The 1,153,433-nt window shown below is 38.4% G+C and overlaps 2 protein-coding genes across 9 annotated transcripts; one reads left to right on the top strand and one right to left on the bottom strand.

Moving 5' to 3' along the window:
- Positions 1-303,314: 303,314 nt before the first annotated feature.
- Positions 303,315-1,071,177, bottom strand: Nav3 (neuron navigator 3). Of its 8 annotated transcripts, XM_028873083.2 has the most exons (40): positions 1,070,967-1,071,176; positions 829,466-829,869; positions 542,683-542,800; positions 541,881-541,933; positions 523,457-523,529; positions 520,518-520,701; positions 505,403-505,471; positions 502,415-502,554; positions 487,022-488,024; positions 468,791-468,906; positions 452,919-453,027; positions 451,893-452,276; positions 445,171-445,290; positions 396,867-396,999; positions 395,816-396,089; positions 394,107-394,818; positions 391,728-392,216; positions 387,970-388,011; positions 386,237-386,397; positions 380,296-380,484; positions 376,824-376,876; positions 370,861-370,884; positions 367,340-367,417; positions 362,171-362,254; positions 353,686-353,797; positions 345,187-345,308; positions 344,373-344,393; positions 343,522-343,694; positions 341,842-341,995; positions 334,548-334,722; positions 330,176-330,273; positions 327,624-327,719; positions 326,868-327,036; positions 325,476-325,711; positions 317,099-317,253; positions 315,510-315,581; positions 314,699-314,895; positions 313,689-313,807; positions 309,644-309,847; positions 303,315-305,996 (listed from the first exon to the last, which is right to left on the bottom strand). In XM_028873083.2, the coding sequence occupies exons 2-40, from the start codon at positions 829,535-829,537 to the stop codon at positions 305,877-305,879; spliced, it is 6,903 nt and encodes a 2,300-aa protein (XP_028728916.1). In that variant the 5' UTR covers positions 829,538-829,869; positions 1,070,967-1,071,176; the 3' UTR covers positions 303,315-305,876. The 8 variants fall into 8 exon arrangements, with proteins under 8 accessions (XP_028728916.1, XP_028728918.1, XP_028728917.1 ...); XM_028873085.2 differs by lacking the exon at positions 387,970-388,011 and having other exon boundaries at positions 1,070,967-1,071,177; XM_028873084.2 differs by lacking the exon at positions 344,373-344,393.
- Positions 908,781-909,527, top strand: LOC114695657 (NHP2-like protein 1). The gene has a single exon (XM_037211903.1). The coding sequence runs from the start codon at positions 909,099-909,101 to the stop codon at positions 909,483-909,485; it is 387 nt and encodes a 128-aa protein (XP_037067798.1). The 5' UTR covers positions 908,781-909,098; the 3' UTR covers positions 909,486-909,527.
- Positions 1,071,178-1,153,433: the final 82,256 nt, after the last annotated feature.

Genomic DNA, 1,153,433 nt, shown 5'->3' with positions numbered 1-1,153,433 from the left:
GGATTCTGATATACACATTACACAGACGTTGTACTAGTGATTAAACTGAGGGGTGTTTTATTAAAACAAAACAAAACAAAAAATATTGTGCTTGATGAACAGACCACACCCCAAAATAGGGCATATATGATTATATTTATGTGAAATTCTACAAAGGAAAATTAAGTTTGTAGTGAGATAATATCCATAGTGGCCCATAGTTTAAAAACAAACACACAAACAAAAAACCAAAAAAACCAACCAACCAACAAACAAAAAACCCACTAAATGTGAGCATGTCTGTATGTGGTGGACTGGCCTATATTTAACTTAGACTCAGCATAGTCATATTTAATTAACCCATTAATGTCTTTATTTTATGATACATTTAGTAATATGCCATATTTAAGAAAGAATTCTTTACTGAGAGTCCCCTTTACTCTCCAAAGTATTTTCCCATAGGGGTCTTGCTATTCACATTTAAGGCTTTACTGGTGGACTGTTGACCTCCACATGGTAGCTTTGCAGGTGGTTGCTACTGTTTCCTAAGAACAGAAGCATTTTCTTTTCCTTCTTTCTTTTCTTTTCTTTCTTTTTTTTTTCCAAGACAGAGTTTCTCTGTGTCGTTTTGGTGCCCGTCCTTGATCTCGCTCTGTAGACCAGGCTGGCCTCGAACTCACAGAGAGATCCCCCTGCCTCTGCCTCCAGAGTACTGGAATTAAAGGAGTGCACCACTACCGCCCAGCAAGCATTTTATTTTTAATAACATGTGATCTCATTTCCTTCTCTCCTTTTCTCACTGCATTTTACAGAACGTTCAGAAAACTGACTGATGTTAGGGAGAGCAAACATCTTTTTAAGTTACTGAATCTACTGAAAAATTTTTGGCCCAGCAGCGGTGGTACACGCCTTTAATCCCCACACTCGGGAGGCCAAACCAGGTGGATCTCTGTGAGTTCGAGGCCAGCCTGGTCTACAGTGTGAGAGCCTGGACGGGCACCAAAACTACACAGAGAAACCCTGTCTCGAAAATTTTAAAAAAAAAGAAAGAAAGAAAGAAAAGAAAAGAAAAAATATTTGACTGAATAGGATGTATTTGTTATTTATGCCTTGATACACATGCAGCAATAGCAAAAAAAAAGAGGCCATGACTTTGAAAGTGAGTAAGGGGGAAAATGTGAGCGGTTCGGTGGAAGAAAGGAAAGGAGATGCTTTCATTACACTGTAATTTAAAGAAAATGTAAATGTTCAAAAATTTGAACACTGGAAGTATTAACATATTTAATAATCTTTATGTTTCTTGGTTGAGAACATATAAAGATCAGTACTGATTCCTTTTAAGTATAATTCTTGAGCCTAATGATACATTGTTATGAAAAAATGAATTCTGTTAATTAAGGGCAACTTGTTTATATTAGTGTTGGTTACAGTGAGGAGTAATCAATATTCTGTATTGTATTCTTTATCAATATTCTGTATCCCTACTTTCTGGTCCCACTGAGGTACAACATCTATCTTATGGTCAGTATTATTATACATCAATAGTTCTTATTGTCCATGGCTTCCATGTGGTCTCTGCTCAGAATGCCTTCCTGGTTCTTGATTCTTTTCATCTATGTTTAAAGATTTCTATCCATTATGGAATTAGCACCATGACTCTCCTCCTTTATTCCGGGAACAACTTTTCCTCAGACTCCAAGTTGTAACTCACATTGCTCTGCACTGTTTGTTGTCATGTGAGTCACTCTGGGAACCAAGCATATTCTGTTCTCATCTTTCATCTCCTTTAACTTCCCTAGTATTTCTGTCACTCTGGTTTGAAGTCCAGTTGCATCGGCTCTAAGTTTCCTGCCTTGATAATTGAACCAACTCAGCTTTTCATTGTTCCTCTTTCTCTCACATTCTCCCTTCCTTCCCCTTCTCCCCAGAGAGTGGAGGGCAACACAAAATAAATACTAGGAAGGGAAACTGCTTCCCAATTTTCTTCTGATTGCAAAACAGTTGGTTCACTAACATTTCTTTTTCTCTACCTTAAGGATATATGACTTTTTAACATGTTATATGCATCCTGAGCTTTGTTGTATCTGACATGAATATGATTTGTGGATGAACTAATAAATGAACATTTTTGAAAACGGATCCTTTATTTTTGCCCTCTTTCTTCCATGTTTTACTTGCAATTGTTACTTGCGTCATCTATAAAATACAAATAATGATCCAGAACATCTAATTTCTCATACTAGGTAATATTAGAAATGAGAAGCTTCTTGTTAAGCACAAAGCTACACAAATGTTAGTTTGTATCAGTTTTATCCCATGCTTACTATATCCCAGCAGAACTGTGTATTACAGGAGTTTGCTTAATAACGCAAAGACTTCAGTCACTTAAAATAGATTCCAGAAGGGGTGTATGAAGTCAAAGGCCCTTTTCTGGTTGTCCCTGAAGCTTTTATTATAGATCATCTTCTCTGTGGTGGCCTAGACCACAGTTCAGCATCAAACAGCAGGTGGTATGAGACAAAAGGGACAAAAAACAACTCAAAGGAGCCGAGAGCAGGAACAGACAACAGTGCAGCCAGGATACAGGTCACATCCTTCCGCCGATTCTCTGACTCAGTATTCCTTCTACTTCACTTTGTGCCAACCATGTGTTAGCACAATTTCTTCCTCCCCTTGTTACTTCCAGATCCTATTTGATATGGGTCTCATAGTTCTGGAGAGAGTATCTTTCATGTTCAGGTTAAGCCATTTCATCCGTGGTGTTTTCTACAGAGTTCTCCTGGAATCCTCCTATTCTTTCAACACCCTAGTAATGTATAAAAAAAAAAATAAATTAAGTCTTACCCAAGAGGCTGTAAAATCTCATTATATTATAGAGTTATAATATCTTCCTTGTTTATCTGACTCTATATTTTCCATTATTTTAAACATGTTATCTTTTATGTTATGGATAGGATGCTAAAGTAGTACTTATAATATCTTGATGATGAGGCTGAACATTGCTTGATAAAATAAAAGCTAAGGAAGGAGTTTGAAAACAAGTATTTTAAATGGAGGGGATAATAGTTCTTTAAGAACACAAGTTACATGAAAATCTCATTGTTGTGCCTGAGACACCTCCCTACAAGGTATTAACCAGGAAGTATTAAGAGACCCCCAAAACAACCCAAGCTATTGCTATTGTGCTAGGTTCCCCATCAGAACAAAATAGCAAGACCTTGCTGCTGAAGACACCTCATTTGGGTTACAGACAAGAGAAATAGGGTCATAAATGACCTGAAAACTTGCTCCCTGCTGGGTAAATTTAATAAGGCCAGGAAGTGCCATGCAGGCCTCTGGAGCAGAAAAGCCACTGATGATAGTATCCAGTGGTAAAGCCTGTATGCTAAAATACCTTCCCTCCATACAAGATGTACCCACTATTTGAATATTGTCATGAAGGTTCTATGGTAACCAAATACTTTTGGACTAATTGAGGTCAATAGGCCCTGGAAGAGAACCTATCATTATTTTGTCAGAAGGACACATTATTAAATTTTCTTCTAAATACTTATCCTTATACACATAAGTTAGTGTTACCTTCAAACTTGGCCAGAGAAGTTTCTCTGTGTAGCAGTTAGCAATTAATTCAGAAATTCAAAAGTAGTCAGTGTGCTGAAAATAATGGCCTGGGTGGTCAATCCTAAATGGAAGGTCTTTATCAAACCTCACAACCAAGCCCCTCCAAGACTCAGAGAAATCTAGGGAGAAGAAGTGGAAAGAATAGGAGAACTGGATGACAATAAAAATGCTGTGAATTGCTTTCTTCTTGACATTACAAGGTCATTCCACTCATGGACTCCCTGCAGCTATGGTTACCTGCACCAAACTTGCTCAAGATTGAATCAACAAGATCAGTCAACATTCCAACAGATATCGCTGATTGAACTCAGTGGGTTACTTCCATCCATATTAAAAAAAAAACTAGGAAAGTGATATAAAGGAAATAGGGATGTAGTCAAGGTTCCTGTGGGGAGCAAGAGGGAGGAGGAGGGGGAGAATGTGATCAAGATCCCTTGTTTATGTGTTTGAAATTGTCATAGAAAATAAAAGATACTCCTTTAAAAAATAAGGTGTAGCACCATTAATAAAGATATTCAACCTTGACCTCTGGTCTCCACATGCACTCACACACATACATGCCCCCCCCCCCCCGAGACACACACACACACAGAGACAGACAGACAGACAGACAGAAGGGGGTGTGTGCAGGGTCATAATCTGTTTTTAATAACAGTGGAAAGTGCAGCTCAGAACATGAACTCCGTGTTGGTAATAAACTTAGAGGCTGAATATGTGCACTCTGTACTCTCCGCAATGCATTACCGCTTTAGTGCCCATGAGCTACTCTGTAGCGGGGATGCTGAGAGAGCTAACCTCACAGGGTTGTGTGGCCTTCAGATTTCACTACTCTCTGCTTTGAGCGGGGCTCCTAAATAGGGAAAGCTGAACAATACTAGCTGATATCACCGCTATAACAAAAGCAATGAAAGTGATTTTTTTTTTTTTAAAATGAATGAATCAAGAATGAAAACGGGGTCGTACAACAAGAATAACCCGTGAAAAGCTTAACTATGCGTCCTAATAAAGCATGCAGCTAGGAGTAGCTGATTCATAGGCAGTGTGAAGTAACAGAGGGAAAATGAAATGGGCTCTGGATTGTGAGATGGGAATGTGATTTAACATAATGTGATTATGTTTCCTGCTATCCTGATAACAGAACCATTAAGAACGTAGACAGCTGAGATGCAGAGAAAAGAGGACCTGTTTAATTTTAACCCATCAAAACCACTGTTCTTCTTTAATTTTATTTTTTAAACGTTCTATAGAAATTGTTCTTACAGGGTGTTGGACCCCAAAGTTTAGGGTCTCAAGTGGGCGCCCCAATAACCCAGACTCCAGTCCAGTTGATGCAAAAGCACGAGGATTTATTGAAGCTTCTGTTCAGAGGGGCAAACTCTTGTCCTGAGAGCAAGAGCCGCATCTTACTGCAGCCCCATAAGGGCTTATGAAGGAAAACCCCACAAAACCCACAAGATTACAATTCCCATACAATTTCGTTTCACAAGATCATGGTCTGGTTACAGAGTGATCACAGAGCGGGTACAGTTTACGTCAACAGGTACATTCTTCCTGAAACCTCAAGGGAGGATATCAGGGCGGGAGTGGAGTTTACACAAAGGTCATAGTGGTCCTTCCTGGAACACCTGCAACTATCCCAGTCACAGTTGAGCACATCTCTTAACATAAATCTTTTTACATTGTTATATGGTTGCAGGAGAGATTGAACAATGGCTAAGTCAGGTTGCCCTTGGAATTAGATTTTTAGTTTCTCATTTCCTGGTGCTTGAAGTTTCTCTTTTCCTGAGGCTTAGGGGTGTAAGCCTGAAGGGCTAGGGTCTTTCACAGGGTACCTACTATGGTATATTTTAATACCTGTACACCATGCATACTGTTGAAATTAGGATAAGCCTAACTTCTTTTCAAACATTTGTTCTTTCCTCAGAGTGAAAATATTTTAAATTTTTTCTTCTAGCTTTTCAGAAATGCACAGTACACTATCATCATGTCTAATCATCTCTCTATTTCATAACACAACCAAACTTCTAATTCCTCTCTGGCTGAGACTCAATATCCATAGATCAGTATTTCGCTATACTTTGAATGCTTACTCTCCCCACCTTCTGGGTACCCATCATACTACTGCCATCTTTGATGGCATGAGTCTTCCTAGTTCACATGAGTGAGATCACGCAGCTTGTCTTTCTGTGGCTAACTTTACTTTACATAATGATCTAGTGTTCCATCCATGTTGATACAGGTGACAACAGTTCCTTCACTGGCTATTGTACTGTGTGGATATCAATTGCATCCTCTCCATCTAGTCGTCTGCATTTAAGACTTGATCAAATGCAGTGTCTGTTCTTAGCACCCTCTAGGTCTTACTATCTGGAAACACAAAGTTCATTTAAATCCACTTATATACAACTCCAGAGGGTAATCATGAAATTCATGATGCCTGATATATCTTAAGGCTTCTTAAGAACTGATAAAGACCATAAAAGGCTATTTTCCTTATTAAATAATTGACAAGTGATTGCTTCATAATCCATAACAAAAGGACAAAATAAAACAACAACAATAACAAAACCCCCATGTTTTTCATTGAATTATATCAAAGGTGTTGTTATGGATAAAGTGAATGCAAACTAGGTTTGCTAAGCCACTGGACCTGTGGTGGCAATATTTTATGTGAGTTGAGAGAGGGGTTGAAGAGGTTTCTGTGGGTAGGAGCATATACATCTCTTTCAGAGGACCTGTTTGGTTCCCAGGCAGATCACAACCACCTATAACTATGATTTCAGGTGAATCCAACCAGTTTTAAGTCTGATTCCAGGGGGATTCAAGGTCTCTGGTCTCTCAAACATCTGCTCTCACCTGGGCATACTCACACGCAGACATACACAGAGGCATGTATCTATAATTGAACATTTTAATAAGTCTTTTAAAAAATAGTTAAAGAAAAATAAAAAAGGAATTTTGAACTATTCAAATCCAGGCTCTGACATTTGCCTATGTTGTGCTCTTGGAAAAACTGATTCACTACCTAGTTTTTTAATAGCTCATTTGTAAAATGGGGGCATTCCTTCCTTCCTATGGTTAGTTTACTTTACCGTCTTCTAGTAATTTTTATTTTATTGTTCAAAATATTCTCAGATGTTAAGAATTGTGCTAAAACGCACAACATCATAGGAAAAATGAAATGGTATGAGTGCAAATGATTCATTTCCTTACATTCAGTCAAGTTTAACTGAACATTTTATGTTTGTCTATACATTTTGTGAGTACAGAAAGAAACAATCACAGACATAAAGAAAGAAAAACAGGGAGAAGAAAAGGGAGGAGGAGAAAGGAAAAGTGTCAAAAATTATTTCCATGTGTTAAGTGACCAGAAAGAGAGAAACTCAAAGTAGCTTTCAAGTCCAATGGTAACTAAATATGGCCATTCATCATTAATGAAAATTAAATAAGAATATAAAGTCATTATACACATCTTATGTTGGACTCAGTGACTTAGAACAGCAGGAAAAAAGTACATAACCTGAGTAATTCACGCTTTCTCAGCTATCTGGTTTCTCAAGCCTTAAGTGATCCTCATCTTACCTGACTGCAAATTTGGCATGCCTTGCTAGCCCATAATATGTAATTTTGTGTGAATGATTGCCCTCCTCTCATAGTCCTACCAATATGCCAGTTTTCTTGGGTTTTGTTTTCTGAAACATTTAATTCCCTTAATCTGAAATGTATTCTAATCCCTCAACTGATAACCAAAAACCTAATATTTAAAAGAAAACAGACTTACTATGTCCATAAACTCATATTGAAATACTTTCAACATCAGTTTATTAAGTTTTAATACATATTAAACTTTTGCTAACATAAGAAAATGAAAATAAAATCTTTTATAATCATCTATGAATATAAAAGACTGAATAAGGAGTGTTCCAATTTTCATCAGTGTGTTACATTTGAGTTTCCATGTAACTTTATAGATTAAGTTCTAGGGGAGATATCTAATTTCAAATACCTATTTGTTGTCCCTATAAACCATTAAAATAGCCTGCAAATTCCATCACCACATTATGAAAACTACCTCTCCCAGATGGCTTCTCATACTCAATAATGGAACAAAACAAATTGTTGGAAGATGAGTCTTGATTTTGGTTTTGTAACATATGGTCTTACATTTATATCACACAATAAAGCACTTAAAAATAGATGGAACTTGTGAAATTTGCATAAGCTCTCTTGCCTGTGTGCCAATATATTTGGGCTCTTTTGTCTTACCACCCGTGCCAATTGAAAGTACATTGTTCAGGACTCATACCTAGCATTTATCTGCTTTGGACAAGTCCTTAGTATTTGCTTAATGATATTTGGTCTTTTACCTGAGTGGAGATAAAAAACAGAATGAGATTTTCATGAAAGAAAAGCTTTATTAAAATGTGGCAATATATTGTGTACCCCAACAAAGCTTGCATGGAGATCAGAGGACAAAGCCAGCCACTATATTAAACATAGAGGTCAGGCAGTGATGGCACACATGCCTTTAATCCTAGCATTTGGTAGTCAGAGATCCATCCAGATCTCTGTGAGTTTAAGGCCACACTGGGAATAGAGCCAGGCATGGTGACACATGTCTTGAATCCCAGCACTAAGAAGGAAGTAACATGGCAGGGCACAGAAAGGTATATAAGGCGTGAGAAAACAGGAAGTCTCATTCTTGAGGCTAAGTATTTAGTAGAGGTAAGCTAGTAGCTGGCTTGTTCTACTTCTCTGATCTTTCAGCTTTCAGGCCAATATCTGGCTTTAGGTTTTTTCCTTATTATAAGACCTTTTAAAATTCATATTACAATAAAGTCATGCTTTGTTTAGTATACACTTAATAATCTAAACCATCATGAAATACCAATAAAAAGATGAATCTTGCATTCCCAATATAAATATTTGTTACAGCTTTATGCATTCTTATCATTTTATATATATGATGGCATCATATAGGGGCCATTTGGGACCTCCAAGCATCATACCAAAATTAAAAATGTGCAGACTTGTACCAAAAAAAAAAAAAAAAAAAGTTCTTGCTTAGATAGTTGCACTAGTGATACATTTCTCTCTCATTTCAAACACAGTGAAACTATGACCTAGAAAACTTCTCTAGAGGTGAAACAACAAGACCTCTGTTTATGAAGAAAACGACGAATTGTGTAATCCTCTTGCCTTGCCCTGGGCCAAACATGCTTATGTGTTGAAAGGGATGAGTTTTTTTGTTATAGCTTTGTGCATGTGCCCTTTTGAATATTCCCTTGGGTTAGAGCTGTCTTCAGCAGCTCATTTTGATGGTTTTCACTTTGTTTCCCATTATTTATATTTCAAAAAGCCAAAATATTTGGTGCATAATGTTAAAGTCAATATGCAGCACCCATTTCTTATGTAACACCATAGATTGTCTGCCAATTTCTGCTATATTAATATACTTCTTCCAAAAAATAATCCTCCAAATTTGAAGAGACTGTTGACTTCATGTAAAAACCAAACAGCATTGGTTTGAACTAAGAGTTGAATCTCAAAGTTAAGATTCTGAAAGGGGAAATACTTTAAGATTAAACTAGTAATTTGTCTAACAAGGATGATTCTAATGGCTTTTCTTTTTTTAAGTCCTGCAGGAGTGCTTGCCATTTATTTATATTAGGAGAAGGATTGCTTGGTTGCAGGGAAGCTGAAATCATGTTTATTAAGTTCATGTTTCAAGTAAATATTAAAATGTATATTGTTTCCTTGTGGGGTTTAATAAGAGCTCTTTGACTAATACACATATAGAAGTTAAGTTGTAAACACCATTAGTCAATTAAATTGAACTAACTTATATAAAATTTTGGTGACCTCTTTTATTCTTGTTGAGAAAAAGAGGAGAGAATCTTGTGGAAACAATACTGAGAACCAAGTATCCCGTGACCTGTCTGGAGAGCAATGAACATTTCCAATACAGCAGATCCCAGTGAAGTTCATACTTCACATACCTGCAGGTTAATCTTAGCATAAAGAGTATATAGGTCCATGGCTTAAATTTTACCCTAACCTTACCTAATTGATTAAAACAAAATGAAAACTCAATAATTTAGCAAATTAGAAAGAAAACCTCTTCTACTGAATTTTTAAGAAGTCGGGAGGGTTTGAATTATCTCCAAATCTAAAGCAGGCAACCTCTGAGGTAAAATTATTGCCTCTCCTGAAGACCAATGAATGGTAAAGAAAGGGAAGAGAATATTTGCCATGATCTCACCCAGAGTAACAGGAAGAGAAGACACTTCAGGAAACCTAAGAAGCCACATTATTTGAAAGGCTTCAAAATAAAGGGACAATATGATATACAACTCCAATGTCAAAGTCAAATCTAAGCATTGTGGGAAGTGGTTCATAAAGCAAGAGTGTAGCTTCGAGTCTCCAGACTTTATAGTGAATTCAAAGCCATCCAAAGCTATAGATCTGTTCATGAGGAAAAAAAAAATCAAGACAATGAATATTTATCAAAATATGTGTGATATTACATGATATCACATGCATGCCCTATGTAAATATATATGCATCACTCCCTCCAAGGCTTAGGTAACAACATGGAAGAGGAGACAAAATGAATGTAACACCTCAATGATGAGGACAAGGGACCAGGAAACATGAGTATATTGCCTGGCCATGGCACACATGAACTCACTGCAGGTATGGTTGCCTTGAACGGGGCAGGTAGGATACTGAGCCCAGGACCATTCAGCTAGAGGTGGTTGGGGCTTGTGGGATTCATCCCTGCCTCTCCAGTAGAGCTATGTGCAGTTGAAAGGCTTCTGTGGAAGACCAAGTAACTGTCTTCAGTGATATAGCCATTGATGAGTCGCTCATGACTTGCAGATAGCTTGACAATCATACCTGGGCCAGTAACAGCAGTGGTTAAATCCAGTGAGTCACAAAGAAAAAGAATTAAAAGAACCAAAAAGACATAAATGTAGAATAGGGACCTGGTACAAGGATGAGAAGGGGGGGGAGTAAGTGTGGAAAAGGAATGGGGGATGTGAGTATAGCAGAAATATAAGACTGAGTATGTGGATATAGGTATGTATGTATGTATGCATGTGTATATGTATAAAACTGTCAAAGGATAAATTAATTTAATAAGAAAAGAAAATTGAAGTGCATAAGCTTCCTCTGTATTTGCACCTTTGTTCTCGCTCAATCTTGGAAAGGTGAGGACGCATAACTTTTTCTCACCAAGGAGATAATAATTAGAGCAATGTTCAAGGAGAAAACAAGAGACAAAAATGAATACAAAGAGGGGGCTTTACAATATGCCTACCCTTTTCTTCTCGCCATAAGAGTTTTAGGATTTGGACAAAATATCAATCTACATTCAATATCAATCAACGTTACTAAGCATACAGCCATATTCACCCCCAGGATAGCAAATTGACAATCTTATTCTTAGGTTTGTAAATAAAATAGTCCTGTTTTGAATTGGGATGCTGATAATTATAATAAGAGAGACACATTGGTCATATATATATGTATATATATATAATGTATATATTATTGGTCATAATATATATAATGTATCCTGGTTAATTGTGACTCCAAAATTATGAAACATTGCCAAATAGCAGATTTGTGTCACTGAATTCATTTAAATCTTTTAATGTGACAACCCTGGTCACTAAAGTTTATGAACTCGTGGTTCATCAGCAATTTAGAGTTTCAGGACTCCAACCGAACTCTAGTTAGGAAAGCAACTATTCAGAATATTAATGAAATCACAATGGGCTTGTCTATACTTGCCTCTCACTTAGCGGCTCTGCAGCAGTGAAGGGTTTTCCACCATGGCCTCTGCACAGTCTTCTCTGAGGCTCCCTGGGTTGATACTTCCCCTTGTTCTCCCTCCCCCTCCTTGGACTCTCCTGTGAAGGTTTGCTCTCTTTTATCTCGCCTTTCAGCATTGAGGTTCCTAGGGTCTGCATGAAGCCTCTTTCTTATTTCTGTCTGCCATTTACAGCTACCATAAAACCCATTGCATTTTAAGAAAGGGAACCAATTAGTGCATCATTAAGTCACAACCTCTACCTGGAATGCAAAGACTTGTATCAGGAAGAAGAACAAAATGTTTATAAATATTCAGCAAGGGAGTCACCTAACATTCTGCTAAATTTCATGGTAGTCAGTAAAAACAGTTTTTTTTTTCAAGAGAAATAGACTGTTCTTACATTTTAATAGCTATTCATTTAAAATTTATCAGGAGGGTGGTAGGGACAGGAGCTAAGGTCAGATTCCAAAGGAATGGAGAGAACACATGCAGGTTCAAGGGCATATGAGGGACTAACTGAAAACATTTTAATCCTCTTTCAATTTAATTAGCATAATCCTGCTAAGTACCAATATTTATTACTTCCATTATCTTTGTTTTCAGCTACTTGTGTTTATAATTGCTTATTAAATTAGCAGAATATTACAATTTAGGAAGAAATTCTAACTTATTGGACTTTGCTATGCAAAATATTATCACTGAGTGCACAAAATATCAAAACTACATATTTAAAAAAAACAATATGGGTAACATTAGTATGCACTTTGCACATGTCCTGAACACTGGACAGTTATAACAGTAGGTGTGGTAAGGTTAATCTTCATTATCAACTTGACTAACTTGAGAATCAGCTAGGAGAGGTTTGTCTGTGGAGGTGAGAAGATGCACCCTAAATGGAGGCTCAGAGCCCCACCTGAATTAAAGTGGGAGAAAGCACAAGACAGCCTGAGGATCACCAGTATCCATCTCTTCGGGCTTCCGGACTGCAGATGCGGTACGACCAACTGCCTCACATTCCTGCCGCATGCCTTTTTACCCTCACAGGCAACCCCAAGTATGTCCCTCCTCAAATGCTTTTTTGACAAGCATTTCGTCACAGCATGGAGAAAGGTGACTCACAGAGTACACATATTTTGAAATATTCAGCCAACTAAAAGAAATTAAAAGTCATGTGTATAGGAATCAAAATGTAAAGACTGTTTTAAAACAGGAGTGAGGAGGCGAGGAGAGCAAATATAGATATTAGTGTAAAGAAACCTGATGGGGAAAGAAGGAAAAAATATGGAGCCAAACCTAAGGAAACAAACAGGAATGTATTATAGAGGAGTGTGTGCTTTTATCAGGCAAAAGAGAAAAAGCCTGAAGAATGAACTATTGGATGGAGAGATGTCTCAGAATGGAGCAATTGATGGCAATGGGAATGTAGACTGAACACCTTACTGTTGATGTCAGGTGAGACTTATCTGCGCATGCACAACTACATAAAATTATTTACTTAAAGTGAGAGGTGGGAGAAGGGAATACAGTTCAGGAAATTGAGTAGAATGGAGATTAGCAACATATGGCCCTACGAAGCCCCTCGGGAGTCTGACTGGCTGGAGCTGCAGGCTGGCTGCCAGCCTCTATTAAACGCGGACTTGATTAGAGGAGACAACGGGAGCTTTTGCATGATTTAGGAAAATGGATTTCCAAACAAATTAATGGCACTTTAAGCATGAGATCCTCAAACTTGTAAATCTATTCTCAGGCAGACAATGCAACAAACAATGGCGATGCCCTGTTAGTTGTTTCTGTTGTCATTGTTGCTGCTTTGTGTTTTGTTTTGTTTTGTTGTTCATTTGTTCATTTTGTTTTTTGTTTATTAGAGGTTCAAAACCTGTGCTAGATCTTGAAGATCTCAGGTTCTACTATTCTGCATTTCTGTAAGTCATAAGTACGTTTGAAAGGAAACTTCTTGAATGTTTAAACTCTCCCATAAGCTACTATGGCCTATGACTTACCTACTAAACTCATCTTAAATTTCTTTCAGTGAGCTTAAAAGTTGCCACCTGGTACGTTATACATTACCAGTATGTCTGTATATCAATTCACCATAATAAACTGAGCAAAACTCTTAACAGTTAACCCAGAGACAGTACTCCTATAGATGCATCAGTTTTTTTTTTTTAATTGTTTTCCTTTCATACAACACAGCCTCCCCTCCCTACACTTCTCCCTGTTCTATCCCCCACATCCCCTCTCCACTAGATCCACTGCCCCTGGGTCGTTAGATAGTTTCCAGCATCAGTGACTTGATGGCCAGTGAGGTCCTATCAACTCCCAGACATCGCAGACTACTGTCCTTGCTGTAGGCTACCCTCTAGAACTTGGTGGTAAGACTCTACTATCTTAGTTTCTTACCATGTATTTCCCCTGTTCATCTTGCCGAATCTGGTTTTTCATCCTTGTAATCAGAGCCTTGACGAATGGAGAGAGAAGTAAAGATTTAGAATAGAACACTTTATCCAAGTAAAAATATGCTTTTCAGATAGATAGCTCCCTATACAAAGGCAATCAAAGAAAGGAAAGTTCTGGGTTGCTTTGATATGGTGCACACAGATAAAATGCAGCATGTTGTTCCCAAAGCTATACTGGATATACAATCCTAGCAAATATACCATTGGCCATTCTGTGAGGAAATAAACTCGGCAATGCTGAGTTATTCAAAATTGGAGTTCTGAACATACATGCACTTGTGTAGGAACACAAACATACAAACATATACACGTGCATAAATAAATAAATACATTTAGCTATTCTGAATAAATCCTTTCACCAGTAGATGTGTAAAGAATAGGCCACTGGGATGTTTTAGGAGTGGATCCAATTCCTTGACAATATGATCATCATTCATTGCTTCTACCAAATGTCAAATTGTAGAGACACAGCCTGAGCAGGATTAAACACCAAAATAGGTTTCAAATGAATTTTTGACATTTCTCTCCTTGGATGCCGTTGAGGGAACTGACAAGTACTTACTTTCCAAAGAACTCTCAACTCTTATGAATAATCAGGGAATTGGATGAGCCAGGCTTCAGCTCATATAAATGTACTTTGAAATATTTCTACTATTCCTTAAAAGTTGTGCATGGTAACTTTTTTCTATATGACGTCTAATCATTCTAATCTACCACCACCAACTGGACAATATGAAATCAGAATTTACTATTTCTAGCAGGACAATTGTTTGGTCATGTTTTAAATAAAGGGTAAAGGAATAAGAATTTAGTAAGAATTTGTTGTACTCAGGCCAGAGAATTTTCCAACTTTTGTCATTTTCTTTAATATTGATAATTTATTTGATTTTTACTCTTTCAAAACAAATGAATAGACATATGAAATGTAACACCCAGATTCAATGAGTGAGCCTGAGTTGGGATTTACAGAAACTGAGTTCTGACTGCTAAGCCTACACTCTCAACTACTCCATCATGTTACAATAATTCAGCTCATATCTTAAAAATTAGAATATATATATATATATATATATATATATATATATATATATATATATATATATATATATATATTACAATTAGATGAAGTATAACAAACCAGTTTATGCATGTTCTGCTGTATGTGGAAATTTTGGCTTTTGGGATCTTAGGTTTGGTTGTTCTCTGTTACTGGGATCAAAAAAACTTCTCCTCTTCAGATACTTTGCAACAATTATGAAATCAATCTTCCTGGGGCCATGCTATAAAGAGAAAATTGGAAGATAAAATACAGAAAAAAATGTATTTAAGGCATATGACATTTTCTAACCCTTCTTCTTTTCCTTCAAAGTTAGTATCCAGCATAGAACTTCCATTTGGAAACAAAATCCATTCTGATGTCGAAAATTCAGAGGGAAATATTCTAAAATATATAGTTCCCTTTCATAAAATATGACTTAGAAATGCCGGCCCATAGTTCTCACATAGCATTAACTGTTATAAAACTCAGAGAGAAATTAGTAGTCATCATATTAACAGCTCAGCACATGCATCCTCTTTCTGTGCTGGTTCTTGATATAGGAACCAGAATGTTTTCCTTGTTTCCTCTCTGCTATTTGTTTTGCTGTGTCTAAGAGCATGACTCTTTTCTTTCTTGGACAGAGAGACAAAATCTGGGTGTTGTTGGCAGTGACTGCATTGACCAGGACTATTCAGCCAGGAACTTTGTGGGACTCATGGGAATGCACCCTCAACTTTAGGTAGGGGGTTCATATTTTATTTCTCCAGTAACATCTTTGCATTGGAGAGTAATAAGCCTGCTTGCACACTGATGCCAGGTCTGTCAGGTGCTTCAGTCCAAGAGGTAAGTACTCCTGCTGGCCCAGAACACCAGCATCAACTCCTTGCCTCTGGTTTTTAATTTTTTTCAGCTTTGAGTTCATCAACAGTTTATACAATATCCTTAGGTGACAGATCATCATAGTAGTTGTCATTTATTTGGATCATTGGTGCATTTACACAAGCTGTTAATCATTGCTTTGCAAATGCGGCACGGAATTTCAAGCCTGCGAGTAAAAGATAATTAAAAAAAAAAAGTTTTGAGATGCCTTTCTAACTCTCAGAGCATGTCTTTCAAAATGTTTAAATATATACAGATATCACTACTTCTCTCTGCTTTTTTTTTAAAGTAAAATTGCTCTTTATTATGTGACAGCTTCAATAAAATAAAAATACAAGCTACATTTGGGAGAATGTTTATCTACTACATATATTTTCAAGAAATTATTTATATCTATTATTTACATGAAATTATCTACATGGAAATTTAAAAGAAAAAATAAATTATGTGAATGAGAAAGGTGTTTGATTTACTCAAAGCATGAATAAATGAGATTACTAAACGATTGAAGGAAGAGTAAGTCCTGAATGACCAATAACTATTTTGTAGATTTTTCCCCCCTCTGGAGTTTGAAGTAAAGGAAAAATAAGTTAAAACATGATATGCCATCCCAAAGTCTCCACCATGCTAAACTTTAATAGTTTGGGAGCTGGTAAGGCGGTAGAGCAACTAATGCCCTGCTGTAGAAAATCAAGTTTGCACAACCATTTCAAATCTAACCGTTAGCATGTCGATGCATTCCTACAACAACTGGCTAACTTGGCATTCATGGCGACTCTTTTTAAGCTCCCATTAGGCCCCCTTCCTCTCTCTCTCTCTCTCTCTCTCTCTCTCTCTCTCTCTCTCTCTCTCTCTCAAAAGGTCATTCCTGGAAAGTTGTCACTGAATGTAATCTTTGTTGCTTTTATATGAAAACTCACTGACCATTTGTGTCTTTTCTTTACTCAAGACAGGCTGGAGCTAATGGAAACCACTTTCCCAAAGGGTGTGAACCAAAAATAATTAGAAGGAAAAATATTCCAGCAATACAGTTATCTGGGAGGTAGATTAGCTTTGGAGCATACAGTTATCTGGGAGGTAGATTAGCTTTGGAGCACACAACAGTTCCAAAGGAAACCTGAGAAATAAGAAGACTGGAGAGGAATTGTAAAGAACTTGGCTATCACTAGAGTTCTAGGCACCCACACATGATGTGCATGACTCTTTATGATTGGCTGTGATTAGCATTATGCTCAGACATCCTAAGGGATTCTGAATCCCAAAATTCCCAATGACCTTAAACCTCTACTCAAGGGGGAAATAATGCTAAACCAGTTTTAAACTATATACAAAGCCCATCAGCAAAGACTGAGAAAATTGTTGGCTACAGCAATTTATGAACAAAATAAGCTGATTGATGTCAGTGGTACTTCCTGGGCAAAAGCACAAGCTTTGAAGAATTTATCATGGTGGTCTCAGAGATGACAATCAGTAATAATAATCAGTCTTTATGACCAGCACCCTCAGTCCCATTCTGCTCTCCTCTCCTCTTATTTCCCCCAATATTGAAGTTCTATGGATTAAATCTAGAGTCTTGTATGCGCTGCTTAAGTGCTCTACTATTGAGCAGCATCCTCAGATCTGTCCACTTAATTTGTTCACATAGTTTATATGAAGTGTCTACATTTGCTTACATACATTGACTTTAGACCTTAATTCTACTTCTCTTTCTTAATGTCCATGACACAACTCTCAGAATAAGACCTTCTCAGAGGTTTTTGTTGTTGTTGTTTTTTGTTTGTTTGTTTTTCAATATCAGTTCCTGAAACTGTGTGTTAGAGAAGTTTTTCACTCAGAGGATGGTCTTGTTTATTTAATTACTGAAGAAAAGTTGGGGCTGAAAATGCTTATATGACAATAACACAGCAAATACCATGGAAAACAAAACAGAAAATTTGGTCACAGCAATTTGCTAACTTCTTCCATACTTGTCTCCGGAGAAAGACACCTGGCAATTAGTAACAAAGCATCGGAGGTAGAAAACAGGAAGGACGTGGTTATTTAGCACTGACAGGTGCATCTGGCATTTCGACGCTGTGACACGACATTGTCATCCACAAAGTTCACACTCATGAGCTGCACAATTGAGATTAAAAAATTGCATTGCAAAATCCCCATAATGCTTTTTGTTTGGAACTATTTTGTTTCAGGCTGTGTTCCTTGTTCTCCTGGAGTGTGTGCACTAGCCCATGGCTTCTGAGCAGGAAACCCCTGGAACTTTAAGCAAAGGTTGAGGCTAAAAGTAAGCAATGCAAAGATGCTATAAATGGTGTTCTGTCCATCCAGAAGCACAAATTTGCTGTAATTTTGTCCTAGTTGAAAGACCCTAACCCTTCAGGCTTACACCCCCCAAGCCCCAGGAGAATAAGGAACTAAAAAAGAAAACTACTTCCAAGGGCAACCTGACTCAATCATTATTCAACCACCCCTGCCACAATGTAACAATGTAAAGAGATCTCTGTTAAGAGATGCGCTCAACTGTGACTGGGATAGTTGCAAGTGTTCCAGGAAGGACCACTGTGACCTTTGTGTAAACTCCACTCTCGCTCTGATACCCCCCTTGAGGTTTCGGGAAGAATGTGCATGCGGACATGACTGTACCCCCTCTGTGATCACCCTATGATCAGGCCATGAAACTGTATGGGAATTGTAATCTTATGGCTTTTGTGGGTTTTTCCTTTAAAAGTACCCATGTGATTGCAATAGGCACGACTCTTGCTCTCTGGAGCTGAGTTAGCCCGACTGTACAGTCACAGTAAACCTCTTGCTGTTGCATCAACTGGACCGGAGGCTAGGTTCTTGGGGTGCCCACTTGAAACCCTAGATTTTGGGGTCTATCATAGTGAGAAGAAAAAAGACATGTAAGGGAAAGAAGCTGGTCACAGTGATTGTGATGAACAACCAAACTGGAAATAGTTTACTTTTGTCACATGCATTGAATTGGAGTAAGAACTCAAGACTGTGCAGCCACTCTACAGGTAAAATGCTCCGAATAATATTCCTTGTCATTCTCTCCACAGCCTTTTCTATAGTTAAAGCTCAAAGTATTCTAAAAACAGAATCAAACTTGTTACTCATGGGTCATTGTTCATAACTACTTGCCAAACAGAAGATATTTTTACTCAAAATATTTGTCTATCAGTTTTATAGTTTACGGATTGAAAAAACTAAACAATGAGAAAAAATGAAAGCACAGGGAAGAGAAGCATGGAAAAGCCTGTTGTACACATAAAAGCACTGCTGAATTCATTTGAGACATCTGTGACCTCTAGATCTCCTTCTTCAGCTTCCCTGCATGGCTACCCCCATATCCCTCTCTCTCTCTCTCTGTCCCCCCCCCCCCCCCGCGCTCTCTCTTGTTACTCTAAGACTTCATAAGCTTCTATGAAAAGCCAGCATGACTGAACACTTAAGACCTTATGTTAAATCAATTCAAACCAACTATTTAAAACTCATTATAGGGGTCAAGGGGTCTATGTCAAAAGCAAAGTTCTGAGGAAATACCTGCAATCACAGTTAAATGTTTTCATTATCAAAAGAGCAATTCAAGGTCTTTATTGATTAATGCTATAGTCTTTTTATTGACTGTCATAAAAGAATACCCAGTAGCATTTTCATGCTGAAAAACCTTCATTTCATCCATGCAGGATGTACTAGCTTATCCAAAACAGTTAAAATTCTCATCTGGTTGGCCAAAAAGAAGAGATTCACTGGAGGAACGGTCATAAAACAGCAAAATAAATATGTTCCTATTTTAATTGAATTAGATGGGAAAGACACATTCATGAGGTGATGGGAATACACTAGACTACCTCAACCTGGATTTTAGCTATGTAGTAACCTTACAGCCAAGCCAAACCTTACAGCCAAGCCAATTATGACTTTCCTAACAATTTAGTTCAAAAAAGTCCTAATGTCTGGAAAACACAGGCAATGTGTCTGAAAGCCATACTAAATAGGACACATTTGGGAGGATTCTGGATTAAGGCTGTCTTCATTTGCAATTTACAGGTTTTCTTACTACTTAAATGTGTACCAAAAATCAATAATCCTAGCTTCATAAAGGACTGTGTGTGACTTTGTTAAAGGATAACACTTTTCAATTAACACTTCCATTAAAAATTCATTTTAAAATCATTTAAATGGATGGAATTGCAACTATCAGTGTAAATGAACTCAGGTGTGAGATCCATTTCCATTAAAAACATTTGTTTCTCCCTTCATGAGTTTGTTTAACATGCTCTTAGATTCAGATTTCGGATTTTACTAAGTCATTTTACATACATTTTACCACCTTTTGTTTCTAACAATACAACTTAACGGCCTTGAAATCAAGCTATTCATTCCTTCAAACTCTTACTGAAGGGAAACTTTTATGGCTTTGGAGAGAATATTCTTTTCCTTTCCTTATACCATGAATATCATTTTCATATTTCTCTCAAGTATAGGGTACCCGAAATATGATAGCATACATTTGCCTATGTCAAAATTTCTGAGCTATGTTCAGGCAATTTCAGAAGCATTTTTGAAGGTGAACAGATAAATATGAATAAAAATTAAAGGGAAAACACTCATTTCAAAGAAGAGTTAGCCGGGCGTTGGTGGTGCACGCCTTTAATCCCAGCACTCGGGAGGCAGAGCCAGGCGGATCTCTGTGAGTTCAAGGCCAGCCTGGGCTACCAAGTGAGCTCCAGGAAAGGCGCAAAGCTACACAGAGAAACCCTGTCTCGAAAAACCAAAACAAAAAAACAAAACAAAATCAAAGAAGAGTTAATGCCAATACTCCTCAAATTATTCCACAAAATAGAAATAGGGAAATTGCCCTATTCATTTTAAGGACCCAGCAAAGAAAGAGAATTATAGAGCAACTTCTCTTATGAACATAGATGCAAAAACATTCAATAGAATATTTTCAAACCAAATCTAAGATCACATCAAAAAGATCATCCACCATGATCAAGTATGCTTCATCTCAGAGATGCAGGGATGGTTCAACATATGTAAATCGATAAATGTAATCCACTATTGTAGCAGGAATCTTAAAAGTTCTTATTAATAAAATCAAACCCGAGGCCAGTTATTGGGGTTAATGCTGGTAGATCAGAGAGACAGAACAAGCCACAGCTATCTCACCTTGCCAATTCCTCAGATGGTCTTGTCTCCTCAGACTGGAGGCCTCTGAGTCCTCATCCGGAATGGATCTCAGCTGAATTACTGCTCAGAAGCCTGAATGCTTAACCAGCCAAAATCTTCTAGTTTCTGGTCCTCACACCTTATATATCTTTCTGTTTTCTACCACCACTCCCTGGGATTAAAGGCTGGCTTTCTGGGATTAAAGGCGTGTGTCACCATGCTTGGCTATTTCCAATGTGGCCTTGAACTCACAGAGATCCAGAGGATTAAAGGTGTGAGTGCCACCATTTTCTAGCCTTTGTATCTAGTGGCTGTCTGTTCTCTGACCCCAGATAAATTTATTAGAGTACACAATATTTTGGTGAACACAATACCACCACACACTATATAAACAAACTGAAAGGCAACAATCACTTGATCATTCCATTAGATGCAGAAAAAGCCTTTGGCAAAATCCAACACTCTTTCATGGCAAAAGTTATGAAGAAATTCCTAAACAAAATAAAGGCTGTTTACAGCAAGCACATAGCCAACATCAACTTAAATGGAGAAACACTCAAAGCAATTACAACAAAATCAGGAACAAGATAATGCTGTCTGCTCTCTCCATATCTATTCAATATAGTACTTGAAGTATTAGCTAGAGCAATAAGACAACTGAAGGAGATCAAGGAGATACAGGTTGGAAAAGAAGGAGTTTAAGATTCTTCATTTGTAAATATGATACTATACATGAGTGATAAAAAAAATTCTACTTGGAAACTCCTACAGCCGATAAACACTTTCAAGAAAGTAGCTGAACACAAAATTCACACACACACAATTAGTAGCCCTCCTATATATAAATGACAAATAGACTAAGAAAGAAATCAAGAAAACAATATCTTTCACAATAGTCTCAAATAATATAAAATATCTTGAGGTAACTCTAACCTAACAAATAAAAGACTTACATGAATAAAAAGTGAAATTCTATGAAGAAGATACCAGAAGATGGAAAGATCTCCTATGCTCATGGATTGGTAGGATTAATATTGTAAAAATGGCCATACTACTAAAAAAATCTACATATTCTATGCAATCCCCATCAAAATCCCACAACTCTTCACAGATCTTGAAAGGACAATTCTCAGCCTCACCTGAAAACACACACACACATACACAAAGCCATAAAAACAACAACAAAACAGGATTGCTAAAACAACCCTGAATAATAAAAAGAACTGCTGGCAGTACAGAATTCCTAATTTCAAGTTGTACTATAGAGCTACAGTAATAAAAATAGCAGAGTATTGACAAGAAAACAAACCAAAACAACAAGAAACAAAACAGACAGACATGTTGATAAATGAAACCAAACTAAAGACCCAAAGATACATCCACACACCTTTGAAGAGCTGATTTTTTATATAGAAGCCAGAAATACACAGTGAGGGAAAAAAGAGAGCATCTTCAACAAATGTTGTTGGTCAAACCAAATGACTGCATGCTGAAAAATACAAATAGTTCCATATTTATGACCCTGCACAAGCCTCAAGTCCAGTGGATCAAAATCCTCAACACAAAACCAGATACACTGAACCTGACAGAAGAGAAAATGATGAATAGGTTTAAACTGATCAGCACAGGAAAAGACTTTCTGAACAAAACACCATTAGTGCAGGAACTCAGATCAACAATTAATAAATGGGACCTCATGAAACTGAGAAGTTTCTGCACAGCAAAGGACACCTTTGGACAAAGCAGCAAACTACATAATGATGAAAGATTTTTACCAACTACACATCCAGTAGATGGTACCCTCCAAAATACATAAAGAACTCAAGAAACTGGATAGCAAGAAAACAAGCAATTTAAAAACAAAAACAAAAACAAAAACAAAAACGTGGTATAGATCTAAAAAGACTTCTCAAAAGAGGAAACTTAAATGGCTGAGAAACACCTAAACAAATGTTGAACACCTTAGCCATCAGGGAAATACAAATCAAAACTACTTTGAAATTCGATCTTACACCTGTCTGAATGGCTAAGATCAACCGAATAAGTGACAGTGAGGATGTGGAGTATCAGAGGAACATTCACATATTGCTGGTGGGAGTGCAAACTCATAGAGCCACTACCTCAAGATCTAGCTATATGATTCTTGAGCATATACCCAAAGGATACTTCATTCTCTTACAAGGACACTTGTTCAATCATGTTCATTGCTGATCTATTTATAATAATGAGAAATAATTGGAAACAACTTAGATATCCCCCAACAGAAGAATGGATAAAGAAAATATGATATGTTGCTGTGAGATAAAGCTCTTGTACATTGGTTTAATGAAATGCTGATTGGCCAGTAGCCAGGCAGGAAATATAGGTGGGGCAAACAGATGAGGAGAATTCTGGGAAGAGGAAGGGCTGAGTCAGGAGTCACCAGCCAGACACAGAGGAAGCAAGATGACAAGGCAGAACTGAGAAAAGGTACCAAACCACGTGGCTAAACATAGATAAGAATTATGGGTTAATTTAAGTGTAAGAGCTAGTCAGTAATAAGCCTGAGCTAGTGACAAAGCAGTTATAAATAATAGTAAGCCTTTGTGTGATTATTTTATAAAAGGCTGCAGGACTGTGAGTGAGAGATTTGTCGAGCAAATCTTCCAACTACATTTGGCATACCAATGTAGGGCTCTCAAATTTTCATTAGACCTAAGAAAGTTTAAAAAGGGGCTTCTAAGCACACAAAAACAGCCAAAACAACTTCCTAGTTGTGTCTCAGGCAAGCCCTGAGCTACAGTATAGTGCATTCATGGCATATGGGCTTGAGTGAAGCATGGCAGATTCCTGCCACTATACACAGTTGAAAGCCATGCAGCATGGTGCATAGTGGATATAGCTTCTGATAATACAGACCCAAAAAATGTTTCTGGGCTACATGCTGCTGGATGGAGGATTGGACCCACTGCCTCCCTGAGTCAGCAGAGAGCATGGCTCCCAGAGCTGGTGGAGAATTACCACTGTCATGTTGGAAATCTGAGGTGGGAGGAGTCAGCAGCCAAGGCTACCACTTTCATACTAGCCTCTGCTGTTTAAAGCAATAGATTCACAATAAGACAGATTTAGATAAAATAAGACTTTAAATGGTTTACAATGTGTGTAAAAATGTAAATAGGCTTAGAAGAGAAAAAATAAATAAATATTGACAGTTATATAAAGAAATGGTATTAAAAAATAAAGTCTTTAAAGACACAAAAATATTATAAAAAATTAAGCCACATAAAGATGGATATTACACAGAGAATCTGGATTGTGTTGTCTTTGGGATTTTTAATTGCAGAAAGACATTTGATTGTAAAGGTTGCTGAGTTAAACCAACATGTATTTTTAAAGGTATCTTGACTTTAAAAGTTGTGTCTAAACATATGCTGCTTTGGAAAAGAAGTTCTGTTTTTGTTTCCACAGAAGATGAGGATCTGTGTATTACTTCCAGGCTCATAAGGTTTGATCAGCCAAGACCCCCTAAAAGATTGCCAATGACAGACACCATGGCCCAGGTCATCCAAAATCCAAAATCACCTTCAAAGCAATTGGATGAGACAACCATCCTCACAGATGCTATAGCTAAGATTTAACTATAATTCTTAATTTTCTCAGACTCCCCATTAGATTGCCAGTACCCTCATCCAGCAGGAAGTAGTATGAGAAACTACACCCAACTTCCCCAAATATTGTTTATAAATGTTTATTTTTATTTAAAGGATGTTGATATAAATGCAATCTCTTTCTAAAGAAGAAAAGGGGATAGTATGGATATGATCAGATGAAAGGGTAGATTATTGAATCTATATTTAAAAAGCAACATCTTGTTTAAAAATGTTTTACATTGCTATAGATTTTAGTTTATGGATACAAATTTAAAGATAATTGTGTTATTCTGTATGTATATTTCTATTCTTATTTAAAGTATCCTTTTTTGTACAACTCATTTGAAATTGTAGTGTATAGTTGAGAAATACAGATTAATAGTCATCTATAATAAACTTATAATCATGTGAGTTAGGTTTTCTAGATATGTATAGATATGTTTCAATTAGGTAGGTAATCTTCAAACACTTCAAAGACCTACAGAATATGGCATTTAAAATGCTTTTTTAAAATGTAGACTTTCTGGACAGTGAGACACGTCTGCTGTTGGCAGCACCGATTACATCAAGAGAAACATGGGCATTGAAGACACTCTATCAGGAGTTTATCTTCTTCTTGGCAGAACAGCCATTTGGGCAAGAAACTGTTCTTGCCTGGGCTGATTGACAAATTGTTTTATTGACTGGACATGCAGGACCCATGGGAAAATGACCACTAAATTTGCCAAAACAAGGCAAGATGGTCCTTCAGATCCTGCTTTGCAGAGGAGACTGCAACATATTCTATAGGACACAAGGAGAAGTGATTAAAAAACTGTACATCTATTGGCTGAAGATGGATGCCCCAACATTACAGAGGAACTTTGGATGACTATCTAGGCAGCTAGCTGTCTCTGTCATTCTAGATTTTGGAAGTTTCTTACAATGTAGTTCCTGTTTACTTAGGTAGTGTTATATTCTTCTGGAGTCTTTGATGTAGTTGAAGAATAGATAGTTATAATTTTCCTTGGTTATAATAAAAGATAAATTAGATATGAAAATTTAGACTCATAATTATAGTACAGATAGAATATTTTCTTTAATTTTGCCAAATATTAATAGACTAGATATTGTGACTGTAATTCTTGCTTGACAACTGTTCTATTATATGTGATTTTACTATGTTAAAGTTAAAACCTTCTTTTTTGATTAGACAGAAAAGGGGAAATGCTATGAGATAAAGCACTGTTTTACAATGTACATTGGTTTAATAAAACACTCAATGGCCAGTAGCCAGGCAGGAAATATAGGCGGGACAAGCAGATGAGGAGAATTCTAGAAGAGATAGACTGAGTAATGAGTCACCAGCCAGAAACAGAGAAAGCAAGATGACAAGGCAGAACTAAGAAAAGGTACCAAGCTACGTGGCTAAACATAGATACGAATTATGGGTTAATTTAAGTGTAAGAACTAGTCAGTAATAAGCCTGAGCTAATGGCCAAGCAGTTATAATTAATATAAGCTTCTGAGTGATTATTTTATAAGTGGGCCATGGGACAGCAAGGGTTGCCAGGACCCAGAGAAAACTTCCAACTACAGTACATTTACACCATGAAGTGTTAACTCATCTGTTTAAAAATATGACATCAAGAAATTTGAAGGCAAATGGATAGCACTAGGAAAAAATATGAGTGAAGTACCCCAGACTCAGAAAGACAAATATGGTATGTATTGGATTATATGTGGATATTAGTTGGGAGTCAATGATAACTAGGCTACAATCCATAGAACCACAGAGGGTAGGTATAAAGTAAGAACTCAAGGGAACAGATAGGTTTCATTAGGAAAGGGGCATAGAGTAGATAGTTATGGATGGATGGATGGGAATCATGGAATGGGAAAATTAAGTTGGGAGGGGTGAATGGGTTGTGGGAAGGAATACAGGGAAAGACAGAAAAATTAAGAGGCATTTGAGGGGTAGTATGGAGATGTAATACAGTAGAAACTACCTAAAATATAAACATAAATGAAATGGCTGAATATTGGGGGAGACAGCGTCCCAATTGGCCATCTCTTACCACAAAACAAAGCTTCTAGCACCAGGATTGGGGTTACAGAGCATTAAGCGGTTGATCAAGGGGGCCATACAGAAATTCTCCTACAACCCAGGCTATCACCAAGACTATAGGTTGCTTTCCACAATCTGACAGCAAGACCCCATTGTTGAAGACAACACCTACACAATTCATTGAAAATGGTGCCTACATAGAGATTTATCTCATCCCTACATTCAAGAACCTTGGCATGGGCAAGTATTCTGCAAACTCTCAAAAGAGAAATGGAAACACCAAGCCAGCCACAAACCCTTTATCTGCAGTGGCATACTGCCTGCAAGATACACTAGGGAAATGGGAATGGTGGCATAAAGCTTGTGGGAATAACCAACCAAAATCTGATCTGACTTAAGCCTCACTCCATGAGATGAAACCCATACCCAGTTCTGCTTGGGTTACCAAGAACCTGAGACTAGATAGCTCAGAGACCTGGGGTGAAATCAAATATTATTTGTCTAAAAAAAAAAAGAAAAGAAAAAATATGTAGTGATAAACTGACTCTTAATTATATTCTGCTATACTCATAGGTCATTGCTTTATTCAGTTATCATCAGAGAAGCTTCCTCCTGCAGCAGATGGGAATGGATACAGAGACCCACACATGATTTTATGCAGAGTAAGAGACCTTGGAACACTGAGCCCTAAATGTGATGTCTATAGTTTTCATTTTAGTACTTTTAAGGGACTCCTGAATGTGTAAACTAGTGGGTCTCCAATTCCTGTGACTTATCTTGGGGCTATTTTATTTTTCTGTTGTCCTGTCTTGTCCAATTTTGATAGGATGCTCTTGGTTTTATCTTATTATATTTTATTTTGGTATGTTTTGTTGTTATCTCCTAGAAGTCTATTCTGTTCTTGCTGTGGGATGGTCTGTATGTTAAATTACTCTGATTGGTCAATAAATAAAACACTGATTGGCCAGTGGCTAGGCAGGAAGTATAGGCAGGACCAACAGAGAAGGGAAAGGGAGTCACTGCCAGCCGCTACCATGACAAGCAGCATGTGAAGACGCTGGTAAGCCATGAGCCACGTGGCAAGGTATAGATTTATAGAAATGGATTAATTTAAGCTATAAAAACAGTTAGCAAGAAGCCTGCCACGACCATACAGTTTGTAAGCAATGTAAGTCTCTGTGTTTACTTGGTTGGGTCTGAGCGGCTGTGGAACTGGCGGGTCACAGAGATTTGTCCTGACTGTGGGAAAGGCAGGAAAACTCTAGCTACATGTTTTAATGAGAGAGACAGAAAGGGAGTGAATCCAGATAGGAGAGGAGGTGGGAAGGAATTGGGAAGAGTAAAGTTGGGGACTGTATTTAGACTATATTGTGTAAAAAAAGAATCTATGTTTAATAAAAAGGAGACAAGAACATAATAAAATAGAATATAATAAGATAAAAAAACTATCATGTTGAAGCTGAATGAGACAAACCAACAGAAGGAAAAGAGCCCAAGAAAAGGCACAAGATTCAGAGATGCATTTGCTTGCACACTCAGGAATTCCATCAAAAACACTAAACTGGAAGCCATAATAAAAGCGTATAGAAATAATAAAGGCAAATCTATGCAGGTTCTATGCATGCTGTGAGTTCCTATGACCTTTGCTCAATTGATTTAGAGGGACATCTCCTGATGTCCTTCATCTCCTCTGTCTCCCCAACTCCTTCTGCCTTCTCTTCCTCAAAGGTTCCTAAGCTCTGAGGGGAGAGATTTGATAAAGACATCACATTTAGAGCTCTGTGACCCAAGGTCTCTTTCTCTGTGTAATGTCTGGCTGTGGTTCTGTTATTGTTCCCAACTGCTTCATGAAGAAGCTTCTCTGACGATGGCTGAATAAGGCACTGATTTTAGAGTATAGCAGAATATCACTAGGAGTCTTTTGATGGTTAGATTTTGTTTGTTTCAGACCAGTAGTATTTGTTTTTACCCTAGATCACTGGGCTATCTAATCTCTGGTTCTTGGTTACCCACGCAGTCTCAGAATGAGTTCCATCTCATAATCTAAAAATATAATTAATAAATGAATGAATAAATGAAACCTAGCCACTAGGACAAAGGATAACAGCTGAACTGTCATTTATACTTGCTTGGAGAGGGAAAACCAATTTTGTCCAATAGAACGACACTGGTTATATTAACCACTCTAGGACAGGACTCATGTTCAGGAGTCATTGGCCAATGTGTAATGGACTCCAGGGTTTTGTTGTATGTGCTTTTATTTGGCTATAGTTTGGTGTTTTGTCTTTTCCTGGGTGGAGTATTTTGTTTTCTTGGTTTTAGGTTTTTTGTTGTTGTATTAGTTTTGGTTTTTTTTTTTAGAAAGAACTTAAAGTTGGGTGGGAAGGGATGGGGAGAGGATCATGAGACTTGGGGAGTGGAAGTATATTTACATTAAAATTTGTTTGAAATAAAAAATGTAATTAAAAGAGAAGAAAAAGAAGATGCTTTATGTGGTGCTTAATCAGGCCATCTGAAGCCTTCTGGGTCTATTTTTAGCAGCTGGACATTAGCCACTTGCAGAGCTAATGAGCTTAAAAGTTAATCATCCGATTCTTTAAAATGTTAGCATGCTTATCCTAATTTATAAAATGTTCTGGAGTCTGAGGTTATCAACAGATTATCAGAGCCAGTGGCTACTTTTTACTATGTTGATCACATCCTGTAAGCACCAATGTTTTCTATAACATGCAAGTTCCAGTTTATAATAAGCTCACAGCAACCTCAAGGATCCTGTCTACTGATTAGTAAAGACTATTGTAGTTGAAAATATATAGATAACACAGGTAGACACATGAAATTATTTATATTATTTTCTCTAAGCTAAATCATAAAAACATTGTTTTATCATTTAGAAATTATTAGGAAAGATTATCATTTAGAAGGACAAAAATCAATGTCAGCATGGAAACTGAAAAGGCAAAATCTGTCACCACTACCCTCTCACCCTTGACCTCTTGCTCTTCATTTTCCTCCAAGTGTCAGGTGCTGATTTCCATCACTCAGTCCAACGGAAAAATGAAGACCTACCTTAGAATTTCACAACATTCTCAACCAACTCTGTCTTTTAAAATCGCTAATATAAACTACAAATTTCTCTCTGCCATATGCTGCTATTCCCCTAACACAGCTGATAATGAGAATTATTCAGATAAGACTTTAAACACCCCTGTCAGGACCCCACCTCAGATATCCTGCATCCAAGTGACTTAGCGGAAGGCCCACTGTACTGGCTGGTTTTGTGTGTCAACTTGACACAAGAGTCACCAGAGAAGAAGGAGCCTCAGCTGAGAAAACGCCTCCATGAGATCCAGCTGTAAGGCATTGTCTCGATTAGTGATCAATGGAGGAGGCCCCAGACTATGGTAGGTGGTGCCATCCCTGGGCTAATAGTCCTGAGTTCTATAAGAAAGCAGGCTGGGCAAACCAGGGGAAGCAAGCCAGCAAGCCACACTCGTCCATGGCCTCTGCATCATCTCCTACCTCCAGGTTCAGGTTCCTGTCCTGTTTGAGTTCCATCAGAGATGAACAGCAATGTAGAAGTATAAACCAAATAAACCCTTTCCTCTCCAACTTTCTTTTTACTCATGGTATTTTGTCACAGCAATAGAAACCCTAACTAAGACACCCACAGATCTCTATGGCCATTAACTTCCTTGATGCTCCTGATAATCAAGTTTGGGAGACACCTGTACTGTAGTCTTCCAACAAGAAGAGCTAGTGATTATTAAAAGTTCAACGTTTTGTTAATTGTCACATTTCCATTCTTTGGAATCTTGTTGTTGCCAAAGATATAATAGTAATTGGCATACTTTTGGACATGAATATATTCATTCTTCAAACACCTATTAAATATTTGTTTTCCAAGTTCATGCAGAAGAGAGATGGCAATGAACAAAATGTTACACTTGCAATGATAAAGCAAGCTAAGGGTAATAACAAAATGAAAAAAAGATGAATTTTAAGCACAATGTGATCTCATGACATCATAAATATATTTTTAGGCTTCAGCTTCAGCTTCTGACCAGAACTCCTAAAAGTGTAGTAACATCCTATAGTAGTATCTTTAAGCACAATTTTTAGTTTTTATTGAAAGAGTAAAGTGAAGAAAGATTTTTTTCATATTCCTTATGAGAACATGTAAATCAATTTGAATTCATGTTGAATTGGCCTTTGGAAATCACCTGAGAAGGAAAGATTGGGTCCCAGAAAAAGCAAATCATGTGATTAGGAAAAGTTAGAACTGTCAATCTTTAGGGAGGAGAGAGAAACTAGAAATATAATTACTAGGGGCCAATGATTTGATCAGTCCTACTTGTATATTAAAAACTCCATCAGACTCTAAACAATCCGGTCCATAGAGTTTCTACAATGGTAAGCCCCGTAGTGCCAGGAGAGCAGAGAGCCCAGACTGGGCATGAAAACTGAATGTGACCTTGATACCATAGTCTCCTATATGTCTCCCTTTAGGATAAACTGAGGATGTCCCTGCATTCCAGCAAGCTATCAAACCCAAGAAATAAACCCTGATTACTTGTCTACCACAAGTATGAAAGGGCCCAATCTTCCTCTAAAGACACAAGCAGGGTGTAATCTTTTGGGACCAAGCCCCAATGTGGATTCTGTGGAAATTTCAGACAGTTAGTGTCATAACTGAAGTAAATTACAGGACACAATTTGTTAAGAAAAAAAAATTAGAGAACTGCTTAATGTAGAGCCCCCACCTACCCTCCTTCTACATGCCATATTTGGAATCAGAAGTATTAGGAGGGTGACTGCAGAGCAGGCTGCTTTTTCTTTATTTACACAATAATGTGAGTATGCACAAAAGCATTCAGGAGTTGAAAGTAGAGAGGGTGTGATCCCTGTTGGTAGATAAAGAGACACAGCAAGCTGGATAGTGTAGGGCTATCAATCTCATGTGGCTTTGTAACAGAGACGGGATTAGAAAGAGAATGACTAAAAACTCCATTGTTTAAATTAATGTTTTTTATTAATTCTTTGACATTTTCATATTTTCCCCTCCCCCAACTCTTCACATATGCAACATCCAACCTGCCAATTCCAATCCACCCAAATTTGAGATTTCTTCCCTCCCACCCCCATTGAGTCTAGTTTCTTACCCTACTACTCTTGGGAATGGAGCCTACACTGGTGAGTGGTTGACTTATACATCATTAAAGAAAACTGACTCCCCTTCTATCAATGATTATCTAAATGCTAATGGCTCTTTAGATACTGGTTGGATTTTATGCCTACCTTCCCCGTCCATACTGGTATTTTGTCTGACTTGAGTTTTCTCAGGTCTTGGGCATACTGTTGCAATGGCTGTAAGTTCATATGTTTGATTGCCCTGCTGTATCTGGAAAACATATTTTTTTTAATTATCTACCACCTTTAGTCTTTAAAATCTTTCTATATTCACTTCTCTAAGATCCCTAAGTTTGGGGTGAGGTGTGTGATATATATGTTCCCTTTAAAGCTGAGAACTCCAAATTCTCTTATTTACTATCCATTGATCAGTGTGCTAAGTGCCACCTACATCAAGGAAAAGCTTCTTTGATAAGAGTTAAAAGATGTCTTGAGCAATAAATAAGTCATCGGGAGTCATTTTAATACTATGTTCATTTAAGAGAATATTAAATTTTTTATTTATTGAGTTTTCCCCTAGGACCCAATAAGCTACAGGTTCTTGACCTCATTATTAGACCTTAGAGACAATCATAAAGTGGTTGGTTACTCCCATATTATTCATGCCGGTATTGCACCAATGGGAATAATATTGTTGGGCAAGACAGTGTAGTTGCTTGCAGGGTTCAAAAGTGAGAAGTGACTTATTTTCTCCTCTTGTAGCATGCAAAGTACCTCCCAGTACCATGAAAGCCATCCAATATGAATTGAACATCCAGGTAAGTAGTTGTTATATAAAACTGGATTTGAATTGTATCTTCAAACTCTTTCTGTCCGACTTCTCTGCTTTTTTGCATGATGGAATATTTCAGATTACACCTGGAGCCAAAAGAGATACCAGGTAGCACAGACTAGAGCCCTTTTAGAGGTTCTGACTCAGTGGAAAATAATCAATTTCCACAGTTTTTTAAAGTAGTCAAACAGCTACCAGGTACTCCCGTGTGGGAGCCCACAAAGATTCCAAATTGTGATTTGACTCAAGGTCAGAGAGTCAGAGTTTATGTTGCTCTCCAAGGCTGCATAATAGGGTGCAAAGGCCTGCTTACCAGGTGTCTTATACCTCAAGGCCTAATCACAAGATATTTTGCTGTGAGGCATGGTTACCAGGTATTTTGAAGGATCTACACTTGGTTGTATGTTGTGCTTTGATCTTGAAAAGTGGAGGTCTTTTGCCTCTCCCTGTGCTAATGTATAAAAAGCCCATTAGAAATAAACTCGAGGCTGCTAGGTATTGACTCAGGCCCCTCTCGAAGCTATCCTGTGTCTCTTTTTCTTCATCTATATTTCTATCTAGCATTTCCAAATTTTTAACTCCCCCACTGCAAGGGACCCTTAAATAGGTCAGAGCTGAACCCCTGGATCTGGTCCCCGGACACTCCAGGGCCACATTCTCCTAAGGACTCTACTCTATGTAGGATGAATGATTTTTCTCTCCATATATACTACATCCTCCAAGCTTAATATTATTATACGTACTTCAGTGACAGTTCTGTCTGAGGGATAGGGGAGGAGGATACTATTGGTTGAGTATGGGATACAGAAACCTGAATCACAAGGACATTGGTGGACAAGAGTTGGTGACAGTTACTGTAGTAGAAGGAATTTGTTTGCAAAAATATTGGATAATTAAATGATGAGTGTCAGAAATTAAGGAAATAAATTTGCGCTCGAAAATTTAATTCTAGTAGCAGAGTGAAGAAGAGGGATTAGGAAACACATAGATATAAATTCAAAACACAAAGTAGGTTAGTTTAAACAGATCCAGTTCAAGAGGAGCCACAAAACTAGGAACCACTTACTTAGTAGAATCTTTTGCGCCTCCTCTGAATGACTGGGGTGTGAGAATGGGGGAGATGGGTTAGTGCTAACTATACACTCAACTGGCACTGAGGTGGGAGATAGTTTCAGGATATAACACAGCCTCCTCCAGGTAGTGTCTATGCTCAAAAGCAAGTCTCTGAAATCTTAAAACCATTCTTAAACCTGTACTCATACACATTCACACTGATACATGGGGAAACATTTCCTTGGGTTCTAGTCTACGACCTGCTGAATAAAATGGAGAATGTGCGATACTGCTGTTGCAACTACAGCTGACTTTTCCATTGAAAGTTTTTTATAAAGGTGATCTTTGCAAAGGAAAACAGTTCCCTAAATGTAAAATGTTTCTGTTACTTAATTCTTAGTTGTTAAAACATGTCGTTGATTGAAGTTTAAAGTTCCAATAAACCAAATAATCCAGGCTGGGTCTTTTGGAATCAAAATAATTTAAACACTCTCTACTTACATAAATTTATGAATATTTAATTAAAAATATAAACTGTATGTAAAACTGATCAAAGTATTCACAGGGGAATGGAATTATTTTGGTCTTGCATACTTCCTTAGCCTTTCAATGTGTTATGTATTTTTAAGGACAATAGAATGTTCTATAACAATATGAAAGCAATTTAGATGACCTAAATGCATCCCTTTAAGTAGCTATCATCACCATCTTTGAAAACTGCTTGTCAGAGCAATCCCTGATTTTATTTATCTGTACTTATCAATATTTGACTGGTTGACCACTTCACGGTTATCTCACACTTAAGACTTGCTACTTCTAGAGTTCATTCCAAGAGCATATACAACAAGTTAGGTGTGTGACTATTCATAATAGAAAATACTCTTTTCAAGAGAGAGCTCTCTATCTAAAACGTGTTTTGCATGTCTCTGAGAGTAAATTAAGGAAGGAGAATAAGGTACAGGAAAAGATATAGTTTTTTAGTTTTTGTTTTGAATTTATTTGGAGTTAGCTAGCAGAAGCATGTTCCTAGTTAATTTTCTTTAATACTGCTTTTAGTTTTTTGAAAATTATAATAGCATCATTTTCCTCTTCCCTTTTTTCCCCTCTAAACCTTCCTATACACTCTCTCTTGTGTCCTTCAAATTCTTGGCCTCTTTTTTCACTAATTGTTGTTACATGCATGTGCACGCGCGCGCGCGTGTGTGTGCGTGCACACATGCATGCATATAGGTGCATATACATACACATATATATTCCTAAATACATAAACACTGTCTGCTCAGTCTGTATAATGCTACTAGTATGTTGGCTTTCAGAGCTGATTATTTCATGTTGGATAACCAACTGGTGTGCTCCTCCCTGGGGAAATCTATTTTTCTCACTCTCAGCTTTCCTTAGCTGCTTTTAGCTTTTTATATCGGGTGGAGGCCTCTTGGACTTTCCCCCATCCACTTTGCCATTCTCAAAACACTAAAAATAAGTCTATTATAGAATCCACCTATGCTACCATTTGGTGTATGCTCAAAGGAATTGACATCCTACTCCACAGATACTTGTTCAGCCATGTTCATTGTTCCTCTATTTGCAATAGCTAAATATATATGGAAACAACCTAAATGTCCTACAACCAGTAAATGGAAAATGAAAATGTAGTAAATATACATAATGGAATACTATTCGCCTGTAAAGGAAAGAAAGAATGTAGATTTTCATCAAATTCTTTAGAATCAGGGACTTATTTTAGAATTAGAGACTGGACCAACTGTATCAACAAGGGCTCAACATTTTCATCTTGTTCTTTTTGTTGATTGCTCTTTCTCAGTGAACATTTCCAGAAAGACCTACCATTGTATGAAGGCCTAAAACATGTCTGACAAACTCTGAGCACTATAGAAAAAAAATAATTTGTTGGCTGATAGCAACTAGAGTACTTCAAACATCTGCCATTACTTTTACTTCTCTATGGATACCCTTTGAAGATTACTGTGATGATCAGGTAATCCTAACCTTCCTTCAGCCAAATGTCTCAGAGTTCTTCATGCGCTATACAATCTTTCCTGTCCTCCACAAATTATGCATATTTACCAACATCTAGGGAAGGTCTCTGCTAAGCATTGGTTATTTAATTGTGACCAAGACAACTGCCCCTACAAGAATATGCCATAAACTCCTTACCTTTCAATATAAGCAGATAATTTTCCTAACTCAGTAAATAGTTCAAATTAGTTGTCAACAACAATTTCATCTGATACAAATTTTGTTATTTTGTCTCCCCCTCCCCCAGAGCTGAGGACTGAACCCTGGGTTTTACACTTGCTAAGCAAGTGTTCTACTAATGAGCTAAGTCCCCAATCCCATCTTCTGATTTCTGTCTAGTAGTTAGCTTCAAATTAGTTCCATCAACCCTTAACTTGATTTTCCAAAACAGAATATTCTTTAAGCCACACTTAAGTCCATCTTACTTTAATACAGAAAAGGTTGTTTTCATCTCTATACCCCATTTAGTGCTTTCTTGTATAATTTCTTGCAATAGTCAAGTAGTGTGCTTTATATTTGGAGGCTAAAAAGAAAAGGCACATTTCCCTGTTTGATGGGAAATTTTTCCCTTCTTGCTTTTCTCAGAGTCCCAAAACATTATTTTTCTGGCCCTCTGTGATCTCCAGGGCACCTTTAATGATCACCTGGTATTGATTCTTCCTTGAGATCTGTGCTACAGCAATTGTGACCTCTGACTTCACATTTTTCCCATTGCAATGTGTGTTTCGCTCCTGCTAAGAAGCAGCCCACATGCTTTGTCTTTTGAAGCTGAAGTCTCAGCCTAAAATTTCATTTGCTATTACACTTTCTATTCTTTCAGCAAAAGGAAAGGTTCAGCGAGTGAACCCCGTTCTTTTGGCGGCGTTATATTCTATTGGAGACTGCACAACATCTGAAATTGCAGATTCAAACAGTGGGTCAAACACATAGTAGCAAGTGCTGGGCTTTGAAAGCCTTTTTTTTTCCATTTTGTTCAAAAAATTCTATGAGCTCCACACTGTTCTAGCACAGTGAGACTTTCCTGAATAACTTATATTCAAACTTTTGCTTTGTCGTATCCTTAGAATTTCACTTATGAAATAAGGTTCACAGGGGTCAAAGAAATACAGAAGTATCCAAATGCTAAGACTGTTATTATAAAGCCAAGAACAGTATAAATGCTGGGATTTGCCTCAGGAGAACAGCTGTGTTTTTAAAACCTATTTTCATCCCACAGCTTTTGTGTGTTTCAGAACTTTAAATCAATACATAATCCTATCAGAATGTTTTGTTCATTTAATAAATATTTACAAAGAATATCCTGTGGGGCTGTGAACCAAGCCTTTTCTTATGTAAAGGGGAATTGACATGAGGAAGTCGGACTCATGGTGCTAATTAGACATTTATTTGAAGAACGCAAAGGAGAATATCCACAATTCTCAAAGTAGATTTTCTCTCTGTTTTCTTCTAGTCATTTAGCTGCATATGACAGAGGACTATGGGAAAGGAAATATATTGTGGATTCCTTAAATAAGGAAGAATGGGGCCAAAGAAAGGCAGTGCTATACTGTCTTAGGGATTTTGCCATAGTCTTTTGTCCACTCACTAAATCATGTGGTGAGTATCACCTACATTCCAAAAATACATCCGACACCATCATGCATGCTGGAATTATCAAATCTCAAAGAACCTCAGTTCTTGAGGAAGAGGAAAAATATCAAGAAATATCACAAATATCCAATTATAAAGCCAGAAGAGTTCTCTGAAGAGACCGTGATTCTAATGGTAAACAACAAAAGCCATTCAAGATTGCCCTACTCTTACAATACAAATCAAAGCTGAAAGGAAGTTGTGTAGTTTTACAGAGAATAAAAATCCTTGGGTGAGACATCTTTGTTACCATGCATAGACTGATACTCTGAATATGTTCCCATGAAAATAGAAGAAATCCCCTAAAACCTATAAACTTACGTGTTGTGGTCTTCACTTTATTCCCAGGTGATAAAGCATGACTACTTCCTTATTTCTTTGTTGAAAGCCTAATTCTGTCTTATAACCGAGGCATAACTTATGGAGTAACAGATCTCCCACTAGAGAGTCCTTAATCTAGACCTACATCAGATTTTTTCCATCTATGACATGGGATACTACTGTCCCCTGTGGAAATATCATGACAAATGAATTATAAAATTTAATTATTGAATCTACTCTTGTAACTAATAGATTCAAAACACATTATCTTTCTGGTGTTCTCTCTCTTTCTGTGTGTGTGTGTGTGTGTGTGTGTGTGTGTGTGTGTGTGTGTGTTTGTGTGTGTGTGATGTTTTCTCATGAATACCCCTAATTTGACTTGTTTTCTTGATGGCTTAATCTCCAAAAGAAATCATAGACAGCTTCACAGATGACTTCTCGGCCATGTCATCTAACAAGCACTTCAAATCTGAACATTTCAAAACCCAAGCCATCATCCTCTGCTTTGTCATATTGCCACTGTATTTCTCAGGGCAGCAACAGAATTCTCAGTCCTGTCCAAGCTTTGAGGCCATACTTGTCGGTTCTTTATCCATGAAACTTCATATTTAGCAATCTAAGAAACAGTGAGTTGACTTTCAAATCCTACTGTGAGCCATATTATCTCTCTGCTCCTTGAGTCTATATGACAAGCAGAGTGGCTCTTCTTCAAAAGATAAGAGGTGTCATTCACCCACTCAAAAGTGTGACTTTGATGACTTCATATTACACTTGTAATGAAAGCCAAATTGTCCCCCAGAACGTATGTGCCCCTGCGTGATTCACTTTGTGCACTATATCCATGATGATGATATGCTATAATCTCACTTTATTCATCACATTTAAGCCACTTACTCTTACTATGCTTACTATTCCCTCTGCTCGAAATATTCTTCCCTAAATGTCCCCTGGGGTCACTCACTCAACTCTAAAACTACACCCCCTAATTCTGTTCACTTATTAACCTAAGATGCTCTTCTTCATTCGAAACTGTCTGTGGACTCCTCTAACATCAGAATACAGGTCATCATTCTAGCCCGCCGTATGACAGGTTCTACATTCTTTCGGAGGGGGGGGGGGTAACAAGGGGCTTACTGTCCATCCTGCTATTTCACTCCAACTTCCTTCTGCATTAAGTTTGCTCCTGAAGACAGGGAAATACTCTTTGGTGTTGTGAGAATAGTGCCTGGATTCAAAGCAACTCCCTCTTCAGTTCTAACTCTTTTTACCCACAGTTGTATCCTTTGGAGAGAAAAAAAAAAGAACAGAAACAAAAAAGGGAAATAAATATAAGAAACTTGCCCTCTTTTTGACTATGTGCTGTGTCTGATTTTCCCTGTACAGTGCTGTGCTTCACAACATATTTTACAACGATCGTCTGGCATCTGAAGTTAAGCTTCAGGCTTCCCTACGGCCATTCGAAAATGAAAACCATTTTCCTCCTCATGCATTTAACTTCATAGGTGTCTAGCTGTCATCAGCGCTTTGCCCATCTCCAGCCAAGTGGAGATGAAGAACAGTGGGGCTGACCATTGCCACCAGACAATGGCATCCGGTAATCGGCCATTGCTCTTCCATCTGCTGACTCCCAGCTCATCTAGAAGCCTAAGGGGAGTCTCTGGCAGAGAGCTACAAAGTGTAGATGAATGGCAGCTGATAAAAATCGTCATGGCTAAATACATTACTCCCCTTCAGATTTGTTCTTTCACCCATAGCCCTAATGATTAGGTTTTACCTTGATGTGTTTATGTTCCCGTTTATTTCATCCATTTTGCTTCCAGCCTGAAAATACTTATTTATCACCTCTTTCTAGTCATACAATTATTATAATGGGGATAAAAGTGTAAATAAAGAACACTGGCTGGCATATCACAGGCACTCATTTGTACCTTTAAGTGATAAATTGATGGCCTGGAAACATAGTACCTATCCTAGACAATATTAGGACATTATACATAACACAAATTGGGCTATAAAATAAAACTATGTAATTGATTGGCTCCCACTTGAATTAAATGGTTGTAGAAGAGTATAACTGGTAATTAATAATCACAATGTCAATCTCTGCACTAATTTTTATGACTTTATAGAAAATCAAGCACATTTTTAAGAATAAATATAGAAGGAATAAAAGAGATTTAATCTGACGTAGAGCTAAAGTTTGATTAACTGTTCTCTGAGGGGGGCTCAAGGAGTATAGGCTTGCTGGCTACATACAGTACAATGTGTGCCAGACAGCTCCAGATACTTAATTCAGAGGAACAAGAATAAAATGAAAACACAAGATTGGGCCTGGTACCTAAGAAGTATGTGGAAAGTCCTAGTAAATGAAAATATAAGGCTTTTTCCTTTATTTCCCAGTCTTTCCCTTTTGACATTGGGCTTGTTATTTACCAATTAATAATGTTCTTTAAATTTTTTTTTAAATTTAAGATATGAGGATTAATTGTACCATTCACATTTACTTAGCATTATCTATTTTAGGTTGCAGATACAATAATATTTAAGACAAGCGAAATGAAAGTAAAGGAATTACACAACTTTAATTTCATGGAACAATTTTTATGTTTTGTATATTTTAGTCTTGCCAGAGCACTAGACATGCTACAAACAATACACAGGAGAATTGTGTGCTTCAATACCTTAAAGATCTATTATAGAGGTTCCCAAATTATTCATAATTTTATTTTTGAACAAGTTTAAAAGGACAATGGAACATGGTGCAGCAAAGATGTGTACAATATATATGTCCAACTTTCCTCAAGCAACTTGCTTGCCTGCATCATTCAACTACATCGGCAGAAAGTGGAGAACTACAAGAATAGGACACACATGGTAACCTCACCGTTCCTTTTTCATTCAGTCTCTTGTGGATCTTCAATAAGCCAAGATGGGCAGCCATCTTAAATATGTATCATGGAGTGAAATAAAAAACAGTTTTCATGTTCTTAAAATGAATCCTGACTCTAAAACACAGAACAAGAGCCAGAGATGTGTCTAGGGAATTCACATGAAAGAATTCACACAGCCCCAAAAATGGTGCAAAGTGTGCTGAAGTATGATCGATAGGTAGACAAGGACAGGTTTCCTTCTGTCCTCATAACCCAAAGGACAGCAAACATTTACATTTGGAACTGGAAAACAGGTAGGGGACCTAACAGTATAAACTATTTGGCAATAAGACTGGAGATGAACAACTTCTGCATCTCTTTGCTAGAGAATTCATATCTTTTCATCAGCTTGGTTTCCTCATCTACATAAAAAAAGCTGAACAAGGAGATTAGATTCAGAGTTTTTGTTTAAAAAAATCAAAGGAAAAAGAAAATATAGATATGAGATAGATCATTGAGTCTATTCTGAAAAAAAAGATAAAAAATAATAGGATAAATGGGTAGATCACTGAATCTACATTAAAGAGAAAAAGGGGAAGATATAAAAATGACAAAATGTAGATTATTGAATCTATTATGAAAAGAAAAATACTTTTAAAAAGGAACTACTTGTTTTAAATAAGACAAATAATGAAATTTTTTTGTCTGAGTTTATCAATGTTACTGGACTGGACATTGTTAATATATATAATGGAGTTTTGTCTGAATCTGTCAAATGTTAATGGACTAGACATTGTTAATGTAATCTTGACTGTATATTGTATATACTTATTGGATATAGTTTTTCTTGTATTAGTTATAAGATTTTTTTAATTTTAGACAAAAAGAGAGGAAATGTGGTGGTATTGTGTTCCCCAAAATATTGTGTACCCTAATAAACTTATCTGGGGTCAGAGAACAGAAAAGCCACTAGATACTTAGGATAGGCAGTGGTAGCACATGCCTTTAATCCTAGCATTCCAGAGGCAGAAATCCATGTGTTCAAGGATACAGCCAAGCATGGTGACTCACGCCTTTAATCCTAGAAAGCAAGCCTTTAATCCCAGGGAGTGATGGTAGAAAGCAGAAAGGTATATACAGCTTTAGGACCAGAAACTAGCAGCATTTGGCTGGTTAAGCTTTTATCTGGTTAAGCTTTTATCTGGTTAAGCTTCAGGCTTTCAAGCAGCAGCTGAGAGCCATTGGGAATAGGACACAGAAGCTTCCAGTCTGAGGAACAAGACCAGCTGAGAAGTTGGCCAGGTGAGGTTAGCTGTGGCCTGTTCTGTCTCTCTGATATATCAGTGTTCACCCCAATACCTGGCTCAGGTTTGATTTTATTAATAAGAACTTTTAAGATTCCCGCTACATGTAAATTTAGAGTAATTCTTCTACTGGGTTATTGAACTCTTCACAAGCACACGCTACATGCCAATCATGATGACACAGCCTTTGAACTCTCTAGTATTAACTAAGCACACATTATGAATCACGCACTTAGTAAGAAGCAGCTACAAGGTGAGGACTTAGTAGAAAACTGAACTGTAGCCAAGAGAGACTATTGACCTAAAGCAGAAAGCGCAGTCCTACAGGAATGTGTAGAAGTTAACTTCTGCCATGACAACACAGGCCATTGGAAATGAACCATGTCTTACAGCTGTCTAGCTTAAGAACTCCTTCATCAACAAAGGAAGCTGGATGTTCTGAACTCATATATATTCAAGTAAGAATAGACAGATGGAGCAAGTTGTGTTTATATATTTAGGTGTGTGTATATACACATATATGGATATATAAAGAGGCCATGATTTTGAGAATGTGCGTACATAGATGGGGTTGGAGGGAGGAAAGGGAAGAGGAAAATGATATATTTTAACTTATAAAGAAAGATTCAGAAAAGAAGTTGGATATGGGCCAGTTTAGTTGTCAAAAGCAGAACTTTCAGATGTGTTACAGAAAGACCATGAAAATGTAATTCTTTTTGATGGGCTCCCTATGACATAGAATATACAGTGATTATACAACATACAATTTCATATTCCTCCTTGCCATGTAACAAAGTTATTTGTCCAGGTTTGGAGGGATGACTCAGTTAAGATTATTTTCTGTTCTTCAAGAACACCTGAGTTTGATGCCCAACACCCATACCATGCCCCTCACAACTGTATGTACCTCCAGGTCCAGGAGGGTGTGATACCTCTGGCCTCTATAGGCACCTGCATTCCTGTTCATATGCCTACACACTGGTGCATGCACGCGTGCGCACACACACACACACACACACACACACACACACACACACACTATACGTAATTAAAAATAAAAATAAAATAGATCTTTTTTAAATATACTTACAACAAATATTTTAAAATCAGATATACTAGGAGTTTAAATAGAGATTTCAATAACCAATTCCATGAGGTTTCAGTTATGGATAGATGTAGGCCCATGTATTCATAAATGTTAATAGCCCATATATGCAAATTGGCTCATTTGTTAATAGGAATATTATTTGTATGCTTGAAAGTTCACCCCATCAGAGAAGTTCATGAAAACATTTAGGATGACTTTTAAGAAGAAAAAAAATTGAAATATTACTATTCTAATTCAGACAATTGGTTTGGCGTGTGCCCACTCACAACAGGAATCAATACTCACCTGCAATAGACTTCTATTTGTACTCAGCCTCATTTCCTTTTTGCATTCAGCATCAGAATTTCCAAGTTATAAATCAGATATCACTGTACTGTGTGAAACCCTTCAACAGCATCCCAATGCAATTAGAACAAAATCAGAACCACTCAAGATAATGCTAGACATTGATATTATATTCCACCCTGGTTTTGAAATAGTTCAGAAAATAAATTCCATGAAGCACACCTTCTTCTTTTTTTTTCTGGAAGACACTACAGAGGTATTCAGGTGCCAGACTTGCCCAGGGTTTACTTAGTCTTCTTTTAAAGATGTTATTATTTTTTTAATCTTTAATTATATGTAAATGTGTATCTGTGTGTGGGTATATGCACATAAGTACAGGTGCCTGCAGAGGCCAGAAGAGGGCATCAAATGTCCTGAAGTTGGAGTTACAGGTGGATGTGAGCTGCTTGATGTAGATACTGGGAACTAAACTCTGGTCCTCAGAAAGAACAGTACATGATTTTAATAACTGAGTCATCTCTCCAGCCCAACTTCTTTTAGGATTACTTTATCTATCTATCTACCTATCTATCTACCTACCTACCTATCTATCATCTATCTATCTATCTATCTATCTATCTATCTATCTATCTATCTACCTATCTATCTATTTTAGTGTGGTGGGTATATGGGTGTGTGTTCTTGTGTGCCACGATGTGGATGTGAAAGTCAGCAGACAACTCACAAGAGTCAGTTCTCTCCCATGACTATATAGTTTTCAGGGATCAAATTTAGGGCATCTGGACTGACAGAAAGCACTTTACTTTACCCGCTGAGCCATTTTGCCAGTCCCATAGTTAACTTACATTTTTTTAAGTTGTAGGTAAAAAGTATTTTCTCAGGACAAGACCTCCTTCTTATTTGGTTTGTGTTATTGTTGCTATTGCTTTAATTTAGAGACTAGCTTATATGCTTTGTGTTCATATATTAGGTTTGTGTGTTTTCTTGGATTTTATCTTAGAATGTAACCAGAAAAAAAATCTAGTCATCACTATGTCTTCATCATCCAAAGCCAAGTAAGTATTTGACTAACTAGGTAACTGGTTGAGGGAAGAAATTACCTTTGAAGTTTCATTTTTGGATGTCTTCATTTTTTTCCATTATATAGTTCAAGGTGTTTTTCAGAATATAAGCAATTACTCACCTGATCTCTAACTGATTAATGTCAGAGTGAGTTAATATTTGATTTGGAAAACTTTCCGTGATTTGTCTTTTTCAAGCTGAAAAAAAAAGTCCAACTTTTTCTTTTCTAAATTGCACACCAAGAATAAGAATCCACTTATTGTAGATGAATTAAAAGGCATATTATAGCCAAAAATGCTGCCTTAAGAGAATGTTAGGAACAATAACTATAAACAAATCAATCTAGAGTGCAGGAATCATTCATTCATATAACCATTCTGTTCAATCTCATCAACTCTATGAACCATCCCGACAACCTTCATTCTTCTCAGTTACAATTAATCACTCGTGAATCCAAACATCTACTTTTATTTGCTGCTAGCATGTAAAATCTATTTAACTCTTTTGATATCTGGATCTTCTATAAGACTGAATCATCCTTTTAAAGTCAAATCATGGTGATTTATAAATCTTGTCCTCATACCTATTGTACAATAGTAATCAAGTATTGTAATGAATTTTGTGCTTTCAAATTAAACATAAAACATCCTCATCAGATTCAGTTTAAATATATATGGGCACCCATAACTAGTCTTGGCACCTGTCAATCATAGACTTAAAATAATAATTAGCATATTATGGTCTATCATCTTAGTCCTATGTTCACAAACTAAGAATGATTTGTACATTGATGAATGATTATTTTTGTGATTATAATTTGATTATAGTATTTCTCCTTTTCCTTTCCTCCCTTCAAACTCTCCTCCATACTTCCATACAAAAATAATATTTTATGATACACAAGGGAAAACGTTCGACATACATAACAAAGTTCTCCTGAAACTTACAAGGTTTAAGACACACTACTCCAAAAAGGGGCACGTAGGCACCCGGGAAAGCAAACCAGGAAGGGTAGGCTCATCGACAGCTTCTTTTCTATCCTAAAGTCGATAAAATAAAAGCTAGGAAAAGTTTCCTGATCACCTCTTTCAATGGTTACTAAGAGCATCTTAAGAGCATCATTCTCTACCTGGAGGAAAGAGGGTGTAACTAAAGACGTAAACCACAGAAATCGAATCTGAAAAAAAACTCCTTCTGAAGATGTCCTCCTCATCTTTTGGTCAGACACTTTGTTCAAGCCCATTATTCTCTAGCATCCTATTGCTTCATCAAACCTGCTAAAGGGTTTCATTAAGCTTAACTGTTCCTTTGGTTCACAATTTCCTAATGAAGGCTCCTTGGTCAAGCAGAATTTCTACTAAATACATCCCTATGTTTTATTTTGTGAATCTGCCTCTTGTTATAAGAGCTGGAACCAATTACCTATGATATAAAAGATTTTTTTCTTCAAAAAACCCATTCACATAGCATAGTTGTGATAGAGTTGAACAATGATGTTTTAGCCTGTATAACCTACTGAACTTTTAATTTTTCCTACCTGCTTCTACAGAAAGCAATCAAGGAAAGGGTGCTATATTAGACAAGGTATTCTCACTGAGGAAAAAAAAAAGCATCTATTTCCATGACTTTTAGAAAAAAAATAGCTTCCCTTCAAAACTTCTCCATATGTCCCATCTCCTACTATGCAGTGTTCACAGACACTTGTGGGAAAGTGCACTTGGTATGCGACTCTACTAGTGTTGGTATGCGACTCTACTAGCAATGTCGTGGTTTTAGGGGCAAACCCAACAACGTTTCTAATGTATTGACACTCGCAAAAATACTTCATGTAACTACAAATTGGCCTAAAACCTGAGGTCATTCTTCTCAGGCAGGCCTTTTTACTAATTTAACTGACTCCTCATGAAAATGGGTTAGGCAGTGAAATGGATTGAAGAGCACTAATATTTTTTCTCAAGTAGTCTACTGTTCCTCCACTTGATGATCCATCTCGAAACAAAGTCAATATTCTTTTTAGCTTCCAGGACAAAAACAAAGAAAAGGAAGGAGGAAGGGAGGGAGAATGAGGAGGAGTAGGTTTGTTCCTAGACTTCATAAACTACTAGAATGAATAAGTTGACATTTTATTTATTTGATGATCAATTACAGGGGTAATTAAAATGAAATGCTGAGAGAAAATTAGCATGTCTTTTTTTTTTTAACCAAATAGTCTTCCTTGGATATATCTGTGCTTTGTGTGTTCTTTTTATTTATTGACTTCCTCACCTCCATTTACAACATCCAACATAAGACTAGAAGAATGTAAGTGCTTGTCCACAAAGGCACCTTCCTATTTCTCATTTTCCAAGTAATCAACAAGTTTGAACAGCTGACAGAGTCTGTGAATTGCTACTCAGCACTACTGCCCTCAATTAACATCTCCTCTGGGCAAATCCACACCGAATGAAGTCCCTTTTGTCTCTACACAACATCTTAAGGAAACAAGATATGAATTGATGAAAGAGGGAAAGAGATCTTTTAGATTGAGTCTGTTAGGACCACATTTAAGCAGCCATCTTTTTTTGGTCTTTTCAATGCTTACAAAAACAAATGAACAAACAGAAAAACAGCCAAGAGACCTTAAAATATTTGCCAAAGTAATCCCTTTCCAGGATAATTGGAAACAATGTTGAGTAATGGGCAGTAAGCCTTAAATGTTATAACCTGCATCTGAAATGAAAGACCACTCCTCTGAACAGTTTGCATCTGCTCAGGATAAAGAGTCAAATAACTCTTTCCCGGGCCCCAAATCTAACTGAAAATTTCATATATGCACATATACAATCCAAAATGCATTATTACATGTCTAATGCTGATTATTTGAAAATTAGTCCCATAGATTCGTTTCTACTTAGCGGTAAAATTAAAAACACTGCAAGTGTTATTTCTAACCTGTTCACTTCCCTTTGAAAGAAATAGCATTTAGATACTCTTTGCCTTGGCCAGGTAGCCAGAGAAAAGGATTTTATAATTTCAAAGCTGAAGAGAAGAGCTACAGCATAGAGATATAACAGCTGATAAAAGTAATGCTGACCAGGAAGCTTTTAAATTCCTTTCAAAATCTTTTATCAAGCTATATTCTATTACAGAATATGGTAGGTTTTTAAATTGGATTTTCCTCTAGCTGTAAAAGCAACTTTGTTGCCTATTCCCTTTGTGGAAGCCGCAGGGCTATTAAACCACTACCTTAGCAAAGACAGAAAATGGCCCAAAGCATAAAGGAAGAGCTTGAATCTATGAGTGTTTAGAGAAAAGAGGAGAGTGTGTCTGTTAATTCAATTGATATTTATTAGGTACTAACGTGTAATAACAAAATTAATGAAAATTCCTGCCATTTTAAAGTGCTCACTATCTAGTTGAGAGAGACAAATAACACATAATAAACACATCACATAAGTGAGTGACTTATTAATCATATAGTCAAGATTATTGCTGTGGAAAAACAAAGCAAGGGAAAGAGAACTGAAGATGGCAAGCATTTTACATTTTTTATTAATTGTCAGACCCTATAAAATTCATGAAGAAATGATATTGAGGCCTCTGAAGAGTGAATATTCAGGAAAAAGAGACAAGCAAATGAAGTAACCAGTATAAAAATAGTCTTGAGTTGGACAATGCCCTGCATGTTTGACAAAACACAAACACTTGAGTAGCAAGATCATGAATGAGTTAAGGGTGAAGAGGTGGATCATTAATAGGACTAGAGTCATAATTTGAAACACGCCAGCAGATTTGTGGAACAGCATAAAGATATTGTTATGCTCAAACTGTATGATATGTACTTGGAGATAGCGTGAGCATTTTAGAAAATAAAATGTATTTTCTTTCTTTCTTTCTTTCTCTTTCTCTCTCTCTCTCTCTCTCTCTCTCTCTCTCTCTCTCTCTCTCTCTCCCTCCCTCTCTCCCTTCCTTCCTTCCTTCCTTCCTTCCTTCCTTCCTTCCTTCCTTCCTTCCTTCCTTTCTTTCTTTCTTTTTTTGGTTTTTCAAGACAGGGTTTCTATGTATAGTTTTGATGCCTGTCCTGAACCTTGCTCTGTAGACCATGCTGGCCTCAAACTCACAAAGATCCGCCTGGCTCTGCCTCCCAAGTGCTGGGATTAAAGGTGTGCACCACCACCACCTGGCCTTTTATGAAACATTCCTTGCCTCATACTAAATGAGGTAGTATTCTGTGCCTCTAAGAGGCCATGATCAAGAGTGTTACTTTCCAGGCATTATTCTTATGATGGACCGAGAATTGGGAAGATAATGGAGGAAAGACTGAAGTTTTGGATCAGTGTGGCTTGTCTCACAGCTGAAGTGTTGATGGGGATCTTCAAACATTCTAGTTGTCACAGTGACTCTACCTCTTTCTCTCCGAACTAGAGTGTCTCTGCTGAAGCTGCAAAGTCAGACTGCAGAAGGCTGTTCTAACCGCAAGAATGATAGGGTAGAAGTATATATAAAATTTGCACAGTTATACGTAAAGGAGGTGCTGACAAGAGGCCCCTGTGATGGATGTCAGATAAATGTAACTGATGAGAGCTCAGGAACATTGTACAAAATGTAGGAGAGGCTCAGTCTCGAGTCACACATGCCACCAATGTTAAGTGACAATGCCAGCCGCTATAAACGTTTGGTAAGAGGATAAGATGTGTCATAAGAATGCTTGGATACCAGAACATATTCCCACACTCCAACATTACTCCCATTTCATAGCACAGCAGGGTAAATGTACGTAACAAGGATGACTTGTAGAACTTACAGTGGCTAGAAAACAGGGTTTTGAATGGTGGTAGTTTGAAGGTAATTGCCCCCCCCCAGGCTCATGGGGAGTGGCACTACTAGGAGGTGTGACTTTGAGGGAGTAGGTGTGATCTTGGAGGAAGTGTGTCACTGTGGAAGTGGGCTTTGAGTTCTCATCTATGCTCAAGCTGCACCCCAGTATCTCAGATCACTTCCTGTCACCTGCAGATCAAGATGTTGTTTCTCTACTCTCAGTGTGTTCTCCAGCACCATGTCTGCCTGCACATCACCATGTCCCATCATGATGATAATGGACTAATTTCTCTGAAACTGTAAGCACTCAATTAAGTGCTTTCCTTCTTAAGAGTTGCTGTGGTCATGGTGTCTCTTCACAGCAGGAGAAACCCTAACTAAGACATGGATATATTCACTATAAAGAACTGATTTTGAGATCATCAATATGCTAATTATCATGATTTCATCACCACTCAATACACAAATGAATCAAAACGCCACATTGTACTTCATAAGCACATACCAAAAAAAAAAAAAAATCTAGTATGCATCTGTCACTGCAAAGGCAAGAAAACAGGTTCTCATTAGCTGAAAGCTTAATAGAATCATGTTTGTTAAATGTCAAAATGTGAGAGTAGAATGTTTTCTAAGATTATAACTATATAGCAAAATAACAATATATAATAAACAAAAATGGTACTATAATGTAAATCTACAATCAATTCATGTGTGAGAGGAAAATCAGACCTTATCCAAATGCAAATGCAAATCATGACTATTGCATTCCCATGAATGTCAACAATTAAAGACAAATTTAAACCATTAGGTCAGTGTCTCTATGAAGTGTAGGGTTAAAAAAGTAAACAAAATGAATTAGTCAGAAGCTGCAGCATTTCGGCCTCTAGACTAGAATGAAAGGAATAGAGATAGCAAATACTTTTTAATAAAGGAGGTCTAATAGGATAGGAATATAAAACAGAAAGACTTGCTAAAAGAAACAACACCCATTGGCCTCCTGTAATTTATGAAAACAATCTGTAATAAAATCTTGAAAATTCTTATTATCTTAAAAAGGAAACAAGAAATCCAGTGAGGAGATTCCTTAAAAAATGACACAATGTGCCGGGCGTGGTGGCGCACGCCATTAATCCCAGCACTTGGGAGGCAGAGGCAGGCGGATCTCTGTGAGTTCGAGGCCAGCCTGGGCTACCAAGTGAGCTCCAGGAAAGGCGCAAAGCTACACAGAGAAACCCTGTCTCGAAAAAAACAAACAAAAAAAAAGACACAATGCAAAAGGATGCCTCCTGCTTTTGCTGTTTTACTGATCAACATATACTGTGTAAAAACTATTATGTGTCTGTGTTTACAGGTGGTTTTTTTTTTAAAAAAAAAAAAAAAAAAAAAAACTTGGAAGGATCTCCCAAAGCTTTTGATCTCCATTTTAGCATCTATCATATCTGACAGCCCCAAAATTTAGTCTGAAATTCATGCATTCAATCAAAATAATATCCTTTGTCGTCAAAATATCTAAATATACAAAAGAATGAAAAATTCTTTAACTAGCTTATGGCCATCTTATTGCCATTTTTGGTGAATCACTTCTGATGGATTTTACCATAAAAGTGAAACTGCCTTTGTAAGAGAATCTCCGATTCTTAGTGGACAAACAAAATCACCAAGTATTCTTATCAAGTGCTCTAAAAATACAAGTGTGATAAAGAAAGTTTATCGTTTTTAATTGCCTTCTGTCATCTTACCAACAATAAACTCTTATTAGCACTTTCAGAACTAAGGAAACTACTGGGATGGTGTCATGAAGGCAATATTCCAAGAAAGTTCATAAGACATCATGAGATTAAAGTGGTATATACTCTGGTAGTCAAGATGGGATACAAAATTTCAAGTTAGCTATCTCAACAATTCTAAAGGAAAATGTTACACACACACACACACACACACACTTGTACAGAAACATAGCGACTCATTTTAAGTTAGGCACTGGACTCAGTTATAGAATCAAGGCTTCCCATTCTAGGATCAGTGCTTTACATGATCAGAACTCACAAATCCAAAAGTCAATAGAGTTGAGGCAGTTTGGGGAATTGCCATCAGTCATTCAGTTCATTCTTACAACTTCCTATTATCATTAAAAGAGACTCTTGATTCACTCTAACAAAATGGTTCAAAAAGTGTCAAGGCCTTTTTTTATTTATTTTGTTATTTTTACACTTCACTTTTAATGTAGATGGAACAGGGGACATGATTTGTGACTGTATTATATATTCCACGCAGGCAGGATCATGCATTTGCCAGGGAAAGGCATTTCCATTAACTTCCATCACCTGGTTTTTCTCTTTTGTCTGAATGAATTGCTTCCTTACCTCCTGGACAAAGTGGATGCTGTACTTACCATGTGAGATTCTGAAAAGAATGAAAGCTAACAGGTTTTTGACACCTTGTAAGAGCATGTGAGATGTCATTGACAGGATCAGATTTGATTCTTTTCTGTTTTTGGAAATCCTACCTTTTCCATTAAAATTAAATTAGTGGCTTTGGCACCTTACCTTTATGTAGGACACTTTAATGGTCAAAGACCATGTATACTCTATTTTAAGAAATATATCCTCTGTCTCTTTGGAAATAGTGCCTCCCCATTTGGGCCTATCTGTAAAATCACCTGGATCTGAATTGTTCAATTTGGATTTGAACACTCCGGATGATACAACGAATCTATCTTAACCTGTATCTCTGCATTCAATAGCCTGGCTGTGTAAGAAAACCTAGTACCTATTAAGTCCTGATCAAGAAACATTCAACAATAAAGTCAGTTCACCTGAGTTGATTTCCAAAGGTAGCTGCATACATCATTACATTCTGGGCCCTTCTGTACTGCATGCTTACTGACTAATATGTAAACGAGGCTAGGTAAATCCCACCAGTTCCTTAACATGCAGCTCAAGTTTTATTCTTTATTAGAGAATAAAAATCCCTCCAGGAAAGGAATTTTTTAAAAAAAATCACTCAATGTCAAGCAAGTCAGAAAGTATTAGTTCATAATGCACCTTTCTAAATGCTTAAACATTAAAGATGGTGGGATACAAAGGAAAACAGAAAACTCTGCACAGAGAATAAGGTGATACCTTAAGAGGATACAAGGGAAAGTAGCATCAGCACAGAGTTTCCTCTATCAATCTGCCTGCCTATCATCTATCTATCTATCTATCTATCTATCTATCTATCTATCTATCTGTCTATCTATCTTCTATCACTTATCATCTATCTACACATCTATCTTCCTTCCTCTCTCCCTTCTCCTTCCTTCTCTTACCTAATTATTCCTTTATTTTTGTCTTGACTTCCATTTCCCCATTTACTCCCTCCTTATTCTTCCTTCTTCCTTTCTTTTTCCATTTAAATTTTTACTCATAGTAATAGAAAAAGTCATAATTTACTTTAGATATCTGACGGTAGCTATGAGACACAGAAATAAACTTGTGTGATTCAGAGTCGGTGGACGGCTCTTCACAGCTATAGAAGCATGATGGTACTAGTAGGAGACACTCTTCATTCTTTTATGAGCTCATCCAGCAATTTTCTAGAATTGCTGTGCACAAAACAGCATCTCAGACAATAGGGATACAGGTTATATGAGGACTCAGACAATAAAGAAAAAAAAACAAACAAATCTCCAAAATATCAGGTCAAGTTATGATTAGAGAGGCCACAAAAAAAACTGTCTTGTGGAGAATAACAACCTTAAATAGGATGACCTAATTTGAAATTGCACTAGAACACAGTAAAATTCAATTTTATACTGCCTGTAGACTGCCTGGGATAGTCAAATATATTAGTTGATAACACAGTTCTTTAACTCTCAGCCAATATCACAACTACTTGTTAAAAGAAATATAAAACAATATTCTAATAAATATTACTATCACTTGTATGAATGATATTACTTATTCACTATAGAGGACACAGTGCTGAATAGACCTAGATGTGGACTTTTGCCAGTTTCTAATAGGATACTTATATACAAGCAACTACATTGCAAAAATTAGACTATGATAAAAAACATGAATACTTTTTAAAAGTCTACAAATTATCACAGGAATTTCTCTTTTATAACATAAAATGAATTATGGTGCACCTCAGCTTCAATCTCCTAATGACTTCCTGCCTCACTCAATATAAATGTAAAAGGCCTAGCAATGACCTTCAAGGCCCTACATGATTTGGCTGCTATTACATTTTTGACCTTCTTTCTCACTCCTTGTCTCTATAGTTCACTGTGTTCTGTCATCCTCAATTGCTTGCTGTTTTCTAAAGTGCAAAATACTATCCAAGATGAAGGCTTTAGAACTGGCTCTCTTTAAATATCCACACGGCTAACCACTCCTTTCAAGACTTTGCTCAAATGTTACCTTCTCAATTGTGGGGTGTGTGTGTTAATACGACCTCTTTACCCTCCTGTATGGCTTCCTTATTCCACTGTACTTTTTCTTTATCATGTGGAGAAAGTCATTTGGGTGCTATATATGTTATCATTAATTTCTGCTAATTAAAACACAAACCACACACATATCTAGGAGGTTTCATATCTTAATCCTATATGTATTCTAAGACTCATAATAATTTCTGAAACACAATAGGTTTCTGTATTAATCAGGGTTCTCTAGAGGAACAAAACTAGAATGGATACACACATACACACACACACACACACACACACACACACACACACACACACACACGACTTATTAGAGTGGCTTACAGGTTTACAGGCTGTGGTCCAGCTAGTCTAACAATAGCTATTGATCAGTGAAAGGCCCAAAAACCTAGGAGTTGTTCAGTCCGTAAGCCTTGATGTCTCAGCTGTTCTTCAAAATCTCAACACACAGACTTCAATACTGGCAAAGGAATGGCCTTGCTATTAAGGGCAAGAGCAAGCAGGCAAACAGTGAGTGAGTAAGATTCCTTCTTCCATGTCCTTTAGATAGGCTGTCAGTAGAAGGAGTGGTCCTGATTAAAAGTGGATCTTCTAATCTCAAAAGATCTGGATTAAAGGTGAATCTTCCCACCTTAAACGTTTGTAAGTGGGTCTTCCAACTTCAAATGATTTAACTAAGAAAAAAAAATCTCTGAGAGATGAGCCCAGGCACTTGAGTTTTAATTAATTCCAGATGTAGGCAAGCTGCTAATCAAGAATGGCTAAAAAAAAAAATGCCATGTAAGTTTCTATGAAAAATGAATGAGTGATCATCTTTGACAGGAGGGTAAGCCTAGCAAAAGAATCAGAAATGGCTTAGTGCGTGAGTGAAGATATGGACAGGCAAGGTGCTCCTGTTTCATCTGCCTCACCTCATATTATTACTCTTTCAGAATGTTTAAGATATTTTTCAAACAGAACTAAGTTCATGAATTTTCTTACGTAACTTTTTATTGAGTAAGTATGAGTCATGGGATGTGATGGCAGAGCACACTTATTTTAGTGTCCCTTTGTCCCTTACAAGTATGTACTTGCTTCCTTTCTACTGGAAGAAATCTCAGCGAGTATCATGGCTTTTTTGATCATTCTTGGAAATTGTTCTGTTTGACTCAAAGTTACAATCTCAGCTTTTCAAGTGGAGTTTCGAGTCCAGTTTTGTTGAACACCAGAACTTAGTCACTTCCTTCTATCTATCAGATGCAAGGAAAAGTGGGGTGAGGATGAGGGAAGAGGAGCTAACAGTAAAGGAAGACGGGCAACTGAACTTCTCTTTCTCTTCTGAGCACTTTAATCACAGACCCTTCCAGAGCCGCTTCCAGGAAGGACAAGAGAGAATGGAGAAAAGAACAGACTTTAACCAAGAGTGTCTCGAGTTGATGCTTATTGGTTCTGACAGCTTTTAGCGGCAGAGCCCTTCTCTTACTGGTGTTTCCATGGTTTCTCAGTGTCCTCAGATCTCTTGTCTACTGTCCTTAAGCACCTATAGAATCACTATGATAAGAGGTCAGTTGTTCCTCTTCAGCTTACAAAATCCAGATTCAAGAAAGGGATCTACAGGCAGCCTCTGAGACCCAAGATGGAGAAAACTGCGAGTTTCTCTAGTCCCTCACTCTTACTGGCCCATGGAAAACACTTAAACATTCACTCAACAACAACAACAACAAACAGTTTCTCTTTGTTATAGCTCTTATCTTAAGTAGACAGCCATTTTTCCTTTTTGAAAATGTTCAAAGCATGTGTTGTCTGCCCAGCCTATCTGCCCACTTCCACTTTTAAAGTATCTATTATATTATAGAACACTCTTAAAACAAACAAACAAATTTCCTTTTAAATTCTAATGAAGGAAAAACACATACCCATTTTTTCTCCACCAGGATTAGGGCTGACATTCATACAACAGTCTGCTTCAACCTTGGCTCATCTACACTCAGGAAATTGTGTATTCTCAGAGTAATATTGGATGAATTTAAGAGCTATGTCAGCAAGTATTGTTAATTTGAAAGAAAGAAAGAAAGGAAGGAAGGAAGGAAGGAAGAAAGAAAGAAAGAAAGAAAGAAAGAGAAAGAAAGAAAGAAAGAAAGAAAGAAAGAAAGAAAGAAAGAAAGAAAGAAAGAAAGAAAGAAAGAAAACAGTCTATTTCACCACCGACTTTCTACTTGGGATGATGTCCATTTACTTAGAATTTGGGTCCTAACTTTTATTTTGACATCTAATTCCATTTACAAACTTTTTCTCTGCCTCTCATTTGCCCATGAGACCAATTCTAAATTCCTAAGGCTTGGCTTCCAAAACAGTAATATGGTCTCTTTCTAGCCTTTCCACCTTTTCTATTGTGCACATGTAGTATTTCCAAGTATCTCATTCATTCTTCTGTGAAACCCCTGTTGTCCAAGAGCTTTCTTCCAGTCCATGCACTACGCCTTGGTATGAATACATCTAGGATGAACATGACGGAGGCTTTCCTTTTCATTCAAACATACTATTAATTGTTAGTTTTTTCCTTATTATCCATGTTTTAGAATAATATTTTATTCTTCTCTGGACAAGAAACTAAAACTTATGTCTTACTCATATCATGTCCTAAAATCCCCTTCTCTATAGAACCTCCCCTGAATCCCATGGGCAGAATTCATTTTTTTATTCTATGTTGGCGTCACACTGCATTGGTTTCAGCCAACACACTAATACATTGTAGTGAGAGCTGTACACATCAGAGCTGTCTATTCAACATAGAGATGTATTACGTTCACATTTAATTTATAATAGTCATTTTGTCTTAGTAGAAAATGGAATTTTTATCAATATTTATACATAGATATTTGTATTATTAGAAATAAGTGTAAAGAGGGTTTCTCATAGAGGGATATAAGTAGGTAGCCAAATGCTTGCAGACTAGTAGGTCCTTTCTAGATGCTAATAATATGTATTGAGGAATGGAAGACTTTAAAAGCAGGTGGGGGGCAGGGTTGAGAGACAGGTCAGTCAGTGCTTGCTGCTCAAACATTAGTGTAACCAGTCTGGCAGAAATGAAGATAGTCTAAAGAGACGTGTGTCTTTCAACCCCAGGATCAGACTATGGGAACAATGGACCCCCAAAAAATGGGAATTTCCCATTCTCATGCAGGGAGAAGGGCTCCAGTCAGAAGGGGAATTGGTCTCTCTGAAAGAGATTTCACATGGTTCTAGAGGATGAGTCTGAAACCCAGATAATGACTGGCCAATGGTGAGTGGAAGCACACCTTGGCCAGGACTACTTAGATGTAAAAATCTGTGGTTATATTTTATTTGTGCTTTAATAAAGATTGCCTAGAGATCAAGGGGAAAGGCCAGCCATTTTAAGTAAACAAAGTCAGGCAGCACACACCCTTAATCCAATCACTTAGTAGGCAGGGTCTCTGTGAGTTCAAGGACACACTAGGGAACAGAGCCAAGCTTGGTGACATACACCTTTAATCCCAGTACCAACCATAGAGAACTGGAGGTCTGTACAGACAGACAATAACAAGGAAGAGAGGTAGCTGGGTAGCTGGGCTAAGATAGCCAATGAGAGGGCAGAATAGCAACACAATAAAGGTGCGGGAAGACAAGAAGTAGCTGGCATTTGGAAGCTGAAGAGTTGGTAAGGTAAGGTTGGCTGGTGGCTTTCCCTATTTCCCTGATCTCTCTAAGGCTTTCACCCCTATATTTGGCTCCATACTTTTTATTTAATAAGGCCATTTAGAAATTTGTCTACAAAAATCCTTGGCCTTCTATTTAAACTTGGATCTCACTTCAGGACCCCTACAACAGACTTGAGGGGTTTACTGGATCTATTGATTCTTCTTTTCAATGTGGCCACATTAAATAAATCTCCTTTTTCTGTTTTCAGTCTTTAATTTGGCTCTTTTATTGAGGACAGGTGGCCAGACCTGACTTGGGCACAAGTTGTGACTCTGAAGTTGGATAACATAAGGACTTGAGTTCTGATTCCTCACACCCACATGTGCTGGGGCCTGAGGATGAAGACAGGCAGATCTCTAGAGCTCAGAAGCCAGCCATTTTAGTGATATCCTTGTTTAAAATGATCTTGTTCAAAAACCAAGGTAGAAAGTACTATGGAAGACACCTATCAACCTCTTTCTGTACACACATGCACATACACATGAACACACATACACACACACACACACACACACACACACACACACACACGCAAACACAGACAGTTTCCATATTCAGTGAAAATGAGATAGTATAAAAGACATAGAGATGTGTGTGTACCTAATTGAATAAGCAAAAGAAATTTAACCATAATTCTAAAGAAATACATTAGCAGGGTAGAGCTTTAAGAGAAATAGTCTGACAGTATTGTACAACATGCTTTGAAACAAAACAATTCCCCGAGAATTGTCACTGGAGCAGTAAATGCGCAGCAAGAGAAGGAACTACACCATGTCACATGAGTCACTCTGGAGTTGAGAACTCCTTCATTAAAGGGTCACAAAGAGGAGAAGCCAAAGATGCTTTGAGTGATGGGAGATGATTGGCAGAATGATAATACAATTGCTGTGGGAGTTCAGAAGGGGTTGAAGCTGGTTCTTATTCTAGTTTGGACATGGTAATTTTATGGGCAAGTGAGAACCTTTATTAAGATTTACAGGAGACAGACTGAAACACGGGCAAGTCGATAGGGTCCACTAGGAAGGATGTGAGTCAAGAATTGCAATAGTTTGTAAACAAAGTTCAGATCCATTTATGATAATAGGACTCTGTAAGGTGTATGCTGAGTTTTTTTTAAAGGGTTACTAACTCAAAGAGTGACAAGAAGCATAATAGCATTGTATTTATTCCCAGATCAGAAAAGAAAACCTGTATGCAATTCTCTTTAAGAAGCAAAAGGGAAAAAAAATCAAAAGGACACTGCCCCTATGAACTAAAAACTGAAAACAAAGAGAAGAAAAACTTTTGATCAGCAGCGGTTACTGAATTTCAAAACAAATACTTTAGTCTGCATCGACAATTAGCAGACTTGACATTGCAGAAAATTTAATTAGCTAATTTAGTGGACAAATCAGAGAAGACACCAAAAACTCCACATGGAAAGGTCAAACAGTCCCTGACAGTGAAAACAAGTAAAATGGCAAAGCTAAGATCCAGTTCCTGTGAGAGAGACTCCACCAGAGAAAGCGGGGAGAAAGGAAATTAAGTCAGAACCACATGAAAAATTCTAGAGAATTACCAGGTTTTTTAAAAAATTGATATTTTTAAATTGAGAGAACAATTATTTTCCAGACAAATGAACCAAAGACATACCCCAGTATACTACTTGCTGATAATGCTGAGTTTTAAGCAAGACAAATGTGTCAAACAGAAACATAAAAATGCAAGAGGGCTTGACACTCCTTTCAAACATCAAATGCCAGAACACAGGGAATCACATCCCCGGAGCGAGAAAAGAAGGATCACAACTAATTCCCACATTCAGCCAAGTTGCTGGTCCAATGAGAAGGAATACCCGGGCAAGGTCTCAAAAAAAGAGTCCACTTTCCTGAGGATGCTCTTCAAAAATGAGTCCGGGGTGACAGGTGGACAAAGCAAGATGAGGGATAATAAATCAGGAAGGGTAGGACTGTAAAGGAGCAGTAGGACTTCAAAAGGAAAAAAAAAAAGTGAGTGAGAATATTTAAAATGTGGTGTCTTAGTAGGCTTACCTTTACTGTGATGAAACACTACAACTAAGACAACTTGGTGAGGAAAGGGTTTATTTCAGCTTATACTTTCAGGTAACAGTCCATCACCAACAGAAGTCAGGACAGGAACTCAAACAGGGTGGAATCCTAGAGGCAGAGGCTGATGCAGAGTCCATGGAGGGGTGCTGCATACTGGCTTGCTCAGCCTGTTGTCTTATAGAACCCAGGACCACCAGCCAGTGATGGCACCACCCACTCTGGGCTGGACTCCTCCCCCATCAACCACTCATTAAGAAAATGCCTTACAGCTGGATCCTATAGAGGCATTTTCCTAGTGGAGGTTCATTCCCTCCTTTCAGATAACTCTAGTTGGTGTCAAACTGACATAAGACTAGTCAGCACATGTGGCAAATCCATATGGAAAAATTGCATAATGTTTGTTTAAAGCGGCTGTCTTTAACATTTTTAAATGTACCCCATGAAGCCAGGTACAGCTGATGCAGAACAGTATAGACCCTGTGAATTTTTTTGAGGTTTATTATGTATACAGTGTTCTGCCTACATGTATGCCTGCACACCAGAAGAGGGTACCAGATCTCCTTATAAATGAATTTGAGCCACCACGTTGGAATTGAACTCAAGATCTCTGGAAAAACAGCCAGTGCTCTCACCTTCTGAACCATCTGTGTAGCCCTAGACGCTGAGAATTCTAGGTATTCTAATTCACTGCCATCTTAATTCATTCAACATGGAAAACGAGATAAGGTAGACAGGTAGACAGATTGCTTTACAGAACCAGGGTTATATTTTTATTTAAATTAGATATGATACAAATTTTGAATATTTGAATTATAAAAAAACTAAATAGCTACCATAAAATAAGTAAATGTATAAGGGAAATGAAATAAGTAAACTAGAAATATAAAATATGTAAAAAATAAAAACATTTATGACATTATTATTTATCGAATTTATTTCAATATATTATTTATTGAAAATCAATTTTTTCATACCATATATTCTAGTTACAGCTTTTCCCCCCAGAGAAATTGTAATTTAAAAAATCCTCACAGAAGTGTAGGCTGCCTAAGTGAGATGAAGTTTATAGATACTATAAGATGGTAAATAGGCATTTGTGGTAGTTTGGACAAGGTGGCTTTCCATACATTCCAGATATCTCTGGCCAAGTTGGCTTGGTTGCTTAGTGCTTGAGCGCCTAGCTATCTACCTCCCCCAGTCAGTATATTATTTTCACTCATCCTTATTTTTAAGATGAATGTTATTTGAAATTTAAAACTAAATGAAATATGGCTAAAAGAGAAAACAAAATAAAGGAATAATATGGATTTTCTTGTTTGTTTTTATATTTCATCTTAGTCAAAATGCTGGGAGACAATGTGTGTTTAAACTTTACATTCTCCCTCACTTTCTGGGCAATCTCTTATCTATGAGAATGTCCACCTATCCCATCATCTCCATTGCTGCCTAGGCTTTGAGGATCACTGTCTTAATCCTTTGAACATTGGTATGTAGATATAACCATCTTCTTAAATAAAAAACACAGAGCCAATGCAGAGATGAAAGCCTAAGAGGTCAGAGCTAAGAGCTAGAAACCTTAACCTTCACTGCTGCTGCTGTCCTCTTCAGCCAAGAGACCTACATCCTGTGTATCTGTCTTTATATAGACTTTCTGTTCTGCCTTCTCATTGGTTGTACACCCAACCACATGACCTCCTCATCACTGCCCATCTATACAGACATCCAGGTCTTCTATGGTTGGTATTGAGATTAAAGGCATGTGTCTCCATGCGGGCTGTATCCTTGAACACACAGAGATCTGTCTAGCTCTGCCTCCTAAGTGCTGGGATTAAAGGCATGCACCACCACCACCCAGCTTCTGCTATGGCTTGCTATTAGCCCCGACCCCCAGGCAACTTTATTTATTAACATACAAATAAAATCTCATTTCAGTACAAATAAAATATCACCATACTGGTACTTCCTGGAATTATTTCCAAAGACCCACACTCTGCCCATTCTCCTTGAGTGAGTGTATACACCCATCCCCAAGGCCCAGTTACCATTTATTACATAGGCATATGACTGTCAGCTTCAATCTCTAGCCAGACTCCTTCCTGAGTTCCAGACTCCTATTTTTCCTTCCTGAGTTCCAGACTCCTATTTTTCCTTCCTGAGTTCCAGACTCCTATTTTTTCCCTCCTGAGTTCCAGACTCCTATTTTTACTACTGTCAGAGTCTCCATTTGGATGGAATTCTTCCTCCTGGCTCACGCCCAAAGCTTCAGTTCTCTTCACTCCCACTGACAGCACTGAGCTGGTTACCCAAGCAGCCTTCGTTAGGTTTTTTTTTTTTTTTTTTTTTTTTTTTCCTACCTCCTGTCTTGTATCTCATCTAAGTGTCCCTATTAGGATCAGAATATTTTTTCTAGAATGATATGTTCATATCTCTAATTATTTTGTTAATAACTTAATGCCTTTTTTTCCTAAGCCTGGGAAGAAGCCTATCTTGCTTAACACCATTAAAAGCATGGTAAGAAATGTCTGGTGTTCACGGCTCTCTTCACTGTCTGCTGCAATGAGTTCTTGCCAGGGTCCCTATTCCCCAAGTATTTCCCCACTTGAAATTGTAGTTCAGACATGCATGGCTAGCTTTCACAGCACACAGCATCTCCCATTGCTTTATTTACAAGTGTGATTTATCCATCTGTATTAATCAGGGTTCTCTAGAGTCATAGAACTTATGGAATGAATACATATGTATGTGTGTGTGTATGTGTGTGTGTGTGTATGTGTGTGTGTTTGTGTGTGTGTGTGCATGTATGTGTGTGCGATTATAGGCTGTAGTTCAACTAATCCAACAATGGATAGCTGTGAATGGAAAGTCCAAGAATCTAGTAGTTGCTCAGCTGAGCTGGTCTTCTGTATGAGCTGGAACCCCAAAGAAGTAGACTCCAATGCCAGTGAAGGAATGGATGTGCTGACAAGGTGACGATAAGCAAGCAAAGAAGGAAACCTTCCTTCTTCCATTGTACTTATAAAGTTCCCAGCAGAAGGTGTGGCCCAGATTAAAGGTGCATCTTTCTGCCTCAAGATTTAGATCAAAATCTCTCAGCTTCAAGGGCCAGATCATGGGTGAACCCTCCATTTCTGGAATGTAGTTCATTCCAGATATAGTCAAGTTGATGACCAAGAATGGTAATCATACCATCTTTCTTCTGTTGTTTTATCTTACGCACTAGACCACAAGTTCTGTGTAGGTATATACTGGGCCTTGATTACCATTCTACTCTTAGTTCAAGACACAAGACCAAGTATTGTTTCAGGATGTGGATAAAGAAGCAAATGAAAGAATATAATTTTAAAATTAACAAAAGCTACAATAAAAATATGACAAACATCTACAAGCAAATATGATTTTAAAACATCAAGAAAAGCAGCAATAATAACAATTTGTAATTTAACATAAGACCCATCAAATGTTCAAATCGATAATGGAAGAAAAGCATAATAATTATAAAGTATCAAAAAGATTATTATACTACATAATTATAAAATCCGAATGGATAATACAATATTGGTAGCAATATAAGTATAGTTGATGACAATATAATGGCATTGGTAAACTGAATTTAATATTCATTATTACCTATTTTTAAGTAAAATTATTCATTGATTTACTGCATACTTTCTAAAATAATATATATTTTTAATTTAAAATGATAATCATAACTGGGCAGTGGTGGCACACACCTTTAATCCCAGCACTTGGGAGGCAGAGGCAGATGATCTCATTGAGTTTGAGGCCAGCCTGGTCTACAGAGCAAGTTCCAGGATAGCCAGGACTGTTACAGAGAAATCCTGTCTCGAAAAACCAGAAAAAAATGACAATCATTATAAAAATAAATCTTTTTTAAAAAGATTATATGAGTACAGAAAGGGAAATAAATTACAACAGTCTCATCTAGATTATCTGTTAATGTTTTGTTTCATACAAACATACATACATGCACATATATTTCAGTACATTTTGAAATTTTATCAGCAATACATATCACTTTTATCAAAAGAAATTATAACTAAATTTTGAAAATCACACCAAAAAATCCTCACAGAAGAACACTATGGAATGGCTAAGTCAGATGAAGGTTACAGAAATAAAACAGTCACATAGAGACCATAATATTTGATGAACAGGCCACTGTGGTGGTTTGGATAGGGTGACCCCATGGGCTCATCTGTTTTAATACATGTTTCCCAGCTGGTAGACTATTTAGGAAAGATTAGCAGGGGTGCCTTGTCAGAAGAGGCATATCACTGAAGGTGGACTTTAAGGTTTCAAAAGCCTATGCCTGACTCAGTCTCACTCTTTTTCTGCCCTTTGCTTGTGGTGATATTGTGTTCCCCAAAATATAGTGCACCCTAATAAATTTGTCTGGGGGTCAGAGAACAGAACAGCCACAATATTAAACATAGAGGTTAGGCAATGGTGGCACACACGCCTTTAATCCTATCACTTGGGAGGTAGAGATCCACCTGGATCTCTGTGCGTTCAAAAGTCACACTGGAAACAGCCAGGTATGGTGACTCATGCCTTTAATCCCAGCAAGTGAGCCTTTAGTTCCAGGAAGTGAGGACAGAAAGCAGAAAGGTATATAAGGCATGAGGACCAGGAACTAGAGTCAAGCTTTTAGGCTTTAGAGCAGCAGTTCAGCTGAGATCCATTCGGAGATGAGGACTTCCAGTCTGAGGAAACAAGATCAACTGAGGAACTGGTGAGGTGAGGAAGCTGTGACTGGTTCTGCTTCTCTGATCTTCTGGCATTCACCTCAATACCTGGCTCCGGGTTTGATTTTATTAATAAGACCTTTTAAGATGCCTGCTACATTTGCTTGTGGACAAGGTCTAAGTTCTCAGCGACTGCCCCAGCACCATAACTAAGGACCTGCTGCCATGCTTCCACCAAGATGATCGTGGGCCATCTGAAACTGTAAGCAAGCCCCTCCAGTAAATGCTTTTCTTCTCTCTGTTTTAACAAGCTGCCTTGGTGATGGAGTCTCTTCACAGAAATAGAACAGTCACTAAGATACCACTTGTGATTTTTGGAGAGAATGTTCAGAAAGGTGGCCCATCATGTGGCTTTATTTAAGAGTGAGAACCTACTACTGTCCCCTTTACCAAGCCAATATAATCCTTAACTGTACTCTAAATCCTTATCCCCACAAGTTAGTGTAGTTCTCGACATTCATCAAAGAAGCTTCTCTTTGCAGTAGACAGAGACCATTACAGAAAGCTCTAATTAGTCTAAATGCAGAAAAAGATACTCAACATGGGGGTGCCCAGCCCCAGCTGATACATCTACAACACAACCTCCTACACCTAAGGCTCAGAGAAGAACACAGGAAAGGGTCAACAAGCAACTGTAGGAGTCAGGAGACCATAAAGTCTGCTGCGAGACTGTATCTTCTAGCTATGTCCAAGAAACTGTCCATAAGAAATGTCAACAACATGGCTACCTAAACAAGACCTGGAAAATTCCATTATCAGTTGACATGGCAAGATAGATGGGGGAAATCTCATAGGGTCCCATGTCTAGATGAAGAGATACAGGAATGTAATAACTACTGAGAGGGTGTTACAGGGTGATGAGAGAATTACTCTTCCCCAGGGATGAGCCCCCCCTTCTAATATCAACTGGTCTGCCCCCATATCGGTTTCTAGTACCAACTGGTCCGTCCTTAAAACATGCACACTAAATAAACTCAGTAGGCTGTTCTTATGTACTGGTGTGTGTGTGTGTGTGTGTGTGTGTGTGAGAGAGAGAGAGAGAGAGAGAGAGAGAGAGAGAGAGAGAGAGAGAGAGAGAGAGAGAGAGAGAGAGAGAGAGAGAGAGAGAGAGAGAGAGAGAGAAACAATAACAAATTAAAGAAAAAGAGACCATGAATTTGAAAGAGTACTCTAGGGACATGTGTACAGTTGCGGGTGTGTGTGTGTGTGAAATTATATTGAACTAAAAATAGAATTTTAAAAATCAAAATTGGGGGCTAGGACTATTGTTCTATGGTATGGTGTTTGCCTACCTGGGTCCAGTACCTTGGGGTCATGCTCATATGAAAAAAGTAGGCAAACAAGAAAATTAGTAAATCAACAAACCATTTTTTCCCTTAGAAAGAGTGAGCAGGAAAGCAACAGCAAATGGAGGCTCTGATGAAAAGTTCACTCATGAAAAGGAGGTGGCCACAGAGAGTGTGAGAAAGCAGTCACGGGAGAAGCAAGAATAGCATTGAGTACAAGAAGACATGCATTTATTATTGTTGACAAGTTGCCTCCAGATGAGAGAGGGGAAACTGCTCAAGGGTGTGGACCAGGACAAACTTTGGTGGCAGATGTGGATGGCAGGTACTGAAATTGGAGATGTCTCTTTAATGGGGAGGAAATGAAGAACATACTCAGATTTTAAAAAGTACAGGCGAAGAAGAGACAATAGAAAAAGGCCAATCTGATTATTCGCTTTTTCATTTTTTACAGGGTGGCAACAAACAAGGTCATAGGTAGGAAATCAAAGCTGTAGAAAGACCCAGGAAATAGGAATGCAGTTACAGAGTTATAATGAGGAGAGCTGGACAGAAGGCTCAGCAGGTAAAAGAGCTTGCTACACAAGCATAAGGCATGTTTTAACACACACCCCCGGAGCCCATGTAAGGGCTGGATGTGTAAAATGAACATCTATAATCAAAGCTCCACACAGGGTGATGGGAGGCACTGGTACAGGGTGATGGGAGACAATGGCACAGGGTGATGGGAGGCACTGGTATTGGGTGATGGGAGGCACTGGTACAGGGTGATGGGAGACAATGGCACAGGGTGAGGGGAGGCAGTGGCACAGGGTGATGGGAGGCAGTGGCACAGGGTGATGGGAAACAATGGCACAGGGTGATGGGAGGCACTGGTACAGGGTGATGGGAGGCACTGGTACTGGGTGAGGGGAGACAATGGTACAGGGTGATGGGAGGCACTGGTACAGGGTGATGGGAGGCACTGGTACTGGGTGATGGGAGACAGTGGTACAGGGTGATGGGAGGCAGTGAGTGGCACAGGGTGATGGGAGACAATGGTACAGGGTGATGGGAGGCAGTGACAGTAGAATATTGGGAACCTGGTCTAGGAAGCAGAAACAACAGTGATCCTGTCTCAAACAGGATAGAAGATAAGAGAGACAACACCAGAGGTTATTCTCCGATCTGCATATACTTGCCATAACACACACACCCTCACTCACACATGTGAATATATGCCTTCATGTACACATGCATCATACATATGTGTGGAAATAATAAACAAAGAAATAAATAAGATATTCTGAAGAAGCCAAAGAGATCAAAGGGAATTATTCTATAACTGAACTATAGCACAGAACAGGTAGAACTTGTTTCTCTTTTCTTTCCCTATGTTCAGTCCTCTAGAATTAATGTCACATTTATTCCATTTATTTTTTTAAAGCAGTTCAGGTATTTACTATATTTACCACAACACTGAGATTTTTTTTCTCATCTGCCATCTTCCTCTGAGAGGTTCATTTCATCTCATTTGACTTTTCCTTGCAATGTGGTATTGGTGAGTGCTTCTTGGAAGAAGGTAATTTGGAGAAGCGACTCAGTCTATAAGTATAGTTCTTAGAAGAGAGTTGGATATGTACAATGGTTTGTAGGCAGAGATCATAAGTAGAGAGGAGATTTCAGTGTGTGATTTCTTGGAGTACAGGGATCACAAAAATATATAGGTTAGAGAAACAAAAGAATAGAATGAGAAAAGGGGAGAAGAGAGGAGAACATAAGGGAAGGGAAAGATAATATGGGAGTGCAGGAATGTGTGCTCAGAGGTTTAAAAAGTGTTAACTAGGTTGCCAAATCTGCATTTGCAAGTACAGGCATTCAAACAGACACAACACTCCCTAATCTTACTGCCCATAGATGGGCAGATAATGGTAGCACCTGTGTTCCATAAAGTAACCCAGAACCCAGTCTTTTCCTTTTCTGAACTCTGTCACTCCCTGACATTCTTCCATCATGCAAATAATCCAAACTCCCTTTCCATTAGCTCATTCATGGACTAGTCAACAAGAAAAGGGAATCTTAAGGCTAGCCACCAAGTGTAGACTAATGTTTCTTGGGTCTTGCCTGGCCCCCATGGACCCACAGCCACTTAAATAATCACTCAGAGCCTTAATATTATTTATAACTGCTTTGGCCATTAGCTCAGGCTCTTCATGACTAGCTCTTATACTTAAATTAACCCATAATTCTTATCTATGTTTAGCCACGTGGCTTGGTACCTTTTCTCAGTTCTCTCTTGTCATCTTGCTTCCTGTGTGTCTGGCTGCTGACTCCTGACTCAGCCTTCCTCTTCCCAGAATTTTCCTTATCTGCTTATCCCACCTATACTTCCTGCCTGGCTACTGGGCAATCAGCACTTTATTTGTCAACCAATCAGAGCAACACACATTCACAGCATACAGAAAGATATTTCACAGCAACCAAGAGAGACATGGAACAGGCTGGAACTTAGTCACATGACATGTGTGAGGTAAATAAAAGAAAACCATAGTTGCAAGGACAGTGGAAATACATATTTTCTGGCTTGTGGTCTTGTTCTCCTAAAGAAGACTACAAACAGTGATGTGAATGATTGGATGGTAGATAGCCTCAGACACAAAGCCAGACTATGGGTTATAGCAAGAGAGAGAAGAGAAACGGGTGAAAAATAGTGTGAAAAGAAAAAAAAAATGAAACATTTCTTGACACATAGGTAAGGAACTTCAAAATGGGTTTTAAAGCAGTGGTTCTCAACCTTCCTAATGCTGCAACCTTTTAATATGGTTCCTCATGTTGTAGTGACCTTCAATCATAAAGCTATTTTCATTGCTATTTCATAACTGTAATTTTGCTACTTTTATGAAGTGTAATATACATATCTGCTTTGTGATGGTCATAGGCAAACCCTCTGAAAGGATTCTTAGAGCTCCCAAAGGATTTACAACCCAGAGGCTGAAAACTGCTGTTTTAGACAAATACAGAATCACTAAATATCACTATCAGTGGTATAACTTTTACATCTTTTTTTTTCTGAACTGCTTAGAAGAGTAACAACATTGCCTACCATTATTCAACAATGTGAAAAACTGGGGTAGCCCCAATGAGCTCACTGGGTTGTATCTGTTGGTCTCATTTCTGTTGGAAAATCTTCAGTATTATGCTTTTAGAAATGCAGTGCCCTGGTATGTCCCATCAAATTTTGCATTAGAACCCTTGAAAAGTCTTATACCTCCTATCCAGTGACCTCTTGGCTATTCACTAATAGATTTCCAATCCACTGAGAGGCAAACCTTCGCAGACACTTTTCAAACTTCCAAAGCTATGATTAAATGTGCCTTTACATCAAAAATCAATCTTTTCTAAGGCATTCGAGGGATTTGCTCCGTGGACCAGAGACTAACACGCCAGACAGGCTTTCCTAGACTTTAAAAATATCTTTCATTTCCCCTTGCAGGAAGTCATTATTCCAGGGGCTGTTTACACAGGGAGGTTTTCAATAGTCCCCAAATCACATTTAAGACCATACTGGCTTAAGTGCATGCTCCCATTCATTGCTCAATATTCTTAAAGGATACAAAAATTCCTTGTTATTAATGTAATTGTCATTAATTGGTAGCTGGGCATTTTTTGATATTTGACTGGTTAGCCAAACAGCAAACCATCTTCACATTTAGGAAACATCAAGGGATATTTTTACATGTTGGCTATTATCCATTATGAACAATTTGTAGCATTACTATGAAGAAAACAATCTTTGCTTTCTAGAATTGTCATATTGAAGCCAAATAGCACAGGCACACCAAACTAGCATTGATGGAGTTCCTAGGTACAAGATAACTGTTGTTCACATAGACAATGGCTCTTATTTAGCCTCTGTACCTTTAATGGTTTCTTGTACAGGTGATTATTGCTTTCCCTAATAGATATGTCCACTGTGAAGACAGAAACCCCAACTTGGTTTTGCTTAATTTTGTCATCATGCTTAGCACAGTACTAGACATCCTCAATAAGTACTAATGAAAAAACCTTCAACAATAGAGAAACCCAATTACAGTTCTAAAGCTTTTGTGTGGAAACAATAGCTACCACTCAGTTCAGAGCCTGAACAGCAGATTGAGATCAGAAGGTCCTATCTCCACTGATCCAATGTCACGATTCTTTCTCACCTCTCTGTTGTGGGAAAGCTGTAATATTGAAGCAGTCAATGAAACCTTTGTGCCAATTGTCCTAAATGTCACATTGACTTCTCATGGGCTACTTGGTGTCATTCTTTATTACATTAACTTTTCTGCCATTTCCTCATACTTTCACTCATACTGCTACTCCATAAAATATCACCTCCGCATATTTTCCCGGTCTTTGAGGCTTTCATATTTATCCTGTTCATTTTCTAGCAAATCCTTTAAGTGGACTTAAATTAATGGAGGAGGTCTATGTATGACCACAGATTGCTTGGCAGAGGCTGGGATAACAGAAGCCAACAGAAGGCTGAGATCATTTATCAGCTTCAAGAAGTAGGTCCTGAAAACCAGTGGCAGATGTCCGACAGGAACACAGGAGGAAATAACAGTGCCTTGCCATTCTGACTGAACGATGCAATCATTAAAACTGAACCCACACCCGAGACAACCAACTCAGTCTCGAATGCATGGTACTCCTCAGATTACTGCACACTGTTACTAGGAATCTTGTTGTTCCAGACTGCAGAAGTCTTTTTTCTTATATTCCATAGTTAATGATATTATTATTATTATTGTATTTCAAATTTGCCTCACTCTTCCTTCTCCAAGAGCCAACATTATATATAGCTTCTGTTATCCCTCACCTAGCAAACTAAATAGTCTCTCCACTCATTTCCTGGACCACAGGGTTGCTACATAATTCTATTCACCATGTTGCCTACTCATTTACTTCCCAAGCTCACGATTGTTCCTCTTCAGCTAAATATCCTTCCAAGATATTTGTTTCATTCAAAATCATAAAGATAACAATCCAAATTCTCTACTAGTACACTTATACTCCTTTATGACTCAATTATTGGACAGCTCCAATCTCATCTCCCTTCATTGCTTTACTGACCTGCTCTGTCCCAGTAATCTTCCACTTTGAGCGCCTTGTGTGCTGGTCCTTCAGCTGTGTCTGGTCCTCACACCCTCTCCGTTTTTTATGGAGAACTTCAAACTACAAAACACCCACAGCATTTTCACTTCACTTACTTCAGATTTCTATACTCATTTTATTTTTTTTTAAATTCTATTCTCTTTGTCATTCAAGTGTCTATTGCTGTGGATATCACTCTATATAAATAAAACACTGATGGCCAACGACCAGGCAGGAAGTATAGGCGCGAGAGGAGAATTGGGGAAACAGGAAGAAGTGGGGAGACACTGCAGCCACTGCCAGGATAAGCCGCATGTAAAGACGCCGGTAAGCCACCAGCCATGTGGCTAGGTATAGATTTATAGAAATGAGTTAATTTAAGATATAAGAACAGTTAGCAAGAAGCCTGCCACGGCCATACAGTTTATAAATAATATAAATGTCTGAGTGATTATTTTATATGTAGATTGTGGGACTGCGGGGCTTAATGGAACCTGGAGAGAAGCTCTCCAACAACAGTCTATACTTTATTGAAGACAAAAGAAAGCAGAAGGCATGACTCCAGGGCATTCTGGGGAATCAATTGAACCACTAAACTTTAGAAACCTAAATGACATACATATGTAATAAAAGAAATATAGATTACAATATATAGTAATAGATAATATAATATATAATGTAATAATATATAATATGTAAATAAACATATATAATAATAAGCAGTGAAATGAAACAAAATTTGCTGCTGAGATGTACAAAAGGCAAGGCGTATGGAGGACTGTCCTAGCAGGTGCCAATAATGTAATATCCTTCTCAGATGAGCAGAATAATCATCACATGGGAAAGAGTGAAACAAGAGAATAGAAATTAAAAGAGGTGTTCTGTTTTCTATTGCTGCTGTAACAAATGACTACAGATTTAATGTTGAAGGCAATGCAAATTCATTAGCTTATAGCTCGGGAGGTCAAAAGTCCAAAGTATAGTGTCTCCTCTGGCTTTAGCCTAATACATCAGCACAGCTGCCTTCCATTCTGAGATTCCATTTTCTACCTCTTCCAGGCAATTTTAAATTCCCCGACCAGTGCTCACTTTCTAGTAACGGCCAGTAAAGTCACTCTCACATAGCGTTGCTCTATCCTTGACTCTTTTCTCTCCCTCTTTTAGAGTAATAATAGTTAATTAGCAAGTTTAATTCAACCCATTTTCTTATTCGACCTTCTCCCTGTAATCCACTGTATTCACAAACTCCTCTTAGTCCAGGAAGACGAGGGAGCTATGAATAATAAAGAAAAACCTGTGTGAGCATCCCCCAGACTACAGCAGGAGGCGGGTATTGTGGTTGGCTCATTTTGTGGGGTTGGAGAAGACCACAGAAATGGAGAAGGCACAGAGACCACTAGAAAAAGCGGAACAGAATACTTTCAATCAATGGATCATTAACCTTCCAGCACAAAGGCAGTTAAGAAGCTTTGTCCTTTTGTTGGCACTGTGCTAAAAACATCTCTTCCACTGAAATTAAATCCTAAAAGATTTTAACCCTGAATATTTAAAAATGCTCTGGTTTTAGTAGACGGTACATCACATAGGTAGTCTTGCTCTAGTGGAATCATGGGGGATGATGAAAGGAGTGATACAGAGCACAGCGGCCTGGGCAGCTGCATGGTAAGCCATCAGGCAGCACACAGATGCAGGACCATATGGGAAGTGAGTCAGCAGAGGATGAGAAAAGGTCTCCAAATAGCCTACAGGAAGAAGAACTTAAGTTTTATGGAGGAGGGTGAAGGTCAGAGGAACTGTGGATTCCTGACCTCCTAAAAATGATCGTACAGCAATTACAGCTATCCAGATAGTTGATTGTGCCATGTGTTGGTGACAGCTGTTATTATTATCACTTGAGAGATGATCTATATCACCAGAGCACGAAGAGATCCTTCGGAGGCAAAACTACATGATGGGGAGTGAGACCTGGCAGTGGTCACCTCTGCCCAGAAACTACACATTGAAGAGTTAGTCATGCAAATATCTGTTTTCCCAAGAGCTAAGGTAGCCAACTGAAAGATCCTAACACCTGTTTTTACTAGCATAATAATAAAAGATACTTAGAGGAAGGCAGGGGGAAGAATGTGGGTGCATCTCCTTCCCCAAGTTCAAGCAAGGCTCTGTAGAAAGATGACTTTTTGGAGAATGAAGAAAAAGTTGAAGCCACATAATTATAATCTATTACCAGTAGAACCCATACCGGGAAATGCCCCACAGCCCCTACTACCTGGCCCATGCCAACACACAGAAATTCTGGACCTTGACCTGAAAACCAAGGAACTGCCTTCTATCTCTATCACCACACTGAGTACATGGCACTGAAAACTTACCTATATCCTGAGACATTCAGTTGCCTCAGCATTTCTGATCAGTCATCTTCCTTCCAAAGGGCAACACAACATAGAGAGTATCATTGTTTGCCAAGGGGAGAAGAATTCAAAATAATACCTGGAGGATAAAGCCAGTCCTTCCATGTGGAGGCCCAACCTTTGACTGGATTCTACTGTTTGCCCACTGGCCAGTGACCCTGGACTGGACATCTGAAGCTTCTCTTCCTCCAGGTAGAGGAGGCTTGTGGGGATGGACTGCCTTTGTCAGAGTGTCCGTCTCCTAGTACATTCAAACAAAGTGCCAACTACATATTTGTAAGAAACTTTAACCTAGGGCACCCTCAAGCGACTAAAAGATGACAAAACACCAATAAAGACTTGAGGCAATGCTGAACTTCATGGTCCCTCTGGTGGTAAGATAGCAAAAGTTACCACCAGCATAGGGAATATAAGTAGTAGGTCTTGAATGCCTAGAAAGAAAAGCAAAGCCAAAACAGATTAGAGAGGAGGTAGCAAATGCCTAACTCCTCATTTGCATATGGCAGACATAAAAATACTCCCCAACAGACAAGAGAAAGTGGCAGAAACTGATTACAAAAAAAAATTGGCAAGTGTGAAATTATAGACAAAGGATTGAAAGTGGATATTTTAAGGTAATAACACTGAACTTCAAGAAAAAGTAATACCAAACAAAATGCTCTGAAGATTATCATGGGAATGTAGAGATACTGATGTAATTAAAATATATTAAACAGAAATCTTGGTCCTTCATATATTCAGCAAGTCTAATTTCTCTTCAGATTTTATAAATCTTTTGTCCTTAAAACATATTAAGTGACATTAGAAGCACAATAGAAAACAAATGCAAAGCAGACTAGACGAAAGAATCAGCAAGCTTGAAGGTGAGAGCCTGAACATACACTGTCAGGAGAGGAGAAATGACAGTCCAGAAGGGCCCAGAGGTGATACCTTTAATTCCACACTTAAGGGTGGGATTAAGGGTGGTAGCACATACCATTAATCCCAGCACTTAGGAGGCAGGGGTAGGGGAGATCTCCCAGTTCCAGAACAGCCAGGGAAACCCTGTCTCAAAAACCCAACATAAATACATACATACATACATACATACATACATACATACATACTACATACATCTATCTTTAGCTGGGCAGTGGTGGTGCATGCCTTTAATACTAGAACTCAGGATGCAGAAGCTGGCAGATCTCTGTGAGTGTGAGGCCAGCCTGGTCTACAAATCAAGTTTCAGGACTACATAGAGAAACCCTGTCTCAAAAAACAGAAGAAGAAGGAGGAGGAGGAGAAGGAGGAGGAGGAGGAGGAGGAAGGGGCTAGAAGATGACTTGGTTAACAGCACACACTGCTTTTGTAGGGGGCCACAGTTAAGGTCCAAGCCCCAACATGGTGGCCCACAAACTGCCTGTAGTCTTAATTCCAGGGCATTTTCCATAGTTTTCTGGCCTCTGTAGGCACCAGCATTCTCATCCTGCACATATACTCAGGCAGGCTCACGTGCATGTGCATAGATTTAAAAAATAATATTTTTAAGAGTAGTAAAAACTGTATGATATTTTAAGGACAATATCAGAAGAACAAATGTTTGGGTTATTGGTGTAAAAGTGCCTGAGAAAGCCGAAGGGCTAAAGCCATAATACAAGTGATAATAGCAGAAAATTTCACTTGCCCTTGAGAAGTACCCTGCTTCAGGAATGCTATCTATCAGATCCAATTCAATCAAGTCAGTCTCAGACATCTTATAAGGAGGCTCTTAAAGAACATACAGAGAAAAAAAAGAACACAGAGAGAAAAGATACAAATTATTCCCAGGGGTGTGCCATTGTGCTTAAGAGCATACTGCTCACAGAATGAGGTTTTCACAACACTGAAGAAAACACAACAAAGAATTCTGAAACCAGCAATGCCATTGTTCAGAAATGAAAGATGAAGCCATTCTAAAACCCCAAAACAGAGATCCACCCTCAAAAAAATACTAAAGAAAGCTCTTAAACAACTACAGCAACAAAACCCAATGTGTTAACGAGTGAGGTAAAAGCATGGGAAGATAGAAAACTGACGGGAAAGAATGAGCATGCAGACGATTTCAAAATACCTGACATTCTCGCCATGATATAGCAATCATTTTACCTATTGAACGTGAGAGCTAAAGGATAAGACAATAACCATGTTATTGCGTCAGGAGAGAGAGAAGACAAAGAGACATAAAATGGAGCATCAAGATCCAAACACAAGGAAAGAAGAGAAGGCAACCTTAGGTTTTTTTTTGTTTTTTTATTGTGGTTTCCATCATTATTTTTGGTTCTTGTTTTAGTAGTAGTAGTCATCCTCATTTTTTTTCAGTTTCTGCTTTGTTATCTTTACAGTCAGAGTTAAATCGCTGCTGTTTCAAATAATTTTATAATCAAAGCATTTTTTTTCAGTCTCATGGTCGCCACAAGGCAAACAAATAAAATAAAATAAAATGTAATATCCATATCAAAAATAATAAACAAGAAACCAGGGAAAGCTATGAGAGAAAGGAGACTACAAATACCTTTGGGGGCAGGGAGATGAGTAACAGAACAGTCGTAATAAGACATTGACTGCCAGTAATCACCACAAATGTAAATAGAGTAAATTCTCCAATTAAAAGAACAAATGATTCAGTAGATTTAAAAAAATTAAGACATTCCAAGGTGCTCACAATAAGCCCATTTTGCCAATAACATGTGTGGACTAAAGGTAAAAGAGTAGAAAAACATATTTGTTACAAAAAAAAAAATAAAAAGGAAAGCAGGAGTCATCATACACACACACACACACACACACACACACACACACACACACACCAGGTAAAACCAACTAAGTCAAAAATCATTAAAAGGAGATCAGCTTGTAAAATGGTAAATGTGTCAATTCAGTGAGAGGAAGCAACACTTATAAATAGGTGTGCATCCACTATGGAAATTAACAAATACATTCAAGAATTATTAGTATATTTGAGGAGAGGGATAGCCTGCAATCCAGTAATAGTAGGGGATCTTAGCACCCACTTTCAGTAATAGGCAAATTATTCAGGCATGAAAGTCAAAGACAACAGAAGGCAAAGCCATGCCTTGCAGCACAAGCCCATAATCCAGGCTACTTGGGTAGAGGACAGGAGAAAGCCTACCTGGTCTATGGAGCAAGTTCAAGGCCAAACCGGTAAACTTAGTAAGACCTTACTTCAAAAATGTGTAAGACAGTTGATTAGCTTGAACTGTTTGGGAGGCCCCCAGGCAGTGGGACCAGGACCTGTCCTTAGTGCATGAGCTGGCTGTTTGGAGCCTGAGGCCTATGCTGGGACACTTTGCTCAGCCTGGGTGAAGGGAGGAGGGGACTGGACCTGCCTGGACTGAATCTACCAGGCTGAGCTGAATCCCCAGGGGAGTCCTTGCCCTGGAGGAGATGGGAATGGAGGGCGAGGGAGGGAGGAGGGAAGACAGGGGAATCTGTGGCTGATATGTAATTTAAATTAAATTATAAAATTAAAAAAATAAAAATAAAAAAGTAAAAGAATAAACAATAACAAACAAACAAAATACCTGAGGACCTCAGGGGCAGAACATGTGAAAGCCTAGGTTCAGTCCTCTGTAGGTGCCACCTCCCACCACAGACAAAGTTAAACTGGATCCTAGATCAAGCAGATACCCAGAGAATCCTCCCAGAGAATCCTCCACTCGACAGCTGCAAAACAATAGTCTAATCAGCACATAGAACATTGCCAGCAAAACATAATGTAGGCTACCAAAGAAATCCTGACTAATATTAAAGGGAAAAAGGGGGAGCAGGAAGTAGTAAGGAAAGGAAATCGGTAAGTGCTGGCTTTAACACAACAAAGACTAAAAACCGGAACACATGGACTCTGTCCACAGGTGTCATGCAAATTTGTAACCCCCTCCATGGTATGCTTTGATAGAAGAAATGAACTCTGACATTCTGCAGCCCAGCAAGATGAATGGAATTAACAGCCGTATATTATGTCTCAGTATATTAAAAGAGACACCATAAGGAAGAATGGTTAACAAATATATAAGAAAAGTAAAAATACTTGAGCTTTATTTTTTAACAAGTGAATATTTACCTTAAAGGATGTAAAAATGAGTGAATTATGCAAATATCCATATATATCCAAAATTTGTTTCTAATGATTAATGGTACTTTGAATACACTCTCAGTTGGTCACCCAGGACTTGAACAGATTAACCAACAGAAAAATGATATGTGAAATGCTTTTTCTAATTCTAGAGCATTTCTAACATTTTCACAGCAATTGAGAAGTATTCTGAAAAGATAATTTTTAATATAAATAAGCTGCTGTTAGAAAAAAAGTCTTCAAAGTACAGTATTTTTCCAAATAATTATGTCATGTTTTAGGCTATTACATGAACTTCTTTATGTAACTAATTTATAGCCATAGCTATATAACCAGTTCTTTACAGAACTGAAAGACTTAGTGTATAGTCCAAAAATAGATGATGTAATCATGATACAGTACCTTCCATTCTTCTTGAATACATCTTATTTCCTGTGGTACAGATGTTCCAATAACCTTTAGTTCTAAGATCTATTACAGACATAGAATTTAGCTTATAATCCTTTAAATCATATTGTACAACTGCCAAGTATCTAAATAGGAGTAAACACATTCACAATTAAATAAAACTTAAGTATTTCAAAGCCCAGTTAAGTGTCAATTCAACAAAGCACCTCTGAAAGCAATGTGTACAAACACATATGGGAGAATTCTAAGAGCCCCACTCATCACTGTCTTGGAATATTCAAGCGCCTGTGCAATCCCTTTCCAAGTTTGAAAGGATGTGATTTACTGCTAATTACTAGAATCCAGCAATGGGGATGGTTGGTCACCTCCAGAATTATACTTGAAAAGATTATGACATATGTCTAGCAGGAAAACCCCTTGAGCATGCTGGTGTTAGTTAAGCAAGTGATCATGTTGGGAAAGCCCATGCAGAAAGGTCCTGGGGCTGACAGAAAGAAATTGAAGAGCTGAGTATCAGACCATAACAAGCTCATGTTGATGTGACTGCACGCATCTGCAAACAGATTTTTGTCAAGAAAAAATCCAGGCCTGCTTCCCACCAGCTTTGAGACAGGGTCTTGCTATATAGCTCAGGCTGGCATCAACTTTTTGAGTGCTGGGATGAATACATGTCATACCACCACTGGTCCCTGGCTGACAATTTGATGGCAGCTTCTTACAAGATCTACCTAAGCTGTGGCTGAGTTTCCAATCCATGAAAAAGAAACAAAACTGTGAGAAGAAAAATATAGGCCATCGACAAATCAAGATAGACCCGAGCTGGAAACTGCCCTCCTTCTAGTTAGTACTTATAGTTCAGAGAGGTGCTATACAGGCTGCTGGGGGAAAAAACTCATCAATGGTCTCAACCAGCTATAGACTATGTATCTACAAAGCCAACCTACCAAGCAAGATACGCCTACTAGTGTGATAATGGCACAGTTATTTTGGAGTTAACCATGCACATGGTGACTGTATTTGTGGCATGCAAATGGGAGTGAATAGACTTGATACTACAAACATGCACAAAAGCCCATGGCTACAAAGACCATGGACACAAGGTGTAGAACATACTGCTGTTGTAAATATGTTGCCTTCCAAATATTTATATTCAAGGTCATAGACTTCTAGTCGCCAACACTTACAGCCCAGGGCAATAAAGCTCCATTGTGCAGAGGTGCCAGATAATGCATAGATTTTATATCTGGTCAAATTAATGTGACTATGTAGCAGGAAATCTCACCCAGCTATGTCATAGATGTTGCAACCATGGATGTCCAGCAGAGGTAGATGCCTACATCGCATTGAGCCTTCCAACTTTCTACCATGAATAGAGGAGGGACCCATGAGGTGCCATCCTTTCCTAAGGCACTAGTAGCTACTAAAGGTTGCTTAGAGGTCTAATTATGCAGCCACCGGGATATGAGGTGGGAAGAAGAAAGGGTTTTGATGAAAAAGTATAGGGCATCAGAAGATAACAGGGGTACATACTGTTATAATACATTGTATATAATAAACTGTCAAAAATAAAAACAATTACAATGAGCATTAGATGAGACCCCAAACCCATAAAACAATGCATTCTAAATTTGATTTGTTTGTGTGCATGCCTACATGCATGCCTCCCTACTTGCCTGCCTGTGTGATTTATGTAAGTATTTGTGTGGGTGTGTATACAAGTGCACGTGGCTGCTTATGTTTATATGATCCTGTAGAGGCCACAAGTCTTCACTGAGTATCTTCCTACTTGCTATCCAACCTGGTTTTGTTGTTGTTGTTGTTGTTTGAGACAATTTCTATCAGTGGACCTGGAATTGACTGAGTGGCTAGACCGAGCAATGAATTCTAGAGATCCACTTGTTTCCATCCCCTGCCCGCCCCCCCCCCCAGCACTGGGGATACAGCCATTCATGACAAAGCCTTGCTTATTACATGGATGATAGGGAGCTTCATAATTCTCTGGCAGGAATTTTACCTACTAAGCTATCTCCCTAGTCCTTAGTTAACATTTTAATTTCAAAATGACTGTTGGTTCCCATGTAGGAGCCAGTTACAGCAGATATTATCTCACATTCCTTCCAGTTCTCACAACTGGAAACATTTTGCCAAGAATGTAATATTTCAAAACAAAGAAATCACCATCACCCTAGGTACCCGCATATTCTCTCCTCACAGCTTCCCTACTTACCCCCTCTGTTGCATTCTCCACTTTACCCCTGATAACTATTGATATCCTAACAATTTCTGTCACTTCATCATTTCAACAATGCTGTAAAAGTAAAACCATGTATAATGTAACTTTTTATAATGGATTGTTCCAACCATCATGATTTTTCTCTGTAGTCACACATATGTTTTTTATTGTTGTTGTCTTCTCATAACATAATTTATTTCATGGTATTATTTTATGGAACCGTGGAGAGTTTACTTAGATCTAAAGTATATATATCTGAGTGGTTTCCATTTTAGAGATATTGCATGGAAGGAGACCATAAATATGTAGAATATATTCCAGTAACTGGCTACTTTTAGTTCTTTAGGATACATATCTGCAATGTAATCATTAGGTGAGTGTTAGTTGTCTATCTAGTTTTAAAAATAAACTGTCAAAATATTTCCCATTCTCAGAGTGGATAAACCATGTAAAATTCTCAACAATTGGTAGGGAAGTGATTCAGCTTCTCTGCATCCCCTCCAAAAACTTGTATCCGCCCTCTCTCCTTCCCTCCCTCCCTCCCTCCCTTCTCCCTCCTTCCCTTCATCTATCCCCTCACTCTCTCTCTCTCACACACACACATACATACACATAATTTTGATACACACAGAGTGATCATATTGTGGCCTTATTTCTCTAGTGCTATCAAATGTGCTGTCATGAGCTTACTCTATATATTACATCATTGAAATGTCTCTCTATTGTCACATTGTCTATTATTAATCTTCTATTCCTTACTAATCTACTTGATTTTAATTTTGATGTTGATAATTCTTTATATATTATATATGCTATTCCTTTTTTTAGATAAGTCGTGTGCCTATCTTTTCTTCCAGACCATAGCTTGTATTTCAGTTATTTTATCAAGCTCTTCTCCAGAGTGAGCATTTTTAATTTTGATATAAACTAAATTACAATTTCTGAATGTTATAGAATGAACTCTCTTGTTATCCAGCCTAAGAATGATGTGTCCAACCCTAAAGATTTTCTTAGAGTTTCATGTTTTACAATTAGATCCATGATTCATTTCTCATTAAAATACCTGCTTTTACAACTATTAAAATTGTCTACTGATCATTATTTCTGAATTCTTATAGCACATTAGAACCACTCAAAAAGACTTTAGAAAATTAAAAGTCCCCGGGATTTAGTCCAGATTAATTATATAAAAATAGGTAGTCATGAATCCCTTAAGTTTGTAATTTTTAAAACATGTTCTTTGGGTGATCAGTGAGCCTTGGAATCTACTGTTCTAACCCTTTTTGAAATTATTATATTAGTTGTAAAAGATGACCAATAATAAAATGGCATCTCTACCACAAGTTACTATAAGACATAGTGGTATGCAAATCATGTTCTGCACAAAGTACCTCAATATTAGAACACAGTGTATGTTTAAGCTTGTGTTCATGGTCCAGCTGCACCACTGCTTAGGCCTGTCACTGACAACACAGGATTTGACAATCTTTTATTAGCTAGAAAAAAAAGTTCTTAACTCATAGAGGTAGTGAAGGTAGAAACTGGAAAATGTACTTTAAAGAGGCACCTGCTACAGGAACATTTGATCTCATTCTTTCTTCATAAGTTGTCTCTGTAAAACGTATGTTTAATCACCCTTGCTATGGAGGAGTTTCATGTGGAGTTTTAACATTGAGAAGGAAGAAAAACATCTTTAATTGACTCAGAAACTAGATGGTATTGATACAATCTTTGTTTTGTTTGTTTCTTTTAGTTTTGTTGGTTTTTTTTAATCTTGTTGGGGTTTTTTGCCATTGATACACTGTGCTTGCCAGCAAGAGTTTTATATATATTTCCTCATTCAGAAGTAAGTTGGCCTGTCTTTCAGTCATTCATAATTGGACTTTGCTGATTCCTAATTCTATATAAATTTTTCAGTCTCTCCCAAAGATACTCTTGTGTTCCATAAGTTTCTGAGTTTCCAGAACCAAAATATCACCCCCCAAGGTATGTCTCTTGATATTCTAGAAGGGATTCTAGCATATATATGTATCTGGAATGCCTTTGCCAGATTATCAACCTTGTAAATTCCTGGAGTATGGAATTAACTAGTTTTGAGATGTATATCTACATTGTCTACCCTGTCTTACCCTGATGACATTTGTTTAGCATCCTCCCAGGTGAGTTATAGAATGTGTGTTGAATGCAAATTCCAAAATTTTATCATTCCAACAAAACATATCTACCCACCCAAGCCCAGTAAGTCCCTTATAGGCATACACATAGAGAAATATGTGAAGACACACATACATGTGCATGCACCCATCATGCACACACTATCTCAGAACATTTTTATTCAGAAAACATAATGGTATTACCCATACTTGTGCTTATTTGAATCAATGAAAAATTAAGGTTCCTTAACACTCACCTAATGGTTATATTGGAGACATGTACCCTAAAGAAATAAAACCATCTAGTCACTAGAATGTATCTTACATATTCATAATCTCTTTTTGTGCAATAACCCCAAACTGCACATGACCCAGATGTCCTTTGGCTCTGAATAAACTGCCCATAATTTGTTCATAATTACAAAATTATTCTGTTCTTGGTGTAGCTAATAAACCATTAAATTAATACTGGGTCTATTATCTAATTTTCAGACCTATTTTATGTTTAGTGGGTATGGTATTGACATCTAGAGTCTTGCACATGGAATTATATTGTTACATTAGAATAGAAGTTAAGGGACTAGAGAGAAGGCTCTGGAAGGAAGAGCACTTCCTGTTCCCACAAAGGACCTACATCCAGATCCCAGGATCCTAGTTGGGGGTTTTACAACCACCTGTAATTCCAAATCTAGAGTAGCCAACAACTTCTGGCCTCGCTGGGCATCTGTACACACATGGCAGACACACACACACAAATACATAAAAGTGACAAATCTTTTTTAAAAAATCAAAATTTGAAATAATCCATTGTAGAAACCCTACTAGCAAAATCCTTCCATCTCCAACAAAGACAATATAAGAAGGGAAAAAAAAAACACATAGTGGCAAGAGAAAGCTATTACACTTCCTATTCACTAGTTATGAAATTATAACCAAAAAAAATTGGCTTGTTTTAAGGATATTTCACCAAGGTATTTCAGGAAAAAATATCATCTACAACAGAACTGAGTCATGTTTAGAAAGAGATTATATTTTCTAAACACAATCTTCTGATGTGAGCCTGGGTTTAATTTTGGGGCAGTTTTTCAAAGCCTCTTCCAAAAGGGTTATTTTTAACTCCGTCATGATATTCTTTTCCTTCTCAGAAACAGTTTTGTGGAATCAGAATCAGGGATGAGGAGGCTGAAAATAGACAGATCTGAGAGCGACTGTTAATAGCATGTAGCAGTAGGGTGAAGATGGGGACTGTTCAGAGCAGTGATTTGGGGGTCCTGGGCTTCTGTTCTCCCCCCCTTTTTTAATTTGAAAAGTTTAAGCCTTTTCATTTTCTTGAGTCTAAAGAGGAGCAAAGCAGCTCTCAACTATTTCAATCTACACCAAGCTCCTATTTTCCTAGTGGAAAATACTATTATCTTCCCTTGGAAAACGATGGTTTATATAAGAGCCAAATAAATAAGACTCCATTTAGGCACCCTTGAGAGTGTGTACAATGAGCCCAGAAATCAATGGCAACCCCTTTGACAGCTGAAATTAGATGGCTTCTAATGTTTTGCCAGCTTCATAGGGCATTGTTCGTTTTCAAGATGCCCTCTTTTTCTTGTGAGGTCTTATCTCACTTTGCCTTTCTTGTTAAGAGTACAATTCTGCCCTTTTGCTAACATTTCATGGGTTTAGAGACGTACTTATAAGACCTGGCCACAAAGCCTGGAATTGGTGGCACAGACACCAATTCAACAGCAAATTAACCTGGAAAAAAAAAAATATGAGCCTTGGGCTATTCGATAACACATTACCATTGATAATTCCTATTTACGGGTTTGAGCCGTCCCTTCCTTTCATGGTCTATGACACCTAGACAAAAACAAACAAAGGCTCTGAGAGTCGCCATGAACAAAATGAGCGCCTGTGACTGCATATCAGTGACAGTCTTTTGTCTGGAGACGCAGAAATGAAACGCAAGGTACACGTTTCAAATTAGGAGAAAGAGATGGGAAACTGAATAGCCAGCTAGCTCCAAATTGTTTACTTGGGGACAGGAAAAACCATCCATTAAAAAAGACTGACAAAGCCATGTTGTCAACTAAACACTGTATACATTTTCATAAACTCTTTAGACCTGATCTTCAACAATGATTTTATTTTTATGAAAGAAGATAAGAAAGTGATTCATTCTGGATAGCATTTCTTTTATTAAAAAAAAAAATCACAGTCCAAACCAGTTTTGTGGCCTGCCTGATCTTTTGTTTAAAATTCCCTATCTCACTCTCAGTACAGCTTCCCCACCTTAAATTCTTTTGCCTCTTCTTACTTGCATATGCTAAAAGAACTGTGAAATCTAATATCTGTGTATTTGTTGTTTACCATTTTACCAAATCTTAAGGTCCTATTCATCGAAATATCCCAAGAATGTAGATTAATGCCTGGCACAACCCATTTGATGAATGCTATGGGATGAATGCAGTTTGACTCTAAAATTTAGGCAATAGTTTAATCCCCCAAGTGATAGTACAGGATCTGAGAAAGTAGGAACTTGTAGATGTAACCAACCATCTTATTAAATAAGAAACACAGAACCAATGCAAAGAAGAAAGCCAAGAGATCAGAACTAAGAGCCTTACCGCCTGCTGCAGCTAGCTTCTTAAGCCAAGAGACCTCTCTGAAAAGGACCTACTTCCTGTGTGTTTGTCTTTATATAGTCTTTCTGTTCTGCCTTCTCATTGGTTGTAAACCCAAACACATGACTACCTCATCACTGCCTGTTTGTATAGCCCTCCAGGTCTTCTATGGTATTGAGATTAAAGGCATGTGACTCCAATGCTGGCTGTATCCTTGACCATACAGAGATCTACCTAGCTCTTCTACCAAGTGCTGGGATTAAAGGCATGCGTCACGAACGCCCAGCTCTGCTGTGGCTTGCTATTAGCTCTGACCCCCAAGCAACTTTATTTATTAACATACAAATAAAATCACATTTCAGTACACCATAAAAACTGAAAAGTTAGACAGTTGTGGTGTTTAGAATTTGGTTCCAAAGACAGAATCCTGGCAGCTTTATGAGTAGAGGAAGATGTAACCAGAGCCTCTATTTCACCCTCCCTGCTTTCCTACTTGTACTCAGTCTCACCTCCCAATAACCCATTCAGCCACACATTCATTAACGGTCTAACCCATTGATTAAGTCAGCATTCCCATCACCCACCCAATCACCTCCCAATAGTACCATCACATGATCATGGAATCTTTGGCACATGAATCTTTGTAGATTTCATATCCAAACCATGACAACCATGTTGAAATCTACTTTTCAGCATTTATCTAAAGCAGAATACATACATTCACACCATACACACACACACACCACTATGTCTCCACAATTCTATTCCTGGGTAGGTCTTCCTGTCAGAAATTATTTCATTTTTTCCCTCAAAAGATGTGAAGTAGAAAGATAATATCAAATAATTCATAATAACCACAAACTGAAGATAGCCCCAACATCTTTCTATAGTGGAGTGAATAAAGGAACTGTGATCTAGTCATCTAGTTGAGTATATATAACAATATAAATGAGCAAACTAAAGCTATATTCAATAGCATGGATGCCACAAATGTAACGCTAAATGATGTAATGTAGCCATTCATGCTTTGTAGTTACATTTAAACCAAGTGCAACAGTCAGTAAGATTAATGTAAATGGTTGGAAGCCAGGAGGGTGATAATCCAGGAGAGTGGAGATCAGTGCCTGCAAGGGAGAATGAAAGGGTTTCTGGAGGCCTGTTGCATCATTTGTTCTGAGAATTCACTAAACTGCTTTGCTTGTTCAGGGCTTGTGCTCTTTACAGCTGTTTATTATTTTCAATAAATTTTTTTAAAAACTGTATTAAGTAGAGGGAGAAAGACATGCAGAACCTAACCTATATACGATCCCCCTCTTGCTATATGATGCTTTATGCTATGCTGAAACTGCTGAGAAAAAGACCATCAAGAGATCTGACATCTACAGTGCTGGCCTGCAAGCCTAAATAGACCCTTTTTCTTGATAAAGTATGCTACCTCAGCTATCTTTTGTTGTAAGGAGAAATGGGCTAATAGGGTAAACAAACGAATGAATGGATGAATGAATGCACATATTCATCAAGATATTTTTGGATACATTACAGAGTAAACCCAATGGAGACTGACTTAGATTTGGTTTTAAGATTTAATATATGTATTAGCCATTTTCCATAATGTACTTTTTTGAAGACTGATTTTACTTACATGAATGTGTGTGTGTCTATATCTGGGTCTATGTCAGGGTGTATTTGTGCCTTATCCATGTGGGTCCTCATGGAGGCTGGAACAGATGTCACATCCTCTGGAGCCAAGGATATTGGCAATTATGAACCATCCAACAGGGGTGATGTCAACCAAACTCAGGTCATCTGGAAGAATAAAAAACACTTCTGAGCTATCTCTTCAGGCCTCATCCCTTATTCTTAGTAAGAAGAACAAAAGATAAAAACTGGTTTGTTGGTGTCAGGGACACAGAGCCCCAAAGTGAACAGTTCTGATTCTTTTTTTTTTTTTTTTTTTTTTTTTTTTTTTTTTTTTTTTTTTTTGGTTTTTCGAGACAGGGTTTCTCTGTGTAGCTTTGCGCCTTTCCTGGAACTCACTTGGTAGCCCAGGCTGGCCTTGAACTCACAGAGATCCGCCTGGCTCTGCCTCCCGAGTACTGGGATTAAAGGCGTGCGCCACCACAGCCCGGCGTGTTCTGATTCTTGTCATTGGCCAAAAGCCAGAAATGCTTTTGGTTCTGTCCTAGCAAGTCTGGAAGACAGGGATTCCAGAAGGGACTCTGATTTCTTGTTATCTCTCTCTCCTAAATGAGCACCTATGCATGAGAGGATAACCAAATCCAGTATGAATGTCCCTTCTGCGGACAGCTTTGGGATTCAATGCCCAGAGTTTATATCTGTGGCAGTTTGAATGAGAATGGTCCTCCATAGGCTCATATATTTGGTTGCTTGTTTCCCACTGGTAGAATCGTTTGGGATGAATTAAGAGGTGAAGCCTTCTTGGAAGAGGTGTGTTACTGGGGGGGGGGGCAGGCCTGAGGTTTCATAAGCCTATGCTTTTCCCAGTTAGCTCTCTCTGCCTCCCTGATTGTGGATCAGATGTAAGCTGTCAGCCATTGCTCCAAGTCCATGCCATCCTACCTGCAGCCTTACTCCCTGTCATGATGATCACCGACTCATCCTCTAACACTGTAAGCACCAATAAAGTCTTATTTACAACTGTAAGTTGAATTGGTCATGGTCTCTCTTCAGAGCAATTGAGAAGTCACTAAGACAAAAATTCATTCCCCAGTTTTCGCCTATCTCATAAATTATTTTAGGCTCTAAACCCTTAAGATTAGAACATTAGTCGGACATAGAGGATGAACTCTCTTTCTTGGTCATCTCCAGACCCCATCCCACATTTCCTGGTAATACTAGAAAGGAAAACAACATAGCTGCCCCTCCCTAGTCTTCTTGGTCAGAAGAATGAATTACCTTTGACCCTGGGTAGAGACACGACATTCTGTTTAGCTCCAAAGATTAGAAAATTACACACTATTATCTCTCTTCCCTTAAGAGTTAATCCTGCTGGACCTGTCAATCACCAGGCCAGGAGTCCAAATTCCAGGAGTGATGATTCACCTGAAGACATGCTAAGGGGATGGGAGTGATAATTATTCCCTTAATGTGATGATGCACTTATGCTTCATAACAGTCCCCTAAGCCTCTTACAGAACCTCCACTATGCAGATCTTTACTGCTAAGCCTGCCAAACTTGAAAAGCATATCTTTTCTTCCTTCCTCTTTCTTTTTTATGTCTTTTCTCCAAAGCATAAGAATTCTTTCCCTGTCTAAGAATGTGTTTCCCTATCTGTGCATGCTCTTCTGGACATCTCAAATTTCTTGTCCTCTGAAGCCACAACCCCCTGCATGCAACTGTCTTCTGACTTCCCTTGCTACACTCGCCACTTTTCTTGTACCTTAATGCAAAAGGCACACCTCTCTTTCTCCTTCTCCTTCTCCTCTTCCTCTTCCTTCTCCTCCTCCTCCTCCTCTTCTTCCTCTTCCTAAGAAATTCTTCCAGTTTTTATAGCCTATAATCCTCCATGGTTTAAAATAAACAAAACCGAAAACAAGTTTTATCATTAGTTATTGATGTACTGGTTTCACAAAAGCTATGTTACTGTGTTTAAAAAAAAAATCACATTTAAATAAGATGAACCACATAGCTCTGAAAGAGCTTGCGTGCCTCACTGTCAAGTTTTGAAGTTCAGGAAGTTCAGAAACGATGGCCGGTTTCTGTTTGGAAAGCGATTCTGACATTTCCATGAGTTGTCAAATCTATAAGCTTTCTTTTTCAAGCTGATGCAGCAATAGAGCTGTCTGTGCTGGGATTCTACCCCTGCGAAGGGGTAAGACAGGGCAAGCATCCTACAAGTAGTACGAGGCTCACCCCCATGTGCAATGGTAGGAAGGAGAGATGCTGTTACTGATACACAGCAGCCCCCGCAGGCCCAGCCTGGCAGCCATTGTCTGCTGATTTGTTTGCTCTTTAAATGGATGTCCTTCTCTTAGCTTACTGAAAGCATAAACAGTTTCTAGCTCTTATCCAAGACCATTTGCTGATCACTCGATGACACTGCCACAGGAACTGCCACAGGCTTTATTATGTCCCTACCACCTTGTCCCTCAAATTCTTACGTTGAAGAACCAATTCCCAACAGAGTATCACTCTGTGTGGAGATAGTATCTTCAAAGACATGATTAAAATACTGCTTAAAGATTTATATTTACAACCGTATGTGTACAGGTCTCTGTGAAGACCAAAAAAGGGTAATGGATTCCCTGGATTCTCAGTGACATTTGACCTTCTAGCCATCTCTCCAGTCTTGGCAATGAAAGCGAGGTCATTGTGGCCTCTAAGAACCAGTGTTCTTACAAGAATAAATTTAAACTCAGAGAGAGACAGAGCTCAAATGATGGCACATGAAGACAGAGAGAGGGCCATCACTTACCAGCCTACTAGAAGGAAACCTGAAACACACAGTCATCACAGAGCCTTGAGAAGGAAACAGCCTTATTCACATATCACCTCAATGTCTTGCCTCCAAAATGTTTCATGTGTAAGCTCCATTTTGTACTGAATTCTTAGATTAGTCAGAGAAAACTAATGCAATACATGTAGATCTACAACTTGTCTCTCCTAGCATCAATGGGCCTAACCATACAACTGATGGAGAACATATTTATAAAAAAGACTATTGTCAAAGAGCATCACCATACCATAAGGGAACTGTCAAGATCACTCAGTGAATGAAGTATTGCTGCTCCGGGATGAGAATCTGAGTTCAGATCCCCAGAACCCACATAAAAGTTAGGCTTGGAGGAGTCTGTAGCCAAGCTCTGGGATGGGGAGACAGAGCTATATCTGCAGTTAATTGATAAGCAATATAGCTCGATCAGGGAGCTTATGTTGAATGAGAAACCATGCCTCATAAAATGAGGTACAGAGCAGATTGAAGAAGACATTCTAACTTGAATCTGTTTTCCACACATACAATACACTCAATCATACACACACACACACACACACACACACACACACACACACACACACACAATCACAGCAATAAATTAAAATGAATCTCAAATGATGAATGTTTACAATGTACTTTTTGTTTATTTTGTTTTGATAGAGTCTTACTATGCAACCTGCATATTCCTGGCTGGTCTTGAGTTTGTAGCAATTCTACCTCCTAAATATTGGAGCTTCTGGCTGGAGCTGACATTTTTATTTCATGCTAACAACCCTGGAAAGCAAGTTTGCAGCTTTCAATCTTTCAAGTTTGGCTTGTCTCATTCCACAGCTGTGATTTGAACCCAGGTACTCTAACTTCAAATTGTTCTACGATAGTGTCACCTGTGTCCTGATTTCATTTGGTTTTCATTTCTTTCATGTTAATTTGCCTTGGAAAAGAGGATATTCTTTTCTTTAAAGCTTAGGTTAAGGTAGTAATGTTACTTGTAGAAATTTTAATGGTATAGCATTATTTAAAAAAATAGATTCCCATTTTCCTGAGAAACCACCATATTGATTTCCAAAGTGGCTGTACAAGTTTTCACTCCCACCAGCAGTGGAGGAGGAGTGTTCCCCTTATGCCACATCCTCTCCAACATAAGCTGTCATTAGTGTTTCTGATCTTAGCTATTTTGACAGGTGTAAGGTGGTATCTCAGAGCCATTTTGATTTGCATTTCCCTGATGATTAAGGATGTTGAAAAAAATTTTAAGTGTATTTTAGTCATTTGAGATTCTTCTGTTGATAATTCTGTTTAGATCTGTACCCCCATTTTTTTTAAATTGTATTATTTGGTATTTTGATGTCTAGTTTTTTAAATTCTTTATATATTTTTGAAATCAGCCCTCTGTCAGATGTGGGGTTGGTGAAGATCTTTTCCCATTCTGTAGGCTGCCATTTTGTCCTGTTTACTGTGTCCTTTTCCTTACAGAAGCTTTTCATTTTCAGGAGGTCCCGTTTATTAACTGTTTCTCTCAGTGTCTGTGCTACCAGTGTTATATTCAGGAAGCAGTCTCCTTTGCCGATGCATTCAAGGCTATTTCCCACTTTCTCTTCTATCAAGTTCAGTGTAATTGGATTTATGTTGAAGTCTTTGATCCACTTGGACTTGAGTTTTGTACAGGGCAATAGATATGGATCTATTTGCATTCTTCTACCTCCCGGTCTCCAGTTATGCCAGCACAATATTTTGAAGGATAAATCTACTTCAAGACCCAGATATACCAATCTTGTACATAAACCCAAAGGATGCTCAATCATACCACAAGGACTCTTGCTCAACTATGTTAGTAGCAGCATTATTTATAATAGCCAGAACCTGGAAACAACCTAGATGCCCCTTAACTGAAGACTGGATAAGGAAAATGTGGTACATTTATACAATTGAGTATTACTCAGCTGTTTAAAAAAAAAAGAAGAAGAACTCATGAAATTTGCAGGCAAATGGATGGAACCAGAAAAAAATCACTCTGAGTGAGGCAACCCAGACCTAGAAAGACAAACATGGTCTGTACTCACTCATAAGTGGATATTAGGAGTAAACTACAGGATATTCAACCCACAATCCACAGCCCTAGAGAGGCTAGATAACAAAGAGGGACCAAAGAGGGATGTATGGATTTCCCTGGGAAGGGGAAATAGAAGAGATCTCCTGGGTATACTAGGGGACAAAGTGTGGGGAGGGGATGGGGGGATGGGAACTTGAGGGAGAAGGTTGGGCAGGCTGGGTATAGAAGGAAGTTTGGGGGCCAGAGGGCTAGGAAGAAACCTGGTACCAGGGAAACTCCCAGGAATCCACAAGGATGATCCCAGCTAAGAACCCTAGCAATAGTGGAGAGGGTGCCTGAATTAGGCATCTACTGTAATCAGATTGATGACTACCCTAATTGTCATCAGGGAGCCTTTATGCAGCAACTGATGGAAGCAGAGGCAAAAATCCACAGTCAAGCACTTGGCCAACCTCTGGGATTTCTCATGAAGAAAGGGAGGCAGGATTGTTTGAGTCAGGGGAGGTCAAGGTCATGATTGAGGAACCCACAGAGACAGCTGAACTGAGCTCCTGGGAGCACATGGACTCTGGACCAACAGTTAGGGAGTCTGCATGGGACCAACCTAGGCCCTCTGCATGTGTGTGACAGTTGTGTAGCTTGGTCTGTTTGTAAGACTCCAAACAGTGAGATCAGGATCTGTCCCTGGTGCTTAGCTGGTTTTGGGAAACTTGTTTCCCATGCTGGATTACCTTGCCTGGCCTTTATACAGGAGCTCAGTCCTACTTCAATTTGATGTGCCAGGCTTTATTCAAGCCTATGGGAGGCCTGCTCCTCTCTGAATGGAGACATAGGAGGAATGGGTGGATGGGGAGGGGGATAGATAAGAGTCAGGGGGAGGGAATGGGAAGAGAGGAGGGAGGGGAAACTGTGGCCAGTATGTAAAATAAAGGAAAAATGTTAATAAAAAAAAGAAAAAAATAAGCTGAAGTTGCTAATAACTCTCATGATGAGATTTCAGCTCAATACTTAAAATTATTTAGCTGTGTAGGTTTGTTACCTGCTGAAAAGTGTTATTTGCTATTTTAGCATGCCCATGACTACAATACAGAAATACCTCAATAATTTAAGCAGAATCTATTTATCATAGCATTACTATTGAGTATTTACTGTCATTAGGTCAGAACTGATTAATTTCAATTTGTATGTTTTTATTTACTGTTGTGCAATTAGTCTTTAGAATGAGCAAATACTATGTTTCTTAATGTTATCTAGCCAATTATATAAAGTACACTTTACAAACATGTCAAGAGAATAGAGATACGAATTTTCATTAAATTTGAGGCCCACAACCATGGGATTGCATAGTATTTTGCGTTGACACACTGCATTTATTACTTTCCACTTTCACTAGAGCTTTGTATGTAAAGTAGCCTTCCCCTTATCTGAAAGTTTACTTTCTATAATTTTGGCAGCCCTTGGTTGATTAGTGTCTCATGACATTAAAGGAAAATTCCAGAAATAAATACATTCATTAAATTCTTCATTGTTGTCTTTTTGAGCAATGTGGTAAAATCCCATGTTATCCTGTTCCATCTCACCTGCCATGAGAATCACTGCTTTGTTGGGAACATTCACCCTCTACATACTATGCTCCCTGATTGGTCACTGACTAGCCATCACATCAACTGTGGCAGCATAGCAAATATTGTGCTCAGATAATCCTCTCGTTGCTTGGTAATGGCGACAGAGCACAAGAGCAGGGATGTAAAAGCAGTTCCATGACACAAAACATAGAAAAACCTGTTAAATCTGGCACTACGTAAGAACCCCGCCAGGTATCTATGGACAACACATAAATGTTTCAGAACTACTTACAGTTCCAGATATATTTCCTCGGAGCATTAGAACCCACCCACCCCCATGGATGGGGAAGAAATGTGCATCTTTTATCTCCTGTTAATTCTGTACAAACAAGTTTTTGTCTCATTCATGTTTGAAACCCCAACCCTTATCATATTTATAATAGATGCTCAACAAATATTGAATTCATGAATGAATGAGTTAATAATAAATATAGTTTCTATTCATTTATCATACTTATTAAAAATAGGAACCAAATGAGAATAACTCAGTAAATTAATATTTCATATCAAAGAAATCTTGTATACCAAAATAAGGGTATTTATGCTTTAGTCAGATTTTTAAACAAATGAAGCACTAAAAGCAGATGGCAGCTCTTTCATCTGTGATAAATAAATGTTGTATTAATTTATGAATGGTATTTATCAAATTCTTGTGGCAGACAAGCATTATCTTCCTCGAATTTTCTGTCTTTGGTTTCTTATTTAAGGAACTTTCATTATTTTGTTTATTTGTGGCATCATCTTAGGACTTTGGACTCCTTGGAACTGTGCCTTCTTGCTGTTTCAATTAACACTCTAGAACACTCATTATCCTCCATAGAAACTCTCTTTGAAGCCTTAGTACCCTTCATCTGGAAATAAGTTTGTTTGTTTGCTTTTTGCTGTTTTTACCTGGAAGGCATTGGGTTTTTATTAAAGGATTCACTGGGTGGAAAAATTACAAGTGGAGACCCAGTTTAGACAAGACACTCCGAAAAAGTGATCACCAGGTCCCTCCCATGGATCAGCAAACTAGCCAAGCCCTCCTATCAGGGCACAGCTGAGGTTAAAATGCAAGAAACCTATGTGACCAGATCTCCAAAGCAAAGGATCTCCCGTTGGAACTACGTGCAACAGCAGGGTGGCAAGGCCTGCCTGCTTTCTCTGATGCCCTAGAGTATACACAGCTCATAATTCTTCCCAATCTGATTGTGTGGCTCCTGCCTTTAGTCAATAAGCTTTATTGAACCCCTTTCCTATGTAAATCTTCAACTAAACTACATACCAACACAGAAAACAGGCCAAAGTAACTCCTGCCTCCCAAGATCCCTATATAGGAGAAACTCAAGGAAGATGCTAATTCTTTCTTTGGACTGCACAGAAAGGGATACAGATCAATACAGACGAGTGCGGCCAGAATCGTTTCTTCTACCTAACTATACTGTAATGAGCAAGACATGCAGGATAAAATAAGGATCCTGAGCGCACACAAATTGTCTTTATTTTTAGGCAAGTACCCCACATGAATTTGAAAACACATGCCATTTACTGAGAGGTGACCTTATTAGGAAAATTAGCACCTACATGCTGCAAAGGCATGAAATGTATGAGAAAATGTTTCTAAAAATACCTAGGTGCAGCCTCGCATTTCCAGGCAGGAGGCTTGATTAAACGCTGGTGAAGTCATGGTTTATCAGGAGTGCAGCCTATTTCCAAAAACCATTGTTTTACCATAAACAGTTGTAGGAAGTCCCACAAAGCATTTTTATTTCCATAAAGGGGTGCTGTTGTGTTTTGTTGTATTTTATGTCTTTTTCTTGCTGTTTCCCACAATCTCATTCCATTGTTGGAAATACAGCTTTCTGAGAAGACAGGGAAAGACAACCCAACAAAACATGGAGCAAGTCACTGGGACAACAATGGCATCAATTTCTAGGAGCATGTGTGACAGCAATTAATCTCTCCTAATAGTGTTTCCCTTGCAATGTGCTTTATGATCAATCAATACACTTTCTCGGTGTTCCTGGAATTGACTGGTTTCATTGAAGGCAAGGAATGTATTCAGCTCTAGTTCATTGTGTGCTATCACCAATACACTGGTGCTCCCTGCTCCCTCCATTTATATTTTAGAATAAAAGGCAATCAAAATTATAAAAATGGTGACTAGTGACTAGAGAGACAGTTGAGTTGGGAAAGTGCTTTCCTTACAAGAACAAGGACTCATTTTGACTCATTTTTTTAATCATATGGCTAGGTTTATACTATAAGGCAGACATTTCTCCCTATCAAGTGTGCACAAAGTCCAATCAGACAGGTGTTGGTTACCCCCAAGACAAAAGTGCCATTATTACATCACTGGGGAGATCTTGTTAGGAGGATGTTATTGTGATTCTCGGGCTTTACAGCTAGGTAGGACTATTGATTGTTTTTCTCATTTGGCTGCTAGCAAAGCACTTTCTCATACTATGAATGGTAGTCCTTAGGGAGGAGGCCTTCCAGGTGGGTTCCAGCTTGATTCCTCCAAGTCCTTTGTCTAAAGTGTGTGGTGTCTTCTGCAATAGAATCTGTCTTCAAGCTCTGGGAGGCAGCCAAATACAATTGCAGCAGCTTACATCATTTCGGGAGTCTCTTGGACACCCCCAAATCACATCTTTAAGGGAGGTTTGCCATATCTGGTCCAGGATTTTTTTTTCAGTCTATGGCCCTTGTGAGGAACATTTTCACTCCATGTGGCATAATTCCACTTAAACTATCATGTGTAATATGTTTTTAAAATAACCTTAATATGCTTCTTTATGGCTTATTCAAGCAGCCTTGTGTTATTTATCTCTTCTTCCCCTATTTCCCTCTGGGTTACTGCCTCACCCAGTTAGAACATATACCCCTACACCACCACCCCACACACAAACTGCACCTGCATCCTATTATCACCTCTCTACAGCTCCTTCTTTCCCCTCCCTTCATGGCCCCTTTATGCTTTCCTTTCTTCTGTGGTTACTCCAGCTTATACACTGAAATCTAAAGGTTGGGAGCCTGGATCCACGAATAAGAGGGAATATGTGGCATTTGCCATTCTGGACCTGGGTTACTACACTACGTGTAATATTTTCTAGTTCCAGGCATTTACCTGCAACTATCGCCATTTCATTTTCTTTCCAGCTGAATAGAATTCTACTGTATATGTGTTCCACATTTTCATCATCCATTTATCACTTGAGTATGTCTAGGTTGTTTTCATTCCCTATCTATTGTGAATAGAGTGCTCATCAACATGACTGAGTACATACCTCCTTAGTAGGATATCCAGTCCTTTGGGGTATGTGCCAAGGACTAGTATAACTAAGTCATACGGTAGATCCAGGTTTAGCATGCTGGGCATTCCCCACAATGATTTCCAGAGTGGTTGCACCAGCCTGCAATCCCATGAGTGGTGAATGTGAGTAATCCTGTCCTTGCAGCCTTGCCGGCATTTGTTGGGAGATACTTTCTGGATTTTAGCCATTCTGACTGTAGTAAAAGGAAACCACAAAGTAGTTTTAATTTTTATTTCCCCAATTGAAAAAAAAATGTTGAACATTTTAAAAGAATTTCTTGACCATTTTTAATTTCTATTTTTGATCCACAGCCCCTTTTAAAATTTGGGTCATTTGTTTTCTGTATTGTTTGCTTATTTCTTTGCCTATTCTGGGTATTATTCTTCTATCAGATGCACTGGAAAGGTTGTAGAAGAAAATCTTCCACTGCCATTTTCCTAAACCAATTTAATTTCTTCATGATTCTAAATACTTATCCTTATACCTACAGATAAGAATAGCTCTCAACCCTAGTCAAAGAAGTCTCTTTGTGCAGCCATTAAGGGCTACTACAGAGGTCTATAACTGATCAGTGTGCAGAGAATAAGTGATCATGGGGTGCCCAGCTCCACATAGTACATCTAGAGTGCAACCCCTAAACCTAAGGCTCAGAGCACATCACAAAAGAGGGGTGGAAATGTTGTAAGAGTTAGAGGACCAGGGTGCCTGCTGCTAGACAGTCTCTTCTGTCTAGACATGTCATGCTAGACATGACAGGGGTGCTGCAAGCCTGGAGTCTCAAAAGTATTGTTATCTAAACAAGACCCACACAATAACACCACCAGTTGGCATGACAACAAAGATAGAGGACCCTTCACAAGTCCCCTCCCCTTAGATGAAGAGGTGTATGCAATCCATGACTGCTGAGAGGGTGAGAATCAGTCCTTTCCAAGGTTGAGCCCCTAAAATATTATCCCATCCCAAGTAGCCAGCCCTAAAGATGTGTGCATAAGACTAACAGCCAATGAGCTCAGGAGGATGCACATGCATACATTTAAATTTAAAAATGTCAGATACAGTGACATCCCAGGAGGCAGAGACAGGTAGATCCCTGGGACTTGCTGGTTTGACAGCCAAACATTCTCAGTGAGATCCAGGCTAGTGAGAGATCCTGCCTCAAAAAGAAATAGAGGACAATTGAAGAATGACACCTGAGGTTGTTTTTTGAACTACACACACACACACACACACACACACACACACACACACACACACACACACCTACACATACATAAGAACACGCTTGTACATATATACATGAGTGCACACACACACACACACACACCTACACATACACAAGAACACACTTGTACATATATACATGAGTGCACACACACACACACCTACACATACACAAGAACACGCTTGTACATATATACATGAGTGCACACACACACACACACACACACACACACACACACAGAGAGAGAGAGAGAGAGAGAGAGAGAGAGAGAGAGAGAGAGAGAGAGAGAGAGAGAGAGATTATGTTTAAAAATGTTAGTGAATAGTTCTTAGCTAAACAAACTCTGGAAAAAAATTGTAGTTAAAGTTGTGTTTCTGGCCACAGAAGATCTAAGACCTTTTATGTGAATGAAAGGACACATAAATTGTGGAAACTCAAAAACATCAAATAATCAGTGTGATGTGTTAAAAGCAATGATTAACTGGTTATGTTTGGGCAGACATTTACTGCCATGAAAGAAAAATTTCAAAATTTTGTGCCTTCTGAAAACATGGCATTTTCAGAGGTTAGACTAGCAAAGACATCCCACTGACAAGATGTTTCTTCTTAATATTCTATAACAGAACATTTCCTGGGAAGTTTTCTCTTGATCTGTTAAGCTGCTGCAAAGCTTAGCAGTTGAGTAGAGCAGGGAAACTGGCGTTTTCCAGGAAGGGAGTGGGTGGGAGTTTCATTAGGAAGTCATGGTAGCCTTCTCTAAGAAAAAAGTTAGTTCAAAGAAAAGAAGCATTTTAATGAACCAAAGGTAAATTAATGAAAACAATTCCAGGTTTTATAGTGAATGCCAATTGGAATCTTATTACTTTGAAGGTAAGGTAAACTAAACTTTACAAGACACACTGTGATGTCTTCTTTTTTTTTTATTATTTGAATCATTTAAGACATTTTAGAATTTTACACTGACTTCCACATTTTGTGGGTACCACTGTATATATTTCTGAAAGAAAGGGAACTATAATATTGTTTAAGTTTTAATTTCATTAGGTTTCATGCTTGAAAGCTATTGTAAATCTGAAGAACAAAAGGATACATATACATGTGTTTGTTTAGAGTGTTAGCTAGTTATTTTTGCTCTGAAGGTAAGGCATTGATGAAAACCAAATTATTCTGGCTTTTTATAGGTTTATGAAAGTACACAGTTGAGGGAAATACGTCTTTTGATCCACAGAGTTTATAACTAGAGGGAAATTATAGGATTCATGCATATCCTTATTGTTAAATAAAATATATTGAAGATTACATTACAAAGTTTTATGAATTTGAGAAGAGTAAAGGCATAAGAATTCTGCATGAAAAGCTATGAAAGTTTTCATTAAAATAGGAGCTCATGACTTGGGCCTCATGAGCAAGAATTTAAAAATATAAAGGCACTAAATCAAGAGGAAAAATATTAACAGGAGTCTAGAAGGATTTGAGCATGGCCACAGTCTTTGACAATGAATCATTCTATCAACCTGAACAGTGGAGTGTGAATAGAAGATAGGAAAGGAAGCCTCAAAAGAACCTCCCATAATCTTGAGTGACAAGCTATAAAAATGGGACAAAATCCTCAGACAATGAAGAAGAAAAATGACTACACTTTGCATATCTTTTATATATCATTGAATTTCCACAAAAGCCTCATAAAGAAAACAATTTGCATTCAGGAGTTCATAAATGTGACTCCTTTACATGATCTTTTTGTAGTCATGACTAACTTGAAAAGCTATGAGATTACCTCACCCCTCAACTGTTTATGGACACAGATACACAAAATACTTCCTACACCCCCATTAAAAGCTCTTTCTCCACTCAAATATTTCCCAAAGTGTACAAATAGCTTTTTTCCAGTTCCATAAATCAGTACCATTTCAAACTGGAAATTAAAAAAAAATTAAAAAATGTTAAAAGTTAATTATTTAGTATAATCATAATTCTTCATATTCTATCAATAAGAAAAATGTATATAACATAATTAACTAAACCAATATAATTAGTTCACCCCAAATTTGAGAATGTTCCTGCTTTACAGAAAATCAACAACAAAAATCAGATGGCTTCAACTCTGAGCCACCTCAAAAATGAATTCCACCCCTCCAGTGCTCAAGGGCTCCATTGCTCTCTTTTTTTAAATTGACTAAAGAGCAAATCATTTCTTATTGAAATGAATGAAGATATCACATTCAGGTTATTCATATCTTCTGATTCAAATATGAACATTTCTCTCAATTAAAAATTACTAGATTTCAGTGACTTAAGCGAGATAGTCTAATGCAATGATTCTCAATCTGTCATGACCCCTTTGCCAAGCCTCTATCTCTAAAAAATTTATATTATGGTTCATAACAGTAGCAACATTAGAATTATGAAGTAGCAATGAAAATAATTTTATCATTGGGGATCACCACCACATGAGGAACTGTATTAAAGGGTCACAGCATTAGGAAGGTTGAGATTCCTTGGTCTGATGAAGAAAAAAAAATGGCTAAATCTGAATTCTGCAATTGTTCTTATGGGCTTCCCCTTGTCATGCTGTATTTAAGACCAAAAAAGTCTCTGTCATACTCTTCTTCAATAAAATAGTAGAACAATTACATCTCCACTTAAAGTCCTGTTCCATGTAGAAGGTGGACAATTATCAGAAGTACTTCAATCCATCATGTTATTCTACATGCTAACCATTCTTAAACATCTAGTTGCCATAATGGTATTAGGTTTGGGAACTAGATAATTCCAGAAAGCGATGAAAGAAATAATAAGTTTACAGAATAGTAAAGGAGACACATAAGTAAAAGGCAGTTAGGTGGGGTAATAAAGTTACATACGATGCAAGAAGAACACAGATGAAGAATTATAGAATGATTCCTGGAGGGGTGCAGTGAAGAAGGAACCACCAAGTGGAACCCGCCAGAAGGGGATTTCTAGGTTGACTTAGCTTATTAAAGAAGTGAACTTCGTGTAAACAACAGCTTTTCCTTCTTATATATCAACCATGCAAGAGTGCTTATGCTTCAGAATATAATATTTCATAAGAATGGATTTTCATGGTGTAGTAATGCTGCATTCTGGTACTTATTAAACATTTGCATGACGGTAAACATATTGTGTCTTTTCAGTTGTATAGAGAAATTTATTTCATCTTTTTACAATTTGAATATCACAAGTAAACCACATCATGTAAACAATATTTCTAAAACACTGCAAGTTTATAAATTTAATTTTCAGGGAGATTTTGATTTACCATTACTTATAATTGAAAAGACTAGTCATTGAGTCTTGACAATTCATTTATTCATATTAATTAAATTCTTTCTCTTGTTTAAAATCAATTTTATAGATTTTTTTCTTTTTTATTATTAAAAAATTTTCTATTCATTTTATATACCAACCACAGAACCCCCTCTCCTCCCTCTTCCTGCTCCCAGCCTTCCCCCAACAACCTACCCCCTATTCTTACCTCCTCCAAGGCAAGGCCTCCCATGGGGAGTCAGCAGAACCTGGTACATTCAGTCGAGGCAGGTCCAAGCCCCTTCCCTACACCAAGTCTGCACAAAGTGTCCCACCATAGACACTGGGCTCCAAAAAGCCCGCTCATGCACCAGGGATGCATCCTGATCCCACTGCCAGGGGTCCCCTAAACAGTTCAAGTTAAACAACTGTCTCGCCTATGCAGAGGGCCTAGTCCAGTCCCATAAGGGCTCCACAGTTATTGGTCCACAGTTCATGAGTTTCAACTGGTTTGGCTGGCTGTCTCTGTACATTTCTCCATTAGGATCTTGATATTCCTTGCTCATAGAATCCATCCTCTCTCTCATCGACTGGACCCCTGTAGCTTGGCCCGGCACCCAGCCTTGGAACTGCATCTGCTTTCATCAGTTATTGGATGAAGGCTCTATGACAACAGGGTCTTCACCAATCTGATTACCAGAGTAGGTCAGTTCAGGTACCCTCTCCACTATTGCTAGTAGTCTAAAGTTGGGTTATCCTTGGAGGTACCTGGGAACTTCCCTAGAATCCTGTTTCCCCCTATTCCCATGATGTCTGCATCTATCATGGTATCTCTTTCCCTGTTCTCCCACTCTGTCCCTGTTCCAGTTTGAATATCCTGTTCCCTTATGTTCTCATCCCCCATCCCCTCCATTGCGCCCTCCCCCCAGGTTGCTCATGGAGATCTCATCTATTTCTCCTTCACAGGGTGATCCATGTGTCCCTCTTAGGGTCCTCCTTGTTAGCTAGCTTCTCTGGAGCTTTGGGCTATAGTCTGTTTATCCTTTGTTTTACATCTAGTATTCACTTATGAGTGAGTATATACCATTAATTGTCCTTCTGAGTCTGGGTTACCTCACCCAGGATCATATTTTCTAGTTCCATCCATTTGTCTACAAATTTTATTATGTTTTTTTCTGCTGAGAAGTACTCCATTGTGTATATTGCCACATTTTCTTTATCCATTCTTCGATTGAGGGGCATCTAGGTTGTTTCTTAATTCTGGCTATTATGAATAATGCTTCTAGGAACATAGTTGAGTATATACGTCCTTGAGCAGCCCAAGAGTGGTATAGCTGGGTCTTGAGGTAGATTGAGTCCTAATTTTCTGAGAAACTGCCATATTGATTTCCAAAGTGGCTGTACAAATTTGCAGTCCCACTGACAATGGAAGAGTGTTCCCCTTGCTCCACATTCTCTCCAACACAAGCTGTCATCAGTGTTTTTCTTATCATAGCCATTCTGAGAGGTTAAGGATGGTATCTCAGAGTCATTTTGATTTGCATTCCCCTGCAACTAAGGATGTTGAGCAATTCCTTAAATGTCTTTCAGCCATTTGAGGTTCTTCTGTTGAGAATTCTCTATTTAGCTCTATAGCCCATTTTTTAATTGGATTGTTTGGTATTTTGATGCCTGATTTCTTGAATTATTTATATATTTTGGAGATCAGCCCTTGGTCAGATGTATGGTAAGTGAAGATCTTTTCCCATTCTGTAGGCTGTTTTGTCTTATTGACCATGTCCTTTGCCCTACAAAAGCTTCTCAGTTTCAGGAGGTCCCATTTATTAATTGTTGCTCTCAGTGTCTGTGATACTTGTGTTAGATTTAGGAAGTGATCTCCTGTGCCAATATGTTCAAGACTACTTCCTACTTTCTCTTCTCTCATGTTCAGTATAAGTGGATTTACGTTGAGGTCTTTGATCCACTTGGACTTGAGTTTTGTTATCAATGGGAAAACAAATTTTTTCATGTGCCTTGGAGTGAATCTGGGGGAGAGAGGTGGTTGGGAAGGAGCTAGGAGTAGTAGAGGTAGGAAAAGTGTGTTTGGGTGAATTGTATGAAAGAAGAATCTATTTTCAATTTTAAAGAAGGAAGGTAGAAAGAGAGAGGGGTGAAGGAAGTAAGGAAGGAAAGAAGAAATAAAGGAAGGAAGGAAGGGAGGGAGGGAGGGAAGGAGGAAGGAAGGGAGGAAGGAAGGAAGGGAGGAAGGAAGGGAAAGAGAAAGAAAGAAAGAAACAACAAAAGAAAAATAGGTCTCAACGGCCAGATAGGCTGCCAGGGACCTTCTCTATTTTGTCTGTTCTCCCAGACCCAATACACAAAATTTTCACCAGCGCTACAGCACAACGCCAGCTTCAGCCTCCTCTCACTCCTGTCCAAGCCTCCTATGTATCCCATAGTCCATCTCTACGTGTCCCCACCTACAGCCTCCCTTTCCCCCTAATCGCTGTGTATATCACCCCCAACTCAGGCAGACATCCCTTTCTCAACTTCAGTTCATGTCTGCCAGAAGATCAGGCAGGCTGCCTGTGGACCTTCTCCACACTCTCTGTTAAGCAAATGGTTCCTTCAAACAACTCCAGATGAGAGGATTGGTATGCAGAAATTGACTTGCTAAGAGGTATAAATTGTATAACAATAAAAAGGCTTTTTGCAAAGCCATGGACACTCAGTTCACCAGAAGCTGATTCCCCTGCTGTTTTGGCTAAATCTAAATCATCCCAGAATGACCCTCATTTTTCCAAGGAACTATGCAAAACAGAACACCAATATTTACAAGTCCAGGCCTACAGAAGGTGCTAAAAAGGAAAACTCCCACCCAAAGGGGTTAACTACAATCCTAAAGACAGAGAATAAATACTTTCAGACTAGCAAAATCAAAAGAAAGGAAACACCCACCACCACCACCACCACCACCACCACCACCACCACCACCACTACTACCACCACCACTACCATCACCACCACCACCACCACCTGTATGCCTGCAAGATATGGTGGGGATATAGTGGCATATAACTTGTGATAGTGGCCAGCCAATGTCTGGTTTAAGTTGAGGCCCACACCATGAGAGGCCCTACTTGCCTAGATGGCCAGGAAATGGAGACTGGATAACCTAGAGACCTAGGACAGAATCAAACATGACTAGCCAAAATAGATAGATAGATAGATAGATAGATAGATAGATAGATAGATAGATAGATAATCAATGAAATGATACTTAATGATATTCTGCCATACTCAGAGATTAGTGTCTTCATTAGAGAGGCTTCCTCTGGCAGCAGATGGAAGTGATGCAGAGATCCACACCATACATTGTTTGGAAAGAAAGTCCCCATTGGGTCCCTCCCTTCAGACCTCAGGGAACCCCCTCAGAAGAAGGAGAGGAAAGGTTTTAAGAGTTGGGGCGTGGTGATGGTCACCAAGAGACTATGGCACATTGATTCAACCAAGCAGGGCTCACATGGCCTCACAGACACTGAAGAAGCCAGCATGGAGCCTGCATGGGTCTGCAAATTGTTCCTCTGAGTATGTTGTGGGTGTTGACTTGATTTTTTTTTTTTGTGGAACTCCTAATAGAGGGACTTGGCATGTCTCCAACTCTTCTGCCTGCTCTTGAGTGTCTTTTCCTCCTTTTAGGTTGCCTTGTACAGCCTGGTTATGAATGCTTGTCTTAGTCTTGTCTTATTGGATCCTGTTTTCTCGTGTTTGGTTGTTTTTTCTTGGAGGCCTGTTCTTTTCTGAAGGAAAATGGAAGGGGAGTGGATCTGGGGAGAGAGGTAAGGTTGGGGGAAACTGGGAAGTGTGGAGGGAGGGAAAATTGTGGTTGAGATCCATTATATGAGAGAAGAAAAGAAATTGGTCACATTGTAAAAAATTGTATTTATGAAAGGAATTTCTATGCTTTCAAATTGAAATATAAAATGTAATACATACACTTTCATGACTGGATATCTCCATAGTATGGAAAGCATTTGAGCCCGCAGAAACTAATATCTTGCCAGTAATATATTCCTAAATTAATCAAAAATTACTGTGAGTTTCCACAGATAAGGGTAGGATTAATCAACACATTAACTCCTCTGATATATACTGTCACAGATGGGGTCATCATTGATCAGCACCCAGGCTGAGAATTACCAAATTCAGAAGGGTACCATTTGCTGGGACAAAAGCCTGATTTTCTTAGCTTCTGTGAAGGTAGCTGATGTGCAAATAGCTGTTCAACAATTACTAGGAGATATTTATTCAGATGCCATCTGATCCGTGATATAAGAGGTGGGTGTTATTATTCCACTTTAGCAAATACAAAAACTAAACACAGAAATGTGAAAGAGTTTCTCCAAGGTCATACAACTAGGATATGGCTCCTTACTATGTTCTTATACTCTTCATGCCCAAGGTTCTCAGGTGCTGGAGAAATCTGAACCTCAAAACTAGGTAAGCTTTCATACTTCATTATTCCTTGTGTATTTATCCAATGAGACTTATTTTAATTTCCCAAAGTTGTAATTAAGTGTTTTCCTTCAAATATATAGGTAAACTAGGAACATCTGTAACACAAAAATTACCAAAGCTCATCTATAGCCCATGCCCTAAGGCTAAGAATGCCTTGAAAGAGGGAATAGAAAGAATATAAGAGCTGGAGGATGGGGAGGAATGGTATGAAACTGACTTCTGGGCATATATGGCTATTGCTATCCTGAACTCAGTAGCTATGGTTACCATCACAAGATCTACGCATGATTGCCTTATTAACATTTCATCATGGATTAGAGATGCCCATGAAGCCCCATCCCTAACTGAGGAGCTATTATCTCTTAATGGCTGTTGTGGGGAGTGATAGTAATTTTTCCCCAGTGGGGTAGACACTAGTAAACCACCTATGATCTAGTAAACGACCCCCACCCATATCCAAGCAACCCCAGCTCAACTCACTGTGTCCCTAAAAATGGGAAGAGTTGAAAGTAGGATGGGGGGGCTTATTGAGAAGAAGAAGAAGAAGAAGAAGAAGAAGAAGAAGAAGAAGAAGAAGAAGAAGAAGAAGAAGAAGAAGAAGAAGAAGAAGAAGAAGAAGGGGTTCACAGAGAGTAGAAGAGGAAAGGAGAGGACAATAGGGATGAATATAATCAAAATGTATTATTACAAAAGTGTGAACTTATGAAAAACTAAATAAGACAGAATCTTTAAAATTCCAATCTTTTTTATATGAAGATTTATTCCAGTATTAAAGAAATGTATTAGACTCTATAATCTAAAATGGTCACTCTCACCTGTGAAGTTTGCTTTGAATGGCAAACTTAAACCATAACTGCAGTGTTATGTGACTTGATCCCATTTATAAATAAGGCAGTAAGGCACATCTCACACTAAGATTTCTAAGGCAGTAGAACATTCATCAATTATGTTAAAGACAACTGGACTTAAATGGATGATCTGTGTGTGTGTGTGTTGTGGTTGCAAGGTTATGCATCAGAGTTGCATTCCATTTATAGTAGGATAAGCAATTTCTAAGCCTAAAGGTGAGGCTAAGAGGACAAAGAAGACATTTCCCCAAAATGTCCAAGGCTATCTGTCACTGCCACAACTCTGTACCAAAAGGAAGCCAGAATGAAAGTCTGTATCTGCATGAGGTGATTTAGTAGAAACTTGAAATTTTTAAGTGAATGAAAATGAGCACCCTCTTCCACTGTACTGCATGTACGCGGGTCTCTCGCTGTTTCCTCTTGTATTGTGAGCTCTGGAGGGTAGTGATTTGTGTTGCTTATATGTTGTTATACATCCCCAGGAACACAGGCAATGTTCTATAAATGTATAAGATGATGAACAGGAATACAAAGCTCAGATCCAGAGAATTAAGCCCATGGTGATCAACCTCACAATTGGTGTGGGGGCCTTTCAATTCTCCTGTCTCTGATGTTCTCAGCACCACACTGCTCCCTGATTAGAAGCTCTTTCCATATGCCTGAGGAAGGACTGAACTTGACCTTCAAAGTTGGAGCTCATAAATGGTGGCCAGTTCTTACCAGTCAAACATGTCACTTCATGTTTGATTGGTAAGACAAGAGAATTTATGAAGTTCAACAAAGACCCTTACACATAAGTTAGTTTAACAATGGCCCTGATTCTATCCAATGAGGGAATAGATGAAGAATTAGGAGTCCATCATAGGAGATGAAGATTCCCAGTTGACTATCATATGGATTGGTTGGGAATAGGATATTAGGGACTAAGTACATACAGTAACTTCCATCCAAAGAAAGAATTACCCAAATGTGTCCTTTCAAAACATCCCAGGATGAGGTATAACTGCGTAAGAAAATATTGCAGAAAGGGAAGTGGTAAAGAATGACTTTGAAAAACTATAAAGGCTTCAGCCATATAAAGATATCAGTCTTTTCATTATCTCTCCTTCTGAGGAAGATATATAATTTCTGAGGGAGAGGCCTCTGTGTACACACATGTGGTATCTTGCCTTCAAAGGACCTTCTAGAGGGAAGATAACCACATCTTGTTCAATAAATCTGGCCATATGACTCCCTTGCGTTAAGGAAGGATGAACAGGATAGTGTGTATAATTTCTGAGCCTATGAGTCCATGGTTTCCCTGGTCTTGGTGACCTCACCAGCTCATCTGACTGCTCAGAGTATGGCTACTGAGTTACAGTTATGTTTGGGATAGAACATCTTCCACAGTTTCCTATGTTGGAGGCTTGGTCCTCAGCTAGTAGGTGCTGTTTTGAGAGGTGATGCAAAGTAAGAGACAGCAGCTAGATGAACGAAGCAGTTTCCTGAGGGCAGTGCCTCAGAAAGACACATTTTATGCCCAGCTCCTACCTGACTTTTCCTTTCTCTATATGTGTTTGTTTCCTAGCTGCCATGAGGTGGGTAGCTTTTCTCTTCTATTCCCTTCCACCTTGATTCTCAGCCCCACCATGGCCCAGACGCAACAGAGCAGCCAGCCATAGACTATGAAACCCATGATCCAAAGCAACATTTTCCCAATTAAGTTGTTTCTCTTGGGAATTTGTCATAGTAATAATAATAAAAGTGATGAACACTTTCATGAACCCCAGAACAAAGAGAATGTGGAGTAAAGCAACAGATACCACACAATGGACATATAGCCTAAAACAAAGAAAGAAAAAGAAAAAAGAAATCTGTTCTCTGCTTGTTTTTCTGTGCCTTTTGATAAGCCACTAAGATCTTGTGACTATTACCACAGAATTTCATAGCCCATACCATCTGCTGAACCCTCTTCAATACACTGAAATTAGTCAAGGCTTTATTTAGAGCAGGTAAACTGGGCATTGTTTAAAAATGTAAGACTCTAAGAATTATTTCTACAGGACGGCTTATGGTAGATCATTAACTGTAAGCAACTCAAGAAACCACTCTAACTATACTCACATAACAGAACATAGAGATGCAAACAAATTCTTTCTTAATCTAATTTTATCCAAATCTTTTAAATAAAAAAATCACTCAAATTTAATTCAAAATTAAGTCTTGGTTTTGCAATAATGTGAGATTTTGCTGTTTAGAATTTTTAAATATTTTGGACCAAGAGTGATGGATATCTCTGGTGAGACCATATTTAATTATTCCCCTTTCTGTTAAAAAAATATGCACTGTTCAATGAATAGTATAAAATATAAAGAAAATGTGGTTGGGTTAAAAGCCCAAATTTTCCCACATCACCTCTCATTTTGTTTAAGTGCTAATATTATGTAGTGGTTTTACAGTGTAAATATCTCTGTATTCCTATACATTTCCAGTAGTTTTTAATGGCTTTGTGTTGTAGTTTATGAAAATTTTCTCACTTACATGATTAGCAGATCGTGTTTGAGTTGAAGGGAAAAGAAAATGATTGGGTTTCCTTTGTAACATCAATAGCCTTAAATTCTTAACCTAACCCATTCATTTGCATATACATGCATAGTCACTGAGAAATGGCATGCCTATGTGTGTGTGTGTATATATATATACACACACACTAGAGAGAGAGAGAGAGAGAGAGAGAGAGAGAGAGAGAGAGAGAGAGAGAGATTATAGTCATAGAAACATGCAGCCCAGCAAACTCAGAAAGGAATTGATGTGCTTTAATTTACCACTTTTCCTGTAAAGAACATCATAGAAAAAAAAATCTTCCAGAATACCCATTCTGGGGATGCTGCACAATCAGAGTAGTCTTCTACTGTATCAGATAGGATTCCCAGCTTCATAGATTTTATAACATATCAAGCAATCATCAGATAATTAGATCAGATTGATAAGAATTAAAAAACAAAAACTTCGAGATATTTTGCCCAGTTGATTGTCTGTGTGACCTTAATTGTAAATCATGTTTGCAAACAAAGTGTGATCCACCAACATGATTCATAATTTTACCTTTAGGTGGCTAATAGCCTCTAAGAACACTGGGAGATGTCGTGAGACCCTACATATCTGGATTCTGACCTAGGACATGGTATATTTCTGTATCTGGAACCATACAATTCCCTAACCATCTAGGCCTGTCCTTTGACTTCCCCATGAGAAATGAGTTCCAGTCTTTGTTCATCTTCCTTAGACACATCAGAAACAGCAACAAATGGAAGGGAATAGATGCCCGGAATATACAAACATCCTATTCTAGAAAAAGACATTTTTAATGAGTATCATTCTAAGAAAAAGGGAGAATAGTTCCTCGAATTGAGTATTTTCAGGAAAAATAAAATACACATGAGTGAAATATCCCAAAGCAGCCAGGTATATCAGTGCAGTTTTACTGTCGAGTGGTGAGCATTTAGAAGTTCTTTGAATGCAAGTAGAGGGAAGGAAAATTTCTTGTTCCTCAAGAGAATTAGCTGGAATTACAATGATAAGAATGGAGAAACATATGCAGGAAAGATGGGGTGAGACACAAAACACAGCATTTGACTGTCTAATGAGATACCATTTGGGAGCTGTCAGGGAAACTCAACAGACCCAGTTTTTTTTAGGATGCAGGACAGTAGAGAAAACCAAGGTATTCATCTCATTCTCAAAAACAGAGCATCCTGTTTTGAAATTAGTTCCCAATTTGGATGATGAATTATAAGTTTTCATAAAGATAAGTTTCAAGGCAAAGTAATAGCTAGGCAAAGATGTGTTTTAATTAATTTTATTATTGTATTTACTTTATTTGCACTATTATTTACAATTGTATAGAGATGAAGAATCATAATGACTATTTGATAAACATACCTCATCACAGCAGTCATCAGGGTCAATCAAGGCTATTCAGGAAATATAAAGGCCTAATAAATCATGTTTCTGTGTGTATCTTTTGTGTTATCTTTACAGCATGCTTTTTCTCAGCCCCCAACCATGAACGTGGCATCTGGCAAGGCTGCCCGATGAAACTTTGAACCCACATTTTCACCTCTGGGATGGGCTTGATTGCCCTGGCCTTTAAATGTCAGGAGCTGTGAGAGAAAGGTCAAGACACTGCTCTTGGAGAGCTAGCAGTACCAAGATCCTCCCTTCCAATGGAGACAAGACAAATATTTCATTTCTTTCAAAATCTAGAGAGTTTACCTACCTCAAATTAAACACCCTGGGCAAACACTTCTCTCTTTTGTCCTTTAACTAACAGAGAACGATTAGACCTAGCAACTTTCTTAAAGGCAGCCTTTAATCTCCAGAATAGGTGTCTGAAGAATATTCTGAAAGGAAAGGGTGAAATGGAGAAGACAAAGCCCTCTCTGGAGGTACAGAGTAGAAACTGATGAAAAGGTGCTTGGGTTTCCTAACAAATTAGATAATTAGCCTTTATTCATTCAGGGGTAGTTCCTCTTGTGACTACAGCTTTAAAGCTTATAGAAGGAAAAGAAGAATTATAGAAGGGATGGCAGAGAGTAACTCATGTTTCTATTGAACTTTTACAGCCATTTTTATAAACATCCAAACACATAGATGGATAATAAATGGAAATTATTCCTTTGAACTATCCCAGCTCAAAAAATAGATCATGAAAGATATATGGTCAATTTAAATCTTTCTAAAAGTTGTGATGCATACAAGTAAAAGGAAACCAGATAATTTGATGATTTAATTCCAAAATAATCAAATCAAACTGAAGATATACTGCCTTGGTTTGTAACTTGACTTTGAAGGAATTAAAATCAAAGTATTTGTCCCTTGCTGGAAATAGCTGCATTTCAAGAATCTGGAAATCACATATGCCTGGTGTTCCCAAGCCAGATGGTGAAGCTCTGGAACTATCTTAGAAGAATTGAGGAAAAGGAGTCTCAGATGGAGAAAGGAACCTCGGGCTACTCAATCTAGAAAAGAAGGTATCTTAGCTACTGTTTTATTGCTGTAAAGAGACACTATGACCAAGGCAACTCTTAGAAAAGGAAGCATTTGATTGAGAGTTTGCTTACTGTTTCAGAGGTTTAGGTCATTTTCATCATGGTGGTAGGCAGGAAGGCAAGGTGGTAGAGAAGTAGCTGAGAGTTTTACAACCTGATCCACAGGCAGTGAGGGAGAGTAGGAGATGGAGAGAGAGAGATTGGGCCTGGCATGGGCTTTCAAAATCTCAAAGCTCACCCCAGTGACACACCTCCTCCAACAAGACACAACTCTTGTTTTAGGATTTCTATTGCTGTGAGGAGACACCATGACCATGGCAACTCTTCTAAAGGAAAACATTTCATGGAAGTGGCAGCTTACAGTTTCAGAGGTTTAGTCCACTATCATCATGGCGGGGAGCATGGTGGTTTGCCGGCAGACATGGTGCTGGAGAAGGAGCTGCTACATGTTGATATGCAGGCAAAAAGAAGTAGACTGTCTCAGCGGGCATGGCTTGAGCATGTTTGAGACCTCAAAGCCCCCCCTCCCCCCCCCACACAGTGACACACGTCCTCCAACAAGATCATGCCTCCTAATAGTACCACTTCCTTTGGAGGCCATTTTCCTTCAAACCACTCCCACTCCTAATCCTTCCAAACAGTTCATTAACTGTGGACCAAGCACGCAAAAAATACGAGCTTATGGGGGCCATTCTCATTTAAACCACCACAGACGGCCATCTCAACATTCCCCCACTAAGTTTATAATATTTCTAAGTAAAACTTGTTTGCCTTAAACGTTGAAAGTTTAAATTTTATTTTCCAAATGGAGCCCATTGAAGGCTTTCCCTAGCTCACATTAATAATGCAGATCTCTGAAGATGAATTTATTGATTATAGTTTAGCACTCAGGGATTTCCAAGTGGGATTCTCCCTGGCACACGCACTACTTTTACAACCTGAATGTGAGAAGCAGGCTCTCTAATGGACTACATGTCTCTTATATTTTATTATGTATCCTTTTATTTTAGGATCAGTTTAACATCTAAGTGGATGCAGGTTTCCTGTCCCCCATTTTAGCCTTCATCCTTTTCGCTGGCCACTGGGATAGCCATTTTATTGAATGCTCTAGAAATACAGTGCACGTCGAGCCATATCTAGATTCTTTTTTAACATTTCCTTCCAGAAAACTGGCCACAGGGCTGAGTCACTTCAGTTATCTCAACTCTAACAGATGATAGATCTCCTTTACTGCGGGATTGCTCATCCATCAGAGAGCACACTGTGCCCTCTGTACAAATAATACATCATTACAGGGCTCAGAGGCATAAGACAGAAGAATCATCAAGAAAACTATACAAAGTTTTCTGTTCAGATGAGATAGGACTATGTCAAGCTAGTGAACAGAAACTTAAAACTTTCTTCAAGTGTGAGTGTGAGTACATTTTCCCTGTGAAAGCCTGTTTTGAGGCACACTTCTGTCTGCTGTGGACAGATATCCTTTGTTGTTGCACAAAATGGAAAATCATCATTGGCTTTCAGACCTTCTATCTCCATCATTGAATTAGTCCCTAATGTCCTGGACTGAACTGGGAACTGTCCCAGCACCTTGTCAACTCCTTTTATTTTTGTTATGAAGCAGGTTTTACCTGAAGGAGCTGTCCATTTTTTTTGCCAAAGTTAATTAGGGATAGTTGGATCCTTTAGGACAAGGACGGGAGTTTCCAATAGCCAAGAACATTCTCTGTGTTTTCCTGAGCTACTAAAACAACATGTTGTTCTTTCCATCTAAATAAACAGATAAAAGAGAATGTTCTCAACTGATCCTTACATGGTGCCCATTATTTGATAGTTATCATCCCCATTTAACAGGTGGAGAGATTGAGACAGTGAGAGATAATTGGAGTTACCTAGGGCTACAAAATAGAATGCAGGGCTAGAAGTCATTATCTCTGTCTGCTTTCCCAGCACAGCTGAGGCCCTGTGGTTTTGAAAAAGAACAGATGGTGAGTGAGGGCAAGGACTAAAGATGGAGGCCTTCCTTCAGTAACTTGGAAAGCTTCATAGTGCTATTCTGCATGCTAAATAGGATAGAGATTCCAGGCACTGAAAGCGAGTCACACTGCTTTACATGAAGTTATAAAAGGTAATTCTTTTTGGAAAGAGCTTTTTAAAATTAAAATATCCCTCACTGTTCTATTTTTAGGGAGTCAAACTCTAACGGGCTTTTTAAAAAATTGCAGGTGGTCTCAGCAGTGATCTACTTTAAATGGGTTACCCTACATAATATGCTACAGTGGCACTTTTAGATGAAATTTCACTGGATTTTTTTTCCTTCAGTTGTAGAACAAGTTCACAGATAATTTAATCTACAAACAAAGTCTATCCCTTTCCCCAATAAATATGTCCTAAACTATTAAGGTTTTGCTTTTCTCCCTGAAATCTGAATCATGATTTCTTTTTCTGTAATACAAAAATGGCTTGAAGTCTAGATAATTAGCTTTTATGATATTATTTGCCACGTGCTAAGGCTATTTTGTCTCCTTGGTATACCAAAAATGGAACAAATATTTCTTGTGAAGGCTGGAGAGTTAATAGTATATGAATTCTTTCTGACATATTCTTATCTGTCACTGATATTGTTAATTTTAATATTAAATGCCTTTTTATAACATAACTATAGTTAAGTTAAATTGTTCATTTTATGTATACATGTTAAAGTTTCACAATTTTGCTTGGTTATCTTATAAAGCATGACTAATATGAACTGAATTATGCTAACATATAAAATGTATACTGAACACTGGTTTAGTATAAACACCAATGTAAAGTATATCAATAATTTTTAATGTTGAATACATATTTAAATAATAATCAGAATACATTGGGTTTGACAAAATATACTCTTAACATTAACCTTTCCTGTTTTGTTTAATTTTATTTACTTAATATGGTTATCAGAAAATTTAAGTTTATATTTGTGAATCATTATAGTTCTATGGGACATTCCCATAGAGGATCAGTGGTAAAATGTTCCTTGTGAAGACCCAGAGATTATTATTTTAAGATTTCTACCCATCTGGTCTTCAATTCAATTACTCATTCTGCTATTATAGCATGGAAGTGTGCAGAGCCAATAGATTCATAAATGAATTAACATTTTTATGCCAATAAAACTATTTATGGCTGAGAAATTTGAATTTCATGTAATTTTTACATACTATGAAATGTTCTGATTTTCAATAATTAAAAAAAAACTATGTGTTAATATAATTCTTATTGTGAGGTATTGATATGGAGCCTGTAAGGTCATGAAAATCTGCCTTTATGAGCCAGTTAATCCATTTACAGGTTGTAGATCAATGGGGGAATAATTTTCTCTCCAGTGACATAATGCTTTCCTACCATGAGGGGGTCAGCAGGAAGATAACGCTCTACAGATATCAATCAGATATTTTCAGATTTCCAGACCCAGAGCTGAATGAAGATTTTGAACATTACCCAGTCTGTGGTATTTAGTTACAACAATAGAAAAGGTACCAAGATAACATGTTAAATAAAAGGGGGAGGTGATGGTTAGTAAGATTTGGCTCAGGAGATATACTTGCCAACTCCTATTATACAAAGGGAATTACAAAAATTATTTTAATAAAAGAGGTATCTAACTACTCAGTGCTAGTGAAATGATATTTATTGGAGAAGAATCTAAAATCACTAATTTATTAAATCAGCTTAATCCCTAAAAACAATATGTAAACACTTGTCCTCATATCCACAGATAAGTGTAGTCTTTACCCTCATCAAGGAAACTTGTCTTTGCAACAGACAGAAACCACAGCCATTTAAAATGCCAAGTTGTAGAGCCCAGTCCAGGTGGATACATCCACAAAACACTCGTCTTCTGACTCTTTTCAACCCCACTTGCCAATTTACCTACTGCACAAGAAAAGGAAAACTGAAACACAAATAAAAAAATTAAATCTGTAGATCTTCCACCTTATGCTTTGGCTTTATCATCTCTTTCATTAAAAAACAAAACAAAACAAAAAACTTACATTGAGGGGTTGGGGATTTAGCTCAGTGGTAGAGCGCTTGCCTAGCAAGCGCAAGGCCCTGGGTTTGGTCCTCAGCTCTGGGAAAAAAACCAAAAAACAAAAAACAAAAAACTTACATTGAAAATTACCAGCTTAAGAATAATTTGAAACAACCAATAGCATTAATTCTTGCATCAAAATACCAAACAAAACAAAAACAGGTCTGGGATGCTACCCTACACTCACTTTCTATTCCCCTCCAGCTTCCAAGTGATATTCTGGGACCAAATCAGTGAAACTCAGAGCTCATGGTGGCAGATTTTTGTGTCTGTGGTTCACTGATATTTCAAATACTTAGAATAATACTCATAGAAATTCGGTGAACATAACTTGAATGAATTACTAATTAATTCACTCTAAACAAGAATGGGTCCTCAACTAAACCTCTAAGGCAGAAGAGTATTGATACTAATCAAGTATGCTATCTCTTTGGTGGCATTTGTATTTCTAGTATTGATGCCTCCACAAAGAACTTTTGAAAAGAAATGGCTTTCTTGGTAGTTGAGTCTAAGGAGTTAAGTTTTGCGGTGACAACCAAATAGACACAAATTTGGTGTTTGTGTCCTTGAAGACACACCAAAGAATGAAACATCATATTACTAGTCTGTGCATAAAATTAACGATATAGTCATTAATGATATTCTATTAATTGAGGCTGGCATTTATGATGAACACTATTTCCCTGGACAATAGAATTAGTGAAACTGTGGACTCTTGGAGCTGCAAAGGATATATAGTTTGTAGAGATCAACTACATTTTTAAGAGGGAATTTTTTTCATTCTATATCTTAACTTTAAATGGTTATACAATTTGAACTTCCCCCACAAAACAACCCAATGCATGGTGGGCACCCAGGAAATGAGCATAAATTATTTCTTTAATGATTTCTCTCTTCCTCAAATGTTTCATTTGCTGGTTCTGCACTTGATCTACTCAACAAATATCTTAGTGCTAACTATATGCTGGGGTTTCATAGTGAGTCTGCCTGTATCATCCTGTCACTGGGACCCATCAGAAGTCTGATTCATCTTCCCTATGACACTGCTCCGGTTTTAGAAGACAGTTATCCTTAAAGATGTGAGAAATGGTTCATTTATCTTTCTGAGGGGTTATTTCCTTTGGTCACTCTGTCATAACTGTCATGTGACAGTTGCTAACCCAAGCACTACAGATATTTCTTTGCACAAGACAGATATGGTTTCTTTGCTCAAGCATTTTTATTTTACTAAGTTCATGCATCGAAGAAGTTGGTATGACATCATGTATTATGCTAAGGAGACAAACCACACTAGGAAATCTAGACAGCTAGAGGGTGAAGTTCTGAACACATTAGTCTTTAAATGAATAGAAAAGTCTGTGGTGGGAAAAAGAATATATAGATCAGGGAATTACAGGGACAGAGACTACATCAAATAAATACAATGTTACTTGTGGAACGAAAACAGCGTTGAGAAAGGAACATGTTTGGAGGGGAAATTTTTTATGAGCTGAACTGGAAGGGTCATCAGGATCCATGTTTCTGAAGTCCTCTAACTTGATTTGATGCTGTTTTACCTTCTGGAGCCAAAAGCCAAGGATACATGGTTGTTAAGTTTTAAGCATCACTGTGACATGATCAGTTTTGACTTGTGTAATGATCACTTTGCTGCAGTGTTCCAAGGTAAGTAGAAGTGAGTAACACTAGAGGGAAGGAGCTATGTCAGTGCTGTTTAGGAAGTAATACACTGACAGAGCATCTTCAGGTCTTTTCAAGATGCAAATGAGCATATTGGGGAGCGTATGAGATTCCATGTCAAGTTTTCTGGCAAGCTCTCAAGCAATGTCAGTATAGATCAACGGAGATTCTTGAATGCAATCAGGGAGTCTGCGAGGGTGAGAGAAGGAAGGAAGGAAAGGTGTGGGGGAAGTTGGAGCAGTGCAAATGAAGAGAAGGGTGACGTTTCTATTGTTTAGAAAGTAGACTCAGCATGTCTTCATAAATGATTGGCTGGGGGAGGTGAGCACAGGATGCTCCCCCCCACCACTATGTGACACACAAAAGAATTAGAGGTCATGATGTCTTTAAACATATGATGTGACCAACCAAAGCAAAGCTAAAATCGAAATGATTCTCAGCTTCTCATAAATAAGAACAATTTATTCTATAGTCAGTTGTCTCTGGTCCATGAAATCCCATGTATTTATTCTAGGATGTGTTAAGTGGCTTAGAAAATGTATGAGCTCAGACATATTGCCTTGATAGGGTGTTTGGATTCTTCAATAACAAACAACCCAGGGATTAGTTTTCTGTATACATAGCAGCATGCACATCCAGCATCTGCAACTCTGCAGGCATGCAGATCTGTACTTCCAGGGCACACTGAAGACTTCTTCACTGGCTTGCATACCAATGGGCTTCTTTCAGCATCAATAGCAGGCATGGGTAACTGGAGATGAAAAGGCTCATTTCCTAAATTTTTACTACTGGTGCAGTAGTAATAGTGGCAATCACATTTCCGTGATGAGCTGACATGCTTTTGAACAGCAAGGATTCTTTCTCCACACCCACAGCACATTCCCTGGAACATTTCTGTTAAACAGAAGATGTAATTTAAAGGTTTGAGGTTTACTATTATAGATTTTTGAAAGTTTGGCCCACAGAGCAATTACAGCCAGCCTTGCCAGAACATTTGAGAAGAGAGAAAAAGGAAAAAAAAAAAAAAAAAAAAAAAACATAATGTGTTGAAACAATGAGTCCTCATGTTGAGAGACAGCTCTGTTCTCCCGTCTGAAACATCATTAACCATTCCTGTTTCACGAACAAAGTGTTTATTTGCACAGCTATTCAGGCAGAGGAATAACGAACTGGTCATAGCTTGTTTGCCGACTTGGAGAGCTGAAATGTTCCTGGTTGCTAGGCGTTTAAATGTTGGTTGTTTATGCTATATATTCTATAGTTCTCCATCTGCCTAAATTGAGGCTGACAGAAATTCAAAGTCCATGTCTACTTTATAAAGTGACACTCTGTGATGGAATTGTGGAATGAAAAATCTTGGCTGAAACAGGGTTTTCTCATGAAGAGATAGCATTCAAAAGATGTACAGATTTCTAGTAAACAATCTGAGGAGCTAGGTGAGTAACAGTGAAAAGAACTCATTGTTTGTAGATCCCTTGAATGCTGTCAGAAAATAATATCATTTAGATGAAACAAGCAATTCAAACTAAGCTTCTATAAGGAACAATAAAAGGCAGGCATTGCTGAATCCCAGGAGTGTACAAGGTGAGCTTGTGTCCTCTATGAGACATCATTATGGTATCTGCCAAGCATGAAACACTGTAACCACATCCCTGCTGACTGACCAAAATAGGGTCCTATGACAAAGATCACTCCATTTATCTTCCTCTTGGGTTTCTGAATAGAAAAAATTTCCCAGCCTTCCTTATAGTTAGATAAGCCCTGTCAAATAGCGAGTAATGGAATGTACATAGAAGGGCTGAATGCCACTTCCAAGCCCAGCCCTGTAGACCCTTCTGAGGACTTCTCTGCCTTGTCTTCTCTCTCGACTCAATGACCACTGAGGAAGATCCATTCAAAAATTCTGACACCATAAAATAAGCCAAAACCCCAAAGTCATATTAAAAAAAAAGTATTATACCTAGGTACCCTATGATCAATACAGTCCCTAGAACCATATCCAGCTATGTGATGGTAGAGTCCAAGTTAATTATATGAAGTGAATTATTCACTTTTTCTGGGCCATGTGCTAATGACCTGAATAAAAGCACCCATTGCCCCTGACCTCTGCAACTGTGGATGCCAGTTTATGTGTTTGGAGCAAATTTCATTATATGTAAGCAGAAGGAGATAAAGTGCCGCAAGAGAAACCAACACCCAGTCAGTGTTCCCAGAAAGAAATCACAAAAACATAGATTTAGAAAAATGCCTTCAAACAGCCTAGTTTCTTTTAAGTTTTCTATTTTGTTTTGCTCAATTTTGTTTGTTTTAGATTTTTAACCTCCCCTTCCTTCTGCCTTTTTTTCCGCTCTCCCTTTCCATTTTCTTTTTTTTTTTCCCCCAGCAGGTTCACTGAATTCTATGGGTTACCCAGAACAACACGTATAGGCAATTGTGAGTACTCAGTCATATATGTGACATCTATATCAAATTGCCCCATTCGCTCAGCCTTGGGGAATATCATAGAAAAATATAAGGTCCCAAGGATGGAGAGTACCATTGTGAAATGCTGTCTCCTGGACATTACAAGGTTATTAAACACATGATCCATAGCATCTGTGGTTACCTACACAAGGCCCACCCATGCAAGATTTAAGCCCTTTAAAATCTCCAGCATGGATCAGGAGAAACCACCAGGCTCTACTCCCAGCTTAGGAGCTGTTAGTAGTTGATGGCTCAGGAAAAGAGTCATTTTTCTTTGTAGGCATAGCTCCTGATAAGTTATCATCCATCTGTCAGATGATGACCCCCACACCCACGTGGATACAAGCAGTACTGGTTGAACTCATTCTACTGAAAAGTAAGGAAAAACAAAAATAAATTGAAACAGGACATGAAGATGGAACGATGTATTGGAGGGGAGTTCATGTGAGGAATTAGGAGAGTTGTAGAGTTGGATATGACCAAGATATATTTTATTCATGTGTGAAAGCTTCAAGCAATAAAACTTATTTTTTAAAAAAGAAATATATCATTTGACTAATGCTTCTAGGATTTAGGAAAGTTCTGAGAATGGATCTTTAACCAAGGTCATTTATTGTTTTGTTTTGTTTTTTTTTTTTTTTTTCATTGACTTACAATTAAGCTTATTCTAACTTAGCTTGATGAGGTCCAATCTCATTGTGTATGTTCAGGAACTAAAGGAGTTTGTGCCTGAGGTATTCAGGGAAATGGGGAGGGAATGTGTGGATTAATGTTGCTAATTTTGTGCAGAAGCTTTAAACTGTCTGAAATTATATGTATGGATGGAGATGGAGTGGAAATCTGTATGCACACAGGAAAAGTAAGTAAAAATGTGTAAGCTTCTGAAAAGCCTTTTACGTATATAATACATTTTATAAATGGGTTGGCAAGCCAACTGATCATTTTTGAGCAATGATCAATTACCCCCATTGTTCTGGATTGTGTTTTCCATCTCATCTTTAATCTCCCTGTCTGTGTTCCTCATACACTCGATTCTTCTTTCACAGAAATACCAGAATAATATGTTTACAACATAAATCTAACTGTCTATCCTGTGAGTAAAACATATTCAGTGACTTTCCATATTTTTCTATTAAGAAATACCTCCTTATCAGTCCAGTGGAAACTCCATGTACATAGGTATTTGGACCTACACTTTTTATTTTGTTTGCAACCACAGTGAGATCCTGCCTCCTTCCTTAAAATTTGATGTGTTGCTTTGAGTCCAAAGTGCCCTTTCTATCTACCTTCCTTTATAAATCATTGATAATCTTTAAAAGGGATCTTTAAAGGCTATCTCCAGTGTTTCTTCTTTTATTGGACTTTCCATTCCTGAACCCTGGTACTTGCACTTTTTGCTTAGTTATGTGTTAATGAATTTGCAATATGCCAAGTACTTTACTCAATTAGCTGATTCTGTTTTTTAAAAAGTAAAGCAAAAACAAACAAAACAACCAAACCTCTATGAGGTAAATAAATGCTACCATATGTTTTTACAAAGAAACTCAAATGTGATCTACCACAGAAATATTAGGAACTATTGCCATGACTTCCATCATGTCCCCTAGACTTCAAAGCCTACTGCCCTTCTCATAAAGCCTTTACTAACTTCTGTTGTCCATGGTCAATTGAATTGATTTTTGTCTAATGTAGTATATCCTCACTGAAAGCAAATACGTCTTAGTTGTCTCTGTCTCCCAAGCAGTGGTTATGGATCACAGTGCATACATGCATTTTAACTGCATTGGTCAAAGAATGGTATCACAGCTGCCAACCAGTAACTCCAGAAGGATGCAGATTTTATGCTGCAATGGAGTACTCAACTGGTTACCTCCAGTATGGGTGGCCATCCATTTGTAAACATCAGATCCAATAAAATCATCCAACTCCTTCATTTTGAATTTGAAAAGCTTCTTTTACTAATATTTCTATGAAATGAATCATTTTTCTCTCTTGATGTGAAATTGTGGGGAGGCAAGGTGGTGGAAGAAAATATTTCATTAGATCTGAATACAAAGGATTCTTCAGAGCATAAAATGGCCTACATTCTACAGCCTGTCCATATGAAATGCTTTCAATGTGTTTTTTTCATAGCCTTTAAAATTTTTGTTTTCCTATTTTCACTTCTACTGGCTTCATTAAAAATAATTACCATCTCAGTGTGATAAATATACATTTGTCCTTTAGTATATTAAATGTATCCTTGTGTAGCATATGGTGGAAAATTAAAGTTTCCCTCGAATATCTTTGACCATCATCCAGCCAAATAGATATTGTTTTAGTCTAGGTGATTCCACTGGGTTTGTATCATAGACAGTGATGTGATCTCATCTCTGGTTTCTCTCCATGCTCACAGTAGGAGATTATGTTGTTTGTTCATTTTTACCTATCTCATAAGCAAGCCTTAGCACTGCCATTGGTATCAGTAGCCTGCAGTCCTTTAAATGAGGTTTACGGTGGATGCTACCCATTTCATTTATATTGTAAAAAGATAATTTGTCATTGGTTACTTAATTGTCTCCCACATACTAAATATGTTCAAAGAAGTCCAAAAAAGTCACATATAAAATAAGAATTAAGAGCAGAGGTGATGTCTTGCCCTGTTCTTTTAAAAGAACTCTTAAAAATTGTGTTAGCTCACTTCCAATGGCTGTATTAATTGCTATTAATTAGCTGCCTTGCTGCACGAGCAAGCAGCAGTGGACTGCTGTTGTGTTCACTTTAGCATGGACTATTTGTCACTGATTACACAAGTCTTGTTACATTAGAATGGAGCATATCTCCTCCAAAAGAAAGAAGCATGGCACTCAAATGTGCCAGAGACAAGCCTACATCGCCTTTCTCAAGAACACTAGACCGGAACATTCTAAACTTGGAATGCTGCACTGCCATCTGGGGGATGAAATTTTAACAATGCATTTGCTGTCTGCTGAAATGGAGGGCAGGATTCCAGGAGAGAGCAGAAACCAGAAGCAACAAGACTATTCATAAGACACAGTATGAAGTCCTGTAACTAGACCTTGGGTCATTTCGACAAGCCAACACACACACACACACACACACACACACACACACACACACACACACACACATACACACATTTCTTTCCAAATGGGATTGTGCTGTGATAACAGATCACTTTCTTTTATTGTTGGTTGTTTATTTCTTTTACGTTATGATCTGAGCCTGACAAAATTTCAGAGCTCATTTACCATCGGGCCTCATTGTGAAAAGGCAAAATGGATGACCAGATATTTCTACAATCTTCACTATCAAAAAAGCTGTTCACAGTTCAGCAAGAGTCACAAGTCTCTTCTTTTGAATAGCATATATTCTCCTGCAAAATCCAGTTCCCATCAATATAACAACAAAAGTGCATCCCAACCTTATAACAACAATTCACCCAGTTGGGCTAGAGAAAAACAAGCATACAAGTGAGTCAACAATTTTCAGATCCTATTACACACGTTCCTTTGGTGGAAGGCAAATAAATAAGATATTAAGGTGGAAAAGTAAGTGGAACCAATTGATTTTTGTTCTTACTTTAGAGTTCAGTGCATTCTTTTAGTCTTTTAATATTTCTCTCACAGAGTCCAGAAAGAAGTCAGAAAAAATGTCAATAAATAAATATCACTGTATGACATGAAATCTAATTCACATTAATTTGACCTTATATTAATTTAACTAATCACTGTGTTATTTGGGAAATAGAAATAAGTCAGAATTTACCAAGACAAGCACTGTAATGTAGACAAGCATTTTTAGGGTTGCTTTTCTATTTCAATTTATTTGCTGTATGCAAACAATAGTATCACATTTTTGTCTGGTGCTGGGAATTAAACCCAGAGATTTGTATTTGTCTGTTCTCTACCACTGAGCCACATTCCCAGTCCTTGATTGTTGAGAATAGATAGGGTCTTATGTAGGGTAAGCTGGCCTTGAACTTGCTATGTAGTAGATGCTACTCTTGAACTCATGATTACCATGAATCTCTCAACTCCATTTTCTAAAGCAATGCTACCATACCCAGCATCATTTGTTTATGAGCGTATGTATTACTGTTATAAAATTTCTATTCTAAAAGGATTAGACAATTTACTGATATGAACTAGAATGAAATCATCATTACCTGCACTAAAATTTATAAGTCCTAAATACCTTCTAATTAGTGAAACCCTGAAGTGTCTTATCCTCATGTATAGGAAATAGTTAAAGCTTCTGGTATTTATTTAATCATTTGGGTCCATGATACTTTATTCACTAACTACAACTTTGGGAATGTGCAAGACAGAAGGTCTGAAGTAATTCAATTCAGACTAACTAGCTAAGGAGAACATTTCCAATGAAACATAAATGACAGAACAATTATTATAGAGAGACATTGAGTTCCTGACCTTTGCACCCACCTGAGCATCATTAAAACTAATCATGGCACCATGACAAATAAAGTGCTTTAGAGAAATAGTACATATTTGATTTAAATCAAATTACTAGAATTAGTGTAAGTGTAGTAGAATAGTCTATTTAAAATTTTAAGAATTGCATCTCACAGTAAAAAGTCAATTTGCATATATATATATATATATATATATATATATATATATATATATATGAACAACTCAGGCTATCTGTTTTACAGTGAGACATCAAGTAATGATAATTTTCAAAGAAGTTCATGTCTCTCTTCATAGGTTCACAGTGAAAGGCCTGGAATACTGAATGGATTCCTTCTATTCTGATTATCTTGATTGTCTCTTCAAGCCACTTTTTTTGTGCAAGATGGTTATACAACCTTTCGAAATTTCACCTACACTTAATGAATGGAAGAAAATGAAGAGAAATGTAATCTTCTCTTGAAATACAGTCAACAGAAATTATTGTATACATCATTTCAGCTCAAATCCATTAGCACGACCTAACATGGAGTCACATTCAGATGCAACAGACACTGGAAAGTGTAGCTGAATAGCCATGTGATGAACTAATATCCTACTCTAAATAAAATTCTATGACACCAAGAGTAACAACAGCTCTAATTGTTTTAGAAAGGTCTGCTAAATATGAAATAAGTAAATATAATAAAAGGTTATATCTGGGAATGTTGGTATTCACTCAGATACATGAATGGATATTGGCTTTTCTATCTTCACTACATACAGCCCATTATTAATGGAGGGACAGAGACCATCCTCTCTTCAAATGACATGAAATGAGGAAAAGAGATTGAGAAGGTATCTGTGTTTCTTAAAACATTGATTAAAGATTGACAAGTTTCCTGTGTCAGTCTCATGCTCATCAGTTGAAAGGAGTTATTCTTCTGTGGCCATGGAGATAATGTTCATCTGAAAACATTCCTGAAGGCTAAGGCAGACATCCACAAGGAAAGGAATGGAAACCATAATCCCTGTAGTAGCATCCACTCTTCAGGGCCACTCTGTGCTGTAAAGGCTTTGATACATTGTGTGGAAAGTTAATATTATGCACAACTGAGAATTAGAATAGACGTGAAAGTCTTCTTCAGTCTTTGGCAACATTGTCCATTTAAGTCACATTTTTCTTCTCATTCATAGTCAAGACATGAACCTGCTCACCTTCACTCCAAGACAGGCAGTTTCAAATTTGATTCAGGTACTTCCTCCTGTTCTAAGTCTCTCATCTGTCTATGCTATAAATTTTGGTCAATAAAAAAATGGATCAGCTGGGATGAGACATTTATAAACCAAAGTCAAGTTTTTGTCTCTTACTTCCCAACCTAATGTAGAGTGTGAAGAGGAACAGGATAGAAACCATAGACAATACAATTATGTAAAAAGAGTAGACAAACAGTAGCAACCGAAGTCACTGTCACTGCCCAAGAGTAAGTCATATGTCAAGCGACATGGAGGCTCTTAGGTATATCATATGGGGTATACATCTTTGGTAACGCCTTGTGGATGTCTGCCTTAGCCTTCAGGAATGTTTTCAGATGAACATTATCTCCATGGCCACAGAAGAAATAGACTTTGTAGAACATTACTGAATTGGAAGCTTCAGAATTTTGGCAGGCTGCTTCCTGGTGTCTGGTTCTAGTTCACAAAGAGTCAACTATGGCTGACTGTCAGAAGCCTGGCCCACAGCTATGTTTAGCAACACTGTGCCATGACAAACATTTTAATAGGCCCATGGGCTCTAGTTGCATCAGTTCTAGATGAAAACAAATAAAAGCAAAGTTCTTAACTCTATGTCCCCTTTTAGCCTGAAAACTCTGATCTTTTGTTTACTTTCTTCTGTGCTCTTTCAATCACACTCTTGCTCAATTTAATAGTAACTCCCTTAAGGAGAAACAAAACAATTGCCTTCAGTAGGAAGGCAACATCCTTAATCTAATGTCTCCCAGTTGGCTGGCTCCCCTTGTCTGGTAGTCTTAATGGCTTTGCCCAGTCTTATCTCCTCCTAAGACTGTTAGACTGTTTCTTGATGTAGAGTCTCATTTTATCATTGCCTTGGTTGGGGCACGAAGTCTTTGGTTTCTGTCAAGACTGATTTACTGTGGCCTTGAATTATAAGACTCTCAGTCAATTTGGCTCAGAAGCAAAAGCAACAGAAAGCCTGCCTTGCCAGAACCACATTCTCTTCCTATTCTGCTGTCTGAAAGCTGGTTCTGACTTGACTGCATTTCTTTGGTAAGACTATGTATATTTCTCCTGGTAAATAAATAAATAAATAATAATTAATCAGCCAATATGCATGGGTTTATGCATATTCTCTTCATGACAATTTATGCCAGTATTACACCACAATATACTTAAGGTTGAGAGCTTTCTCGTACCAACAAGCTGTCTTCATCCCCTGCCACCTCATAACTAAGGCAACAGACTATAGGTGGGTAACGCTCCTATCACCCTACTCCATCCAACCATCATCACAGAGAATCCAAAATAACATATTTTAACCACGAGAACTGTTTATCGATTAATTGGAAGTCAGCTGGGTTCACTCAATTACCTTGTCTTGCTATTTTCAAAATGTAGTATCCGCACAGTGGTACAAATGGCTTCCACAGCTTCGTACAGTATGTCTGAATTTCAGCTAGAGTAGCAGTTAGGAGAGTGGGGAAGACAAATTTCATGTAACCCCAATGTAGCATACCTCCCTCTGTCCACATCCCTCTCCAGGTTGAAGTCACATGGCCACAAAGGTAGGGAATGGCTAGCACATGTAATAATAATGCATTGCTTGACTTTTTAAAAGAGAGGAGATTGTGGGGGGACCTCCAGCATATTTTTAATTTATTTTAGGGGGACTTGAAGAAAAATAAAAGAATGTGAAACATATTCTATGTATGTGACTTTCAGACATTTTCTATTCAAGTCTAGGCTAATAAAGATGATGAACAAAGTCACACAAATAATGGCTTCCCTCGTGAATACACCAACACCATGGGATTAAAATTCTACATGGGTCTAGAACTTGTGACCAGAGGAGGAGGAAGTCAGGTCTGAGCAGCATAGCCTTCAGTTTAGCTCTGTCTTCATAATTATTAAAGAAGTGTTAGGTGTAGACTCGGGCATGGGATGATTTTAGGGGTGAAAAGCACACCTACTATGAGACATAAGGCAAAACCACAACAAAAAGAGAAGGAAGGAAAAAAATAAACCTCTCCTATAAGTCATTTACTGAAGAAATCCTTGATAACTAGAGATAAAAGGCTTAAAGGTGCAAGTGCTAGAGGTGGTCTATGTGACTGTTAGTGAGTTTTAGGAGCTGTCACCCTTTACAGTTTACCAAAGTACAGTTATTCAAAATAAATAACATACCTCTATTCCTAGACTCCTTATCTGTGTATCCCCCTGCGCTCACAGACACAGTCTTTCTGACCTGCATTTATGCCCAGCATGTGACTAGGATCTGGAAATTGGTGTCTTGACTTAGCAAAGGTCTGAGGGTATGCTGCACATGCTTTCAGAAAAGGAAAGAGGGAGAGAATGGGGTGACAGACAGACACAGAGGGGGAGAGAGAACGAGGTGGAAATTGTGAGAAACACACAGAGAGCACAATATCAGTGACGATTTCAAAGAACAAATCATTTCCCTTTCTTATTTGCTTGGCTTTTATTTTTCTTCTTCAAAATTTCAGTATTGGAATTACTCGGAACCTGAAGAAAAATAACCTGAGATTCTCAGTGGATAAAAATTTCAACAGGCAATAAGGTTTTATAAGTGTTCACTCAAAAACAAGACTCAGAGGTTTATTTTTGAAGAGTGGTTTGAAGCAATGTGTTAAATCTTTGGAGGAGGTGTTGGGGCTAACTTTTGATGCCTTACAAATATATATGTACATACATGCACACACACACACACACACACACACACACACACACACACACACACACATCCTATAAAATAGCTTCTGCCCTAAGCTATTTTTATTGTAGAAATAGCTGAACATCTCATAGGCGTCTCCATAGTAGATGCAAAGTAGCAAATTGACTCCAGAGTAATACACTAGTATTTTGCTTATTGTGACAAGTTAACAAAGAAGCTCCATCCATCTCCAGCAACCTCTTCTGTACCACCAACTTCACCTAACACAGCTGTCAGTTTTCATCCCACTTCAGCTCCGCCATGCCATAACTGATGATCGCCTAGTCCAATATCTCCAGCATTTTCACACATGAGTTTGTAATATCCAGAAACAAATTTTCCACTGATCTTTAGAAGATTGTTTTTGTTTTGTTTTGTTTAGTTTGTTTTGTTTTTTACATAAAATACAGGTTTTCCTACTAAAAGACAAAAGGGAGTTGCAAACAGACGGCATTCAGGTGATCATGTTTCAGAGTTACTTTTCCCTTTAAGATCCCTCCTCTTTACTCTACCCAGGTGTCCCTTCAGCCACTACTGAGAGGAGTCAAGCTGACCCAGCGGTGGTGGTGTTTGGTTCACACAATCTGTGGAGTGACCCAGATTAGTCCCACCGATACATGGGGCTGTTCATTGCAAATCCCATCCCTCTTTATCTTGAGCTAGTAACCCTGAGCAATGCTCAGTCAACCTAAATATTATGTGGCTCCAATTCAAGCTTTTGTTCACAGCAGCTGCTTTATCTGGAATTAGTCTCCTTGTATTAGTAACACAGTGCCATATCCCTTCTTTATGTACCCTTAAAATCTCCTGCTCACACTTAACCCATGTACTATTATTACTTGTTTGTCTATGTGCTCTATCCTTTAGACCATGCATCTCAAGAACATGCCCTGCTCATCTTGTTTACACCAGCATCTAGAACAATACCATCCAAAATAACTCCTTAATGAAGTCTTCTTAGATGAATAAATAAAGATATACAGAGGAACGTTCTTAGGACAGCCTGAATGCAGAGCTAGGGAGTGAGATCAGAGGGAATAGAGAGAGTTCGGTGGCTATAAATGGGAAGATACTTAACCAACTGTGCCTCAGGACAGCCCCCATTAAACATTCACAACTTGTAATTCTGACTCATGGATGTTTTCCAAACTTTAAGTTGATTTGGATGCAATTGCAACCATATTTATAAGATATAGAAGAAATGATCTGGGTAAACATTTTCATTCTCTCAATTAACAGTCTGTGATCCTGCCTGAGCCAAGTAACAGAATCTCTAGCATCAGATTCTTATCCTAAACTAAGTTATATAATCTTACTTCTGAGGTCTAGATATTGGAACATCTGTGATAGTTGACCCTAAAGGTTCATATGACTGATTGTCTGCCTTCCAAACCATTAAAAAAAAAAAAAAAAAAAAAAAAAAACCCTTCCAGGACACACTAAAATCTATCCTCCAAAAGTGGTTATAAAGAAATCATTAGAACAGTCCTTCCTGTTCTGACAAAAATATAACAACACAGGGCTGGGGAGATGGCTCGGCATGTAAGAATTCATATCATGTAAGAATGAGGACCTGAGTTCAAATCTTCAGTGCCCACAAAGCTGGATATGGCCATGTGCCTATGACCTTAGCAACATGAAAGACAAATATAGGAGGATTTCTGCGGCTTGCTAGCAGACAGCCTAGCTTCAGGTTTAGTTAAAGCCGTTGTCTCAAGAGAATGAGACACAATATGGAAACCTACTAAGGAGAATCTTATTAAAATATATGCATATATGAAAGAAGTCGAAGTGGAATCATCGAATAACAATGGAGACAGAGCACCAATTCCATCTCTCCTGCCACCAAGTGGAATCTCCAGTGCCAAAAAATGGGTTACATTTAATTGATTTGTTGGCCAAAGAACCCAGTGGAAACCCCCAAACAACTCAGGCTATTGTCAAGTCTATTAGTTGCTCTCCACACACTCATGATAAGGCACTGTTGATGAAAAGAACATCTACATATATCACTGAACAAGGAGACATTCAGCTGATATCTAACTAGAGCCTTCATCCCTGCTGACTAGTGTTCATGGTACTGGAAGATATTTTTCAAGCTACCAGAAGAGAAAGCAAAACATGAACCCAGCTACAAACCCTTTGATCAACAATCACAACCTGTCTGCATGATGCAATGGTGCAGTTCTGGCACAAATGTTGTGGGAGTAACCGACACATATCTGATTGTATTTATGATCTACTCCCTGAGATGAAACCCATGCAGGACACTGCTCGGGTGTCCAACAACCTGAAACTAGATAGGCCCGGGACCAAATACTATTGTTCTGCCACAAGGACATATATTGGTGAAATTATTAAGGCCACTCCACATAGTTAAAAGGGAGGTTTATTTTGTGGAGTAACTTACAAATGAAGGGTCTGGGAAAGGTGTGGCACAGTCCGGTGGTTTTCTCTGGAGAACTCTGCTCTATCTACCTCCAGCGTCCAGGGTCTCAGGTCTTCAGGGTCCTCTCTTGGCCCTGCTTTGTAGGCATGACAGTTACCAAAGACTCAATAGGGGTTGGAACTTCCAGATCAAAGCTGGAATGGCTGCCCACTACATCTCTCCCTTTTGTCTAAATAAGAAAGTTCTAACCTAATACAAGACTATATACAAAGGAATGGTTATCAAATATTGTCAGGGAGTAATGAGGGATAAGATAAGACCTAGATAAGATGGAACTACAACCAATGCGAACAATATCAAGCAAGAAACACATACTAAAATCCAGAGAAGTCTAGAGCGTAGGTAAATGGAGTGTTACAAAGATCATTCCAAAAGGTGTCCTTTCCTAAAGAACCTGAATCTAATACTTAATATGTTCTATCTAAGATATTATATATATATACTAAGTTGTAACTCTAACTGCTAGTCTTCAATCCCATCAAAGACCTGAGAAGGAATATAATAGTACCTGAGAAATGGAAGATGGATGTAAGCAACTTTAGGGAATCTTGCAAGAGTAGACAGAGACAGCTGGCAGCCTGGACAGTCACCTAATGTTTCTCAGCATTGTTGGTGCATTCAAATTGGCTACAGGCCTAGAGTATCTGACAGACCATTTTCGGAAGCAGGAATTCTGAAAGACCGTCTTACCCCGTCTTGGCAGAGTTCAGAAGTCACTTCCACTACAGACATAGCCATAAAATGAGTACTATTGACATTCTGCTATGCCCATAGATCAACGCCTGACTCAGCCGTCACAGGAGAAGCTTCCTCTTGCAGCAGATTGGAACTAACACAGAAACCCACAACTGGACAATGTGCAGCTAATGAGAGGTTCTGCAATGTGCAGTCCTAATGAGGATGTCTTCACCAAACCCCTCTGCTAAGGGCTCAGGGAACTAGTGAGGGAAAGGAAGCATACAGACTGTAAGAGCCAGTGGGGATGGAAGGCACAAAGGAAGCATGGGCTTCTAGATTCAGCAGGACTGACATGCATATGAACTCCCAGAAAATGTGTCAGCATGGACAGGGCCAGCACAGGTATGAGCCAGATGGAGCCCCAGAACTGAAAGGGGATGTGGGTATGAACTCCCATCCCTAACCCAGAAGCTATTTCCAATCGACAACTACTTGGAAAGGAAATTTTAGTTTTCTCCAGTGGATTCTCACTGGGTATACAAACCACAGTTCAGGGAAGCCCCATGCTCAGCAACAGATGGCCAACATAAAAGGAACTCAGTGGTATTGTGGATTTTTTCTCTTTAACGCTGTTTGGGCTCTTTTTCTTTTTTTGAAATCTAATTAGTATCCTCCTTATCTCTCACAGTTTTCCGATTTTGTGTTTCTATGAGTCTTTCTTGTGTGTGCCTGTCTCTCTCTGTGTGTATGTCTCTCATGCATTTCTTTTTTTTTTCATTTTGAATTTTTTTTCTTTATTAAGAAATTTTCTACTCACTCCACATACCACCCACAGATCACCTCTCCTCCCTCCCCCACTCCCCCAGCCCTCTTTCCCCAGGCACCCCACATCCCCAATCCCCCAAATCGAGGTCTCCCATGGGGAGTCAGCAGAGCCCAGCACACTGAACCTAGGCAGGTCCAAACTCCTTACCACTGCACAAAGGCTGTGCAAGGCGTCACACCACAGGCACCAGATTCCCAGAAGCCTGCCCCTAGACCAGGGAGAGATCCTGATCCCCCTGCCTGGGTGTCCCCCAAACAGTTTGAGCCAAATAACCATCTCCCCTATTCAGAGGGCCTAGTCCAGTACCATGGGGGCTCCACAGCCACCAGTCCACAGTTCATGGGTTTCTTTTCATCTTGTTGTCTATTTGCTTTGTTTGTTTGTTAGTTGGTCTTTAAGAAGGCATGGAGTTGGATAGCAAGGAAGTGGGGGAGGATCTGGGAGGAGGCTAGGGAAGGAAAAGCATGATCAGAATATAATACACAAAAGGGCGGTGGTGGCACACGCCTTTAATCCCAGGACTCGGGAGACAGCCAGGCGAATCTCTGTGAGTTTGAGGCCAGCCTGAACTACCAAGTGAGTTCCAGGAAAAGGCACAAAGCTACACAGAGAAACCCTGTCTCGAAAAACCAAAAAAAAAAAAAGTAAAAAAAGAATATAATATACAAAATATTATTTTAATTAAAAAATAGCCTTGTTAGTCTTTTTGCCTTGGTGTCAAATGAGTCTCAAATTATTAAAAAATAATCTGTAAATATCCTATTAACATGTGTTTATTTAATAAATAAATATCCCAACCATTTTGGAAATATAAATAAGCAAATAATATGATAAACAAATAAATAATAAAATAATAAATAAACAGAGAAATAGAACAAGATACCCAGTGTTCTACTCTGGTCTCCCTCCATGTGCTTGTACACTGGTATAAACACCCACAGGCACAGATAAGCAAACACATCACACATGTACATACACACACATATATACACACACACAAATAAAGAAACACATAAATAATTTAGTTGGATATTGAATTTATTGAGATATGTGACATGTAATGGGGAAGTAACAGATGAATTAACTGTTACTTTAAACTTTTGTGAAGTTTCATTTTATTGAAAATTTCCAAAGGGTATTGTGGTGGTTTGAATAAGGATGACTCAAATGGGCTCAGTATTTGAATGCTTAGTCACTAGGGAGTTCCACTACTGAAGGATTAGGAGGTGTGACCCTGATGGAGAAAGTGGGGGTTTTAAAATCCTAAGCCGGCCCAGCGGCTCTCTTTTTCAGATGCCTGCAGATCCAGATATAGAACTCTCAGTTACTTCTTTAGCACCATGTCTGACTGCATGCCACCATGCTCCCCACTATAATAAAATGGACTAAACCTCTGAAACTGCAAGCCAACCCAGATTAAACACTTTCTTTTATAAGAGTTGCCATGGTCATGGTATCTCTCCACAGCAATAGAACAGCTGACCAAGAAAGATATCACTTATATTTGGTTTTCTTGTAGAAAAACTTTAATTCACAAGAAAGGCATTTGCACCAAAATTGCATGGGCCACAAGGGGAAAAAAAATCAAGCAGTTATACATTATTTATCCTACAAATTAAGTAGGATATACAATGTAAAAGGTACATTTTGGTTTCTTTATCTTTGGAAAAAGGGTGAATTCAAGAAAACATATTTCCTTCTTGGGTAGCTTTGCCTGGGACATTCTGTGAGCCAGGCTGTTAAGGGATGTTGCTGTACTCCTGTGAGCATTCTATTAGGTTAAAACCATTTGTAGTTGTTGTTATTTTGCTTTTCTTTTTTAGTATCAAAGAGGGATAATTTAGAAAAACAAAGACAAAAACAATCACACAACAAAGAAAACATGCCTTAAAATAATTCCTCAAGGGAGTTTGTAGAGACTGGCTTCATTACAAAGCCATTCCCAATTCTTTATGGTAGAAGTCCTAAGGAATTCAACTGTACTTGGAATGAGTTTGTCTTAAACCTTGCATTATCCTACACTATCCTATAAGAAAGAATTTAACAGACAGTGATAATCTCCTGTAGGACAGATCAGACAACAAGATAGAATTTGGCCTCTTGCTTGTTTAAAACTAGTTACTGAGAGCTTATGTGTAGCTCTCAATGAATACTAGCCTTAAAGGCTACAATACCAACCGGTGCTTTGTAGTCCAGCAGGGGGAGACAAACATAATAAGGGATGAATAATGGATTGTTCTAGAAGTGCTCAGAGGAAGGACAGTGCCACATTGTACAATGAAGGGCACAGAGAAGTTCACCAGCTTGACAGAGAGTCTTCATAGAACAAGGCATCCAGAGAAATGCAGCTATCCTATGAAAAGGAAGAGAGGGGGTCACAGAGTAGAAAAGGACGTGTGTACGATAAGGTAAGAAAAATGGCAAGTAATATCACAGATGCCTTTGCTCACCACATTAGACATTTGCATCTCATTTTGATAACAGTGAAGAACATGGAAATGGCTTCCAGTAGACTAGGGAAGAAGACTGGCCAAAGAACTTCTGCAGTAGCAATGGTTCAGAATAAACAGGCTGGCTGAGTCCTTAATGGCAAGAATGGATAGAAATGGGTAAAACCAGGAGATACTACTGAATACACACACACACACACACACACACACACACACACACGCACACACACGCACACACACACACACACACACACACACACACACACGTGAGCACACACACACATGAGCACACACACACATGAGCACACACACACACACACACACACACACACACACACACACACGTGAGCAGACATACATATCTTCATATATTAATGAGCTCAGGAAAAGCCCCTGCACTTAGAAAGAACAGATGAGAATCTTTCTGCTTCTAGAAAATCATCAACAGCAATAATGGAACCTGATTAGCATGAGAGGCCCAGGCCCAATCCTGTATTTTGGAGATCTCAAAGTGTTCCCCTCCAGGCCCACTCATCTTTGTAGGGGAATGAGTATGACTCCATGAAGGGCTATGAATTGGAGTCTCGATCTCTTTTTTAGCATGTTCCTGGTACACATGAGCCCCCATCCCCTGCACATACAACCTTGGCCCATTTCAAGGCTTGCTTGTGGCTGCCTTCAGTTGGTTGTCTGAAGGGAGTCTGAGACTAGGGACATCATTTTATAGGCAAAGATGGCACTCAGATGAATGGAGGTGATACCCACATACAAGTGAAAGAATCCTTTATATTATGGGATGGAAATATGGTGAGTAGGAAAAATTAGCCAAAATGGGACCCTGGGGCCAGCCGGTGAGGGGCTATCTCTTTGTTTCCCATTATTCAAGCATGCATATATGAAAAGTCCAAGATTTTTGAATTTGAACTTGGCTTTACATATCATTATGAAAGTCTAAGTGGAAGATAGATATATCTCTCAATTCACAATGTATGCATAGTATATACAGACCTTTATGTGCACACAGTTTGAAGCCTGGAAATGACCAGAGAATAGAGCTTCAGGGAAAAATATTATTTTTATAGGAAGAGTAACAAATACAATTGAAAAATCAAGTAAGGTTCAACATATACTTTAAAGATTCAGAGCAGAGTTAACAAGAAGATGGGGATTATTTTTGGTCAGAAAAAAAGAAATACAAAATAGATGGAATGCATAAAGAAGATAAAAAGATACAAGGGATGCAATTAGAAATTTCTTTCAATTAAGAGGAGAATAAGAAAAGATGCAGAATCAAACTGTTTTGAAGGAAAGTGCCTGAAATTTACAGAACTTAGAAGTGATTAGAGATGATTTTTCAATTTCAGGTTCCTCCGCAAACCCAAAGCTAAGCAAAGCAAACACAATTCACAGCCCAACTCCTGAGCAGAGTTCAGAAATGAGATGTTCATATAAAGACGGATAGTTTGTCAAGACTAGAGCTTCCACAAAATAACTTATTCTGAAAAGTCAAGAAAGAAAAAAATCGAGAAAGAAAAAAAAATCAGTCTCGCTGGGTACCAGTGGCACACACCTTTAATCCCAGCACTCAGGAGGCAGAGCCAGGCAGATCTCTGTGAGTTCAAGGCCAGCCTGGTCTACAGAGCGAGATCCAGGACAGGCACCCAAACTGCACAGAGAAACCCTGTCTTGAAAAACCAAAAACAAACAAACAAGCAAACAAAAAAAAAATCAGTTCCAAATGCCCCAGGCTAGTCTTGAACTCACTGTGTAGTTAAAGGTGGCCTTGAACTTGTGATTCTTTTGTCACCATCTCCCTCTGCTAGGATTATAGGCTTCTGCTATCATGTCTGACTCATGCAGTGCTAGAGACCAGTCACAGGACTTCCAGAACACCAGGAAATTGCTCGACCAACAGGGCTACATCTCCGACAGATAGAAATATTTTAGACTAAGATTTCCTTTCTTTAACAAAAAATGGTTAACGTGAGTAAATTAATCAACTGCTGACAACAGAAAGCGATATTTGTCAAAATAATATTTAATTGGCAGAGTGATAAGGGCTGAAATAGAGCCCTCCAGCATCCTAGCCCTTACCCCTTGTGCTTCATTTGGAGAAAGGGTTTTTACAGAATTAATCAAGATAAAAGTCAGCACACTGGAGTATGACTTCATCCTAAATGACTCGGTCCTTGTAAGAAGTGGAAATGGCCCAGGAGTAACAGAGCTTCTGGGAAAGGTTTAGGAGGTCTCAAAGACTGGGGATGTGTTTATCTCAACAAAACAGGTAACTTTCCAAGACTGAAAATGAGGATATGCCATCATAATGAGGCCTTTAATGGTCATCTCAGTCAGCCATGTTGGTTCCAGCCAGTTGGTGCCATATACTTTTTTGTTTAAACCACTAGCTAAGTAAGTCACATGACACGCTGTTTTTATCCAGCACTACAGTTGCCTGTGCCCTGTTCCCTGTCCCTGTGCTTCACTTTATCACTATGCATTGCTTTCTAAATGAGCCAAGTACAGCAGCTGAAAAGATATGAAGGATTACAAATTCTAGCAGGCGTTCACAAAAGACAAATGTAAAATATCTTGGGTTTTAAGTAAGTTTACTCTTCTAAATTAAAATACCAAGGGCCCATAAAATAAAATCTAAAGACATATAGTTTCTGAAAAGTAGATTTTTTCTATCTTGTGTATGAATGAATATATCACAGCAATCATAATAGGAAATCCTTTTCCATGGGCCTTATCTGATATATGAAATCATTCCTATACTCTTGTCTAGGCATGGGGAATGTTATATAACTTCAGTGAGGAACATGTAATATATACATTTTTCATATTTTGGGGGAAAATGTGTTATAGCCCAGCTGAAAACTAGTACAGTAATTGCTGGTAATGTTGATGGATAGAAAAACGATTATTTAACTTACATTACTAACAAAAAAAATAGTGACCACAAATGAGTGAAGAAATGTAATTGTAATACCAGAAAAATAACAGTTTTAGATTGCTAGAGAAGCATTCACTATTGCTTAATCTCTTTAGCAATATACTGCACCTATTTCCCAAAATTTAATCCAAAATGTTTATTTTCTATATTTTCATATGTAAAGTAGGTCATCTAAATAATAGATTAAGAAGTGCCATAGCGCATGCAGAATTCTATGTTCTTACTGCTTCACATTAGATTTATTGCAGGCTAACAGGAAAACCAGAGACAAGCAAGAACTCTCTCAGAACACAGCCAACATGCACATTAGTTTTTGTATGGTTAAGTTGAAATTTCTCTACTTTGGCATTACAGAGGTACATTTGTGTGTGTGTGTGTGTGTCTGTGTGTGTGTGTGTGTGTGTGTGTGTGTGTCTGTCTGTCTGTCTGTTTGTCTGTTTGTCTGTCTATGTGTAGGTGAATGCATGCCATGACACACGTGAGGAGGTCAGAGGGTCACCTCATTTGTTAGTCTTTACCTACCATCCTGTTTAAGGTAGGATCTCTTGCAGTTCACTACAATGTCTACCAGCCTAGATGGTCCATGAGCTTTCAGGGCCTCTCCTTTCTCTGTCTCCCATCTTGCCACATGAGTGCTGGGATTGCATGCTACCATTTCTGGTATTGGGGTGTGAAGGAGACACCCCCATAAGTCTTGGTCCCTTGAATACTTGGCTGCCAGTTGATGGCTGTTTGATGAGGATTAGGAAGTATGTTCTTGCTGGGGGAAGTATGGGGGTTGGCTCTGTGACATTTTGTGTTAGGCCTCTCTGCTTCCTGTTTGTGGTTTGAGATGTGTGCTCTCAGCTGCTGCTCCAGATGCCTAGATGCCTGCCACCTACTAATTCTGCTCTACTGTCATGTGCTCTAATCCCCTGGACCTGTATGAGAAAAAGTAAACTCTTCAATAAGTTGCTTTGGTTGTGGTGTTTTATCCTAGTGGTGGAAAAGTAACGAAGACATCTGGCTTTTCATGGATTCTGGGAATGTAAAACTGTATCTTCATACTTGTGCAATAAGTACCTTACCCACTGAGCCACCTCCTAGCCCAGCCTCATGGCTATACTAAAACAGAATTCTTGGCAAAGAAGTAGGGTAAGAAGTTGGCTTGTGTATTTTAAGATGGTAGCAGACAGCTATGGACCAACATTTCCATACTACTCTAACTCTACCAAAATATCTATAGACACTGCCAGGATATATGGGGGAACAATTACCACCGGTGAAGAATCATTGACTTAAATTCAAAATAAATTGGGTCAAATCACTGATATAAATTAAAAATGTCTTACCCTTCTCTTCCTTCCATGAAGTTCTTTAGCTGTTTCACACTAACATAATTTTATTTTAGACTATGAATAGGACCTACATGTAGTCCTAAAATTTAGTCTGAGACAATGATTGACACTTGAATGGTAGCCATGATATCTATAAAAAGCATACTTCTTGCAGGATATTTATAAAGTAGATTTAGACACTTTTAGTTCTCTAACGTACATACTGGGAAAGCTCATTAACATGCTCTTGGCTGCCTCTTTGTATTAGAGATCTTGGTTGCAAATAGAATCTCAGTACAAATTTAATTTACAGGAAGAGGAGTTTGAGGCTATCTTGTGGAACCCAAGAGAAAGATATCACTGGACTATAAATACCCTGGGGTACTGGGAGGTTCAGAATGTTCTCAATCATCTTATTTCTGTTTCAATGTCCATCTTAGTCTCTGATTTAAAATTTTTATTGCAAAAATTCAATCATGTACAAAATTAGAAGGAATAATATAATTAACACCAATTTACCTATAACTTAGCTTCATTAACAGTAATATTCTGTCATTTCTGCTTCACTTATTTTTTTTCTGAGACAGGATTTCTCTGCATAGCTCTGGCTGTCCTGCATCTTGCTCTGTAGACCAGACTGGCCTAGAACTCACAGAGATCTGCCTGCCTCTGCCTCTCAAGTGCTGGGATTAAAGGCATCTGCTTCACATTTTATTCTTCCATATTTTACTTGGCTTCAAATAACTGGGAATTATGGAAGCAAATCATATATGTGTGTGTGTGTGTATGTGTGTGTACATAAATATATATACCATTCACTAGTAAACATTTCTACATATACTTCTAAAGTATACAAAGAGAATTCTGAAATGCAGCCATAAAATCACTGTCACATTCACACTCAAGAGAAAAATAATTGATTAAAAGTATTGACTATCACAGTGTTCAACTGTGTGATAGTTTTCATAAATGTCCTTCAATAACCGGTTTTTAAGTTAGAATTCAGACAAGTTGGACATTTTTTTTGATGAGCCACTTAAATTTGTTACAATCTATAAAAGCTCCCCCAGCCCACATACACTCTTTCTTGTAACATCTTAGCTGTGTGAAATAAATAGGTTACTTGTTGTGTACAATTTTCTAAACATTTTATTTGAGTGGCTACATACATCATCATGGGATACCCCTCTATCCTCTGAACAGGCTTTGAGATTTAAACTTTGATGCTGATCAATCTCAGGTTCAAACTTTCTCATAGGTCATACTATATGAATCTTATATCACACAAGGAACGATAAAACTTTTAAAAGTCAGCCCATCTTTTTGTGAAGTTGTATATTTCTACCTAACTCCTTATTCAATGTCTATTTGTCTAAATATATATTTGGCATTACATAGCTTTAATGTACGCAAGTATGCCACTTCGTTTCTTTAAAAAAAAAAGGGGGGGGGGCAATCTTACCAAAAACCATCTACAGATTCAATGCAATCGCCATCAAAATACCAACACAATTCTTCACAGACCTGGAAAGAACAATACTCAACACCATATTGAAAAACAAAAAAACCCAGGATAGCCAAAAGAATCCTGTACAATAAAACAACCTCTGGAGGCATCACGATCCCTGACTTCAAACTCTACTGTAGAGCTACAGTAATAAAAACAGCTTGGTATTGGCATAAAAACCAACATGTGGACCAATGGAATCAAATTGAAGACCCTGACATTAACCCGCACACCTATGAACATATAATTTTTGACAAAGAAGCCAAAAGTGTACAATGGAAAAAAGAAAGCATCTTCAACAAATGGTGCTGGCATAACTGGATATCAACATGTAGAAGGCTGCAAATAGATCCATATCTGTCACCGTACACAAAACTTAAGTCCAAGTGGATCAAGGACCTCAACATAAATCCAGCTACTCTGAACCTGCTAGAAGAGAAAGTAGGAAGTAGTCTTGAACACGTTGGCATAGGAGATCACTTCCTAAATATAACACCAGTAGCATAGACACTGAGAGAAACAATCAATCAATGGACCTCTTGAAACTGAGAAGCTTTGGTAGAGCAAAGGATACGGTCAACAAGGCAAAGCAACAGCTTACAGAATGGGAAAAGATCTTCACCAACCCCACATCTGACATTCTGATATCCAGAATATATAAGGAACTCAAGAAATTAAACATCAAAATGACCAATAATCCAATTAAGAAATGGGCTATAGAACTAAACAGAGAATTCTCAACAAAGAAACTCAAATGGCTGAAAGACATTTAAGGAATTGCTCAACATCCCTAATCATCAGGGAAATGCAAATCAAAACAACTCTGAGATACCACCTTACGCCTGTCAGAATGGCTAAGATCAAAAACACTGAAGACACTTTATGCTGGAAAGGATGTGGAACTAGGGGAACTCTCCTCCACTGCTGGTGGGAATGCAAGCTTGTACAACCACTTTGGAAATCAATATGGTGCTTTCTTAGAAAATTGGGAATCAATCTCCCCCAAGATACAGCTATACCACTCTTGGGCATATACCCAAGAAATGCTCAATCATACCACAAGAGCACTTGCTCAGCTATGTTCATATCAACATTGTTTATAATAGCCAAAACCTGGAAACAACCTAGATGCCCTTCAACTGAAGAATGAATAAATAAATTATGGCACATATACACAATGGAATACTACTCAGCAGTGAAAAATAATGACATCATGAGGTTTGGAGGCAAATGGATGGATCTAGAAAAAATCATACTGAGTGAGGTAACCCAGACTCAGAAAGACAAATATGGTATGTACTCACTCATAGGAGGATATTAGAGGTGGAACAAGGATGACTGGACTGCTACTCACATCACCAGGGAGGCTACCTGGAAAACAGGACCCCAAGAAAGACACGAGGATCGCCCAATGACAGAGAAATGCCTGAGATCTACATGAACAACCTGGACATGAGTGGGAGTAATGAAGGGCGAGAGTCGAGGGAAAGAGAGTCTGTGGGAGTGGGAGATCCCAGCTGGATCAAGAACAGAGAGGGAGAACAAGGAATAGGAGACCATGGTAAATGAAAACCACATGAGAAAAGGAAGAAACAAAGTGCTAGAGAGGTCCACAGAAATCCACAAAGATACCCCCACAAAAGATTGCTGGCAATGGTCGAGAGACAGCCGGGACTTACCTACTCTGGTGATGAGATGGCCAAACACCCTAATAGTCATGCCAGAAACCCCATCCAAGGACTGAGGAATCTGGATGCAGAGATCCATGGCTAGGCCCCGGGTGGAGCGCTGGGAGTCTAATTAGCGAGAAAGAGAAGGGTTTATATGAGCGAGTATTGTTGAGACCAAGGTTGGGTAAAGCACAGGGACAAATAGCCAAACGAATGGAAACACATGAACTATAAACCAAAGGCTAAAGGGCCCCCAACTGGATCAGGCCTTCTGAATAGATCTCTGAAGTATTCAAAGGCCACCTGGCCAAACATCCTAATTGTTATGCTAGAAACCCCATTCAATGACTGAGGGAACCCGATGCAGAGATCCATGGTCAGGCCCCAGGTGGAACTCCAGGAGTCCAACTGGTGAGAAAGAGGAGGGTTTGTATGAGCGGGAATTGTTGAGGCCAAGGTTGGAAAAAACACAGGGACAAATATACAAATGAAAGGAAACACATGAACTATGAACCAATAGCTGAGGAGCCCCCAACTGGATCAGGCCCTCCGGATAAATAAGACAGTTGATTAGCTTGATCTGCTTGGGAGGCATCAAGACAGTGGGACCAGGTCCTGTCCTCAGTGCATGAACTGGCAGTTTGGAACCTGGGGCTTATACAGGGACACTTGGCTCAGCCTGGGAGGAGGGGACTGGACATGCCTGGACTGAATCTACCAGGTTGAACTCAATCCTCAGGGGAGTCTTTGCCCTGGACGAGATGGGAATAGGGGGTGGGCTGGGGGGAAGGCGGAGTGGGGGGTGGGGGTGGAAGTGGGGTGGTGGGGTGGTGGGAGGGAGGAGAACAAGGGAATCCGTGGCTGATGTGTAAAATTAAATTTAATAAATAAATTTTAAAAATGAAAAAAAAATCAGCATGTTTTAGGGAATTGTTAATGAGGCTTGATTTTTTGAAAGGTCTCCAATTCATGTTTAAGCAACAGTAGCATTGCTTAAAAAGTGGATGACTTCTTACACATTATTTGAACAGGCAAAAGTTCATGTAGACATTTAATTGTTAGCGCATTTGTTTAAAACAAAGGCATCATGGTCATGTAATGTCACAATGAGCTGGTGACAAGAGTGGTAACAACGACCCTCTGAATGTAAGTAGTATCTGAGACTTTATGCAGCCATTTACCATCCACAGTTTTTCTTGGTCCTCAAGACCGATGACAGGTCATGCTAGAAAGTCAGATGGTGCAACCAGCATGGATACAGAACCATGCTCCTACCTGGGAGGCCATCTGTTGTCTTCCAGCTGAAGGGGGTTGGCAGTATTCTAGAATCTAACTGTTTCCATAAACAATGCAGTATTTCTACCAGAGGCTGCTATTCAATTTTAACAATACAATGAGTTTTATTCAGTCATAACTAAGAATAGAATTTTATTCTTTGCAGGAAAATGTGTCTGACTGGAGCTCATCATCTTAAGTGAAATAAGTCAAACCTAGACAAACTTCATGTTTTCTCTCATTTGTGGCTCCCCATTACAAAGGTATTAATATCTGTGAATTAAAATTTAATGTGACTTAATAGCACATTGAGCTGAGGTATTCAAAATTCAAAACTAGATCTCTGGGAGAAAATGTTAAGAGCACGTTTGTCAATGGATACCTGCACTGATTCCAGTCAGGCTGTTCCAAAGACAGGAATAAGAAATATATAAATAAATAAATGAAACATACAGATGCCACAAACAGAGGAAACATTAATTAACTTTGCTATCTCAAATACAACTGTATCAATCCTGCTTTGATACATATTTGAGTTTTGTACAGTTCAAACTCATGCTACAGAAGGCATAACTACAGATTAGAAGTAGCCTTTCATGAAGTAAGTTGATTATTGAGAAATAATAAGTAACAGCTAAAAAGCTGAAGGCCCAGAGGACTGAGGCAGCTTCTGGGTTCTAGTGAACAAACCCAAGTTGGTAGTAAGGACAAAACAGGTTTAATTAGTCAGAAACTACTAGCTAGTTTATAACCAGGGACTTTCCTCTGGGTTGGTTGAAATAAGACTACTGCTGCATTTTAACCAATGGAAGATTTCTTTCACTTTGTTTCGGTAAAGACAAAGTGCCCCACCCACCTCTCCTATTTGGAGATCCAAATGGTCTGTGATTTGGGGTTGCCTGGTACAAGAATCAATGCCTGCGTAAATCAGCTTATGAAATATTAATGTGACTTAGTTTTTCTTTTGACACAACTGAATAAACAATCGAAACAAACATATTGTAGGTGCCGTTAGAATGTAATAGATTAAAAACATCATGGAAAATTAATTCCAAAAGGCAGGTTAGAAAGACTTCATAAAGCAGGTAGCAACTTAAAAAAGGAAAGTGAAACAGGCTTTATTCTTTCCAAGCATAAAAAACTACCAAAAACAAAACAGAAGCCTACTGCTAAAGAAATAGGGGACATCACTGAGGCCCCCCATAGACAGCTGCAGGAAACAGAATCTCAAAGAGCATCCATCATGGAAAACTGAAAACAAACTAAAAAATGAAAGCCAAAGAGAGTTGAAAGAATGGGAAAGTTAAAAGTGGAAGACAAATCCATTCTAATAGATGAGCAAAACATAAGAAACAAAAGAAGACAACTACTGACCATGACCAATCCTTAACTTCCAACTCTCCTATAACAGGAGCCAAAATGATGGAGATGGTTGAAATGCATGAGAGAAAATCTGTAGTCCTACTTTTTAAAAGGATTAATGATTATAGAGAAAATTCAACCAAGTGCATGAACTAATAAAATTGATATAAGATTTTATCAAGACAGCCTCTAAAGTGGAAGAAAACAGTAAAATGCAGGCAAAAACCTACAATGTGGAGGGAAATTCAGTAAGGAAATTGAAAGATAGTAAAAGAATCAAACAGAAATACTAAAAATAAAATAAATGGTCAGGCAAATGCAGACCCACCAGGAAGTGCAATAATGGATGAGCATGCAGTAGGATGCATTATTGTGGGGATGGAGGACAAAGTTGAGACAATAACACACACACACACACACACACACACACACCATATATACACACATATGTTTATACATACCTTTGGAAAACAAGTTAGCAAACATGACCATTGTACCAGGAAGCCTTGGGTACATTCAAGAAGCCAAATTTGAGAATCAATGGGATAGAAAAAAGTATAGAGAAAACAGCAAAAAGAAGAAAGCCTATTTAGTGAAATTAGAGCTTAAAGTTTCTCAAACACAGAGAACAAGGTAGACATCCAAATAGACATGATAAGAGAAGAACCTCTCAAAAACTCATCACAGTCAGTATGCCCAAAATATGAAGTAATTAAACAATATTGAAAGCAGAATGAGAAAGAAAGCTAACTCATAAAGCCAGGAATGTTAGAAAGACCTTAGGCCTTTGAGTAGCAACTCCCCAAACTAGAGAACCATAGAGTGATATATTTAAAGTCTGAAAGTAAATAACTATGAATCAATAAAGCTATGTCCAGTAAAGTTATTTTTCAAAGTTGATGGATAAATAAAGATGTTTAGGATAAATAAAGATGTTTAAGACAAACAAAAGACAAGGCAAATTTACAACAATTTTGATATCACTTCAAAAAATTCTTAAAGCAATGAAATATGGTGCAGGAGAAGAAAGACATGAAATTATATACTTCGTAGAAGAAACACATCAACAAAGAATCAACCGGGAAAGAATCAACCATGTCTGGTACAGCAAACAAAGAAACCCTTAACACTAATAGGAGGAAAAGGGAACAAGTGCCAATATCAAGCAAACCTGAACACCACATAAAAAATTCTTAGAAAATAAAAAACCCCTTTCAATAATCACCTTCAACACAAATGGCTTCAACTCTCCAGTTTAAAAAAAAAAAAAAAACAGACAAACTGACTGGATTAATGCCCCCAAACCAACTCTATGTTATCTCTCAGAAACACACCTACCTAGCAACGATAATTAAAAAACTGAATATTAATGGGTACAAATCTAGCACCGAGCAAACTGAGGCTATAAACAAGCAGGCATAGCTGGTGTTTTATCTGATAAAAGAGACTTCAAAACAAACAAGTAAGAAGAATAAAGAAGATTATCACATATAAATGAGTAGAATAAGACAGCAAGAAGATGTAACAGGCATAAATATTTATGCACTAGTTACTGGAGACCCCAATTTTATAAAATAAACACTAAAAGTCATAAAAGCACACAGGGGATGGTATAATAATAGTGGGGAAACTTTCATATTCCCTCCTATATTTACATAGTCCACCAAAACAAAAAATAAGCAAAAGAAAAAAATCAGAACTGAAATATATCATGGATCAACTGCACTTAACAGATATATGTAGAATATTCTACCCTACAGAGAGGGAATACACATTTTTCTCAGTAGCACATGGAATCCTCTCCAATACTGATCTTATAAGCCACAAAGAAATCTTAACATACCTAAATATAAAAAGAAAAAAGAAATGAGATGATTACTCATATCTTGCCTGGTCACAGTGGAATAAAAACTAGAAATCAACAACAATAAAATCTACAAAACCTACAAAATACTTAGATGTAGGAAGATCCCAAGAGATGAGCCAACCTGGAGTCTGCCTGAGGGTCTACCAATAGGTGCTGTCAGCAGTCCTGATCTTGCCTAGCTAATGAGGGGGATCACGCAATGTCACCAGATTAGGACACAGTTTGAGTGTTGAGAGGAGAGTATATAAGACTCTCTCCACTGCTGAATAATCGAGTCTGCTGACTCCTGGTTTCTGTACCATTAATGCTGCTCCTTCTCACCTCCTCCCCCAAAGGAGCTGGTAGGACCCACCAACACTTAGAGGCTGAACAAATACACTTTGGAAAGAATAATGAGTCACTGAAGAAATCAAACAAGAAATTAAAAAAAAATCCCAGAGTCATATGAAAATGACAACACAACCTACTAGAACCAATGGACCACAGCCAAATCAATCTGGAGAGGTTTGTATCTCTAAGAAGTTTGTATCTCTAAACATGCACATGAAAGTTAGAGGCATCAAATAAGCAACCTATTGATGTTCCTTGAGGGCCTAGTAAAATAACAGGAAGCTAATCCCAAAACCAGTAGATTCCAAGGAAATAATATGGATTAGGTAAGAAATTAGTGAAATAGAGTAAGAGAACAACACACATAATTAATCAAATGAAGAGTGGGTTCTTTGAAAAGTTAATAAGTTTGGCATATCCTTAGCTAAATTGGCAAAATGAGAAAGAAGACTCAACTGAACAAAATTAGAGATAAATAAACTATTGTTACAACAGATTTCAATGGGAATTTAGAATGTCATTTGAGACTACTTCAAAAAACTTTCACTCTAAAATATGGAAATCCTAGAAGAAATGAATTAGTTTCTAAATGCATAAGATCTATGAAAATTAAAGGCAGAATACATAATATTTAAATTGGTCCATAATAAGCAAACAGAACAAATCCTGGTCCTACCTCAATTGAATATACTAGGCTTTGCTGACTCCCCATGGGAGCCTTACCCTTTTGGAGGAGGAAATAGCGGTGGGGAAAGGAGGCTGGTAGGGGCCGAGAGGAGGGATGAGAGGGGATCTGTGGTTGGTAGGTAAAATGAATAAAAATTTTAAATAAAAAATAGTCTATACATAATATAAAGCCCAGTACTAGATGAATTCACAGATAATTTTTAACGTATATTTTTAAAGATTAATTTTATTTTTAATTATGTGATTGTGCCCATGGGTATGGGTTGCCTAGGAGGCTAAAAGAGGGCATAGGACCCATTAAATCTAGATTTAGAGACAATTGTGAGCCATCCAATGTGGGTGCTAGGAACAGAAATCTGGGTCTTTTCCAAAAACACTAATTGCTCTTAACTACTGAATCATCTCTCTAGACATCTTTATTACAATTTCAAGGAATATATAATCCTAACATTTATCAAATTGTTCCATAAAACAAAAAGGGAAAGAATACTACCAAATTCATTATTTGAAGCTAGTATCACTCTAATATCAAACACTTGGGAGGGACACAACAAAAGGGGAGGTCGAATTTCACTGATGAATATTGAAGCAAAAATTCTCCATAAAATATTAGCAAACTGAATTCAGGAACACATCAAGAAGATCATCTATCATGACTAAGTGGGCTTCATCCAAGAAGAGCAACATATGTAAATCAATAAATATCATACATATATAAACAGATTTATATACAGAAATACAGAAACCACATAATCATCTCAATGATGCTGAAAATGATTTGAAAAAGTACAATATGTCTTCATGATAAAAGTCCTTAAGACATTAAAAATAATGAACATACCTCAAAATGATAAAGCATATATTCAACAAAGATACACCCAATACCATACTAAAGAGAGAAAATGAGAACATTCCTTCTAAAGAATGAGATAGGAATGCTTATTTTCACATCTCATTCAATATAGTTCTTGGGGCAATAAGATAAGAGAAAGACATAAAGGGGATAAGAGAAATCATACTATCCATATTTAGAGAGAACATGGTTCCTTACTAAAAGACCTTACAAAATCTACCAGAACAAGAACTTAATAGAAACTTATAATAAAATTGCAGGCTATAAAAATAGACATACAAAAATCGTTACCCTTCATGTCTATGAACAGTTAACTTGGCAGAGAAAGAAACTGGGAAACTATCTCATAGATAGTACCTCCAAAATATGTAGAGTATCCAGAAATACACCTAACCAAGAAAGTGAAAGATCTTTACAATGGAACTTAAAAACATTGAAAAGGGAAATCAAAGAAGATATTAGTCAATAGGAAGAAATTACATGCTCCTGCATTGGCAGAATTAATATTATAAAGATGAATATTTTCTCAGAAGCAATATGAAGGTTCAGAGCAACCCCCATCCAAATTATATAAATCTTTACAGTTCTAGAGAAAGCAAATAAAGGATTCGTTCAGAAACACAAAGACTACACAAACAGCCAAAGCAATTGCAAGGAGAGAGAGCAGAACTGCGAATATAGTAACAGCTGGCCTCAGATTATACTGCAGAGCTACAGGGACAAGGACAGCCTTGCATTGGCATAAGACCTAGAAGGTAGACAAGTGAGACACCAAGGAGAGCTCAAGGAGAAATGACTAAACTACGGCCACCTAGTTTTTGACAAGATTTTAAAAACATGCGGTAGAAAAGAGGCAGCCTGCTTAACAAAGGAGTCTGATGAAACTGGATATACACCCACAGAAAAATGAAATTAGATTCACATCTTTCACAAAAATCAGTCCAAGGAGGATCAAAACCCAGATGATGAAACTGCTAGAGAAAATCAAGGAATGAGCTTTAAGGTATAAGTGAATGGAGGCAAAAGTGTGGCAAAATAATCAAGTGTGTGTGTGTGTGTGTGTGTGTGTGTGTGTGTGTGTGTGTGTGTGTGAATATGTATGAGGTGTGTGTATATGCACGTGTCTGTATGTGTGTGTGAATATGCATGAGGTGTATGTGTGTGTATGTGTAGTCTGTCTTCTCCTTCCACCATGTAGGCCATGGACACTGAACTCAGGTCATTTGTCTTAGCAGTAAGCAACTTATCCTGCTGGACCATCTCACTAGCCCTAACCACAACTTTCTGAAGAGAATATTGATAGCACAAGAAATATCCCAAAGACTGAACAAGGAAAATGATAGGAAATTAAGAAGTTGCCACACCGTGGAAGAAACTATAAGCAGAGCAAACAGAGATCTCACAGCATGGCATAAAATCTTTACCACCTATTCTTCAGACAGGAGGTCAATACCCAGAACATACAAAGAACTGTAATGATTAAACGCCAAAACTAAACTGCTTGTTAACAAAGGGGTTAAGAAAATAAACAGACAGTTCTCAAAAGAAGAAACACATATGGACAGTATTTTTAAAAGAGATCGACATGCCTATTCATGAGGGAAATGAAAATGAAAATTACTTAGAGATGTAGCTTCCTCAAGTCAGAATAGTTATCATCAATAAGTCTAACAGTAAATACTGGCAAAGATGTGGGTAAAAAGGAATCCTTTCCCACTGCTGGTAGGAGTGAAAACTTGAACAGCTATTATGGAAATCAGCATGGAGGTTTCTCAAATATTAAAAATAGAACTACCATATGATCCAGCTACATCATTCCTGGGCATATACTCAAAGGATTTTATATCTTACCACAGAGACACTTGCACATCCATGTTTATTACTACATTAATCACAATATTAAAAAATAGAACCAGACTAGATGTCCTTCAGCAGACGAATGTATAATGGTAATGTGGTAGATGATATACACTATGGGGTTTTATTTATCTGTATGGAAAAATTAAGTTTACAAGAGAATGGATGTGAAGGTACAATGTTCAGAGAGGTGATACAAACAGTAAAAAAGGAAAAGGTGCATGTTCTATCTTATAGATGGATCCTAGTTTATAGTGTAATGGATACCATGGAAAATGTATACATGGGTGCAAATTTGTGTAAAGCCTAAAATACTACAAAGGATACCAAGAGATGTAAAAATTAGGTGCTGAGGAAGGTTGGTAGATGGGCACAGGGACACATGTGACGTACAGAAAGAGAGGAGACTGTGGGAGAAAGTTACAAGAGTGGATCAGAACAAACAGACTAAGATGAAGAAGATGAGGGACAAGGAGAATCTACTAAAATACACTTTTTTCAATGGCACCATAGTGAGATCTGATATCTTACAAGCTAACAAAAAAACAAACACAAACAAAGCAGAGGCCTAGAAAGAGGTTAGCTGGTTGTGTTGGGGCCTGCCTCTAATCTCAGAACTCAGGAGAGTGAAGCAGAAAGATTCTGAGTTCAAATACAGTCATGGCTACATATTGAGATACAGCCTAGTCTGATCTACATTATGAAGCCATGTCTCTAAATAAATCAAACTTAAGATCATCTAGAAAGAACATTGTCTTTATAATTTGAACATAGAATACAACGGGGGAAGAAACTATAAACATCTCAAACAGATCTCATAGCATGGTAAAATCTTTACCACCTATACTTCAGACAGGAGGTCAGCACCCAGAAAATGTTGCTCTTATTGGTTAATAAAAAAGCTGTTTTGTCCTATAGCAAGAAAGCTTACAGCCAGGTGGGAAATCCAAGAGAGAGAGGAGAAAGGCAGGGCTGGGGAGATGGTGCGAGCCATCACCAGGAGAAGCCAGGTGTGAGAGAACAGGTAACGACATGAAGCCACGTGGCAAAAACATAGATTAATAGAAATTGGTCGGATTAAGTTATAAGAGCTAGTTAATAACAAGCCTGGGTCATAGGCCATACAGTTTGTAATTAATATAAGCCTCTGTGTTTACTTGGGACCGTGCAGCTGTGAGACTGGGCAGGACACAGGAAAACTTCCAGCTACACTGAACGATTTCCCTCTTGGAACTTGCACTATAGTTGTTTCTACAAAAACAAATGGTGGGGATGAACATGCAATTTCGAAGAATACACGACATTCTGGATTTAATCAATTCCTGATACCACACAAACTGGGCATAGTGCTACATACCTGTGCCCCTAACATTCAGAGGGTATAGAAAGTAGGAGGAGAGAGATCAAAAGGTCAAGGTCATCCTTAGGTACATAATGAAGTGGAGTCAACCTGGACCACATGATCCTGGCTTAAAAAAAAAAAAAGAAGAAAGGGAAAAAGAAAAAAAGGAAATACTGTTTTCTAATTTAAGGATAATCTAAGGAATGAAGAGTGAGGATAACAGAGAACATTTATGAAGATTGAGGGAACATGATGGAAGGCAAGTTCTATTAAAGTATACTAGGTGAAGAGCTTGTCTACAGATAAGATGGCTTTTGAGCAAGTCTGCAAAGAGGAAGGACTGATCCTGGCACCTAACTATGACAAGAGTGTTCCAGACATAGAAAATGGAAAGACAGAAACCTTGATCAAAGAGCATATGTGTTCAGAACACATGAGATTCCTGACTGAGGCTGGAGGGGAGTGGATGAAGGGACCAGTGTGAGTTGTACTGTTATCTTCATCCACAATGACACAAATTGAGAACACAGAGAGCAATTCTCCTGAAAGAGTGTATAGTTTCCTACTGCCAAGGGAAGGGAGGATGCTTTATCACACAGAGCCATACATGCAAGCTTGACACTTCCTCAGGTGGTAGAGGATGGAGCAGCAGAAGGCAGTGGTCACTGTCTTGTCAAAGTTCTCATACTTAAGGCAAGGCAGATCATGTGAGAAAGTGGGTACAGCCAAGTGTGTAGAGTTCTATAGGACTTCAGGGCATATGGTTTTCCATAGTTGCCTTGGGTGATATAGGGCAATGGAAGCATGGGTGTGGTGAAGGAGAGCTTGATAAGGAGGTGGTAGGGTTATGGAATCAGAATTCACCAGAATTTTAACATGATTCTATTTGCTTGGAAAATTAGCTCATGAGAGAGAGAGACAAATATCTTCTCTCCTTCATTTCTTCTTGTCATTAATGGACAGCAAATTGACAAAGACAAAATCTATGAGAAGAGTAAAATACACAGAGTAAGACATGAAACTTAGAAAAGATGGGGGTGGGGCAAATGATTGATATGTGCATCAGCAGGCCATTGTATTTTGAATTTTACTCTTGGTGACAAGATGACTGACTCACTAGAGAGAACTGAAGAGAAAATAGCGTGGATTTGAGAAAGAATATAATCAACCTTTTCAAAATGTTTTCTTGTACAGGTGGGTGGAGAACTGGGAACGTCTTGAAATAAATTATTGACAGAAAGTGTTTTTAACATCGATGTAACAGTAAGGTTTTATGTACAATTGTACCAGCAAAGTGGAAAACAATAAGTATACTGGACAGACAGGGTTAATTAATGGAACAATGTTTTTCAAGTAAGAATGGATAAGCTCAAGGGACCAGGATGAAGGGCCAGTATTAGGGAAGAATGGGAGAATTTAATCTTGGAACAGCAAAGTATAGGGTACAGGTGCAGAAACACAATCATCCTTAGCTACATAGTGGATAATTAAAGATGGGTATGGTTAAAGTCATTTCCAGATTGCTTTCATCTTTCCTTTAAAGTTTTATTTATTTTTCATTATGTATATATGCATCTGTCTCTGTGTGTGTTTATACACACAAATGCAGTATCTGTGGAGACCAGAGGAGGGTGTGAGAGCCTTTGGAGCTGGAGTTACAAGGGATTGTGAGCTGCCCTTTGTAGGTCCTGGGAACTCAGTTGGGAATCAAGCTGGATCTTCTGTAAAAACAACACTCTTAACCACTGAACCATCCCTCCTGCCCTTGAGATAGGAAGATGGGACTGGAGAAAGAGGAAGAGTTACTATGTGCTCTCCACTTCACACATGAATCAGTTATTAGTCTTTCATGGGAAGATAATTCCTATCCCTACCATAGTGTCTGCATGCATTAGGATGTGTCTTTGGAGTGTGGTACCAATGGCAGTTTCTCTCTACTTTATTCAGATCACTCAGATGTTCCTCAACATGAATGAGGTGAGATATGCCTCCAACAGGAATCCTCCATTTCGAATTTATTTGTTCACCAAAGATACTCTCTCCTACTTGGAACCATTTTTGGGGGCTTGCCCTCTTTCTTTGTTAGACATGTCTAGGTTTTATGGGTTTTAGGAAGCAATACAGCTCTGTCTCTGACTGCTGCAGACATTAAGCTACAATTCTAGTAAACAGAGTGAAAGAAAGACAAAATTTGAGCAGACATCCAAAGGAGATTTGAGACAGGCTAATACAAAACAATGCATGATAATGCATAAATAAATGAAGGGGCTTTCACTAAGACCTTGAAGTTGGTGGTTGAGAAAATAACAAGCAGCCAGTGAATATAGAAAATGAAGAAAACAAAAGGAAAGGGTCTGGAGGCCAGCTTGCAGAGAGAGATCAGAGTTAAGGGACCAAACACCCTCTAGGACTTGTTCTGACGTTTCATCTTTACCTAACACCAATGAAAAACCTTGATATCTTTTAAGGGAACATGTGATCTGATAATATTTATAATGCAAAAGGACCTCCAAATTAAGACAACTAATGGCTCTCATCTGGAAGCCCACACTATGAAGAAGACTGATCTGTATGCAGTAGACTTCATAAAAGAGCCAGTTAGTCCCAAAGTGTATCATGATAGTGCTATGGACATTTAAAAGCCAAACATAAACAGCTGGAAAGATGGGAAATAGACTCAGTGGATCAACTAATTTTTCCTCATTGTGGTTCTACACACACGGGCTACATGTCTTGACGTCACTGCAACAGCGTATTCTGTCCTTAAATGTCCCTTCCTAAATCCACTGTTGTTTTCTTCTACCTTCTGCCTACTCTTAACTCTTATTATTTCTTCAGTGTTCTGAATGTTTCACATGCTCAAAGTTCAACACCCCTCACTCATCCTGATGTTTAACATCCCACATCTTACCCATTTCATTTGAACTCTGGACTAAAACTTGAATGAACTAGTTTCTCTTGGTTTAGTGAATGGGGCCTGACAAGTCAACTCAGGTGCTGTATCACTACAATTCACTCAGACTTTCATTTCCGAAGGTGAAATAAGAAATGACATCTCAAGCAGAATAATATTTTGGGATGTCTAAACAACAAGACCCAATGCCTTCTTCCTTCTGATGAACTCTGTAGAGGTTGTTGCCAAAACTTTGAAGTTAGCCATGATAAAAAAAAAAAAGTTACATTAAAATGTAACTTTAAAGTCTCATAACTTGAATGTGAATTCTGAAGATGAAGACTATTATTATCTACAAAATTCTAGATTTGGAGCTTGATTCCATAAATAGTTTTTTTGTTATTGTTGTTTTGGAACAAATAGGTCATATTAGGGGAGAAGGAATAATATTTACTCGACTATTTGAGTGTCTTATGGAGGAGACAGACATTTTAGTCTCCCCAGCTCCCCCCTTTTCATGTTTATATAGTAACAGGATTTTATTTTGTTTCTTAGAAAAAGGATGGTTTAAGTCTTCCCATTTCCTAACTTCTCTTGAGAACAGCTACAGCACTGTTCTGGCCGATTGGAAATGGTTGGATCTACCATGTCTGGTTTCTAATTCATGGCCTTAAAAGACAGAAATGTACCTTTTGTTTTCTATTTCTACCCTTGTTTGATTTGACTGCCCAAGCCACCTTACACCACCAGGCAGAGCTGGAAGCTTTGAATATTAAAAGGAACAATATAGAAATACCTTATATATTCCATCATTATGGAATCATCACACTAGTTTCGACCAATCCATAGGCTTTCATGTGTAAGAGAACAGTGTTAGATTGTTTGAGCCACTGGTATCTTTGCTATCTACTAGAGGGCTCAGAAATACACAAACTAATATTAACTCAATTCCATAATGATTTAGTAATTACCTCCTTCCCTTGGGATACTGGGTCATGTAAATGCCGTTTCCATTTTAGTTTTGTTTTGATACAAAGTCTTGTTATATAACCCTGGCTGGCCTTGAACTCACAAAGATTGCTTGCATCTGCCTCCCAAACACTGGAATATTTGTATGTGCCACCATACCTTAATGTGTTCAAATGAACATGACATGACATTATTTTGCAAACATGTCATGAAAAGTGGATATAGGCAGAACATAGCATTCCAATGTGATTACCTCGGTAAAGGAGCAAAATATAACTTCGATGGACATGTGAGTTTAAAATATTATTTAACAAATTGCTGTTCTTGATTGTCAAAAACCTACAGATTTTCCTCACCTGTTATTTTAAGAAAATGTTAGCATTTGCCTAAAGTTCTTAATATAACTTTTTTTTTTAACACTATAAGCTTTCCCAAAATAACCGAGCAGTTTTAAATTCGTTCTTAGAAAATCATGTCTGGTGGAAGACAATCAGCACAAAATCTCCAGCCTTTAAAAACATTTAAGGGGAGATGCTTTGCCACAGTGCACCAGACTGTGCTCTTATGCACCCCTTCACAACCTGTGGGAGAAGAGCAGGGGATGGTCGTTTTATTTTTTGTCATTTCATGGTTCTTCTGAGAATTGGGGGCTAGGAGTGTTTTTTTCTCTATCATTAGTTTTGAGGGATTTTACAAATGTGTATGACCATCACATTACAATTGAAAAAAAAAAAAAAAGACAATTGCAAGGCAATAAGAATGAGAAACATGAAATCACCGAGGATGAGAAAAGACAATAGATTTGGAATGAAGATAATGAAATTAGGCCACTATTGAGGAAGAGATGCGACAGAGGCACACAGAAATATTTCATTATTTTTTTAAGATGCCTGTTTGTTTTCTAATGAAAGAGAGAAAGAGAGGGTGCAGATTTTTGTGGGAGAGGATGTGTGGGAGATCTGGGAGGAGCTGGGGGAGGGCAAACAATAATCTATTACATGAAAAAATCTATTTTCAATTTTAAAAAAATAGGGAAAAAAGAAAAAGAAAAAGAAATAGCAATAGGGAGTACCAGCCTAAAGAGTAAACTAAGTGACATGTGAAAAGCGCTTTATGTCTACATGGTATCAGACAAGCAGAGATGAAGGAAACCTCAGTTTGGGAAATCAGAGATATGGATTTGTATGGCCAGATTAATTATGTCCCAGTTTCTTTGGATGGTGCAACCACTAGGAAAACACTTAAAATTTGGCACCTACATTCTCCATAAACTGATGGCAAAATTCCATTGCTAAGGACAATGCCTACACAACTCATTCAATATGGAATAGAGCTGGTACCTCTGTAGAGCCTTCACCCTATATTTTAATATCTTTAGTACAGGAAGGTACTCTGCATACTATCAAAACAAAAACATAAACACCAACCCAGCCATAAACCCTTGGATGGACAAAGATACCCTGCATGCAAGATAAATTAGTGTAGTAGTAGCACAAAGCTTAAAGGAGTAACCAACCAATATCTGGTTTGACTCACTCTATGAGATGGAAATCATACCTGACACTGCTTGGGTGGCCAAGATCCTGAGGCTAGATAGCGTAATGTAGGGAGAAATCAAATAATACTATACTACAACAAAACAAACAAAAAAGTCACAATAAAATGAGTCCTAATAACATCCCGTTATACTCATTGCTCAGTCATCACTAGTGGAGTTTCCTTCTGAAGCAGATAACAATGCAGCCAGACATTATATAAAGAATGAGAGAATGTGGAAGACTCAGCCCTAAATGGAGTGCCCCATCAAATCCCTCCCTTCAGGACTCAGGGAACTACACAGAAGAGGCAGCAGAGTATAAGATCCAAAGAGGACAGAGGCTATCAAGAAAATAAGGTTCTCTAAATCAGCATAATAAAAGCACATATGAACTTCAGAGACTGAAGCAGCATGCACAGGACCTGCAGGGTCTGTACCAGAAGGTGGTATATTAGCTGTCAGTATGGGAGGAAGGACTTTATAGTCCTACCCAGCTGTGATGCCTGTGAACCACAACAATGACCAGCATGACAAGATATCCTTAAAGATGCAATAATGACATTCACATACTCAGTAGTAACCACAGCTGTTTGAACATAAGGCATGCTTAACAGGAGGGAAATAATCCCCAGTATTGTAAATTTAGCCAATTACCTGGGGCTACTAAGGTCATAGGTCTTAGACGAGAACTTACTTTCACCACTTTATTAGACTATCATAATTGCTAAATGTATTCTAAATATTTATCCTTAAACTCAGTGATAAGTATAGATCTCAGCCCTCATCAAAGAACCTTCTCTTAGCAGAAGATGTAGACCATAGCTATCCATCTAAACTACAATACAGATCCTGCACATGAGGCTTAGGAAACATTGAAGAAGATGAGGAGGAACGATGAATTGAGAAATATAAGATTGTGTCTCCTAGAAATCACAGGTAAGACATACCCACAATACCACAACTTTATGGCTACCTCAACAGACTCCAACAATGGCAAAACTAATAGACATGCAAATGTGGAAGGGAAAATTTTAAGGGGCCCCAAGCCTAGACAAAGACCTACAAGCTGCCAAGATAAGGACAATTACTTTTCCCTATCGATGAGTGAACTGATCTGCCCGAAAATCATGTACATACAAGCAACACTAAGTGGAATCAGAAGGTTGTATTTATATGTTTATGCATTGTGTGTGTGTGTGTGTGTGTGTGTGTGTGTGTGTGTATACATGTGTTACAATAATAGCTAAAGAAGTGAATTAGTAGGAGGAATTGTAGAGGGAAGACACAGGAGGGGTAGAGGGTAGAAAGGGAAAGGAGAAAATGATGTAATTATATTTTAACTGAAACTAAAGAAAGTTAGCAACTGAATCATTCAAACTGTAAACTCAATTGTAAAGCTATTTCAAGCTTCAGAGGTATTTTAGTTACTTTTTCCATTGCTATGAGAGGCTCCCTGAAAGAAATTTAATAGAGGGTTTATTTTAATGGGCTTTAAGGGGTTCAGTTCACTAGGAAAGGCATGGCAGTGGGATGGGAACTCACAGCTAGAATGGTTCCATCCTATCAGCACCAAGGAAGTATCAGGCTCGATCTGTCAATACCCACACCCACAGAGACTCACCTCTGTCAGCTAGGCTCACCCTCTGAAAGGATGGATAATCACCACCATCTGGGGACCAGGTATTAAAATACATGAGCCTGTGGGGCCTTTTCATATTCAAACCAAGACAGTGAGCCAGAGTAGAATACTCCTCAAGAAAAGGCATGGGTCCTAGGATCCTGTAAGACAATACTAGTCAAGAGGACTTCCAGTGATGGTGGAGAAGTCCCCTAGCTGTTGTCCAATAGCACAACCTCTCTCCCTGGGTAACTCTGGTCAACTTGATGTACAGCAAGTGCAGTGGAGCAAGTTTTTTTTTCCAGTAAGAGTCTTTAATATATGATGTTAGTTTAAATTACTATGGTAATGATTTTCAATTAATTTGTGTTTATTTACATTTTAAAAGCCATAAATGCTAATCTTCTTAGATAATGCATTTGCAAATTAATGCCAGAAAAGAAGTTAGACAATTACCTGATCCAGAGATTTTCAGAATTGAACAAGGGAATGGCGTATTTCAGACATTCATGCCAGCTACAGTATAATACATTCAAGACTGAAAGTATACGGCTTCTTAAATGTAGCAAAAATACATAGACACATATTCTTGGTGTTTATAGAAAGAACTAAATCATAAACTTAAATCGTAACTTGTAGATCTGGAAACTATGCAAAGTTTATCAACAGGCTTTTAAAACAAAAATAAATATGAGTTTACATGTCTTAGGTGATATTTGTTAAACCATCCCTAATATATCTACACATAAAAATACGTTGGTAAGTTTCATGTCTAATTCATGTGGAAACACACATGTAGAAGTACATGGTGAAAACTGATATCAGATTTCCCACCTTTATACTACCACCTAGTGCCAATGCTTTCCATGGGCTATACATTTTACTAATGGCTTTATGCACACTTTCTTATTTATCCTCATAATTATCTTTCGGGGTCCATACTGACATCTGCAGTTGGCACATATTAGGCAACTGAAGCCATGATAACTCCTTTCTTCTATTTTACCCAATGTATAAATTTTAAAGGTGAATGTTGCATTCTGTCGTCACTAACAGTAACACCTGACTGTCGCACTGTCTTTATATTGAAATATTTAGAATGCAATGTTATTGATATATTCAGTATTTTAACACTCCCATTCAATTCTGGGCTCAATCAAGAATAAAATACCTGTACAAAGTGGTAGTTAAAAATGTATTTTCACTCTATCACTTATGCTCTAAAGCTCTCTCTGCAACAGCAACTTGAACAAAGCCAAATTCTGGAAGCTACACTAAAATACATTACTATTCATAGACAGGAACAATTGATTGGTTTCTCTCATGCCCTGCAGTTTTACAAAGGTAGTAATAACGGAAGCTGGATAATGATATCACCCGCAGCATTTGATTTTTCTAACTAGTCGTGAAGTCAGGATAATTCAACCAAAACACACTGCCAAAGGAACGTGATGACGTGTATGGTTTTCCCGAATGCATTCACAGAGTGACAATGGCCTTGAATGCTGAAATTGACTGTGAAGAGATATCAGAGCACTTGGAAACAGCAAAGCCTTTCCAAGTTGATGAAGTACAAGAATGAAAAACCGAAACAGTGAGAATGGAGGACAATGTCCACAGCTGAGGTACCATGTACTGAACGTCAATCTCAACTTCTCTCCAGAAAAATATCATATACTTTGAAGTGTACAATGCAGCCAGATTAGGTCCTTTCTAGAAATGTGTGAGTTGAGTTTTCCATATTTTACTTTATATTATACTTCACACTCATCAACCAATGAATTTCAAAAGGCTAATTTCCAAATATTTTGAAAATGACTATCCCCTACTAGATGTAAAGCAAAGGATAACCAGACTACCACCTACAGCTCCAGAGAAGCAAGCTAACAAGGAGGACCCTAAGAGGAACACATGGATCATGCTGGGAAGAGGAAATAAATGAGATCTCCATGAGTAATCTGGGGGTGTTGGGGGGCAATTGAGGGTAAAGGGAATGGGGGAAGAGAATATAAGGGAACGAAATGTTTGAGCTGGAACAGTGATGGAGTGGGAGAGCAATGGAAGAGATACCATGATAGAGGGAGACATCATGGGGATAGGAAGAAACCAGGTGCTAGGGAAGTTCTCAGTCCACAAGGATAACCCCAGCTTAGACTGCCAACAATAGCAGAGAGGGTGTTTGAATGGCTTATCCCAGTAATTAGGTTGGTAAACACCCTAACTGTCATTATAGAGCCTTCATCCAGTAACTGATGGAAGCAGATGCAGAGATCCACAGCCAGGCACCAGGCTGAGCTCCAGGAGTCCAGTCGAACAGAGAGAAGAGGAATTCTATGAGCAAGGGGCATCAAGATCATGATGGGGAAACATACAGAGACAACCAAACCAAGCTAGTGGGAACTCATGAACTTTAGACCAACAGCTATGGAGCATCCATGGTATTGGACTAGACCCTCTGCATACAGGAGACAGTTGTGTAGCTTATTCTGCTTAAGGACCCCCCCTGGCAGTAGAATCAAGATCCACCCCTGGTGTATGAGCTGGCTTTCTGGAGCCCACTACCTATGGTGAGACACCTTGCACAGCCTTGATTCAGGGGAGGGGCTTAGACCTGCCGCAACTAAATGTACCAGGCTCTGCTGACTCCTCATGGGAGGCCTTACCTTGTTGGAGAAGGGAATGGGGGGTGGTTTGGGGGAAATTTGGAGAGGGTAGGAGGAGAGAAGAGAGTGGGATCTGTGGTTGGAATGTAAAATTAATAAAAAAAATTTTCTTAATAAAAAAATTACAAAAAAAGAAAGTGAGCATCCCCAAAGCCTCATTTCCTTGATCAAAGTTTTTTTTTCTGTCAGTTAAATGAGACCATACATTAGAAGATTCATATTATCCAGTCTGCATTCTATCTTCATATTTTATAATATGAGTGTCTATATTCTTATATGTTTCAATCCTTTCAAATGTAAGAAATAACATAAATATTGGTCTCTGTGTGCCAGCTCCAGCACAATAAATGGATCCTGCCTGCTCCTGAGTTCTTAGGCTGCTTGTGTTTTTAGAATCCCAGCTACAATTGGATCAGGGAACCCTCTGGAAGAGGAGGTAAAAAGATTGTACGAACCTATGCAATGGAAGACACCAAGGAAGCAAGGCCTTCTAGACACAACGGAACTGATGCAGATATGAGCTCATAAAGACTGTGGCAGCATGCACAGGCCTGTATAGGTCTAAACCAGATGAGCTCCCAGTGCTGAGAGGGCAAGTGGACACAACCCTATATCCCTAACCCAGAAGCTATCTGTAATTGATAACCTCTGCCAAAGGAAAAACTGTATTTCTCCAATGGAATCTCATTTGATACTTAAAACACCCTCAGATGTGTTGGCTCAGATGGCCAACACAAAATGAACTCGATGGCATTTTTGGAAGCTTTTGTGATGTGCAATGATTTGCTGGGTACTTTTTTTTACCCTATGGACATTTTGATTATTATGGTTTCTGATTTTATTTTTGAAGAGTTTTCTATGTATGTGAATGTATGTGCCTCAGCATCTGAATTAGTTTCTTGTAATTCTTCTGTTTTTTTTTTATTTCTCCTCCTCCTCCCCATCACTTTAGATGCTTGCTTTTATTCTAATGAAAGAATGAAAGAATGGGTATGGATTTGGGTGGGTGTGTAAATGGGGAGGATCTGGGAGGTGTTGGTAGAGAGGATACTGTAATAGAAATATATTGTATAAAAATATTTTTTCAATGAAAATGATTTTTTCTATCACTAAAAAAAGAAATCACATAAATAAAATCAAACTTCAATAACTAACATAAGTGATCTATTGAATTCAATGATATGATGGTCACTGTGATTTAAACTTTCCCTCAGTTAGCAATCCCTACTGTAAAGGAGAGATCATTTTCATAATTTACCATGAAGAAACAGAGGCCGAGAGGTAAATACTCCTCCCAACATAATTCAGGAAGTGGGAAGGGGTGTCTTGTGGGAACGTCCTAACCCAACCATTCTGAGTGTGGGGAGAAGCATATGCCTAGACACAGCCAAAAACATTCTATCCCTTCTCATCGGAAAACAGACTTCTGTAACTTTCATAGGAAATGACTATCCTGAAGATATCAGAGGAAGAGGCTACCAGTGACTAAAATATCCCGGATGTCATCTAAATTATCCAGAAATTATTTTCTAGAAAAAAATTGACACCATTTATAACACGATGGAGCTGTCTTTTCCCACTGTTATTAATTTAAAATCATGGGGCTGAAATGGTTCAGCTGATAAAGTACAAGCAAGAGGATTTGAGTTTGAGTCGCCAGCACCCAGGCAAATACCAAGCAGGATGGTAAGGGCCTGTGACTCTGGCATAAGCAAATGAAGGGAGGGGGACCCTTGGAACTTGCTGGTCAGGCAGTCGAGTCAGTCAGTGAGCTCCAAATTCAGTTTTACTGAATAGAGGACACCTGACAGGGGTTCTGACCTCAATAAACACATTGTGTGTATGTACACACACACACACACACACATACACACACACACACACACACACACACACACACATACACACACAACATTTAAAAGGCTTTTAAATCATGAAATTCCCAATTCAAATGCATCCTTTTATTTGACAGTATGAATGAACACTTACTGAGATAAGACACTGGGGAGAAAGGGAATTATCACATCACTGCAGAACAATCGAGTGGATACTAACCCTAGTTTAGAATATACAAGCCCATTCTAGTGGTAGATGACATGAGTGTGCATGTTTACAGTCTTAGAGTAGGAAGGCCTTCCAACCTGTGACTTAAAGCCACTTAATAACTTGCAATTCATTAAAAATTTTGTAAGTGCAAATTCTCGTATAAATATAAGTAAAGATACGTGGATTTATAAAACCTTTAGTATGTTTAATGTTGAGCAAAAGCAAATTTAAAATTACATTCAAGTGTATATGTTATGGAAAGCATACATAAAAAGTTCCTAGGAATGAAAACTGAAAATTCAATGCCCACACTAAGGCCAGGGAAGCAGGTAGGCTAACTGCAGATCTTCACCACTCCCCTCTCTTCTCCAAATCCAGTGCTCCAGACGACCTGCTGCACCTTCCCCTCTCTCTGTGCTGTGCCCCCATCTCCAGTGGATCACACAGATCTTAGCTGTTAACCAACCTTCCATTCCCCCAATTCATCGCTTTAATGCCAGCCCCCAACTTCAGCAGGCATTCCCTGGGAACCCACCAGCCAAGCTTCCCAGCAAAGCAGGTAGGCAGCTTCAGATTTCCACTCTCCCTCCTCTCCTGCAAATTCAGTCCCTCTAGTCTACTTCGCAACTCTGTAGCAGACTACCTGTGTGGCCTGTCCTCACTCTCTGCACCCATTCCCAGGATACTAAGCAGATCCTGTTGGATCACCTAGCTATCCTGTGGATCCTCTTATCCATTCCCAGCCTATCCCCATTCCTCAGTGTCAGGACTCAAAACCTAGAAACATATTTCACACCTGGAACCCCCAGTGGCCACACCTGGCAGGATCACAGAAGAGTTCGTATCAGGCAATATACAACCACAACAAGAAGCATACAGAATCCTAAATAGATTAGACAAGAAAAGAAATTAAGGAATTACCCTTGGCATATAATAATTAAAACACTATACATACAGAACAAAGAACATTAAAAGCTGTAAGGGAAGACTCTAAAACTCAGACTGGCCTGGACAGACTTCAACGCAAAACAAATCAGAAGAGAATGGAAGGACATTACATACTCATCAAGGATAAAAATCCACCAAGAGTCATTACAATTCTTAAATCTAAGCACCAAACACAAGGGTACCAATGCTCATTAAAAAAAAAAAAAATGCTACAGCTTAAACCACATATTGGCCCTCACACACTGATAGTGGGAGTCTTCAATATGACACTATCTCCAATATGACACCGTCTCCAACAGATAAGTCATCCAGACAAAAACTAAACATAAATGCTGGAGCTAAATGACATCATAAACCAAATGGACCTAATAGATATTTACAGAAGATTTCACCCAAACACAAAAGAATATACCTTCTTATAAAAACTTCATGGAACTTTCTCCAAAATTGACCACATACTCAGACAAAAAGCAAGCCACAAAAGACACAAGAAATTGAAATAACAACATGTATCCTATCAGACTGCTATGGATTAAAGCTGGATATCAACAATAATAGATGCAACAGAAAGCTTACAAATTAATGGAAACTGAACAACTCACTACTGAATGAAAAATGGGTCAAGACAATTAAAGACTTTCTATAATTGAGTGGAAATAAATATAAAACACTCCCAAACTTCTGGGACACAGTGAAGGCAGTTCTAAGTGGCAAGTTCATAGCATTGAGTACCTCCATAAAAAAAATTGGAGACATTGCATACAAGTGATTTAACAGCAAACCTGAAAGCCCTAGCAAAAAAAAAAACAAAACAAAACCAAAGGAGTAGACGGCAAGAAATAATCAAACTCAGGACTGAAATCAATAAAATAAAAACAAACAAAAACAGTAAGAAACAGTAAGAAGAATCAATGAAACAAAGATTTGTTTTTTTTGAAGACTTGATAAGATGGACAAATCGTTATTCAAATTAAAGGGTGAGGACAGACTATCCAAATAAGCAAAATTAGAGACTAAAAGGGAAAAATAACAGACACTGAGGAAATCCAGAGACTCATAAGGATATACTTTAAAAACCTGCATGCCTGCACCAAATTAGAAAATAAAATAAATGAACACTTTTTTTGGTATGTACCACTTACCAAAGTTTACTCAAGATTAGATAAGCGATTTACACAGATTTATAAGCCCTAGTGAAATAGAAGCAGTAATTAAGTCTCCCAAACAAACAAATAAAAAAAGTGCAGGACCAGATGGTTTTGCACAGAATTCTGTCAGACTTTCAAAGAAGAGATAATGCTCCTATTCCTCCAATTATTCCACAAAACTGAAACAGAAGGAACATTGCCCAATTCATTTTATTAGGATACAATTACCCTGATAACCAAACCATATAAAAACCTAGCAAAGAAAGAGAATTACAGACAAATTTCCCTTAAGGACATAGATGGAAAAATTCTCAATAAAATACTTTCAAATCAAATCCAAGAACACATCAAAAAGATCATCCACCATGATCAAATTTGCTTCATCCCAGAGATGCAGGCATAGTTCAACATATGTAAGTCAATAAATGTGATCCACCATATAAACAAACTGAAAGAAAAAAAACATGTGATCATTTTATTAGATATAGAAAAGGCCTTTGACAAATCCAATTCACCTTCATGATAAAAGGTCTGGAAAGAGTAAGGATACAAGGAATATACCTAAACATAACAAATCCAATTTACAATAAGGCTATAGCCAACATCAACTTTAATGGAGAAACACTCAAAGCATTTCCAATAAAATCAGAAACAAGACAAGATTTTCCAACAAAAATCTATTTTCACTAAAAGAAAAAAAAGTAATGATCTGTATTGAAAAAAAAAAAGAAAAGAAAACTCAGCATCTATCTTTTGCAGACCAAAGAATACTATGGTTTGTAGATTAAAAGGGAAAAAATCTCTTAAATGTATGATGAAAACAAATAAAAGGATATTATGTTAAGTATTAATCGCTGCTCTGTGACATGAATACTTAACCTCTTATACATAAGCTATACATATGTTAAAGATCTAAAATATACAACAAAATTTTATTCACATATTTGTAGGAAATCATTTTTATATATGTTGCTAATAGGTGGGAAACATAAAATTCTGCAGAGGTAACCTAACAATTGCCCTTAAAGTGAAAATTCATTGATTCTCCATAAGACTAGTCCCTATTTATTTAGTATGAAAATATGCAAACATGTAGAGAACATATTTAGAAAACTATTCACCACCACATTTTATTATAATACCAAAAGACTGGAAAATGTACGCACCAAAATAACTCCATATTTATCAATAGAGACATATTTCAAATTTGAGTTAATTACTTCTTTGTGAATGAATATCTTTCATATTTTAACTCTGTTCTCATATTTATACTTCTTAGCTTTCTTATAAAAGGGACGTGATAGCTGGCCTGTTACCATTGGAGATTTGAGAGTGAGACCCAAAAGACACAAAAGGTCATCAAAGACTTTCAGAAGAGAACTGACTTGACCTCCATGCTCTGAAAAGAATCCAGCACAGCAAAAGCATCAAGTCAGAGGTAGGGAAGGAACCTTGACTCAGATCCCAAGCAATAATTAGTGTTCAAGGGGATAGAACTAGAAGGAAAAGGATTGAGGTCACGGATTAGGAGAAGAAACAGATGGAAGAATCAGTTGACTCATATCCAGGTCTTCCAGAAATAGTGAGAGAGAAGAAACAGAGACAATTGCTTCACAGAGTTCTGCTGTGAAATTTGCTGCAAATTTGGGGAGCAATGTCAGAAATATGAGGAGGTAAGAAACAGTTTTTGGCAGAAGCTGATGAGAAAGCAGGAAAGCCAGTATGTCCTCCATAAGTGCTTAACCTTCACAAGGTACATTTAATATGAGGAGAGCATGTAGACCTGACAAGCTTTAGGTTTTGCTTCTAGGCACCTGCCATATGTCCATATAGGAGCTGTACAGGAAAGTGTCAGAACTTGGTTCTTAGTTGGTATGCAGATTAAATGAAGAGGCAAAACTCCCAGTGGCTAGCAGTTCATTATAGACCCAGGCTGACCATTGCATCAAGTGAGAAAGAATGAAATATGCCGTAAATGAAAAATTCCATAAGACAAAATAATTGTTGTCTTCCACTTATTGATTCTAAGACTGAATTCCCATGACATGGATTTCTCAGAGAAAAAAGAAGGGGAGGATGTCAAAGGAAAGGATGTCTCACATTGCATGCAGCCTGCAAAGTGTCAGCTCATTACTGACATTTTCCCTAACTGGTCTCATGAACATTACAAGTTACACATTATTTTCTTCCATCGTGAAGTTGAGAAAATGAGCTCAGAGCACTTTCAGCAATTACCTAGCTAGAATCACAGAGAGGCGGAGATCAAGTTTGATCAAGTGATCTGACTCTAAAATTTCTATTTCTTCATGATACACATGCCCACAGACCTTTTTTGCAGAATCCAGCTATGTCTGCTGATATTTCATAGATAGTGACAGACCTATGTGCCATTCAAAGAGCAGGATGTTGCTCAAGAAATCACAATATTCATAGAACTAGCATTGTTGCTTATATTCAAATTACACATGCAACAGTGAAGAGGATTTCTGTATGGACATTGGGCTGCAATATGAGACAGGAGCCCTGATATTAGGAGTCCATACCTCCTAACTGGCAGTAATCATGTAACCCTTTTGACTTGAAAAGACACATTAGATTATACTGTATTCAGAGTCTCTATGTCTCAAAACCATTTGCTAGAAAATATTCTTGAAAAGATTTCTCTAGATTAAAAGCCATCAGACCTTTGCTTATTAAGGATGTATACAGAAGAAAGAAGTTTAAAGAAAAATACTCATCAAAGCAAACCAGTAATAACAGTATTGCTAAAAATTCACATCAATGTTTTGATGTGAATTCAAGTAGTACCTTTATGTATTTTCCCAGTAAATTCCCATGGACCTGAGTATGATCATTTTTATAATATTTTTAATTTACTAGGCACAGAAATAGTCTAAAAATTGGCCTAATAGAAATTTATTTAATTTCCAGAAAGTAATCAAATCCACACAATTATTTTTATATTTGTATTTTTAAAATTATTAATGTGTTAATGTGTAAGGATCCAAACATATGTCTTGTAGCCTTCTATAAGCATATACTATAGATATACTGCTTGTATGCCGTATATGTGCTTTTTTATTCTATGCATTATTTTCATTTAATTGCACTTCATTAAATGAATACAGCAAAATCATGAAGTATAGAATATATAAGCAACACTTTCAAGATTTTTTTTCTAGTAGAAACCTAAGAAAGTTGCCTCACAAACTTGAGCGACACGAAATTCAAATTTCATCGTATGGTTCCTAAAATTTATCATTTTATTACGTTGTTTCTATGCAATATAGTTAAGTTATTGAACTTAGAATTGAATATAGAGTGACAATAAACAGGGATGACAAAGCATCTTAGTAAGGGGTGTACACCCAGGACTATAATAGCTGAATCATAGTCCACCAAGATACACATCACCTAATGAATGGGTAATGAAAATGTGATACATATACACAAGGGAAATTTTTTCAGGAAAAAAAATTATAAAATTTTTAGGTAAATGGATGAAATTGATGGAAATTATTTTGATGAAGTGACGCAGGTATAGGAAAACAAACATCATCTGTTCTCTCTCTTATGTGGCTCCCTAGTTTTGAATATCTAAGTTTTGAATAGTCAACTTAGAGTTCCTGTAGAGGCCACAAATCTAGAAAGAGATCATTAGGAGGCTGCCTTAAGGGAAGGGTACAGTGTAATGCAGGTAATGTCAAAGCAGGAGGAGAATAGTGGAGGTGGAAGGCTTTCACAATGGAGGTGGTAGGCAAGGGATAAGAGAATGTGAAGAAGTTATCTAAAAAAGGAGGGAGTATTCAAAACCCCATGTGGAAACCTACTATCTTGTAACCAAAATAAAAGACACATGCACATGTACACGCACATGCATACACCCATACAAAATATCTATTCTCTCCAGAGCTTAGGGAACATTGAATAAGGGGAAGAAAGAGTGAGAACAAGCAGATAGGGAGAAGAGCTGAAAAAAAAAATTGACATCTTGTAAGCAATGCATAGCCATTGCTATCATGAACTTCTCATAACCGGGGATGACAATACTGAGTCTATATGAGTCAATAAACATCTGTACATTGAGTGGAGGACGTTCTAGGGGCTCTACACAACACTGGTAAACTATGTCCTTCTGATGGTTTCAGGAAAAGAGGTATCACTCTCTTCAGTGGTATACCCATTGGTGGTCCCATCAGGCTCCAATATATAGTCCCAATTCAGTGGTCACACTTAAAATAATCTCCACCCCACCAAACATTTTGTTTTTCAAGGTATTTCTGTGTGTAGTATCTGAGTTAATATCCCAAAAATTCCTGTAAAATATACAGGAAAGATGTTAGAGAATTAGAAAAGACATCATACATTACTATGCTTAATTGTCTTTTTAGTTGATAAATGCCTGAACTACTACATTTGACTAATGATGGTCAAGCTTGTCCTTGAAAGATCAGGGATTATTTTTTTAGTGGCTCATATTATATTAAGACAGAAAAGTTAGGCCACAAAATTCTCGATTAAATTAAGGCCAATCTATCTTGCTTTAGTTTCCTGTTTATGCTTTTGGAGCTATGGAAAGTAGGCTTAGTCTAATTCCTCCAAGAAAGGAGGAAATAATGTTTCTTGCCTTTCTGCCAAATTCTTAGTTTTGAACACAAACATGTCCAGTGCTTGAGTTATTATATACTTAATCACATGAAAATCAAATATCCAGGCATAAATGGACCAATGGAAGCAGAAAATGACTCTGTCCAGCCTAGACTGACATACTGTACTTTCATTAATTTGGAAAACTTCCATTTACATTTCAGGGATTTTTGTCTGTTTTATGACAACTACTAGTTCTGAACATTATCTCAATATCTCTTTATTGTTTTTATGGGATGGAAGAAGAGTGATACTGGAAGAAAAGATGTAAGTCTTGGACTTGAGTTAATGGATTCAGCCCCATATCTTCTAATCCATTTTGACATCTTACTATTAAAATACATTAGCTTTCTAAATTGACATTTTATATCACCTTGAATTTTGTGGATATTCTTATATAAGATTCTTATATAAGATATGTGGATATCATAATTAGATATGATAATGCTTTCTAAGCACAAGAATAGACACTTTCTTTTCTAATAAATGATGGTTGTAATTAATTTTTAATCATGTTAGCTCTTACTTGGGCTGATGCTGAGCTGAACATCAAGTCTTATGATAAACAGCTCCCTAGATGGCCTACTCTAGTTGAGATGTGGTAGCTGCTCCAAACTTAACGTTAGCATGTGAGAAGGGCACTAAAGCAGCCGTTTATAAAGTTAACAGTGAAAACTAGCACTGAAATGCTGACTGACTCTTACTTCAGTCTAAGCAATTATGAGATCAAAACAATGAGGGAAAATTGAGCTGCAATCAGATAGTCTGGATATTGTAATGACAGATCTGAGGCAGTTTAGAAACTTGTTATAGATGCATTAAAAAATAACTAAACAGATTGGTCAAGAATCACTTCAATTATGCATCAAAATACAGGTTGGGTTTTTCTATAGGCACAGTTTCAGCTACTTCAGGAATATTACATTTTCTTCTCTATGATTATGTCAAACATAAAAATCTTGCAAGTGCTACGTCTATAATTAATGAGCATATAAAATTGAAGGAGGCCATAGGCATAGAAATCTGATTGACTAAATTATCTTGTACTATGTAATTTGAGACTCAAAACAGTGAAGACTATGTAAATTATGACTTCTTAGAATGAGTGGACCTAGGACATCAGGAAACGCAGGCCTAATTACATATGTGGTCGATATGAGCACCTTGGCTTAAAGGAATAGTCAGCAAGTTAATCAGTACAAAACTCAGCCCAAGTGATTTTATTTGAACATACTGGAAGTTTGCATTTTAAAAACAAATACTGCTTGGCTCCATTAATTGATCATTTCATGCAAAGGAGATTATTATGTGATTTTAATTACTTTCTAAATCTCCATATCTTTAAGATGGACAAAATTAGATTTACTAATTAAATCTAAATGATCTAGTATTATTTATTTATTTAATGTAACAATGAGTATTTGTGGTATTTTTCAAAGAATTCCTATCTCAAGTTACTACTATGTGAAGGAGTTACTTGAAGGACACATATATCAACTAGCAAAAAAATTAAGCCTCTCAGAATGATACAGCATGTGATTTGTTCTGTTTGAAATTATATTTACTCATGAATAAATTACAAACAATTTCATTAGAAGGGCTTTTGAGAGTCTGGTTTTTAGATTGATTATTTTAATAGTCTTGTCATGTATTATAAAGTTGTTTGTTACAATGCTTATGGAATTTGAACTGTAAGATTGAACTAAATTCATTCTGAGCCTGACAACATTATTTAATTAGATGAGACCTTGCCAATGGATTACTTATGATGTCAGAATCAGATAGAATGCTGCAGGAAATACTCATTTAAACTAAATATAAAAACTGTCCATGAAGAATATCCATTGTAGAGAAATTTCAACTGAATTCAATAAACTTCTTTGCTGAAGTTTCATTCAATGTCATAACAACATAGTTTTCAGTTGCTTTGCTTGTGAGAAGATTAACAGAATCTCACGACGGAGCCTTCTGTGGTAGAGGGAAACTGTTTTCCTAGGGTGAGAAGCCTTGGTGTAAAGAGCTGAAGAAGACATAGAACCAAGATCAATTTCACTCTTAAATTTCCCTATAGAACTTAAGACCTTCTGGGAACTTTCTGCCTTTCTGGAGATAGAAATACTCAGAAGTCAAAATGATGCTAAGAAAAGCCCAACATGCTGAACCACAGTGGAGGCAAAGCCCTTGCTCCAACAGTGTTGTCCGTTGCTCTGCGGATAATTATTTAAGATTGGAAATGCTGACATGCCAATATCCATGCTAATGCAGTCCACTGAGATGAGAAGCTTCTAGTCTCATCCTAACATCTTTTCTTTCATAAAATGATTAGAACTGAGAATCATCCTGCCCAGATACAGGGAATATTTTTCAAGCCTTCCCCAAACCAAGCTACGGTTACATGGTTGAACTCACAACATCTCTGCCTAATGACAGCTTCCTCCTCTATGTAAAATGAAACTGACTTTTCAAGCGGTGTGTATCCTTGCCAGTTTCCCTGGGTGAGAGGTGACTCCAATTTAATCACAATAGCCAGCACACTATACTTGAAGGCAGAAGAATCTAATGGAAGGAAGTCCCTAATATTGCTGAGACGAGAGCTACCTCATCAGCTGTGACGGGCTTGATTATTGAGTGAAATTTAAATAAAAATCAATTCTACTACATTTGTATAACAATAAAGCAGCTAATATAGCTTATATTTAACACTAAACCATCTAACCATCTTTATCCCATGCCAAGTCTAAAATTCTCAGACAAATGGTAATTAGTCTACTCTAGGACATGACTCTAAATAGTGCTAACAGGTAAATCTATATTGTGTAGATGACTGATAGATTTTTTCTTTTTTGCTGCAAAAACTTGTCAGGTTTTTTTTTTTTTTTTCAGTCTTTCATAGTCTCGCACCATCAAAAAAAGCTTCATATATTTGAGGAAAACAGTTGCATTGCTCAGACAGAAGCTAAATGCCAATTCTTTTAACCTTTCCTAGGCAGACAGACTTTTCTGGCCTTTAATCATTATGTCTCTGTCACTCTTGCCTGGATGCTGTGCAGTTTCTCAGCGTTTCTTTAGACGATAATGATCACATATGAACATTCACTGCACAGATAGCGTTCAATCTCTAAACAAGGCGCACAAGCATCTTTAATCTAAAAGCTTGGTGAAGTTGGCTAGTTGGAGCCCTCAGAGTCACCATAACATTCCCTTCATAGTCTACAAAAACACTTTACTCTTTGTCTAATTATTTTGGGCTACTATAAACAACCAACTTTACTATTAGTATGTTGCTTACTGACATTTCCATTAATTTTGAATTTTATTATGTTCATGAGACTATATTATTTTTATAACTATATATATACATATATATATATATATATGATATTGAGATCTTAATTCATTGTATTAAAGACCCTCTTAGCAATAAAATTTCTAAGTGAATAGGAAAACAAGCATCTGACATGCTGTCCAGGTTGATTCAGAGCCCTAACTATTAAGGTCTGATCTTGAGTATCTACACTTGAGAGTTGCCTTCAAGTCCACGCAATAAAATGTGACTCTCATCCAATGAGTTCTGTTTTCCCCTCCTGATAATAAGGTTTTGTCTTTGTTTAGCTTCTCTGGGCTAATTTCTTTGGCTCATGGACTACTTGAGACTGGAAGGTCTGTAAACAAAGACGTCTATGTTCAACTCAAATGTTTTGGAGGCAGAGTTGAAGAGTGGAAAGGCGCATCTGACAAGGGTCTCCTGCTGAGTCCTAAAGTGACAGATGCCTTCACGTGACAGGAATATCTGAGTGCAATGATCAGATGCCTGCAGAAGAGATAAAACATGAGGAATCAATTGCCTAATTATAGCAGTGACGAATTCATTCCTCCAAGATCAAGTGCTCACTTACTTCCTATATGATAGAACATCAATCTTTTCATGGAGGGTTAGCCTCTATGTCCCACAGACATCTGTCTAGGCCAACACTCCTATTGATGAATTGGAAACCCAAGTCTCAATATAATAAGTTCCAGTTTGGACACATCATAGAATCTTTTTTTTTTTTCTCTAATGGATTTATTTTTAACTTTATAGAAAATTTTAATAGAAATTCTTTATATAGTAATTTCCCCTATAAAATAATGTAAATTATTAACTAATAACTTTTGGAAACACATCTGTTTCACAAAGCACTGTAAAATTTTTTCCTTTTGTTATTAATTAATTTTTTTAACTTTACATCCCAGCAGCAGCTTCCCCTCCCTCCTATCTTCCTGTTCCCTCCCCCTCCCCTCCCCTCCCTAGCCCCACCCCTCATCCACTCCCCTGTTTCTGTTCAGAAAGGGGCGGGCCTCCCATGGATGTCAACAAACCAGGGCATGTCAAATTGAGGTAGGACTAAACTCCCTCCCTTGTATTAAGGTTGGGCAAGGCAACCCAGTAGGGGGGAATAGGTTCCCCAAAGCCAGCTCAAGCATTAAGGAAAGACCCTGATACCACTGTTAGGAATCCCATAAAGAGAGGAAGCTACACAACTATCACACACATGAAGAGGGCCAAGGTCAGTCTCATGCAGGCTCCCTAGCTATCAGGCCAGAGTCTGTGAGCTCCTATGAACCCAGGTTAGTTGTTTCTGTGGGTTCCCTTGTGATGACCTTGACACCCTCCCCACCCCACTCCCCACCCCATTTCCCACCCCAACTTATACAATCCTTCCTCCCTCTCTTCAAAAGGATTTCCAGAGCTCAACCCAGTGCTTGGCTATGGATCTCTGCATCTGCTTCCATCAGTTATTGGACAAAGATTCTATGATGACAATTAGGGTAGTCACCAATCTGATTACAGGAGATGGCCAGTTCAGGCACCCTCTCCACTATTGCTAAGTGTCTTAGCTGGGGTTATCCTGTAGATTGCTGGGAGTTTCCCTAGCACTAGGTTTCTCTCTAACCTGAAATGTCCCTCCCCCCATCAAGCATCTCTTTCATTATTCTCCCCCTCCATCCCTCCTATAACCTGCCCAACCTGATTCCTTATGTTCCCACACCCTTCCTCATCCCCAGACTTGAAAATTGAATAGAAGCAATAAAGAAAACACAAACTGAGGGAATTTTGGAAAAGGAGAATCTGGGTGAACAAACAGGAACTACAGATGTACAGAGGTAAGTAAGCATCACCAACAGAATACAAGAGATGGAAGAGAGCATCTCAGGCATTTAAGATACAAAAGTCAAAATAGATTCATCGGTCAAAGAAAATGTTAAATCAAAAAAAAAAAAATTCTAACACAAAATGTGCAGGAAATCTGGGTCACCATGAAAAGATCAAACCTAAGAATAATAGGAATAGAAGAAGGAGAAGAATCCAGCTCAAAGGCGCAGAAAAATATATTCAATAAAATCATAGAAGAAAACTGTCCCAACCTAAAGAAGGACATACCTATAAAGGTTCAAGAAGCTTACAGAACACCAAATAAACTGGACCAAAAAAAAAAAGTCCCCTCATCACATAATAATCAAAACATTAAACATACAGAATAAGAAAGAATATTAAGAGCTGCAAAGGAAAAAGGCCAAGTAACATATAAAGGCAGACCTATCAGAATTATACCCAACTTCTCAATGGAGATTTTAACAGCCAGAAGGTCCTGCACCTTCTGTGGTTTGCAGACACTAAGAGACCATGGATGCCAGCCCAAACTACTATACCCAGCAAAACTTTCAACCATAGACTCTTAGAGAAATTAAGGTACAAATCAAGGTTGGCAGAGTCACAGCACAATGCCAGATTGCTTATTTCCTCATCCCCAGTGTGTGTTATCATCCTAATGGTCGCCAGGAGCTGTCATGTCCTAGAAAACGGTAAATGGTACATAGCAGTTTCATCCTTGTCATCAGGAAATCAATGTGATTTCTCATAAACCTGAACTAAGAAGCATTTCCGTTTACTTTGATAGCCAAAAATACATCAAATGGCTTCACACGCTATAAAGGAAGACCCAGAGGCTGTGGAGATGGACCAGTGATTAAGAGGGCAAACTGCTCTTGAAGAGTCAAAATTATAGTCCTACTATTCTCATAAGAGGATAGATATAGATTCATAAGTCTCCAGTTAAATGTGTCAAGCTTCCATTTTGGTCTTAGTACACTTTCAGTATGCCAGGCAAATGTCTGGATGTTGTTTTTTCCTGGGTGGTTTACAATGTTCACATTTCCACCACTCATGAAAGCATATTATGCTTTCCTTGTTTCCTTTTGTGTTTCTGTTTAATTCCAACATCTAGCAGATTAAGAAGCAAGTTTATTACTTGCTGTGTTATGTTTTACTCAGGAGTTCTCTGATGACTTAATTATACCCAGTAGACATACAAACGTCCTGGGTATGCCACGGTGCTTATGTGGTTGTATCATTGCTACTTTGGTTATAAATACGATACTAGATTTTGGTTCTTGTGATTATAATCTACATGGGAAAATTGGACAGGTCATAGAGTAAACTACTCTTGCTTTAGGATAAGACAGAGGTAACTAGGATTGTGGTCTTTATTTCTTATTGTTGGATATTATCAAGGCCAGTTACATTCTGATTCCCTTTCTTATCTGAAAGTTGGATTTAGGATATCTCCTTGCAAGACAAGGTTCACAATAAAATCTATCACCCTGATATCTCCAACCCCGCACTTCTTGCTAGAATTGTTTACCAGAACTAGGAATTCATAGGAATAATTTCCAACTTTTGTAAAACTTTACTGCAGGGAGCTTAAGGAATGACATCTTTAGCATGCATCACACCTCTGAGAGTTGACAAGCATTAGAAAAAGAACACAAAAGCTGTTATTTTGCATCCTGCTAGTCTCTAGAATTATAGATCTGTAGTCAAACTGTGGCTTCTGTAGACTGTTTTATGAAAATTTGCCGTGTGTGTTTTCCTCAAAATAATGCATTAAATGATGAAACACTGACAGCTACAAAGATCAAGGCTTGGTACCCACTCATCATAATTCAGCTCTAATCTCTGCTGTAACTGTGAGTTTCTGTCTCTTGCTAAGCTCCTTTACTTAACATGTCCTTATCACCTCCATTTTCATTATATAACCCTGGGCATTGTGGATGATGATAAAGGATTTTGAGAGAACTTGCTTTAAAATGCTCTAAAATTTCTATTAGAAGGAAAGACATCCTTCATTCACACTCTCTGATGACTTTTTTGGGAAGTTTCAAATTCATTATCACTTGACATAAACATTTTGGTGCTGTCATTAAAACTAAAATTGAAAGACTATCTCAGTGTGTGGAGGTTGTATACAATTTATCCAGGTTATGCATTAAATATACTTGAACAAAAATATACTCTAAGATGTATATTATGTATAATAAAACATATTTTAAATAATTAGCAATCTTTGTAATGGTGTCTTTTTAAGTCACATGAAACAACATAGCCTTAAAGAGGAAAATGTGTGATCTTTCTGGTGTAAAACACAAGACTATTTCAATTCTGTCTGCAGGCTAAAGGATGATTCTGCATCCTGAATATCTCCAGATATTGGCGGATATAAAGCACCTCGCAGTATCTTTGGAAATAGTGTTACATGCCCCTGATAAACTCTAGGGTGGGTGTTTATCATTTTCTCTGGCTACCATCACAGACCACTACAGAAGATACTCAACCAAGGCCTTTATGTTTTTCACAGTCCTGGGGATAGTTCAGGGTCCAAGTATTAGCAGGCTTAATGTCTCTAAAGACTACTTTCCTTGATTCACACATGTCTTTCATCTGAGGCTATCCTCCCATGGCACTCTGGCACTCTGGGTACCCACATTCCACATGAGATGGTGTCTCATCTTTATCTACTAAGAGAACTAATCATTTTGGATCAGGACCTAATCCTCAGAACCTCAAGGGTCATTCGCTCTTTCTAGGTCATAGTTACAAAAAGTTAAATTGGTGTCTACTCTTTGAACACATACCTTTGCTCTGGGGGTGGGGTAAATGGTTGTCATGACATCTGTAACAAAACCTATGCTTGCAATTCTCCAGTATCATCTGCTTTGTAGTTCACAACCCCAATATCTCAACATAACTTTACTGGTAAAGGAGAAAGAAATTTTTATGTATGAGGTAACTATTGATGTCTGTTCTGTGGGGAGTACAGTGGTGGTTTAAATGGTCCCAGTATACATTGCAGGAGAGAAGCCCTCTTTTCAACTGGACATTTAGCAGATATTCTTATTCTAGAAAATTATAAATGTCTTCTTTATTAGACATAGACTACCTATAGCATGCACAAATATAACTTAATGACATTCAGTATCTACATTGAAGTGACCTAACGCACTAACAGATCTTAAATAATTTTGCTATTATGGGGAAAAGTGAGAAGATAACACTTTCTTTGCTTTTTGCTTTTTTGAGTGTAAAATGAAAAGCTAAAGGTGAAAGAGGAAATGGGAAGTGATGACGAACATATACACAGCTTCTTTTGGGTGATGAACGTTTTGAGATTAGATAGTCATGATGGTAATACTTTTTCCAAACATTTTCCTCTGAAAAATATACTGAATTGTATACTTGCAAAGGGTGAATTTTCTGGTATCTCAATAAAGCTGTTAATGAATAAGAGTTGGTGGGGGCAGGGATTTCCTATATGGATGTGGGCCTTCTTTTTATAGAGCGGATGCTTCAATTTCCCAGCCGTACTCTAGGAATTTTCTGATTTATCTGTATGATCACACTGTTAAATGATGAAGTTTATGAAAATAGTTTTAAAATAGTGAGAGCGTACTTGGTGGTTTGTTTTGTTTGTTTGTTTGTTTGTTTGTTTGTTAAGGAGGGAATGATAAGAAAAAAAATTTATTTTGAGTGATTACAGTGACCCAGGAGCACATCATCTGTTTTCCTTCAATTCTATGTTCCAATGTGGAAGCAGTTTCATGAGCTTTATAGTTTTACAAAACAAAAGAAAGTCATAAATCAACGAAATTCTAAAATGCATCAGAGGGGCAGGCACAGAGAGAGTCTTATAGCTCTTAGGAAGCAATAATGTGCAGTGTTTAGGAAACTGAAATTTATGGAGAAAAATACTGTATGTTCAATTTCTGCCTGTGCCATTTGCTAGTCGTATAATGTAGGGCAAATCACTTTCCTTTACATAAGCACACTTACATGTACATATAAATATATACAAAATTTATGCTAAGTATGCTTATTTGAATCTCACTGATAAAGATGAGACCTGAACAATAGCATATATATAGCAAGTGCCTGATATGTTGACAGTGAGAAAGAAAAGTATAGTGAGTGAGAACTGTATAATATGAAATACTTTGACTCCAAATCCTAAAATCTGTGCACTACTAATTACTATGGCTTCTGACAAGTTACTAAGTTTCTTTTCTCTTCATCTTTTTCATCAATAAAATGATGCTCTGGTTATCTGTGGCTAAATGACAAATGATTCCAAAGCTTGAGGTGGCTAAAATGAGTAAGTATACATTTCCTGCTCCATAGGCTGCTTGATCATAGCTGCTCACTTCTCATGTGACTTCAAGCAGATACCCACTGGCGTGGCATCTACAGTCTTTACGGGTTAGACATGATGATGGCACCCATGTTGACAGTGTTTTCTGGGTACATAAAGTCAGAAATAAAGATTTATACTCCCATTGAGGCTGTATGACCATGTTTCACTTATTGGATTTCTTCATGGGTACATTTTCTCATCTGGAGAGTGGGGGGCTCGGGTTAGACCTCCAGCCCCTGGGCTAATTCTACTCAACCCTATTTCACTACTTCTTCTGTGACAGTGTGCATCCACTCACCAGCACTGTATTATTCCTCTCAGGTGCGACAATGAGTCAGCATTGATTTCACAGAGCCCCTCTCCCTGATGGGAGCTGAATGATCAAAATAAGAATGCTTCAAACAACATTTTCTCAGAGCAATGGAAAATGAGGCTCAGGTGCATATCCACACAAGGCGAACTGACAGAGAAATAGCTGAGGACAATCATGGCCAAACAATATTGACATCAATCAGCAGATACCATCTGAACTCACGTCAGGACCGGAGGGCCAGGTCCAGGTATATCACATGTCAGTCTCAGGGACTTTGAGGTTGAGATCCAGAATGAGCATCAAGATCTGAAGTTCCCAGGATTTGTTACTGATTGCATTATAATGAAAATATAGGCACTACTTTTCATTTCCATCCTTATATGAGTATATTTCATCTGAGTTTCTCTGCAATGAGTTTGAGGAGACAATGTCTGCCTGTGGAGCTCTAACTTGGTTTCTAAGACACCTTCTAAATGCTTCTTTAAAAGTGATATCCTTCTGGTTTGTCTTCACTACTTACATGGGAAAGTTAACTCCTGCACTAAGCTGTCCAAGTGTCTCCCTTATCATTTCCCTTATTTTACCTACTTTTTGGAGTATAATTCTTCCAAACTCAAGGCCTCTGTTCATTCTATGCTCTTTCATACCATTGTTGACTCGAACATGTCTTTTATTATTACAGTTTCACTCCATGAAAACGTTTTTTCCTTTTGTGTCCTGAATGTGTGACTTGTCAAAATTATCACAATCTTAGTGAGGCAGGCAGCATTATGCTTAACTCATACCAAGCTACATGTTCTAATTCATCCTCTTGGAGTTTATTCTGAAATGTATAACTGAGAATATCTAGAGTCAAATAGTAATAATGCGTATTTATTGAGGAATTACTGACAGTCATGGTTCTGTCTGTTATACATTGCTCCCTTAAATTATTCATAATTGTTTGAGGTGGGCAATATTATCATACCAATAATAATAAAGAAAATGAGTCACATATATGTCATATATAGATACACAAAAACATATGCTTACATATATGAGTCTAATCCTGTTTATTTGATCTCAAGGATCATGAACACAATTACTATGCAGATTCATTTTTAAACTTAGGCTGTGTTTGAACTGCTAACACAAATTCCAGTGACTACATATGAGAGCAATTTTAGGAGACCAGTGTCAGTGCTAAGTGACATTTGTGTCTGGTGTTACCAAAGAAGCCATGGTAATGAAATATTTTCATTATTACCTGGTATTTAACCATTTTTATTTTCTCAACTTTTTTTTCCCATCCCCGTGAAAAAGTTCCATGTTCTATATGCACAATAAAAGAACATGAAGTCAGCTGGTCCCTACTAAGGAATAATCTCTGTCGCTGTAATTTTCAGTATCATATCTTAGCAAAGCTAAGAAGCTGTGTTTGTTTGTTTACAGCTCTGCCTCACCTTTCAACACTGTGATGACAGTACTGTCTCTGCCTCTGTGCTTGCCTAGAAACAAACACAAGTAAGGAACTCATTTATTCTAAGTCAATTATCTCATATGATGCTTTGTTAATTATGTTTGTTGGTATTAAGACAAGCCACAAGCTTCTACTTTCCATGATGAGAATCTCTCTGAACAAACTTTGACTTTTTTTTTTTTAAATAAACAAATCCTTTTGTTACCCTTCAGTCAAGCTGCCATGATGTTTTGGAGGATAGAAATTCTAGTCATAAGAGTATCAGCAATTATTTTGGGATATGCAGATCACTAGAAATATAAACAATAAAAGAGAGCATGTTAAATAGCTAGCCCTTAAACTAAAAGTACTATTTGACTGGGATTCCTCTTTGATTTGTTTCTTATAAAACCCAGAATTTGAAAAGAAGCCAGGTATTATAAAATATTGAACTTAAAAAAAAAAAGGTTCCAGAGGTATTACAATATACAAACAATACTTCATGGGAAATAAAGTAAATTTTATCCTTATAAAAATAGAGGATTAGCCGGGCGGTGGTGGCACATGCCTTTAATCCTAGCACTCAGGAGGCAGAGGCCGGCGGATCTCTGTGAGTTTGAGGCCAGCCTGGACTACAGAGTAAGTTCAGGAAAGGCGCAAAGCTACACAGAGAAACCCTGTCTCAAAAAAACAATAAATAAATAAATAAATAAATAAATAAATAAATAAATAAATAAATAAATAAATAAAAATAGAGGATTAATTATGAGATCAAAGTTGGGGTGACAGGGATATAGGATATAGAAAAAATTCTGGCCAGCCTGGGTGAAGACCCAGAGTTTGATCCCAAGCACTGCAGAAACAAATAAACTATGTGAATGAACATGGGAAGACATGAATGAGAAGCAGGAGTCACAGATGCTGTAGCTTGAGGATGATGGATAAAATCCAAGGAAGATGATCCAAACAGAAAGCAAAGTGATGTAAAGGCACCACGATGACTTCTTAAATGCCCAACTATTTCTTATCTCCTGTGACTCTGGATAGGCTGTGATGAAGAAGAACCACAGATATTCCATGTGGGTCTGATTCCGCTCTCTTGTGTATTAGTTCCCTGTGGCTGCTGTAACAAATTTCTGCCAATAGGGGAAATTTATCATCTGCCAGTGATGAAGGTCACCCATCTGAAATTAAGAGGATAGGCAGGGTGTGTTGCCACCATAGACTCTAGGAAACACTATCTTCATTGTTTCTTCCAACTTCTGTTAGCAGCTCTCACTTCTGCTTTACTTTGTTTGTCTCAGGTTGCCTTCTGTTTCTCATAGGCAGTTATTAGATTTTGAATTCACCTGGACAACTCTGGCTGATGCCATCTTTGGATCCTTCACTCAATAACATTTGCAAAGACTTCCTTTACTTTAACCAAATATGGTAATATTAACAGGTTCCAGAGATCTTACTGGTAGTTCATATCTGCGACAGATGTTTCCAGTTTTTGGTTATTTCACTGAAGAACAATATAAGTGAACATGGAGATTGCAAATTGTGATGGTATTTTATCTGTGTCCCCCAATAAAGCTTATCTGAAGATCAGAGGAAAAAGCCAGCCACTATAGTAAACATAGAGGTCAGGCAGTGGTAGCACAAGCCTTTAATCCTATCACTCAGGAGGCACAGATCCATCTGTATCTCTGTGAGTCCAAGGCCACACTGGGAACAGAGCCAGGCATGGTGGCACACGCCTTAAATCCCAGCACTAACTACAAAGGTCTGGAGGTCTATACAAGACAGACAGAAAGTGACAGAGCTGGGCAGGAAGAGAAAGCAGTGTAGCTGGGCAAAGAGGAAATGGGATGGCAGAACAGTAAGGCAGATAGGCGTGGGTATACCAGAAGTAGGTCTTTTTGGAAACTGCTGAGTTGGTGAAGTGAGGTTAGCTGTGGTTTTTCTTATTCCTCTGATCTCTTAGGTTTTAACCCCAATATCTGACTCCAGGTTTTGTATTAATAAGACCGTTTAATACTTTGTTCCACAGCAAATCAGCAAACTTCAAAATTCAAAAGCAAAGCAACGGTACATTTCTGAAAAACGGTGTCACTCTTGAGAGCTGGCCATGTGGGTCAGAGCATACTCCAGGGCCCCAGTTATCATTTGGGGCATTCTTTTATGAGATTCAAGAGAAAAAGGAGTTCAGATGTTAAGAGGTGTAATGGGGGTGGTTCCTGACTTTGACAGGCATGAATTATTTAAGCCTTTGCTCACTGTGTACATCTCTTCTCATAATGAGTATGATTTTGGTTGTATGAATGCCCAGCTATGCACTGGCATAAGACGGTGACAAGAGGTGGTTCTTCTTTATTTTCCTCCTAAAACCTGACCCAGAAGTCTCAGTTCGACCTGCTGCATAGGTTTTGGGTAAAACTGCTTCAGTCCAGATCAGGCCACCTTCCTTAGTTTCAGAGTTTTCTCTGGGAATTATTTAATTAAAATGTCCTATCATTAAAAGGATGGTAAGCAGAATCATTGATTTGCCTTTAGATTCACAAGCAGCCTAATGATGCAAGTGTGGGGGGATCAGTGGTATCCTAGGTCACCAATAGGTTGGTTGCTAGGTGTATTATTATGAGAAGTGTATGTATATAGTCCAAAACAAGTAGAGTCCCAGATTGGCAAACTGCTTTTTATGCTTGCCTACAGTAGATAAATGGACATACCTTTTGAGGGTCTGCAATTCTGAGTCACAACTTGTTTCTCACAAGACTCTTTGATTCAGTGAAACAATCCCATTTTAGGTGGTGATCTTCCCTCCTTCAAATGAGTTTGAGCTGGTCTTATGGCAGATTAAACGGGGGAGGGGGGTTAGGAGGAAAGGTGAGAGAAGAGCTCAGTTGTACTCTACCAAGACGTCATCTTTTCTCCATTGTGACAGGGCAAGACAGCACAGAGGTTCATCCATCTTGTTTTCTTCCTGAGGCCATTTCAGGTTTTAACTTGAATTTGATCTCTTTGCTGGAGAATCTCATCAGAACTTCCCTAACTGTACTCCAGGAACCCAAGGTCAAGATGGCCCAGCTTACTTAGCTTCCGTTAAATTGCCTGCTTGTGTAGAACCTCTCCCCTCCAGTTAACTGCTTACCTTAGCTTCTGTTAAACTGCTTGCTTGTGCAAACCTTCCTCTGTAGCTGCTGAGTGAGAAAACAAGATGGTTTTTTGTTGTGTGTGTGTGCCTTTAAAGGCCATTTGGTCTAAATACCCTGGATTACACTTGTGTCCCCAAATACCTTAGTCCCACCTGACTGGAATAAAGACTTACAATTGGCGATAAACTGTTGCTAAGTGGTCATCTCTAGGGAGTTCTCCATAACACCTGCTCATTCTCAATATAATCCTGGCTCACTGAATGAGATTATAATATACAGTCTCAGTAGCATGATATTTAATATCAACAAAAATATGTACATAAAGTTTCTATTCCCATGAAAGATTTTTCTAAAGATAAATTGGTTGTTCAGAGAAAATATCCACTCTCACAGACCACTGGTGATATAGTGAGTGATTCTAATGCTCACAAACGCTTCCATGCTTGAACACATGGAAAGAAAATATGTTTAGTCTGCTCCCAGAACCTGAGCAAATTGTTTGCTGGAACATCTGACTTGAAGTGACACTCAAATACCTTTGTCTACCTTTGTGCAGTAGGCACCGTCAAGTCCAAAAGGTAGCACATTTTCTTCCAAAAGGACAGACCCACTGACGTTGGTCCTAAATGACACTCTTGGCTCAGCCTATGCCGGACTGTAGGATTGCTGGCAAACACATTCAGTATTCCCCAGGAACCTGTGATAGGGGTTTCTGCCTGCTAGGAAGAGGCACTACCCTATCTCCTTTTACCTCTGCCTGAGGCAGCTAGCTCCCTTTGTGCCTACCAAAGCCAATGCTAGCATCCAGATTCCTCCTCTGGTCCGTAGTCACATGTACTTGTCATACAGCTCAGAGCTCACAAAGCTAGCATCCCGCCCCTTCCACATCCTCCTCTACCCTAAACTCCCTGTCTGCCCCAGTTCAGGGGCTCCCCTCTTCTCAGCTCCTCATCCTGCATATTATCCTCATAGTTTTTCTATGTCACGCTTCCCTAGCACTGGCCATGTCCAGCCGGCTTCTTTTTCTCTCTGCCCTAGACTCTTCCATATCTGCCTCTGGATCTTCTCTCCTTTTAGCTGCAGGTAAAAAAACCTTTCAACTAATCAGGGAGAGACCATTTAGAAGATTTCTTTACTGTACTCTAACTTCCAGGCACACTGTATCATCCCTAAAGAATAAATGGCTTGCTTCATTTCCCTTTCATGGGCAAAAAGAACGAATTTTTGCCGACCCAACACATAGTTGCATTTCTATTGTTCTCTTAACAGAACAATTCATGGACTTTCTTAAGTGTATTCAGCTAAGAACTTCAGAAGCAGTTTCAAAAGCTAATTCTAGTTAGAACCGCAAAGCTGAGTTTTCCAAAATCAAATTAGAAATAATGAGGCCAACTATGAAAACCAATGCTTCTGAGAAAGCTAAAAACAGATAATTGAGCAAGCAAACTTCAAGATTAACTCCCATAATCTGTATCATACTCTATGTAGGCACACAAACAAACAAACAAACAAACAAAAATGCATCTCTTATCACAAAGGGTGGAAGAAATCCTTTATTCTGGGGCCATGTTGTGGGATCATGACCTGGGAACACAGATTTAGCTTACCCTCAATTCCATGTTCCACTGTGGGAACAGTTTCGTGGAGTTTAATAATCACACAGAAAAGAAAAAAAGCCACAAATCAAGGCAAGTTTAAAATATACTGCTAGGTACATCAGATAGGCAAGGCTTATAGCAAGATGGAGGAAAGCTTTTCTGTAGGCCTAATATACTATCTGATGGCATCTTTAGCTTTGGGGTTAGTAGAAGCTGTTGGTCTACTAAGCTCATAGATCCCAAAAGGTTTTTTTTTTATCTATTAGTCACAGGATGTTAGTTCTGGCACAGGAGCAGGCAAGGGATGGCTGTTTCCAGGGCTAAAGCTAGCCCATGATGAGGTAATTAGCCTCTGGACCTGCAACCTTCCAATCTCTCCACAGTAGGCTGCTCTAATCAGCCTTCAGTCCCTGCAGACACAGCTTCCCTCCAGGAGCTCTCTTCACACCCCAGAGAAGCAGAAAAACAGAAGCAAACGGCACAAACGGTCAGACAACGAAGACTCGGAAACAGCTCCAAGGTCTAGCAAATGGTCTTAGCCCTCCTCATTGTTTTTAATCGCCCACGCCTGTTTACAGGGAGACCAATAACTGGCCAGTGTGCGTAGTAGAACTGCGTTCTGCCTTAGCTACTTCATTGTCCTTTAAATTTCCAGGGGTTCTCCTGAATTCGGGGCTAGCACCATCAAAATGCCTTCTCTGTTTCATAATCCCTCCGCAACCTTCATCTATTGGTCTCTTCAAAGACATAGCTTAACTAATACAAATGTTTTGTTCCACTGGGTGGATGAAGACGGTTCACGTTAATGTGGGGAATTTCTGTCCATCTTTAATATTAAGGGGTCAAACAATGCAAAGTCAACAACAAATGGCTTTGTTTCCACGTCTCCTTCTCCCTCTCCATCCTCCCTCCTTATTCCCCTCTCTCCTCACTCGCTGGTTCCAATTCCCCTGGCTCGCTCTCTCCTCTGCCTCCAAATGAGAACCCAGCTGTCAGCCCTGCGCAGCAACGAGAGGTGTCAAGGACGTTCTACCAGGCAATGAACAAAGACCATTGATCGTTGCTTTTCCACACTGTTTAGAGAGAAATTCTAGGCAAAAGGAAGTGTCTTTGTCATGCGGAAAGAACTGAAAGTGCCGGAAGGTTTTTGCCTTTGCAGAACAACATATTAGGTTTATTAAGTTCTGAGTCTTTAGCCTGCTAAAATGACTCGGTGTATTTCATTCTTACTGCCTCGGAGAAAGAATGTATATATTTATATCCCCAAACATAAATCCACAGTTTCCATACAGTGAATATGGGGAAAGCAATTTTTACCTCTGCAATTCTATACTGAAGCCAAACAAGTGACAAACAAAACACTCAGGCACAACAATTTTAGTCTTCTAACTGCTCACTTTGTACACAAAAAAGAACAAAAGCAAAGAACACTCAAATTACCATTTGCAAAATAGCTAGGAATTTTAGCAGACAGCCTGCGCGCCTCACAAACAACACAGAGTTGTTCTTTAAAAGCACTGGATAAGCTTTTAAAGTTATGGATCTGCAACACAAACAAATTTAAACCGAAGAAGCCATCCTGTTGCCATGACAATATGATCCACCAGTTCTCTGTCAGGATGAATCATGGGCTTCGGGGATAGGATCACACCATTGTGTATCAGGTTCTGTGATAACAGCAGGCTGCTTTTAAATCCTATTACTTAGGCATTTTATTTTAGTCTTTAATTTAGATAAGTCTTAGGCAAACAATGCAATAAAGTTTTAAATGCATGTCTCTGAAAATAGGTTTTTAGAAAATGTTGACAGTAACAATGAACTCAACAACAAAATCTTTAAGGTAGAGAGATGAGAGTCCTATTGTTTAAAAATAAGAATTGCCACTTGTCAGACCACTAGGTTTTAATAATTCCACACAAAAGGAAACAATTTACTAATCTGAAATTTTCACCAGGATATACTTTTTATTCATCACACTGCAAGGACCACAAATATGTTCTAAAAATAAATTTAAAAAGAAAAAGGAAAAAAAAGTAGAGGACAGGCCTTGACTTGTCACAGATCACAGGGGTCAAAAGGAAGCTCTTTGAAGCACAAACCAAAAGGGGAAGAGGTTTCTGTCAGGGCAGGAAGGTGGCAGTTTATTATCAGTAGTCTGAGCTTTTTTCCCATTTGCAGAGAGTCCCTGCCCATTCCTCCTCTTATAAGATCTGGATAAGAAGGGAACGCTACCTGGGGTGACCATTAATTCATTCTCTCAGTAATACTACACAATATCTGTTTAGAAGGAAATATAAATATAAGAAATATAAATAGAAATATAAGCTCATCTAGTACCAAAGGCAAAGACGAGAAAGGTTAGCACCATAGGACCTTAAAGTCTGCATTCCTAGAATGTAAAGGATTCTTTATATCACAGGCCAGTGTGGGTCTCAGACAGGCACAGTACAACTCCAGGGAAGAAGTCACAGTTATTGAGAGCATTTTCTAGGTAATGGCGGTGATAGCGTGAAGGTGGGGGACAGGGGCAAATACATCAAGGAAAGGATGTGTACAAAGGCACAGAGTTTTGGATTTCGGGTTCTATTTTGGGAAATCCCACCAAGCCTGTGTATGAGGTACATCTGGGAAAGCAGCAGGAAAACAGTTTGCTATAATGTGGAGCTTGTACTTTGTTCTGTAAAAGTACAGGAAGCTGTCAAAAACTCCCAGCCATCGGCCAACAGAGTCAGAAAAGTGGTGTTTCAGAAGGATTAGTTTAACAGTAAACACGAAGGGTGAACTGGGTGGAACAGAGAGTTAAGGAGTTACAAAGCTAATAAAATAGTGCAAATAAAGAGAAATAATGTGTAACTGTCAGCAGGGAGACAGGAAATGGGGGAGGGGATCTCACAAATCTTGTGCAAGTTGGGTGTACAAACTAAACTAATAATGCTTTGATATAACTGAAAGCTATTGAATTTTCCACAATTAGGAAATTCATGAGACAGACATGGGGAGGTGATTAATTAGTATGTTTTCTTGGAAAGCATCAACCCTAAGCTTACAAGACCAGGAAGAGAAAAATAAAAGACCAAAGGATGTTGACAGATGCATTGAAAAGGCATTCAGAGGAGAAATAGAAGAAATTCTTTGGACTGAAGCATTTCAAAAACAGTAAAGTATACCATATTGAAATGTATTCAAACGATGGTTCTAATTTGATAAATGTCCACATTACTGTGGAGAATTTACATATAATACTGAACAGCTTATGGTTTTCCCTGACACAATGATTAAGCATCATTTTCTTCTTGCTACACATGCCTGTAGTATATGAGATACTCCTTTCACTCTTATGGAAAAGAGCACAAAGGATCAGAGTCAAATCCCTGGGCTTATCAGATGGAAACCCCACCCAACTTTTTCTTCAGATTTTGAACCATATAATCAAGTTATGCCTGAACCACAGTTTTAGATTTATTAAGACATAGAAAACTATTTCAGTAATTAAGACTATTCTACCTTGTCTTGGGTTTAAATATCTAAGTAAGTCACACACAGATGCGTCTGAGAAATGACTGTAAGATCCTTTTTATCATGAATTTGTAGAACAAAAATATGATAGGTATAAAGGAAAAAAAAGAGCAAAATCTCATCATGACTTCATGTAGACAATCTTCTAACTCATATCAGAAAGCCAATGTAATTTTGTTTTACTTGATAACTATTAGCTTCAGTATAATAATTATTATCCATTGTTTGTTGCAAATATACAAGTAGGGCACTCAATTTTAAGCTTACTAAATAATGTTATATAATCTTTTAGTGCAACCAAATAAAACAATCAATACCAAAGGCAAAACAATTCTAAAGATTTCTTTTAAAATATTAAGATAAAACACATAAATCTTTGCGTAGATGGATAAGGGTGTTGGTAGAATGCTTATGAAATCTGTGTGAACTTGAAAAGCTAGTGTTAAAAAGATCCTGAAAAATATCAGATTAGGGGGTTGAAGCTGGGGAAGATGCAAAGGAATGTTTCTCCATTTGAATAGGGCACCAATGGAGTAGCGAAGTGCAGTTCCACCAACATCCTTCTATTAACAAAAAATATTGCAATTTATGTTCTTCGTGATTCTTAATGTTTTATTTTATCCTTTATGTTGGATATGTAGCTATGAAATAACAGTTTAGAAAGATTAATATTCACCTACTTTTTGCAGGAAAAGGCAGAAAACCAGAGGTGAATTTACGTGCTCTATCTCTAAATTCTGTTTATGAGCTCACATACCATTTTGATGCTTCATTCCATAAGCTTTTACATTAACACTCTCAAGATGAAGTTCTATGAAATATCCTTTGGTTAGAGAGAGGAAATCAAAACAGCCCAGTGCAGTGGCATGTTGTATGATATTTTGCTTATGTTCTGACAAATAAAGGCCTGCCTGGAGTTCAGATGGTAGAGCCATCACAGAGGCCAGGCAGTGGTGGCACACACATTTAACCTCAGCACTTGGGAGGAGAAAGCAGGAAGGTCAGGAGTTCAAGGCCACCCTGGGCTACATGAGATTGAACCAGTCTAAAAGAGAAACCCAGACAGTTGGTGGTGGCTCACACCTTTGATCCCAGCACTAGGTACTTGGAGACTGAAATGAAAGGCAGGTGGAGACAGGGCCCATTCAATGTGAGGTTTCCTAGAGACAGGCTGCCCCCATTAGGTCTGAGATTTCATTCTTAGAGGCAAGAATTCTCTAGTGACTGCTCTGCTTCACCAATCTTTCAGCTTTCACCCTCAATATCTGACACCAGGTTTTTATTGTTAAGACTAAATAGATTCATGCTTCAGTGGCACAATTTAGTAATCTCAACACCTGAGAGGCAAAAAGATCATGAGCTCAAACCCAGCCTGGACTATATATCAAGATACTGTTTTATATTTAATAGTTATATATATATACAATATGCATATACATATACATACATCACACATACAAACACATACACACACACAATGAGATATCCATTGTCTTACCACAATTACATGTTGAAATTTTTTATATGTAAGATAGTCAATTTCCTTCTTACTTCTCTGAACATGGACATGTTCACAAATAAACAAGGTGTGTTTTAGATTGTTTTAGCTCAATGTGTTACTATGGGGCTCAGAGACTTTGAATTTTAATTATATGCAGTGATTTCATAACTCAGTCTCATGGCAAATCATTTTAATAAACACTTCAAAAAAAGTCTCATTTCTCTATGCATAATACAAGTATCAAACACAATGACCTTTCCCATATTCACACATTATTTATTTTAGTAAGGATAATGAATTCCTTTGCTTCTCAGTTTATTCTTTGTTTTGTGAAATATTAATCATCTAGTATTCAGAGTCCTTCTTTAGAAGTCAAATTTTAAGGTCTTTTTGCTATCACCAAAAATATAAACAGAATTCTCAGATAATAATTATGGATGCCTTAATCTTCTTAGCAGTTTTTCAAGTCGGCCAGCTAAAGCATGCCTACATACAAGCAAACAAAAGAAAGAAAGAAAGAAATCACAAAGGCTTTCTCCCTAGGATCTTCTTAAGGACTGATATGATTCTCTGGCTGTAGCTGGATCTTCTGGAGTCTGTAGATATGTGTATGGCAACATTAATACGAGGAGCCCAGAAAAGGTATTTAACATGTTGGTAATTAGGTTCCATGGGCTTTTGTAGGGTGAGAAGAGTCTTCTTTAGCCTGAAACTTTGATCAAATATTCTAACTGAAACTTAAGGGATGAAAGGCTCATTCTGGCTAGTGATTCATGGGTACAGTCCATCACAACAGGAAATCTGAGGTCATAGAGGCCAACACAGGTGATTGTATCCCATCTTTAATCAGGAAGCAAAAAGAAATGAATGCATACACACTGTTTGGCTCCCTTTCTTCATATCATTCTGTTGCTAGAGGGCTTCTCTCCTTGTTCCCCAAGTTCCGCAGTCCCACAATCCACTTATAAAATAATCACTCAGACGCTTATATCACTTATAAACTGTATGGCCGTGGCAGGCTTCTTGCTAACTGTTCTTTTATCTTAAATTAACCCATTTTTATAAATCTATACCTTGCCCCGTGGCTGGTGGCTTACCAGAGTCTTCACATGTTGCTTGTCCTGGCAGTGGCTGCAGTGTCTCCCCCCTCAGCCTTCTGCTTCCCAGCATTCTGCTCTCTCGTTGTCCCACCTACTTCCTGCCTGGCAACCTACTTCCTGCCTGGTCACTGGCCATCAGTGTTTTATTTATATAGAGCAATATCCACAGCATCATTCATTCCTATTCGCCTTTCTTCTGACCTTTAACCATCTTGATAATACTGTCAATGTCCAAAAGTTAGCTATGGTTTGCTGAGTACATCTGGATAACTTATTTTGTTCTTACATTGTAATTTCCTACCTCCAATGAGCATATAACAAACTGGAGTATACCATAATATCACTGTGAAAGTTTAATAACACATGAGTGTGGCTCACTATTAGAATGCTTACCTTGCACATGTGAGCGCTGAGTAGATGCCCAGCACTATAAAAAGTTTCTTAAAAAAAAGTTCTCATTAAAATAATCTTATTTATAGATGGAATAAAATAAATATTCAATGAATAAATTAAAAGAATATTTACCATCACCATCCATTTTACATGGCTGACTGGGTATTAATATTGAGCATTAAGATTGAAAGAGTTTCCCAATGATCTGGAAAATATTTTAGAATGTACCAGGATCAATATTGGCTTAAGCAGCTTTTTATATATGAGGATGGATTTCTTAAAAGCCACTTTAGAAGCATTTATAACATTTCTCCTGTACAAAATGAACTGTGTTTAAGGTAATTAGACAAACAGACATAATGCTGCAAATATTTGACGTTACTATGTATGCCTAAGGGCCTCTCCACATTGTTGCATATGCTATTCATGGCCATTCATTCCAAAGAAAGTACTAAACAAAGAAGGAGTACTGCTTCTGCTGTAATATACATAGCACAGCTTATGGGGATATAACATATGTATAATATTTTATATTTCTATTATTTATTTTATATTATTTTTATATCTTTATCTATCATACCATATATAATATTTTATGTTACATATGTTAGGTATAAGTATATGTCAAGTAATCATCATATACATATAGGGACAAAATATGCTGTGGAAATAATGAATAATGTTCCCTTCTTAAATTTCCTCTTAGCTGCCTGCCCAGCTCTGTTCTTCCCTCACACACCACCTCCTGTGCATGCTATACAGTGGGAAGTGAGGCACATAGAGGTCAGTCACCTTGAATTTACAAAACCCATTAGCCATCCTTGAAAAAGAAAAAAAAAGCAGACAAGTTTAAGGATACACAAAATGGATGAGAAAGATAGGTTCAACAGAGTAAGTATGCCCCAGAATTATGAATAACAAACAAAAACTCACAAAGCTGCCTGGTAGACAAAAAAAAAAAAAAAAAAAAAAAAAAAAGGAAATCTGCTTTTTGGCTAGGGCCCTGTGTTGACCAGACAAGATGACAGTCACTTAGCAAAGGCCTGTGCACCTAAGGCAGCACATGAGCCATCTGCACTCCCTCCACAGGGATGGGTGAGCTGCCAGAATATAGCCACAACATGAATAAAAGGGGATGGAGTCCAAATTATTAGCTCATTTTGTGTTATGTGGCTATAATGAAAGCGCAGGTTGAAAATCACATTGTTATATGAAACAAAATTGTATTTTCCATACCAATTAGCAACCTAGGTTTGAAGCTACACATCCAAGCTCCGTCTCCATGACTGCCTAACATGTGTGTCACATATAGAAATGACATCTGTTTGGCCATTAAATTATGCATTTAATTTGCAGTAAACTGTGTGTGGATACTGCATATTTCTTCCTTTAGGAAACTACAAATGGGTCAAGACCTGTTTTATTTTATTTTTATATCAGCAGCAGAAAATGAATTTCTAAAAGTTAGTGAATATTTATGTTTCAAAACACTTTGTAGTTGACAGAGATGGTTCCGTGGATGAGAGAAAGCATGAAGACCTGCATTCAGGTCCTCAGAACCCTTGTAAAATCTCAAGCATGGCTGGGCACACTCATAGAGGGCATGGAGATAGTAAGATCACTGGGGATTATTGACTGCGAGGCTAGCAGGAAAACAGTATGCTTCGTGTTCAGTGAATGACCCTGAATCTGGTGAATAAAGCAGAGTAATGATAAAGGACTCCTAACATCTTCCTTTAGTCTCTACAGATATCACCAATAATGGGCATACCTACATGCACACACACACACACACACACACACACACACACACACACACACACACTGAAGTTGATTCATGTTACATGAATAAGAAGGTTACATGATCAGCAAGTACGTTCTGAAGGACCTTGCTTTTAGAACTCCATGTAAGACATCTTGGGTAGCACAGCCAGAAAGCCATTAAAACACCCAAACAAGGGAAAAGAGTACCACTCTAAACTAGCTTAGTGGCCCTGGGAACAAAGAGGATGAGATCACCAAGTTCAAATGGGAACAACTGGGCAGCTTTCCTATTTTGGAAGCAGAGGTCTTATGGACTTGAGCCTGCAATATCGTTCTATTCCTAGCCAAGTGCTTAGGGATATGAAGTAAAGATTAACTGTCAGCGATAATAAGGAACTAGTTTAAACAGCTTCCCTGGAAGCAGAGTATCCAAGTAGCTCATCCTTTTAAATCCACCACACTTAAATATTCTGTCTAGTCAAAGCACAAAACACATCTGGTAAGACTTTTCAAATACTCTTTTTATGTTCTAAACCACATTACTAGTACTGCTGTAAGTACCCATTTTAAAATTATAGTACTGATCTATTACAATGAATGTCATCTAAACAAATGCATGTGCTACAGTCAGTCCTTTAAAAATGATCTTATGTACAAGTGAAATTACACACACATACAGAGAAAGAGAGAGAGAGAGAGAGAGAGAGAGAGAGAGAGAGAGAGAGAGAGAAAGAGAGAGAGATATTTAAAATGTTGCCCTTTCCACACTTACAGAAATAGTTAAGTTCTGAAATGTCTGGGGTCCTTAGTATTTTTGAGCTTTACTGAAACAAGAGTCTTACTTAGAGGAAAAATAAAGAGATTTATGTTCCCATAAACAGATTGTGATGAAAAGTAAAAAAAATCATCATTTAATGACATAAAAAATTTTACACTGTATCTTGTCAATAAAAATGTATACAAATATATTCTTGGCATTAGAACTGTAGCAATCAAAATCAACAATCAGGGTTGCAGAAAAAGCTCAGTGGTAAAGAGCACATACTGTTCGTAAAGAGGGCCTGAGTTAGGTTGCCAGCAACCATGTTAAACAGCGCAGAATCCGCTATAACCCAAGTGGCAGGAGATCTGATGCCCCTTTTTGACTCCACAGGAAACTACCCTTAAGTCACATACCAACACACACACATACACATACACATACACACACACACATACACACACACACACACACACACACACACACACACACACACACACACAGTATTTTTTTAGAACATCTACTACCCTTCTCAAATCTTGAAAAAAAAAATTTACAGAATTTTAAAACCATCCCATTGTCATGGCCTTTGATGCTTCGTTTTTCAGAGTATATGCCAGAACCAGTGAAGAATTATAAAGTCTGTCTATTCTTTTATGAGCTCCTTTCAAATTTAAGATTTTATTCTTATGTTCCTTACTATAAAGTATAAAGGAAACCAGGCTGTAACTGAGGGAACGTCTTTAGAAAATGAATCTGTATAAGTGAGTTTAACATAACCTCAATGTCTATAACTATGCAGTGGAGTGGAAATCATTTTTGTTATTCCTGTATTTTTAATTAAAACACCAAGAAACCCAATAGCGCAAACCAAATAGCACTAGTCACACATTTAGCCAGAAGCCATGAAACTTGTACAGAGAGAAGGCCATGAAAGAAGAAGTTGCCATTACAAAAATGGTGGTATAATAATTACCAAACTTAAATGATAAAAATAAAGTGGAATACTACTTCTAGAATGCTGAAAACATTGTTCAAGACCTAGGACAGGAGTTCAAGGAAATGAGTAATGAATCACAATGATAAACAAGAATAGAGATGCAAAAACAAATAAACAAACAAAAAAAGAAATAATTGAGAAGTAGAGACAAGTTCTGTTGAGGAAAAGGGAAAAAAATCACCCTGGGTTTCTTCCTGGCTACATGTGTTATCAGACTGTCAGCCCTCCGGTCCATTTGCTACCACCATTTTCCAAAGACATAGGGCCACCCGGCTTCCTTGTATATTGTCACAAAACCCACTTAAAGATTGTGATATTTACTACATGCATTTCGTTATTGCATTACTGAATTGGTACTACTTTATAAAGGGATGATTCAGGATAGGACAACAATAAATAGCCCAAATTTCTGCCACAATACAATCAATTTAGATGAAAATGACTAGTCCAATGACGCATTCTGCTGAGGACAGTAGCCTAGGCAAATGGTATCTAAGAGCTCAGACTTTGATATCTTCCCTTCCTTGCCTGGGGGAAAGACATATTGATATATGACTATACCTAAAAGGTATATATATATATTACTATACCCAAAAGACTCCTTCCATTTCTCATCCACAACTCTCTCTAAGCATTTCTTGTGTGGACTGAAATCCACCTGAAATCCCACTGCATCGGTATTTTGAGTAACTAGCCTTCACTGTTCCATTTCCCAGAGTGGCAGGCTGTGTCCACTGATGTGGCTACATCAGAGGCTGGTGACTGTGTACTGTGGCCCCACAGATGTAAGAGTTAATCACCATTTAACAGAGTCAGGCAGACCATTTCTGGTAATAGTGATTTAAAAACGACAAGAAGAAGAAAGCAGAAGCTAAGAGAATCATCGCAAGTTAGTTCTGAGTAGTAAACAAGAATTTGCTGTTTGTGAGAGCTAGCGAGAGTGAGAAAGGTCCCCCAAAGTATAGAACATTAGAGCTCAAGTCCCAGATCCTGAGTCAGCAGTGAATATCCAAGAGCAACACTCCACCTTCCAGGTGGTGCTCCAGTGTGCCGAAGGCCTGGCTGGAAGGCATTTCCTGGTTTTTCCTTCTCCAGCTGACCTTTACTCCTGTCTATCATAATAATAAGCTTCCCTTATGTACGTATTGTTTTTCCTTGCAACCTAAAGGAATAAAACACAAAAGGGCCACCTAGGTCTCTAAGTGAGTGAGAGAGAGCAGATTCCACCACTTATGAAAACGTTGGACATCTTATCTCTTTGTCTGCCCTGCTTCCCTCCATGCCAAGATCTACTTACTGCACCACCGCTGGGCTAGGTCACTGACTGAGCACCCCGCTGTCCTGGTGGCTGGCTGCCCACACTTCCAAGGGTTTGTTGTCCTTGCGCATGCAGAATGAGCTCTGGGTCAGTGCTGCTTCTTTAAGGATCAGCTCGCTTTTACCATCACAGTGGTGAAGACGTGCTGCCATTTAGAGGGACAAGGTTCTGCCCAAGGTGGTAATAAAGGGAGAAGCTAGAAATTGTTTGAGAGACCTTCTCTGCTCTGACCCTTAAGATGTCACCAATTATAAGTAGGGGGCTGAGAATCAAACTTGAAATGTGTTTAGCTGCCTTGTTTTAGTACCAGTACCTCACTACCCAGCAATGCCAACCATAAGACCATCACATGAGTGGGTTTAAGTGGGCAGGGTTGCTACTTCAAAGTCACTGATTATTATCCTTTCTGGGCCATGAGGAGATTTCTGTGACTCTTCACTTAAGAGCTTCGGTGGGATGGCTCCCCAGTTAAGAGCATTGGCAGCTCTTCCAGAGGTCCTGAGTTCTATTCCCAGCACCCACATGGTGGCTTACAACCATCTATAATGGGATCTGATGCCTTCTCCTGGCATATAGGTGTATATGCAGATAGAGTACCATGTATATAAAATAAATAAATCTTAAAAAAAATATCGTAGGTGGTGTCTGAGTTACTTTTCTATTGCTGTGCTACTACACGATGACTAAGACAACTGTAGATGAGTTTATTGGCTTACCGTTCAATAGGGTGAGTCCATGAGCATCATGATGGGAAGCATGGTAGTAGGAAGGCGGGCATATCACTAGAACAGTAGCTGAAACATTACCCGTGATCCACAGACAGAGGGGAAGAACTAGCATGGAAATGCACAGGCATTCATACCCTCGAAGCGCACCCCCAGCGACCCAGCTCCTCCAACAAGGCCACACCTCCTAAGTCTTCCCAAACAACTATGGACCAAGTGTTTAAACAGTTCAGCCTGTAAGGTCCATTCCCATTCCAATCACCCCTGGTAGGTTTTCTCGGCTTTGGGGATTTAGTAAAGGAGAGTAGAACGTATACTGGGTAGACTTCACTATTTAGGTGGGCATCCTGGGGCATCGTTTAAATGTGTGTCTTCTTATTCTGCTCTGCTCCTTACTTGACAAAGTTCTCATTACTGCTTTCCTCCTGTGTATATGTAGGCCATTCCTTAAGACAAAAAGGTCAGTCCCAATGATCATTGCCTTAAATTATTTCAATTTTAAATATTTGGCTAATATTGCCACTAATTTCTCCCTGTCCAAAAGCTGAAAGTAACTGTTTTCTTTCCAGTCTTTCCCTAACCTGTAAGTAAAGGAAATGTATTCCTCTCTGGATTGCAAGGTGATAGAGGACTTTAAGAGTTGGCTCTGACTGGTATTCGAAGTCAGAGGTTCTCAATCTTCCTAATGCTGTGACCCTTTAATACAGTTCTTCATGTGTGGCAACCTCAACCATAAAATTATTTTCATTGCTACTTCATAACTGTAGTTTTGCTACTGTTATGAATCATAATGTACCTATCTGATACTTCCAATGGTCTCAGGTAGCCCCGGGGAAAGGGTCACTCAAACCCCAGGGGGTCACCACCCACAATCTGAGAACCACTGTTCTAAGGAGTCATAAATAGCACATAGCTTACCACCTGAGAATTAATTTGTAGTGAAGAACCCTCTTAAATACTGTTGGCAAAAAGGCTCTTCCTATTACTAACACTTCAAATAAGTTTCTATATTTGATCAGTTTCAAATCACAGAACATTTTCAGAGAGCGCAAGCCCTCCCCCCCAAAAAATGCTATTTCCCTTTTGATACCTTTCATTAATGTGATACACTTTTATAATTCGTGAACCAATAGTGGTATATTTATTATCATCTAAAGCCTGTAGTTGACTCGTGTTTCTTTAGTTTTCCCTGAAGGATCATTTTCTGCACCAGGATCATGCAGCATATATTCCATGTAACTGCCAGGTCTCTTCAAGCCCTTTTTTTGCTCTGACAGCTTTTCATACTTAGTCTTCAGTGATCTTGGTGATTTTGAAGAGTTCTGAGAATTTTTTTTCTTCTGTCAGTGTGGCTGGTCCGATGTCTGTTACACAGAACAGGTAAGGCTGAGTCCTTGGTTTCTTAAAGATCCTTGCTATCCTCTTATCTCCAAACTATGGATCCTCAGCTGAGCTTCATCTGGCTCAGATGTCATTTGTCCTGACTATAAAATCACTCTTTTCTCTCCCTTTCTCTGGTTCACTTTGGAAGGAATTCGTGATTGACACTCAGAGGCCTGACATGCTTGTTTCACATCTTGGAGGGCACAGCATCCACATAAATTATTTAAGATTTTTCTACATGAAGAAATTGTCTACTCCATTTCATTTACTCACCTATTTATCCATTTCTATCAACATAGTTTTACAGATATAAATTTTATATTCTGTGAAGAAAGAAACCTCATCGTACTTGATCAAATGGGTCCATCAACAGCACTTGGGAGCTCTTCCAGCTGGTACATGTGTTACTCTGGCATGCCTCTAATACATTGTCTGTGTATCTGTCATGCTGTACTTTCTGAAATTACAACGTACTTCAGGCTTATTCTCAAAAATTTCTGACCCAGTTCTAGAACTTTTCATTGATTCAAAGAGCTCTAATGACCAAGGTCTTCATACTATTTGTGTTCTTTGCTGTTAACGTGGTACTATCAATATAACTTTGATCAAAGATGAGAAGGATTTATAAATGTGGTCTTTGATAAAAAAAAAAATAAAATAAAAAACATCTGCTTCCCTTACTATGCTGGTATTTCCTACTGACGATGAAATCAGATGTGTAGCCAAGTACTTGTCTCAGAGCCAAAGGTTGCAAATCGCCTTAGAGCTATCATCTAAGGAAAGACATGGAACATCCCGTTTTACCAGCCAAGAAACAAAATCACAGCGAAATGTAACACTGTGTTTGGGCCACACTGAGAGAAAGACCCAGGGTTGGGTCTTAGCCTTTTATTAACACACAGCCTGTTCCTTTGCCCCGAGAATAAAATGTTCCTCTACAGCTTATCTATTAAAGTTTTATCTTACAAAGCAGCAGAGGAAACCTGGTATGTTTCCCTTTCCTGAAGGTAAGTTAACAGTGTCTATAGGAAGGGCAAGAATGGTTGTCTTGACACCGCGGTGGCACACATGGCAGATGTCACTGATGGGGTTCAGGATTTTGCTAATGAGTCTCCATGGCCCTGAAAAGCTTCCTTATCATGGCTCCAGCAGTTACTGTCAACAAGCCAATGTCACCATCTCTTTGTAGAAATATTTGGCCATGTCACTGCAAGCCAAATGAACATATGTGTGCGTCAGATTAAACAGTCCTGATAAGGGCAGGGGATGGCTGCCAAATCCATTGAAAGCATATGTAATGAGTGGAGGAGTCAGTCTCCAAACAGAGATCTTCCAGGGCCAGGCATGTAGCTCTTGGAGTACTTGCCAACATGTCTGAAGCCCTTGGTTCAGTCCCTAGAGCTCTACAATCGGGGCATGATGGTATACGCCTGCAAATCCCCTGGGGAGGTAGAGGCAGGAGGATTAAGAATTTTTTAAGGTCATCTTGAGTTAATTCATGAGTTAGAGGCCTGACTGGGCTATATGAGAACTATCTTTAAAAAAAAAAAAAACAACAAAACACCAATCAATCAATCAAACACACAATCGAACAAACAAATCACACAGAAATACTTCAGACTAAGTCAACATGCCATGAACATGACCCCCTGATTCAGACATTTATTTTCCCATCACCAATATCATGCTTCTCTTTCACTCCAGAGTTCTGAGAATGGAAGGTCAAATTTATGATTTTCCTCAATTTTATTTATGTCCCCCATTTCCAGCCCTTGGTCCTGATATAACAGACAGACTTTGGTGATATATTTATACCAGGTCAGTGAAAGGTATTTTCTTACTTACAATGGGAATGGTATAGCCTTCACTTTTGACAAGTGAATGATCACACATGAGAATTTGCTGATGTTTCCATGGAACAGAATTTCGTGTTTCTTTCCTGGACTAGATTCTCATGAAGAGAAAGGAATTTTCTGGCAATAAGAAGGATGTGAACCAAGGTATTATATAAACAAATCGTCTTCTCTCTTACTTTTGCCTTGGACAGGCAAAACCTACAATTTGTTTTTGTTGTCTAAGTTAAGATAGGGCCTAAGAAGTTAGAAAAAACTGCACCTTACTGAAATTAAGTGTCTGCCAAAAGATTTGAGCTGCCAAGAAATATAAACTACCTTAAATTCAGACTCAGAAAACTTCACAGAAGCCTTAGTGTGGATCTATGGTGGGAGAGGGTGAAGTTGCTTCTTTGTTCATTTTATAAAATCCCATTTATTATAAAATAAATAAAATAAAAGATAGGTTCTTTGCCTGGGAAGATGGCCTAGCAGTTATAAGCATTTATTGTGAAAGCAAAATGAGCTGGGTTCAAATCCTAAGTATACTCCTAAAGCCAGGCATGACTTACGTGCCTATAATCCCATTACTGGGGGCTAGACACAAGAGGAATACAGAAGTTCACTGGCCAGTCAGCTTAGCCAAAGGAAGGCATTCAGGTTCAGTGAGAAACCTTGTCTCAAAACATATGGTAGAAATGACAAAGGAAGACTCCAGATGCCTTCCTCTGCCCTCTCCCTGCATGCACATAGGCACACACACCTCATCCACATGTGTACACACACCACACACAGAGACACACTAAATTAAAGAATAACAAAAGATAAGAACTGAAGAAATGTCTCAGTCACCCCCTCCAAAAAAAAGCATGTGGATCTGAGGTGGGATCCTCATTATTCACATAAAAATCAATCCCCCCTAATTTCAATGCTGTGGAGGCAGGGACAGGAGGATGTTTGAAGTTCTATCCGATCAAAACTCCAGATTTAGGGAGACCAAGTCTCAAAAAGCAAGGATGCTGTGGGATGTTCTGTATGTCCTGTGGGAGCCCTTCTTGGGTTCTTTGTGGCGTTACCCAGCAGGTCCACATAGAGGATGATTAGGACCATGGGCCTGAGTGCAGGTGTCTGAGATGGTCTGCACTTGGCTGTGCTGGGGGATGGTCTGTATGTCAAGTTGTTCTGATTGGTCAATAAATAAAACCTGATCGGCTGTGGCTAGGCAGGAAGGATAGGCGGGACTAACAGAGAGGAGAAAGAAAAGGACAGGAAGGCAGAAGGACTGACTGCCAGATGCCACCAGCATAAGAAGCATGTGAAGATGCTGGTAAGCCACGAGCCACGTGGCAAGGTATAGATTTCTAGAAATGGGTTACTTTAAGATATAAGAACAGTTAGCAAGAAGCCTGCCACGGCCATACAGTTTGTATGCAATATAAGTCTCTGTGTTTACTTGGTTGGGTCTGAGCGGCTGTGGGACTGGCGGGTGACAAAGATTTGTCCTGACTGTGGGCAAGGCCGGAAAACTCTAGCTACACAAGGAGGAGAGCCGCTGAAGAAGACACCCAAACTTGACCTCTGGCCTTCAGCTTGCATACTTGCCTGCATACCCACAAGAAGATGATCAGATACATGCAGGCACATACAAAATGGAGAAATTCTCTAATTTTCAAAAGAAAAAAAATACAGGTGTCTTTACATATCCATTAGTAACATTAAACGTATTTATAGGAGTTTAAAATTATTTTATACAATATATACAACAGACTTAATTTGATACTAATGAACTTATGATATTTTCTATTTTTGTTGCTATAAAATTTTCAAAGCATTCAGTGTATACCCTTTTGTGTATGGTTGATGCCTTTTCTAATAAACTGTTAAGGTAGAATTGCTGTATCAAATTTGTATATTTTAACAATAAACATGCAATGCCAATTCACCGAATTGGAAGCATGGCTAGTAACATGCTAGCTCAATCTTTTAGGTTGCAAATTTCTCAAACTCAGAGACTGCTGCTGTCTTCAGTTGTTCCATATTCCCAAAGGCACAGCCATATCTGCCATGCAGTCATCACACAATAAATATTAGGTGAAGAAATCAATACTGATTGCAAAGAATTTAAAGGACTTAATTTGCATGGCAGGAATTGCATATTTAAATCAACTTTGGGGCTGGAGAGGTAGCACAGCATTTAAGAGCATGTACTGCTGTTGGAGGAGCAAAAGTTAGAATCTCACCACGTATGACAGGAGGTTCACAATCACTTGTAACTCCAACTTCATGGACCATTGCTCTGTTTGACCTGGGGCTCATTGATGAATATCTTGTTTTTTGTTTTTTCCAGACAAGGTTTCCTCGTGTAGTTTTGGTGCCTGTCCTGGATCTCATTCTGTAGATCAGGCTGGCCACAAACCCACAGAGATCCACCTAGGTCTGCCTCCTGAGTTCTGGGATTAAAGGCGTGCACCACAGCTGCTCGGCGATTAATATTTTTGAGTCTTCAATTTTTTTTTGTTATCTGTAGGACAAGTATTTAAAATCTGCTTTGTTTGCCTGTCAGGATTGTTAAGAGATTTAAATAATATAATAGGAGGCAAAAGCTCTTTGTACACAATAAAATGGTCTACAAATAAAAGAGATTAACAATTAAGACAGATTTAATGTTCTAAAATACATTATATTCAACTCGCATTAACCTGAAAGGATTTCTGCAAACAGCTCCAAGCTCTAGGCTTAGAAGCTAGATGTCTTGTGTCCACCTACAGATGATACATCAGAATGACGATTTTTATAAGATGGGAAAATAGCATGTGTTTTCACTTTTATCTGTCATACTTAGCTAAACAATACTTCCTATTGATTTGTGGCATCAAAGTCAGTTCATTTTTTTCAAGTATGATATATGCTATTATCTTTTTGAAAGCTCAGAAATCTAAAAGCAACACCACAAAAAAAAATCAAAACCTCAGTAGTTTAAGTATTGATTAAAAACAAAGTTGGTTCATTAAAAACACTGCTGGGATTTGAAGCACTTAGAAGCAATCTTTTCTTTTCTTCAGCATTTAAAAACTAGAGTGATTTATAGATCTTCTCAGCACTAAGAAGGAGTTCCTGGTTCTTTAAATGTGCTTTGCACTAAAAATATCAAAGGATTATAAATAATTATTCCCCCTTACTCTACTTGATGCTTACATAGAGATAGTATGTTTTTCTTAAAATGTTGATACCTATTTATGTCATGTGTAATTGCATAACACCTTTCCTATTATAAATATCTTCAGCTAACGTGCCCTATACTTCTGTATCATTTTGAAATTTGTTAGTCCTTTTCACAAAAGGGACAAGGTCACAGAACTGCTGGAGGAGATCCTGAGCATGCAGAAGTGGCTGTCTTTAGATATCCCAGAGAGGAAAAAACCCATGCTGCTGTCAGAAGGAAATATATGTCTACATCTCTAACTACTTCATCGTGTTCCCCTTCTTGCCAGGTGTCTTGGTGGCTAGAGGGGGAAGAATGGTGAGTCATAGGATGACCCAGACCTTGTGCTCTCCTAGAAGGGCATTCTGCTCAGCTAACAGCTTCCTGTAAACATGGTAGAGTCCAAGACACTGTGTATTGAAAAAGTTTCTTAAATGTACTTAAATCTTTGCCCAATTCTGAAGGGGATTTATGTACTTAGCTTTCCACATTTTTAAAAACTAATTATTTGCTAAATCAGTGGTGCTACTCTTCAGCATTAGCATATATCTCTCATAGATTTTTTTCTATGTCTATGTATCAATTATAGTATCATTTTCTTTGTTCCTTTTTTAAATACTTTTTTAAAAACTTATTATATAGGCTCAAAGAATGTGACAGCAAGGGGGATGGAGAGATGGCTCGGTGGTTAAGAGCACTGGCTGCTCTTCCATAGGACCTGGGTTCAATTCCCAGTGCCCACATGGCAGTTCACAACTGTTTATAACTCCAGTTCTAAGGGATCTGACACCCTCACACAGACAAATATGCACATAATATAAAAATAAAGTATACATTTAAAAAAGAATAGGATAGTAAGTTCTCAGCCCTAAACCAGACATAGTATACACCCCACTAAGGCTGAGAGACAGTCACAGAAGGGGGAACAGAAAGAATGTAAGAACCTGAAGAGGAGGGAGGATTGCAAACTTCTACCTTCTGGGTATGGCACAGCCATTGCAATCAAGATCTCACAGCAGCTACAGTAACCTACCCTGAGCAGCACAAAACTGAGTCTGAACCACATGTGAAACATGGACAAGGGAGGGACTTGTGGGGTACTACTACTCCATGCTAAACTTCTAGGTACTGGTGCGTTCTATTGTGAAGGTTTGTTCATCATTTATTTACATACCCACTGGTGAGCCTGCCAGGCTGCAATGGATAGTTCTCAAGCCATGGTCAAACAGATGGTCCTGCTAAACTCAGTGAGTCATGGAACAAAAACAAAAAGACATGCTTGTAGGAAAAGGGAGGAATTAAAGGAGGCTAGGTATGACAATCATCAGAATCCATTATATACATGTACGGAATTGTCAAAGAACGAGATTAATAAAATAAAATTTGGAGTGGTTTTGTTTTTCTGTTTGTTTTGCTTTTTGTTTTTTTGTTTTGTTTTGGTTTTTATTTCTCAAGACAGGGTTTCTCTGTGTAGCCCTGGCTGTCCTGGGCTATGCAGACCAGGCTGTCCACAAACTCAGAGATTTGCCTTCCTTTAACCCTGAGTGCTGAGATTAAAAGGCATGTGCCACCACCACCCAGCTATAATTGATCACACTGTATAAGTTTAAACCAATTAAAATGTAATACAATCAAAACAGCAGCAAAATTTGGTTATCATTGGCTGCCACCAAGCTATTTTATTTGTTTGTTTTAAATGGGGTGATGGAAAGTGTTAAAGAAATCAAGACTATAACCATATAATATGCTTGCCTTCGGTTGCTCAGAAGCCTGGGAAAGAACTGAAAAGAAAGTTCTATTCTCAGTCATTGATTTGTGATAGTGTAGTGTGCATGTACCACCTGAAAGACCTTGCTCTTGCTGAAAGACTCAGTGACACTTATTAGGAAACACAGCTGTATTGCACCCCCATGGTGTCTTGTGTCAGCTGATCAGCATCCAGTTTTCATGCATCTATTTGGAAGGATAATGCATAATAAGTATTCTGCCATGAAGACAAAATACAAAGTGGATTGTCTCAATTTCATCTGGATTAACTAATACTATATATGTAAGGTCTCTGCCGCCTGTGACTGAAACACTACCCCAAAGATCAGAGGACAGAAACTATTCTGTCTGACTTTTAATCCAGAATGAGTCTCCCCCAAAACTCTGGATGTATCAGCAATGTGCAGGAATGCTTATACTTACTTGTACCTATACATCACCAGAAGATGTTAAAATTTGGGTCTGGATGGATGGATCCTGAAATTTCCTGTGCTTCTAGATGATGTTGATACCTCTGTTTAGTGGCTTCTCCTTGAGTAGTAAGAACTCCCTCAATGCCTAGGCACCCAATCCGGCCTCTTGCTTTACCTACTTATTCCCATCTGCCTCATTCCCTGATTATGTGAATGTGAACAAATTATCCGAGCTCTCAACTCCTATTTCCTCATCTGTTAAGCAGCATTAGAAGGAGGGAAATGCTTTACTTACATTGTTATACAGAACACAAGAGTTAGCAAATACACATAAAACATATTGGAAACCACCAGCATCTTGATGAAGCTGAAGATGATTGGAAAATTATGAGCAAAGTTATGTTTGTGTTGGTAAAATTTCTGCTGCTAGATAAGCTAAATTTCATCATCAATGGGTATTTACCTCCAAGAAAGAAGAACCAATATACCTTTAACATAATACTTTTCTTATCTTGTTTTTTTCACCATACCCTTTATATTTACTTTCCAATAGCACGTTTGCTCTTGTGGTCTCTTCATTAGCATGTGGAATCACCCAAAAAGCATGACTTATAACTTTATATATCGTCAGTGCTTAGTAGTATAACGTGATCTCTAATTAGAGTGTTCACCATGCTGATGGGCATGGTGGTGCTAAATTTTTGTTAGATTAATGAAACTTGAAAATTTGTGCCCTCTCCTAATTCACATAAGTTTCCTCTTGTCATAAAAATGTTTAACTAGTCAGCATTCGGTATACTTTGAAGGACTTATGTAACATGCCAGATTTACCCATTACTCAAAATTATTCCTAAACATGTTACAAATGAACTTTTGGTGTGTCTTGCTACTTGTGTGCTTAGCTACACAAGATGTATGTCTGAATATGCCTCAAAATACAAAGATTTCACATTGCCATAACATTTTATGAGCTGGTATGTTTCAGTATGTCTAATAGCTCCATAAATACGATGAAATTAAGAAATACACATTTATCAGATGATTATGATACACAAATGTTCTCTGTCCTTCCTCGCATTTGATGTTACAGGACTTTTCCTGGGAATACATAAAGAAATGTCCAAATAAAGAATTCTGTCCAAGTTCAGTTGGTAAAGACATAGATTTATTGGGGGTTAGTTGCAAGAGCACTGTCAATTCTCAGGTTATCACCACACTGGGGAGTTCTCTGGTAACTCTCAGGCAGCCACACCATGAAAAGGCCTATCCCCTATGTACCACCAAAAGCCCTTATTCCAAACGAACATTCATGTATTTTGAAGTGGCAACTGGATATTCACAGAGGGAAAGGTTTCATGAGACGCTCCTGAAAGCCTCATGGCATCTTCAAAACCTTCTTCTTCACTCCACAGAGGACTGTCAGTGACCCATATCTCCAGAGGGTCTCATATGGGTGATCACAACTGTTTTGCTTCAAAAGAGCAATAGCTATGTCCATTCCAGAGCAAGTGTATACAAAGATTTGAGATGTCCCATTTAATTTAAAAAAATATGGAATTATAATGTACATAGTTTCATATTTCACATATGTTTATATTATTAAATATTGTCATTTTGTGTGTATTCTGTTAAGGGCCTTGCTCATGCTAAACAAAAACTCTAACAGTGACCTATACTCCAACTCATAATTATTGTCATTTTAAAAAAAATAAGACTTTACTTGAAATTATAACTGATAGCATTTTATTTTGAATTATATAACATTATATGTCTTAAAATCAATATCACCTTTGACATGATTTTCAGTATACTGAGAAAGCAGGAGCTTTGTACCATTGGATGGTAACAGAGGAGAGATGCCCAGAATTCTGTCAGAAAACTTGATGGAAAACATATAAACAGATTAAGAGATTTTGATCTTTTCTCAAGAAATGAAACTGCCAAGAATGTCTAAGATCTATTGGTTACTCATGTTGACTGTCTTATATAAATACTCCTTTGAAAGATTTTACAAGCAAAGAGATAAGAGTTACTTCTAATTCTGGCTATAACGAGCTAGCTTTTGTGAATTTCAAATTTTTCATCAAATAACAACTTTAAAAGATAGTATATTACACACACACACACACACACACACACACACACACACACACACACACATTCAGTTTGTGGACAGGCAAACTCATAGCCAAGATTTCATCTTTTTGTCCTTGCAGTATTTGCCAGCTCATTAGTGATATATAAACCACTGAATAGGCTTCAGCAGTTTCAAGGAACAACAGAGAAAGAAAAATATTACCACAGCGTAGGCAAGAGGAGGCAAGATCTCCAAATTTTCAACAGAGATGCTTGAGAGGCTACACCAGAAAATTCATAGGGAACTAGAAATACCAGAAGCAGGTCAGGTCAGAACAAAACCAAATTTGACTGGGGAGAAAAAAAAAGATTTCTAATGATATTCTACTATACTCACAAATCTTGGTGCCTAGGCCGATTGTCATCAGGCAGGTGTCATGCAGCAACCAATGAGAACAGATGCAGACAACCACAGCCAAACATAAGGCAAAGCCCTGAGAACCCCATAGAAGAGGGTAAGTAAGGACTGTCGGAGCCAGGGGAATTGAGGACACCATGAGAACACAGCCCACAGAATCAACTAACGAGGGCTCATAGGGCCTCACAGAAACTGAAGCAACAAACATAGACCCTATATGGGTCTGAGTTAAGTCCTCTGTATATAACTTACGGTTGTATAGTTTGCTGTCCTTGTGGAACTCTCATCAGTCAGAGTTGTGGGGATGTTTTGACTCTTTTACCTGAAGTTGGGACCCTTTTCCTCCTACTGGTTTCCCATCCAACCCTGACATGAGGGTTTGTGCCCAGTCCTATTGTATCTTATTACTCCGTGTTCCTCAGATAACCCTGGGAGGCTTGCTTTTTATTTATTTATTTTTTTAAGGGAAACAGAGGAAGAGTTGATCTGGGAGAGGGGAGGTAGGGGAGGAACTGGAAGGAGTGGAGAGAGGGGAAACTGCTGTCAGGATATAATACATGAAAGAAGAATAAAAGTTTAAAAGAGAAAGAAAGAAAGAAAGAAAGAAAGAAAGAAAGAAAGAAAGAAAGAAAGAAAGAAAGAAAGAAAGAAAGAAAGAAAGAAAGAAAGAAAGAAAGAAAAGAAATAGTCTTCATTGTGACAGGGACCTAACCTCAAAAAGTCAACCTTTGAGGACTGGAGAGATGACTCAGCTGTCAAGAGTACTAGCTACTCTGGTCTTCTAGCGGTCCTGAGTTCAATTCCCAGCACATGGTGGGTTACAACCATCAATAATGGGATTTGATACGCTCTTCTGATGTGCAGGCCTACATTCAGACAAAGCACTCATACACAAAATACATAAACAAAAAAAGTCAACCTATTTTATGTAAAATTATTGGTTCTAACTCTTCCAAGAGGCAAGTTAACAACCCCCAAAAATGAGGGCATCTTTGACTCAAATTGTGTATCTGATATCTTATTTACAGTATTTAGCATATAATCAAAAATTACTTGACATTTTGGTAGAAAAGATTGAGCTAGAAAGATTAAATTGTTAGGAGAATAGGAGATCGGAAAAGTGGGAATATGATGTAGGCTAACATGAAAGACTTCTTGAAAGCCATATGGAAACCTACTACTAAGGTACTTTCTAAAATATATACATATATAAAAAGAGTTAAAACTGAGTTACCCTATAATGGGGTGACAATATACCAACTAGCAACCACATAATAGCAAATAAAAAACTCAGTAACAGAACTTTAGTTGTTGGCCAGTGTTATTCCATAGACCCCAAATGTGACAGGCTATTGTCAATAATCTTGGTTATCCTCCAGAACTCATGAGTAAATCCTCATTACTGAAGACACTATCCATAAACTTGTGTTATAGAACATGGTAAAAACAAGCTGGTACTTATCTGGGAGCTTCATACCTACTGTCCAGGTTTCATAATGCTAGAAGGTACTATACACGCTACCAGAGGAGAAAAGTAATCATCAATCTCATCTAAATGTGAACTCTGAAATAGAGAGCAATGATGAACCTAACAAGATATGCCACTTTTGCAATAAGGGCACAAATGTTATTGGAGTAATCAATCATTCTCTGATTGGATCTAAGGCCTGAGATGGAGCCTATACTTGGCACTGTTAAAATGCCATTAGCCCTGGCTACATAGGTCATAGACCCTAGGTAAGAACTTAATATTATTTTGTTCAATGGACATAGTAACTTTTAATGAGTTACGTTATACACATAGGTTAAGGCGTTTTTCAACTCTTATGAGGAATCCAAAAGAGTGGAAGAGAATTATTGATAGTTATGTATCTGGTGGTAGAGGATTAGTATCCAGACTCAAAACATAAAAACAAAAAAAATCAAACAAACAAAAAAACAATTTTGAAAATGGGCTATGGATCTTAACAGACTGTTCTCAGAAGGAATAAAAATGACGAAGGAATATCTCAGAGGGTGTTCAACACTCTCAGCAATTAGGAAAATGTAAATTAAGAAAGCTTTGAGATTCCAGCCAATCCCAACCCAAAATGGCTAAGGTCAAGAAAACAACTGACAACCATGTGAGTTAAGATGATGCAGGGAAAGGGGAGGTCTCATTCACTGTGGATGGGATTGCAAACTGGTGAAGCCACTCTGGAGATCAGTGTGAGAAATTACCAAAAAGTTAAAAATAATTCTATCGTATGACCCAGTTATATCATAGCTGAGCACATATCCAATGGACTTGTTCGACATCTTCTCCACAGACACTTGCTCAACATGTTCATTGCTGTCCTATTCACAATAGCTAGGAAATGGAAACAACCTAAATGTCATTCAAGTGATGAATGGATAATGGAAATATGGTGCATACACACAGTGCAATTCTACTCAGCTGTAAAGGAAAACGAAATCATGAAAATTGCAGGTAAATGGAGAGAACAAGAACACACTATACACTGAGTGTGGTAACATAGACCCAGAAAGACAAACATTACATGCTCTCCCTTTAGTGGTTCTTAGCCCTGATTCTATAGACATGAGCATATATTATAGAGTAACCACGGAAACCAGGAAAATACAAAAGGATGGAGTGAAAGAGGAGCTCTAGAGTAGGGAATGGCTGCCATATGGGTGCTGGGAATCAAGCCTGGATCCCCAAGATGATGTTAGTGCTCCTAATTGCTGAGCCATCTCTATTTCCCCCCAAAAATCCATTTACAGAACACTTGGTTTTGATTTATTTGATTGTTTTGTTTGAGATAGAATCTCTCTACATAGCCTTGGTTGGCTTGGAACTTGGCCATGTAGACCAGAATGGCCTCCTGTTTGTAGAGATTCACCTGCTCCTGCCTCTAGAGTATTGGAATTAAAGGCCTGAGGCACCAAACCCTGGGGAAGTCCTTGGTTTGATCTCCAACACTGTATAAACCAGGCATGATAGGCTCCGTCTATAATGCCAACAGGAAAACCAGGAGTTCAATGTCTTCTCTAGCTATATAGAGAATTATGATCCAACCTGGGCTAGAGATTGACTCAAAAAAGAATCAGGAAAAAAAAATCCCTCAAAACATCAAAGTGAACCATTCTTCTTTGTAAGTTGATTATCTTAAATAATTTGCTATAGTAGTACAAAATTGACTAGCATATTCACCCAGGAAGGTAGTCCTAAAAATCGTTCTTATGTAGAGGCTTCTGAACTCACTAAAATGTATTTGGTTTGTCATTTAGATGAGTTAAATACGTAGAGAAGGAACTTGACTTCAGTTTAATATACTTTAAAGGCATTAATTTATCAATTCTGTAACAGCGATCAAATGCTAAGCAAAATTTGCATCCAAATGAAGGCTTTCCTTTAATATACAATCAGATAATATTTATAGGCTGAGTTTAAAATATCAAGAATCCAACTAATATTTTAAGTCAACTACAAGTTTTATAAATGAAACTGACCTTGCCAACTTTTTTACTCGGCTGATTGAAGTTAAATGCTCTTGTGCTCCTGCAAAGGCCATTTTGGAGGCCAAGGAAAACTCAAACAACACAAAATTTAGGAGCTGGTGAGTTTTTATCATAATTAATAATTCACAATACAGAGCGATAACTTGCAACAAAAGTAATTAATTATGATAAGGCTCTTATTGTTTCCTCTCTTGAGAAATAAGTTTTCATGTACAATTGATCACCAGCTAATCTTCAGTAGATATGGCACAACCTATTAAACTGCCACAGCGGCAATGATAAAAGAACACACTCAACAAGAGAAATTTACTCATTTTCCTGATGGATGCAGACTAGATATTTTCAATGGTATCTTTGTTACTATATTTAAATTTCAAACTTTGCCTAACACATAGTTTTTCTTTATCTCTTCACTGAGACTTAGATGTGAGCCAAGCGTGTAAGAATCAAGTGCCTGAGACCTGCTTGAGCCTAGGGAAGGCCTTTCATAAGGTGCAGTTTGAACAAACTGTAGCCCAGAAAATGGGCTGATGGCAGGTACCACAGCTTTTTGGAGAGCTCATACACACTTTAGAGAACAAAGTTATTGCATTAACCATCTCTTTGTTCCTGTCTTTTGTGTGAGGTGTTAATTCATTCACCTAGCACATTTTAACTTACAAGTACAATATTTTATTTTTCATCTCTCAAGAGCATGTGGCTGCAATATCCTTTTTCACAGAAAAGTGAATTTAGGATTATCTAATATAGCTTGTTAATATTGTGGTAGGAATTACAGACATAGAGGTGATGTACATTACCCCCACGTCTTTCACCTCATGTGCAGTCAGCCAAATTATGTATTTATTAATTTTGTTAAGCTGGCCTCATGAGTCAATAGATTGAATAGAGTCTCTGTTAATTAAGTTTGCTGATGAAATGACTGGAAGCTTGGAGAATAGCTTTGGAATTAAAAATGAGTTTAACCAGCTGGAGGGGATTTATGCATGGGGTAAGTATTAGAGCAGATGACCTCTGTGGTCTTTTTGAACTCTGAAATCGTATGAAACACTGAGAAGTCAATACGACAAGAACTGATATTAAATGAATTTAATTCAGCAAAAAGTTAGGTGGAAGACACTTATTAAAATATTCATATATAATCAAAGTTAAAAAGGAACGTTATAGCTGTAGATTCCACTAGGGGCAGGGTCTGAGGACGTGTTAGCATGGCAGATGGATTTTGTTAGGACATGGAGATGATTTGTATTCTAAAACCCTTTTCTAAAGGGGAATTTTATGGTATGACTAGGTATTAAGCCAGCCTTCTCTTCCCTACTTCCTCATTAATAAGCAACAGGGCATTTTCCAATAGCTAACGATACTCCTATAGCTAATTAACTTGTAACCAGTAGACCATGGCTAGGAGTCATATATATCAATTTCAGACCTTGCCTGTGAGTCTGTCCTCAAAGAAGTCTCCATTTAATCTCTTTACCTAGGGAAGGGTATATAGGGAAGTGACCTCAAGCTGTCCCCAAGGCTTCCTGTCAACGATGGACTCATCTGAAATATTACACATCTGAAATATTATAAAAATGATCATTTTTGATTTTTTAATGGCCATTTTTAAATAACCAAGGTCAGAATAAGCATTTTAGAAAAAAAAAAGTTGTCAAAGTATCCAATAAGTACATTGAAAGGGCATTCCACTTCATTAGTCATCAAGAAAATGCAGTTAAGACTTTAATAAGAGTCCATTCCATGCCTTTTAGAATGATTACAGCTTTGAAATCACACTGTACTGCTGAGTACTGTGAGACTGTGAATCAACAGAAATTCTTCCACTCTGACTCTGACAGGTAGGATTTGAGAGAACTGATAAGGGCATTGATTCTCTAGAGCGAACTGTGTCCATTATCTATGCTCTCACAACTACACTGGAGATATTTCTCCAAACAAGAACAATCTTCATATTTCTAAGTGCTGGGCTGGTATGCTCAAAACAACACTATTGTTAATAGACAAAATGGAAAAGAGTTTCTATGTAGTCAAATGAGTAAATTTTATCCAAAAATCCAAAATAGAATCGCAATAAACAGTGAACTGGAAAAGCTCCCTTATTCTAGGTCAAATTATGTAATATTGAACAAAGAACCTCACTAAAAGGCCATCAAATGATTTCATTAATATATTTCTCAAACTAGAGAAAGCAAACAGGTGTAGAAACAAAGAACAATAGTCTATCTTCAATGTGTGCCATGGGAGAGGAGGATCATTACTTCCAGAGAACAGAGGGAAGGTACTGGAATGCTGGGGTGATACTATTTGCATTCAAGTTATAATTACAATACAAGGATTTCTTTATGTTTACAAAGGGCACTCTAGTTCAGTGAGCATTTATTTATCTTTAGGTTAAACATCCAAGTATGTGTCTGAGGGCTAGGAATGTAGTTCAGTTGATTAATTGTTGTCTAGCATACACTTAAGCTGTAGGCTCAGTCCCTAGCACAGTATAAAGCTGGGCATGGTGGTACATGCTGGGTATAATGGCATTCTGACGGAAGAGGTCATCCTCAACTATGTGGTTAGTTCAAGAAAAAGGAAAGTCTGGGCAATAGAGATCCTGTTTCCCAAAACTACAATACACATACATACATACACACACACACACACACACACACACACACACACACACACACACACACACAAATAATACAGTAGAAATGCTGGAAATGCTGTACAATTCCTTTTCTCAGATAGTGGTTTAAAGCAATCTTGTCCAGAGACAGGCTGGGAGATTAAATGACCTTTCTGGATCACTTTCTGCCCTGTGATCCTATATTATTTCCTATAGAGTGCTGTTGTTGTTGTTTGGTAAAACCCCCTTTAGCCTTCTTCCTCCTTTGCTACTGAGTTGTGCAAGACTGGATGTAATACTCCAGAGGTCTTTTCACAAGGGCAATGTAAGTAGAAAGTCTGCCACCTCCCTAATAGGTAATGTGATAGAGTTGTATCCAGTGGGAAATCTTGGTGGCCTTTTATGCAGTGCAGCTGCAGTTGGATGGATAATGCAAGGTTACATACAATTCCCTCTGTGCTCTCACCTCCAGATATTTTAACATCGTTTCTTCACACGTTTCCCTTCATCTTGCATGCTTTGCACTGGATTTATTTTTTTCCCCAGTAGGTACTAAATTGACTTCCCTTTCGTCAACCATAGAACGATTTTTTTTATACACTCTCAGTCTAAACACATGGGATGCAGAGTACAGGTGATTTTAAGAACTTTTCTTTTGTAAAAAATATCAATGGGATTACTACTAAATTAACAAGGGGGTTAGCTGACCACATGAATTTTTTTTCACATGTGTATAATTATCAAATGAATGTAGAGAATGCAGTAAAAGAGACGTGAGAATTATTTAAATGGTTGGAGATGTGAAATTTTTTATTCTGAATTTTCATTCAGGGAAATTATAAAGATCCCTTGTTGACTGAGCTTCAGATATTATAAAATAAACTATTTCTTATTAAAGAACACTGTAAAGTGAGCCAAATTACTACTGTTGATATAATTTAATGAATAAACTTGATACTAATATCTTTTACTTTGTGAAATAAGATATATGTGTTTTGATCCAATGTTGTTGAGTCTCCCAGAAAGCACAACACTGACTTGCTTATTCTCAGCACAGACAGCTGCACAGGGACATTTTATGTGGAGAGTTCACTGGCTCTGAGAAGCCCATTATTTCTCGAAGTTCCCCGAGCAAAACATTTACTCTGGAGAAATAAGCTCATAGATTTGAAAACACCACCATTAACTGACACTGTAACATTTCTTCCCAGATTTTTAAGGCTCTCCAAAGGCTGTGGTTTTAGGCCACCCATTCAAAGTTCATGTCACCGAATGGTTTGGAGCAACTAGAGATAACAGCATTTCACAGGGTCTGTGCATCTGTGTATACAACAAGCTCCAAACGCAGCTAATGGAATCTCAGTGTGAAGTCAGAAAAGATTTTTTTTCTCTCACAAACTCATTATAGTCATAGGTTACTCTAGTTTCAAAATTGATTTTGTACTAGCAAGGAAAAAAATCTTACTTCACAATGTCATCAATCATTTGAAAAAAATATAACTGTTTCTATGCATTGAGGCCTGGATATATATATATATATATATATATATATATATATATATATATATATATCTTATCCATTTACAATTCATAGAAAATTTCCATGTCATTCAAATGCTACCAGAATGTCACTATAAACCTGAAAACAATTTATTGGAATACAAATAGAAAATTACTGAGGGCAAAATATTTTTACAATACAGAGGTAATCAATCATAAGACAGCCAAGTCAATGGAATATCTAGTACAGAGTGTAATATCACGTATTAACCAGGATTGGTTTTCTTTCAAAGACTATCCTCCCTCAGTTATCTAAGGCCAAAGATAAAATTTCTAAGGAATATACACCTACCCATCTAAAATGTAAATAAGCAAGATTTCATTCATTATTTCAATGATTAAACATTTTAATTCAATTATCTGAAAGCCTACCAATGATGAAGTATCATTCATCATGAGATTTTTCTGTTTTTTAGTATCACATGACCCAATTTCGTCATTGCAGTAGAACGTCTATCCTCATGTTTCTCAAAGCTAGAAACTCCAACAGTATTTAATATCACAGGATTTTTTTTTAACCTTATATTGAAAGCATTGATCTAAGCACTTTAAGATAATCACATCCTTTTAAAGACACTTCGTAAATACAAGCACAAATCCAGGCTATGGGCTTTCTACCATGTATCCATCACAGAGTACTTACATAAGTCAGAGAAGACTCTTGCCCATTTCACATCTTCACAGTACTAACGTCTTTGACATCCTCCTCTTTAAAGTTATTTCTAACCTGTGGGAGACAGCCTGCAAGATAGCTGCCAACTTCCTGCTTCCTGGTACACACAATCTTCTGTTCCTTTCCTCAAGTGTGGGAAAGGCTTAGGCAATCACTTCTAACAAGTAGAACACAGGGAAACAGAGAGAGAATGCTCCTGATATCCAGCTCTGGGGAAGCCTTCCATCTCTGCTGTGGAATCCCATTCTTTCTCTTTCTCTCATTTGTACAGAGGGAAGCCATGGCTACATCCTCAAATTCCCTATGGAAAGAACCATGCAAGAAAATAGGGAAGCTTTCTGGCCAACAAAGAGCAGAGAACCACATCTTGCTACTTGAAATGAGGTTATCTACAAAGTTGCCATAAAAAAAAAAAAAAAAAAAAAACTGAAGCCTGTGAAGAAGACCGTGGAGTTTCTTCCAAGTGTCATTCATAAAATTTCAATGTGATGACTGATGGTTCTAAAGCAGTATCTGTGATTTCTCAATTATTTTAGGATAACGTTATAGGTGTGTTATAGGTTCCCATGAGCAAATGCCTTTACAGTGATGATCTGATTTCTGCAGGTAGAGAAAAATGATTTTTATTTTTCATCAATGTTTCATGTGATCCCTCTATTGGTAGGGGAAGATATGGTGGTATTTTTGTGTTTCAATTCTCCCTTCTTTGCACACACCCTTGAGTGTCAAGGACACAGACTATCCTCTTATTCCTTGTTCTTGGGAAACTCTCCATCTGTACTTCTATTTTACATGTGATTTAATTGTTTTTTTTCTTTCTGTATAGTTATAATTGTTTAGAATGAAAGATATGTACCTATTTACCTTCAAAGCAGGGGTTGGATTTTTTTTTCCTGTTATCACTCTAGATCCTAAAACCTAATAGCTATCCAATGTAATCATTCTAAGTCAAATCTGGCTGAATGATATGAGTCTTAACCTAGAGCAGTGTTTCTCAAACTGTGGGTTACGACCCCCTTTGAGATAGCATGTCAGAAATCCTGCACATCAGATATTCACATTACGACTCATAACAGTAGCAAAATTACAGTTATGAAGTAATAACACAATAATTTTATTTATTTAGTTAGTTTATTTATTAATTATTTTATTTTATAGTTGGGGAGTCACCACAATATGAGGAACTGTATTAAACAGTTGCAGAAATAGGAAGATTGAGAACGTCTGACTCAGAGCCTTGTGTTCAATGTTATAAAGTTACATGTAAAGATAGTAGATTTTTGAGGTTTTAAAAACTCTCAATCCATTTCCTAAAGAGAATTTACAACTTGAATTTGACACAATAAAAAAAAGAATTCATTACACATAAACTTATTAGACAAGACATTTTAATGCCAAAATGGTCAATGAAAGGGAACTGGGACACAGTTGTCTTAAGCAACAGACAAGGAAAGAATGCTGATCCCCAGAAATGAAGACTGTAATGTTAAATAAACTATCAAGTATCCCAGAAGTGACCATTAGTTTTTAACCATCACCTTGATAAAATCTATCATCATTTGTGAGTCTTAATAAAGGAATCATCTGCACTGGGTTGATCTGTAAACTTGTCTAGGGGAGATTTTGGTTGGTTGGTTGGTTGGTTAGTTAATTGATGTGGAAAGACCATGCCCACCATGGGTGGCACCATTTCCTAGGCAAGGGGTCCGAGTTTTACAAGAGGAAGCAAGCAGGCCTGCATCCATTTATCTCTCGCTGAACTTACTTGTGGTATAATGGAACTAGCTGCTTTAAGCTGCTGCCACTGTGGCTTTGCCACTAGGATGGAACAGCCTGCCTGCCCTCTGTGGCTCTTTACCCAGGTATTTTATCACCTCCATCTGAAATGAAAGTAGAATATCAGCTAAAACCAAGGTCTGCATCAGTGTTGCTGCCAGGGAAGGAAATGAAAACCTAAGAGTCATTGCAGAGAGGAAATTATTATTGTAGAAAAAGGATGGCCTTTATCAAATAATACAGAGTCCCTACCCTTCATTCACCTTTTGTACTTCAGAAATCATTCCTTGTCAACTGATTGAAAATGAAATTCTACTTTAGCAAAGGAGATTTTTTAAAAAAGGAGAAAAGATGGTAGTGAATTACAAGTTTTTTTTTTTTTGTAGAATTATCAGTGACTATTCACACAGTATTTTTTTTCCTTTGGTGTATGTTTATTGGGCATCTTCTTTGTGGCTTGCACCATTTATATACAAAGAATAAAACAAAGTAGAGATACAGCAGAATTTGTCCCTTGAGAGAAATTGAGTTAGAAACAAAATACTAACAACTGGTGCAGTTTGTCTATGAGAACCCAGAGGAATACCTCATCTGGATATGAGGTAGAGAGGGAGTCTCCAAGAGGAGTGAGCTCTAAGCTTAAAGCTGGGAGGTGAGTGAGATTTAGACAGAACAACACTATAAGAGAAAGAAAAGCATGGGCATTTCATTGTCTTATCTAAAAGTCAGCCATTCTGCACCATTTAGGTGGGGAAAATTGAGAATTCCTGCAGACATTAATTTTACATTTTCACAATGTCTTTTATGAAAAGTATCAAGATGTACCCTCTCCAAATCCTGAAGCTAGGCTCTTACAAGGAGTGAAAATTCCATCAGGCAGGCTTAGCAATACCATATTTTCCTTTTGTTTTGCTTATTTTCCTAGTGTGGACTGTATATGCTCTCCCAGCAAATTATAATTCTGCTTAAGTCAGGCAGAGTAGGTTTCTCTTATTTACAACGAAATCTCCTGATAACTCAGCCTTTAAATATTTTAGCAGAAAAGATCTACTAGATAGAAATGTACATTTTAAAACAACTGATGTAGCTATAGATGTTATAATGAATGGGAGAATCAGGGACTGATGTCTGTGGGATAACGAACACACTGACTGGAGAATAGAATAATAGCCTCACTGTTTCTAATGTTAGTACCTGGCCAGCCTGTGGCTTTAAGAGAGGCTGAAGCAGAATTTATAGATACCACATCTGTCCCAAGGTTTAGGGAGGTAGAAAATGGGGATTGTTTTGTTCATCCCCACGGAAATGCTTTACTGACCAGCTCTGGCTGTACATTGGTTGCGTAAACAGCCATGTGTAAACTTTACCAGAGAAAGCAAAGGAAGAAGTAAAGAATACATATAAAAGACATGGAGGAAAGGAGCTAATGAAAAATATAACAAACAGGAATTAAATAGAGGAAAAACGTGTTACAGAATGTTTCAAAACAGGAACTTTTCGGTCCATCCCTCTAAAAGTTGAGTGGTAGATTTGAATTAATTTCAGTTTAGATTTAATTCAATTCCACTGAAGTTGAATTTTTTCTCTTTGGGAGTGTTTTTTCTCACTACGAGGATGTGAATAAAGTATTTGGGGATGATGAATCTGGACTCAAAAATGATGAGAGGAAAGAGATCATCTCTTTTTGTGTCTCTTAATGGGAATTAAGAGACTTAATTCCAGAGTCTTCTGGGAACCTCTACCCTTTTACCCACTATTGTGCACTGTGTTATGTCTCCATTCTGGAAATAATGTGACTGGAAGAATTACATGTGTGACAACTCAGTCCCTGATTCCTCCAAATTAAAAAAAAAAAAAAAAACTGATAAAGAAAAGTTTTGTACACAATACCAATAAAAAATAGAATGGTACTAACGATTTCAAAATATTTTAAGGACTATAAAATTATCTAAAACCACCATCTTTACCCTAACTATTTAATCTGATGTTAGGCTTTATGAATTTAACATACCACATATGAGAAATTAGATAATATTCATATGAAGTTAAATTATTTTGAACTCTGACCTTTAAAAAAGATGAAAAACAAAAAATCAAAACATGAAGAATATTCAAGGAAATGTATTTTAGTAAACTCAAAAATTCAAAAAATAAGATGAAATAACATATTCTGAGTTAGCTACTCAATATAAAACATCTATTAAGCAAATAGATTATATGACAAAAATACACTACAAAACCTACTGGGAATTCCTACTTATAAAACTAGTCCATAGAAATAAAATATATTACCCTAATTTAATGCTGTCAACATTATAGGCAAATATTTCTAATAGTAAAACATATGACCATTCTCTGTAATATAAAAAATGAAGCAAGGGGGCTGGAGAGATGGCTCAGATGTTAAGAGCACTGGTTGTTCTTCCAGAGATCTGGAGTTCAATTCCCAGCAACCACATGGTGGCTCACAACCATCTAGAATGAGATCTGGTGCCCTCTTCTGGCCTGCAGGCCTACATACAGGCAGAAAATTGTATACATAATAAAGAAATAAATCTTTTAAAAAGGAAGCAAGTATTTACATATCATTATCATTAAAATATTGAAAGTTTCAATAAATGCAATATTCTGTAGGATTTTCAAAATTTATCAGATGTTACTAGAATACACACAGGTTAAAAAAGGATAAGAAAAAAGGATAAGTTATACCAGAATCATGTTTCTTTAGCATATTGATATTGGACAATTTGATACAGTGAGTATACCAATATTTGTTAAATTATTTACTACCTCATACTGTATTTTTTTAACTTTTTAAAAACAAAGACAAATAAATCAATAAAAAATACGTTTCTGCAGAAAGAAACATGTTTGGCTCTGTGAATCAATGAAAGTTTCTCACAAACCTCTCACTTCTTCAGCAGAAGTTTTTCACAGAGGTAGCATGTCAACTTAAAAGTATTTTCAGCTTGAGACCAGAAAAATACTAAAATATATTTCAAAGTACAGAAGGAGACCTTCCTAAGGATAAAATCTGTACTGCACAGGATATACAAAATAATAATAATAATAATAATTTTGTCTCCCTTTCTCTGACATGGTTACATGAATTTATCTATATCAAAATCCTTGTGATAAAATTGTGATCAGTAACTTCCTCTACTTATTAACAATGTAGCTGGGAGCCAACATGACTCAACAGAGTGTGAAGCATGAAGGGCTGAGTTCAGGGGCAATTATTTTTATGATTGTTTAACATACCCACTTAGCCATTTCTATTCTGTCCTTGCATGCCATTTACTCTTTGCTATGGCAACATATCATATATATTTTATATCTTGAGATATTATTGATACCCCTTAGATTATCTGAAAAGTTGGAATACTTTTTCCAAAATTACTAAAGGGTTTCTTTCTCATCCAAATATTGTTAGATATTTGAGGGTTTTGGATGACTTGGATAATTTTGGTTAGACTAGGCATAGTTTTAATGGCTTCCTCAAATCAAGAGGAGAGAAAATTACATATTAATTTTTTTGTTTTGCCAAGTCTATGCCAAACAAACATGAGAACAATAATGACTTTGTTTTAACCAAATGATGAGTCTTTGGGGTGCTAATATCAATCAGCAAGAGGAACTTGAATTTGGTGGCTCTCCTCATCAAGTAGGAAGCTTGGGAAAGGATTGCTAGCTAAACCTAAAATCCACACACAGCATGACAATGAACTATGAATCCTAAATATGTTCTTGCTTAAATATTTATCACCGTTCATTCAGTCATGATTAAAGTCCAATTTGAGTTTCATTGTCTCTAAATTGCCTTCTCAATTGATTGAAATGGCATATAGTTTCTGCCTGTAAGCTGATTTAAGGTGTTGTATGAACCATGTTTAGAACTGTACTGTGAGAGCTTTAGAGATGAACCTTCACATCATCTGGGTTAAGCTTTTTTTCCAGTGAGGAAACAATTGCCTAAGATAACAAATACTGGAGGGTAGTTAGGCCAGCTATTCCTTAACCCCTGCTAACTGCCTACAAACCTTGCCAGAGAATCCATGTAGCCTCTTCAATATCCAGTATCAAGTATTCCCAATCTCCTCACTCTTCCACAACTGAGACCCTGGAATCTAATAAAAACAAACCTGAACATATATAAGGGACCTTTATCGAATCCTCTGGAAACCCAAATGGGTACTCATAAAATAAGTGCCGTTAATCGCTGAGATGTTTCTCCAGCCCTAATAGTCAGGCGTTCTCTTATAGATGCTTTCTCAACTTGTTGGAAAAACGTGTTTGGTAAGTTAATCCAAATATTTGGCACAAATCAATATTAATCTTTTTTTCTGTCTTGTTATATAGCTGAAGAAGACCTTGCACTTCTAGTTTCTGCTTCCTAGGGGCTGGGATTAGAAGGCATGTACCATAATGCCATGTTTTATGACTGCAGAGTATCCAATGAGAGCCTCTTGCTAGACAAGCATTCTACCAATTGGGTTTCATGCCTAGCTCTAATATGCAACTTTTAAATAACTGTGAAATCTCACTTGTACCGTTCTTTGTGTGAGTGTGATGGGGAGCAGAGGTCTCTCTGTGTGTGTATGATATGAAAATATGTGTGTGGGGGAGGTGGTGGGTACGTGTGCATATGAGTATGCAAGTGGGGCCCATAAATGAACAGCAAGCATCCTTCTCAATTCTTGCTGACTTATTAAGACAGAGTGTCTCACTGAACCTGTAGCTCACTGATTTAGCTAGACTGCCTGGTCAGAGAGATCAAGGCATCTGTCTATCTATCACCCCACCCACACACCCCTAGCTCCAGGATTACATGTGAGCTTTGCTGTGCTTTGGTTTTTAACATGGGCACTAGGGCTGGAATTCATGACGTCCTGCTTGTATGGCAAGCACTTTACCAATGGAGTCGTCATCCCCCCAGCCCAGTACTTGGCTAAAGAATTCTTTTTTATCTCATACTTGCTCATCTTTGGTTGTTTGTATTTTCATTGGTTTGTTTTTAACGGCATGCAAAAGTGAACGGCTGTTAAATATTTTCATCTTTTGGATTCCTAGCTATCTCCTTTTACGTTCAATAGCATTTGCCTTCTAGTTACTGTGATTATTGGCCTTTATGTCTAACTCTAAAGAAACAAACCAAGTTATTGTATATAGCGATAATATTTAATTGTGACATACTACACAGATATTAACTATTTTGGTGTGTTTCTTTTGGTGCAATTGCCATTGCTTTTTACTTTGTAGAATGCTCATTCTGAAGGACTTCCTTAGAATTTCTCACCCGGAAAGATAATAAACATTGAAAGGACTTGGATAGCTCTCATTCAATTTTAACAGCATTTCCAAACATTACCACTGTGCTAATAACTACATGACAAGAATTAATTAAAATTAAATAGGGATATTTTTCTGAAAGTCTTTTGTAAGTTAATTGAATTATTTCAATTGCATCGGAGAAGTAAAATATTTAAAGAAAGCCATGGTGAAGCCTTTTACAAGTACAGTGAGTCTTCCTTTATTCACCAATAATTTATCTGCTGGGTTTTTTGTTGCTCTAGGCAGAATCTGTAAGATACTCGCACTCTCACTCATGAGTTATATAAGTTTCACCCAGGATTTCAGCTAACAATTTGAATAGTTGTCATGGAAACTGGAAAAGAGACAAAGGGTGCCTCTGGAAAAAAAAAAATAGCCAAAATTCTTGCAGTCAAGTATTATAGTAAAAGAGATTTTTATCTGGAAGCAATTTGCTGGTACAGCCCAGCTTTACTTTTGGTGATTCCAAGGTGACCTGGGGATTAAGTGATGCTTCCCACCATGAAACCCACCCACGCCTCTTCTGCTTGGTTAACATTCTCACTGTACCTGGGAAGTTTGGGGTTTTGAAATCAGTGGTTCTCTCCTGTCATCCCCTTCCTCCTTCCTTGTGAAATCACACCTGAGCATAGCTTCGGAAATTGCAAGATCTGATTTCTGGAACTGAACTACCTAGCCTCAACTTCCTGGAGCTGCAGAGTATTACCTAGTGTGATAGATAGATAGATAGATAGATAGATAGATAGATAGATAGATAGATAGATAGATAGATAGATAGATAGATGGATAGATGGAGATATAACATATTACATAACGAGAGTGTAAGAGCAAAGAGCAGAAAATATATTCATCACTGCCACAGAGAGAGAGAAGTTCCCATAAGGGAAATCAAGAGAAACCTACACTGACAGCTTTTGTTTGGGGTTTTCATCTGAACCTCTTTGTCCTGACAAAACTTCAAAACAAGTATGAAATATGGTTCTAAATGCACTTCCTGTTAAAATATTCAATGATGAAAATTAATCTAAAGAAAAAACACATTAATTTTTAGCATATATCAAAACACTACCTTTCAAACATACTGAAGGACAAAAAAGCTTAAATTTCTCTATTATAGGCAGTGAGAAGTACTTATAAGAACCAAGAAAGGTCTTATAATTAGGAAGTTAATTATTCAGAAGTAAATGGATGCTTCCAAATTTTATGAGTGAATCTGAAAATATCTTTTATTACATTTAATTCTTTTAGACTATTTTATGGCAATGCATGTTACATAATTCATTTTGTGTGGCACAGTAGCTAATCATAGCATTTATAAGGAAGTATCATAGCAGGCACTGTAAAAAATTCTAAATCAAGGAATATGCAAATATGTCTAGTCCTACGTTCTCTATATGTTCTTCTAATTTGACATAAGGACAACAGAAACAATTGGAAGGATGAGGCTTGGATTTAATCAGTGGGTACCCTGAGTGCGATACGAGCATGGCATACACAGTGACATTCCTAGGAAATGAAACTCCTATGATCCCAGGATTGGGGAAATGGAGGTAGGAGAACCAGAAGTTAAGGTCATCTTTGGATACACAGTGAATACAGGGGACACTTAAGACCCCCCTTTCAAAAGAACAAAATAACAAGAGAGAGATCTGGTAAGAAATGTAGAAAAGAAACTATCAGCCAAGCCTTCAGACAAAATCGTCAAATATCAGAAAATATGTGTTATTATGTGAAAGGCATTCAATTCTAGACAATTTCCTGGTATTTATAAATAATTTCCATCTGAAAGAAAACATGTGTTTCTTATAAGACTTTTACAAAGAGAACAGATTTTTTAAATTGTTTTTTTAAAGCAATTCTCAACTATTATATGGATCACATTACCATGCAATTCTGTTCTCTGTTTTCAGTCAGGATTGGTAACAGTAAGCAGTCTGCAAACCAAGTCATATTCTGTTCTGGCAGATTGAGTTCATCGAGAAGTAATAGAGAGGGGAGGAAGTGGAGGGCAACTTTAAAAGCTGCAAGGGTCACACAGTAATTGTGAGTGCACACTTAATGTTGAGTAAGTAATAATTATTCTGCCACATTCCCCATGTTCTTGCAGTGTTGACTGATAATTAAAAAGAGAACATTAACTATACATTTTGAATCAATCATACTCTCCTCAAACTTGCTTTTCTTTTATAACTTGGAAAGCTCCAGAAAAATAGATGCTCTGCATTGCATTCTGTCAGAAAATTTGAAGGTTTCAGAATTGATTCCCTTAAAAGCAGAGTGTGTGTCAAGCTAACCTGGTTATGGTGACAAATGGTATAGGTCCCTGAGCCTGGGCTCACCACCTTCATCTGAACTCTGCCACACCATCATTATTACGGGTTGTCTACTGACTGGTTGATGCCAGCTGTCCTCTGCTATTTTATAGCCCTTTAACACTCAATGATAAATGAACTGTAAAAGGACACCAAACTTAGGGCAAGTTAGATCACTGCCCTACTAAACTGAATGAATACTGACGTAAGTTGTCAAAATTTTGTGGGCAACATTTTCCATTTTTCCCTTTACCATTTCCAGCTCTGTTTTTTTTTTATCCATGAATAAAATCCACTAGTAAAGTTGATAATCAAAAATCTGTTCCTTTTTCTATAGTATCATTAAGTTCTGAGATAGTTTTCATCAGGTTCTTTCAGATGACTGCAAGTATTGTGGTTCGCGACAAGCTCAATCAGATCTTGCATGTTAGAGCTGTACCTTAGCCCCCAGCACCGCGTGGAATAGAAACAATTCCATGACTATGTACAATTCAAGAACTGAGAATAGGCTGACATCCTAAAGCCTGTGTAAGTGATCCAGGAATGCCCGATATGCAAAGAGATGCATTACCTGATAACACGATCGCTCATCTTATGCATACACAGAAGCTGATGCTAAATGGATTTAGAAATTACGGAGTCCAGGAGAGTGGAAAATCTAGGAGAGAGAACAGACTCAGCTTAATGCTAGCACATTAATTTCTAGACTTTTCATCACAATTACATTTCCAGCAAGCCCTCATTACTTAGAAATTTACAATTCCAATTGATTCTAGAGATTATCATGGATATCAAGTATGAACAATTGAAAGCAGACCTTCATTTTCAGGAAGTTGAGTCTGAGCAACACTTTGTAACTTAGCTCTTCTGTGAGTGAAATCAGTTCCTTTCCTTTTGAACATATGTTTTCTCCATTCTTCCTTTTAATCTAGAAAACTACTAAATAATGAGATTACACTTACTGTCCAATTATACATTCTTATGCTTCTATAAGTACATCATGATGCCATGCAATCCAGCAGCATATTTTACATCTTTTCTTGTATTGCCTCTGAGGACTTTTGAAACACTTCATGTCTTATTCTAATTTACTTATATCTCAAGAACAAATATTTTTATGTTCAAAATTTGATTTATATCCTAACGTCAGAATGTTTTATGTTCTTCTAATCTATCTTCTCCCTATTCACCCATCACAGACATATGATTATGTTTTCTGGGACATACAGATTTATATCATGGAACATCAGAACAGTTCACCACTTGGTAGACTTTGAGAATTTGATATAAACATTAACTGTTCAAAGATCTTCTGTCAAAAGTCTTAAAAGTAATGTTTATTCCCAGACTTCTGGGAAAAAAAGTTCTATATCCTACAAAGGACAGGAAATATTGTTTTTTTTGTTTTGTTTTGTTTGGTTTTTTTTTTTTTTTTTTTTTTGGTTTTTTGAGACAGGGTTTCTCTGTGTAGCTTTGCGCCTTTCCTGGAACTCGCTTTGGAGACCAGGCTGGCCTCGAACTCACAGAGATCCGCCTGCCTCTGCCTCCCGAGTGCTGGGATTAAAGGCGTGCGCCACCACCGCCCGGCAGGAAATATTGTTTTAAAGTTATTATTACACATATTTCCTAAAAGCAGGATTTATTAATTTAAGAGTCTTGCATATTTGTACTGGGACTGTGAATAAATATTTCCAGATAACATTTGAGTCTTTTTCCTACAGTTGCAGCCCCATCATTATTGACTTCCATTTCTCGTTTCTGTGTTAGCAGCCCTCACGAAACTGACAGTGACTGTGCTTGACCCACTTAGAGACAGTCTGAGTATTGGGGCTTTTGAAAATAAATGCCTGTTGTACAATTCAGATAGGCTGAAAATACCAGGTGAGTCAGTTCTTTTAAATTTGTGTGTTCTTCTCGTGGTCATGGCATTAACACCATGAAAGTAGAGGGCTTTAAGGCACCTAACAGGAGCTTAAACGCATCACAAAGGTATTATATTATTCCTGCAGTTATTTTGAGAAATGGGATACTAGGATCAAGTTTTTGAAAGCGCAAGGCTTTGGGGTTTTTTGTTTGTTTCTGTAGCATTGTTCTTTTCCTGTATTTTTACCCATGTTTTCACTACTGTCTTGACAGAGAAGAAAGTCTGCTCTGAAAATACAGAGGGTACAATTCTGTGATCAAAAAAAGGGAATGAGCCAGGAGGCCAAAAGGGAAATATATATATATTAAATGAATATACAAATGGACAGAATGGTAACTGAAACAAATGTCTGCTTATGATGTGTTTATGCATAGGCATCCTTTTGTATGCTAAAAATGAAGCAGTAAACATACAACTGTGATGCCTAATGCCAAAGAGAACCCATCTAGAGGAAGAAACAAAACACCCACTCTGGACAAAGAGAACAATTTCACTTTTCTAATGGGGTAGAGGGGAGAGAAGACATAGTATTACATAGATAGGAAAGAAGAGAAATTATTTTATATTATGTAAAAGAGATCTTGGAGGTGTTATTTGATTCACGTGACACAAAGAGTAGGTAACAACTTTGGGGGCAAATGTTAAGATCAGAGAGCATGATTCAGTGGGCTCGGGCGATGGAAACAGAATTGAAATATTTAAGACACCAAAGGAAATTAATACAGTATCATTTCTCCTCTCTCCTTCATTTTCATCAACCACAACTTAAAATTTTGTAAAGCGTTTGTTTGATTTTCACGGAGCTTTGAAGATCCTAATATTCTAACTTTCCTATTTAAGAACAGTTGATTTTTTATTATTGTTTTGTTCACTTTGGCTTTGTTGTTGTTGTTTATTAGAGACAGTTTCTTTCTGTGTGGCTCACAGTGGCCTGGAACTTAGTATATAGCTAGACTGACCTTGACCCTTGGCCTTCTTTCTTTATCCTCAAAGTGCTAGGATTAGTTATTTAACACCATCTCTAACAACTTACATTTTAATATTTTAAAACTAATTCATACAAGTTTTTTGAGAATTTTTACTTCCATATCAACTGTTGTTTTGAAGTGAATCTTACATTTATTTCATCCTTTGTTAAGTGGCCTGAACTCGTGCTCACAAAGTGGGCACACTCAGCATGTGTCCTAAGTAGTTCTGCATGGATAAGTATGTATGGAACTTCAAAAATAAATCTGTAAGATTAAGGCTACTCTAAAATTTGTCCTAAAATGTTAGAAGGAATTATTAAGTATTTTAATACAGGCTTCTTTGTAAAACTATTTTTTTTAATTTTTCTCCATTTTTGTTGTATAACACAACTCATCCATTTTTTTCCTAAATTCTCTAATCCATCTTTTTTTCCTTTAATCCAACTACCATTACTTTCTGATTTTTCCCATTGCTCATTTTCTTTCCTGTGCTTAATGCTTTCCCATATGTCTCCTTAATGAAATCCTATTTAGCTTTAAAAACTCAACTTATGCTGATTCTCTCCTATAATCCTTGGTTATGTATCATCAGTTATGTACCAAAGGAATGACATATTCCCTCTCTGCTGGCACTTAGCACTGTATCAAGTCCATTCTACTTAGCATTGCTTTCAGGCCAGAGCTTTCCAGAGCAGGGCAGAGTTTTCTACCTGTACATATCTCATAGAACAGAGGAAAAGAATAGGAGAAAGGGGAAGAGGCTCTTTGTGCTATACTTTTGTGCTATACTGAGGAAAGGGAATGTAGTTCCTAAGAAGAAAGCATGGGAGAGCATGAAGACCACTCTCTGCTTTCCCAGGAGACAGTAGTTGTATGATAATGGTAAGGGGAAGTGAGGTTAGCCTGAAAATGCCAGCCTGTATTTCTTTCAAACCACTATGATGTCTCAAGATACATACAGCCTCTGACTATAAAAGTAGGTTCTGTGTGTGTTCCCACTGCAATGATAAGAACTCTGGTTCTGAAAACAGGCTTTTGCAGGATGTGGCATCACAAGTCTGTGATCCAAGCATTTGGAGACCCAGATAGAATGATCATGAGTTTGAAGCCAACTTATATATACATATATATATACATACATATACATATATATATATATATGTATGTATATATATACATATATATACATACATATATATAACACTTAAGGACAGCCCTGGGCTCTAAGCAAGATCGTATCTCAGATAGATAGATAGATAGATAGATAGATAGATAGATAGATAGACAGACAGATAGATACTTATATTTGGTAAAGGGAAATGTGTACATTTGTATGTGAATTTTATTCTAAAAGAAATATTGGGAAACTTGACTATAACTACATGTCTAAACTATATTTCTAAGTTAGTTTATTAACAGCAAAGTCATTGTACTATGGCCTTTAACTTTGTAACTCTTTATAGCTTTAAAAATTCATAATAACCAGCCTGGCAAGATACGACTATAGGTGCAAAAGAGACATACTGTTATGGGAGTAAGCAACTACTTTCTGATTGGACTTATGGCCCATTCCACAAGAATGAATTCAGGTTGCAATGAATTACAGTCTGGACTGTAAACCCCACCATCATCATGTGGCCCTAAGGGATAATCTACTGTGATTATTATGCTAAATACAGTCTCAATGTATTTATATAATGAATTAGTGCGTTTTTCAGTCCTTTCAGAGAAGTAACTTTGTGCACTGGGTGCTAGATGCTAGATGGAAATTCAAAACTGGTCAAACACAGAGAATGAGTGTCTGTGGAGTGCTCAATTCTAAATAATCCTATTTCCCAAGAGTAAGGGACCATAATGAAGAGGGCTGGAAAGACTCTAAGAGCCACATATTGTAGAAGATGGCTTCAAAAAGTGTCTTATGGTTATGACAGGGCTATGGTTTCCTATGGTGGTATTGTGTTCCCCAAAATATTGTGTACCTTAATAAACTTATCTGGGGTCAGAGAACAGAAAAGCCACTAGTTAGGCAGTAATAGCACACGCCTTTAATCCTAGCATTCCAGAGACAGAAATCCCTCTGGATCTCTGTGAGTTCAAGGCCACATTGGAAACAGCCAGGAATGGTGACTCACGCCTTTAATCCCAGGAAGCCAGCCTTTAATCCCAGAGAGTGGTGGTAGAAAGCAGAAAGATATATAAGGCTTGAGGACCAGAAACTAGAAGCATTTGGCTGGTTAAGCATTTGGCTAGTTAAGCTTTCAGGCTTTGGAGCAACACAGTTCAGCTGAGATTCATTCTGGATGAGGACTCAGAGGCTTCCAGTCTGAGGAAACAGGACCAGCTGAGGAACTGGCAAGGTGAGATAGCTGTGGCTTGTTCTGTCTCTCTGATCTACCAGCATTGACCCCAATAACTGGCCTCGGGTTTGATTTTATTAATAAGAACTTTTAAGATTCATGCTACAGTTTCCAATGTAAGACTTGCATAAGATCAAGCCAATCAACATGCTACCATGGATGGGGGAGGGCTCACAAGGTCCCAAGGAGGAGCTATTGATAGCTGATGGCTGCCAGGGGAGGAAGAGTCAGTTTCCCATCAGAAGTGTGACCCCAGGTAGGTTGTTCATGCCCCAGTGAATAGTCCTATATCCATGCTCTTTGAACAACATTAAATGGACTCTGTGGGCCATTTGGAAAAAAAAGGAATGGACTTGGGAAGACATGTAGAAGAATTCATGGAAGAATCTGTGGGGAGAACATCAGGGTAGATATAACTAAAATACATTTCAAAGAATAAAACTATCATATTAATTTTAAAAATGTGAAAAAGAAAAATAATTAAAATTCATCATTAAATATTTGATGGGTGAATGAACACCAATGAAGGGCTTATAATTCACTTGACTATTTCAGGCTTCTATTTTAGGCATTCGGAGTCTTCTAGCCTTAGAAAATTAAATGAGTTCAAATAAAACAAGAATGGAAAGTTATCAGTATTCTTTCATTCTATTGCCTCACCTGGCAATTGAAAAACCACATAAATGTGGCAAATTTCCATTTCAGTGTTTCTAAAACAAAAACTCTCTCAGGCTTTCAAAACTGAAGTCTGAGTGCTAAACATCTTCACCTTTTATCATTGCAACACAGTCATCTACAGAGCTCAAACTCAAGAACTTTGCCATTAAGTTACAAAAAAAATGCAAAGCCCTCATAATGTTTTATAATTTTGTGTTGGGCTTCATGCATAGCTATCCTCAGCTACAAGCAGCCCTGGGCCTTGGACTGCACACACCTGTAAGTCTAGACACATTGAAGATGCAGGTTCTCTGCAGACATAATCATTCTCAGTTTCAAGGTAACTATTGGGAAGAGCTAGCTCAGAAAAAAATTCTTTGCATTCTATCTGTCTAAAAAGAACATGTTTGAAAATAAAGACCATGAGTCATACCAAAGAACTAGAAGCCTGAATTCATCAGCAAAACAAAATGCAAGTGAGAATCATATTGTCTTTTATAAAATGACTTTTAATCCTTTCCCGCTGGTTCTTTTAAAAGTTTAAATGCATTCTAGGGGTTTTTCCTCTGTAATAAATACCAGACAATTTCTGGGAAGCAGATTATACCTACATTATTCTGCTGGAATGTAGCAATTACTTACAGTTTAATCATTACCAAGAAAAATTTTCTCTACATGCAACTCTTATTTCTGCAGAATTTTAATTTAGATTTTAATTCATGTATGTGACAACTTAGAACATTTCCATTTTTCCTTCCCATGAATTTGACATTTATATTTGTGTTCACTGGAGGGAAACTAAAACCTAAGCTGTCAGGGTCAGTGTGATACCAGCAGACAGGCTCACTTCTTAATGACACACAACATTGTCTGAAAGAGAAACTCCACATCATGGGTTGTACCGTTAATGCCGAATCTCCTTCAGCTGGGATCTCACCATCTCCACATTTTTCACAAGTTATAAAAAGGACAGAGCCTGTTACATGAAAGAAGCACTAAGATTTTCAGAGTCTAAAAATGTCAAGGAGACGAGGCAATCTAGTTGCTGGCCATGTATGACTGCGTGAACACCAGATTGTACTGAAATATTACCTCTGCTGGTGTGCAAATTGTTTCCCATTACCACTCAGAGAGTCCTGGCCTTTGAGGAAAGGATAGCTCTGCACTTTCTGAGAAAAGGCTGACTTACAATATGATCTCTTATGTAAATTAACTTTCCCAAGAGGGAATTTGAGGACTGAGTCCATGTCTTCAATGCATCCATATATTCTATATTCAGTGTGATCTTGGTTTGGATTTATGCACCAGTTCCTTCATACATGAGTTTAGCAGAATCTAACACTATTACCTTCTTCAGCACTGAGGCATATCAGTCCCAAATGTGATGTGTTTGGGTTCCATTTTTTCCATTGTCTCTAAAATTAGCTTTCTCCTGTCTGTGTGGCAAAAGTACTTCCTTTCTGCCAGCCACTTCGGTCTATCATCTGTATCATCCTCTCCATTTTTGTCTTTTACAGAAATAATCTGTTTGGCTTCTCTCTACCTACAGGGAATTATGCGTATCTGAAATTTGGAAAAAAAAAATTGCTCAAATTTTTTTGTTGAACTTTTACCTTCAGACTATCTTTGGAAAAGGGACATCAGTATGACAATGGTATGACACCGTCTCTCAATTGTCCATTTCTAAATACATGATAGACTGAACTTTTTTTCATGTATGACTAAAGCCAACTAAATAAAGGTAATTTATTCATGAGAAGGTAAGGGACGTTTCTTTCAAATGGTAGAGACTCCAGCGTGGCAATAACCAAGCCTATGAACATTTTACTTCTCCTAATTGGCAGGTAATGGCTCCAACTGGAAAGTCTGGTCACATGCTTTCTGTTGCTTTGGGATTGAGTACTTGCGATAAAGATGCACTTCTAGGGCTTGGAATAATGGCCCGATCTGTTTCAGTAGGTAAAGAATCTATGAGACAAGCATGAGGTCTAGACTTAATACCCCCCAAACCCATGTAAACAGAAGGAAGATTGACATATCTATAATATCAATACTGGGGAGGCAGATGCGGGGGTCTCAGGAGCTTAATGTCCAGGAAGGCTAGACAATCCATGTACTCCACATTCAGTCTAGGGCCCTGTCTCGAAACATAATGTGGAAAACAATTTATGAAGACATTAGAAGTCAACCTATGGTTTCTACATGCACACATATGCACATACACACGTACACACACACATGCGCACGCATGCATACACTTATGCAGGAACAAAAACATACAGTAAACCCACATAATTGATTGATTGATTATTAAAAAGATGTTATATTCAGCTTTGTTCACATGTGTTCTGACTGTAAACATGAAGGCCAAGCTCAAGGCTAGGGTGTACATGGCTGAGTCCATTGGATTCTCTGGTCTGCTGCTAAACACACCATCTTTCCATCGACATAAGCTACCATCTATAGCAGCACCATGACTAATAAAGATTGTCTTCTCCACTTCAGTCTATTACACTTTTGACTTTTGTTTCAGTTGTTCAGAACTCAAGGCATCTGATCTTTATATATTGTATTCTCTAAATCCAAACATGTCTGAATAAATCATATTTAATTTAATTCGACTATTTAAAAAGAGGGATAACCCAGCTGGGCGGTGGTGGCGCGTGCCTTTAATCCCAGCATTCAGGAGGCAGAGCCAGGTGGATCTCTCTGAGTTTGAGGCCAGACTGGTCTACAGAGTGAAATCCAGGACAGGCACCAAAATTACAGAGAAACCCTGTCTCAAAAAACAAAGGGGGGGGGTGGGTGTTGGATAATCCAGAGACCGATACTACATGTTTAAAACAATCAGGAGATATAGAAAATGCTTATTTTTTCTATGTGGGTAGTCTATTATGTTCGTGTTTCAGTATAACAAGTCATTGATATTTGCAAAAATTATCCTTTATCTCAGAACACTAAGTTAACTCAAGGTCATACTAGCTCACACACTAGTCAGTGTCTAGTTAATAGTTATTGAGCACTACATGCCTTTAGAGTATGCTTAAATAATGAACAGCACCTCAGTTCTCCATGAGATGAACTTTAACAGTCTCTCTGGCCCTTAAAATCTGGAGAATTACCATGCTACATCTCCTGATTTAGCTGATTCTTTTATTGAATACAGTGGGCAGCAGAGGAATGCAATAATACCATATCGACTTTTCTGCCTTTTCTCTTCCTAGTCTGCTACTGGCTGCTCTCTATCTTCTCCAAGACTTCTGCTTTCTCTATTCATTTCATGGTTTTGTTATAGATAAGCCTGACTTACAATAGCATTAGCTTTCTAAACCTAACCAGGCTCATAGTGTCCTGTTTCTGTGATATGGATCTCATCCGGTTCCAATGTGCTATTCTAACCAGTTCACTTCCTGAAGCTATGGGGCTTTTTCTTTGCTCATTCGGGAACTTCTACCTTAACACATCGACGTGTGTGTGTGTGTGTGTGTGTGTGTGTGTGTGTGTGTGTGTGTGATGATCATGATGATATCTTTGTATGGTTTAGAGGCACAGATGTGCAAGATGCAGTTGGTATCCACCCACTCATTTAACATGTTTGCTTTTTGGTTTTTGGTTTTTCGAGACGAGGTTTCTGTGTTGTTTTGGTGCCTGTTTTGGATCTTGCTCTGTAGACCAGGTTGGCCTCAAAATCACAGAGATCCACGTGGCTCTGCATCCCTAGTGCTGGGATTAAAGGCACTCACTACTGCCGCCCAGCTGACAAGTTTTATTTCATTGTCATCCTATATGTTTTTATTTTGCTTTTAATTATTACTAATGATATGGCCTGCTGATTGGTATAGCAGCTATTGGTGTTGACATATAATATGGCTACTGTTATGCCCAGATTGGGGACCCCCCAAAAGACCACCCCGGAGACCAAAATCTAGCATGTAAAAACAAAGAGCCTTTATTTCAAGCTCCAGAGCTTGGTCCCTCTGTCTCTCTGACACAGTGGTGAGAGCAGAGAGCTGTGAGCTCAGGTGGGGTGGGGTTTTTATCATAGCAGAAGTTGGGGAGAGGGTATTTCCAGGGTCCAGGATCCTGATTGGCTAACAATTGTCTAGGTGGTATTTGTAAAACAAAAATAGGTGTGTGCTAAACTCCAGGGCATCTGTTTACCTTATCTAATGGTTGGAATGTTTGGGATGTCAGGTACTTCCTCATCCCTGGGTGGATCCCTGGGTGGTGTTAGCTTAAAGCTTTCCTAGATCTGGGTGTTGCCTGTCAGTAAGCCTGTCACAGAAGCTGTGTCTAGGCCCCTTAGTCTGTCATGGCTGCTGTGTGGTCAAGGTGTTTTGGGGCCCTTCACAGCTACCTAGTTGTAAATATATAAGAGTTTTTATTGAATTTTAATTCATTCATTAATTTTGGGAGGGTGTGTGACAAACCATATATATAGAGGTCAGAAGAATATTATCAGAACTCTCTCTCTCTCTCTCTCTCTCTCTCTCACACACACACACACACACACACACACACACACACGTACATAAATCAAAACAAAAGTAATTTTTTTTTAGCTGGGAAGTATAAGTTGAGCGATCTCTGAACTGTGGTTACTTTCCTCTGTATTGAGACTATCTCCCTTTCTTTCCCCTTACTTTTAATCATGTGCCAACCTCCCCCACTCACAGAGATCTTCAACTGTCCTGTCTCTTTCCCATGGCCACAGGGAATGATTCAGAGATATATTTGTGACCCAAACCAGACCAATCAGAGCTCTTCCCCAGATTCTGCTTAACTGGGGTCTCTCCATGCTTCTTCAGAAAAGTCTCAAGTGGTGTGAACTCCAGAGCACTCAGAAATCACCATTTTTAGCCTGAGGATAAAGTCTGTCTACCAAACAAGGAAAGAGAAGTGATCAGAGATGGGTGAGAGGGAGGTAGAGAGACGAGAGAAAGTTCTGGTTTCAACCAAACTACAGTTGTTTTTCCTTAAGAGCCAGGAATTAAAGTCTGAGCTATACCAGGATTATTAAAATAAAAATTAAGAAAAAAGACAAAAACCTCCTTTATTGTTTAAACTACTTCACATTAGGCTTCTGTCACTTGTTAACTAAATAGTAACAACAGGACATCCTTCAGTCTGTGACATAGTGGGTTCCCTGGTTCCAGATAACTTGATCCTAATGAGTCGTCTCAACTGAATTGTCAGGCCAAGTTATCAGCAGAGCACCTTCACTTTACCCCAGGTAACACAGACCCACCCTTTATCCTCCACTGACTTTCCCACTGTGTGTGTGTGTGTGTGTGTGTGTGATAGGTACCATTGCCTCAGAGCTAAAAGGTAATGATCTTATCATAGCAGTGCCTTTTTATCCCTTTTCCTTATCATCCCTTAAAATGACCTATAAATTCAGTTCAGAATTTTTATTACAAAATAGTGCTATCAATATTCTATATGATATTTCTCTACCCTGAAATTCGATAACAAACATTCATTTACATCACTTAATAGCCTCCATCCCAAAATAACAAATATACACACGTATTCCATATACGCCCACATCACTCTACCCCACGTCTCTCATTAGGGAATAATACCAGTGGAACTGGGTTGTCATCATTCTCCAAACTGCCCTACCCCCTGTCTACGTGGCTTGAAAGCATACTTTTAGTGTCTCCGCGTCTGAGAGATGTTTGTTTTGTTTGTATTAGATGTTGGTTCTATTGGTTCTCTGGAGACGACCCCACGTAGCAGCAATTACCCATTATGGTTGAATTAGATTCAACCATCCGAATGCAACAGGTATCTGTTCAGAGATCTCCCCTCTCTGATCTCACCCACCATGATCAGTGCCTTGCTGCTATCAATATTCATTCCTGAAGGAGAGACTCACATCACCCATTTCTCCATCGCACTCTCTTTGTTAGCCACATACTCTCTTAAGAGCTCTCTTTTAGCACTTCTCCAGTGTTGGAACAAATACATTTTTACTTCATTTTAAGTTAAGCATTCCTAAAGTGTCTAGATTGGTTTCAATTTAAGACTAGTCCAGTTCACAATCCCATGTCTCCTTAGCCAGCTGTGTTTGCTTATTCATAGATCAAAAATATTCAAAGATCGAGATATCCCAGGGTTCCTCCACCCGGTGCTGCCTTTTGTTTGATGGATTCCACCCGATGAGGAGAGGCAGCCAGCCATATGGTGGCGCCCAACATGCCATGCCGATTGGCTCCTCCAAGCGAAAGCGCACAAAGCAGCCAAGTGTGATGATAAGAACTGGTAGATACAAAGGAGACCCAAGGAGGACCGACCTTGGAACACTCCAAGACCCTAATGGGATGTTCTCCACCAAGTCCCTCCCCTTGTTGTGCCCAGATCTCGTTGAACCGGCCCCAACCGACGAAGACCACCAAGACGAGCATGCCGGAATGCAAAAGCCAAGGTTTTAATTCTGGGGATATCCAAAGGTTGCAGCCCTCCAGCAAGAATCCTCACAACCAAAGTCCTATAATTGTGGGCAGGGATTTCGTCATGAATTCCGTCCGGGAGGTAATACATCCAACGCTAAGTGGAGGCTGGAGGTAAGCGCCCACCTCTGCCTGTTAATGCCGCCCTGCAGCTCCTTTTTAAAAGGTAAGAAAGCTAGTCGACCAGGGTTACAAATTCGATTTACGCGGCCGTAAGCTAGGTGTCCATGCAAGGGACTCAAGTTACGACCCCCTCCTGATGTTGGCGCTCGCAGTTTCTCAAGGAGAACTGTCTAGAAAAGAAGAGAGTTTAGCGTGTCATCGAACATCGCGTCCGCGACCAAGAGGAAAGCCAGAGTAGTGGTGGCTTGACCGCCAACGCACATCGTGCTACACCATGTCTGGCCTACATGATGCACACATCAGTGTGGGGAGTGCCATATATCGTAAGTCCTGGATCTCTCAAGCTTCCCCCCTACACAGCGCAAACCATTGGAAAACTACAAATAGGAAAATCAACACAATAAGTAATACAAGGGCGAGTACACCCGAATCTTTCCACTGAGTGATTTTCCCCCTTGCCGTGTACATGGGCTTTTGTGCTCTCTTATTTATACTCCTTACTCTTGTATGCCTATTTTCCTTTAAAGACTCCTTTCGTTTTTTGTAACTACATTCGTGTTTTGTCTATACATCTTTTACCACATTCCTGCTCTGTGTCTTTCTCTGTGAAGCGCTAATCTGTAACACGTGATATGTAAACACTCACCTAAGTCTGTGTGTTTTCAGAAGGTATATATATATATTGTTGATCTTAGAGATGCTTTCCATCTGGACAACTACTCTCGTCCAATATTATGTTGCCTGTCTTATAGGTGTTTTTTGTTGAACCTCTGGCGGTATATATGGGCTAAATCCTGTTTATAAACTGACCTTGGTTTCCTAACCCTACCAACCTTGGATCCCTGAGTAGTAGGTAAGCACTCATATTTGGGCCCTGGCCTCTTGATCCCTCCTCGCAAAACTGTGATCTCGAGATGCTTAAGCCTCCATTGAAAAAGATGCTTCATGGTGCCTAAGAGCTCCGATGTTAGACGCATTTTTGTGATAACAGGTTATTTCTAAGTCAGACCTCTCGGACTGCGAGAATCTTTTGCGGTCTTCACCCACACCCCCCTCTAGAGTGCGTCAGCGTAATGGCACAAGTGACGTATAGCCCATGTCTCTAAGGCAGAAGCAGAAAGTGGAATAATATAGATTAGACCTCATTAGTTTTTTGTTCGACTTAAAGTGCCAGTGATAATGCAGGGGAGATTGCCAGTCAAGGGCTTCACTGGGTCTTACTGCACACAGAAAACTCTTTGTTTTATTTATCTTCAATTCCTCCTTTTTCTCGGTGCGTGAAATAGTTTTGCCAGACAGGAGAGGTTAGTGACCTCCTGTGTAGCTTTGCGCCTATTGTCCTCAGATTACAATACAGTCTAACACTTTCAGAGACAGTAGGCCCAGGCTGCCGGCGCTCGAACTCACAGAGATGGCGTGGCCTGGCTCTTGAACTCCCCAGACCTGGCGAGTGCTGGGAAACAATTAAAGGCGTGCCGCCCCACCACCGCTCCGGCGAAAGCCGTCTTCTAAAAAGGAGTTCGCAAACTTTTCTTCAAAACCCCCCTATGGTTCTTCCCAGGCCACCGCTTTTTGGAAATTCCCAGTGATGTTGGCTGAGAATAGAATTGGACACCAAAACCCCCTATCCCTAAACCCAGAAGCTACTCTCAATTGTATAACTAGCAAATTTTAAAAAAAGTTTCTTTCATATAGACCAGGATGGTGCAGTAATTGTGTTTGCTTTTACTTGTTGGCCTTGGTAATAAGAAACCTACTTGCTTAAAGGGATAGGGCCTTGTTGGCACCAGCCAAACGCAAATGAGCTTCCAGATTAAATGTTGCCAAACCACAACAGACGAGGAAACTTAATTCTTAATTACTTCAATGTTTGACCCTAGCTTGGTTTGGTTTCTGCCAGCTTTCCTTAACTTTAATTTTCCCATCTACCTTATATCTCCTGGGCTTTTTCCAAGTTCTTCTTACTCTGTAAATCTTACCCTTACTCCATTGGCTTGCCCTGTTCTTGAGTCGCGTGGGGCTGCCCTGATATTCTCCTCCTGGCCCTAGCTATCTTCTTCTTTCTTCTTCTGTATACTCTCTCTGCTCTGCCAAGGCCCCAACCATCCTTCCTTCCTGCCTTGACCCATTGGTGTTGTCAGTTCTTATTAGATCATCACGGGTGGTTATAGCAACTATTGTAGCCCGAGGCCTCACCTTAGTTAAATACACTCACCAATTGTCACCATGAGAGATTTTTAATAACCAAAATTCTGCAACAATACTAGACGCGCCTCCGAAAATTTTGTTATAGCCCCTTGATATTACTAATCCTCCTCCATTCAATTGCCCAAAGTTTTATTCCAGCCTACCCATAGTGGAGAGCGCTTCTATGTTGTCATTGTGTGCCTTTGTATGTCCATATTATGTGCGCTTCCTTCCAGTTTTGCTTTATTTTATGTTTTTTGTTGTTTGTTTCTTCGAGATATGGGAGCGGTTGATCCTAGCCTAGGGTTCCTTCCCCGAAGTGAGTTCCTTTCTGTGGTTTTAATGGACTAATTTTGCCGTAGAGATAATATCGTTAAGTCTACATGTGCTGAGGACAAGCGCTGGGCCTCCACCTACTCATTTGATAACCAGTTCACCATACCATCTCGCACTGCCCACTCATACTTACCAAAGATACCATCTAGGGGAGTCGGTGACTAATATTAAACCGATGGACCAGTTGACTTTGTAAGAAATTAAATAGGCGAGAGATCAGTTGCCACCCACTGGCACCTGTGCTTGCAGGAGGACCCTCATGTCTACGCATGTTCTTCTCGACCACTGTAATTTAATTAGACCCAGCCACAATATACACAGCGCGAATAGGGCCTTCCCTATAATGCATGTGAAACTTAGTTCATTGCCCCTGTATGTATAAACCCTTTCCACGCCCGTCTGTACATGCTGTCAATCAGCCTCCAAATTCGCCCGCTTCTTAAACATTTTTTCTCTAGAAGGCTTCAGTCATTCATCTTTGTGCCGTCGCATTCGTCCTCACATGGTACACTAAGTTTGGGATAGAGCCCAGAACACTTCTAACATATAACCATCATTCATTTTCCCTACCTAAACAAATTTATCTATATCTAGACCTCCAGAAAAAATCACTACTCGATCATCACCAACCCAATAACCATAGTTATATTATTAGACATAACGTATCATAAGTGTATTATCTAATTTTTTAGGACCTAGTCCCCCTAACCAAATATAATACATGACCCAATTTGTCTTATAATATTGGCTCCCATGTAAACCAATTTCTCTCAATCGCTATGCGTTATTTGTTTCCTTCTCTGCGAGCTTTCATTTTTGTATACTCCAATGCCGGCCACTTTTCGCCCGCCCTAGATAAGTTATATATACACTTTCGTAACCCTTTTCTTCATTATGTGTGTTTTTGCTAATGTAAGACGTCTTTGTTTGCAGAAACCTTCAGAAATGCGTTGTGTTTGATGTTTGTAGTTACTATTTTTTTTCCCCTTTGGAGGCATTTGCACCTGAGAGGCTAGCTAAACTCATGTGCTGGCAAGAGGAATTTGCTCACACGGCTAAATGTGAAAGAGCGGCCAAGGGGAAAAGCATTGTCTCGTGTGTGCACCCGATTAAATATGTAAATCAATTTACTATGGAAAACAGAGATGCCGAGATCCGTGGGTTAGGTACTGAGCGTGAGAGTGAAGTTGATAATAGACACCTCATGCAAACACAGCTCAAGACTAACCATTCCACTCTGCTCATTCTGCTGAACTCTTGTGCTCAAATCGCTTGGTTGGTTCTGGCCTCTTTCATACGCAGTTGCTTCTACTGTCTGTCACCTTGGGTGTTTGCACCAGTGAGTGCTCATATAGAAAAATAGGACCGACTGTTATTTGGTCGGCTTTAGAGATCTGAACTGATCCCGCACCAATGGTCTTTCCTCTGCAACATAAGAAACCGGGGTGTGTCATTTGTGCAGATCTTTTGTTGGAGGATCACACCAAGGAAAGGAGGTCCTTCCCCACTTGTGGAAGTGTTGCCAAGAGATAACATGATGGCCACAAGTCGCTCAGAAATTTGGTAAGGGACAACCAATTAATCAAATGGCGGTCACAGGTGTGTGTTCTACACTGGACTTCTCTCAGCGTGCAAGTGCCTCACTTTTCTCTCGTTAAAAACATGGTGACCTCTCACGCTAGCATTTGGAGGGTCGCGCCAATCTGAGATCAACAGTGCGTGAGCTTGGCAGAGAGAAAGAGAACGTACCCTCTGTTATACCCTAAGTCACCAGTGACCTGGGACCGCGGTATGGCAACTTGTAGGACCCAGACCCTCCTCAATGTTGTATAACTACAATCAAAAAACAAAGATTCCAAAGTTTGGTGATTAGATGGTAGGTCCTTGAATTCTCCCTGCAAGCCCCACCGGCACGTACGGAATAGAAGCTAGAGCGAAAATCACTCTCCAGGACATACCTCAACATTACAATAAAGCAAAATAGCTACTCCTCACCATAGGTAATGTCGACCACATATGGCTGAATTCCCATTTTGCATTAATATTTGATTGCCCACTGTGGGTGATATAATGGAGCCAATTTGAAACTAAGCGTGTTTACTCCTTTTATGACTCACCTGTGCTCAACTCTGTGTTTATATAGTGAGGCAGCAGTGCGAATGTCGATCTTTGTTCCCAGTTACAATGGAACTCGCGCACGAAGATGTGCCTGTAAGTGATATGTGTAACACGATCCCCTCGGCAATGCCACTCTACAGGCTGCATACACAACAGCGAGTATCCCGCATGTCTTCGTCAGCCCGGCATCGTTCGCTCGTCCGCCATCCTGGACTGGCACCAAGCTCGCGTCAGCTTAACTGTACGCTGCTCCATCAAAATGAAAGGGCTGTTTTGTAGCTCGTAGATTGTTTCTCTTCTCGTCACGTTAGGCCGCCGCCCTTGCATGTAAATATCTCTACCGACCACCTACTCGAGTCCCTCGTGCTTCTCACTTGCTATTGAGCCTTGTCTACTCGTTCTATGTTCGGTCCCTGTGCATGGCTGTATCTGCGACGCCCTATATTGTCCTGTGATGATGAAGAGCACTCAGGACGCCCAGATCAGCTGTTTATCCTATGGTTTGTTAGTATCAAACTAAGAGGGACTATGATAAGGTTTTAGCTGTGAGTAACGCTCAGCCTTTCTCAGGGTGCCACCTAGATCCAGGCACCACGCCGCAGCTCCCGAGCGCCCCCACACCGTCTGCAGCTGCAGCCGACTTGGCGTCTCTGAAGAATAACTTCCCATAGTTCACTCAGTTCAATATTATGATAAAATCAAGCTTATAGAGACGGTTCTGCGATCTCTGCAACATATATATGGCGCGATCCTCATGAGCCACAGCTAGCTCTTGCCTTAGGCTCAAACCTGCTTCTTCTCACTCGCCTGTGACATGTGCTTGGGCCCCAAGCCTCGGGCGTTAAGTGAGTGTTCATTCTGTAGCAACCGTGTAAGAGAGTAGTGAACTAGAGATCTAATCAAGCCAGTCGAATCATGGCACGTGACACGAGCAATGTATATGTTTGTGACTGTTGGCCAGTCGTGTTATACCAATTCTGTCCTCTTTTTTATAGTATTTTCAGTCCTCCGACCTCTATACTCCTCATGACCTCTGGGAGTGATTGCTTCTATCCCCTGGCCGTATGAGTCCCTCTCCACTCTCTCTCTATAAATGTGCTGTGATGGTGCTTACGTGCGACAGTGTCAACCTTGGGCTGAGAGGAAGTTCCCTTGTCATGGCTCTGAGGTGATTTCCTTTGGCGCCGGACATCTATACCGACTCTTATTACTTCCACTTTAGAGTTGTAGGTGAAGCGTCAGTTGTGGTCTGACCCATAACAATATAGTCTATGTTACACAACATGTTCACTATATGTCCCAGTGAGCTAATCAACCTCTCTGTACATTGTATCTCCTAATTGTCCTGCTTATAATGAGACGTATCGTGCTGCACTGTGTCGTGATCATCCCATCAAGACTTCTGTAGTGAAAGTAGCTGATATTCCTGTAAAATCTCTCACGACCAAGGATTTAATCACTACACTACCTCTTCAGACAATATGGCTGTCCTTTGCTTTTTACACCCAAAAATACTATTTCTCTATATTTATACCAACAAACCTGAAGAATGTGTTAGAGGTGGGAGGGGCAGGAGGAGTGAGCAGTGATGTGATTGATTAGGAGGAAGATAGTATTTTGTGGCCCCCCTGCTTCCCTCCAATGACTTCAAAGGGCGCCAGCGCTGCTTCAGGCCTCAGTGCTTTGCCTCGTGGCGTTTCCCACTATTAATTAAGCTTCTTTCATCTCTCTGCAGTCTTCTTTGTGAACATGTCCGGCTTTCTTCTGGTCATTGAGCTTCCTATTCTACATGTTCGATAGCGCGCTACATTCTCATTTGAACTGCTACAGAGCTGGAGCTTTATACTACCCACAGCTCCATTCTCTTGCTTGCCTCTCTTGGCTTTATGGATGATGCAGAACAACAGTTAGCGTTTAAACACACGAAGTCTCAGGTAAGTCACATAAGTCTTGATCAGAGTTTTGATACTCAGACCTTAGGAGGAGCCCTAACACTCCAGAGCTTTTATAACCAGAGACAAAGCAGCCACCCGCTAGCCACTGAAAGAGCCGGGGGGGAGGGCACACAGTGTGGCATATCACGTTAACTATGCTATGTTGACTTGATGATACTCCGGGGAATGGCGCTCAAGTATAGACGAGAAGCTTTATCACTGAGGCGGTCTGAGTATATTTAGACTACTCGAAACAACCAAGTGTGACCCTGGTGATGTGCTTAAGCCTTTTAGGCTGAGGGCAGCTAGGGGACGACCCCTTCTGTCCAGTTATCTCGGGTTTCTATTCTGCCTGTCTGCGCCAGACGGTGCTCCTAGGAGAGTCATATGCCATTGCTTGCTCTTTTCATCCCCGCCCTAACCGCCTTCTCCTACACGCTATGTATAGCCAAGTACAAGTCGTGCATTGAAGGTATGGCCTACTCCTAGAATCCCATACGATGGACATATCATATTCGCAGTGAATGTTGCTCTTTAATATAACGAGTACCTCCTTCTCGCACCCGCCCACCCTTTGCCGGAAGTGATACCAAAATATACCTGAAATGGGCTGTGAAGAATGCCACTTACGCGGGTGAGGTGTGAAACGTATATTCACAATACCCCTGTGTTGTTGATGGTGTCATGAGTCCATCCTGGCTCATATAGGGCTATAAGAGGTCATCATATATTGGGCTGAACCGACTTAAGCAGTACCACTCAATTAAGCCAAAAGCCCATCTTTCCTCCAGAGAACCAGCACCTCTCAACCTCCCAATTTTTCCAGCGTCAGAATCTCTCGTTTCACAGTCCGATTTTTCCAGGACTCCAATGCGCCCAATCAGGCTCTTAATCCATGCTCATGGGGATGAGACTTCAGTGCGACCCTCTTCTTCCTGCACACACGATATTGTCCTATGTTTGAGTCAGGCCACACTCACGTCACCCATGCCATTCCTAGAGAGAATTCTCCTCAGCTTTGCGCATGCCCTTTCGTCCACCCCCACGATCCAGCCCTTCCCCAAGAGTATACTCTCTATTGCCCACCCTCTCCTCTCGATAGCAAAAAAGCCCTTCGTGGTGGGCCAGGCTCACCTGTGACTGTCGAGGCTTCCTTGCGTCCTACCACATACGGCGCCTTGCCTCTTTATGAGAGTCTCTAGGTAGTAGGGAAAGCAAACAAGGCCACCTTCGCTCCCTATTGCGACTCAAAGGTTTCGTTCCTCCACGAGGCTGAGGGTCCCGATATTATAGGTCATATCCAAATCCTGTGTCCCCATTTATCGATAAGAAAACAGACAATTCTAGTCCTATATATATCAGTGTGAATCGCACAAACCCAGATGTGGCGGCCCCGCCTCGGTGAAACCCAATAAAGCCCTCGCGCATTTTACTGCTATAGTCTCAGAAGCAGGATTCCCCTCACCATAGAGCGGACAACTCCTCCACCTAAGCGGCGACCCCCAATAAGTCTCATACTTAACGTTTTACATATATTAATTTCCATACCCACCTACCAATATATTCGTATATTATCGTGTTCGCAGGTAGATGGCCAGCCGGCAATCAGAACACACAGTACATACAGGATATCAACACCGTATCCAACTCTCTCACCACCACCTGACACAGGAAAGAACCAATATATGTTTGTCGATTCTGAACTGGAGTTTGACAACAGGCTTCTTAACAGTATGCAATTCACATTAGTTTCTCATTCTCTCCATTACGATAAAAACTTCGAGGACATCTGGGGGCACCACTCCAAGGGTCACCACCGTTACACAAGCGAGCTGAGCGCGAAGGTATATATGTGTGTCCCTCAACTAAGCCACCAGAGTGACCTGAGCACATAAAGACATATACAGCCTTCTCAGTGTAGTAACAGGCCCGGCCTTAGTTAGCAGCACTTTGTCAGTGTGCTTATCATGTATGGTGTTTTCCGCTATAGGCACAGCTTACTCGTTTCTCTCCCTTAAGAGACACAGTCACGCATTCAACGCGTGTAGGAGTCAGTCATCCAAGTTGAGCAGTGTGGCATACGGACGCCCGATGAAACACAAGGCTACAACTGATCTCATCCTTCACCCACTTCACACACCACACACAATGAAATAATGAGCCGTTTTTAACCAGGACACTTGGACTCCACCAGCCATAAGGGTTTCAGCTGGGAGTACTGCTTAGGCCCATCAGGGTGCTCCAGGTGTTATAGTTCCTCCTCTCATTGTGCACTCGAATGCAGCTAAGGACACCCACGCCTCTAGGTTTATCCTGAAGAATAGTATATTAGCATAGGTGGAGGCTTACCCAAAAGGATAGCCTTACATAAAAGGGACCATTAAGTGAAATTGTGCTGAATAAATTGATGAGCAATAACAACTCCTAATCAATCCGTCAGGTGAAATTCTATATATTTTATGACAAATAACACAAGACTACCAAGATAATGTGTGGATCCGGTGAGCGATATATAGATACTAACAGAGCTATTCATGACGGCCCTCAAACTCAGTTCTGAAAGACATATCTATTGGTTGAAAGTAGGAATACACTGGAAATTCATATGTTATCTCTATATAATTTAATATTAGAACTATATACCTATTGGAACCCCTCTCCTATGCTTCGCGCTCGAAAACTGGAAGAGCGTCTCCACCAAATCATTACTCTCTGGACAATCTGTCCTCTTGCCAGCCTCTTGACTCACCCTCGCCAGAGGATGCACCACGGGCTCTGAAGCGATAAACACACACGATCAGTCAAGCCATCGGAACGCACAACATAGCCGAGCATTCTACTGAACCCCCAGACTACAAGTCAGCATTTGAAACCCAGGCTTCAGTCGACCTGGTGACCTGGAACACTCAGATGATAGCTCCAAGGGCAAGCAGAACGACACACTTGACCATAAAAGGAACTTCAACACTATAGTTTAAGAGAGAGATAGAACTAACTGAGTGCGACTTAAACAGAGCAGTGCTATCTGACATAATTATGGTTGAGGTCTCATTCATTAACCGAGTGGATTAAACAACTAAACAATTTATAATTAACTCGCAAGCGTAGCAAGAAGCAAACTCTCGCAGAAAACGAGTCCTTTCCAGCGAATTGCCAGGGAAGCCACCTTTCTGGAATGATAAACCTGTGAGTTTTCTCCAAATCCTGTGGTCCCTGTCTATGAGCTCACCGTGTCTCAGAGCTGATGGAGAAACAACAGAGTGAGTGGCTCTACCTGAAAGGAGAAGCGTTGTGTGAGAGAAGAGAAACTAGTGGATTGTGCACTAGGGTCAGGGACTAAGGTCACTAAACAACGGGCCGCAAAAGCTATAGTTCCATAGGACCACCAGTTCACCTAGTGTGACTGGATTGATAGGGAGGGAGCCCCACATAAATTTAAGGGTAGCGTGTGTTCCTACATGCCACTCACACCCCTATCACCACTGTCCATTGCGCCTTATAGTCCCACAGTGTACTTGGCCCTCATGCCTCCCTCTGGAGGAATAGAACTAGGTATCTATATGAGTAAGCTGACCAATCCGGGTCTCCTGGAGTACATGAATAGATTACGTGAGAGAGGGGCAAGGGGTTTGAAATGCTCGAAAGACTGTAAGAGGATATAAGAGCAAACGTAGCCTTCCTCGCCACATATCTAACAGCAACACTCCTATCACTGGCATCAACCTAGTGGAATCGTTAGAATAGCTGTACTCAGTGTATATATAGGTAAGTTACAGTTTACCATCACTCGCAATCAACACATCCACGTATAATTATTGTCATATATAACGGTGATGTGTGGAAGCGCATGTTCCTGTGGGTGGTTCATGACGCTACTCCTCTTGTCCACTTGCCTTCCGGACACATCTGCTCCTGCAGCTTTCCAGAAATTTTTTTTTCCTGGTTCCTCTAATACCATAGGAAGTAGATTTCAGAATCGTCATACGAACCTCACCACTCTACTTATAGCACAAGAGAAGAGCCCATTGCAGACTCGAGACCTCAATGGAACAAAATCTGTCTACGTGAGGACCTCTCTTCCCACATATTAGTTCTGGCGCGTGTGATGGGGTCCTTGAGTGATATGGGGAACTCTAAAAGACATGGTTTGGACCACGAGAGAAACCAGCGTCCTGAGCCACGTGGTGATGTGTTAGTGGAGAGTACACATACGAAGTGCCAAACATATACTAGAGAATCTGTCACGACGATGAAGAAAACCCTTAAGTGAAGCCAACCGTTTGGGCCCACTGTGGGGTGCCTTGCGGACAGCCAGAGCAAGTGCAACACCTGCGACTTGTCTTCTCACTTTTGTTCTCTACTGGCCACCAGGGGACTTGATATAGCATTCTCCACCCAAAAGGCATCCTCGCCAAAGAGAAACCTTTTGATCATTAATAAACTGAGTACCACCCTCATTTTTACCTCGTTCTTAGACCGTGAAAGGCAGGCTGACATGGACAGGAATCCCGGTGAACTCCGATGGGAGCTCAGAAAATGAGATCTGTTTCTCATTGACATTTCTCCCATTCACCCATCGATATAATCACACTTTATAGTAATATATGCGATTTATAGGTAACAAGGAAAATATTACATACGCTTCAAAGAAATCCTAAAATGATTTTGGACACAGCCTTATGAAAGTTTACTCAACTCGAATTAAATCCTAGTGCACCAATCGTTAGGAGAGTGATAGTAACGCCCAGGTAGTTGCTCTCTCAACCTTCCGAACCTCAATACTACATATCTTGGCAGCAGGCAGGTCCCTGGTGACCATAATTCCGCTTAGACACCAAAACCCAAGAAAATCAATGATATCTCAAGCCACAATATGGTGGAGTAGGAGATATAAGAGAATTGGGTTATCCATCAGGAGATGATCGCGATACAAAATCGTGAAAGGAGACCAGGAAAAGGTGTGGAGGGGCGCATATGGGAACATGACCAAGCAAAAAAGCATAAAAAGCCAAACAAAAAAATACGCTTGAATCATAACGTCCAAAGATCCTCGACCCCACCTACTCAAAAATACAACAATCTCATGTTCTACTCTGGACACAACTAACCCCCTCACAGCCTTTTCGACACTCCCCATCTCCAGTGATACCATCCTCCTGCTCACAACAATGTCATCAAGATTGGTCTCACTCTCGTTACTCCAATGTCTACTCTCACAGAGCATGCCAAATATCATCATAAACGATGTGACACAATAGTTGCATTGGGCCTCCTGGGATAAGAGCCCAGCTCCTCACCTAGTTACGCCACCACACTCTACATCTTAGTGAGAGCTAGGGCGTCTAAGCAGCCCCAGCCCTGGTCCAGCAGATTGAAAATCATATATACATGACTAAATGGTCAAGGTTTGGGAACCACACCTAACCGCGATGGCGCATCTCCATATATTCCACTGTGTCTGTCAATTGATCCGCTTCTAATATGCCAAGTCAACCATTTCAACCTTTATTTCCTGAAATGATCTCAAAAAAAAAAGATGGAATCAGACATTAGATAATCATCGAGGGTGGGCTCTAGACGGTGGGTAGAAACATGACCGACACTAGTTGCTTATGTGCTTACGTGACTAAAGCCTTATCTAAGACTCGTCATAGAAGTGGCAATCATCGAACACCCCAGTAAACTGTCCTGGGCTATGTCAACTCTGCCTTTTACTGTGAATATTGCCAGGGATGAGAAATAAGAGAGCAATGGTGCATGAAATATCCCGGCTCCAATTGAGATTCATACTCTTAATGCCTGAAGGCTCTGAACAAGCCTATGGTGGCTAGGAGACCTCATACAAGAACCTTTATGTATAGGTCATGGCTGTGCAATAACTATATAGGGTCTCAAAGCGTGCACTAGCCTGGTACAGGACAGTATGCTCATCAGAGGGGAAAAAAATGCCAGCGAAGTGCGTTATTGTAATTCTAAACATCTATGAGCAACGTCATGCACAATGCACTTCAATTTATTAAAAAGAAACATTACTACAACTTAAAGCACATAATGCACCCTCATATTAGTGAGATAGTGGATATGACGTTTAATACCCCACTCTTTGCCAATAGACAGCTCAACCAGCTAAAAAATAAACAGAGAAAATCTGAAGGTCTAAATTATGGGCATAAACCAAATGGATCTGGCAAAAATATTACAGATTCATTTTCATCTGCAATGTATACCAACAGCCAGAGAGGCGAGTACTCGAGTGCTCGACCCTGCGTCAGGCGCGGCTTCTCAGTGAACTTCATGGAGTATAGACTTGTGTGTGCAGATTGCGCAGAATAGCTTCAGGGCTCTACGCCACTACAGCGCGCTTTTGTATAGCGAGCAAAGCAGTAAGGTGTGCTCAAGGGAAAAAAAAAGATACCCGAGAGGAAAAACTCTAGTGAACCCAGCATATCACTTTCTCTCACACACATGATATCTCTACTAAGCTCCCACGCACACCTGGTCATGTAGCCCTGTCCTGCGGGAGTGATGGGATACCACTTTCTCAACCTCGTCGTAATGGCTTGGGAGTAATGCCGTCTCCCCTACCTCTCGTAACCACACTCGGGATCCCTAGGCATACCATACGTGAAAGGCCTTAGCCCAAAAGTTTCTTAGTATCGGACTAGATATCTGATTCCTGCCTGGTAATCGGTGCAGTAACATATCCGCCCTTAGCAGTACAAAGATTGAACTTTAAAACTCCGTGGAAGGTTACGAACTATATGGTACAGCAAGACATTAAGGTGAAGAGCAGAGTAATATGGTGTGAGAAGGAAGTGGGATAACCTCTTCGTAGAATTCAATGAAAATGCATACATAACAGATACACAAAACATGAAGCAGTTCAAGAAATCTCATACTAGTAACTTAGCAGAGCTCCTGGAAGGATCTAAAGACAAAAAGACAGGAATAAGACCCAAAAGGATGGGAAAGCGGAATGGGTGTCCAGTAACAGAGGTAGGTCCCGACCTAAAGACACTCGTGTGCAACTATTTCGCATTCCCATAGACCGGCTGGTCTCTGAAAGTGTCCCAAACTCAAAAGGCAACTACATAGTGTACAACTGCGGCCTACCACAACATAAGACAAAGAGAACTCCGACCAAATCCGACCTTCCCTCATGAAATATCATTACAAATAGAATATCCTCCATCAGATCCCTACAACAAACCGTGTGTTGTCTGCTATTAGTTCAGAACAAACAGGGCTATAAATTGGCAGATATCTGAGTGTTATGCTGTGAACCGACAGCTCTATCCAGAGAGGTGAGGCGGAAGAAAGTATTGTCGTCCTCGATATGATGAGTGAATCGCATAGAGAATCAATGATGATCTTGATATTAGAGCAAAACAACGACTCGATCATGTAGACTTTAACTATCTCTTGAGTCTGATTCGAGAGAGCGGGCAAAGGGGGACTTAACAAGAGGCACCAAGGAAATTCAGAGAATCCTAAGGTCATCCTTTAAAAACCAGTACTCAACCAAATAGGAAAGTCTAAAAGAAATGGATAATTTTCTCAAAACATACCAATTACCAAAGTTAACTCAAGATCAGATAAGCAACTTAAACTGACCTATAACCCCTAGTGGAATAGAAGCAATAATTAAGTCTCCCAAACAAAAAAGCCCATGGCCAGATTGTTTGTGTATGTGTGTAGAATTCTAAAAGACTTTCACAGAAGAGTTAATGCCAATTTTCCTCATATTATTCCAACAAATAAGAAGCATAGCCCAATTCTTTTTACAAGGCCACAGTTACTTTGATAGCTAACCCACACAAAGACTTAAAAAACAAAGAATCACAGACTAATTTCACTTAAGAACATAGATGCAAAAATACTCAAAATACTTGAAACCTAAATCGAAGAATGTATCAAAGGATCATCCACCATAATCAGGTAGGCTTCATCCAAGCTATGCAGGCATGGTTCAACATAGGACCATTGGTAAATGTAATCCCCCATATAAATGGTCTGAAAAACAAAATCCACATGATCATCTCATTAGATGCAGAAAAGGCTTTTGACAAAATCCAGCACTCCTTCATGATAAAAGTTATGGAGAGACTAAAGAATGCAAGGAACACAACTCAAAATAATAGAGATGATTTACATCTAGCTCATAGCCAACATCAACTTAAACAGAAAAAAACTCAAAGCAATTTTTCTAAAATCAGGAACAAGACAAGGTTGTCCACTCCTGTTCAGTATAGTACTTAAGTCTTAGCTAGAACAGTAAGACAATTGGAGGAGATCCAAGAGAAGAAGTCAAAGAAGAATTCAAAGTATCAATCAAACTAGATTGTCTAAATTAGGGTTACTATTGCTACCATGAAATACCATGCTCAATCAAGGCTCCCTCCTCTCAAATAACTATGGCTGTGTCAAGTTAACATAAAACTATCCAGCACAAAGATGGTGATTATATATGTAACTGATTCTAAAAAGGCTACCAGGAAACTCCTACAGCTGATAAACACATTCAGCAAAATAGAAGGTTACAATACAGAAAACATTAGTAGCCTTCATACTGAAGTGAAAAATTGAAGAAGATATCAGAAGATGGAAAGATCTCCAATGCTCATGGACCAGTAGAAGTAATCTAGTCCACAAACCTATGTCACTTTGTTTTTAATAAAGAAGCCAAAAATACACACAGGAAAAAAAGACGGTTTCTTCAACAAACTGGTTGTGCTGGTCAAACAGGAATGCTGCATGTAAAAGAATCCAAATAGATCCATACTTACCACTTTGTATAAAACTACAAACGATTCAAAGACAGAAGCCAAGGCCAGATACACTGAACCTGAAACAAGATGAAGTGGGGAATAGCCTTGAGCTCATTGGTACAGGAAAGGACTTTGTGACAGAACACCATGAGCACAGGCAATAAAAACAACAATTAATAAGCAGGACCTTATGAAACTGAAAAGCTTCTGCACAGCAAAGGACAAAGCCACAGCCTACAGAATGGGAAAAATTCTCACCCCTGTATATTTGATAGATCTATTATCAAAAATTCATAAAGAACTCAAAAAACTAGATATCACAAAAACAAATTATCCAATTTTAAAATGAGATATAAATCTAAACAGAATTATTGAAAGAAAAACTCAAATGGCTGACATTTTACAAAAATATTGAATATCCTTAACCATTAGGGAAATGCAAATCAAAACTACTTTGAGAAATCATTTTATACCCATCAGAATGGCTAAGACCGATTAACAAATGACAGATCATGCTAGCAAGGATGTGGAGTAAGGGAAATACTCATCAATCACTGGTTGGGTACAAACTTGGAGAGATACTATGGAATTCAGCGTGGCAGGTCCTCAGGAATATGGGAAATAAGGAATCTACCCCATGATCCAGCTATACCATTCTTGAACATAAACTGAAAGGATGCTTCATCCTACTGCAGAGACACTTGCTCAACCATGTTCATTGCTGGTCTTTTCATAATAGCCAGAAATTGGAAACAACCTAGATGTCCCCCAATAGACGAACAAATAAAATGTGATGCATTTACACAATGGATTATTACTCAGCCATTTTAAAAAATTAAATAATGTAAGTCCCAAGTAAATGGGTGGAGCAGGAAAAAAAAATCATCCTGAGTGAGGTAACCCAGGCCCAGGAAGGCAAATGTGGTATATATTCAGTTATGTATGTGTGCTAGCTGTTAAGTCTTTGACAAGCATGCTACAGTGGTATAAGACACAAGGTCAGTGTCTCAGAAAAGCTGGATTTTTGCTGCACATACTGAAAATGTAGAGAGCCACGATGAACTGAAGGGTATAAGTGTTGATTCTCTTGTCATTCAGCACATCCAGGTGAACAGAATCCCTAAGGTCCTAAGGTACGCCGTGAAATTTACAGAGCTCATGGTCGGATTAACCCGTGCATGAACTCCCCTGCAGCAATGAGATGATCCTTATTGAGAAGGGACACATCTTTCATAAGCCAACAGAGCAGGTTTCCCAGAAGAAAAGATACCTCAGAAGAAACTGAAAAAAAAAAAAAAAAAAAAAAAAAAAAAAAACCTATGAGGAGAAGCAGGAGAACAAATTCAACATAAATAAATGTAAACAAATTTTTGAAAAGTAAACAAATCAATATTTATATCTAACATTCTGCTTAATGGTAGACATTTTTTTTTAATCTAAGGACACTAAAATGCCAGAATAGCTAATTGCTACTGATCACTGTACTAAAAGTCCTAGGCAATCTGGTGAACCAGGAAAAAATATACATTGGAAATTTTTTAAAGTAAAAATTTTTTAAATTTAAAATGTCTTCCTGGGGTTTTTGTTGTTGTTGTTTTTTTATTTTCTTTGGGTTTTTTTGTTTTGTTTTTGTAAAATCTGAAGTAACCTACAGAAAAATATAGACTTGCGCAAATAAATGAGGTAAAAAAAGGTAGAAGGACCTCATTTGTAAATGAGGGGAGAACTAGAAAATAAAAATGATGTTACATTTATACAGTGTTTCAAATATTATGTACTTGGAAAAAACTTATAAAATATGTTAGATACACTAATATATATCATGATTACTAAAGTAATTTAAGAAAACCTATATGTATGGTATTCTCTACCATGCTTGTGGATCAGAAAAGATGATATTTATAAGATATTAATTTGCTCCACATTGATCCTAAATTGGAAATATACCTGATTAGATTTCTGTAAGTACTTTTGAAAGAAATAACAAGATTTTCTAAAATTTATATGAAATATCAAGTATACAGGTCAGCAAAAACCATAATTAAAGAACAATCTTGAAGAAGTCATACTTCTAGATTCTAGAATTCCCTGTGTGCTAAGATATTTAAGACTAGGCAGCATTCCTGTAAGAGTTAATATGTACAAGATCAGAACACAAATGCAGAAAGTGAGAAACATCTGTAGTCAGCTGAAGGTATAAATATTAAATGGGGAAAAGATACTTTGCAATAAATTAGTACATTGTACTAGAAGTACTATATGCTCATGAGGGAAACAAAAGATGAACACTAGTCTACACATATCATGTCAAATACAAAACTCAAAGTGGATTATAGATCTAAAAGACTATGACTGGTTTTATTAGAACACACAGAAGAAAATCTCTGCAATGTAGACAGTAAGCAGGCATTTGTAATATTTCTGAGAACAGAAAGAACACTTTGAATAAAGGAAAGAGATATGATAATCAGGTACAAAACGTGTGTTCAAACATACAAAGGATCTTAGAGCAGTAATTGTGACATTAACTTGTTTTTTCTCACATTCCTCTTTTGACCTTGTTTTCAAATTCCTATGAATTTTAAGAAATGCTGGTACAAAGCAATTCTTGGTTAGAACATTACTCACACTTCAAAGAACTCCCTGGCATCTCTTATCTCTCCCTCTAGACTCAGGGAACATCAGAGAAGAGGTGGCTGACAGAGTTTAAGAACCAGATGACAGGGAGGAAGGCTGTGAAATGCTATCTTCTGGACATTCCAACCAGGGACTCACAGCAGCAATGGGTGGCTACATGGACCTGCACAACACTGGACCTGTCAACAGTCAGTCATGGATAGGGAAAGCTCAAAATGCCTTTCCTAGGGAGGTAGTGGCTATATTGATGGATACTAGAGTAAGGGATGCATTGTCTTCTATTGTGTAGCTATTTGTGAGTCTACCATGCTCCAGTGGCTAGTTCCACATGCATGATATACAGACAGTCCTTATTAAACTCAGTGGGACACAAAATAAAGAATATGAATGTGGGACCGGGACTTATAGGGAAGAGGAACAGGTTGATGGAGTTGGGAAGGCAATGTGAGGAAGGTGGGGTGAGAGAAATCAGAATGAATGTCTACATATGAATGAATTTTTCAAAGACAAAATTTTATTTGAAAAGGTCTTTCCTCTGATTTCTGTATGTTTTCCTAATGCTTTGGGTTGACTTGAAATAACCTACAAATACTCATGGTCATGGAAATATTGCTAGATATTTTCATAGGATCTTTGTATACTAGAGAATCACATACATTCGTACTTATGTACAAAATACAACTGTCAACATTTCATGTGTACTACTTCATTTAAATAATAAAGTCGGGCTGGAGAGATGGCTCAGAGGTTAAGAGCATTGACTGCTCTTCCAGAGGTCCTGAGTTCAATTCCCAGCAACCACATGATGGCTTACAACCATCTATAATGAGATCTGATGCCCTTTTCTGGTGTAACATGCAGACAGAACACTGTATACATAATAAATGAATAAATAAAATAAATCTTTAAAAAAAATGATGAAGTCTACCAATGCTCTTGGAAAACTTCAGGCTCAGGGGTAACTTACCCAAAGACTCACTGCTGACTAAGTCTCCCAAGCACATTTGACTCCACGGTCTACAGTCTTAACCATTTACTATAGACAGTTGCTTCTTTTGCAAAGATCAGCCCTTTGCAAACTTCAGCCAACATAAGATTCACCTGGAAGTTGTATGCAACCAGCGTCCCAGCTCAGGGTCAGAGAATCTGGTTCTAAAGAACTCTCAGGTGAAGCCCATTAAGCTGGTCCCCAAATTATACATTGCTAAAGACTGTTTGGGAGAGGGAGAGGACAGTTTGAAAACAAATTTTCTGCTAACTATCTTTAAAACAAGACAGATTTGATCAGGCCCATGAAGTAATAATATTGCACTTCAGAACAGCAGAATGGAACCCACCCTTCAAATCCGCTGACTCCCTGAAACCCTTTTCTAAATCAATGTGATTTAGTACCCAGAGACATGATTTATAGAATGCTCAAAGTGTTCTTTACCTGTCAAAAAGGCAGAGGAAAGGAGTGCATTCTGTGAAAGCTTTTTCTTGGAAGCATTCTACAGTGAAAAAGGGGGGTGGGATAATAACACTGTGCACTCAGCAATCTGCTGGGTTCAAGGGCTGAACTCTGTCTACCATTAGCTTGTAGGTTAAGAAGCAAGAGTGAGAATTTAAGCCAGGACCTCCTTCAGCTCTGTAAACAAGATGGCATTCTACATGAAGAGTTTTTCACACAGTGTTGTTTGAAAGAGGAGGTTAATTGAAGGAAACATACCACTCCTACCCCTAGAGAGAGGGTAGCAGGGAGCTGCTTCCAAGGAATCCTGAGTGCAACATTAAGCAGGTTCTCTGGAGCCCAGCCTAGCTGCAGAAAGACAGCTGCTTAAATAAAAGCTCCAATTAAATATTTTGCTGCCTTTAGACACTTTTTTTGTACAAGAACCTTCTGGCTGTGTACTTAGAAAGTTAGTCAACTGCATATTCAGCTTACCATGAAAAAATGCAGAGTCATGTATCATAGAAGCCAAATGTTGGAGAAAGCTAACTGTCAAGTGAATTGTCAGCATAGGATGGACTGGAAACCTCGTTAACCATTGTCAGCTGCCTGTGCCCCTAAATGGCTAACTCATCACCTTCCAGGAGAGCATGAGAATGCAAAGGTCCACATATTAAAGATGCTTTTCTGGCGTGCATCATCTTTTTTATATAGCGATGTCTTAGCACATACAATTGCCCTGGAGTTAAATGTTTCTTCATATTTCTGCTGTGTTTGTATTGGAAAAAAAAAAAAAAAAAAAAAAACAGTACTGGACCGAGTAAGATGGCTTAACAGTTAAAAATGCTTGTTCTGCCTGCTCGATGACCCAGGTTGGATTTCTGGACCTCCAATGTTTTAGTTACGATTATTATCGCTGTGACAAAACACCATGGGCGAAAGAAAGTTACAGAGGAAAGAGCTTTTTCGCTTACATTTCCACGTCAGTGTTCTTCACTTAAGGAAGTCAGGGAATCAGGAGGCAAGAGCCACTGGTGAAGCTGTGAGAGATATTGCTAACTGGCTTGCTCAGTCTGCTTTCTTATAGAACCTAGGACCACCAAGCCCAGGGGTGGCACCGCCCACAATCAGTTGGCCCCTCCCATCAATCATTAATTAAGAAAATACTCCACAGGCTTGCCCAAAACCTGATCTTACAGATGCATTTTCTCAATTTAGATTCCCTTCTCCCTCCTCTACCTTGTGTCAAGTCTACATAAAATTAGCCAGCTCACCCTGTAAAGGGTATAGGAGAGAACAAACTCTGCCAAGTGGTCCTCTGACCTCTCAAGGGCACCATGGCACATAAGCCACAATATAATAATTAATAATGAAGATGATAATAATAATAAAGGAAATAATTCTTTTAAAATCTGCATTGGAAAAAGTCAGTGAAGATACATTGGAAAATGTAGCATTTCTCAGTGTCTCTGATAGTCAACTACAAACCAAAAATGAGAGGGTTATAAGCACATCAGTCTGTGTCATTTGGCATAACAATTCTAGTATTGTCATTGGTTTTTTTTTTTTTTTCTTGGTTTTTCAAGACAGGGTTTCTCTGTGTAGCTTTGCACCTTTCCTGGGACTCACTTGGTAGTCCAGGCTGGCCTCGAACTCACAGAGATCTGCCTGGCTCTGCCTCCAGAGTGTTGGGATTAAAGGCGTGTGCCACCACCGCCCGGCTATTGTCATTGTTTTAAGAAGTATTTTAAACTTCTAGACCCTGGAACTATCAGAGAATAAATTTCTAGTGTCTTTCCTGTTTAAAAAAAAAAATAAGTTGGTGGCTGGAGAGATGGTTCAGTGGCTAAGAGCATCAGCTGTTCTTCCAGATGACCTGGGTTCAATTCCCAGCACCAATATGGCTGCTCAAAACTGTATGTAACTCCAGTTACAGAGGATACAAAGCCCTCTTCGGGCACCAGGAACACACATGGTGTACAGACAAACATGTAGACAAAATGTTCATACACATAGACAGATAGATGGATTAATAAATGATAGATATTTTAAATTTTGCTTTAGCTAACTGTTCATCTTTAGGAAAGATCTATCGTTTGGGTGTCAAAATGCAGACACAGCATAAACTGCTGTATTCAGCGAACTTTGATCAATGTTACAATAGCCCTTACAAGAATCATATATTAAAAAAAAAAGCTTCATGCTAATGATAAAGGAGTTTAATATAGCTGGGTACCTAAAAACTCTCAGACGAGGCTACTTTCTGCTTGATTCCTTGTACAGTTCAAAATGTTCCCAAGAGGTTGCTTTCACAATCCAGTGGCAAGCCCAGGAAATGCAGGATTCTACTAAGCTAAATCTGTTTTAATTTGTCCCCTGTTACTAAGCAGAAAAGCACAATCGGAAGAGGAGAAGATGCCTAGTTACACGTTATTTGTGCTTACTACTATGTCTTAATTGTTACCAGAATGCTCTTTTAGAAAATTTACTTCACAATAAATACAATGGTCTAGCTTTATGGCTGTGATTCCACTGAATATCTATCTGGCTTGAAGAGCCCTCCAATATCAGTTCAACCTCTATAGGGATTTTAAGAAGGTCTTTATTCATAAAGTGTGAAAGGTTTCAAGGTAGACTGTGAGATGCCCCTTGCCTCTAAAGAAACCATTTAATTCATGGTAAGAAGAAAAAAAAGAGATACAGTTATAAATCCAGTAAATTTCAAAAGTCAATGCATGTGTTTGTTTTATTTGCCTGAGGAATGAATTGGAAGAAGCCCACGGTGTAATGGAATGAAGGTATTTGACCTCCTGGAAAGAAAGTACTGTCTGAGAACCTGACTTTTCATAGGATGCTAAGTCAATCTGGACCCGCTAATGGATGGGACATGTGGGAAAGGAAGAGAAGACTGAAGCACAACCACAGCTAGCCATGCCCGTGAACTTGAAAACCCTACAGAGAGACACAAGAGAACCAGCTGAGTCCCAGTGAGAACAGTGAAAAAAGCAAGGATGACGCAAAGACAGCCTGCAGCTGGAATGCTGGTCATGCAGAGCTTTGCAAGCCAACCTAAGGATTTCTTAAGAGCACTCTAACAGTGACTGGGGCTTTGAAACATTGATATCATTGAGGATTTGCCTTTAAAAAATCCACTTTGGTGCTTTGCAGGGACATCATCGAAGGACAGGACTGGAAACCGACTACCAGGAGTCATTCTTTGCTCTTTTCCAAGTAGAAGAGTATCTCTGGATACCAAAGCACCTGAGATGGAGATGAGTAGATATGTTAATTGGTAGAGGAAAAAAAATAAATAAAATTGCATGATACGGGATAAGGAGCTATCAAGGAGGATTGACAGATTTTTGGGTGCTTCAATCTTGCCAGCTTCTTAATGTGAGGAAGAAATAACTTCTGTGACTAAGCCACTGAAATTTGGAAGAGGGCAACATGGGTGAAGTTGATGGGCATAAAAACCCAGCATATTTTTGGTCACATGTAAATATATGAGAATTTCAGTTTAAATTCCACCTTTAAGACCTTATCCCAAATATTGTACAATTTCTGCTTCCCATCTGAACAAGATGTAGGGTCAACTTTTACAACTAAGGCCGTTCTTAGGATCCCTGCTACTAGGGAAGACTGTATAACTTTGCTAGGAGACCCAGCATTTTTTACAGGTTTACCAATATGAGCTAAACATTTGCTTGGCCTTCTCTGTCTGTATGCAGATCCTGTTCATGCACTAGGTCTTTTTTCCCCTAAAATTTAAATATTTATCTCCTCCCACACACAGGACAAAATGCCAAGTGCTATTCTCTGATCAGCTATTGATTTTCTGCCATCTGTCACCGGTGAAGCCTGATCTCAATGATGTGGCAATCTCTTAGCTTAAATTTTCCTAGGCAACCACGGCTTCCAAAGTGCTAGACAGAAACTTGTTTATTCCCTGTCTGTCACTGTGAGTTGTTTATGATTTTTATTGTTTGTAATTTACATCTAAATGAATTCACCAAGTATAGTGGAGATTTGCATTTGAGCTGATGGGTTGAACAGAGGATTTTAAACCATTATTTTCCTCAATCAGGAGGTACTAATGGGCATGCCAGTCATTGAAATGGACTTTTCAGTATGACATAAGTTCCTAAAGGCTTTCTTTACCTACTTCTCACAAAGTCAGCCCTTCAATTTCTTGTTTTGGGGAAAAAGAGATAACAATGTAAAAAAAAAAAAAAAAAAATCTGTCACTCTTTGGCTTGACCTTCCCTATTTATTAAAAAGTAGATTGTGTCCATGGATATTCTTATAATACATCCTGGGCAAATATAAGTTTGCTTCAGTGTTATCATAAGAATCACAATTATATTTAGTTTTAAGAAGATGTAGCAATGAATGAATTGAACATCTATTATTATTTCACAAAATGCAATTTCCCCTTTCCTAAGCCTTTGACCTTTCTTTTCTCTGCTTACCCAACCCACCCAATTCATGCATATTCTAATTACATTCCCTTTGTTTCCAATGACCTGAAATACATTCAGCCAAACTAAAAGTGAAAAGGTGAGGTTATCATTATAATAATAACCGTTCTAATTTATTAGGTACTTAAAATGGAGAAATATATCATTGCATCTAACTGTGGCTATGACAGGAAGTTGCCTCGAGGGCTAAGACAACTGGGTCTTTTTGTCAGGTTATAGAATCTACTTACTAGGCATTTGTATTAGACAACGTGGTTATGAAAGGCACTGCCTGAACAGCAAAAAGAGAAATAGGCTCCTGCTTGTGTGCTTTCATATAAAATTTCACTCAACCAGTAGGTATCAACAGATTTTGAAAGAAAATAGTAGATGTTCCTCAAAAGTTATTCTGAACTTGAAGCACTAAACAGAAGGTAACCATACAATGTTACTATAAATGTGCAATGAATACAAGTGCATGCTGTCTAAATCCTTTTCATTTGTTCTGCCCACTTCAAACTTTGCCCTAAAAACCAAAATATGTATATTTCAAATCTGAAGACTGAATCCCTGTTGCATGACTATACTGTGGTCTCAGCTGTTAAAGGCAGACATTGATTGACTTTGCCTGACTGTGGAAGATTTGGTTTCCCTTAGCTGGTACCATTGGTCCACTCAGCTTGAAGAGGAGGGAAATTCTGAAACTGGTTGTGATCAGCAAACAGAGCAAAAAGGGAAAGTGGGTTGCAGCATGTGAACTAACTGGCACATCTAAGATACAGGTGCCTTTGTACACACATAGCACATCACAGACATCCTTCTCTCGTGTTTCTCATTGGTGGCAATGGTGTTTGTCCACATAAGCAAGCTGCCCATGTGGTTAACAACCAGCCCATGGCTGAACTAAGGAATGACCGGCAGTATCAAGAGAGTACAGCTATAGAGTAAATATGACTCCCTTGGAAAATCCATTCAAACCTTGGCTTAATTAGTTCCTTCTCTAACATCTATGAATTGTACAGTTTACTATGGTAGCTTTGAAGATGGTCTGACTGAATTTCATGATTAGTATATTCATACTAAATCACCCTACCAGTGTTAATTTCATAGTATATTGTTAGGTTCTAGAGTCAAAAGAATACAAACACCCATGCTAACCAACTACAATATGCTATATAACATATTTAAGCTTTAATTTTCTTTATAAAGTTTGATGGTATTCAAGGTCATGATTTGTATAGTCATAGTAAAACCATTCTCATGGTCGAAACTTAGTAGTATACTACCAGGTTGCAACATCCCAGAATTCCCAGCTTGAACATAAACACTAAGTTTCAAGTGTAATAAAAACCTCTCATGGTTAAGCTGCAAGAGTCTCATCTATATAATTGAGCTTCTAACAACCACCATGCCCAGTTGAGAATTCAGTGGACAAGGATATAATAAGGCAATCAAATACCAATCATTTAACAAGTGTAGTTCAAAGCTTGGGGGATGACCTCAGGAAGTCACCAAGGACCCAGTGACTTCCTGAGGTCACCCCACAAGGACCCAGTTTACTTCGGTGTTTCTCTTTCACTTTGTTCAACATTGCCTTCTCTCCTTGAGCAACCAGTGTCCCAATGGTCACAGAATCATCAGGCTTTTTTTTTTTTTTTTTTAAACTCTTAACTTGCCCTTAGCTTGGCTTATTTCTAGTCAGCTTGTCTTAAATTACCCTGTCTACCTTTTGCCTCTGGGCTTTTTACCTTTCTTTAGGGCATATACCATTCTTTCCTTCTTTTACTCCATGGCTGGTTGTGTGACTGGGTGGCAGGCCCCTGGCATCTTCCTCTCCTTCACATTTTTTCTCACTCCTAGCTCTCTTGTTCTCTCCAGCCTAGATTTCTCTTTCTATTTATCCTCTCCGCCTGCCCTCCCAGCCTATCCTTTTTCCTACCTAGCTATTGGCCATTCAGTTCTTTATTAGACCAATCAGGTATTTTAGACAGGCACAGTAACACAGCTTTACAGAGCTAAACATATGCAACATAAAAGAATACAACACATCTTTGCATCACTAAACAAATGTCCCACAGTACAAACAAATGTAACACATCTTAAACTAATATTCCACAACAGCTTTTTTATATGCATTCTAGACAAGAAAAAGGATGAGTTTGACAGTGAATCTTCAGTGACTAGATTTGGAATCATTAAGGAGACAAATCTCTAGACACATCTGTAAGGTGTTTCTGGAGAGATTTTATTAGGAAGACACACCCTGAAGGTGGGCTATACCATCCTATGGACTGGGCTTCCAAACTGACAGGGGAAAAAAAACATAGATGACACTTGTCTGAACATCAGTATTCATCTCTCTCACTGCTTCTTTCTGTCTCCATGCCTTCCTTGTCTTAATGGCCTATACACTTTAAATTACAAACTAAAGTAATCCCTCTCTACATGGATTTTGTAATGTATTTTGGCATAGACACCAGAAAAGTCATACAGACAGAGGTGCTAAGAGAGATAGATATAAGTATGCTAAAAGGAAAAATCTTCCAACATCCTAACATAATTTCCCATTTCCAGGCACGTGTCCCATGACACTGGAAGGCAGGTTTGCACATGTGCTCTTGAGCTGGTATTTGGTTGTATTGGACAAGTAGCCATCTTGTCACAATATTTCTCACAGAATTATTGGGAAGATTAAATGAACTACTATATCCTAAAATTCTTAGCACAGTGACTCATGTACCATTAGCACTCAGAGACTACCATAACTACTAATACTAAAATGCTTTGCATTAAAAAAAAATTGAGGTTGTTCATATTAACTATAAAAAAAACAAGATTAGCCCAATGTGGTAATAAACACTTTAAATCCCAGCACTTGGAAGGTAGAGGCAGGTGGTTCTCTATGACTCCAAGGCCAGCCTAGTCTATATCGCAACCACCAGGCCAGATAGTTCTGCCTAGTAAAACTTTGTCTTAAAAGGGGAAAGAAAACATGATCACATTTTGGAGGGAATTATTCTGAGCTATGTAAATCCTTTTTTATTTGATTCTGATAATTTATATTTTATTTTGGTTTTGAGACAGAAGTCTCATATAGCTTAGGATGTCCACAAACTCTGGGTAGCTTGGGATGACCTTGAACTCCTGATTCTCCTGTCTCCTCCTGGAAAGTGTTTAATTATAGATGTGCACAATCACAGCCAGTTTTGAATACACTTTAAAGATAATCAATCGGAAACCAGATGGATAAAATACATAAAATACAAAACTCAAGACTGTAGTTCCAAATTGTATTTGGGCAAATTTATAAATAAATGAAGATTTAATTTGTAGGAAATGAAAATCCACAGGCAAGAAACTGCAGACAGGATGCCGAAAGAAAATGATTTTCTTGAATTCTGGAACGATTCTGAAAAAAACAGCTCAGAAGGGATGGTTAGAAACTGTGGGCACTGTCTCAACACTTCACAGCTCTTCACATCGTACTGTACCAGTGTGTACGTAGGTGGAGGGCCATGGAGGGAAGGCTGACTGTTCTGTGGAGCGTTTAGTCTGTTCTCTGACTTGCTTCTTTTCATTTTTCCCAGTCTTTCCCTTCATCCTTTTTTGTTTAGTCTCTACCTCTCAATTTCCTGTGTCTTTTCCTCTTAGTGTGATGTGATCAGCCGCTTTGTAGATTGCCGAGCTCTGATGCAATCACAATGATATTTTTAAGTATTTTTTTTTGAAGCATACACTCTCTTAGTTAGGGTTTTTATTTTTAATGATGAAACAAAATGCCATAACCAAAAAGCAAGTTGGGGAGGAAAGGGTTTAGTTGGCTTACCCTTCCACATTGCTGTTTATCACTGAAGGATGTCAGGACTGGAACTCAAAGAGGGCAGGAACCTGGAGGCAGGAGCTGATGCTGAGGCCATGGAGGGGAGCTGCTTACTGGCTTGCTTCCTGCTCCACTTGCTTGCTTATAGAATCCAGAACCACCAGCCCAGGGATGCCACCACCCACCATGGGCTGGGCCCTCCCCATTGATCACTAATTGAGAAAATACCTTACAGCTGGACCTCATGGAGGCATTTGCTCAAGTGAGGCTCCTTCCTCTCTGATGACTCTACCTTGTGTCATGTTGACACACAAAACCAGCCAGTACAGACACCATCTGAAACCACTGCTTTCAGACAAGCCACAGTATAGGGGATTCTCTTTCTCTTAGTGCTCCTTCACAACTGAAATGGAAATTCACTCCTAGAAACATGCTAGAATGAGGTTCACCAGCACACAAAGCTAAGTGTGTGCCACATTAGGCAATAGGTGTGTAAAATAATTCCCTGCAGATTCAATATCCCTTTCCCTAACACTGGCATCCAAGTGGTACATATTATGAATGGGGCTTCTGTAGTGGGTAGCCATTCCAGCTTGAATCTGGAAGTTCCAACCCCCATTGAGACTCTGGCAACTGTCACGCCTACAATGCGGGGCCAGGGGAGGCACCTGGAGACCCGAGATCTGGATGGGCGAGCACACTCACTCTGTTCCAGGACCCTAGACAGTAGAAGTGGACCAAACAGAGCTCCAGAGAACACTGCTGGACTGCGATACACCTTCCCCAGACCCTGCGACCTTACCTTTCCCTTTTTGTAAGTTACCCACTAAATAAATCTTCCTTTTAACTAAGTGGAGTGGCCTTAATAATTTCACCAGTAGGCTTCACTAGGGTGGAAGGGGAACTTTGACTGGTCTGTAAAATGATTGGAAAAAAAAATTCTTAATTAAAAAAAAAAAGAATTAAATCTGTTAATGTATTGCCAATGCATATAAACTTGAATTGTGATGTACGTAAACTTCACAACCCAGCGGGGGAACATGGAGCTCATAAATATTAGCTCTGATAGCCACCATGGCGATGATGGACCAGATACAAAAATTTCACAATCAAGCTTCTGCTACCTACAGAATATTGTTAAGTAAACAATACTGTTTTCTGTTAAATACCAAGTTTTTCACCACAACACAGACCAGTTGAGAATTTCCCACTTGGGAGAAAGTAAACAAAAGGCTACAAAACAAACATGGTATGCTTGGTTCTTCTTTTGTGGAAATTCTCTTTCCTGGTAGTAAAAGTGTCTGGAAACTGTCCTGTGGCCCTTCTTCAAAAGTTTCAAAAGTTGACATTGTCATATGTTTTGTGTGATGAACTGTGATGTTTCCCTTCAGCCCTCCATCATTTGTTCTGAGAACAGATATATCATCATCTCTCTAGGTGCTTTTTGCTTGTTGGTTTTTGTTGTTGTTTGGGTTTTTTGTTTGTTTTTTGTTTGTTTGCTTTTTGTAGCTTGATGTTATTTCTCTATTTTCTATTATTTTCCAGGTAGAATAATCCAGACCATATCAGGTAATCTGTGCAATGTCATTTAGCGTATGTACCTTCAGTCTAACTAGCGAGGCTATGTTTACTACAAGCCTGGCTACCTGAAATGAATGTTCCCCATAGTGGGTAGCTGTTCCAGCTTTGACCTTGAAGCTCTGCCCCAGTGAGGCAGCTGGTAACTGCCACACCTACCTATGACCTGTCCCTGGGACATGGCCAAGATAGGAGCCCTTAAGACCCAAGATCCCTATGTGCCAGCCCTCTTGGCTCCTCATGATCCTGGATGCTGGATGGCAGACCAAGTCAGAGTTCTCCAGAGAACCACGCTGGACTGTACCTCACCTCTCCCAAATCCTGTAACCAAACCCTTTACTGGCTGTAAAGTTACCCCCAAATAAACCTCCTTTTAACTACCAGATAAACTATAAGGAGTTGTCTTGTTAAGTCTCCGCATTAGTTCTCCCTCATTTGGGGGCCCCCAAATGCACATATGGAGTTTTTATGTCTCATACTACTTTTCCCAAGGCACTGACATATCTTGACAGATGTTTCATACCTCTCTAAAAAAGAAAAAGTGTGTCTTATATGATTGTATACTGATTGATATTATGAGACTCTGATGCAAAAGAACTAATCTTGGGGAAAATGTACACATATGCATTTATTCCATTTTTTACACATGTTCAATAGATCACAGACATGACACCCATCAGTTACTTTCTGAAAGTACATTGAGAAACTTTAAGATCTGTATTAATTGTATTAATAGTCTGTATTAACTAATGTACACCATCAAAAAGTGAATTTAGTCATGTGTACAATTATATGAAAATATGAACAAAATTTAGCTTGTTTTAAAATTTACAACCAAAGCAGGCAGTGGGTTCAATCAGTGTGTGTGTGTGTGTGTGTGTGTGTGTGTGTGTGTGTGTGTGTGTGTATTCTCTTCACTTCTTGTATCATCAGTTGAGGTGTCATCCTTTATTTTGGGAGACCATTTACACCCCTTAGTTCCCCAGTCCTGCAAATCATTTACAAATAAATTCAGTGATGATTTTTATCCTGTGAAACTAAAATGGAGAGAGAAAACAAATCCCCTTTTAAGATTCATGAGCTCAATAAGCCATCTTTTTCCCAACACCAAGACAGCCAAATCTGTAACAATTTCTACCGAAGAAAAACTTCCTCTTTCTCTTGTAGAAACATAAAAGGATTAGCAAAACATAGAGGTTCCTGACAGAATTCCTGAGCAATACGGGTATAAACAGCTATGGTTCCCACAGGTGGGACTTAGTATGTGCCAGTCGGTGTGTCCCAGACAGCGTTCTTTCCACTTTAGAGATACTGATATTTAAGAGATTCAAGAGTTCTACTGATCTTAAGTGATGGGAAACCTGAGACTACACTCTATAACTATAAAAAAAAGTCAAAACTCTGGGGTCTTTCAACTGTGCGTTTCTATGAGTGAACAGATACTTGTTCATCCATCCATCTTTTATATGTTTTTTCTTTAAACCTTGGCTGAACACTCATTTCAACAGAAATGTTATGATCTTGCCTGATTATAATGTATGTATGTTAAATGTTTGGAAGTATGTGTGTGTGTGTGTGTGTGTTGCTGAGAAATAAACCCAGGGCCTTGTACATGCTAGTTAAGTGCTATAAAAAGAGATATATTCCCAGCTCCTGCAGATTTTTAGATATTCCCTCAGAGGCAAAGAAGAAAGAATGGTTTGAATATTTCAAGGGTTCCCACTCATCATTCCTTTCAGTAACTGGATGTAACCAGGATATGAGACAAGAGCTATGGCTACAGAACTCTCAGTAGCTCTCACTTTCCATGTAGATCTCATAGCAAGAACAGCAAAGTATGAGCCAGGAACTAAATATGATATATACATTTTATTTCATATGTTTGTTCCTTACAGAATTAATTTATGTAAAACAACTTATGGGCCCATTTATAAATTCAGGAGGATATATTGATTATATGTAATAATTTTAAGTTCTTTCTGGCTTTAAAAATCTAACTTCATGCTAAATATTTAATATTATTATAATTTTAATTATTGAGTTTTCAAGACAAGGTATCTCTGTAGCACTGACTGTACTGGAATTCACTCTGTAGACTAGACTGGCCTGGAACTCAGAGATCCACCTGCCTCTGCCTCCCAAGTGCAGGAATTAAAGGCATGCTCCACCACTGCCCAGCTTGTTTTTTTTTTTTTTGATTATATGTCTATTTGGGTAGGTGCATGTGAGTATACTCATTGACAAATGAATGTAATTTCTCATATTGTATTCTTCGGAAAGATAGAACAGTCTTTCTTTCTTATGAAATTCTTCCTTCTAATGGGAAACAGGTCTGAATGGCTTCCTCAAAATCCAAGTGGTCAACTGTTGAGAATCATTGAAATATGTCAGAGAAAAAAACCACACCTTCATGAGACCAAGCACCTAGCTCACCTTAGCAGTTTTAGAGATGGTTTATATACTTACACCACAGTATAGCATCCTATATCATTGAAGTTAGCCAAGCAAATATTACTCTTACTCTGTTTTCATCACGCCTACATACAGCATTTACTTTTTATCATTCATATTACATTTATGTATTTATAGTGTGTGTGTGTGTGCACATACGCACTTGACATTCTCTTTATCTACTTGTTAGTGCTGATTACAAAACCTCACTATTAATGTCATGACCAATATATGATTTAAATGATATGTTGATTCTTTAGGGTCTATAGCCAGGTGTGATAATAGTTGGATAACATGGTACTTCTATTTTTGATTTTGAAAAATACAATGGAGGTTACATCAATATTGTAAGCCTAATGCTGTGAAGAACAAACATTATTACCTTTGTAGAACAGTGGCACTGAGCAACAGAAGGAGGGAAAAGTAGCTGCGTTTTTATTTGTTTGTTTGTTTGTTTGTTTTGCCTTGAGCCACTGCATATCACTATGAGAACACATTCTGAGATAAAGAAAATAGTGTGTACTGATTAAGGGAGATGGGAATGTATGTAGTGAAGAGTCAATAAATACAAGTTCAGAAATACAAGTATAATAGAGGTAGTAAATATTCAAGAGAGCTTCTTGTTTACTGGGAAATTAGGTATAGAACACATAAAATATTGGATTAAAGATAGAAATCTGGGAACCAACAGCAAATATCTGAGAGAATAAATGGTTTGTACGTAAAATTTTTCCTAGAAAAATGTACACTAGAACCAATCAGATGAAACACTGCTTGCGGAGACAGCTCCATTGGTGGTACATACACAAGTGGAGAAGCCCGTGAAGCGGCAGAGAAACCAGCAAGGTGGGGAAGAGCTAGGAGAAGCTCATCTTGTGAGTAAAATTAGCGATTTCATTCTTTGATTTTCTTATTCTATTTATTTTGGAGCTAGGGTATTTTTACATGTCCCAGCGTAGAGTTAAACTCATGGCCATCCTGCCTCACAATCCTGAATGCTGGAATTACAGATTTACACCATCACACACAGCTTAAAGTATTTTTTTTTTAATGGAACTATTGATCAATTTCGTAACTACTTAACATAACACAGTGGGAGAAATGAAGGGAGATGGCATGGACATCTTGCTTCCAAGACTCAAATACCTATTAAGCGTGTTCTCATTTGGATGCCTTTGGTGATGTTTCCAAAGGCCCTCCTATAGGGTAGGCAAGAGTGACCAATACATTGCAGGGGCTTGAAGAATAAGGGGTAATGATTTGAAAACAAGATCAGTCCTCTTATTTATAGTGTCATCTGTCACAGCTCCTCAAGAACAATGACAGAAAATGAGGCAGTTATAAAAACAATATTGACTATAATAGTCATACAACGTTAATTAATTGAACTAATTAATTTGTTAATTCATTTGAATCTGCATGTAGACATATGTTTTTGCCCCTGCTCTAATGAAGGTCCCTTTATATGTGGATATGTACCTAGATCATATTGGTAGCATGCACCTACCAGGAACTTGTTGGACAAATCAACGAACCAGTTGAACACTCAAAGAACTAAGATCGCCCATTCCACACTCCAGGGGTAATGCACTAACGCTTGTGAAACAATTCTTTTAAAAAAAAAAATCTTCAATTTGAAACAAAGAAGAGATGCTGAGCCTTAGCTTGTCTTACGGTCTCTGAGTGACAGTCTCTGGCAGCCCCAGGAGAGGAGCCACTGGGATGCACAGGAGACATTGGCCAACAGCAGAGGCAGGGAAATGGCCACTCCAACAAGCACTTTTCCAAGACAGGCTCTCAAACCTAATGTGTTTTTCCATTTATCTGTCATCTCAAAAGAAAAGAAACCTTTCTTTTGTTCCCCTGTGTAACCACCCACAGGCACTTATTTAATTTCATTACTGCTCTCTGCACTGCTCCTGGGCAAATCTCCTTGGAGCCGCCTCTGATTAACAACATGGTCTGCACTCAGCTCCCAAGCCCACCTCCGATCGAGGCTGCAGTGTGGACCTGCAGAGCTTCTTCCCCGCCTGGGCTCTGATTTGAAAGGACGTTGATGACTGACATGAGGTGTCAAGGAGCACACCAGCGGCGGGAAGAGAAAAATAACCGAGTGTACAGCTGCAGAAAGGAAGGGAAAAGGAAATACTCCGGAGCGAAGTGCCAGAACTGAGTCGTTAAGTGAACAGATCCAAAGGACAAATGTGGACCAGAGTAGTCAACGAAAGATTTCATGAGCATTTTATCACCCTGCTCAGGCCTTCCTAGATAGGCTTTTTTTTTTTTTTAAAGGCTAAAAAATATGATAGGAATGTTTCTAGTTAAGCTTGTAATCCAAACATCTGCTTCTTTGACATTCCCAGTCTCTCCAGCTGGCCATGGCGGTTACACCCACAGTACTTGCATGGACTTGGCTTGAATTTGTTAACTATTGTGTGGCTATTTGAGATGCGGCAGGCACATGTACACTTCTTTAACTTCTTCACCCCATGCTATGTCCCACTCTGGAGTTCCTCTGCACCCCAAGTTTTCCCCAAGACTCAGGGGTCTTAAGTCTCTGTAATTCCTCCATCCCAAAGCTATACATATTTTAGGTTTTCATCATTTGAGGCCAGAGGTGAACAGGTATGTTTACCACAGCTGGAAAAAAAAAACTTACATTGTCACCTAGGTATCCTTGATTTTAAAACTTCTCTAGGTTTTTTCTTTAAATCTAGTGGAATTCTAGCTTTGTGGCATGTTGTTCCCTGCCTTTCTCAATAGACTGAGCTTGTATGCTGGTAGCTCCCACCCAAGGTTTTAGATCATTTCTGCTGCACAGTGTTAGCTAGTCCTTTGTTTGATCATAAACCATCTGTTCATGCCCAAAGGGCCTCATTCTCATATTTATGACCAAACATGACTCTTCTCTCCCTAGGAGGAATTCTGTGCCAGCTCTTAAAGTAATATATTTTTTCCTCCTTCTGCTACTTCACAATAAAGCTTGTATGCTTGGCCCTCCATGCGGGAAATTATGTGTTTATGTTGTTACATTCTCATGGAAAGAAAACAGTCAAGACATCAAGATTTGGTTTTTTTTTTTCTTTTTTCTTCCTTCAGGGCTTTGGGCCCCAAAGGATCCATCCTAATCTCCCCTGTCCTTGAACACTATTCCTTCCAGGAGTCTCCAGCAAAATAGATTTAAGGGGGCAGCAGGAAATTTCCGTTCAGAGCTGTTGGCTTCTACCCGCCGCCCACCACAACTCACCACACCATGTAGGTTTGTTTCTTCCTCTTCCAGGCACACCCATCCATTCACTGATGTTCAAAACTCCTATCCTCTTGAATTCTTATCAGAAACACTTCTTTTTTTCCCCCGCATTTCCCATGTTAAGGTATCCACTGTTTCCTTTTGCCCCTGGACTATATGCTCTACAATTCACAAAGGACACAGACATAGCTTCACTCAATAAACTCTGTTGTGCTGAGACAAAATGAGTAAAAGTCTGCACTTAATGTGACTGAAGAATGGCTAAGAAGAAAGTTAGAGGCCGGGCGGTGGTGGCGCACGCCTTTAATCCCAGCACTCGGGAGGCAGAGCCAGGAGGATCTCTGTGAGTTCGAGGCCAGCCTGGGCTACCAAGTGAGCTCCAGGAAAGGCGCAAAACTACGCAGAGAAACCCTGTCTCGAAAAACCAAAAAAAAAAAAAAAAAAAAAAAAAAAAAAAAAAAAAAAAAAAAAGAAAGAAAGTTAGAAACAGGGAAGTAGGAAAGAGAGGGGAGAGAGCTGTGATTTCACACACGGTGGGGAGAGAGGAGATCACCAAGTCAACCTGTAAGCAAATATTGCTGTGTTTGTTTCCTGTGTCTGCCTTAACAAATGGTCAGAAGTTTGTTGGCTTCCAACAACCAATGTTTACTCCCTTAGAGCCAGCCCAGTGTCCCAGACGTCTGGAGAGTTTCACTGGGAGTCTGTGCAGATGGAGGTTGAGCTGTCCTTGCTCAGGAGAATTTAGGGAGATTGATGTTCTCATGGGAACTACCTCCTTGGCTCCTTCTTCCATTTTCGAAGACAGCAGCATAGTGTGTGCCTCTTCGGTCACATTCCTTCCTTCTGCATCAACTCTTCCTGTCTTCCAATTAATGGGACACAAATGGCTATACTTGGGGCCACCTGGAAAATCTGTGAAATTTCCTTGTCTGAGGATCTTGAACTTAGTCACATCTTACAAATGTTTGTTTTTTTCTAGAACCTGGATGTGTTTGAAGGCTGCTGTTGAACCTAAACCCTGTAGCTATGCAGATGTGTGTGTGTGTGTATGTGCGCGCGCCAAATCATTTTCCTTATTCATGACATGGCAGCTTCAGAAGTCCTGTAACAAGTGATAGATTCTGAGAAAGTCAGCATGGCTGGAATGAAGAAAGAGAGCGTAGAGGAGCATATGAGATCAGATATATAAAGATGAAGACCCACCAGAAGAGAAGTTTAGCCACACTCTTTATAGCTCCAAAGACCAGCATCAAGATCGTAGCTTCTAGTCTGAGTTGAGGGACTGCTAATGTATAGAATTCATTCAAGGAAACACACTAGAGACGATGACCACTCCTCTTCGATCCATTGGCAGAGCATTAGGACAATTGATACACTTTTGTACACCTTCTTTCTATCATACATATGTACTCAAAAATGTCACTGTTCATTGTTTGCAAGACCCTTTCACCCCAAAGCATCAAAAGTCCCTCCAATATAAAAGCTGGGGGGGGGGGTTGTCACTATTTAGTATCCCCTAAGCAATGTCCTGTGGAGCAGCACTTTGTGTGGTAGCTCTGAAGTTCATTGTCAAGATTTTGATTTCTATTCTGAGCAACAGTGAATGTGAATAGCCACTCGGGTGAATGTATTAAAAATGATGAGGCAGGGGGATGTGACTGAGTTGGTAATGTGCCCACCATGAACATTTAGTGATCTGAGCTCTAATCTATGACACTCATGCAAAAGCCAGGTTGGTTGTTATGCATCTGTATCCCTCACACTGGGGAGACCGGCAGATCCCTGAAGCTCATTGTCTAGCCAGCCTAACCAACAGTGAGTCCCAGGTTCGGTGAGAGACCCAGTCTTAACAATGATAAATCAATGATAATAATGATAATGATGATGATAATAATACTAATAATGAGGTAGAGAGTGATTAAATAAGACCTGATTTTGGTCTCAGACTTCTACACACTTGTGCATATACGTACACATGCAACACATGTACTTACACACATGTACATACTCTGGTAGGAACATATGTATATACTACAAACACACACACACACACACACACACACACCCATACACACTCAAAAATCACACACACACAACAAATTAAGAATAATATAATGCTGGGTTCCTTTAAATCTCTTTGTAAGATTAACTCTTGCAATTTCCTTGCACTCTGCTTTCTGAGTCTTTTCCTTTAAAGATTGAAGGTGATTGAAAGTGGGAATGTGAGAGGAGGGGAGAAAAGCAGGGAGAGGGGTTCCCTAGAAGGACAATTAACTAGGTGTCAGCATGGACTCCAAGCACAGGTGGGTCTTACCTGGGCAAGTTCAGGCAAGTTTTAGTAGGGAAATTACCCGGCGTTAACAAGAGCTGCTAATGAGGCTCCCTAGCCTGAGAAACACAATGAGCTTGCTCAAATGGCATGGATGGTCTGCAGGCTTGGCTTGGCTCCCATGCTTTTCCCTGGCACAGGGTCTGACAACATTCAACAGTCTCCTGGCACTGGCCATTGTTTCTGCTGCAGGCTTGCAGAGCCAATTTGGAAGGCAAAAAATGAACCTTGTCTCTTTCCCTTTGCATTTCTGCCACAACAGTCTAATTCTCCAGGTAATGTGCATCCTCTGACTCTCGGGGGGGGGGGGGGGGAAGCACAGGGAAGGGAGTTTGGGTTCAATATTTCAATGTATTATCTCGGTGCACAGAGCAGCTACATATCCAGAAACATATTATTTCTCAGGAAGCAGTGGATAAAGTAAGCAAGCAATTTGGAAGGAGAAAATGTAAGGCTGGAAAATGGCTATACTTTTATAGAAACAAAGTAGAACATCGTTAGAATTTAAAGTCCTCCATGATTTGGTTATTTCTTCCCTTTTCTCCTGAGATACTTCTTCTGCCTTCCCTCAGGTATAGATAAATCTATAGGAAATCCCACCCTGTAGTCATTAGCATCTGACCAGATTTTAGTCTGTGTCTACCAGATAGTCAACACAATCCAGGTGGGTTAGACACAAGTCACTTATGTGCTTAGTAATCTTGGTCCTTACCTTAGACTTGACCTATAGAGCTTTGCTTGCTGTTTGCAAGGGGTAGATTTGTCTTTGGGGACAAAGCATTGAGCAGAAATAAGTAAGAGGAATGGGCAGAGTGGAAAATGCTGGAAGTTCTTGCTGTGGCTGCAGTCCTCAGGCACCTCAGTATCAACTGGGCTGGCATCTCCCTCTGTTCATTAGTCTCCTGAAGGTAAGATGTTTTTTTCAGTTGCAGCGTGTGCAAGAGCCGTTTATTACCAAATCGATGCTATTTTTCTGCACATACTACAATGCTCACTTCGGCTGGGTTGACTGCTACATTCTAGTGCTTCTGTACCCACAGGCACTGGTTGTACTATTGCTTGTCTCTTCACACCAACAGGAAGGATGGCGGGTTGGTATGTAGTTTTCCCTTTCCCAAGACTGAGGAATCTTACATTCTACCTTTCAAATTTGTTTTAAGAAAGCCTCCTCGATAACTGGATTCTAAGTGTCTGCTTATGTAAAATGCAGTTATGTTAATAGCCATGTTTCTGTGCAGAGGAACTGTGACAGGGTTGACTGCAGAAACATGTCCAAGAAGGGGAAAAAGTCAAATGAAAGGATCCTAAGAGTTCCTCGGGAAAGGCAGAAGAATGGCTAACAGGAAGGAAGTGACATAAAGAAAGACATAAAGCAACCCCGCCCCCACCAAAAAAAAAAAATTAGCATGGACACAGGTAGCCTCCGAAGTTCACTGTTGTAGCTACAGCAGCCACACTGATGTGCCACAGATTATGAATTAACAGTCTGTAGGCTAGAAACATGAGATCAAGGCATCAGAGGTCTTTTGTGTTTCCTGAGGCTTCTCGAGGCTCCTACATGTACTTTTCCTCTCTGTAGTCACACTGGCTTTCTTTTATGAGCACTTATACACACACATGCACGTGCACGAATGCACACACACATGCACACACACATACACACATACACACATGCACACACACACACACACACCATACCCCTGTGGCTCACTGTGTGTCCAGATTTCCCCTTCTAAGAACACCAGGCCGATTGGGTGAAGCCCTGCACTATTGGCCTTCTGCTCACTTAACAACCTGCAAAGCGGACTTTTCTCTAGATATCTTCACAGTCTAAGAACTACCTAGGGGAGACTGTAGGGAATGGTGGGGATTGTAGAGGTAGAGTTTTAACACACTTATTTGAGAAAATGTCATACAGCCATAGCATTCATCTATTACATAAATACTATTTTAATTTAGTTTACAAAACAATTCCCAGCTCTATTGATAACACATTTCTTTAAAAGATACAGAAAAAGTTATCTTTAAACTTCCATGTTTGAGGCAGGCTCTTGCTGTGTAGCTATAGCTGATCTGAAACTTGTAATTCTGCTGCCTCAGCCTTCTGAATACTAGGATACAAGAATGCCCAGTCAATCCCAATTTTTTTAAAAAAAATTATTTATTTTTTTTAATAGTGCCAAGGGCTGGGCATGGTGGAGCATGCCCTCAATCCCAGCACTCAGTAGCAAGAGGCAGGTGATTTCTATGAGTTCAAATCCAGTCTGTTCCACATAATGAGTTTCAGGCCAGCTGGGACTTACTACCTAGTAAGACTTGGTCTAAAACATTAGAAAGACAAAGGGTAAGAGATGTAAGTGTCTTCATGACAAAATTCCACTAACTGTCAAAGACTTTATAATCCAAGTGATATATAAAATATTCCAGAGTATTGGAAATAAAAATAAAATTCCTAATTAAAATTTGCAGCAAGAATTATCATTTAAGATGGAGAATATAAAGATAACAAATCAAAACCTGAAAGGTTTCCATTTTGAGATTCAAGGGAGACACTGAGAATAATTTTCATTTTTAGGAAATAGATTTACTAGTTATTAACTTTGTAGGCAGGTAGGTAGACAGCAGCATGCTATGGGCTCTGATGAGAGTTCCATCTCATAACACAAAGTGACACTTTCAGAAGAAGGGGGAGGTCTAATCTTTATTAATGAGAAGTCCACAGACCTGGATAGCAGCCAGGATGTCCCTCCTTATTCCTAGGCGGCAAGGGGAGAGGGTCCTGATCCTAAAACAGGAACATGAGACTCTAAGACATGGAGGAAGTGAGAAAAGTGTATCACATCCAACTGAAGCAGACCTTTTTGTAGCAGGCTTTTTTATTGGACCACCAGCCAACTCCCAAATCATAACACCAAAACTTAATATTTATTAATTATAAATGTTCTGCCTTAACTTAGGCTTGTCCCACTAGCTCTTGTAACTTAAACTATCCTGTTTCTCTTCATCCTTATTTTCCCACAGGGCTTTTTATGTTTCTTTTATTCTAGATGTCCTACTCCATGACAGTCTGGCTGGAGACTGCCTGCCTGGCTGGCCCCAGGCATCTCTTCTTTCTCTTTCTCCCTTGTTCTCTTCTCCTGAGCCTAGATTCCTCCTCCTACTTATTCTCTTTTCCTGACAGCCCTGCCTATCCCTCTACTGCCTCTATTGGCTATTCAGCTTTTTATTAAACCAATCAGATGCCTTAGGCAGGCAAGGCTAAACAAATGTAACACATCTTTACATAGTTAAAGTAATATCCCACAACACCTTTTCTACTCAAATCTTTCTGGCATCTTAAGTCTGGTGACCTGAGCCTACAAAGACCCTTGGGAAGTGTGAGGAGTCAGGCCTCTCTGGAGTGGGTTAGGTGGTTAGAGATTTAGACAGGCTCTTAGAAGAGGATTTGCTGTTTCCTTTTCCATGACTATAAGGAAGATGCTGCTCCAGGTGGGCGTGGCCTAACTGACCTGTACTCTGAACCTAACGAGGTCAATATACTCATAAAAGCGGGATCAATGCAATGACATCCCAGTAGCATTGAGCACAAAACAGCAGCCAGATATTGGATTTTAAACACTATGCTCCAATAAAGAGGAGGAAGGGTCCTTGGAGAAAGAATTGATTTCAAGACTGGAGCAGGGAACATGCTATCTAAACCTGACCACTATATGTTATCAGGCACAATGCAATAAAACAGAAGAGGCTTTGTCAAAAATCACAGGCACTAACATAGAGGACTTCCTAATGACAAGAGCTAGAATTCTTTGAGAGGAAGGACATAGTATTGGGTTGTAATCTGTGAATAATAAATAACCATGGACTCATGCTTTCATGTCTAAGCAATTGGAAAAGTGAATAAGGGAGAAGAAACAGCTCTGCTGTACAAGATTCTGATTAATAAGGGAGAGGAAAACAGCAAATCACCATTAGCCTACTGCACAGAAAAACGTGTCTCCGATAATATCAACAGGGAGATGCTGAAGTCAGTAGATGAAAGCTTCCAGAGAGAGTGGATTGACACAATCTCACAAATCGCCCCTAACATTATGTATTAATTACAAAGGGACTGGAGTCAAATTAACAGTAGGGAAGCTAGCATAAACTACTTAAAGCAATTGATCCAGCCCAACCTCATTGGCAACAAAGCATGTGAGCATCATAGGTCCTTAATGGGACACATTAAAGAGAGCTCACGATGGGATGGATACACAGCATCGTTTCTGCGAACTTCTTAATCAGAAAGTCACGATATAACTCAGTCCTAAGTAAACCCCAGCTGACCACAAGCTAAAGAACACTACACAAAACAACTGACTGATGACATTAAAAAGTATCAAAATCCTATGTTATGGAAATAATACCATGAGACACACACTAAGACAGAGGATGTATCACATACTGACAGACACTGAGGATAATTAAATGGCAATGAAATTGAAAGTGAAACACCAGGTGAGATTTTGGAACAAAATATATTACTGGAAAAATCTGAACCAGGACCAAAGTGGAAATAATTTGTGAGAATTATTGGGTTCTAGCACATACTTTGCACAGCCATATCCAAGGGAAATATACTGGTATTTTCATTTCTAGGTGTTGGTAATTACAATAGGTCTATAGGCTATAAATAAAAGATACAAATAAATTCTCCATGGTAGCTATGAAAATGTTCTGGACATTTACAAGTACTTCAGATATCAGAAAAGAAAAAAAATGATTGAGTCTTCATCCATAAAGGCAGCAATGTCCTGCATAATCAAACCATTTCTTCTTGGAACTTTCCGCCCATCTATCCGGTAAGAACTCTCCTTGTTCAGATTTTCCTTCATGTGCCTTCATCTCCTCCATACTGCTATCCAATAACTATTTTTGTTGTTCAAAGGGCCAACATTAAAGACTGTGCAAGCAATCAAAGGAACATGGTTGCTATTGGCTAGCTCACAAGTTAAGAGTTCTCACCTGTGTTCAATGTTTTGCGTTTCCTGAGGCTGGAAAAGTTACTGGAAGAAAATAGCACAAAGTGGGTTTCATATAATCTGTGTTCTTTTTTTTTTTCCTTTTTAGAGCTTTATTGGGAGAGGAGAGGAGAGGAGAGGAGAGGAGGGGGAGGGAGAGAGGGAAGAAGGAGAGAGGGAGAGAGGGAGAGAGGGAGAGAGGGAGAGAGGGAGAGAGGGAGAGAGGGAGAGAGGGAGAGAGAGAGAGAGAGAGGACAGATGGAAGGAAAGCAGAAAGAGAAGGGGGCTAATCTGTGTTCTTTTAAAGTTGAAAATAAAAGTGAACCAGTAAATTCTTAATGACAAATACAAGGATATACACAGAATAAATGGTCATAGTTAAAAGACAGTTAACCTGTGATAAGTTTTTCTGCTTTCAGTTTTAATATGCTACAAACCAACTTCCTGTGTGTGCTATGCTATCTAAACCTGAGTGACTTCATATAGAGTAGGTGTATACTCACTAGCTAATACCTAGTTTCTCACAGTGAATCTCCAACTTGAGCTTGCTAATTTATTTCTCTTTTTTCTGTAATTTTTTTTAGTAATCTAATATAGTCCTGTAAATCTCTCTATATGCACAGAGATTCAGGAGCACTAACTTAAAAATTGAAATTAATACACCTTGTTTTTTGGGTAATTTCTAATTAACATTCCCTGATTCTAGTGTAGCTTCATGTGACAGTGTGAATCTATTTGGTGGGTTTTTAGGGTAGTTTAAGAATGGGGCAAAATTATTAAGGTATGTAATTTGTCGAAACTTCTTACTATCTGCTGTAAAACTCACTTCAATCACTCATTTATTCTTTCAATCTCAACATTTTTTCCCAAGATTAATCATATGGTTGGAGAAATATGAATATAACCATTAGGAGTCCATAACTTTAGGAGGACAAAAACACAAACTCATGGGAAATATCATATAAGGACAATAACAGCCAATGAAGTTTTGCTTTTGAGACAAAGTCTCACACTGACATTCACACTGGCCTGAAACTCACTATAGAGCTGTTGTATGAACTTTTCCTGGGGAGATTTGAGCAAACATCTGTTCAGATAGCACACCAATGACAGAACTAAAAAAAAAAAAAAAAACCAATTCAACCAATGTTCCCTGTGGCAGACCAATGACCTTATTGTTCTTACCTACAGAGCCCAGGCAAGGAGTTGCGTACAGGAGTGTGGACACTCAATGCAGCTAAATTACTAGGAAGTCTTGCCCCAGCATGGTGGAAGGCTTCCCCATAGCTGCATAGATGGAGAATCTCCTGCACCCCTTCTCTCCCTATCTCCTTCCCACCCCTCCCACCTCCATATATATATCCTCTTGAGACCACGTGCACCTTGGGGGAAATTACATACAGCTGGGGGTGAGGGAATGCTTGGCTGAGATCTTAGATGAGGGTCTAATGATTGATCCTGAGGGTCTCTTGTGAGCAGTCACAGCTTCTCTGACCAAAATGGTAATAGTTGTTTGGCTTGGAGGGCAACATTCTTCAACAGCTGCCCAGGCTGGCTAAGAATCTGCAGCGTTCTTGTTGGCATTACAGGCATGAGCTACAGGCCTGATGGCATGAGCCGCCTTTGATCCATGCAAGCAATAGCCAAAAGAAGAATCTTCCATTGAAAACAAACAAACAAAGACAAATCAGCAACAGCAACTAACTGAAGGAAGACAGACTCAGCCACGCCTAATTCGAAGTCTGTAAGAGCTCACTTTACAATTAATTCATCTTCTTACAGCCTCGTGTATATTTGTAACCTTTCTTGTGATAATTATTACAGTTTACTTTGTCTAAAAAGTTCTCTTCATGCACATGGCCTTTACTGAATTTGGTATCTTCAGTATGTGTCTGCAACCTCACTTAGAATTTTGATTACCAAACAAATAATAAACAACAGAATTCTTACTTGGAAAAAATTACTTTGGTTGGGTTTGGGGGAATTAAGTTAAACCAAACTATGGGGGTGCTATTTAAATTTCCTGTTTCCCAAGATGACACATTATTTTGTAGTAAAGGACCAAGGAACCAGGATTCATTTTTTTCTCATTTATAAAAGAAAGTTATGAAATGAGGCTGGAGGCAGAGGTATAAAGAGAGCAAAATGGTGGATCTTTTTATGAATTGGCATTATCTTCCTTTTGAGAGGTCACTTTATGGATCCCCTTGACTAGAGAGGGCCTGATTTCATGATGTCCAGACGAGACCATTCCCTAGTACTGGCATGTTACTTATGCCATCTGTCTGCTTGAATATTTCAAACTCAACATAGCAAACCTGACCTCCAGACTGAACCTACTCTCTGACTTCTGTTATTTTTGGCATTGTAATCTACTTCGAAGTCAACATTTCCTTCTTTTTTTCCAGAAACTTTCATCCTTATTCTTCAGAGCTAATGACTACATGAAAAGCACTCATATAATATGAAAGGTAATATTTATGTGGTTGTAAATGTTGATATTGTCTTAAACACACACACATACATTTACAACATTCAGGATAGTATTTGATCAAATAATTAATCATCACAGTTTGGCAAGTTAATATAAAATTAACAATTACAAGAGTCCGGCATATAGTAGGTATTCAACAATACTAGTTTAATGGTGGAAGCTACATCCAGATATTCACTATAATTGAAATTGTGTGACTTGGGCTATAACGGTTATAAGTACATTAATTATTATCCAAAGTAGAAGGAACAACAGTTGTGTAAACATTAAACTTAGATAAAACATTAAGAGCACAGTGGCCATTTAGTGTGACTGAAATGCTAAGTTCAAGGTGAGAGTTTGTTATAAATGCCTTGTATAAACTTTATAGTGTATAATGGTGATGTTGTGCCCAGATTGTGACCCCCAGAGAGAACACCAAAGACAAGCATGCTGGAATGCAAAAGCAAGGTTTAATTTCGGGATATCCAAAGGCAATACAAGCCTAGGCAGGGACTTAATCCAACAGATCCAATGCAGTGGAGGCTGGAGGAAGTGCCCACCTATCTGTAAGCTCAGTTTTTAAAGGGAAAAATCACAAGGTTACATTATTTAAGGGTGCTAGTACGGGTACAATTCTGATTGGCTTGTGTCTAGGAATTCCAGAAATCACAATTCAATTTTCCTTCTAAGGAGGTAGTTGCCCATCACCATTTCTCATTGGCTGCCCCCAGATGGGGCCATCTGGTGATTACACAGTCACTATGGAAACTAGGGTTGGGACATTCTATGGTTAAGCGGTTGCCTAGGGGGCCAGGGAGAGGAAATTCTGTAGTCCAGCAGTCATTACCTCCTGACTACCTTGTGACTCTGTACTTTTACATTTCCTGGTTTCTGGAATCTGAACTGACTGGTTTCAGTAACTTCTGGCCTGTTCCAGTAACTTATGGCCTGTAGCTAAAAGGAGCAGTCCTAGGCCTTAGTTTGGGGGTGAAAGCATTTTGGTCTTATTTTGGTTCCACAGTGAGATATTAAAAGATTGTCAAAGAGAGAGTGATGAGATCAAGGACTCTAACATAGATAATGTATTAGGGACAGACCAGCAGGAAGAGTGACTGCCATAACACCTTCTCACAGTAACAGGGTCCCGTGTCTTTGGGAGAGAGAGGAAAGTGGTAAGTAGCATTATTAAAGATGGGAATCTATCCCTGACATTCAATGCAAACAAAAATTATTAGAAAAGAAGTGTTTGTGCTCAACCGAAATAAGTTATTTTGAAGTAATAAACAAATGCAATTATAACAATGGTTTGGGTTCACACAGGGAGAGAGGAGGAACTAATTATTTTCACCCTCTAAGGTACCTCCTGCTGTTCTTCAGGTTTGCAAGATAAATGCTTTAACTCATTACATTTACATAAATCCCCTTGCAGCCCCTTTGTCTTTTATCAGGACACAAACAAAATTAATTGATTTTCTAAAGTACTTCTAACTTTTTTTTACATTTATTCTTTTTATTAAATTCAGTTTTGCAACATGTAAAATATCTTATCAACTTATCGCCATAAGTACAGATTTGAGAATGAATTAAAGTTTGGAAATTTAATTTCCTCCTTCATGAATATAATCTACCTCTTCTCACCTTCTGCATGATATCTACTGCTTTTATTAAAGCAAACAATCCTGTGCCTTGAGGTTGAGGTGCTGAGCCTTAGAATGGCCTGAAAAATAAAACAGAAAGTTTATACAGAGGATTGTAAACTCCTTTTTAAAAATAAAATGCCCGACATGCATTTCCTTTAATGTGAATTGTTCATCCTCTGTCAGGATGTATGGTTTGCAAGTTGACATGTAATATTACATTGCAGTAAAGAGCAATCTCCACCCTTTACTATACTCATTAAATAAATCAGAATAACAAATATCTATGCACATGTCTGTGCTTACTGTGTTGAGTGTGCCCTAAAAAAAAAGATGGGATGTTTTGTTCTTCCTCTTTTCCATTGTCTGAAAGGTGAGAGCCTAACTGTAGGACACATTATCAAATGCAAATGGCTTTGACCCCAACCCCAGCCTTTGTCCTTCAGTATCTTTTCACTTGCTCACTAGAGTGTCTTTAAAAGTGGTCCTGCTGTTAGACAATCCATTTAGGGAGCTCTTCCCTATTTCTCTTGCTCTCAGTATTTCTTAGTTGCCTATAGTTCTTGGTCTAGGGTTGAGGAGGCCCCATGAGATTATTTCCATGTTAACATGTCTATTGATATCATTCAGAAAAGTGAGCAGATTTACAAGCTACATGATTGTGGCCTGGTAAACTACTCCTCCAGTGACAAGACCTCTCAGAAAAAAAAAAAAAGTACAGTATCTCACTAAAGGACTAATTATTCCACCTCTCTTTCTAGCACAGCTTAAATTGAGTCAGGTTTCCTAGGGATGGTCCCTTGGCCAAGTGAATAACCAGGTCCACCAGGAATGTTAGGTTTCCACCCAGGCCAGAGATGTTCTTCCTCCGCCTTCTCCTCTTCTTCTTTTCTTCCCTCTTTTATTGAAAATAGATATTTTTCTTCACATAATATATCCTGATTACATTTTCCCCTCCCTCTACTCCTCCTAGTTTCTCTTTACGTCATCTTCTGACCAGTTCCACTTCCTTTCTGTCTCTCATTAAAAAACAGTCAAGCGTCTAAGGGATTAAAAAAAGAAAATATATGACAAGATAAAATAGAAACTAACATATTGGAGTTGGATAAGACAAACAAACAGAAGGAAAAGAGCCCAAGAGACATACTCATTTGCACACACAGAAATTGTTATGAATTATGCCCCCCAGCTGGCCAGGCCAGGGTATCCCATTCATGCAGGGAACCATGCTGGCATGCTGCACAGATGCAGCAATGTGCAACCCACTCCATGCCAGCATGGCAGTGGGGTGGTGGGTGGATGTTCACAACCCAGACACTGCATCTGCATGGAAATGATTTATTATAATAGAGAGATGAAGAGAAGATAGGAAAGAAAAGAGAAAGAGAGAGGGGGGGACAAGGGGTGCACACCTTGTGGGAGTGGGAGGGGAGAGAGAGAGAGAGAGAGAGAGAGAGAGAGAGAGAGAGAGAGAGAGAGAGAAGGGTGTAGCTGAAAGTTTTCCCGTGTTCCGCCTGGGCCTTAGTCAGGACAAACCTTTCTCACCTACCAGTCCCACAGCTGCTCAGAACCAAGTAAACACACAGAGGCTTATATTATCTTTAAATTATGGCCATGGCAGGCTTCTTGCTAGCTAGCTCTTACATACTAAATTAACCCATTTCTATAAATCTATACTTTGCCATGTGGCTCGTGGCTTACCACTACCTTTATATCTTCCTTCTCTTGGTGGTGGCTGGCACTGTCTCCTCTGCTCTGTCTTCCCTCTTCCCCCTCTCTAGTTAGAATGTCTTGCCTAACCCTATTCTGCTTCACCATTGGCCAAACAGTTTTATTTATCAACAAATCAGAGCAACATATATTCACAGCATACAGAATGACATCAGCCATCATTTCCCCTTTTCTTTCTATTCAAAAGGAAAGTTTTAACTTTAACATAATAAAATTACATATAATAAAATAGTTATCAGGCAAGAATTGTAGTTATAATAGCTACTCTTTTTGTATTTGGCAAGATTAAAGAACATATCATATCTATCCTGTATTTGTGAGTCTAAGATTTCATGTCTACCTTATCTCTTGTCATAACCAAGGAAAATCATAATTGTAACTATTTAGTCTTCAATTATATCAAAGACCTCAGAAAGATACAATATTACCTAAGTAAACAGGAAGTGCATTGTAAGCAACTTCCAAAAATCTAGAATGACAGAGACAGCTGGATGCCTGGACAGTCATCCAAAGTTCCTCTGTGATGTTGGAGCATCATATTCAACCCATATGCCTAGAGTCTCTCAGTCACTTTTTTTCTGTGTCCTGTAGAATGTCTGGCCATTTCTTCTGTGGAACAGGAACCTAAAGGACCACCGTGCCTTGCAAAGTTCAGTGGTCAAGCCCATACTCTTTTAACCTGCCATACTCTAGCTAAAGTCCACACACCACTGCATCTCTGTATCATAGCTTTCTTGAGAGACACAACTAGGAAGCTGTTCTTGGCTCCATTTTAGAATCCCTTTTTAAAAACTTTCTCAAGTTTTGGGTGGAAATTCTTGTCCCATGTCTGGGCACCATTTGTAGCTAAAAGTTTTCCTGTGTTCCGCCTGGCCCACAGCTGCTCAGATTCACACAGAGGCTCATATTATTTTTAAATTATGGCCATGGCAGGCTTCACTAGCTAGCTCTTACATCTTAAATTGACCCATTTCTTTAAACCTATGCTTTGTCATATTGTGGGAGCCCATTCTCAGGTTCCTCGTGGCTTTTCCCAGCAGGTCCACATAGAGGATGATTAGGACCATGGGCCTGAGTGCAGGTGTCTGAGATGGTCTGCACTTGGCTGTGCTGGGGGAGGAGGTCTTTTGCTCCACCCCTTGGCATCTCTATAAAAAACCTGGGGCAGAGACAGTCGGGGGCCGTTGAAATAGGTTCCAGGCCCTCTCGAGACTATCCTTTATTTTCTGTTTATCTCTGCAAGATTCTGTGCAATAAATCCTTCTATCTAATATTTCCTGCTGCTCACACTCAAGAAAACTCTGGGGAACTGTGGGGGTGGTGGGTAAACGCCCCACATCACATGACTCGTGGTTTACCAGGTACCTTTACATCTTGTTTCTCCTGGTGGCAGCTGGAAGTGTCTCCTCTACTCTTTCTCCTTCCTCTCTCTCTAGTTAGAATGTCCCCTCAACCCTATTCTGCCTCACCATTGGCCAAACAGCTTTATTTATCAACCTATCAGAGCAACACACATTCACAGCATATAGAATGATATCACCCATCAAAGGGGTAGAGTTTTTCCTTTAGAGGAGGCTTCTACATCAGGGCAGCCCCAAAGGGTGGTTCAGAATATTAACAGGAATCCCTTAAAAAACACTAAGCTGAAAGCCATAATACCTATGCAGAGGACCTGTTGTAGATCCATGCAGTCCTGTGCATGCTGCCTCAGTCTCTGTGAGTTCATATGAGCTTAGATCATGATGATTTAGGGGGCCTTGTTTTCTTGGTGTCTTTTATTCCCTCTGGCTCTTACATGCTTTCTGACTCTTCTATAGAGTTCCCTGAGCCCCAAAGGGAGGGATTGAGGGAGACATCCCATTTAGGGCTGAGTGTTCCAAGGTCTCCCACTCCCTACTTAATGTCTGACTATAGGCCTGTTTTTGTTCTCATCTGCTGCGGCAGGAAGTTCAATGATTCTAGTTTTCTTGACCATGAGTTTTTTCTATTGTAACACCAACCCAAACTTTACTTTTAACTGAGGTTTTCTCAGATAACATATGTAACTTCAGGTAGTCTTTCATGACCCAAAGATTCAATACTCTACAGAGGTATAATTTCATTTATTAGTGTTTTTAGGGACAGGAAAGAGTCGTACGAAGCCAAGCCTGATACAACCGTGCCCATTCAGACCACTGACACTTAATGCTACTATTTTAATAACAGATTTTTATGAAAGTAGAAGCAATGTGTCACTTGCCTTAATCTAATCCATTGCATTGCTGCTGACATCATAAATGTTGTATTAAAAAACATTTCCTTTAACAACTGAAATAAGGCAGTCTGTATAAAATATGAGAAGGCCTCATTTCTCTTTTGTGTCCCCTCAGTGTCTAACTCTGGCAAGGATGAGCATCTGAGAGAGTGCCAGTGATGCAAATGTGTTTTATACAGAACTAAATGTCCATGATTTGATAAGTTACTTCCTTGTCATAATATAGTTTCTGTGGCAAATATATCATGCTTCAAAGCGATCTCATTTATTCTGTAGAGCTTCAGAAAATAGCAGCGTGAAGACAGTCACTTTCTCAACACCCATATGGGAAGGCGGAACCTGTTTTGTTTTTGAACAAATATGTCTCAAAGATAGCAACCAAGTTGCAACATATTCAAGAAAAAACCTGGAGAGACTTCTCAAAAGGCGAAGGACAGAACCGTTATAGCTAAGTGTAATTAAAGAAAGACAAACCAAGCAAGGTAAGGAAGGAACGGGTATGGGCGAGTTACAAGAGAGCAGGGAAAGAAGACAGATGTTTGTAAATGGGACGCAGCAAAGTCCCGGGTAAGAGCGTTTGTGCTCATGTTGACTAAGAGCATTTTCTGTTTTTTTTTTTGTTCTTATCAAACAAGGAGTGACACTTTTAAGGACACTGTGAGACACAGGAAAAAGAGGACACTGAAGTACTTTGCAGGTCTCAAGGCTGAGCTGTTTTATTGAGAGAGCGTTGATCCAGCTCTGAGAGCTGTTGGCAAGAATGACATGCACATCGATGAGGGAGACATTCAGACCTTTTAAGTTTCCACCCAATTCAAACAACAACCAGGACACAACCAACATAACAAAAGATGTGCGGGTTACCTAATAGAATATTCTACTGCATTCGTCAGAAGCCTTTCTCTCTTTAGAAGCCAGTCCTCCACAAGCAGTTAGAAGTCTCCTAGAGCTAATGAAATGTGGGGCGTTTACCCACCAACCCCACAGTTCCCCAGAGTTTTCTTAAGTGTGAGCAGCAGGAAATATTAGATAGAAGGATTTATTGTAGAGAATTTTGTGGAGATAAACAGAAAATAAAGGATAGTCTCGAGAGGGCCTGGAACCTATTCCAACAGGCTCCAACTGTCTCTGCCCCAGGGGTCTCTATAAAACGTATGTGAGCATCTTTGTTGCTATCCAGAACACAGCTATCTAGGTCAGGAGCTGTTTGTTGTCTGATGGTCAGCCACCTACAGGCTGAACAAGAATCCCAAAACCGGCCAAACAGAAAAGCAATCCAGACTGGTAGATCTCCACTTTACGGGTAAACCCATACTTACTGTTTCAGGACCTTAACAGGGAGAATTCAAGAAACTGTGACCAGAGCTGTCGAGCTGTAAGCAAGGCATGATGCCATGGACAGACATGACCACCAAGGCAAAGAGAAGGAGAGAGATGTGATGGCAAGAGCTGTGATATAAAGCAGTATTTCTCAATCTATGGGTCACAGCCCCCTTGGGGTGTCTAATGACCCTTTCTCAGGGGTCACCCAAAACCATTGGAGAACACAGATATTGACATTATGATTCAGTACAGTAGCAAACTTACAGTTATGAAGTAGCAATGAAAATAATATTATGGTTTGGGGATCACCACAACTTGAGGAACTGTACTAAGGTGTTGTGCCCAGATCGTAACCCCCAGAGAGACCACCAAGGACGAGCATACCAGAATGCAAAAGCAAGGTTTATCTGTTACAAGTCATGACAGGGAACTGAACTCAAGCCATCTCAAGTGAGGCAGAGAAGAGTTACTCTTTCTTGGGGAAGTTAGTTTTTATAGGCAAAACTCATAAAATTTCTTAGAGGGGAGGGGGTTAGTACGGGTCCATCCTTGATTGGTCCAGTTTTTCCCGGGCCTGGACTTTATCTTATTCTAGCTTATCTGTTTGCCCTGTCAGGAGTTTTACAACTCCTCTCCCGTCTGGTCATGTTATCTCCGGAGAGGGGCATCTTGTGGTTAATTGGTTACCATCAGACATCCTGACTCTGTTCTTTTGTTCCTGGGGTTGGCACCATCATTTCTGGGGACTTGAAACTGGCCTGGGTCTATCTATATTGAGATATCTTTGTCTAAGGCCTCCTTTTTGAGACAATAGAGTGAGGGTCTTGTTGTGCCTAGATCACGTCCCCAAAGCCGCCATTGGAGACTTTAGGTACAGAATGCAAAAGTAAGGTGTTTTCTAAGTCTACAAGCCTCCAGGGAGGCTCTTCCAAATCTCTCACTCAGGGCAGGGAGGTTGGAAGGAGCGCTCCCCTTTCTTTGTGAGACTAGTTCTTAAAGACACAGATCATATAATTTATTTTAACCCGCCTCCCTTTTTAGTCTTTTGGTCGAATATCCTGACTGTGTTTTCCAAAGTCCCTGTAGCAGATACAGTCACCTGGGGAAAAGAGGTCTAAGTTTTTATCTACACTTACGAATCCTGGTTTAAGCTTCTCTTTGTCTGTAGAGGATAGAGTGTGGGGGGGTGTTACTGAGGTATCACAAAGGGGCAGCAGCATTAGGAAGACAGAGAACCACTGATGTAAATTCTGAGTAACTGAGACAGAGGAATTGTGCTTTTTCCTTAGAAAAGTAGATGACTCTAACATACTTGTTTAAAGAAATAAAAATGATTTTTATTATCTATCAGCACTTTTATTTTGGTTGTATTTTTCACCTTTTAGAAACCTCAATGTCAGCTCTAGCCTGGATTGTTGCAGTAAGTGGCTAATATTTATTGCTCAGGTCCATGAGGCAATATTCTAATTGAATATGAACATATTAACCCATCCCTATCATTATTAGTATTTTATATGATGGTAAGAAAATAGGGTTTAGAAATAGCTTGCCTAAAGTCATATATAGTGGCAACACAAAGAGGGGGTATTTTAGGACCTTTCTGACACTCTAACAAAGTACCAGCAACTGGGAGTTTATAAACAATTGAGACATACATTTTTGTTGGGAGTCATACCAACTGAAGCCTTTCTCAGAGGCCCCCATGAAAGGCTAAAGGGAATGTGAGTTATGTGTTTTGCAGGAGCAGACTTGGCAAGGTTTAGGCTGGGGCTGGGGCTGGAGCCTGGGCTGGTTAAACTTTTGGTTCCTGGAATCATGGCTTTCTCCCCTGGAGGGCTATGGTTATCAGTCTTAAGGCATCTGTGTCTGAAGTACCCCATGTTTTCTTTGCCAACATTGTCTAATTTAGCTCTCTGCTGACCTTGACCCTGCCTCCCCCTACAATATATATATACATACATACATACATACATACATACATACACACACACACACACACACACACACACACACACACACATATATATATATATATATATGATGAAGTACTTAATAACCTTGCTTGACATAATTCATTAGCTTGTCCATGACTCCCCGGTCTCAGCCATGTGTCTTCTTGATTTCTCATCCCTGGACCTCTCCTCTACACCTCACCATTCAGGATCCATATTCCTGTGGGTATAGGTCACATTTCACAGTTCTGGAGGGAAAGAAGTCCACGATTGTGTTGCCAGCATTGCTCTTTGCTTCCAGGATGACACCTGTTGCTGCCACTCCCACAGGGGATATCAGAATCTATGTCCTCCCATCCCCAAATGGGATGGACAGGGGACAGAAGGACAGGGGTGCCTTTACTAACCATTATATAGATTTGCTAAAGTCATTCAAGAAGACTTATGACTTATCATTCCTAATCACTGTATTACTTTATAATATTGATTGGGGATTAAGCTATAATGCAAATTTTGATGGTTATGTCAATATCAAAATTATAATTGGTAGTATTTGAACCCATATAGACTGGTTCTAAAGGTAATGCTCTTCATATTAGTCCTCTGCTATCCTAAGCTAAACCATTTCCTGTTTACTATAGGAAAGTTCTCTAGTATCTTATCCTGACATGAAAGTGTCCAATCAGCTAACTCATAATAGCTTGTATGGATTCCATGACTTTGATCATTTATAACCCTAGTCTCTACCACATACCTTCTCTGTAGGACAAGGCCTGTCCTCTCCTACACAGACCCCTCCCTCTCTGTGGCTGATGCTCTCCTCTCCATCTCTTCCTCTTTCTCATTTCCAGCTCTATCTGTATATCATTTCTTTTTCTGTCTCTTACCTTTCTCCATCCTGAAATTGGAACTACTTACTGGAAGAGTTGAGGGCTCTCACATCAAACTGTATACAAAGAGCCTCCCAACTGCGCTGGTCTCATACATCTGAATTCCCTGCAGAATCCAGGGTGGATGAACAATGTGATTCCTCCAGCCTGTATTCTAAGTGCTTATTTAGTCTTCCAGCTGAAGAACAAGGCAAAAGAAATTTAGTTCCGAGCTCAGTGAGCATGGTTTGACTCTCAGATAATTTATTTTTTTTTTTATGACAGATTCCATTTTCTGCTGCTGGCATGATTACACGGGAACACATTTGTTCACTGAGAGTACATTTGTGTCATTTGCATGGGCTAACTCAGTGGTAGCATTTAATTTTTGCAATATCATTCACTTATCAGACCAAAACCAGTACATGTTCAGAATGACTAAGTGTACTGAAATGTTATTATAAGATTCAGCCTTGAGAGGCAGAAGGAGTGCCAATCCTTAGCTCGAGATTGCCTCATTATCGTTGAAGCATGGCTCTCGCTGAGACGATTCATTTTCTGGGGGAAATTTGGGTTTGGAGAGGTGAGAATATGTGCTCTACCAGAAACGATGTATTTCAGCATTGGTTACTGCTATGGTAGAAAACTGAAATTCTTGCATAAGAAAGCTGGCTAGGAATATGCTGAGTGAGTAGGGAGTTGGATTAGGAAATCTCCTCGGGGGGGGGGGGGGCTGTCACCTTGGAGGCATAATTAGTTGCTGGAACAGTACAATCTAGGCTGAGGTCAGAGTCTTCCTGGATATGTATATGACTAGGTTAAAGTAAAGGTAAGACATATTCAAAATACTTATCAATACTGTTCCCCCTTATTTGTAAACAAAATTTGCGAGATGATTTCTATCAATTTGGGGGATAAATTTCTTCTCAACCCGGCCCTAAAAATAGCAAACTTTGGCTAATGTAATTTTAAAAATTAAAGATGATCAATCAGTCACCACCAATTCCAGAAGCCCTCACCAGTCTCTTTTTATGATAGCATCATTAATTGAACATCTAGTATGTCTAAGTCACTATCTTATAAATAGAATGCTAAGAACAAAAATTGACCAAAAAAGACAAAATACCTAGTTTTCTCCAATGTTCTTACTATCCCCGTTTTCTAATCATCTTGTTAGGGTGAAGAGGCAAACATGCTTAGGTTCTTTTTGAAAATGCCCACTAAGATTCCCTAACCACACTCCACCATCATGCTATACACAGACACAGCACAAATGATGTTTGGACTTGCTTATAGGGGGAGAAGCAGAGGCTGCCTGGCTTTCTATCTGCTTCTGATGATTGCAAAGGCTACCCAGAGCTCCTGGACTGGATCTGAACATACACACATTGAGGGGACGACTTCTGACCCTTGTGACATGCAACATGCCATGTCCTTCACACAAGGTATTCCAAAGGTGTGCTTTCTTAAAGAACATGCATGCCAGCTCATTGCTTCAGAGTTTTACAGCATGTGCTGGCTTCAAGGGTGGGCCTGCTGACTGCACAATAACATGGTAGGTAGCTTCGCATGGAGACCAGGAAAGACATGGCAGAGAGAACCCTTTTTATTGTATTTTAGATAACAATGCCATCCCCAATAACCCACAAGTCCATTAATCTAAGAATAGATGAAGCCATTGGTTAGGGCAAAGCCATGTTGAAGCTAAGATCTCTAAAGAGTCTGACTTCCAAATACTATCAGCAAGTGAATTTGGGGATTAAACTCCAAAGACATGGACATTTGGAAACATGCCAAACCCTAGAACTCGGTAACAGTCTTTCTGAGAGGACTTTAAGAGATGCAAAATGTTTGGGCTATGAGGTCCTCTGCTTTTACCACTCATCTTCAGGTTGCCTAGCACATTGTCCATTATTTTGGAGGCCAGGCTAGACTGAAAGTTCTTCATTGGTATTTTCTGTGATGAAATATCTTTTCCTTGCAGCCCCAAAGAGTTTACCCTTTGTTAGCAACAATTAGTCTTTAAACTGTGTATTAACTTGATATAAGTATAAAATACATATCAACAAACCAAACAAACATCTCATTTTGAGAGTCACAGATAATTACTAAAATCTCTTTTGAAATGCTGTTACTTTCAGATGTTACTTTCAAATGCTGTTACTTAAATGCAATGCTGTTACTTTCAGATTTTCCCAATTTGTGTTTTATACAGATTAAATGAGGCATACATTTAACTAACCACTTATCCTTTGCACAGCAATATTTGTTTTGGGATTCTATCAACTTTTCCGTAGGTTTAGATACCATATTCTAAATGAATTATTTCATAGAAAAATGTCTAAAAATTTCTTCCAATACTTACTTCATATTACTAAAGCATCATAACACACTTCAAGTTATAAGCAATATTTTTCCTATGATCTATGGTTTTCCCCCTAAATTAATACTGGTGGTATAGAACTGCTTTCAGTCTTTATTTTCAAGTTCCCCTTTTTAGCTGTGCCTTACAGATGTTGAGATCTGCAACTTGACCTTTCTTTGAAATTAATGGTCACATAGTGACTGTAGGTCTGATTCTAGCCATATCAATATTTGCTTGGCTGGAGAAATGTTTTCATCTGTTTGCACACGATCTATTTTCTAGTTCTCTGGAGGTCTTACATATCCTTTGCAATTCATTCTATGAGAAGGAAATTTCCAGAGCAGACTGCAAATCCACAGTGTCCTCTAGGAGTGAGGCGGGAGGCCACTGTCACAGTGAGGACACCAGCTGGCCACACAGAACTTTCTGCCATTATTTTCCATGCTAATGACACATAGACTGAGTCTTTCCAAGTTGACAATTAAAATAAAATTAATGCTCATTCCAATTTTGACGGTAAAATTAACTCATTTTACTTAAGTCTTAAGGCTGTTATATACTGGTGGTATTAATAATTTCATATTTCTGAGCAAATTACTCAGCATGAAAGACATCTTTTACTCAAGCTAGTTAATAAAATTCTCAGTTGATGCCAAGGAAAACAAATAGCTTGAGGGCACATCCGAATAAAGGGCTAATTGCTGTGTTGCATTCAAAGAGGAGCTACATAAAGAGTGTTCTCCATAGTCGGTCCTGTAGCTTCTACAGATAAACTACATTTCTAGTTTCAGATGTTAAAAAATAGAGATAAGGCATGGAAACGTCATAACAAAACTTGGAAGTCTAATCATATTTATAGAACTAATTTATACTAGTAAGAAAGCATACCTAGCTGGATGTTTGTTTGATACTGAAATCAACCACTGAACATCAATGAATGTATAAAGGCAAAAATGTTCATATACAGGGGAGATTCATTTCATTTTAGATGTATCTCTATGATTCTCACTAGGAGGGAGTAGGGTTCTCAGGTACAAGGTTGACTGAGAAATAATGAACATTGGCACAAAAGGTAAATAAGTCAGAGGGAAACTTCATACCAGGTAGGGAAAGTATTGCCTTAGTCTGTTTCTTCCACCATATTTTGTCGACAAGCATAGTTTAAGTGTGTTTGTAGATTTTTCTTGCAAAGTCTGATATCCACAATCTCTCAAAACCTTCCTCATTTGTATTTGTAAATGCTAAGGTGATGTTTATCTGCAGTGAAATTCTGATCTTGCTTTGGGAGCCATCCATGTCCGTATAATATCTTTGGGGATCTGTGCTGTTCATTGTTCTTAAAAAAATCTGACCCAAATAGAGTAAAATAATAATAATAATAATAATAATAATAATAATAATAATAATAGTACTGTTACTACACAAATATAGGAGTAAAGTCATATGGACTGCCTTTTGTGTCTCCATAAATACATGAGCTGATCCTAGGCTCTCACTTTGAACAAGTCAGGAGGGGAGATTTTAGTAGGTGATCACTCATGAGTGTAAAGTCATCCTCAACACTGTTAGTGTCTTTATAAAAGAGAAACTAGATAAATCCTTCACCTCCTAGTCATGTAAGGATGAAGAGAGAAGGTGTTGTCTCTGAGGGAGAAGGAACCCACCAGACACAGAAGCTGCCAGCTCATGAATCTTGGACTAGCCACCATCAAGAAGCATGAGAAATGCATTGTTGTTATATACAGAACACATAGTTCATGGTAATTTTTTTATCGTTGCCCCAAATGAAGTTAGAGAGCAAGAAATCATTGTTCTGTGACTGTTATAAAAAACAATTTACAACAGATAGAGATGGCAAAATAGAGATGATAGATGATAGATAAACAAACAATAGGTTAGATATGTGATAGATGAGATAAATAGGTTGATACACAATTTTAAGCTATTCAAAGAAAGTATAGTCACATTTATTAACTTCATGTTTAAAGTCATGGCTTTATATTACATGGTGGAAAAATATTAGAAAAGACAGATTTGGATGGTTGTTACCTAATTTTCAACTTAACAGATCTAGAATCACCTAGGAAATGGGTCTCTGGGAGTGCCTATGGAGGATTATCTTGATCCTGTTAATTGATGTGGGAAGACCTGGCCATTTTGGGTGCTATCATCCCCTGGCTGGTATCCTGAACTGTAAAAATGAGAAAGGGAACTGAGTGGCAGCATGAATTCTTGCCTCTTTATTCCTGACCAGCTGCTTCAAATTCTTACCACATTGACTTCATCATCATGATGCACTCTTCCCTTGAGATGGGAGCCATTTCTTCCTTATGTGCTCTGGTAACCCAGCAATAGGAAACAGAAGAAGGCAAGACATTATCCACATTTGTGGACAGAAAAGTGTTGCTTCTGCATAGTAGCCAAACTGTAGAGTGAAAATATAAGTATCACAGGTCTCATTGGTTCTTCAGATAGAGACAATACCCTATGAGGAGGACCCTGGGCTATGCAGTAAAGCTCTCTGAATTAAACACATTGGATACATTTCAGATGAAAGCCCCTAGTGTCTGAACTTGTGATCAGGAGTGGCTAGCACTCTGTTGTACTGTTCAGTACCCACCACCAAGCACAAAAAACTTCTTAGTGCTTGAGAGCAATACAATTCAGGAATTCAGCATTTAGTTTTCTTTTTTTTTTGTGGTAAATATTAAAGTTTAAATTCAAAACAGATAATGACTTTCAGTATGTTTGAACAATTTATTTCAATCTTTTTTTCTTGGTTTTTTTTTTTGATATCTAAATACAGGCAAAATGATTCTGATGGAAGTTTGACATCTAAATTGTAAGCATATAGTACACGAATTTTGAGGATTTTTTAAAAATTACACAAATAATAAAAGATAAAAACAGGTCAAAGATGTTATTTAAACTATTTAGTTTTATTATTCTTTGAAATACTATTTTTTGATATATTAGTATTTACTTCTATTAATGTGGTCATGAGAAATATCAAAATCGCCTACACAGCTCTTGCATTTCTCCTGAGAGTAGTGTTCTAGTCTGCGTTACATGAAGCCTCACAGGTGAACAGAGCAGATGAATTTCCTTTTGCTGTGAACCCACTGATACTCGATTTTCCTCTGACTTCTACACAGCAGTCAAACTAGAAAGTGTCGTTATAATGGCAGGAAGCTGACTGGTTCTGCATAGTTCTTGTTTTAAGCCTCCTAAGTGCAATCATAGCCAGGTTTCTGTCTAGCAATGCTCCATCACTAAGTCTCTAATCCCATCAGGAAGAGGCTAAAGAGACTACCCAGTCCGAGGACCTACAGGAAATAAATCTTTATAAATAATGTGTGACTATCCAATATCCCCCAATGGACAGTAGGATGTCTACAGATCTACTCATTTCCTATCCAATATCACCTGTGTGTGCTTATTAGCAAATGTAGTGGCTTTGTTACAAAGTGCAAAACACTTACCAGCGAGTCCACTTGTCTGGAAACTGGATAGCACACCTTAAAAGCGTTGTAAATTCTTAGTAAATGACCATTTCACTACACTCTCTAAATAGAGTTTGGTCGGGCTGTACACCTCGCTTTATGCCACATGTCCTTATGATTAACATAGGTTGAATAACAAAGCCACTACATTTTCTAATAAGCACACACAGGTGATATTGGATAGGAAATGAGTAGATCTGTAGACAGCCTACTGTCCATTGGGGGATATTGGATAGACACACATTATTAAAAAGAATGACCCCATAACATTGGCTGCAGTTTATTATCTATTACCACTTCAGGGTAAGAAATCTCATCCTGAGAACCATCACACAGAATGGCTAGAACAGAGATATTCTGGTTCATTTCATTTCAATAATTCCTCAGTTACATACTCCTTGACAAATGTTCCATTAAATGAATGCAAATATATTAGCAAAATTGAAAAAGTAGGGAGAAAACCGCAAAGGCACCATAAAGATCAGTGCTGCCCTCTCTCAGTTCTATTCCTGTCTTCTCTACTTAGTCAAGATTTTTCTTGTGGGAAGTCATCCCAAAGAGCAATTCAGTCTTCACTCCTCTTCTCTTCCCTGAGGATTTTCATTTTGGTATTTCCAGTTGCCATCTCCTTCCTTCTAGATTCTAACATTTCATTTCCAACGGCTTGCTGTATCTTCTTTGTTTAAAAAAAAAAAAAAGACCTCATATAGTTAAATTACCCTATACGTGAATAAGGCAACCAAAGAGTTAAAAAGCAGAACAAACAGAAAACTTAAAAAAGGAGGAATCCAGATCATTCCATCTAAATGGGGAAAGCATCCTGAATATAAGGCAGTAGACTGTCTTCACTAGGGAGCAAGCCCTTAGGTTATCTGCTTCTTCTAGTCACCAGTCAGCATTCTAATTAATTAGCAGTCCTTCTAATTAGCAGTCTGGCTTCTGAGGAAGCATCCCTCTCAAAGGTGGGCACTCTTCTATTTAACGCAATTGTTTAGAGGGTGGCAAGTTCAACTGATGTCTCCATACCCCAAAAATACTTTTATTCAGTGCATAATTATTAGAATGAAATACATTCTAGTCCCTGCGAGTGCAGTATCCTAAGTGGGTCTCTCTTTCTCTTACTCCACCCCACACATTCACACACCAGTTCTAGAAAAGTAGGTGATTCAGATCTTTGACCTAGTCTGAAAGACGAGGAAGGTTCATCTAAAACATTTCAAGTTTGACATGGCATTTAAGAATGTATAAAGAGTAAAAGAAAAAATATTTCCTGGAAAAAAAAGTGTTCTAACCTGGACATGATGGCACACCTCTATAATCCCAGAGACTTGGTTGAGGCAGGAGGATAGACCATGTGAATATCATTCCAATTGACACAGACAAAATGTCAAGCATGGTATGATTTGTGATTTCCTTTTTGAATAAATTAGAATACATTAAGGGATTTTCATTAATGACTTAATGAGGTTTAAGATTAATATTTATTCTACAGAATCAGTCACTCATTCTTCTACTTGACTGCCAGTGGTCCAAAAATCTTTAATTATAATCTTTTTGGTTTTGGTTTACCTACATTTTCTAAAAGTATGTACTAGGAAAGAATCTTTCAGGGTCTTCTAAAATTTTCAGCATTTCTTCTAAAAATTTCTGATTATGGTAGAACACTGGCACACGCTCACACAGCTATACTGTCTAGAAAGTTATTGTCCTTGGTTCAATAATTGTGTTTAGATTCTATGTTGGACTACTGCTATTTGGAACAGAGCCAAAATAGTGAGCATGATGAAGAAGGAAGTTGAGGGATGGGCAATGTCAAAAAAAAAAAAAAAAAGTGAGGAACAGTAGCTATTTTGGTTAATACAAGAGATGAGGGAGAAGGTCCCATTTTGTAAATGTCTTCAGACTTCTACAGTAGTGCTCTCATACAGAAGTATACCTGTCAAGTAAGCTACACACGGGCATGATACTTTGTTTTCAATACACCAGCAGCCGAATTAAAAGATACAGGTGAATTCTAGCACTATAGTTAATATACTGACAAGAATACCATTTCTAGCATGCAGTCATCACTAAAATTACCCAGAAAATGGATACTTCATGTGCAAGGAAGATCTTAAGGATGATTTATCCACATAACTTTTGCTGGGGGCAGAGGGATTGGGATGCATCACATTGCATCTGATTCCAGAAGAAGCCTGACATATGGTAGGCATATAATAAGTGTTCATCGAATAATAATAATAGCTAACACTTGGGTAGAATTTGAGATGAGCCAGCTACTTTTCTCAGAGTTATCTGCATTTAAAAATACCTGGTTTTCAAAAGAGTCTGATGAGTAAATATGTAATAATATAATTTTATAGATGAGCAATTGAACAAGATCATTTTTTTTTAAAAATATTTATTTAGTGTTTATGTGTATGTGCCTGTGTGAGATGTGTAGTGGGTGTGAGCACCTACATAGGCTATAGATCATCAGATCCCTAAGAGCTAGAATTATGGGTAGTTGTGAGCCTACTGTTCTGGGTGCTGGGAACAACTGTGATCCATACTAAGTAATCACTGAGCCCTGTCTTCAGACCCCAACAAGATAGACTGTTAGCAGCAGTCTTTATATTGCACTGAGTATACTTACAGATTGAAGCCCAAGAATATTTTTATTATTGATGTTTTTAACTTATGATAATGCTAATACAGCAATAAATAACTATTGAATGGAAAGTACTGTTTAGAGCACTTTAAGGCCTATTCCTCAGTACTCCTAACAAGTTTTATGAATGAAAACTATCACTAACTTCATTTTATACATGGTAAAACTAAGTTTAAGATATATTCTTAAAAATGTATTGGAATGGGGGTGTAGTTCATTAGTATATCCTGTGCTCACAGTACACAATTTCCTGTGTTCTGTTTCTAGCACCCCAAACCGAGAAACTATTCTAAAAATAACTTTTACACATATTGCTTTTAGGAATATTGAAAATAGGGCAATGACTATTTCACATTGCTTTTGGGGTCAATAGGAGGGCTAGACACTGCTGTAGTGGGTAGCCATTCCAGCTTTGATCTGGAAGTTCCAACCCCCATTGATGCCAAGAGAGGACCCTGAAGACCCGAGATCCGGATGCGCCAGCTCTTTTGGTTCCTGAACCCAGGACGCTGGAGGCAGATCGAGCAGAGTTCTCTAGAGAATACTGCCTGACTGCGCTATACTTTTCCCAGACCCTGTTACCTATCCCTTCACTTGTAAGTTACCCCACAAAATAAACCTCCCTTTTAACAACGTGGAGTGGCCTTAATAATTTCACCAATACACAGTTTCACATACTAAATAACCCTTGATTTTCACAGTGACCTCTGAGAGGTGGGTACTTTTCTCATCATTTTATAGTGAGAAAGTACAGAAAGCAGAGGCTTGCAGAATTTCGGGAGACACACCAGAAGGGTGATGTTGGGGTTCCGACTTGTGTAGTCTGATGTTTCATTTGAAGGTCATACTCAGGTTTTGTTGTCTTCCTCTCAGGAAACAACAACATTAAATCCAGTGCCTCCCACTTGTTAGGTAAGTGCTCTACTACTGAGATATGCTGCCACCCCTAGGCACTGAATTAATTCATAAATAATCCGAATAAGAAGAACTATAGACGTTTCCTGTAGCTCCCAACTGACTCTAGAAATAAAGACACCAATTATAATTCAATATGGATAAGTAATGTAAATACTTTATCCGTTAGAATTAAAAACCAGAACACCAAATATACATCCTGATACTAGGATTCAAGAAATGTCCAAACTATTTTGAAATAAATTACAATTTTAAAGGAAGTTTGTATTTTATGAACTCCTTCTGCCACTCAGTCTTTGTCTCTTCCTCCCTCCCACTCTTTTTACACACACACACACACACACACACACACTCAGAGAGAGAGAGAGAGAGAGAGAGAGAGAGAGCGCACACACGTACAATTACTTTTGCTTTAAAATCATCATTAGGACTAAAAGCTCAAAAGAGAATTTGATGGAATAAAAACAATGAAACACATAATGAGTTGATTTAACTCAGTGAATATTGACATTTTATTTTTTATATTGATTTGTATTTGTCATCCAGGCATGTTTGAATACCACTCAGAATTTTCAAAAATATTCACTGAATAAATAACTTTCATTTTAGGAGCTACATATATACTGCATGTGGTTCATTTATTTACTTCGATGCTTCAGAGCCCTTTCTATGGTGCTTATAAAATATAAATTCGCACAGATCCCTAATGATGACATATTAATAGTGAAGCAGCATTTTAAAGCTTGTCATGTCCCTACACGTAATAATTCAAGATTTCCCCATACATAGACACCACACCTTGTTGTCAATAAATAATTCCACTTTAATGGCAAAGTAATAATTTAGACAGATACAGGGTGCACATTTGCAAAAAAATATATGCAAGCTGGTTTACAAGCTAAAGGGACAATAAACCAATAGAAAATACATCATCCAGTTAGGTCCATTGACACCAAGTACTTATTGTAGGGGCTTTACAAAGACTACAAAATTTCTCAGGTGATTTTTTTTCACTGCTTCTGCCTATTTACATGATATGTTACATCCAAAAATGTACAAAATATAAAATGTATACAGACAAATGTTTCACAAGCTAGTTTACGTTGTAAACTAGGCGTACCTACTGGGATGTATTGCAGGAAGTTCTGTTGATGCTCATGTGTGTGGACTGTGTTTCTCGAAATGGCAGGGGAAGATTAGCAATTTTCCTTAGATGACTTATCATACAAGGGCAACTAGTCACTCATCCAGCTACATGTATCAATGTTGCACAACAGATTTGATCCACGGTTGAGGCTCCAAAGTCAGGGTGACAATTCTGTGTGCATAAACTCAGTCTGATTTCCCTCAGGGCAATAGCACCGAATAAGGACCTATATATATACTTAGTGACACTCTGAAATCTGCACAGATATCTTGGTGTTGTTAATTTTGTTCTAGAGAAACCAACCCATAGATGGTCACAGAGGGTAGCACCAATAACATGTCCCAAAAGGCGTACAGAGCTACATCTACACCATGGCATAGACCTTAGGTTTCATCAACTTTGAATCTGTCCTCTGTGGGTAATATAACTCTGCCAGTGACTGATGAGCATTCACGCACTGTCTTTATAGCCTGCCACAAGAGATGTATTTTCAGACAGTTACTCATCCAAAAATGTACTGGCCTTGTGTACAGTTCGGAAGCATGCTCACTCTACCACAGATAGCTCCTGCATTGTCACAACGACTTGTAAGTACAGGACAAACACACCAGATAATAACAGCTTCGAGGGGTTGCATTCTGTATTTGTTTGCAACATACAGGAAATCTCAGCAAGTGGAACACACCTCTTAACACCAACAGGATAAAATACAGTTTTGTTTGTGTCCGTTTTGATTTTGTGCAAGTTTGAAAAAAAAAATCATTATTTACAATACCTACCCAGTAGACTGTGCAAATCTAACCTTCTTGTACAGTACACGTACTTCCTCTTCCACAGTGACTGACTGCATCAGTATTCTTTAATGCTGAATGTCTCATGTTCAATAATAGCAATCAAAAACAACATGCGTCCAAACTAACATTTTTTTTTTCTTTGAAAGATAAAGACGAGGGAAGGAAAGCCAAATAGTTGTGCTCATGCTGAATCCAGGGCTTGTAGTTCACCTGGACCCGAATTAGAAATCTCCTACCTTCTGAAATGCTTCCAGTTAGAACTGGGTGGAATGAAGCCACATGTCTCTGCTTTTAAGTGATGGTCACAGAGGGGTTCTATGGTTCTCAGATTATTTGCAGGATAGGCAAAGAAATCTCTTTATTCATAAGATAAAAATACTGTTCTTTCCCCTATCCATTTCTTCAATAAAGCGAAAATAAAAAAAAATGATATGTAGAAATGAGGCTGCTGTGTTAACTGGTGTGTTGCTTGGTTGTAAATGAAGAGACAGTGGAAATAACCAATGGTTTAGGATTGAAACCAACTGTTAAACTGTTGGAGAAATCTGTTTTAAGGCAGTGAGACAGCACCATAGAAAAATGTTCCTTCTTTCACTGAAAAGGCGCAAACAAATAAAGCCCTAAAAAAGCCTTTTGTCAGTGTTGACTAATAATTAGTATAAAACTCTGGTTCAGGGAGTGGGCAGGTGGTTTGAAAAGACCACTGTGGGTAAAAACAACCTTATAAAACCCATGACTCATACACTAAGAGGAGAGCAGCTCGCTTGGGAAGAGCGCAGCGGTTAGAAGGAAGCTGGCCCTTCCCATTCGCCGCCGCCACCACAGTAGTGTTTTTTTCTGGTGGTTGCACAATCCCCTTTGTGCTTCTGGAGAGGACTGGCCTCTTCCATTCATTCTGCCATGGAGTGAACACACACCACAAACACTACCGGAGCCCTGTCACCAGCACCATGCGGCACAAAGGCAGTGGCGTGGATCAGAAGAATGGACCCTGCCTGAGGAGGGCAGCCCCTCAGAGGAAACAAAAGAAAGGCACAAAAAAAGAAAGGAAAAGGAAAAAAAAGTAAGTCCTGCATTGTAAACTTTGAAAGAGGAAGAAACTAAAGTCCAGCCTGCTATCCCGTGTGCAATCAATCTACTCAGATGCCCTGTCCTTAGGGTCCTTTCCAGTTGTGCTATGGAGCCCTTGCTCACTTCATGGTTATAAAAATGCCTAGGAATAGAATAAACTAAGTTCCCATTTCAATTTAGCATCCTGGCCATTGCAACTTAATTCTGCTGCCTCCTTGGAGGCCACACGACTCTAGACTCTGGGTCAGGGCCCTGACAGGGGACTTTTCATACTGGCAGTGGTTTAGTGGCAATACCTGTCTTTTAAAACACCTTTTAAAAGCATCGTCCTTCGCCTAACTCTTTCCACCCTTCAGAGGGTGGATTCAAGAGATGAATCCAAAATGTCTTCATGGTGGTGGATGCTATCGCTGTCACAGCTTTGTGTGCCCGAGTAGTTGGCTGCTTCCTGGAGTTTCATTAGCATATTCATCTGAAGAAAGAGAAAGAGACATCCTTGTGAGCAACTATGCACTGAGTCAGCCAGCCCCAGAATGAGCAGGGCCCTGAGCCATCTCAGAGAACTGACTTTTCTCATCTCATCCAAATGAAATGCAGACAACAGTTATGGGTTTTTGCTCACCGACCGACCTGGCTCCTGAATTGTTTCTCTCAAATATGACTACAGCTCTAAACCAGAAGAACAAAAAAAAAAAAAAAAAAAAAAAAAAAAAAAAAAAAAAAAAAAGAAAAAAGAAAAAAAATAGGGCCGCAAGATGACTCTTTTATTTAGGGATGTGAATGAATACTGTTTCAGCAGGGAAACTGAACAGGAAGCTATCACAGCTGGACATCTGGGTTGGTTGCAGGAGAGCAAGCCAAGCTTCCCAGCTTTTTGGCTGGGAGAAGCAGAGAGCATTGAATGGCAAGTGAAAGTCATGAATGCTCACACACACACACACACACACACACACGCACACGCACACGCACACGCACACACGCATGCACACAGACACACACGCACACACACATGCATGCACACAGACACACACGCACACACACATGCATGCACACAGACACACACGCACACACACATGCATGCACACAGACACACACGCACACACAGGCTTGCAAGCACTATCCCTTGAGAGAGAAGCAGGGGACAGAGTGGAATGAAGCCAGCTGCTGCGCACAGCACACCATCTGTTGATCAGGAGCTGACCTCGAGAGGGGGTAACTGGAGGAAGCGGACCATGAGCATTTGAAGAAGGAGAAGGAAAGAATCACTGTCAAGTGTTTGCTGTCACTGAGGCGCTGCCTGAAATATGATTGATATGTCACTGGGAACAAAAGCCACCTTCTGGAACAATAGCAGCCCTCTCAAGCTTCTCAACTTCATAGGAGAATGGTAGTGTTTGTTCCAGTAGAGAAAGGACTTGTGCATGAGAGGACCTGGGGAGAAAGACAGCTTGCCAATGTATTATGAAATAAAAGGCTTGGATTTCAATAGATCTGCAGTTCCACTATTAGAGATGGGAGCTAGGAAAAAAAAAAGAATGTTTAAAAGCAGACTGGGAAAATCGATGGCTCAACAATTTCCAAAGGCACAGGGTAATTGGCGCCTGTCTTCGTGAGGGTCAGGGACTTGTTTTCTTATTGAGGGTTTCTTACAGTACAATCAACTTTATATTGCGTAGTGCCAAATACTAACTACAGTACTTTCTGCAACAATCAAAGTTGTCCTTTATCTTTCAACTCAGAGAAATAGAGCAGGGATATCTAAAACAAGATTTCTTGGTCTCCAGTCAGGCTATGAATATTTGTATGCCAATATGGCTGTGGTTATAGAGTACTTTGAAATCTTGTTGATAATTTCCAGGGTGTTTTTCAATAGCATTTCAGCCTTAACTACCATAATGTACATAAGAAAATGAGATCAAAGTAGTTCCTGATAATGCCTGAAACCTAAGCATTTGACCGAATCTGGTTTATAAAAGAGAATTGTTCCTGAGCACCCTCCTGACTTAAAAGGAGAAAATGCAATATCCTTTGACCCCAGTGGGCACAAGGCACACATGTGCTACACACACACACACATACACACACACATACACACACACAGGCAAAATACTCATATACATAAAATAAAATACATAAAAGGAAATGATGCTATATAGTAGGTTCAGTTAGCATCAGCTCCCAATCTCAGATCTGTAATAAACACATACAGTGGGATTCACTCTGCTTATGGCAGTGTTTTTATACATTACTATCAAAGGACATTATATATTATAAAAAGAAAATAAGTTTACATATGACTCAGTTACCGTTGTGATCAAGCCAGATTCTCTGCACATCGTTTTCTCCTAGTCTCCCCTGCATCCTTCCTATACTCCAAGATAATGCCTATTATTTGAACATGTTCTTCCATTTATCTCACTCAGGAGCTGAAGCTCTGCCATTCACCCCAGCTCCATGCTCTGTCCTCCACTCTGTTACTAGAATGATCTTCAGCAACTACAAATCTAAACCGATAAACACTAGTGAAAAAATACCCACTGACGCTCCACCGTCCATGTGATAAAGTTTTAACTACCCATAAAAATAAAATGGCTCAATGAAATCTAACAGCTGGAAAAGTCTATAGTTTTAACTCTTCTGACCAACTGGTATTTGGCCTCTAACTCTTAATTTTCACTGTGCTGTTTGGCAGTGTTTTGTGTGATACTTCCTTGATTTGAGAGGCTCTGCATTCAACCACATGAAAAACTCCAATGCTTGTATCAACTCTCAGCTCAACCATCCCATCTGTGAAGTCCCTTAACAGACTGATAATTTTGCCCTCCAACTCTCCTGCATCTTATGTCATTTATGCACACATCTTGCATCACTCCTGGACTATGTCCTTTTAAGACCATAAATGATGATACCTACCATGATCACCAGATCTTCACATTCAGCACACATGTGCCAACATTAAACATATTGGTGATGCATGTTTCTTTCATTTTTAAAATAATGTGCAGTGTACCAGAACATTCATTTATCCTTGTTCAGATTCAGAACCAGGCTCCTGACAATAATAATTTCCCTACTAGGATTTCTAATTTAGGTTAGATTGCAATACATTTTTGCTTTCCATTGGTGATTATACAAATATACAGAAACAAATATACAGAAACAGCCTATCCATGTTATATGGATATATACAGAATATATCTGACCCAAGGTTTAGTTTTAGATGGTACATTCTGTCACCGAGCATGCAATTCCTTCTTGAGGTTCTCACTAGTAGAATACTGTAAGCGCACAAAGTAGATACACTAAAAAGTGGTCTTTATTCCCAGTCACAATATGTACTTAATACTCTCATAATAGTCACACATTGGAGTTCTATACACTTACTTAATCTACTGTAGTGCTTCTAAAACTAAAATTATATGCACTAGCACACCGAGGAAAGTAGAAAGACTACCTCCTTTTTCATTGCCACAGAGATGGCTCAGCGGTTTAGGGCACTGATGACTCTTCCAGAGGACCCGGGTTCAGTTCCCAGCATCCACATGTCAGCTATTGAACTATCTGTAACTTTAGTTCCAGGAGATCTGGAACCCTCTCACAGACATAAAAATATCAGTGTACACACAAATAAATAAATCTTATAAACAAAAGAGTGTATCCTTCCCCACTGAAAGCAACAGAAGACTAACTGTGCGTTTAATATGGTTAGTTGATACACAGTAAATAGGTTTTGTTCTGTGTACATTTAATTATATTTTATGGGTAAACTTCAGTTTTCTCTTAAATATCCAGGGGATTGTCATGACAACTAAAATATTGATTATTTAAATATCAACACAATTTAATGTATAATCAGAAAAAATTATAGTTATACAGTTTGAACCAGTTTCAGGGATATATATGTATATTTGACAAATAAGTTGGGTTTTGTTTTTGTTTATTTGTTCATTTGTTTTTTTAGAATTTCAACCAGGGACATTGTGCTGAAGGTAACATTTTGAATGATGCCCCCTATCAGGCTGATTTCATCGATAACCCACAGTCTTGGATACTGACAGCTAAATGCTAATGACCACACCCTGACATCAAGGTAACACAAGCATAATCGGATGCGCTCACCAAGGGGTCCCCTTCTGTGTCCGTCTGGGGAACGCGCTTTGACGCTGTGGCTTCCTTCGCAGACGTACAGCCCTCGTACCCAACATCTTCCGGCCGCACCTGGAGCAGGGCCGGACCCTCCTGAGGCAGGGATACAGGATTCCACGGGTACGTCTCAAGGACCCACTTGGACGGATCTGCCCACGGTGCCCGTTTCCCGTACATCTGAAAGTTTACCACATACAAATGTCATCGCTATTAGGTGGGGGGGCAAAAAGCGTGACTGCTAATCAGGTGGTTATTTTCACATTCAGTTCCTGTGGGTCTTTCCAGGCGGATTTGCCAGATTTTAAACACATTTGCATCTACACAGCTCACTTAAAACCTCAAAATTCTACAACCTAGAAGGGAGCGACTAAGGTGGGAGAAAGCATGGAGGAGGTTTATTATAAGGAAAGAGAGACATTCTTGTACACGTTTGCTTTGACTAGTAACTTGACAAACCCAGGGCAAAGAAACAAACAAGAAGTCCTCGAGGCTGATTAAAAAAAAAAAAAAAAAAATCTGCTTTTACAATAATGGGAGTTCTCTAACAAAACGTACTTTGGAAAGAAAAGAATGAGAGCAGTTTTTTGTCCATTCGCCATACTCCCGATAACCATTTCCCTCCAGCAGTCTCACCCCCTCAAAACTTCATCGCTTCCCTTTGGAAGACTTCTGATACATTTATAAATAAGAATACCAAGAAGGGGCTGGAGGCATGGCTCAGCAGTTAAGAGCACAGGCTTTTCCAGAGGTCCTGAGTTCAATCTCCAGCAACCACATGGTGGCTCACAACCATCTATAATGAGATCTGGCGCCCTCTTCTGACTTGCAGGCACACGTGTATACATAACAAATAAGTAATTTTTTTTTTTTATAAAAAGGAAAAAAATGGAAACACACTATGAAATCTGTCAGAATCTATGGGAAAACTTTGAGCACAATAAGAAAGAGACACAGGAGACGGGGAGAAAGTCATGTTAGTCGAATACAGGGTAGAAAATAATCTAGGAGTTTCTATGTCAGAAGCAAAGGCTGAAGAAAGATGGCGTGGGGAGGAAACAGAGACTGGTGAAATTTTGTAAACAAGGGGTAAGGCTGAGAGAACATGGACAAAAATTCACACTTAGGAGGAGGCAAGAGTGTGCTTTCTTGTCCCTTGTGACCTGTGCCACCAAGGACTGTTCTGGTCACCAGGGGCTCCAGTGACATGACCTCAGAAGACAGCCTGTGGTTTGTCCAGTAATGACGGGTGCTTTTAGTGGTTCAGGGAGACAAAAGAAAAATACAGGTATTGTGAGTACAAGTCCACGGGATACTTTTAGGTTTCTCCAGAAATGATACTAAAATTTGAATCCGTGATAATATAAAAATTACCTAGGTCCCAATATTCCTTTTGGAGGCAGGGACAGAGGCAGAAATCTGAAGATTACTTGTTTTGCATTGTGATTAAAAAAAGAAAAAAGTAGCTCTCTTGTCAGGTGGTGGTGGCAAATGTCTTTAGTCCCAACACTGAGGAGGCAGAGGAGGCAGATCTCTGTGAGTCAAGGCCAGCCTGGTCTATAGAGTGAGATCCAGGACAGGCACCAAAACTACACAGAGAAACCCTGTCTCAAAACAAACAAACAAACAAACAAAAAAACAAAAACAAAACAAAAAAAACCAAAAAAAACCATCTGATTGTTTTGTCGCAGCTAAAATCTACTTAATATATGGTAAAAAAAAAAATTACACATATGGGTACAACTAATTAAAAGGAAAATGTACAATTCTTTTTTGGGGAGGGGTTCAAGACAGGATTTCTCTGTGTGGCCCTGGCTGTCCTCAAATTCACTCTGTAGCCCAGACTGGCCTAGAACTCAGAGATCCATCAGCCTCTGCTTCCCAAGTACTGGGATTAAAGTCATGTGCCACTAATGCCTGGCAATGTACAATCTTAAAAAGTTTGTGCTTAGGGGTTTGAAGAATGGTTCAGTGGTTAAGAGCACTGGTTACTTTTCCAGAGGAACCATGTTTGATTCCTAGCAATGACATGACAACTTAGAATATTCCTTTACTCTAGGTCTAGGGTAACTGATACCTTCTTCCGGCCTCCAAAGGCACAAGTCATGTATGTGGTGCACATACTTACATCCAGGCAAAATATTCATCACATAAAATAAAAATGAGTAAATCTAAAAGAAGAAAAAAATTGCAAGTATAGAATTGACCTAAAAAGACTTGAGTGTATATAAAGAACAGATGACGGCCATTTTAAAGAACCAGCTAGGACAGCAAGAGTATGGAAAACCAACAAAAAAAATGTGAATATTGTAAGAGGAGAAATTTAAACACACAGAAAGAGCTGATTTGGTCGCTGACATTTCAAGAACGGTAGAATCACCAGCAGAAAAACTCAGATTGCGTGTGTCAGCAGCACCCTTTCCAATCAGAACATGTGTCCCTGAGCATCCTCCAGATGGTCCTCAGAAAAGTACCAGCCTTCATCCAAAAATGACTTTACTTTTCCGTTCCTCCAAACTGAGAGACCCAGAATTATTTCTTCACTTCTTCTGAGATCAGGTCCCTTGACATGATTAGATCCAGTGATATGACTTATGACCTTTTCTGCCCTACAGGTCACAGATGGGGTCCTCCAAGACTCCCATTATCTAAATTCTTTCGGATAGTAAAGGTTTCAACTTCAACAAGAACTTTCCATCTATTAAAAGTGTACTCTTTTCACCTATTTCATGTGCTGGCTCCCAGCTTGATCCACTATACCTATAAGGTAACTTAATGCTTTTCACACTAACCTAGTACAAATTCTCAGGAGCCACAGCAAGAAACTTGAGGTATATAACTTTTGTTTGAGAGATTATGATTACTTCAACGATTATGACTCTCACCCAAATGGAAGCTTTACACAATTATAATGGTCAAGGAAGAGTTTAACAAATATTATTTACTATAATAAAAAACCCCCATGTATCTCCAAAAATAGACTTCTAGGAAGTTAAGCAGTTTATATATCACCACTTTGGGGCTCATAAGGCTTCTGTTACTTTTTATTTGTTAGCAAGCACATATGAAATATCAGTCTACATATAAGGATTAGGATAATAGTTTATTAATATGGAAACTGTATCTGGAGGAAAAATAAATTCACCTAAATGTTAATTTTAAAACAAAACTTCTCTAATATAAATGAGTTTTCATAAATGAAAATATGATTTTTTTTGAATAAATGAAATTTGAGAGACCAGCTTACATTGTAGGCAGCATCATGGTTTTTGAAAATTCATGAAATGCAAAATGTCTGAACTAAAGCTGCTGTGGGGTAATCCTTTTCTACACTATGAATATGTATTACTCTCATTTGCTAATAAACAGCTGATTGGTCGATAGCTGAGCAGGAAGAGATTGAGCTGGAGAGCCAGACTAGGAGAATTCTGGGAAGAGGAAGGGCAGAGTCAGAGAGTCACCTACAAGTGCAGAGAAGCAAGACGAGAATGCCGTATTGAGAAAAGGTACCAAGCTAAACATAGATATGAATTATGGGTTAATTTAAGTATAAGGGCTAGTTAGTAATAAGCCAGAGCTATTGGCTGAGCATTTATAATTAATATAAGCCTTTGTGTGGTAATTTGGGAAGCGGCTGCCAGGTATATGGAAACATGTGGTCGGGACAGGAAACATCTGATTACATAAAGCTATGTCTTTTTCTTTGGATCCACTTACTAGTCTGTGTCTTAAGATGTGTAACTGTGTAATTAAATATCTGTTTAGTAAGAACACTTTCAATACCCATTACAACAATCTTAGTCTTCAGTGAATAGTGTTGGGTGAGCTCTTTTGGTGAAGACGTACACAACAGCCTTGTGATAACAGACATACTACTGAACATTTGTTACTCTTTACTTACTTTAGTTTTCTGCATAAATAGCCAAATAAATGAATGCTTTTGTTTTTTATAAGAATGAAGGTCTGGCTTCCTTTTGGCTTCATTTTTTTTCTAAACAGTAATACAAGTCAAATACTCTACCTGAAGGCCTTCCCTCACTGCCTCCAGAACATAAGGTACCAAGGAATAATTCCAGAGGTCCATGAACCACACCCTAGAACCTTCTACATCCATGGGGCAAGGAAGGAAAAGCCGTGGACCTGAGAAGATACAAGTAATAAAATGTTTCAGAAACATCATATTTACCAATCCAAACGCATGTTTAGAGATGTTTTGAAGAAATATAACACACATTCCTAGAAAATTCTAATGTTGGTTGGCCCAATAATTATGAAAACATGTTCATGAAAGGTTGAGTCTCCAGGCCTCGTTTTTCCTAAGAATGAAACATTAATAGAAGGCAAAACACAGAGTGAAGAGAAATAGTGAAGTTTATGATCCAGTCCTGTTTTACAAACAATGTAAAGTTCAGTTCCGAGGAGATGAATTGTCAATTACAAAATGCTATCATTTGCAGAATTTGGAATCAGTCTAGACACTCTGAGCTGAAGACAGAAATAATGCCTGCAGCTGAGGATTTCTGATGATTGACAGCAGTGGGAAATGTACTTCTGCCCATGAAACTTAAGAAGGAATGGAAAAACAAATACCATTGTGCCCTCGAAAGAGGGTAATTCGGTTTTATCTTTTGAAAAAAATGTGAAACACAAAACTTATTTATAAGAAGTCCATTATTTTTAAATAAAGTCTTCTCTCACAGCCACATCTGCATGAGCTAATAGATAAAATATGCGAGTTATTCTTACTAGCATAAAAAATTACTCTGAGTACTTTTTCTTGGGACTGGTATTCTGATTTTTGGATACTTTCCTATTTCAAACTTAATTTTACTCTCCATAATTGTCAGATACAATGAAGTAATTGTAGACATAACACTCAGAGAAAGACAGCTTTAGAAAGGAAAAGAATCCCTTAATCTTTGGGAGCTTTGAAAAGCCTAGCTTTCCTTGTTATTTAACCATCCAATCTGGTCACCTTTACACAGTGCTTTTAGCACCTGGAAAATGGAATATTTTAACTTTGGAACTCACCGATAGTGACATCAGAAGAGCTATGTGTTTCCAAAAAACTGTTGAGATGATGCCATGTCTTTGGAATCCAATCTATGATTTTCACTAGGTCGTTATTGCGTATGTTCCTTTCAATTTCCATCTCTATCAGTTTCCTTCGAAGATACCTCCCTAAGAAGCCTTTCACTGGTTCTGTGTGGTTTGAACACAATACCCATCTACAAAAAATAAAAGAAAAAAAATCAGATGCCCTTTTGTAAAACTTAAAATTTATTTCCATAGTAATTTTCATTGCAATATAAAGCACTAATGTTCTCATATTAATTAATGGCCTCAGTTAGATGCCATAAGTGTTTAGAAAATCTATTATCATTAGTTATAATATGGTGAATTTTATTTCCTAGCTTCCACAAAGCTTATGTTCTGAGAGTGAGTGGGTGCCTACATGCTGAGAGGGCTTCTGTGGGAGAATTGTAGATCCTGAAATAGGAGCTCTCTTCTCAGTCTTCCCTCAGAAGCAGGGTGTTCTCTCTTAGCCAGGGAAGTAGTGAGCAGGGAAGTAAACACGTTCCCATTACAGATTAAAGATCACAGGATGTCTGCTTGAAAAAGAGTGTCAGGAGAAGTGAGAATTATCTCCAAGACACAGGTTACTGCGGGCAGGATTGTCAACAACCAAATGGAAAAACAGCCATCCTTCTGATTAGAAAGACACAATAACATGTACACACAGAGCACAGCTAGGCAGGCAGGGGTGCATGCATGTACACACACACACACACACACACACACACACACACACACACACACACAGAGTCCTTCAAGTCCTTACCTGAAATTGTGATGTAGCTCTAAATTTGGTGATGAAGAGACTCCCTGATTCATTGTGCCAATAATATAAGGACTGATAGGAAAAAATAAGAGAATGAGGTCTGTGCTAGAGAGAAAGCAATTAAAAGAAAAACAATTAAGAAAACCAAACACTATTCTATTTTAACGGTAGGCTTTTAGAGGGAAATTTCATAATGTTTAATTGGAAAGTGACAAAAGTAATAGGAATGTAATTTCTATTGGGGACTCTAACTTGAGCTCTGGCACTCTGGGTAACACTTCTTCCTCTCCAATCTGAACCTTAGTTTATAACAAAAGGAAACCTACCGAACATCTACCTACCTTCCTTCCTTCCTTCCTTCCTTCCTTCCTTCCTTCCTTCCTTCCTTCCTTCCTTCCTTCCTTCCTTTCTTTCTTTTTTGAATGTTTCACTATGTATCCCTGGCTGGCCTTGAACTCATAGCTATGCCTACCTCTGCCTCTCAAACACTGGAATTAAAGGCACATGTCACCATGTCCAGGTTAGGCTAATATCTTAGAGCTCTTATGCTTACACCAAAACCTTGTCAGTTTTCAGTTATTTAAAGATTCTTTTTAAGTTAGATCTATTTTATGTGTATGAGTGTTTTTCTCTCATGTAGTGTGTCTGATGCCCACGGAGGTCAGAAGAGGGTGCCAAGTCTGGAGTGATGGACCACTGTGAGCCTTTTTGTGGGTGTTGGCATCTTCCAGGTCTTCTGTAAGAACAAGTGTTCCTAGCCATCTCTTCAGCCTCCTTAAAGCTTTTTAGTCACACAGTAAGATTTGATCCCTTTGTGTTATGCTGATCAATTTGTAGGATTTTATCACTAGCAAAGATTGATTTTTTTTTAGAATACCAATGCTACTAAGGTTAATGCCATTTATATTGTTGTGTTCTCTATGTCTTTCTCTAGAGACAATGCCCCAATGAACATGCAGGTTTTCATATTATTAATATTATTATTGATGCCTTGATTTACTCTGTCCCTTCACTTTAACAAAGTATTGCATTATTGGAGGAAACCTGTATCTGAGTGAATTAACTTCATCTCTCAAGAAGAGTTGAAGTGATAGTAGGGATTAAATAGAGAGCTCAAAAATATCCTTCTGGTTATCACAGTCCCTATTCAAAGAATCTGACCATCCTACCATCCACACCAGCATCCTAGACTTCCGACACGTCTATGCAAACTAACATTATCAAAGAAGACATAATGCTTCCATCAAAGTTCCCAAAGATCAGGTGCAGTGGTGTGGGGAGACAGAGGCAGGGGGATTACTGGGAAGCTGAGGCAAACTTGGTTAACATAAGGAGACCCTGCCTCAAAACAAAAACAAGCAACAAAACAAAACAAAACAAAACAGCAAAAAAAAACCTTCCCGGGACATAGCTGTGGATAAATAGGTATTCTAAAGCACACATACAGATTCTACGGAAATTTAGGATACTATTAAAAGTTCTTGCTCTAATAGTATCCACTACAAGTCTTAAAACATGAAAAGGTACAAAGAAGCAAATGGCATCCCCATTTCTAAACGTGATTGTTCCAATTATTTTGAAGAGCTTACCATTTGTTATATTTACAATTGAGGAAACCATTGAAAATATCACTCAGAGAGCCCACATGGTGAAGATTATCCAGAATTATGACCACAGGGAGCTCTACACCATTATTGTCAGCACTGCACTGCTCAGCCAGGTTGGCAAGATACTGCTGCAATTCCTTAAAGAGACAGAACAAATACATCAGAGATGAGTCTCTACCACATGCAAGAATGCACATTTTTTAGGAATAGCATACTGTGTCCTTCATTCGGGTTCTTTTCATTATTGTCATGCACAAAGCCCATTTAAAATGGAGAGGCTCCTATTTTTAAAGGAAGGGGGGAGAGGGGAGGAGAGCAGGAAGAGTATCTCCATAGGCTATCAAGAACTGGAAGCATGGCTATATTTCAGGGCTTACTCCTCAGAAGGAAAGCCAGACGAGTTCTAGACAGGAACTCTCATGGGTAAACTATACATATCAGGTGTCTTTTTGTTTTTAATATTCCAACAAAGTAGATTTTTGCCAAAGTTACTTCAGTTATAGACTAAAGCCAAAAATGGCACCTTTTAGGTTCTGTAGTGGAACATTATTTTAAGGTGTGTTACTTTTGTTTATGTTACATTTGCTTAACTCTGTGACACTGTATGATTGTCCTTGTCTAAAACGCCTGATCGTTGCTGGAAGATTTCCTTTGTCCCACCGGGTCTGCAGCCTCAGAACCAAGTAAACACACAGAGGCTTATATTAATTAAAACTTCTTGGCCATTAGCTCAGGCTTCCTACTGACTAGCTCTTACCCTTAAACTCAGCCCATTTCTGTTAATCTATATGTTGCTACGTTTTCCATGGATTTACCTGTGTGCCATTACATGCTGCTCCCTGGACAGTGGACTGGCATCTTCTCACTCAGCCTCCCTCTCCCCAGAATTCTCCTTGTCTGCTTATCCCACCTATACTTCCTGACTGGCTACTGGCCAATCAGTGTTTTATTAAACCAGTGTACAAAAGCATTATTCCACAGTACCTGATGGTCTAATAAAGAACTGAATGGCCAATAGCAAGGCAAGAGAAAGGATAGGTGGGGCTGGAAGACAGAAAGAAAATAGAGGAGGAGAAATTTGGGAGAAGGGAAGAGATCAAGGAGCCAGAGGAAGAGGAGGAGGAGGACTCCAGGGGCCAGCCATCCAGCAACACAGCAAGCCATGTTGTAAGAGTAAGATTTACAGAAGTAAGAGAACAGGAAACGCCCAAAGACAAAAGATAGATGGGATGACTTAAAGTTAATTAAAGCTGGAAAGAAACAATCCAAGAATAAGTCACCATGTATGATTTATTTGGGAGCTGGCTGGCAGGCCCCCCAAAAGAGCAAAACCAAACAACGACAAAGTTCCTTACACTTTCAAGATTTTGACTCGAACTATTTAGATGAGTTGCATGTAAAAGCATATCCCTAGTCCTCAAACAAATAAACAAAAAAGTAGATAATTATTTATTTATCATCTGCAGGTGACTGGTGCAATTTTAAACAGAGAAAGCATGTCTTATATTTCATGGGATCATTTAACACCAGCACTTGGCATTTCTTGAGCTTCCTAGTTATTTTCCATGCATTATTCTTGTCTAATAACTTTGAACCTAAATAGGATAACCAGTTCTCTGATTGACAGTTCTCACAGATGGGTAGGTCAGGAGCAAAATTAGGTTCCTTAGAATTATCCTAATCAGTAAGAACATTTCCATAATATTTGCATATTCATAATGCCATTTTCAATTTGTAAATCTTTCTCAGGGTTAAAACAATTCCATGATCCCAATTTCTGGCAGTCAGGTAAATACATGCCCCCCACACACGAGATGCTTCCTCACTCTATCTATGAAGTTAACTTCGAGAACTGAGAGCAGAGTGGATATGCTGGGCACAGCAGCGGCGGCACTGAGTAATATTTGTTCAAGTTTTCTGATGGGCTCATAGGGAGGTGGTCTTTGAGATGACTCTTGGATAATAAGTAAAATTCCAGTTGGTAAGTTTGAAGTTATCCATTGCTTCAACACACTTTTTATCAAGAATTTATTATGTGCCAGGTACACTGGTACTGAGAACTCAAGCAACCAGTTTAACATGAATCTTAAAAGGTTTTATTAATAAAAAAACAAACCCAGAGCCAGATATTGCAGTGAATGCTGAAAGATCAGAGAAGCAGAGCAAGCCAAAGCTTCCTTACCTCGCCAACTCCTCTCAGCTGATCCTGTTTCCATAAATTCTCAGACTGAAAGCCTCTAAATCCTTACCCCTGTAGTGTCTCAGCTGAACTGTTGCTAAAAGCTTAAAAGCCTCTAGTTCCTGGTCCTCACATCTTATATGCCTTTCTGCTTCCTGCCATTACTTCCTGGGATTAAAGGCATGCATCTTTCTCAAGCAAAAACATGAGATCTCAAGTGCTGGGATTAAAGGTGTGTGCCACCATGCCTGGCTGTTTCCAGTGTGCCTTGAACTCACAGAGATCCAGACAGATCTCTGACTCCCAAATGCTAGGATTGAAGGCATGTGCTATCACTGCCTAACCTCTATGTTTAATAGAGTGGCTGTTCCATTCTAGGACACCAGATAAGTTTTATTGGGGTACACAATATATCGGGGAGACACAATATATCACCACAACCAAGTTTCTTTGCTCTAAGAACATCCAGCAGATGAGCAGACAACCTGAGCAATAAGAACATCACAACACCATACGAAAAGTGACACGCATAAAACACCACACTGAGAATTAAAAGAAGCCTCTCCTAGGTTTAAACAACAGAATAAAATGAAAAAAAAATGTTTAAAATATTAAGAACAAAAACCTCACAAAATTCAGAAAGTACAACTGTAAGATATATTTCAGAAAATAATAAGGATGCTGCTGTTGCAGTGGGACACAGTGCAAAGTGAAAGGAATGGAAAGAAAAAAAAAGAGACTGGATTCATGAATAGGGAATTGAATGTATCACATAGAAAATGTGGACCTATGGACCACTGATACCTTTGTTTGCCTGTCAGTAGGAGGGAATAATTTATTCATCAAAAGAAATACACAATGACTAATAAAAATAAAAGCATTCCAGAAGCTTATTATGTGCAAAGAAGTTAGGCAATACATATAACTATAATTAAGATAAAATTGCAGTATTTTCATCTATTTTGTTTTACAACATATAAAGATTACTCACAGCCTCTGGAAAAGACTCACAAGTAGCAGAAGTACTTCCCACTATTTTTTTTTTCTTATGGTTAGGGAATATTTTGATGTTTAAAAAAAGAGTGAAGAGCCTCCCATGTAAAAAGACAGGAATAGGCAAAGTCAGAAATATGAAAACATAATGCCCAAAAGACAGGTGGAAAGAAGGAGCTCTGTGAAAGAACAATGCGTGCAAATCGGTAAAAAGGAAGTTTACAATCTGAAATGGTAGGGGAAGATCATGAAACACTCCCTGGTGACCACACAGACATATGTAAAATTCATGGGATGAGAGTAAGTTAGAATTAGGATTTTGCAGTGCAGAAAGTACATTGCATAAGGAGAAAAGGGATGAGCCAAGAGAACACGGAGACTGTTGAAGCCAAAGGACACTGTCATTCTGAACAGGAAAAGTGTGACATTCTGGATTGAGTACAGAAAGCAACAGAAAACACTGGAGGGTTTTAATTGAGCTGGATTTTAATTATGAAGAGAGATCCTATTTTCCATGATGTGAATGGATAGAGCTGACAAGAGTGAAGAGGAATTCTAGGGGGAAAATTGTAGGAGTCTGAGGAAGCAGGAGGGCGGTTGGGGTAGAGGTGAATGGAAGAGGATGGGCCTCTGATACAGGGCCACCTTCGCCATTTCTAAATTGAATTCAATCAGATGGACTAGAACACAGCTGTAAGTTAAAAGAAAACTATGAAATTGGGGAGGATGGGAGTAGCTAATGATGTTCAATTCATGCCTACTGTACAGGTCAGCACACATGGAAGCCACTAGAATCACTCAATGGGAAGCAGGAGAGAGAAGGAGGATAGAACATTCGGAACATTTTTGTTTGTGAGGGTAGAAACAAGCAGTGAAAAGACCAAGAAAGAGCTTACCTGGGAAGTAGGAAGGAAAGGAGAAATTAAAAGCAAGAATTTTTAGAAAAGAAATTCTTTGAAGGTCAACATATTCTACACAAGGATTCAAGAGACTTCAGACCAGCAGAACAATTAATGGGTATGTAGTAGGTTCTTGAGAATATGATAAAAGCCATGGGCCACTGAAAAGCACTTTGGGATCCTCAGGCTAGCTTATGAGGCAAAAAATTTAGGTTGAGAGGGCAATACACTTGCATTAAGCATTCACTATCCTTAGCAAGTTAGGTAAGAGAGACTAGTGCCAGATGCCAGATGGGCATAGTCATGAGATGAATTCACATCTAGACTTTGAGACCATGGAAAACAGCACTGTTATAGGAAGATCACAGCCTTGCTTTCTTGGATTTTGACTTGAAACACATTACAGATGAATCTGCCCAGGCCAGTTTTCTGATCTTTTCCTACCTACCATTCCAAGTGGCTTCAGCTGGCCACATACTCTTTTCTAAATCCATTTCCACCCTTCTGGGTCTGTTCTATCAAATGTCACAAAGTGTAATTGTTTGTGTGCTCTGCTCTCAATCACAATATTCCAGCTGGCAGCTTGAGAGAGGGCTTAAAGTGTGGGAAGAAGAGGAACAGAATGTAAAATGAAGAGGTACCAAAACCACGAGGAGACACTTTTCTTTTTCTCTTTGATGGCTTATTGTTTGATTTTTTTTTTTTTTTTTGAGTAAGTGCTTTCTGGTCATGTCTTTTCAGTGCTTTCTAATGATATAGCATAAAACAAAGCAGCAATTACATGGCTCTATTTTTTTTTTTTTTGCAGCAAAAGATGTATTATTTCATGCCTCATTAGCATTTTGTTTTAGAAAAATCTATATTTCTCATTGCTACCCCTACACAAACTTAACTTGTCATTCCCTCTTCATTTATATCATCCTCCCACTCATACCCTCTCTCCCCTCCAAAATCCAAAAATCTGTGGATTCTCTGTCAACTTGAAAATAATAAGCCATATTCTCTGGCACTAATTCTGCATCCAGCCTGACTGACAGCTCATTCATACAGAACAAGCTAACGGAGAAAAATCAACATCTTTCATTTGTCTTTTGTGTTTTCTTGATTCATACTGTATTATTTGTCCAAGAGTTTCTTCCTATCACCATGTTTTATTTAAATACCCCTGAGAATCTCACCCCTGACTACCTAGCAGCAGCAAAAATCTGAATTGATCTAATAGCAATGTCTTTGCTCATCAGAAAAGCAAAGCAAAAAAAGAAAAAAACTATTAAAATATGTAATTAGAGCTGGGCAGTGGTGGCACACAACTTTAATCCCAGCACTCAGGAGGCAGAGCCAGGTGGATCTTTGTGAGTTCAAGGCCAGCCTGGTCTACAGAGCAAGACCCAGGACAGGCACTAAAACTACACAGAGAAACACTGTCTCAAAAAACATTAAATTTAATGACCATTATTTAGAATTTCTCCTAGTTCTAAAATTTAAAAAAATAAATGAAACCACAAAAGAACATGTATAAATAAATGGATTTTCCAAAGAAAATATTTTGTTAGAGGAATTCATCCACTATGCTTGACATTGTCAGACTGCACCCTGTTGAATTTTAGAGTTGATACACTTAATTCCAGCCATCTACAAAATGATCCTCCACTTTATCAAAATGCTTCTGTCTCCTCTTCCAAATCCATTTTACTTATTTTCTAACCACTTTTTTTTTTGTTTTATTTTTTTTTAAAACAAAGAACTTGTGTAGAGTTCTGGCATGTCAACACTGAGGAAAAGCCAAAGAGAACATAGGGGATACCCAAGAGACCTCAGCGTTCTTTTATCTTTTGGCTGGAAAGAAAAGTACCGTGTGTTAAGAGGCTTTCATGTGGAGATACAGAGAAACGGGGACACAGGAGACATTAAATATGCAGGTGGGAACAAATGAACAACTGTCTCCCTCTAACGCAGCTTAAAGAGGAGTCAAGTTTTCCACCTTGGGCTTTCTGCCTTTCTTCAGTCCCAGTGACAATGAATGGCACAACCACAAATTTGAAAAGTGCTCTACTCCAAAGAAATACTCAGAATTTACAGACCACATGTATTTAGGCTTAAGACACCCCATTGTGCTTTATGTCTATTACTGTTGGAAAAGAATTTTGAACCAAGGTATATGTGTATTGGGGGGGGGGTGGTAAGTGTGTACTTGTGCAAGAAATTCTCCATTGTGGTGCTTGCAATTTTCGATAGTTTATCTCTATATCTTTCTATACAGCCATCAACTGCAAACACAAAACAAAACAAACCTATACACATTTCCTTTGAGTTCTTCTCACAACCTTTCATTTTCCCTCATTCTACAGTTGAGAAAAAAAAAAAAAGGTGCCAAGGAATTCAGTAACAGTCTCCAATTCTCCTGCTACTTAATGAACCATCCCTTTAAGATGGATCTGTTCATCTGGTTACACATTGGGCTTATATGAAGAATCCAATAGGTTTGGGGGTAACCACCTTTTATCTTGGGGGTAACAGTACTTTTTATTTTGGGGGTAATATTACCTTTTATTTTGGGGTAACATTACCTTTTATTTGGGGAGTAACATTACCTTTTATTTGGGGGATAACATTACCTTTTATCTTGAAATCTCAGATTTGATGGATTTTCTATATCTCAAGGCTTGGGTATTAAGTAGTTACTTGCTAGTTGGCGGGCTTTGAGGAACTGACTGAATCAAGGGGCTACATTAATCAATTAACACCAATTGACTAACATGCTGATGAGTTGATACTGAATGGGCTATTCAAAGGGAAAGTCTGGTAAAAGGCTGTAGTTCCCCACAGCCATGTCTTTAAAAGGTATACAGTCTCCTCCCTTCCTTTCTAATTTGTGGCTGCCATGAGATGATCCTCTCCATCTCACCAAGTTCTCTTGCATCCACGATTTTCTGCATTGCCAGGTTAAACAATAGGGCCAGCTGACCATGAACTGAACTCTCAGAAACTGTGGGCCAGAATGAATCCCCGCCCACCTCAGTTTATCTCAGGCATTTTATCATAGTGACAAGAAACCAACCAACACACTGAAAGGCTTGCTGTGTTTACACCATTCAACTAGGCCATTTTGAAAACTGTGGCATGATTCTCTCTCATTGGGACTCCATCATGGTATTCCTGATTGTTGCACTTCCCCAAGAGCACCTCAGATAGCAGCCACTGAGATTTTAACAGTGTGGGAGCCCACAGAGGTTTCCTAGTGAGGTCTGGGCTTGCTATACCCAGCAGGGCTGCATAAGGGGATGGACTGACTAGTGCGTGGTTACCAGCTGTTTGGAAGAGTCTGCTCTTGGCTGTGCTAGGGGGAGGTCTTTTGCTCCACCCTTGGCATTCTTCCAAAAAGCCTTTTAGAAGAGACAGAAGGGGCCAGTGGATAAGGATCCAGGCCCTCCCAAGGCTATCCTGTGTTTCTATCTGTCTCTGTCTCCCCTCTATACTTTTATCTAAATATTTCTCACTTCTCACTCCTCAAGAGTACCCTGGGGAAAAAGTGGGAGCGGGTTTTACACAAAACAGAACTGGTAAAACTAGTGTAGTGTTATGAACATGGTAACCATCATCTACTTCCTATTTTAGCACTCTTTATTTTACTAAGTAGAGAAGTGCCAGTGAGGTGTTACAGCCTCACGTGCCAACGTAATAACAGACAGGTCGGGTTATGGTGGCCCCATTAGAATGGTGAACCAGTGAAACATCCCTCACTTTCCCAAACTTCTCATTTGGAATTTTTCAAGAGACATGATGCAAGCAAACTGCTGCTTTCCCAGGATTTCTGCGATTATTACTGTTATCTCTAAATCAGTCCCTATTCCTGCAACCTACCAGTTAATTTCTGTTCATTTCTGATGCTTCAGCCAAAGATTGTCTTTGTATACAGCCTGGCTCAGCCTGTGGAGTCATTTAACCCTCTTGTTCCCATAGCATCATAAATCATTGCCTTTCTTGCCTAGCACTTTGTCAATGCATATCTTAAGGGACAGCAGCAACAAAGGCTCTACCATTTTATTCCATATGATCCCAGTGACTTCCCACAAATGTGGTAAGTGAAAACAGTAGTTTTGTGAGCATTAATTAAAGCAAAGTTTGTTCATCCACCAGATTATAATATTAGTGAATGACATAGTAGGGATTTTTTTTTTTTTTTTTTTTTTTTGATGTGTGACATGTGAGCTGCCTGCAATTTTAAACCTTGATTGCTGAAGACACTTCTGGAAAATAATAGCTGCTTTCTTAGTATTCTGTGACTTACCTTACTTGACTTGTGGTCCACATTAAAAGTAGCAATTGCATCCTCTGTTTTTTTCCTCCCAGATTTGGCTATTACATATTCAGCAAGTTTGTTTGCTAAATAGGTCTTTCCAGTACCACTCGGTCCTGAGAGTATAATTCTGTGGTGCTCCATTAGCAAGTTAAAGTACCTTTGGGTAATTGGTTTAGGGATCAGTGTATCAAAAACGAAACTGTCCAGACTATTTTCTTCTACCCCTGAAGGAAGAAAACAAAGGGAATAATAAGCATTATTGTTTTTTCTTTGTAGAATTAGAAATATATTAATAAGCCAAAATAAAGCCTTGTTATTCATAAGAATGTAGTTCTTGCAAAATAATTTTCTAACTACTTCTAACTTGCAGGCATTGGTTGTCATTCCAACACTGATAAGAAGGTACAACAATCATCTCAGCTGCTTAGGCTCCTTCCACTGCCATCTGCAGGTTTTCCATTATTTCTTAAAGAAAGATACATATAAATTTAAATTTACTAAAATAAACAAATGTGCTAATTTCTCTTAGAGATGTATTATGGTGTTAGAGAAGAAAGGGAGATGTGTAAGATTTATAGAAGCAAGATGGGGAAATGGCCAGGCATAGTAAAAGACAATATACGTTCAAGGCCAGCCAAGACTGCAGAGTGAGACCCTGTCTCAAAAAGTCAAAACTGAAAGGACAATACTTAGTCTTTTTCTCCACCCCATCTTTATTACCTTCTGTCACTCATAAAGCACCACAGCTGTACAGCCATGTAAGCTTTTGAAAAAATACAAATTACAGTGTTTGGTAAAGGATTAAGAAGAGAGCAACATTATTTCCTTTTACTAACCCAATTACTTTAATCATAAAACCAAATATTGACGAATCCTGCTATTAACCCACAGTTTATGTAGATACCTCCTCATTCTCAAACACACTCAAACAAAGAACTAGGGAGGTAAGTCTGTGTTAGATGTTCCACCAGCTATAACCAGTCATGACAGCTGAAGACCAGGAAGCGGCATGCCTCATTCCTGGCTCTTGACTTTCATTCTCTACCCAGTGTGGATGTTTATTGAACACACATACTCTAGCTCCAAAATATGGTGATGAATATATTAGTCCAGGAAACACACTAACTTCCATTGAAAGCTCTTCTCATAAAGATGAGATAGAAAAATATCTAGAAGCTGACATCCTTCTTGTTACTCTTCTTCTACAAGTCTTGGTGACTCTTCAGAATTCTATTTATAGACAAACCAATGTTCATTTCATACTAAAATTATACCAGAGGTTAATACAATTTATAATTGTTTGCAAACTTTAACAAACGGCAAGTACAAAAGAAAAAAAACAAGGAGGGGCCTGGGTAAAAGTTGGGCTTTTCTTTTTACCTTTCAGGTTCACAGTGATAATATTATTATCTCCAACCAGGTATCCACAAGGTAGCAGTTCAGGCACTTCTAGGTTATGGGATCTAATTAAATCTCCTATACAGTAGCTAGCAATACAGTCAGAGCTCAGACCAAGACTAGAGGATGTATCAATCCGGAACACATATTCCTAAAGTGGTCCACACACAAAAAAATATATATAAGTTAAAACAGACCTTCAACTCATCTGTAACAAATACAAACTCATGCTAATATAAAGCTGCTTATCAAGAATTTTGATTCATAATTTTGTCTATGGATAGACCACCTTGAGTGTACCAAAGTTCCACTGATCTCAGAAGCTAATCAGGGTTGGGCACGATGAGTACTTAGTACCACGGGGATACCCAGTGCTGTAGGCTTTTTGAGTGAAGAGATGGCTCAGTGGTTAAGAACAGTTGCTGCACCCAGATGGCAGCTCAGAACCATCTGTATCTCCAGGCCCAAAGGATCTGATGTCATTTTTTGGCCACAGACATCAGGCATGCATACAGTGCACAAACTTACATGCAGAACACTTAGACATATAAAACAAATACATTTAAAAAAAAATTAAAAGAAAATTTGGACTGACTATATAAGAACTGTTAAACAGTACAAGGAGAGAAAATCTTTCCCCACTGAGATGGGGAGGGGATCAGATGCATCTAAGCTATGAAAGTTAAGTAAAACATCAAAAATATGAAAATTGATGTCAAGCTACCTTCAAAAGCTTACCTTAAAGAGACGCCTAATGACACCATCTAAGACATCCCATTTAGTTTTTCCACTAACACCAATGGATCCTATCAAATATGCCTGAGACTTCTGGTCCTTAATGAGAACGAAAAAAAGAGAAGGCCAAATAGATTTTTTTTTGAAATTTATCACTATACTTCTAATTAAAATATATTAATGTGGTTGCTGCTTAAGACTGCATGTGGTAGGCTATATAAAATAAAACATACCCCAGTGAATTAGTCAACAAGCAAATTAAGTAATAGCTAGTACAACAATATTAAAAAGGAGCCTGAATGGCACAGTAGACAAAGGGAAACTGGTGCCTAAGCTGTTCAGAAGGAAGGCAGGGTGAAGGTTATCACAGAGAACTGCTTTCCATACTGACGCACGTGCCACATCGCTCCTTTTAGAGGTTGTGGGGAGGGAAGACATAGAAGACAGAATAGATCTTGTCACACATATAGAACTTCATTTTACTAATTTATGATTTTTATCTTTGATAAAACACAGCTGTTAAAATTTAAATGTAATACCTAATGCCTCCTTAACAACAAAATTATCCACACTACTATGATATTTACGTATTTGAAAACAGGTGTGATTTTGAAGTTACCAGAAAATTTCTAAGAACCCACAAGAGAAACCCACAGAACTTTGGAGAATACTTTAATAGTAGAAATGGTAGTCTCACATCTATATTATTTATAGGGTGGATTATTGATTTTTTTCTAGGAATATGAGAAATACAAAGATTCTGTCAGTTGTAGTTAAGTTGTAATATTTTGGGGGGTTAGGTGAAAATAATTATATGAAATAATAATTGTGATGCCAGTAAGTAGAATTAGTTAATAATTACAAACCTGATTTCCATAGTCTAATGACCATTAAAGTATAGTAAAATAACCATTGAGCCAAGCCTTTAGAATGCATGGATTCTATAACACATAGTAGCTACCTATTAAGAATGCATCTACCTTTTCAGAAAGCATCTATCAAGAAATGTGATCAGAGGTCAACCACTCTGCTGACTCTGATCCTTGGTTTCTTTATCTGTAATATTTAACACTGCCAGCCGGGCGATGGTGGCGCACGCCTTTAATCCCAGCACTTGGGAGGCAGAGCCAGGTGGATCTCTGTGAGTTCGAGGCCAGCCTGGACTACCAAGTGAGTCCCAGGAAAGGCGCAAAGCTACACAGAGAAACCCTGTCTCGAAAAACAAAAACAAAAACAAAAACAAAAAAATATTTAACACTGTCAGTGTAAATAATCTTCACCATTTTTACTGAGATATAATCTAAATGGGAAGTCAAATCTTTCCTTTTTTAGAAAAAGTTCACAAATGCTTAGCTAAGTGGTTTTGATACTTCCTTTAGTACTGTTGTGGATGAAATATTTATATGCCCCAAATTCATTTGTTGAACACCTGATCTCCAGGGTAATAATGACTGAGCAATGAGGCCTCTGGGAGGTATTTAGGGTCAGTGCAGACCATGACTGTGAGGACAGCAGGGTAAGAGTAATGTCTTTGTACAGTCTCTTTCTTCCTTTCAGAGATGCCAGGGAAAGGCACTATGAGAACCAGTCAAGAACTTGACTATCTATAAACCAGAGTGCCCACACCATCATACAACCTGGCTAGAAGCTCCATCTTGGACTCGTCTGCCTCTGGAACTAGTAGGAAATAGTTTTTTTTTTTTTTTTTTTTAAAGCAATCTCTACCATGTCACTTTATTGCGGTGGTCCTTACATACCTTGACAACTCTCATGGACTCTACTGGAAAAAGATGTTGAACACTTTGTTATTTAGAGTTATTATTCTGGGTGGGAAAACTGTTTTTCTAGTATGTTTATAGTACAGAAAATACAGTGCTTACACAATGCTTCAGAACAGCTCATTTTAGATTAGATGTAGCTTAGGTTTCCCTCAGACCACGAGATGTAAATGGCCACTTGGGAAAAGGAAGCATAGGTCTGCAGTCCAGGCAGAAAGATTCCGATGTTGGAATACTCCCACCATTTTCATAAACAGCATTTCACTTTTAAAACTCAGGGACCCTAATTGTTTTTCAACTTGGAAATACTTTATTATTTTTGATTAAAAAAATACAATATGCATTCTGGGCTACTAAGTAACGACTCAATTAAAAAAATCCCTTTGAGTTTTAAGACACAGAGTCAAGTAGCATTGTTTTGAAGATGGTATTTGAATACAGAAGTTACACAGTTGCCTGATCAAGTAGGGCTAGGCTTAAAATGGACATGGAAAGGTAGCGTTAATGGAACATGAGACTGTCTCTCTGATGTCTACAGTATTCATTATGTTACAGTCTCCTGTTTGGACATGGATCACATCAACAGCTTTAGTGACCTGTGCATGGTGATGGCCTTTCTTTACTGTCTCCATCCTTTCATCTTATGTAACATTTTCAGCTGGCACCAATGCAGAGAAGCAGGATAACTACAAGAACAAACCCTCGGACATACAACACATCTAAATTTAGAAGTGTTCTATTTCTTGACTTACAAAGAACATAAGATTAGGGAAGTACCTTTGCTCGACCATAGCCCTTGCTTATGGAGACTATAATCTTCACACTGCGGCCATCCTTATGTCCAGTTGCATCACCAGTGTCATCTAGCAAAATATCTACGGAGTCCAAAAGAAACATAGTCACTCCAGAGCACCATTAACTCAGGGATGCTTCCTGTGACCTTCTCTCAGTCCTGTATTGTAAATACTGTTCAATGAAAGCTATTTGCCATGTTAGCCTAAGTGGTTAGAAAATCCTCAGCTCTCAAGAGGATGAATTTCATGGTGGGACTAAGATTTCAATTTAAGGATTTATTTCTGCTTGCAAAGATTTTTTTCCTTAAGTGTTGGGCCACTACCTTTGAATGAGGAGATACGTTGTATTCTATCACTGATAGGTCTAGACAATACTTAAGTAATATCCAGGTACCATTTTAACTGTAACAAGCTGAGAAGCAACCCAGTTTTTTATTTTATGAATGCAAAGATGTCGAGAGGCCAGTGACTGTCAAGTAAAACATTTCCCAAGCATTTGGTACATGATACAGTTGCAGTAGCATTTTCTTTATATCTATCACTATTAGGTATTGTTATTAAGAAGCATTTTCTTAAGCATGACATTGTACATATCTATAGAAGCATGTTACTCATTGTTCTTCTGGACCCTTTACATTAACAGCTTCAAAACTAAAAGTCTGTTTTTTAGAAATATTCTAATAGTTGCTAAAGCATGGTAAATCTTACTAGCATTTATAATATCAGTTTTAAAATGAGATTAAATATTGAAATTTAAAATATAGCAGATACATGTCCAATCTGAAGAACTGGTATGAAAAATACCCCCCTTGTTTTCCTTCAGCAATGATGCTATTATTGAGTCATGCCTAATATGAAGACTATTCTGTGGATAAAGATAATTTAGTTACATGGAAAAGAATGCACGTGTTTGACCCAGCTGCACTGATAATTTCATACAGACAAACACTGTGATTATTAGCATCATCAAAACAATTTATTAAGATAACTCCTGAAAATGGAAACTTTCTATTTTTTTTTTTTGAGATGGGGGTCTTACTCTCTGACAGGTTAGCCTGGAACTCATGGCAATCCTTATCTCCTGAGTGCTGGGATTACAATGTGAGCTACCATACATTCTCGGAATGGCTTCTATTACATCAATAATAATTAAATGCCTAATTTTGCAAAGGAAAAGGCAAAAATTACTTAAATATCATATAATTAATAAAGAACTATTATTATAATAACTATTAATATTATTGCAAGTAGGTTGAAAGCAGGGCTTTGTGAATTATTTTATTTATTTATTTATTTATTTATTTATTTATTTATTTATTTATTTATTTATTTTGTGTTTTTGAGACAGAGATTCTCTTTGTAGCCCTGGCTGTTCTGGAACTTGCTCTGTAGACCAGACTGGCCTTGAACTCAAAGAGATCCATCTACCTCTGCTTCTGGAGTACTGGGATTAAAGGCTTGCACCACCACTACCACCTAGAAGCTTTGTATAGTCTTAGCAAGTGCTCCCCCACAGCGCTCAATCCCAACGCTCTCCTTCACTATAAAGTTTTAAGTTATCAAAGATGATCCTTACTATAATTTACCTATTTTCCTAGAAGATATTATCATAGTCTTTTTCCTTTTTAACTATTGTCTTCAAAAATAAAAGTTTATAGAATTATTTCTAGCCATTCTTTAGCATGAAAGGATAACTAAAAGTTCAAACAATCTATGGTATATTTCAGAATGACTAGAATAGAATGAAATTTTCAAAGGTTAGAAGTGATTGACATCTGAAGAGATGGAAACGCTTATCAGCCTGAGTTGGTGATTACAGAATGTATATATGTTGAATTATAAAACATCCTATGGAGATAATAAATATTAGCCTAATAAAATTATTTCTTAAAGATTATTTCAATTATTTTGGTCTGAATTTTGGAACTTTAGAGCAGCATGCCATTGGCTGTTTGTTATTTGAACTTCTTATAATTCATGGCCAAACTTCCTCCTCAGTTACTCATAAATATTCAAAATGCTTAGTTACTCATAAAATATTCATAAGCATCCAGTAAATACTTAGTAAGCATTAAAAAAATAAAGTAATCTGGATATTGAGATGCACATCAAAGAAGAAAAAAATAAACTTCTTGCTTCTCTGGATGCATGTTCTCAACAAAGTGATTTCAGAATATGCTGACAATAAACAGGGCAGTGAAACAGACAGGAACTGACAGGAGAGAAAGTCCTAGATAGATAGGCATTTCCACAGGAGTTGGAGTTTGGGAGAAGACCAGAAGGCTGAGATGTCCTAGGCAAGCAAAATGCCAGGAAAATGGTTCAGTCAAAAAAAATGTGAAAAAACCCTATTTTTAAGAGCTGACCATGAGCCTGGGTCATAGTGGTCCATGTAATCCTAGCAAATTGTGAGGAAAAGGCAGGGACATTGGGAGAGCAAGGCCAACCTTAACTACATAATGAGTTCAGGTTATTTGCTCAGGCCACTGGGATACCTACAGAAAAGCCTAAGCCTAAAATCACACTCATTAAAAGCACAAAATCTGGGAGTTCTAGGAACATGGTCATGACAGAGAGAAGATGGAGAATAAGTGGAGGGCATGGAGTCCTTTGCAATAATGTTGAGTAGGTAGCTGTCCTTCAAATGGAATATACCTTGCTTGACAACCTGGCATGTCTGTCATTCACTTCATGTTATATTCATTCTTAAAACTAAGGTTAAAATATGAAAATCTCCTGACAACTTGGAGTAAACACATACCTTTAAACAAATGAGTGATGTCCTTAGCCTTTACATAGATAGATAATTAAGGGAAAAAATTAAGTGAAAACTCTAGACTTTGATTCATCCTGAACAGGGTTTAAACATTACTTATTCTATTTGCTGGGTATATGGTCTTGACAAATATGATCACAGTCATTGTCCTAAGCCTTGGTTCACTCCCATGTAAAATGGGCTGGGGACTACCTACTTTGAGGGACCATTGAGAAGCTGAAAGATAATATTTTAAAAATGACCCATTTTAAATGGCTCCTAAGGTTTGTTGACTACAGCATTACTTACTTCTTTCTCTGTGTGCTCAATATTCAAATTCTCCTCTTCGCAGTAGGATGACTATGGCATGTCTCACTTTGGTGAGATTCCCAGATCACCTGAGTTAACAACCCCCAGGAGAATACAAGCTCTAGTCATGAATTCTCTGCAACTGTTTAGTAGGACATTAAGCTACAGTCCTAAACAGCTATGAACACTGTTTGTCTGAATTATTCGAAGTGTTTGTTGTTTTTCTGTCTATATAAAGAAGGAAAGTATTTTTATAGCATTTCTCTGTATATTAGGAAAGGCCATCAAAATGGAATTTAAAAAATTCTCACTTTTATTTTGAAGATGTTATTTAATAAAAATGTATTCAATTTCACCACTTAATATCATTTCTTTATCTTCCTCCATCTCATCTTCTGATCCTTTTGCATCTAGGTACCTTTGGTTCAGCATCCTGATTCTATAGTGCTGTCTAGTTAGCCAGGAAAATGTGTATCATTAGTTTTCAGTGTCATCTGGTGGTTGTGCCATGCAATTACCACAGATGCCCCACGTAAACAATTCCTAAAAGAAATTCTATGTCCGTGATTGAATGTCACAGGAAGAGTTATACCTTATAATTGAATTATACATCAGATATGAAGATGAAATTATGTCATATGACTCTATTTGAAATCGAATCAGAACTGTACCCTTGTTCTATCATTAGTATGCTGAATACAATAAGAGAATCCAGCATGTTCTTTTCCTTTGTTGAAAATTTAATAGAGCTACAGAATGGGTGATAGAGGAGCATTATGCTCTCTAGCCAACATCATGAAGGATAGTGCAGTCATTTAGAAGTTGGCTCTGTACACTGAAAACTCTATTAATGGGCATGGAGTTATTATTGTTATATTCATGAGGGCCAATCACCATGGAGAATATTTATCCCTATTCATCTTATTCATAATCATAGAAGTGCTTCACTGTGAATTTTTTTTGAAATACAGAAAACTGTATCTCTAAGATTCTGTATTAGGGAATGTTCTTCTAAAATTTCAAATAAAGTCCCAGGATTTGAGAGGGAGAGGCAGCTAGGGCTCTGTATGTTCTAGGCCAGATGATCTATATAGCTAGTTCTAGGCCAGACTCAGTCATCCCAGAACTAACTAAATAAACAAACAAAATAAACAAGTATATAAGATAAATTTTAGCGATTTCTGAGGATTTTGAAGACAGGGAAGATCTTCCTGACCTCAGGCTGTCCCTAAGCCCCAAGGAGAGTAGAATAATCTTACTGGGATCTGAGCACATACACACACTGACTTACCTGAGGTAACAGACTCTGTGATGTTCAGGTTGTTGAGCGAAAGCCCTAAGGACTGGCGAGAAGAAGAAGATGATGCAGTGCTTGAGGATTCAGAGGGAGGCCGAGCAGGTTTAGCAGTGTTACCAGTCTCCGCTTTCAACCGGTCATTTTCAGCTTTCAGTATTTCAATTTCATTCTGTTATGAAGACATAAAAGGTAAAAAAAAAAAAAAAAAAAAAGAGTTTGAGAAAATGAGACATTTTTGTATCAGACTTCATCTGTATGCTTGTTCAATACTATGGTCAAATGTCAAACAAACATACATTATGAAAACAGGATTTTATTTCAAAGAAGTAAAGAGAAACCTTCCTCCATCTCCCATGCATGAGTTGCTACATCCTCCAACACAGACACAATTACTAATGCCATTATTTGTGGTACTGTGTAGTAAACCACACACACTAGGCAAATGTTGCATACTAAGCTATATGCCCCATTCTGTTGCTAAAATATAATTTTAATAAATTTAAAAGTTAAGCATATAGCCCAATATTTGAGTGATTGCCTTGCATTTGCAAGGTCCTAAATTTGGTTCTTGGTACTGCCAAAAAAAAAAAAAAAAAAAAAAAAGAAAGAAAAAGAAAAAGAAAAAGAAAAAAAAATGGGCTGAAGAGATGGCTCAGCAAAAAAAAAAGTAGTTTAGATTCCAGCACAGATGTAACAAACTGAGTACCCTGTATATATATACATGTAACTCTAGTTCTTGGTGGGGCAAACTAGAGATAGAGGCAGGGGGATCACTGGGACTTGCTGGCTTCTATGCTAGCCATAAGTCCAGGAAGAGATCCTGCTTCAGTGGAATATGCAGAATGATAGAGGACAGGAATAGAGGACACTTGACCTTCTAGCCTAGCTGTATGCACATAAATGCACACACTTGTACATATACATTCACAAAGACAAACACATTCACAAAGATAAACCAAATCTTAAAAGAATATAACTGCTGTGGATATCACTCTATGTAAATAAAACACTGATGGCCAGTGACCAGGCAGGAAGTATAGGCGGGACAAAGAGAGAGGAGAATTGGGGAAACAGGAAGAAGGAAGAGAGACACTGCAGTCACCGCCAGGACAAGCAGCATATAAAGACTCTGGTAAGCCACCAGCCACGTGGCAAGGTATAGATTTATAAAAATGGGTTAATTTAAGATAAAAGAACAGTTAGCAAGAAGCCTGCCACGGCCATACAATTTATAAGTGATATAAGCGTCTGAGTGATTATTTTATAAGAGGATTGTGGGACTGCGGGGCTTGGGGAACCTGGAGAGAAGCCCTCCAGCAACAAATGGCGCCCAACGGCTCGAGTTTCCACCTTAAACCTGAGAATATTTAATAACCAATTCTAAACAGAGCCAAAACCAGGTTCCTGCTTCTTGTTTCATACAGGCAGCTAGACGCCGCAAAACGCAGGTTTGAACACTGGCGGGTTCCTGGCGTGTGCATTTGAACGGCAGTATGGCGGGAATGAGGCGTCTGCCAGTGGCACATTAAGCTGTGTGGTAGATTTAGTCTTTACTAGTATTTAAAAAAAAAAAAAAGGTTTCTGGGCTACATGCTGCTTTGATAAAAAGCTTAGACCCACTATTTCTGAGACTTGATGACTCCCAGAGCTGCCAGAAAATGTACCACTGCCATGTTGGGAAGCTGAAGTGGGCGGAGCCAGCAGCCACAGCACCTTTTCAGTCTTAGAATGGTGCAGTTTAAAGCAATAGGCTCAAGGTAATATAAAAAATAAGCCACGTAAAGATGGCTACCACACAGAGAATCTGGATTATGTTCTCTTTGATATTCGTAACTAAAGAAAAACATTTGATTACAAAAGCTGTTGAGTTATGCCAAAATGTATATTTTAAAGGTACCTTGACTTCAAAATTTGGATTTAAGGATATGTTGCTTTGGAAAAGAGGTTCTGCTTTTGTTTCCACAGAAAGCCAGAGGCTGTGGATTTGTTCCAGATTAAGATACATCAGGTTTCACCAGCCAAGACCCCCTGAAAGGTCTCCGATGACACCATGGCCCAGATGATCCAACATCCAGAGCGGTTTCAAGGCAACTGGTTCACACAATACATCCTCACGAACTACCCCATAGGCCTAAAATTTTCTTTGCATCCCCATAAGATACAGCGCCCCCCTCCAGCAGGAAGTAGTAAGAGATGCTACGCCCAAATTCCCAAATATACCAAGCTGGCTTTAGAGGTGGAATTGGCTCACTCCCCCTCTAAACCCAGACATATTGCTTTAAAAAAAAATGGTTAAGAGATTCTTGTGTCCCAAATCAGAAGAGCCCTCTGGTGTGGGACAGAGAAAAACCAATATTTTTATTTAAAACAGGTTGATTATAAATGTGATCTCTTTCTAAAAAAGAAAAGGGGATATGATATAGATATATAGGAGGATATGGAGATGATAAGATAAAAGGGTAGATTAATGAACCTACTTTTAAAGAACAACTTGTTTAAAATGTTTTACATTGGTATACATTTTAGTTTATTGATACAAACTTGAAGTTAATTTTGTTATACTGTATATATATATATATTTCTATTCTTGTTTGAGGTATTATATTTAATTCATTTAAAATTGTAATGATAATTAAAAATAGATTAATAATTAGTCATCTATGATAATCATATTTGTAGCCATGTTAGTTAAGTCTTCTAGATATATACATAGATATATTTCAGATAGATAGGTAATCTTCAAACACTTCATAGACCTAGAGAATATGGCATTTAAATAACTTAGAATTCTGTTGACGTGAGACACAATTGCTCCTGGCTGCACCAATTGATCCCGAGAGAATGTTGGGCTTCTAAGACATTTCCATTTGGAAGTTTGTCTTCTTGGCACAAAATGGCCTACTGGGCAAAGAACTGCCCTTGCCTTGATGGCTGAGAGTACAAATGCAATGCTGTCCTTTCTGGACAACGGGACACAAGGAAAGCGACCACTGTACTCTGCCAAGACAGGGTAAAATGGTCTTTCAGAATTCCTGCTTCTGAAAATGGTCTGTCAGATACTCTAGGCCTGTAGCCAATTTGAATGCACCAACAATGCTGAAAAACATTAGGTGACTGTCCAGGCTGCCAGCTGTCTTGGTCTACTCTTGCAAGATTCCCGAAAGTTGCTTGCATCCATCTACCATTTCTCAGGTACCATTATGTTCCTTTTCAGGTCTTTGATGTGGTTGAAAACTAGATAGTTGTAATTTCCTCAGTTATGATAAAAGATAAGTTAGCTCACAAATATAAGATAGATAGGACATCTTCTTTAATATTGTAACTATAATTCTTGCTCGGTAATTGTTTTGTTATATGTAATTTTACCATGTTAAAGTTAAAACCTTCCTTTTTAAAAAAAGAAGAAAGGGGAAGTGCTGTGGATATCACTCTATGTAAATAAAACACTGATGGCCAGTGACCAGGCAGGAAGTATAGGCGGGACAAAGAGAGAGGAGAATTGGGGAAACAGGAAGAAGGAAGAGAGACACTGCAGTCACCGCCAGGACAAGCAGCACATAAAGACTCTGGTAAGCCACCAGCCACGTGGCAAGGTATAGATTTATAAAAATGGGTTAATTTAAGATAAAAGAACAGTTAGCAAGAAGCCTGCCACGGCCATACAATTTATAAGTGATATAAGCGTCTGAGTGATTATTTTATAAGAGGATTGTGGGACTGCGGGGCTTGGGGAACCTGGAGAGAAGCCCTCCAGCAACAAATGGCGCCCAACGGCTCGAGTTTCCACCTTAAACCTGAGAATATTTAATAACCAATTCTAAACAGAGCCAAAACCAGGTTCCTGCTTCTTGTTTCATACAGGCAGCTAGACGCCGCAAAACGCAGGTTTGAACACTGGCGGGTTCCTGGCGTGTGCATTTGAACGGCAGTATGGCGGGAATGAGGCGTCTGCCAGTGGCACATTAAGCTGTGTGGTAGATTTAGTCTTTACTAGTATTTAAAAAAAAAAAAAAGGTTTCTGGGCTACATGCTGCTTTGATAAAAAGCTTAGACCCACTATTTCTGAGACTTGATGACTCCCAGAGCTGCCAGAAAATGTACCACTGCCATGTTGGGAAGCTGAAGTGGGCGGAGCCAGCAGCCACAGCACCTTTTCAGTCTTAGAATGGTGCAGTTTAAAGCAATAGGCTCAAGGTAATATAAAAAATAAGCCACGTAAAGATGGCTACCACACAGAGAATCTGGATTATGTTCTCTTTGATATTCGTAACTAAAGAAAAACATTTGATTACAAAAGCTGTTGAGTTATGCCAAAATGTATATTTTAAAGGTACCTTGACTTCAAAATTTGGATTTAAGGATATGTTGCTTTGGAAAAGAGGTTCTGCTTTTGTTTCCACAGAAAGCCAGAGGCTGTGGATTTGTTCCAGATTAAGATACATCAGGTTTCACCAGCCAAGACCCCTGAAAGGTCTCCGATGACACCATGGCCCAGATGATCCAACATCCAGAGCGGTTTCAAGGCAACTGGTTCACACAATACATCCTCACGAACTACCCCATAGGCCTAAAATTTTCTTTGCATCCCCATAAGATACAGCGCCCCCTCCAGCAGGAAGTAGTAAGAGATGCTACGCCCAAATTCCCAAATATACCAAGCTGGCTTTAGAGGTGGAATTGGCTCACTCCCCCTCTAAACCCAGACATATTGCTTTAAAAAAAAATGGTTAAGAGATTCTTGTGTCCCAAATCAGAAGAGCCCTCTGGTGTGGGACAGAGAAAAACCAATATTTTTATTTAAAACAGGTTGATTATAAATGTGATCTCTTTCTAAAAAAGAAAAGGGGATATGATATAGATATATAGGAGGATATGGAGATGATAAGATAAAAGGGTAGATTAATGAACCTACTTTTAAAGAACAACTTGTTTAAAATGTTTTACATTGGTATACATTTTAGTTTATTGATACAAACTTGAAGTTAATTTTGTTATACTGTATATATATATATATTTCTATTCTTGTTTGAGGTATTATATTTAATTCATTTAAAATTGTAATGATAATTAAAAATAGATTAATAATTAGTCATCTATGATAATCATATTTGTAGCCATGTTAGTTAAGTCTTCTAGATATATACATAGATATATTTCAGATAGATAGGTAATCTTCAAACACTTCATAGACCTAGAGAATATGGCATTTAAATAACTTAGAATTCTGTTGACGTGAGACACAATTGCTCCTGGCTGCACCAATTGATCCCGAGAGAATGTTGGGCTTCTAAGACATTTCCATTTGGAAGTTTGTCTTCTTGGCACAAAATGGCCTACTGGGCAAAGAACTGCCCTTGCCTTGATGGCTGAGAGTACAAATGCAATGCTGTCCTTTCTGGACAACGGGACACAAGGAAAGCGACCACTGTACTCTGCCAAGACAGGGTAAAATGGTCTTTCAGAATTCCTGCTTCTGAAAATGGTCTGTCAGATACTCTAGGCCTGTAGCCAATTTGAATGCACCAACAATGCTGAAAAACATTAGGTGACTGTCCAGGCTGCCAGCTGTCTTGGTCTACTCTTGCAAGATTCCCGAAAGTTGCTTGCATCCATCTACCATTTCTCAGGTACCATTATGTTCCTTTTCAGGTCTTTGATGTGGTTGAAAACTAGATAGTTGTAATTTCCTCAGTTATGATAAAAGATAAGTTAGCTCACAAATATAAGATAGATAGGACATCTTCTTTAATATTGTAACTATAATTCTTGCTCGGTAATTGTTTTGTTATATGTAATTTTACCATGTTAAAGTTAAAACCTTCCTTTTAAAAAAAGAAGAAAGGGGAAGTGCTGTGGATATCACTCTATGTAAATAAAACACTGATGGCCAGTGACCAGGCAGGAAGTATAGGCGGGACAAAGAGAGAGGAGAATTGGGGAAACAGGAAGAAGGAAGAGAGACACTGCAGTCACCGCCAGGACAAGCAGCACATAAAGACTCTGGTAAGCCACCAGCCACGTGGCAAGGTATAGATTTATAAAAATGGGTTAATTTAAGATAAAAGAACAGTTAGCAAGAAGCCTGCCACGGCCATACAATTTATAAGTGATATAAGCGTCTGAGTGATTATTTTATAAGAGGATTGTGGGACTGCGGGGCTTGGGGAACCTGGAGAGAAGCCCTCCAGCAACATATAACTGGATGTTTCCTAATATTTTTAAATGTAACTGGATGTTTCCTAATTTTTAAAAACAATTCAATTATGTAAATAGGTGTTTGTATGAGTGTGGATTTGTGTTTGTGAATGTATTGCTTCCAGAATCCAAAAGGGCGTGTCAGACTCTCTGGAAGTGGAATTTCAGGAGTCTGTGAGCCACAACACTTGGGTGCTGGTTGCCGAACTCAGATCCTCTGGAAGAACAGAAAGTAATCTTAAGGCTGAGCCTTCTTACCAGCCCCAATGTTACTCCTGTTAAAAATCATATTAGACTTTCACAGGACAATGATGCCAGTTGCACTTCTGTGAATTCATGCCAACTGGACAAAGCAAAAAATAATTATAAGGTGATTTAAGTTCTTTCAGTACCTTAGCTAACAAGTGGGAAAGGTTTTATTTTGCAGAACAGGGCACCACACTCATAACAACCACAGAAACCTTTTTGTTCATCTCGACAGCAGCAGATAAACTACTTAGCATTTGCTTTTCTTATTTCCAGAGTCCGGGGAACCAAGTCATCATTGCTTCACAATGATAAAAAGGAAGGAGTCAGAGCACAGACCCTTTCTGAACTCTGACAGCAGATGCTTCCAAAAGTGCAGAAGCATTTCTGCCAAGACAGCATTCAAAATCACTTCTAGTCCCATATCCTAAAGCTTGTGATGAATGTCTTTAGTTTTCCTCATTATTTTCGTCTTTCAATAGAAAATGGGTAGAAGCGAGATTTCAAAAGAACATCTTTAAAGAGCCAACACAAAGGTAACTCATGGGAAAGTAAAGAAGCAAATTTCATAGTAGTTTCTTAAAACTCAACTGCCTGCCTGAATCCATTCACTTGTATGTGTCTCTTGAATTGCCCTGTAGGCCGGTTTGCCCTCCCATTGCCAACCTGGATTTGAGCAAATCCCCCATTTGGTATTAACAACGGAGTTGCAAAGACTGAATAAAAAAATAGAAATAGTGCATGGTGGTTTTCAAAGTAGAATTTGTTATCTCATGCCTATGAGAAGAGAAAAGGCTGGCTTTTTATCCTTCTATTTTGTTCCTTGAAGAAGGACGGATGCACAGACCTGCATCCGGTTCATGGCTTCCCGGATCTGATCAAGATGATGAGCTGAGCTGAGGGCCTCCAGCCTTATATCCGTTAATTTTAACTCCTTTTCTCTGAGCTCGCTCTTCAACTGCAGAATGATCTCTGCCTCAGCCTCGGTGCACTCACAGATCCTAAAGGAAAACCAAACACAAAATAGGTTGTCAGGAGAAGCCCGAGGATTAGGGAAAGGAATGATTCTTTTAAAGGCTGAACTTCAGAATATCCACCAGGTACAGAAGAAATTCCTTGCTGCTGGAAAAACCTACAGCAAAGGAGAGTTTTACCAGCACTCATTCATAGGTTCAAAACTGAAAACAGCTACTTCTCATTTCATCTTTTTGTCCTGTTTTCTGAAGTTTAAAAACAGTCTGGTATTATGGAATAAAAAGTGATCCTCAGAACTCCCTGGTGGCTGATACGGATAAAAGAAGCCATTGTGACATTCCATTGTGTATTTGTCAAGGGGCTTAACCCTCCATTTGTAACATGAAATTCTCCGTTTTTAAAGGCCAAATCATTATATTCTCAAAATGCTGATTTCTCCTTTTATAAAACCGTGCAAACAATAACCTTATTTGCCTCCATGCTGTCATTCAGCTTCCATGAAAATCCAATATAAATATTGTAGAAAATAAATTACAGAGATTAGTTTGGGACATTTAAATAGTGGATGAGTGTTACATAAACTTCCTGTTGGACGTTGAAGACTTAGGAGATCACAGCTAATGAAGCTAAGCCACCAATTTCAACCCACGCCAGGAAGCTAGCTGGAAACTATCTGAAGGTCACATCCACTATATCCTTATTTCTTTGTTTGGGTTTTATGGATAGCTTTGTTACGGACAATCTGCCAAAAGATTTCTTTATACTAGCTAATAACTTCCCCATTTAAAATCTGAAGGCTTGGGTAATTGATCACAAAATTTTTCCTTATATAAATAATGAAATTATGTAGTCAAAGCATAGTGGTACTGTTTTCTTTGCAGTTCTATGAAAGTCATTGTCATTGAGCATACAAGAAAATTTGCATTAAAGACTTTATAAAAACATATGGAATTATCTCACCAATTACATTTTACATGCTGTGTTTTTTTTTCTTAGACTCAAAATTTGGCTGCTGTAGAAATGTCATGTTATCTAATGCAAACAAAGACAAATGAATTTGGGGGAACTAATGTTTAGTTGAAAAACAAGGGACTATGTGAGGCTATAACACATGCAAAGGATTTTAGAAAAGGACAATAAAATCCATGGCTGGGTTAGAACCTGTGTCTTTACAGTTTCATGCAACACACTCTTTTACCGGGATCTATGCCTGTAGATCACAGGGCCATTTTTTCGTTTCTTGGGTGGCCAGACAAGGGGTGACCTGCATGTATGCACAGTTAGACAGACACATGGATAAACGCAAGTAGGAAAAAAAAAAAAGAATGATTTAGAAAGGTGTAGAATGCGATTGAGAAACACCAGAAACTAATAGAAAAAATATGAGAGAAACAAATCTCATCCACCATTCTAGCAAGAGTTGAAATGATTGGGAGAAACAGATGCTGTGTTTTGTGAAAGTGAGCCTGACTGCATTTAGGACATAGCCAAAGGCCTGGGCTGAAGTCAGTTTTGAAAAGTAGGTCAAAGTGCCACAAAGGGAGGAACTTACGCTGAGGCTGACTGGGAGGGCTTCATGGATGTAGAGCCACAGTCACCGGCATTGTGGGGTAGCTTGGGGGATGCTGGCAGGGAGGAGTCTGTCAGCTCTTCGATGTCTGAATGTGAGGATGGTGGCTTGGTGGACTTTTTCTTCCCAAACGCTTGTTTGAAAGAGCTTCTCAGCTGCAAGAAGGACAGAAGTCAGACGTTTGTCCATCTGAACTTGGAGGGATTGGCTTTGGGGCGTTAGTTTGCAAGGTGCCGTCCTAGCCACTGCCTGGGGTCAGTATATGTAAGCAGAGTATTAACAATGGCAGCACAGCATCCCTAAAACATTAATACTGTGCTCTCTTTCCCTTTTGTTCTTGTATTAATCCAGCGCAGCGCAAACATGGAGGGCTTTTAAAAAGTGCGAGGTCAAGGGCATGGCTGTCGGCACTCATTTAAAACTAAGCACCTTGAAGGGATCTCTGTTCCCAAGGCTTCTCTCTTCAAGGCAATTTGTTTTAAATGGCCACTTTAGCGCTACAATCAAGTCATATCCTGCTGACAGTACAAACTTAAAAAGCAAAATGAAATCAAATTCACCTAACACTTCATTAATTGTGATTTTTTTTCTATTCAAATTTCCAATTCCAAGACTATTCAAAACCAGAATTGGTGTCCCCTACAGCTCTATTCAGAAAGTGGTTTTTACTTCTCTTTAAAATTTGAGATTAAAATGAAAAGGCACAAAGAAAAGACATTCAAGGTAATCTGCTTTTAAAAGGTATAAAAGCCTGCTGCCAAAATGAATAGCATTCATGCCAAGGTAGGGTGTTTTGTATAGACGCATGCCAAATGTCCACGGTTTACATTCACCTCACTTCCTCTCGAGTTCACCTTGCAGAAACATGAAAGAGTGTGGAATTACAAATCAAGGGAATGAAGGCTGATCAGTATTTTAAAATATTACCTGCATAAACATTGTGTTGAAACAAAAAGATATTTGTTTTCATTATTTACAGAAAAGCACCAAAGTCCCAACTCGTTTTGAGTTTCCTCAAAAAGTTATATTTATGTGAAGGTTGACTTCTGTCTCAAGGTATTGACAAAAATTCTGTCCTTTACTGTCCCCCACTTTTTTTAGTGGCTGATTAATGTTGTCACAAATTATGAAAAATATATCTAGTGAATTTATGCATAGTTCTTTTAAAGTTCATTTCTATATTCCTACTATGGTCCATTCAGTATTCCGACCATGCTCTGTTGGATATATACATACATGCCAATAGAAGCTAATGTAGTTGATTTCTTATGGGCTGGTGCTCTATTCACTATACATTCTGTAGAATCTAGGGCTTGGGAAGGACTTAGGTTTCAAGGTTTCTCCTTCCCCCTCCCATCACTATTTCCACCATCCTCATCCTAATTGCAATCTTCTTCTTTGTCTCCATCATGATCATAAAGCTGGCTCTTGCTCTCCACCTTAGCTCCACCCAGCATGTGTGCCCTTCAGCACCCTGTCTGCCTATCCTTAGGAGAGGTAAAGAACTTGAGAAGTGGATCCCAGAGTGGAGCTCTGTCAACTGCTGGAGATCTCTAAAGCCACGCCCACCCCACCCCGCCCCACAAGTAAAAGCTAAGTCCCCCGAGTTATCACAGGATCTGAATTTGACTAGAGGGGATGTCTTACCCAGTTTTTCTTTTTCTTTTTCTTGGAGTCGGCATCGTTACCACTGCCAATGCTGGAGTGGCTTGTAGCGCTGTTGATACTAGAAACACTTTCAGAGGAATGCTGTCTTCTGATGCGGAGATCTAGCAACAGACAGGGGGCGTCAAGTTCATTCACCTTCTCAGTCTGAAGACACGGGGTGTGTGGCTTTAAAGCTAATCAAGGCTCTACAGCTCACTCTACTGAAGTTCTGGTCTGATGCATTGAATAAAGTATAACCATATTTGTTTTAATTAACTGAGCTGCATTCATGAAGAGTCAATGGGACTCTCAAATGGGCCCATGGCACCAAGCCGTTTGAAGAGTTTTGAGTTTAGTACAACCCCCGAATGGCTCAGCTCTGTGATTTTCACCAATATCTAAATTAGACAGCACTTCCAAACTGATTTGTTTCTAATGATTAGTTCCATGGAACCAATGAAAATTCACAAGATGTTAACAATGAATTCTGTCTTTTTATTATTTGTGCTATGCATGAAGTTACCAAGGCCAAATTCATTAACTTCCCATTTCATGGAATCGGAGCAGACTAGTTCTGAAACAATCCTTGCAAGTCATGCAAGCAAGCACTTCATTTCATAGGTGACGGTCATGAACTGCAAAGAACTTCCATAACTTGACCATGGTAAAAGAAGGGGCAAGGAAAGACCTCCAAGTGACTTCTGATCAAATAAAACTACCTTTCCCCTCCTGTGTGTGTGTGCGTGTGTGTGTGTGTGTGTGTGTGTGTGTGTGTGTGTGTGTACATGCCATCAATTTCTATGCAAGAGCTGAAGTAGGCTATTTTGTAAATTAAACAGATAATAACTTTAATATAGTACAATTTTTACAAACACATCCCTGGTCCCTGACCCAACATAGAACAGTAAACAGTAATATCAAAAGCAATAGCAATGCTTAACATGTCCTGATGTGCTTAATATGTTTAACTACTAAATATAATCATGCACACTGTTGCATATCTGAAAAATGGTGGTGTGACCATTGGTGCTACATTAATTCTAATATCTGTTGCATGGTTGTGGTATAGTTTTAAAGATATGTATTTCAACTTAGAGAAGATATTTGAAAGAGAATGGCATTTGGTATTCAATATTTTACAAACACATCTATCAATTCCAAATAATTAGCTTATAGTAATTAGAGCTATTAGAATTAAAAGTTAAATTAAAATTTTATCTTATTTGCAGCAACCTGATATTGTTAGTGGAACACCAAGAACATATATAAAGTAAAATTTGCTTTTAAGATATACTTGTAGTATATTTAATTTGCATCAATGTAGATCAGCCCAACAAATAAACATTTCAAAGGAACTTGTAAGATGTCAATAATTACTATATGACATTTAAAAAGTTTTATGGGAAGCCTATTTTTTTCTGATGGGAGACAGAAGAGGAGTGGACCTGGGGAGGGGGGTGACTGGGAGGAAGAGCGGCGGGGGGGAAACCGCAGTAGGGATGTATTATAAATGAAGACAAAAGCAAAAAAGGAAAATAAATTAAAATAAAACGAGTTTTGCCAATGAAAACATTTCCATAGAAATAATAGTATGGAATAAAGTTTGATCCATTTATCAATTTAATAAGGAGTCAGAATAGCAAATGGCAGGGGACTACAAGTTATTATTTTGAAAGAATAATGGAAGCAAGTGATTGCTTAAAGAGGATACAGATGAAACTAAATATATCTTCATAATTTTCATAGTTATATGCATACAACCAATATGTTAGGATTTATAGCAAGGCAATCATATTGACCAATCTTATAGAAGGATAGAGTAGTACTATTTCTTCAGAATCCTTGGAGTTTGGTCTCTTACAATGATTTTTAACAGTAATGATAAAAAAATATTTATTGTTTCTAAATGTCTATAATATTACCAACCTAAAACCTAGATCAATGAATTCATGTGTGCTGTTTTCATTTCACATAAAGGATGCTGGTATCCTTTGATCTACTAATACAGAAGTCATGCAGGGTAGCAGGATAATCTTCATATTTCAATTTCCTCTGCAGTTGACCATGAGCTTACGTAAACAAGGTCTAGATTTTGCTACCTTTTTCCTAATAACTCTCACAAATAGAGCAAGTCATTGTAAAAAGGGTTATAGAGTCTAAGTTATATTAAGAATTAATAAACTGTGTTCCAATAATTTTATACAGACCAAATTCATAAAGGCATGTCCTTCCCCCTCATTCATTTCCCATATCTCATCATCTGCACCACCACTGCCCAGCTGAAGAGACCAATTGTGGAATATTAGTTGAAGATATGTTACATCTGTTTATGCTGTGGAACATTTGTTTAATGATGCAAAGATGCGTTGCATTCTTTTATGTAGCCTTTGTTTGACTCTGTGAAGTTGTGTTACTTTGCCTGTCTAAAACATCTGGTTAGTCTAATAAAGAGCTGAATGGCCAATAGCTAGGCAGGCGAAAGGATAGGCAGGGCTGCCAGGCAGAGAGAATAAATAGAAAAAGAAAAAGAGAAGATTGAGGAGCAAAGGAGAGGAAGAGAGGAAGACTCCAGGGGCCAGCTACACAGCAAGCCACAGAGAAAGATATACAGAAATAAAGAGAAAATTCCAGAGGGAAAAGATAGATGGGACAATTTAAGTTAAGAAAAGCTGGCAAGAAACAAGGCAAGCTATGACCAGGCATTCATAAGAGAGAATAAGCCTCTTATTGGGGAGCTGGGTGGTAGGCCCCCAAAGAGCTAAGAGTAAAAAGAGTAAAAGAACCAACTACAACCAATACCACTTACTAACTGTACCACAAGAACATCTATCAAGTTACTTTCTAACCATTCTATAAACAGGAGTCAGAAAACTGTTTTTAGAAGAAAAATTTCAACATTGTTCCTATACTTCAAAGCTTTTAATGGATTCTAATTTTCATGAGGACAGAACATAGTTTGGCTCCTCAATAATACTCACTATCCATGTCCCTTAGGAATCTGGTCAGTATTTAGGCCGTCATAAAGGATCTATACATTTCATCTAGTCTTCTTACTGTTCTTGCATGAGATTCATAAAGACACCTATCTCTTTGTTTGTGGCCCAAGGTCCTCTGGGAATATTCTTCCCTACATGATTTCAGATTTACTCTTTGTATTTTCTCTTAAATGCCACTACAATGAAAAGTTCTTTCCTGACTATGCAGGAACTATAGCTATTTTTTTTATTATTCTCTATATCCAGTGCCTTGTACACAACACAGTATATAGGAGATAATTAATATATGGGGGAATTCTAATTGTTCATTCAATATAACCATGTACATTTACCACTATTCTAAAGAGTATTTACAGTTATCCATGATTTCACACACACACACACACACACACACACACACACACGATAATATATAAAACTGATCTATAGCTGATAGTTAAAGAAAATCTCCTATGGACTGATATTATATTTGGGTAAAGAAAAGAACAATTTCCATACTTTTAATTTTCAGTCTTTTGACATTTTTGCTATATTTTTCAAATATAATCATATACATGAGTATGTATATATTTGTATTCCTTTAAATATATTGTAATCTAGTGGGTGCGTTACTCATTTTTATTTCTATATTTAAGACACAGTAGAATACCAAATACAAGAATTTAAAGAGATTTATAAAGGAATACATACTTTTTGTGGTAGGCTTACTTAACAGACTGGTAATAAATACAGCATAAAAATGTAGAGAAGAACAGTGGGTTAGCAGGTGGGATTTTGCCAGTTTGGCCTGTATGGAAAAGTGTCACATCACTGCATATATTTATCGTAGGGCTAGATGTCAAGAATGTAGAGAAAGTTACAGTTTCAAAGTTTCAAAGACAGCATTTCAACCTCATCAGCTGAGTAACCAGTGAAAGCTACATGGTTTATACTGCCAACTATTTTCACCATGCACCATCGGCTGTTAATGAAATACAAACAATGTGTTTGTAGTCAAAGAATTGAATGTTGTTTCAATATTTTAGAAATATAAATCATTCTATAATGCTAAGGTTCCGTTTTTGATCATTCTAAAGGTGCAACATTTAAATAGTTGTAATGCTTCTAGACGATTTTAGACATAGCTTATTATCCATCCTATACTTCCAAGCAAAGAAATCCCTGCATTTGAATTCCAGCAGATACATTGAGCTACCTGTTGCCTGAGATAAAAGGAATCCTTCCAGAAAGTTTCACTTCAGTGACTTGTGTTGTATTAAGGATTAAGCCTTCTTAAAGCCCTTCTGGACCTATTTACGACATGAAGATTTAGAACATAAGCTGCTTTATTATAGCTCTGAGATAAGCCTTAAATATGCAGTAATTTTCCATGCAGCATATAAATCAACTTCCCACATGGAAAGTTGCTGAATTCTTAACAGAAGTAGCTCAAGAAAATGAGTCTGTCTTTCATAGTAAGTATACCCCTTTATGTATTTTTTTTTGTAAATTTTAAATTCAACTATATAATTTTTGATTTTTTATTCCTTCCTGTAATCTTTGGCTAAGCCTCTTTGTGGTGGTTTGAATAGACTCATGTGTTTGAATGCTTGGTCCATACAAAGTGGTACTATTAGGAAATGTAGCCTTGATGGAGTAGGTGTGACCTTGACAGAGGAAGTGTGTTACTTTGGGGCAGGCTTTAAGGTCTCATAAGCTCAAGCCAGGCCTAGAGGCTCAAGTCTCTTTCTGCTGCCTTTGGATACAGATGTAGAAACCTTAGTTCCTTTTCCAGCACCATGTCTGCCTGCCTGCTGCCATGCTTTCCATAATGATGACAATGAACTAAAATTCTGAACTGTAAGTCAGCCCCAATTAAATATTTTCCTTTATAAGAGTTGCCATAGTCATAGTGTCTCTTCACAGCAATGAAAACCCTAAGACACTCCCATACATATATGGCATTACCACAGTCAAAATACAAATTAAAAGACTTTCCAGCATTATTTAAAAAAAGATACATTTAATAGGTTTAGGGGAGGAATGTAAATATGAATACTATTTCCAGAAATAGATCACAGGGGACTTTATCTAGTTTAGGGGGCTAGGAGGCCTGCTTTGTCTAAATCCTGCAGTTTTCCAAAATGTTTTAATTTTTAACAAATAGTGGAGAATATTAGACGTAAGTAGGTTGTAACAAGACATTCAGGATAGAGAACAATTTCAATATGGAATGCACAAAATGCCACAAACGCAAGAGGTAAAGCCAAGAACAGAGTCTGGAACATAATTACTAATCACTGAATATTTGTTGAGTGAGTTAAGCTGGTAAAAAGAGATAGTGTCACATTTAACAGTTTGTATTTCTCACTGCAGACAATGGGACTCTGGTTAATACATGTTTTTATACAACTTCTCTGGCTTTGATGTGAGGGATGGTGTAGTCCAGGGGTTCTCAACCTATGGGTCATGACCCCCAAAATTATTGTAAAATACAGGTATTTACATTACCAATTATAACAGGAGCAAATTTACAATTATGAAGTAGCAACAAAGATAATTTTATGGTTGTGGGGGTCACTACAACATGAGGAACTGTATTAAAGGGTCGCAGGTAGATTATAGAAGGTTTTTCATGTGTGTGGTATTGGGAATTAGAATTAGGGCCCTGTATGATAAACAGTCACTCTATGACTGAGTTATCTCCTCCGCCCAAATATAGGAAGAAATTAAGAAATGTAGAGCCTATGGAGGAGTTCATAGTCAGAGTTCAGGGGAGAGATGATGGATGGTGATGGGATCAGAGAAAAGTAAACTTTCAAGAGCTATTGAAGGCATGGAGTCAATAAAAACCAAAGATATATTGAGTCAGGAGAATAGTGCTAATGGTTGACATGTATCATTTCTGGCTGTTAAAACAAGACGGGTAATACTATTTTAGAGACAACGGATGCTGAAATAGAGGAAACCTGAGTGGAAAGAAGACAAGTTGAAAATGTTGATCTTCAGATGCCAAAGATAAACCCAAAGACATCCTGGTGAGTTTCTCCTTTGGCATCAATAGATGAGCTTGTTTTCAAGGCAGATTAGGCAGTTCTTAGTAAAAGCAATAATTGTAGCTAGAGTAGTAAATGAATTCATAGAATTTTAGATAGGATATATAAAACCATAAGGTTCAGAATCATAACGGAGGAGAATCTAGGATACCAATAATGAGAAATGGATACAGAAGGGTGAATGAATATTTAACAAAGAAAACTTTAATAGGAATCTAGAAAGAGAAGAAACATCAAAACTGCTCAGGAAATAATCCTAGCAATTGGTACATGGAACTGCATGTCACTGAAAAGTTTCTGTAAAACAAAGGAAACCATTAGGCAAAATAAAGAGACAGCCCACAGAATGGCATTCCAACTCTACATCTAACAAGAAACTAACATGTAGAATCTACACAGAACATGAAAATTTAAATATCAGGATTGAGAGATGGCTGAAATGTTAAGACCATCGATTGCTCTTTCAGAGGACCCAGGTTTGATTCCCAGCACCCACATGGAAGCTCACAACCATTTGTAATTCCAGTCCCATAGGATCCAATGCCCTCTTCTGGTTTCTGTGGACTTAAAGCAACATGCATTGCCCAGACATACATTGAGGCAAAACACTCATAAATAATGAATATTATGAAAATTTAAAATCTTAAATACCAAAATAGAAGTTACCCAATCGATAACTGGGCTAATGAATTGGATAGACAGTTCTCAAAGGAAAAAGTAAAAATAGCCAATAAATATATGATAAAGTGTTCAACATCATTAGGCATCAGGGAATATAAATTAAAATGCTTTGAGATTCCTCCCAACTCTAGTTAGAATAACTGTCTTCAAGGCCATCAAGAATGCTAGCAAGGGGGGGTGGAGGATGGAATTAGTCCATAGTAACTAGTCTATAGTAACTGGTCCACAATAACAGGTCCATAGCAACCACTTCAGCTCCTATGGAAAGGAGCATGGAAGTTTCTCACCGAAACTAGTAGTAGAGCTATCATATGACTCAGCTCCACCACCGAAGGTATATACCTGAAAGATTCTAAGTCATCATACCATAGAGACACTTGCACAGCCATGTTTATGTGGCACTATCCTGATAACCAAGACAAGGATCTAGCCTAGATGTTCACCAAAAGGTAATAGGTAAAGACATTCTGATACATTTAGATAATGGAATTTTATCTAGCTGTCAAGAAAAACCAAAATCATTACATTTGTAGGAAAATGGATGGAACTGGAGATCACTGTGCTAAGAGAGATAAGCCAAGCTCAAAAGAGAAATCCACATATTTTTTTTTTCTCATGCAAAGTGTGGACTTAAATTTATATGTGTATGTAGAACATTAAAGAAGAAAGTGATTGTGAGAGGGGGTAAAAGGGCCAACAGGAGGGTGTGATTGAACAAGAAAGATGAATGGAATATATGGACCATGAGAGCAGAAAATGGAACCATTTTCAGGAAGGTAGGAGATCAGAAAGAGGGGAAGAAAGGTGAGAGAAGAAAATAGCATGTGAGGGGAGTTAGAACAAAATACTATGACATATATGTATGAAATGTCATGATGATTAAAAATATGCTCCATAAAGAACAAGGTATGACAGCATGAATATTAGCAAACAATAAACATTTCAAGTGTAAGGGTTTGGGCATCAGTAGTAGAATCTATTTTCCTGCCCAATACAAGAAATTTAAATACTTAATGAATTAAGCATTATATACATTATTATTGGCCCTGGACAAAATAGTTTTGGTCGAAGGGTGGGAATAGGGGATGTCATCCAGTGGGTTGAAAAGTCATTAGTAATTGAAGATGCTGAAAGAATACAAAATTATTTTCCAGAACTTTTCTGGAAATGAGAAAAGAGGGGATAAGACATCTATTCAGGATTTATGATAGGATTTGAAATTGAAGGAAGAATGAATGTGCTTGAACCTGCTGATAAAATCAGGACATAAATAAATAGAACATACGTAAAGAAATTAGGACTTAAAAAAAATGAGCATTTCTTTCGCAGCATTCCAAGGCATGGGGATGGGGGCAAAGAATCACACAGGTATGGTAATGGTACATTTTTATCTGGCTCCTGGTTACTTTAAAACTGGCTACAGGAAATGTACCTTCTCACTGACTCTACCCATAAGACCTTGCTCCCAGTGTCCAATGGATCTTGATTAGCATATCCATTGCTAGGCTTCATTTGCTTGAACTCGGATATATTAAGCAACTCTCAACCTATTAACTTCAATGCACTAGTTCAAGTAGAGAAGAATGTATGTACGACTGGATATAAGTTTATAATTTAAAAATCACCTGCTAATGAAAGCTAATGCTCACAGAGGTTGGAATTCTGAAGAAATTGACTCTACTTACTAGACAAGGTGGCACCATTGAGTAAGTGAAACTTTACTGTGACTAATGCATACAACCAATGCTCACTGTATGGGATGACACAGGACACCATTTTAAGGATACCTTTGGGAGGGTGGTCTGGGCCATTCAGCGCACCCTGAATGGCTGCCTGGGCAGCAGAGTTCTGGGCTTTCAGCATTTCAATGGTTTCCCGTAGTTCTATAAGTTCAGACTCCTGTGGAATGATCAGAATTTGCAAGTTTAATGTCTAGAAAAAATTAAAATGTCATTGTTCATACTTCACTGTCAAATGGGTTTGATATTATGTAGCCCTACACTCCTGAAGGAGTTGGATGCTTGGTTGATCTTGTCGAATTGTATCTAAATTTTTGTTAGCTTAAAGAAAGAATTTGAAGAATCCTGTCCTATAAAAGTAGTCTCAAGAGTCCATAACCCTTTCAAAGGGGAGTTCATAGCTGATCCCTTCAAAGCAATGCAAGATAAACTATCACTCATTTTAGCATTACCTATGGGAACATTAGATGTTAGATCTCAATATTTCCACATTACACTGTGTTGCCTTTGCTGTCTTTAGATTTTGTCTGAAATGCTTTGTACCTCAGGAACTGATTCTCTGTCTTCAAGTGTAAATCTAGGCACTCATTCCGAACTCAGTTCTTTGAGTTGTCACCTTACTATGTTCAGATGGCACATCGAAGTCACCTTAGAGTTCTGATATTTTTTCAATGCATCAGTGAATAGAAACAAACATGAAACACAAAGTCCTTATATATTAAATTATAAATAATGGCAGTGTTCTTTCTCAGTCTCTCCTAGAACAAAAAGGGAAAGCTAGGCAATTTCACTTCAGAAAATTGCCTCATATGCTGGAATGTCCAGTAACGCTTCTAAGCTTAGGTAGACACTGCAATGGTTGGAAATAACACGGGAAATTAGAATAGATACATGCTAAGTGCCTCATGTTTGTTTCCCCCTCTCTTTCCCTCTTTTTTTTTTTTTTCTGAGAAAAGCTTTCACTCTGTTGATCAGGCAACAATACAATGCCTCAGCCTCCCAAGTTCTGCAGTTACAGGCTTGAACATCATGCCATATTTTATGCATGTATATGCCTAAGTATCTCACTTATTCATGATAGACACTAGTTAGAGTTAAAAATAAACTCTTATGGACTTAACAGTTTATAAATAAAAACTAATCATGACAATTAGAAGGAAATTACTAAATTTATACATGGATTTTCAAATAATTCACTGTAATCATTCATTTCTCATAGAGGAAACATATCGTACTGTAGACAATTTGCAACCCAGTTCATCGAAACGACACAGTCTACCCAACTCCTATATTATGTCCCTCATCCAATTACTACAAGCAATTTTACTAAAACTTAATGTTTCCACTTGAAACCCCCGAGAGATAAAGTATTTACTGGAAATGGATTCACATAATTTAAAAATTAATTTTATAACCAGTGCTTAGGTGAGTGTTAAATTTTAATTAAAGTCAGACTTTTATCCTTGGATTTGGAATCAATGATGCCTATGCTGCAGACTTAAAAATCTTCTAAAATATTTGACTCTGGCTTTACAGGAAGAAATGGAAATAAGATCTTATGCAAATGTCTAATAATTGAGTTTAATTTTGAGCAAGCTGAGTTATTTAAGTGTCAAAGTTTTAATCTCTTCCAGAGAAGTCTCTTCTATAAACTTTTTTTGTGTGTGTGTTACAGGATTTCTCTATGTAATCCTGACTGTCCTGGAACTAGCTATATAGATCAGGCAGGCCTTGAACTCACAGAGATCCACACCCCCCGCCTCTGACTACAGAGTGTTTAGATTAAAGATGTGCACCACTGCACTGATCTTTTTTAAATAAGATTTTAAAAGTTATTAAAAGTGGAATACACACAGAATGTTGTCTTTTTATAACATTGTGATTAATATACCACAGAATGATCACTTTGTAAAATTAAGGGGCACTTTGAAAATGGCAGATATCTTTAGATTAGCTGCTATTTGTGGTGGTTTAGTAAAGCTAAGTGAAGTATAACTAGGTAAGTAATATATCTACTACATGATTTTTGAAAAATTCTGTTTTTAAAAAAAACTAGCTGGTCTGAATTCATCTTGGTATTTCTTCAGGGAGCTTTCTAAGCATAAATAGTTGCCCATAAGAATTCTGTAAGACTTTAATTAAACTGATAGCTAAATTCCATATGGATTGACATGATCTGTTCAAATCTATACTCCTTATTCCCTATATCTGCAGAAACTTCCATTTATGAAATCTACTATCATGTTGTCATTCAATCTATAACCATGACCTTTCTGAGAATTTCATATGATTTTTACCTTTTGCCAAATATTCTTTCCCTTACAGGCTAAAATGAAATACCTCTATGTTTGTGAACTCTTTTCCTGCCAGAAAAATGAAATAAAAGAGGTCCCTTTTATACCATTTAATATATCTTATTTCGTTGCTGAGAGATCATTCTTTTCAACTGATTCATGATTCAGTAAATGCTGGAGTGATTTTATAAAGAGTTCAATAGATATATTTCTTCTCTGAAGAATAAAACTTCAACTTCACTACTCACAACTTTAGTTTGTATAATAGGATGTATTTTCAACTAGGGAGTAAAGGTGCTATATAAAAACACCAAAAACCTTCACAGCCTATTATAAATAGGAAGTCTCAGCATGGCAGTAAGGAAGTTACAGTTTCCTTTCTTTCTACCTTGGTAGCAGATTAGAAATGAACATAAAGCATTTCACATATTTGACTAGGATATAGAAAATTTCCAATATTATTCTAGTCTTCATTGTTTTATATCATTAGAGTTGGCTCTTTGTACTGATTTTCATGCTATATTTTTCCTAAGATTGAAATTACAATTTTGCCTTAAGCACATACATATATTCCCCCATCCATTTTTTTTTTTTTTTTTGCTTGCCTCTTGGTGAAAAGTTTGGATAAGGACTATGATTAGCAATGAATTCCAGAGATAAATGACTACAAAATCATAAGCTAATCTGAAATGTCTTCAGATGGTCTCTAGTTTGCTGTAGACAACAGAAAATACTTAAGTCTAGAGAGTCACTGTTAAGCCTTTATGGAAATACTCTGAGAAATATTTATGTCATACAGATAACTGTTTAGTCTGCTGTGAGATATAGTCATTCAAACTTCCTCTCTGGAACACAAGAGAAAACAGGTCTAACTAATTTCACAAGGATTCTTGAGAATTAATACGTCGGATCTGATTTTGTTGTCTCTCTCCAATTCCTGCAATAAATTCAAGACAACAATGCCCCGACTCCTATAGACCATGCGAAAATATACTTTTATGTGTTTTGTAATTTCATTGTATAAAACCATTTTGATGAAATACATATCTCTTTGGATAGTTGCCTTGTATCATTTAGGCTAAACCAATTATGAAGATCACACTTAAAATGCTTCAGAAACAAAATAGCCAAGTATTTCCTTGATGATAGCCTTTGATGTTCTTTCCAACCTAATTCCCTAGTTGTCCTTGATCTCTTTCAAAACTTCTCATTAATAAAGTTCCACTAAAAAAAAACTATAAACTTGACAACAAATCTTGTGAAACAACTGACCCTGCTAGGCAAAACTGTTCACTAAATCCACTTTTTACACTAAATCCATCTTCACTTCCTAACAATGTCACTCATTTAATCTCACAGTTTAGCTGTGATTTTCTTGAAAAACAACAACAACAACAACAACAATAGCTTTCTATGCATTTGCCTTGAAATCTTGCTCTTTTTTTTTTTCTTACAGAAAGACCCATCAATGTTTACTGTATCTAAACTGAGGTGAAAGGTCTTCACCAAGTCTTAATATTTTTAAAATTAAAGATTCATATTCATCTTATGCTGTAAAACATTCATAGATGATATTGTCTGATTCTAGAGATACAGTTTTATAAACATTTCTAGATGGAAAATGTCTGAACATAAAATATGTAAAGACAAAGCAGATGATATTTTTAGTTTTCTATGTTACATTCCAACACTTGGCATTGAATGTCCTCAATTTCAAGTCTGTGTTCATCTATGCCCTTCACAGAGGAAAGAATGGCCCTGCAGTCAACATAAGGGTCAATGAATAAAATCCACCATTCATTTTCAGAATAGTTCTCTATCCTCGGTGATCTCCTAATAAGACTAACCTCGCACATTTTAGCACTCACGTTCCAATTGCCTGACTTTAGTTATCTATAAGCAACTAGTTTGGGCATCTCCTGAATTTTAAAGTCTTAAATATTAGAGTGTGTTACATTAGCAAACTGAAACAAGATCTCACAGTTCTATTAAAATTTCACATGTCCAATTCTGTATTTGCAGAATTTTTGCCATCTTAATGATTTGTATCACAGCCTTTCTCAGTTGATATTTTGTGAGAAAATGGAGCCTCATACAATGCCTTGGGTGACACCGCCCATCATTTTTTTGGCTCCTTAAGTGTAGACTGTTTTGTCTTCATGAAATATCACCTAGTATTCCCCCTGAATTAATCTTCTTCATCTACCCCAATCTGAGGAGCTAAGATGGCCTAGTTACCTTTGAAAATGCTCATGGCTTTTCAGGGCTCTATCTCTAATGGAATCGTAGTTATCTGCCTCCTGAGACATTCATACATATCTTTTCTGCTTTCTGGGCTCTAAGTATACAAAAATAGTATTCTGCCATAAACACTTGACAAAAGAATCAGTTACTTGGCATCTGGAATCAAGAAAAATTATTAGGATACTATTCAAGGAAGTTATTTTGGTGAATAAATTGAAGTAATATTTCCATGTATTTTCAATGACATATGATGTTTAAAAGCATTCTGTGAAGCTAGTTTGTTCAGAGAACTTTAATACTATGTGGACTCTGATGTTTTGTTTTTTCCAGACAAGGTTTCTCTGTGTAGCTTTGCTTCTTTCCTGGAACTCACTCTGTAGACCAGACTGGCCTCAAACTCAAAGAGTTCTGCCTGCCTCTGCCTCCCTAGTGCTGGGATTAAAGGCATGTGCTACCACCGCTGGCCCAGCTTACATATATTTTTTTCATCATCTGTTACATATTAGAATATAAATTCCAGGTAGGATATATGCATTTGTAAGAACACACATATATGATGACTATTAAAATCATTTTAAATCATATAGCTACATGACCATTTTTTATGTATGAGTATTTTATATATAAAGAACAAAAACTTTAGAAAAATACTATCTATCACCTAATTTATTCTAATTTGTAAAAAAAATATATATATCCTTGCTGGAGTTTTTAATTCCAGCATGTACCCATATCTATAGATGCAGATAGTAATTGACAAATAATACATCTACTTTTTTTAAGTCCATATTATTTTCTTCTTGCCCTATAGAAGTTAAATATAAATTTGGTGAAGGACTAAGTGGGCAAATGAGCCTTGGAACTCTAGACACTGAGATTAAAAACACAACTCTATATTCGTGATGCTTTTTCTTGAGATTGTTGAATCACCAGAGAGCAATATACCCTTTTTATCTTAGTTCCCTGAAGGAATGCCTTTCCTGAAATATGATTAAATGTTATGCCCTCAGCTTTTAGAAAGATGTCTAAGTGAACAATGTTTTTTGTCTTCTGTTATTCCATGACCCCAATTTAAGAAACCTTGAGATACATTTATCCTTAAATCTGGGGCCAAGATGTTAGTCTGCTCAATCTAAATTACATTCTTCTGGTCAGACAATGAGAACAAAACCCACCAAGAAATCTTCCTTTGTTTCTCAGCTTCCTTGAAAGCTGGTTCAGTTTAGGGCTTTGTGGCTGGGCCATGTGGTTTAGATACCTTGTCTTAGGCATTCATCTGCTGGTTTGAATCAGTTTCTGCTACTGAATTGTGCTATAGTGCAAACCATTTTATAGATTTCTTCAAAGGAAAATGTGAATTCACAAATTTGAGGTGCATAAAGAGTTTTCAAGATTCATATCTCTATAGTTCTGAACTGAAGATGAATGTTTATTTAAAAGTAGTAAAGGCAATTTCACACATGATATTTCTGGACAATTTCAATAATTTTGGTGATGTTATTCTAAGTATACTTTGTATATAATGACAAAAGTTCGTATATTAAAGAGTTATATTTCAAAATTTATAGATTATCCCCAGATATTATAAGGTAACATACCTGCATATGTTCTAACATAATTCTATTAGAAAATTTCTTGCACACATATAAAAGAGTTGAAGGAAATATGAAGGGATCATCAATAGTCACTATTCAATTTGCTTTCTTCAAGATATCACAATGACTGCTAACCATCATTCCCAGAAATATAACTAACATAAGTCAGGTATGAATTAGTTTACATTCTTTCTTTTTGTAGTTTTGCACATGTATTTGTGCATGGTGTACATGTCTGTGCATGTATGTGTATGTATGCATGTGTACATGCATGGCTGGAGTTCAAAGTTCACATTGTTTATCTTCCTAGATTGTTCTTTACCTTATGAATTGCAGGTCCCTTAATGAACCTAGATCTAGTCTGTCAAGCCAGCTAGTTATTGGAATTGCCTGTTTCTGCCCAACCTACCTACCACCCACAGTATGATTGCAAGTAGATCCCCATACCCATTTGGCTTTCACACTGAGTTCTGGGGCATCCTTACTATCGATCTCATACTTTCCTGGCAAAAGATTTACCCAATAATCTCCCCAGTCTCTTTAGGGTTTTTATAAGGAAAAAAAAAGAGAAATGTGCAGGAAGTTAATATTTCTGGATGGCCCCAATGCATGTGATACAATCATAACATTGTGCTTATTTTTCATGTTGATCTTAGAAGGTGCTTATTTGTTATTATTGTGACCTTCAGAGGTGTCAGTGGTTAAAAGGAACATTCCAACTGTTAAATCAGTGGATTTGAGGTTAAGCTCTCTCAAGATTAGATAATTCTTTCTTGTTATGTTTTTAAAGACAGGGTTTCGCTGTGTAACAGCTCTGGCTGTCTGACACTTGCTCTGTAGACCAGGCTGGCCTCAAACTCACAGAGATCCACCTGCATCTGCTTCCTGAGTACTGAGATGAAAGGTGTGTAGCACCACCTTCTTGCAAAGATTAGATAATTCTTAAAGAGACACAGCCAGAATTTGTGGTCAAGGTTTCCAGTTTCCATGTCATTAGCTATTCTGTTCTGCTTGGCTAGTTAAAGGGCCTTATAATCCTGTTTGCTGGGTTCTTATGCTACATAGTGAAGGAGAAATCCATATCAAAGAAGGAAAAGATGAAGGAGGGAAGGCAGGAAAGGGGTGAATGAGAGGAGAGAAAGAGATGAGGTAGGGAAGGAAAGGTGTGGAAAGGGAGAGAAGAAATAAGTTTAAGAACTCAGAGGGGTCTGTTAGAAACCTTCTAGAATGTTTTGATGAAAGTGAACAAAATGGACAAAATGTTGTCACAGGCAGAAATCTAGGATCTAGAATAAACTAAAGAATTGCTTCCTGTACTTATACAAGGTAATTATACAAGGATATAAGATTATCTCCCTTTTAGTTTGACTGTTGCACTTTCTAAAACAAGTTTTATACACTTACAAATCTTGGTTATACAATACCTTACAAAGCTAACCACAAAACTGCAGCTATCCCTAGAGGTAAATATAGGTATAGGCTGCAAATATCCAGAATTTCTTAGAATGTAGATCTGTACAGAGAATCAGATGAATACAGGGACGTCTGTCCATGCTTTGTACATATGTAGCCTTTCTAAGACATTGCCATGAACTTCAGGGACTACACCAGTTTCTGCCAGCAATACAAGAAGGTCAAGGACATGAACTAACAGCAGGGAAGAAAGTTGGTCTTCACAGGAGAGTGACCAACCTCTTTCTTGATAGATTAGAATATTTAAATATATTTGTCCCCGAGAACTCAATTCTGTTCCCTCCTTTCTACTATTCTTTATTCCAAACTATAAAATCCTTTGCATGTATTTTAAGTTTTTGATGTAACTGAAGTAATGTTTCTTCAAATAAACATAGCATCTCAGATGCCAACTAGCTTTTTGATGCAAAAAAAAAAAAAAATGCAGAGAATTGTCCCTCTCATAACTGGTACATTCTGGTGTCTCTTACTTTGGAATCCTAATGTCATTTCTAGGCAAGCTTCTTGATGTGTCAGCTTATATCCATGGTCTACTAAGAGGCTTAGGAACCATGCATTTGTGAAAATTCTCATTTGTGTACATTTCTTGTTAACTCTGTAACAATTTGAGACTATTTGAATTCTCCTATATAAAGTTTCCTCTCAACATTTGGTAGTCATGTATAGTTGCAGTTGGAAGTAAAGAGACAGAAGTGTCTGACAGAGCTGTGGGTGCCTTTGTGTCTCTGTGTTCCAATATGGGCAATCTGATTGTGTCTTTACATTAGAACTGGCACAGAAATGGTACCATCAACTCATTGTTTCAGTTTAGCACAGAATGGATGCTCCACAGTACTGCTTTTAAGGCACTAAAAACCTGCCGGGTATTTAGCATTCTGTGAAGTGCACTATCTCCTTTCAAGCCTCAGTGGCAATTACTGGCCATACCTTTTGTTCCGCTGTCATGGTCAGACTCTGCAATCGGCCAGTCATATTCCCTAAACTCTTTTCAAAAGCTGCTACGAGGTGAGCCTACAAAGAAAAGAGAAGAAAGATAGTTAAAATGTCAGAGTCTCCCTTGGATAAGATAAAGCCCTTCATTTTACAGAATACTTAATTCCAGCTGTTTCAACGTTTTAAGTGCTGTGGCTCTCACGGTTAGTTCTCAATGGTGATGCTCCTTTAACACATATCTTCATTTTTCCATTTCTATACTTTGGCTTCCTAAAATCAGTGTTTCAGTCTTTTGACATTTAATGTGAGCTCGGCTTCCAAAAGGGGGTGGTATTTTTGCAAATAACAACACCTTCTGACTTGCACATCATGCAGTGATCTGACACCCAAAATGCCGAACAAATTTCCCAGCTGCCAAGTTTGTAGAAAGAAAGCCCAAAAGGAGGTCACTGAAATAGTCAATGGACAAATGTTCCCCATTTCTCGACTTCCGTGATGACCTTTGAAGATATTGTTAGCACTTCTATTGTGAGGACATTCTCCTTCAAGTGTCAGACATCTGCTGACAGCTAGAACACTATCTTTTCTCTTTTGCTACTTACAAAGAACTGAGTGGGAAAGACTTGTCTTCACTTTCAAATCTTTGCAATAAAAGGGCTTCTCTCCTTACTTTTGATTCACTTCAGGTACAGAAGTAGAAACAGGCCAGGCAGAAGTAATCACATGGCCAAACTTAACAATAAGCATTGGTGGACGGGGGGTTTTATTTTAAATTTTAGAGAGTTATACATATTATATAACTGTCACACTTATGATTAGGAATGCTTGTTGGTACAGCTGTCAACTAGGGCATTTCCTACTGATTCAATAGCATGAGGAGCATATACGCAGCCCAATGGGGTGATCAGTCAGTTCTGTGACTTCAGAAACATCTGCAGACATACTCTCTCAAACTGATATAATTTATTGTGCTCCTAAAAGGATCTAAAGTTGGAGTATTTTCTAATCTCAATCTATGACTAACTAGATCTGGGTAAAATCTAGTCAATTTTGGCAAAAACTTGATTTTTTTTTTTTTCTGAAGGAAGGCTGTGATGGGACCCTAATACATCTTTTTTGTTGCTAGAGAATTGCTGAAAGAATGAGGAACTTTCTATCAAATGGCTAGCAAAAATCCCCATAAGAGTCAGGGCTCTGATGGTTTATTCCATAATTAGGGTCATTGCTTTTGTTCTCAGGGCTCATCACAGGCTGCTCTTCACTGATTCTACAATAGGGGGAAAAACAATTTGTAAAGAATACTGCCAAGTTTCAACCCTCTGTGGACACTCTTTATTCTCTTATTCAGTTACTGGGGCCTTTCCCTTCCTGTGATAACCATTAGGTCACATCGATGTTGGCCGCTTTCTTGATACTTTTTATATATAAATTTACATTCTCAAGCACTTCTTTTTAATACTGCTTTTGAAATAAACCACTCTTATATCTGAATTTATAATATATTTGCCATGATGGCTTTCTGTATTGATTACAATTTTTTCATTTCACAATAATCTCACTATGCCCATAAAACAAGGCGCTAAATCCTAAAAATAAGGTTGCCACATCCCACCCTCATGAGGAATATGCTGGAGAAAAAAAAAATTCTTATTATCTAAAGGAAATAATCCTGAACATTGTGATATTTTACTTCTCAAAAAGTCAAGAAAACAAATGTTTAATTATTGGGCTGTGGGTCTTTAATGTGTACATTTGAAGAAAATTACTTTGTAATTTGTGTATATTTAGGCAATTTAATAGGAATTTAAAGTATGGAAATATTAGGATTATAAATAATAAGTTGTATACATAAATTATATTGATTATATCTTGTAGCTCCAAGTAATGAAAAAATACTTTTTCTTTTTTTATTAAGAAAATTTTTTCATTCATTTTATACACCAAAGATCCCCCTCTTCCTTCCTCCTGCCCGCCAAGCCTTCCCCTCCCAACCCTCCCTCCCAACTTCCCCACACAAGAAGGCAAGGCCTCCCATGGGGAGGCACTTCTAGTAGAGATTATGTAGCTTGAATTGTTTGGGGGGCCCCTGGGGGTAGAATCAGAATCCATCCCTGGTACATGAGGGGGCTTTTTGGAGCCCACAACCTATGAACGACACCTCATGTGGCCAATATAAAATATTTAACATTAAAATATTAAGCTGTCTAGTCTTATGTCAGTTTGACACTTACTAGAGTCATCTGAAAGGAGGGACCTTCAACTGAGAAAATGTCTCCATAAGATCCAGCGGTAAGACATTTTCTTAATTAGTGATAGATGGGGTGGTGCCATCCCTGCATTGGTGGCCCTAAATTCTATAAGAAAGCAGGCTAAGCAAGCCATGGGAAGCAAGCCAGTAAGCAGCATCCCTCCATGGCCTCAGCATCAGCTCCTGCCTCCACGTTCCTGCCCTGTTTGTGTTCCTGTCCTGACTTCCTTCAATGATGAACAGTGATATGAAGGTATAAGTCAAATAAATCCTTTCCTCCCCAACTTACTTTATGGTCATGGTATTTCATTGTAGCAATAGAAACCCTAACTAGGACAAATGTAAATTTCTAATCTTGGTAAACTTTCTTTTTACTAATTTTTCACAAAAGCCTTAATTGGTAAATATCATTTGGGTCAAGTTATTTTTGATAGAAAGTATGTTTTAGAAAATGGTCATTTTATAGTTATATCTTTCTGGCTTGACTTACCAGATGAATTTTGTTAATTCTGAAGAAACGAATATTAAGTTTCTCACTAAATACAAAAACCAACAGAAAAATAATGGAGTAAATGACGGACAATTTTTTTTTTGCATCACTATTTTTATTACCTTGTTTGGGAAACTTTGTGAATTCTAAAAGAAAATATGATTTTCAGAGTGGTTGCAGAGTTTACTAGACTGTTATTGTTTTTAGTAGTTTTTTTCCAAAATATTTTTCAAAATAGAGTAGAATGTATTAATATGAGATAAAACAGAGGTGTCTAACTGCTAGTTAAGAATAGCTATTTCTCATAATGGTCATGAAATTGCACTATATAATGTGATACACACAAAGAAAATTACTATGATTTTTTAACAGCAAGATGAAATGTTATTATATATAATACCTACATTTGCATATATTGACACAGAATGAAGTGACAGTTTGTTACACTAGCAGAACGAGCCTTCTATACAGTCTCTTGGGACAATACAGCTGTTTTCAGAGCACCTATGTAAAGAAGGAAGGACTACTGTGTGCTGCACTGATCGGGACTTTATTCTGCCAATCAGATGGGAAGACTGCCCACTCAATACTTTGCTGCTTTATCACTCTGCTCTACCGAACAGTGATAGAACAAGTTTAAACAGATAGACCAAGTTTAAACAGATGTATTAAAGTTGAGTCCCAGCATGGAACACACAAATCACAAAAATGAACCTAGTCAAGTGAACTCACTGGGATCCAATACAGTTGTTCATAGATTAAGAGGAAGTGAATGTTCCTTAAACAATCATTAAATTGAAAAATACTCATCAAAATCTGTCTTTGTGAAGTATACCTCCTACACTTTCATATACCAATCCTCCCTGTGGAGATCACACATTTAACTAAATACCATGTTTACTTAACAGTCTGAATAAGTTAATAGGCAAAAACTAATGCAGCCAGTTCAGCTAATAAACTATATGTCTTTTAATATAAAGACCTGCCTTTACCTACAAACAGAAATTGCAAATAAAAAAAACTGCAGGTCTGGATAGCTCAGGTGATAAAATGCCTGCCTGGCATATATGAGTACATGAGTCCAAACCCAAGGACCACAAAAGCAGACCAACATGCAACAAAAATTGTGATCATCATAAATGAACTGGTCACTGAGGCTTCTTCACTGTAGATAAATGCAATCCAACACATTTGTGGCTTTTCTACTGATCCTTGTCTTCTGGATACAAGTTCAGAAACTCAGCAGTTTAACAATACTATATATATAGCATAAAATTTACAATGGTCTCAAAACTATCTCTTGAGAGATCAATAGTGAATAAAGAATGTTATTTTCTAGCAATGTTTAAAGGGAAAAAAAATCTGCTTTTGTTGTTAGGCATTTCCTGACACCATTTATGAGCAATAATAGTCTATCTCAAGTGACTATTATTCCCCTGGAGTTAAAACATAATGTCAACTCAGACGCAGGGCGAAAATTAATTCACTGTGAGTGAAATGACTTATTTCCTGTGGATTCACATTACGGTGTCATATATTACGGTCCTGCACCTGTTCATTTTTGATATGCCATGCTTTGTGGAGGAGAAAGAATACCTCTCCATGGAGGATGAAAGAGGCAACAGTGATGTAAGAGGGAGAAACTCAAAGCCACCCAGCAGAAAGGACAGAGCTAAGACCACAAAGGGCATATGGTAGCATGGCAGAGGCTTCCGTACCCCCTGCTGCTGCTTCTCACACTATTGTTCCCTAACACTGGGCACAATGCCACATGCCCTCCTGTGTTATAGTTTGTTGACTCTGAGTCCTCTAGGAGTGTGGAAAGATATTTGATAGAAAAGGTTAATGTGCTGACGGTCTTCAGTGTTGCCATTTTCATGGATGCACGTTGCTGCAGTGCCAGCCAATGTATTCTTCTAAACTGCTCAAAGGAGGCCATGGTATTTTTGAGAGAGATGTTATCTCATTGACAATGGAGTTCAGCTTCATATTTATATTCAAGTGAATTTATTTTAAACTTTATTGTATGCTTCATTAATTGTGGAAAGGGACAGGACCCATGAATATTTTGCCTCCCCAGTCAAATACTAACAGCCCTTACTATGTTATGGCTTGAGAAAAATTCCTACATGCAATGGAACAAAGGTAAGAAACAAGAAAAGAGGCAACACTTATCTTTATGTTATCATTTTCTAAGGTACAAACTTTTTTCGTTGTTTTGTTTTGTCTTACCATGTTGCCACTCATCAGTTTAGATTTATATTTTATTTAGTCGGTGGGCAGAAAACTTCAATTTCATGTGGGTTCTACCTTCCAGTGACTTACACTGTGTAACTGTGGACACTTTAACTTTGTTAATCATGCTATTCCCTCTCATTAGATAAAAATCTGTTCTGATGTCTCCAAACAACAAAAGGCAACTTACGTTTGCTGACAGCTGAGATGTGAGGGTAGCAACTTTCTCCTGGGATGCCACGAGTTCTCTCCGTAGCTTATGGATTTGCTGTGCAATTAAAAAATCCAATAAACTAAATGATCCATTCAAATGAAGACTTCAGTACAAGAAAGCAAGTATAGTAACCACAGGTGAATCAGTAACAACTCCTTTCAGAGAGGTGAACGCTAGCTATATTGCAGCCCCCAAATGCTACTTAGGAAAAGAGGAATAATTTCTAATTTTAACATTGGGACCCAGATCTGCTCATCCAACAATACTACTGGTTCTATTTGTAAATCCTGCAGGACTGATGAAATAGTTCACTGTTTCTATGGAGTCTCTTCCTTCTAAAACATTATTGTGATTAAAAACTCAGGCATAAAATAATCTTTAAAAATTCATATAGACTATCTACATATTTTCTTGATTTTTCTATGTAAATGATTCACCACATAATTTCTTTGAAAATCTCTCAGATGTTTTCAACATACATTTTAGTTTTCTATATTTTATAAGATTTTCAAAAAGCATAGACTATCTTATAATGCACAAAACCTGGATTGAAATGCATCATGAGTCTATATTTGGAAAGAAATATTTCTTTCTTTTTGAGACAGGATATTGCCAAGTAGCCCAGGCTGTCCTCAAACTTGTAATTCTCCTGCCTCAGGTTCTGGAGTAGTGCAAGTATGAGCATATATCACTATGCACAACACAAAGTAATTTTATGAGATGGAGCTTTCATGGTGCATTGATAATTTCAAGCTAATGCATCTTCGAATGCCTTGATTCAGTGACCTACTATTAGCTCTGAGCAAAATGTTTTGTAGTTATCTAAGGTATAAATTAATGGGGGAAATTATGAACATAGTGTAATTCACTAAGGAAACAACAAAATAAATATTCTTAAATGGTTTTGTTTTTACTGATTTTCACTTTATTAACACAGGCACATCAATATCCTATCATATTTTTCACTTCAATCAATCACATCTCATATTGCCAGGAAATGTAAACAGTGATTAAAATGGTAAAGTATTTGCAAGCATATGAAAATTGCTTCTGCAAGTGTATTTCTGGTCTCAAGAGGATCCAGTCCTTTAGATGCAAATATTCTACATAGATACTTCTTCTTTTTTTTTTTTTAAGTCTTTTATTCTTGGAGCTGGATAATCTAAATGTTTTCTAAGTGTGAAAGAACATTTTGAACATAGGCCATTAAGTGTCTTTTCCCCTTCTACACAATATATTTTTTATTTTGGAAAATAAATAGTAATCAATATTGAGAGGAGCAAGAAAAGGGGGTGTTGTTTATCTCAATACAGAAATAGAAAATAATTATATAATTTCTCTTCATACTTCCAACAGAGAAAGGTAATCATCAATGTTATCCAGCTACAAAACTTGTGACCTATAATAGTGATGTGCCTGAAATATATACTGATACAATAGTGGTACAAATGTTTGGTAGTAACCAATCACTTTTTTTAGGCCCATTCCATGAGATGAAAGCCATATCTGACACTGCTAAAATGGCCAAGAACCTGCAACTAACTAGACCAGGGGCCTAGGGTAAAGCCTAGTACCATTGTTCTGCAAAAGGATCATGACATTAAAATGTCCCTAATGACACATTGCTAAACTCATACATCAGTTCTTCATGCAACCCTCATAAGAGAAGCTTCTCGCAGCAGATGGGAATTAACATAGAGCCCCACCACTGACCAATGTGCAGAGAGTGAAAGACTTTCAAGCACTCAGTCCTAAATAGTTGTCTTCATCACACCCCCCTCTTAAGGGTCAGGGACTTAAGTAGAAGAGGCGGCAGAAAGACTGTAAGAGCCAGAGGTGGATGGATAACTCCAGGAAAACAGTGTCTTCCAGACTAATACCAGTCAATAAGGACTGACACACTTATGAACTCATGGAGACTATGGTAGCATACACAGGGCCTGCACAGGTCCAAAGCAGACAGGGTCCCAGCACTAAGAAAGTAGGTTGACCTATCGTATGGGGTCCTACCCTTATACAGTTTCACTAAGAATGATTTCACTATAATTTCTAATCTAAAATGGAAATCTACCTCAGTTCCAATGAACGTTGGTGCTACTTTTCATATAAGGATACATTTAATCCCAGAAAGCAAATCCTCTTTCATCTTCCAGACAAATACAAACTGAAAGAGGTTTTCTCAACCTACATGGTAATTATATAATTCTAGTTCTTGTAGCATATAACCCAGAAAACTATAAAGCAAGTTATGGTACCTTTTTCAAAGCTCATGATCACCTACGAGCATAAATGACAAAAGGAGAATTGGATAGTTACTAGCAGACATTGCTGTTTTCCAAACCTCAGTAGCTGTTTCATGACCAACACCACAAGTCTTGCCATGTCTATGTGATACAAAAATTGATAGTTTGGTTAAAAAATTGTGTGTGTGTGTGTGTGTGTGTGTGTGTGTGTGTGTGTGTGTGTACAGAGAGAGAGAGAGAGAGAGAGAGAGAGAGAGAGAGAGAGAGAGAGAGAGAAACACTTCTCTCAGGAGTTTTGAACATATTTGGCACAATTTTTTTAAAAAAAAACCTTTATAAAATAAGTTCAGTGAGAATGACTTCCTCTGCAAGACCACTTTCAAAGCATTTATTTTATATCCATCTGTATAAACCTATAAAAGAGTTGTTACTACAGTCTGAATAAAGTTTCAGATTTACTATTAACTTATGTGTTTGTGTGTGCACCCATGCATGTGCATGTGAATGTGAGCTCAGGCTCTTTCAGAAGTCAGAAGAAGGAGTTGCACCCCTGAGAGCTGGAGATCCAGATGTTGGTAAATCATTAGACATGGGTGCTTAGGTCTCTCTGCAAGTGCAGTACACACTCTAAAGTGGAAGTCACCTCATCAGGCTCCATGAGTAAAGTCTTAATTTAACTCTCCCGGCTCTCATAGGCTAGAAGCTTTTCTTTACAAAGGTAAAGAAGAATTTCCTCTCCACGCAGAAAGTTGATTTGGTACATGACTGTAAGCAAATGTGTATTTGTGAAATGTATCTCCTGTACAGAAAAGAATAACTCATAGAGGCGGTATATTCATGCCACAAATAGATAGGCAGGGTTGTGGTACCTGTGTGGAAAAGGCCCTGTGCCTCAGACTCTATAGTTTCATTGATCCTAAACAGAGTGTCTCAGGCCATGAGAAAAGGACATTGAAATGGATGTGTGGCTCTCCTACTTAAGAGCTCAGTTCACTAATGAATGAATGAATGAATGAATGAATAACTGCTACTATAGATAATGTACTAGGTGTTAAGGTTCAGGCAGAATGAGAGGAAAGCTTGCTGCTAGAACTTCCTTTCATTTTCCCTAAGAGACAACATCGAAGGCCACAGATCAACTTCTAGAAGTCCTATGGTGATGTTAGTGTATCAAGCACCCTCTAGTGGCAATAAAACTGATTTCATCCTCAAATAAGGCTGGTTTTCAAATATTAAAATGGTACAGAATTTTACCTCTGAGTGAGCCTTTTCTTCAGCCTGTAAAAAATAAACAGAGGTTTTAATTATAAAAATAAAGTCAACTTATTCTATATGCAAAAATGAGTAAAGTATTTTAAACATATATGTGCAACTTCTATGACCTAACATAAGAATAAAATACAAGTCTATATAACTAATATAATAAAACAATGTACTATAGGAATGAAATGGATAGTTACATATGACACAAAGTATTTAAAACTACAGGTAATAGATATATAAGACGCCTCAAGACAATGAAACAGTTTATGATATACAGGGACCATAAAAAGTCATTATAGCCTTATACTCTAAATACATGGATACAGGGGATGTTTGTTTGTGTGTGTGTGTGTGTGTGTGTGTGTGTGTGTGTGTGTGTGTGTGTGTATCAGATTCCTTGAAATTATATAAACTTTAGCTAAGGATTAGTTAGAAGAATTTTATCTTCTGATTTATACATTATAAAAAATGACAAATGGAGTTGAAGGTGAAATGCTGGCCACTATTGTTAACAATAGAAAGTAGAGGTTACTAATTCCTATTTGCTTTTATTTTCCTTAATGTTTATTAAGTTTTTTGGTAGGCACATCAGCTCAACAACAAAATTTGTTTTAAAGTGGTAATAAAAGAGACAGCCAAATAACTTTGGCTGTGCAGCTTATGGAAATGAAAACGACTGTACAAAATGGCAGGGTGTTTTATACTTCTGTACAGAAAACTCCTAGGTCTTTTTTCCCATCTTCATGCTGGGCTATGAAGTGCCAGCAAATGAGTTATGTGCACCATTACATTTGGGAACCTGCTGCAATCTGGAAAGAACTGGAGGATGTGTAATGTTGCTGAACAAAATACCTCTGCCTGTTGCCACTCGCTGAAAAAGGCTGCAAAACAGTCTTGTCACCTGTGGTTGCTTTGGGGACATTTTGTGATTAATTGACACAAAAATGCCTGAATTGGTTTTGATCTATTTTCTTGAAGAAAGGAAACACACACACACACACACACACACACACACACACACACACATACATACTCACACACACACCCGCCTGTATGTGTGCATGTACTCACAGACATGCACATATACTTGGACACACACACACACAAACATATATATGAAATGCAAATAACTTCCTAGGGATATTTTATTCACAAGCATTTCTTTTAACCTGAATTTCATTAATTTTTTTCTGTGTTTGAAAAATGTCAGGATGGATGTCAAGATACCTGCAGGGTGCTAACTATGAAGACTTTAATTGTCTTCATGAGAAAACTTTGTATGTAAAAGCAATGATAACATTTGCCTTGGTCATTTTAAAACTCATTTTTAGCATACAAGGTTTTTATTTTTTAAATTCTAGTAATTTGAAGTCATTATATGATGTTTGGTGTTCAGTACAAGAAAAGAATATTAAGTCAGTAACTTGATTAAGCCTTATGCATGATTTTCTTTGTTCGACTACATAATACTTTATACATATTATCAATTTATTCTGGTCATATGCTGCCTTTAGGCTTATTCAGATTACATTACAATTATAAAGACTCAATAAATAATTGATGCATTTTTAAAAAGAGATCTACTTTATTTAGATGAAACAAAATACGATCATCACATCATCACATTTTCATTAAAATAACCTCAAGTTACAGATGTTAGTTACATATTAATGGCATGAATTTTCTCATAGCTGAGTTTCCAAGACTCTTGTTTTCTTTAATCCTTGCCTTCTTTCATATTCCATGATTATTTTTTTACCAGTGATACCTACTACCATAAAAATGGAGCAATGAGGCAAATACAATATTCTATTTCCCCCAGTGGCTTAGATCTGGGATTAAGGATGTTATAGTGGAGTTTGATTACATGATATTTTGAGTGAGTTTGTTGAAGCAAGACTAACATACTGAAGGATAGCAAACAATATAAAAAAAATCCTGTCTAAAAATATCAATTGATTACTGTATTTCTCAAACTAGCCAAGTTTATTATTAATAATCACCTTGTATTACTGTCTTTGTTTTAAGCAATTTGTGAAGGACATGTATCAGGATGAAGCATGGGCCTTCTTCCCATGAAATCAGTAGAAAGTAGAATATAAACACGGAGTAGGATCAATAAAAATTTCATATTTCACCAATGTAAAAGCTTAACAGTATCATACATACAAAAATTAAAAGGTTCTAAGTATTAAAAATGGATAATCACACAGTCCTCTAGGCTATGCTTTGTTTTGTAATGTTAGCATATTGACATATTAAGAAATACAAGAATGACAAGCAGCAGTCTGGACAACTTCAATGTAAGGGAGGAAAGAGGAGGTGGCAGGGGCTGTGGCTTGTTTGAAAGCCTATGTCCTTATTTAAAAAGGACAGGAAATGAGGAGAGATTCTTCTTAGTGTAGCTGGGTATTTCCACTATTATCATTATCATTGAGACAGGGTCTCTCTATGCAGCCCTAGCTGTCCTGGAAGTTGCTACACAAACCAGGCTGGCCTTAAAGTCTGCGAGATCTGTTTGCCTCTGCCTCTTGAGAGCTAAAACTAAAGGCGTGTACGACCTCTTCTGGCCTTAAAAAATCAAAACAAAAACAGAACAGATTACAGAAATTTAAATTGTTAGACAAAAGCCCCAGATTGTAAAGGGTGGATGTGGGTCTTAAAACAAGCACACAGGTTCCAAGCTTCTAGAGGTGAATCCTTGGCTGATAACAACAAGCCTGTGATTTCCGGCTTGCAAAGACCCTATGGGTATGGAAGTCTGACCTTAGAGGAACAGTCCATGAACATGGGGCAACTTGCCTGACATATCTGGTCATGGCTAACTGAAACAGGGAAGAATGCACATCTATCTATCTATCCAGTTTTCCCCTAGCATCCCTGGGAAGGAAGAAATGTTAATTTGAAATTGCTGCTTCAGTTTACAGCATGAAAAGTATTTCTGCTGTAGATGATTGTTTGATAAACAAAACACTGATTGGTCAGTAGCCAGGCAGGAAGTATAGGAGAGACTAACAGAGAGGAGAACAGAAAGAACAGGAAGGCAGGGGGAGGAGACACCAGCTGCCATCCAGGGAGTATCATGTAGAGGCAACAGATAAAGCCACGGAAAACGTGGCAAATATAGATTAACAAAAATGGGCTTAGGAATAACAGTTGTGTGCCAAATCATCCAACTGAAATTTTATTATTTATTTGCTTATGACTGTTTATATGTATGTTCTCATTTATGTGTGGATTAGGTGTGTATGTGTGTTGTGGTTTGGGTATAATAGTTAGAGAAAAATTTTGGTGTTGGTCTTTTCTCTTCAGCATGTTTAAGACAGGGGTTCTACTTTACTTTCACATGTAAATAAACTTTCAAGATTTAAAAAAAATGGGCTTAGTATAAGAGTAAGAGCTAGACAATGGTAGGCCTGAGCTAATGGCCGAGCAGTTTAAATAATATAAGAGTTGATGTGTTTATTTTATAAGTGGGCTCTGGGACTGGCGGGGATTGGCGGAAGCTGGAGAGAAAGTCTCCAGCTACATATGTCCACAAGTGGATTCTACTATGGAGGTAGAAAAGGGTGTCAGATCCCCTGGAAATGGAATTGCAGATGGTTTCCAACCACCATGTGGGTACTGGGAATTTGACCCAGGTCTTCTGCAAGAGCACCAAGTGTTCTGAAACACCATGTCACCTCTCCAGGCCCCCATATAATACTAATTCTTTGAACATATTAATTCTCATGTATGCCTGCTTACTGTCATAGTTTACCTTCCCACTCCTACTATCCTATAATTTAAAACCCTTTACTTCTGAACTTTTAGCTACTGGTAGATTCTGGAGGAAAATTCTCTTTAGTGGGCACACCCTGCTAAGCCCACTAGGCTTCAACCGATAACTCCACACCCATGGCCATATAGATTGCCATGGTTAAACTCTGTGGATCACAAAACAAAATGAATAGACACAAATGTGAAAGAAAGATTGGTGAGGAAGAGGGCTTATGGGCAGGAGGGTGGGAGATATATATATAGAAGAAAATATATATGTGAATAAATTTGATAAGGCAAATAATAGCTTATAAAAAATCTGTCCACTTGGTTTTATTTTAATTAGCATGTCTCAACTGTACACACTTTGGAGGTTCAGGATTATACAGTGTATGCTGAAACAGTACAACCTGCCTTTTTGTGCTAATTCATAGCTTTAAGCATAAAACTTGTCCTCTCTAATTTGAGCACCTACTAAGCATACTTGGTTATTCAAATGGAGATGGAGATGTGACAATCAGTCTCTAGATGTACTGCAAATAATCAATAGTAATTGACACCCCACAGTTAAGGTATTAAATAGTGTAGATAGAGAAGATGATTATTATTATAGGGAGGTCTGTCAGACCCTACAGTAGACCAATTAATTATCTGTTTTTTTTTCCCTGAAACCCATGATCTGTTTGCTCTTAAATCATAATGGAAGTTTTGTTCAAATATTATTATTGCAATTATTTAAAATGTGATTATCACAACTAATGCCTATTAAAAAGCAAAACAATGATTATAAAGATGCTCCAAGTTTTCTTCCTCTATAAAAATCTGAAGTTCAATAGTATATATAAAACATAATCTCAAGGAGCAACAATCTTGGCACAGTAGGAGGAACACCAAATCTTAACATATCTCTATTACATGTTCTTTCAAGTTATTTTTTACCTTCCCTACTTTTTTACCAATTAGCCTAAAACAGTACATTTACCTAAACACTAACACTGATACTTTCATCAGAGAATGTACTGGCAATTTTTACCATTAAATGTGAAGCAAAAAAAATAGCCATGTCTCTAATGACAGTCTGATTTTGTATGTCGTATATAAAGCAGGAAATAAGAAAGGTTAACTTATAAGCAAAGGCTGTATTATTTCAACCTATATATTTATATGCATGTAAACATGCAACAATAATAACTAATGAAAACAATCAAGATAATACATAAAAGTAGAAGGAGGGCTTGGAGGCAGAAAAAGGAGCACATTGGGAATGGAGTGCAGGGTATGGAAAGGGGGGATTTCGGATGATCGGAGCATATTATATGTAAGTATAAAATCTCATAATGAAACCCATTATTTGTACAATTAATACATGCAAAGAAAAAGGGGAAGAAAGGTGAAAACCATCAGTCTTGTCCTTAAAGCATAATTGCTGAGTGCAAGCTAAAGACTATGACCTTCTCATGCCTTTTCAATACAAAAATAAAGATTACTCACAAAACTTAAAGCTGGACAAGACTCATTACCTGCTTTTCACATCTCACTGAAGGAAGCTTACCTAGCATGTAATTTCCTGATGGGTATTTTAAACAGAAGGAATTACCTTCAAGGACAAACATATTCTCATTCTCTCTCTCTCTCTCTCTCTCTCTCTCTCTCTCTCTCTCTCTCTCTCTCTCTCTCTCTCTCTCTCTCTCTCTCAAAAAAAAAAAATTAAATCATAGTATCTATCACTGGGAGAAGCTGAAACACTGGCATTCATCTTCTGAGGAAAAAAAATTTAAAAGTGAAGTCTTTCAGAAGATGTTTGTTTGTTTTTCTAGAGAAAAAAAATCCCCAAACAAAAGCCACATATCTAGTTCTTCAAGTTTCTCCTGGTATAATCTTCTTCAAAAATAAAGTTAAAAATAATAACTGGAGAAAATGCTATTAAATGCTGTTAGCCATGGATGAGAGAGGAAGTGAAGAAGCAGCCTGGACAGAGGGTAAGGCATACGCATGGTGTAAGGACTCTTGTCACACTCCAGCATGTTTTATAGTATATACCCTTACTCACTGCTCATAATGAATGCACTAAAGTTGAGTGAATGCCATGTAAGCAGGCCACAGGAGGGCCCGATTTTACTGGATAACTGCTATATTAATACCAGTTTATTTGGTCATCTGTGCACGGCAGAGGCAGAAAAAGAGACCATACTTACCGTAGAGTACAGAGAAGATGTGCTAGAGACCAGTGACAGCGAAGAACCATGAACTGGAGAAAACACCAAGCACATGGTTAGAATAATGAAGTCAACTTGTAAGTTCACTTTTACTTAAAACATAAAGAACAGGCAGCTAGCACATGGTTATAATAATGAAGTCAACTTGTAAGTTCACTTTTATTGAAAACATAAAGAACAGGCGGCTAGAGATATAAAATAACCACAGAAAAGGACCCGGTTATGAAAACAGTTGACTGGAAAAACTCTTAGAGATCCAGTTGTTTAATGGGTTAAGGCCTAATTTACATGCTAGCTGTGGTCACTCGCCAAGTTACAGAGAGAAGTAGCCGGCATGTGGCCCACCACTTGGACAAATGGGAAGCTGCAGGAAATTCCCATATATAATGAACAGAAACTTAAAAATTTCTAAATGGCTTTCATATCTCGCTCACCGAATTTCATTCTCCTAACATCAAGATCTACCTTTGGGATTTTTCTCTATATATTTCCAAGGAAGTAGTACTTGATTCAATTTGGTATTTCATTATTGTGATGAATTGATTGTGCCATTTGAAATGGGGGATCAATTCTTTTTAAATTTTAGCAATATAAAAACATTTCTACCTCAAGATCAAGTTTGGGATGAAAATTTCATTCTAACTCATTGATACACATTGAATACAATGTCATCACAATTGAAGATGTGACGTTACTTCTGTACTTAGAATGTATTAAACCAAAAAGGTGGGTAAACTAATGCTTAGTTATATTTGTAGACAAGTTCTTCCCTTCTCCATATGGAATCATGCTGTTCTTGCTTTTAATTCACTAGCTGAACACATACAACATCTAACACTATCGCAAAATCCTGGGCTCATACATAAATGAGATACAACCCTGCGTACTCAAAAAGAAGTCAAAAGCCACAATGAAAATGAAAACTAAAACAGAGTAACCCAGAGTCTATTGAGATCCATTGGGTAGTTCAAGGGCAGAGGGCAATGCCTCTAACTTGGTCTATAGAGAGCTGTGAAAGCTGCCCGGGATAGTGCCAACCCAGATGGCAACCAGGGGATGAAGTTTGAGAGAGTGCAAGAAGAATCTTTTTATTACTACTTTTGATGTGGTGTGTGTTGTGGTGGGGGTGTTGCCTGGTCTGTATGTATAATATCAGTGCTTGCTTAAGGATGTATGCTAGTAACCAGCACAGGTTGTCACGTGGCTTCCTCTGACACTCTCCTCATGTCACTAGAAGGGTCGCCTGCTGGAATGAAGTTTCCTTTTTGACTAGGCAGCTTGCCCAGGGAGCTCAGGGAATCTTCCTGTCTCTGTCTCCAAGTGCTAAGTTTACATGTGTCCACAACAACGGTTGGCTTTGTATACAGGTATTGGGCCATCATCCTTGTAAAGCAAGCATTCTTATCCACTGGTCCAACTCCTTGGCTGCAGAAGTGTTTATTAGTATATAGATGTGTGTGAAAAGGGGAATGAAAAATAAATACTAGGGCTTGGGACAATACTAGTACTTCATCAAGCGCACAAAGCATTACTCATTCATCTTCTGAAAAGACCTTTTCTTTCAATGTCTACATTGCTCTTTAGTGACGCTGAAAGAAATGACAAGAGTTAGCCTAGAGTACCAGAAGGAAGATGGACAATGCCCCAGAAAGGCCCATTCTCACACTCTTCTTGGCACGTGCTTTTTTATAGACCTATTACTTTATAGCTTGTGGCTTAGTCTTCTCATCTGTCAGTATGAGCACTGAGCAAGAATTCAATCCAGTTCGAGACTGCCTTCATTCTAGACCACAATTTAAGCAAGCCCTAATGGTTTAGCATGCAATGCAAAGGGAAGAGAGAGTTCATTTCACCCACCCAGCTTTCAACAATTGTTAGCTTTCAACAATTCATATTATTTAAATTTCATACACTGGCTGCCAATTTTCCCAGCAATGAACATCATTCTGCTTGTAAATGGGGCACTCTAGAAAGCCATCCATATGTTTAGCAGAGTATAAAAAGTGTAAGAGGCTCCTATGCGAGAACATGACACAATCACTTCATAAAGACAAGGGCCTAACATTTCAGATTATTTTTTATTTCATTTCAGTTATACTTTTTGAACTATGCTGCACCATCAGCTGGCCACCATCTATCACAGGGAACTCAATGGTTTGCTTATTTTCCCAAAAGGCAGTGGCAAAGGGGGCACCTGAGTTTGTGCTAGCACATTAAATTTGCAGTAGTGACCTGAAGTTGTAAGATAGATTACAAAAGGAGATTCAATGGAGAAAAAAGGAGGAAGAGCTACATTTTATGTCCATCTCATCCACATGAGAAATCTACATAGTGAATGGAACAGAAACTGGAGCTCACAATACTAGGTAACTTCCCCAAGTTGAGCCTATAAATAACTCAAGACTAAAGGCTTACCTTCTGGTGTGTTTCAAGTTCAGGGGTTTTGTGTTATGCACAGTTATTAAAGGTGGATTTTATGTTTGATTTTACTCTAATTACATTGGATTTCTATGTTTAGTTTTATTTTCCTCTTAACTGACATGCTTTATGATGTGCATGCCATATGCTTTCTTCATGGGTAATTAAAAATGTTTCATTAAATTAAAGAAAAATTCCTTAAATTAGAATTGAGTTTTATAGAATATGTACACTTGAGAAAATATGTACACTTGAGCATGTATTTAGCTTCCTGGAACATTTGCATGGATTTGTTTAGAGCATTCACGTGCAATTGTACAACAAAAAGACATTTACTAGGCCAGGTATGAATTTCATTACCATTGGATAAAACTATGACCTGTATTAGAAAATGTATGTAGAATATAAATTTTAAAATGTTACTATAGCTAATAGCACACAGAGCTGAGAATAAAAGTTATCAACATAAGAGCTTCATAAGATAATCCTTTTATGGCTTATATATCTTTATAGCTCTTTAATACGGCGTCAACTAAAACATTTGTTCTAATACATGACACATATGTCAAGATTCTCTAAAGCCCTATTTCTTTTTTTTTTTTTTCTTTTTTTTGGTTTTTCGAGACAGGGTTTCTCTGTGTAGCTTTGCGCCTTTTCCTGGAACTCGCTTTGGAGACCAGGCTGGCCTCGAACTCACAGAGATCCGCCTGGCTCTGCCTCCCGAGTGCTGGGATTAAAGGCGTGCGCCACCACCGCCCAGCCCTAAAGCCCTATTTCTATCTGTAGGGAAGCATTGGATTTATCCAAAGTGTTCTATAATCAAGCACCAATTCTAAAAGAAACTGACACACTTCATAATGTGTAAAGAAACAATAAAGTATCTTCAAGCTTTAGTAAACCCAAAATAAGAATTACACCTGCAGATTCACTTCCACCTCAAAGATCTTTATGCTGTGAATAATGAAATTAATTTCCTTTCAGACTTCCATGAAATAACATCAGTTTCATCTTCTCCCATTTCCAACCTTATTACCTTCTTCCATGCTGTCTCTGAATGAGCCTGAATGGCTGATTGCACGTGGTCTTTCCTCCAGAGAAGTGGCACTACCACAAAGCTGGGCATCATCATAAAGGTCGAAGGAGGAGTCTTGGGCAGGAATGCTATTGGAGCGCATCATACTGGGCCCAGGAAGGTTAAATTGAGACAGGTTGGTGGGACTCACTGGAAAGCAAAGCAGAGGCTCAGGGACTTGGACAGGGAAGATAACTGACTAAAACAAAGTTAAAGACAATCCCAATTCTTGTAAAAGCATGTATGTTAGGAACCCTCACTTGTAGGGCGGTGGGGAGTCCACCTGAGAAACATCAGTGACAGAAGGCATGAGTTCCTTCCCCTGAACACTCTCATGGCAATAATCTTGCCAGTTTCTAAAGCAACAGAAATCACCACCAACAATTCTCCTCAGCTGTTTGTGTTAGAGATATAATGGATGATATTTTCTAGTAAATGATAAAGAAAACACTGTCTCTCTCAGGGCAACAGACTTCTTTTCTAGGGCATAATCACCACTTTAATAGAAAAAGCATAATGGAAAAGAAAGTAAATTATGAAAAAGAAAAATCCAATCTCCACAGGAAGAGCTTTGTAGTTATTTTCAGGTGAAGAATTTAAGTCATTTTGAGCTATATTGATGTGAGTTTATTAGGGCAAGGTCACCAAGAAAAATAAAAAGCATTTTCTTTAAAGAAAGTACATATGGTATCTAGTCTTTTAGAAAGAGTATCATAAAAAAGCCATTTTCTGCTGAGTCTAAGATGAAAATACCAGAATGAGGTTGTTAAGACAAACAGTTCAAAGTAGTATCTTGAATGCACAATTTCAAATAAGAGTCTGTCAGTTGTCTATTGCCTTATAGCTCTTAAAGTATCTTGTGATTTAGACCAAGTGATGATCATCAATATAAAAAAAAAAGATATGGCTGACTAAGTAAACAATGGCATCAGAAGAACACCACATTTTCAAAGTTTTTATAGGATTGAGGCAGAAAAATCGAGAAAGAGCCATCATGAATTTGTCGTAATGAAATTCCTCATATTTAAGAAAAGTGAATTTGTTATTGCTATATAGGGAACAAGCCAGAGCCTATAAAAGAAACTGCTATTAGCTATAAAGGAAACTGCTGAGCACTGTTAGGACACTGGAGAACCACGTCAGCAATGCTGAATTGAATTGGTTTGAGTTTTTAAAACTTGCTCTATTTTTTGACACATGACACATCTTAATATAATGACTTGTCCTCGTGATAAAGTTAAATTGGAAGCTAGACCCTGAAATAACCAAAAGTGTGTATGTACTGTTTATAAGAAACTATGTTCAATATTTCACAATGTTAACTGAACTATTAGACAGAACAACCTTCTGATAGTTACGCACTGGAGTTAAATGAAATGGAGACAAGGAATCAAATGTAGAACTATAATGAAAAAGGAATAAACTATAAATTTGTAAATTATATAACTAACTGGAAGAAAGGAGAAAATATAAAGAATGAAGTAAATTATAAAAGAAAAGAACCAGAGACAGAGACAGACAGAGAGACAGAGGAAGGAGAGATCAAGAAACTGAAAGGGACAGTGAGATGGAGGGAGGAGGAGAGTGAAATTTTTTTTTCAGGTGTATGCCTCCAGCCCATAGCAGTGGCCATTAGTTCTAGATCATCATGGTTGCTGATAAGAGCCATTAAGTTTTCAATAGGATATTCAGAACTTGAATGCTTATGTTCAAGGTACTGAGATGGGGCACATTAACCTGTTCACTTTCTACATCACAAATTGACTCTAGTAAAATGATTTTCAACATATTTACATATGCATCACTTTAATATCCATACCAGCATTTAAAGGGACATTTGTTAACAGTTTGGTTACCAAAATGAACACAGACATATCCATGCAAATCCTCTTTGTATACTTTCAAGTATAACATTTTACCAACTCATGGTAGAATAATGAAATGTTGTAGAATATTTGTTTGAATTTTGTGAAGATGTGTCACTGTGATTGGCTTAATAAAGAGCTGAACATCCAATAGCTAGGCAGGAAAGAATAGGTGGGAATTCCTGGGAGAGAGAGAACTCTGGGAAGGAGAGAGGTGGGAAGATGGCAGTGAGACGCAAAACCAGTTGGACCTACAGGACAGAGGAGAGGTAACTGAGCCACATGGCAGAACACACATTAATAAAAACAGGGTAATAAGAGCTAGTTGGGAAAAAGCCTATGCTAAGGCCAAGATCTCAATTAATAATCAGTCTCTATGTCATTATTTGTGGGCTGGCAGTGCAAGATAGTCCGACCAGAAAGCTTACTATAATGAAAATTATAAAACTTTACAGGAAATAGTTGAATTTACAGGAAATATTGATTATATTCCATTGGAAATATACAAACGGTACTTAAGAACATTCAATTATAGCATTAGTAAAAGGTTTGCTGCTTTTATAGTTAAACTAGAAGAGAAACATAACATAGTATCTGATTTCAAGGCTGTCCACCAGGAGAAAGAACTGAAGTGATGAAAAGCAACACAGATAGAAGGTTTTTGTGGGGTTTTTTGTGTGTGTTGTTTTGTAATAGAATACAAATAAGATAGTAAAGTGGTTATACTCATGCTTAAAAAAGTCTAGCTCAGTAATCTAACTTGGTAAAATATCCAAATATTATGTTTAGAGTCTGATGGAAATAATGAGAGAATACATGATCTTTACGGTCCACATAAAAGCAGGAGGAGTCATAGAGCAGTCTCTGAATAGAAGAGAAATATATGGGGCAATCTCTTAATAAAAGGCGGCGGCTAACCTTGCCCCGAGTGTAACACACAGAGTAAAAACTGTTGATTTTATTAAGATTATATGCTTGACAACTTGGAGAACAGGAACCAATGGAAAACTGACTGGACTTGATTTATTTATTTAATTTATATTAATGTGCATACTACTGACGGAGCTATCTCACCAGCTCCTGAGCCAGGCTTTTAAATAACTTTAAGATATTCCACACCCTTGCTTCTATAGCAAGTTATTAACCGATGGCTTTATGAAATTGTTGTAAATAAGAAAATCATACGTAACCTAAATTTAAGGTGGTGTATGGAATCTGGACATGTAACTAAGATACATGGCTCAAAATTCAGAAATTAAAAAGAAAAAAAAGAAAGAAGGAAACTGAAGGACAAACTTCTAAAATGTGTGTCCAGATTTAGATAGCTTGAAATAGTTTCTGTCATGTTGAGTTTACAATGTCATGAAGCTTTATTTAATAAATGAATGGCCGAATCATACATGTTTTTTTGCCATGGGAGTTTCTTCTTCAGTACATATGGCATGGTTCACTCTAAACATGCTGAAGTGTGTGGTGGGTGTGGTGCGGGAAATAGTATTCTATTGGAAGGATGATTGAGAGAGAGAGAAAAAAAGAAATTTTTCTTCTAGGAAAGTGCTTAGTAATCACTCCTTAGCAAAGTATACTACTGAGAAGTCACAGGTTGGTGTCAATGATTCTACATGGTAATATCGGATGTAAGGTGAACATGAACCTAAGCTCACTCATTCTCACATTGACCCTCATTCCTCCTGACAGCCTCCTGAGTATTGAGCGTCCCAAACATACAAAACTTCCACATTATTTTTAACTGCCTTTTCTTTTCTTCTTTAAAAAATGTGTAAATATATAAAACGTTTAGAAATATTATAACAAATATTAAAATTTAAGATTCCCTAAATTATATTTCATTTTCAGTGTACTGCTATAATCCCTGCTAAAGTATGGTTTGTATGTAGTTCCATGCAAGGTAACTGTAATAGAAACAATAGCCCCTAAAGTTCTACAGAAATGGTCTGTTATCAGTCAAAGCATAATTCTTCCCATGTTGTGTTTCACCTCTTCAAAAACTATGTAATGAAATATAATCTCAAATCATCAATTTTTAAACATCTGTAACCATGGACATATTGGCTTCAGCTAACATATTAATTTCAATTTTGCACACTTCTAAATATATCTCTATACACATGTTTAACATTCTTGGTAAAGAAGGCCTTTTTTCAAATGTCATAGTTGTATTCTATATTTATATGATGACATTTTGATTCACATCCATATTAAATATTATAGTCACTAGTCTGGAATTATATTGAATTAAATGCAGGCAAAACTAACTGCTGTTCTTTCACAGTGTGAGGTATGCTTCCTAACAAAAATGTTTCATTTCAGAGTCTTAAGTCTTCAAGTGTTACATGGTCTTCCCATTTATTACATCAATCATCCCTTGTAGTGTGACCTAGTTATTATATATCTGTTTAGTTAAGTTTTAATGGATTCCCCAAGGCTAGAAAACAAAAATTAGGAAGTTGCTATGTTTCATCCAAGAATAATAGACTAGAAAGATTTATTCAGAATATCAAGTGTAGGAAAATTGGCATAAATGTACAGCTAAATAATATCAATTAACAAAAACTTGATAGGACACAGGAGGTACTTAGGAAATATCTACAATATTTTGGGTGATTTGGGTTTCTCTTCAGACATTCCATTATGTGTGATTAGGCTTTACAGTATTAAGACTCTACAAAAATTTTTCAATTTTTAAAAAAGTTTCAGTGTTAGACTTTTTGCTGTTTTATAATTATGCACCAAGTTAAAAAGAGGATATACATCTTTTGCAATTATGGGGCAAAGAAGTATCCATATGTGCAGCTACAGCAACAAAGCCTTGATGTCCATAACTATTTAGTAGCTCATATGGAACTGTGGTTGAGATAATTGTCTATGACTTAAAATGCCCTAGTAGTTATAGTGGGAAGAACTGAAATAGGAAATATTTAGCCTTGAGCCCTTTGGGGTTAAAAGTTGAAAAGTTCGAATTGTTCGATTGTGAATGATCTGTGGTGACATTATTGGAATCACTTTTTTTCTCAGTTGACAGAAGATAAAATAAGGAGACGACTTCATATACTTGATAGAAGATGAATCAATTTTAAAATACTTAATAATAATAATAGTATGCACATGTGTGTGTCTATATGTGTTGTGTGTACTGGGGGCACAGATGCCAGAGGAGGCTGAAGACACTGCATCCCGCTGGAGCTAGAGTTATATGAGGTTGTAATCTGCCCTATGTGGGGCTGGGAACCAAGTTTGGATCCTTCAGAAAAACAGTACAAGCTCTTAACTGTCGAGCCTCCTTTCTAGTAAAAAAGATAACATTTTTTTTTTTACACCATCACTTGGTCTTTTAAATGATAACTGACATGTTTAGACATGTTTCATTGTTTTCTCAATCTTCTCTGTTTCTATGATATTTACATAAATGACTATACTTCCCACAAATAATGCTAATGGGTGAGACAGTCATTTATTTTTCAATATAGTCCTCTAAAAGCATTCATAGAATGTTGGCTTCAGTGACATACTATGCATGTTAAGGAGCGTTTTGATTTCAATAATGTTTCAAGAAATTATCTTGCAGTCATCTAATTGCATATTCTTCTCAGCCTAATTATTTCTATATTCTATTTGTCTCCATTTAGACCATTAATTTTGTTCAGCAACAACATAAACTAAGATGCTTCACTGAATATAAATAAGGACTTTGAGATGGAATAGAAAGGGTCGTGTGCTCGAGGTCAGGTGTTTCGCAATTTGTCCCTGCTTCTGATACTTACAGTGGTCTCTTTTGTACAGTTCAGCTTCAGATCACAAAACAATAATAATTCTAGCTATGATAGTTATGAAAATTAAGCATCCGTCATGAAAATAAGTGATATAATATCTGGAAGTGATTCTGTGTACAGTAAGCACCATACTGAGGCTCTTCTCTTCTTTTCCTTTTTTTATGGAAACACACCAATATTCCCACAAGGGTGTTTGAAAGGGTGAGAAAGGAAGGGGAACAGAATTGATGATTTAGAATATTTTACCCAAGTTGGAGAAGTGGTATTTTCCTGTGGCTGAAGATGACATGGCAGACGGAGAGACCAGGGGAGACTGGTTGCCAGTATCCTGCAGCCCGCCGGTAGAATGGGAACGCAGCCACTCCTTGCCTTCTTCTTGGTTGGCCTGCCGAGATGATGGGGTGTATCTGCAAAACAGCACAGCTGAGACACTTGAGCACATCGACAAGGACAAGGCAACACCAGGACAAGAAGACAATCGAGGGGAGCTGACTATTCAGACTGAACAGCAATCGCCAACAGATTGGATCTAATTACAACTGCTCAGTTCCTCCAGATGATTTGGCACCATCTGGCTGATCCCACAGGGAAAGTAAATAGAGGCATGTGAGAAGAAAAGGATGCTTCTGCGAGCTACGGACTTGAAAAGTCAGAAGCAATGAGCAGACAGCCAAGTTAACTGAGAAGGACCCCAAAGCACTGTGTCGGGGAGGTCATGGGAAGGGGAGAACATCGATTCAACATAGTGGACTGTGATAGGCCAGAAGCTAAGGGAAGCACAGTGACAGTCACAGAACAGCACAGGAAATGGGACACAAACTGAGAACTAGAGTTTCCTTTTCAGTTCTTTGGTTAAAATGCCACTTGCAGTCAGTTTATCACACCCATACTGCTGTCCCTGTTAGCTGTTTTCTCTGTATCTTTTCCTCATTAAAAAAAAAATAGTGTGTAAGGTAGGTTCATGGTCATGAATTTAATTTTAATTTTATTTTTATTCTAGATTGAATGACTATTTAGAAATTGCTAAGTGACATTAGATTAACTCAGATTTAAATCAATCTGGTGAATAATAAAAGCAGGCATGGCAAGCAGAAATTGGGACTAAGTTTTTATGAAACAAACTATAAAATAATAATGAATTGCCATACCTGCTGTGTGATGATAATTTTTTTTTACTCCATTTATAGCATATTTCAACCTTTCATTCTCACTTGTCGCAGGTGTGGGCTATGAAGGTTTGGGGGATTATTTTTTTATTTTTAAAAAAATGTAAATTTTTGTGTGCATCTGTCCATGTATGAATGTCTACAGTATATGTGTGTGCATTGTGTGCACACACACGCACGTGGAGGTCAGAGGAAGAAATCAGGCACCATGCTCTACTGCCTTCCCCCTCACTTCTTTGAAATAGAATCACTATACTCTCACCAAATCTGAGCTAAGCTGCGAACCAGCGATTCTCCTGTCTCCAATGTCTGCCAATGCTGAGTGACAGTTCATGGTGCTATGCTCAGCTCTTTATGTGGGTGCTGGGAATTTGAACTCAAGTCCTCCTGCTTGCTTACCAAGCATTTTTACCAATGCCGTCACCTCCCCGGTTTCAGTTTTGAGGTTTTGCCAACGTATCCTTCCGAGGAGGATAACAGGGAGAGGTAATTTCATCTTACTAAGAGAGAAATGACTTCTGCAGCCCTACCACTAGCTGCTCCCATCATGAGCAAAGCCTCGGAGAAGCTCCTTTTATTTCATCATCGTGATATCCCTACTGGGATTCACTTGGGTCCCCACCTCCATCCTCAATGGCATCGCTTCCTAAGGAGCATCACCTACTCTTGAAGCCAGAGAAAGCATCAAGATTAACAGAGACCTCATCTTCCATGTCAGAGGCTACACGGCAAACAGATGGGGAGAAGACACAGCACAGATAAGTTTACAAAACAACAGAAAAAGGCACCAGTTGTGCTGAGAGAAATATATACCTTAGTCCCTTTTTGGGTAGAGTATTTCTGTCAAGCTGCATGCTGTTAAAACAAAGAAAACCCCTAAGGACATAATGCAAACAAAAAAATTTCCAAATCATATACTCAACAAAATTCATTCTCTAAACTACACAAAACAACACTCTGCAAATACATACATGAATACTGAACTGACTGGGAAAGCCAACCAAGTGACAGGACCTCTGTCGCTCCAATAAATGTGGAATTTCTTTCTATCCTAGTGACGTTCAAAATGATTAGAATGGGCATTGCATTAGCATAACTTCCCTGTGGATGCTGTGGTACCCTCCCTTTCCTGTGCAGTGGACTAGGCTTTTGCTGTGGCTTCATATGCAGGAGAATCATAGGGATGTCAATGATACCAGCTGTTGAGGTGACAAGTCCCAGTAACAGAATAGGATGAAAAAGTCACATGATAGCTTTAACTTGTCTAGTTATTTCTAATAAAAAAAAAAGGGTAGATTTGTTTCCCACTTACATACAAGAGAATTTAAAATATATCATGTATTCTCGTTAAACAATGTTTCTAGTGTAATTTATTTAAATATGTTAATGAAGAAAAGCCATTTCATCTTTGAGAAATCACCGACTGGGTATTTAAAGGGTTGTCTATTGTATCAGCTTTATTTTAACTAATTCTCAGTTCATCAGACACTGGGCTAGAACGGTGTGCCTAGAGAAGCGGAAAATGACTCATGGGAAATGGAGAAGAGTGGGACAGAGCTAGAGGCTCCCTTCCAATCTCCAGCATGCAGACTGCCAAGTTGGAAGACGAGCATGTTTTATAGAACTACTGCTTTCTTTGTCTAGAACATCAAGTGATCAAAATTAAACACAGAGCGTGTGCACAATGGGGATGATATAAACACAAATGCAAAACAGACTGACTTAAAATTGAATCACTCAACATCAAAGCTAAAATGTTTTCTTCTCCAGGTACTCCATCTGTTATCTTATGCCAACGAGTAATTTGTTCTTGTTGTATATTATGATTATAAAATTTCCTAACTGGTATGAATAACCAAACCAAAGGAATCATACTAAACAAATAAGAAATCTCTAAATATGAACTATATTGGGCTATGTATTTATGTGATCATATGCCATTATTTCTTTAAAATATTGCAGAAAATGAGAAAATTCTTATAATTTTGCCAATGTTATCAGGTTATATAAAAATTACATGTTTGTATGTTACAGTGAAATAACTCAGAAAACACACTTAAATTGAATAACATAGAACATTTCCTACACTCTAGAGTAGTGGTTCTCAACCTGTGGGTTAAGACACCTTTGGCAAACCTCGTTCTCCAAAAATATTTACATTATGATTCATAACAGTAGAAAAATCACAGTTACGAAGTAGCAACAAAATTAATTTTACGGTTTGGGTCACCACAACACGAGGAACTGTGTCAAAGGGTCACAGCATTAGGAAAGTGGAGAACCACTGCTCAAGACATTCATGATAGTATTATGTTGGCTTTCTGCAGAGTTTTAAGGAGTAACCTTAAATGTCAGCACTCCAATGTCAGCAATGGCTAGGGAGGTAGAGGCAGTAAGTGAAGTAGAGATTTCACTTACTTATTGCACTGTTTGTCCAAGGCCAACAATTGTAACATGCAACATGGTTGTCAAATTTCACATTTAATGACAAGCTAGCAATTTACAAGGTTGTCTATGACTTTAAATTACTTTAAAAATATGCTTTGGTCACAGTAAAATAGAATGAAACAAAACAAATGTGGGTTAGATATAGTCACAGAACCACCAATGACTAGATCTGAGGTGTAGGGCAATATGGAAAAATTATTTCATTTGTATTCATTCATTTCCTTACATTTAAATTTTAGTGAAGAATAATTTATGTAAAAATTGAAATTAGTATGAAAACTACTGATTTATTAGTCCTAAGATGTGAAGATCAAAGTGTAATAAGAGAAGTCAAGAACTTACATATACCTTAACATCTATCAAACACATCTCAAATTAATTTTAAAAAATCACACTTTGATACACCTTTATACTTTCAATTTAGTTATTAACTGACCAGTTTTATCAGGCCATACACATGAGATTTTCTTAAACAGACCACACACTTCCTCATATATACTCTTAAGGGTTAAAATGCAGTTAGACTTTGCATTTTCCTTCTAAAGAAAAAGAGTATATACAGTGTTTTAAACAAAAAAAAAATTCAATCTAGCTAGTTGCTAGAAGGAACTGATTACTATCAGTCTTATATGTCATTCTTAATAAGATAGTCATATTGACTTTCCATGGCTGAATAGTCACTAATACATTTAAAGCATATTTTGGAAAGTCTTTGAATATTTTAATATTGGGTCAAATTAGCCTATTTCCAATACTGCAAAGCTACTAAAATTATTTACTTTAAAACAGTAAATAACTGTATATTTATTGTTGTATTTTTTAGTAGACTTTTTTTAGAGTAGTGCTAAAACATAGAATAAAATAATTAAACTGGATTCCACTATAGCCATAAGATTGGTTGATTTTAACATGCAGTTTTGGTTTGGTTTCTTGGTTATGATGATGTAATTGACCACATTCTTAGCATTTAATGTTTGAAGGCTAACCAAATAGGATGAAATCTATATGATCAACTTTATGTTTTCATCTTTATAATTTAAAGATTATGTGTATTTTGGAGGATGATTGTGACTAGTAAATTATAACCTGCTTGTTTGATTTAGATATCAACTCTTTTTTTAATTCTTCACATATGTCCTTATAAATTTAGAATATATTATTTAAATAAGACAATACATTTTAAATATAATTCTATTTACTTGGCATAAGTTTTATACATGACATGTGATCATGCCCATTTACTTTATAACTACTGGAACTAGAATCTGAGATATGATTGAAAGTCTAATTTTTGATGGATTATTCAGTACCAGTTCTTTTTATGTTGCATGTACTAAGAAAAAAAATTAAAGGGCAGTAGATATATTTTGGTTTGAATAACCCAGTTGTCAGGGCTCTGGCTTTTTGTGAATGGGAAAACATACATTTTGTAATTACCAGCCCATCACAATAAGCACTGAGTACCAATCATTCATTTAGGTCTCAAGGGCTTTAATGTAGTGGACGTGCCAATTACATGGCTGCCGGTGTGCAGTGAGGTGGTGGAACACCAAGAGGCAGTATTTCATTCCTGATTTTGTATTTCACACAGGCAAGAGAATCCAGAAGAGCTGGAAATAATAGATTAATGGACAATTTGAGCATTGTAGAATATGTCTTAAAAAGGGATTAAGCTTATATTTTAAAATTCCATATATTTCTCAGAGCACAATTGTAGAACCCATTTGAATTTGGTCATTTACAGAGTTTTAATCATCCTAAGGACTGTGTGTTGTCTTGAATCTCAAGCCGATAATTAGAAACGTCTTGAGAAGATATCACTCGCTGTATGAACGCCTATTTTATACACTATTGAAAGTGCCCACTGACTGGTAGGCATTCATATTAAGAAAATGATTCCATCACCCTATCATTAATGACTTCATTACTTGTCAAATTTGGTAACAAGAGTGAAGAATAAGACTGGTCTTATCAACATTAACTCTAAATTTAACTTCCTTTTTATGTCACTGCATAGTTGTATCCACAACAGAATCATGGAATTTTATTTAACAGGGTGGGGTAGTGGGCACAGGGCAGGAAGAAGGGGTTAAGGACTCATCGATGCCTCCAGGAACGCTCACCTTTCTGAGAGAGTAGATCTCACACTACCCGTTCTCATGAGCAGGCTCTGCACCTCGTGAGTGCCTGTGGTCAGTCCAGACAGGGAGCCATGATGGCTGAGGGGCAGGTCAATTGACTCAGAGCTCGTATGGAGACTAGTCATGGACTGGTAACTCGGAGTGTCCTTGCTGCCGGCAGAGGAACTGCTCAGATTGGCAGCCCACACAAGACCACCCGATGTGAAAGAGTGAACCGATGCTGGGCTGGAAGCCAAGGAGTGACTTAAGCTTATAACATCTGTAGTTAAGTCTGAGGGCTTATTGAAGAGAGGGCTGCTGCTGCCGCTTAGCCCGCCAGCACTGCCCATGCTGCCCGTACCAGACGACGGTGACTCCAGACTGCCTTGTCGCGCTAAGGAGGTACTAGGGCTGGGCAGTACTGAGGAGGATTTCACACCCTCAGTATTAGGTGCGGAGGCAGATTTGCCACCTGCCTTGGCACCAAACAACCTAAAAGAAAAACAAATAACAACTTCAGTTGTTCCAAGAGACTCATATCTACATTCCATAGGGTTTCAGTCCACAGAGCCAAGTGTGCGTTGGAGCAGCGGGCTACCAAGCACGTCCAGCCTCTATGTTCCTGAAGGTGATATGCTTGGTCTTGGTATTAATCAACTACTAAAAATCTCCTTAAATATCTTAAGGGGAAATCAGCACTGGACTACAACCAAGTTGGGCAGAAGTGGGCAAAAGTCAAACATGATCATGCTTGACTTTTACACTTCTAGCGATCAAAGGACTCTAAAATATTTTGGCCATTCCGGCATTGCCTATCTACAGAACCATTATAATGAAACAACTTCCACGCATTCGGTATATGGCACTTCAATGGATTTTCCTCTTTTTAAAATTAGGTTACTCAAAAATCTAAAGGGGACACTTAAGGACAGTAATGTCTGGAGGCCTGAATGACTCAGCTGGAAATATTGGATATTGTTGGCAACTTATGGATTTGCTGAAATCTTCCCATGGAAAAACCACAGGGATTTCTGTCAACTGCCAGAGCTACTCAGACATATATTTATACCAGTGATTTGAAATATCATTGGTGCTAAGTTAGATATTGGAGTTTAGATCAGAAAACATTTTAGTTTTGTAAGTGAAAGAGATGATATAATCAAATTTATGCAAATATGGAAATAAAATGATATGAAGTAATGGCAGAATGGTTACTAATTCAGCTGCAATGAAATCCATATTTCCTGCAGTGGAAGACTTTTATGACGAATATGAGAAATTGTTTCATAGGTAATGGGCCACAGGAGGGCACTATTGGCTTTCACATAAGTAGTGAGATTATTTACTCTTGCTAAAGCTATAATTTATTCTTTCCAAGAAGAATTGACACTTCAAAACATTCTTCACAATTAGTACTTCTAATGAGAAATTTGCTACTTTTCAAACAGTTATGCTTTGAAGGTTACTTAAATGTGAGAGTAAATTTTTCAAGACTCTTCCTAATTCTAGGTTAAACCAGCAGAATAAAAACAAACCTTAAATATTTAACAAGTTATAGATGATAAATGATTATTAATTTAAAGATAAGAAACAGAGGCAGGTATATTTAACAGTTTGTCCTAAGTCACACACTAGCTTTCCCCATGCTACTTGGGGTATCTAAAACCAGGGCTATTCCTAAGCAGAACTTCACATACTTAATACAAAGATAATCATGGTATCTACATCATGCTGCTGGGCCCTGTCAAAAAACACTGACAAAGAGTTATAAACGTCATCTCACTCGTGAGTTCTTGTCCTGTGTCAGACATCTGAATGTTTTAAAATCCTGACCATGATGTGATACTTTGACTTTTTGTTTTGTTTTGTTTTGTTTTTTGCTATGTTAAGATTCAGCCCTGTATAAACTGATCCAATGTAAACTGTTACAAAGAATATATCATCTATATTCATCACCATCCACTCATTAAGAGTCAGTAAGATGATGCACACTAGAGGTAAATGCTGTGTTTATCAATATCTATGCAGTTTGATTTTTTTTTAATGATGGAAAGGAGATGTGAAAACTGCTGAATTATTTTACAAGCTATCACTTTATATGTTATCACTACTTCTATGAATAGTCATTTGATTTTAAGCCTGTTGAACATGTTCCTTTTTTTCCCATCACACTGACAGTATAGCTGAACAGCTAACCACACTTCTCTAAAGAGCATCACTTTTTACACTAGCAGTTCATACAGTCAGCTCTGTAGAACTCACTATGTTTTAAACAAGTCTAGAATACAGAATCTTCGAATATTTAGAATAAATTAAAACATCTTTATGTAGAATAAGTACATGTTATATACCACCTTTTACGTTCTCCCAGCATCCCCTTACCTTCGAAATGTAGGTGAGGCAATATCTGGATATTTGGACCCTGGTTGTCTGAGCCCTTGTGTACCACAGGCACTGGCAGAGGTGGGGCTGGATTTGGGGGACCCTGACAAAGAAACACTCTCTGAATCTGAGACTGCTACTTTCTCCTTCTCTTTGTCTGTTTGGTTGACAGTGACTGGACTCGAGCGCCCTGAGCCGATCTTAGTGGGTTCTCTCAGTTTGGAGGTGGTGGCTCCAGCTGACTTGCTGCTGACGTTGGAATCGATGCTGCTGGTACTGGATCGGTGGCCACCTCGCCCGGGGATACCGCTGGTGCTGGATTTGGAAGGGCGGGGCAGGCTGCGGTACTGGAGGGTGGTCTTGGAGCTCACGTGCAGGACAACATCATCTTGATTCTGGGACCCATCTAAGCTGGTTTTCCTGCCTGCATTTGACTTCCCACCAATGGCGGCCGATTTGGGGATTTTTCCCAGCGTAGCTGAGCCGCTGGTTATGGTGGCACCACTGCTGGTAATCATGGTAGAGGACGACCCTACACCACTTGTCTTCTTATATCCAAAAGAATTGCTGGCTGACGATCTTCCGATGCCCGAGGGTGGCTTTTTCCCTTCATCTCCGCTGCTTTTCCCTGCATCTGAAGGAGACCTTTGCAAGGATGATCCCTTCAGCGGGGTTTTCCCTTTCTCTGAAGCCTTGGCATCGTCTGTCTTCCCTAATTAAAGAGAAACACACAGATGGGTTCATTTGAATGTTTTGACAACATAACCCTTCCAAAACCAAATGTAAAATGTGAGTGTCCTTTAGCTCTTTGTATCACGTCAGTTCTGAACTATTCCTTGTTTCAGATCTAAATAGGCATACTCTAATATCTCTAATATAATGAAATAATTGAGTGCCTAGCTAGAAAAAAACACCACATGTCTGTTGGGGGAAATGTAATGAGCTTGAGGAGGAAAAGTGAAAACTGGTTATTTTCTTATTTGTTGTTTTGTATCTTCAGAAGGGTGTCACTTATTCCTCAGTGTCTCTCAATCTTCCTAATACTGCAATCCTTTAATACAGTCCCTAGTGCTGTGGTGACACCCCCAACCATAAAATGATTTCCATTGCTACTTCATAACTGTAATTTTGCTACTGTTATGAATCGTGATGTAAATACCCGATATGCAGGATATGTGATAAGTGACCCTCAAAGTGGTCTCAACCCACAGGTTGAGAACCAATGTACTAGAAAAAAAAAAGTGGATGTCAATACCTTTACTTGGCTTATATCTGAAGTACTCTATGACATCCACATTTCAGGTGACACTATTTCTAAAATAAGGGGAGAGTCTTTCAGCTCTCAGATTTGTATTAAAAGGTAGTGACATTTGTAAAGTCAATACTGAAAATATTCATTAAAAAGTCATGAAGAGTGAGCGAGTTATCATTTATCCAGAACCAATACTTTGCCTGTATCCAAAGTGACTAGATTGTAATACAGTACATAACAACCCTATGTGACAAGTGTGATCCTCACAGGATTCTCAGACTGTCATACTCATGGGGGCTGATTATGACAAAGTATGTGGATTATAGAATAAAATTATTTGACTGTGTGCAGAAGAATCTGAATATTAAAAGGAGGAGCTAATACATGTGAAGGCATGCAAATGGGAGACCACAGGTTAAAATTCTTCTGTAGCGCTGATCCCAAGCGAAGAACCTACCAGGGGTCTTGAGTGCACTCGTGCTGGTTTTCTGCCTAGCTGGTGTCCCTCCCTGGGCAGACATGCCCCGCCTCCAGGAGCCAGTCTGAGACACAGACAGGCCCGCTTTCTGCCCTGTCTTCTCGGAGTCTTCCGCAAGTCCAGAGGTAGCGGCGCCCTTCCATTTGGTGCCTCCATCACCGTGGCTGTCAAAATCTTCTTCCGCCTTTTTCAGCTCCTCTGGACTATCCCAGGTCTCATCGGCTGTTGAACGTTTCTCTGCATCTGTTTTCAGCTATGAAGAAAAATGTCCCATTTAAAAAAAAAAAAAAGAAAGAAAAAGAAAAACCTATGAGCTGTGAATGGGGAACTGGACTGCGCTTTCAGATAAGAGGAGAAAAAATAATGAAGCACTGATTTATACTTCCGAAGCATGCCAGGAACGATCCTATTTATAACTACGATTTCACATACGTTTCATCAATTTGAGCCATAGAATTTCCCTTTGCAGATATTAGGGAATGTCAGGATAAATAATGCTCAGAGAAGCCTAATTAAACTCCACAAAGGAAGGGATTATTCTGTGACAAACGTGACAAGGAAAAAAAACCAAGACAAGACAGGATGTATTCAACGTTCTTTCTTGATGCACTATTCCCAAATGAGCCTAGTAATTTGTTTTTGACATCATTAAAAAAATTAATCAAGAATGATCCTATGTTAAACTGTTTTTAAACTTACTTTTTAAAGTAAATCAGTATTTGATGGGGGAAAATGTTAAGGTGGGTCTTTCTGGGTTACAGATCAGCAAATAGGTCTAAGCTGTTTATGATCTTCAAATAAGGCGAGGGGTAGGCATGGCTATAGTTCTGAGTGGTGTAACTCTAGGAGGCTTAAAATAAAAACACTTCAGATCCCAGAGCTGGTGAGTCTTTAGTATCTCTGACTATTCAGCTCATGCAAATGCTTTGGATTAAAGAATAAAACCACAGTTTAATAAAGTGCATTTTATTTTGGAGGAAGAAATTGATAGCATCACCGGGAAGAGAGAGGATGGCTCAATGGCTCTCACCTGAGTGTTCTTCCTGGAGGGGACAGTGATGTTGGAGTAAGAGCTGATGGAGGATGTGGTGTTCAGGTCATCTGTGCTGATGTTATCAAGGGTATCACTGAGACCACTGCTCACTGAACTGCTGTCGTCCCAGCTAACGGTAAGACATAAAGCAGCAATGAGCCGGGCACAGGACAAACAATGTGAACCACCCACATTTCCACACAATGTTTCCATCCATCATAAAGGCATTTAAAAACACTTATGAGAATCTGTTTGATTAGAATGTTATGGAAACATCATATTTATAAGAACTGAACATCTACTAAACAATAGTTTATCTGGTAGTTAGGAAGGACCAGAAGATGTGGGTTCCAGAACATTTGAAGCATATTGAAAACACTGAGAGAAGAGTAACATACCACAGCTGGGTCCCTCACCTCGCACCTATAAAAGCAACCTGGAATCATAAGGTACCTAAGAATTAGTTTCTGTTCAAAAGATGTTTGCTTTAGTCGGGCATCTGAAAATCACTCCTCATTTTCCTATCTTCAAACTACAACCATTCAACCATGCTTAAATATTGACATTCCCCCAGCAATCTCACCCATCACAATTCCAAACAACATAAGACAGTCTCCCATCTGATGTTCCTGCTTTTTCCTATTGCCACACAACTTCAGCCGCAGCATCTGAATGAGTGACCCCAAAGTCATGTTTGGAGCCTAGAGAGGTAGCTCAGCTGCTAAGGGCACTTGCTGCTTTTGCAAAGGCCCCAGGCTTGGTTCTCAGTACTCCCAAGACAGCTTATAGTTATCTTGCAACTCCAGTTCCTGGGGATCTGACACCCTCTTCTGGCAACTGTGGGTACCAGGTACACACCTTGAACACACACATTCATGAACATAAAGAATAAATACATCTTTCAAAAAAATTCACATCTGGCCATGGCACTACCCTGCTACAATCTCCAAAAAGCTTCTCCTTTCATACAGTCTAGGTTCCAAAACAAAAGGGGTCTCAAGAGATGCATAAAGAAATCCATTAGAAGGATAAGATGAATATCTGAATTTTTTTTTAAAGATTTATTTCTTTATTTTGTATACAGCATGTATGACCAGAAGAGGGCACCAGATCTCATTACAGATGGTTGTGAGCCACCATGTGGTTGCTGGGAATTGAACTCAGGATCTCTGGAAGAGCAGTCAGTGCTCTTAACCTCTAAGCCATCTCTCCAGCCCGAATATCTGAAATTTTTAACATACATTTTATATAAACAACAATAAAAAAGGCTATATTAATAACCACGTGCAGGCTAACTTGGGCCCCATTATTTAGTCAATGTGCTTAATGTGATGACATGTAAATACTTCAGGATATATGGTTATCTTAAAGGAGAATGGGAACTCCACTCTGCAACAGAGAGACCACTATCATCTCATTTGCTGACTGAATTTCAGTCTATTGATACATTACTACTCACATGTGCTTTGATATATGAATTAATGCACATACTATATAAGGACGAAAACTAAGTCTCATGAGATGAAGATTTGTCTTTAAACACCCTCCACAAATGAGCCAAGCATTGAAGATACCACTCAAATATTCATCATGAAAGCACAAAGAAAACATAAAGGAGACAAAATAAATATACTAAAAGAGCCCCATCTTAAGTTCCAAATAATAACGATGTACTTAGACAAATGTGAGACAAAAGTAATCATCAAGAAGAAAACTGAACTTACTGAGAGCAGATTATTATCAATAACAATGACATCTTAATGTGGGAAAAAATGTATTTTAGACCACTAGAGAAATATGTCTTATGTGAGTGCCCAAATCTGGTGAATACCTTCACTGTATCCAACTTTCCATATTATTAGCCACAACATCAGGAAGCACCTACCATATCTAAGCTCCCTTACACACACATCTGTCATGCAGTATAGGTTCCATCTACTGTCAAAGGGAGTAAAATCATCTGTAGCAAGGAAGTCAGAAGAATTGAGTCTTCTCTCAGGTAGCAGACTAACTCAGTTTTCCTCTAAGCTTTGGTGTTTTTTTTAAAGTCCCAACTACCTGAGTTTCCTACTAGAGATAGCATAATTTGGATGCATGGTTGTCTAAGAGTCAGTAAAGGACCTATATTTGCCACCATCTCCTAATTCAAAGAGCCTTCCAACATACTTTAGTTTCATAAACTGGCAAAAGTAGATTATGTACTTTGCAACTGAGACCTTAAGCAATACAATAATCATTTCTACAACATAGTTTATTCCTTACTTATTACTTCTTTTAATATTTCTACTTTACATGTTGAATATGTGAATATAAATTATGAAAAAAATCATGAATAGGTACATTGAACACCACTGATATAATGGAACTAAAATGAATATAGGAGTCCTGTTTGGATTTGACCACTCTGGTGATATTTTATTTATGCTGAAATATGGTGATATTTTATTTGTGCTTTAATAAATACAGCTTGCCTGTAGATCTAAGGAAAAAGCCAGCTGTTATAAGTAAACAAAGAAATCAGGCAAAGGAAGCACATCCTATCCCTTGGCAGGCAGGGATATATCTGTCTGGATCTCTGTGAGTTCAAGGCCACACTGGAAACACCCATGTGTGGTGACACAAGCCTTAAATTCCAACACTAGTTAACCATGGAGGTCTGGAGGTCTGTACAGACAGACAGGAAGTGACAGAGCTGGGCAGGAAGAGGAAGTGATGTAGCTGGACAGAGAGAGCAAATCAGATGGCAGAACAGCAAGACATATAGGTGTGGGTAGACAGGAAGTATCTTGCATTTGGAAGCTGAAGTTTTGGAAAGGTGAGGTTAGCTTGTGGCTGTTCCTAGTCCTCTAATCTCTCTCAGGCTTTAACCCCTATATCTGGCTCCATGGGTTTTTATTTAATAAGACCATTTAGAAATTCATCTACAGACCACTCTCATAGGTAGTACATAGTAGGTTATTGAATGGACTGTTCTGGTTTAATTAGCATCATACTGCCCTTGTTTCTGTCACCTCTCCCCTCCTTTCCTAAAATGTGTTCATGACAAGCATTACATTCTCTGACATCTTGACTGGACTCTTCTGCTGAGCCATATAGTATTTCTCTATTCCTGAGAACTTCTTTGAATTGCTCTGTATCTTGCCCTCCATTATATTAACTTTAGAATATCTTCCTTGACAATGGTCAGCCTTTCTACAACTATGAAATCAAGGTTATGATTTCAAAACCTCGGTCACTCTTTCCTGACTACAAGATCTGTGTTTTTGGCCTTATTTGGATTTTTCCCCGAAAGGGAGTCCTGTCAAAGTCCCAAATTAACTCTATATAGTTCACATTATTCTTTCTCTAAAAATTCTCCCCTATATTCATTGGCATTTGTTTGTCAATCCTTGATCTAATATATTACTGTTACTTCCTTTTTCTTTTTTAATGAAGCCACATTCTTATTAAGTTGTCTTTAATCATTTAAAACCAAAACTTTTAGCAGGCACCATGGCACATTTTTACTTTTTTAATACTCAATATTCATTTCAAAAAATATTGGTAAGTATGTATTCTCACTCCTTGTGAGAAATAAACTGCAATTCTTTGAACAACTCATTGTTTACTGAGAACATCAACTGTAATAAAAAACATCCAATAGAAACTAGGAAGTGTCATAGAGGTTAGTAGTATACTTAGATGATGGGACAGAATCAGGATTGCTTCTTTGAAGAGCTGGTATCTTCAAAATGTGATTATGACAATAGTGAGCAGATAAGATTCCATGCTAATCAGTCTATTGCTGTGTTTTCGCCCATAATAACCAGTCGTGTGTGTGTGTGTGTGTGTGTGTGTGTGTGTGTGTGTGTATGTGTGTGTGTGTTTTCTCTCCTCTTTGTCCTTCTCTTAATAATGAACTCTACTTTATTCTTATAACTCTAACAGATAATGTGGTATCTATTGTTGACTATGCCAATAAATCATATTGCTCAATGAAGTTTTGCTTTTGAAAATGCTGCCTATATTCAGTAATTTTAAACTTGGTTAAGTCTAATAATAAACAAAAGATTTTTTAAAGATTTATTTTTATTTTATGTGTATAAATGTTTTTACCTATATGCATGTGTGTGCACCACATGTGTGTGTGGTGCCTCAAATGTCAGAAGATGGTATCAGATCTTCTAGGTCTGCTGTTATAGATGCCTGTGAGCTACTATGTGGGTGCTGGGAACTGAACCTGGGTTCTCTGTAAGAACATCAAGTGCCCGTAACCTCTGAGCCACTACTTCAGCTCCATTAAATGATAGTTTTAAGCAAAAATTTGTTCAACATAGTTCTTTATTAAGCAAACTTAAAGTAATACTTTCTGACAGATAATGGAGTTATTTTTCTAATTTCAAACTTCTATGACATTTGACTTTCTTCTTTGATTTTGTAGATAACAGAATTCTCCATAGCAATGATGCAATTAATTCTGTTGATTGTCACACATTTAATTAAGTTGAAAAAAACTTAATAGAAAATAGTTTTTAATGAAAGAATTATTAGCATAATTAGCTCTGAGTAATAGGTCTCAAATCTCATCAAATATTTTTTCCATCCTTTCATTTTTAATTGCATTAAAATCTAAGAGTTTTTAACTATATTCTGCATAAAGGGCACCTCTTTATTTCTGCCAAATTACACATCTATAATTCTGCTGAAATTTTCCCTCATAATCTAGGACAAATTCATAAATTATGGGACTTATTACTCATGTTTTTATTTACATATGGTGTAGTTTCTGTCTTGAAACACTATAAATAAAATCATTGAAACATTCACATACAAATCTTTGCATGGACATGATCCTTCATTCACTGGGTAGGAGAGTAGTCAGAGAGTCATACTATGTGAGGATGGAAGACAGATACAAACTCTTTTCTAATGAGTGTACAGAATTACACATTCTCTCTCTGTCTGTCTCTGTCTCTGTCTCTGTCTCTGTCTCTCTCTCTCTCTCTCTGTGTGTGTGTGTGTGTGTGTGTGTGTGTGTGTGTGTGTATGTGTACTGATGTGGGGGATGCACTCACCTTTGCGGATGCATAGAGAGGCCAAAACTTAAAATTAGGATACCTTATTTACTGTTTCTACATATATTTTTTTAAATTTTATTTCCTTTTGAGACAGTATCTTATTAAGTAGCATGGCTAGACTGGTCATTACCACATAGACCAGACTGATCTAGAACTCACAGAGATCTCCTTGATGGAATTAGAGGCATGCACTACCATGCCCACTCATCATATTGTAGATAGGATTTCTTCCTGAACCTGGGGTTCACATTACATTAGCCTGGCTGGCCTGCAAGCCTTAGAGAACTATTTTCTCCCTCCAGTGCTGGGCTTATAGAAACTCATCACCAAACTCAACTATCATGTGAGTGTTGGAGATCTGAGCTTTCACTGCAAGCCCTCGGAAAACTGAGCCAACTCCCAGGCCACAATTTTGCATTCTTAGCTTAAGAAATGACTATTTCAATCATTCCATAGCCTTGCTGTCATAAGACCGAGGCTTGTAATTAATTGTAAATAGTTCATAATGTTCTTACTATTAAAAAAAAAAGTCTTGCTCCAGACTGCAGGTTTCTTCCATCTTTTTTAAAAAGAACTTTATTAGGCAGAATGGCAAATTCTTAACTGTATACACCATGAAGTATAGATCAAATTATTTTAATATATAGGCTTATGATCTTTCAGTCTTTCATGAATTTAGCTTCCTTGTCAAGTTTGTAATAACATAGAATTGACTATATAACTATATGTATATTGATTTATTTCAAGGTTTCCTATTGCTTCAATATCTTTGGGCATTTTAGTGACTATTACCACCATGCTGTAGCTTTACAGTAACCCTTAAAAACAGATCATGCAAGTCCACCAGATTCATGATTCTTTTATAAAAATACTGTGGCTATTTTTGTTCTTAGCATTTGCATGTGATTTCAGAAACAGCTTCTAAATGGCTATTGAAAGGTTGCCAGTGACTTGATCTACATTTTATTAAATCTAAAGACCCTTTGGGAAGTACTTATATCCTCTCAAGCCTCTCAGGCCACAAGCAAGAAATATTTTTCAATATATTTTTTGCCTCCTTTAAATTCTTTATGCAATAATGGGTACTTCTTGGAATCACAGAGCTTTAAAAAACAAATTGGGTTGTATCATGGAAGCTATCACAAAGTATATGTTTAAATGTTCATGTTTTATTTTTTTTCTTGTCATTATTTCCTGTAAACCAAATACAATCAAATTTTAAACCTGGGCTTTGTATGACATAATTTTATCAAGTTTGTTGATTGTTTTGTGGTGCTGCAGGATGAAGTCTTGTTTTTAAAGTGAATTCCCTTGCTACTTCTTCATGTATGTTCAGTCATGTCAACTCAGAACACAGGAAGTTTAGCATTTCCTTTCCATATGCCTACTCCAATATAACATGCCATGTGCAACCAAGATGACAGCTTTTCACATAATAATGACAACACAAACATACAACCACAATACTACTACCCTAATACTTAAGTCCAGGAAAAAGGCTAAAGAATGAGCATACACTAAATCATAATGGAAATGGAAGAATAAATAATTAAAAGGCCCATTAATTTTTCAGCAAGTGTCAAGATAATCTGTGGAATAAAAAATATGAAATTGGGATTTTATAGGACTGTACTGAGAATATAAAGTTCCTTTCTTTAGAAGAGAAACTTTTAAACCACAAACCAATGAGGAGCTTGATAAAGAAAACAACTACACTTTATAAACATCTTTCTTACACATTGAAAGTGTGACCTGAATGTAAATGGTAAAATGCACATTATTTTTTGAATAGAATGTAATATAAAACACTTGCAATTGTTACTACATAAAGGGCAAGTAAATAATAATAATAACAATAATAATAATAATAATTAATAATAAATGGTCACAGAAATGCAGACAAAGAATCTTAATAAATAATGTACAAAGAAAATTTCAAATATCCCAAAAGCATCGAAAGAATTTTAACTTTATAAATATGTAAAGGTTCTAGCTAACAATCAATCACTGTGTATAAGGTCCTCACTGGTGACTAGATAATCTTTCTTCTGTGCACTCTTCAGTAACTCATGTCTCACAGAAACCCAGCAGTAATAATTACATGAGCATCCTTGCATATATAGACAAGGAGATTAAGGTACATTCAAGGACTCACTCAATTTCTCACATACTAAACAGTGAGTTGTGATCCAGATCTGTCCAGACACAGATGCCAGGTAGTTAACCCAACCAAAAAAAAATGCTAAGAGTGAAATTCAATTAATAGTTTGAGATGATTTTAAATGTTGTCATCAAATGTCTTGAAGCTACTTGATCATTTAGGTTAATAATATTGTTTATAGCAATCCATCATAAATAAAGAATAGGACTTGTGAACAAAGATTTTCTTAGGAAGACACTCACCTCAGCATCCTCTTTCTTAACAGTTTAAAGGGATGGACCATTGATACATATACAGTGACATAGATGAAAGCCTATTGTGTGTGTGAAGGCAGATTTAAAAGGCTATATACACTGAGTGATCCTGTTTCTTTGATAGTTTAGTGATGCCAGCAGCTAACACTAAAGGGAATTCTTTGGTAGTGGGCATATAGAGATGTCAAAACTCAGAAATGTGTAATAGTAATACAAAAATTATACAACCTAGAAAATAAAAAAATAACTATTTAATATTCAGGCATATTAGTCCTTGACTACCTATTAGAATACCAAATGAATGAGAAAGTGAATGTTTGGGGATACTTTATACTTTTTAGCTTGTTAATGCTTAATAACAAGGCAAAGCTAATTGGTGTGTACAATCACCCCTGGGCACACATTGGAAGGCAAATCTGCTTTAAAATAAATTTATTTTTGTTCACAATTTCAGTGTTTATGGGGACTTCTAAAATATTTACTGAATAATTGTTAAACATCATTTTGAAGATTTGAAACATTTTCCACAAGGAAAAGTTAGCCCAGTGACCCCTGCTATTGGTTGGTGGGTCACTGTTCAATATGTTCCTGTATTGGGCATAGCAGCATTTGGGCAGCTAGTATTAAGTCAGCTTTGAGACTGTTCATATGATGTGCCAACTGCTCAATCTATGCATGTACAGTAAAGAGATACTGTCTTAATCAAGAATGGATCTTTTTAACCTCAGGCACTAAAAGGTAACCTTAATTTGAAAATTTCACCTTATTTAATTCCCATTAATGAATTAAAGGAACATGTCAATTACTTATTTCTCTGGATACACTCCCCTTTTTACCCCAATTTGGTTATAATCAAAATACTGGCTACTGAGGTTATTATTTTAAAATTATACCAAAATGTTCACTGAGTACTGACTTTTAATATTTTTGTTCATAGGTTGATTTTATTAAAAGACAAAGTAAAAATACATTTGTAAAATATTTTGGTACCCACTTGAATGGCTTAACTATATACTGTATAATTATTTACAAAACATTGCCATGGATGTTATAGTATTTCTCAGTATTGGAGTGTTCTTGGGCAATGGTACTGGAAAACATTTGAAATGAGTAATGAGGTTCATTGATAATATTATGCTCTTAATCTGGGTGCCTGCAGATGCATATATTTCTTCTGCATTATTCATGATCTTTGCTGGAATGTAGCCTTCTGAATGATGTCTGACTTAGCCTGTTTAAAAATTAGCACACTCTTCTCCATATACGTCTTATTATATTCTTGCCTTTGCCTCTCACTTTTGCAACTACCGTCAATCAATAAACTACTAATTCAATTAATTCATCATTTTTTTAAAAAAATGTAAAACATTATAATAATCTGTGAAACCTAGAGAATTTTGTTTGTTTCACCCATGGTTGTTTTTCATTGTATCAAAGGAAAATATCTTGACTGTAAGAGACACTCAATCAAAGCAGGCTTCTAGAAATCAATCATTAATGCTCACCTGCCCACTTAGTTCTTATCACTGATAGCAATCACCTAATTGCACTCTAAATCACTAATTATAAGTAAAATACCATGTGCTGCATTTGATTTCTAAATACCACACCTACTTGTGCCTTAGTCTTTAAAGGTACAAGTGCTGTGGGATGGTCTGTATGCCAAATGCTCTGATTGGTCAATAAATAAAACACTGATTGGCCAGTGGCCAGGCAGGAAGTATAGGCGGGACTAACAGAGAGGAGAAAAGAAAGAACAGGAAGTTGGGAGGAGACACTTCCAGCTGTGCCATGACAAGCAGCATGTGAAGATGATGGTAAGCTACGAGCCTCGTGGCAAGGTATAGATTTATGGAAATGGATTAATTTAAGCTATAAGAACAGTTAGCAAGAAGCCTGCCACGGCCATACAGTTTATAAGCAATATAAGTCTCTGTGTTTACTTGGTTGGGTCTGAGCCTCTGTGGGACTGGCAGGTGACAGAGATTTTTCCTGACTGTGGGCCAGGCAGGAAAACTCTACCTACACACAAGTTTGGTTTTCTACACAGGTCATGAACCATGCCCAGATTATATTGCCATTCTGAATTAAAACTCAGACATAGTTGGCTACATTTTTAAGCAATCCAGAAATTTATAAAATTTCTTAATACCATTGATGATTATATGTGAACTAAACACAAATTCTGCAATGAATTCATCATTAGTAAGCAAGTGAGACCTGCACTTGAAATAGTCATGCAATTTCTTGAGATCTGTGAACCATCACCAAATCTATAGGGCAGGATACTAGATGTGCTTAGAAAGAGCCCGACACTTAGACAAGAATAGAAAGGTGCATTTGCTTCACAAGTGGTGGCCTAGTTACATGTCTGTTGCTGTGATAAAATACCCTGAGAAAATGCAAAAATTGTCAGAGAAAGAGTTCATTTCTGCTCACAATTTCAAGTTATTCTGCATCACAGCTGAGAATTTAAGAGGAAAAAAGCTAAGAACATTTAGTCATATCACATCTACAGTAAAAAGCAGAGAGAGGAATGAATGCCTGTATAATTAGTACTTGGCTGACATTCTCCATGAATACAGTCTAAGACCTTAACCTAAGGAATTCTGCTACCCACAGTGGGCTGGTCTTCTCACCTTAATCAACATAATTAAGAGAAGCACCCACCCACCCACACACACACAGGTCAACTTAATGTAGACTACCCTTCATTGAGATTTTCTTTTTAGGTGATTCCAGATTATGTCAAGGTAACAACTAAAATTAAACACCACAAGTAATTTTTTTTTTACATTATTGGAGTTATTCAAGTATAAGTGAAATACTAGCTGACATAGGAAGAAAATTAAAAGTACAAGAAGATGCAGGTTTATCAAGTTTTATTGAAGTGTCAGAAATCCAGTGTCAGGATTCTCATGAGATAGTAAATCAAGAAAAAATATTTTCTCTCCAATCTAAAAGTTGGCAGATGGCATAGAATATAATGTAGTAAATATTTTGAAGATTTTACTAAATATTTCTTAAATATGAAAATAACTGCATACTAAAAAATAAAACAGAGTAACCATAATCACCATGAGATTATTTTGCAAAAGTTTCTGGATTTTTTATCCTAAATTAAAGAGAAAACTGGATGATATTCACACAGCATAATGGGGTCACTAAAAATCCTATCATATTTTAGGATATATTTTTCCCATATGGTTACTAAAATAATGAGATGCATGTTGCTTTTATAGTATTTTCTAGACACAATGACCTTTGCAATAATAAAATGTTGAGAACTGTGTAAACTGTGAGTTTTGAGAATGAAACTATTAAGTCCATGACTTTGATCCTCACAATTATGTGAAGATGCAACTATGTATTCCTATAATGTGCAGTTTTACCAGAAAACACAATACACTCCATACCAGCTTTGGACACCACAGCCACTGAAGTGTAAATTCATTACTACTTCAGACTCATTGATAGAAAACAGTGTAGAGTTATTTCAAGATGGAGTTATTGAGCATTTCCCCTTGAAAATGTTTTATTACTATAAAGAAAAGAACAAGCCATCAGAGAAGATTTCAGACTGGGGAAAAACACAAATTAATATATCAATGTCTAAAAATGATGCTAGATCAAATAGATACTCTCTCAATTAATTTTTATATGACTATATTAAAATTTAAATAAAGTTCCTTACACCTACCAATGTCTCATTCTGCCACTACATATTATTTATACAATTTGGTTTTGAACACAGTTAAAAAATCATTTCCTTATGAATCCTTCCAGACCTTCCCCAAATGTGTTAATTCTTCCACATTTGTATTTGCTTCTTTGGCCTCTAATCTCCTTTGACATTCTGCAAAAAGCTGGTCCAGTCTCAACATTATAGCCAAGAGCAAAAGCAAAGCCTTCCCATCAGCCTCAGAGCCCAACACAACTTTGGCCCAGTTTAGTTCCTTAATGTTGATAGACTAAGTCAGAAAATGCTCCAGCCTCATGACGTCACAAGTCACAGCCACAGCGTGTGATTCACAGGCTCTGATCCTCAAGTGTGAACGTAGTTATGAATTATCACAAAAAGAAAGCAGTGGAGTAAGGACAGAATCAAGTGAGGTGGGGGACGAGTAAGTTTGGGTGAATAAAAACTTGTTTTCTTAAGGGAATCACATTAAAGAACAGCAGCTAGACAGCTGAGAAGCAAAGCCTTCTGTGAGCAAAGAGTGAGAAAGGAAGATAAGCATGCAAGAACAAAATCCCAGAAATACCCAAACTCAAGAGACATACAGGACTAGGTTGGCAGGTGTAGGAGAGGTACAATTATTTAGTGAGACAGAGAACGACCCAAGTTGGCTACTGGAAGATTGTGTTCACAGTGAAAGACATTAGAGCTTGCAGCCAGGACAACAGAATTCAAAGGACTTTAAGCAATGAAATGAAGTGTGTGTGTGTGTGTGTGTGTGTGTGTGTGTGTTATAATGTGTTTATGTGTAGGTGTGCATGCATACATATGTGTATACATGTGAGTGGCAGAAGTCAACATTAGGTGTTTTTCTCATTCTCTCTTCATTTTATCTTTTGAGACAGCGCCTCTCACTGAACATGGAGCTTGCTGATTCAGTGAGACCAGTCAAAAACCCCCAAGAATTTTCCTGTCTCTACCTCCTTCCCCAGTACTGGAATTACAGGTATATGCCCCTCCATCTGACCTTCTCAGGGTATGGGGGATCAAACTCACTCACACTTGTGAGGCAAGCACTTTAATAACCGCCATACCTGCTTGAACAGTCACAATGTAAAAATATTTGAATGCGATGAATGCATTTGAAACAAAGCAAATAGAAACGAGGCGCTTAAGGTAGCAGTTGAGGTGACGTTCCTCAGCTTATAAAACAACAGATATATGCAAATTAAAGGAAAGAAGTTGCAAAAAAACATTTTGAAGAAAGCATGAGGGTTTGCTGTTACATGGAATGTGGGCAAGAGAAAAAGATTAACTTTCCTATGTCCTTTCTACCAGCAAGAGAGGAAGACTTCTGGACTAGTAAGAAAAGAATTTATCAAGAGGACTCAAAACATAATCCTGAAGTATATTGTATTTGAACTTGCATCATTTTATCCCATGTCAAAAGAAGATGGTCTGTTTGTTATTTAATAGCTAAGACTATAATCCTTAATAAACTGACAATTCATATGAAAAGGTTAAAAATCTTCATTTTTATAATTTTAGGGTGTATATAAAATTGAGTTTAATCTATGAAATATTGAAAGACTAGTATTAATATGATTTGGAACCAGAAAGCAATCTATAAGCTATGCACTGGACTTTTCATTTCCTTTTCTTTTCTCTGGAAAACAAATAATGAAGATTTACAGTTGTTCTCTTGAAGCATCAGATAAGGATAGATAAACAACAAAATGAAAAGCTCTCGTTCTTTATCAAAGAAAGCCCCAGGTAGTCTCTGTCAAATTTAATAAATAATGTTAGTTTAAAATGAATTTATGCAGTCAGGCAGATTTTTATATTTTCATGATATTTGAGGCAGAGAAGAAAAATACCCAATTTTTATTATGTGAGCTGAAATCACAAGAGCAATAAAATAATGTTATTAAAAACTCATTCAAACACATTACTAGGATAATGCCCATAATAGTTTTGAGAATTTATTTCATTGCTCATTTTTACAATACTGCTATATGGATGAAAAAAAAATCTTATGTTTCTGAGAAGTGGAGAAATTATGGCAAATATATATACACTAAAATTATAAAAATGAAGATTTTTAACCTGCTTATATGAATTCAAGAATTCAAAAAGGTGAGTAGTATATATTTTATATCATATACAGATTTTAAAGCCAATAAATACCTGTAATGGCTAATTTATAGCGCCTACTTCATTGGCTCTAGAATCACTCAGAGCTACATTTACAGTTACAGTTCACAGTGTAACTGTGAGGGAGTTTCCAGGGAGGGTAACCTGAAAAGGGAAGACTCATTTATTCTATTCATTGAAAGGGAAAAGGATGGTGGGCTTAGCACTACATTCATCCCTGCTTCCTGACAGTCACAGCAATGCAGCCAGCCATCTTCCGCTCCCGCCTCCATGTCCTTCTCCACCATAATGAATGGATGAAATAACGACTTCTTCCTCAAACTTATTCTGTTAAGTATTTTGTCAAAACAAAATAGAGAAAAGTAACTAATACAATAATTACCCTTGGGAACTGGGCCAGCCAGAAATGCACAACCGTGACAGAGTTAAACATCTGTAATCTACCTAGAAGTAGCCATCCTTAATATTAGAACAATTTCTGAATCTTCCTGGATGTGTTACACATATAAGTAGAAATTTTCCTTTTTCTAATCTTGCTTATTATACTATCTGTATATGTAGTATGTATTTGCTTTATGAAATATTATCAAGATTTTAATTTTTAAGACTGCCTAAATCATCACATATATTTACAATGACTACATAATCACCTTATATGATGTTTTATATACTTAGTAATCTGTATAAAAAGGGTTATCATTATCATATTCTATCAACCATAAATAAAACCCCAAGGAATATTATAGCCTTAGGTAGTATTAATCTTAATCCTGTATATAGTAGGTAGAAGGATGTCCTTAAATGTCTCAAAACACTTCAGATCGAAGAGCTGAAAATTAGAATTAGTTACATTCATCAAAACTTTAAGTTAAGCTGAATTTTCATTAATTTTATCAGCTATCTTCCTTCAACTTTCTTGCAAAAAAAGATTAGCTAATCCATTTATATTATATCATTGTAACCTTTTTTATTCTTGAGGATTTTATAGATGGGTGAATATGATCGTATTCTCCATTTTCTTCCTGTAACTTCTCCCATTTTTCCTTTAACATGTTCCCCTCCCGACTTTATTTCTTCTTTTTTGATAACCCACTAAGTCTAATTGATTGTAGTGAAGTTTGACATATTGAAATATTTAAAATATTTTCCCAACATACTACTTTTATTAATGTCATTTTAGTCAATTTTATAAGATGTTGATATTTTTGTCTTATAATATTTTCTCAAGGGAAATTCTGCACAAATATTTTGACTTCTCTGACTCTTCTTGAATTTCCTCTTTTTAAAAGAGACTTTTTTATTTTATATGTATGAGTATTTTGCCTGCATGCATAAATGTACAGCATGTGCATGCACTACCTGTGAACCCAGAGAGGGCATTGAATCCCTTGAAACTGCAGTTAGAGACTGTGGACATGCTTTGTGTATATGGTGGGGACCCAATATCTGTAGGAGTTGCAAGCGTTCTTGACCATGAAACCATTTATCAAGGCACCGATTTCCCCTTTTAACATTTAGAAGAGACCATTTTTCCTGTTTATTATTATGTTGTACTTACACAGTTTTAGCATGTGATATATGGACATTTTACTGATTATCACATGTATTCCTATCTTTTTTTTAGTTTTATTGTAGTAATATGCTATTATAAATATGACATAAATGGGGACACCTATAAAATGCAGATTACAACTTTAAAATGAATACATGTTTAAATAAGTATGTGTTAGAAGATCCAGGATTTTAAATTTTCTATTATTTTAAACAATGATTAACATATTTATTCAGTAGACCATCAAACATTTATCAAATGGCATCATATGACATGCACAGAAAATATAGAAATAAGATGTTATACAGACCTAACATTGACCTTAACTTTGATAACATATAATTCTCACTTTTGGGAATTCACAGACTGTTTTTTGGACAGCTGAACACTTCGTTACTGGCACTCTATTTAATCACAATCATAGCTATTAGGCCTTAGCTAAATTATCTCCCTTCTCAAAATTCCCCTTTCTCATTTGAAATATTCTTGGCATTAGCTATCTGTTTCAGAATAATAGAAGTGCCCAAATGACTATAATTTCAAGGCTGAGTGAAAAAAGGAAACACTATATAGAAAAGAGGAGCTTAGGCAATGCTCAGTGAGTTGGGTACAAAGCTGTGAGCAGGATTTGAAATGCAACTCCATTTATTTCTTCCTTGCTTAAAAGAGTATGCATTCAGGCAATAGCATAAGAATATATGTTTATTGTATAAAGACAAATATTATTAACAATGAAGAATTGTTTTGCTTCAATATAAAAATGTGCTATAATAAAAACCAGGTTTTTTTTCCTTTTTAAAAATTCAGAATATTGCTGCAGTAAAGAATATTCTTTTGAAAAGGTGGAATGAAGGAAAGAAGGAAGGGAGGGAGGGAGGGGAGGAGAGAGGGAGGGAGGAGGAAGGGAGGGAGGAGAAAAGGGCACTTGAGTGAATGTCTTCTTGTCTTCAGAGGTGAAAGACAGTTCAGCATTAAGGAGCTATTTGCCAAAGAAAACTTACAGCAGATTCTGCCTGGCACACTTTCAAAACATCCATTTATATTTTTTAGCACAAATAACTAACTGCCCTCTCCTTATATTGTGCAAGGATTTTAGGATACAGGGGGGAAAAACATGAGAAGACCCTTAAAATATCTTAACAGATCAAAAGGATTAAACTGCAAAACTGGGTTGTGGTGGTGACATGACCCAGGCTGAGCTGGTCTCAGCTTTCTGACATTTTACAGGTAGGGTCTTCATTGTTGAGACTTCAGTAAACTACAGTAAGGTCTCATACATAGCCAGCCACCTGCTCCAGCCACTGCCTGTCTTTCAGCACCATGGTCATTATTTCTGGGCTCTATATAGTAACCTTCAGTTTATTTGTGCTTTCTTTTCCAAGATAACTTCTGTGTGAGGACTGTCCTCATTCACCTGAGCCATCTTGTCCTTTCGTCAGGTACATCAGACTCAGAGCACCCACAGAGAGGTGGGGCTCAAGACTCAACAGAAGCAAGCAAGCGAGGGGTCACGGAGTCCTCACACTGCCAGTGGCTGTGGGATTTAAGGAGCTGCCAATCCTCAGAACACGAACAACGTATGAAATGAGATACTAGGTGATGACAAAAGCCTTTGACAAATGTAGCAGCTCTTCTCAAACACAGGGATTCAGGGCACGAGAGAAGAAAGCTTCACAGGATTTCACAATAGAAAACAGAAAGATCTACTGGAGGGGAAAAGTAGTAAAAGGGATGAAAAAATATGTTTTCACTTATAAGCCTACAGGAACTAGTGTCATTGGTGAAGGTGCATGTAGTGAGGCAACTCTGGATTAATCTAAGGAGTGAGCCCCTTCTTTATGAGTTTGTACCACCATGTTTATTTCAGCCATATGAGACAATAAAGACTCAACTCAGGTGGGTAAAAGTGAAAACAACTGAATCCTGAAATTAATTTTATCAATAAGTGTTATCCCAACACCTATGCCATCTCTTCTATATTTACTTACTTACATGGACAGTATGAACTAATAAGGCAAATGCTTTGGTATATAGTTAGCCTTCCAAGTCAGGGATTTCCGCATATGTGCAAGCAATTAATCACAGACTGAAAATACCTTGGGAAATTGCAACTATAGCAAGCATGCCCAGAATTTTTCTTTGCCATTATTACCTAAACCACAGAACATAGCCATTATTCACACAGCATTCACACGATTTTTATTGCTATAATATAAATACGACTTAGAGTCTATGAAAAGATGCACAGAGGATATGTGAAAATACAACCTAATCAATGGGCAATGGAACAAACCCTTGCAGATAAAGAATAATGATTACAGCAGTGTCATTCAGATTTCAGCTCCCAGGCCACTCAGTAGTGCACACATGGCTGGTGTGTAAACCTGCACAACCAGTGTATCCTGAGTACTGCTGTGAATCCACTTCCCTAATACAAAAACTCATCTTTCTTCAACAAACATAATCTCAGCCTTTATCCAGCTGGCACCAAGTGTAACTGATCTGTGTTCTTTCCAACTGTATTCCCAGTAATATTGACATTTCTCAGTAAACTATAGCTGCAGTATTCTAATTAGTCCCTGAGCCTCTGACCTGGGTTTCTAATGCATCTTTCAAAGAGTCAGAATGAATTCTGAAAATCATAGCATGGTACAAAGACTTCAAAGTCTTCTCTTTGGGTGATGCAACCTACTTTTCTACAATTCCCTACACAGAGTCACACTGGACTAATTTGAATTTTTCAGTTGTCCTTTTAATTTTATGAATCGATATTTTCCTGACTATTTCTGCACATACCCATCTCCTGACTCTTACAGGTCCTCAGCTAAATAACTTTTCTCTAAAATCCTTCAAGCACATTTTCACTCCTGACGAGGGGGTAAATGGTGTCTAGGTTCAACGGTGGACCAACGGCAGGCAGTGCAGCTGAGCCCTCACCTTCCCTTGACGAAGAGGAACGGTGACGTGAGCTGATTCATGGATCTCTCTCCACTCTTTGGGGACGCCCAAGATTGTAGTCTGATCCGGGTTTGTTATTTTAATTTTTTATTTTTCTCTCAGCTACAGCCATGAGACAATACATTCACCATCTACATTGGTGGATAGGGGCAGGCACAGCGTAAACCTGGCTGCATAACAGTGTCATGGGAACTTCTGCCAGCGAACGGGCAAATAAGCTTTCTGCTAAAGTTCTAAACCCTTCTCCCTCCCCACTTCTGCGTCTGCCACGTGCAACCTTTTCTGTCTGACTTCTGCCAGCAGTGGGCGGGCTCAAATGAGCAGGCTTAGGCTGTTTCTACGACTTGCCCTAACTCACCTTAACTCCACCCACTCATCCTCAAACTGCCTTGAGAAGCACAGACAGGTCTGGAAGCAGCTAAGATCCATACAAATAAGTTTACAGTAGTCAGGATGATTCTTAAGCCCAAAAATCAGCTTATAGCCTCAGACAAGTCTTCCAAAAAGATCTGTTTATAGTCTGCCTACTGGCAGATCTTCCAAAAGCTGTCCTTACGCCACCAATCATCAGGAAAAAAAAATTCAGGACATAGAATAAGATCCATTTCTTGTTCCCCAGACCTCCCTGACTAAAACTTAAGCATCTGGAGAGCAAAGCTCCTGACCCCACAGGCAAAAGAGTCATCTGTGGCATTTAAGGTGTGCCAGGGAAGAGATAAAAGCCCAAAAACAAAATTGCCAAGTGCTGGCACTGGCTGACTCCCAAAAGCTGTTGGGTCCCTGTTTTAAGTGAGGAAAAGGCCACGGGTTAGCAAATACCCTGCCAGGCCATCAACAGCCTTGTTAAAGGTGCCACCTAGAAAGACAAAGAGTCAGCTGACTGCCCCCAGGCACCAAGATGCATGGGTACATCAAGCTAAGACCTCTAGCAGACCTAGGCTTGGTTACAGGCATGGCAAGGAATCCAGAATGCAGCAGGGAAGCGATCCATTTCTTTCCTTCTGGACACCAGAGCCACTGACTCAGTCCTGGGAGTTTTGCGATGCCACCTTCTCCTTTATTGTCAGGTACAGAGGACAGCCTTACCACCTCACCAGATTTAATTGCACTTCCAGAGTTACTTAATGAAAAAAGATTTCCACCTAATATAAGAGCTCATTGTTTCACTCCAGATCCACTGCCTGTATTTCTCACATGCATACAGACAGGGCCCTGATCTTTACCTTGTCCCTAATTCCAAAAAATAAATTCTCATGCACCACAAGCTTTTCTCTTCCGAGTTCCCTGTTCTAACTCACTGTTCAGTTAATGGTACAGGACCACCATAGAACCAGAGTCCAGAGATCATCAAATAAGAAACCGTAACAGCTAAAAGGTATTTACACCCCCAGACGCAAAAGCATCTGGGCGCTACAAAAAGACTTTAATGTAAACATCTATTACTATGAGATGCTTTTAACAATTGATCACCTGTCTCCTAGATGCTGCTGAACTAGTAAAGGAAACAGGTGCTTTAATAAAAATAATCTGTCTCTGATAAAGCTTAACGTGTTTCAAAATCCATAGGGACAGGCTGGATCTACCTTAGATAAATGTCAACATAAAATAATAATGATTCTTTTATCTCTCTAAGTTTTTTTCTGTGTCACCAGCATCTTGTCAAACAAAGTTTCCAGCCACAGCCAAGAGGGATACATGTCTCCAGAGCAAACAGATGACAGACAGCATCCCACAATGCCTATCTACCTCAGAAGACTGCCCCAAGAGCCAACCGATGTCCAATTGTCAGCTGGAAGCAGTTTTTGAGAGGAACGATGCCCCTATTTCCATTTACCTGTTTTTTTTTTGTTTGTTTGTTTTGTTTTTGTATAATAAGCGAAAGACTAGGATGTAAGGATTTGGTCCTTAATTGCATTATCAGCCTGCGACGACACCCCAGCCTAAAAAGTGGGTAGGCCCTCTATGCACCCCTCTCTTTCCTTTCTGCTCCTTCCTTCCATCTGTTATCTCTCTCTCTCTCTCTCTCTCTCTCTCTCTCTCTCTCTCTCTCTCTCTCTCTCTCTCTCCCCACCCTCCCAATAAAGCTCTAAAAAGGTAACCATGGCTATGATTCTTCCGATCAGCTCTCTCCTCCGCTGGCAGGGCCGCCGTGGGCAGAAGCCAGCCATGAGGAGCAGCGCCACAGCGTAAGCAAAAACATATATTTAAAATAGTATAATTATGACATCAAAAGTTAAAACAATCCAAAATGTTCATAATCATATAACTGCTAATATTATTGTTATTCACAATGTATAATTTTTGGTTTGGGGAATTATTTTAATCTCATTAACACATTACGCCATTATATCCAGTAGATCATTTCAATTATCAATCAACAGCCCATTTTTTATAACCTGGATATAAAGGTATACCTCAGGTATTTGAAATACATATTTCCTAGATTGCTTTTGGTGTAAAGAACATACAGATTTCATAGCTATAAACTGACAGCAGAGTCCCCACTGCCAAGGACAACATTCACACAGCTCATTGAATGTAGAGAGGTTGGCCTGTTGCTTGCAAGGAGCCTTCACCCTAGTTTCTATTCTCTTTGGTGTGAGAGAGTACTCTTCAGGCTACTGAAAGAAACCTGGACACCAACTCAGCTACAAAACCTTCAACCTACCATCTGTGATACATGCATGATATGCTAGGGCAATGGTGGTAGGGAATTTGTGGGACAGGCCAACCAATGTCTGGTTTAACTTGAGGTCTACACCACAAAGGGAACCCATGCCCTACACTGCCTGGGTAACCAAGATCTGGAGACTTGATAGCCCAGAGACAAAACATGACTGGCGCAAAAAAAAAAAAAAATCTATGAAATGATACTAATGATATTCCACTATACTCATAGATTTGTGCCTTGTCCAATCTTTATCAGAGAGGCTTCCACTGGTAGCAGATGGGAGTGAATGTAGAGTCCCACAGATAGATATTATGCAGAGAGTTTAAATTGGAAGTATCCATTGGGTCCGTCCCCTCAGAGATTGGGGAGCCTGGTAGAATAGGAGGAGAACAGAATGTAGGAGTCAGAGGAGATGGAGGACACCAGGAGAACATGGCCCATTGAATCACCTAGGCAGGGTTCATATGGGCTCACAGAGATTGATGCAGCAAGGACAGGGCCTGCATGGGTCTTCACCAGGTCCTCTGTGTATATGTTATGGCTATTTGCTTGGTGTTTATGTGGAACTCCTAACAGTGGAAGTGGGTCTGTCTCTGACTATTCTGCCTGCTCTTGGGACTCTTTCCCTCCTATTGGGTTGCCTATCTTGTCCAGCTTCAATATGAGGGCTTTTGCCTTGTCTTATTTTATCTCGTTTTGCTGTGTTTGATTGTTGTCTCTTGGTCTCTTCGTCTGAAGGGAGACGAAGGGGGAGTGGATCTATGTGGGTTTTCTCCCTCTCATAGTCGGCTCCGTGGGGGAGGGGGAGAGAGACAGGAGTCATGATGAGTTTCCCAGACTCTGGAGACCAGCATCCAGGTGCAGATCTGGTTTAATGTATATGTTCACTGGCATACATGCATACATTACCCAATCAGCTAAGGTCATATTAAGTTACTGTCCAGTGAGTCCAAATGACATACAATCCACATTATGTGAGAGTGTGTGTGTGGAGGGGGGTAGGGGAATGCAATATGTCCAGGCAGTGTGTATGCAGACAAAGGGCAGGAAGCAGGCAATGCCCCAGGCCTTGGCGCCAAATTCGAGGGTCTCCAGTTAGCTGGGACTCCATTATCAGTTATCTAGTATTTCAGAGACTCAAGTCTGCTCAAAGAGCTGCAGGAGGTGTTGGGACTTCATACGTTCTGCATCTTTTAGTGACATCATATGGACAGAGACTGATCCCTCAGATCTGAAGAAAGGGGAGGTGGGGTGGATGGAGGAGAAACTGTGGTCAGGATGTATTGTATGGGAGAAGAATCTATTTTTAATTAAAAAAAAAAGACTCTTCAAATTATTTTGTCATCAGTGATCCTATATAATGTCCTAAATGAAGATACAGCACTGGAGTCTAATCCTCAATTATATTCCAAAATGACACTTTAGAAATTATCCTTTAAAAGAAAGCAAGGGTAAAAAAAAAAATCAGTATTTTGACTTGTCTCTGTAAACAACAGTTCTCTTAGATCAAAATATCTCTTGCATGTAAGAATAGAAGGCTTAGCATTAAGAAGAGGCTGGCAGCCATCAGCTACTCTTGGTTCCAGCGGATCTGATGCCTTTTTCTGTACTCAGTGGGTACCAAGCACGCACATGATGCAGATACATACATGCAGCCAAAGTACAGAAACAGAACAATAAAATAACTGTTAAAAGACTTCTACTGGGTTGAGAATATATCTCAGTGGTAGAACCATTGACTATTATGTATGAGGCTCTCAATACAATTTTCTTATTTCATTTATTCATTTAGACTCCAGGGATTTTTCTAGGTCTACAATGGGCATACAAAGATTAACTGAAGGAAAAAAAAAATTGTCCGTGTCTTTATTTACAGTTTTTATTGCTATGAAGAGAGACCATGACCATGGCAATTCTTATAAAGTAAAACATTTAATTGGAGTGTCTTACAGTTTCAGAGGGTTAGTCCATTATCACCATGGTAAGGAGATGGTAGCGTGCAGGCAGACTTGGTGCTAGAGAAATAGCTAAGAGCCCTACATCTTGCAGGTAACAGGAAGTCGACTGACAGTCACAAGGAGAGAGGCTTAAGCAAAAGATACCTCCAAGCCTGCCCTCACAGTGACACACTTCCTCCAATAATGTTACACCTCCTGATAGTGCCACTCCCATTGGGGGCCATTTTCTTTCAAACCACCACATTCTACTCGCTGGTACCCAAAGGCTTGCAGCCATATCATAATGCAAAAAGATGCATTCAGTCCAACTTCAGAAGTTCCAATAGTCAATAACAGTCTCAAACTTGTTTCAAAGTCCAAAGTCTCTTCTGAGACTGCTGTAATCTCTTAATTGCAATCCCATGTAAAATCAAAATTAAAAAAAAATAGATCACATACTTCAACATATAATGGTACAGGATATACATTACCATTCTAAAATGCAGAGAAAGGAGCATAATGAGGAAATATTGGACCAAAGAAAGACCGGAAACCAGCTAGGCACACTCTAAACTCTGCATCTCCATGTCTGATGTCAAAATGCTCTCCACATCTCTAATTTCTCTCCACATCTCCAATTCCATCCAGCTTATTGACTGCTACACACTAGTTTCTCTTGGGCCAGTTTCACTCCCTGTTAACATCTTTCCTCAGTAGGTATCCCATGATTCTGGCATCTCTAACATCTTGGGTTCTGCAAGGCATTCCAGGCTTCAGTTTCACAGCTTCATGCAATTGTCTCTCTACTAGGCCCCCATTCAGGACACCCCTGACATGTGCAAAGCTTCAGAGGCCTTATTCCATAACTTCTTTCTTCTATCCTTAACTCTAAACCTAGAACCATGTGTCTGAAGCTACCAAGTTCTGCTGCTTGACCAACTTTCTGTTTTTCTTCACTGCCTAAGCTTGGCTGTCCTTGAACTTGCTTTGTAGACCAGGCTGGCCTCAAAATCAGAGGTCTGCCAGCCTCTGCATTCTCAGTGATGGGATTAAAGGTATGCCCCACCACACCAAGCTGTAAACTTTCCTTTAGTTCCTTTTTACAAGTTGGAAACTTAGTGGGGGTGAGATCTTGCCCTGAGGTCACAACTCCCTTTATCTGTTTATCTCCTTGAATACAGGATTTAGCTCCATACCACTTCCTGGAGCTCTTTTTCTCCTCAAAATTTACTTTTTGTAATTTACCCTGCTCAGCTTGCTCCATTTCATTCTAAGTCTTTCTTAGAGTTACCACTAATATCCACATGACAGAGTCTATGCTAGGCTGTTTTGAGTTTTCTTCTGCTAATGGAATTAATCCAAAATTCTTTACTTTAGCCTCAGGCAGTCTCTTTGGATAAGGTCAAAAGGCAGCTACTTTCTTTACCAAAATATCACAAGAACAATTTCTAGGTAACATACTAAAATTTTTCTCCCCTGAAACCTCTTGAATGAACCCTCCATAGTTCAAATACCTCTTAGCACCACTGTCGTCCATGCTCCTACAAGTATGGCCCATCAACAGTGCTTACAGCATAGCATTGCTTTCCCATCCAAAGTACCAAAGGTCAAATTCCTTCAAACACACACATACTCAGGCCTATCACAAGAATCTTCCAGTCCCTAGTACCAACTTCTGTTGTAGTTAGGGTTTTCATTGCTGTGAAGAGACACTATGACCACAGCAACTCTTATAAAGTAAAACATTTAATTGGGACAGTTCCCTTACAATTTTAGAGGGTCAGTCCTCTATCATCACAGCAAGGAACATGGTGGTGTGCATGGAGACATGGCACTGGAGCAGAGAGCGCTGCATCTTGCAGGTACTAGGGAGTCAACTGAATGTCACACTGAGGGAAGCTTGAGCAAAAGAGACCTCAAAGCCCGCCCTCACAGAGACATACTTCCTCCAACAAGGTCACCACCAGAGTCCTCATCCAGGATCTGACTAATGAAAATTGTCACAGAAAGTAGATATGGTTTGACAAGTTTCCCCAGAGAATATAACTAACCAACTAGCTAATAAATCATGAGCCAATAATATACTTTATTATGAGCTTTGTAATGTAAATGCGTGGGCACACACACACTCACAAACACACAGGAGAGAGGGTTGTCAACAGAACATATGAAGTCATATTTTTGCTTTACAATAGAATGAATTTATCAGTGAAATCAAACTTTGAACTATTTAAAATATTAAACTGTCAACACACATCATGACTGTGTATTTCAGCATGGCAGGAGCCAATAATACCTCTTCAAGGAATCTATTATGATTTTACTATGAAGCTAAACTCAAGAACACAGAAGCAAACTTCTGTTATTGTTAAATTTAACTGAGTTTTTACCTTTATAAGCAAAGTCAAGGGATAACACATTTATGATTTTCAATACCTCAACCACATATGTTAAGTAGACTCTAGATGTTGGTTGCATAAACAGTGGTATCTCACACAGGAGACTTTAAAATATAAACTACACATACTGCCAGGAAATTATTTTCTAATATATTTGTTGAGTAAAACCCTAACATTTGTATCAGTTTGGACATATTCACACATGGTATAAAAATAGATCTGACACTCCAAAAAAATACCACATGTCTTTTCTCTATTTCTCGAGTTTGGAAGTGAAAGGATTGATCCCATGAAAAGTCTGCTAGGGGATGTTCACAGCATTCTGACTTTTATCTCAGTTGTCTGTGAATTTTAGAAATCTGAAAGCAACTATTATAGCAGACTTTAAAATTACTTTAAAAAGAGGTCATAAGGACAGTTGTATGATGTTTCAGCACAGTCGTTTTTATAGTAATAGAATTTTGGAAATATGTGTGCTGGCAATTTTTAAGCATAACCTATAAAAATGCCCAGAAGTTATTCTGTTAGAGTTAAGAATATGTTAACAAAGTTTCACTTTATTTTTATATTACACATTTGCATCAAAGAAGAAATACGTGACATAAATAATTTGAGAAAGGATTTAGCTTGGCTCATGGCCTCAAAAGTAATCTGTCCACCACCAATGGCATGGGAGACACGGCAGAGAATATTCATGCACAATATGGTGACCAGCTAAGAGAAGAGGGGGGTTTTAGGAAGGAACATGAGAAGACAAAGCCCCCAGTGAGTAATCTACTTCCCCCATGAGGATTCATCTTTCATACTTTCTTTCATTTCATGTGTCACATCAGGAATCCATCAGGAGGTTAATGCATTGGTTGGGTCAGATTCACACAGACCCAATAGGCTTCCTCCAAACATACCAGTCAACAATCACACTTCTAAAACGTTTCATACTCAAACCAGAACAGGTACCATGAACATGGGAAAATATTCCCCAAAACTCATCAGGATCTATGTTAATATGACAATTTGGCAAGGTTTATAGTAAAAGGTCTATTGCAAACTCTAAGAAGCATCTTCAAGTAATGTGGTCAATAACAGTAGCACAGGCTTACCTCAGATAAACCAGGATACAGTACACATTTCTTATGACTTCTGAATTCTACATTGCCTATACTACTGTAGCTTATAGGTTAATTTGCAGGACTAGCATCAAAGAATTACCTTTTAAAGAATATTTTCAATTTGAATTTAATCACACATACAGTGCATAAACTACAGGATGACGAGCCTTACGTTTCTCCCTTCTAACAAGGATACAGTTCCCTGTGGGCTTGAACGATTGAATGATTACACTTCAGCAAAGGCTCACACACCAAAGGATGAAAGTCATAGGCAATATGTAAAAGTAACGTGATTGCTGAACTTTTCCCTTTGGTCTCTACAGCGGAAATGAATATGACACTCTGTGTCATATTCTCTAATAACAGTGTTTCTTTCCTTTGTAGAAAAACATTTGGAAAGGAGAGACAAGGATGGAATAAACCTTATTCTTTAATCTTTTTGCATTTTATATGCCATTATGAACTATTTTACACATTATTTCAGAATCAACTCATGATGTATAATTTATACCAACGTAAATTATATAGCTAAAACAATAAGATTAATACTTACTGAAATCTCTAAAATTCCCTCATGTGTAGTGATAAGAAGTGAAGAAAAGGTAATGAATTTATGTGGTATCATAGTGGTAAAACCAACAAGTATGGTAAAAGATTAGCAAAGAGAAGAAAAGTGTTGCATCACTTTTTTTGGAATCATATAAGGACTCTTTTATTTAGCAAAAGCCTTTTGCAATGTTTTATTGCTTTGACAATAAAAATAATAGTTTTTATTAATTTGGTTGATGTATAAATTAATATGTTGTTCTGATTTTATCATTAAAGAAAACAAATTAATAGAGCCTTAATTAAATAAAAATATTCACAAAGCAATAAAAATAATTAACTAACAGTGTTTACTTTAATTTTTGCTTCAGATGCACACACACACACACACACACACATGCACATACATTCATACACACATTTTCTGTATGTATGTGTGTGGATGCATGTATCTGTATACAGGTACATGTGAGTGCTTGTACTTGTGCATGTGGAGGCTTGAGGTGAACATTATGTCTTCTTCAATTGCTCTCCATATTTTTAGAGACAGGGGCTTTTCCTTGAACTTTGAACTCAATAACCTGGCTAGCTGGCTAGCGAGCAAGCCCTGGGATTGACTTCTATGCACTTCCCCCATGGTGAGATTGTAGGTCTGTCCAGTCTCACCAGACTTTTACTTGGGTGCCAGGGATCTGAACCCAAGTTCTCATGCTTGTATGACCAACAACTTACCAAGTACCATCTCACTTGTCCAGGGTGCATTCATTCAAACACCCATTATATATATATATATATATACATACATATGAAAAATTTCAAAACTTGACAATAATTTTATAAATTTTCTATATTATCCTTTGGTGGAAAAGAGAAAGGTGAGCCCTAATGCTTTATAGTAAGATATTACTTTGTACTATAAAACTGACTCTACTACCACAAAATATTTAAAAGTAAAATGTTTTATAAAAGAGAATGCTTCATCTCACTCAGTAAACCACCACACCCGAACAGCCATTTTTCTTTCACATTATCGTCTCCAGGAAGCACCCTTCTGTCACACAGACTCTTTGAGGTTTGCCACACAACCTCGTCTGTCTGTACAGCACCCAGCAGAAGACACATATGGACACCAAAATCATCTTTAATGCTCCCTGAGGCTGTCAGTTTTCAGCAAGAACTCTGATTTCTAGAATTAGCTCATACATGTCAAAGTCTGTTACAAAATCAGCTCTCCTAGAAAATTTATGTATCTTGGCAGCTTAACAAAGAAATCCTCGATTTCAGTGAGATCAACAGACCCATTTTTAGAAAATCACTGCCAGACCTGAAGCTAATTTCCTCCTAATTCTACAACATCTGTAAGCCTCCTATAGAAATCTGGGTTTGAATAAGCCCCGAGGCCTAACAAATGGACGGTGATGCTAAAGAAAAATAAACACAAACACCATTTGAAAGGAAAACCACAAGATAGCATGAAAGAGAATATGGGCTCCAGGCTTTAGAATACTTGGCAGTTTTTTTTTTTTTTTTTTTTTAAACTTCATAGGCAAAAAAAAAAAAAACAAACAAAAAAAAAAAAACAAAAAAAAAAACAACCAAAGTAGTGGCACCAAATACAGGAAATCTTTACAAAATTGTTTTAGTATTGTGAATGATGGTCAGTGATACTCTTGGGGCTCCGATGCACAAATGACGACACACCCAATGTCATCAAAGGGAAACAAAGCAAAGGACAAAATGCAAACTGTAACGAGACCACAAGTCAGCTGGAAAGGCTGCTGGAGAGGTGGAGAGGTGACTTTTTCCAAGATTTTAAATTACAGCCGACTTCCAGTTTGCTCTCATTGATGACTTCAGACAAAGTGGATGATCCTCAGCAGTAATCTTTTAAAGCCAGTCTGTTCCTTAACCTTTAACACCTCATTGGATACAAAACAGAAAAGGGTGACGGGAAGGGAAGCAGCATCCACATGCTCCTAACAGCCTTTCCGAATGTTACTGTGATAAGACAGTCACTGATAAGAAGGCTGTGTGCTGCCTGCAAGATTCTTGCAATGATCCAGAACTGAGCACTTGGAAGAATATGTTGCCACTCCAAGCGTTGCACATATCTGATAATTTAATTAAATTTTATTTTCATTTGCACGATATTGGTTAATGATAATAATCCCAGACTTTCTTACACTGTCAATAGAATATCTAAGACTAGTAAATTAAGAACACATGGTTTATTAAAGTCCATGGTTAATGCAAAGGTAAATGGAGCTACAGTGAATGTTTGCTTTCAGGTAGTTCTGTTAGCAAACTCTTTTACAAGTTGTATTGAAAGTGAGCCAAGGACTATTTGAATATTTTCCAGGCCTCATCTCCTGTAATCCTTCATCAGTTCTGCCAAGGGCAAATGCTATTACACTACTTTTCAAAGAAAGAAAAAGGGCTAGAGCCAAAAGTGAAGTAACCTGCCCGATCTTGCCAAAAACTTACAAAGTGAGTGAGCGGGAAGATAGAATCAATTACCAGATTTTCAGATTTAGGGTTTTGTTGTTATTGTCATTTTAAGAGCTAAAATACGTGTAGACGTGGTCTTCCTGCACTTATGTGTGCGCATCACTTGCATGCCTTGTGATCATGGATGCTAAAAGACGGTGATACTGAAGTCCCAGATGGCTGCGGCCTGTCATGTTGAAGCTAGGAATCTTATCTGGATCCTCTGATTGCCAGATCTCCTGTACCCTTTCCCTAAGCTTATGTTAATAATTTCCATGCTGTCTGAACTATAGAATGAATTCACAAGATGTGGAACCCATTGTTGAATGACTGAAATATTTAAAAGCAGATCAGCAGTCTACATGTCTATTGGGTTGTATTTTACCCAATCTCTTATCTTAACTGGCTACTCTATTTTCTGTACTTGCATAGCTTTATCGTCTTTCACTGATATGTACGCAATTCTAAATAATTGGTTCTTGGATCTCTTCAAATGCTTCAGCCCTGACCTTTTCCCCAAGTGCCAATTTCTGTTTCAAACTGCCTGCCTGTCATTTCTGCCTGGATGTTCAGCCCACACACAATATGCCTTTTACTGACTTCATTTCTCTTCACAACCCATCCTTTCGACTAGATGTTCTGTTTCTGTCCATCATCTTTCACTGTTCTTTCAGCAATGCAGACCCAGTAAAAATCATTAAAGTGAACTGCATCATTATTCACATAGTACTCATCTTCCTTTTTTATTGACTGTACCTGTCTATCCCTTTGACTGTGTAACCCTGTCCCTGAATGTCTGCTCAATGCAATAGGTGCAGAAATGCCACTTGCTACATTTTTTTTTAAATCAGTGCAAGCTCCTGTACAATATTTTATTCATCCTCTGTCTCAAGAAGAGATAGCCCAAGAGCTCCATCTCTCTGGGTCTTAAAATAACAGGACAAGTAAAGTCAGACTGTAGGAGCTCACTCACAGATGGGCTATGTATCACAAACCCAGCACAGATGCTTGGTAGTGGAAGGCATTGGCACTTGGAGAGAACTAGTTGTCATGTTGAAAGTGTATTTTTTATGCTCACCTTAATATAAAATCTGTTATAGTGACCTCTATACTTGAATCCTCTGGACCATTATTATTCTTAGAGTATATCTTTATGATTTTGGTTGTTACACAAATATTTCTTTACACACAATATTGGGGTTCAAATCTAGGGCCATGTAAATGACAGGCAAGTATTCCACCACTGAACTATATCCCTATTCCTCTTTTTACTTTTTATTTTGAGACATAGTCTCATAATGTTCTTATAAAGTGACTTAAATTTTCCTTGTAGCCTGGGCAGGCCCAGAACTTGCCATTCTCTTTTGTCAGACTCCAAAGTAGTTTATAATAGATTATGGGCTCTTACCACCAAGCCAAGCCAAACACATTTATAATGCATTTCTTTTCTCTAGTTTCTTGCTGATCAAGGTGATTCTTTCTGAAGACACATTGGGTTATTTTCTCCTATTCAGACAACATATATGATTTCTCAAGTGATCAAATAATGGAATAAAAACTATTAAATTTCTAAAATGCTTTCAGAAAAATAAATTGTCATCAGCTGGAGTCGCCCACTTCTGAGCTGAGTCCTTCTGCATCAATTAACACAATTGAGACAATCTCCAACAGGCACAAACACAGGCAAACTTAATCTAGACAATCCCTCATTAAGACCCCTCCCAGGTGACTGCAGACGATGCCAAGTTGACAGTCAAAAGTAGCTGTCACATCAGACTACCACTGTATGACTGTGCTATAGCCACACCCCTTCCATTTGAATGATTTTTTAAAAATGTTTCTCTAGTCACTTTCAAGCATGAAGAAGCAGAGTTAATGAAACATTAAATTTACTTGGAGTATCAGTTTTGCTAGACAAACAAATAAAAAGATAAGTTTGGTTGAAAAGGACTACCCAAAAAGGAGTTAAAATGATTTCTTTTGATGAATTATGGACTCTAACCTTCACAAAGAAGAAAATGGACAAACAGCAAGGGTGTCAATTTGTGGCAAGTTAATCACGAATGGTTTGTACCTATTGTTTTAAAATGCTATAATTTTAGGATGATACAGACATTAACTTGGAAAAGGAGTAATAGTTATTAGAGAGTGTGGAAGTCAAACGCTTTTAAATAAAGAGAGTCAAGTTAGTATTAATGACAAATTATAGGGTGTGACTACGAGGATAAGATGTCATGATCCTCTGCAACTAGGCTTGCTGTGTGAATACCAACATCTAACAAATTATGACTAAGTAGACCTAGAAGTTGAGCAATGATTAGGAGTTCAAAGTTTGGAAAATACAGGAAGTAGGACTTAAGGTTCTTGGAATGACCACATTAAGTGTAAGGAACTGTGGGTATTGAAATCTAGGATGCATAAAAGAAGGGTGTTTGGTAATAGGAAGATATGGAAAATAGAGTTTATTTTATGTGTTGCACACACACACACACATCAATGGCAGTACACATGGGGGTGAGTGTATGTGCACCTGTGTGCCCATGAATGTGGAGAGAAGGGTTGACCCCAGTTATCTTCTTCCATCACTCTGTCTATATAGACACAGGTTCTCTCACTAGAGATCTCTGATTCAAATGATAGTCTAGCTAGCCAGCTTGCTCAGGGGATCACCTGTCTCCATGTCCAGAGTTCTGGGATGACAATAGGTGCACCACACTCACTGGCATTTATGTAAGTTCTTGGTATCTAAAGTCTCCTGTTTATCATTGCATGGTAACTGCTTTGCCCAATGAGCCATATTTTCAGCCCCAAAATTAAATTTAAAAGGAGGAATTTATATAACTATAAACATATAGAATATATATATATATATATATATATATTTGAAAATATCCTTCAATAAAACTTTAGTGTAGAAATATATCACATACTTCTTTTGTTCCACAAAAGAATATATAACAGAAATATATACATAGGTAATATATCATGTTACAGAAATCACAAATGTGTCTAGTATAGAATCAGAACATCCAAAGATCAAGTCACTACCCTAAAGTTAGAATTTACCAGAAAAAGTGTAAAGGGCAAGTTCCTTTGAAAAGATGTGTATAGGTATTTGTATTAGAGGTCATAATTACACTAAGTAATTGACATGGGACAATTGATGGAAGATTATCTTTGTGATGTGGGTAGAGGTAGAAGTATATGTGTTGATTACAAAAAAAAAAGCAAGGTGATGGTGGAAGACTCAGAATGGAGGCCTTCTGATGTCATGGAGGATCATTAGGGGCACTAGGTCCCTCTCTCAGAGGAGGAGAAACACGATTTCATTGGCACACAGGAGCAATAACATAAAAAGCACTTTCCACAAGTATTTCTCCTATTTCTAATCTATGTGTCCACTGAGGTTAGCAGTGAGGTAAACAGGCTTACTTTGAGATTTCAAAAGAGAAGGATGCAAGACACAAAGGCAAATAATGATGCCGTTCAAGAGAATAACAAGATGGACAGCTGACTTGGCTGAGAGGAGCATCAATAGCATGTCTCTGCCTCCCACCCACATTCACAGTGAGGCAGTCACCACCTTGGCATTCTCAAGCTATGCTGAGCACAGAGATCTGCACCTGCACTAGGTAGGCCGTGAGTCCTGAGATACTGAACTGCCATGCTCACTACCTGTACCTGTGCAAGAATTAAAAAAAAAAAAAAAAAGCTTGAGGTTCTTCTCCTTAGTAAAGAATATTTCATGAGTCTGAAAAAAAAAATCAATGTTGCTTTTTCCTATTATAATGGTGCAATAGTTCTTGAAATCTCAGAGACATTACTGCAAGGTAATTAAATATTTCACATAAAACAGGAAAGACTCATATAGTCTAATATGTTTATCTCTTAAAACATAGAATCCCAACTCTCTACTTATTGTCTTAGCATTGCTTCTCATATCTGTTAGCTTGCCACGTGAATACAATCTCTAAAAGCCACTACACTACAGTTTGTGATTCCTACAGCCTATTGATGGAATTTTGAATTAGTCTATCTGATCTTATCATGCCCATATGCCAAACTAAATAAAGACATAAAACAAACAAGTGTGAGATATGTAGATGAGGCTGACAATACCTGGAGTAAATACCTTCCTGATTAATCCCACTCAGTAAGCTGCACTCATCCCTAGGTTCTATGAAACATAGCATCATAGTGGAAGAGGAGTCCAGGGTCCCCTATGACCAGTAGAATATCTGAACATTACTATCTCACCATGAATAATTGGTCTGATATCTTGGCAAAACTCCAAAGCAGCAACCAATCAAGAATTATGATCTATTTTAGAAAGAAACTAAACTATCAAGAGAAAGAGTAAGATGTGAACATCATAATCAATACTGACACCCACTGAGTTAATGAGGTGCTGTCATTACAATAACAATGAAAGAAAAATGTGGAGAAAAGAAACTCTTCAGACTGTGGTGATTAAGCTTTTAATCTTGAGAACATTTATGCAGGTGAAATTTATTTTTAAAAGCATGCCTCAAAATAGAAAACACTGAAAAGTTAATTTAAGATTCACTCTCCGTATCACACAGACAACTTAATCTTACAAAAGGGTTCTATTGATCCTCAGAAACCAAAGATGCCTGCTGCTCCTGCAGCTTCTAAGGAGACATTACACTCTAGTTTTCTAGTTTCTACTGGCTGGCCTGTGTACGCCTTTATATTTTATAGCTCAGCTCACATTATGCAAATACCTATGAGAAAAGGTATTTGTCCCTGTGGATATGATATGTGATTCTATTGCTATAAGAATGGGTGGGAAACGGGGCAGGCTCATGAGGCACTAAAGTATTATGATAAATGATTTTGCCCTCTGTGTTTTAGTTGCCTCATTGAAAACTGCAGAATAAAGTACCTTGTATTATGATTTTTTTTTTTAAAAAAAGCACTTGGCACAGTATTTGTCATACAGTTAAACAAAAGTCAACATCCGTTTCCTTTGCTGTATTATGTAGAGAAGAGAGTAGCCATCCCATAGGCATGGGGCTGATGGACCCTCCATTTGGCACCCAGGGTGACCTGTTCTCTCCTCTAGTGATCTTACTGTGGCTCATTCTCTTCCACATGCTAGGATCAGCACTCTTGGGATTCCCACTCATTCCCCAAGTAAAGGAACCTCAAGTTCTTATTTTCATTCTTATTCATAAGGAGTTTTAAATATATTAAATTCTGGATAATATTTTCTTCTAGGCAGAAAGGCAGACCTATGCCTTTTTGTAATACACATTTAGTGTACTATCTTGTATATTTGTGCTTATTTTTTAATGCATGGGTGATTGATCCCAGGCTCCTGAGCATGCTAAGCAAAAGATCTATTGCTGATTTACTTTCCCAGCTCCAAAAATAAATATTCATTGTAAACTCCTATGAAAGTAGATTTGAGATCATTCATGAAGACACCATCAATATCAAATAAAAATGTACTGCCTGGTTTTTCTGATGAAACATTTTCAGCTACAACAGACAGATCAATGGTAGCCTAATAAAAGTTCAGAGACTGCCTTGCATCAACAAGACCTCAACAACGACAACATCGATAGACATGCTACTGAGGAGGGAGGGGATCTCACAGCTCCCATCCCTAGACAAAGGACTACAAGCAACTAATGTCTGCAAAGAGACAGAGAATTATTCTCTTCCTGGGATGGGCACCCTAATTGGGTAGCCAATACAAAGTGGTTAGCCCTAACATCATATTCATATAGGCAACACTAAATGGACCCAGAATTATAAACACACACACACACACACACACACACACACACACACACACACACACCATCAGTTTTAGAGAGAGTTGGGTATGGGAGAGGTTGGAGGAAGGAAAGAGAAGGGGAGAGTGATGTAATTATAATTTAATTAATTTTAAAAAATAAGAAAAAACCCTATAGAGAATAGCTATATCAGGCTTTGTTTTAAAACACATTGATATGGTCATTGAGAACAGTGGGCTAATTCTACAAAGGCAGTTCTAAGCAACTAAAGTATAACTCAAAGTCCTTGCATCTGAGAATGTGACACTGCATTTTAATTTAAAAAATAGACATGTGGGGATCTTGTGCTAGCCCACCCTTGTGTTGAATGTAAGACTGGATGATTGAATCAACCTTGCATGCTGAGACAGAACTAGGTGCAGAAGGACACTTCCAAGAGCAAATCATATTCACAGCTGGGGATGGTGAGAGACAGTTTCATTCTACAGTAATTCCTGAATGCTGCATGAACACAGGAGTATGTTATTGTTGGAACGGTATTTTCTTGATCTATTTACAGAACCAGCATTATGGTGGATAAAGGCTGGCAAAAAAAATACTTGTTAGGCATAGGATCAAAAATGTTTAAATTTAATTTAACCTTTATAAATACTACTTCTCTGCTGCTAGAATAGCTGAGCAGTCATAAGACAGCCACTAGTATAGATATTTTCTGGGTTATTGGAAATCTGTGAGCAGTGGGTTTGGTGTAGCTCTGTTTATCTGTTCTTATGTGTGAGACAAGATCTGGCTTTGCAATAGATGAAAGGAAAGAATAAGATATAACTCTCACACTTTTAACTTGATCTTCTAACAAAAATCAAGCCTGATACAGGGCTCTATGAGCGAGAATGCCATAGCACATTATCAGCACCTAGAACACATATACTGAAGTCCTTACAACTAGTCCCTCAGAATGTGACCTCTTTATAGACATACTCAAACTAAAGAGAGCACTTGGCTTAATCCAATAGGATAGGTGTCTATATAAGACTTGGATATGGATATACAGAGGAAGACAATCTGAAGAGGTAGCTAAAAGTCTGGAACAGAAAGATCCTTCCTCTCTAGGGAAAAGGAATATTGCTCATACCTGGTTTACTACTCTTGTAGCTCAAGCCTATTATCTCCATACTTGGGAGGCTCAGACAAGAACATGATGAGTTTGAAGCCAGCCTGGGATAAACACCTTCCTTCCTTCCTTCCTTCCTTCCTTCCTTCTTCTTCTTTCCTTCTTCCTTCTTCTTCCTTTCTTTCTTTCTTTCTTTCTTTCTTTCTTTCTTTCTTTCTTTCTTTCTTTCCTCTCTTTCTTCCTTCAATTATCTCTTATTGGAGGCTAACAATCCATCAGAAACCTTGTGGTTTGGACTAAGAATCTAAAGTCACAGAATATGGAATACTTTCAGTATAAGGTAGATGTGGTAGTATTGTGTTCCCCAAAATATTGTGTACTCTAATAAATTTATCTGGGTCAGAGAACAGACAGCCACTAAATACAAGGCTAGAAAATGGTGGCACTCACACTTTAATCTAGCATTCAGAGATAGAAATCCTCTGGATCTCTGTGAGTTCAAGGCACATTGGAAATAGCCAAGCATGGTGACACACGCTTTAATCCAGAAAGCAGCTTTAATCCAGGAGTGATGTAGAAAGCAGAAAGATATATAAGGCGTGAGGACCAGAAACTAGAAGATTGGGCTGGTTAAGCATTTGGCCTGGTTAAGCTTCAGGCTTTTGAGCAGTAATTCAGCTGAGACCCGTTCGGATGAGGACTCAGAGGCCTCCAGTCTGAGGAGACAAGACCAGCTGAGGATCCGGCGAGGTGAGATAGCTGTGGCTTGTTCTGTCTCTCTGATTACAGCATGACCAATAACTCGCCTCGGTTTGATTTTATTAATAAGAACTTTTAAGATTCCTGCTACAGGTAGAATATTAGGTACTATAAGTATTAGTTACTATGAAGGCTGCTCACAGTTGAACAGGATTACAGAAAAAGAAATGCACACTTTGTGACAGGAACTGTATCTAATTTGGAGGGGGTCAAAGAAGAACTAGAGATAGTTCTTATTCTCGGGAAGTCACAGAGTTCTGGAAGAGACAGTTGTATACAGATCCTCGAAAAGATAGAAAATCATGTAACTGATACAGCACAGAAAAGAGACACTGCCAGTTCACAGAAGAGACAACATCCATGGTGTGTCTTTGAAGAGGAATAAATTGTGAAAGATGACATCCAAGGTTGACTATGAGATTCCAGACATAAGCAAAGATGCGGACTAGCAAGGAATGTGTTCTGATGTGGCCAGGGACTACAACATATATCTGGTATTTGAAAAGAGTAAACTGAGGCCAGACAAGACAAGAGATAAGGAAAATCCATGGACTGAAAGCCAGATTGGGGGAAGGGGATGGTGAGTGGAGAAGTGTTGGTAATTCTGCAGTCTAAGCATGTTAACATGTAAAGAAGGACTCACAGTTAAGATGCTCATTTGGAGTTGGTGATGGGCACAGGATATGCAGTAGGTCTGGCCTTCTCAATCCAGGTTTCCATTAAGGACCTTGAAGAAGTGTGCTCCCAACTCAATGGATTTAAGCCTTGAATCATGGAGGACTAGGAGTATATTGTGGTAATTAAGGAATATTAAGCCTACTCTCTGTACATACTACAGCCAAGCTAAGAAGGACAGAGAGGCAGGGTGCTGATAAGTGCACTACACCTAAATTCAAAGTTAATTATGGGCTTGCCAGTTTGCAAATCATTCATGTGATTTTGTCTTAAGAAAAATATGATTTTAGGTCTCTATCTGAAGAAGCCTGTAACTATTTCTAGTCAATAATAGTTCATTCACTTGGCCATAAATATCAGGCTAAAAGAGGTAAATAACTTATAAACAGCAAGTATCCTAGATATAACAAGAATCTAGGCATCTCTACTATAAACCCCCTTTAATAAATTAATCTATGACAAATCCTACCTCCAAAAGCTGTACGTTCCTTAAATATGTACCAATGATAGACATTTAAGAGCTTGAAGCTAGGCTTGGAGGCACAGTCTGTAATACTAGGACTCAGGAAACTAGGGCAGGAAGGTGGCTATATATGTTTAAAGCTAGCCAGGGTATACTTGAGTGTATATCAAGACCCTCTTTCCAAAATCAAAACAAAACAAGAACTAAACATAAATTAAAATGTCCTTATGCTTAACCATGTATTTGAGGGTATATATAGGGTAAATGAAGCCTTGACTATAGACACACACACACACACACACACACACACACACACACACACACACACAACCTGTTGCTTGAATTATAGGTTCCAAATAGCAGAGATTCTTACTGCTTATGTAAACTTGAAGTATACTGTGGTCAACTCTCAACCATGCTGCCCATGAGAGACATTAAAGGTATTTTTGTGTTTCTCTTGGTAGGATTCTCAGAGGTTGTTATAAAAGTCCCCCACAGAGCCTAACCAGGATCTCTGGATCCTTGGTGAAGGTGTAAGGTGCCAGTAAGAAAATGTCTCCACTTCTACCAATTGTCTAATGTGCCACAGTCAAGGCCATGCTCAGAACTGAAACATCATGGAAACATGAGGACCTAGAGCCGCCAAAACTGTGAGGTAATTTAATTTCCTTATTCTTGAAAAAATAAGCTACATAGGCATTTCATTACTATAAAAAAGGACAATCAACCCATATATTGTCTGTCTGTCTGTCTGTCTGTACATCTGAACTATGTAACTAGGGACAGTGGACAGGCCCAAGAGATGTATGTTAAGGTAACAACCTTGGTTGTCCTTAGGATGGGGAAGAATATGGGTTATTTTTATAATTCCTTTTGAACTTTTATAAATGCTAATTTTCTTCCATACTCACATGGAAATTTTATAAGAACAAACCCACCAACTTCCCTCAGAAAAATAAGCCCTCATCTTTAATGAAAACGCTTTCATTTACAATTTATCTGGAAAGCCATATGGGAGTTCTGTGAATGCTGACAATAAAAACAGCAGCTTACTGCAAATAACTTCAACCGTTTCAAACACAAATTAAGTCAAGCAATGATACAAATGGAGGACATAAGACACCAATAAATAAATCGTGGCCACCCGCTCTGTGCAGCGACAGTGAAGACACCACAGGCTTTATCAGGTACTAGCCAGAAGCCCTCAGTTAAATGACCCCAGGTTGGTGTCTCACCCCATTAGCTAGCCCATTAAAAAAGGGAATTCACCCCCTCCTCAGTTCTTAAAAGAAAAAAGTTTCATGTATTCATGGAACTTATTAAATAAAATTATACAATTAAATTACCCAACACAATCTCTCTGGTTTTATTGCTTTTCATTTAAAAAATTCCTGTGGTATTAAAGGTCCAAGTTGATTTCCAATCTTATAAGCTCTCTGTAACTAGTTTTCTTTATATGCAAGGAGCACACTTGCCCTCCTCACTTTTATGCTTCTTCTTTGAACCCTTTAGAGATATTTCCACAAGTACTCAATGTCAAGGTCATAACAGTTCTAAATGCATAGGCACAGCAGCATAAACCTGCAATCCCAGCGCTATGTCATCAAAATGAGGATGACTGGAAGTTTGAGGCTAGCTCAAGCTATCTAGGCAAAACTTGTCTCAAAACAAATCACCAATATTATGACAAAGAACAAAAACCTGTAACTTGTTTTACTGGCATCAATAGGGTAGCTATCTGTTAGACCAATGGCTCTTAACCTTCCTAGTCCTGTGACCCTTTAATAATTATAGTTCCTCATGTTGTGGTGACCCTCAACTATAAAATTATTTTCATTGCTACTTCATAACTGTAATTTTCTACTGTTTCTACTGTTATGAATCATAATATAAATATTTGAGTTTTCTGATGATCTCAGGTGACCCCTGTGAAAGGGCCATTCAATCTCAAAGGGCTCATGAATGCTTTGCATCAATAGTATTTAAGATTTTCAGAATCCTCATTCCAGTGCTCCTTCTAAAGTCAAGACTTTCAAGCACAGTCTCTCAGTCCATGCGTGGTATGATGTAACTCTACACAGAGTTATTATATTTATTCACCATGGGACCAGCTAGCTTTGATAATTAGGTGAGGGGAAGTTCAGCATCAGCACATAAACCTGAGATGTGGGCAGAGTACCAAAGGGTGGATAAAATGATATCAAAGGTAGTTTTTATATGTCCTTAGTATTTTTCATTTAACTCTCTTTATTTAGAGCTAAGATCTATGAGCAAAAAGACAGGCCATTAGATTATAAAATGAAGTAATGACATTTACTTTATTTTCACCTCAGCCTATTACTTTTTTTATTTGCTTTTAATGACTATTGAAAGCTAACAAGCTATTGAAGGAAATACTTAAGGTATAGGACTATCTATACTGATTCTGTGATTAAGCTAGAGCAAACCAACATGGAATAGAATGAGTCATTATAGTGTACACAGACTGAAGGCAAACATAATCAATCTGACCCATAAAATATTTGTTTGCCATCTTAGGAGAAATGTGTGACTTTTTTTCCTGTACAGAGTAGATATGGGAAAAGCCAAGGCTTCCCACTTTCATGCATGTTTTCTCACACAATTCATTACAATGTTCTCAGCTTCTCTTTGTAATGGCAGTGCTGTGCACATTACTATCAATGGTAGATTTAGACACTCAGTGTGACTAGACACTTCTTTCTTCAATGTATGAAGAGCAACTATCTCATTTCCATCCTTTAGACATGCCCATGGACTTCTAAACTCCTACTGTATTTTAGAATCATTTGTCTCATGGTTTATCAGCATTTTGTACTTGACCTCAATCTCAATTCAGCTTATACCTGATCTTCATCACTTAACACATTTTATATATATATATATATATATATATATATATATATATATATATATATATATATATCGTAAGTGGTGGCATATGACTGTAATCTCAATAACTCAGATTGGCTGAGAAAGGCTAAGGGAGTCCAAAGTTAGACTATATTCCAAGACCCTATCTCAAAAGACAACCAACCAACTACACAAACAAAGCAAGAGCATATCTTTTTAGATTCAATCAGCAAGTTGTCAGTTCTGGGAAAATGTACTTTTCCTACTCTTCTACACAAGCCACTGAGTCAGGCATCAGAATGCATGTCCACTCTTGAATTTACTATAAACTAATTGTTTCATGTGTTTACTGCCTAGCCGCGTTAAGTTATGTAAAGAATCCTTAGTACACAAAAGAACAAAGTGCAAACATCCAGATTTAAGATTTTGTGCTTTATATCTTTAAAGCAAGGTATAGAAAAGTTATTAACTCATATTGTAGCCCTTGTAAAGGAATTGCATATAAAATGTACATTAAAAAGTTTTAAAATTCACTAAGTAGAGGATATCTCAAGTCTAATGTCCAAAAGATTGAAATAAACATTTCAACAAAGAAGCCATGTATCTGTTAAAAATACTTGTAAGAGAAACATGGAATTATCAAACATTGCTGACAGGAATGGCACTATGTGGCTATTTGGAAGACAGGAAATTGTTTAGAAAGTTAAGCAAATTTATCATGAGACCTAGACACTAAATATCTAGGTATCGTTCAGGGAGAAATAAAACACATACCCCAACCCAGATTTACCCATGAATGTTATTCTAAATGGTTGGAGTATGGGAATAATTAAATTGTCTACCAACTGGTGAATGAATAACACACTACACCATCAATATTCATTTTATAATATATCACTCAGCAATAAAGAATAAACTAGTGAGATCTACTACATGCCTGAGCCTCATACTAAGTAGCATACTTAGTGAAAGAAACAACAGACCGAAGATTATGGCCTGTAGGAATCCATTCATGTAAAGTGTACAGGAAAGGCAATTCTGTAGATGAAGGTGCAAGTGTAATTGACTATAATTGAGTATCTGAGTAGACATTGGCAATGGTCATTAGGGACCTTTCTGAGGCAAGGGAATGTTCTATAATAGGCTATGGGCAGTGTTTGTGTGTGTGTATTTACTAGAAGTTGCTAAAGTGTACATTGAAATTGGGTAATTTTTGTTACATAACTTTGATCTCAATGAAGTTGATATCACTTTAACTGAGCTTTCAATATCTCTCTAGTAAGGTTTTTATCTTTCATATTTTCATTAGCATTCAGCCATAATTATAAATTCCAACTGATTGCTCAGTACTCTAGCCTCAAGTTCAGTAGCAGTTGGGTATCTACAGAGGGACAGAATTCAAACTTCCAGGTATTTCCCTAACCTTCTATAGTGATGTTAACAGCACCTTTTGGATTTCAGAGGGAGTTAGTTCTTTTTAAAAGACAGGCTTGGGGCTGGAGAGATGGCTCAGAGGTTAAGAGCACCAATTACTCTTCCAGAGGTCCTGAGTTCAATTCCCAGCACCCACATGTTGGCTCACAACCATCTGTAATCAGATCTGGCGCCCTCTCCTGTATACATAATTAATAAATAAATAAATCTTAAAAAAAAATAATGACAGGCTAAGGGATTCCAACGGTTAACCTGGGTTACAGACAGCTATGTCCTGATTGTCTGTAGAGACTTCTACAACAAAATACCATAGACTTAGTGGCTTAGAAACAGCATCACTTTGTTTCTCAATTGGAGAACCTGGGAAACCAGAACTCTTTGAGCCAGCAGATATGGTGTCTGGTGAGGTCCTGCTTCTTGTCACAGACAGAGATTTATTTATTTATTTGTTTGGTTCATTAGTTACTTAGAACTTCACATTGAAAGGGATGGTTAGCTCTCTGGATATCTAGTTCAGTGGATCTCTGCCTTCTAATGCTATGACCCTTTAATACAGAGTTCCTCATGGTGTAGTGATCCATAGCCATAAAATTATTATGTTGCTACTTCATAACTGTAATTTTGCTACTGTTATGAATCATAATGTATTTACATTATAATTTACATTGTAATCATAATTTACATTACAGCTGATATGCAGGATACCAAAGGGGCCGAAACCCATAGGTTGTGAACTGCTGCCCTAGTGTGTCCAGGAATTCATTATGCAAGCTCAGGTTCTTGCATATCTATCTATGATGGTTAATTATTACTGTCAATCTGACTGGATTAAGGAGCAAGGCATTATGAAGCACACTTCTGGATATGCCTCTGGGGGCTTTTCCTCAGGAACTTAGATCCTCAGAGGTCTGACCTTATGCATGAATTAATTCTTTTGTGGATTTAGAGGATGCCATTACTAGGCACTTGTGAAAAGGAGACGATGGGGATTCTTAAAGAATACAGCTAGGGGATGGGAGGCATGTCTTTCACATGCCTGGTCCTCTCCTCTGTTGCTGCTGTTTTCTTTCTGCTATGCCTTTCCTGCCAAGACAGAAGGGACACTCTGAACCCATAAACCAAAATAAATCTTTTCTCTATTAAGGTGTTTTCCCATGAGGAACTCGACCATCACCTGCACTTTGACCTGGCCTTTGTCCTTGCCCTCACTCCATGTGCATGCGCTTCAACCTTCCCGTCACTGTTTCTACCTTCTTAGCCTCCCACTGTAGTCTCCTGTTCCCATAACCTAGCATTTCTCCTTATCGCTTCATGGAAAGGATGTTAGAGAAGGTTACTGGTAAGAAACAAGCGCTCGAGTCATTTCTCCATAGTATCTGGTGCCATTGTCCGTTCACTCTTATCTCTGTTTCCAGTGTTTCAGCAACTCTGGGTGTTCCTCACTCTTTTTATCAGAGCTGAATTAATGTCCTCATTGGTTTTATCTTCTTTATTTATTCTCTAGATGTCATGGATGCATGTTAAGGGGCTTGGTTTCTCATTCTACACAGAAATTCAAAGGCGATTTTAGTGTGTGGAGTGATGATGCACATAGTAATTTAACACATTTTAATTACTACCAAAATCAGCCTTAGGCATGCTGAACGCCAGCTCTTCTGAGATGTGCTCAGGTTGGGACACTGGCCTTAGTTAGATGTGTGCTGCTTGCGTTAATATTTACTCAGAGACTGAGATAAGAGCTTTCCACAGTTCTACCCAGTGAGTAGCTTCTCCCAACTGATGACATCACATTCTGCACAGTGACATCGTCCCCAGATGTATCTCTTACATTGGGTCAAGAGAATTCATTTTAAAATACAATGATAGTGTGTGCTTTTGTCTTGACATTTAAAAATGAATCAAAATGAGAAAAAAAATATCATATTATCATTTACTACCCAAATGACCAGGCCTGACACTCTACCTCCTTTATTTTTTGTCATTCCTACCTAACTATAATTTTGCTACTGCTATAAATCATAATGTAAATATCTGTGTTTTCTGGCGCTCTTATGTGGCCCCTGTGAAAGGGTCATGCAACCTCCCAAAGTGGTGTTGACCCCACAGGCTGAGAATCTCTTTTGGAATATATACACAGAAGACCTGGTGAAGACCCCTGCAAGCCCCATGCATGCTGTTTCAGTCTCTGACTGCTTCAGTGAGCTGACAGGGGCCTTGCTCAGTTGATTGTTTACCTGGTGTCCTCCATCCCCATTTACCAAACTCTTCTAAGTGTCTTTGTTCTCCTTCTCACAATTCCTTCTGACCTCTCCCTAGGCTGCCAGAACATCTCAGGCTTTTTTAAAGAACCTGTTGAAGTTACACTGTTTTTGCAAGTCTTTCTTTATGCATTAGCTGTCCAATATATTAGCAGAGTTCTTAGATGTTTCCAACTTGCCTCAGTGATTACTCATACTCTCTAATTTCAGATGACAAAGAGTTAGGGTGGGTTCATACACAAAGTAAAGGAACTGTCATAGCTTGAAGCAATATTATACTTTAAACACATCATAGCTAGCTGCTGAAAGCCCATGGGCATTCATTTTCAATTTAGTAGCAAGAAGTTTAGCTATTCTTTACTACCTACCTGTATTTTTAACCATAAGTTATTAAGAAACAAATCTACAGGATTAATCATGAATAATTTGGGAGCTGGAGAGATGACTCAGTGGTTAAGAGCACCGGTTTTTCTTCCAGAGGACATAAGTTCAAGTCCCCACATGGTGCTCACAATCATCTGCAATTCCTGTTTCAGGGCATCTATTCCAGCCAGATAGATCTGCTGTTATATCAGTGTATTTTACTTATACAGAGCTTTTTTTATGAAACAGAAGAAATATAAAAAGTACTACTGAGTTGGAAAAAAACAGTATAACTTAAACAGAAGGATGTTTAGTGCTTTTTTTTTAACATTTCTATAGTATCCCAATACTCTTTAAACAGTATCACAATTTTTGCAGCATTTAATTGTTTCTTTTTAAACCACATCTCTTTTTTTTAAAGCCACATTTCTGTATCTTAGGAGCTCATCTGGTCATTTGTGCAATTCACCTGAGAAGTACTTATTGAATTCCTTTAGTGTGGCAGGCATTGGGGGGATACAAAAACAGAGGTCTACACTCAGGAATCTCACATTTTCTGAGCAAAAGAAACACGTAAAAGCCTAACTGCGGATATGACTGACTGCCAACAGAAAGATGAGCAGCATGTCAGAGGGAGATACGCTATAAAAGTGAGCAGAAGAGGGGGGTGCTAAGCTGGGATCACGGGCTTCATAAATGCTATACGATCTGGTGTGTGTGTGTAGGTGTGTAGGTTTGTGTGTGGTGTGTGTGTGTGTGTGTGTGTGTGTGTGTGTGTGTGTGTGTGTGTGTGTGTACTAAATTCTCCCCACTGTTGTCCGCCTGTTTCTTGCTATGTAAGATTTAAGGTGCTGGGATGAAAAAGTTAAGGCAACTCAAAGAGAATGAGTTTTTATGTGAGCTCAATCATAGTAATTTCTTCTTGGTTGATTATAAGTGAAAAAAAAATGTATCTTCTCTCTGTACTTGCTTATTGTAGTGGGTAGCCATTCCAGCTTGGATCTGGAAGTTCCAACCCCCATTGAGACTCTGGCAACTGTCACGCCTACGAGGCGGGGCCAGGGGAGGCACGTGGAGACCTGAAAGAGCACTGTGCTCTCTTGGTGCCCAGAGAGCCTGGATGCTGAACAGTGGAGGCGGACCAAGCAGAGCTCCAGAGAACACCGCTGGACTGTGATACACCTTCCCCAGACCCTGCGACCTACCTATCCCTTCATTTGTGAGTTATGCTATTAAATAAATATCTTTTTAACTACGTGGAGTGGCCATAATAATTTCACCAATAGCTTATCATACTTTTAACAGGCATTACAACTGAGAAAACTGTCAAAAACAACAGGAAGTTTGACAGAACGCTCTACATAACTACACTATTTTAGAACATTCATTTTTAAATGATACACACCTTGATTCATATTCTTGATATGACCTTGATTCATATTGTTGACACAGAGTTTTAAAACAGCTTTAGAATTAGAACCCCTATCACTTCCAGAAAACATTAACCCTATAATATTATTTCTATGTAATTTAAACAAGTGAATAATGTATCATTTGGACTTCTTAAACAACAGAGTTGAATTTTTTTCATAGAATTACCAAAAGTTGAGTTTCATAAATAATTCCTTTTGAGTATGACAATTCATGATTTATTCTAACTTAAAGATATTGACATTGGTTATACTAATATTTGATGATGTCTCTGCCTTGGAACCCATTTTGTATTTTAAATGCTGATATTTTGATAGGTAATTTCATATACTAGCTCTTAGTGTCCCGTACGTTAGAGTATCCAGAGAGTTAATTGAACCTCAGATTGCTGGGCCCAGCTCCAGAGTCTCTAGCTCTCTAAGTCTTGGGTGGGGTCTAGAAATTTGTATTCTAACCTGTTCTCAAGTGCTACTATGGTCTCTACAACATAAGGTGGGAGTCAATGTTTGTGTAAGCTCAAATTTATTAGATACCTGATTAGATCTATCTGTTGGTCTGAAATTCATCAGTTGGAATCCACTGTCAGCCTTAAAAGTTAAGAAAAGTGGTTTTTTTTCTATTATGTCATTATCTTTAATATTTTCCACTGCCAAGTAGCAATACATAGGCAATTAGGTCTAACATATAGCCCATACATTGAATGTCTTTTCCCCTAATCTCTGTCTCTTCCCCATATTCCATTCCCTCTTCACAATATCCTTAAGGTACCTGGGCTTTTGCCTCATTTTATTTGCTTACCTTCCAAAGAGGTCCCTTCTGCTAGCCTATATATATACTAAATGAATAGATCACCTATGTATATTCACTAAAACAGCTTTTGTTAAGCCTCAGAGTATGATGATTATGACTTCATTTGCACTGATGGCTACCTATAGTAAGAGAGATAGAGAGTGTTTAGGAAAAAGCATACTCTCCAAGAATGTGACCTTGAGCTGAGACTGCAGGCAAAAGGCAATCAGTTTAGTAAAGAGCACATCAGGCACAAAAACAGCACATCATAGCTCTGAGTTAGAAATTAGTTTAGGTTGTTCAAAGCATGGAAAAAAGTCCAGGGGTTAGGGATGAAGTTAGTATAATATTCACTGACCAGATATATCTGAAAATGAGTTCAGAGGGAGAGGGGAGAAATGTTTTCACATATAGATACATACTTCACATGCACACACAAAGATGTGTGCACACACATACATACACAGAGACGATACAGACTGGGATAATGGATAGAGAAAGGTAAGAGCTGAGATGGCTCCTTCTGTTTAACATGACTTAAAGTGCTGATGGAGAATGAGTCAGAAGGAACTAAAAACTAATATCAGAACTCACTACTTCCCTTTTGTTTATAGCTGTAAAAAATACACTAAATTGTACATACTCTTATTTCAGAACGTGGCTATCTTAAGTTTTAAGATGATTTTTATCATAAATGATCAACTAAAGAACTCTTCTATGTACTGATATTGCTTATAGAAATGTGCAATGCCTTCTTGCGCAATAAAAATTTTGGAGTGAAATGCTAAATAAATCAAGATCAGAAATATATTTTACATTAGTTGACAAAAACACTGATCTGAAATAATGATGATTCTGATAAAAGTCAACAGAACAGTTCCAGTAAAAAAAAAAAATGACTATGTCTGAAATACACACACACACACACACACACACACACACACACACACACACACACACACATCCTCCTTAAGGAACTGGAGATAGTGGAGAAAAAGATGTTACCCTAAAGCAAAAGCTGCATGTCTTCAAAGTACTCTCAAGAGAAGCATCAAGCTTATTGTACTTATTTTAACTGATGGTTTGAAATGCATTTTTATACTTGTGAGATTAGCCTCCAGGTAAATCTAAGTGCATCTCAATTGATGGAAAAGCATTAACAATGTTTGTTCTTTTTTCAAATTAGGAAAATAAGTATATGCTTTTAAGTTTTCTCTTATAGCAACTGAAATTTTAAGTGTTTTCTATCAACAATATATTTTTTCAATATTACCAAGCTACTATATTCTAGCAAATAAAACTGTCTTGGTTTTTAAAATATTACAAAGTAGAAGTTAGTTTTATGCAGCAAATCTCTTGTGATCTTATTTATGAAATGACTTTATGCACATCAGCATCTTACATGCTGATACAGTTACCTGTCTGCATCCACTGTCACATCATGAACTCCTCTCTGTATGACATCCCTGGAAGTTGCTGTGTCTGGTACTCGGTTCAGACTTCTGGTATATAGGTTGAGCCCACCATCTGTCATGTACCTGAAAAGAATTGCCAACATGACATTATTAACATAAAATTAAATGACCTTATCTACATGATGTAATAAACCTACCATATTGGGAATTTTCAATAACTGCTCAAAACAAACTCTATTAAACCCTTTTATATATAAATACTCTCATAAAAAAGAAGTGAGACTTACTTTAAAAAAACAATATTCTTTACTATAACAAGTCATTAGACTTTTATAAAGGCTATTATTTCTTTTCTTATCCATATTTTTAACAAGTTTGGTAATCATATATCTTGTACCAAATAAGAAGAAGACAATTTCAATGGTTAGGTGATATTTTTACTACTTGAAGATTATAGAAATAATGAAACTTTACTAAAATTAAAATTGGTTTGTTGGATAAGTAAGAATTACATCATAATTAGTCACTACCACAAAATTGTAACCAAAATGTATTAAATGTCCCATATCTCATCTGTAGACCAGGCTGGCCTCAAACTCAGAGATCCACCTGCCTCTGCCTCCTGAGTGCTAGGATTAATGCTATGCGCCACCACTGGTGTGCCCAGCCCTAGAACATATTTTGTCATTTATGTGCATCAACAAAGCTATCACTATTCTAGATGAAGAACAAAGATGTTGCAACATTAAATAGTCCCTCTCTCTGCAGGTACCCTTTTCCATGTGTTCCTTTTTCTAGTTTCCTGGACCCTGCAGGTACCCCAAGTTAAATATACAATCTAAAGATTTGAAGCTGGTATATACATATGAGCCATGTTACCTCAGTGTGTGTGTGTGTGTGTGTGTGTGTGTGTGTGTGTGTGTGTGTGTGTGTGTTTCCAATTCCATCTATTTACCTACAAATTTCATAATGCTTTATTAGCTAAGTATCCTATCATATATACATAACACATTTTATTGCCCACTTGTTAGTTTATCAATGGTTATAGCTAGTTACTTTATAGATTGCATTTCCTAGCTGTCACAAATAAAGAAACATTGAACATGAAAAAAAAATGGTCTTGGAAGATTTCCCCAAAAAATGAACAAAAAGTTGGATGAGGAGTATAGGAGAAAAATTAGGCAGAGTCGGGGAAGGAGGGTGAATATGATCAAAGCATGCTGCGTGAAATTCTCAAGCAGCTAATAAAAATACAGAGTAATTAAAAATTTGGAGAGCTACTGGAAGAAGAATGGAATCACATTTGTATTCTCATCCTGCAAAATAATCAACTCAAAGTGGATCAAAGACCTTAAAGCATAAACATGGTCCTGAAAGAAGGCTCACCTGGGAAAGGTGCTTGCTGCTAAGCCTGAAACCCTGGCATCCAACATGGCAGGAGAGAAAGCTGTCTGTCCTCTGAGCTTCACACTACTACATATACCAGGGTAGTAGACATGAACCCACAGGCAGGCACACACACACACACACACACACACACACACACACACACACGGACAGACACACAGACAGACAGACACACAGACACCGACACACAGACAGATACACACACTCAAACATGCAAACCACACACACGCACACCCACACACATGCATACACACACACACCACACAAACACAGACACACAGACAGATACACACACTCAAACACGCAAATCACACACATGCACACCCACACACATGCATACACACACACATACCACATAAACACAGACACACAGAGAGGCAGACACACCCCACAAACATCCACAGACAAAAACAGACACACACCACACAAACAGCCACACGTGCACACCCAGACACACATACCACACAAACACACAGACACACACACAATCACACAAACACACAGACATACTCATGCATACACAGATACACACCACACAAACACATATACACAGACACACACACACCCCACACAAACACATAGACACATAGACACACATATGCACACACAGAGACACACATACCGCACAAACACATATACACAGACATATATACACACACACCACACAAACACACATGCACACACAGATACACAACACAAACACACACATACAAACATGCACACACAAAGACACACACACACACACACACTCCCCCAAACACACATTTAAGTAAATAAATATTAAACTTCAAATGTTGAAACTGCTAAGTGAAAACTAGAGAAAGTCTTCAATTACAGAAATGGGTAAGAATATTCTTAAGAGGACTCCAGTAGCACAGAAAGTAACCAGGAAAGTGACAATAAAAAAAAAAAAAACAGTGGTGTGGGGAGAATAATAAAATACACGAGACACAAAAATAGAACAAAATGACTTCAATGGAACTGTACAAGACAGTGGGGTAGGCAGGGAGGTGGAGACACGGTGCAGGGAGAGTGGACAGGAATCAACCCAAACCAAGTGTATACAAAAATGTCGTAAGAAAACTAGTTACTTTGCCCACTAATTAAAGTAATAGATTTTCAAAAAGAAACTGCTTGTGGCACTATTGTGCAGGTTAAATATGTGGAGCTCATTTGTTTGTTTGTAATTTTAGACATGGTCTCATTCTGCATCCCCACCTGACCTAGAACTCTGTGATTCAGAGTAACTTCTATCTCATGGCAATCCTTCTGCCTCAGCTACCTGAGTGCTAGAATTACAGGCATGACCTCCTACCCTTAGCCTTTAGTTGCTTTTAACAACTCAGGGCTGGCTTGAAACATTTTCACCTTTATTGGCACACTGTTGAACTTGGTTCTCTATCTATAGTGCTGCAAGGTACTAGCTGGGTGGGCTCTGAAAGCATTCACTTATCTATGACAACTGCTTCAATGGCAAAATGGAAAGGATAGCAACAATAAGCTTACTTCTGGTGACACTGAGATCACGATGATAAAAATAACATGGGATATACTCATGTGTATATGGATATGCACATGTGTATATATATATGTATGAATATATGTATGCTATATATGTGTATGTATATGTGTATGTGTGTTAACATATATACATTTTTGTGTGTGTGTGTGTGTGTGTGTGTGTGTGTGTGTGTGTGTGTGTGTGGTGTAGGTGGTGAGGAGCATTGCCTATCATGGAATAGCACTGTGTGAATAGTGACTAGTTGGCAGCTGTTCATTCTCTGAAAGTTTCCATGTTAACATGACAAGGCTAGTAACTTGAATGTGAGATTAGAGAAAGAGTCAATGTTGAGAACTTGTGGGTTCACATGAAAGACACACTCAGATTCTAGGGCCTTTCAGTTGCTGTGTGCATGTCAATCACCCCAAGTTGTTAGGAGAACTGAGGGAGAAGCATAGCAGGACTAAAGCATATTTCACTCCAGAGTTTCAATTTCGCCTCTCAGAATTCTTCATTTTTTTTGTGATTGGGTCAAATGACTTACATGGATTTTTTTTTTTTTTTTTTTTTTTTTTTTTTTTTTTTTTTTTTTTTGAGACAGGGTTTCTCTTCTCTGTGTAGCTTTGCGCCTTTCCTGGATCTCGCTTTGGAGACCAGGCTGGCCTCGAACTCACAGAGATCCGCCTGGCTCTGCCTCTCGAGTGCTGGGATTAAAGGCGTGCACCACCACTCCCGGCCGACTTACATGGAATTTTAACATTCAGTCACCTGCATAACTATTGATCACTGTGATATCTAAAGATAATTTCAATTTCCATTCAATTAAACTATGTAACTTTTCTCTCAATTTTTCTTTTGCTGCTCCATAAATATACCTTTCCACCTCATTAAAAGGAAGAGTTCTTCCTCTGGATTCCTCCCCAAATTCCTGACAGCTTCACATTCCCAAGTGTGTGAGATAATTTCCAAAGGAGAAGTCTGAGATAAGTAAGCTTCGGCATGCTTGAAGAGATTTGAAATTCTGAGAACACCAACTAGGTGATTTTATCATTCCTATCCAGAGTACATGAAAAACGCAGCTTCATTCTCTTTTGCAGTGACCTCATGACATTCCTAGTGGGGTCACAAAAGAGCCAAATTGAACATTTCTTCAAACATTTAAACAATAGTTGCCAATTAAGCCTTTTGTTCCTTCAATCAGCAAAACACACTTGAAAATTTGTGAAGAGCAAGCAAGTTTGTGATTGTGAAATGAGGCGTAGCAATAATTTTCACCCGACTTAAAGGAAGTATTATCAAATTAGAACTTTCCTGGGCTATCTCTGATCTCATAGCCCCACATGTCAATTCTACATTGAGATAGCAACAGTGGCTTATGGCATACTCTGGAAAGCGGTATGTTCACCTAGAGAACAGAATCATGCCCTGCTTTAAAAGCCAGTCTCAGTCTCTACCTCACAAAAGGAAAGAGGTCTCCAACTCAAACTCCTCTAACACAGGCAGGGGCAAAAATGCTGACTATCTCCCAGTGAACTTTGGATACAACTTTCATTCATAAAGCGTGTAGATCACTGAGGCACATATAATCGACTTCCTCAGAAAGACTGGAAGAGAAGAAATGAAAGAGACCAGAAGTCTGAATTAAGCCCTAAGTGAAAATGGAAACAAGTCAAGTAGGAAAGACAATCTAAAAACATGGTTTCTCCCTCAGTAGGCAACTCGGTAGGGGTGACAGCCAGCTGTCATCAGAGCTCTTTCCTTTTTCTCCAAGGCACACCCCTGAGCCTTGTTTTCTTGCCTCCTGTGGGTAGCTATGGCCCTAAAGGTACTGTGGACATGAGTGTAAGCAGATGTGAAGTGCAACACTTTCAGGCCTAAAACAAAATATTCTCCTACTGCATTTTCTTCATCTCCTTTGTTATTTGTTAGCTTAACGGTAATGATCAGGGGGATACTGGAAACCTGATTAGATAAGAACAGAATTATTTGAATTCTTATTCTCTAAATGACTGCAGTTTGTGTTCCTTGTGTGAAGATCAAAAACATGAGGGCAGAGACAGCACTATGAGTCAGTGACAGCATCTGTTGTTGAAGCCTGACAACCTGACTGGGATTACCAGTACTCACTTTGGTGGTAGGAACGAACCTGATTCCCATAAGTCTTCCTCTGACCTCTACGTGTGCGCCATGGCATGTGTTTACCAACAGACACGCACACATGCACACACACAAGATAAATTAGTAAAATGTAATGAAAGAACAAGCCAGGGCTGGTTTACACAAGTAATGAGCTTCATTGTGATGCTACTAAGATTGTGAGACTTGTCTAAATACGAATACATGTTGACTAACATAATTAGAAGCCTGGAAAATATAGGATGTTCCTGTGGGTTGGAGTGCTTATAATATCTATCATATGCAGAAATCATGGTTGTATGTACATATATGTACATATACAAATTTGTGTAAAAATATATGTATATTATTAACTCACTGAAAAAAATGAGTGCTCAAAATTGTAATTGCAATGACGAGTAGTGTTTCTTTTATTATATTTATTAATTCTAACTGCCTCTGTGTGTACGTGTGTGTGCACATTTCATAGCATATGTGTGGAGATCAGAGGATGACTTACAGGAGTCAATTCTTTCTTCCACCAAAACACCGGGCACTGAATTTCACCACAGCTTGGTGGAAAGTGTTTTTACCTGCAGAGCCAACTCAGTAGCCCAGGGTTAGTTTAAATGAGTCCCATTGCTTCCAAACCTCATCCTCTGACTAAACCAAGTTTTCCAACTTGCTAAAACACCTTAAGAACTTTAGAATCACAAATGATTAGTTTTGGAAAATAACAGGAAAAAAGACCACAAAATTTTAATTCTGAAAATATCAGAATAAGCCAATCAGTCTAAACTTTCAAATCTGGGGCTGTAGAGAGCTGAAAGATCAAGGCATCTACTGCCAACCTGATGGTCTCAGTTACATCCCTGGCACTTACATGATGGAAAGAGACAACCGACCACTGCAAGTTGTCCTCTGAACACCACATGTTCACCATTGTATACAGAAGCCCACACACATACACACAAAACAGAAATAAACAAAATGCAAATGAAAAGGAAAACTTTAAAAAACCCTTCCGCTCTGAAATGATTCTCCCTGCAATTAAATTGGATGCTCTTGATTGAACAATGCCACAAAATATTTATTCCTCTAGGCAGTTAAGAGGTGGCCAGGCCAAAATCAGAATCTCAAGCAGTTCATAAAAACTCCTGTCTCCTTCCCACACCCTAAATAACTATAAAATCTGTTACTTAGGAACATGTAAGACTACTATGAAAAATAGTGGCCACATGTATTTCTCTAGACCAGTGGTTCTCAACCTTCCTAATGCTATGACCCATTAATACAGTTTCTCATGCTGTGGTGACCTCCAATCATAAAATTATTTTTGCTGCTACTTCATAACTGTAACTTTTTACTGTTACGAATTTTAATGTATATATGTTTTCCAATGATCTCAGGCAAACCCCGTGAAAGAGCTGATTGATCCCCAAAGGGGTCTTGACTCACAGGTTGAGAACCACTGCTCTAGACGAACAGCAGAGAAACTTAATGGCTTATCAAAAGAATCTTTAGAAACCTCTAGTATTTTACTCTCTTTGAAGGAGCAGAAGAGGGTCCTACATGTCGCAAATCATGTCAGAGTACCAATGTTTTCTAATGATGTAGGTGGCATCTCTGTCTTCTTCATAGCTAACACATCCTCCCACAGCCCCCCTGGACCAATGATGCTGCCTTGCTCAGGGCCACTTACCCACTGTTGATGTCATCAGTTCTCAGACTCTTCCCAAGGATATCACCATCACTCATGTATCCACCAACATCCACGTCAGAAGACACATCCAGGTCGCTGCTGGCTTTCTCACTCATATCTATTTGTGACATGTTTCCCAGACGAGAGACAGCGGCTCTGCGGAGAGGCGTTGTGTACATGAACCTGGAGGGGTCTGTGTGGATGAATCGGCTGGTACCGCTTCGAGGGTATCCAGCGCCCATGGAGGGGGCATCTCCGGCCTGAAGACGAGGACATGCCTGCCCCAGTCTCCAGGTCATGGGAGTGGGTCGGCTTGTGAGGTTGGGGATGGTCCTTCCATTCACTTCAGTTGTCACAGTAGTATCAAATGTTGTCTCCAGGGTGCTATCAAACAAAATGGAGAGATAACTAGACTCTGGTTCACTAAGGCCAGAGACCAAGATTTAAGATGACAGGAAAGGCTAGAGCTGAGTGTCTCTGGCTAGCAGCTCATCACTTTTATGAATGTGAATAGTGCACAGATTCATTTCATAATTCCAATCATCTCTGGAGATGTCAAAATATCAGAAGTCACATTTATTTGAAGCGATTGCTTTCAAAAGAAAGGCCATCGGTACATTTTAGACTAACCAAGTATTGTTTTACTCTTGAAAAGTGAAAAGCAATATTTCATCCATCTTAAGATTCTCAGACAAATGTAAGAAGTTAGCTGTGGGCATGCTTGCATGAATCCCTGCTAGCCTTCTTCCAATGGTTTGGAAGTGTTGAAAAACATCTCACCAAAAATAGCTGTGGTTGACCAGCTAGCTCAGTCTAACAAGGAAGTTCTATAGAAGACAAAGTGGAGAGAAGAATAAAGGACCTGATAGCTCTCAGCTTAAGGGTATTGATTACTGATCGCCATGTACAAATTGAGGAAGAAAATAGTAAACAATACCAAATTTCTTCTCTATCATCGCAGGAGGAGTTAAATATTGCATTCTAGTTTTTGTTTATCCCTCCAAAGATAGGTTGAACTTGGAGCACCTGTGGCTTATCTGGGTCCCACGAAGACTGGACATTGTCTCTTCCAAGTTCTGCCTCAGATCTGCTATGTTCTTGACTGTGCGCATTCTTCTGGCTTCAGGGTCTTCACCTGGAAATGAACATAAGGAATTCATTGGTCATGGCATGGTCTGCTCAACGACAATGGTTTACACAGATGAGCAATATAAACCCCTCTGCTTCAAAACAAAAAGATATGTAGGAAATTCCAGATAATTCCTATCATCTGGACATTGTAATTCATTTTTACAATAGCAACACATTTAATATCACAAATAAACATTCTGAAGTTTTGCAACTACAATAGTACTCACAAGTCTATGATCATAGTCACAACAACATTAAAGACAATTAGAAATGCAGTGTACAGTCCTTCCAGCCACTGGTGTGAAGTTTAAAATCTTAAATATAAAATTTTATAAAATTTAAAATTATTTAGATTTTCTGACTTCAACAATTACCCATTTTCAAGCACATCCAGAGTAGCTGAGATGCACTTCCTTACCTATACATGAGACAGTGGAGAATGCTAAGATGCCTTTTCTCACAGAAACTTTTCTGATTGTCCTCTTAGACTCATGGACCCAAGATTCACAACACTGGATAGCTTTATTTTCAATTACTTCTATATTTTGCACAGGAAACTAAAACATCCACATGGTACCATCACAGTTCAAGCACAGAGGGAGGTATCTTAAACCTAAACACATCTTTCTAATAGGCATGAAACAAGACAGTCTGACAGTGTTGTAACCACAGGCATTCCACATGAACACCCATCTTTTGGGAGCAGAAGTGTCCTTATTTATGGTTGCATAACAATATTTATGGTTAGGTCGTATTTTCCAATCAAGTCCATTTGAAGATGGTGAGCCTTGACAAAGGAATCACATAGAATCAGTGGGGGAAGCACAGCAGGAGCACCACAGTGGCAGGACAAGTTTGCACTCCCACCAGCAATGGGTGAGTGCTCCCCTTCCCTCACATCCTCACCAACACAAGCTGTCATTTGTTCTATTGACCTTAGCCATTGTGACTGGTATAAGGATGAAATCTTACAAGCAAGTTTTGATTCACATTTCCATGATGACTAAGGAGTGGAGTTGGATGAGTGGGGAGGTCTGGGAGGAGATCGGAGCAGGAAAACAGTGATCAGAATATCTTATATGAGTTTTCAAGAGAGAGAGAGAGAGAGAGAGAGAGAGAGAGAGAGAGAGAGAGAGAGAGAGAGAGAGAGAGAGAAGGAAAGGAGAGAGAAAAGAAGGAAAGAACTAGAGTGAATGGAGTAGGAGAAAAAGTGAAGGAGAGAACTGGGAGGAAGCAAAGAATGGGATTGTGTAGAAAGAAAATCAAAAGAAAGCGGAAAGAGAAGAGAAGCAGGGAAATACATTAAATTACATTATGAGAAATCATCATGAAGAGAAGTCAAAATCTCTCTCTCTCTCTCTCTCTCTCTCTCTCTCTCTCTCTTTCTCTTCTCTCTCTCTCTGTTTTAACATTCTAAGTACCAATTCATTTTACTACTATACTTCCTTAGCATTCAGACCAAAATTCAAAAATAAAGCACACCTATCAATTCTGTCTCTGTAATAAACAGTCGTAGAGTTGGTGGTGGGGGTCTCAGGAACCCTTCTGTGGAACTGATCTGTGACTCAATGGGGCGTGTCCACCTACTTCACCTGCATCTTCAGCACTGGAAAGTCTCTACCCCTCTCCTCCCAACATTAGGCAGGCGTAATGATGAAAAATTTTTGAGGAGTGAACCACCACAACTATTTCTCGAAAGTTCCACCCAGTGGATCCAGTGGCTCTGAACAAAGCAACTGAACAAACGTATACTATTCAGAGGCACCACTCAAACAGCAGCAGGGTACTTACTGCTGCTTCCTTTACTGTCTGTCTTAAGCAAACATTACAGCTTTGTTTGCTACCCTCAGACTGGACGTCAGCCCACACAGCCACTATTCTGCTGCCACCGGTCAGCAAATGTATTCCCACTCATTTATAAATGATTTGTACAGTTTAAATTACACTTAATAACATCATCATTACTACAAACTGAGGCTATATTAGACTGCTTCATTAAAAGAAACATTTTTAAGAACTAGAAAAATATAAGATTTACTTAAACACAAAAATGCAGGACTCGGATACGTGGCATGAATGTTCCCATATGACTTGGATCTATGCAATCTCTAATCCCATAAATTAACATTCTCAGAAACTAGGACTGTGTATAAGCCCCAAGATGGAGCCATATCCTCTCTAGAAATTGCATGCATGATTCTCATCAATATGATACAGTGTGGTTGAGAAATGGCTACTGAGATGTTCTTTTTCCACTTCTAAGTCATGTGATACAACTTTGGGGAATAAAAAAGAAAACGGCTTGCAGAAAAAAAATTTTTTAAAGGGTGGTGAAAGAATATAATTATAGCCAAAGGAAAGGCAGAAGTAGCAGAGTGGGGCTAACATGGTGAGGAAATTTAAAGGTGAGGATACACTAGAGAGGAGGAAAGTGTGGCGACCACTAGGGGAGAGCAGTTGCAAAGCACTGACCTGAAACAGGTTCATGGGCTGCATCACTACAGGCTGCCTGTCCCCGACCCACCAGCAGGCAGGCAGCATCTTTACCATTTATCAAGTAGCAGCAAATTAGAATTGATACATGAATTATTTCCCATATCTTTTTAATAATCATTTTAAAAAGCAGTACCCGTAAGCATTTTGTTTCACTGAATATTTTTCCTCTCTCTTTCCTTTGGCTAGTCCAATAGGGGTGTTTGATCCATGGATCCTTCTAGTTGAATTTTGGGCTTGTGTATGTAGTTTCTCTCAAATGTCAAAACTGGAGTATCCCCCTCTCTCCCTCCTTTGATTTTATCCTAACGAGACTGATAGGTAACACTATGCCACTCATGGCAATCAGACAGACGGATGTCTGCCCTCCAACATGTACAGACCCACCCATCTTTGCTGCCTCATTCATTCTGTGAAGGATATTAACCCATGCAAAATGTATTGCAGTAAATAAGTTCAGTGACCCATGAAGGCAATATGAAAACTAAGTGTGCTTATAATTCCCTAAGGAATGATTACACTGTCTGGAATGTCCTTCAAAGTGGTACACAAATGATGTACCAAGGCTTTGTAGGGGCGTGGAAAGGCCAAATAAAAGGATGCATACATCTAACTGTTTAGCAAGTAAAGAAAAGTTCTAACAACAATACAGATGCAGAATTTACTTAAACACAAAAGTGTTTCACTTCTTCCCATTTACATAATCTCAAACCCAACTATTATTCCCAAGGGAGTCTTCTCATCTTTGCTGATCACAGTTGTAGGGACTTCCACACATTTTAAAAAAAAAATGGTGTATTCTCTAATAGACTTGAATGCTCAGCATTGGTACAAAATGCTTTCCAACAGCTTCCAGGATAGCAGGCTCAGTGTAGTACTTCTACTTCATTACTAGTGCAAAATAGAGCATTTAATTTGGGTGGTCTGCCCTTACTGCGCATGCTTTAATTATGCATACTATAATTAACATTGTCACACTACCATATTTTAATGGAAATCAAATTATATATGTGTGAAACCTGATTTATATAACTAGATCCTTTATAGAATTGACTCTGCTGCACACAATGTTACTGAAAGGCTATCTAGTTTTGAAATGTAACCCTAGTTTTGTGAATAACCCCATTTGTGACTTTTAGATAAAATTTTCAAACTTGTCTTTATAATGTTGACATTTAGTAGGTTAAAAAAATATGGTCAGTGGTCATATAGTGGCATTTAAAATATTGTCCTATACATTTAAAGCACAGAGCCAAGTCAATTCTAATTAATTAGGATACTCAAAAGTGAAAAGTTGAACTCATGAAACCTTGGCCAAAGCTAACTTATAAGAGGCCATTTTGAATCATAGGCAGAACCTAGTCAAGAACACAGAAGAAATTTTACAAATATAAAGCATCACAATCTAGGAAATTTCCTCAAAGTGCTTGATAAGGAAATATGATTATTTATATCAAACTTTTTGAATGTGTTCCTCCCCTTCTTACTTGCATTTCCGTATGCTGGCACTGGTGGGTGGGAGGGGAAACCCTTATGGAGAATAAGTACGTGAATATGATTAGCAAGATCTCAGTTCAAATGCCTGGCTTAGACACTTCTATCAGGAGGCTGTCCTGTGACAGCAATGATCCAGGTTATTTATGCACAATAAGCAAGGTTTCATATTTATATCCAACCACATCTTGCAATAATTTAACACAGCAACCTCCAAATACTGCCTGGGGATTACACTCTGCTCACATCATTGAAAATACTAACATGAAAGGTACTTAGAGCAAGATGAATGCTACAATATTATAAGCCAAAGATGAATATTGTTTGATTCTACAGTTCCAGAGGATCAAAAAGAGATAGGAAAAGGGAGCAAAAGACATATGGATTGAGACTTCCTCTCGTCTTTGTCCTATGCAGAGCTTTCTTTATGAGAAACAGCTCATCATCCAAACCATACCATGCTATAGAAATACAACTCTGGCATATGAGTACCTGGTGGATTTAGATTCAGAAAGCACTATTCTCAAAACGGTGGACTCATTACTCTTTCCAAGCCAAACTGACATGAAAAATTGAGCCATATTTGCCTCAGCCATCTCTCTAAACTTTCTCATTCTAAAGCTGTTCCCTAAAACATCGCAGACAACCCCATAAAACACCTTGTCACAGGACATTCACATAGAGAATAAAAACGAATCTGTACTTAGCACCATCTGTGTGTGGGGGAAACAAAGAGATCACTGGGCAGGGGTACTTTTTTTCAACTTACAGAACACCATATGAAGTCCTTTCTGAAAACCCCCACTGACATAAAATACGATGTGCTCTCTGGTTTAATGCTTAGAGATTTTTGAGGAGACAATGTGATATAAATATATGTCAGTGGGAAACTGAATGTAGAAATATTAAATGTGGACATTTCCTTAGGTATGCATGTAAGATAAGTGGCAAGGTTGGCATTTAAAATTTCACCACAAAAACCTTCACAGCTAGTTAAAAGTGATGGCACTGAATGTTGAGCCATTACAGGGGCCTGGCTTGTAAAGTCTGAAACAGTTAACAGCCATTCCCACAGTTTAGTTGTAACATCCATATACAGGAGCAGCTGTTCCCAGATAGAAGAGAGGGAGAGAGGGAGAGAGGAGAGAGGGAGAGAGGAGAGAGAGAGAGAGAGAGAGAGAGAGAGAGAGAGAGAGAGAGAGAGAGAGAGAGAGAGAGAGAGAAAGAAAGAAAGGCAGGCAGGAAAGCAAGGCAAGGCTAGAAAGCAAAGGCCTGTGCTTGCAGAGTGCTTGAAACATCAAAGGGGGACCTCCATCTATTTAGGTAATTCCAAAGCAGCAAATGAAAGCATACAGAAAATTTCCCCAGGAGACCCTTCCATCTTCATTACACATGTAAGATAAGGTCACCTTGAAAGAAGTTCAACAAGACTCCATGAAAGACTCAGTGGATCACATGCTGACCTTTAGGATATCCCAGACTCCCAGTCAGTAATACCCACAACTGAGGCTATTTACTTTTCCCAGTTAAATTTCAAAACTGGTACTCAACAGTTCAGTTTTACAAGGAAAATCATTTCGAGAAAGAAGAAATTAAAATTCTAAGCAAATACATTTTAAAAAGGAATTAGCCTAGAAAAATGGAAGAGCACCACACATCCCTCATCAGCAACCAGGACTCACCTAGTAAGTCAGTGTAAAGTGCCTGTTCCAGATCACCTAGCATGGTGAGGATCACATCCTCATCCAGGTGAGCGGTCCCTTCCCGCAGGCAGCTTTCTCCCTCCTCAGCGGCCCAACTTCGGCTTATGCTGCTTGGCTTGGAGGACCCGGTTTCATCTTCAGACCTGCTGTCTTCGTCACTCTCACCTTCCAGCCCTCTTCGTGCAGACCAGTCCTCTAAGTCATCAGCACAGGACTGGCTGCCTCCTGCAGGCAAGAGGCTCCAGGCTCCTGAGCCACTGCTGCCCTGGTACAGTGACTGCACCGATCTAGAGAGAAACCTGGAGAGCGAGCCTCTCTCTGCATAGTTGGATTCTCTCTGGCTGGCCTTTGCAGCATTTCCAAACCAGTTGGAGATGCGCACAGTGGGTCTCCTCTCCCCCTCACTGGTGAGGGAAAGGTTGGTCAAAGACTTCTGTTTCTGAAGGCAAGCTCCCTTTTTCTTTACTTCTTTACCCCGGAACACAGAGAGCTCAGCTGCCTGCTGCATGATTCTCCTGCCTTCCTCCTTTCAATCGGACCTCATATTGTCTTTTGCCACTACAATTGTAACTGTCTCCCCCCTTTTTTTGGTTTTAATTAGCACGTGCACTTTAACAAAAGCTCAGGCTCAGACATTCGCAGGAGATTGTCGAGCCGGGGTAGACAATCATTTCCCCACAGCTGAGCTTGCCACATCACTTCACCGATCGGCAGTACTTACAAACATTTTTTTTTGCGTAAACATGTCTTAAGCAGAAAAAGAGTTCACCGAAAGACTCTGCTCCAGCTGAAAAGTAGCGCAGGAAGCCAACTACGTTTTCCTGTCTTCATCCAATCGTATGTCTCAGCAGGATGGTGCGTCCACATTTCCCTCTTAATGCTTCTGTGTTCCGAAATGCAAGGTGGTGGTGGTGAAGCAACGCAGGATGTCTCTCGTTCCCCGCCCCACACCCGTGCTTCTCACCAGCCCTTCCCTGATTCAGATCTGCAACCCTTTACTCTAATGAGCTGACACAGTGCAGTAAGTAAGGCTTGGCTTCCGCAGAAGAGCCCAGGGACAGCAGAAAAGAAGCACAGCCCGGCTTGAGCCTCTCGTATTTTAGTATTCCACCTGCATCCTCAGATCTATGGTTCTCCCTTGCTGCTGCAGTGGATGCTGCTGGCTGCCATGGCAGCAAACATCCTGCTAAATTAAAACAGAGGCATGGCAGCAGCTGGCCAAACGAGAATGCCACAGGTTTCAGAGCCAAAGCCTGAATGAGCTGCTATATGAGGAGGATCCTCTGCCCATCTAAACGACTCTCAGCCACCCAGCCTCCCACTCGGGAACACACATGCTCTCACACACACTCTTAACACAGCACAGCCCTTGCTGATACCGAGAATGACAGACTAATTCTCTATAGCTGCAGGCAGCTGAAGCAGGCAGATCTGCCTTCTGAACGTTGGGATCCGTGCCGTAAAAGCACAAATCAAATTCAAGAGTGCAAAGGACCTAAAAACGGGAGCCGGAATCCCTCTGGCAGGTAATGTTTTAAAGGGAAAGATCTCATCCTACCTCTTAAAGGACAAGTTGAAATTCTTAAAATATTGAATAAAATCCTAACATGATAATGAAAACCAAGATTTCTTCCTTATTTCCCTCAAAAACACAGCAGAAACAACAAAAAAAAACCTTAGCCAAAGTATTGTTACTCAAAGCACACACCAAAAAGTTTACAGTCCAGTGCAGACATAAAATGGTGTTTAAGTAAAACACACAATATACATTATTTTTGTATACTAAGCAGTTTCTTAGGTCAATCCATAAGCCTATCACAGTAAATTAATTTTTAATATTACATATATTGATAAAAAACTTAAAAGATAAGTATCTTATTTTTATCCGATATTGTGTGTGTATACCATACTATTTAAGATGAAATCCCAAGATTTAGGAAAATTCATTTTCACAAAGCAAATATGTGGTATATTAGAAATCATGTATAACATGGACGATTAAGAAGGATATTAAAGACCAAAACTTCTGAAGATTTTCTGCTCCCAAATATCACATACTAAAATGGGAGCATGGGAAAACAATCCATCAAGATAGTAAACTGTGTCAGTCAAATCACATGTAAGTCATCATTGCCTTCAGAGATGACAAAACTAACTGAGTTTCTTCTTTTACTTATAAATCTCAATGGGGAGAAATGTCTTATTTCCTAGCTATATAAAATAGCACAATAATATGCAATGCCTATTCTGTTCCACATAATGACAACATTCTCTGAAGGTAATGCCTTTTCATGGCCCCACTCACTGCAGCTCATACTTAGATCCAAGTTACTAATGTGCAAGATTATATATAAAGAACACCTGTTATCAAAATGATGTCATCAAACAGCAGTCGATTGTGAATGCTGATTCTCAATTTTCACACTTTAAACATTGTGTTTTTATAATACACATTTAAATAAAATTAATGCACATAAATAATTACTGAAGTGGATGATTATGCTTCAAAAACTATTTCTTTTTTTTTAAGTTGTTTCTTCTTTTCAAGTTATTGTAACCAAGTGTGTTTCCAGACTATGAGAACACAATGTAATTCCTAAGATGGAAACATTCTATTTCTATGACCCATGTTACACACACACAGTGTTTGACATATGGTAATGTATCCTGAGGCCTCACTGATACACAAGAAAGGGAACCCTAACGCTTTATAGGTCAAAAAACTGAACTTTTGCATGTATACATGAAAGCAGTAATTAGACCCTTCCCTTTCAAAAGGGTGTTTATATGCCAATCACCTTAAACAGTGGTTTTCCAGTTTCTGCTAAGAACCATTAGAAGGACTTATTAAAGCACCATTTTCAAGGCACCAGCCCCACAACTGTGCATTTAGTAGGTCTGAGAAGGTCATGACATTGCTTTTCTAATATTTTCCCAAGTACTTCTGGCTCTGGGAGCCCACTTCTGTGAGCTACGAGGCTGAGATTAGGGGCTTCTAATTGAGGATGACTTTTGTTCCCTAAGAGACGTGTGGTTCCAATGGGAGAGGGTAGTATCTACGGGCCAAGGATGCTGTTAAACATCTTCCAATGACAGGTCCAAAGCTCACGAAAAGGAATTATGCACTCTCTAATGTCAGTAGTGTCAAGGTTAGGAAGCATGGTTCAGAGTGCCTTTCAAAGTAAAAATGCACTTTCCTGTCATTAACGTCCACCCCGCATTGGTTAACTAACAGCTCTTGCTTGGATATATTTTAGTCTCAGACCCACGGCCAGACCACAGCCTGGCATATTCTGATTGTAGGACAGAGAACAGAGATGAACAATCTAAACAATGGATCCCAACACTTCTGTTCAAGAACTGCCCGTGTCATTTTTCTACTTCAATTTAATTTTCAAATAAAATTGCTTGTTCCATCCTAATTTCCCTGGGCCAGAAATACAGCAGCACTCCTCTCACAGGGTGAAGACAGTACAAGTGGATTAAATTTAATGAAACCAAGGAAGGAAGAAACTGTAGACAAATACCAAAAATATTTCTGAAAGATACCCCAACAAAGGAAACACCGAGAAGGGGTTTGTCAATTTTTTTTTTTTTTTGTATCCATTTAAAGATTTTTATAACAAGCTTATAATTTCAGTAGCTTTGCCCCTGGAACTACTAGATGTAAATTTACCCTGACAGCTGTAAGGAGCCCACTTACATCACTACAGGCATCCATCCCTGCTTTGTTGAGTGTGCATAACACAAGGCTATTTTTATTTATCTGGAATCACACAGAGAAATGCGTGTTATACAAGGTGGAGGAAAAGCTCCCAGGCAAAGAGAAGGAAAACAATCCCCTGCAGAAATGCGACTCATTCTAATTTTGTCGATATGTAAAATAAAACACATCCACTGTAAGCTCCTGGGGGGTTGGGAATGCTCTTAGGTCTTTAGTTAGCATTCCTTCCCTATTTGGTTATTTGACTAGAAGACGTAAGCTGATGTGAATCACCTGAGCTTGATATTGTTAGACTCTACAAACATTCAAGAAATAGCAAGTTCTGGTGACCATTTGCAAAGACCTTACATGCCAGATATTCACTATTCTCTAATATAAAGTGGACGTAACCATTATCTTACACTTTGGTTAAAACTATATGCTAGGTTCTAAAATAATTCCCTAAAATCATCAACTTATTTCAATATTACTTCTTAGAAAGCAGGATAGCATTTTATCTTTTTAACAATCAAATATTTATTCCAGTTAAAGGTTAAAAACTGCATTGAACAAATGTACACAGAGTAGATACATGTGGGAGCAGAGAGTCTTATGCATAAAGGGGAAAAAAGGCAAATGTGATCTTAAGTAGAAAGCACAATCTAAAACCATCCTACAATGGGATGAACATTTAATCTCAATTATATTTGATCTCTTGGCACTTAAAAGAAATGGCCTCAGAGAATAAATTCTCCCTGTCAAAGAAGGCAAAAATACAAACAAAGCAAAAGCCGTGAATGTACAAGATAAATTCACCCAGAAATGTAATACCAAGAGCATGCCATGAATCTTAGAGGAAGTGTTTTGAACAATAAGCTGATTTATTCATTGCTGTGGACTGTACAGTGTATAATAATAATTTTTAGAACCACCATTATCAGATCAGGTAAAGGCCATGAAGCTTTCTCCAAAAGAATATGATAAAGAAAAGGAAATTTCAGTGCTATTCTTACAACTTTGGAGAATATTAAAGTTACAGAGATTCTTCAATGACAAAGTGAGGCCTCTCATTTCTAATTCTTATCTTCACACCTAAATTTAACTACATTTATTTATTTTTCTTTTACAACTTTTCTTGGAGGGTTGGGGATTTAGCTCAGTGGTAGAGCGCTTGCCTAGCAAGCACAAGGCCCTACCTGGGTTCAGTCCTCAGCTAAAAAAAAAAAAAAAAAAAAAAAAAAAAAACTTTTTAGTCACTACTAGTAAGCTATTACATCAGGCAAAATTTAAACAGCTAAGCCTCCTTCTTTGCAAATTCCTCTGACCAATTTACATTGCAGTATGAACTAAGTGTGTTCCTTAGACGTCTTATAAGTCTCACAGACCATACTTCATGTGGTTAATGGAACAAAGATGGATTTGACAATGTTTTAATCAATAGAAAAGGGATTCCTCTCCCCTGGGGAACATATCAACTTTTACAGAGGAAGGGAGAGGTAGTCTTATATCTCATATTAAAAAAAAAATAAGTGATAATAGAATCAAAACTATTTTCTTTTTCCATCCAAGTCTATACCAGTTACAATCCTCATTGCTGAGACAAAATATGAAACGAGAAAACAACTTAAGGATGGAAAAGTGCAGTTTGGTTCTCCGTTTGAGGAAGGCATTCCTTCAGGAGCAATTGAAATGGCAAGAGCTGGAGGAAACTAGTCATACAGACTTCCATAGTCAAGCACAGAGAACAGGAAGTAGACTTGACTATGAAACTGAAAGGCCTGCCCCTAGTGACCCACATCCTCTGTCAAGGCTCTACCTCCTCAAGGTCATACAACCTCCCTGAGTAGCACTACCAGCAGGGAACATGTATTCAAACATCTGAGCCTCACGGGGAAGTCTCAACTTGCAAACCACAAAACAGTCAATGCTTTCATTAAGTGCTAACCGCTCTACATCTCCATGAGCTCTATCGACTAGAATGTCTTCCGAAGTCCATAGTATCTCTCCTCTTTCCTGCATGCTGTATACACCTAAATATTGTTAGGGCTCTGTGGTGGTGTGAAAGAAAATGGCCCCCAAAGAGAGTGGCACTATTAGGTGGTGTGGCCATGTTGGAGTAGGTGTGGTCTTGCTAAAGGAAGTGTGTCACCGTGGGGGCGGGCTTTGAGGTCTCTTTCTCAAGTTTCACTCAGTGTGACAGTCAGTCCTCTTCCTGTAACCTTCTGATCAAGTGTAGCCAGCACCAGGTCTGTCTGCACACTGCCATGCTCCCTGCTATGATGACAATGGACTGAACCTCTGGACTGTAAGCTGCCACCTCAATTAAATGTTTTCTTTGTAGGAACTGCCATGGTCGTGGTGTCTCTTCACAGCAATAGAAACCCTAAGACGGGCTCTTCCTCATCAAGGGTCCCATTTACATACTATGTGCATTTTATTTATTTCACAGACAGTAAATGGGTGGGAATTATGAACCAACTACTGGGATACAGCAGTTAAGACAAAAAATAGACATGAAAAGAAGGGGCTCTAATCAAGATTTTTCTTGAAAAAAATAATTATTTTACTCTTTTTAAACTACTTCCCACATTAAATTTTTGTTTTGCTCGTAGTGTTAGAAATTCAATTTATGGATTATCGCTTGATAGGCTAGTATTCTCTCACTGAGTTATATTAGCAGAAACAACACTTTAGTTCTATGGAATGGGGTATACAATGTCATCAGTATTATTGAGCTTCTGAATTTCTGAGATGAGACAAAAACAGGAAAACAACAAATACTGAGAAATATATCAAAAGCTTATTCCTTCTTTCCTGAGTTCAGAGAGCAAGCAATTCACATAGGGTTTGTCACATAGTAGAACAGACTAGACCTCAGGTGTAGAGGATATACGGAGTCACAAAGGATTCTAAGTCTCAGGCCCGAGCAACTAGAGGCATGCACTACCATTAACCAAAATGGAGAAGATCCAAACAAAGGGAGTTGGAAGGCAGCTTTAGGGTTTGTTTCAAAGATAGCAAACTGGAAGTATGTTTAAGTCTGAGATGTTTAAGTGGAGATATGTAAGGAACTGGACACTTGAGTCAGGTTGCAAGGGAGAAGACGAGAAAGAAACGTTTGTGAGCAATCACTATATGGATCGTGTTTAAAACCACGAGTTACTGTCACTCATCAAGGGAGAATGTATAAACAAGTCTTGGGAAGAAAGATGAATTGTTTCAATGATGAGAAACTAGGGTGAAAAGACATAACTAGAAAAGATTACCAGGAAAGAACGAACAGTGAGATTTGGGGGAAAAAAAATAATCAATGGAATTTTGAGATCAAGCCTGAAACTTTCTTTCCTAAGGGGATTCTTTTCTAAGAGGGCAGATTCCTGGTCAGAGGTGAATAAGATGAGCCCGAAGGCTTAATCCTTGGATTTTGCCAGGTCTCCAATTACATCAACTTCAATTAAGAGCAATTTCAGTGCAGACATGAAGTGAAAAAAGCTGGTTAGTGTAACCTCGGGCAACAATGAGGAAGGATTAGTGGCCGGTTTGAAGGCTACTCAGAGAAGGACAAAAGAACTACATTATGGCTGTGTTGGAACACAAAGGGGAAGCTGTTTGTATTACATTGAAGTTATCACTTCATGGTCTAAAGAGATGGTTTGGTAGAGAGGGGATATATTAGAAGGTGAAATAGACAGCAGTCCAAGAAAAGCAAAGGAAATAGGTACTAAGTAAATGCTCTGAGGGGGGTAGATATGGAAGCAGAGTTCACAGACTTCCTTTCTCTGCATCCCATTCAGTAAAGTTACATCAAGTTTAACAGTTAAAAAGACTAGGACAGGCAGTGTTGGAGTTTTGAGAGGAAAGGAGCAATATTTTCATTTGAGAGACTGAGCAGAATTAGGAAACCACAATGTTTACTGGGGCTGTTAGAAACTCATGAGGCTGAACTGATTACCAAAGAGTGAGTCACCCCAACCAGCATGTAGATTTCATCTTCTTCATTCATTATTGATATATAATAGGTGAAGAATAGAATAAAACTATACTTGTTGTTCTGGTGAAGTGGGAAACGACAAAGGAATTAGGGATGTGTGGGGGATGGGAAGAACAATTCTTCAGTTACCACAATTACCAAACTGATAAAAAAAAAAAAAAAGAAGGTAGTTGAATAAAGGGCAATAAGAAAGCATGAGGTTCATAAAATGGAAATCCCAGCAGAATCATCATGGAATCAGGAAACAGTGGGAAGAGTACTGTAAACACAGGGAACTTCAAGCAGTAAGAATAGGATTTATGGGGCTGAGGAGATGGTTCAGTTGTTAAGAGCACTGGCTGCTCCTCTAGACGACCAGGGTTCAAGTATGGTGTCCGATGGTGGCTCACAACAAGACGTTACATCAGTTCTAGGAGCTCTGTCATCGATTTCTGGCCCCTGTGGGCACCAGGGACACATATCATATACAAGCATACATAATGAACAAAACGACCATTCATATAAAGTAATTTTTAAAAAGAGAATAGGATTCATGGCAAAGATGCTGTTGAGAAGTTATATTTCCTGATGATGCCCAGGCCTAGGCACTGACTATGAGGAGGGATTGTGAGGAAAGGACCCCAGAAGAGGCTAAGTTCTTGGGAGAACCATTTATTCAAATACTTCAAATACCATAAATGAAGTCAGGGATTGCCTTGTAGGGAGGGAGAATGATCCAGAATGTAAAGCTGATTTCAAACAGATAATGGTAAAAAATGACATCACAGCACAGGACTCATTTCAGCATCTATTTTCTGTTTCCTCTCCTTCCTCAAATCTGTGACCCATATTTCTACAAAAAAACTTGCCCTTCTATTAAATATCTGGTTTATATTACATTTTCAAAGATTCTATTAAAACACCAGAACATTAAATAGAACTACTAATTTCAAATATATAAAAAGATTAAATGTAGACAGAATAAGAAGTTGTAAAATTAACTATGGATTATTTATTCCATCAGAGCTACTCATGGATATATTAACTTCAGAAAACAGTGTTTCTTGGTGAAACAATGATTACAATTCAAATTCGACTCAAATTCACTGCCAACTATAGACTGGAGCACTGTACTGCATAGTCATAATGCAGATGTTCATGCACATTCGATATGGTAATTGAATCTTCTTCACACCATCGTTTATAAAATGTCTTGTCACAACACAGGGACAGAGCATCATCTTGACACTTCTCTTGAATGTCTAAGGTCTATAAATACATCACCAGAGCCATATCTTCACATCATAATTCATCCTCCTTCCCTACACTGGCCCTGTGTTGACTTTGCCATCTGAAGTCACAGATGCCCAACAGTCTCAACCATTTTCATTCCCACAGTGACACCTGGAGTGTTGCTCTGTCATTTCTGTCACGACTCAGTGACAGGTATCTCAGGAAGGGCTCGTGCTTGCTGAATTGAATTTCATGGCCATAAAAGTGTTGGCATTTCTTAACCTCTCCAGTTGTGATTTTGTTCCTTTCCTTGAGCTTCAAAATGGGATTTAGAAGTCTTGAAGTGATACAGAAACGTTTAAAACTCAAATTGGTCCCTAGTTTTTGCCTTTGGACTTGGCAGTGAACATATGAAGGATAACCCAAAGATTTGTTGAAAAAACAGACACTGTGCCTCTAATCACAACCCTATCAAAATTTCTTAAATTCTCTCTCCAACTAATGACAATATAGTTTTCTAAGAAGTTACTTGGGTCTCATAAATGATCAAAAATGACTATATTATACATAATACATAACACAAAATTATGTGAAAGGCTTTCCATATAACCCTAGGCTTGTCTGAATCAATGAAAACATACTCGACACAAGTGGAAAATCCAATTTCATACAGTTAAAAATCTGATAATTGTACCCGGCAGATTTGAAACTTTTCTTCTATCACCTACATCTGTACAAGAAAACATCTTCCTAACCAGATTTTCCCTGAGATGTGCACTATAGAAATATTATAAACATCACAGAATTAAACATAGGACAGGATTGAATGAGTTCTAAACTTCACAGTTAGACTTGATCTTTAGTAGATCTCTAATCTCCATACATATCCAAGGACTACTCTACTAACCACAGAAGTTCCCTAGAGGCAAATGACTTAAAGCAAATTCCACTTCCAGGTTCTGAAAGAACCACCACTCTTCTCACCCTTTCAGAGCAACATATGATCACCCTCACCAGAACAGGCAAATATGTAAAATATGAGGCATGAAATATATGGAGTCCAGTTTTGAAAAAAATCACAGAGCAAACGTAACCTGATAAAATAGACTGTCAAGGAGATTACAAAAAAAACTTCAGGTTTGACTTTTGCATTAATCAGCTGCACACTTACCAGATATCTCCTCTAGGCACTGCTTAGCCGTCTTATTATATGAAGAGTCTATCTTTGTGGGGCTGGTACAGGAGTCAGCAGATGGTAAAGAGGTGCCTTCATTTTCTGAATGTGCTCTGAAGTTAATCAAGAAGACAAAGACAACAACTGTGATCATCAATGACTCATCAAAGTAGTTCTTTAGCACATGGAGGAATCAGTTCATTTTAAGTTTTCCATCAAGGTTGATAACTCTTTCCTATGACTTAGATGCTCCACAGATATCCCTCTGTATGAGAATTTTAGAACTTATTTTATATATGTCACCCAAGTATGAGTAAGGTATTGTCTCAAATCCGGATTTTTCTGCATTTGAAAACCTGCATCTACTGATAGTTGATTGCACTGGGTGAAACAAGAAACAAGAGTGTGTCCATTTTATATAATATCTGGCCATATAATGCTTTTGTAAGCATAGTAAATCAATGAAACCACACATGAAACTTTTTAATGCCTAATGCCCACCTTATAAAATGTATCCTAAAATATAATGCATAAGAATAAGTAACAAATAGGCAGTAAACTATAACTGTAACCAAAATGATTTAATTACAAAGGACTCTGGAAGATTAAAGACAACCAGAAACAAATCCTTTCGCTGATATTTCATATGTTTGTATTTGTGTGCATGTAAATAGTGTATAGCATGTATGAGGTTAAAAAGTAAAGGTCTGTTTAATAAAATGGAAAGCATTCAACAAAGGAATCATATACATTAGATATTCCAGTCTTTCTTTATGCAGTTTCTTTCTTCTAGACACAGGTGAACATTTTAGGAATCTCTTGATATAGATACAAAATGTACACATATTTGATTCAAAAGCTCATGTTTGAGAAAGTCACAGTATGAACCACTGAGACACAGGAGTCAAGTTGGCACAACACTGGATGCCGCTGGACGATGTTGTTGGTAAGGGATCGCAGTTCCTTACTTAAAATTCCATTTACAGTACTGAGTCTGAAGCATGGCCCGTCATCCATAATTATGTCATACTTTAAGAACATCTATAGAAATATTCATCTGTGAAACAAATTTCAGTATACGTTTGAGTCAGTTTTGACTGATCTATGATTTTTTTTTTCCTAAATCTTGGCTTTGAGAAAAAGAAAATGTAAGCATTGATATCAGAACTAGTTGACATTTGCCCATCATCTTGGGGCACGGAAGCAATCTCTGTACTTCAGAGGGAGAGACAAGAGGATCAAGAGTCTAAAGCTAGCTTGGGATCTATGGTGGCACTGAGTTTGGGTGGGCTTAGTAGGAGCTGGGAGAGGAGAGGGTGGGAGAGGAAAGAGGGGTTGGGGAGATGGCAAGATGGCTCAGTCTGTCAAGTGCTTGCCACACAAGTATGACTTGTGTTTGGATCCCCAACACACACATCAATATCTAGATGCAGTGATATGTCTAAAATCGCAGAGCATGGAAGGGAGAGGTAGGCAGATCACCGGGGCTCACTGGCCAGCCAATACACCTGAATTGGTGACCTCCAAGTTCGGTTGGGAACCCTGTCTCTAAATATAAAGGGGGCAGCAGTCAAGTACCTGACCTTAACCTCTGACTTCCATATAGGGGCATCCATATTCACTCATGCACATAATGAACAAACAAACATGTATTTATGCTTCATATATATTCATATATATATATTATTCATATATATATATATATATATATATATATATCACCACATGTATGTACACACACACACAAGATATGATTGTTATTGAATTGGCTGATATAAAAATTTAAAAACTCATTATTTTTAAAGAAATCCTTTAAAGCTATGCTTCATCCTTGGATGGATGTGTTATAAACACACAAAGTGAGACTCAAAAAAAAAAACGAAGAAATAATTTATATGACAAGCCATGCTGACCTCCATTAATTTCTGGCAGAGGGGCCCTACTCTATTTTACCTTAAACAGTATAGCAAATTTAAGAGAAAAGTGTCGGCATTCAAATAACAGATGTTGACTCAACTGTCATCTTTCTCCTTTACTTTGTTTGATATATCGGGGACATTTTGAACATCAGACCTTTCATTTCTTCCAGAAACTCTGGCCTTCATTTCTACAACCCAAACTGCATTTTGCTTCCTAGTATCTTTGGATTCTAAAACTTCCATCTTTGCATTATTACCTTTGAGAAAAGGCAAATCACTAAATGTTGCAGCTGTAGTTAGTGGGAGAATCAGAAAGCAAAACTTGAGAAGGGTCATCAAAGGCACACCCTAAGATTCTTTTGTTTTTCATCTAATAGTCTTCTTAGATGGTCTCAGTCATATTCATTGAATTAAGTATTATATGTCCACATGTGATAGCCATTCTTGGTTGTGAACTTGACTTATCTTGGAGGAGGGAACCTCAACTGAAGAAATGCCTACATCAGACTAGCCTAGCTTATGAGGCATCTTTTTGATTATTAATTGATATAGGAGAGCCAAGTTCACTGTGCACAGTACCATCCCTAGGCAGGTGAACCCGGGCTGCTTTAGAAAGGTAGGTGAATATGAGCCTATATCAAACCAATATGCAACCTTCCTCTAAGACAGTAGTTCTCAACCTTCCTAATGCTGTAACCCTTTAATATATTTACTCATATTATGGTAACCATTAACCATAAAATTATTTTTACTGTTACTTCATAAATATAATGTTGCTACTGTTATGAATTATATTGTAAATATCTGTGTTTTCCAATGGTCTTACGGGACCCTGTGAAAGGGTAAATGGGTCACGATCCATAGGTTGAGAATCAGTGCTCTAAGGTCCCATATGCAGTAAATGATTGAGATCCTGTTCTGAGTTTCCTCAACAATGGATTATGACCAGAAAGGATAAACCAAATAAATCCTTTGTTTTCCATATTGTTTTAAACCATGGTGTTTTATCAATGAAGCAGAAATAAAAGTTGGATGCCTCATAGAGCTTCAAAAACTCCAACACACTACCTTCTTTTAAAATCTGATTATTACTTTGTATTTCCTTTTGGCTGTCACACACACACATTTCAAATTCATCATGTGTAGAATTGAACTCACAATCTAGTCCTTGTCCCAAAAGCCCTTGATGGCACTCTTCATTGAGTCTACTGAGCCTGGTAAGCAATGGATGGCTTAATTCCTACCTGCTTGCTGGCATCCTCTGGAATAAAGACCTGTTAATAACTTTTCCATGTCCACAAGGGTCTTCAGCCCACTTTGCATAGCTCCCTGTCTCAATATGATCTCTGCATGTGTTTTCTTCCCTTCTTCATCTAGTTCAATCTTTCTCTTAGATTATCAGCTCAAGTTTAGCATCAAATTCTTTAAAAATTCTCGCCGGGCAGTGGTGGCACATGCCTTTAATCCCAGCACTCGGGAGGCAGAGTCAGGCGGATCTCTGTGAGTTCGAGGCCAGCCTGGGCTACCAAGTGAGTCCCAGGAAAGGCACAAAGCTACACAGAGAAACCCTGTCTCGAAAAAACCAAAAAAAAAAAAAAAAAAAAAAAAAACAAAAAAAAAATTCTCTCTAATTTCACCAGGTAAAATCCTCCCAATGTAAGCACTTCATGTCGCCTGGTTCTTTCTTCTTAGCTTCTCGTATTTTTGTAATATAAATACAGTAGAATTATTTTACTAAGGTTTCTCTCCAAAAGTAGAGTCTGTTCTCCATGCGTCACCTCTCCATTATAACCTAATGTCTAGCCTTACGTTCAGCACATTGGTTTCCCCCAAATATTTGATAAGTTACATGAGTAATTCATATCGGCAGGGATAGTAAGGCAGTGTTACTGGTGGATAAAGCAAGGAAGATTGAAACAATGTCACATGTATTGGATTAGGCTATAATTTGGGGCTTATCATTAGTTCAAGTCATATTATCAAGTAATGTAGCATCCTCAAACTTCAACTCATTCATGTGTACAAAGCAATGCAAAATGTGAGCCTTGCATAAGAATTGTGCACTCAATTGCTACTATGAGCAAAGGCCTGGAAAGACAATCTCCTGAGGCATATGAATTCCGGTCAACATTTTAAAAAGGAATACCTATGTCTTTTATGACATATTTTGATTCATCTTTGCCTCCTGGGTTCCTCTATATACCCTGTATATTGGTTGTCCCACTGTACTATCTCTGGAGTCCACCATGGCCTAGTCAAGCCCCATTCCTTATGAAACATTGTATCTTCCTGACTTCTCAGCCTATTTTGTCTGAATATGAAGGCAAACATCCTCTCATTATTATATGTTGAGAGAGGTTAAAAATGGAGTATGGATGTATGCTGGAGTCCCTGCAGAAAGGACCCGACTCTTGTCCAAGCAGTGTCAAAAAGGCACCCCACCCTGGCAAGCTGGCTTTCAGCCAAGATTGGTTGAAAATCCTGCAGGTTTAGTATTCAGCCATCCTTCCTGATACACACAAAGAGCATGATGATGGCACACATTACATGCACCTACCAGAAACTATGACGTGTATCTTGGCAAATAGTGCTTAGTTCATGTGGACCTCTAGTTCTCCAGATCTACACAATGTTACTAAAGGTTGTAGAACTAATTAAATCGAAAATCTCAACAATGATTAGCACAAAAATGAACCTCTACTTTATGTACTCTCTTTGTCACAAATATTGGTCTAATGTAATTAATACCTCTGCAACAACACTGAAATTCACTCCAATTCTGCAAGGTAGGTGCTGCAGGAATTACAGTCTCTAGCTGCCTGACCATTGGCCCAGGTAGATGCTTAACTAATCCTTGAATTGGGCTGCCTGCAAATGGTGGAACTATCAATTACTACTTTGGCAATTTTTGCTGCAATTAAATGCTTCTGGACTCTCAGTATTGTATTTCAAGTTCCCTTCACTAATAGACAGTTCAGTCTGTAAGAGACAATATTGAGTGTGACAACATCAACTGATCTATTCTACATGTTACACTTTACTGGCCATTTAAGAATTCTGATAACACATATTAGGCCCTATCTCAAAATTGAAATTTTATAAAGTGAGTACTTTTATGTTGATCTAAATTGCACAGTGCATAGTTTGTGATGTAAATGTGTATGTATATTCTTACCCAGGTAACTTAGTTTTGACCACTTAGAAAAGCTAGAAGCAAAAACATGGTTTAAAATATAATTCTTCATGACAAGAGATTGGGGCTCATTAAGGAACAGATGAAGTCAATTTAGGGAAAGTACAAGGTGAGTCAAAAACACATTAAGCCACAAAGAAAGGGAGTCTCAGAGAGTGGTAAGGCTTGTTAAAAGGGCATACAAAGTAGTTTGAAGGCTCTCTCAGTGACATAGTTGGGGAAACTTTAAACATGAAAATGAATTATGGTGGCAATGAATTACAACCCATGAAATGAAACTGGATTCTACTCATCGTTACCATTTGGATGAATAGATAACAGAGAGAATCAGCTTTCTCAAAGTACAGTGGCATGAAGTAAACACAGAAGAAAAAATGGAATTATGAAATAACCATCATTAGGATATAATTTTAATTCAGGCATGAAACCTCAATGGATGTTAAAAGCTATGAGTGAATGTAGATAAAAAATAAAAATTTTTAATCTTTAATAAGATGTTTCAAAACATCTTCCTCTACAAATGTTTATTAGACATAGAATTAATTTTAAAATAAAAAAAACTATGGGAAATATTATCTTGAATAAGCAGACTAATCTTATGCCACAATAATAGAAAACATAAATAGTTGTATAATGCAATACCTTTCACATAAGCAATGGGGTGAAAAAAAGCATTATTTATGTGACACTGTAGGAAAATAAGGACATTTGTCTAATGATGGGTAAATATCAGACAAACCCAGATAAAAGGAAATTATTGAAAACTGGCCTTCAAAATATGGATGTTAAAAAAGTCAAGGAAAGAGCAAAGAGACTGAAGACTATTAGGAAGGCATGACTACTACTCACAAATTAATTAATTTTTTTTTCTTTTGGTTTTTTGAGACAGGGTTTCTCTGTGTAGCTTTGCGCCTTTCCTGGAACTCGCTTTGGAGACCAGGCTGGCCTCGAACTCACAGAGATCCGCCTGCCTCTGCCTCCCGAGTGCTGGGATTAAAGGCGTGCACCATCACCGCCTGGCTTACAAAATTAATTTTAAATTACTGATCCCAGCTAAGACTCCTAGCAATAGTGGGGAGGGTGACTGAACTGGCCTTCTCTTATAATCAGATTGGTGACTACCCTAATTGTCATCATAGAACCTACATCCAGTGACTAACAGAAGCAGATGCAGAGACCCACAGCCAAGCACTGGACTGAGCTCCTGGAGTTCAGTTGCCGAGAGGGAGAGGGATTATAGGAGCAAAGGGGGTCAAGGTTATGATGGAGAAACCCAGAGAGATAACTTACCTGAGTTTGTGGGCGCTCACAGACTCTAGACTGACAGCTGTGGAAGCTGCACTGGATCGACCTAGACACTCTGCATGTGGGTGACAGTTGTGTAGCTTGGTCTCTTTGTGTGTCTCTTAGCAGTGGGGCCAGGACCTGACCCTGGCACATGAACTGCCCTTTTTGGAACCTATTCCTACGGTGGGATGCCTCACTCAGCCTTGGTGCAGAGGGAAGTGTAGTGGGTCGCTCTTCCAGCTTTGACCTGGAAGTACTACCCGCTTTGAGGCTTCTGGTAACTCTTATACCTACTAGGCAGGGCCAAGGACAGGAGCCCTTAAGATCGAGATCCGGATGTGCAGGGTCTTTTAGTTCCTGGATCCTGGATGCTAGAGGTAGACCAAAGAGAGTTCTCCAGAGAACACCATTGGACTGCACTTCATCTCTTCTGGACCCTGGACCCTATCCTTTTACTTGTAAGTTATCCCACAAAATAAACCTCCCCTTTAACTACGTGGAGTTGCCTTAATACCTCCCAATAGGGGAGGAGCTTCTTGGTCCTACCTCAACTTCATATGTCATATATTGTTGATGCCCATGGGAGGCCTTACCCTTTCTGAGGAGTCAATGGGACGTAGGAAAGAGGTGGGAGAAGAGGATGGGAGGACAGGAGGGAGGGGAAACTGTGGTTAGTATGTAAAATAAATTTTAAAAAAATTAATAAAACTATATTAAATGACTAAAGGTGGTATTTGGGGAACAATTAATAAAATTAAATCTTTTAAGGTATCATAAATACAGTATATATACACAATGTATCAGCAATACTGGTTTACATTTTCTACAAATTTAATCTCTTTCTAGAATACCAGAAAGTAAAATTCAAAAGCCAAATACAGGGGAGGTTGCTCATAGCCCTTATGCTTAGAGAATGCCAGCTTACAGCAGGATTCAATGCAATAGTCCATCTTCCAGGAGTATCTCTGTATTTCCTCTTTAAAACACTGCATTGTGAAGGCATTTAAACTACTCCCCCAATGCACATAAATATATCAAGCCTAGCAAAAGACAGGCTTGCAAGGCAAGAATTCAATAATCTTTAGTGTGTGCTGATGACCAATTATGCCCAGTTCCCATAAATCTACAACTGCAGTATAATCCGCAGAGGTTGCTTGAGGGTGTACAATGCTTTATTTGAAAGATGGTTATGTGCTCCATATTTCAATCCTTGTAAACTCACAGCTCTTCCTACTCTATTTATTGTTCAACAAATAATCTAAGTTTCAAACCTTCTGAGTGAGCACTTTAGAAACTAGTGTTCTGCATTCTTTGCCTTTTAGAATACAGAATATACAAATGACAATTTTCCATGTCACTTCCTAGGCAAATCCAGACTGTACAAAAATGTATGACCCAAATCTCTGATAGAAGTCTATGATGATGTTTCAGAAGTGATATATTCTTACACCAAAATCATATTTCATTGACCTAATTTTACAGATATAGAGAGTTACAGAGGCATGAAATTTATATTTAATTTATAAGTGCAACACTCAGTGATTTACTTTTCTTCATTAGTCATTTTTGCTGGCTAGGGATAATTTTGTCTTCTGAGAATTGCCCAGGCAGACCCTGCCTCAACTCCCTTGCTTGTAGGGTGTTGCACTATATTCAACACATCATTTTATTGGCATTTACTATAATGGAACGTAAAAAAAAAAAGAATGTAGACTTCAAAACAGCAGGTTATGAAAAAGGCTAACAATTGTTTTAAATATGTCTTGTGACTGTTGATATATGCAAGTGTCATTTTCCCCTGAATTAACCAATAGTTTTACTCCTTTTTTACATAATGTTGTAAATACTGGAAATATAAATGTAAAATAATATATTCAAAATGAATGGACAAGGAATGACAGATGGGAATGACTCTGACAGTCACCAAGTTGCTCCTTCATAAACACTTAACCTAGTTTATCCTCCAACAAAGAAGTCTCATTTATATCTTAAAGCATGTGGTAGTTCATCGGAGACTATTCCTATAGGCTCATAAATTTGGATGCTTAGTGCCTCGTTGATGAACTGTTAGGGAAGGACTGGAAGGTGTGTCCTTGTTGGAGGTACATTACTGGGCATGGGATGTAAGGTTGCAAAAGACCATGCCATGCCTGGTCTTTCATTCTCCACCTGCTACCTGAGAATCAGGATATAAATTTCTCAGCTACTGATCTGGCACCATGGCTGTGTGCTCTTTACCATGATCATGGACCAACCATCTACAACTGTAAGCAAGCCTCAAAATTAAGTGCTTTTGTTTTGTTTTGCTTTATGTTGCCTAGGCCATGGTGTCTCCTCACAGCATCAGCATAGTAACAAACATAAGGAAGAGAGACAATAATTTCCCCAGAACACAGAAAGAAACATAGGAAGTGGAGATCCAATTCCCGAGGGTTTGGAGCTGTGACTCTCCTGCATATCAGATATTTACATTGTGTTTTATAACACAAAATTACAGTTGTGAAGAAGCAACAAAATAATTTTTGTGGTTGGAGGTCACCACATGAGGAACTATATAAAAGGGTCGCAGCATTGGGAAGGTTGAGAACCACTGTTTTAGAAGCAAAGAAGGACTCTATCAGCAACTAGGTTAGAGGCCATTCTTAACATATTTTGGACAAAACCCTAGCTAATTTTGCCCATGACGTGAAAACTTAAGTGAAATTGAGTTTAAAGCAATGTACTAAAGATTCTGGCATGGGTAATTTAAAGACAAAAGAATATTCAGCTGGTGCTGATCAAGGAGCTGTAACTCTATAGAGATAAGCACCAGGGAAGAGAATCACCTAGGCTGCAATGGAACAACAGGAAAGGTTCCTGAAGGCAAAACCATACCCAGCTTCAGAAGAAGCAAAAGTCTTTGAAGGGAAAAAATAAAAACTAAACTGAAGAAGTTCCTTGATTCTCAAAACCAACTCCCTAGAGAAAACTTCCTTCCCCAGTGTTAGCACAGAGGATTTTAAACCTGTGGTCCGTAAAGTCCAGGGTACATCACTGGCTGGAAGAATAACTTAACAACATGATCCACAAGGTATTAGCTTTGCAGGCATGGGGGATATTAAGAATGATGCTCTCCACAGCCACTAGTCTACAGTTCATGGGCTTCCACTAGTGTGGCTGGCCATCTCTGCACATCTTCCCATCATAATCTTGATGTCCCCCACCTGCAGAATCCCTCCTCTCTCTCATTGACTGGATTCCTGGAGTACAGCCTGGCACTTGGCCATGGATCTCTACATCTGCCTCCATCAGTCACTGGACAAAGGCTCTATGATGATGGTTAGGGTGCCTAGGCTCAGTGTACAGGGCTCTGCTGACTCCCCACGGAAGACCTTAATTTGGGGGATGTGGAGATGTGGGGTGGCTTGGGAGGGAGAGCTTGGGGGGGGGTGGAAGAAGGGAGGAGGTGGGATCTGTGAGTGGTATGTAGAGTAGAAATTTTCTTAATAAAGAAAAATGAAAAAAAAAAATAAAAAAGAATGATGGTCTCACGGAGTCCTGCTTCACAGTTTCCAAGAGCAGCTGAGGATAGGCAATGTGTGGTTGGATGGGAATCCCGACAAAGAGTCCCTGAAAGGCCACTGTGTAAAGTTGTGAAGGTAAAGCCTAAGTTGCAATGGAACACACAATGTTGTAGATGTCGTCATATCGTATCTGCCAATGAAAGCTGCAGACATGAAGTGGAGATGTATGTATTGCAACTGGTGGCGTTGTAAGTATGGGACTACTTTTAACCTTTAGAAAATTTCATCACAGCCTTAGATGCCAGACCTGGAACTAAAAGATGGATGTTTTCCCTGCTAGCTTTGGTTTTGGTTGGGACTTGTCATTCCTTGGTATGAACCAATTCTTCTGTTTTTAGAATAGCAATGTTTATTCTGCATCTTTATATGCTGGCAGTATATGACTTATTTTTTTTTATCTTACAGGAATTCGCAGTGGATATATTGACTTGAGTCCCAGATGAGATGTCGACTTTGGACTTTCAAATTACTGAAGTTTGTAAAGCCTGTAGGGTCTGTTGATTCACTGGATAATATTGTGCAATATGAGATGAACATGAGACTATGGAGACAAGGAGTGGAATGTTATTATTTGAGGTGATATACTTGGGTATCAAGTTGACTAAGCATGGGCTTTTGATGTTAATATCAATTGCCAACCTAATGAGATCAAGAATCACCTTGAAGATAGGATTCCGGGCATGCTTATGAAGGGTTCTTTTGATTAGGATAATTAAGGAGGAAATACCCACCCGCCCTGTGTAGTTCCATTACTTGGGCTGCACGTTGGACTCTATAAAAGAGGAACTAAGCTGAGCTACTCCTTGACTGGGGATGCATAGTGAGTAGCTGCTTTACGCTTCTCTCATTTTTACTTCCCCAACAAGATAGACTGTAGCCTTGAACTATGAGCCAGAATAAACTCTTTCTCCTCTGAGTTTCCTTTGTAAGTCTATTTTTACCACAGCAAGATGAAGGGAAACTGAGGCAATGGTGACATTCTACATGCCTTTCTGATTCTAGATTATTGTGGTACTTCTCTGATTCTGAGAGCTAAAAGTACATTTCCACTTTCCATGAGGTTTTAAGGCTGAGTCCTAGGGATATTTTTACTTTTTACATTTCTTGCTGAATCATATAGTGCACTTTGTCTCTTGTCCACTATATCTGGGACAATGAAAGGTAACTGAAATACTAGACATGCAATGTTTCTCCTATCCTACATGCTTCATATATGTACTAAAATTCTATTTATTTTTATTCTTTGACAATTATGTTTACACACACACACACATATATACATGCATACACATTCACACACACACACACACACACACACACACACACACACACACACACACACACACTTTTGGTAATTCTCACCCCCATTTCCCTGCCCTATCTCACTCAATAATAGAAGTTTTTTTCTGTCAGCTTTTTATGTGATAGATTAATTTCTAGATTATCCAAAGAAATAAAAAAAAAAAACATAGACTATGAAGAAACAAATAGTCCACGAAAATTAAAAAAAGGTGGAGGCAGGCTATGGAACTGAAAAGATATTTCTCAAATGAGTAAAACAGATAGCTGAGAAATCACTTTTAAATGTCCAACATATTTAACCATCATGGAAATGCAAATTATACATTGTTTGAGATTCCATCTTACCCTAGTCAGAATAGCTGTTGTCAAGAAAATAAACATTAAATGCTGATGTGATTGTAGGAGAAGAATAGATGTGGTAGGGTTGTAAACTATATGGCCACTGTGGAAATCAGTGTGGCGATGTCTCCAAAATTGTCATATGACCCATGTGTACCACCCCTTGGCATATACCTAAAAGTCTCTGTATCTTACCACAGAGACACTTGTTAACTCATATTCACTCATTCTATATTCATGACAGGAAATGGAACCAGGTAGCTGTCCATGAGCTGATGAACATATAATAACATTATGATATGTCTATACAATAGATTTTTATTCAAATATAAAGAAAATCAAAATTGTGAGTTTTAAAAGACAAAAGTTTGCTTGCTATGAACTTATAATACATGTGCAGGCAACTAAAGTCATATAATTTAATGGCCTAAATGAGGAAACAGCAAATAACAACAAAAGGCTAAGGGGAGTATGAGATACAAATACTGGCTGGGGCACAGTGGATGTTCTCACCAGTAGATGGCCAAATTAGTTTCTGCAAAGAAATCACCTATAGGTGGAGATGCGTTACAGCTTACATGGATCTGGAAAACAGTCTCCAGAGGCAGAGAGAATGTTTGTGAAGGCTCCCGAGCAGGATTAATTAGTTTGTATTACAGAGTGACTGCTGAATTACAATGTGCTAGGAGGAAAGGGAGATGACTATGCCTTGAGTGACAGCTAGAAGGAAAGCTTTTATGGTACTTTATAGGGCAGAGTAAAGCTTTGAATTTTATTTGGGAAGATTAAGAGAAACCTAAAAGAGGGTTACTTGTGACGGAATGGGATACGTATTCTCCTCAACTTACAAAGCTCATTGTCGCCTGAAAAACTGTGAGGTCAAAAACACATCAAAGACAGCTGCCTTACTGGGCATCCCTATCGCACCCGTGGGCACACTGTACACTGTGGCCTGTTTGCAAAGGAGATCTCATAGCTAACTGGGAGATGCGGCTTCTGGCTAATGCCTAGCAGCACCAAAAGCATCCTTCTGCATATCCCCAGTCCTGGAAAGGATCAGAATCTGAACAGCCAACGACAGTTTCTGCTCGGTAGCTTATCACTTTTACATCGATATCATGTCAAAAAAAATGAGGTAAACTATTGTAAATCAAGGATCTCTATATGTAAGTGACATTTCCAAAAGTGTTGGCAGAAGGAAGGGTGTGACTGCAAAGGGCCCTGATGTAAGAGTGGAGACACTCACTGGAAATTTGGTGAGAAGTAGGTAAATAGAAGTAGGAAGAAGCGGCTGACTTGGGTTGTGTTTTGAAAGACTTGATAGGATTAGCTAAAAGTTGGATGCTTTCTGGGAGAGTGATTAAAATATGGATTTTTTCTGTCCCATTTGTTTCCTTCAGTCCTTCAACCACATGATCATGAATCCTTGAGGCGTGCCTCAGTGGCTATTTTCATTTCTAGACTGTACACGGCACTGTACAGTTTATTCCTTTGCTGCTTTTAACCTGGATTGTAAAACTGCCAAATATCAGATTAGCTGGGGGGGGGTGGCACACACCTATAATCCTAGCACTCAAGAGGCAGAGGCAAGTGGATCTCTATAAGTTCAAGGCCAGCCTGGGATACAGAGTGAGAGTGAATCGCAGGACAGGCTCCAAAGCTACACAGAGAAACTCTTGTCTCGAAAAAAAAAAAAAAAAAAAAGCAAAATACTAGATTTAGACACCTGACAAAATCCAACCTTTGCTATAAATCTCACTGCTTACTTTGACCTCTCTATTAGACACTAATTGACTATACTCACTTTTAAAAATTTAAAAAGAAATGTCTTCAATATAAATTCTAATACAATGTACTTTTATATCAGCAATGTTTCATGTATTTCATTATATTCTTTTTTTTTCTTTTTTTTGGTTTTTCGAGACAGGGTTTCTCTGTGTAGCTTTGCGCCTTTCCTGAAACTCACTTGGTAGCCCAGGCTGGCCTTGAACTCACAGAGATCCACCTGGCTCTGCCTCCCGAGTGCTAGGATTAAAGGTGTGCGCCACCACCACCCAGCATTTCATTATATTCTTATCACATCCCCTACCTTTGTAACACCACTGCAAGTCACCTGAAGCGTGAAGGATGGGTATATGAAAAGTATAGTATGTGGTGATTCCCTTTTCTCTAACGCCTATCAAATGATTGTGTTACTACTTCATAGATGTTTCTGTGGACATATTCACACTTATAAAAGGCAGGCTATTCCAATTTCAAATTGTTGTGACTGTTAAGATCTTCTTCAATTCTCTATCATTTAATGTCAGTTATTTCTGCTCATTAAGTGAGTAAAGGTCATAATAAATTTACAATACTCATTTCTTTGTGGGGATCATTGAGTTACAAAAGTGATGTAAAATATGTTATGTTGTATGTGAAGTTAGACTGCATGAAAACCTTTAACTATCATAACTTACCATCATATGTATGGAATTCTGGATATACAGTTGGTAAGAAAGAATATTATGAAGCATATATAAGTGTTCCAGTAGGGATGGTAATTAAGCAAGTGTCCTGGTGAGATTTTTGTAAACTTGACACAAGCCATAGTCATTTGGGAAGAAGGAACCTCAGTGAGAAAATTCACCTTCCAAACTGGACTATGGATAAGGCTGTGAGAATTTTCCTTGATTAATGAATATTTTGAGAGTACACATGGAAGTACCACCACTTATTGGTAGGTGATCCTGAGTTGTGTAAGAAATCAGGTTAAGCAAGACATGAGGAGCTGGGCAGTTAGTGTTCCTCCACGGTTTATGCTTCAGTTCTTGCCTTCAGGTTCCTACCCCGCTTCTTGATTTCCTATTCTGAGTTTCTTAGTGACAGACTATTACCTGGAAGTGAAAAATGAAATGAACCCTTTCCTCCCCAAGTTGTATTTGGTTATGGTGTTTTTTCACAGCAATATTAGCCTAACTGTGATCCTAAGAAAGACTTATAAAACACTTAAAAAATTACCCTGAGCCCAATAATCTTCCAATTCTGTGTAGGTTATTTAAGTATATTTAAATATGATATATGCATATATTTATATGCAAAATATGTATTATGTTAATTTTTACCAGTTAATAACAATTCACAGTTTCTTATTATAATTTTTTTAGGTGTACTCTTTCTTCTAGCAGAGACTGGCCACACCTAAGTTGTGGGATTCACAGGTTTACACCACCACACCCCATCTAAAAGTGAGTTCTGACTGAGAAGTTTGCAAATGTATTATTGACATTTTCCTAGTCTGAATTTCCTGGTAATAATGCTCATTCTTTCCACATTGCAGAAAGGACTGACAGAGGAGAGCATGTCCTCACATTCAGGCTCACTGAAGAGAAAATGTGTGCAGTCAGTCAGAATTTGTTTCACAGTTAAATTCTTGCAGACTCTGTAATTTTCTGACATCATTACTATTCTGGATCTAAATCGCTGCTTCTCCAATTCTGATAAATAAGAATAGTATCACATCCTCGTGGATTGTGGTGAAGTTTAAGTCAGGAAATGAATATCAATCTTGCAGCATGGAGGATTTCAGTAGGTAACCTCTAACAGATGATATTTTAAAAGATGATACTGCCATTATAAAGTCATAAGTCATGACTATTATTATCTCAAATAATTAATAACACCCATAAAACATGTCAGGTGGCTTTCAGGAAGGGCTCTTACATGAGCAGGGATAGTTAGGATGAGGAAAGACATGTGGTGTCACACTCAAAATGCCATGAATCAAAAATGTAAACCTCTCTCACTCATGGTGGGAAAACATGAGAATGGAAAAACTCTGCCTTTAGAGGACATAATTTTATCATTTATAAAATTCTGTGATAATATTTCATAATTGTGTCATATAGAGTACTATATTATGTGTTTTTGTTAGTTTTATTTATGTTATGACAATAGCCTAAGTATTATTATTGCCATTAATGATGACTGTTTTACATGGAATTGGGTCCTTAAATCTTTTAAGGCAACTACTCTTCATCAATCACTCTTTGAACAATTTGGAGAAGGCTGTGTAGGACATGATAGATGCAGCTAACATAGTGAAAACACCAGCCCAATCTTGGAAAGAGTCATGTGAGGCAGGTTTGATTATTTCATCTCCATTTTATAGTCTGGAAAATTGAAGTTCAAAATCCTTAAGTAGGTTATTGGAAGTCACATGTCCAGTCACTGGTGGCAAGCAATGATTGTGGCTCTGAGAGCCATGGTCTCAAAAACTCGAGACCTGGTACATTCAGTTGAGGCAGGTCCAAGCCCCTCCTCCCTGCACCAAGGCTGCGCAAGCATCTCACCATAGGCACTGGGCTCCAAAAAAGCCAGCTCGTGCTTCCTGTGAAGCTGTTAGCAGGTACATTGCAACTGGAAAATGCTTTGCTTTTAATGTTGCACACAAATGGGACAGGATATTATTCAAGCATAAAGAAGGAGGAAGCCTGTCATTTGAGGCAAAAGGATGTCCCTGGGGGACAAGAAGGTAGGTAAAATAAGCCAGGCATAGAAAAAGAACATTGTCTTTCCTTCATTTTACACACACACACACACACACACACACACACACACACACACACAATGATCTCATAGAACTAGAGAAAAGTCATACACACAAACTGATCTCATAGAACTAGAAAAGAGTCATATATTAGTGGCGATGATGAAAGTGGGTGTTCCTAGTTTTGGGAATTATTGCTCAGAGACACAAAATTTCTTTTTGAGAGGAGAAATACGTTTAGGAGACCTAAGGTTTAGTATAAGATGGTGGTTACATGTGATAATAATAGATGGCATGCAAAATACTGTTGAGGGAGTATGAAGTATGCTCACGACACAAATGGTTAACTATGTGTGAAAAAGCATATGTTAATTAGCTATGCTTAAGTCACCCCATATGCAAAATGATCATACACATGGAAATGCATGTAATTTTAAAAATTAAGGAATTATGACCAAAGAGTTCTGTGTGTTATATAGGTAAATTCAATATCAATATAGAGATATCTGGAATGTTAAAGAAGATTAGGAGTGCTGAATCAAAAACATTATATTTTCTAATGGAATCCACTAAATTTTCATTTGCTGAATGTTTCAACACAAATAAGCAACATAAGTTGACTGTGACTTGCAGTAATAGGCTGGATGAATACCTAAGTATAGATATTCATTTTCATTGGCATTCATATTTGATTTAAAAATGATTGATGTCTTTGCAAAATATATTTGAAATGCACAGATGTGCTGAGTGTGATATATTTAAAGCTCCATGTTTTTCTTATATTGTTGAAATGTGGATTTGGATTTGGGGCATCTTATTTTTGAATAGCTAGTTGGGGACTTTGGAGCCAGGAACAACAGATCTCTGACCAGGTACAGGCTATGCACTGTCAGTCCCAGGGATACTGACCAGAGATGTTGCAAGTCCCTTAAATAAAATCTAATAATTAGAATTTTGCTTTAGTCAGTATATGAAACCTCAAAGAAAAGTATTTATGTTCTTTTAAAGGAAAAAAAAATTAGCAATTGCAATTCTTGTCTTTATTTTTAGAAAGCCATAATTCAATACATTAATAAAATATTTCACTGAAGTCTTGACTCCATGATAATTATAGCAAGTCTTGCTTCCTATTCTTAAAATGTCTTACTTGCTTTAAATCTGACAACCTGCCAAAAGGATGGGACTAGCAGACATTATTCTTCCCTTGGTCAGGTCTTTACTAAGCAGACAGAGAATTAAATTAGACTCATCCTAGTGACTGACAGAGCTCTAATTGATGAGGCAAGTCCCCTCACAGGAAAAATGGGCTACTTTGGTAACTGTATAGTATAGTCGGCATATTTATAGGTAAAATATATAATTATGTGTTTAATGTATACAGTGTAGAATGAATGCACAAAATACAAAGCAACAAATATTAATATACTAATTATATAAATAGCTATTTTTATCTACAAACTTATAGGAATTTAATATAACATTTACTTCGTGAATGGTATACCTATAAAAACCCTTCCTGGTTTGCACTGCACTAGACTATAGACTAAATAAATTACTTTTGTTAATATTTTAATCTCTACTAACAGTTGAAGGCAACAAGACTAGGACATTTTGAACAACTTGTCTAAAGTCATGAAGCTGGTAAATGGTTCAGCTGGGAATTCGGCACACATGCGGAGGCTCTCGAGGCCAGCCTCTTGATATACTTTAGTCCAAATATGACAACAAAAAATTGACTGTCAGCACCTTGAGTCCAACAGTTATTTTAAGGGACATCTTGTGCTAATGACAGTAGCTGAGTACCAGAGCTAACAGGGCAGTAGGATGAAAGAACCAGACATGAGAAAGTCGCGGCACCTCAATGCCATCTTGCCCTCGACAAGACATAAGTTAATTTTTGAAGGCCTCGGTTTCTGATCGAATAGGACCCAATGCACGAGGAGAAGGTTCCCACGCCCGCCCCCCAGACTATGCTTTTGTACAGAATTCTTGTCCTGTAAAACTTCCACGAGAAACATTCTCAAATGGGCATTTAACTTCATGTGACCCACCTAACTGTGAAGAGGTGCCAACACAGGGCGACTGAGGCCACCTCACCTGTAAATGAAGGGAGCCACCGTGGCAGTGTTGGGATGACTGTGCTGCTGCTGCTGGGGGAGCTGGACGGCTCCGTTGCCAGTGCTCTGTCCACAGGAACTAGAAGGTGACACATGGCCAGCTTCCCTCCCCTCCTGAGGAGCGGAGAGGCCATGGGTGCTGGCTTTCTCCGCGGTGATGGGCTTGGGGAAGGCCTGGGAAGGGCTCCCCTTGGTAGTCCTGAATTTTTCAGACTCTTTGCTTGCTGCACTGCCCGGTGAAATAGTTTGCTTTGCCGTGGGTACCTTTGAGCCTGGCTTTGGAATCCCACTGGATGATGGAATCAAGCTCTCTTTCTTGGCGGCGGCGGTCTTGCTGCCCTTTGGGATCAAGCTTGCGATTTTAGAGGTCTTTTTCGGAGCCGTCTCCGTCACCTGGTCCTTCTCTTCCTTTCCCGTCTTTTCAGTGCAGGCTTTATTTTTGTCCCTGTTTTTTTCCTCCTTTTCTTTTGGCTGCAGCAAAGACTTTTTATTGCTGAGATTTTTGCTTCCTGCTTTTGGAGGGGCTAATTTAGGTGACACTTTGGGACTGCTGTTGGTTGAACCACCGCTGTTCAGACCACTGTTAAACCCTTCCATGTCTCCAGATTCAGAAAAGGCATCATCATCCTTCCCACCATCACTAGGTCCTGAACTGGTAGACTGAGGGGGGCGCAACGCAGTCCGGGCATTGACCAGCTTGAACTTTTCAAGCATCGATTTCTGTCCCGAGGGAGCGCTTTTGACCCCTTCTGTGACAGGAGGCTTCAGTCGGTCTGAAGATGGAGTGGGGGATGTGGCTGGGCTCGACTGCTTCACCGTCAGCATGGTGGAGGTGGCACTGTGCTTGACATTCATGGACTTGCTGCGCCAGGGCTTGCTGGCACTTGGGGAAGGGATGGCAGAGGCTGGGGGTTGCCCAGCAGTGCTGGGAGGCTGTGTGTTTCCATTTATACCTGAAGATGGTTGAGGTCCTTTGGAGGAATCTGTACATAATTAAAAAAAAATGGGAAAGATTGATTTGTCTTGGTCACTTATTAAACATCACTACACATTTATGGTTTTTTATTCCCCTTCCTGTAAAAATGTAGTTATTTGTGTGTTTGTGTGTGGGCATGTGCAAGTGCATGTGAATGCAGGTGTTGGCAGCGGCCAGAAGAGGGAGTCAGAGTCCCTGGATCTAGAGTTGCAGGTGGTTGTGAACCAGCCAAGGTCCTAGGAGTCAGACTTAACATCTTCTCAAGAGTGTTATGTACGCTTGGCCAGTGAGTCATCTCTCCAGCCCCATTTATTTCTTAAATATAGGTACATATTTATTCTGAACTGAAAAGCAACATATTATGCAGCGTTAATTACTTCTGTGATGTGACTTTCTTTGTATTTTGTATACTCTTTGGAAAGTATCAATTTCAGGAACAAAATTAAACACATACTCAAGTTACTCTTACCAAATGAATATATCAGTCCTCAGTATTTATATATTTGAAGATAAATAAAACAATATCCCTCCCTTAAGAAACTCTTTGTTATTCAGTCACCACCACAGTTCATTCTAATAAATGAATATTCTTCATTGCTTATGAAATAGAGAATTTTTAAAGTTATAAGGATATTAGCTACTTCTTATATGGCTAAATATAAATAATGATGTAGCCTTTTAATTTATCTGTATTTGTAAACAAAACTAATCACTAAAGTTATATTTTGTGGTGTGTGTGTGTGTGTGTCTGTGTGTGTGTGCGTGTGTGTGTGTGTGTGTGTGTGTGTGTGTCTGTCTGTCTGTCTGTCTGTCTGTCTGTGGTACTAAGACTGAACACAGGATCATGTGTATTTGAAATCTATATTGATCAGGGCAAACAATTTAAGGATACAACTCTATTATTTTAATATTTGTGTGCATGTGTGCATGTACACAGGTATCTTCTGGAGTTGCTCTCTCAACTTTTAATTTGTTCTGAGATAGGATCTTTCTTAGTGTTTCTGCTTTTCCATGGTGTGCTCTAGGCTAGCCAGGTTGTGAGCTTTCACGGGATTTTCCTATCTCTGTCCCACTTCCTCCTTTCTTGTAACTGTAGAAATGGTAGAGTTACAGGTATGTGCTATTGCATTTAGCTTTCTACGTGGATTCAAAAATCTAAACTCAGGTCTTCGGAATTGCACTGTGAGTCCTTTTAGGTACTGAGATATATCCCCATCTTCAAACTCTATTTCTACTTTTATTTATTATCATCATCCTGAGATGTGGTTATCTATTATCATCCTCACTTTACAGATTCCCCGGGGACCCTCTAGTGTCTGGATGTTCAGCATAAATTTACATGTTTACTGATTTTAAGAAATTACTGTCATGCTATTCTGCTTTTTCTTGAAATATTAATCAATTTGATTTAATTCCCATATCTACAGAACTAGTCTAATCATATCATCTGTTACTATTTACTGAGTAGCTTCTGGATTCAAGGCACTCCTACACAGTATAATCCTGTTAGAACAAAGAAAAGAGATATAAGAGGAATGTCACTGTATGGTGACTCATGTTAAACATCAGATGAACAGGGTGTGTGGAAGAAATGGTAGAGATTATGAGAATTGCCTGAGATCACACAGGGCTGCCCAATAAAATCAGGACAGATGATTTAAGTGTGTGTGGGGGGGCGGTTATAGATGCTCCAGGTAAAAGAAGTATTCATGAAATTTCATTAAGGAAGTATACATTTTTCCATTTATAAAGATTTATATACATATGTTAGGACACAAATTTGGAAAAAAATGCAGTCACACAAAATTCAAGTCTGTTTTGCTGGGAATACAGTTCACGGGGCCAGGACGGAATCATCTTGACTTCACCAAACTCTCTCATGTTGGCATCAAAATCTATTAGTATCATTGCCCATTCTACAAGGAAAATAATGTTAATATTGCTAACATAACCATTCTATATATAGGCCTACTGAAGATTCCTTAACTTTGTTATTTCACAAAAACCCTATGAGGTGGGAAGGGCTTATGTTTCTAGTTCAGTAAACTCAGTGAGTCTAAGTAACTCGTTCAATGGTTTGCAACTAACGAGGGCTCCTGCACTGTATGACTCTATAATTGTCTTTCTTTGAGTACCTGGTATTTGTAGCATGGTAGACCTTATAGTTTAATGTGATCATGTGCTCTCTGGGGAATCTTACTGCCTGTGAGCTATGATTCAACAGTCCTTCCAATTCTTCCAATTCTAATAGTCTGCACATCTAACAAGCTTCCAGACACTGTAATTGCTACAGGTCACAGACCATGTTTGGAGTAGACAGGGTTGAATTCCTATACTTGTTGTTTTTTATGATACCATCAATGTTGCTAAGTTAATTAATGTTTCATAATTATGCAGTATTCATATTTTTGGTTCTTTGAAGTTTGAGAACCTTGTTCAGGTCTAAGCTCATCTGGGTATTGAGCAGTTTGTGGCAATGAGTCGCCAAGAACAAATCAAGCACATTAAGATTTCTAAAATCCCTTTTCATTTTAGGCAAGAAATTAGTCTGCTTCTACTCTATATTTGCAACTTTGTTACAAGTCAAAAATGTCCTGGCTGTGAAGACCAGAGCATTGTGGTGAGGATGAGAATTGGCGGAAAAGAGTCAGAATGCTTTTGAAATGACTGGTAGACAAGAAAAGTAATGATGCTCCTTTCTTAGAAAACAGAAAGCAAGCTGAGGACCTTAACTAAATAGATCATAGAAGTTCAAGTACAGAAGAAGAATTTCAACACAGCTACACCCAGAATGAGACACGGGGGACTCTATGTTATAGAATTCACACACAACACAGTAACTCTCATAGCAACAGCTGTAAAATTGGCTTCAGTTGAGTACACACATCTAAGACACATTCCCATGCCCACCTCTAAATCCGTCCCCAGTCTGTCTTTTTATAGTAGCAATAAGGAGCCTCAGGTTTCTTTAAAAAGGACAAACCAGAGATCACTCAGTGTCAGAAAGACGTCCAGATGAAAAAATCTCCCCGGACACTTCATGATAGACTGCACATCAAAAGCAGCTGAAATGGCAGCATCTGTACCTTCGACAGAGTAAGTGAAGTGGGAACCTGAGGCTCTGCCAATCACATCTTCAATACTAAGAATCCTGTACCCAGTAATATGCCTCTGAAGGCTGATTAAGTCAGCTTCTCATTTTAGATAAGTCTTTTTATAGAAAAAAAGAACAGATACCTCATATGCAAATTTAAAGGCATTCAAACAGTGCAATTGTGCCTTGCATTTTTGTGGCCTTTCTTTGTTTGCTCTGATAACCTGTTATCTCTGGTCTCCAAATGACAGTCTTCTCTTAATCTTCCTCTTCTTCCATCTAGATACTAAGCATCACCAATTCTACCATAACCACTAAATAGGTCAATGAATTATTCTAAGAATGTTGTGAGATTTTGAAACATGGTATCATAATAACACCCATAATAACCATTCATACACATCAGTGTTTCTTTGCCAGAAATAAGAAAACGAATGCTTCATAAGAGAAAGCAACTTGTTCCTAATAACATGCATAGCAAAACTCAGAAAAGCCCAAAACACTGAACCAGATTTATTTGACTCCAATACTTGGAGGATTTAAATTCTGATGGTATTTCTCACCACGGAGAAGCTAAATGGGTTATCTGTTTGAATTATGTTTGTCTTTTTCCTCACTGAGCAGAATTTAATCAGGAATAACGTAAGAGACTCTACCCAGTACACTACTCTATTATCTCTGACAGCCTGCTTACACACATTCCTTATACTTACTATGAAAATATACCCTAATTCAGGTTTACAAGACATATAAGCTTACACAGTCAATGTTTGGCTTCCTCACCTTGCAGTTAACAGTGTAAACAATTCAGGAGAAATTCCATTCTACTCCTAAACTTATTATGTTGGAGGTAAATATGGCGGCCACAAAAGACATGGGAAAATTAGGAATAGGGCCACTGTTGAACTTCGATGCTTCAGCGCTTACATGCAATAGCTGATGGTGCTACCAGCTTCAGATGCAACACAGAAAACATCCTGAATGTGTCCATCTATGTTTCAATGCTGTATCTTAGCTAGAAGAAAATTAACTTTTGTGTATGAAGTTTCTTCATTTACTTTACATTCAAACCACAGTTTCCCCTCCCTCCTCTCCTTCTATTCCCCTACCCCCACTTATCCCCCACTCCTTTAATCCATTCCTCCTTCATTTCTGTTCAGAAAGGGGCAGGCCTCTCATGGGTGTCAACAAAGCATGTCATATCAAGTAAAGATAAGGCTAAGCTCTTTTCCTTGTATTAAGGCTGGGCAAGGCAACCCAGTATGAGGAATAGGTTTCTAAAAGCCAGCCGAAGTGTTAGGGACAGGCACTGCTTGTATTGCTAGGAGTCCCATAAGTAGCCCAAACTACATAACTGTCACACAGATGTAGAGGGCCTAGGTTGGTCCCATGCAGCCTCCCTAGCTGTTAGTCTGGACTCTGTGTACTCCTATGAGCCTATGTTTGTTGTTTCTATAGGTTCCCTTGTGATGACCTTGACCCCCCACACACACCTCCCTCCTCTCATACAATCCTTTCCCCTGCACTTAAACAGGATTCCATAAGCTTGGTGGATCAGTGGAACCAAGCTGGAAACCCTGACATAAATCCACATACCTATGAACACCTGATTTTGGACAAAAAAAAAAAAAAAAAAAAAAAGGCCAAAATTATATAATGGAAAAAAGAAAGCATCTTCAACAAGTGGTGCTGGTATAACTGGATGTTGACATGTAGAAGAATGCAAATAGAACCTTATTTCTCACCCTGCACAAAACTCAAGTTCAAGTGGATCAAAGACCTCAACATAAATCCAGTAACACTGAATCTGATAGAAAAGAAAGTGGGAAATATTGCCTTGAACAAATTGGCACAGGAGACAACTTTCTGAATAGATCACCAGTAGCACAGAAACTGAGATCAACAATTAATAAATGAGACCTCCTGAAACTGAAAAGCACAAAACAGCAGTGTATGGAATGGGAAAAGATCTTCACCAACCCCACCTTTGACAGAGGGTTGATCTCCAAATTACAGAAATAACTCAAGAAACTAGAAATCAAAAACAAAAAATAAAAACAAACCAAATTATCCAATTAAAAATGGGGTACAGATCTAAACAGAATTCTCAACAGAAGAATCTCAAATGTCTGAGATACACTTGAAGAGATGTTCAGTATCTTTAGCCATCAGGGAAATGAAAATCAAAACTATGAGATTCCATCTTAAACCTGTCAGAATGGCTAAGATCAATAACACAAGTGACAGCTCATGTTAGAGAGGATGTGGAGCAAGGGGAACACTCCTCCATTGGTGGTAGGAAATCAATATGGCAGTTTCTCAGAAAATTGGGAATCAATCTACCTTAAGACCCAGCTACTCTTGGGCATATATCCAAAGGAAGCTCAATCATACCACAAGGACACTTGCTCAACTATGTTCAGAGCAGCATTATTTGTAATAGCCAGAACCTGGAAACAACCTAGATAGCCCACAACCAAAGAACGGATTAAGAAAATGTGGTGCATTTACACAGTGGAGTATTATTCAACTGTTAAAAAGAATGACATCAGGAAATTTGCAGGCAAATGAGTAGAACTAGAAAAAAAAATCATCCTGAGTAAGGTAACCTAGACCAAGAAAGACCAACATGGCATGTCCTCACTCATAAGTGGATATTAACTGTAAAGTAAAGGATAACCAAGTTATAAGCCACAGCCCTGGGGAAGCTATGTAACAAGGAGGTCCCCAAGACAGATTTCCCAAGCAAGGGGAAATAGAAGAGATTTCCTGGGTAGACTGGGGGCAGGTGGGGATGGGAACATGAGGGATCAGGTTGGAGGGTGGATAGAGGGGAGTATTGAAGGTGATGTCTTCATACAGGGGGCATTTGGGGGTCAGACAGAAACCTGGTGCAAGAAAAACTCCCACAAATCTACAAGGGTGACTCCAGCTAAGACCCTAGCAATAGTGGATATGGTAGCCTCAGCTGGCCGTCTCCTGTGATCAGACTGGCTGCTCCAGTTGTCATCAGAGAGCCTTTTGAACAGCAACTGATGGAAACAGATGCAGAAACACACGGAAAACAAACTTTTAACTAAGAAATATATAAGGCGATAATGACGATGACAATATCAGCATTCTTTGAAAAGTGTTCCCTGCAGATCAGGCAAAGTGTTGGATAACACTGATAGCCTCGGATACCCTAAGCACAATAATTCATGTGAAAGGGAAGAAACGATGGAGTTATGGGTTGTAATAAGATTGGTCATAATCGATATATGAAATACCAATTTGTTTCACAGTAACATTTGTTTCAAAGCTCCTTTGAAAAATGTGAAAAGTCAAAAAGGACAACCCAGATGGAAATGTAGTCTGTTGCCTCCCTTGTGTCACAGCATGCCACCTTGCAAAGGCAATTGCTTGTGAAATGTTCCAGTCATCAATTTTATAATGACTCAACAGAAACCTAGGATGCTATTACAGAGTAACTGTCCTCTCCGCACATGCTCTCCTGTACCCTTTGCAAAATCAGAGAGTTGCTTTGTGGAGGGGTGACATTTGGAGATGTTTCTATTCACCAACCAGTTTTTACTATCTTCAGTAATAAATGAAACCCCTCAGTATACACACACAAACATATTTAGTGACATATTTCACTAATATTGCTTAGTGATATTACCTCATACGTACTCAGAGTTGGGCTAAGAGTTGAAAACTCCTCAGATTTCAGAAATCATGGTATTGATATCATATTTTAGATAAACAAGAGTCATGGTAAACACAATGAAATTATCACTAATTAGATAATAATTAAATAATATGCATTGAAATAAAAATTAAACATATGCATTGAGGCTGGCCTTGTAGAGGACCCAGGTTAGGTTCGCTGAACCCACATGGCTACTCAAAGCTATCTGTAATTCCAGTTCCAGGATTTCCAATGCCCTCTGGCTTCCACAGGAACTAGGCATGCATGTGATGTGTGTATATACACGTAGACAAATACACACATACACACAAACACACACACACATATATAATAAAAAATAAATCTTAAAACATACACATTATCTACAAGAGAAAAGAAAAGCAATTTAGTTCCTTATAGAAATTTAACAAGAATTAGGAAACAAAAGAGCCAGAAAAAAAATGTGTTGAAGAGTGAATATCATATGCTTTCTGCTAGTAAGCATATGAAATTCAATAGCTAATACACAACTCACATTAACTGTAATAGCTTACGACATTGAGTCAAAATGATGCTAGATCTTTAGCATCAATCCTGCTAATCCCAAGTTGGGCATAAATAAAAGTAAAAAGGCTCCATATTAGAAGATGCTTGATGCTGTCCTCTTCAGTAAAGGTACATGTTCAGTATAAGAACCATTTGAGAGAGGTAATGAGAGTGTAATAACATTCCCCTGGGTACTGAGGTATATTCCTTAGCAACATGGAAAAACAGCTCTCTAAGGAACTGTGTTAGGCACACCAGGTTGAGTAGTTCAGTACTCTGAAATTTAGCTCACAACTGGGTCACAAATGAAACAAGGGAAATTACATTTCCAGTAACTGAAATAGTTAGTATTCTCTTTTAAATGCATTCCACAGATTTTATAAAACAAAACTGATTTATTAATGGTTCTCAAAACACATAAAATGTATGCTCAAATGAGACACAGCATGGTTTTCACAGGATCCAGTTCCTAGTCATTAGGTGTGTGGTTTTCTTCAGAGGATGCATCTATCTAAAGGACTTTTTCAGAGTGCATGGGCTCTCATAAATCCTGATATCACCCTGCAATCCTCATTGTCAGCTTTTGAATGGCAGGTGATCAGGAAGAGAAAGTGAAGGTGATTATGAGAAGCTTAACAAAAGACACTTTCTTCATTTCACCATTTGTTCTGAGAGATTTTCTCCTACATTCTACTTCAATTGAACAGTGAGATGGCATTGCGTTCTACTCTAACATTTCTATCACAGCCGTCTCTGCAAGTGATAATTTATGACAATGTGCACTTATATTTTAATTCATCTGCTAAAATGAGCACACATGTCTTGGGAAATGCTTTAGCATTAAAATGGTATTAGGTAGTGAAATGAGAGAGTTACGTTTCTTTACTAATTCCATTCGATGTCACATCATTTGGAATTCACTGTGTATCCTTCTACCCTCAATCAGACCAACTAACACTACTATGCTTTGAATAGTTTGTTTTTCTTCAATATGGAAGTAAAATTGTTCTCATCAATAAATCTTTATTACAATTTACAAATTCTAGAGATTTCTGAATTTTTAATTTGTCTAATTCTCTAAACAAAACATCTCTCTTTTTAATTTTGAGGTATTATAATTTTGAAGAATTGGGAGGCAACCACAGGTTCCAGCCATGCCAGCTCTATTCCTGAACTCTTTGCTCTCAAAATTTATCTTCTTAAACATTCATAGAATAGTATAATGAAATCAACCCCTCAAGCTACCTCTGAGCAATAATTCTCAACATTTTGCTCATCCTGTTTAATAATTCCTTTAAACTAGTAAACTCAATTTGAGTACTAAATGAAACATTTTAAAATATTCAAATTAAATGTTCTAATTTCTAATAACTAAGAATAACCATCATATTTATAACTATAATAATCAAATAATATACCCAGAATTCTCTCATTAGAAAATTATAACCTTTGAAAAATCTTTTATAATTGTCATCTTTCTTGGTCATACCTAAGATCAGAAACTATTTTATGACAAAGACCAATTTATTAGCTGATGAAATATTCTTTTTAAATTTAATTTTTTTAATGTCCTGTTTGGCTGTTGTCTCTTGAAGGCCTGCTCTTCTCTGAAGAAGAAATGGAGGATGTGGTAATTTGAATGTAATTGATCCCCATAAGTTCATAGGGAGTGGCACTATTGGGAAGTGTGGCCTTGTTGGGATAGGTATAGCCTAGTGGAGGAAGTGTGTCACCGTGGAGGCAGACTTTGAGATCTCATATGTGTTCAAGCCATGCCCAGTGACTCAGACTGCTTCCTTTTGCCTGCTCAAGATGTAGAACTCTCAGCTTCCTTTTCAGCACCAAGTCTGCCTGTGTTCTACCATGTCTCACCACGATGATAATGGACTGAACCTCTGAACTGAAAGCCACCCAATTCAATGTTTTCCTTTATAAGAGTTACTGTGGTCATAGTGTCTCTTCACAGCAATAGAAACCCTAATTAAGACAGAAGTTGGTACCAGGGACTGGAATATTGCTGTGATAGGCTGGACTATGTTTTTGTTTGGAATGATATGGACTTTGGGAGTTTGGGTTAGGAAAGCTTTAACTGCTGATTAATGGGCTAATTGGAGCATGGAAGACAGAGTTCTAAGAGTTATTTGAACTGTGGAGACCTGGCTGGAGAGGCTTCAGAGAAGAGTTTTAGTATGTTGCCTAGAGATCTTTCTTGTGATATTTTGGTGAAGAATGTGGCTGCCTGAGGCTTAAGTGAATAGTTTTGGATTAATTCCATTGGCAGAGGAAACCTCAAAACAGCCTGGTATATACTGTCGTGTGGTTATTAGTGGTAACTCTAAAGAAGATTTATAATGAAAAAGAGCAAGCTGACCAAGTTAAAATACAAAATGTAAAATTTGAGGAGGAAAAGGAGCAACAGGAAGTAGAATGGAGCTAAACTCTGTATTCAAGGAGATAAACAGAATAAGAAATTGAATAAAGGAGGTGGTGATCTCAGGGTAACCCACTTGTGAAAAAGAATGAAAAAAAAAGCTCAGAGCTGGGTGTGATGGTACATGCCTTTAACCTCAGCACTCCAGAGGCAGAGGCTGGTGGATCTTTGAGTTTGAGGCCAGCATGGTCTACAGAGCAAGTTTCAGAATGGTCAAGCTTAGGCACTGAGGATAACAATCAAACACAGAAAGCTGGTAAGACATAATTGAAAGATCTCTGTGCAAGGCCAGTCTGGTCTACAGATCCAGTTTCAGGACAGCCAGCATAGGCAGTGAAGAAAACCATTGAAAAAAGAAAGCTGGTGAAGATGTAATTGAATAGCAGGCCCATGTTCCAGCCCCAACAAGCAGCCGAACTTGCCGGCTTCAGCAACATGGTTCAGGTTTTTAAGATAGAAGAAAGAGACTGTGGAATATTCCTCCATGATTATGGAAAGCCGCGGAGGGCAGATATGTGTCACGGGTGTCCCTATGGATGTCAGGAGAGGTTATTATGTGAAGGAGTGAAAGAGAAGCCTGGACTGCCTTGGAGGCCCCAAGATGTTACAGATGCCAGAGTTGTGGGATACCTGTAGGGGAGAGCTACTAACTGGCAGTGGAATCAGCTCAAAAGAAAATAGTGTAGTAGAGTAATATTTTAAGGTGTATTATTTTTATTTATGTTGCATTTGTTTAACTCTGTGAAGCTGTGTTACTGTGCCTGTCTAAAATACCTGATGGTCTAATAAAGAGCTGAACGGCCAATAGTAAGGCAGGAGAGAGAAATAGGTGGGACTGGCAGGCAGAACAGATAAATAGAAGGAGAAATCTGGGAAGGAAAAATCAGATTGAGGAGCCAGACAAGGAGGTGGACTCCAGGGGCTAGCCACCCAGTTACACAGCAAGCCATGGAGTAAGAATAAGATTTACAGAAGTAAGAGAAAAGGAAAAGCCCAGAGGCAAAAGACAGGATAATTTAAAGTTAGGAAAAGCTGGTAAGAAACTAAGCCAAGCTAAGGCTGGGCATTCATAAGTAATAATAAGCCTCTGTGTATGAATTTATTTGGGAGCTGGGTGGTGGTCCCCCAAAAGAGTAAAATACCAACAACAACAAAACAGTGTGTTACAGTCAACAAAGATGAAAGGATTTGGAGAACTGAAGAGAGTTTTTACATCAGATATAGATACAGAGTTTGGAGTTTACCTGGCTGGTTTTTGATCTTGCTTGGTCCAGTATTTCCTCACTATGTTTCCTTCCCTATATTTTGGAATGGTAATGTATATCCTGTGGCATTATATGTTGGAAGTATGTGATCTGTTTTTTGATTTTGATTTTATAGGGGATTACAGTTAAGAGATTATATGAATCTCAGTAGAGACTTTGAACTTGGTACTTTAAAACACTGTTGAGACTGTGATAAACTATGGGGAATTTGAAGTTGGACTAAATGCATTTTGCATTATAATGTGGTTACAAGCTGGTGGGGTACAGGGAGTGGAATGTGGTCATTTGAATATAATTGGCCATCATAAACTCATAGGGAGTAGCACTATTAAGAGATGTGGCACAAATAACTCTAATAGCAAGTGTGTTGTACATGTAAAATAGGCACCAGATGACTGTGTTATATCATGTGAGTCTATCTAAACTTATGGGCAATTCATTGACACTTAATGGCCACTTTGTATGTGTAACAAATGTCTACAAACCTATCAAATGATCTGCAAAGTATAGCTTCCATATTTTCTCATGATTTGGGTTATGAATTACACATTCCTCCCCTATAACTTCCTAAACCAAATGGGATAAGCGACATATGCTTCAAAAATGTTTTGAAAATTCCCATTAGCTTTATTTAAAACTAAGTCATTTTACTACATTCTTATACCTTTTGCTTTCTCTATTAAGTGACAAGGCCACATACTGCATGTGTCTGTCTCCATCTTGTGGTGATTAGAAACATTGCTATGTACTTATGTATTATGGCTAGACATTATGCTAGAGAAGTTGAGAGCATCCTTGAAAAAACACAAGTGCTTGTCCACCTTTGGGGTTTTACTTTGAGATACTGGAAATAAAGACTTTGAAATGAAAAGGTAACAAATACAGACACTTCATGACATCACTTTATCAAAAATTTTAGATCACTTCTAAATCTCTTTTCTAGTATCAGTTATGTATGTATGTATAGATACTAATATACTATGGTATCATGTATATGGATATACACATATATACGCACACATATTCATATATGGCAGCATTAGTATTTTAAATAAATAGTGGTAGTCCATTCAATACAACCCTGTTTGCAAGCTTGTTGGCCGCCTCTAGAAATTTTATAGCATATAATTATAGAATTAGCTTCAACCTATTATACATTTTCTAAGGTCACAAAAGGAGGGAAATGCTTATTTTCAACTAGAAATGTCCATTTCCCATTTCCTTTCTTACCAAAAAATAAATAAATAAATAAATAAATAAAGGCTTTAAGGATATACTTTAATTTAAGTGAAAGAAAACCAAAGAATGTTCAAAATTATGGAGCCTGTAAAAGAAGAGTAATTAAACTTGGGTTTAGAAAGTAGGTGTAGCCGGGCGGTGGTGGCGCACACCTTTAATCCCAGCACTCGGGAGGCAGAGCCAGGTGGATCTCTGTGAGTTCGAGGCCAGCCTGGTCTACAGAGCGAGTTCCAGGACAGGCTCCAAAACTACACAAAGAAACCCTGTCTTGAAAACAAAAAAAAAAAAAAAAAAAAAAAAAGGAGGTGTATGAGTAGTATTAGACATTGTAATAAATAATTTAATCTCCTTTGGATTGATTACTGAAGAGAATGTTTTTTCCTTGTTTTAAAATGTTCTTTGGAATCATATATCGATTAAGATAGCAAATCAGGAAAGGAAAGAACAAGCAGATTTCAGAATATTATGAAAGTCAATAGAGCTCCTAATTACACCAGCAATAACTTTTTTATTAAAGTTTTGAACTTGCCTGGTCATTATGAATCATTAAATACTCAATCACTTGTCTACAAAAGACTTTTTAAAGCTTCAGACTTCAAAATCTGTATTTCCTCTCCCCTTCCCACCACTGGACTCAAAAGTGGGGAATATTTCAGGCATTAAGACACATTGCTTTGCTATCCAGGGGTTATAATCTTCCAAAATTTGCCTTAGTCAAAGGGAAAGATTCTCACAAAACAGTGTCTGGTTCAAGACCGTACCTGTCAATTTATGTCTGAGTAAGAGAATGCTGCCTAATTCCCTATTGACACAAGTGGTAATCATCTAACCTGTACAAAATAGTTCATGCTTGGTTTAACCATTCAAATGAAGCTTTCTAATAGTTCTCCTGACTAGGCATATGAATCATTTCTTAATTTCATATACTGTCCTACATTGGGCAGGGTACTAACAAGAGAAATAGGACATTTTACTGATTTGGAAAGACTGCTTCAACAGTCACAATATTTAGAAAGCACAGCTTTTTGATTTCCCTAGGATTTGGGCATAAGATGTAAATTCATTCTATTGAGCCCTGACCCAAATGGAACAAGTTCCAAGCGAGCACCATTAAAAATGTACACTTCACATATCATAGAGAACTGTGTGGCTTGTAGATAATTTATAATCTATCATTCACACACATATTTGTATAACTTTTACCCATTCATTTTGTGATTTTATGTTTCTAGTAAGAAATAGTTTAAAATAATATAGATATAGATAATTTGATACTTAAGGAAAGCTGAGGTCATAGCATTTCCAACTACTGCTGCTTTTAAAAATAGACACTAGGGCCTGGGTAGATGGTCCAGTGGTTAAGAGCACTGGCTGCTCTTCTGGAGGACCTAGATTCAATTCCCAGCACCCACATGACAATTCTCAACTGTCTGTAACTCTAGTTGCAGAGGATTTGAAACCCTTGCACAGATATACATGCAAGCATAATACCAATGCATATAAAATAAGAGTAAATGAATAATCCAAAGACAAACATCTATCACAAACATATATCCACTGTTTGTTGTTCTTACTGTTCTGAAATACACCCACAGGCAGTCATCTTGCCTATTTGGGGACTTACTATGTATCCCAAATAGGCCTCAAACTTGCAGCAAGCCTCCTTCCTTAACCTCTTGAGTACAGGAATTATAGGTATACACTATCCCAGCCTGCTCACTGCATCTCAACTTCTGTTGGATCCACCTTAAATGCTCCCCACATTTTTTGTCAGTTATGTTAACTGACATAAGGATCCAAATCAATTTAACACAGCTTTTTTATTTCAGGAGACAGTTTCATAAAACATGAGAGACATAAGAAAACACTATTTATATACATCTGGGGTAACTCATGTTCTGAAACAGATTTTATGCTTGGCTCTATAAAGTAACAATCTGCTTTAAAATACATGAACTCATTTCCTTGAAATGTTCTGCAGAAAAGAAAGGTCCAGGAGGAAGCTGCAATTCATGATGAGGTGGGGGTTAGGGAACTCCTCTGATATTCCCATCCCCAAGCTGCTCCACTGTTCAACTATCAGCACTGGCGTGTCCATTCTCAAGGCATACATTAGACTCGGGGCAGAAGGATGGGACAGATGCACACTTACCTTTTTCGTTTCCATTTGTGTAATTGGGAGGCTTGTTTTTGTCAATGCTGTTAAAGCTCTGACTTCTCCTATTCAGATTGGAGGCTCCTTGAGCCTTGTTGCTGCTGCTGGCAGCTGGCACCCTAGAGGGCCCTGGAAGCCTGAAATAGCATGAGAAAAATTACATCATTATTGTACACTTCGAAAACGAAGGAGAAGGGAAGTGTGAGCAAGGAAGAGTTGGTGGGAAACCCACAATACAGGATCGCCTACCACCTACTTAGCAGAAAATGATGGGTTTTTTTTTAAGGGACAAACAGCTGGACACAAAGTAAGCGACTGGGAGAAAAAGCTGGTTTTACTTCTCAATAAGCATGCTCCAAAGATAGGAAAACTAAAACAGAGTGGCCTATAAAAATATCCATATTCAGATGAATCAAAATTTATATTAAAAATATACATAAAATTATTTGACAAGAGCAACAATGACATTTAACCTTATAGAGTTCCTAGCATATTATTTAGGTATTTATAGTTGGTAAAATTTTTCCTTTCAAGTGCATGGAACATATGTTTAGTTAAGGTAGCTTTGCCTAAGATTTAAAAATTAATGGAAAGGATAAATTATTGAACAAGAGGCAAACAGCAACAATACTTTGACTAGCTAAACTTAAGCTTATAAGTTACATTAAAACATGTTGCTATGACCAAGGTCATGATTATATTATACATAGCTGGGCTGTCTTACAAAAAATTTTCATTCTCTTGTAAATAAAGGGAATGAGATATATGTTGGTGATTTTTTTCACAGGTGCCCACCTCATCACATAGGACAAAACAGGATGCTAACCTCAGAGGAAAAAAATCCACTATGTGTAGAATGACAGTTGAAATATACATAGAGTGAAAGAAGTTTCAGTGCTTTTTGTGTATGAAGAACAAGTCGTGTGGATATTCATGCCATCTCTCTCATCATCAGAGCACCTTGATAGATGCTTGCAGCCTGACACTACTTCATTAAAACGATCATTAAATTTCAGTTTAGATCAGTTTATATTTTACTATTTTTTTCTTTAAAATGCCACTTGTTAATTATTTCATGAGCTGTACCTAATTTTTAGTTTACATTACTATTGCATTTTACACATGTATCCTAAGCTCAACCCACGTGAAATAAAACCTAGAATGTAAGGGCAAGCATGGACACTACTGAGATGTGACATGAATACTGCCAACATTGTGGGCGTGTGCTGCCACCGTGTGAATGAGACTGTGTACTGCTCTGAAAATTCCTGTTTGAAAAGAAAGATGGATCGATCCAAAACGTTAAGAAATACAGTGCTGATCTTGGTTTTTTTTAATGAAAAGTTTAAAATAATTTTTGTAACTGTTACATGTCCAAATTGCCAATCCATGTAGCACAGCAGATTTCAACACATCTCCACTGTACTACCTGATTTGAGAAAGCACCCCCACCCCCTAATATAAATCTTTTATGACAGAAGAACTGCAAAATGCAATGGGCATCAGGAAAATCTAAATACTAGAGCTGCATTGATGTTAGAGATGATTAAGAGGTTCAAATTTTTTGACTGTACATTGGAATTTAAACACATGTGCCTAATGGTCTCTCCAGTTATTCTATTAGCTTGGTGTTGTGCCGTGCATGAGATTAGAATCTTTTCAAAATAAGTCCAGCTTTTAAGTTCTTCTCAAATAGCTATACAAGGGGTTGTAACTACAACATCATAACCACAGACACTAGGAATTTACAGTACCACTAACTATTTTCCACAGAGAAAAGTCAAATAATTAACTGAGCCAAATGTCCCAATCCCAATAAATATGAGAGCAATTTCTGTAGACATAACCATAGACTTTGAAATTCATTCCAAACTCATGTATAAACAGTTTGTCCTCAAACTTGCCCTGTTTGCAATGAAACTTGACCCACTTCTAGGAAGCAATTAAGATGCATTTTAATCTTTACTGTGACCCATGAAGTTAAGTGATCTTCAGTCCCCAGAAGAACAAATTAAAACAAATTAAAAGATACATTTGCTCTTCTCATTACCCTAATTTGACAGGCAGCCAGAGCTTCCAGACCATTCATCAAAGCAGTAAGAAGGGAAATGAGATGGAGGAAAAAAGAGAGAGAGAGTGTGTGTGACACAGAAAAGTTCCACTAGAACAAAGGACTTAGCAGATGTCGTACATGCCCACATCTTCACAGGAGTCATGAAGGTGCTCACTGTTCATGGCATGTCACTGTCCTCATTATATAGTAATTTAGGTCTATTGTTGTCACTTTAATTAAGTAATTTTAAAGATATTTCTCTACATAATAAGTTTTTACTACTGTGGAATTTCATGTAAAAAAAAGAAAGAAACCAAGGCAAGGGAAATGCACTAATGTCAATGAGCTACCTTTATTCTTTTATCAATAATGTGAGCAACAATAAAGCTCTTCCAATACTTTATATATATCATTATTTTATAAAAAGCACAAATATATATTTATCTTTAAATGTTTTCATATGTTTTCAATGCAGAAATTTAACTTATTATATATAGAATATCATCCTAGGTTAATTTCCCCATATAAATCATCCAACCCAATTCTTCTTTAAAGTGTGCAATAAGTAACATGCCTATTTCAAAATAGTTAAAAATCTTGTCATAACTTTCAGATTCTGTGACCTCAAAAGGTCAAAGGGCTTTAAAGTCATTTTTTCCTCACTTACTTTAAGTCTAGGACTCAGCTTTTACCCAGTATGTCACTGTGCATCACTAAATCTCAATCAAAGTCAGACCTCTAAACCCATTGAATCAGCTAATTTACTTGTCCCAAAGTCTCCATATGGAAATCTACTTCGGAGAACTCAGTGCTTGAAACTTAGTACTCTTAGAAGTGTGCCATGTTTTGGAAATGTAAAGTGATTGGACAGAATATCACTGGCATTTACTTGCATATCACTAACAAACAATAGATTAGAGACGTGAACTGACCTAGTAGGCTTTTTCTGACTGGTTGCAATTCCACTCTGATTACACTGAGATGCATATCTGGCTGTCAGACTGTATGAGGAGAAACAGAGAAAGTGAATTAAAGGGATTCTTTGAACATGGAAAGAAAGTGCAAACTTACAAGAAAGTTATGAGTTAATGAAATGCAATTGAAACACACATAAACAAATATAAATAACAAACTAATCAGAAAATTATGGTAATGCAACACATATACTGTGAATTTTGATTATGAATGGCCTATGAAATAATCCAGCACAACTCTTATAGCAAAAATGTCTCATTGCTGACTTTAATGTTATGTTAGATGTTATATATTATAAATATTTAACAATATTTATCTTATACAACCTTAAGTTTCAACTGACTGTGAAAATATTAAATAAACTAAAGTTTAATTTATAAGATTCCTTTATCCAGAACAGTAAAAGGATGAGTAGGAGCTGGGAGTTTGATCAACTCTAATTTGTTCTCTTAAAGCAAATATTTTGAAGAGCAATTTATTAAAAACTGAGTGTATGACTCATACATTATTGTTGATACCTAATACTGCACAATTTAAAAGAGAAGTTTACAATAAAGTATTTTTGTGTAAAGAAAGATGTGTACCAGAGTTGAAAATTACATAGAGTTAAGTTCTAGGAAAAAAACCAAAAATCTTTAAAAATATCTTATCATTCCCAAACATTCTTAAATTTTACTTAATTTATTTTAGTGTGTGTAGTGGGGTGTGTGTGTGTGTGTGTGTGTGTGTGTGTGTGTGTGTGTGCAGAATGATTCATGTCATAGCATATGTATGATATCAGAAGATAATTCTGGGATTGGTTCTCTCTTGCCATCTTGTAGTATAAAGAAGTTGAACTTAGATCTTCTAACATATAAACTAGTGCCTTTTTTTTACTGATCCATTCCACTAGCCCCACACTATTTTTTAATCTAATACTTTGCTCAAAAAAAATAACAAGCCATTACTCAACCCCAAGCTCTGAAGAGTAACACTTTATCCACAAAAATACAAATTTGTAGCTTAAATTGATGTCTGTACTGTTAAAAGTTGAAGAGACAGCATTTAGAAAAAAAATTAGACTCAATAGATCAAAGAGTCTATTGGCACACCCATATAGGCACTGATAGAAGCTTTCACTTCCCAGAGGAGTTGTACCTCTTCACAATCACACATGGAGTGCATGAACAGTCATTAGCAGTTGCAAGGACCTTAGAATAGCACCGAGGAGCTAGGATCAGCATGAAGGGTCACTGGAACCTTATTGCTATTGATCAATTTGCTCTATTGCTGAGCAGAGAGGATTTAGGCAAGAGAAACATTTCTTCTGGTCATGTTTTGTTCTCTAGATCATTTCTCAATTTTCTGAACCACCCTGTGGTGGGAACGTGCAAGCCTTGCTGTAGCCTACTGTAAAGGGAACTCATTATCATATGGAAGGCATTTTTGTGTTGATAGAGCACATGTTTTTCACATTCATCATTTTATACATTGGTCTTTGTATAGAAAATAATCTGTATTTTAACTATACCATGAACTGAGACAAGTGGCCAAGTTACTTTGCTGTCAACAATATCATAAAATAGATGAAAAAGAATAAGCTGTTTCAATGCAATCAGATAGAAATTAAATAAATACAAATAAATTTTAAAATGCAAACAAGGTGAGCAAATCTCTTGGGATTTTCAGAGTTAACTTATAACTCCTCCAATCAAATGACTACCTATAATTTAGTGACTCTTTATTCTACTTCTCATGCTGAACATTGACAGGATCAATGAAGACGATAACAAAACAAAGGGTTTTCTGGTAACTAAAACTAGCTCATCATTTCTACATACAATTATTAAAGAAAAATATAGGTCTGGCTATTCAATTAGGAATAGGCAATAGTGCTATTAAATGATTCAGCTACAGCCAGTTTGGCTTTTTGGATACGTTTCTGATTTGCTGGGAAAGAATACGTTACATGCTGACTATTTTTGTACCAACATCTCTTACTTCATTCAATTCCTTGATATTTATTATCGTACATTTATTGCTTGTCTTTGTGAAGAGATTACGCTTTTCTTTTCTGCTTGGCTTACTGAGGCACAATCACACTAGCCTGAAACATGCTATGTAGCTCAGGCTGGACTCTAAACCATCATCCTCTATGATCAGTGTCCTAAAGGCTGAGATTAAAATTAAAGCCTACTACAAAGATGTGTAAGGTCATTATCTTGAACAACACTGGGATTTTCACTGCTTTATTATGTCTTTGTATCAACCGTGTTCTCTGCTCTTTACATCTTCTGTCACAGCTACGCAACCTGTGCACTGCCACTCTGGTCTATTGTTCTTAGTTTCATTACATCTTTTCCCCTCAATTCTTAAAGGCACGATTTTCTCTGCACAGAATGTGTCCCTTTTCCTCCAAAAATGTTATATCTTTACTACTAAGATTCCAACTAAATTTCTAGAACTAACTTCTTCATACTTCAACATTCATATTACGTATTTAAAAGACTTGCCCAATTACATGATGTCTACGCTCACCCACCAGGATAAACTCATTGTTTGTCTTCATTCATCTCCAAAGTTCCAATATGTTCCTTCTATTTATTTATTCTTCCCCATAAGATGATGATTTACTCATATGTGCTCAGGATGGATTTTCCCTTTCCCTCTCAACTACTGTAGATGTCAGTATCTATTCCTGTCATCTACCAACCACCCGCTTCTAAGTACCCTCCAATCCTCATGTGTATTACACTGACTCATTCTCTCAGTGATTTTATAAAACACAGGTGACCAATCACCCTCGCATCACTTGGGACTTGTAAGAAATATACAGTCTCAACTCCCACTCCATACAGCTTGAATTAGAACTTACATTTTCATAAGGTTCTCATTTTCTCTGTATAATAAATCTTACTTCCACAGTACAACATAAGCTCACTTTTTATCACTCTTATAAAGTACATAGATGCTTTGAGACCAATTTACTTTGAAGTAGTGAATAAATAAAGTAGAAGCTTTTCATTCATACATTTTTAAAGTAAAGAACACTCATAGCTGTTGGAATATGTGATTTAGTGCTATGGTCCTCTCAACATAATAAGATTATTTGTGTTCATGAAATAGAGCAAGAAATGAATCATGAAAAAGGTGCTTAGTAACCACTAGCCATGTACTGACATAACACTCAAAAGATTTAATTTATTAAAATTAGAGTTATATGGCAATAAGTGATGTTTTGTTTACAGAAATATAGCCTCTAAAACCATATATATATATATATATATATATTATTATATATATATATATATATATATATGGATTCTCCTCACAAGTATAGTTGGCTATATAATGGAAACTACATTTATTTCAAGCTTAGATATGGAAACATAGAAATTCCAGCCAAGTGGGCAAAGAGTGAAGTGTGAAATATTTACTGTGAAAGAATAAAAGTCTGGGAGTAAAGAGTTACTACACTGTTCATAGCACAGACTCTGGAGGTAGAGCATTATGGCTGGTTCATCACCACTGTGGCAGTTTGAAGGTAACTTGCCCATGGCCACATCTCATGGGGAGTGGCACTATTAGGACATGTGGCTCTGTTGGAGTGGGTGTGGCCTTGTTGGAGGAAGTGTGTCATTGTAGGGGTGGGCTTTGAGGCTTCCTATGCTTAGGTTACCTCCCTATGTGTCAGTTGACTTCCTGTTGCCTACAAGATACAGATCTCTCAGCTACTTGTTCCAGTATCATGTCTGCCTTCATGCTGCCATGCTCCTTGCCATGATGATAATGGACTGAACCTCTGAAATTCTAAACAAGCCAACCCAATTAAATGTTTTCTTTATAAGAGTTGCCATGGCCATGGTGCCTTTTCACAGTAATAGAAACCCTAACTAAGACAACTACCTACTCTCTCTGCCTGTTTCGTCATCTGTTAAATGAGGATGATAACTTTATGTACACCAATTTTTTTGAGAATTTAATTATACATGACTAAGAACAAGTATCTGGGACAAACAGATCTTATAAAAACTGAAACTAACATGTAATGGAATTCAGATTCACGATGAAGATTTCCTAAAGAGTCTAAAATTGTCGTGAATCCTGTAAAACATGACATTCTTTATTTCTCAAAATTGACCTTGCCTCTCTGTGCTTCATTATCTTTCCCAAACCACTTCCTTTGTTGTGAGCAAGTCACTTTTGATGCAATAGCATTTGTACTCCAGAGTTCACAAGTATGGTTTGTTTAGTTCAATGTCTGAGACTTCATCTATAGTTCTTTGTGTCTAAAGCAATCCCGCCTTTCAATATTATAGGATATTATTTACTCTTCTTAAATCCTGAAGTTGGCAATGTGAATCGCTAAAGGACCTTGTCCTACAGTAAATCAGCAGGTACTGCTTCAAGAGGTACCTAAGAACCACCATTCCCAAAGTAACACTTAAATCTATACCTAATCCAAGGGTGGCATAACTGCAGACATTGTGTTCTGTTTTATGGTATAGAAATTAAATTAAAGCATTTTGATAAGTCATAAAATAAAGCATATTTAAAATATTATACTTCAACAAGTTTTATATGTTTATGAGTTCATGTTTGAAAATTCACAAACAGTTTAAAGGGCTAGGATAAAATACCTTCGAAGATGAGGCATTCCTTGATGAAGCAATTGACTTTTCACAAGTAAACAAAACAAAAGAAAACAAAAACTGTTCTAGTGCAGAATGAATAAAAAGAATATTCTTTCTGTTAGATTTCCTTATTCATTAATGTTTGTGACCTCCAGAATTCTGTGCTGAGTTCTCTGTTGTTCTCTTTGTTTTTTTTCTCTTTCCTTAAGTAAACTCCTTCTCTTCTATTGCTTCATTTAATAAAACATTGTTAAGTTAATGTTTTCTGGTCTACTTATTAGCCTTGGAACCACTCTAGTTCCAGAGTAACATTGTAGACACCAACACCTAGAAAACTCTCAAGCCTCCAAAGACTACGGGTACATTCTTTTCTTTCTACATCTTTCTGCTTTCTCTTTCTGTTTACTTGATTCCATTATTATGTTATCTTTTTTTCTTATTAAAATGTATCATCAACCAAGTACTCAACAGAAATAGAAATGTAGTCTAGCCCTGAAACCAAGGCTGTCTTTCTATGTTATAAACAGCCTTATTTTTCCACTTCTAAAGAAAAATCCCAGAGCAATCTTCTTCAATGTTCAGGAAATAAGCCTTAGCTTACCAGATGTAGAATTCCCAACAACCATAAAATCATATCTCCCCTACTTTTTCAGTCTTAACTGCCATCATACCCTGGACCAAATTCCAAGTAGAACAATTCCTTGATACTCCTTCCATTGAGAAAAGCCCTATCCATAGCTGAAAAAGCTATTGGCCACTGAGGGTGCTAGTTCTTTTCAGGGATGTGGCTCCTGAAAGGCCATGTTTCAGCAGATAGTCTTACAACCATGCATCACTAAGTAGAACCAGTGAGTTTTATAAAACAAAATAGAACTTGCAAGTTGGAGGGATAAGTGACCAAAGGAGCTATAGAAGGATTTGAAGAGAGTAGAGAGTGGATTTGCTCAAACATGTCATATGCATGTAAGAAAGTCTCAATATAATTGAACCATACACTCAGAATCAAGATTTAAAGATCATTTTTAAATGAAGATTCTTTTGTACTATACAAGACCCCTCCTACACAAGACTTTTGGAAACTCCTAGAGAATGATAACTGACAAACTAACAGCTGGTAGAAAGAAGAAACACCTTCAACAATCACATCTTTTGTATTGTCAAGCAAGCTAGTCTCCTTCAAAACTCACAAAAGACCTTTTGCTAATATTTACACTTCAGAATATGGGCCAACATACCTTGGACACATGCTTAAATTTTGCTAAGAATTCACAAAACCATGAATGAATTAGAAGCTTAGCTTCCCCACCACATGCTTCTTTTTAGTAGCTGGGTGGCTGAAATGACATCCTCATGGCATCTGAGATAGCTTACACCATCAGCAGACTATGACATGAACATGCATTATAACTTTAGGCTCATCTGAAATTTCTGCAGTTAAGGAGGCCACCTGCACAGTCTGCTTTTGTGAGCTCTCAAGACAGTAACTAAAGAGAAAGATCACTGGGTCAGATATTGCAGCATCAAGTCTCTTGCTATTTTGGAGCATCCAACTTCAAGGTACAGGAAGCTCAGGAAACTAGGCTCTTATTTCTCTCACTGTGTCATCGTAAATCATATTTCCACAATGTTTTCCCTCATACTCAGCTTTTAGAATACCCTCTGTTGTTCTGTAGCTCTTTTTTAATCTACAATCTTCAGTGTACAGTAAAACTACATCTCAATACACTGAGAGCTAATTACAAAAGTTTTCGAAAATGCAAACACCTTAAAATAAAATACACTCTAGAAATGGACTAAGTTATTTTTCTAATTCAAGAAATTAACTTGGACAAAGAGCACTAAAGTTAGTGGAAGAAAAAAAAAGAATAATATTTCCAGACTTAAAATGTACAGTAGTCAGTACAGAGTATGTTTACAAACTATTTATTAATCTATTTGTTCACGAAAATGACCCCTTGTTATCAAGTTTATAAAAATAATAATTTAAACCCATTTCTCTAAAACATATGGAACAGTTTCATAAAATAATTTTTGGGTTTTTAATCCTTGTGTTATTTCCAATTTATTGTGAAGTTATATATGACGATAAGCACTTGTGCGTTCATCATGTATAATTACATGATGGCTGGGCTTCAGGACATTTTTCATGGTATATCTCTCAGTCTTAGGGGGAAAAAAGGCTTGTGTAAATATGACGTATACTATGAAGAGCTTAATCCTAAACAAACAATGAGCAAGATAAGAAGTGAAAATGTGGAGAGGAAAAAAATAAAGAGAAAATTCTGAAATAAGGCTTTGTAAAAGAGATAGACGATTAAATCCTCTTGGGGGAAACTGCTTTGGTTGCTAAAGGTTTGTCCCTTAGACTGGATTCCACATTCACCCCCAGGCCTCTGAGTATAGCTTGTTTTTCCATATCGAGCTAATGATAGGATCAAAGTGCAAAAGTCACACAGGTAGGGTTATTGTATTTTAATAGACAGTTGTAGTCTCCATTTTAAGCCAGTAAGCTAAAATTTGGAGGAATATTGTTTATTAGAAAACTGATTAATATACAATAAATTTAAAAAATATAGCACTGTAAGTAAAAGGATCAAGTCTGTATGTTTATGTTCTATTTGAGAACTAAAAATAAAGTATAACTGAAACCAAGTTTCTAATATATGGAGAAAAGTTTTTTAAAATATGTAAACAGGATGTTAAAACTTCCTATGGTAAACTTTTAAAAACAGGGAATCAACTGGGCAGTGGTGGTGTACGCCTTTAATCCCAGGACTCAGGAGGCAGAGCAGCTGGCATATAGCAGTACTGTCTAAAAAATAATAAAAATGCCAGCAGCAGTGGTGCATGCCTTTGATCCCAGCACTCAGGTGGCAGAGCCAGGGAGAACTCTGTGAGTTTGAGGCCAGCCTGGTCTACAGAGCGTGATCCAGGACAGCATCAAAGCTTCACAGAGAAACCCTGTCTCTAAAAAAACAAAATAAAACAAAAAAGCCAGGGAATCACACATACATTTCCTGAGTTCTGCATGAGATCAAGGCTGTCTAGATTATATGAGACCATGATCCAAATACACACACACACACACACACACACACACACACACACACACACACAAATTGACAGTTATTTTGAAAGGCCCGTGTATAGAGGAAAATTATACTTTTCAGTGCCCAGGAAATATAGTTAAATAATTGTGATTTTGTGAAACAAATATCTTAGGACCTAGAACAATCATCCCCATACCTGCTGTAATTCAGATATTTGTTATTCTTTGTTTCTCTAATATGAGGCCATTTGATAAAGAAATAATAAAGAGTTAAGTTCATAACTTCAAAGAAAATAGATAAAAGTCATGAGCCACCAATGAGCAAGATTTTGAAATAGATTTTGGAGAACCAAAGTGAGTAGAGGGATGTTGATGAAAAATGCTGGCATGAAGGAAGCCTTTATGGGTTTGAATTGGTCCAACCAAAGGATTTTAAAATGAGCTCTGGTTAATATTCAATTTGTCTGCTATGCTCGAATTTAAACCAACAGCCACATTCTATAGAGACTTTAAAAAACAGCCTGACAAAGAAAGAGCCACATTCTTAATATATTTTTGTGATATGTACATTGCACAAGCAGATATTACATTGGTTTCAATTTTCAAATCATTCTATAGTAGGGACATGTGAGAATAATTCACAGAACAGATATTAATCTTGTGGACACAAAACAAAAACAAACTATAAAAGGAAACATTGTTTGTGGGCGGGATGAGGGAAAACTGAACAGAAGTATTCTATCATGTTTCATGTGATGGGAAGACAAAGGATACTTAGAATATTCTGAAAAAAAAGATAACGATGCTGCTTCATTACATAAGTTTGAAGGGATAACCAATGGGAGAGCTAGAGGAATAAAATACAATGGTGTTACTGCCATTCCTCCCCTATCGTTTAATTTAAAATAAAACTGTATTTTCTCCTCTCTGTCATCTTAACTCCTACTGAGTGGTTGTCAACGGAGCTATCACAGCATGAACTTGACTGATCATCGTCTGTTGTCTTGGGTCATTCTGCCCTTCTTGTCCTATTGGCCTGCCAGGTTCCCAGCAGTAGATTTCCTGCTGACATACTTAGGAAATGAAGCTCCAGGTCGCATTTCTTGGATTCGATTTATAAGATTAGTCTCTGTGCAATGTTGCAAGGTTAAACTGATCTATCTGTTTCCAGTTTCCTTAACTGGAATGTAAGATTAATGCCTGTGTCATATGGTTGCTGTGAGGACTTAGGGATAGAACATAGGACTATAAGGAAGGTTACTGAGTCATGGGTGGAAGGGGCCTCTAGGATATCCATCATTATTTCCAGTCTTAGAACACTTTCTTCACTTTTTCTCTAGGATACCAACTTCTCCTGTTTTGGGTCCTATTTTGTGATCTGACTCTATGTTTCCTCTTTGTGGTCCTACTATATGTCTGATCTCTATAAACATTGGTGAGCTCCTGACCTTAATTTCATCATCCCTACATAGCTTTTGGTGATTGACAGCATCTAGTCTCATAGAGTTTTATAGCTATCTACTATGTTTCCATAATGTGTATCTATAGACTAAATCTGCCTAATATAAGTGTCTGTGTATTTAGGGTCTAAGTGGCAGTGAGATCAGGTGGGACTGGAGATAACTCCAGCTACATCCCAATCCCAATATCTTTCTTTTTTTTTTCTTTTTTCTTTTCTTTCTTTTTTTTTTTTCAAAAAAGGGTTTCTCTCTGTGGTGTTTTGATGCCTGTCCTGGATCTCACTCTGTAGAGCAGGTTGGCCACAAACTCAGAGAGATCCGCCTGGCTCTGCCTCCCAGGGTGCTGGGATTACAGACATGCACTACCACTGCCCAGCCCCAATGTCCTTCTTATAGACATTTCAAAAACTGATCTTCTTGGTTTCCTAATGCCATAAAAGAAAAATTTCCCTTCATTTATCTGTGCCTAGGGATGAAAAGATCATGGTTTTGTTTTCTTAAGATTCATAAATTTTCCTACTTGTTTTCATTTTCTTAAAACTCTGAGTCCTTGACTTAAGAAAGAACACATGATAGACCACAACATAGAACTGAGTAAAGAAACTAATTGAAGCCAGAATCCCAGGGGCTTAAATTACCAAAGCATCTCTGTCATCCTATATTAAAGCTTCTTAGACACATTTCATGATTTATAACCCCAGGACAAAAAGCTGAAAAGCATCCCAGATTTGGAGCATATCTCCCTGAAGGAAATGATGATTCCTGGAAGAGAAGTCCTGAGAGGCAAATATCCTCAATGGAAGAGGTCACTCAGAACACTGTGTGCGGCAAGGGTCACACAGTCTGAGGAGTCTCCCAGGGAACTCAGAGCACATACCCAGGGGTTCTGTCAATCAACCTGTGAGTTCTGGAAGACCAACTTCATCCACAGGCAAAGTAAATGTCTTTGTTATTTACTCTCCAAAAATAAAAAGGAGAATGGCAATTGACCACCTGGGGATGGATAGTCCCCATGTTCTCAAAACAGTTGTTTTTATACTCAAAAAGACTTAGGATGATAACCACACCTTTAACATTTGCATCATCCAATTATGTATTTTCATAACTCCACTTCTATGGTGTTTTTTATAGTTCAGTTCTATACAGCATTATTCATTTCTTCATGTGATTTAATGTGTGAGGTGGTGAAAGTCAACAATTATCTGACAGTAGGTTTGTAAGGCATTTGATCATTTCTAATAGAAATTTTAAGGAAGAAATTTTCCTTTCTCTTATTCTTTTGTTTACCTTTTGGTAAACAACAGATCATCTTTCCCATGTACTATCTATCAACTTAACCACTCATCTGAACTAGGCTAGTATATTTTATTATTTCTTGATTACTATATCTTAACAGATATTCCCCAGAAAACTCACCCATTCATTAACTTGGTATTACTGGGTGGATTCATGTGCTGAGAAACGAATGGAGGTCCTCTGGAAGAGCAGACAGTGTTTGTAACTGCAGAGCCATCTCTCTAGCCCCAAGCTTGGTATTTTTGTTAGATTAGTCATACTATCAGCATCTTTATTAGTCTCTAATTAAAGCTGAATAAATTGACTGTACTATTAATTGTAAATTAGCTGTGTCCTTTCTGGATGCTAGATCTGTTATCTTGTTTGGCTCTCCTAAGCAAAACATAACACAGAAGAAAGGAGTGATAATCATGAATGGCTCTCAGCTGTCAGCGACATCACCAAGCAAAAGAACTTCATTCATGCAGCCTATTTATTTTTTTTACAATTTCCAGATGGTAACAATCTTGGAAATCTGTATATAATATTCTGAATGCAGAAGTCACATCCAGAGTCAGAGAAGGAACTATGGACACAGGCAGCAATATGAATAGTGATTATGATAACAACACCAAAAGGAAGGTAAACCTAGAATCCAGACACAGACTAGATAAAGAAGGTATGATACAAGACCTAGTACAGTAGAAGCACAGCTTTCTACGCATCTGGATAATCTCTGATTATTCTAACTGCCATATTGAGACTAACTATAGATGAATGTTAAGAGTAACTCAAAATGTATTTTAATTATCATATCATACTAAATTTATAAAATTATAAACATTTAATTTTAAAGGTTTCAAACTGTAACTATAAATATTTTTCAATGCTTCCCCTTTCGGTTTGCATTTGAAATTGACATACAGTAATAGTACATTTGTGGGGTACACTGTGAAGTTTCTGTACTTGCATACATTTCAAGATGATTAGATTAGGGTGAATGGCATGTTTACCATATTAGACATAAATCATTGTTTGAACATGTAAAATCCTCTCTATTATCTATTTTTAATTATTCAACCAGTTGCCAATCAGTTACCTTGTGAGCTATGAAATATTAGAAATTATCATCTGCATCATTAACCACTCACTCCCCACTTCCCTCTGAATTTCCAATGTGATCAACAGCTACTCTTTTCTCAACTTCTTTGAAATCAACTGTCAAAGCCTCAAATATTATCAAGAACACATGATAATTATCCTTCTGTGCTTTTATATGTGTAAATATGACATTTTCCTACCTAAATTGGAAAGAGAAATAATACAGATTTGTTGTTTTGTTTCATTAAAAATTTATTATGAAGAATCTACTGAGTATAATGTTCTCTGATAATGCTTGCATTCTAGCAGTGGCAAAAATAGGGAAAATTGTTGTTACATTTACTTTCTGAATGTTGGCTTTAGAAATAATGAATGATGAATGTAGACAAATAAATTTTAAGTTAGACAGTCATTAGAATTTGGACAAAAGAAAAGTAATGTGAAGATCAATGTTGGGCAAGGATGGGAAGACTGTTTTAAAGGATGATCAAAGAATCATCAAGAGTTTTAGCAAAGCCACATTACAGAGAAACATTAGTCTGAGCAAGAGCAGCTTCTAATGTAGACTAAGCTTCCAATACTGAGGACCATTTGCAAGATTCAGACCAAGGAAGGAGCATACACCAGGCAGGTTCAGTGTTTATATATACACACACACACACACACACACACACACACACACACACAGGACTTCCTACACAATCTTTTGACATCACATTTTACTTTCTTTAGCAAGTAAGGAGACCGAAGCATGAGGAGGTTATGGAGGGTTGCTGAGTGCTACCTGTCAAAAGCAACTGGAGTCACAGTGGTGACAAATCTCCAAGTACATCTCTGAAGGATTAGTTAGTGCATGTCTGTAAGGGATCATCTCATTTGGGTTAATTTATGGAAGAAGACCCACCTTAACCATGGATGGGACAAATGCCTGGGCAGGGATGCTGGACTATGACAAATGGAGATAATGCACTGGGCACTGGCAGACATCACTCACCCATTCTTGATCATGGATACTATGTGAGCAGTTGCCTCAAACTGCTTGACTTCCCTGCGATGATGGAATTGAACTCAAATCAGGATCCAAAATAAGCCCTTCCCTCTTTAAGTGGTCTCTGTCGAGGTTTGTTATTATAACAAGAGAAAAATAACTAATAGAGAAGCTACTTAGATTTGAAAGGAGTGGACTTGAGATCCAATCCCATCCCTAATTCTGGAGATGAATTTCTGAATGATTAAATCTTGAGGTGCCTGCTTAAGTAAGAGCTGTTTAAATTATGGAAACACCTTGAATTTTATTGTGAAAATGGCAAAGGAAACAAAATTCATAATGTATATTGTGGGGATATTTACACTTATGATGGTTTTAAATGAAGACTGGAAGAGCAGAACCACTCTCTCATTGAAGTGTATGAATGTGGCCTATGAACAATAAAAATTAAAAGTTTATCCAGTCTTAAATGAAAAGTACAGAAAGAATACTTCTTATTAAACCCCTACAACAAAATATAATTTACCTCTCCCCCAAATGGTATGAGTAAAGCCAATTTATATTTAAAATTAACATTAATTGCAAAGCACCCATGTGTATACACAAAAAGCAAATGAAAAGAGGCATTTATCCCCCAAAAGAAATAATATCAAGGAATTCTGGGTAAGAAATTCCGCATTGCAGACATCAGAACAGAGTGAGGGGAAACCTGAGAAATGACACTTTGTCACTTCCAGAGTCAGTCTGCTTCGTTCAAAATCACTTTATTTAGATTACTCCTCCACTACTATTCTTGCCTCTTGTCCACTCAAATTGCTTAAGTCAGTTTCTAGGAAGTATCACTGTTGCCGGTAGTAAGACCCGAGGTCTCCTTGACAACCGTGTAACAACAAACTAGTAACAAACAAGTGAGATTTCCTCTCCCCTCTTCCTTATTCTGAAGAAAATCCAGGAACTTACATTACCGGGTTTCATTTGATTTTGTTTTGTCTTCCCCTTCATTCTAGTGAAATTTAACAATTTCACTAGACATCACAGAAACCCAGGTTATGCTTAATAAACAGAAAGATTATCCATATGACAGAATTCAGAAGGATGGCAACTATCCTCATCATTCTACAAATGAGGAAATACATGGCATCTTGGTAAAATTATGCTTTTCATCATTTACAAATCAACTGCTACTCAAAGCAGTTACAAAGAGATGAGAATTTGCATACAAAAGACAGTGGGTCCATAGCAAAGCTGGATGAAAATTTTAAATTATTTTTCTGTCAAGCACTAAGCAGTGAACAGAAAATAGAGGAAAATTTAAGTTGAATACTTTAGATTTCAAAAATAGAAACCAAAGAAATATTTATATGTGTTTCATATATTTATGTATTTTAACAAAGATAAATGTATTTTTATATTTTCTCTCTTCAACAAAATATTATTCCTATTTATGCACCAGAACAAATTAACCCACACATCTTATCTTTCTTTGGGAACAAAGCTAGTGGTTGACACAAAATTTGTTAGCTGAAACTTTATTTGTTGGCCATTTTCTGATGTTTCAAACAAGGTGACCTACAGTTCTTGTGAGCATGAAACACTGACCTACATGATGAATACATATTATTTGAGGATTCGATTCAAGTCCATGATTAATTAACTTTAAGTGAAGAATATACCCTAGATTATCTTTTTTCCCCACCAAATTTTAAGCTTTATTTATTTTATGTGTATGTGTGTGCCCATGTGATTTTATGTGCACCACATGCATTCAGGGCCTGCAGAGGCCAAAAGCCATTAGATGCCTGGAAATGGAGTTACAGGTATTATACCTGTAACCTGATGTGGATGCTGGGAACTGAGCCTGGTCCGGTTACATATAAGCTCCTAACCACTTAACTCTCTCTCTCTCCAGCATTATCCTAGATAATCTTGATGTAAATTCAGCCAATTGAACAGTTCTACAACTTCAGCTGAGGCTTTCTAGACAAGAAGCTGTTTCCTCTCCCTCCCACACGGCTGCTTTTCAGATTACAGTTGCCTAGTCAGTGCCCCTAATCGCATGGACTGTATCTGCAAGAGCCAAAACTTAAACTACACAAATACATACACATTCGCACATACAGATGTACACACAGTACATTATCTTAAAACCAGTGTGTTCTCAGATGCTCCAAAGTGCTTTGAATAATAATCCTTGACTTTTGAAAGATTTAGTCAACATAAACTATCAATAAAAGGTAACTATACCTCAGGATACCAGGATTCAAATGATACATGGGAAGTATTAAAGTAATTGACCAGAGGAAGAACCCACAACACTTTGCTTTCATATATATATATATATATATATATATATATATATGTCACCATTAAAAGACAGACAAAAGTGTGCATCCTAAGAATATGACAGGCTTTTCCTGTCCGATCCAAAGAGAAGGGGTTTGAGCCTTTTCACCACCAGCTACATATCTGGGGCACACGAAAAACAAAAGCACATAAAGATAATTTTAAACTCATCATAATTTAAAAAGTCAAACTGCATCTAAACAAACTCATTTTAAATGCAGCCCCTGCACCCCCCTTCCTTACCTAGACTGCATATCTTGCTGGGTTTTGACCTGACTGGATTCCGACTGTGGAGCAGTATGAGTCACTCGCTGTTGAAGTTCCACCAGGGACTGATAATACTGCTGTTGATGGTGCTGCTGCTGCTTGTAGCGAGACAAACTGAAAAACAGCCCTAGGATGGCTTTTAAGTTTCCATTTCTTATTTCTGTATCAAATGGGGGGAAAAATGTAAGACATGGTCAAATACATTGAGTCGATTTTCCCGTATGAATAAAAGTCTAGATGTAACCTCTTCAGCCAGATCGATGAGGATAAAAGAAACAAGTTGCTCCCCTTACTCACAGTTTCAGTTGATGACGAGCTTCTCAACGCTGCCAACATTACAAAGTGGCTTGAGATATCACAGAGAGAAGCAGGGCAGAAGGAACACATCCAACAAAACAAGTATGCTCTATGGGTTGTGGTTTTCCTGAGTCTTGGAAGAGGATGTGTTCACTGCCTTGGGGCAACGATTTTATTTTGCACCCTGCTTCCCTCCCAAATGCACACAGCTGTTGCCCACATAGACTTGGCTATGGAGAAATGAAACTACTTAAACTACTTAAGTCGCCTTGCACTTATAAATACTGGTTATGTGTATATCTCATACGATCAACTGGGTTTAGAGCAATCAGCATTCTTTCCAAATCATCACGAGCCAGCCTAGACACATATTTGGATGTGCACGTATGACTTCAAGAGAATATTTCATAGCAATTTTTAGTTGAAATGCTATTTTCTTTCATTTTAGTGTTCTGTTTATTTCATGCTATATGCTACTGAATAACAATGATTAACTTGCAGAACTCTAAGGGATTTATTTAACAGACATCAATTCAAACATATAGGGTTCCTCTATGAGATTTTCCAATGCTGCATAATAAAATTAAGTACTCATATTCAGCTACAACACGAAGTTACTTTTTACAACAAGTATCTGTATAAACTTGAAAATTTCATACCAGTACAAAAAGCATTTTTAGCATAATATACTCACTCGCCCCTTCCAGCTGTTCTCACACAACACCCCACCATGTCCCTATGTCCCATTCCCATTCTTTTCTGAAGTTATAACCTCGTAACCAGGAAAAGTGATGTGAGTAAAGTCTGATAATATTCGATGCATGGGCATGTTTTAAATAAAGCTTCCTGTTGGTCACTAAATATTCTCCCCTGAGGTGTCAGGTCCCCTTCTGGAGTTAGGTAGACTAACAAAGCTCTCAGGGATTTCCTCATTGATGACTAACCCTGACTGTGTAGTATTGTTGAATCCCACGAGGTACACCTGGGATTGATACTTTTTCTTCCTCAGACATTCCTTTTAATTTCCCTGATCTAGGAGAGTTGTTTTGATCAATGAGGCTACAGTAAGAAAATAATGATTTTTCTTCCTGTAAACTTAAGTGATCTTGTTCACAAGGTTCTTCCATTAGGCTTTTTATATGTATGCCTAATTTTGAATGTATTTTTAAACAAAGCATGTATTTTTTAAATGAACCAAAATCAGTAATTTTACATTAATAAAGTTACTATGAGATACAAAATGAGCAATGGAAACATTTCTTTCTTGCTTTTGGTCATTCACATAGCAGAACCTAGTTAGGGTGGAATTTTATTCAAATACTAAGTAATAGAACCACTAGTTAGATTTTAATCTTAACCTGTTAACCACTAAATATGTAATCGAATTATATATCATATTATGTCTCATGTAAACATAAAATCTTCATGGAAAATTAAAATATGAAGAAATTGAGAATGTAAAGTAAATCTATTAATATATTTTATATTGCAGATATATTTTTTATTCTAGTGACAAGATTTAAAAACTTAAAACTTCAATATTTGCAATTTTAGTGGCAGAAAATAATTCCAAAGAAAATTAGTTGCAGGAAAAGGTAGAATCTTAAGGTATTTTCTACTGTCCATCAGAAGATTAAATATATTATTTGCTTCCAAATTATTTTCACAAGTGTAGATCCAAAAGGACTTAGGATTTCAGGTTCTTATAGTTGATTTTTATTAACTGTTTTGGAAGTTTTATAAATGTTTCCTAATAATACATTAAAATCACTCTTGAGCTGTTTCAGTTATAATCCAGTGAGACAAAAACCTTTCTTTTCACATGTTAAAACATATGATACATAAGATTAAAAGTGAACAGATGGAGGGAAAGAAAGAAATACATAGCAACAATGGATGATGGGGGAAGGGCACAGGAATAGAAACATCATTTCATTTTAATTATGGAAAAGATTAAGCTAGATAGAGTTTTGAAAATATCACCTTTATGTGTGGAAGAGAAAAAGGCTCTGAGCCCAGAAGTAAAACAAGACCAGTTCAATCTTTTTTCTTGTTGACATACTACAATTTAATATAATTTAATTTTGACTAAAATTAAATGTCAGTCTGGCCTATAATGATCTGAAAATATATTTACAAATAGGACTTATTAATATTGGCAGTCCAAGCATTTAAGAATTCATTGTCATTTACATAAACTTACACATATTTGACTATCATTATTACCTTGGTCATATCATGGAAGTGTTATTGGCAAAATATTTGTACATGAATTATACTATTTACTTGCATTTATATCCATATATTACTAAGACTAACATAATCATTTATCCATCTGTTTACGAAGTTAAAAATCTCTGTGTTAGTAATAATATGTAAGTGCTATGTTGATTCATCTCCATCCCATATATTGACAGAAAGAGCAATACTAGAAAATGCAAAACTATTTTCATAATTAAAGCACACAGGAACACTACCAGCCATCATGATTGTTTTATGCATCTATGAATTTCCTTCCTTAACTAAAAAGATCTGCACAGCAGTGCTACATCTCTAACACAATGAAAAACTCTCTCAGAACCACTGACGCCATTTGTGGAAATGGTACAGTTTCTTACCTTCAGCCGATAGGCCTTGGACATTTACTCCTCGGGCTGCTAGAAAACTAAGGCAGACTTCAACATTTTCAATCTGCAACATGAAAAGCAATGAAAAGGCCACTTAGAGGATTACCCTTCAGTAAGCACATGAGCGAGAATGAAACAAGGAAGAAAAAAAAAGAATTAATACTTTACATTCATTTCATTCTAGAGAGAGTTACCAGAGTTTTACTAGAATTATCTTGGCCAAATAGAGAGTGACCATAAAGCTGCCATTGTCTACTTGGGTACTTGCAAACAATTAATAAAGGCACAACCAAGAATGGCATTCTTGATTCATAGCAACCCACCTACGTATCACAAGACTAGATCTGTATTTTACAAATAAGTCTCAATGAAAACATCCATATGAGATGAGATTACAGTATTGCAATTACTAGAATATTAGGATGTGGGATATTGAATTCAGTCAGTAGTATTCCTTAAGTTTGCAGAAGCTGTATAAAAGAGAGAGCTATTATATGAAATAAACGAGAGTTATTTTTAACTGTAAGCCATAGAAAAACTTTATTTTAAAAGTTGTATTTGCATTTTGACAGTTGAGGAAGCCCATGGTTAAACGCAAATATGATCTCTCCTATTTTAAAGGGGCAATGTGCATGGCTTTTAAGTAGTTATTTAGTATGACATTCAGCTTGTAACCATTTAAAATGGGGGTGGGTACTGAATCTACCAGGCAAGAGATTGTTCTCAATGTTGGTCAGGGAATTAATTGTACAAGTAAGTCACCTTGATGACTGTTCCTAGAGGGTTCCAGGTGATTGTGATTTTAAAAATATTCTATGTATGGTGCATAATAAATTAAAGAAAATATTTAAAGTTAACAACTAGGCAAGGTATTAATTTCAGTCTTATTTCATTCTTATCAAAAGCCACACAGAAGGACCCACAAAGTTGTCAGCTCACCATCACAGGAAGGTTGATATGCCTCAGAAAAACAACAATATATTCAACAATCCATCTATCCAAATGGGCAGGTTATATTACTAATTAAATATAATCTTGTGAAAAATGAAATCTAAGTCATAGCATCCAATGAGCTAATTTTTTTTTTTTTTGGCTCACAAATAAAGTCAAGGCATACACATTTGCTTTGAGAAAAAAAATCATACTGATAAGAAAGTATTATTGAAAGTACTTTGTTGTTCAAATAATAGAGCTGAAAAATTGACCCAAGTGCAACCAGTGTATTTCAAGTCTTCAGTGAGGTTCTAATCACTAAGCCATCTCCACCCCCTAGCATAGCATTTGAATGCAATGGGTACTCAATACATGCTTGAAAAATACAGGAGAAAATAAGGCAATATACCAAACTGATCTTTGTATTTACAAATGAAATAGATAAAAAAAAAATAACAACAGCGAGCCAGTTGTCTTTTAATCCAAAGTCTACATGATATAAAAATCACACTTCTTCCCTATACCAGGCTCCAGGAAAAAAATGAATCATGAAGTTAGTGGGTTGGGGCTATCTATCAGTAGGTATTTAGATTGTAACTCTTAGTTATTAATCTAAATCTAACCTATTTTTACATATAAAGCAGCAGACATCCAGAGGTATCATAGAAATAAGCAAATGAAACAAAAAAGCAATAACACATTATGTGATGCTCAAAAGGTGTGAATTAAAGACAAGCAAAGAAAGACAGTAGAAGCAGAAACTACAATGGTGGCGAACATTAGACTGAGATAGCCCAAAGATACTGGGATGCTGGAAGTGTATTCTTTTGACATAAATAATTAACAGATGCATACACACCCATTGGATCAATTGGCTATGTATCCAATGCTACAGTATTTTATGTATCATTGAAGCATGTTTAATCTATACGTCTCTTAGAGTACTTTAAATATTTTTCTACGGTGTTTTATCTCAATTCAAAAACAAGGATAAGTTATTGGTCTCTTGTAGTAGGAGGATTACAAATGAATTCATTCTGAGTTCCATGACTGATATATTCCTCATCTGATGCAATTAGCAATCCCGATTTCAACTGATGGATAATTACTCCAAAGACTTTTACTTGCCTATTACTGTTGTAGCAGTTTTAAGTCCTTTCTTCTTTAAGCTACTTAACTTTTACTAATAAAGAATGCCACATTTCCATCTTTCATGCCTTAAATTTCACCATTGCTAAGCAACTAGTAAAATACTGACAGCATAAGGAAAATAAAACACAGAGTTCCTACATTCTGTATTCAACAAATGTATTCAGAAGTATCAAAACATACAGGTAAACTGAGCATTAAAGCTTTTGGTTTCTCTCCGAACATTTAATGGCATTACAAACACCTAAACTAAAACCTTGCAGTAGGAAGTAATTAAACTATATATTCTAATTTGTGTGTGTGTGTGTGTGTGTGTGTGTGTGTGTGTGTGTGTGCATGTATGTTTACAGGTACAGATATCTGCAGAGGCCAGAAGAGGGCATCAATCCTCTGAAACTGTATTTACAGGTGGTTGTAAGGCAACTAACATGGGTGCTAGAAATTGAACTCAGATCCTGCATAAGAACAGCAAGCTCATGGCTGGAGAGACAGCTCAGCAGTTAAGAGCACTGGCTGCTCTTCCAGAGGATGTAGGTTCAATTCCCAGCAATCACGTGGTGGCTCACAACCATTTATGGTGGGATCTGATGTCCTCTTTGGGTATAAAGTCAGTAGAGCACTCATATACATAAAATAAATAAAAAATTCTTTAAAAGAAACAAAAAACACAGCAAACTCTATTAACCACTCTATCCATTTCTCTAGCTTGAAGGTTCTCATTGCAAAATGTATATAGTTTCTACCTGTATAATTTTACATCATATTGGAGCACTGCCATTTAGGTTCATATTATACAAAACTGGGTTATTTATTCATTCACTCATGAAGTACTTATTACCCTACTTAAGAAAGAGATACTACTCTAAAATATTTTAAAGAGCACAGGCTAATTTTCAATCATTTCACATATTCCCATAAGAAATAGAGACCCAGTTGACAAAACATGAATAACCAATTGGCTCATGGTTATACATGTATGTTGATCCTTAAGAACTTGTTAAATATGGACATGTACAGCTGCTGAGTTACAAATTGGGTTTCAAATGAGGAAAGGGAGGGATCAAACCATCTCTTTTTCACTTATAGGACACTCAAAACAGTCAGAAATATATGTATAGCTTTGATTATTTTAATTCAGGGTTAACGTATTCTAGATATAAACACAACTTTTATACTACCAAGAGTTGCATTTATTGATTTCAGTGTTGTATAATCGACTCCAAACAAAAATATCTTTAAATTGAACACACACACATGATTATTGACCTTCTGCTTTACAGCAGAACTGGTCTAACCTGTTCTAAGAAATGTACCTGGAGGAATCTCTCACAACATCATTAACAGTTAGACCTTGTGGTGTCCTCACAGGTTTCTTTGATACTTACTTAAGAGTATTTAATGAAATCTACCTTTGGACTTTCAGTGACTGAAAATGATTAATATTAGCCTTAGAATCCATGTTTAAATCTTAGCCATGGTACAGGAATTAGCACCATGTGATTAATTCACCCAGCAACTATTGGCTGTTTATTATGAGCAAAGGGCTCTGTGGGAGAGTGAAGGGATATAAAAATGAATTACAAGGTCTTTGGTTTTGTGAGCTTGTAAAATAGCTGTCGAGACAGTAAAGATTCATACATCACTATAATACAAGACACTGTATGATAAATTCCAAAAAGATATATAAACAACATTGGATGCTGCTGGAAAGAATGGAGTCATCAATTTCCACGACGGATCTGCAGACGCCTCCACAGAGTATCATTTAGAGTTGAGAGATAATTTGGATTTGGATAAAGCTAGACAAGCTGCAGAGGACAGGACAGGGCCCATCAAACAGAGCTACCACATGGACAACTGTTCATGGGTTGTTCAAGAGAGCGCGGCAACCCCTCACTCTACGCAGTGACGTGCACAGAGGTGATCTTCACCTGGCACGGAAAGGGTCCTCTCTGCCCTTCGACTCAAATACCACTGCAACAGGAAGAGGCAATGGATCACAGCCCAAGGTGCAGGGATGAAATAGCTGACATCATTTATCCACAAGATGCATATCCCAGTTAGTACACATGTGAAAAGCAGATGCCTACTATTGTGAAGAACTCAAGCCAGTCTGACTTGTCCCTTCTATGGAGAGGCAGACTTTTGTGATATGCTAGGATTTATTATTATCATTATTATAGTTGTTATTATTATTATTATTAATTTTACTTTGAGATAAGATCACACTATGTACCCCAGACTGACCTTGAACTCTTGATCCTCCTGCCTCAGCTTACCAAGGGCTGGGATTATAGACATGTGCTGCTATGCCTGGCATCTGTTACGCTTCTGTTTCCCATAATGAACTCATAACCATACAAATTAGTTAAATAACTAAGTAAATTAACTAAATAATAAATATCATTGCTACCGAGATCAAAATGAGATGGCTCACTGCCATCAAAATTGTATTCTAATATATTTAAATTATTAGATTGCAGCCAAAAGATTTAACTGAATAAAAACTTGTATAGAGAAAAAAAAGTAAAATATAGCAATTGTTTTGCTTTAGTTAAAAGTTATATGGTGGCTATGTTCATTTATTACTTTAATAACTGTCTAATTTTTTTTTTGAAGCTCAAAGAGATCTTATTGGAGTTTAAAAGAAAAACTATCCTGGAGCAGGCAAACGGTAAATGTTAGAAGATGCCTAGGGGAGGTGAATGGAAGAAAGGAGAAAGAAATGCCCTTTGAGATTGTACATGGCAGAGAAGCAGCCACATGTGGGTCAAACAAGCAGCCACATGTTGGGAGAGGTCTTTAGAGAAAGAATAAGGAAGCCCCAAATGGTAGGAAAACGTTTTTATGACAGACATAGAAGTAATAAAATAAAAACTGAGGCTTTTCTGTATATTCCAGAGAAGCCAGCCAACTTTGAAGCCTCCTGGCTGTGTCCTCATACACCACTATGCATATAGGCAGGAATCGTGGGAGGAAAGTGTGGAGGCCCAAATTACTCAGGGTCAGAGAATCTGAGCTTGCTTTACCAGCAGGGCTACATAAGAGGTTCATTGGTCCATGGGCTTGGGCACCAGGTATTTGGAAGGGTCTACACTTGGCTGTATCTAGCAAGGGGGAGATCTTTTGCCTCGCCCTGTGGTATTGTCATAAAAAAAAGCCCTTTTGAATAAAGTTCTGGGCCACTGGGTATTGACCCAGGTCTCCTGAAGTTATCTTATATTTCTGTCTTTCTTATCGTTGGATAGGTCTATCATTCTATCTACAAGTTTTTCATCCCTCTCCCCTCAAGAGTACCCTGGGAATGGTGGGGGTAGGGTCCCCCATGGAAAAGTATACTACTTCATTGAAGAATTGATTATTCTACCTACCTCTTTAACTTAACTTACCATAAACTCCAATCAGGTCAGAGAATCTATTCTCTGGACCAGAACTTTACCTTAGTGTGCCTCTATTACTACTGTCACAGCTTCTCAAAGAGGTAACCCTGATATCATTTAGAAGCCAGATCATGGATCAGAACTTGTAAACACAAGTGCTATTCCTAAAGACAATTTCAAGTCCTGAAAAAAACATTTTTAAGCTTTTATTGTTGGTTGTTTGACAATTTTGTATACACATAAAGTGCATTCTGGTTATTATCACCCCATCTCCCACCCACCTCTACTGTGTCCTCTCCTCCCTTCAAACCCTTCTTGATTCAGGACTTGAAAAAAAACATATAAATGAGAAATAGTTCCAATATAAAATGATGACTGTTATGCTATGAGAGACATGGACTCTTAAAATGGAAGTCAAAAATCAATTTTCAGTCAGATCCCCAAAGGACCAAGAAAAAATAAAGTCTGAAACCTGTCTAAAACAGTTATAAAGGGATCCTCTTCTAAAGGAGCCATTTTTATAGCACATTATAATGAAAAAGGTACTGAACCAAGAACTGAACTGACATATTTATAGAAACAGCCTACAGTTTTCACATCCACATTTTTCTGCTTAAAAAGAAGCCTGCTTGGTCTCCAAGCAGGCCAAGGAGGACTAGTTAATTGAGGGGCCTAAGGTATGAGGTGACCCCATGAACAAATCTAAGTGTCAGCGGGTCACAGTTAGGAAATATCTGAGGCTGTGGGACTCAAGTTGAGAACAGCCAGGGATACAGGATCCTGAGCCTCACCAATGTCTTTCTCCACAGCTCTTAAGTATTCACCAGTATGAAAATCCTAAGAAGGTTAATAGACTTTGAATCTATTTGAAGAATCCACTGAGGAGGAGAGGCTGGGAAAAAAAAATCCAGGTGTCAGAAATCATGAAGTCCAGAGCAATTTGGAGGCAGGAGAACAGGATAAGAAAATAAATATGGCTTAAAGAAGAATACACTCCAAGCTCTGATGAGGGTCACGGCTGAACTTAAAGCTTGATCACATGGTATGTTTTTAGTTAAAGGAGTAAAGTGTCCAATTTATGCAGTTTTACTAATAAATGCTCAATCTTCACAAATCAATTTTACCCATGACTGATTCTTTAAACAATGATTTTAATGTGTTTCATTTTTACAGCATAGCCATAATTCTCTTGGTTCACGACATGTTGCATGAAAATTAAGACAGTCTACACATCCTATATTCCATGCTAAGTATGGAAGCAAGAGGAATCGGTTGGATACTACTTCCCAATTTTCTCCACTGCAGACTTGTCAGAGCTAGCATAGGGAGCAAGCGGAAAAGCGATTTTAAGCACCTAGCTATTTACCCTAAATAGAAACCCGTTTCTTTTTATCTTCCCCATAAAGTTTGATAAGAATAACTTTGTTGTTCCCATCTACAAACAGCTTAGTGAAACTGACTTGCATTTTGTGTAGGAACGAGTAATAAATGGTACAGCCAGAATTCAAACACAAACCCTGTAGCCTGCAGTGAAGATGATTTTTCTCTCACACTGTTCTGACAAATGTAATGTAGACAGTGTAGCTGAGCTATTTCTTCCCCTGGCTAAAAGTGTCTACACCATCGGCACATGGCTAAGACACAGTGTTAAGCACAGAAGAGTTGTCCAAGAGATGTTTGGTGAATGTAGTAGGTCAAGATAGAATAGAATGCAAAATTCACTTGCCCCACATAATATGTATGTTTACAAGGTTTAAATACCCCCAAATTGTTTCTTAAGTATCTAATGCTTTTGTGTATGTTGTACACAAAAACACCAAAACATGTGATCGGTAAGGTGACCACAATCAGTGGAATTCCAGCAGGCACCAAAAGCCAGCAATGACAGGAGGGAATTCTGCTCTGGCCTTTTAAAAAGAAACACAGATCAAATGACATCTTGATTCTGACCCACTGATAACTACTTCCGTTATGGTCTCAAGGTCTGTGATGAAATTTCAATACTTTTAATTCATTGAATTGGTGATGGTTTAGTACAATTCCAGGAGGCAATTCAGTTATCTGCAGAGGAAATCAATAGACATTGTATCTTCTGCAAACAAGGGTGATCTGGGCCCATGTGAACAGCTCCTTTTCAAGTCTCACCGTCTGAAGTTGTAATTTTTAAAAAAAAACAATTCTTCAGAGAGAGAATAAAAAGCTTGATTAGGTGCCAATGCCACCAAGATACAAGGATCTCATGTTTCCTGCTCCCAAATTTGCAGGGCAAGAGAGGGAAGATTTCAAGGTAATTCCATTTGTCTATTTTCTGTATTTCTTTCCTTCTTTTTTTCTTCAGCTTTTAGTTTTTAACCATTCCATGGTTAGATACAAGAAATGGTTTACAGCCCGGCGGTGGTGGCGCACGCCTTTAATCCCAGCACTCAGGAGGCAGAGGCAGGCGGATCTCTGTGAGTTCGAGGCCAGCCTGGTCTACAGAGCGAGTTCCAGGAAAGGCGCAAAGCTACACAGAGAAACTCTGTCTCGAAAAACAAAAAACAAACAAACAAACAAAAGAAATGGTTTACTTAATAAGCACCATGGTGAAGTGTATAAATGCTTTACAGTCAAGTAAATCTAGTTTTCATTTGAGCATTGCTGTGTACAAGCTATTAGAAACCAGGATATGTTTACTATCAAACTCTCAGACTCCTGAAGAATGTAATTGGAATGAAGACATTTTGAGTTCCTTACTCAAAGTATTATCTGAGGATTAAAAATTAAGAGTTTAGCTGTATGGTAGGAACTAGGCATGTGTATATCTATGTATCTATTTATAAAAATATAAACATATACCCGTACTAGAAAGAGAGAGGAATTCATTTCTGTTTATATATGTGGGGTGTGTGTGTGTGTGTGTGTGTGTGTGTGTGTATTGTTCATGTGTGAAAATAAGCTTCTCCTAAATACATATTTGCTATAATACAAGTGTGTACATTTCTATGTGTATATGTCTATATGTTGATAAATATAGACCTAGATATTTCAAGTTCAGAAAGATTTTATCAGAAAAGTTTCTTTTTGCTCAAAATCACTTTAACATTACTTTAACTAACATGGTAGAGAATAATAATTACCAAATGTTAACATTTGTTTTCAGATATAAGTGGCATTGAATCATCATCATGAACTATAATGGGCAGAATGAAGTATCACAGCATTCTGACAAACTGCATCAGTACCCACTGACCTGAAGATTTCAGTATTTTAAATTAGTTCCTCCTTTTCCATTTGTCCCAAGGACAAAACAACTAAAAAGGAACTTGGTGTTTTATCACGAAGTCACAAAACCAATGTGTAATTTAACCATAAAAATCTATAAATATTATTTCTGTCTTATGACCACACCCTTCCTCAACTGCATGGGCTTTTATATTCCTGCCACAAGTGGAAGAAACACATGTGATTCTAGAAAAGGATGCTTCTTTGTGTCACAAGTTTGGAGTAGGAAAAGTGAAAAGTGTGGCATTAAAATGCTAGAGAGGAAGGGACAGGCAGAGAGGGGGGAGGGAGGGAGGGAGGAAGGGAGAAAGCAATTTCAACCAAACCCCAAATTTTGTAAACAATGAAGAAATGATTGCAATGTATGGATAAGTAAAAGACTAAGAGTAGCTGATAGAACACCACCAAATGGAAAGAACAAAACTAGGTACCAGTAGTACCTAATTTAAATGCTTACTACATAACTACCGTATCAAAACAGTGTGACAATAGAAAAAGAATAAAGAGATCACAGTGGACAGAATGGAGAGCCTATAAAAAAAGGCACAAAAGTGGAAATAATTAAAATTGTCCAAGAAGCGAAGGCAGCACAATGAAGAACAGACCGAATTGTCAAAAAGGAGATGCTGAAATAACTGGATACCACATATAAAACATCAGACCTAGATGCAGACTTCGCATTCTTTCCAGAAAATTAATGTAAAATAAATAATACATTTAAAGATAAACCGCCGAAAGTAAAATTGTGAGAGCACAGGAAAAAAATCTAGACCATCTTGGATATGGATATGACTTTTCTGATGCAACTTGAAATGTAGGGTCTGGGGAAAAAAAAATGAAAGCTAGACTTCAACCTTCTTGTCTGAAAAGATACAATGGTAAAATTATAAAAGAACAATAAGTGGGTGGAAATATTTCCAAAAATGCCTCTTATCCGAAATATACATGATACACATACATTTTAACAAGATGCATGCACTGGATATATACATTATTTATATACCTCTCAGATATACATTATATATAAAATAGACATGAGTTATGAGAGCGGACATACAGCTAATTGTTCTCCTAGTTCTAATTCTGTCATGAATTTGTTATTGTTTTATTTTGATAGTGGGTAAGTATGTAAAATATATTCAATGCTAAAAGTAAAAAATTTAATGTGAAGCTTCCAGCTTTCACATCAAATGCCAATTCTTACTGTAATGAAGTCCATTAAGTGGTGTAGAATTTGGGTCTATGTAATTTTTGTGTGTGAAGTTTTTAATTTATTTGTAAAGTTTTTAATAATAAAGTTTATTAAAAAATAAAATACACAAAGATCCCTTAAACCTCAAAAATAAGAAAAGCCAATCTGATAAAAAAAAAAAGATGGAGCCATAGTTCTGAGAATAATGCAGCACCAGGAAAAACACTCGGACAGTAAATGGCTTATGAAAAAATGGTCAGTACTCTATGTCACCATAGAGTGTCATATTAAAACTCAGTGTATTAACACTACACACCTACCCAGAATAGCCAAAATATGGAACAATTCAAGCACTAACTGCTCATGAGATGTGTAGAACTGAAACTTTTTTCATTCTAAATAGGAATACAAACACCCCCCTTGTAGGTAGTGTCACTGTCCTACAGAATTATACAAACTTACTTAAATTATACAGTCTGGCAACTGTGATTGCCGCATTAAGGAAGCAATTTGTATAGGGACGTATGTCCATATAAAAATCTGCACAGAGACATTGGTAGCGGCTTCATGCAAACTTCCCAAGACTTGGAAGCAATAGGATGGCCTTCAGTGAGTTAATGGATGAATACTTCATAGTACAAACACACACATGGTTGGATAATATTCAGCACTGGCATGGAATGAGTGATCAGTGAAGAGACAGTCAATTCATACTGCTAAGCGAAAGAAGCCAATCAGAAAGGCTACCATCTATGGGGAATAGTAAATGAACATAGTTTTCAGGATTAGGAATATGTGAAGATTATCATAAAGGGTTTTTAGAGGGTTGTAACTATTTTAATAGAGAATACAAGTCAATATACATTTTCCCCAAACCATCACTAATGCAAGTTATGTACTGTGAATAGTAAGGATATACCAAAGTAATCAAACCATTGCAATGGACATACCACGCTGGGGGATGTTGATAATTGGGGGAGCATATGAATATGTGAACAGAAAGTCTAGGGAAAACATTGGTAACTCTGAAGTTTGCTGCATGCCTAAAACTTCTATTAAAACTTATGCATTTAAAATGAAAGGAGAGGGAAGAGAAACAGCTGAAGATCCAGTGGTCTAAATTCCAGACTACATCCTGTCAAATTTATTTATAAACAAGTCTAAAAGTTATCAGGCTTGGACTGAGGCATGAGTCCAAACCACAGTCCTTACACTTACTCAATAAGGACCATATGCATTCTCAATGAGATCTAGTTCTTACACAGTGTTGTTCTGATGATAAAATAATTAGAGCAAGTCAAACATCTAGTTCCAGGTGTGTGTGTGTGTCTGTGTGTGTGTGTGTGTGTGTGTGTGTGTGTGTGTGTATTCAAAATCCAATCAATAATTCAAATTCTAAGAACCCCCTCTAAAGTTTGGATTCCATGCAATTATTTTCTAATGTTTCTCTGATACATGAAATGCAATTAACAAAAAATAAGTTGGACAATATGATGTTTTCAAAATGTAACAAGTTAAGAGTTTTTTTGTTCATGACTATCCTCATGATTAAGTGAATTCAGGCTAGAATAATTTAATTATTTGAGGCAAATATCTTGGACTTATCTACTAAGTTTCAGAAATATATCTGCTCAGAGGTCAAATTTTAAATGGCTATACTGTGGCCAGGTAGAGAAGACTTCTGTTTCATTATTGTTTCTTCTTCCCATATCTAATGCAATTTAGAAAACATCTTTCTCACTTCACAATAAAAGTAAATTAAAACACCTATAAAGATAGAAAACGAAATACATTCTAAGATAAAATGTTGGCCAGAAAAAATTCATCTTTTTTCTGATTAAAAAAATATAAATCCTACCAAACTAGGATTTTAATGGACTGTACTATTGGCTGTACACTTTCCACATTTCTGGATAGAGCCAAGCTCCAATTCCCTTTTTAGGAGCACAGCCAAAGGAGAATTAATTTGACCATTTTCATCCATATAATACATCTTGACAGTTCACTAATAAGCTAAGCAATTCTATGGAGACTTTTATCTCTGAAAACCATCACGATGAAAATTTCAAAACTTAAACATAAATTCTCTAAAAGAGCAGTTTATATTCCTTCCAAATTTAGAGATACAGAAACAATGAAATCAGGAAGAGAACTATAAAGTGTAATTTTCTTTGAGTGTTTCTGAATATACCAGATAAATATTTGTATTAAAGCATTTGTTTTCAGTAATCTCTTTATCTTACCATCCCTAAATCATCAACTCTCAAAATGGCAGGGGACCTTGTGGATGGGCTTAAGTTAGGAATATGGCTTTCCTTTAAGTTGTAGAGCTAAAATCCCATAGTATGCCTAATATAAAATTTTACTAACATTTAAGAACATTCTAGTATTTTATGTCTTCCCTATTTTGTTACAAACATCACTCCTTGTCTTATGTAAGGTGCCCTCTAGAGAACAGCAGTCTCAAGCCATGTCTTTGAAGGGTACTAAACTAGGGAAAATACAGGACACTTTTACTATAATGAGTGGGTCACTTCCCAACAAAATTAACTATAGAAATGGGTAAAAAGGTCTGCATAATTCAGAAAGAATTTCTTTTAAAAGCCAGTATCTTGTGGGTCATGAATGATATAAGAGTAGATACTAAGTCCTACTTTTCCATCTTCTAGGAATAATATTAAAAGAAATTAAGAGGGACACACATTCCAAAACATCCTTCATCAGAAAAATTGTACACAGTCACAAACAGAATATGATAAAAATTGCAGCTACAAGTTGTGGTTAAACAACAGTTGAGCTAGCAGTAGTCACATAGAGAACTGTGGTGTAAAGAATACGGCAAGCTTTGAGCCACACAAATCTAATCCTCAGCTTTGCCAGATAAACTAATTCTTGCCTGGCAAGGATTTCAAACCATCAAATTCCTGAATCATCTGGGCATTTCTGAGGATCCTGAAATATAACAGTCTATCTTAAGATGAAGGAAAACTTGTTTTCAAAACAATTTTCTGACATGTCTAACATTCTTGTTTGAGAATCTCACACTTGTGCCTCTGCCTTTCAAATAAATGTTGGGCATTTTTTCTTTTGCTATTTTTAATCTATTAAGCATTCAGGACATTCCTGGTATTTATAGTTTACTAATTTATTTCCTCATGTGAGCTCAGCAAACTTATGTCATGCAGCATGTATTTTAGATCTTGATTAATACCTACCTAGAAATTACTCAACAGGTGTCATCCATATTAGTAACTACATCTTCAAATGATGTTAAATATAGTGTTTGTTCAGATCCCACAAATTATTTCAATGTTTCAAGATGATTATAATCTGAAATTCACTGACAAAACATAGCTATTTCTTTGAAACCCTGAGTGGTATAGCTAAATATTTCAAAGGGGAAAAGTTCGTATTTTCCTTAAATATATGCCCTCTGAACCATGCTATCTAAAATAATATTGTTATTTTTTGTTTTGTTTTGTTTTTTGAAGAAAAATATTTTAAAACAGTAAAACAATATTAGAGAAAAAAATCAATAAATACAAAACCAGGTTATCTAAACATACCAATAAAGATTAAAATATCTAGTTATTCTAACCTAGAAAAAAAGGAGAGAAGGTAAAAAATTACCAATGTCGGATATGGAAGGACTATCAATATTGATCCAATGATTATTAAGAGGATAATAAATAACATGAGCAGCACTGTGCCATTGTTGTTATATTCTTCCATATACATAAATTTGCTTCCATTTTACAAGGTACTTTATAGTTCATAACCTTTAATATACAACATCTATGTTGACTTTTTCTGCATTATAAGAAAAGCAATAGAGAATAACAAAAAAGTGTACTAGCATTATCTAAAATTCTGGTCATTACTAAAATGATTTGAATTTCTTAAATTTTAGTTTAATTTACTTCATATCCACATTTCATACATTTACATCCTCTATGACTTATGTAACATAACACAGAGGAAAATAGTTTGGTTTGGTTTTTTAATATTTTCCCCTAACCCCCAGTCTTCCACAAGGACTTTAAAATTTCTTCCTATATCACTCCCCTCTCCCCCCCCCCGCCCTTTTTTCTTTTTCTTTTCTTTTCTTTTTTTTTCTTCTTTTTTTTTTTTTTTTTTTTTTTTTTTTTTTTTTTTGAAGACAGGGTTTCTCTGTGTAGCTTTGCGCCTTTCCTGGATCTCGCTCTGTAGCCCAGGCTGGCCTCGAACTCACAGAGATACACCTGGCTCTGCCTCCCGAGTGCTGGGATTAAAGGCGTGCACCACCACTGCCCAGCCCTGTATCACTTCTTTTAGGAATTACACCATCACTTAGGTCCTTGTTGCCATGGATCCTCTTCTTTCTCTACTGCTACATTTTCTTTTCTAAAAAGATGTATTTCTTTTTATTTCATGTGCATGAGTGTTTTGCTTGCATCTATGTCCATGCCCCCTGTGTACCTGAAACCCATGGAGGCCAGAAGAGGATGTCAAATCCCAAGGAACCAGAGTTACAGACAGTTGCAAGCTACCACTGGGGTCTTGGGTATGGAACCTGAATCCTGTACAAGAATAGCAAGTGCTCATAACCTGAGCCATCTCTCCGGTCCCTACTGCTACCTTCTCTTCTTTTTTCGTCATTGAAAAAAACTACCCTCAGCCCAGCTGTTCCCCGAGCATCTTTTCTTTCTTTCTCTTCAATAGGATACCCTAAAAATGATGAGTGGCTCAATGGGTACCATGCTGGCCATTACTTCTTAATAGACTATCTCTCTATAGAAGGATCCTCTTGTATTGGTTACGAAGCCCATCTGATTACCAAAGCTGACTTCTTTATTCCAGTCTATGAGCCACACTGGGTAGCATGTGACAGCATTTGCTACATTCTATTCAACTCATTTTATTCAGTATTATTTACAGTAAACACCATAGCTTAAACGACAACATCGATCCTGAGTAGTAACAAGATACACCTGTGGTCCACTATCTCAGTGAGCACTCTCTCTCATCGTTCATTCTTCCTTTCCTGATTCCTGCCTCATACATACTAATGTTCTCCATCACAAACCTTTTCCCTGTTGAATTTACACGGGTCTCCTGCAAGATTTCCTCCTTGCTATCCATCACCTGTGGATGAGGCCTCGTCTAACCACTGGCTTCCTTGAATAGAAGCTCAAGGTAACAATCTAGTTACTCCCTGCTTTATGTTCCAACAGGCATCACACTCTACATGTCAAAATATCAATACATCATTTTTCCTTCCACCTGCTAGCCTAGTTTCTTTCTTGGAAGTCCTCACCTTGCATATTTGACCAAAAAACAAAACCTAACTGAAGAGTTTGAAAAAAAAAAATTTCCTTCTTTGCCATCTTCAACATCCAGCTGTACATCTAATATACATTGTATTATCTTCACATTACACTTGCAAGCAACTTTAAATGTTTGTATCAGATATTGACATATCCAAGCATTAAAAATCATCCAGTTTATCCTCCACTGGTTCGAAACACCAACGTAAACTCTTTACATGGCCCATATGTGGCTAGGTTCTGCCTTCCCCTGCAGACGTCTCTAGTTATGCTTGAACCACAGAGTTCTTTCTGGAACACATCAAGACCCTTACCTCCTTTTATTCTTCCCATGCAATTCTGTTGCTGTTATGTACTAATATTGCAACTCTGACCTTCATATGGACCTCAATCAAATGCTCCTCTACCTGCTACTTTAAGGCTCCTGGCAATCAGTGGCTAAACATGAATTACCTGGCTGTTAGAAAAATGGATCAATACACTGCAGTTTCACATCTCCAGAAAGTCTAGTAATAAGTGCTTAAAATGAGTCTATAATGGCCACAGAGCCTGAAATGTAAATCCAGACAATCTAGTACTAGAGGGTTTTGTCCTAACTCTTCGTTGTTGTTGTTACTACTAAACACAAACTTCAGCCAAGGTCACAAAAGAAGGGATCTGTAAGATGTTGTGGCAGCCCTCCTGTGAGCAAGGATGGTACGCTATAACTGAGGTGGAGCCTTGGGTTGCGCAATCACAGTCAGCAGCATCCAGATTGGAGCAGATGCCTGATCCATAAGCCTAGTCATGCTGCCATAACCGTCTCTCTTCCTTTCTGGTCTCGGCTCTAGTCTGGGTTGTGTACTCATTAATTACACAGTGACAATAAAAACTCTAAAGAACAGTGACAAAAATAGTCCAGCCATAAATTACATTTGTTTCACAGCTTTTCTTCTGAATGAATATTGGGACTCATGCCAAAGTCAGATTTGAAGTGCAACCCATCAGAAAGAAATGATCCAAGCTATTCTCATTCGAAACCAACTATGACTCCAACTAACACTTTCTAGAGGGAGGAAGCCACAGTTTTCAGGACGTCATTACTTGGCAGTCTTTGGGTTTCTTTTTATCATCAGAGGCAGGGAAACTGAGATGGCATGCATACCAGCAGGTGCGTGGCAGGACTAATGAGAACAACCAGGAAGCCGTAAAAAAAAGTAACAGAGTCCTCTTGCAGATTTGTAAAAATGCTAGGTGCAGATACTTCAGATAAACAGCAGAGAATTGCCTCTCTAATCTTGAGCTTTGGAGATCACCCCCCCCACACACCTCCACACCCGGTAATTAGGAATGAGCTTATCTGGATATCAGATCCTCAAAAAGCAGCATAGAATCAAGATAGCAGAGTAGATGGAAAGCTCTAGACCAGTGGGTCTCATATGATGGGTCATGACCCTTGGGGGTCAAATGACCTCTTCACAGGGGTCACCTATGGCCATTGGAAAACAAGGGTATTTACATTATAATTCATAACAGTAGCAAAATTGTAGTTATGAAGTAACATCAAAAAGAATTTTATGGTTGGGAGGTCAGTACAACATGAGGAGCTGTATGAAAGGGTCACAGCATTGGGAAGGCTGAGAACCACTGCTCTAAACTTAAAATCCTTTATAGTGCCTACCACTTGGTTAAAATAATGAAAGCAGAATAAAGTTTTTGGATTAAAAAGACACATACATGCATCTCAGGGACTAATAAATTTGTCAAGTGAAAGCCCTCACAATATTTCAGCAGGTGTTAATCCATTCATATGCTACTTATAATATATACAATAAGATCACTGTGTATTTGCATATTATGCTAATTAGTGTATATATAGGCACTAATTTTAATATAATATATATAAATAGGAAACATTCAATTAAGGTTTATTTTGCAACTGATTAATCCCAGACAACTTACATGTTTTTCCAACATCCCCCAACTACTAGCACAGCAGGGTCTGTATTTACTCCATTTTAGCCTGCCAGCAGTAAAATTTTACAAAGCAAATGTAATTAATTTCCACAGAGGAACATGTATGTTGTGAGTAATTCGATCAGGAAATACCCACAAAGCTTAAGTCTTTTATGGAGACCTTAGCTTTTATGGTAATCTTTTTTAATAACAACAGCTGTAGATCATGACATTTTAATCTATTTTTGTTGTTGTTATTTTGTTTTGGTTTTTTGAGGAGGGTTTTCATGTTTTAAGCAGCCTAATTAGTTAATCTTGAAAACTAAAATTTTTATAACACTGGATTTCAGTCTTTTGACATAAATGAAGCAGGTCAGCAGGTTTAAGAATTCCTTGAGTTTTTCAAATTCGACCAAATCTATGACAGGGATTCATTAAGATATTCAAGATGCCTAACATAAAATTTTGTGCTAACATACAATTCTTTGACACAGTCTTACTTGGAGACTTGGGCTGTTATCCAGGTTCATAACTCTCTGGTATGTCTTCACTAGAGGAATTCTGTGTTAAGTTCATCCCAGAACAGTAGGCTGTGGCCTTGTGATTAGGGTTTGTTTGTTTGTTTTTTAACTAGGCAGCCTATCAATCTATGGTCTTATTTATAAATGTGAAACTTTGCTAGTTAGGAAAGGGGAGACATGTCTGGAGCGAGGGCTTTCTGGAAGCTAGTGAGAATCTCATCTCAGAATCACACACTGCTCTGAATACATGCTACAGCAAGCCTTCAGAGCTGTTTCCAAGGGTGGCAAGCATCCATGTGCTCACACTGAACTTTGTGATGAACAAATACGATACTTACATTTTAAAAAATGCACATGGCTAGTTCTATTCTTCAAAACAGTTGCTCAATAATACTCTATGACTTGAAACTGGAAATAAAGTTTAATGACAGAAAGCCAGTATAAAGAATTATGAACTATAAAAGATCAGAACAAACAAAAGGAAAAAAGTAAAAAAACCAAAACAAACAAAAGTCAAGGGTCAAAATAAACTCCTAGGCACATGTTATACAGTAGTACAAATTCCTCCCTGCATGATGCTGCCGCACTGACCCTGAACACACAGAGGGTAGAATGGGCTCTGATGGGTTCTTACACAAGCAGGAAGGCATGCAGACAAACTTCTAAGCAAATGTGCAAACGCAGTTCATTTCTAAAGCAGGGCTAAGGGCTGAGATTGAGAATGAATCTGATTCTTACCATCTGAGAATGACTTCTAGGACATCCATTGATATCTTCAACTTTCTCATTTGCTAAAAGCGAGAAATAAAATAAAAGAGGGGGAAAAAAGAACAACAGGCTTAAGCAGTGAAGTGAAACACACACACACACACACACACACACACACATACACACACACAACACACAAAACAAAAAAAACAAAAAAAAAAAAAAAAAAAAAAAAAAAAAAAAAAAAAAAAAAACAACACAACACAACACAAAACCTTTAAAATAAAATTCAAAAATTAAAAACACCAAGCAGAAACGCCACTTCTTGTCCTATTCAGTGCCCCAAGCCATGGACAGGGGAGCACACCTGTTATCAGCTAACAGTTCTATGGGCACAAACCACGCAAAGGAGGGAGGAAAAAGGGGAAAAAAAAATGAGTGAGGAGGAAGTTGCTGCCGGTTTTCCAGCATGTGCCAAATGACTGCTGACATGAAACCTTACACAATTGTCCCGGCTGGATCAGGATCCAGTTTCAAGGAGTCTCTGTGTATGAGTTCCTCCGGTTAACGAAATGCACACATGGGAGGCATATGCTTCAACGCGGCTTTCGTTTCTGACAGTGCTCTATATGTAGAGACACAGTCTGAGCTCTTTCAAAGTATGGCCAGAATGCCTTTTTCAATCTCACATACATACATTTAATTAAATCGGAGCTAGGAACACTCATCTCCTGGACACACGGCACGATTCTGGAGGCATTAAACCTCTAGCACAATATGGTAAAAGAGCTGTGAGCAGAGCCTCTCTGAGTTGTCAGGGGGCAGGTCTCACCAATGATCTGGATGATCTCTGCCAGAAGGACCCCGTCCGCAATGTCCTGCTGCAAATCCTTAATCAGCCGCTTGTGTCCAGATTTAGCCAGGTAGTGGTTGGCCCAGTCAGTGTAAATCTGTTGAAGGCAGAGAGGGAAGAAAGTCAGATGGGGTGTCGGAGAAGAGAGACAAGAAAACTGCTCGAGGCAAATGCGAGACTCAAAGGGAAACTGTTCGGGATCACATTCCAGCTAAAGAAGTCACAGCTCCAGAGGAAACAGTTGTAAAGTCATTTTTAACCGGCTCTTTCCCCCACTTATCTCTTGTTTCAAAGGAGGATGAATCACTCCTTTCAAAATCATGAACTAGTCACTTGTGACCAGGCAAAACTCCCTTCCCAGACAACTCCGGAGGAGATCGCTACTAGCAAACCCGTTTGGGTTCTCTCTTTCCTCTTCCCCTCCTGCCTTTATTTTGAAAATAATCCTGTCTGTGTAAAGGGAAGCCACCTGGACTGATTTACAGAGGAACTTTATAAAAATGTGTTTCTCCGAAGAGACATTATTGAATTTGCCATCTCAGATACTATATGTGACAATATTTTGGCATCCTTTTATGAAATAATTGCAAATGCCTTCCTGTCGAAGATATTTTGTTTGGGCTGTCATCTCTCATTTAAGCCTCTTGAAATGTGTTTGTATTAGAATACGGAGGCAGCAAATGGAGTTATAATGCAGAAATTGCAAAACCAAAGGGAGAAGTGTATTGCAAGCTACAGGGTTGGCAATTTGGCTGACAAAGAAGGTGACTCCAGCAAGTGGTCATGATGTAAAGAAAAGATGAAATTTCAAGAATGCCGCACACACATAAAGTTACTTTTTTTTTTAAAAAAAAATCTATTAGTCTATTAGGCTTGAAGATGTTTCAATTGCATGGGTGGTTCATTAGTAACTTTGTTACAAGGTAGATTAAGATAGGACATAATGTTAAAAAAAAATTGAAATGAGACTAGAGAAGGGGAAACAAATAAGAAACAGACTAAGGTGGCTGGAATCATGGCTCAGAGGTTAAGAGCATGTGCTGTTCTAGCAAAGTACCCACTTAGGGCAGCTCACTATTACCTATCATGTCATCTAAGATCCAGGGGCTCTTATGCCCTCTTCTGGACTCTGAAAGAACTACACACAAATGCATATTCCCATATATAGACACACATAGGTATGCACGATTCAAAGAGAAATCTTTCCTAAAAAGCATACAAAGTGTTCTAAGAAACACTAGGATCAGAGCTGAAATGATGAAACCTGGATATGAGAAATCTATGAAAGGACCTTCCCCACAGAGGGTATGACCCAGGCAATGAAGAAGCTTAAGAAATGCTGAGTCTAATGAGAAACTGTGGGTGATATAGGATGCCTAAAATTAGTACAACTAATTTTAAAAAGTTTTTTTTTAATTTAAAGAAAGAGTGAGTTCTATCTCAGAGTCATGAGTACTAACTGTCAACAAAGTACAAAACTATTATTTAAAAATGTAAGTGCTAGAGAGATTCCCTTGGAGTTAAAAGCACTTACTTACTGCTCTTGCAGAGGACCTAGCTAGGTTCTCAGCACCCACATGACAGCTCACAACTGTCTGGAACTCCAGTGCTGAGGGATCTGATGCTCTCTTCTGTCCTATTCAGGAACCAGGTGTGTGTGTGTGTGTGTGTGTGTGTGTGTGTGTGTGTGTGTGTATGGTAAATAAAATTTTAAATAAAAAAGATTATTTTCTTATAATAATAAGGTTTATACCTGGTTTCATAGTCAAACACTTTACCACTATGCTATTCCTTTAACCCTCTTTTCTAATTAGAGGTAAGATCTCCCTAACTTGACTGGGTTGGCTTGAATTTGCCCTGTAGCTTATGCAGGCATTGGCATTGTGAATCCTCCTGCTTCAACCTACAAAGTAGCTCGGGTTACAGAGTTAGAAAACAAGACCTAGCTATTTCCAAGAAAACAAATACTGTAGCTAGAGTTTTCTGGCTCTGCCTGGCCCATGGTCAGGACAAATCTCTCTCATCTGTCAGTCCCACAGCCACTTAGACCCAACCGAGTAAACACACAGAGACTTATATTACTTATAAACTGTATGGCTGTGGCAGGCTTCTTGCTATCTAGTTCTTATATCTTAAATTAAACCATATCTATTAGTCTATAAGTTGCTATGTGGCTCATGGCTTACCAGTACCTTACATCTCCCTTTTCATGTCAGTGGCTGGCCATGTCTCTCTGCCTCAGCCTTCCACTTCCCAGAATTCTCTTCTCTGCTTATCCCACCTATACTTTCTGTCTGGCTACTGGCCAATCAGCATTTTATTTATACAGAGTGATATCCACAGCAAAATACAAATGTTGCAATTAGCAGATCAGAAGTATATGAGAGAAAAAACTGGGAAGGTTTCTCAGGAGATACAACCCTTCCTACTTTTGATTAACTTGCTACAAAATGTTCTATAATGAGTATGTCTAAACCACAATTTACCATATTATAGCACATTTTTATACACACACACACAACACACACACACATACACACACAAAGAGACAGAAAGAGAGAGACAGACACACAGACACAGGAACATACAGAGAGAGACACACACAAAGATGTATTCATACATAGACACAGACACACACATATAGACATACAAATAGATATATAGACACATAAACACATACTGCATTAGGTTCAAACTTAAAATTTCATTCTATAATTTTTGCTTTTTATATAATAATTTAACAGAAATTCTAAAAGACATTTCATGTATAGTTATGTCAATATTCTTGAAATACATTGTACAAAAGCTTAGTACCTCTGTTACAGGATAATTAACATTTTGATTATGATTTTACTGTATTTAAAATTGAATATTCATACACACACACACATAAAACACATGGATATTGCTGAATACAAATACAAATACACTGGTATTTCCATATGGTCAAACATATAAATGGGACTGCTAAATTTTTCAGAGTTTAATAAGTAGAAACATTCCAAAAGCATTAAAACATAGAAGGTATATTTTTAGAAAATATCAAGAGGCACCTAAGGTATATATAGTTCGTGATACTTATTTACCCTCATGATGTGAATAATTGAAGCTGTATAGATACATAAGAAAGATGATGTTAGTGAAGTGCCACTTAATTTTTCATCTCTATGATCTGTATTTTCTGTAATGTGACTCAGCTCTGACTCTCTTGCCTGCTCCTGGGACCCTTTTCTTCCCACTGAGTTGCCTCATCCAGCCTTCATATGAGGGTCTGTGTTTAGTCTTAGTGCATCTTGTCACACTATGTTCCACTGATATCTCTGGAAGGCCTACACTTTTCTGAAGAGAAATGAAGGAGCAGTGGATCTGGGGGAAATGGGAATAGGTGAGGCTGCAATTGGGATGTATAGTATAAGAGAAAGAAAATAAAGAAAAAGAAAAAAAAAGACTCACGGCTCCCTCTAAATCACACGTGAAGAATTTCTAAATGCTCTTACTTGGTGACCCTTTAGTATTTACTTATTTGGTGAAATTTAAGGTTTTATTATGTTTGCATGACTGAAAAAATTCTTTTGCTGTTTGTACAGAGTTACAAATTTAAAGCATTAACTAGTCTCCTTTTATATGCACTTCATTAAAGTAATAGAGTTCTAAGTTCACGGTTCTAGATGAAAGAACGGTTTGAGTGAAACTCGAAGTACAGCAGCCTCTCCATAGGCAGGGGGTCACTGAGCCCTCAGTTGACTTTAAAGGACCCACAAAGAGGAGACTGGGGTCACTGAGCCATCACCTGACTTTGAAGGACCCACAAAGAGGAGACTGGGGGTCACCTAGCCATCAGCTGACTTTGAAGGACCCACAAAGAGGAGACTGCAGGTCACCGAGCCATCAGTCGACTTTGAAGGACCCACAAAGAGGAGACTGGGGGGTCACTGAGCCATCACCTGACTTTGAAGGACCCACAAAGAGGAGACTTGGGGTCACTGAGCCCTCAGTTTACTTTAAAGGAACCACAAAGAGGAGACTGGGGTCACCCAGCCATCAGCTGACTTTGAAGGACCCACAAAGAGGAGAATGGGGGTCTGGCATCAGACAAATCTGAGATGAGGCCCTGGAGAATTTACCACCACTGTGAACTTAGAAAAGTCACCTACCCTCTCTAACCTATAAAGCTGGGTAAATGATGAACCTCGTGGCACAAAAGTGTGCCCAGATTAATAGACTAGCCCCTCTATAAGGCACGTGACACACAGAGTTACTCCCAAAGACTTCCCTGACATCACAGCCAGCATTGTGACATCTAGCTGTACTTTGCTAGGCTAACTTAACAGTAAATGCCTGTCCGGATTATTGCTTCACAGGGATGGAGCAACGGGAAAAACTGGGGCAAAGGCTGAAGATATTGCAGTGTTCACTTCTGGCTCTCTACTTCTGTCAGATACTTATCTGCTAATTAACTGGGGCTTCTGGTTCCTCTGCCTCCTGAACCATGAGACTCTATTGGAGTACAAAGTTCAGGTTCTCCTTAGGGCCTCTACTAAAGGCCACCTGTATCCTGTGTACTACACTTCCATGCTGTGTGGATTTTATTTTAGGAGGACACTAGTTAACATGAAAAAAGAATGCTCATATTAAATAAAAAACTGAATGAAGTATATAAATAACAAAACAACACTTTTACTCCCCAAGTGCATGCTGAAAGAGCCTTAGCATGGATGCAAATCTTTCATTTAAGCAAACAGATGGAAGCCTGCAGACCTTGTTTGCTTGCTCCAGGATTTTCTCCAGGGGATTGAAAAGCTGTGGTCTTTGCCTAAAATCTTGCTTAGACCACACCCCTGACTTACGCTGTAGACAGCAAAATCAGTAACTAAAAACAAAATGAACTGGAAGATCATTTCTGCTTAAAAAAATCACAGACACACAAACTTTTAGTAAATCATTCTTTTTCATGAACATATATATTTTCTGTAAGTAAAAGAAAAGATAGCCTACAAGGAAATCACAAGACATGGGGGAAAATTGTACATTTCACAGGAATGCTATAATATAACTGGTAAAACATAAAACAATTACAACACAAAAAGTAATTATATATTATAAATGAAAAAAACCTATTTCACTAGATTATTTACTTACTCACTCATTTATTTATATAAGACCTTGCCCCAGACAGCTTTGAAACTGCAGCAATCCTCCTGCCTCGGTTCTCAAGCTCTAGGGTTACAGGCAGGCACCACCACTGCCCGACTGTTCCTTAAAATTCTTAAATTGAAACTGTATGAGTTGAAGAAAACAGTGGAAAGGGTGAGGTGTGTCTTCAGTGAGGCAGTGGACCCGAATAAAAGACATGGTAAGAAATCAAAAAGCTCCCCAGTAAACTCTCTGTTATGCTCTGGTGAGAGAGAATGCAAACAACCTTGTCAACTGTCATTAAGTTCGGTTATTCGACCTGATGCTGAGGGATGATGAGTTATGTTCTGATACTGGGCTTGGACAGCACTGTTCCCTTTGCTTCATTAACACACAACACAGTCACTGTACGGACCTTCTCAGCTCCAGCTGACTGAGTTACAAAGCGCATTATATTTCCCAGGATTATCCTATGCATGAACTGCAGGTCTTGAGTGAAGAAATGGGTATAATTGGGAGGAATACAAAACGAATAAAAATCCAATAGTTGGCAACTTCTGTACGAACTCATCGAGTATTTCGATCGTCAAGCTTCAGGCTAAAGCTTCAAAACCTTCAAATATAGCTAACTCCTAACTTCCAAAGCCAATTTTCTTCAAATATTTTGACTAACAAATGTTATATACATCTCTATGAATTATACTTTGGAAAATTAATAAGATTAAGTTGACCAAAAACTGATCAGAAATTATATTACAAATATATATATATATATATATATATATTTGTGTGTTTATTTATGCATATAGATGTATTTACAGTAATTAGAATAAGTTAAAGGTATCATGCATCAATATGAATTTTTGGCCTATTATATAATATATATTATTAGTCTGACATTCTACAGCATTAAGTTCTGCCACTTCCCATCCATGTAAGGTCCACTGACTGTTTACTTACTCAGTACCAGCAATTCCTCATTCTTAAAGAAGGCAATATTACTGTTATCTCTGAACAAAATTACTCTGAAGAGTGAATGAACTCAGACATAGCCTTTTACTTAATACATTTATTAAATATAAAATATATTGTAAGTAGTTTGCTGTTTTAATATATTAATACATTTACTAATTATATTGAGAATTTTAATAATTTTAAGTAACCATTATTACTCTCAACTCCTTAAAACTAAGCTATCTATCTAATTACAATAAAATGAAATAATTAAGGAAATAAGTTGCAAGCTGTAATGACCTCTTAACTTAGGAATATGCCCTTATAATAGTTATTATTCATTTTATTTCATTTTTATTGAAAAGAGATGTTTTTTATGGAGTACATCTTGAGTTTAGTTGGCCCTCCTCAACTTGTCCCAGATCTCCCCACCTCCCCACCCACCTGAATCCACATTCTTTTTTTCCCTCTCTTTCATTAGAAAACAAACAGGCATCTAAAATAATAGTAATAATAAAATAAGATAAAAATAAAAAAACAAATAAACCAGAATATGACAAAACAAATAAACAGAAGAAAAGGGGCCAAAGAAAAGGCACAAGAAACACATACAGATGCAGAGACACACATTCCCACTCACAGAAAACATTAAAAACAAAAATGGAAGCCATAAAATATAAGAAAAAGACTATAAGCTTCAAAAGAAAAAAATAGCCCAGACAATGTATTATGAAACAAAAAAAACGCCGGGCGGTGGTGGCACATGCCTTTAATCCCAGCACTCGGGAGGCAGAGCCAGGCGGACCACTGTGAGTTCGAGGCCAGCCTGGGCTACCAAGTGAGCTCCAGGAAAGGCGCAAAACTACGCAGAGAAACCCTGTCTCGAAAAACCAAAAAAAAAAAAAAAAAAAAGAAAAAGAAAAAGAAAAAAAAAGAAACAAAAAAAAACCTCCAAAAATACCATTGAGTTCATTTTATGTTGGCCATCTACTGCTGGCCATGGAAACTTGCCCTTAAGTGTCGTCTGTATACTCAGTGAGACTGTTGGAAAAAACAAACTTTTCCTTTGTGAGTGGTTATCAACTGGAGATAGCTTCTGGGTTACAGATGGGGCTTGTGTCCACTTCTCTCAACACTGGGACCCCATCTGGCTTAGACCTGTGCAGGCCCTGTGCCTGATGCCATAGTCTCTGTGAGTTCATGTGTGTGTCATACAATACTTACATGAAAATACCTGTTTTTTTTGTTATAAAACTGAAAGATGACATGAAGCCAACATAAAGATAGTACATATTTCTCTTGTTCATGAACCCATCACAGAAGAAGGAAGATATACTTTGATGCCCCACACAATCCTGAACTTGATTTGTGTTATTGACAATACTATACACTGCCATTTATTATTTTCTTTTTTAATTACTTTTTTCATTTATTTTACATACCAATCACACTTTCCCCTTCCTCCTCTCCTCCTGTTACCTCCCCCTATATCCCTTCTACCCCCATCCACTTCTCAGAAAGGGTAAAATTAGAATCTTCTTATTTAGACAAAAAGGGAAAATGTAGTGGTATTTACTCCACCCATGACCTTGAGCTATATGCCTCCTGCTGTTGTTGTACATGACTTTTTTTTAAGAAGTTGAAGAAGGGTCACATGACCCTCATCCCTGCTCTGGCCTATGAGGCGGATTCGCTCCAGGTCAGATCAGAGGATGACTTCTGCTGTCTATTGCGTTCTGTAATCATGAGTGCATTTCCTCAGTTTATTTCTTAATAAATTCTGTTTCCCATTTAATAGAACCATATGGATTGATCATAATATATATGTTTTGATCAAATCTACCTACTCTTCCCTTCCCTCCAATTCTTCCCTTATCCTCTAACACTTTTCTTTACCAACTCCACGTGCTCTTTTAACACAAGTCCACACAGTGCTGTAACGGAATGTCTAGAAGACCATCTATTGGAGCATGGGTAGCTACTTGGTGTCAGCATCCCTGAATAAAACTGGCTACTCCCTACTTCAGCATCCACTTACTGTCATGATCCCCTCCCTTCTCCCTGCTAGTATTTTGGCTGGCTTGATCTCGTGTACTTCTTGTGAATAAAGTCACAGCTGCACAGAGTGTATAACGGGCCCTGCCATGTCTGGCAAACACATTTTGCATTAGATATCAACTACCCCTGTCTCTCATCATCTTTGCAGTCCTTTTCCATGACGATCCAACTACACATTCTATTTATGTTTTTGCTACTTTGTAGACTTTCATTTTATGAGAAAGAAATCAAGAATGGTCAGACCTGATAGACCAAGTCGAAAAATCACTTTGGTTTTAAGATACAGCACATAGTCTGATGACTTCCTTTCAAATGTTTTCTGTGTTAATTGAATCCAGTCTTAAAGCCAGTCTTAAGAAGTCTGTTTGCTTCCGACCTATTGACCCATGTTCTCAGGGCTTTAATGGCCCCGCTGCAATTTCTCAGCCCCTCTCAGCCCAGCTCCCCTGATATCACAGAAAGTAATCTCTGAATTCAGGTGTGACAAGCATTAGAGTATCTCTTGTATGATTATAGCCAATTGCAACTTCAAAATAAAAATAAGACTCAATTATCTTCCTACTAAAAATCACATAACAGACCTCAATTAACTTAAACATGTTTCTCTGTGAGACAAGTTTCTTACATTTTTAAGAATGAATTATTTTAAAGGAATAAAAGCTCACAGTGACAGCAAAAATACATGAATGAAGCTTACAGAGAAATGACGGAGAAGTGAGGCAGGCCGCACCAAGGGAGAAGGGGAAGAGGAGACTCTTCCATGGGATACAAGGATAACTAAAATCTACAAAGGAGCAGAGAAATGGGACGATGCATTGAATTCAGAGAATCGCAAAGTTTTTATTTGACTAGATCATAGGGAGGGGGCACATGCAAAAGTCAGAAGTAAGAGGTTAGAAATCAAGAAAGCACTGAAGCCGGGCGGTGGTGGCACATGCCTTTAATCCCAGCACTCGGGAGGCAGTCAGGTGGATCTCTTTGAATTCGAGGCCACCCTGGGCTACAGTGTGAGTTCAAGGAAAGGTGCAAAGCTACACAGAGAAACCCTGTCTCGAAAAAAAAAATAATAATAAAATAAAAGAAAAAAAGCACTGGGGAAAGAGGAAAGGCACATCAAATCAGGTGGCTGCATGCAAATTCATCTTATCATTTTATTTTATTGTTATTCCTTAGATGCCTGTTTGTCTTCTAATGAGAGACAGAAAGGATGTGGATCTGGATGGGAGGGGAGGAGGGGAGTTTCTGAGAGGAGTAGGGGAAAGGGAAACTGTAATCAAAATATATTGTATGAAATAAATCTATTTTCAATCAAAGACAAAAAAGAATAGGTATCTTCCAAAAAATTTAGGGCAACCAAACATTGGATGAGATTATTTAAATAAAGTATTATTAATATACACAGATAAAACAATTTCAAGTAATACAGCTGAAATGAAGAGCAGAAGAAAAGTCAAGGAAATTATAATTAATACCCTATTTTGTACTAGGAAGGAGACAGTATATCCATCAGAAGAAAGAAACCTACATGTATATACATACATAAACACATATTTGAAGAAACATGGGATAAGGTATTTTGAAGTTAAAACTGCTAGAGATAGTTGGGTTAAAAGACCAGAAGATTAAATTGAAAAATACAGAGGAAAATAGATTAAAATGCAAAAATTGAGCAATATGAAATATCATGTAGCATCATATCAGAGAATAGAGGCATTAGATTAAATGTCAGTGAAATGTGTATCTCCAATAGAAGAGATTGTAGAAGAAAATTATCAAAGTGTTCAGTATAGCTAAAAAGTTAAAAAAGTGATACCAATAACCATGGGTAACAAAAATATCCCAATAGCTAAAGAGCCACAAAGAAAGGGGGAAAAACCACAGGTTACTGTCAAAAGAAGGCAATGAAATGACATCACCAGTCTCAACAGCCCTCCTAAGATTAGCAGTTTCAGAGAAGTTCCTATAACATTCTGGAAGAAGGTGGTTTCCAATCTCAAATACTATGCAAGCTATCACATAAAAAGAATAGAAAAATATGGGCATCTCATACAAAGTGCTATGAAAAAAATACTTCTCATGCACACCTTTTTAGGAATCTGTGGATAAAAATAAGAAAGTTCAATAAGCAGGTGACCAAATACAGGAGAGATGCAAAAGGCATTTTCAGGTGAATGACAAGGCAGCCTCTCATCTGTCTGTGAGACAGAACTTAGAGAGTTATCATTTAGATGGAACACAGAGAGAGCCTAGTTTACAATAGACGACAGCAGGGGCATCCTACCAGTAATATAAATTCTGACAGTTTAGATAAAGAACATTTTTACTGAGATGCACTTTACAGAGCTGTTGGAAACCGTAGAAAACTTGGACATGGGATTCTAAAAATCTAAATTAAAAAGTCTGCAATGATTATTAGTTGCAGGCTAAAAAAGACAACAAACCGAGAAACTTCTGTAAGAAACTGAGAAGCTTCTGTAAGGCAGAGGACATGGTCAATAAGATACAAAGGCAGCCTACAGAATGGGAAAGGATCTTTACCAACCCCACATCTGGCAGAGGGGCTGATCTCCAAAATACATAAAGAACTCAAGAAACTAGGCATCAAAATACCAAACAATCCAATTTAAAAATGGGCTACAGATTTAAACAGAGAATTCTCAACAGAAGAATCTCAAATGGCTGAAAGACATTGAAGGAATTGCTCAATGTCTTTAGTCATCAAGGAAATGCAAATCAAAATGACTCTGAGATACCATCTAATACCTGTCAGAATGGCTAAGATCATAAACACTGCCGACAGCTTATGTTGAAGAGGATGTGGAGCAAGGGTAACACTCCTCCACTGTTGGTGGGACTGCAAATTTATACAGCCACTTTGCAAATCAGAATGGTGACTTCTCAGAAAATTGGGATCAATCTACTTCAAGACTCAATGATACCACTCTTGGGCATATACCCAAGGGATGCTCAATCATACCACAATGACACTTGCTCAACTATGTTCATAGCAGCATTAGTTGTAATAGCCAGAACCTGGAAGCAAACTAGATGCCCCTCAACTGAAGAATGGATGAAGAAAATGTGATACATATACACAATGGAGTATTACTCAGCTGTAAAAACAAACAAACAAAAAACCCAAAAACAAAACAAAAAAAAAAACCAACCAAACAACAACAACAAAAAAACCCCCAATGAGATCATGAAATTTGTAGGCAAATGGATGGAACTAGCAAATATCATCCTGAGTGAGGTAACCCAGACTCAGAAAGACAAATATGGTATGTACTTTCTTAAGTGGATACTACATATAAAGCAAAAGATATTCAGACTACAACCCACAGCTCCAGAGAAGCTAGGAAAACAAGGAAGACCCTAAGAGGGATGCATGGATTGCCTTGGGATGAATAAAGGGATGAGATCTCCATGAGGAAACTGGGGGTGAGGCAAGGGGGCAGGAACAATAGATGGGAGGGGATGAGGAATGAGAACATGAGGGAATAGGATGGTTGAGCTGGGGGAGGGATGAGAGGGAGAGCAATGAAAGAGATATCTTGATAGAGGGAGCCATTTCGGGATAAGGGAGAAACCTGGTGCTAGGGAAATCCCAGGAATCCACAAGGATACCCCAGATTAGACTACTAGCAGTAGTGGAGAGGTGTCTGAGCTGATCTATCCCAGTAATCAGATCGGTGAAAACTCTGTCATTATAGAGCCTTCACCAGTAACTGATGGAAGCAGATACAGAGATCCATAACCAAGCACCAGGCTGAACTCTGGGAGTCCAGTCTAAGAGAGAGAATAGGGAAGAGGGATCAAGATCATGATGGGGAAATCTACAGAGACGACTGAACCAAGCTCATAGGAACTCACGAACTTTAGACTGACAGCTGTGGAACCTGCATGGGACCTGACTAGGTACTCTGCATTTGGGAGACAGTTGTGTAGCTGGGTCTGTTTGAGTGGCCCCTGACAGTGGGATCAGCATCTATGCCTGCTGGCTTTCTGGAGCCCATTACCTATGGGGGAGACACCTTGCTCAGCCTTCACAGCAGGGAGGGGCTTGGTCCTTCCTGAAATGAATGTACCAGGCTTTGCTGACTCCCCATGGGAGGCCTTACCCTTATGGAGGAGGGAATGGTGAGTGGAGGGGGAAGGCTGAGGGAGAGCAGGAGGATGGATGAGAAGGGGATCTGTGGTTGGTATGTAAAATGAATAAAAAAATTCAAATAAAAAGAAATCTAAATTAAAAAGTGTGCAATGATTATTAGTTGCAGGCTAAAAAAGGACAACAAAGCTTGCTTTTAAGAAGGATTGTAATCATGGTATATTGTATGTGGTTTGGCAGTAAAGAATATTTACATGGAAATAATTTAAATATATGGATTTAGATGAAAATTATAATGTAAGTATATTGGGGTAGAACAAATGGGATGGAAGGAAGGGACTAAATCTCATGTTTTCGGAAAATCAACAGACTATCTCTATAACCCATATATTAATTTTATAGTATATCACTTGGAGATGTTAAAATAAATGCCTTAGAAAACTGTTAAGTAGTGCAAAATTGGTTTCCTCTGATGTGGAAAGGAAGGGGTGGGAACCAGAAGATGGCTGATACTTTATCCAGCTATAAGACATTTTCTTTGAGATTTTATTAGTTTTATTTTCTTAAGTGGGTGCTCTGTCTCCAGGTTGTCACCATGTGCAGGAAATGCCTGTACAGGCCAGAAAAGGACATCAGATGTCTTGGGACTGGCATTAGGATGCTTGCTAGACACCGTGTGGGTGCTGGACACGGAGCCCAGGTCCTCTGGAAGATCAGCCACGGCTCTTAACCGCTCAGTCATTTCTCTAGCCCCAACTATATGACGCTCGAAGCTATTTCACATTCATTATCTGAAAATGATTTTAATTACTCTTTTGGAAATAAAGATATTGAAAGAGCCAGACTAAGAGAGATTGTGGCCATAAACCAAAGGTTTGGAGACATAGAAAGGACATGTCCAATGAACAGTCAGCGGGGCATGGAGGTTGGACAGAGTTAGTCCTTGGAGAAGTCCAAATTTGTAATTTAGGCTAGCTGGGTATGTTGTTAATCACTTAGTAGACAGCGAAAAGAGACTGGTTTAAAGCTAATGGAGTCACCAACAGGGAGTCCACAGATATTCTCCTAGAATGGCTCATAACAAGCTAATACAAATCAACTCAAAAGTGCCCCTACTCTTAGAACTAGGATATATCTCAACAGAATGTTTCCCAGAGAACCTAGAGGGCCAGGAATTCAGAGCCAGCCCTCAGCTATATAGAGAGTTCAAGGCCAGCCTGAATCACAAGCGATAAAAACAAAGAACCCAAAATATACACTGACTTATTTTTTAATGTTTTAAAATACATTATTTGATTGCCTATCAGTATAATTCTCGCATATGCCGTGAGTGCTGTTAGTTTCTTTACATGTGTGATTGCCAACTTTAAAGAAAACCAATAATGACATTCACATTTATAAATACCACCTTCCTTTACTGCCATCCTGATCTAAAGAATTTTTGAGAGTGACTTCCTCCCCCAAAAGTTACACCTTGGAAGCCTACGGTGTTGACTTGGACCATAAAGCTAGATTAAATGAGTCATATTATCAGCAAATTAGACTCTCCTTCCCAGACCTTCCTTGGTGGATGGACATCATACCCACATTCAGCTCAAGTCTTAGATGTCATGGAATAGAAATTAGCTGGATATTTTTTTACTATAACTGCATTTATCATTTTAAATTTACACCATGATTTGTCACTTTGGAATCTCCTGATGTTGCTCTGTTTCCATATCCAACATTGGAAATTTTTAGATGAACAGAAATAGACATATATGTAAACTGATATGAAAGGAAGGGGGGTTTACCTACTATCTATAGTACTGTCTGAATTTTTCTTGTATGTAGTTTCCTTATAGAGAAAATAACAGACCAGACATAAATGATCCCATCCACAACCAGATGAAGTCAGCTAGCATTTATAGGGAAGTGCTGTGTTTGCCATTGTGGCCACAGCATAAATGCTAATGTCCATAGTTTGTCCTTGAGCAGGGCCAGAGAGAAGAAAATAGTGAGTGAGAAGATTTTGCAAACCTTGTAGATGTCTCTGAAGCAGTGACTGCCTAGACTCCTTCCAACTTCTGCTTGCCCACAGGACCTCAGCACTGCCCTCTATCCAGTTCACCTCTCCCATATTTTCATTAGGTTTTCTCACACTCATCTGAAGCCATGTTTTCCCCTCTCTAGCCTTTCTTACCATTTTAAATGTGCTGAACTGTTGGGCAACTCAGTCAGCATTTTCTCCCCTAACCTAAGTGTCACAATCCTCCTGGGCAATTTCATGGTCAGTGTGGACAATCAATCAAACCAGCTTGACAGAAAGCAAATACATAATGAAGATCCGTCTACACTGCCTCTGACTCATGGGCTCTGATAGATGATCTTTCTTCCTACAAAGAGCATATTTTTTTAATTATTTTTAGAAAAGGAGTTGAATGTTATAATCATACAGCACAGTCATTTACTTCATTCCCATTGCATTTCCATTGCTACCAGTAACCTGACTTCATGGCACTGTGTTGTGAATGAGGTACGTCACTCAGTATTTCACAGTTTAACTCATTCAATCCTAGGAGGAAGTTCCCTGAGAATGTTACAATTGTCTTATAAAGAAAAGGATCCTAATCCAGGGTAAGACATTTTCCCAAGCTGATGGTGGCTAAACCCTGTACAGAAAAAAAAAAAAAGGCTTCTGGCTCATGATTTGTGCTCTTGGTGCATACAAAAGGAGTATGTCACTCATGACATGTCCTGAACTCTAACTGTCTCCAGCTATTCCCACTATATGAGACATCCATCTCAAAATATGGGGAAAAGGCTCCTTGGCTGTTACCATATCTGGTACTTAAAGAGAACACCGAGAAGAAACCACATTAATGGTTTGCAAATGTTTAGCAAGGCAAGGGCAATCTACATGTACTGAACAAAAGAATATTTTTTAAATAACAGTACAGAAACTTTTAGGTTCCATTTTGTTTTTAGGACAATAAAATGAAAAAAAAAAAACTTGAGTTTTTAAAATCCTATTTTTTTGATTCCTGATGATAATCTGCTATACTTATAGATTGGTGTCTATCCCAACTGTCATCAGAGCAACTGATGAGAGCAGATGCAGAGACCCACAACTAAACACTAGGAAGAGCCAGGGGAACCCTGTAGAAGAGGAGGAGGAAGGATTGTAGGAGCCAGAGGGTGTGAGGACACCAAGAGGTCACGGCCTACAGAATCAGCTAATCAGGGCTCACAAGGGCTCACAGAGACTGAGGTGGTAAATGTGGACCCTGTGTGGGTCTGAGCCAGGTCCTTGTCTATGTGTTATGATTGTGTAGCTTGGTGTTCTTGTGAGACCCTTAACAGTGTGAGGGGTGGGGTGGGGGGTGTCTCTGACTCTTTTGTTTGCACTTTGGACCATTTTCTTCCTACTAGGTTGCCTAATCCAGCCTCAATGTGAGGGCTTGTGTCTCTTTCCTTTCTTCTTAAAGTCTTTATTATTAATCGGCATGTGGGAAAATCATACTTGACATCTGCTTAGTCTTAAAATCACTGAAGTTAGAAATTGAGAGATAACATTCACAGAAAAAGTAACAGAACTCAAAACTCCACAGCCTGGGTATACTCCTGTCCATCTTACGTTCATAGGAAATTTTCAGGGCAAAATAGACTTTAAAAACACAGAATTTCTAGTCATTTTTATTTATTTCTTGCTCTGTGAGTTGTAAATAAGCAAACAAGCAAACAAACAAACAAAAAACAAGCCAAAAACTATTTGGAAGGTTTTACATATATATAAATATATGTATGTATATATGTATATGTGTGAGTATGCATACATACACATATTCATTACACATACATATACTCAAGTATTTTTATATATAAATATATACACACATTTTATATATATACATATACACACATTTATATATACACATATGTATATGTATATATAAACAGTACATAATGTGACTTCTGGCCTCTGTTTCTTTGTTAAGGTCACCTTAACAAATACAAATTTTCTTCAAGTCATACACAATGAATCTGCTTCCCTTTTCTCTTCTACAACATGCTATAGCTATATAGAGCCACTGGGTGGCGCTAGATGCACACGCCTGTAAGACAAGCAGCCAACAGATGGCTCTGAGGGCTTTGTCACACTGCAAAGCCAAACAGCTCGCATCATGAGAGAACCACAGGACCACAACAGAGCACCAGGACTTCAAATGTCATCACATTAACAGCCACCTTAAAAGCCTCCAAATTTCAGCTTAGAATCCTTTCATTTTAAAGGGACCGCAGTTGCTAGATGGCTAAGGATATCGCACGAACCCCTAACAAATTATCGGACTTCATGAAGTAAAGTGGAAAATAAAAATGACAGTGAAAAAAAAAGATACAAAATGGACAGGCTTGTTACCATATGTCATACTGCGTCTACACACACAGGTTCAAGTCTCCAAACTATTTTAAAAGGTATCTTTCTTTATAAACTTTTTCCCGTGATTGAAGCAGTTTCTTGAGAAAGACGTGCAATATAGGCTAAAACAGTTTTAGGATACACAGAAAATACAAGCAGTAAATATTCTTCCAAGACAGGGAAGCTGGCCTAAACTGATGTGTAATTTCCCCAATCTGTTAACCTCTTCTCCTCAGCCTACCGCCTCTCTTCCCTTCCCCCCAATAAAGTTAAATTACTGAAGGGTTTAGAAGTAGAAAGTTTGGAGCCTGGAGTCAGAAGCGCTGGGCAGCTCTCCCAGTCCCACCACTTACTACTGGGGCTGGATTTTCCTTCTCGAAAATGCCGGGATCAGATTCTTATCTGCCCTGCCTATCTCACAGAGAGGATTAACTGTAATGGGAAACATCTGCAAAAGCAAAGTTCATCACGCAATATGAAGCATCACTATTATAATTAATGAAATGTGGTATCTATGATTTACATTTTAAGATCTATTCTACAGCCATAGAATGCTTTCAAATTGTTTTTTCAAAGCATTCCAAAATTATTTTAAGCCATTGTACATGTCAGTACTAAAACTCCTTGCTTTATTTTACCTATATTCTTAACATACTACCTTCATTCTGATGTTATTCCCTAACCATACTTGATATATCCCAAGGAAAAACATATTCAGATACAAATTCAGAGATATCCCTGTTCATATTTCTTTATAACTGAGTGTGTTGGAGCAGGAGAGATAGCTCAGTGTACAGGATGCTTGCACAGTCAGCCTAAGGACCTAAATTTGCACTGCCAGCACACATGTAAAAGCCAGGCATGACAGTGCATGTCTGCAACTCCAGCACAGGATGATCAGAGACAAAAGGACTCTGGGGGCTCACGGGTCAGCCATTGTCGCCATCCCAAAGAGTTCCAGGTTTAGCCAAAGATCCTTTTACAAAACTAGAAGAGCCAGAAGATGACTCTCAACATCAACCTGTGGCCTCTATCTGCACACATACATGTGCACACAAACTCGAACATATACATACACATGTCATCACACACACACACCTAAGTGTAGTGTATTTCTTATGCACTCCAAACTGACTTCCAGACATTGCCTCTCTGACATGAAAGAAATTTAGTAAAACAAAATAAGCAAATAAAAAACAGTTAAGCTATTGTTTGAATTCCTAGAAGAAGCACAGTATGATTGTGCAATTGAAGCATAAACATCAGACTCCTCATTAGTATTCCCACACAGAGAAGCATGGGTACCAAGAGTTTTGGATTGAGGGCACTGGCCAAGATATTTAGAATGAGGGGCACAGACCTGGCACATTGCTCAAAAATAATGGCACTTCCGCTGCAGGGGTAGCAAGATCCTCCATAGGAGAGTAGGAAAGCCTGGATACACCAGAACTGCAAAAGTCAGAGAAAATAACCAGCCATGATGTAGAATATTCCCCCAAGTAGAGGAGCTGGTCTCAGGGATTAATTAATGGATCAAAAGAATCAGGATGCTGTTGGGTGCCCTGGTGACATCAACCAAAGTGATCCAAAGAACTGGCTTCAGAAAGGGCGGAGCTTTTGAACTATCTATTCTTCATTCACAGACTGAAAACTACAGAATCGCAAACTTATCCAAAGACAGATGGGCTGGCATCTTCTGGAAAAGCAGGTAATTAGAACTCCAGGCTGAACTAAGAAATACTTTCAAGTTCCAATAACCAGAGACTTTCACTTCAAGTTCAATGGCAATGAGACTCAGAGAGAGCTTTGATCCAACTGCTGCAGCTCCCCTTAAGTCATAAGGACATGCCTCCGAAGGCGAGCTTTTATTCCTCGTGTGTCAGTCCCTCTGTAGACCCTGCTCCACATCTTCCTCCTCTGAGCCTACTTTTCATGGAATCAAAGAGGACTGCATCAGTTTGGGGACCTGTCAGGTTAGTCAGCTGCAAGCTAGCTCTGAATCCTGCCACTTCTCTGACACCTATACATTTTCACTGGCACTATACCGTCCTCATTTGCGTGGACATTTAAAGACCAGTGTTAATTTTTCAAGCTATATGGCCTTGTGTTTCTTTGTATGCAAAATAGTGTTCTCAACAATGGATTTTAACCCCATCATTTCCAAAGATCTCATCCCCGATTATAAATAGATGCTCCATGTTAACTCCAAGGTAATGGACTTGAGCTATACCATGTAAAACATTTTTTCCTAAGTCGATTCTAAATTGCATTTCCTAATGAGAACATAATTTTCAGAGTCTGATGTACTTTTATTAATAACAGTTACAATTTGTTGATTATTCCAGGCTCGTAGTGTTTATTGATAAGCATGGGGGTCTTGCAACTGTCAATATACGTCTCCTCTGGCTGATGAAGTTTATGTGGATAATCTTCATGATTGGAAGGAGATGACTATCATCAGGCTTTATAGATGACTATGGAGGGCTACTGTCAAGCCCTGACTTATCAAGGGACCAGAAGAGGTAGAAAAAGCCTATAGCTCTGAACACATTAAGTGCATTTGACAAATATTACTCAAAAGGGTGGCAAGCTTACAACCCACGACAACAATACTTCTAACATTTTCAAAACAAAGTGATCACTTAGTTCTCTTAGAAATCATGTGCTGTTCGCCTCAAATTCCAAACCCAATTGGCCCACAGTGAGAAAAGACCATCAGATAATCATAGATTAGTTTTTCAGTGATGGTCAATAAGCAGTGGATTTTTGAGTGCTGGCATCCTAATGATGAGATCCAGCAGAAAGCACACACAGAGTGTCTGCCTCTGAGCACAGTGCACAGCAGATTCCCTCCATGAGAACATGCTCATTCTCAGAAGGAAGCAGATGTGTGCTAAGTTAATGTGATTTATTTTGCCTTTTCTGAAAAATAAAAAAAAATGTCTTTCAGTAGTTGCTAGGAAACATATTAGAGTTTAAGAAATAAGCTAAATTACAGATCTTGGAACACTTGCCTAACATATATTGTGATGAACAGGAGACATAAGAGTAGATAAATACACAAGACAGTTGTTTCGTTTGAATGACATTTTTCTTACTAGGCTTGTTTCGAAGGATGCTAAATTGCAACAGCATCTCCTGTGTCCTTCCCAAGAGTGAAGCAGGATAGCTCCCTTGGATCCTCCAGTGGCTGACGTCTGATATGTATGGGCCTTCTGGGATATTCTAAATACAATAATTATCATCTGCTTACTTCATGGGGTAAAACCAGTGTTTCAAGTCATGTCAGCTCCCCATCAAGAGCTGAAAGAGCAAGCCCTGACCACAGCCTGACCTTAATCTTAGACCAATCTCTGATTAGAAATTGGTTCTCCATTCATTCATTTCTCTGTTGACAGATACCAAGTGTCTGTTTTGTTTGTCCTTTTTTTTTTCTGTGATATTCGTGCTTGTTTTGAAACCGAGGCAAAGTTTACAATTCTTCCATTATTGTCTGTAAAATTTTCTTCCTATATGTCTCCCTCAAAACAGTTCTTCAGTTTATTGTTTGCCCTTGTTTAAATGAAATACCAGTCCAGTTGTTTATCTTCTATGTGGTGGATTGTAATGATTCACAATGTAAATATTCACAATGTCAACACTATGGACATTGTTTCTCCAATACTGAATCAGAGGTGGACAATTGACTGGTTTTGTCCAGTGTGACCTTCACACACATAATGGAATGGGTGATTTTTGCTCACAACTCACGGAACACTTAGCTGCCGTGTAAACAACTGGGGTATTTGAAAGGTTAGTGAACATTATATGGACCTGATCAAGCCCTCATGATCTAAGTTGCTAAGAGCCATATGATTCCCCAAAATAGTCACTTCCATATCTACATGAAATAGAGTGGATATGAGCTTGATTGATAGGAGTTTAAATCAGGTGACCAATCAACAAATTGCTAACTAAATAAATGTTTGCTATCTTAGGATATGGAGTATTGCTTTATTTTGTTATTATTGGTTTTTATTTCTTTTATTTGTTTAAAGAAAACTCTACTTAATAATTTTTTCTGATAACTATAATGGCTGTAAATATATGTTATATGAGCGGCATAAAGGTCCCAATAATATTAACAGTCATGACATCATCAAACAGTTTTACTTTATGAATTACTGGTGAATTCAATGCAGTAACATTGTGCAACATACAAATTGATGTTTTTTCTATTTCTAAAACAAATAGCCTTGACTATGGAGTCCTGACTGCAGTAAAGGTCATAAAGTGATATTACATGTATTTCACTTAGGGAAAGATCTAATAAGCTAAAATACAGTCAGTCAATGAAACCCTGGGATTCACATGAAAGGGAATAATGTTATATACATTTTTACATGGAAGGCAGATAACAGCTACAAGCTCAAAGTATACTTCTCAAATATGATTAATTCAATCTGGATTGCACACAGTTGGCCCACACTCCTACCAGAAAACAATGCTCCTGGCTAGATGCAGGCGAATCAGTTTTTCTAAGTTCCATTCCATTTTTCTAGTCCAAGAACAGAAATAACCAACTCTGTGGATCCATTGAGTCACAGATGTTATATGCAAAAATGTGACTCTATCACTCCAGGATCTAATCAAGGAATAAAAATCTTTCTAGTTACTTTAAATAAAGGAAATTTGCTTTGGGGCTTCAATGAAAATTATGAAGAAACCACGAAGATAAGCAGAGAATGTTTACGTAATACAGAACAGGAAGCTACTATCACATTTACCACAGGGAAAGAGAGAGATGGTTATTACAAAATCTCAAAGGGCCAAAGAGATGGGAGAATGTAAGACCAGACAGGAAGAGGAACTCTGTACAAAGGGCTTGCCTACTCACCTCCGAGAGTAGGTGACAATATCAAAAACGTATCCTGCCCTTCCTATGCTTCCTGCCCTTCAGGGTTACTTGGAACTTTCTACAGCTGCAGACTTTGCAAATAAGTTAAAGTAGTTTCATGAGAAGCTCAGGACGACAGACAACTCTCAGGCACCTCAGTGAAGACAACAGAAGAATACAGCTTTTGAACATGCAAAGCACTGGCTACGTGAAATCCTATCAGCTCCAGAAGACAACCTCAGTAACATATTTAAGCAAATGACCAAGAATGATGCCACAAGACAGGTCTCTTTCTTGTTCATTCAGGTTCTTTTTAAATAGCCCAGTAACTTAAAAACATTATCAGTAACCAAAAGTTAACATCCAAAATAATGGGGTTCATGAGCTATGGAGACAGCTTACCCTGGGCTGCAATCCCCATTAGTGTAATGAATAACTTTACTGTTGTGAGGAGATTAGTTAAGTCACAGTACTCTTGTGTAGAGAAATGGGCAATAATACCATATATGCCATTGAGTTCTATCCAAGGTTAAGGTGCTCAAGCAGGCTAGTCACTTTACAAAGCATATGACACAGAGTAGATAAGCAGAAGATATCAGGCTGAGTGGTTAGCTATTATATACCGAAATACACATTATTGGAATTGTCTAATTTGTTCTCATTTTAAATGTATTTTATTGTTCATTATTATTTCACGTTACATCACATCATTTAGAGGCAACATAAAATACAGCCAGAGAAGATATTACCACTTTGTCTTTGGGTATTAAATGTATTTCCTCTGTCTTTGGTATTTATTTTTTAATATTAAACAGTAAATACTTCATCACTCTTTGAATGTTATATTTTCTAGAATCTAACTTAATAATTAATAAAAACAGTTCTTCGGTCATTGGGATTATGTTAACTTCTATATTGTGATTTTCCACAATTTATTCTTTGATCAGGTTTATCATATTCAATGTCTATTTATTCTTTAATAAAAAATCAATAGAAAGATAACCTTTGCATATGAATTGCTTCAGGATATTGTAGGTGAAAGGTCACTCACAAATTTAAATCCTTTGAAAACAATGGAGAAATAAATCTAGGTAGACTTGAAGCTTCAAGCTTTGTTGAAAATCTATGGAAACCCTCCATTTAACCCTTCCATCGCCTTTAGTATAATCACTGTATCATGTTTTTTTTTCTCTCAATAGGATTAGTCATTCTTTCTGCTTCACCTTTGTGCTGCTTTCCTGAGGAGCTGCGCTATCAAGATAGAACCAGATGTAGTCTTCAGTCTGTTTTCCTTGAGAAGTCCATGAATGAATGTGGAACGCTCAAGGCCATGAGAATCGACAGCAAAGTTTACTGCCAATTTAAAACTTCCTTCTCTTTATAGCTCTACGAGGGAGGATAATAAATGCAATGAAGTCAGCTGTTTCACGGAGACAAACTGACTACCTTCTCTAGAAGATAAGTTCCCCCTCCCCCATCTTGACCAAATTTTCCTGCTAAAAATTGGCAGAGTTACATTTAAAAGATATAAGGACTCCACTCTCTGGATGAGTTTCGCTTTTGTGGCTGGTAGATCTTTGCTTCTTTCTAATACGAAGAGACCCAGTGGGAAATCCCTGGCCGAGTGTCTGGTTTTGCAAAGCATGCAACAGTAACTGGTAATCTCTACATCTGCTATTTATTTGACAGGTCTCTCGAGGGCCATGAAGTGGAAATTTCAGAGAATCCCTAAACAAACTCGCAAGCTCCAATGGTTGCCAGAAAGCACTTTTATCTATAACACTAATATAAGTATTAGGTTTAAATTAATCATTAGCACAAGAGGTACTGATGCAGCCCCCACCCCAATAAAGCATATTATATGAAATCTGAGGTGGGCTCACCATTGTATTGAAAAAGTAAAGTTAATTACACATTGAAATCAGGCCTTCCCAGCTCTACGAGGAGAGAAGCCAAAGAAAACTTGCTGTTATTCAAAAAGTACACCCAGGGTGGAGTAACTTTTCCTAGTGAAGGAAGAAAGGATAATTAAAAGACACCAAAGAAGAACTCAGGGATTGGAGAATCCTAACATTGCTTGTTCACATCACGTAAACCCATAACTGTAAACAGAAAGATCATTAGAAATTAGTGGCGCTGCATTTGCTTGGGTTTTAAAAAGTCACTGAAATGACTGATCTTGCAAATGACAAGAGGTATTATGTATAAAGTGGAACACATTGCACCACTAAATGAAATGCAAGCCATTGTGAGTTTCTTAACCTGGCAAAGATTTCAGCTTACTGATATAAACTTAAATTGTCATGGTTGGGGGGGGTATCTGAAAACTGCTTTGCAAACTGCACAGTATTAACTCTCTTCTACAGTAGACTTAACAAGTGGCCCATGGATTGTCACTCCCTATTCACACAAGGGAAGAAACAGCAAGAACAAATCATTCCACAGGGTATCAGCTAACCTTTGAGAGAACTGAATCAGTGCCCATGATAATAACTTATTTTAATGGAGCCTCCCCAAACCAAGAAGCTGCCCTTCCAATGTGCTTTTTAAACAAAAGTGAAGTATTTATCTGGTGATATTCATGACATGGGAACATCTATAGCAAGGCACAAGGGAGTACCACAGACTAAAATGTCAAAGTCACTGGTATACTCGGTGCCAGATGAAGGATCAGCAGCATCAATCATATGTGTATCTCTAAGACCATTTCCCATGTTATCAGATGATTGACTGATTGACTGTTGATGAGTGAATGCACGCATCAAGCTTCTGGCAGTAATCTCTTTACATGTCAGGAGGACAGGATTAGTCTGCTGAAGAATGTTCGCTGTTTCTTTCCGAAAGTAGTTTTGAAAGTTGGCAAAGGCACAAAATGTAAAATTTACGGGAAGTCTTAACCAGCTAAACAGCTGCTGAAGTTTTCATTCAATTAAAAGCAGAGTGTCTCATAAAAACCTCAATTTGGCTTCCTCAAAATGTCATGGCTCAGAGGTGGAGGGGGCTTCTGCTCTGGATGTGATTAAAATCCACAAAGAATGAAGAATCAACAACATCTCATAAAGCCAGCATTCAGTGAATGGATGGTACACATCCAGGCACTGGGAGATACAAAAAAGAAACTAGATGGGAAGTCTGTCTCAATCCAAACTGGAAAAGGGTATGCTGAAGAGAAGGGAGAGGCTCACAACTAAGAAACAACTTTAGGCTCCTCTATAAGGGTGTCTGAAGCCCAGCATAATCCAAGAGTTGAGTCAAGGGCTGGAATCTCAGCTGTGTGACACAGCTTTTTCTTTGTTTTAGACTAGCTGGACTAGACCTCCTGAGCATGAAAACTGTTGTGTATATAAAATGAGTCAAGGAGTTAAATGATATAATGTATCCTGTGTATGTGTGCGCACAACATATCTATACATACAGATACACATGTATGGAACACAAGTATGATTTGAAGGTCAATTTTCCTATCTGAAGGTATTTTTTGTTACACATATTATTTATGTCATAAAGGAACTTTGACAACTGCATTAAACCTGCCGGGGCTGGTGTGACTACGCGCAGCTGTGGTCCCAGCACTTGGAGGCGAAAGAGGGGAGCTTGCTGTGAGTACAGGGCCAGTCTGTGCTGCATGGAGAGTGCCTCTCTCAAACAAACAAACAAACAAACAAACACCACAAACAACAACAAACACCCAAGTAAAGCAGCCAAACAACTGTCATTGGGATGTAGACGGCAACATGGTATTTCCGAAAACAGAAAACACTATTAAGATTTAATGACAGAAGTAATGAAAGAAGCAACAGAAGTTATCAAAATACTTTACATATATCACAAGTTCTTCAAAATATTCATAAAAACACCCATGCAAGTAACATTATACATACTAAACAGGCTATATTTAGGAATATATATGCATATATATATAATATATATATTAATAATATATATATGCAATAATAATTGAAAAAGAGGACATGAATTCAAAGGAGAATAGGGAGGGGTTAGAGTTAGGAAAGGAAGGGTCAAATGTTATTATATTGTCATCTCAAAATAAATTCATGTTTTAGGGGCTAGAGAGATGGTTCAGTGATTAAGATTCCTTGCTTCTCTTTCAGAGGACCACACCCCTATCAGTGTGTACTCACAACTATCTGCAATGCCAAGACCAGGGAATCCAACACCCTCTTCTAGCCTCCAGGAAAAATGCTTTGCCCACAAGCACATAACTCACAAATAAAAAAGAAACATATTTCAAAAATCATGTTTAAAAGTTAGGGATTTATTTAGTTTTTAAAATGGGTTGATCATTTTCCAACTAAGGAAAGTGTGTACTGGTTTACTGCTGACTTTAAAAAACAATCCAATGTGAATTATATAGTCTACCGTTGAATATCATGGTTTTAAACTGTGTGGTTTATTTCCTTTAGTAGATTTTATTTTGGAGATTTGTGACAATTATTAAAAAATGCTTACAGATATACCAAATATTGTACCAAATACAAATATACCAAACAGATTTATCTAAGAATTAAGAAAAATGTATATATTATGATTGCATAAAATATATGTGAAGTTTACTTTGCTTATTCATTACCATAAACACATATACTACATAAAATGTACCAGATCACACAAATATAGACTGTGAAAGCTAACACTTGTAACCACTTGCAAATAAGTAGCAAAATAGGGGCATGCTTGTGCATGTCTACACGACAGCTTAAGAGGCTGAGTAGGCAAAGGATCATTAGTTTGAAGTGAGCCTAGGCTATATAATATGACTGTCTCAAAAATAAGTCAAAATGCAATATTAAATCACAACTGTCCATAATTAAGCCTATTACATACTAATTTGTTAATTTTTTTGGTGTGGTTGGAACACTGATTATTGTTGTATATACACTATATGGTAATTTGCCAAAATTATCTAGAAAAATTCCAGCATAGGATAGAATTTATAATCTGTCTTTATTTCATTTTTAGCAGTAACAGAGATGTGCAGTAGAGATTGAAAATCAAGAAACATTCTTGTTTAATGGCACAACAATTTCATAATTATTTTACTGTCAAAATTTCATGCTTTCACTAGTGTACAATTTAGATTAGTCTCATGCGCAAGGCCAGATTCCAGTTTGATTTCCCTAAGGAAATCCTAGAACTTCCAAAGACTAGAGGCAGATCGCCTCTATCTGGCTTTAAAAAAATACAAAAAAAAACAAGAAGCCCTAAGGTTTTTTGACCACCTTTCAAAGAGTGATGGTCTTTTACTCCTTTAAACATATTGCTACTCTGTTATTTTAAATGTAAGGTTATATGGAGTGACACATCACTTCTAAGGGTCACAATTCACTTGTTCAATCATCTATGACTTTTATGCATGCACACTATTTGATAGGTGGCATAACATGTTGGTAGGAGAGGTATAAAACCATCTTCCCATGCTTCCTTTCCCAAACGCATGGCTTTTGTGTCTTCTCTTGGGTCTTGTGTTACTGGTCCCTAGGCATCAGTATCTATACTGCCCCATCTCTCTCTCTCCATGTCTTGTTTTATCGCTCGCCATGTTTTCTTCTATATCCCCAACTTCAAGTACAATGACCTTGGTTGGGGCAGACAACAAGATCCTTACTGCCCAGAGCCATGAGACTCTTCTGAGCATTGAATATAGGCCCTGTTCTTCCACAGAAGTCTTGTGTTTGGGTGGCAGTGTCATGACTGATCTTAGGTTGAAGGTGAAGTGGTTATATGCTACAGTTTCTCAGAGAAGAAAAATACACCTGGTACACAGACTGGAGCCATGTGATTAAAGTGAAGGTCAGACAGAGCTTACACAAAGGTAAGGGGTGGCTTTTGGATAAACACAATTTTAGAGCAATAATGACACCTGGAAAATGCCCTAATTTCAGGGATTTATTTTTTCTCTTAATTTCCCCTACCCCCACTCCCCCATAACACACCTCTCTTTCTGGGACTGAACTCAAAGGCTATTCACACCTTATAAGATGTTGTTCTACCATGAAGCTATACTCTTAACCCCAAGCCCCTTGAACTCTCTACAGAAGATAGTTTAAGAAAGGCTTAACGCAATAATGATGCAAGTCTAATTAAAAAATAACAAAAAGACTATAAACGTCACAAAAAGGGCTCAAGAATGTCAAAAACAAATAGATTTGAATTATTTAACCACAGTGGTCTATCTTACTTGCCTAACTTTATCGCACCAGAAAAATTATACATTTAGCTAATATTTAGACATTTATTGTTTTGGAGTGTAAAGTATGCTTTGATACTCAAAAAATTCCATTACAGCTGGGATTCAAGCTACTTCAATAAATTTGATAATATATTGGACTTCCCTAACAGCTGAAGAGATCGCTGTATGAAATTTTACAATATTCATGAAAAAAATCATGTACAAAAATTATGAAATAAATCATCAACTTCTATACTTTCATGGGATTATATTAGAACACAGGTGATGAGGCAAACAATGGATGTCTAACCTTCTTTCAGTAGCTGACTTTAGAAGGCAGAAGTATATTGTATCTGCTAATGTTTCAAAAAAGCAACATTTTTATTTAAAAGAAAAATAACAAGTTAGTCTGACTTTCCTCTGTGACTATAAGGTCTTATTGTACCCATGTTGAAGATAAAGAAACTGAGGCTGAATAAAAGTATCTTAAGCAAGTTCAAAGAATAAAAGTCTCAATTTAAGTTCCACTTCTACTCATTCTCTCTGTACTTGACTATGGAATCTGGGATTTGTTTTCACTTTCAATTTCATTTAACATAAATTATGGCATATAATTTCATAGATAAGACCAAAATATGCAAAGGAAAGTATCTCTTAGAAGGGTATACTGGATATTTCTCTGAAATACAGTAAAAAGAAAACAGTAGAAAATACTCATTTATTAATCCAAATACTTTTGTGAACGCTAAGAAGATCATCAAAGCAAGTAAGCTATTTTGTGACAAAAAGTATTTACATAAAATTAGTAGAAAATGAAAATATTACTCTAAAATGCATTAAATACAAAAATCATTAGATTTGTTGAGACTCAAGAAGTCAAAGGGTCTACACTTGGCTGTATCTAGCAAGAGGGAGATCTTTTGCCTCGCCCGTTGGCCTTGCTATAAAAATCCCTTTTGTACAAAGTTCTGGGCTGGTGGATTTTGATCCCAGTCCTCCCAAAGCTATCCTGTGTTTCTGTCTTTCTTCTCCTCATCTAGCTCTCTTTCTACCTAATATTTCTTATCCCTCCCTCCTCTGCATAGGAACCCTGGAAAAGGTGGGAGTTGGCCTCTGACAGATGGTGCCCTGAACTTTAGGTTCAAGGATCCCCACAGGGCAGCATACAGATGAATGGAAATGGGTTAATTTAAGTTCTAAGAGCTAGATAAGAAAAACAAGCCTAAGCTACCAGCTAAGCATTTATAATTAATATTAAGTTTCTGTGTGGTTATTTGGGGAGCAGCTGGCGGAACAGAACAGTCCACCTACACATGTAACTCCAGTTCCAGGGGATCTGACACCCTCATTCAGAGATACATGCAGGCAAAACCCCAATGTACATTAAATAAATACATTTTTGTTGTGAAGAAGAAGAAGAAGAAGAAGAAGAAGAAGAAGAAGAAGAAGAAGAAGAAGAAGAAGAAGAAGAAGAAGAAGTAGTCATCAAAGGTAACCAGTACATATTCTTTTGAAATTGCATTATATACTCCTAAATCTCAGAATCTTTGTTTCTTTTGCCTCTAAGGACTGTATTTGCATTCATTTTGTTAAATGTTGCCTATTTGGAAACCATTTTATGTAACAGGCTTCCAAACTCTTCAGTGAATCACAATGTATTTAGCCCACATGAAGTCATAAACCATATGTCAGTTTCAATACTTTCTTGAGACATATGCTGTTGGCTTTATACTCTATTTACAATATAATGATTTTAATATTTATGTTTATTATCCAATATGTAATTAGAAGACTATGTGGAAATAAGCAATTTTGAATATAAGTTGTTTTGGAACATCCTGCTGACAAAATACAGTTTGCAATTGCTACTTACACACAATAGTCTATTATGTTTTAAAGTAACAAAACACGAGAAAATATTCTAAAACCCACTGTCAGCCACAGTCTATAGCTTCTGTATGAGGCTAGTTTATTTCTGGTTTTCCAAAATATTATGGAAGTTACATATAGCTATCAATTTGTGTTTTATAAACAGGCCACCAACTTCATTCAGCTACTTGAACTGAGAAAGGGAATGTCAAGAACAACTATCTCCAAGTATGTGGCACAGAGGTAATGTTAGAAGCAAAAAGTGGTTCGGTTAACATTTTTTTTGTATTTTTTAAATTTATTTTATGTATATTGGTGTTTTGCCTGCACATATGTCTGAGAGTGTCAGATACCCTAGAACTTGAGTTAGAGACAGGTGTGAGCTGCTATGTGGGTGCTGGGAATTGAACACAGGTCCTCTAGAAGAGCAATCAGTACTCTTAACCACTAAGCCATCTCTCCAAGCCCAGTTCACATTTTTTGATCATGTTGACTTACCCAGTATCATGCTTCTGCCAAATATATTGATAAATTACTCATCTCCTAAGAGTTCATAGTCCTAAGAGTGGATAACAGTGTATTAGTGTTCTTTAAAGAAAACAAAATCTCATCAACCACAGCTATTCTATAGAGCTGTGTGGACACGTGTGTCAATCAGGCAAAGAGAGAACCAATTACCAGGCTGCAATCTAGAAAGACAGAAAACTTAAAGATTTCAATTCAGATGTCAAATGGTTTGGAGATGATACATGGAGCCTGGAAGCCTGCTTGAAGATGAAGGAAGACAGAGACAGAGCATAAATAAGTAAAGATGGGGAAAATAGGTAACTGAGAAGACATAAGAGAAAGTGACTACTTAGTAGATAGACATCTAAACTCTAGGAATTGTTTGTGTTCCTCAAGATTATGGAGACTTTGGTTTTCTTAGTTCTAGTGAGTATAAGTAGTAGTAGTTACATTGCTAGTACTACAATACATTGACTCTGTGGCAAGCCCTCATTTGAATCCTTCCATGATCAAAGCCATTAAACCCTCCAGCAACACTGTGGTTATGTTTTTGTCTCCTTTTCCTCCAACAGAGAGATGAAGAAATTGGTGTTACTCTCAGAACTAACATACGGTGGAACTGAAATCTGGACTCAGGCTACATGGCTTACATCTGTAGGTATTTTCTGGACATTGTTTTCATGTGTCATTCAGATTAAAAACAACAACAAAAAACAAGCTTACCTTCTTACATTGATCACCCTGATTTGTAAATTCTAGAGCGAGGATTTAGCTCACCAGAGGGTTTGCTATGATGATTCAAAGGCTTCCCTATTCTAAGAACAGGCTGGAGTTAATAAGATAAGGCACAAGAACAAAACCTTGCTTGCACTCTCCTCCCTAAGCCCCTCCCACTCTCTCCCCCTGCACTTCTCACTTCTTACTTGGCTCTGTTGTATCTAATATCTTTCACACGTGATATTATTATTCTGCTTGATCCTTATCTTATTAGGAGTGAACAGAATTCTCTGCTGCAGATCCACCTGAATCTGAATCTGATGTTACTGAGTTATTTAATATGTTCCAATATTTTCATGGAGATAGAAGGCAAGTGATGTAATCTAGATCAGAATCTATGCCTTATCTAGTCAGGAGCTACCATAGAAGTAGGGCTTCCTGACATGATAAATAGTACACACTTGGTGGGAAAAACACTCACACAAAGGAAGGAAGCCCACAGGATCTGGCATCTGGTACAGAGGTTAACCATGATCCTGTGTTCTATCTTAACTCGGGTTTCCCTGTGATGAATAGACAAAAGCATATTACTATACCCATTTTTTTATCGACATGTTTGTGGGATGGACATTCATATTTAATATAGCTTCTTTGAAAATCCAAGCTAATTGCTATTCTAAAAATAAAACATATCATTTCTAGAAGTAGAGTTTCAAGAAATTCTAAGAGTAAGAAATCTAATTAATTTGAACATATAATCTTGCATAATTATATGATGGGGTACATAAAATATTAACTAAAATGTTTGAAATAAATATGAAAAGGAAAAACTAAACACCATATACTTGAATGAGTCCATAATAGTCACCAGTTTGTTTGAGCATTTTGCAAGTTGGGGTCATGTTATATAAATATATCTCAATAGTGTACTCTACCTATAAATTTTATAGCTCTTCTCCTCATACATACAGGTTGTTAAAGTAATAGTATAAAATGTGAAGGGAGTTCCTTTAAAACAAAGTAAACTACTGTTGATACAAGGTTGTGGAAATGAAACCATTTTAACTCATTCACAATAGTATCAAAAAAAAGGTGTTGCATTTTGTATTACCATCCCAAAGTAACCTCAATAAATTATACTACATCTTCATCTTAACTCCAAATTTTCAGATTCAAGTTAGTATTCAAAAATCATCAGGTTCCTGTAGATCTGTATGGCATTTTATTATACACAGAAGTAGCTTTTGGTGTGTGGTGTGGTGTGTGTGTGTGTGTGTGTGTGTGTGTGTGTGTGTGTGTGTGTGTGAAGTATTTTAAGAAGAATTCAAAGATGTTTGGATACCATGGTAGAGATATTGCCCTTGCTGATACTGGACAGTAAGTATGAGAATAAGTTTTTCACTCTTACTTTATTCTCTATTATATTCCTTTCAGATTTCTTTCTTAGTTCTCTTAGAGGGTCTTCCTTGAAATAAAGGAACAAGATGGCATAACCAGCCTTGAAGAAAACAAGCACCAACTTGTGGTGGTATTCTAATTGTACTGAAATGTGATTTTAATTGTATGTTAATAAATAAAGTTGCCCGGGGGTCAGAGCTATTAGAGCCATAGCAAGAGTGTGGCAGTGGTGGCACATGCCTCTAATCCCAGCACTTGGTAGAAGAGCTAGGTAGATCTCTGTGTGTTCAGGGATACAGCCAGCATTGGAGACATACGCCTTTAAGACCTGGGGGGCTGTACATACAGACAGTGACAAGGCAGTCACATGTTTGGGTTTACAACCAATGAGAAGGCAGAACAAAAAGACTATGAAAAGACATACACACAGGAAGTAGCTCTCTTTCAGAGAGCTAGGACCGCCGCAGGAGGAAGGGTGAGATTTTAGCTCTGAGCTCTGACCTCTTGGCTTTCTCTTTTACACTGGTTCTGTGTTTCTTATTTAATAAGACAGTTGGTTACATCTACACCAACTCTCACACAGAAAAAGTATATAGATAAAATTAGAAAAGACATGAATGTCACAAATACTCCATGTAATAACTTCAATTCTAAGCTTAAGTCAAGATAGGAAAGACCTACAGAAGTCATGCCATGAACTCAGAATTCTAAGCATTTCTTATCTCTGCTCTTGGCTAATTATGGCCTGCAACTTTCTGACATAATCCTTATCACATATTTATAAGCCAAGATAAAAAGAAATTTGACCTATAGTTTAATAAAAATTATTTCCACTAATCAAATTTCTATATTTATGGGACATGGAAACAGGGAAATTCTTTGAATGAGAATACCATGCTTAGAATTCAAATTCAGTTAAAAGTGGCATCCTCGTTAGAGGTGACTAACCCCAATAAATAATTAATAGAAGTTTTTCTAATAACCAACTATTTAGTCAGCTAAGGTTTCAGAAGATAACTTAAATGCATATATATGTATATCATGCATAATATATGTATATATGGCATGTACACACCTATGTAGAGATTGGGATACAAACTCCTATCATCCTCAGGAACGGTATCCACATCATTTGAGACAGGTTGTCTCCTTGGCCTAGAGCTCATCAAATAGGCTATGTGAGTTTGTCAATGATACCTGGGGATCTCTCATCTCTATGTACCCAATACTGGCATTGTAAGTACATACGATCATGGCTGCCATTTTTACATGGGTACTGGCACTACACTTGGGCCTTCTTGACTGTGTGGTAAACACTTCATTGACTGAGCTACTTTCTAAGATCCTCAAAGGAAATGTTTTAAAAATAAAATAGAGAGCAACTAACCTCATCTTTGTGTAACCATCTCTCTGATGTATATACTAATGTATTGTAGAGTTGCCTTGATTTAGGACTTTGTCTGTTCTGCCAAACTATGAAACTGCTTCCACATTGGAACATGGCATTCAGGATAACCTAAATCTGTGTTCCTTGTTCATGGTCACTCAAAAGATCTCCAGAATGAACTATCGTTTATTCCCTTTAAAATAAAAGAGGACATACTGTGAGGTATTTCAGTAACAGAGATAAAATATGTAATGTGAAAAGACTCCATCTATTTCCATCACATCTCCTTTCAAGATCAAAGGGATAGAGCAGACAACTGACTGCTACTCACAAAGACATTGAGTAATCTCAGAGCTGTACATTCAAGCAAATGCATGATTCCAACCATTAACTAAAAAAGATGGACCCCTTTTCTGAGGAGTTATGCATCACAACTAAAATAGCCTCAATTTATGTTACGCCTTGCAAGTTTAATGTAAAAAAAAAATAGTTCAGAGAATTGGAGCAAATTTATGTACAGAGAAGGTATCCCACATCTGAAGAATCAGAATGAGCAGACTCCCAGTAAGCTTCATTTTCTACTTCAGCCTTAAGTGAACTTTCTTCCTGCTGATAGTCTTCATGCTAAATCTCCTGTGTCCTGAACCTGTCCCTTCTTCTGTCCTCATAATGATTAAGCTGTGAGTGTAGAGTTACAGACAGAATAATGACAAAGATAAAGATGCCAAGATCCCCTTCCATAAATAAACAGAGCAGCTGACCCCAGTCCCATTTGTATGGAAACTTTAATGGGATTTTAATTTAGAAGAAATTGGATGAAAGGAAAGTTGTCTCTTCTACTGGGGTCCATCTTCTAGGTTCAGAGGTGAAAATATCAAAAGACGGTCAAGCTATCAAAAGGGTAGCCAAGGAAAAGAGCTATTATTATACAGCAGAAAAAACATTAAGACAAAGAGAAGAAAAACAATTATTATGAATAGAAATTAAGTTGGTTACATGATGAGTCCCTGGAAGCCAGTGAACAAGCCGTACATTTTGAGTAGTGTCTTCAAACTTGCAGTTCTTAACATAAAGATATCTTCTTGTATGGGGATTTGCAGTCTTTCCCTCTCCAAAATTGACAGTAACAGTACACCCCCCCCCAAATCAGCCATCAAGCCAGTCTTTCCAAGAAATCCTGACCACTTCATTTATATCCACATAGTTGTACCCACTGCATTTTATGAGCCTACCTTTCATCCTTGCCACACATTTTTTTTTTTTTTGTCAAGTAACATTGTCTTACTATTGGCCAGTTTTTATTTCCCACATGGCTTGCTCTATGTGTTTGATGTAGGAAATTGTCCTTCCTTCTTGTGGCTTCAGAGAAAATAATCTCTATGTCTGCTTTCTGCTTTCCTGCTGCTGTCTCCAGTCCCCCGCCAATTCTTCCTCACCATTTCGGCTGCCTTAAATGCTTCTGTTCTACTGGACAACTATTTAAATGCCTATTTTCAACATATACCTTCCCCTAGAGAATTTATCAACTTAAATACCATGAAGTGTTTTTTTTTGTTTTTGTTTTTGTTTTTTCACACATCACCCACTCTGGTATTAGGAAATGTACTGTTGACCTTTTTAATCAACTCTAGATCCAGAAATTCACTTAGGAAATCTGCTTGATCTCCAAACAATCTCTCAAATAAGATTTATTTCTCATTTTGAGGTGCTGATACCTATATCTGCTATATCAGTTTCTTCTGCATTCTTCTTTATCTTCTTTCATGCCAACTTTATCCTTCCTATACTTTTCTATATATACAAAATTATATATATATATATATATATATATATATATATATATATATATATAGTGTATATATAAGTAAGTATATATCCCACCATGTAATCAACTTAATTTCTAGTCATAATAATTATTTTTCTTCTCTTTGTCCTAATGTTTCTTCTGCTGTATAATATATATTTCCTTTGGAAATGCTTTTGATAACTTGACTGTCTTGATATTTTCACCTCTGAACCTAGAGGATAGACCTCAGTAGGAGAGACAATTTTCCTATCACTCAATTCCTTCTAAATTAAAATCCCATTAAAGTTGTCATAAAAATGGAGGTGGTGTCAGCTGCTCTGTTGAGTTGAGCTAAGATTTTGGTATCATCATTGGCTTCTTTCTTTTTGTATTCTACATATGCTCTAACAGCAAACTAGAAACTTTATATGTCAGATTACATTTAATATGTTTTTATGAAGCTCACTTTGGCCGAGCAGACACTAGACTGGGTGGAAGCAGGGAAACAGGAAGCTATCAATATAATTTAAGGGTGAAATCTTAGTGGTTTGGATGTAGATGGTAGCAGAGGAAGTGGTAAGATGTAGATGGATCATGGTCATATAAAGCCAGCAAAGTAGATGGTTTATCATCTATAATAAACCTATCTATGCTCTCCAAGTCTTCAATAATTATAAAGATTTTTTTTACTTGGGTTAAAAAAAAATCCAAATTAATTCTGACAGGAAATTAAATTCATTGTTACATTTTGGATGTAAGACAAGGGACCTGTACTAAAAGGACTGAAACATACATGTACACACGTACACACACACACACACACACACACACACACACACACACACACCTAGTTGGGGGTAAAGTGAGGGAGAAGGAAAGAGAGATTGGATAAGTGGACAAATGAACACATTATTTCATCCTTAAAATTGTTTACTGGACTTATTTACCTAAATCTGAGTGAGTTACCGAGTTCATGCAGTTTCTCTAAAACAAACAAAAAGAAGCCAAAACCCTCGAGCTTTTATTTTATTTCCTATATACATTTATTCCTGTTCATTTATCTTACTTATTCCTTTTATTATAAATGTCATATAAAGCCTTCATTTGGGATTCTTTATTGCTACCCCATTCTATTGTATTATAAAAGTAGTTCAATGTATTATCTGTGCTTTGTGCACTTAAAGTGAACTCATAGGATTACAGTTACTGTGTTTAATTAATTTTCAAGCTGACAAACCTGAAATGGACAGTAGTGAGCCACATTCTGAAAGAGATTTAGCTTAGGATATAAGAAACTATGATAAAGTTTAAAATAAAAATGTAGCCTCGCTATATTGCTCAATTCATTGACTTGTTTGCATTGGCATTTTTACATTTCTTTCAAAGATTTCTACTAATCTAAAAATAGCAAAAAAAAAAAAAGACTATTTCCTTTTGATCATGAAATTGAGATCAAAAGGCAAACTAAGTGGCCACAAAAGATAGATAATTAAATTCCACTTTCAGTGGTTATAAATCATAATTTATGCTTTCATATGAGCCTTCTTGTGGGAAGGAGTAGGGAACATTAGTCCTCCTTTATCAGATCTGTGTAGTTTGTTTAAAAGGAAGCATCGGGTAAATGTTTCCAGACAAGACTTGTAGGAAAAAGAGGAATTCACTTTCTCTCTCTCTCTCTCTCTCTCTCTCTCTCTCTCTCTCTCTCTCTCTCTCACTCACTCACTTCCCCCGCCCCGTGTGTGTGTGTGTGTGTGTGTGTGTGTGTGTGTGTGTGCGCGTGCGTGTGTGCGCGCGCGTGTGAGTAGTAGTAGTAATTGTAGATGGTGAAGTGGCATGGAAGGAAAGTACATCCAAAACAAAATCATGATGCCCACTCAAAGAGATCAATATGTTAAGAAATGCAAAGATCCATGGACAGGCCCCAGGTGGAGCTCCAAGAGTCCAATTTGTGAGAAAGAGGAGGGATTGTATGAGCAAGAATTGTTGACACCAAGATTGGAAAAAGCACAGGGACAAATAGCCAAACTAATGCAAACACATGAACTGTGAACCAATAGTTGAGGAGCCCCCAACTGGATCAGGCCCTCTGGATAAGTGAGACAGTTGATTAGCTTGATCTGTTTGGGAGTCATCCAGGCAGTGGATCCTGTCCTCAGGGCATGAGTTGGCTGTTTGGAACCTGGGGCTTATGCAGGGACACTTTGCTCAGTCTGGGAGGAGGGGACTGGACCTGCCTGGACTGAATCTACCAGGTTGAACTCAATCCCCAGGGGAGTCTTTGCCCTGGAGGAAATGGGAATGGAGGGTGGGATGGGGGGAAGGCGGGGGGGGGAATCAATGGCTGATATGTAAAATTAAATTAAATTATAAAATAAAAAATAAATAAAATTAGTTTTATCTAAAAAAAAAAGAAATGCAAAAGCAAAACTTTCTGTGCTTTATATATAACTCGGGAGCAAAGTAAGGAAGGAATTTCTGATGACATTAGCAACATAAAATGAAAGCCTCTGTATGAGAGCATTCTAAGCAAAATAGTTCCCTGCTGTATGCCACAGACTCAAAAAGCATTCTTGAGTGCCATGTAAGGGTTCATCTGCATATCTGAAAACTTGAATCATCCCCAGTTCTGTATTCTCTGCTCTTCTTTACCACAGTCCTCCCAGTCAGTGTTTCCTGAACCTGTCCTAACAAGGTAACCTGACCAGCAGCTTGCAATTCTACTGACTTTCCAGCCTCAGCAGTCACTGTTGTCAGCACTGGTCAGATCTGTTGCCTCTATTTCCCCCTCGACCACCAGAATGGATGAACTGTGAAAACAGGTTTTTCCCATGATTTTTTACTGCTTGTTTCCTCTCTTCTCCTTCCATCATGATGAAGGCGCCATCTTGTATCTCTCTCCTCCGACGGACCAGAGGTCACTAATATCTTTGCCAATCATTCCTCTGCCACGGGGACATTTGATGACATGAAAATTCAGGAGAAATAGCCGTGAGAGTGCAAGGAGAAAATTGCACCAAAATGCTTCGTTCAGGAAGCACCATGTTTTAAAATATCTAAGTATTTTAGAGCTAAAAATATTTCATATAGAGTTCCAGATTTTGGGATACTTTTTGAGAACCAGAAAGTCTTTATGAGTCCAAATTTTGCACGTTAGTAGTGACTAGAGCTATCTACATGCTAGAGATTCTAGACCCCAGCCAACCAGCTCTGCTCTCTCTTACACATTGTTCATCCAGGTAAGAATCTTCCCTGAATTTGCAGGTATTTGAATTTGCAACATATTATTACTATTATTATTATTATTATTATTATTATTATTATTATTTTGCTTTTTTGAGACAGGGTTTCTCTTTGTAGCCCCTAGGTGTCCTGAAACCTGCTCTGTAGACCATGCTGGCCTGAAACTCAGAGGTCTGTCTGTCTCTGCCTCCGGGGTGCTTTGTGGCAGATCTGGCGACTTCTTGCCAGTATTGCTGCCCATAGATGGCAGCATTTGTCAAAATGATGACATCTCAAGGATTTTGCTTTCTAATAATTAATCCTGCATGCTTTTACTGTCAACAGATTGTTTTTCAATGCTGCATGACTGAGGTCTTTATATTAAAAAGAAATGTCATTTGGAGTAAGAATTAAAGCAATGTAACAGATGTATGGTTTTCTCCTAATCTTTATGGTGGCATACAGACTTTACTCTGAATCTCATTTTAGGGATAGAAACCTTTCTAGGCTCCGCTTGTAATTGACATACTTAGAGAGCAGTGACAACATCATCTGGTTCATCATGTGGATTAGGATCTGGAGAAGCACTGGGAAAACTTCCAACACCAACAACCAAAAGCTAACTGCAGCAGTTTCTAGAAGTTGCAAGGTAAGGAGGAGGCAGAAGTTCCGAGCCACCGTCATTCAAATCCCGTGTGTCAGAAGGGAAAGCAGGCTAGAGCAATGAAGTGGAGGAAGGAGAATTATGGATGGGTAAAGGAATGTGGCCGGTGCCATCCTTTGTGTTTTCTGCTAAAGACAGATAGCGTTTGGTATCCAGTTCCCTTTAACATGACTGCAGGGAAGAAAGCAGATGCACTTCTCATTTTGACACCAACCCTCAGAAGGAAGTTCCTAAAAGGCATTGGCTGATGTTTCTCCACCTTCAGCGCTCTCGCTTCCCTGTAAACAGCACTGGGGGAGTTCTGAATGGGAGGTGCTGGGCCTCACTCCATGCACCAGTGAGTGATTCTTCCCACCCAAGTTTGTCAATGACCCTGGACTCTTGATTCTGTTTCGGAATAGGACTCATTATGTGAGACTCACAATAAGCTGCCATTCCACCAACAACGTACATTAAAAATATCTCAATGTAAAATGAACTATATCATTTCCACCTTCCTTTTCATGCCCCTTCAACCCTCTCCAGAGCACCCAAACTCTCTCTCAAACTCACGGCCTTGTTTTTCAAAAGTACTATATCATATGAATGAATACTTAATTACAACCTACAAACTGCTGAATCCATTTAGTGTTTTTTTTGTGTATATATATATATAGTATACATATATATATGTATTATAATAAAAAAAAAAAATATATTTATATGATTATATAAATAATACATATATATATATGTATATATATATATATATGTTTTAGACCTGATTACTTTAACAATATTGGACAATAAAATACATTTATTTAAAGTGGTTATCTTAATTTTAAAATATTAAATTTCTTATAAACAAATAGGATTCTGTGTAATGGACACAATGTCAATCTTTGGGATCTATGCTATTTATTTCTAATATAAGCACAATAATATTAAGGACTTTGCTTCCTTAATTTTTAAATTTACTATTTATGTATGAGTGTTTGCCTTCATGCAGGTCTATGTGCATGACTGGGGTCCAAAGAAATCACAAGAGGCTGTCCAACCCCTGGAGCCGGAATTACAGACAGTTGTGAGACACTATGTAGGCATTGAACCCAGGTTCTCTGAAAGGGCAGACCCAGCTCTTCAACATCTATCCAACCCCAACACTATGGACTTTGAATGGGCCCTCTTTTCTTAACAATTTCAATTACTCTTTTCATTTTATGCTTGGGAAAAAAACTCATATTTAGTAGCAGAAAATTTCTAATGTGTCTGTAGATGCCCAAGGAAACACCTACTTTAGCTGAAGTGCCACTCTATAAATGGATAATAGGAAATGCGCTATGTGGCATAGGCTAAATTTATGAAAGATTCCCATTTCCTTTCTCTGGCATCATTATGTACCTGTACATTTCCTTTTGTATCCCAAACCCGTTGCCATACTATGAAAAAAAAAAACCCATAATACAGAGAAAATTCTTTCAACTATACTAGAATCTAAACCATGGTTCTTTGCAAAGGTATATCCAGGAAGATAACAATTGCTATCACTCATTAATATTGAATGATCATTATGAAAATCATTAGTTATAGACATCAATTTTTTTTAATTAATTTAGTAAGTTGTTTAACTTAGCAGGTAATACCACCTTATCATTTTCCTTTTCTTTCTTTCTTTCTTTCTTTCTTTCTTTCTTTCTTTCTTTCTTTTTCTTTCTTTCTTTCCTTATTTATTTATTTATTTATTTATTTATTCATTTACTTGTTATGCACATGTGTTGTGTGTGCATGGGAGCAAGTGCATAAGTGTACATGCATAGGCATGGATGGGGAGGTCAGTATAAAACTCAGGTGCTTTCCTCTAATGCTTCCCACCTTACGTCTTTGAGAGAAGCTCATACACTGAACTAGAAGCTCGTCTTCTTTCGCTAGACTAATAAAGCTTTGCTAGCAAGCTCTTGGGACCTGCCTGTCTCTGCCTCCCAAAGCTGGGGTCACTGGTGAGCATGGCCACACCTGGCAGTTCTGCCCACGTGCTGGGGAGTTGAACCCAGATCCTCATCCTTCTCCACTAAGCCACCTTCCAAGCCTTTCTTCTTTTTGGTTTTAGGAGCTAACATATATTACTTACTTTTCACCAGCAACAAACAATTCATAGATATTTTATCATCACTGTCTTCATTTTGAAATGGAGTAAATGAAGCTTAACCATTTTACATTTTCCTCAAAACCTGCAGCTCATGAATGATAATGTTGAGATGAAATCTAGAGCTCTTCTCCTCTATGAACTTGGGGAAATCTTTAGTCATAACTCAATGAAGTGATTTTCATCATCAGGAATACAGGTATGCAACATATACTTATAAATCTCCTCTGATAATCTACCTAGGAATTACAGGCTTTTTCATGGACCCTGATTCATAACTTCATCTTCACTTAATATTACAAATCACACAAGTTTGGGTAATTTTTTAGCTAATATTTACTTTGTGAGAATGGTTTTGTTTCCATTCTAAGTGTTATCAGGTTTCTAAATACTTAATTATTCTCATGATAACCTATGCATATCATTCTTTCTATGACATTAATTTGACAAAAAAAAATTGCAATTACAGGCAAGTCTCTAAGGCAAGTACTGCTGAGAAAACTCTTGCTCAAGACAACTGGTGTAAATGCATGAAACTGACCAAGAGTGGGTGGGATGCCTTGCTTTCTCAGAGGCTTCTGCTAGATGAGCAGATCGTCAATCACCCCTTCATGGAGGAATAGAGGTGAGAGAATGGACAGGGAATGAGTGGCGACCAGGGTCGAAAGATGGAACGGAAGACACGAGCAAGGGAACCAAGTACTCAAGGTGAACAGGTCTTCTCTGGAAGGCAAGACAATGAGAGGAAAGCTCAATGGGCTGTAGAATAGGGTTTTGCAGCCACATCTAAGGAGACTGCTGCCTGCTGAGACCACACACAAGACTTCAGGCTTCAGTTTCACTGGCAAGTGTTGGGTAAATTGTTAGTTCTGTTTGTGATTTATATGACACAATATATAATATTAAGTCACTTTAACTTAGGTAGTAATGATTCAAAAAAAATATGCTACACGCCACAAATGAGAGGACTGGAAATCTGTTGAAGTGTCTGGAAAACAAAAATAATCTAGGCTCGAGAATAAGAGAAGCATGATGGTCACTGGCCCAAACAGAATGTGTTCATTTATCTCCCAAAAATACAAATACAGAGATGTAAAACAAGACATTTTATAGACAATGTTGAGTTCCATACTATGTGAAAACAATGCCAACCACAGTAAAATTATATTGAATCGCAGCCCACATACAAATGACCGCTCCTAAAACATTGGGGAAATACACATTTGACTTACATTATTTCAATGTGTTTCACTCATCAGCGTTTCAGACATCAAAACCACAGAAACATTCTAATGTTTCCTGATAAACACTACACTAACAGAGAGTCCTACTTAAGAAATGGGATAATCTTGTCTAATAGAGTAAAAGGGTGGAAAATATTCAACTACACATAGGCTGTTTCAGAGAACTATCTTGTGTCTAAACCATTTATCATACTAGAATATTGGGCAAGATTCCTTCCTTTTGAACAAGTTTATGAAAAATCATTGGCTTGAAGTTCTTTTCAGGAGACCTTAGGAGGCTTCTCCGCAAAGTGTACACAAGGTTGTACAAGGTATTTTTAATACATCCAATTGACACTTATAACACAGTACTTACTTTGAAAGAAGTTTTCTATATAATTTATATTGATGTTTATGCAAGCTCTCTTCAGTCAAAATGAAGCAGATCAACTACCACAAGAGATGATGCATAAATAGCAATAGCAAATGAATATTCTTGCTGTATTAAAAAAATGAAGGATAAGAAACAAATATACCTTTTACAGCCCAAGCGAAGGCTAAATGGACATGAAGTAGATGCATATGAGGGCACAGAATTTGTATTTATCATATAGTCTTACATCATACTTAAAAACTAAAGAAATAAGAATAGGTTATAAGTAACTAAATTCTGGGGCACTTTCATTCACCAAATAAAGCCTATTGAGAACTAAAATTTCATTTAATTATAAATTAATGAGTTTTTAGAACAAAACCTTGTAGTATTAACATAAAACATATCTCAATGGAGAGTACCAATTTTCTAGGATTTGTTTTCCTAACACTGCCTACTTTCTGGCTTTAGCTTTGGTTTACTGACAGCCATGGGAAAAGAATAGTAGCAACTGAATGTATGTATAAAGAGAAGATTTATAATAGCTATTCATGTACCTCTTGGAAAAGGTCATAGATGCCCAAGAGCTAGATGATGACCAGGACAGTTTTGTTTTGTTTTTTTTTATGTCAGTCTGAAGACTAGCCTATCCTTCTTCCCTAACCACGTTACTCTTACCTAGAAGTAATATTAAGAAGATCTAAGAGTTATCATTCAATATAGAACTCTAAGAGCATCAATCCTAGCTGAAGCAAATGCTGGTGGAGATAGCGTTACCTTGTTTCAGGCTTGTAATAACATGAATCAGCAGGCGTCCAGCATGACATAAGTTCAGCATAATATGAACGATGGCATATAAAAGAATATTCACTGAGCAGCAGCTGAAATAATCTAGGTTACTGATATATTGTAATATTGTATCTTCCATGAACTGTCTACCATTTCAGTAAATCTGCATGTATGCATCAAGCTTTTATTTGAAAGTAAATCACACACTGGGGGGGCGCAGGGGGAGGAGACAAAGAGAGGAGAGAGAGTGTGGGATGCCCTGTATGCTGTAAATGTATGTTGCTATGATTGATTGATAAATAAAATGTGATTGGCCAGTAGCTAGGCAGGAAGGATAGTGTAGTTCGACAAGGAGGAGGAGAATTCTAAGAGGTGGAAGGCTGAGGCAAGGACATGCTGCCAGCAAATGCCATGAGGAGCAGGATGTAAAGTACCGATAAGCCACAAGCCATGTGGCAAGGTATAGATTTATATGGGTTAATTTAAGATATAAGAACAAATAGCAAGCAGCCTGCCATGGCCATACAGTTTACAAGTAATATAAGTCTCTGTGTGTTTAATTGGGCCTCAGCAGTAGCCGGGTAGACACAGTTACAAGAGAGATGGATGAAAGAGAGACAGAGAGACACAGAGAAAGACACACAGAGAGAGACAGAGAGATACAGAAACCCACACAGAGAGACAGAGAAACAGAGAGAAAGAATATGAATGAGTGTGTGTGCGTGTGACCTGAAAGCTGAGAAATCCCCAGATCTGGGGTGACACTCTAAGTCCTTTCATATTCAAGGACCTGAGAACTAGAACAGAAGCACCAGTTGACAAAAGGGTCAAGGACAGAAGACTAAAGCTGCAGATGAAGTAGGCAGGTAGGCAAACTCCCTTCCTACGGGGTGTTTTCTTTGGGAACAGAGCCTTTAGTTAACTGTCTAAGCACCACCCATATGAGGCAGAGCAATCTAGTTTAATAATTCTACTAATTCACATGGTGATTTCAACCAGGCTTTATATACACTTCTAGAATAAATGTAGGATTACAAACCTCTGACACACAGGAAAGGATGCATAGAAAAAAAACATTTAACCATGCAAAATTTAGATATCAGTTTTTCCCACTGAGTAAAACACGGGGATGTGTAGAAAGGTTGAAGGTTATTCTGAGGATAAAGCACTTAGATTGTATGCCCTAAAGTTTATGCGGAAGACATTTATTCATGTCTATTGATAAGACCCAGGGTTCCGTTCTGAGAACTGGTTTAAATTATTGAACAGAACATTGTCCCTATTCTCATGTGTTCATATATCCCACAGCTCTGAGGGAACAAAAATAAAAACCTGCTGAGCTCTAGAATAACCAAAGGTTCATTCAATATGTATTTCAGACAGCATACTTAATCCATACACATCATTCTCCATCAATGCAAACATTAAAACCTTAAGAAACTCATCAGGTGATTCTGATTAATTTAACCAGGAATTTCATGCAACAGGAACAAAATATTTGGGAGTGATACCTTCTTTAATGATATATATGATATATGATATATATGATATATATATATATATATATATATATATATAAAACAAATAATTGTGTGAAATTATTAGCTCTTCCAGAGACTGGGCAGAAAATACACATTAAAATAATGTTTCTAAGGCCTTGGAAAATCTAAGGATTTACTCATATCTAATTATATCACCCTTTACAAAACTTTGGAGAACTTACAGTCAGGAAGGACTCCTGAAATTAATTAGAAAAGAAAAATAATGCAATGATATTTGTGTCTTTAATGTACTTTACTGTTTGCTTTATTACATGATTATAATTATAAACTTCAAAAGGTTTCAATTACCTCTTTTTATCTCTTAAACAGCTAGAAGCTGAGATAATTGAAGTATAGTCACATAATTAGTTATTTTTTTAAAACTTATAATGACATCAATTTATTGTTTTATTGAACATTGCTTCTATTGCTTTAAAATTATTTCTCTGGTCTTAATTGTTTTGTTAAAATGAATTTTTCTTTTAAATTATACTATTTATTTTCAGTTAAATTAATTCATATGCAGTAAACTAATTTAAAATTCTAAAATGATAAATTATTGTTTCAGAAAAATTAATTAAGGATAAAATATAACATTGTGTTAAAAGGAGAGTAGATCAGAAGTAGAATGTAGTAGGCTCTAAGTTCAAACTCATCACCACACAGGTATACACACACACACAAGCACATGTACATACAATTCCTTAGTGAACCTATCTAAGTAAGAGTCTCAAACATGAAAGGGAGATAAATAACACAATTACTCTCTTCATCTCTCACTATTACTGAATTTTTAGTATTATAGGGATTTTGCTACATGCTAATCTTGCCCGAGTGTAGTATTTTAATTGTGCTGAAATGTGATTTTATTTGTATGTTAATAAATAAAATTTGCCTGGAGATCAGAGGTCATTAGCGAGCCAGGAATAGAAGTCAGGTGGTAGCCCATGCCCTTAATCCGATCACATGGCAGGCAGAGTCTCTGTCTGGTCAAGGACACAGCCAAGTGTGGTGACCCTTGAATCTTTAATCCCAGTACCAACCATAGAGACCAGGAGGTCTGTATAGACAGGCAGTGATGAGGAAGTCATGTGGCTAGGCTTAGAGCTGATGAGAAGGCAGAACAGAAAAGCATTAAAAGAAAAGTTACACAGGAAGAAGGTCTCTCTGTGAGGGAAAGGACAGCACCGACTGGTAAACTAAAGGCTCTTTGCTAGTGCTCTGATCTGTTGGGCTTTTAACTCTGTATTTGGCTCTGTGTATCTTATTTAATAAGACAGTTCAGAATTTTGTCTACACCTGAGTGAATAAAGTCATCACGGAGCTTATAATGCCATAGATTGATTCTAAGAGGATCATACAGTCATATGAATATATGCAACTTTTGAATGTAAACAAATGTGGCCCTAAACATTCCAAGCCAAATTCTTACACTGGATATTGATTCTGAAGTTACTAAATAAGGCAAAGATCACTCATCTTACATTTTTCTCTTAAAAACCCCTGCCTTTCCTATAAAGAACAAGGCATCATAGTTTGTAACACACAGCATTTATCATTGTATAGAAACTGAAACCAACTATGGGATTCTTATCTTCTGACTTATAATCACCCAAGTGTACAATTGATGGGGATGATGGACAGACGTCTCCAGAGCACTAAATTATCCTCTTGATCTCCATGTCATTCCCATACCAGCCTCTATCATTGAATTTCTTCAATGAATTTACCTATGATGAGACACCTTTATGAGTGATTCCTCTATACTCCAGAGTAAGAACAATTCTAAGGCAAGAACAATATTTGCATTATTGGCACCTTACATTATACCTGGAAACTAATACATTTGGTTAATGAGCATGGCAAACTACTGTTATATTCCAGTAGTCTCCAGGAGGATGCTCCTTTCTCCAAGAGCTTGGAATCTATTTGATGCTACGTGCAAACAATGGAAAAAATCTCATTACAAAGGCATTTTTGACTATGATGACTAAATCAAATGATAGAGCTATAAATTATGGTCAAAGGCAGCACGATGTTGGAACCACAATTACACAGATCATCTCAGACCAGTAATAATTTGCTGCTAGGCACTGTTCTACATATTTATTTAAGAAGAAATACTTTTAAAATATCTTCAAATACAGAAAGATAAGGAGAGTGACATTAAACACATATCAGATTTAGGTGCACCATATTTCAATGCAAGAGTATGAGTGGGAAAATGTGAGATGCATACAAGAAGAGCCCAACAGGAAGGTCTACTAAGTTAAAATCAACAAATGTGAATGATCCAAGGCCAACAAGACATAATTTTACATTAAATTATATGCATTAAAAGATGAAATCTGAGCCCTATACTTGAATGACTAGTGTACTAAAAAAGAGATGGATAATGTCCACTCACTATAACATATGAAATGTGTGATATAAAGGCAAAAAACCTACACTCTTAGTGGGGAGGCTAAGGAAGTTTAAAGGAGTCAGAGGAAAACTTTAACTATGAAACAGCAGAATGTATGAGGAAAGGCCATTTAGTGCTACTACAATAGAGGAATGAGCCTGAAAATGAGTGGGGTGCTCTCACAGCATTTTTTCTGCCCTGCTGTGGAGCTGAAATTTCACTCTGATACCTTGGAGCATTGGCACTGATGCAGTATGGTCTCAATACATATATTGCTCAAGCAGCAGCTGTAGACCACTTGAAAGGTAGTAAGACCATGTGGGGGACAGTCACCCAATAACATGATACCTTTAGAACTTTAATATGAAAATAATGATTGAAACAAGGGAATTGATAACAGATGAGGCGAGTGGGGAAAATATTGAAGAAGTAAAGTAGGTAAGACATGCATTGATTTCAGAAATAAAGGAGGGATAACTGCCTGCATGGACAAACAGTAAAGATTTTTACTGAGAATAAGAAGAATGTCAAAAGTCAACTATTTGTTTAAAGAACATGTTATTTAATGGAAAGCTGTAGATGGTCCCAGTATTAAGAAATATGAGAAATCAAAGGGAACTATAAGTAAGACTTATTCTGGATGAAAAATAGTGCCTGAAGCAACAGACGGGGGATGCAAACTGGCTATTTGGCCTTAGAAGGCTTCATTTTAAAAATGTGACAACTCCAATTTAACGTAACAGACCACTACTTAACAAAGAAACTCAGCTCAGGAAATAGGTATAAGAACTGAAAATGGATACTAGAAGTCTTTGTGGTAGAAGACCTGAGCATTTTAAAATATATTACTTTACAAAAGACAGCTCCTCTGGGGCTGTCACACCTTCAAGAAGTAACAGATGTGTATAAACCACCAACAATACTTTTAATTTTATGTTTTACTGTAGCGCAGAACCACGTGGATATATTGGGTATTCAGTCTACATAAGGTACTTTTGTATGCTGCTATATTTTGGCTTTTTCTAAAAACAAGAGACAAAATACACAGTTAACAAAAAGAAAAATGAAAAGGCAAACAGCAGAATAACCTTTGGCAAAGGTTCTAATCTTCTTAGATTTCAGACTGGACCTGTGCAAGACTAGATCACTGAGTTTTAAGCGCCTCTGAGATGCCTTGAAGAAAGTGGGGAAGCTAATAACATGTCAAAAAAACTGAATTGTTCTCTCTAGCTTACATATGCATAATCTCATCTCTACAAAAAAAAAAAAGAAAGACTTGAAACTCTTTAGCTTAAAATAAATGACCAACATTTTGACATGATATTTTTTTAATAAAAGAAAAGATTCTACAATTGTCCCATCCGTCATTGTCAGCCTCTTCATTATTTGACTGACTCTATCTATAACATAATTCCTATAGCTAAATCTTTCATTTCTCTTTAAAGAATTATTAAATTGGCAGTAAAACTGAGGATTGCTAAAATAAAGAAATAATCAGGGCTAAATTTGTCAATAATTGACACTGTTTCTATGTTTCAGATAAAAAAAAAATACCCCTCGTTTTATGTGAACAAAATGGCCTAAGGAGCCAGGTTAATGTCTTTTACTTGAATCCACTAACAACAGTTATAAAAGAGTTTCAGTTGGACACCATGACAACCCGAGATGTTACTGTTGGTTTTGTTTTAAATTGGAAGACAGAAGAGATAAGATTTCAGGTGTTCGGATGCAATTTTCTACTTTTTAATAAGATAATGGCAGCAAAAATCAATCACATTTATTTTCCTAGGAAAGATTTCTCCACAGAATTGGAATGTTAACTTTGTAAAACTAGTACTGTTGAAAGAGAAATAGAAAAACCAACACCATAACTGTAAGTCATGACAAAGAGACAAATGATAATTCAATGGAGAACAGATTTTAGGGAATAAAAAATGCTGTTTGTAAAATTCAGAAGAAAGTGAAGAAACAGCCTGCCTCCATCTTAGGCCTAAAGGCCATCTCACAGTAAAGACAAATGAGTTTCATTCCTGTTTATGATTAAATCTCTGTTTCACAAGGATTGGCCTACCTGTAACTTTAACTACAAATGGTTCTGTAGTGCCTGTTCCAAGAATGGCCATTATGTCTTTGTTTCAAAGTCATTTAAAACACCTTGCACCCCTACCTTTGTTTCAAACGGTTATATGATCACCTATGACTACTTTACTATGAATATGACTACATTGTTTTGACTATGACTACCTTGTTATGACTTATGAATACCCTGTTATGACTATGACTACATTGTTATGACTAGGACTGCCTTGTTATGACTTATGATTACCCTGTTATGACTAGGACTACCTTGTTATGACTAGGACTACCTTGTGTTGCTTACCTTGCAACCATGTTTTTGTTTCAAGAGACTGTTAAGACTAATATTTGTTTTTCCTGCTCATATAACCCCACCTATTTTGCCTCCAAATCCCCCATTTGGAAACTCCCTACCCCTGAGCCTTGTCTTTCTTCACATCCAATGCTGACCTCTTGAATCCCACATCAGAGGGAGGCAGCCCCTGTACATAAATAAAAGCTTGATTTAATTAATTGCTTGCTTTAATTAACTTGCCCATGATGATTTGGGTTGGTGGTCTTTCTCCTATCTTTAGGATTAACAGAAAGAAAAGTGAATTCTACCATGACAATGTGCTAGTTCATATGATTTTATAATCTACTCTGACCATCCCTCATCTCTGTGTGTTTGAAGAAAATATGTATTACACGAACATAATTTCAAATGATTTTTTGAATGACTTGTTTACATATTTTAATGTAGTGTCCAACCAGGTTACTAACATTTTCAAATACTTCGATACTGAAGATTTCACCTCCAGTAATAAAGTCAGTGTTAGAGTGTATGAGATACAACAATGTATGGCCACCACCTCCACTCAAAAAAATAAACTATATAATAAAAACCTTCAGGCCAGCTCCTGAAGTCAAAGTCAAATAATATATAATGAAAATTCCTTTATGAAGATTATATTCATAATAAATTTATACACTCTCATATTTTAGAATTACTAGGCTGGCTACCTGAAGAAAAGATGAAAGAGTATGTGAACATTCTATCTTGAATATAATTACACGTTCTCTATTATTTGGCAGAATGAGCTGGAAGAGCATGAATGGACTGCATAATTCCACAAGTCTCCATCCATATTTCAGTATCTATGAAATAGTCTGGCCTCAGTGATGCTACAATACAGTCATGAGTGGAGACACTTAAACTATTTTGCCTGCAGTGTTTTTTCCCTCTTCCATCAATAGAGTAGCTAAATGCTATCAGAAGGTCCATTTCCCAGGCCATTAGTGGGAAATGGCATCTCACCTGACAGTTAAACACTGCAGGGTAAACCATTTGCCAAAGAAATGTATCATCCATGGACCTTCCTGTTGGTCTCTTTCCCAAATTAGATGAACGATATACAATAAATAAAATTATACCACTCAATATGCCTTCACTACTCTCAGGTGGAGGGTTTAGGTGCACTTTTATGAGGCTTCATTGGGAATTTAATAGGGCTTAGGGCTCCTAATTATCTAGGCTATTGTTGCATCTTTGAAGGAAGAACCATTAATGACAACTACTTACAGTTTTAAACATTTAAGACTGACACATACAAAGAAACATGACTATACAATGTCCCCAGAGGGCAAAGACAGTCACCATAATGTATCAGTATGAAAACTGGAAGTAGTGAATTTAGGTCATTTTTCTAAGCACCTACTAGTAAATAGGTCAGCATTTGAGCTCTTTTTTTGTTCGTTTGTTTGTTTGTTTTTCGAGACAAGGTTTCTCTGTGTAGCTTTGTGCCTTTCCTGGAACTCATTTTGTAGACCAGGCTGGCCTTGAACTCACAGAGACCCGCCTGCCTCTGCCTCCCAAGTGCTGGGATTAAAGGCGTGCGCCACCACCACCCGGCTTCTCATTTTAATACGAATTTAGTGAATGTTAACTGTGTACCAGATGGAGACATATTTAGGGATCTATCTTCGCTGTAACTCTATGGTTCTATAACTTTATTGTTCCCTAAAGATGTACAGGGTTAGCCTAGGCATTTCCCAGGGCTGGTTACTTAAGCTAGACTAAACTGTAATTCTTGGTAGCAACTAAAATAGCTTTTACAGCATCGACTGTATTTGGCGGCATGAACTAGTAGCATCGAGACACTCTTCCTTATATTTAGACCTGCTTCCATCTTGAGTGAGAATAAAAATAAAGAACAGTTGTCTGAAACAAATGGTATGCAGGCAGCAGACATAAATAAACTAAACTGGGATCTAACCCCTCAAGTTCAGTTTTTTCTGTAAACACCTTACTGGGCTGGTTAGGAATTCTATAGAAACAAAAGCATACATAGGTAATTCACACACCCTACCCGCTATCACCAAAAACCTTTACATTAAATTTTAAAACAAATTTATTTTTGATAAGTCCTAAGTTTGTAGAAAATAGTATAAATAAAGAGATACCATGTGATGAGCACCGACTTTTCCTTGTAGTTTTCTGAGGTTGCCATACTGGACTTGTTATCGTTAGTCAGTCAGTGGTGGTACATTGCTAACCCAACTCTATATTTCATCCAGATTTCCTTACATTTTAATTAATATTCCTTGTCACATGCTCCATAGCCATTCTTCAAGTCTCATTTTAGAATTTCCCATTTTGTCAGGTGCCCCACAGTCATCGAATAAACAATATTATGAATTAAACTGAGGTACTGGTCATACTCAGTATGTTTCTTGCTCCCGAGGAATCCTAGTTTTGAATGCTACTCACTAAAAGGGGAAGGAACTATATCTGTGTATATTATGACATTCATTTATAAATATGTATCTATAAACACTACATATTTAAAAAATCACATGTAGACTAAGCTAAATCTGAATGCATAAAATTATCCTGAATTCCAAACTATTATTACATTTGTCATTATATGACTATCAGTACTTCAGGTTGTTTATTACTTTTAAATAAAAAGAAAACCACACACACACACACACACACACACACACACACACACACACACGATACAATGCATCACTGTGACTGACTCCTCTAGATGGCCTAGAGTGAAGTTTGCTCATTATAATGCTTGATTTGTACACAGAGGTTAGTCTCCTGTGCCATGCAATAGTCTCAGATGATGGTCTCCTGTGATCCTGTGAAATGCAATATTCTCAGAACTGAAAATTCAGTAGGGAAAGAAGAGGAATAAAAACAGTTCTTGTTTTTATGACATTAATGTTCTAATTTGAAAATTAAATGATAACTGTAATACATCAGTAAGTGTTCTGAAGAAAAATAAAGTGGGATAAAGAGGGGTGGCATGTGTTTGTAAAAATACTATAATCAGAAAAGATCAGGAGTGAAAAAGCCTGATAAGTAGGATAAAACCCTCCAGATGGAGGAATAGGGAGGATGACTTTCCTGACCATACCAAGAATAGACTGTTCAACAACAGAACTTACCTATCTACAGACTCTTAGAAATTGGAAGGTAAAAAAGTTTTCTCTAAAATATTTTTGAAGAAAAACAAACTTAAATACATCTATAACAACAACAACAAATCCGACCTAGTTGTGAATTAAACTCTAACACTTAAATTAATTAATTAACTAGTTGATTAAAAGATTTGCTATAATGCCAGCACTTTGCTCTTTGAGAATGTTTGAAAAGCAGGAAGTCGAGGTTCAACAGGCAAGTGCAAAGTCAAGAGAAAATTGATTCTACTGCACCCATTTTTCAGCTTCAAATTAAAATATACATGTGCCCAAGGCATGGTTGCATGACTGGTTACATAACTTTATTATCATAAAAGTGAAAATAGTCCGATGATTCCTACTAAACACTTCCCTCTTAACATCTCTGGGTCCAATACAAACAATACCCAAGCTCCTCCAGTGAGGTCTTTGCTGCCCTGCTGCTCCCCAGGGAGTCAATTTTGCTTTTTCAAGCACTTCCTCTTCTAAGTAAAGTTTTTGCCTGCTAGTCTTCTGTGTCTGTAAATTCTTTTATAGAGGAGAGGAAGTAGCAAATGCAAAGGTGTCGATTTTCCCTGCAGACATCAGCTACAGAATACCGATAAGGACTGAAGATACCATATATTATTTTATCAAGACCAGTTGGTTTGTCTTTGTAAGTTAAAACAAATGCATTTTCTTATAATGGAAGATAGATCGATTTTACTTCCTCAGTTGATTTGCCTTACACACTTCACCAAGGTTTGTAAATTTAAAGAGAGTAACAAAATCCATAAAAATAAGGGGAATAAAACAAACTTTTACTGTGCCACATGCCTTTGCATACATTATATATTCATTCATTATAAAATATATTATAATACAGGTTATGACTAACTCCATTTTAAAGATCAATAATCTAAACCCTAGTCTTGTATAACTTGCTCCAGAAGAACAAATCATAATATAATTATTTTAATAATTATAGCATTTGAATTCATTCTAAGCATTTTTAAGATATATACTTATTCACTATTAAGGAAAATAATACAAGATGATATCAGTTCTTTTTTGTCTACAAGACATTGATCACTAGTTGTAATACAATGAAAATTAGTTTAGATTTTGTCTGTTGTAGTAACATTTAGCTACTTACTTGACAAGTCATTGAAGACATAATATTTGAATTAGGTAATTACAAAATCCATCCATTATGCCAATACTTAAATGATACATAATAGAAGACTTAATGAGCACATATATATGTTCAATCATTCATGTGCATAGTTACTACATTCATAACACGTTAGCTATCAGAAATTCATTTTTAGACAAAAATTAAAATTTTTCTATCTCCTAAAATATATGGACTACTAAGAAAGAAATATACTCAACAAATAATTGAACTAATGAAGTATTAAAGATAATGATAAGGTTTCTGAATGAAAAGCACATGTTATTGCAAGAGGTCATAAAGCAAAGGAATTTTATGTAGATTTTGGAGGCAAAGGCTGGTGGTCATGGAAGGTGGCTCTGAGGAAGTCAAATTTGAGGCAAAATCTGAAATTGAACAAAAGTTAATCAAGAGCAGTAAAAGAAAACCCTAAAAGAATCTATATTTCCAATTACTATTGAAAATTATATGTATATATGAAAAGAAAAAGGACAGCAAGAAAGGAAATAAGTAAGGAATAGATTCAGGGAAGGAAGAGAGGAGAACAGAGAGGTAGGAGAAAAAAGGAAGAAGCCATTGTCAAAAAGCCTTAGTTGGGGAGGGGCATCTGAGGTTCAAAATGTACAACATACAGACATTCAAATGTATTAGGATTTTTTTCAAACAAAGAATGGATATCAGTATATCATTATTTCGTTGACAAGGTTTAGAAAAAAACTATTTTGAATATGTTTATCATTTCCAAATATTTGTAATTGATATCATTGGACATTCGATAACTTTGGGCTAAAACAGAATACTTCTGATCTGCTAAGAACTCTATGATGTTATTTCAGTGAGTTCTGCCAACACTTAAAAAGTGTTGGCTGGAGTGGTTAGGAAATTTATATAGAGTCTTCATAGAATTAAAACAACTCTCTCCAAAGGTGAGTTCTAGTCATCATAGAGTTAAATTAGCCCTCTTCAAAGATGAACTCTAGTCATCACAGAATTCAAACAACCCTCTCCAAAGATGAGTTGTAGTCATCATAGAGTTAAATCAGCCCTCTCCAAAGATGAGTTCTAGTCATTATAAAATTAAATCAACCCTGTCCAAAGATGAGTTCTAGTCATTTGGCTTTGTTTCCTTCATATGGATGAGGACTTGTAACTTAGTAAAACAGAACATGCTTACGTCTACCCAGTTATTTTAAACAGTCCGCACTGACATGCTGGGGGAACTTTCCATGGTGTTATTAAAGACACTTGTCCTTGTAAATAAAGCAGGCTTCATGCAAGCGTTGATATGTTTTTATAAGAACTCTAATTTTAGGTCATAAGAGAAAAAGTTCTGGTTTTTCCTCTCCATGGTATTATCCACAGAACTCCTTACCCAGCATGCTGCTTTTGTGTTCTCAAGTTCTTGGTCATTCCTGTAGTCTCTAACTTAGATTCCTATGTAAGGTCTAAGGACAGAGGGGAAAAAAAAACGACTCCAGTTTGGCTAAGATCACTTCCCTTCTGCTCTGTCATAGAACCAGCAATTCCACAAAACACAGCCTGGGCTGGGAATACAGAGCCTGCTTCGTGTGAGTGAACTCATCTTTCTGGTCCTGCACAGTAACTTAATATTTCTGTATTTTTATAGAAAGTGTTTAAGTCTTATACATGACACATGGAAAGATCCTATTTCTGGACAAATATCAATGGAAGTCAATGACGTATAGCACACACAAGGGTCAAAAAGAGCAAACAACGGTTGACTTAATCTACCCCACCATTAGCCACTGGATCTATCAAGTCATTTGTGTCATCTTTTTGCTTTGGGTCTTGTGGATAGAAACCAGCTGCCTACACATGCTACACAGACATTCTAATACTGAGCCACACTCCCATACCATCTAGCTAATTTTAAAACTGTGTCATCAGTCATGTTCTTATTTAGAGTCTCACACAGTTATGTTTTATCAAGGAAAAAATAAATCTTCAAATTTGTTTAATTGAATTGAAAAGGAAAGGAGATGTGAAAGCTTGTCAAAAGTTGTCTTAGGGATTTTTGCTACTCAATAAGAGATTTCCTTGCCATGCAGTGATGGTGCACACCTTTCATACCAGCACTCGGGAGGCAGAGGCAGGCGGATCTCTGTGAGTTCAAGGCCAGCCTGGGCTACAGAGTGAGTTCCAGGAAAGGCACAAAGCTGCACAGAGAAACCCTGTCTCAACCCGCCTTCCCCACCTCCCAAAAAATAGATTCCTTTAAGCAATTCTTTGATTAGAGGATAATCTTTCCATTTGGCACTAATGTATTAAAGATACTCACTGAGTTAAGACACACATAAAATGACACACTTCTTGTGACTAATGTGTTGCTCAGATTACCATATCATTTTTTTTCAAAATTCTTATGTGATTGTAATTAATTTATAAAATCTTACTTATTGGATTTGATAGGGTATATAAAAAATGTGTGTTTGTGTGTGGGGGCGTTGGGGGGTTATATATTGTAGTTTTCTAGCTTTCCTGACCCAAAGCCAAGTGGCATCATGGATACAGACACTAGGAAGCCTGTGGAGCTGACATGAGTCATTAGGGTGGCAAAGGTTTCCAACAATTGCTCTCTTTTATCTAATATCATTAAATAAACCTTTGAAACTATTCTAATAAAAACTTCATCCTTGGGTAGTCAAGCTCAGGTCCGCAATAGAATGTGGAAAGAAAATGTTCTTTTGATCACATAATTCCTCTATCAACCGTTATTCATTCATTTTATTTGTGCTAGGTGACTTTCACTCAACAGTAATATAACTGTTCAAGACTACTTTTCTATTGCAGATTTGGAATATTTTTAGGTAAAGTTAAAGTGGTTTTGTTTTTTTTTGCTTTTATTCGATTGTTAGAATGGATATGGGAAATTAATATTCCAACAATATTAATGCATCTTGTATGGCATCAGGCAGGCAAGATCCCAGCTCACATGAGACCAGGGCACTACACTCCTAAAACTGACTCCTGGTTTTTCTCACATTAGGATATTGATTACCCACCATGCATAAAGGACAGAATTAAAAATCTTAATATGGGAGAAGGGAATGGTGGTGGTGGTGATGGAATTTCTTTCTAAACAGCTATTAAACTTTCAAATGACTAAATATACAAAAAAGAAAGAGGAAGCAACCAGCTACATTTTATTGTAGCAAGATATAAAAAGTCTTATTCTGTCATTTGTTCATTTATAAATAAGTTATATTTGAACACATAGACATCCATATCAGTCTTAATGATATTTCATTCATTCATATCACACATAAAATTAAAACTGTTTATTACTACCAACAGCAATAAAAGTATCAATCATAAGGGTTAAACACAAATTGATGGTGATACCATATATATTCCAAGGATAGTCATATATACAAAGGTCCTCAAGCACTCCCTTCAAAATGCATTTGTAATAATAAGTGATTGGGCAATAGTCCTATTTTGTTTCTTGAAAAGAGACTTTAAAAGGTACCATGACAGACATTGTGTTGCAAAGGCAAAAACATATTATTTTTCCTGTCCAATAAAACTGTTCACATGTCAGTGTTTCTCTCAACTCTAAGCAAAAACACTATAAAATAGAGCAATAACAATTGAGTTTATTATGAACAACAAAAGAGCCTTGAACTGCATGGTAAAAACTCTAGTTCAATTATTTGCAAAGGAGACACTAATGTAAATAAACACATCTGGACTCCTTCACCTACTATTAACATCTTGTCTAAATTCATCATTCATTAGCAATAAAATTATTTCAAAGGTTTACTAATTTAATATCCATAAAAATAAATAATAAAAGCAACCAACTAAAGGAGACCCATCTGACAGAACAGCAAATGCTCTATCTGCTTGTGGGCATATTGTTCAGGCTAGCTTATTCACTCATTATAATAGGCATTTATTGAACATTTACTCTGTGTAAGACATTAAACACATATTTTTCTAGGGTCAAAATAAACAATCCAGGTAAGTTTTCAATTTTTAGTGCATGCATGCAGCTTTTATTAAGCTAAACAAATGAGTCAGAGAATTAGAGATTGATATAAACTGTGGAAAGAATAAAGGTCTAATGGTAAATGTATGAATGAAAGGATTTTAGAGAGGAATGGGTGGGCCCACTCGACTAGAATACAGACCTGAGGACAGTTTTCTTCTGTACAGCAGAGCCCCAACACTTTACATAATGTTTTTTTCCTCAGTATTGTGTTTAGGATGTGGTTTCTTTCCAATGTTTCATGTGTTGGAAGTTTGGTCCCTAGCATGTTGGCACTGGGAAGGAGTATGGGACTTGTAAAAAATTGAGTGAGATGAAATTCCTCAGAAGATGTAACTGGATTCACATTGCTCTCTTATTACTATCTATGGATATCATTTGTCATGACACATACTTCTTCATGATACCACCCAACAGCACTCTCAAAAAAGGCCACATCAATGGGGCCCTTTGCTATCTGACTTTCTTTCTCCCTGTGACTTCATTGCTTTATAAACTATCCAGCCTCTAGCAGTTTGGTATAGTATTTCAAAATACACTAGTGCACTCAAACATTTATAAATTATGCCATCCTGTATCAAAACTCTAAAACTGCTTATTATATGTATTGGCTTTTATACAGCAAGGGACTACAATCTATCACATCAGAAAAATACTACAGTGGTCATATGCCATTGTTCATGTTACACTTTTAAAGGAAATTAAAATAAGAATTATACCCAGAGCTGTGTCTCACCAAGGTAATTAACAAATTACACTATCACAGATAATTGAACTTATAAATCACCGGTCCTTACTGTTGAAATACTGAGAAACTGATTAAACTAGAAAAAAAAATAAGTTGGCTTAATTCAGCAGAGACCAGAGGGCAGAAAGATGATGGTGGTATAAGCAAGGAGAACAGAAAGAAGTTAAAGTAAAGAATAAACCAAACCGAGGTGTCTGAATCACTGAGTTACAGTTCCATCACATTTAGGAGTGCTCAACACTGCAGCCAAGTTGTACAATAGTCCTACAACACTCATGTGATTACCTGTCACAAGAAGCATGGCTATAGTGAAAACTGAATTAATATTCACAAGTTAATAATTATGATGCCTGACTCTTAAAAGGGTTTTGCTTCTTATTTAGTGTTCTGGCTTGATAATCCATCACCAAATTAAACGGAGCTATGGCTGGAGTTTGGGACAGAACGTACACGCTCCAGAATCCAAGTTCATTGTTCAGGTCCACAAAAACCAATCAAACAGACAGTCACAGGGTGAATAAATGTGATAGTAACTGTTTCCATCTTAAGCCTACATTTCCCTGCTTTCAAATGTTTCCCTTATTCTCACTAAAGCTGTAAGCTATGTCTCATTGATTTTTAGAACTATCGTTCCCAGAGTAAAAAAATTCAAACTTTTTTTAATCCAAAATGATACCTTACAAGCTATAAAAATTTTGCCATACACATCTGTGTTAAACACTCCCAGAAATTGTAAAATGGCAAGTTCAAAAGCAAGGCCTGTCAAGAGTCATACCATGAAATTAGAGATGCCTCATCAAAATGTCAAGGAAGATGACTTTTCCTCTTATTGATTTTAGAACAAATGTAGTTGAAATAATTAGGAAAACTCCAAACAGCTGTCCATCAAATGAAGACTACACAGAAGGAAACAAAGACCTTGTCACACCCAGTTTCACCTGGTAGCAGACACTGTCCTCCTAGCATATCTCCTGACCTGCTGAAGAGAAGGAAGCTCTTTTATCTTGAATTCAGTGTGGATGCTTCATTGTAACAATTTCAATCACTATGTGAAGGTGTGTTTTACAAATATATGCATGTATATATTTGCATTATTTATCTTAATTGAAATTACTGCTAGTGTACATTTGTGTTTTCCTCTAGTGCGGTTAATTTCATATTCCCATCCCATCCTTTTAAAATACATGTCCATTGTATTTTATATGAGTAACTAACTGCAAATAACTTTAATAAGGATTTTTATGAAACCAAATCCTTAAGCATATTCATGAACCTCATTAAGTCTTAAACAAAAGGTTTTCGCTCATCTAGAAAAAGGGTTACACAAAGTGATATTTTACAGAAATGGAGAAGGGAACTGCTTTATCCTGATTTTTTTTTTTTTTTTTTGAGAGAAAGGAAGGTGACCTTCTAAAATTGAGTGTGACAGTATACTCCTTCATCCTGTCTCCATTCAAGTCCTAAAATAGTTTCATCCAAAAACTTCTGCCTGCTTGAAATGGAAACATTAGATAAGCTATTGTTACGACAAAATGATGATGTTTTAAGCATGGCCATGTTCCACAAGCACTGAAGCGACACTTCCTCTTTGGGATTGCATGATTGAGAAACTTAAATTAAATGAAAATACTGATGCTGCCTCTGAGAGGCTCACAGTTACAATTAACTAAGATGCCCCCTGATCTTGGCAAGAGGATTGCAGAAAATATTATTGATGCAATACATGTCTCCTTTTTCTTTCCAACTGAGAACATCAAAAACCAAAGGCAACAATTAAACTCAACAGATTCTATTGATTTTATTGATTGGCCATGGAAGGTTCAGTACCAATCACAGATGACCCTTCCACTTTTTATCCATTCTCTCCTGTACTCTGGCACTGCAAAAGTAAAAGATCCTTTTTTGAGAAGCGGAACTAGTTCAGGTAAAGCAAGATGCCTCATTGTCTTAGTCATTAATCTTCAGGTAATTAAAATACCATCATTTTCCTCCAGACAGAACACATTTCAGGCACAATCAATGAAAAGTTTACCAATGCATCTAACCCCAAAGCATTTTAAGAACACATTTCCATGTTATAAAAATATAAGACCAGAACATGCCAGTAGTACTCAATACTCTCCAAAACACCCATGAACAGAAACAAATTAATTCTGACATGTGCTCATCTGGTTAATTGATTCCCACATGCGCAGAAGGTACTAAGTACAAAGCTCCAACACCAGAAAACATGTCAGAAATGAGACAACCCAATAGGAACTTTTTTTTCTAATTTATAGAAATCCTTGACTTCTGAGGTACTATTTCAAAGCAACTTTAACAAACACAATTTCCATCGATTGAACAAAAGGACTGTACTCCACCAAACACTCTCATGGAGGGATAGGGCTATATATCAAATGACTAAAAAAAAAAACCATTCAGTCTATATTTCAAAACGATGGAGTCTAAAGAGAATAAAAGATAAAATATAGAAGAGTAAATAGCTTACAGGAAAGCACTTAAGATTTCAGGAAGTTTCACAGCTGCCATAAAGATTTCTGTTTTCTCCATAACCTACCTCCTTCTCAACCCCAGCAACAGAACATAAAACAAGTCAAAGTTACATGTCCTGTTGCTTATACAGCAGGCTGTAAACGTCGAGGAGATTTCGCAGGTCACATTTGACTTATGATTCAAATGTGTCTGCTTCATTTTCTTTCACAATTCAACACAAAGGCCACTGGCAATGTTGAAATATTTCTTAGTGTTATTCAGAGACATGAAGACAGGTTTCATTAGTTCACTACTTCAGATTACTTAGCAGTTCACCAGAGTGCAATTGGCATGAATTTGACTCATTTAGTATTGCCCTCATCAATCCTGGAAGATACCACACGATAAACAGAAAGCCTGAAGGAAAAGTAAAGATCTAGATGGGTCTGGGTAAGTATGAGTATATTTCAGATAGATACATAATAATCATCTGAACTAATTAGGGGGTATATAATTTATTTTTCTAAGCTCTGAAAGGTTTTAATCAATGATGATTCTGTAAATACCGTGGGGCTATATGGCTCTGAAGTCATTTGCTAATTATAACCCATTACATAAGACACATCCTTGGTTACAGATTTAATTTAACTGGAGCTCTCGACGTTCATGACAAACAGCTCCATGATAAAAAAAAAAAAAAAAATTAATGAAATTTCCCAAAGTAACATTTTAAAATAACTTTTCTGAATGTCTTCTCATACAAACATATACCAAATAAATACTGCCTAACCAAACAATTCATACCAAAATGATCAAGTTTATACACATTATGAAGGATATCTCTGACCAGCATAACTTTTTCCCCCTTTTTACAGGCCAATTAAAACAGTTCGATGAAAAATTACTGAAATCCTAAGCCCATTGCCATTCAAATCATATAAGATACTGCCAGTAGCCCTCCCCACTCGGTTTTAAAACCATATGGAGCTCTATTTAAAAATTTAAACTTGACTTTAGGCATACACATCTGCATCTAATATTTTGGCAGTAAAAACCAATTCACTCTACTTGAATGTCAAATGTAGACTTAATATTGTATTTTACTTAAAATAATGCCAATTCATTCTAACCCCAAAGTAATAATATTTTTATTTAATAAGTATAATTAATCGCCTACCAAGACAACACTTAACTTAAAAGAAATATTGTGGAGCAATTACAGAAGTGTATACTAACATTTCCCTTTTGGAATATTCATTATTATTGTTTGCTTTGGTAGGACACTATTCTGGGAGTGACTATTTCAAAGTTATATGCAAGTAAGAATACCAGTTTTTATTAAATTCCAACAAGCTTTGGGTGGAGGAGCTCAAATTTTAAGTGGTATAAATGATAAAAAAAATTATATAATATAAAACACATATGTGCATGCATAACCAAGTATGTATATACACGGTCACCCATATACACTTCCCTATATAGTGTACATTGTACAAAAAATGTAAATATAGTGATACATCCTCATATATAATGTGTTTTATTACAGAGATGGATGTATATGGCCTCCATTTCCAAAATAACATAACTCCAGGGTAATCAAATATGAACTCATGTATCTCTCCCACACTCTTTTCGATGATACAAAGAAATACTTTAAATGTGCTTTTAAATTAACCAGAGGAAGTTGATTCAATTTATGATGAAATAAAATTAAATGCAAATGAATAATGAACATGGTGACAGTCTGAGAGGGAAAAGAAAAAATATTTTAATGTACAGGCTCTATCTTACGATTCTTTATTTTTTTTTCTTAAGAGAAATGTAGAGCACCCTAAGATAACGCTTTTGACACCAAAGTAAGAGGTTTTAACATAGAGTAATTAAGACTAGAATTATGAGCTATGTCAGGGTTCAAACTAGAGCTAAGATATTTCAATATTTTTTGAAAAGCAAGACAACATCACAAAGGTTACCAGCTAGCTTTTTGCACTGTCTGAAAACTGCCTTTCTGAGTCAGCCACATCTAATTTTCATAGAGCCTGAAAAATTACTCCAGGGTAAAATTACTTAGGGTGCTCTACATTTTCTTAGGAAAAAAAAAGAATTTTAAGATAGAGTCTGTACATTAAAATATTTCAGAAACATGTTTTGGAGTAAGGATTCCCAAAGTCTTACAACATAATTACTAAGGGAACAATTCAGTGAAATGACTGAATCCTAAGGCAATTCATTTCAGATTTCAAGAAAATAATTTAAGAAATGCAATGACTAAAGAAAGTCTCAGCTGAACTGAAATCAGAGATTTCAAGTAGTTGGGAGACCAACTTCTACTTCTCATTCTTTGGAAGAATGATTGAATGTATATGTTGCTTTAAATGACACACTCATTCATTTACAAATAGTAAAAGGGTCTACACTTTCTGCAACCACAGAGAATATAATGAAAAGAAATACCTGTGAGGTCGAGACGCCAGTGAGCTAACAGGAACAGTTTATGGGCTCAGGTTGGGGTAAAGAATCTTGTTTCTCCCTCAGTAGGAAACCACAGCAGAACGGCCCAGAGAAAGCATTCTGTGGAGTGCGGCATATCCAGTTCTGTCCAGCTGTATACTTCAAGAGATTTAGTTCCATTTCATTTGAATTGGAGTTTCAAGAGAACAACTATTGTTGTATGGATAGGCATGCTTATGAAGCAATATTTTCTTTTTATGTCTGTTCCTGGGGTTTAGCATGAGCAAACTCTGATTTGTGAGTCTTTGCTTTCCCTGAAGAAAAGTGGTCAGACTGAAGTGAAAGGAGAGAGGTCCCCCCCACCCACCCCATTCTGGAAGTAGAATTCCCACAGTGTCAAAAAAACCACAATGAGATAGTGTAACAAAATATGGCTGTGAGTTCCCATCTGTCTTCAACATAAGTTTTCTCAGCCATTCCTTCGGTAAGTCTCTATTAAAGTTGTGCATGTAAACAGCTGGAGGTTTAGATACTAACTTGAACACAGTTGCACGTATTACATACTTCCTGAGAATCTGAGATATGGTTGGACCTTTGAAAAAAATCATAATTAACAACACAGTCCTCAGCAAACAGTTCCTAGAACATGTGTGTTTTGAGTCAAGTTCTTCATCCACATGGAATCCAATCCCTCTAAACCCCCTGCCTCCCATTTTCTTTTGCTTTTCATGTTCTCCACCTCCCATGAATAGAAAAATCTTCAGGCCGTATCCTAGAGCTTAAATGACTGCAGTGTGCTTTACAATGTGGATGATGGATAACTTTTTGAAATATTATAAGTGATTGCACTTTATTTCAGAAGCTACTGCCAGGAGGAAAATCACGGGCCAGATTCCTAACTCCCTTGGAGCGCTCCTGTAGAAATGACCCCATGAAATTCCTCAAGCCAGGAAATAAATATGGATTAGACTCTGTCTCAAATGCAAAAATCACTTTTATTCTTGGCAAATTGCGTGGATAGCTTTGGATTTGGATGTAAATTTTTGTTTGACCCATGTACTCTCTGCCTTACAGACACACGGACAATAAAAAGGCAAACATAGCAATATAACTTTGTGTCTTAACCCCATAGCACTGGAAACACAAGTGGACACTTTTCATCCATGTGTTTTGCTTATGCGATGGTATCACTTTCGTTAGCTTCAGTTTTAAAACAATAGCATTATATCTATTTTCTCAAATATTGAAACATGAGTAAAAGTTAATCCTAAGGAGACTTCAAAGAGATATCACCTTGTCTATAAAGAAATTTTAAAAATGCCACATATATGTAAAGAGTCTTTAATCTATCAAAAGAAATTTTCAAAACAAATATGATATATAAATACTTTATTACAAGTATTGCTAAATAACTGAAAATAGAATTGGCTATATTTTTTCATAGATGCTGAATAAAACTTAATCAATTAAGAAGGTTGAAACTTCTCATCCCATGCTTTCATTACCACATAACAATGACAATGTCCTCTACTACAGTCTTATGACTTTTCAAAGAATTAAAGCCCAAACTTTAGAGTTATTGAAAACAGTTATCATTTATTAAAGAGTTGAATTGCATTATTCTGGACACTAGGATAAAATATCTACTTCTTATAAAAACATTTTGAAGGTCAAACTGTAATCTGCACTTGACATATAAAAAACCCTGCATCTCAGAAAGTTGGAGCAGTGCTTTGCTAGAAGCATGGATGCTTAAACTTCCCTTGACTAGCTCTTCGTTTTTTTCTGAACACTCAAAGGCATGCATATAATCTAAAAAAAAAATCAGATTTAATTAATCCATAAAAACAGTTGTTAAAATTTCATACTGTTAAATGAAGTTTCAAAAACTGGCACAGACTCATTCTTTCATTGTCTAAAATGAGTATGAAAGTTTAGAGTCACTCAGAACTGGAGAGCTTTCTTCTCAGAAATCATAAAGGACTTAATTCTACAGTGGCTGGGGAAACAATTTCAAATGTTCTTTCACATTCATACAATATTTAGAAAAGAGATAAAGATAATTCCATTCAAGTTAAGATTGTACTGTTGTGATTTTCACAGCACTATAAAATAATTTAATTGTGCTTATTTTTATTAATGTATGACTTTTATTATGACATTTCAAAACCATGACATTCTTCCTACTAGAAAATGGTTCCAAAAGGTAATATTTTGTTGGGGAGGGGAAGACAGCTCAGTGGTTCAGAGCAGTGACTGCTCTTCCAGCAGGACTGGTTCTAATTCACTCTGCCACATGATGGCTCACCATTTTCTGTAACTCCAGTTCCAGGGGACCTATGCTCTTCACACTAGCACATGTGGTGCACATACATGCAAGTTAAACACCCACCATACACAGAAGACTAATCAATCAATCAGTCTGTCAATCAATCAATCGTTTCTTTAAAGGTAATTTTAAGCTATATTTGGAGAGACAATCTTAATTGAAAAAGAATATATTTCTGGTGTGTAATATTACATATCCTAGCAAAAGTGATACATCTTGTTGCAGGGCATTCCGAGTGAGAAAACTGTCCTCGGGGGCTTGACAGCATGGGGCATTTTGCAACAGCTCCTCCAGATTTGCACACTGCCATCATCATGTCAGAAAGTGTTGTTTATCTTCAGGCTTTAATAACTACACGAGAACAAAGGATAAGAATACAGGAATACATGGACAGCTGAGGCCTGCCAAGTAAAGGTTTTATCATATACCCATTGTTAGAAGGAATCATGTGGAGGGCTGTTTCACGCCACATCATATGTATAAGCATTAAATTCTGAAAGCTTATATAGGAGTGAAAAATGTAGTATTGAAATTATACAGAAAGAGGCTTTAAAATACAGAAGACAATTAACTGTAAAACCCATGGGAATAAACTTGACAGTATTTTTATGAGCTGGTAGCACATGTCTGGATCATTAGAACCTACTAGATATTATGCAATCTAAAATTTAGCAAATTGAAACAAGAACTACCATTGAGGTATAGATGATATAATTTGGGGTAAAGTCTGCTAAAAGGCCTTCCCGCCATTTTGCCTGGTTTCACTCGGGCATAGTAAGTGCGTGGCCCATCACTGAGGCACACATAAGCATAAGATGTACTGGCTGTATACTGGGGCCGAGGACATTGTGACAGTGATTACCCAGCAGGCCTACCTGTGTTTATTTGTGTGGGCCTCACAAGGGCAACAAATTGGAACACTATTGCTCTCTGAAGCTTAGCCTCAAGACTCTTCAACGTCTGTGCAAGAAGAGCCTTGCATTGCTAAAATGAAACTGTGGAGGCTAGTTCTAAATCAAGTTCTAAACCGGTATCTCTTCCCTACCTTACAAGTATTGTACAATTTTGGAATGTTTCAGAATGTCACTGGATAGAGGCATTATAATAAAACAGAAGTGACTCATCTGCTACCTTTTTTTTGCAAAAAAAATACTAAATTCCAGTGATCATAGTTTACTAGAAAACTTTTCAGAAGACATACAAAACTATATGCTAAATAGTATTTCTAAGTAAAAGATGAATAGATGTAATATTTGATGACCTTCCATCTGATAAAAGTTTAACTAAGAATTAACTAAGGAAATAAACTAAGAATAGATAATATGACTGAGAAGAAGACAACCTTGAAATTAAGAGATTGGATTTTAAAACAACATGTAGTTGCCCAGAAAAACTGCATGAATATTTTAGAGCATTTATTTTCAATTACCCCAAAGCATGTTGGCATGTTCAGCACACAAAACAAACATATGATTATATGGGAGTACTTACAGCTTCTCATTCTGATTTTTTTTATTTCAACTATGAACTCTTGTTAGAATACAAAGTTTCTAATGACCAGCAAGTTTTCTGTTTTCAAAAATTAACTAAAACCAAGAGAAGACACCTGTTAGATGACAATCGTAACGACACTTCAGGGATTTACTCATATTTGTTCAGGTTTAGTATGTAGGTACTATGAAGGACAACTGAAAAGATGACAAAGTTGCTCTAGGCTGACTGCAGAAATAGGCTGTCTTCCAGTTGAAGAGGATAATGGAACCATTGCGTCTGCTGGCAAAATATCACTTGGATAGGTTGCTTTCTATTAATTCTTAACTTTAACTTTGAAATGTTAGTAGCTAATTTGTCTGTGTCTAAATAGACTAACTCAAATGAAGGCTCTAAAATCCATATAATGTGTGGAATATGGAAAAGCCTCTTTCAGAGAAGAGCAGAATAACGTGAGGTATTTTCATTTCCCTAGTACTGCGTAAGACAATGAGTGTTCAAAAGGTCAAGGCTGTGTGTGTATGTGTGTGTATGTGTGTGTGTGTGTGTGTGTGTGTGTGTGTGTGTGTGTGTGTGTGTATTGGGAGCATGATTTGTAGTGATACAAATACAACTTAGGGCCTGAACATGCTAGACAAGAACTGAACACTGAGATTCAATACATGTATGCTTTTTTTTTTTTTTTAAACATTTCTGGTTTCTAAAGTCACCTTAGGCTTTTATTCCTATTTGTGTAACTATAAAACATAGTTAAGTGTGTAACAATTCTTATGATGGTTGAATACATGAGTGAAAGAATAAATTAATGAATTAAAACCAACAAATGGAAATTACAGACAATATTCTAAATTGGTCTGAGAAAATATGTATAGCTTCTGAGATGCTAGATCCTGATCATTAGAAATATTCTCCCAAACTAATTAGAAACAGACATTACATTTATTGAAGTTTTATTAAAATATTTTATGAAATATCTACCTTGTGAAGCTTATATCCAGAATATTAAAAAAAAACAAACTCTACTTTCTTTTTTTTTTTTTTTCTTTTTTTTTTTTTGGTTTTTCAAGACAGGGTTTCTCTGTGTAGCTTTGTGCCTTTTTCCTGGAACTCACTTGGTAGCCGAGGCTGGCTTCGAACTCATAGAGATGCCCCTGGCTCTGCCTTCCAAGTGCTGGGATTAAAGGCATGTGCCACCACTGCCCGGCAAAACTCTACTTTCTATAAATTATTGGTAAAAGTGGGTTCACATTCATTAGAACAGGTAGTGGGCAAAAACAAAACAAAACAAAAAAACAGTATAGGCATCTAATATCAAAGAATATCCAACGATAGATTACATTATGGGAAAATGATCAATTCCAGTAGTCATCACAGAACTGTAGATCTCAACCACAGTAAAATCCCACTACACAGAACCTAAGTCTATGATGTCATGGGAAAGCGTGACCTGGGAACTGAGATGGAAGCGTTTAGAGATACTACTCTCCATGTGGTGAGAAAGCCATTGGTTGTAACAGATTTGGAAAACAACCAACAAAGTTGAGCATATTCATCTCGCAAGTTCTCGTATTTCACTACAGATATTTCTGCACAGATACTTGTTCTTAAAGTCACAAAATGCCCCACCTGCAGGGCTTCAACGGGTTCTCGACCACCCTAAGGAGGAAATGTAGGGACAGGAGATAACAATGGAAAAGACACCAAGTCTAGATTCTGATCAAGGTGCCACTTTATTTCTCTTCCAGAAAGGTTTATATAGTTCCACAGGGTGGGGGGAGCAAGAAGCTGTCATCTGCATAAGGTGGAGCAAGCTAACAAGATGTTTGTATAGGATGTTTACAGGGTGAGAGGGTCAAGGGCTCTGACTCAATGTCCTGTTGCTAGGCAACCTGACTGTAAGATGATCTAGTTCCCTGTCTTATTGGGGGTCTGTGTTTTTCCACTAACTAGAGATTCTGTCCTTGTCCCTGACAACAAAATAGAAGAGCAGCATTATTCACGGTGGCATTGTTCATCAGTCAGTAAATTACACATGATCCAAATTTCTGCATTTGCCTAGAATGAATATACACTATGGAAAATTTACACAATGGGATATATGTGTGTATGTGAATGTGTGTGCATGTGGTATGTAAAAACAATCTAAACTGTAACTACACATGTCAAAAACTACAAATATCTATTTCCTGTTTTGTACTAGTTTCACAGGTGTATTCCTTAACTGAAAATTCATCAGCTCAAATTGCTGATTTGTATTGCACATTAATACATATTTTAAATGTTTATAGCAGGCTAAGTATTTTACAAAGCACTGTCATGAACTTACAGAAGAACATTTACTTTATGATTCTTTGTGAATTGGTAGATATTTTTGAACTGAAGCTATTTTGAGATGTGTTATTCCTTCATCACACAGGGACTCTGACAGCCAGATTTTATATATATATATATATATATATCTTTCCTTTATAGTGCTGTCCTGTATCTCTTCAGTTAGATACACTGACTTTGTCTTCCCCAATGCAGCTGTTGCTTAAATCCTACCTCTGTATTAATATTGAGGCAATAATTCATGTTAGATCAATGGAAATTAAAGAACCTGCAGTGTCTGATTTATCTTCTTCTTGCTTGGCACCTTTACACTTTACTTTCCCCATTTGTCAAGTACACAGGAAGATCAAATGAGGCAGCACTTCAAATCTCTCTAGCAGTGTTGCCCAGCATGTAAGAGAAAGTAGATGTTATTGTTGGCTGTTCATGAAGTAGCAGGGATACATGCATATTAATACAAAAATGGAGTACAGATCTAAATAGAAATTTTTTAACAGAAGAATCTCAAATGGCTGAAATACACTTAAAGAATTGTTCAACATCCTTAGTCGACAGGGAAATGCAAATCAGAATGATTCTGACATCCCATCTTACACGTCAGAATGGCTAATATCAAGCATGCTGGCGACAGCTTATGTTGGAGAGGATGTTGCAAAAGGGAATGCTCTCCCACTGCTGGTGGGGATGCAAACTGGTACAGCCACTTGGAAATCAATACAGTGGTTTCTCAGAAACCCAGTGTGCCTTCTGTTGTGAAGTACCAATGAAATAATTTTATGGTTGAGGGAATCACTGCAACATAATGAACTGTACTGAAGGGTTGCAGTACAAGGCAGTTTAAGAACTAGAATTAAGAATCTAGTTTATCTTTGAGTCCTTGATTCTATCTTTTGCTTGTAAGTCTTTCCTTTGCATTTTCTATTAGGTTATTGTGATTTTCACTTCCATCTTCATTTTGCTTTAATTCTCTACAATATATTTTTCTCTTTATCAAATTCAATTTAAAACAATAATAAAATATCATGGAATATCCCAGAAAATACAATTATTTGAGAATGTTGCCATACCATGATCATATATTCATTATATATTTGTGGTAGTGTAATTATGAAATTATCCAACACTATTTTGTTCCTCTTTAGCTCTTTTTCTTAGCTAACCTATGATTCCTCCATCCACTGAGACAACAGAGTAAAGATATTGGACCAATAATAAAGATATTATCCAACCTAGATAATGTAATTCACTGATCAATTTTTAAATGTATTAAGCCCATAGAGATAAAGAAGCCTTCAAAGTCAGGTTTCACTGAGTGAGAAAATGTTTTCCAAATTCAAAAGCTCCCCTTCACCCAACAAATGCAAAATCTTTGGAGTTGGAACAATGAGCTGTACTCAAATATCTAATGCTGAGGATGCAGGATGGATTTTTTTCAGAGAAGCCATGAAGTAAGGATAAGTAAAATTTCAAATAACAGCAAAGAAGCCAATTAGGGAAGGGTTTATTGAAATAAATAAAAAGTATAAGAAACTCAAGATGCTTACTATGTTTATTCCCTTGGGACCAAGTCCAGGATTGATTGTTGGGTAACAAAAGTACTAAGGAAAGTTTCAGATAAGAGTAAGAGTTAAGATGACTTCTGCTCCATTTGGACTTAGAGTTCTGGGGCCGTAGTGCAGAGCGCCCTTTCCCTATATACAGCTGTTACAGCAAAGGGAAAATGATGAGTCCTCATTAGATAGTTGAGGTTCTGGGTTTGGGGTTCTGCGTCAGTAATGGAACACCTAAATAGCTTTTCAGAAGTTATGGGTTCAGGTAGGTAGGCACTTCCAATGTGCCTGAACCCAGGCACTCTCAGTATTTTAGCATGTTTGTGTAGTAATGCTGAAGGGAATTTGGTTTCCCAAACTGGTGTTAGGACAAGGCCCACGGCAATATAAATGACACATGATGGTTTTGGTAGTAGAATTAAAGGCTCCCATTTCAAGAGAGAAAGGTGCAGGATGCCAAGTGACCAGGCTGAGTGGGTCATCTCGGCAGAAAGGCCAAGGGGATGGACAGAAGCAAGGAAGTCATCAATTATTTCTGTTCAGCAACCTTCTTTCTTCAGGAATTGAGGTTTGAGATCAAAGAGAAACACATTATGGAATATTGAGATATATTTTCTGTAGCAGGAATCTTAAAAATTCTTATTAATAAAATCAAACCCGAGGTGAGTTATTGGGGTCCATGCTGGTAGATCAGAGAGACAGAACAAGCCACAGCTATCTCACCTCGCCGGATCCTCATCTGGTCTTGTCTCCTCAGACTGGAGGCCTCTGAGTTCTCATTCGGAATTGGTCTCAGCTGAATTACTGCTCAAAAGCCTGAATGCTTAACCAGCCAAAATCTTAACCAGCCAAAAGCTTCTAGTTTCTGGTCCTCACGCCTTATATATCTTTCTGCTTTCTACCACCACTCCCTAGGATTAAAGGCTGGCTTTCTGGGATTAAAGGCGTGTGTCACCATGCTTGGCTTTTTCCAATGTGGCCTTGAACTCACAGAGATCCAGAGGGATTTCTGTCTCTGGAATGCTAGGATTAAAGGTGTGAGTGCCACCATTTTCTAGCCTTTGTATCTAGTGGCTGTCTGTTCTCTGACCTCAGATAAATTTATTAGAGTACACAATATTTTGGGGAACACAATACCACCACAATTTTCTTATCCAATGATTAGTGTATTTTAAAGCTAGTTAAGTAAAACCTATAAATTACAGCATAATTGGTTGAATTTACTACACCACAAGGGACTTACGAGTTCTTAAATGAAAATTTAGATCGGGCATAATTATAGAGAATGAAGATTCGATTAATAGTCATGAAACTACTGTAGCTAAGACGATGGATGCTATGACGGAATAGAACCATCTTTACAGATCATTCTGACACAGGAAATGAAAAAAAATGCTAAGACATTCTTACATGTTACAGTGTGTTCTTGAACATGCCTCATAACCTTACTGATTCTTAAGCTCAAGGCTCTAACTAGCTTCTAGAAGACTCCGGGTCTTGAGTGGAATGTTGATGTGTTATTCATTTTCTAAGCAGGTTAGATAGACAAGCCTAAGCAATGGTTCTCAATAGGACATGATATAATCTAGACTTTTATATCCATGTTTAAAATGCAGACATGCAAATGTTCATATCTACTTTTAAAAATGACACAGTTTAGGGACCAGTAAGAACTAGTTTGCCATGCAAGCCTAACTCCCTCAGATAGATCCCCAGAATGCACATACAGGAACAAGGATAGAAGTGATTATTGCAGGTTGCTCTCTGGCCTCCACATGCACTCCATGGCACATATGCACTCCAGAGCACACAAGCACTCCATGGCACACATGTCATAGAACAAATGCCCATATATTCACCATATGCATCCATGGACAATAAGTAATGCTTAAAAATAGTTTTCAAATGACAATTTCAAATGACTCATTTAAATTTGCTAAGCTTTAGTTTCAACTGGGCATAAAAAAGAGAAGTGTATCATAGAAACATCTCCACTATCCCTTCCATCTTCAACATTCTGCATTTTATGAGCTAGAGCTTCAGACACCTAAGACCACTAGTGATTGGGGGTAGTTTTGCTCCAGATGTATTTGGTACAACACACTGAAACCTAAATTATGATATGCTTCGGAATACTGCTACACAGAATGGCAGAGATCACATTTACATTCACGAAAATATAAGCACGTGTCTAGGACTAAACTTTTTGAAACAGGCACAAAACAAACCACTTGATGTCAATGGAATAATACTACAAAAATCATTTTTATTTTCCCTATTCAACAAATATGCTTCAATTTTTAATCATATTTAATACATTGTGCTAGAGACTCTTGTGAGATATAAACATGAACTAGATGAGTTCTTGTTTCCACTCCTTAAGGAAGAGGTTAAAAGAGAAATTTCATTTTAATCAGGTTGAGTGAAGCTTGAATAATTGGCAAGATCATGGCTGGCTGCTGGAAGAGACTATTTGTCCAATAATGTCTCTGAAGGGTATGCCACAAAGGCATTCCTGACACTTAAAATTTACAGTGTCTAAATACTGACCAAGGAGCAAGTATCATAAACTCTCCTTTCATGTATGTATCAAACTGAATGCAATTACTTGAAAAATTGCTTTCCTGGTCTTCATAGTGATTTCTCTCCTTTTAACACACTTTTATATCTGGAGCAGTGGTTCTCAACCTTCCTAATGCTGTGGCCATTTAATTGTCCTGTTGTGGTGATCCCAACAGTAAATTATTTTCAATGTTACTTCTATCTTTAATTTTGCTATTGTCATGAATCATAATGTAAATATCCATGTTTTAGGATGATCATAAGTGACCCCTGTGAAAGGGTCATTCTACCTCCATGGGGTCGTGACCCACAGATTGCAAACTGCTGATCTAAAGTAAAAGACAATGTGATATAATCAGCCACTGTCCCACAGCCTATGCCAGAGATATCCCCGGGCTCTTCTATAGAAGTTAAGGTGGCTAGCATACTGTCCTCTATGCTTCTGCCAGTATAAATGCTCCATATACTTTGTAGATCATGAACCATACTGCAAAAATTTAGATCATTATTCAACATTTGTAGTGGAAGACAGGCTTGCCATGTCTCCAAATAGACTACATCCAGCAGAGAAGAGGTTTGGATTTCTTTGAACTAAAACACTTGGAATATAGTGGAGCACAATAAGGCATTCCCATGGATGTTTCTTCTCCAGCAGTTTCAGGCCAACCTCAGAAGCTGCTCCACGGGATGACTCTCATATTCAGTCTGTCGCCCAACTTCACAGCTAGTAGCAAAATTTGCCTTAACTCAGAAGGCTCTTGCTATTTTAACATGGCTGTTTCTATTTATAAAGTTACACAATCTACTTGGTTTCTTCTTCCTCCCTGTCTGAGACATGGTTTACAAAAAAGAAACCAGTCATTCCATTAACGTATTGCCAGGAAACCCAACTGTTGTTTGCTGGAACGGACTAAAAAAAGACCCACACCTAGACGTATGCCCTACTCAGCCTTCCTCAATCTGTTCCCAGAGGCTCTTTTTTTTCTGACTGAACTCTGAAGCTTCATTATATTCACGAGAAAGTCCTCTTTCCTACTTTGCTCATGTGGTGGTTTTGCATATGCCTCTAAAATGCCCTCTGAGTGAAATGTGATCCACGACAGGAAGCAACCACAGACAAGTTCTTTGATGAGTAGCAATAGGATCCCAAGAAGACGCAGGTGTCAACACATTTAACAAAACTTTTGCACAACAGCATTTGAAGAGAAGGGAGAAAACGGAAATGAGACATTGAGTTTCTGCCTAACTCTTCTGGAAGCTGTGTTTGAACTACACCAACTTAGGTCCACAGAGAGTATGTTCGGAAACTGTCCCTGGAAACTCAAGCAAACTGCATTTACAGTGGAATGAACATGGGGATTAGAAATCTGAGTTTCTCTCACAGCTCTGTAAAATATTAAATGTAACTAAAATATAATTGCTATTTCATCAAGGGTGCAGAAGAGAAAGGGAAACACCATTGCCTGTGACAGCCATACTCTGTGAGACTTCTTTTCTTGTGTACATCAAATGAGAAAATGTCATGTAGGAGGAACTGTAAAGAAAGTCTGGATACCTGATGTTCCTCACTTATTTTTCATGGAGGAACTCTTTTCCTACCCTTCCAATTATCTCATTTTGAGTCGTATGAATATTACTCCATAGGGTGGTGTAACATACAAAAGGAACTAAGAAACACACTATGCTGCTGTGAGGAATTTATCAGCTATCTAGTTTCTCTAGAAAAAGTGTGGTGCAATTCACTCTCTGAATTTAAAAAAAAAAAAAAACAAGTTCTTATCTGAAGACAGTTTTCTATATTCAATCAAAACGGATAAGGGACATGGGTGACATTAAAAACAGATTCTTAAAATCTAATATGATCATGTAACAAATGCCTCTGATAATTTTAGATGTAGACATATCCTTGCTTCCTCTTTGCACTCCCCCAACTTTCCGTCAATAGTCTATTGTTAAAGCATGGACTTTCTCCCAGACCACATCCTGTCTGTCCTATAGAGAGGCAACATGCTGTTGAAGGAAAATAAGAATCCTCATTTCTGTGTGCAGCTGCTGCAGACAAAGGAAAAACAAACCCAGTGGCAGCCCAAACTTCATTGTATTGAACTCAGTGTCTATGGTTTATTTTGGAAACTATCTAATGAATTTCAGGAACTATGAAAGGAGCCAGGACTCTAATTCAGATTTTTGACAAGAAGTTTGGTGATCTCTGATGATACTAATGCTGCCTTTATACTATATTCAATAGACACTCTTCATATTCAGATTATATGGATAAGCATGTACATGTATCATATATGAACAAATTATTCAATAGATCAATTCAATAACCTTTAAATTAGTCACATATAGAATTAAAAGGCAACAAAACTGTAACTAAGTCTAAAGCAAAAATTTCAGAAAAACTGTCATAGAATTAAATGCAAAGATACCTAGGAAAGATTTGTTTCATATCCAGAAGGTGAATCACCTGAGCAAGCATTAGTGGTCATGGTTTGAGCCCTGTAACAGTCTGAAAGGATCTACAAGAGCCCTACATTGAAATTTAATTACTATTATGGTAGTACTAATATATAAATTCTCTAAAATGTACTTAAGTCATGAAAATATATCCTGTATGTAGAGACATAGGGCCATGATGAAAGGACTAGACAATCAAATTCACTCTGGTCTAATCTTCCACTCTATGAGAATATATGACTCCTACTTCCTGCAGAATGTAGCAACCAAGTGCCATCTTGAGGACAGAGACAGTTTGTCACACAAAGCTCCTGAGGCCTTGATGGTTGATATTATAGGCTCCCTAACTCTGAGAAGTACATGCTCTTATATATTAACATCCTGAGTGTGGAGTAAAGCTATCACATTACAAATGGATTAATACAAATAGCATCACTTGATTCCACCTTCAGGGCTCAGATACTCACATCCAAGTATGTTGAAATATGAGAAATATGTGTGTGAGTGTGTATGTGTGTATATAAAATATATATGTGTGAGAATTCCCAGCACATATTTTTAAAGATCAACTTTTTCTCTAGAATTATCTTTCACTATTGCTTGGTACTTCTTGCATTTTCATTTTATTTATATTTGTATGAAATCTTACATGACATATACATGTATACATGCATATATATATTTTAAAGTCTACTAACATGTTTTTTTTTCTTTTTCAAGTAAGTCATGTTCTAAATTAGTGACTAGAACTATAGAAAACTACCACAATTGTCTGAATATATTTTCAAGTACCACATATGGAGAATAGAAAGCTATTCAAAACACAAGAAGCATATCTCAATCTTCAAATAAAGGTTTTTGAAAAAGATATTATTTCTGATATTGATGCTATAGTATACAGGTATTTATTTTTTCAAAGAGAATATACTAAATATATATTCCTAAAAGATCCCCAATTGTTATAAGTACATTTACTACAGTGAATTTGATGTTAATTCACTGTATGCACACACATACATTAAAGCAGTGCATATGTGAACAAGTCATATGTGTGTATGTACAAGGAACAAACATTTGTGGATACACCGATAAACTGGATGAACCGTTAACAAAGGCAGGAAAGACACCTAGGATCCATGATGTAGACATAGGAGTGGCAATGTAAAAATTTATATTTACTGAAAAGGCAGCCTTTTATAGACTACAAAAGGTCTAGCCTAAATATGGGAGAAATAACTCTGTGAAGATAATGTTGGAGACGGTGATCAGCCAGTTTTCAGGGGAAGAAATAAAACCACAGTGAGGACAGTGAGGAGCCAGCCAAAGGAAGGAAGGGATGGCTATAAAGCAGATGGCTTAAAGAGAAAAGAACTGTGACACAATTTTCAAAAATGGGCCAAAATTATAGCATAATTTTTTGGCAAGAATATGCTGCTATAGAAAATCAATAAAGGCAGAGAAAGTTATTAAGATATAAGAATTCAGAAACAAAAAAGGAACAAGTAAACAATCTCTACGACTTAAGAGACTTTCTCTTGAACCAACCTACAATAAAATAACATCCATTGCACTGAAACATCTTTGACACACAAAAAATATTTTGGTTAATACACAAATAGGCTTTGTTGTGACAATTTCATACATATATGGTTATTTATTCATTCATTCATTCATTCATTTTTGAAATAGGGTCATGCTGGATGGGAACTTGCTATGGAGCCAGGGATTACCTTAAACTTCTGGTCTTCCTGCCTCTACCTCCCAATTGCTGGGCTACAAGGATGCCTCACCATGCTGTGTTAGGGATGGAATCCAGAATTTTGGCATGCAATGCAAGCATTCTGCTGAATTTCATTGCCAGCCTATGTTTTGTTCTTACTCAACCCTACCCATACTGCAGTTCTTTAGTCTCCCTCTACCTTTTTCTGGTCTACTGACTCCTTCCCAATTCTCCCTCCTGCTTTCATGACATACATTCCAATAATAGATCAAAAGAAGGTAGAATCCAAGATACATTGTCAGTGTACAATGTACTGTAAAGACAAGTTAAATCACTCAGAATTCATCTCACAACTCAAATGCGGTGTTCTGAATATTATTCTTTGTAAATACTTTCCATAGTCTCTAAGGATTATGGTATGATTTTCTTCTTTCAATACTGGGGATGAATTTTTTTCAATGATCTGTTCCTCAATTCCAACTCAGTGGCTCCTTGGAAATGATTTGCAGTGTGCTGACAGAATTTACATGATGTTTCCAAGTCAAGGGCAAACATTCCATTTCACAACTATGTAGCCACCCACTTACCAATATCTAGAAGTCAATAAATGCTGCCTTCCCGCTTGGACAACTCACTCTACCCTGACTCTTTAAATTTCACTCTAAAATTCAGATATTACACTTCCTTGGTCTTCTGGGTTATATTTCTGATGAAGAGTTCTTAGTAACAGCGAGAGAAGAGTTCATGTATTGGAAGAATTAGGAATGAGTGTCATGTCCAAGAGTAACTTCAGGACACCAGTATGGACTGGCTCATTGAAACACAAGAAATATAAGGCTGTCAGCAAAATCACATGGTGGAAATAGCCACAGAAGCCAGGAGACCACAGTGAGCCTTGTATATAAGAATTTTCTGTACAAATCTATGTCAATTTTATATACTTATTATATTGCTAGAGAAGTTACAAAATCCTTTTCTTCTGTATTTTAGGATTATGGTTTTCCTCTGATGTGGTGGTCTGCTTTTAGGCAGATAGCCTCACAAATTAGGACAATGAGTGACAATCTTCAAGACACCTACTGAGTACCTTAGAATTTTTTTTTTAATATCATAAAATTTTGTCTAATCTTCAAAATCTGATTTAGTTAGAGATTTATATCAACCTCTAACTAATAAAATGCCTGTTAATACTTTACCAAGCTATTTTTCTTAATTTCTGAGCACATGGCTGACCTGCATTGCCCAGTCTCTCTTGTCACTTAATATGACAAAGGCAAGTAAGTACAAGTGATAAACAGAGTAGCAACACATATGTCCAGTGTTCTGTTTTCTTTTCTTCATAGGTTGCTGAATAGACTTGTGATGCTGAGAGAGGCTAGAATGTACCTGGTTTCCAGAGTTACTGTATACATATGTTGTTAAATTTCTTTTTCTTCATGGACTATTTAAGAAATATTTAAGTTCATGCAGGCCATTGTTCTCTATTATGATGATCCATCTTTGATATTCAGCCTAAGTAGGAACCACAGACAATACATACAAAGCACATCTGTGTTCAAATAAAACTTTTCTTTAAAATGTATGTGCCAAGCCAGATTTATCCTATGTAAGCTTGACATGTCTTGGCTGTGTAGGGCCATTAAAGGAGTGAAATACATGTTTCTACTGTGTTAAGTCGGGAGATCTAGGGATTATGAGTTATAGAAGTTAGTATCCCCTTAATTATCAGGGTGTCATTTTAATCATATACAAATTTGTTGTCACATATTTCATTATAAATACCTATGGACTTATCTGCTGTGGATATCGCTCTGTATAAATAAAATGCTGATTGGCCAGTAGCCAGGCAGGAAGTATAGGCGGGACAAACAGAGAAGAGAATTCTGGGAAGTAGAGGCTGAGGCAGGGAGACACTGCCAGCGGCTGTGAGGAGAAGCAACATGTTAAGATACCGGTAAGCCACAAGCCATATGACAACTTATAGATTAATAGAAATGGTTAATTTAAGATATAAGAACAATTAGCAAGAAGCCTGCTATGACCATACAGTTTGTAAGCAATATAAGCGTCTGTGTGTTTATTTCATAAGTGGGCTATCAGACAGCTGGGGCTTGGCAGGACCCGGAGAGAAAACTCAAGCTACACTTATCCACCTCAAATTTTCTATTTATAACATCGAGATGACAAAAATTGTATTCTATGTTTTATTCTTTGTTCTTTATTTTTCTTTTATGAAAATGGCATTATATTATTTTACTAGGGAAAGGATACATTTGTGTCATGACCCCTCTCATCCAGTGACCTTTTTTCTAATCAATACTACAATACTTTTTGAAAAATGGTTCCATAATTTGGAGAGGGGAAATCCTGCCATTATAAGCAATTAAAAAACTCTCCCAGGATATTAAATTTCTCCACCAGGAACCAGTGACTAGCAATCCAATGAAAAATACTTCTGGCCGGGCGTTGGTGGCGCACGCCTTTAATCCCAGCACTCGGGAGGCAGAGCCAGGAGGATCTCTGTGAGTTGGAGGCCAGCCTGGGCTACCAAGTGAGTTCCAGGAAAGGCGCAAAGCTACACAGAGAAACCCTGTCTCGAAAAACCAAAAAAAAAAAAAAAAGAAAAGAAAAAAGAAAAATACTTCTGTCTTTCACAAAATCTGGAGCAACAGTGGGAACTGAAAAAGAAGAAGTGTACAGAGTGAAATTTGTCAAAGATTAAATCGTCACTCCTGGCATGAAATGCAGAACTTTCTCCACTTTTCTCTGGCAAAACTGTCTCCAAAAAGTTAGTAGAGAGCAATGGTGTTCTTAACTATTGTTCACACACTGTCCTGAAGGAAACACAGACAGAAGGAGAGGGAACACGAAGGATGTAATAGTCAGACAGAACTTAGTTATAATCCAACTCCCCACAGCATTTCTGTTCTGTCTGTACTTACTGGTAGTAATAATAATAAGTTGGGTGTATTTATCTAACACCTAACATGCAGTAGATGCTCAAAACATTGTGAATTATCATCAGTTTTATATGTTCCAAGTTGAAAGTCCAAAAGGTTTCAAACAAGTCTGTATTCTTGTGTGACAAAAATGTATTTATTTCTTTACTTTTACAAAACTTAGAATGTGGGTAGTTGATGATGGATGAATGAATTCAAGCATTCATGTCCTCTTCTACTAATGTGACATTCTTGGCTGTGTTTGGGCTTGGTTCTAAAATTAAAAAAAAAAATCTACCTTATTTGCTTCTATATTCTGGAGCTTTAGCCTCTTTCTAATCTGTGTCTTTCATGTTTCATTTCATCATTGTGTTTCTAGAAACTTATACATGTCACCTTGATACCTATCCACCTCTTCTGATTCTGTACAGGATAGGTCTAACATCATCACTGGGATTTCATTTCCCATCTTTCCAGTGTGCCAAATCACCTCTGTCTTTCTTGCCTACATTCTATTTGTTAGACTTGAGTAATGGTCTTCTGTTCTATAAAGAAGCATTGTTTTTCATACCTTAGTAAGCACTATTATCTATGAATACCTATTATCTCTGAAATGTTCTTTTATCTCATGTTTACTTTGCCAGATAAAATTTATTCCAAAATACATGGATGAAGTGTAATTTTACCATAAATGAATGTTTAACTAATGCCTCTTGTCCTACTCCTTTGTTACAATTTTATATGAAACTCTTACCTTTATATTATATGCATATTAATAAATGTTGACTAAATATGTATTGTCAATTTATCTGTAAACACTTAGTTATTTAATCCATACAACAAACTTATGAGTTAATTTATATCATTATTCTCATTTTAAAGACATCTAGACTTAAGTATAAATTGATTTACTAATATCATTTGCTAGTAAAGTCTGAATGTTTCCAGAAATACTACTGTTAGCAGATTCCAAATGCTGGCTGTCTTTGTCTCACATTCCACAGTGTCCAGAGATAATTGTGGTTGTCACAGCTGGAGAAAGATACTGATTTGTAAATGGGGGAAGAAGAAATGTTACTGAATATTCCACAATCCTTAGAATAGTCCATCTTCTACCCTTAGTACAAAAACTATCATGTCCCAATGTCATTGATTTTAAGGATTTTTAAAATTCCTGGTCCAAAGAAAAGTCTGAAAACACTCAAGGGAAACAAGAGGAGAGAAGGGAAAAAATCGGGAAAGAAAAAGGGAGACAATAATAAAAATGTGACCTTTGAAAAATGTTTCACTCTGGATATGTAGCACAGACTATAGAGAGCAAGTCTAGCGCATCAATGGCCCTGGTTCAATTCCCAGCAACCCATAAATGGAGTAGTAATGGCAACATCATAGGCCTGTAATCCCAGACATGTGGCAGTGTTGGGGATCCAAACACTTCCATCAGGAGCCATCCTTCTGGTCTCACTTAAGTTTCTGAAGACTGAAGACTGAATTACTTACAGTTTTGGGCTGGGCATTAGGTTAATTCACATCCTTGGGGGCCTAATACAGACTGCTCTTAATTTTACTCCATATATAATGTTACAAACTGGCTATGGGTAATTGCTGATTGTAATATGCCAAGCGCTAAACATGCTGCTCAGAAACTAATGGCATACCTATTGATTTCATGTTTCTGTAAATAATATATTTAGTAGTTTATTTCAATAAAAGTAAGATTATGGTTATGATGGTTACTGAAAAGGAACAACTTAAGAACATATTGGCAAATCATCAACAAAAACACAAAGTTAACACAACAGACCAGGTAATATAAAGAATTCAGTAAGATTCATCACGTGCAAAGGTTATGATTTTTAACATCATTTTGCAGTTTAAAGGAGATAAAATATTTACTGACTTTGCATAACACAAAACAAAATAGGCAACCATTTCAGAGTGCCAACAATTACACAAGGACAATATATCTATTATATTGAAAAATTACTCCAGCCGGTAGAAAAAAAAATTGTTCAAAGGCAAGCATCATTTCAACATTTCTCTTTAAGCACTACCACAAAGACAAAAAAAAAAAAATTAAAGCACCCCTAACAGCTTAACTGGCAGAAGAGCTATAATGACAAAAAGGAACGATCATGTTTCTTTAAATGAAAATAACAGAATGTGCAAGCACAGCACAGACAGGAGAGCCAGGCAGGCTTACCTAGGGGACTGCAAGCTGACCTGCAGCTGCAGGGCAGGCCAGCTCTAGGAAAGCTGCCCCGCAAGCAAGCCAACAGGAACGCTGACAGCCTCAGACAAGCTCTCCAAAAGCAAATAGCTGGAAGCCAGGGCCAGAGAGCTACTCAGGTGACATCTGCTGCTCTATGTCTATCTTGGGGCCACTTTTATTCATTTCTGTTTCTCATACAATTCAATAGAAGCCATGTGCTAACTAAATCATCTTCTCCTGATAATTCTATATACTTGGACATAGCGAATGAATTATTTACAATTTTGAGAAATGGTGACTTAATACATAAAATATATCCAACTTTCTACATAGAAATCAAGGCTATTAGTAACCCTGGAAGCCCATTTGCTATTATCAAAAGTCTTCATTGTGGTATTTTTATTTAACTAGTTAAGGATTAATGTTTTCTACAACTACATACTTACTTTGGACTTGTACTCCACCACAATCTAGCATCAAAAAAAGTGGTCAGTATTTTTACCTTTCTAAATCTCAGTTTCTTCATGTGCAAAATTAGGACAATAATATCTACATCATCCAGCTAGGGTGAAAACTAAATATTATAGCCTATAAAGCACCTGATTCACTACCTAGAATATTGGCAAGACTCTATAATGTTAATTTGCATCAGATCTCCTCAGCCACGACTTACCTAAATATCACTCTCATGGTTATTGTGTCTAATTCTATTTTAAGAACCTACTCCCCTGGGTGGTGGTGGCACACAACTTTAATCCCAGCACTTGGGAGGCAGAGCCAGGCAGATATCTGTGAGTTTGAGGCCAGCCTGGTCTACAGAGTGAGATCCAGGACAGGCACCAAAACTACACAGAGAAACCCTGTCTCAAAAATAAATAAATAAATAAATAAATAAATAAATAAATAAATAAATAAATCGACCCCCCCCAACCCAGAACCTACTCCTTAGCCAGATAGTAGTGGCACATTCCTTTAATACCAGCACTTGGGAGGCAGAGGCAGGCAGACCTTTGAGTTCAAGGGTAGCCTGGTCTACAAAGTGAGTTCCTAGACAGCTAGGACTACACAGAGAAAGCGCCTAGAAAAACAACAACAAACAACAGAAGAAAAAGAGGAAGAAGAGGGGGGAGGAGAGGAGGAGGAAGAACACTAAGATGAAGATGAAGAAGAACCTTTTTCCCTTATCTACTGAATTAGCTCAGTATCCACTGATCCAGTCCTGCTACTTTCTACAATTTCCTTCAATTATAATACCTTACTCACTGGACATTCAGCTCAGCTCTTCCACTAAAAATTGCTGTTCCCCTCTGTACCTGGGCCCTACCTGTCCACTAAACACCAACGACTGTTTCTTTTGTATATGGCCGATTCACATAAGATCTCTCATAGCTTTATAAATATACAAAACAACTCCCCTAATTAGTAAACCACTCATTCAGTGTATTTGCTTATCTGCATTATTTGGGTTGGTTCTGAATGTGACAATATGGGCATGATGACTCACACATGTTATCTCAGTACACTGAAGCAAGAGGATTTCTATGACTTGGAGACCATCCTGTACTACACAATGGGTTATAGGTTAGCCTGGGCTACAGAGTGAGGCCTTGCCTCAAAAACAAAACAAAACAAAACCCACTGAAACAAGTGAGAATAGGAAGTTTCGGTGGTAGGGAATGCTCAACATATTATATACGCCTATGTATATAAATATATATATGTGTGTATACTGAAGTTTAAAATAACTAACTGAAGTGTCTCATCATAAACAATACATTTGATTGTCTTTTGTTTCCAAGTATTAGAGGAGTCCATTGTAAACACACAAGAAATAAATAATTTCTCCTATGACCATCCTTAGAAACCACTGAGTAGGAACACTGACCAGAAGATTCCTATTAACATGGACCAAAGCACTAATCCTCTCACAAATTACTTTAGATCTTCTCAGAAGGACATACATTCTCTTTATTTTTACTTCAATAATATGTATTTTAAAGCAGTTATGTGACATTTGGAATGAGTTGTAGAGTTAGTGATATTAATAGAATATGGTAAACCTGGAAAACAGGCAGAAATTATTTTGTGGAGAGAGTGGGAAGTAATAGAGAACCAAAGGTTTCTTTCTGAAATTTAACTTCAAGAATCCCAAGCAAAGGCCCCCCGCCTACAGTTATATCTTGCTTCTTGTTTCTGGAAGAGCCCTGTAAGAGTCAAAAACCAAATGCATATGAGGAGAGGGGTTGGAAAATTCAGATTAAGTAAGAAATCATAAGAAGATACAGCAAAGGCAAACATGAGCCCTTGACAATTTTATGGAACATTTTCCAACTGTACATGGTGTGGAATCAAAAAAGTAGTTGTGTGTGTGTGTGTGTGTGTGTGTGTGTGTGTGTGTGTGTGTGTAGACGAGGTTAACCTGGAATTTACAGAGATCTTCTTGCCTCTGCCTCCCAAGTGCTGGGATTAAAAGCCTGTGCCACCACTGCCTGGCTGACAGCATCAATTTTAGTGTAAAACAAGAACAGAGAATGCTGAACAGAAGACATTTCTGACATGGTCAGAGGTTTGTTCTTTCAAACCAGATTACAAAGCTGTTTGGTGCAGTGAGTATCTGCATACTCCACAGAAATGCTTTTTTAATGACAGCCATTTATTGTGGTTACTATCCAAGGTTTGCCTCTCTTAGAAATGGAACCCATCATTTTTGGATGGGTACATAGCTGCTTAGAATAAACACTGCATTTCCCAGTTTCTACCACAGCTAGGTAAGCTTGTAGAACTGAAAGCAGGCCAATAGGATGTCATAAAACCTTAATGAATGGGGCATGTCTTTTAACAAGATTGGAACTCTATAATCCACTGAAGACAGAGTTGGAGGCTGCTAATGGAGGGTGGTAGGCAAAATGGAGAAGTCCTAGACCTCTGACCATGTCCTGACCTCACCACATATCTCCAGATTTTATCACCTGACTGAGAAGCAATCTATCCTGTTGTCCAACACTAGTATGATTTTGAGTTTCCTGCTACATTCAACCAAGTCTAACTAGGCTTAATATAACTACCTTGATCATTTCTCCTATTTTCCTTAGTTATTTAAAGTATTATAAATTTATTTCTTTATAACACATAGAAACATTTTTAAATGCTGAAGCATTCTTCATGTTTGTTTGAAAATTCAGTTTTAAATCTTATAAGAGGCATGGTAAAATTATTCCTACAAACATAATTATTCCCATGGCTTTTTGTGCCATGGAATTTAATTGAAATATCAAATGTTTATTTTACAATTGCTAAACAAAGTGATCTACCCAAATTGTATTGAAAATAGTAGTTATAGTTGCGAGGTCTTAAATTAAGGCCAATTAGCACAGCAGAGGTTTGAGCAAACATACAAGGTAATAGTCACATTCCACAGAGAAAATAGCTTTACCTATCTATCCATTTATCTGTCTACCTAGTTATCTGTCTGCCTACTTATCTACCTATCATATATCTACTAGTCTATTATCAATAAATTATCTATCATCTATCTAATTTTCTATTTAATTCAGACAAGTACTGAGTGAGCATAAACTGTAATAGAGTTGTGTGGTATTCACTTTCAAATATTTTCATAAAGTTAAAAATTCTCTATTTTACTAATAGCTTATTCTTTTTTCAACATAACTCAGAATTTTCACAATGCTCTAAAAATCTAATTCTGCAATAAAATAATTATCTAATTATTAATTAACTTTTAATTATTAATTAAATATTTAATTGAATTTAGTTTTTACTTGAATAATTCTTTGTTACAGCTAAAAGAACATTTAAAATTCTTCCATTTAAAGCCTCCTCTTCATAAAAGAGAAATGATATGAACAGATCATTGATGTTTTGTTTTCCTGAGACAGGGTTTCTCTGTGTAGCCCTGGCTGTTCTGGAACTCACTTTATAGACGTGACTGGCCTCGAACTCACAGAGATCCGCCTGTCTCTGCCTCTCGAGTGCTGGGATTAAAAGCATGCACCACCACAATCTGGCTAAATAAATGACTTTAAGTTACCTTTCTTGTAATAATAGCTTTATTCATTCACTGATTCACTTACTCCTACATATATTCACTAAATTACTATTTCAAGTGTATTATACATGAAAGCTAAGGCAGAGTGAGAAGGAACCTCAGCAAAGAATGAATACAGTCCCTGGTTGCCATGTCTTTTCACTTGTTAGAATAATAGTATTATATAACGTGTATCTAACTAAACATGGAATGACAAATATAGACACTGTAGCCATTTCTACAGACAAAAAAGAAAATCACAATAAAGTGAGTTAGGTAGTACCTGAAAACTTGATAAAGAAAAGTACATCTGGGCCAAGTTTAAAAACCTGAGCAAGAGTGGAGACATCAAATAGGCATTCTAGACAAAGGGCTGGCTTTCCCATGCACTTACAGAGTTAGTTTATCTATTTAAGGCACCTCGATTACTACTTAGCTTACATTTGTACATAAGCAAGTGAAATACCATTGTTTCCTATACATCAGAGATGAGATGGCGAACTTGGAAAGCTTTAGAAAGATCAAGGCCGTGCTTCATGCTGCACTACACATGATACTTATGAAGGTTTAGACCAGTGCTTCTTAACCTTCCTAATGCTGTGACCCTTTCATACAGTTCCTCGTGTTGTGGTGGTTCCCTAACCATACAATGACTTCATTAGTACCTCATAAATGTAATTTAGCTAGTGTCATGAATCATAATGTAAATATCTATGCTTTCCCATGGTCCTTGGTGAACCCTGTGAAAGGGTCATTCAATCCCCACAAGGGGGTCTCCAGACCCACTGGTTTAGATGCATCTCTCATGAAGGAAATCAGCTGCAGGGTTGTGCTAGCACTCTGCCCCTGGAGCAAACAACTTTAGAAGGCTCAGCAATCAAGAGCTCACAGACTACCGGAAAGTAACTCACTGACAGAAGTGACGTCAGCAACAAGAAAAATAGCAAGGTTTCAACTCTCAACCAGAGATCCAGACAAATGCACAGTCAAGAGGACAAGGCTTCATGTTCTTCACATTGCATTGAATTAAGCAGCTAGCACGCAAACATTCAAACCATGCAAATGACAAAAGTAATGGCATCGGCATGGGGTTTGACGAGGTGATCATCTCTTACAGGTAAAATACATGAAAGTGGGCCCCCTTTTCCTATATTCGCGACGAGTTATGAACGTCAGTAACAGAGCAATATCTAGGAGTAACTATTATATTGATAAGTAATTAAGCATTCCATCAATAAGTGTACTGGTTATTATACATGCATTATTCAGAATTTTATTCACGACTTTTGCAAGTATGGGCAGAAATACAGCTTGCAAGACAATGCACAGTCTCTCATAATTCTATGCCTACTTATATATGATTATTCATCCAAGAGTAACCACCTCACAAAGTTCATGGTGTACCTGAAATGAAATTTGTCTTTGAGCTCTCTTAAGTCTGCAGCGACCTCCAGTTACTAACCTTGCTGTCTTCTCTCTCCTTGGCTGCTCTCTGCAGGGCTTTCCTCTCTCCAAACTCACAGGTTGATTTTAATGTGAGCTGACAAGAAAGCGTTGAGCACCCCGGCGTCGCAAACTCCAAAGGTCTTGAAGGACAGTGCTGGGAGAGGCTGATGCCAAGATTCGGTATCGGAAGAGCAGTATGAACAGGCTTTGACCCAACAGCTGGCTGTCTCAGTTTTGAGGCAACCCCGAGGACAGGCATGGCTTCTATAAAAGTATCTTTCTGTTGCCAAAGAAAATGCTCCTAACCTCAGTCTGGTAGACTCCAGTTTTTAGTATTTCCAGAAAAAAAAAATACTTTAAACAAAACTAGCAGTCATCTAGATGTAAAAGAAGGACACAGAGAGAGAGAGAGAGACAGACAGACAGAGAGGGAGAGAGGGAGAGAGGAAGAGAGAGAGGGAGGAAGGGAGGGAGGGAAAGAGAAAGAGAGAAGAGAAGAGACAGACAATAACTTTCAAACTTTCAGGAAGAGAAAATTTTGCATTACCTGAGTATCACTGTTGCTAGTTCAGATTCTACATTCTCTCTCTCTCTCTCTCTCTCTCTCTCTCTCTCTCTCTCTCTCTCTCTCTCTCTTCCTCCCTCCCTCCTTCCCTCACTCTCTCCCTCACTCCCTCCTCTCTCTCCTTTTTCAGTAAATAGTGTCTGCAAAATAAATGCTACAAAGCTCTTTCTGTAGGATTATAGAGTTCCTAGCTTCGTTTTCTTCTCACTACAGCAGCCGAGTTTGATCTTTTTCAGAGGAGAGAGGTCAGGGAGCCGGAGGAGGGGGGTGTGGTATGGGACAGGATGACAAAGGAAGATCCCTTCAGTCTAGTTTCAGTCCAGTTGTCAAAGAAGCCCAAAGACCACAATAGCTAGGAGTTCTTCCTGACTTCAGAAATAACCAGCAAAAAAGGAAAGAAAAAAAAAAAAAAAAAGAGTAGGTCAACAGCCAAAACAAACAGCTGTTGGAAGAACTTTTAGCCCGGAAACAATTTCAGCAATGAAGCTGTTTGTCTAATTTCCAGCTATTTTTCACTCCTGACAGCCAGGAGCCATGGTGTGTTCATTCTGCCTCGTCCCATGAAATCAGGCTAAACTGGACTAACAGGACAGCCCGCTCAGGCAGCTGAAGCCTTCAGCAGACCCTGCCTGCTTCTGTTACAAACGGCAGTAAACACCGGAAGCCAGACGCAGGGTGCACAGTGATTTCTAAATGCAGTGATGGCATTCCCATTCGCAGGACATCGATGTCCCCCAAGCAGTTACAGGGCTAAGCACATTGGGTGTTAGCGGAAGTACCCCCTGGAACCCCATGCAGTACACACACTTACTGTCTACACTTTGTACAACTGTGGCAGAATACAGACTAGGGACTCAAATATCAAAATTAGGATGATAGAAGCCAGCTTACAGAAAAGTGGATATCCTTCCCCACCTGGGGCCGTGGGGCAAGAGCAAATTCAAACTGGCGAGGTTGGTGTTCTGTAAATGTCCTTTAAACGGGTTCTTTCCTCAGCTCACTAGACCGCTCTCGAATCTTGACATCCTTTCTTTTTTTTTTTCTGTTTTTTGTTTTTGTGTTTGTTTGTTTTTTGTTTTTTCAAGACAGGGTTTCTCTGTGTAGCTTTGCGCCTTTCCTATAACTCACTCTGTAGTCCAGGCTGACCTTGAACTCACAGAGATTCACCTGGCTCTGCCTCTCAAGTGGTGGGATTAAAGGCATGTGCCTCCACCGCCTGGCTGACACCCTTTCTTAATAAGCCACCATATTTCCCTATCTAATAATGTGTCTCTGATACAGTCCTTTGCCCTGGGACAGGGAAGCCTGGAAGCAGGTGCCTTCCAAATTCAGATCTTCCCGGTTCTTTAATCCTAAGCATGACCTCCCCAACACTCGGGAATTTCTCACTCTTTTTCTAACTTCTACCTTAAAAGATTTTTTTTCTCCATCTCCTCTTTCTTGTGGCTGCTGGGATTTTCAGCTTGCCTGCCCAAATGATTCACCTTCCAACTCTAATAAAACTGTCTTTGAGCTCCCTCTGACTCTGCTTTTATTGGTGAGACTAAGAATTCAAAAGCAGGGACCCCAATTTCCCTGATAACAAAAAGAATTTTGATTCTGATGCCAGTGATGAAACCAAGATCATGAAGACAGAGTGGAGGAGTTTGTACCTTTAAAGTTTAAAAGCTATCTGGAGAGTTATTTAAACACTAGCTTTCCAAGTGTTAGCCCCATTTAAAGTTTTGTTTCTAAACAGTTTCCCAATCTCTACTCAATGAATAATATCGATCCAATTTGTAAAATTGCTCTATTATAATCATATCAGATTCCATGCTGGCTAAATATATGCAAGGAGTAATGTTAAAAAAACAACATGTAATATGCAGACATCATTGTCCTGAAATACCCGTGTACACAGAAAACTTCCCATTGGTTAGGAAAAAAAATTAGCATGTATGTGTATGATAATATTGAGATTTCAGTAGTAGTTTCTACCAATAAGAAAAACTTTATTTTGTATCTCTCATGTTCCCTTTTTGTATCTCTTTTTATTAATTAAATTTGTTGACAATTTCATACATGTTTATAATACATTCTGTTTGGTCCCATTCTCTGGTTCCTTTTCTGGATCACCACCATCATGCCTTCTCCCTTTCCTTACAAGTTACCGCATTCACATCTTTCTGGGTTTCTCATTTGTTGGTTTCTTCTGTGTTTAATCAAGGTCTTTGGTGCTCGCTAATTGGTACTGAAAGCAATGACTTCACCTCTCCCAGAATCTACCTGTAGTCAATTGTTGAACAGTAAAAGGTAAGACATCCTCAGTCTCTTCTCAGTCCATGTCCAACTTTTAAAGCATCTAACTTGTTCAGACTCAGTACAGGCTAATGCAGCTGCTATGATTTCACGATGGCAATGTTTGTGTTCTGCCTAGAAGATAGTATTTTGCAGCCCTTCTCTATCTTTTGCCTCTTAGAATCTTTCTGTTCTCTCTTCCACAGTGTCCCTTTGGCCTTTGAACAGTAATTTCAATGTCTTACTTAGGGATGAGGTCTCAAGTAGCTCTTATTTTTGGTATTTTGGTAGCCATAAGTTTCTGGAGTCATCACTATTCACTGCAAAGAGACACATTTTTTTTATTCAGATAGAGAGTAGCATTTATCTATGGGTATAAATATAAACATTTAGAAGGCAGTTTTATACTATTTCAATTTAGCATAAATAAATAAATAAAAACTATAGAAGGTTTACTTTTAGGTCCCATGATCTCACCGGCCTTGGGTTGAAAAGTACAGCACTGTTAACCAACTCTATCCAACAACGTCTACCACCAAGAACCAATCAAGAAAAAAATTAACCTTTACACAATCTAGTATGGGTCTGGACATATCATCTCATTCCATTCCAATGAATGTCATTGTTTGAGAACTAAAAGAAAAAAGTCATTCAGTTCCGGTTGTGTTGGCACATGCAGGTAAACTCGGCACTTCAGAGGTGGTAACAGAATGATTATTTTAATGTCAGTTTCAGCTATACACAACTGAAAGGCCAGTTTGGGTTATGTAAGACCTTGTCTTCAAATACTCCAAACTCAAAACATCCTCAAGAAGTTAGTAAATTGACCATTGTTGTTTGGAGATATCTCAGGAGAAATGGAACACAGGAAAGTATTGCACTCATGCTATTTTAGAAGAGAAAGATATCCAAGATTTATCTAAGCTGTAGTTTTGAAGCAAGGAAAAGGAAGATCTAGTGAGTGGCTAAAATACAGGGTCAAAAGACATAATAATGAAGTAGTTAGCTGATTTTTGCAAAGGAACACAATGCTTGGGAGAACAGGAAACTGTCTACATGTTCTCTATGGCACACATATACTATGCTACTGATGTAGTCAATTGATCAAATAGAATTCGCCAAATTCAGAAGACCTCAGCTATAAACAATAATGAAAAGCAAATGCAATAAGATTTAGAACCATATTAGATATGGATAGCCTCATGGAGATGTGTCTTCCTCCTGCCAAGTCAAAAGCACACACATATGGAGCTGGGTTGACTATTTTTATTAAAACAAAATCACTTGGATAATTTGGCTGATAAATTCCAGGGCTCCATTACCATAACACAGAAAATTTGTAGATATAAAACATATAAATAAAGAAAACTAGTATCTTTGAAAAATTATACTTGAAAGAAACACTTCTCTGTGTGTGTGTGTGTGTGTGTGTGTGTGTGTATATATATGTATATATATATATATATATACATTCATACACAACACAAACACAAGTACATGGTTATGAAAATCAAAAAAAAAAAAATCTTGAAAACCACTAAAACAGTTTGGTCTTGAGAAATGAGGTCAAGTATCTTTAGATGTAAAATAAAATTCTCACTGTTTTCTAAAGGAATGTATTTTGACACTGTCCCCTTTTCAATTGATTATTTTTAGCTATTATACTCATCAAAATATACCAAAACAAAACAGGTAACTTACTATGCATAAAATTCAAAATTTATCAATGAAATATTATTTTCAGTGGCAGTCATTGTGATATAGTTGCGGCACAAAACGGATTCCTCATCTATCAGATTTAAAAGTTTATAGAGAAATTACCATAAAAAAGTTTGCCCAAGATAGGATTTGTTGTTTTAAAATAATAATAAACTGAAAAATCTTTTTTATTTAATTTGTTTAAAGATGATTTAGAGAAAAGTCATCTCATGAACGTACAGACCCAAAACAGCAGGATCTCCAAGACACAGGACAACAGGAAAACCAAGAGCAGCCCCATTGAGGGCCAGGGCCCATTATCAATGGTGCAGGGAGGCCAGAGGCCTCTAGCCAAACCACTGGCCCCAAGGCCTCCTGGGATTAAACACTTGCAATTACTTTACAGATGACTGTACTAAAGGTACACTGTGTGGCTCAATGGGCCACACTAGCGCTCCCAGGTATTCCTCTCCATTTTTTGTTTAGTTTTGTGTGTTTGTTATGTTTGGTCTTTGGTTTTTCTTTTAAATTTTTTTTTGTTTTGGGGAGGCATTGCAAGGGCAGAGGGATGCAAGGGGACAGGGAGACAAGTGGGACTGGAATGCCTGATGTGAAATGCACAAAGAATCAGTAAAAGTTAAGAGAATTAAAAACAACAACAACAACAAAGCAGCAAAATGAAGATAAAGGTAACTTGGTATTCAAGTAATGTCATGCAGAGACTTGAATACATCCAGACCATGTATAGTCTGCTTTGAACAACTGCATCATCCCGTGTGGATTTTGTGGTGACTAAGTGAATAAATGAAATATATATTTTATCTGAAAGCTTTGTATTACACTGTGAGGGTAAACTAAAAAAACAACAACAAAAAAACCCAGTGGTTTAGACACAGTCCATTGCCAAATACACAATACACAGCTAAATATTCAGTCAGCAATGTAAAGAAATGAGGAAATTATTTTTCTGTGGGTGGAAATGTAAATTGGTACAATCTCTGTAAAAGGCTATTAGCGTGCAAAATACATGCTTGCTATCAAAAAGAAAAAATCACTTTAAAATATTGATATGGGTGCCAACAAGATGCCGAGTGGCTAAAAGCATTTGCTTTCAAACCCGTATTAGATTCCCTGGACCCACCAGACAGATGGAAAGAACTGACTCCATCAAGGTATCCTCTGACCTCTGAGAACACACTGTGACATTTGAGTGTGCATGTGTTTGTGTGTATGTGTGTGTGTATAGTGTATAGTGTATATTGATGGGTACACCCAATCATGCACACAGAAAATAAGTTGATAAAATATAACAAACATTAAAAAATATTAATATTTCAAAACATGCAAGTTCCAAATGTATATGCAGGTACATTTACATATGTAAATATAAATAAGTCTAAGTGGATACTTCAGTTTTCCTTTACCTTCTGTATTTATCTTTCTAATGTTTGTGTGTGTGTGTGTGTGTGTGTGTGTGTGTGTGTGTGTCTCTGTGTCTGTGTCTGTGTGTCTGTGTGTGTCTGTGTGTGTGTGTTTCCTCTTTCTTTTGGGTGCTGTAGAACTCAATCCAGGACATTGCAGAAGGCAGGAAAGTTTCCTATCATCTACCCAAGTCTCCAGCTTACCAATATTTAATCTGTGTACTGACCTTGCTATCTGTGTTCCTTGGCCAGTGAGCTTTCTGACCAGAGGTGTGATTTCCAACATGCTATCTCTCTGCTTATATACAATCCAAACAAAGACTTTCTTCTTGGGATTTCACAATGAACAATGACTGTGACAGCGACCTAAGCCGTTGCCTAATTGTCTTTGATGTTTCTTTTGCCTATTGGTTTCATGAACCCACATTTGCGTTGTCCTAAAATGTCTCTTTTGCCTTAGATACTTATGTAATGAGAAGAATGACCAAAAATGAAAACCAAGTTTTAAAAGCACAGTCGGTTTTTGTTGTTTGTTTGTTTGTTTGCTTCTGTAGCTATGATGTTGAATCCAAGATGATCATTATTGATAATATAATCGCCTAATTTTTAACAATGTTGAGTTTATATTCTTTCCATGATGTTTCTACCAAAATATTGTAGGATTTAGAGGAAGGACCACATATAAGTATAATATTTACAGTTGTAGACTATAAACTTTAGATGCTAAGATCTCGTTTTCCTTTTTTATAAACTAAACACATTTCTAATGAATTTTGAAAATTACACAAAATTTAAAAGAAACAAGAAATTAAATCATGTAATATTCTTTTAAGGGGAAAACCTCTGGTAAAAGACAAATCTTCCTCTCTTGTGATTATCAGTTTAAAATGTAAGGAAAGCCTACAATTTCTGTTGACTGATATATTTATATTATAGTTATTTTAATGCTAATCTCAGATATAAATAAAAATGATTGTGAGCAAAATAATTGCCAAAAATCTTATATATGTCCTAATAATATTATAACAATTCCCAGAAATATCTATTCCAGCCTTGAGCTCACTCTGCCAGCGTTTTCAAGAGCAACCAGAAGCTTGAAATCATCCACTTCAAATCTCACTGACACTTCCTTAGACACTAGAAAATTGGTTTAAGGAAAGTGGACAATAAGTACACAACCCCCCAAAACGTGGGATCAAGTGCGTTAGAGTCACTGAAACAGACTGAGCTGAAACCTCTGAGCAGTGGGTTAGGACACATATCACTTCTAAAACTGTAACAAATTATATGACATCACAGAATTGCAGAAGGAAGCATTCTTAATTGTTCATGAATTAAACTTGGTTTAACTTAAATATATATTCCCTTTGTCATAAGCAAAATAAAAACACTCAAGAAATTTCTGAGCTTTACTGAATATGTTTCTGCTCCTAAATAAACAGGATGAAATACTATGCTCCATATGAGAGTGAAGATGTTGTCTTCTCCCCTCCTCATAGTGTTCTGATGGAGACAAGCAGATACTAACCTGGATCCATGCACTGATTTACTCTATGCTCCAAGGAAGGTGATAACTTGAACACAAGGACACAGAGAGCGAAGGATGTAAGCAAACACATATTCAGTCCCCGGGAAGACACTGCCAACTTTCCACACTTTGTGCAACAAAGGCAAACACAGCAACAAAAAGCAAAACAAAACAAAACAAAAAAAAACCTTTGAACAAACGTAAATGGAAACTTTCGCAACTCTAATGGGATGGGATGGTCTCTTCCCTCATAAAGTCAATTCCCCTGTTTTCTATTACATATTAAAATGCTCATTAGAGGGTATATTATTTTCCACAAGACAGTTAAAAATGCTTGAAGTCACCCACACTACAAAAGTTCTGTTTCCACAGTTCTTTCTGGAACAATGCTATTTCTAATATACATATCCCCTGATTCTTATGAAAGGAGATACCTGATGTTTTCATAACAATAGCACTAGGGAGGGTCATTATGTGATTCAAACTGTAGTAGTGTTTTGTTGTTGTTGTTGTTTGTTTGTTTGTTACAAACCTGGGCTAAAGGTCAAATGTCAATGGGGTGGGGGTGGGGGTAGGAGTGGGGGTTGGGGGTAGGGGGGGTGTTCAGGCCAGGCAGTAATTTAAGATTCTTAGTAAGAATTCATCAAGACTCTGTGGCTTCAATATTTCCTACTATTAAGTCTCATGCATGAAATGATTTACACAGGTAAGCAACATATATTATGACTCATTTTAATGTAGAAAAAATTACGTACAATTTAAATACAAATATAAAGCTTTTATGTAATATGCCTATTACTAAAATATGCCCAAATATTAAATATTTTAACTTTCCTGGGAACTTTAATTTATTGGTAACTGAAATATACAGTTAATAAATCATCATATAAGAAAACAAACAAACAAAAAACAGCTAGGCTGTGGTGACACACACCTTTAATCCCAGAATTCTGGAGGTAAAGGCAGGCAAATCTCTGAGTTCAAGCTACAGAGCAAGTTCCAGGACAGCCAGGGCTACACAGAGAAACCCTGTGATGGAAAAACCAAGAACCAAAAAACGAGGAAGAATATGTTTAATCTTATAGTTTATTAACATTATTTTGTTTAAATTATAAAGCTTGCATTTCCTTTAAATTGTTATTGTTTATATACATCAAGAAGAAATCTTTGCTGCCGTTTGTTGCCTGGGTGTGGTGTTTGGGATGATAAAACAGGGAGCTTAATAGAAGTTCAAGGCCAACCTAGGCTACAGGGTAAGACTTGTTCCCCAAAAAAATAATTGAACACAACAGAAAACAAAAGCCAACTCTTTATCACCTTCTTTTTGTTTATCTCCCCACAAATCATTTCCAATTCATCGGATTTTTGGCTAATCTCAAAAGTCTTATCTCAGTCTTCCACGGTAATAAATAATCCTATAGCACATCTCCCTTCCTGATGGTGAGAAACTATACAGAAAGTCTACCCCTGGGCATCTGAGAGATTTGTAGGAATACATTCAGCTAGCTGAGTTCACCTTCATGTTAAAATGAGATAAATGTAAACTAGCAATGCTCTTCTTTTTCCTTTACAGCTTGCATCTATCAACTGTGCTTTAAGAGCTGTCTTGTGAAGCAAGCATAGCAAATGTAACCTCTTCAGTGCATGTAAATACAAAGAATATTAAGAATAACGTGTCACAAAAAATGATCATTAATGTGTAGTATTCACTTCATTGCACATCTGGCTTTTGCACAGCACAGGACTTTGGGAGAGATTCTCCCGTGAGGTTAACATCTTCCTTTGTGTTGGAAACAGAAATATAGCATGGTCCTGAAAGAATTGCTAGGAAGGAGTTACAAAGCCTCGTAATCAGCGAGAAGTGCTCCCAAGGAAACTTTATACTAGTAAACTCAGCAGTTTTTCCCCTTGATTTAAACAGCATCTCTGGCAAAGAACAGGGCTTCCTACTTGGTCATGGAATATTCCAGGAACTTGTAAAATAACTAGTGGTTCTTAAGGAGGATGTGGGAGTTACAGGCAAACGCAGAATGAGCAGCTTCGTTTAGATAAGGCTTAAGGAGACTTGCTTTCCCATTCAGATTTTCCTGCTACCATTTCTCCCTCTGCCTTATAGCTTCTAGAACTTTTCCATGAGTGAATCTCTAAAGCATATAGAGGAAATTAGGATGAAGGGTCTATTAAGAATTCACCCTGAATACAGGAAACTAATATAAACTGGATAATAGAATTGAAATAAAGTGAAATAAAAAGGCAGAACAGGTAAAATACCATCCATGCAGACACAACCAGTTCAGCTGATAGATAAGCAAGACTTTGAACAGTTAACACATACATAGCAGTAAATTCTCTCTAAATAGTTCTCCATAAATCTATCTATACAGTTTCAAGATTTGAACATATACAGACCTGTGCTGGAAAATTAAGTCTTAAATCTATATGACTTGTTGCAGAAAACTATTTACCCTGTTTCCTGTGATATAGAACTCATGTTTTCCTTTTCTGGCTGCAGGAAAGGGAATAGCAGGACAGGAAGAAGGATGTAAGTGTGGGGCTGGACAGTACAAAACAATTTGTCCACAAGTAGCGATCCTACCAGGCACAGAGAGATACCGAGTAGACTGGCATGTATGTAATCCACAAGTTGACCTTGAGCAAGAATGATGTCAATCACAATGCCTCAGTAGGCTCCCTTGTGGCTTTATTTATCATTTGTGCTTTCATTGAATTCAGAATTTTTGAGTGATACTATATCAATAACTCAAAGGACAGAGAAAGAGTCAAATACTACCATCAAAGAGGCTACCATAAACAGTGTCCCAGTGTCAATCATATAAAAAAAGTGAAAACAAAGACATTGTAGTGTATCTACATCAAATCAGCGTTACAAGTTTTTGCCTCCCTAAAAGTGTGCCCTCGTTTCTCACTACACTAAGCTCAAAACTTCTATATGAAATATATACATAGGAGCAGCCAATTCTGAGAATGTAGACTACATGAGAAACCATGTCAAGAGTACAATACATTATCAGATTATGACCTAGATTTCCACATGTTCTGCCTGTAGGATTCTTACATCTTCATTCTTAACCTCCTTCAAATGAATATTAGGTTCATCTTCTCCGTACCACATTTGCAATTACAATGAATTTCCATTAATTCACTCACAATTATTCCTATTAGACCTTTTCCTAACTTTGATATTCTAGCTCATATTTCCCACTACTCTGTTCTTAACTCCATACCCCTGAAAATCATTTGATAGATGACACCAATTTCACATAAACATATTGTGTTTCAATGTCTCTCCCTGTTGCAATTTGTATGAAGTGTCTACACATTATAAAATATTAATAGACATTTGTCCTGTTTATTTAGCCATTGGGTTATTATTTTACTGTATGTAGAAGCTGCTGAGGACGACAATCAAGGTCTCATTTTGATAGATCATACTTGGCAATCTTAAAAATTACACTGTAATTTTTTTTAGAAATGATGTGGAGATGAGACGTAAGGGTAAAAGGATTTGATGAATTATGACATCTCTGTAAGCCATGACCACACTTTAAATTAGAACTAAGATATTTTAATATAAAGTGATAATCATATGAGACTATGATATAATTTTGAAAAGCTGCAGCTTACTGGAGACCATAATTTGGAGAGCCACTCATTAGCTGAAGCAGGAATTTCAATGTGTTATATTCAAGATATTTAACCATTGTAAAGTCCTTGGGATCCCCAAAAGCTTTAAAAGAAAATGCTCAATATTTACTACATATTCCTGAATATACATACACTGTTACTCTAGTAAAGAAAAATAATCATATAATAACACAGCAGTGTTTTCACAGGGCAAGTTATTCAAGTTTCACCACTTAAGAGTTTTGAAAAAAAAATCACATCTCTGTCCATTTAAGTGCTCTCCTGACCCAGGGATATGCTCATTTGCTTTGATATAAACAATGTGAGTAATTTTAACCCCATCAGTCAGAGACCGTGCGGAGCTAAATAGCAGTTATGACTAAAACACATTATTTGCCTTTTCTTCCCCTTTTTATTCAGCCTAAAATTTTGACTTGGAAATGACAAAGGACGTCTGACTTGTGAATATAACCAGCAATGGGGCATGGATCCCTTCAGGGCTAGTACCCATTCCAGCACACTGCCATGCTTGGAGGATCGAGATTCTTCCCCTCTGACAGAGCTCAAGGACCCCTCCCCAGCACAGCTCGCTGACGTGGGAGCCAATCTGGAACATCTTGTGCGAATGAAGAAAATGCTCTTCCTTTGTTGAAATGTGGGAGTCATACGGTAGCAAGTCTTTAGCTGCCCCTACTTAAGTGCTCGGCAGCAGCCTGTAAACTTCAACAACAGGGAGGCCTCAAGTCACCGGGACTTGTTTCCAAATTGCCCAACCAGAATATTGCTTTCCGGCTGTTGGTTCTCAGGCACAGGTGAGTCTCACTAACGAGCAATTGCGGACTCATCAGCGAGGAAAGTAGGCCTGTGCTCCAGAGGATGCAGTTCTGAGTACACGTGGTGCTCCTCTTCAGTCCCTTATGAGACCCTGATGTTTTCCCCTCCTTCCTCTTCTAATTGCCTTTGCTTACCACACATCGCTTGCTTTCCTTGGCTATCACCCAGTCATTCGCTTTGAATTCTACCTCATGTTTGCTTGGTGTCGTTTTTTCAAATAGAGATCTTCACCACCCTGACGTTTCTTTATTTATTTTTTCTTTAATTTGCATGGTGGAGAGTTTGGTTAGAGTGGGGTTCAACATCAGACCACTGTAGAAAAAGCAGAATGTCTGCTCTGGAGACACAGCTTCCCAGTGGACTCTTGTGAAATCTGTCACAGGACAGGAAATGTTAGGAAATGTGTGGATGCTCTTCCAGCATTAATTCTCATTCATTCTCTCTCTCTCTCTCTCTCTCTCTCTCTCTCTCTCTCTCTCTCTCTCTCTCTCTCTCTCTCTCACACACACACACACACACACACATACACACACACTCACTCATAAGGCTTCTTGGGCTGTGATGCATCCTCTGGAAATACTGATTAGTCTTATGTCCGACAACGTTTGCAGGGCTATTAGAACAATGGTTCTTGAATATTCTTGCATCTCAGTCCTGTTCAAACCCTAGGGACTGCACAAAAGCTCAGAGAACTGGAATCTACCCTCTTCAGAGTGGCACCTGAGGCTATGGTGGTTCCAAACTAGTTCCTAATACTGCAGCTGCTGCTGAGTCACGAAGCTGTGTGGTAATGTTGAGAAGAACAAGAACGCAGACTTATTTCTGATAATAATTCAGTAGTATTTATATTATACTCAAGAAAAACAGCATGGACCTAGCAAGAACAATGAAGTTGTACTTGTCATGTTTTGCTGAAATAGTAGCACATAACTTTTTGAGGGCTGGTAGCAATAAGAAGCAGTATAGTCAGACCGTGTGATTGCAAACCTGTCCTATCCATCACGATTCCTTTTAAGACTTCTCTTGGAGTCTAAGGCTTAAACACATAATTACTCTGTTTACCCTGAGTCTTTTATGCTGATAGGACCTGTGGTATCCAGGATTTTTTTTTTCTTCAGTAAAATGGATTTAATATCTGAGATGTTTCCTTAAAATGTAATGAAGGAGAATACATGGGTATACATAAAAATTGTAGGGAAAGATAAACCAGTGATGTCTAGTGATCTGAGTGCCAGTAACTAATGGGCCATTTCCGCAGCATGGTCCAAGATCAATTCCCAATTTGCTGTTCTACTTGCAGATCACATTCCTGGAAAAGTAATGTGTGATTAAGAGAGTCCCAAATCCCAGTTAATGCTCCCTTCTTTGAGTATTTACAATGAACTCCCTGTTGACACAACCATTCAGTCAGCAAATCTCTAAGAGCCCACTATTTGGGAGGAACTAAAAAAGTATGAATGAGCCTCTTCTTAAAACTGCGGAATAGAAAAATTACATGATAAAGTAAGGTTAGGCATACAATTTACCACCATGTTTAGTAGACAAAATAATACTGACTACATAAATAAGTATAGGATTAGGGCTGGTAGTGATAAAGAAGGTTTCTTTTGAACTCTATCCATCATATATTTTCTTAGCTATTAACCCAGGCAGTTTTTCCAATAAACTCCTAAGCATTCAAGAGAACTGAACCCATTAGATTTTGTGCTAATATACAAAGGAAAAATACCATGTAGATGTTTGTTTATAGATAATTCTGAAATAATAAAAGATAGGATTTTTTTTAGTTCGTAAATTCTACTCAGTAACAAAGAGAGATAGTAAAGAACTAAATGAAGAGAAATTAGCACTATACATTAAAGAGACTTTGAGAATAATTATATAATGTTAAATTATATAATTATATAATTGTATAATGTTTTACATTCCTTTCATTAAGCATATTTAGCATGGTATGTTTTTGTATAAATATTTTGAATGAAAACGTTTATCACTTCATGAATCTAATTGTTTTCTATTATCACTAGTTAGATGAGAAAATTTGGTTTTATTTCATCTACAGTTTTTAAATTTTGATTTTGTGTGTGTGTGTGTGTGTGTGTGTGTGTGTATGTGTGTGTGTGTTTGTCTTGTGGGTAGTTATATGCATGTGACTACAGTTGCTCTTGAGGCCACAAAAGGGCATTTAATCCCCTAGCACTGGCATTTCAGGTGGATGGTGTGGGTGCTGGGAACTAAATATGGGTCTTCTGAATGAGCAATAGGCACCCTTTTTTTAATTGCCTGTATATATTTTTTCCTGGTTTAATTTTTAATTTTTATTTTTTATTAAGGAATTTTTTATTCATTTTACATACCAACCACAGATCCCCCTCTCTTCCCTCCTTCAGCCACTCCAGCCTTCCCCAGCCCACCCCACCCTCCTCCAACAAGGTATGGCCTCCCATGGTGAGTCAGCAGAGACTGGTACATTCAGCTGAGGCAGGACCAAGCCCCTCCCCCTGCATCAAGGCTGTGCAAGGTGTCTCCCCATGGGTAGTGGGCTCTAAAAAGCCAGCTCATACACCAGGGATGGATCCTGATCCTATTGCCAGTACACCTTAACCACATGGAAATTGCTCCAAGCTTCTGGAAATATGAATTCAAATGTTTTTTTATTTTATTTTTTTCCTCACACTTTACATGATTTTGAAATACCTAACCATTTGTTAACCAAGGGAAAAAATGTAAAAACAAAACATATTTGACAGAAAGAAAAGACTTAGGTAGAAACTTAGAAAATGGGCTTTACTTTTAATTTTGCAAGTTTATATTTACAGTGGCTAGAAAGAAATATTTGTTGAAATGTTGAAAAGAAAAATAAACAACAAAACATTGAATGAAGATATTTCATCAGAAACACACTTGCTGGCATTTTAACTACAATGGCTTAGTTCTACTTTAGTTAGGTTTCAGAATACATTTGCTTCGGAAAAGGACAACCCATTTATTCTTTGCTTGCCTGTAGGAATATTCTAAGGGAAAGACCAGGTATGCCTTTAATCCCAGCACTTGGGAGGCAGAGGCAGGAGGATCTCTAAATTCAAGGCCAGCCTGATCCACAGAGAGAGTTTCATTGTTCTACTAAGGAGATCGATCATGACATGGCAATCCAAATACCCCAATTTTTTACTGAATAGTATATTAAGATTAATTGTGTAAAAACATAATGGGTCTTATTAAAAATAATTTGTAAAAATGTCTTACAAAGTTCAGAAAATCAGCCAACAGAATTTGAAATGAAATTGGAAAGGAAGTCAAAATCTCACTCATTTCTGAGCTAAATGGAACAGTCACACGTTTGACAATCTGGTTTTAATATGTTCATTATTTGGTCTTTTTACAACAGCAAAAGTGACAAGCCAATGAAAACATTTAGCAACTCAACTTTTGCAGCATCAGAGCAACAGGGAACCCAAAGACAGACCTGATACATGGTGCAAGAAGTCTGCCAAAGATGAGAGCCAAGCTGATTTGTAATCAACCATGGAAAAGCTACACCCCACTGACTCTGGTATCAAATGGAAACAAGTTATTTTGCCCCATTCAAGTGACAATGTTGAACTACAACACACAAATATGTAACAACAGGTTTTGTTTATTTTATAACTTAGTCAACAAAAAGCCTGGTTTCTCACACCTATAAACCTAGGCTCCAGAGGACTAGGCAGCAGGATCTTGAGTTCAAAGCCAGTGTGGACTACACAGTGAGATTTTGTCTCAATAAAATAAGAGTTTTTAAAAGAGGGTGACATAGTCTTTGGGTTCACTGCCTAAAATCTAAAGAGCATATTTAGGAATAAAGTTAAATGATGGTATTTTGTGATGGACTGAAAATCAGATCCATGTAATTTATGTCTCCTTCTGCATTACCTTCAAGAGATTTCAAGGAACTAAATGTGTAAAAGTGCTAGCACATCCTACTTTATGACCTTATTGCATAATTTTCTTTGTAATACTTAACTTTAAAGTTTATTTGAATGAGGGGAAATGCAGTAGTCAGAATATAATAAGATAGTACATAAATCATACAATTAAAGAAAGGCTCATTTAAAGTTATACAAAGTCATCACCATTATCATCATCATAATCAAGAAATAATAAACATTGGCATTTTTTACCAATCACACCTACTGAAGTTAGGTGCAGTCACTTCTGACTTAAAATTTAGAATTAAACATTTCTAAATAAGGGACCAATTTTATTCAAATCCTTAAAATCAAATTCCCAGCTGTTGGTTTAAAGTTCATGAATTCCTGCTAGCTTGGTTTGATTGTCTCTGTAGGATTCCCCATCATAATCTGGATGTCCCTTACTCATAGAATCCTTCTTCCCTGGAGCTTGGCCTGGTGCTTGGTTGTGGATCTCTGCATCTGCTTCCATCAGTTACTGGATGAAAGTTCTATGATGACAGTTAGGGTAGTCACCAATCCTATTACCAGGGTAAGCCAGCAAGGTACCCTCTCCACTATTGCTAGTAGTCTAACCTAGGGTCATTCTTGTGGATTTCTGGCAACATCCATAGCACCAGATTTCTCCCTAACCCCATGATGTCTCAATGGGACTGTACTAGGCACTCTGCATAAACAAAACAGTTGTGCATCTTGATCTGCTCAAGTGGCCCCCTGACAGTAGGATCAGGAACCATTCCTGGTACATGAGCTGGCTTTTTGGAGTCCATTATCTATGGTGGGACACCTTGCACAGCCTTGATGCAGGGGGAGGGGCTAGGACAAGCCTGAACTGAATGTACCAGGCTCTGCTGACTCCCCTTACTTTTCTGGAGGAGGGAATGGGGGGGTGGGTTGGGAGGGAAGCTGAGGTGGGAAGGGAGGAAGAGAGGGGATTCTGTGATTGATATGTAAAATGAATAAAAAAATTATTAATAAAAAACAAATTCCCTTCTTTGTTTCCCTTATATGCTATGAGCAGAAAAACAATCTCACATAAAAGATTCTATACAGTTGTGAAAAAAAATTTATGTGATAGACAGGTATAATCCCTCCAACAAATCATGTCTCTAATCTGCACGCTTGCAGAAGCCCCTCTCACATCAATGATCCTACTGTGTGGATCAGTTTAGCACAACGGAACACCTGACAAAGGGCGTTTATGATTCAAAAAGAAGTAAATTACTGCCAACAGCACTAGATAGAGGTTCAAGTTCAAGGCAGCTCCATCGATCTGAGCCTTACATGTAGGCAGCACATCATACAGAGTGCATATCAGAATGAGGGGTCCCATTTCAAGCTAAACTGCAAAGCAGAAGAGATGATTGCCCATGGTTTCATATCTTTTGGGTATGAGCCCCAATGACCTAAAGATCACTCAGGGGGGCCCTACTTCCCAACAATTACCATGTAGATGATCAAGTCTTTAGCATCCAAAAGCATTTGGGAGGTATTCAACAACCCAACTCTGTTACTAGTCATTGGCATAGCCAAGAGAAACTAGAGAAACAGAAGACATTTGAGCATCAAAATGTGCCTTTTCTCTTGCTACTCAGATGCAAACCAATCTTTTAAACACATGTCTCCCATGAGAAAGCTAGCACCAATCACCAAATATACATGAGCTGCTTCATTAGGAGCTGCCTTCCCAGACAAACCACATGAATGAAACACATGGCAAAGAGAAAAGCCATAGCAGTTGAACCACAGAAAATTTTCCTAATAAATGATGGTTTGGGATGTTTTTGTTTTCTTCTGTTGTCTTGCAATGTAGCCAACATTAGCTGAAACAAGAGTTCTCCTCCAAAAGAGTAACTTCTAAATTATTATTTTGGGTTAAAAATGGTCTCATTTCATTATTTCAGTAATTCATTCCAATGTACATACTTAGGACACATTGACATTGATGACCAACCTAGTCAAATGATCCTACACGAAGCCTGCCCTCAAGAACTTCCTCATAGTATCATGGGATTGGGAAAATGATATACCCAAAAAATAACCTTAATTGAAAAACACAGAAAATACAATACAGCATATACCCATTAAGAGACCATACAATATCTTGGCTAATTAAAGAAATTGTCTGTAAAAGAAGTTTACCTAAGATTAAATATTACTCTTATTCTTGAGGTAAGAAAAATTAAGCTAAAGAGGTTAAATAACAAGGCCAGTGTTGCACAACCATTAAATGGAATATTTTTCTAGAACTTCTACAGATTTTTGGGTACATATTTACATGGCTAGTGTAGTTCTCTATGCTTACAGTTTTAAAGTAACATTGTTATACTTAAGGCTAAGTTTATTTTTACATCACAGATGTATCAAGAAGGAAATACTGGGCTAGGGATGTAGCTCAGGTGGCACAGCATACGCCTGGCATGTATGGGTTTGACCCCAGTAGCACACTAACCAAGCATGGCGGCACGTTCCTATAATCTCAGCACTTGGGAGATGGAGGAAAAAGAGCCAGAAGTTCAAGGGCTTCTTCAACCACATACTGAGTTCAAGATTAACATAAAATATATCAGACCTGTTTCCAACATATATATGAAATTCTTTTTTTTTCCTTTTATTTTATTTTACAATACCATTCAGTTCTACATATCAGCCATGGATTCCCTTGTTCTCCCCCCTCCTGCTCCCTCCCCTTCCCCCCATCCAACTCCCCATTCCCACCTCCTCCAGGGCAAAGCCTCCCCCAAGGACTGAGATCAACCTGGTAGACTCAGTCCAGGCAGGTCCAGTCCCCTCCTCCCAGACTGAGTTAAGCATCCCTGCATAAGACCAGGTTTCAAACAGCCAACTCATGCAATGAGCACAGGACCTGGTCCCACTGCCTAATTTCAAATTCTTCTCTTTATGAAAGTGAATTTAGTCTCATGGCTAGCATTACTACTCCAAACCTACTTTCTTCAGCTATCCAATATATATATATATATATATATATATATATATATATATATATATATATATAATGTGTGTGTGTGTATGAATCTAAAACACCTTTTAAATTTTCTGTGTTGAAGCCTTAGACAAAAAACCTAAATCAATAAACTAATATGTTAATCAAATCACTACCAAAGTCTATAAAATATACACTAATATTTTTAATAAATTTAGCACTTACACATTCAAGTAGACTGCAAAGTAGTGTTCTTTTATTAAAGGCCACAGGTAAAAAAATAAATAAATAAAACCAAATCAGAGCCTATCCTGAAGATTAATACTCTTGCAAACACTGTAACTCACTTGCTGGAAAAATTGAGTTTTCTATGCTTTGACTTTCTATTTGATAAACTGAAGATGTTGTGAAGCATTAATCAAACAATAAACTATAATCACTGTCACAGTTTTTAGAATCTAATATGCTGTATACCACATCTACATAATATACATATTCACAGATAACATAAGAAGAGCATCCATATATAAATGGGGTAAAAAAGGTTTCACCAACATCACACACTTTAGATAAAAACAAGCCACTTCTTAAATCCAGGTATCTCTGACATTTTGCTTATGGTATGAATATTACCATATTTTAAGGTGATGTTAAAATGGCATGATTGTAGACAGGCAGCTGACTAGATTAATCTTGAAAGAAAAGTCAGTTGGAAGACTGATTTACTTTATTCAGAGTTTGTTGGAGGAGGAGGGTCTTAGAAGCTATTCCTACTGTAAAAAGAAAAGAAGACTAATCTGTTCTACTTTTCCTGTCCAAGGTTATAATGATAGTCAGAAAAGAATTCTTAAATATTAACAAATTCCTGACCTCAAGTTCAGTATTTTCCCTAGTATAATAATTTAGAAACTATAACTTAACCACACCTCAAACAGAAATATTTACAAATATTCATCATGTCATTTCAAATCTTAAGCAAAATGTATCCTTATCCAGATTTTAGGATAATATTACTCCATTGGTTTTATTATATGTTTTCCTTAAAGATTATTACATAATTTAATGTGTACCAATTTGCATACTTACTCATTTCTTTTGGGATATCTTCACAATCTGTTCTCTTTGAGAGTAAACTCAGTAAAGGAGTTTTCATTTCATATGTGGGTGAGGGTAGTTTGATATTAGTCTGATCTAAAAATAATAATAATCAGTGTTTGGCTCAAGGGGTGACCAAAGCTCCTGGGAGGCTCTTAGCAGAACCTTCACTGGTAACATACAACAAACCGGCCCAGATTTAGCAGATTGAAAGGGCAATGACAACAGAATCTTGACTTAGTATCAGTAGTGAGAAGACACATTGCTCCTGACCAAGTCTCATTTATTCACCATGTATTGCAATCTACAGGCAGTCACAGCACTTAAAGCTGGGTCCCTACTTTCTATCCTAAGTGTTTCCTATTTTTTCACATCTAATGATATCTTGGTTGGTTTCTTTTTTTTTTTTTTTTTTTTTTTTTTGGTTTTTCGTGACAGGGTTTCTCTGCATAGCTTTGCGCCTTTCCTGGAGCTCACTTGGTAGCCCAGGCTGGCCTTGAACTCACAGAGATCCGCCTGGCTCTGCCTCCCGAGTGCTAGGATTAAAGGCGTGCACCACCACCACCACCACCACCACCACCACCACCACCACCACCACCACCCCCCGGCTGATATCTTGGTTGGTTTCTAACAATTAATCCTATTGTGGTGGGTTTCTAAGAAAACTTCCTTATTTTAAAGAAACGGCTACAAGAGAAAGTAGGGACCCAGATATCAAATATTATGCCTGCAATCGGAGAATAATAAAATTCAAATAAATCCAAATCGGAGAAGAGAAGGAAACAAGGCTAAGATTAGAAATGTCACAGGCTGCTAGGCAATCAACAAAAGGGTTGTGATGAAATTCTTGTACCAAAACTGTCCATTCAGAGAATCCCATGTCCATACAAAAAAGTTTGCCTTGGTAACTCTGACACAATTAACAGCTGATTAGAAATAAATGTAATGGATTCCAGTGCACTGGAGCATCCCTAGGAGATGTACACATAGCTTATGTCTTCAAGCCACCCATGACTCAAACTCAATGCCTTATTATACTTAGATAAAATTTGAAATCTGTGAAAAGTTAGTATCACATAATGGAGCTATATAATTATTTAGATTAGTTTTGTCAGCTTGAAAGTACATTATTTAAAACAGAAATGAAGTTGAATTATAAACAAATGTTGCTTTATTTATTGTTCACCTATATGTAGGGACAAAATTTTGTACTTACTCCCTGTAGGAGGATAAAATATTCTAAACAGAGTAGAAAACAGTTGGTCTGAGAATATGTAGAAAGAAAATGTAGAAGAACTAGAAGAAAATAGTTCAGCCACAAAATATTGAGTGAAGGTAAACATAGACTGATTGATAAAAGAATATAGAATGCCTTGTTATTAAATTTCTGTAATAGTGCATGTGGGTCTTAGTATAGTATGTTATACTCATGAGCCTGAAGTGAATTTCATATTTCTTAACTGTGTAGACCAACCTCTACATTCATTTTTATGAATTAAGAATGATGATACAATCTATGTTCTAGGGACATTATATGAAGTAAATATGACAGTATGCTTAAACCACACATCAGAGGTTTCTAAGAATTGAGCAAATTGGAGTTTTTCATAAAATTTGTTCCATTGTGCTTGGGAAAAAAAAACCTGTTTCTTTGGTTAGAGCCTATCCATGAATGAATCAAGAAGGAAAACACTGACCAAATGATAAGGAAAAATTCTTATTGTTCTATGGAAACAAAGGAAGGAACAAGTTAAACCAAGCTTCCTTTTACTCCCCTTTCCTTTACACTTTCCTTTCAGAGAAGATTCTAGAACATATAAGTGGGAAGGGAGTGGTGTTTAAAAGCCAGAGGTGAATGGAGAGAAACATGATGGTAAGATGACCTTAATCAACACAGATCACTGTCTACCACTCGGTTGAGAGTGTGGCCCTGAAGGCCCTGTTTGTGGTCAATCTATAGACTACTGCAAATACTCAGGCTGTAGAACCAGAAAATTGTCACAGCTAGTATGTTAGGCTCTTCATGTGCCCCAAAATGAAGAAGGGAGAGAGAGAAGGCCAGGTGAGTCCAGATGCAGAGATGAACAACCCAGAAATCCAAATGATAGATCTATTGAAATGAGATCTCTCTTACAATGATCAGTAACCAGATAAACAAAGATTCCTACCCCCGAGATAAAAACAAGCTAGTGCCTCCTTACCAGGAAACTCTTATTTCTTTAGCTATGAAATTATAGAAAGCACTCACTCCTACAAACGTAAGCCTGAAATGATCTAGGACACAAGACTAAAAGTGTACAAACAAAATCAATGTCTGTTCTGGAGATGCTGAGTATCACCTGGAAAACGAGTTTAATATATTCACTGATTTCTTGGTAAGTCAGAAAATAGGCATCTTTGCATAGACCATCTCAGTGAAGATGGTACATCTCAATTAAAGTAAAAATAAATTGGCTATCATTTAATTATGAGAGTAGGGATACCAAAGACAGACTCATTGCCACTGGCATAAGCTGGTGTGGTGAATAAAAATTTAAGTGGTAGAATCTGTCAGACATAGTCTTGCTGGGCAACTAGAGTTCAACAAGTCATCACCTAAGAAACATAGAGCAGATGAGGAAAAGCAAGCAATTGCCTATAGTGAGAATGAAGGAATAAAGCTAGGCTACAGGTACTCACAAGAAACACGGGGAAAAGAAGGTAGATAGATGGTTAGTGCATAACATTTGAAAAGAAGAGAAACTAATGATCTACAAACCAAGTTATGTAGACTGGAGGTAGTTGATAAAGAATTGGTAAAAGAAATTGAATCCGATAATCAAACATAAATTCTAGGTATTCCAACCTTGACAGATAAATGGAGAATAATGGAGGTATTTGAAAGCTGACCAAGGGAAGAAGTTTGGTTGTACTAATCTAGGCAAAAACTCATTGGGCCCTCATCTAAAGCAGTAACAAGATGAAAGGAATGGGGAGGGTGAGTTATTGGATAAGTAGAATACACTAATAACTTTGTTGCTGAACTGATGTGGCTGGGGGAAGGGTGGGGAGGGACCCTTCTATGGTGACTTCCATATCTCTGACTAGGGACAGGACAGAAGGAAGGACGGCATTCATGAAATGACTGGAAGCAGCTTAAGGAGGGAATTTCAGAAGTTAGAGAATGGAAGATTAGGACAAGAAGCAAAATTAAGTTTTAGCATTTCGTTTACTCCTAACTTATGCTAAGGTTTTAATCCCTTGGAACCTCAATAGCTATATTAGAAATGGAAATCCTCCTTTTTTTTTTCAACCTGAATGCATAGCTTCTGAAATCCCTACAGATGCTACATAATAGGAGGAAGGAGGAGGAAAAGGGAGAGGATGGGGAAAAGGAGGAGGAAACACCTGAAAAAAGTTTTTGTTAAAAAAAAAAATAAAAGCTTGGAGCTCTCAAGAGTGCCCCATATGCAAAACTCATTAAGACAAAGTACACTGACAGATTCATAGATTTTTAGAGTTGAAAGACACCTTAGAGATCATGTAATCCAAGGCAGCAGTTTTATAGATGAGTCGACAGTGGTGTAGAAAGGTTAAGACACTTGACAAGATCACACAAGAGAGGCCATCTCTAGTCTGGTTCCAAGGATGCCACTGCCATAACTACCGACCGCACTCATGAATGACTGAAGGGAAAAACAGGCACAGATCCAGGGTAGCATGTGCATCTGTGGCATTGCATCCAAGGTAACCTCACTCAAACACCTCAACACTATTCTAAAATCCTTTCAGAAAATAAGCTTTTAATATACTTGTAATATGCTTCCATTAAACCTGCAAGAAAGATAGTATTTATGTCTGTTGACGTTTGCTACAATCCCACGGAGATAGTCCATATTTTATAGCCACAGGGGATGTTAAATGTTTTACTCATGTTCACAGAAGTAATAACTTTGGGGATCATGACTAGAGCCCTGGAAATCCAGTTACTGGCTCTATAGTCTTAATATTATTTAAAGGACATTATGAGGACATTCTTCCACTCAATCACTTTGAAATATAACAAAATTTTGAAATAAGTATATTTACATTATTATCATCTATATACCTTGTGTTAACTTTTAAATGTTCTACAAAGTCATCCAGGTAAATCATTTTTACATAAAGTTTTTTTTTTGAGGGGGCAGTTTCAAGACAGGGTTTCTCTGTGTAGTTTTGGTGCCTGTCCTGGATCTCGCTCTATAGACCAGGTTGGCCTCGAACGCATGGAGATACGCCTGGCTCTACCTCTAGAATGATGCTATTAAAGGCGTGTGCCACCAACACCCAGCAAAGTTGTTGTTTTTAAAAACTGATAAAGATAAACAGAGTGCCTTTAAAATGTGTTTACCTTAGTTCAAGTACTCTATACAAGTCAGAAGCTTATCAATTCAGATCCATTCATTACATTGACTACAGTGTAAAATAAGCAATGCCAGTAAATTACATCCCTAACATTAGTGTTTGCAACTAAATTATTCTATGACTACCTGGGTCAGAGCTTCTGATATTAAAGAACATGTGTAACAGGTATAGTGTATAAGTCGGCAAATCCTTCTCTCTAGCAATCACTGAACTCATCAACATTTCAACCTCAGGATGTCACAGCCCAATCAAGCAGGCATTTTAGTGGCAATTGTTTTCAACCAACTGAAATAAGTATTTCTTAAATACAGTTCTAATTCCTGTATAGGATGCCTAAACAGAGGAATGTCGTGGTTGAACTGACTGTGAGATGTGTTGAGTGCCGGAAGGGAAAGGTAGCTTTCAGAAGAGCAATATGGGCTCCTAGGCACTCAGTCTACCATGGTGTTAGCAATGGGAAGGAGTCTCGAAACAAGTATGACAGACAGAAAATGTCAACTAACTGGATGTAGGAAGAGGAAAAACAGCAAATCCACTAACGTCAGGAGAGTAAGTGTGTTGGTTTGTTGTTAACAATTCAGGGATTTTTTTTCCCCACATGACCCTTCCTTCTGCAACCCTATCGCATCAATTTCAACCACATTGTCTCTAAAGTCCATCTTTCATGCTATCTACACTTGAAATAATTCAAAATGTTAAAAGAACTGTGCTTGTTGCTTGAGCTACATGACTGTTGACATGCTGCCCAGTTGAAAGAAAAAACCCACAGGGCTTACTTTACTATGGAATAGAGTGATGTTTGAAAATATTTTCTTTAAATATCATAGTGTTACAGAGACAAAACAGTCCTGCAGTTTTATCATATGAACAACATTAAAAGGACACATGAAGAGTATTAAAATACATATATTAGAGTCAGCATTTGGAAATGATGGCAGGCAGAGGATTGTATGATGAACAATCCAAAAGCAGATTTTTAACTCAGAAAAGGAGAAAATAATACCAGTGTTCTCTTATTTCAAAAAGGCCCAGGACTATGTTATCACTCTCAAAAAGTAGCAGCACACAGGAGCATAGAAAAACAGATTCCTTATTCAGCTTTGAGAAATGATTTAAATGGGGATTTTTTTTTTTTAAAGAAGGGACTATCTGGCAAAATCTTAAGTACAAAGATTTTTCCTGGAAAGACTTCAAGAAACCCGCAGCTTAGGTGGCAGTGTTTGATCCTAAATCCCAAACCACAAATCTTAACCAATCTCCATCCATTAAGTAAGATTACTCCACTCCTCATGGGCTCTAACTTGCTTAGGTGTAAGATGATAAACATCTTCCCATTGTAGTATACATGAGCTCTGTTGCTAAGAGACCAAGCAGAAGATCAGAAGATGAGTGGCTCCAGGTCCGGGGGCTCCAAAGATGGCATTTGATGCTGTCCATCACAAAAGGCATCCTTAAGCTCATACATCAGCTCACCTTGATTCCCTGAACAGGAACCATTGGGTTTCCTGTCCTGTCTAGTATTCTGGTCCACCTAGTGAAACCCTGTAAGGTCACTTCCTACTCATGTATGAGAGGGGATAGCTACCACTCAACACCATTGTTGTGTAGACATGAGTAGGGCAGCTGTTTTATTTTACTTCAATTTTTATTTTATTTTTTGCTTTATCATAGCTACTGATGAATGAGTGTTGTTTACAGAATTGAAATACTATAATAAGCCCTTGGGCTTTGGGATTGCCATTACTGCCTTTCAGTTTTTAATAAGGAAAAGGCCTATGGCCAGAAGCAGTATATATTAACAGAATTTCATTTTCACATCTTCAAACTGTGTAAAACTACAATTAAGCCATAGTCTTAGAGGATAAACCTTTTGTTGTAATAGCCTCTATCAAAGTATCCTCTCAGAGCTCCATTTTCAGTCTCCTGATCCAGGTCAAATGTTCACTTCTACATCAAACTTACTCTTCTTTTGGAAACAATTGACTTCTTGCTTTAATTCCTGTATCACTTTAATCTCTACACAGTGACTCTCCTTCCACCCCATCCACACACTGGGGTGCTCAGCGGCTCACATTGTGGTTTTGTATTCCTCATTCACCCTCTGTGCATTGCATCCTTCTATGAAGGATTTCAACTGTTGGTTTCACTTAAGCACATGGCCTGGAGAGATTCCCAGCACATCTTGTGGGAAAGAAATGTGGCTGCCAGACACTGAAACTCTAAAGCCACGAGATCTGCACTTGCTCCTATCCTCTGCAAGTTGCAGGACTCATGTTCTCCATCTGTAGAGGTTCTTTCTAATCCTGGGTCTGGAAAGGCCGTATGCTTATACTTTACAAGTACAAAGGAGAGGATTGGCAGTTCCAACAAGGAAATAATAAAACAGCAACTGGAATCTATAGCCAAACCTGGGATTAATGTAGCAGCTTTTAAAATGGTAACCTTACCATCACAAATTGAAAAACAAACAGTCACATATAGAACCGATGCTCCAAGTGATTATTTAAAAATGTGTCTCAGGGATGACTTTGATGGGGTGCCCAATAAAATAATGAGAGAAACAATTGCTAAGATGTTTCTTCCTGTGCCGCCTCCCTCCCACCTCCACATCACCTCCGGAGAGGCTGCAAACACAGACTCAGACACTGTGTCATCATATGTTCACTAATTTTTCTAACACTATTAGGATTGGCAACAAAACTTTGCCAATGAGGAGAGGAAGATTAAGAGTGCACATATGCCTATGGAGGTGCTTACATACAGTTGTTCAATGAAGGGAAAGCTAACACTTCTCTGCAAGTGTGTGATGACTCCCTCTCTTTAGGAACACGGAGGTTAATTGAGGCCAGAAAGAATGCCATGAGAAAATAACAGTGTCTATTCCAAAATGGGTTCCCAGTTCCACTGGAATACCCTTATAACATTCTACAGTGAATTACATGCTCATAGGTGTACAACATCATAGGGGCATCAATGGTATACCTGCCAATTTTTTTTTTAACCAGTGGAAAACTTACCACAGTTCAAACACTTCTTGAGCAGTGTTTAGAGTATGCGCAAGGTGGAGAGAACTCAGTTGCAGAACGTGTCCCTGTTACTGGAAGAGCTCACTGTATACCTCTCACGATGTGATTTTAGTGTTGGTTTCACACACTTCATGGGTACAAGTCCAACTTTTAATTCCTACCCTCTGGGTGATATTTTTCAGTATCATGACAAAATTTCAATCCCAAACCACAGAGCTCAATGGTTTGGGACATCTATCCCAAACTAGTACTTGTTGTGGAAACAAACAAAAAAATGTAACCAACTGCCACAATTTGTCATTACCAAATAAAATTTGAGTATAGATGCCAGTGATTTATTATCACATGCATAAAGTGGTACAGATCTTACATCTAAAAGACTTGCTGTTTTGATAACATTTCAAAGTCTATTAATCATTTCAGAAAATTACAATCTCCAACATATACATTAAAGACCACAACCTAATTTACTCATTTGATATATGTGATCTCACTTAATAATCACGAAATTAACTTTCTGGTTCTCTTTGTCCCAAAGAGAATATTTGGTGTTGTATAATTACAAGACCATTTGTTAGTGAGGATTGAGAACATGTTTCTTAAATATAGATTTCTAGACTAAAAACAGACCTTTTTTTCTATAGCAAAATATTTTTAATATTTTAAAATAAAGTGTTTTCTAATCATTAATATAAGCAATAAATGTTTATTATAGCAAGCTGTAAAATAAAATAATGTAACAAAATAGAAAGGATGAAGGGAGAGAAAATGGATGAATGGAGGGAATTTAGATGATAGGTGATTATATAGCCTTCTTTACCCCAAAGTTTTTAATATTTGGAAGTCACAACTATATTGACTGAACATTTTCATAGTCTGATTTTATTATATTAGCAATTCTACAATTAATTTTCAAACATCATTTTAAATTACTACATATTGTTATACTAAATATAAATGTATAATTGTTTAAAAACCATTCCCAATTAAACATACTTAAACAGTAACATATGCTAGGTGTAATAGGAACTACAGTGCTCAGTGGAAAAGAATAGATTGCTTCAGTGAAAGAGCTGCATGATAAGAACTTCAAGTCTTTGAAGAAAGAAATTGAAGAAGATATTAGAAGATGGAAATGTCTCCAATGCTCGTGGACCAGCAGGATAAACATAGTTCAAATTAGCCATCTTACCAGAAGCAATCCACAGATTCAATGCAATCCTCATCAAATTTCCAACACAACTCTTTACTGATCATGAAAGAACAATACTTAACTTCACATGGTAAAACAAAAAACCCAGGATAGCTAGAACCATCCTCTACAATAAAAGAACTGGCGCAAGTATCACTATCCCTCATCTCAAGCTCTACTACAGGGCTACAGTAATTAAAAACAGCATTGTATTGGCATAAAAACAGACACAGTGATCAATGGAATTGAATTGAAGACCCAGACATAAATCCACACACCTATGGATGCTTGATTTCTGACAAAGAAGCCAAAATTATGCAATGATGCTGTCGTAACTGGATGATGACATGTGAAGAATGCAAATAGATTCATATTGATCACCTTGCACAAAACTCAAGTCCAACATAAATCCAGTTAAACCGAACCTGACAGAAGAGAAAGTGGGAAGTGGCCTTGAATGCACTGGCACAGGAGACCACTTCCTGAAATAGAACATCAGCAACATAGACATTAAGATCGACAATCAATAAATGGGACCTCATGAAACTACAAAAGTTTCTGTAAGGCAAAAGACACTGTCAATAGGACAAAATAGCACCCTACAGAATTGGAAAAGATCTTCACCAACCCCACATCTGACAGAGGGCTGATCTCTAAAATATAAAAAAAAAAATCAAGAAACTAGATGTTATAAAAATGAAATAATCTAAATAAAAATGAAGTACAGACAGAAACAGATTTACCAACAGAAGAAGCTCAAATGGTTGAAAGACATTTAAGGAAATGCTCAACATCCTTAGTAATCAGGGGAATGCAAATCAAAATGACTCTGAGATACCTAATCTTACATCTGTCAGAATGGCTAAGATCAAAAACAGTGATGACAGCTTATGTTGTAGAGGATGTGGAACAAGGGGAACACTCCTCCATTGCTGGTGGGAGTACAATCTTGTACAGACACTCTGGAAATCACTATGGTGATTTCTCAGAAAATTGGGAATCAAGACCCAGCAATATCTCTCTTGGGCATATACCCAAAAGATGCTCAACCACTCCACAAGGACATTTGCTCAACTATGTTCATGGCAGCATTTATTCATAATAGCCAGAACCTGGAAACAACCTAGATGCCTCTCAACCAAAGAATGGATAAAGAAAATGGGGTACATTTACCCAATGGAGTATTACTCAGCAGTTAAGAAAAAATGACATCATGAAATTTGTAAGCAAGTGCGTGGAAGTCGAAAAAAAATCATCCTGAGTGAGGTAACCCAGACTCAGAAAGACAAACATGGTATGTACTCACTCATAAGTGGATATTAACTATAAAGTAAAGGATAGCCATGCTACAATCCACAGCCCCAGAGAGGCTAGGTAGCAAGGAGGGCCCAAAGGAAATGCATGGATCTCCCTGGGAAGGGAAAACAGAAAAGATCTCCTTGGTGGACTGGAGGCAGGTGTGGATGAGAACTTGAGGGATCAGGTTGGGGGTGGATGAAGGGGGAAAATACTAAAAGAGAAGACTGGAAAGGGGGGCTTTTTCATTGTCAGATAGAGACCTGATACAAGGGAAACTCCCCACAAAAGTGTAAAGATGGTCCCAGCTAAGACTCCTAGCAATAGTGGATACATAGACCAAACTGGCCACTCCTTGTGATCAGATTGGTGACTACCCCAATTGTCATCAGAGAGCCTACATCCAGTAACTGTTAGTAACAGCTGCAGAAATCCACAGCCAAACACTAGGCTGAGCTAGAGGAATCCTGCTGACGAGAGGGAGGAAGGATTGTAGAAGCCAGAGGGGTCAAGGACATCACAAGAAAACCCACAGAAACAACTAACTTAACTCATAGGCGCTCACAGAGTCTGAAACAACCACCAGGGAGCCTTCATGGAATAAAACTAAGCCCTCTACGCCGGGCGGTGGTGGCGCACGCCTTTAATCCCAGCACTCGGGAGGCAGAGGTAGGCGGATCTCTGTGAGTTCGAGGCCAGCCTGGACTACCAAGTGAGTCCCAGGAAAGGCGCAAAGCTACACAGAGAAACCCTGTCTTAAAAAACAAAAACAAAACAAAACAAAAAAAACCCTAAGCCCTCTACATATATGTGACAGTTTGTAGCTTGCTCTATTTGTGGGACTGTTAACAATGGAGCTATCCCTGATGCTTTGGCTGGCTCTGGAGAACTTGCCCAAAATTCAGTAACACATTGCCTGAGGGCTCTGGAGCTACAGTCGTTGCCACACCTATGAATCTAAGACGTGAGTCTTGACCTTATGCTGAATCCTCCTGGAGAATGCAATATCTATGCTTAAGTCATGCAAATAGAATTGCACTGTGGCAATCGTGCATGTACACAAATCATAACCCTGCGTCTACATATGCGACTCCCAGTACTAGATGTAAAATTTGCTTCCTTTATTATACTCAAGAAAATAAACATGGTTTTTACCCTCAATTCATGCCAAATATAAATGGGTTAGTATAGTCAATAACAGATTAGTACTAGTGACCATCATCTAACATATATTATGCATTCGACTTTCTTGTTTGTTGTCTGCTGCCCCACAAGATTTTAAATTCCATTAGGACAGAATTATTTTTCCACTTCACTAAACAAGTGATTGCAACGTAAGAGGATAAATGTGTCTCCCATCTCCTAATCACTTGATGAGTATCAGTGAATGAACAGTAATTTGCAGTCAATTTGCCTTAAAGGACACAAAAGACCTTGCCTAGACCAGTCAAATGGGAGGGGCAATAGGCAGAGTTTTGTTTTGTGTTGTTCACAATGGAAGATGCTATTGGCTACATTTACTTTTCTTTTGAGCTCTTGGTGATAACAATTATATCCTTTTGACTTTTGTCTGCAACAATTTCAATACATTATCTGTAAGGATTAGCCTAAAATAAAACAATAAAAACCTAGGGCTTTTAGCAAAGGGCATTCTGAGAAGTTGATTCAGTAATGACCATCACCTGGTGGAGTGTGTAGGGGCGATGCTTCATTGATGGTTTATTCGTGACAGACAAGCCAACCAGACCAATAAAAATAATATCACATCTATGTCATTGGATATTTTTATAATCCCCAAACAGACATGTAGCATCTGTGTGTTTCTATCTCTCAGAATGGTTAAAAATGGAGATGACAGAACCTCAGAAACTAAGCATTTTATTTTTCACTATACAACGGTGTGTGTGTGTGTGTGTGTGTGTGTGTGTTGAAATGTCCTGATTTATATATCTGGTGTTCATGAAGAGTCACAACATGAACCATGAAGAAAGATGGGAACAGCTGGGAGGGAAAGCTGCAATCTGTTTAGTAAGTTAAGTCAGGTCTTCTTGCTATCATGTAACATGTGTGCCCCAAAAGCACATTTGGGCTATCAACAGCCACCATAAGGCTGTGTAAGAATTCATCACAGATTCCAACAGCTTGAGCTATCATGATGTTTCCTTTGCAAATCATTTCTCATGTGGCTATAAGGTTATCTACGGAAATGGGACCTCTCAAGTGAAGGACAGGAATTTAAGACAAAAAGTTCTCCAAATACAAAACTCAGCTCAGTTTTCAAGCATTGGGAAAGTCCTACCTGCTAGTTTTTCATCATGGTTTGTCTCAGGAAATCCAGTGTTGGTGTTCACATTGTTCATCACCAAACATAACAAGAATTTGACTTGAGGGGTTTTTGTTTGGTTGTTTTGTTGTTGTTGTTGGTGGTGGTGGTTTGGGTTTTTTGTTTTGTTTTGTTTTGTTTTGTTTTGTTTTGTTTTTTGGAAACAGGATTTCTCTGTGTAGCTTTGGAACCTGTCCTGGAACTCGCTCTGCAGACCAGGCTGGCCTCGAACTCATAGAGACCCACCTGGCTCTGCCTAACAAGTGCTGGGATTAAAGGCATGTGCCGCCACTGCGTGGTTGACTTCAGGTTTTCTTATGGAAAAAAATAGACTCATTAAATGTGTGATGTGTTGACTGCAAATGTTTGTGGATAAACACATTTAATTTGATCACAAGGCACTGCTTTTTCCTAATTAACTACTTGAATTTATACCTAAAACTTCACTGTTATGATTTGAAATTATCTTACAGTCTTCTCATTTAGTGCTAAAACCATATAGGCATACAGGATTCTTAATATACCTTGAAAGAACAAGTCTTTTTTTTTTTTTTAACAAGGGCTTAAAAGATCTAAGTTCAAATACAGGCTTTCAATTTACAAGGTCTATTTCTCTAAAGTTCTGAACTAGTTTGTGCAAAAGTCTTTACTAATAACACTCTGATAGCCATTGTTAATGCCAAAAATACTAATTGGTATGGCCCCATGGTATACTTCACCTCAATAATATTCAGCTATAATGCAACCTCTGTAAGGAGCCTCTGGATGGTGTCTTGACTCCAACTTCTGTTCATTCGGAAATGCCCTACCATCTAGAACTAGAGTTCTCAACCTGTGGGTCACAATCCCTTTGGGGGGTCTGAAGACCCTTTCACAGAGGTCACATATCAGATATCTTGCATATCAGATATTTACATTACGATTCATAACAGTATCAAAATTACAGTTACGAAGCAGCAATGAAATAATTTTATGGTTGGGGGTCACCACAACATGAGGAACTGTATTAAAGGGTCACAGCTTTAGGAAGGTTGAAAACCACTGATCCAAAGCAGCTCCCCTGAACATGCCAGGTCTTGTCAGAACTGCCCCACTGCTGAGACCACAAGCTCGCCTCCTACTTCCATTCCATGGGCATGCCATCTCCACTACTAGTGGGGTATTCCCTCCTGCCATGATATATCTCAGCATCACTATGCCTCACTGACAGTCAGCATCCCAAAGTGTCTAATATCCCCAGTGTCAAGAGAGAGGAGGGGAGGGGAGAAGAAAAGGAATAGGGAGAGGAGGAAGAGGTGGTGGAGAAGGAGGAGGAGGAGGAGGAGGAGGAGGAGGAGGAGGAGGAGGAGGGGAAAGGAGGAAAGCTAGATCTCTAGCCCCCACCACACCTTTACTTCAGTCATATCTTTCCAAACTCATCCTGGTATGTCAAAAACAAGACATCCAAATTCACAGCCATTCATTTCTACTAAAAACACAATTCTTCAGTCTCACCTATTATTATAGCTCTATGAATAAAAATGTATCTGATGAATAAATTTGATACTTCAAACATATATGGGAAAACATCATTATTAGTTATATCTTTCAACCATTTCTTTTATTAAACACACTTACTGATAGTAAGTAACAGTCTCACAGTAGAACATGACAGTTGCTTTTGAATTGATATGCTTTGCATAGTTGGTTGGGACTATACTAACTGTTCACTTCCCTGATGAAAAGTCCAACTTCTTAAAAGACAATATATTTTAAACATGGGATCAAAAGACATTAATTCAGTTATCAATGCAAACCACTTTAGCTGAGATTATTAATGAAATATTTCAAAGACTCAACTTTTTCATTATAAGTAATAAAAATACAATAACTGTGTCTATTAACCTATGATCAGAATCATTTTCAAACAGTCTTATGGTTTTTTCCTTCTTTTGATATTTCTGAGACAGGATCTTGATGTTTCACCCAGGTTGTCTTTACTATATGCCAATCCTCCTGCCTCAGCCTCCTGAGTTCTGCAGTTTATAAACATGAATTACCTCGCCCTTTCTTGTGACTTTTTTTTTGATAGATTTACATCTGCTCTCACAGGGAAAGGAATGAATATAGAAAGCTTCAAATATCAAAGTATTTATCTGGGACAATGTATAAAGCCAACCAACAGTCCCTTTTTCAAAAATTACTACTATATGAAAATGTTTCTGACAGAATGGAGGGCCGCTCAGAGAGCTGAACCTCTGTTAGTTATTACTGACAAACTAGGCACTTTACATATGTCTAGAGTTAGAACAGAAATGGTATTTGAAAACTTGAAAGGCATATACAGCAGACTTTTATATCAAATATAATTTTTACCAAACACAGATCTGACTAAGACTTATTTCATAAATATTCAGTGACTCTAAAGTACTAGGTAAAAGCATAGGCTTTGGAACGGGGATCAGGCTGGATTGAAAACTGGGCTAAGTTATTCACTATGCCAGTTACAATGAGAAAAATTATGAAATCTCTCCATGCTTCTGTTTTCCCAATTATAAGGGAAAAATGAAAATAAGGAGATTTTATAAAAACATATATATATATATGATAATATAAAATTAAAAGTATTTAATCCCTGTTTCATACAAAAGCCTTAATCATTGTTGCTATTGCTTTTGGAGGAAAGGTAATATGTATAGGTAAAGTTAAGAGGCTCATAAAGAATCATGAGGCAACACCATTGCCCATGCTTGAGGTGGCTGTTTTATATATACCATCTTGATGGTGTTTATAACAATTAGTGGATGACCATAAATCTACCCTTATACCGAGGTCACAATGGAGCCCTAACAAGTTCAATAAACCTAGGCCAGGACACTCATCTGCCATTCTAGAAACTAAGATTGGCACCTTAACTCTATAACTACCTGAATTTTCACCAAAAAAAAAAAATTATATGATCAAGGTTACCTTTTACTCTTTTTAACATAACTTTAGAATTTGAAGATTTTAAGGCTGGGATATTCTAGAGATAAAGTGTGCGTGGCTAAGAATTCAAGAGACTTGTCTGGGACCCTGTAACTACACTATTTTTATGTCTTTGTCAATGGTACATATATATTTTATTCTGAGAACATTAAAAAGCATCCCCTTGGTCATTGTCCCTAAGAAACAGCAACCCGGGAGACTATCAATGTAAGGTCATAATAATGAAGGGATAAAATAAGACAGCTTAGAGGGGAAAATATGATTCAAGTTCTAAGAAGGATAAAAGAAACATCGCTGCTGGTGTGCTGATGTTGTGCCAGACGCTGGGTTACATTTCACTTAGACAGGAAATGCTGACAGAGAAAGAAGAGGTTCTGATATGTGAGAGGAGCTGACAGATGCTCCACACCTTCTGTTAAAGCAATCATAATCCCTTGTATTTCCTAGATATTCTCTGCCTTCCTTCCTCCCATCCCCTTCCTTTCCCTTCTGTGATCAACACGTTCTAAGTTACCCTAACTTAGAACAATAGACAAAAATAGTTCATAGTTCGCCTGGGCAAGTCTTAACTGGCACTTTGTTTTTCTTTAGTCTCCCTGAAAAAAAAAAAAAAAAAGCACCACTCAATATAATCTTTCTTACATCCCTTACATTTTTAACCTATGGCAATTTAAACCTCTTCACTAGTTATCAGAAAGAAATCTCACTGTGGAATTCATCAACCATGGCAGCTTTCTTAAATGGCTTCGTGCCCCTGATGGAAGTTTCATCACTAGCTCCTTTCTCCTTTGTTACATCAATGTTCCTCTTGTTTCCATGTTATAATTCTCTCCAGCTTCCCTGTTATCATTGTGTTTCTCTTTTCTTTCTTCTTCTCGGCATCCTTATCTTTACTAGTTGGCACTATCTCTTGTTCTTAGGCTGCATGCCCAAGTTGGATACTACTTTAATCCTTTTCCATAACTGTATCTATCCTTCCTTTCGAGGCTGAGTTCTTATGCTTCCCATCTAGACTCCAACCATGAAGGTTCTCTGATACCCATGTTGTTTCAGAATTGCATACCTCAATTTAAGTTATTTCCTTTGTTTTCCTTTGCTTTAAAATATTCTTCATATGTTGTATAAAACACATCCTGCCGCTGATGTCTTTTGTGTTGTATGATTGTGTGTGTGTGTGTGTGTGTGTGTGTGTGTGTGTGTGTTCTGACAAATAAAGCTTACCTGGCAATCAGAGAGTGGAGCTAACCACTAGTTAACCACAGAGGCCAGGCAGTAGTGGCTCACACCTTTAATCCCAGCACTTGGGAGGAGGAAGCAGGAAGATCAGAAGTTCAAAGCCACCCTGGGCTACAGGAGATTGAACCAGTCTAAAAGAAAAACAGAGCTGGGCAGTGGTGGTGCACATCTTTAATTCCAGCACTAGGGAGGTGGAGACAGGAATATAAGGTGGGCGGAGACAGGATATCATCCCCATTCAGTCTGAAACAGGATCCCTGATTCAGTCTGAGATTTTGTAGAGATAAAAGGTCTCCAGTGGTTGGTTGTTCTGCTTTTCTGATCTTTCAGCTCTCATCCTCAGTATCAAACTCTGGGTTTTTATTGTTAAGACTAATTAGATTCACGTATCATCTGGGTTCACTAAAGTTGCACATCAAGCAATCCAATTCGTTTGCAATTACATTTTTTCCTACTAGAATATTCCCCCCATGGAAAAAAACAAAAAACAAAACAAAACAAAAAACAACCCTTGAAATAGACTATTTGTCTTCATTGCTTAGTGAATTGATATGGTATTCAGAATTCAGGAGATCCTTTCACAATTAGGTGTACAATTAGTGAAGAAATTTAGAGTTGTGGTATAGAAAGAGGTATCCCACCACAAAGCTAAGAGGACTGGAAAGGGGTTTCTGCCTGAGGGTCTCAAAGAGGCCAAAAAATTGGGCGTGAATTAATAAGAAATGCCCAAGTGCATACGGCATGAAATATTTATGTTCATCCAACAAGATTGTATTATAGAAAGAAGCTGAAAAGATTACAATTCTAGGAAACTTCTGCTTTCCAAATGTTACTTCTAAATTTGACAGCTTTCATAATGTTTTATGTTTATTAAAACTTGTAAGTAGGTTTCTTAACATGACTCAAGTGATAATATACCATTAAGAGGTTTGTACAAGAGGTCATGGATAGGGCATTCTTGATGCTACATGCCCAGAAACTTTCTGGATAGGATATATAGCATATTACCTGGGTTAGTTTCCAAAACAATGACCTGGAGTTGCTATTTCCCCTATGACAACATGAACATAGAGAAATGTGCTCTGTAAGTTACTCCATTCGTGAGTAAAATACTCATTATAACTAATTTAGGGACATAAGGGAGTAAAATAATTATAGAAAATAAAATGCAATGATAGTAGCCTCAATCAAACACTATGTAATGTTTCAAAGCATTGTTATCACCATTTTAATAAACCTGTCTCTCTTATTAACATTAAGGAGAGTATAGTAATAAGAATAAAGTAATAAGGAAAACTAATAAATATCCCGTTCTGCTCAGTGAAGTATCAACTTAAATAACGTTGAGTTCTAGCTTGGAACTTGATTAAAGTGGTCATGAAATGTTTCAAAATTCAATTTGTCTAAAACCTCTAGAACAAAATTGTTCAATTTAGTTCATTCTCATCTCTCTTTCATGAAAGACTGGTACCAATTAAAAAGTGGCCAGGGCCCCAGGAGCCTTAAGACAGGAACCATAAAATATGACTATGATTGCCTATGTGGTAACACATGCAACTTAGAAGTGACAAGCAATGTGATTTGAATCTGAATATATTCTCCTCCTTGGGACACACATACAAAAGAAAAGGCATGAATGCAAAGATGTGCTCTGCACTACATGGGAAAAGACTGTGCAGAGATAGTCTCACAGAGAAAGGAATTCCATCTAAACTGTTATTGTATTTCCGAAAGCATTTATCTACTTGAGGGTACAGCTGAGGCATTTAGGGAGATAGTGGATTTAGGGAAGAAAGAATGACTTAGTGCAATAAATTTTCTTATAACTGAATATTTATAATGGTTAAGGCCATCTTTCCTACTAAGAAAGTGCCACCTTTGTCCTGGTACCCATGCTCTAGAGCATCGTTTGAAGAAAGTGCCTTTCTTGAAATAGTCATTATCAGCCCTTATCTGATGCTTGAAGCTACCATGATCTTCAGGAAATGTTCTCCACACACAGACTAGAACCTCAACGATCTATTCACAACTTTGTCTAGCTGAGGCTCTCCCTAATACTTTATCCTAGGTATGGTGTTGGCCAGAAGTTCTGATGTGCTTAATGACCCATACCTATCTCAAGACCTGTCGACCTTGTCCTCCACCTTTGCTAGGGATACTTCACATTAAGAAGAAACTTATTATAGAGAACTTATCAGATTTGGCTGCAAAAATGGAACAAACTTTGAGTGATGTTCATTTGGCATGGTAAAGGGTATGTTCAAGTTTTTATTCAACTCGCAGTCTACCCCTGGTATTAGAGAGGAGGTCTTTAGTGGAGGACGTGTCTTTGTCCTCCTTGACAACCATTCAAAATCATTTTCCTTGAATCCTTTCTTACTCATAGGCTCTTCTCACAGAAGTCCTGTTTTGTCTCCTGCAAACACACAGTGATACCATGCTGTTCTAAGACAATTTCTAAGCTGTAAGGTCAAGCATAAGTATTATTTCCCTTAAATGGCACAACTTTTCTTTCTCTACCCAAGGGTACCTTATCTTCCCTCTCTCTACTGATGGGAGTGTGCAGAAAACAAGGATCTATTTGTATTTAGAAATTATATCTTAATAATGCCCCAATGACTTTAAGAAGAGGCAGGATGATAGTAAGTAGGAGAGTCATCTTTTGAACATTTTTCTGTAAGAATCCACCGATGCTGATTAAACTGTCATTATGTTGGGAGATAAGAGCTGCACCAATCATTTTGACACCTCTAAACAAGCATTTGGAGACTATTCGGTGATGGGGACTCAGAATTCACCACACTTTATGAGAAATGTTTCCTATTGTACTTTACCATTGGTCTTTTAGTTTGTCCAACATTCTTTGGTATCTGTCACCTGCTGGACAAATGCTGAGGTATACTTGCAGCTCTTGCGGGTGGGGCTGACAGTTTTGGCTCTCTGGAGAAGCCCAAAAGAATTACTAAGAAGGGTTTCTTTGCTTGAAATCTCTGGTTTCTTCTGATGCCCAGAAGTCTAGATTGAAGCCTGAGATAAATTCCACACCTCAGGTAGATATAAAGTGGTTTATTTTTTATTGTTGTTTGCTTTTGAATTGGTCAGGGGTTATATTGTTATTATTATTGTTGTTGTTGTTGTTATTAATGTTAATATTATCCAAAAATCTATTTCACTGATAAAATCCTACTACTTAAATTAATTATAGTCCTACCTATTATTATTCTTTTTTTTTGTTTTGTTTTGTTTTTGTTTTTTTTTGTTTTTCGAGACAGGGTTTCTCTGTGTAGCTTTGCGCCTTTCCTGGGACTCGCTTTGTAGCCCAGGCTGGCCTTGAACTCACAGAGATCCACCTGGCTCTGCCTCCCAAGTGCTGGGACTAAAGGCGTGCGCCACCACCGCCCGGCCAACCTATTATTATTATTAAGAGCTAGAATTACAGGCAAGCAGTCAATGTTTGGTAATTAAGCACCCTCGGGTTATGTATGATCTTTCTTGTCCCCTTTTTGAAGGCTATGTTTTGTTCTGGACATACTGAATCCTATCCTGTGCATCAGGAATACAATAAGTCATACAATAAACTTTGTGAGATGGACAGTGTTTCTTTTGCTTTGTAACAAGAATCTCCTCTAAAGTTGAGTTCTTTATTATGCAACTTCTTCATAATGATGACTTTGAAGTTCTACGTGCTGACATCCATAGCAATATTAAAAAACAAGGCTCTAGAGACTGTGTCTTCTCAAACTCTCCAACTGCTCCTTGTACAAGTGACATTAGCCAACAGCCAAAGTCAGCAATGCAGGCCTAGGGATGTTAATGCAGGTTAACATTTGACTTTGAAATTTATGCACATGGTGAGAAACCTCACATCCAAAGCAAATTCTCATGCTGTTCTGTGGTTCCCCAGAACAGGGTCTCCCCATTCCCACTGAGAGCCCTGGTTACCAAGCCAAGGCATTTCTTCAGCATAACAAGGTCCTCCACCCAAATGTGTAACAAAAATCCTTAGAAAAGGAAAACTACTTTGGGATAAAAATCAAAGGGCTTGTACATAGTTACCCAGTGATTTAAAAGATGATATTCTCCTTTTATTTAACATACAGCTATTCTTGGCATATCATCATCTAATGGTGATTGAAGATATGGTATGAGACATTAAACCTATTTTACACCAGATATAGTCTGGCATTCATAATGTTCAAATGCCTAGGGAAATTTAAGTCATCATTAAAAAGGTTTTCAGATCCCTTGGATCTATAATTTGTCCTAGGATCAAAGCACATATGCATTCACATATACAAGGATGAACTTTGAGCCACTTTTGGGACATCTGCTCTAAGAAAACTCCCACTGCATATTGCAGAAAGGTTACTTCAACCCGGTTATATGTCATGCCCTCAGAGTTTATCATTATGGACAAACAAACAACTGTACTTAAAAAAAAATGACACTGGCTGGTGTGGAATAAGTCCAATGCTAAAATATTTTTTTAAAAGATTATCTGTTCATCTATATGTAACTTTTACTTTTACACATTTGTAAGAAAAAAGAGACTCCATGTGGCATGTTAACATTTATTAATTCAAACAGACAAATATGTGAAATTATGTTCCATTAAGAACATTTCTCAGATACACCGTAGCTACATTGGGTACTAGGAATGGGTTTATCTATTATTATAGAAAATATAGGTAGGCAGTGGTGGTGGCACACACCTATAAACCAAGCACTTGGGGGAGGTAAACCCAGGTGGATCTCTGAGTTCAATGACAGCAGAGCAAATTCCATGACAGCCAAGGTTACACAAAGAAACCCTGTCTCAAAAAACAAAAAAGTGTGTGTGTGTGTGTGTGTGTGTGTGTGTGTGTGTGTGTGTGAGAGAGAGAGAGAGAGAGAGAGGGGGGGGAGAGGGAGAAGGAGGGAGGGAGAGAGGGAGGGAGGGAGGGAGGGAGGGAGAGAAAGAGAACAGAAGGCTCTGATTAGAACTTTGTATTTATTGCACTAAACACAGCTTTATATTCTGTTGAATAAAGTGCCACTAATAGCTTCCTAGAATCTTGGGTCCCACACATATGTCTAAATCATAAAAAAGGAAAAAGAAAAGAAAGATCTGAGACTGAATCCCAGTCCTTCCATTTAAAATATGTGCATTTCAGGAAATTCACTAACCTTTCCAGACGCCATGATCCTTCTTACATTTTCCTTTTTTTTTTTTTTTATTACAAACTGTGTGGCCTATGGCTAAGAATTCTTGCTAGCTAGTTCTTTCATCTTAAATTAACTATTTCTATTAATCTATGTATTGCCACATGGCTGTGGCAATGCTGGTCTGCTGGCATGTTGCTCCCTGGGCTGCAGGCCTGTGTCTCCTCCGCCTCTGCCTTTCTCCTTCCTGTCTCTCTCTTGGATTTCCTGCCTGGCTATAACCTGACTTGCTGTAGGCCAGAGCAGTTTTTTTATTAATCAGTCATAGCCACACATATTCACAGCATACAGAAAGACGTCCCACCGCACTTTCCCTTTTCTGTTTAATCAAAAAGGAAGGTTTTAACTTTAACATGCTAAAATTACATATAATGGAACAGTTATCAAGCAAGAACTACAGTTACAATATCTAGTCTATTTGTATTTGGCAAAATTAAAGAAAATATTCTATCATCTATTCTATATTTATGAGTCTAAACTTTCATATCTAATTTATATTTTATCATAACCAATAAAAATTATAACTATCAAGTATTCAACTATATCAAAGACCCAAGAAGAATATAATATTACATAAGTAAACAGGAAGTACATTATAAGCAACTTCCAAAGTTCTAGAAATGACAGAGACAGTTAGCTGCCTGGACAGTCATCCAAAATTCCTCTGCCATGTTGGGGCATCTATCTTCAGCCTACAGGCCTTGAGTCTCTGGAATAGCTGTCAATGAAGCAGGAAATTTTAAGGAATATTCCATCAATTTTGGCAAAGTTTTTCAGTCACTTCTCCTGTGTGCTGTAGAATGTCTGGCAGTTTTTTTCTGTGAAAGAGGAACCTGAAGGACTTTTCTCTTTTATTGTTAAAATTCAAGTAACATTTTAAAGTAACCTCCATGATCACAGGACAAGTGGTCTCTTAATAAATACTAGATATGATAAAATTTTCCTACTAAGCAGACATTTTTTAAAAACTCATAAAATGTTTATTTTTTTGCCTTTGTTAAACATTAGTAGGTACGACAACAGCATATTAAGCTAGCAATAGAAACTATAATTATAAAATGTTAAGGGAGGTAGGATTAGAACCATTCATAGCAAAATGGCTACTAGTAGCCTAAGTGACTAGAGACCTCCAGAATATAGTCAGCAGAGATCGATATGCATCATAACTATAAACATATAATATACCATTGAATTAGTATAAATTATGTCACCAATATTATTAATATGTTTGGGGTTTTTTGTTGTTGTTTGGGAGGGTTGTTTTTTAGAGACAGGGTTTCTCTGTGTGGTTTTGGTCCCTGTCCTGGAATTTGCTCTGTAGACCAGGCTGGCCTTGAACTCACAGAAATTTGCCTGCCTCTGCCTCTCGAGTGCTGGGATTAAAGGCATACACCATCACCACCCAGCTTATTTATATGTTTATACTAAGGATAATATGAAATCTATGTCATGTGATACATCAAAATAAACAAAGGAAAAGTGTGAAAACAGAGAGTGATATCAGTCCGATAGCTCCCAAACACCAGCCTGTCTGATGAGACGATACTGAAGAACAATAAAAAGGTAGGAAATGCTTTGCTGTTTTTTGAAGGAAGCATATCCTAGTGTGAAAATAAGGGACCCTGATAATGAGTATGGGGTCTGTGGCTACACTGTGTGTTCTAGATTATCAATGAATCCACTGTATTTTAATATGGGTTCATTGAAAATCTAGAACACTCTTATTTCTAGTAAGGAAAGGAGTTATGCCAACAATGTGGAGCATCAGGGATACAATGGGCTTCTCTGATTCCTTGGAGCAAAGAGAGGTATTAAAGGGATTTGATGAACTTGACAGAGAACATGTCTTGCATAAGGATTTATAATCAGCAAGCTGTACCACATTACCCATCATGGGTGACTTAACACCAGAGGTTCTAAACTACCTAAAGATGACAGTAACTAAATTGATGAAAATCATATAGCTAATAAACCACAGGGGTGTGGTTCCCCATGTGCTGCCCTCACTTAATATATTCTAGTCATTTGAAATTTAGGATCATAAAGGTTGAGAAAAGATAATTTCAAGGGAAATTGAATTTTTGTCTAGATAGATAGATAGATAGATAAATAGATAGATAGATAGATAGATAGATAGATAGATAGATAGATAGATAGATAGATAGATAAAACCAGGAAGGTAGAAGTTCAAAGTATCATTAGCTTTCAGCATATGACCCTTTGTGTTGAGATTTATATACATGTAACACTAGATGTATGATTAAGGCATGATAGATAACATTGTATGTCAGGAAAAAAACAACTCTGTGTGAAGACAGCAAGAGTGGAAAAACTACAGCATGGGAATCCCACCTGGCCCAGAATACTTTTCATTATGCTATCCACACACTTCACTAAGTAACCTGCTTTGCCTAAAAGTTAAAAGTTGAATAAGTTAAGGCATATACCCAAGAAATGCTCAATCATACCCCAAGAGCACTTGCTCAGCTGTGTTTATATCAGCATTGTTTGTAATAGCCAAAACCTGGAAACAACCTAGATGACCTTCAACTGAAGAATGGATAAATAAGTTGTGGCACATATACACAATGGAATACTACTCAGCAGAGAAAAACAATGACATCATGAGGTTTTCAGGCAAATGGATGGACTTAGAAAAAATCATCCTGAGTGAGGTAACCCAGACTCAGAAAGACAAATATGGTATGTACTCACTCATAGGAGGATACTAGATGTGGAACAAGGATGACTGGACTGCTACTCACATCACCAGTGAGGCTACCTGGAAAACAGGACCCCAAGAAAGACACGGGGATCACCCAATCAATGATGGAGAAATGGATGAGATCTACATGAACAGCCTGGACATGAGTGGGAGCAATGAAGTGCAAGGGTCGAGGGAAAGAAAGCGTGAGATCCCAGCTGGATCAAGAACAGAGAGGGAGAACAAGGAATAGGAGACCATGGTAAATGAAGACCACATGAGAAAAGGAAGAAACAAATTGCCAAAGAGGCCCACAGAAATCCACAAAGATACCCCCACAAAAGACTGCTGGCAATGGCCAAGAGACAGCCGGGACTGACCTACTCTGGTGATGGGATGGCCAAACACCCTAATAGTTGTGCCAGAAACCCCATCCAAAGACTGAGGAATCTGGATGCAGAGATCCACGGCTAGGCCCCGGATGGAGTGCCTGGAGTCTAATTAGCGAGAAAGAGGAGGGTTTATATGAGCGAGATTGTTGAAACCAAGGTTGGATAAAGCACAGGGACAAATAGCCAAACGAATGCAAACACATGAACTATGAACCAAAGGCTGAGGGGCCCCCATCTGGATCAGGCCCTCTGAATAGGTGAGACAGTTGATTGGCTTGATCTGTTTGGGAGGCATCTAGGCAGTGGTACCAGGTCCTGGGCTCGTTGCATGAGTTGGCTGTTTGAAACCTGGGACTTATACAGGGACGCTTGGCTCAATCTGGGAGGAGGGGACTGGACCTGCCTGGACTGAGTCTACCAGGTCGATCTCGGTCCTCGGGGGAGGCCTTGATCTGGAGGTGGTGGGAATAGGGGGTGGGCTGGGGGGAAGGGGAGGGGGGCAGGAAGGGGGAGAACAAGGGAATCTGTGGCTGTTATGTAGAACTGAATAGTATTGTAAAATAAAATAAAATAAATAAATAGTAAAAAAAAAATTGAGAGTTTTTTTCTTATGGAAGAAATAACTAAACTTGAACGCTGAGGGTATATTTAGGGGGGTTGCTTGTTTGTTTGTTTGTTTGTTTTAGCACATTGAATGATTAAGAGGAGTCTTTTGAGGAATAAAATAAATCTACTACATAGACTTTTTAATGGCACATAGTAGTTAAATAAACATCCCAATTCGAATGTGCCACCTAATCTAGATGACAAGATTTTGTAGATATTATATGACTCAAAGACTTACAAAGTACATATATATTGTAAGACATACTTAAAACAAGAAAATAAGACTAGTTCAGAATTTCATTTTAAAGCTATTACTGGAATCCTCAATCTAAAAAGAAATACATCCCAGAACCTTTATAGAGTCTGAGGCTAGAAATGCATAGTTATAGGTAATTCATTTTATATGACATCCCAGACTCAAAAACTATGCCATTCCTAGAGTGTTTTGTCTAACTGACATCAATGATTTAATCAAGAGTGTAACTAAGAAAATCTAGACATTTCCAAATACTTCCTTAATTTACAAATTCAGCATAATGAATAGGGAAGCATTCTGGGTATAAAACAGAAAAATATATGCTCCTGGAAGAGAGGAAAAGGAAGTAGAACTCTTGAATATGTATTTGACCATTATACCAGCAAATTGTATAAAGTACAAGATCTATTTGAGCCCAGGTTTTGACAGTCCTTTCATTCATATGATGTTCAACTTTTTAATGTCATGTTTTAACTATTCTTGAGAATTTTATACAGTGTATTATTGCAACCATATTCTCCATCTTGTTTGCTTTTAACTATTGTCTCAAAATAAGGTTTCATTCTGTAGTCCAAGCTGACCTTGAACTTGTGATCCTCCCATTTCAGCCTCCTGAGTGTAGGCATTACAGCTGTGTATCAATATATAGGTGATTCCATGTATTTCACTTGTAACTTGTCACTGAGACCTTTAATAGGTAAATATAAACTGGAATTTATTAATCATAATAAATCATTGAAAAAATAGTCCGTTATGGAAAAAAAAAACTAAGTATTACAGCTTTCAAGAAAAATGGAAGAGAAAAACAAACTTCCTTCAGTTCATGAGATGGCTCAGCCGTTAAGAGTGCTTGCTGCAAAACCTGATGATCTGAGTATGATACCCAGGACCCACATGGTGGTATGAGAGAAATGCCTCCTTCACGTTGTCCTCTGATCTCCAAATGTGTATTGTAACATGAGCATGAATGCACACACAAAATAAATCAATGCAAATAAAAAGAATAATTGAAGGTGCTATGAACACTCAGATGGTTAAGAGTCATTGCCAATGAATATTAATGAAGGAATAGGCATATGTTCTTTTAATATAAGAAATAATCCCTCTGTAACACTGAAAAAAAAACTTATGCAGAGCATCAATTTCAAAGTTTGATAACCAATTCCCTATTATGCCAATAATTTGAAGCGACTGTGTCTCTCAGCAGTAACTATCTGACTGTGCTTTGGGGTTTAATATAAAAATAGGGGCAAAAATAACAGTATTTTAAAAAACACAACTCTGGCATCACTTCTGTCCTAAGGCAGAGGAAAGAAACCTCCAAAATCACTGGTCTCATGAGAAATTCAGACAAAGTTTCACATAAACAGCTAAGCCATTGGAAGCACAGCCAAAAGGAACATTAAGATTTTCCTAGGATTTTCGTAAAGTCTCACTAATACTAGTCAACACGGTTGCCATCCTACTTTTTAGTAACAGCAAGAAACATGAAATTGTGATTAAGAGACTCGCCTTCTGCAGCTGTCCAAGTTTTAGTGGGTAAAGATGAGATACTCAATTAAATTCAAAGTCTGGGCTGCACAGCAAGAGAACTACTGTTCTGTAGTTGTATGGGTTGAAAGCATGGAAGAAAAAGCCTGCATAGTCTTCACCAGAATAATATAGTAGGTGAAATGATCAGAATATACCTGATACACAGCACTGCTTTCCAAGAACTTGAATGTGTGGTCATTTTTTTCTCCAAGTGAGCATATAAAGGGAAATAAGCCTGTGAGTAATTCAATTAATATCCTTCCAATTTATTCCAAGTGATTGGATCATTGCAGCTCTGTATATCAGCTTGAGGAGATGGCCTGAAGGTAAATAGCTACAACAGGACATATAAGCAGATGGAGTTGGAAGAAATACGTCTGTGAAAATGAGAAGATGGTTATAACTTCACTGAAAAATCCCATTAAATATTTTCAAATAATTTCAGTGATAAACCTAAGGAGCCATAATCAGTTTAAATGATCAGTTGCTCCTGAATCAAAACCGAGACATACCAGATTGCACTGGTCCCCAAGTGAAGATTCAAAGTAACAGACTCAATTACAAGGTTTTTGTTTGTTTGTTTGTTTATTTTTTAGTGGCACTAAAAGTGGTAATTGACTAATATGAAGAAAGTTGAATCTTTGTGAGTGAACACAGGTGAAGTCGTAAATTATCTTCAGGCCAATTATTCCTTCAGTGCATTAAATTATTACTTCAATCAGCAATAATCATCTTCATCATTAAAACAATTTCATGTTGGGCAAGAACTTTTCATATAATGTGCATCACTGCTGCACGATTTCCTAAAAAGCATGTAGAACAAGAGAGATGACGCCCCCTCCCCATTCCTAGTAAACTGTGTCAAGTAGTTTTCTAGAAAGTCTATGATACTTCCTTTTGAGTGCTATCACCATTCTCCCTATGATCTAAGCAGTCAAAACCTCAGTAGATCCAGACCTAGGGATGGAGGGCGAGAAGAAGCACACGTGGGAAGCTGTTGTTGGATGTCGGGAGGAAGTTTGCTTCCGGCCACCATTAGGCTCAGCGATCGCTACTGCTCCATTGCGGAATGGTTATGTACTATAAAAGGGACGTGATGTAGAGAATATTTTCAAGGGAAAAATTTACTGTGCCGGCTTTGCCATAAACCTCCGTCGAAAATAAATTTTATGAGGTGCCGCGGAATATGTAAGGCAGCGTGCTCGTAAGAACGGTAAGTTGTTCGTTCTGTCTACTGCATGGGTTGTAGACACTCATAAATACAAAGGAATGGATTGTTCTGACAGGTAGAAGTCAGTAGGAATTTATTTATTTATTTATTTTACTTTGTGTTTGTTTTAGGTACCTCTTCACATAGCTCTTACAGAAGGCCATTTGGATTTTTTCCAAAGTATGGATGCTCACTTGAAAAACACTAGCTCTCCAAAAATCCCTAATCTTCAGGGCTACCCGGGATGAATTCCAAGCATCCTTCCAAATTTGATAGATGAACTTAAAGAGGAGGATAGTAGGGTACCCTTTGTCATTCACTGGACTGACCATTGGCTTGATTTAATACTTATGACAGTTCTACAAATTCAAGACACTATGTTAGTTTAGAACTTTGAAAAAAAGAAAGCTTTGGTGAAGCTAACTATTTAGACATATAAATAGTAGAAGCAAGATTTAAGGCTAGATAATCTGAATATAGAACTTCAACACTACCCAGTCAATTCTATAGAATTTCAGCAATGAAATACCCATCAAGTCCAAGGCGAATATCTGTCTGTCTTGGCTCACTCTGAATCCCATTATGCTGAAACACTCTGGGTGCTCTTATCTGCTTCTACCTATAAACTAAGAAAAATGAAATCTTGCTCGACTGCCTTCTAAAGTAAACCCAACCCTGAGCTTGTGGGTACTGGCACTCAGGGAGAGTAGTTCTGTCCCCATAAGAGAAACACAAACATCCTGTCTACATAGTCCCTTAGAAAATGTTCAGCAAACACTTTCCTTCCAAGCTTCCATGTCAAAATGGAGTATGTTTCATGTTTTACACCAAAGACCAGATCTGAGCCAAGTTTAAATTAAGAACAAAAGTCAAAGTAATGGCACATCAGTTGTGGGTTTGGCAATGGGAAGAGAAGATAGCCTCAAAGAAAATTCATACCTTTTATGGAAACCAAATATTGACCACAATTGGCACACAGAAAACTGCACGGACAAACAAAACTGCTGGGTAAACAAATCCAAATTACATAGGAATCTGACACCCATTCTTTACGGTGGAAAACCAGAGATAAAAATGAGTCATAATTTCATATTCTTGGAAAGGATAAATGCTCACCCATCTGGTAATACGTTTTAAAAATATTTCCCTGCAGATACCTAATATTTCCAATATTTTCTTACATAACAAGCCAAGAATAACTTTAACGTGTTAATGTCACAGAAGAGCTGATTATAAACTCAGTTGTGAAAGGAGAAAAAAAAAACCATTAATGGAACAATGTGTGATATGTACTCTGTGATTAAGAATACAGAATCTATTCTTGGATTCGAATGACATTTCTAGAAAACAAAAGAACAGTTTGCCCGTATTTATGCATATGTCTAGGTAAGCATAAATATTGGACTGGAGAAGAAAAGTCATTGCAAAGTAGGCTTTGGGCCCTCTTTCTGAAGCAGAGTGGTCCCAAAGAATCTTTGTTGTCTCTTCTGTAACAGAGTAAACTTATATATACCTTAATGCTCCTCAACAACAAATTTCCATGTGCTTATTGGCAGAAGAAAGACTATTCTATTTGTTCAAAGAAAGAGCTATTTTGTCTTCTCTGAAATTATACAGAAGAACTCTTAGCCTGTCTCCAAACCATAGCAAGAGAAAAAAAAAGGATATTTTCAGAATTGGTTATAGAAATGTAGAAATCCACAGCACTCGAGAAAAAAAGTCACTGAGCCAGACGCAGTTTCAATTCAGCAATCCCCGAGTGAACTAGACTTCAAAACACTGCAACCCTGTTAGTCCATGAAAGCATTCAAAGTTTATCCTCCATCACTTCCGGTGACTGTCTTGTTCGGTGGCTCTTTTTATTTGTTTGTTTATTTTACAATTTTTAATAAAACCAGGGTGTAACTTACGCTGACCTTCCCTTTGAAATGCAAATGGTATGCCCTGATGTGCTTCCTTCCCACTTTCAAATTATGTGACCATTTTTGTCTTTAAATGTCCCCTCTAGGTCTATGGAACCTGCTTCCTAAAGCACAAAAAGCTAATCAAGCATCAGAGCACTAAGGCAGCCTGTCTCACTGATGAGGCAGGGGGATCTTTCTTCATGCCTTCAAATAATTTTCACTTTATTACTGCCTTTTGTAAGAAAGGGTAAACTACTTCATTTAATCCTCACTGAATGGAAGAATCCCCATTCCCCGGCTCTCTGGCATTGGCTGCCCATTGTACAGAGACTACTGTACTGAGTACTGAGTACTACCTTCTTGAAGATTTTTCTTCAGAGATAGAATTCAAGGGCTTAGAGAGATGGCTTGGTGGACAAAAGAGCCTGTCAGGATGTCAGACAACTGGAGTTAGATTCTTAAACTTGAGGGTAGAAGGAAACACTCTCAACAATGTGTCATAACACACACACACACACACACACACACACACGCACACGCACACGCACACGCACACATACAAGCACGCATGCACATACACACACACAGAGTAACAAGCTAAAATTAAATTAAATTTTTAAGAATTAATTCTGGATCAGTACCACTGGTATTTTAAATATTAGAAGAAAACTTGTCAGCCTCCTTTGCGCCCATCGCATCTATCAGGCACTCACTTAAAACAGATACGTGGCCCCTCAGATACGGCCACCCATCCGGGAGCACAGTGTCCTCATGACTTTCTTTGATCCTTACTACATTTCTATCATGCCTACAGTTTTGATGTTTATTTTTAGCAACCACATCATATTGCTGGCTCATGTTAAATTTATAGTCATATAAAAAGCCTTATCCCAACCTTTAAAACAACATCATTTACTCTCAAGCTGTACCTCCGCGATTTAAAAATCTCTCATGTTGATTTTTAAAAATAAGTGTTGACCCTTAAATGCCACACTATTATTCTGATGCACTCTGTCATCTCTTCCTATTTCCATGTCCGGGTCTTTCATCTGTCACATTAAAGCTCTCATGGTTTTATCACCTGCAAAATATCTTTTATGAAGGCATTTAAGTTTTACAAGTTTTGGAAAACTTTTTCTGCCTGACAGTGACAGAACTGAGGCTTCAAGGCCTGATCCTTGAATGTCCCTCAACAGAGCAAAGTGACTCTGGAATGAGCTTTATTCGGCTCCTTCCAGTTACATTCCCTTGTCTGTTTGCTTTCTGTCTACTCATCACAGAAATGTGGCACATACAATCTTTCATTATAAATCAGTTCTAACCCAGGTAAAAGAAGGATGAAACCTAAATCTTAAATGTTCCCCTCCCCCACCAAAATCCCATGCTCTAGGCTTGGTCACCAGTCTGTGTTGCTACATGGAACAGATGAAAGAAGTTGAGTCATTGGAGACATACCCTTGTACAAAGGATTTGGTTTGGTGGGCATACCCTTGAGTGGAATATTGGGATTGAACCCCCTTTTCGGAGACACACCCTTGTACAAAGGATTTGGTTTGGTGGGCATACCCTTGAGTGGAATATTGGGACTGAACCCCCTTTTCTCCCTCTTCTCCACTAAGTGGCCATGAGGTCAACAGTCCCTTTTCATTATGAATCCTTGTCATGAAAGTCCTGTGTTGGCCTAGAGACAAGGCCAAGCAATCTTTGAAACTTTGAGCCTAAATAAACCTTTTCTTCAACTAAGTGGTTTTTCTCAGGCTTTTGTCACAACAACAACAACAAAAAAAAAATGTGACCAAGACACAGACTCTTGTCTGATTCATGAAGAGTTATTCTCTAACATGAACAGTTTCTAATATGAATTTGTGCACCATATTGATTTTCCCAGATGTAGACTGATAGATGTATACATTTGAAGTGTATGGTGTGATAAACAAAAAGACATATGTTCATATTGAAACCACGAGCCATCTCATACATGGATAATCTTACCATTTTTTATGGTAAGATTATCTTACCTATTTATTATTTTTGTTGTTTTGTTTGGTGACAAGAACACTAGAAAGTATCTTAGCAAATTGGAATTGTCTGCCACAATATTGTTAACTTATGAATTCGACTTATTTTTGAGTCTCCCCATGAGAATGTGTCATGAAACATTTCTCTGTCTCTCTCTAAATTATATCACGTAAGCATAATGTCTCTAAGGTCCACCCATGCTGGTGCCAGTGGCTCTGCTTCTCTATCATTCATGTGGCTTATTATTTATGTGATTGCATAGGATGACTTTTTTTATTCATTCTTAAATGGGCACAACTTGTTTCTCAAGTTTGGCTAAATTTATTTAAATTTATGAGGCAAATTTTAATCTAATCCTCCATCTAGGAAAGCTTGACATATAAAGGTTTTGCTACAAAAAATATAAATTTGGGGTTGACAGTGGGTTTATAAGAGCTCAAATGGAAGTTGGAAACTGAATGTGGTAACTGAACGATTCTCACAGTGTTGAAAAGATATGGCCATGACACTGAATGCCTGATCCAATTTTCCATCCCAAACCATCAGATTGCCTTTTATTATGCAATCACCATTGATGGATGATGGCTCTAGGTACTTCTAACAAAGCATTCTGTGCTATCAAAAGAAGGTAAGTTGATACTGCTTTTGTTAATTTTTAGACGCTGTTTCCTGGCTATTTCAAAAAGTAGCTGCACTAAATTTTAAGTATTATCCTAATATAGTGAGTTGTAAGTATTAAGGGAATTCATCTACCATAGCTTTAATTTTCCTTATGGAAAACATTACAAAATATAACCAAAAGACAGGAGTCTATAGTCATGTAAATACATAATATAGAAATGTCAGAAACCACCCCTTTAAAGTCTCACTGATATGGCTGTCTTAACATGACCTGAACAAGAATGACACCAATGGACATGTTAATACGGAAGGGGTAAAGCTCACAAGGCCTAAACCCTAAACAAAGAACTAAGGTACCTAAGGAATGCCGAAAGAGGGAGAGACAGTCTTCCCCAGGGAAGAACACACCAATTGGTTATCCAATGTCAAAGGGTCAGCCCTAACGTACATACATAAAAGTAGCATTATATGAACTCAGAAGGCCATATTCATGTATCTAGGAATACATGTGTTTGTGTGCGCATACACATGTACACATATATATGTAACAATAATTAAATAAAGGTCATGAATTTGAAAGAGAGGACAGTGGTATATTACTTACATGAAGGGTTTAGAAGGAGGAGTGGGAAGGTCAAAATGATGTAATCACACTATAATCTCAAAAAAATAATGTTTTTTTAATTACTAAGAAAATTAATGTATAAAAATATAGTACGGCCCTAGTTCCAAAGCACCAAATATTTTAAGAAAACATTATCATAGCTACTACAGTGTAATTGAATCTGAAAACCATCTATTTAACTTTTAGATATATTTCACTTTTAATAACAATTTAGACTCTGACATTTAGCAGAATGAAGAAGCAGAAATAATAATCCTGGAAAAATGAGTCATTTTTTCACCCTTCCAAATCTGAAAGTAGCTGCAGTGTGGTGTGTAAGAACCAAGTTCCCAGTTGGAGACTGCCTAGAATTATGACCTCAGGGCCAAAGATAGAGAAATTTTCCTTCACAGTGTACAGGCATTCTATAATCATAGTCTTGAGAGTCACTTTGTTTCAGATTTTATAATGATTACATTATTCTCCATTTCCTTTCCTCATCTCTTCCTATAAACACACCAGCATTTATCTGAGCAGAGGTTCTTTGAGTTTTCACATGTATTTCAGAAGTCGCAACACAGTATTGGTAATACAATACAATATATATGCACATGTATGCATATACAGATGTGTTGGTGTAGATAGATCTGTAAAGTAAAGCTCTTTAATAACTCACTGAGCAAGTAGGCCATTTGTCTGAGACCCTTACTGCTGTTTACACTGAAAGGTAGTTTTGTGCTGATTTCTGGTGGAAACCAGACGATAACACTTCTAGAAAACTACCTTTTTTCATGGAAATGCATTTGGATACCATCTAATGCTGTTTCTGTGCTAGGAGAGTACAATTGAATGCCAAGTTAGAGACTACATGATCCCCTACCAACACTTCCCTGCCCAAGCCAGGTATACTTATTATCTATCATGGTAAGGCAAGGCTTGCCAACTACCCGTATAGGTAGAAAACACGGCATGGTGTTATTGTTAACAAATGCCGTAGCAATAAAACTGTTACATTTTGCCTATATATATATATCCTATAGCATTATAGGCTCTCCAATGGTCTGCTTACTAACATTAACTAACAGAGTCAACTGCAGTCCTATGTTTAGCTTTTGAGTCATTCACCATCTTCTGAGTCTGCCTGGATTTTTAGTCTGAGTTTGTATTGTTGGATTTTCTTGACCCCAGGAAAGTGTCTGCTCTGACAGTCACTTTAGTTTTCACCGTTGTCCTCTGTATTTGAGGGTTTATTTTTCTTTGTTCTTTTCTCTAAAGGACTTCTACAAAGCTTACAACTCACCCTGGGCGACTCAGGTAAGTGATTTCACCAGAGCTCACTGCTGTTCAGCAAAATTTTGACTCTATACTGACTGACACCATTGAGTCTTAGGACAAATACCCTGAGCTTTGCTACTACCTTCAAATATCATTGGTGACCCTTTTCTCCTGTACGCCTTGAGCTCATTCTAAGGTTGTTTAATAATAACCCACAGGGATGACATCTTACACTCCTTCCTTTCTAGCTGAAGATGCAGCTGGCAGAATGCTCACATAATATTCCACTCAGCTCCACTTCCTTAAAAAATGTCCACAATTTGAGCCATTGGACCTGATCATCTCCTAAGCAAATCTGTCAACTGAATTTCCTCTTTCATCACTGTCTCTCACCCCTATTCAAGTGATTCTTGGTATTACAAGGGCCAATGAATGCCACCTGGCCACACAGTCCAAATCAAATAGGATAATAAGGTCAAAGAAAGCCTTAGCTGCACCCAGAATGAATAAATCCTAACAGTATGTGACCCAACTTCTTATTCTCCCATATGTCCTCAAGAAAATGGGCACAACAAAAAAATTCAGTATTACAGAAGTGGTCCTACTGAAATTGGGATTTCCCAGCACAATAAAACAGATGAAATAATTTCATTAACTAGAAATATAACTTCATTATTTTATAATGACTTCTAATATAATAATAATTGCAGACTGTAATGTTTAAGATAGTACTTTAAAATAATATTTGTTATAAATTAATGGAAGAATGAACAGTAGTAATTACAGCAAAGCTATAATGTATGGGGGTGGAGTAAAGTTCAAAGAGATTACTATAGTCTTAAGAAGGATATACTTTAATTAAATCTAGCAATATAGTTAGACACATCTCACAGTGTGTTTTGTATAAGAAACAACTGATATTAAAAAGCACAAAGTCAGAAAATCTCATCACTAAAAACAAAAAGGTTAATATCTTCTCATTCTTATCTGGGAAACTAAAATCCTAGGTAAATACTGAGTAGCAATTACAATTTTGAAGAGAAAAAAATTTTCTGACTTTTTTATTGAAAATAGATTTTTTTGCATATAATACATTCTGTGTATCGTCCCCTTAGCTCCTTCAGATCCTCTCCACCTCCCCACCTACCCAAATGCATACCATTTCTTCTTCTCTCTCATTTAGGCATCCAAATAAGGAAAAGAAAAAAATAATAAAATAAGATAAAATAAGAACAAAAAATCTGAATAGGAAAAAATAAACAAATCATCAACAACAAAACAAACAAACAAACAAATAAAGCCAAAGAAAAAGCACAAGAAATACATATAGATGCTGAGACACACATTGGCCAACACAGAAAATCCCTAAAAATACAAAACTGGAAACCATAATATATGAGCAAAAGATCTGTAAGGAGAGAGAGAGAGAGAGAGAGAGAGAGAGAGAGAGAGAGAGAGAGAGCGCCCCACACAAGTAACAACTGGCAAGCATGCTCTTTTCCAGAATTATCCCAGTATATTTTGATCTTTGGTAACTATTAAAGGATTCTTACTCATACATCTGTCCTCTTACAAAATGGTCACAAGAATTAATTCAGTACCACAGTAGTGGTCCTAGTGCGAGAATGGAATTTACGGATATGAGCAATGTACTGAGTGAAACGATATCTTTAACTTGAATTGCATCTTTATCAAAGTATGATGTTCTCTAATTCCACAATAGTAGTGATATATAATTGTAATTATGATTAACATAATATTTCATTATTAAGTATGGCCATGGCAAGTTTCTTGCTATCTAGTTCTTATATCTTAAATTAACCCATTTCTATTCATCTATACCTTGCCACATGGCTCGTGGCGTACTGCTATCTTTACACGTTGCAGCATCTGGCAGCGTCTCTCCACTCAGCCTTCCACTTCCCAGAATTCTCTTCTCTCTTTATCCTGCCTATACTTCCTGCCTGGCTACTGGCCAATCACTTTATTTATTAACCAATGAGAGCAACACATTCACAGCATACAGTGTAATCGATAACCACAGCAAACTATGCTACAATCCACAGATCCACAGAGACTAAGTAACAAGGAGGGTTCATGGTGGGAATGCCCAGATCTCCTTGGGAAGGGGAAATAGAAGAGATTTTGTGAATATACCGAGGGCAGATAGGAATGGGAGAGCATGAGCAATCAGGGTGGCAAGGGACAGGTGGGGAGAGTTCTTAAAGAGACTACTAGAAGGGGTAAGGGGCATTTCAGGATCAGATGAAAACCTGGCATAAGGGAATCTCTCAGAAATCTGCGAGGAAGATCCAGCAAAGACTTCTAGAATAGTGGATTCTGAACTATCCACTCCTGTGACCAGACTGGTAACTACCCCAATTGTCATCAGAGAGGCTTTATCCAGTAACTGATGGAAACAGATGTAGACCCTCAGCCAGACATTAACCCAAGTTCAGGGAATCCTGCTTAAGAGGAGGAGAAAGGATTGTAGGATCCAGAGGGGTCAAAGGACACCACAAGAAACCCACAGAATCAACCAACCTGGGCTCATATGGGCACACAGATACTGAACCAACAACCAAAGAACCTATATGGAACTGACCTAGAAACTCTGCATGTATATTATAGTTACAGAGGGGAGTAGGGGAGGGACTGGGAGGAGAGGAGGAAGGGAAAACAATGGCAGGGATATAAAATAAATAAATAAATTTATTAAAATAAACAAATGTAATTATAAACTGCCAAGTGGGTGCTGGAAATGGAACCAGGGTCCCCTGCAAGAGCAGCAAAGGCTAAATTACTGAAAAAAAATGTCTATGTATTCATTTTCTCAAAAATAATGTTTTTCCATCAACGAGGTCCATTTTTTCCTTACCTTAACTCTTATCTGTAGTCTACATCATCTTTTCAATTTCTAGATTTTTTTTTTCACAGTTGCTAAAGCATTTTGGCTCTCTATCTAGAATTTCTAAATACTAGAAATGCTGCTTGAAAAGTAAAATGTTGACACATTTAATAAAGTATATATCAGCATTAAATTTATCACTACATTGCTTATTTGTTCATGTCTACATCAGGATGAAAATTACAATGCAAAAATTGAATAATAAGAAAAGACACATGAAATCTATCCATTATAGGAGCCGAAAATTAGCATGTCTTGAGTTGTAACCATAACTTCAATCACAGAGTTAAATGAATTGAAACTTTTTCTATTTAATATACTAATAGAAGAAGAATTGACAAAATTGTTCATCATAATATGGCTGGAATCAATTCAACTGAGAGAACACAAAACTGTCTATTTCTTTGAAGCATTGCTGACATTCTTCCAATCCATATAAATGATTGTTCAACCATACTTTTTAATTCCTATTATAATTTTTTTTTTTTTTTGGTTTTTCGAGACAGGGTTTCTCTGTGCAGATTTGCGCCTTTCCTGGAACTCGCTTTGGAGACCAGGCTGACCTCGAACTCATAGACATCCACCTGGCTCTGCCTTCTGAGTGCTGGGACTAAAGGCGTGTGCCACCACTGCCCGTTATAATTTTATTTTAAGCAATTATAATGCAAACCTTCATGAATTGTAGAAAAAAATACCATAATATTTACATTTTATATGTTAACACTGAGAGCTCCTGAATAAGAGTCACTCTTTGTAAGATAGCTCAACATGTGATTCTGAACTGTCCATCATCTTACATCATTTGTATTACTGTAATTTTCTGGAATCTGCTAAGCTGAGGAAAATTGTTGAGGTTCAGCTAAAATCTATTTGCCTCTCATAAATTTATTATTACATCACTTTTATGATTTGCTACTAGAGAAAAAGCTATGCTCAAGATGGACTTAGCTTAAATTTATAAGATAAAATTTTCACTATGAGATAAGAATTTTCTATTTAATCAATTTTTCCACACACAAAGAAATCTGTCTTCTTTGGGATATGGGGAGATTTTATTATAGTGTACAGCTAACCAAATGTCTTAATTTTGTTTTTACTCACTGTAGAACCATGTTCAATTAAAAAAAGAAAATGATTCATGCTATTAAAATGTATAAAGATGTCACTATAAAAAATACAATCCATTCATCCACCGACCTACCAATCCATCCATCCATCCATCCATTCATCTACCCAACTATCTTTCCACCAATCCATCCATCCATTCTACATATTTCAATGCAATGTTTCATATGTCAAATCTGTTTCAGTTCAGCAGAAAGCCTGTGGACAAGAACAATAGCTAGCATCCACATTACTTGAGATGTGTCAGTCTATGTTTTAAATCTCATGCTATAGTCCTTAAAACAACAACACTGTGTGTCAAGTACTTTCACACAATTTTAGCTGATGAAAAGACTAATTGTATGCCTCAGACCACAAAGATGGTTAATGAGAAAGCCAGGATGTGACTCTAAATTTAGAAACCACAACTTTAACCACTATGGTTTTTGTTGACACATTTCCCCCCAAAGTAATTTATTGAGGTATGAGGTGCCTTTGCAGATTAGACAAATAAATTTTAATTTCCTAGCCCAATACATAGTTTTACATATATATATGTAAAACTATATATATATATATATATATATATATATATATATGCCTGTATAATCCCCACTTGAATCCCAATATATGTATATACATGTTTGCTTTTATTGTGGATATATTTCTTTTTTTTTTTTTTTGAGACAGGGTTTCTCTGCGTAGTTTTGCGCCTTTCCTGGAGCTCACTTGGTAGCCCAGGCTGGCCTCGAACTCACAGCGATCCGCCTGGCTCTGCCTCCCGAGTGCTGGGATTAAAGGCGTGCGCCACCACCGCCCGGCTTATATATTTCATTTAATTATACTTGTTTTATTTTATCTTTACATGTAGGTCAGAGGATAGCCTGCATGAGTAAGTTCGACTTCTATTATATGGATCCTGAGATCAAACTCTGATAGTCAAGCTTGGTGGCAATCTCCTTTCCCCACTGAGTCATCTCACTGGCCCTAGGAAAAGGGACACTGTCAATAAAGGGAAAGATAATAATTAATAGTTATGAAGCACTCACTAGGTACCTACAAGTGTTCTAGTTAGTTCTTCTTATAATCTTAAAGCATCATGCAACCTTGTCCCCATTTCACAATGGAACCAAAACACAAAGAAATTAATGATGACACAGTCAAGTCTGGGCACTTCCTTTCCAGTAGCCAATAATCCAAATATTTTAAGATAAGAATAGATGGCAAGAAAAATTAAATTTAGAACATTTTTAGAGTTCAAGAAAGAATTTTAATCCAGAATCAAACTCAACTCAGGTGGGATATATATGGTGAGTTATTACCACAGGACATAGCAGAAGATTATAAATTAAAAGTGCAGATCCAGGAACCTGTATAAGAAAATGAACTGAAGAGGAGTAGATATTTTTGAAATATCTTCAACAAATGTTGAAGAATGGAATGTGATGGTAGAGAGAGAAGAAGGAAGAGCTAAACACTAGTGGTTTCAGAATAGATGAAAGCTAATGATACTGTTACCAAAAAATGACAAATAGAAAAATACAATGTGTCACCATAGAAACTTCTAGACTACATTCATCTTCATCAGACCAGTGTGTAATGCTGGAAAGACTTGTAACTAGAAAAACAGTGACTGCTGACGTCATAAATGATGGAGGATGTACCCGTTACACAAGAGGAAAATGGGTGGCTGTAAATCTTTCCTGAAAGCGCATAAAGTAAGTTTACTTTTTAATTTCTCATATTATCTACTGTCTTTCTATGTTGACATATATAGATACATTAGCAAATTGCCTTGTCATACTGCCTTGTTTCCCTGTATTAAATACTCACTCATAATTCTCGATTACCCTTGATGATACATGGTTGTATGTATAGCACAGAATATCCTCAATAATTTTGAAATAAGGTCTATGTCAACTAACCAGCTGGGGAGAAATCATAAACAAAAAGGCCTTGTCAGGATTTCAAAGTATGAATTTCTTCTTCTTCACCTTAGAGATGGTGAAGAGTAGGAAATTATCAGAATGAAGGGTTTTTGTTTACCCTGGTAGATCCTACATAGTGCTCTTTTTAGAAGATACGTATTTCTTCATGTTTCTAGGTAAGTGTAACCTATCCATAAATCTCAAAGCTAATGACCCATCACTTTTCATCTGTACCCTGTATCTACCTCTTATTCCAGATATATATAGCTATCCGGCTGCTAAATCTTCTGCTTGCACATCCAAAGAAACTTCAAGCCAAATAAGAACGCTATAATTCTCTTTTCCCTATACCTTTGTTTCTTTACCCTCTTTCAGAGTTACAATGAGGCCAAGTGAAAATTTAGACAAAGAATAACCTAAGTTTAAGCTCAGTTCATTCCTCCCCTTAATTATTATGCAGCTCTTAAAATGGCCTTATTCACAATCATGTTTCCCCCTGCAATTCATCCTGATAATGCAGCCCAAAAGACTGTCCTGGGTATTTCATTCATTTTTGTAAATCCATGCAATGAGACCAACCACATTTTTAGGAATATAATAAAAACCGAGATGAATCTGTCAGAATGCAATGCCCTTGAAGAATAGTAAGCATGCAACTAGAATGTAAATTCTTTAGAACAGTAGGACATTGTTGGTTGCCAAAGACAAAATCCTTCAGTATTCAAAAGCTCAAATGCCCTTATAACAGTCTGACACATGAGGCTATATTTTACTTTAACTATAACATGTTCCATACTTGTTTTGGCACAGTGAAAAGCTCTAACTTGCATGTGTGAAAAGAAACAGAAGAAGGAAAATGGTCACTAGTTTGCACAGAGGCAAAGAGATAAGACATGGTGTTTCAGGATCCAGTTCATCTTAGGCTCCCCCAATCGGCTAACCACATACAATTTAAGTAAACACCAGTCAGACTAGATAAAGACTCTGTAGTGAAAACATTGGAACTTGAGTTGATAAATTTGTTATATCTGAAAGTATTAACTATTCCCCTTGGGTACTTACTATGAATCAATAAAACTAAAGCTGACACATCTTCCATATGGCTTTCTGGGTGGATTCCCTACCTATTTAACAAGTAGGTGTGCATATGTAAAGGCCTTCATTTCAGGAAAAAAGAGAACTTGATCTATAACCTTCAAAATTAATAAATATTTAAAGAAATGACCTCTAACCCATATGACTAGAAAGATGCTTTCTTGGGTATTCCACACAAAGAATATAACAGTAGGTAACACAAATTTTCTCCAAGTCTCTAAACATGTATTAAGGATACATTACAGACTGTGATTAGCTTGGAGAAAAGCTCACTACATGATATTTACAATCTATTTTGAGGCAGAAGATGAGAAATGAAGAAATGTCCCAGCAAACCTAATTGCCCTTATCAACGCAGAGGTAAAAATATGTGCTATTGCATTCATAAGTCCTTTTTAGTATTTTTTTAGTTCATTCATTTAATGTAACAGGCATTTAATTCATTTGAGGTAAAGGAATACATTTTAAAAGGATATGAAAGTATTCAGCATTTTGTACTGCAAGAAAAAATAAAAAGAACTATTTTGTTATAATTCTTTGTTCTTTTTTAAAGCAGGTTCCTGCTATACAACCCAGGCTATCTTCAAATTCACAATCCTCCTGCCTCGGCCTTATTAACACTGGGAACAGAGCTATATACCACCATACTTGGGATGGAAATAACATTTTGAAGTAAAATTTTGTGTATGAAAATGAAGTTTAAGGCATGTTTTACTAAATTCAAAATATATTTATATATAAATATATAAAACATATTTTATATATATGTAAATATATAAATAATATATATAAATATATAAGTATATTTTATATATTTTTCAGACATAGAATATTCATAACTTTAAAGAAGGGAAAATAGACTTAAAACCTAGGTGTAGCCTTGTTGGAGGTAATGTGTCATTAGGTGTGTGTTTTGAGGACTCAAAAAGCCCAAGCCAGGTCCCAATGTCTCTCTCTTCCTGCTGCCTGAGGATATGGATGTAGAACTCTCAGCTACCTCTCCAGCACCACATCTGCCTGCACACCACCATGCTCCCCACCATGACGATAATACATTAAACTTCTGAAACTGTAAGCCAGTCACAACTAAATGCTTTCTTTTATAAGTTGCCATTGTAAACAATGACTAAGACAATGTTATTTACCTATTTATTGGTATTATACTTTAAATCTTAATTAATAATAACTAAACCAAGCTTTTGTATTTAGCATTAAATATTTTAATTAAATATTAAATACAATTAATTAAAAATTGTTAAATATTAATAATTAAATATTAAACACTATAGTTGACTAAATATGTTGAACAAATGACCATTATACTTATTTCCAAAAGGTATCTTCTAAGACTTTAGAAGAATCTTCAATTTTTCCACACCTTATTTTTAAAATTTATTTTTAAAATATTTTATTATAATTTTCAACTATGTGAAGAATATCATATTTCTAACATATGTGCCAAAAGGCTTACAATATTATTCAGGGGCACATACATTATATTTACTGATATTTATACATTTATTTACATATCAGCATTTTTAGAAAAAAAAAAACAAAACAATTGAACTTCACCTTGTTCTTGGCGGATCTGACTCTTTGTAAAACATCAAGGTTATCAAGGAAAAAAGTAACAAAAATAGATTTCAGATTAAATGAAGGAAATAACCTTGATTCTGCCCTTGAGTAGAAAGCGTGTTGTTTTTGAGCCTTTGTATTTACTTTTACTCTGTGGGGACAGTCAAGGTTGTCACATTAGGCAGTTCTGTGAAGCAGAAATATTTTTAATAGAAATTTTCTGCTGGAACTGGCTTTGGGCTGTGCAGGGTCCCTGAAACTGGTACTTTAGAGTCCCAAACAGGCTGACTCATTCCTTCCACATTTGGAGCCTTAACAAAATAAGTAAATAAATAAATAATAAGGCACATCTTGCAATTTTCTGCATGCCTATCTTTGAGGCCAGGTTGTAAATCATCTGTGTGGGCTGTAAAATTATATCCCATCCATAGATCTAAAACCTCAGTTGTTATTACTGCCTGACTTCCATGAGTCTCATTGATGACTGCTTCAGAACTCAGTTTGAATTCTAGGTGAAGTATTCATTATGTGTAGACAGCAAAAGTTTTCTTTAGAACTTATCATTTGGTCAACCTATCCCCAGAATGTGGGAATCAGGAGGGCATAGAGGCATAGCCTGGGATTTCAAGTGCACAGTAAACCTGCAGCCTCAAAAGACCATGATTATGAAGATTATGAATGCAACAAGAATTCTGAGACGGGAGAAATGATCACTTCCTAGAAGACAGGAAGGTAAAATAGAGGAATTTGGCAAATTACTAGAACTCCGGTTTCTAATGCTACTTCTGTCCTCACAGTATCAGTGAGCAAAAACATGCCCATCCACACTGCATCCAAGTTTGGTGTCCTATCATTCTGGAGGCTGATTGCCACTGAAATGCTTTTCAATTGTCCCTGCCACTCCACTTTTTTTCCCAGGATCTCTTCTTATCTATTTGGTGATTTTTCTTTTAAGTCTTTTAGGTAATAGAAATATAGGAGTCTATGAAGATAGATCAATGCATAAGGTATTGGCAAGTGAGGACTGAAGTTCAGATCTCCAGAAGCCAGGTAAAGTCCACAAGGGTGTCAGCTCAACAGTAATCCCAGCACTGGGGAGGAAGTGATGGGATCCCCTAAGACAGCTGGCTAGTAAGACTATCTATCCTAAAGGCAAACTACAGATTCAACAAGAGACCTTACCTCAGTAAATAAAACAATGATTAAGCCACCTGGCATCAACCTTGAGGTTCCATATGGACATGTGCCCTCACACATATGAACACACACATGTACACCCAAAAGTATGTCAACATGAAAGATCTCCAACAGAATGAAATTTCCTTAGCTGTCTTTACTGTCTTTCTTTCCTTCCTTCTAAAAGTCTAACGTCTATCAGTCAAACTGTTTACTTTGTTCCCTTATCTCTCTATAATCTTCACATAAATTCTTCATTCATGCTTTAAGACAAAAAAGATAGGAGGATTAAGCATAAAGAAACTAAAGCAAACCAGTAAAAAAGTTCCTACTTTCCAAAGAGTTCAGTGGCGTATTAGTGAAACTCATCACTTTCATCCTTGAAGTCCCCGTTGTTTCATGGAACCATTCTTCTCTGGTTTACCACAGAACTCTGCGCCATCAAGAATATCCTCTGTGGTCTTTGTTTCTGATCACCATTTTCATGTAACTTTTCCCTACAAACATAACTTCAATGCTTGCTCTTCACCACTGAGCTGCATTTATTTCTCAAGTGACCACAGATCATGTTCTGGAAAGCGGCTGTATCTCCTTGGGGTGATTATAACTACGTCCAGTTTATATAGGTAACCTGCACAGGTGATCTACACAGGGCAAGCTCAAACCCATCTACACACATCCACTTTCTCCCAGTTTTCCCTGACACTTTAAACCAAATATGGCATTTTTCCATACGGAAGTCCTTACACCACACAGATTCAGGATGGCTCAAGCTACACTCACATATTTTTTCTCCCAAATACTATGACTCCTGCTTCCCCCATTGAACAACATGGTGCTTCATCTTTAACTACTCAACCACAAATACAGAAATGAATGCCCCCTTACCTCCTGAATACTTTCACTAAAAAGCATTAATCATACTTTCTTAATGCCTCTCATATCTGTCCTGCCCTTTCCCTTTCTAGGGATACTTTATGTACTAACAATTTGCAGTCTAATACGTTTTCTCATTGTTCTAACTATCTTTCATAGTTCCATATATTTCTTATAATAATGCTGGGAAACCCTTTATGAAACAAGTTCCAAACCAATTACACTGGTTTCCCATTTCAGTGGCTCCTTCTAATGGTCAAGCTAAAGTCTCAATGTCTTCTACATAAGCCTGTTCGTGATCTACGTTCTCTTGTCTCTAAACTTCCTCTGCAAGGATGTTCTCTCAGAGTCAAATTCTTCTCAATCCTAGCTCACATGCACCTCCATTCTCCAATCCATATCCATCTGTTCTTCATTATATTCCAGCAACCCAACACTGTGACCCTTCTCCAGCAAACCTCTCAGAGCCCACTCTATCACTCTTGCCCATGACCTCCAGAGCAGCTGCTGATCCAAGAGAGCCAAAGATGAGGAGGAATCCCTGGTAAAGAAAACATACCTTGGCAGAGACCCCAGTCTTTTGCTGTGGTTCCAGTTCGCACTTGACAATTTTTAGGACTTAGATTTGTGTGCTGTTTCCCTCTTCACGTTGTTTTCAAATTCTTCCTCCTCAGCCCGCTGACTCATTCTCTACAGCCCAGAAGCCAGTTCAGACTTCTCCCACAGGAAAATGCTCTTCCCCTCAGGCCAACTGCAGGGGTGGGCCTCTCTGCACTTCCTTCTGGCCTTGATGGCTTTATTCGGACTGCCACTGTGCTCCATCTGGAGTTTCTGGGTGTTCAACATGTAGCCACCATTTTTTTAAAAAAAATTAAAACATTATTTTATATGAAAAACACTTACTGGAACTTTTCAAAGTGTAGTACCAGTCTCAACAGGTTCAGTTCACAAAAGGGAAGTATGTGAGCTCGTTTACCTATTTCTTTTTAAAATTTCCTCCACTGGGTCAGTGTTATGCACGGTTTTCCCTATCACTGGCACGTTCAGCAGTCTTTCCATTTCTTATATTGGAAAAGGAGATTTTTCCCTCTACCCTAGTTTTGCTTTATCTCACACCAAGACTTCTTGAGGAAGGAAGCAATCATCCCCCTATCGAGAGAGCAAAAAGTTAAAGGGCAGCATCCTAGCATTAAAAAAAAAAAAAAAAAAAAAAAAAGATCTGCTTGTTTCTCTCTAAAATCTACATTGTCAGTCACTGTTCATATTTTTAGGATCATTATTAGACCTAATATCCTGGTTCACTTATGTCAGAACTTGAAAGATAACTGTCCATGGATGTGGGATGCGGGAGACTAACCCCCCATTTAGAATTGAAGCCCTTTCTCACGCACCTCTTCAATGATTCCTTTCTCTCCAGTTTCTGTGCTATCCCAGAGTCACCAGGGAAGGAAAGGTTTGTTTTGTTGGTCTTTCCTTCTTTGGGTGGTTGTGGGCTTTCTATTAATTACACATCTTTTGCATTTCAGCATCCAACATCATAGACCTTACTCATGTTAATCACTATCTTCCTCGTGCTTTTTTTTTAGCTCTTTGCTACTATTTTACTGGGATTGGGGAAGAATTCAAGCATCATGTTGAAGTATCTATCTCTTTCTCTGCCATTGTGAAATCAGGTTCACTCCCATTCTCAATGTTGAAATTGCTGTGGAGGGGATAAATAATGACATTGTCCATCCTCAGATCAATCCAGTAATGGATTGAAACTTATGTGCATACATATATAATTAGCCTCTGTCTTTTTATGTCAACATATACAACTATTTTCTGGGTGTTGTTTCTAAAATTGAATTTATTTTCTCTGTCCCCTTCGAACTATTACTTCTTTAACCTTTTATTATTAAAATCAAGATGGAAAGATGGGCACTTATGCCTCTCTCTTATTCTTTCCACCCAAAGTAAGAATTCAGGAGATGTGACAGAAGTCATGTTTCTGTGTCTGCCTCCCACCTCTCGACAATGATAAAGCATATTGTACTTCTTCACTGATTTCACCTACACTACTGTAGTCTGTGCTTTTTACCTGTAGTTTATGCTTTCTAAACTGTTCCATGTTCCTATATGAAAACTGACTTATGCTACTTTCTGTTTAAAAGAAAGAAAGAAAGAAAGGAAGGAAGGAAGGAAGGAAGGAAGGAAGGAAGGAAGGAAGGAAGGAAAACCCCACACTAGTCAAAATACTTCTGATCATGATTCATAACAACCTTCTCACACAAGCTCCAGCACGCTGCGGACCACATCACCTAATGGCTGAGAAGGTGGCTTGTCTTAGTGGGACTGGAATGAATCTAGGATCTGAATTCATGCTAAGTTCATGCACTAACACTGAGTGTATCTATAGAACAGAGCCCAGGCATTTGAAGAACTTATCTCATTAACTTCATTGATCGAAAGAACTCTCATACCTTTATTCTAATTTGTTTCAATATTAAAAAAAATTAGTCCTTTTCCTTCCTTCACAGTCCAGGGGGATGGACAAGACTGACAGAATTTACTAGAATGGACAGGGGAGAAGTGATATCCCCCAAAAGAGTGTGACTAGAATTCTTGGGATAACAGATGCCTACTATGATCCTTAGTGTAACTTAATGAACCCATCTTCTCAGAGCCTCCGTTGTCTCAGGTATGAAAGGCAGATAATGGGAATAATTATCTCATAGATTTACTGACTTCGTAACTATAAAAATGTTACAATATTCCACATTAAGTGCTAGATAAATATATGTCATGGATGAGCAATATTAGTTCTTCTTGTTATAACAAAGCTCACTACAAACCTTCCTCTCTGATCAGTTCACTGGGACTCGGCAGAGGATGAAAAATGCACATTTTCATTCCTCTTGGTCCTTTCCTGAGCTGTTTCTATGGAATGATCTTTCCTAATTCTATCTGCCTATGTCAGTGAGGTTTCATCTCAACCATAAAGTGTGTCTAACCTCAATCGTATTCATTGTATGATATGTGATATGCAAAGTAGTCAAATGTTTATATAAAACCATTGTAATAGCTCTGTTAAGACTCAAAATGAGAATTAATCCTGACTTTCTCTCTTGACTTGACTTGACTCCTCTGGATGCTTTGTGTCATTTCTTACCGACAAAGCACCAGCTGCTTCAGATGTTCACACCTTTAACACACTTTGCAGCCGAACACTTGACTCTCCATATTTACAACTCAATGATATTTACACACAGTATATACAAACCCGAACTTCATCTTCCAACTGCCATAGACTCTTCTCTCCCCGTAAAAGTCCTAGGAAACACAATCACCCAGATCACTCAGTAAGATCACCTACCACACACTCATGAGGAGCTGAGCTCAGATATCCATCATCTAGGTAAAAAGTCAGGCATGATGGTGCGTATCTGTCACCTTATCCCTGGGGGAAAGGGTTAGATGATTAACGAAAGGAATCTCAGGAGTTAGCCTGTCTACGTGACCAGCGACCACAAGGCTCAGTGACGTAATTTGCCTCAGAGAATAAGATGGAGGCTAGATTAGCGGGCAGAGTAAATGCTGTACAAGCATGAAGGACAGAGTTTAGATCCCCAATATCCACACAAAAGCTGGACGTTCTGGTGCACACTTGTAACCCCAGCAATGGAGGAGGTGGGCAGAAATGGATAGATCTCCTGGGATCAATGGCTAGCCAGTCTAGCAACAAGAGCTAGCCAGAGGTTCAGGGACAGAAGCTGTTTGTAAAAATATGGTGGAGAGCTATGGAGAAAGATACTTGAAAACCAACATTGGGTTTGCACATTCAATATGCATGGGCAAGCACACACACACACACACAAAGTACCCAGTCCATACACAGACACACAACACACACAGAAAATCATAATGGTTCCTGCCACTTTCTCTATCCGTCTGTGAGTAAACAGTGGCTGCCTGTCATTAGTCTTTCCACGTTGCCATCTGCTCCCTTCAATCATGGCCAGTTCTGCAGCCAGAGGGATCACTGTGAGGAGAACGTTGTCATGCTTCTCTTTGGTGCAAACTCTCCATGCCTTTCTGTGACCTTAAACATGACTCCCAGGGCTGTTAGCTCCACATGTGAAGTCCTGCATGCTCTGGCTTGTACCTGGCTTCATGGTCATGGAGAACCATCCTCATCTACAAATACATGGCAGCATTTCTGGCTCTGTTTTTCTCCAGAGCAGCAATCAGATTAACGATGCATTGTCTTTACATACAAAGATCTTTTTGTTTTACCCATTCCTTCCTTACCTTTTAAAATATACTGAGTTACTTGTATTGACTCAGCTGAGATGTGATTTTACCAAAAAACCATGCTTGACTCTTCACACCAGAAAACTTCTTTCCATTATAAGGCAGCCTGGTCTTTCTTTTCTTTTTTTAATTCAGAAATTTGTTTTGTTTTTCATTTTACATACCAACCACAGTTGGCTCTTCCTCCCCTCCTTCTGCTCACCTCCCCACCTTTCCCTCACCCATCCCCCATCCATTCATTCATCAGAGAGGATATGGCCTCCCATGAGGAGTCAAAAAAGTCTGGCATATCAAGATGAGGTTGGGCCAACCCCTTCCCCACCCTTCCCGGTACTGAGGCTGAGCAATGTATCCCTCCATAGGAAATAGGCTCCAAAAAGCCAGTTCATGCTCCTGGGATATAGATTATGGTCCCACTGCCTGGTCTTCATTTTCAACTTGCTAGCACTGGGTGAAAGGATAACTAAATCATGACAAATCCTTCCACCGTAGTAAATTCACATTGGCTCTTTAAAAAGATTCTGTAAAAGTTGTTGACGTGAGAAGATGCAAAGCAAGACTCCATGGGTGACAAATACTAACAACAAACAGGTGCTCACAATGTTTCAACTATGAAAACGTACAGAAAAATGTATGGAGCAGAAAACCAATCCTCATCCCTAAATGTCCATTCTCTGATCCTAGACAGAAATATAGTTTCCAGGGATATACAAATAGGTAAATTTAATTCTAATGAGATCTATTTTAGACTTCAGATCTTCAGAACGGTAATAAAATGCTTCATTTTTTTTTTAAAGACTCTACATTGTAGCAGTTTGTTACAGCAACAACAGACAAACAACGCGAGAGGATGCTTCAGCAAGGGAGAGTTTACATGTATTCTCTTTCTCAATTCTGTATGGATTCACAGACAAGAATTTTACAACTACCATAGTTTATGCTGACAGCTTTGCTTCTTAGAAGAGACGATCGCATTTTCTTAAGACTCCTGTATTTCTCTGTAGCACTTGAAATTAATAAAATCTAGAGCAACCATTTGGCTCACAAAGATACATTCAATGAAAATGTATTAACGACAAAATATGTCAAATTTTGTATTTTTTTTGGCTAAAACACAATACATTTTTGTCAGCTGCAGTAATAGCACTAGAAAATCTCTAGAAAAGACCTCTGGAGTAGTGGTTTTTTACCATGAAATATAGGAAGAAGTCTCAGAAAAGCCTTTATATCCTTCTATAGCAATCATAAAAATAAAAATAAGCATTTGATTTGGGGATCTAGCGATCATGTTGTATTTTTTAAATGAGGAAGAACTGGGTAAGGCTATCAAAAGAAAAATATGGATTAATAATTTCTCCATATGCATTTATATATAAAAGTATGTATGTAGCAGATGTGCATATGTGTGCAGGCATGCTTGCCTGTACTTGAACAGAGGTAAGAGAAGGATGTTGGGGGTGGTTCTATTACTTTCTACCTTAATCTTGTGATATGGGGGTCTCTCATTGATTCTGGAGCAAGGTTAGCAACGGGAATCCCCAGATAGCCCCCTGTCCCATGCAGTCCTGAAAAAGGTACATTTACCCATACCTGGCTTTCTAAGTGGGTGCCTGGATCAAAACTCAGACCCTTTGGCTTTCAGATCAAGCATATAACCCACAGAGCCATCTCTAGTACCACTTGTAGATACTTAATTTTTAAAATTTGTAAGAGAAGTGATTAACCTTAGAGGTTTACTTAAAAGATTATAAAATAATATTCACATTGTCACACAGTCTTCTGGCTCATCCTTCTTCTAAAAGAGTACAAATCCATACATGAAGGTTGAAATATAAAATAGCAGTATATATATGCTTTGCTTATAAAAGTAACACAAATAGCCGGGCGGTGGTGGCGCACGCCTTTAATCCCAGCACTTGGGAGGCAGAGCCAGGCGGATCTCTGTGAGTTCGAGGCCAGCCTGGGCTACCAAGTGAGTTCCAGGAAAAGGCGCAAAGCTACACAGAGAAACCCTGTCTCGAAAAACCAAAAAAAAAAAAAAAAAAAAAAAAAAAAAAAAAAAAAAAAAAGTAACACAAATAATAATTTCACTGCACAAACTATGCCCCCCAACTATACTTACACACATTTAAATAATTCATGCCTTCTCTAGTTGTTTCCTGGTGAGTGGAGAATAAATTTTTGTTTTCATTTCTGCACTTGGTCAAATCTCAGTGCTATCCAGACAGAGAAGATATCATAGAAAGAACAAAGAAAACAAAACAAAACAAAAAACCTAGGGAACATCACTCAAGCAGACTCCTGTAAAGAACACATTCACTGCTTTTTGTTTCCCTCTAGTGCCTTCTTGTGGCCAGTATGTGTACTGCTGAATCCCGGAACATGAAAATTACATCTAACCGCTCATGGACAGCATTTGAAGTTTCATATAACCTGTACACAGCTTAAACGTATTTGAAATCTACCTCCCCAGTTATGAATTTATAATATAAGTATATCCCATAATCCATCTTATATTTCCTTCCAGAATTGAACGTCTCTAAGTTAATTTAATTGCAGACATTTGTTTTCTCCACGTTTCACAAGCATGAAATGTTATCTTGCCAGGATTATCTAAAAGATTAAATATTGAGAGAAATACTTTCCATACATTAGATTGAGAGGACTCTTTTTAAATCTGTAATATCTAATGTTTATGACATTTTACATATATATCAAGAATTTTTAAAAATCAACATATTTGTTTAAAATTAATATAGCCTCAAAAAAAAAAAAGAACGAGAGAATTATTATGTCCATTTAGTGGACAAGGAGAAGTCATACTTTGCTAGGCAAACAGAAAAACTCAAGTGACAAGGATTCAAATGCATTTTCATGTTCAAAGAATAAATGAATTCGAACTTGTATTCATCAGTTAATAGAGCGTATGTGACAAGGCAAAACATTTGAGACTTCAACATGAGAAAGGCCTTTAACTACAGTTCGAGTACTAACTGCATACATTGCCTGAGGCAGAAATGAAACTGAGAGAAAATGGATGGAACTCTTTTTATAGAGATTTATGTGCCAATGGTCAGGACCGCCTGGGAGAGCAACTAAAAGGGATAGGAACTCTTCCAATGCAGCCATTCCATGTGATTGTTGATACTAATTGACAACTTGTTTGGATTAAGAAACACCTAGCTGAGTGATGGACAGCTCTGGATGGGTACATTTACATTTCCAGAGACAACCTTATCCTAGAGGCTCTGATCTAATGAATCAATCAACCAATTGATGGACTCATTGTATGCTGCTGTTATTGAAAGTTGATGAAAGGTAGGGAATGTACCCAAACAGGAGGAAGCACATCACAGAGGAGTTTGATGCGGAAGCTAAATTCTGCCCTGGCTTCTTCCTGTATCCTTTCTGTTTGTTTGTTTGTTAGTTTATTTTGGCTTTTGCAGACAGGGTTTCTCTATGTAGCCCTGGCTTACCTGGAACTTACTTTGTAGACAAAGTCTGGCTTTGAACTCACAAAGATTGGCCTGCTTCTGCCTCCTGAGTACTGGGATTAAAGGCATGCACTACCACCTCCTCTCCTATGTCTATTCTTCCTGCTTCTTCTCTACCATGATTTAAACTGCTATGTTGTGCTTTTTGTCTGTAATTAACTCATCCTCTGAATCTGTGAACCCAGATGAATCTTGGCTCCTTGCAATTGCTAGGTCTAGTATTTGGTCTCAGCAGTGACAAAGCCTGACTAATGCACCTCTTCTAGACTTCCATGATCATTAACCAACCAAGAAATTACGATTTGGCTTTGCACCTGGATTTCCTGCAGGGAGACGACGTGTCAGCCAGAACATTCAAGCTTTTCACAGCATCTGTCTTAATTTGAAATTTATTTGTATGAGTGGGCAGAAGTCATGTCTATTTTGTTTATCGCTGACTTCTTAATAGGTACCAGAGTGTTGGGCACGTAGGACAGCGTTCTAAACATCTGTTCAGCTCTGTTGGCCTCGACAGCCTGCCAGCCTTAAGCAACAACTCGGCACAACTCCTTCACAAGTCAATTTTTCTTTTGTTTTTCAATAGCATTTAATGTAACACTTAGTTGGCATGGCTACACAGAACTGAAAGGTCATCTGGCATATGGTTTTGTTTATTGATAGTTACTTCAGCAAGAGGCAGAGCTAAGTAATGGAAAACTAAATGGAGCGCTAAAATGACAAAGTATTTAATGCACAGCACCATCTCCCAGAAGCCAGTGGTGGCACCGCTGTCATATCTGGATGTTACCACTCTGTCTTGCGTCTGGCATGTAGTAGGTAGACAATCAAATATTTGCTGAGAAGAAGGGAATGCTGATGTCCCTTCCCTAAGTGGAGAAACTTATGAGTGTGTTTGACAGGGTTCATCATAGAGTAGGAAATACTCAGTGTAATTAGGGGTGAATGGAAAGTTTGCACATACTCACCTATACCTGATCTCATTGGAGCTTGTGCCAAGCATGCATCGTAAACAGAAAAGACAGTAGCACAATCATTTTCAAATTCAGAGAGCTAACTTTAATGAGTAAGATTTTTTTTGCCTAGAAAATGACTATCCCCCAAAACATTTCCAAGGAACAAGAGGAAATTTTGATCAGCAATGCCATGCTATAAATATTTGACCTAATTCAAGAACACTTCAGATCGTTCCTTTATTGAAACCATTTCCCCTATATAAACAAACCAAGAAAACAGCCTGGACTTTCTTCAAAGGAGTCTATACAGTCAATGACCCATGTAATAATATTATTTAACATAATTTCCTTCAGACTTTAGCAGAATAATTTTCTTTTTACCCACAACACCACAATGTATGTGTAATCTGAATACTGCCTTTTTAAAAATGTTTCATAGTTAGCTTTATATTAAAAGTTAGTGCCAAATACAATTATTGGCATAATGTTTGGACATCACTTATCAGTATTCTTCCACTACCTGATGCTTTAACATTCATATAAGTCTATGCTTTTCTTGGAAATGACAAGTATATATATTACAGGGAGACTTGATCCCTTTTTTCTGAACAAAGGGTATTTAAAATTCCTATGAAACAACATATGTTAGTCATATCTCCATTCACAGAGCAGACCAAATGCAGCTGAATTCGTTTTCATGTTTTTCCTTGTCTATAGAAACGGACTCCTACAACCAAACAAAAGAATAAACAAGAACATGCACCATGTTGACAAGTTGTCTGTGGGCTTCATTGTTGCTCTTCTTCAATGAGAACATTTGTCTCACAGAAAATTGAGTCAGGATTTCAGCATTTAAACACACAAAGCCCAAGTGTGCTGATGATGTCCTGTGTTGTCACAGCTCCTGAAGGTACACTGGCCTCGTGTTTCTTACCGAAGGAAACCCTAAGTAGTGCAATGGTTTCTAGGCCTAGGTAGAGCTATCCCTTTGAGATAAGAAGAGCCTGTGAGACTTTTCCTTAGTTCATAGACAATGGACTTTTAAGAACATACAAATATATGTTATTGCCCCAATTAGATCATAGTCATAAATGGCTTTGAATTTCTCCAGAAAAATCTACAGTGCAAATTGCTACATCTCTGAGAACAGGTGAGGAGTTTACTGCATTTTAAACATCTCAACATTTGGATTAATATCTTAATTGATTTAATGTGCAGGATTATAGTGATATATTGTGTACCCTAATAAACTTGTCTGGGGATCAGAAGGACAGAGCCAGCCACTAGATTAGACATAAAGGCCAGACATTGGTAGCACACACCGTTAATCCTATTACTCAAGTGGCAGAGATCCATCTGGATCTCTGTAAGTTTATGGCCACACTGGAAAGAGAGCCAGCAGTGGTAGCACACACCTTTAATCCCAGTACTGGGAAGCACATACACCTTTAATCCCAAGAAGTAATGGCAGGGCAGAGAAAGGTATATAAGGCATGAGGAAACAGGAACTAAAGCAGTTCAGCTGAGATCCCTTTGGGTGAAGACTCAGGGGATTTCAGTCAGAGGATTTGTGGAGTTGGTGATGTAATAGGTAGTGGCTATGACTTGCTCTACTTCTCTGATCTTTCAGCTTTCACCATGATATCTGGCTCTGGCTTGTTTTTTTTTTTTTTATTATAAGATCATCTAAGATTCAAACAATACAGGATGAACAGAACCAGAGATTTAGGAAAGAAACAAGTAAATGGAGAGAATTATCTTCACCCGCAATTATGTTCCCCATGTCTTATGGTATTTTATCCCTTAGTATATCTGGTATAAATGTAAATGCAAGATATCTACCCAAGTTATTGAATTTTATGACTTAAGCATATCAAAAAAGGGTGGAACCATATGTATAAGGGTGTTAAACTAAATATAAAAAGGATACAGCAAAACTTGATACTCAATTTTTATAATAAACTCAAAATTCATTACTTTGCTAAACATAGAGGAAAGAAAGACAGTCAAGTTAAGCAACATGCATTAATTAGTTTGCAAAGAAACCCAACATCCACATTTTCAGGACATATTCTGCAATCATTACATATCATCAATGCTACAAGTTCAGACTTTCCAGCCTTACAGTAGAACTACAAGAGTCCGGATGAACAGCTCACTGATATCCCACATCTACAAATAAGAGTGTCAGCTTACACACCCCACAACTTGCAATAGGAGTGTCTATCAGGTCTGGATGAGGATTCTGCTCTTCTTGTGCAGTACCACATGCCTCTCATGGTACCCAAACCAAAACAAACCAGGAGAAAGCCAAACTGGGAACGTAAGCAGTGGGTAGGGCTGAGGGTAAAAGCATTTACTGCACAAGGATGAGGATGTGAGTTCAGATCCCAGCATCCATGTCAAATGCCAGATGTGGGTGTGTACCCTTAACTCCGACACTTCGGTTGGCACTGCCAGGTGGAGTGATGAAGCTTGCTGACCAGCCTAGCTATGGATACAGTGACAGACGATGTCTCAAAGGGACAGGGAGTGATGGGGAGAAGAGGACATCTGAGGTTCTAGAACACCTGAGGTCCTCTTCTAGGTTCTGCACACATACAGAAGCACATACACACCCACAGTCATGTCTGCATACATTACACATGGGTGTGCCACACTCACATGAATATACATATTACCTTTCTCAAACACATATATAGATACCTATTTTTTAAAGTATCTTAAAATGGATTCACACCACCCCGTTGAGCTTATGTCTCTAGCCACAGAGTAAGGGCTGATGTGTCAAACATCTCTGTTCATTAATAGCTGAAGAAGGTTAAAAAAAAAAAAGGAAACAGATGTCAGCAAGATGCCACGGTAGAAACTCAACCTCTGTGTTCCCCTTCAGTAACATAAATCAACAATGACATGGACCAGTTCCCTTTGTGAGAAATCCAGAAAACAGTTACGAGACTACTCTACCATAGTGAAGCAGAAACCAAATCAAGTGAATCAGAGAGGAAATTTTTGGGCCGTAGTCTCTCTTCTGACTCAGCACAGAACAACTAGAAGAACACTCCCAGCATCCTCCTGGGAAGGGAAAAACATAGAATTTGCATCCAGCATCCTGGATTTGGGGTTAAATGCCCCAAGGATTAGTACTGTCTTACCTCCTATAGCTAAGTGATGGGACTTCACCCTGGGGCCTGCGGTAAGAGAAGTGATAGATAGGCAACTATAGGAAACTTGAGAAAGACTACAGAACTTCAGGCTGGCACTAGCATCACCAAGAGATTAGCTTCCTGAGGAAGGACACCAGCCAATCCTTGTCATTGAGAATGTGCATCCATATCGCTAGAAAAGATAGTCTATGGGAAAGATTTGAGAGACCCTCAGAAGCCTTCCTCAGACTAATAAGTGAAGGTGTCCTCTAGACAGATGCAGTCCATAAAGATCAAGAGAGAGCCAAGCCTCATGGCACTCACCGGTGCTCTCGGCACTAGAAACAGGTTGGGGTGGGGTGGGATGGGTGGGGTGGGTGGGGTGGGGTGGGCAGGCTAGTGAGAGCCTTTCTGAAATAAAATGGACCAAAGAAGCTATGGAGCACTGGGAAAATAAATAAATAAATAAATAAATAAATAAATAAATGATAAAATTTTTTTTAAAAAAAAACAACCAACCAAACAAACAAACAAAAAACAGTATCAAACTTCAAGTTGAGTGTGATGGCACATGCCTGTAATCCCAGCTTTTAAATGAGGCAAGAGAATAACAGAATTGAGTGCACCCTGAGCTACATCACAAGACCTTTCTCCAGAACACTTTTCTCACCTCCTAAAACTGGAAGAAATAACCATTTTTTTTCATGTATGCCGACAGCAGAGCAATCAAGCAAGGGGTATGAAGAAATAAGGAAACAAGCACAACGCATGGACCCTCAACACTGCCCCCTGCACGTGGGCACACACAGCACCTGCACAAAGACAGATGTTTCCTCTGTAACCAGCTGGGAAAACAGTGTTTTCTTTCCTTTACCATGCTCTGCACCTGTATAAAGATAACAGGTAGTTCCCTAAAAGCTTGGCCTTAGAGGATTTGGGTTGCTAACATGAGATATCTAATGTGCTATCCAGATGGAGCATGCTTCATGCACAGCTAGTTTAATATTCATGAAAACCTGGTATGGTGGGATTTGCGTCCCTTTTTTGCTAGATAAGAAGGCTGAGGATTAGAAATGTTAAAGAAGAATAAGGGGCAGAGGTCAGGTTGAAATTAGATAGACTAGTCTCTATGATCTATGTTCTTACCCAGGATTCTAAGCCAAGAGGAGAACTGAGAATTCAGAATATCTACAATCTGAGTTGTTATTATGATACAGGAGTCAAAAAAAAAATGTCTCTTCTACATTTGCAGTTGGTAAATGTGGGTGATCTATAGTTAAAGAGATATATGAAATAAGAATATAAGTAATGTCTTATTGAGAGCACTTTAAACTTTAGAAGACCTATAGAAACACATAATTGGTGACTGAGTGTATACAAGATTTATACAGTGTACTTATATTACTTATTATCAATAATTTTCCCCTCATGACATTTTGAATTTCTGGAGGTTAAAAAAAGCATTCCTCATCCACTCTTTTTTGTTAGCAAAAATACACTCTTACAAAGAATTCTGTTTTTTTTTTTTTTTTTTTTTTTTTTTTTTTTTTTTTTTTTTTTTTTGGTTTTTTCGAGACAGGGTTTCTCTGCGTAGCTTTGCGCCTTTCCTGGAGCTCACTTGGTAGCCCAAGCTGGCCTCGAACTCACAGAGATCCGCCTGGCTCTGCCTCCCGAGTGCTGGGATTAAAGGCGTGCGCCACCACCGCCCGGCAAAGAAGGATCAGGAATTTTTTTTTTTTTTTTTTTTTCAAGACAGGGTTTCTCTGTGTAGCTTTGTGCCTTTCCTGGAACTCACTTGGTAGCCCAGGCTGGCCTCGAACTCACAAAGATCCGCCTGCCTCTGCCTCCCGAGTGCTGGGATCAAAGGCGTGCGCCACCACCGCCCGGCTCTGTTTATTTTTAATAAATATTTTATACTATGTATACAATGTAGTCACTATGTGGAAATGCCCCTATCACGTAGTATAGGGGGAGGAGTAAGCACTATGAAAATATTAGTTTACCAAGGATGCTAATTTTAGAAGTAAAGTCCTTTTCACAATGTTTTTTGTTATTATACCACCAAGTGTAATAATCACATATGGGCTTAATATCTAAATTTTGTGACTCTGTCATAGTCTTACATCATATTATATCCTTACATAAACTTAGTATACTTGAATCTCTTCTTGTTTTGTCTCTGGAAACTGACATCAGAAAATCATTTTAGTTGAGTACTTAAGTGTCTCTAATTTTATGTCACCACTGTGAGTGTTCAAGAAAATTAAAGTATATTAATTTATATTAATTTTGTTATTCTTTTAACTCAGTAGTCTAGATTAGGTAAGTGCACTCAATCAAATAGGTATTGAGAAAAATTTCATTACCCTTCTAAAAATCCAGTACTAATTTCTAGAAGTTCAAACTTAAACAACAACAAAAAAAAACCAAAACATCCTAATATTTAACTTAAACTCTTTGTAAATAAAAAAGTATTAACTACCTCAGGGTTTACATGTTTGGGAAGGGCCCCCAATGACTAAAATCATTTGAATCTCATCCCAAGAATGTGAAACACTGTAAGTGGTGCAACACCTCAGACATAGATTTTACACATTGAAAATGTAACTTCTGCATGGTAGAAGTTAAGCAATATGAGTCTCCCTTTCCTTTAAAATAGTTATGGTGGGCTCACATCTGGATCACTCTGGACACTCCACTCCTAGAATGAAATGAAGCTGCACTGAAATGCAGTGTATCAAAGTTATAATTTTATAAACACCCAATGTCCTCATAATGTTAACAAATATTCCACAAAAATGATTATAACTGTGACTATGTTCCCACTCTAGGCAAAATGGCCTGCTGTAGAAGAAAGGATATGACAGGATGAGAAAATATGGCTGAGTCAGTAAAATTTAGATTCCCAAGCCTGTATATAACTATTACACTTTGTGATATAATAACAGAAGACATTGGGAAAGGAACTTTACTTCTAAAATTAGCATAATTCGTAAATTAATATTTTCATAGTCCTTACTTCACAGCTGTGGTAGAACTATATCCATCAGGTGTGACCTGCCAAGTATATACATATATATGGTGTAGCTTTTGACAAGAAGTGGCCTTGTGATGGCTTTTCTTGGTTGTCAACTTTACTACATATAGAATTAACTAAAACCCAAATGACTGGGCACATGTGTGAGGGAGTTTCTCTTATTTATATCATTTAAAGTGGGAAGGTCCACTTCTAATCCAGATCTTTACAGTGGGAAGATACACCTTTGATCCAGCTCTTTTTGGATGGGAAAATCCATCTTTAATCTGGCCCACATCTTTCTTTCGCTGGAAGCCTATATATAAAGGACACGGAAGAAGGAAGCTTGCTCTCTCTATGCCTGCTTGCTCTTGCTGTGGTTGGCAAGTTCATTCCTTTACTGTCAGCAGAACCAACTTCTTTGGGACTCCAGAGTATATCAAAGACTAGCTGAGATATTCAGCCCTGTGGACTGAGTAACTACTGATTCTTGGACTTTCATTCATAAGCAGTCATTGTTGGATTAGCTGAGCCAAAGCTTACAAGTTATTCTAATAAATCCCCTTTCTATAGATAGATGATAGATAGATAGATGATAGATATAAAGTGATAGACTCATGCTTTAAATTCTGTTTCTCTAGAAACCCCTTACTAATACATATGATAATTATGACAGAGGTACTCAGATGACTGTATCACACCCTTGGAAGGGAAAGAAAAAGGAGTAGCAAAGAACTTCAAAAGGCAGTTTCTCTCCCATTGGGACAGTTACAGAAATTATCAGACTCAGAGCAATGGAGATCTCATGCAGAAATTTCTGGTCTGTAAATGTTCTTTCCCTGTGAAGTCCTCTGTCTCACTGACTTCCTGTCTAGCCTTCTCTGGCATCTGAAGAAGCAGGACTGGCAGACCACCAGCAGAGTCTGCCCTTCAGGGGCCCCAGACACCATCCTTCACAAGAGGAAGAAAGTCAGATCCTACTTGGAAGTTCCTTCGCTTCTTAAAAGATAAGTCTGTGGTCAAATCTTGCCTCTTCTCTCAAAGTTCAAAAGGTGAAGGATCTGGACAGACAATTAGACCAGTCATCTTTTCATTTTGACAGCTCCCCCTAAGGTCAAGGGTAGAAAAGTCACAAGAATAACACAGAGGTCCTGAGAATTTCCCACGGGGCTAGCAATACACAGACAGGGGAAGGCAGGACCAAAGCCTTGAGCGAAAGAGACTCAAAGGTCCATTACCAAGACTGAACACCACCAAAGATACTCAAATGAGAAGTAAGGAAGTGACACCGGTCTTGAAGACTATTTTACAAGGTCACTCACTGGTTTGGAATGGAATCAAGAAATATCATCGTATAGAAGAGTTGATCAACAAAAGGTTGAATAACACAAAATTCTTAGAAATATTTTTTTTACAAACTTTGTTTAAAGGAAGCAGCCAAAATAATTCAAAGATAGATTTATCAAGCATATTATTAGGTAAGCATGTTTAATCTATTGCCAGGAGCTAGAACAGAGAAAACAAACCTGAATGTGTCTAGAACTAGAAGTGATGTAAAAATGCCAGTTTTTTAAAATGCCAGTATCCCATAAAGCTTCAAGAATGAAGAAGTAAAGAACAAACTCCTTATTCTATGCATGTCAAATACACTCTTCTAGGACTCTGTTCTAGAGAAGTTATATAATAACACATTTATTAAGTCAATCACTTGGCAACAGTTACACAATATATTAAATTCTTTTAAGTAATTTCTACTGGCATCTATAGGGGGAGGGATTATAAATTGCTCTAACATCCATTTTCCACATGAGGGAATTGGTATAAAAGAAGACAAGCAAGTTCCCACATCACAGAGAACACTGGCAGACTACAATTTGAACTCATTTGTCTGCTGCTGCCTTTATCTGCTGTGCCAGTGAGTTTCAGGGCACATAAGATGTTAATTATTTGAGAAGAGCATTAAGCAGGTAAAAAGAACCAAATCGGGAAACATGAACAATTTTAGAACTATGATTTGATCTCAATTTTAAGATTTCTAATCTCACTTCATAACAGCCCATCAAAGAATATTGTTTCTGATAAGTTGTTGAGTGATATAGAGTGAAGTCATTTAATCGTTTAAGTGTGTTATGCTTAGAGTATATGAAGATGTTTGAAACAATGCATAGTCTAATTTATAATAATCTGTTGCTGCATTTTAAGTTCTGTTTGGGTCTAATAAATAACTGCAGACTATGGAAATGAAACCAAGACACAGATTAACATTGCAATTTTTTAAAGTAATATGGGCTGACATTTGTCTCTGCAGAAGCTCAGCATCTGATCATATTGGAAGAGTTTCTGATTCCGCTAATAATTCACCAGGATTTGTGTCATATAATTAAAGGGTGCTGGATTTGGCTCGGCCCTCAGTAAGGGCAGTGAACATAGATTGTTTAAAGGAAAGTATGAAAATCTATGTAGAAGGAGACATTTGTCAATTAAATATCTATTGAATAGGTATCTACATGATGTTGGGTGCAATACTCATTGTTGGAAATGCAAAATCAATATTGGAAAAGTGGTCATTCAGTAAAGGGGTTAGACACACCCAGAAGTCATTATATTTGTGTTAGGGGGATAGCACAGACAAAAAAATGCTTGCTGAGTGAGCATGGCGAACAAAAATCAATCCTATGACACTCACATAAAAATCCTGTGCATCATTCTAAGCCTTTAATCTTTTAACCTTAGTACCAGGAAGGTGGCGACAGGAAGATCTCTAGGGATTACTGGCCAGCCAGTCCACCTCCAGGTTAAGTGAGAGACTCTGTCTCAAAAATAAACATGGAGAGCAAGCAAAGGAGACACCTGATGTTGACTTCTGCTCTCACATGCAAGCATACTGACAGCACTTGTACTTGTATTTTCATCTCTCTCTCTCTCTCTCTCTCTCTCTCTCTCTCTCTCTCTCTCTCTCTCTCTCTCTCCCTCCCTCCCTCCCTCTCTCTCTCTCCCATTCTCTTTAAATGCTCTAACAAACTCCTTGCATTAAAAATCCCTTTAGCAGACAATAATAATGGACACATTACCCTGGTATCGAATATCCCAGTTTTCCTAGTTTTTTTAAATTGTCATATAGTACATACCTAATATTTTTAAAGAAAGCAGAGTAGCTTTTATTTTTAATAAATGGTCTGTACTTTAAAACCTATAAATGGTACTTTATAGTACTTATCAAAGAAATTTATTTACAAATATATGTGACTATATGTACAAGATACATATTACAGGCCTAGCAGCACAAGACCCATAATCTCATCTATTCTTGAGACTGAGGCAAGAATTCTCTTAAGTTCTTTAAGGTGTACCTGAACTACAGAGTGTGTTCAAGGTCAATCTGCACAGCTTAATAAGACCACATCACAGTGTAAAATGTGTTTTCACGTGGACAATAGAAAAGACATCTTAGACCAAGTAACTACTGCAAAATAAAATCCAAGAAGTGTAATTTATTCAATAAAATTATAGTGTAATTATTTCAGCATTCAGAAGTGAAAACTATTAATGTTAATTTATTTCCCAAAGTGATTAACTAGGCTCTCTGGAGTATTTTGCACAGTGATAAGTCTACATAAAATTTATTAAATTTTTATTAATTCATATCTGTGAACTACTCAACAGGGTAGTCTTTGATTTGAAGCATGAATAAAAAAGCCAGAGACTGTTTAAATAATAACTTCCATTCTTTTTGTAAAAGAACGTTAGTTGCACAATTATAAATAGCTTAGACTATAATATCACCATTTATTACAAAAACTTTGAAGGGAAACTACAACCACAGTAAAAAAAAAAAAAACACAGACTCACTCCATTTTCAAAAGCACATGTGGAAAATATGGAATTTACAACCAGGAAATGATGATTGCCCAGTATATGAAAACTCATATAGCATGCATAAAAATATCACTAATAATCCAACTATCAAAAAAACCCCACCACTAAACACAACAGAAACTGCAAGGCCTAGTGGTACAGGGCCATAATCTGAACTACTCAAGAGGCTGAGACAAGAAGATTGAGTCAAAACCAACCTAAGCCATTTACATTTGAGATCCTACCTCAAAAATACAATGATGATGGTACCATGGTGATGATGTTGGTAGCAGTAGCAGCACTGGCAGTTGTGTTGATGATCAAGCTAGGGATATATCCCAGGGGCAGAGGACTTTCCCGGCATGTGTCACGTCATATTGTAATCCCTAAAACTACTCTTCCCCACCAGAACTAACAACCCAAACACTATGTCCTCAGTCTGCTACTAGGGCACCAGCTCTAAGGTGGGATACACTTCAGCTGTTTGTTATTGACTTCTACAATAGTACCTATGATCCTGAAGATGCTTAACCTACCTCTAGGAGGATGGGTGGAAACTGACCAATGAGAAGCCATCTAACATGCTGGCTCTGCTAGATTTAATACACATCTTGTCCTCTTCGAAGGAGTGTAGTTTAGAACCCAGGCACATGGAGGAAAACACCCACCAAAGAATGGAGGGAAAGAATTGTAATGATAGAACCATAGGTGTAGGTCAAAAATATTTCAGAATTTTAAGTTCCCTGCTATTATTAGTCAACAAACTTGCTTTTAACACCGAAGTATCTTGAACTAGTTTCTTTTAGACTTTTCATCACCAAGGGACAAAGAAACCAGATTGATCCAATACACTGGAACACATTTACCTAAGGCTAGATAGGATTGTGACACTCTGCCTCTTTCTGCTTTTAGTATCCTAAAAAAAAAAAAAAATGAACATTTCTACAGTTTCTAAAGTGGTAATATGAAATAACTTTATAAATACCAATAATATTTAAAATGTATCCCAGGAGGGGCTGGAGAGATGGCTCAGAGGTTAAGAGTACCAACTGCTCTTCCAGAGGTCTTGAGTTCAATTCCCAGCACCCACATGGTGGCTCACAGCCATCTGTAATGAGATCTGGTGCCCTCTTCTGTATACATAATAAATAAATAAATCTTTAAAAAATGTCTCCCAGGGGAAAAAATGCTATTCTAAGGATTCCCAATGGAGTCAGAAATTACTTGGCTCCTTAACGATTTTATCTGATAGGACACATCGGACAGATAGATGATTGATGGGAAACTTATCCTATACTTCTTCATGGCTCACTGGGTGATTTTTTTTTCATGCTAATCATTTTAACCCACACAGTCAACTTTGCCCAGTTTGTTAAGGCAGAGTTTCTTGTACTCTTTGATATTATTTTCCCCGTGATGGTGAAAAGCATTAAGGTTGATTAATAGAAGACTTTTCTCAAAAAGAAAGCAGAGCATGTTTTGCTTGATATTTTACATGACATGGCATAAAGCTGTTAAAGGGCTTAAGGGCAACAACTGCTGAGCTGCCCTGGGATCTCTTTGAGCCAGTGTACACATGCTATTTTGGAGCTCAAGCCAGTAGGAATCATAGCTGCTACAAGGGCTAGCATGTGGGATACAGCAGCTTTCCTGTGTGCTTCAAAACATAAGCTCTATTAATCATGCTTTACAAAACTCTGAACTGGCACTACTAATAATCCAATCTAAGTGCATCACTTGTACCTGGTTCTATATATGCACACAAGGGGAATATTTGCAATATTAAAACATTAAAAAAAAATCTACTTTCTTTTTAAATTAACATATTTAAAAAGAGAGGTAGAGTATAATAATTTGATACAAGTACACAATATGTAGTGTTCGCCTTAAAGGAACTGGCATTTCCACCTCCCTTTCATTCCTTTGTGTTCAGAACCTGTGAGCACCCTTGAAGCTTCATATAATATGCACTAGGTCTTTGTGCACTGGTCATCACTCAGAGCTGTTCTGTAATAGAAAACATTCTCTCTATCCAATCACGTTTACTCCACATTATTGAACTTCTCTCTGTTCCATCTCATCCCCTATAGCCCTATCATCCAGAAAATATTATTCCACCCTGTTCTTTAAAATCAACTGTTTTAGCTTCTGCATATGAGGTATCAAGCAGTACTTGCCTTTGTGTGTCTGACTTACATTTAAGCAATGCTTTCTATTTCCTTCCATTCTATTGCAAAAGACAGAATCGTATTTTTCTTTATGGATGAATAACTCACTCTCTCTGTATCTCTGTTTGTCTCTGTCTCTCTGTGTGTCTGTCTGTGTCCCTCTCTTGCAAACACACACACACACACACACACACACACACACACACACACACACACACACAGAGAGAGACACACATGTCTCTGTATGTGTGTGCACATGTGCTCATGCATATTACATTCCTTTATCCATCATCTGTCAATTGCCACTTAGGTTGATCCTGTGTCTGGATGTCTTAACTGCCATGAATAGAGCTATAATATGTATGAGAATATAGTTATCTCTTTGTTATGCTGATTTCATTTCCTTGCCAAATATACACAGACTTCAGATAGCTCATTCAAATAAATCTATTATTTAAGGAATTCCCATACTGTTCTCCACAAAGGTTGCAATAATTTATACTATTTCTAGCAGTTAATAAACAGTGATTTTATTTGCATTCCTAACGAAGTCATTTTTTGCTTTTCTAAAAAAATAATTCCCATTCTGAATACCCTAATTGTCATCACAGAGCCTTTCTCCAGTAACTGATAGAAGCAGATGCAGAGATCCACAACCAAGCACCAGGCTGAGATCCAGGAGTCCAGTCGAAAAGAGGTAAGAGGGATTCTATGAGCAAGGGGCATCAAGATCATGATGGGGAAAACCTACAGAAATAACCAAACCAAACTAGTGGGAACCCATGAAATTTAGAACAACACCTGTAGAGCCTCCATGGGACTGGACTAGGCCCTTTGCATAAGCAAGACAGTTATGTAGCTTGATCTGCTTAAGGAACCCCTGGCAGTAGGATCAGGATCCATCCCTGGTGCATGAGCTGGCTTTTTGGAGCCCACTACCTATGGTGAGACACCTTGCATAGCCTTGAGGCAGGGGAAGGGGCTTGGACCTGCCTCTACTGAATGTACCAAGCTCTGCTGACTCCCCATGGGAGGCCTTACCTTCTTGTAGGAGGGAATGGGGGGGTGGGTTGTGGGGTGAGGCTAGAGGGGCAGGAGGAAGGGAGAGGGGGAATCTATGATTGGTATGTAAAATGAATAAAAAATTCTTATTTTTATTAATCTTCTGTGTAACTTACTCACTACTTCTATTCTTTTAAGAAATTCCTATTCAGACTATTTGGATATGTTAATACAATTATTTCAAAGGTTTGTACTGTGTTCCTAAGACCTTTAGAATTTCTATTATTCTTCTGTCATAAGATTAATTTAAAAAATATTTTTTCCAATGACAAGTGGTGTCTTCACTCCAATGTTCCCTCCCCTGTGCATAAAATTTGGGTTTGATATAATTCCATTTTTCTGTTTTTTGAATTCTGTGTCTCAGGGGTCTTATATGAGATTTTGTTGCTATCATTTGGTTGGTTGATTTTTTTGTGTGTGTTTTTCTTTTGTTGGCTTTGCCAAGACCACAGTAATTCTACTATGTTTATCTGTTTTACAATTCTAGGTAAATGAACCTGAAGCTTCCTGCATGCTGGAAAACACTCTACCACTGAGCTGCATCGCTAACCTTCTCTTTATTTATTCAATTTAATTACTTTTTTTGAGACAGGATGTCAATAAATTCGCCTACAATAGCCTTAAACTGCATTTTTTTTTTCCTGGAACACTCTAAGTAGCCGGGAGTCTAGTCCTATAATACAGGCTCAGCACCTTCCCATCTGCCCCTTTACAGTTTCATAGTCTTGGGTTGGGTCTTTGATCATTTTGAACTGACATTTTATAGGATGAGAGGCAGAAAGTCAAGTTGTATTAGTTTTCATATGGATATCCAATTTCCTCAGACTATGTATTGAGAAGGCTGTCTTCCATCAACGACTGCTTTTGGTCTCTTCATTGAGAAACAACTTACAGAAACATGGGTTGATTTCTGGTATCTATTTTGTTTCACTAGATGATAAGTCAGTGCTTACATATGAATCACATTGTCTTACTTACTATAGTCCTGTAATATATCTTGAAAATTGCTATTAGTATTGCAGCAACAGGGCTTTGACTCCAAGTAGCTTTGGGGTATTTAGGATCTTCTTTCTTATGAACTTTGGGAGATTTTTTTACTTCTGTGAAGAATTCACTGGTAGTTTGATGTAAACAGCACTGAATCCAGAAACTAATTTGGATATTAAGGCCATTTATCAATACCTTCCACTTATGTGCATGGGAAGCCTTTCTATTTACTCACATCTTGGAGGTTCCTCCACCCCAGGAAATTTGTAATTTTTGTTGCACTGATCATGTACTTTATTTATTTATTTATTTTTTTTTGGTGTTTTCAAGACAGGGTTTCTCTGTGTGGTTTTGGTGCCTATCCTGGATCTTGCTCTGTAGACCAGGCTGGCCTCAAACTCACACAGATCCTCCTGGCTCTGCCTCCGGAGTGCTGGAATTAAAGGCATGTGCCACTACTGCCCGGCGATCATGTACTTTCTTAGTTCAAGTTTCTTGTATGTCTTATTTGTGTAGTTTTTATGACTAGTATTATCTCTGTAGTTTACTCCACAATAAGTTCTTTGTTGATACATAAAATTTTACTAATTTTATGCCAAGGAACTTTATTCAATTTGTTTATTGCCTTTGATGGCTTGGTGACCTTCAGGTCTCTATAGAATAATGCCCTTTGCTAACAAGTATTATTTCCCTTATCCCCTTATTATCCATCTACATCCCCTTTATCTCTTCACAATGACTACTTCCTCTAGTTAAAATGTTCACTGCTATTTTCAGTAAGAGTGGGTTAATGGATATTCTCATTTTATTCTAGAGCACACCAGAAACACATTCTGTTTTTCTTCACTTGGCATAATGTGAGGCTGGGAGTTTCTTATTTATGGTTATTATTATGTTTGATATATTTCTTGCATAAATAACTTTTCTTATGCTGAGTATTACCAAATGGTTTTTAGTATCTATTTAGACATTCATATAATTTTTTGTCCTTCATTCCACTGATGTGATCTATTGATTATGAATTTGCATATGTTGATTATAGATAGAATTAACGTAGATGGTAAATTAGCCCAAAAAATCAGGAAAAATTTAAATATATATATATATATATATATATATGTTCTTATATTTTACGTAGTATAGAAGTAACTTTAAGTAAAGCACTAGTTAAAGAATACTGTGATGAGTAGAAAAATCAAAAAAGAATTAGAAAAATAAAATGATTAAAATCTGGAAGAAAAATATATGTGCAAAATACAAATGAACATAGACATGTTAAACTCATCCACTCACACACTAAATATAGTAAATGCAAATCTAAGAACTACTCCAATAAAAAGGAAGACAATTTTAGATAAGACAATGAGAGAACATCCAATTCTTTTCTTTGTTTTGATAAAGGATGAAGTTAAAAGGTGTATACATTAAGTAGAAATACACAGAGGTTAGAGAGTAAAGGACAAAAAAAGGAAAAAAATGTTATGGAAGCAGTACCAGTCAGAAAATAGGTATGGCTACACTAATATCAAAGTAATCTAGAAGACATAAAGTATTCTAGAGCTAAATATGGACATCTATCAATAAATAAGTCTATTCACCGGTACAATAGGAAAGTCATATCTGTGGATACACTTAACGACAGAATTTCAAAATGCCAAAGAAATTACTAACATACATACATATATATGTTAGTAATACACACACACACACACACACACACACACACACACACACACACTCTAGCTACTACAGAAATTGAACTTCAGAATTAGTAACAAGAAAATACCCAGTTTGAACAGTTTAATACACTGTTCAAAAGTCTATAGATCAAGGAAAAAATCAGAAAGGATGCTGGAGAATGTTCTCAATGTAATGATAGTGAAGAGATCATACATACTTTTGTGGGTACAACTTAAATAGTACTTAAGGGACATTCACACCTTCAAATATTTTTGTTAGAAAAATGAAACAAGTTTTAAATTGTTTCTATCATAAAGAGCAAGAAAATGAAGAGAAGTAATCAAAAATTTTAAAAAAAATTACAATTGTTTTTTGTTATATTCATTAAGTTACTTAACACCATTGATAAATGGCTACTGGAATTGAGTGAGGGAGAGGAGAGAAAGGAGAGAGGAAGAGAGGATAAGAAAAAGAAAGAGAATACAAATCTTACTTATAATAAATCAAAGAAGCCTGTGGTGCTGTTATGCTTTTATGTCAAGTCAATGCAAGCTAGGATTATATCTCGAATGAGAAAATGCATGCATGATACTGGCCTGTAAGCTAGTCTGGGGGGCTTTTTCCTGATGGATAACTAATATGGGAGAACCCAGCTCGCAGTGGGTGGTGCACTCCAGAGCATGAGGTCCTGAGTTGTACAAGGAAGAAGGCTGAGCCAGCCAGCAAAGAGCACTCCTCCATGGCCTCTGCATCAGTTACCACCTCGAGGTTCCTGTCTTTAGTTCCTGCCCAGACTTCCCTCCATGATGAACTGAAAACTGGAAGGCAAAATAAACCCTTTCCTCCTTAAGTTTCTTCTGGCCATGTTGTTTTACCACAGCAATAGAAAACCTGTCTAAGACATCTACTACCAAGATCACTGTAGATGTTACAATGAACAGTATTAGTACTCTGCCAATAACTTTGACAAATTTGATTACATGTTTAAATTCTTTGAAAACTGAAGTACCCAAAAGAACAAAAATCAGAAAATCTAATTCGCTTTATATGTAAAATGAATTCAGTGTTACTCGACTTTTCAACAAAGGAAACCAGTTCTAGACCATTTTATGGATGGATTCCATGAAAATTCTAGAAAGACTCTTAATCTTATACAAAGATTCAGAAAGAGCTAAAGAGGGGACTCTCCTATTTTTTTAAAGAGATGTGTCACCCTAATACCAAACCTCATATGGCAAAACAAAACATAAATCAAAATAACAAGGGGGATTTCATTCCCAACAATAAACCTTTTATCATTAAACAAAATTACTTAACACGCTATGAGAAAAACATGCTAAAACATTTAAAAGTCAGTTATTAATGACTCAACATGATCTACTGCACGGATTCAAGATTACATTTTAAAAAAGCTTTCAGTGCAACTGTAATGTAACTGTAATGACAGAGTGAAGAGAAAGAACACCCGAGCATCTACATAGAGGTATGAATATGTGTGACAGGAGTAAGCCTCTATTTACAGCAAGTAACTGAGACTTAATAAAACAGGAAGGGAAGGGCATATACTGTCTGTCATTCTGATAAAGGACATTCACTAAAAGCCATAGATAAATCACAGTCAGTTGTGAAACAATGAAAATCTGACATGAAAGGAATGTTACTGTCAGGTGAATATGAGAAATGAGAATTTGGGGCTAAAAAAAAGTCTAGAAACACAAAAATAAATCATATTTGTTTTGCACATGATTGAAAGAGATTCAGTAACTTATAACGTGGCTATAATTTACAAGCAATCAGGCTTCTGTCTACATTCTCTGAAGCTAATACCCCTGCTTTCAGCTCCTATGCATAGCAAATTACTTGAAGCTGTTTGGACCTGTCCATCACCACAGACATATGCCTAAGGACAGTTAGCGAGAAGAAGGGGGGGGAGACAGTGAGGATGAGGGCAGGATTCTGGAGGCACAGGAAAGAACCGGAAGAAGCCTGAAGGGGGAGGTGACTTGGAGGAAACAGCACTTAGGGAGTTAATTAGACATGGCAGGCTCCTCCAGGCCTGGAGAGGTCCACAAGATACCAAGACCTGGCTCCTTTGGGAAAAGGAAATTGGGTCAGAAGCAAAGAGGAAACACAGCTCTGTAATAAGGTGGAGTGCCCAGCTGCCGGAGGCAGGGTACCAGCAAAAGGAAGTTTTCAACTATATCACCACACATGAAGCTAATGAGCTAAGTACCAGCTGCTGCGGAAACCTAAGATTTTGAAGTAGCAGTCAATGGAACAATTAGGGAATTATCAAAACAGCCAAACTTGAAACTAAGGAGTCAGGTATGAAGCATGAACGATTTGAGTATATTAATATTCAACTAGTATTGCATGAAAAACAAGTGAGCAGTGGAGTAGAGAAGCCAGTACATCATTTCTATACATACATCAAATAATATTATTTACCTACTCAGCAATGCATTTGCACCTACTCTGCCTTGGGCATAAGAGTAGTCATCAGAGGGATGAGAAATCGCTCCTCTGAGAACTCAGAGCTTTGTCACATGCCATAAAGAGGAATAAAAAATAAGAATGTCAAATGGGTTAGGATTCTAGAAAACCAGGGCTAGCAGCTCCGGAGACTAATTCAACAATGGCAGCAAAAATATATGTTAAATATTTTAAAGTTTTAACAACAATCTAAAGGACAGAGTCTGTGACTTGCCAAATCTCTCTTCTAAAATGGAGCCACTACTTCTGGGAGGAAGTAATAAAGACTTTTACATAATAAAGTAACCTACCTGGGAATATTTTATGACAATCACTATCTGAAAAAAAAAAAAAACTCACAATCGGGATGACCATCAAGTCTTCATTTCTTCTCCACACGCTGATCTCCCCCCATGAGTAGACATGAAAACTTGGGGAATGGCTCCTCAGCCTCCCTATTCTGTGAAGAGAGCAGCAGCTGAATCACAACTATCTATTCTTATTGAAGACCTCATTGCAACCCCAGCCTAGGGCTGTAAGGCTGTCTGAAGAGGTCACCCCAGGAGGGACCACCCTGTGTGTGTGTCTGTGAAGGAGAAACATGCATACAGAAACGGAGGAGGACGCAGGCTTTAGAGAGTGGCAACTGATGTACAGGGAGACGCTAGAGAGTATCAGAATAGGTACCTCTGCTCACGTTGCTTTCTTCCTAAATGTTCCTCATGTGATAGTCCGGTTCTATCTTTCTGATTAGAAAGTTTCCATAAGCTGAAAATAACACACTGTATTATCACATATGCCTTGTAAGGAATATGAGGCCAATAGCAGGTGACCTGAAACTTTTGCTTCTGAGTTTCTGTTGAGGCTACAGTGAGGCTGATGAACAGGACTGACATCTCATTTAAGGGCTCATCTGGGGAGAGATACACATCTCAAAACTGTAGAGAGGTTGGCCAAATTCAATTTCTTACCCACTTTTTTAAGTTCGTATTTTTCCTGGTTGTTAGCTAGAGGCAGCCCCTAGTTCTTCACTACTTAAGTCTCTCCAACCAGCAGCTGTTTCATCAAAACCAGCAAGGGAGAGTCTCGGCTGGCAAGACAGGAGATGCAATGTCATTTAACATAATCACAGAATGATCATCTCCTGACTTTTGCTATATTCCATTGATCCAACACTTATCACGAAATCAGGCCATATTCAAGAAGATCGACTTTTCCAAGGTCATCATTGATTCAAAGAAGCAAAGTCATGGGGACATAATGAGGGTACCTGGATGACAGACTGATGGAACTAGTTAAGATTTAGGAGGTGCCCTTTCTAGGGTACTTATATTCCCTTTTTCTTAGACTGACTGGGTATCATCCTTAAGGATAGAGATGCCAGTAACCAAGAACAGGACAACTGTAGCTTCAATATGAGGAAGGAACCCTTTATAATCTTTGCTGGAGTAAAAATATGGGACATGAATACTTCCAGCTACAAAATTCTGATGGGGAAAATTTTACAGGATCCTATCCCTGGATGAAGAGGTATGGGCAATCAATGGTTGCAGAGAGAGGGAAAATCAGGCTTATCCATGACCAAGCCCAAGCTCCATGATAGATTATCCAGTCTCAGGTGATCAGCCCCTAAAACACATGTACATATGAGCAATGCTAAATGGACTCAGTAGGCTTGTATGTATATGTATGTGTGTGTATATATGTTCTCTCTCTCTCTCTCTCTCTCTCTCTCTCTCTCTCTGTGTGTGTGTGTGTGTGTGTGTGTGTGTGTGTGTGTATGTAACAACAATGATTAAATATAAGGTCATAAAATTGATAAAGAGTGAAGGAAAACATGAGAGGAGCTGGTGGGGAGAGGAGGGGTGGAATGTAACCCTGTAAATGCAATACTTAAGCATGAAATTCTGAAAAAAATAATGGTTCAGATTAATCTTGTTCATCCAAGGCAATGCATAAGACATGTGACTGCTCCAAATGAAGAGGGCAGTTGTTGCATAAGCATGCCCGGAAACAGACAGCAGTGACAACATCTGTTATGGATTGAATATGAACAGTCCCCCACAGGCTTATGTATATGAACAATTGATGCCTAGTGGTGGTGCTGTTTTGGGGAGGTCATGGAACCTTAAAGAAGGAGACTTTGCTGGTGAAAGGAGGTCATGAACGATGGGTTCATGAATAGTAAACTGACCCTGGCTCCTGCTCCAGCCCCCCAGTATACTCCTATTGTGCAGTCACTGTGGGACCAGCCTCAAGTTTCCACACCCAGGCAAGGGTCCTAGCCACCATGCCTCTTCTCCTCAAGCTCAAAGAAATATTTTCTCTCCCAAGTTGCTTTTTGCTAGCTAGGTCTTGGGTCACAGCCAATAGAATAGAATGAATTTAGAAATAGAAATGTAATTAATATACCATTGGATCGCTAAGTTCTATTGCAAACTTCAGAATTATACGAGAAAGTTGGAGCTATAGACAAATAGAGACCATGGGTAGTTTGTTGCTTGAACAATAACAGAACCCCTGGAGACTGCAAGGTACAGAGTTCAAGGAAAGGAAGAAAACATATGAAGCTCATCTCCCTCACTCTGTTTGAGCATTGATGTAAGCTTTGATTAAACACAAACGGAGGAATGTTCTCTTCTATACATGCCCATATGCATACATTAAAAGGATATGCACAATTTTTTCACTGAGTTTTTCAGTCTAGAAACTAATAGAGAATGAGCTTTTGAGAATATACAGAAATTTCAAAGTGAACAAATAATCAAACCAAATTTTAATAAAAAGCCACTAGCACAAGAAGTCTATGAACTTGGCACCTTTCCCAAGGCCTATTAGGTTTGGCAAATGATAACAGGTGTTGCCTCATATCAGAATAATAAGGGAACAAATTGCTCACACCCAGGCTTATTTTAAGATCATATGTAAAGATAACTGAGGAAGCAGCAAGTGTCCCTAGCCAATAAACAGAAGTATATAGTAAATAGTTGCTAAAAAGGAAACGTCTTTCAACGTAGAAGTGATGGTATGACTGACAGGTATGGAGGCTCACAAAATGACCCCTCAGCTGATGCCAGATTATGTTGCTGGTGAGAGTTATCTCTAGATTTCAATAGTTGATAGATAAAATGGACTACAATGTCTTGCAATTGCCTGTCACTGAGCTATTAGGTAGAGGCACTGGTGTGGAGATATTGCTTATGGGCTATAGGGAGCTAGATGTCACATCTCAGGATTCTGCAGGGTTTGTTCTCTGTACTTTCTTCTCTGTACTCTGGGTACCTGAGTTTCCTTTCTGTCATGGGGAAGGCCTCCATACATGCTGCTTCTCTATAAAGAATGTCAATCAAGAATGCTTATATTTTCTAAACCATATTACCTGATTAATTTCTATTCTTCATATTTTAATTGGAATAGAACTCACTCATGGGAGACTTTGTTAGGTCCCTGATTAGGTCAGATCTATCTGCTATTTCATTCTAAATCCATGTGATTATACTTTGTATTCCTACCACATGCACAGTTTCTGTGATTCTTATCTTTCCTAATGTTTTAATAAAAGAAAACCTACATTCTTGTTTTTAAAACACCACCTTTTCACATTGTTCTCATGTACAATAGAAAAAACCAATTTAGACAGAAAAGGCTAAGTAGACCTATGAAATAATTAAAATACATTTATTTTTAAATTTATACATGCTGCTTTAGTCATGAGTAGTGACTTAGCTCAAGTATTAATTCAGATGTGCTGTATAGTAAATAGGGGCCCCTGTAGGTAGTACGTAGGTGCATATTCAAGGTATAAGGTATACATGCTCAATAGAGAACTCGGACAACTTAATCTGAACCTTGCTATTACAAGCCCTGATGTAAGGAGTGGAAGTATTTGCATAGAATATACTAACACACTAACATTTAGGAAGGAATAGAGTTACTTAAAGCTGAAGGACTCCTAAACAGTAGAGCAGTACATTTGACATGAATTGTTTGAGCCTTGGTCTATTTCTCTTTCAAAATAGTAATGGGTGGGCTGGCAAGAAGGCTTAGGCTCAAAGTTAAAAAAAAATGAGAGAATGATAATAAATTACTAAACAAGTAAATTTCCTCTTTTGTTGTCCTTTTGTATACTGTGTGAAGATGTATCTGCTTAACCTCACCTGCCTAAGGCATCTTCTTGTTGCAGAACATTACCTTAACTCTGTGAAGATGTGTTACATTTGTTTATGCTGCAGAAATTGCATAAAGGTGCGTTAGTTTTGTTTACACTGCATTTATTTAATTATGTAAAGATGTGTTGCATTTACTTCACCTTGCCTGCCTAAAGGATGTGCTTGGTCTAATAAAAAGCTGAATGGCCAACAGCGAGGCAGAAGAAAGGATAGGCAGGGCTGCCAGGCACAGAGAACAAAGAGGAGAAATCTAGGCTGGAGAGAGGGAAGAATGAGAGAAGAAGAGAATGAGGGAGATGCCTGGGGCAAGAAGCCAGGCAGACACCAGCCAAACAGACACAGAGAAGTAGTGAAAGTAAGATATGCAGAAGCAAGAAAGGTAATAAGCCCCGAGGCAAAAGGTAGATAAAGAGAAACAAGTTAATTTAAGTTAAAAGAGCTAGCCAGAAATGTGCCTAAGCTAGGCTGAGCATTCAAAACTAATAATAAGTCTCTGTGTCATGACTTGGGAGCTGGTTGGTGGCTCAAAGGAAAAAGCCTAGTATACTTTCTGATTGGCTTAATAAAAAGCTGAATGGCCAACAGCTAGTCAGAAGAGGATAAATGGGACTTCTGGGGAGAGATAGGAACTGCGAAAAGAATCAGAGGCAGGGAATTCGCCAGTCAGACATGAAGGAAGTCAGATGTATGGTACTGAGGAGAGGTAATGAGTCATGTAGCAGAATATATATTAATATGAACAGGTTAATTTAAGTTTTAAGAGCTAGTTGGGAACAAGCCTAAACTAAGGCCAAGCTTTCATAATTGATAAAAAGTCTCTGTGTCATTATTTAGGTGCTGGTGTTCCAAAGAAATATCAGCTATAAATCCTCTGTGAAAAGAATAGGAAAATGCACATAAAATAATTCAATGGTTTTTAAAAAGAACCTGGTATGAGAAAAATATCCTGGAACTCCATATGCAAACAAATTAAAGATAGTACTTCATACAAATTTTAATGAAAATTATAAGACAGAATATTACTTTGAAGAACAATCTCTTCTGGTCTCTCCGTGGTCTCTTCAACAGCCATCTATACACTGCCTGTCATCATGTTCAGCCTTCCCTACGTGTCATGCCAGATGCTTCAGTCACCATCCCCATCGTAACATCTAACTTTTAAAGATGCAGGTTCAGATGGAACAATCAGAAATCAGGAATTCTGTATTAACTTCTTTCCTAATTGCTATGACAAAATAATTCATGGAAGTCACTTAAAGGAAGAAATAAAGGAACTGCAATCCATCATTGTAGGAAAGGCATTGTGGCTGGGCTCCTCCTCTGGTGGCAGGACCCTGTCACATGTCTTGGAAAACAGAGAGCTCCTAAAGGAAGCAGAGCTACCTACAACTCTCCAGCTCTTTCCCTAGTGTACCCCTTCCTCCATAAGGGTTCCCACTCCTGAAGAGTCTACAGTCTGCCAAAACAGTGCCACCAGCTGGGGACCAAGTGAGCAAACCCATGACACTGTGGGGGACATTTGACATCCAAACCCCAACAGATGCCATTTCAGACAAAGTGTCATTCACCAACTGCTTTCTGAAGTCACAATTCAAGACCATTGATCAGCAGGCTCTAAAAAGAAAGGGCCAAATCACTTCTCGTGTGCCTGGCGACCTTCTACCCAATCCTTGGATTTCTAGACATTTGATTTCTCCTGAAATTTCTCACTTAAAATTGTATTTTTCATTAATAAAGTGATGCTGCAATGCTTAAACGTTCTTAAATATGTGATAGGAAGGGTGTTTCTTCATAGGAACATGAGAATCACAAGAGCTTCAATTTAGTTCTTACATGATACGGGAGCCAACTTCCTATGTTATTTTAATGAGGCTGACATTAGTGATTCACATTTTCTTTGACTAAGGCTTGGTTGACTGTCACTCCAAGAATGTGCCACTTGGTATTTAACTGCTGAGAAAAAAAAAAAGACTAATATATTTATCCTACTTAGCTTCTAAAAATTTTATTTTTTTTCTTATCTATCATTTAGGCAATTATGGTATATCATCTTTCTGACATTGCTCTATCCAGAACATGTCTTTCTTTTAATATTCCTGAATATAAATATAATTTACTTAGATTGCTTTATAACTGAAAACTTCCTATAAAGAAAACAATGGATACAATGTAAATATATATGGATCAAATCCAGAACACATATATTGTAAATCTTGAGGTGTGAGTTAAAAAATTCAGTTTTAATTTCAGCAATTTGAATAACTGAGTCATGAGTTAATAAAATAGTTCATGTTGAAAATAAATCATTTTTAAATTGATTTTATATGAGGGAGAGAGAAAAAGGAAACAATTTTGAGCTTATATTAGTCTAGACATCACATTTTTATTTTATTATATACAACCATTCATATTTATAATAAAGATAATCCACACTTCAATGAAACAAAAAACGGGTGTTCTAGAAAGTAAGATGTCATATCCTGTATCCTATTGTATAGTCCAGTTGAGACTGAAACTCCTGTGTAGTGATATATTGTATACCCTAATAAACTTGTCTGGGGATCAGAGGACAGAGCCAGCCACTACATTACACAAAGAGGCCAGGCAGTGGTGGCACACACCCTTAATCCTATCACTCAGGAGGCAGAGATCCATCTGGATCTTTGTGAGTTCAACGCCACACTGGAAACAGAGCCAGGCAACGGTGGCACACACCTTTAATCCCAGTACTGAGAAGCACACAGGCCTTTAATCCCAGGAAGAGATGGCTGGGCGGAGAGAGGTGTATAAGGCATGAGGAAACAGGAACTAAAGCAGTTCAGCTCAGACCCTTTCAGGTGAAGACTGAGGATTTCAGTCAGAGGATCTGTAGAGTTGGTGAGGTAACAGGTGGTGGCTGTGGCTTGCTCTGCTTCTCTGATCTTTCAGCTTTTACCCCAATATCTGGCTCCAGATTTTTTATTAAAAGACCATCTAAGATTTGAACAACACTCCTGTGTGCCTGAATAACCCATGTGTCCCCAGGCTGCCATCTTGCACTTTATACAGGAAGCATGACACAAGAATGTATTTTGTAGTAAAATGATATTAACTTTAAGAATTTAAAACATGGGGTTGGGGATTTAGCTCAGTGGTAGAGCACTTGCCTAGTAAGTACAAGGCCCTAGGTTCAGTTCTCAGCTCTGGGGAAAAAATTAAAACATATTTACCTTACAATGGGATTTCTAAGGACTGAAACATTTTAAAGGACATACTGAATTTTAATTACTATGTTTATAATAACAAATATTCTTCCTTCTAAATAATGGGTTTATCTATGAAATTATACTTACTGCCAAGATGTAAGTGCCACGACCTTTAGGCATATCTTGTCTTGCTGGTCATTGTTGTTGTTCATAGGCATCACATCGGATAGGACTATTGATTGCTTCCCTTCTTTGGTGACTTGTATAGCATCTTCCTGTACTACGAAATCTGGACTACAGGAAGGAGGCTTTCAGATTAAATCCAGCTCTAATATTCCATCCAAGTCCTACACCCAAAGTGTGTGATGTCTTCTTTAGTAGGGACTTACTTTCAATGTCTGAGAGGCAACCAAAGGCAGTATCAATAGAGCCATTTGGTTTGGGGAAATCACTTGAACTACCCTGACTAACAACCACAAATGGAGATTTATCAGGCCTAATATTTGGGTTTTTGCTAGATATTCTATGGCTCTTACAGGGAACATTATCAGTCCAAGCACATAATTTCATTTAAGAGAGAAAAATAGACAGACAGATACATACTCAGACACATATATGAATTATATATAATTTAGGTAAATATAAAAAAATAATTGCTCAAGGCTTTAGCAAATATCCTTAATGTTGTGTTTTCCTCCCTCCACATTACCCAGTTAAATCCCCCCTCCTTGTTTTCACATTTCCCCTTTATTTGGCATGGTGATAACAAACTGCTGTCTAGTTGGAGTTAAGGCCTGCTCAAGAGGAGGGAAATCATGCCTGGTACTAGAAATTTAGCTAATTACCATGGTCAGTGAGGTCATGAACCTTTGAGGACAACCTACTACTGCCACTTTATCTGACCTGCATAATTCCTAACTGTATTCTAAACCTTGTCTTTATAACCACTAATGAGTGTAGCCCTCACCCACATCAGGGAAGCTTCTCTTTGCAGACAATGGAGACTATTACAGAAAACCACAACCAGTCATACCTGACAGATCAACTGATCGTAGGGGGCCCAGCCCTAGTGTATACATCTACAACACAGCTCTTGCACCTAACGCTCAGGGAGCATCACAGAAATGGGAGTAGAAAGACTGCAATGGCCAGATGGCCAGGAAATCTGATGTGAGATTGTATTTCCTAAAAGGGATAGGGAAGCTGTTCCCATGACACCTTGAAAACATGGCTGCCAAAACAAGACCTGAGAGATGACAATATCAGAAGACGTGCTAACACTGAAGGAGGAAGTCTCATAGGCTCCCACCCCTAGACACAGAACTACAGGCAACTAATGCCTTCTTGAGGGGTGCGGATTAGAATGAATTCTCTAAGTGATTATCCAATACAAAGTGATCAGCCATGACATCAAAAACACACAAGAAAGACAAAGCAGATTCAGCAGGATGTATTTATATGTTTATGCATGTAATACATTAATGTATATTGTGGTTACATATATGTGTATATTTTACTGTTACATATGTAAAATGTATATGTAACAATAATAATCAAAAACAAAGAGACCACCAATTTGAGAGTGAGAAGGGGCTTAAAAGGATTGAGGGAGAAAAGAGAAGTTAGAAAATGATGTAATCGTATTTCAACTAAAAATTTTAGTAGCCTTTCTATGTACTAAGCTCATATAATCTACACTAAATTTGTCTGCCTCCTTTGAAGCCATTTGCTTGTCAAAGTGACCCACACTTCTCTGAGGCGTCACGCTGAGACTTGTTATTTTTCCAGTGTTGTTGAGGAACCGTCTGTACTGAAATAGCTTGTGGAACTGAGAAAGATTCAGCCCACTGAATTAGAGCGTTTGAGAAAAGGACCAGACAGCCTACATTTTATCAACCACCCTACATTATAGTGACATAAACAGTCCATCGATTATTCCCGGCAAAGCTGACTGCTGCACACTAATGCAAAGAAGCACGTACCTATGAGATGAAACAGAGTTTAATGTTACTGATTGTTCAGTTTTGGATCAGAAGAAAAGATAAATAAAAACGCCATGCAATCATATTCATGTCTTCCATGATAATCCCTCCTAGAGACTCGAGGCTACAGCCAATATTTAGAAATCCAATTGTAATCGCTAGTTATGCAATAGTGTGATTTCTAGAATATTAAAAAATTTAGCTTTAGGTTGAAGGTGTGGCTCAGAGGGAAGCTGTTCCCATGACTCCATGTCCTACCAGCATGAGCTCCTGAGTTAAAATCCTAAGAACCAAGGCAAAGCTTGACACCATGGCAGGATGAGTCTGCTAGCCCAGAATTCCTAATGTTCTTACCTTAGGAATATCGGAGATGAAACCAGGACAATCCTTAGAAGCTTGAGGGCCTGCTAGTCTAGCCTATGCAGTTGAGAGCAACAGAAAGACAAGATCTCAAACAAGGCAGAAGGCGCAGACCAAAATTTGAAGTTGTCCTTTGACATCCACAATCATGTTGTGCCATGCACATGAATACACATACATGTGCACATGTGCATATGTGCGCGCGTGCGCGCACACAAACACACACACACACACACACACACACCATTCAATGTCTTTAAATTATAACAGCAATGAATATAAACATTTCTTAGCACACACACCCCATTCATTCGACGTCTTTAAATTACAACAGCACTGAATATGAACACTTCTTAGAGTAGTGAATTCCTATTTAATTATTTATTTAAATGTTTAATTATTATCTTAAATAAAAATAACTAAAAATGAACCTCCTCTTTAGCAAGTCATGCTACCTCTATAGGAAACCATTACTTGGGTGAGATTCCTTGCTATTTTTATTTCTTTACCTTTTTTTCTTTTTTCCCCCACTTTACCACATCTGAACACTATGATATTATTTCTACAATCAGCTCTCAGAGGAAAAAAAAAGTCTAAGTATTATGTGATGCCTCAGTTGCTATGGTAACCACCACCTGCTCCTCTGTCAAAAAGTTCTGAGTTCACAAGCATCTTAACACACCTTCCTCAAATACTCAGCATAAAAGCCACTGCCAAGAGAAACTTGAGCTCTCTTGTATCTGTTTTTACATCTCAGATTGAATAGCTTATGGTAGAAAAAGATGAGGGCGGTTTTAGTAGACCCTAGAATGTTCTGAAATGGAAATTTGGATGAGCTCATCTCGATTCATTCAGTGATTTTACCACACCTTCTACCGAACAAGGAATATAATCAGGCTTCTGAATGTTTTGTTTATCTTCTCCTTGCAGCAGGCGTTCATGACACAAGGAAAGTGTGTTTTGCTTGTAAAACATGTAGTAGTTGCTGCAGGGAACTTTTATCTTCCTAGGCTCATTAATGTTTACCCATATCTCTTGAGTACACCGAGATCTTCTGTATTTTGGCTACTGATGAAGTCCTAATGATGCTCTTCTTTTCTTTACCCCTATCACCTACAGGTCTTTAGTTCTAAATCCTGGACTGTTCCTGTTGTCCACTTCCTGTTACCTTGGCTTCAACTAAGCTTCCTTACAAAATATATAAATTTGATGCTTCATAATTCAGGTTTTTAAGTATTAGTTGGCTTAATACTTCTGGAGCTCCTTTCACTGACCATGTAGTGAACTGCCTAAAAGTACTTCACTCTAAAGGATTCCTAATTCACTACAATTTCCTTTCCTTCTTCACTGCTCATCAGTCTCTAATGCTCCATGGTTCAGCTTCTTTGAACTCTGTTGTAATTTCTCTGAAATGACTAAAGATATTTCCACTACCAAATGCAATTGAAATAACTTACCTCTCATCCAAACTGTGCTTGATTTGATCACTAGACTTTGTAGTGCTCTACTCGCCTTGGAATATTCCCCTTAGCGCTAATATTGACTCCTTTACATACTGATTGCTTAATCATAACAGGCTGGACAAATACTACTTTTGCATCTACTTTTATCCTGGAAGTCCTTGAAGATAAAACAGTCAATAAAAATGACAAGAGTGTCATCCTCATGATGGTTACAGCCTCATAGAGAACAAAAACCCAACAATAAAACAATTATCAAGAAATTAAGGGGGGCTGGAGAGATGGCTCCAAGGTTAAGAACACTGGCTGCTTTTCCAAAGGACCCGGGTTCAATTCCCAGCACCTATGTGGAAGCTCACAACTGTCTGTAATTCCAGTTCCATGAGACCCAACACCCTCACACAGACTTACATGCAGATAAAACACTAGATGAACATACAATAAATTAAAAGAAATTAAGAAAAAATAGTACAGGCACAATAAATGCAAACAAGAATTGCATATCATCTACTCCATGGGCGTAAGGAGAGTCTTTCTCAAGCCTCTATATCAGCAACCACATGCTGTTCTCCCTGTTTTTTAATCTCACCAAGAGATATATTAGTAAAGGATTTTGTGGTAAGAAAAACAATTTTAAATTCATGGACTTTATTCCTGTTTTCTTTTTTGAGTCATCTTTTTTCCTCTTAGCCCATGCCAACTGGGATCTTACTATCCACATTCTTCAGTCTCTCCAGTGCTAGAAGTAGAGGCATGCAACTCCACACATAGGCTATACTTATTGTTTGTCTATAATTTTACATTAATGTCTGTTGCTGATGATGATTGTATGGGAGAAGTGGACTGGAGATGAAAATTTAAAAAAAAAAATGTTTAACAGATTAAAATCCTCCCCTACATTAAAGTTGATCTTGAACATATAGAAATTAAATGGATGTCAGCTGGCTTCAATTACCTATGATACACTCCTTTGGATAGAAATTAAAATATGGTGAAAACACATCTTTATATAATTAACATTGATAACGTGCTGAAATGTTTATCTGTATGAATACATGATGAAAAATATAATCTTAGTCTAAAAAACTGTTTACACGGATATTTTAAAAGAACACTCCAACAAAAAGTTTGGAATCCACATGAAACATGCATTTAAATATTGTTTGCAATCAATAGGGTGATAGATAAATACATCAGAGGATGCCTTCATCCTCAATAAATTTACAATCAACAAAATCTTGGCAAACATCCTTCAGTAGACATAAATTACAGAACCTGGGTTCATATCAACCTTTGATAAAGTCTGCAATCTAGACTTTCCCTTTAATAAGCTAGAATGCTTCCATATGTTTTCTGCTGGTTTGCAAAATAAATGTGATCTGTTATTGAGCAACCCAAAGATCATTAAAACCCTGGCAAATATAAGCCTGCTTAATTAAGATTTGTCTTATCTCGAGGCATTTCCTGGATCCATTTGAAAACTCTGGATTGTCTTGGTCATTAGGAATTTAATTTTTACATATTTTCTCAGAAGGCAGTCTGGGATGGACTTGGAGATGGAAGAGTAAAGCATATACTTAAGGATTCCATGATGAAGATCAACTCAAGCACAGCTTTCTGCCAGATGTCTGTTGTCATGTTTGTGCCTCTCCCTCTCCGCTTGTCTTCCCTTACTCTCTGTATCCCCACATCTTTCATATGGTCCAAATATTGCAAAAAAAAATGAATAAAAACCAAGCATGGTATCTGCAACAATAAAATAATCAACATATTAACTTGTGTTTTGTTGTTAATCTCTTTCCAATTAAACTAAATGAGAACCCTACACATGAACTGGCCACCTTCCTGAAGCCTGTAGATGTAGAAAGAAGAGAAATCAGACTGCCCTAAGATATATATTATAAATGTGAGTAGTAGAAACAAGAATTACAAGCTGGGCGGTGGTGGTGCACGCCTTTAATCCCAGCACTCAGGAGGCAGAGGCAGGCAGATCTCTGTGAGTTCGAGGCCAGCCTGGGCTACCAAGTGAGTTCCAGGAAAGGCACAAAGCTACACAGGGAAACCCTGTCTCGAAAAACCAAAAGAAAAAAAAAAAGAAGAATTACAATGAGACTGAAGCATGTATATGCTGATAGTTGAAAGATATTGGAGATTTCAGTAACTGAAGACCCATGGAGATTAATGGCCCTGCTGAAGATGTAATGATTGTCATGGAAGTGAGACCTCACTGAGATACAGCATTGTATCATGAATATGGACACAACCTTAGTTTTGCTTTGTTTTTGTTATTTTTTTCCAAATTCCTCTCACAAAATTACATTTGATTATTACTACAATGAATCCTTGAAAATTTATTTTAAAGCTTTTTCATATATTACCATTACATTCTTTCCCCTCTCCTAACTTCTCCCAGATCCTTCCTACCTCCTTACCCCCCCAACTTTATGTGAAGACCTGTGATAAATTCATCACAACTTGTAAAGAAAAATCATTATAAAGACATAAAATACCTGAAAAGGCAAGACAGAAAAGTAATGTGCATTAATGCCTTAGATTATGATGACAGGAAGACTGACGCTTCATCCATCATGAGCAGTCTGAATAAGACACTCTAGCCTCAGCATCCTTGTTATAGCTGGGACTATTAACTAAGTAGAAGGATGCATGGGAATATGTAGCAATTAGTGATGTCATGAGTTCCTAAAATGATTTGGGCACTTAGAACATCTTTACACAAAGATATGTGGTAATTCACAGATTATACATATAAAACATATGTCACATTACAAAATCAATGGTTGGTAAGTCTGAACTCAATGTGAAATGTTCTTTTAACAATAACTGTAGCTCTGGATGGTCAGACTCAGACTTCTGCAATCAGGCTTTATCAGAAAGAGGAAGAGGAATGTCGGTGTTTCTTCTGCCAATCCCTCTCCAATTATCACCCAATCTAAAAGCTTCAACATTCCTCTGTAGTCCCAACACCAAAAAAACCTTCAATATATTGGCTAGGAACAGCTCTATGTCTACAGGAAACATTTTCTACACTCACACAATGTTCTTCATCATTCAAAATGGCTAGAGGATGAAAGAAAACATATCTGCTGTATTTAAATTCTGTTTATAAACCATTGTGTATAATTGAAACTAATGGGTTATTAGGGTGGAGACCTTACAGAGTAGTTAAGAAATGCTCAAAACAATAATCTTTAATGAAGTTTGAAAAGGACTGACAATGAACTGATTTAAAAAAAAAAAATCATTCTTAAGTCCTCTCAGGCTTAGTGTAGATCCAAACCATCAAAGAACATTTCAAAATGGACTTTGAAAGAGACTTATAATACACATAGTAATGGGTATGAAAACTAAAAGTAGACGTGAAGCCAAAGACACAAAACATAAAGAAATCACATAGTCCACACATGTGTTAGCAGTCACTTAAATATGGCTGGATAACCTGTCATTGAAAACATTGAACAAACAAAGAGAAGCAAGTTGAATTACTAACCATGAGACAATGCCAGCAGAAGCATCAATTAGCAGATGGAGCATACCAGAGGGAAAAAAACAATGTTTCTATACATAAAAGAGCTGTTTTAAGACACTCTTTACACAGAAACAGACATATCGATAAACATAACAGAATACAGAGGGCTGAAACGTATTATAAATTTACAGTCAATTAGCTTCTAGCAAACAGGTTCAGAGCACACAATGGGGGAAATAGTATTTTTCACTAATGGTGCTTGGAAAGATGGATATCCAAGTTCTGACAAATGAAATTAGGCACATTATGCACATACATCTTAAAATGAATTTTATTTCCCTCACTGTGTATGTGTACCACTCCCCTCCTGTCCCCTCCTGTCCCCTCCTCTCCTTCCTCTCCTCTCTCCTCCTTCCTCTCTCTTTCTCTCTTTCTGTCTTTCTCTGTCAAAATGAATAAGCAAACTAAAAAGAACAAATAAATTAGACCCGAGTGTATAATCCTAAAATATGAACTTTCTAGAAGAAAATATGAAGGAAAAACTTGGTGACATTGGACAAGGATTCTTTTCACACCACACCAAAAGCAAAGATATTCAAATGAGCAGGCATCAAAAGACCACCCACTGCAAGGGAAAAATATATGTGAATGGGAGAATTTATTTGCAAACCTAATAGTTACAGTCTAAAAAATGTATTAGTGATTCAATTCAATGGTAAGAAACAAATAACACAGTTAAAAATTAGCAAAGTTAAACAGCTAATGTGTCTTTGAAAACATTTTCAGTTTCACTAATCATAAAATACTGCAGATAAAGCCACAGTGAGCTTCCTTCTTAAAGTTGTTACAGTAGCTAAAGCCTAATGGTTTTTTGGGGGGTTGAGGGGGAAGAGGGGGACACCTGTACACTGCTGTGGGATTGTAAATCAATTGATCCATTGTCAAAAACACTATGCAGATTCTTACATTAATAATCTGCCTTACATTAAAGACCTGCCACATGGTCCCAAAGTTAGACACATGCCTGACAAAATTACAGTCATTAGCTTGAATAGGTATTTGTACTTGATATTCATGGAAACACCATGCACAATAGTCAACCCATGGGATCAAACTAAAAATCCACTGATACATGAAGGGACACAAAAAATTTGTGACACAGTCACACAAGGAATTACATCCAGCCTTTAAAAAAAAGATGTCTTTTTATTGACAGCAATACAGATGAACTTGGAGGGCCTTATGTTATTTTCAATATGTCTAGAGAGAAAGGCAAACATCATATAAGATCACTTACATGCAGAATCAATTTTAAAATGTCAAACTCATAGAAATGGTAAAAATAAAAAAAAAATCCTGAGGTTGGATTAGAGAAGCAGGAGAGATATCAGTCAAAGAACACAGAATTCCAGTCAAGAGTAATCATTCAAAGACATATTATATAGTATGGTGACTGCATTCTATCATAATGTATTCCATATTTGAATAATGCTAAAAATAACAATTTTTAAGTCTTCTTACCACATACATTTTATGATATAATATACATGATAAATGACTTAAATGACCCACTTGACCATGTATACAATGTACACATACATCAAAGCATCATGTTTCATGCTATAACTGTATACAGACAATTAACCATATTTTATAAAGATAGAAATTAGGGGCAGAAGAGATTGCTCAGTCAGTAACATGTTTGCTGTGTGAGCAGGAAGACTCAAGTATGATATGACCAGAACCCATGTGAAAATGTTGGGTGTACACACACACACACACACACACACGCACGCACGCACGCACGCACGCACGCACACACACACACACACACACACACACACACACACACACAGGAGCCAGTGCTTCTGAGGGATAGTGGTCCAAAATAAATTTGGTATATCTATATCATATGTATATATACCACGGTAAGGAAGTGATTAAACAATCTTATAGCTACTAACAGTAAAAAAAAAAAGTACTTGATGCATTCAGATGGATAAAATATGACTAGAAAAAGTCCAGAAAAATATTAGCTCCTACAGCAAGAAATCTAACAAAGAAGGCACAACCCCAATCTTCCTTAAAATATCGGATTTTATGCTCATAATAATTTTAATAGGATATAAAAGGAAAAGCAGTTTATGAGATAAAAAGACTTTGGTGAGGATGTGAAAAGAGTCTTGTCTCTACTCACAATAAATGCCAACAAGTTCCCTTTCTTGATGTTTATGTTTGGCTCTTCTCAGGGTCAAATCTACTTCTGAACATTTCTCCCAGTACTTCATACACATGGGTTCATGTCTTCTCTCTTACCAATCCATTCACACAGGAGCAGAGATATTTTGTTCTCCATTGTCAGCCATTTTTTTCCATATGCTAGAAGACAATTTTTCTTGAAATGGACAAAGAGATTCTTTCATTGCTATGAATTCTGGACCAAATGAAAACAAAAACAAAGGAATTAATCTAGAGAGTTTCAAAGACCCTGTTTCTTACTGGTGACACTAATGTTGGAGATGGCTTAAGTGTGAGAATTCTCACAGTTAATTTGGCTTTAAGAGTCTAATGTTAAAAACTTATACTAGGTAATCTCACCAACGTGAGAAAAATAGTGAGACAGAAACGGAATTCTGGATGGGAAGGAAAGTGAAAAGGTGACTATAAGCATTTAAATTTAAATTCTCCAATTGACAAATCTAGACTCCCTTCTTCCCCAAAAGGAGTAGATGATAAACGGAGGGGAGTGTATTCCCAGCAGGAATTCTGTATACTGGACTCATGGAAGGAAATAGCAGCGTGTGACTGTAAAGTAGTGCTGCTCTGTCCTTAGGCTTCTCACCTCCACAGGTACATCCTTCTCCACTGCCATGCCATCTATCCTGCAATATTGTCCGACACCAATCTAGACACTGAAAAGTTTAAATCGTATTTCCTCTGTCCTTTTGTTGATCAGTTATCATTCTCTCGATCACCTTTCATTTTCCTTAATGCAACAGTAAGTGAACCTCTATGCTCAAAAGCTCTCTGCTTTATATTTGTTTTTAAATTGAGATATGATCTCCACTTTGTAGCCCAGGCTTGCCACCGTCTCACAGCAATTTACCTATCTCGGCCTCTCCAGTGTTGGGATTACAGGTATTAGACAGTACACCTGGCAGTCTCCTCTTGTGTTCATAAGCACTGTCTATACTCACTCATTTGATTGTCTGAGGGGTTACTCTATGACACTTTGTACTGGCTCTGTACTTGGATCTACCATGAGCTGGCCTTCCTCCTACCAGTACAATAACAGCACAGTATCTAAAGTCAGCAATCACCTCTGAATAACCAAAGCTCAGGGGCATATAGCACTCATCATCACCCTGTTGGTCTGTGTACATGGGCAGTGCTGACTATGATTTTGTCTCTTTCCACTGTCATTTCTCAATGTCTTTCCCTGATTCCTACCATACCTTTCTTGCGGTTGCTTGATGGTTTAGTTTTGGTTTGACTTTGGTTTTATGGCATCTCATCTACTTTCCAAAGTTTCTCACAAACCTGACTCTTTTCACATCCTCACCAAAGTCTTTTTATCTCCACCCTGGAATACAGTATTATGTACCAATGAGCAACTATTGAGTTTCTAACCCACCCTTTGTGCCTCTCTCTTGTGTCCTACACTAATGCTGTGTTCTACATTAATGTATACACTCCTCACATATGTGAAGCAAACTCTACCTGATCACAAGTTCATCTTTCCTTTCACTGTGTTGTTTTATGTAAGCCATTCCAATGAATGGTGTCTAACTCTGCCCATGCATTTATGAGCTCTCCTAAGGATTCAGTCTCTTACCTACCTCTCCATATTCATCAATAACATGTCCTATCAAGCCACCTCTAACTATCCTTCTACCCTTCAACCAGTTTCCCATAATGCCCATGAGTCCTTGTAAAATTCTTCATCATTTCTTACTCAGAGAACTAAAATATAGAGATGTGTTGTGTCAGTAACATCATTGGGCAGAAATCAACATAGAATTTCAAATTGGGATTGAGAAACAACAGAAAGATCTGGACCTACCTAATGAACTTCTAATTCAAAACTACTTAACAATGACTAGGAATTCTGATACATATAGACATAATTATAATTATTTCTGATGTAATCTTGTTCAAAAGCAAAGTAACAAAAAAAAAAGTAAATGAAAACAGAAATACTTGATGAATCTCAAAGGCTCTAGAAAAGGAAACTAGAAAGCCCGCTGGAACTGGGCACAGAGCTTTGGCAGCTTTTCTTTTATCTCTGGCCTTCTGTTCGCTTCTGATCTTGTTGAGACTAGATTTCTCTACTTCATAGGGCACCATATGGCATAAGATGGCTGGAATATTACCCATGAGCTTTCACAGACCTTGTAATTCTGAACACACACAGAGACTCAAAAAAAATCAAATGTATCCTATACCAACTGACCATGTATAATATAAAGGTTCACTAGAAATTAGTGATTGGCTTGAACTGTTTGGGAGGCCCCCAGGCAGTGGGACCAGGACCTGTCCATAGTGCATGGCCTGGCTTTTTGGAACCTGGGGCCTATGCTGGGACACTTTGCTTAGCCTGGGTGAAGGGAAGAGGGGACAGGACCTGCCTCAACTGAATCTACCAGGCTGAGTTGAATCCTCAGGGGAGTCCTTGCTCTGGAGGAGATGGGAATGGGGGATGGATTGGGGGGAGGGCTGGGGGTGTGGGGTGGGAGGAGGGAAGACAGGGGAATCCGTGGCTGATATGTAAAATTAAATTAATTGTAAAATTTCTAAAAAAATTTTTAAAAATGCAAAAAAGGGTCACTAGAAAGTGGGTGTGTCAACAAATTAATCAAGTAAGCAATAATTAGAATTTCACAGAGATTTCAGGTAGTTGTCTCAAAAAGGGTGAGAAATCCCTCTCCACCTTTAACATCTCCATTTAGAGAGCAACATACATACATGGAATTCTTAGACAGGACTGAAAATTATTGGTTAATTAATGTTTCATTTTGGACTTTTTTGGCATTTTTGTCTTACTGACTTTTTGTTTTGATTTTTGTTTATTTCTTATGTTGGTTGAGAGAGAAAAATGTATGAACTTGAGTAGGAAAGGAGGTGGGAAGTATCTGGAAAGAGTTGGGGGAGAACATAACCAAACATAACCATAATATACTTTATGAAAAAAATTTTAATAAAATGGAAAACAACAAGATAATGTCTAGCACATGATCAGATTTCTGCAGCATTTAAGACTTCTCTGGAAATAATAATTCTTATTAAATATGCTACATGTGTTGAACTTAAGTGCTTAGGTGTCAGAAAGTTTACCCACTTTCCTGATTATTGGTTATGTTCTGCTTCCAATTCTTTCTCAGCATTGGTTAGATATTTTTAAACTTCAACAGAACTATAACGCATGATTCCTCCTAACCTACTGTAGCCTTTTATCTACTCTTTCCATACTGTTTTATTTAATAAACTTCCATGTGCTTACTTATAAACCAAAATCAAACAGTAAATCCTGAAAATAGAAGCCAAAGTGTCAGGCCCACCAATGAGGAGATATAGGCAGGGCATAAAATCTGGTACCTTTTATTAGAAAAGCATGCTACTTAGCAGTCTTAAATTTATAAGAAAAGAAATCCAAATTAGAACTTTTTATGAAACAAAAGAAATCACTTACTGAACAAAAAAAAAAAAAAAACAAGTAATGACTAATCAAATAAACGGGCAGGCAAGTCTTACACTTTTTAGAGCAGCTTATATTATATATCGTTTAAAGCAGTAAAATCGATATGCTACTTTAGTAGGTTTTACAACGTTCAAAGTAGGTTGGCTCCAAACACATTCATTTGCACAGTAATAACAGCAGCAGCAGCAGCTGCCAGCATCAATTGCATGCTTGCTAATTGTGAAGCAGGGCACTGATCACTCTATTCTCCCATCTCATTTTATCTTTTCTGCAGTTGTATAAAGGTCCTGTTGGTCTCCATTTTACAGATGAAGCAATGAGGCTTAGAGTAAAATAACCTGCCTAAGAGCTAATAAATGAAGTCAGGATTGTAAGACAAATACCTCCACTCAGGACCAGCTACATAATTTGCTAGACACAGATCATAATTAATGACCCCATATAAATGTGTGTATATATGAACATACATACATGTATATATATATATATATATATATATATATATCTTTAAACATAAAAATTTCTAGATGACAACAACAGATTATTAAATAAAACACAGCTTCTGATCACCCTTAGAGCCATTGATTACCTCAGCTTTATCAGATTATCAAATATGTAATATTCCATTTTTCATCTATCTAAATTATGTTTCTTATCATGGTCAATTAGCCAAAGTTAAACTAAGACCCATATCTCATATCATGCAAGCTGTGTCCAGTCCAAACGTATTCAATGAATACTTGTTGAATAAAAAGACCATACTTCTTGGTCTCAAAAGTAAACTCTTATCCTCTATAAATCATGCTGAAAATGTCTTGTGGGGGTGGTGGGGAAAGAAGAGATAGAGGGAACACCTAGATTCTAGGTCCTAGAGGATATCCAACCTACCTGCAAGAATACTTCATGCTACATTTGGTTGGCCAGTAACCAGGCAGGAAGTATAGTATAGTATAGGCAGGATAACCAGAGAGGAGAATTGTGGGAACAGGAAGGCTGAGTCAGGAGACGCTGCCAGGCGCTGCCCACCATGAGAAACAAGATGTAAAGATACTGGTAAGCCATGAACTACATGGCAAGGTATAGATTTATAGAAACGGATTAATTTAAGAGGTAAGATCTAGCTAGCAAGAAGCCTGAGCCATTAGGCCATATAGTTTGTAATTAATATAAGCTTCTGAGTGATTATTTTATAAGTGGGCTGCAGGACTGTCGGGGCTTGGTGGGACCCACAGAGAAACTTCAGCTACAGTGGTCCCTTTTACATGCTAACTTGTCGAAGCTACAGTGCTCAGTTATGCCATCAAATGCAAATCTAGGTGCTTCCATGAAGGCATTTCCTAGATGTGATTAAATTCCACAATCAGGAGTTGGAAAGACGGTTCATTGATTACAAATGCTTTGTATTCTAATGAGAGAGAAAAAGAAAGGGTGTGGTTTTGGATGGGTGGAGAAGTTCAGAGAATCTAGGAAGAACTAGGGGAGGAAAAAACTGTAATCAGAATATATTGTACAAAAATGTTTTTTCAAAAAAGAAGGAAAAGATTGCTTACTGCTTTTGCAGAAGGGCTTGATTCATTTCCCAGAACCCACAATAAGTTGCTCACAAACTAGTAACTCCAGGTCCAGAGAATCACATACACTCTGGGCTCTAAAGTCATCCACATGCATGTGGTATACACAAACTCATGTAGGCACACACATACACATAAATAAAAAAATCTTCCAGAATAAAATCGACAATCAGGAGTGTTTTCTAAAGAAACCTGTGGGTGGGCCTTTTAAAAACCTGAGCCGGGCTTGCTTGGAGTTTGTGATCAGCCTGCCTCTTCTACCTTCAACAAATTCTACTCATGTGCCACCATGACTGGCAATTACAGAGACTCACATTCCGCCATTATACACACAACAAGAAAGGCCTTGGAACACACAGCTCTCACTGGGTTGTCTCCATCAAATCCCTCCCCTCAGAGCTCAGGGAGCCATATGGAAGGGGAGGCAGAAAGCATGTAAGAGGTAGAAGGAGTGGAGAACCCCAGGAGAACAAGGCCCTCTGAATCAACTGAGCAGGGCTCATGTGAACTCACAGAGACTGAGGCAACAAACACAGAGCCAACAGAGGTCTACACCAGGTCCTCTATATATACACATACACACACACATGTATATGTATGTGTGTGTGTGTGTGTGTGTGTGTGTGTGTGTGTGTGTGTGTGTGTACACGCTATAGTTTTCACCTTGGCATTTTTATGGGGCTCCTGAGTGTGTAAACCCATGAGCCTCTGATTCTGTGCCTTCTCTTGGGTCTCTTTTCCTTCTGTTGGTTTACCTTTTCCAACGTTCAAGTGTGTGGTGAAATACTGTGTCCCCTAATAAACTTGCCTGAGGATGAGAGGACAGAGCCAGCCACTAGATTAGGTGTATACTGCCATATTCCCATAGTAATCAGAACACAATACGTTTATCATTGCACAAGACAATATTATGGAAAAGCAGCAGTTTGTACTTTATATTGTTAAAAATACCCAAAAATTATTTAAGAAAAAAAACTCCTAAAGTATGAGATGAGTAAAATTAGCTTAGACAGTTTACAAGACACTTAAAATGAATAAAAAGAATTATGCTTAATGCATTTTTAAAAAGTATAATTCACATCATTTAAATGAAAATAAAAAAGAACATTGTTGCTCTAAATTGCAAGTTATGCAGTAAGTATGATAAGATGTAAACAGTTCTCTGTAATAAAATCAGCACTAAGAGGTATATTTGCTAACACCACAATTAGTATTGATCAAGTATTCACTTTAAATATTCATCTTTGGGGCAAAGGGGCCATTTTACCAGCAAAGGTCTCTTAGATAACATAAATCTATTCTATTACCAGATTGCATGTTCTATTTTTTCCTCCACATTTCCAATGTATCCCAGTAATGGTGATAAAAAATAAAAATTAGTAATTTTAGCTATCAGGAAATACACACACATAATCATCAAAATGCATGTATTGTTTATTTTTATAAGCTATTCGCAATAGTTAGAATAGCATAATACTATACAGAAATATATGCAATAATCTATTCTGTCAGCTAGGCCCTCACCAAACATCTACTATATATTACTGACAACATAGTCTGTCTCTGAGAAACATTCAGAGATGGTCTGTTTACATGCTAGTGGTTCTATAATTAATTCACTTGGCCTAATAAGTACATGAAGACTCAAAAATACAAGATTAATATAAAACCAATTATAGTTACTTGCATTGTGGCGGGGGAGAGTCATTAAAAATAACATGACAGAATGAAAGGAATCAAATTATTAAGAGACAGGTTTAACAGAAGTTCAAGACCTATAAATTGAAAACTCTAAAATAGTGTTGAGGGAAATCAAAGCACAAATAATGTTATCCACATGTTCTGAAAGCAGATTCAATATTGTCAGGATGGCAATCCTCCCCAACATGACCTACAACACAATTTCCATTAAACCCCAGCAAATGCTAGTGTAAAACTGTACAAGCTAACCCTAGATTTTATATGGAATTGCAAAAATTCTAGAACAATGTAAATAATTTTAAAAGAGAAAGTCAAAACTAAAATATGTTATAAGGGAATAAACAGCTGTAATAGTCAAGACATATCCTATTTTCATGAACTTCAGCATACAAACACTCACATTCCAATGGAGCACGAGGTAGTCTAGAAACAGGCCTCCCACTAATCAAATAATTTTTTTGAAATAAAGATATTAAGTACTGCAATAGAGAACTCAATTCCCTCTTAGTAAAGGATCTTGAGATGATTGGGTATCTCTGAATTACAAAAATAAAATGACTCATATATGTGAATTATTAGCTAAAACTATGAAATATCTAGAAAAGTAGAAAATTGTGAGTAGCAGTAAAACAAACATCTCTAGAATATTGTATCACCATGGGACCAAATAATAGTGGTACCATGATCTGAAGAGAAAAAGAGGTGAAGTTCTTCAGAATCATTGTTGAGAATGTGAAAACAGAAGTTGGGTAGTAAAATAAAGTACCTACATACAATCCGTGTATCTACAGTATAGCTGGTATCTGCATGTAAATCAATCAATTGACAAGTGATTAGGCATCTGCATAGAAATTTCTTTAAAGGTAGTATATAAATGGCTAGTGCATAAAAGCATCCTTAATATCATTATTCATTAGGAAATACAAACTAAAGCTTCATATAACAGCATATTATCACAACACACACACACACACACACACACACACACACACACACACACCTGTATAGCTACACAAAGACTGATTAAACTAGCAAAACTAGGACTTTCATACAGTACACGTAGAAATGTGAGTCCATCCACTTTAGAAATGAGTTTGCACACCAAGTTAAATTTAGCATGAGACTTATTTTTCTCCCCTCCCCACACACATATACACACCAAGACTTAAATGTGATCATTATTAGGCACATGTTTCTAGTAACTACAAACTGACAACACACTCAATGTTAACAACTGGTAACAGGATAAACATCTGTTGACTCTCTGAACCATAAAATACTACTTGGCAAGAAAAAGACATGGACTGTGAGTTCACATTACAAGAGTTAATAGTATTGTGATGAATGTAAGCATTGCGATGAATGTAAGAAGACTCAAAAGGGTCCATATCATGACTCATGTCATAGACTACATACAGCAGGAAAAAGTAGGCCAGGGTCTATTGAGATGTGAATAAGGATCGATTGCACATGGAGAGAGATACAGAGAGATTTGAAGGAAGATGGACATGTTCATAAACTAAACACAATAATGCCATTCATACATATACACATGTGTGGATGTATACAAATAAATGTTTGCTTACACATACCTATTTAATTGTATGTACAATTGCATATATTTCTTCACACATACCAACTGACAAAGCTTACAATGGTAAATTTTATCTTGTGCAAATTATATTTTAATAAAGTTGTTATAATTCAAGCAACCCAATTATAAAGAATATTATAAAATGAAAAAAATCTAATGCAACTGAACACACAAAATTAGTTCATGTAAGGGAAACTGATTTTTTTTTTTTTTTTACAAATTTGTATTTGGTAATTTAGTTTTATGACATCACTAAGTTGTATTTAAATTTTGACATGAGAATTTCCATTGAAAATGAGAAAAAATATTTTTAAGTATTTTTTAAAAATAACATTAAACATAATTACAGTTGAATTAAAGGATATCAGGTTGATGTTGTACCCATCTACTATAAGAAATTTCTGATACATTCATTAATTTAGTTCATGTAATTACTATGAAATTATTGAGTTGCCCTATCTTTTTCAGGAGGTATCTATATGTCTTTTCTTGGTTAGAATGTTTGCCAGTATATTTCATATATGCATTTATAAATTGTCTTTATATATGTATATATACATGCATACATATATATGGCTCCCATAGGCTCATAGGGAGTGGCACTATTGGAGGTGTGGCCTTGTTGGTGGAAATGTGTCACTGGGGATGGACTTTGAAACTTTAGATGCTCAAGTCAGGCCCAACAACATTCTCTTCCTGCTGCCTGCCAATCCAGATGTAGAAATCTCAGCTACCTCCCCAGCATCATGTCTGCCTATGTGTGATCATGCTTCCCACTATAATGATAATGGACTAGACCTCTGAACATGTAAGCCAGCCCCATTTAACTGTTTTCTTTTATTACTGTTGCCATGGTCATGGTATTTCTTCACAGCAATAGAAACCTTAACTAAAACAGCTGAAAGGTACATTATGCATGCATGTATATATGTATATATATATAATGTTGATATATTAATATATTTATATAATGTACATATCTATACAGTAATAGCTTTATTTTACATTAATACAAAAAATGCTAAATTATGTTTTGGCCTTTGGGCCTTGAAGAGGATACTCCAAGCAAGATCCCACCCATGTCAAGAAGAAGCCAGAAGGGGGTTGGGGATTTAGCTCAGTGGTAGAGCACTTGCCTAGCAAGCACAAGGCCCTGGGTTCGGTCCTCAGCTCCGAGAAAGAAAAGAAAAGAAAAAAAGGAAAGGAAAGGGGAAAGGAAAGGAGAAAGGAAAGAGGAATGGAGAAAGGAAAGGAAAGAAAAGAAAAGAAGCCAGAAAATAATGCTATATTTTGTACATATTAAAAGTTACATGCCACCAAAGAAAATACACCTTATTTTTTTCAACATGTGATAATATCAAGAAATTAATTCATTATTCATTCATCATTAAATCTAACTAATTGGCTTCCCTCTGTGAAATAAAAAATAAAAGTAATTTAAAGTCAGTTTGTAATGATGTCTGTCTTGCCAACTATGTTTGATAATACCATAAAGATATTAATAGCGTTAGAAAATAGGTCATTTTCTTTAATATTGGATGCAATATGTAATTGCACATTTAGTTGACAAATAGCCAAGGAACACTGATCTAATTCAAATGATTTCTTATACAGCAGTGACAGAAAGGAGCAAGGTCAGCTTCTGCCTTCCACAGCTTTGGAATGTAAAGGAGGCACCTGCCTAACTTCCAGAAAGCATTTTGCATATTTCACATTTAGAACATAAGAACTCTAAAGCTCTTGGCACATTAAAGTTTAAGAAGTGCTGAATTCTTTTTGTATATATAATTTAATTTAATTTTACATATCAGCCATGAATTCCCCTGTCCTCCCTTCTCCCACCCCCTCCCTGCCCTCCCTCCAGCCTACCCCTCATTCCTATCTCCTTCAGGGCAAGGACTCCCCTAGGGATTCAGCTCAACTTAGTAGATTCAATCAAGGCAGGTCCAGTCCCCTCCTCCCTTCACCCAGGCTGAACAAAGTGTCCCAGCATAGGCCCCAGGTTCCAAACAGCCAGCTCATGCACTAAGGACAGGTCCTGGTCCCACTGCCTGGGGGCCTCCCAAACAGTTCAAGTTAATCAACTGTCTCACTTATCCAGAGGGCCTGATCCAATTGGGGGCTCCTCAGCTATTGTGCTCATGTGTTTCCACTAGCTTGGCTATTTGTCCCTGTGCTTTTTCTAATCATGGTCTCAACAATTCTTGCTCACACAATCCATCCTTTTTCTTGCCGATTGGACTCCCTCCACCTGGGGCCTGGCCGTGGATCTCTGCGTTCGCTTCCATCAGTCATTGGATGAGAGTTCTATCATGACAGTTAGGGTGTTTGGCCATCGGATCACCAGAGTAGGTCAGTTCGGGCTTTCTCTCGACCACTGCCAGTAGCCTATTGTGGAGGTATCTTTGTCGATTTCTGGGAACCTCTCTAGCACTTTGCTTCTTCCTATTCCCATGGGGTCTTCATTTATCATGGTCTTTTATTCCTTGTTCTCTCTCTCTGTTCTTGATCCAGCTGGGATCTCCCACTGCCCTAAGCTCTCTTTCCCTTGACCCTGGCCCTTCATTACCCCCTCCATGTCCAGTTTGCTCATGTAGATCTCATCCATTCTCTGTCATTGGGTGATCCCTGTGTCTTTCTTAGGGTCCTCTTTTCTAGGAAGCCTCCCTGGAGTTGTGAGTAGCAGTCTAGTCATCCTTTGTTTTACATCTAGTATCCACCTATGAGTGAGTACATACCATGTGTGTCTTTCTGAGTCTGGTTTACCTCACTCAGGATGATTTTTTTCTAGATCCATCAATTTGCCTGCAAACCTCATGATGTCACTGTTTTTTTTTCTCTGCTGAGTAGTAGTCCATTGTGTATATGTACCACATTTTATTTATCCATTCTTCAGTTGAAGGGCATCTAGGTTGTTTCCAGGTTCTGGTTAATACAAATAATGCTGCTATGAACATAGCTGAGCAAGTGCCCTTGTGATATGATTGAGCATTCCTTGGGAATACGACCAAGAGTGATACAGCTGAGTCTTGGGGGATACTGATTCCTAATTTTCTAAGAAAGTGCCATATCGATTTCCAATGTGGCTGTACAAGCTTGCATTCCCACCAAAAAATTAGGCATCAAAATGCCCAATAGTCCAATTAAGAAATGTGCTATAGAGCTAAACAGAGAGTTCTCAACAGAGGAAGCTCAAATGGCTAAAAGACACTTAAGAAATTGCTCAGTATCCCTATTCATATGGTAAATGCAAATCAAAATGACTCTGAGATACCACCTTACACATATCGAATGGCTAAGATCAAAAACACTGAAGACATCTTATGCTGGAGAGAATGTGGAGCAAGGGGAACTCTCCTCCAGTGCTGAATTCTTTTAACTCTTACTGAAAACTCTCCATGTTAAGATCTCTGAGTAAAAATCCTCTTTCATCTTTATTATTACAGTTTTTTAAATTTTTTTTGACTATGTAATTCTTCAGGCATGTAATCCTATTAACACCCATTGAAGACATTTGACAAATTCTAAACAAATCTTGCACTTCAAACCAAAAGGCTACACATCCAGCACCTCAACCAATTATAGATCAAAATATTTGGAAAGAAACTGTGTATGTGCTATACTTGTATAAATATTGTACATTTTTTCTTAATATCATTAATACAACATACTAACTATGCATATCACATGTGTTGCAGTAGCTATTATAAAATAGATGATAGATATATACATAGATAGATAGATAGATAGACAGACAGACAGACAGATAGAATGCAGATATTGTCATCCTACAAAAGGGGCTTGAGCATCCATGCTTTTGGTACCCATGGGTGTTTCTGCAACCAATCTTTCACAGATCCTGAAGTACAACTATGCTTTGTAAATTTTCTGTGTGAGATTTATAACTCTTTTACAAAAGAAACACAGACGCACCTAGTGCCACTCTCATTTTTCAACTCATACTTATTAATGTATTTGTATAAAGACAGATCCTGCCTGATAATGGAGTTGACTAATTTTCAAGATGGTCTTAAAGTTATATTCCATGAATGTGATGTATCATATCACACGAATCACTCCTATCCAAGATAGAAATTCATTGCATTTCTTCTTACTAGTGTTTGGGTATATTTTTATTCTTTCTTACATGTTCATCAACTTTTTTATGTCAACTGTCAAGGTTTGTGAAATTGGGTGTATTTATTATAGGTGTCTTGCCTTCCCTGCATTTTAAACTACATATTTTTGGTACACTATCTTGTCTTGTGATTGATTTGTCAATTTTTCACACCTTTATTGCTTCTGCAAACAAAAAAGGAAAAATAGTGCAGAAATTGGACTTTGAAATTTGCAGCCTAAAGACAATCATTCACTAACACTTATTTACTGAATGTTCTTAAAGAGATAAAATAATCAATTAATTGAAGTTACCCTTATTGGACAGCTTACAGGCTTAGGTTTATCATTATAGACTATAATCCTTGGAAAACATACAAACTGGTATCTTTAGCCATACAATTAAGTCAATTTTGATATGTATCTCGGGGGACCACTGGAAGGATCTACAACAGATTCTGGAATGTTCAAAGTGAGTGCATACGCCACCTTTATTTGAGAAACTTGTGCTTTCAATGCACACTGATTATATATGCTTACACGAATATGCTTTTAACTATTGAAATATCTCTTGCTAAGAAGGTAGAAAGGAGCCTGGTAGTGTTTTCCTGCTGTCAAGATTAAGAAAATTGCAAACAGTAGACCAAGTCTCTAAACGTAGCAAGAAATGTAGAACTCAGAAGTTACTGTGGAGGGATCCATGGGCTGAGAATATTTAACCATTCTGTACTATATTTTCACCATCTATGAAGTACGGTTTCTATTACTGGTCTCCAAAAGAGATGACGTAATTACTATCAAATAACATATGAGTTGTTTTAGGGAAAGTCTTAAGAACTGAGCTTGCAGTAAATGAATGAGTAGAATTGGGACTTTCTAGTGATCGGTTAGATATTGGGGAGATGGGTGCAATAAAATAAGGAAAAAAGTTTAATATCAGAGAGCAAACAATGAGACTATGTAGGTTTAATATGAGATGGCATGAATGTCACTTTAAGCCATCACTAACAGTGTGACCTTGGACATGTCATTTAGACCTCCCTGAATCACAGTTTCACAACCATGAATCAAAGTGACAGTGCCAATGAGTGCTTATGATTTGTTAAACACTAATTTAAGCACTTCTGCTTTCACTGTTGTTGAAACATGAAGCAGCAACAGCATCTTCATCTGTCGGCAGACACTAAGGAAATGGTAAATCCCAGAATGGAGAATAGAAGACCAACTATTTTTGCCTTCCTCAAAGCATTTTAGAGTTCCATGGCCATTGTGTCCCAACTACTGCTTTGAAAGCGACTACTTCTCCACTAGTCCCACGACTTTGTAGAGGCAAAGTTAGGGAATAGAGCAAGGAAAAGGTGACCAGACCCTTCCTGAAGTTAGTTTTAAAACATACAGATTTCCAGCCTTGCCTTTGCTACACACATTAGCAAGCATACTTTTAGCAATCAGTCAGTGTGTCAATGGTTTATTTTACTCTGCCACATGTAACTGAAGTAGAACAAAAAGTAATAATAAATGCCAACTGAGTTAAAAATTCATTTCCTATTCCCTAGAAATTTACCATGGGTCTGGCCCATTAAGCATTTGATAAAGTGTTCACATAGCTAATTGCCATGCACGAAACTGGGTTCAGGGAGGTGAAGGCAACAGAAATACTGTGTTAATTAAGGACAGGCTTTAAGAGGTTCTGTTTTATTTTGAGGGGTTTTAAAAATACAAACGGCTGCTAGATAATCTTGTCTAATCACCATCCATCCCAGCAGCAAGAACTACTGACGAAAAGGCCTGGGAAAATATTTGAGAAGTAACACACTGAATCAATAACAAAATGGGAGGGAAAATCTTAAGTCTGAAAGGATTAAGGTCTCACATAGGAAAAGCAATAGAAAATTCACTGCAATATTTTTAAAGCCAGTATAAACATTATGGGAATGTCCTTGGTGTTCTAAGGAATTGATAAAACTATGTTTACCAAATTGAAAATTATAAAATTGGATAGAGTGAAATCACCATTGTCTCACAGTTAATCTCATTCAAGGGGATTATGTATAGTCTTAGATCTTCATGTAAATGTGTCAAAACATACAGCATATTTGTCCTCTGATGAATCTAAAATGTTTAACAGCCCATTTTAATGACTTCTCCCAGCCATTACCTGCATGAATTCCTCTACATTTAGATTAGGTGGTAAAACTAAGAGAAATCTAATTTGTAATCCTCTGTATTCAACTAGATCAAGTCACTTGAAATCAGGGAGCTTTGGTGCCATCCATTATCATAACAGTGACCTAATCATAGACATCAATAAGACCATCTCTATGAATCCATTGGTCTGTTAGTAAGCAAGAGTACAAATAGAAATATTAAGACATTATCTTTAATTAATGTTCACTTCCTATAACTCCACAAACATTTCCAGGAGGTTCTGACCATTGTTTAAAAAAACGTATTTTGCAAAAATGCTTTGTAAAGTTTTATCAGACATAGTAAACCATAGAAATAAGTCAAAGTTTCTACAGTTCATAGTATACAATCTTCTCTTCACCAGTCTTTTGTACTATAATCTCTCTTCTTCCAATCATGGATTAGGTTAACTCAACATATACAATACCAAACATTCCCTCCCAGCTGTACCTCACTGAAATGCAGTGTCAGAAAAATCCCTTGCTTGACAAGAGTAGAGTGACATCTAGAGATGCTCCTCATCATGTTGGTTGTTCTCTCATACTACAAATATTCATGATTCAGAATTATGCTGATCTTCAGGGAAGATAGTATAGAAAAAACCCCTCTTCTACAACAGTGAATAAATTTTGTTCCTTATCACACCTTTAAAAAATGCATCATAGTTCTAATCCATTAAACTTAATACACAATGCTTGGGAGAAAACTTGGTTAGTAAAGCACTTGTCTTGTAAACATAAAGACCTATGTTTGAATCCATGAATAAGATAGAGACATTATGCAATGCACATTTGTAATCTCACTGCTGGGATGATAGAGAAGGGCAAATTTGGGACTCAGTGACCAGAGAGCCTATTCTACTTGGCAATCTCCATGTCACAAGGAACACCTGTCCCAATGAACAAGATGGATGGCTCCTGAGGAATGATCCTTGAGGTTGACCTCTTGATTCTGCAAACAAGTATATACAATGGGCATGTATGCCAGCACATACAGAAATACACACATGTATATATATGTGTGTGTGTGTGTGTGTGTGTGTGTGTGTGTATATGTGTGTGTGTGTGTGTGTGTGTGTGTGTGTGTGTGTGTATATGTAACAAGCAAACTATTCAATTACTCTTTATAATTATTTAAGGAAAGTTTAAGTTCTCTGAAAACCCTCATTGAGTACTTCACCATTGGATTCCTAGAAGTTACCCAGAGGAGGCACATATGATGTTACTAAAGCAGGTAACTTGGACATTGGCCAAAGCTAGATGAAGCAAAATAAGAGGCACCAGAAGACAGGATAGTATGGTTATAGCCTGGACACACACACACACACACACACACACACACACACACACACACACACAAAGTATCTCTCATCATACTTGAACACGGTCTTCATTTCAGCATATTCTGGTTAAATGATTCATGACAGATCCCAGTGAAAATTAAGTAGAACATTAAGAACCTCTTAGTGATTAAATAAAACTACAGCCAAAAAAAGAAAGATCATCCTTATCAAAGGAAAGAGCTATTATATCATTCATTTTTGAAGGCTTAGGTCAAAATCTTTTGACATTTAAAATATAGCACACAGAACAAATAAGATAAGAAAAATCCCTTTTTTCTTCCACAGTACAAAAACCCCATAACAAAATCATTTCTAAGTAAGATTGCAATATAAAACCTGCAATAGTAAATAGGTACAGCAGACCTGGATTTCACTCTACTGTTTTATAATTCCAAGACAAAGTCAACTCTTCCTGGTGTCATCTTGAGTTGTTCTTTGTGAATCAAAGATAATCCAAGAACTTAACAGTGAGACACAAATAATATAGCATGTTAATTTATTCCTTTTGATTTATAGTAAAAGCTTGAAATAGTACCAATGGAACAAAAATTAATACCATGTGCAACATCTCATTAGTAGTACCTTTTGTTAATTGATTCAATTATTATTGTATTACTATTATATTCAGAAATAGAAATAGACAACTGGCATCAGACTATGAATTACCTAAGCTCAATCTGTATTTTGCTCATTGTATTGCCCTCAATGCCTACTAGGATGTACCATCTGCATACACCATAAACATTTGTGGATCAAATGAACTGGCATGCCATCATCCATCTGTGTTTTCTCTGTAGTAACTGGCTTGAGCAAGGTTTAACCAAACATTATTATATAATAATTAAGGAACTCAAGATCAACAGACCATTGAAAAAAATCTTAGAATTTAGGGATGATTTATGGTTACAGTAGATCACTTGAGCCCTAGCCCATCAGAGCAGAGTTTATCTGTGATTTGCTGGAAGAATTAGTGATGATGTAAGACACTGTAAGTAGTAAAAAATCAGGGGATTTTCAATCATATAATGAAGAACTATATTTCCTCAGGAAAATTCATTCATGGAATCTGCTAGGAAAGTAGAAAAATATATGGTAGTATCACAGAAATTATACTCAAAAGAAACTTCAAAAGTCTCCATCAGCTCTATCCTTCATGTATAAAGCAAATCTTAGACACTGTGAAAAGAAAATAAAGTTCACAGTGCTGCAATGATTAAAAAGACAGTTAGCAAAGTATCCACTGGGTCCAGGTAATAATGCATTCAGAAGATCTCTTTCCCTGAGTGTAGAGTTCATAATAAGGAAGCAGAAATACTTGAATAATCAAATTGGCACAGATTCAAGTGTTATCATTTAATAACCAGTCAGTAACAGATTTTTAGACTCTGTAATTTGTGAGATATAAACACTGCTATCCAGCTACTTGTCTGCAATGCTTGCCATCTTTGATGTCTCTGACTTAAAACACCACAAATGACTTAAAATCTCCAACTAGGAGCCCAATTTATTAAGTAAAATTAGGGGTGTCTGAGCATGTGTCTGTGCTTGCATTTATGAAAAAATAATAAAGGCCAGGTCTCTAACTACAACTGAATTAGGAACAATTCAGCATCAGGCCCTGTTTGATGGTAAATTCCAGCAGCTTCTTGGCTTTGATAGTCCCCCAAAGAAATTCCTTTGAAGCCAGTGCTTTGTAGCAGGCTAAGCATACATACGCATATGCCTTTCCAAATAGACATGATTGTTCAAATAGGCCCAAAAAATCTCAGTGTGGCCAATGATAAATATTTCAACATCCAGGGAAAAATCAAGATCTATTTTTCCCTTCCCTTTGATATGTCATTATTTCGAACTGCTGCCAGGCCTTCTTCCTTCATCTTGAGAGTCCAAAATATAGTGTTATTGAATTTCCTCATCTGTTTTTGGGGAAGTTGAGATGTACACTGCAAATTAAAATAGAGAAAACCACAGCTTTCTCAAATATGTTATAGGAATCGTAGGGCTATGCTTTTCAATCAAGCACCTTCCTGAGTGGCAGCCTTTATTTCTCTCAGGTAGGATAACACAAGAGAGCAGTAATATCAATAGGAAGCTTGTGCATCTATATTATGTTGTTCCATCCCCATGAGAAAGTGGGCAGACTAGAATAATAAAACTCACTGTAACATGTTAATAAATCACTTTTTTTTTTTAACATCCAATAGAATAGGATGTGAAACACCCCTGAAAGAAGCAGGGACTTCATTCTGATTAAATGTCCTTACAAACATTTTCAGAAGAGTGTGAGTAAAGTGGCCATGATATCTACACTCCTAAACTTGCTTAAATATTTGAAGTTAAAAGAAGGAAATACCCACATAGTTTAAACAAGAGAAAACACGCCAAGGTTATGCAGCTTCAGAAGATGAATCACTGTGATTTTAGCTGATGCAAAAATAAAATAAAACTTACAGTGTGTCAGCTAAGGCACTTAAATCTTTTTTTTATTATTAATTTTCTGGGGTGCCACTGTCCCTCAGAAGAAATTGCCGTATTTTTTTTAACTGTAAGTATATTTATCTTCCACGATAGAGTGTTATACTTTGGTGTGTATCAAGCCATATACAACTGAAATTTTATAGGTTAAAAAATAGCTAAATATTGCTCATTTCAGATAACTCAACATATTTTAGGGTAGAATTGCTGGGTTACTTCAGTGCCACAGCCATATCCGATGAGAACGGCAAAAGTCACAAAGCCAGCGCAGCTGCTTGAAAAAGGTCCAGCAAAGCTGAGTCACAGGATGGCCGCTGTGCCACCTTTGGTTTCCATCTCTACCTGTTGCATACTTGAGGGACTTTTAATATTTGTACAACTTGGGGATATTGGACTGTTGGGACAATTTCTTATGAATCATTTATGCCTTCTCCCAGGAGTAATTACTTCTCAGCTTCCCCAGGAAAGTCCTGAACATGCTACTCCTCCTACTTTTTGGGAAATATCCTTATCAACTTGAACTTCTTTGTTATGCTTTGGGGGTTGTGACAGACATAAAGAAGCCAGAGGTCTCTTTATGAGGCTATGAGACATTTTTGAAACTGCTGTCCCTGTACTGTCTCAGAAACAAGATAGTCAAAACAAAATAAACTTTAAAAGATCAACAAGATTTGGTGGGCTAGAGGGGTTGGTCGCAGTTCAGATCGCAAGCCCCTTCCCATTATACACTCAGGCAATGATAGGACATATACAGCAACAGTGTTAGATTAACTAAAGTTACCATGTCAGAATTGGAATAATAACTGCAGCAGCTTTGGCCTGAGGATTTTTCTTGGTCACTCTGACTTTTAAGAGTTAATAGTACACTGCTTGGGACATGGCAATATGTCCAGGCTGGCTTGAAGATTTTGTTTTGGTCTAGCATCCTTGAAGCAACCAAAGCTACCAGCCTGAGAACAGGCTGTCATATTGCCTCTAGATTCTTAAATTTGGGGTTATGGGTCAATGAGCAACAACAATAACTCTGTTCATCAATATGTCAAAACTTGATGGAAAATGACTGGAAATGATAAATCTGTTTGGTCATCATTTACCAATGATGACAGAAAGATGAACAAGAAAAAGTGAAACACATGCCCCAAACCAAAAATGATATGATCTATGTTTTGGAACAACAAGAATCTATCTATCCCTGCTTACCTACTTTTGTATAAATAAAAAAGCACTCTGGCTGCTAGTGTGTCAGGCTGCAAGATTCTCCTGACCATCACTCCCGGCTCTCCCACCGACTCCTTATATCCTTTGCTGGGACCTGTCCAACCCTGGAAACGGCTCCCAGCACTTCAAGATTGTTGGATTTTAGAAAACTGACCTCTAAAATGGTTTTGCTTTCTCGTGTGTGTGTGTGTGTGTGTGTGTGTGTGTGTGTGTGTGTGTGTGTGTGATAGGATCTTACTCTGTAATCCAGAAAAGACCAAAACTGAATCCTTTGGCATCTGCCTCACATGTTCTGGGCCATACTCAGCTAGATTATCTGCTTTTGTTTATTTTTATTGTATACACATAAGATGCATAACACTGTATTTTATATAAATATTTAGCTTAACAACACAAATTAATATACCCACCCCTTTTCAAAATGATCCTTTTTGAATGATGAAAGAGCCTCAGATTTATTCTTGATGCTTTGGTGTGTCTCACAATACAGTTAACCCAAATCCTTACTCTGTGATTTGGTCTATAGAAGATGCATTCTGACTTCCACTAGAGACAAAGGGGATGGATAGGTCAGACATGCCAAGTAAACAAGCAAACCCAAGCAGAAATATTACACAATCTTTTTTCTATAAGAACACTTAAAGGGGAAGGACGTTTGAATAAATAGATAGTAGACCTGTGCTCAAAACAGGTTGAAGGGAGTAGAAGTGAGATATAGGCAAGAGAGGAAAAAATTTCAGGTATTTAATAGAGTATTGCTACCGGGAGCTAAAGAGGTGGTAAGTAAAGATCACTAGCTGCTCTTGCTGCAGATGTGGGTTTGATTTCCAGCACCTACATGGGGCTCACAACATTCAGCAACTCCTGTCCCAGGATACCTGATGTCCAATTCTGGCCTCCACAAACATCATAAATACACTTATTTCTTAGTTGAACATGCAGGCAAACACCCATACACATAAAATATTTTAAAGTTAAAAATTAAATATTCACAAAGTTTTGTTTTACTCCTTTTTTCTCTGGAAAGTGGTTACCTGTGCCTTCACAGATGAGCTGCTCCTTCACATGTGCCATAGCCCAGGTACCTCTGCTGTGTATCTGTGATTGGCTTTCCAGTGGCACCCTTTTGTTTGTATAGTACACATGACAATTGCCATGCTCTATTTCTTTGGAACAGTTTTATGCCTGAGAACTTTAAAAGCAAAAAAAAAAAAAAAAAAACATGTCTGTTCAGGGAAAGAGTCTGATGTAAGAATGATTCTGGTGATCTCACCCCTCATATCGGGACTTGGGAATTTACACTGTGACCCCATTTTATCAATGAGTTCCCCTCCAGGGACAGTTCTTTAAGCCTTCCACTTGACTGCTTTCTCCACCACGCTCCCATTTGGAATTCATGGGGTGAACATTTCTGTAGCTAGAGTTTTCCTGCCTGGCCCACAGTCAGGACAAATCTTTCTCACTTGCCAGTCCCATAGCTGCTCAGACCCAATCAAGTAAACACAGAGACTTATATTGTTTACAAACTGTATGGCCGTACCAGAATTCTTGCTAACTGTTCTTATATCTTAAATTAATCCATTTCTATAAATCTATACCTTGCCACATGGCTTGTGGTTTACCGGCATCTTGACATGCTGTTTGTCATGGCGGCGGCTGGCAGTGTCTCTGACTCAACCTTTCACTTCTCAGAATTCTTCTCCTCCTTGTCCCGCCTATACTTCCTCCTGCCCGACTACTGGCCAATCAGTGTTTTATTTACTAACCAATCAGAGCAACACATTTGCCATACAGAACATCCCACAGCACATTTCTTCACAAGGTCTCCAGCATGTTCTGTTGCCTTAGAGCAACTTCTTGCCAGTCACATGTCTGCGTATCTATGGGGCAGAGGCTATATGAAAGTAAGGATGGCTAACACTCAGGTGTTTAAGCACTATCTTCTAAACATGTCAGACAGAATCTTCAAAATAATAATCCACTCAGGTAGCAATACTGAATGAAGAATAAATAAAATTCACATGACATCATTTGAAATACTACTCAATTGCTGTAATGGTAGTATTATGACTATGATGACTACTAACTGATTTTATGTTGTTTGTGGAGACTTAAACTATTCAAGCATGATACCACAGTAATTAGCATATAGGAATATCAAAAATTCAAGATAATCCGTGCTTAGCTTTCCACATCTGAAAGTCTAAAATTTAAAACATTACAAACTGAATTTTTATTAACACATTTTGTCAGTATATATTTATTATGGATATTTAGAGTACACTGTGCTTATCTGAGACACATATACAATATTTAATGGAAAAACCAGAGTAGTTAACATTTCTATTTTCCTTAGGGAACTGAAATTTTTGAGCATCATTTGCACTGGCACATTTACAGATTTTAGGTCCCTGCAGATTTTTCGGAAAACTGCTATGATGGGGGATGTCTTTCTGTATACTGTGAATATGTATTGCTCTGATTGGTTGATAAGTAAAACGCTGATTGGCCAGTAGCTAGGCAGAAGTATAGGGAGGGTAAGGAGATGAGGAGAATTCTGGGAAGAGGAAAGCTGAGTCAGGAGAGGCTGCTAGCCACCACCAGGAGAAACAAGATGTAAAGATACTGGTAAACCACAAGCCACAAAGTATAGATTGATATAAATGGGTTAATTTGAGATATAAGAGTTAGCCAGCAAGAAGCCTGCCATGGCCATAGTTCAAAAATAATTAAAGCCTATGTGTGTTTATTTGGGTCTGAGCAGCTGTGGGCCAGGCAGGACACAGGAAAATTTCAGCTGCACTGCTCATTTTCAGCTTAGGGAAAAATCAATGTGTGAAATTCCATTCCCAAAATCTGAACACTCAGGAATATCTGAAATACCTCTGGTCTCAAATACTCAGACACAGCCTCTTAAACAGTTCTACTCTACAATCCATCATTTTAGAGCATGAAGGTAGAGCTCAGCACCTGAGAGATTGGCAGGTGAAGAATAATCTCTAAGTCATGCTGTCTAAGTGCCAGGTTATGACTTCACATGGAATATGTGTGTCCACACTTGAGAGGGCAGCAAATAAGATACTATATCAGGAAGAGGAAACACACTGTACGAACAGTCCATCTCTAATGACAGTGAGGAGGAAGTAGAGGAAAAATTATCTTTATTGGGTCTAGAAGATTCCAGAAATGAATTCCAATGCTTTATTCTTTTGTTTTCATAAAAAAAAAATAACCACCTATGATTCCTGGAATAGGACTCTATTATGAATTTGGTAATTCATAAAAACCATCTAAAGATTCTATTTCTAATTAACACATTTAATTGGGATGAGATATTACTGCCTCTCCTATGACATAGTTATACTACTGTTTTTCACTTCATGGTCAATTTCAAAGGAACTCTAGATACAAGAAAACTTGTGCCTTATGCTCTAGTGCACAACTAAATAGCATCACAGCACATCAAAACAGTTTTGTGCCAACCAGTATCAATTGAGAATGCCTTGCTTGTTAGTCAAAATGTCAATTAATTTAGAAGTTCTCTATGACAAGAGTCAGATAAGGAAACAGTATTGGAAACCATGATTCCTCCCAACACAATTGAAAAATAACTGTTCTTTGGTATTAGGGCAGACATCCCACAATCTCTCAACGGAACACAGAAAATTGTCAAATGCAGGCAACATATTTAAAATAAAAATACTAGACATGAATTAGATAATAAGATTATTTGTGTGAGGCAATATTTAACGTGGATTCTGGGATTACAATCGATTGAAATCCAATGGCTATTCTCATTGCCTATAAAACACAAGGAAGTTTTCAATGCCCCTTTTCTTTTATAATTTGTATAAATCTTGAAAAGATATTGTTTTGGAAATTACTCCCAATATATTTAAATATCCAAAAAAATTGCAAGATTTTCTTCTTATTGTATTTTTTTGCTGTTTTTGTTTTTACAAAATTCTACAATTTCCATATCATAGGAGTATTTCCTCACAACACTGTTATGACAGTTTCAACTCTACGTGGAGATTCATAAGTCCATGTTACATCTCAGAAATAGTTAAATATCACAAAGCCTGTCATCGGTTGCTTTTATTGTCCTAATAATCTCTGAAAGTTAGCCATTTACAGAGTTGAAGTCATTTAGTTTTCCTAGCATGCTCAGGAAATATTTATGTCCATAAATTTTTTTTTCTGCTGCAATGAAGTCTTATGTAGAGGCTAAAAAATGGACTTTGAAATTCAATACATCTATACATTCATTCTGTAACTTTGGCAAGTTTAATTTTCCTGGGCTTCTTCTAAATGGAAATAAGTATTCCCACCCCACAGTGTTTTTCTTGAGAAGATGAAATGACTCCAGGATAATATTTATCTCAAATTTTGGATTACAGGGGCTCCTCACCAAATGAGTTGTAAGAAGACACATTTAATTCATGTTCAAATTAACTTTTCAATAAACCAAAGAAATTAATGAATCTCAACTGAACAAGAATTCCCAAGTAACACCATAAACATTTTGGTGAAGGCAAATCTTCTGAAAATAGCCTATAATTTAAAATCTAATGAAATATTGCTATCAACATAAAATATGGAATTTATCTTTAACAACTGATGTACAGTAAAATCAACATTTTTGTGTAATGAATATATGCTAACAAACAACTGACGTTAACATTTTAGGAGGGAATTTTATGTGTAGGTTTCCCAACTGCAGTTACATTTACTATTTTATATAAGTACTTCCTTCATTTAGAAGGCAAAATAACCCTTAAAATATTTTCTAGAATTATACTATAAAAATCACTCAGCAGTTTTCACATGTTTTTATTATTGCCTTATTGTTTTCTCTTAACTTTTATTGTCTTAGAAAATTCAATTGGCATAGAAACAATGTATCTCCTAAGTGACAACTAGGAATAAAAATCCGTAAGTAAATAAAATTACAGCTAAAGTCTTCGAAAAGGTACACAGAATTTCTGTCATTCTATACAGAGAAAATGTTTTCAAGATAATGTCAAAATGGAATAAAGATGAGTCCTACTTTAAAATATAACACTGTGATTTTCTTGTTTTATAGGTTAAAACATATTTTGTGTGTTTGAGAATACACTAAATGTCATCTATTAAAGATGGAGATATTACAAGTAAAATAATACCTCTTTTAAAATATTTTCATATCCACTTAGCTTTTATTTGTTGTGGTTCCCAATATATATAGATTTGCAATGTCAGAAATGTCTATAATCCCAGTTCTTGACAGGCTTAGGTAGGAGGGTGGGTATAAATTTGAGGTGATTCTGGGTTTTAAAAAAATGAGTTCTAGATGGGTCTGAAATACAGACTGTGACCTTGTTTTGTTATAAAGATTCATGTGCATAGTTTAAGACATGATAGCATTTAAAGAAGAGAAGTTATTGTATAGGCTGATTGAAGCTACCAATATGCATCCTGTATATTAAAGCAAGGAGCATGTAATTTCAGGCACTCAGCTTGCACTTAATTGTGATACAATTTCTAGTCTAGCAACACTCTTCTCAAGCACAGTACTGTGTGTATATTTCAATATCTTCATACAAAAGAAGTTAAAGAGTAAGGGTAACAGTGGGATTATTAAACACTTCATTACTAAAATGTTAACTCAGGGTTTATACTTTTATTTAAGAAAATAGGTTCTATCATTTATAGTTGAAATAAAGATGATGTTATAATACGGATAGAAACAAAGAATATAGTTAAATACACTGGCACATCTACCATCTCACTTTTAAGTGTGTGTGTGTGTGTGTGTGTGTGTGTGTGTGTGTGTGTGTGTGTGTGTGTTTATGAGTGTAGGTACATGTGCTTGCCACAGCATCTTTGTTAGACGTCAGAAGTCAGAGAACATTTTTCAAAACTTGGGTCTCCTTTTTCTTTTTCTTTTTCAACTGTGTACTCCAAGATGTCTCCTAGGCAATTCCCTTGGCTCCACTTCCCATCTCCCTGTAGGAGGATTGGAACTGTAGATGCACACCACTGGACTCGGCTTTTTTATGTGGATTCTAAGAATTGAACTCAATTCCCCAGGCTTGCACAAGTCAGCACTTCTTACTGGCTGAGCTGTCTCTCCAGCCCTCACTTCCCTGTTGGGGAAACAGCTAATCTACAGGGTTGGTTGTGGATAAAATTATTCAGAGTGAAATCATCTAGCTGCAGAATGAATATTTGTTATCTGTTGATTTGTATAGAAAGTATCTGACTAAGAAATTCATATTCATACAAACTATCTAGCATTTTAGAAAAATAATTCACTGCTATCAGTTATGTATGATTACTAACTTGAATATTAATACAATATAAATACAACTTTAGATAAAATTGGTTTAGTTTTTCTTTAAATATTTAAGCAAATCACTTAATATTTGGGAAAGGATTTGAACTCTACTGAATTTTCGGTCTCATCTAAATTGTCAAAAGTAAGCAAAGATTGAAAAAAATAAAAACAAACCAACAATGACAACAAAGCCTTGTGGCTAGAGAGGCAGCTTAACAGTTCAGATGTTGGTTGCTCCTGCAGAGGACCCAGGTTTGGTTCTTAGCACTTACACGGTGGTTTACAATCATGGGTAACTCCAGTTCCAAGGGACCCAACACTCTCTTCTGACCTTCTTCTGAGGCACACGCATGATTCACAAACCTATATATAAGCCAATCACTCATACACACCAAATAAAATAGATAAATCTAGAAAAATTGAAAAATGTGATTTATTTCTTTTAAAATGATCTTCATTGCTCAAAGGGATAAAGCTGTATGAGGAACAGACTTCAGAATTTACTCTTTGACATAGCATTAAAGATAGTGAGTATCTGTCAGTCCTAAACACGAGTATGTTGAAGAATAGACAGCTGTTAATGTTTCCATAGAAAAGATGTCACATCCTAGCCTCATTTCTTCCCATACCTTATTGGAAAGCACATATGTATCTTCGATGATAAATAGAGGAGCCTCATGCTTAAGTCTTCAAGTAGTATCTCTAGGAGGCATGAGGATACAGAACAATGTTTGTTATTCTCCATCACTTCCACCCTACCATGAATATCTGAATCACAGTGACATGAGCAGGAAGCCTTCTATCTGAAACTTTTTGCTCTCTGCATCCCACCTGTGACGTGGTCACTGATGGGGCTGGATAAAGTTCTGATGACTTCTGGGTACCTGAAGTAACATGGGAAGCTGCCTTGGTTATTTAGCCAAACAAGGCATTTTAGTGGCTTGCAAGAAAGGACTAGATTCTGTTACACCACCATGAATGACCTCTATGTACCACAATGTTTTAAATGCTAAGATGAACGAACTGTACGAACAACACCGTTTTCAGCATTGTGTATGAATGAATCCTAAGGTCTCATGCACTCTAGGCAAGCATTCTATGCTAAGCTCTTGTAATACTCAAAATTAACCTGTAAGCCCCACCTGCCCCCAAGAACCAGGTAACCTCATGGGATGCTGGGAGTTGTAGCTCTTGTAAAAAAAAAAAATAACAAAGCCTCATGGGAGAGTATGGTGGCCTATTGGTTTTGTCTTTATAAGCACCTGTAACACCTGTCTTAGGGCCACTCAGCTGGGAAATTCCAGGGAGAGGTCCTGACCCAAGTCCATCTTTGTCAGTATTTAATATTTAAATAAAGCTTGCTTCAAATATGGCTCAAAATGGAAGACTTGGTTTTTCTCAGGCAAACCTCAGGATTAACACTCTATCCACAGGCCTCTTTTACCTTTTATTTCAACACATAAACTCATTAATTTTAAAGTTCTGTCCTCGATCTTAGTCAGTAGTCAACACAGGTCATGAATGAGTCTTCAGACTCCAAAGCATCTGGGATTACAGACCTATGCCAACAGAATTGGCATGAAATTATTTTTTTTCAGTTCACTAATCCTCAAACGCTGATAAAATAAGGTGTCCTGGCCTAAAAAGGAGAGATAAATCTAGCTAAATTCTTCTAAGTGCTGACTTAGACACCGTCCCTGTGCAGGTGTGGCCGAGAGTAAGAATGCTCCATGTCCCTTCATTTACAACACAGAGGAAGGCTTCCAGTTTCCTGGTTTCATATAGAATTTCTACTTGGATCTCAGACTCCAAAACCATTGCTGTCTCCAATAGAGCGTGTTGTTAGCCACAGCTTCCTATAATCTGCTGATGATATCTAAGCTTTTTATTTTTCAGGAAAATTAACATAATGCAACTTCTGCTTTCCAGGGACATTTTTATAAATTAAAGCAACTCTGCCTTAATCTCTGTAAGATGGTCTTTGTTCCTTTCTATCCCTTGCCCCAGGATGGATTTTGTTCCCTGGAGTAGTTTGCCAAATGGTACCCTGGTGTCCTGAAAGAGTTAAGGCAGCTTGTACATTTGCATAATTTACAACCAGAAAGTAGCTGAGGGACTGGGCAAATCTGGTTCAGTAGGCCATTTAGAAATTCATTAAAATTTATTCACTCTTTATGCATTAGCAATTTTTTAGAACCTGAAAACATCAAAAACATCTTTCTAGAGGTAACATAGGAATCAACATAAAACTGATATGCTTATATCTACAGCTATAAACTCTCAGACCTCCCCAATGTTTGGGATAATTTTTTTCCTTAAGTACCAAAATGTATTCATATATTCACATTAGGCACTTAATGTAACAGAATAGAGGTTGCCATAGAAACTGTGTGGTATGCCTAGTACTTACTGAGGAAATGAACAGTTCTAATTATCACCAAACGTATGATATTCCTGCCTCTGTACTCTACACTTTTTAACGTACAATCTGTTTAATAAGCAGCAAGTTGTTCACCCAATGTTTAGAGAGCAAAAAAGCCCTAAAAATAGACAATGAAATTCTCAGATGTGAATCCGAACATTTTATTGACATAATGCAGTAACAGTTGTATCCTTCTCCCATCCAAACAAGAACAGAAAATTTATTTGATCGATCCTAAAAACTTAAATATACACAAAGAGGATTATAGAAAAACACCACAAAGAAGAAATTATCTCCCATCTCCCTTAGTACTTTAAGCTTTCACATAGTCAGTCAAATACAAAAAAAAGAAAAAGAACACCTAGCCAATAGGATATTTCTTCAAGCAAGATACTATGAAAAACTGGAGGTCTGGTCTGACAGCATATGATTGATTTGATTGCAAAGCCAGCTCTATTGGGTTCCATAAAAATTACAAAAAAGCTTGCTAGTGGGAGCACAGAAGGTACCAGATTAAATTTAGCCCAGGAAACTGAAGCAAACAGTTTTGAGCTGATATCTTTGAAGGAAACTACAACTTCTGGCTGACTAAGGTGCTCAGAGCTGCCAGAAGTAATCATTTGCTAATCTGTAGGCATAGTGTATTCCTGAACTCAACAAGAAAGATGGATGAATCCTGAGCTTCCTCACTAAGAGGAAGAAGAACCTGCAAATGAGGGGCCATGCTGCTGACACTCCTGCCCATGAGGGCCATGCTGCTCACACTCCTGTCTATGAGGGACATGCTGCTCACACTCCTGCCCATGAGGGCCATGCTGCTCACACTCCTGCCTATGAGGGCCATGCTGCTCACACTCCTGCCTATGAGGGCCATGCTGCTCACACTCCTGCCTATGAGGGCCATGCTGCTCACACTCCTGCCTATGAGGGCCATGCTGCTCACACTCCTGCCTATGAGGGCCATGCTGCTCACACTCCTGCCTATGAGGGCCATGCTGCTCACACTCCTGCCCATGAGGGCCATGCTGCTCACACTCCTGCCCATGAGGGCCATGCTGTTCACACTCCTGCCCATGAGGGCCATGCTGCTCACACTCCTGCCCATGAGGGCCATGCTGCTCACACTCCTGCCCATGAGGGCCATGCTGTTCACACTCCTGCCCATGAGGGCCATGCTGCTCACACTCCTGTCTATGGCGGGCAGGCTGTTCACTCTTCTGCCTACAGTTTTGAATAGAGAATCTAGCGGCCATTCTGAGTTTCATTCTTGTCAGTTGCTTCCCAGAGTCTATCGTCTATACACACTGATGACCATTGTCTCACCTTGTTTCTACATCACCACGTGCTAAGTCTATGGAACCTTCTTCAAAAGCTCTTTCTAAAAGTCCAGTTGCTATGAATGGGCCTCTGCACCAACTCCTTTGCAAAGGCCTTGGTTATGCCACAATGGTAATTCTGAGGCTGAAGACCAGAGTCATAGCACTATATGCCACGCCTTCAGCGATCTCGGAGTGGGTTCACACTCCTATTTCTTCTCAAGTCTGCTATGTTTCTATTTCTAACATTTTAAGTACTTTGTATATTCTATGTATTTTCAAAGGAGATGCAATGAACACAATGTCATTATAAATAGAGGAGATAGTTCAACTCAAGTATCAAAGCTGGCATGACAGTTAAAGGATTATAGAGTGCATTATGACAGTAATACTGTACATGGCCACTTAAACACTAATCTTGGAAATATAGATTGGTAATGCATTGCCCACTTGCTGTTATAGAATTTACTCAAGGACAAAATTCAAGTTAACAAAGGGTACATTTCACTGCAACAGTCCAAGAAACAAAGACAAGAACCAGAGAAATGGGAGCTGCATCACACATAAGGTTATAAGCACAACTGTAGACTCAAATCGCAACGAACATTAAACAATGGGCCCTGGATCAACATCTGTGAATATCCTAAGGTTGTCCAGTCAGCTTCAAAATGTCAAACTAAAGGCCACTTATCATAAGTAGACTTCAAAAGCTGTATCATTTTATGCTTGGTTTGATTTGTACAGCCTGCTCAGAATTTCTATCTCACTTCATTTAGCACACAAAATTTATAAATAGACATTAATCAAGCTACAAGTGTTTATTGAATGCTTATGTCCAAGCCAGTTGGAATCCTGTTACTACACTTCAAAGAAAGGCAGTATTTATGGGCTCATTTTTGTAACTTTATTATTTTATGAGGAAAAAATTCTAAAAATTATAGATCATAGCATCTGGTAACTGTTTTAGATGTTTTTAAAACTTTAAAAAAATATAATAAAAATTGTTTTCAAACTAATGATCAATTAGGTTCATATACTACACACATTCAATTTAGTATCATCAATGAATTTTAAAGTGCCACTAAGAAACTTAAAATTTTGAAAAATGCCAAAATATATTTAGATTATGGATTCAAAAAAGAATTTGCAATGGGAAAAAAACATCAATGATAAAAAATAGATGAATGATACAATTAATAATTTGAAAATGTATGTATTGATAATTATATTTCTTCTCACAGATAATAAATATAAAGCATGTTATTATGTAAGAATAATGTAATGTATATGTTAGCATGTATCATTAGTTTTGGAGCACATCTCATATTCAAGTACTCATTTTTGCTTGTTCAGGTTGTGGATTATTCAAGCTTCATGCTTCTGTAACTTCTCATTTTTTTTATTTAAGTCACTACATATCTATTCTTATTATCAATGGTATTAGTAGATAATAAAATTATTAACACAATAAAAATCCATTATGTACAAAGCATTTCTCAGAGCATTTTTATATATGAAGTTATTAAATCTCAACGACCCTCTAAAGCAGGCAATATTATGATTTCTTACTTATAGATTACAATATAAAAGAGAACTTTCTTAAAATAGAAGATGATTAATAGGGCTGGCAGCAATTAATCCCTGGCAGTCAGCTCCTAGGAATCACAATCTTAACATAACTGTATTAATACTTCACTCCTGCACCAAATATTCCTTGAAATCTCATCATGTGTATTCTCTATTTCCAGTACAAAATGTAGAAGAGAAAAATCAGATGTTAGAATAATCTACAATATAAAGTACACCAGCAAAATGGTGTGAATTAGGGAAGACTACCTTGTGTTATCTTGAAATAGCTGGAATGTCTTTGAGGTGAGGTTAAATAAATTTTAAATGGGGGATAAACTGTTACTTTCTCTCACAAATATCACATAAACTGTTGACAATAAACAAACGTGGAGAGATCCCTGACTTCCATTCCCACCCCACTTTCCATCTATCCCCCAATATTTAAACTCTACCTTCGTCATCCATCTCACATCTTCCACACTGTCACAGAATGGTCAACTCCAACGTCCTCATTCATAGACTACAGTGACTACCCTCCATCCTCTCTTGTTGTGAGTCACAGGTATTTTTATACAGAAATCACAGAGTGTCGTGCTCAAAACATTCATCACATCACAGCTTCATGCTTGGGCTCTTCTAGTAGCTTCTGAAGCAACTCCCAGTAAAATGGTTCTATGACTCCCAGAGTTTCTCCCATGTTTGGTGTTTAGGCTGCCTCCTTTCCAACTTCATTCCCTGTATGTAGGCCTCCCCATGTTCTCTGGTTTCCCACTGTCCCTTGTATGGAAAATATACATAACGCTTCTTTAGACTTGATGGTCACTCTGCTTCTGCACTTCTGATCCTGCCCTTTATTTTCTACTTGAAAGGCCCAATCTAAATCACACTCTTTAATTTCCAACCTCACACCCTGATTTTCTGGTGTTCCCACACTACCTGGCTGTTTTTTAAGTCTTCTTATTACCATGTAATTTCCTTCAAGACATCACTGGATGCTTGACTCCTAGAGCACTGTCCGATGCATCAAAGATGTGCAAAGGATTTATGTTGAAAAAATGGATGAATTTGAACACAAGTTTCCTCCTATACAAATTTTGCTAGTGCAGAGTGAGTAGATGAATCCAGCTCTGTATGATCCTACTTTCCTCAAGGGCTTTGTTCTAAAAGTCATATCTTGAGCTTTTTCTTTTTTCTTTCTTTCTTTCTTTCTTTCTTTCTTTCTTTCTTTCTTTCTTTCTTTCTTTCTTTCTTTTTTGAAGAGATGCTTGTATCTATAATTCTTCTCTGGGCGATGTTGTCAACTATTTAAAGGTTAGAATGTTTATCTTGAGGATACCAGAAAGAATTACCTTTTTAATGAGAAAAACAAGGAACAACCTTGTGTTCAAGTGTTTTCTGAGACAAGAATGGCATGTACATAAGGATTCCTCTTGCAGACAGCATGCTAGACCCCTGTAGTTGTAAGGAGGAACAAAAGAGTTTCCCCTGAGATCCTGAACCCTAACAATACTGCCTTTCTGAAGACATTTCCCCCAGACTCCCACGGGCCTTAGTGCATCATGTGCACATCGGCTTCCCCAGCTCTCTTTGGATGTGTAAATCTCTTACAATACAGGAAACTTAACTCTCCTGATGCCCACCCATGCAATATCAGGGACATCCTTTGGGCATTGTGAAAACTGAAAACAGCTGCAGACATTGCAATACCCCAAATGATGACTTCCTGACAGGCCAATGCCCTTGAGGTTTGTGCTTGTTCTACAACACTCTCCTTCTACTCTGACTTAATCGTGTTTCCTTCTAGTCCACTGCATGTGTTATTGTCAGATTAATCACGCAGATGTACATCACTAATCACGGTGCTCTTGTGGCTCTTGGGCCTAAGGATCTTATTTTTTTAAACTTATTTTTATCATTTTTGCCTTAAGAGAAACTTAATAGAAGAATAAATCTGGTTTCAGTAGCAGAAAAATATTCTACTTTTGTTCAAAAAGAACATATTCATGAACACACAAATGTGTTCCAGCCTTGAAAGTCATTCTGCACCCAGACACCCAAAGCAGACAGTTTAATGAATCACTCACTTGCCCTGATGTATGCTCAGTGGCTCTTCTCTCCACATGGTTTGGTACCCATCAATTTCTAATAAGATGCTGCCTAACATGAAACTGTATTACAAATGCTACTGATTGAAAATGTCTGTGTAATGTATTCCACATTCTCTGGGTATGGCCAAACACATGCTTCATATACAAATCTAGATGGTAATAGAATTAACACCCCTCTGCCTGGTTTCAGCAGTGTTTACAGAACAATACAACATGTGTGTGTGTGTGTGTGTGTGTGTGTGTGTGTGTGTGTGGTGTGTGTAAAAGGATGCACAGTTATTTCATTCTATTTCAGCCAAGTTGATATTTTATCAATTATCTACATCATAATCAATTAGTATATATGACACAACTACTATGATCCATACAACATAAAAAAAGCCGGGAACTGAAACATAAGAACTAATACTGCTTTTTTAAATGCTTTGGAACAATGACAGTTAGCTTTATATCACATTTTCTTAGTTCTTATACAATCATTTCTCTTCAGCTTCCAATTAAAAATTAATATGGATGAACATCACACACAATATAATGGACCTTTATCAATGTGATGTGGTGAGAAGCACTGAGGCTTCGAACCACTGTGATCCCCTGCCTTCTCTACTCAAGTGAAATAATGAAATAATAATAATGGCTGGGACAAGCACCATGCCAAAAAGGTAAGAGCTAGAATGTCTTGTGAGAAAACCATAACCTTGTATTTGAATGAGTCTACCACTCCCTTCTTTCTTTCACAGACGTTTCTATCCTGTATTCACTCAAATCTTTATGGTCCTTGAGTCCTAGGATATAAAATGATAAAATTCTGAGCAGTGAAATGAATTATGTGTGTGTGTGTGTGTCCCAGGGAGGGCCAACTTCCTGTGCTGGAACTGCTTCATATCATACAGGGTATGCAATAAATCTTTCTGGTTAACAGCTAGAGTAGCCTGAATATAGTGTTAGCATCTGGCTTCTCTCTAAGGGTTTAAACACAATATGTGCCAGCTTCTACCAAGTGGCTACAGCAGTTCATTTCTCACATCTGATGAGTTGTTGGCGGGGGTTTCTGCATAGAAGGGTATTGCTAACACGTGTGTCGATGTCTATAACCATAGCAACAATGGCCAAAACTGGTGGAAGGAAATGTAATATTAACTATCCCCTCAGCTTTTGTAGCAACTGATCTGGAAAACATAAAAAATAATCTTATAAATAATAAACTTGTAAGAACCAGAAGTTGTCTACTAATTTGAGATGCATACCATAGAAAGACAACTGCAGAATACACTTTTAAACCATCACACTCCATCCTTATTTAATAATACCTTATTTTATGCATTAAGAACCTGACCTACTTGTTTTACACATAGTGAGCTTCTCTGGGTTTCAAGTTACCAATGCTGCATCATACACTTGTTTCAAAACATCATTAGCATGTTCACTTGTGTTTTCAACTTTAATCCCCAATGCTCTATGACTCAGTCATAATTTGTGACATGTCCAATATCTCATTCAGTTCTTATAGAAATGGGAAAAGATGGTCTCTTTTCTATTCTTTCAAAACCAGCTATCTGGGTTCCTTTCTTCCTAGAAGCTTAAAAAAAAGACAATGTAAGGACTGGAAAGATGGCTTAGCAGTTTAGATCGTGTTCTGCTCTAGCAGAAGAATTAAGTTCATTTCTTAGCACCCAGTTTGGGTGGCTCACAACTACCTGTAACTCCAAATTCTGGTATCTGACACTCTTTTCTAGCCTCTAAGGACACCTGCACTTATGTGCACATTCTCACATACAGACACATACAGAGATACATAACTAAAAATAAATAAAACCTTTAAAAAGGGATGACCAAGATCAGAAATGCTAATTTACAGACAGATCACAGGCACAACCACATTTTTCTATGTGTAGATTCTACTGGAATATTTTTTTTTATTTTACTTAAATACCTGTCATCACCATCATGATTAATAAATGCCACAGTAGGGGGCTAGAGAGATAGCTCAGTAACTAGAAGCAATTGCTGGTCTGGCAGAGTAACAGGGTTCAGGTCCCAGAACCCACATGGCAGCTCACAAAATCATTCAACTCCAGTTTCAGGGAATTCAGCGCCTTCTTCTGGCCTTCATAGGTACTGCATATACATGGTGTACATACAAGCAAAATATTCTTACATGTAAAATATATAAATAAATAACTCTTTAACTATTTAAAACTATTTAACTTAATGAACAATGACAATATTGTGATAAGCAATTTCCATAACCACTAAGCTTAACACAGTCTTTTTTGAAGAGGATAAAGTTTAGACTCATTTGAAGATGAGTTTAAAAGATGAATGGATTTCTAAAGCTTCATGGCTAGCTAATGAGGGGCAATGTTTGGCAATTTGATGAACAAATTAAACTGCCACTGTGGGGTTATCATACCCAAAGCCTCCAAAAATTACACCTTTTTTTTGTTTGTTCGGGGCCTATAATGAAAATGAAACTCATTCCCATGCAACTTGAGCGATGACATTCAGAATAGAATACCCTTTGCTCAGAGTGTCCTCAAATACTTTAAACATCCAAACCACCATTTCTGTGTGTGTGTGTGTGTGTGTGTGTGTGTGTGTGTGTGTGTGTGTGTGTGTTTGAGAGAAAGAGACATAAAGAAACAGGGAGAGAGAAAGACAGAGAGAGAGGTTATCACCTTAACTTGCCATTTTCCAAACTAAAAAAGAAATATATAAAATCTGTCCATTCTAATTTATTTAGAGAAGCAAATGCCTCCCCATGTTCCTTTAAAAAAGAGAAAAACACACAAAAATGTGATTTGAAGAAAGCAGTTCACACATCAACTCTACTTACTCATTTTTCTTTCCCAAGTCCCCAGTGATAGCAAATATGGTTTCTTCAGCAGACCACAAGCAATTAATGCTATACATCATGTGTGTCCCCAACTGTCATATACACACTCCATGAACAGCCTCCATGCAGTGCCTGATTAGAAGGCTGAATAGACCTACAGTCAAAGCTCAAAGAGAAGAATCTATGCTGAAAGTCACCGAAACATTTCCAGCGCATATATTCTAGTTACTTGACCAAAGGAGGAATTGTCAGGGTTAGGGAAAGACAAAACACACTAGGTCTGGTCAGGACAAAAGGTCAGTAGAACAAGAAGTCTGATTTTAGATCTGTCTGAGGCAGACTATAGCCTTGATTAGCAGAAGCTTGTGGGGATTTAAAATGTTATCAATGGACATAGATCCTTTTGAAATATTTCACAAAGTTTTGTGACTTATGATGGCATTAATAAATATAAGAGTAGTGACGAGGACAGAGCTGTGTAATCTAAGCACAAAGATCATGCCTCATGCCAATGTGAGAAACCATTCTCACAGTATAATAGAGCAAAATAAAATAACATTATGAAGGTCAACTGTGTTAATCATTCAGTGTACTGACTGGGTTTATAAGACCATATTCTTTCTAGGGATGATGACAATAAGATTCTAATTTTGTAAGCAAATATCCTGCCTGAGGCAACTGTTATAACTCTTACAACCCTTTGCTCTAGTCCTTGGTTGCTTAATACGGAGTTCTTCCAGACAACAGATGAAAAAGAAATGTACCAGAGGATCTTCACCTAGACAACTGGTAGTTTATTCAGATGTCATGTGCTTTCCTCATATGATTTGTATAAGAGGGCTAATGCCATGTATTTAGAGCTCGGTCTCTCACCCTGCGTTCCTCCTTCTCTATCTGTGGCATCACAGGAATCATGAGCATGTGTTGTGAAATCGCTACCAAAGTAACATTCAAGAATTCTACCATTTTTATGAAGGTAAAAATCTCTTCAAGCAGCAATATTATGAGACGCTTTATATACGTGTGTGCGTGTTAAAATGCACTGTCCCATTTTTAGAAGTCAACCAAATACAATTGTCTATAATAGTGTAACACTGATTTTATGAATGTTTTCCATAGCTAATTTATTTCAATCTTACATGACTGACAATTAATATAACACCTAACATTGGATTATAATAATGAAAAAAAAGATGAAAATAAAAGTTGTATTTCATTTTCGATTGGTGATCATATGCAAAGCATTTAATATGTATCTTGTACATTTCTAGTGCTTGTCAACAGGAAGTTTAAAATCATCCCAGTGACAGATCCTGTTAGTTAATTGTGGCTCAGGGAACATATTTTTCCAAGTCAGTGTCATAAAAGGTGAATGTTATTTCATAAGTGTCTGTGAGTGATGCATTTGTAACAGCTCAGGGTCTTCATGAAGATGTAGTTAGGTGATAACTAGGACCACTGAGGACAGAGGATTTGCCTCCTACATATCATCTTGAAAGTGAGACAGGGGGCCTTAGTTCTTTAATATGTGGGCCTTTCCAAAGAGCTGCTTAGGTTGTTTCATAAAACAGCAGTCAGATTTACTCCAGGCTAAAAAGAATAAAAATCCAAAAGAACAACACATACCCTCAAGGATTTTATAAGCTTCTATCTCCTTTCTACCAATACCCCCTTACTTGATATCCAAGGCATTTTACTCTGTGTTCATAAGGCCTGTTCAAACATGATTGCCCGGGATCTTGGGATTTATCATTAGAGTGTACACTACAATAATCAAAATTTAAAATGTTTTCAGAATTCTATAACACCTCAAGTTAAAGATTTGTACTATCTACCCTTGAAAATCAGTGTCTATACTCCAAAGTACCTCTAAGAGATGTAGAAGAACTTGGAGAGGAAAGTAATCATGTCAAAATAAAGGCAAAGGGATGCTGCAAGAAGCCAACAGAATGGGTAAGCAATTATTTAATATCTTACAATACTTTAATGATTTCTTCTCTGCTTAATGCAAAAAGTTGAAGTAAACAATAATTCCGGACACTTGAGCAGTAGTTTAAGGATTTAAAATGCGAATAAGATGGTGAGCTTCATTTCACAGCATCATTCTACCCTGGTAGCTCCTAGTCTTTGACAAGGTGTCTAGCCCCACCTAGTATGCTTTAGTATTTTACTCTGTATACAAACAGCAAGATCTGATGTAAGCCAGACTTGGTTTCATGCGTTAACATAGGCAAGTAACTCAATACTGCTGAACTCAATTGAATCACCTGTAAACTTGCTCTAACTGCTCCACTCGTTATCCCATGGGTCACAGAAGACCATACATACACACATATATGCATATATATGAAAATACTATATACATGCGTTTTAGAAAGGAGTAAGATTTGATTTTGAATATTGTGCTTTAAATCAACAGGATAGCTGGACTTCATCAGGATCTGCTCAACATTGATTGTTACTATTCCCATATTAAATAATATAGTCAACATGAAAACGGAAGGCAGACAGACATCCATTAGGTACAAATTGTGCTTTAACATAGTTTGCAAGGATATGAAAGAAGTAAAAAAATAAATAAATAACAGGGCTTTTCTACTTCTGTGACCAGAAGAATTCCAAAATTAGAATTACCATCCAGTTCCCAAGGATGACTAAAGTGTCCATTAAAAACTCATTAAGATGATTTAGTGAATACTTCATAGATTTTTCTAATAGAATGAACTTCCATAAATTATAAATTCTAAGAAATACATATTGGCCCCAGTTGACTGCATATTTAAGTAGTTCGAGGAAACGGTATCTAATTGTTTTTACATCGTAAATGATATTTTCAAGGAAAGGTAATATTTATATTGGATGTCCTTCCGCCACTTTGTCATCTCTCTGTCACTCGACTGATTTCGTCCTACAGGCTTCAGCTTAGGCCACATTGATTTTTCCAGTTGGCTCCAGATGTTGCTAGCATCTCTCTGCTCAGGACTGGAGGCTGCTGAACACATCCTTGATGACAATGATACTGATGAAGATGCTGACATGGACCACAGCTCACATTCCATAGCACTGTGGCAAATGCTTTGCCTCTGTGTTAAGCCTTAACCCTACAAGTGTGTGAAAGTAGACAGTATTTTCTCCACTACTTCGTTCTATATAATGAAACAGAGGTGCTCATAATGGTACTCAGGATCTCATGCAAGCAGAAAGGCTATTAAGGAACTACCCATCCAACTTGGGCACTTTCACTGCAGTGCTTCACAGTGAGGATGGCCTCACCTTATTTACTTCATATACTCATTGCATAGGAAAGCCCCTATGGCTAACATTGAGTCCCATGTCCATAGTTCAAAATCACGTGATAACTAAGTTGAAATAATGCATTATAATGATAAATGCTTAAAATACTAATAAAATATATTCTCTTACTAGCATAAATGAGGAAACAATATGCTGCTTAATGACATTTTCCCAACTTGAAAGTATCAACAATGCGATAAAAAGTCTCTCACTACTTAAATTTTAATACACCTACTAAAACTTAGGAGATCTCCACTGATCCACCAAATCCTAGAACTTTTCATAGATTTTTAAATTGTATTTTATTTATTGTTTTGTGATATATGCACATGGGGGACCCATGTGTCATAGTTTATATGTGCAAATACAACTTGAAAAAAATCAGCTTTCTCTTTGCACGATGTGGGTCCTGAAGATCAAACAAACTCAGGCTACACAGCTTCATGGCAAGTTCCTTTACCAGAATGAGCCACATCACAGACACAGCATTTTGAATCTAAATAACATTTTTTTAAAGTATAAAAAAAATAGTCTAGTGAGGAAGAGATAGGAAAACAATACCTTAGGAAGGGTGAATCCTGACATCCAAGCATAGAACCTCATAAAAAAATAGTCAGTGTGGAAAAGAATTATCGAACATATCTACCTTCTTCTTGCCCCTGGCTATGTGGGGAAATAACCCAATATTCCTGAGATTCTCTCCCAAGAAGAAATGGGGAATGTCTCAGCAAGGAGCAGAGGTCTTGCTGCTATCCAAGACTCAAGGTCCACAATCATAAATATCCCAAGTCAATATTCCCACATTGCACATGCAGACAATTAATGTTACAAGGAGAGAATACCATGTGGAAACATCTCAATGTGCATCAATTTGAAAGACAGATATGAGGTAAATATTAAGTAAACAAATGGTTTCTTGGGGGAAGTTCTTAATGGGCAAAAAAAGACAATGCACAGTGAAGCAATAAGCTCTCAGTAAGATGTGATATGAAACAAAGACAAAAACCAGTGTGGGGGTGTGTCTCCTACAATCTCCCATCACATATAGCTATCCCGGCCCTGTCCACAAACACTAGAAACGATGCCCTTTTGCATCTCACAGGAGTTCTTGCTGGAAGGAAGCTGGCAGCCTGGAATAACGAGAATGGCACTTCACTTTCCTCGAAAAGGCAGAGCTCACACAATGGCAAGGGAGAATAATGGGAGCGAACACCTACCTGGAGCACAGGGGCATGCTATGTCTTTGAAACATGAATTTCATTTAAAAGGCTATTTATCCCTTTCTGTCACCGAGCACTGCCGCAAACTCATTTCTAAGACCTCTTTACTGCAATGTCCCAAAAGTTCCCTGTGTATGCACCCATGTGGCCCACTTGCTTCGACAGCAGAAGCACTGTAAAGAGACAGCTATTGGTTTCTTTCATAAAAAGCAAGAGACAACAAATTACAATGCCAGAAGAATCATACATACACGAAATCCATGGATGACACTGTGTAGAATTCAGTCCTCAGCCAAGAATGCAAACAACTGGCAACCACATAAATAAATGAACTCTATTCTCCTGCCATGGTAAAATGAATAGAGAGGTCAATGAAGGATTAAAATGTACTGCGAAGGAAGACATTTTCCAATCTGGAGGGAGGCGGCATTTTAAACTACAAAGAAAGTTTAATACAGACACAATCTTAAAACACGATAAAAAAACAAAACAGTAGAGAAAAATATATTCCTACTGTCAAAAAAAAAAATATCTGTTGCTGCGTCCTGTGAATTTGCAAAGAGTGGACAAGTTTTGTAAGTGCCTGCCCTCATTAATTCAAATTATAGTGGAAAAGCAACAGATAAGTAGCAGGCCTCTTCTGCTGCCTCCCACTCTGCAGAGGAGGGAGAGGGAGCATCAATTCTGATCGCAGGCACCAGCCAAGAGCAAGGGCAAGAAGGCAACCCTGTAAGGACACACCACTTGCCCTCACACACCTGTCAAAAACTAATGTAGGAAATGACTGTAGAAGACACTAGACATTAACCTTTCACCTCCACATGCATGTACACATGTAAGCACACACACGTTCATACACATGTGATTATATACATAAACGTATACGTACATACCACACATGAAAACAAACTTTTTTTTTTTTTTCCAGACAGGGTTTGTTTTGGTGCCTGTCCTGGAACTCACTCTATAGACCAGGCTGGCCTTGAACTCACAGAGATCCGCCTGCCTCTGCCTCCTGAGTGCTGGGATTAAATGCGTGTGCCACCACCGCCCGGTGAAAACAAACATATTTTTAACTTCAAAAAAACCAAAAGATTTTACATGTCTTAACCACATAAAGGATGTTTAAGGAAATAAATGTGTTTAATCTGATTTAGATTCTCTCTCTCTCTCTCTCTCTCTCTCTCTCTCTCTCTCTCTCTCTCTCTCTCATACATAAACACACACACACACATACACAGAAATATCCTATAATCCCATAAACATAAACAATTTTTGTCTTCGAAAACATTAAAACTAGATTTTGTTTTAAGATAAGACCCATTTTTGAGGAAAGTAAATATAAAGAGAAGGCTGTTTCGGAAGCTCTTTAGCAGAGCCCTCCCTAGCATTCTGGGGCACCCAAGCTTGATACTCAGCACAGGAAAAAAAAATCAAGTAAAATATGAAGGAAAGTGCTCTCTTTTCTTATAAAGTATTACTGTGAGGTAAAAAGCTGACATCATACACTATCTTCAGTCATTTCATTTACCTTTATAACTGCTAGAAAACTACAACACATGTGCACACGTGGATGCACACATATATGTACTATTTTACCTTTCTCTCCTGTTGCTGTGCAAATATCATGATCAAAAGCAACTTTGGGGAGGAAGGGGTTATCTGGCTTATACATCCAGACCACAGTGCATCACTGAGGGAACATGGGGCAGAAACTCAATGGAGGAACCTGAAGCAGAAACAGAGGAGGAACGCTACTTGCTGGCTCACCCCCTTTTGTTCTGCTGGCTTTCTTATGAGAGCCCACTCACATCAGTCATCAACCAACACAATCAGACGTGTCCACAAGCCAACCTGATCTAGGAAATCTCCCAGCGGAGATTCCTTTAGTTGACAGTGACTGTGTAGAGGGGATAGCTGAAGCTAACTAATAGAGGGAGGTGTGTGTGTGTGTGTGTGTGTGTGTGTGTGTGTGTGTGTGTGTGTGTGTAGAAGAGTATACAGAGTATACACAAAAGTTAGTTGATGGATGTTGTCCCTAGAGAACAGAATTTTGTTTGAAAGCATATTTCTGAATGACTTTTCATTAATCATTTGGATTTTATTTGTGTGCTTATATTTTTAAAACATTTTAAAAACATCAGTTTAGTATTTTCAAGTATAAAACAGTATTTTATGAGAAAAATAGCTAGTATTTAGAGTTATTATTTTATTCTTCTATTCATTCTCTTAAACACAATTGAAATTATAATGTGTTCTTCTCAGAAAGCACAGGTATAAAATTTTAGGCCCTGAAACTAATTTTCTTCAACTCAAGGAAAAAGCTTTTGACAAGGGGAAAAGATAAACAAAGTGAACCATTAAAATAAATGGAAAGTTAGGGGAAAATTGCTTGTCAGAATAGAGGATTTTTTAGAAATGACTGCCTTGATGGTTACATTGGTTTAAACGCTCTGATTTTCACTTTCTGGTGTTGGGTCCTATTATAGGATTAAAGTCTTCTATTTTCATTTAAAATGAAAATATGCATATAAAAAATCAGAATTAACAAACATATGCTACTATTCAGCAAAGCTTGTATGTAGTAAGATCTCTATTCCCTAACTTACTGGTCATGTTGTATTCTCAAAGCTTACTTTCCCCTCTTTCCTGTTTTCTTCTCTATTTTATTTCTAAAATCTTACAAGTTGTATAGATATTGATCAAATATTCCTAGACTGTTAATGTACCCCATATTTCAAATACAAAGGCAAAAAAAGGAGGTGCCTTGCTTTTCTGGGCAGAGACAAGGCTTCAGCCTTGGGTATTTCAGCAAAGCGTACTTTTCATAGTACAGTCAGGAAGCAGGAAGCCTACTGTTGTGGGCACATGTAAGAGAGTCTTTAAAATTCTTCTTCCTCCAGTTCAGTTGATGCTAAAATTCACTCTGGTACCCAGAAGTGTTACTCCAGCCTCATTTTCACATGTGACAAGTCAAGTGTGACAACCGTGGTCTTTTCTTTTACTTTTTTTTCTTCCATCCACCATTGTTTACTCTCTAGTTGGCAACATGAACCTGGGAGAGCAGGGCCTATAAATGAGGTGGACTAAAATCTTCTGCACCAGCCAACTTTATTCAGAACATCAGACAGCTTATACTCTGAGGGTTAAGAAGAGTTGCATGCATGTAAAGTGGACAATCACAAGGATAAGCCACACACGGCAAAACACATGATCTTCCAGAGAGGCACATAAACAAATAAAAATAACTGCAAGTTGCAATGAGTAATCTGAAGTGAACTCATGTCTATCCACTACACCTGGTAGTGGCATGCAAGCACATTCCAGGAACAACCTGTGTAACGGGGGAGCAGAGATTACAAGACTCTTGTTTTCGCACACCATCTTAGAAATCTCACACAGCTTCCTCCATGGTATTTTGACACAATATGATCTTTTTGTTTTGAAAATAATTCCACACAGAACTATATTATATTTGCACTATATCACCCCTCTCCCTCCACCTCTTCCTGTGCCCTCCACTTTCCCCTCACAAATTTGTGTCATTTTCTTCTGGGATGTTTATTGGGACACATGCACACACCTAACTTACTGAGTCCAGCTAAGGTTGATTATATTTATTGGGTTGTAGGGCTAAACGTTTGCATGGTCAACCTATGGTGTGTGTGTAGCGGGGGGGGGGGGGGCTTAAGAAAACTAACTCTCCTTCTGTTTTGAGCTATTCATCTAGAGGCGGAGCCTTACAAGCTCTTTCCCCACACAAGGTGTATTGTTGATTGGTGTGGTCCTATTCATATCTTGTGTGGACGATGATGTGGGGAGTCCATGGGCACAGCATCTCTTGTGTCCAGGAGACACTATTTCACGGCATTCTTCCTACCCCTGGCTATAACAAGCTTCCCACTCCCCCCTTCTTAGGTGCTCACTGAGTCTTGGGTGTAGGAGCTATTGTCACATTATACAGGGATGGGCCCTCTACAGACACTAACGTCTACACAATGGATATTTTTGTTTTCTGCAGCAGCCTCCAGTCTGCTGGAAAGAAAAAAAAAAGGTTCTTCAATAAGTGGTGAGAGTTACACTTATCCAGAAAGCCTGTGAACATGGCTGTTGGCTCTGCATCACTCTTTATGGTCTTCGGTCTGTTTATGGATGAAAGCATCAAGTATGAAGTCTATAAACGGGTAGGTCTTTTCCAACATTAAAATCCTAATATTGAATGAACCGGGATAGCTACATCCTATGTATTTGTCCTTCAAACAAGCTGAATAAAATGCCTCAGCATACCAAAGCTGTTTACTGCTGAAATGTATAAGACACTGAACACTAAGTGAAAGGTGGACCTAAAAAGAAAAACACAATAACTGTATCTGAGGCATGGCAAGATGTCAGACAAGATGTATTCCAAGTGACAGCACCCAAGGTAAATCAAGAAAGACTAAACAGTAATTAAGTCTGAACGAATGAATGTGGGCAGGTCTTTACACATCATGGAAAGCAATGGTTCTGTGGTGCAGTCTATCTTGTTCTAAATATTATTCAGTTGCCTCTTTTAGATGTAAAAGTTTATTAAAAATTTTCATGCAATGCATTTGCTCCTATTTCCCCTGCAGCAGTTCCTCCCAGAACCTCCTCATTTCCCTACCTAACCCAACCAACTTCATTGTCTTTCTCTAAAACAAAAAAGAAAGAAAGAAAGAAAGAAAGAAAGAAAGGAAGGAAGGAAGGAAGGAAGGAAGGAAGGAAGGAAGGAAGGAAGGAAGGAGGAAGGAAGGAAGGAGGAAGGAAGGAAGGAAGGAAAGAAAGAAAGGAAGAAAGAAAGAAAGAGAAGGAAAGAAGGAAGGAAGGAAGGAAGTAGAAAAAACAAAATATTTTTAAAAATCAGTAGAAAAAATAACAAAACAAAAAATCACACACACACACACACACACACACACACACACACACAGAATAAAAAATGGTACCTGTTTTGTGTTGGCCTGCTAAGGCACAGGATCTGCTTTGTAGTGTGGTTAATAGATATACATATGCTTCACTGAAGAAAACTGACCCCCCCCCCACAGAAGGTTGCAAACAGCTTCTTGGTTAGAAGTGGACTTTTGCGTCCATTTCCCTCTTCTCAGTGCTGTGAATTTGTCTGGTTTGAACCTGTACAGGTCTTCTGTGTCCTGTCACAGTCCCTGTGAGCTCAGTGTCATGGAGGACTCTGAAGGAAATAGCATCTTTTAGATTTCTAAACAGAATCATTACTCAGGATTAACTTGGGTAACTAAGAGGGGAAAGCACCATATAAGAAATGGAAGCCTATCAAAGACAGAAGCGAAAACCACGGCAGAGAGCTTCCAAGTCGTTGATTTCCACTCAAGAATGTATTTTGAACTTCTCTCAGACCAATCTCTAAGCCACAGATATGAGATTGGGCAGGAAATGAAATAAATTCTGAAGGAGCATGAAAATCTAATTTTGATTAAGTAGGTGATAACATGATAAGAGAGGCAGGAATACTCGCTGAGAAACATGCCGGGAGTCCTGCCATCTGGAGCCTCGGGGCTATTCCATAAGGACAGTACCAGAGTGATGGTAGCTGGAGAAGGGAGAAAAAGTAGTATTCCAGGGCCAAGGACTAACATGAAGCCCTAGATCCCAAAGAGGGGTCCCTAGATCAGCAGCACCAGTGACCGCTTGGAAATTCTTAGATAAGCAAATCCCCAAGGTCTACACATTAGCAACAGAATAACATGTTACGGACTAGGGAGGGGGTAATGTTATAGTCTTTCTGGATGACTGACATGCAGACTGAAATCTGAGCATCACTATAATAAATAAAGGAATTGGTGTAATAGCAATGGTCTCAAACATGGGTGATTTTCAAATTCAGGATCAATGAATTTGTAGCATCAGCATCGAGCAAAGAAAGCAAAGCCAAAGCTCTGTGGACTGACACATAGACCCTTTCTAATCCACAGAGACAAGTTTCCACGTTGTGTGGATGAAGGGTCAAGTTTAGAAACTGCTAGAATAACACAGATGGGAACTAAACTTGAGACCAGGATGCTGATGGGTCTGAAATGCAAGTTTGATAAGCATTTTAGACAAGTTTTCATTAGTTCAAGGAATGCCTGACATAATCAGCTTTTAGAGGGGAAAAAAAAGATATATTTGAGTTCATGTTTTGGTCTATCGTTGTTTGCTCACTGCTGTTAGACCTGGGGTCGAGCAGGGGTTGGGGGTGGTGGAGAGTCCGAATATAGCATATTAGGAACAAATGTTAGAATACAATATTTCACTTCACAATGAGGAAGTAAAGGGGGATGTTCTACGATCCCCTAGAAGCATGCATCCTGCAGCTTGAAGGTATCCACCAAAGCCCTAATCTCAAAGTTTCCACAGCCTCCTAATGTTGCCATGATCTTGAGGACAGCTATTAATGGATGAAACTTTGGAGCAATGATTCTCAACCTGTTGGTCACAACCCCTTGGGGTTAGAAAACCCTTTCACAGGGGTCACATATCAGATACCCTGCATATTAAACATTTATATTATAATTCATGATGGTAGCAAAATTACAGTTATGACATGGCAACAAAAATAATTTTATGGTTGGGGATCAGCACATGAGGAACTGTATTAAAGGGTCACAGCACTAGGAAAGTTGAGAAGCACTGTTTTGAAAGATGCCAACCAAACCATAGCAGTGAGTCAAACTTCACAAGAATGTCACAGAAAGAACCAACTCCATGTTTGGTGTTTAAAAAATAAAACAAAGTAAAAAAAAATTTAATTGAAATGTATAGGAGTATGGAAACTGTACAAGTTAATGCATAACAGAACAAAAGCAATAACAGGTTTGAGCACATAACGTAGCAAGGATAATTGTTCACCCTTGACCTTCTTGCTCAGAAAGGCAGAGATTGAGATGGAGCCACCAAGTAAATGGCTGTTACCACCACCCAGCATGATGTACCACAGTGCAGACAGAATGTCTTCAAGGGACTCACTGAATTTGATGTTTCCAGACATTCAAAAGTGAGGAGAAAGGTCCTAAAATGGTAGGTGTCCTGACTGAGGTCACAGAATAGCTGGAAGAGCCAAACTAAAGCCAGACATTCTGACTCCCAGCTCACGGTCCTCTTTCTGTGTCACACTGCGTTCCAGAAAAATAAGGGATGCAGTCAGCAATTTCCAAGAGAGAATCGGTGAGTCTTAACAAAGGACTCAACGGAGAGAATGAAACACAAAATTCCAGGTCACTCTGGAACCCATGGGGTTCTAGGTAACTAAATATGGTTACCAGAATGGATGATTGGAATAGACCTAGAAAATGCCGTTAATGAACACGAAAGGGAGTGTCCTCTGCTTCTTAGCCATTGTAGCCTTGGGAAGACCAAACATTAGCATCATCATATGGCCCCAATCCATATCTAAAACATAGGAAATATTCTACACATATGATCAAACAGTCTGCTTAAATTTCAAGGAAAAGATAACACTGTTTTAGCTGACACTGGTGATTAATTCTAATAAGAGCTTGCTCTAAGGGGTTTCTGGCAGACATTGTAGGACAGCTCACCAAAGCAAGCACTTCGTAGCTTACAGCAGCAGATATGGGAACAATAATAATATTGCACCATCATTTCTCCTTCCCCTGGATCCGTTTAAGAAGGATGTTTGAATAACATTAAAGACTAGGTCCATATCTTGAAATTTTTATGGAAGGAATATAAATGCAATGACATATCCATAAAATTTCCTCCTTTATTATCCATTTTGTTTGAAAGTCATTGGGAATCTGGCATCAGAGAGGCAAGTAAAGCAATTTCAAATGTGTCTACGCTCTCTGAAAGTCAACTGCTTCCTTTCTTGTGGGTTTTCTTTTATTTTTTTTCAAGTATTTATGTAATATGTCTTATTGCTATGAAAAAGCATTTAACAATCTTTTCAGTGAGCATACAAACAAAATAATGAGTTTCATTCTGGTATACAAATATAATATATATATATACATATGCACATATATGTATAGATCATCATACTTCATACCAATTCATTCTCTTCCCCCAGTAGTCTCCTGCACCCCTGCATCCCTGTACCCCTGCTCCCCTGCCCCTGCAACCTGGTTTCTTTTTTCCTCACTAGTCTCACTTTTACTTTGTGTCACATGGATCACATCCCCCTCTCTTTCACAAGAAAATTTTAAGCTTAGAATCTCTCACCACTTCAGTACAACCACCTTTGTCCCAGTCACTATGAAACAGATCATGCCCCTGAATTCCCACAATATTTACTCTGCAACTATTCACCACGAAAAGCTACAGGATACCAAAGTGGGCTTCAGAGAAGTATGTGATAAAAATGTCTCCTCCACCTGCTTGTTTTCTCTCTTCAGCAAGAAAGTGTGCAAAGGAAAGCAAATAAATGAGACTACAATAGGCATCAGATCAGAGAATAGGCAGATGGCAGAATTTTGGAGAGTTTGGGAAGACAGACTGCAATAGTCCTGAATGCCTGATGCTCAAGCTGAGGTTTTATACACGATTAACATCACCCCACAGTACAGATGGGGTGGTCTAGGTATAATGCCCCTCTGAGGGGCCTTCACCATCTCTTTTTGAATTGTAAGCACACACAAAGAATCAATCACTTCTTGAGAAGTCAGATCATGAGTGTTAACTCCTGGCATGATTGTTAAGTCTGTCATTTTGGAACCCAGAACCCATGTAAAGGAAGAGAGAACCAATGCCACAAAGCTGCGCTCTGACCTTTAGACGGGCATCATGGCACGTGTGCCCCACATACAATTGACTAAAAAGAAAAAAAGATGCCAGATCAAACACCTGTCAGTGGACAACACAGCCAGTTCTTTGAGATTTAGTGTAACGTGCCTCTGGCTTAAACAGCAAATTCTCTCATGGAACCATGAAAGTCTTGGAGTTTCCAACTCCCTCCTAAAGTAAACCACCATTTATTGGAGGCACGAGAAAGACATTTCAATAGATGAAACATGAAGTATTTACTCAAGCTCCTACTGGGTAACTCATTTTACCTGGGTGGTTTTGCAGAAGGAATCTCTCAGGATCACAAACTAATTCAGAGAAGTAAAAAAAAATCAATTGATATTTAGCAAAACCTGAGAGAGTAAAATAGTTGGATATTAAATATGTATTTCTGTATGGACAAATGTCCCTCTGGGGTCACACATAATACAGGATATGAAAGAAAACCAAAGATTATAACAAACTCAAGGCAAATGCCAGTTATTGCTATTTTATGTCTGTGTCCTTTTTTACTATAATCAGAGGTGCAGAAGCACATTTTTCCTCTAGCAAAAGATTGCATCTTTAATCTTAGAGGACAATATGAACAAGGTAAAGAACTCCCAATAGAGATTATCTTTCATCTCAGAGGGTAAAGAGGGCAGCTGGCTAGAGAAATCCCAGTGCAGATTAATATGCAGAAAGAACGCTGTGTGGTCCACACCTTTTTTGCTTGGATTTGTAAAATACAACCAAAATGATATGGAACTTTCCTTCCTGAAATTCTGTTACTGAGCATAGAACACAATGGCAAACAACTGAATCTTCTATGGAAACAGAAGTTTCTAGAAAACTATGCTAAGTATTCAGAATTAACTGCCACAGGACAAGAGCTAGTGATTCAACCCTCATAATTCTCCTGTTGCAATGATCATTTTCATTTTACATATGAGGACACCCACTGTCCTTGAGGACAAAATTGAAGGGCTGACTTCAAGTGCTCTGTGAGGCATGATTTCAACAGATCTCACAATCCTCTAATTTTAATTTCAGTAGCTAAGTGGCATCTCCATAGCTTTTCGAGGATTCCTCTTTAGCCAAGATACAGATCCTTTATTACTGTCCCCTCCACACTGAATCCAAAATCCATTCTTTATAACGTGAGCTTCATTTTAATATGGTTCTTTCAGGTAGAGTCCATCTAAAGATGTTAGCAATTCAATGTAATAAATGTGTTTCCTATCCTAAAGATATTTTCAGATTATATTTTTTTCCTCTGGTCTTATTGTTCTAAGGGTCTCCATAGCATTTCTGAGCTTATCTCTATGTAGCATGAACTCAAAGCTTGAAAGAGAACCTGGTTGTGCTTTTTCTCAATCCAAGCCTTCTGTGGCTCCTCAGGCTGCCCTCTCAAAGAGGCTTCAATGGATTTTAGAAGCTCAAGTATGACTGAATGAATGGGAAAACATACCGTGTTCCTTGAAAGAATTATCAATCTGTAAATTCTCCAGGACTTAATCTGTAAATTAAATACAATTTCATTTTAAATTTTACTAGAGTCATTTAGTAGCTTAATTACAATGTTCTTCTAGAGAACAAAGATTTTTTTTTTTTTACAAATAAGTTCATATTTAACTATAAGTATTTTAGTTAGAAAAAAAGACAGAAACAAGGTTATGGAACCAGTTGACACATATAGAATATAAACATGCATGTTACATATACAAACACATAAATGTACAAATAAAGACTTTGAAAGGTGGGCTGTAGATTTTATAAATACGAGTCCATAAAAGCACAATAAATATGTACAAGTACAATTCTAACACCACATGCACATGTATGCACACGCGCGCGCGCGCACACACACACACACACACACACACACACACAGAAGAGAGGAAGAAAGAGAGAGAGAGAGAGAGAGAGAGAGAGAGAGAGAAATGGTATCATACTACAGTGTGCTGCTTTGTTTTCTTTCATTTTGCTTTCTTTTGGGGGGGGGTGTTGAAACAGGATTTCTCTGTGTAGCTTTGGAGCCTGTCCTGGAACTCTCTCTGTAGACCAGGCTGGCCTCAAACTCACAGAGATCCACCTGGCTCTGACTCTGGAGCACAGGGATTAAAGGCGTGCGCCACCGCCGCCGCCGCCACCACCACCTGTGGTGTGACACCTTGCACAGCCTTGGTGCAGTGGGAAGGGGCTTGGACCTGCCTAGGCTCAGTGTGCTGAGTTCTGCTGACTCCCCATGGGAGACCTCGATTTGGGGTATGTGGGGTTGCGGGGTGGCTTGGGAAAGAGGGCTGGAGGGTGGGAGGAGGGAGGAGGGGGGTTTGTGGATAGTATGTGGAATGAGTAGAAAATAAAAATTTAACAAAAAGAAAAGAAAAGAAATGGTATCATAAGCTCTGTTTATGAAAAAAACAATTTATGGTATTCTTTTCCTTTTAAGTACACCTGAAATACTTTTTAATAAATTTAAAGCAACAAATATGTTCCTACAAAGAGCATGATGCTAATGCACTTCTGTATCAGATACTAAATAAATTTTCTATCTAAATATATTCCTAAGCTAGTTGGAACTCTACTGATAAACACTGTTGATTTACCAAGTATGAGCCTGGCTACAGAAATAAGGGCACAAGGAATATAACTGAACTGAGACCTACCATTGGTCCTCAAGAATAACTCAATCCTTTAATTTTTTGACTTTATATTTATAGGAAGGAGTGTCCATAGAACTATTATGTTTGATCATTTCCCATATAGTATTCAACAAAGTACATGAGATACTTTCTGCCACATTACAATTAGTTGGTTAGATGGTTTTTGTTAAAGGGTTCTGAGCAAGTTTAACGGTGTCAGGAGGCTAAGTTACTGAGTTTATATTTAACTGATGGGTATTTTCAGTTAGCAATTGTTTTATCAGGATTTAACTGCTTCATAAGCTGAGAACATTTTATATTAGAACAGGAAAAACATCTTCAGAGATAGTTAAAAAGAAGAAAAGCTGTTACAGTCAAGCAACACAGTCCTTTGCCCAACCTGAGTCTGCAGAAGACGGCATTCTAGGGTGGCTTTGTCCCAAAATTGTCCTCTATCCAAACACAAAAGCAGTAGGAAGGAATAAAGTTACGCTTTCTAGATGCACAAACGGGTAATTATTTAAAGATCTGTGGATGATTTGTCCCACATGCTGTTGGCTCACCAGCAGCACCTCTGTCATATTACTGAAGGACCTGTGTGTGTGTATTTTTAAGTAGACTGAATCTTTTGGGAAATCCTTGTTATCTTTAACTGCTATATTTGCATCCCAAACTGCACTTATTTCCCTACATAGTCTCAAAGTGCAAACATTCTCACCTCACTTGCTGTCCTTTCCTAACCTATCTGCCAATCTCTTTACCTTGGAATAAAGGTAGCTGTTGAGTCCTCCTCAAACCCTTGGATCTAAAAGTACTGCCGAAGAAAGTCTCCTATCCAGACTGGTTTTAGGATCTGAGGCCCTCGAGACCAGTGGTTCTCAACCTCTGGGTCATGACCCCCACACGGGTCATTTATCAGACACTTACATTACAGTTCATAAAAGTAGCAAAATTATAGTTATGAAGGAGCAACAAAATAATCTTACAGTAGAGGTCGCCACAACATGAACTGTATGAAATTGTCGCAGCATCAGGAAGGTTGAGAACCACTGAACTTCAAGTTCTTCAATTCTCATTGCACTCCTTCCTGATAAGTCCCCTCTCAAATAAGCCCTCACTCTCCTGGGATGCTCAGTCTTCCCATCCACAATAGTTAGTCAACCCGTTGTCTAATTTACAGGGGGAGAACTGAAATTAAAGAAGCGCACTGAAATCTGTGTCCTCAAAGTCCACCTCTGAACTTATAACATAGACGACTCTACTTCAGCCCTTGGCTCCTATATTGCATAGAATGGTCTTCCTCCAGAATGAAATAGGTCCCTCTTGGGGATGCCTAGTTATCTCCTTCTTCCCTTCATCCTGAAAATAAACTTAAAACTTCCATGGGCAGACAACAGAAAGAGAAGGAGAAAGGATAGTGGAGGAAAGACTTGCCCTCAGTGCCTGGTGCTGCCCCACCTCTCCATATCCTAACAGACCCTCTCCTTATCCTCGGAGTCTTTGAAAGCAGTACGCATTTTCCTGTCTTAACTTGTTCAGTTTTCGTTATCCCCAGAGCCCTGTGTACAATCCCATGTGCTGTGACAGTCTTCCATCTATTGAGACTAGCGCTGAAACTAGAGTTCACTGTGTGCCTCACACCTGTTATAACATGCCTCACATCCCCCATCACAGCATGCCTCACACCCCTCTTATACTTCTCACCTTTTTTCAGCACTTGATAATTCTCAATACTCACTCCTTCTTCAGTTCCCACACTCGAGTGTGCATGAATCGCTGTGTTTGCACACGAACCAAAGACAAAGAACCTTGGAGTCAGTTCTCATGTTTATCATTCATAAAAGCCACCATCAGAGGGCCCGTGGTGTTTAGGATACTTCCTTCCATCTCCTTCTTAAGTAGAGAGTTAACACAAAAGCAATGTCAAAAAAGCATATGTATACTCCCTGATGGGTCTGGCTCCATGTAGAGAAGATAAATGATAAATAATTTCAGGAAACTGAGGAAAAGTGAATCATTCATTTCCCAGAACAGACAGTTAAGAGCCTTACCATTTTAGGAAATCTCCCCGGTGCTTAGTAATAGTTACTTGTGACTAAAATGAAGAGTAGATTCAGACCACGTTCGAATTAGGAATGGACCCTGGGATAATCTGGATGATTTTTTTCTCATAGGCAGAGGCTGCAGGGCAGATTCAATTTTATGGGCACTGCTGTTAAAGGAAAAATGAAATGGGACCCGCAACTTAGAACTCACAAGTGAATTCTAATTTTATTCTTTCCTATTTTCCTTCCCATCCTTCCCTCTACAGTCTTTAAAAAAAATTCTGACTATATTCTTTTGTTTCCTGTCCAGTCCTCAATGCTGCTGGCCTTTAGATTCAGCTCCTGGTTCATAGCATTCGCCATTAACATTCTTCCCAGATCACGTGATATAGCTTCAAATTGCTGATAGCTTGTCAATCTATCTTCCCAACAGGACCAAATTCTTTATATCAAACTGTGTACTGGACATATCTATTAAGTGCACATTTTAGACATGTCTATCATTGAGGAAAGTTATAAAAAAAAAAATACGTATCAGCCTTTGTAATACCGAAGAGCCTATATTAGGATTGGATTGCTAAATCTGAAGTTTTTGACTGAGAAGACAAATTTCCCTCATTAAAAGTTCAATTTGGAGCCAGGTGGATCTCTGTGAGTTTGAGGCCAGCCTGGGCTACAAAGTGAGTTCCAGGAAAAGCTCAAAGCTACACAGAGAAACCCTGTCTCAAAAAAAAAAAAGTTCAATTTGACAATTTGAATCTTTAGTATAGTAAAGTGGTATATAAATAATATACAACCAGTTGTGCAAGCTTCATTTTCACAGACACAGTTTGAACAACAGCTGTCTAAACCTCTGACTTAGAAATGCCTGATGACTAACATCCCTCAGACAAACCACAATGTATTCTTCAGAAATCTCATATAAAACACATCTCTTTCATCAGAACGTCTGAAATTTGTCATTATGTACTAAAGAAAATTGAACTGTCTCTGTTTGGCATAGATATATATTTGAACTCCTTCTCACTTCCTATCTTTTCCAAATATGTATTGGATGCTCTTACCACACAAAATTCTTGTTATTGTGAAATGACTTTAGCTGTCCTGTAACATGGTGCACTCACTCAAACATGCTCATGACTTGAAATTCTCTTGGCCAGGAAAAATCCTTCCTAACCCTCTATTCCCAGTATAAACATCAGTAATCCTTAGAAATCTCTCTGTAGAATGTTCTTCATTTTCTATGCTTGCTTACCTTTCCATGCTTTTATAGAGCATAATAAATCATATTTTAGCTTCCTTGTTTGTATGTCTGATATAGTCTGTTTCTGAAGGACAAGAATCACCTGTAATTAATCTTAGTATCTCCCTTCACCTGGCAAAAGACACTAATACTTGTTGGATGACTGATAGATTCTTCAAAAGCTCAAGAAGCCATACAACTTTCAATAATGAAAACAAAGAAACACACCTTTGATGAAAAACTCTAAAATGGTTAGCGTGCCCCTCTCCAAAAAAATCAGCCTGAAATCTCCCATCATAATCCTTTCTAAGTTATCCAAAGGAAAAACAATGAATGAGGTCTTAGCCTGCCTGGTAAACATAAAATTCATGAGCTCCTTTTCAAATATAACACTAACGTTCAACAACTGCATGATCTTGGACATGTCACTTACCTGAGGTGCTTTATTTAGCTTACACAAAGTGGGATAATAACTGCCCTACATCATGGGGTATTTGTAAGGACAGAGGCAATTAATATTCTGAACTACTCAAAACATACTGCCTTGTCAAGTAATAAATCAGGGTTTTAATCATTAGAAATTCAAAAACAAAGTAAGAACAAAGTGACTTCTGTTTTAAAATTGCATAATGAAGTCCATTGCTGTGTATAAGGTTTAAAAAAATAAGTGTTAGGCCGGGCGGTGGTGGTGCATGCCTTTAATCCCAGCACTCAGGAGGCAGAGGCAGGCGGATCTCTATGAGTTCGAGGCCAGCCTAGACTACCAAGTGAGTCCCAGGAAAGGCGCAAAGCTACACAAAGAAACCCTGTCTCAAAAAACCAAAAAAAAAAAAATGTGTTAAAGGTGGGTATAGCTGATAGTTTGCATCCATTCTCAACACACTTCTAAAATCTATTAACCATGAAACTATTTACTGTGTTTTAAGGGTTAATCTCAGCATAGAAAAATCAGTTATCTATAGAAGAATGGCAAGCCACAGAGAGGCCAGACTGGGAGGATTAATATCGAAAATATATGAAAAACTTAGAAAACAAAACAGCAAGAAATGAACAACTCAATTTTTTAAAATGTGCTCTGCAAGTGAATGGAGAGTTCCCAAGAAATGTTAATGGCTAATAAATACTTCTGAAAGTGTTCATTATCCTTAGTCATTAGGAAAATGCAAATTAAAAATAATTTGAGATACCCTTTTGCCCCAGTCAGAACAGCTATTAGCAAAAAATCAAATGATGACAGATGTTTCTGAGGTTGTAAGGAAACGTGTAGTTGCTTAATCCACTACGGAAATCAGTGTGGAGGTTTGTTAAACAGCTAGAAATAGAACTGACAAAAGGCCCAGTTATAACATTCCTGGATATGTGTGTGTGTGTGTGTGTGTGTGTGTGTGTGTGTGTGTATAGTAGGACTCTATATCCTACTACAGAGATACTTGCTCATCCATATTCATTGTTGCTCTGTACAAGAGAGCTGAGAAAAAGGATCAACCTAGTTTTCCATCGAAAGATGAATATAGATTATGAAAATATGGTACAAACAATGAATTCTATTAAGCTGCAAAGAAAAGTGAAATTATGAAAATTGCAGGCAAATGGAATGCTCTGGAAAAAAGAAATACACGGAGTGAAGTAACCTGGGACTAGAGAAATAAATGCCACATGTTCTGACTCATGTAAATCCTTATTTCAAATCTTCATTTTTACCTGTTCAATTTGGGAAACCTACAGAAGCCAGGAACTAGAAGGGGGGGAAACTGAAGGAGGAAGTCGCCGTAATGGGGAGGAGCTAGTAGAAGACAGGCTACAGGAAGGAACAAGTGGGAGTACTGGTGGTAGAATGGTTTAAGCAGGAATAATGAGACTGGGGAGACAGAGGCCAAGGAGCAAAGCTTAACCAAAGTGAAGGATCTATGAAAAAGGCATGGAAACATGCAACATTTCAACACAGCTAGACAGACAGACAACAACAACAACAAAAAAAAAGAAGGGAGATATCCTGCATGGCTGGATAATGCTAATTCTAGATGCCAGTTTTATCAAACAACAACAACAAAAAAATTCTATGCCAGGTATGGTATAGGTACCATACCTATATGGTACCTATATGGTACCTCATGAGTTGGTACACATGGAAACTCTGAAGGCCTCCACAACAGTACATGGCATTGCCATTTCTCTTGGCTGCCTACATGAACTGGATAATGGGAACTCATTGCTATTGCTGAAGACACCACACACTTCATTTGCAAAATATAAAGAAAGCCAGCAGGAACTAAACTGAGAGCTTCCTTTTTGCTGGTTAGCTTTCACTGCACCAAAGGAGCTATACAGGGTACTGGGGAAGATAAGGCATCACAGTCTTACACAGATATCAACCCTACAATCTAGAATGTCTATCTACCAGGCAAGGTGCCGCTGTTTGTGTCATAGTGTCACGACTGTTAACCAAGGCAATACACGACTTTAAGGCTGGGTGTGAGGCCCACCCCATAGAATGGACTATGTGTCTGGCACTGTAAGCTCACAAAAGGGGAGTGGGGGGGGGGTCAAAGACCTCAGTGGGGATCTCACTACCATTGTTGAGCTAATTGGCCATGGTACTAATCCGGGCTAAATATTGACATAAATTCTTATAGATAAATGTTATTCTCACCCTTAACTGGAGAAGTTTCTCTTTTCAGTGAATAGCAGTGAATGCAAAGCCTTGTGGCTGTTGGTGATACTGGAATGAATGACAGTAGACGGCTCAACACAAACTAGACTAGATGGGTTTAGAGAAACAGAGGAAAAGAGAAAGCACACAGAGTTGGATGGATACAGACTGGGAATGGACCTAGGAGGAGCTGTGAAGGAGATGAATGTGATCAAAATGCATTGTATGTCATTCTCAAAGAATTAGTAAAAACATTATTTTAAAGAGAGTACACTATATGCATGAGATTGTCAAAGAACAGTTTTAATTAACAATACAAAAAGCGGACAATTTAGCACCATAGCAGGAAACACTTGCTTCTACACAAGGGATGATGACTAGAGATGCCCTGTAGGAAGGCAGCCCTTGCTGACCACGTCTTGTCCAATTAAATTTGTTTTTGTTTGAAAAGGAAAGGGGAAGAACCACAGCCTTGAATAGACATACGTATCTCCAGTGCCCAAATCTGTCCTTAAAACATCCTTAAATCTTCACAAGTCTTGACTCCATCTTGCCCCCTTTTCCACCTAGTCAGAGTCTGAACACTCTCCATCTTTCTGACACTAATGTCACTATATTATGAATTGAATATGAAACACCATGCTAATATGTGACTTCTGTGGTGCCCAGGCAGTGGTGGTATTTTGGCAGACTGTGGAAACATTAGGTGGTCAGAGTCTAACTGGAGAAGGTAGGTCTCTGGGGGTATTGTCTGTGGGGTGTGTGTGTATCGTTTCCTGGGATTCTTTCTCTCCCCTCTCCCCTTCGCTTCCTGTCCATGATGAGGTAACGATGCTCCCTGCCACAAGCTCCACCACAATGATATGCTGTACTGAAGGAGCTCCAGAACCACACAGACATGAATTGAACCAATTGAAGCCTTGAGACAAAGCAAACCCTTCACTTAAAAACATTCTCCCACCTACTTCGCTCATGGCAATAGGCGGGGTAACTAATACAGCTTCATGAAGCTGAGTTGTAGCAAGCTCATCTGCCCCGTGTTCACTCACATGGAGACCATTCTCTTCTACCAAAGTCAAATGTTCCCTCCACTGTCAGTTTTTGAATCTCAAGCTGGCTGGGAGGCTTCTTTGTATTACTGCACTTTATACACCCCCATTTTCTTATTTCATTTCTATTGTCCATATACAGCAGAGGTAGAAGCTAGAAACAAGTCTCGATTTTCATTTGTATACCCACAGTATACCTGCCAGCACCTAATACTCATTTGCTCAATAAATTTTAAATGAAAGTCTGTTAAATGTCTCTCTTGAAAACACAACTGAATAACTCAAGATTTTCTAAAATATAATTACATGTTTCACCATTATACTAGTCAAAATCCTATTCAGTTGGTAAAAGAGTGGTTATTGGTGTTGCGTGTGTGTCAGTAAAAGTGCCTAGGCCTATGACATAAAGAGTCCATATACTGGGTACCTTCTGTACACACTGAAGATACTGAGCCAAACATCTTAATTTAAATGATGAATAGAACAGAGCAGAGGCCAGTCCATTATCGCACAGGCACACACACACACACACACACACACACACACACACACACACACACACACACAAAATGCAACAATGTGTCTTATTGGCCGTGTGCAAAGCCTATCCCAACAGGGCTGAAGAAAAGTGTTACTTTCTGCCCCAGATTCCATCCAAGCCTTACTGTCATCCTGAAAGAGTTCTCCACACTTGCCAGATCTTTTTTTTTTAATAATTTAATTTAATTTTACATATCAGCCACGGATTCCCTTGTTCTCCGCCCTCCCGCCCTCCCCTCCTTCCCCCCAGCTCACCCCCATTCCCATCTCCTCCAGGGCAAAGACTCCCCTGGGGATTGAGTTCAACCTGGTAGATTCAGTCCAGGCAGGTCCAGTCCCCTCCTCCCAGGCTGAGCCAAGTGTCCCTGTATAAGCCCCAGGTTCCAACCAGCCAACTCATGCACTGAGGACAGGACCCGGTCCCACTGCCTGGATGCCTCCCAAACAGATCAAGCTAATCAACTGTCTCACTTATCCAGAGGGCCTGATCCATTTGGGGGTTCCTCAGCTATTGGTTCATAGTTCATGCCAGGTCTTATGATAGAGATGAATGTAACAGCTTGGTTCTCCTTGAAATCATCAACTGTGAAGTAATCGTGGACATAGATCTCCCTCACAGAATACTGTTCTGGAAGCTGAACGAAAGTGAGGGGTTGTGTCACGGATACCACTAGCGTGCAGTAGAGGACGAAGATTTGGCTCTAAGTCCCATTATGATAGGCCTTTTTATCAACAATATAATTTTATCTCTTTCCATTCCATCTATCAGCTTTACCTTCTCACAAAGGTCAACTCCACCTGGGTGCATAAAACCTCCAAACTGGCTCAGGTCTCTCATCCCTTCAAAGGGCTACAGCATTGCTTCCCATATTCATATGGGAAGTGATCGGAGCCCATGAGCCTCCTCCCGTAGTCAGCCCCACTACTTCCCATATATCACCTTGGTATCAGACACAATTGTGCTCTCCTCTGTGAACCACTGAAAAGTTATCCTCTCTTAAGTCCTTCATCACCTGAAAAGCTGAGAAAGTGTCATTACCTTGTGTAGCCTTAGCACATGATTTAGTAGAAGGGAAGGAAAAACTGCTCCTTGAACATATTGTTCAGCTAATCCTAATTTGAAAATACCAGATTACTACAGAAATCTGAGCATCCTGTGTAATCTGTGGAACTGGTTTAACATGGGACTGTCAGAAATAAATCCCCAAAAAAAGTTTTATGCAATTTCATTTAAGATATAAGAAATTTTAACAGTGAATTTTATGCCCCAAATACATTGCATTTAAATTTTTATTTTTATTTTCTGTAAAAAAAAAAAATCAGCTTGTTTTCTAGTCTATCACTTTTGATTAGATTAAAAGGTACCCACCCATTTACAGCAAATAAAACTAATTTGATCTGTTAAGTTATCAGAATTGTTACTGTACATCATGTACTTAAGGTTTCACACTATGTTGTCTTTCTAGCAACAGTCACAAGGATACTATTGTTAATGTTGCCCAGAAAAAAATAGTCAGACACATTGAACTTGTGGTTGGTTGAATAGCTGGCAGAGTCATAAATCTGGGATTTGGACCTGAATTGGCCTGGCTAACCTCCCAGACACTACTAGTTATCAAACTGGAATTGTACATTGCTCAATGATGTAGCAATCAACCAGTCTAGTGACTCCCCAGCATTGTTATGGTTAAGCCTCCTCCTACATAAGACATATAAATGAAACATTTCCCTTTCTTATTATCTCACCAGAAACCCATCTGTTAGAATTAAGTCTGAATAAATATAACAAATATTTAAGTTTAAACAAATACAAGGCAAAGTAAATACATTTTAGATTGTATAAAATGCTTCACTTCTTATATAAAATGTTGCTTGGTACTAGATGATGTGGCAAAAATAATCATAAATCACAATGGATCCTATCAGTATTTGCTTACAATGTACTACATATGTGGCACTGGCCTGGAAGGAAATGCCAATGAATTCTTTTTAAAATAAAAGTTGTCTATCTTTTGGGAGCATAGCAATGCTTACTGCAGTCAAGCTAACCCACATAGCCACTTCCTTACACATTTACTGTATGCATTACAGTAAGAAGACTGGAAATCTAACTCCCTCAGCATATTCCAAGTACACGTTATTATTAATGATAATCACCTTGCATAATTAGATCTCTGAACTTCTGCATCTCAGATACTTGCGATCTTAGGCTTGTAGAACCACCATGTGGCATTTTCCTGCCTCCTGCCCTGGTAAGCATCTTTTTAGTCTCTGTCTCAATGTCTCTGGCTACCTCACATGGCACATGTAAGTGAGATCATACAGATTTGTCCTCCAGTACCTAGACTCATCCATTTATTATAAATTGCAAGATGTCCTTTTTCAGGGCATAATTCATTATATATAGTGTACTGTACATATAACACAACAACCAATACATAATGATGTATATCATCTATAATACATTCTGTATGCATACATACTTCTACATATATACATATGTATATCACAATTTTATCTACTCATCCATTCATAGATACTTAAATCAATTTTACATATTGCCTCTCAAAAAATGCTGCAATGAACAGGGAAGAGCAGACATTTCTTCAAGATTCCTCTATTTATATGGATCTCTGAATTGTATGTTTGGTTTATTTGTAATTCTTTGAGGAGTAAGCTTCTGCAATGATTTCCATCATGGATATATAAATTCGTATTCTCAGTAGCATATCAAGATTTCCTTTTCTTCACACCCTGGCCAGTAGCTGTCATGTTTTATCTTCTGGATGGAAGAACTGCACAGGTGTGAAGTAGAAACTCATCATTATGACTTGCACTTCCCTGGTGACCACAGATGTTGCATTTCTTTCCGTTACCCTTTGTGTGTATCTTCTTGGGGAAACTGTCTATTTTGAGCCTGCACCCATTTTAAACTAGGCTATGCAAGGTTTTTATTTGTCTAGTTACTGAGTTTTATGGGTTCCTTGAAATTTTTAGTTTCTAATTCTTATTTTTTTTGGGGGGAGGGGGAGTTTGAGACAGGGTTTCTCTGTGTGGTTTTGTTGCCTGTCCTAAATCTCGCTCTGTAGACCAGGCTGGCCTCAAACTCACAGAGATCCACCTGACTCTGCCTCCTAAGTGCTGGGATTAAAGGAGTGTGCCACCACCACCCAGCATCTTTTGTCAGAAAGATGGTTTTCTAATAGTTTCTCCCAGTCCATTGGCTGCCCTTTCTTTGTTTTGGTTTTGTTTGGGTTAGGTTTTCTCAATACTTGAGGCGGAACCCAGAGTCTTACACCATCTAGGCAAGCTCTTCATGGCTGAGCTACCTCTCTAGTCCCTGTTTTTTTTTTTTCATTTTGTTATTACTTCCCTTGCATTGGGATACCATTTTTATACATTTCTTTCTTCCTTTGTTCTTCGACAGCTTCATATATGTATATAACACTTTCAGATCACTCCCATTCCTTCACTGTCTAATCCTCCACTCACCCCCTACCAATCAAACCCCTCCACCCTGCCAAGCTCTCATCCTGCTTTCATATCTTTTGTTATTGCTGTTAAAGCTTTTGCTTTGTGACTCACTAGGTTTAACTGAGGCTGCTTTTCTGGGTAACGGAGCTTGAAGCTATCCACTGGAACATGAGTACTCCCTTCACTGGCCACATTGGAAGACAATGACTTTCCATCCCCCAGCAGTCCCCAACCACTAGTAGTTCCACTGGACAGCCAGAGTCTCATGAGCCCCTCCCCTATCCATGACTGAATATTTAGGGCCCAGTCTCATGCCAGCCCTATACAGGCAATCATGGCAGCTCTGGATTCATGAGTGTCACGGTCATGCCATTCCACTAAGACAGTGTCTCACATTCCTCCTCCCCAGTGTCCAGATCTTAAATTCTTCCTGCCTCTTATTCATCAGTGTTCTTGGAGCACTGACCTGGGTACTATGAGTGTCCCATTTAAAGCTCAGTACTCAACAGTTACTTCTTGTCAGCACTTTGACCAGCCATCATTCTCTACATCAGCTCCAAAAGGAGGCCTCTTAGATGAAGGCTGAGGACAGAAATAGTCTATGACCCTGTACATTAACATTTAGGAGACAGTGTTGACACCATGTCTCTTTGGCAATACAAGAGTAGCATGTTTACCCCTGGTGACTTCTGAAGCCATGAGCCTTTGACCAGGTCTATGATAGAGTACTACTCTTACTAACAATTTATGTTCCTATCACAAGGAAATTTCAGTCAATTCAGAAGATCGTATTAGTAGGATTCATGTGCTGCAGTTTTAGGCAAACAGGGCATGTCAATGACTGTATCAATGTATTCAGTCATTCAGACTTATTTCAACTCATTACTACCTTAGATTACTTTTTGGTTAGTATCCTATAGGAAAATATACAGCACCATGAGATCCTTAGAAGTAAATAAATAACCAAATCATAACAGAAACATTTTATGATCCTGATCACCAGCTGTAACAGAGCCATTTATAGAGATCAGTTTGGTGAGACAAAAAACACATTTTGAACTTTTCATTACTGTTAAAATCACACATTTATGAGAAAAACAATCAATCCAGCAAACAATACCCCAATACATGCCAGGCATGTTAGGCAATAATACAGCCAAATGAGAATGTTTTCCATAATCAGCGCCGCATTCCAATCACTGTGAACTTGTACCATAGAAACACTTTGCAAGTATTGTATTCTGGTAATGAATTCTTTTCTTCTCATAATGGAGTTTTATTTCCTGGCATTTATTAAATCGAATCTCCCTTTAAGAAAACAGAATAGCTAACTGTAAGCAGTATCAAGTAAAACAATTATGGACTGGGTATCGTCTGCTTTCCATTTTGAAGTCTAGCAAGGAAACCTTAGGGTAAGGGAGTTGTGACTGAAGTCCATGTATGATAAGGCTCCCATCTCATCCTCATTTGCTTTTATTGACTCAATTGTCTGGTGCCACCTATATGTTTTATGCCTGGAGCACCCCGGGGTGGCACTTCAGTTCTCTGAAATGCAGCGGCAAACTTATTTCAGCTGGGGAACATTTCTTCCAAGTAAATATGCAGGCTGTTCTGCCAGATGTTCAGCTAACGGAATCAATTCCTGAGCAGTGCTTCTGTCCAGCATTGCTGCTGGCAGACCGCTGGGATACACAAGGATTTCTGACAAGTCAGTGATAACCAGTTATAATATTTAGGCACATTTCCTTAAAAACTGGGAAGAAGACTCAGATGTATCATATTTCTTCTTCCTTCACGGAGATAGATGACTACAGAGTCTTGAGTGTGGGTGATTTTTTTTAATCTGTGACAATATATTCAGTCCAGTAGAATAACTACCCTTTGTTTCCTTCTTTCCCACTTCCACCTCAGCCCTGGTTGACAGGAATGGATAAGAAGGTACCTACAAGCAAAATGCATGGGCTAACACCTTAAATTTCTCTCATGAAATACATAAAATTTATCAATATCTCTTATTATTGTTCAAGCAAGCATGAGGATTTGGGTAAAATACACCAGTCTTACATTATTTTTTATCATTAGAATTACACATAATTGTTGAAAAATGACAAGAGATATAAATTATGTGAAATTTGCTCCAAACTCAATACCTAAATATCATATGACAAAATCTGAGCTAATACCTATCTAAGTTCTAAGAATTATGTGACATTAATGATGAGATAAAATACTGAGAAAAACATTTGGCATCTTATCAAGTTCCATACTCCTTCCTCATTAAAAAAAAAACTCCCCCCTCTCAAAAAAAAAAAAAACTAATCACAAAGAAAACACATATTTTCACATTGGGTGAAAGAAAGAGAATGAAGTATCGGGGGGAAAAGAGGAAGGTAAATGTGTCAAGAAAGAACATCATAAGTTTTATATTATTTAATTCCGAAGGATTAAACACACAGGCACAGACAAACAAACCCAGAAACATCAGAGTTAGTATATGTAAAGGTTGTGGTGTAACAATAGCTTTCCTCTTTCGACAGATCCCTTATTAAACTTGATGGCTTTTAGACACCCAGGGTGATTCACTTTACTCGGTTCTGAGAGGCAGTCAGCCTTCCCTGAGTGCTGGCTTCCGTTCGTAGTGCAGGCTGGAAAAAAACAGGGCTGTTTGCATGGCACAGCACCAATCCCTTTAACTAGAGACTCCTGCCATTTAGAAGCTCAGCTTTTACTACCTCCATCTGCTGCCTGAGAAGAATGAGATCCCAATTGTCTAGGCCACTGGGAAAGGATGTTTGTAGAATTCCTCTGGTATTTCCTGAGGCAGTGGCCTTTCCATTCAAATGTCAGCATTTTCTTCTCATCTAAAAGACTTAGCTCAACAAAAACATCACGCTGTATGAAATGGTTTCATAAATGTAGACCGAATTCAGAATACCCGGTATACAGACAACCTGAGGTCTAACTGCCAGGAGAAATTATTCAGCCAAAACATCCAGCAGAATTTAGGAGAGTTTAGCAATTTCGCATATGTGAACAAGAGCAGCATATGTAGGAGCAACGACCAAGACATCGCACCAAATGCCTAGTCACAACTGTTAGGCTATGGGGCACAATGTGATTAATAGGATTGTCTTCATTAAGGGGGGTAGAGCGCATAAAGCATTTCTTGAGGCTTTGCTATATGACAAAAAAGGATTGGACAAACACACAGGAATCACTGGAATGAAAGCCAAGGGCAGAGAGCTACTTCATAAATGCTTCAGGGGGGATACAAATAGGGTCCTTCAATTCACACTCATAATGCTTCGAAAGAAACCTGAGAATGCCCATTCTCCTATTTGAAACTTTATTTAAAAATAGAAATGACAAACACTGAAAACTTCTATTGACAAGTCGAGATGCCCTGTGCCAAGCCCTGAGCAGCATGAACTCAAGTCTCCCTGGGTGACCTCTGAGCCAGAGCTGACAGCCCCAGCCCCATGTTGACATTCACTAGGCTTCCTAATGACAGGCAGCAGCTGGCCTTCAATTTTGTGATCAAGAAGCCTGGGAGGGAAGCCGAATGAGTTAGGCAGGATCCAAAGCAGAATTTGAAGCCAGACACTATGCCAAACCCCCACAGACTCTGCCTATCAAGTGGCCTCAAATGTCTAATGTCTAACAACATTGAAACAACCTGTCATTGAACTCTACTTCAGGCTCCTTGCTTCAACAGAAAGGAAACAATTAACCAAGTAACTCAGGAATTCCTACCACTTAATTCTACAAAACTCTGGTAGGCTTCTAAATAATCTGTAATAATTATGCCATTTAAAGATAAAGGTATGCATTTTTATATAGATATACTAACAAAAACATATAAATACATGTCTATATTATATCTTTATGTTTATACATTATGGCCTTATGGGTGCAATTATTTTCATACAAGCAAATCTAGAATAATTTTGAACTCAAATGACAGTCTTGGATATGACTAGCTGATTAAACTGCTATGCATTTGATTCCTGATCAAGGAATTTACGGCCTAGGTCTACACATACGAGAAATTCATTAGTCTCAAACCACCAATTTCTTCCATCTGTACAGAAATAACACTATTGACCCCTTATTTTATGCATGTTCCAGAAATATCTTCAACTTCAGAGTTTTCACAGAAAAAAAAATAAAGGAGAAACATCACAGATTTTCCCATACTATAACATTTCCTACTGAGAAAAGTACTAAAATTCTACAAAGGAAGTATGGTTAAGATTCATCCTATCATCCATCAGAGTAAATTTATCAGTATATCTGAGGTGGATAAAAGAAATAGGTTATTGGATAAGTCACTGATTTTTTTCTCTTATACAGAAAAAAATTATGTAAAATAACATAATTGCTGAAGATATCACTCACTTTGATCTTAGGACATGGAGAAATCAAGCTAGGGACAAACCTGGAAGATCCCTCTCTATTGACTAGAAGTCATAATTCTAGAAGGTGCTATGCAGTCTGCTAGGAGAAAAAAGTAATCAATGGCCTTACCCAGTTTGTGAGCCCTGATAACTACAGTAATGACCAGCCAGGCAAGATATGCCCATGGATAAAAGAGTGGCATGAATATTATGGGAGTAACTGTTTTCTGATTGGATTTAAGACCTACTCCACTGGAGAAAACTCATTCTTTATACCATACATCTGGCCAAAAACTCATGGTTAAGGAACTGCTAGGCCCTACAGGAGAACCTACTACTATTATTGTTAAATGGACATAGATTTAAACCATCTTATGTCTATACTAACAGATCAGTGAAGCTCTCTGTCCTTATCAGAGACGCTCCTTTGTACAGTGGACAATGATTAATACAGATTTACAACTGGGGTAAAAAGGAAGAGATATTGTCTATATTGCACTTATTAACTATTAACGGGACCATTACACCACAACCCCCACCCCCCAAAGCTCAGGGAATATGAAGGAAGAGGGGGCAGAAAGATTCTAAGAGTCAGATGTCAGGAAGAACAGCTGCAACAGTGTCTTCTTGACATGACACCTCTGATATTCTCATGAACTCACATCATCAGCCATGGGTACCAGAATCTTAACCCCTAGCTGAGATGCTATTGGAAATTGATGGCTGCTGGGGGAAAGAAAGTCAGTTTTCTTCAGGGATGTGCTCCAGGGTAGGTTGACCAGTGAATGGCTCCATTGTCTTGAATACAGGAGCAGAAGTGATTGGATTTAATGGGTTATAAAAAAAAAAAGGAAATGGAAGTGGGAGGGACTTTGGATAGGAATAAAGAAGGAATTAGATGTAAACAGTGGGGGAAATTGTTCAAAATTTGTTTCCTCTTTATAGAAAATTTTCAAAAACAAATACTATATAGTTTTCAAATCTCTATAGGGAGATGGCCAAGTTGGCAACATGCTTGTTGCCCAGGCGTGAGGATCCCAACACCAGTGAAGCAGCAAAATGTAGTAGCCCATATCTGTAATACCAGCACAAGGAGAATGATACAGGTAGATTCTGGGGCTTGCTAGCCATCAGCCTAGGCATTAGTGAGCTCCAGTTCCAATGAAAGACTGTCTCATAAAAAAAGGTAGGGACCAATTGAGGAAGACAGCTGATGCCAAGTACTGTCCTCTACACCTGCACACATGGGTACCTGAACACACTCAAACATACAATTTTTTAAATACTCTTTGAAGAGAATGGTATTTATCTCACAGATATTCTGCTTGCCCCCAAGATTTTCCAGCTGAGCAGCCACTAGCAGCATTCTGAGAAACCAGTTTTGTGAGGAGGAAATATGTTGGTTGTCTGTAGTTAGCATTTCCCCCCTCTCTGTTTCTTGATCATTCTTGTTTAGTGGTATCTACTGTAGAACTCATGCCCATGCCCCATTGCCTCTGAGTATGTTTAGTGTTCCTATCTTCCACCTGAGTACTTTGAAGTTGAATGGACTATGTGAACACACACACAAATGAGATATAACTAACCTTGCTACTCATACCTGGGTCTAAAGGACTCTGCAACCTGCTCTCTCACTCACTGTAATATGATGTGCAAGATTGTGTACAAATTCCACATCAGCTTGTATATAATGTCTTCATTGTAAATCTGTATGAGCAAGCACCACTATGCTTTGGATTCTTCTCATCTGAATTATATTTTAGCCTTAGCAAAGTGCATGGAGCTAATCTATGATGGAGCATGTACAGCTCTCTGCTATATAGCTAAGTTCATTCATCAACCTGACAAAAATTGCTAAAGGCAAATTTGGATACAAAAACCCTTCTGTGCAAGCCCTTTCCTAGTAAAACTCTGTACTGGTGATTCTATACATAAACAATGTTTTCTCCTCTTAAAGCTTGCAAACTGTTTTAATCTCATCATGGTGGACTCACAGAAAACAATGCAATCAAATCTTCCTGGAGGCTTACTGCATTTCAAGTTTGCAGATGTTATCTCCCTTAATGCTCTCAAGAACCCTGTGGGAAAATACTATAATCGCTCCTACTTTATAAATGAAGAAAGGGAACCAGAAGGATGTTACACAAGTTGATCAAGGTGATTTCCAAGTTGATCAATTTGGAAAGAACAGAAACAGTGTTTAAATGCAGACCAACTTCAGATCTGAAACTTGACACCTCTATAGTTTATAAAATGCAGCCAGCAATGTCTTCCAACAGGATTGAATTTAGGATCGTGCACATCACACGGTGGTTCTTTAATTGGTTTCTACTTAAAAATCAACAGCTTTCAAATGGTTTTGCAGAAAGAGACTCAATACAACTGAGAGTTTCAAGTTAGTCAATTATGAATTAAAACTCTATTTCCACAAATCTCATCAATACCCATGTGAAAAGTTGGAGGAAGGATGGGTTTTATAACCCTTCTCATTTACCTTTGATTAATCATCCTCTTCCACTAATACAAAACATTCTTCCCTGCCTTGCATGTCACTCAATTGAGCTCAGGAGAATCCAGAAACAAGCAGTTTCTCTCCAAAGACCCCTGAGAAATTATTTTTCAGTTTCTTCAGTGTGACTCAGACACATAAGAAAAGTCTATATATCTTAAAGCAATAAGTCAATTTTATTGTTATTGATGATGGGCATGGTAGCACATGTCTTTAATCCCAGCACTTCAGGTGGAAGCAGGCAGACCTCTGAGTTTGAAGCCAGCCTTGTCTAGAAAGCATGTTCCAGGACAGCATGGCTATATAGAGAAACCCTATCTCAAAAGAAAAAAAAATGAAAATGTAAATGTTTGGCTTTTGGTTACTGTGGAGTGGACCAAGTGCCTAACAGATGCTAAGCACACAATCTATCACCTTCAACCCTTGCATTGAATGTTGGGGTGTTTTCCTTAATATTGATTAGTAAAATAATTTTTAACAGGATACAGTAAGCTAAGTCATAAAAACGTCTTCAAACAACTGAATATTAGGTGGTTTTAGGTGAGGAAAGAAAGTTTTCAAATTGAAGAGGGGTAAGCAGTGAGCAGCAACAACTTTCCCCAAGACCTCGGATGAATGGGAAGGATCTTTTCCTTTAAGGATAGACTAGAAGCAGAGGTTATATGGCAAGGGGAGGGATAAGAACTGAGGGGACCACAGACTTGGAGGACCTGGAGGGCTTCTCACCACACACTGGCCTGCATTGTCATCCATACCCCAACATCAGGCTGAGAATGCCTGAGAGCACATCCACAAAGCCCCCAGGGGGCAAGGGAGTGGAGTAAGAAAGAAGAGCCAAGCAGAATTCTATTCTTCCACCCCAATGTAGCCAAACCCCTGAAAGCTAGTACAGAGAGGGCCAGACCTGGGATCATGTCCCACCTTTCAAGCTCCAACCCTCCAGAGTAGCTAAGTCCTGGGAACAAGGATTAGGCCGCACAACCCACAAACTCTCAATGCGCTGGCTTTGAGAGGAAAAGAAAAGAAGAGCTGATCCCAAAGGGTGTTATACAAAGAGCTAAAAGATTAAAAACTCTCTGGGGGGCGGGGGAATGTTCCCAAGCCTTTCTTTCTCCCAGTGCCTTCTGATAATATGGGACCCAGAGAATGTTGGAGTACCCATGCCTCCTGGATAATCACTGGACGGTGGCCTTCTAAAGCTGGAGTTCGTATTTGCTAAAGTTTTCGTATTCTTGTGGGGTGAGGGGTTTGGTGGAAGGGGAAATGAGCCAGGAAGAAGATTTGGCTGAAACCCAGGTAGAAGTCTTGGCTCAGACTCTAAAGGGTCCTTAAGAAGTCATGATCTGATGGATCTTTGTACCACAAACTGACCACCGCCACATGCAGGGGGGCTACTGTACAATTCAGTGATGTCACCTTAGTGAACAGCTCACAGGCAGTCTTCCCTGTGGGCTGCAGCTGCTCCATCCAGCTCTGGAACCTGGAAGCAAAGCACTGATGAATGTCAGCCTCTGTGGAGATGATGACATTATTGAAAAGTCAACGTTGGGCACGTTATGCTGCTAACCCTGTGCCTTAATCTCTTTTCTACTACAGTGACAAAACACCATAACCAAGGTAATTTATAAATTAAAGCTTTTAAATTGGGGCTTATGGTTACAGAGAGTCTATAACCATCATGGCATGGCAGAGTATGGCAGCAGTCAGGCAGGCAGGCAGGCCATGCACAGGAGCAGAACATGTGAGCTTAATTCCTTATCCAAGTATAGGAGACAGAGAGCTAACTAGAAATGGCATGGTCTTTTGAAATCTCATACTCACACCCTACCAGAAACACACCTCCTAATCCTTCCCAAGTAGTTCCATCAACCAGGGACAAAGCATTTAAATATATGAGCCTATAGGGGCCATTCTCATTCAAACCACTACACCCAGGAACTATCCTTATTTTCATAATAAATCATGCAATTCCTAAGTTTATCTGTAACTGTAACATTCCATAACTACTACACAGAAATTCATATCATGTTTTTCTAATCAAAATGTCCCTAATAAGCATTAATGAATCTGATTTGAGCTATCACTTAAACTCCATCCTAGTCAAAATCCCCAGTGAGTATCACAGTTTTACCACACTTTTCAGGGTCCTTCTTGATTTTTACCAAGGGGCTAGAAGTGGTCTGATATTCACTGACTGGAAATGAAGTAATTGAAAGAATACATGGTTCAGACCAATTCTTTCTGGAACATAAATTTAAGAAAGGATGCATGTAATGACTGACTGACATTACACTAGTCTTAACTTTGGTAAGTTCTCTATCCAGAAAGAACTGAGAGAACATGTGGTTCTGTTGATCTTATCAACTGGCTAGGAGAAATTAAGTCTATGTGACAGATGAATTGCACTACAATATTAAAGGATAACCTTCATGATTTTAAATCATTTACAAAATGATGGAAAATATTATGCATGAATACTTATAAATGTTCTATCATTCTTTTTGACCTCAGTGCATTTTTCCCGAGATACTGATTTGTTGGCTGACCCCACTGTCATCTTTGAAACAGCATTTAGCCCACCGTGAGATCATGGAAAGTGTTTGCAAGAAGTCTAGAAGTTCATTTCACAATGCCAAGTTAACAAATGGTTTATTATGGATAACTTCCATAACCATGAAATATTCCTAGGTACATATGCGTGATGCTAAACCAATTTGTGCATAAGCTTCTGGTTGCTTCTCGCTAACAATGCAAATACAGACAGTTCAAATACTACTTTTAGTGGCTAATGTATCAGTTCTCTAAAGCAAACCATCCAGTTCCACTAAATTTATACCAGGAGGAAAGATTATTGTCCTTGATCTCCTGAAAGATGCCAAGCTCCCATTCCAAACTTACACTTCGTTGTAAGAAAATATACAAGAAACCCTTCTATGGCTGTTTTTGTCCACTGGTCTAACTTGGACTTTGCTTTTTATGACATATTTTTCATTATTTTTTACACTTATTTATTTATTTATTTGTGTGTTGTGTTGTGTTGTGTGTGTGTGTGTGTGTGTGTGCGCGCGCGCGCGCGCGCGCGCGTGCGCGCACACACACACACACACACACACACACACACGCTCGCATGTGTAAGTCATAGGACAACTTAACAGGAGTTGATTCTCTCCTTCTACCATGCAAGTTTGAGTTCCAGAGACTTAACTCAAGTTACCAGCCGTGGCCATAAGTACCTTTACCCACTGATTCTTATCAAGGGCCACTGACTTCTCTTTCTACACTTCTACACGCCATTCTAACAAGTAGCTCTGTCCAATAGAACTTGTGCAACGCTGGGAATGTTCTATGTACTCGCCACTGATAGTTCAGCACATGAAATTTGGCTAGTGAAACTGAAAAGCAATTTTTTTATTTAATTTTAATTCAATTTAAATACATAAATAAAGGTAGTAAATGTAATGTCACTCAAACAACAGCAAGCTACTTTCAAAGCTCAGATTTCCAGAGACTAAATTCCTACGGAATACACTCTAACACTTTAAGAAAAAAAAACAAGCACCACTTTAGTTAATCAACATTCTATTAGAATTAAGTTCCTCTTGACAAAGACTCATTTTGAATGATGTTTGTAAACAAGTGGATGAAAAGTCCATTATCTTTGAGAAAAACTGAAACAGCATTGGGTGCTAATGGACCCCTACTCCTTCTGGATATAATAAGAATCTATAAAATAGCTGATGACGATTTTAATTTCCTCATCCAAGAAAGTGCCCCCTAAGTACTCAAAACAAAACCTTGCATGGAAGGATCTTTATACTCTCAGCCAGCCAATATCATGAGACCTTACATAATAGAGTTCCTGTGGTATTGAGCATAATATTATAGCTGTAAAGTATGGTTTTGGTTTTGGGGGGTAGAGCAGAGGATGAAGCCTGGGACCTGCTGCCTGCTAGGTAAGAACCCTACTAGTACTGATGAGCATATCAGCACAGCAGATTTTGAAAAGATGAATATTTGTCATCATTAAGAGGTAAAGAAATTAGAAAGTTTTGATATCATACGCTTTATAGTACCAGTATGTCTCTGTAGAGAGCTTTTTTTTTTCAATTTTGTGTTTTCTCTTTCCTAGTGAGACAGTTTCCTGAAACTTAGCTTGGACTCCTTAAAATTGACTTTCTAGGAAATTTGCCTAGAAATACTACTACTCAAGGAATGGGAGTATGAACAAGAACACTGAGAGGAGAGAAGTGAAGGGGCAGATGATCATGAGGGATGAAGCCAAAGGAAGAAGAGCCTGGAAATGGGCCAGCACTGTGTCTCTGATCCAGTTAATACCTGAAAGGCAGTTATATATGTGGCATTTGAAATGCACAGGATATGGCAGTTGCAAGCTGCCAGAGGAGAGTCTAGCGTAGCTCTAGGATATAGGGTCATGTTCCAGAGAGTACCCAGCAGGAGACAGGCATTACCAGTGAAGCATCACAGAACACCTGCCAGCACCATCTGCTTCCTGAAAACAATGGTGTGGACTAATGTGCCTGGATTCACCCTAACTTGGATGCTGCATGAGTGAATTTGCCTCTCCATTCCCTCACCTCCGTCAACACTACCACTCAAGAAGTAAATACAGGACCCTGCACTCAAGGTCCAGGCACTCATAGATACTCCAAAACCTAAACAGAATTTGACAATCTTTCTATCCTACACGTACTGAAGAAGAAACAAATCTGTACACGTTAATTAACTATGGTCTTGATATCTTTATACAACCAGTATGGACACTGAAAACTCAAATCTTGTACAAATATCTGAATCTGTGAGTAGCCAATGTTTCAAAATCCTAGGTAAACTTTCACTTCTGCCTACAAAATATCATGAATAAATTCATAAGCAAATGGCTAATCTGTAAGAAAAAGTGTAACATTTTAAACCTGCCATTCCTCTTGTTTGCAAATACTTGAAGACCTCGGAGGCTCTGAAAAAAATGTAGGAGGCTGAATCAGCCCTCATGCTTTGAAAGTTCTGCTCATCCTTCATAGAGAAGCAGTAAAGAACCACAGAATGTACTTCCCCTAATCAGGAAGAGCTCACAGTAAGGTTTTCCTGTTTTCTTAATCTAAGTTTTATTTCTTTAAAAGTGGCTTTGTAGTGAGAACATAGGTTGACTTTTTAAGATCTTCATTATTGTTGTCACTTAGATTATTAGTATTTAAAAATGCACCATAACCAGAGAAATCCCAATTATTATTATTTGTCTGAATAAACTATAGCTTAGAGGCTCACACGGGCATTTCTTCCTGGCCTCATTGCAACAGTTCCTGAATTTGTATCATGTGCAGGGTTTCTGATCAAACAGAAGGGTAACCAAACCAGGAATTGTCCTTGACTTCATAGAAGCAGGCAATACATGAGTATTGTCATATATACTTGTTGCTGCGAAGAAGATGAGCAACAGCATTCTTTCTATATAAGAAGACACAATGCCATAAGAGTAAGAGGAACACAGTGCCGAGAAAGAAAACGGCATTAAGACCTGATATATAAATAGTGTGAAAAAACCTGCACATGAAAAAGAAAAAAAAAAGTACAATGAGGTCTCCCAGCAGAGATCCTGGAGGTGGGAAAGAACCTGCTTTCTTCAAAGAACTTAGGGCTTTCCAAAAGAGCTGGAAAAGAATGGATGAGAGAGAGAGAGAGAGAGAGAGAGAGAGAGAGAGAGAGAGAGAGAGAGAAGCAGCAGGAACCACACTTGGAAAGAATAAAGTTGAGATTGTGCAGGGTTCTCCAGTCTTGTTAAGGAGCTGACATCATAGTTCAGAAGCACTGAAGGCTTCATTGAATAGTTTTAGGTTTTAGGAAGGGGAGGGAACAAGGTGGTGACCCGGTGCTACCACTAGTCACACCACTAATTTGGCTCCTGCTGAAAGATATGCAAGAAATTCATAAAATGGAAAGTGCTACAAAAGTGCTAGAGCACATTTTTATGTATTGGTTTTCTGGTAATTTTCCTCAAAGTAATGCAGGAATCACTCCATTGGTTCTTAATTACATAAAAATATTTTACAAAGCAAAGCACACAAAGACATTAATTATGAAGTTCATATTGCTTTAAAAAAAGCGTTACCCTAAAATCTTTCCCAATGTTAATTAGAAAATAGCATGTACATACAAGGTGTTGTTTATCTGCTATTTGCAAACATTGCAATTTGCCAATCCTAGCAACTGTTAAAAGATAGAGGGCCTTGCTAAGACAGCACGAGGTAAAACTGCTCCATCGCACCCAACAATGCTGTTTAATTAAGCAGCAGGAAAAGAGTCTAAAGGAGAATGTTTAACTTTAATGTAGAATATAAAAGAAAATTAACTACTGGCATCAAAATGTAAAAAGAGTAGGAAGTGTCTGTTTGGTTTGGTCTTAAAAAACAGACTAGCCTGAAAACTGAATGCATATATTTTGATAAGTTTGCCACAGCTTTGAGCATCAGTGAAAACAGTAATGTGAAGGAAATGTGATGCTTGCAACTGCAGCTCCAGTTAAAGATATTTATGGAAATAGGAAATCTGAGGGGACATGCACACAGTGTAGATACTCATTCCATTGCACCTACACATGTCAAGCACACTGTAAATTAGGCCCAGAGGTGAACACACTTCTACTTCCTTTAAAAAAAAAATCTTTCAAAAAAAATGTTCCTGAAAAGAATGTTAATCTTATCCCCGCGACAGACTGAACTCTCATCTATTTCCACCATGGTGAACAAATGTCCAACCTGAACGTGGTCCAACAGCACACCCTGCCTCTCTCCAGGAGAGCAAGGTGGCTCATATACATGCCTGTTCTCATATGCCACTGGCACCACAGAGAGAGCAGGAAGTCCAGCTTTGTGGTGCCTGACGAGCTAGCGAAAGTGAGAAGCTAAGATTGAAGTTGGACCTTTCCTGTGTGGACTGATGGTTTTCCTTGAGCAATTTAACAAACAGCAACATAACATATCCCTAGCAATACATTTCCGTAAAAATGTGGGGGGGGGAACTCCTAAGAATAGATGAGTTCCCATGTCTGAGCAGAATGATATAATCACAGGAGGTTAAACATCATCAGTAACAAAATTAATTGATTAAAAAAAGAAACTAAGGTTATCAGCATATGGCTTCATTGTTCACAGCTTTTCTGTCATTTTTGAAAGATTTCTTATAAAGAATTAGATCATGAGTTCGACCTTGTTTGGGACATCCCTCCTTCCCTAAGTCTTCATATAGAGAAATTTAAGTCTTATTAACAAATATTAAGAGGGTAGAAAATTAATCCCACTGTGGTATTTAGAGGTGACCTTAGTGATGTGATTAAGGTTAGAGGTAGGGGGTACTGTGCAGGTTCCATGATTTATAACCTGTCCAGGATCATCCACAAGGCAAAAACTGTTAGCAATTTCTTGCTAAAAGTAAAAAGTGTACCTCTTAGAAACTTATCATAATGTATTTGGAATGTGTTAGAATGATGTGAACATAAAAACTGCTTCAGGATAAACATACCTAAGATCAAGAAAAGGTAAAACACCCCAGCTCCCATGAAGAAGGCACCCCACTCTTCAGTGGTGATGGCAATGGTTCCCACTGTCTGTTATATGATTACCCAAAGAACTCCCCACTTTGCCAGGGACTTTAACTCAGCTTGATCCTCACTGATGACACAGCCTACTTGAATGGACACTTGTCCATCTGTCTATTTTTCCATCTAGATCTAGTCCTGAACCTTGCTCCGCAAGCCTGGATTTCTGGCTCAAGAACTCCAGATGTTCTACAACTCCATTTATCTTTTCTTAGCAAAGCAAGACTCTCTTGCAGCTTTATCAACTCTGGTTGTACCTCTGTGAAGGCACTTTCTAACTCTTTTAATTCTGCTTTGCCCTCTTGATCCCCTTTATAGCCATTATGCAGTAGGTAAGTAATTTGGTAGATAGTTCAATAAACATAAATGATCACAATGAACTGTGTGTGTAGTGTGTGATCTCAAAATTAACATTTAGTCATTAAGATTATTTTTAAGACTTGTGATTGACAAATATCAGCCATAAAGGGAAATTGGGACTACTTAACTCACTGAAGCCAACAAAACCAACTCAATTTGTGAACTTATTATTTGAACTTTGACACTGTGGAAACACACAAATGTGTCAGTGTGTTCTTTGGATAGCCTACTCATGTCATCTATCATATACATTTAAATTTTGTCTCTCCCTTTGGAAATGGTTGAAGCTAATCTTGTGTTTTGAAGCTCATCTTGTGTTGAGACGTTTCATGCTTGATGGTCCTTCTCTCCTTGTGAAAATAGAAACAAACTAACACATAGTAATTTTTAGAATGCAAAGAGGACCTTTTTATCTAAAGGTACCACAAATTAAGCACGAATTTTTACCTGGCAATATGAAATGGACATAAAATACTTTTTTTAAAGACTTGCTACCCTAATGTAAATAAATTCCTTGAACTCAAACTTCTTCTCAGACCAGTGCTAGCACTGAGTTTCAATTCCATGTGACTACACAAAACATACATCTTGAGCACCAACTACTCTGTAACTGTCCATAAGTTAGCATGTAAGCCATAGTCTAAAATGAACCACTTAATTTCAAGTTCTGTATAAGCCAGGGAAGAATCCCCAACCCAAAGAGAAATCCTATTCTGGAGCTAGCGTGGAAGTCCTAGGACTAGCTTATTATTTCAACTACCTTGTTAATAACAGTCTCATGGTAATATTCTGTTTGCTTTTTAATCAATGGCCTGGAGGAAGAGAATGGAAAGCAGGGCTGGCTGCTCTTTCATTAACCTTTGTATGAATGACTTTACTCATCAATGCAACAAATACCTGGCGAAAGTACTTTAAGTAAGAAAGGGTTTTACTTTGGCTCAGTCTCTCAAAGTAAGAAATATGTGGCAGCATGTCCACGGTCAGGAAGCAGTGATGAATTTATTCAGTCTGGGCCTCCTAAATTTAAAGTAGGTCTTCTCTTATCATTTAACCTAAATTAGATATACTTCACAGCTATGTTCATAAACTTTTATCTTCAGCTATTCTATATATGGTGTAGTAGACAATCAACATTAACTATCACAACTGTTTGGATAATGTTGACTGCATAGACATCAGCCATAGAGTGGCAGTTGGAAGCCGATGCTGCTGTCCTGTGTTTATTCACCTGTCAACTGGATGTTTCAGAGTCAAAGCCAATCATACAGAGCAAGTGTTGATATTATCGTCAGTTTGGAGATGCATCTAGGATATCTAAAGAAGAAAATAGAAATGAATAAAAAGGATGATGGACATCTTGGAAAGTTTGGATTGTAAACAACTATGCTAAAAAGAAACTGAATTGAAATAAATCCATGTCAATACCAGAATTGCAGGCATAGTGTACCTTGATTTGTGCTTTCTCCAACCAAACCCAGAACAATAATACAAGTACAAGTAACTGGGGATTCCAGGAATTGCTAGAAGTAGGAAGGCATTGGAAAAGGATACAAACCAGAAAACAGAAAATATAGTTAGCAATCAAATTTATCACAATATGATATAAATATATATCGTTACAACTTTATTTTCTACCAATGATCTCTCAGCAATACTCCCTAGAGCTATCCTTCTCAAATACCAATGAGCAATACACACATGTTGGTTTTTTAATGCAAGCTAATTGAGTAGGTATAGAGTGGAAGCCGGGATTCTGTACTTCTTTGTAACTGTCATATGCCAGTGGTGTTCCTGGTTCTTACAATGTACAGATCAAAGATTTTGAAGGTTTCCTACTGTTCTTTTCATTTAGTTTATGCAAATCAAACAGAATCCATTACCCACACCTGAATGAGGACAGATATGACTTTGAAGAATTATTTTTTCATGTATTAATGTGCATGTGTGCCTGTCTGTGTGTGGAGATGAACAAGGAGCCAGATGCAGACCTGGAGTCACAGATGATTATAAGATGCCTGTCATTGGTGCTAGGAACTGAATTATAGTCCTCTGAAAGAGAAGAAAGTGTTCTTAACTGCTAAGCTACCTCTCCAGCCCAGGTGACATATCTTTGCATCTGTTTTGTTTCTTGTAATTCTTATCCAACTAACTGCACAGTCACAGAATATCATCAGTCTTGGAGGAGTTTTTTTTGGCCACTTTCTGAGTAATATATTCCAAACTTTCTGTCTGCCCTGCCCTGTTGTTCTTCTATCAGATGGTCTCGCTCTCTAGCAGACAGCCTGCCATCAGTAGAAGCAAATCCCACTTCTGACATGTCCCTCCTCTTTTCTGCTCACACTCTTGTTCCTGTTCCTCACTCTGTTTTATGACAAATCATGCTCTGATTTTTCTGATTAGTCTCAAACATTTGACCCTTGCAGATGAGCAGAGATCTATTTTCCTGATCTTGACACTCAGATCTTCCATAGGACAATTACAATTCCTCGGTTCTTAAGCACTTGGCTGCCTCCCCGTCCAGCTATCTGGAAAAGCACCATCTGGCTAATCCACAAGGATCTCAAGAGAAATAGAGAGATACCATAGAACTACTGTTTTTAAGTGACTATGCAATGTTCAAATGATTATGTATACATTTTTTGTCAAACATAGAGAATTGCAGCCCCTCTAAAACACAGCCTAAAAGAAAAATATGCAATGATGTGACAGGCCACTTGAAACAAACCACAAAGCACTAAACCATTTGTTTTTAAAAGTTTTGAATATAAGTGATATGCATAAATCTATAAAATCACATGGCATATGTACAGAATATTTAGAGAACATTGGTATGCTTTTTTATTTCATATTTTGGCATTAGAGATATATACACATTTCTCAACATTTTATAAAAAGAAAATTGTTAAACTCATTCTTTTTTTTTTCTTTGGTTTTTCGAGACAGGGTTTCTCTGTGTAGCTTTGCGCCTTTCCTGGGACTCACTTGGTAGCCCAGGCTCGCCTCGAACTCACAGAGATCCACCTGGCTCTGCCTCCTGAGTGCTGGGATTAAAGGCGTGCAGCACCACCACCCAGCTTAAACTCATTCTTAGTTATTAGTTCATACAATGGTAATGGCCATAAATAATTTCCATGTTAGTATCAAGACAAGAGGAAGAGGCTTAAAAAGAGACAGGAAGGACTAGAGAGATGGCTCACTGGTTAAGCATCTGTTGCTCTAGCAGATATCCTAGGTTCTGTTCTCAGTACTTACACGGTGACTCACAACCACCCATAACTCACTTGGATCTAGGCGATTCAACATTCTCTGCTAACTTTCTCAGGTACTAGGTATGAACATGCAGGTCAAACACTTATATGCATAAAATTATACATTTCAAATTTAAGATAAAGAAAAAGAACAGGAATTAAATTGGGCTTATTTGGGGTCGAAGGGAAGGCTCAGTTGTTGAGAGTATTCTTGCAAAGGATCCAGTTTAAGTTCCCAACATTCACATCACATGGCTCACAATCACCTGTAACTCAAGATCCAAGGGGTCTGACACCCATCTCCTGGCCCCTGCTGACACCCACACTTAGGTGAACATACCCATGCACAGGCACACATGACACATAAATAATTAACCCTCACACAGACACACGTGGCACATAAATAATTAAAAGTAAAATCAATATAAAATGTACTAAATCTTGTATATCAGTTATCATTTTATTATCATCAAGATCATAATGAAAAGCAGTATTCAGACCTGCTTTCATATAATTCTACTTTCAGTGATCAAAAGGTATGTGTGTTAAAAATCTGGTATCTCAAACATGGTAATGTTGGCTGTCTATAAGAAAATATAAAGGATCATTATATTGCCTCTCTTTTTAAAGCTAGTTATTAGGATTAAACCCACTGAATATTAGAGAACCAATAGATAGAACTATGGAGTATACTGGTCTACCACGTTTTCTTCTCCATTTGCAGTATTTTGTGTTTCAAAGTTTATTTACTTTTAAAACGAGTATAGAACCAGTTATGAAAAGGGAAATAAATAGCCACAAAATCTACAGAAGTCTATTTGAGGATTTGATGTTGGATGGTAAAAGGAAATTTAATTTAATTTTTTTTTTAAAAAAAAAAAAGGTCCCACATTCTGAACTGAGTAGAGTTTCTAGAATCAATTTTGACCAGAGACAGGGTACCCATTAGCTTATCCTAACAGAACTCCATGTAAAGGGACTGTGCAACGGCCAACTTCCAGATTTATTGGAATGTCGAATGTGTTTCAGAAAGTGGTATCAGCAATTGTGTTACCAATCCTCACAGTCCAGTTATATTAGTATCCATACTTCCATGATGGATGGTCTCTGAATGATGCAGTTGGGTTTCGTATAATTTATCCTCCATCTGGGTTCCTTTAACACAACTCACACACCACTAAAAGTCAGGTGGGTTTAAAGAATACTACCACCCTCAGGAAGGCCACAACCTGGAAGAGCAAATTTGTCACTTAGCCTTCTCTAGTGAGTTATCTTCATATAGTCTCTCAAGAAGACAAAATTTTAATCACTTTCAAACACGCGTAATTTCAAGCACTTCACGGCACCATGGAGAATAATCCCAACCAATATACTATCTCTTTACCCTTATGATGATGCAAGTATTTTTTTTACCATTATTATGAGGAGGAAAAAAATGAATTAAGACTTTTACAAAGTAGTACATCAAAATATAAATAGGAAAATTAGAATTAGACTAACTTCAAATTCATAAAATATTGTTTTTATGTAACGCATTGACAACCACAGATGGTTGGTTTTAGTAGAATTGTCTAAATGGCTAATCATAGCCATTGGCAGGTATCTGTTCCTGAACCAGACTTTTATTTCAGATCCATTGAAAGAAAAAGCACAAATTATTTCTACATGAACAGACACTAATGAGACATGCAGTGCCATTTTCAAATGCTACTTTATTTAACCACCTGCCTAAGCTTCATTTCAAGTCCAAAGTACCACAGGGGCCACCCTTAAAGTGGCAGGCTTTTCCAACAAATTAGGATTTTTCTGTCTAGCAATTAATATAATAATATCTTCCTTTACAATATTCTCTACATTTTGAACACTCTAACTGTACTCAGGGTTCACTACTTTTGAAATAATTGCTGCCATTTACAAAGGCATTGTGTAAGAGAGGTTTATCCTCAGCTTTCTCACAGCAGGTGTGAAATATTATTTGCCAATAGCATATATAAAATATTTTATGTGGTAAAGTAACATCTGAGAGAGTATTAATCCTAAACATTTCATAAATGTAAATATCCTCTCTGTGTGTATATATAATATATGTATAAATGTATATATGCACATAGTCTCTTTTTCTTTTTGTTTTTTGTTTTTTTTTTTTCAAGACAGGATTTCTTTGTGTTACAGCTCCGACTGTCCTGGACCACACTCTGTAGCCCAGGCTGGCCTCGAACTCACAGAGATCCGCCTGGCTCTGCCTCCAGCATGCTGGGATTAAAGGCATGTGGCACCGCTGCCCAGCTGCACATACTCTTAATCTCCTTCTGATGAAAGCAGCAAAGCAAAAAGTATCTGCAACAGGTCACAAAGCATGTATTGTCATCCATTGCCATAATTTTGAAGAGTGCATAATGCTACCATTTTAATACTATCTAGTAAATCATTGACAGTGATAAATGCTTTCATTGAGCACATAAAATATTCATGGAGCCATGAACTAGTGTCCTAGGGTTGTCTTAAATGCAAACCACTGCAGTTATATTGACAGTAAAATCTATTGAGCTCAGCTTTTCAGTTCAAGGTCACAACTAATTATATGCCAGTGACATTTGTACCTATTGGGTTTTCATTGTCCTATGGGTTTTGCAGAGGCAATCCCATGGAGCCATAAAAATTAATGGAAAGCAATCTGCCAACGTCCCCAACATCAACATGCAAATAAGGCTGAAAAGGTAAAATTTTAAAGATACAGAATCTCATGACGGGCACTTGGGAGATTTGAAATGCCTTGGTAACTTTTCAATCTGGGACATTCTAGAAGCTAAATGTCAAAATTCAGACTATGGTCCAGTATGAACTCTACGTTCTACTGATAAAAATTGGAATAATTAAGAAGGCCACTGAATTCTAACCAGTCCAACACTGACCCAGGATGATGCATGATCCTTAGATCTAATTTTAATTTCTCTAAGATTCTTTTTATTTACTTATTCTTCTCTTACACAATACACACCAACCAGTTTTCCCTCCGCCCATTCCTATTTCTTAGATTTACTCTCTTTAATTCCTAAAAGATTCACTCCTCTGCTTTATCCATAATAAAGGGTTACTTTTGATAAAACTGTGTTCATGAGACCCTTTAAATCTTAGGTATGTTCCCTCTGTTCAAACACAGAAAGCACTACTTAAAAGAGACGCCAAAAAAATCACACATTTTCTAAAACCTCACTTCTGAGGTTATATGCTCTTGATTAACTGATAATTATTTTTGCATTTGTTTTATTTAGTTTACTAAGATTACAATATTCAGGAAATGAAATTCCAGGAAAAGTGTCCACCAAGAGCAAGGATATCAGTGCCACTTAAAAGTTGGGGTGTGCCACACAGAAATGATGGCTATTGTTAGAGAACACCTAAGAAAGTAAGTGTAGATTTTTATCTTTGTTAGAAGATTATGTATTAATAAACTGCAGGGAATCAGCATGTTCCTGAGATCACAGGAAGTGCTGTAAATAACCTCTTTCCTCTCATTCAGCTAATCATCTTGATATATGGCTTGCAAACTCACACACTCAGAAAAGAAACAGCTTCCACTCAGAAATGGAGCACCAAAGCATAAGTCCACATATTAAAAAAAAATTAAAATCAGGCAAGGTGTTCATAGACTGAACAAGAATGTAACTATAGTGGATAGAATGGGTACCTATGATCACTCTGGTTTATGATATATTATTTTAAATATCTAGTGCATTATAAAGTCTACAAAAATAAGGTACATGTGTAAAAATATTGTTGATATGTGCACCTCTGCAGAAGGTGACAGCTAGGATGTACACATTGTATTTCAATAGTGTGGAACACTGGACCTGTGAAATTCATTCATCATGAGGGACTGCAAACACTTCAAGTAATTACAAGCATAATTTTATCATCTCTGCTAGAAATTATATGATGGCAAACCTGAGGTCAGCTCTTGGTCTACAAAGATTTATGATAATACATTTCATTTCCCACTATAATGCAAACTCACAAAAGTGTCATTGACACTAGATGTTCCCGCTGACACTTAACAAATTTGAATTTTAAATGCCCTGGAATCTGTCTGTCTAATCTCTCTACCTGCCTATCTCATGTGCATCTATTGCCTGTCTAGTTATCTATGTATCATTTATTTCTCTATTTAACTATTCATCCATCTATGTGACCTTCTAACTTACTTGTAGGTCTCATATACCAATTCTCTCTCTCTGAAATATCCAATCAATGGGGCAATCACAGGGTCATTAGAACCCATTTTCCATTCTTCCAATCAATGGGGCAGTCAAAGGGTCATTAGAACCCATTTTCTATTCTTCCTCCTACTCATTGAAAATGTTCTCTCTCCTGAACTTTGCCTCCAAGAGGCTAGAGTAAAACAGCCTGCAAGTTTGTAACACAGTAATCCCCAAACACAAAGCTGGTATTTCTAATTTTCCCACAGAATTATGACCTCTCTATGCTTTTTCTAAACTCTGTTAGGGTCAGTACATATTTTATGAGCTGAAGAGTCTTTTGTGAGTTGGCCTGGGAATCTGCACATGGATACAGACCATTGTTTAAAGTTTCTACGAAAGCAATGTGGGAAACTCTCTAAGAATTCATCTCGTTCTCTGGCTTGAATTCCCTTTTGCGTTAGGAGAAACTTCCCAATGCAGGAAATGAATTAACAGCTTTCTCCTAGGTACTTTTCTTTCCTGTCAATAAATCAGCGTGTTTAGCCAAAGTGAGGCTTTTCTAGTATGAAGTGTTTATTCCTCGCTCCCTGCTCTTTGCCTACACAACAGTAGGTAAATTGCCAGCAGTGTTAAATACATTTTAAAAAGTATAAACAAGAAAAATGATTAACTGACTCCTTCCTGCAGGGATCTGGAGATGCTTTGTAGCTCAGGAGTAGAACACTTGACTAGCCGACAAGTGGCCCTGGGCTGAATCCTTCTGGGCACTACCAAAATGAAGAAAAGGAAGCAGGCAAATAAAAAGGAAACAAAAAACAAAACTACAGAGCATGCCTTTAGATGGAAACCAACCATCTCTTCTGAGTTAGCAGCTTATCGACAATAGGAAAAAATGTTCTATACTTCAATATAAACTGGTTATGATTAACAGTATTCTTAGAAATGCACTCATGTGTAGAAATGCAAAATTTACATGCACGTGGAGGTGAAAAGTGGTTCTAGTACCCTGGACTTTGCTGTTCTTAGTGTTTTCTGAACTTTCCTACAAGTACACCAAATGAATGACTCATAATAGCCATCACCCCCAAGAAAAGAGGTGCCCATTGTTGTCGCTTTTAATGGCTAAGGAATGGCTGTGCCTCTGTCCTAGGAAGAGTAAACAAAAGAGCTAAAGAAATTAATCAGCAATTGAGTCCACATAGGCTCGCTAAACTTCTTACCTCTGAAAAACAAGGAGCTGGAGTCTTTGGAGAAATGCAAAGTGACTAGTAAACAAACACAGTTTCTAAGATACATGTAATATCAGGTCTTTTTTATTTCTAATTCTCTCAAATATTGCATTCTCACTACAGTTTCTCCTCCCTCTACTCTCCCCTCTCTCCCAGATCCGCTCCTTCCATGCCTGCCTTCAGAAAAGAGCAGGCCTCCCAGGGATCTCAACCAAACATGGCGTATCAAGATACATTAAGACAAGGTACAAACCCTCATATCAAGGCTGAAGCATGGAACCAGGAGGAGGAAAGGGGTCCCAAGAGCAGGTGACACCCCCACACCCACTGTTAGGAGTCCCTCGAGAACACCAAGCTACACAACCATAACATATGTGCAGAAGACCTAGGTCAGACCCATACAGGCTCTGTGATTGTTGATTCAGTGTCTGAGCCCTTATGAACCCTGCTTAATTGATTCTGTGGGATGTGTTCTTTTCCTTGACCCCTCAGACTTCTACAGTCCTTGCCCCCTCCTCTTCCACAGGGTCCCCAAGTGCCAGCTAATAGGTGGCTATGGGTCTCTGCATATGCTCCCATCAGTTGGCAAAAGCACATCTTAATCATGTCCCTTTGATCCTTACCTACTTAAAGACCCCATTTCATTTGTCTCATTGTCCTTGTTCATGTGCCTTAGTCACTGGGTCCCCACATACTTGTCCTATCATAATAGGAGTCAATAAAAACATCCCATAAGGTAATTTATTTATTGTTAGCAGGACCTTCTTTCCCAGACATTATCTCTGACCCTTCTCATAAGTGCCCTTTAAGTAGTTCTCACTACAGTGCAATATCTGAGCAAGGAAAAGTTTCTTTAAAAGGTAGGACATTGGATTTTAGTGTGATCCCCTCAGGGTTCCAAGCATTCTATTCCACAGTCTCCAAACTCACTCTTCCAAAAATGTCAACAGCACCCCCTTCTTGATATATTTCTATCAGTTGTTTTGTCATAACACACGGATGGTTCAATATAAGCTCACATTTGCCTCAACTTCCAGGAGAACTGTAAAAGTGCGATGGTCCAAGTTGACTTGCCCCAAGGATAAGAAATGGGAGTTTAAATGCACCTAGGCCTTCTCATAGCAAGAAGGCAAGTGTTCTCTGTAGCAGAACTTTAGTTCGTCCTACTCTATTAAAGTTGCTTTACTCTTGATATATGAGAGCTGGTCACATGATGTGAGTCCAGCATGTTACTAGTCACTAGCATTGAAGACATTACACCGTAATACGTGATACACTATTAGAAAATTGATGTGAGTGTGTAATATAATATATATCTATATATTCTAAAGGACCCTAGAAATAAAATCTCCAAATGGCAACAAAGTCCAGATTCACAGCACCATGTACTATAAAAAAGGTTCATTTCCATGAACTAACATGCCATTTTACCCTATCTCATATTTTACAATGATAAAAACTCACTCTAAGCATAAAAGCAGATGAAACAAAGGGATTTTTTTTTAACACATCTCTTACCTTCTTCTGGTCTTCCAGCTTGTGACTCACCGGATTCTTCCCATGTCTGTTCATTTCTGAAGATAAATCCATCACATTAGGTCCTTGCCCTACAAAATTCAGTCTCTTCAAAATGGCAGCAAACTAATCCAAGAAGCAACAAGTAGGAAAATCCTGGCACGCCACATGTCCCATCACACGCTGGCTTCGAACTTCATCTATTTCAAGGAACAATCAAAAAATCCATGGACTGAATGAAAAAAGGAAAGTTTGCAACTCAGTTCCAGCACCTTCCAAAACAGCATATCTGTAATGCTGACTTCTCCTAAGTGAACTATTCATCCGGGAACATCATCACCAACTGCTACCTCTTCCTTTCTTCAAAATTCTCCATTTTAATACAAGAGTACAGGGCTCCTATATACCTATAAGAGAATAAAAACAACAGTTAATTCTCTGTGTCTTGTTAACTAAATAAATTCTTGTCTGAAATCATCGAAATAGACAATTACATGTACTATTATATATTAATACATAATGTATAATAACTGAATAAAGCATGAATAACAGTAGTTAAAAGCATTATTCTTTGTTGTATGATAACTGCGACACCCATTAAAAAACTAAACAGGGACCTATATCACACTGAAATAGAAGTCAACAAGTGATATTCATGTAGTCTACCAAATGGTAGTTTTAGAAAAGATTACAAAATGACCAAGCACTGTGCCACATATGTTTCAAAAGCAATTTTATTTAAACTTCAAAATGAATCAATAAGATGCTTGTTATCCCTCTGCTTTAAGATGAAGAAATGAATGTACATTTTTTTTTACAAATCTAATAATTACTGAAAGAACTAGAATCCTAATTCCAATTGCTTTAGCTTTCAAATCCATTCTCTGTCCTAGATTTTTTTCTTGTCAATTCATATTTCATACATCGCACATGGGGATACATGAACACATGTGGCTGATGCTTTGGGGCATCATATGCATGCCATGTATGTGACCATTTTTTAAAAGTATTACACAATTCAGTGGTCTCCAAACTCAGTAAAAATAATGAAATTACTGAATAACAATATTTTTATACTCAACTTCATTGAAGTATAATCTACATCCAATAGAATTAATCAATTTAATGAGTTTGAAAAATAAATGCATCCATGTAAACCTAACCATAAGCAAAACACAGAATGCTGGTGTTTTTCAGTCAGTCCACATGTTCTATCTCAATCCCAGACAACAACTGATCTTCTTTAATCACTTTTAAGCTTACATTTTTCTGGTACTTGCATGTTTGACATGACAAAACATTGAGTTCTGTACATAGGCATATTTCTTTGAACATAATGCTTTGGAGATTAACCCATGTTGTTTTATGTATCAATCAATCGTTCCATTACTTTTACTGAGAAGTAATTTTGATGTATAAATGTATCATGCTTCATTTAGAATAATAATCTTAAACATCCTCAGTCCTATTAATTTAGAACCCACCTTCCTACAGTTTTCTGAACTTGTCAAAAATGGCTTCACTTAAGCGCTTTCTCAACCTCTGTTCTTAACATTTCAGCCTTTAGCGATTATACTTTAGAATCACTGCTCCAGCCCCTAAACTCACTTTAGGCAACTGACTAGCTGCTGCCTGAATACATTAAACAATAGAAAGCTTACTTTCTAAGACAGTTCTTTATTAAAGGGAGGCAGTTAAGGGTCTTTCTTTAATTTTAATTTTTGTATTCTGTGTATATGGATGTTTTGCCTACATGTGTGTCTCTGCACCATTTGTGTGCCTGGTGCCCACAAAGGCCAGAAGAGGGCACTGGATGACTGTGTGTTGTCATATGGGTGTTGGGAATCAAACCCAAGTCCTCTGATCTAAAAGAGCAGTCTTTTTAGATCAATGTTCCCAGCTTTGAGACTACGTCCACCTTCCCATCGGCCTGTTCATTTGATGTTGCTCATAATAAATGTACATGCAATGTTTTTAGTTTCTATTCCACATGATAGCTCAAGTATAATTCTAAACAAATTAACTCATCCTAGCATATTCAGAATCTCTTGACCACCGTGGTTACTTTGGATGAAGTTTCACTGTTTACTAGTCTATAAGTACACAGGCCAGTTACACCTGGCTGGCTGATTTTGGGAACTCACCACCAGAGCCTAGGGTGCACACCAGTTCAAGCATCAAACAAATCATACAGTGGAGAGATTTTGAAATCAGCTTCTAAACTGTTCTGTGTACCTCCCCATGCATTATTTCCTCTCTGAATATTTCTGGTGGCCTTTGCTCATTTTTTTATTTCTTCTACTCTGCTATGGATGTACCTTACATTATAAACTATGTAAGTGTTTCTGGAACAAAAAAAAAATGGGGGGAGCAAGGGCTTGGACATAACCAAGAACACTGCCAATTTGAGTATATGAAAAAAATCTAATAAAGAACCACTGGGATTTGGGGCTGCTCAATTGCCTAAGGGCCAAGACTCAGGAAAGCAGATCCACCTTTAGTCATGATAAATAAGTAGGAGGAGAAGCTGAAGACATGGGTTAACAATTAAGAGCACTTGCTGGTCTTCCAGCATCCTTGTCTCACAACCACATGTAGTTCTATCTCTTGGGTATTCAGTGCCTCCCTCTGGCATCTGTGAGTACCTACACATGTGATATAAAGACTCAGAGACATCCTCAATAAGATATTATGCTTTTCCTTATACGAGAATTCCTACTTAGTGCAGTAGCTTACAGAGCTTTGCAAGCCTGCCCATTTCTCTGAATGACTCAGAAAAATCACTCTTTTCTCCTACGTCTTCTCTAAGCATGCTTTCCACAACACTCTGGGCTTCATTCCTCTCTAAAACTCGTCTCTACACCCTATGGCTGCTTGTCAACCATGTGGCTGACCTCCATGCCCACTTAACTCAAAGGGCATGGCTTTCTGTCTTCCTCTTCTCCATCTCCTTCCTCTGGGCAGCTGCTGAGATTTGGTTTGCTTGCTTTGGAGTTTTCCTTTTTAAACCTTAATACAACTGTCCCTGAACTTCAAAAAAAGGAGGCAGGGTGCTTCCCCTTATCAGCAATATGGAAAAATAGAGAAGAAAGATCCAAACCTATGACCCAGATCTATTATAAACATCATTAAAACAATCCAAGAAATAGACAATAGCATCCTGACCTGGCTTATGACTTGACTGGAGGAAGGGAAAAGTGAATGATGTATAATTTTAAGGATGTTACTGATGGAACTGGTAATTAACTAAACTTGCATTCATTGTTTGATGGCTCCTGAAGATATAAATGGCATAATTACCTAAGTGAACGAACTCATGAAGAAAGCACTTTGATGAAACAGGATAAAACCTACTTGCTACAAACTGTAACTATTACCAGAAAATTTCAAACGAATGTCACTGATTAAAAAATCTTAAAATACACATGAGCAAATTGAATCCATCAATGTAAAAAATGAATAATATATGATGTCTAAATTTATATTATCCAAGGAATGAAAGATTGGTTTAAGGTTTTAAATGAATCAGTGTAATTTACCACATTAATGAAATAAAGAAGAAAAATGGCATGCTCATCTCTAATGGAGTAGAAATATAAATTGATAAATTAAAGAGTGACTCATGAGCAAAGAAGATTTCTAGGCAAACAGAATAGAGGGAGATATTTTCATAATCTTTATCAAGAATAGCATTTTCGCACAAAAGCAGACATCACACATATTGGTTAAATATTTTTAAAACTGCTCATCTAATCAAGAACAATACACATTTAACTCCTAACAAATATTCTCTTTCACGGTAGACTTAAAGTCCTAGTTAGGCAGCAAGACAAAAAAATATAAGAGTAAGAGGAAGGAGAGGGAGAGATGAAGGAAGGTGGGCAAGCAGCAGAAAGGAGTAAGTAAAACTTACTTGCAAATGTTTTAATATCTACATATAAATATGTTAACAAACCCAAAGATTAATTGCTAAGATTAATGAATGCTCTTAGAATGTTTCCTGAATACAGAGTCACCATTTACAAATCCCTTCTGTTTCCTTCTAATATCAGCAAACATTAAGAAATTGGAACTTTAAAAGGGGCAACGTTTACAGTAACATTAAAAACATCAAACGCTCCAGAAAAGATCTCACAAAACACTCCAAAGGCTTCTCTGATGAAACAATTGAACAATGACAACCACAGCAGACACGCTAAAGAGAATGTGGGAAAACCCACAAGGCCTCAATGCTACAAAGAAAACCACAAGCAACAAAGGGATGCTAAGAGGGATGAGGTGGGGATGGGAAGGGGCGATAGTGTTGAGGAAGAGAATGTGGGGCGAGACGGCTGGAATTGATGGGCATTTCCGGCACAATATGGAAACGTAGTGCAGTGGAAATTTCCAAAAATATATTAAGGCAATCCTTATAAATTCTCCTAATAATGGGGGAGTTTAGAGTCCCAACTGGCCATCTCTTGTCACCAAACAAAGCTTCTAGTACCAGGACTGGGTTACATATAATTGAGTTGTTGGCCCAATGGGTCCCAGGAAAATCTGCAAACAACCCAAGCTGTTACCAAGACAACAGTTGCACACTGACAGCAGGGCCCCATTGCTCAGGACCACACCCATGGAACTCGCTGAACATGGAGAAGCCTAGCTGGTGCCTGTATAGAACCTTCTCCCCTATATTCTAGTGTCTTTGGAATGGGAAGATACTCTGCAGGCTAACAAAAGAGAAACGGATATACCAACTCAACGACAAAACCTTTCATCTACAATCTGTCCTGACTACCAAATAGGCTGGGGCAATGGTGGCACAAAGCTTGTGGGAATAACCAATCAATGTCTGATTTGACTTAAGACCCACTCCTCCAAGATGGAAACTATACCTAAGACTGCTTGGGTAACCAAGTATCAGAGCCTAGATAGCCCAGAAACCTAGGGTAAAGCCAAATACTACTGGTCTTTTTTTTTTTTTTTAAAGTAACAATAAAATGACTCCTAATGACATTCTGCTATACTCATAGACAGGTGCCTTACTCAATCATCATCAGAGAAGCTTCCTCCTTCAGCAGATGGGAACAAATATAGAGATCCACAGCCAGACATTACTCAGAAAGTGAGACCTTGGAACACATAGCTAGCTCTAGAAGGGATGTCTCCCCTCCCCTCAGAGCTCAGTGAACCCCACAGAAGAGGAGATAGAAAGAGTATAAGAGTCAATAGGGATGGAGATCACCAGGAGAACAAGTCCCTCTAAATCAACTGAGTAAAACACACAGAGCAAGAATAGAACCAGCATGAGTCTGTGCCAGGCCCTCTGCACATATGTTATAGCTTTCAGTTTAGTATCTTTATGGGATTCTTGAATGTGTGAATGAATGGGTCTCTGATTGTGCCTTTCCTGGGGCTCTTTTCCTTCTGCTGGCTTGCCTTGTCCAACTTTGAAGTGATAGTTTTTGTTTAAAATGGGTAAAAAAGGAACAAACTATAGATGTATTTCACAATGTATAAATCTCACAGACACCGATGTTCTAAACCAAATTAATGTTCACTGAGTGATTCATTTCTATAAAGCTGAAAAGCTTATGAAAGAAATAAGGATAGTGGCTACATTTGATGAGCTGGGGAAAATGATTTTTTAATGCAATAAGAAAGCAGACTGAACAAGAAATGATGAGCTAGCCAGTAAGCATCACTCCTCCATGGCTTCTGCTTCAATTCCTGCCTCCATGATCATGCCTTGGGCTCCTGCCCTTCCATGATAGACTGTAATATTGAACTATTAGATGAAATAAACCCTTTCTTCCCCAAGTTGCTTTTGGTCATAGTATTTTAGCACAGCAAGAGAAACCATAACTAAGACAGAGTTCAAACAGAGGTACTCACATTAGTGGACAAGGCTGTTCTCAAAGGACCTAGGCTACTAAAATTTGACATGCCAAGCATAGCATATCATCCCACCAGCTACTCATCAAGGAAGCCCCAGAGTTCTCTAAAACAACACAGCCTATCATCATTGTTCTTAGTTACCCACTCTAAAGACATTCTTGCTAAAGACACCATATTCTTTGGCTATAGGCCATAAAGAAATCATCTTCAAACCAACCAAAGAACTTCCTCCCTGTTGGCTAGTTTTGATAATGCCAGAACATGGTATAGAGAGGGGTCAGCAAGAAAAGACATGAGCAGTCTTAACCAGTACTGGACACTACATGCTACAATATAGAATGTACAGGTAAGAGGTACACACTGGTACAATGGCACCATAAAGGTTATAGCATAAGCAACTGATTTCTGTTTGGATTTGAGACTTGCTCCACAGAAGGGAATTCATATGTTGTACTGTAAACTTACTCAAGAGCCCAAAGCTGGTGAGGTCACTGGCCCTGGGATTAAATCTACCATTGTCATTTAGCTCAATAGTTATGTCATCAAACTGTCTTCTAAGTGTTGTTCCTTATAGCCATAGACCAGGGATGCTCCCAACCATGGTCAGAGAAGCTTCTCTTTGCAGTGGGAACTGTTCAAATACAGATAGGCATACCTGGTCAAACTTCTGAGACAAAGTGCCCAAACCTTTATCACCTTCCTCCCAATGTTCTGACAGCATTATGGAAGGGGAGATAGAATGTGAGAGCTGAAGGCTAGGGAGGGGTGCCGGAAAGGATTTCCTCTGGGCATGACATAACTGTTGTACTCATGAACTCAGAGCAGATGTGATCTGGACAAGACCTTACAGAAAAATCAAGCCAGCCAAAATTTCAACATGGATGAGAAAGGAGCTCAGAAAGGTCCCCTCCCAGATGTGGAGCTATGGGGATTAATGGATGCAGGGGAAGGGAGAATTATTCTTTTTGGAAGGTGTGGTCACTAATAGGTTTCACATGCTCCCATGGATGGCCCACACCCATGCAAATACAGAAAGTTCTAATTATAAGAGGTTATGAATTTGAGAATGGCAAATTTAGGGAGGTGTCTTGGGAATTGGAAGAAGAAATCCAGGGTGGTTATTATCATATTTAATGATATGTGTGTGAAAATCTTAAGTAATTAAGTCTTAAGATTAAAAAACTCTTCCAAAAAGACATTAAATTTCAACTCTAATAAAAAATTGATAAAACTACAGTCATATAGACAACAGAGTCAGAGTACAAAAAGACAAAAATTGAGACTATACATGTGTGTAAATGTATGCATGTGTGTGTGTGTGTGCGTGTGTGTGTGTGTGTGTGTGTGTGTGTGTGTTTTCAATGTTTACATACCAAAGAATTCTTACAAAAACAATGATGACTTGGGAAAATATAAGCAAGATGAATAATTATGGAATTTATGCAATGAGAAACATGGATGGCAAATACACACATTAAGAATGGCTAACTGTAGGTCAGCTCAGGCACCCTCTCGAACCATGGCCAGTAGTCTTTGGTGGAGTCATCCTTGTGGATTCCTGGGTACCTCCCTAGCACTCTGCTTCTCCCTATTCCCATGGTGTCTTCATTTATCATGGTATCTCTTTCCTTGCTCTTCCACTCTGTTCCTGATCCAGCTCTAACCTCCCACTCTCCTAAGCTCTCTTTGGGAGGGGCTTGGACTTGCCTCAACTGAATGCACCAGGCTCTGCTGACTCCCCATGGGAGACCTTGCCTTGGAGAAGATGGGAATAGGGGGGGGTTGTGGAGGAAGGCTGGGGGGTAGGAGGAGAGAGAACAGGGGAATCTGAGGTTGATACATAAAATAAATAGAAAAATCTCTTAATTAAAAAAAAAGAATGGCTAAGTGGTAAAAAGAGAACAAGTGTGTTTAGTGCATTTCTGGAACACTAATGTTTTGTGTAGCAGAAGGTTATGAAAGTTGAAATGTTGCAAACAGCAGATGTTAAAAAAGACAGAGGGAAACGGCACTCTTCTAAACTGTGGATTATGGTAGAATCAGCTGAAGTGTTTTGGTATGTTATTTGGCACAATTCAATAAAGATGAATATTTGGAGATTTTTTGGCATGTTAACTGAATTCCCATGAAGAAGTGTGCATATTAGAAGGATGCCTAAGACTAAGCATTATACCTCCCTTGGTGCTAGCAAAATATTAGAAATATACTTAATTATTTGTATCATCAGATGTTTAAGATTAGTAAACTGTGGCATGTATCTGTTTGCATATTGTATGGCATTAAGATGAATCAAGACATCTTTATGATCATGTGTTCAGTAGGAATTTATATACTTCACTACATGTGAAACACTAGCTACAACTTAGCAATACTTACAAATATGGTGAAAACATACAAATTTATAAAATTCAAATCAGGATATGAGGGTTACAGAGTGAAGGGAAATAATGCAGCAAAACAAAGCTAACTGTTGAATATGCTGAATTATGTATTGTTTTATTTGGTTTCATTAACACCTGAAGGAGTTTACAATAAAAAGTATTTTAGGGCTGGGCTGTGAGTTCAATGATAAAGTACTTGTAATCTCCATGCTAAGAAGCTAGACAGGCAGATCCTGGGGGGTTCCCATCCAAAATATTGCCCTTGGTAAGAGCTCAAGGCCAGTGAGACACTCTTTAAAAAAGGTGAACTCCTGAGAAGTTCTATGTAAAGTTGTTCTCTGGCATCCACGTGTGACACACGTGCATGTGACCCCCTCCATACACATGTAGCCACAGGAATATGCAACCACACACATAGGCATACACATAGTGAAAAGACAGAGAATGTGAAAGTAATTTTAATAGACAAACCTACCAACAATAGAATGCTAGGCATGTGATCTTCTGTAGGGGCATGATACCTCCACATACATATATCATTCTGAAGTAGATGGAGGGCCTATGTAATCATTCCATTCACTGGTGAATACTACTGTTACTTACTGGTGTCAGCTGTGACAAATGTCCTTCAGTACATTGGCATGACACAGTTCCCATGGATCATTGTTGACAAGTAAAGATACGTAATCAGCCCACTGGAACACAACCATAACCTCTTGCCATGAACCTTGGAATCTTTCTTTAAAATGATTTCTCCAACCATGGTAAATGAAGACCACATGAGAAGGGGAGGAAGCAGAGAGCTAGGGAGGTCCACGGAGATCCACAAAGATACCCCCGCAAAAGACTGCTGGCAATGGTCGAGAGACGGTAGGAACTGACCTACTCTGGTGATGGGATGGCCAGACACCCTGATAGTTGTGCCATAAACCCCATCCAAGGACTGAGGAATCTGGATGCAGACATCCACGGCTGGGCCCCTGGTGGAGCACTGGGAGTCTAATTAGTGAGAAAGAAGAGGGTTTACATGAGCGAGAATTGTTGAAGCCAAGGTTGGATAAACACAGGGACAAATAACCAAATGAATGGAAGCACAGGATCTATGAACCAAAGGCTGAGGGGCCCCCAACTGGATCAGGCCCCCTGAATGGGTGAGACAATCATTTGGCTTGATCTGTTTGGGAGGCAGCTGTGCGTTGGTGCCGGGTCCTGGGCTCGTTGCATGAGTTGGCTGTTTGAATCCTGGGACTTATGCAGGGACGCTTGGCTCGGTCTGGGTGGGGGGGGACTGGACCTGCCTGGACTGAGTCTACCAGGTCGATCCCAGTCCTCGGGGGAGACCTTGATCTGGAGGAGGTGAGAATGGGGGGTGGGCTGGGGGGAGGGGGAAGGGGGCGAGAGTGGGAGAACAGGGGAATCTGTGGCTATTATGTTGAACTGAATGGTGTTGTAAAATAAAAAAAATAAAATAAAAAAAAATGATTTCTCCATAACCCATGATGCCTCACAGACTATATGAGGATGGAAGGTTCTTCCCCAATTCCCTGATTCTAAGGTGAGTTTCCAGTTCACCTCTCCAACCAAGGAGTTTGGATCCCTCGGGTGAACTCTGCAAAACCTGTGCATTCATTCAGCTGCTCATAAATAAACCTGCCTTGGTGTGATCCTCAAAAATGCCCCCTTACAGAAATGGGTTACTTTTGTGGCATCAAAGGTAACTTAGCAACCAGAGAGTCGACAGTAACCCAGAACAATTTGGTGGGTTAGCTTTCAGAAAGCAGCAACCCAGTTGTGTAAAACAAAACAAGCTGTCCTCTTGTGTACCCAATACTCAAAGACATATCAAAAGAAAAAAAGGCTGCTTTGCAATGTGCTTCGCAGCCCAGGGTTCACATAAAATCCTGTCTTTTCCTCTCGTGATGCATGGGAGAAATAAAAAACAGCAGAAGAAACATATTGTTCCTTGCACCAGAGCCATTCGGCTTCATTTCTGTAGCCTGAAAATGGTGGGTTCTTTACCCCTTTATCAGATAAATTGGCTCTGCAGCCCACATTTAAAACAGCATCCACTTGTCTTCAGCAGGAAGTTTGGACTTGATTAGTTCAAGATAAAAGGAAGCAAGGAAGGCTGAGTATCATTCTGAGCCAATAATTGTGTGTGTGTAATGGAGATGGAACAGTATAAAACATTCATATTCTTAGGTACTAATGATAAGTAGGGGAAAGCTTGTATCTTTCAGCTAAGTTTGTTTATTGCCTGAAAACTCAATGTAGTAATTCAAGGCCAACTGACAGGAAATTACGGTTTCCTGGCTGACATCAATTCGATCTTCAGTAATAGTTCTGAAATGGAGTTTCTGAGCTCTCAAGAGAGGGAAAAGCACACACAATATTTCCCAGTGACTTGGGTCACAACTCAGATGCTGTAGCAAACATTATGTGGATAAAATTATGATGTATCTTTACAAACACGCAGTGCCTTATTATGTCATTTTAATCAAACCTTTTATTTGATCAAGTTCTTATATTTAATCTGTACATAGACTGGTTTGCTTAGGGAAACAGGCTGCCATAAAGAGATTTGAAATGCATGACTCGTTTGTTTCTCTTTGTCTCTGCATAGTGCGTAGCCCCAATGGCCACAAAATCATCATCAATCGATTGTTCATCTACTGCATATTGTGTCAGTATGATACTACTGTGAATATGACCCTAGTATAGATCGCCCTACTAGAAGGTCTATCCTCATAAAAATGTGTTCTACTATGCTCTCAGAGTAGCTACTGTCTATGGCTCTCATTGCTCCTATAATCTTCAATTCCTGCGAGTCGCGTTCCTCTCTCTTACCTTCACTTGACTCTTAGTGTCCACACCAATGATACTATTTAATATCTTATTCCAATTTGTCCTTCCCTAAGGATAGGATACTAAATTGACACTGTACTAATATCCCCGCTATCTAAGCATAGGATAAGTCTAGCCCATCGTTCCGTCCACCCAATAAGACCTTATGTATACACAAGAGTTTCCTGCTATCTCATGCCAAATCTGACTCAATAAATAGAATGCCTGTGAACCTAATGCGAAACTGCAAGAATCAGGAGGCAAACTATGAGTGTACATTGTCAGGTGGTACACAAATATTTCAATGAAGAGAATTGACCAAGGCAGCGCGAATCCTCTTAAGCCCGTCTACGGATTCACGCTTGTGTACGGCTGTCTAGGAACATGCTACGTATAGCGAGAGAAGACAAACATAGCAAGTGTAATCGACTGGGTTTGGCCTAGGCTTTTTGGATCATTCACTCAAGTAGCGATGTGACTCATCCTCTGTGAACTGTTTTTTTACACCCCAGGACCCGCTCCCATGGGTGACATCCACTCACAGGGGACTAACCCCCTACACACACACACACAGCACACACACCATCAATTAATCAAGAAGATCTCTACAAGATTTATTCTATTGACCAGCATGATGGAGGCATTTCTTTCTCAGTTGAGGTTCCTCTCCTGAGACAACTCCAACTTGTGTCTCAAACGACAAAAAACAAATAACCAAGAGGCCTGGGCTAACTGCCAGGGACTCATCCATCTGTAGCTAGAATTTTCTGTTCCTTCCTGCGCCCACAGGTCAGAAACAAATCTCTCTCACCTGCCAGGTCAGTTTCCCCGAACAGAGCTGCTACGAGAACCCAAACCAAATAAAACCCAAGTGAGAAAAACACAACAAAGCATTGGAGAAAATCTTGCTATATTGGAATATGAGCTTACAAACTGGAATTATGGCCCGTCCTCCCCTGTCGCGCCTCAGGGCTTCTTGCATTAAACTTGTTTCTTACATATGTTCGATTTTCTAACATCAACTCCATTTCTAATTGATCATATAAGGTTGCCACATGGGCTCCGTTGTTAGTACTTACGGAAGACTACAAAAAAGGCAAAAAAGTTGTCCCTGTAATATTTTAACGTGTGTAAACTTTACTCTTTGTCTCAATTTAAGCCGTAATGGAGGTGTAAATCGTAGGTCCAGCCTGAAGATGTCTCTCTGCTTCTGAAGCCTTCCAGCTTCCCAGAATTCTCCTCTCTCCTTTTCCACTTGGCCTATACTTCTGTCGTGCCTGGCACTGTGCCAATCAGTGTTTTATTTATAACGCCATCAGCAGAAATGAGCCCAACACATTGTTATATATGTACACGCCCAAAGGGACAAATAAACCCACTCTCCCTTTCGGTGTCCATCCCAATGCGATCCCTATCTGCCTCCTCTGAAATTGCCACTTTTGGCGGGTTTTTGGGGTCTACAAGCAATATATAGATGCCCCGGCCACCACACCCAATATTTTGAAAGGTTTAATGCTGGGCTTGCTGAAGAGAATTCCAAACTCAGCTCCGCTTGCTCGAAATTACCTCGTAAGAGTAACTATCTTTTACCTGAAACTGAGCCAACATTTCTAGAAACTATAGTCATCATTTTCTATTGTCCTTATTCTCGTCCCTTAGGCCACTCCCCTGAGCCAGTTGTCAAATCTTTCCTTCTGCCGGTAAACTTACCAAACATCCTGGAACTCAGAACGCCAGAACTAAAAGAGGTAGGCGTGCTGCAGTGAGCTCAAATAGTCTACCACATCCCCTAGTTGGCTACCAGTTCCATTAGACGAGGGGAGAAGGGGAAGGACATAAGCATAATCTAATCAATCTTTTGGTGGGGTGGGCCTCTGTTCTCCTTATAGCTCACCTGGCTGACAATTTGGCTTGTTATACACGCAGATTGGGAAGACGTTGTGTGTGTGAGCGGGGGTGGGGAGAGGGACAGGGAACCATCCGTGAGTGCAATACCTAGAAAACTGTATTATAACCCCACAATATATTAACGTGAAGACATAATAAATAAAACCCGATGCAAATCCAATGCGGTGTGGAGTGTGCCTGTGCTTGACCACTCCAGCTATTTCAACGATATAAACTGTTTATCCTTTTCTGAGAAGTGTGTCTGACATGCTATCAATAACGATGTGGATCAATGAGTAGATAACTTAAGCGTAATGGAGAGAGCCCAAATTCAAATACTACAAATTTCCAAATGAATGCGAGTCTCCCTGAAGTTATTCAGCCACATAACTGTGGCTTAAAATAGCCCTTCCCGCTCTTATTACCTCTGCTGAGCATTTTAGAATTTTACCCAAATTAATTTAATGTGTTAAATGGTTTTGATCCTTTTTATTATTTGGAGGATAACTGTATGAGTGATTATGGGACTTACAACGATAGTAGTGTTATTGTGGTGATGTAGTCTAAAACCAACCCATGAAAGATAACCATGCAAGCCTACCTATAGCTTAAGAGATGGACCCAGTGTGACCCTGGTGTAGACAACTAGATGAAGAAGGAACCAAAAAGCGTCTGGCATCATGATCTCCGTGTAATGGAAGTTAATAGGTTTACAGCAACTGAACTTGGTAAAGGCCCTCCAATGGATGGATTCCTAGTGAATGCCTATATTATTGAAGTGATCTTATGTACGAGCATGAAAACATGAAAAGGAGACCATTTGAATCGCCGGAGAGGTCCTTTCTTTGCAAATTTCAAGAGGCAATTGTCAATGTGAACTTCTAGCAATTTGTAGACTGATGTTTATTGAAAATGGCCATTGCTCTTCACAGTTCCTCTCCATGTGTGCTACTCCAAGATTGTAGTCTCGGAATATATAATGTTATTAATGGGAGAAATTTTCCTAGATTATATAGATATTTTAAAATATATAAATAACCAAAATCTTCTCCAGAATTATTTTATATCTACTATAAGAAAATCGTAACAAATTGTATGACACACATTCAGTTTTATCCTTAAGAATCTCATGGCTGGCTCTGTGCTTTCCACATCTCCCAGGCTCCATAGGCACACCAAGAGAGAGAAGGAGAGGAGCCCTCAATACTGCAGATATTAAAAGAGAAAGATATGAGACACAGACACCTCTCGATGCAAAAACATATCTGTGAAGAAACTAATTTATCTAGAGAGTCTAACATATATGAGAACCATGATTTGAGGAGCATTCATCGCAAAGCCATTCCCACTGCAGGTGTAACTGTCTGTGAATATTATAGAGTAAGGACCGCGCGACTGGTTTTCTATCAATTGCCCTGAGTGACATTTTTGTTTTTTATGTTTTTTGGGTGGTTCTGCAAGTCAGCCTTTCAAGAGTAAATAGATCAGCACTGGCCTGCCTTGGAAAAACTCAACCTCCTTTAGAACAATTCGAAGTACACAGGAGTGTCTAGGCCCTGTCCACGGCAGGGTTCGGAACACTCCATAAGAGAGACCTAGTTAGTGTTCTATGCAGCTCATTGTTCTGGTTTATATTTTAGTAGATATGTACCACCTTCACCACGAAAGTGTGCTCCGTTTCAGGAATTTATATAGTGTATAGAATTGATGTTGCAACCACCCATGCCCAGCCCCTGTTCAACTCAAAAGTTACATGGAAATAATTATATTTTATTCCATTGAAGTTAGGTAACTGAGGTATTATATCATGTTTGAAAGATTAAGTTTAAGGCTATAATGTATAGCAATTCATCACATAACACCCTCAAAAGGAGACCTTTTTAAGTCTGAACTGTGTGGATTCCCACTAGGCTTCATTCATTATGGAGTATGTTGACCAACACTTTGGTAAGGGCATGCCCAAAGGCAGATCACAAGAAATGCATCGTGAACCATGCCACCTCTATTGAGGAGACATGACTTCCAGTAAATGCTTTAGTCATTAGTCCAAAGCCATGCCTTCTCAATCTATCAATACTAGTCTACTCTAATGTCACTGAGCACCAAGCAGCAGACCCACGAAAGGAAGCATTACAAACCTATGGCCTTTAAAAAACAAAAAACAATAACTCAATTTAATGAAGCACCTCACAAAATAATTGACCCCAATTTACGCAGCCCAGGAATGGGTGATGAGCAAAAGACAGCACAGGGAGAGACGAATAAGACCATTAAACAAATCACTCAATGAGTACATTTTATGTGAGATGCGATAGGGTGCCTATTATACAGATCATCATAGAATTGGTTCGTGGATCGCTTGGCGACCAATATTGGTTATTTCCACATAAATGCAATCCTTCATAGGGGCCAGAGAGGTGTTTTGGAATCCTCTTGGAATGGGACTGTATAAAAGTGGTTGTGATTGCTGGCCATGGTGTGAGAGAAATGACTGTCTCACCTAGCCTCCACTTCATCAAGCTTTAATGAAGATTCCTTTCTCAGTTCTGTTTACTTAAATTCTATGAGCACTTTTTGAGTAACTTGTTGGTCTTCTATCCCCATCTCATTATCTTCTCTGACCCCTGGAATCCACGGCCACATTGAGCCACTCGAGCAGTGTCCTGGCAAATTGTAGCTGCGCCCAGTTCGGTACTATTCCACACTTTCCTTCTTCCTCCTATTGATGTCCTTCTCCAGAACAATACCATATAAAATAGAAGGAATTGGCCAAAGTCCTTTAAAGGAGGAAGTGGTATGGCTGGGAATATAATATTTCAGAAACGCGGCAGGTCTTACCCAAATAGAAGAGGAAGTCGAAGTAATGCTACTATTTCTTAGGACTACAAAGCTCCCATGTGAAATTTATAACTATAGCACCCAAAAATAACGAGATTGCATATATATCAATTCCCCTTTGGTTCCAGAAAATTTTTAAACAGATTAAAATCTTAAGAGAAATAACAGGGCTTTTTCATATTATTTGTTTGTGTGGTAGTTTCAGTAGCAGATGTAATAAAATCACAAGGCAACTTTTGTGTAGCGTCTAGTCCAAGTGATTCTATCGCACTACCCATTCCCTAAACTTTCTTACGTCTTTATTTAATTTACTTATTTAGTTATTTAAAATTACATTATATTTATTATTAGTGTTCATGATGTAAATTGTGGAGTGTGTGGTGCATAATTTATTTGGCAACCTGAAAGCTTCAGTCCATTGTCACACCTTAGAAGTGGCCCATCACCCAAAACTTGAAGGGGAGAGACAATGGCGCAGAGATGTGTGTATGAATTTGATTGCGGAATTATGTGCATGCACATGTAGAATTGACATAGGGAATGTAAGACTAGAGCAGCTGAGGTTTGACGTCTTCCTAGCGTTACTCTCTCCTTTTTAATTTTTCTACTGAAAAAGAGACAACTGGAGGTGGAGGCATTTGTGAGGTAGAAACCTCAGGTCCTCGGACGCACTCTTCAAGGAAACTTTCCAGATTTCAGGAGTGGCCTTTCCCAGTGAACTCCTCTCACAGATTTGCTTGCTCTATCTGTCAATTTAGAATATAACCTCGCCATTTGTTGATGGGTCCCTACTCTCAAACACCTGATTTATGACCAGGGTTGTACAAGAAGACTTGCAGGTGGAGGGATTCTGTGGAAACCAAATCCAGCCCACTAATCCCTTCCACCTATGTCCCTGCCCTTATGGAATCCTGATGTTGTTCCAAGTATACCACGCTGGCGGTAATTCTTGATATATTTCTGTCTCAGTGGTAGTTTGTAGAAATTAGACTGTCTGGGAGTGGGCCCATTATCTCCTGTCATCCCTGCAAAATTCCAGTGCTCCTGAGACCACCAAAGAGAGGTCCGCGGACCACCTCACAACGCGTCGCCTACCTGCCTGGACTGAGCAGCAAACACCCACGAGACCGACGTTTGTTGTGTGAATTTATAGAGATATTTCTGAGGATCAATGTGGTGGTATTTTCTGATATTTTGGTTATATACCAACCCACACCTCGGGAGAATTTAAATAAAAGTCAATGCCAATGATGCCTGAAACAACCCTATATTTTCTGCCTTACTCCTCAAATTTGTGGTGCCTAAAATCATAGTGCTAAGCCTATCCTGTAGCTCGAGGCTTCACTCCAGAAACCCTGATTGCACTAGAGATACCTCCAACGTCCGTGGGTGCAAACCGACGCCGAGATATTAGGCAAGGCTCAAAAGATGACCCTGCTGGACCAAAATGAGCGAAGAAGGATTGTGAAGCCGCTCTTCACTCTCATCACCTTCTAATCTACCAAGGGATCGGGGCAAAGGAAAGGAAAAGCACAGTAATTAGAGAGACAGACCATGGGAGAGAACAGAAGGAACTGTGACAGCAGCACGACCCCAATGCCCATAAGCTGCATGACTTCAGAACTCTGCTTAAATCTGGTCCCGTGATCAGAAACAACGACGGCCTGCCTGTCTAACCCACGAGGCAGCCCCACCTCTCCATTCAAGACACTTCCCATCCGACCTGATACTCTATGGGCTTTTTGTCACGTGAAAGAAAGAGTCCGTGTATCCGGAATGAGAGAAAAATACTAATACCTCTCCCACGAGCCCAAATGCAAGCCTTATGAGCTGGCCACCAGAGATCAGTTGTAATCGAATCTCAATGCACTGTGTGACCAGCTCTTTTGTAGTGGTGCTTCTTGTGCTGATAAATAGTTCTAACCACCTGGAAACATGGCCTCGAAGCCCCCGTAGAGAGGCCGTCCCACGTCCTGAACCTCTTTCTTTTGGACCTGTGTGCAATTTGTGGAACACCATCCTATTCCCCTTGCCTCCAAATGCATCCCATTGGGTAAACTGCTCCCCCGTTCCTCCAACCTGCCACATCTAATACAGTATTTAACCCCGCAAGAGCGCCCAAGCACGAGTGTAGCTTAAGTCCTTACTGCAACTTTCTGAGCAGACCAAAAGTATCTTCAGAAGACAGGCGGGCTAGATGCACCCATATTAAATCCAAATGGAACTTGTGACTCCCTAGGCGATCCGTGCTTGGGAGGCGAGCAGAAGCATGTGTGGGCATGAGCCCTCAGCCAGTGGCAATTTGGGACATGATCTACAGACTAAATGTGATCTCTGTGTATTATGGACTGAAGTCAAACTAACCACATGAAGAAAACATGGCAGACAGGCCTCCCCACCGGAGAGTCAAAACATTTGAAATATGCAGGCAGAGGCTAGGAATAGATGTGGCCACAATTGTGCCTGTGGAGGGGTTCATAAGAACAAGGGTTGAACAACGACTAGGCCTTAAACAAGGTTCCGGGATCGTGTGAGGCCAGGTGAAAATGGCGCAGACTTAATCATCTTCCAAACCAGAAGACGCAAGGTTCCCTATGTAGAGGTCTGTGAGTGTTGAAGAGGCATCCAAAACCAAAGGAGAACGTCAAAAGCGGAGGCTAAACCTTAGTGTGATTGTTTATGTCCTAGGGCGTAAAGCACTCATTTCAAGTCCCAAATAATTAAGGAACCATAATTCCCTCCCTGTCAGCATTCCTTTGTTACTGCTGCTGCTAACATATAAAGTAATGACACTGAATGTGCCGTAAAGTGATTGACGCAACTATGGAGATATGGATGGTAGCTCTGGGAGATGAATGTCCCATGCCACGGAAGGATATCACACACGAGAGCGTGAGATACCAAGAAAGAGGAGTAAAGGCGAAGAACGAAGAGGGAGGAACTTAACGATGCCTATGTGGAAAACTCTCCTTGGAGTGGCGCATAATATGCAAGTCAGTGTGTAGAGTGAGAAATCTTGTGGGGGAAGAAAAGCTGTCTCTAATGGTGGTACCATAATTGTAATAAGAATTATCTCCATCCTAAGAGTTAAAGAGTACTAATGCGGTGAGCACGCCAGATCCCATGCCATTCTAAAGCCGAGAAGTGAGTAGAACATGATAGCAAGTGCTGCCAACGACTCCCGTGTGGTCATCTAATGAACGAGAGTAGGCTTCATTTGGTAAGCGTGACGCAGAACCTTCCCATCCTTCTAGCTTGGCCTTCCTGCTTGAAACATGATACGGTAGGTTCAAAATTGGAACATCCCAAAGGCAGATGTCCATTTCTGGCCTCCCAGAAACATTATTGAGAGTGCTGAGAGTGAGAGTGACCCGTAGCGTGTAAAAGTACAAAGTCTGATGTTCTTCTCCTGTTCTGGACCTCATTATGGCTTGTCGTCTGAGTTCCATTTCCCCTGAATTCACCCGCGTGCCATGGGTGAGCTAAACAGAGAGCCATCTTTTCTATCTACCCTGCCTACCCGCCTGAAAGACGCCATTGTTGCCGTGATGCTAACAGTTCTCATTCTGTTGGTGTATAAAAAGCGTTACGGGCTACGGGGCACTCAAAACGAACTGCACCAACGAAGGATCTGTACTGACCTGGGCTCATTGCCGGGGTGCGGGGAAACCAGAACGCTCCCTTTTCTTAGCTCCCAGGTTTTCAGGGCTACTACTGTTGGCCAAGTGTGTTCGTGTGGTCGCAAGACAGAAGGAAAACCAGATATTCCGTACTTCCAACATCTCTCAAGCACCAGATTATTCGAGAAGTTACCAGCAAGTAGCTCACATGTGCTTAAGCGTGGAAGTCCACTATATGTCGCAATGCATCACCTAGCAAAAGGCCCTTACGCAAAGGCGCTCGCACTGACACAGGAATGGGGTCCAAGCCTCTCTCAATTAAGATGGGTGGTATGGATTTCATGCTGTGATTCAGTGATGGCGAAATTACCATTCCTCAGTGTTCATCCATCCAGTCATTCAATATTGACTATAGTACAAAAAGACAAACACATGGTCCAAAACCCCCAACTCTTTTTAGTTGTTTCAAAGGTGGGAAATGAACTTATTCTCCCCCACAGAGTATAAACACGCCATAATAAAGTTGATAGAAGAATTCGTGTTTAGTTGCACTATCAGAGGAGAGATTCTCATGCTGACATAGATAATTAACACGAGATGGGAAAGATCTCTGTGTGTAGGCGCACGAAGTGATAGTTCTTGTTAAAGTCAGGTAAATAATTGGGAGTGGGCGCCTGCTTAGTAATATAGTGCCGCAGTAGAACTCAAAATTAGCAATATCCCTTGAAGGAAGGTTATTGTAGGAATTAACCGCTTGAATTTTAAAAGGCAACATCCAACCCTACCCTTAGTGAGAAATAATGTGAGAAATCTTCTTTATATACTTTTCTTGGATAGGGGATCTTACCGCACTAACCAAATATTATTGTTGGTTAACGAGACAAAAGTGGCTGCTGCATATTTGCCTATCTATATACAGACGCCTGACAAGAATAAAGAATACTCGTATGAAGAATGTGTCCTGTTTCGAGTGAGAGGAAAGAAGGCCTCTTAGTAGGGGGCTAAAGTTAGGTGGAGGGTGTAGATTCTCGACGTGGTTGAGGAAAGAGCTCTCTTCTTTAACAACTTCTGAATTGGGGAAGTAAGAATCTTTACAGAGAGCCTTTAGCTGGGAGTTTTGCCTGTTATTCACCCCCACTGTGGATTTCTAGGTGGCTTGGCCAGTTTCTATCCACTGATAGCGTGTAAGTAAGAATGTGTTCCAAATATGGTTTTGTTCTTTTTAGCCAATGAGTCAAGGAGGGACCTTCTTGGAAAGGCCATCACATATTATTACCTGCCACCACAACCCTTGAAAACATATATTAAAGTGATTCAAATTTACAGTGTTTTTCTGTTACACGCCTTATTGCTGACACAGTAATAGATCTAAAAAGTATAATATGTCTAGAATGTGGTGGTGCAAAACCGAGTTTTTTCATGCTAATTTTATATCAACGTGGGCCACTCACTGGCTGCTTGCTCATGGAGGATAAAATGTCTGGTTCCTTAGAAACCACAGGGTGTTGGGTTTACCGAAGATCTTTAATCTTGTGTCCCTTTTAGAAAGAATAATTAGCAAATTTCTCCTAAAGTTTCACGAAAGGTTAGCAAAGAAAAGAAGAGAGTTACATAGAGAAGTCTTAGTGGAAGTGGCGATCATACCTCTCTTTGTCCCCTTCCTAGAGACCCTACTTGCTCTCGGTCTGGGGGCAACTGCAGCCAGAATGACAGACCTGGATCAAAATGCTCTAGTCATATCAGATAAGAGAACCATGCTCTAGACATCATAGCATGTGTGTACCTAAGCGCACTATAACTCAGCCGTATCTCACAATCTCAATAACAACCTAATACTGAAGTAAAAGGTAGGCCCCTATGGTTATGAAACGTCAGCGACAGCTGTGTGGTATGTAGATCTCCCTCGCAGTACTGAAATGCTGAGAGGCCGACGGCAGTGCAGAGATCGTCGTGATGGATTTGAGGGCCCAATCTGGCAGAGTCTTAGCAATGTTAGTAGTTTTCAACCAGAGTAGGCCAACGCCCACTTACACAACTCGTCGAGAGAGTCGACCAAGACAACTGCCATTAGAGTCATGGTCTCTAATCGATGGACTGCTGATCATAAGAACATAAAATTGTCCAAATAAATCGTTTTACAGTTAGTTAAATAATAAAAACATACCAAAAACTTACTTGATTTTCATCAAGTACAGGTTTTCAATATGTGTTAATAAAAAGAATAATTATAATTTATGTTTGCTGAATAGTATGATTTCATATTTTAAAATGAATAATTTATATTAAATCAAAAAATGTAAATATGTCTCTTAAAAACAGTAAACTTCCAAGTGCTCTATCATTACTTAAAGTATTCCAAAAAAAAAATAAAAATAAATAAAGTATTCCAAGGCCTGGTCCTAGATCAGTGAACAGACATAGGCCACAAAGTACGCACATGAATATCTTCATCTGATCTAAATTTCAACAGTATAACTCACTGGTGCTCTTTCAAGGTAGACTACCTCAGTTTAGTATAATTTTTTTTCTCTTAGATCCTGCCATATAACACTATATAGGTGAGATATCAAGTTTTATTTCTACAATGTAGGATGAATAAAATAATAGCGAAAGTTAATAGGGAGCATTTATTTAAAATAAATTGGCATAAAGGAAATACACATTACATGGAAAGTGAACTTTGGCTATTAAGAATTATATGTATATCTAATGTGTTGAGGGAAATTATTTCAGATAGACTATGAAAAGGAAGACTATCTTAATGGACACAATTCGAGCGAAGAAAATGTTTTCAAATTTGTGTGAGCAACTACATTGCCCATCTGAAAGGATTTCCCATGACTAATACAACTGGTTTCCATTCATAGACCTATACCTTATTCTAGCCTTCTGAAAGCATCTAGGCCAAGAAAACTTCTTGAATTTTGCTTCCAGTGGCCAGTGTGTTTGAAACTTAGTCTCTATGTTGTTGTTGTTGGCAAGCAGGATGGTCTAAGAATTCGGGCCCAGTGGGAGGTCGTTGGGTCCCTGTGGATACGCCCTTCAGTGGATGTTAAGATCTCAATTTCTCAATCTTCCCTCTTTTACTTCCTAGGAATAAGGTTCAGAATGGCTTTGTCCTGCCATATAGTTTCACCATGATGAGCTGTTTCCAGACTAGGGAACTATAAGCAACAAGTGTGTCCAATCTTGCAGTTCAACTTCTAAAACTGAAGCAAAACAACCCCCTTTCTAAGTCTGATATGCCAAGCATCCGTTTAGTGTTAGAGTACTGCATAACCACCCACTTTTCTGGAGGAATAAAAGCAATATGAAAATTTATAGTTGAGTTACTGCCAAAGGCCAATATTAAAAGAAACGTTGGATACCTTTAAAGCAAATAAGAATTTTGTAATTGTTCCTGCTTGGGGATTACAATTCTAGAAAGCTGAGTAGCATCTGGAGAAGTCCTTCAGTCCTGCCACTGAAGAAATCAGCTTGGAGAATAGAGTCCATGTAAATGAAATTGCCATGTTTGCCATTGGATGCCACAGTACACAGAGAAAGGAGGAGGAGCTTTGGTTTCTTCAGCAGCCATTTCTCCAGTGAAACCATTCTGGTGTTTTGCTCCATTTCTCTTCTATATCTTTGCTGTGAAATAATCCTTCTGCATTCTGGGAATATGTATTACTCTCATTGATTAGTAAAAAAGCTGAATGGACTATATCAAGGCAGAATAAGTCTAGGAGGGAAAGCCAAATAAGGGTGAAGAGTCAAGAGAGACACTAGCAATATGTAGATTAATAGAAATAGGTTAATTTAAATGTAAGAGCTAGTTAGTAATAAGCCTGAGCTATTGGCTGAGCATTTAAAATTCATATTCAGCCTCTGAGTCAGTAGGGAAGTCAGGACAGGAGACATCAATTACATCTCTTCTTTGGAGAAGGTTAGGAAACAGTGCCCAGAAAGAGAATATGATAATAAGGGAACTCTCTTGTTTTTCTAACCTGTACCATAATCTCATCCGATAGAAGATATAAAACATGTTACCCTAACACAGCACTGAATACAACTGAATCCTCAGTATTCACACACTTACTCACAATTCACAGTAGTTAATTGTTTTGAAACTCCCAAAGTGAGGAGATGAGTGGCTTCATGCACTCACCTGCCCATCCCAGGGAGAGTCTATCCATTATAAACAGATGTTCTGTAAATTAGCATGCTCAGAGGGCTGTACAGACAACCTGAGTCCCTACCACTATGTGGCACAGAAATATAAATGATCATAAATTAAAGTTGTGCATACATAAGGGTTTTGATTTACATATGGACAGGAGAATATAATTACTGGTATGATTCAATCATCCAGCATGGCTTCTTGATTTGATCAAAAGACAGTAGCAACTCAAGGCTGCTACAGGTTTCTGCTAGCAGAATATGGATTTCTGTCTTACACTATATTTGGGGAGAGGTTGCTTTGAATTGTTTTGTTTTTGACAAAGAGTCTCATTATATAGTGCTAGATAGTCAGAAACTCACTATGTAGACTAGGCTGGTCTCAGACTCACAGAGCTCCACCTACCTCTGCCTCTCAAATACTGGAATTACAACAGTAAGCTACCACACCTGGCTTACAATATACTTTTTCTTTTAAATAGAGAGTACACTCTGAAATAACAATATATTCTATAGTAATATAAAGTAAAATAGGCATTATATTAGTAAATATGATTAAATATTATACATAATATAGTTTATAGAACTGGTAGACTAGAACATTTCTTTACATCAGCATCAGCACAAACATGAATGATGTTATGGGCAAATGCTATGTCTGCCACTATATTATGGGGATTGGGACATTTTGAGTTCCATAATAATCTTGTGGGAACACAGCCATTTATGTAGCCTGACCTCAACAAAAATATTAGGAAGCCTATAACTGCAGTTATCTCTGCAAAGTGTAACAAGAGGTTGATCATATTTCCTTTTACTTTTATAAAGATTTTCAAAAGTAAATAAAAGGGGATATTGTGATGGACCTGTGTTTTTGTATACCAACCATCAACTTTAATCCTTAAGGCAAAGTGCTTTGCATCTACACTTTATTCCCTTCTCCTTTTAACATACTTCTTTTTTATATACTATAAGAACAACAAATAACCAGCAAAGAAAACACTGGAGCAAAAATCATAACCAAGAGAACTATCAGGTTGAAGTAAACCATCAGGCAATTTTAATAATAGAGATTATGATTTCACTACTTATTATTTTAACATGGAGACTTAAAAATCTCCAGTTTCTATTGTCATTTTACTTACTTTAGCATGCATTAATCACACAAAATAATAGGTCTCCAGATATTCTCATATCTGTGTACAAAGTACCTCAGTCATATTCACATACCTACTTTCATTGCCTCTCTCCCCAGAGTCCCTTTGGTGGTCTCATCATTACCCTTTTCGTTTCTCTGTTTTTGCTGTTTAGGAAAACATATGGGTCTTTGAACCATAGCTTAGAAATATCTATGAAACACAGATAAATATTCACAGCCAGGATACTGCTCTCTTCTCCACACATGAATGGGTATTTTCCTTCTGCCTCTCTGCTTCACATTACTAGTTTCTGCATGTTTTAGCATCTATTTACACATCCTTTGTGTAATCCAAAAGAAATTTAAATGTTGAAATAGTCATGACTGAGGTATTTGTGGACTTCAGATCTACTGAGAATTATCTGCAGCTTACAATGTAGCTTCAAAATATGTTTTGTATTTGAGAATTGAAATAAACTATTTTCCAAAGGGTATAATGTCATGGCCCTTTTAAGAACTGTATTAAATTTGAGATTGAAAATAGAAAGTAAAATAAGCTTTCATCTAAAGCTATTACCTGCATCCAACAAAGGCTACCTGTAGGGAAATGAAGGTGATCTGTAATAAGCAGGCCCTCAGAGAGGTCCATGATTACAAATGATGTAACTTTATTCAGCCTTATTCTTCAGGATAGAACCTTGGTATTTCATGGGTCAAATACAGTATAGTCTCTTCCAAGTATCAGAAGGATATGGACACTAAACATGAATGTGGTGATATATTGTGTACCCTAATAAACTTGCCAGAGGATAAGAGGACAGAGCCAGCCACTAGTTTAGAAACAGAGTAAGGCAGTAGTGGCACACACCTTTAATCCCAGCACTTGAGATCTCATGCATTTGCTTGGGAAGCACACATGCCTTTAATATAAGGAAGTAATATGGAGGCAGAGAAAGGCATATAAGGCATGAGGAAACAGGAACTCACTCTCTTTAGGTTGAGGATTTTGTAGAGGTAAGAACTAGTGGCTGACTGTTCTGCTTCTCTGGTCCTTCAGCTTTCACCCTGATATCTGGCTCTGGGTATTTTTGTTTGTTTGTTTTTGTTTGTTTATTAAAAGACCGTCTAAGATTCAAACAACAAATGAACCTCTTCTTTCTGAAAGTTTGCAGCTGATGGAGAAACTTTAGCAACTATTTTAATACAACAGCTCAAAGTCAATTGTGGTGACTTGAACAAAAATGGCCACCATAAGCACATATGCTTGAACACTTGGTTCCCGGTTAGTGGAACTGTTTGGGAAGGATTAGCTGTGGCCTTGTTTGCCAAAATGTTTAACTGCGGCAAGCTTTGAGGTTTCAAAAGACTGGTGTCATTCTCAATGTGTCCTCTCTGCAACCTACTGCTTGTGGATAAAGATGTGAAATCTCAGCTGTTCCTGCCTTCACACCTTTGCTCCACTTTGTTGGACTCTAGCCCTCTGATACTATAAGCCCAGTTAAATGCTTTCTTTTATAAGCAGCCCTGGTCATGGTGTCCTATCAAAGCAGAGTTACTAAGATACCAATCATACTCTCTTTTTATGTAATCAAATCAACCAGAAAAGGGGGTGATGAAGGCTTAAAGATGAAGAGGAAGTGCAAGTACCAAAGGGAGAAAAAAGGAACTCGTAGTTTGTTTCCACCAAGGAAGTTGTACTGTGTAGCAGAGAAATTTCAAGGGATTATAGATTCAGCAAAATTGCCAAAGAGGGTTTCTTATTTAATCCAGACCGGTTAAATACCTACAGAAACCCTACTATGTGCCTTCTTATGTCAGCCTTATGTAGTCTAAAAATAATACTTCTAGCATTCTAATTAAAGAGGAGGCCGTGATGAATTCTATATATAACCCCTCCCTAGAAAGAGCAGTGTCTTCATTTGTTTTTCAAATCATGAAAACATGGCTTTGAGTCACAACCACTTGCTTCCGGCCAAATCAGACCATGAAATGAATGTGTGGACTGTGATGTTCCTTTTGCATCTGGCTATTGTCAGCCTCGCAGACCTAGCTGTTGACATCCTGCAGGGGTGGATGTGACTGACTGATCGGTTACCTAGCAGACACAAAGGCAGGGCTCAGACTTCATTCTCTGCCAGGAACTATACAAAATGTCCATGGCTACAACATGGCAACAGGACACAGACACTCAGCTGGTCACCCCTGACTACAGTTGACATCATAACTGGAATTCCTATCCCATAAAGCAATTAAGAAAGCTGGTCTTGTCAGCTGTTGTGAAAAATAACAGAAGTCAAATTCCATGTTGTGGAAACAACTAGCCCAGCCTTCTTGCCAAAAGTTGTCTTGGTCTTGAGTGGCAAGATGTAAGAAGAGAGAATATCTTACTTATTGAACATTCATATACAAGAGAGCTAGAAGGCCAAATGTTGTCTCAAGTTAAATAAGTAAATCCATAAGAGTTCATGCCATTCTACTTTATATAAATATATTGGGGGATTATTCCATAAACCCATGAAAACAAAAGTGTATCACTGTTAGGCTGCCATTTACAGACTACTTCCTGTATTTCCTGTCATTTCAGTGGAAGGCAAAGGATTTCTAACACTTTAAATAAAGACACCACACATGATGTTGCATTTAGTGATGCATACAGCATGTTCTCATTTCATTGCATATGTTAATACAGGTTTATAATGATCATTAATAATATATATTTATATCAGTCATTAATGGTCCTTTGTAGAATCACTATTCTTAAAATATTAAATATGTTTTGACAAAAGTACTGTATTCAAGCACCACGATAATCACCTACAATTTCTAGCACATTCTGATAGACAAAAATAAAACATGCAGAATAACATGTACGTCATACTATGAAGAACACTTAATTTTTAATAAACTGCTATTTTAGAGTTAAAATTCATAACCCAAAGGTTTATTTTTGCTAAGCTCTATTAGGCTCTGCCTTTATTATAAAGGACAATGCAATGAGAACAGAGATGGGTATCTGTTCCCTGGTAGAGGATAGGTATTTGTTCCATAGCAAGAAATTTAATGTTTCTTTAATAGTATCACAGATTTTATCTCAGATGACTGATCACACTGGCATTAAATTCACTAAGAAAACCACCACCAAAACATGCTGCATAAATCCATGAAGAATGTCCTTTTCTCCTTCAGGAGCAGCTTTTTATAGTATCTCATAGTTGCACATTTTCTATTGTATACTAGCATTATGATTACTTTATTTACATTTTTAAAATATCAGACACTGTACAAAAAGCTTCTCAAACTAGCATACCTTCCTTATCCTCAAAACAAACTTGTACAACAAGATTTATCTTTTAATCTCACCATTAGTGATAATGTTCTCAACTTGACAGTATCCACTATGACCTGGGATATGGACCTCTGGCCATATTCTAAATGGTGTATCTTGTTTTTATTACTTGAAATGGGAAGAACCCACACATATCCACACTATGGATGGAACCATTCCCTAGGCAGAGGATCATGGCCTATGTAAAGTAGAAATAACAAACTAATTCATTCACTCAGCCCTGTCCTGGTTGTGGATGCAATAAGACCTGCTGCTTCAAGTTTTGGTTACCTTGACTTTCCTAGCATGATGAACTACACCTTGAACTGTACGAGTTAAAGGCTTTTTCTCTTCAGCTGCTTTTGTCAGAGTATTTTTATCTTATCACAGCTAAGGGAAAACACACTAAAGTACCATATTATAAGTGAGTCAAACAATATATAGAGTTTAGTCATTTTGCCAAGGTCTCAGCACTTTGACCCTCTAATAAGTCGCAAGTGGAAGTTTCGAACTCATGAATCTGATTACACAAGCAGTCCTAAGTACTACATATGCAAACTACCGATATTGCTATTTCAGACATCTTTTTAGATATTTGCAATTTTTCTGATAGAGTGATTTTAAAATTCACTTTGATGATAAATGTGTGCTAGAAAAAAATTCAGAAAAACAGTACCATTTTACCCTATTGTCTAAAAAAGTATGAAAAACATTGACACAGGAAGATGATTTTACTACAGAGGAACTTGCCCATTCATGTTCATTGCTGCTCTATTCACAATAATCAGCAACTGGAAACAGCCTAGATGTCTATCAGCTGATGAATGGATAATGAAAATGTGTAGTGGGTATTTGTTCCATCTATGGCCTTGGGGTACCAGTTCCTAGGCCGTGCCTCTTGGCTAGGTTAAGACCTGGGAAGCTCGTACTCAGGTCCCTCCTCTCTCGCACTCTTAGATGGTGGGGACTGAATGGAATGGCATGAAGCAGCATGGGAATGATTCTCACCTTTCCAGGACTCTGCAACTGAATCTGCCTTATCCTGTATTAGTGAGTTGTTCCTCCCAATATAATCCTTTAATAAACAGTCCTTTTTATCAGTAATCTGCATAGTTAGTGCATTAAAAATGTGGTACATGTATACAATGGAATATTATTGAGGTGTTTAAAAAATGAAATTATGTAATTTGCAGGTAAATGGGTTGATTGTTTCTAGCACCACACAAGTGAGGTAACTCAGACCCCAAAAGACAAATGTTCCCTGTCTTCCCTTTTGTGTAGATGTAAGCTTTTTAAATACAAGGATCTCCGCTGAAGAGTGGCAGGAAGACTGTGAGAGCCAGAGGTTGTGGATGACTCCAAGGAAGCAACATCTTCCAGACACAACAGGATTGATACACATATGAACTCAGAAAGATTGACAGCCCATATTAGGCCTACGCAGGTTCAAACTAGACAAAAATCTCAGCATTAAGAAGGACAAGTGGACACAAGACCTCCCTCTCTAACCAAAAAGCTATTTGTAATGAATACCTTTTGGGAAAAGGAAATCAGTCTTCTCCAGTGGAGTATCACTGTATACATCAAGCACTCTCCATGTTAGGCCACATGTCTAGAAGTAGTTGGCCAAGACAAAACGACTTCCATGTTGCATTGTGTACTCTTTGGTTTGTTTCATCTTTTTTTTTTTGTCTTACTCTTTTTGTTTTTTGTTGTCTTTCTTTAGGGAGAAAGGGAGCATGACATTTGGTGGTTAGTGAGGTAGAAAGAATCTGGGAGGAGTTAAGAGGAATGGAAAGAATACAATCAAAATATATTTTATGAAGATATTGAAATGAAAGCTAGAAAAATACAAAGGTCAAGATTTACATAAGCAATGAGAATGAAATTTCAGTGTGTGACACGGGACACTGGTTAGTAGTAAGGCAATTTCGGGTGTCAGTAACTGTTATACATGACCTAAATCCAAGTTTAATCCTACAGCATCACAAACGCCAATGTAATCATGGCCATTTCATGCTGTCAATTCAGGATTCTTTAAAACCTACCCTAAAAAAATAATCATACAAAGAAAAAAGCTTTTACCGTCAAAGATACAAGGTACAGTTTAAATAGTGTTTGCTTTTTATCTTAAAACCCATTTTTAAAAATAATCACTGCATTTGCAAATATCCTGGAAGAGGTTTGTAGTGTCCACCCATATCTGGCTCTGGTTTCATTATAAGGAACATAGATTTTCATAAGCCAAGTGATGACTGGTGGCCAATAAGCTGAAGAATTAAATCATAAGGCTGTGACCACAAATATGACATACCAAAGGCTGTCTTTGAATCAGGGTAGAGCTGTGTTTTTTAATGGTTAAGTTTGAGTATGACATCATCCTAAACTGACCGTGTAGCATTACAAAATATTGTTTCATTGAATGAGATTTTAGCATTGGCTGCTGTGGTATAATGACTGATCCAGACACAGAATTCCTAAAATCCTTTGATTGTCTCAGAGTTAGGAATAAACTTTGTTCTAGTGAGATGAGCTCTCAGTGGAATCTGAGAGTTCTTTATTATGTGATTTATCATCAGAAAGACCAAACCATGACCGCCAGTCATATCTCTTTTCTCCCAGGAGGAACGTGGGACTAGAGATTGAATTATTAATCATTCCTACCTGCATATCTGAGCCCCACAATATCTGTAAGGATTTCAAGAGAGCCACTAGGTTGGTAACTACAACCACATGTTGGGAGAGTGATTCATCCTAGTTCCCTGGAAAAAGAAGCGCTATGCTTGGGACCTTTCCTCACCTTACCCTATGGACCTCTCCATCTGGTTGCCCATCTGTGTCCTTTGCAATAGCCTTTATAATAAACTGGCAAATGCATCTTCCCAAGCTATGCGAGTCAATACAGAAAATGTGATCTAGCCTAAGATGTAGGCTATAGAAACCTCAAATTTGTAAATTTGATAAAGGTTGAAGATAATCTGAAAACCCATGACTTGTAATTATTACTTGAGGGGATGTTAATATTATAGGTCTGGGATTTAACTTACTGAGTCGGAGAAAACTCCAAGCAAATGATGCCACAAGTGAATAAAATCAGAGGACATCTACATGGTGTCTACAGAGAACTAGATAAAACTTTGACATGGATGAACCCACATAGTTTCAGAAACAATGTATACAGAGTGGAAAAAATAGTTTATTTTGCCCAGACACTTGTGTATTCCTGCAGCATTGGTATTCTGCCCTGATGAGCACAAGCGTGATCATGGCAACATAATAAAAGAGGGTTTCAGAAAAGAATGACAGCTCGTTTACAAAGCCATGCTGAAATCAAAACAGCATTAGAAATGATAAACAATAAACATAAAATCCAAATTGGAAATTACAAGTCAAATATGACAAGCTTTCAGAAACAGAATAGAAAAGAAAAATGCAAGGGTTGACTCCAATGAGAGGCTTGATGACAGAAATCAAAGATAATTGATTTACAACATATGGATGATAGGCATTTTCTTGAACAGGCTAAGACAAGCAGAATAAACATAATAATTCAGCATATTAAAACTATAGTTCAATAATGATCTACATGATTAGATGAAAGTACTCAGAATATATGATGTAAGTCAATAAGAATTTAATAATATACACACAAAAAAAGGACTCAACACAAATACACCAAAGACCTAATTCCAAGACCTAAAATTATTAGATATCTAGAAGAAAACACAAAGGAACTACTTCAGGATATTGGCACAGGCAATCATTTTTATATTGCTCCAAAAGCACAGGAAGTAAAGAGCAAAATAGACAAATGGGATAAATTACAGCGAAAAGCTTCTGCACAAGAGAGAAAGTGATCAATACAGGGAAGATGGGAAATTATTTGCCAACTGTTGATCTGATAGAGGATTAATATCTAAAGTACATAAAGAATTCAAATAACTTACACAAAGAGTCCAAATTAAAATTTGATGTATATCTTCATAGGCATCTCTCAAAGCAAAAACAGTCAAGTCGCCAATAACATCAGGAAATTGAAAATCAAAACTTCATGGAGTTACATGCTCACCCTGGTTAAATTATCTACTGTTAAAATAACAAAGGCTGGCAAGGATGTGGATGAAATAACTCTAATGCAGTGTTGGGGATGGTAATGCAAATTAATATGGCTATAGCAGAGAATAGCTAAGAGGTTCCTCAAAACTAAAATAAAAATCATCATCATCATCATCATCATCATCATCATCATCTACCAGCTATCTCCCTAATGTGTACATGCCCAAAAGAAAGGAAAACAGCTTATAAAGCAATACCCAAGCTTCAAGTTCACTGCAGCTTTTTTCACTATAATTAAGAAATGGATCATTCTAAATTTCCGTCGATGGAGGACTGGATTAAAATGCAGTATAAATACATGGTAGAGTTTTATTGGCTGTGAAGAAGAACAAAATCCTGCCACATGTGGCAAAATGGATGGAACTTGAGGACACTATGTTAAGAGGGTGCTTGTTAAGCAACAGACCCAGAAGAATGAATGCTGCATGCTGAAAATAACATTGGCCAACTTGAATGCAGCGTGGTAATTACTGGAGGCTGGGAACAGGGTGGTCAATAAGAAAAGGTTGCTAACACAAAACAAATCCCCTCAGTGGTACTGTGGTGCTTAGCATACCACACGGTAGTAATTATCTACCTGTCTGTTGTGAAGTATTCTAAGGAAGTGTGAGTACAAAGAATTCGAAAATTGAAAAAATAATAGTTCATTAAGTAAAAAATGTTATCTTAAGATAAGGCTAACTTCTTTATTGAAAAAACCTATTTTATCAATTTAATGTAACATAATCATATAGTTTATAAAGTTTCAAGTCATGTACAATGATGTTCTAAGCCCCTGACATTCACCCAGAGTAAATTCAATACTTTTGGCTCTTCTAAAGATTAAGTGCTCTAAAAGGGAACCACGTATATTCTTTTGTAACATATTTTACTCTCTTTTCTGTCCTAACATGTAGAAATAATTACAACTCTGCTAAAACTGCCTATAATATTTACTACAGTAACGTGCTGTTTGGACTTGTATCCTGGAGCAGGGGCCAGCCATGCCATGCGATCTAGGTACACAAAATGCTCAACATGTGAGTCTGTGAGTACTCCGAAATATTCTCACCAATACAAGTTCATCTAAAAGTTCATTCATCTGAATCTAAGTGATGGATGACCACTGGACTTGATTGGATAAAACCATTCTGGTAAAGATGCAAATAGGGGACTGACAGGATGATGGTTATTACCAAATAACTAAGAAGGTTTTAAGATATAAAAACGTGGCTCTAAATTGTAAACACTGCACAACTCTATATACATGCAGCAAATTCATCTTAAAAGTATTTATAAAATGCCTAGACTAATGAGAGTTCATTTTCTTTCATTTTTAAATATTAGTTTATTTCTAGCAAAAACATCAGAGACCCTAAAATACAATGGGATCCCAGATGCTACATAAATACACTAACAAAATTAGATCCTCTGAGGAAAATTAAGTTCAAACCTTAAGTAAACTCAAAGCTGCCCTTGTGTGTTTCCTGAGTCTGATGTGTTTTGCAACTGAGGGCTTCTGAAAGACAGCCAGTTCTGTCAACATCTCTCAACTTCATACAGCTTTCTTCATTCTAGAGTTAACCGTTACCACAGCTGGCAAGGAACCGCAGGATTAACTCTAGCTATACCAAAAACTTGCATGAGCAGAGTTTGATTGGGTAGGATTTACTGATAGAGATTTGATTATGTTTTTATTTCAGAAAGCTCTATCTGTTGCAGTAATGAGAAAATAATTACTATGTAAAAGCTTCTACCAACAAATACTTTCTTATTATTGGTCTTCTGCATCAATTTGATATATACCAAAATTACAGATGCACTAATTCCATGATTGCTTCCTTACACATTAATGATGAGAATAGGAATAATTTCTAGTACATTTAACCTCCTAGGCCTACAATTGTGTTTTTGTTGTTTGAAATTTGCATGTTTGCCCATGAAAGAATTGACACTTATATTTACATTTTGTTATGTACACTTTAATCAGTAAAATTCTTTATTTAATCAAAATACTCACATACCTTAATCAAATATTTAGGAACTAGAACTCAAAAGTATTTAGCAATAGGGTGAAATCAAACCAATGGAACCCAGTGCTAATCACACCAATATTAAAAGAAGTCAACTTTTTTAAATGACCAAAGTCAGAAAGACTTGAGAGTGTAATTGAAAAGATGCGTGTGAACACTTTTGTAGGTAAACACACCATAGCAATGCTGACTGATATCAAAGCTGCAGAACAAGAGAGTGGCTCATAGAATAAGGATCACTCCCCCCGGACTCAGGCATGTTGAAGTCTAGAAGCTCTGGACTCCAGAACAGAAGAGGACACGGTGACGGCCAGTGATGCTCTGGGGTTCTTTACAGCAGCCCAAACCAGCTGGCGAGGTTCCCTACATCAGAAGCCCGTATCTGAATCCTGAGTCACTTTCTTCCTCGACTTCTATGTTCACTGGATCATAAATTCCTCCTGACTCAACCTCCTCAGTTCTTCTTCAACTTGCCTCAATGGCCCTGCCACCTTCATTCATCAGCTGGGTCTTTGCACTCTGCACACGCCATTACCTATACCTGTCTTCCTTTCCGGAACCCACTATTCAGAGAAGGAAGAGAGACCTCGTTAAGGTAAACTCTGTGATGGTACTTCACTCCTTAAATGATGCACACTGGCTCCCTGTTTGCCCAACTGTTCACTGTAACTCACAAAGGCCCTTGAGAACGCAGCACCGGGCTATTCCATCCCCACCTCGCGGACTGTTCTCAATAACACATTGCCATCTCTGCTCAAGTACTGAAAAGTCATGTTCTTTCAGTGAAGCCGTATTCTTCTCTGCAACTGACTTTATAGAAATTTTCTTTTCCATCTTTATTAAATAATTTCTGCTCTATGCCTAGGCTCAGATTAAAGTCATCCTTTGATGATTTTAAAATCATCAGATTAAAATGCATCCTTTGAATTCTTGACCCTTCTTCCTTCTTGGCATTCTTCCTAACTTAGGACCCAAGACACCTTACTCCCATCCATATTACAGCATTACCTACATTGCATTAGCTGTATTCTGATTGGTGTTGTCTCCCTAAAATTCATATATTCATGTCGCAATCATAACATGGTATCTGAAGGTACAGCTCTTAGGAAGTTATTGGATTGCAGTATGTATACTCAGTCCTCACAATGGGATCAATATAGTTCCAAAAGGAGGTAAAGATAGAAGACTTCACTCCCTCTACCCACACACATCAAAGGAGAACCATAGAACACACCACCAGGAAGAAAGGTAATACCAAAAATTTGACTCCTTAGATTTAGAGGCTCTAGACTTTAGAACAAAAAGATGCATTGTACCTACCCAGTTAGTGCACTTTTTTACAGCAGCCCAAACAAACAATATCGTCATCATTCACACTGTATCAAAATCTATAGCCAGAAATTGAGCTCCTTGGGAAGGAGAATTCTGAGTCAACACCATTTTCTTAGCACTAATATGGTCTCTGCCACAGCAAGGGAGACTGGTCAAAAAGAGCAAGCAGAATGTGACATGAATTTGATCCAGTTAATTGTATGTCTCTATAGAGTCCCCGTTAAATGAGATAAAACATGCTCTTTGGTGCTGCCTTCCATGTTAAAAATCATCTTTAAATCAGGACTTTATAGTGTTATCTTAAAATAAAAATAATAAGCATAATATTTGTAAAATGAAAGAAAGATGATAAAAGGATTATACAAAAGGAAAACTCCATTGGCACTTAAAAACTAAATTCAAGATAATTCTTTTCTTGAACTGTATGCATATCGTATTTTTCAAAGTCCACATTTATTACTCCTTTGCTCACTAGGTAGTGGTGGTACATCTTGAATTTGACCTCGGCTGCAAAGATAAAACAGAATCAGTCTACATGAGTCTTGGCCATTCTATTCCCACTACTAGTAATTATTTTTAGAGATGAACCTGCAACCCAGTTTGAGCTAATGGGAGAGGGAGTTTCAGAGAGTCACAGGAAGTGGCTGCTGACTGAATGAGAAGGCTAGTACAATCATCTTGACTCCACAGGAGAAGCACACACAGGGTCCTCATATTTACACAGTAAGAGCTTTGCCAACTGAACCATCTCTCCAACTCTATAAAGCATTCCTCTCGAGGGACAGGGAAGAATCTCCACATAATGAAATCCCTCACGTTCACAGCCAGATTGGAGACTTGACTTGGCACACATTGAGATGTAGTGTTTATACCAGCTCAAGGACTTATGAATCAAAATGATTTCTTCTAAAATTATAATAGCAATCTACAAATATATATGTGATAAGAATTGATATATGGAACACATAAAGAATGCTGGTGGTGCAATAAGCATGATTTGAAGGGGCCTTTGAACTTGCTATTATGAGACTGACAAGTTAGACTTAGGAAAATGGTGCTCCCTTGTTGCCTAATGGTTATGGCAAGATATCATCTCAGCTTGTGACTCCTGTCACTAGCTGCCCTGATTATTATCCTAGATTTCTCTGGGAGGTTGTAGACTCACCACATCTGATTTTTGGTTCACTTTTGATTCTCGTACATTCCATTTCCCCTTGAACAAACCCATGTAATGTCGAACAACATGATGTATATAGGAAAGATGTATTAAGACTTAATGAACACTGGCTCTTTGCTAATACTGTATGGGTACACACATATGCAATCGAAAATAGAAAAAAAATAGAAATATAAACTTATGTTATGGTGATAGAACAATAAACATTTTTATTTTAAATAACTTTTATTGCTACCATGTCATCACTTTAATAAAAAATGTAATAAAAGGACAAGAATACAGAATGATTTTAATCAAGCTTTACTTCTTCATTTTGAATTTAATATCGTTCTTTTCCTGGCATGTAATTATAGAATTGAGGTGATTTTCTCTGGCAATGAGAGAAGGAAGCAAGTGAAATCCCAAAAGCTTTCTTTTATGTCATTGAAAATAACAACAACAGAACACACTTTGTGTGAATATCAACATGTGAATCTTTGAAACACAAGCTTGTTTCTTTTCTGCCTTATGTACCTGAATCCATCCCTCAACTATAATCCATATACCCCTTTCCAAGCAAAAATCAGATGAAAAATTAGAAATAAAATGTCATTATATTATACTGATTGTGTTATAATAAAAAATATAACCACATTTTAAATTCTCAAAAATCTCAGACTAACCTGTGTTCAATGAGCTCTTGATAAAATGCTGTTATAGGATTGTTTTGGTACCTGCCACTAAACTCAACCTCTGAAACACACATAAAAATTTCATCTGCACATTTGTATTGTATTGTAGCCATTCTGGAGATAAACAAAGGTAAAGTCAATTATATGCTTTAGAGAAAAATATATGACTTACGTTATTAGCCAAAATTTTAAAAAGAACTTTAAAAATTTCATATCAACCCAAGTTTATTGAATTTACTTGGGATTGATTCTAAGGGTGGGCCTTTGAATTCTTAAGATTGTGGTAGTCCCTCTGTTTCTATCTCTTAGAATTCATTTTGAAACTTTCCAAGTATAGAAGAAACAGGATTGTTTTTAAACAATGTATGACACCTAAACTAAGACCATACATAAAAGAACCATCAGTTGAATAATTTAGAGGATTCATTTGAGGAATACCATTGAAGGTGAAGTTTATAGTTAATTTGGAATCAGCAACGATCCAACACAGTTTGTATGCAAACACTCTAAATGTGTGATGGATTGATGAAAATGGCCTATAAAAACTTTAGAAACTGAATTCCCCTGAAAGCCACTAATCATTTCACTGTTGGGAAACTGCATGTTATGAGTATTTTCTTGATTCTGCAACACTTTCTGAGAGAGTTAAAGGTGTTTGGATAGCAGCATCTTTAACAGGGCTTAGGAACTGAATAATAATCATAAATCCAAAATTAGAAATAGTAAATTTTCCTGTTTTTAAAGGCTTTTTACTCAGTATGTCTGCTTATATTCTAAAGGTAATAAAAAAAAGTTTAAGGACTGTCCCTTTCTCCTCCCAGACTGCATTTGTTTCTCCAGAATGGAGGACAGGTAGATATTCCAGCAGCCCTAGGCTCTAACTTTTATATTTTTTAAATTATTTCTTCCATATTTTGAGATAATAATACAATTGTGACATTTCCCCCTGATCTTTCCTCCTTCCAATTTCTTCCTTATCCTCCTTGTTCTCTTTCAAATTCATGGATTCTTTTTTCACTAATTGTTGTTACATACATACATATATGTGAATGCATATGTATTCCTAAATACATAAATACAAATGGCTCAGTCTGTATAATGTTTCTTTATGGATGTTTCCAGGACTGACCATTTGGTATTGGGTAACAAATTGGTGTGCTCTTCCTGGGGGAAGGCTATTTCTCCTACTCGAGGCATTCTTAGCTGCCTGTAGTTCTTGATGTAGGGTTGAGGCCTCATTGGTTTTCTGTGGTTCACTTTAACATATCAATTTTTTGTCCTTATTCACATCATGTTTAAGGCTCAAAGGTCATTGAGGAAGGGGGAATGAAAAGATTGTAAGAGTCAAAGGATCAAGGAGTTTTCTGTGAGATTGTATCTCCTAGTATCAGAAGCTATATCCATGAAATCACACTAAGTTTTATAATTTGATGGTTTGTCTCTTTCAGTGTGTAATATTACATACATAGGTTCAGCTGGCTGCTCATTGCACTGCTCCATAAGGAACTGGATTATGAAGGACCAGGGATAGTAAATTCTGTGTGAATCACAGGACTACTCTCTGATTTACAGGTTCAATGTTACACACACACAAACACACACACACACACTTATGCACACACATTCACATATGCACACACACAGGCATGCATGCACATATGCATACATACACACACACACACACACACACACACACACACACACACACACACACACATGAATATACAGAATCCTAGTTTTTCAGCTTGAAGTAAGAATGATATCCTGGATCTGTCCAGTTTCAGATCAACTATGCACACATTGTTTTGATTCAGACTCATGACTTCGCACCTGCACTATGAAGATAGCTTAGCTTTCCTTCACACTTTCTTCAGTGGTCATGCTGTTCCGTGTTCCTAATACACATCTCCCAGCGATCTGTAATCTTTAAACATTACCACATAAGGCAGTGAAGTACTATATAGAGTAAGCTAAGAAGTTCTAGAATATGACACTATGTGGCTTTAGACAGTGAATGACTTAAGGCCTGAGTCTATGTGCTATTACTAAAGTCATTTAATCTCCATGGGACCCACAATCCTCCTTCACACAAATGGGTTAAGAAAACATATGCATGTGTCTCTAAAAATAATTTGCAACTGTTTGCCTTTAAAATTAGCAATAACAATTAAAACATCCCTTCAATGCCTTGAGGAAAAAGGCTCAAGATTTCTTATTGGAAGGCTCTATATAATCTGACCAATCCCTCACCTATGTACCTCACCCCAGACATGATTCATGATTCATAATTCGTGTGTGTGTGTGTGTGTGTGTGTGTGTGTGTGTGTGTGTGTACAAATGCGTACACACAACCTTAGGTGCCAGTCCTCAGATGCCATCTACTTGCTTGTTTGCTGGTTTATTTGGGGAAAGTTTCCCAGTGGTCTGAAGCATACTGACTATGCTACACTAACTTGCCAGCAAACCCCAAAGATCTGCCTCTCTGTGCATCCCCCATACTGGGAGTATAATCCAGGCTACCATATTCAGTCTTTCTATATGGGTAAAGGAAATAGTAGTTACTTCCTCTTGTCCTTAGGGCAAGTACTTTATCAACAGTACCATCTTCCTGGATCATTTTCCATAATCTTTTTTTTACATTTATTTATTATACATGGGTGTGTGTTTGTACATACATATACCATGTCACAGTTAATGTGTGGAGGTCAGAAGACAACTTGTGGGAGGCAGGACTCTCTTTCCACTATGTGGGTCCCAGAGACCAAACTCTGATCTTCAGGCTTGGTAGAAAACCTGCTCAGCCATCTCATTGGACAAATACAACAAACTTCTTAAAGCATGCTAGACAGTCACAAATCAAGGACTTCACTTGGGCTCTTCTAACTAGAAATGCTTATTTTACTACACTATGGAACCACTCCCCACCTTCTGCATCCCAAATCCTTGATATTTGTTGGTTTGTTTGCTTGTTATTTTGTTGGTTTCAATATGTGTGCCACAGAAAGCATATGGAGCTCTGTGGTGGTTTGAAAGAAAATGGCCCCCAAAGGGAGTGGCACTATGAAGAGATGTGGCCTTGTTGGAGTAGGTATAACCTTATTGGAAGAAATGTGTCACTGTGGAGGTGGGCTTTGTGGTCTCTTATGATGCTTAAGATACTGCCCAGTGATCTGAGACCACTTCCTGTTACCTTTGGATAAAGATGTATGGACTCTCAGCTCTAGCACCATTGTCTAGCTGCATGCTCTCTTGCTTCCCACCATGACACTAACAGACTAAACTTCTGAACTGTAAGTGAGCCACCCTATAAAGTTCTCCTTTATAAGAGTTGCCATGGTCACAGCAATAGAAACCCTATCGGACAAGCTCAATGGACAACTCTTCTCTCTCCTTCTATCATGTGCATCCTAGAGATTTAACTCAATTCTTCAGAAACAAGCTCTTTTTTCCCACTGAGCCATCCCACCAAAACATAATTGTTGGCCATGGGCAGAGAGAGAGTCCCTCATTCCATCATCTGAGCCATAACAGCACATAGCCAACTGAGTTTACTTGAACTGGCTATAATCACCAGAATTCATTTAGAGACCAGTCTTTCATACAAAATGGTGTGTTACTCAAGGCAAGATTGGTGTAGAATGTTTCTTATCAGCTCACACCAAATATTTTTTTAAATAAATGTCATTAATCAGATGGTGATCATAAAAAAAAAACTTCCTGTGAAATAAGCTATTTGGCAACTTTAACTTGCTGATGATATTCTATGAAACAAATCTTTTATAGATCAACAATATCATATATAAATGTGAGCACAAAATCCTCAACATGAGGCTAGCAAGAAAAAAATTAAAATGCACTCAAAAACACCACACTGTGAACAGTTGGCTTTACTCCAGAGATGCAATAGCCATTCAACATATACAAATCAGCAGGTAACTCATATAAACAGAATGAATAATAAAAACCATATAGTTATTCCAGTAAATGTGGAATAGGCATAGTGTAAAACTCAGTACTCTTTCACGATGAGATCCATGAACAACTTAGGTTTAACAGCAGCATACCTTAAAATAATAAAGGATATACATGAAGAAACTCAAAGTCAACATCATCCTGGAGGGAATCAAAATTGAAATCATTTTCTTTCAGGAAAGGAACAAAGCAAGAGTTTTGACTTGCCCCTCTTTTTTTATCCCATAGAACAGAATTTCAGCCAAGAAAGTAGACAAGAGAAAGAAATAAAAAGCATATGAAGAAGAAACAAGAAAGCCAAAGTATAGCTGCACCCAGATTATATGATTCTAGAAAAAGAACAACCTAAATATGTCACCAAAAAAATTAAATAAATCAACCCACTAAAGTAGGAAGACAATAAATTCAGTGCTTTCTCCTAAATTTGTGAGGTGTTGCTGAAATAGAATTCATGAAAGCAGTCGTACCAAAAATACCTACAAAACTACCTGTGAATTAAACTAAGAAAGTGAAAGATTTATGCAGTGGAAATGATCAAACACCAATGAAAGATTGAAGATGCTGTGTGATGGAGGAATCTGTGTGGTACGTGTGGTACACAGCAATGGAGAGAGAGCACCACTAACATATTGCAGATCATTTGTCCATACCACCCAAACTACCCACAAACTCAATCCAACTCTCATCAAAACACCAATTACTGTCTTCACAAAACTAGAAAAACAATTCTGAAACTCACAGGGAAGCACAAAAGACCACAAATAAGCAAAGCAATCTGGAGAAAGGGAACAAACATGGAGAAACCACAATACATGATTTCAGGACATATTACACAGCCATTAACAGCCAGAACAATATAAGTATTGGCATAAAACCAGACACATTGACCAATGGAATAGAAATTGCAAAAATAACCCCATGCATCTACAGCCAACAGATTCTTTGAAAAGGCTGCCAGAAATATACAATGGGAGCCTCCTCAGTAAATGGGACATGGAAAACTGAATCACCACATAGAAAGAAGGCTCAAACTTGACTCCTTTAACTCTGTGTGAGAGTGAACTCTAGGTGAGAGATGTAACTCTAAGACCTGGAACTCTCACCTAGAGAACATACAGAGAGAGCACTTGCAAACATCAGTAAGGAAATTCATCTCCTGAAGTTCCAAATGTATAGCAACAGATAAACAGAACTAGGTCAACCCTAACACCTTTGCACAAAAAAAGGAAGGAGACACCTTTATAAATGGGGGAAAAAAGATTTACTAGGTATTCACCATGTCAGAGCTAACATTCAGGACATGTTAACTTTTTAAACACCTAAATATAAGATAAGTCATCAGATTAAAAGTAAGGCAAATTATCTAAACAGAACCTTTCTCAGAGTAGAAATTTAAATGACCAATAAAGACATGAAAATCACCTAACAGCATTAGCCACCAGGGAAGTAAATACAAATCAAAATACTAAAATCAGACAATTTCTCATTTCATCTACAACAGCCAATATTTAAAAAAGAAAAATGATTGTGAGGAAAGCTGACAGGCTGAGCAACCCAGCAGTCACACAGGCCCAGAACCAGGGTTGTGAGTGGCACCACCCCTGGGCTGGTGGTCTTGGGTGCTGTAAGGAAGCAGGCAGAGCAAGCCATGAGGAGCAAGCCAGTAAGCGAGTGTTCCTCCTCCTGCTTCTGCTTTAGTCCCTGTCTTCTGGTTCCTGCCCTGCCTTCCCCCTTCGTGATGGAGTGTGACCCGAGAGTTGTAAGCTGCAATACACCCTTTCTTTCCCAAATTGCTTTTAGTTTTGATGCTTTATCACAGCAATGGAAAATCTAAATGAGATAGCAGATATCAACACAGTGCAATGATCCCATTAATATGTGTAATTAATATGCTAACAAACTACACAACATCTGAAAGTGTATTCATGTCAAAATTTATAGATTGAAATTTTCATAAGAAGGTTTTCTTTCAGGCATCACATATGTTATCTTCTAAAATCTCTTAATTTTTTCCAATTTTTGGGGGGAGGGGATGCTTTAGCAGCCACTCTACCAGTGTAGGATAAGGGTAGGGTACATACACCAAATTACATTAACATTTCACTATACTTTCACAGCCTGTCTCTTCTTTTTATATTTTGTATACTAAGAAAATTACATGCAGTTTCCCTAAAAGGAGAAGGAATATGAGAATAGGAAATAACCTTCTAAACAAATAGATTTAAGCTTATAGTGTACTGAATATACAGTGATGTTAATTTGCCAAATTAAAAACTACCGTGTTACAGTCTCATTCCAAAATAAAATTACCTTTGAGATTTTCTAAAACATGTCAACTGAAAACGTATCATAGTTTTTTAAAAAAAAAATTTGACTCTTCATGAATAAATTATTTCCATTTTTACCCAAACAAGCAAATATTTTTATGTACTTACTATTACTGCACTTATGTAAATAGCAAGTAAGCTGCTAGATACCAGAGCTTTGAAAATTAGTCAAACCAAGTGAGTAGAGCTGTCTTAACATAAAATGAACTGCTTCCCACTCCTTTTGAACTTGGACACTGTGGCATCTCTGTTGAAAGTCTATTGGAACTTAAGCTAAAGAGACAGAAGGCTCTATCTCTAGCAATTGCATTAGCAGAGGTAGAACTGAGGTGCTACACAAGAGGGTTTTATGTAATAAAAATGCATCATAATGTTTTGCTTGTTCCTTCTAACACACAAGCATTCAATGAATGCTAAAACCACAAGCAGCCATTCGTTAAATAGTATTTTACATTTTCTTTTTTGGGGTCATTACTCCTGCACAAGAAGAAAAATCTGAATCTTCCATAGACTGTACCCAAAGCTGGCGCCTAGCACAGGCCAAATCACTCAAATGCCAGAAAACAAATTCACTTTTGAAAAATCAAGATCAATGGTGTTTCCCTCCAATCAAGTAACTCCACCAGCATCACATACTGAGTTTACTTTGTGTCATTTTATTTTTGTGCTCAGGAACAACTTATCGATGCATAATTCATAACTCATATACCAGGACAATTCATCCTTTTAAGGTGTATAAGCAAATGGTTTAGGGGATATTCTGAATTGTGCAACCATCACTATTATTTAATTTCAAAGCATTTCCACCGCTCTTTCAGAATTCCTGTGTTCGTTAATGGTTATTCCCCATTTCCTCATCCTTCAAGATTCTAACCACCACTACTGTGTTTTATGTTTCTGTGAACTTGACCATTCTGTGAACTTGCCACATAAGGAATAGTACAAGACGTTGACATTTGAAACTTGTTTTTTTATTTATATCATGCATCAATATTTATCATATGTCAATCTTCAATTGCATAAAGACATCATATTAACTCACAAACTGATGAATAACCAAGTTTCCAGTTAATTCATGAGCCACTGAGTATTTTCTTTAGAGAGTACAAATTCAGACATTTTGCTTATTTGTTAAGTGGGTGATTTTCATTTGAATTGTACATGATATTTTTATAGTCTAGATATAATTGTCTTATGAAATATCAACATTTCTTCTGTTCTGCAGATGACTGGCTCACTTTATGTTGCTCCTTCAAACACAAAAGTTTTAATTTTGATAAGTTCCAGTCTAACATTATTTTTTTTGTTGCTTGTGTCTTTGATGTCATGTCTAAAACTATATATCAACTAATGTAAGATTACTGAAGTTTAGTCATATGTGTTATACTAATAGCTTGATAGTTTTTATATACAGATAGATCTATGTTCCATTTTGTGTTAAGGTGTATTTTGTAATTTAAAGGTGAAATGGGTTCCAAATCCATTCTTTTCTGTGAGGATATTCAATTTCCCAGAACCTTTTTTAAAAAGTTATTATCTAAGTATCCATGCTGTACAGCCAAGTTTCTAATTGAAAACAAGTGCATTTGTTGAATTCTCTGCATCTATACCTCTTCCAAGTTACAGATAACTTAATATGATTTTCTTGTCATTCTAACTCCATATAATATTTAACTTAGTATCAACCCCCAAGAGTTTCATTTCAATGATAAAGCTTCTTAAAGATGCAACTTGTATTTGTGAGTTACCATGCTAACTATTCCATACTGACTCGTCACTAAACTGTGACAGCAATTCTAAAACTGTGTGCTCATGTTATTATAACTCTACATGTCATTGTATAATCACTGGAAAATGGTCTACAGTTAGGAAAAGGATTAATTATTAAAGTCTGACTGTGTTTAAGCCCTTCAATTTATGAAGATTAAAAAAACAGCATAGTGGATAATTCTTGCCTCGGAGCTACCCAAGAGGCATTTGCTTTGCTCACAGTGTACAGTTCAATCTGAGGCATAAAATTCCCTTTTTATGCATTATCATAGTCACGGTCCCAGTCAAGAGCTGCCCATCGACCACAGAGTTCTCACCAGTTTTTGATAATTGCTACTATCCATGTACATATAAGGTGTGTGGGGAGGGGACTTAGAAATTTATGCAGGGTGATGGAAAGGCAGGTTTAACTAGTTGTGCTTATTTATCTCTATAAAGTGATTTGATTGTCTGTTCTGTCTCTGTGAGCTCCTATGAGTTCAGGCTTGTTGATTCTGTGAGTTTTATTGCGGTATCTTTGACCCCTCTGATTCCTACAGTCCTTCATGGACCTAGGTGCTCTGCATATATATATATATATATATATATATATATATATATATATATATATATATATACATACATATATATATATATATACAGTTGTGCAACTTGGTCTTCTTGTGGGACTCCTAACCATGGGAGCAGGGACTGTATCTGACTCTGTTTCTTGCTTTTGGGACCCTTTCCTCCTACCAGATTGCCTCATTCAGCCTTAATAGGAGAGGGGGTGCCTAGTCTCACCGCAACTTGATATACCATGGTTGGCTGATATCCAGGGGAGGCCTGCCCTTTTCTGAAGAAAAACGGAAGAGTATATGGGTTGAAAGGAAGGACTGGGAGAGGAGGGAGGGGAAACTGTGGTCGGGACATAAAAACAAAAGTAAATAAAAAAAACAAATAAACAAACAAGCAAACAAAAAATTGACCTGAGAAAGATCTCTAACATTTTCCTACTCCTAAGAGCAACATGGCTAGGTCTTGCTCCTCCCAACTTGAAACCTGGTTTGTAGGATTCTTTTCAATTCCATAATTAAAACATAAACTGCCAACAAGTGCACGCAATTGCTTAAGTTATCCATAGAAATTCATTCTCTGAAATAAATCTTGTTATGCAATCAATTCAAAAGACTTTATCTAATTCTTTAATACTTCTCCATGAATAAAGTCTACGAATGTTCTTTTGTTTAGCAGCTGTATGGATGAAACTTACAAAATCCCTTGATTATGCTTGTCTCAGCAGGTAGATTATATCATAAATATTTGCATATGGTTATTTGTCTGGGAACATCATTGACAAACATGTACAGAGCTCTGAATATATATACAATCCTGAGATACTTTTTATTAAGGTGGAGAAGCTCCTTTGTTAGCACTTTTAAAAAACTACTGATTAGAAGACATGAAAATCAGAAAAATAAGTGATTTTTGACATTTTAACCATATGAGTAACTAATGAGTTACAAGATTTTTTTTTCTGTACCATCATTCTAAATAGACTGTGTGTATAAGAAACCACATTAACCTGATGAGATGGCTTGCTCCTGAAAAACCAAGAATTCAGTGCTATCCATCATGGAAAGGCCCTCCTTGCCAAGACCACATTCTCCATTCCACAGAGGAGGTAGATGTGTGCACTGCCTTATCTGAAATTGTATGACCATTGCTTAGTAAGTTGGTAACTTAATCCTTTGGAAAATTTAATACATGACACTCCTATTTTTAGTTTGCTGTATTAGTCAGTTTGATTCATTATCAAATATTACAGGTTAGGTGGCTCAAATAATAGACATTGTCTGTTTCATGGTTCTAGATGCTAGAACTCCATGATTGGGCTAAAATATGGCTAGAGATTATTTGACTCCTTTTCACATCAAGAATTAGAAAGAGTATCTCCTTGTCCTGTCCAGTATGGTTTGTGATGGCGCTTTTCTTCCTGGGATAAAGATGGCTGCCTTCTTGCTATGCCCTCATATAATGATTTCTCAGTGTATACTTACAGAAAGATTTTGTGTCTAACGTCTGTTACATCTGTTTCTCTTCTTGTAAGGATACTTACACAATGAGGATCCCTTATGACTTTAACCTGAATTATCTCCTTTAAGGCCCCATCTCTAAATATAGTCACACACATACACACATATATATATAATGATTCAATCCATAACACTTACTATTTAGAACTCTTCAAAGTAATTTATGTTCACTCTGGTCCTTTTCTCTTTCTTCTTTTCCATAAAGATGCATTGGTTACTGTCAGATGTTATCTTATATTTTCTCATATGTCTTAGCATCTTCAGATTTTAATAGCCTACAGATATTACCATAAGTAAATAGCACGCTTCTCTGGGGTATTTATAATACTAACACTGCATATCATTGCCTCTCATTTATAATCACTGTGGGTTATGGTTTGGATCTAAAAACATCTCCCAAAGGCCTCTGCATTAAATGCTCGAGTTGCCAAATGATAGGTTTTTGAGAGATGATTGGACCACTGATGGATCTGAAGCAGAACAGACTACTGTGGGTCAGTATGAACCCTCACTAAGGGCATGCCTTTCAAATATTTAACCCTCCCCCAAACTTTTTCCTCACTCTCTTTGCTTTCTGACCACTAGCTGGTGAGGCACCTCACTGTACTACAAATGTACTTCCTACTATCATATTCCACACACAAGTCCCAGAAGAACTACAACTAGGTGAGTAGGGGCTGAAATTTCTCAAACTGTGAGTCAAAATTAATAATTTCTCCTTTGTTTTCCAGGGTATTCTATCACATCAATATACTAAATATACAAGTTAAAGTAAAGCTTTCAACTAAAAGCAAATCCACATTTCTCTATATGCTTCATTTCAGTATGTCTTTTTTATAATTTTTTCTCTGGCTCCACTGATAATATTTATTTGGTATCATATGAAACGAGTATGCATATGATACGAGTATGCATAAAGTAGACTGAATTCATTTAGAACATATTGTGTCCAACACTGAACTACATATATATGATGATAGGAGCTAAATACATGGGCTGAGTTTCAAATTACAACCAGAAATTATTTGGCCCTTTTCCCATCAAGAAGAAGAACAAATGTCCCATCGCCATGTCCAGTGTGGTGGAGGACATCGTCTGTGGTTCTGGCCTCCCTGAAGTAGTATTTTGGTCTCTATGTAAACAAAGACTTAGGGGCCCATTCCAAATTTCAGACCTCTTTTGTTAACAGTTACCTCAAATTTGGATGGAACTGCCTGCCATGATCCCCCTAAGGTGTCCAAGTTTTAAGTTCTAACACATGTAGAAACATATGTTCAAAATTGAAAGGCAATTAAGGTTAGGGTTGGTCAAAGCTGCTTGATCAGCTATCCTTGCAATATGGAGATTGTTCCGGATCACCTAGATGAGTTAGTATAATCCATAGGGACTTCTCGGTGTAAAGGGCCGGTGGGAGGAGGCTATCTGGAGAAAGAGTTGAAGCTATGCTAGTAGATCTGAAAAATGGAAGCAGCAACCACGGCCCAGGGATTGCAGGGTGCCTCTACAGTTAGGAAATGCAAGGGGAAAAAAAGGTTTTCTCTTAGACAAACAAGAACACAGCCCTGCTGATACCTTTTCTCAATCTCTACAAGACTTAACTAAATTCCTGATTCTTTCAGAATGATAATTTTTTGTTGTTTAAGCCATTAAATCAGTGATAATTTTTGAACAGACAGCGATATAGTACAATCCAAGTTAGAATGCATGACTTACTCTTACTGGGTCATAAAAGGCCACGAAGCTTACATTTCCTTTTGCTTTGGATCACAACCCTCAACAGGCTACATACATGTAGGCACTCTAGCTGACAGTCCTGTCTGAACAAGGCTTCCAAGTTATCCTGGCTGAGGCACCAGGCAGATGAGTCACAAACAGTATGATTCTATCTCTTACCCATTAAAGCAGCCCCTGCCCTCCTAGTCATTATAGGTAATGTCTTAATTCAGTAACCAGAACAAGCTTTGGTTCTAAGAGAAAGAAGTACTGCCTCGGCAGGACGACAATGTGTGGCAGTGGATAAGTAGCACAACAGGAACAATTTCATCTTTCGTTGGATGTGTTTAGAGATCCAGATAAGTAGATGAGCTACAAAGTACAGAAGTGCCACAACATTGGCAAAATGTCTGCACTGGTATATGTAGCGCCTGTCCCTGACTCCATCTGGGATGCTCAGAGAGAAGCCCTGCTGTCCAGTGACATCTTCATTGAGAGCAGGATGGAAGAGAGGGGGTGTGCTAAGCTGAAGGAAGGCAATGTGTGGTGTAGGTAGGGCACATACTCATGTAACATACTGAGGAACGACACTAAGTTTATGCTTGAGAGATTACTTAGCCTGTAAGAGGGAAAGGTGAGTCGGAAGGGGAAGAAAAAGAGACCAGGCTTTAAAATAATTCATGTAACATACCCAGTAATTCATTTCTGATGCAACAGACAAGACCCCTGATGTTTCGGTGGGGAGATCCATGGTTATATTTGAAACACTGACCAAAGTAGGAAGAATGGGTCATAGCAGAGAGAAGACAAACACTAAGGCAGATATGGCATGCTGTGTTAGGAAGTTAATTGGCTTTAGTAAGGATTACAAAGATGGAAAGTACAGAGAAGCTTCTAGATGACCTCATTAGTAAGGAAAAAAAGTGGGGATCTGGGAAGTAAATGAAGTTTTCCTGTTTGGGAAATCTATCGAGGCTCCAGACCTGACTGACACAGGGTGCCCAAAACTGTAACATCTGGTAGAATAATATGGTTAGAGCAGATGAAATATTTGGATTCTTTAATTATCAAATAAGAGATGCTAAGTCTTAAACATGAGACTATTTCCTCTGGGATTTCTTCAAAAATAGATGGTGAGAAAGAAAAAAAATTAGTAAGCATCAAATATGTTGGTACATTAAAGATTAAAGCATTTAATAGATTTGCTAAGTAGAAAAGGAGGTCAAGCCAAAAAAACAAAATCAATGGCCTTCGTTTCTAGGTTTAACATTCATTGCACAAATATTCCCATAAGAGGGAAGCAGCTAGCCTTTAAAATGCTGCCTGTGCAGAAGGAAAGATTCTGCTCTCTACTCTTTCAGGAAATGGGAAATCAATGAGAATCTTCAGTCTGGTGTGCCTGAATTTACTTAACAAGCCATCACATGGCCAATCAGCCAAATTATCTGTCATATCACAGCACAGTACCCCAACACGGAGAGGCCAGTTAGTTATACTCATCAACCAAAAATAAACACTTCCTTTCTTACCATGATTTCCCTCTCAGTTCATCTGGGGAACACAAATAATATCCACTTTGATTGACACAACATTTTCAGATGTTATCATAATTTCTGCTTCTATTGAACAGTGTGTTTTCAATACGAATTCCAACAGAAATGAATAATTCACACATCAATATGAATCTAAGGAGCACCTATAAGACTAAATGTCTGCACTGTGTGTAAAGGGAAATGATAAGTTGCCAGAACCAGAATTTATTTTGTTAAAGAATAACATAAATAGAGCTAAAGTCGTGAGCTTAGTGGCTTATGGGGGAATTTTGGAATTACTTTCTTACAACTAGAACCATTGACACAGGCCATTATGTTTTCAAATGCAGACTACTGAGTACTCGGTATCTTTGTGTGATGGAGGCATTGTGAAAATTCTAATAATACCCAGAAGGTAAAAGTAATGTTCATGATTCGGTGAATGTATTGGTAGCTATCCTACTAGCACACTGATCAGTTAATACCACACACACACACACACACACACACACACACACACACACACACAAAGAGAGAGAGAGCAGGGGGTGTCTAATACCTGGCATTTTTCATAGCGTTATTTTTGCTTTGTTTTTGACACAGGCCCTCTCTGTATATAAGGCTGACCTAGAACTCATTATGGAATCTAGATTGTACCAGATTCCCAGATATCTTCCTGTGTCACCCTCAAAAATGCTAGGATTGTAGGCTTGAGCTACCACACATAACTTTTCAGCCTTATTGTTAGAGCACTGATCAACTGTCCCTTGCTCAAAGTCATTATCTCCGGGTTCTACTCACATGTGGCCCAGCCATCTAAGACTTAAAATTGCATTGGGGACCTATTCCCACCCATCTTGGTACAGAATTCCTCTTCCTGTGGCTACTTATCCCAGAAACACTGGAAACCATCTCAACTCTCGGGCCCATACCCCACATCAAGCCTCATCATGCCAGTTATAGTTCCAAAACCAGTAAAAGCACTCATGAATATTCTCCAGTTTCTTTCACTGTCTTATAACAAGAAAAAGGAAAAAGAAAAAGAAAACAGAAACATACCACACTGAATGCTTGGAGATAATATGAAGCCAATTACTAGTAGTAATGTACAATTGATTTAACTCCCTCCAATCCAATAATAGTCTTATCAGAAGTCAACTGTGCATTTTCTAAATTTCCCTACATCATTTGTGCTTATCATTGAAATAGTATATTTGAATGAACTGTTTCCAAAACTAGTGAAATTTCAATTTTAGTAAATTTGGTTTTTAAAAAGCCAAGTAGAATTATTAGAAAATATCCAAGGAATGATTCTAAATGAATTCTTTTAACATAACATATGGGTAAAATTAAAGGATAAAATTTAAAGTTCCATGCTCTCATTATCATCAATTTGGCAAAATAATTTCAGAGATGCCTTGAACCTTTTGTCCCACTTTAAGCAAACCCATATAGGAAGTAATTATGGATATAGTTTATTTATGCAAACAGAAGAATTGCTTCAGAACTCCAATTCACAGGTTCACATTCAAAAAAATGGTCCCAACAACTACATCCAAAATTGCCAATGCATGTTTGTTTCTATGTTTGTATTTAAATAAAACATTCAAGTATATATTATTTAGTGTTTCCTCTCTGTAACCATGTTTGAACTAACCAATGCAGTAATGTAAATCCCCTAACAAAATGTAAATAATCATAACTAACATTTACTCATTTCAGTCTTGTGTAAAGCAATGAACCTGAATCTACAGATAATTAAATCGCAGGTGTAACCTACACAACTCAGGTTTGCCCACTTCTGTTCATGCATTATGTCACAACCCTCGGTCATTTCCATCAAAAACCTTCTAGCCTATCTCCATAAATTGATTATTCCTTCTCTAATTCCTGTAGTCAATGAATAGAAGTAAAAGAAAAAAAGAAACTCCATTATTATTTTTCCATCTCCCACTTAAAACTCTTGAAGAAAAATGAAAACTATTCAAAATCTTTACTGTGTCTTCCCAAGTCCTTGATGATTCAATTCTCTCTCTCTGTCTCTCTCTCTCTGTCTCTGTCTCTCTCTCTCTCTCTCTCTCTCTCTCTCTCTCTCTCTCTCTCACACACACACACACACACACACACACACATGTGTCTGTCTTTATTTCACAAAACCCTCTTTCTTGATTAATACATTGCCTTTATTCCCTTTATTAATGAATTCCCATGGTTTTCTAGTTCCCTCAGTATGTCACAATCCTTTCCAATCTCTCTGAATTTACCATGCTGCTTACTCTAATAAAGGTGTGTGTGTGTGTGTGTGTGTGTGTATCTACTTTGGCCACTCATCATTCTTCAGATCTCGACTTGAGCATCAGTGCCTCTGAATCTCATTCTTATCCTAGTGTGAATTATCGCTTACAGCACTCAACATTTTTCTTTCATTAGCCTCTACACAGTTTACAAATATGTACTTATTTTAATGGCCTATTTCCAAAAAGAAACGGCCATATACCTCTTTTGTTTACCTACCTTCTACATCTTATGCTAACCTTGATCTAATAAACTCAGAGTTACTAGATGAATATCTCTACAACTATGTACATCTGAAGTAAAACACAGAGGCAGAGCTAAAGAGTTCACAAATGGCCACCCAGCACATGAAGTGTCTACTGCACAGGATTGACAGTCATTCTTCAGATGCTGTGAAATGCTTCCAGGAATGAGGACTCCTCTCTAACCTATATTACATTCTGTCTTTATTTTTCATCTTTGTTACATTTATTATACCTCATTTATAGATCCGGGATTCCAGTTCTCCTCTAAGGAATTACCAAACTTATCCATAAATATCTTTAAAATCATAGCATTTATACTTAGGTCTACAAAACATCAGATATAGAAGACATTAGATTGAAGAGAATATTGGACCAAAAGTCAAAAACAGTCCTGATGACCAATGACCATAGACACACACTGATATGAGCTCATCTCATGAACTAATAGAGAAGAAACCATCTAGTCCTCAGAGGGGCTCATCCTGGTGTTATCTGAGAAGCAAATCTGATAAGCACAGCGTAAGACCTGAGTCTGTCAATAAAGACTTTCCAAGAGCAGGCAAATTGCCAGTGGTGAGAAATAACAACATATATGAAAATTAAAAAAAAATACAGCTGTGTGGAATCATTTAGCACATGTCCAAGTAGGACTGTGTACTTTCCATATTTTAATATATCTTGAGCACAGTACTAGAAGCACCTAATGATGACCCCTGAGAATAAAGATGTTTATAAGGGGAAGTGTCAAGTCACAGAGAAAAACAAGCACCTGAAACAGAGCCCTGATGTAGAAAGCATCATTTCCTGCCATGACAGAAAGTCAAGGTATTACCACATTCCAGAGTTTCACATTATGAGTCTTCTTAAAATAACAAACAGCCTCCGTAACATTTGGAATGTAATTCTCACTTTTCTAGTTTTGCCAGAAGTTATGGGCACAGGTATGAAAACAAAAACTGATAAAAGCCAAGAGTTATTACTCTACATAAGTAGTTCCATAACTGTAAGGTGCCTGTACATTTGGAGATGCCTTGACTAATCAGGAACATGAGAGAATAATGAAGCATACAGCTTTAAGGCTTCCTAAAGATAGAAAATTCTCTAACGTGGCAATTCTCTGAACTGAAAATAAGCTGGAACACTAGCAGTTCAAATTAATGCAGCAGTACTAAGTGATAAGTTACACGTTTGTGAATATATTTGATTCACATATGCAAGATCCCATTCATCCCATGAACTGCACACTTTCTCCTCAAGTGCAGCTGGCAAGACAAGGAAACATCAGATGATATCACTTTCAACTTGCCAAAATTATATCCCAAAGTAAACATAGTAACTTCAAACCTACATGCTCAAGATTGCTAGGAAGATAGACAGACAGAAGATAGATAGATAGATAGATAGATAGATAGATAGATAGATAGATAGATAGATGGATCTATTGATATATAGATAATAGAGTAGATAGATGATAGATAGATAGACAGATAGATGATAGACAGATACCTAAATATGATCTGTTCAATCCATATAATGTTATACTTGTATATATATTTATATACATATATGCATGCAACAACCATTTAAAAAATAGTCCATAAGTTTGAAGGAGAATAGTAGGGAGTTGAAAAGGGTTTAGAGGAAGGAAAGGAAAGGGAGAAATCTTATTTTATAATCTCAAAAAGAAAGAGTAAAAAGGACAAGTAGAAATATAATTACCAACCAAATCTACATACGTGATCAAACTTCAAAGACAAAACTATTAATTAAAAAATATTCACTATGTCTCAATATCAGTCTAGGTCATCATATGAGCATAAATACCTCATTTATTCCACACAACAAGGTTACAAGGTAGGAACCATTAAAAAGCACATGGCTAGTAAGTATCAAAGACAAAATGAGAATATTAAAAGTCCATCCTCAAAACCAACTTTGAATAATCACTAGAGTATCATTAATGAGACCTTTAATTGTGCCAATATAATAAAGCTTTTCATTATTTCATTTTTATAAAATTATTAAGTAGAGCAGAAATGAAAGCTATGGAAAACAAACTTTTGAAGATTTTTCACATGAATTAGTTGTTATGCAAGAAGAAATACACAGGGTACCAATTATTTAATATAAAATAAGACATGCCCAATTGCTGTGGATATCGCTCTGTATAAATAAACACTGATTGGCTAGTAGCCAGACAGGAAGTATAGGCGGGACTAACAGAGAGGAGAATTGAGGGAACAGGAAGGCAGAGAGGGAGACTGCCTGGAGCCGCCACCAGGACAAGCAAGATGTAAGTTACCAGTAAATCACAAGCCACGTGGCAAAGTATAGATTAATAGAAATGGGCTAAATATAAGAGTAAGAAGTAGGCAATGATAGGCCTGAGCTAACGGCCAAGCAGTTTAAATAATGTAAGCATCTGTGTGTTTATTTTATAAGTGGGCTCCGGGACTGGCGAGACTTGGTGGCACCCAGAGAGAAAAGCTCTCCAGCTACACCCAATAGGTTTCAAAGACACGTGGGTAATTAACAACAGTCATGATGCTGGTATAATGGCTCAGTGGGTAAAGTCACTTGCCACCAAACCTAAGGACTCTGTTTCCATTCAGGACTCATATGGCAGAAGGAAAGAACTGAATCCTCGAAGTTGTCCTCCAACTTACACACTTGGCACACACATACACAAAAATAAAAAATAAGCACACAACTTTGCAATCTTAATAATACATTATGGAGAGAATAGTAAGTACTACGTCTCCCTCAAATGCCTCACAAACCAGCAGCCTAAGATCTATCAACACTGCACTAAGGTATAAATTAGCAACATTATGCACTGTTTCCAGTCCTCTAGGCTAAGCACAAAGGCAGGCATTATGCATGTAAATGAGAATCTGTTGAGTTTTATTTCCTCTCACAATCTCAGATATGTTTATATAGAAGCATTACTGCTTACAATGGACATATGTTGCCTAGCAACTAAAACAGTGTGTTTCCAACTAGATATCTACACCTCTCAAAAAAGAAAAAAAAAAGAATATGTAATAATATTAAAACTACCATGTTAGCACAAGAATGCTTTAACTAGAAATTTCTATGACATTCTAAAAGACAAAACAGCTCATCCAAGTGCTCTCCCAGGCTAATTGCTGGCTGCTTTGATTGTGTTTCCTAATATATCTCATCTAAATAACATATTACATTTTTCACAGACTCAAATATGAATTAGGAAGTGCATTTATGACTTGAGGCTTTATTTCTTTGCTCCCATATTCTATACATTCCTCTTTTTAATTTCTAGGAGGACAGAAGGCAGGAAATAAAGTTAAAATCTTAAGTATTCAAGGATAGTAAGTAACATATCCTATTTGAAATGTCGTCCTTCTCCCAGGTCCTTGACCTTCCTCTGATTTTAGCACCTCCCTTACCCTAAATTTAAAAAGGCCACTCTTCTTATACACTGATAAGAGTTTTTTGATGCTCAAGATTTGACATAGTGGCCGGGCGGTGGTGACGCATGCCTTTAGTTCCAGCACTCAGGAGGCAGAGCGAGGCAGATCTCTGTGAGTTCTAAGCCAGCCTGGTCTACAGAGCGAGATCCAGGACAGGCACCACAACGACACAGAGAAACCCTGTGTCGAAAAACCAAAAAAAGATTTGAAGTAGTAACGGATTTGTTCAGGATTGATGTGAACTAGAACAACTCATCCATGTAATAAACACTGGTTGCAGAGGACACAGTAGTAAGAGAGAGGGAAATGGATCCGGACCCCAGAATGTTTCAAAAACCTTTATGACTTCAGTTAGCTCGTGGAAAAAAGCTCAGTGTCAGCATGCTGATATTGCCCCTGCTGTTCTCATCTAGTACTGCTATTTTGTGCCTAGACCAGTGCTAACAATACGGAACTATATAGCCCTCTCCAGGGAAGACTTCGAACTCTGCTAATGCTCTCTGTGGTGTCTCCCGAATGACATTTAAATAAAGATATAACTGGATAGACAGAAACTACTGAGAAATACCCCTGGTATCTCACCACCCTGGGCTTGATTCCTCTGAGAAAGCACCTTGACTTGACAAATACTGCAGGACATCTCATCTCCTCTGTGTGCCTTGATCAGAGGCGGGGGGGGGGGGGGGGGGGGGAGTTTCTAAGTTAGAGGTTCCTTCCTACATTGCTGAAAACCTTTAGCAATTAGGGCTGGCTACTTTCTCTGTTTCTGTTACTTGTCTTTCTTCATCTTCGGAAATAGATAGCCAGGAAATAGAATGGTTCTCTCATTTAATTGCCTTTATTTCAGACCTCAACTCAACTTTCTCAGGCAACAGAAGAAACTTCCTACACAGACTGACTGCATGCTCGCTGCTGTATCAGAAGGTCACATTGGAGCCCAGAAACCACATGGGATAACTCAGAAACTCCTGTAACTCAAACTCCAAGGGAGCTAATTCTCCTTATGGTCTCCATAGGCAACTGAACGTGTGTGCACGTGCATGCGTGCGTGCATGCGTGCGTGTGTGTGTGTGTGTGTGCGCGCGCACACACACACACACACAAAGTCTAAAGCAATTAGTATTAACATACAATAAACTAAATATGGACCCTAGTAGGAGCTACCTTGACATTTTTAAAGGTGGCTATTACACTGTCCAACTGTATTAGAAGACTCTGCTCTACTCCTGTGTATGAGTAGGTTCCATGGAAATGAAAAGAAAAAAAATACCAGCTACAAAAAGTGAAACAAACAGAAAACATACCATGGGAGGCATTTTTATGTATCTCATTACTTCATTAAGTTTCCAACACTCTTTAAAAAGTCCAATGACTGACATCTATTAAATAATAAACATACACTGTGAGTCAGCCACTATTAAACTTCAGTTAGACAAAGAGCATAAACTTAGAGGTGATTGGTAATATAGACAAATCATAGCCGATGATACAGTCAGAATGAAATTTGTTTAAAGAAAGAATTCCAAGTGTGGACTGAAGTAATGGAGCCTCCTCCTTTACGACATAGGGAAGAAGAAGAGTCTTAGAGACCAGGATTGGAAAATGGGCATGGGGAGAATGTCCCCAAATGACCACTTGACACAAATCAATTCTGTGTGTATTCACCTCACAGTACAAGAATATGCAAAAGGGTTTTGCACACTAATAGATGCTCATACAGTTGGCTGAAGGCTAAACATGACACACTTATTTCTAGCCATGGTAAAGGAGCCCATAATGACCAATAGGTTAAAACATTTTTTTAAAAAAAGGAAATTGAACTGATGAATGGAATGAATTGTGGAAGAAGAAAAGAGGGAATTAAGGCAGAGTGGATTAGCCTTGGATAGAACTCTTAGGAGAAAAAAATCAAAGTCTCAAAGAAGAAAAATATAAAGTTTTGATTTGGAATCTAGGATTACATTGTTTTTCTAATTTTTCTTTTTTACTGTATTTTTAATCATTTAAAACAATTTTAAGTTGAAATACATTTTGATCATATTCTTCCCCTCCTCCAAATCCTTCTAAGGTCCTCTCCTCTTCCCTATCCTCCCAACTTTATTTTTCAAAGACAAAAACCCAATACACAATTAAATCCCCCATATCCAAGAAAACAAAGTAAAGCAACACTAAAAAAAAAACACCACAAATACACTAAATGCAACCAAATAAAAGCATGTGCGCACGTGCATACATGTGCGTGCGCATGAGCACGCGCGCACACACACACATAAACATACACACACACACACACACACACACACACACAAATGGTGGAGTCCGTTTTATCTTTGAAAGTGCATAGGATTGATAAAAATGAAATTCTCCTCTTCAGAACACAAAGCAAAAGACAGAAAGACAACTGCATGAAAAGTGCAGTCACATGCCTCTGTGCATAGGATACAACCCCACCCCATGCCACAGCATCTTCCTTGTTTATTTTAAAACACACAGAAGGCAGGAAGGTGGTGGTGCACACTTTTAATTCCAGTAGTTGGGAGGCAGAGACAGATAGATGTCTGTGAGTTCAAGGACAGCCTGGTCTACAAAATGAGTTTCAGGACAGACAGAGAAAAGAAACCCTGTCTCAGAAAAAGAAGGAGGAGGGGGGGAGGGGAAGAAGGAGAAGGAGAAGGAGAAGGAGAAGGAGAAGGAGAGAAGAAGAAGAAGAAGAAGAAGAAGAAGAAGAAGAAGAAGAAGAAGAAGAAGAAGAAGAAGAAGAAGAAAAGGAAGGAAGGAAGGAAGGAAGGAAGGAAGGAAGGAAGGAAGGAAGGAAGGAAGGAAGGAAGGAAGGAAGGAAGAGAAAATGCACAAAAGAATGTTTTTTATTGGATTGTCTTAAATATGTTCCCTCTATATCAGTTGCCCACTTTATATTAACATCTTCGCTGTCACTAACAAAAAGCCACTCACATTCATGACAGAGTTTTGGTCTGTTACAGAAGTAAAAATTTGCCTGATTAAAACGCATAATGTTTTGTCCTTGAGAAGGTAGATGTTTTACTTAAAGATAAAAGAAAATGCTGTGCAGATTCAAAAGACACTTGAGGTTAAATAAGGGAGAAAAATTAAAGTCTTTCTAATTATATGAAACTGGCATCTTTGCTTCTAGTGTTAAGGGTGGGGTGGGCAGGAACATTTTATGAAGAAGCCTGCACACCATTCTTAGCCAAGCGATCAAGGTGGACATCACAAGAAAAAAGGTTTACAGCTCCAGCTACCTCTCAAAACAAGGTTAACAGAAGATGACTTCTCTGTTGGTTTTCTTCCCCCAAACCTTAAGGCCCAGGTAAAATTAGGATTTAAAAGATCTGACTAAACTAAACTAAGGGGTATTTCAATGCCACTGAAAACTTCCAAGGTCATAGGGAATGAAAAACAAAAAAGTCAAACAATCAAAAAAATACAAGACTAAACAAATGCCAAAGACAAGAAGGGACCTAAAGTTGAACTCACCTAGAGCATCAACAGAAAAAATGACATTAGAAGAAAAAGTGAAATCCAAATAGAAATTCAGAGTCTAGTGGATTAGCATCATATTAGTGTCTTGTTTTGGACCAACATGCTATGTCTTGTCTCAATAGCAATGAAAATGGGGTATGATCAATCCCTACCATGTTCACAGCTTTCCTATAGCTAGAAAGCAACTCCAAAATGCAAAGTATATTTATAAATAAACTTATTTTCAAAAAAAGAAATGAAACTAAAGCCTGGTCTCTCTGAATCTCTGTATATTTCAATTAAACTCTTCCAAGGGAACACTCAATCTATATTTAAGTTATGAGAAGAAGACAAAAGACTAATTCTGATACAGGTATGTAAAAACCTCACAAAATTAGAAATTAAACTTATACACTACATTATAAAAAAACATTCTCTAGATTTTAGCTTGTTTTCCCTTCCTTCTGATTTTGTGTTAGATGTTTGCCATTGTATCAGACTTAGTGTTAGACGTTTACGAATTTATTGAATTTTATTGAATTTTGTAGCATATACTCTTTTGGACACATATTGTATAGTAACTGAGACAAACTTCTTAGATAGCTTTATCTTGTGAATGTGAAGCCACCTTGGGCACAGGATCTAATACAAAAAGCAAGCATGAAGACTCCTTCTGAAGTGTAAGGTTTATCACATGATAGGGTACCACATGATAGCTTTACTTTTTAAAGGGGAGGCAAATTCATTCATAAATGTCAGCTGCACACATTTTCTACTTGAAAATACAGGTTCAGCATGCCACCTCTTAATCAGATTTCAAAAGATAGCCTATGACAAATTAAAATATCATTTACAAAGAAGAAAATGAAGAATGAAAGAGGAGAGTACTTTGGATCTGGTGACTTGGAATGATTTGCATGTTTGGGGTTTATACATATTTAAGTGGTATGTTGGGATGTTTTGGTACATGTATATATGGCAGAATGAGAGAACAAAGCTAATCAGAATATTCAGTACCATGACTGAGTTTTAGAACATTTTCAACATCCCCAATGCTTATTCATTAGTGGCTTTTCCTTATCACTCATCCCACCTCTGCTGTGGATATCACTCTGTACACTATGAATATGTGTTGCTCTGATTTGGTTGATAAATAAAATGCTGATTGGCCAGTAGCCAGGCAGGAAGTATAGTATAGGCAGGATAAGCAGAGAGGGGGATTCTGGTAACAGGAAGGCTGAGTCAGGAGTCACCAGCCAGACACAGAGGAAGCAAGATGTGAAAGCAGAACTGAGAAAAGGTGCCAAGCCACATAGCTAAACATAAATAAGAATTATGGGTTAATTTAAATGTAAGAGCTAGTCAATAGCTAGCCTGAGCTAATGGCCAAGCAGTTTTAATTAATATAAGCCTCTGTGTGTTTACTTGGGTCCAAGTGGCCTCAGGGCCATGGGAGCCAGACAGGACCACAAAAACTTCAGCTACACACCTCAATTCTAAGTTATCATTAATTTATTAATACTTTCTACCTCTATAAACTTGCCTATGTTAGACACCTTGTATGATAATGAACTGCAAATGTGGTTCTTTTTGAGAGGTTAATTTCACTGAACATTGGGTTTTCTAACTCCATCCCTACCTCAGCATGGACACTTTATCTTCTTAGCTAAATGGTACTCCATTGAATGGATGTATCACTTTCCTACCATTGTTAGTTAGGCACTTGGAGGGATTGCTTTCACACTTTGCCTATGATAAAATATATCTGGAATATTCTGTGTATCCAAGTGCTTGTGTGGACTTATGCTTTCAACGCTCTTGGGTATATACCTGAGAATGTAATATCTTCAGCTCAGTAAGAAAGATGAGTGAGAGAGAGGGTGTGTGTGTGTGTGTGTGTGTGTGTGTGTGTGTGTGTGTAAATGAGAGAGGGGGGAGAGAGAGAGAGAGAGAGAGAGAGAGAGAGAGAGAGAGAGAGAGAGAGAGAGAAATCATCTATCTTTGTGGTCATTGGGAAGGTATAAAGCAGTGTAAATACTGCCAAATGCTAGAATCATTGTGTGTACTTGTGTGTGAAAGTCAGAGGGTCTCCACAGGTGTGGTCACTCAGGCACTTCTCTACTTAGTCTTGTAATAGGGTCTTTTACTGGCCTGGAACTTGTCGTGGATAACTGAGGGAGAAGAAGCAGGACGAGTGTGAGACTCAGAGTCAGTGGATTGCTCCAAGTAAACAGTATTTTCTGGGTACAAGAGGATACTTGCACAGATGATGTCGTAACAGTTGTGATAGCATGCACAGGACCCGTGCAAGCTCAAGCCAGACCAAATCCTAGCATGGAGGAGGGAGGAAGCAGAGGGTCCTGCCCCTAGCTGAGGAGCTATTGGTAATAGTGTTGGGAGAGAGAACCGGTTTTCTTCGAAGGTGTGGCCCCTGGTAGGTCAAGTACACTCCAGCAGATGACCACAAATCCAAGAATAGATGAGCAGCACAAATCAGACTTGAGGGTTTTTTTTTTAAAGTGGACACAAAGTTGAGTGGGTAGGGAAGGGGATGGATTGTTGAGAAGGTGGGGGAGGGACAAACATGGACAAGATACATTGCATATGGAATCTTAAAGAAATAGTAAAATTAGAAAAAGAAAAATGAAAAATCATGATGGGGAAACCCACAGAGACAGCTGACCCAAGCTAGTGGGAGCTCATGGGCTCTTGATGAACAGACAGCTGGAGATCCTGCAGGGGACCAAACCAGGCCCTCTGAATGTGAGTAACAGTCGTGTGGCTTGGTCTGCTTATAGGGCTCCTGGCAGTGGGACTTGGATTTATCCCTGGTGCAAGAACTGGCTTTTGGAGCTCACTCCCTATGGTGGGATACCTTGCTCAGCCTTGGTGCAGGGGGAGGGGCTTGGTCCTGCCTCAACCTGATGTGCCAGACCTTGTTGACTCCATATAGGAGGCCTTACCCTCTCTGAGGAGTGGATGGGGGAGTGAGAGGAGGGGAGGGACAGGGAAGTGTGGTTATGTAAAATGAAAAGAAAGAGAGAGAGAGAGAAAGAATTTTAAAAAATAAAATGATAAAAGAAAATATATGAATTTGAGAAAAGAAAGAAGTTTAGTAGATGTTGAGTGTGAGCTACATATTTTTTAATGTCTGCTGGAAATGAAAGTAAGTAAATAATCGAATATGTTTTTAATTATTTGGGGTCATAAATTTTCCCTCTTGCAAAGCATGCTGCTCTAAAAGTAAGTAATGAGATCTTGTTTATTAAGTTCTCCAGATATTTGCATACTATCAAATATGTACTCACTTATATAAAGAAATATCTATCATGAAAGATAGCTTATTAACTTATGATAGCATGCAAACCTTTTGCTTTTTAGAGATGACAGTAGCTTACAGCCTAAGCTGTGGAATCAGACAGCTTTTAGATGATCTCAATTTTATTTTTAATGACACATGCATAACAAAGGTCATTTCTTCAACCTATTTGAGACTCAAATACCTTCTGGAACCCACCAAGGTGGTTTAAAAATAATATAAGATATACTAAGCAACTTATCACAATGTCCTTGGGCCAGCCCATAGCCACTAATCAATAAATGGAAACTCTTCTCATAAAAATAACTTCACAAGCCATAAAAATATTTGAGGCAGATAACTCAACATTATAGCCAGTGATGATCAAAAAGGAATGGATAAATACAAAGAACTTTCCTGGGGAAATAATCAGGCAAGAGCCACCACAGTATAACTTAGACATCCCATCATTACTCCTTTCCTCATAAGCATAATGTTCCTTTTAAGAATAAGAGTGTGACACATTAAAAAGCTACATTATTCATTGTGCTCTGGTCTTCGAAAGTAAAAAAAAAAAAAATTAAACTGTGATCAACTCCATCATAGTCATTAATGACTTCATAGGAAAACTTCAAGTCAAAGTAGGTAGTCTCGAGATGTAGACAGGAATAGGACACTGGGGGTCACTGTCACTCACACATTTCATGGAACATTTATTGATCTACACAACACCTCACACTAACAGACTAGCGTGACAACCACTCTTCAAATGTAAAGCCATCAGGATACTGATTGAAATCAATCAGGATACTGACGGAAAACCCTACTCAGGAAAGTCTAAGGAATTGCTCGCAAAACAAAGGAATGTAAAAACATCTTTACATGTATGGTCCTATTCTAGCTGTCCAAGTCCTTTATAACTGATTTGCCCAAGAAATGTCTCAAAGAACCTACAATGCTCATTGCTACAAAAATTGTTACATGTTAGGCAGGTTCTGTAACAACCTATGAGCCTCCTAGGCCTACCAAAATGGGGTGGGAGGCGGGGTGGGAAGGTCTAGGTCTGAGACAACTGAAGTTACCTCATATGTTGTACATCCCAATGGCATGTACTTCTAAACAATTCATACCTATTATGTGTATCATAATTAGAATCTAACCTAGTGTCTAACACATTGTATGGCTTAAAAAAATCTGTTGGAGCTCAGAAAGTAGACAGAGTAAGACCTCTTGTCTTAAGCAACAATAACACTTTCATTTTCTCTTGTGTATGTAGTATAAATATGTGCATGCTGTGTGATGGTGTGCATATGTCTATGTAAGTGCATGTCCGTGTGTGTGTGTGTGTGTGTGTGTGTGTGTGTGTGTGTGCTCATGTACATGTGTGTTCATGCATATACATATGCATGTGTTTACATAGAGGCCAGAAATCAACATCAGGGGTCTTCCTCAATCATACTTCACTGCTGTTTTGAGACAGGGTCTCTCACTGAATCGGACGTTCATCACTTGATTCGATTAGGCTAGTTGGCCAGGGAGCTCCAGGTTCCACCTTTTTCCACCTCCTCAGCACTGAGATTATAAAAAGGCAAGGCTGTGGCCAGCTTTTTATGTGGGTTCTGGGGATGTTTATTGTTATATGGCAAACACTTTACCAAGTGAGTCATCTCCTCATCCTCCAACTATTTCATTTGAAATAGCGCTCCCTAAACAAAGATTGTTTTATTATAAAATAAACTACAAACATTTGTTATGTGTGTATGAGGGGCTTTACCATGTGATAGAGACTCCTACATCAAAAAGAAAAAAAAACAGACATGAAAGGTCCATCAGTGTATAGAAGTACCTAGTAGAAAATAATTGTAAAATTATACTAAGACACAAAATAGATCTAATTGTAGAGTAACGGAAAGTGTTAAGGAATCAGGTTTTTTTCTCTAAAACCTAATAAAGAAATTATCAAAATGTGTGCTTGTGAAATGTACCTCACAGGAACCATGTGCCAGTTCTATATAGACACTCCTTGTAACAAATGTAGACAAAAATGAAAGATTTAGACAATCATTATATTTCAACAATTAATACAATACCTGATTCAAGTCATCCATAAATGGCACTCCACTAGGTGAAAGTTGATGTGTAAACACACCAAAAACAAATCAGGTTACCACATTTACCCAGGAAAGTAACCAAATATCATTCACCAATTACAATAATACAGTAAAATTGGATAATATCTCTTAACAATCATACTTGCAAAAGGTACAGCAAATGTGATTAAGGTCTTCTATGTAATGTCTAGTGTATGTGGGAAACAGAGGGAGGAATTAAATACTGTCACAAACGAGAGACCAGAGAAACCTAAGCTCCAAAACATGGGTTTCTGCATAGAACATCAGACCTTCTACTTTTATAATTCAGAAAACAGGAGAGAAAAAGGAGTGGTAGAGGGAGTGAGACAGAGATGATGTAAAGTAGGAGAAGAAAATAGATTTTAAAAAAGACAGAGAAGGGAGAAAAGCAAAAGGGCAGGTATTGTTTTAGATTAAAATTACCCAAAAGCACCAGCAAGATGGCTCAGCAGGTATGAGCGGCCACCCATCTGACAACCTGAGTTCAATTCTGAGGACCCACATGGTAAAAGGTGAGAACCAACTCCAGTAGGTTGTCCTCTGATTTCCACATGCTCACCTTGCCATGACTGTGCCCCTGCCCTCCACACACCCGCAGCACAGACACAGAAAAAAGAGACGACACAATCAAATCCAAAGACTGCATCTTGTTTGAAACCTAATTTGAAGAAAGCAGATGTTTAAAACACATGGTTTTTAAAATATATATATGTGTGTGTATATATATATATATGTGTGTGTATATATATATATATATATGTGTATATATATATATATATATATATATATATATTCAAGTAAATGTGAATTTGAACATGAACTGAGAATGACCTTAGCTACTGCTTATTCTATTTGAGCTGCCCATTGAGTTTTGGAGCCACAGGACTAATAATAACTGCCTCTCAAGGAGGATCCAGCTACAGTAGACAAAGTTGAGAAGCCCCAAGAAGGGAGGGGCCATAAACTTTTTATTTTAATGCTGTACCCTCAATGCCTAACACGGTGCACATACACAAGAGAAGCCCCCAAGTCATCGCCTATCTTGGATCATTTGCGAGAGCAACTTACAAGACCATATGGCATTTTAACAAGAGAACAGGAAAGCAGCTCCTAAGAACAGAGGAGCTGATTTAAGGCTGGAATTTTATGTGCATTTGGAGGAAAAGCTGGAGATAATACTAAGCAATGGAGGAGGCCAAAGGTAAGATGCATCACGCACTAAGCTGTGAACAGTGTTTTTGCCCTACTAGTAGAGGGCAGTGTCCCAGTGCTTGACTGCACATAAACTAGAATTGGATTGTAGATGGCTTTCTCAAAAATGCTGTTTTTCCTAACAGCAGTACTATTGACCCTTTGGCCAAGTCACTGTTTGGTGTCGGGAGCAATCCTGTAAATTCTAGAATGTTAGCCCTTGCTTTTTCCAACCACAAGCCTCAATTTTGACAATCTAAAATGACCACGGATATTGCAAAAGTTCACCCAGGGGCAAAATTTCTCTCCATTAGGAACCCTTGCAGTCGATGGTTTGTACAACATAGGAAGATAAAACCCAAGGCAGAGGATGATTCGATGAGCAAAGGCAGAAATGAGAAATCGCTGATTGGCATAGTGGAAAGGAGGGAGGCTTGAGTGACATTTAAGAGGTAAACCTATCTGGTGATGGGTATTGAGTGAGAATGAATCCCAGATCCCATTCAGCTGTCTGGATAAACAGACGATGAACTAGTCAAAGGAGGACCAAATCTAATTAGCTCAAATAGATAGAGTTCAAAGTTCAGAGTGGCATCCGTTATTCCTTCACCCAACAACTGCCTGCTGTGTACTTAACTACTCGTGAAATGCTACAGGGTAAACACAAGCAATACTGTTATGAAAATTATGTTCTAACAGAGGTAGGACAACAACAAGATTCACAAGCATCTGAGATAGCCATAGCTACCACAAAGAAGTTTAAGGAATCTGCTGCTGGAGGTACTAAAATGGTTATTAGCAGTATCACAGAGAAGTTGTATCATGCACGAAAAGAATATGAAAGCCTGATTCATATGCCAGTTCTATTATTAATTGGTTGGTTGAGTTGGTAACGTTGATTGGATTCTGGAATCTTTGACATCCTAATTAAGTCATGAGGATGAGACTATTGTGTAGGATTGCTATGGGTTCTAAATAGGAACAAAAATATTTGTGTATGAATGTGTGGATGCCCATTCATGTGTGTGTGTCATCTTATCTGGAACAGATCTCTACATTGAATTATTAGAGTCAGTCAGCCTTTCTCAAAGCTTTTCAGTTCAAAGCTCATGGTTTCCACGCTCCATGCTTTCATTCACAAGTTGACATCATGGGCCCACTGTAGTGGATGCTGTGCTGGCCAGGGATCCTGCAGGGAACAAGACAGACAAGGTTTCAGGCTTCAGCCCTAAAGCTGTCACTGGCAGCGTTATCATCCTTAGCAGCTGGGGCTTTCCACTTCACAGCCTGTCTGGGCAGCTCCTTGATGTCAACTCACTGAAATTCCCAGTGTGACTTCATAGTAGCCCTGATTCAAGGGCAATATATACCAGCTAAAGGCCTCACCGGGGACTGGAGTCATAGATAAACCCAGACAGCTGGCTCACCTTGGCCAGCCTACAGTATTACCTTTAAAGCTGTTCACAGAAGAATAGTTTGGCTCTACAGAAGCAATTCTAGTCAACAACGGCAGCCAAGTTGGAACCTGCTAAAACTCCATCCCGGGGCCATTTGTGCTTGAAATAATGATACTGGCATCTCCTAAGTAGGAGCAAGAGGAGGAACACTGAGAGTGAAAAATATACTAATGCTTGTAGACATTTTTGAACGAATGGGTTCCAGGAGATGGGGGAGGCTAACTGCTACCTCGTGTCCACTTCTGAGTACTTGTATGTAGAGGTTCATGCCAGTGTCTCTCAGCCTTGTCTCAAAGTAGAGCTGCTAGCATGTTTATGAAATATCCATGGGTCAGTGACATGGCTCAGCAGTTAGAAGTGCTTGCCATATGAGCCTGTTGACCTGAGTTTTACCCCCAGAATAAGAGAAGCAACTCCACAAAATTGACCCCCTGGTGTCCACATGTGCACCATCACCCATCCCCCACTCCCATAGGGCAGGGACAGAAATAAATAATAATGATAATAATAAATTAAAATAGCCAGAATAGGGTCTCTTGTCACAGAGATATGCTCAGGCAGAGAAGGGAAAACTTCTCCCAAGGTATCCAGATGACTCTAAGGTTGACAATCTTCTCTGGAACCATGGACAACAAACAAAATTCAAGGTATACTTTAAACAATGTTTAAAGTATCATGGGAAGGCATTAAAAACAGTCAAAATAATTAAGAAAAAATCCTGAAGGTCATAGTCTACATGGTTCTTCCTCAATTTCTATTACAGTTTTAACTTCAATCTTCTATGATAGAAAGCTATTATTAAAGTAACAATATTAGCCCTCATAGCTCATCTTATGCTAGTAACTATTCTAAGGAAAAGGACCTTTTATTTAGTAGGTGGCATAAATAAATTAACATAAATACAAAACAATTCCTTTTACTAATCCAAGACATTAACTTAATTCTAATTTTTAATTTTGACTTTGATTTCTATCATCTTTCCATCAAACTTTCTGCTAAACTAAATGCAGGCTCTCCTTTAAAAGACAACAGGTGCCTATCACAGGGAACAATAACAGCACAGAGGAGACACTTAGGTGGGAATGTAGTCTCATAACCTCTGGTTGAGAAAAAGAAGATCAGTGGCACTCCATGAAAAACTATGAAGAAGAAAGTTATTCTACTAATGCTTTAAACAGAGTCAAAAGAAGCAAGTATAAATTTGGGAGTTCAATATCTCTATGACAAAATTGCATGAAAACATAATGTAACACTATCCACTTCCGCTTCTCTGAAAACAGATCAACTCACTTTCCAGAGTGTCACACCTGCATTTGTGTAGTGCAGGTTGGCAACACAGGTAGGAAAAGATGGTGTCACAAGTTTAGGAGATTCTGAATGCAGCCTACTCTTTTCAGGTTAACTATCAGTCAACAGACTCATGTCATAGCAAGCCTTGCTCCATGTTCAACGTTAGAAATGATAACAGGACCTATATGTGTATTATTTTTTAATTCTTATTATGGAGCAGAACACACTGATTAGCCATGAAATTATAAATCATTGCATGAGTACTGAAAGGACCACAACTGTTTGAGTCGCATATTAAACACCCACAAGTCCTAACTCTGACCTCAAACACCAGTATCACTTTTCAATCAATTGACAATGGAAATTGGCTCTATCTGAGAAACAAAGGCTCTGGCAAAAGCTAACAATAATATCCTATTGACCTCAATTCTATTAAATGGTAAATATAAGGTGGTAATGCCACGCTTTAGAATCTTTACAGCTTATATTCCATTACCCTGTTTACTCTCAAGTTACAGACGTTGAAACTCAGAAGCTAAAGGTACATGTGCAATGATGTTTGCTTAGTGACACATACAAATAAAATTCCAAATCACGTTTTTAAAATCAAATACAAGACCTTTATCCTTTAAAAAATATTACATGTATTGTGCATGCTGTAGAATACATGTGGTGGTCAGAAGGAAACTTGGAAGAGTTGGTCCACTTTCTACCATGTGGATTCTGGGGACAGAACTTCCATCACCTTTGAGGAATACTCCCCAAATATTTTTACCAAAAAGAAGAGAGAAAAAACGTTCCTCATTATTTCCATGGGGATACACCCCTGACTTTCTAATTTACAAGATCAGAAAGACACATGTTTATTCCCTGGGCAGAGAAAAGCGCACATATTTGTTTTACAATCAACAGAACCTACTTTAAAAAATGTACTATTTTCAAACAATCTTTATAATTCTTCATAAAATTAAAGCTAGTAAAATCAAATTCTTCAAATGCCTTGGATGACATCTATTAGACATCATACACCCTTCATATTTTTCTAAATTTAACACAGCTAGAGGCTTACAAGTATTTAGGACATGCCCAAACCACTTAAGCTACTGACTTAAGTCACAGCACAAATCATCAGTGGCAGGAATCACCATACATCTAGTGGTGAAAGTGTCCTGTCCCTGGCACGAGGCCCTTGTATTACTTTGTCACACTCCTTTTGTTCTCCTTATTGCTTTCTTCCTTTCCTTCCTTTAAAATTCTCATTTACATAATTATTTATTTGACTGATGTTCCAACCTTTCTTTCATACTAAGAAATCTCACAAAGATCTCACTGTACACCTCTTGTATGGCTAATTATATCTGCAATACACAACACAGTATGTGTCAAAATGCTGGTTCTTTGCTGCTCTGAGGTTTAACATGTATTCCTCAGAGTCATGGAATAGGCTCAGATATATAGGAGGTACCCTAAGCTCTGTTTACACTGATGTTTTTTGTTTTTTTTTGTTTTTTTTTTTTTTTTGCTGAATGCAGAAGAACTGGCACCAGTACCACAGCCTAATGCAGCAGAAAAGGCAGCTTGTATGATCTCTGTTTTAATGGACTGTTAAACCGATCGTATAAATCATATAAAATTGACCAATAGCAGCTTAGAGGCTAAATAAACCAGAGTTATGTCTGATTCCAAGAAGAGTGGCAGGAGTGAGGAGATAGCTTGGTGGGTAACATGGTTGCCTCGTAAAATTAAAGACATGAGCTTGACCCCCAAAACCCACATTTTAAAAGCACTAGGTAGGTGAGAATAACTGGGACTCACTGGCTGTCCAGCCTAACCTACGTGATAAGCACCACAGAAGAATTTGCCTCAAAATCAAATGGGAGGCCACAAAGCAATAATACAACAGGTTGTCCTCTGGTTTTCATATGCATGTGCACACATATGTACACACACACACAGACACACACACACACACACACACACACACACATATATATATATATGCACACACCTACATATACATGAACAAATGCAAAGACAACAAAGAAAAATACATATCTACTTTTGTCAACTCTTAGTATATATAAAAAAGAAAGCAGAAATATGAGACCATATGAAGCTGACAAACCAATGATTTACATCTTTTTATTTGGGTTTCTTAAAACCATGTAGTAGTAGCTAATCCTCAGAATCAAGGGAGATAAATAACAAATTGATTTGTCACTAAGGTTGGGGTGCATGCGTAACCATTAGTCACTTCAAATTTCAGGAAAAATACATACTGTTCCTTCTCTTTGCAGGTTTTATACTGTTTATTATAGTTGAAAGGTTTCCTGTGTCCCATTTGGCCTGTAGTCAGGACAAATCTCTCACCCTCAGGCCCATAGCCGCTTATAAAATAATCACTCAGAGGTTTAATATTAATTGCAAATTATATTGTCTATGGGTCAGGCTTCTTGCTAGCTAGCTCTTATAATTTAACTCAACCCATAACTATTAATCTATATATCGCCACATGTTTACTGGCATGTTGCTCCTTGGGCAGCAGGCTAGAGTCTCTCCAGACTCTTCCTTTCTCCTTCCTGTCTCTCTCCTTGGATTTCCTGCCTGCTTCTAAGATGCCTTGCCATAGGCTAAAGCAGTTTATTTATTAACCAATAGGAACAACATATATTAACAGCATACAGAAAGACATCCCCCACCACCACCAGTTTATGTTTTAGAGAACTGTTCTGGTTAAGAATGGGATTTGGTTACCACAGTCACAGACTGCAAGTGTCTAACAGCCCCAGGTCATAATGATACAACTTCCACATGATCATTCTGCAATCTATTAGTTCATGGCTTATGTTACTCTCTTTTTTTTATTTTTTATTTTTTTACAATACTATTCAGTTCTACATAATAGCCACAGATTCCCATGTTATTCTCTTGATTTAGCGGATCACTACTCAGTGTGGGGCTGCTAACACCCTTTTGCACACTAACACCCTTGTAGTATTTAACATAATTCTAATTCTTGAATCATTTGTGCAATTATTAACTTACCATGTATTCCTACCAATAAACAATTAACTCCATGAGAAAGCAAACCATCTCCTCGCTTGTAGTACAGTATTGCCTATGATAGCCCAGATAAGATTTTTCTCTTGGGTCACATGAACGAATGAATATCATAGTTCTGTTACTGAATAGGCAGAAAGGGATTCCTCTCCAATCTAGGCTTTCTGAATTTGTGTTTGTCAAATACAAGTACTGTGCTTGCCAGTGAGCTCTGAAATGTACTAAAGAACTAGTGAAGAAATGTTTGCAAAGTAGGATGGAAAGGTGAATAATACGAAAACCAAAATAAACTCCTACACGTCCTCCCTGTAAACTTCCTAAAGACTGACTATGGCATCAAACTCAGTTACAGGAATGTGACCCAAGGGTGTGATAAAGCAACAAAATACACAATCTTAGCAATCAGAGGAAATCAGACAGAAATTAATATAATTGCAAATTATATTGTCTATGGGTCAGGCTTCTTGCTAGCTAGCTCTTATAATTTAACTCAACCCAAAACTATTAATCTACATATCACCACATGTTTACTGGTCTGCTGGCATGTTACTCCTTGGGCAGCAGGCTAGAGTCTCTCCACACTAAATTGCTAGTTTTGTCCTATGAATCCAGTTACTTCCCTGGGCTTCATTTCTTTAACATAAAACAATATAACAGAGACCATGTTATCTGAAGACTGTTCTTGACATGAAGAAGATTATGACAAAGTTAGTCCCTTCCCGCCCCTGTTTTTAAGAATGTGTGACCATGATTCCACAGCATTCTTTAATAGATATCTCACTGTAATCCACCCTGGAAACATTACTTGAAAGAATACATTGACTTCACTTAAGAAGACAGAATGCGAATTCAAGAAATTTTGATCTACTTGATTGTAAGTCATTGATTAAATGCGAGGAAGCCTTTATGAAGCTGCTTATGTACAAAGCAGGTATGTGAGGCCACAGGCTGCCTGAAGCTCTCTTACACACATTTTTTGCCTATGCATCTCCAGGCTAAATCCACAATTGGTTTTCAAGTTTAAAACTGTCACTTAGAGACAGAGCTCATATCCTATAGAAGAAAAAAAATGATACTATGAAATTCACAATGACTACAAATCTGAGCAAAGAGAATGACAGCCTCATTGTCCCCGTCACAGAGCCTGGAATTGACTTGTATGTCAAGAACCTAACTGGCTGTCATCTCCATTCTTGTACTACCGATGGTGGTGACCGGAGATCATTCAAATGAGTTAGATACCAACAGTGTCAAGAAGAAAAAAAAAAAACGTTCATAGCTTTGATTTGAGTAGGAGTCCCTCCCTCATGATGAAACTCTATGAACTCATCCGAATGTTTCTCTGTACACACAGCTCTCATCACTCACGTCTAGTATTTTTTTTACTCTGTGCAATACATAATCACCGAGATAACGCTTAAAAAGCATAGATGTGAAAAGTTTTACAAGATCATTTTAACCAACCTAAGAGCCGTTAAAACACAAATGTCTTCAAAAATGGGTCAGAAACCATTTAAAGGAAGGAAATGAGATTCTTTAGGAAATATTCTAGAACAGTTTCCCAATTGAAGCCAAATTTAGCACTGAGCTAAATTTGTGGGACTTTTTTTTAAACATCCCCTTTCTTTGAAAGCAAGTTTATCTGAGAGGTGGGTTTGTTGGCACTAAACTCTAGGAAGAATTATTCCATGGATATTTATATAAGGGGGTGCTCAAAAGAAAATATAGGAAACATTCTTTTTTATTTTTATTATTAAGAAATTTTCTATTCATTTTACATATCAACCACAGATTCCCCTCTCCTCCCTCCTCCCGGACCCCAGACTTCCTCCCCAACCCAATCCCCATTCCCACCTCCTCCAAGGCAAGGTCTCCAACAGGGAGTCAGCAGAACCTGGTATATTCAGTTGAGGCAGGTCCAAGGCCCTACCTCCTGCACCAAGGCTGCACAAGGTGTCCCACCATAGGCACTGGGCTCCAAAAAGCCCACTCATACACCAGGGATGAATCCTGATCCCACTGCCTAAGGGCTCCCTAAACAATTCAAGCTAAACAACTGTCTCACCTTTCCAGAGGACCGAGTCCAGCTGTGCAGCCCCCAAGGAAATATTCTTTTAAAAATCAAGGACACCAGGAAAACACGGCCCACAGAATCAACCAAGCAGGGTTCATGGGAGCTCACAGAGACTGAAACAGGAATCACAGAGTTTACATGCATCTGTACCAGGCCCTCTGCATACATTCCATGGTTCTTTAGCTTGTGAATTTATGTTGGACTCCTAATAAAAGGAATGTCTCTTTTCCCTGCTCATGGGACCCTTTTGCTCCTACTAGGTTGTTTCTCCCAGCCTTGATATGAGGGTCTGTGCCTAGTCTTATTGCAATCTTGTTTTGCTTGGTATCTCTGGGAGGCCTGCTCTTTTCTGAAAGGAAACTGAGGAGCAGTGGATCTGGGGTGGGGGTACTGGGAGGAGGGGATGGAGGGGGTACTGCAGCTGGGATGTCTTGTAGGAGAGAGAAGAATTAATAAATAAAATTTAAAAATACTATTGGCGTGTGTTCATTATACACAGTGACAGGTTTCATGAAAACAATATCTATCTGTTAGGTACATCACATACTGTCCCTATGTTGGCCCCAGACATACACTCCTTCCCTACAAGTCATTCTTATCCTCACACTATCTCACCCTTGCCATATCCCTTCTCTTTTATGGAAAACATCCTTTGAATTTGGAATCATATCTCCTTACAACTGTGTCTAACAGGCTTTTAAAAGAATCAAAGTTTGAATCAATCAGGGGACGGGAGCAGTACTAAAACATGAGACCTCATAGTTCTTTTTCCCAGAAAATAAAAACCTTAAATTGGTCCTGAAAAAAAAATGCTAATATCCTCTATTTATCAGCCCTCTGGTACATACACAATACTACCTCTGCAAGAGCCTGCCAGAATAAATTAGCTTTAAAAGCTTGCACTCAAGTAGCCCACACAGCTGCACTGCCAAAGAGAATAACCAAATCTTGTCCATGTGAATATCGACAATTTATACACAAAAACGCTAGCCTACATTTGGCACCACTGAAATGGTGGCAAATAATTCGAGAAAGTATGGCACAGCTTTGGAGCAGAATCCATCCGTACGGCACTTAGTCCAACTGGTCCTGACACTTCACATTATTTTCTCTAAAACTGAGTTTTCTCTACTTATGATATGGATCCAAGGTAACTGTAGCAACTCAATGAGCAGTGTAATAGATAATGAGGAGTACTTCGGCATGATTGAAGAGGCCATGACCTTTACCGGCCAGGCAACCTTTACTAGATATGGAGACTAGTGATTAGTGTCCTGAAAGACTCAGTAGATAGAAATCCACCATTATCATGTTCACTCCCTCTACACTAGGAATATGTCCCAATGTTGCCATTGCTTCTGGGCTATATGATGACGTACTCTGCATGCTTAGCTCTTTTTTATATCAACTACATTTGCCTGCACTTGCTCACGAAGCTTCTCATTCTTCAGTATTCTCAGACAGCAGAAGATTGCTAAAGACACTGACCTTGGACAAATGATTCAGCCTCTCATATCCATTTGATAACGCAGTGAGTGGGCTAGGGAAGGCCAACTGAATCCAGCACACTTCATGTCTGAATGTCTGTCTGAATTTTGTGGCCTGGCAAAATTCAGACTGTGAGAATCCAGCAGGGTGGTATTAGGTGGCAGTGTCTTTGGGGTGATTAGATCACAGAAGTATATTCTCATGAAAAGGATCAGCATGCTTACACAGGAGGTACTAGTTTTTTTTGGTTTGGGTTTTTTTTTTTTTCCCCTATGTATCTTATCATTTTGGAGGTTGGACTTGCCAAACCTATGAGACCACTCCTGTGGTATAGTCTGTATGGCAAATTGCTCTGATTGGTCAATAAATAAAGCACTGATTGGCCAGTGGCCAGGCAGGAAGTAGGTGGGACAAGGAGAGAGGAGAATTCTGGGAAGCGGAAGGCTGAGGCGGAGAGACACAGCCAGCCGCTGCCATGACCAGCAGCATGTGAAGACGCCAGTAAGCCACCAGCCACGTGGCAAGATATAGATTTATAAAAATGGGTTAATTTAAGATAAAAGAACAGTTAGCAAGAAGCCTGCCACGGCCATACAGTTTGTATGCAAATATAAGTCTCTGTGTTTACTTGGTTGGGTCTGAGCGGCTGTGGGACTGGCGGGTGACAGAGATTTGTTCTAACTGTGGACAAGGCAGGAAAACTCTAGCTACAGACCACAGCAAGAAGGCATATCTGTGAACAACAGATAGAGCCTCATCAAGTTCCAAATCAGAATTCCCAGCCTCCAGATACATGAGAAATAAGTCAAGTTTTCATATAAGACACCCAAATGTTTTGTCACAGTAGCCCCAAGAAAGTAGAAATGGATTAATACTCTTGTGGAATTTAATCATTGTGCTGACCTTATCTTTGCATATTCTCACCACAGTATGAATTCCATCAACACAAAGAAAATGACTCAGACACCATCTTTCAACCATAGATTAGATTCAAAAACACCTAAAATGTGATCAGTTAAGAACTCATCCCAAAATAGATGCTCAGTAACTACTGATGTCATTAACCATCAAAAGATAGCTTCCTTTTCCATTTCTTTTCAAAGAATCTGGATAGGCTCTTGGACATATATTTACCTGTAAAACACTAAACACATACTCTTACTGGTTGATAAGTGATAAGTGATGCATGTATGACTAATATATATGAGGATAATTCAGCACTGAAACATTTTTTTCCATTTCTGGTCCAACAATCACCATTAAGTCAATGTTTTCTAAATACTGGTTGTGTGGTTAAGTATTTCATGAATAACTAAATAAATGGTTGGACAGTCTACTCTAAAATTCCTTGTTCCCCGTGGATATAGCTAAAATCATGTAGCAAACCAAGGACTCCAAGAAAGAGGTGCTTCACTATAACACAGACAATTGCTTTTTGCCATAGGACACGAGAATAGCCAGCCTAGAAAATTCCTCCAAAATTTACACAGATTACAACATATACTGATGATGTTTAAATTAAAGTGGGGAGAGGAAAATCACAGACAGAAATAAAACATCTTGTATGGCATCATCTTAATTTAAGACCTATGCTGAATGTGTCTCCTCTCTTATATACTCCAAATAATTGTAACTTATTAAAGTTTTATAGAGTCCAATATGTGAATCAAGTACATATATAAAGAGCTATGTGAAAATGTGTTAATGACTGTTTGTGGATTAATCCTATGTTAGTATCCAATTGTATATAATTAAATAATATTCTAATAATTCTTTCATAATTTCACGTCATGTATTTCATCAGCCTCCAAAAAGTAGAAATTCCCCCATGCAGCAGCCATGAAAATAGTGGAGTACCACACGGCACAGTGAGTCTCAAATTTTCCTTTGAAGGCATCAGGGTCCCCTGGAGATTTTGGTCAAAACAGATCACTGGGAACTATTCAGTAGACCTGGTATGGTCCCTGAGAATTCACATCTCAGTATGTTTTCCATGATCTTAGTGCTGCTGCTCTACCAAGCTCACCTTAAGAAAGCACAGCTACAACATGTCACTACCAAGGAGACACAGCACCACACTCTTGCACAAGCTTTTGTCCATGGACACACGCAAGAATAACAGTTCCTGTGGCATCCCTAAAACATCAATGCATGAATGATTTCCATATTTGGAGGGATGTTCTCCTAGATTTGAGGGTAGTTCCACATAAGTCATGTCATATCACCAACAATGAAGCCAAACTCAACTTACAACCAGATCACTAATGAAATCCGCTGATTCAGAAATGACAATGTGTGGAGACAGATTCTCTAGACAGCTTCCATTTTGCTGGCGTGGGAGTCAGCAGACATCCTGTTACCTGGGGCCCCATGGTTTACAAGCACAAGTTCCTGGTGTTCAAGAGGCTTTTGCTACAAGGTCAAGTTTCTGGCATTCATTATCATTTGGTTCAACAGCTTCTTCAACAGGCCAGTGAAGCAGACAGATACAGTCTCTGATGAAATTCAGATAGGAGTTCTGCCTGCAGCTGCTCGGTATTCTACATAACACATAATATACATCAGTAAATTTCTTCCTGACAGAAATGTACCTGAAGTTCATACCAAACAGTCCTGCTGGTAACATTCAATTTCAAATATCATCAATCAATATATATTAAAGCTTTAATTTCTCTCTTTGTGAAATAAAAATTGTGCAAAATGAAACCAGTTCTAAACACATAATAGAATTGGCTGACACATGTGTATATAATGATACATATTGATTTTTCTTAGGGATATTTTCAACCTCACATGTATTTACATCTTGTCAAAAAATGAATTCCAAAATACCTAACAGACTTATAAAATAAAGTTTCAGGTAATTTCTCACAAATAAAACCTTTTAGATGGCATCAACTACCAAAAAGTGAATTCAGACTCAAATATTTTCCCTCCACTTTTCATATAATCTGGGGGTGTTCTCAAATAAAATATTCAGTATTTCAAAATGAAATAAAAATACCTATTAGCGAACTGCCTAGAAGAAATAGCTTTGGAGGCGATGTTTGCAACAAAGAGGCTTTCCCCCAAGCTATGCTGAAAGGAGGAGGGAAATTAAAATGTGTTCTTCCGTTTTGACTTTCTACACAGCCTAAAGAAGGCCTCCTGGCGAAGTTGTCACAGTCAATCCGGTCTTACAGTCCTGAGTGCAGTCTACCAACATCTCATTTGTTTAGCAGCTGACAAGAATGCAGTTCTTGGTTCTGACGGCAAGTTGTGTTTCGCCTCCGGTCCTCAGTACAGACGCTGCTGACAGACAGACTCCAGACTTGAACTCATTAGACTCCTGCGGAATGGAAAGGAGCAAGCTGGCGGCCTGAGGTGGGCTGTTCTCGAATCGCTGCGAGGCCGGCGCACCGCAGCCATGACAGAGGCTGATGTAAATCCGAAGGCCTATCCCCTCGCAGATGCCCGCCTCACCAAGAAGTTGCTGGACCTCGGTCAGCCGTCATGTAACTACAAGCAGCTCCGGAAAGGAGCCAATGAAGCTACCGAAACCCTCAACAGGGGCATCTCTGAGTTCATTGTGATGGCAGCAGACGCCGAGCCCTTGGAGATCACCCCGCACCTCCCACTGCTGTGTGAAGACAAGAATGTCCCCTATGTATTTATGTGCTCCAAGCAGGCCCTAGGATGGGCCTGTGGGGTCTCCGGACCTGTCTTTGCCTGTTCGATTACCATCAAAGAAAGGTCCCAGCTAAAGCAGCAGATCCAGTCCACCCAGCGGTCTATTGAAAAGCTCCTGGTGTAGGCCTGTACTTGTGTATCATATTGTATGTTAGCATGTGGTACTTTCAGCCAGTTTCTATTATAAATATTGTACTCCATCCGGTTTTTGTGGTTTAATTTGTCTTACAGGGTTGTTTTCTCCCCATCTCCTCATCCTCTCTTCTACCATTTTTAATCTTCTTTTAAAAAAGTGAAATGATACCTAAGACAGGTGAGAGGCAGAATGTCACCATTTAACAGCAGGAATAACCAGGAAAAAATCCTAAGCCAGGGATAGTGTCTATTTTCACCTACAAACTCATTCCTCTGTGCAGGGTAAGATGAAGTAGCACTGGTCCCTCATGCCTTTGCATACAAGATCTCCATAAATGTTAACAGGACTGAAGATCTTTCTTTGGGGAGCAGTCCCTCCCACCCACCATCATGTGTAGAGGAAGTTTGATAATGTTAAGCCGATGTCCAAGTGCCATTTATTAATGTTTGTGTGTTTTTGATATATGTAACCTTATATTCTCACCCCATTCCCTACTGAGGGTATCAAGGCAGTAACAAGTCAAAGGGACGGTCTGCAGACTCGGGCAGCCTGGATGAGTTTGACTGCCTGGATCTTGAAGAGTGACAAGGACAAAATAGTCAGTTCGTGCTAGAATAAAGGATTCTGGGGCTGGAATTTATGGCAGAGACAATGCTATCAGGAACATCCTGCCCTTGGTTGAATGGGGATATTTTTGTGGAGCCATTTGACACCCACTTTGGGAGGGAGGCTTTATCTTTTTCCTCCCACAACATGGGTCAGACGTATTCTCTATCACATGAAGAGAGTAATAATAATGTTGTTCATTCTTGAGCATCCTAATTAAAAAGAATATGTTCCTAAAAAAAAAAAAAAAGGAGCAAGTTGGAACCCACAGTTATCATCCATCTCCATTTCAAGTTCATTAACCAAATAAGCAAGGATGGAGTTACATTATACATTACCATGGGCCTCTATTTTCAGGAAAATATGGGCTTGGAGGGATGTGTACATGTGCTCATATTCACACACCTAGAGTGTATTATAAAGAATATGCCCTTTGGTCAACCTGACTCTGGTAGTCTTTCACTATTTTGGTATGATGTACCATCTTTAAAAATGTATGAAATAGGAATTCTTTTTATTCTGTAAACCTTGAGAGCCTTGGTACGTAATGGTTTATATTCCTATATAGTATACAAAATATGTGCATATATATATTTTTTCTGTAGAGAGAATATGACTATGGTATTTACTCACATGGAAATCACCTGCTCATCTAGTTCAGTTCTTGTTATGATGAGAGACTGTTACCTGGGTCTTGTTTCCTTAAAAATTCAAGCAAAGTACATCTTCCATGCTAGGGTTTCAGCAAGAGTTACAGTTCCCAAGCATCCAGAAGGGGCAAGAAGGAAAGGCAAACACAAGGACAGAAATGGATACCCCTACAAGGTGCGGCATCATGAGGCGTCTCAATGATTGAAAGAGTAACTCAGGCACGTGGGTTGTCTTCAGAAAGCCTGAGAGAACTCCAGGACCTTACAGGAGACACACTGATCTAGACAAATCCAGGTACATCTTCCATACAGTCTTCAACTGTGACAACTCGTGGTTACAAAGAACCCCAAGTGAGCTAGATGAAGTACTGAAGATAAAGCAGGAAGTCAGCATCAAAGAACTCAAAATCCTGATGAATGGTCCAATGTTCTTTTTATCGCTATACAGCTTTCTTAATACTGATGCAGATTACTCTTGGGTTCAACAGAGCCCTTCAAATGATAGGTAACACAATAATAACTTCAGGCCAATTCAGGCATCAAAAGTTAGGGAGTTGTGCCAACTATTTGCATAAATGAAAACCAGAAAATATCTTCCCAGCAATCTTGAAACATGGAATTTTGGGTTGCCCTCCAACTTTCCAATTTTAGTAGAAAAAAATGGTTAAATATTTCTGTATCATAAAAATAAAAAAAACAGCTGGGTATGGTGGTACTTGCCTTTAATCATGACACTCAGATAGACAGGTGGATCTCTATGAGTTCAAAGCCAGCCTGTCTAACAGAGAATTCCAGACCAGACAGGGTGATATAAGAAGACCCTGTCTCAAAAGAAAATTTTAAATAAATAAGCAATACAAATATTACACTAAATAAAAATGGTCTAACCTGTTCGAGAATCAGTTCATACTGGATTACATGAGTGTCACATCTCTTCTTCGATGACACAACAATGGTAACTAACCATGTGAGAAATTGTCAAATGCTACATATCCACTTTTACCGCAGGTCATAAGCATCAACCACCGTACTACTATACATGGCTTCCGGAAATCCCCAGGCCTATAGCAAAGCAGGGAGAATATGCAGAGATGACTATGTACTTTCTAAGTGCAGCTTTACCATAGTGGATTTTCCACATCCACCACCAAGTCAGAAGTAGAAACACCGAAGTTGAAATCTTCAATGTATAAGATTCATAGGTTTTCTAAACATCTCTCTACGAGAAACTGGAATTCCTGGCCTTAAGTGAATAAATTCCACTTTAAACCAAACATGACCTCAAAGAGAAGCAAGCATCCTGTATGTATTCGGTTACATGCTAGTCTAAAGATTGGACCTTCATTTTTTTTCAGAAAATATGTTTTAAAGATGTTCTTTAGACTTCATCCCAGATGAAATTACCATTTTAAAAGATAGCATTATTGTTGACCATTTATCAGGCTATTAAGACAGCCATAGATATATCCTCAAGGACTGTGGGATACAAAGTCTTTCGTTTCTCCTCCAAATGTTACCCTTGTAAATACCATTTTGTTGATTTTAACAATAACCTCTACTTGAGCACACTCCCAAATGAATAAATTGGGTATGTATGAAAAATATTTCACACTATCTGAATAAATATCTTCACTGCCTAAAAATAAAAACAAAGGGGAAATAGAGGGGAGAAAGCAAGCATTTATTGTACATTCCAAGTTATGTTCTATTGGAATGATGGTACTGAACAGTGTAGAAAAGACCCAGAATCTACTATCCACAGAAACTTATCTCAGTTAGACCCTGCGGTATGGTGATATTTTATTTGTACTGAAATGTGATTTTATTTGTATGTTAATAAATAAAGTTGCCTGGGGGTCAGAGCTAATAGTAAGCCATAGCAGAGCTGGGCATTCATGGTGCACACCTTTAATCCCAGCATTTGGCAGGCAGAGCTAGGTAGATCTCTGTGTGGTCAAGGATACAGCCAGCATTGGAGACACACGCCTTTAATCTCAATACCAGCCATAGAAGACCTGGAGGTCTGTACAGACAGGCAGTGACGAGGCGGTCATGTGTTTGGGTTTACAGCCAATGAGAAGGCAGAACAGAAAGTCTATATAAAGACAAACACACAGGAAGCAGGTCTCTCTTGGCTGAAGAGGCTAGCTGCAGCAGACGGGTATAGCTCTTAGCTCTGATCTCTTGGCTTTCTTTTTTGCATTGGTTCTGTGTTTCTTATTTAATAAGATGGTTGGTTACATCTACACTGCGGGGTAGCTCCTTGTCTAGTGTTAGAACTCTCACTAGAATATTTTGCACTGTTTGCAAGTTTGTTTCACTGACTCCTGGTGAACTTGACGCTTTGGCACGAAATGCCATCTGCTTGCCAAATATTCATTCTTCCTGTTCCTTTAACATGAGTACATTCTTTCTGAATTCTCTGCTGTCCCACTAAAGCTGTGGTGCTGGGTGCCTTGTTAGGTGTTTAATACACATTCCATCAAGAATCTTGGCTAGGCGATTTAGGAAGCTCCTGCTGAGAAGAAGCTGCTGAGTACCAAGTACAGTGCTTAGAAATGCCACCGCACACACAAACAGATGCAAAAGAAACATCCCTCTCGTTTGTAGCCCAGTCCTGAAAAACTGTAGCCCAAGTCTACATTCTCTTCCATACCGCATTCTGCTTGCCAGTCAGAAATACCTTTGAAGCCAACTTCTACGATGTAAGTGCACTGTTTGCATGCACTCTAAATGTCATTTTGTGATATTTTTCAGTGTATATACCAGAGTTGTATGTATGCACAGTTGTGTGGGACCATAGGAAAAATCTGTTTTTAAATAGTCAATGCTGGGATAAAGCATCCCAAGAAGAGAAACTTAGGGGAGAAAGGGTTTCTTTTAAGTCACAAGCCCAGGTTCTAGTTCATCACTGCAGGGAAGGTGAAGCAGCTGGTCACATCTACAGGGAAGAGCACGGAGAGAATGAATGCAGGCCCCCCTGTGCTCAGCTCCCTTCTTCCTGTTTCTATTCAGGAAAGGATCTAAACCCAGAGAATGGTGCTGCCCACAGTGGATGGGTCTTCACACCTTCATTAATGCAATCAGCCACAGACATGCCCTCAGCTCACCCTAATTAAACAGTCCCAAATCAAGACCCTCTTCCCAGGTGATGCTAGATAGTGCCAAGTTGACAAAACAAAGCATCGCTGTGAAGATATAATGCCCTGTAGAGCATCCCCTAGAAGCACAGAGAGACACGTGGTTTTACGTTTTTCTCTGACTCTGCAGTTGTTCGGCCCTGAACTATACCCAGCATGCCTTTTTTTTTGGGGGGGGGCGGGGGGTTGGTTTTTTTGAGACAGGATTTCTCTGTGTAGTTTTGGTGCCTTGCTCTGTAGAGCAGGCTAGCCTCAAACTCACAGAGATCCACCTGGCTCTGCCTCCCAAGTGCTAGGATTAAATGCATATGCCACCACTGCCCAGCTTTTTTAAACAAATGATTGCCTTCACTTTTCTCTTTAAAGCAAAATAATGATCAGCAAATTTAAGCATTTCTGGTATCTCTCTACAATTAAACATTCAAAAAGACTGTTTAACCCAGCATGCAAAGTGGACATAAGCCCACAAGCTCCAGCAAACTTCCTTCATAACCCTGGAACCTTTATCATTTTTCCCCTGAGCTTGTCCATTAGCAGGCACAGAGAGAAAGAAATAAAGTCAATAAATAAGAAAGTGGCTATTTCTCAGATGCAAATGTTTTGGCTCAAGTTAAAAGATTATTTTGTTTATAGACCCAATATTTTAAAAGAGCAACCCAATGGGCTCTTAAAACATACCACATGTTGAGCAGAAATTATGTAATCTATTGCAGTATTGAGCAGAAAATAATCATTCCCATTGCACACAGCCATGTGTATGAGGAAGATTAATAAATATCACTTAGATACTGTGACTACAGAAAAAATTTCACCTGGAAAACATGATTACCCAGAATAGGACACACTGGTTATCAGCTTTTGCTAATCTTACTTATTAAGCATAATTGTTATTCTACTCAGGTTCTTTTGACAAATATTTTTAAAAGGAAAAAAAACAGGATTTCTAAATTTCTAAATTTCTAAAAATAATATAAAAACAGGAAACAAATTCCCATTACAGTGACTAACTCAGTATCCTAGTTATTGAGAGTCACATGGACAGCTTTTGCATTTTGTGACTTAGAGTATCATTTAAATATTTATATATCCTATATATTATTTATATATAAGCAATATATTATTTATATACAAACATCTATATATTATAAATATATATAATATATGTTATATTTATGGTACATATATATATATATATATATATATAGTGTGTGTGTGTGTGTGTGTGCGCGCGCGCGCATACACACTTTACCTGGTCAGATCACATGTATGACTTGAAGGGTAGAGGAGCTATTCCACTTCTATGACAGATACTTTTGTGTATCCAAAAATATAAATTTATTCACCTTAGTCATTGTTAACAGACACTTGGTTGTAATGTTCATAAAACAGATTCTGAGGTTGTGCTAGAGGAACATAGATAGGCAGGGAAAGTGAAGGCAGCCCCCCTCTAATGAGGGCTTTTTGTTCCCAGAAGACTGTGGAAAACAGTAGGAAGGTACAGGGGTTAGCATTTAGCAGACTCCTAGCCTTAGGCGTCTCCTATCCTGAATGCATAAAGCTGTTATGTTCATTCCCTTTCTCTACAGCTTGGTGTTCTGTCTTTCCGTCATTCAATTCTTTGTTCTTGCTGTGGAATGAATTCAGCAATCCCCTAGCAACTGACATCACCCCAGTTACAATTTCATCTTAGCACAGCTCCTTTCCTGAAGTCCTTGGTAGGAGCAGAAACTAATACACCGCTGTTCCCTGAGTAGATCTGGCTTCATACAAGCAAACATAAAATGATGGGTAAGATAAATGACATATCTATGTAATATTAGGTAGCCCATCTAGGCTCTATCTTTCAGAATACACTAAGAACCCATGTCCTCAAAAGATCCATGTTTAGAACATTTTAACAAATGACCAAATAAATAACCCCAAAGTTACTGCTACAGTGCCACCAAATTTAGCAGCCACTAACCTCTCTAGAGACAGTGAGATAGGAAAAATTGGGGTCAGTCACTTGTAGAAAACAGGTGACTCCCATGCCTTGCCTCTCGCAGACTGACCATTGGGACCTGAGATGCTGCAAGTTTCTTAACATTCTCATATTCACCAGGGAGACGGCAATCAAGGTTCTCTTGAGATCCTTCAGGATAGAGATGAAGAAAGAAACTATGTGTAGATCCCTAAATGAATCTTCTACTGACCTGAAATAAACTAGTATTTGAGGGCCAGACAAAGGCTTGCTCAATGCTAGTGGAGTGATTGACAGCAACTCTTCCTTCCCCCTGACTGGAAGCCACAGCACCAATTCCTGACTGTTTCTGCAGAGCTACCAGGATTCAGACTTCTCTGGCAATAATTCTACAATAGATCAATATTTGTTTTAAAAAATATTAGTGCCTGAGCTGTGAAATCTCTCCTAATAAATCAATATGCGGGTAGACTTTCCGTCAAGATCTTGGCTTATTTCACACTCAGCTACCCATACTTCTTTATTAGCCATTATTTTCACACCCTTATAGGAAAGGTTAGAAGGGGAGAGATGGTAAGGGTGAAAATGATGCTAAAAGTATGAACTAACCCCATAGATGCACACCTTGTACTGCTTCTGACCCCCACGCAGCCAAATTCCTAGTCTACCCTCTGTGTTCCACACAGCATCGGCATGTGTTATGGGAAGGGATGTGGATTCTTGTCAGCTGCTGTCGGAGTCAGGCATGACAACATGGCTGAAGGGTTGTGCCTTTCAAATCCATTCCATCCCCCAAACGTCTCGGCATGTGTGCCCCTGAGTATACATGCCTCTGCCATGTCCTCCATGATTCTCGATGTAAGCCTCTGAAGTACAGTCACACAGCGTAACGATCGAGAGGACTTCTCCAAAGCCAGTTCTGTCAGGCTACAATGTGACTTCACCTTCCAGCACTCAGGGGCCATGGGAAGATGTATGTCCAACACTCAGGGGCCATGGGAAGATGTATGTCGATTGCAGGGAGGTCCACTGAATTCTCACAGTGCTTTGCTTCAAGGTAGCCACTTTTGGCAGACGGTGTTTCTTAGCTGTGGTTTCTGGAATTTTCTGTCCTCGTGTTATGTACAATCTCCCCCAAAGCATGACAATCCTAATTATTTCTGAATGGATTTGTATTAGAATTGGCTTCTCCCTTTCCCATCCAGGGACCGCCTTTTGGCTCTCCTCCCTGGACTCCAAGGTGCATTTAACCTTGGCCTTCTCCACTCTCCTTTCCTTTCCTCCACAGTCAGTTTCACCAGCCTTCTCTCTCCCCTCCTCTCCCTCTGTGGAGTCGTGTAACACACCCTTTCTGCTTTCCTTCTCACATTTGCACCACACCACTGTGCACTTCCACAATCATCTTGCTCTTTCTAAAAGCAATGTCACCTCGAATCTGCTTTTAAACTCCTCACAGATCTCATATTCATTCTCTTGATTAACTTATGTTAATGCTCTTTTGTCTCCAGATAAGCCATTGGGGATTTTGCATAATACAATCAATTAATAATCACAAAGAGTTATAAAAATGTTTCCTAGTCTCTGCAACTTAAATGCATTTATAAAAGGAGAGTAATTTAGAAAAAGGAAATGGGAGGGGGGAGAGAAAGACTTCACCACATCATACTTCTCACACACAGATAATGGACAGTCTTATCACTTCAAATACATCAGGGTGCGTTGTTCTGTTATCATGACCTCTCCAAGCAGAGGCATTATCTTTTAGAAAAAAAGAAGTAGCATAGATTTTAGAAAGTATAGTTTATAGGATTGGAGAATTCCTTTTATTCTCCTTTAGAAAAGTTAGACAAAAGCCGGGCAGTGGTGGCTCACGCCTTTAATCCCAGCACTCGGGAGGCAGAGCCAGGCGAATCTCTGTGAGTTCGAGGCCAGCCTGGGCTACCAAGTGAGTTCCAGGAAAGGCGCAAAGCTACACAGAGAAACCCTGTCTCGAAAAACCAAAAAAAAAAAAAAAAGTTAGACAAAAGAAGACTTAGAGTACATACTAAGTCAGAAAGGAAGCATCCTGTAGACCCTGGGGTTATTTACATGCCTAAAGTCGCACCAGCGATATCTTAAAAGCCTTTAACAAAACTATAGCACAATTAAACCACTTAGGTTAATGATTCATGGGTGAGTTGTGTAAATACCTCAAGAATTAATTAACTGTCATATTTTATAACATACACTATTGCAGTTTTATGGTTAAATGTGTGTTACTTAGATTTTCTATTATGAATCTGCTTTAGCATGGATATAAGTCATCATGGGAGGGTTTCTGACCAAATATAATTACAGCTCTAATTTTTTACTTCGCTAACTTTATTATACTTTAATTTAAATTGAGAAATAAAGGGGGCAAACGTTCGAAATCACTGGGCCAATGAGCTGGTATAACAGAAGAAGTCTGACAACCTGAGCTCAACCCCTGAAGTCTACGATGGAGAGAACTGGCTCCCCAAAGTTGTTCTCTGACCTCCACATGTTCACCAAGTCACGTGTGCTGCCACAGCCCTCACACATACAAACTAATGAATAAAAAGGTTTTCATCCACAATTTGTGAGAGAAATACTCAAGACAGCTGTAAAAATGAGACAGAAGACTTCATTTTGGTGACAGAAGGCATAGGGAAAATCTTCACGGGTACGTCATACAGTACACACAAACAGAACTTTGCCTGTGATTTCTGAAACCTCTCCTAGGGTTTTAAATGCCCACCATTTCTGACAGCAAGAGGACTTGGTGAGTAAGGTTGTTTGCAGCTCAATGTCCTATAAGCTGAGTTGACTCTGTGAGCCTGCATGGTGGAGAGCTAAAATGTATTCCACATGTTCTTTGACTACCACAAATGGGCTGTGCTATACACATGTCTATACACATACACATAGACACATGAAAGAAAGAAAGAAAGAAAGAAAGAAAGAAAGAAAGAAAGAAAGAAAGAAAGAAAGAAAGAAAGAAAGAAAGAGAAAGAAAGAAAGAAAGAGGGAGGGAGGGAGGGAGGGAGGGAGGGAGGGAGGGAGGGAGGAAGGAAGGAAGAAAGGAAGGAAGGAAGGAAGGAAGGAAGGAAGGAAGGAAGGAAGGAAGGAAGAGGAAGAAAGAAAATCTAAAAAAAGATATTCATGACTGAAATAAAAGACCTCAAGGTGACTTTAACAGTGCCTGGTCTATTCTGAGAAGTTATGATCTCAAGGTGCTAGAAAGCCCCATGAGTTAAAGATGCTGTCTGCAATGTAGGACTTGGTAAAGGGAGAAACATTAGGAAGTAGAGCTTTTCTGGAGGAAGTTAGGTCAGTTAGGGGTAGGCTCCAGGACAGTGACCCTCAACCTTCCTAACACTGTGACCCTTTAATACAGTTCCTCATGCTGTGGTGACCCCAAATCATAAGATTATTTTCATTGCTACTTCATAACTAATTTGGCTACTGTTATGAATTGTAATGTAAATATATGAAATGCAGGATATCCATTATGTGATCCCTGTGAATGGGTCACTCAACCCACAAGGGGTTGTGACCCACAGATTGAGAACCACTGCTATAGCTTAAAAACAGGGAAACTCAATTTTTCCCTTCCCTCCACTTGTCTCCCTGATGTCCACAGCTAATGCCATGATGTTATGATTTACCATAGTCCTAAAAGCAAGGAAGCCATCCAACCAAGGGCTGAAGACTCTACAATTGTCAGTAAAAATGAAATTTTCTCCTACCAAATTGTTTATCTCATTTCATCACAGCAACAGAAAGTCAAAAGGCCTTTTCAATTAGATTGAGGGACTTATAACATTTTTATATATATATATGTATATATATTTATATATATATGTAACTATACTATTATAAATAAAAATAATAAATATATAAATATAAAATAACAAAATAAAGTATAAATATAAATAAAAATAATAAAATGATTGGAAACTCTATTTGATTCCATTTTTTTAAAATATAAGTACAAATTTCTCTTAAAAAAAAAAAATACCTGACTCTCCCATACAGTCTCTAGCAACAATATGGAGTTACTAAGAATTTTCAAATGTTAATATTCTAATTTGAGTATGTGATGTTCATTCATTACAATGCTAATCCTAGTACTAAACATTATAAAGTATCTAAGTTTCTATCTAATAATTCATAGACATATTGCATAAAATGTAAAATTTTATGACTAAAGGTAATTTTTTTGGATGTAGCTACTATAAAATTTAAATTTGTATGCATGGATCTGACCTAAATTCTCTGAATATGTTATGGTTATGTAGCTTGGTCTTCTTGTGGGATTCCTAACAGTGGGAGCAGGGGCTGTCTCTGACTCTTTTGCCTGCTTTTGAGACCCTTTTCCTCCTACTGGGTTGCCTCATCCAGGCATAATATGAGGGTTTGTGTCTAGTCTTATTGTATCTTGATATGCCATGTTTGGTTGATATCCCTGGGAGGCCTGTCCTTTTCTGAAGGGAAACAGAGGAGAAGTGAATCTGGGGGAGAAGGAAGATAGAGAAGGGGATGAGGGACTAGAAGGAAAGGAAGGAGGAGAAACTGTGGTTGAAATGTAACATATAAGAGAAGAATAAATTTTTACAAAAGGATTTAAACTTGTCTGTGTGGACTGTAATATATTTCAGTTGGAAGATGCTGGCTGAGATATTATATATCAAGATGAAGAACACCTAAGCCTGAGAAGCATGTGAGGAAGGAAAGGCAGGATTTAATGGGTACAACAGTGTAGTAGAATATGAAAAATAACTTATCAATATGACTGCTCAAACACGTGCTGAACAAGGACAACACCAGTGGACATGACAAAGATGGACTGGGAAAAGCCCATGAGGCCTCAGCCCTACACAAAGAGCTACAGGAACCAAAGCAAGGCTGGGAGCGGGAGAGGTGGTCTTCCCACGTGAAGAGCACACTAATTGGCTGTGCATGGCCAAATGGTCAGCCCTAAAAAAAAATACGTGAAAGTAACATTGTATGTATTTATCAGGTTATATTTAGGAAAGTGGATATGGATGTGAAAAAAAGAGGCCATGGATTTGAAGGGAGGTTTAGAGGAAAGAAAGGGACGGAAAAAACGTAGTTATCTCAAAAATAAAAAAGAATTACAGTGTTCTATAAAACAATAACATAATTACAGTTGACAAAATTTGATTGAATATTTCAAAGTAGTGATCCAACAAGTAGATATGCAAATAACCTGATTAATTATTACATATTGTATGTGTGCATTAAAATACATACTCTTCTCCATAAACATATATAATTATTATGTGACACTTAAAATATATTTTAGATATTAAATTATTCACCATGTATCTAATCTTTCAGTAGAATAGAAAATCATTCCCTTGGAGAAAAAAATTCCACACTGTGCTTAAAATGTATTCTGATGTGGGAACAAAGATGGCAACCATTCTCTGCCCTCCCTCCTCCTTTATTACTACCATGAACAATGCCCTTTATCTCTCTATCACTTTATTATGAAGACTTTTCTTGTCACTGACAAAAATAACTCTGAGTGACAGATATACTTAGAAGAAAGGATTGACTATGGCTCCACTCTGGTTGGGTCCATCATTTCTGTAGAAGAACATCCTGGCTGTAGAAATATGTGGCATCAGCTACCTTCCAGGTAGAATATTGGAACTGGAGGGAAAAGAGCTTCCCATGGAACCTACACTTCCTCCATCCAACTCTCATACCCTAAAGCTACCAGAAGCTTGCAAAATCATGTCACAAATTGAGAATCTGTTTCTCAACATATGGGCTTACAGGGGATATTTTGCAAAAACCATTCAGTCACCTTCCTATCTTCCACAGTTTTCTGCTTTTGGCCTTATTTCCCAGTACTTTCTATCACTGCTGTCCAACATTAAGAGCTAGAATGCCTCTGCCCTCAAGGCGCTTCAGGCTCTAGCTTGTTGGTCTTGGCGTTGTTTCATTTTCTTGCTTATTTTGCTTTTAAGGGACAATTGTTTGTCCAGTAGCACACCGGCCTCAATAAAGGTGAAAATCCTGAATTCCAGGACTCTCTGTCATGAAGAAGCTCACAGCATGTACTTAGACAAAATACTCAAACATAAATAAAATAGGAGTAAAAGAGGAATGCAGCAAACTGTTTAATTACAAGAAAGAGGGTATAACCACAGCTTATAAACATGTCTGAAAAACTTCAGATAAAATGTTCTCCAAGTTTTCCACCTTAAACATCACCAGCCATAGGACACAAGACAAGACCCCCATCTACATGCATCCAAAGTAACATGTGAAATGCATCTGAAATGTGAAAATCTGAGATGGTGCCCTAAGAATTAAAACAAACAAACAAAAGACACGTATTTGGTTCAACATTTTTGATAACTATAAGCAATGACTGCAATGTTTTCAGATGTCAAGCTCAAGTACAAGGAAAATTTGTTTTAAAATTTCGGTAAGCAAAGGATATGTTCATACATAAGAAATTCAGTTCCTTGAGACTTAGAAGAAAAGAATTCTGAGGAAATTTCAAAGCAGGAAACTTTATCAATTGACTAAAACTCAGAATCATATAAACTAGTTTTATTTATTCCTGATCCAAGTAGTTAAATATTTCTCCAGTGTTTTGTTTGGGATATGTTAAAATTGGGGACTAAAGCAGGTTCAATTTATATATTTATGAATAGCCTGTATCAGTAACAAAAAGTGATTCTTTTCATAGTGACTTTTCTACCATCTTGATAACATTTCAAAGCTGGCATGTAACACTAAGAATATCTGTTTGTTAGGTTTTGCACCTTGGTCTAAGAAATGAGTACCAGATAACAAAATAAAGTCCATCATCTCTTCAAGACATAAATGTACATTCTTGCAATTTCTAGGTCATAGATTAACCTTGACTTTGTTGGGTGTTATGGTAAGACCTAGCAAATGACAGCAATTGGTTTTGTTTCTGACTATGTGGCCCAGCAGTCAATACAGCTAACTACAGTGCTTCACATAACCGTATTTCCACTATTTTCATGTGGAAGTGCTGTTTCTATGTAGGACCCTGTGTATGTGCTCAGCAGTTACCTAGAGATAAATATTCATACTCAAGAAGTAACCAAAACACTGGACGCATTGACATGACAGAAAACAGAAATGCAGAATAAATTACTTCCAGTTTAGAAAATCAATAAGAGAATTTTGTATCATTTGTGTCAATTTCTTAGCCATACACAAAAAGTCTCAGCACTGTATAACTTGTTCCTGTATACACACATTCGGTATTCTTTTTTCCTGTTTTTATATGTAAAAAAAAATGTATTTAAGACATTTATTATGCTATATGCAAATGAAGTCTAGAATAGTAATGTCACAGTGATTTCTTCATCCTTTATGATTGTATGTGAGAGAGAGCATGTGCATTTGCACAGGTTGAACTTAAGTAGTTTAGTTTTCTTATGGCATTATCTCTCCTTCTATCATGCCATCTCGGGGACTGTACTCAAGACATCAGGCTCAATAGGAAGAATTAGTTACCCACTGAGTCATCTCACAGGTCCCTCAAATCACTTCTAGCCAAGCTCTTTGGCATCCATCCTCCATAGATAGAATTTTACTCATACAATACTTGGATATACTGGTGGTAAATAGTCTGTTGGATGAATAAGTGAATGTCCAAATGCATAATCATGGATTTTTCTTCAAACAATGTTTATTGAAAACCAGTAGTAAATTGATACACAATGTAGGTTCTCATGCACTTCTCTTCCCCTAGACAAGCAGATGCAAACATTTCTCATGACGTATTCTTTTTTAACATTCTTTTTTAGTGATTCTTTGGGAATTTCACATCATGTGCCCCAATCCCACTCATTTCCCAGTCCCTCTGTATCTGCCCTTCACCATTGTAGTGCCCCACAAGGAAAACTTAAAAAGAAATAAAAGTAAATAAAAAATACAAAAATATTTTTTAAAAAGCACAACAAACAAAGAACACTTTGCTCCTCTGCCTTTCCCACCTCTCCATCTCCTCTTCATTAGGCTCAGTGGCATTGGGAGCTGCAGCACCTCCCACAGTCTACCCTTTTGTCCAAACAGCTTTACTTGCAAATGCTCATTGTGTATGTAATGTGTTGCTGGTCAGGTTCAAGGCCTCTGGCACATCATCAATACTGGATCCTCACCAAAACTCCTCTTGGATATCTTGCTATTGCCCCAAGTCATGGAGATCCTGATGCTATGCTTCCCTATGAACAAGCCCTTTACGAGCTCTGGAAGGTCATAGATGGGGTAGATATTGGGATGTGCCAACTCAAAGCCCTGGATGTATGCTTGGGTAGTAGAAGCTGAGCTTGTCAGTCCAGCTGCTGGGACCATCCACCTCAGGTGAAGGGTGGAGACAGCTCTCCCAACCTGTGCTAAGCACAGGACAGGAGTGAGGAGCAGGGCAGCTCTCCTGGGACCAGTGAAGGGCGGGGCCCGCTCAGCACAGCCCCTGGATTTCAACAAGCATGGTTTGCTTTGGCCCATGTAGTAACATGGAAACAGACATCAGACCTCATCCTGATGCAGCAGGATGATGCAGACATCAGATGCAGCAGGACCACCACAGACCCAGACATCATCCTGACCAACAGCTTAGGCCCCGGGTAGCAGCACATGCCACTCATATCAGCATGGGCCCAACGGTAGCTTGGTCCCTGACTCCAACATGGCCCCAGGTAGTGACCCAGACCCTGGGCATCCATGTGGCCTTCAGTAGCATCATGAGCCATGGACATCAACACAGACCCTGGCTGAGGTAGGACCAGGGACCCAGACATGGTCCTTTGCAGCAGCTGCTTCCAGATGCTAAGACATACTCTTAACTGAAGATCAATGGTGTGAAAAGGGTGGACGGTGGAGAGTGACAGGTTCACACAGTGAATTCCCAGCATCTGTCTCTTTACAGAGATGATTAGCTCAACAGAAAGTCAGCTCCTGGCAATTTACTTTCTATTTTAATTCAATTATTTGGAAAGTAAACAGACTTGAGATATGCTATTTTTAGATAATACTGTGAACACCAGTGAAATCACAAAAAAAAAAAAAATCAGTTTGCTAACAATAGAAAACAAAGATATATAAAGCCATCTCAGCTGAATCATGGTAAAGGACAATCATCCCATCCAAGGCAATAGAAATCAATCAATAAATCTCAAAGTTAAAATTAGAAATAAACATGCAAACAGTGATACAATGAAATAAATTCCTTTTCTAACATTGAGTATGGCTTATTGAAGTATTATCCTTGATTTCATTTAGTCCACTGTGGTAATGCAAAATTAAGAAAATATCTTTAGTTATCTAAAGCAATAAAAACCACAGTGTTTCTCTAGTGTATGTAGCAATAACTCACCGAGTTCAATTGCTTTCTAAAATCTAGCAATGAAGCTTGTGACGAGCATTTATAAGCTCACTATACTACTTTAGATACCCATAACAAAATCAGCTTTGTCTTAACATTTCTTGGATTCTAATAAAACTAATAAAAAGAAGTAATATCTCAGAACATTTAATAAGCATTACTGTCTGGTTAACCAAGTGACAATGATATAGGACTGTGTGTGTGTGTGTGTGTGTGTGTGTGTGTGTGTGTGTGTGTGTGTAAAATGGGCTCCACTTTCTTTAGGTATCAACAGGATACCTAAAGCAGGAGAACAACATAAATGTTCTAACCATGATAGCTTCAAGCTTCAAAAGGACATTAGTCAAGAGTAAGGATCCATGAAAAGCTGCCATCTTCTTTGTTAAGGAACAAGTAAGATTCTTTGCAATAAGTATCCATCCCATTTCCATTTTCTAATTCCACTTATGATTAATTGTCACCTTGTTCTCAATATACATCCACAGTCTGCTCTGATGACCATCTTCTTTAATATTGGTATTGAGATTCACAGTAACAATAATAATCATAACTTCCAATATTGCTAGAGTTCTTTAACTTGCATGATTATTACTATACTCTTTTGTGTCAAATAAAGTTGCATTTATCCTCCCCAAAAATAAACAAATAACTTCATGCAGGGTAATGTACTAACCATGTGCCAGGAACAGCTTCAAATGATAAAGTGATTTAGTTTGGACTTCACAATTATAGGGGTAGGCATTAATATTAGCCCTTTCATAAGTGAGAAACAAAGCTTCAAAGTAGGTAACACAAGGATTAAAACCAAGACCTCCTGGATGGAAAGTATATGTTACAACTTTGAGGACATATCCATATATGGACAGCCTTCTGTCGTATAAGTTTCCTGGTGTAGCACACAAAGGCTCCAACCTTAATGGGCTATGTAGATGAATTTCTAAGAGGTCTTATTAAATAAAGAACATGAAGCCAAATATAGGGGTGAAAGCCTTAGAGATCATGGAAATAGTGAGAGCCACCTACCTCACCAGCTCTGTAGCTTCCAAAAATGTCATGACTTCCTATCTACATGCACTTTTATTGCCTTGCTGTTCTGCCCTCTCATTGGCTCTTAGCCCAGCTACCTCACTTCCTGTCTGTACAGACCTCCAGGTCTCCATGGTGGGTACTGGGATTAAAGGCATGTGTCACCATGCTTGGCTCTTTTCCCTAGTGTGACCTTGAACACACAGAGACCCTGCCTATCAAGTGATTGGATTAAGGGCATGTACTACCTGACTTTTGTGTTTACTTAAAATGGCTTGCTATTTCCTCTGATCTCCAAGCAAACTTTATTAACATACAATAAAATATCACCACATTTCAGGACAAATAAAGTATCACCACAGGTCTATGCTTTGTATCAGCCACTGGACATTGAAGATAAAAATCTTTTAGATGCTGTGACTCAAATCTCTATATGTCAACTGCTCACAGACAATGACCATTTGAATTAATTCTGTTCAAGTCCATAAGAAACAGGAAATTAAACACAGTGGGAATCTCTTGAAAGGGCAGACATAACCAAGTAACACTAAAGGAAAACTGGGTTTGATTTCTATTTCAGGAGACTCTAAAGACATGTGTTGTTGTGTTGTGTTGTGTTGTGTTGTGTTGTGTTGTGATGTGATGTGATGTGATGTGATGTGATGTGATGACACAAAGTGATACCGTATAGTTCAGGCTGTACCCAAACTAATAATCTTCTGATTCCATCTCAGCACTGGAATTATGGGCATGTGCCACCACACATAGCTTTAAAACCACTTCAGTACATTTTATTATTCAAATTTAGAAGATGAAATTAAACACTATACACTTAATTGTGGAATTCCCCTCTGTGGCATAATAGCCTTACAAAAACTTAAATTGAATCAAACTTAACTTTAAAGAATACTGTGGGGTGGAACACTGAAGAGTTCAAACTGTGTTGTTAACCTTATCTTTGAAGTCGTCAAGAAACTAAAATGATAAGTCAATCTCATGTACAGCTAGCTTCAAGGAAAATAGAAGAGCCAATAAAGTTCCTCAGACAGAATTTAGAACTCCTATCACACAAAACCACCATCAGAAAAGCTTAATGAAGCATTCAGAGCTCTTCCAAAAGGCTTTAATTGCCCCAACTTCAATATGGTTAACATTTTTCCAACTCAGATCACAGCCATGAATCGTACCACTGGTCTGGTTCAGTATTCTCACAGAAGATCATTGCTAGTCAGGTTGCACCTGCTTTCTGATTGCCTGCACCCATTTCCAAGTTGAAATCAATGAAACCTATTAGCATGTTCTCTACTGCAAACTTTAATTTTGGATAGCAATGTATTATTAATGCAATCATCCCCCGGACGAGCCTGGTTCAGCATCAGAAGTAAAGTTGAAGGCTACAGAACAGAGAACTTTAATAAGAACGCTTATTAAGTTGTATTAAAATCTAAATAATTGAATGCCTCTCTGATGTAAATTTTAAATTGAAATGGATTATATCCAAGTGGAGGAACAGCAATGGAGAACAGGCATCTTTTATGCCTCTGAATGACAGAAGACACATTTATTCATGTATCACTACACTCCTGACCTGAAGCCCAGATCACTTACTTTTACCTGAAGATGACTTCTTCTTTTAAAAAAAATGTTACGTTAGACTGACTTTTAGATTTTTATGTAAATGTGTGTGGTGTGTGTATGAGTGTGTGTGTTGCGATTGCCAATAGGTGGGTACACATACACATGTGTGTGAATGCATCCAACAACATAAGTGTATTCCTTGGACACTTTCCACCTTTTACACTCAGCTGCACCTAGAGCACATTAACATGGCTAATGAGGCAAGCTAACTTACTCCTAGGGTCCAGTTCTGCCCACCTAGCACTGAAATGATATAGACAAGCTGACACACCTTTTATATGGGTGCTAGAAATCTGAACTCTGGTCCAAACACTTGCTGCCAGCACTTTCATCACTGACCAATTTCCCAGCCTGATACTGAGCTTTGCCACAGGGGGGAAAAAAACTAAACAAGCAACCCTCTTTTTCTCAATAAAATGAATATAGCATTACACCTCTACTATACCAACCTCATAGATGTTTCAATAATGAGACGGTAGGGAGTAATTTTATTTAATAAAAGGTAAAGACATTAAAGAGAAAAAAGTTCTTGAGGGAATTGATACATTCAACTATTGCTGAATAAAAGGGAAATGTTAATGTAGCAAAATTAAGAATTAAAAGAAGACATTTAGTTAATTTCTTCTTTAATTTGTCTCACCAAGAACCATCTACTATTTCGTGATTAATATTCACTCTCCTTAGCACTTGCCTTGGTAAATATTAATATGAGGACCTGATCATCATAATTAAACATACATATAGATATATTCATTCCCAATGTACTCTGGGTTGCTTAAGCAAATTCACTTTTTTCTATGCTAGATGCCAATAATCTAAAATTGTTACTTAAACAAACACCAAAGAACATCAAAAAGAATATTTTAGGGCAGTGGTGTTCATACACCTAAGCAGCTGCTTAAGACTAGAAACATGTCAAAGAGTAAATAAAAAAAAAAAAGTGAGACCATATGACTTTACCTAAATCCTCAGAAATTACAGATACGTTACTGGTCATGGCATTTAAGAAAACTGCCTAGCTTATGATGGGGCGATACAGGGCTGGGAATAAAGGATATCATAAAACAATCTCTTATAGGTGTTACTACAGCATTTGCTTCATACTGGGATTGTGCAGTTTTCAACTTCTGGAATGATCTCCAAATAAGCTTCTGGCTTGTATGAGATAAACTATCTTTCCTGTGCCATATGAACCGTCAGCCATAAAGAATACGTTTGAGGGACATGGAAGTAGGAGAACACATGGCTGTAGTTCTGGCAAAAGATTATGAAAGTCCAAGCCAGGATGTATGCAGTGAGGATGAAAAGAATGCATAAGGATGCTCTCTTATCTACAAGGGATACATACCAAGACAGACAGACAGAGAGGGGGGAGAGAGGAGAGAGAGGGAGAGAGGGGGGGGAGAGAGATGGGGAGAGAGAGAGAATATATATATATATATATATATATATATATATATATATATATATATAACTGGAGTATTCCTGTGTCCACCCGGCCCCTGTAGCTACTCAAGGCTGAGTGAAGAGACGCTGCCAGCCTCCAGGAGGAGAAGCATGATGATGTAAGATACTGGTAAGCCACATGGCAACTTATAGATTAATAGAAGTGGGTTAATTTAAGATATAAGAACAGATAGCAAGAAGTCTGCCACAGCCATACAGCTTATAAGTATTATAAGCATCTGTGTGTTTATTTGAGTCTGAGTGGCTGCCAGCCTGGGCAGGACGGGAGATAACTCCAGCTACATATATATTCTCTTCTGTACATGTGTATCTATGATAGTTTGACTTACAAATTATACAAAAATATTACTAAGTGAACCATCATAACAATATGCTATAATGAAAGTTTTGTATGATCTCTCTCTCAAAATATCTATGTGTACTTTCATCTTTACCCTTGAAGAAGTACATTACCATTTTAATTGTCAGGATCACTAATCTTGCACCTTATAGCCAACAAAACATGGGCTACTTGAACACAAAGACTTTGATACTACAAATGCTGATGTGGCAAGTGATACCCACGAAGTGATTGACAGGTGGTGAATACAGTGTGGGTATGCTAGAAAAGGAATTGTATGTATTTCAGGTAAAATAGAACACAACTATACAAACACCATACTACTCAAGACAGAGGGACAATTACCACTCATTATGTATTTCTTGAATATTCCACATAGCAATTTTTTTTCAAATGAGTCAGCAAAAGGTGACTAAAACCACAGAAATCTGAAAGAAAGGGACACAATTTGTCCTTTATCTTTGTGTATGTGGTATCAAAAATTAAATCTATGGTTTCATACACTCTAGGCAAGGGCCCTATCACATCCAGTCCACATACATCTGTTCTTCAATGTAATTATGATGTCAAGTTGACTGGCATTGAAAACCACTTAGATATGCGCATGAGCAACAACTGGGAATGGAATGGGATGTACAGGGACTAGAGTACAAGGGCATTGAAGCATGGCAGGTTCCTCCTGCTGAGAAAAGGGAAGCAGAAGACATAAGATTCTTTTAGGTTTTTTTTCCCCCCTAGGAGCCACAATTTTTGAAAGTTAAAAAAAAAAATGAACAAATGCTATTAAATTTCATCAGACCCTGTGTACACAAATACAAGTTCAGCACAGAGCACTAGTCATATTTCAGATACCAAGAAGCTATCTACCCAGTGCCAATGTGAAGGGAGAGGAAAGCCTCAGGATGGACATATCATAGAGAGAGAGGAAATAGGATAGGAAGGGGGCACTGAGGAGGGAGAAGACAACAACAACAATAACAGAAATTACAGGGAAGCAACTCAGCATGGGTGGAGGAGAGAGTTCCTAAAACTACAGTAACAGGGAGTGGGAGACTCTCTCATACAAGAAATGAATACTAGTGTCATGTATAAAGAAGTGTACTTAGGCAAAAACATAAAATACCGATTCTAATAATTCTGACCACAGCAAAAATAACAGTACTGAACAGCAACCCAAATTAGGAGATGTCAACAACTTGTAGGATCTCAAATTTTAATCAGTTTTAGAGGACTCTTAAAAAGAACACGTTTTTAATGAAAACTTACATAGGCTCCTCCTAGCCAAAGAAAGGCAAGTTTAAGTGTCAGTAGTTACACACACCCAAATGCCTCCAAACTGGTACAAAAACACGATTTTCAAACAAGTTTTTGCCTCATATTGTTAGCATTTTTTGTCATACTGGCCTTTTGCTTGTATATCACTATTTCTCATCTTGTGTTTTAAATGTGTTCTGTTTATGAGCGTGTGTTTTTCATTTGTTTGTTATTCTGGTTTATTTGTTTTGTTTGCCTGTTTGTTTTCTAATGAGAGAGAGAGAGAGAGAGAGAGAGAGAGAGAAAGAGAGAGAGAGAGAGAGAAAGGGTATGTGGAACTGGATGGGTGGAGAGGCAGGCAGAATCTAGGAGGAAGTAGGGGAGGAGAAATCTTATTCAGAATATATTGCATGAAAAAATTTTTCAACAAAAACATGTTTTAAATAAATGTTTAAAAGACAAGAAAAAACTTCATAGTAAGCATATCTAATTGGACTTGGCTTTTTTTGTTGTTGTTTAAGCCAACAGGAAGTTGGAAGGGAGACACAGTTTCAGGGATCTGGGGGAGAGTTGGAAGGGGTGAATATGATCAAAATAAATTCTATATAAGCACTAAAGTCTCAAAAACATAAAAAGACAAATTTTAATAGGTTAAGATGAATGTTCAGATTGAGTCATAATCAAAAAGTTAGCATGCATTGAAACATAGACATAAGTGCAAGAGGATGTAATTGTATTGCAATCTCAAAATAAAAGAAAAAATTAAAGTTAAGTAGGAGCTAAAGAGAAGTCTCAGGAGATAAAAGCAGTGTCTACTCTTCCAGATGATCTGCATTCAAACCCCAGCTCCCATGTGGTAGCTCACAAACATCTGAAAGTCCAGTACCAGGGATCCCATACTTTCTTCTGGCTTCCATAGGCAGCAGACATGGACATGGTACACAGACATACACACATCCAAAGCACTCGCACATAAAATACATAATTCAAATACTAAATTTAAGAGTAAAATGGAAGGGTTAGAGATGGTCATACAGGTCAGAGTGAGATAATGGTGTAGTATGTGGTTTATGCTAAAATATCTACAGATTGGACTATCACAGGCTATCACTATCACTAAACAGAGAGACTCTAAGAATGCTAAGCTATTCTTCCTAAGTAATTCACAATGCACAAAAAATCAGCAAATAATTTCTTTTAGTGGGACATCAAACCATACATATCTAAAATGTCTGACAGCCTTTCCCCCACGTTCCTCAAAACCAGTTCAAACCCATGTAACATTATTTTTTATCCTCCTTTTTCTTTTAGTTTTCAGAGCTCTTAAAAAAATGAAGTTAAAAATTCAGTGCTCCAAAAATAGTAAATGCAGGCTTACATCATGTACCTCCTTGGCCATGTTTATTCTCAGAATTAAGCTGCATGTTATAATTCTGCATAATTGAGAACTACAGCCAAACAGACATCTACAAATTTTTGAGTAATGCTTTGGGGGACTTGCATGATAAAATGAATGGAAGATGGAAGATGAGGATTTTTTGCCATTTTAAAAATACGGCGTTCATCTAGAGTGGTCCTGTGCCATATGGGACCACCTGGCTCCTTGGAACAAAATCCTATCACCATGACAACAGAGCTCCAACTTTCCCTAACATCTTCAGGATTCTTACGACATACTCTTTCCTACATTTTGTTTTTTTTCTCCCCCAAATTAGATTATTAAATTATACCTCACAATAGCTATTCTTATGCAGAATAAAGATTGTCCTTTGATGAACTACTGAAGTAGCCAACACATAGAAGAAACAGTCCACAAAACTTCCTTGGTAGAATCAAAATAGCGGTGGACTACTGGGAAATTCCGACCGTACTCCAGCAATCTACATGGGGAGGTAAAACCACAGTGCTGCAGAACACTTTAGAATATATGTAGAATATTGCTATAAATCAACCTATTCATATTAATAATATGTATCATATATAACACACAATGCAAAGTATAATGAGAAGAATAAGATCTGAAAGGATGATGGGAGGTAGAAATCATTTCCCCTAACTTGCAAATGAGGAGATGCTACATTTGAAGACAGGGACAACTCAAGATTTGTGATACCATAGCTGATGATCTTACTTAGAATCATGGATATCAAGGAAAGAGTGAATCAGGAGCAGGGATGTGACTCAGTGTTCAAGCACTTCCCTGGTATATGTGATGCCCTAGGTTCAATCCTCAGTACCTCAAAAATAAATAAAGGAAAGCAGGAAGGAGAGAGGTATGAGTGATGGAAGGGAGGGAGAGAGTTACAATAAAAGAGTAAGAAAAGAACCTCCTGGCTCATTCATTTTTCTTTCAGGTGCCAAACACCAAATTCCAATGACTCTACTGGGTGTGTTTTTGCAGGAAATCTCTACACACATAAATTCTGGGCTGAATGCACACACACAGACACACACACACAAAAAAATGATACTGTTTAGCAGAATGCTTTTCATCTCTGAAGATGGACAACTTTTCAAGGGAAGGGTAGGGGCATTATGACTAGATCACACTTGTTTCTTTCCCCTATTCTCCTCTGTGAGTTTTTTTTTTTCCTTTTGTAGATTTCTCATTCTTCTCTTAAAATGTTCAGGCATTTGGTCTTCAGAATGTTTCTGCTCATTAACACACTTTCAGAAATCTCAAGGGCATAATTAGCTGGGATAGGAACCTTAACTTTCTCGTATACGTTTTTAATTTGACATTCAGTGAACAGTAAAATTATAGCCCCTCCCGTTGTGACATGCAATACCTATATAAGTTTAATGAAGAAAAACATATCACAGTTGGTATAATTTGGGAAAATTATAGTATTCAGTCATCAGAGAAGGCCCCAGACCAAGCAAAATTAACTCCATTATCATGCACTTTTTGAAGTAAATTAGAAAGAAGGTTGAAATAATAGTTGAAGCAAGACAAGAGAATTGTCGCAAGTAAACAATGTAGATGCTACTTATTCTTATCCAAATGCCAGACACATCTGAGAACATTCATAATGACAGTAACAAGAGAAAAGGGGAAAACCTTTTTCTTCTAGGGCTGCTTCCCATGTGTTTATGACCAGCTGATACTGGTTGTTGTCTACTGGCCGAATACCTGCAAGGTGTGTGCTTTTGCTCCTCCAAAGAGAGGATGTTGGCACTGTAAGCCATGCTATATGTGAGAAGCTATGGGCATCTCTTCCAGCTGCACTGACCCTTGAGGGCTGTTCACATGGGCTGGGAGCCTAAGGACACCACATTGGTGAGGAAATTCTGAGTGGTCTGCTCATTCATTAAAGCAAAAATCAATCAAAGAGCATGGGAACCACAAAAGATGCCTTGCTTTTTATCTAAAATGCTGTTTTCCCACAATGAGAACAGAGCTCTGATGACATAAATTTTTTATTCAGTCTCCAGAACTCTCTACTCTGGATAATAATATAACGTCCCATCAGAACATCATCTCAGATGGTGTTGCCCAAGTCCTAGGCCTTATCTTCCAAGAAACCATTGAGTTATATCAAATTAATGGACATTGACTAATTCCTGGGATTACTAAAAGTTGTTTGTTTCACTAGGACAAAATAATGTTGAAATGCTATCTTCTAATTTCTTGTTTTGGCTATCTAGATTGACCCATACAAAGTAATTCTGAGAAGTCCTGGCCTAAGACAGCCCAGGGATCATTCTGTTGAAGAAGTTTAGGGTCTGAGGACTGATTTCCTTGCTGTGGTAAAGATATGTGAATCCTAGTAGGAGACCTGCTTCAGCAGACACAAAAGGAAGGTGATCAGTGAATGAGTGAATGAATGAATAAATGAATGAATGAATGAGAGAGCCAGTAGGTTATTCTTGTTATTTTATTGTTATGGCTGACTCTTTTTCTTTGGATATTTCTCTTGAGTTTTCAACTTAAGATTTTGAATTAAAATTTGAAGTAAATACATAACTAACAGTCAGAACCAAAAGGAAACATTTGGTTTGGAAATGATGGTCTCTTCACTAGTGACCACCCTACTGAGGATGAAGCAACAACCCTGGATTGCCAGGATGACATAACTGAGAGCCCCTGAGCATTTCCAGATGAAGAAACAAAGTCACTCCAGTGAGCATAAGCATAGGTACTGTGACACACAGTAGATGTCTGGTTTGATATTTTTCTGAGAGTCCGTTAAATTAAATACCTGCCGCATTAAGGCCTCTTTGCCATCCTACTTTCACTGAGGAGTGGATGTTGTTTGTGGGTCAATGGGAGGTAAACTTTGATTTCACAGTAGTCAGTGAATTGACCGGCCACTCTAGGACACTTCTGCTCATATCTAGCATATACAGCAAATGTTACAATGGAGAGATCTGAAGTGTTTCCAGCAAATGGTGTGGATTTGATTTGGTTCTGTGTGGGAGATCACAGGTAAACTCTCCATAAGGCCATTGACTGAACAACACTTGACAACTCTAACAACTAAATCCAAGTTTCTAGCCCATGTGACAACAGGACTCCATGTCTAAATAAACCAAGTCTTATTATAGATGCAACCGACAGACATCAGCAGAAAAAGGCTTTGTCAACAGACAGCCCCATACAGGAACCGCTTGTCTCATCATATGTGTCAAACAATAACAATTACCATTTGCAGAGTCTGGAAAAGACTGAAAATATGGAACCAAGAATCTGGTAGGGAGAAAAGAGCCGCCTTTAGAGATTGTGTCATTGAGAATTGCCCCAAACGGAACTACAAAGAGATCATAGCGGATCACACTGCTAAGCATCAAGTATCCTTAATTATTCATGAGAAAGCACAGTTCAGAAACTGTGTCAGGCTCCTGAGGAAAATGCCTTGGGACCTGAAATACAGTGAGCTGCCAGGTCTTTAGGATCAGACCATCTCCTTTTTTATTCTCCTTATTGCCAGCTTTGGAAGCTTTTCCAAGCACCGGGCATATTTCTGACTCTCAGTTTCTGCATCTTTAATATGGGTGTAATGAGAGTATCTAAATTTGAAGATTATCTGGGGACTGGCATCCAAAAATGTACACTAAGCCCCAGGCAGAGGCCAGTGCCTAACACACGGCCCTCAAAATGTCAGAGTCCATTACTGTTATTACTAATAGTGTTAGTCACAATGCAGTGTAAATGAAAGCTGGGAGGTGGCTATTTTCTGGGTGCCAACAAATTTATTCAAGAACAGTGTGTTAACCATCCATCTACACACAGACTATCTCACCAAGGTGAAAGGTAATCTCCCCCTTCCTGAGAAATATTAACTACAAAAAAAATAAATAAATAAGACACACACACACATACAAGTAAACATAAGCTGACAGAACTCAGTGACAGAGTATGACAGAGTATGACAAACAGTATCCTTAGTTTGGGGTCAGGAAGGGAGGAGAAGATATTTAAGCTGATCTCCAAATAATGACAAGGCACTTGCGGGGGTGGGGGAGAGATCTGGGTCAAGAACTTCTGGAGAAGGGAATATTTAGTTCTGAGACCCTGAGGCACAGAGCCTGGAGGGCCTGTAAAGCAGTCCCCGTGCCCAAATGATCATAGCAGGAGAGCATGTACCAACAGAAACTGTTTTGTTAATATGCAGCTTGAGTCTCCAGGGAGAGGCATCTGCTTACAGTTGTACACACAGAACCGGAGCCCCAGTTGAGAATTCCCACCAATTAGCTCACTCTTTTTTTTTTTTTTCTCAGCGAAGAATACAAAACAAGCTAATGTGTTCATTTCATCCTGAATCTGCAGCAATTGTGTCTCCTTGCCCAAGGTAAATGCTGTCTTTTCTCCTCATGAGTGTCAAACCTACCACACTTGTGTTTGGGAAATTGGTGGACTGGGATTTATCTGAGGAAATTGGTAGGTAAATTAAGGTTTCCCCAAGGTCCATTGGTAGAGATGATTATCCAGGAGATTTTTTTTTTTTAGGTCAACAGCTGAAGTCAAACTTGTTAAATAATTTTTTTAGAGCAAATCTCTATCCGGTCTTTGTTTTACAGTTGAAATTAGGACACAAGAAGTGGACTCAGAAGTGTGGCCTCCAGTATGCTGAAGAAGATTCAGGGGTGTGGCCTCTTGTAAATGAAGTGAATTTGGACGTGTGGCCTTATGTATACTGAAGTGGATTCGGGTGTGTGGCCTCCTACACTGATGTAGACTTGGGGATGTGGCCTCATGCATGCTGAAGATGGTCCAGTAGGTGGGATTACACTCATGCACAGACACACACCTCTAATTGGAGTCTGGATTATAAAGGTGGGGAAGATATGAAATTGGGAAGGGGATGCTGAAAGGGGGTCTGGGAAAAAGTTAGGGGGTGGATATAATCAAAATCTATTGTATATATGTATGAAATTCTCAAATAATAGATAAATCATTTTAAAAGAGAAAGGAAGGGAGGAGGGAAGGAAGGGAGGGAGGGAGGGAGGGAGGGAGGGAGGGAGGGAGGGACTCCTCTCACACAATGCTATCTGAGCTGTCAACCACATGAATAGTCTTACAGTCTGTAGAACTGAACGCCAGAGGGGTCCAACATCAAGAATCCACAGCGAACTCCTGAGACTCCCTGAAGATCCTCTTCCCAGAATAACCACCAAGGAATTCCACCACTAGGTTCATCAACTCAGAAGACACCAAACATCACATCTTAAAATCTGCATCTCACTGGGGTCCTAAAAGAATAAAGCAGTATTCTTCTATGAACAGCTATCCTGTGAAACCCAGTGGGACTCACACAACACAGAGAAAGCCACATGTGCACAAAAAAGACCCCTATCGCTTCTACGAGAAAGACCGGAGGTGTCACACATGGTGGAGAGAAAATTGCTCACGTGTTTTTCTTTAATAATTTTCCAATCATGTTTTATGTAAAGAGTATTTAGAGAATATTATCCCGGAGCATTTTGTCTAACATAGGGACTGAAAAGACTGTATGACAGCTGATCCTTTGAGACATGGTTTGGTCTTGTTTTTCTACCTCTATTTATATTTTCCATATGCATAATAAACAGCTTACTATTGTCTCTATTAACAGATCTGTGTCTGTCAAGTTATTTGGCATAAAATTCCATATCTCATCCTTTTTTCTTTTTTCCTTCTGATTGCTCCCACTGAAGTTAGCTCAGAAGCAATGTGGATCTAAGGACCAAAACAGCTTGAAGAAAACAAGCAATAGTTATCACATGAGACAGTAGTAATAAGAGCAGCTTCAGGACTCAAAATGCACCAGGAAGCAACATACACAGTTAAATGAATGTTTGCATGCCTTCATTTTTGCAAAGAAATTGAAAGGAAAACTGTAAGAAATGAATGGTTGCATTATCAGATATCTCATTATCAAATGGTGTTTTGTCTCAGATGATTCCAGCTGCATGCATACAAAAAGACCCCGTTCAGTGTATTACAGAGAACTGAACAAAACATTGGCTTCATTATTGTCAATGTGTTTTTATAAAATTCAGTTAAATTACCTACTCCGGAGCCCATTTCCAGACCCTGAGATAACTGGATATTATCACAAAGATGAGAGCATCATAAAGTACAGCAAGTTTCCCAAATGTGTGCTGTCATTTCCTCGACTACCTCTGCAGCTGAAGACTACTATCTGAGCATTCAGTGATAACACTATAAAAAAATACACCTTTATAAAGAGTGTGTTACTGTCTTAGAGACCTTAGGATAGACCCACTAGAGACATTACACACAATCTCACTTAATTTCAGTCATTTCTAGAAAAAAAAATGGACTTGCTGCTCAAAATCACTCATGAATGCCAGGATTTCCAGAAATCCAGAGAAATCGTTATTCTCTCTCTCTAAGAAAAAAAAGTGGTTTTAGATTAAAGACAAAATAAATATACATTCACACATCAATGCATATACTTTTATGATATTATTTCAAGAGATAATAAAGCCTCCAAATACCAATTCAAAATCAATCAGACATGGTTATATTCATAAGATTTATATAGTTTTCATATATTTAATAGAAAATACTCTAACGCATATAAAATGACAATATTAATAGCTAATGGTTATAGGACACACATTTAATTAAACCCACAATCTAATTTAGTCCCTCACACATTGCTATTGGGTCAGCACTCTTATATTCACATTCCAGTGGAAGAACTGGAGAATAGGGATTTTGGTTATTTTTCTTGATTTCATCACCTATAAAGTGGAGATGATGATAACAACCTGCAGGGTGGAGTTAGGTGTGCAACAACTCAAAGAATCTTTTGCTAATAGTTACAGCAGGGCCTGACCCTCGGTGACCTACATGGTTGGTCTTATAACTAGCAATAGCACCGTTGTAGTAAATCCATCGATGCTACACAACTTCTATACACATTACACATTCTCTAAAACTGTAGAGGCTGACTACCCTACTGCTCACACCGCCTCTTCCTATAAAAAGAGAGATGATATCATGGAAAGTGATCGTTAGGTGAAATATTTGCAGAACATTCTCAAATCTGACAAGAATGATGGGCCACCATCAACCGCGGTGGTAACATACAAGGTAGGAGCTAATTTGGGAGGTGAACAAGGGCCAATTTATTTAGAACTTGGTAGACCATAACCAGCTTCCTGAATTGCTTGCACTTGAAGCAAATTGGCAGCAGGGACCAAGGTACTAAAGAGCCTCTGGATTACGTGCTCCCTGTGGCTCGCTCACTTAGCACTTTAAACCAAAAGTCTGTTCTATATGCTTAGTTTAGAACTCAGTAAAACCATGCACCAGGGTGCCAAGCACACACAGAACATTGAAATATTAGACATGTCCGGGAAAAATTAACAAAGGAAAGATGACACTACCCATTCTTTTTGAACACATAGGTTCCAGCCAAGGTCCAGGACATTCACAATTATGAAAAGATGTCCCTAACTTCTTACTGCATAGCAGTAATTTCATGTATAGACACAACTCCCTTTAAGACTATCTTAGCCACATAGCCTGGGTCCCTAAAAATAAATAAATAAAGTGGAACATGGGTAGCAAGTTTACCAAACTTCTAACGTTTGAACTTCAATTTTAGTCCTTTGTCAGAAATTCTTAGTCTTAAACCATGGGCAAAACTCAGATCCAAATGGATAAATGACTTAAACAAATCCCAGAAACCCTAACTAGACAGAAATATAAAGGAAAAGCTCTTTGAGTTTGGACTTTACATTTCCCAAACATCACACCACAAACTCAGGCAACAAAATAAATAAATGGGACTAAATCAAACAAGAAGCACCCCACAGTAAAATCAAACGCAAACAAAAAAAATCAGAAAATATGGTCTACAAATTAGGAGAAGCACTTGCAAATCACATATATGGATAATAACTTGAAATCTGATAAGGATTTAATATATTAAATAATAATTTACACATCTTAGTAGCAAAATTAATTTTGAAAAAATAACTTAAATCAATGAATACTTGAATGGACATTTTCCCAAGGAAGGCATACAAAGGAATATTGGTTATATAAAAACATATTTAACATCACCAATCAATGAAATGTAAGTCAAAATAATGAGGTATCAGATTATACCTATAAAAAGGGCCATTTTTAAAATTGATAAAAGATAAGCTGTGGTGAGTGTGAAGAGAAGTGGGGGGGGCACTTTGAACACTATTGGTGGGAATAAAGGGCGGTATAACAATGATTAAAACAGTATGGATTTACCAAAAAAAAAAATCAAAAGTAGAACTACCACATTGCTCAAAAATTCTGAGATAAACCCAAAGGACATCACGGTGCTGCCTTGAAAAGCTATCTGAACTCCAGAGTTCGCTGCTGCATCCTTCACCGCACCTAAGACACAGAAGCAGTAGGCAAGAGCACAGCTCAGCGGCAGATTGGTAGCCTGGCATGCAGAAGGCTCTGAGTTCTAGCCCAAGCACTACCAAGTAGCAAAAACTCCCAGGTATGGAAACAACTAAAGTACCCATCAGTGGGTAGAAGAACAAAATCTATGATATATATTTACAAATGAATGGTTTTCATCTTCCACTGCAGGATAAACTTGGAAGAGTTTACGATGTGCATCATAAGCCAGACATACCAAGAAAAGCACTAAGTAATCTTACTTTCATGCTGCATTGAGAAGTCAGGCAAATACACAGGCCTAGAGAATTTTTTTTAAAGTGGCTACCAGAGAAATGAGGGAACAGATGAGTAGGAAATGGACAGATTTAAGTCAAAGAAACAGAAGAATTGGGGGGAGCAGGTAATAAGAAAGAATATGATTTAGAAATTGCTTTTGGTAACATGGGACTTTAATCCTAATATCATGAACGCTCACACAGAAATACCTACCAATCATGTAGCAATCTTAATGTGACGATTTAAAGTTTTCTAAAATTGTGAAGGATAAACCTGAGGTCAAATTGAACTCTTCCTCTTTTCTCCTAAGCAGCAGTCCCCATCTCTGAGGCATTCTCCCAATAGGGGAAAATGTAAACACAATGGTTATAAACCTACAGGTCAGATCTGAACACACACACACACACACACACACACACACACACGCCTTCCCACCCTCATACAGTTCTTCACACAGCGTAAGGAAAGCATTTACTGAGACTCCAAAGTAAACTAACCAGTCACTACAAAGAGCTTCTCAGAGTCATAAATGAATAAACAGAAAAGGTGAGGTGGCTCACAAAGTTTAGTTCAACTATGACTCAGTCCAGTGCTCTGTGTCTTGGTAGTTAGAAAGGAATGTCCTACTTAAGTTGTCACTGTCCTACTTGTTTCATGGGTTCTTATGACTGGAGTGGCCATGTTATTTAATTGCCTTGAGCTTAACAGAGTTGCAGTGCATCTGATTATCCCTGAGGTGCAAAAGCAAGGATATTTGTCATTCTGTCATAGTCGGTCTCAGTCAGTCCATCTCTCTAACACTCTCTCCCTCTCCCTCTCCCTCTCCCTCTCTCTCCTTTCCTCCTCCCTTCTCTTCTGTCCCTCTGTATTACTTTTATTCACCCCATAGTCTGAGGAATCCAAAGGCTACTTTATGAAATGACTCAGAATAGAAATAAAGAGTGAATAAAAACCACGCAAAGAAAGAGTGGGGGTGGGCCTGTTGGTTCAACATGATGAATTCCTGTAGTGTGAGAATTAAGTTCTTGGACTTGGTAAGGTAAAGATACTGTCTCACTATGGAACTAGAGCCTAGAGAAGTAATTGCTAAAAGCTAACTAGCAAATCACACCTTCTAGAAAAAGCTGTAACTGTCATCTCAAAGTCAAATATGAGGTTGATTGAGCTTATTAATTCCTAAATTGGAATCTATCTAAACCTAAAATTAAATGAAATGGATATTTAATGAGAAGTCAATAGATTCAAAGAAGTAGCTCTGCAGTTACTGTGGTTTCCAAAGCATGAAGAGCTTCAGAGATGTCATGCTGTGTTTTGGAGACAGGTCTGTAGTTTGACCCTCTTTCCCACAGCTCTTCCAGTTGTCAGGCTGAATTTGCTCAGGAGCAGCGTATGTCCATACTGGGCAATTTGTAAAAACAAACATGAAAAATCAACAGAGTAAATGCAACGAACGCAGTATTGCTTTGTGATCACCGTGACTATTTGGTAATCCTTAATGAAATCGCTAGAAACACAATACATAACTTCCTCATACCACTTCCAGGATACCTGGATACTTTTAGAATCCTCTTGAATTTATCCTAGCCTCTGCAGCTTAATCCTAACTACAGGCCATGGGGAGCAAGGAATTACATCACTGCTGGCTATGACACGTAGAATCAATGGCTCAGTTCATATACTTTCTCTTCCCTGTCTGATCAACTGGATGGAGGGTATGGCTTAAAATTCTAAAGATGGTGTTTGGGGTGCAGAAACATGAGGTGGAAGGATTCTGGAACCCTAAATCACCAAGTGAAATGGGATAAATCCAGGTAAGCTTCTCATTTCCAATTTTACTTAGCTATCAATGTTATAACTCATTCTAAGATTCCAAACTTGTCAAAATACAGAGAAGTTATGATGGCTCTAACAATGAAATCTGAAACTCATTAAGCACTAAATGCACATCAGGCACTTCCCTGATGCTTCCTAGAACATTACCATCTACAGCTCTCACATGAGTCTTCTGGGCCTCAGAATATCCGTGGAGACTCTACAGGTAGGGAAATTCAGCAAGGACCCACAAAGATGAGGCAGAATTTGCTAGGCTACACAGACTCCCAAGAGTGGTAGTTCTCGACCTTCCTAATGCTGTGACCTCTCAATTACAGTTCCTCATACTGTGGTGGTCCCCAACCATGAAATTATTTTTGATGTTACTTCATAACTGTAATTTTGCTATTGCTGTGAATTGTAATGTGGATATCTGATGTGCAGAGTATTTGATAGGTGATCCCTGTGAACGGGTTATTTGACACACACACCCTCAAAGGGTCCCATGATAGACAGGTTGAGAACCGCTGCCCAAGAGCTCACATAGGAAGAAGGAATGAAATTCCCGTTCAGTGCATCCCAGACACTGGGCTAAGTCACTGAGGGACAGAGAATCTGGAGAGGGTCTGACTTCGAGCTACTTACAGTGAAGAGGGGACTGTCATTCAGAGGACTCGGTGAACTATGCAAATGAAGTGCCCTGGCACACGTGGTATTAATGGCAGCTTCATGGGAAACTGTTACCATTCTCCTTTTGTCTGAAATGACTCATGTCATGGGCATCACCTGCCCAACCATGGATCCCTTGAGGAACTGGGGAATCAAATTGACTAAATAACCTACACTCTGGTTCTTTGAAGGATTATTAAGCCATTTATGCAGCCAGGGGGTTAGTCATAAATTACATCACCTCTTGATTAATTGCTGCCTGCCAATTTGGTACAATATTGTTGATTTCAAGTAAGCAAAAGCTATTCTCTTTAACCTCTAGCCTTTTTTTAATATTTTCATTTTGGTTTGCTTTTTTCTGCCCTATGTATGTTTTCCTTTCCTAAGCACATCAGCCTGTATTTTTCTTGGGTCTTATCACTAGATCTTCTCTCCTGGCTGGTCAAGCTACAAGCAAGGACTGTGAACCTGCTCTGATTTCCAAGGGATGACTCCTCAATGGCTTGCCACCAATATGTCCTCCAACCACTTAATTTTAGATGTTTTAAAAATCCATTTAATAAGTATTTGCTGACAACTGTCCAGCCCTTGGGCTAGATGGGCACAAGAATACAACAGTGAACAAAGCCAAATGCATTCCCATCCATTACAGAGCATGCAGTTTGGTTTGGGACAAGCACTGATGGAATGATAGATAGAAACAAAACTGCAGTGCATGATACAGAAGAGTTCAAGACATAACAGGAAAGAGAGGAGAGGGAGGGGAGTAGAAGGGACAGATGGAGCAGGAGGAAGAGAGGGAAGAAGAGGTAACAAGGGTGAGCGCAAGCTAACTAGCTAGGCTCAAGTTGGTGGGAAAGATTATGTGAAGAGTCCAGTTAGTATACAAGGAAAAATGGATATGTGTGTGTGTGTGTGTGTGTGTGTGTGTGTGTGTGTGTAAAAGGGCATTTTAAGGCGAGATACACCTGAAAAGCCAAGCAAAGGCGAAGACACAGAGATTCATAATTCAGTTAAAGACAGTAAACCATGACATGTCTTAAGGTGTTCTTTATGCACACCCTGTGGGCAGTTTCTTCTGCAATAGAACCCACCTAACGAGAAAAGTGGCATAGAATTGCTTTTAGCTGAAACATTCAGTGAAACCACCTCAGCCCTGGAAGGCATTCAGGTCAGCTTCAGTGCACGGCCCTGGATATACTCATTTGGGCGCCAGGCACGATACATGCAGATCACAAATATATCCCACCATGCCTGGGTTGATGCCTTAAAACAAGCAAAAAGGGCTAAGAGAGAAAAGGAGGAGGAAGCCACCGGGTCGGTATGATAAATCCTCATGATGGTAGGGTCAGTCCAGTTCACTGGGCTTGGAGCCTACTCCAAGCTGGCTAGGGCTCTGGGGGATGAGGCTAGTCTCATCATGCCACATGGAGTCCTACAGATAAAAGCCTTAATTAAGTAATGTATGAAACAAATTAAACAGATTTGGTCCAGTTTCTGCCAGCCAGATTAATTAGGGTGCCCAAATGGAATAACATGCTCATGGGAAAATCCTCAGTAGCCAGGATGGTATAAAACTGAAGTGGCAGCATGACCAGCAGGTAGTTTTCTATAGGTCCCTGACACACGTATCTTGCAAATGGAGGCACACATTTGTTTTAAACTTTATTTTTCTGGATTTTGTGACAAAAATAGCCTGAAAATATATACTCTCTCTCTCTCCTTCCCCCCTCCTCTATCTATTTATCTATCTATCTATCTATCTATCTATCTATCTATCTATCCCCTTTCTTCCCTCCCTTTTCTATCTATCTATCCCCTTTCTTCCCTCCCTTTTCTCCCCTCCCTCTTTCCTCTCCCTGGAAGAAATAACAGGTTTGTTTACTGTCAAGTATAATAAAGACCATGTTTCTGGCCAAGGCAAAGGTCAGGTGGGTTTCTCTGCAGTGTTATTAGGAGACATTTACTTTCCTTGATGAGGGCTGAGGCTCCCATTCTACCCCTTTCCGCCTTGCCCTGCAAGAATCGTGACTCAGAGAATAATGAATGCTCATTTTCCTGCAAATGCCAGTGTTCTGCTCAAGTCCTCTATGTCTGACCCATAAACAGCAAACATGGACTGGGGAAAGCTAGTTTATCAGCTATGAATAGGGCAGACTCTCAGACTCATCGTATCTCTTGACACCCATAACCCTCTGGGCAAGTGTATCAGTCCTCTTTTTCATCGCTGTGACAAAATAACTTACAAAAAATCAGCTTCAAGGAGGAAGGGTGTATTTGGTCTCACAGCTGAAAGATATGTTGTCCACCAGGGAGGGGAAGGAATAGAGTCAAGAAAGGCTTTATTATGTCTTGACCAGTGTCCAGCTGCCTTCTAATTTTCCCGTGATCTTGTCTGGGACTCCAGATCACAGGTGACCACATTCAGGGTCGACTTTCTTACCTTTTCCTTGGAATCACCCTCACAGACATACCCAAAGCTATGAGTGTGCATAATCCAAGTTCACAATGGAACTTAGCCATTGATGGTGGGTATTGTGGTGCCCACCATTCAGATGAGTAAATTAAGGCTTTCCCACATACAATCAGTGCACTAAATTACCAATTTACATTTTCATCCATTATGTTTTTGTGCTGTTGGTCCAGACATAACATTTGGCGATTGCATGCTGCTCTGAATCCCAAATGTTTTTATTCAAATTTGTCTACAGATTCTCATCTTTAAGTGCCCCTCATTTCTTTTCTTTTTCATTGTGTTTTTGTTTTTGTTTTTAGAGACAGGCTTTCTCTGTGTAGTTTTGGTGCCTGTCCTGGATCTTGCTCTGCAGACCAGGCTGGCCTCGAACTCACAGAGATCTACCTAACTCTGCCTCCCGAGTGCTAGGATTAAAGGTGTGCAACACCACCACCTGGTGCCCCTCATTTCTTAAAAGATAATTTCTTTGTCGATGCAGAGTCCCTGTAATAAACCATCTACCATGAGATTTCTGTAGACACAGAGATTGGCATGTGGTATAAAAGTTCCTCCAAAGAAACTACACCCCAAGACTCCTGTCCAGCTGTTGAGAAAAGGCATTACTTAAATCTTTTCATAATTTCTTTGGTATAAAATATGTGACTTAGAGCTGAGCATTCAATTTCCTATAAAGAAAGTATCCTAAAGAAAAAATAAACCACTTGGAAGACTTTGAACAAGGTAGTGATAATAAAACCAAGCCAGGGACAATATAAAACCATGCCCGACGAGAACCTTGTACTGGCCTTTGTTTTATAAGTAAGCAGAAGTTACTCCAGTTTGACCATGCCTCTTAAGAATCTATGTCCTGTGTGAAGACAAGGGATCTGTTGGGAAGTGTTCAGCTCAGAATGGTGCTTCAGCCAGAAAGGAATAAATGTAATTCTCCTGGAAGTAACTTAATTCATCGGAGGGGTCAGTTGTTCTAAGAGTAAGCTTGCCTTGCTTAGATCTCTCTTCCTCCCAGACTCTTGCCAAATTACTCTGTGGTGAAACATCCAGAGGGTCCTTTCCAAAGGCTGTGTAGATGTCAGGACCGTATCCTGGACTTCACACCCTGCAGATGCAGGTGCATGAGATAAATAAACTGTTCTTTATAAACTGTCTAGCCGTGATGGCTCGGCTCTTAGCCTCTTGGTGTCAAGACTGACAATCTGAGTTTGATCCCTGGAACCAACACAGCAGAAGGAGAGAACTGACTCCTCCAGCTTATCCTCTGACCTTCACACATGTGCTCTGTCGCTGCCCCCAATCACGGTAAGCACCCAAGAAATAAGTATAATTGTAAAGATTCTTTTAGTTGTCTAGACAATGATATTTTGTGACAACACACAAAACAATCCAAGATACTTCTATTAAACCAACTTTTGATGAAATAATCAACCTTGAGACTTTGAGTTTGCTGATCTATTGTGATTCATCCTAGATTAAAATCCATCTTCAGACTGATGACGTTGGCTCTCATCTTTTCTACTGCAAGATATTTAAAAAGCTGTGACATTTAAAAAGTGCAAAGGATCAAGACATGAATGTTAAGGAAGACTTAACAGCCATCCCAAAGTTTTTACATGTTACAGAACTGGTAGTCTTCTTTGGACCAGGTCTGTCTGGATAGCTATTAAAAGCTGATAACTAGCCGGGCATTGGTGGCGCACGCCTTTAATCCCAGCACTCGGGAGGCAGAGCCAGGTGGATCTCTGTGAGTTCGAGGCCAGCCTGGGCTACCAAGTGAGCTCCAGGAAAGGCGCAAAGCTACACAGAGAAACCCTGTCTCGAAAAACCAAAAAAAAAAAAAAAAAAAAAAGCTGATAACTAACTACTAAAACCAAAAAACAAAGGGAGAAAATAAAATCACTGAAATTTATCTAAAGCACTTGGCAAGGGCATGGAATAGCATTCTATCTGTGAAAATGCTTATCAGACATCGAGAAGTAGCTATCAAGCTCCTGCAGGAAAAATCTGGAAGTCAATTTAAACTGATAAGAGCACAATGTGTTTGAATAATTTCAAACAGAGAAATGTTTACAGAGGGTATAGTTTTAGTATGAATCTGGAGATGTAGTTTATCGAGGGTTCTGGTCATAAAGAGCACCATGGCTTGGTCTATATGCTAATCAGTTCCATCTTTATTCTACAAATCTACAAAGTTGCTTTAATTAGGAATATATAGACTATGTGTGTGTGTGATATGAGCATGCTGTGACTATGATTTTATATGGTGTGTGCATGGAAGGAAGACAAACACAGGGTGAGGACCTATAACTACGTTTTAAGTCTGATCCTTCAGTGAAAAAAGAAAAGATTTATAAAATCTACTAGGGATATCTGTGGGAAGATAGCTCTTTGGTGTGCTCAGGGGAGGTGAGCCTGACTTCTGAACATGTATGGACTGCCCAGATGGTTTTTAATGTCATTCCCTGAGGTTCATGTAAGGAAAGAACTCTAAAAACTGCACTTACATGAAGTGAAACATCTCAGGAGCAGAACACAGGCAGAAAAAAAAAAGAAACAATGCCATCTTTGATATCATCATATATAACCATAATGATTTTATGAATGTTCGCATTTTAAATTATCTAGGACACACTTAAGAAGAGCTGTATCCTATACACAGGTAGTTCACCGGCAACTCTCTAGGTCCCCTTCAACGAATATGAAATGGAGACTGGTTTAACTTGACACTTTGCTAATTATCTTTCAGTTTGCAGATGGTTGTTAAGAATTTCCAGGGAGTAAGACGCTCATCTCACAAATCAACTGCAAGAATATCTCACTCAGATGGTAATATGAATGGGAGGAAATAGAAGCAAATGGTCTTAGCCAAAACATTACCACAATATTTTATGGTAATGTTTCAGAAACTACTGATAGTGAAAAAAGAAGAGAGTTTGGCATTACCAGAAATGAGGAAAAATAAAACCTGAAAAGAGGAAAAACATCAGAAAATACCAAATTTGAAGGGTAGTTGCTTTAAGAAGTTATATTTAAAATTTTCTGAAACAGACACTGTGGGACATTTTTGGAAGACATTTTACTGTTTGGTTTATAAAACCCAGCTACAATTTTTAGATACATTGTTCACACTGGTGTTTATAAAGATCACCTGACCTCACGGAGACCTGTAAACTTCCTAAAACCCAGAAAAGTCTGAAACCACCGGGAGTTCCCACACAAACCTGCACACTGCTAATACAGGAAAGCTCTTTCATCTCAAATGCTAAAGCAAACCATTGTCAAAAGTAAAACTTTCTACAGTGAAATGTGTCCAGCAGTCTGAACCCTGAAGTGTAGAATGCTGCAGGGGTGGTTCTCACTTCCCCCCCACACTCATCTTGAAGCTTGAGTGTCAAAAAGAAAATTTAAGAAGAAGGCTATGAAGGTCATACGCTTCAGAAACCAGAAGATCCACAGTAAACATTTTTAAGATTTATATCACCCTGATTCAAAAGACTTCAAAATACTAGCAGGTGATAAAGTACTGATGGCTAAAGCTCATGGAAAAATGTCCAGTTCTACAGACATTTCTTAGTCAGAAGTAATAAAGACGGCATGCACGGGGAGAAGGAAATGCATGCTTCTATATTCTACCGATGAGCTTTTCCCTATGAAACAGAAAAGCAGCTGAGAAAAGAAAAGTGGGAAACCACATGTGAAAATCTACTCCAGAGCTGTGTGATGAGAATGAATTGGGCATGATGTAGGCAACAACTGTCTATCACAACAGGAGGGTCCTAATGTAAATGTGCACTGGGCATCTAAATGGGGATTATTTTCAGGTAGGGACATCAGTAAGAATGTATGATGATGAATAGCAGTAGCAACAAGACTACCACACTCTCTGCACTTTGGACAGGAGTGAGAGAACCATGAACAAGAATATCAACTGCACAGATAAAGAATCCCTGTGTGTTTCACAACCATTTTTGGACCCTAACACACTTTAAAGCACATAATCCTCTCCATCAGGTCCAGTTACCTTCTGATGGGCAGGTAAGTCTTTGAAGTGCATTGAAATAACTACCCAGGGTTTATCTTACAAAACTCCAGCAGGGTTAGGAGGGCATGGAGTTTTCACCTACCAACTGGGCATGTTTGACTCTGTGTGGCTAGAATCACAGCTTTTACCATGCATGAGACTGTTGATTTTAAGATTAACCATGAAACACAGCCAGAAGGTAAATTAAATTGTTTTTCCAAAAATTAACCACTTATAAGTCAAGCATGGGTTTTTCTTTGAGTAAGGGTTATTTAGCCTTTTAACAATCAAATAGAAAAATTAGCTTAGATAAGGCAAGGAATTTAGTTCAATGGTAGCGCATTAGCCCAAAATTCAAGGCCCTAAGTTCAATCTTCTGTACTAAGAAAAAAAAAAAAAAAAACCTTAACTAGATTAAGAATTAGCAGCAGATAAAGTCAGGATGAAATAATAAGGTAAAGGAAAGCATTACTTTTGCTATTGCTGATTAAACAGACTGCTAAACACATGAAGTAAATTTTCCCAACACAATTTTTAACTCGCAGTGAGGAGAAGCAGCCCAGTATATCTTATGGGAACCCACCACAGCTAGCATAATCTACCTCCCAGATTCATGTGTGGCTATCAACACTAAATATAAATTCTGGAACAAAGCCCAGAACCTCTTATAAACTAAAAACCAAGCATCCACCTTAAAGGGGAAGATTTGCTGCTCCTCAGAGCATGCACATGCTCCTTCTCAAGCCTCAGACATACTTGGAATCTTCTCTGGCCCAGCTGTAATATCAGTTCTCAAACATGATGTGTACTTAGCATAATGGGTACACCACCTTCAAAAATGCATTGAAGAAAATCAAGTCAAACAGAATTCATTTTCATTTTGAACAACTATTTGATAGACAACATCATAAGGAGAAGTTCATAAAACTATATGATGTAGCATAAAAAGTCAAACGTAGTGCCCAAGGAGCTATGTTTGCAAGAATGACTATCACCAGACTGTTTCAGCACTAAGCATATTCTAGCTTTTAGGAAAGTGATTTGGTGCACACACCATATATTACATAACTCTGTCAAGGGAGTTAGTGCTTCATGCTATAATCAAACACACGTGCATTCCTAAAGTGAAACATAAGTTTCCTGGAAAGGGGACTGCAAATAGCTTTGTACGGGATCAGTTAGGTGGTTAGGTTCAGTGAGATGTAAACAGAAATTCCTGTTACCCAGAAAACGTCTCCGGAGTTGCTTGTGAACGATGCTCAAGAAAACAGAGTCAAAGAAAGTGAGACTTAAAAAATGAAGATACGGTTAAGCATGGAAGCCCATGCAATTTATCCCATCACTCAGGAGATAGACACAGGAGGATCTCTATGTGCTTTGGGGCCAGCATGGTCTGCATAAAAAAAAAAACAGACATGCACACACATACACACTCGCATATGTGCACACACACACATACACATGCATATATGCAAATGCACACACATGAAGTAAGGGAAGGAGGAAAGAAAGGTAGACAGGTATTTGAGCAAAAGATAGACAGATATTTGAAATAATTTAGAAGAAAAAGGATGGGCTGAAAGAAAGCAAAAGACAGTTTTGAGCTTGAGTGGTGTAGACAAAGAAACATTTGATGCCACAGTCCAACATATCCAATACGCAAACAAAGAGAAAAAAGTCCCACAAGCGACTCAGGAGGAAAACACAGAGGACCAGTTCTTGGGTTGATTTGAATTGTCATCTTGAAAGGCAGAGTAACAGGTGATACCCACACCACAGTCCCCTGGGTCTGTGAATATGCTGCCTAGCAATGAGACCTCTGAAGGTGCTGTTAAGACTAAACACCTTATAATGGGATATTTTCCTCCACTGTACAGTACGTATTATCATTGAAGACCTTCAAAATAGAGAGCTTTCTCTGGCTCATGTCAGACACACGGTGGAAAAGGAAAATACGAAGAGACATGAATCTATGATCCACTCTGTTGCTGGTGAAGACATGGGAGTCACGGTAAGGAAAGAAAGGTCAGGAGAAAGACTGTCTGGACTGACAGAGAGGGGAGACTGACCTCCTGCAATTGCAAGGATAATGAATTCAGCACCAGTAAAGACAAGTTTGGAAACGGATCCTCTCTCACATTCTCTAAGAAAAATATAACCACCAAACCCCCAGATTTCAGCCTTTAGAACAATTGCGGCCAACCCATTCTAGACCTGACTTTCTGCCCACAGAATTCAGAGGTGATATACAGGAGTTGTTTGGGGTCATTCAATCCATGTTAATAGCCTCACCTCTGGTGAGTGGATGGCTATAGTCAGAGAGATGTCACAAATGTGGACCAGAATGAAGTGAAATGGGTAAAAGGTGTGATTTTTCCTGGCAATTAAAATAGACTGGAACACATTCATTGAGCGTCTAATGTGTGTTGGGAGAAAGTGTGTTGAAACTGTTAGTCAGGCTCATAGATACACTTTGCCCTTTCCTGCAGTGTCGTTATCAACAGGAATAGAAACCAGGATTCTTTTACACAAATTGATTATGAAACTGAACACCGTAGAAGAAAGCTGTGTCTTCCTGCTTCAAAAGCATTATGCATCAAAGATACATGAAGCTAGTTTAAGGGCAGAGACCCTCATCTAAACTGGCTTACATTATTTTTAATAATTTCTTATTTTTTTTGAGCTTTTAGCATAGTTACATCATTTCTCCCTTCTCTTTTCTTCTTCCAAACCCTCCCATTTCAGATCCATGGCTTCTTTTTTCAATGATTATTGTTACATTCATATATATATGTATATGTATATGTAAGTATATATATATGTATATGTATAGATGTATATATACATATACATCACCTGCTAAATCTGTAGGTTTGGCTTTTCACATCCACTTTAGCATGTATATTGTTGTTGTCCTTGTTCTGCCCATGTTTAGGCAGTGTACTAGATAGTTTTATATCAACCTGACACAAGCCAAAGCCAACTGAGAGGAGGGAACCTCTGTTAAAGGAAATACCTCCACAATACCAGGTTGTAGGCAAGCCTGTAAGGCATTTTCTTACTTAGCAACTGATGGAGGAAAACCATGCCCATGTTGGGTGGTGTCATCAGGACTGGTGGCCCTGGGTTCTATAAGAACGTAGGCTGAGCAAGCCATGAGGAAACAAGCCAGTAAGCAGCACCCTCCATGGCCTCTGCATCAGCCCCTGCCTCCAGGATCCTGCCCTGCTTGAGTTCCTGTCCTGACTTCCTTCAATGATGGTCCATGAAGTGAAGTGTAAGGAAAATGAACCCTTTCCTCCTCAATTTGCTTTCTGGTCATGGTTTCATCACAGCAATAGTAACCCTAACTAAGACAGGGAGTCATGTTGGTAAGACTTTGTGGGTGTAGCTTCTGACACACTTGGAGACAGTCTCACAGCCAACTCCCTGGTCCTCTGACTCTTACAATACTTCTGCCTCTTTTTTCCACAATGAATGATTCCTGTACTCCAACATCACTTACCAAATGGTTACAGAGGACAATCTTATTTATGTGATATAAAATGTCACTTACATCTGAGCAGTTGAAAACGTGGAGCTTTATAGCAAACCTACCTGTCTCAGCAGACAAGAATTTCCAGAAATTAGACTTTTCATGTAATCAATCTTACAAGAAGCTCTCTCTATATATAAAAAGACTGCATATTCATAGATTTAAAAAAAAAATGCAGCCGGGCGGTGGTGGCGCACGCCTTTAATCCCAGCACTCGGGAGGCAGAGGCAGGCGGATCTCTGTGAATTCGAGGCCAGCCTGGTCTACCAAGTGAGTTCCAGGAAAGGTGCAAAGCTACACAAAGAAACCCTGTCTCGAAAAACCAAAAAAAAAAAAAAAAAAAATGCAGTATGGCACCTATGAATCATCTTATCATAGTTTACATAACAATACTAGCACAGTTTGAGTTCACTGATGTCTCCTAGCATCCCAGAGTTTAGACCCAAAGCCAAAGTCAAAAAGGACATATATAGTACACACTCCTAACCATAAATTAAGCAAGAGTGGTGTTATTTTATAAATGGGGACCACATTCAAGCTCAAGGTTCAGATATGAACATCCAATGAAAATTGCTTGAAGTCTTACGAGTCCCTCATTTTCAGTGCTGTGCACCAGGAAATTTTCCAAAGTTGATAAATTTAAGGAAGTCACTAGCCAAGCACACCATTATTTGCTAATACTCACCAGAGTGATATAGACGGCTCTTTTACCGTTTGCACACTATACCTCACACCGTAACATTCAGACAAGACTCCTCAGCAGGACATTGACAATGTCGTCAAAATGATCACAGGCAACACTATATAGATTGAGCAGGTTGTAGTCATATATTTAGGAATACATATGTGTGTGTATAGGAAGATGATAGAGAGAGAGAAAAAAGAAAAGAAAGAAAGATGATAGATAGATAGATAGATAGATAGATAGATGACAACATTTGAATTAAAAAAGACCACATATTTGAGAGAAGTTAGGTAGTACATGGGAGATTTTGGAGGGAGGAAAGAGAAGGTAAGAGATGATGCTATCATTTTAAATTTCAAAAATAAATTATTATTTAAAATGATAGGCCTCCTGATCATTTTTAAGGCTTTGCTTGGTTATTTTGCTATTTTGGGTGATAATTGTTACATCTAATCTATCTTTCCACATCAAGCTTCACCCTTTCCAACCACACTAAGAACAACCACCTTGTTCTCAAAGTGGGCTATACAGTGTGTGCATCACCCCCCCCCAAGTCTGGCAAATAATTATGGACCTATAAATTTCTAACCGGCTACATTTGCTTTATATCTAAACCATTAACTTAAATTTATTGAACAAGAAAATTGGAAAATAAAAATAGACAGCTGACGACACAAGATTTAAACTTAACCATAAAAGGCTGGGTATGTGCATTAATAAGTATGCCGTATTTCATAATGAGAGCTATCTTATCAGCGGAAGCTCTCAATCATCAGCATATCTTGTCTGAGTAACTACAAACATGAATTCAACAAGAAAAAATTATGACACAATTCAGGATGCATCCTTATTCTGGATTTACATTTAACTCTCCATTATCTCATAGTTATTGTTTGTTTAGTATTTACTATGTTTTTCTGAATTGGTGCAGAAAAACCACAAAATCCCACCATGTGACTTTCTAATTCATTTTCCAACTGCATTTTTTGTTTTCTTGAATAAAACTTCAACCAAAAGTTTAAACATTTTCCTAAATAATTGGCCATAATCTTTTCTCTCACGATTCTGGAGGCACATTGCAACACAGTAAATTTAGGTTTACATCCTTCTGAAAAATGAGAATTGGCACAGAGGGTGAACCTGGCCAGGTTCACAGGAGAGTCGCAGGAATGCAAGAATATTAATAAAAGATGATATCCTTAGCTATGGAGCTAATGAATATGCCTTGGGACAGAGCTGTTCTCTGCCATACAATTTTGAAAAATAAAACTTTTGCAGACTGACCTTTTTCCAGGCTAGAATTAGAATGATTTTGAAATAATCTATAAGGCTTGATATTTTCTTGGCCCTCGAGGTAGTTTACAGCTCTAACAAATGAACACTTTTGCTCGGAGTAAAAAAAAGCCTGTCCCAGATTTTTGAACACCTACAGGTTTGGGGTTTGGAGAAGTCCTCCTTGCGTCAATCACATTACTTCCAGATTCGGCACTGAAATGGTCACTGCTTAGGCACGATGACACACACTGGAATCGAGCACCTTGCCAGACACCCTGGCCTCTCCCGAAATCTGATACTCAATTCTCTGCTACAGCAAGGCACCCCCACTGTTCCTGTATAATGCTTCATGTGCCTTAGCTGGCTTTGTATGTAACAGCGCAGAAGAAAAGGGCCCTGCTTCCGGTCGCATGGCATCCCAAGAAAGAAAACAAGCATCACGGGAGTGAGAAGACGCTGGGAAAAGCGCACAGACCGGGTGATTCCCAAGGCAGTCAATGCCCCTTTCTAAATTCCACCACGTGGGTACAGCGCAAAGACCTGAACACAGCTGAAAGTTAAAAATGAGGCTGGGAGTGTAAAGCTTTTCAAAACTCAGAATGGGCAGATACTTCCAAGAGCCTCACGACCTCCCTGGCAGCATTCACATCTCATCACAGTAACCAAATGCCCCCTCGTGCTCTGGAGAGCACTGCTCACTTCAACACAGGCTGTTCTGGTGTAAACGGGCTTGACTGACAGGCGAAGGTTGCCCGACTTTGGTCTCTCAGCTCTGCCGGGTGCGACAGGAGGCCTCCCAAAACATTACCAAAAGAAACTATCACTTGGTATGTGATCTCGTCATCTTGGCAAGTCAGTTCTTACTACCTCGCTTGCCTAGTGATGATGTGTCTGCAGTCAGTCCCTTTCTAGACCCGACCCATCTCTCCCCTGCAAGATGCTGCAGAAAACATCTAGATGATCTTATAGCGTCCTATGTAACCAAGGTAATAGTTCCAAAGAACATGAAAATTAATTTTACTGATAACCATTTCTGATCAATTTTCAGTGGGTACAGCCACTTCTCCTTAAACAACAAATTCAGTATCTAATATTTTTGGTGGGGCAGGGGGAGGCGGGGGTTCTAATCCCTTAGACCATGAAATTATTTTGTTGCTACTTCATAACTATAATTTTGCTACTGTTATGAATCGTAATGTAAACATCTCATAGGCAAGATTTATGACATGTGACCCCTGTGAAAGAGTTGTTTGACCACCAAGGGGGCCCACAAGCCACAGGTTGAGAACCACTAATTTAGACAGCCATTTGTGATCTTCTTTCATCTGTTCTAGGGTTTCACAGCCTCAGGACTACTAATACTTGGGACCAGGTCATTGTTGGTTGTTCAGCGAACAATTGTGTTGTACAATATTTAGAAATGGCCCAGTCTTTATCACCTATATGCAGTATCATCACCTCACATCCTCTAGTGATAACAAAACCAAAATATCTCTAGACACTGCTACTTATAATAAGAGGAGGGGTATAACATGATCTCCAATTAAAAGACACTGATTTAGCCCCAGACCTTTCCACAAACCTTAATAGCCACAATTTCTTATGTAAAACTTCTCACCAACAAAACTTTGTTGCTCATCTGGAGTCTCGACTCTCGTTTCAACATTGTTTTCATTTCATTCCACTCCATCCTCATTGTCTTTAGGATCCGCCTGAGGTTCCAAATCCTACTGTCTTCCTGAACATGCCGGTTGAGATCCTACAGTTTGTTTACAGGTCTTGATTTTGTCCATAGTACTCAGTTTAGCAGTTCTGGCCACATACAAGTCTCAGAGTCTGTAGGCTGTTTCTCACTGTTTAGTGACAATGATAAAATCCTATCTATGTCACTGGTAACAGTGAAAGGCCAATAAGGTGGCACACATGAATGTACAGAGTATAACCAAATATGAGTTATTATTATTAATAAACTGTAGAGTATAATGGTTAAATCACAGTTGTGTTATTTAGGTGTTATGGGTGGGGAGCTGAAAAGGATCTGAGAGGAGATGAGAGAGGAAAACTTATGACCAGAATATACTGTATAAAGAATGTATTTTCAATCAAAAAACGAAAGACATAAAAATTCCTAGCTACTAACTATAAAAAAATCTTGTTATGGAAGTTATACCTTCACATCACCAAATCTTTATTACTATTATAATATTTTTATTTTACTTTTATTTTATTATTTTTTAATTATTATTATTTAGTAGTAATTGCTGTTTTATTTTGTGTATTGATGTGTTGTTAATTTGTTATTAAAATATAGTTTATATTAATCTGTTTTATTTTAATATTTTATTAATTATTGGTAATAATCTATATTGTTATTATGTGTGTATGTATGTCTGTCTCTGTGTGTGTGTAACTGTGTGTGTCTGTCTGTCTCTGTGTGTGTCTGTGTATGTGTGTCACTGACTGCCCATTCCTAAAAGTTACGTACCTTATAAATTATATAGATGACCACTTCAGATATTTTATTGGGAGATTTGAAACCAAGTCTAAGAACTGGAGAAAGAGTAAGGTAGTTGAACCATTCAAAGGTAAAATACTAGTACAGATTCCAAGGCCCTGGTTTTGGATCCCAGGTATCCAAAGAAGAAAACCATATTTGAAGGAAGAAAGTCGAAACCAGTAACAACTACAGGAAGCACATACCAAGTCAGTGTCTTCTACCTGTGCTCACAAATAGCTTCCTTTGGCAACAGAAACAATGTTTGCTATTTCTGAACTCCCATGTCAGCACTAAGCATGTTTCCAAAGCACTGTACAGAATCTATATCCATCTTCATTATCAGAAGATGGATTTAATTTGGGTTACAGCCAACTCTCTCCATCAAAGGTTACTACATTCGGGTATCAGTCAATTCAGGTAAAAATAAATTCTTCACAAGGCTTTAATTCTATTAAAGTTAGCCTATGAAACCCAATATGTCTACTGCAGAGAAAAAAAAAATGTTTCAGGTAGCATGACAGTTACTGACAGTGGCTGCAATCTCTCACACAGTAGTGACTGTAAAGCAATATTCATTTCGGGTGTTACAGGCTTGATGGCTCAAATTTTTAAAAAGTCATTATAAAGCTGGAGGCTCCTATGGGGAAAAGCAATTAGCTCTAATCAGCACTTCTCAAGTAGAAATAAAATGGATGGAATCCAGCCTATGGTGTTCTGTGTTTCATGTAATGAGTTTGTTGTTTGGATGAATTCTACTTTCATTTAAGGATATGCAGATCTGATTGAATTAATGCTTTTGAAAGAATTTTTAATAAGCACTGTCTTAGAACAAAGACTTTTTTTTTCAAAATTTAGATTATACGTAATCTCTAAACCCCAATGAGATGATTTACTCAAAACAGGATAACCAATACAGATTAATATAAGTAAGCCAGACAGATTTGTGTAAAAAAAAACCTTCACAGTCTCTAAGGTTGAAATGTAGTTTTCAAAAAACAAAACAGACTTTCAATATGGAGCCTCTTCTTCTTACTTGCATTAAGCCAGGAATACTCATGGGTGGCACGTTTAAAAAGCAGCAGACATGCTTTACTACATTCGTGCTCCCACAGTGCACTGGCCAAGGCTGGGGGACTGTGTGAGTTACAGCTCAAGTCTGCATATAAATATACAGAGCTACTCTTGTGGTTTCTAAGTTCTGTCCAGGATAAGAACCTTTTTAAAAAATCAATATGCTCCCTAATTGATCCTCTACGAGCTTCATTTTGACAGTGAGGGGTAGAGTCAGAAATAGATGTGGTTGATTTAATTCAGCACTTTACAACCGTGGGCTGTGATTCACATGTGGTTAGAAGGAACTCTATGGAGACATGGAGCTGGATTCTTCTAGAGGCTCTATGATTTCTAAAGCAGCAAACTTGACAGTTAATTGATAACTTGGAATTGTAGATGAGTTGTGAAGTTAGGCCAATTTCCCAGGAGTAAAAGAGAAAGGCCTTACACACTCCGGTTCCCATAATGGATCTGAATAAATACATTTGAAAAATAAAATATTAGAACCAAGTCACTTAAGCCAAAATAAAATTTAATCTTTTAATTTATCAGATCTGTGTTTCAAATATCTTGCTAGTGAATATCAAAACATCATAATTTTCTGTAGTGTATGCATCAATGTTTAATGATGAAATCAAAAGAATACTTCTAAAGTATCTAAATATTAAAAATTAGATAAACAATAGCCAAAAATACTTAACAAGCAAAATAATGAATTAGAATGTTTTCATAAACAATATTTTAGCTAAAGGGGAAGAAATAAATTCCCCATTTTATTGAAAACATACAATTTTATACTCTACATTGGTTACATACTGAGATTATTGAAGGTCACATTGGTCCATTAAAGACAAGCTACCAAACAGTGCTGAGGAAACACGATGAACAGAAAGAGCATTTGTCTGAATTTCTCTCTGTATCCTCTAGATATAAAGATTACTGTTTGCCCTAATAGTTAAATCTCTAAGGAAAAAGGCTATGATGATGGGGGAAATACAAGGTCAAGGGAGATACAACCAACGCAAAGGCTCACAAACTAGTCTAAAGAAAATCAGCAGCTGCATTACTAGACAGCTTGACAAACTCTTAAGTAGTTGTGTGGTTCTGAAAGTAAATGATGATCACAAATACATATTCAAAGGATCTAATCACTAATAAAGGCTACCACCAATATGGCCCATACGTGTCAGTCTCATTTCAAAGTTGTTTACCCCCAAGTAACTCTCAAGGGCAGGTGAATACCGTCTCAGTCTCCAAGGCCACATAGCAAAACGCACTCTTAGCCACGACTATAACTGCTTATGTTTAGACAAGTATCGCCTCATGCAACCAAGGTCTGAGCCTTTCCTAATAATTACAGAAAAGGTTTATTTCTAGAAGACATAGAGCTGAACACTCTATTTACCACAAAGTACCCTAGTAAATCTTCAGTTATTTGCTAATTAAATACAAGGTAATAATAAAATGGAAAAGTAGGAATGTGAAATGAGGTATACAGCAAGAATATCCTGAACACCTACTAATGGACTAGTACTACTATCCTTGTTGGGCAATAAAAAAGAAGACAAAACATTCTATTTGTTCAATGGACATCAGCAAGGTTTCTTCCCAGTATCTTTTTGTATTCAAGAAGAAACAAGTAAGGAGTAAGTTCATAGGTAATGGAGTGCAAATAATTACAGCCCAAATGGTAACCACTCTAAGGATTCAAGCTCGTACCTTGAGAAAGAACAAATTTGTCAAAGTTTACATTGGCTTATTCACAGTGAAAGTCTCCCACATAAACTCAACACAATGTTTAAACTTTTACTTGAGAGGTTACATGCATGGTTCAGTCTTACGTGATGAATTTATTCCTGGGTTTAATCCCTGTACTGAGAGGAGGAGAGGTGGAGAGAGGGAGAAAGAGAGGGAAGTAACTTGTAGGAATTATGAAGAGCCTTCTACATGTATTCTTAGTGTGTGTTAATTTAAGATTTGAGCTAATGGTGGTTATTTTTCTGAATTCTCTGGCTTACCTCCTCCAACCAAAAGGACCAGATGGAATATGCAAAAATAATATTTAATTTTAATAAGTTCTCTCTTTCTCTAAGGAGTCTACCAGGAACTGGAGGAGGTGGTGAAAACAGACTGCCTTTTTTCCCCTCACAGATCTCTGAGATTTTTGCTATGAACCAGGGAAATCTCAATTTGTGCCTGAAATATTTCCCTCCCCATTGAGGACTCAAAGCCAGACACCTACTTATCATCTATTTCTATCTTCTTTAACACCACCCACCCCTTATCTCCTGGACTGGATCCAGAGAAACATAAACTTATGGATCAAATCCCTATCATGGGAGTCTGCAAGGTACTCTTATGCCCAAGGTTGAATATAGAAATACAAGTGGCTAGCCGGGCGGTGGTGGCACATGCCTTTAATCCCAGCACTCAGGAGGCAGAGCCAGGCAGATCTCTGTGAGTTCAAGGCCAGCCTAGGCTACCAAGTGAATTCCAGGAAAGGCACAAAGCTACACAGAGAAACCCTGTCTCGAAAAACGAAAAAAAAAAAATACAAGTGGCCAGGGAATTTCCATATTTCTGCAACTATTATTGTTAATCTTTGGAGTAGATCTAGCTCTGTGCATGTCTCATTTTCTCTAGCAACCAAAATTTAAATCTTGTATGAAAATTCAATTACCAATTCAGGATCTACAGATTGCATTATCAGACTTGTAAAATTTAGGCAATCATTGTAAAATTTTTAAATGGCTAACTCCTTTGAGACCTAGTCTCCACTTTTAGTGATGACACCAACCAATGTGGAATAATTGCATTACTTTCCGAGATGTGTGCGAGGTAAAACATCTCAGCATTCACTTGTGGCTCATTTATCACAAGTATTACTAGCTAATTGTGAGAGAAAAATCAAAGATGTCTGAACCCACTTCTAAGCACTCAGAGTATCTCTATAGTTGAATACTGCTAGAATGTGAGAGACAAGATCATTTTCTCAGTTGAAACCCTTGCCCTCAAAGAAGACAGGCTGTCATCATGAATATCTGGCACTTAATAATGAAGGCTCTTTCTCCTACACTACAGTAGGGTCATTTCCCAAAAGAGTTTTCTGCAGGAGAAATTTTTAAAAGGAGCTCCTTTTTATAATATGGCTTCTCATGTTATTTGAATTTTTTTTCTGGTACTGAATAATCAAGCATCTTGTTGATGACGGCAGTGTCCATGATAAAAGCTACCACTCAGATATGCTTCATCTGTGACAGTGTGGCATTGTTCTAAGCATATGCTACACATTAACTCACGATGCTGTCGTGATCCTCATTTTATTGAGGAAGATGCTGAGGCACCAAGACAAATGGAAAGGCAGATGTAGAACCAGAATCTTACCCCAGGCAATGTTGAACCCTACAGTGCCTCAACCATACCCTAAATTCCATTCCATTGTGTATATGTACCACATTTTCTTCATCCATTCTTCAGTTGACAGGAATCTAGGTTGTTTCCAGGTTCTGGCTATGACGAATAGTGTTGCTATGAACATAGTTGAGCATGTATCTTTGTGGTATGATTGAGCATTCCTTGGGTATATGCCCAAGAGTGGGATGGCTGGGTCTTGAGGTAGTTCGATTCCTAATTTTCTGAGAAACTGCCATACTGATTTCCACAGTGGTTGTACAAGTTTGCATTCCCACCAACAGTGGATCAGTGTTCCCTTTGCTCCGCATCCTCTCCAACATAGACTGTCATTAGTGTTTTTAATCATAGCCATTCTAACAGGTGTAAGGTGGTATCTCAGAGTCATTTTGATTTGCATTTCTCTGATGACTAAGGATGCTGAGCATTTCTTTAAATGTTTTTCAGCCATTTGATATTCTTCTTTTGAGAATTCTCTGTTTAGCTTTTTAGCCCATTTTTAAATTGAACTGTTCAGTATTTTGATGTCTAGTTCCTTGAGTTCTTTATATACTTTATATACTTTGGAGTACCACTCAGCAGAGAAAAATAATGACAGCATGAAATTTGCAGGCAAATGGATGGAACTAGAAAATATCATCCTGAGTAGGGTAACCCGAACCCAGAAGAACAAACATGGTGTGTACTCACTCATAAGTGGATACTAGATATAAAGCAAAGAACAATCAAACTGCAACCCACAGAACCACGGAGGCTACATAGCAAGAGGGACCCTAGGATGACTGTGGCTTACAAGTTTTGGTTTTACTCAATCACTGGGCAAGCCTCCGTGAAACATTTCACTATTAGGATAAGAATTTGTACTGTATCAAGCTGATAATAGAAAAAATAAATAATTTTTTCAAAAAGGTTAAAAAAATTCCATTCCATTGCTACATGAAATGACTTAGCAACAGAGGAGAGCCTATTATAGGACAGACTCAAACTTCCTTTATAACAACAACTATTAAAATTTTCCTGTCCATCCTTCCTGAACACCTATCTCCTACAAAGTTATTTGGAAGCATTTCTATAATAAAGTAAAAGATTAAATAGGGTAGTATAAGATACTATTTTTTATAACATAATCAAGGACTTTATTCATGTAAAGTCATGCGGCAATAAAACGTTTTTTGTGTTCAGATAAATACTTTTACCCCTACCAAATTGGTGGTAAAGTCAGTGGGTAATGACATCCAAAACACTGGGTTACTATGTCCAACACACTGGGTTCCTGAACCAATACATGCTGTTGAAGAGTCTTGGTCAGTACAGACAAATCAAAGCATGTATCAAGAACAAACCATGGTGAACATCTCACTTATGAATTTTAATGTAGCAATTAAATTCTACTAAACAACTATGGTTCAACAGGAACATTTCCTAGAAAGCATGTAAGAATGGGTCATCCTATTCCAACTATGAGAATTCCAGTACATTCTGATCGAGTGTCTTTTTATAGCCGCCCCGAACACCACACACTGTGGAATAGATTAACTGACCACAACAACAGTTATCACATTAGCCAGATGTGTTGGTACATGACTTTAATCTCAGCACTGGGAGGCAGAGACAGGAAGATCTCCGAGACTGAGGCCAGCCTGGTCTACAGAGTGAGCTCCAGATCAGCCAGCGCTACACAGAGAAATCTTGTCGAAAGGAAGAAAGAGAGGGAAGGAGGGAGGGAGGAAAGAAAGAAAATCACACTGTACATAGAAGAGAACAGTGGATATAATGTTCCAACCACAATGGCCAGACACCACATCCATTAACGCTACATTATCTCACAGACGTCCAACAAATGAAGAACAGAAAGAAGTGCTGGATTTTTTTGTTTGTTTGTTTGTTTGTTTTGTTTTTTTCAAGACAGGGTTTTTCTGTGTAGCTTTGCACCTTTCCAGGAACTCACTTTGTATTCCAGGATGGCCTTGAACTCATAGAGATCCACCTGCCTCTGCCTCTCATGTGCTGGGATTAAAGGCGTGCGCCACCACCACCTGGCAAATTGCTGGATATTGAATGATACACTCATAGCAACAAAGACTTGAGGAAACCAGTTTTGGATTTCTCTTTTACCCCTGGACTGCTTAGAAAATGAGGAGAAAAACAAGTCAAATAAGAGCTGAAATATGCTTGCTAGTGCATATCTGGAAAACTTTGGAGGGAGGGATGGGGGAGGGATGGAAATATAATACCTACATAGACTGAATTCAGTCATTCAGTCCAAATTCCAGCTTTAAACGTTCCTCTCATCCCATACCTCTCTGTCATTAACCCTTGATTTATTTTTTGTCTCATTCAGACCCTGTATTTTGAAAAACTTTGCTACAATCACAACCAAAATCAAAGGATATTTTTAGCAGAACCAAATAGGCACCAATACATTTGTTGTTTCTTGGAGGGCCTGTAAGATAAAAATTCTTTAACACATTCCATTAGTCGTCAAATTCAGGCTGCAGAGCCAGACACCATCCCGGCATAAATCTCGTCCCATTTACAATTACCTGTCAGACATATATCTAAAACAAGCTTCTGACCCTTCCGACAGACTCTTCTACGCAAAATGGGTGAGCTCGCAGCACCTACCACCGAGTTATCACACGGAATGAGAAAATACTTGATAAACATGGCACCTGTCAAGGCTTCCACAAACAGTAACTGCTGTTCGCAACACAAGAGATTTCCTGAGGTCTCCAAGCTGATGACAAATGAAACCATCACACTGATATCATCGTTAAAAAAAAATCCAAAAACAGTTGCCAAACAAGTCATCAGATGACTATCCCCTCCTAATAATTTAGTGTGAAACCAACATTCAGCGGGTTAACACATTAACAACCGTCTCACACTGACACTCAATTTTTACTCCGTTTGCAGTTTTCAGTTTCTTCCTCATTTCAAGGGGGCAACATATGTCTTTAGAGTTTTATTCTACATCTCATTATAAGGCACGCCCTGGACTATCTGAGTGACAGAAGGTCCTTCCATCAGAGCTGAGAATGTAGATGTCGATACTTACGTAGTCTGCCTCTCAATTACGTACACATGCTTAGTGGTTCTTCACCTTCCTAATGCCACGATCCTTTAATACAGCTCTTCATGTTGGGGTGACCCCCAACCATAAAATTATTTTCATTGCTACTTTGTAACTGTAATTTTGCTACTGTTATGAATCGTAACGTAAATATCTGCTATTTCTGATGGTCGTAAAGGGGTCACGACCCACAGGTTGAGAAACACTGCTCCACAGCCACAGCCAAAAATGTATGAGTGTGTAATTACTTCTCTTTCCTTGGAAATCTTTTAGGTTTTTAATTTAACCTTCCTGAATGTCATTTCTGGGGAGAGAAGAGATCAAAAATGAAATGAATGTGCACACTTAAAATCTTGAAAGTCTTCAAATCTTTGGAATCTTAAGCCCCATATTTCATTTGAGGGATGATCAATATTTAAAATTCTTCGGCATAGGAAATCATTCCAAGGACCAAAGATGAGTAACTTATCACTTAAATTTTACCATATGCACCAGAGAAGGAGACTTGGATTTGGAATTGGAAGCCCCGGATCTGGATTCTGATTATACTCTGTAAGAACTCCTTTCTGAGATGCCAATCCTACCCACACTCCTGGATTTGAAAAGGATCCCATGCTGCTCCCCTGCTGAAGTGTAGCCATGATTCTGACAAACGAATGGTTAATCTTTATGCCAAAGAACTTCAACCAACTAGTCCCTAATGTGCAAGGCCTGATGCCATATGGCACAAATGTACTTCATTTCTAAGCTTTCAATGTCTACGAGACTGCATTGTAATATGTAGTTTTTACTTAAAGAGACTGGGAGCTATTTTTCTTCTTCTTCTTCTTCTTCTTCTTCTTCTCCTCCTCCTCCTCCTCCTCCTCCTCCTCCTCCTCCTCCTCCTCCTTCTCCTTCTCCTTCTTCTAATACTACTACAATTTTCAGTTTAAAAAAGAAAAAGATTCAAACACATGAGCTTTACTGAATTGCTCTCAGACCTGAGTATCCTAAGCTGCAGAGTGGAATAAATTATCTTCATGTGGTTGCTATGAAATTCCAGCAATGTGAAGAGGCAAAAAATACCTTTGAATGATCAATTTTATAAGAAACTTCAGAGAAACAATTCTAATCATCCCTCAAAAATAGTCTAAATTCTCAGGCAAGGAGATTATAGTCAGTGATCCAAGTTTTAACAGTCATATCTGCCATGTTTATTTTTGGCATTTTGAGTTGTAGGACTGGAATATTTAAATATGTTATATTAAAATACCACATAAGACTAAGAAATCATTTTATCCCATATAGAAGTTTAAAAGATGTTAGATAGTAATAGTGAATTTTAACTGACCCTTTGGGGTTTTTTTTTTTTTCAGACAGGATTTCACTATGCAGAGGAGGCTGGCCTTCAATTTTGGATCTTCCTATCTCAATTCCAAGTGCTCTGATCACAGGCTCCAGCCACCATGCCAGGCTACTGTTGATTTTTATTTTTAAGATTTATTTATTATGTATGCAGTGTTCTGCCTGCATGTATGCCTGCAGGCCAGAAGAGGGCGCCAGATCTCACTACAGATGGTTGTGAGCCACCATGTGGTTGCTGCAAATTCAACTCAGGACCTTTGGAAGAACAGCCAGTGCTCTTAACTGCTGAGCCATGTCTCCAGCCCCGCCACTGTTAATTTTCGTTTGTTAGAATTATACAGCTCTCCTTTGCAAGTGCACACTACTGAAAAGCATTGAGTCTTCTGAAAAGCCCAGTGTGCTTAAAGATCATTTCCTGGAGCGGCAATGCACGCAATTCAATTCTAGAACTGAGAGCAAGTCATGTTTGAGGATGGTGAACTGGTTTCAGAAATGCCTTTTTGAAGCCTAAGTGGTTTTTATATACAATCTCTTTTTGTATGGATTATGGAGAACAATGTTTACTTGGTATCTATTTAACTCTGTAAACATGATGTATAATAACCACCATCTCTATGCAGATGGTATTTTCTTTACAGAAAAACATTAATTTTCTTTCACAACAATGCAAAGAAACTAGGGACACATTGAAATAAAGTCAATATAAGCTAATCTATGACAGAGCTTCCAAAAGCAATTTAACAATGTTAACTGCTCAATAACCTATGAATCTTATTTGATATGTAATCCTTTCCTGGTACTTTCTTTTCCCTGACCTATCTTGGCTCATTATCTACTGCTGTAACAAAATACCCAAGGCTGGATACTTTATGAAACATTGGTCTTGCAATCCTAGCAGTTGAAAGGTACAAACAGCATGATACCAATACCATCCCCAAGACACTCCCAGGCTATGTTACAATACAACAGAGAAGTGGAAATGCCATCAGCCCCATAAGGTAGAGAACAACATATAGGGCAGCATTGCTTTGTAATACTCTAATCTCCAGTAAGTTTATCCAGTCATGAGACCTGATCTATTCCCATGAATCAGCATTAATCTCTTTGCAAGGGTAGAACCTCCGTGATCTAACTACACCCCACCCCTAAAGCATTGCCATGGGAGCAGGCTGCGAGAGTGAACCATTTGTGGGCAAACTCTATCTAAGCCAGAGCACGGGTCCAAATATTTCTTTGCTGAGAATAGTTCTCAATTTTACATAATTCTTTTATATCATCTTTTTGTCAACTCAAATTTGTAGACTTAAGGTCGGTTCTACAAAGGCCATTTTAATGAAACACCTTACTCTTGCAAATATCACCAAGTTGTCTTTTTCCTGTGCGCCTGCAAATTGCTTGATGGTATAAAAATGGCTAAAATGTCTCCCTCTGAATGGAAGCCTAGCCCAGCAGCATCGGCAAATTGCAGTTTAATGATTAAAGTAGCAGGGTTTCCAGCCTGAGCCTGACGTGATGCGGTCTCAGCTACGCAGGGGCTAATACATAAAAAGCACAGACAGCCTTCCTCTGTGCCACGTGCTCACACTTTCCGTGTCAATTACCGCCTAGAGTCTTCAGTTTTCTTTTACATTAACATGTTTATATCATTAGAATTTTATCTCAGGAGTTGACCTAAGACAACTTAACCAATACACTATGGTCAAATGGAAGGTACTGAGTACCGAGGATCATTTTGAAGAAACTAAAGAAGTCCTGGACTCAGAGTCCAAATTTAAACTTATACCATGAACACAAAATTTAGAAGTAAATAAACAACTAATTACTACTTCTCTGGACACCCTTGAGAATCACTCTACTTATAAAGATAGAAGGCAGTTACATAACTCACTAGACTATTTTAAACCAACATAAAGTTGGCATTGCTAAGATATTGGAACTTCTAAATCAGAGATTAACAAAATGGCCACTGGATCCCAGGTGGTCTAGGAACACCTACCAGGTGCCTTTTAAACAGACATATTGTGATTTTCCCATGCCAGTAATATAGTAACATTGTGACTACTGCTGCAACATTAAGGGAAGAAAAGCATTGTCTATTTACAATAAGAAGTTTAGTTTCTGCCTCTCTCTCTCTCTCTCTCTCTCTCTCTCTCTCTCTCTCTCTCTCTCTCTCTCTCTCTATCTATCTCAAGGAGAGGGCACTTGGGTTTTCATCTTGTCAGATGCCTGTTTAAAAAGTCAAACGTCAGGTGTCCTTCAATAATGTTTATATCAATAAAAGTTAAACTGTCTTTGGACAGAGATGTCAAGCAAACACTTGTTCTTTTGGTCAGTGGTGGCAACTCCCAAAGGAGCCACCACCAGTAAGACAGCAGGTAAACTTTGCTCAATTTCAGAAAAAAAAAAAACAAAAACCTTATCTGTGGTCAGTGTTTTATTTCTAACAGACAGACACTAGTAGCCAAGAAAAGATCTGTCCAGTGGAAATTTCTGTGATGGAAAAAAAAAAACTTTATTTTGTCCTCTCCATTGTATAGACTAGCCTTACATGGCTAAGAGGTTTCCACATGGCTAGGGCCACTGAGGGGCTAAAATGTGAGTCTTAATTTTTTTCTCATTCCAATAGGCAGATATCTGGTAGCTACCTCATGTGTTGTAAATATCTTTGATCTTCATCCTAGGACAAAGGAAATGTCAACAAGAGACACGGGCGGGTCTATAAGACAAAAAGCAAGTCTATAAGAAAAGCGTAAGGAAGAGAGGAGCTGGAATGGAGTTAGGATAGCTACCTCAATCCCTCATGACTGTACACCAAAGGAAGATTTCATAGTTCCAGCCATTTGAATGAATGAGAAAAATAACACTTATACTATTAAATATTGCAGGCAGGTGGTATATCGGCCTAATGATTTTCAATAGTAAAGTAACATCTGTAGGTATTTTCAAGGCCAGCCACCTGAGCCAGAAAAAGCCTAGTGGAATTGACCATTCCAATTCTGTGCCTTCAAGTGGGCAGGATGGATAGGAGCACACCGGCTTGCCCTTTATAAGAGGTGCCTTTACCAGGTCTGGTCCTGCTAGAGTGGGACACATATTACCTTGACTAATTTTAATACTTAAGATGTGCATATGCATTAAATCCATGAAAACTGGAAATGATTTCAAGCCCATAAAGTGGCTTAGCTGCCAAGGTATCTTCACATTTATTTTTTTAATGGTAGATCTGAGAACTAATTAACTGCTTTATATTATTTAATAAGAAGCAATAATTCAAGGAAAGGGGAGACTCTTATTACTATTAACATGGATGAATTTGTACTAGGGCTCAGAAACTTAGATATAATTAGGAGGAGAAAATACATGTTTGGAGGACAATTAATAATTTTAAGCATAAGAACACAGGAAAGTCATCTTTGTGTACAGTTGGTTAGTTATTGATTAAATAAGGCTGGGCATCACGGTCAGTGTTTGTGATCCCAGCCTTAGGAGGTAGAGGCAGATGGTCCACTAGTTTAAGGACAGCCTTAGCAATATGGCAAACTCTCTCAAAACAAAAATGGATGATGCTAAGTACCTAAACTGGCCTTTGCTAAGGTAAGACTGTGGTCGGCTGTAAGCTGGCTCTATGTTATGTGGAACTCCAGCCTTCAGGGTGGGCCTTCTCCTGGGTGCTACATTTTGTAAGCATCATTTGACTCCACTTTGAGCACGAACGAACAAGGCAGGATGACTCTGTCTCGTTTTGCACATACCATTATCCTTCCAGCATCTCCTATGAAACAAAAAGAACTGCCACATAAGCTTCTCAACCTACACTGAAACCCCATGAGCACATGGCATCTTAAAACTATCTGGAAAAGATAGGCCCAAGAACTTAACACACAGGATCAAGAAAGAATGTTAACTATAAGGCATAGAACTCTCATCCAGTGACTGATGGAAGCAGATGCAGAGATCCACGGCCAAGACCCAGGTGGAGCTCCAGGAGTCCAATCGGCGAGAGAGAGAGAGAGAGAGAGAGAGAGAGAGAGAGAGAGAGAGAGAGAGAGAGAGAGAGAGGAGGGATTATATGAGCAAGAGATATCGAGACCGTGATTGGAAAAAGCACAGGAACAAATAGCCAAACTAGTGTAAACACATGAACTGTGAACCAATGGCTGAGGAACCCCCATTGAACTGGATCAGGCCCTCTGGATAAGTGAGACAGTTGATTAGCTTGAACTGTTTGGGAGGCTGCCAGGCAGTGGGACCGGGACCTGTCCTTGGTGCATGAGCTGGCTTTTTGGAACCTAGGTCCTATGCTGGGACACTTTGCTCAGCCTAGGTGAAGGGAGGAGGGGACTGGCCCTGCCTCAACTGAATCTACCAGACTGAGCTGAATCCCCAGGGGAGTCCTTGCCTTGGAGGAGGTGTGAATGGGGGGTGGATTGGGGAGAAAGTAGGGGGTGGGAGGAGGGAGGACAGGGGAATTTGTGGCTAATATGTAAAATTAAATTTTTTTTTAAAAACAGAAAGGATGTTAAAACATCCCCTGGACCCCATTAAGAGGAATAGCTTACCCCCATCATCCCTCCTCTGGACTTGCTGGTATGTGTCAAGTGACCAACAGGAAGAGAACTCCAGACTCTCCTGCGGCTTCAGCTCACATCAGTTCTCTGCTGTTGCTGTGTCTTACTCAAACGCCATTGGTCCATCAAGACCTGGTATTGCATCTCACCTCTGCAGCTCAACTCAACGACGAGGCCCAGATCAACCCAAACATCTTCCATCATGGCCCTGTGAGCACCTCCAGCAAATCTCCAACCAGGTTCCTCCGAGTCGCATCAAAGAACAGCAGAGGGCTGCCACGTCTTTCTATCTTTCTCTCCCTCCCTCTTTCTCAGGGATGGGGGTCTCACTGTACAGCCCCGGTTGTCCGGGAACTCACTATATAGACCCAGGGTGACCTTGAACTCAGGTTCCACCTGCAGCTTCCAGCGAAAAGCTGGAATCAAGGGTATGCATCACCACACCCAGCCTAAGCCACTACCTCTTTATCAGTTTTCTGCTTCTGCTCTAGCATCACCTAAGAAGCATAGTCCAACAATTTATTCCTAAAAAAAATAAATGGTACCACCACATCAGCTTATCAAACTATACTGAAACCATGTGAGCAAGTGGACATATTGAAACTGCATCAGAGATATAATTGCTATCTGGCATGTAATATGTGGCGTGAGTTTATAGTAGTAATTAATATTGGAACAAAAGAACCAGTGATGGCCTCTACCTACTATCAAGGGAAATCAGAAGTCCTTAGCAAATCACAGCCAAAGAAGTGTATGAAGCTTATCCATTTATTTTTCACTCAATAAATTCTAACAATGGAGAAAGACACAAACATGTCCATCTAGTTCCTACCATGGTACACTCGTGATATTCATGACTTATTTTTATAACAAAAGAGAAGTTATTCATTTCATGTCTGGGGTATGTAGTGTTTGAACTTCTAACTGAAATTTATGTTACAGCACTTTTCAGTAATAAATGGGTAACCACATTTAATTGTTAAAATACTGTATAGTCACTGTCAGAAATGAAGAAATACTTCAAAGAAAGGATAGATAGGTAGATAGATAGATAGATAGATAGATAGATAGATAGATAGATAGATAGATAGATAGATAGCTCTTATGACCTTGAAACTTTTGAGTCTAAGGTAGGAAAAATGGATTGAATATGGGAATGTCATAGGTCCCAAGGCAGCATAGTTTTCACAGAAAACTCAAAATCATGCATGTAAACACTCTGATGTTAAGGATATTAAAACAAGAAAAATGTATACTGAGAAAAGCCAGGAGTTATTTTAAATCCTAATGAAAAGTAAATCAGTATTTTTCCCTATTAGAATTTTCACTCGGTTACATATGTTTGTTCCAGCCTCACTGTGATTACTGCTTCTCCTTTACATCTCTACATGTAAGTCTCTGAATAATAAACAAGACAGCAATACTGACGACAGCCGTGAAAGGTGCCATCTCCTAGAAAGTTTACGCCATAGAATAAGCACAATGCTGGGTGATTTTTTTATCTACTTTCTCTCCTTCATACAACAATACAATGCAGTCAGGTATCATCCCATTTACAGACAATGAAATACCAGAACTAAAGAGACAGAATAGCCCATCCATGGTCATTCAGCTAGTCCCAGAAGAGCTGAAAATCCAATCAAAGTTAGCTTAAAGCTTTCACCCACAGACAAGCTGTCCTTTGGGCAGAATGGGAGGGATGAGGGAAAAGATGAGCTGGGAGCACATCTCATCTCCTCTCCTCTGCGTGGCCCTCCTCCTAATGCTAATGTCTCTGTCAGCAGCATTCCCTTCAACAATCCTGGCAAGGCAGCTGCTGTCAGCAGCCAACACTGCTATCACTTCCAGGGCGCTTGTCAACAACCAAAGTAACAAAATCCACAAGAAGCTGTGACCTTGTGTGAGACACACAGGAGGCCCAGTTAAACCAATGATATGACACCTGCTTTTCAAAACAAAGCCTCAGAGGTAATTCAGGCACTCTCCATCTGTTTTACAAAAATTAGTCAAACCAAACAGAAAATAAGACATTTTTTTTTCCTTATGGGACTGGGGATCAAACCTCATGAATACAAAAGGCAAGTACTTTACCTCTGAAATGTATCCTCAGCTGCTCTCCTTTTTCTATTTTGAAACAAGGTTGCTAAATTGCTCAAGGTGGCCCTGGATCTTACTGTATAACTTAGACAGGCTTTGAACTTGAGACATTGCAGCCGCCTCAGTTTTGGAAATCACTCAGATTACGGGCATGTATCACCAAAATCAGCCTTAAGAAATATAATTCTTGGAAGCATGTTCTTCCTAAAATAATTTAAACAAGGTGTAAAACTCTGTAGTTTGTGCTTTATAAAAGAAGCTGATGTGTTTGCACTGGAACCTGAGAGTATGAACTCTGCAGTTGGCTGCATGCAGTACATTTCCTCAAGGTGTCTGTCCAACACTAACACACACAAGGGTTTCACCATTCCAAGGAGCCAAGCGGTCGTTGGGTTTCACTATCGCCCACAATGCCCCTTCACACCACTTGAGAACAGAGGTCACCATTGTTTACACCATGATTCTGTATTTCCTCCCCTTAATATTTTTTTTCAGAACAAGTTTCTCCTGAGATACCTCTCTGGCTCCATGTTTTAAATGTTCTAATCAGCTACCCAAACATAAGTAAGTTAGTAGGATTTTTTCACTGAAAGAATTACAGTAATGATACCTGGATATCAATATCATAAACCATCAAATTAAAATGTTAATGTGCTGAACTTAGTGCTAAAAATTTCTCCTTTCAAATACACTAATACAAAATAAAAAAGTTAATCTGTACATGATAAGCAATTATCTTATTAGTCATACTTGATAAAGGATATATCTAAGATATACAAAAATTCCTCAGTTTAAGAGTGGACAAACAGATATTTTGCCAAGAAGTGGTATTATTTTGCTAATAAGTAAGCAAAATCATAATTGAGTATAAAATGTAAACTAGATATTAACTCATACCTACCATAATGGATTGGAAAAAAAACACCAACATTTTCCGGATTACCTATAAATTTCTGGTTAAAAAAAATCGTTTCATCCACTGTTCTAGTTTGTCCCTCTGTTGCAGTGATACAACACTGACCAAAAGCAGCGGGTTTATCTGGATTACAGTCCATCATCGAGAAAAGCCAAGACAGGCACCGTAAGGCAGGAACTGAAGCAAAGACATAACCACGGAGGAACACTGCTTAGCAGTTCGGCCCTTGCATGCTCCGCTGCTTTTCTTATACAGTCTAGGTCATCTGTCCAGGAGTGACAGAGTCCACAGTGGGCAGGGCCTGCCTACATCGAATTGTAATCAAGAAATGCCCCAACAGTATGCCCAATCTAATGGTGGCATTTTCTCAACTGAGATGCCTTCATCACAGGTGTATCAAGGTGACAAGATCACAGCCATCACAGCCACTTTGGGGGGAAAAAAAGATTTGCAGGGTTTGTTTCATGTATGTATATATTTCTTAAAACGGGGTTTCACTAGCTTCAAACTCACAATCCTCTTATTTCCAATTCCCAAGTGCTGCAATGACGCATGTGCCCACAAGCCTGGCTTGGTGATTTCATATAAAATAAACATAAACAATATCACGGGACCCAAAAATTTCACTCCTAGGAATTACATTTTCATCTTCACAGGAATAAAAAAAAAAAGGTGCTCATATAAACTCTTATACATAAATGGTTATGGCAGCATTGTTCACAATGGTCCAAAACTGGAAACAAGCTCATGTCCACAAATAGGCAAATATAGTACATCCATACAATCAAACACTTCTCATGAATGAAAAAGGAGTAGAGAGCAGGGGGAATATGCTTAGTAAGTAACGTAAGGATCCTGTGTTGACTAGTTTTATGTCCACTTGACACAAGTTAAAGTCATCTGAGAGGAGGGAACCTCAATTAAGAAAATGTCATCATAAGATAGGCTGTGAGCAAGCCAGTAAGCAGTGCTGTTCCATGGCTTCTGCATCAGCTCCTGCCTCAGGGTTCCTGCCGGGTTTGAGTTCCTTCCTTGGCTTCCCTCAGTGGGTTATGATTCAGAATATATAAGCCAAATAAACGTTTTCCTCCCCAAGTTGCTTTGGGCATGATGTTTTGCCATAGCAATAGTAACCCTAACTAAGACATCCCCAGAACCCATTTTTAAGGCAGAGGGTTGTCAAGTATGCTGACACATATTTGTAACCCCAGCAGTGAGGAGGCAGGGATTGGAGGATCCCTGAAGTTCCTTGGCCAGACAGTCAATCTGAATCAATGAGCTTCAGGCTCAGTGACAGACACCATATCTAAAAATAAAGATGGTGAGTAACACCAGAGTGACCTCTGGCCTTCACATATACATGCCCATATGCACATGTCCATACTCACAAGCACAGTACACACTATACACACACACACACACACACACACACACACACACACACACACAATCTATAAGCAGGTCTTATGACATAACAAACCTCAAAAACATGCTAAGTGAAAGAAACCAAGGACAAAGGAATGGAGAGATTGCTTATTGGTTAAAAGCAATTACTGCTCTTGCAGAGAACCAGGTTTGGGTTCCCAGCTCTTATATACAGGTTCACAGATGCCTGTACCTCCAGTTCCAGAGGGCCCGATACCCTCTCCTGACTTCCACAGGCTCTGCATGCATGTGGTGCACAGACAGACATGCAGTCACACACACACAAAATAAATAAGAATTTAGGTACACAATGAGGTGGGTAGAAAGGTAGAGAAAATTATGAAGTCATGGGGAGGAAAGGATCCCCCCACCAAGGAGCCAGGGGCTGAGAGTCTTACCAGCTATGAATCAAGAACCGTGACTTATATGTTTACATATGATTCTGAAGGTAGATAACTTAATTTTTGTGATGCCTTATGATTTTTATAGACATTCTTCGCTCAGACTTACATTGTATATCATTGTCAATTCTCACCTTCCTTAATTTTTTCTGTCTATTATCTTTCCTACCTTTTCTAAACTAAATTAGTATGCTCTATAACAAGATTTACATCAATATTATTATTCATATTCACAATTAGCTATTCGCGCGAGTCCCTGCAGAATATTCTGTTATCTATCCTTAGCAGCGTCTGTCACATAAGGAGAGCACCAGCCACGACTGAGAGCTAAGTCATTGTTGGCCCATCGAGCTCACACAATAATCCGTGGTTTTGGCTGGGCAATTGCAATACTCGAGAGGACTCTGGCTTTTCTTTGTAAACGATGCTAGTTCTGCACTCTCGGTGGACTATGCTCTCACTTCACTACGAGCAGAGAGAGTACAAGCATAGCGAATTCCCAATTAGTCATCACATGCAGAGAGAATATGGCCACAATTGAAAGTACTTTTCTTTTGTGGTCAAACGGGTTACCACCTTTATTTTCTTCTATACTTTTCACGTCGAGCCTCAACTAATTATCCACTCTTTTATTTAATCTCCTCACTATAGCACATCTTCCAATTCTTATGCATAATTCGCATCGACTGTTGACATAGAAAAATGCCATACACCTGTTATCACGTAAACAAATATCTCATCACCATCCTTTCATTTGAGAGCGTGAGTCCAGTAATTTTGGAGGAGTATTTATTAAGATGTTGAGCACTTTGGCATATCTTCACTATACCGTCTATTGCGAGTGAATTTCAACCTAGCAGCTAATCAAAATAATGTGCAGAATGCAAATAAGTATCCCTCTGGAGTAAAGTCATTTGGACATGTCTATATGGCAAAGAGGAGTCGAGAGGAGATAATGGTTTGAGCTGGGTCAATAAGGATAGATAGATTTAAGTTATTAGAGAATGTAATTGGAAAAAACGTCTCCACAAAACTGATGTTCACTATAGAGTGTGTGTATCAGGTATTACAAGTACCACGTAGATGGGAGAGGGAGGTGAGTGCTCCTCGAGCTCATCATCACCTCCGCATTTGGTCTAGATGATTAGAGTTAGTATGATTGTGTAGGATAGAAAACAACTGAGACAGATGAATAGGACGAAGTTGGAGAGTGAAAGGCACAAGAGAGTAGAATGAGTATGTAGATGATGGCAGAGATACCCATAAAAGATTAGTTAAAAGAAGGGAGAGATAAAAGAAATGAAGACGAAATAGATTTGAATAGAAAATAAAGAAAAGAAATATAATGACTAAAGAGCATAAGGGAAAAGATGATGAGAGCGAGCAAACACGGCTATTAAATAACTCAAGCAAATAAACACATGAGGAGTCAGAGAACATGTAGGAAATACTCTGTGAAGAAATTGACAAGGAGAGAACCCAAAGAAAGGTCATAGTACATAAAGAAACACGAGAAAGATGAGATAAGAGAGAGAACAGGACACCCAACTCTCCATCCCATGGAGAGAGAGACCACAGAGACAAATCCCATATAAATTCTCTTGTATGTATACCTCACTATGCTTCACTAATCCAGACGAAAAGCTCGAGTTAAAGTAGAATTGAGGGAATACATTGTATTCTCCTTGAGTTTTTGCTAATGTATTTCCTTTAAGTTCATAGTATACACTATTCTTCTGGATATTAATCGTCTGTTTAAGATGTACCAACTGAGCACTATGAATATTCTTTTCGAGGCTGTCCGCGCATCCAGGGCAGGACAATGAGCTTGTTGGTTTCCGCAGTCCTGAATCTACATCACGTAGTCTATGCCTGGACCCTTGAGAGTTACTTTAGTCAAGGTAGAGTCCAATAGTCTGAACAGAGTCATTTTTCCTCGACTAACTTTCTGAGTCTATCATCTTAGCGGTACTGTCTCCCTCTATATAATCATACCACTATAGATCCATATCTCGAGAGGTTCTATATTCTCAAGCCATTCCACATTATGTAGAGGTGCAAATTTGTGAGTATAATTGAAACGTTAAAGCTTGTTGCATGAGAAGGAGAGTAAAAGAGACTATAAATTTTGCCTGAGGTTGACTCTTAGTTACGTTACACGTTATTTCGAATCAGTAAGAACGATCAAAGCTATGGAGACACGGACTTAGACAGAGCGGATATATTGCAGGAGAGAATGAGAGACACATTTGGTATTCTTTCTAATGAAATACCAGAGAAATGAGAGTATGTCTCAAATCGACCATGATTGCAGTCAAGGAGGCGGTACGGCAGCAAGACAAGCGTCATGTGTTCCGTAGGTCTAAATTCTGAGAGAGAGTAGGCTGTTTGCTCCAACAGTATTAACATGTTGACGCTGAATTTAGAGAAAAAAAAAAGAAAGAAGAGAGAAAAACGAGGACTATGACCAAAAAGCCAAGCAATGTGACATGTGAAAAAGAAAATGAATATATCCGTCACATACCTCTCGCGCCTATGGATCAACAGAGACCTCCACCTCTCAACCAATAGTCCCCATGTGAAGCCCAAAACGCTCACGCATAATACTCCCATTACCCCGAAAGCTACGCGAAACCATTTGTAAGGCTGACCAAGAGCAACTCTCAAATGTATAGAAGCCGCAATACAGGGGGCCATTCTATCCGGAAAGACCATCACCTATGCTGCGGCCGAGATATTCTGTTTTATCCTGGCCTCCTATAGTAGCAACTATCTAGTCCAATGTGGCAAAGATGCATTTAACTTTCTCAAGCCACTGACCTTTTTTACAGTACCACAAATCACACATCCTTTTTCACTCAAACCCACACCTACAACCCCCAGAGTTTCAAAGGACCTTATAAAGTATCTTACCATACGAGACCATCCAAAGGCTAAAGACTTGTCTTATAGAATACTACCTCCTCCTAACCTTCATGGCATCAAGAAACATGTCCACAGACAATCTCCACATCCCTGATAAGACCAGAATCAAAAACCAAACTTAAGAAACAATTAGCCGATGCCAAACCATAATATATGGCAACGATTATTGCTATTAAGAGTTCTCCACTCACCAAATGTAGAATACGTTATATCGCGCGCCTTATATTGCATAAGAGTAGGAGTACTAACCAAAGATTTGAGGAGCCATGCACCAACAGCACTAGGAGAGACAAGAGAACACAGAGCAAAAGGTACAAAACACCAAATCCTCTGGTTCCAATGTCTAATGTCAATGAGGGATAAGAAGACTGCTTTTATCATATCTAAATGCTTTGCTGTCCTCTTTTGGAAACATTGTTCACATCTTCATTCTTCCAAATTGCACGAAAGGGTATAACACTATGACCTGCTATTAATAGAACCAAAGACATCTGCGTGGGGACAGAATGTGTTTCACAGTAATCTGTAATCAGAGCCTCCACACCACCCTTAACGATCTGCCAAGGAGAAAATAGTCAATGGTGGGTTCGTGACACTTATGCCATTCAGCTTTCTATATTGTTTACCAACATTATCCCTAGCATATGGTCTACTCTTCCTATCAATGCCATCAATATACTTCTCTGTAGATCCCTATCGGCAAAGTCGCACAGTACTACTGAGGTGCTCTGTTTTTTCGACACACATATAGTAGCGATAAGAAGAAGGTTGAGCTACATGCAGAATCTTTCATTCCTGTAGATCAGATATATTACACACGACCCCAAAGCCAAATATACACATACACACATGTGATAGCTATAATGCTATCCAAAAATTTTATGCCTACAAAATCAGAACACATTGCACTTTTATAAAGTTTTACAAGAGGAATGAATGCCCCTTGTTGTTGTCTCCTAGTGTTTCCGTTTTCAGAGACGATTTATCGGAACTATCTTCACAAAACTCATTCGCACCGGAGACGTCAAAAACAACGACAGAATCCACTACAAAAGAAGCAGTGAGACCATGTGCAGTCTGATGTATAGGTTACTAACGGCTCATATCAGCGGAAAGAGATGTGCAGAGAGACAAGCCAGGAATATGGCAAGGCCATTAGATTCCAAAAAGGCTCGCTATAAAAGATTAAATAGTGTGTGTGCGTGACATAAAATCGACGTACATCGATGCTCATGTGGTCTCTATCTGCACCAATGTTCGAGAGGATTCGGTTGCTCAGTATAGAGACGAAAATATCTGTTGTTAGCAAAGCATATGCGCGTGGCTTTTATCCTGCAACTTCCATGCAGCGAGGATAAAAATGACTCTGCCGGGCCCACTCCCTGTATCTTACTGAGGAGAAACTTTTATGACTGCACGTGATACTCCCATTGGTATAGTTTTCTTCTGTTGATTCTCTAATAAGGAACTGCCCTAGTCGACGGAAGGTGATATAAGATACTGCAAGCGGCTTAGGCAAGACTAAATGTCGCGTCTTTTCCGTCGCAACCTTATCGAGTCGCCAGCAGAGTTCTGACAGGCCGTGCGATGTGTCGTTTGTGATATGGTGTGTGTGTAGTGTGTTGCCAAATTGAAATAGAATTCTTAACATTCCCCCTTTAAGCCTGAAAAACTAAGTTTAAACGTTACTACATTAATCATACATAACTTCATTGGATTATTGAAAGCCTTAGTGACAGAAGGATTGCTATGAAATTGAACTCCATGAGTCAGACACACTGGGCTAGGTAATGATGTTCAACTAGAGTTCAACAAAATGATAGTTCTTAGTCTATGATCAAGGGCAAGTTGAAAATAAATGCATGCATGTATATCCTGGCTCATTTTACTGCGCATAGACAGAACGAATTATATTTATCCCCCTTGGCCTCCTTTTACTCTCTTTCGCTAAACAGTGTAAATACATTTTGCATATTGATTAAGAGGCCTACATAAGAAAGGACTTGGTTTGAAGAGTTAGGGCATAACTCTACACCCTGTAATCACTCTTCCACGCAAATGTATTTCTCAGATCTTTTATTAAACCTCTTGATACGGTATTTCCTTTTATTTTCAGAATAAGACTATAGCTCCGCACAGGTCTCATAGTATAACTCATTTGGTAATCCTGTTTACAGAGTCCATGCTATCCTTTTTCGCGCCCTCAGAACCTCCATCAAATGACTTGTCTGGTAGTGCATTAAGGACTTCTCGTATCCTAGCTGCCAGATCTATTAAATCTCATATTTTATTTCAGACTCCCCCCCAAAGCTATACTTTAATCGCTGGCCTGATGACAAGCTGCCTTGGGTGGAAATGAACTACATCTACAAACTGAAGATCTGAAACTTCGAAAAAAATCATAATTTGAGTGTATTAAAATCAGAACCACTGGTTCTGGGGAAAGGCGGCTTGGATTTGGAACCAAATGCATTTCCACAATGGCTCCAATTAAGGGCAAATAACTTACGTCAACAAAAGCCTTTGCATCTGACCTCAGTGAGGACAAAAGTGTCTGCGGACTTTTGCTTGGGGCTGAAACAAAGACACAGTCCTTGCTCCTAGAGACCAGATGCACACTTTGATGTACTTCCTTATTATACCCTCAACTCTGCCTTCTTTCCCCACTTTCTATAATCTGTAAAAATGTTCCGTTTAGACACAACAGCTTGAACACTGGCCAACAATGTGAAATTTTATAAACATGAGTTGCATCTCCATTTATCAGCAAGATATTCAGAACATCTGTCAGTTAAGCTCAGTGGAAGAGCATGCTGGCTGGCCAGTGGAGTGGGATGTTTACAGCCAGGCCTCAGAGTACCCTGCTGCCCATAACCCTAGTTATTCCTAACAAACTGAAAAGAATACACAGTTCTTGGCCTCTCTTTTTACAGGCAGTAGCCTGAAGACAATAAACAACACCATCCACTATTGTACTTCTGTGCTGTTAAAGCATGTTAGCCTTCCATTTCTAAAACTGAGTCATTCCTGATGCAAAATACAGAGATATCGCAAACCTCTATATTTATTATGTAAACAAAGAAACAAAAATACCCTCCCCCATGGGCTGGATGACTCAAAGGAAACCTTGTAAACTAAAAGACGTTGGTCAAGCGATGAATTTCTTAATGTCTGAAGAATGCTAGAACTTTCTGCTGTCTCTGGTCTCCACAGAGCCCTACTGTGGTCTGTGTGGATCTAGACATCGGGAACATTTCACTCAGTCAGCTCTGGGCCAGGCACGTAGAATGTGCTAGGCATTAGAAGAGGAAAGGCGAAACACACGTCACCAAGGGTTGGTTGGTGTTTAATAGTAACAATACTCTCAAAACTCAAAACAGATGCATCTCCTGTGATTTTTTTTTTTTGAGTCTGGAACTTTGGGGGAGTATGACTGTGAGACTTATGAATCAAAAATATTAATACCAGTCCTGGATTGTTGTTTTAACCATGGTTAAAAATGTCATGCCACCTCCTCTTTTGAGAAGCATGGAGGTGGTGGGGTCTTGCTTGATTTAGGAAAGTGACCAGAAAACAGATTTAACAGACACATAAAAGACAGTATATGATACTTGGGGGCTTCAGTCTCTGGAAAGCTATGGGGCATTCTGACTTCTATTCCCTAATCTTGGGACAGTCCGTATGTTTCAGAGTCTCCACAATGCCTCACATTCACCATACCTTTGCAACGCCAAGAAGTGTGACCATAATCACGACAAAGCTATTCCTTCCGTGGGTTCTAGAACCTTCTCAGGCCCACATCCAGTCGAACCCAGGTCGGGTCAGGCTGCCCATGGGACCACTTCCTTGTTTGCACGTGGCTCCTAGTACTGTGAAGGTGGAAAGGGCAGGAAAGGTAATAGGAACATGCCATATAAAAGCAGGAAGAGGAATTCTGAGGGTGGAAGGTCATGGGGGGGGGGGCGGGGAGTGAGGGGAAGAGCCACGAAGAGGAAGCCAAAAGGAAGTAGGTATGGAAACGCCAGAAGGAAACCTGCTGCTCTGGACGCTAATTTAGAAATATAAAAGTAACGGGAAAGAGCACTCTTTAACAGTCTCATCTTCGTTTTTTTGTTTTCCACAATTCACACAGTGAAGACGGGCTCAGGTAATGTTCCAGTCCCAAGCTGCTTGCGAGCGAGCACGTAATTCATTGTCGGTTTTTCCCCAGTATACTTCAGCACACTGCTCCCGCTTCCTCGAGCTGATATGTAATCATTAATGTGGCATTGTTTGAAAAACTACACAGGATGTACACGTTCAAGAACCAGAATAACATCAGTGCATTGCACAGTCTAACCGCAGCAGGATGGGGTTTAAAAAAAAAAAATCCCAAAGGGATCCCAGGCAGAATTTAATGCTGACTGTGAGGATGACTACCGTGTCTTAAATATAGTGATAAATACTGTATTAATAAAAGTGAAGCGAGCATGCTACCTCACTTTGTTTCCAGAGAACGTCACTTACTTTTAGCTAGATTTCAAAGTCACTAAGTCTACTGAATAAACAATGAATTGATTCCAAATCGGTATGTTTTTACAGTCATGATGAGAGAAACTTGAGAAGGCCAGCTGTATCAATAGGAGATGTTTGCTAAGTTCCTAAGGGCCAGGAGTTATCACAGCAACTAATGCATTAGTGCCCCTGTGCAGTGGCTTTTAAAAGAAGACCATATAGTGCAAAAAGTTCACAGGGCTTTCCAAAGAACAGAGTTGGTTGAGATAACACACAGACACACACACACACAAAAAAAAATAGATACACATGTTCAAGTAAGTTTAGGGAAAGCTATAAACTCTTGATCTATAATTTTAAATCCAAGAACCTATTCAAAGCTTGCAATGAAAAGCTCAGCTTAATTACTGAATCTAGCATGTTGAGGTGTATACGTGTGATATGTGTGTGATGGTATGTGTGGAGTATGTGTTGGGAGTGTATAACTGTTATGTGTGCGATGCTGTGTTGGGGTGTGGGTACGTGTGTGTGTGCGTGCGCGCATACACATATGTGCATACACGTACATGTGAATGTGTATAATGTGCATGTGTATATGCACGTGTGGTGTGTGGTGTGGTGTGTGTGTGTGTGTGTGCATACACATACATGTGAATGTGTATAATGTGTATGTGTATATGCACATGTGGTGTGGTGTGTGTGTGTGTGTGTGTGTGTGTATGTGTGTGTGGTGTGTGTATGGTTCATGTATGTGACTGTCCATGTTCACAGGCAAGCAAAGGACAAAGCAGAACATCCATCATCTTTCTTGCTGCCTCCCGGTACTTTATCGCCCGAGGCAGAGTATCTCATTAAATTGGAGACCTCCTAGTTTGTCTCGGCTGGCTGGCCAGGAAGCTCTCTGGGAGCTCTCTCTCTCTGACCACCTCGATTCCCCAAGGCTGGGATTCCGGGAGGCCATGCCCAGCTTTTCACGTAAGTACCAAGGATTCAAACACGGGCTCTCATGCTCGAACACCAAGCCCTCTTTCCCACTGAGCCACCTCCCCACCCCAGCTTGCTGAATGATGTACTAGCCACGGAAGATCTGTGGCTTTCCTCATTTCATGCTCTCCTCCCGTGACTGCAGTCTGCGACACTGGGGTGTGCTGTGGATATCGCTCTATATAAATAAAAAAACTGATGGCCAGTGACCAGGCAGGAAGTATAGGCGGGACAAGGAGAGAGGAGACTTGGGGAAACAGGAAGAAGGAAGGAGAGACACTGCAGCCACCGCCAGGATAAGCAGCATGTAAAGATGCCGGTAAGCCACCAGCCACGTGGCAAGGTATAGATTTATAGAAATGGGTTAATTTAAGATAAAAGAACAGTTAGCAAGAAGCCTGCCTTGGCCATACAATTTATAAATAATATAAGTGTCTGGGTGATTATTTTATATGTGGATTGTGGGATTGCAGGGCTTGGTGGAACCTGGAGAGAAGCCCTCCAGAAACAGGGGTGTCTAAAACACACTAATTGTGCTGTTGCGTCAGTCCGTGACATTCTTTATACAGCTAGGGAAGTCATGACGACATAGGCAGAAGTCTATTCATCCCACTTAGGCACATCCCACTGCCCATACTTTATGGTTGAAGCACATAAAAAGATAGCTTTCTCCTAATCTCTGGGTTGTACTGTACAATTACCTAAGTCCGTTGTTCGCTTTCCAAACCTGAAGGGGTCAATGTTTTGATCTAGGAATTCAATATCGTTTTCTGACATTTTTTATCCAAACAATTTTAAATGTTTAAATATGTAAAGTCTATCATCAAAATCTATTAACAAATTATCCTTGTGGAAGGTCTAGACTTTTTTTCTTTTGGTGATAGTAAATATATCCATGTGTGTGTGTGAATATAACCAGGCAACAATACACAGAGATCTAAGGGATATTTATAACTATGATTTAATCTCACATATCAAACATTTCTTAAAAAGAAAATAAGCAATAAAAAATTAAATGTTAATGGCCTTAATATTTATTCCATATATTCATAGTGAATGACCAGAAAGTATCTTATTTTGTTCCACAGAATCTGTCCTGAGAAGAACATGTATTTTAGGTTTCCTGTCTGGATTCCAGTTTTTGCAGCAAAGGACTCCCTTCTTTTCAAACGGGGATGATCAGTTACACCCATCAAAATCCTGGGAAGACAAGAAGTCCTTACAGAGTCAGAATTTGCAAGCCTTCAGCAGTAATATAGATGAAATGTCCTGGTACACCGTAAATGAGCACAACCTTTATTGACCAATGCTACCCAGTGAAGAATAGAAGCCTTACATTAGCTCAGTAGGTAAAATACTTGATGCACAATCATGAGGACTTGAGTTCAGTTCTCTAGCACCTACATAAAAGCCAGGCACAGGGGCATGTACTTATAACCTATGGCTCAGGGAACTCTGCGCAAAAGCAAGCGGAAAGATTCCAAGAGTCAAAAGCCCAGGAAGTCATCCGTGAGACTGTTTCTCCCATAAATGACAGGGAAGGTACATTCATGATGCCTCAACAATATAGCTACCTAAACAAGGCTTGAACAGTGACAACATCGGTAGACGTACTAACACAAAGATGGGAAACCTCACGGGGTCCCACCCTAGATGAAACATTACAAGCAACTGATACCTGCCGAGAGAGGAGGAATTAGCCTCCCCAAGGATGAGTTCCCTACTTAGTCATCCAACACAAAGTGTTCAACCCTGAAATCATATACTCAAGCCACATTAAACAAACTCAGCCGGTTTTAGTTATAGACTTATGCATTTGCATAATATATAGAGAGATACACAATTTTTTAAAGGTTGTCAATTTGAGATGGAGCGATAAGGGAGGGACGTGGGAGGAGCTGGAGGGAAGAAAGGAACCAAGGCAATGTATATAGTTATATTTTCCTCAAAATATTTTAGTAAAAAAATAACAACCCCCCCAAAAAAATTGAGATCAAGAACAAGAAGAAGAAGACACTAACGCTGACTCTGGCCCCCACATGTACACACACAGACAGGCACTCAGTCATAAACTATACACACACATACATACTTTAATTTTTTTTTCAGTATTCTAGATCCTTCTCATTATTCATTAATGAGGATGCGTAGCTTCAGTCTGGGCATCATAGTGAAAACACAGTAACGATCATCAAACACGATGACACACTAACCAGTTAATTCCCCAACATTATAATGACCTGACAACTTGGGCTTAAAAATCTAGGAATTTTGTAATAAGTTGCTTTGTTCAAAAGCCAGGAAATCCAAGCCTGCTTCTCTAATAGCACTACAATTGAAAATAATATAATCCATGCTGGCAACACCCTTGAAGTCTCACGCTGCTTATTGGCTCTTCAGGATATTACCACTTCAGACAAACTGAGGACTGTCTGAGCAGGGAGGAATCTTCAGTCTTTGATGCTCTGCATCAGACAGGGGAAGGATACGGACGGCCTCCTCTGCAAGCCGCAAGCTGGAAGCCCGGGAACAATGCCAAGAAGACATGGGCATTAATGAGTTATGTCCTATTGTTTCTCATTCTATGCCAGTGCCTTATAATTATGCAAACTACTAAAGGGACAATTTAAAATCTAATCAGGATTAGGAAAAATCCTTACATTATCTCGTTTTTTATAACCCACTTTGGTTTTAGAATCTACTTTAACTAAGCCCATGTGGAACCAGCTCCACCCGCCAGAAATCAATTGGGGTCTACTTTGTCTTTTGTGCTTCTTTATAAGATCCAAATAAAGTGAGTGAGAAACGGACCTCCCCCTAAAGATTAAGTCAGACCTAATTAGTTTATGTGAAATTGATGAGGTGGCGAAATCAATGCTACTCTTTAAGGCTGTAGTTTTCATGTGCACTTTCTTCATCTGACTGGGTACATGATACTAAATTGTGTTGATAGGAAAATGCTTGTTTCTAAAGTAGAATACTAGATTCTTCAATGAATAAGTGCCAGAAAACAAACAGCTTCCAAAAACAATTTTACACATTGCATCAAATTCAACATAGTATGCAGGCCTTTGAATTGATTTCGCAGCACATACCTGGCAAAATTTCAAACTTATAGCACCATAAGCTTTGAGGCCCATATTCCAAATTGTTTCTTCCATCCAAAAGTTAGAAAATTCATTTACAAGGTAATACATGCCATAACATAAATATTGACACACATGCCTTGGGAAAGCAATACTTGCTCATAATAAAAATTACAAATTATATTGAGGAGAAAAAAATTTAAGTCCTTTACTCTTTAAGAACCCATTTTTGTTTCCAGGTAACTAATGCATATTTTCATACATTTTACCAAGATGAAAAGCATTATGCACATTTGTTTTCTACTTAATATGTGTTAAGACATTTTCCCGATAGGTATCTTTGTCAGCCTTCCTAATTCCTATACATTTCCTGGTATGGATTTGTCATCATTTAATCATTAATACTAACTTATGAGTATTTCAGTTATCTGCTATTGTAGAATATTATTTTAACTAGGCAAAGATGTGTTACATTTGATAATGCTGCAGAACATTAACTTTGTAAAGGTGTGCTACTTTTATGATGCATTTGTTTAATTATGAAACGACATGTTGCATTTGTTTCACCTTGCCTGCCTAACACACCTGGTTGGTCTGTTAAAGCACTGAACTATGGTGATATTTTATTTGTACTGAAATGTGATTTTATTTGTATGTTAATAAATAAAGTTGCCTGGGAGTCAGAGCTAAGAGCAAGCCATCGCAGAAGCTGGGTGATGGTGGTGCACGCCTTTAATCCCAGCTCTTGGGAGACAGAGCTAGGCAGATCTCTATGTGTTCAAGGATACAGCCAGTATGGAGACACACGCCTTTAATCTCAATACCAACCATAGAAGACCTGGAGGTCTGTACAGACAAGCAGTGATGAGGTGGTCATGTGGTTGGGTTTACAGCCAATGAGAAGGCAGAACAGAAAGTCTTTATAAAGACAAACACACAGGAAGTAGCTCTCTTGGTTGAAGAGGATAGCTGCAGGAGTGAAGGGTAAGGCTCTTAGTTCTGACCTCTTGGGCTTTCATCTTTGCATTGGCTCTGTGTTTCTTATTTAATAAGACAGTTACATCTATGGCTGAACAGCCAATAGCTTGGCAGAGAAAGGATAGGCGGGGCTAGCAGACAGCAGAGAGAATAAATAGGAGGAAAAATCTAGGCTCAAAAAGAGAGAAGAGGAAGAAGAATGTGATAAGAAGGAGAGGAAAACAAGGCAGAAGCCAGGCAGCTGACAGACAAAGAAGCAGTGAAAGGAAGTTATACAGAAGGAAAGAAAAGTATAAAGTCCCAAGGCAAAAGGTAGATAAAGAGAAACAGAATAATTTAAGTTAAAAAAGCTAGCCTGAAATGAGCCTAAGCTAAGGCCAAGCATTCAAAACTAATAAGAAGTCTCTGTGTCATGATCTGGGAGCTGGTTGGTGGCCCAAAAGCAGTAGCTTGGCAGATTTTAGCTCATGAAGACAAAAAAGGCTAGAGATACAGAGTTAAGCAGGTCCAGATTGGGGGTGGGGGAAGCCTCTGAACAGGTCACAGTGTGTTTAACAATGTGTGTAGGCTTAAGAAAGAAAAAAAGGGTATAGACAGCCAGGGGAAAAAAAAGTTTATAAACAGTAAAATCTTTAAAGTCCGAATTAAAATAATAAGCCACATAGAGATGGGAAATACACAGGGAGTCTGGATCCTGTGTGTTATTGTATTAGTTTGAATTTTTTGATTGCTGATAAGCAAATGACAGCTGCTGGGAGACATGGGATTGTAAAAGGAACGGAAGAAATAAACCTAGATATTTTAGGGATGCCTTAACATTAAAATGCAACTCAAGCTGGGTGGTGCTGGTGCACACCTTTAATCCCAGGACTTGGGAGGCAGAGGCAGACAGATCTCTGTGAGTTAGAGACCAGCCTGGGCTGCAGAGTGAGTTCTGGGAAAGGCACAAAAATACACAGAGAAACCCTGTCTTGAAAAAACAAAAATAAAATAAAATGCAAGTCAAAAAGTGCATTGCTTTGGGGAAGATGTTATGTATACAGGAAAGAACAGGCTGACTGGGGAAGATTCCCTGAAAATCCTGGGTACAGGCATAAAGAAATAAACCTAGAAAAACTACAAGATGGGGCGACATATATTCTACCTGCTCGAACATAAAACAAAATATCAGCTTGGGTTGGCTTGTGTGCAATGCACAGTCCATGCTTGTATTAATGCAGCTATGTTTGTTACCTTTTAAAGAATGTGTTTTTTCAGAGCAAGGGGACCAGAAATGAAAATGGATGACCTAGGTGATCCAGCCTCTCAGAGTGCCTCTGTTGCAGTTTCCTCAGAGTTCTGCATCCAGAATAGCTTGAAGGCTGCTGGCCGAGATGGTCCAGCCTCACAAACTATTCCAGCCAGGACTGCTGATAAGCCTTGTGTTTTCCCATTGCGCAGAGACTGGACAACAAATATTATTTTCTAATAATAATTTTCTCAGGACTTGATCATTATCTCAGTTTTCTCAAGGTTCTTTAAAGATGCCAGTACCCCCAGAAAATAGGAAGCAGTCTAAAGAACAACCAAGAGGTGGGGCAAGTGATTTTTGGTTTTTCAGAGGATTATGGATATTTTCAGTTAGTGGGAACGTAGGAATATAGAATAAAAAGACAATTAACCTCAAATATTTTCATTGGTATGGATTTTGGTATATTGATACAAATGTAAATGTATTTTTGTTATACTGAATTTATGTTTCTACTCTTGGTTGAGGTACTGTGCTTATGCAGCTCATTTAAAAATGTAATGTATTGCCGGGCGGTGGTGGTGCACGCCTTTAATCCCATCACTCGGGAGGCAGAGCCAGGTAGATCTCTGTGAGTTCGAGGCCAGCCTGGGCTACCAAGTGAGTTCCAGGAGAGGCACAAAGCTACACAGAGAAACCCTGTCTCGAAAAACCAAAAAAATAAATAAATAAATAAAATAAAAATAAAAATGTAATGTATAATTAAGAAATTCAGATTAGTAGTTAGCCATCTATAGTAATCAAACTTGTAGTAACACTAGGTATGCTTTCAAGGTTAAACAGATATAGGTAGATGGTTTTCAAATGCTTCAAAGATCTATAGCATATGGCATTTAAAATGTTTTGTTAACATGGGGCTTTTTGTGACAGCAAGATATGTCTGCTCCTGCCAACATCAATTTACTTCAGAGAAGATGGTGGGCATCAAAAAACCTCCATATGGAGTTTGCTTTCATGATGGCCAAGCTAGCAACTGAGCAGAGAAGCTGCTCTTACCTTGACTGCTGACAGTATGCTGTACAAAATGGACAAGCAGGACACAAAGGAAAAAGACTGTCAAACTTTGCCAAGACAAGGGTAGACAGTCCTCCAAAACTCTTGCTTTATAGAAAAGTTTGCCAGACATTGTGCAGGACACCTAAGAAAGCGACTGCTGAACTTTGAAAGACTAAGTGGGATAGTCTTTTAAAAAAAATTCCTACTTCACAGGAGAGTCTGCCAGATATTCTAGGCCTATAGGCCAAAGACTGAATGCCCCAATGTTGCAGAGGAACCTTGGGTGACTGTCCACGCAGCCAGATGTCTATCATTTCTATAGGTTTGCAAGTGGTTTGCACTGTACTTCCTGTTTACTCGGATAATATTATATCCTTCTGGGGTTTTTGATGACATTGAAGACTAGACAGTTACAATAATAGTTTTCCTCGGTTATGATAGAAAGTAAATTAGGTACAAAACTTTGGACTTACCAAGACAGGATTAATAATGGAGTATTTTCTTTGAATTTGCCAAATACAAATGGACTGGACATGGCAAATGTAATCCTTACTTGGTAATTGTTCCTGTTGTATATAGTTTTACTGTGTTAAAGCAAATCCTTTTTTTATTTAGACAAAAGGGGGAATGTTATGGAATATTATCTTAAATGGGAAAAATATGTGTCACTTTTGTTTATGCTGCACTTGTTTAATTATGAAAAGATGTGTTGCATTTGTTTCACCTTGCCTGCCTAAGGCACCTGATTGGTCTAATAATAAGCTGAATAACCAATAGCTAGGCAGAGAAAGGATAGGAGAAGCTAGCAGGTGGAGAGAATAAATAGGAGGAGAAATCTAGACTCCAAAAAAGAAAGGGGGAAGGAGAGAAGGAGGAGGAGAAAATGAGGGACACCCCCAGAGCATAGATGAAGAGAAGCAGGTTAAGTTATACGACCTACCAAGAAAAGAGCTAAGCTAAGACCGAGCATTCAAAACTAATATGTCTCTGTGCCATGATTTGGGAGCTGGTTGCTGACTCAAAAGAAAAAGCCTGGTACACCTGCTTCTTGGTGTACTGAGCACCTTAGTCTTACAACCTAGGACTTTAACCTTTGATTGCTGAGGACATGAATGGCCATACTGCTGACCCAGGGCTGCCCAAGGGTCATCTGCGAGGCTTGGGATTTCTGCTTCTAGCAATACCAGTTTGTGAAATTCGTGTCCCTAAACTTTTTTTTTAAATCATGAAGAATGACTTATCTTTTGGTCCAACTTAGTGTCAGCATTTAAAACACATTATTTCGTTTACTACTCCCAACACAATCCTACACACTTACTACCATTATATTAAAAGATGAGGAATGTGTTTAGCAAAGTTGAACCAAGGGAAACGAAAGATCAAGCTTTAGGGAATAGCATTCCTCCATTTCTACTGCTCCTAGTATAATAGTCAGTACATATGTCAATACATTCTGGGCTCTTAGCTAAGCTTCTAAAAGCTATGCTGCCAGCTACATTAGGATGTTGCCCTGACAAGACCAAGGAGGGCTAAGAAATAGTCTCCAAATATCTGTCTAACAGCTATGTAGAATAGACACGACACCCTATTGTCTTTACTATGTAAGTCAAGGGTCTGAAGAGATGACCCAGCAGTTAAGAGCACTTGTTGCTCTTTCAAAGGACATGAGTTTGGTTCCCAGCACCTTTGTCAGCAGCTCACAACTAAAGGAACTCCAGCTCCAGAGAATCTGACACCTTATCCTGACCTCCACAGGCACCTGCATGGAATGAAATGAATCTCTTTTTAATGGTAAGAAAGCAGAAACAGCCACATCAGGAGATAGCAGACAGAGAAGCTCATATTGCTGTCCAGATTCTTTAAAATGTTCGAACCACTACTCTTGGAAGAGTAGCTCCACTAAAGCACTTGGCCTTGGCACTCCTGAATTAGGAGGCCCTCTTAGCCTCCCTCCACCCTCTGCAAGCTGTGATGATGGAACTCATGAGAGGGAACTCATGAGAGCAGCCTTGGCTAGCAACCATAGGCTTGTTTTGCTGTTCAAGGACAAGGTTCTATGTCTTCTGGATGCTGGAAATCAATAAGAATTAACCACATTTGCTGCATCAATTTATTAAACACATGATTAAGCAAAACGATATTTGCTTCTTCAGCTTCTTTACTGAAGGACTCATCAGGATCTTCAGGACGTTTGCATGTCATGAATCCCTAAGACAAAGCAGTCCACATTTCCCCAGGTGTTTTAGGCATCAAAATTCTCTCATTACTCAATGATAACCACATCCCAGAGAACAATGTTTTGTGAGATTGGTTCCAGTGCATGGAATCGCTCCCTAATGATTTGAGGCATTTTGCTTTTTCAATCACCTGAGAATCAAACTGATGATTAAGTACTAATTGAAATTAACCTGTCTTATATTCATTACCATGACCCTGAATAGGTCAGCAAATTATAATTTGTGAAAAGTTATTTATACTATAATTTCATACTCGATCTGTTAGCAGCAGAATGATTCCTTTGGCATTTAAATATAATGCCATGAAACATGATTTCAAAACAAACACAGTGGTGTGATACAAACAGTATTGTATTGTCTTAAGACATTACTATTTACAATTTTATTATAAGGCTAATTTGGAGTACAATTTATATAACATATTTGCAGCACTAAAATCTCTCTTTCTCAGATGCAATCCAAAGAGAAATATTACAGCTCTGCTGATCACAGAGTTGCTAATTAGGCTGAGAGCTCTTTTATTCTACAAAATTATTCTTCCATAATTTGTAAGAAATTAGACTTACATATAAGCTTCAATGTATCTGTGCAAGTTCTTAAGCAAATCTTTCTCCATGTGTGAAGGGATCTAAGAACTAAATAGGATGACAAAACATCTTAGATTAACCACTATACCAATCACTGTTTCTAGCTAGAAAACCTCAAACGCAGGCTACTTCTCCAAAACCAACATGTTAAATCCGCATTAAAATATCTAAGTAAATTTTTGTAGCTCAACAAACTTAATAATCTTTTGATATTTTATCTGTGAGAAAGTGATTAATTGCTCAATTAATTAACAAGTTCATTAACGGTACAATGTTTACAAAAATGGTAACATTTTATTTCATATCACTAACACCTGGAACTATGTCTACTATGCAATAAAAATTTTTTTATAAGTATACAGGTTTTAGGACTGGAGAGATGGCTCAGAGGTTAAGAGCACTGACTACTCTTCCAGAGGTCCTGAGTTCAATTCCCAGCAACCATATGATGGCTCACAACCATCTGTAATGAGATCTGGTGCCCTCTTCTGGCCTGCAGACTTACAAGCAGGCAGAATACTGTATACATTAATAAATAAATAAATCTTAAAAAAAAAAAAACAAGTATACAGGTTTTTTTATAGATAAAACAACACCATAATAGTATTCAGCATGGAGTTCTGATAGAAAGATTAAAAAATGTATAGAATCAAAGACAAAATAAACAGACAGAGTTCCTGAACAGGACAATGATAGCGCAGGATTTATACCAATAGTCAATAAATAGAACCACATAAAAGTAAAAGGCCTCTGTATAGTGAGGAACACCAACATCTAAGCAAAGAGGAAATGTACAGAATAGGAAAAAAATATTTACCAATTATACATCTGATGGAAGCTTAGTATCTAGAACTAACAAAAATCTCACATAACTGAACATCAAGAAAACAAGCCAATTAAAAATGGGGTATAGAGTCGGGCATTGGTGGCACACGCCTTTAATCCCAGCACTCGGGAGGCAGAGGCAGGAGGATCTCTGTGAGTTCAAGGCCAGCCTGGTCTCCAAAGTGAGTTCCAGGAAAGGTGCAAAGCTACACAGAGAAACCCTGTCTCAGAAAAAAAAAAAAATGGGGTATAGAACCAAACAGAAATTTCTCAAAAGGCAATACACAAATGAACTGAGAAACACTTGAAAAAAATGTTCAATGTCCTTTGCCTTCAGAGAAATGCAATTTAAAACTACTTTGAAATTTCATGTTCTCCATAGACCTCCAACCACCACAAGTTGCTGCCAATGCTATTGGTTATCCTCCACAACTTGACAGTAAGGCCTTATTGCTGAAGATACAGTCATGTCGCCAAACATGGAACCATCTAGCTGTTACTAACTGGAAGCATCCCTCTACTGAATACTGTTGAAGTGCTAGAAGATGCCACATACACAACTGGAGTAGAAAAGTAATAATCATCAGTCTCACTCAGCTATGAACCCTGTAATCTACAATAGTGAATTGCCTGCAATTATATATCCACCGATACAATGGTGGTGTGAATCTTTGGCTGGTTATTATTGTTTTATTGGACTTAAGGCCTACGCCATGAGAGTGAAGTTAACACTACATATTGTTAATGATGCCAAGATTCTAAGTCTATATAGATCATGGGCCTGGGGGAAACCTAGTATTACTATTATTTTGCTAAATGAACATAGCAGTAAAACAACTCCTAATGACATATTGCTGTACCCATCCATCAACCCTTGGCAAAGCAGCTTATTCTTGTGGTAGATGGTAATTAACACAGAGACCCACAGCGAGTCAACATGAAGGCAAGAAACGCTGGAATGTTCAGTCCAGAATGGGATACTGTCTTCATCACAGTTCTCCCCTCAAGGCTAATGGATCGATGCAGAAAAGGGGGTGTACTGACTGTAAGAGTCAGAGGTGGTGAACAATTTCAAGGAAACAGCATTTTCTAGACATAACAGGGCTGAGGAACTCACAGAGACTGTGACATCATGTGCAAGACCTGCACAATGTCCAACCAGACAAATTCCCAGTACAAAGGAAGGGAAGGTGGGCACAAATTCCCAGCCCTCGCCAAGAAATTGATCACAAATACAGGCTGCTGGGAGAAGGAAGATCAGTTTTCTTCAATGGAGTGACACTGGATATATCAACCATACTCTAAGGCAAGCCCCACACTCAGAAACAGTTGGCCAACAGAAATTGGACTCCGTGTGTGTTTAGTGTCTTTTTTTCTTTTGTATTTGTTTTTTATTATTTTTAAGAGAAAGAAAAGGGTGGGCAGAGGATCTGAGAGGAGTTGGGGGATGGGAAAGAATATGATAAAATATATTTTATGAAGATTTCAGAGAAGAAATAAAAATACTTATAATCCTCACTGATTAAATTTCATGTCCATTTGAACTTGGGTGCATATAGTATCAGAAACTAATTTTTGTAGTAAGCATGATATCATACTGCAGAACACATTTCCCCAAGTCTAGAGCTATTGGGTAAAAATACAAAGCTTCATTATCAATAGCTACACAGGCAATCATAGTCTGAGTACAGAAAATTTGAGATGATTACTACGTAAATCTTAAGTTATTTGATCTCCTCCACTCCTACAGATCATCTTCTATCAAGCCTAGAAAGCAGTTATCTTTTGCTAAATCTTTGTTCATAACACTCTTTCTTTTGGTAACACATTTAAAAGGACATATACATTTAAAAGCCTTTTTAGGTAGCACATGTCTTTAAACCTATCATTCCGGAGGCAGAGATCTGTCTGGATCTCTGTGAGTTCAAAGCCACACTGGAAACAGCCAGGCATGGTGACACACACCTTTAATCCCAGGAAGTGATGGCAGAAAACAGAAAGGCATACAAGGCATGAGGACCAGGAACTAGAGCCTTTGTTAAGCTTTTAGCTTTTAGCAGCAGTTCAGCTGAGATCCATTTGGATGAGGACACAGAGGCTTCCAGTTTGTGGAAACAGGATCAGCTGAGGAGTTGGCAAGGTGAGGTTAGCTGTGGTGTGTTCCGTCTCTCTGATCTTTGAGCGTTCACCCCAGGACCTGGCTCTGGGTTTGTTTTTTTACTAATAAGATCTTTTAAGATTCATTGTACAGTCTCGGTTAAGGATTCCCAAACTACCCTTCAGAAAACTAGAACCTCTTGTACACCACACCACACAGAACCAAAGAACTATCTTCAGAGTTTTAGCTAAAAGTCAGGGGCTGTGACTTAGGCATACTCTTTTCATGGCTCTCTACTTCCACATCCACAAGGGGCACCGTTAAATAACAATGGGGCTATGAAAGCCACTGTACTATATGGGGCTTTAAAAAGCTAACCTTTCCTCCAGGAAACCAACCTTATGAAGCAACTATAAAACAAAGACTTGTTCTTAAGCACACCAGAGGTGCAAAAATCTCAGAGCTTAAAACAGAGGAAATAAGAAGAGTGTGAAAACCTCAGAGAAGAAAGTGTGAGCTCCATCAGGTTTAAATGGGAGGGCTTTATTTCTATGCCAATGAGCACACTAAGCTTATAACTCATTCATCTCAGAGGAAGGTAAGGACTCAAGGTGGGAAACCATGTCCTCCAAAGTAAATGGAGCCCACATGGCCATATCTGGTTAATGTTCTCAGCAAAAAAATATACAAGATATTCCCAATAAGACTCTATGAGAAATTAGAAAGTGGTAAATTTTAAAGCAGTCACAACACACATTGACGGGCAACACAAATCCCAGCATGAGAAACACAAAGATCATCATATAACCTCTAAGTCATAGAAGTGGAACAGAAGCAGGTCAGCAGAAATGGCGGCTCCTTAGCATGCCCCAGACTTCCGTCCATTCACAAGTCTCTGTCGGCTTTCTATCCCAGTCATCCTCCAACAAATTTACATTAGCTTCTTCTCTGCCTCCTCCTCCAACTGTGCGATGCCCACAGTTATGTTCTGAATTATGTGATCATTCTAAGAAATCCAAACGAGGCCACACTAGTTAGAAACACGGCCATTAGCTAAGTAGGAAGCCCCCACGGTCTGCAGAAGAAATCAAAGAAGAATGTGATGAACTCAGGAACTGGGATTCACTGGGAAGTTGATGGGGTTAGCCAGCTTGAGCCCAGATGAGAGGAGGAAGGCGAATAGTTTTCTCCTGGCTTGCCATGGTTTTTAGGCTGACTTATCTTTCCTACCACAGAGAACCATAATCTCTGCCTGTAAGAGCTGCATGCACCCTAAGAGCGCATGGGAACACTATTCCCTGAGGCCTGGTCACTGAACACCCATTTCTTGGAGGACAGCGGTAGAATGACATCTACAGGGAAGTAAGAGTTCCATCCCACAACACTGGGAGACACTATGGACACATAAGAAAGGAGAGAAACTGATGTGCTGTACCCTTTATCCAAACATTAGCACAGGGTCAAAAGCTGAATTTTCACCTACATGATATAAAAAACATCCACAGTGGGAGATTTATGAAGCACTTTTCAGAGTCTATCACTTTGTTTTGTTTTCCTTTCACTAAATGAGGCTTTTACTAGAAAAAAAGAAATGGCATCCCTTCTCCGTCTTGATTCAAATCCTTGGCCCTCTGGTTATAATCAGGGGTCGTATTGCTAAGGACACCAAAAATCAATGAGAACCCCGAACATTACAGGGTGGGGTGCACTCGATGCCCACACCGACCTTAACTCCTTTTCGGTGTTCAAAGCAAACATAAAACGACAATGTTGGTGATACACTTGTTCCCGTGGTTAGACCTGTTGTCATGGCGGGTGACCTCAGTTCTACTGGTGGCGTGTTCCCTCAGCCCCTCACCTGCATCTCATCCCCGGCCGACTTAGAAGAGAAAAACAACAGTTGCTTTTGATCCCACGGCGGGCTGCTTAGTTTGACCTAACGGGATGTCGACTTCATATAGCTCAAGGCAACAACACAACTTTCTGGTATCTTGTCCTAACTTTGCTTTCTAAAATGATTAAAAAAAAAAAAAAAAAAAAAAAAAAAAAAGACATCAAGGTGTATGCGGTGTTGGTCTTAAGGTAGATATCTTGATTTTATATATGGTTGAAATTTTTACAATCTTAACTGGCAACCCTGAGTGAAACAAAAGTTTATGAGAAAAAGGTAGGGTTTAACCCCCACCCCTTAAAAATGCTGACATCTGATTATGAAGCCGACTTAGAGTCTGCTGGCTGAGGGAGCATTCAACGCTTGACTTTGTAGGGAGAGCTTCATACTAGATACATGTTTTCCTTTATTTTTTTGAATGGCAAAAGCAGATTTTTCAGTTGGTTTTTCCAGAATAGCCTTCTTTTGCCTTCTACTTTACAATCACACAGCCCAGAAAGACACTAGGTTAAAAATCTTCACTGTAAATATAGTCGCCTCTTCCATGTTATAATATGAATAAATGAATGAATTAATTAATTCAGGAAGTAAATGCTGAGCACTTCTGAACCTGGCACAAGCCTGGAAAGTAGAGGACCTATAGACAAAATCAGGCAAGTTATCTCTGTAGCATGCATGATTTTCATTCCCTGGACTACATGTTGACTGACAAGTCACATAGTTCCCATGTTGAACTAATCACCAAATCCATGCCAAAAACTACAAACTATAATCCCACCTTCGAAAAAGCTATCATTAACACATTCTTTCCTGCCAACTTTATTGCTGTTTTGGCTTCATTCAAAATGGAGTCAAGGAAGTTTCAGATCCAGTTAGCCTAACTAACAAGGTATAGACACATAGTAATCAGTGTACAGAATGTCAAGGACCTTCCACTCATTTTCACAGTATTTCCACCTTGTAGCCATCAACAAAACTTCCCTGGGACCTGTGATGATGTTGATAAATGTGACTCTGCTCAGAGCATGGAAGTTCTGAGGGATTGCCTGAATCTTTAAATTCTGTCAATGCCTCCTCCTACATCCCTTACCCCCACATCCCTGTACCTCACGTTCCATCTACAGACTGAACCTTTGTTTGCCTGTTTGCATTTCCGTGAAATAATATCTTTGAGTTGAACTGCCCCTCCTGATAAGGCCACGTGTTTTTTTCTTTGATTCTTACGTAGAAGGTACATTAAAAGATAAGCCTCAATAAGATTACAGATATGAAGTTATTCAAAAGAGACTTCATTTAATTAGATGTCAGGACTTTGAAAAAAAAAAGGTATATTTAGCCTGATGAGATGAGAAGGCTCTAAGAAAAGTCGCACACAATCACGTTTAGAAAGGTTTACCAGGTGGGTCAGAATTAAGTCATCTCTGCTTGTGCTACCAGGGAATTTGAACCTGGAAGACGATCGTGCATACAAGACAAAATGAACAAACAAAACAGGGGCAAAACTGGAATGTGTTATATAGGAAAAGAGTAAATCAGATGAAAGCACACTGGTGTGAACTGACTTTTTTGTTGTTACTATCAAATGCTTAAACATCTGAAAAAGTAAAGCTGATTTCTCAGAAATGTTCACTAACAAGTGGACAGTAACACAAAAGCCTGTTACACTTTTAAATGGCACATGAGAGACATTAATAATCTCTTATAGTAATATGTTACCTCGTGAATGTGCAATATATCACTAATTATATCATAAAAGGAAATGTATAAATGTACTTATGTATATACTCCCTTCATCATAAAAAAAAAACAACCTTTGTATCATGAAACTGCTAGGCTCTGGGATGCTGGGTCTGAACACACATGCTCACTCACACACACACACACACAAAAAAAAAATCTAACTACAAATAACTATCCTAGAAGCACAAACAATGTGCAATCATGGCACAATGATGTTGGTTTGCAGATGTGAACATGTCTTCATTAAAAGAGTTATTCCTCAAGATGAGCGCAACAACACCAATTACTTTCTATTCCTGATTCCCCCAAGTACACAATATGAGGGATCAGGACTTGAAACAGTGCCATAGTGTTAAAAAAAAATGGCAGAGAAGAAATGGGCTTTGGATTAATGAGCTGGCATATACACTATAGCCTTAATGGGTAGCTCTGACAGGGTTCAATTATAGCAGAGTGTGCAGCCTCATTACTGCCAATGGCTGTCACTTAGGGCGCTGATGCAGAGGGGAATCCAATGTCTGCAGACAAAGGGGAGAGAAACATGAAAACAAAAGCCATTTACAGAGCATCCTGAGGAGCAAAGATCCCAACACCCGTGAAATAGCATACACACACAAATATACACATACACACAAACATACATATACAACACAACACACACAATGCACAATGAGTACACAGAGAGAGAGAGAGAGAGAGAGAGAGAGAGAGAGAGAGAGAGAGAGAGAGAGAGAGAGAGAGAGAGAGAGAGAGAGAGAGAGAGAGAGAGAGACTCTTTGTATTTACACCAGGTGAAGTTTCTTTGGCCTGGCTTGCTAATTGATTATTACTACACCTAGGGCTTTTAGTCAGTAATATAATTGAATTAAGGGCTAGTGTCAAGGCAGCATTTTTAAAGGGGACTTTAATTACTATTCTCCTAATATAAATAGATCCCCATTAATATTGTTCCTCTTTTTACTGAACACTGACTGTTAATCTTGCCATTTCACTATTCTGAATCATCTTATGAATAATTATCACCCTTTACTACATAATTTCTATTACAAAGTTTGACAGGGCTTTAAAAGAAGTGTTTTAGTTTCATGAATTGGTACATGTAAATTTCTAGGCTATTGAAATTATCTTCATGTTCTGATGTATAAATGAAAGGGCAAATACACTGAGTGGAGATTTAGGAAGGCCTGGCTTTCTAAAATAAAAGTTTCAACAGTATGAGATAGAGCCTTGCCACAGAATATCCATCCCTAAAACATCTTCTGTTGATTTACAGATGAAAGACAAATGCTGTCTCTTTCTCATGAAAGGAGCGCCCTCCGTTTCTACTGGGACAAACACACTTTCACCAACTGATTCTAAAGCAGTGAGTTCATATGAAAAAAAATAATCAGTGACTGAGATGATATGTGCATTTAAACCATTTAGCTGTAAATATTTAATGCAACATAGTTAGCATTATTTGATAAGCAGTATAATGTTTCAGTAGTTACTTGAACAGCAAATTATAATGCTGACTTTTTTTTTCCCTTCTGGAACAACATCGGTAGGTAACTCTAACGACCTATCTTTAAATAATAATTGGATTACCTTTCAATAATATATGAATGGCAGAAACAAAATCAATCTTAGCAGAGATAATTCAGGAAATGCTTTTGTGGTTTTTAAAAAGAAAGAAACAATAGAAAATTTCGGATTACTCAGACGAGAGTTTCCATCCCCTTCCTGAAACCATAATAAGAGTGTACGACTGAGACTGATTTAAGCCAGGAGTTCAGTCCCCAAGGCAGAGCGAGATTGAGCCATAAATGCGCGGTACCCAGACTGCTGGGTCAAGTGAAGCTAAAATAAGAAGAGACATGTAGAGAAGAAATGCCTCAAATGAACAGGCAATTTCTATACCGAGCAAACCATAAAAAAGACAACATACATTCACATTTTTAAAGGGGGAGGGTTTAAAAAAAAGCCATTTTATAGAAGGGACTCAAAGAACTTTTCTAATAAAGATAGATGCCAGGAACCAGGCATAATGATGATTCCATTTAAGAAAGCACACTGAAAACAAAAAATATATATAAGCATTTCCATTTGTGTCTATATTTTTAGATATATCCTCATTCTAACACTTATGGGTAATTCAAATGGAAACAAATTAACTTACAGCAGATGGTTATACTCTGGTGATTCAGTTCCAACTTGAAATACCTACTTAGACCAGTGGGTCTCAACCTCCCTACTGCTGAGACCCTTTAAGACATTTCCCCACGTTGTGGTGACCCCCAACCATAAAATGATTCCACTAGTACTTCATAACTGTAATGTTGCTACTGTTATGAATTGTAATCTAAATAACTGATATGAGGGATATCTGGTATGCGACCTCTGTGGGGTCTCGATCCACAGGTTGAGAACCACTGACTTAGACCAAAGGTGCCCTAATCATTCTAGAATGCTGTTGGTTCAGGATCTTCAGGTGTCAAGTTCTATCCTTGCATCTGTCACCATCACCAGTAGTTACCTAACCATCAAGTGCCTAGTTACAATAACTACTGCAAAAGGTAACCTTCCAGGTTGGTCTGGGATATGTTAACCATGCTTCCTGACTCCCTACAATTATTTCCCACCCAGATTCACATTCCCTCAGATGACCTTGGTCATTGAGCCGAAGTGTCAAGATCTATCCATGGAAACTCAGAAAATCACCAACGAGCATGAGAGTTGACTGTGTAACCACCAATGTGTATAAGAGAGCCAGAAAGCATAGCTGTGCACGACATTCCAGTCGGCACCCAACAACCCTGCGAATGTGAAGAAGACAAGCCACTTCAGCCTGGAAGGTCATAGGTGGAGAACTTAATGCAATTTTAGTAGGCTAAAAATACACAAATAATAAAGCGTACATGATGCATTGAAGTGCAAAGCCCTTAGCTATTGGAAAAGGTAGAACCCCCCCCCCACCGCCACCACCACCCTTTACTGTAATGCATGACTTCATTACATCCTCAGACCCAAAGTACTTTGCGGTTTATGCTCCTTCTCACATTTGCCAAGTTAAGCCACAGAGTGTAGGATGAAGACTGCCACAGCTAAATGCTGTGCAACCACTAAAAATATATTTCATATATACCTCTGATCTCACTGGCATAATTGGCAGGGACCAAAATACACTGGGACCCATCTCATCATTTCCTGCCGACAGTGTTAAAAAAGTTCAAAGAGCAAACTTTTTTTTTCCTTTTAGTAAAGTCTTAAAAGACCCTCTACATTTTTATGCAGTATATTTGTGACTAAAGCATGCTTTCTCTCTTCTGAAGGTATCAAATGACTAATCTTTTATTCTTAAGATATGGAAAGCTGTGTGCAAAGCCATAGTATGGTTACCAGCTGGAAAGAAAAGATGGCAAACGTGGGAAGAAATATGTGAGAAGAAATGGACTATGCTAAATATCTCACACCACAGTATAGAACGGTTGATATATTTATGGTACAGCCTTTTGACTTCTCATATAATAAGCACATTTCTATTTGTAAAGGAAACTAACATTAAATTAAAATGTATTATGGATGGTTAAACTATTACATTTTAAACTTAAAAATTACTGGCATTTTTTTTCCCAAATGTAAGATAGAGGATTTTAGTAGATTGTGTGTTTAACTGTTCCTCAAGCCTCCTTTTAATGAGGTTTCCATCTTCTGGTTTGAGAGCCACTGGCCACTGGCATCTAGATAGAGCACTCACCCACAATAGTTACTCAGAAGACTTGAGAGATGAGCACATGTAAGCTAAGTATGCCGGACTACCCTCAATAAACTGTCTTTTCTCTGGAGAGTAAGACTTTTTTGGTTTTGACCTTCAGGCAACAACATTCACTTTTTCCTACTTGACTCAGCTCACGTGACCCACTCTCACTAAAATCCTAAGCCTCTGATCAGTTCCAGTATCTCATAGCTGCCAGAATCTACCATCAGCCAGTGTCTGCTCCACTCGTAACCTTAAACAAGATTGTCCATGATCTCCATATAATGCCAAACAACAATGGTGCTTCTAACTGGGACAAATCATTGAAAACAACAGCTATTCTTCCTCTTACCCAACACGTTCCCAGTACTTCAACTAAAACTCATATATCTTCCCTTGATTCTACCACCTCTGTCCAGGCTCAGAGTCTACCATATTGTATGCTTTGATTTCTTTGTCAGTTTCCATTATTACCCCCATTCCGTCTTAGAAACTGGAGAATGGTGAGCCTCAAACTTTAATGTGCACACCACAACCTCACAAGGTGTTTAAAATGTAGACTTTCAAACAAGTTCTCAGTAGCGCCTCGGATGTTTTGTTTCCAAGCAGCTCCCGAGTGGGACCCATTCTGTGGCACTTGGCTAATTTGAATACCACAACTCTGTGTCCCTCCTGGTTTCCTAGAGCTTGTCATTCTCACTTGTTATGCTTCATGTATCGTACGGACATTCTTTTCTTTTCTGAGACAGGGTTCCTCTGTGTAGTCCTGGCTGTCCTGGAATGTACTCTGCAGATCAGGCTGGCCTTGGGATCTCATAGATGTCTGCCTACCTCTACCTGCAGAGTACTGAGATTAAAGGTATGGGCCACCAGTAACCAGCTAGTATGGACATTCTTATTTTAAGTGTCAATAACCCTAGGCTATTCCCATAGGGTTGCAACAACATCTCACTACAAACATACGCCCATGATGAGAAAACACCCCAACTGTAAGCAAAGTGAACTCAGTTATTTCCAGTCATAAAGTCCATAACCCTATTTTCCCAATTATCATAGATACATGATAGATAGGTAGGTAGGTAGGTAGGTAGGTAGGTAGGTAGATAGATAGATAGATAGATAGATAGATAGATAGATAGATAGATAGATAGACAGACAGAGTATTAAATTCCAAATCCATTTAAATTGAAATAACATATTAGATGTAACAACTAAGAGAGAGAGTCCAGGTTAGATTCTGATGCTGTGATTTAATCCTTGTCAACCTCAGCTCCCACACTGACATTACTGAAGTCCACAGGCATGCCCAAGGTTTACTGTAATGTCTAAGGATTAAATAACAGCATAATGCCTGATTTTACTCCATAGGAATCAGATCTACATTACTTTCTATTTTCTGCATCTTCCTCCAACAACTGCACAGGTTATATAATAAAATAATCCATGTGTGAGCAAACGACTTTCCTCTTTCACTATTCTCTGAGGACTCTTTTGCATGAACACAAAAAAAACAGCCCTTTTCAAAGGAGTTCAGGGAAGGCGTGTCAAGCAATGTTTAACACCACAGTTAGAAACTCAGACTGCTCTGAGCCTCTGGGCACACATAAATAAAGCTAGATTTCATTATGGGCCTGACAGCATTATATAGCCCTAAATTTTTTATTTTATTTCAACCCTAGACAAAGGCACAGAGAGCGAATAGACACTTCAAAGAATACACTGTAAAATATCATTGTAAGAAATAAACAGAGAAAAGGAACGTGATGAATCAAGAAATGCCTTCCATGTATTTCCCAACGCTTTCTCAGAAATTCAAATATCCCTCATGCTCTCTACACTTATTTAAGCCCTTAATTTGATCCATATTCTCAGTGCTCAAAGTGTAATTATTTTTTTTAATGTATCTTGTCCAATAATGTCTTTGGCAATGAGTTCTCTTTATGACTCTCCTATGTCATCAAATTTAATTCCCTTTTCACAGTTTCCATGTCTCAGGATGCTGGTGCCCCTTTCTAGTTAAAAGCACCTTGTTGTACAGCACTTGTTCTTTGCTACAATACCTTCACATAGCCAACAGACCATGTTGAACAGTCTCACTCCAGGGGTATATTCCAAAACAACCAAATCAAGCCAGTAAGATGGCTCAGCAGGTAGACTCCTGCCACCATGCCCGATGACCTACAGTTCTACCCAAGAGACCCAGACAGTAGGAGGAGGTTTAACTCTCAAAGTTTTCCTCTGACTTCCAAGTGTATGTTTGGTAAATAGCCATAAGTCTACATACATAGACACACGTAAATAAAGGTCATGAGAAATAAGACAATCAAATCTAAGCACCTCAGATTTGCTTCTAATAAATTCATACACGATACCTTTTCATAATAAGGAATACATGTGACACCATAATTAAAACATGGGCAGATTGACCACTTCATTGACAAGTAAAAAAAAACATTTCCAATTTTACCAAGACTCAAAGTCCTGACAGTATGTGGACATTAACTATGCTTTTGATACTTAGAGAATTTGCAATCTTTCTTAGACATCACTTACAAATTTTTCCCTTCATTCTCAACACAAAATTATTGTAATATATGATATATCTCTTACTATTTAAAAAAATAGATAGTATTTAGTATCCTTTCAACTCTTGCTTGGAAACTTATAAAACTCTATTTAAAACCAAGACTTATTCATCTTCATAGAAAATAATTTTCAACTCCTGCTAACTTTTGCTCACTATTAGTCATGTTACAGATGTTTCTCATATAGAATACTGAGGAAGACTTGCCATGCTACATTCCTCTTTAAACATTCCTATTTCATTTTTAAGTCTAAAATTATTTTTTTAAGATTCATATATTATGATCATAGTTTTTATACTCTAGTAGTTTTGGGAAAGTAGAAATTTCAACTGAAGTTAATTTTTCTTGAGTAGTGTGAATAGGTTATAAAAGATGTCTTTCTCAGAAATGGTACCAATTAGATTGAGTCCAGTGAAACTATTATTTTTAAGTATTAAAACATTTGGGATTCTGGATACAAATAATGAAAAGAAAAATAATAATCCAAATCCATAATGTACATAGTTCTGTGAAGGAGGCTGAATACTGTGAGTTATATAATCATGACTTCTTTCAGGCTTTTTAGCCCAAAAGGAAATTCACACATTTCTAATCCATAAATTTAAACATTTTTAATCACCATTCTGGAATCACTCAAACTTAATGTAAATAGGGTATTTATTACCCTAGTTGCAATAAACTGATTTTTTTCTTTCTAAAAATGATCACATTTGCCTTTTTGTTTTTCTAAATCAGAGAGGATGGCAAACTCAGTTGAATCAAGTTATAAAATCAGATGTATCTTGACGAGGACACACTGAGTGGGGTCATGCTAACAATCTCTTCCTAAATGTGTTCTTGCTTTATAAATCAAGGCCATGAGTGCCAGCAGGCATATTCCACCTGGGATCTCAAAACACGGCTGGGCTTTTCTTACCCATAACATTTCCATAATCATATAAGTTCTACAATCATAATTTACATCCCTGACAGACCCAAAGATAATGTAAAATTCCAGCATTTTCTTTCGATTTGAATTGCCCTTTTTATGCTAAAAGTAACGCATGCATATGTTTTTTTCCCCTGTAAGGGACACAGATATGATTAAGGCACTGTGGTTGATGGCTAATTCCTTCCAATTGTGTCGTTTACACATACTCTTCTTTCTGGGCTTCATGCTTTACTCTTAACCCAATCTTGCATTTTCTCCAGACAAACAGCTCTCCTTTTTAATCTTCAGTTCTATACAGAAATACTATCTACTTTAAGTTACCTGGGACTGTATCTCTTCTCTTGGCTGTATTTTCTTTAACATTCTGATGAAAATAACAAGGTTGTATTAAATGGCAGCTGGGAATCAAGCCCATACCTGTGTCAGCTCAAGCAGTGACAATACATCAATATCTCTTCGTGTTATTAATTCTCTTTTCCTACAATGCTATAGGTAAACTGGGGAATCTACCACGGGCTTTGCAGTAGAGTAATTGGAATATCTCGATCTTAAGAAGTTATCCATTCCAATGTGAAAATAAATTCATTTTACAAGCGACAGAAACAATTCTAATTTCCTAAAGAAACTAGAGTAGTTGCAAACAGAGCCACAGCTAAGGACACTGTATGTTGTGATCCACTTGGAAACTTTAACTATTGGCGCTTCTGAAGTTAGAGACGTGAAAGCAGAATCTGAGATAGGAAACACAAGTGCCTGAAGTCACAGAGATGCCAGACAAATCTCATTTCCACTTATACCTTTTCCTACTAGGATAAGGACTGAAGTCTGGGTGTGGTAGTCCAACCAAAGGAAACGTGGAGAAGTGGATTTGGTACAGGTGGAAGGCCCTCCTTTAAAATGAAAGCTGCGCAGACCCACAGAATTTCAATGGAATCCTTCACAGAAGATGCAAGAACTGCAATACCTCCAGAGGAACTTCCTCGGCTTCTTAAATGCACCCTGAAACTAGTGCCAATCTTCTAGGAAGGCTTAAATGGGGTATCATGTTCCAAGAATCTGTTTATAGGAACAGAAGATGAATTCAGGGGGGATTCTGAGATGCTCCTCCAAATGTTAAAGTTGAAAGATGCCTGCTTCTTCCAATCATCCCTTCGCAGTAGCTTCCTCTGCAGCTGACCCCTCTTGGAAATGTGTGAAGAGCAGAGTCCTCGCACGCCATTTGTATTCCAAACCAGTGGGTCTGTAGTATTGTGTGCTGGCTCCCTTCTGATCATCACGCTTTTGCAAACTGAGAGGCAAGCTATAATTTAGAAATGGCTACTGTTATGTTTGTTTGATTGTGTGTTCCCCTTTGATTTTGTTTTAACAACACTGCAAAACACTCTGTGTATTATAGATACTTTATGAAGCATTCATTAAAGAATAATATAAATGTTCCATTCTTTGTCTGATTAAAAGCCTTTTTTGATGGCATCTGCATTGACTCTGTTAATGTGTTCCTAAAGATTATCCCAAACAAAACTTGGAAGCATTGAAAGAGAAAACCGAGACCCTAAATAGTTACGATAAGAAAGCAACAATACTTGGAATCAAATACTAGAAGGGCAAGGGGGGCCGAGTGACTCCCCTCCCTGGAGCTCATTACAGCGAAACTCATGGGAAGAAAGAAACAGCTACATAGATTCTGAGAGTCACTTTAGACAAGGACTTGGCAGAGTTCTTTCTCTGGCCTCCATGCTGATGCATGGTCTCTGTCCACAGACTGATGACTTACAGTGTTTCAGCTAGACTCAAAAGTGAATGTGCCATTTAAAATGTTTTCATATGATTAATTGGAATTTTTAGACTGTGAGGCTTTGGAATATTATAAAACAAGTATTCTAAGAATGTCTTCTTGTAACAGAATATTGGACAGGGGAGGCAGTAAGCAAGTGAACACTCACACTTATACATCACAAATTCTTCTTAGATCCATGGCTACAAATCTAAGCTTCACATCCTACAGCTTCACAAACCCTTCCCTGAATCATTTTCTTGATAATAGCCAATTCTTTGACACATATTTTTCAACTACTTTATCTCATACAAAATTATTTCTACTTTTGAAATAAATCAATTTTTTCCCATTACCAGAATTTATAAATTACCATGTAATTTATACACACAATATTGAAACTGAGTTTCCATCCCTATCAGCTTATATCAATGTACATCTCTCTTTGTTCAATTTCTTTATCTAGTGGCACACCGCTAATATTAAAGAAAATCACATCATTACTAGCAACAAAAGTTATATAATTAGAAGAAATTGTTATATCCAACTGTAGTACTGTGGGGATGGCAGGAACACAGATCCACCTCTGTATCAAAACTCTTGAAATGTATTTTGTTTGTCACTATATAAAAGTGGTTGTCTGGGAGACCTGACTTAAGATGTATAAGGAAGACTTGTATCTAAAACTATCTCTCCCATCTGCTGAAAATTCTTCATTTTACTTCAGCACAATCCAAGAAATCTATTCTTCCAAGTTACAGAAATTTAACAAAATACAAATGCTAAAAGGAAGATATCAGCCAACCCTATAAAGCCTTCCCAGTTTCAAATACATTAAATTGATTGCATGACCCGACTAAGAATTAGCTGAGATCTAATGCATATGGGACTCCTTATGAAGTCAGGACTGATGGGGAAATGCTTTTGTTATAAAGAGTAAAGGAGGAATGATTTTTGAAGCTTTGGAAAGGGAACATTGAGACATGAGGAATTAATGGGGAAAAAAGAGTAATCATAAAGATAAATGTCATTTGCCTCATAACTTTGACATAATCTGATCCTTCCTTCACCGTGGCCAAGAAGAGCAAAAGCAAGTCTTTCACTTCCTGGAGAGTGCCATGATCCTTGATGCTTCCAAGTCACTGAGCACTTCAAAAGCAGCTTTGATTCTAAACATTTACACAGACCTGGGGCGTTTTAGTAATTACTTCAACCTGAGAAAATGGAACTTTTCGGTACAAGGAGGCAAAAAAAATTGAGCAGTGGGAATAAATGGTAGTGAGAAAGGAAGAAATTAGAAATCAGAAAGTCAGTCAGTAGTTGAAGGCAGAGAAACAACAGAGAAAGCTTTACACCAGTGCTTCTCATCTAGGATAGTTTTGTGTACCACAGAACATTTGGCAAATCTGCAGGTATCTTTGATTGTGGGGGTTTGGGGGAGAATACACCTGACGTTCAGAGAATGGGGTCAGTCATCTTACTCAGCATTCTATAATGCACTCTACAATGCACAGCCTCCCATAATAAAATCTCAGTGTCAGCAATTCTGAAGTTGAGACCAATCTTCTACAAAAGGTAAAACAAAATTGCAGGAGCAACCCAGAAATGATCCTGTTTTAATCTGCACAGCCACGACACAGAGCTATGCTGAACCAAAAATTTACTAAGACACGCCCACCTATAGATGCCAGGGGGAAGTCTAGTTGCTATTAAAAGCTTCAGCCCACCGTGAACAAGGCCTGCTGGTACCCAAATATGCAAAGCTGGGGCCACCATTATAGAGACAACGACATCCTGACTTAGAAATAAACGCCAGCTCTTCTAAGAGTTTCAGAGTTTGACACCATCCTGTGAAGTGTGTCAAAGGATAGGTGGATATGGATGGTGATGGTGATGATGGTGGTGATAAAGTTGGAGGTGGGAGCAACAGAACACTGCACTAATTTAAGACAGCCTCTATTCTTAAAAACCATGCTAAACACTTATATGTCAAATAGCATGTAGTCATTGCCAACTATGAATTTTATATTTAAAAAAACCAAAAGGGTTAAAATAATCAGTCATCAAGAAAAGCCAAATTTAGGGTCAAGCCTAGATGCATCTGGATGAAAAAATCTTGTTTTGAACAGCACATCATGCTTACATAATGATACAAGATACTGCTCTCAGAGAAATAAAGAAGGAGAAAAAAAAAACATTCATCTTCTTGTCCCTCTGTCATGAACCTCAGTCATTTGAGTGTCTCCCATTAGCTCAGGATACAACCATGATAGGCAGGTGATTTTATCTTAGAGAAGAAACCATTTGGTGAGACAGGGGATGTTCAGATGGGAATCCATTATCATACTCCAGTCAACTCCTGCCATCCACAAGGCCAAGAGAAAAAGAGACAGGTCCTCCTAGGTACAAGGCAACTGCACTTCAATCATTTGTTGAATCCTCATCTCTGTTAAGAGTCAAAAGGTAGATTCCCTCTCCCATCTCCCTCTGATTCTCCAATCTCACTCTCTGCCTCTCTGTTTCTGTCTCCCTGTTTCTATCTCTCTCTGTCTTGTTCTGTCTCTCTGTGTATCTCTCTCTCTCCCCCCCCCCTCTCTCTCTCTCTCTCTCTCCCTCCCTCCCTCCCTCCCTCCCTCCCTCCCTCCCTCCCTTCTCTATCTCCCCCTCCTATGTGAAAGCTGGATAAATAGAGTGAGGGATTTTGGGTCAAGAATTTGAGGCCCTCAGATCCCAAACTTGAATTCACCAAGAATCATGAGGGGAACCAAAAGATCTCAAAACCCTCAGCAGGCCGGGGAAGCAGTAGGCTCTGCTGAGAAAGTTGCCATGCATACATGGAACATCTTTGTGTGCAAAGAACACATTGGAGCAGGGAAATCGCTGGATTCGGACACAAGGGACTGCATTACCATTCACAGCTTTATCACTGACCAACTGTGATCCTGAGCAAGTGAAATAACCCTCTCACAATCTCCATTTCCTCACCTGCTGAATGAGAAGGACAGCCTCCCCTGCCTACCTCACAGTACTGCAGTAGATAATGCATTGAGAGGACGCTGTAAGTTGTCAAGATCAGCCTTCGTGTTTGGATAAACGTCTCTGACGTTATCCACATGTACATGTTAGAGGTCAAATATTCTGCAAGAAATGTGGGTGGTGAGTAAAAGACGCCACACCATGCCATTTCCAAGCCTGTCACCAAGTGCCACCTGCAAAGCTACAGGCGGTGACGGGTCAAAACCCGAAGGCTATGATCTCTGTAAAGATGAGGTTAGATTTTCCTCTTGTTTCACTTCCATATTTATCGTCATCTTATAAACACAGAACTAAATGGCAGGTTTGTAGTCAGACCCTGACATGTTTCATATTTAAGTACACTTCACTTATGAATATTACACACATGTCCCTACTCCCACCCCAGCTTGTATGTGGGGACTTTTTACTTTGTTTTATTGATGAGTCCTGTCTGTAGCCTGTAATGTGGAAGGGGCCATGCTGCCTTCCCTATGATAACCACTTAAATGGTGGTAAAAAAATTCTGGTGGAAAATGTACCGGATATCAACCACTACTGAAATCCTCAGAGAAAATGTTAACCAAATGATGTGATGGATGATACATTTATGTAGCTAAGTGCAAAGAAGACTTGGCTTTTTACATATGACTTAGAAACTATGCAAGTACCACTGCCTTCACGTTGATGGGTGGCCACTTCCCCCAAACAAGCTGAGAATAGCCATCACAAGGTCTGAAGCTAACTACATCAATTACGCAGTAGTGTTTCCAAGTGTGGACTCTGAATCATGCCATCCATGTGGACTTGAACAAGGTATTTATGTGATCTCACAGAAACCACTTTTTTTACATTCTCTATTGCTTGATGTTAAAATGAAGACAACCCCTACAGCCAGTATAGGGATGGAATGAGATGAATCCAGTCTGTAACGCTGTACTTGACATACGTGTTCAGATGTTACGGGGACTTTCTTATTCTGACTGGGTGGTCAAATTCTGCACTATTCACTTAGTTCTAATTATGGCGCCCAGAGTGAAAGAGTAAACTCAGAAGGATGCTCCAGAAGCATGGCAGCCTCTTACATGTGACCGAACCAGCAGCCGCATGTGAAGGGTGAGCAATCTGTTTGGAAATCAAGCCATGAGGTTGCCACTAGAGGGAAGGCACAGTTTGAGCATCATTGTGCATGGAACTGAATTCTCAACGGAATTCAAGTTATTGCAGAAAAGCACACAGAAGGGATGATGGAAAGGCAGAGGCAAAGTCCAAGCTGCAGATGACCGAGAGGGCAGCTCTCAGGGGCAACAAAGGTCCGAACGGATATTAGGATCATGGTAAAAATTTCCACTGGGGTGTGAAGGTTCAGAATGCAGATGCTATCAGAGCACCAAGTGTGGCCAAATGGACTGGAGAGAGGCTTAAAGAAATCATAGTGACCTTTTAAGATGAAAAGGGATTTCTTCAATCCTGGAGACAGGAATAGAAACTTTATCCTGGAGTCACTCCAACTCCACACTCCCACCTTCCACGTGACCTCACAACAGTCCAGTATGTTTCTAATGCTGCTACAGCACATTATGAAATATCCCCCACGTGATTCTTGCATTAGAAAATAACTGCAGCATTATCAAATATCCCACTTGTTCAGGCGCAAACTCATCTTTAAGAAACACCTAGGTGAACAAAGAAAAATGCACCCTGCTGGACCACACCACCTCAGAGCCCCAAAATATAAAGGCGCAAGCGCCTTGTTCAGCACCCACCATGCTTGGCAGCGTCTGCGTTATGAGCCAGACTCGTTGGCAATTACTGTTACAATCTTCACTCCATTTGGATCGCTCCCCACTCCCACCTCCACCCCCACACCCTGCCAAACTCTTCACCATAATCCCCAGGCTAGACTCTCCCTGAAGTCAAGCCCCTCTTCAGATCCTTTGCAAGTTAATGCTGCCCATTCAATGTTGTATTGGCACACTCCTTCATCTTTCGTCATGCACCTGTGTTGCCATGGTTATTAGGGTCCCACCCTTCCCCTCTCCACCTCAGTCGTCACCGACAAACTTTTTAATGTTTTACTGTTAAAATTCTCTTTCCCGTATATCATGGTTTTATTTTATTATTGTGCCATTTTCTCCCATGCAACTGTGATTTTTTTTTTTTTTAGGAATGCAGCCAGAAAATTGACTATACCTTGTACTGCTGCATGCACAACTCTTTTAATTTTTCATTACATTTATTTTTATTAGCATACAAAGTCATGGGTTTCATTATGGCATCTGCATGCATACATCCATGCCATCATACATCCATGCCATCATCCACCCACCCCACTGCTCTCCCACACCCTCCTCCATCTAGCTGGTCCCCGATTCCTTCATGATAAGGATTCCACTGCTATCTCCATAGCTTACTCCTACATATGGAGGGGGGGGGTTGCATTATTTGTTTCTCAGTCTGGCTTATTTCTCTTAACATAGTGATCTCAAATTCTATTTTCCCGAAAATGTTATGGTCTCATTTTCTTTTAAACCAAACAAAGCCCCACTGTGTTGATGTTCCATATCTTCTTTACCCATTAGCTACTGGGTGGATATTGATACTGATCTGATTTCTTAAATATAATGAATAGTTTTACAATAAATATGGGGGTGCTGATATCTCTTTAGTATGTTGGCTGAGATATGGTTTGACATATACCTAGGAAGTAGCATAGATGACAATCTGCTGTTCTATGTAATCAAATAAAATTGTCCCCATTAACTAGAGTTGTACTTTGCCTGTTAAGCTTGTGCCCAACCTCTTCCAGTTACATCCTACTTTGTCTTACTTCTAGCTTATTTGGAACTACTCCTGAGTCCCCACAGAACCACTGACATAGCACTTTCCCGCCACACTTAGCCCACTGGACAGAAATGATGCTTTCAGAATAAAGTTATCTCCCCCTCAAAGGCAATAGCCCGTTGTACATGTGAGGATACCTCAGCAATAGCACAGGGTAGGTATCTAGTAAGTACTAAGAACACTGGAACAGGCAAAGGAATTCTTAACAACCTATTTATAGCCTCACCACTCAGCAACACGGATTTAAATAGAAAAAAAAAATTAAGGGAGAAAAAGTGGAGGGAAACCATCATAGAAAGCGAGCTGAGTGTGTTCAGATGAAGAAAATACATGCAAAAGCCGGGGCCTCAAAGTCCCCAACAACAAGGGGGGGGGCTATATTAATACTTAAGAGTAAAGTATCTGAAAATACATTTTTAATAACTGTATTTCATATATGAAGAAGACTGTTACACCTACAAAATAACCTATTGCCAACATTTTCAGGAGAAAGTGCTACATAATGTTCTCCCCTTGCTAACCATTTTCTTTTTAAGTAATATTTTCTAGATCTGTTATGGGAAAGGTAGTACATGGAAGGCTTATTGACATTTGACTTGCTCAAGCCAACCAAAGGGCAGATTCCCAAGCATCCCTAAATGCAGACCAAAATGAGACATAATAAGAAGTTCCTTTTAGTTTGGACAACTTACATCATGAGTCAGTCTGGCATTCAAAGTTTACCATACATTTAGAAACCACATATATCAAAACACTCAGAAAAGAATCTAAGTGAGAGACATGAACGAACTTTTATAGGGATGGAATTCACAGTCAAATATCACCAAATTCAGGGAGTTGGGGTAGCTTACTGTGCAAGCTCCAGCCTAGCATGCCCAAGGCCCTGGGTTTAATACCAAGCATTAAAAATAATTCACCAAATAAAAAATTGTCTTTATCATTGCTTTTTAATGCTGCATGCTGCATGCAAGGCAATGATTATCCTTGAGGCTTGGATGTACTCTCTACTGGTGTGCAAACTCAAGGTGAAGACCAAATAGAAATTAAATTAAATCTATTAATCCTTTCATGTTACTGATGAAAAGGAATCATCCTCCAGCTGGTACCAAATAAGACAGGGAAAAATTAAAAGGAAAAAAATCACAAAACTACTATATAAATAAAGGGAGCGCCTCAGTTCACAAAACTAAAGTAAGCGTGGGCCAACAGAAAAAAAGGCAAGCCTGGTAGGTAACATCAAGTAAATAAATACATCCCATAAAGGGATATGAAAAGCCAAACACCTTTACTTATAAAACATGGCTGAGACTCAGCAAGGCTGCCACAGGCAACAGCCAGACTGTAAAATAACAGGTGTAATTTTAATGAACTTGTGTGATTATTAACTGTTACAAGCAAGTGAAGTATTTCAGGAAGGGAAGACTCTCCCTGGGATATGAACTGGAAAAAAAAATAGGTGAAAACAGAACAGAAATTGCTATCGGCCAGGTTTTCTTTGATTTCTATATACAGGACCCTCGGCCAACCACTCCTCAGTGGCTTTGCAGACCTTAATCACGCCTGTGTCTATCATTCCCTTTGATGCCCACGAAACTCAGAATTGCCCATGTTTTAGTGATTTCTCCATTTTTTAAGCGTTTTTTCTTCTTTGTTTTAACTTTTTATTGATTCTTTGTGGATTTCCCATCATGTATCCTAATCCCACTCATCTCCATGTCCCCTCACTTCCACCTTCCACCCTTGTAACCTCTCCCCAAAGCAAAATTTAAAAGTAAAACAATAAAAAAAAACCCACAAACACAAACAAAATCTCATCGTGGAAGCATTCTGATTCCACTTATCCCCCATGCCCTCACATCTTCTCTCTCCCCTTGCAAACTTCCCCTGAAAAGAAACCCAAATTTAAAAGAAAAACCCAAAACAAAACAGAGAGAAAGAGAGGGAGGGGAGGAGGAAGAAAAAAGAAGGGGGAGAAGAAGAGGAGAAGGATGAGGAGGAAGAGGAGGGGGAGGAAAGGAGGAGGAAGAGGAGGAGAAGAAGGGAAAGAGGAGGGAGGAAGAAGAGGAAGAGGAGGAAGAGGAGAAGGATGAGGAGGAAGAGGAGGGGGAGGAAAGGAGGAGGAAGAGGAGGGGGAGGAAGAGGAGGAGGAGGAAGAGGAGGAGGAGGAAGAGGAGGAGGAGAATGGAAAGAGGAGGGAGGAAGAAGAGGAGGAAGAGGAAGGAGGAGGAGGAGGAGGAGGAGGAGGAGGAGGAGAAGAAGAAGAAGAAGAAGAAGAAGAAGAAGAAGAAGAAGAAGAAGAAGAAGAAGAAGAAGAAGAAGAAGAAGAAGCAGCAGAAGCAGCAGCAGCATCTTGTCATGGAAGCAGTAGTGTGGCCCGTTGAGTCACACACTTGACCCTCTAGTCCATCATTCATCTTTACTTGTAAGTGTTCATTGCAGTGAGTCATTGGTCTGGTTTGAGGCCTCTAGGTTCTGCTACTGGGCCCGCACTGAGACTCCTCTTAGATATCCTGTTGTTATCCTGTGTCATGGAGATCCTGTATCTTTGGATCTGCTGGTCCTGACACTATGCATACTCCAGCAGTTCATAGATGAGGTAGATGTTGGGGTGTGCTACCTCATAGCCCTGCTTCTGGTCCTGGGCGGTAGTTGGGTTGGTGAGCCCACCAGCTTTCCTTCATCCTCACCACCCAGGCAAGCTCTCCAGGACTGCCCTAGCTAGCTTACCCATGGGCCAGTTTTTCTGCTCTCACAATCTTGGGTCCAGCTCACCCACACTCATACCACCAGGGCCAGCTCTACTGTTTTGCCCAGGCCAGTGGCAGGGCCCTCTCTCCCAATTGCTGCAGTTAGTGAGGGGCAGGGTCAGCTCTTCCATTCTCATGCCCCTGAGTCTAGCTCTCCACCCTCCTGCAGTTGGCAAGTAGTTAGGGTCAGGGGGGAGGGCATATTTACCTCACCCATGCCACCATATGGCATACAAGAGGTGGGGTATTGGCCACTCTCCTCCTTTCACATCCACAGGACCAACTCACCTGTGCAGATGAGGGGGTGGTGGGGTCCATGCCAGCTTAATATTGGGATACAGGCCTTCACAATAATGAGAAAGAAATATGCATTCAAAAGAAACTACATGCCCAATTTTGAAGTTTGACCCTTTGTATGTTAGCAATATTCAGTAAGATGCTCCCATAGCATGCTGAGACACATAGGAAGCCCCCATCAGCCCAGAGAACATGAGAGAAAATAACTGATTCCTCACAGACATGCCCTTTTGACACCATGGCACAGCACTGTCATCCACAAGTTCACCCTGGAGAACCATGCAACTGCATTACAAACAAAAATGCAGAAACATGTCCCCGTGTTTTAAATAATGTCAAGCTCTTTTGTTGGGCTCCAATCATAGTTGCTCCTAGACATCTCTGTCAGGGTGATGCTGTGTCATTAAGTTATCATACTTGCTTAGTTATGTACACGATATGCATTTTCATCTCATGATACTTTTAACTTAAACATATATTGCATCATAAACCAAGTAACATCTGTAAACAGTTTGATTCTTAGAGCAAATAATTAATTCTCCCCCTACCTGACAAGGGAGAAAACAGAAGCACAAAGAAGATAAAGAATTCACCAAAGTTACATAGAACCTAGATTGGAATCCAGATATTCTGGATCTCCAGCAATCCTAACTATCCCTAGAAATCAACAGATTATATTTATCTAAGAGTATCCCTCTCCAAGAGTATATTTGAAAAATCTGTTTCACAAGTGATATGCACAACCAAGATCTATGCTTGCAATGTGCGTCCTGTTGGGGGAGTATGGCCCAAAGGAGGGTGTGCAGCCAAGAGGACATTTGCAGTTAATCAGCAATAACCAAGGGACTGCATCCAAGAGACTCACCCCAATTTGCTCAAGGGCTACAGAGTGCCACTCACCAGCTAGGAGAGAACAAAATGTACACAACTCCTAGGACCAGTTCCAAAAAGGGGAAACAGCATGCTTTATCATTTCTCCAGAGACAACACTTTCCCCCCCTTTGGAAAACTGCTGACCAGTGTTCCTCTTTCTGCCCCTGAGTAATTTATGGAACATCTTGTCAATAGCCAGAGCTAGCTGGACAGCATGTTACCTCACCTTAATAGCACAAATCCTAGAATAGTGCTGGTGGCAATTGCTTTTGCCAAGTGCTGAGGGCAATTCTTTTCTTCTGATACTTGGGAAAAGAAGAAAGGTAGGTACCCAGTATGACAATGCCTCTGAAATACGATCCCACATTCCAAGAAGAGTCATTTGGAGGTTCAGGGTGCTATAGATGCCATCCCAAAATCAGAAAGGAAAAATTTCATTTTTTTTCTAACTAGGAAAGTATACTGGAGTTAACGTATTTGGAAAGCCAGTATTAAAGTGAAATATCCGTATTGGAAAGCAGAGAAGTGTGTGTTTGTTTTTTTGACTGCTCCCACATATGTGCCTCACTATCATTAGCATGTGAAATCCCTATTGCTTCTAACAGAGGTCTCAATCTGTGGGTCATGACCCACACATGGATCATGCATCAGATATCCTGCGTATCGGATGTTTACGTTACGATTCATCACAGTAACAAAATTATGAAGTAGCAATGAAATAACGTTATGGTTGGGGGTCACCACACCATGAAGAACTGTATTAAAGGGTCACAGCATTAGGAGGTTGAGAACCACTGCACTCATTCCTGCTCAACCACAGTTACTGTAGGTGCCCTTGAAAAGCATTCCAGTCACCCCTGTCACGGCACATCTCCCCGCAGAGTGTGAAATGCAATTCTCTACCTACTGGATCACAGCATCACAGGGCTGTGTAAAAGCTTACACTTTTTACATTTTTTTTGCATTAAATAATATAGACCAAAGTAGCTACCAGTTAAAAAACACAAAGCCAACATTTGGGGAGAGAGGAAAGTGCTGGTGACTGGACTCAGTGCCTTCTATCTAGTTGGCTTGCACCACTGAGATGTGCCACCAATCCACATAGTCACTTGAAGTCCAAAGATAACATGACCTGGAACAACTATTTGTAGAAACAAGGGGAATGGAGATGTTCATCTTGGATTGGCACTTCTAGAATGGTTAAGAGAATAAGACCGGAAAGGGGGCAACATATACAGACATATTTGACTTATAACTCTGTCACGTGAATGGAAAAGAACCATTTAGAAACATATGGCATGATAATAGGTGATACTTTGCCTTGTTTTATTTCTGCTTTATCTCTGTGTCCGCATTTTATTTCATGGTTTGTTTGCCTTAAACTGGATACTTTCTTGGAAATCACTAAAATACATATTTAACTGAATTTTGATGTGCCATATTTCTCCCCAGTATATTTGAGAAAGAAAAAAAGCATAAGCAACATTTTTATAGCTCAACAGTTTTATTGCCTCAAATGTCCTTTCTCAAATAGCCACTTACATATTTTACACTTATCAATCTGTTCCTTCTCTATAAGAGCAAAGCCAAATGATTCTCAGATTTCTTAAGCTGACCAGTTACTATTTCAATTGTACATATTGAAGTTTTCAGACACAAAATATGGAACTCAAAAGGACAGCAAATGGATAAAAGGGAAGTAAGTGTAGAAAAGAAAGGGATGAGACCACATTGGTGACACAGAATACCAGCTAACACAAAGAGTTATATTCAGTCATCAGATACCAGGGGCTGAAACATACGTTCAAGCTGCCCAAATTTGTATCCATCTGAACTCTGTGGATTCAACTTACAGTGCATGATACAGCCAAGCTCAAACAACTACTTCTGCATCTCTGAGCACCATCTCCAGTAACAGATACACTGCAGAACCATCACTGTGCACGTAGGATGTTCCCCTAAGTCATGCGAGCATTAGGAATTACTGGAATCAAGGACCCTGCAGACGTATTCGACTAATCCAAATTTCTTCACTCCCTAGCTTGCACCAGACACTGTTTTGGGTCTTTGGGATATAAAATAAAATGATTACCATTTACACATTTTTATAATCTATAAAAGATGAAAGCAGATCGTGTGAATGCAGCTGAAACAAATGTGTGTAGCACTGTGGTGCGTGGACCGATTCAGGAAAGGTGCGCTCAGGCTCTGAGTGCTCCAAGGAAAGACCGAGACCGTGAAGATTGTGAGTGCGTGTTTGTACCTTTGCAAGTGCTGGGAATTATGCAGCAGGGGTGGAAAGAGAGAAACAAGGCAAGACGTGATAACAGCTAAGTTGTGAAAGTGAGAAAGAGCATACTGAGCAGTTGAATGTGATTAAGGCAGAAAGAGAGGTAAAAAGATGAGAAATGGATAAACCTGGTAGGGAAAGGCCTCTGGAACCTCTTAGCAAACTTCACTCTTACCGCTGGAGAGGGCTGCAGCTTTTGTTCCAGGAACGGCCAAAATTGTGCTTGCCAATTGACTGGATCGCACTGTACAACTGTTGAATACATCATTGCCACACCAGGTCAACAAATAACTTCGCTCCAGAGAAAGGTGAGGGGCAGCACGGACTTTATAAGGTACACAAAGACCAAGGTCAGCATGTGAGTGTTCCACATAAATGAGCAGAAAATCCTGACCGAGTTCATGGGGTTCACTGGGAAAGACAGAACCCTGGATCTGTTAAAAGATGTATGGCAGTAATTAGGCCTTTTACCCACTGCCAGTGGCATGGTGTGTTGGTAATTCAATAGTATCACACAATTTACAACTACAGAGCAGATCCCTTCAAAAAACATTCATGTCTTGTGGCATAGTAACTCCACATCTATACAAACAGCCCCAAGAATAATCTAAAACTCATGAGCATGTTTACACACAAGGATCTTCCTCTCAGCAATTCCAAAGCAGCAATTTTTAAAAGAAATATCTAGCCATAGGGAAATAATTGAACAAACTGAGCTGGATTATCCACTCAACTTTATATGTCCATTGCAAAGTCATGATAAGGGTCTCATGCTCTACCAACCGAGCTAGCAGGGCACATAGGAGGTTGAGCCTAGTGAGGACTCTTAGTAATGGAGTTTATGGAGCCTCAACTGGCATCTTCTGTAACCAGGCTAGGCTCCCAGTGGTGGGATTGGGAAACCAACCCAGCCACAAAATCTATGACCCAAAACCTTCTCTGCCTGCAAGATGTGCTGGGCTGGGGCAATGGTGGCTCAGAACTTATGGGAGTGGCTAACCAGTGACTGGTCTAACCAGAGGCTCACACCACGAGAGGTAGCCCATGCCCACCATTGCCTAGATGGCCAGGATACAGCAGCTGGATGGCTCAGAGATCTAGGGTAAAACCAAACAAGACTGAAAAAAAGTCAGTAAAATGATTCCTAATGATACTCTGCTATACTCATAGGATTGGTGCCTAGCCCAGTCATCATCAGAGAGGCTTCCTCCAGCAGCTAATGGAAGCAGATTCAGAGACCCACAGCCAGACATGAGGCAGAGCTCAGGGAACCCCACAGAAGAGGGGAGGAAGGATCATAGGAGCCAGAGAGGTCAGGTACACCAGGAAAACACAGCCCACAGAATCAACTAAGCATGGCACATAGGGCCTCACAGAGACTTAAGCAACAAACACGGACCCTGTATGATCTGCACTAGGCACTCTGCATTCATGCTGTGATTCTTTAACTTGGGATTTTTGTTGGACTCCTAACCATCCGAGTCCGGTGACTCAGACTCTTCTGCCTGCCCATGGGACCCCTTTCCTCCTAGTGGGTTGCCTTGCCTGGCCTTGATATGAGGGTTTATGCCTAATCTTACTGCAAAATCCCCAAAATGAAACCATATGGAAACTTTAAAAAGTAAACAAGAGCGGGGTTTACTTTTTAAGTTTTTTTTAAAAAATCACTTAGGAATAAAAATTAAAATGTACAGAATAACCAATGATACAGATCACTTTCCAGATTTAGGATTCTCTTCACTCCTTTATGTCCCTACTTCGACCCATCAATGGTTCCAAGTCCCAGAGAAACATACTGGGTGAAAACAGCAAAAATTTCTCCTCTTCCTGCCTGGGGTATTTGGAAACTTGCATAGAACAAAGCTATGGAGGGACACCCTCCCTTCCTCCCAAGCCCCCTTGTCTTTTGTTCTCTGGACCTGCTCAGAGGTCACTCTGGCTTAACAAAGCTGTGCTCCTGCTATTAGCTGTGACAGGGGCATTTAAAATCTAAGAAAAAAAGTCGCATCTCTGAATCAATGGAACCAGGGAAAAGATCCCAAAAGGAGGAGGCATGTGAGGGCATCAGCTTTTTTCTCTGGCTCCACTCCTGCCCTCCCACCCCCCACACGCTGGTGTTTCCACTAGCTGAACTGAACCCAAGAGCTAGAGACTGAACTGAAGCCTGGCCTTTTGCCTTAAAGAACCCAGCTGAGCATTGCCCTGTAAGTCAGAATGTACCGGGAGGGGGGGGGAGTTCATAGAGGGAAGAACAAGGAGGAAACTTCCAATGCTATGTATGAAGTAATCTATGTGCCAGCCTCACCCCGGCATGAAATTGTATTGCAGACACAGAGAAATTCAGCAAAAGCTTCCATCTGAGAGGACCGGGTGGCCAAACCAGGCCCATAACAGGCTCCCCTAGCAGCCCTGACATGGACCAAGCATTAGTTCCTCCGGTGCACTAGAAGGGGCTGGAGCTGAGCAAGCAATTCTCAGGAAAATCACAACTTAGGGGCAACCAATCAACAGGCGTCCCCCAGTCTTCTGCTGGCTCAGCAGGCACCCCAAGACCTTTCTGCTGGCTCAGCAGATGCCCCTCCAGACTTCTGCTAGCTAAAGATAGCCTTTACTACCCTCTTGTCAACAAGCCCCCAGACACTAGACCCCACCACCACCAATAGCCCCCTAACCACTACAGCCTTCCACCAATCAGCCCCCAGACTAATCTTTCCTCCACCAATCAATACCAAATTAATCCCTCCTCTTAAATTCCCCTAACTCCTCTTAAAAGGAGCTTTCGACCTCCCTTCAGGGTCGCTATTTACTACCCCAACTGTTGGGAACAATAAACGCTCTTGCTAAATTACATAGGTGACTGTTGGTCTTTCTTGGAGGCTTCTCTCAGACCCTAGCACCATCAAAACCATCATCCCAAACCCAAGGAGATTCCCAGTGGAGAACGAAATAGACCTGAAATAGTAAAGAATGCAAACAGAACTGACACTGGGTGAATTACCCAGGGAAGTGCTATGAGCCTGAATGCTTTGAGTGCAGCAAAAAAAAAAAGGGGGGGGAGTGTGTGTGTGTGTGTGTGTGTGTGTGTGTGTGTGTGTGTGTGTTTATTTATTTATTCATTTATTCTCGAGAGGAATTTTAATAAGATTCAGAGTCTCAACTAATATTCAAAGAAGTTCAGGATATAATCCAAACTTGTTCAGCATATAAAGAACCTAGAAAACCTCAACAATTCACAAAGAAAACAACACTCCAAAGTTTATCCCGAGACAACCTCCTTATAACAAGGCTTTTAAAATAAAATGTACGGCAATGAGCCGGGCGGTGGTGGCGCACACCTTTAATCCCAGCACTCGGGAGGCAGAGGCAGGCGGATCTCTGCGAGTTCGAGGCCAGCCTGGGCTACCAAGTGAGTTCCAGGTAAGGCGCAAAGCTACACAGAGAAACCCTGTCTCGAAAAAAAAAAAAATGTACGGCAATGGTGCATCTGTGTATACACATACATGGACATGCATATATGTACGTGTATGCATGTATTCTTGCAATTAATTCAAAAGTGAAGGCCTTTAGTAAAATATACCATCTTGTTCTTCCTCTTCTACATCCGCATTTCAACTCAACAGTTAAAACAGTGTCAGAAAAAAAAAAAAAAAACCCAGAAGATCATGGGCAGTATCTGACCTTTAAAACACTTTCTTAATAGCAGACTGAGGAAAAAAAAACAGAAAAACAAATCATTGAGCTGAAGTAACAATCAGCCATTTGAAAAACAGGGAAAAAAGCTTTATAAAGAAAGGAGAAATCATAGAGGCCTGAAGAAAAAATCATAATACTGAAGGATTATACTTAAGCAAAAGCAAAACCATGTATTTCAGAAATGAGCTTAAAAAATTGTCAGATAAGCAAATTTGAACAGGAATTGCCACCAGAAGACATGTGTCACAAGATGTGCATGGTAATGCACACCTGTAATCCCAAAACTTGAGAATCTGAGGTAGGAGAATGTTAAGTTTGGGAGCAGTTTGGGCTTCTGAGTAAAATCCTGTCTCAAATCTAAAAATGGATGATTATAATAATGATAGAATATGGGCTGGAGAGATGGCTCAGTGGTTAAGAGCACTGGCTGCTCTTCTGGAGGTCCTGAGTTCAATTCTCAATAGCCACATGGTAATTCAGAACCATCTATAGTGGGATCTGATGCCCTCTTCTGTCCTGCAGACCTACAGGAAGACAGAGTATTCATATGCATAAATAAATAAATCTTTCTAAAAGATGATAGAGTAAGTTAACTTTCTCAAACTTTTAAAACTGTGCATGACATTTGTAAAGTTTCTAACACTTTGGGTAGAGAAGACATAGGACTATAGACCAAATATCACTTTTAAGAAAATCTGAAATCAGAAATGCTCTAAGCCTGTAGAAATTTTCCAAAACCCATCAGCTCCACATTCTAAGACAGTTCAGGTTCCCAACATTTCAGACGATGAACATTCAAACTGTATGGGGTTGGGCAGAGTCGAAACATACTGTCAACTGTAGGAGTCGGGGACATTTTTCACCTTGTAAGAGTGCTTCCTCTAACAAGTGGGGACCTCAGTTTGAATTCCCAACGTCCACATAAAAAGTCAAGGGTAGCTGCACATGTCTGTAAGCCCAACATTGGTTGGGGAGGAGACAGACTGACCCTGAGAGATCCAGTGAGCCTAACCCAGAGGTAGATTTCTGGTTCAGTGAGAGACTGACCTAATACAATAAAGTGGAATATGATAAAGACAATCAATGTCCTATTCTCACCTCCAGGGGTACTTGGATGGTAAAGTGGAATGTGATAAAGACAATCAATGTCCTATTCTCACCTCCAGGGGTACTTGGATGGGCACATGTATCTACATACTTCACTTATATTCATCAAAGACACATAAGCTTCATCTCCTTCCCAACCACACATCCCACCATCATTACCATTACACATTACATAGACACACACAGAGAGCTAACATCGAGCATACATGCTATAATCTAAAACAGACTAAAGGACCTTATTATGAAGGCATAGAACCAAAAAGTTAATCAATAATCTATAATACTAAATGGCTCATATAATACAAAGTGGGCAAGAAGCAGCACCAGAAAAATAGAAAGTACTAAGAGTTATGAAACAGGACTTTTAAATCCAACATGTTAGTAATCACAACAATGTAATGGTTTTAATACTCAAGATGGGATATAAGCCCAAATAACAAAAATATGCAACTATATACAGTCCATAAAAGCTCATGTTAAATATAGTATGAGTGTTTTCAAGGGGGAAAAGAAAAAGATACATTATATAAATTTAGAAAGCTGAGTAGCTCTACTCATATTTCTATTCTATAAATAAAAGTGAAGGCAAAAGCAACCTCTTGTGACTATCAAAACTACAACGAAAAGATAATTGCATGTATGTTTAATCAACATATATAAATCGAAAATTGGTAAAAACAATAGAAGTAGGTATAAAAGACCGTAATTTATACTCAGGGACATCGACCTTTCTCTAGCTCAAAAGCTGAGAAGAAAACAGAAGTTCAGGAAAAGATAGATAAACTAGAGCACACCACTGAGTATGGCCTTCTCCTAGTCCACTTTCAGCAGAATGACTAATTCCTTTCACATGATGATAATGCACCTACCCAAATATAGCACAGGCCGGGCCACAAAACTCAAAGCCATGCAAAATAACACTCTGCAAAGGTACTTTTTCCAACTTTACATCACAGGAAAACTAAAAGTCAGCACCATAGAGTTACCTGCAAATCTCCAGGTATCTCCTTATCTCCAAAGACAGAGAAACCAAGCAGCACATTGCGAACAGAGCAAACACAAATTATCTGAGGAGATTTGAATATATCTTGAATTAAATGAAAACAAAATAAAATTGTAACCAACATCTGTGGAATCTAGCTAAGGAAGTACACAGAGTAAGTTAATAGCATGAAATGTACACATGCTGAAAAACAAAGATCATAAATCAATTAAGGTAGAAGCTTCCACCTTAAGAAAGTACAAAATACACCCAGGTATTCCATCATCTAATTCCAGCGCTCATCAATTATACACTTTTCCATTTAACCTTCTAAGAAAACAATGTAACAAAACATATTTGCTAGTGTGACTTGGCTAAAGCTGCCTTAACATAAAGCCCTCCCGCAATCAGAGCCTGATTCTGTGAACAATTAATTCTTGTTTACCCTTGAAAAGGGAAAGCCAAGTTAATAAAACATTTCAGTAAAGGAGTGACTTCTCATCTAACAGAAACAAGAATTCCGAGTCACTGCCTGGTGTTCTCAATTCAATCGGGATCAGAAAGGGGAAGTCGGTGTCACCAGAACGTCTACCAAAACACGCCTTGCCGTGGAAATTCTGCTTCAAGCATTCCCTGAGGTAACAAAACCTAGGGAATTTTATCTGCCTCCCACACGCATTCATCAGCCTTTGAAATAAAAAGTATACATGCCCATGCACACAGAGAACACAGGCGATCACAGCCAGCTGACAGCATGAGGTAAATCTATTACAAAACAGAAACCTGCAATGCATTTTTTTAATTAATTTAATTCATTGACGATTTCACCCATGTGTATGGTACACTCTGGTTACTCCACTCCCATCCTCTTCTAACTCCCTCCCACTCCTGTTTAGTGGCCTCGCCTTCCCTGTGAAGATCTTTCTCACATCTCTATTTGTCTTATTTTATGAGCCTCTAAGTTTAACCAGGGCATCTGTATGATGTGAAGATGGTGTAAGTACCAAAATATAGCACAGGCTAGCCCACAAAAGACAATCAAAGTCATACAAAATAAGACTCTATAAAGAATATTCTCTGTCTACAGCACAAGAAAACTAAAAGCCAGTACCTGGAAATCTTTGGATTTCTCCAAATTTCAGGGGTAAACCAATGGAGCCTGGCAGGCTCAGCAGTGGGTCCATACTTTCCGGACAATGACCACCCCCTCCCAGAATCTATCAATAGCCAATTAAAATATTAAACATATATCCATGCAATAACAATTAGTAAAAGAAGAGACCATGAATTTGAAAAAGACTGGAGAGGGGTACATAGGAGAATTTGAAGGAACGGGAGAGATGCTATAATTAAATTATAATCTCAGCTTTTTTCAAATTTAAACCTCTATTATAATGAAAGATCTTTCAGTTAGTCAAATAGTTGCACTCATTTCAAAACAGCATTAAGCATCCAGATAACATGAACCTGTACCTGAGACACTTCAGTGCAGTGGTCCTCCACATTAACTCCTCCCTCTCTCTGTTCCAGGGAATAGCTGTTCCTTGATTTATGTTTTACCTGGTGCACTGTCCTAGTGTGTGTTGGGAGCTGGGGGGGGGGGTCACAGAATCAGAAGCCTAGCCATTCAAAGGCCAAAATGAAAAAGAAGAAATTATGAAGAAACAGAATGGCCCACCTTCGGGTAACAAAGTCTATATGGCACTTCCATGGGAGATAAAAATGCAGAACCCTGGGGTGTCTCTGAAGAGACAAGAGCAAACTCAGGCAAGCCCACAGAACCAGGCAGGCAGGTGTGCCCCGATTTCTGCAGAGTATTAGGAACTAGAACAGTCCATCTGCTTCCCTGCTTCATCAACAGGGCTTTCTTTGCATGGACTGCAGAGCTGGGAGAACAACTTGAAGGACTTGGTTACAGACTGAGGTTTCACTGGGTGACCTCTCATTTTCTCTTCCACGTTTGCCTTCACGGGTCAAGATAATGGCTCAGTTTCAAATGCCCAAAGAAAATTTAATCTCTACTAAGAAAGATGAACTAAATGCAACACCGTTAGTATGAATATCACATACACGTTGAATGAACATATGCAATGGTGTTGCATGAAAATGACGCGACCTAAATTTTTTCCTGACTCAAATTCTTGGCAAGCCAAACTGTAAATGAGCAGTACCCATTCCACACCAGTTCCTTTTCATCCACTGTTTGGCCTCGCTAGGACAAGCTGCAGGAGTTAAAAAGTTGTTTAAGCCAAACTAAAGAGTTATTACAGGATGGAGCCCAAAGACACCTCCCCAAGGTATTTATTCGCTCTCTCTTCCTTTAAAAGTCTGGGTGCTTCTATAGAGTAATACCAAATGGAATTCCAAAGGCTTGCAAGATAGTTTTCTACTATCAGACACAGCATCGCACACACAGCATAAAAGAAATGTTTACTAAACTGAATAACTTCCTAAGAAATAGCAAACTACAAAATAAAAAGCAACCAAACACACCAAGCACCCTACAGGAAGCTGGGCCTTTGTGTACATTTGTATGCACATAGGGAAAAGATACAAAGATCATAGACACTGGCATTAAAGGATAGTTTTTGCAAAACCCAGATCAGTCCCTTTCAAAATGTCTTAGTCTTTCTTGGGCTCAGCCTCCTTACCAATACAAGAAGAATTTAACTATTTTTTTTTTAACTATTTTGCTAATTGCTCTCAGGATTATTGCAAGAATATATTCAAACACCTACCAGAGTACATAGGGCACAGCAAATGAACCAGAAGTATTAGTCCCTTCATGGTTTACAGTGGAATTTTCATTACATGTAAATGCTAGATCAAATGACTCTGAGGAAGAAGCTAATGGAATAAGGATAATGGGAACTAAATCAACACATAAATGTGCTTTTATAATCACCTGCTTAGAAGAAGCCTCCAAAGTGAGCCGACTGGCCCATGTTTTTCCCCTCTAGCCAGCTGCTTTATTCTAGCCCACACAGGATGCCAAGCAGGTCCTCATCTGACATCTCCTCAGCATCCTACAGGAAATGGGTCCAGTTCACACTCCACAGTGCAGCCCCATTGCTGACAGCCACCACATTGCAGCAGCAGGACCGTGCTGTAGCCTGTCACTCAAGGGAGAGGAATGGCAACAGGAAATCATTTTCCAAAGCCTGCTAAGGAGGCATTATGCCTCTGCCTCTCCTAGAACCTGAATATGCCAATTCAAACTACCAACAGTATGCATGAAAATGTTCAGGGCTCCCCCATCCTCCTCTCCATCCTTCATTGCTTCCTGTCTCCCCCATACTTTCAGCAGTGGACTAACTGCTCCTAGCGACACTCAGACATGATGTTTTTAAGAACATAATGATGGAAGCATGTGCACACTAATTCAATGCTGGATCATTCTTAACAAAAGAAGGGAGGAAAGAAATGAGTTCTCCTTATGATCTTAGAGATTTCTTTTCTTCCTTACAAGGAGATCACCATAGTTACTGTCACTACCATTTAGTGATGACCCTCCTGGTAACTAGAGGGAAGATGTTAAAATTCAGTAATAATCATGAAAATGCTAACAATTTATTATAATAATGCATGTGGAGTGGTGTCCTCCATGCTAATTAATTCTAAATAACACACAAAACAACTGTGTATTGGAAGCAGTTGATTATACAGCCACCTTCTACCAGGAGTGTATGTATTTGAAAATCCTCATGACATTCATATAAAAGACATTCTGGAACATGAGTGTCACCCTCAGGTTATTCACTCATCTATGGCTGTGATTACAATTCTGAGAATGCACAGTTCATTCTTAGAAAAATATTGTTTTTAATAGTCCAGACTTTATAGTCTAATTGCTTTACAACAAATTCATTGACGATATTTTCTAAGATGCTGCCTAAATGTCTAAATCTGTTTGTCATGTGGAACTGTCTCAAAACAGTTATATGCCTATAAATAAAGTATCAGACAGCATTATCCTAAAGTCTCTTCTGTTTCTGGGAATTCTGTATAAAATACAAGTCCATCAGATAGAAATGTTGCATATTAAAATAGTTTAAATATAACATGGGCTTTATCAATATGGGGATTAATTACATATGTCAACATACAGCTCAGCATGAAATGTTTCACACCACAATCTTCTAACACTAGGCTCAGCTTTTAGAAGGTAAAACTACATGCTATTGTACTATTCAAGTAGCCAACAAGTTCAAGTCTACAATCATGAAATGTTTCTTAAAATGCAATATTGTTTTATCCAAAATTTCAGTCTGATAACAGTTTCTCTCAATTCACAAAGACAGTAATACCACCATATTAAATCTTGGGTGCCAACAGGTTTATAGTCACGAACACTTGATGAGCTGAACATTGTACCTACCCTTCAATAATGCCTGCAGTGTGACAGGGTCTGACGGTTACCATAGTGATCATGTGGCAGCTTCTGATTTATTACCCTGTTCCCTAGGACTGTGATGGCTTTCCAGCTATACGTTCAGCGGCACTTTCGAGTCAGAGAGATACACTGTGATAAATCTCCACTATCTCAAAGATATACTCAGCAAAACGTAACCTTGGAAAGCAGAGCTCCCAATGCAAATTTCCAGCATTGTCCTCCTCTCAGAATATAAAAAGCATGATTCTAAAGTCATCAAGAAGGGAGACCTCTGCCCTCTGATACAGGGATTCTTCTCCTTGGGGACTGTCATTGACAGAGACGCTACCCACTGAATATTTCAGCAGTCTGAAATAGAAAACGAGGTAATGAATTCTGCCGAGGCTAGCCCAAGCAGCACATTGATTGCAAAAGCAAGCATAAGCCAGAGCAATTAGTAAGGCGTTCTGTTATGTGGCACCAAATGTTCAACGCAGTCAGAAAGTTGTCACCGTCAGTCAATAAATTATATCATTTCTTCCCAACTAATTGACACAGTGAATGCCTCCACACAGAAACCCAAAAAGAGCATTTTAGAGAATAAATCTCACAGCTGGTGTCCATTTGCCAAGCTTCCTAATAAAATGCCAAAGGAAGATGAGTGTGCATTTTAAAATAATAATAATAATAACAATAATAATAAAAACCTACAGTACCTACCCAGTTTTTTCTGATGCTTGCTTCAGGAAATACACCATGCAGGGCTTCGGGGATTTATAGCCAGTACAAAGATGTCAACTGCCACCGCTACATGTGCACTATCCTCCTAGAAGATGATGACTCTATCATTGTACTCTGTTGCATTGTTTCTGATTATTCTTTCATTTGACTGCATGGCAATCAATGCCAAGAGAACGTGGCCTTCCAAACTCATCAAGCCCATAAGCACCATGCACTAATTTGTATATGAGCCAGTCCCAAACGACTCCCAAGTTATTGATTCTGCCATCTAATTCCCTAGCCTTGACAGGAGGGATATTGCTTTTAGGATAAATAAAACTATCTCCACAATCATTTACATGCAGCTCTTGGAACCGTGCTTGCAGAAACCTTTGCAAAGAGGGAAACACGACATAGTATTTTTACCTCATTATAGGTCAGCACAAGTGAAGACTCATTTTCTCTGTTTTGCTGGCCCAATATTACAGCATAACCACAATAAAGGGAGAAATGCAGTTTCTGATCTGCGGATTCATCAAGTCTGTACAAATCCTGTCTATGCAGCGTGTTAATGGGCTCCCCATAAATCACTGCTGACTTAGCCAGAAAGGTACATCATACCAAGTGTTATTGTGTTTTGCTGGTAGATGGGCCACAGGGGAAGACCAAATAACTCAAAAGATCTCTCATTATCAAACAGCTGGAATACATATATACGCATGCAGCATAGTTTCAGGAGTTTCCTTAATAAATCATATATCCTAGTCAAATATTTGAGAGGTGAAGAGAGCAGGGTAACGAGGCAGAAATTGATTGCTTTGAACTAGCTATTTGATTCTGTACTGGGGGGAAAAATACTTAATACAATACAATCAACTCTCTCCACCACCACCACACACAATATGCCCCCTAGCTCTTTATAACAAATTGTTATATATACAGCGAGTACTGCAATCCATTTAATAGAATTCGATCTGTGTATTCCCGTAATTTAGAATTCACAGGTACCTCACAAAAGATCAATATAAGATTAATACTTTATTTTAAATCAATACATAAGAAGGATTAAAACCATCAGATTAGATATTGAGTCATAAGATAGCAGCCTCTAGAATGGAATTTTTATTTTAAAAAACAAAGCCATGTGTCTAGCCTTAAGAAATCTCAAAAGTTGCAAAAGAATTTGTATGAATTTCATAGCGGCCCTCATCTGTACAAACACAATTTATGCAAACACATGACTTGCCGAGCAGGCTGAGCCTTAATTGTACAAATAATGAGCAAGCATTCTCGTTCAATGCTCACACTCACTACAGTCCTCAAGGCTGCGGCACCAGCCCCACCATCCTTAGCATCTGGTCTTTCAAAACCTCTTCACATACATCGATCCTGTCCCTAACCCAACATCTGTATCTATGACTCTACATCTGTATCTACGACTCAGCCAGAACTTTTTCTCTAAGGGCAGAATGAGGTGGGGGAGGGGAGTTTTATAGCACTTCTTTATCCTTTTTCTCTCCTCACCCTACTAAACCATGAACTTCGTGAGGCAAGTGATCCACAACTAAAATAGCCAAAGTCCCAAATGTGGCTGGAGAGATGAGGTAGCTCGGTGGCAAGACGTTCAAACGCTATTTGAGCCAAAGAACTACAAAAAAAAAAAAAAAAAAAACTGAACAAGACAATACGATATTGAATATGGAAGTCTGACACAAACTAAACACCAAAAGTTACTACCTCTGGACATGATGGCGTAGTAAAACCCCCAGCTATAAAGAATGAGAGATAGTGGCAACACCAACTCGGGCTACATAACAAGACCCTGCCTCAAAAATGGGGGCAGCGATGAGACACCACAGTGGAGCTAGAGTGATCAATGGAGTGTGGAGCTGGTAAAAGAATAGACAGACAAACCACTGGAACAAGGTCAACAGGCCTACGTAGAAACAGGACAGTGACTCATGACATAAGTACAAAACAGTGAAGCGTTCTCTTCAACAAATACCTAAAAATATCTGGACACCTGTATTTTTAATCCTTTATAAAGACCTTCTACTGTTCAAAAGCTACACAAACTGAATCAGAGGCCTCGGTGTAAAGGACAAAACTGTAAAAATGCCAGAGGCAAGAGTTAAAAAATAGATGTCCTAGAGTTTGGCAATGGTGTTATACACATCACTAAAAGCATGAAGGAAGAACAGAAGAATGGAGAGCTGGACTTCAACTCTTAAATCTCTACTTCATGAAAAGACACGACAGTGAAGGACAGCATGGAGTATAGACTTGCAAAGGGCACACTTCACAGAGGACTGTTATCCAAAATGTAAGACAAATTCCTTAAAACGCCAGCGTAACAAACAATGCAACAAAGAAATAGACTAAAGACCTGAATGGATACCTCAGCAGACAAAATGTTCAGACTGTAAATAAGCATGTGAAAACGGGCTCCACACTATATTTTGACAAGGGAGCGCAACCTAAAACATCAACTATATGCCAAATGGCACATCTGATGGAATAGCCAGAAGCCATACTAGTGATAGCATTGAGCACTGGCTAGGATGAAGATCATCGGACATTCCCCCTCATCACTGACAGGGATGCAAAATGATGCAGCCACTTTGGAAGATGTTTTAGAAACTTTCACAAAAGTAAATACACTCTTATGATGTGATGCAGTAATTACACTGTTATCCACAAAAAAACTGAAAACATATATCTGTAAAAAAAAAAAATGCACGTGGACACGTGGACATTAACAACTACCAAAACTTGGAAGCCACAGAAACGCCTTTCAGTGGGTGAGTAAATAAAATGCGGCACACCCAAACAACGGGCTACCATTTAGTCCCATGAAGAAATGAGCTACCACACCATGAAAAGACCTGAGAGAAACTGAAATACGTATTTCCTCTCCAAAGAAGCCAATCCTAAGAGGTTACGTGCAGTGTAAGTCCCATTATATGACAATCAAATGGAGAGAGTAAAATAAATAAAAGTATCAGTGGTTACAGGGGATGAGAAAGAGGGAGGGATGACTGAGGACAGCAGAGGGTTTTTGAAAGCAGTGGAATTATTCTATAGCATACTACTGTTGTGGGTACAGTCCACATTCATCCAAACCCATTGAATGTGCCCTACACTACACCACTCTGATAGGGAACGTTGGTAATGTGGGAGACGAAGCATGTGTGCAGGTGGAGGGTGCATTGGAAATCTCTGTACTTGCACTCAGTCCATTAACTTCAAATTGCTAAGTTTTTTTTTTTTTAAAAAAAAAAAAAAAGCATATTCTAAAAGGCAAAGCAGACTATCAACCCTCCAACCTTTTCTTGAGCTTTAATTCTGGATCAGCTGAATTTCTACCCACCTCATCCCAGAGCTACAAAGGGGGGGGAAAGGTGTTGACAAAAAAGTCCCTCACCTTCAACACCTTCCGTCTCAGTGGCTCCCCTGAAGTCTCTCCCTTTGCTTTTCTCACCTCCGCAGCCCACCAGGAGTTAACAACTGTCAGGCAGGCAAGAGGCACTGTGGCCCAGAGGTCAGCAATCTTATTAAATCCCTATGCTGCCAATGGGACTAAGTAAGGCCAGCATTGCTCAGTGCCAGGCAGGGAGAAAATGATTGAAGAGAAAGAGTTAGAAAAGCCAGGGGGGAAATGAACAAGAATAGGAGCTGAGTGAGAGCAAGTAGTAAGGAGAAAACCAAGCAATTCCACATGGAGACAGACCCTACTTTTTTTTCTAAGAATATACCAATCAAGAAGCCATTTGCTGTAATTAAATAATCATTGCAACTGGGAAATTCCTCTAAGATAGACCACGATCTTGCACTTTTGTACTAGATGTCATTTTTTTTTCTGTGAATACACTGCCCACACTCAGAAATACTGGGATAGTCATCCTTTGGCATTTTGTAGACAAGTGCTAAAATTCTTCAAGTATGAAACATATTGACTTTTATTTTTATAATGGCAATGTTCCAAGAGAGAATGCACTCTGTCATTTTAATGAACGTGAATTGGGCTGGAACAAATACACATGATATATGCTAAATACATAACTAGACAATCTTTCTTGCATTAAATCTCAGCTCTGCTCTTGGAAGGTTATGTCCATACTGTTTGTAATTGTTTAACTGCTGACCGTTTTCAAACACACTAAGTTGAAAAGTTTAGGTTAAGAAAATCATTTGCTTCATAATGCACACAACATTACTTATTTTCAGAAAAGGCTTCTATGATTATAGTCATATAGGGTCAGACTCTGTGTTCATATCATCCCAAGTTTTAAAATTGCATGTAATTAAAGAAATAATCAATCTAAAGATACCAGGGTGATAAGAATGGAGCATCTGAAAAGTAGTTAAAGGTCTGTGGCCATCAAACCTGGGGCAATCAACTCAATTCAAGAAAGGGTGTGTGTGTGTGTGTGTGTGTGTGTGTGTGTGTGTGTGTGTGTGTGTGTGTGTGTGTGTTTAATAACAAAGATATTTAAGTGGCCATTCTCTAGGATTAACTAGCAACCCAGTTTCTTGCTATAATACCAAAGCATCTAAAACAAAACTTAAGTAAGTAGCATTTATTTCCTTCCTTCCAAAAATATGGATTTAATCAAACAGAGCTCCGTAGATGTACCAAGAAAATACTCTGAACCTGCACCATGGCACCAAAGGCAGTTTAAATACCTCATTTCCCTTTTCCTTCTCCTAATCTCGGGGCCATTTTGCCCTGGCAGACGAGATGAAACAGAAACAGACTGAGTAAATACAACAGAAAAATTGGTTCTGATCTCTCAAATCAACAAGCCACTTGGATGCCCCTCAGCAAACACCACAGATCGTTCTAATATGATTTTCCACAGCTCCTTTACAAACAGCAATCTAAGCAATGGGCTAAGAGGGAAGCCTATTATGGATTACATCTTTTTCTTGCTGGTGTTACCATCATGTACTTCCCGTGACAACTTCTAAGCCAGTATTTTACTTATTACCATGTACATGATACTTACACAGCCACTCTAGGTAGAAAGGCTGAGCTAGATCGCTTTCAATTCTCTTTCAAGCTCGTAAGTTCACGCACCTTGGAGCTTGCAAAGTGCAAGCGGCACGCCAAATCAAAATAATTTTTTTTTTAATTGACATTTTTCCTCTCTCAAGAATGTAGGGTGTATGCAAATTACTGACTTATTCAGAATTTAGTGAAAACCTACTGTGCGGTAGATATTGTTCTAGGTACTGGGTCTTTATCAATGAACTGTACAAAGCTAATGTTCTCATGAACTTATACTCGAGTGGTATATAAAGCAGCTCTAAAACGCTTGAACTATTAAAAAAAAAAAGAGACCCAAAATCATTAAAAAAATATTCATTATTTGAGGCTGAATAAATGGTTCAGTGATTTAGGTGATTTCTACACAAGCCAGAGGATGGAAGTTCAGATCCCCAGACCCCACATAAATGTGGGGTAAGGATACTGGCCTGTCTGTAATTTGTAGTGTCATCTTTCATCACATTCTACCATATATTTTGAAACCTAACTTGGTAAATTCAGCTACTCTATCCAGACAGCTTATTGTGGGGATCCCTTATATCTGAGTCTTCAGCATTGGAATTACAGGTGGACCTTTAGAAGGGTGGTAAGGGTCTAGACTCCGATCCTCTATTCTCACAGTAAGCTGAGCAAACCATCTCTCTGGGCCCCCACTCTAATTCTGTGAGTGGTTTTCTGGCTATTCTGGGCCTTTCATCATTCTGTAGACACCACACATCTCATCAGCATCGACTGTACCATTCATTTTATTTGTCCTTAATATGAGCAAGTTCTAATTGGGGAAAACAGAGGTTAAAGTTCATGGTTCAAGTAGTGTATTAGACAGTACACAAATATGGAAATCCGAATAGAATTTGTAAATTATGGTAAAACAAATTTTCAATGTAATGAACTTTACTATATCTCACTGAATATTCAGTGCCAGTAATTGTAAAATAAATTATCATGTTTCAAGAAAGTAAGAAACCAGGTTAAGTAAAACTGAAGTATTAGTGTAATATAATAAGGAGAAAAGGAAAGGGAAAAGAAGTGTCAACAAAAAAGTATCACAGATTACAAAATATATCCTGGAGTTAGGGCAGTGGTCCTCAACCTTCCTAATGTTGTGACCTTTTAATACAGTTCCTCATGTTGTGGTGACCCCTAAGCATAAAATTATTTCATTGCTACTTCATAACTGTAATTTTGCTACTTTTATAAATCATAATGTAGGTATCCAATGTGCAAGATATCTGATATGCAATACCTGTGAAAAGGTCGTTTGACTCTCCCCTCCACCAAAAAAAAAAAAAAAAAAAAAAAAAAAAAATGGGTCACGCCCCATATGTTAAGAACCAGAGTTGGGGGTGGAGTCAAAGGTGAGTATGGTTGAAATATTCTGTATGAATTATGAAATTCTTTAAAAAAATTGATAAAAATACTATCTTCAAAATTAAACACATCCTGATTACAGAGATTGTTTTGGCGTGGGATAATTTGTTTATTGGGATCAAGTGGAAAGTAGTTCAGTTATAATACCTTCTTATAACTCCAAGTCCAAACATGGAGATAAATTATCCATGCCTGCAGTGAAGATTAAGCCAGTCACAGGCTAGAGATACTCCATGATGCAGAGACCCATAAAAAAAATAAAAAATAAAAACCACTGACCTTGGAAAGGCCCTTGCAAAGCATCCTTCTTATCAGACCTGTATTTTCTGTCATCTTTGACTTTACTGACCCCTAAGAGACTATTACTCACAGAAAATCTGCACATGTGTGCTTCTCCTCCAAGTTCAGAGTCCAAACCCATGGTTGTGCTTTGTAAGCCACAAATTATGAACTTTTCTCACTTTTACTTCACTTTGAGATTTTCATACATGAGAGCTGCATTTACCTCATTTCCACCCTATGCTCTCCCCCACCCAACACTCCCATGCCCCTTCTCAAATCCAAGACTACTTCTGGTGTGGAATATGATTTTAACTAGGCAAAGATGCGTTACATTTGCTTATGCTGCAGAATATTACTTGAACTGTGTAAAAATGTGTTACATTTGTTTCTGCTGCCTTTGTTTAAGTATGAAAAGATACGTTGCTATTCCACCTTGCCGGCCTAAGGCACCCGATTGGTCTGATAAAGAGCTGAACAGCCAACAGCTAGGCAGAGAGAATAAGTAGGAGGAGAGATCTAGGCTCCAGAAAGAAAGAACGAGGGAGATGCCCTGGGCCAGAAGCCAGGCAGCCACCTACCAGCCAGACACACAGACAGCAAGAAAGTAAGATACACAGAAAATGAAAGGAAAAAGCCCCAAGGCAAAATATCAATAAAGAGAAACAGCTTAAGTTATAAGAGCTAGCAAGAAATGAGCATAAGAAAAGGCCGAGCATTCATAACTAATATTAAGTCTCTGTATTATGATTTGGGAGCTGGTTGATGGCCAAAAAGAAAAAAACCTGGTACATTCTTCTGTAATTATTATTGTGATATATAGAGAGAGTCTCCATTTACTGTTGATCTTACATGTATGTGTTTAGGGCTGACCATGCAGACATGGAAAACCTAACAGGGAACTTGTCAGTGCAGAAGATTAAATCTCCCTTTCTTAGCAGCTGAATGCTAGTTCAATGTGCTGGTTTGATGAACCAGTTAGTGAATGGCTCTTCGGTTCATCAAACCAGTTTGAGACAATTATTGAGATTGAACTACGGCATGTAAAGAAATGACATAAAAGCACAAATATGTTCAGAGTTCTCAACCCATTGCCTACTAACAATACCCTATTAATAATTGTTTGCTGATACCATCAAAGAGAAATCTGAATGGCATCGTTGCCTGATTTTCTAAATTAGAATGCAGTAATGGTATCTGAAAACAGAGGCTAAAGAAAACTCTAATGATACAGAGAGAAAGGAAACCCTCACTTTAAAAATATCCTAGACAAATAATCAAATGTGAACAAGCAGTCAGGACTCTCCCCCCTTAACTTTGGCTTAAAGATGAAGAGATCTGAGTGAGATAGAAGTGCATTTCAAACATATATCAGATCAAGTCACTGGATGAGTGTGGGTAATTAGAAAGTATCTCAACATTACGGTCACATTCTCATGTAAGAAAGGTGGCCACAATGTCCCTAACAAGTTATAATACATACACATGAAAGGGCTAGTCCCTGTGTACTTGAAATGGGCCACGTGGAGAAGAGGTCTACCCCCAAGTCGTGCCCTCTTATAACACATCTTCCACAGGCTAAAGGCTCAATCTCTGTACGGTGCAAAGCTTTTCCTTTCTCTCTAATGAGGTAGCTTCTAAAATCCTGAGCAGAGTACACAGCTGTAACATGACAGGTCCCTGTCTAGCCTTCCAGATTTAAAGACTGCCCCATCTAGCCTACATGCTCTACGTTTCTCATGGATCCTCCCAACATATTTTCAGCATCCCATGGAGACCAAGCTGCTTCATTTCTTCATGCTGCCTGTGAACTCGGAATATGGCCTTTATATACCTCAAAGTCCTCCCCCTCTGCCCGCCTCCATGACACAGTTCACCAGAGAAGAAAGGCTAACACGTATTAACCAACCAGAGATGGAGCAATACCAACCAAAAGACCTTAGTCCAGCCGCTGGCAGAAGAACAAGAAAGCATGTGCCACAACAATGCCAACACATCTCTTCCTGTGTTTATTTTATCTGATTCTCATTAAGATCTGATCCTATTTGTGCCCACAGCATGTCTTATTTTTACAGCTTTACTGAAGGAACCTAAATGGTTTTTTCTTTGCCTGCCCTGCCTTTGGGTGGTAATTTTCTAAAAGGCAAATTTTATATTTCCTTTTCCTTTTTATTTTAATCACCATGAACACGTATTGCCACCACATCGGGCAGGAAATGCCTAACAGTGCTAACAGCACCTACAAAAATGTGCAAACCGCTAACATTTCTGAAGCAAAGGAGGACTCACATTGCCTGTCTGCGCTTTCCCTCCTAAAAGCAATGGCTGAGTACTGTGTACCAGGGAACACATTTTCAGTGGATAAACATGTCTTATGTACATTCCACTTTCTCTAGCTCTTTTTAGTTTCTTCCTAGAAATTATGTACTCCGATGAGACTAGTTATTAAGTTTATTGAAAATAAACAAAGTCAGCACTTCAGCCGTCATACATACGCATTGCTGTTTCTTTTCCCCTGTACTGAGCATAATGTCCAACTATTTCAAAACATGTTATACCATTTTTTTTATCATTATCTGTTCATTACCACTAGATCTAATTTTATATGGGCAAGGAAGGAAATTACTTGAAATTTTTAAATTAAAGTTTATAATTGAAGGTTCCATTACCAAGTCACCCTAGCATACAATTCTTTTGGCAAACAGTATAGAAGGTATTGCTTGGATGCAACATCTTTGCTTAGGAATATATATATATATATATATATATATATATATATATATATAAATTTATAACCAAATATATATGTAAATATATATATTTATAAATTTATAACCAGAATGTGCATGCTAAAATATTTTTTTAAATGTCAGTTCATGTTATTGTAGGAAACATTAAAAGAAAAAAAGAGGGAAAGAGAGGCATACATTCCTGGCAGATGGGACATGCAAAAACTTTATTAGACAAAGATTAGCAATAGTCTGTACATGATTGAGTGACATCCTTATACAGATGATGGTGATGAGTAGACAACACAGAATACAAACCTGTTCTGAGTTAAAAAACAAAAACAAAAAACACTGACTCGATTAATTCACCTACATACACTGACCACTAGTAGTCATGGGATTATGGTCAAATACGCAGCAAGCCAGCCTAGCCAGGAATGAATCACAGAGTGTCTACAAGGCAAATAGTCCCGAAGGGCATGGGTTCTGCCTACTCAGTTATTTAGATGTGCTATCCCTCTGCTCTTCTGGATTGAAGAAAAAATAACACCAGATAATATGGATAAAGATGTGTACAAGAAATCATCCTGGAAATGCTATTCCCTGTGAAGAGGGCCTTATCAAAATAATACTAATAGTTGTTGCTTTTATTATTATGTATTATATATTATTATTAACGGCAATGCAACAGAGAGCAAACAAAAATGAAGACTGATTTTCTCCCCCCGCTGCTGAGTAAAGAAAGGATACCATCAAGTGGGATTTAATAAGCCTTGTCTAGAGTTACTTCAGTTTATTTTTAAAGGCTAGAGTGAGACAAACAGCTCCATTGTTAGGGAATCAGGAAACCAGGTTCTACAGCCAGGTTCTTACCTTAGTAATGTTACCAACTCACTTCTTGCTTTAGAAGCAACTTTAGACCTTTAAGATGAAGAACCAGCTTATGACAATATGCTCTCCAGGATGTCTAAAGCCCCTCGAGTCCCTTTATTATATTTTAATGGTTTTAAATGAAGTCACTGTGGTTTAAAAAGAAATTACACCTTGCAGTAGGTATATGCAATCTCTCCTGGAAGATGACACTCCAGTCATTCCCCCTGAAAAGCTGTGGTCAGTCCTCTCCTTCAAACCTACCCAGAGAGCTCATATTCTACCTCAGCAATACACTCACATACCTAGAGGATGTTTACAATGCTGTGTGATCTGCTCAAAGCAATGCATATATGGAGTCCTGGGTGGCACATACCACAAGAAATGGCCTTTTTAACATGCAGGGAAGAAGGCGGAGGCAACACACCAGCCCTCACTAAAGAACAAGGTACTGAATCACTGCAGAGAGTGTGAGATGGAAATGAAAGATTGATGTTGGTTTCATCCTCACGATTACTGGTCTAAAGCATTATTCCTCAAGCAATGGCCCATGAGATAGTCACAGATGCTCACCTGGATAAGGGGCTCCATGGCCCAAAGCAGAGAGAGAGAGAGAGAGAGAGAGAGAGAATTCAACTGTTTTCTCCCCTGCTAGACTCCAGAGCCTTGGAACACAGACAATTTCTCGGTGTGTCACAACGAAGAATGAACACTAGATCACCATCAAACTGTCTTAGTTCTTACCCAGGCCCCCCAAAAATCCCTACTAATCCTCCTGAAATAGAAGGAACACTATTCCGGCTACCAAACTATAAAGCAAAATCTGGATCTAGGCTTTGTTCAAAATTTCTCCAGCTCAACTCAAGCTATGTCCCACACATAAAATTTAAAGTCTACTAAAGATTACTTATCATCAAGGAAGCAATATGCCGTTTCTGGATACCATATAAAAATGTTGAATGTGAAGAATTCCCACTTCCATGTGTCACTTTCACCTTTCCAGAGTACGTCAAATATACCACATAAGGATTAATTAATGTTATTTCTAAGGTTTCTTTTAAGGAGGGGGTAGATTGCTGGTGTGTGTTAAGACACTATGATATTCTCCTCCAAGAATATGGATTCATCATCTGCCTCCTGCACTCCTTGCCAGTGTCCTAAACACAGCAACACAATCTCATGATGAAATACCTCGGAAGAGAGAATCATCACGGTAGCAACTGTTCCTCTGGCAGCTTCTCTTTATGCAGCCTCCAGCTGAAGAAGGGTCAGCGGCATTAAAAAGTGTGATGACTTTGAAATGTGTGTCGTGAAACATGGCTATTTATCAATATGCCTGACAAGGGGAAGGCGAGAGCCCATTTCAGCTAGTCAGAATGGTGGCCCTACGTCACACTCCCTAGCCGTCAGGCAGACAGAATGAGTATTACCAAGTTGTTATGGTAACTAAATTGTAGCTGGCTCCGGAAAGCAGGAGCTTTGCATCCCAGGGACTGTGTTTAAAATGCAGTGCGACTCAGTGTCTCTCATCCAAATCAGGCAGCTAGTAGCCGCATCCAGGTACAGTAAGTCACGCCACTGAGAATAAACTCCACTTGAATGGGCACAGCAGCTTCCAGAAAAGCAGGAGAGCAGAGAGACTGCAGGCCAAAGGCCTTCACCTATTAAGCCCCCAGGACTGCAACATCGTGACCAAAGAGGCATCCTTCTCTGGCCCACTTCACCAACAATAAGCACAACCGACTACTGGAAACTAAGCAAAGGTCACTGAAAACAGTCCATAAAAGCAAAACCTTGGGGAGAGCTGCATGGACCATGAGTACAGAGAGAGCAGCATTTAAGACTGGAAGCCTGGAGTCTAAGGCCCCTGAGTGGAATGCTGGTCCCTCTCTGACACTGTGTGAATGGGAGGAAGCACTTCTTTTGATGTAAGCTGACCTGCACGACAGAGGTAATCCCTAGGGGACTGTGGAGTGGTGGCAAGGATGAGGACTGGCAGCACACAGCTTGGATTTCAATCTTGTCTGCAGCTGAAGGATGACATCATTTTAGTCAGGTTGTTTAACCCTTCTGAGACACAGAGTCTTCAGCTGTTAAGAAGAAATACCACCATGTACTTCTTACAGTTGTGAAAATTTTAAAAAAGTACCCCTCTACCTGCAACACAGTGGGAGCTTAATACATTGTATTAAGGGTGCATTATTGCTATATAAGATTGTATTACTATATAAGGTTGTATTACTGTCATTCTGGCACTGGTAATTACAACTATCTGGGTAAACAAAATGAATGGACCCCCAAGGAGCATACATCCCAATATCTGGAACCTTTGACTTTACATGTCAAAAGGGACCTTGCAGATGTGGCTAAGTGATGTATCTTAATATAAGGAGCTTATCCAGGTAGACACATGGTAATCATCAATGTCCCCTTAAGAAATAAAAGCTGCACAGAAAGAGGATATAGAGACCAATTAGAGACAAGAGAGAGATTATTGTGAATGACACTGAATCTTTTAAAAATAGAAAAGGAAGTCATGGGCCAAGAAGAGTAGGTAGCCTCCAGAAACAAGGATATCTGTGAAAAGAGAAATTTTCTGGGTCTCCAGAAGGCATGCAGCTGTGCTGACATGATGGCTTTGGGATTTTTGACCTCTAAACTATACAACAATGACTTTGTGTTGCTTTAAGCCACCATAGGTAGTAATTGATTACAATAGCAACAGGATGCTAATGTAGTGCCTCATTGCTAATATTAAGTGAAACTGTGGCACACAGTTGGCATTGGGTACCTGTTGGCTAATGGATTACATCTAAGGAGTAATGAAAACTTGGGGAGACTCCAGGCATCCCAGAACAGCCATAATCATACAGTCATCTGCTGCAGCTAATGTCTGTCACCTGAAGGATCTGTGTGTCCCCTGCTGCATATCAAACAGCTATAGACAAAGCACGGCCTCTAACTGTGCATTCTCAGACGCTCACACCTGAAATGGAGCAGGTAAGTAAATGAACCAGAAAGAGATGTGCCATCAACCCACAAGCCACTGAATCCTGAAGAGGAGCAAGCCTAGGTGGCAATGTCATTCGCCCAAGGCTGACTTCTACCACAAAGCAAAAGACAGTCATAGAACTTGGAAACGAAAGACTAAAAATCAAGTCTATTTGCCTCAGGTCAGGTCTTCAAGCACTGAGCCTGAAAATCTGGTCATACCATAATTAGGGCATTCCACGAAACCCAGGTGAAGACTACAATGTAAAAGTCCAAATTCCTGGCCTAGACAATAACAAAGAAAACCACAAATACACAGGGGATCATAAAGAATGCTTTCTCCTCATGTCCAGTGTGGATGGAGTATTATGCTATATCTTGTTCTTGATATACATCACTGATGAGGGAGAGGAGTGTTGAGTTCATGCTACTCCTGTTGTCTACGTGTACCCTGGGTAGAGGAAGGATGACATCCATTTAAAGAATCACACAGAAACAGAGGGGAGTGTGGTGTTAGAAGCAACATTCCTAAATCATGTGCAGGAATGGTTACGGACACAGAAAAGTACCATCAAGATGGCTCAGCAGGTAAAAGCGTTTTGGCACAAGCCCGATGACCTGAGTTCAATCCCTGGAACCCAGGTACAGAAGGCAGACGTGGTGGCTTTCATGCAATCCCAGCAAGAGAGGAAGTAGAAACAGAAGAGTTACCTGGAAGCTCACAGCTAGCCACCCTGGAGTATGAGGTGCAGCAGACAGGTGAGAGCATGCATCAGCAAAGTGGAAGAGGAGAACTCCCACATGGTGTCCTCTGACAAACGTGGTGTGGTACATGTGTCATGTGTGTCCAAGCACATAACAATATGCAAAATGACAAATAAATGAAAAGAATGCAGAAGAGGAGAAACAAATGATAGGTCTACTGATTGTCACACTGGGGAATGCAAGAGGCAAGTCACCTTTATTTCCTGTGCACATTCACAGCAATTCTGAGAATTACCTTATCGATACAGCATATGGCACCATCTCAGCAACAGAATGTCAACCATGGTGATGATGTAGAGCTGGGAAGCAGCCCTTCACTATTGTGGTGCACAAGAATTATGAACCAGGTAATCTCTTGTAAAGTGTGTGTCTATGAGTCTCACCTAAAATAAAATTCTTCAGCTTTATGTATTTCAAACAAGAGTTGCTGAAACGGAGAGGAGGAATAAAGTACTTCCCAAGTTCATACTCAAGATTGAGAGATTTGGGAAAGAGACGATGTCAAGCTCCAAAGGATACCCTGCTACCTTAGGTTGCATCCCTTTGCTCTGCTAGGATTTCTAACTTTCCAGGCATGAAGATTTGCCGTGAGATCTGATCCGAGGGTCACAGATGGGTGAAATGACTCACAGGATGTCAACATCTTCAAAACCTGCCCCAAATTTTACTAACCCAGCCTCCCTGAGTTATATTTGCATTGGATAATCAGAAAAAGGAACCCTGCCCAATCCATGTGTCTAATGAAATTTGTTTTACACTTGGGGCTTACTAGAGAAAGAATACATGAAAACTGTTAAACTAATAATTTCACCTAAAGATCAAAATGATCCTGTCGCTCAGGACAGTCTAGGCTTGCGTCTGAAGACTCCATTGTTATGTACAAAAGCATTTTTCACAGGGGAAATACAGAATATATTCACTCTACCTAGATGGGTTATTACTGCCTAAGATCCCAAGTTCATATGCAGTTCAGCCTATGCTAGGTTTCCAAAGATACTTCCTATCATACAACATTTTTCTATTCTGAGATGGAACATGTCACACGTATTTCCTTGTTTTGGTTTTTATTTGTTTAAGCCACAGGGAGAAGAATTCCATTAACACTTAATAGCAGTTTGGGGGAGTGGGAAATCCCTAGATATTTCACCTTTTGGGTATAATATTAGTTCTTTGCCTTAGATATTAATGAAGCACCATGGAGCTTGTCTATAGTATCCTTTGAAAAGTGAGACTATCATTTTTTCTCTCTGCTGAATTACAACTCTTAACAAAATTCTAATGATTACCCAGAGATAACCCAAAACCCAAGAATTTCCAGATTTTCAGTTTTATCCCTCAGTAATATAAGGAGTCATATAAAAAAAAGGAAACAATATAAAATTTGCCACCATTTTTTAATACAAAATATGAAAATAAAACAATTCCTGTCTTTCCCCACTAACTAATCTTATTAACTTTGGCCATGCACTGGCATCCCTCTTCCATATTTAGGAGTACCACAGGTGTTCCAAGAAGACTATGATGGAAACTCCTGACCTGCCGGAACAGCGCTACATGTGACCTCATCTCTGGCCCCCATGAATGACACTGACCCCAAGGCTAGGGGCCAAGTTCCATTTTGCCTATCAACATCTCAACAAGTTTTCTTTTTTTTTTTTTTTTTTTTTTTTTTCCAAGACAGGGTTTCTCTGTGTAGCTTTGCGCCTTTCCTGGGACTCACTTGGTAGCCCAGGCTGGCCTCGAACTCACAGAGATCCGCCTGGCTCTGCCTCCCGAGTGCTGGGATTAAAGGCGTGCGCCACCACCGCCCGGCTTCAACAAGTTTTCTTATTGGCTACCTTTGGGTGTTGTCAGACAGTGAAAAGTTAGATCTCATCCAGGATGAGACGTGACATAATCTCACAAATACCCACCCAGCCACGTAGCCTCTATGACCTCAGTACAGCCATATGTTATGGTATGCTGTCCTCTGGGCATGGCATGGCCACTGCCCTCCTGAAATCAGTTCACCTAAATTTATCTACACAGGGGGTTCAGGAGCATTATACCAGGCAGAGGTGGCAGAGACATGACTCATGAGATGTTTATACAGCACTGCACAATAGGCTCCTGAGTGGACTGGAATGGCTTAGGAAGAGGTTCATGAGATGAATAAGACCTCTCCCCTCCCCAGAATACATAATCAGATGACCGTTTGTTTTGGTTAAGGTTTCTCTTGCTGCAACAAAACACCATGACCAAAGTTGGGGAAGAAAGGGTTTATTTGGCTTACACTTCAGTATTGCTGTTCATCACTGAAGGAAATCAGGGCAGGAACTCAAACAGTGCAGGATCCTGGAGTCAGGAGCTGATGCAGAGACCATGGAAGGGTGCTTCCCATGGCTTGCTCCCCATGGCTTACTCAGCCCACCTTCTTATAGAACCCACCACCCACCTTGGGCTGGGTCCCTCCCCATTGATCACTAAATGAGAAAATGCCTTAAAGCTGAATCTCATGGAGGCATTTCCTCTACTGAGGCTCCTTCCTCTGATGACTCTAGCTTGTGTCAAGTTGACACATAAAACCACCCAGTACACCATTGCTGGTAGGTCTGGATTACTCTTCAATGGTTAATATCACCCATAAGCTGTCTATACTTTTATGAGTAACTTCAATTAAACTATTTGGTTCACTAAGGAATATTTAGATGAAATCATTTGCATTGTCATTGGTACCCTATCTGGGGTGAATGTGTGTTTATAGGCATCTCCCCAGTAATAGTTAATACAGCAGCATTCTGCCCCATATCCAGACCCATGCAGAGAAGTGCACAGAGAAAAGAAAAAATATACCAAGCCCTTTATCAGTATACTCCAAATGCTGTATGCTCTCCAGTTCACAGCTGTATGCAAAAGCTGTTAACACAAGAAAAACCAGTCAACCTCTGCTACGTTTCTAATGTACACACAAAACTTTACAGGCGGCAGAAGAGAAATTCAAGTAGAACTGGACATCACGTGATAGAAAAGCATTGGAGAGAACTGTATCCTATCTTCCATAGGATCCAGATTGGAACAATATGCTCAACTCTTGTAACGTTAAGAAATATTCATTGTATGTGCTCAGTGTAATAGATGCCTAACTGAGATAAGATTTCCTTTGTATCCCGGACTGCATGGTAAATAGGAAGATGGAGAGATTATTTCACCTTGGTAACATTATTACTATTGAATTAGCGAGTGCAAAGCCAAAGTCTGTGAGAAAAATTATCTGCATTCATATCTCAGTCCCAACACTCTACCCTGCTTGTAACAGCTTCAACACTACCTGGCCCTCCTGGGCAAATGCACATATACACATCGACATTATATGCATACACACATATATATGCACAGACATATACATATGTATACACATATAAACAGATGTCTGTGTGTGTGCACGTGTATCCTACAAAAGGTCTTTGTGATGGTTTGAATAAGATTGGCTCCCACAGGCTCATGCATTTGAATGCTTGGCTCCCACTTGGTGAACTGTTTGGGATTAAGGGGTGTGGGCTTGTTGGGAAGAGGAGTGTCACTGGGAGTGGGCTTTGAGGTTTCAAAAACCCATGCAAGACTCAGTCTTTCTCCCCCACCCCCACTCTTCCTACCTCCTCCAGCACAGGCAGCATGATCTCTCTCTCTCTCTCTCTCTCTCTCTCTCTCTCTCTCTCTCTCTCTCTCTCTCTTTCTCTCTCGTACTCATGGATCAGGATAAAATTTTCAGCCACTTCTCCAGCACCACGCCTACCTTTGTGCAGCCAAGCTTCCCGCCATGATGGAACTGTAAGCAAGTCCCCAGTTAAATGCTTTCTTTTATACAAGTTGTCTTGGTCCCAGTATCTCTTCACAGCAATAGAACAGTGACTAAGACAATCTACAAAGAGCTAAATCCATCTAAAATATGGCTTGAGAGAAGGACCACAGAAAACCTAACAACTCTCACCTAAGAAGTCTATGAAACTATCCCTATCAGAAACTGATGATTTAGGCTGCAGAGATGGCTCTGTGTGGTTAAGAGCAGGGAAACTGATGATGTCATCATTAATGTGGAAGAAGAGATTGCTTCTAGACTTCTCTAAGCCTCAGATCACCTGGATTATAATGAGGGAAATATGGAGATTAGTGGATTTATTTGCAAGGACATAGACATGTAATACTGAACTAATTTTCTTTCCTGGACACACTCAAATATTCCCATCCTCTCTCTAAAGTGATGAGAAACTAATCCTAAAGGTAAAACAATGCCAAGCTGCATGTGCCCTACCTGTAAGTTCTAACCAAAGTATAGGACTAAACCTAGAAGCCACCCCAAGCATAAATGGCATTAACCCTACTAGCTCAGCTTCCTCCAAGGATTGTTGTGCTAGAGAGAGGGACCGTTGAGGACATGTGCTTACAGAATTATTCCTCCCCAGCTATTCATTTGGCAGAAAAACCTGCCCTGCCTTATATAATTAACTGATTAAAAGTGGTTTATGATTGAACTCTAACCAAATGAGCTTGCATTGATTGAAGGGCACACTCAAACTCTTCAGTTGATAATGTCTGTACTTGGAATAATATATCTTTATTCAAGGAGAGCATAAACTACTATTTGTACAATGCTAACAATCTGTAATAATACATTCAGTTTTATTAGCTTACTTTGAGATCTGAAAAAAAAATTACACATGAAGCTGCTTTAAGTCACCCATTTCTAAGAAAAAAATGTGTAAATTATTCACAATGCTCACTTCTAGTAAGTATAAAAAGCTTTATTCCCTTGTGATATATAGAAACACTATCTGGTAACTAATAATCAGTCACTAGTGACCTGTCGGAAACCTGTTCTAAAGATGAGACACCCCAATGCAAAATGCAAATAGGAAAGGGTGCTTTCTTTGCATCCAGTCCTCACTGAATGAAACAATTGAATCTCTGTCTCCTTTCCCAGCTCCCAAGCGCTACCACTAATTTGAAAATGCATACCACCCCTCCCAATGCTAGACAGACATAAGAATGCCCATCAGTAACAGCTCACAGAAGTCATACTCACCTTTCTTGATCAGCTATGCATTTATTTATCATTTACCATGAGCAGCAGTTCAAAAGTCTAGAAACAGATGCTTGTAGATTCTAGCTCCACATTACCGGTAATCACGTTTGTAAATTCAAGTGAACCACTAAACTTTTGTCTAAGTCCCACTACAGTTACCTGTAAACTGGTAACACGTACACGTAGTATGTCGCTGCCAAATCTGAAGCTATCCAATGCTAAAGGACTTTGGGAAATACCAAAGGAATGATATAAATGCAGCTGATAACAAGAAAGGATTCCTTATTAGCATTAAATGACCCTGAGGACAGCATTCTTTTATAGTTCAACTAGTGATTTTCCTAAACCAATTTGTAGAAACTGGAAATGATTTACCCCATCTCGTGTACTTTAAATGCTCCTTTGGATCATTTTCAGCGAGAGTGTATAGAACAGCATCTGAGTACTTTCATTCCTCAGACCTAAGGGAGTCTTCTATTAGCACTTAGAGATGGTCTGACCCTGCCTATGGGCTATTTCAATTTACCACCTATTGTCACAGCCGCCTATCACGGCAACTTGGTTCAACTGGGCCCTTGTGAAGGAAAAACAAAATTGCTTTGAACAGAGAGTGAATTTGGTTTAAAAGTCAGATTAACTTTTAAAAGGACAGGTGGCTAGCATGCAATTTTACCTCCTCATACATACAGTCAGTCAATTATCATTAAACTACAGATCTCTACCATCTGACTCAATCATCTCTGTCAGTGGCTCTCAACCTTCCTAATGCTGTGACCCTGTAATACAGTTCCTCATGCTGTGGTGACCCCCAAAACCATTAAAATTATTTTGTTGTTACTTCATAACTGTAATTTTGCTACTGTTAGGAATCATCATGTAAATATCTGATATGCAGGATATCTGATATGTGACTTCCAAAAGGGGTCTTGACCCACAGGTTGAGAACCATGGGCTTAGAAGGCTTGTAAGGCCTCTTTCTATCATATATTCGTGGTCTGTTTCCCCTAGAAAGACAAACTTAACCCTGCCCCCGCCCCCCATTTTATTCTCTCTCAATCCAACAAAGCTTCAGTATCTGCATAAAGTGTAACCCTTTTCACAGTGTGGCTACACATACAAGAAATGAGCTGCACAACCAAGATTCTGACCACCGAGTCATCAGCCTCCGTAGTATTCCCAACCTGCCCAAATCAAGATGCAAGCCTGTTCGGAGGCTGAAATGGAAATGGGATTATTTCCTTGCTGAGCATGACAGGGGGGGAAAGAAAAATGTAACACGGCACGCCTAACAATTAGAACTCAGCCAACGTATTGTCTGCTGCATGGATTTCAAGCTATTCTTCTGCTCGAACCAAGCCAAAAAGAAAAGGAAGTCGGAACATCAGGCATATGACACAAATTCTATTATACTGAAAGCAGGGAAGACACATAATGAAATCTTCTCCTGTCTACAAGGTCATCCTTCTAATTCGTGGAATTCACTTAATCCTTAGGTCCACTTCAAGGCATGCTGGTCTTCGAATAAATCTATGCAGGTTCCTATCAACAACCCTAAGCCCAGGCTCAGAATGTGAATGAGGAAACCCACCACAAGGTGGCCACTGGTACATTTCAACTTCTGAGTATGTAATTTTTTAAAAAAAGGATACAAAAATAAATAAAAATTAAAAAGTTGTTTTCAGATTTAAATACCTTTCAAAGGGCAATAAACAGCTTTATCAAAAAAATTAAACTGTAACTCTAAGAAAAAAATGCAACCAATAACATTTGCAAGAGGTTAATTTTCAAGGACTCGAATGTGTAATTTACCACCCACTACCTTTTCATTAACAGCACCAACTCATCATTAAAAAACATCTCTCTCCTTTGCCTTCCTTGGGTACCTGCGATTCACATAACGCTAAGAGTAACAATTACTCATTTGGTTTTCAAAGTAACTCATCAAAAGGCGCTGTGGTATGACTTCTCCTTTGTATTCCCATTTGAAAGGTGGTATGGGAAGCCACAAACATTAGGAGCCCTGTGGCTTGGACTTATCAGACAAAGTAGAATGTTTCAATGTTAATTGGAAAGTCAGTAAGATGAAACAAACCACTTTCCCACCCAAAAAAAAAAAAATGATAGTTATTAACATAAAAGTTCGACATAGTAAGAAAGAGAAAATTCACTGTTTTAAGGCTGCAAAGCGAGCTATGATTTATTAACAAAACGGCAGAGACCTGTGAAGTATGGAACTACTCACTTTATAAAAAACATTAGGTGGGGCGGTAGAGATGGCTCCATGCAAGCACAGGGACCTGATTTTGACCCCATAACCCATTAGAAGAAGAAAAAAGCCAAGCATGGTGGGACACGTTTTTAATCTCAATCTCACTGCTGGAAGGAGAGACAGACAGTAATTCCTAGGGCAGCCTAGTCCTACTGTACTGGATGAATCCAGGCCAAAGAGAGATCCTGTACCAAAATTAAAAGGGAGATGGCACCCTAGAAACACCATGCAAGTTCCACTCTGGCCTCCATGTATGCTTGTGTACACACACACACACACACACACACACACACACACACACACACACACCATGGATACATTAATGCTACTTTTACTAAAATAAGAAGTCTTTTACTAAAAGGTTCTTCACTTTGTAATATGCACAGTACACCTTGGTATACAAGGATTGTCAATTTTGGAAAGTACACAGTGGTTTTTTTTTTTTCACTGTAAAACACTTTACCCTCACTCATTAATCTTGTTAATGCATACATTTTAACCAATGAAAGCAGCCAGTCTGGGTCTCACCCTGTTCTGGGTGTGTTTTGTTGTTGAATACAGATTTAAGTGGCTACCTCTTTGCACAGGATGAGGAGTTTTCTAATGACCAGTCAAGCACACAGCTTTATGGCCATCCATATCTCACTGGTCATGACTCAGCCCTAAAACACCAGTGGGACTCGAAGTGCATCATCTGTACACTATTTGAACGACTCCGGCTTCATCTCACACTACTCCTCCAGACACCAAATGGGTCATGGTAGTGACATCTAAAGGATCAAACAAACTCCACTTTTAATAGATCACCTTTTGACAATTCTACCTTTGCTCATACTGACTTACAAAATGATACAAAAGAGAGGGCAGGGTTTCAGTCTCATCCCTCAAATCTAACTACTCCCCAGTCGGGGTTCCACACGGTTTGTCTGCTGCACTGTTACTTTTTTTTACAATTTCAATCACTACTTCTTTTCTAATTATCCTTCCACAGACAGGTAACAAGATATTTTTAGATTTACAAAATAATGGGGCTGGAGAGATGCTCGGCTGGTAAAAGATGCATTGCCCCTCCAGAAGACCCGAGGCTGGCCTCCAGCAGCCATGTTGGACAGCTCACAACTATTGACTGTAACTCCAGCTCCAAGAGATTTACTATCTTCTTCTGGCCTATATGGGCCTCTGCACTCACACACACATACCTAAATACAAAAACACACATAGATAGAATTTTCAGAAGAATGCAAATAAAGAATTCCAGACATATTTAGAAATCATCTTTTGGCCTTATGAGTTTAAAATTACACACGCTGCAACTGCCTTTTAAAAGACATTTTCAGTTCCTATATTAACCAACTTCTTCCTACACATATAGTTGCTATTATTAATGAAATTAGCATTCATGTTTTGCATTAAATGATTGTGTATTACCTATAAATGATGAGTTCTTTAGCAATAACAGCCCAAATAATCCTCACACCAATTCTGAGACAACCACTGCTATCACCCTACTTTGTAGATGGTAAAACAGAAACAAGAAAAGATTAATTGTATCACATTCATCCCACCTGTAACATAGGTCATATTGTGAACTCAGAACTCAGCCAGCACATTGGACTGTTTCTCAATGGACAATTTTATATTATGATGGAATAGCCTTCATTTTGCACTCAAGAAGCATCGTGTGTGTGTGTGTGTGTGTGTGTGTGTGTGTGTGTGTGTGTATGCAATTTGTATATGATAATCTTCAACGCTGACTGCTATCTACAGCCCAAAGTATGGACTCCTTGATCTAGCATGTCCACACACTGCAGGCTTCCTAACCTTTCTAGCTGTGCCTGTCTACCCATTGTACAAATTCTTTCCTCCTGAGGACTAATTGTCCCCAAACTTTTCACATTCCCTTATGTCTTTCTGCACTTGCAGAGGCACATCCTGAAACGCTCCCCACTACTGTGGCCATCTGGCAGATTCCCACTCATCTTTCATGACTCAGTGCTAGCATCTCTCTGGGCATTCTTCCCTGACGCCTAGCCACCAACAGAATTATCACACCCACCTCTGCTTTACATGCGCCTCCCTCACACAATTGGTACAATGGCAAAAGTTTCATATCTAAAAACTTAAAAGTAAAAAATATTATCAATCCCATCAGCAATGAGACCCTTAAGAGCAAGTTTGTCTTTTATCTTTGTCCTCTTAGCACTGATCAGAATAGATGTGCTTCAAGAACACGAAGATGTGTAAGTGGCCTGAGCAGAATCCAGCAGAAAAAGCATCTACTACATACAAGCTCTATAATTCTAGGGCTTTGTAGTTGATGAGATTAAACTATGAAGATACAATTAACAAATTGCTATGTGTCAAAAAAAAGTCAATGAAGAATTCATATTGCACAGAATTATTTGGAACTGGACCTAGCATCACAGATCCAAAGTAGAAGAGATCTTGGCCAATGTAGGACTCAACTCGGTCCATTAAGCTGGAATGTATGGGAAAGAAGGCCAGACATAAAAGACAGCCGAATCCTACACAATGTGTCAAGGAACACATTCAATCTTGCTTGAAAACTTAGCTACCTCCTTCTCCATTAAAATATGCTTCCTTCTGCCCATGCTTACCCAAATGCAGCCCTTTCTAGTTCGAAGCCACTTCCTACAGTAGGCATCCTGCATTTTCCCCTTTAGAAGACTTCCTTCCTTTAACTTCCCCTGTCCATGGATGACCATACCATCTCCAGAACTTACCAGGTTTACACATCTTTCTTAACCTGCCAGGTACCAACTCAGTAAGGACCAAGTTACATCATTTTTTGCCCCACTCAAAGCTAGCACCTAGGCCAATGTCTAATACACTGCAGTATGAAGACTGAATCACTCTAGATTCTGCAGCAACTAAGATTCAGTAGGGTTAACAAATATTAAAAATAATCTATTGATTATGTACTATAGAAATTTCAGGATGCATTTCAAATAAGAAGAATTCCCTGTTAGATTTTTTTTTTTTAACTTGGATTCCTGGTCTGGATAAAATTCTTTAAAACTTGGCATCAGTGGCCATCTTGTGACTGGGGACATTGACATAAGGGTCTCACAATAATTACATGTCTAGAGTAAGTTGTGAGATGATATTTAAATTCCAGTGGTTTTTTTTTTTATCAAAATCTCAGAGATTTTTAAACATGTAAAATGTATGTTGAGAGGCAAGAAATACACAGGTTAAGGACAAAGAAGACAGATGCTTTGGATAAGCAATAAAAAGGCTCACACACTTGATTTTAAACTCCAGCTGAAACCTGATCAAGCTCCAGCAAATAGAAGAAAGAAAATAACACAACCATGAACATGCATGCAGTTGCTAAGCAAACGAATACACATTCTCCTCACACTTAGACATAAAAAGAAACAATGGGACAATTGATGTTCCTAAAGATTCAGCCAGCCCCAGATCAAGGTCAGTGCAAGGTGGATGCTTGATGCTAGACCTCTCATTTGAATCAGGAGTAACATCACCATTCTGATTTAGTTCACTGGAAATAGTCACTAAAACACTGATTCAGACAACTACAATTGTTTCCCAATAATAAAATACGTTAAACATTGACCACAAAAACAAACAAACAAAACTGCCTTCCCAATGGGACTCCTGCCCCTCGTGCTAAAACGCACTTTGCAATTGCTATCCCAAAATGCCTTTAATAAAAGGTGAAAGTGAGTATCCAGTGATGATGGAGTGCCAGAAACCAGAGGCCTTGAACCAGTCCAGTGACTCATTGCAATAAACACTTGCCAGTAAAATGGATGGGATAAAGACGTACAGTATATGGCAGACAGAGCCCCCATTGCTGCCTGGATGAATGCAGAGGTGTGGGAGAAGCAAGAAATGAGGGAAGCAAAGAGATTTTTCTGTTGAAGCAAGTGTTTTGTTTTGATTTGGTTTTTTGTTTTTGCTTTTGTTCACTTGCTTGCATACTTTTTTGTTTCCTTAATGGGGGTGTGGCAGGGATGAGGGGAGAATATGGGGGGGATTAGGAGGTGAACAGAATTGGGGTACATGATATGAAACTCCCAAACAGTCAATAAAGGAGTTAAAAACACACACACACACACACACACACACACACACACACACACACACACACAAACTTTTTAACTTGTCAAGTCTTTTGTCAGCCAAGTTCCAAATGGAAACTTCATTCTGGATCCTGCCATATGTAGGACACAAGAATAGATAATACAATCTCCATTCAATGAATGTGAATGCTGAGACCCACAGGAGTGTCCAAGGTTCTCCGGTGGCCAGGTATTGATTACAGATGCCTTTGCCTTGGCAGCCACACACACTGTGGAGGCTTGGACTACATATATTGGGATACATATATATACTCTCAGTTTGATTTACAGTACCAAATCTAACTGTAAGCCAAATTGACTCCGGGACGAGTATAAAATCTATAATATCATGCAGGAAAAATAGCCCAGTCAGGAAAAGGGCTTACCTGGGAAGCAGGAGAACCTGAGTTTGATCTCTAAAACCCACATTGAAAAAAACAAACAAACAAACAAAAAAGCCAGGGAGTGCTGTGGGATGTTCTGTATGGCAAATGTGTTGCTCTGATTGGTCAATAAATAAAACACTGATTGGCCAGTGGCTAGGCAGGAAGTATAGGCGGGACTAGCAGAGAGGAGAAAAGAAAGAACAGGAAGGCAGAAGGAGTCACTGCCAGCCACCGCCAGGACAAGCAGCAAGTGAAGATGCCAGTAAGCCATGAGCCACATGCCAAGGTATAGATTTATGGAAATGGATTAATTTAAGCTATAAGAACAGTTAACAAGAAGCCTGCCACGGCCATACAGTTTGTAAGTAATATAAGTCTCTGTGTTTACTTGGTTGAGTCTGAGTGGCTGTGGGACTGGCGGGTGATAAAGATTTGTCCTGACTGTGGACAAGGCAGGAAAACTCTAGCTACAAGGAGTTATATGCATTATTTGTAATCTCAGCACTGGGAAGGGGAAGATGGGCAAATAGATTCCTCAGGCTGACTGGCCCTAGTCTAATAGGCAAACTCCAGGCCAATGAGAGACTGTCACAAAATAAGGTGGATGAGTCATAATAACAGCACCCAAGGTTGTTGTTCTTTCTCTTTCTCTCTCTCTCTCTCTCTCTCTCTCTCTCTCTCTCTCTCTCTCTCTCTCTCTCTCTCACACACACACACACACACACACACACACACACACACACACACACACACACCAGATCCAAAATACCTAAGGAAACAAACAAAAAAGAAATTTAAAAACATCTAAAATATTTAACTGAAAAGATTTTCTTCTAAACATCTCTCCCAACCACAAGTAAAAGTTAAAACACAGTAAGATCACCCTTGGTGTGGTGGGGAGGGGCTTGGACCTGCCTGGGCTCTGCTGGGTGTGCTGGGCTCTGCTGATTCCCCATGGGAAACCCTGATTAGGAGGATGTGGGGATTGGGGGTGGCTTGGGAGGGAGGGCTGGGGTGGGAGGAGGGAGGAGGTGGGATCTGTGGGCGATATGTAGGGTGAGTAGAAAATTTCTTAATAAAAAATAAAAATAAAAGATCACTGTTGAAAATACCAAGGGGTGGGGATGGTGGCAAATGCCTGTAATCCCAGCACCCAGGAGCCTAATGCAGAAGGATCACAAGGTCAAGAACAAAATGGACTGTATCAGATTCTAGACAAGCTTGGAGACTCTGTCCTGGGGAGGGAAAAAACAATCCTGGTCCCTATGTACAGGCCTATAGTCTCCAAATGCAATTTATATCCAGGAGCTCTGAAATTCCAAAGGGTTTTTTTTTTAACCTGACCTGAAGCAAAATAAAGCTATGGCCTATATTCTACCCTATTCACTTTCTACTGTGTCTATAATAAATTATTATAATCTCAGTGGCTGGAGAATGCAAATGCATTATCTTACAGTGATGGAGGTCAGGCGTCCAACAATCTCACTAAACTAAAACCCAGCTCATCAGCAGAAATGATTCTTCTTGAAATATCCAGCTAAGATCCTACTCACTGCCTTTCTGTGACTTCTAGAAGCCCCTGGATGTCTTCACCTAAGGCCTCTTCTTCTATGTGCAGAGGCAACCAAGCAGCCTCTTCTGACTAAGTCTCCATTACCATGTGTCTCCCTCTAACCCTCATTGGGAAAAATTCCCAGCCTGTCTGCTTAAATATTTTGTGTGACCAAATCAGTCCCAGCCAAGTAGTCTGGGATGAAGTCTCCATTTCCAATTCCTTAAACTCGAATCACACACCCACAGATTCCATTTTGCCATGAAGATGACATTCCCTGTCCTGGAGAATGTGATGTAGACCCTGGAAAGGGGATATTCTTTTATCTAACACATCAATTGACTGTGATTTGATGATATTTTTTCCATGCACTTAGCAAACATCAGTATCAGAAAACCTACATAAAACTTATGAAATGCCTTTCCACTCTGAGAAATAAAATCCTGGATACAACAGAATCATGCTCTATGGGGACTACCCTGAACAGATATTACTTGGCAAAAAAGAAAAAAAAGGAAAAGCTGTTAGTAATGGCATAGCTTCGAATGCATCTTCCTGTGACAGTGAGGGTTTATCTGATGGAGGCAGAAAAGCCTTTGTGGTTAGTGAGGCCATGTATAAGAGACCTTCACAGGAACATTAGTATGCATTAACAGTAGAGAACTCGGGACGACTCTCAATTATGGTAACATAATCCCACCCAGTCTTGGGTTGAGCATAGCCTGGCCATAATAAATTGTAATGTCTCACTATAAATAAGCAAGTAAACACTCTGAAAAAAATAAATATAAAACTTTTTACATTAAAAATTAAATGCAGCCCAACTTCAAGGGCAAGCACCTTGTTTTATTCATTTCTGTATTCCTGTTATGCTCGTGACCGTGTCAAAGGCAGTTAATATACATCCACAAACTTGGTTTTTGTTGAAACATCGTATTTACTTCATGGGATAGATTAATTCAATGTCAGATGTGCCGAGCACATGAAATAAGCACACAAGATGGAACACATTATTCAACAATAAATAAATAAAAGCATGCTTACCAAGAAAACTCTTTTTTTTTTTTAAAGTAGACCCAAACTCTAGGCACCTCTACCATAAATCAATTTCTCTGGCAACAAACAGTAGTTCAATTTCTATGTATTGCATGAAGAATATAAATTATTGGATCTGTATCTATCAGTTCTAAAGGCAGGTCTTACTGCACAGTGTGCTCATACATAAAAATATCAAGAACTACTGACTTCATTAACTTTGTTGATGGTCTTGTGAGGCAACTAACTTGTGGTGTCCTGAAAACTAGTCTCTAAAGGACTGGTTATTGGTTTTCCTGACCCTTTCCAGGTGATACTCGTGTAAAGAACAAATGGCTGTTGAAAAAAAGAGGGAGAAAAGGCACAAGACAGAAAATGGGAGAGAAAGGAGTAAGAAAACATCACAAAGAAAGTCTTTGGCGGCAAAGTCCGCCTCAGAAAGTCTTTGTGTGTACACTGCGTATAGAGGTGCATTTAGGGTAACTTGGTAAACTCCCATACATAATAAAGTTTACCCAGGTATTCACTAGAGTATTTTACAGTTCCTCTTGTTTGTTCGTCTTTTCAAGATGGGACTCCTTCTCTGTGTAGCTTTGCGCTTGTCCTGGAACTCACTTTTTAGACCAGGCTGGCTTAGAACTCAGAGATCTGCCTGGCTCTGCCTCCCGAGTGCTGGGATTAAAGAGTTGTGGCAAAGTACTCAGCAAAATAGTTGAAGTTTTAACAGACATATCCTGAAAGAAGTCCCAGGATTGACGTCCAGGTAGCTAAGAGTAAAAGAGAAACTTCTGCTCTCCCTGTAGATAAATGTCCACCAGAAGCTCATACCTAGGAGCCTGAAGAAGATAAAGGAAGCCATGGTGCTTGTTATTCACTGGAGAAATTGAGGGATTGAACAGCACCCTGTCAACCAGAACCCTAGCAGCTATCATTTTTCATTATCTATAAAACACCATGAATTCCTATGTGCCATTAAAACTCAGGAGTTTAAGCTATCTATTGACTCCACGTAACAAATGACTCCAACATTTGTCAGTTTCAGTACGTGAGCATTTACTAACTCATAGATCTGTGGGGCCATGGCTTCACGAACAGCATGGCTAGGTGGTTCTGGCTCAGAGAAAGATGTTCAGATTCTTCCCTAAATCTGGCATCTCAAGACCTTGCTAGGGTTTTAGACACACTGTCCAAGGTGGCCCTTTTGCATGCCTGATACAGACTGGTGTTGACTATCAGCATCTCCTTTCTTGCCAGATCAGTCTCCAAGGGCCCATGGAATATGCTCACAACATGCATGGCAACTGCCTTTTTCCGAAGCCAATGACCCAACAATGAAACGTAGGTGTGGCAGGGTAAGGGTGGCACTCAAAGTCATATGACAGCATGTCTGCCACCTTCTACAGGACACGGGAGGGGACATTCCAAGAGCACGAGCAGCAACAGGCAAGGTTCACTGGAGACCATTTGCACTCTGGATTGTTAACAACTTTGAAATGAGCTTCCAAATGAAAGAAAGACAAATTTTTGATACAGCTGTAGAACTTACTATGGTTTAAACTTATTTCCTTAAACTTTTATTATATATGACAATACAGTATTAATCAGGACACTAGAGGACACAGTAGTGTTTATGGGAATCACATGTCTATTGAGTGAAAAAAAAACCCACATTTGTTTAACCAAGGCTTGCATTTTTTCAATATCAGCATGTTTTTCATGCATTATTGTGTGTGTGTGTGTGTGTGTGTGTGTATGTGTGTGTGTGTGTGTGTGTGTGTGTGTGCTATTTGATTGATTTTTCCATGAAATGGTTACGATTATAATCGCTATCATTTCAGTATCAATTTTATTGATAGAGAGGTCAAAATTTAAAAATCAGTTTTGTTGGGAGCCTTAAAATCAGAGTGAATTAAAATTTCTATCAATTGGTAACCACAGAACCATGATACTGAGAGGAATCCTGAGAAATTACCTTATCTGCTGAAACTGAATGACGGGCCTATTGGAACATAGTAAATCATCCTTACTTTTACGCTTTTTCAAAACTTCCCATCAGCCAAACTCTTTAGAGTGATGTGGCAATCGAATAGTTTTTTAGGTAAGACATGCCACCAACATGCAAAGAAATTACCTGTGTAGTAAGTTCTGCATATTGGAAATAAATTCTTAAAAAATGAAGTAGGATATTCTCATCTAAACAGCACTGTCTTATCAATGGAATTTGAAATGACTACACATACCAAGAAAAAAGTATTCAGCAGCCTCCTGTAGCAGGAATTTGTAGTTTGTCATTTTAGGATAACATTCTAGGGAACAGCTAAAGCTACAGATTTTATGCTCGCTGTGTTTTTATTATCCTAACATATCCCGACTACAGCTAGCTCCTATTTAGATTTTCAATTTTTGGATGACTGTCTTAGTGTTCTTTCTATTGTTGTGATAAACACCATGAGCAAAAGCAACTTGGGGAGGAAAGAGTTGTTTGGGTTTACACTTCCACAGCATAGTCTATCACTGAGAGAAGTCAGGAACTCAGTCAGAAACCTGGGAAAAAGGAAGTAGAGCCGAGACCTGAAGAAATGCTGTTTACTGGTTTGCTTGGCCTGCTTTCTCCATACCACCCAGGACCACTCGGGATAGGGATGGCACCATCCAAGTGGGCTAGGCCCTTGCACATTAATCATAAAAAAAAAAAAAAAAAAATGGCTTCAAAGATTTGTCTACAAGCTGTTGGAGTCCACAGAGGTTTCCTAGTGAGAGCTGAGCTTTCTTTACCAGCAGGGCTGCATAAGAAGATGATTGGACCACAGGCCTGGGTACCAGGTGTTTGGTAGGGTCTACACTTGGTTGTATCTAGCAAAGGGGAGGTCTTTGCCTCAATCCTTGATGTTGTTATAAAAAGTCCTTTGGAATAAAGTTCTGGGCCAGTGGATAAGGATTCAGGCCCTCCTGAGGCTATCCTGTGTTTCTGTCTTTCCTCTAATCATCTGGGTATCTCTTTCTATCTAAATACTTCTCACTTCTCTCTCCTCAAGAGTTCCTTGGTCATAAATGTGGGAGCGGGTCTCCCACAACAAGCCAGTCCAATGGAGGCATTTTCTCATTTGAGGCTTCTTCTTCCCAAATGACTCTAACTTGTATCAAGTTGACCAAAAACTAACCAGCAAAACCGACCCCTCGTCATCCTGACACATAAACACATCACTATAGAATTATAATCTTTCCTTTCTTGTTTGTCCAAAGGATGTCATGTTAACATCACTATTAAAAAAAAAAAAAAAAACACTGTATAACTTTTAAAAGTCCCACAGGTTTTAAAAGACTCAAGCAGTTTAAAAGTTTGAAGCCTCATAACTGTGGGCTCCCACAGGTAAATAAGTTATTTCTTATATACTTTCTCACCCCTAGAGGAAATGTGACCAAAGCACAACTCCAATCAGATCAGACAAAACCAAATTCCAGCATCAGTATCCAATGTGTGGGATTCGTTCATAGTGTTCTGGGCTCCAAATGGCTTGGGTAGCCTCACATCTCTGTCTCTGCCATACACAGCACATATAGCTTGTCTCACAGGCTAATTCCAAGTCCACCACACACCTGCCCTACCCTTCATGACCATCTCACTGGCCCCTGTAATATGCTAGGATCTCCACCGCAATGAAGGTTTTACTTTCACCAATAGCCTTCTGGATGCTCTACAGTGATAGTGATTCTGACCTCAGCTGCTATACATGACCCCTTCAATCCTAGGTTCTCCCGTGCAGCTGAGGCTACACCTGCCCCAAAGGCCTTGCATACTACCAAGCCTCAGTTGTTCTCTGTGACCCCTTCAAATCCTGTGGCTTTCATGACACCAAAACAAGGAACACATCCCCTGGTTTGACTCCAGCTTCCTACATAGCCTTGGTACCACTGGACCCACTCACTCACCAGCTTCCGTGTGCTGGCCCTGAGGAAATACTTCCCATAAAAATGTGCCTCCGGGATGCTGCTCTCTCCACCGCATTGATTTTCATCCCCAGGTGACCAGCATCATTTGTCCCATTAAAGTAAAAGCTCCACCTCAGCGGTTCTGGTCCCTTGTTAATTACAGCTGATTCTCCAACCCCAGCTGACCAGACACCATATATTAATTCAAAATATCACATAAAGGGCCCTGACAGAAAGTATTTGCTTCCCTCTGAAATGTTACAAACCAGGCCTCTATCATGGGGACTCTTCCAGTATTTCCATCTTCCAAGCTAAAAAAACAAAACAAAAACAGTTCGCTCACCTCTGAGTACTGAATAGCTTTCCCATCCCAAAGATCTAAAATTCTGTCCATAGTTCTCCTCCCAAAACATGGTCAAGGTCTGGCATGGCGATACTGCAACTACCAGTAACCATTTTTGTCCTAGTTTTCTTTCTCCTGCTGTCATAAACCACAGACCCATTGGCCAACACTTCCAAGTAACACTGCCTGCCCAGGGAAACAGTCAGGTCAGGAACTCAAGTGGGAACCTGAAGGCAGGAACTGAAACATGCAGCTTACTGGCTCTCCCCCCCCCCCCCGCCATGGCTTGCTCAGCCTGCTTTCTTATACATCTCAGGACCATTTGCTCCAGAATAGCATTGTCCACAGTGGACTAGATCCTCCCATATCAATCATTAATCAGAAAAATGACCCTACAAACTTACCTGCAGGCCAATCTGATGGAGGCACTTTCTAAATTGATGTTCCCTCTCCCTAGATGACACCAGCTTGTGGCAAGCTGACAAAAAAGTCGTGAGCATGATGACTACCCATGTATAATCTTCATGGTGTGTATTTTAAAAGCTAGTGCTTCTTTCTGGAAAACCTAAGAATGGAGTGTCTACTATCATACAGACCTAAGAATTATCTTTCATTCTTATCTATCAGCTTGAGATTATGCAGAAAACCAAAGTGGAGAAAGGGGAAAAAGAAGAGTGTAGATAAGTATTATGGTGCATATTTAAAAACCCAAAGGATTTCCCACAGATTTCAAAAGCAGCAGTAACAGTAATACCAACAAGCAACTAATATGTGATTAAAAAAAATGTTTGCTATACACTAAGAGCTCTCAAATATTAGGTTAATACATTGCCTCTTTTAATCATCATCAAAAATACTTAGTGATTTTCAGAGATGCAGACATAGACACAGAGACATAGCTTAAGGAATATGCCCAGACCCTCTACATCATGGGTTCTCAACCTGTGTGTTGTGACCCGTGGCAAACCTTTATCTCCAAAAATGTCTGCATGATTCATAACAGTAGCAAAATTACAGTTATGAAGTATTGACAAAAATAATTTTATGGCTGGGGGTCACCACGGTATGAGGAACTGTATTAAAGGGTCAAAGCATTGAGAACCACTATACTACATAGTAAGTGCAGAGTTTCAATTGAAGATCATGGGCGTCTGACCAGCAAATCCCATTTGTAATTTGCTCAACAATATTGCCTGAAAATGTAGCTACGCAATCAGGCATCCATGGGTCATATTCTATCATGGTGAGGGAGCACATGAAGATATTCAAACCCTAAATGTCTCTTTTGATTGGAAATAACATTTCCAATGGACAGGACTTTTGAATATAGACAGTATCATTTCATTCTCAACATTTTGCTTACAACTTCTCCAAGAGCTTTCAGATAGGGATGAGGATTGAAATGACTTTTCAAGTACAAAAAAAGGCAGAAGCTTAATATAAAAACCTATAATTCTACACATAAAAATATACAGGATCAAGGAAACAAACACTAAAGTTTTTGTTTTTCTTCACTTCAAGCATTCCTGGCAATACCTGACCTACTTTAAATCATTTCTAGTCTAAACAAGGACCTCATTCGCAGTATGCCTCCAGACCTTGCATCTCTAGGTCCCTGTTATCTCAAAGAGGAAAAAAAATGAACACAATTCCTATGAAAATGATGTTTGTGAAGATTAGCAACAAGCATCACCATACTAACATTGTGCAATCCAGAGACAATGAATCAGCAGCTTTTATACACTGATGGAGATAAAGTTTATTTCTTCTGAACACTATAAACTTACTTTAAGAGAAATGCTAAATGCATATCATTCTAAAGGCCTTCAGCTTCCATGTACAAGCCCACTGAGTTCCACAACTAACTTGGAAAACACAGTAAGATCAGAATCTACTTGACTTGCAACTCCTATTTTTCCTGTTCTAAATTTCATCTGGGAGAATAAAAGATGGTAGTCAACACAAACATAGGACCATAGGTTCCCATCAGATGATACAGTTGCAGATATACTCAGGAGGAAAGATGAAGTATGAACAGAAAGACCATCCTGGGGACCTTTCCTACCCTCAAACCCACTTTACACTAGGGAAAATGATTTTCTTTTTCCTACAAAGAAGGGTAAGAGATGGGAACATTCTTAAATATTTTCTTTTTTTTAACTGTAGCATATGTATTCCCCACTTGGATTCAAGTCATAAAAAGGTAATACCTGCTGGGCTTAAGCAGTTCTGTCTGCATCTAATATGAAGCAATTAGTTTCCAGTATCTACCGCCTCTGTGCAAGGAGTACAAACTCTAACCCATTCACCTTCTCCTGGATGGGAGGAAAAAATACATCAATATGATCCACTCATCAATGGTCCAAAGAAACCTTTCTATTTAGAAATCCCTCCTTTGTCTGTCTTCTGTCTGTCTCTCTTTCTGTGTGTCTGTGTCTCTCTATGTCTGTCTCTCATCTCTCTGTCTCTGTCTCTGTCTCTCTCTCTCTCACTTACTTTCCTTCTGGGAAAATGCAACACTAGGTAACATCTGAGGAGCTAAAGGCCACTGCAAAAGTAACTCTTTAAGACAGCATCAAGTAGAAATATATATATAGCCTTTTACTTCCAGCATCAATTCCTTGACACCTATCATTTCTAGTTTGCATTTCTTCTCAGGTTTGATATGTGATATTCCCACCCTAATGACTCCAGGTACACACAAAGGCAATTAGTCGTGCGCACCTCTAAGTTCTTTACTACAAAGGTGGAATTCAGTATGTGTGTGTGGCTTGAAGGTTTTCATAGCACCTCTCAAGGAAGTAAGTGGCAACTCCTGCAAAGCAAACCTGAGACGTGGTCTCAAAGTCAACCCACTAACATCCATCTGCTCAAAGGAACCAGTGTGCTAATTCTCTTTTTGTGGAGTCTCTGGAATATTCCAAAAGTATAGGCCTAGGTCTACACCTCAGCTTGCACTTAGCACAACCATGTCCTGTTGCCATGGGTTACAATAAGTGAGTCGCTCAGAGTGCTCCAGACAACTTGAGGAAAATCTTATAGCAATTTCAGAATGAGATATATTCTTAGAAAGTATCCATTTGCAACAATTCAGTACAGTAAGTGATTAGATCACAAACTTTACTTATCTCACTACATAAAAATAGGGAAATGAGGTAAGTAAACTTCAGAGGTTCTGTCTTCCTATTAGAAAGCATATTGCTCATCACCACTAGCCTCTCATTAAATGATCTATATAGAGATATAATCACAGGTAGGGGGTGTGAGTAGTTTCAGAATCAGTGTACTATAAACTAGGGTGATTTATGGCCATCACTAAAGTATCTTTTAAAGTCAACCCCCACGACACTTAGAAGTCTTTATGCTAAGTCTTTCCATGTATACACGCTTATATTAAAGTGGCCAGAAGGCATAATAACTCTGATATTAAGAACAAGGAAAAACAAACATTCTATTATACCTGTATATTAATTAATTGTACATTCAAGTAGCACTTAGAGTACTGGTAGCATCTCGGTCATGTGTCTGGACAAACGTATCCATCCAGGAAATGCCAGAATTGGAAGTCAGGCATGAAAAAATGTAGCATGATTCCTACACTATGACTGCTTAAAGGAATGTTCTCAGAGCATGCTTTGGTGGCTCCAATGACAAATGACTTGTTAAGTATTCTCTAAATGTTCACCTGAACATCTGAACTGGATAAATACGACCTCTGGTTCAATCAATATCATTTGGACAAACAAGAAAAATGAAACACATTTAAGATGTAAAGCTTCCTAATTGGCCAAATATAAAGATGATGGTGTCGAGTGGCATGGGCAATTGTATTTCCTCTGCTGTGGGTTTGTTTTCCATTCTGTCAGTGGTTTCTCTTCTTCCTGATCCATTCTCTGCTCCGGGATCCTTCATTCTGTATTAATAATTTAATTTAAAGACGAATGTGCACACAAAGGAAGAGAGGTTTGGATGTGCTCTGAAACTGAGCCTTTCCCTGCATCCACTCTCCACATCACTGAAAGTGGAGGAAAACACTGACAGGTACCATTTTCCACATGGGAAATATTGGGATCTCAGGAAAACTTGACTATAACAAGGTTTCTTCTTCTTCTTTTTTTTTTTTTCCTTGAGAAAATTTTTGAAAATCCAATAAACCCTTTTTTTTTTGGCTAAAGAGAAGCCACCCACCCACATACAAACACCCTTTGTTTTCTCATGATCCATGCACCTTTGATGCCAAACAAAAAAAAAAATTAAAAGCATAATATAATGAGAAAGCATCTACACAAGGAAGGCAGCCTCAGTTCCAGAGGGTCCTCTTTAAAGAGCAGCCACTAAACTTACACCTTCCTAGTGTGGCTGTCCCTATGTCAATGGCCAAAAACAAAAGGCCCGACTTTCTAGTATTTTCACAGGTTCGGCACCAAGGTCCAATTCTAATTTCACACAGAAGTTGCTAACCTTTTTCTGTTCTTTGGCAGGGTCAGAACAGCCTGCTGGTTCTCTGTACTTCCCACTTGGCCCAGCTTGGCTTTCAGGAAGCAAGTACCAGAGCCTTAATTATGACCTTTTCACCCTAGTGCCTGGCTAATGCAAACTCAATCACGTTCAAGAGGAGATGATTACAATAAAAGTTGCATGTTCCTTATAAACTAGAGGGGAAGGGGCTGTCTCCCAAGTTCCCTGCAATTAAATGGCAAAGAGGGGGAGCAAAGAGCATCGCGATAATCAGAGAGGGAAGTTTCACTAAAATCAGTCTAGATTTTTTTTTTTTCCCAAAGATGTATTTATTTATGCCCGCGGCTTATTTGGATTTAAAAATCATGCTGTCTTTACAATACATGTGGTACTTAGAGCTGCAGAAGTCCGATTCTGACGTACGTACAGTCACCCAGCTTAGAATGCATTTCTGCACAATCCATGGAGATCAATAGACTCAGGAAGCAAATATGTTGATGGATGAGGACGGGTCTGAAAACAAGCAGGTTAAGGTAGCCACGTTGCCGGTTCCATAGTTATTCTCAGGCTGGCAGAACCAAAGGGCTACAAAGGATTCCTCCCTTTTTGTAAAAGGGGTAAAAGGGAAGAGAGGGAAGAAAGGGGCAGGAAAGGAAGGGAAGAGAATGGTGTGGATAGTGAGGAAAAGAAGAAAGAAACAGAGGATGGTGAACAAGAAAGAGAAACCCAAAGAGGGGCGGGGGAGTAGGAAGCGAAGCTATGATGTATGGATGCTAGCCAGCCATCCAGCCAAGGGCTCCATCACCCGCAAGCCTGTATCCCTCCCTCACAGACTCTGGGCTCAGTCTGTAGACTTAGGGCTCCCCCGGTGCTGACAGCCCTCCTCATAACCCCAGTGCAAGCAATGTGTGATGCTCCAAGTAACCCAGAGCATCCAGCCCATCCGAACCCGCCACTCCCTGGACCTTACTTACCACCCCATTCCCCCACCCCACCCCCCCGACTTCTCCTTGGCACCCCCCTCACTAGTCTCAGGGTAAGGGGTGGGGGGGAAGCCTAGAAGAGCGAAGCATGGGGGGGGGTCAAAAAAAGGGAGCGAGTGGAGGAAGCAATCAAAATAATTTTTAAATAATGTGATAATAGATGCCGGGGAAGTGCCAGGGGAGGGTGCCCGTGGCAAGCACCTGGGTAGCACAGCACGCTGTTGCAAATCCCCCAGGCTGCGTGGGGCTGGGCGATTTTCCACAAAAGGAACTTTGCAAGAAGCGCAGCGGTTTTGCAAAAGGCGAGGAGGAGAGGAGATTCGCAGCCGCGTTTACCTGGCCGAGGTCAACACCAACACCGCCACCGCCACTGCCGCCGCCGCCGCCGCCGGTGGCGGGCCCGCCGAAATCCTCAGGTTCTGCGGGGTCCCGAAGCCACACTTGCTCGGGTTACTATGGAAATGGTCTCCGGGAGGACGCCGCGGGGACGGCACGAGCCGGGGACATCGTCGTCGGCCACCGAGCGGGCGCGGGACCGGGGCGCGGCGCCTCTCTCCCCCACCCCACCCCCGGCCCGGCTCGCTCTTTTCTTTCGCTCTCGGCCGGGCCGCGCCTCCCCGCCCCGCGCCGCCGCCGCCGCCGCCGAGCAGCCCGCGGGCCGAGCCGAGCGAGCGAGCCGAGCCCTCGCCGCCGCCGCCGCCGCCGCCGCGCGCAGCCGGCACCCGAAGCGAAGCGCGAGCTCGCAGGAGCAGCAGCAGCTGCAGCAGCAGCAGCAGCAGCAACAACAACAGCAGCAGCCCGGCCTGGGCGGCGAGCGGCGCTGTTTCCCAGCCGCGCAGCTGGGATTTAAAGAGACAGACGCGTGTCTCCGGGCGCTAAGGGTTCCTGAGCCCGGGAGGGGAGTCCCGCCGCTCGCTCTCTCGCTAGCCCGCCCAAGATCCGTCCCCCACCACCACCCACCACCACCACCACCACCCCGCCAGAGCCTAAATCAACCCCAGCCCGCTCGGGGCGAGCAAAGTTTCCTGCGGAGACGACCCCCTGAGAATTGCGCGAGGACCCGCCTCGGCCACCTCTCCTGACTGCAGAAACAGGCTGCGAGGAGAGTAAGGGATTTTTTTTTTTCTTCTTCTTCTTCCCTCCCTCCGAGACTAAGGGGGAAATGATTTGTATGCTCAACAAGTCGTGCACCTATTTTCAGCCGCTCTCGCTTCCTTCCGTCCTTGTGCACCGACTTTTTCACTGAAAGCACACAGGCCAATGAGGGTGGGGAGTTGCGGGGGGTGAGGGGGGCTCTGGTGGGAAGATATTGCTGTCAAATATCTTGGGTTTTTTTTTTTTTCCCCTTCCTCTTCCACCTAACATAGCATCTCCTTTTCTCTCCCCTCCCAGGCCTGGAGAACGTGCTTAGAGGTACGTTCCAGACGCTACCCCAACATTATCCAAAGACTCACCTTTCTCTAAGCGCCTTTTTCTTATACCTAGGAACACAAGAATTGGGGGCCCGAGGGAGAGAGGGTAACAGAAAGAAGACACCAGCCTGACCAGTTTCCTTCTACCCTACCTCAAAGCCAGATGAGCTCTTAGTGAGCCGATCTACCATACCATACGTCGGAAACAGAATGTGATGAGCAACGAACAACATGCGTGCTTTGCTTCTACCACGCACATGTAGTACCAGACAAATTACAACCCACTAGGTTTCTTTCCTCTGCCAACCATCAGTTCTCACCGCTTTATACACGACAGGACCTTTGTGGAACCAATGCAACCCAAACTTTCCCCCTGGTGGACCGGCAGAAAGAGAACTCTGTTGAGATACTCAGGGTAGTAGGTGCTTCTTCATAAATACCAGGGAACTCTAGAACTGGGTTGATAGAAGGTGTACTTGGGAGGGGCGAACCTATGTCTAGATTATCCACACCTGGCAAGCAGGATTTACACATTATCCCTCTTTAGGTCTTAGACTTTATAAATTTTATGAGCTGTGAACATAGCAAGGGAGATACCTTCCCATCCCAGGGTCTTAAGTTTCCCTCTTGTACCTCACTATCCACTCACACCCCAGAATTCACACCCCACCATCCAGCTTCATGATCTTCGTTCTTCGTTTACCTCTTGCCGGGAGTAAACCTTTCAGACAAAGAAATGTGGCCTTCCAGGTTCCTACTCCCTTCAAGAAAGTGAGCAAGTTCTTATTATGATAGAGAACAGTGGCTAACAAAATAGCATCCTGATAAAACACAGAAAATACTGTAATGAAATCCCTGAGACTCTATAACACGTCAACCACATCATCTTACTACTCACAGTTCTGGGCTAGGGAGTCCACCATCTAGACACCAGCAGATTTAGAATCAGATGAAGGACTGGTGTCTATCTCTTGGGTGATGTTTTGAATGTTTCTTCCTCACGAGGGAAAGTGCTTATGTGCTGGAACATCTCTTGTCTAAGAACTTGATTCTGTTCGCCACAGAAGAACCTTCATGATGTTATCAGCACCTAAAGGCTCCACCTGTCGATGCCCTGGTACTGGTTCAGGTTTCAACATGACGCCTGGAGGGACACGAGCATTCAAGGCCACCACGAACTGTTCTCAAACCTGAGCATGGCACATTGCCTGCAAATTTAAGCAACGATTCAGTTCTCAGGACCAATGGCACCGTGTTCTATGAATCTAGGTAACCCATAAGCATTTATGTTTCCAACCAAATCCAACCTGATGTTCATTCTGCTGGTCGGAGAACTGCACTTTGGGAAACGGAGCGGGGTGAGGGAGGAAATTTCTGGCTCTTGGTTCTTTTGCCTCTTTACGCCTCACACCTGCCCAACAACTCCAGCAGGTGAACATTACTGCCTGTGCTATGGTTTGTCATACAGGACACATTCACGCCCTCCTTCCCAGCTGCAGCCCTCTGCCAGGAATACTCCCTTCCGCCAAGCTTGGTTCTCTCTCTCCACCACTGTATCCAGCTAACTTTTTCTCATCTCCTAAGAGGATGCTTCCTCAGCATCTTTACCAAATACCGGCAGGTCCCACACCTAAATTTGGGTGCCACTCCCCTGTGACGTCTCTGTGCCCACCTGTCACGCATTAGGCATTGTAATAAGATGCTTATTTATCTCCCTAGACTGTATGCGTACTGATAGGAGCCTATATTCACTCCTTAGCCAAGTGCCCAACCCCTAACTCAGTGGGTGGGACACAGCCGCTAGAATGAGAAAGTAGAGGAAGAGAGACTAATCTTTGGTGGTTGATGTGGAACACATTGCTAACCAAAGTCAAAACTAGTAATGTTAGGAAGGGCAGAGAGTTGACGAGGACATCAGTGCTTCTGAACTGCTGCTAGTACCTATCCGGTAGGGGTAAAATGCTCGGCAGGTTATCTGTGCATTCCTCCAAACTTCTTTGCAAGATAATTATATCTGAGAAAGCTAAGGCCTGAAAGTTAAGTAGCTTGTTCTGTGTCACTTGGCTGCTAAGGAGGTGAGGGTTGGGCAATAGCCTTTATAATAAGCAGGTGGTTTTTCCATGGGCATGACGTGAGATGTGAGGTCCCTTTAATTCACGCCACTTAATCTCTGCCACCCTGCCCAGAAAGGGTCTGCTGTGGTGGGTAGCTTGCATCCTGGGGTGGAAGGCTCTGTGACTTCATGGCAGTTCCCTGACTCAACAGTCCTGTGCTATAGGCTCTTCCCAGGCTCACGGAAGGGGTGACTGGGGCTGCTGCTTGTAATTTCTGTGCAGTCCTGCTCTACCTGTGTTCCAGATCCTGAATACAGTGGAACTGTCTGGTCCCATCAATCAGACCAGACAGGTAAATGTCTGGCCCCGCTCTAGAGATGGAGCCAGTAGACTTTGCTCATCTGTTTCTACTGTGCTACATTTGACCTAACAGAGAGTGCTATTACCTAGGGCAATAATCTGCAAATCAATTAAAAGGATAAGAAATGAAATGATTTGTACTCCCTTTATACATTTGCCCAAATAAGAGAAATACATACATTGTCAACGAAAGTGAATTTGGTTGGAAATAAATGACATTTATAGCCATGGATGATGGAGTTTAATTCAGAATTTAGATAACTTATTCCAAAATTACAAACTCATAGATATTAAGCATCATTCCATTTAAATATGGAGCCTGTATGACAACTATGGAATAAATCAATGTAGAAACTTTCTTTCCTTGAGTGTGGTACCCTTTACAGAGGAGACTAGAATAACATAATGTGCTTACAGCTGCATGAGATATTTAGGGTAGCAGTTCTTAACCTGATGGCATATTAGAATCACTTGGGAAGCTCTCAGACTCAGAATGCACAGGTTCCATCTCAAACCAATTATATTGGAACCTCTGGGATTTGAAATCTAGGCATCAAGGTTTTTCAAGCTTGCCAGGTGGTTCTAATGGGAGCTCCAGATGGAGGGCCACTTCTTCAGTGCTAATCTCTCGTGGCATCCACGCCTAGCTGCTCATTAGTATCACCTGGGAAATGGTAAAGAGTCTCAGGCCCACGCCCACAGGCAGAGGTTCTGAGTCGTTCATCCTCGATATAGTTAATGTTCCATGAGGTTGATGTTGAGTCAGGGTTGAAAAATCACTGCCTCAAGCCAATGCTTCTCAAAGCTGCGTCCCAGAACAGCAGCATACTATGACTGGGAGATGTGTTAAAGGTGGTCCTCCTCATTCCCACTCCAGATCTGCAGGGGATCAGGGGGGTCCATCAATCCTCAGTTCCACAAGCCCTCTTGGTCACTCTGAGGCACAGCAAATTTGGGAACCGATGATTTACAACATAGCATTAGTGACAGTATCCTCCACCAGTTAGAGAGCCAGGCTTATCCGTCAGCAAACACCCACCATCCTCCACTAGAGACTCTATCATTCCTGACAAGTTTCCAGATATTGCTGATGCTGCAGGCCCTAAAAGCCCAGTTTGAGAAACTCTGTTCCATAATGTCTCGGACTCTAGAATTAATACTAAGGAATCTAAAAATAGTTTTCTTTTGTAAAGGAATCTATCCCAACATAAAATACCTGCTCTGTCAAGAAAATAGCTTTTGGGGCTTGCAAGACGGCCTCTGAAGATAAGGGCACTTGCCTGCAACTTTACCAACCTGGGTTGAATGTTGGGGCCCACATACTGACTTCTGTGAGCTGTCCCATGAGCTCCACAAATGCACACATACATTCATACATAAATCATTGTAAATGTGTAGAGAGTGAGAGACTTTGGCGCACTCAGCCCCAAATGGGGTGTCTTTATCACATGTCTCTGCTAAAGTTTCCTGGAGCTGTATAGAAGAGGAAGAGAGCCAGAGATAGTGGATGAGTCTGCGGACATAGCAGGATTGATGCACATATGAACTCACAGAGACTTGGGACAGTAGCACATATACTAAATAAGCCCAAACCAGATGAAATCCCAGCACCAAAGAATGGAAGTGGACACAAAGGTCCACCCCTAACAGAGATGCTAATTCCAACTGATAGCTTCCAGGAGAGGGAAATTCTGTTTTCTTCAATGGAGTGACTTTGGGTATATCAAACACACTCTAGGGCAGGCCACCTGCTCAGGGATAGTTGGCCAACACAAAACAAACAGCATGAGTTGTTTTGGGTTTTTTGGTTGTTGTTGTTGCTGCTGCTGCTGTGTGTTTTCTAAGAGAGAGAAGGAAATAAAGTTGGGTAGATTTGGGGAAAGATCTAGGAGGAAAGAATATGATCAAAATATACTGTATGAAAATTATTAAATGAGTAACTGATAAAAACAGATTTTTTTTTTTTTACATTTTAATCTTTGTTTATGTGTATCAGTGTTTTGCCTGTGTGGTTATATGTCTACCCCCCCACCCCACCCCCCCCACACACACACCCGTAATGGACGTCAGAAAAAGGCATCAGATCTCCTGGAACTGGAATTACAGATGGTTGTGAGACACAATGTGGGTGCTGTGGACTGAACCTGGTACTTTGCAAGAGCAGCCAGTGACCTTCACCACTGAGCCATCTCTTCAGCCCTGAGAGGAGCAGAGGAGCGTTTAAGAAGAAAACTCTTGTACCTGATTCCCCACAATGTGAGGAGTAGACGGATTCTGTATGTGTGCGCATGATATACCTCTGACTTAGGAAGTAGGAGTAAGTGTTGGCCTGCGCAACTGAAAGTCCTGGGTACCTGAGACCTGAGTCAGTTGTGAAGAGCTTCTTAGCGGCACTAGATTGCAAGAAAACCTCAGGAAAAGACATGAACCCTCTTCTCCTCAAACCAAACCACTTGAAGGCTTGAGGAGAGAGCTAATCGAGTTTGTGTTTTCTGGCTGCACACACCAGCCCCACCTGCCTTCCGGTGCTTTCCTACGTGCAGCTGCTCTAAGGGAAAGGAAAAAAAAAACCCGCTTCTTCTCGAAAGGCAATTGCTTTTCTTCTTGATGACTTAGAGTGAGAGAAGCTATGTAAACTCCATCTGTCCCGAACTAACAAATGTTAAGAGGACCCTTGGTTCCCCACATGAATGGCCGGGCTTCATTCCAGGGGAAGGAGCGTGGAAGAAGATCACTGTGTCGCTAATCTTCGCCTCTAGTCAGAGAGCCAAAGAGAACCCTGAGTGAGCCAGATTGCTCAAAAGAAGACACCCCAGACCGTGAAATCTCCTTTCATCCTTTCAACTGCTTGAATTGATTTCAGGCCTCTAACCTGGATCCTTGAAGAAGGACCTGTGAGGCTTCAGCTCTTCCTTACAGGACATGAGACCCAGCCTGTACTCGCCATGACTTTGAGAAGTCCTCAGACAGACTGCTAAACTGCATTTTCTTCCTGGGACTTCTTTGGGAATCAATGGAATTTCTGTCTCAAGAGATGGGAGCACCAAGGAAAAGAGATTCTAAAAAAGCTCTGAGTTGCCAGACAAAACATCAGGTGCAAAGTTGCTGACAAGAAAAGAGCCTTTCTAAGAGGGATCTACCAGTGTGTGTTTGCCGGGGCTCTTGCAAATGGCCCTAATGTTAATTACTGTATCCGCGGCTGAACTGCTTACTCTGGGCTGTCTGAAGGTTTGAATGAGATCTCCTTCTACTGAGGCTGGAGGAAATAACAGTCATCGCCAAACTGCAAAATATCACCTAGATTTCTTTTTTTAAGTCAGATCCATTTTAAAAAAGCATTGCAGCTCCCAGAAGTGTAATTAAGTTGCTTAGCTGAACAGGGTGCTGTCTGTAGCCTTTAAAAAAAATATATCAATTGCAAGAGAAAACCGAAAAGGGGAAAAAAGTAGATTTAAAAAAAAATCATGAAAAGAAAGGTCAGGTAAGAATAATAAGAAAGGAGGTTCCTGTTAGTGGCATGAGGTCTCCATTTGCAAGGTGCCAATTACAAAGGAGCATCTGGGACTATTTCATTATAGAGCTGATACCTTCCCATTAGAAGTTTTGTCTTCCCATTAGATGATGCTCAAGGACAGGTTTCTACCTGAATGGCAAAGTAGTGATGGGGTTTCAAAATGCATCATATTGTTCTTAGAGACTCTCTTGTTCTTAAGAGACTACAATAGATGGAGTCCTAGACAGGGATAATGAACACACACAGGAGTGTACACGTGCATGCATTCGTGTGTAGATACACTTGAGAATGCAAGCGTGAAGGTGTCAGGGAGAGGCATGCAGAGGTAGGTGCAGATGTGCTCCAGTAGGAATGTGACTTCTCTGCAGCTCTGAGTGTCCTTCAGAATAGAAAGTTTCATTGGAGACTAGATTAGAATTTTGCAGTAGTTCACTTCTGTAATCCCAGCACTAATGAGGTTGAGGCAGGAGGCTAGCTGGGAGTTTGAGGACAGTATGAACTGCCTAGTGAGTTTCAGGCCAGCCTGGCCTATAGCATGCGATGCGGAGTGAAACCTTATCTTAAAAAACACAATAATGATAAATTATAATGATAATAATAATAATAATAATGCAAAATAAGTTACCCACAGGTACAATATAAGAAAAGTTTAAGATGAGGTTCCTAGCAAATTGGCACCTGTTCCTATCTTGGACCATGACCCATGCCATTTGAGATGCCAAACATGAGTTGTTGCATGCCAGGCACTACAGCCTGCTACCTCAGACCACACTGACCTTGCAAATATCCTGCAAATTGATTTCCAGGCCGCTCCCACTCTCCTTGTTGATAACCTTGGCATCCTAGATGAAGATGCGTGCGCAAGACAGGCCAGCTGTGGTTCTTGAATGTCTGTGCTCATCAGTGCTCAGAATTACACTTCCCCCTCCCAAAGCTCAGATGACATCATCATTGCTGGTCTACCGAACAGCAGCATTGTGAGTCGTCTAGAAGGACAGATTTAAGAACTGTAAGCAGTTAAATGAACTCATCACGTGAGCCTACCTCAGAGTACCACTGATTATTGCTTTTCTATATTTTGAAATATGACAGTGGATTATAAATCTCTACAATATGGAGACCAATGATGAACAGCCTTTGAAACCATAGGGTCATTTAGATTAGTATGTACTTTACCATCATTAAATCAGCTTTACCTACTTTTTTCATGAATTTTTTTGCATAACAATGTCCTTTATATTAAATTTATATGAATGTTGATCACATTTATTCATGCTATGTCCTAAAAAATAGCCCTGTGGTAATCTCACCTGAGATGTCAGACCCAAGTCATGAAATACAAGGAAGATGGCACCTGCTTTATACTTATGATTAGAATTCCCCCAGACACAAACATTTCCACAAGTAACCAGTAAAACAGAATTTAAATAATCTGAATATATTCCTCAACCATGTTTTTCTTTTTTTTTTTTTTCGGGGGGGAGGGGAGGGCAGTTCAAGACAGGGTTTCTCTGTATAATAGCTCTGGCTGTCCTGGAACTTTCTCTGTAGACCAAGCTGGCCTCAAACTCCACAGAGATCTGCTTGCCTCTGCCTCCTGGAGTGTTGGGATTAAAGGCATGCACCAACACCACCCAGCTAACATTGTTTTTCTTAACAATTTTCTAGTAATAAAAGAAAATATTTTTATTTCTGCTCATTGGTCAACCTTTATTCACATTAGGATTCTTGTCGTTTAGGGAAAACAAAAACAAAACAATTACCATAAAAAAATAAAATAGAACAGAGAGCGCTTTGTTTTTAATATGCCCAAGTATAAAGAGAAAAGATCGTCAAGATGAAAAAGTTTATTGTTCCCTGGCACACACTGACAGTTCAAAGCACAATTCAAATGGTACTCACCGGGAAGCCGAGAGAGGAAAGCATCAGGTAGGGGAATATCTGTCCGAATGACTCAATAAGTAAGGAGAGGATTTACACATCAAGTTGTCCTGATCCATGAACACAGGACTCGTTTTCATCAGGCATTCTGTGAGTAAACTGTAGGGAGTGAGAAGCCATTGGTAGTCCACAGTGATTGAGCTCCATAGAACATTTATTTGACTATGTAAAGAGTTCAGAAACTTGCCGGGCGGTGGTGGCGCACGCCTTTAATCCCAGCACTCGGGAGGCAGAGCCAGGTGGATCTCTGTGAGTTCGAGGCCAGCCTGGGCTACCAAGTGAGTTCCAGGAAAGGCGCAAAGCTACAAAGAGAAACCCTGTCTCGAAAAACCAAAAAAAAAAAAAAAAAAAACAAGAGTTCAGAAACTTGAGAGTTTGAGTCCTCAAACCGGTAGGTCTTTGTACATTTTATCTCCCCTAAAGATGACTTGTGTGTATTCAAAATTCCAAACCCTAAGCTTCAAGTCTTATAGAACAAAGAGAAGAGGGAATATCCTGCATATTTGCTTGTATGGGGACACAAGTAGGCATCCATGGACTTTTAATCACTTTGTATTTCACCAAGCATGAGTGCAGATGTGTACTTTTCTTACCAAAGGAGTGGTTAGGGTCCATTTAAGGAGGGCTGCAATTTTTTTCTGTCTCTAGTGTATTGAGTTTCTAATGTTTTTGGTAAGTGACCTTAGGAACAAAAAAAAACAAAAAAAACAAAACAAAAACAAACAAACAAAAAAAAGCACAGACCAGTTATTGGCTTGCTTACTAACCAAACACCCCCCCCCAACCATAGCTGTTGAAAATTCAAACATAGAAAAGTCAACATAGTATGTGGATATAGCAAATAGCAGGAGCCATCCAAATGAAAAATAACTAGTTATAACTGTCGTGAAAACATCTTTTATCCTATAGCCTCATCTAACCCAAAGCTATTTGTCACTGCATGCAGCCACAAACTCCTCGAGCTACCCATTACATTTTATGAGGTATAAATTTTATTCTATACAGTGCCAGATATTGCTGAAACCCGTTTAAGCCTCAGCATTCCTTATTCATTAAAATGTACTTGTAAGGGTCCAGTTTACATGTTTGATGTGGAAAGAACAAGCATTTTTCTGATCTACATTATGTCTCATTAAAATTCACCATTTAAACTCTTCATTATAGGCACCTAAATTCTAATAAAAGTATATGTTTGTGAGTGTGTATGTGTGTGGTTGCTAATTTTCTACACTAAAAAAATTGCCCAGACATTTGCTGTTTATTAGAGGGAGTGCATTATTTCACTTAATTAGGACCCCAACTCTCTTTGCAACAATTTGCGATACTTCATTTTGAAGCCAGTGACATTTTAGTTACTGTATAATTCTTGTGCATAAACATTGACTCAAGCCACGATCTGCACTCTGAGGTACTGAAGGAATGAATAGGGAACAAACCATGTGATATGAGACTCAGAGTCATATCTCAGCTCCTGTAATAACTGTCACAGGAGAGCAGATGTGAGATGCTAATGCCTGTCTCCTTGACGTTTTGCAGACGAGGAAGTTTTCCTGCTAATTTATAAACTTGTTGAAGTCATAAGCAGTTACATGCCCAGCTTTTCTTGGGAGTCTTACTAAAAAGAGTATCCTTATTACTTCTAAACAATGATGCTTATTCTGTGCTTACACCAGTTATCATTAATCAACCTGAAATTCAAAGCTGAGTTAAGCCCCTTCTCCACCATTACCTGTTTACAGGATTCAGTTAGAATGTCAGCTTCTAGGGATGGTGAAAACCAACAATTATAGCATTTAAAGGAAAATTGTACTGATACCCATGAAAATCTATCCAAGAGCCATTTGTTTCCAATTCTCCAAGTAGAATGTCAGTGGAGAATGCCCAGAAAATATTTCATTAATTTAAACATATAATAAGACAGTGGAAAAAAATCTCACATGAAAGGGGATAGAAATTAGAGAATGTGTTCTTTCCAATGTCTTCCCTTAATGCTAAGATCTTAGGACAGAAGAGATTTTTTTTTTCATGAGGAAAGGGTTAATGTTATTGCATGCACACATTTCTTTTACAGGATGGTGAACCTTGGGGAAAGCACCTATTTTGAAACATATCTATCTACAAAATATGCTTGGGCACATATGACTCCTGCAAGTGTTTAAGTCTGTGATTCAATTGGTGCATTCATTTGAAAACTGAGACCCAAAATCTGCAGTCAAAATTTATGAACATTTCATTTCTTTTTCCCCTAAAATTTCCAGCAGGCTGTTACAGTCTGATGTCTGTGGGAGGTTTCCAACTCAGCTGCAAACCCAAGAAGCATTTATAGCGCCTTATTTTTGGGGACCACCTATCTTTTGAAATCCTTTGAAACTATGCCATAGGGACCCTTTGCAAGAATAGATTCTACCTATATCAATCGATCATATCTGTATCAATGCATCAGTTTTAGATCAAGAAGTTTAGAAATGACTGTAATTATGATGAGCAATAGCTTTGTGATATTTTCAATCTCCAAACACCATACTCAATAGCTTGGAAGATGTAGTAGGAATCTTAAAAGTTCTTATTAATAAAATCAAACCTGAGGCCAGTTATTGGGATGAAATGCTGGAAGATCAGAGAGCCAGAACAAGCCACAGCTACCTCACCTCGCCAGTTCCTCAGCTGGTCTTATTTCCTCAGACTGGAAGCCTCTGAGTCCTCATCCAGAATGAATCTCGGCTGAACTGTGCTGCTCCAAAGCCTGAAAACTTAAACAGTTCCTGACCCCCACCATCCATGTTGTCATGATTACTACCAGACAGATTATTTTTTAAGGGAGCATGATTAGTTTCACTATAGACGAGGAAACCTTTCACTCCTTAGAGATTCGTAGAAGTCCTACAGATGAGCTCATCCAGGGGAAAGAGTGGGATTAATAAAGATGAGTAATCAGAAAGGACATGGAAAGTGTGACATAGAGTGCAACATGCAGATGGAAATAAATGTCAGTTCAAAACAGAGCTCTAAAAGAGATAACACGGAAACCCAGGGGAGAAAACCAACTGAATGGTGACGTCAACTATCAAATGTCATGGAAAAATCAGAGGGCCCAGGACTCCCAAAATCAACCTATGCAATTCACACAAATGAGAAAAGTAAAGATATCTGAATCCAAGCATATGCTAGATGTTCTCACTTACATTTAATGATATTAGGAAGAGTTTAGCAGTGACCTTGAAAAGGAAGAGAATTCTGGCAGGAGAGGATTCAGCCACACAAAGTACTGTCTTGTGGGAATAACAGGGTCAAGATAGAATTAGTTTTTGTTTTATTCTTTTGTAGTAAAAGAGGAAACTGCTTGTTTGAAGGCAAACAATAATAAGCCCATTGAGAGAGAGATGGAAAGGGCCCTGGATGAAACTAAATGGTTGGAATGCTAAATGTTAAAAAGTTGAAGTTCAGGCATTAGTTAGCAATTTTGTGTTTTCTATAAGAGAGTTGGCTTAGTTTAATAATGTGTGGAATAAGAGTATTTTCTGTCTCAGCTCTCTTTGTCACTCTGCCATGTGCTTTCATGGCTCTTCATTCTTAAAAAAAAATCTTTTCTATTCCATCATGTCCTTGTGAACAGTTAATTAATTTTAATTTTACCATGACATACAAATTTTGAATAATCAGCCTAATTGTTGATCCAATTCCAAATGTGTAAATTAGGCTGCCTTTTCTTTTCTTTTCTTTCTTTTTTTTTGTTTTGTTTTAACCACCAGAGAATTTCAAATCTGAAAAACAAATTCATGTGGGCCCCATAATTTATTTCAGTAACAATTCTGTTTTATCTCATAAAGGTGATACTTCTATAACCCCAAATCCACTTATCTCATAAAACTTTCTCTAAAACTTATACAAATGTATCTGTGAAGTGGAGTAACTGCCCAAAAGCAATGTCTTAGCTGTTCCAAATATTACCTATTACAATCAATATTCTAAATTGGCACTTTATCGCCTCTGTTCTGAGTGCAATGTATCACCTAAACAGGTGCCCGCAGCCCCTCTCCTTGTACCTAAAGTCCCTCTCCATTCCTAGAAGCCCAGCAGCACAATTGTCTAAGACAGAGATCCAACCTCAGCTACACCAGCTGCTCCCTTGACATTTCTTGGCGAACGTCCCGAGCCTAAATGTCCCTTGGGCAAGATAAAATTTCAGTGTGATGGGATATCAATTTCTCTCACAATTAAATCCTGTCCTAGGCATGCAGATATATAGCAGCAACCTCAACGCTGCCCAACAGCTAGCCACTTTGGGGGAGATGGTGCTTAGTAATTTCCTCACAATCAAGAAGCAGGAATTGTCAGACGAATCATTCATGGATATATCCCTACCATCCTCCGAAACGAGGTGAGGGACCGAAAAGGGAAGAAGCAACGGTACTTGGTGTTTTTGCTACATCAAAGATAAATAAGAGCAAAATTCGGTCAATAATTACAAAAATAACCAACCTCCTGTCTAGGCAATAAAAATCATTCTAAAATAAATGGAAAGAGGCTACTTAGGCAATCCATTCCAAATAAATGTAAAAACATTTGGAGGTGCTTTCGCTTGCATAAATGATCTACAGTTCGGATGTGTGCATATGTTCATGTAGGTGTGCAAGTGTTTGCAGGTGTGCAGGAACACATGTGCAGTGGAGGCCAGACTTCAACCTCGGGTATCACTCTTTGGATACTGTCCACCTTATTTTTTGAGACAGGGTCTCTTGTCGCCCGGGAGCTTGCTTACCCACTCAGCCAAGCTGGGAGGCCAGGAAGATCCACTAACCTCTCCATCACTATTGGCACCGACACACCCAGTTTTCTCTTGTGCTTTCTTGGGGTGGAGCCTAAGTCCTTGTGCTTGCAAGGTAAGCGGCGTGTTAACTGTGATATCTCCCAAACCCCCATAGAGTTTATTTATAATGCACATCACAGTAATCTTAAGACACAAGGATAAGCAGATGGCAATTGTGACACACTGTTATTTAGACAACAGCAAAACTAAAAACTCGGTAGGAATATCAAGTTTGCCTCTTGTCATTACCAAAGTTTCCACCTGGTGTTATGCAAAATTCCCCCAAAAACTCCTTTGCTATAGTCTCCCGATTGTGTCTCTCCTGAAGCATTAATGTCAAATAATTATAAGGTTCTTTTATACTCTAGAAATACAAATTATAGGCAAAGACTTCAAAACACTCTGAAGAATTTCTTCTCAGGTGTAATGTGCCTACAGTTCACCTGGGGAATCTTGTCAAAATGTCGACGCTAATTCAGTCAGTCTGAGGCGGGGCCTGGAGGCCCTGAGAGCCTGTATAGCTGAATTTCTAAAATGGTCTTATTAAATAAAACACATGGAGCCAAATATAGGGATGAAAGCCTTAGATCAGGGAAATTGGGAAAGCCACCAGCCAACCTTACCTCACCTACTCTGCAGCTTCCAAATGCCATGACTTCCTGTCTACCCACGCCTTTATTACCTTGCTGTTCTGCCCTCTCATTGGCTCTCTTAGCCCAGCTACCTCACTTCCTCTTCCTACACAGCTCCGTCACTTTCTGTCTGTCTCTACAGACCTCCAGGTCTCTATGGTTGGTGCTAGGATTAAAGGTGTGTGTCACCATGCTTGACTCTGTTCCCTAGTGTGACCTTGAACACACAGAGACCCTGCCTGCTAAGTGATAGGATTGAGGGCGGCGTGTGCTACCACTGCCCCACTTCTTTGTTTACTTAAAATGGCTTGCTATTTCCTCTGATCTCCAGGCAAACTTTATTAAAGCACAAATAAAATACCACCACAAGCCTGTGTTTCTAATAAGCCCCCAATTTTGAATAGCAGGAATCTGAAAGAAATGTTCAAGGCTGGGTCCTAACAGAGGACACCAAAGAACCAGAAATGGGATATATATATATATATATATATAGAGAGAGAGAGAGAGAGAGAGAGATAGATAGATAGATAGATATAGATATAGGTATAGGATATATATGCATTAGTCAGGTGGTAGAGAGGTAGCAGAACCACATAGGCTAAGCAAGCAGAAGATTTGCAGTGAGCAAGCTGTAGGCCGGTTCAAGAGCTGGTAGGATGGGGACCCAGGAAAGCAGACTGCCAGTTTTAAGACCTAAGGCTAAAGAGCAGTATCCTAGTTCAAGCAGTGAAGCAAGAGGAGTTTCCCTTGCTTACAAGGTGCTCAGCTCCCTGGTTCTATTTGGGCTTTCAAATGCTTGCCAGGGAACTGCAAACATTAGCAAGGAAAATCAGCTTTACTAGGTCGACTAATGCAAATGTTAATCTCATTCAAAAACACTCTTTTAATCCTACCAGAATTAGTGTTTGACCAAACATCTGGGTACCGATGGCCCAGTCAAGTTGACGTATAAAACTAGCCACCAAAAGTGCTATTGTGACTGTGACACTTTTTTTTGAAACTCTAGGCAAGCCTCAATAACCTATTTGAAGTAATTACAAATCTTTCAAAGCTACAGTTTGCATAGAGCCTGCCCTATAATAAGGTAAGGGTGCAAGTGGTGTTGCTTGATTATAGCATTTGGTATTGAAGGTAATAAAAATCATTCTTATTTAAAGAAGACAGATATTTACATCAGTAACCCAGTTTTAGATGTTGACAGGCCTTGGGAGATAGATGGTAGACAGCATTCATGCAAGAATCTCCTGAGAATTAAGGAGGGATAGTTGGAGGTCAGCGATCCCTAAAAACCGAGTCACAGAGGAAAACAGTATTGGTAATAGGAAAAATGGAAAACTTTGTATAGCACAACAGAAGGAGAGTTCAGAGTCCATTCTAGAATTAGTCCTGGTTGGGAAACACTCTCCTCACAGAGAGCAAGAGGATGCAGCTGCTGAGGGCTGGAGCCACTGCTTAAGACAAAGGGGGACCCCGGAGAATCTGCACCAGACTTTCAGTAGCAGATACTTTAAAGATGAGAGGGTGTGTGTGTGTGTGTGTGTGTGTGTGTGTGTGTGTGTGTGTGTGTGCATGCATGTGCACACATGCAAAAGCCCTGCATGGGTGGCAGCTGCTTCCATAGAGAACGAGGAGGGGCCAAGAAACCTCTTGCTGGCACTTGACCAAAGCAGTCATTTTTAAGAGCTCGCTGGCCAGAAACACGAAGGTCCCTCCCTGAACCACACATTCTGGGAACCCAACGCAATCACGGGACTGTACCCTACACCTGGCCTGTAGCACACTTCTAGAGAGATGTTTTTGAGTCAGAATCATACAGTGTTCAGTGAGGTAGAAAGCTGGTCTATGCCATAGTCTACATATAGGGAACCACACAGGTATGAGCTCTAAACTGTCTTCCTCTCATTTTGATACTTCCCTCATTTAATAAGTCAGGTTAGTGGGTCAACTTCATTTCTTCTGTAGTGTTTCTTTTTTCTTTCTCTTGTTTTTATTTTATTGTTTTATTTTATTTTTTCCTAATCCTCCTTAGGCTTTCCCAAGGAATACAGACTGCCCTGGAATGATGGGGTTCTCCCTGCCTCAGCCTGCCAAGTACTGAGATGGCTTAAGTTATCTGACTACATTTTTTTACTTTTTTTTTTAACTCCACCTTTAGCAAGAGTTGTCTTGTCTCCTTGCTTTGTCTTTATTCTCCACTGCCTTGCTTCCTTTCTCTACTTTTTTCTCTATCACCCTGAGACTATTCTCTAGTCTTACTTTTCTTATTTAATTTACATTCAGAGCCTCGGTAACAAAGATCTTAGTATACACAGTACTTTCCATGTTCATTTACTTCCCTGAAAGTACTGGCATTGAAAGGGTGGTTATTTTTCATTGACTATTACTATATTTTTCTTCACTAGGCTAATTCATCAACTATGGTTGTTTCTGTTGATATAGCCTAGTCCTACTTGAACACTGAAAGTACTTCCCCTGAAAGAGAATAAGCACATTAGTAAAACAATCTAAAACTGACCTAATTCCAGATGCAAAGTGCCCTGAAAAATAAGAAACATGAAAAACCTAGGCAATATGTCTCCTCCAAAAATTACTAATTCCACAATAACAGCTTCCAATGGAGTGAAAGAAATGAAATCCCAGACAAAGAATTCAAAAGCTTGGTTATAAGACTGTGGAAGGAAATCAAAGAGGACATGAATAAACTCCTGAATAAGTTCCAAGAGAACACAAACAAATAGCAAAATGAAATTATGGACCCCATGCAAGATATGAAAGAGGAATTCAATATGAAAGAGGAATTCAATAAAGAGAATGACTAGAAAAAAATCAAATTGAAATATTCAAAATGAAAAATCAGTAAATCAGCAATAGTATGGATCAAATGGAAAACAAATTATTGGGGCTTGAATATAATGAAAGTATATTAGAATATTCAGAAAATGAGAGAGACAATAAGAATGTATAAGTAGAACATATACAGGCACTCTTAAGAGACAAAATCTGTGAATCACAGTCATAGAAGAAGAATTTCAGGTTAAAGGCAAAGAAGACACATCCAATAAAACCACAGCAAAAATATCCCAAATATAAGGATATATTCTGAATGCCAGAAGACAAGACTTAAATATAATCTCAAATTTTATTTAGAACACTGTTAAATACACAGAATAAGGAAAGCTGCAAGGGAAGCACTGAGTCACGTGTAAAGATGACCCCATCAGAATATGAACAGACTTATCAAGAGAAACTTTAAAAATCCAGGAAGCCACAGAATGATGTATTTCAAACTCCAAAGGACAATATCAGGCCAGATTTAGGTTCCAATGTCCAACCAAGTTATTCTCCATAATTGAAGGAAAAACAAAAATACTCTGTAACAAACACAAACTAAAGGATTTGTGGCCATTGATCCAGAAGAATAGAAAATACTTGGAAGAATACTACACACAGAAGAGAAAAAGAGACACACTGTTTCAACCAAAGAAACAAATTCACTAGGTCAGTAAATGAGTAAGCCAGGATTAGAAAAGTTAACAGTTACTGAAAGAATGAAATGAAATGACAGGAATGAACACATAGCTCTCAAGAATTACTCTAGATGATAATAGTCTCAGTTCTCCAAGCAAAGGATACAGACTAGCAAATTGTATTAAAAAAAATTGAACCCATCTATTTGTTGCCTACAAGAAACCCATCATACTGGTCAATGCAACACAGCATTAGGGTAGAGAATGAGAAAAAAAACAAATTTTCCAAGATAACTGGAACTAGAAATCAAGCAACATAGCGATTCTAAGTCCTGACAATAGATTCCAATCCCAAATTTGTCAGAAGTAATGAAATGATGACTGCATATTGATTAAAGAATCAATCCATCGACAGCATACTAGATTTTAAACATATGTACACTGAACATTAGTTCACCCAATTTTGTAAAGTGAACAGTACTAGATATTAAGGCATGGATTGGTCTCAACAGACAAAAGTAGATGATTTCAATACCTTATTCTCTCTCTCTCTCTCTCTCTCTCTCTCTCTCTCTCACACACACACACACACACACACACACACACACACACACACGTTGTGAAGATAAAAAAAACAAAGAAGTATCAAAGTTAAATGACATTGTAGATCAAATCAATTTAATAGACATCTATGTAATATCCTATCCAAGCATTTACAATACACATTCTTCTCAAAAGCCCAAGAAACTATAAAATCAACCACATTTTAAGAAACAAAGTTTTATCAGAAACATAAAATTAAAATAATTCATTGTACTCTATTTGATCACAGTGAAACAAAAACTAAAAAGTAAATGACTAAAGAAAACTATAGAACACACAGAAACTTGTGAAGATGGAAGAACACACTCTTAGACTGTGAATGAGTCACTGAAGAAATGAGAAGTTTGGGAACTCGTAGAATTGAAGGAAAATGAAAACACAATATGCCAGAATCAGTGGGAGAGAATACAAGCAGTACCAAGAAACAAGTTTACAGTTATCCATGCCTACATTACCTTATTTTATACATCAATTGTCACTGTCTTCGTAGAGATAAGGCAACTCACAGAGTAGCGGCAGGCATTGACTTCAGTGTTCTGAGCACGTGGCTCATCGTTGAACTACGGAGATACACTTTCAGTCCAGCAGAGAGAATAGCATCCTCTTGCAGATACTCTGACTCTGTACACAGGAGACCTTTACAGACTCCATCAGAAACCTCTTGGAACTGATAAACATATTTATCAGAGTAGCAGGATGCAAAATTAATGCACAAAACCAGTAGCGTTTCCGTGCATCAATAATGTACATGCTGAGAAATCAATCAAGAAAACAATGTCATTCACAATGCTTTCAAACATACCTAATAATAAACTGAGGCAGGGAAACACTTCTACAGTGAAAATTCTAACACATTAAAGAAACGAGACATTAAAAGATAAAAATAGTGCCTATGCTCATTAATCAACAAAATTAAAATAGGGAAACTGACTATATTACCAAAAGTGGTTTACAAAGTCAAGAAAATTCCATCGAATGTCCAATTTTACTCTTCACAGAACTAGGAAAAAAAATCCTCCAAACACAGAATATGATGGACAGCTGAAGTAATTCCCAGGACAAAAAGAACAGTGCCGGTATCACAACAGCAGACTTCAAGTCCCACTACAGAGCTGTAATGATACAAATCAGCATATTAGTGGCACATTAAACAAACACGTACATCAATGGAACAGAACAGAAGACCCAGAAGTAAACTTGCACAGCCACCTAATTTTTCTCAAAGATGCCCATTTGCTGATAAGCCCCTCTTGGCCTCTGAACATTCATATTCCCCTAAGTCAAACGGAGACAACCCTGGTCCTGTGCAGCTTCATACAACTGCTGCAAAAGTCAGCACAACAATACAAATACAACAAAATTATTCCAAATCTTGCATTCTGCCAACTTTGCCTTTATTATCGCATTACTTTACAATTCCAACTCTTAATTTGAGTTTGGTTTTGTTATTTATCCGACATAAACTGTAAGGCCCCCGGAGAAACTTTATTATTGCTTCCTGGGTATTTTTGCCACTGAAGAACACCATTAAACAGTAATCATCATGAAATTTCCGAGAACTGCTTTATTTGAGATAGTAACCATAAATGCATAAAAGTGAGTCCCTTGTGCCTTAGTAAATGCATTCGTTGTGGACTTCCTACAATATTAATTAAAAATCAAACGGTTGCTTCTGTTTGCACTAAGGAAATCTGAGGATGATGATGATGGAATCTTGCTACTATTAAAGAATTCTTATTAAGTGTGAAATTCTCTAATCAGCAGTATCTCATTGGAACTTTATAAAGTCCTGGCAGGGAGTCATATCCCTGTGTTTTACAGATGACAAAACTGAAACCTCAAAGGACTGACTGCCTGGGATAAATTGTCTGGCTCACACAATACGGCACAGCTGAGGTTCTTGTCTTGCAATACCAGCCCCTCTAATATGCTGGGATGCAACCTCAGCACCATCAACTGTAGATCAGAAACAGTTTTGCTTTGGGTGGAGACTCCACTGAGCACTGCAGAAGTTTTAGCGGAGTCTCTAGCCCACTGACCAGGTGTCAGTGGGGACCCCTCTCTAATTCAGAACAGCAAAAATGTCAAATACCTCTTGAGAAAGGGGTGGGCATGAGGAAGGCAAGGGTTGTCTCCAGTTCAGAATCTGTCAGATCACCCGGCCTTTATGCTAGGGTGGCTCTAATGTTTCAAATCGTCTTCCCATCCTTCTTCCCACTGCTTAGGCCCAATAACAATGGCTATGTAGAATCTGAGTGTATTCATTTCCTGGGGTTGCCATAACACATTATCACTAGCAGGTGGCTTACAGCGAGGAACTATTTCCTCACAGTTGTGAAGGTCAGAGTCTGAAATATTGTCAGCAGAATTACTTCCTCTTGAGCACTGGTTCTCAACCTCCCTAATGCTGTGACCCTTTAATACAGTTCCTCATATTATGGTGACCCCCAACCATAAAATTATTTCATTACTACTTCATAACTGTAATTTTGCTACCATTATGAGTTGTAAGGTAGGTATCTGTGATTTCTGATGGTCATAGGTAAACTCTGTGAAAAGACCATTCGACCCCAGTGGGATTGTGACTCCAGGTTGAGAATTGTTGCTTCTGACTATACTAGCAAGGAAGCCCTCTTGGTCTCTCCCAGAACCTGGCATCCAGGAGTAAACAGCATGACTCTACCCCCTGCTTCCCACTTCAAATGGCTTTCTTTTTTCTTTGCTCTTTTATATCCTTGCTGTTGGGTTTAGGGCACACCAAGGAATCAGGATGGTCTCAGATCACAAAAAAAAAGTTCTCACTCACAGGTTCTAGATGGAGATAACCTTTTGGGGGATGAGTAACATTCAACTCACCATGTAGATTACATAGATCATAACTGTTTTCTAAGAATTCAAAGCAATTTCTGCATAATCTGTCATCTTCTTAATTTCACAAATACTCTAGAAAATAATAAGAAATAACAAGACAGTGAGGCACAAACCAATTAAAGGCAATTTTGCTAAGAACATTGTGTTATGGTCATTAGAATTATCTTCTAGTCTATGTCCAGATTTTTCACACTGAGGTATCACAGGATGAATGAAAGGACCAGTTGAGTTCCCTCATAATTAAGGTACTATAAATTGTATGTAGGTTCTTGTGGGAAACTGAAAAGCAAAAAAAAAGATATCTGGATTTTCAAATCCTTACATCAACATAAAATCAGCTTTCTAAGATCAACAGGAGTTTGTGGAACCTAGCAGAAGAAAACAAGCATGGAACACCATCAGACCATGTAATAAGGCTGCTTCTCAATGTGGAAGTCTTCTCTAATGCCCGTTTCCCTGAGAGATGCATCTTAATTTTAAATGTTCTGTGGTTATGGAGCCATGAGCAGAAACAGAAATTAGTCTCATAAAACATAGTACTCATCACACTCCTATCTTCAAAAACTGATCCTCAAGAGAAACTGTGAGATCATATCAACCTGAGAGGGCTTAGTCACAAAGGAATGGTCTGCTGATTTCCCCAAAATGCTGCGTTTATTTTTTTTTTTTGATACCTCTGCAATTCATTATAAGCACTGATGACATTTTAACCAGAGTATCCAGTAAGTGATGAATCACCAACAGGCAGCAAATGACTCAGTTATAAAATTACAACCATCATTTGTACCAAAAAAAAAAAAAAGTCCTTCTTAATGTAAGGCATCATGAGTGAACTTCCCTTCTGATTTCTATCACAGGGGCCTCTGTGGGACCTCTGAAGGTAACTATGAACATGCCCAGTCACATGTCTTCTCACCTGTTTACAACTGGAAGTATAATTCAGCAGTTTCACCCTGTTACATACCCTATTGTATGTGTGTTGTATTTTATTTGGGAATTTCTATTTATTAAAAAGTCATAAATTCATGTGGTTTAATGTTTTTTTAAATAGGAAGCAGGGAGACAGAATGCCAAGTGACTTTCATTTCTGGCCCATGTCTCTGTCCCAGTACAGAAAGCCAACAGTTTTAAGTGTGCCTTTTCAGAAATATTTTATGTGTATTCATAAGCACCAATCATTCTTATTTAATCATAAAATTGCTGCATTATTCTTAACGCACAGTCTGCTAGAAACTTAATTCCAATTCTTCTGGGATTTCATCAAATCTTTGGTCTCAGTCGACACCATCTCACAACTTGAAGACCTTAGCATCTTTTTAAAGTATTTTTCCCTTTTATTGAAAATCGTTACTTTTCTCAGAAAATATATCCTAATTATGGTTTCCCCTCCCTCAACTCTTCCTAGTTCTCTACAGATCCCCTCCCATTCACTTCCACCCCTTTGCTATTTCTCATTAGAAAGCAAGCAGGTTTCTAAGATACAATGGTAAAATATGATATAAAGATAAGATAAATAAAAACTAATACATCAAAACAGTACAAAAAAGAAAAAGAGCCCAAGAACAGGCGCGCGCGCAAACACACACACACACACACACACACACACACACACACACACATACACACACACACACAAAACAGATTTAGACACCCATTTGTCATACACTCATAAAAACACTAAACTGGAAGGCGTGATGTATAAGAAAAGAAATATATACATGTATGTATTCCTTCTTCTCTTCCACAGGGTTCTCTGATCCTTGAGAAGAGGGATTCGATGGAGACATTCATTATAGGTCTGAGTGTTCCAAGGATTCTCACTCTCTGCATAATAACTGGCTATGGGTCTCTCTATTTCTTCCATCTGCTGCAAGAGAAGGCTTTTCTGATGATGGCTGAGCAAGGCAGTGACCATTGAGTATATCAGAATGTCACTAAGAATTGTTTTATGTTCCATGGTGGCACATAAAACATAAGACATACAGAAGCTCATGTTTTAATAAAAGGGGGACCTGCAGGGTCCTGGACCCCGTTTTGGGTAACTGTTGCCTTACTTGCAGACCTTGACCTTGATATCCTCCCAGTGCTAATTCCCTGCCAGGTTCCACCCTCCTGAATGCTTAAGGGAAGTTCCTTGTCTGTGTATCCTGAATAATGGGCGTTAACAGCTTAGATGCAAGATTATAAAACATCAGTAGTGAACTTATCCCCTCTGGGGTCCTCCCATTGTGCTGTAAGCCTGTATTTAAGACCTCCTACCCCCTTCAAGAAATGACATTTGACATTTAAAATTAAATATATATATAATTGAATGAATACTGCGAATGTAATCTATAAATACCACAAATGTGAGTAATATCATGAGTGTAATTTAAAAAATTAATTAATTAATTAACTAATTTTTTAAAAAGGAAAAAAAAACATAAGACATAGTCACACAGTCCTTTAATTCCAGCCCTTGGGAGGCAGAGACAGGTGGATCCCTGTGAGTTCCAGGCCAGCCTGGTCTACAGAGTGAGTTCCAGGTCAACCAGAGCTACATACTGAGATCCTGTCTCAAAGAGGGGGGGTATTTTAGTATTTTATTGCTGATTCTTATATTTTTGTTACTGTTTGTTGGGTTGTTGTCTTGTTTTTTTTTGTTTTGTTTTGTTTATCTTTTTAAGAGTAGTATATGGTATATGCCCAAAAGTGGTATAGCTGGATCTTGGGGGAGATTGATTCCCAATTTTCTAAGAAAGCGCCATATTGATTTCCAAAGTGGTTGTACAAGCTTGCATTCCCACCAGCAGTGGAGGAGAGTTCCTCTAGCTCCACAACCTCTCCAGCATAAAGTGTCTTCAGTGTTTTTGATCTTAGCCATTCTGAAACTTTATTTTATGTGCATTGGTGTTTTTTTTTTGCCATGGGTGTCAGGTCCCCTGGAACTGGAGTTACAGACAGTTGTGAGCTGTCATGTGGGTGCTGGGAATTGAACCCAGGTCCTCTGGAAGAGCAGGCAGTGCTTTTAACCACTGAGCCATCTCTCCAGCCCCAAGAAATGCTCAATCATACCACAAGAGCACTTGCTCAGCTATGTTCATATCAGCATTGTTTGTAATAGCCAAAACCTGGAAACAACCTAGATGCCCTTCAACTGAAGAATGGATAAAGAAATTGTGGCACATATACACAATGGAATACTACTCAGCAGAGAAAAACAATGACATCATATGGTTTGCAGACAAATGGATGGATCTAGAAAAAATCATCCTGAGTGAGGTGACCCAGACTCAGAAAGACAAATATGGTATGTACCCACTCATAGGAAGATACTAGATGTGGAACAAGGATGACTGAACTGCTACTCACATCACCAGTGAGGCTACCTGGAAAACGGGACCCCAAAAAAGACATGGAGAAATGGATGAGATCTACATGAACAGCCTGGTCATGAGTGGGAACAATGAAGAGCGACGGTCGAGGGAAAGAGAGTGGGAGATCCTAGCTGGATCAAGAAAAGAGAGGGAGAACAACGAATAGGAGACCATGGTAAATGAAGACCACATGAGAAGGGAGGAAGCAGAGAGCTAGGGAGGCCCACGGAGATCCACAAAGATACTGCCAGAAAAGACTGCTGGCAATGGACGAGAGACGGCAGGAACTGACCTACTCCGGTGATGGGATGGCCAGACACCCTGTTAGTTGTGCCATAAACCCCATCCAAGGAAGGTCTGAGGAATCTGGATGCAGACATCCATGGCTGGGCCCCTGGTGGAGCACTGGGAGTCTAATTAGTGAGAAAGAAAAGGGTTTATATGAGCGAGAATTGTTGAAGCCAGGGTTGGATAAAGCACAGGGACAAATAGCCAAACGAATGGAAGCACAGGATCTATGAACCAAAGGCTGAGGGGCCCCCAACTGCATCAGGCCCCCTGAACGGGTGAGACAGTCATTTGGCTTGATCTGTTTGGGAGGCAGCCGTGTGTTAGTGCCGGGTCCTGGGCTTGTTGCATGAGTTGACTGTTTGAATCGTGGGACATATGCAGGGACACTTGGCTCGGTCTGGGAGGGGGGGACTGGTCCTGGCTGGACTGAGTCTACCAGGTCGATCCCGGTCCTCGGGGGAGACCTTGATCTGGAGGAGGTGGGAATGGGGGGTGGAATGGGGGAAGGGGGAAGGGGGGCGAGAGTGGGAGAACAGGGGAATCTGTGGCTATTATGTTGAAATAAATGATGTTGTAAAATAAAAAAAAAAAAAAAAAAAAAAAAAAAGTAGTATATGGTCTTACCGTGGGTCCCTGGGCTTCCTAGTCTCAGGCTCTTGGTCGCCCAAGAACTGTAAAATGCAAGTTTCACCTCATAAACTGGGCTAAGTCAAATCAGATATTGGTTGGTTACTCCTGTAAGCTTCGTGCCACAATTGTTCTGGCATTATCTTGCAGGACAGGACACCATTGCAGATCAAAAGGTTACTTACCTGGTCTTGGGTTAACTTTGGCAGGTGGTATATATCAAGAAAATTATCCATTCCTTCTAGATTTTTCCAATTTGGTCAAGTATGAGTATTTAAAATAGGTCCTTATGATTCTCTGGGTTTTATCGGCATCTATTGTTATGTCCCTTTTTACCTCCAATTTTATTAATTTTGATAGTCTTTCTCCACCTTCTGGTTACTTTGACTAAGAGTTTGTCGATCTTTCTGATTTTCTCGAAGAACCAACTCTTTAATTGATTCTCTGCATTTTATTTGTTTGTTTGTTTCTCCTTTCTTGTTTTCAGCCCTGGGTTTAATAATTTCTTGTGTGCTCTTTTGGGATGTGATTTGTTCTTTTTGTTCTACAGCTTTCATGTGTGCTGTTAGATTTTAACAGCATGAGAGCTCTCCAAATTTTCTGTAGACACTTAGTGCTCCTTGCCTCTAAGTGTCCCATAAGTTTGGGTATGCTGTGTATTCATTTTTTTATTCAATTCTAGAAAGTTTTTCATTTTTGCCTCAACCCATTTTTCATTCAGGAGTAAGTTGTTCTCTTTCCATGAGTTTGTAAGTTTTCTGTCCTTTCCTTTGTCACTGATATCCAGCTTTAATCCATGGTGGTCAGAGAGGATGTTGGGAGTTGTTTCCATTTTCTTGCATCTGTTAAGACTTGCTTTGTGTCTGCATATGTAGTCAATTTTGAAGAAAGTTCTATGAGGTGAGGAGAAGAAGGTAAATTCCTTTGTGTTTGGGTGAAATGTTCTATAAATATCTGTTAGGTCCATTTGGTTTCTAATGTCCATTAGCTCCAGCATTTCTCTGTTTAGTTTTTATCTGGATGACCTGTCTGTTGGCTAGAGTAGGGTATTGAAGCCTTCCACTCTCCGTGTGTGGTGGTCAATATGTGATTAAAGCTGTAGTAGTGTTTCTTTTACAAACTTGGGTGCCCTTGGGTTTGGTGCAGAGATATTACAAATTACAATGTCCTCTTGGTGGGTTTCCCTTTTGATGAGCATGCAGTTTCTTTCCACATCTCTTCTGAGTAGTTTTGGTTTGAAGTCTGTCTTGTCAGATATTAAAATGGCTATACCAGTTTGCTTCTTAGTTCCATTTGCTTGGAATATCTTTTTCTACCCTTTTATCTTGAGGTGATAGCTATCCCTGATGTTAAAGTGTGTTTCTTTGATGAAGCAGAAGGATAGATTCTGTTTAATAATCCATTCTGTTAGTCTGTGTCTTTTTATATCGGGGAATTGAGATCATTGATGTTGAGAGATATCAATGAGCAGTGTTTGTTGACTCTTGTTATTTTGCTGTTGTGGTGTGTGTGTGTGTGTGTGTGTGTGTGTGTGTGTGTGTGTGTGTGTATTTATGCTGGTCTGGGATGATATATTCATTGTGTTTTCTTGGGTGTGCTTAACCTCTTTAGGTTGGAATTTTCCTTCTAGTGACTTCAGTTTAGATGGGTTTATAGACAGATTTTACTTAAATTTGATTTCACCATAGAATGTCTTATTTTCTCCGTGTATTGTGATTGAAAGTCTTGCTGAGTATAGCAGTGTGAGCTGGCATCTGTTGTCTCTTAGAGTCTGTAGTTTCAGGGTTCAGCCCTGACCTATCAAAGAGTCCTTGAAGGGGGCAGTGAGGAATTGAGAAATGCTAAATAGGAAAGAATATAGACAAAGATGAAGAAAAAGACAGAGACACAGGATAGCTTTGATGGGCCCTGGGTCAATACCCAGTTGCCTCGAGTTTTATTCCTAATGGGCTTTTTATACACTAGCAAAGAGAGGCAAAAGACCTCCCCCTTTCAAGATGGAAGTACAAAGTACAAACAAGTGTAGACTCTTTCTTAATTCTCTAAACACCTGGTAACCATGCCTTCTTGTAATTAGGCCTTGAAGCATAAGACACTTGGAATCTTTGTGTGCTTCCACTCTGTAGAACATCTGTCCAGGTCCTTCTGGATTTTAAAGTCTCCATTGAGAAGTGAGGTGTTATTCTGATAGGTCTGTCTTTATATGTTTCTTTGTCTTTTTCCATTGAAGCTTTTAATATTTTTTCTTTGTTCTCTACATTTAGTGCATTGGTTATTATGTGCCAAGGGGAACTTATTGGTGAAATTATTAAGGCCACTCCACATAGTTAAAAGGGAGGTTTATTTTGTAGGGTCACTTACAAGTGAATGAATAGTTTACAGAGTCTGGGAGAGGTGTGATGCAGTCCGGTGGTGTTCTCTGGAAAACTCTGCTCGGTCTACCTCCAGCATCCAGGGTCCAGGAACCTAGAGAGGCAGCACATCCGGATCTCGGGTCTTCAGGGTCCTCTCTTGGCCCTACCTTGTAGGCATGACAGTTACCGAAGCCTTAACAGGGGTTGGAACTTCCAGACTAAAGCTGGAATGGCTATCCACTAAGGAACTTCTTTTCTGGTCCAGTCTATTTATGTTGTACATGGTTCTTATACCTTGATTAGAATCCTGTTCTTTAGGTTAGAGAAATGTTCTTCTATGATTTTGTTGAAAATGTTGACCTGGGTTTCTTTTCTTTCCTCTATTTCTATTGTTCTTAGATTTTTGTCTTTTCATAGTGTCCCAGATTTCATAGTGTCCCATGAATGTTTTTTGCCTGAGTGTCTTTTCTTCATTATCATTCAGATTTCCTGGATGCTTTTTTCTTTATTACCAAGCTATTCCCTTCCTCTATCGTGTATTTGATGCTTAAGATTCTCTCTTCTGTCTTTTGTATTCTGTTAGTGAGGCTTGCCCATGAGGTTCCTGTTTGAGTTCCTAAATGTTTCATGTCCAGATTTTCCTCAGTTTGGGTTTTCTTTATTGAGTCTATTTCCACTTTCAGGTCTTGAACTGTTTTATTCTTTTCCTTCCACTATTTGTGTTTTCATAGACTTCTTTTGGGGCTTTATTCATTTCCCGTTTAGGGGCCTCTATCATATCCATAAAGGTGATTTTAAGGTCTTTGTCCCATGCTTCTGCTCTGTGCAACACTTGGTACCTACAATGGTAGTGTTGATAGGCTCTCGTGGAGACCTATTTTTCTAACTGCTATTGTGTTCTTATGCTAGTATCTAGGCATCTGGTCTTCGGAAGATTGAAACTCTAGGTGCTGATATCTGGTTTTATCTTTGCTGTGTGTGTATGTGTGTTTTGTTCCTTAATTTATGTTGCCCTCTCTGGTTCTTAGGAGGGTATGGTGGCTGTGTGTTGCCTGGTAGGTTGTCTTCCAGGTTCCTGCTAGGTGTGGCCACTGGGGGTTCCCAGAAAAATGTGTCTATGTATTGGGGGATAACACTTACAATAAGTTAAGTGGGAGGTGGCTGAGAGTGTCCACAGATTGAATAAAAGAAGGGGTTTCCACCAGGATTTCCTTAGTCCTCTGAATGGGGGCAGAGAATGAGGAGAGACCACACAGGTAGTCTGCTGCAGAGCTGGGGATGAGACTGGAGGAGAGAAGAGCTGGAGATTGCCTGCCTGCTTCACTGGCCCACTTCCCTCTCTGGCAGGCTTGGCTGATGGGGGTTCCCAAGGAATGCCTTCTGGAGTCAGGGGCTGGAATAATGGGTTGAGTGGGAAGAAAGGTTGGAGGAGAAGATTTACATGATCCTCCGGAGATGGGGGCAGAGAGGAGGGGGAGGCCTCAGCAAATGTTTGGAGGTGAAACTGAGGGACTGAACATAGACGATTCAGATATGCGATCTGCTTCCCGGAGAATGCAGAATGCCTGTTGGAGTCGGGGGCTGGGATAAAGCGGATGAGTGGGAGGAAGGAGGGGGCTGCAGCCAGAGGTCCTTTACAGAGCTGAGTATGAGACTGGAGGATTAGATTTGGAGGGGAGGAGGGAGAGATGGGGAGATCTGCAGCTAGCCTACCTAATTCCCTGGCTGGAGTGGCCCTGCAGGTTCCCAGGAAGTGCCTGCTGGAGTTGGGGGCTGGGATAATTGGATGAGTTACAGGTAGCAAGTTGGAGGGAAAGATCTGTGTGATCCACTGGTGGTGGGGGTAGAGAGCTTCTAACTATTTTTAATGAGTAATTCTCTCACACATTATCCTTAATACCCTGCTTACTATAATCTTCTCACTCTACCTTCATCCTCTAAGTATCTTTTTTTAATTTAATTCCCACAGAGAAATAATAAGTCTCCCTAAAATTAGATTAAAAGTCACAAATATTTTACTTAAAAAATAAAATATCTCCAGGGTTCTCTATTTCATATTGCCGAGAACCACTCAACCCTTATCTTTACCTTGATTTCTTTAAGGGGTAGGATTGTTAATGAGCTTATCCATTAGAGGAAGGTGTAAATCACTTTCTGATTTAAACTGGGGAATAATAAAGGCACCCATTAGAGCTTCAAAAGTTAGCATCTGGCTGTAAAGAGATCAAGCAAGATTTAAACAGCCCGTGCTTAGTTCTGATCATGTCGTGATAGCTAGCAGCGTCATAACAATCAAAAATGGCTTAGATCTGTTTTTGGGCTACAGATGGCTCTTGTCGTCTGCTACATGTTTACTGTCAAGAAGGTGTATGAGAGGGCCTAGTACATGTTCTACAATCCTGACAATGTGTCTGAATGCTAAAGATGATGCAGACCTGTAGGGAGCCAGAGGGGAAAAGCAAGGAGATTGGGTGTGGACAGAAGACAGTGTCTGATTGTGACTCCTTCTCTCTACCCACATGTGCACACAGCACACGGGTTTTTAATCAGATCCCTCAAGAAGCAGCGTAAAGACAGAATGATCCAGGAAAGGCTTTGGTATCCTCTTGTGAGAGAATGTGGGAAATAGAGAGAGGGCGAGCAGTCAGACAGAGGCAGGTCTACCCAAGAGAAAGTGAGAAAGAAAACAGAGAAAAGGGGAAAACTTGGATGGGTGTGTCTTCATTGTGGTGTGTTTTAACACATTCAGCGAGACCATGACAATGTTGGGTAGGAGGGGAAGGATCTTCAAGCCAAAGTTGCCTCCCCAAGAAATTCCTCACCTCCCGGGGAAAAGCAAGCTTATCTGGGTATCCCAGTGGTGCCTCTCATTTTATTCCTAATTGCTAGGAATAGTGATTATAAATAATCACTATTCTGACTTCTACCAATAGAAATTAACTTTGCCTGTTCTTAAAGTTCATACAGATGCTATCAGATAGCATATACATTTTTGTATGTGGATTTTTTCATGCTTAGTATTTTAAAATTCACCTATGTTGTTTCAAATATGATCAGTGTCCCATTACTTTTTATGGCTGTGTGTCTTCTATTGTATGAAAATACCATGGTTTATCTATCTACAAGTCAACTAGCAATTTGGGTTGTTACCAGATTGGGACTCTTTTGTGTTAACCTATATTTTCATTTCCGAGGGTGAATTCTCAGCCCTAAGATAGGTAGCATGATTCCTTTGTAATACCTTTGTTCTTAAAGCTTTTACAATTTTGTTCTCCATAGCATGAGCTTTAGGAAATATCATATGACATTTTAGACCCTATCTAAAATTATACCAGACAGCTAACTCTGGCTGGGATAAAAGAAAGAGAATCCATGTGTCTCTTCTAGCCAATGTCTACAGGTGCCTATCATCTCCATTCTACTGATACAAAGAGTTCAGGAAATATATTTAAATGCCGAAAGTCAAATAGCTGATGAGTGAAAACAGTAAGTTCAAACTTCACTCAGCCCAGTGACACCAACAATCTTTTCCTTGAGGAAAACTCTATACAAAGTGCTGCAAAGACCTGAGCTCTAGCTATCTGCCAGAAGCCAGAAACTGGGGTACACATAGTCACTAAATAGCGGTAACCTCTTCTTAGATTACTATAGGGCAGGAGGTGGCAGACCACCATCTCTCCTTTACAGACCCTGCCCAGGCCTGTATCTCAGTTCTACCCTCTGCTTAGAATCATCAGGATTTTGTTAAAATCTCATCTCACTCTGATGATTCTAAGAGATTCTTATTATTTCAGTTATTCACAATTAAAAGGACAGGACAAAGAATCTTTCTATTTACATAGCATGTTTAAATTTCATAGATTAATGCCTCCAGCCTCTTGAAATCAGAGGCTATTATGACATTATTTTAATATCATCCCTGCCTTGCAAATGAAGGCAATGCAGGCTACTGGATCCTGATTGGATGATAAATGGAGCCTAATCAAGTCTTCTGGCTTCAAGTTCAGAAGTCTCTCCATTAGGTGATACGTTCTAGAACCCTATATTCCCCTTCCCCTGTGTGTGGGGGGGGGGAGGCAGACTTTCATGTATGGGCGGGTACATATTGCATGAGTGTGGAAGTGACTGTGGGAGCCAGAGATCAACCTTTGGCGTCCTTCAGAAGTTGTCCATCTTGAGTTTTTAGACAGGGTTTTTCCCTGAGACCTGACCTGAGAGTCACAGGGTAGGCTGTCTGGCCAGTGAGCCCTAGGGCTCTGCCTGTCTCCACCTGTGCAACGCTGATATTAAAAGTGACTACTGTCACTGTGTCTGTTTTCTCTTTTTCAACCTGGGTTTGGGGATCAGATTCATCCCCATGCTTGTACAACGAGTACTTCACTGACTGGGATATCTCAGGTGCCCCTATGCCTTGCTTTTAAACCCCAGAGATTGAACAAGATGATCTCTGACATTTTGTTCAGTTCAGAAAGGGCTGGGTCTCTGTGAGTCTGCATTCAATACAATATTTTAAAAGGGGAGAATAGAATTTTCTCTGACAGCACTTTATATTACCAAAGAGAGAGAGAGAGAGAGAGAGAGAGATCTAAAACCTTGCATGCATCCGGGAAACCTTCTGTAACTAATGAGTAAGAGGCCCCGTGGGATAAAGTCTATGAAGACACTAAAACAGCTAATCCAAAGGTGACTTTGAGCACATTCCTTCTCTCAAATGGCACAGGCTTGAAAGCCAGATTTCCATTTCTGGAAAGGTAACAGAAGTTCTGAAAAGTCATTTTCGTGAAAAATATACGTACCCTATTTGCATATATGATAATAGCACTCTAGGGAAAATCGGAATATAGAAATAAAAGTTATTTTAGGGAACAAGAAGAGTAGAGGAAATCACTGCACCACACATAAAAAGTTATTTCTTGGTCATGTGTACAACCCCAGATGGTCCCTGGCACTGGCTGCCTCCCTTTGGTTGGTTGGTCACCGGCCTCCGTACTGTGGTTCTTTGGCACTTACCTTGCATCACACTAAGTGTCAGAGCTGAAAACTTTCACTTTGCCAGACTGCTGTCTCTGATATCAGCTGATGAGCTGTCTCTGATGTTTTCCCAGACAGACGCTCTCAAACCAATGAAACCTCCTTTCTCCTCGGAGTTAGAAGCCATGCCAATCCCCAAATCACAGTCTATGTTTACACTTTCAGTCCAGATGTTCAGGCAACTTGTTTGTCTGTGAAATATCAAGAGATAATTCATTATGCAATCTCTCTACTCTACTGCACATCTACCAACAACATTCAATCTATGGGTAGAAATCTCCCGGAACAATAAGCTGATCTGTTACTTTACTTGGTTTTCTTTTTTTTTTAATGTTTTAATAGCCACATAGTAATTGCCATGTTTCTGGGGGTATCATGCAACATTCTGGTACATTTACAGATGTATAATGATCACATCTGGGTAATTGGTGTATCTATCATCCCAGACATTTATCATTTTCATATAATTTGATGGAACTCCAGCTTTCAGTCCACTGGGGATACAATATCACCATCATCATCAAAGCGTTTTCTTCGACATAACACTCAGTCTTCCATGAAACCAAGATGATAATGAAAAGACAAAGTGGAGTGATGAATAGTTATAGAATAGGCTGTTTCATTTCTACTTAGTATTCGAATGTTCAGTTCAAAATCCAGTTCCTTCTAAGAAGAGGAAACCCTTTCTCCTATTGAGAGAAAACAAGATCCTATTTTTATGTCTGGGGATCTTTTATTTGAGTACTTTAGTATGTCTCACTACATGTAAGACCCGAAATACTATAATTAATTTTCTAACAAGTATTAACTTGAACTGAGAAAATAAGCCAAGACAAATCATATCTTTTTAAATGGATCCTTTAGCTCTAATTCCCTTCTTACTTTGAATTGCCCATAGCTTTTCATTATTATTGGAGAGCAAAGCAAGCCTCTGTCTCGCCTCACACTCAAACCCAGCAGAGCAAGATCTGCCAGTGCCTCCTCTGCACGCACTCCATGCTCTCTAGGATCTACCCTCCCCCAAGGCCAGCCTCTCTCTCTTCTCCACCAGACTTTGTTTCCTTCTACCTCAGATAAAGCTAACATACTGAACATCTGTTTCCTTCCTTTATCCATAGATGTTCACTACCCCCTAACTGTGTAGGGGCACACTGCTTTGCGATTTCAGTCCAAGACCAAGCTCTAGAGGTTGGTCAGAAAAGTTCCCCACCCACTTGCTTGTCTTAGAGTTTCTATTGCTACAACGAAACACCATGACAATAAAGCAAATTGGAACTCAAATAGGACAGGATCCTGGAGGCAGGAGCTGATGCAGAGACCATGGAGGGATGCTGCTTACTGGCTTGCTTCCCCTGGCCTGCTCAGCTTGCTTTCTTAAAGAACCCAGGACCAGCAGCCCAGGGATGGCACCACCCACAATGGGCTGAGCCTCCCCTATTGATCACTAGTTAAGAAAATGCCTTATAGCTTGATTTCATGGAGGCATTTCCTCAATTGAGTCTCTTTCCTCTCTAAAGAGTCTAGCTTGTGTCAAACTGACACACAAAACCAGCCAGTACACTTGCCAACTCTCACTTATTACGGTTTTTTCTCCCATCAGATTGATCGAGATAGAAATAATATATTTGTATAGTTTTTATCAAAATGCCATCATCCACATTCCACGAGGCAAGAACCCTCAGTTTTTGCAGTTATCAGCACATCCAATGCATCAGTTCAAAGCATGTACTTATTCAAGACTTTATTCAAGCAAGGGCAACCCCAGCAAATCAAGAGAAGCCTCTTTCCAGTGAAAACACTGGAGGAGAGCATTAGGAGATGCCAAAGGAAAACCAGGGTACTACTGGCCTTGAAGGAGAAAAATTATGCAGTTTTGTTGGGGTGCAAAGGACTCAGGTAAAAATGGATTAGTGATCCTATATCTATTGTTGGGAACATTTTTTGAAATGATATTATTTATTTCAAACCATAAAAGTTCTATCTCATCTTGAAAAAAAATGTCTAAAGAACAGTGGTTGCTTTAACATCTGGGCTTGAAAAAATATTTGCAAATGTGTGGCACGGTTCTGCTCTGACTTGCTTATTTATGTAGAAATATCCTATTAGTATAAACCAAGTCTGAATGGCATAGATAACTGCCTTTCATTTCACTCAAGAAGATGTAATGACCTGGAAGACCCGGAGCTCATGATGAAAACTGTTGTTTCTCACGTTCGCTTTCCACTGAAATCGTATCGTTCTGGATTCACATTCCTAGTTTTCTGCAAAGCTGTTGAATGTCTAAGACACGAGCATCTTAGATAAGGTAAACAAAGTCACAGCACCTGTCTCAGAAGCAGCCATCTGAGACACTTCATTAGCTTGAAGAGTCCTACTATGGAGCTCAGGTGGAGCATGTGAGATATAGAGAAAAGTATAAAATCCTTCTCTCCATACAGCCAACCAAATACTTATACTGTTTGTTTTCTGTTAGTCGACTGAACGAACTTTTATAATACCAAAGAATGTATGCTTAATGCATTTCCAGTTGCAGTATATGATGGTGCTGTGTGACTTTCATGTGGAAGACATGAACAAATGTTGAGTCACCATAGAGAGACCACAAATGACAGACCAATGACATAACCCTACTCAAGCCTAGGTATATGGGGTTTGTCTGGGTATAAAGGGTGATTGTTGCACCCTTAAAGCAACAAAAAGTCTGCCTCGGCATGGGTGATCACTCAGCAGTGCATGTATGAGACTCCATGCCCAACTTGGAGATAGCTCCACTAAAGAGTTCCTACTTCCCCAGAAATCATTTGCTGCTTCTGTAACCTCTGGAAGGGTCCCTGCCAATCTTGTAAATTTCTGAGTCTGATGAAGTTCCCTCCTCTCTCTGGGAGAGAATTTTTCCATCTGGAGGAAATAGCTACACACAAATTTGATCATTTAATAAAAACCAGAATGAACTCTTTACCTTGGGACACTGTACAAACACTGAAATGTCAAGTGAGAATAAGTAAACATAAACCATAAAACTCAATTGAGACTTTTAGAGTAAAAGTGAACGAATTTGGCAGTTGGAAACTGTGACTACTATCGACTGTGATTTGGAGAGCTGTGACACAAGAACCCCCAGAACATGAAAGCTTGCTCCCCAGAATACTGACCTAGGGGAATGCTGTAAACCTATAAGTGGGTATAAAGTGAAGTTGGTATGGGGACATGTTGAGGGAGATATGCGGCGGTGGGGAGTGGAAGGAGGGAAATGGAATTAGAATGATTATATTACATAGTATGCTTATATGAAATTCATAATAAAGAAAAATTATAATGAAAAGGGAAATGGGGTCTAGTGGGAGGTCCTTGTAGTATTAGATGTTGTATGATATTATGTTTGTGTTCTGACAAATAAAGCTTGCCTGGAGATCAGACGACAGAGCTAGCCACTAGTTAACCATAGAAGTCAGGCAGTGATGGCACACACCTTTAATCCCAGCACTTGGGAGGAGGAAGCAGGAAGATCAGGAGTTCAAGGCCACCCTGGGCTACAGGAGATTGAACCAGTCTAAAAGAGAAACAGCCTGGCATGGTGGCTCATGCCTTTAATCCCAGCATTTGGGAGGATCATGTCTTTAATCCCAGCACAATCAGGAGGTGGAGACAGGAATCTCCTCCCACCATTCCATCTGAGATTTGGTAGAGGTAAGAAGTCTCTGGTGGCTGGCTGCTCTGGTTCTCTGATCTTTCAGCTTTCACTTTCAATATCTGACTCCAGATTTCTATTGATAATGCTAATTAGGTTCACACTTCATTTAGAAGTGTGTTCTGGAAGACTGGGGGCTCTAATTTCTCTCTCTCCCTCTTTCCTGGCTGTAGCTATGAGTTCTTCCTCAGATAAATGCTGCAGACATGGTGTGTCTTACTTTCTAGTGGCCCAAGCAATGGGACTCCCAATATAAATTTGAGCATCCAAGAATATGAGCTGAATAAACATTTGCCCTTGATAAGTTACTTTCCTGTGAACCTATCATAATGGCACAAAACGGACTAATACTCTAAGAATTTCCACTAGAAAATTCTTAGAGAGCAAACCTTTTGCCTTTTACAAGTTCTGTTGTTCCTCTTTCTATTATTTATTGGTTAGAGTATGATGGTTATTATAATAACAACCCATAGACTACAGTGGCCTACACGTGAGATGGCCTTGCTGACTCAGGTGAATGTCAATGCAGATTGACTGAGGTAGACAACTGGTCGTTAAAAGAACAACTCCGTCTAAATGGTGGTCCACTGGGCTCTATCTAAAGGTGCTTCAAAGTTCTTCATTTGACTAGGACTAGCTAAAGTATGAAATCTGAAAGGGACCTGCAGGCTCTTAGAAAAAAGATATGAGCCAGCTGAAAGGGCAATGCCTATCTTTTATCTGCAATCCATTGGCCATACTCAATCACATACAAGAAGATCAAGACATTTTTAAAAATGAAGCATGAAGAAGAAAATTGGACACATCTGATCAGCTTTTGTGTTGCAGCATCGACACATCCTGACCCACATGATGCCATTCTGAGATGCCACTTCTCTGTATCAGCGATAGTTGTTCTCAGTCTCCATTAATAAGCCTGATGAAAACTGACTCGAATTACACATGTTTACTCATTTTTTTATCCACAGAAATAATTTCCCCAATCACTATGTTCTACAAAATGCTAGACACAAGTTTGTCATTTACCTGAAGTCGTTTTGCTTAGGATACCAGGAAGTCTGCTATGAAACAGTCTCTCCTAGAAATGGCCCCATCAGTAAGACCAAAACAAGAATGACAAGACAACTAAGACTTCTGGGAGAAAGAAAATTAGCCTCTTCCAAGGATGAGGCCCTAATTGGCTGTCCAATGCAGAGTGGTCAGCCCTGACATCATATCCATGCAAAATTAAAAAGGTGACTCAGCAGATTGTATTTATATATCTGTGCATACTCATGTGTGCATACATACATATACTTACCTCACGATAATAATCAAAGAAAAAGCGGCTATCAACCTGAGCGTGGGGAACGTGGGAGGGGTTTGAGGGAAAACAGGAAGGGGGAAAGTGATGAAATTTTATTTTAATTAAAAACATTTTTTTTAAAAAAGCACTGGAAAAAGCAGTGGAAGCCCATGAACTGTAGACTAGTGGCTGCGGAGCCCCCATGGGACTGGACTAGGCCCTCTGGATATCGAAGACAGTTGTTTGGCTCGAACTGTTTGGGGGGCACCCAGGCAGGGGGATCGGGATCCGTCCCTGGTGCATGGGCTGCGCAACTTTGGTGCAGTGGGAAGGAGCTTGGACCTGCCTAAGTTCAGTGTGCCGGGCTCTGCTGACTCCCCATGGGAGACCTTGATTTGGGGGATGTGGAGATGTGGGGTGGCTTGGGAGGGAGGACTGGAGAGTGGGAGGAGGGAGGAGGAGGAATCTGTGGGTGGTATGTGGAGTGAGTAGAAAATTTCTGAATAAAGAAAAATGAAAAGAAAAGAAAAATGAAAAAAGCAGCTGGTAAAAATAAATAAGCTTTTGGAAAAAAATGATAGCTGCATCAGCTGCTACAGTCACAAAGCGTTGCTCAAGACATTTTGCTGTCAGCCTACAAAATGTGGCCAGAATTTAGGGCTGGAAAGAGGGCTCAGCGGTTAAGAGCACTAACTGATCTTCTAGAGGAGCTGAGTTCAATTCCTAGTACTGCCAGTTACATGGCAGTTCACAATTGCCTGTAACTCCAGTTTCAGTGGATCCAACACTCTCACACAGATATACATGCAGGCCAAACATCAACGCTTGTAAAATAAAAATAAACAATTTAAAAAAAAACTGAGAATTTGCTTGTGTGTTTGCTTGCTTGCTTCTATCTGAGACATCTGGGAACCTTTAATTCTAAACCCATTTTTTTTCTTCACCATGCTACTTCCCTAGGCTCACAAAATGCTAATAACAAACGATCCCAATGAATCTATGTAAATTGTGCTAAATCTTGAGACGCTTCACTGTGTCCATGTATATTGAGCTCAGTAGGGTGGTTAAACCAAACCTTTGCACTCTTTTTCAAACAGAAAATGAGAAAAGAATTGCACTTTAATTTTATTTCAGCAATAAGAAAATTAAATTTATATTAAAAACTTTAATATGCTCTGAAAATCTCAACAATTATTTTCATCGTCTAAAAAACGACTTTAATGGATTTTTCTCTAGTAGGCCATTATTACAAATCCATTTTGTTTTATTGAGGTCAAACTACATTCCCTCATCTTTCCCTTGGAGAAGGAAATTGGGTAAAAATTAGCTCACTGTGGTTGTATTCCCTTTTTATTGCCGCATAAAGGGGAGGGGTAACTAGAGGGCAAGCTGGTACCTTGCAAAGATCAAGATATTAAACTAGAGTTCCTGTGATATAAGAGAAAAATAAGAAAATGGGAAAGACTATCTATAAATAAGAGTCAAAGAACTGTGGAAAGTAGACATAGCCAACTTTTGGATAAGTTTTCTTTAAAAAAAAAAAAAAAAAAAAAAAAGGACAGCCAGGCAGTGGTGGCACATGCTTTTAATCCCAGCACTTGGGAGGCAGAGGGAGGTGGATCTCTGTGAGTTCAAGGCCAGCCTGGTCTACAAAGTGAGTTCCAGGACAGCTAGGGCTACACAGAGAAAACCCTGTCTGGAAAAACAAGCAGACAAATAATAAAAGAGTGCATGTCTTATATATAAATGCCTTAGTTATTAATCCACCATGAAAGTCACTCAGAGACACATTTGCCTAAGTCTTCCTTAGCTACAATTAGAGATAACCACACACACACACACACACACACACACACACACACACACACACACACACGCATGCACACACACATGGGAGGAGGGAAAAGCAGGAGACTAATTAGAGTCTTATTTTCCTAGGAACTATGTTTATAATTGTACCATCTAGATATAAAAGCAAAGCAAAACTACATATAGCACAATTATGCTTAAAATGGTACAAATGCATAAAAATACATGTGTACCATATCTATATGCATGTATAAACGCACATGAATAATACCAAAACATGAAACACACCAAACTTATAATGGATATGAGGGTTTCATGTTCTCAAACTCCATTCTACCTTTCTTATAACTGAAGAAATTAGGAAACTGAAAACTAAATATTTGGATGTCCTTGCATTTAAGATTTCTGATGCAACTTAACCTGTGTCAATTAATTTATGCATCCAGGGGAAATTTGAGAAACAAAAGTAAGTTGAAAGATGGCTGGCCTTGCCCCTGGTTGGACCCTGCATCAGGAGAGCTGGTCCTGCCCCTTGTGGGAGAGCTGCATCCCGCACCCTCCCCCTCCACCCCTCACTTTCTGGTGCACATTGTTCCATGGCAATGGGTGCTGCTTTTAACCAGTGATCTGAAGTGACACACAGTCCATCCATCTGCTGCTACAGAGTTTGAGACAATTGGCATATGCGTCTTATTCCTGACTGTCTGATCTTTGGATTATAGCTGTAGGTGCCTTCCCCAGGTTCTGGTGTGAAGAGAGCATAGTTTGCTTCTGTGCTTGTCCTGACCTGTCTGCTGTACACCAATCTCAAGATTACAGCTATAGGGCACATCCTGGAACTCACACACCAGTGTGAGTGTGACTAGTGTGCTACAGCTCCTCAAGACTCAGCTTAGACTCATGGATTTTCTTGACTAATCTGTAAGTACCAAATTTCCTGTGCTAGATCGTTGCCAGTTGCTTTTGCTCTTTTGGGAAGCCCACCACCCGGTTACCAAATAAATCACACATGGAGGCTTAGTCTTAATTATAAATGCCCAGCCTTAGCTTGGCTTATTTCTTGCCAGTTTTTCTTAAATTATCCCAGCTATCTTTTGCTTCTAGGCTTTTCCCTTTTCTTATTTCTGTATACCTTACTTTCACTCTTACTCTGTGGCTGGCTGTGTAGCTGGGGGGCTGGCCCCTAGGCATCCTCCTCTCCTTTTCCTTGCTCCTTGATCTTTTTTTCCTTTCTCTCTCAGATTTCTCCTTCTATTTATTCTCTCTGTCTGCCAGCCCCGCCTATCCTTTCTCCTCTCTTGCTATTGGCCATTCAGTTCTTCATTAGACCAATCAGGTGTTTCACACAGGCACAATAACACAGCTTCACAGAATTAAACAAATGCAACATAAACAAAAGTAACACACCTTAAAATAATATTCTACACTGCACTAGATCCCTAACTGGAAGGCATGGGGTGTTTTTTGTTCTAATACTAAACAGTGGTGGATTCTACATAGTCAGTCTCCTGTATAGTCTGTTCGATATATTCATCTGTTCTCTGATGAGTCCCTTTGCCTTGTCTGTGCTGGCTGTTTGAGGCAAGTCCTTATAGATGAAGCCACCTAGTATAATATTCTAAGGATCTGCTTCCATTGTTCCTCTCAATAACTGGCTCCCATCCAAAGCTATTGCAACTACTATTCTTTCATTGTCTAACATATTCTAAGGATGTTTGCTTAAGGAATTTCCCCCCCCCAAATCTTTTAATTTTAGGTCTCATGTCATTTCCTATCTTCCTCCTTACATTTCTTATCTATTCTATTCTTGATCGCATTTAAAAATATTTAAAGGTCGATATTTTGTTATCTCTAATGCAGTTATTTTTCCTCCCTCTTTTCTCTTAAGTAAAGGCAAATTATACAGAAAAAATCATTCTGCTTTGGGTTTAAAAAAAATAGCAATAATAATTCATCAAAAACCACTACAGTTCTTACTCCCTTTGTGGGGAAAATTAATCAATGAAAAAGTTAATTGATGATTCAGATCTGGAAATAACTTTTGTAAAGTCTGCATTTCTCTTCTCTACTTGGAATGTTGGGCATTCTCCACATCTTTGCCCCTTTCTTCTGTTCTTAGAAGGACTCTCAGGGGCAAAGCCCATTAACATCATGAACCAAGACTCCCAAGATAGACCATAGGAAAGAAAGCCCAGCCTTAACTCATGACCACAGAGTGGAGGTCCAAGCCTAGCTTGCTACCTCCAGAGCCTAGTCAGGGCAAATTCTCCACAGAGCAGTATGGAGCAGAAACAAGGACTGTTTTCCCAAACACTTGTGATAAGCATCTATATTATTTTAAACATAGGTGCTTGCCATTCATTTTCTTTGGAAAACTGTCTCATGCCCACTCTATGAGATCTTATTGGAAGTGTCACTGACAATAATCTACCATGTCCTATCTACAAGATGGTTTTTGGTTCTGGATAGCCAGTCACTGTAGCCAAAGTTTTTTTCCTGTCCTGCCCAGCCCCCATGGTCCAGCAGCCACTTATAAAATAATCACACAGAGGCTTATATTAATTACCAGTTGCATGGCATATGGCAGGCTTCTTGTTAGCTAGCTCTTATATCTTAAATTAACCCATTTCTATTAATCTATGTTTTGCCACATGTTCCATGGCTTACCAGTCTGCTGGCATGTTATTCCTTGGGTGGCAGGCTGGTGTCTCTCTCTCCTCTCCTTTCTTCTTCCTGTATATCTGTTTGTATTTCCTGTCTATCTCTAAGTTACCTTGCCATTGGCCAAATAGCTTTATTTAATTTATCAATCTATCAGAGCAACACATATTCACAGCACACAGAAAGACATCCCACAGCAAGTCACATTCTCTCATTCTCTCTCTCTCTCTCTCTCTCTCTCTCTCTCTCTCTCTCTCTCTCTCTCTCTCCATCTCTGAGTTTCTAAAATGGAATGGAAAGCCAGAGCTCAAACACATCATAGCTGAGGCATATTTGGGTGGTATTCTCCACACCTGTATTTCTTGCCTTGCTTTCCATTCTCTGGTGTTTCTGTGGTTTGGGTTTTTGTTTGTTTGTTTGATTGGTTTGTTTTGTTTTTTTCATGTATATTACTCCACCCCCTTTTGTATGTGCTTTTGAGGCTTAAAATTTTGTTTCTTTTCAATCAGAGGACCCTAAAGGGTCCCTTAATCGAATGCTCCCTCCCTGCCCTGTTTCACCCAAGTTGAATCAATTCCACAAGAAGTAAATTTGAACCAGGTGATGTTGGGTGTAAGCTTTATCAGTCAATATTTTAGTAAACACAGACAGGATTTTTCTGACTACTGATGGCAGTTCGGTTTTTACCAGGAGTTAATACGATGCACAGTAAAATTTAAGGACAGGATTAAGAGAGGAGACAACATCAGAATTCTATTGGAAAGAGCATGGGCTTTTCGTCAAGTGGGATTAAAGCCCAGTAGGCACTCTGGGCTAAGAAAGGAATGTATCTAAAACAAGAAACACTTTGCTTTGCAAACCAGTAGAGATGTGGTAACCTAGAATCCAGATGAAAACTAGGAAATGATGAGCAGGTGAACTGGAATGAGGAAACAAACAGACCATCAGGACAAGACTTTTCTCCCTCTTCATATGCTAAGATAGCAAAGGACAGATAGCATTAGAAGTTACCTTTGCTTTTCAACTATTGTTTCCAGTTTGCTAATCTACTTTGTAAAGAGAGCCATAACAAAATCCACTCCTCTGGTAGATAAGAAAAAAAGTGTAATCAAAGCTTAGTAATGTTTAAAAAAATGAAATATTTTTAAAAGTTACCTTCTCATAGTCTCTTCCTTCCTTCTCAAAGCATTAGTAATTTGAAGCTAGGCACAGCAATGCAAAACCCAAGGAATGCATGTGCCAGCTTTTCTTCTCTTTAGTTATTTCTTTTATTGTAGTATTATAAGGTAATTATATCATTTTCCCTTTCCCTTTCATTCCCCCAAACTCCTCCATATACCTCTCAGTACTCAATTCAAATTCATGACCTATTTTTTTAATTGTCATTATATATATATATATATACACTTATATATGTACATATATATATACATCTGTACATGGTGTGTATGTATATGTATGTGTAGGTGTATATGTATGTGTATGTTTTAAGAATTAATCTTTTGGTATTGAATAACCAGTCAAGTTTATGTAGTTTAAGCTTTAAGTAGCCATAGCAGGTGAAACAAAAATCCAAGTATAGCTAGAATAAATTATGGTCAAATTCATGCCTTAGAAAAAACATACATTAGTAAGCTTGACTCCTAACCAAAGTTTGTCCACTCCTAATTTTGAATGGCCCATGAACAACACAAAGAGTGATATTTCAGAATGTGTGAATGTTGTATGAAGTTCATTGCCCATAAAAATGTTTTACTGGAAAAAAGTCATATTCATTCATTTATGCATTGTCTATAGCCGTCTGTGTCCTACAAAATCCTAACAGAATATTTGCAGCATATATCAAGTGGTCCATAAGTCTAAAATATTTACAATGTATCTATCCATTTACAGAGTTGACCAACCCCAGTTTCAAATGATTACTTCAATAGATAAAGCAAATCTGCTAAGGATAAAGAGACTAGAATAAAACAAGGACCAAGAAGAGAATGACCCAGTAAATCATGGAAAAGACAGAAGGGAGAGAAAATTCATAGCAGTGGAAAAGGCAAAGTCAGGGTGTCTTAAGGGTATGCTCGGCTAACGGAACTAACACATGGGAGTCTCAAACCCATAGATGCCCTGAAAGCAAATGAAAATTAACATTTCTATAAATTGTATGAGCATATCAAACTATCAAAAGGTGATAGTGTATAGCCTTTACTAGGTATCATCTAAGAAAGCTCAGATCCACAATTATCAGCTTCTCTAGGCTTTATAAACACTTATTTTCAGCTATCTTAATTATAGTAACTCTGAATTTGTCCTTAGAAGAAATTTCCCTTTCTCTGACTTGTTACGACAGTTCTAGAACATCTCTTCCCAATATTTATTGCACATAAGCAGCAAGATAGCTAGTATGCCATCCTCAAAATTGTGTCCAACTATTTACTTTAGTTTTTTTTCAAAAATGAAAACAAAATTGGTATTCTCAGTTCCAAACTCTTGCTTTTGTCCAAATTGATTCATATGAAAATGCATAGTTATTAACTGGCACCATTGTGTACATACCTTCTTTTTTATAACTGAGTTAGGGCATATGTGATTATATTTTTAATCAGTCTACTAAAAATAATTTTTACAGTCACATTTTAAGTCCTCATAATCAATACTCAAACCCCAAATAAAAGTCACATACCCCTTCTTGGCATTTTGGCTCTGATGTTTTAGTAGATTTATCAATGGATGGAACTGCACTCTGAATGCACCAACATGATGTAAGCATTGCTGAATTCATTCATCATTCATTCATCCAATTAACAACATCTCAACATCATTATTATGATTCAGGAGGTCTGCCTGGCACCAGGAATTCCAGACAGATACGGCTCCTTGTAGTAAAAGAACCAGGTTATTATAAAATATAGTGATGGATGGGACAATAAATATTTAGAAAACAACCATCTAACACAGATGGAAGGATGTGGGGGAAGGATTCTTGTTAGAATGTCTAAACGGAGTAGAGGCTGAGAAGAAGTCATCCAAGAAAAAGAGGAAGAGGAGGATAAATATACAGACATGGCAGGAAGAGAGGGTTAGACTAAGAGCAGACTCTGACCCCTACATGAAGTGCAAGTACCCTCTTCTATCTCCTTCCTGCCTCCTTCCAAATAGACCCTGCCTTGGAGCATGAATTCAGGGACAACAGCTGTTCCTTTGTGCTTCCCACTATCACCACCATACACACCACCACCACCACCACCACCATACACACCACCACCACCACCACTACCTATATTCTTAGAGATTCCAGATAGCCGAATAAAATTGTAACCAATGAAATTCTCTGTGGATGTATCCTTTGAGACTGGGCTCCCCACCATCAGTTGATCTATACATTGTATCCAGTTGTGATTTCCTGTGATGTCCCCATTTGCTGTAAAGAGAGGATTCTTGAAGGAGGAGTGGTAGCTACACCTACCTGTGGGTGTCAGGGTAGGATTGTAGGATGTAGGAAGGAATTATGCTGGTCTAGCAAAGTGGAGGCAAAATATTCTTTTCTAAGGTCTATGACCTCACTAGCCCTGGGATGTTGGATGGGTCTCCAGTGCCAGGCATGATTTCAATTAGACATCTACTGGTTGCCATGGGCATGTGGGAGTGCCACTTATTGCACTTTTATGCATATCTTGTCATACTGATCAATGTCATGGTTCATAGGTGCTGTGGCTGGATAAGACTGTTTTAGGTCAGATGTAGCTTGAATCATCAGAGTCCCGTGTCTTCTTGTGTTCTGTCTTCAGCGATAGGGGCCTATACTCAACCCCTGAGAGGCAACCAAGGGCTATATCAATAAACTATATTGTTGTAGAAGTCATTTGGAACCCTGACCAACCATTTGAATGGTTTCTCATATCTAGTACTTGGGTCTTTGTTAGTCTATGGTTCTTGTGGTGAGCACTGTGTGTGTGTGTGTGTGTGTGTGTGTGTGTGTGTGTGTGTGTGTGTGTACATGTATATGCTTATATTTTTGTGTATAATTGAGCTGGAAGAGGTGGAAATATTGTAAGAGCAAGAATATCAAGATGTCTGCTGTGAAACAGTCTCTCCTAGAAATGCTACATAACCGAGAACAGGACAATGTAATAGGCATGTTAACACAGAAGTAGGGAAATTTCATGGAGTCACACCCCTAGACAAAGAACTAGCCTCTCCTGGGGATGAGCCCCTTATTGGTTGTCCAAAGCAAAGTGGTCAGCCATATACAAAGAAATGGACTCAGCAAGGTGTGATATATATATCTCACACATACACTCAACAAATATAACCAAAGAAAGTGAAGCTATCACCTTGACAGTGGAGGTGAACATGGGAGGGATGGAGAGAAAATAGCTGTAAGAAGGTGGAGAAAGGATAGGGAGGAGGAAAGTTATGTAATTATATTCCAATTAAAAACATTTGGGCAAAAAAAAAAAGGTGGAAAAAAAAGAAACTCCATATGGCTGAAAATCACAGTGCTAAGGAGCATGTGATGCAACAACAGGGATGGAGTCTGGTAATCTGGGGTTTCTGTCTTTCTCTTTAACAGCACCCGTTTGCCTGGGGGAGTGGTCCAGAAGCATCCGTTCCTGGTACCTGCTGGCCAACAAAACCTGCCTGCCACTAACTGAAAAGAGCAACAGGCACACTCATGCCTGCCTATGCAGAGGGAGACAGGAAATGGGCTTCCTGGCCCATGTGATGCTATGAATGCTCCAGAAGGGGAGGAAGAAGACAGAAAGGATAGAGTTATTCTATGGTCACCCATCTGTGGTGGTATTGTGTTCCCCAAAATATTGTGTACTCTAATAAATTTATCTGGGGTCAGAGAACAGACAGCCACTAGATACAATGGTGGCACTCACACCTTTAATCCTAGCATTCCAGAGATAGAAATCCCTCGATCTCTGTGAGTTCAAGGCCACATTGGAAATAGCCAAGCATGGTGACACACGCCTTTAATCCCAGAAAGCCAGCCTTTAATCCCAGGGAGTGGTGGTAGAAAGCAGAAAGATATATAAGGCATGAGGACCAGAAACTAGAAGCATTTTGGCTGGTTAAGCATGTGGCTGGTTAAGCTTCAGGCTTTCAAGCAGCACAGTTCAGCTGAGACCCATTCCGGATGAGGACGCAGAGGCCTCCAGTCTGAGGAGACAAGACCAGCTGAGGATCCGGCGAGGTGAGATAGCTGTGGCTTGTTCTGTCTCTCTGATCTACCAGCATGGACCCCAATAACTCGTCTCGGGTTTGATTTTATTAATAAGAACTTTTAAGATTCATGCTACACCCATCACTGATGTTACTGTAAAGATGAGGGGCTTGTCTTCATTTCTAGATAAACATTAGTTCAGGCTTTTCTGTGGGAAGGAAATGTACACATTGTACTTTCTCTGTGCAACACATAGCCAAGGTCTTGGCATCTTTGCTCTTCTGGAAGATGGAAAGACACAAAAGAGAATTCAAAGCATTGTGACTTTGGAACCAGGAGGCAACATTAACAGGAAACTAACCTAGTTTGCTTAATTGTATTTCCTACTTTATATCCGGTGGGGAGGGGGGGGATCTTACATCATTGTTTGCCAACACTGTACCTGACTCGTTCCCTTCTATTATGCACAGCATTTTAATATCCTACTTCCCCGACTCCAGCCTATGGGACCATGATTTGTATTGTTGTTGAAGGATGTTTTCCATAACATAAGCAGAGGGGGAAAAAACATAAGATGAGAATTCTCATAGCAAAAATGTTTAAGGAACAGAATATTTACTGAAAATTAGTTCATGTTCATTGATATCCTGGCAAGTTTAATTTAGGAAATTTCTATGGCCCAGCAGACAGTCTTGGTGACTTTTCCTAGGACGTTCTCAGCAGCCACCAGTGAAATAGTTTCTTTCTTGATGGATAGATGAGTCCAGACTTCAGACAGTTAATATGGAAAAGAACACAATTTCCTCTCTTAATAGTTTGATGTAAACTGGATGCAAGTAATGAAAACAAATGGCCACACAGCCCAGAAGTGGCGTCCACTAGCAAAGCCTGCAGAACACACACTAGACAGAGAGGCCTCGGAGGTCCCTTTTTCTCACATACAGGAGTATCTAGGACCTGGTTAAGCCACAACCTGAACATGATTCGAGGGACTGGATACAGGAAGTCACCAAAACTGCTAATCGATCAGATTATAAATATGTGAGATCTGTCCTCATTTCTTGACACAAATAAATAAGTCATATCTTCTATTTGTCTCCCTCTGCTTATACTACAGAATACTAGGTTTGGGCCACCACATGTTTTCTAAAAACTGAAAGGTAAAGGAAACAAAGAAAGAGGCAGTAGGAAGATATTACAAAATATTTTATGTGGTTTTAGTAGACCTATTATATTAATCAGTTTACTTTTTAAACTCTGTGTGTGTGTGTGTGTGTGTGTGTGTGTGTGTGTGTGTGTGTGTGTGTGTTGGCCTTGTACTCACCCAATAAGCTAGACTGGCCAGTGGAATTTAGGGAGGTCATGCCTCTGTGTCCCTGGTGAGATTATAAGCACATACCACAATGCCTATCTTTTTAAGTAATACTAAGGATATAGGTTCTCGGTGCTTGCAAGGCAAGTACTCATGATTGAGCTCAATCTACTCATTGGCATACAAAATGAATGATTCCACAGTTTAAGCTGACTTTCATCAGGAAATTAAAAGTTACAGAAATTACAAGTGAGCTGCACACACACAAACAGACATGGTCCTAGATTTGCTATTTTTATTGCCACATTTTATTTGTGTTAAAATAAAAATAATTTAAACTCTGGGAAGAGAGTCAAGAAAAATCAGGATTATAGACAATATTGATGCATTATTTATTGATTTCAGATTGCAAATGAGGCAGGAATTATCTTTGGTCCACTGTAATTTGTAATTAAGTGGGTTTATAAACTGCTGTATTTTGCATACAATACTACTCAGATGCCTCGGATATTTTAAACATTTTGTTGATTCTTACAAATTATTAAAGCATTACTTTGTTTAGTGTGTATTTTTGTAGATTATAAAACTACTTTAGCCTGATGGTTCACAGCTTTTGATCCCATTATGTACATATCTCATTTCACCCTTCCGATATTGCTGTAAGACATTTTTCTTTCCTTTCACAGATAAAAAAAGAGACAATCCGTGGACTTCAAGAGCTAGCCCACAGCCACACATGTAGAGAAAAATGACAGAATCAATTTACAAACCCATTTCTTCTAGCTCTCTAACTTTTTGAATAATGAAACAACTTATTAGTCCAGTTGGCAATCAAATTATCACCAATTCTTGCTTAGAAAAATGAAAATAACATTTTGCTACACTGTTTACAATTCTGAGTTAGAACTCACAGGCCAGCACAGAATGGCATGCTGCCAACCACAAATGCAGTTACATTCATGGTTTAGGGTCTGGAAGCTAATTATTGTTCTTTCTTTCTAAACATTAAATACTGCAATTTATCCATGCCCTCTCCACTAGGATGGATGGAAGCCCTCTGAAACCAAGAGGTAAGATAAATGTTTATTCGCCTAAGTTGTTACCATCAGATACATTGTTTCTCGGGGCTGCAACCCTTGCAGACACATTCCTGAAGAAGGACTAGTTGGTCCCGTTATTAAGGAGACAATTTGAAAACAATCCAGATCATGTACTGGAGAAAATGGGGAGACTGGTATAAATTGGGGTGCTGTGTTCATACATTACACTATAGCAGAGAAGTCCATCTGAAGGTGGTGTTTGCATTTGGATTTTGTGGTAGCCCATGCCTTTAAACCCAGCAAGAGGGAGGAGGCAGAGGGAGGTGGATCTCTGAGTTTGAGGCCAGCCTGATCTACAGAGCTAGTTTCAGGTCAGCCAAGACTACACACAGAAACCCTTTCTTGAAAAAGGAAAACTAGTAGTAGTAATAGTAATAATGATAATAATAATAATAAATGCTGTCTGTTGATTTTTCATATCTACCCCTCTGTATGCATCTCACCATGATCTTTTCAGTCACTGTGTAAGCATGCACATAATACCAATATGTTCAAATGCATGCCCACACTCTCCTCCAGATCCTTGGCTTGTTCAGACTGGATGGGTTGTTCACACTTGTTCCCTTCTCCTCTTACTCCTGGACACACTCCAGTATGCTTTCATCTCAAGGTTTCACTTGAAACAGATTTTACTGAAGTCAAAAATGATCTCCCTCTCCCTCTCCTCTCGCCTTCCTTTCATCCACACTTGACCTTGATGTCCCCTTCAACTGAATCTCCTCTGGCTCTAGCAGCCCACACTCTCCTGCCCTTCTGTTTGTCCTTAGGTAGGCAGTGTAGTCTCAAGCATCTTTAAAGATGCATCATCCTGCATCCTTCTGCTCCCTCCTGTAACGGTACTTCTCAGACTCAAGTGAGCATCAGAAATACCTGAAGGCCAATCACTGGGCATGATGCTGAGCCCCATCTCAGGGGTTTTGATTCAGTAGGATATCTTTGGCCCCCTGTCAGATTTTCAAATGATTCTTACACTGTTGGCCCAGAGGCTAAACCTAAAAAATCATGCTAATAAACATTATAGTTCCTCCAGGCTCCGGCTTAGCTCTCTTCTCTTTTCACTTTCTCTTCCAGTTGGTGAGTTTATGGACATGGCCACTTTCAGTTACCTGCTGGATTTCAAGTACACAAACTTACATTTCTATTCCACACCTCTTATCTTAGATGCAGACCCAAATGGAGTGAAGTCTCTGTTTGCAAAATGACACAAATGACCAGAAACTCAATGTGTGTCTTCAGATGAACTGGCAAGCCCATTTCCTTATCAGTGTTCCCTTCCCAATAACTCAAAGTCTCATCCATCATACTGAGGCGTCAACCTCTCGCCATATCTAAAACTTCAATAGTTCTTCTTATAGTACCTCCTAAATCTCTCTCCACAAATCGCTCAGGTCTCTCCGTGTACTTCATACAATACTCCTGATGGACATAAGAGAAACTCCAGTTGTCATCAAAGAGGCAACCAAGAATGAGACTGGAAGGAAGCATGAAAACCCCTGCTGGATGAAAACTGACTTGAAAAATCCAAGTGCAGTAGGTGCCAAGCACGGGCAAGCAAAGATTGTAACAAGCGATCAGAAGCAGCCAATACCTAAGCACAAACTGAACCGTAACACCTTTTAAGAGCCGAGTACTTCCGTCCCCGCTGCCACCAATATAGGAAGCGAAAAAGACCACTGACAGGATTGCAGATACTTTCAGTAGGCTCCCTCTCTTCTCCAGATGTTACAACTCTCTCTGGAGCGGTCTTTATTTTTATACTTCATTTGCGCGTGCGCACGCATACACACACACTCAGGGCCCACAGGGCTCTATATAACAGAATAGGCAAACCTGTCAGACTTCTGGGATCTGTAGTTAGAGAAAAAAGAAAGAGAAGACTGCCTTTGACAGTGGTGACGGCCTCGTCAGAGTTTTGCCACGTCTGAAGCTTCTGTTGCAGGCAGGAAACTCATAGCTTCAGCCTCGAGAACTCCACCCGCAGCTGCAGACACAAGACTCTGTCCCCGTACCCGCCTCTGAGACTCTGCTCTGGCTGAAAACCAGAATTCATTCTTGCTAGAAGACTGACCTGCCACTGTCCCTTGCCTTCCGAGACCCACCATTCCTGAGACCTACAACTCTAGCCCCCAAGACCTTTGGGAGCTGCAATACTTCTTCAACATGAAACCCTCCTAATCTTTGTCAGCCCGCCCTTGGCTAGCACGCCACTCGGTCAAGAGTTGAGTCTTCTCCCATTGGTCCATTGGACTGTCGCTCCACATGCGGCAACCTACTTTCCTGTTGGACTGTCAATCCTGTGTCAATAAAGTTCTCCATGTTTGATCATCTCTCTCTCTCTCTCTCTCTCTCTCTCTCTCTCTCTCTCTCTCTGCCTGCCCAGTTTGTTCTTGGAGAGAGCGAGATAAGAACCTATTTAGAGAGAAGAAAACCAACCACTTCACTTGTCCAAATTACCATGCTCGCCCCTGTGACTCTGGCCACAGAAATCTTGTCTTCTTCCAAGCCATCCTTCACACTTTCCCCAGAAGCTTCATTTCACAAGGCTTGTGATATACCCCTCTGCCTGAGTGTCACTAGTTTCCCATTATTTACAGAAAAAAAAGAAAAGAAAAGAAAAATTCTTGTGGCCTGCAATGGTCTAGTGCAATGGTTCTCAACCTTCTTAACCCTTTCATTCAGTTTTGTTGCTACTTCATAACTGTAATTTTACTACCGTTATGAATCACAACAGAAATATCTGATGGGCAGGATATCTGCTATGTGACCCCTGTGACAGGGTCATTCAACTCCCAGGGGGTCGCGACCCACAGGTTGAAAACCACTGGTCTATCATCTGCCTAGCCAGCTCTGTCTCCGTTCATGGTTTACTCCACCCGACTCTTCCAGCTGTCTTGGTTCTTAAATCTTTACGCCAAGACTCTCCGCACGCATTTTTCCCATTGCATTCCCCGTCTGTAAGTCCTAACAATGTCTCATATCCCCTTAACTCCCTTCCTGGTCTAAGTACTTCCTCTGATAAATGCTTTTCCAGCACTAGACTCCTTTGCTCCAAAGCTATTTTCATAGTTTGCAAATACACATTTAGTTATGGGGAAGTCTCATTAAACCCTGTATCCCTCTAGTCTTCAAACTCCATGAGGTAAAGATAGAGTTTGTAGTTTCTCGCTAGGACCTCTCCAGGGTCTAAGCAACATTGACATAAAGAAGGTCCTCGTCTTCGCTAAATGTATGTTGAATGGATAAATAAGATCAACTGTTTGCTTTTTAAACAAAGAGTGTATCCCTGGTTTCATAGAGAGCTCTGTTGTGAGCCTTGGGGGGTGGGGGGGCTCCACTTCAGCATCAGAATTTCATTAGCCGATATCAGCATCTCGGTTATTGTTATGCAAAAGCAACTAAGTGTGCATCCCTGAAGGCTATATTTCGCTTAGACTCTCCTAGGAAATGTGAGTGCGTGCGTGTGCACAGGCTGCGGATATTAATATTAACTGACCTCCTCCTGTGCTGCTCAAAAGGCAAGTTGTGATTCGCCACCCCTTTCATTTTCTTACTAATACTGCATCATGACTTCTGAATCCTCGACGGGTTTAAGGCAGCTGTTGGGGAATACAAGAAGTAAAATTTGATTGTGCCTGGGAAATTGGCTTGCATACGAGACTAATAGCTTTGGTTTCTTTTCTCCATTTACTGTACTGCAATTATCTGAAATCCAAACCTCATTTGGATTGCAAGAAACTGCAGCAGCTTTAATTAATGCTTTTGCCACTGCTCCTATTGATTATTGCAAATGTCTGCATGTCTCTCTGAATGTTGCTTCTGAGGGTTCTGGATACTTCAAAGAACTCCACTGTTACCACAAGAGAGAGCTCATTACAGCTCCTGTGAAAAATGACCCCTCTGCTCCTCTTTCTCCACGTTTTACATCAGCAGGTCCCACGCTGGTTTCAGATTCCATCCCTGCTTCTTGTTAGGAGGATTTCTGCTTTCCTATGGATGTACCCCTGTGTTTCCAAATATCAACTCAAGTTCCATTTGTAGCCACACTGTTTAGGGAACACTTGTTAGAAGATTCCTGCGTGTACTAGCTTTCAAATACCATTTTACGGTTTGCTAAGCCGCATCATCAGTTGCAAAGAAAACCTCCAAGAAGTTCTGGCTTTGTGCTTTGAAAAAGGCCAAATGTGACACTGTTTTAAGAAATCTCTTCCTTGATTGGCTGCAGAGGGAGGAAATAAGCAGTTTGGGGGTTTGGCCCCCGTGAAGTTATCCATGTTCTAGTAGATGGTCCTACAACCATGAACATACAGCACTAAGGGGACTCAATGGATTTTCTTTGGCATGAAGTTGGGAGGGAAAGTGGTAGGAGTAAATAGAGGGAAGGAATTAAAAGAGAAGGATAATAGAATAGTTGTTTAAAACATGTTATATGCATGTACAAAATTCTCAAACAATAACTAATAAAACAATATACATACCAGCTTGGGGGGAAAAAGAAATCTCTTCCTTTAAAAAAAAGTGAGTGCATCTTGACTTGTTTAGGGGGAATGTATGTGAAGCATAAAATGCATTATTTAAATTTTCAGGTCATTGGTGGGAACACCCTTTCAGTCTAATTAGGACCCATAGGTTGTGAAATGCCTACATTTCACAAATCCATTAACACTTAACTGTTTCTCTTCTAGATCCATACCACACTGACCTCCAAGATGTGATTAGCACATGCTTGATGCAGACTAATGACATACAGCCGTCATGGTGCCCAAGAATGCACAGTAGACTGTAAGAATGGCAGAGAAGAGAAGAAACATTTGCAGATCCGTTCCTCCCTCCTTCCACTGGAGAGTGTCTGTATCAGGGCAATCTCTAGCTCATATTTATGGTGACAGAGAAAGGACCCTATAGCATCATGGTCTCCTTTGCCATGATGTCAGTCTGGAAGTGCAGCCACTGGCGTGGGGGGGGGGGGTAGGGGGGTGCTCATCTCCTTTGTGTGTGAGCAAGGATATAGGTCAGCATACATTTTTGTGTTTGTCGGTAGCCGCGGCATCTTTGGCTAGGTGATGAGGGATCACTGGGAAAGGAAAGAAGAGGCTGTACTCACTCTCCCGTGTTCCCAAGGGTCAGGTAAGGAGACAACATGCTGTAGGGTGTGGCAAGGAAGACGGTATTGAATGGATGAGCAGGCAACCTTTTCCAGGAGTCAGACGGCCTCAATGACAGTCAATTGTTGGAATCGAGACAGATTATAGCAGAGTAATAATAAGAGGGAGAGCTGCCTGGTCACTCAGAGGGGCAAGGAAGAAGTCAATCAGTAAGCCTCTCTCTCTCTCTCTCTCTCTCTCTCTCTCACACACACACACACACACACACACACACACACACACACACACACACCCCTACCTTCCTTATACTTTCTCCAACTTATTGGAATTTAATTGTTATTTATTCTTGTCAACTCTAAATTAGTAATTAAAAACACTAGTGACTAGAAAGCTACAACCACCAGTTGGCTGAATTTTTAATGAATGTTTTTACTTTATCTAAACAAGTCCGTTCCTCTTTAAGGAAAGAAGCTGTTTATTTAGAGCCGTCTACCGGTCAGCCTTTTGCACTTATTTAGGAATGGCTCTGAGAACCTGTGACGTAGTCTTTTGACTATTGTCCAGAGTGGCCACTCTGCACTGCCTTGGAGTCTCTCTGAAATGGAAAGATGCAAATCCAAGAAATCATTTAGAGAGCTAAGTTCAATGACAAAAACAAACAGCTAACCTGGAGCAAGGCTTCAAACAGCCATGCGGTTCTACATCAGTGGGTCTATTTTCCTCTGTCAGCTCCCTGGCTGACCCCTGCCCACCCACCAGCCCACCCAAGGTAACCATAGACCTCCCACTGGTATGGGCAGCTTTTATCTAGTAACACTCATCCGCCCATCCTTGGACTTCTCAAGTTCAGCAGGATTTCTCAGTCCTCTCATCTCTGCCTACTCCAAACTTCCAGACCATGACTGGAGAATTGGATTTTTACCTTTAGGTGTTTGAACTGGATGTTGAAAATATTTCCTCCAGTGAATGATAGAACTCTGAAGGACCAAAGGGCTTTGACTAAAAAGGTTCTTTTGTCTTTGAACACACCATGTTTTACAAATGATTCTTTACTGTTTATTAATAAACAAATTCCATGCACAAATATTAAAGGAAAACCTGGGATGCATCCAAGCTACAGCAAGAGCACCTGCTGCTCATTCTTTCCCAGCTCCAAAGGGCTTTGCTTCTCCTCACTCTGCCTCTTCTCCAGGTCACATCCATCCCTAATGTAAAACCCACCTCTTAGACTAAAACACTCTTTTGAATTAGATAGAGGACCAGTGACAGAATTCCCATAACATTTCCCCCCTTTTGTCTAAGAAGGAAAGGTAAAACTATATACAATAAGAATTATTAAAAATTTCTTTTTTAAAAAAATAAAAATAGAAAAATCTACTTAAAAAAAGTCTTGGGGGCTGGAGAGATGGCTCAGAGGTTAAGAGCACCGACTGCTCTTCCAGAGGTCCTGAGTTCAATTCCCAGCACCCACGTGGTGGCTCACAACCATCTGTAATGAGATCTGGCTCCCTCTTCTGTATACATAATAAATAAATAAATGTTTAAAAAAAAAAAAAAGTCTCACCCTGAGAAAGGATCGGGGCTATACTGGGATCCCGAACACCTAGTATTCTATTGGCTTATAACCATGTCCAAGAATCTGAATGTAGATCACAACATTTGAGTGTTAGGCACTTACCTGCTGAGCCATCTCCCCAGCCAGACATTTAATGTAAAAATTTCAATAGTTCCTTCATTATAATTCATGTTTAATTATTCCTGTTTATCTGAAAATGTCCCTTTAGACTTAGTTATCTAAATCAGGGTCCAAACAGGTGTACACATAACACTTAGTATGTCTCTGTGGGATCTTTTCATCTTAACCTGTATTTTTGTTTCATATACTATAATATGTAGAAGTATATAGTTATCAGAAATTAACTTTTACAGCCAAATTATAAAGAAAAGTCTACTCTATTATATATACATAAAATTTAATGGTTGGATCAAGCATACAGTTCTGATAAAAATCATGTTGTCATGAAGGGAATAAAGAAATTCAGTTCTACAATCTCCTAAATGAAGAGACTACTGGTGCCTCAGACCTTGATTTTGATTGACTTCATATTTCAGTTTCTTTACTTCCAATTTTAATTCCATAAAGTATGAACTTACCATTTTATAATACATTTAGTCTTTATAAACAATGTTTCTAAACAGCTGTCTTTTATCTTCCCATATGAGCTCTCAAAAGCAGTTTATCCCAATATAGACAACTCTTCATTACATTACTTTCTTTTCCTTTATGCTACATTGTGGGGATCTCTGCAACCTTCACAGCATAGCCAATGTTGGTTCAAACTTTGGGAATCTGACCCCAGGAGTCTGAGTGGTTTATTTTAGACATATTTAAGCACAATACAATCTGATGAAAACGTTTTCGTGATGATTTTCTCAATCTTGCATGCACAACAAAGCAAACATGTGGTGGTTTGAAAGAAAATGACCCCCTTAAAGGGAGTGACACTATTAGGAGGTATGGTCTTGTTGAAGTAGGTGTGGCCTTGTTGGAGGAAGTGTGTCACTGTGGAGGTGGGCTTTGAGGTCTCTTATTAGCTCAAGCCACACCCAGTGTCTCAGACCATTTCCTGTTTCCTGTGAGTCAAGATGTAAGAACTCGCAGCTCCTTCTCCAGCACCACATCTGCCTCCATGCTGCCATGCTCCCCACCATGATGATAATGAACTAATCCTCTGAAATGTAAGCAAGCCACCCTAATTAAATGTTTTCCTTTATGAAAATTGCTGTGATCATGGTGTCTCTTCAACAATAGAAACCCTAAGACCATACCTAAATCTCTTGGAGGAACAAAGTAAGCTAGATATAGATCAGACGTGACTACATCAAAACTCCTTGAAAAGTACTTGCCACACCTTCCATAAAAATAGGTTCTATAGTTTGACTGGGAAAAACAAGTTTATGAGAAGGGTCTGGAGGAGCATCCAGTGCTGCTCTGGCCACACAGATTATGCAAAGGTGACCAGGCTAGAAAGCACAGCTGCTCCAGCCTTCTGGGTGGAAAACAGGTTTTGCATTCCTTCCCTTGAAGGAACAACCCTGTGTTTAACATTCCAGGCTCTCTAGCACATGTCCATGAACACAAAGACCTTCATGCCCTCTATACTGCATAAATCTGGAAGTCCATAAACTCAATATATTGCATAATGGAGAACATTTCGTATACAATTGTTAGACCTTTTCCAAAACAATATCTCAGAGATAACAGTATATTTTAACTTCTATAAAACTACAATAAAATCCTAACTCCTTGCCTGGTATGGTAGGACCTGACTATAATCTAGCTAACAAGTTAGATGAGACAAAAGGGTTGGTAAACTGAGGACAGAATGGTTACATAAAAAGCTTTAGTCAAGCCTGGGCTACCTAGAAAGTAAGTTCACCAAAAAGAAAGAAAAAGAGAGAGAGGGGGGAAATTGTACTTACTTGGCATCAATTTTATTTTTTATATACATTGTTATTTTATACACTTCTACTACACATGCACACTGCCTTCTTATATCTCCAGTTCATGTTGTCCTACTCTGGGGTCTATAATCATTCTTAGTTTTTTCACTGTATCCAGGTTCCATTAAAGTAGCATAAGTAAATTTAAAATAGGCACATAGCTTTACCTTCTTAAGGTGAATGCCACCTTGACTTTTACAGTCTCAAGCCAGTGCTAGAGTTCCATGTGCAATCGCACCTATGGCAACAGTATCTATATTTCAGGTATGAAAATACCCACACCTGTTATTTGTGTTTGATTTTTATTTTCCTATATAGTATATTCATTTATTTAAACATACACAAGATGTATTTATATTTATGTATTTATATAGACCTATGACATATATATAAATGATATAAATGAATGTGTAATATATATTTATATCATATATCTGATTATAGATATAAATTATAGCTGTATTATATATAAATATACGTGTGTGTATAAATGGTTGGTGATATATATATACACACACATATACATACTACTCCCCTTGATGCTGGGCAATTGACCCTGAACCCTGCACATTCTAGGAAAGTGCTCTACCACTCAGCTGCACTCATATCCCATGCCTATTGTTTTATAACTGAGGTAATAAAGCATCTTTAGCATTATCTCAACTCCCATAGATATGCTGTATGTGTGTGTGAATACATGTTCACACACGTGTATGTGAATACATGTTCACACACACCAGCACTCATATTGTGAGCTTGATCCCATTACACACAAGACAAGCAGTTACAATTTCACTAGAAACATATACGAGTATCCAGCCAACATTCTGGTCACTTTTTAAATAATAAACCTTTAAGACCTAGCAAGAATTCAATTTACTTGCTTTCTCGATGAGTTCTCTTGAAAATTCTTTTCAGTGTGTGTTTTGGTGCAAATGGGAGAGACTGATTTTCAAAAAACTCTCAGGGTAATTTCTCTCCTATACAAAGGAAGAAAGAATGAAAAAAGGGAAAGAAAGAATAAAAAGAGCCCTCTGTCTTCTGTCCTGTGACTAATGATCTGCGAGATCGCTCATACCCTTCAAGCTTTGTCTGTTTCTTCTAAAAGAAGGCTCCACCAGACCTCAGCATTGTTCGCAGACAGATAATGAATTCTGCAGATTATTGAGAACAGCTGGCCAACTGTGGCTTCCCCACCTGAGGCCTCAGCAGGTTGCTAGGCCAGGACAGCTGGGAAAAGCCAACCAAGACTTGTATTGAAGAATTAAAGAAATGAATGGCCTGTTTTCCAAGGCATGTACTCCAATGCTTCCCAGAAGTAAATACAATTTATTTTTAGTTTGGGGTTTTTTTTTGTTGTTGTTGTTGATTTGAAAAACCTAGTCTAATTTACTCCTTTCTATGGCCGTTTCAATTAATATAGACAAAAGAAAGCAAGCCTCTGTGAGCAATGGCATATAGTCTTTTTCATTAGCTCAAATATTTGTTAGGTATCTAATATTTAAAATGTAATATTGAAATTTAAAGGCTAAATATAACAGGAAATACAGAGGTTAAAAGATGTTGACTGAATAGTCTGCATAACAGTTTATAGACTACAATAAAAATAAAAAATAATTGAGAGATTTTTTTTTAACTGGCAACTAGGTGTGAGTTCTTTGAGAAAATTAATCATACTATTAAGAAAGGTTATAAATTATTAGTTTACCTCCCACTCCTAATCAAGACTTTGGCCCCCATCTCAGGTCACCTTGTGAGGCTGGGGATTCAGTTCAGAATCCGGCCCTAGACCCAGTCACCACCCAGCTCTTATTACCCTCTACAGCAATTCTCATTTATATAATACCCATGGTCAACATAGCGGGCCACCTGGTCCCTTGCTATCCCTGCCTCTTTTCCCCCCTCGGATCTTATTATCCTCCTTTTATCTCTCCCAGAGAACACACAGTGCCCTAGTTTACAGACTCTGTGACGCAGCCTCCTGAGGAAAGAGACTGTTCTACATTATCTGAGTGCATCTTTGCTCCTTTCCTTTCAGTCTGCCTTCAGCCAATACTCCCACACCCCACTCCCCACCCTCTTTTCCTTTCTTCTATATTCATCCTTCATGCATATCCCCTTCCTTTACTTCCTACCCAGCATCCTAATCCTGCTCACTAATCACAGTGTGGTTTCTTTCTTTCTCTTTCCAACTCATACCCACAGTAACTCATGTACTAGTACACTAGTATAACCCTCCACACCCCCGAAACCTGGACTTGACAAGCGACCATTTTGTAATCAACAGACACTATTTTCATGGTGGGTTGACTGTTGGACAATGTCTACAGTCACAGACAGTATTTAAGTCATAGTAGCAGTCTGGAGAGGTGGCCTAGTGTCGTAAACAACAACAGCCTAAGAGAAAAAAATATAACTTGAACCCTCACACAGCATAGTCCCTCCTGAAAACAACAAACACCTCTTCTAAAAAGTAGAAATGTGAATTGAATTAAAAGACAACAACGAAAACCCTAACTAATGGTCTCTTCCTAGAGAGACAGATCCTAGCACAAAACCAATGAACTAAAAAAAAAGCAAGACAACTGTTCTCCTCCAAAAGTTATTAACTCCACAGTAACAGCCCCCAATGAAAAGGATCTAGATAAAACTCTAGAAAGAACAGTGATAGATATGTTCAAACAAATCAAACAGGACACAAATATATTCTAAGGGAACACCAATAGCTGCATGCATTAAGGAGATCAATTCATGATATGAAAATAGAACTCAATAAAGAGACAGAAATGCAGAAGGAAAAAGCAAGCCAAAGTGATGACAGAAATGAACAATACAATAGGTCAAATAAAAAGTTTGGTGGAGAGAGCCTCACCAACACAATGGATGCTGTGCAGGATAGAATCTCAGAGCTTGAAGACAAGGTAGAGGAATTGGATCACTGAGTCAAGGTCAATGATGGTAAGTTTCAAAGGCCGTATGAATGTGACGTTCAAAATCTCTAGGACACTGTACAAAGGCAAAATTCATGAATTATGAGAATAGCAGAAGAATTTCATGCCAAAGGAACAGGAAATATTTTCAATAAAGTAACAGAAGAAAATTTACCAAAACTGGGGGTTTGGGGGAGATGGCCATCCAGAACCAAGAGGCTCACAGAACACCAAACAGGACCAGAAAAGAAACTTTCCAAGTTAGAGCAGAGCTAAAACACCAAATAAACAAAATGAAGATGGCCCACTGCATATTGGAAACTGCAATAGAGAAACACTAAGTCACATATAAAGGTAGCCCATCAGAATAACTCCTGACTCTATGGGAACCCACAGAGGTTTCCTAGTCATATATGAGCTTGCTTTATGCAGCAGGACTGCATAAGAGGATGACTGGACCATAAGCCTGGGTACCAGGTGTTTGGAAGGGTCTACACTTGGTTGTATCTAGCAAGGGGAAGTCTTTTGCCTCACAACTTGGCCTTGTTATAAAAAGCCCTTTGGAATAATGTTCTGGGCCGTTGGATATTGTGTTTCTGTCTTTCCTCTCGTCAGCTAGGCTTATCATTCTATCTATCATTCCTTATTCCTCTCTCCTCATAGGAACCCTATAAAAGGTGGGGGCTGGTCCCCTACAACTTTCCAATAAAAGCCTTAAAAGCCAGAAGGGCTTAGAGAGATATATTTCAAATTCTGAAAGATCACAACTGCCAACCCAGCATAACATGGCAGAGAGGACTATCAATCATAATCGAAGGACAAAGAAAAACTTTCTATGACAAAAAGCAGGCTAAAAGAATTTATGACTATCAAGCCAACCCATAAAGGACATTGGGGATAAACACACCCAAGAGGGTACAAGAAAACATACGTAAGACTAAGACATTTGTGAAACAGAGGAGTATAAGAAAGCACACAACCTATGAAATTATAGGGATCAATACACACTAAACAGCTTTCAATAATAACTCTGAACTGAGTATGGATAGTCTCAATTCCTGTATCAAAAGACACAGACAAATGGATTGGATTGGAAAAGAAAATAATTCTTTTGTTGCCTCCAAGAAATATCCCTATCCTCAAAGATAGGCATTGTCTTAGTGTGAGATAATAGAATGGGGTCTTCCAAACAATTGGGATCTAAAGTAAATGAGCATGGCCACTCTACAATCTTAAAAAAAAAAAATAGACTATAAACTGAATCTGGTCAGAAGAGAAAAAAAGAGTCACTTCACATGCTCAAAGAAACAACCCATCAAGAGGAAATTACAATTCTAAATATACACACACCGAGCACAGATTCACCCAATTTAATAAAACAAATACTGCTAAGATATAAAGACACAGATTAATACCAACACACTAACAGTCAGTGATTTCAATACTCCACTTTCTCCACTGGACAGATTAACCAGACTTCCATATCGCATCCCCACAAAATAAACAAACACTGTAATTAAATGATACCACCCATCAAATGGAGCCACTATTTCACCAGTAGCACACTATGCTTGGAAGGTCAGCACTGCATCATGGGAGGTCTCACACTGGGTACAACCACTGATGTCTTTTCTCCCCTAGTGGCCTGCATAGCACTTCCTGGTTCTATGAAATTTAGCCAGACGGGGAAGATTCCTACTTGGTTTGAGATTGGTTTTTCTACATCCTGCTGCCAAAGTGTGTGGTATCTTCAGAAATGGGGTCTGACCATGTAGTTATGGTGCATAACCAAGGGCAACGGCGATGGGCTGTGTTCTTTTTGAAGACTTCTGGAATCTCTGTGACCCATAACTGACAGGAAGTGTCCCATATCTTGTACTGTGATTTTCATTTAATGACAATTGTCTTCTGGGAGTTGTAGCAGGAATCTTAAAAGTTCTTATTAATAAAATCAAACCTGAGCCAGGTATTGGGGTGAACACTGGAAGATCAGAGAGACAGAACAAGCCACAGCCACCTCACCTGGCCAACTTCTCAGCTGCCTGTTTCCTCAGACTGGAAGCTTCTGAGTCCTCATCCAAATGGATCTCAACTGAACTGTGCTGCTAGAAAGCCTGAAGGCTTAATCAGCTAAAAGCTTCTAGTTTCTGGTCCTCACACCTTATATACCTTTCTGCTTTCTATCACCACTCCCTGGGATTAAAGGCATGAGTCACCATGCTTGGCTGTATCCTTGAACAGATGGATTTCTGCCTCTGGGATGCTAGGATTAAAGGCGTGTGCTACCACTGCCTATCCTAAGTATCTAGTGGCTTTTCTGTTCTCTGACCCCAGATAAGTTTATTAGGGTACACAATATTTTGGGGAACACAATACCACCACAGGGAGTGACCTAATCCATCCATGCCTATATGATAATTCCATTCTAACTTTTTTTCAGAGTTGTATTTTGAGTCAAGGATGAGGAAGAATGCTGTCAAATGCTATCCTCTGGACAAGATACGTTATCAAAATCATGAATTCATGGCTGCTGTGGTTACCTTCACAAAACCTATATGAGATTAAACCAGCCAAGTTTTCAGCACAGATGTGATTGATGCTCTCCAGATTGTGTCCTTTGCTGAGAATCAGTGGGTAGTTGCTAGCGTGGGGACAATCATTCTGTTTTGAGGATGTGACTACTTTTAGGTTTCCCATCTTTCGTGGATAACTCAGTATCCAGAAATATATGGGAAGCACTAGCTGGACTTTAGGGATTGTATTTTTTTAAGACATGAAACTGAAAGGGAAGAATATTTGAGGGATATGGGGGCTTGGCTGGGAGAGATGGGGTTGGATATGGTAATACTTTATTGTATACTATATGAAATTCTCAAATATTAAGAAAAAAATGTTTTAAGTGTAAAACATCATTAGTTATCACAGAAACACGAATTAAAAGTACTTTAAGATTTCAACTTATGGGTTGTCAGAATAGCTATTATCAATAAAAGAAATGGCTACAAGTGCTGGCAAAGACTTGATGATAACAGTCTTTATCTGCATAAGGATATATTGAATGCTGCATGGAAACCTATTGTTTTATTTTAGGAGCTTATTTAAAATGTAATTAGAAATAAAAGAGTTTGAACTGAGAAGTACCTTCCTAACAGAAGTCATTGGTTGTTAAAAGAAAATCCCAGTGCCAGGTATAAGATACCTTGCAAAGAGCTGCTCACCAGAGAGGTCCTATCGTTTCCCAAATTAATGCAAACTACTGCCATTGCTCCAGGTTGACCACCAAAACATGATGGTAAGGGCCTCCTGCTGAAGACACTGTAAACTTTGGTCAGAGGACATAGAGAAACTAAGCTAAAGATGAGTTAGAAGCCTCCACCCAGAAAGCACCCTACAGGATGCTGGGAGGAAAAAAAATCATCAACCGTTGTACACAACTGTGCAAAGTATACACTCTAGCACAGTGGTTCTCAACGTGTGGGTCACAACCCCTACAGGGTCACATATCAGATACCCTGCATATCAGCTATTTGCATTAGTATTCATAAAAGTAGCAACATTACAGTTATGAAGCAAAAATAATTTATGGTTGGGATCACCACAACATGAGGAACTGTATTAAAGGGTCGCAGCATTAGGAAGGTTGAGGACCACTGCTTAGAACAGTGGTGGCATGACTGTTGTAGAAGCAACCAATTACCTTCTGAATGGATTTTCAGCCTGCATAGGCAGGAAGTCATTACTGGTTCCATGAATCTTGCTGAGGTTATAGGTTCTGGCAGGGACTCTAAACGATCAGGCTGTCAAACCGCTTTCTAATACTCATGTTTATACACCCTTTCTTCACCACAGAAACACCCGATGGCAGCAGATAGAGGTTAATGCAGAAACCCATAATGGGTCAAAATGCAGAAAATTAATGATGGTGAGGTGCAATATGAGGTAGTTACATCATTCCCTCCAATGCTCAGAGAAGAGGTAGAAAGAACATCAGAGCTAGATAATGGAGAGAGGTGTCGCAAAAAGACATCTTCTAGACACATTATGTATATTGCACTCATAAACTCATTGCAAGTCAGGTCATCTGCACGAGACCTGCATCTGACTGAACCTGTCAACATTTGCCATGATGCACCACTCTTCCTTGAGGGATTATCAGCAGTTGGAGAAGGGCTTCCATTTTTATTTTTCAGTGGTATAGCCACTGATATGTTGTCCATGCTCCAGTAAACAATCTCCTACCAACACTAAAGGAAGAAACTAACTAAACTCAGTGATCCACACACAAACACACACACACAAAGGCCTGGAAAGGAGGAGGACCTGTTGGGAAGAGGGTTTTCATCAGAAGACAGGGTAAAAGCATGGTCTTAGGGGTGAAAACTTCTAAAATTCATCACTTCAGTGGATGAAACTGGCCAGACAATAAATATTTAAGAGTGTTGTTTTAGTGTCTTATAATGCACAAAAATAGATGGACATGAAGATGATACTTAAAAATAATACTTGCATTTGTAATGTACCTCAACCAAAAAAGCATTCCAGAGAATGTCTTATACCTTAAACCACCCTTCAATCTACCAACACATTGTTCTTTCCTAAGAAAGACCACCATAATAGATAGATGGATAGATGGATAGATAGATAGATAGATAGATAGATAGATAGATAGATAGATAGATAGATATCATCCTTTACTATTTGTTCTGCTTCTACAGTTATCTTCTGAATGGGGGCTATTTGCAAGTTCATAAAATATCTGTTACTTCCATGGGTACTAAAATATTTTGTGGGTTAAAGTTGGTATTGAAAGGATTTGTTGAGGAAGCTGAGATATGGCTCAGTAGTTGAGAGCACTTGCTAAGGACCCGTTTGGTTCCCATACCCACTAGGCAGTTCACAACCATCTGTTCCTCCAGTCCCATGTATCTGTCACCTTCATCTGGCCTCCACGGGCATTACATGAATGTGGTGCACAGACATACATGTAGGCAAAAGTCTCATACTCATAAAGAGGTTTTAAAACATAATTTGTTGATAACAATTCTTGGTGGGCCGGTATGGATTTTTCTAACCCTGTTGAGTTTAAATAATATTAAAATATCATCAGAAGAACACTGGAAACCAATAACCACCTTGAAAATAATTTTAAAAAATCACTGCAGAGTCATGGAGACTCAATTAAACTAAACTTAACATACAAGATGCCTTTCATTTTTATTGTTCACTGAAGCAAAGCTCACAAATGATGATGAGAATATCCTAAGGAAAACTCCCTCAGTGAAGTCATTTCAGTTTCAGCAGCTCTCCCTTCTGTCCATCTGTGACAGATGGTTAGGCTGCAGGCCTTCCTGGTGGGCTGGCACCAGTTTTGTCCAATATTGAAAATGAGACAATATTATTTTGACTATAAAGACTCACACCAGAACACTTCCTTTCCCTATACGTAAGTATAAAAATACACACAGACATATATGGGCTGACTATTCCTATATATATAAAACTATATTCTTAGAGCTGCTATTCTGGGCACTCCACGAAGCCTGTGCCACTTGCTGCTTAACTGAAGTGCACAGTAGCTGAGACACAGTTTCCTCAAATGCCCCGCAATGGGGTCATGCACCAAGCATCCTTAAGCGTGACTCCTGCATCCCAGAATCACACAGTTCAAAGGTCTCATCTTAAATTTCTGATTAAACGTCTTAGCCTTCCACATCTACAGTAAAAGCAATGTTCTTCATTGGGATTCAAAATGTGATCTTGCATCCATAGCAGACTTTCCTTTCAAAGGCTCTCAAGAAAAACATTAACTAGGTCTTTGGGAGAAAGGAGGAAGGAGTTATGTGTGATGTTATGTGAGTCATAATTTCCCACAAATGCTCCATGTAATGATTATCTGTGAAGGCAGTCCTACCATTTTTGAAATGTTATTAAAAATCAGAACTCCAAAGAAGATAAATTCCCTTTACAAGTTAATTTATTCTTGGGTAGTATCTATCCAATTGCAGTAACTCATTATGGTATGGGAATTTTAATGGTGGTATGCATTAGGTTAAATAAAATAATACCTTTAAAAGACACTTGTAGCCGGGCATTGGTGGCGCACGCCTTTAATCCCAGCACTTGGGAGGCAGAGCCAGGCAGATCTCTGTGAGTTCGAGGCCAGTCTGGGCTACCAAGTGAGCTCCAAAGGCGCAAAGCTACACAGAGAAATCCTGTCTCAAAAAACAAAAAAAAAAAAAAAAAGACACTTGTAACACATGTTGTGCCATGGTCCTACTAAGTATATGAAAACTTAGATCAAGAGGAAAAAAAACCCACAAATTCCAAAACCAGATCCTGATAATTACTCTTCTTTCAGAGGGAAATAAATATTGACCACAATGTACAATGGAACCAAACTGAAAGACACACCAGTAGTGTAGAAATGGCAGCCTTCCATCCTGCAAGTAGGCAGGGGATATTTTTCCACCTTCTATTTTCCTCTGGTTAATAAACACAAAGTTTAAATCAAACAGAAAATCCAGTGGCCATCTTTATACCATGTGGATAAATAGAGGAAGTTAAGGTGTGACAGTTCTTGCCACACACATTTTTATCTCATGTTTGTCAAATGGAAATTTCAAATACTGGATTTCAGAGTAGAAAGCTGTAGATAGAGGTCAACTGTGATCACAGTGCTGGAAATCAAAAGGCTTGCTCAAAATCCAGGCCCCCAAAATGAAATGAAACAAAAGACTAAAACTTACTTAACTCAGGGATATGCCAGCATTATAATTTGGTCACAAAACTAAGTCTATATAACCAGGAGTACTTCAAAAAAAAAAAAAAAAAGATGAAAAAAGTAATCGCGTAAGGATAAGTTAGGTTTCGAACCCTAGACTGTACAAACAAATGAAGAAGGGTTGTGCAAGGTTCAGTCTCTTGTCTTCCCAAGCTCCAGATCCAGTTCATCTGCAAGTCCCGATGGTCCTGCACACCTTCAAACTGTGCCCAGAGCCTAGCCGCTTCTGAGCCTCTGCACCAAGGGGCTTTCATCTCACATTCAGATGGCTACAAGCAGCCTGCTAGCTCAAGCGCCCAGGCTTCCTTTTATCATCTCTTCGCAACCCTGGACTCAGCACTGGCGACGATTTGCCTTTGCTAATCCTTAATCTGCTTCAATTTGTAGAATAGAAGTTGAGGCTCTAGAGTGGCCACAGTAGCCACTAAAAGATGACCACGGTTGACTTCTCCAACCTCGGTTACTGCCCTTCCCCGTACTCACTCTCGGCCTTGAACGTGCTCTCTACAGTCCAGACTAATACGCTCAGACACAGAGGACCTTTGCCTGAGGAACTCTGCTCCAGGTGTTCAGCTTTACTGTTCCCTCCCATGGCTACCGGATAGTCTGTAAGACTAGCACGTTATCAGTGGGACTAGCAATCTGCCCGGTTAAGAAGCATACAGCCTGTGCACTACCACATCCTCCCACGCCCCTCCCCCATAGCTTTCCTCTCTTGCTCAAAGGTCACCTCTTCAGGAAAGCCACCCTTCGCCCTCCCATTTAAAATGCAACACGTCTCTAGAAATCCCCCACCCCCCCTCCTCTATTTATTTTTTACCGTAGCATCTATCACTGCTTGACAAAATACTGCATTTCATTTAACGCAAGATCTCATTAATTATGAGCTCACCACTTTAAAAACACTCTACTGAAGAAGACACAGCCAATTGAACTATGGTGCATCATCAATTGTAAGTGACATCTTGACTTTAAAGATGTTAAATTGTGAAGAAACTGGATTTTTATAAATCAACGAAATATCTTTATCCACTTATTATTTATTATCCACATGGCCATTAGAATTACGCTCCAAGAAGGAAGGCCTTTTATCATTTATTTTTGTTTGCTTTTTGTTTTTGTTTTGTTTTGTTTGTGCAAACTGAAGCAATGTCCAGATACATAATTCAAGAAAAAAATTTGCCGGCAGCAGTGGTGCACACCTTTAATCCCAGCACTCAGGAGGCAGAGCCAGGCAGATCTCTATGAGTTCGAGGCGAGCCTGGACTACCAAGTGAGATCCAGAACAGGCACCAAAACTACACAGAGAACCCCTCTCAAAAAAACCAAAAAGAAAGAAAGAAAGAAAACATTTTAGTTGAATGTATGACATCAAATCAAAGTACTTTAAAAATCCCTCATTTTATATAGGGAAGATCTAAAAGCTGATAGTTCTGTATTTTAAAACTGGTCCTGTCAATGGTCAGTCACAAATGAGAGAGGGGCTCCTGGGCCACACAGGTGGCTCACTACTGAACTACTGGTAGATTCAGAAAGAGGAAGGGGTCATTGTCTTTAGTGGCAAACACCCTGCTGGTCCCACCAGGCTCCAATGGCTACCTCCAAACCCTCACACAGAAGGCCCTGATGAAAATCTGTGGGTCACAAAACAAAACACATAGACAGGAACATGAGGAAGAGATGTGTAGGAAATGGAGTGGGTGGGCAGGGTGGGAGGTAGTTAAGGGAGGGGCTATATCAGTCATCAGTATGCATTACATGCAAGAGTAAATTGTCAAAGAACAATTTAACTAACTTTTTAAGGTTTAAAAACATTTTTTAAGCTGGTACTTTCACCCCTGAAATTTATAATTGGATATAGATATAAGTTAATTTTTAAGTAAAATACTATGCAATTGAAGATTAAAAGGCATTATACTCAATTAAGACCTAAGTGGGTATCTTACAGACTACAGAGTTTGGTCCTAAACACACACACACACACACACACACACACACACACACACACACACACAGGTTCAAACACAGGTGCACATATGGGCACACAACACATACTTGTTAAAATATAAAGTGAAAAAGACAAAAAAAATTAGCAAACTTCTTTCTGTCTTTTACGTATGTAAAAAGATCTAAAATAACTTATTAAAAATAAATAATAGGTTGGACAAACGGTTGTATATCTGTGAACTAGCCAACCAGATAAAAAATCTTTATGTTCACATGTTAAGAAATATCATAATTGATGCTCATATTCTTGCCTTATTCATAAAAGCATCTAAAATGGGCAAACAAAGTGAGTCCTGACTGGTAAAAAGGCTTAGGGAACCTTTGCCTGGTGCCTTGGGAAGAATTTCTTGAATTATGCGTCTCAGCATCGTTCAATTTGCACAAACAAAGCAAAATGAAACAAAAACAAAAAGCTGCCTAACAGAGGCAAATGTAAACCTTGAGTGGAACATGGCTCCCTGGCAAGGTTCCCACATAGTGTCCCAGTAACCATGGCATCATGGTCCAAGCTTTCAGAATACAACTTCCATGAATCAAGGTCCCCAGAAAGAATAGCATCACTGGCCAGAAACAGACTATGAAGACCTTCAGGTATCAGAATTTGGGGCTATAAACTATGAAATAATTATGTTTAAAATTAGTTCGAAATGTACAATGGAAATGATAACACAACAAAAGAACAAAGAAAACAAACAAGCCTTAGAGGCAGACAATCTACTGATTGAGAAAATAAAGTGCTGGGTAAAATACCAACACCATTCTAGCAGACTCTCACACTGACACAAAAGTGAAGAACCTCCAGGTACTCAAAACTCCTTGAAAACTATAATCCTAGAAGAAAAGTGAAGGTTGGTGAGAAGGCTTAGTGTGGCAATGCGCTTCCTGAAAAACCTGGTGGTTTGACCCCTAAGACTCACACGATAAATGGTAAGAACCAGTTTCTGCAAGATGCTCCCTGATGTCCACACATATATGTTGCACGTGTGATATAGTGTGTGCATGTGTGTATGTATATACATATATATGTATGTATTATACATATATAATTTCCAAGAGAAACTGACAACACAACTGTGTTTACCCTGCCCAGGTCTGAAGTTCCTCTGGAGGCCTCTCAAATTCCTTATAATTCTCCCTGAGACTCTGAGTGAACAGAGGTAGAGTCTCAGGCCTACCCTAGTTAGGAAGTTAAAAAAAAAAAAAAAAAAAGACATTTAGGTAGACAATCCACCAACTATCCCTCAATACAACAATGAATAAGAAAAAAAAAGAAAAGCCTATAATCCTAGTTCTTGTGTGCTGCCTTATCCTTTAAACTTTCTAAATATATTAGACATCTGTTAACATTTAGACAAGATTTATAGTACAAACTTTTATGAGAGTTTGGAGGAAAGAGAGATAAAGCAGAGCAGGCGCTGACCACTGGGTACCCTCTCCACAGCTTCCTTCAGCTTCAGGCCCTGCTTTGTCATCAAAGCCTTCTTCTCCTGGTCCACTGGTTTGGGTGGAGCTCACCGCTATCCCCAGCACTGATGGCATGACCTCTGACCTCGAGGATGAGGCTCACAGCGACAGGAATCGGTGCCAATCACAGGCAGAGTTCATCTCAAGGCTTTTCCTAAAGCAACAAGTAGACACTGATTCTGCTAAGGGAATAGAATGGAAGTCTGCAGCCACTGGGTGTCATCTGGTACCCCCGGGAGCCAGCCCTCCTGAAAATGGAGCCCATGCAAAGGACTAACTAAGATGAAGAAAGAGAAGACAGTATCATCCAAGCCCTTGGAGCCTATGTGGACTAGACCAGGACCTCCTCTCTGGGTGGGCCAGAAATGTGCACCAAAAACATACTCTCCCGAATTCCTTAAAGCAGTGGTTCTCAACCTTCCTAATAATGTGATCCTTTAATACAGTTCCTCATGTTGTGGTGACCGCCAATCATGAAATTGCTTTTGCTACTACTTCATAACTGTAATTTTGCTACTGTTGTGAATTGTAAATATCTCGTATGTGGGATGTCTGATATGTGACCCCTGTGAAAGGGCCATTCGACCACAAAGGGGACGCAACCCATGGTTTGAGAATCACTGCCTTAAAGCATGACAAGCTGGATTTGGGGGGGGGGCGTGGAGTAGATGCAGAGCAAATGCACCTATGTGTGGCCATGCCACTTGTTTCTGGGATGGCTAAGTGAATTGCTGGCAACTATTCTGATTGATTTGGTGATCATACTGTGCTTATTACTAAATCCTTTATCCCATTTACTTTTGGTCCCAACAATCCCAGTAATACCTAAAGTATAATTTAGAAGCACGAAAATATCGAGAGTAAAGGTAACATTTTGGTGGATAAAAGAGACCGAAGCAGAATGTTGGCATATACTTGTTTAGTCCAGCACTCAGAAGACTGAAACAGGAAGATGGGAAGTGTAAATCCAGCCTGACCACAACAGCCCTCTTACCTGTTTAATCGAGTTATAAAGAGTCCAACCCACTATCTCAGCCAAAAGAAATAATTTGCTCCCTAAGAATAAGTTTGCTTTTGAGACAGATGGAAATTCTTTTAAAAAAGAAAAAAAAATTGCCCTGTCTCTCTTTTTAACGTTACAAGTATTAAACAGGATTCTACCTACAAAAACACTTTTTGTTTAAACCATTTTGTGTAAGGGAATAATAATAATGCTTCCTGAACATTTCATAAACAAAGTATCATTATCCCAGATGGTTCTAATAATTTATGTTGTGTGGTGGTATTGTGTTCTCCAAAATATTGTGCACCCTAATAAACTTATCTGGGGTCAGAGACAGAACAACCACTAGATACAAAGGCTAGAAAATAGTGGCACTCACACCTTTAATCCTAGCATTCCAGAGATAGAAATCCCTCTGGATCTCTGTGAGTTCAAGGCCACATTGGAAACAGCCAGGCAGGGTGACACACGCCTTTAATCCCAGGGAGTGATGATAGGAAGCAGAAAGGTATATAAGGCATGAGGACCAGAAACTAGAAGCATTTGGCTGGTTAAGTGTTCAGGCTTCTAGCAGCACAGTTCCGCTGAGACCCGTTCTGGATGAGGACTCAGAGGCTTCCAGTCTGAGGAAACAAGACCAGCTGAGGATCTGGCGAGGTGAGGTAGCTGTGGCTTGTTCTGGTTCTCTGATCTTCCAGTTCACCTCAATACCTGGCTCAGGTTTGATTTTATTAATAAGAACTTTTAAGATTCATGCTACATCATTGAGGGTTAGTTCTGTTCTTGTTAAACATAAAATACCAACCGAATTTTCATGTTAGAAAAGAGGGACTTTGTCATTACAAACGACAACAGCATTTTAACACTTGATTGCTGTGGGATGTCTTTCTGTATGCAGTGAATATATGTTGCTCTGATTGGTTGATAAATAAAGCTGTGTGGCCAATGGTGAGGCAGAATAAGGTGAGTCGGTACATTTGAAATAGAGAGAGGGGAGAAGAAAGAAGAGTGAGGAGACGCTGCAAGTTGCCGCCAGGAGTAACCGGTGAGCCACAAAGCCTCATGGCAATGCACAGATTAATAGAAATGGGCTGAGTTGAGTTGTAAGAGCTAGCTAGCAAAAAGCCTGACCCAATAGGCCATAGAATTTGCAATGAATATTAAGCCTCTGAGCGATTATTTTATAAGCGGCTGCAAGACCACTGGGCCAGGCAGGACCGGAGAAACGTGGAACCCCGGGGCTGAGAAACTTACAGCTACACTTGATGTCTTTTACAATTATTTCCACTGTACTCCTTGGTACATTTTCTGTTCGTGATTCTCTTTTCTTGTTTCTCTCTGTAACACCAGTCAGAAAACTATAAAGTTTACTTGTATGACAATCTCCCATTTAAAAACATCTAAATCCTCTGAGAACCAAAGTATTTTAATCTTATTACATCACATTATCTCAGTGTCCAAAAAAAATGACTAATAACTTTTCAACTGTTAACTGAAGTGATATTTCTCGGGCTGTCCATGTTATGTAATACTCTTACTTTGTAAGAATAACATATACATCCTTTCAGATTACTTTTAAGTAGTATTTTAATTCTTTGAGAAGTTCATAAAATTATTTTGGTCGTATTCACTCCACTACTCCCCCTAACTTCTGCCAGAAGCACCCCCTATCTCCTCCCAAATTCATGTCTTCTTTATTTTTATTCATAACCTACTTAGTTCAGATTTTGCTACCCATATACTCATGAGTTCGAGGCCATCAGCTGGGGCATGGTCAACCTACTGGGACCCACCCCTTTAAAAATAACCGTCTCTCCCTTCACTAGAAGCCATCAACTAGCACTAAGGATGTTTGAAAACCTATTACTTTGTAAAGTTCATATATGTGTGTGTATATATAATATCACACACACACACACACACACACATGTATATCACATAAAAGAGAACAATTAAAGTTACCCTACATGGGGGATAATGCTCCTCCCAAAAGCCACAGGTTTCCAAATAAAAGGCCCAGATATAGATACCTCCTCCCCTTGAGCTGTTGATCCGAGCATCCTGAAAACATCCAAACCAATCCAGGCTATTGCCATTGCTCTAGATTCCCCACCAGAATTTCATGGTAATACGCTATTGCTGAAGACTACACACACTTTGGCCACAGGACATGAAGAAATCACATTGGTAGTAGCCAAGAAGCCTCCTCTGTGATGACTAGCTTTCACAGTTCCGGCAGGTGCGATGAAGCCAGCTCAGGGGATAAAACCGTCAACAGTCTTGCCCATCAGTGAATCCTTCCATATTAATAATTGTTACTTGGAAGGAGTCTCTGATTCATATCTTAAAGTAGCATTGATTATCATCACTGTGTTACTCAGTGTAGCCAGAGCATAAATTATTTTAGGAAATAAACTGGGCCGCATGCCAAAAGATCAGTTACACTAGACAATTTGAGAATGAGGGAATCAATAATTCTTTAATCTACTTTTAAAATAATTTATTACATTTGCCTCATCTAGTGGTACCATGAAATATAATCTTCATAGCAGCAGCCATGCTGTGCTTGATTATTAATAAGAAAGTCCAGAATAGAGGTAGTGACAGTCACTGGTACAGAGAGTTCCAGTGGTCCAAACCCATGTTGCATATCCACCATGTCTTCCAAATATAGTATTCATCTTTTTAATACAATCTCCATTTGCCAACCTTGGAGTGACTAGAAGATATTCTACAAATGCAGCATAATTTAGTTATGCTTTAAGTCAAAAACCATTAATGACTACTTTAGAGAACTCCTAGATTTGAAGTGTAAGTTGATATCTGTATAATTCAGTATGTGAGTTGACTTATTTTCTGCAACAATGTGGTCAAATAAATCACCTGTCAATTCTTCATCAGACTGAATATGTCTCTAGGGACATCATCAGACGCTAACAGTTGCTGGCCAACTGCGTGAAAGCCTCTTGTGTGGGCTATAATTTATTCAATGAAATATTTCTTAGGCAAATTGATCTTGAATGATGTTTAGTTTTTGAAGAATTACCAACATTCGTCTTTGAAAGTTACTATGTGGAGTCTTAGAGTATGTAGATAATATATGAAAAAACAGTTTGGCTAATAATCTCTCAGAGCTTTAGACTCCCTATTGTTTACACAAGAGAGCTAATATTCTCTCTGTAGCCATATGAGACTCAAATGAGGCCAGTGGAAGGAATTTATTGAGTGGTGCTGTAGTTATGCAAGCGGTGTTGGCAGTGACTGGTGGTCCAAAAGACATGCTGGAGCTTCTAATTCGGCATTACATTTCTTGAAGTACTCTCAGGCAAATGCTTTACAGAGAGCTGAACTTAAGAGAGATGTCAGAGTAAACTTGTCTGGGGACTGACCAATCAATACAGAGGCAGAGACTAAAAGTAAAAGGGGATATCTATTGTTTGATCAGATGGAAGAGTGAGATTCAATTATCACATTTTCCATTTTCTAATAATTCTAGTAAGATTTGACTCCCTAGTCCAAGAAATGTATTATAATTTTTTTAAAAGATGGTTTGATCAAACTCTTGGATCTTTTCTGATGTAATGAAACAAAAAAGAAGAAAATAGAAGTCATGAAAAATTACAGAATTGGATTACTTCAAAGTGTGCCATGCATTGAAATGTTTGGTCTTGTTTTAAAATATATATATACCCTTTGATCTGGTATAGAAGTTAGAATTATTGCGCCGTTCATTATGTAGACTCAGAAAGTTTATTAGCTGGTTAACTCCTAATCTGTCATTTGAGGAAAGTGGTTACACTACTCTCATTTAGTTCTAGGGTGAACACCACTGAATTCCAAGTGTTAGGTGTACAGCTGAACATTCCCACTCTTCATCTTCAAATGACTCCTCCTTGCTACCCAGTAATCCTTTTGTGACTATCTTGGCACATTCATCATTGTACTCTTCAAGTCTTGGTCCCACTTACTGTCCACCTCAGGGAAATGTGAATTCATACTCTGCACGTGGCCTGCCCCTAGCAACTGCTTTGTAAGGAGCAGGTCGTGTGATGATTAGACCTCTCAAAAACTGTCTTGGTAGAGTTAGCTCTAGCACAGTCATGATGAGCAATGCCTGTGGGATGCCAGGCTTTTTCAAATGTTGATTCAACCGTCTTTTTTTCCCCCACATGCATCTGTTAGAAGACCAAAGTTGGAGAAATGCGTAAGTGCAACAAATTTTTTTAAGACTCAACTGTGTGCCATTATATTAATTACATTGTCCTCCTTTATTTTGCCCTTCTAAGAAACTGCTAAATGACCTAACTGTTAACATGAAATGGTTGGTCCTGACAGTAGACGCACTTCACAGCAACAGTGAAACTGGGAGCACATGTTAAAATTAGACTAAGCTTTATAAGGAATTACACATTCTGACCAAGGTGGGAAAATTAGCTAAAATATCTGCCAAAGGAAAGTGGGAAGTTCTAAGGCACCAGATGTCTCTGTGGGCTCCAAATTTGGAATTCTCTCTTGCCTTTGAAAGTTCCTTTCAGAAGTATCAAGCCTTACAATAATACATGTAGCTTGGCATATGTGCACTTCTAGACTCTGAGTCTGCCTTCTCAATCAGGATCTAAGGATCTCGATAACTCTGCTAAGTTCCATGGTTATCTGGGGATACCGGGCTTTCAAGAAAATCTAGCAAAAGATTGTGTGTGTGTGTGTGTGTGTGTGTGTGTGTGAGAGAGAGAGAGAGAGAGAGAGAGAGAGAGAGAGAGAGAGAGAGAGAGAGAGAGAGAGAGAGAGAGAAGGAGTATCTCCATCTTCATTTCCATTCAATTATGAAGAGCCAGCAAACAGGATTCAGAGCACATTCTTCTTTTTAGGAAAGTCTTTTATCGCCAGTAGTGGTGGTGCACGCGCTTAATCCCGGCACTCGGGAGACAGAGGCAGGTGGATCTCTGTGAGTTTGAGGCTAGCCTGGTCTACAGAGTGAGTTCCAGGACAGCCAGGACTACATAAAGAAACCCTGTCTCAAAAAAAACCGAAAAAAAAGTCATTTATACTGTTTTTGCTCAAAGTGGAGCAGTAGATACAAGCAGACTCCTCATATCAAAAGTCTTCATCTTTAATATTCCTTTTTTCATGAAGGGCAATTTAGACCACTTATTAGAGCCATATATTTCTGTTCAATGCGAGCAGTTTGTTAGTCCAATGATGGAAGAACAAAGAATGATTAAAATCCCAAAGAAAAGCCTATACTGTAAAAAATAAAATAAAATGAAATAAAAAAAATGAGCTGTCTAATTTCAAGACAGATAGTTTCATTTTTCTTCTTGGATTACATAACTATTTGAGGCTATGAATTAGAGGAAATAAATTACGGTGGTGGTAAAATACTAATATGTAAATATCACTTGATACCTTGAACATAAATAACTCCTGGCTTCTCCAGATTTCCAATGTTTCAAAGCATCAGTGGCTAGGTATGTAAAGAAGGGCTCAATAGATGCTTTCATACTTCCTGATAAATGAATAATAAGAAATACTTTTTAAACAAACACTGCTTTCTTGTGTCTGAAGAAATTGTTAATACAAAATACAATTTAAAACTACTTTGGGACAGTTCTGAACAGATGGTTCCACAGTTAAGAGCACTTGCTACCCCGGGTTCAGTTCCCATAACCCACATGGCAGCTTACAACTGTTCTTGGAGATCTGACATCCTCTCCTGGCTCTGTGGGTACCGAGAATGCATTATCTCACTTCCTCTCTCCCTTTTATCCTTCCACCCCCTCCCAGACATCCTCTCTCCAAGCCCTCCCATTCCCCCACCAGTTCTCAAGTTGATTGCCTCTTTTTTTTTATGATTATATGTGTGTGTGTGGAAAAAATATATAAAGCAACCTGCTGAGTTTGTGGGGGGGGGGCGGGGTGTGGTTTCAGGGCTGACCACTTTGGATTGGGACAATCAATAAGGTGGTTCTTAGTCTAGGGGCGAGACCTTGTGAAATTTGTCCCTTCTGCATTAATATGTACACGGATATCGCCATTGTTCTCGTCTTGTGTATGCAGCCATTTCTAGAAGAGATTGTTTTGCTACAGAGTTCCTGGTGTTCTGGCTCTTACAATCTTTCAATTCTCTATTCCACTGTGTTCCCTGAGCCATAGATATCCTATTATTGAAGCTGGACTGTCCCACTGTCTGTTCATCTGTGTAGTTGTGGTTTTTCGTGATGGTCTCCATTTGCTGTAAGTAGAGGCTTCTTTGAGGAGGGTAAGGGATGGTAGGTATGCATATTGGGAAAGCTGGCTCATATGCAAACAGCTTTCCAGGGCTATGGGTGTGGAGCTAGGTTTTGGGGTTTGTAGATGGTGGTAGGTTGGGGTAAGGAGCTGGGGGGTGGAGAAGTAACTCACCCAGGAAAGGTGGCTCCTGCACAAAGAAAAAAATTCTATATTAAAAAAAAAAAAGATGTGCCTCTTCACTGCCCCGCTCCCCAACTGCAGCAGCACTCGGTGGAACCGGCCCTGCACCTCAACCAGGCAGCCCAATAGAGCTGACCCTGTTGGCAGGGGATGCAGGTGAGCTGGTGGGGAAGGGGTGGTTAGAGCAGGAGAGCTGGCCCTCCCTCATATACCGGGGGTGGGAAGGGTAAGGGAAATATGCCCGCCTCCTGCCCCTGGACACTTGCAACAGGCAGGAGAGCCAGACTCAGGGACATGAGAACAGAAGAGTCGGCCCTGCCCCTCACCAACTGCAGCAGTTTGGAGAATGGACCTTGTACCTTGTCTGAGCAAAACAGTAAAGCTGGCCCTGGTGGCATGGATGTGGGTGAGTCGGACCCAAGGGCATGATAGCAGAAGAACTGGCCCTGCTCCTTGCCGTCTGCTACATTGGGTGAGCTGGCTGGGGCAGTGCTAGAGAGCTCGCCAGGTTGGTGAAGATGAGGGAAAGCTGGCAGGGTGACCAGCCCAGCTACTACCTAGGCCCAGAACCAGGGCTGTGAGTTAGCACACCCCAACCAACATTCACCTCGAACTGCTGGACTGTGTGAAGGGAACAAACCAGCACATCCAAAGCTACAAGATCTCCATGACACAAGGCAATAATAGGATAACCAAGAGCAGTCCCAGTGAGGGCCCAGTATTGACAGTGTGGCAGAAGAGAGACGCCTCGAACTAGACCACTGACTCATTGCAAAACACCTACAAGTAAAGATGAATGGACTAAGAGTAAACTGTGTGACTTACTGGGCCACATAACAGCTTCCATAAGGAGTTTTGTTTTTGTTTTGTTTTGTTTTTGTTTTTACTTGTTTTGCTTTTTTATTTTTTGGTTTTGTTTTTAAGTTTTGTTTCATGGGGGAGGTCACAAGGGCAGAGGGTAGAAACAAGGCAACAGGGAGGTGAGTGGGATCAGGATGCATGATGGGAAATCCACAAAGAGCCAATAAAAAGTTTTTTTTTAAAAAAAATGTGCCTCCCTTATTAAAAATATTGCTTTATAATAAACACATTAAATAGCTCTTTAATGATAGTGACAAACCTTTTTGAAAAGGGATTTCTATAATGAAAAATCATTCTGAAAAATTATATAAATGACAAAACATTCCTGGAAAAGGTAGAGAAGCCACAAGAATGTTTAACAGTGGAAGAGAATACAGATGCTCCACATCACTAACCATTCCCAGCAGAGGCTTACCGATCCAGAAACTAGACGAGATAAAAAAGGGATTATCTTTCCCTTTAATCTTATACACAGAAGAAGCAGCCGTAGGGGACAAAAAGATGACAAAGACCTATTATGAGCCTAGGTCCTCTTAAGCTTAAAGCTTTAAAGTAACAAAGAAAGCACAGAAATACCAGGTTGTTGATCATATGTGGCATGCTACCCAACAGCAAAGAAGGAAACTAGAGGAACATCTGCCTCTCTGAGTGACTCTAATCATGAGAATTACTGATTGGATCCATGGATAAGATGATACCCACATTCTAAAGGCGCCCACTGCTGCATTACACAAGACTAAGGAAGATGTCACAGAAGCCACGGCCTGGGGATCTGGCAAATATAATCATACAAGGACTGCCACAGATCCCCAGTAATGACACAGAGACTTATTATTAATTACAAATGATCGGCCATAGCTTAGGCTTGTTACTAACTAGCTCTTGCAACTTAAATTAACCCATTTCTATTAATTTATGTATTGTCACAAATTGTCAGTACATATTGTTGTGGCCTTACCTATCCTCTAGCATGTCTTACTCCCTCTGTGTCTCCTGGTGACCCCACCTTTCTTCTTCCCAGAGTCCTCTGTGTCTGGCTGTCCAGCCTATACCTCCTGCCTAGCTAATGGTCATTTAGCTTTTTATTAAACCAATAAGAAGGCATCTTGGAAAAGACACATCTTCACAGTGTACAAAAATATTATTCCACATTTCCCCTTCTGTCTAAATAAAAAGGAAAGGGTTTAACTCTAACATAGTAAAACTATATATAATAAGAACAAATACCAGGTAAGAACTACATTCACAATGTTTAGTCCATTTTTATTTTGCAGTTTCAGAGAAAACATTCCCTTATTTATCCTATCTTGGTGAGCCTAAAGTTCTGTACCTAATTTACTTTCTATCATAACTAAGGAAAACTATAACTATTTAGTCTTTAATTCCATCAAAGACCCCAGAAGGAAATAATATTACCTGAGTAAACAGGAAGTACAGTGCAAGCCACTTCCAAAACAACAAAGGCACTGGCTACCTGGATAGTCACCCAAAGTTTCTCTGCAATGTTAGGGCATCCATCTTTGGCCTACAGACCTATAATATTTGACGGACTTTTCTGGGAAGCAGGAATTTTGAAGGACTGTTCTACTCTGTCTTGGCAAAGTTCAATAGTCACTTTCTTTTGTGTCCTGCCTGTCCAGTTTGGACAGCATACTGTCAATAGTCAAGGAAAGGACAGTTTCTTGCCCAAATGGCTAGCTTTTGCCACAAAGAAAGCAAACTCCATATGGAAGTTCTTCAATGCCCATCATCCTTTTTTGAAGTAAATTGTTACTGCCAGGAGGAGATGTGTCTCACTGTCCAGAAAAGCCTTGTTATTAAAATATTTTAAAGGCGCATGCCTTTAATCCCAGCACTCGGGAGGCAGAGGCAGGCAGATCTCTGTGCGAGGCCAGTCTGGGTTACCAAGTGAGCTCCAGGAAAGGCGCAAAGCTACACAGAGAAACCCTGTCTCGAAAAACCAAATATATATATATATTAAAATGCCATATTCTGTAGGTCTTTGAAGTGTTTGGAGACAATCTATCTAACATATATCTCCATATGACCTTGAAAACATACCTGCCTATAAATTTGATTGTTAAAGATGACTAACTACTAACCTGTATTTTTAATAGCTTTTAAAGACCAAAACTTTACATAACCTTTTTAAATGAGCTACATAGGTAACAATGCATTAAACAGGAATAGAAACATATATACAGTATAACAAGATTAACCTTAAATTTGTATCAGTATACAGAAATCCATACCAATGTAAAATATTTGAGACTAGTAGTTGTTCAAACCCACCCCTTTATCTCATCATTTCTATATTATATCCCCCTTTTTCCTTCAGAAAGAGATACTTGAATCTAACTCCTTTGTTTAGCTATTTTCCTGACCATGACCAGTAACA

Source organism: Peromyscus leucopus, chromosome 18 (assembly GCF_004664715.2).
Source record: "Peromyscus leucopus breed LL Stock chromosome 18, UCI_PerLeu_2.1, whole genome shotgun sequence".
Classification (NCBI taxonomy): Eukaryota; Metazoa; Chordata; class Mammalia; order Rodentia; family Cricetidae; genus Peromyscus; species Peromyscus leucopus.
This window is presented reverse-complemented; position numbering and strand designations above follow the sequence as displayed.

Bases quoted from the DNA above. Each gene is read 5' to 3' on its own strand.
- Nav3 (XM_028873083.2), bottom strand. From the start codon at position 829,537: ATGGATTTATCTTCAGAAATGAACAGACATGGGAAGAATCCGGTGAGT. The intron at 397,000-445,170 runs GTAACTGTATCA...TCTTACCGTTAG, and splicing joins GTGACAGTGGATGCAGACAG to CTGGGACGACAGCAGTTCAG. The intron at 305,997-309,643 runs GTGAGCGCATCC...CTCTTTCTTCAG, and splicing joins ACACAGAAGGGGACCCCTTG to ATGAATATGCTAATGAAACT.
- LOC114695657 (XM_037211903.1), top strand. From the start codon at position 909,099: ATGACAGAGGCTGATGTAAATCCGAAGGCCTATCCCCTCGCAGATGCC.